Here is a 1153433-nt window from a genome sequence, read left to right on the forward strand (position 1 = left end):
GATATTTACATTAAAAATGATTGTTTATAATAAAGCTGAGTATTAGCTCCACAATCTTCTTAACATTGTTTAGCAAGGCTGCCTGTGTGAAAGATCCCAGACAAATGTTTCTCTTATATTGCATGCCAGTTTCATTCCCATCATTTATCAGTGGAACAGCATCTTATTTTCTTTCCATCTGATTTAAGGAATAAAGAGAGGGCCTGAATAATTGCTTATGGGTTCCTAGAGCAGTGTTATGCAGTAGCATATTTACTTGTGAAAAAGCTGTTATCAGTAAGGAAAAATAATGATGAAGCAGAACGTGGATAATTTCATGATATGATTTTTGTTTTTACTGGAATAATTTGAGAAGATGAATGTTGTAACTACATATGAAAAAGCAGGGAAAAAGCATTCATGTAGTCATAATGCTCTCCTTAAGTCTCAGGACAGAAATGGGTATCAGGAGTTTTTGTTGAAATATTGTGGCATGCCATATCATGAGTAGTGAAGCACTGCTAGGCAGTTCTCTGTGAAACAGAATTCTGTTTGAGCAGTGTGAGTCACTTGCAGTTGTCTTCATTAGATGTTAACAAATATGTGCACAGTAATGAAAGACAGAGCTAAAGCCATCTGTTCAGCATTTAATGTCCTATCACTAATAACCAGAAGCTTTGAAAGTTTTTAAATCTCTGTTGCTCATATTGTACTTGTATGTCAAGCATAATAACGTTGGCCCAAAAAAGTCATCTATAAGAACTTTTTGATGCTAAGTACTCAGACTGACTTTTTAAATTATTATTATATTCTTTTGTTGTTCCTCATTGGCTTAACTGTTAGAGTATCTTGAAAACTTTATCATGTTGTATGTAACTTCAGTGTAGTTCATGTTGTCCAACAAAGGAGTGTGTCAGATTTATTGTGAAACACTCAGAAAGAGAGAACAGCATTAAGGAATACTTTAAACACATACTGCTTCACTATAGTGACATTATCATCCTTGTAAATAGGAGATGCAATGCCCTGTCCTGTAGTGAAAGAACATGTGAACAGTTTTGCTTACATGCCTTGATTATTGTAAGAAAAATATTTGAATGTACTGCATTGCCTATGCAACTGAGAGTTTGTTGGGAATTAGTGTTTTTAGAGGGGTTTGGGAGGGGGTGGAAGATTTTCTTGCGACAAAGGAATGGAGGAAATGAACAGCAGCATTACTGCAGTAGTACTGTTGTCATAAAGATTTCAGTGAAGTTTGAAAGACATGTTTATTACTGAGAAGCAAATATTGTAGAAAATGTGACTATTTACTATTTTGAGAGCAAAAGCAAATTAGAATGTGGGATTTTTTATGGTAAAGGCTTTCCAAATTGAACTTGCTGAGAATAAATGCATGGTTGGCATAAAAGTACATTGAATGTTGGGATTTATGTTGTTTGTGTGGCATAGATGAAGTCAGTGTAGCGCTAAAAGTGGCATTTTTATGGCTGTCATTGTTAAAATTGCTTTCAACAGACTTGTGGGAAGTCAGAAAATACTGCAACTTCCTGTTGTTTAAGGTTGCCAATCTCACGTTGCTATAATTTTATGATTTACATTATTTTTTAAGGTACTACGTGCTGATTGCTATACTTGGTGTAGTTGAAAAACTCCTTCAATGCTGCACTTGAATGAGAAAGTTGTAGTGCTGAATGCAGCACCTTAAACAATTAAGAGGAAGTTTGAGAAATCAGTTTAACATGTGCCCCTGTTATTTCTGGCTCAAGAATAACTACAATCATCTGTGTCTTAAACTGAATAACATTCTGTTAAATATTTGTGAACACAAATACACACAGTTTTGTAGACTTACTTTGGCTTTATGTGTTGACATGGGTATTAAAACTCCTCTAGAATTTATTTGTTAAGTATTTGTCAGGAACTTTTTCCTTCTTAACTAAGTATAAATAAAAATGAAGAAACCAATACAAAAACTATATATACATTGCTCTTCCAAACTGTTTGTATTTGGTGTTTTAAGAAATTCATATATTCCCAAGCTGTTAAGTTTTTTTCTATTTGCCTTCACACAGAAGATATTGTTAATAATTTCATCACTGTAAATGGATTTAGCATGTGAAAATCCTGAGGAGAAATTGTAACAGTTGTATCTAAAATGTAGAAGTGGTTAATTTTGTGAACACCTATGCAAGTGTTTGCATTGAGACACCTTGGGCTGTGATTTATTATTACATATAATGTAATATGCTGTGGGTCAGTTTGAAAATTCAGTTACTTGCTGATGTCCATGTAGTCTTATAAAGATATTTTTGAATAAACTTTTTTATCCTGATATTAAATCCCTCTGCAATAAGGTTGGGATGGATGTTCAGTAATTGTTGATGTTTATAATGTGCACTTCAGAACATTAAGTATTTTAGAGTACTGTGAAATTATGATATTTGTTAACAGTGAGGTCATAAAACTTTTCTTGTGAGCTTCACACCTAAGAATAGTGTTCAGGTTTGTCCCAGTAAGAAGAAATAGTTGGTTTTGTGTGTCACAATATTTTTTCTTTTTTCGCATTTGCTCCCACTTTTCTCGGAAAGACAAAGAACTTTGAAATGAGTTCTATGTTAGTAAAGTGTCATGCTTGGTGGTGATCTCTCCATTATGTATTCTGATAAGAGAAGAAATGTATTTATTTTATGTTTAATAGATGTTACTGATCTGACCAGAACAGAAAAGATTACTTGAAATAAAAACTTCAAAATGTTCTGTTTGAATGTGTGAATCATTGATTAGGTTATAACACATTTCCTGGTGTACTTGGTGTAACAGTGTGTGCACTGTAAACTTAAGATTTCTCTTGCTTTTTGTTCAGTAAGTTGTAGTCTTTTGCTGTCCATTATTTCACTGATGTAACAGAGTATGTATAGATGAAGGACAATTAATTATGCTTCCATAGTAACTTACGTCTTAGTGCACCCAGTTGACCGATGTAATTTCGTCAAGTACAAAACTACTCACTCAAATGGCAGCAGTGGATGTGCTGTGTATGTAACAGATAAACAGAATTCAATGTTTACATTACGCTGTTACCCTAACGATTTGCAATATGGGACAACAGTTTTCCAATTAGTTTATTATGTCAGCCTCACAAGCAATTTTTAATACAACACCAATAAACGTAAATTTTACCTGTGTTCTGTCACAGCATGCATATAGATTAGAAACTTAATGTTCTTTCAATTTCTTCTTTGCTGAATTTTACTGGTGTAAAATTCTTTGTTATTGTGCCTTTTTCCCCCAAGTACATCCATGTCACACTATTTTCTACGATTGTGATCTGATATGGCTTTGTAGAACTTGTGTGTTGCCTCTTAGTTATCTCCACATCTTGCCTCCCAAGTTATCTCCACACTTAGTTTATAGGACGTGATCCATAAAGAATAGAGGCTGAGGCATTCTGCATCTTGCCACCTCTTTGTACCCCTACTTCTGTGGTTCTTGCCATATCAGTTGTGTGTGAAAGGGGCATTTAAAAGAAATAGATTTATACTTCATATTTCTTGCCTTTACAGCCTTCAAACTATGTGATCTATTGAGGCACTATAGCTTGCATTTCCCCATATTTCAGTAACATGTTTGTTATTACTTACAAGCAGGTGTTCTGCACTGGTTAAGTGACACTCTGCTGTCTTGATGTTTTGATAGTTTCAGTAGTCATCTTTTATTGCACAAAAATTGCGTAATAATTCTGTCACTCATATATACCATTGTAATTTTACCATTTTTTGCTTCTCAGACTTAGATCTTCAGATTGTCTGTATCTCATATATTGACATAATTTTCATAACAATGTTTTTGGTTTCATTCCCATTATTTGTATTAACTGTGAATGAGAACTGCACAGAGAAATAATAGCTTTCTGAACTGCATTCACAAAAAGTAAAATGAAAAAACAATGCAGTGGAAACTGAGATTTCCCATGCTTATCTTCTAGGTATTACCTTGGTTGTTTCTCATGTATGTTGCTGTTGAAGTACGCGTAACTGTGCATTTGTGGGGTGGAACTGTTTCTTCACTGCATTTGTAGCATCTGGTTATAAGATTTTTTAATAGAAATTTCTTGTTTGTGTGATGATTGATGGGAGCAGGCAAGATGATCTGTATAAAATGAGTCTGATGAATCTCCAGCAGTTCGTTTTTTAAATTCATAGCTGGCAGACATTTAAAAAATCTTCGTGTCTTCATTGCCTTAGTTAGACAAGGGAAGGATAGCAGCAAGACTTTTGATGTTGAAAGATGGTGAAAAGCAGAAAATATTCTGGTTATGCTGTTTTTGTTTTGTTTATTAAGTTAAAACATTTGATGACAAGACCAAAGTTAGGATCTCACCTATACTCAATTGAATGTAGTATTTTTGTTAAAATATTACATAAATATTGTTTACTGTTAATGATGACCTTAAAAACAGATCATATGTATAAGCATTTACATTATCTGTATGCTTCACTACTTATGTCAGATGTTTAATTATTATTGTAATAATAATAATAATAAATGTTATATTTTTTTGTTACAAAAATTTTGACATTGATTTTGACATATACAAGTTTCAAGATGCATTATTAACTACCATATTTAGGTTTTCATAATCTCTAATAAGAAGACTGATATTCAACATCCCTTTGAATGAGGGCATGTGTATACACACTCACACACACACACACACACACACACACACACACACACACACACACACATTTAAAAATATTTAAGCCTGCATTTTCCATCACCCTTGACATACAATGTTATTAATCCAAATCCAGTTTAACCCATGATTAATGTTGTAGGTTTCTTGGGGATGCTTTTGTGACCATATATTTACACAATTTGCAAAGAAAACATTATTTGTCATACCAACTTAGGAGTTTCATACAAGGATGAGTCGCCGCACAGTCTGAGGCGCCTTGTCACAGTTTGCGTGTCCCCTCCCCCCGCCCCCATTGAAGATTCGAGTCCTCCCTCAGGCATGGGTGTGTGTGCGTGTGTGTGTGTGTGTGTGTGTGTGTGTGTGTGTGTGTGTGTGGTGGTATTTGTGTAAGTTAGATTAAGTAGTGTATAAGCCTACTGACTGATGACCTCAGCAGTTTTGTCCCATAGGAACTTGTCACAAATTTCCAAAAATGAGTCAATAATTTAAAAAAGAAAAAAAGAAAAAGGTTAGAATATGGGTAGTGAGATCAGTATACTGACTCCCAACTTGAAATTTTGCTTTTCAACTTACTCTCCTTTTAAATTTAAACACTTACTCGATCATTTCACATAACCTCCTTTAATGAGAATGAACATTCTTGTGCCATCTTTGGCATCCAGTGAATGACTTCTTTGCTGCCATCTGACCTTCAAAAGTGTTGAAACAATTAAAAATCACACAAGACTAATATGGGGCTGTACAATTGACCTGCAATAACTGCTGTGTTTTATTGTGTAATAGCAGGAATTATTATCCCGAAGGAACATGACTTCTATCAGCAGCCCAGGTCATTTCCTGCATATTGCCTGTTGCAGTTTTGTCCAGGAGGAGGATATGGAGGAGTGTTTGAAGAATTAGGTCCTGTAAGATCCAAAATAAATTTAACTATGAGGTATTATGGACAAGAGTGAAAGAGTTAGTTGATTTAAATTAACAACCTGACGTATTTATTGGCCACTAGATTCAGGCACATTGGTTGTAGCATTGTTCAAAGGTAGCTTAAATTCAATAGCATGGAAATAACCCAAGCACAAGTGATGACTCTAAAACTACCCAGACCCAAAGTGGAATGCTATGCAGACACTGTCAACAGTTAGGACACACATTCTTGTGAGGTAATGCTATATAAATTGTCTGGAACTGCCTTTTGAAGAAATATTCTAGACCACCTGGTTACCAACAGATCCAATCCTTTCACCAGCGAGAGAGGGCACTGGATTCTGTTAAAAGTTCAGTGGTCACTTAAAGCAGAAAGCTCATCAACAAAAGTAAGAGAATTTTTGTATTTTTTACTATGAATTTAAATGATGAACTAAGAACATAGAGTTCAAATGTTTCAAAACCAAAACAGTTGCGGTTAATGCAGGAAGATGGTATAAACTTTTGGATAAGTATGTTGTTGTTGTTGTTGTTGTTGTTGTTTTGGTCTTCAGTCCTGAGACTGGTATGATGCAGCTCTCCATGGTACTCTATCCTGTGCAAGCTGCTTCATCTCTCAGTACCTACTGCAACCTACATCCTTCTGAATCTGCTTGGTGTATTCATCTCTTGGTCTCCCTCCACGCTGCCCTCCAATACTAAATTGGTGATCCCTTGATGCCTCAGGACATGTCCTACCAACCGATCCCTTATTCTAGTCAAGTTGTGCCACAAATTTCTCTTCTCTCCAATTCTATTCAATACCTCCTCATTAGTTATGTGATCTACCCATCTAACCTTCAGCATTCTTCTGTAGCACCACATTTTGAAAGCTTCTATTCTCTTCTTGTCCAAACTATTTATCGTCCATGTTTCACTTCCATACATGGCTACACTCCATACAAATACTTTCAGAAAAGACTTACTGATATTTAAATCTATACTCGATGTTAACAAATTTTTCTTCTTCAGAAACGCTTTCCTTGCCATTGCCAGTCTACATTTTATATCCTCTCTACTTCGACCTTCATCAGTTATTTTGCTCCCCAAATAGCAAAACTCCTTTACTACTTTAAGTGTCTCATTTCCTAATCTAATTCTCTCAGCATCACCCGACTTAATTTCACTACATTCCATTATCCTTGTTTTGCTTTTGTTGATGTTCATCTTATACTCTCTGTTCAAGACACTGTCCATTCCGTTCAACTGCTTTTCCAAGTCCTTTGCTGTCTCTGACAGAATTACAATGTCATCGGCAAACGTCAAAGTTTTTATTTCTTCTCCATGGATTTTAATACCAACTCCGAAATTTTCTTTTGTTTCCTTCACTGCTTGCTCAATATACAGATTGAATAACATCGAGGAGAGGCTACAACCCTGTCTCACTCCCTTCCCAACCACTGCTTCCCTTTCATGCCCCTCAACTCTTATAACTGCCATTTGGTTTCTATACAAATTGTAAATAGCCTTTCGCTCCCTATATTTTACCCCTGCCACCTTCAGAATTTGAAAGAGAGTATTCCAGTCAACATTGTCAAAAGCTTTCTCTACAAATACTACAAATGCTAGAATCGTAGGTTTGCCTTTCCTTAATATAGCTTCTAAGATAAACCGTAGGGTCAGTATTGCCTCACGTGTTCCAATATTTCTACGGAATCCAAACTGATCTTCCCCAAGGTCGGCTTTTACTAGTTTTTCCATTCGTCTGTAAAGAATTTGTGTTAGTATTTTGCAGCCGTGACTTATTAAACTGATAGTTCGGTAATTTTCACATCTGTCAACACCTGCTTTATTTGGGATTGGAATTATTATATTCTTCTTGAAGTCTGAGGGTATTTCGCTTGTCTCATACATCTTCCTCACCAGATGGTAGAGTTTTGTCAGGACTGGCTCTCCCAAGGCCGTCATCAGTTCTAATGGAATGTTGTCTACTCCCAGGGCCTTGTTTTGACTCAGGTCTTTCAGTGCTCTGTCAAACTCTTCATGCAGTATCATATCTCCCATTTCATCTTCATCTACGCCCTCTTCCATTTCCATAATATTGTCGTCATGTGCATCGCTCTTGTATAGACCCTCTATATACTCCTTCCACCTTTCTGCTTTCCCTCCTTTGCTCAGAACTGGGTTTCCATCTGAGCTCTTGATATTCATACAAGTGGTTCTCTTTTCTCCAAAGGTCTCTTTAATTTTCCTGTAGGCAGTATCCATCTTACCCCTAGTGAGATAAGCCTCTACATCCTTACATTTGTCCTCTAGCCATCCCTGCTTAGCCATTTTGCACTTCCTGTCGATCTCATTTTTGAGAGGTTTGTATTCCTTTTTGCCTGCTTCATTTACTGCATTTTTATATTTTCTCCTTTCATCAATTAAGTTCAATATATCTTCTGTTACCCAAGGATTTCTACTAGCCCTCGTCTTTTTACCTACTTGATCCTCTGCTGCCTTCACTACTTCATCCCTCAAAGCTACCCATTCTTCTTCTACTGTATTTCTTTCCCCCATTCCTGCCATTTGTTCCCTTACACTCTCCCTGAAACTCTGTACAACCTCTGGTTTAGTCAGTTTGTCCAGGTCCCATCTCCTTAAATTCCCAGCTTTTTGCAGTTTCTTCACTTTTAATCTACAGTTCATAACCAATAGATTGTGGTCAGAGTCCACATCTGACCCTGGAAAGTCTTACAATTTAAAACCTGGTTCCTAAATCTCTGTCTTACCATTATATAATCTGTCTGAGACCTTCCAGTATCTCCAGGCTTCTTCCATGTATACAACCTTCTTTTATGATTCTTGAACCAAGTTGTGATTAAGTTGTGCTCTGTGCAAAATTCTACCAGGCGGCTTCCTCTTTCATTTCTTAGCCCCAATCCATATTCACCTACTACGTTTCCTTCTCTCCCTTTTCCTACTACCGAATTCCAGTCACCCATGACTATTAAATTTTCATCTCCCTTCACTATCTGAATAATTTCTTCTATTTCATCATACATTTCTTCAATTTCTTCGTCATCTTCAGAGCTAGTTGGCATATAAACTTGTACTACTGTAGTAGGCGTGGGCTTCGTATCTATCTTGGCCACAATAATGCGTTCACTATGCTGTTTGTAGTAGCTTACCCACATTCCTTTTTTTTTTTTTTTTTTTTTTTTTTTTTTTTTTTTTTTTTTTTTTTTTTTTTATTCATTATTAAAACTACTCCTGCATTAACCCTGTTTGACTTTGTATTTATAATCCTGTATTCGCCTGACCAAAAGTCTTGTTCCTACTCCCACCGAACTTCACTAATTCCCACTATATCTAACTTTAACCTATCCATTTCCCTTTTTAAATTTTCTAACATACCTGCCCGATTAAGGGATCTGACATTCCACGCTCCGTCCCGTAGAACGCCAGTTTTCTTTCTCCTGATAATGACGTCCTCTTGAGTTGTCCCCGCCCGGAGATCCGAAAGGGGGACTATTTTACCTCCGGAATATTTTACCCGAGAGGACGTCATCATCATTTAACCATACAGTAGAACTGCATGCCCTCGGGAAAAATTACGGCTGTAGTGTCCCCTTGCTTTCAACTGTACGCAGTACCAGCACAGCAAGGCCATTTTGGTTAGTGTTACAAGGCCAGATCAGTCAATCATCCAGACTGTTGCCCCTGCTACTACTGAAAAGGCTGCTGCCCCTCTTCAGGAACCACGCGTTTGTCTGGCCTCTCAACAGATACCCCTCCGTTGTGGTTGCACCTACGGTATGGCTATCTGTATCGCTGAGGCACGCAAGCCTCCCCACCAACGGCAAGGTCCATGGTTCTTGGGGGGGGGGGGAGGAGGGGGGGGAGATAAGTATGTAAGAAGAATAATTAAGCTTAAGATGGATGGAAAGCGAATGGCCGTGCTGCAGTGGTAACACCGCTTCCCATCAGATCACCGAAATTAAAATACTGTCTGGCTTTGCTACCCCATGGATGGGTCACCGCCCGGGTCTGTCGAGTGCCTGTTGTGAATCAGTGTGCACTCAGCCCTTGTGAGATCAATTGAGGAGTTACTTGACCGAGAAGTAGTGGCACCGGCCACAAAAACTGACAATGATCTGGAGAGTGCAGTGCTGGCCATGTGCCCCTCCGTATCCACATCTGGTGATGCCTAAGGGCTGAGGATAGCATGGCGGCTGGTTGGTACTGTTAGGCCTTCATGGCCTGTTACAACAATGAATCATTCACGGGAAGCCATGGGGAGGATTACAGAAATGAGGAGGGGGAGGTACTATTAGACAATTGTCCAAGAAATAAATGGGTAATTGGTAATGAGTGATAAAAGGGGAGAGACAATCACAAGTTTGTGGTTGGAATTTGAAACAGATACCCATAATAGACTATAATATAATAACTGAAGAAACCCAACAGCAATGAAAGTGATGCCAGTATTAATCTTGAAGGCAGCCACTGACTATCGGTTGGGACGTTGTATTCAGGATGGGTACATATGAGGTTGGAAAAGTTGGGAAAGAAGTATCCAGGAAACTGAATGACAGAAAAACCCAAGTGATGTACAGTGAAAAGATTAAGACAGAACTTCCCAAAGATGAGGGGAAGGATGTATAGGAAGAATGGAGTCAAACAGTCCCTAGTCAAAGCAGCAGAATAAACATGTGGAAGGACAGCAACAAAAGTTACACAGAAACTCTGTGGCAGAATGAGAGAATTACAGAAAAAGTCAAGAAGAATAACAACACATGGAGTGAATCCTTAAAAAACAGAATGGAAAATAATAGAGACAGATGGACATGACTAAGCAGAGAAGCAAAGAAAATCATAGTGCTGGCTAAGAAAATGTCTTGAGAAAAATTCACGAAAGAAACAGAATGTTAAGGATGGTTAGAAGATGATAAACTGCATATTAGGTAACAGAAGGAAGCAAAAAGAAAATCCTTAGTTATCAACAAAGAGGGGAAACCCATGTGATAGGAACAAAAAGTTTTGAAAGTATGGAAACAGTGCTTTCAAAATCTATATGAAGGACAGAATGAAAAAATACACATAAGCTTAACAAAGTGAGGTAATGAGAACCAGTAGGAAACATGAAAAAATGAAGGATGTTAGTTGTAATGGAAAATTGTTTAACGTAATACACTTTTGAGTATCTAGGAAGTAAGCTAAGCAAGAAAGGAAACATAAAGGACGAGATTTTAGAGAGAAAGAAAATTATTCACAATTTTATAATTGGCTGTTGAACATTAACAGGAATAGCTATGATATACAAATGACAGAGGTGTGCTTTCGATGAAGGGTTCTGTGCAAGATGAGAAGGGACAGCATAAGGAGTGAAACAAGACAAAACACGATTCAGGGTAACGCCCCTAAAAGGAACTATGGAGAGAAATGCGTTGAAGTTGTTTGGCTGCATAAAAAGAATGGGACAAGAAAGACACCCAGTGAGACAGAATCTGAAAGAGGAACAGATGGGAAGACTAAACAAGGAGAGGCCATCTGAGGGATGGTGTGAACTGAAGAAGAAGAAGAAGAAGAAGAAGAAGAAGAAGAAGAAGAAGAAGATGTACCAAGTACAGTAATAAAACAGCAGAGACCCAATCGGGGTTTTGATGGTACCATTTGAAGAATGTTCTGAAAACAGAAACTACTACAATCCTGCTACAAAAGAGATTGCAAGGAAGCTTATAGAGAAAAGTTAGTAGCAACTTGTGCATCTGTTAAGAAGATCTATGCATTAAGCTTGCAGGTATTGTCACATTGATGTCCTGGTGAAAGATCTTTCTAAAAATCCTAAGAACATCTGGTCATATGAAAAATCAATGAATAATGGATCCAAACCAGTCCATTCAATCTTTCATGTAGAAACTGAGGACAGCAGACAGAAATATTAAGTTCCACATTTCAAAATGCATTTATACGTGAAGATAGTAGCATATTAATATTTGATCACTGCGTGTGCGCATGCAGGCACACACACACACACACTCTCTCTCTCTCTCTCTCTCTCTCTCTCTCTCTCTCTCTAGTTCAGACTACTTGCTACTTGAAGTGAAGAAGGCAACTGGCTCTGTGTCAGATTTTAGACTGAATATGTTGTGGAATATACTCTTGTAGCTAGACTGTATTTGTTGAGAACATCTTGCACAGTGAATAGCCCTTCATGAGTAGTAGAAAGTACAGATCAGTCTTGTTTATAAAAAGGGTAAAAGATAGGATGCATAGATTTACAGGTTAATATTGCTGATGTCCGCCTGTTGCAGGATTGTTCAGCATATTCTAGTCATACATTAGGACGTTCCTGGAAGAAAATAAGATTCTCTCAGAGAATTGGCATGGATACAGAAAAATTGATGATATGAAACACTGTATGCTGTATTTGTACATGCCATCTTCCAAACAATAGATGCAGCTGAGCAAGTAGATCCCATTGTCTTAAATTTCCAAAAGGTATTTGACACTTTACCACATTATCAACTGCATACATTTACTGTCTGTAATTATGTGATTCATTAATAGAATCTGGCGTCTTGTACTGGACAGCAAGAGTTCAACAGAAATGAAAGTAGTGTCAGATATTATCGGCAGCACTATGACTTTTTCCTGATGATGCTCTTACCTACAGTAAAGTATCATTGTTGAATGATCATAAGGCACTGCTGGAAGAGTTCAAAAAATCTACAGTAAGTCTGAAAGCCAGTTTTCTTTAAATTTTGATAAATTTAATGTAATGCCTTTAACAAAGAGGAAGAATTGTTAAGTATTTGATTAAAAGATTAATAGTAGCCATCTTAAGCACATCACGCCATATAAGTACAGGATGTCCATAATTCATATTTCTGATTCAATATAGTATAGAAAGAGAGCCATTGTTCAGAATGATGTTAAATTTGAACAGCATGGTATTAGTGCAATGGGAAACATAATGGAACAACATAAAATTTAATGAAAATTTTACCGATAGATGGCGCTGAAAGCAACTTAACATAAATGTGGTCAGCTACAAATGACAGATAAATCACAATAAGACAACTATGGCTGGAGTTGCACCTTAGACAATCTGTTCTGTTCAATGTGCATGACTGCACAAGTTTAGCAGTAAGCAGTCGTGGCGCTGGTTGTTACTAAGATATGCACATCCACCAAGGCAAGGCCTCAACACTTGGATGTGAAAAAGTGGTTTTTAATCGTCCAGAGCCTGAAAAACACACACAAAGCAAAAGTACATTGAATTTTAATTGTCTTAGGGCAAAAAACTGCATAAAAAACAAAATCACATTGATTTCTAATTGCTGTGAGACTGGCGCAAGACATGTTTCAAAATGCTATCCACTGTTTTCTGCCGCAAGTTGAAATCGAGGAACAGCGTGTTCCACAACAGATCAGTGTGTCTTGGATGTCACATTCAGAATGCATTGTGCAATATGTGCAGTAAATTCAGCTGCATTTGTAATTGGAGCACTGAGCATAACATCTCTATGATAACACAGATTAAGATCAGGTGATTTGGACGCACAGGCTGTGAGGAAATGACAGCTGATAATTCTATCATATCTGAAATGCCTCTGCAGCAGCCACTTTACTGGCTGTGCAATACGCAGATGATCGCCATCTTGCATAAAAATGATCCTATCCACGCTGTTGAAGGCTTGGAATGACATCGATATGCAAAGGACTCTCACAGAATTTACCAGTGATGGTACAAGTAACAGGAACAGCAGGACTCATTCTCTGGAAATAATACAACCCTATGATAAATGATGACATCAACCCTTACCACACAGTCATCTTTGCAGAATGAGTGGTACCAGTTGATATCGTGTAAATTTTCTATTGCCGTTACGCAAATCTGAGTATTGACATGTCCCTGAAGAATGAAATGGACTTTGCATGTCCTTAGAATGATCCATGGCCAATCATTGTCCACTTCCATTGAGGAAAAAGTTCCAGAGCGAACATCTGTCTTCCTGACAGGTCAGCAGGAAGCAACTCCTCAACATGAGTGATTTTGTATGGATAGCAATGCAAGATATTTCGTAGGATTTTATGCATCATGTTTGAAGGTATTCCAATGCTCTGGCAATTCCATGTGCACTGCATGTTTGCACACCACCATTCAACCCCTCCTACAATGCTGTGGCCACATCTTCAACAGACGTCGAATTAACTGCTTTCCTCCCTCTGCTATATTGCACTTCAAAACGACCTGTCTTTTCGAATTTCATTATAATTTTCTCCAGGCCCTTAGTAGACATTGGACCAATGACTTTTTTTCATACTCTGGGAGTGTCTGGACCATCTGAAAGGCTACTGATGCACAGTCACCATTCTTTTGAAAGAGCTTTACCAGCAGCATGTGATCTTTCTTGGAGACAGTTATGTTGGGAATCTTGCACACAACAAGAGGAGCGACTGTGTGCCACATGCCTGGTGGCGTGCGTATTCTGATGCTTACAGTGCCTTTATTGGTCAAATTTACTTCCCCCCCCCACCCCCTTTCCCGTAATGATGTTTCCTCCCACGTCAATAATACACTTTTCAACTCTGACATCATTCTGAGCAGTGTTTCTCTTTCTACAGCATTTTGAAAGTGGAATTTTAATTATCGACCCCCATGTATTTAGAGTTAATGTTAAGAAACAGTATGAAATGGAACACACACATGCATTAAGTATTAAGAAAGGAAAATGAAATATGTAAATTTGTTGGGAGGGTTCTGGGAAAGAGCAGTGAATCTATCAAGGAAAATGCTTACAATATGTTAGTGTAACCAGTTCTAGAGTATTGTTCCAATGTTTGTAGTCCTTATCAAGCAGTCATAACAGTACATAATGTCTTAATTGGAAGGATTTTAGCAGGCTGATATAGCCCCTATAAAAACGTAACAGAAGTGCTCGAGGAAACTAAATGGGAACCTTTGATGGAAAGACAATGTAGTTCTCACAAAACCTTTTTGTGTAAATTTAGAGAACTTACATTTGAATAAGGCTGTGCAACCATGGTGCTGCTGTCTTTGTTCACATAGGAATCGTGAGAATAAGGTAACAGAAATTAAGGTGTGTACAGCCATTTTCCTCATACTTAAGTGTGTGAATGGTATAGGTCAGGAAATTGATAAATAGTATGCAATACTCTCTGCCATGCACCCTACAATGGCTTGCAGCATATATACACTATGTGATCAAAAGTATCCAGACACCTGGCTGAAAATGACTTGAAAGTTCATGGCTTGCTCCATTGGTAACACTGGAATTCAATATGGTGTTGGCCCACCCTTAGCTTTGACGACAGCTTCCACTCTTGCAGGCGTACATTCAATCAGGTGCTGGAAGGTTTCTTGGTGAATGGCAGCCAATTCTTCACAGAGTGCTGCACTGAGAAGAGGTATCAGTGTCAGTTGGTGACGGCTGGCACGAAGTCGGCGTTTCCAAACATCCCAAAGGTGTTCTGTAGGATTCAGGTCAGGACTCTATGCAGGCCAGTCCGTTACAGGGATGTTATTGTCATGTAACGACTCCGCCATGGGCCGCGCATTATGAATAGGTGCTCGATCGTGTTGAAACGTGCAGTTGCTATTCCCGAATTGCTCCCCAACAGTGGGATGCAAGAAGGTGCTTAAAGCATCAATGTAGGCTTATGCTGTAATAGTGCCATGCAAAACAACAAGGGATGTAAGCCCCCTTCACGAAAAACATGACCACACCACACCACACCATAACACCACTGTCTCTGAATTTTACTGTTGGCACTACACACGCTGGCAGATGACATTCACTGGGTATTCGCCATACCCACACCCTACCAACAGATTGCCACATTGTGTGCTGTGATTTGTCACTCCACACAAAATTTTTTCTCTGTTCAGTCATCCAATGTTTATGCACATTACACCAAGCGAGGCGTCGTTTGGCATTTACTGGCATGATGTGTGGCTTATGAGCAGCTGCTCGACCATGAAATCAGTTTTCTCACCTCCCACTCACCTGTCATAGTACTTGCAGTGGATCCTGGTCCAGTTTTGAATTCCTGTGTGACGCTTTGGATAGATGTCTGCCTATTACACATTATTACCCTCTTCAACTGTCGGCAGTCTCTGTCAGACAACAGATGAGGTCGGCCTGTACACTTTCGTGCTGTACGTGTCCCTTCAAGTACCTGTATATTTCCAAGTATATGTTCAGTACAGCAACTTTATTCTTTACTTCAAGTCTGATTTGACTTTTAAAGGGATCTGACACTAGCATACCCCTTACTGAGCAGCACCCTAGCTGTGCATACCCCAACAGTGTCTAGCCAGTCCATCGTTAATTTTGTTGCTGTCCAGTAATTTTTCTTGCCCACCTATTACTAACCCATTAGGGAAATTTCCCTTTGGCAAAATTTTGTACTTCAAAATAACGTAGGGTAGCAACTTTCCTCCCTCAGCAAGAAACTCTTAACTTTAGAGTTATTCATTTACACTTGTTCTTAACCACACATCTTTCACCCCTTTGTTGTTCATTGTGGTTTTTCTCGTCATGTCCCAAAAGATGTGTTTCTAGATCTTGCATTTCTATTGTAAAAGTAAGTGAACCACTGGGCATTTTGATGACATATTAATGGAAGTTCACAAGCACTACAGTTGAAACTTCTATGATGTGAAAATATACAAGAACTTATAGGGTTAGGTAAGCTGATTTCTGACATTTGGTAGCCAAATTCTGGGGGGAGGGGGGGAACTGTGGCTCATATGAAGGCCAATATGATAAATATGCTCAAATTTGGAGAATGGAATGTGCATAAATTACTGCAGAGAGGAGCTGTTAACAGTGTTGCTGAAGAGGCATTGGTGTGTGGAATGGGAATTGTTAATACTGTGTATGTTCTACAGGATTAATTTATTTAGTCAGCCAGTTTTCAACTTACAAGGCCATCATCAGACTTTAACCAACTATTGTCATCAAGAAGTTACAATATTTGCAAACAACAGTGGAAAAGATGTTAACTCATTTAGAATGAGGCACAAAAATAGAGTAAATGTCATCTTTAACTGTGCGGTAGTAATGCAATTAAAAAGGTAAAAAGTTTAGTACTTAATAAATATAAAGAGATCAAACTGGGAAAAGCATTAGCACTAAACTTGAAAACTAGTGCCTGTATAATAATTTACATTAGATTAACAGTCCCAATAAAATACTCTGTCAAGTCATATTAATGTGAACACCCATTAAAAGCCTGAATAACCACCTTCTGCAGTGTGGACTATTGCGAGACGTACAGGAAGAGTGTCAGTGAGGTTCTGGAAAGTATTGACAAGGATGTGAAGCCATGCCGATTCCAATGCTGTGGCTAGTTTCTTGGTTGAGGATTCATGGTGCAAATTGTCCGATTAAAGTCGTCCCACAGATTCTCAATTGTGTTGAAATCTGTGAAGTTTGGTGGCCAGGGAAGTACTGTAAACTCACCCTCATGCTCTTTTTACCTGTGCATGTATTAGATGAGCTGGGTGGCACAAAACATTGCTGTGCTGGTAGATACTAACTGTGTGCAGGGGTGGACATGGTTCATAAGAATAGATGCATACATGTGTTGATCCATAGTGCCTTTCAATTTGTTGAGACTACCCAGGGAATCCCTCCTCTGGCCTGGACCCTTTTGACAATTATTGCAATGTGGTTGCTTTCAGACATTTCACACTGTATGGAGATGGAAAGACCACCTGCACTCACTCAGGGGCCTCCAGTTGCAGTCTTGGGGTGCAAATTCCAGCTTTGTCACTAATGAATGGCAGTCAGTATGGGTGCATAAACTGGATGCCTGCTAGGGAGTCCCATACGCAGCAATGTTCACAGAACAGTTGTTGAGGAGATGATGTTGGTAGTCCCTTGGGTGCTCAACAGTTGCAGGGCTATTTGCCCGTATACATATTTGCAGCTGTCGTTCACTCTTGTCACCACAGTCGCCTCGATATTTGTTCTGGAAAGCATAATTTTGCCATACACGGTGTACCTTAAATGTGCTGATATGCAAACAGCTTACAAACTTAGCCATTTTGGAAATGCTTCCACCATTGGCTTGCGAGTCAGTGATCATTCTCTTTTTGATGTCAGATAAATCACTCTGTTTCTGCATTAAAACAGTAACTGCACTGTTTACCGCATCACGCCCCCCCCCCCCCCCCCCCCCCCCCCTTCACCCTCCCTCGACTGTGTGACTAATATGCATGGTGACATTGAACACAGGCGGTTGTCACATTAATGTGACTGGCAGTGTAAATTACTTCTTGACAAGACCCTTAAAGAATAGGTTGAAGAGGTATTACATATTGTAAGTAATACAAAACGGAGTAAAAGATAGAATTAGCAGTTGTAACAACAGACTGATTGAAGCATATAGACAGATACAAGAAAATGAAAGTAAACAAACACAGGAAAATGGAGGATCAGAAAGGAATAGACATTGTGGGAAGTAATGGAAAACTGAGGATTAAGTAAAGTTTAGAAGATGGTAAGTACTGAGCTGTGTTTAGTCATTTAATATTAAATCAGGATTGTGGGCTACATATTAGTTTATTTCCAGAGCTTCCAAAGAGGTTGAATTTTTGGGCCTTTTTGTAATCCCTGAAGGACATAGGACTGTGGCTGTATTTGTGGATCTCTCACAATACACGCTCAGTGAATGTGGAATTGTAATTCTGCAACCTCCACCTGTGTTCATATTCAGCCAGACCAGTTGCTGTGTCTCTGCCTGATTGACCAATATAAACTAGCATAAGTTTATGTACTGAATGATATGTATTTCAGTGCTGCAGATTCCTGTGATCCTAGTGGTCAGCTGCCAAAGTATTCACAATGAAGTAGCAGCGTTTGTTACACCCCTAAAAAGGAGTAGAGCACACGTACTACTAAGTGCACAAAATTGGCTGAGACATGAAATAGACAGCTGTGAGAATTTTGGGGTAAGTCTAAGTGTATGTTGAAAAGATAGGATCATAGGAAATAAAGGTGGTATATTCGTTACAGTAGACAAGAAAATCATTAAGATAGAGATTGAAGTTGCATGCCAGTTTGTTTGGGTAAGATTCAGTATCAAGGGTGAGCATGAACTTTTAATTGGGTCTTTCTGTCAACATCCTGACTCATCAGCAGGTGTAAACAAAACACTAGAGAAGGTCTCAGCTTGCTTCCCAGCCGTTCTGTCGATACTGTGAGAGGCTATATTCATCAAACTGTTTTTTTGGTATAACTACAGTTTTGTTAATGGTTGGCATGACAAAATGTCCTGTGAAATGATACCAAATGCCTTCTCTAGAAACTGTATAGAACAACCCACTAGTGGAAATACATTGCCTGACAAAAAAGTGAAGCAGCTGGAATGGGACAAGGAACAATAATATAGTTCCACAGGTTGAGAGGTACATCATATTATTTCAGCGATTAAAAAATTGAGTAAAATTTACAAAAGCAGTTTGTGTTATGATCCCAAGTATCAGTATGACGACATTGCACCCTCTGTGACAAAGATGTATGTACTGATTTGTTTGGAAAGGGTGTTATAAACCCATTGTATCCTCTGCTGAGGCATGATGACCCACAACTGTTGTGACCAGTCCCAAATATCCTGGACACTGGCACTGAGATGGAGTTGACATCTAAACTGGTTCCAAACATGTCCTGACAGGAACAGCTCTAGGGTTATCGCTGCCTGTGGGACTTCTCAACATCATACAGACAGTCCATAGAGACATGTACCACATGTGGGTGGGCATTGGCCTTTTGAAAAGTGGCTTCACGATACTATAATGTGAGAGGTAACATATGAGGATGCAGAACGTCTGGGACATACCATTTTACCATAGGAGTGCCTCAATCACTATCAGCCAACACTTGGAGTCATATCCAATGGCTCTAATCATCATGATGCCTGGAGTGACACCAGTGTACCTCTTGAAAACATTGGATGATCAGGATCTCTCTGCTGGTCACTGCCATATTCGCCAATAATGTTCATTCTGGGTAGTGCAGAGTCACAGATCATCACTAAACATAATGTGACCCCATTTATCAGCAGTTTATGCCTCCTAGTCAAAGTATGACTATGGATGTGGCTGTCTGTGTTGTGGTGTTAAAAGCAGCCAACATATGGAACAATAATTCCCTAGTAGGGCTGCCGCTGGTCTCCAATCAGTGATGCGGAAGGACACAGAATGTTGCAGGGAGTCTTTTATGTCATCTCAGATGGTAGGCACTGATGTGAAGGGGTTAGGGTGTGTTCAGTTCTCAATATTGTTATCCTCAGTTGTGGTGGTTAGACGTGGTCAACCAGAACTTCGACAGTGTGTATCCCTTCCCTCACATTTCCACATAGTCCACTGTTGGACCGCTGTCACATCTAGATGCCACTCAGATCTGGATAGTGAACGATTCAACCAGCCAGATAAATAAAGACCCACAACAGGGTTGATAGTGCCATTTCACACAAGTATGTAGTGTCTCTGTGTCCTTCACAGTGCTCACTCAGCATCTGATGCTGTTCATGGCCTTTATATACTCTAATAGGCCTGGTATCAAAAATAAAAATGAATAGCTCTAATGCACTCCGGTGACCATTCTACCACACTACAGAGAATTGCAACTCTTTAATCATTTATGTATCCACCAATGGTGGTGTAAGTGTATGAAGTTGCCTTGGTATCTGATAGTACCTTCTGAATGCTTCACATTTTTTTGTCAGGCAGAGTATAGTGGGTCTAATGGCAACATGTTCATTCTTTGGACGTCAACATTTAAACTGACGTCATCAGTGACCACGAGACAGTAGTAGCAATAATGGTTAAGTATAAAGGGCAAGTAAAAGAAGTACAAAGGTTTACATATTCCAAAAAGTAGATAAAGAGGCAGCAGTGTCATACAGGGTGTAATCAATGAGTTGTGGGACTTAATTAATTTAAAATTTTTAAATTGAGCTAACTGGTACAAACCCTTAGTATCTTCAAAGTAGCACTCTTATGCTTTGACACAGCGCATATAATGCGATTCCCACTGCACATACACCTTCTGGAACTAGCTTTCCATTATCATCTTTAGAGATGCCATCACAGTGTTTTGGACATCTTCTACAGTGCCGAATTGGTGTCCCTCGACATCCCGCTTGAGCCGGGAAAGAGGAAGAAGTCCGCTGGTGACAGATCTGGACCGTAGGGATGGTGAGGCAACTTGGCAACCCTGTGCTTGGCCAGGTGTTCTAACACCCACAGCGCACAGTGGTAAGGCACATTGTCAATGTAGTGCAGCTTCCACCAAGCAGCAATAACTGGCTGCACTCGGAGGACACGTTTGTGCAACCTTTCAAGTACTTCCACATAAAATTTAGCATTCACAGTTTGTCTAGGGGGCACAAACTCCCAGTGAACCACACCATAACAGTCAAAAAGAGCAGATGAGCATGGTTTTGACCCTTGGCTTGCTCATTTTGGCTTTCTTCGGACGTGGGAAATTGGCAATGTGCCACTCAGCACTTTGAAATGAAGTATTGTCTCCAGGTTGTCCTCAAATAACCATTATTCATAACTGGTAATCACACTTAAGAAAATTTGAGTTTTCTTGGACACAGTTCAGAATTTCCTTGAAAATTTGCACGATTCAGTTTTTGTTCGTCACTCAGTACCAATTTTTTGGATGGTACTGTACGACGAAAACCCCAACTGATCAATGATCAGACAATTGTTTAAGCACCGGTTGGAGTCAAGGAACGCCTTCACCTTGGCCACATTTTCATCAGTCCTTGAAGTTGATGGGCAACCAGTGCACTGGTTGTCTTCGACAAACCCTGTTGAGCGGCTCAGGGAAGCATCCCCATAGGTGTCCTTGATCATTCTGAGGGGTCACGCAGAATTTGTTGGTGCAGAGCTGCTCGAGATTTTTCTCCATCTTGAAACACAACTGCACTACTGAACAGAGGATCACAAAAGTTTACGTGCTCACTCTCCGCTTCCCTGCAGGTGACTGGAAAAAATACTGATCTTTCCAGAAGACTCCCCACTATCACGACCAGGCAGTCCGATGTCCCTCCACTGCTCTGTTTGCGCTACAGAAATTCGATCCTACTACTTGTTGATCACACTCTGTATATCAAACAGAAATGTGAAACATTTAGCTCTCCGCAGGAGCATGTGGAGGAACTGAGACTGAAGTTTACATGTACAGTTGACCAAGCACTGGATATGTATCAACCTAAGGCAACAGTTCGCGATGCCTTTCCAGTCGGGAGTAATATGCACAAGGCTATAGTATATTCCTAGAGTCTCCACTTAATACAGGTTCTTAAAACTCTGGAAGTCGGCTGTCATGATGTAGCCAGCATTTATCTTCAAGAGTCAGTCGATTCAAGTGTTCCAGAATTCCCATGACACCCTTCCAGAAGTCAAACAAACCTATGACCATTTGTGCTGTCCTCCTTTGTATGCACTCCATGTCATCCATTTGTTCTATTTGGTCTGGGTTCCATATCGATTGATCGATATTCTAGCTAGGATGTGTGAATGTTTTGTAAGTAGTCAACTTTGTAGAATGACCATATTCTCCCTGCTAGCAAAGAGTCTACGTGACCATTCAGTTTTTCATCCCCTGGAGTTGTTACACTTGGATATTTGTACAAGCTGAATGGTTCCAACTGTTGCTCACTGATACTGCAGCCATAGCTGTAATCACCTTTTTGTATTTTGTAAAGTGTGCCATTTAACATTTCGGAGTATTTAAACCTTGTAGCCAACCAGTGCACCATTGGACATCTTACATAGTTCTTAGTCAATATTTCTGTAGCTTATTCCACATTGCATTTCATTATAGATCAGTAACTTCTGCTTTTGTCAATAGCTTTTCACTTAAGGTATGGTATTGTATCGTATTGAACTGGGGACCTAGAAACAACAGAGAGGCTGCATCCCCTACATAGGCCTCAGTGGTACACAATCCCACAACAGGCTACAGCAGCCCATTCACCCCACCACTACCCCACACCGAACCCAGGGTTATTGTGTGGTTTGATCCCCAGTGGACAGCCCCAGGAACGTCTCACACCAGACGAGTGTAACCCCAATGTCTGCGTGGTAGAGTAATTATGGTGTATGCGTACATGGAGAAAGTGTTTGCTCAGAAATCGCTGACATGGTGTAACTTAGGCGGAATGAGGGGAACCAGCCCGCATTTGCCAAGGCAGATGGAAAACCGCTTTAAAAACCATCCACAGACTGGCCGGCTTACTGTACCTCAACATTAAACCGCTGGGCAAATTCGTGCCAGGGACCGGCATGCCTTCCCGCCCAGAAAGCAGTGCATTGGACCTCATGGCTAACCGGGCGGGCTTCATCTAAGGTACATGCTACACCATCCCTACCAAGAAATCCTCACTTCAGTCACAAAATCATTTGATCCCCACATCATCATAATTTTGATATTAAATGTTGGTGTTGTTACAAGTCAAAAGCTTTTTGAAAACTGAGAAATACTGCATCTTCCTGATTGCATTCATCCAGTGTTTTCAGATCGTAATGTGACAGTTATGTAAACTGATTTTCGCATGACTCATGTTTTCGGAACCATACTGGCTGGAAATCTGGCCTTGGGGAGGTCATTCTGTTCTCGATATCGTATTACATTCGTGCTCAGAAAATGTTGTAAGATTCTACAACACAGTGGAGTCAGTACTATTGGACAGTAGTTTTGTGTATCACTTTTGTCAATGGGTGTGATCTGCACTTTCTTCCAACCAGTGGGTACAGCTTTTGGTTTGGAGGATCTGGTTCTATGTAGAATTTGACAGGGATTAAGTCCCACTGGAGTCTTGCTTTAATTTAAACAATTTCAGGTATTTCTCAACATAACTGACACTCATATTTGCAGTGACACTAGAGTTAAGCAGAAAGATTACTGCTGTATTTTTATTTTAAGGGCATATTTGAAAACTGAGTTGAATATTTCTGCTTTTGTTTTGCTACTCTCAGTTTCAATTCATGTATAATTCATAAGTGTCTGTGCACTGACTTTGGTGCCACAGACAGCTATTACGTATGACCAAAAGTTCTTTGGGTTTTGTGATAGGTCTTTTGGCAAGATTCTGCTGTGGTACTCGTCAAAGATTTCACACATTGCTTTTTTGACAACGAAATAAATTTAATTTTATAGCATTTGTCTAGGTATAGTCCAATGTTTTGTTTTTCATCTATTGTGCTTTAGAAGTTTCTTTATCAAGACTGTGTATCCCCCTTCATGAACTGTTCTGTGAGATATAAACACATCCAGTGCGTGGTCAAATATTCTTCTAAATTTCCTTTGTGCTACTGCCCATAGATAGATGTTTCCTCTTTGATATATGACAAGATTGCCTTACTGAATATGAATATGTGTTGGTTCCACATTGTACTGAAGTATTCAGTGTTGCTGCCGGAGCCTCATGGTCACTAATACCAGGTACATCATGGACTCACAAAGAGGTCAGGTCTATTTGCAGCCATTAGAGCTAATATATCTCCATCACGAATGAACTTCTGTATAATATGTTCTAGGTAGTTTTTCAGAGAACTGTAATAGTACAACTGACTGTTGAGTGATTAAATTCTCCTCCAATGACGGCAGTATGAATGAGGGAGCATCTGTACTAGTTTCTCCGAGGTTTCAGTTCACATTTGGGAGTGAGTCTTGTTGGTAAATGTAAAGGTGCAATTTTAAAGTTTATTCCCATCCTTGATACTAATATTTGCCCAAAAAATCTCACACTTGAAAAAATGCCACTTCCATTTCCCATTGCCTATCAGTTGGTATATGCTAACATTTACACCAAAAGACACAGCGCTGCTGCCATTCTCGTGTCTTAAACAGCTTTCTGTACCTCACATTATATGAGCTCCACTGCTTTTTAAGAGTTCTCCAAACTTACTGTAATACTTAGGAATCTCCTACAGCTATTATCTTGACTGGATGAAGAGTCACCTTAAGAAAGTGTGTTTGGTTCACACCTAATCCATTTAGGGGTATTCTACTGTTCTCAACACATACACGCAAGTCTAGGAAGTCACAACTTAGCTTGCCACGGAATCTTTAAAGTTCCTTGTTCAACCCTACCACTTGTCTCAGAACCAGGGGGCCATGATCAGTTCTGGAGACAGTGGCGCAAACTGTGAACTTTGCTGAAATTCCTTGAGCAAGGTTGGTCTTCTAATCCTTCTCTACCAATAAATGGAATGATTTAAGTATGTCCTCTAAGCCCAGACAACAGGCATTGTTTGTTCTAATGTGTGCTGCGCTTTGTGGCTGGTTGCAATCTTTTTCCTCAGTAGCTTCTAGAGCAGCCTCTTTAACATGTTGAATGAGCTGTCTGAAACTACACACTAAGTGCAGGAGGTGATCCTTCCTATAATTTTCTGCCATTTCCTACAGGGTTGCTATTATTTGTCTGCAGATTTGAACTGTTAGTTTGACCATTAAATATTAAATTTTATTCTTGGATATATATAAAAAAAACAAAGATGATGTAACTTACCAAACGAAAGTGCTGGCATGTTGATAGACATACAAACAAACACAAACATACACACAAAATTCAAGCTTTCGCAACCAACGGTAGCTTCATCAGGAAATAGGGAAGGAGAGGGAAAGGCGAAAGGATGTGGGTTTTAAGGGAGAGGGTAAGGAGTCATTCCAATCCCGGGAATGGAAAGACTTACCTTAGGGGGAAAAAAAGGACAGGTATACACTCTCTCTCTCTCTCTCTCTCTCTCTCTCTCTCTCTCTCTCTCTCGTGCGTGTGCGCCCACACACCCACCCACACACACACACACACACAAACACATCCATCCGCACATATCCGATAGCCCAGGCTATCTGTGTTCTGAAGGCTGACCAATCCATCGTCATTCTTCCAGCGGACAAGGGTTCCACGACCGTGGTACTTGATAGTCGGGAGTATGTGTCTGAGGGACTGTGTCAGCTTTCAGACAACACTACATACAAAGTTTGCCAAAGTAATCCCATTCCTGATGTCCAGGCGGAGCTTCATGGAATCCTCAGAACCTTAGGCCCCCTACAAAACCTTTCACCTGACTCCATCAACCTCCTGACCCCACCAACACCCCGCACCCCTACCTTCTACCTACTTCCTAAAATCCACAAACCCAATCATCCCGGCCGCCCCATTGTAGCTGGTTACCAAGCCCCCACAGATCGTATCTCTGTCTACGTAGATCAACACCTTCAACCCATAACATGCAGTCTCCCATCCTTCATCAAAGATACCAACCACTTTCTCCAACGCCTGGAATCCTTACCCAATCTGTTACCCCTGGAAACCATCCTTGCAACCATTGATGCCACTTCCTTATACACAAATATTCCGCATGTCCAGGGCCTCGCTGCATTGGAGCACTTCCTTTCACGCTGATCACCTGCCACCCTACCTAAAACCTCTTTCCTCATTACCTCAGCCAGCTTCATCCTGACTCACAACTTCTTCACTTTCGAAGGCCAGATATACCAACAACTAAAGGAACAGCCATGGGTACCAGGATGGCCCCCTCGTATGCCAACCTATTTATGGGTCACTTAGAGGAAGCCTTCTTGGTTACCCAGGCCTGCCAGCCCAAAGTTTGGTACAGATATATTGATGACCTCTTCATGATCTGGACCCACAGTGAAGAAGAACTCCAGAATTTCCTCTCCAACCTCAACTCCTTTGGTTCCATCAGATTCACCTGGTCCTACTCCAAATCCCATGCCACTTTCCTTGAAGTTGACCTCCATCTGTCCAATGGCCAGCTTCACACATACGTCCACATCAAACCCACCAACAAGCAACAGTACCTCCATTACGACAGCTGCCATCCATTCCATATCAAACGGTCCCTTCCCTACAGCCTAGGTCTTCGTGGCAAATGAATCTGCTCCAGTCCTGAATCCCTGAACCATTGCACCAACATCCTGAAAACAGCTTTCGCATCCCGCAACTACCCTCCCGACCTGGTACAGAAGCAAATAACCAGAGCCACTTCCTCATCCCCTCAAACTGAGAACCTCCCACAGAAGAACCCCAAAAGTGCCCCACTTGTGACAGGATACTTTCCGGGACTGGATCAGACTCTGAATGTGGCTCTCCAGCAGGGATACGACTTCCTCAAATCCTGCCCTGAAATGAGATCCATCCTTCATGAAATCCTCCCCACTCCTCCAAGAGTGTCTTTCCGCCGTCCACCTAACCTTCGTAACCTCTTGGTTCATCCCTATGAAATCCCCAAACCACCTTCCCTACCCTCTGGCTCCTACCCTTGTAACTGCCCCCCGGTGTAAAACTTGTCCCATGCACCCTCCCACCACCACCTACTCCAGTCCTGTAACCCGGAAGGTGTACACGATCAAAGGCAGAGCAACGTGTGAAAGCACCCACATGATTTACCAACTGACCTGCCTACACTGTGAAGCTTTCTATGTGGGAATGACCAGCAACAAACTGTCCATTCGCATGAATGGACACAGGCAGACAGTGTTTGTTGGTAATGAGGATCACCCTGTGGCTAAACATGCCTTGGTGCACGGCCAGCACATCTTGGCACAGTGTTACACCATCCGGGTTATCTGGATACTTCCCACTAACACCAACCTATCAGAACTCCAGAGATGGGAATTTGACCTTCAATATTTCCTCTCTTCCCATTACCCACCAGGCCTCAACCTCTGCTAATTTCAAGTTGCCGCCGCTCATACCTCACCTGTCATTCAACAACATCTTTGCCTCTGTACTTCCACCTTGACTGACATCTCTGCCCAAACTCTTTGCCTTTTTATATGTTTGCTTGTGTCTGTATATGTGCCGATGGATGTGTGTGTGTGTGTGTGTGTGTGTGTGTGTGTGTGTGTGTGTGTGTGTGTGTGTGTGTGTACCTGTACCTGTCTTTCCCCCTAAGGTAAGTCTTTCCGCTCCTGGGATTGGAATGACTCCTTACCCTCTCCCTTAAAACCCACATCCTTTCGTCATTCCCTCTCCTTCCCTCTTTCCTGATGTAGCAACCGTGGGTTGTGAAAGCTTGAATTTTGTGTGTGTGTGTGTTTGTGTTTGTTTGTGTCTCTATCAACATACCAACACTTTCATTTAGTAAGTTACATCATCTTTGTTTCCATGGACCTTGCCGTTGGTGGGGAGGCTTGCGTGCCTCAACGATACAGATAGCCACAACGGAGGGGTATCTGTTGAGAGGCCAGACAAACGTGTGGTTCCTGAAGAGGGGCAGCAGCCTTTTCAGTAGCTGCAGGGACAACAGTCTGGATGATTGGCTGATCTGGCCCTGTAACACGAACCAAAACGGCCTTGCTGTTTTGGTACTGTGAACGGCTGAAAGCAAGGGTAAACTACAGCCGTAATTTTTTCCGAGGGCATGCAGCGTTACTGTATGATTAAATGATGATAGCATCCTCTTGGGTAAAATATTCCGGAGGTAAAATAGTCCCCCATTTGGATCTCTGGGCGGGGACTACTCAGGAGGACATCGTTATCAGGAGAAAGAAAACTGGCATTCTATGGATCAGAGTGTGGAATGTCAGATCCCTTAATCGGGCAGGTAGGTTAGAAAATTTAAAAGGGGAAATGGATAGGTTAAAGTTAGATATAATGGGAATTAGTACAAATACAAAATCAAATAGGGGTAATGCAGGAGTATGTTTAATAATGAATAGGAAAATAGGAATGCGGGTAAGCTACTACAAACAGCATAGTGAACACCTTACTGTGGCCAAGATAGAGACGAAGCCCATGCCTACTACAGTAGTACAAGTTTATATGCCAGCTAGCTCTGCAGATGATGAAGAAGTTGATGAAATGTATCATGAGATAAAAGTAATTATTCAGGTAGTGAAGGGAGATGAAAATTTAATAGTCATGGGTGACTGGAATTCGACAGTAGGAAAAGGAAGAGAAGGAAACGTAGTAGGTGAATATGGATTGGGGCTAAGAAATGAAAGAGGAAGCCGCCCGGTAGAATTTTGGTTAGAGCACAACTTAATCATAGCTAACATTTGGTTCAAGAATCATGAAATAAGGTTGTATACATGGAAGAACCCTGGAGATACTAAAAGGTTTCAGATATATTATATAATGGTAAGACAGAGATTTAGGAACCAGATTTTAAACTGTAAGACATTTCCAGGGTCAAATGTGGACTCTGACCACAATCTATTGGTTATGAACTGTAGATTAAAACTGAAGAAACTGCAAAAAGGTGGGAATTTAAGGAGATTGTACCTGTATAAACTGAAAGAATCAGAGGTTGTACAGAGTTTCACGGAGAGCGTAAGGGAACAATTGACAGGAATGGGGGTAAAAAAATGAGGGCTAGTAGAAACCCTTGGGTAGCAGAAGAGATACTGAATTTAATTGATGAAAGGAGAAAATATAAAAATGCACCAAGTGAAGCAGGAGTACAACGTCTCAAAAATGAGATCAACATGTAACGCCGGAAATGCATATCCTCCTATTTCCATCTGCTGCACTATAATTTTTTTTCCTTATTTTGTTACCTGAAGATATGAGATTTCTGTGTCTTTATATATTGTAATTGTTTTATGTTGGTTTGTTTTGTGAATATTATTTATATTTATACGCTGGGTCTGGCCTAGGGAAAACTATGCTATCGAACAAATACATCGATAGGTCATGTGGAGAACCAAAGTGTTTAGGATCTTTGGTAGTGTTAACTCTGTCGCGTGGAGCGCGGGCAGAGGCGGAGTCTGGCTGGGGTGGTGCAGTGGAGCAGGTGTGTTGTGTGAAGCTCCCGCAAGTTGCCGCGCTTTCGGGGTTTGGCAGCATGTAATTGCGCTCGACCTGTGATGATAGTTTCTGACATGGTGTCGTGGATGGGAAGCATTAGCTGGCGCACATCAAGAGCCCGTTTTGTCTGGTGACCATGTCGAGAAGAAGGCGCGCCAACATCCAGCTTCTGCAACAACGACGGCCGACAATGAGTGACTGTCGCCACCACCTCGATCGACGGCTTCAAACCTTCAATCAACCAACAAGGAAGACTGGAAGCACGTAAAGTTTTAGAACTGTATGGCAGACCTCAGCTTTTCAAACTTTTAATATTGTTGCATGACAAAATTACAGCAACCTAGCATGAACTTTTGTTGCTCATTGTCCCAATTGCATTACCAAGCAGGGTCCCTTCCTTTTCCAGAATGAACCCGAGTGTCGTTGAAATTCAAACGCCAGCATCATTCGATTTCACTGCTTTAATTTCAAAGTTCAGTTGAGGTATTCATAGCTGGCTACAATATTTAGATTACACAAGCACAAATTAATTCCCGGCAGGGTCAGGGATTTTCACCTGCCTCGAGATGACTGGGTGTTTGTGTTGTCATCATCATTTCATCATCATCCAGGAAAGTGGCGAAATTGGACTGAGCAAAGATTGGGTAATTGTACGGGCGCTGATAACCACGCAGTTGAGCGCCCCACAAACCAAACATCATCATCATCATCACAAATTAAGAGTGCGAGTTTTGTTACCATATTTTAGCTTACCTGTGACTGCAGCTCAGCTTGGTACGTACTAAATTTTACTATTGTTAATTGTTCAGAATCATTTAATTCAAGTTCAAAGTTAAATCTCTTATTTCTAAATTGCGTAGATTCAAGTAGCTTTTGAAATGATTGTTGAGGTAGTCCAAGACTAACCGTATTTTACTGAATTTCGATGTGCTTCAGAAAGAAAGTTCACTATTAACTTAAGTCACTAAATTAACTTTTGATTTTCCGGTTTTATTAATTCTTTTGCTAAATTAAGTCAGAGTGTAGCGAAATTTATTACTTCTGACAAACTTTCAGTTTTCACACTACACGTGTCAACCTTCAGTTGCCACGCTTCTAGTGCTAATTATATGTGTAATAACCTTTCTTTTTCAGTTACTACAGTAATTGTCCTTAGGACTGGCGACCGTAATTTCCCCCAAATCTCAAATATGTAATTACCACTAGTTAATTGTTAATGTAACGGCCGCACTTTTACTTTCTTTATTAACTTTACCCCTTTTCAAAATTAATTTCCACCAGTTTCATTAGCACTTTTCCTTTCATTAAGATGTAACCCTTTCCTCCCTCTTTACCGACAAATTAACTTCGGTGACGATTGCTTTTCCCAAATTTCCATTAGGTACATGCAGTTTAATTTTTCACTGTCATTAAGGTCGATAAGTGAGGGGGAGGTTACACGTGACGACCTGGTGACAGGACAATCTTCGGATTTGAGGTTGTTCTGGACACGAATTTTGCATTTTGCAAATCTCGTAACAAAGTACTGGTTACGAAATGGTCGATACATGAAAGACGCGACCGCCGAAATGCAACAAAGAGCAGAAATGGAATTCCAAACTTTAGAAAATGTTTCGGAATCGGAAGTGAAAATCAAATCTGAATTCCTTGATGACGAATACTGGGGGACAATTAAAGAGGAAGCCGCTACGGAAATAAAACCGGTAGTTTCCGGGAATTTAACTGATTTATTGAATGTTTTGATTAACGAAATCAAGAGTCAATCGGCAGAAATTAAAGATCTGTCTGACAAGGAAGAAGCTCAGGCTGCCAAACAAGAAGTTCAGTCTGAAAAAATTGAACGAAAGCTAGACAATCAGAACAAAGCTATTAATGTTGTTAACAACAATGTTGGAGTTGTTAACACAAAAGTTGATTAAATCAAAGAAGATATTGTTGTGATTAATACCGAAATCGGTAATCTTAAACAGGAAATGATAGGCGTTCAGGCGGAAATTGCGAGCATAAATACTCGTTTTTATTCCGAAATTAGCAGAATCGAGAAAAGTGTAGGAGAAGCAGTTGCTCCGATCATCGAGAATAAGGTGACGGAACAAATTCAATTAGTGAAAAAGAGGATCAAAAGAAGGTGGAAACTTTGAAGGCTTTAGTATCCGAAGTAGATACCAAAGTGACGAAGCAGGCTAATACCTGCGAAGAGAAAAAAAGGGAAGTAGAAACGCTTGCGACAACCACTTGCCAAGTAATTACGAGAGTGTCAGAATTAGAAAAGAAACTTGACGAAAAACAGAGCTATGTTCCAATCTGTGCACATAGTTCGGAATTGTTGACGAAAGAGGAGCGGTTCGACCCCTTGAAAAAAGGCGGTATACACGCGACGGATTTCATTAAAAATTGTGAAAGAGTTTTACCCAGATCATGGACTAATGAGAGAAAAATTAATGCGGTTATTGATGTGCTGGCTGGTGATGCCAAGCGTTGGGGCTTAAACCTCAACATTACGAACCTGACTTTTGACGAGTTTAAAAATTTGTTTATGACTGAATACTGGTCAGAGCAAAAACAGCAAAGAGTCTGGCGCGAATTTGTCGTATCGAGGCCTTTCGATGCGAATTCGCGCGGCTCGATGAAGGAGTTTTGTGAGGGCTGGATCCGCAAGTTGGAATATTTGCGTGATCGCCGCGCGGAGTCCGAAATAGTCTGGGAACTCTACAAGAAGCTTCCAGATGATAAAAAACGCTATGTAGGAAGCAATTACAAGACAATCAATGATTTCCTGGAAAGAGTTGAGGACGAGGACAATTGGCGCAATAATCGCGACAGTGGTAGAGGCCGTGGTAACAACAACGAGAACCATGGGAATAATGCATACCGCAACCATGGCAGCAATAACAATAGTGGTTCGGGCCGTAATGACAATCGGTACAATGCAAATAATACCAGGAATGACGGAAACCAGTATCATACTAATGTGATATGGGCTTCACAGAATAGTAATAACGCCAGAGGGTGTGATCAGCCGCCTCAGCATCATCCGGGGAGCGTATCTGCTGGGACGAGACAGGGAAACCATTAGCCGCGCCGGTGAGGGGCCGAGCGGGCGTGGAGAAATTTTGGCGGCCCAATAACAGGAGAAAACCCAGGTATCGTCATTATGAAAATTCCGTGTGGAATAATCAACGGCGGGAGTGTGTGCCAGTGTTAGGAGAAAGGAGTGCGCCCACAAGTAGTAGATCAGCTGTATACACGGCAGTAGGTAGTACATTCACTGTCAGTGAGAACAATTTAAGTAGTGTTCCGGAAATCGATTATAAAGTGGCAGCTGTAATACCCACAGCGGAACTGGAGATTGAGTTTAAGAATGATTCGCAATTGTTGAGAGAAGATGAGATGTCGGATAACATGTCCGTCATCGAGCGAGGGGATGCAGAGAGGGATGAGGTCTGGTTAAGGCAGTTCGGTCGCTTATACGACGAACTAAGAGATTATAGGGGTCTGTATGGGAGAAGCGTTCATGGGGAGCGCGGGCAGGATTTGCCGCGTCTCGTCCCGCAGGAAGATAGTGTTTGTGAAATGATAGAAAGTTCTGGCCCTAACCGGCAGACTTTACTAGAAATAGTTGATGTTAATGGGGAGCACGAGCAAGATTCGTCGTGTTTCGTCCCGCAGGAGTTAGATGTTGAAGTAGTGACGGAAAGTTCTGGCCCTAACCGGCAGACCTTACCGAAAGTTTCAGTGGTAGAAGTAGCCGACCCATCCGACGCAAAACTCCAGTTAAAACATTGCGAAAGTATTAAGGAGAAAGAGTACGAGAATTTTAGTGATAGCCGGACACGATTGGTAGAAAAGCACATAGATTACAGCGTGTATGAGGTTAGAGCTGACATTATACGGTCAGACGATAACAGTGTGGGTTGCACAGATCTAGAGGAAGTAATTGCAGATACTACTGGGCACATTTCTCCAGGTAGATTGGCAGATGAGATCAATCTGACCAAAGAGGAATCAACGAAGGTGACAATTAATGAATTGATAGCAAAGCAACACTCACTAGTTGATGAGTTACAGGAAAAGGTTTCGGTATTGGAGGCGAAGCTACAGACTAAGCCTCAGGACAAACGTGTTGAAATTAAAACTGTATGTGAACAGAGGCTGAAAAGGCCGCCAGATAAGCCGGATTTAGGATCAAAGCCGGATGGTTTTTTCTGGAATGACCTGGATATGGACGAGGATTTACTGTGGGGAAAATAAAGAAACAGTCGAGGACAAGTGTAGACAGATAGTAGTGTCTGTTAATATACATGACCTACAACTAAACATGTTGATTGACACCGGTGCAGAATTGAGTGCTGTATCTGAAAAAATATTTGAGTTACTGAAAGACAGACCTGGCATCGTAGTTATGCCAGTAAGAGGAGTGAAAATTATCGGTGCTACTGGGAAGGCCAGTAAACCGGTCACAAAACAGATTTTTGTCCACTTCGAGATATGTGGGGCACGATTTGAACAAGAGTTTGTCGTCGTGCCAGACTTAACTACGGAAGTAATTATCGGGTTAGATTGGCTATTAAAGTACCGTGCAGTGATTAATTGCGAAAGCAAAACTTTGACATGTACGTCACAAGATAAAACAGTAGTAATTGGTTTTGACGAGGCAGGAGACGGTGTAAATAGGCAATACCAGCCTATACACATTGTTAACTGGCCGGATGACATTGACGTAGGTATGAATTTGAACTACTGTAATGTGAGGAATTTCGGCATTGACAAAAGTGTAGAAAGTGAAGTGGAAGAGATAATCAAATTCCCTCCACGGATTGACATTAGTATTGGTGTGAAAAAAGATCGTTTGCGAGAAGTAATGAAGCTAAAAGCCGATGCTCGCATACGTCGTCATGACGCTAAAGCGCATTTTGCTAAGTTTGCAATCGGAGACTTAGTACTTGTAAAAGCTCATGAGAAATCGAGCGAGATAGACAATGAAATCTCTAAATTTAAGTTTGTTTATAATGGACCATATAAAGTCATTGGTATACCTCACACAAATGCTTATTGCTTAGAGTATCCAAGCTCTGGAAAACGATTAGGTATACGGTATATTGTAGACTTGAAATTCTACCAACCTAGGATCGATTAATACCACACAATGAGTAACTTGTACAGTATGTAAATATAGAGTGTAAGATTTAAGGATGTGCCATGTTACGATGCTTTTGCCTGACCTTGAGGTCATTAAAGAAGTTGTAATTAATAAGTAATTAATTTTGACTAAATGATTTAAGAGTAACTGATTAGTAATCATCTGAAAAATCCAAGCTGCTAGTTTAAGTTTTCAGCTGAGTCACAGTAGATTAAGGAATGTAAATATGATTTTGTAACTTTCTGTAATATTTCATGAATGTGTGTTTTTATTAGTCATTGCCGGTGTACTTAGACGCTGTTTTAAGTTTCAGGCTAGTACATGCGCGTGATGATGGACAGTGTTGAGTTATCCACTGTGATAGTGTTTATGGACTCCTTGAGATTACTCGGGAGTGAGTTTTTCCGAAAGAATTCAGTGAAACGGACGTTCTGCAAATGCCGTTACACAGGCGAGTGAGATCAAGCGTGCCGCACAGGCGGGCGCAACAATATTGGCAAGGCGGAGCAGCTGTCGGCTCTTGTGTCGCTGTCGGCTTTTGTGCCGCTGTCGGCATCCTTTGTACTCGCGAGTACGGAATGTGGAGTTGCTTTTCTTCCCGGACAGCTGATGTGAAAGAATTCTGCTGTCAATATTTATGTTTTTTTCGATCTGCTGTATATTATTTTCTTGTTTAGCGTTAATTGGACATGACGAGAAAATTAATTATGAAAAGGTTACATAAAAATGTGTATTCTATGTAATTAATCATTAGTTTGCGTATTTTGATATACCTGTTTTTTATGACCATGTACTCTGATTAATTTTGCAAATAGTATTCCATTTCTTATAGTGTTACGAATTTTAATGATTTTGGAATAGCTAAACCATCATCTATATTTTTTTATGAATTTTGATATGTTGTCAACCTGTTTTACTTGTGCAAGATGACAGAGTGGAATAAGATTAGGAGTATCTCCACTCAATTATTATTGTATAAAAATTGGTTTATGATTAATTAGACGAATGCTAAATTTTTTTGATGTTTTGAGCGTATGCATTTCCGCTGTTTCTTTTTTGGGACATTTTCTGAGTCTGTTTACGTTCCACGAACATCCTCAGACAATGTGGGGCATGTGTAACGCCGGAAATGCATAGCCTCCTATTTCCATCTATTGTACTATTTTTTTTTCCTTGCTTTGTTACCTCAAGATATGACATTTCTGTCTCTTTGTATATTGTAATTGTTTTACTGTTTGTATATATATATTTATACATTTATGTCGATGTATAATTGGTTTGTTTCGTAAATATTATTTGTATTTTTATGCTGGGTCTTGCCTAGGGAAGACTGCTATCGAACGATTACGTCGATAGGTCGTGTGAAGAATCAAAGTGTGTAGGATCTTTGGTAGTGTTAACTCTGCCGCGTGGAGCGCGGGCTGAGCAGAGGGAGTGTGGCGGGAGTAGCAAGTGGAGCAGGTGTGTTGTGTGACGCTCCCGCGAGTTGCCGCGCTTTCGGGGTTTGGCAGCATGTAATTGCGCTCGACTTGCGATGATAGTTTCTGACATGGTGTCGCGGACGGGAAACATTAACTAGCGCACATCAAGAGCCCGTTTCGTCTGGTGACCGTGTCGAGAAGAAGGCGCGCCAACATCCAGCTTCTGCAATAGCGACGGCCGACAATGAGTGACTGTCGCCACCTCCTCGACCGACGGCTTCAAACCTTCAATCAACCGACAAGGAAGACTGGACGCACGTAAAGTTTTAGAACAGTATGGCAGACCTCAGCTTTTCAAACTGTTCCATTTTCGTCACTATAATTACAGCAACTTAGCATGAACGTTTGTTGCTCATTGTCCCAATTGCATTACCAACCAGAGTCCCTTCCTTTTCCGAAATGAACCCGAGTGTCGTTGGAATTCAAACGCCAGCATTAAAGTAACATAGCTAACTCGTTTTCACAGCTTTAATTTCAAAATTCGGTTAAAGTATTTATAGCTGGCTACACTATTTAGATTACACAAGCACAAATTAAGAGTGGGAGTTTTGTTACCATATTTTAGCTTACCTGTGACTGCAGCTCAGCTTGGTACGTACTAAATTTTACTGTTGTTCAGAATCATTTAATTCAAGTTCAAAGTTAAATCTCTTATTTCTAAATTGCGTAGATTCAAGTAGTTTTTGAAATGATTGTTGAGGTAGTCCAAGACTAACCGTATTTTACTGAATTTCGATGTGCTTCAGAAAGAAAGCTTACTATTAACTTCAGTCACTAAATTAACTTTCGATTTTCCGGTTTTATTAATTCTTTTGCTAAATTAAGTCAGGGTGTAGCGAAATTTATTACTTCTGACAAACTTTCAGTTTTCACACTACACGTGTCAACCTTCAGTTGCCACGCTTCTAGTGCTAATTATATGTGTAATAACCTTTCTTTTTCAGTTACTATAGTAATTGTCCTTAGGACTGGCGACCGTGATTTCCCCCAAAATCTCAAATACCTAATTACCGCTAGTTAATTGTTAATGTAACGGCTGCACATTTACTTTCTTTATTAACTTTACCCCTTTTCAAAATTAATTTCCACCAGTTTCATTAGCACATTTCCTTTCATTAAGATGTAACCCTTTCCTCCCTCTTTACCGACAAATTAACTTCGGTGACGATTGCTTTTCCCAAATTTCCATTAGGTACATGCAGTTTAATTTTTCACTGTCATTAAGGTCGATAAGTGAGGGGGAGGTTACACGTGACGACCTGGTGACAGGACAATCTTCGGATTTGAGGTTGTTCTGGACACGAATTTTGCATTTTGCAAATCTCGTAACAAAGTACTGGTTACGAAATGGTCGATACATGAAAGACGCGACCGCCGAAATGCAACAAAGAGCAGAAATGGAATTCCAAACTTTAGAAAATGTTTCGGAATCGGAAGTGAAAATCAAATCTGAATTCCTTGATGACGAATACTGGGGGACAATTAAAGAGGAAGCCGCTACGGAAATAAAACCGGTAGTTTCCGGGAATTTAACTGATTTATTGAATGTTTTGATTAACGAAATCAAGAGTCAATCGGCAGAAATTAATGATCTGTCTGACAAGGAAGAAGCTCAGGCTGCCAAACAAGAAGTTCAGTCTGAAAAAATTGAACGAAAGCTAGACAATCAGAACAAAGCTATTAATGTTGTTAACAACAATGTTGGAGTTGTTAACACAAAAGTTGATTAAATCAAAGAAGATATTGTTGTGATTAATACCGAAATCGGTAATCTTAAACAGGAAATGATAGGCGTTCAGGCGGAAATTGCGAGCATAAATACTCGTTTTTATTCCGAAATTAGCAGAATCGAGAAAAGTGTAGGAGAAGCAGTTGCTCCGATCATCGAGAATAAGGTGACGGAACAAATTCAATTAGTGAAAAAGAGGATCAAAAGAAGGTGGAAACTTTGAAGGCTTTAGTATCCGAAGTAGATACCAAAGTGACGAAGCAGGCTAATACCTGCGAAGAGAAAAAAAGGGAAGTAGAAACGCTTGCGACAACCACTTGCCAAGTAATTACGAGAGTGTCAGAATTAGAAAAGAAACTTGACGAAAAACAGAGCTATGTTCCAATCTGTGCACATAGTTCGGAATTGTTGACGAAAGAGGAGCGGTTCGACCCCTTGAAAAAAGGCGGTATACACGCGACGGATTTCATTAAAAATTGTGAAAGAGTTTTACCCAGATCATGGACTAATGAGAGAAAAATTAATGCGGTTATTGATGTGCTGGCTGGTGATGCCAAGCGTTGGGGCTTAAACCTCAACATTACGAACCTGACTTTTGACGAGTTTAAAAATTTGTTTATGAATGAATACTGGTCAGAGCAAAAACAGCAAAGTGTCTGGCGCGAATTTGTCGTATCGAGGCCTTTCGATGCGAATTCGCGCGGCTCGATGAAGGAGTTTTGTGAGGGCTGGATCCGCAAGTTGGAATATTTGCGTGATCGCCGCGCGGAATCCGAAATAGTCTGGGAACTCTACAAGAAGCTTCCAGATGATAAAAAACGCAATTACAAGACAATCAATGATTTCCTGGAAAGAGTTGAGGACGAGGACAATTGGCGCAATAATCGCGACAGTGGTAGAGGCCGTGGTAACAACAACGAGAACCATGGGAATAATGCATACCGCAACCATGGCAGCAATAACAATAGTGGTTCGGGCCGTAATGACAATCGGTACAATGCAAATAATACCAGGAATGACGGAAACCAGTATCATACTAATGTGATATGGGCTTCACAGAATAGTAATAACGCCAGAGGGTGTGATCAGCCGCCTCAGCAGCATCCGGGGAGCGTATCTGCTGGGACGAGACAGGGAAACCATTAGCCGCGCCGGTGAGGGGCCGAGCGGGCGTGGAGAAATTTTGGCGGCCCAATAACAGGAGAAAACCCAGGTGTCGTCGTTATGAAAATTCCGTATGGAATATTCAACGGTGGGAGAGTGTGCCAGTGTTAAGAGAAAGGAGTGTGCCCACAAGTAGTAGATCAGCTGTAGACATGGCAGCAGAAAATACATTCACTGTCAGTGAGAACAATTTAAATAGTGTTCCGGAAAACGATTATAAAGTAGCAGCTGTAACACCCACAGCGGAAATGGAGATTGAGTTTAAGAATGATTCGCAATTGTTGAGAGAAGATGAGATGTCGGATAACATGTCCGTCATCGAGCGAGGGGATGCAGGGAGGGATGAGGTCTGGTTAAGGCAGTTCGGTGGCTGATACGACGAACTAAGAGATTATAGGGGCCTGTACGGGAGAAGTGTTTATGGGGACCGCGGGCAGGATTTGCCGCGTCTCGTCCCACAGGAAGATAGTATTTGTAAAGTGATAGAAAGTTCTGGCCCTAACCGGCAGACTTTACCGAAAGTTTTAGTGGTAGAAGTAGCCGACCCATCTGACGCAAACCTCCAGTTTAAACATTGCGAGAGTATTAAGGAGAAAGATTACGAAAATTTTAGTGATAGCCGGACACGATTGGTAGAAAAGCACATAGATTACAGCGTGTATGAGGTTAGAGCTGACATTATACGGTCAGACGATAGCAGTGTGGGTTGCACAGATCTAGAGGAAGTAATTGCAGATACTACTAGGCACAATCCTCCAGGTAGATTGGCAGATGAGATCAGTCTGACCAAAAGAGGAATCAACGAAGGTGACAATTAATGAATTGATAGCAAAGCAACACTCACTAGTTGACGAGTTACAGAAAAAGGTTTCGGTATTGGAGGCGAAGCTACAGACTAAGCCTCAGGACAAACGTGTTGAAATTAAAACTGTATGTGAACAGAGGCTGAAAAGGCCGCCAGATAAGCCGGATTTAGGATCAAAGCCGGATGTTTTTTTCTGGAATGACCTGGATATAGACGAGGATTTACTGTGGGAAAATAAAGAAACAGTCGAGGACAAGTGTAGACAGATAGTAGTGTCTGTTAATATACATGACCTACAACTAAATGTGTTGCAGAATTGAGTGCTGTGTCTGGGAAAATATTTGAGTTACTGAAAGACAGACCTGGCATCGTAGTTATGCCAGTAAGAGGAGTGAAAATTATCGGTGCTACTGGGAAGGCCAGTAAACCGGTCACAAAACAGATTTTTGTCAACTTCGAGATATGTGGGGCACGATTTGAACAAGAGTTTGTCGTCGTGCCAGACTTAACTACGGAAGTAATTATCGGGTTAGATTGGCTATTAAAGTACCATGCAGTGATTAATTGCGAAAGCAAAACTTTGACATGTACGTCACAAGATAAAACAATAGTAGTTAGCTTTGACGAGGCAGGAGACGGTGTGCATAGGCAATACCAGCCTATACACGTTGTTAACTGGCCGGATGGTATTGATGTAGGTATGAATTTGAAGTACTGTAACGTGAGGAATCTCGGTATTGACAATAGTGTAGAAAGTGAATTGGAAGCTATTGTAGACGGTGTGTCAAACGTAACAGGCGAACAAAGACGAGACCTGTATGAAGTAATAATGAGGAATAAGAGTGTGTTTCCAGACAAACCGAGTATTGGTGTGAAAAAAGATCGTTTGCCAGAAATAATGAAGAAAAAAACCTATGGTTGCATACGTCGTCATGACGCTAAAGTGGGTTTTGCTAAGTTTGCAATCGGAGACTCAGTACTTGTAAAAGCTCATGAGAAATCGAGCGAGATAGACAATGAAATCTCTAAATTTATGTTTGTGTATAATGGACCATATAAAGTCATTGGTATACCTCACACAAATGCTTATTGCTTAGAGTATCCAAGCTCTGGAAAACTATTAGGTATACGGAACATTGTAGACTTGAAATTGTACCAACCTAGGATCGATTAATACCACACAATGGGTAATTTGTACAGTATGTAAATATAGAGTGTAAGATTTAAGGTTTGCTAGATTGCCATCCTTTTGCCTGACCAAGAGGACATTAAAGAAGTTGTAATTAATAAGTAATTAGTTTTGTCTAAATGATTTAAGAGGAATTGATTAATAATCAATTGAAAAATTTAAGCTGCTATTTTAAGTTTTCATCTGAGACACAGTAGATTAAGGAATGTAAATATGATTTTGTAACTAGCAGTAAGATTTCAGAAATATGTGATTTACTAGTCGTTGCCGATGTACTTAGACTCTGTTTCAAGTATCAGGCTAGTACATGCGTGTGATGATGGACAGTGTTGAGTTATCCACTGTGATAGTGTTAATGGACTCCTTGAGATTACTCGGGAGTGATTTTTTTCGAAAGAATTCAGTGAAACGGACGTTCTGGAAATGCCGTTACACAGGCGAGTGAGATCAAGCGTGCCGCACAGGCGGGCGCAACAATACTGGCGAGGCGGAACCGCTGTCGGCTCTTGTGCCGCTGTCGGCATTCTTTGTACTTGCGGGTACGGAAGGCGGAGTTGTTTTTCTTCCCGGACAGCTGATGTGAAAGAATTCTGTTGTCAATATTTATGTTTTTGTCGATCTGCTGCATATTATTTTCTTGTTTAGCGTTAAGTGGACTCTCATGACGAGAATATTAATTATGAAAAGGTTATATAAAATGTGTATTCTATGTAATTAATTATTAATTTGCGTATTTTGATATACCTGTTTTTTATGACCATGTACTCTCGTTAATTTTGTAAACAGAATTCCATTTCATGATACTGTTAGGAATTTTGATGATTTTAGTATAGCTAAACTATTTTCTATGTTTTCTATGAATTTTAATATGTTGTCAACCTGTTTTTCTTTTGTGTAAGATGACAGAGTGGAATATGATTAGGAGTGTCTCCACTCAATTATTATGGTCTAAATATTGGTTTATGTTTAATTAGACAAATGCTAAATTTTGTTGATGTTTTGAGCATATGCATTTCCGCTGTTTCTTTTTTGGGACATTTTCTCAGTCTGTTTAGGTTACACGAACATCCTCACACAATGTGGGGCACGTGTAATGCCGGAAATGCATATCCTCCTATTTCCATCTGCTGCACTATAATTTATTTTCCTTATTTTGTTACCTGAAGATATGACATTTCTGTGTCTTTATATATTGTAATTGTTTTATGTTGGTTTGTTTTGTGAATATTATTTGTATTTATACGCTGGGTCTGGCCTAGGGAAAACTATGCTATCGAACGAATACATCGATAGGTCGTGTGGAGAACCAAAGTGTTTAGGATCTTTGGTAGTGTTAACTCTGTCGCGTGGAGCGCGGGCAGAGGCGGAGTCTGGCTGGGGTGGTGCAGTGGAGCAGGTGTGTTGTGTGAAGATCCCGCGAGTTGCCGCACTTTCGGGGTTTGGCAGCATGTAATTGCGCTCGACCTGTGATGATAGTTTGTGACATGGTGTCGCGGATGGGAAGCATTAGCTGGCGCACATCAAGAGCCCGTTTTGTCTGGTGACCATGTCGAGAAGAAGGCGCGCCAACATCCAGCTTCTGCAACAGCGACGGCCGACAATGAGTGACTGTCGCCACCTCCTCGATCGACGGCTTCAAACCTTCAATCAACCAACAAGGAAGACTGGAAGCACGTAAAGTTTTAGAACTGTATGGCAGACCTCAGCTTTTCAAACTTTTAATATTGTTGCATGACAAAATTACAGCAACTTAGCATGAACTTTTGTTGCTCATTGTCCCAATTCCATTACCAAGCAGGGTCTCTTCCTTTTCCGGAATGAACCCGAGTGTCGTTGAAATTCAAACGCCAGCATCATTCGATTTCACTGCTTTAATTTCAAAGTTCAGTTGAGGTATTCATAGCTGGCTACAATATTTAGATTACACAAGCACAAATTAAGAGTGTGAGTTTTGTTACCGTATTTTAGCTTACCTGTGACTGCAGCTCAGCTTGGTACGTACTAAATTTTACTATTGTTAATTGTTCAGAATCATTTAATTCAAGTTCAAAGTTAAATCTCTTATTTCTAAATTGCGTAGATTCAAGTAGCTTTTGAAATGATTGTTGAGGTAGTCCAAGACTAACCGTATTTTACTGAATTTCGATGTGCTTCAGAAAGAAAGTTCACTATTAACTTAAGTCACTAAATTAACTTTTGATTTTCCGGTTTTATTAATTCTTTTGCTAAATTAAGTCAGAGTGTAGCGAAATTTATTACTTCTGACAAACTTTCAGTTTTCACACTACATGTGTCAACCTTCAGTTGCCATGCTTCTAGTGCTAATTATATGTGTAATAACCTTTCTTGTTCAGTTACTACAGTAATTGTCCTTAGGACTGGCGACCGTAATTTCCCCCAAATCTCAAATATGTAATTACCACTAGTTAATTGTTAATGCAACGGCCGCACTTTTACTTTCTTTATTAACTTTACCCCTTTTCAAAATTAATTTCCAGCAGTTTCATTTGCATTTTTCCTTTCATTTAGATGTAACCCTTTCCTCCCTCTTTACCGACAAATTAACTTAGGTGACGATTGCTTTTCCCAAATTTCCATTAGGTACATGCAGTTTAATTTTTCACTGTCATTAAGGTCGATAAGTGAGCGGGAGGTTACAGACAGGAAGTGCTTCCCTAAATCACTCCAGGCAAATGCCAGGATGGTTCCTCTGAAAGGGCACGGCCGACTTCCTTCCCTAATCCGATGAGACCGATGACCACGCTGTCTGGTCTCCTTCCCCAAACAACCAACCAACCAACAGGAAGTGCAAAATGGCTAAGCAGGGATGGATAGAGGACAAATGTAAGGATGTAGAGGCTTATCTCAGGAGGGGTAAGATAGATACTGCCTACAGGAAAAAAAGAGAGACCTTTGGAGAAGAAGAGAACCACTTGCATGAATATCAAGAGCTCAGATGGAAACCCAGTTCTAAGCAAAGAAGGGAAAGCAGAAAGGTGAGAAAGGTGGAAGGAGTGTATAGAGGGTCTATACAGGAGCGATGTTCTTAAGGACAATATTATGGAAATGGAAGAGGAGGTAGATAAAGATGAAATGGGAGATATGATACTGCGTGAAGAGTTTGACAGAGCACTGAAATATGTAAGTCGAAACAAGGCCCTGGGAGTAGACAACATTCCATTAGAACTACTGACAGCCTTGGGAGAGCCAGTCCTGACAAAACTCTACCATCTAGTGAGCAAGGTGTATGAGACAGGCGAAATTCCCTCAGACTTCAAGAAGAATATAATAATTCCAATCCCAAAGAAAGCAGGTGTTGACAGATGTGAAAATTACAGAACTATCAGTTTAGTAAGTCACAGCTGCAAATAACTAATGCGAAATCTTTACAGACGAATGGAAAAACTGGTAGAAGCTGACCTCAGGGAAGATCAGTTTGGATTCCGTAGAAATGTTGGAACACGTGAGGCAATACTGACCCTACGACTTATCTTAGAAGCCTACGTTTCTAGCATTTGTAGACTTGGAGAAAGCTTTTGACAATGTTGACTGGAATACTCTCTCTCAGATTCTGAAGGTAGCAGGGGTAAAATACAGGGAGTGAAAGGCTATTTACAATTTGTAGAGAAAGCAGTTATATAAGAATCGAGGGACATGAAAGGGAAGCATTGGTTGGGAAGGGAGTGAGACAGGGTTGTAGCCTCTGCCCGATGCTATTCAATCTGTATATTGAGCAAGCAGAAAAGGAAACGAAAGGAAAGTTCGGAGTAGGCATTAAAATCCATGGAGAAGAAATAAAAACTTTGAGGTTTGCCGATGACATTGTAATTCTGTCAGAGACAGCAAAGGACTTGGAAGAGCAGTTGAACGGAATGGACAGTGTCTTGAAAGGAGGATATAAGATGAACATCAACAAAAGCAAAACGAGGATAATGGAATGTAGTCGAATGAAGTCAGGTGATGCTGAGGGAATTAGATTAGGAAGTGAGACACTTAAAGTAGTAAATGAGTTTTGCTCTTTGGGGAGCAAAATAACTGATGATGGTCGAAGTAGAGAGAATATAAAATGTAGACTGGCAATGGCAAGGAAAGAGTTTGTGAAGAAGAGAAATTTGTTAACATTGAGTATTGATTTAAGTGTCAGGAAGTCGTTTCTGAAAGTATTTGTATGGGGTGTAGCCATATATGGAAGTGAAACGTGGACGATAAATTGTTTAGACAAGAAGAGAATAAAAGCTTTCGAAATGTGGTGCTACAGAAGAATGCTGAAGATTAGATGGGTAGATCAGATAACTAATGAGGAGGTATTGAATATAATTGGGGAGAAGATGAGTTTGTGGCACAACTTGAGTAGTAGAAGGGAGTGGTTGGTTATGAGGCATCAATGGATCACCAATTTAGTACTGGAGGGCAGCGTGGAGGGTAAAAATCGTAGAGGGAGACCAAGAGATGAATACACTAAGCAGATTCAGAGGGATGTAGGCTGCAGTAGGTACTGGGAGACGATGAGGCTTGTACAGGGTAGAGTAGCATGGAGAGCTGCATCAAACCAGTCTCAGGACTGAAGACGACCACAACAACAACAACATTGTGGTCCGTCTAAATTCTTACTGTTCAGTTCTCCATATGCAATACCATTGACCCAGTTGTATTTGAAATGGTTAACAGATTGTTTTGCTCATAACTGTAAGATTTGATTAACCAATATTTCCTCCATTCTCTGTTTTCCACAGTTTATCTAAGAATTTGGTAACACTGATGAAATCAAATTGTGTTTATCACATACTCCCCTTCTGCTAGTAGCTATTAACCCATCAATAAACTGTTCAACAAAACATAAGATGTCTTTCATTTTTTGTAAATGTATTATGGTTATATAATGGTAAATTGTGGTAAATTGCTTGACTATGTATCCAATGGTCTCGAGTTTGATTCCCAGTGAGTGCTAGGATTTTTATCTCTCACTTATAACTTGCTTCATCAGCAGAAAAATTTGTTGATAAGAAAAATACTCCATTCTCAGTGGTTTGGCATCCACTTTAAATAATAGGTCCTCCTATATCTGACCGATTCAGTCACTTCAAAGGCAGGGGGAGGGTGAGGGCATACCACCTCCAACAGAACCATGACTAATAAAGCACTGTGATATTCAAACCAATTTGTGGCTTGATGACAGGTTTATCTTAATGTTAAAATGTATTTACTTTGAATTTTCGTACGATTTTTCCAGTATAGGTGAAAAAGACCCATATTCTTTTGTTCTAAATTTGGCATTTTTCTTCTGGACAGGTTTTGTTAAAACCATTTTCAGCAATTCTTGAAATTAACAAAGTATTATTACATAAATGACTGCTTCCAATGCACTTACATAATATGTTGATACATATCCCACTGTGCCCTACAGTCCTGGAAGTATGTAATAGGTATTTGTAGTTACTGTTGGACTGGGGGAACAAATATTTTATAGCTAACTTAGATGCACTTATATCAGTTTCAGAAATTACTGTAATTGTTGCCTGCATAAATACCACTAGCTTTTAAAGCTTCAACTGTTTCCATAAATAAATGAAAAATTTCAACACTGCAATTACTGGAGAAAGCACTGAGCAACTGATTCAAGTATGATTATTACATTAAAACAGTAGTGCTGCACAAACTCTCCAGCTCCATGTCAGTCATCTGCCTCACCAAGATAAGCTCCTCTTGTCTTCCTCCCATCCCTGTATGGGGCAGGTGGGGGTAAAGCCCCACAATTGCCAGTTTTTCTAACACTGTGGTTAATGAGGGGTACAATTTCCAGTGATGTCAAATTGAAGTCATAGGGTTGTTAACCGTAACCCATCGGAAGTTCAGCTCTCTCTGGTTATTAATTGGATAAAAATTTACCATTTAACAAAAAATAAAAAAAAGGATTGTAGAGTTTATCGCACAAAATGGGGTGATGCCCCACAGTACAGGGAGAGTGAGTGTGAGAGCGAAAAGGGGGGGGGGGAGAGTAATTGTGTGGTGGAGGGTGGAAGGGATGGGGGAAAGGAGTGGGGTAGAGAGAGAGAGAGAGAGAGAGAGAGAGAGAGAGAGAGAGAGAGACTTACTTCATGGAGGCTGTTTGCTTTAAAGAATAATTAATTATTTAGTAATTAAATGTTACTAAAGCTGTATGACAAAATTCCGTTCTGTGTCATCAAACAAACAAAATTAAAATTCCAAGAACGAAGCAAACACAGTTTGAACACTTATCAGGAATGAAACAGATGCACCCGGTAAAGCAAATGACATTCAGTTCTGTGATGACAGTAGCAGTGACAGATATGACGCTTTAAATCACAGAGTACAAAATTCCATGAATTCTTCCTAACAGTAGTTGAAAATGCAGAGACGAAAACTCGACTATAGATCCATTAGAATTACTTAAGCAGGTATTGCGTACCTCAATCACTACACATGTGTTTGCAACTAACGTGTTAGAGAGATTGTAGAAGAACATTGGATAGCTAAAAATAAGTAATTTTTGTAGCTGTGATGATGTTTCAGTCAAAGCAGTAACATTTTTTGCTGACTTGTCTTTGTAACCAACCAGTGAGGCAAAGCGTATTTCCTGAAAAAATGGAAGTGGCTGTAACCCATATTTGTAAAAATGGAGATATACAGATAATCTCTAGTTATGGAACCATCCCTCTTCTTCCTATGTAACCAAAAATTTTGCGTACAGCTGAATATTCAATCTTATATTTGAGAATAACATTTTAACGGCAGCCCAGTATGGCATTTTGAAAGGATTCTCCACTGAGAAAGCAATTCATGAAATTGCAAACTTACTTCTGATACAACTTGATGCACTTTGCTTCTAAAATGGATGCGAAAGAGCGGCCGCTGTCATCTCTTTAAAAAAGTTACTGCTTAAACACTGAAATTAGTTGGCCAATCATAGACGTTAAGAGTAAATTGCTAGAGCACTCAGCCATTAAACTCCCCCTCACTTCTACCTTCATTCTGGGTGTATACGCCACTGGGCAACCGGGAAAAACTCGAGAACTGTTTCGTCCAGAAAAAACCCGGGAACTTTTTAGAATATTCATTGTTTTAGTTTCTACTGCAGCAATAAAACATAAATGAAAGAATAACATCAAAATAAAACTTCAGTTGCAAAGAAAATGCTCCCTGTACAACAATAAGACACAATGCACACACAGGCGTCTGCAGAAAGCAAAATGCATCAGAGGCTTTCGGGCGAAGACTATGCAATACTTCGTAGCAACAAACCGCTTTCGATTAGTTAACAGATCGTCAGGAAATATTGCAAATGGAGTTGTTAAAAGCGTTACTTTAAAAGCATATTTCCGTTTATGCCGAATGAATTATGTTCCGTGCGAGAGTGTGCGATGAATTTCTTCAATCAAGGGGCATTTGATTCTTATTCAAAACTTAACGCTTCGAGGACCAGCCACTTAGAATAATTTGGTGCCAAGAAGACGCCATTTATGCCATCATATGTAAAACATTCTCGGTTTTCTTGCCGCGTCAGTTCGGGATGAAATCTCGAGCTTTCGACGATAGCCTCCATCGTGATCGTCAGGAGCAACTGAAGATGACGATGGAGGCTGTCGTCGCAAGCTCGAGATTTTATCCCGAACTGACGCGGCAAGTAAACCGAGAATGTTTTACATATAAGTGCTGTCGCGAAAGACTTTGTTGTCATTTATGCCTTTATTTAAAATTATACTGGCAAATTATGTTTAATATATCTTAAATGGTAACACACGCCAAAAAAGATCAATATCGTATGCGAAAGCTTAGCTTTTCTTGTAGCTGTGCTGTATGTGTATTAATTTAAGCCATTAACTTTCCCTACTTGCGTGTTCGAGATACTGAACAGTGATGTTGCTATCGGCTGACTACATCACTCATCCTGTGCTCTGATTGTCTGCTGTCATTGGCTGACGAGATCACGTGACGTGAGCTACGATTGGCTGACAAAAGCGCATCGCAATCTGATTTCAGTGTTTCGGCAGCTACCGTACTGTGCTGTAGTTGGTGGAATTCACATTTATACTTTCGTAATACAAAAATGTACAGTGTACATGTTACCGTCCATAAAAGATCTTTCCAAAAAGCATTGTTTTTGCTGGATTTCTTCTCCTAAAGTGCCGGGAAGCTCTACGCTGATGAGTAAAACCTTTATCATTCAAAAGATTGAGAAGTCTTACAGCTCCGGTTTAAAGCATTTTCTACATCAACATAGATACACCGCAGCCATCGATGGTGCGTGGTGGAGGGAACCCTGTACCACTACTAGTCAGTTCCTTTTCTTTTCCACTCGCAAATAGAGCGAGGGAGAAGCGACCGTCTTTTTATGCCTCCTGATTTCTCTGTCTCATCTTCGTGGTCCTTATGTGCAATATACACTCCTGGAAATTGAAATAAGAACACCGTGAATTCATTGTCCCAGGAAGGGGAAACTTTATTGACACATTTCTGGGGTCAGATACATCACATGATCACACTGACAGAACCACAGGCACATAGACACAGGCAAGAGAGCATGCACAATGTCGGCACTAGTACAGTGTATATCCACCTTTCGCAGCAATGCAGGCTGCTATTCTCCCATGGAGACGATCGTAGAGATGCTGGATGTAGTCCTGTGGAACGACTTGCCATGCCATTTCCACCTGGCGCCTCAGTTGAACCAGCGTTCGTGCTGGACGTGCAGACCGCGTGAGACGACGCTTCATCCAGTCCCAAACATGCTCAATGGGGGACAGATCCGGAGATCTTGCTGGCCAGGGTAGTTGACTTACACCTTCTAGAGCACGTTGGGTGGCACGGGATACATGCGGACGTGCATTGTCCTGTTGGAACAGCAAGTTCCCTTGCCGGTCAAGGAATGGTAGAACGATGGGTTCGATGACGGTTTGGATGTACCGTGCACTATTCAGTGTCCCCTCGACGATCACCAGTGGTGTACGGCCAGTGTAGGAGATCGCTCCCCACACCATGATGCCGGGTGTTGGCCCTGTGTGCCTCGGTCGTATGCAGTCCTGATTGTGGCGCTCACCTGCACGGCGCCAAACACGCATACGACCATCATTGGCACCAAGGCAGAAGCGACTCTCATCGCTGAAGACGACACGTCTCCATTCGTCCCTCCATTCACGCCTGTCTCGACACCACTGGAGGCGGGCTGCACGATGTTGGGGCGTGAGCGGAAGACGGCCTAACGGTGTGCGGGACCGTAGCCCAGCTCCATGGAGACGGTTGCGAATGGTCCTCGCCGATACCCCAGGAGCAATAGTGTCCCTAATTTGCTGGGAAGTGGCGGTGCGGTCCCCTACGGCACTGCGTAGGATCCTACGGTCTTGGCGTGCATCCGTGCGTCGCTGCGGTCCGGTCCCAGGTCGACGGGCACGTGCACCTTCCGCCGACCACTGGCGACAACATCGATGTACTGTGGAGACCTCACGCCCCACGTGTTGAGCGATTCGGCGGTACGTCCACCCGGCCTCCCGCATGCCCACTATACGCCCTCGCTCAAAGTCCGTCAACTGCACATACCGTTCACGTCCACGCTGTCGCGGCATGCTACCAGTGTTAAAGACTGCGATGGAGCTCCGTATGTCACGGCAAACTGGCTGACACTGACGGCGGCGGTGCACAAATGCTGCGCAACTAGCGCCATTCGACGGCCAACACCGCGGTTCCTGGTGTGTCCGCTGTGCCGTGCGTGTGATCATTGCTTGTACAGCCCTCTCGCAGTGTCCGGAGCAAGTATGGTGGGTCTGACACACCGGTGTCAATGTGTTCTTTTTTCCATTTCCAGGAGTGTATGTTGGCGGCAGCAGAATCGTTCGGCAGTCAGCTTCAAATGCCAGTTCTCTAAATTTTCGCAATAGTGTTTCTCGAAAAGAACGACGCCTTCCCTACAGGGAATCCCATTTGAATTTCCAAAGGATCTCCTCGACACTCACGCGATATTTGAACCTACTGTAACAAATCTAGCAGCCCGCTTATGAATTGCTTTGATGTCTTCCTTCAGTTCGATCTGGTACAGATCCCAAACTTCCGAGCAGTACTCAAAAATAGGTCGCAACAGCGTCCTATATGCGGTCTCCTTTACAGGTGAATCATTTTTCCCCTAAAATTCTCCTAATAAACCAAAATCGACCATTCGCCTTCCCTACCACAAATCTCGCATGCTCGTTTCTCGTCTTATCGCTTTGCAACGTTATGCCCACAGATTTAAACGACTTGATTGTGTCAAGCAGGAAACTAGTAATATTGTATCCTACTCAGCTGCATTAACTTACATTTTTCACATTCAGGGCTAGCTGCCATTCATCACACCAACTGGAAATTTTCTCTAAGTCGCCTTGTATCTTTCTACTGTCCCTCAACTTGGACACTTTACCGTACGCCACAGCGTCATCAGCAAACAACGGCAGACTGCTGCCCACCCTGTCTGCCAAGTCATTGGTGTACATAGAAAACAACAGCGGTCCTGCGACACTTTCCGAGGGCACTCTCGACGATACCCTTGTCTCTGATGAACACTCCCCGTCGAGGAAAACATACTGGGTTCTATTACTTAAGAATTCTTCGAGCCATTGACATATCTGTGGACTTAATCCACGTGCTCTTACCTTCGTTAATAGCCTGCAATCGGGCACGTGTCGAATGCTTTCCGGAAATCTAGAAATATGTAATCAGCCTGTTGCCCTTCATCCATTGTTCGCAGAAAAGGGCAAGCCGAGTTTCGCACGAGCTTTGCTTTCTAAAACCGTGCTGAATCGTAGACATAAGCTTCTCAGTCTCAGGAAAGTTTCTTATATTCTGACTGAGAATATGTTTAAGGATTCTGCAGCAAACAGAAGTTAGGGCTGTTGGTCTGTAATTTTGCAGGTCCGCTTTTTTTTCCAGTCGCTTAAGGCTTAGAGCTGGGCGAGAGATTCAAGATAAATGCAATCTAGGTAAGGCTCCAATGCCATAAAGTACGCTTTGTAAAATCGAACTGGGGTTCCATCCGGACGTGGTGATTTATTTGCTTTCCAAGCTTTCACTTGTTTTTCTACGCCAGGTATGGTTATTACTATGTCGTCCATACGGGAGTCTGTCCGATTGTCAAATGAAGGTATGTTTGTAAGATTCTCCTCTTCAACGTGAAATTTAAAACTTCGGCTTTCGTTGTGCTGTGTTCAACTGCAATACCAGACTGGTCAAGAAGGAACTGAACGGAAGCCTTAGACCCACTTAGCAATTTTGCATACGACCAGAATTTTCTCGGGTTCTCTGCCAGATCTTTGCTAAGGTGTGACGGTGGTAGTTGTATGCTTTGCGCTTAGATCTTTCCACAGACGCACGAAATTCTACTAACCTGCGCTAATCATCATTTGTACGACCCATTTTGAACCTGGAGTGCACAAGTCTCTGCTCCTTCAGCATCTTACGAATTTCGTTATTAAATCATGATGGGTCTTTCACATTCTTTATTCATTTATTTGGCACGTAACTCTCCAGACCACGATTTACAATCTGCGTAAACATTGCCCAAAATTCCCCTACATCCACCGTACTGGAACTAAGTGATGTCAGTTCATTGTCTAAGTGAGATGCTAACAACTGCTTATCTGTTCTGTCTAGCAGAAACACTCTCCTAGCCTTCTTGACTGATTTATTAACTTTCGTAATGACAGTTGTTATAATGACAGCATGATGCTACTCCCTGTTTCTATACAGAAATTGTCGATAAGGTCCGGCCTATTTGTAGCTGCAGCTACACTGCGTGTAGAATGTCGAGCTAGCTGTTCAAGACAGTTTTCAGAAAACTTGTTCAAAAGTATTTCGAATGACTGTCTGTCGGTCTGCACGCCCCACAATGAATCCATAGACATTCCAGTCTATACTTAGGTTAAAGTTGCTTCCAATTAGTATTGCATTCTGGGTATTTACGCGGTATCGATCGTAGACTTTCTTTGAATGACTCTAGAACTGTCACAGCAGAATCGGGTGGCCAATAAAAACATCCAACAGTTAACTTGGTTTCACTTACACCTGTTATATGCAACCAGATGACTTCATTACCACACTTAGCTTCGACTTCAAAGAGACAATATTTTCGGTTTTCAGCCAGCTCTCAGTCCCAAGAATAATTTGAGCGTGAGAGCTTTCTTGGAGGACAGTAAATTCGGGAACTTTAGTACGAATACTTCGATAGTTTACTGATAAAAACTGTGACAGTCGAAGCGTCTTTATTCCGAACGTTTGACTTCCCTTGCTGCATATCGACCGGCGAGTGTTCATCAGAGAACCTCCAAATACTGTCTTGCCAAATGAACCCTCATGTGCACTCCACAAGTACTCTGCTACCCCGATTAGCTGCTTCCTTTGTGTAGTGCACGCCTGACATATCGAGGGGAGTCCTACAAATCCCCACACGATAATGCAGGTCGAGAAATATGCAGCCAAGACCATCACAGAGCCGACGTAGTCTTTGGTTGAGACCCTCCACTCTGCTCCAAACCAAAGGACCCCGATCAACTCTGGGAACGATGCTGCAAATTGTGAACTCTACGTGCACCACACGCGCGAGGTCTGCAGCCTACACCACCTCCGCGAGCCGCCAGTACGAACTGAGGATCGCGTCAGAACCCATGCGACAGGTGTCGTTGGTGCCGACGTGAGCCACAACATGCAGACGACTGCAGCCTGCAGTGGCTCTCTTTCCAGCCTGAACACTATCTGCCGAACACTGGAGTTCCCAACAACTAGTAAACCCCCCGTGTGCCTGCTCGGGCCCTGCTGAAGGAACGGCTATCTGTCCACTCACAGGGTGAATGGGCGAGGCCAGGCGTCGTGTCACTAAACACTGAAATAATGTATTTTTAACCGAGATAATGCATTTTTAACCGGGCAAAAATCTGAGACTTTTTGTTGTTCGTGTATACACCCTGTTCATTGCAAGTAGTGCAACACTGACAGAACATGTATTTGATTAAACGATAATGTTGCGAAATGAGCAGGAAAGCTGCCTGGGAAGCATCAAGCCAGTAAGAAGAGCACCAATTTTGGCCATTAGCTCGATAGATACACTACCGTCCTCACAGTCTCGTGCCGAGGATCCCAAACGCTGTTACCCACCTCTGCTCACAGCATTCATTCACAATGTTTTGCCAACTTTAAGGGATGTTATGTTATGTTAACCGGAGACCCAGAAACGACGGAGAGGCTCCGTCCCCAACGCAGTCGCAGTGGTCCGCAACCCCACGACGACTAACGCAGTCCACTTCACCCCTCCGCCGCCCCACGCCGAACCCAGGGTTATTGTGCGGTTTGGCCCCCGGTGGACCCCCCAGGGAACGTCTCACACCAGACGAGTGTAACCCCTGTGTTTGCGTGGTAGAGTAATGGTGGTGTACGCGTACGTGGAGAACTTGTTTGCGCAGCAATCGCCGACATAGTGTAGTTAAGGTGGAATAAGGGGAACCCGCCCGCATTCGCCGAGGCAGATGGAAAACCGCCTAAAAACCATCCACAGACTGGCCGGCTCATCGGACCTCGACACAAATCCGTCGGACGGATTCGTGCCGGGGACCGTCGCTCCTTCCCGCCCGGAAAGCCGTGCGTTAGACCGCACGGCCAACCGGGCGGGCACTGTAAGGGATGCTCGCTATTTGTTTAGACTATGGAAGAGTCGGAAGCGGTTCTTTCAGGTCACCCCCTATTTGTGGTGTTACCTGCAGCCGAGCTGTGCGGGCCTCAATCAATGGGAACTTCGAACCGCATGTCTTCACTGAGGTGACAATAGTTATGGGTTACCTTCTAATATCGTGTCGGACCTCCTTTTGCCCAGTGTAGTGCAATAATTGCGAAAGTGTTGACGGTGCAGGATTTTGTGCATGAACTGACGTCTCGATTACGTCCCATAAATGTTCGATGGGGTTCATGTCGGGCGATCTGGGTGGACAAATCATTGGCCTAAATTCTCCAGAATGTTCTTCAATCGAGTCACAAACTGTTATGGCTCAATGACCTGGCACATTGTCATCCACAAAAATCCCATCGTTGTCTGGGAACATGAGCTACGGTCGCAGTTTCGAATCCTGCCTCGGGCATGGATGTGTGCGATGTCCTTAGGTTGGTTAGGTTTAAGTACTTGTAAGCTCTAGGGGATTGATGACCTCAGATGTTAAGTCCCATAGTGCTCAGAGCCATTTGAACCATTTTTGGGAACAGGAAGTCATCTGACCAGGCTACGGTTTTTCAGTCGATATGGGCACAAGCCCCGGGAGAGGAGCTGAAGGCGATGTCGTGCTGTTAGCAAAGACACTCGCGTCGATCGTCTGCTGCCATAACTCATTAACGCCAAATTTCGCCGTACTGTCCTAACGGATATGTTTTTCGCATGTACCACATTGACTTCTGTAGTTATTTCACGAAGTACTGCTTTTCTCTTAACACTGACAACTACATGTAAACGCCGCTGCTTTCGGTCGTTAAGTGACGACCTCCGTCCACTACGTTGTCTGTAGTGAAAGGTAGTGCCTGAAATGTGATATTCTCGGTACGCTACTCACACTGTGGATCTCTGAATACTGAACTGCCTAACGATTTCCGAAATGCATTGTCCCGTGCGTGTAGTTCCAACTACCATTCTGTGTCCAGAGTCTGTTAAATCTCGTCATGTGGACATAATAACGTCGGAAATCTTTTCATATCAATCATTGGAGTACAAACGAGAGCTCCCCAAATGTACTACCCTTTTATACCTTGTGTATGCGATACTACCGCTATCTGCAAATGTGCATATCGCTATCCCATGACTTTTCGTACCTCAGTGTATAAAACCACCAGCATGGCACTGTTCTCTCTCATTTTGTCTCGGATTTTTGCAGTCTGTAGTTGAGTTACAGGGCCGTCCGTGGTCCATCTCTCGACCTGGCGTGTCAAGACATGAACAGCTTCTCTGAGGTGATCCGCCCATCATTAATCCACTTTGTGGCCTACATCCTCATTACCGTTTGGGCTAGGCTAGGATGACCAGCCACAGCAGAGCAGTATGTAGTAGCTAGGTTTCCTCTACAATTTTTGTTTGCACTCTATTGTGCTGTTTAATCAAATTTCTGGGCAGCCTATGCCGACAGCTAGGTGTCAACATTAAAATATTGAACTTAGTTCTGGTAGGGCACTGATGTACTCTTTGCTAAACACCTAATAAACTCCTGGTACTTTTTTTCAATGACAAATACACTACTGGCTATTAAAATTGCTACACCACGAAGATGACGTGCTACAGACGCCGTGCTGGGTCCCAAGGGCCTCGCATCACTAGCAGTCGAGATGACAGGCACCTTATCCGCATAGCTGTAACAGATCGTGCAGCCACGTCTCGATCCCTGAGTCAACAGTTCGGGAAGTTTGCAAGACAACAACCATCTGCATGAACAGTTCGACGACGTTTGCAACAGCATGGACTATCAGCTCGGAGACCATGGCTGCTGTTACCCTTGACGCTGCATCACAGACAGGAGCAGCTGCGATGGTGTACTCAACGACGAACCTGGGTCCACGAATGGGCAAAACGTCATTTTTTCGGATGAATCCAGGTTCTGTTTACGGCATCATGATGGTCGCATTCGTGTTTAGTGACATCGCGGTGAACGCACATTGGAAGCGTGTATTCGTCATCGCCATACTGGCGTATCACCCTGCGTGATGGTATGGGGTATCATTGGTTACACGTCTCTGTCACCTCTTGTTCGCAGTGACGGCACTTTGAACAGTGGACGTTACATTTCAGATGTGTCCCGACCGGTGGCTCTACCCTTCATTCGATCCCTGCGAAACCCTACATTTCTGCAGGACAGTGCACGACCGCATGTTGCAGGTCCTGTGCTGGCCTTTCTGGATATAGAAAATGAACGACTACTGCCCTGGCCAGCACATTCTCCAGATCTCTCACCAACTGAAAACGTCTGGTCAATGGTAGCCGAGCATCTGGCTTGTCACAATACGCTAGTTACTGCTCTTGATGAACTGTGGTGTCGTCTTAAAGCTGCATGGGCACTGTACCTGTACACGCCATCCAAGTTCTGTTTGACTCAATGCCCAGGCGTATCAAGGCCGTTATCACTGCCAGATGTGGTTGTTTTGAGTACTGATTTCTCAGGATCTATGGACCCAAATTGCGTGAAAATGTAATCACATGTCAGTTCTAGTATAATATATTTGTCCAATTAATACCCGTCTATCATCTGCATTTCTTCTTGGTGTAGCAATTTTAATGGCTAGTAGTGTATATCTAATTATTTTGGTGACTAACGGTAGTGGGGAGGAGTTACCTTCCCCTTGCAAGATATGGTCACCAACAGTAAAATCACAGTATATAAGCCTCTCCTGCAAGTAGGAAAAGAAATCTTCATTGCCTGTCCATAGGATTAATTATTTAATCATATTAGTTGCGTGTGAGTTAGTTTCACTTTCACATCATGTTCACCAGTTCAAAATGTTCAAATGTGTGTGAAATCTTATGGGGCTTAACTGCTAAGGTCGTCAGTCCCTAAGCTTACACACTACTTAACCTAAATTATCCTAAGGACAAACACACACACCCATGCCCGAGGGAGGACTCGAACCTCCGCCGGGACCAGCCGCACAGTCCATGACTGCAGCGCCTTAGACCGCTCGGCTAATCCCTCGCGGCTCTTCACCAGTTACCAACCACCTAATCTCCTCTTCCCATCTCGCTCTATTGTAAACAGGAAAGAAAAATCAGACTGCTGTCATTTTCTTTGATTGTGCGCAGGCTCTTTTGATTATGAAGATGATAAAGTTGTACTAGGAAAACTAAAATTTTATGGTTTTAAATGTTGTTGTCTTGGCTGAATTCGTATCTTATTTGGAAAACGGGAGGTCACATTAATAAATGATACAACAGGAATACGAGTAAAATCGGAGTAGGGAAACATTAAATACAACGTCCAACAAAGTTTAGTGCTAGACTTGCTCCTGTTCTTGGGTTACGTAAATGATTTAGCGGGGATGTTGGTGGACTTTCCACAAACTGTGATGTTTGCTGACAAGCTAGTATAACTGATAAATGGCAGTACCAGACGTCGAGGAGAATAATGGAACAGGCTTACAACTGGTTCAGAGCAAGCAGATAAACACTTAACCTTATAAAGACTTGCATTATGCAGGTCCACACAAATCAAAATGCCACACAGCAGAAGTAGAGATCTTTGAGCTCACACTGGATGAGGCTACACGTGTGAAGAATAAAGAGAGGTCCCACAAGCATATGAATAACTTAACCGAAAGCTCAGCTCTACCTGAAGTGGTCTTAGAAATCTCATTTGTTGGACTGCAGACAGGATTGCTAGCACACGTTACACGCTTTAACTCATAAGAATATTGTGTAGAGTTGATAGCTGAACGTCTTGCAGAAGCATCCTCTGGGATGGCACTACATATACCTCCTAATGATGTCTGCAGTTACACTACTGGCCATTAAAATTGCTACACCACGAAGACGACGTGCTTCAGACGCGAAATTTAACCGACAGGAACAAGATGCTGTCATATGCAAATGATTAGCTTTTCAGAGCATTCACACAAGGTTGGCGCCGGTGGCGACACCTACAACGTGCTGGCATGAGGAAAGTTTCCAACCGATTTCTCATACAGAAACAGCAGTTGACCGGCGTTGCCTGGTGAAACGTTGTTGTGATGCCTCGTGTAAGGAGGAGAAATGCGTATCACGTTGCCGACTTTGATAAAGGTCGGATTGTAGCCTATAGCGATTGCGGTTTATCGTATCGCGACATTGCTGCTCGCGTTGGTCGAGATCCAATGACTGTTAGCAGAATATGGAATCGGTGGGTTCAGGAGGGTAATACGGAACGCCGTGTTGGATACCAACGGCCTCGTATCACTAGCAGTCGAGATGACAGGCATCTTACCCGCATGGCTGTAACGGATCGTGCAGCCACGTCTCCCTGAGTCAACAGATGGGGACGTTTGCAAGACAACCACCATGTGCACGAACAGTTCGACGACGTTTACAGCAGCATGGACTATCAGCCCGGAGACCATGGCTGCGGTTACCCTTGACGCTGCGTCACATACAGGAGCGCCTGCGATGGTGTACTCAACGACGAACCTGGGTGCACGAATGGCAAAACGGATGAATCCAGGTTCCGTTTACAGCATCGTGATGGTCGCATCCGTGTTTGGCGACATCGCGGTGAACACACATTGGAAGCGTGTATTTGTCATGCCATACTGGCGTATCACTCGGCGTGCCATTGGTTACACGTCTCGGTCACCTCTTGTTCGCATTGACGGCACTTTGAACAGTGGACGTTACATTTCAGATGTGTTACGACCCGTGGCCTTACCCTTCATTATATCCCTGTGAAACCCTACATTTGAGCAGGATAATGCACGACCGCATGTTGCAGATCCCGCACGGGCCTTTCTGGATTCAGAAAATGTTCAACTGCTGCCCTGGCCAGCAAATTCTCCAGATCTCTCACCAACTGAAAACGTCTGGTCAATGGTAGCCGAGCATCTGGCTTGTCACAATACGCCAGTTACTGCTCTTGATGAACTGTGGTGTCGTGTTAAAGCTGCATGGGCACTGTACCTGTACACGCCATCCAAGCTATGTTTGACTCAATGTCCAGGCGTATCAAGGCCGTTATTACGGCCAGAGGTGGTTGTTCTGGGTACTGATTTCTCAGGATCCATACATCCAAATTGTGTGAAAATGTAATTACATGTCAGTTCTAGTATAATGTATTTGTCCAATGAATACCCGTTCATCATCTGCATTTCTTCTTGGTGTAGCAATTTTAATGGCCAGTAGTGTAATAACTATGATGAATGTGTAATTGACAACTGCAGCAACAGAGGTATAGTTAATTTCCATATAGTCTGTGCATCCATATTGGAGGTTGAGATTGGATTTTACACTGTGGTTACAAAAGTCTCAGGATAGCGATATGTACTTATTCAGAAGGTGGCAGTACGCATATACACGGTATGAAAGGGCAGCGCACAGGTGGAGCTGACAACTTTACTCAGGTGATTCATGCGGAAAGGTTTCCGATGTGATTATGGCCGCATGTCGAGGTTTGACAGATTTTTGACGCAGAATGGTAGTTGCAGCCAGACACATGGGACGTTCCATTTCGGAAATCGTTAAGCGGTTCAGTATTCTGGGATCCTCAGTGTCAAGAGGATACCACATTTCAGGCATTACCTCTCACCTGCACAATACAGTGGCCGAGAACCTTCACTTCACGACCGAGAGCAGCGGCGTTTGCGTAGAGTTGTCAGTGCTAACAAACAAGCAACAATATGTGAAACAACTGCAGCTGGTAAGAGCTGATGGGAGGGTTTGAGTGTGGTGCAGAGCGCACAAAGCCGTGGATCCACACTGTCAACAAGGCACTGTATGTACACGCTGATGGTGGTCAGGTTCACACGGAATGGACTGCGTCCTCTGGTTCACTGAACCAGTCATTGACTGGAAATGGTTATGTTCGGCTACTTGGAGACCATTTGCATCCATTCGTGGACTTCATGTTCCCAAATGACGATGGAATTTTTATGGATGACAATGCGCCATGTCACCATTTCACAATTGTTCGCGACTGATTTGAAGAGCATTCTGAACAATTCTGACGAATGATTTGGCCACTCAGATCGCTCGACATGAATCCCATCGAACATTTATGGGACATAATCGAAAGGAGTTCGTACACGAAATCCTGCACCGGCAACAGTTTCGCGATTGTGGACGGATAAAGAGGCAGCTTGGCTCAGTATTTATGCTGGGGACTTCCAACGACTTGTTGAGTCCATGCCATGTCTAGCTTCTGCGCTACGCCAGGCATAAAGGAGGTCCTAGGCGATATTAGCAGGTATCTCATACCTTCGTCATGGCCCAATGTATGACACAAACAGATTTTGACTTTGCCAGTATGTAGACAGCTGATAGTTTTCTGTGTAATGTTATGTAAGTAGTTTTTTTTGAAGTATTAGATAAAAACAGTAGACAGTAGTTAGGACATAGAAGAGGATAACTACAGCTCTCTCTCTCTCTCTCTCTCTCTCTCTCTCTCACTCTCTCTCTCTCTCTCTCTCTCTCTCTCCTCCATCCCTCATCACCCTCTCTTTCTTTATTATTTTTTAAGTGTAACTTGATTCATTGTACATTCCCGAAGATTCTCCTCCACTATGCGATTTACAAAACACCCTGTGTTAATGAATGAATTTGTCGAAGAAACAGTATATTATTTCACAGAGAATAACATAAATCCTCTGAATACCTGTCCCATTTGGAGATGTGGAGAATTTGACAAAAATATGGAAACACTGTGAGAAATGCATTCTTGGATGTAAATCAAGATACTAGCCAAGCTAGCAGGTTGCGTTGTTGTATTTGACCATGTGCGGCACATGCGCAATGTCCTCAATATGCTACGAGTGTTCAGAACAGTGTCGTGTAATTATGAGTGTATTACGTTGGAGCTAAGTGAATTTGAATGTGGGCAAATTATAGGTACTCGTATTGTGTGCTTCCTTAACCAAGGCAGTCGAAGCATTTGGAGTTTGTACTGCATTTAGGGAAAGTGGAGAACCATCATCCGCTGAGTCAAAACACGGACGAAAGTGCGCGTTGAGTGAATGTGACAGACGGTCATTGAAGAGGATTGTGACGAAAAATGAGAGGGCGACAGCTGCAAATGTCTCTGCAGAACTGAATGTTGCATTGCGACTCCTATTAGCACCAAAGCAACATGAAGGCATTTCGATAAGCTGGGAAATGCAGGACGAACTGCAAACCCAAAACCACTCATCACTGATACAAATGCTGGTAACCATAAAATACGCTGCTGAAACCATAAAACCTGGAATATGGAGCAATGGGAAAACGTCGTTTGGTCAAAATGGTTCAAATGGCAGTGAGCTCTATGGGACTTAACTGCTGAGGTCATCAGTCCCCTACAACTTAGAACTACTTAAACCTAACTAACCTAAGGACATCACACACATCCTTGCCCGAGGCAGGATTCGAACCTGCGAACGTAGCGGTCGCGGGGTTGCACACTGTAGCGCCTAGAACCGCTCGACCACCCCGGCGGGCCGTCGTTTGGTCAGATCAGTCTTGTTTCAGACACCTTCCAACTTCTCGCTGAGTTTACATCTGGCATATATGCCGTCCCCAACGCTATGGTGCAGATTGCTTGCTGCCAAGAGAAACGTGGTGGGGTATGGTGGTGTTTCGGCAGATGTATTATGGTATTCCAAGGATTATGTGACATTTTGGCCGATCAAGTCAATCCCAAGTTTGCTTTTTTTGAGTCATCGGTCTTCTGAATGGTTTAATGCGATCCGCCATGAATTCCTCTCCTGTTCCAACCTTTTCGTCTCAGAGTGGCACTTGCAACTATGTCTTCAGTTATATGCTGGGTGTTTCCAAATCTCTGTCTTCCCCTACAGCGTTTACCCTCCACAACTCCCTCTAGTAGCATGGAAGGTATTCCCTAATATCTTAACACATGTCCTATCATCTTACCCCTGCTTCTTGCCAGTGTTTTCCACATATTCCTTTCCTCACCGATTCTGCAGAGAACCTGCCCATTCCTTACCTTATCGATCCACCTAATTTTCAACAGTCTTCTGTAGAATCACATCTCAAATATTTTGATTGTCTTCCGTTCTGGTGTCCCCACAGTCCATGTTTACCTGCCACGCAGTGCCGTGCTCCAAATGTACACCCTCAGAAATATCTTCCTCAAATTAGGGCTCATGTTTGATACTAGTAAATCTCTTTATGCCAGAAAATCCCTTTTTACGTGCGATAGTCTGCTTCCAATATCATCCTTGCTCTGTCCATCAAGGGTTATTTTGCTGCCTAAGTAGCAGAATTCCTTCAGCTGCTTCGTGATCACCGATTTTGATGTTAAGTTTCTAGCTGTCCTCATTTCTGCTACTTCATATTGTGTATTAAACCGAGGACCTAGAAATGATGGAGGGGCTTCGTCCCGCTGTAGCCCTCAGTGGTACACAACCCCAATAACGGGCGACAGCAGTCCACCCACCCCACCACCTCCCCACAACCCCACACCGAACCCAGGGTTATTGTGCGGTTCAGCTCCCCCCCCCCCTCCCCCCAAAAAAAGTCTCATACCAGGCGAGTGTAACTCCAAATGTTTGCGACAGTAATCGACCTGGCGGATTTGTGCTGAGTACCGGAATGCCTTCCTGCTCGGTAAGCAGCGCGTTAGACTGCGCCGCTAGGCGGGCGGGCTTACTTCATTTTACTTTCGTCTTTTTTTATTTACTCTCAACCCAAATTCTTTACATATTGCACTGTTCATTGCATTCGGTCATCATCAAATCTTATAACTCATATCCTTTCACCTTGAACTTTAATCCCACTCTTGAACCTTTCTTTTACTTCCATAATTCCTTCTTTGACGTACTGATTGAACAGTAGGGGCGAAAGACTACACCCTTTTTAATTGAACATTTCGTTCTGTTCTCCCACTCTCCACAGTGCCTGTCCCCCAGCGGTGATGCTTTGTGGCAAGACGACAGCGTCCCTGTTCACATACCTCTAATAATCCAGGACTTGTTTTGTGAGCACGAGGATGGACTGACATATCCACCCCTGCCAGCGCAGGGACCAGATATCAATATTATTGAGCCTTTGTGGTCTACTTTGGAGAGAAGGGTGCGTGATCGCTATCGACCACCATCATCGTTACCTGGACTTGCCACTACTTTGTAGGCAGAATGGTGTAACATTCCCATGGAAACCACACAGGACCAGTATTTATCCATTGCGAGATGACCAGAAGCTGTTGTGGATGCCACATCTTTTATACACTGTACTAGGCACGATAATGTGTTATATTTATGGTCTTTCCATATTCTTGTCCACACCCTGTATGACCGTAGTTCTACATTATTAGAATATAAGGGTGAGTATCCTGAGCCAATGGTTGTCACATTTGGTTAAGGGCTATTGGTAACAGTTCAGAGGAGATGATATGTGGTCCCATCATTTCTTACACATGCTAATCGGGAAAGGTGTGTGATGATCATACTGATCAGAGGAATTAATGAACATCTTGCAAAATGCAATGGTTAAATTGAAGTGTGTGCATGGGTATTGTCTTTTGCAAAGAACATACCTCAGTGATATTGTAACAATAGCAACACAATAGGCAGGATGACATTTTATCTGTATCCTTCAATTTTTCCACAACATTGTCAAAAATGTACACTAATTTTAGACAAGGGCTAGCTAGACCGTTATTTCATTAAGTTTGTCCTGTGTGTCTGACTTGATACATTTTGGTAGTTTACCCTCTCCTCATTGACTTTACAGTTGTAAAACGTCCATCTTTAACACTGAAGTTGAACTGACATCATCACTCTATCCAGTTCCATCTTCCCTACATCTACATCTACATCTATACTCCGCGAGCCACCTTACGGTGTGTGGCGGAGGGTACTTATTGTACCACTATCTGATCCCCCCTTCCCTGTTCCATTCACGAATTGTGCGTGGGAAGAACGACTGCTTGTAAGTCTCCGTATTTGCTCTAATTTCTCGGATCTTTTCGTTGTGATCATTACGCGAGATATATGTGGGCGGTAGTAATATGTTGCCCATCTCTTCCCGGAATGTGCTCTCTCGTAATTTCGATAATAAACCTCTCCGTATTGCGTAACGCCTTTCTTGAAGTGTCCGCCACTGGAGCTTGTTCAGCATCTCCGTAACGCTCTCGCGCTGACTAAATGTCCCCATGACGAATCGCGCTGCTTTTCGCTGGATCATGTCTCTCTCTTCTATTAATCCAACCTGGTAAGGGTCCCATACTGATGAGCAATACTCGAGAATCGGACGAACAAGCGTTTTGTAAGCTACTTCTTTCGTCGATGAGTCACATTTTCTTAGAATTCTTCCTATGAATCTCAACCTGGCGCCTGCTTTTCCCACTATTTGTTTTATGTGATCATTCCACTTCAGATCGCTCCGGATAGTAACTCCTAAGTATTTTACGGTCGTTACCGCTTCCAATGATTTATCACCTATGGCATAATCGTACTGGAATGGATTTCTGCCCCTATGTATGCGCATTATATTACATTTATCTACGTTTAGGGAAAGCTGCCAGCTGTCGCACCATGCATTAATCCTCTGCAGGTCTTCCTGGAGTACGTACGAGTCTTCTGATGTTGCTACTTTCTTGTAGACAACCGTGTCATCTGCAAATAGCCTCACGGAGCTACCGATGTTGTCAACTAAGTCATTTATGTATATTGTAAACAATAAAGGTCCTATCACGCTTCCTTGCGGTACTCCCGAAATTACCTCTACATCTGCAGATTTTGAACCGTTAAGAATGACATGTTGTGTTCTTTCTTCTAGGAAATCCTGAATCCAATCACAAACCTGGTCCGATATTCCGTAAGCTCGTATTTTTTTCACTAAACGTAAGTGCGGAACCGTATCAAATGCCTTCCTGAAGTCCAGGAATACGGCATCAATCTGCTCGCCATTGTCTACGGCACTGTGAATTTCTTGGGCAAATAGGGCGAGCTGGAGTCGTGGTGCACTGTTATGAGGTGTGACAGGAGTCTGAGGAATGATGTCATTACTCATAGACCTACTTCCAGCAACTGATTTTGGCTGACGCACTAGATGCAATTACTTTTGTGTTAAAGAAGACCTATCACTGAAAAGCAGGAGGACAGAGTTGTCAACAGGCACACACATACACAAAAAGAAAACTTGCTAGTTTTTGGAGTACGAGCTACTATAACACACACACACACACACACACACACACACACACACACACAGGGTGTTTCACTAAATGTGTTTGCCTCTGAAGTCAGGAAATGTTAGGTGACGCAGATATTTATTGCGGTAGGTCACCATAAGAAACGTTACGTTGTCTGTGGAGCAATGAACATAGTTTATTGTGTTATTATCCAAAGAGTTACAGCAAAAAGATACAATTTTTTAAATGGAACAATAGTTGTTTCTGTCATGCACTGGAGTCAGTAACACCAGCTGTGTATACATCAATTTAAATTACATTCCTGTCACTTTTAGTTTGGGAGCTACAACCTTTCAAAGTTTCAGGGGCAGATACCACACGCTGTACATAATACATGGCTGTGTGGTGGGTGATGGATGTTCTGGCGGTGGGAAGTTGATTTAAATGAGATGTTGAAATGTGTGTCCATGTTCCTAAATGCACAATGCAATGCGCCTTCTAAATGATCTGCGGACGAGATGTAACATCGCCAGTGTCACGGGACAACATGCGTCCTCGATGCGCTGTTTTAGATCATCTGCGGATGTGGGATCAGTGACATAAACACGATCCTTTAGATATCCCCTCAAAAAGAAATTTAATGGTGTTAAATCGGGCGACCTTGCGGGCCATGAATGAGGACCATGGCGCCCCAACCACCTTCCTGCAAACGTGTTGTTTAGTTCTTACACAACAGCACCCGCAGAATGGGCTCGGTGACCATCATGCTGCATCCACATATAGACTCTCGTGTGTAGACACACATGTTCAAGGAGACCACCCAAACTGTCGACTATAAACGCGCGATATAACTCGCCAGTCAGTGTACCTGGGAAGGATTCCACACCAAACATTAATAGACCACCTACGTTTATGGTCGACAGGTCGTACCCACCGAGGATTGTCTGCGGCCCAGTAGTGCATGTTATGGCGATTCACTGCACCATAATTTGTGAACGTGGACTCATCAGAGAACATAACACCTTGTAAAGACTCCAGCGTGAAATACGCGTGGACCGTTCACAGAATGTAACTCTCGCAAGGAAATCGTTCCCATGCAGCTCCTGGATCAGTGAGAGGAGGTACAGGTGAAACCTGTGGCCGTGTACTATACGCCACACAGATGTGAGACTGACACCAGCGACTGCAGCAACGGCTCGTAAGCTGACATGAGGATCGTCGTGTACTGCTGTTAAAACAAGCACCTCCGTCTCCTCACTTCTTTCAGTTCATCGTCTGTTACTGTGGCGCATTACCAAGTTGCCTGTTTCCCGAAGTCGTAGTGCGGCACGTAAGAACGTAATGGCTGCCGGGTCTCTTCGCCTAGACTGTTTCAGTGGCATCGTATCGGCACTCGCCGAGCATCAGCAACATGTCAACGTACTCGTAGTTCGTGTATGCCATCTTCATCCGATGTCAGGAACTGTGGTATATTGAGCCCCGTTTGTTTGTGTGGCTCGAACTGTCCGGTATACGGCCGAGTGCGGCGACAGTCGGCAGTCTAACAGCGCTTCGAGGAAGCTTCTCGCTCCGTGACACCGACGACGTTACAACTCGGCCGCGCTACATTTAGAAGGCGCATTGCGTTATGCTCAGCGTGTGTGGTATCTGCCCCTGAAACTTTGCAAGGTTGTAGCTCACAAACTAAAAGTGATAGGAATGTAATTTAAATTGATGTATACACAGCTGGTGTTACTGATTCCAGTGCATGATAGAAACAACTATTGTTCCACTAAAAAAATTATATCATTTGCTGTAGCTCTTTCGATAATAACACAACAAACTATATTCATAGCTCCGCAGATAGTGTAACGTTTCTTATGGTGACCTATCACAATTAATATTTCCGTTGCCTATTACTTCGTAACTTACAGAGGCAAACACGTTTAGTGAAACACCCCGTATACCTACATGGTGCCAACAGTGTATGTGGACTGGTTTTGGTGGTGTTAGCATCAGGTGGGCTAGAAAGGAGACAGGGGGAGAGAGGTGGGAGGGAGACAGGGGGATTCGAGGTGGGTGGAAAGCGGCTCAGAGGGAGGCAGCTGATTTGCTGCCTTGGAATGTGGGAGGCAGCTGATTTGCTGCCTAGGAATGTGGGAGGCAGGGGTGGCAAGTTGACAGGCTAGGCAAGTGATGTACAGTTGTCGGAGCCAGTGGGGAGCAGTGCTCACTGAAGGTGATTTGAGAAGGTGAATTGCGAAGGGCTGACAGGATGGTGGAAGGAAAACTATTGGGTGGAAGATGGGGGGACAGCGGTTTTCCAGAGATTGGGGTCGGGGCGATCACAGGACCAGACGATGAGTTGCAAGGATAACTCCCATGTATGTAGTTTAGAGAAGCTGGTGGTGGAGGGAAGGATCCAGATGGCCTGGGTTATGATTGTGATTGTTAAATATGCAATATTTTGAATTTCGATTTTTGACGTTATGCTGTACGCGCATACTAGCCTTACTAGGTATGCGCGTACGGCCTAGGGGTCCGAGCCAATGGTTCAAATCGTTCTGAGCACAATGGGACTCAACTGCTGTGGTCATCAGTCCCCTAGAACTGAGAACTACTTAAACCTAACTAACCTAAGGACAACACACACACCCATGCCCGAGGCAGGATTCGAACCTGCGACCGTAGCAGCAGCGCGGCTCCAGACTGGAGCGCCCAGAACCGCACGACCACCGCGGCTGGCCCCTGGGTTATGAAGTGGCCATTGAAATTGAGAATGTTGTGCTCAGTTGCATGTTGTGCTACCAGGGATTCAACTATGTTCTTGGCAACAGGTAGTCAGTGGCCATTTATCTGGGTGGACAGCTGGTTGACAGTCATACTGACATAAAAAGCTGTATAGTGTTTGCAGCAGAGTTGGTATAAAACATAGGAGCTTTCGCATGTGGCCCATTCTCTGGTGGATTAGGGTAATCCTGTAATGGGATTGGAGTAGCAGGTGTTGGGTGGGTGGATTGGGCAGGTCTTGCACCATGCTCCACCACAGGCTATGATCCCTGTGGCGAGGAACTGCTATTGAGTGTGGCGTAGGGATGGACTAGGATGTTGTGTAGGTTGGGTGCGTTATGTAACACTGCTTTAGGATGGGTAGGAAGGATATTGAATAGCACGTCCCTCATTTCAGGGCTGAATGAGAGATAATGAAAACCCTAATGAAGAATATGGTTCAGATGTTCTGGTCCAGGTTGATATTAGGTGACAAGGGCAGCTGGCCTTTGTTGCTTATTCTTGGAGCTAGTGATGGGATTGTGGTATGTGTGTGGATGTAGCACAGAAAATCAATTTGTGGACTACATCTAGAGGTAGGGGAGGGGAGGGGTAGTGCCTTTAGTGCCTTTCTGTGAAGGCCTTCATGAGACTTTCAGCACACTGGGCAAGGTAGTTATAGCTACTGAAGATACTTTGTCCAACAGAGGATAGGCTGTATGGAAGGAATTTTTTGGTGTGGAAATGCAGATACAGTCACTATTTAGTGGGTTGACATGGACAGAGGTTTGGATAGAGACATTGGAGAGATGAAAGTCAATGTCCAGGAACGTGGCATGCTGGGTAGTGGAGGACCAGGTGAAGTGGATGGGAGAGGAGGTGTTGAGATTGTAAAGGAATGTGTATATGACGCAAGTACTCTCTGAATTGTATCACAAAGATATCATCAATGAACCTGAACCACACTAGAGATTGGGAGTTCTTAGAGGATTGGAATGTTTCCTCTATATCTATGCTGACTTCAGCGTAAGAGGCGCCATACTGGTGCCCATGGAGTAAGGTGGTTGGTTTGGAGTGTGAAGGACATTGGGAGAGGTGGTGGCAAGACCATGTGGATGAGGGACATAGGTGTTTAGGGAGGTAGCATAAATAGTAACGAGTCGGGATCCATGAGGTAAAGGGGTGCTGATGGCGGAGTTAGCGAAGGACATGGTTAGTATCTTTGATGTGACTGGCTAGCTTTCAGGCAATTGGTTGGAAGTTTTGGTCAAAGAGAACAGAAATTCTTTCAGTGGGAGCACAACAGTCAGCTGCAATAGGGCGTCCAGGATAGTTGTGTTTGGGGATATTTGGGAGCATGTAGAAAGTGGGTGTCTGGGGCTGAGGTGAGGAGGGGGGGGAGCCTCGGGGGTGAGGTTCTGGAAGGTTTCTGTGGATGTTAGAAGGGACTGGGTTCCATATGATTTTTGCAGATCCTTTACCCTGAATCTATCTTCCTCCTCACCCCAACAATACCCAAGGAGGAGGAATCTCCACACCTTTACTTCCTGGATCCCTAACCATCACTGGTGATGCCACATTCCTATACACGAACGTCCCCCCTTTTTTTGCACTTGTTATGTCCAAGGAGTGATCGTCTTTGGCGGCGATTTTTTCTTCTGAAGTGGTAAGGTGTGTGAAATAGCTTCACTTTATTGTGGATTCGCTTGCAAAGGGACTTGGGCTCCCTGTGGGTCCTTGTGTCGTTTGACGGTGTTGGTTAGGTAATTGTTGTGTCCTTTGACGGTGTTGGTTAGGTAATTGTACGAGTGATTGACTGTAACTATTTACATGTGAAATACCGAGTAACTGAAGATTACATCATCTTTGATGGTCCTGTGGGAATACAATAATGGCTCGAGGGGCCTTGTATTTGTGCCAGTGTCGTGGTAGGGCCTGGCCTACATTCGAAAGTTGGCGGACATTTCCCCGATTTGTGAAAAAGATGAGTTACTTGGTCTTTCATCTTCTCAGCGACGAATTTTTCTCCAGTCAGCTCGTGCATTTCTCTCGTCCTGGCCCACCTTGGGTCGCCTAGGCTCCACTACAGACACCTGTTTTCTAGTGGTTGCAAACTACGTATATTAGAGTCACATGTTGTTCCCCAAGACGCCGAGCCGTACAGCAGGGAGGGTTATACCGTTGCTGTATAAAGTTTTAATTTCGTTGACGGGTTTAGATTCCTGCTCGTGAAAAATGGCGTGAGTGCCCGGATCATCATCATAGTATTCAATTTTCTATCTCGTATGGCTCAAATGGCTCTGAGCACTATGGGACCTAACATCTGAGGCCATCAGTCCCCTAACTAACCTAAGGACATCACACAAATCCATGCCCGGGGCAGGATTCGAACCTGTGACCGTAACGGTCGCGCGGTTCCAGACTGAAGCGCCTAGAACCGCTCGGCCACACCATCCGGCGTAGGATGATTTTATTGCTCTTTGCCCATTATTCGGTGACGACAAGTTGTTGCTGCATCCTGTTGACAGGTTGTTCGATGTTCCTTCCAGAAGCTAGGAAGGCCGTGTCATCGGCGTACAGACTGGCGGTAACGTTTTGAATGGTGTGAATGTCGTCAATATACAAATTAAACAGGTACGGCAATATCCCCAGTCCCTGTGGGATGCCAGCTGAGACAGTTTTCAGTGAAGATTTCTTCCCATCTATTTGTACAAACAGGTGCCTGTCCTGTAGAAAGCTGTCAATCAGCTTGATGGAACAATCGTGGAGACTGGTTTGATCACGCCACACTCGATCATATGCCTTTTCGATATCTAGGAAAACTCCAACTGTGGAGTTCCGTCTATCCAGGTTGAGCTGTATGGACTCTGTGATCCGAAGCAGCTGAAGCTCCGCCGATAACCGTGGCTGGAAGCCGAACTGTTCGAGGCAGATGATGCTATTTTCTTTCATATAGTCTTTGAGACGCTGCAGCAGCACCCGTTCCAATATTTTGCCGAATGTGGTCAACAGACTAATCGGGCGGTAGCTATCTTGCATAGCTGGTTTTTTTCTTCTTTTGGGAATAGGGATCGTCTTCACCGTCTTCCAGTCTGCAGGAACGTAGCCGTTGAGTAAGCAGCTGTAGATAATTCGAGTTAAGAGAACGTTGGCCTTTCTTCTAAGACGCTTAAGATCAGCGTTGATCACAGAGTCCTTGCCAGGCGCCGAGTTGTTCGTCTTCCTGATTAGTTTTATAACTTCAGCGGGAGTGCTAAGAACAGACCTCTGTTGTGTGGGGAGTTGGCGGAAGTCGGCGATTCGCTATCAGATGCGGTCCTCTTCCCTTGCGTTCTCTGCGTCATGTGGGGGCGGAACTGTCACGTCGTGTTCATATACGTCGGCATACAATTCAGATTGGCCAAGAAAGTCGTATATGAGGCCATCGGGGCCGTGTATTTCTCTGTTTGGTGGTCTCGATTGGCGTAGTGCCCTTACAAGTTGCCACTCTTCTCTAGTCTTGAGAAACATATCGTCCATATTTGTTTCCCGGAGGTCTTGCAGCCATTCTTCAGCTCGGCGGTGTAGCTCCCGGGACAAACGATGCATCGGCCCTCTCTCTTCTGGTTGTCTGTATCGTTGCCACCGTTTTCTGTGAGTATTCCGGCGATGCTTGATGGCGGTGAGATGAGGAGGGAATGTTCCAAATGGATGCTCATGACGAAAGATATCAGTCGCTGCACGTCTTGTTGCCCGTTGGATTTCAGCTGTCAAAGTTGCCACAGCGATCTCAATTTCCGAAACTGTAGAGACTGCTTGGGTCGGACGGACGTTATTGTTAAGGTTTGTCGCAAAGAGATCCCAGTTAACAGCTCTGGAGCTTGGATGTGGTCCTGGGAGGCCGCCACCCTCTAGAAGTCCGAGAACTTGTAGATGATCGGAGGACAGGTACTGGATGGTCTTGAGCTGTAGATTTGCAGCGATATTTTTAACAATCGCTATATCGAGAACGTCAGACTCCTGGACGGCGAATTCAAGGATGCGTGTCGGTTCCCGTGGCCCATAGATGGTGACTTGAAGATCGTTCTCTAGATCGTAGAATAGCTGTCCCTTTCGGTTGGCCCTCCCTGAATGCTAAGCTCTATGTTTGGAGTTAAGGTCTCCTCCCAGCAAGACCTTATTGAATCGGTCGAAGACAGCATGAAGATCTCTGGCCACCAACTGTTTCTTGGGGCTAAGATCCGCCGCCACCAGAGTTATGTTTCCTATTGCCGTGAAGATTGTAACCGATGTGGCTTCCAGTGATTCCAGGGGTGGTAGATCCTCCTGATGATGTCCTAAAGTGTTTTTGACGAACACTGTAGTTCCGCCACCTCGTTGTCCAACCGTGTCCTTCCTATAACCATGCATGTTGCGTAATTTGAAACTAGCTATGTCCGTCAGGTGAGTTTCCGATATCAGAACTATGTCCAACCTGTGCCGGCTAACAAAATCGTTCAGTTCAGTTTGTTTACGTCCTGCTCCATTGGCATTCCAAATGCAGAGTTGGACGTGTCTTGTTCTGCGGCCATTATCCATTCCCTAAGGAGTGGTTAACGCCTTGATTATTCCCTCCACCAGCGTGAGGATTCCTGTAAGTTTTTGTTGAAGCTGTACAAGGAGAGCTGCGATGTCCGACATGGGTGGTGTCAAGGTGCGTAGGGTGGCTGTAGTGAAAGCAGATGTTGGAGGTTGGTCTCTCCTAGGCGACAGTGTGTCTTCATAGGATCGTGAAATCCGTCGTCTCGGAGTCTTCTGTAGAGTATCTGACATTTGGGGCTGTCCGGATGGCTGTTGTGCTGGTGCCTCACAGTGTATCTTGCCAGTCGTCGCTGGCGATGTTCACCGTCGGGTTCTTGGCCTGCTGTTGCAACTGGACTTTATATTTCCGGAGGAGTGCTTGGTATTTTTCACAGCCGTACCATAAGGCGCAGTGGTCTTTGTCACAGTTAGCACATTTTCCTTTGGAGGTGCAGGGCCGGCTGCAGTCTTTGGTTCGATGGTCTCTAGCGCCCTTTACGCAGCGAGGAGGCATCCGGCAACAATTTGCCGTTTGCTCGAAGTGTCGGCCCATTCTTGGACCGATAATCTCGTATGCGCACGCTCGTGTAGAGGAGGTACCGAATGTCGTAGATTTTATGGTTGTCTTTTGCCTTAGGAAGGCTGACGCAGTACGTGGGCAGCCTTACTAATTCACCACTGACTTGATCTCCTTCTCTCCTTTTATATTGATGTACCCTGGCGTAGGGAATGCTTTTTCACTTAATGCTTCCCTGAGTTGACGTTCTGTGACCTGTGCAGGCAGTCGTTTGATCACCACCTTAAGTTCCTGTTCGTCCAGTGGTTGATGTGCGAAGTGTGGCAAGTGGTAGGTCTCAAAAAATTTCAGAGCCTTTCTTTGATCCTCAGAGGACTCAAAATAGTATTAAATCCGCTCCTTCTGGAAGATGGCCTTCAGGGTTCCGGAGAGTTATTGCTGCAGCGCATTATTCAGTTCCACATACTGGCCAGTATAATAAATCGTCACTGTTGGAACACGTTTCTGTTTTGCTGCAGCGGCTTATTGTTCCGACGTTCTTAGGTCGAGGTTTCATGTCTGTGTGGAGTAGTCCTTGTTGTCAACTTTGGGGGTAACAGGTGTGAGCTCATTGGTAGTCTCAGCCGTCTCCGCTCGTCGTTTTTGAGGCTTCGCGTCTTCTTCCGAGTTTCTCCGATAGAGCCGTTTGTGTCGCACTAGGACGAAATCGGCCGTCTCTGCAAGGCTGTTGTCTCTTTCCAGTGGTGCTTGGTCCAGCAATTCCATGTTCTCGCCGAATTGCAGCGGTGTGGTGCTGTCCTGTTCCACATCGGGTTCGTCGTGAAGGACGCTACCGCGAGGAGGGTACGATTTTTCTTCGTCCGTGAAGGTTTCAGTTTTGCGCGGTGCCGACGGCTTCCGGGAACGCTCTTGTTTACAGGTTGAAGCGGCTGTTGGTGTCAGTTGGGCGTGTCGTTCTGTCGTCGCCAGGCGGTTTCACAGCTCCGCCAGAGTGTACGTTGAACCCTCATAAACCACGTCCGTAGCCTGTGTCATCTCCGTCCGATGTCCATCTGCCGGTGCCGAAGTCGTCGTAAGTAGAGATGGGGGATCCGCTCTTGAACTAATTCATAGAGTTGAATCTTTCAAAGGAGTGAACAATCAGTGATTCAGAAAAAAAGAATGGTAGCTCCAAACGTTTCCCACGGCAGAGAGAGAGAGAGAGAGAGAGAGAGAGAGAGACGGAGCATATCAGCGGCACCTCTGCTGGTCAGAGCACAGTGCACGCCACACAACACAGCCAGCGCCGGCCTCTGCCCTGCTTCTGCCTCAGCTGCCTGCGTCGTGCAGTGAGTGCCCCATTGGAATTCGTGTTTCACATATGCCGTGCCGTCCCTGTGCTTCCTCTACTGTCTGGCGCAGCTTAACTTCGCATCGCACTCTGTCGGCGATCATTTCAGTCGCACGTCCTGCCCTCTGGGCAGTTGATGCGAGCAACAGGACAGAGAGCCACCTAGCGGATAACATAGGAACTACTTGCAACAACCTGCTCGCAAGGGAACGGACGATTTGTCTCTGAGCGGGTGAGTTCACCGCTTCCCCCACCCTCGGAACTCGCCCGCTCAACGCTCACCCCACCGTCTCGACTCTAGCCAGAGCGTTGAGCAAAGCAACTCAGGTGTCACTCTGGTCTCTGCGGTCTCAGCTCACGCAGTAATACAGCTCGCGGCTCGACCTGCTCAACTCAGCGCCTCTGCATCGGAGTTCGTCCCTACTGGATATTGTTCTTCGTAGTAATACCGCTATGTATATTACATTATTATGTTATGTATACATCAATTGTTTTTATTTAATTTTTATTTGTTTAAACTGATTAGATTAGGTTCCTGATGACTCCTCTTACTATAGGATTTTTATTATGGGCACTCGAATTTACGCTTTAAATACGAGCGAACCGATAAACGTATCGCAAAATGTGATACACCAATATTTTCCTTGTTTTATTCTGCGTAAGGCTATATGCAGCACTTTCGTTTTACAGTCAAATTTATATTTTTTTTTCTTATTCTGGTACGGATTTTGCGATTTTAGGCGTCTTCAGAAGGAAACATTCACTTTAAAAATATATGGCTTGCGATGTATTTGTATGAGGTTAATGAAATTTTAATACATTATAGCCAAATATATTGTTAATGTAAATCTCAAGTTACAACATTTTCCGATCACCCAAAAAACCACGATAGTGCAAAATAAATCAATAATCAAAAACTTTGTCATATCGTGGAAATTTCAATAAACAATACAAAATTGTTACTCATTATCTGTGTTACTTCAAAATAGGATCAAATAAGATCAAAATACAGGTATAGTACTGGAATAAACCAAGTTTAAAGGGCAATGTGCCTTCCATTTATTTTCTATTGTAAATGAGTGGTGAGTCATGAAAAAGAGCTAATTCATTTCAGGGAGTGAACAGTTCTGATCCAATCTCTGAAAAGAACAGTTTTGCCCATCTCTAGTCGTAAGTGGAGTGGCCGATGGGGCCTGAGACGGGGCAGACCCCACTGACCGGCGATCGACCCCCTCCTGCACGGTTTGCTCGCGTTGATATCGCCCTCTCGACGTGCTGCGACATCCCTCATGCTCATGGCCTTTTTGCTATCAAGCGCTACTTCTCCCACCTCTTTCCTTGCCAACACCACCACCGCCGCCACCACCACCACCACCACCACCACCACCACCACAACCAGTCCACTTACTGAAATGCAGCATGACACCATATGGAGGTGGAGGTGTGTGCGTGTGCACGCACATGTGTGCATTGTGTGTGTGTGTTTTTTGTGTGTATTTTACTCTAGCTCGAAAAAGTAGCAAGTTATCTTCCCTTTGTGTGTGCCTAGACTCAATGCCTCTGTTTTTCGGTGAATGATCTCTTTTAAGCCTTTCAGACCCACTGGCTACAATTGTGTACATTAACTTTTATTGCGTCTTTGCGCAACAGGAATATTTTTCCCCAATGGGAACCTAATTTACAAAATTTGTGAATGTTCAATATTTTCATCAAGCTTAAGTGCTGCCAACTGTTGGCCATCACTACAAAAGTATCAACAAGTCAAAGTAGCAGCGCGCAGCAGATTGCGACCGCCAGAATACATGAAGTGGTCTGCTGTAGTCCGATTCACGAACGACGGCGGTTCGCATATATCAAGGCATGGACCGCGACTGCACTGTTGCCGGTTCCAAGCGACATTTGTGACATGGACTTTGAATTTGAAGAAAGCGTACATCGTGCAGGTCTTGCCTCTCGCTTGCTATGGAGAATTTATCGCTTACCTCCACTTTCAGCAATGACAACTCGCAACAAATTGAATAAAAATTCGATAAATAGCACGCTGCGGTCACATGTAATGCTCGCATTGATTACAACATTTACCGCAGAGCGCTCAGAACACTACGGGAATAGAGCCCTGTGTATACAGGTCTCTGTACGGGAAGCTCACTGGCTATCGGAGAATGCCTGACGTGAGTGCACAGAACTAATTTAAACTCGACGGCCATCATTCGTGATTCCACCTATAGTTGCAGTCAGCTGTATAACTGAATATTACTATCGTTATTTTGCGTGATAATTAGTGAATGACCACTTTATTTATTAAAACTGTGAATATTTCAAAATTAGTTATTTTGGTCCATAAAAAGGAGCCAAGTGTAAAAAAATGTATAATTTTGAAACAGGATGCATATTTTTGCATAAATCTTGCGTCTAAAATCATTAAAAAATCACCTGAGAGCATTACAGAATAAAGAAAAATTTTCCTTCGTACGGAAAAAATTCAGATCTGAAACGGTTAATTCAGAAGTATTTGTATTCTACCAGAATTTTCCTACAACGTTTGATGCAGTATTGGTCCTAAATGATTCTGTAGTCACCTGTGGTTGCTTATCTGTTATGGCGGAGAAGGTGTGAATCTGTAAGCACTTCCCACCTTTCTAGGTCGAGTAGCAACAACATTAATACCATACATTCACAGTGGTTTGCAGTTTCTCGAAGAAATATCCAGCCTCTCCAGGGCACAATGCATCATTTCTGATATTAAGTTAAGCAAAACAAATGTGTTCATCAACACCAATCGAGTATGTCTAGAATGTTTACTAACCAACATGGTGCCCAGACCAAAAGCAAGTCAAGTACTGAGCATTTTCCTGTTTGATATGGGGCTCTCACTCCATCCAAAGCACAAAGCTCTAATTCAAAGCAAAGTGCTCTAAATTATTGCCTCCTGCTGATGTGCTTACAAATATTACACTTATTTGTCATTTCTGTAGTGTGGTTTTATATTTATTTGTTTTCCGCAAGTGAATACACTTAACATAATTTAGAATGCAGTTGTTTTCTTACCTGCAAGTGTGGATGGAATGCGGGTTCACGTATTCAGCATATCACCAGATAATGTAAATAAATCTTCTGGGAGGTTCTGTTCAATCGGAGAATTGTCTGTCGGCCAAACCTTTATACTCCATTAAAGAGTAACTTTAAAGTGACGTATTCACTTAAAATATGTTTAATATCAGCCCAGTAATATTCAAGAGCATACCCAGGATCTGAGCTAGGTGGGGGTCCCTCGGTTTAGTTTCTGGTGAATGGCGAAACAGTTTTGAGACTTCATGGAAAGTGGCTCTGATATGGGTATCTGCAGAAATTTATCTAGTTCGAGGGGCAAGACTATACAACTGCCATTTTTTGATTGGTCATTCTGCGATAACATGCCACAAGAATTAAATTAAGGAAAAAGTTATTATATACCATAAAATTAATGTTTATTTATTCATTACTGTATAGGTGTGTGAGAATTCTGTAGTGAATAAAGACCCTGTACTGCAGATTCCAGGGTGGGGGAGTATCAAGCAAAAGGAACAGTTTTTTTTTTGGGGGGGGGGGGGAGGAGGTGAAAGGAGACAGGTGCAATCCCATGTCCTTTTCTGGGTATGCCCTTGTTAATGTTATATTGTTTCATAAGCTTAAATCATCCTGTATCTGTGTGCATGTGGCATCAACAACAAATTAAAAGTCAGTGTTACTGTAAGTACCCATGCAGTATCTTGTTCCGTAAAGTGTTGCTTAATTTCTGCCGGTATAACAGTGATTATTGTTGCTCATGTATCAACATCGATAAGTACTTTGTATAATGTACTCGTGTAAAAAACCCATCTTACACTTAGAGATGATGTAGCAAAACCCAAAAGTCTTTTAATACATATTAGTGCTATCGCTGAGTATGTTTTTAATTTGAATGATGCGTGTGTGGCTTACAGTGCACTGAAGAAGATCATCAGCCATGGGAATTGACCAGTTCAGCAAACTAGCCGTTATTTTAGTTTCTGAAAGCTGGGAAATGGACTAGTAAGGAAAATGAGTTTTCAGAAACGAACACAGTGAGTGCCATTACGATCTTTTATTTACATAGTAATATGAGGACACTTGTGTACACATTTGGTATAGCCAGCATCGCTCTTTGACTGTGTATGCAGTATAGTATGATACATTGACATTACACACTACTGGAGGACGCTGCCGACTGTTCTGGTGTCTGGGCCGTAGCGAGCGTAGCACACGTCTATAACAGATCTTTCCTTCTTGAAGTCACAAGCTGTCTGCATTACGAACACTTCCACACGTGTTGGACACAAATCTGCAACCTGTAGAGGATCTGGGGATGTGTGCACACAGTTAATCACAATTATGCAGAGGTAACATTGAACCAAAGGCATCGATAGGGCGAAGCTGCTTTGCGTCCGTTAGAAATCGACAACACAATATGCGGCAAACACTTTTTTCCTGGCCGGTACACACGTAGTGGTAACAGAGAAAAACTCAGAAATACTGCTGCATATCTTTCAAAGTGCGTGCCTAATACTTCTGCAGCTAGCGTGTTATTGAGGAAGAGTGACACTATTTACACAAAACTACTAGCGGACGTCTATTGGAATTAATGCACAACGCGGAATGCATCGTGAGGTTATGTCGTATATTAAGTTAAATACTTCTTTCCGTAGAAGAACTTTGGAATTCGCGTATAACGGATTGCAACTGAGGTTAGGTTGGATTTTTTCACCATTGGAAAGAAGCTATCATTATTTTCCGATGTTGAAACCACGCAAATGTTCAGTCTGTTAGCTTGGTCGTTATGTTGTGAGAGACACGAAAAACGTAGTCTAGCGACGAAACACCGACACACACTACTTCTCTTCTGCCAGATAAGGGAATGTGTGAGATTATACTGGTGCTGTGGACGTAAGTGAATTTTCGTTGAAGTAATGTGTCTCTGGTTAATTTTCAACGGGATAGTAGCTGATCAAAGTCGAGCAGACGTGGTGATGTTCGTTTAAAATTTTGTAACAATACTGTCTTATTGTGTTAATGTTCGTGCATCTATACGTTTATCAGTGAGGTTTTTCTGAACTAAAATTTCTGCAGGAGGTGCGTTAAAGAGCCTACATTACCTCTGGTTGTGAACATCTCGGATTTGAGCACTTGCAGAGAATTGCGACACAGTTGGCTGGGGAATATGCAGAGTACTAGAAACGACGCATGTGTGACGAGGTGGGGGGGGGGGGGGTGAAATTAGTGGGTGTATAAATATCTCCGTCACTGCAATAGCGGTAGAACACAGCGTAAACGAGGACACTGAAATGAGTCACTGAGGATAACTGCGATCGCAGTCCGCGACAGACTGCGCAGTCTCGGTCATCCCGCATACGAAACGGCAACACCTCGGTAGGGCCGAGACGGGTACAGTGTTAGAGGGCGCGGCGCGGGTCAGTCGGGCGTGCGCTGCCTGCGCTTGCTCTTGTCGCGCCGGCGCGCCTTGCCGCGGGGGTGCGGGTGGGGGCTGGCGTGGGGCGGCGCGCGGGGCGTGATCTCGCAGCTGCAGCCGCTGCGCACGCGCACGTAGTCCAGCCGCCAGCCGCTCTGCTGGGGCTCGCGTACCAGCGCGTACGAGTAGGAGTACTTCTGCACGCACTTGGACTGGTTCTGCAGCCGGTGGTCGACGAACATGCACGGCCGGTCGACCACGCTGTCGTCGCACGACACCTCGAAGAAGCTCTGCTGGTGCTCGTCGCTGTTGAACAGCTCGACGTAGTCGCCGTCCTTGTTGGTGCCGCCGACGGGCGCCACCATGTCGACGCGCGACGGGCAGCACTCGACGGCGCCGGCGCCGTTGGCGCTCGCCTCGCTCACCAGCGTCTGCAGCTGGCGCGTCGTCAGCCGCCCGCCCGACCGCCACCCCGCCCCCACGTCCGCCTCCGGGCCACCGCCGCCGCCGCCGCTACCGCTCCTGTAACGCACCGCACAAACGTCAGGACGCAATCTGAATGTGCAGGTGCTGAACAACATAATACACTGCTGGCCACTGAAATTGCAACAGTAGAAAGTAATGAAAAGAAGAGCGAACTATTACTGTAACACCATCGCTCTAATGCTGAACTGATTTATTTTGCGTTTTGTTTTGTTTAACGTTATAACGTTGAGTTTCTGTAAAAGATTGATTGATTGCATTGTGTTGTTGTGGTCGTCAGTCCTGAGACTGGTTTGATGCAGCTCTCCATGCAACTCTATCCTGTGCAAGCTTCTTCATCTCCCAGTACCTACTGCAACCTACATCCTTCTGAAACTGCTTAGTGTGAATTTTTTAAAAGAAAGAGGACTGCCATGCAAAACAAGTTTCCTCATGGATAATGCGTCCTCACATCCAAGTGCAGGAGAACTGCAGTGCGACGGTATCCGCGTCTTGTTTTTCCCACCAAACGTTACTGTCTCATTCAGCCCATGGATCAGGGCGTTCTGCAATGTCTAAAAAAAAAAAAAAAAGTATCAACGGCGATTGCTACAGTCAATCCCGCATTCCAAAGACAACGAAAGCATTGTAGGAGCTTTGAAGAAAGTGACATTGAAGGACGTCGTGTACTGGATTAGCGAATCGTGCAGCGAAATAAAGTCAGACACAATTTCTAAGTCATGGACAAAAATTCTACAGGAAAGTATGCCAGACACAGAAACTGAAGATTTAGCAGATGAGGACGATCAACCATTGTGTAATTTAATCAGAAGATTGCCAGGGTGTGAAGAGGCAGAAGAGGCGGAAGTAGGCGAGTGGTTAAATTCGGACGAACAGTTGGAAGTGACAGACTCTTCTATAACTGACGTGGTTAACATTCCACCGCAGTGTGAGAGAGACGAGGCAGAGGCTGCACCGATGAGGAGTCACACCGACGGCTACGCTGCTCTCGAGGCCGCCGTATGCTACGTGGAACAACAGCCTGAGGCGACACCAACTGACCTACTGCACCTGAGACGGTGGCGTGACATTGCCGCGAGGAAACGTTGCAGCTTCGCCAAACAACAGCGATCGTGTGAGACCCAGCTCGCTTTATTTGTTCATGAGACCCAGAAAATATTAGATACAGGCTCCCAGGTAGATGCTATTTTTCTTGACTTCCGGAAGGCGTTCGATACAGTTTCGCACTGTCGCCTGATAAAGTAAGAGCCTACGGAATATCAGACCAGCTGTGTGGCTGGATTGAAGAGTTTTTAGCAAACAGAACACAGCATGTTGTTATCAATGGAGAGACGTCTACAGACGTTAAGGTAACCTCTGGCGTGCCACAGGGGAGTGTTATGGGACCATTGCTTTTCAAAATATATATAAATGACCTAGTAGATAGTGTCGGAAGTTCCGTGCGGCTTTTCGCAGATGATGCTGTAGTATAGAGAGAACTTGCAGCATTAGAAAATTGCAGCGAAATGCAGGAAGATCTGCAGCGGATAGGCACTTGGTGCAGGGAGTGGCAACTGACACTTAACATAGACAAATGTAATGTATTGCGAATACATAGAAAGAAGGATCCTTTATTGTATGATTATATGATAGCGGAACAAACACTGGTAGCAGTTACTTCTGTAAAATATCTGGGAGTATGCGTGCGAAACGATTTGAAGTGGAATGATCATATAAAATTAATTGTTGGTAAGGCGGGTACCAGGTTGAGATTCATTGGGAGAGTCCTTAGAAAATGTAGTCCATCAACAAAGGAGGTGGGTTACAAAACACTCGTTCGACCTATACTTGAGTATTGCTCATCAGTGTGTCGTCGTAACTGCCGCCTGCTTCACGTCTGCTGTGCAGCGAGCTACCTTAATTTAAGTATTAACTGTATTTTTCTTACTTGTCACTTCTTCTTCCGTGTGTATTTGCTTTTAGGAAGCTTTAATTTTCGAGTGCTCTTAATAGTGTTCCATAGATTTCGTGTTTGTTTTGAATACAGTCAGAGAGAGTCCCTGTAGTCAACCATAGTGCCAGTAGTGCTAGTGTTTGTTTTCAATACAGTCCAGAGACAGGTAGTGCTATTTTCATTGTTTTCTACAAGAAGTGACTAGCAACCACAGTTTAGTGAATAAGCAGCCGCCTTTAGTGAATTAGCAGTCTAGTTAAAGGTTGATTAACTCTCTTCAGTAAATTGTTTCCTTAGGATGGATAGGATGTGTGACTGCTGTGTACGGACGCAGGAGGAGCTGGCCACTGTTCGCGAACAGCTGAGCGTGTTGATGGCCGCGATCAGCCGTCTTCAGGCTGCTGCCTCGGAGTGTAGCGGCAGTGGGGAGTCTGGTGCGTCGCAAGGTACATCCCAGGTGTTACATGCTTCACCCACTGTCCCTGCTGTCGAGACATCTTCGCGGGTACCGGGCGCGGTTGGGCCACCCTCTCCCCAAGGGGAGTGGCGGGTTCAGCGGCGTTCGCGGCGCACGAGGCGGAAGGTCAATGTGGAGGCTGGCCGTGTGGCATCGCCCGCTCTGCCTGTGAGGGGACATGTGGCTGCTCCTTCAGCAAGGTCCGAGCAGGCACACGGGGGGAGGGGTTTATTAGTTATTGGGAGCTCCAACGTTAGGCGGGTGATGGAGCCCCTTAGGGAAATAGCGAGAAGGTCGGGGAAGAAGGCCAGTGTTCACTCTGTCTGCTTGCCGGGGGGTCTCATCCGAGATGTGGAGGAGGCCCTACCGGCGGCGATAGAGAGCACTGGGTGCACCCGACTGCAAATTGTTGCTCATGTCGGCACCAATGACTCCTGCCGTCTGGGTTCAGAGGTCATCCTCAGTTCGTACAGGCGGTTGGCGGAATTGGTGAAGGCGGAAAGCTTCGCTCGCGGGGTGGAATCAGAGCTAACTATTTGTAGTATCGTTCCCAGAACCGATCGCGGTCCTCTGGTTTGGAGCCGAGTGGAAGGCTTAAACCAGAGGCTCAGACGATTCTGCGGACATCTGGGGTGCAAATTTCTCGACCTCCGCTATCGGGTGGAGAAATGTAGGGTCCCCCTGAATAGGTCAGGCGTGCACTACACGCCGGAAGCGGCTACAAGGGTAGCGGAGTACGTATGGAGTGCACACGGGGGTTTTTTAGGTTAGAGAATCCCCTCCCTAGGCCCGACAAGACGCCTCCTGAGACGCGGCAAGATAGGAGTAGGCAAAATGCAACAGGGAATAACAATATTAATGTGCTAATAGTAAACTGCAGGAGCGTCTATAGAAAGGTCCCAGAACTGCTCTCATTAATAAACGATCACAACGCCCATATAGTACTAGGGACAGAAAGTTGGCTGAAACCAGACGTAAACAGTAACGAAATCCTAAACTCAGATTGGAATGTATACCGCAGAGACAGGCTGAACAGTGAAGGGGGAGGCGTGTTTATAGCGATAAGAAGTGCAATAGTATCGAAGGAAATTGACGGAGATCCGAAATGATTTGGGTGAAGGTCGCGGTTAAAGCAGGCTCAGACATGGTAATTGGATGTCTCTATAGGCCCCCTGGCTCAGCAGCTGTTGTGGCTGAGCACCTGAAGGATAATTTGGAAAATATTTCGAGTAGATTTCCCCACCATGTTATAGTTCTGGGTGGAGATTTTAATTTTCCGGATATAGACTGGGAGACTCAGACGTTCATAACGGGTGGCAGGGACAAAGAATCCAGTGAAATTTTTTTAAGTGCTTTATCTGAAAACTACCTTGAGCAGTTAAACAGAGAACCGACTCGTGGCGATAACATATTAGACCTTCTGGTGACAAACAGACCCGAACTATTTGGAAAAGTTAACGCAGAACAGGGAATCAGCGATCATAAAGCGGTTACGGCATCGATGATTTCAGCCGTAAATAGGAATATTAAAAAGGGTAGGAAGATTTTTCTGTTTAGAAAAAGTGACAAAAAGCAGATTTCAGAGTACCTGTTGGCTCAACACAAAAGTTTTGTCTCAAGTACTGATAGTGTTGAGGATCAGTGGACAAAGTTCAAAACCATCGTACAATATGCGTTAGATGAGTATGTGCCAAGCAAGATCGTAAGAGATGGAAAAGAGCCACCGTGGTTCAACAACCGAGTTAGAAAACTGCTGCGGAAGCAAAGGGAACTTCACAGCAAACATAAACATAGCCAAAGCCTGGCAGACAAACAAAAATTACGCGAAGCGAAATGTAGTGTGAAGAGAGCTATGCGAGAGGCGTTCAATGAATTCGAAAGTAAAGTTCTATGTACTGACTTGGCAGAAAATCCTAAGAAATTTTGGTCTTATGTCAAAGCGGTAGGTGGATCAAAACAAAATGTCCAGACACTCTGTGACCAAAATGGTACTGAAACAGAGGATGACAGACTAAAGGCCGAGATACTAAATGTCTTTTTCCAAAGTTGTTTCACAGAGGAAGATTGCACTGTAGTTCCTTCTCTAGATTGTCGCACAGATGACAAAATGGTAGATATCGAAATAGACGACAGAGGGATAGAGAAACAATTAAAATCGCTCAAAAGAGGAAAGGCCTCTGGACCTGATGGGATACCAGTTCAGTTTTACACAGAGTACGCGAAGGAACTTGCCCCCCTTCTTGCAGCGGTGTACCGTAGGTCTCTAGAAGAGCGTAGCGTTCCAAAGGATTGGAAAAGGGCACAGGTCATCCCCGTTTTCAAGAAGGGACGTCGAACAGATGTGCAGAACTATAGACCTATATCTCTAACGTCGATCAGTTGTAGAATTTTGGAACACGTATTGTGTTCGAGTATAATGACTTTTCTGGAGACTAGAAATCTACTCTGTAGGAATCAGCATGGGTTTCGAAAAAGACGGTCATGTGAAACCCAGCTCGCGCTATTCGTCCACGAGACTCAGAGGGCCATAGACACGGGTTCACAGGTAGATGCCGTGTTTCTTGACTTCCGCAAGGCGTTCGATACAGTTCCCCACAGTCGTTTAATGAACAAAGTAAGAGCATATGGACTATCAGACCAATTGTGTGATTGGAGAAGTCTTTCGAAGTAAGAGTTATTTCAGGTGTGCCGCAGGGGAGTGTCATAGGACCATTGCTATTCACAATATACATAAATGACCTGGTGGATGACATCGGAAGTTCACTGAGGCTTTTTGCAGATGATGCTGTGGTGTATCGAGAGGTTGTAACAATGGAAAATTGTACTGAAATGCAGGAGGATCTGCAGCGAATTGACGCATGGTGCAGGGAATGGCAACTGAATCTCAATGTAGACAAGTGTAATGTGCTGCGAATACACAGAAAGATAGATCCTTTATCATTTAGCTAAAAAATAGCAGGTCAGCAACTGGAAGCAGTTAATACCATAAATTATCTGGGAGTACGCATTAGGAGTGATTTAAAATGGAATGATCATATAATGTTGATTGTCGGTAAAGCAGATGCCAGACTGAGATTCATTGGAAGAATCCTAAGGAAATGCAATCCGAAAACAAAGGAAGTATGTTACAGTACGCTTGTTCGCCCACTGCTTGAATACTGCTCAGCAGTGTGGGATCCGTACCAGATAGGGTTGATACAAGACATAGAGAAGATCCAACGGAGAGCAGCGCGCTTCGTTACAGGATCATTTAGTAATCGCGAAAGCGTTACGGAGATGATAAACTCCAGTGGAAGACTCTGCAGGAGAGACACTCAGTAGGTCGGTACGGGCTTTTGTCAAAGTTTCGAGAACATACCTTCACCGAAGAGTCAAGCAGTATATTGCTCCCTCCTACGTATATCTCGCGAAGAGACCATGAGGATAAAATCAGAGAGATTAGAGCCCACACAGAGGCATACCGACAATCCTTCTTTCCACGAACAATACGAGACTGGAATAGAAGGGAGAACCGATAGAGGTACTGAAGGTACCCTCCGCCACACACCGTCAGGTGGCTTGCGGAGTATGGATGTAGATGTAGATGTAGTGTGGGATCCGTACCAGATCGGGTTGACGGAGGAGATAGAGAAGATCCAAAGAAGAGCGGCGCGTTTCGTCACAGGGTTATTTTTTAACCGTGATAGCGTTAAGGAGATGTTTAACAAACTCAAGTGGCAGACTCTGCAAGAGAGGCGCTCTGCATCGCGGTGTAGCTTGCTCGCCAGGTTTCGAGAGGGTGCGTTTCTGGATGAGGTATCGAATATATTGCTTGCCCCTACTTATACCTCCCGAGGAGATCACGAATGTAAAATTAGAGAGATTCGAGCGCGCGCAGAGGCTTTCAGACAGTCGTTCTTCCCGCGAACCATACGCGACTGGAACAGGAAAGGGAGGTAATGACAGTGGCACGTAAAGTGCACTCCGCCACACACCGTTGAGTGGCTTGCGGAGTATAAATGTAGATGTAGATGTAGAAAAAAAGACACTTCACTATTACTTGTCTAAATAAATAATTATTGTTATTCTGCCAATGCAAATGCATGTGTAAATATTTTCATTTTAATGAAGTTCATATTTTGACCTGTATTACTTACAATATCGCAATATTTCTTTTTCCCATTTAAATTTCGATAGTCCGAGTTTTCGATAGTTCGAGGTGGTTCCGGTCCCGCTCACCTCGAACTATCGAGACTCTACTGTACTTATTGAGCGCCGTCATAAGTGTAAGTGAACGGCAAAGGTGTTTGACTAGCTTTATTTATTTTTTGTGAATCTTCCAGCATTGATTTCCGTGTAGTTCGCCGATCATGTGATGCTGGGTCTTCGAGAGAGTCAGAGGAATCCGATAATTCGGATTTAGAAAGTTGCCCCGGTACCAAGGGGGGAACCTTATATAGTGAAGGTGGCGACAGTTGGAGGTGTCGGTGGGTGGAGTGTGTTTGTTTAGGGGCGGTACTCACAGCGCGTGGTGGTCCCTGGAGCGCTGCGACCGCCGGCCGCCGCCGCCGCCGCCCGGCCTGGAGGAGTGCATCGCGCTGGTCTGGGACGGCGCCGTCAGGCAGGCGGCCAGCGACACCACCTGCAGCACACAGCACGCGCACGTCACCACACGCTGCCGCCCAGTACAAAAAATATGGTTCACATTGCTCTGAACACTATGGGACTTAACATCTGTGGTCATCAGTCCCCTAGAACTTAGAACCACTTAAACCTAACTAACCTAAGGACATCACACACATCCATGCCCGAGGCAGGATTCGAACCTGCGACCGGAGCGGTCGCGCGGTTCCAGAATGAAGCGCCTTTAACCGCACGGCCACACCGGCCGGCTTGGGCTGGCCAGTAACTTGGTATCGCTGCAGTCTATCCTAAAAGTCTTATCCTATCTTCTACGTCTAACCTAAATTTACATCTAGTGTCTTAATTGGTGCGTGGTCCTACCCGGTTATTGTAAACCCCCCCCCCCCCCCCCCTAGTCCAGAGCAACGGGGATTCCAGCCGTGAAGCGGCTGGCCAAGTCCCGGCCCGGCGGAATAGGAAAGGCGCACGGAGTCTGAGTTGATGCAATTTTTTACTGGTTAATGATTGTCCCTTAGAGAGTTCTTAAGGACTTTCTTCGAAATTTCGTCTGTCAGTTTGTTCAAGACATTGAAGGTGTTGTCATGCCTTAGCAGATGGTACGTGTCGTTATTCGGAAGTTGTTGTCGTTGGTCGTTGGCTACGTCATCGAAGAGGTGGCACGCATACACCACATGTTCTGGCGTGCCTTGCGCAGCACCACAGTCGCACGCGGGTGTAGCTTGCTGCCCAAACCAACACAGATATGTCGGGTAGTGTCCATGTCCAGCAAGAAAGTGCAGCATTCCTCTCGTGGGCATGAAGTACGTAATCTTTACTCGTTCCTCTATGTCCGGTAACAGCTCATAGGTTCAGCGCCCCGTATCCTCTTTGTTCCACTGTTACTGCCACAATTCGATCCCTCTCTTTTTAATTGCTATTTTATCCCCTGCGTAAACCCCAAGTATCTCCCTTATCTTATCCCTTTTTTCCTTCTTCGCCCAGTACCAGGCGGCCTGCTCACGGATTTTAATGTCCAGTGGACAGATCCCCATTAGCAGAAGAAGCGCCCCTCCAGGTGTTGTCCTGTATGCCCCTGCTGAACGTAGGAGCGTGTCACGCTGCACTCTTCTTCGGCCATAGCATGCATAAGCCTCGTGAGTGTGTGTGCCTAGACCCCTGATCCGTATCCTACTATTGATGTTTAGGGGCTCCGGAACGCCCTATACTTGCAATGTTAAAATAACGCTTATAAATTATATTTTTCCTCACAAAGTATTTGAGGTAGGAAGTTGAACTTTTTACAGATTATTTATTGGAATATGGGCTACAACTTAACACAGGGATTTTACAAAATTTTAGTTCAGTTATTAAAGATGATTTTTTTCAATTGTAATGAAAAGTCACAACATTTTTTTGCAATTTTTTATTTATATATTCAAAAATATACAGTTTTTTTTGGAAAAAGGCTGTGTTAAATTATGCAGAAGGTACTGTGTAACATTTACTGAAAGTTTGAAACAAATATGTTTGGAAGATCCTTAGAAAACATGTAATTAGTATGAGAAAATAAAAGTTTTGGGAATCGAGCGACAAAGATTGGATTAACTTTTTAGTGCATTCCAGGTCCATAGGATGGATTATCTTCATCCTCTGCAAACTCCTCCTCCAGCTTCCTCTTGTTCCTCCTCCTGTTTACTCTTGCTTGTATTTCTAGACTCTTTACAGCCCTGTCTGCAGCCCGAAGGCGTTCCTTGTCTAAAGCAAGCATCGCTCGTACCATGTTAGAACATTATTTACAGTAATAACACATACCTTTGGCTTTCCAACATTTCTCCTTTTCTTAAAAGCCTTCAGAGGATTTCTAATAACTTTACTTTTACTCATTATTATACTTCAACAAAACAGAGACTCAAGAAACAGAATTAATTACGAATATTTTCGAGATAACGACAGAGTAAATAAACATGAAACAATCGACAATCACACCAGCGATATATATTGAACCATCACAGGTTAGCCACAACACATACTTTATCTCACATCACTAAAATGTACCTGATGAACACGGACGTTAATAATAACACCATTTGACAGCAGTTTAACAGCGCCACAGTGGGTCACGCCCATGTAGAACACATTTCAAAAAAAAATTTAAAAATAGTTGTAGTCTTCGGAATTGAATAAATTATATATCTATTAAAAGGTAATAGTCTGCAGATTCAGAAAACGCAAAAAAGTAAAAATTGAACTTTTCATGATTTTGAGCCTTTCCGGAGTCCCTTAAACCTAACTAACCTAAGGACATCACACACATCCAAGCCCGAGGCAGTATTCGAACCTGACTGAAGTGCCTAGAACCGCTCGGCCACACCGGCCGGCCACAGTAGTAAGAGCACCGTTTAATGCCTCACAGACGATCACGTCCTCACACATTGCACTGGACAAGGATGGGGAACGAAACTGGCAGCGTCTTTTCCGAAGCAAGCATCACACCATTTACCGTAACGGGTTTACACAGAACATCGACGAACATTAAATGTGGATGGCGCTACGTAGATACAAACTGGGACTTTCAAGAAAACCAAAGCCGATCACTTCGTTCGTGCTTGTCCAGCTGACCTATGTGGTCTCACATGGAGATCTTACAGACTGGACCTCTTCAATTTTCTTCGTACTTATAACATTTGTGAGTCCGTGTCCCAGTAACAATTACCTAAAACAGTACTGTGCACTTTCCAAAAACAATACAAATTGCCGACTTTAGGAGCTGCAGGTCCGAGCGCTCTTAAAGTGCACAAAATTTCGAGCTTCTTAACACAGCTTCCTGTAGCTGTGTACGTAAGCGTTCTAGCCTTGTAATTATGACGTCACTAGCAACTTTTTTAAACTTTTATAAACTTTTCTTTGAATTTCATATTTACTATGAAATTGAAATATTACTCAACAAATATTGACTGATAAATTTCTGATAAAAGTAAATATTTTGTGTAAGTCTGCAGGCTTTCGTAGTCGGTCCCACTAACGTTAAAATCTTCTTCATTGTTAGGCAGCATCATATTTCCTTCTAAAATAATAGACGTTTCTATCCCTCTGCTGGCATCTTCTTCAGGATGTTTTTGTGTCCGATATTGCTAGAACGTGTTCTAGCAATAGTGGACACAGAAACATCCTGAAGAAGATAACAGCATAGGATTGTTCTAGCAATAGTGGACACCGAAACAACCTAAAGAAGATCCCAGCAGAGTGGTCGAAACGTCGATTATTTTAGAAGGAAATATGACGCCGCCTACCAACCTAGAAGATTTTAACTTTGAATCTTATGTGTTTAATCCGAATCGCGTGAATATACAATTAATAACCGGTTAAAATTTGGTACGGAAACGACAAACATTGGATAGCAGATTACACATGAATACATACACGTCGGGAGACCACCGGGCACCCACTCACCACTCCAGTGCTATGCCGCAGAGCGTGCTGAACCACTGGACTCATGAACTCTCCCAACCTACCATAGAGACCTACTACTGCGTCCTCTATAATATATACAATTTTTTAATTTAACAGTAAGACAATCCACAGTTTTGTATCAAATTTTATTATCAGTAAACGCTTTTTCATGGGATTAGTAAACACACTCGTAAAGACGTAGTTTTTAAAATTGTGATTCAGTCTTCTTTATCAACATTTCAATTTCATAATAAATTTACAATTCAAATAAAATTAAAAAAAAAGCTGCATCTGTCTACAACCGACAACCGACCCCACGCCAAAAAGTGTAGCACAATACGACCGCTCTTTTAAAGGGTGGAATTTTTTTTATACTTGACAGCACTGTGAACTGTTCAAGGTCGATTTTTTCTAGCATTTTTGAGAAAGTCATCATACTGCTACAGGGCAGTAAGGTTCCCTTGTCAGTACGCGGCAATACAAGGTACTAGACAACGACAGTGTTAACGATCCGTTATGATGGTTGGTTTAAATGGCTCTGAGCACTACGGGACTTAACATCTGAGGTCATCAGTCCCCTAGAACGTAGAACTACTTAAACCTAACTAACCTAAGGACATCACACACATCCATGCCCGAGGCAGGATTCGAACCTGCGACCGTAGCAGTCGCGCGGTTCCGGACTGAAGCGCCTAGAACCGCTTGGCCACCGCGGCCGGTGATGCGTTATGAAAGTAAGGACTATGACAGATGTATACTGACGAGGAAAAACATTACGACCACCTGCTTAATAGCTTGTTTGTCCCTTCTTTGGAACGAAATACATCACTGATTCTGCGTATCAAGGATCCGACAGTTTGTTGGTAGGTTTGTGGAGGTATGTGGCATTAGATGTTTACACACAGGCCATGTAATTCGCGTAAATAACGGGCCGCTGATTTGTGTATGAGTGATGGCGCCCGATAGCGACCCAGATGGCTAAAAAATGGCTCTGAGCACTATGGGACTCAACATCTTAGGTCATAAGTCCCCTAGAACCTAGAACTACTTAAACCTAACTAACCTAAGGACATCACTCACACCCATGCCCGAGGCAGGATTCGAACCTGCGACCGTAGCAGTCCCGCGGTTCCGGACTGCAGCGCCAGAACCGCTAGACCACCGCGGCCGGCCGACCCAGATGGGTTCCACAGGATCTAAACCAGGTGAATTTGATCGCCGAGACATCAGCATGAGTTCACTGTAGTGCTTTTCAAATCACTGTAGCACGGTGCCGGCTCCGAGCACGGGCAGTTATACTGCTGAAAGACGACATCGCCTTCAAGGAAAACATCAAGCCTGAAGGGATGCAGGTGGTTCACAGCTGTCAGCGTGTCTTCGATTACTACCGCAGTTTCCATGCAAGCGCAGGAGAATGTCTCCTGTAGCATAATACAGCTCCCACCAACCTGCGTCCGTGACGCGCTGCGCGTTTCGAGCCGCCGTTCACTTCGATGGCGGCGTTTGTAGAGACGACCATCGACCTAGTGTAGCAAAAACGCGATTCTGCCGAAGAGCCGACACGTTTCCATCGATCGACGGTCGAATCTCGATGGTCCCGTGCCCATTACAATCGTAACTGACGATGTCGTTGGGTCTCAACATGTGATCACATAGGGGTGGTGTGCTGCAGAGCTCCGTGTCAACAATGTACGATGAACGGTGTGCTCCTACGCACTTGTGCGTACACCTTCGACCACAGATACTAGTAGACTGGCCTTGCTGTGCAGAAGCTTTAGGGCTGGTGTGGCTCCAACATAAACCACGTGACTGTTGGCAAAACGTGGCGGGATTTCAAATGAGCGGTCTGCCATCCTGTGTTTGTATCGTATTTTACCCACATTTCTCAGTTGACTGCCAAACGCTTCCAACAAAAATTACTTTTTTATTTGCGAAAAATTATGTCAGAACTACATTTGACCTGGATTTGTTCACAGTACCATTTATAAAATCTAAAAAATATATCGAAGGCCCCTCTGGTGGGCAGCGAGACTAAATTACTATAAACTATCAGTTAAAGTAAAACGTCGTTGAAATTCTTTTAAACAATAAGAGTGGGCTCGTGTCAAAACTTAAAATGTTGGATTCGCCGCGTTTTGAGCTCTAGTCACTTATAAAAGAAAATGGGATATGGCAATTATGTCAACTATAGATCCCAAAATTGTCGACTTTAGGAGCAGGTCCATTTTAGAGTATCAATTTTAGGTGCACTTCAAAGATTCAGTTCCTACTATTTTTACAAAAGTTTAAACTATCAGTTTAAAAAAATATTTTAGATGAAAGGTGAGACTCTGAAGTTCAGAAAATAATTTTGGAACCTACATTTATTTAATAGTATTAGAAGGTAGAAAAAAATGCTCTTCATGTGTCGACTATAGGTGCTCTTACCTTATTATAATCTCACTTGTATATACAAAAAGGCGCCTATGTGCAGAAGGCTTAAAGTTTTCCCGTTTCAGGGCCTGTATCCAAAGCTGTCTTCGGTTTTCATCCTTAGGGAACCTATGAGCAGGAACGAGAAACACTTATACTTACTTCTGTAACCGAATTATCACAGATACTTTCCAAAATGTAATATGAGTCTGACTTTACAGGCATCACTTTCAACGCTTTAATTTACGTGATACTCTATTTCAAGTGTAAAAAACGTATAAAAGTCACTTCAGCAGATTTCAATAAACGCATCTGCATTATCATAGAAACACACGTGAAATGTAATGCCATTTTCCCCGACAAAACGCTGAGTACAGCCATAAGCGCAACACGAAACAACCATGTTTTGCCAACATTCACGTGACTTTAGCCCAGAGATGTTGGAGCCACGAAAATGACGTCAGGGCCAGTCTATTATATTTATGGTCGAAGGCGTACACCAGCATTGTGGTCTTTGGGCAGAGATGCTACAGACCACTATCTATTCTACTTCACAGAACAGACAAGCCTCGGAACCCTACATTTCGTGGAGAGACTTGGACGTCCAACGATTTAGCGCCTGGTAGTAGTGTCACCGTCCTTCTACCTCTTTCCGTAGATGCTCACGACAGTAGCACGTGAATATTCGACCAGATTCCGACGACTTCGAGATACTCGTTCACAGGCTTTGCGTAATAATAATTTATCCTTTGAGGAAGTCACTTGTTTCAGTGAGTTTCCCAATTTGCAGCTCATATCTTCGCTACGGTAGTCGCCATCCGACTCTGCTGCGCTAACATACTTTTGATAGGGTGTCACGTGCCCACAACGTCACCAGACGGCATCAGCGTATAAAAATTGTTATTCGTTACAAATAAACATAGATATATGTAGTAATAAATACATATGTTTGCATATAGCTTGATAATGGCTGTGGAGCTAGTAGCCTACTTACTAAAAGTTCCTGGATATAGCAAGGTTTTGGCTTACTATTCACGTGTAATAGAGGAAGCATTCCATGAGTGATGGGGACATTAGAGATGGAGCACAAACTTGGATTAGACAAGGATAAGGAACGAAACTGGTCATTTATTTTTCGAAGGAACTATTCTAGTACGTGGCTTAATAGATTAGGTAAATACTAAGTGGAGCCCACCTGTGGGTGACTTGATGGAGATTTCAGTCTCACTCTTCCAAAAGAGAAAGTCTGTTGGTAGATCTTGGGTCATTCAAATTTCTAGACGTACGGCATCAGCTTATCAGGAAAGCGACGTAAATATTTTAAACTCTTTAGCTTTATTGTTCCTTGCAGGTAGTGACATTATGGTTTTAGAAATCCAGCTGTCCAGATTTAGGCAAATGCTTGGGTGGTTGCTCTTATTGCCGTCTGGTCACCTCGATCAATACCGAGGCCAATACACAAGATCAAGAGAGAGTTCTGGCACCGAGATGGATAGAATGTATGTTACAAGTTCTGATGTGGCTTGCCACAACTATAGACATTGGCGCTCGTCGACTACGATGCAGTAAGTGCAGTTAAGATTAAATGGCCAATGACGGAACTCACTCTGCGCTCTTCCGTGTCGGAGTAGCGGGCTGCGGTAGATTCTGATCAGGGATCTCGCTCCAAATTGGAGTACATGTTAACAACTGCTGCTGCAGGGGTAATTTAAGTCTGTGTGGACCGTAGAAAGAAGCCGACTATTACGCTGCTAAAATTATGTAAATACCTGTCGACTAATTGAAACTTTAACTTCCATCTCCTTCAAGCATTTTTTTAAGCATGTGTTGCTGATGTTTCCGCAAGCATTCTGCTGTTGGATAAACAAATAACCGTAATTGCAGCGGACTAAAACCAATTTATGCTCGTTATATGTAAACGATGAAATCTGTCATATTTCTTGTTGATGCTGTAACGAGCTACTGGACAACCTAATCAATTAAAGTAAAATTACGCGAGGTCGCGAGGGAAAAAACGTAAAACAAAAAATGTGGAATCGATTTCCATCAGTTACTTGATTTACGTCCCGTTACGCCGTCGTGATCATAAGAAAAAGAAACTCTCCCCCTTTCGTAATTGGTGTCCGGGTTTCGACAGGGAAATTAAAGAGACTAGAGATGACAAGATAGACAGGAAATCTAATTCCGCGCTATCTAAACAAAAGAAAAAATGTCATGGGGCATGGATGGGCGGGGGAGCGAGGAAGGGTGTAGGCAGCCAGTGCATGGACAGTAATGATACACAAGTTTTAGGGCAAACAAAATTGTAAAATAATCGTTTGGGTGCGTGAAAAATGAGATGAAGTACATCGCCACTACAGCAAGAGAAAATGGGAATTATTCACTTACGCGCCAGAGTTTAACTGGTTTCTCGAGACACTCGAAGCGTTTGAACCTCTTGCAAACACCTTATCTGTTTCTATTCCGTACACTTGCACCTCTGTCTCTCTTGCGTACAAAGTTCTTTATCGCTGTTTGTTCAAAACCTGACGACGACACGTTGTCACGACTCTCATTACGTGTCCCTGGCCATAGCACAAAGATCTCTTTCAGCTCGAGTCTGGCAGTATGTAGCGCTTCTTGACATGCATGCAGTTTTGACATACGTTGCGTTTACATTTCAGCCAATTCACTGAGCTTAAAGACGCACCTAGTATCTCTAGCCAGTTATTTCTCAGGGATGCGATACACACTTGGGTCAGCAGAAACCATTCGCTCACAGGAAGCGCAGAGAAAGCATATACGAGGTGAGTGCACGCTCTGCAGAAGTTACTGTTTTCTTGCTGAGAATAAATTGAGAAACTCTTGGTTTGCAGTGACTCGTTATGCAGCAAATGCGTAGTACGGTATACTGGCTGAATTACCTTTGTTATTCTACTAAACTTGGGACCGAATTTTCATTATTCAGATATTCCGTCTATTAAGCGAACAACTAATAATTTTGCTGGTTAAACATACTTCAGCACAATTGTGCCACTGACTGTGTTCTCTTTTTCCAGGTCATATTCTCTGGAAGATTACGGTTCTGTGGGACTTCCCTTACATTATCATATCGCGTGACAGTCATGTGCACGTTCCTCTCTTGCAGAAATAGGTACAGAAAGAAAGTACGAGGGTTGCCCAGAAAGTAATGCACCGTATTTTTTTTCTCAGCCTAAAACAATGCTACGAGTGCGAAACGTTACGTACAGGGTTATTACAAATGATTGAAGCGATTTCACACCTCTACAATAACTTTATTATTTGAGATATTTTCACAATGCTTTGCACACATACAAAAACTCAAAAAGTTTTTTTAGGCATTCACAAATGTTCGATATGTGCCCCTTTAGTGATTTGGCAGACATCAAGCCGATAATCAAGTTCCTCTCACACTCGGCGCAGCATGTCCCCATCAATGAGTTCGAAAGCATCGTTGATTCGAGCTCGCAGTTCTGGCACGTTTCTTGGTAGAGGAGGTTTAAACACAGAATCTTTCACATACCCCCCCGAAAGAAATCGCATGGGGTTAAGTCGGGAGAGCGTGGAGGCCATGACATTAATTGCTGATCATGATCTCCACCACGACCGATCCATCGGTTTTCCAATCTCCTGTTTAAGAAATGCCGAACATCATGATGGAAGTGCGGTGGAACACCATCCTGTTGAAAGATGAAGTCGGCGCTGTCGGTCTCCAGTTGTGGCATGAGCCAATTTTCCAGCATGTCCAGATACACGTGTCCTGTAACGTTTTTTTCGCAGAAGAGAAAGGGGCCGTAAATTTTAAACCGTGAGATTGCACAAAACATGTTAACTTTTGGTGAATTGCGAATTTGCTGCACGAATGCGTGAGGATTCTCTACCACCCAGATTCGCACATTATGTCTGTTCACTTCACCATTAAGAAAAAATGTTACTTCATCACTGAAAACAAGTTTCGCACTGAACGCATCCTCTTCCATGAGCTGTTGCAACCGCGCCGAAAATTCAAAGCGTTTGACTTTGTCATCGGGTGTCAGGGCTTGTAGCAATTGTAAACGGTAAGGCTTCTGCTTTAGCCTTTTCCGTAAGATTTTCCAAACCGTCGGCTGTGGTACGTTTAGCTCCCTGCTTGCTTTATTCGTCGACTTCCGCGGGCTACGCGTGAAACTTGCCCACACGCATTCAACCGTTTCTTCGCTCACTGCAGGCCGACCCGTTGATTTCCCCTTACAGAGGCATCCAGAAGCTTTAAACTGCGCATACCATCGCCGAATGGAGTTAGCAGTTGGTGGATCTTTGTTGAACTTCGTCCTGAAGTGTCGTTGCACTGTTATGACTGACTGATGTGAGTGCATTTCAAGCACGACATACGCTTTCTCGGCTCCTGTCGCCATTTTGTCTCACTGAGCTCTCGAGCACTCTGGCGGCAGAAACCTGAAGTGCGGCTTCAGCCGAACAAAACTTTGAGTTTTTCTACGTATCTCTGGTGTGTCGTGACCATGTGCCAATGAATGGAGCTACAGTGAATTTATGAAATCGCTTCAATCATTTGTAATAGTCCTGTATGTATTATTTGAAGTCTCCCGAGTGAGCGCGCCAAGTTTCCGTCACTTCGGACAGATAGCGCAGCTGCAGGACAGTTTCAAAATGGCGTCTGTAGGTGACGTACGTTACAAGCAACGTGCCGTCATTAAATTTCTCACTGCGGAGAAAGAAACGGCGGGGAATATTCACAAACGCTCGTGCAAAGTCTATGGAGCATCTGCTATCGACAGAAGTACAGTTAGTCGCTGGGCACGGAGGGTGGGGTAATCAGAATGCGGTTCGGCGGAGCTCCACGATTTGCAGCAGTCGGAGAGACCATCCACGGCTGTCACACCTGACATGTTGCAGCAAGCTGACGTTGTCATTCGCCGTTAAAGGATGCCATTCGTGGAAGACAATTTGAGGACGATGAGGAGGTGATCCCACAGTGAAGCACTGGCTCCGCCACCAAGACAGGGACGGCTACCTACAGGGCATACACGCCCTTGTTTCGCGCTGGAGGAAGGCCGTAGAACGGGACGGAGATTACGTGGAAAAATAGGGTGTGTAGATAAAACGTCATTCTTTCGTGTATGTAATTCTCATTATGTTCAATAAAGAATTGTTGAAGAAAAAAATGCGGTGCATTACTTTCTGGGCAACTCTCGTACATGTTTTTAATGAACAACACTCGCAAGCTAAAAATTCGAACATAAAATATGATGTTGTTCCTGTAAGAGACAGCCTCTTATGAGAGTCCGTAGTTCGCTTACTTAAACAAACACACATCAAAAAATGTTTTGCATCACCTAGGTTCCCAGAACTCCTGATGACAGACGTTGACTGTGGATATTGTATCACGGGCACAGTCACCGCGCGACCGCCTCGGTCGCAGGTTCGAATCCTGCCTCGGGCATGGATGTGTGTGATGTCGTTAGGTTATTTAGGTTTAAGTAGTTCTAAGTTCTAGGGGACTTATGACCTCAGATGTTAAGTCCCATAGTCCTCAGAGCCATTTGAAACATTTTTTGAACGGGCACAGTCCATTTGACTGTTCAGAGATGTCACTAAACCAGCCCAAAGATGTAAACAACCATGCATGAGCAGCGCCTATTAAGCGGAGGGGGTCTGACAGTCGATCAGTTACAGTCATTCCACCAGGAAGGAGATACACGACTCATGTTGTCTGTAGTTCAACCATGCCAAGACGGTCAATACCGCGGTTCGATCGCGTCCGCATTGCTACATTGTGTCAGGAAAGGCTCTCAACAAGGGAAGTGTCCAGGCGTCTCGGAGTGAACCAAAGCGATGTTGTTCGGACATGGGGGAGATACAGAGAGACAGGAATTGTCGATGACATGCTTCGCTCAGGCCGCCCAAGGGCTACTACTACTGCAGTGGATGATCGCTACCTACGGATTATGGCTCGCAGTAACTCTGACAGCAACGGCACCACGTTGAATGCAATAGACTGCATGATGCGCAACTTCACTCCCGACGTCCATGGTGAGATCCATCTTTGCGACCATGACACCATGCAGTGCGGTACAGATGGGCCCAACAACATGTCGAATGGACCGCTCAGGATTGGCATCATGTTCTCTTCACTGATGAGGGCTGCATATGCTTTCAGCCAGACAATCCTCAGAGATGTGTTTGGAGGCAACCCGATCAGGTTGAACGCCTTAGACACACTGTCCAGCGAGTGCAGCAAGGTGGAGGTTCCCTGCTGATTTGGGGTGGCATTATGTGGGCCGACGTTCGCCGCTGGTGGTCATGGAAGGCACCATAACGACTGTACGATACGTGAATGCCACCCTCCGACCGACAGTGCAACCATACTGGCAGCATATTGACGAGGCATTCGTCTTCATGGACGACAATTCGCGCCCCAATCGTGCACATCTTGCGAATGACTTCCTTCAGGATAACGACATCGCTCGACTAGAGGGACCGGCATGTTCTCCAGACATGAACCCTATCGACCATACCTGGGATAGATTGAAAAGGGCTGTTTATGGACGACGTGACCCGCCAACCACTATGAGGGATCTACGCCGAATCGCCTATGAGGAGTGGGACAGACTGGACCAACAGTGCCTTGATGACCTTGTGGATAACATGCCACGACTAATACTGGCATGCATCAATGCAAGAGGACGTGCTACTGTGTGGTTTTCATGAGCAATAAAAAGTGCGGAAATATGTTGATGTTGATCTGTCCCAATTTTCTGTACAGGTTCCGGAACTCTCGGAACCGAGATGATGCAAAACTTTTTTTTATGTGTGTAGTATTAAATCGTCACATAAATCGTCAATGAAGCCCTTGCTTTGCTGCGAAACAAAGAAATATTTCAGTGGTTTTCACACTCCTTACGTGCAGAACTCAACGTTATCTTTAGATGGGGCCATACTGCTGTGTCATCGAGAGGGATGAACATCGCCCATGACAGACGAGAGGCCTGAAGCGTGGAAAAGTGCGCCACTTAGCGCTTTCTTTGCGAGCCCAAGCTCTTGCGACGTACCCACAACTCCCTGTGTTGCGACTAAAAAAACTATGTAGAAGTAGCGGTGCCACATAGCTCTTTTAATTATGCTTTCGGTTTACCTTGTACCTTCTTTCAATGCGGAAACATTATTTTTTGTTGTTGTAAGAAAATGGCTCTGAGCACTATGGGACTTAACTTCTAAGGTCATCAGTCCCCTAGAGGTTAGAACCACTTACACCTAACTAACCTAAGGACATCACACACATCCATGCCCGAGGCAGGATTCGAACCAGCGACCGTAGCGGCCGCGCGGTTCCAGACTGTAGCGACTTTAACCGCTTGGCCACCACGGCCGGCGTTGTTGTAAGAACTGGCTATTAGCTCTTTTTAGATTTTCCCGGCTGCATGGATCAGCGCTCCACCAAATACCAAAACTGGAAAAAAATTTCACTGTTATCTTGCCGTGCAAGGAGAGAGTTGTCAGTATACAGGGTGTTCGGCAACTCCCGTTACAAACTTTTAGGACTTGTATTGAGGAGTGAGTACGTAATATTTTGAATAGAAACCCAAGTCCGGAAACGTGCCGCTTATATTCTACTATGGTTACAATTTAGATGTGTAACGCGTCCACACCTACTGAGGGAAAGAGAAAAGTCTGAGAGTTGCTCGTCCTGGTATGCGATGGTGTAGACAAGATGACGTGTACTACGTCAGACAGTCACCTGATGTCACTTAACGCCTGCGTTGATGCGAGACTTGTTGAATGCCTGTGCCGTCTCCGACAGAGCAAACCTGGTTCGGTACACGTTTTGGAACGTGTTCCTTGTATATGGCGAACCTCGAGGTAACGGAAGAGCTGCTATGATCCGTTCATCATAAGAATAAACCTGATGCAAACATTACACTATGTATTCTTCCGCGTTTGCTGGAACCTCATTGGATTTCGTTTTCACGTGGGACTGCAGCCAAGCTGTCTCGAGTACTGTCAAGTACTTTTTTCCCCTTGTCCCCTTTTTCCCCTTTTTCCAACACCTTTTTCCAAACCTTTTTCCAAAGCTGTTTCACAGAGGAAGACCGCACTGCAGTTCCTTCTCTAAATCCTCGCAAAAACGAAAAAATGGCTGACATCGAAATAAGTGTCCAAGGAATAGAAAAGCAACTGGAATCACTCAACAGAGGAAAGTCCACTGGGCCTGACGGGATACCAATTCGATTCTACACAGAGTATGCGAAAGAACTTGCCCCCCTTCTAACAGCCGTGTACCGCAAGTCTCTAGAGGAACGGAAGGTTCCAAATGATTGGAAAAGAGCACAGGTAGTCCCAGTCTTCAAGAAGGGTCGTCGAGCAGATGCGCTAAACTATAGGCCTATATCTCTGACGTCGATCTGTTGTAGAATTTTAGAACATGTTTTTTGCTCGAGTATCATGTCGTTTTTGGAAACCCAGAATCTACTCTGTAGGAATCAACATGGATTCCGGAAACAGCGATCCTGTGAGACCCAACTCGCTTCATTTGTTCATGAGACCCAGAAAATATTAGATACAGGCTCCCAGGTAGATGCTATTTTCCTTGACTTCCGGAAGGCGTTCGATACAGTTCCGCACTGTCGCCTGATAAACAAAGTAAGAGCCTACGGAATATCAGACCAGCTGTGTGGCTGGATTGAAGAGTTTTTAGCAAACAGAACACAGCATGTTGTTATCAATGGAGAGACGTCTACAGACGTTAAAGTAACTTCTGACGTGCCACAGGGGAGTGTTATGGGACTATTGCTTTTCACAATATATATAAATGACCTAGTAGATAGTGTCGGAAGTTCCATGCGGCTTTTCGCGGATGATGCTGTAATATACAGAGAAGTTGCAGCATTAGAAAATTGTAGCGAAATGCAGGAAGATCTGCAGCGGATAGGCACTTGGTGCAGGGAGTGGCAACTGACGCTTAACATAGACAAATGTAATGTATTGCGAATACATAGAAAGAAGGATCCTTTATTGTATGATTATATGATAGCAGAACAAACACTGGTAGCAGTTACTTCTGTAAAATATCTGGGAGTATGCGTGCGGAACGATTTGAAGTGGAATGATCATATAAAATTAATTGTTGGTAAGGCGGGTACCAGGTTGAAATTCATTGGGAGAGTCCTTAGAAAATGTAGTCCATCAACAAAAGAGGTGGCTTACAAAACACTCGTTCGACCTATACTTGAGTATTGCGCATCAGTGTGGGATCCGTACCAGATCGGGTTGACGGAGGAGATAGAGAAGATCCAAAGAAGAGCGGCGCGTTTTGTCACAGGGTTATTTGGTAACCGTGATAGCGTTACGGAGATGTTTAACAAACTCAAGTGGCAGACTCTGCAAGAGAGGCGCTCTGCATCGCGGTGTAGCTTGCTCGCCAGGTTTCGAGAGGGTGCGTTTCTGGATGAGGTATCGAATATATTGCTTCCACCTACTTATACCTCCCGAGGAGATCACGAATGTAAAATTAGAGAGATTAGAGCGCGCACGGAGGCTTTCAGACAGTCGTTCTTCCCGCGAACCATACGCGACTGGAACAGGAAAGGGAGGTAATGACAATGGCACGTAAAGTGCCCTCCGCCACACACCGTTGGGTGGCTTGCGGAGTATAAATGTAGATGTAGATGAATAATATGGGTACGTAACGATAATACGGGACAACAGCTTTACCGGCGTATTTAACTTGGACAGCACAGGCCTGTCAGCTGGTACAGCAAGCCTGCAGAGAAGTGGCCAGCTGCAGTTCACACGTAAAAAGAGTCGAGCAGAAGAGTAATACAGCTTCGAATGTCATTTAATTTTTAAGCGGAATGAAATAACACACTGCAAATCTCCCACAATACGCTCCTTAGACGACTAGACGAAAACCGCAACACGTTATCGTTTTTAGCTAACGTACTATGTGATTAGAAACAAGAATGATGAAAATTCCTGACTTAACCACAGGGTAATTTTTCTGCATAAGCCCTTTGTAATGTAAGAGAGTATTGAAGGATTTCACAATATAGTTAAATATTGAAGCCACTGAACGCATTATTTACAGTCAGTCGTCTGGTAATCTCTTAGCTCCTTTCTTATCCGAATCCAAGGAATACATTTCAGTTCTGGAAGTGTCACCTGCTACTTCGATAATGAGGCTATCAACAACACAACCCACGAAACCAACCGAGCGCAGCATTTTATCTTATTCTTTTATGACGAGCCGTTGTACTTCCCGCCAGCGTTCGGCAGTGACGTGTGAAAAAGCTGCGTGCGTTAGTTCCACTACGTCTGCCAGCTTAAACAGTCTTGTTACTTGTCGGACCAAATCCCGCAGCTTGGCTCCAGATCTCTTCTGTTGGGTTCATATTGTACTGGTCCGGCAGAAAATGTAAAAATGCAGCATTTGTATGATGTACTCGATGCTGTGAAAATGATTGTTTTTCATGTTGCTACGATATTTACCTACCAGAGTGGTATAAAACGATGGACATGGGCCAAATAATGAGGATTTGGTTTTTCATTCTTACCTTAAACATTAAATTGTTATGTTTTCTTAATTTAAACAACTTATGAACAGTCTTTCATAAAACATCGATAATTAAGAATTTGTATTTGAAATGGAAACAGGAATTTCGGGTCCAATATGTAAGTACAAAACAAGAAGGCGTGCATTATTCATAAAAAACGATGATGAGGTTTATAATTACGAGATGTAGGTTGTAAGTAGGCTGTTTATGTTTTCTTATTGGCAACGTTACGTAGCGCTCTGTATGAAAATCACTGGCTGTGCTGTGTGCAGTCTGTGGCTAGTTTGCATTGTTGTCTGCCATTGTAGTGTTGGGCAGCTGGATGTGAACAGCGCGTAGCGTTGCGCAGTTGGAGGTGAGCCGCCAGCAGTGGTGGATGTGGGAAATGAGATGGCGGATTTTTGAGTACAGAATGGATATTATGAACTGTTATGTATATTATGCTTTTTCAACACTATTAAGGTAAATACATTGTTTGTTCTCTATTAAAATCTTTCATTTGCTAACTATGCCTATCAGTAGTTAGTGCCTTCCGTAGTTTGAATCTTTTATTTAGCTGGCAGTAGTGGCGCTCGCTGTATTGCAGTAGTTCGAGTAACGAAGATTTTTGTGAGGTAAGTGATTTGTGAAAGGTACAGGTCATTATGAAACGTCCCCTTAGAAAAATTTATACAAGACTGTGCTTTAACTGACACACAATATTTTATAGCGCAACGCAATCTGACTTTCAGATATCCCTACAAAGGAATGGCCCTAATTAACATTGACCTGTACCTTTCACAAATCACTTACCTCACAAAAATCTTCGTTACTCGAACTACTGCAATACAGCGAGCGCCACTACTGCCAGCTAAATAAAAGATTCAAACTACGGAAGGCACTAACTACTGATAGGGATAGTTAGCAAATGAAAGATTTTAATAGAGAACAAACAATCTATTTACCTTAATAGTCATAATATATATATCAGTTCATGACATCCATTCTGTACTAAAAAATCCGCCATCTCATTCCCCACATCCACCACTGCTGGCGGCTCACCTCCAACTGCGCAACGCTACGCGCTGTTAACATCCAACTGCCACTGCCCAACACTACAATGGCAGACAGCAATGCAAACTGGCCACAGACTGCACACAGCACAGCCAGTGATTTTCATACAGAGCGCTACGTAACGTTGCCAATAAGAAAACATAAACAGCCCACTTACAAGGTGAAATAAATTGAACGAGAAAAAAAAAAGCCGGAGATTTGAAGTAACGCACGAATAATAGAATTTTGTTCACAGTCCAATGCGCTACCGACTGCGCTATACGTCCAATCTGTGTCTATCACCCGCAGTATACAGAACGCTGGAAAACTTCAGCCGATTATCTCCGTAAATTTATGAAAAAACATTAAGAACAGTCTATTTCTCGGCACTTTTTAACCGTGTTCCACTCGCGTGTTTCATTACGGAACAGAAAGCAGCCTCCGCCATTTTAATACTGCACATTAACAGCGCGACGATCAGAGCACAACGCTGCAGAGGCTGTGACTGTACGCGATTTGTGAAATAAAAACTACGTAACTGATGCGTGGTTAAGAAAATCGTTGATGGCTGTTAATGCATATGAATATCTTAAGGTTTGACGCGGCATGTACACCGAGAGATTTTTATTCAAGAAATACGTCGCGAAAGACTTCGTAGCCGTATCTTAAGGTTTCATTTAACGTAACTTAGTAATAAGATATCTAACACATAAGTAGGAACTACTTCCAAGAGCGTAACAATACCAGTGTACGTGTGCTACGGCTTCTGACCATTCATCGCGTTTGTGTTTATTTACATCAGGTTTATTTTTATGATGAACGGATTAGAGTCGACTGTATCACGAACGTCTTCCGTAACGTAACAAGACATCGCACAAACTTTTTGCCCAAGTTACCCAGCGGTTCCGAGAAACAGGTACCTTCACCGAGAGGAGGCAGGACTGTGTTGCTTCACGGCAACGCTCCACGCCCGAATTTGAAGGTGGTGTACCGTATCGCGTTGAAGAGAACCCGTCAACGGGTACCCGAACAATTGCGCGTGTAACGGGTACTGGTCAGAGTATCGTTTGGGACGTTCTACGTGAGCTGCAATTATATCCGTACCACTTACAAAGGGTACACGCTATGGATCCAGCCGATTTTGCACAACGCATTGCATACTGCACGTGGTTCCTTCACCGCTGCACCCCTGTTTCCTCGTAGAGGTGAATGTAAGTTCACTACGAACTGAGTTCTGAAAACATGAAACAGTCATGTCTGGGCAGACGAAAAACGTCGTGCCACGCATGTTCATGGATTTCAGTACTGGTTTGATACTAACGTGTGGGCAGGTATTTTGAACGGTCATGTGACTGGGCCATGCCTCCCTCCACCCAAGCTAACTGGTGCTGCATACTTGATCTTACTGCGGAACGTATTGGAACCGTTCTTGGAAGCTGTGCCGCTGATGGTCCTTCAAGAAATGTGAATTCAGCATGATGGTGCACCACCTCACTTTTCATGTGCGGTTCGGAGACATCTCAACGGACGATACGGCGAAAGGTGAATTGGCCGAGGTGGTACAACCACGATCGCCGGATTTAATTCCTGTGGCCTACTACTTGTGGGATCGTATGCAATGTTTAATTTACGAGACTCCTGTAGATATAGAGGAAGATATGCTGACACGAGTTCTGTCCACTGCGCTGGAGACTGAACAGACACCAGGTGGGATGGGTAGTGTGTACCAGAACACGCTTCGTGGGTACAATGTCTGTTAACAACGTTGGTGGTCGCTGCATCAAGCCACTATTGTAATGCATCAGTACTGTTCTGTACGTATTCCTTTTTGTTTTGGAATGACGTAAACATGTTGATGTTTAAGAGTTAATACAAATATTCTTAAGTTATGGGTGTTTCGTTACATTTCCTTTCGAGTTGTTATCTAATAACTGTACTGCGTCACGCCAAATTCAGTTCCTCAAGCAGAAGTGGATGAATTAAACTTCTGAATTGAAACCGTCGTAGAACGGAAACGGTACGTTTCCGAACATTGGTTTCCTATTCAGAATATTATGTGCTCACTCCCCTGTGCAAGTCCTAGCTGTTTGGGAAGGGAATTTCCGTACGCCCTGTATAGAACAAGTACAGGGTGTTTCAAAAATGACCGGTATATTTGAAACGGCAATAAAAACTAAACGAGCAGCGATAGAAATACACCGTTTGTTGCAATTTGCTTGGGACAACAGTACATTTTCAGGCAGACAAACTTTCGAAATTACAGTAGTTACAATTTTCAACAACAGATGGCGCTGCGGTCTGGGAAACTCTATAGCACGATATTTTCCACATATCCACCATGCGTAGCAATAATATGGCGCAGTCTCTGAATGAAATTACCCGAAACCTTTGACAACGTGTCTGGCGGAATGGCTTCACATGCAGATGAGATGTACTGCTTCAGCTGTTCAATTGTTTCTGGATTCTGGCGGTACACCTGGTCTTTCAAGTGTCCCCACAGAAAGAAGTCCAGGGGTTCATGTCTAGCGAATAGGGAGGCCAATCCACGCCGCTTCCTGTATGTTTCGGATAGCCCAAAGCAATCACACGATCATCGAAATATTCATTCAGGAAATTAAAGACGTCGGCCGTGCGATGTGGCCGGGCAACATCTTGCATAAACCACGATGTGTTCGCAGTGTCGTCTAAGGCAGTTTGTACCGCCAGAAATTCACGCAGAATGTCCAGATAGCGTGATGCAGTAATCGTTTCGGATCTGAAAAATGGGCCAATGATTCCTTTGGAAGAAATGGCGGCCCAGACCAGTACTTTTTGAGGATGCAGGGACGATGGGACTGCAACATGGGGCTTTTCGGTTCCCCATATGCGCCAGTTCTGTTTATTCACGAAGCCGTCCAGGTAAAAATAAGCTTCGTCAGTAAATCAAATGCTGCCCACATGCATATCGCCGTCATCAATCCTGTGCACTATATCGTTAGCGAATGTCTCTCGTGCAGCAATGGTAGCGGCGCTGAGGGGTTGCCGCGTTTGAATGTTGTATGGATAGAGGTGTAAACTCTGGCGCATGAGACGATACGTGGACGTTGGCGTCATTTGGACCGCAGCTGCAACACGGCGAACGGAAACCCGAGGCCGCTGTCGGATCACCTGCTGCACTAACTGCGCGTTGCCCTCTGTGGTTGCCGTACGCGGTCGCCCTACCTTTCCGGCACGTTCATCCGTCACGTTCCCAGTCCGTTGAAATTTTTCAAACAGATCCTTTATTGTGTCGCTTTTCGGTCCTTTGGTTACATTAAACCTCCGTTGAAAACTTCGTCTTGTTGCAACAACACTGTGTTCTAGGCGGTGGAATTCCAACACCAGAAAAATCCTCTGTTCTAAGGAATAAACCATGTTGTCTACAGCACACTTGCACGTTGTGAACAGCACACGCTTACAGCAGAAAAACGACGTACAGAATGGCGCACCCACAGACTGCGTTGTCTTCTATATCTTTCACATCACTTGCAGCGCCATCTGTTGTTGAAAATTGTAACTACTGTAATTTCGAAAGTTTGTCCGCCTGAAAATGTACTGTTGTCCCAAGCATATTGCAACAAACGGTGTATTTCTATCGCTGCTCGTTTAGTTTTTATTGCCGTTTCAAATATACCGGTCATTTTTGAAACACCCTGTATGTAGCAAACACTAACTGCACGGCAGGTATCTCGTGCTAGAAAAGTGTTTCCGAAGCCCAGTGGGGGCCGTTGACGGTAGCGCGGACTAGCGGCGGAGGCGCAAAGCGCAGTGTAAATCGCGGCTCGCCAAATGAGGCGCGGCGCTTCTCGGCGCGCACTCGCCGGGCCGGCTAATGGGCCGCCCTGCAGCTGTTTGCCGTCTAATGGAGCGCCGCTTTGAAGTGCTGCCTGGCTCGGCCGCGCCCACGCGCATGCGCACTCGCCAGCTCAAACACCGCGCCGTCTTCCTGCCTGTGGCCGCTGTTTGTCTTGCGAACCGAGAAGCTTCCGCCGCACAACGAGCCGTTTATCGCGCCACCAAACATTTGGAAATCTGATGAGATGCACTTAAGAAGTGAAAGAGTTTCTGGTCGCAACTTTCAAAACAAAGCGCCGTTTATTTGACGAGAACGCCAGCGCCTTCCCACTTGGAATTCCTTCTGTCAGGCACAAGGACCACTGTTACCAGAAAAGTGTCCCAAGTCTGGGGAAGCCACGATCCTTCACTAAGTCCGTTCCCCTGGCTAGCAAGATATTACCGTTGGATGACACAGAGGGACCGCAATTTAAATAGCCGTCTGGCCACCCAGATATAAATTTTCCTTGTTTTACCTAAACCACTTGAGGCAAATACCGAGATGTTTCCTTCGCAAACGGCAGGGTTGGTTTCCTTCCCTTTCTTTCCCTCAGTTAGTGCTTGTACTCCGTTCCTAATGACTTTCTCGTTGACGGGACATTAACTTTAGAAACTGTTACATTGCTACTAAATCATCGTAAAATTTACTACTCCACATTTTATTCAAAGGAAGTCATTTATAGATTACGCGTCAGTTAACTATAATTATTAAACTTCCAGTGGTATGTTACATGTCCTGTTTTATATCCTACAGCAATAGTAAATTTTACGAGGATGTAGTAATCTAGGGTTAAACTCTAACATTCGTACCTTCCTTTTCGTCCACCCCCCCCCCCCCCCCAAGGCGATGAACTGCGGAAATACCAGCATTCTGGTAAGTAAATTAGAATATTATCGCGTCACTGGAATTTAGGAATTTATGGAAAACTTTTCAAGCAATATTTTTCATACAGAAATGAAGGGGCGTTCAGAGGGAAGAGAGATCGGTGTCCTTTCGGCTAGGCAGTAATTACATGCGATGCCCCGCAATCTTCGATCGTTGGACCTATATCTTTTCTAGTGGAAATTAATGACATTTTGTCAGTAACATTACCATATGGTAAGGTGGTTTATTTTACAGGCGATGGGAACGTTAGGGTAAATGGCAAATCAGGTACAGTTTTTGATAAAGCTGTTAATTTTTTTGAACATTAGTAAAATGTTTCTAGTCAGATCATTGTCATTTCTCAAAGTCGCACTATGCAGTTCAGGACGTGCAATAGAGTTACACCCTGTGGGTGCATAAAATGTAAAGACATGCAGTTAGAAGAGGTTGCCAGTGTTAGATTCTTCGGGTTACGACTTGATGATAAATGTAACTGGAAGAAGCATACCGCAGAACTGCAGAAACACCTAATCAAATATTTGTTTGCAATGAAAATGTTGCCACAAATAATTGATGTAGAAATAAAAGAACCTCAGATAGTTTGGTTATTTCCATTCCATAACATCATACATGTAATGTTTTGGGGTAGTTCTCAAATAAAGATAATTTTTGCTGAGTCTAAAACCATTTAATAAGCATAATTTGGGTTTGACATCTAGAGGGTACTACAAAAGCCTGTTAAAAGAACTGAGTGGATTAACTAATGCTCTTCTGTGTGTTTGTTCGTTAACGGTATTTGTGCAAAGTAATGTAGGCATCTTCCATTAGGACCAATCAATAGAAATAGAAATAAGAACACTCTAAATTCAAAATTAGTAGTTTAATTTGGTTCAGGTATACACAACAACAACTTGCAGCATCACTTCTACTTACGTACAATTTAAAAGAGCGTTAAAGTACTTATAGCGGACTAACTCAATGTACTTCGTACGCTACTTCCTTAGCAAAACCATAGGACGTATATATTATTAATAATATCACATTGAGGAAGTACATGAGTCTGGAACATTGGCAGCACAGCAATGCAAACCATGTAATTAAGCACAATAAATTTTATTTCTGACGGCGCTTAACAACATTAGGCCAGGTATTATCGTTCACATTTTAGTATGTTCACCTTTACTTGTTTGTGTGTGCGATTAGTCGTGGTGTATGCTCACAGAAGGCAAGAGTCTTAGGTACGACTTCCGGTCCAGCACGGAGCTTTAATCTGCCAGAGTGTTTCAAACATGGCATTAGCTTGCTTTAATCCGCATTCTAACGAACAACTTCCGTCATAATCTGCAGAAGGAAATTAACATACCACTTATTATGTAAATGTGTAACATGTACTTCTATTTTTGTGATATGTTCCACATCTTCGAGTATTTCTTCACTATTGCTATACGGAACAATCGGTGTACCTCATCTACTAACATTTTTTCATGCTAATTCGGCGTGCTTCGCGACGCATCTTCCGTGGTACCCACTCTGAAGATAATAGCTTCCTCGTTGTAGCGAAGCTCATTTGACAGTGAAGAGAAATGACCGAAGCAACAGTGACTGTAAGTAGACATCTTTCAGCCGCTTATGATAGCAACAAAAATGATAAAATATTAGTTTGATTCTTATTTAAAATCAATGACATTATCCTTTCCACCACTGATCAACAATTTCAATAGCTGTAAATAAAAAACCAGCAGAGTATAATCAACGACGGAATAGTCTGTGCACGGAGCGAGGTGGCGCAGTCGTTATCACACTGGACTCGCATTCACTTCCACTTCCAGTCCCCCTGATTTAAGTACTCAGTGGTTTCCCTAAATCGCTCCAGGCAAATGCCGGGATGATCCCTTCGGGAGCGCACGCCCGATTTCTTTCCCCATCCTTGTAACATTCTGAGCTTTTGCTCCGTCTTTAATGACCTCTATGTCGACGGGATGTTAAACACTACCTCCTCCTCCTCCTGGGGTGGAGGGCTGTACACACCTAGGTCTATAAGTACGATCGGTTGCATTGTCCACGTTGGCAATAGGGGACTGTATTTTCTGTAAGAATTTATTATTTTCTGGTGTAATTAAGGACCGTAGCAAGTAACACAGGGTTTCAGATAATTACCGGTTTGATGGTCACTAACATAATATTAGTAGGTCCCGACACGTCGTTAACAGTTCGAGGCAAGAGCGAGAACGTCAATGTCTGCCGCCTGCGAGGTAGAGGACACTTTAGACGCAGCTGTTGCGCACGTACCTCGCCACGGGGAACTGCAGGCGCTATCCAGATACCCTCAATGAAATTCCTTCCATAATACGCGATGTTTTCTGAAAACCTGAAACTGTGTCAATAATAATGTACTGCATCGGTACGTTTCTTCATCGCACGACATACTTCAGAAATTTATTATAATTTTCAAGTTCTGTAGGAATTTAAGAATTGGATGTTTGTGAGCTATTGGTGCCCTTTTCTTCCCTGCAGTGGTCTTTTTATGTCCTCAAGACGTTGTACCTTCTTCATCACGCAGGAGTTCGTATACACGCACAACACATAATTCATAGAACTTGTTTAACATCAAACTAATTTCGAGGAAGGACGACGGCATTTGAATTACAGAGCGAAACGGCACACTGACTTTCGTGAACAGAGGATTTCATATACCGATTCACTCATTCTCATTGAAATCTTCCGTGGTCACCCTTTAACCCTTCAAGCAAGTGCTTCAGCAATCACACCTAGGAACGTGGCACAATGGTGAGCCAATGTAATTGCATTCAGGAGGACAGTCATTCAACTCCCCATCGAGCCACCCAGATTTGGGTTTCTCGTAGTTTCCCTAAATCGCACGAGGCAAATCCAGGGATGGTTGCCTCCTATCCTCCTACAATTCTAGCTTGTGCTCAGTCTGTAACGACCTCGTCGTCGACAGGCCGTTAAACCCTAACCTGCCGTTTCTTCCATCTCATCCATTGAAACTAACTTAGGTTACTTCTCTCTTTAGTTGGCTTTGAAAGTACCTTTGTGGGTTTGCATTTATGAACATTGTCAAAATGAATCAGCATTAACTGCGTACTGACTCGTTCCACGACCATAGAAATTTGCTCCTTAATTTGGTCCTACGGAACTAGACGTGCAAAAAAAGATAAACAGGCGCAGTCAGGACGCCATCGCTGAAAGCGTGGCTCAAAATCTGAGACGTAAGAATTTCTCAAACTTCATTCTCTTAAACTATAAAGCAAGACGAAATAAAATGTGAAGGTTCCTACATAAGCACCAGAAAAACAATAGTCTAGATTTGAAATTTATTGCCACAATTATTTCCAGATAGTCACTGTTATCCAATACAAACCTTCCACATTATCTGTGCTAATATGTGAGAGACTAATTGAAAATACTTATTGCCCAACAACGAAGAGAAAAAAAATTAAGTAAGAGACTACCTGAACAAGACTTGGTAGCTGTAGCCATGTGTCGATGAGAAACAACTTCTCACAGTATCATCGGAAGATTCAAGTAGGTACTTTCAGTTGTGACGCAGAAGTCCCGTTCGGGAGCCCATCTGGCTCCCATACTTACGGTAAGTGTATATCACGCCGGAAGACGGGTTCGACGTAGGCCCTTGTCTACATGCTCGTGTCACAGCTGTTGTTGAGGCAGGCGTTGTCGCGGAACTTGCTGCCATCCTTGACGAAATTCCTCCGTCTACTGCGGTCTTCGGCGAGCTCTTCCCATTTGTCACAATCAGTATTGAAAGGATTAACTTCGCGTTTGACGCAGTATTTAAAGCGCAGTGCAGGTTTTCCAAGGGGTCTTTTGGCAAGTGCCAAGTGTGGTCGCTTGGAAACAGCTAGAACCGACATGTAAAGTACCTATCACTCCAAATGAAGTATTGCAATGGCTTACACTTGTGAAATAGAATGAAACTTTTTCAAACGTACTCTATAATGAGACAGGTAGCTAGCTAGCGTTCTTCTCACCAGTACTTCTTCGGTTTTCACTTGACCCCATAGGAAAATATCCACTGTCATCGAATCACATGCGATTGTATATTACTTTTCATGCTGATTCCATCGACGTCGAGAGAGGAACATAAATTCTTAGGAGACACGTAGATGACAAACGTACCTCATCTACCTCTACATGTACGCCAATACTCCACAAGCCACCTGAAGGTGTGTGGCTGAGGGTACTTTGAGTACCTCTATCGGTTTTCCCTTCTATTCCAGTCTCGTATTGTTCGTGGAAACAAAGATTGTCGGTATGCCTCTGTATGGGCTCTAATCTCTCTGATTTTATCCTCATGGTCTCTTCGCCAGATATAAGTAGGAGGGAGCAATATACTGCTTGACTCTTCGGTGAAGGTATGTTCTCGAAACTTCACCAAAAGCCCGTACCGAGCTACTGAGCGTCTCTCTTACAGAGTGTTCCACTGGAGTTTATCTATCATCTCCGTAACGCTTTCGCGATTACTAAATGATCCTGCTTTCCGTTGGATCTTCTCTATAGCTTCTATCAACCCTATCTGGTACGGATCCCACACCGGTGAGCAGTATTCAAGCAGTGGGCGAACAAGCGTACTGTAACCTACTTCCTTTGTTTTCGGATTGCATTTCCTTAGGATTCTTCCAATGAATCTCAGTCTGGCATCTGCTTTACCGACAATCAACATTATATGATCATTCCATTTTAAATCACTCCTAATGCGTACTCCCAGATAATTTATGGTATTAACTGCTTCCAGTTGCTGACCTGCTATTTTGTAGCTAAATGATAAAGGATCTATCTTTCTGTGTATTCGCAGCACATTACACTTGTCTACATTGAGATTCAATTGCCATTCCCTGCACCATGCGTCAATTCGTTGCAGATCCTCCTGCATTTCAGTACAATTTTCCATTGTTACAACCTCTCGATATACTACAGCATCATCCGAAAATAGCCTCAGTGAAGTTCCGATGCTATCCACAAGGTCATTTATGTATATTGTGAACAGCAACGGTCCTACGACACTCCCCTGCGGCACACCTGAAATCACTCTTACATCGGATTTCTTCCAAGCACTCATACCGCCTGAAATGCTCATTTCTGACCTTCGGTTCCTCGTTCCGAAAACACCAGCTGTAGATCTACTTCCTGACTGATTTTGAACTTAAGGCTTTCCGAAGACCGCGTAGATGGAGCACAACATCGAATCCGACAAAGGTGGGTAGGAAACGGGCCGCCCTTTTCAAAGGTACCATTCGGGCATTCGCCTGTCATCGGAAACGCCGACGAATTGTTAGGTAATGGCCAGTTTCATAGTCCGCTGGTGGTGGAACAGCGTGCCGTGCCTCCGCGTGTTAAGTGGCCACTTAGCAGAGCAGGTCGTTACGGCCGGCCGTCCCTGTGACTCAGCGCTGAGGCGGAAGTTGCCGCGGATCCTCTGTAGAGGAATGTCGGTCGCGCAGAGGAGGCGGTTCGGCTCTCGCCGACACAGGGATTCGCAAGTCAGCTAAGTAGAGGGCGCGCTGCCGCCCGTCTTTTTGCACAGTCTCTCGGCGCGGTGGCTGATGGCAGCCGCTGCATCGGTAGAAATCGAACGGCGACGACCGGTATGGATTTGCGAGGGGTGTTCAGTCAGAATTGCGACACTTTTTTGGTTTTATTCAGGGTTCCAATTCACCATATTATTCGCCACTCTTTTGACTACAAAATCCTATTTTTCAACATAATCTCCGTTCAGTGCGACGGCCTTACGCCACCCTACTGGGGGGGGGGGGGGGCTGTATCCCCGCACGGTATCATTCTACTAGTCGACGTCGAATTCAACGTCTTGCTGCATGAATAATCTCCCAGTCATCCACGTACTGTTTCCCGCGGAATGCGTCCTTTATCCTTCTTTGAAAGTGTCCGCATTTCCCAACATTGCACGAGTCACAGCTGGGTGCAGCCGGTCGGCAAGCGGAAGATCAGACAGGTTTGCGAAACCGTATGCCCTTGACGTGTGACGCCTCTCCCAACGACTCAACCTTACTTTTGTTCACTGACAGGCCTCCGTGGACATTCTACAAGCACCTATGAATATCTGCGATTCTCCGATTTTCCGCCAAAAGAAACTCAGTGACAGCTCTCTGCTTGGAACGCACCACCGTTACAGATTCCATTTTGAAGAATATGTACTACGCCACTACCTATCGGAACTCAATGAAAATATAGGGGCTGAAGCAGGAATATCCACGACATCGCACAGTAAATTCCGCATTTTTGTTCAACCGAAAATGAGCGATGAAAGAAATGTGTTACATTACTTGAATGCTGCCCATATTTATGGTGGCTGTCAAAACCGACGAGCAGATTATACAGTTTTTCATGATGACCTCTTTTCTTTTACAAGGTCACTCTTCTTTGTCGGTCTGCAGCAGATAAAGTATTTTTCTGGAAATGATTATTTTACAGCCACGTTCCAGTGTCTTTATATTTGTTTCTTTGATACTGGTTTCGGGGTCGCAGCCTCATTCTTCAAGCGCTCCTGTATAAAAATAATACGTGAAGGTTGAGCCTCCACGTCACGATACAAATTCTGGTAAATTGCATTGGAACTCCCTTACCTTATTCTGCATGATCGCATGAATCATGCAGTACTGACAATCTTCGTATGTACTTCAATGTTTGGCAGTATTCTTAATGCAGTGTACGCCAGGACTGTACGCATTGTGGGAACCACGCCGTATTTTAAACGATGTCATCTTATACTTGAATTTAATTGTGAATATTTTACAGTTGCACCAAACAGATGTCCATGGGATAAGCTCTGCCCTGAACAACAAATGTTGATGCTATGTTTATTTAGAATGTATGGTTTACATTCACTAGTTTTCCTGGCAGTTTCATTAACTTCAGCCGGACGTTGTGGCCGAGCGGTTCTAGCGCTTCAGTCTGGAATCGCGCGACCGTTACGGTCGCAGGTTGAATCCTGCCTCGGGCGTGGATGTGTGTGATGTCCTTGAGTTAGTTAGGTTTAAGCAGTTCTAAGTTCTAGATGTTCAGATGTTAAGTCCCATAGTGGTCAGAGCCATTTGAACCATTAACTTCAGGTGCATCATAAATGTTTTGTTCCTATTTAGAAATGTTCGTGTTTGCTTAGCACATTATGTAGCTGTTTGTAACTTGAACTACATGTTATACTTTGTAGGGATTAATATTGTATTTCACATTAATGGTAGTATAATGCTGTTATTATACAATGTATCAAACTTTGTAACTTTACGCTGAGACTCAATCTTTATGTACTGTTTTTATACAGGAGCGCTTGAGCGTGGTTCTGCGACCCCAAAACTAGCATCAAATAAATAAATATAAGAAAACACTACAGTGTAGCTGAGGGAAAGTATTTAGGGCGTCTACGTCTAAGAAATCAATAGTGACTTGCTGATCAGAAAGAATATTACATAAGCGCTCAAAGATCCAACTGGGAATGTGAGAAAGGCAGTAAATTCGTTAGTTACTTACGTCAAATGCGAACAGAGAGAATAGGCATAAGCTGTTATATTTCCTTTTATTTAAAAGGACCATTACAATAAATTTCTTTGAAAATAAATAAATACTGGTATGTATCTATCACGTTGATTAACGTAAAATTAAAAATATATGAAAGACATACGCATGCACATGCCTTATGTTCAAGGCAAGTGCAGTTAAATCACGTATGTATGATAATTATTTTAGAAGCTTCTGGTTTAGTAATAAAGTAAATAAAACTATTTTTTTCGTGCGACTGTGCTGTCTCATCTCCAGTAAACAACATAGCAGATTTTATCGAGTAGCGTGTGTGACAAGTTGTATGTATATTTTACATTTCATTTTCATACATCCAAATAAACAATAGGAAAGTTGTGAAGGAAATTATAGAATGGGGAAATTGGAATCATATCAACTTACTTGGCACTGGTTTGAGATTATAAATAGGTTTGCCACTGCCTGCAAAAAAAATGATCTTCAATTTATTTTGATAGTGTCACGATCGATTTCGGGTCGCCAGCCCCATCCTCAGATGCACCTGGTGTATATTCATAGTATCTATATGAAACAGATAGTAAATTATTTGCGTTGTAAATAGTTTTATTCGTTCAATCAAGACCGGTTTCTGGCGATTATGAGCCAATCTCCAGGTGAAAAGTAACGATAAGGCACGAGTCAGCCGCACGCTGATCACCATATTGCGGGCAGCTGACAGCCGCACACGAGGCCGAGGTACGATACACTCTTTAGTATATGATTCGATAATTTTCAGTTGCGGAAGTCCTGTTAACGAAATTTTATGCAATCTGTATGAGGTATTACCGTAAAGCATTAGCGTGAACTGCAAAACCTATGTGCACAACACCCGGGAAGTGATTCTTCAGTGGTCGGCATTGAATCTGCTGCCGACAACTGAAGGGTCAGTTGTTGTTGTTGTGGTCTTCAGTCCTGAGACTGGTTTGATGCAGCTCTCCATGCTACCCTATCCAGTGCAAGCTTCTTCATCTCTCAGTATCTACTGCAACCTACATCCTTCTGAATCTGCTTAGTGTATTCATCTCTTGGTCTCCCTCTACGATTTTTACCCTCCACTCCCTCTACGATTTTTACCCTCCACACTGCCCTCCAATGCTAAATTTGTGATCCCTTGATGCCTCAAAACATGTCCTACCAACCGATCCCTTCTTCTAGTCAAGTTGTGCCACAAACTTCTCTTCTCCCCAATCCTATTCAATACCTCCTCATTAGTTACTTGATCTACCCACCTTATCTTCAGCATTCTTCTGTAGCACCACATTTCGAAAGCTTCTATTCTCTTCTTGTCCAAACTAGTTATCGTCCATGTTTCACTCCATACATGGCTACACTCCATACAAATACTTTCAGAAACGACTTCCTGACACTTAAATCTATACTCGATGTTAACAAATTCCTCTTCGTGAGAAACGCTTTCCTTGCCATTGCCAGTCTACATTTGATATCCTCTCTACTTCGACCATTATCGGTTATTTTACTCCCTAAATAGCAAAACTCCTTTACTACTTTAAGTATCTAATTTCCTAATCTAATTCCCTCAGCATCACCCGACTTAATTTGACTACATTCCATTATCCTCGTTTTGCTTTTGTTGATGTTCATCTTATATCCTCCTTTCAAGACACTGTCCATTCCGTTCAACTGCTCTTCCAAGTCCTTTGCTGTCTCTGACAGAATTACAATGTCATCGGCGAACCTCAAAGTTTTTACTTCTTCTCCATGAATTTTAATACCTATTCCGAATTTTTCTTTTGTTTCCTTTACTGCTTGCTCAATATACAGATTGAATAACATCGGGGAGAGGCTACAACCCTGTCTTACTCCTTTCCCAACCACTGCTTCCCTTTCATGCCCCTCGACTCTTATAACTGCCATCTGGTTTCTGTACAAACTGTAAATAGCCTTTCGCTCCCTGTATTTTACCCCTGCCACCTTCAGAATTTGAAAGAGAGTATTCCAGTTAACATTGTCAAAAGCTTTCTCTAAGTCTACAAATGCTAGAAACGTAGGTTTGCCTTTTCTTAATCTTTCTTCTAAGATAAGTCGTAAGGTCAGTATTGCCTCACGTGTTCCAACATTTCTACGGAATCCAAACTGATCTTCCCCGAGGTCGGCTTCTACCAGTTTTTCCATTCGTCTGTAAAGAATTCGCGTTAGTATTTTGCAGGTGTGACTTATTAAACTGATAGTTCGGTAATTTTCACATCTGTCAACACCTGCTTTCTTTGGGATTGTAATTATTATATTCTTCTTGAAGTCTGACGGTATTTCACCTGTCTCATACATCTTGCTCACCAGATGATAGAGTTTTGTCAGGACTGGCTCTCCCAGGGCCGTGAGTAGTTCCAATGAAATGTTGTCTACTCCCGGGGCCTTGTTTCGACTCAGGTCTTTCAGTGCTCTGTCAAACTCTTCACGAAGTATCGTATCTCCCATTTCATCTTCATCTACATCCTCTTCCATTTCCACAATATTGTCCTCAAGTACGTCGCCCTTGTGTAGACCCTCTATATACTCCTTCCACCTTTCTGCTTTCCCTTCTTTGTCAGTTAGATAGAAATAAATTTACCAAGGCAGAAAAAGAACGACGCGGGGCTCTATAGGTTGGGATAAACACTATGAGTAAGAGCGGGGAGGGGGGGAGGGAGGGAGGGAGAGAGAGAGAGAGAGAGAGAGAGAGAGAGAGAGAAACAGGGTTGACAACTATAGTGAATAACTGGAGCATGGTAACGCTCAACACAACGCAGAACTAAATGAATGTGCAGTGACGAGTCCCACGTATCGAGTCGCCTCGTACTGAATTACGTGGGAAGGCGATCAATTCCCTGACTGTTGACAAGAAATAAATTTACCATTGAGGAGACGTGTGGAGTCCATACCTTGTAATTGGAAGTGTGCAGCCATTACGCATGCTGCGACAACTTGAGACGACGGGCGACGCTTGCGAAGCAGCGCAGCGTGCGACGTGGCATGCAAAGCGCCGCGCGGTCGACGGAAACGGCAGCGGACGCTTTGCCAACAATGTGGGTCCCGGACGGCGTAAGACAAGTTGCCGGAGCTGGTGCACATATCAATTCCGCGTTCCGCGAGGCGGGCCGCTGGCGGCAGGAAAGCCGTTAATCAGTGCGGCTGACGGCGGTCAAGGATAGGCGGGAAGAATCCGGGCCCGTTCCAAATCGCTAAGGGGCCCCGCTGCTGCACAGGAAGAAAGTGCTGTTGCGATCTTCAGTCCGAAGGACGCTTTGATGTGGCTCTCCACGACAGTCTATCCTGTGTAAGTCTCTTCATCTCTGAGTAACTACTGCAACCTGCATCCATCGGAACGTGCTTACTGCATTCATCCCTTGCTCTCCTTCTACTCTTTTAAACCCCCCCCCCCCCCCCCTCTCACATCCACCCTCCAGTACGAAATTATTGATTCCTTGATGCCTCAGGAAGTGTCCTACCAATCCGCCACTAAAATTTTCAGTTTGTAGCATAAATTTCTTTTCTCCCCAGTTCGATTCACCACCTCTTCATTATCCTCATTAGTTATTCTATATAGCCATTTACTCCTAGGCATTCTTCTGTAGGACCAAATTTCAAAATCTTCATTTTTGTTATTGTCTATATTGTTCATCGTTTCGCTTCCGTGCAAGGACACATTCCAGACAAATACCTTCAGAAAAGACTTCTCAACACACAAATTTATATTCAGTGTTAAAATATAACTGTTTCTCAGAAATACTTTTCTTGCCATTTCCAGTTTGTATTTCCTATCCTTTGTATTTCAACCGTCGACAGTTGTTCTGATACCCAAAATTGCAAATAGTGTATGCTACTTTAAGAGTCTCATTTCTTGCGATCTCTCAGGCTTTCTCTGGCAGACAACACTGTGTTTAATGTGGCTAACATGTCGACAAATAAGATGACTAGAACTAAGCTGACACAACAGCATTCCGCTTATATGGATTCAGAAACTTACCAGTCAGCCCCTGTATCAATATATGGCAATATATTGCCTTCAACGTGGATGCGCTACAGTTTAGAAGTGTTCTTCCATTTACTCTCCATTTGGCAGCTGCCTCTCTACAACTCAATCTGTTCGTTCCTTCTTAAGTACCCGACATATTTAGTCGTTTTTATTATATATCAGTGATACTGTAGTTAAAAAGTAAGTACAACATACCCGGTGATTCAGCTGCCCTTACCGCGTGACCGCTATGGTCGCAGGTTCGAATCCTGCCTCGGGCATGGATGTGTGTGCTGTCCTTAGGTTAGTTAGGTTTAAGTAGTTCTAAGTTCTAGGGGACTGATGACCTCAGATGTTAAGTCCCATAGTCCTCAGAGCCATTTGAACCATTTTCAGCTGCCCTTACCAATGTCACTTTACGCATTGTTATTTCTGTCCATCAAAAACACACATGAAAACTCCATATTAGCTCGCTCGGTATGCACAAACTACTCGTATTAGTACTACAGAAAAAAATTAACAGGAACCTTTTATAAGAAATGAAATGCAGTTAAATTTTGTACTAGGATACATTTTCACAAGAGGCCGCAGTTTTCGAGCTATTCAAGAAAACGTACAAAAGTTACCCTCAGATCCGCCCACCCCCATTTCCACACTCACCTCACCCCCCCCCCCTCCCCCGTCCTCTTGGTCAGGATTTCTAGTATGTTGTTTACAGCACTACTACCTACCACCGTACAAATATATGTGACTGCACGAATTATTTCCCACATTCGATCTTTTTGGTCTTCACTGACTGGCCTTATTACGCGACCGCCTTACTCGAGAATTTATAAATTGTAAAACTGGCGTTTGTGTAACTTTCACATAACAATTTTATGACTTTTAACAGCATAAAATAAAGAATTACATGGTTGTATTTGTCAGGCCTTCTGATTACAAAACTGGTGCGCTTGTAAAGTTATGTTTGGATCGAATTGTCAAAGTAATTAGTTTCAGCATAAAATTAAAAAAAAAGATTATTAGCTGCAAACAGGCGTTGATATACAATATTGGGGACATGTTGAAGTGTGTGTGCCCCGACCGGGTCTCGAACCGGGTATCTCCTGCTTACAGCCGGCCACGGTGGCCGTGCGGTTCTAGGCGCTCCAGTCCGGAGCCGCGTTGCTGCTACGGTCGCAGGTTCGAATCCTGCCTCGGGCATGGATGTGTGTGATGTCCTTAGGTTAGTTAGGTTTAAGTAGTTCTAAGTTCTAGGGGACTGATGACCACAGCAGTTGAGTCCCATAGTGCTCAGAGCCATTTTGCCATCCTGCTTACATGGTAGACGCTCTATCCATCTGACCCACCGAGGGCACAGAGGATAGTGCGCCTGCAGGGACTTATCCCTTGCACGCTCCCCGTGAGACCATCATTCCCGGCCATTGACCTTGTGCGAACGCTCACGCTATGCCCCAACTCGTACGGGACTTGGTAGATTAATCTGCCACGAGTAATGAATGTGATGAGCAAACATCTATTAGGCGCACTACGAATTTAGTGGTGTGGACATGTTGGGAATGTCGATGTCACGGGGAGTGTGCAAGGGATAAGTCCCTGCAGGCGCATTATCCTCTGTGCCCTCGTTGGGTCAGATGGATAGAGCGTCTGCCATGTAAGCAGGAGATCCCGGGTTCGAGACCCGGTCGTGGCACACATTTTTGAACATGTCACCAACGATGTATGTCAACGCCTGTTTGCAGCTAGGGTGTCGATTTAATTATCATTTCATTCTAGAGAAGCTGCACGGTCATCAGTGGTATCTGTTCTTTCGGGAACAGGTACTATCTTGATATATAGTTTACAAAACTAGTGTTTCTTTCATTATCCACACGGCACGTTCAAATTAATAGTGTTACCGAAATAGCCGACTATGTTGGTGGTGTAATAGCCCAATCAATGGAGACCAAAAAAAGGTCAGATGTCGGGAATAGTTCGTATAATCGGAAAGTTTTGTAAAGTGAAAGAGGCGAATGCCATGAACAACATATTAGAAATCCTTATTGTTTAGGGATGAGTGTTGGGCTAGAGGTGTGCTGAAGTTAACCTTTTTACGCGTTTCTTGAGTAACTCGAAATCCGTGACCCACAGCGAAAACGTATCCCAGTGCAAAATTTAACTATATTAAATTTCCTACAAAAGGTCCACATCATTTTTACTGTAGGACTAATACTCGTAGCCGGCCGGAGTGGCCGAGCGGTTCTAGGCGCTACAGTCTGGAACCGCGCGACCGCTGCGGTCGCAGGTTCGAATCCTACCTCGGGCATGGATGTGTGTGATGTCCTTAGGTTAGTTAAGTTTAAGTAGTTCTAAGTTCTAGGGGACTGATGACCTCAGAAGTTAAGTCCCATAGTGCTCAGAGCCATTTGAACTAATACTCGTAGTTCGCACGTAACGAGCAAGGGAATTTCAAAATCTTGCGCGTGGTTTTTGAAGACCGTATATGACACTAAATGTTGCATAAAACCGCACTGGTAGGGGCAGCTGAATCAGCTGTATGACATCCGTTTATTTTGAGTATCGGCTTATAGTCTTTGCGCCAAGCGTAAACGGCTGCGTACTTCCTTGCAAGCTGCAACGTGTATCCACAAATAGGTAGACCGATTCGTAATGAATCAGGATGCGATGGCGTGTGGAAAGAATTAGTAGCTCGCTGCAGAGCCGAGTGAAGTATTGCATACAAATGTGAGGATTACATGTGGAATATCTTCTTTAACAAGCACGAGTGTAGAGTAAATTTACAAGTTGATGATGTATTCTCTTTCTTGTGAAAGGAGGTAACGAGTGTAGTTTGTGTCCAGTTAGATGGGGACTTAATCGAAACCTTTACATTTCAAATGCATTTGGAACCGGTTGTTTGTAATTAAACTGACGGTGTTCCGAGTGCTGCATTGCGAGCTGTATACATTGTAGGATGCTGAAACATCGTAAGTACGAGAGCAGTTCAATAAGTAATGCAACACATTTTTTTTCTGAAACAGGGGTTGTTTTATTCAGCATTGAAATACACCAGGTTATTCCCCAATCTTTTAGCTACACAAAACTATTTTTCAACGTAATCTCCATTCAATGCTACGGCCTTACGCCACCTTGAAATGAGGGCCTGTATGCCTGCACAGTACCATTCCACTGGTCGATGTCGGAGCCAACGTCGTACTGCATCAATAACTTCTTCATCATCCGCGTAGTGCCTCCGACGGATTGCGTCCTTCATTGGGCCAAACATATGGAAATCCGACGGTGCGAGATCGGGGCTGTAGGGTGCATGAGCAAGAATAGTCCACTGAAGTTTTGTGAGCTCCTCTCGGGTGCGAAGACTTGTGTGAGGTCTTGCGTTGTCATGAAGAAGGAGAAGTTCGTTCAGATTTTTGTGCCTTACGAACACGCTGAAGTCATTTCTTCAATTTCTGAAGAGTAGCACAATACACTTCAGAGTTGATCGTTTGACCGTGGGGAAGGACATCGAACAGAATAACCCCTTCAGCGTCCCAGAAGACTGTAACCATGACTTTACCGGCTGAGGGTATGACTTTAAACTTTTTCTTGGTAGGGGAGTGGGTGTGGCGCCACTCCATTGATTGCCGTTTTGTTTCAGGTTCGAAGTGATGAACCCATGTTTCATCGTCTGTAACAATCTTTGACAAGAAATTGTCACCCTCAGCCACATGACGAGCAAGCAATTCCGCACAGATGGTTCTCCTTTGTTCTTTCTGGTGTTCGGTTAGACAACGAGGGACCCAGCGGGAGCAAACCTTTGAATATCCCAACTGGTGAACAATTGTGACAGCACTACCAACAGAGATGTCAAGTTGAGCACTGAGTTGTTTGATGGTGATCCGTCGATCATCTCGAACGAGTGTGTTCGCACGCTCCGCCATTGCAGGAGTCACAGCTGTGCACGGCCGGCCCGCACGCGGGAGATCAGACAGTCTTGCTTGACCTTGCGGCGATGATGACACACGCTTTGCCCAACGACTCACCGTGCTTTTGTCCACTGCCAGATCACCGTAGACATTCTGCAAGCGCCTATGAATATCTGAGATGCCCTGGTTTTCCGCCAAAAGAAACTCGATCACTGCCCGTTGTTTGCAACGCACATCCGTTACAGACGCCATTTTAACAGCTCCGTAAAGCGCTGCCACCTATCGGAAGTCAATGAAACTATACGAGACGAAGCGGGAATGTTTGAAACTATTCCACAAGAAATTTGCGGTTTTTTCAACGAAAATTGGCCGAGAAAAAAAATGTGTTGCATTACTTATTGAACTGCCCTCGTACGTTTATTAATCGGTGCGTTCGCGGAGTATGTCGAAAAAAAAGAACAGAAAGAAAGCAACAGTTCCACTTTCTACCACCAAGTGAGGAAGTGTTGGTCGTAAGCAGTCAGAATGTGGTGTGGGGGCAGGGAAAGGGGGGGGGGGACGATTAAACACATGATAACGGTGATTATGGCACGTTTATTAGCATACGGTCACAAGTTACCAGACGTATTCAGTCTGGTCTCCCGAGCCCACACTGTTAGCCGTGCGGTCTAACGGACTGCTTTCGGAGCGGGAAGGCGTGCCGGTCCCCAGCACGAATTCGTCCGGCGGATTAGTGTCGAGGTCAGGTCTGTGGATGGTTTTTAAGATGGTTTTCCATTTGCCTCAGCGAATGCGGGCTGGTTCCCCTTATTCTGCCTCAGTTACACTTACGAAAGAACTTGCCCCCCTTCTAACAGCCGTGTACCGCAAGTCTCTAGAGGAACGGAAGGTTCCAAATGATTGGAAAAGAGCACAGGTAGTCCCAGTCTTCAAGAAGGGTCGTCGAGCAGATGCGCAAAACTATAGACCTATATCTCTGACGTCGATCTGTTGTAGAATTTTAGAACATGTTTTTTGCTCGAGTATCATGTCGTTTTTGGAAACCCAGAATCTACTATGTAGGAATCAACATGGATTCCGGAAACAGCGATCGTGTGAGACCCAACTCGCTTTATTTGTTCACGAGACCCAGAAAATATTAGATACAGGCTCCCAGATAGATGCTATTTTTCTTGACTTCCGGAAGGCGTTCGATACAGTTCCGCACTGTCGCCTGATAAACAAAGTAAGAGCCTACGCAATATCAGACCAGCTGTGTGGCTGGATTGAAGAGTTTTTAGCAAACAGAACACAGCATGTTGTTATCAATGGAGAGACGTCTACAGACGTTAAAGTAGCCTCTGGCGTGCCACAGGGGAGTGTTATGGGACCGTTGCTTTTCACAATATATATATAAATGACCTAGTAGATAGTGTCCGAAGTTCCATGCGGCGTTTCGCGGATGATGCTGTAATATGCAGAGAAGTTGCAGCATTAGAAAATTGTAGCGAAATGCAGGAAGATCTGCAGCGGATAGGCACTTGGTGCAGGGAGTGGCAACTGACCCTTAACATAGACAAATATAATGTATTGCGAATACATAGAAAGAAGGATCCTTTGTTGTATGATTATATGATAGCAGAACAAACACTGGTAGCAGTTACTGCTGTAAAATATCTGAGAGTATGCGTGCGGAACGATTTGAAGTGGAATGATCATATAAAATTAATTGTTGGTAAGGCGGGTACCAGGTTGAGATTCATTGGGAGAGTCCTTAGAAAATGTAGTCCATCAACAAAGGAGGTGGCTTACAAAACACTCGTTCGACCTATACTTGAGTATTGCTCATCAGTGTGGGATCCGTACCAGATCGGGTTGACGGAGGAGATAGAGAAGATCCAAAGGAGAGCGGCGCGTTTCGTCACAGGGTTATTTGGTAACCGTGATAGCGTTACGGAGATGTTTAACAAACTCAAATGGCAGACTCTGCAAGAGAGGCGCTCTGCATCGCGGTGTAGCTTGCTCGCCAGGTTTCGAGAGGGTGCGTTTCTGGCTGAGGTATCGAATATATTGCTTCCTCCTACTTATACCTCCCGAGGAGATCACGAATGTAAAATTAGAGAGATTAGAGCGCGCACGGAGGCTTTCAGACAGTCGTTCTTCCCGCGAACCATACGCGACTGGAACAGGAAAGGGAGGTAATGACAGTGGCACGTAAAGTGCCCTCCGCCACACACCGTTGGGTGGCTTGCGGAGTATAAATGTAGATGTAGATGTATGTCGTCGATTGCTGCGCAAACACTTTCTACACGTATGCGTACACCATAATTACCACGCAATCATTGGGGTTACACTCGTCTGGTGTGAGACGTTACCGGGTGGGCCCACTGGGGGCCGAACCGCACAATAGCCCTGGATTCGGTGTGGGGCGGCGGTGGGGTGAGTGGACTGCTGTAGCCTGTTGTGGGGTTGCGTACCACTGCGGGCTACGGCAGGGACGAAGCCTCTCCGTCGTTTCTAGATCCCCAGTTCCGTACGATACAATGCAATCGTCTCCTGATTCGGCAACGTGCTGCATTCGTAACACGGCATGGTCAGCAGTTGCTCGCAGCACTCAGAGCGATATGTTGTCGTATGCTAACTATCTTTCAGATAAGAAAGAGTCAGTATACATCCCTGATAGTAACGATGTTTCAGATATCCTCACAACCAGAAGTCACATGGGTTTAGGTCAGGACATCTGGAAGGCCATACATCTTGAAATTGCTGAGAGATGATGCCGTTGTTACTGAAGGTTTCTCGAAGCAAATTTTTCATTTTGAAAGCGTCGTGCGTTGTCGCCCCATATTGCATGAAAATAGTGGTGTGGACGCAGTTGCGTCGTTGCAAAGCTGGAATCACATGTTGCACAAGGCGGTCCTTGTAACGTGCAGATACCACTGTACACCTAAAAGGCCTGCGAGGTGTCATCTCCTCGAAGAGAAACAGACCGAGAATCAAAGATTTGATGAAACCACACCATAAAGTCGCATAACCTGAGTGTAGCCGATGTTCCTGCACAGGCCGGCCTGTGTGGCCGAGCGGTTCTAGGTGCTACAGTCTGGAACCGCACGACCGCTACGGTCGCAGGTTCGAATCCTGCCTCGGGCATGGATGTGTGTGATGTCCTTAGGTTAGTTAGGTTTAAGTAGTTTTGCACCATTTTTTTGTTCCTGCACAACACGTGGCCTAGTAAGACTTCAAATGCCACAGTTCTGTGAATTCACGACACCGTGCAGAATAAAATGTGCCTCTTCCGTGTGAAGAATAATCCTTGGCAACATGTCATCCTTTTACATGTGTGCCAACAAACGGTGTTTTAGTCTATCTCGGGGCTTCATTTGGTGCACATTTTAAATCTTGTAGGGATACCACCGCAAAATGCACCGCTAAATCTTTTGAACTGTTGACGAGAGAAGAGAGATTTCGCGTTCAAAAATGGTTCAAATGGCTCTGAGCACTATGGGACTTAACATCTATGGTCATCAGTCCCCTAGAACTTAGAACTACTTAAACCTAACTAACCTAAGGACATCACACAACACCCAGTCATCACGAGGCAGAGAAAATCCCTGACCCCGCCGGGAATCGAACCCGGGAACCCGGGCGTGGGAAGCGAGAACGCTACCGCACGACCACGAGATGCGGGCAGATTTCGCGTGACACAGCTTGGGCACTGGATGCAGAATTTAGGGCATGTGCTGCACGGTCGGCAGTAGCTACAGCAACTTCATCAACAGCTGCCATGACAACAGGCCGCCTCCCTGACCATGCTGCACCGTCTAATTCAGCTGGTTCTTTTTTTTTTATTTCTTGATCATATTCTTTAACCCATTTATTGACGTGGAGCCCCTTGGCAATTGTTCCTTTTGGCGATATTCCAGCAACGCAGCGCTGCTACTGCTGCCGTTTTGATAAAAAGTCTTTACCAGCAGTGCACGGTCTTTCTACTCAATAGCGCTTTAGACCAACAGTCGCACCTCTAAGGAAACCATCACGCGTCGCCAAGCGCCAGTCAACATTCTGACTGCTTAAAAATGGTTCAAATGGCTCTGAGAACTATGGGACTTAACATCAATGGTCATCAGTCCCCTAGAACTTAGAACTACTTAAACCTAACTAACCTAAGGACGTCACACAACACCCAGTCATCACGAGGCAGAGAAAATCCCTGACCCCGCCGGGAATCGAACCCGGGAACCCAGGCGCGGGAAGCGAGAACGCTACCGCACGACCACGAGCTGCGGACTCTGACTGCTTACAGCGCCATATTTTCGCTTAGCGGCAGAAAGTGGAACTCTTATTTTTTCAGCCTAGTCCGCGAGCGTACCGAATCGTGAACATAGGTACGATGTTTCAACAGCCTGCGACGTATACAGCCCGCACTACAGCATTCGGAACACCGCAACTTTAATTGTAACCACGCTGTACTAACTAGGAGTATATTTCACGCTGGAAGTCAATAGTGGCGGATAACCACACATTCGGCTCGTCTGCGGAGTAGAATGTTTTTGTTTGTGTTGTCGTATTCTTGCACTCGTGCTACATGCCGAACAGAGCTCAGGTTCAAATTAGTGACTAACCATATAAAAAGGGAATATGCTCTCACAGTCTCTGCGATTAATCACAAGGGGAGTCCGCCCCGATAGCTGAGTGGTCAGTGTGACGGATTGCCGTCCTACGGGCCCGGGATCGATTCCCGGCTGGGTCGGGGATTTTCTCCGCTCAGGGACTGGGTGCTGTGTTGTCTTCATCGTCATTTCATTCCCATCCGGCGCGCAGATCACCAATGCGGCGTCGAATGTAATAAGACCTGCACCAAGGCGGCCGGACCTGAAGGGGCTTCCCGGCCACAGATGCCAAACGCTCATTTCCATCACAAGGGGAGGCTAAGCCGGCCGGAGTGGCCGAGCGGTTCTAGGCGCTACAGTCTGGAACCGCGCGACCGCAACGGTCGCAGGTTCGAATCCTGCCTCGGGCATGAATGTGTGTGATGTCCTTAGGTTAGTTAGGTTTAAGTAGTTCTAAGTTCTAGGGGACTCATGACCTCAGCAGTTAAGTCCCATAGTGTTCAGAGCCATTTGAACCATTTTTGGGAAGGCTAAGAAGTTGGGATCACAGATTTACTTCAGACTTTGTACACCTTTAGTAGACCATCAAACCAACAAAGAAGTACGGTGCACTACTCTGTCAATTCCGAGAAAATCGCGAGAGAAGTTTTACGCGCCTGTTATGTAGCTTATCTATTTATGCGTAGGTGCTGGACGTTAGAGTTCATGGTGGTCACGTGATTAGCGTTCGAGCTTCGTAAGAAGGACATGTATAATCTGACGATTCAGATTTAATTATTAATCAATGTTTTCATCACTGGTCATTTTGTTTGATTTATGACATTTGAGAGGTAATATAACGAAAAAAAAGCCACTTACATTTGCAGTAAGTTTCAATTTATGTATTCCATTTCTTTATGACAGATAACATCCTGCGACATGTGATGTCGAGAGCACATCCGACGAGTGACTGTACATTACTCTTATGGTCTGGTGCACTGTGACTTACTGTATTACTGATTGTGAATAACGTCATTTGCATCATTGTTTATCTTGGTTTGACTTGGGCTTTTCAATCCTGTCCCTCGTCCTTGAAAATTTAATTACAAATAGTATACAGTGAAATAACGTATGATATTCACTGCTGACCGGAATGGCCGAGCGGTTCTAGGCGCTTCAGTCTGGAACCGCGCGACCGCTACGGTCGCAGGTTCGAATCCTGCCTCGGGCATGGATGTGTGTGATGTCCTTAGGTTAGTTCGGTTTAAGTAGTTCTAAGCCTAGGGGACTGATGACCTCAGAAGTTAAGTCGCATAGTGCTCAGAGCCATTTTAACCATTTTTTTGTTGTTGGAAATTCTCTACAACTTCATGAAAATGCACGTGGGTTTTTCCTTTATATTACCTCTCAAATGTCATACAAAAAAACAATGTGACCAGAGATGTAAAAAATAGATAATTAAATAAGTCTTAGCCGGATTCGAACCGTCACCTCTTCCAAAACACTCTTGCAGCCTCCGAAGGCTAACCACATGACCACAATGACTTTTCATAACCGGCACTATTGCACAGGTACATCATTTACAAAATAAACGGATAAAACTTTTCTCGCGATTGTCTAGGAATTGCCAGAGTAGTGCACCTTACTACTTTCACATTATGTTATTTAATGGCCTACTATAGGTATACAAAGTCTGAAGTAAATCTGTGATCCCAGTGTCCCCTTATCAGATGAGTTCCTCAGGATGTCGTTTCATACAGTATGGAACGTATAACGGGACATGCTCCTCTAGCATTACTTTTCCTTGACAGTAGTTGTGCATACCAGTATTACTTTTCTAATTTTGGGCAGGTCAGTATTATCTTAGCTGCTTTTCTGAAAAGCTAAAATTTATGAAAAGGCATTACTTCAATTTGGATGCTATATCCTATAAATACTACTTGTGAACGTACAGTTAAAACTGTTTTTTTTTAGAAACGTTTGAAATTACGAATTATTTGGCACACTTAAAATTTGTATTATTTATTACGCATTCCTGTTTATTTCTGGATTCATTTATGAAATAATAATCGAACTTAATAGAAATTAGTTTGTCAAGAACATTGTAAACCCTTTGGAATATTATTATTACCGCAGAGTGAGGTGGTAGTAGTAAGCATGCCTGTGGTGTGACCGGACGTATTTTTGTATTTTGGGTGAACAATGTAATTCAAAAGACCGTATGATATACTACGGTATACTAAGGTAAAATATACTAAGGTAAAAACAAAAATTCTGCAAGAACGATCTACAAAATTATTTAGATCAATTGAACCATGAGGACCTAAAATGTGAGAATTTCATCTTCAAGAATCAGACCCCTAGATAAGAAGAACTGGAGCCAATTCTACACGAAAAGCTAAGTAAACTAGAAAGTTTATTGTAATCTTCACTCGTCTCAAATTTCTCGTAAAAGACTTCTGTGGTATCGATAGCTACGATGCCACGGCGTAAATACAAGTTCTAAAGTTGGCACTACGACAGACACCGACGACAGCGCGCTCTAGCCGGAGCGGGAGAGCTTTACGAGCTCCGCTCCAGATTCTACCCATTTGATCGAGAGCAGACGGGCGGGACACTAGCCTTCAGCTTGAGAATGTGCTCATCTGTACAAGTTAAGTATGCCTCTGTATATGTATTCAGGCTTCAGTAAACCACTTTTACTTACGTGCAGTACCGACGTACAGGGTTATTACAAATGATTGAAGCGATTTCACAGCTCTGCAACAACTTTATTATTTGAGATATTTTCACAATGCTTTGCACACACATACAAAAACTCAAAAAGTTTTTTTTGGCATTCACAAATGTTCGATATGTGCCCCTTTAGTGATTCGGCAGACATCAAGCCGATAATCAAGTTCCTCCCACACTCGGCGCAGCATGTCCCCATCAATGAGTTCGAAAGCATCGTTGATGCGAGCTCGCAGTTCTGGCACGTTTCTTGGTAGAGGCGGTTTAAACACTGAATCTTTCACATAACCCCACAGAAAGAAATCGCATGGGGTTAAGTCGGGAGAGCGTGGAGGCCATGACATGAATTGCTGATCATGATCTCCACCACCACCGATCCATCGGTTTTCCATTCTCCTGTTTAAGAAATGCCGAACATCATGATGGAAGTGCGGTGGCGCACCGTCATGTGGTACGTTTAGCTCCCTGCTTGCTTTATTCGTCGACGTCCGCGGGCTACGCGTGAAACTTGCCCGCACGCGTTCAACCGTTTCTTCGCTCACTGCAGGCCGACCCGTTGATTTCCCCTTACAGAGGCATCCAGTAGCTTTAAACTGCGCATACCATCGCCGAATGGAGTTAGCAGTTGGTGGATCTTTGTTGAACTTCGTCCTGAAGTGTCGTTGCACTGTTATGACTGACTGATGTGAGTGCATTTCTAGCACGACATACGCTTTCTCGGCTCCTGTCGCCATTTTGTCTCACTGCGCTCTCGAGCGCTCTGGCGGCAGAAACCTGAAGTGCGGCTTCAGCCGAACAAAACTTTATGAGTTTTTCTACGTATCTGTAGTGTGTCGTGACCATACGTCAATGAATGGAGCTACGGTGAATTTATGAAATCGGTTCAATCATTTGTAATAGCCCTGTATTTTTCCTGCTCCTACCCACGCGCCGCCTTCCGGGCGGGATACAAAAACTTCGATATTTGTGGAAAAGAGCTGGAATGAGGAAGGAGTGGCGAGATTACAAACGCCACACTACAAGTCCGGTCTAAGACTTCGCGGGACGCCAGTAAGTGGCTACTCAGTGAGTTGGGACGCTGTTGCCCGGTGCAGCGGCGGCAGCTACTGCGGCAGCGCCGGCTGTCCCCGTTGCACAGATAGGTTTCGGCGTCGCTGGCACGCAGCCGACGCGACGCCGGGGCGCCGCAGTTTATGAATCGTGTAAGTTTAGAGAGACGGGCAGGCAGGCAAGGGAAGAGAAGAGCGCGTGTCTTTGAGAGCGGCGCGTGTTGACAGAGGGCGCCCGGATAAATACACAGGCCGGGCACTTGCCGGCCATTTATTATGCTTCTCTATCTCTGGCCGCGACGTATTGACCGCCGCGCCGGCCGTGCTCGCCTCGCTCCCAAAAAAGAAAATCCCGCCGGTCCGGCCCAAGTACCTAAACAACTGGCGGTGTTTACAGGAGGCGCAGCGGCAGCGGCAGCGGCAGAAACGGCGATACCCCACGCTCTCGCTCTGTCCCACGCCTCCTGCAACACGGCTCCCGTCCACGAGGACGCAACCGCGCGCAGGGTCCCGGGAGCAGAGCTCTGCGGCTCCCCGGGGACGGCAGTGGGCCTGCAGCGCTCCTGCAGGCGCGGTAGCCAGCGCACGCCACTGCTGTGGCCGCCACACCGTCCTGAGCAAAATCCTCCACGTGTTCACATCTTCAACTTTTATAGTCCTGTCCTCCTCAGTTGCGCGCAATATTACGGAATATTAATAATTTTTACTTATGGACCGTCTGACAGCAGAGCATTTAAAACACTACAACCATCATCCTACAAACATGGAACAAGAAATGAAAATGATGAGAATAAGCAACCATGACAAACATCTTATACAAATGCAAGAAAACTTCCACATCCAGAAAGCCATAGCAGAAAACAAACATGTGATAAATGAACAAACACACATCAGCACAGGCTCCCTACTACACTTAGTAAAGGAAATGATAACATAAAACAAAAAATAATGAAAAAAAAATAAAAAAATAAAATAAAATAGAAAATAGTATTAAAAAAAATAAATAAAAAAGAGAACTCTTCCCCACATCATCTGGAGACACACACACACACACACACACACACTCACACACACACACATACACACACACACACACACACACACACACACTCACAGAGGGTAAAAAAATACACACACACACACACACACACACACACACACACACACACATCACAAAAAAATATATATCACACCAAAAAACACTCTCTCTCACACACACACACACACACACACACACACACAAATGCACACACAAATGCATACACAAACAGAACACAGATACTTCAATAATTACACTCATAAGTTTGGCAATAACATTCGATTTTTGGCAAAAACATTTGACAGTCGTCAACAGAAACCAAAACATTGCTTGAAAACAAGCGTTCTGTGCATAGTGTTGTGGAATGGCGAAAAAAACCGCAAATTGGCGTTCATAAGAAGAAGAACAACACCAAAAATGCAACAGGAGCGTAATATGTAGGAAATTGTCCACGCAACCTGTAAGTACAGTTCAAAACATTACTACTTAATAGGAAATACCAACCACCAGAACTGTTTATAACCTATAGGCACAATGACAAAAATGTAAATAAAATAGCTAACATATGTACATATTCCAGGCCACTGATGATGCCTTGCAGAAAATAAAGGCGAAACGCGTATGGCACTAAAATTGTGTTTTATTCAGTTGCTGTCAGACGGTCCATAAGTAAAAATTATTAATATACCGTAATCCTCCACGTGTGTTTTCTCCTGTTAACGAGTCCATTGTTAAATGATAATTAATTGAAACCCGCAGCTGCCAACAGGTGTTGCTGGTATATCTCGATGGGGACAGCTGAAAATGTGTGCCTGGGTCTCACGGGAAGCGTGCAAAGGATGTCCCTGCAGTCGCGCTATTGCTCTGTGTCCTCGGTGCCTTAGATGGATAGAGCGTCTGCCGTGTAAGCAGGAGAGCCCGGTTTCGAGTCCCGGTCGGGGCACACATTTTCGGCTGTCCCCATCGAGGTATATCAGCAACACCTGTCGACAGCTGAGGGTTTCAATTAATTGTCATTTATTCTAGAGAAGCTGCACGTTCATCAATGGTATCAGTTCTTTCGAGAACAATTACTGTCTTCAGATTCCATTGTTATTTATTTTAATCTCTCGCAGGATGCTACTGCTATCGCCAGTTGTCAGTTACCATAAGGCTTTATTTATAAAACTACCTTATCGCCTGCTGTTTCGCTCGCGTACTCACTATGGCCTGCAGCTATTTTTTTGTTTTTATTTAATCGAATTATTACAATATTCACAAATTGCAACACCTTATAAGCTTTTCACGCTAATTAAGGCCATATAGCCGTCATCTTTTCCGAATGTACTTCCTACAAAAAAAAAAAAAAAAAAAAAAAAAAAAAAAAAAAAAAAAAAAAAAAAAGTGAAAATAAAAAAAAAAGATTCAGGTATGTGGAGTCCAAACGTTTTGTTAATCATGCTTTTTTGCATTCCCTGTGGGGATATTTCCATACCAACTTTTACCTCCTAACAAATATTCTTTTATATCTAACCGAAAACTGAAACACCAGTTTTCATAAATTTAGCCTTAAAATTTTTTAATGAAACGAAGTATTTCCTTAAATGTTTTCATCCCCTATTGCACACCCTAAGGGGTTGAATTTCCAGAAACACTGAAACACGTATTTTTTTTAATTTCCAACCGAGAAGCCAAATACCAGTTGTCGTACATGCAGCGTCCACGTATTTGTATAAAGGGTATATATCGTATTTGGTAATCGTACTTATGTTGTCTACACGTTACAGTTCACGTGAAAATAAACTGGCGGTAGGTTGTGCTGTGTTTAACTGCACAAGTAAATTCGATAAAGTGATCAATATTATCTTTCATAGGTTCTTAGCCGTTTATACGTGTTTTGCATGTGAATGTTCTTGCCTGATCAATGTGTCTGCAACGTGATAATACGACAAACGTGCATTTAATTGTAGGTTTCCTGTTTCAAGCTTTTAGAAAAATCGGTAAGTACTGTCAGGAGGCAACGTTTCGGCAGACAGTAAACCGTTTTCTATGTTCGGAACATTTAGACGAAAGTTGTTTCTTTGCGAACTATTCAGAAGGCTGAAAGCTTGTAATGGCACTTCCTCGGACGAGAAATGAAAATCAAAAATTAGCTCGAAAATTCCCAAAGATTTCCCCTAAACAAGTTCCAAATTCCATGAAAAATAAACAAGCAAACAATTTTCCAGTTAACACTATCATTTGGATATTAACCAGTAATTGAATGAGGAATCTAATACTTAGTAATTTATTAACATAGGAAAGAAAGATAGGATTCGAGTAAAATCAAACTCAAAATTCAAAATCATAGTAAATCGCAAAATCATTATAATTAAAATTCGCAAAGTAGAACCAACGTCCCCAAAGAATACTCCGTGTGAGTACTCTTTGAGATTCGTGAGTAATAGCTAAGGATAATTAAATCCATTGTCACTACGTTACGAGAGTTAGACGAAGCAGGTCATACTTTCGAATGCTCATATATGTAGGTGCAATTAGATTGTTTTTTTTTTTTTCAGAATTGATTATTGCGATCTACTATGACGTAGTAAAACGATACTTTGACTTCAAATATTACGTTATTTAGAATTCAGATAGAGGACTTGCATATATTAGACAGAAGTGACTTTTAATGAGATAACCTGAAGTTAACACTATTTAGAAAGTGAACACAGATAGACACTTTCATTCGTAATAACTAATGGACTTTGGAACTTGGCGATAGTTACGAAGCATATAATTTATAATTCCCCCCAACGAGTGGGAAAGCTTCTTCCTCACGGCTCTGTTAGGAAGTGAGTAATATTGTGTAATAAACCAGCATATCGTGTCAATTCACGCATTTATCATTCAAGTTTTACAATATTATTTATAAAGATAACGGGCTGTGATATTATTTGACTGAAGCGCTCGGCGCTTATATAGAAACTCCTTGACGTTAGGAATTAATAACACTGTTACGACTGATTATAGATTTGAGATTACAACCATTCTATAGGGAATTTGGTGTCGCTGGAACTAATGTGAACTTATCATTAATATTTAAATAGCAACTGACAAACCATCAATTATAAACGATTTAATTGCGACATTTGGTGAAGTAAATATCTCGCACAAGTCGCGAGTTCAGTTCATCAATGTTCTGTTTGTAACGTCGATACCGATACGTAAGAAACAACAATCTCATTGCTCTACTGCTGAGTGTTAGCCAAGACCGAAGATCCGAAGGACGTTACAAGATGACGCTGTTCCATCTATCTTCCATACGCATTATTTTTGTGAGCCATAGGGCCTATCATATTTTATTTTAGAACTTCAAAGCCCGCATCTCGTGGTCGTGCGGTAGCGTTCTCGCTTCCCACGCCCGGGTTCCCGGGTTCGATTCCCGGCGGGGTCAGGGATTTTCTCTGCCTCGTGATGGCTGGGTGTTGTGTGCTGTCCTTAGGTTAGTTAGGTTTAAGTAGTTCTAAGTTCTAGGGGACTGATGGCCATTGATATTAAGTCCCATAGTGCTCAGAGCCATTTTTTTTAGAACTTCAAGGAAACTGAAGTGTGAGCAAAAGGAGATATCGCTCGTACGTTAAGCACCACAATCGCCAGTACTCGATTTATCCGCTGTTTAGCACATACCGAGTGGGGGCTTGTGGGGCTTTGGTCGCATACCTCCCTCCCACCCACAACTCAAAGTGACGCCTGTCGCCTCCTCCGCCAGAGCCCCGGCTGTACGCGACCAGTGCTGGCCCCCGGCCGCAGGAGCCCGGTAGGTGGCAGCAGGCGGCGGCTATTAGTGAAGCAGGCGGCGACCCGCGGCGGCAGCCAAGGCCGCGGCGTGACAGCGGCGTGCCGGCCGTGTGTGGGTCCGCACCGGAGGCTGCTGGGTGCGGCCGCGGGGCGGACGAGCAGCGGCGCGGCGGCCGCGGCGGGAGGAAGCCGCCCGGCACCTGCTGCTGCCCGCCCTGCCTGCCACGCGCTCGCCGACTGCCCGCAAAAATCGCATATTTTGCAGCGTCATTCACGTCATTATTAACCGTCAGTTTATTCACTCTCAACGCAGGAAATTACACTACTGGCCATGAAAATTGCTACACCAAGAAGAAATGCAGATGATAAACGCGTATTCATTGGACAAATATATTATACTAGAACTGACATGTGATTACATTTTCACGCAATTTGGGTCCATAGATCCTGACAAATCAGTACCCTGAACAACCACCTCTGGCCGTAATAACGGCCTTGATAGGCCTGGGTATTGAGTGAAACAGTGCTTCGATCACGTGTACAGGTACAGCTGCCCATGCAGCTTCAACACGATACCACAGTTCATCAAGAGTAGTCACTGGCGTATTGTAACGAGGCAGTTGCTCGGCCACCATTGACCAGACGTTTTCAATTGGTCAGAGATCTGGAGAATGTGCTGGCCAGGGCAGCAGTCGAACATTTTCTGTATGCAGAAAGGCCCGCACAGGACCTGCAACAAGCGGTCGTGCATTGTCCTGCTGAAATGTAGGGTTTCGCAGGGATCGAATGAAGGGCAGAGCCACGGGTCGTAACACATCTGATACCTAACGTCCACTGTTCAAAGTGCCGTCAATGCGAACAAGAGGTGACCGAGACGTGTAACCAATGGCACCCTATACCATCACGCCGGGTGATACGCCAGTACGGTGATGGCGAATACACGCTTCCAATGTGCGTTCACCGCGATGTCGCCAAACACGTATGCGACCATCATGATGCTCTAAACAGAACCTTGATACATCCGAAAAAATGACGTTTTGCCATTCGCGCACCCAGGTTCGTCGTCGAGTACACCATCGCAGGCGCTCTTGTCTGTGATGCAGCGTCAAGGGTAAGCGCAGCCATGGTCTCCGAGCTGATAGTCCATGCTGCTGCAAACGTCGTCGAAGTGTTCGCGCAGATGATTGTTGTCTTGCAAACGTCCCCATTTGTTGACCCAGGGATCGAGACGCGGCTGCACGATCCGTTACAGCCATGCGGATAAGATGCCTGTCATCTCGACTGCTAGTGATACGAGGCCGTTGGGACCCAGCACGGCGTTCCGTATTACCCTCCTGAACACACCGATTCCATATTATGCTACCACTCATTGGATCTCGACCAACGCGAGCAGCAATGTCGCGATACGATAAGACGCAATTGCGATTGGCTAAAATCCGACCTTTATCAAAGTCGTAAACGTGATGTTACGCATTTCTCCTTGTTACACGAGGAATCACAACAACGTTTCACCAGACAACGCCGGTCAACTGCTGTTTGTGTATGAGAAATCGGTTGGAAACTTTCCTCATGTCAGCACGTTGAAGGTGTCTCCACCGGCGCGAACCTTGTGTGAATGGTCTGAAAGCTATTCATTTGCATATCATAGCATCTTCTTCCTGCTACGGCCCAGTCGGGGTTCAACACGCATTGTGCTGAGGGTGTATTCAGGCCGATAGTGGCTCTGTGATAAAAAATGGTTCAAATGGCTCTGAGCACTATGGGACTTAACATCAGTCCCCTGGAACTTGTTGTTGTTGTTGTGGTCTTCAGTCCTGAGACTGGTTTGATGCAGCTCTCCATGCTACTCTATCCTCTGCAAGCTTCTGCATCTCCCAGTAAATACTGCAACCTACATCCTTTTGAATCTGCTTAGTGTACTCATCTCTTGGTCTCCCCCTACGATTTTTACCCTCCACGCTGCCCTCCAATGCTAAATTTGTGATCCCTTGATGCCTCTAAACTATTTATCGTCCATGTTTCACTTCCATACATGGCTACACTCCATACAAATACTTTCAGAAACGACTTCCTGACACTTAAATCTATACTCGATGTTAACAAATTTCTCTTCTTCAGAAACGCTTTCCTTGCCATTGCCAGTCTACATTTTATATCCTTCCTGCTTCGACCATCATCAGTTATTTTGCTCCCCAAATAGCAAAACACATATACCACTTCAAGTGTCTCATTTCCTAATCTAATTCCCTCAGCATCATCTGATTTAATTCAACTACATTCCATCATCCTCGTTTTGCTTTTGTTGATGTTCATCTTATATCCTCCTTTCAAGACACTATCCATTCCGTTCAACTGCTCTTCCAAGTCCTTTGATGTCTCTGACAGAATTACAATGTCATCGGCGAACCTCAAGGTTTTTATTTCTTCTCCATGGATTTTAATAGCTACTCCGAATTTAGAACTTAGAACTACTTAAACCTAACTAACCTAAGGACATCACAAACATCCATGTCCGAGGCAGGATTCGAACCTGCGACCGTAGCGGTCACGCGGTTCCAGATTGAAGCACCTAGACCCGCTCGGCCACAGAGGCCGGCCCCAAAGCATCACAGAACCTCGGCGAATACGTCGATTTCCTGTATAACACTTTGTTCCACGACGTCCCCAGAAACGAACACAGCCATCACCTATCGTCGGAGGAAAGCAGGACTCGTCTGTGAATAACACTTTTCGATAGTGACAAAGTTACCAGTTGAAATGGGAACGGCAGAACAGAAGGCGAACTTCGAGCTGTTCTCCTGCCAAGCGGGGTACTCGAACACGACGCCTGGATCTTAAGATGCTTTCTCGTAACCTGTTCTTTGCAGTCTGATCGGACACAGCGGCTCCAGTAGCCCTTCTGAGACCGTCTTGCAATTCTCTGGCGGTATCTGTACGACGCCGCAACGCAGAGATGGCCAGATATCGGCCTTCACGTGGGACTGTAATGAGTCGGCGACCTTGTCCAACTCGCCTTGTGCCCCGACCTGTGTCCCTGGAGCGTGTCCACAACTTGTGGATGACACGTGGAGAGACGTTGGCATATGCAGCGACACGACCAGGAGTCCATCATTTTTGGACTCGAACAGACCACCCTTCCAGCTTGCACTGCATTAATGTGTCGCACTGGACGTGCACTTCCACAAATGACAACTGCCTTCTGTGTACCGCAGTAGCAAACATTGGGACACCCATAGCCACTTCCTTCTGAGGGGTCATCTGACACTGTAATGCATAACACAGTCAATAGATGGCGAATTGTTTTCTAAACATTTCTCAGCACGACCTCACCTGCAACACCCTTACAGGATTGTAGGACGTACAAACACATCAATGTTTGTAATGCAATACATAGCGTCTGCTTATCTTATGCATTGTGTTTCGTCTCTATGTAGCAAATAGCGCCACAAGAAACTGTATTTTTATCCTTCAATAGAGGCCACTTTTTCACTTAATGAAAGGTTATTTAATGAAAAGTGGTTCATCATCTAGGACGTACAAACACATCAATGTTTGTAACGCAATACATAGCGTCTGCTTATCTTATGCATTGTGTTTCGTCTCTATGTAGCAAATAGCGCCACAAGAAACTGTATTTTTATCCTTCAATAGAGGTCACTTTTTCACTTAATGAAAGGTTATTTAATGAAAAGTGGTTCATCATCTAATCTTCTTATTATACACAGTGTAGGCGTCAGTTCTATTCAGCTACTGTAAAACTTAAATCAGATTTCGCCTTCAGATATCTAGGCTTTCTAATATAAGAACAATCAATGCAAAAAATAGTATAATCGAAGCCGTCCCGAAGCATTTGAACTGTCACGAAAACAAAACAAAATAATAAAATACAGACTAAGAAGAAACAAAAGCACAAAATCGACTAGTGTAACTCGAATGAGAGCGGTGAAGGCAGCTTAAATTCCGATGTTAGCAGAGGTCGACTCATCCCCCATCCCCACCAAACAAAGTCAAGGTGAAAACTTTCTTTCCCAGAAATACTGACGTTGAGCTCCCCTTCCGTGTCGTTGACAGCCCGTGAATTCCTCCTCTTGAAAGCCGTTGTAGAATGTTTTGACGTGTCGTTCCGTTTCCTCAAGTGTGAATAGGCCTTCAGTGGGACACGGCTGGAGCATGTTTGATTTCCTGTTTCCCTGTAGTGCAGACGAAGCTCAACAATGACTTGCAGTACGTGATAAAGAAAGTATGAAGGAAGGCATCAAAATCAACTACAGCAGCATTGTAATGACATGTAACCAAAATTCGAAAAGGAAAGAATTGCAAAAAATGGTGGTTCAAATGGCTCTGAGCACTATGGGACTCAACTGCTGAGGTCATTAGTCCCCTAGAACTTAGAACTAGTTAACCCTAACTAACCTAAGGACATCACAAACATCCATGCCCGAGGCAGGATTCGAACCTGCGACCGTAGCGGTCTTGCGGTTCCAGACTGCAGCGCCTTTAACCGCACGGCCACTTCGGCCGGCAAAGAATTGCAATAAAATCTTAAAACCAGTTGATGAGCTTTTCTATTTAGGCCAATTACAGACAACAACGGAATAGGCAGCAAAAGTAGTAGAGTAAAAATGACTTTCGGTGTAAAAAGGGCATGTTACCAAAGTGTTTGTCATTGAAATATTTACAGACACTGTGTATTACATGTTTTCACTTACAATAGAAAGATGCGAAAACTATTCAAAATATGAGAATTCCTGTGCTAGCTATGGAGAGATGCATGAAGGGAATTGGTAATAGGGACAAGAAAAAGCATGATGGATGACCGTCGTGAAAATGAAATAGCGGGAGGTGATTGCGTAGTACATGGACGAAATATGTTCTTGGGTGGATTCGAAGAACTGAGATAAACGAAGACGACGAACTACTGCAAGGTGGATTGTTGAGATTAGAAAACATTGATACCTACAGCTGAAGATTGTACAACACAGGAAGGTCTAGAGGAGGCCTTTATCAACCAATCCAGAAGTGAATTTCAAATAGCTGATCATCATTATATGAAAAGCGACAACATAAATGCTAAACGTCCGCGGTCTGCAATATACCGAAACGTTCCAGTACAATTATTGAGTAGGGGATGACATTGACAAAAACTTCCTTCCGCATTCTTACAACTTCGTAATATTGCAAGCAGCACAGGTCAGTAATATTTACCAGTGCGATGGCATTTGATCCAGAAGTCGCGAGATCGAATCCTGGTGATGGAGGAAGTCCTCATCACTAGTGTTTGATTAACGTGGTGGCCTTAGGGTCCTGTTCAGTAGACTTGGCACCAAAGTGCTGGGTTAAATTATAAAACTGTCGGCGCTGTCTCCTGGAGTGAGGCAATGTGACACTGTTATTGGGTGACTCCTTCGTCTGTTCTGGAAGAGCAGGCTGTGTGCCGACACCGAAATACACTCTTCATTTCTCCCAAAGCACAAACTCATCATTACTGATATGCACAATCACTCATCACCTTAGACTAGAGTGCACGGCACGTAACTTCGCGGGTGAGGTCTGCATGCACAGAAGCACGGACACATCCGTGACGTGCCAACCAATAGCGGTCAGCCGTAGTGTGTGCCCGAGTTAATTTCGGACTGTGCGGAGCGAGTTTACGACTGGTTTTCGCTTTTTGCCGATGACCTGATGCTATGGGGAAATTGCGAGAAGGAGGTGCGAGAGCAGTTAGATGCATGGGAGGCAACGGCAGCACAATATGGAATGCATTTCTCTGCAAAGAAAAGTGAAATAATCGTCACAACAAGGAAGAAGAATAGGCCAAATGTGGATGCAACTTGTGGAGGGGAAAAACTGCAAGTGGTTGAGAACTTCAAGTACCTGGGAAGCGTGATTGAAAGTAAGGGGGGAAACGCAATGGAAATAAATGAAAGGTGCAGAAAAGCAGGGCAGTTCTACAAATGCATTAGGGGGCTTATCTGGAGCAAGGAGGTGCCACAGAAATCCAAGGGAATTATATACCGAACCTACTTTGTCCCCATATTGGCATACGGAAGTGAGACATGGGTAATGCACGAAAGCGACAAAAGTAGAATACAGGCTAGTGAAATGAAGTTCCAGAGGAGCAGGTTGGGTGTAACAAGACGAGACAGATTGCGAAATGTGTATGTGAGGGAAAGACTAAAGGAGGAACCAGTACAGGACAGGATAGAAAAATCAAGACTGCAGTGGTATGGACACATGAAGAGAATGGATGAGGGAAGAATTCCAAAGAGGATGTTTGATCTGCAACTGGAGGGGAAGAGGCCCAGAGGAAGACCAAGGGATAGATGGGTGAAGGGAGTGAAGGAATGTGTGATGAGAAGAGGAGAGAACTGGACGAAGGTGGAAGAGGGGGAATGGTGGAAAGACAGAACACGATGGAGAGGCTTGTGTTCCCGACAGACCCAGCCAGTGGCTGGAAACTGTCCAAGATGATGATGATGATGATGATGATGGTCAGTATGAGTGGCAGAACAAATCTCGCCTATTGTTACACAAGCAGGGGAGACAAATAGTGTTTCGCATGTATCAGTTCTTCAGACGGGAGTCAGAGGCCGCATGTATGCCCGATCACAAAGCGCTTCCGGTGTTGCCAAGTGCCAAGAACGAACAGGTGAGGCTTGCGGTATCGGGCTGAGAACTGTTCATGAGTACCACTATGAAATGAATGTTAGATGAACTTGCAAGACAGCATGGCCATCGAGTAATCAGGTTACCACTATATCACTACCAATACAATCCTACTGGTCTGGCATGGGCGCAGACAGAAACAGCACCTTCTAGACTGCTGACGTCGAAAGACTCACACGTGAAGCGATGAACAACATAACTATCTCTTCGTGGGAAAACTTCGCCAGACATCAAAAACACTGCAGGAAGAAGATTTTAAAGAGAAAATCGACAGAGATTCGGTCAGGGAACCTTTCCTAATTAGTCTTTCCGATTCTGATTCGTCTGAATTAGACAGCGGCACTGAAGAAGATGTCTTGAGCTAACTGTGTCAGTACGGCTTAGTACCGCATTTAAAAATGTATCGTTCAGCTTAAGCCTTTAATATGTAACTTGAGACTAGGTTTGCTTGGCAGGTAACGCTCTGATTGTTCCTTATGCAGTTTCGTTGAAGACTTTATTTAAAGCTTGTCTTCAGTTTTGAACAACTCGTCGATTGTTGTGAATTCTACAGTAAAGTTAGACTCTTAGCCGAAAAAAATATGTAAAATTTATTTTGTACTTATGCTAGTCGGACTGATGTCTTCACTTTTGAAACAGTGATTATTCGCTCATTAAACGTGATACAAATATGTTAGTTTTATCGATGATTAAATATTCTAATACGTTCTTCGAAAATCTGTGTTGGAAAGATTATCAAAATCTGTCTTTGCATTCGCCGAGATTAGCCTCAACAAACAGCGAGTGGAAGCTTGTCCTATATTACGTATGGTAATAACTATATACAACTGAAACAATATCGACGAAAATTGTAAATTATTTGATATAAGTGAGATGTCTAGAAAAAGGAAAAGCGATTTTTTTCAGATAATGATTTTTATATTTTATGAAATAAGATTCTTTCAGCTGCGTGCCAAAAAGATACTGTACATGTAGATCGCTCAGATATTTGCTTAAGTCATTTTTTTAAATGACTGGTATAAATTTCATATGTGCAAATATTTACTCTGCAACTGCAGGTAAATAATTACGACTACAGTTCGCAATCCATCACAAGGTGAAATTAATCTTCGGGTTCGAAAGAGAGAGATAAATACTCGTGAATGCGCCGCAGTTTTTCCTGTTAATCGCACGTATTGAAAAATATTTGATGAGTGTTATAAAACTGTTTTAGGGTGGTGAGAAGCCGCTGTTCTTCCAGGATGTTTCAGTAAATATACATTTTTTCTGCGTTTCTTTTCTTCTTCTTTTTATATTTTATTTTGCAAGGCCTCTCAAAAGGAACATATTTCCGAGTTCTAACGGGAAAGATAAATAAATGCACTGCGTTTTTTCACAATTACTCGTCACGGTATTTTCTTGCATTGATCGACGATATCGACAAACAATGCAAATCTGTCTATTATTGATGTGACTGTTTTTCCTATTACCACGCGTTGTTATTTTTCTACGTCACAAATTTCGTACAGCCCCGTATTTTAAGGGCACACAGTTTCATGACGTGGCCTTCCTCACAAAGGCGTAAATCATTGCGCTTGTCGCCTTTCCTGTAGACGTGCGTAACGTCAGTGGCCGACTGCCAGCAGTCGACTGCTTGATGGAGCGCAGCTAACGCAGACACTGTCTGCATTCCAACAGGTGGCTCTCCCACCACCCCAGCCAAACTCCTGGCGGTGCGAAGTCTTCCGCCACCCGTCAAGTAGCGTGGCGTGCGCTCTAACAAAGACTTTACTAAACATATAAATATGTTGGATTCCTGAATTGTCTACTCTGGGACTATTTCGAGTTCAAAAACTGCTTGAGAATCCGCGTTTTGAGTACTCTCCTTTCTCACTGTCCGCCTGCTTGTTGGGTGGTAACGTGTTTGCCTCCCATGCACTGGGCCTGGGTTCAATTCCCGGCCAGGTTGGAGATTTTCTCCGCCCGGGAACTGGGTATTGTGTTGTCCTACTCATCATTTCATCCTCATCATCGGCCGCAAGTCGCCCATTGTGGCGTCTACTGCAATAAGACTTGCGCCTGGCGGTCGAACCCGAATGGGACCTCCCGGCCAACAATGCCATACGATCATTTCATTTTTTTTCCTTTCTCACTGAAACTTTGGAATGCTGAGCTGGTGTGCAACAGCTGCGCTCGGTGGATGGGATGTAGTCAGCCGCCGCCTTATTTCAGGTTTACGTACAGCGGACGCCCAATGAAACTGTGCGTGCAGGAGTTCACTTTTCACCTTTAGACGCTTAATTAGTTTTGTGTAATGAGTGGGCAGTAGTTTAGTGGTACTCTGTTGTTCCTAATATTTGCCTGCAAAGATGGGTACGATCAAGGATAACGCGTGTTCATCTTAGGCAACCAATTGCACCCTCTAATGGGAATTGTCCCCGAAAAGAACACTGTCATCCAAAACCACCATTGCCCAACTGAGTCAGCCAGGCGAGGCTGAACTTCAAAATGCCGGCCTACTTAAAGGACAGTTCACACTGAACGTCATGGACTGGAATGTCAAAATATTTCACGCTGCACTTCAAATAGCGGCGTTCACACAGACCGTCAACGGAACGGAACTGACCCAAACGGAATGGGATGCGACGCCGGCCGCAGTGGCCGAGGGTTCTAGGCGCTTCACTCCGGAACCGCGCGACTGCTACGGTCGCAGGTTCGAATCCTGCCTCGAGCATGGATGTTTGTGATGTCCTTAGGTTAGTTAGGTTTAAGTAGTTTTAAGTTCTAGGGAACTGATGACCTCAGATGTTAAGTCCCATAGCGTGGTGGTGTGGAGAATGGCGACGCCTGATAACATTGGAAGCTACCCTACTGTCGGTGCTCATTCTTGTTGTAGCAGACGATTAGGTTCATTTTTGTATTCTGATCTGCTTTTTTTTTTTATCAATATCTTTGTTTTCGTGGCACACTGAGAAAGTTGTAAGAGGAACTGGATGTTTTTCATATGAACGTGTTTCCACAAAAGAGACCAAATGTCAAAGTGAAAAATAATTTTAGGTTCTACAAATAAAATGCCAACACAGTACGTTAATAAGGACGCAAATAAAGGAAACGATTCTCATTAACAAATATTTTTTATCAATAAAAACATATTTTTCTATGTTTGTTGCTGAGGAAAAAATCAAAACAGTGGATAAAATGGAAACAGAAGTAAAAAAGTTCAAACATCCAGGAATTGATTTAGATTACCGTTTTCGTCAAACCACACTGCCTTACAATGGCTGAGGGCAGGAATGATGACAGGCAATGATAGACGACGTGGAACACAGTACTTACATAACGGAGGTGGACTGGTATGTTCATAACGAACACGGGTGCAGATTCCACCACATGGGAATTTAGGACAACAGACATCAATAACGTCCATGTCTGACACTGGTCAGGCTCACAGTATATTCGTTACTCTCAGTAAGGAATGTGCTCATCTCGAGCACTAATGCGGATTTTGCACTTGTTATTCATGCTGGCTAAGAAACTCTTGAGGAGTCCTTGGTGGATATCAAATGGTTCAAATGGCTCTGAGCACTATGGGACTTAACTTCTGTGGTCATCAGTCCCCTAGAACGTAGAACTACTTAGACCTAACTAACCTAAGGCCATCACACACATCCATGCCCGAGGCAGGATTCGAACCTGCGACCGTAGCGGTCACGCGGTTCCAGACTGAAGCGCCTAGAACCGCACGGCCACACCGGCCGGCTGGTGGATATCGTTCTACTCCTCTCTCTCGAGGCGGTTACCAGTTCTTGCACGGTTAGGGAAGGCGGTGTTCGTTGACAAACACACCTTGCCAAGATCATCCCACTCATGCTGTATAGATTTCGGTCCTGGGAGTACGCAGACCATTCCATACGTACAATATCTTCAGTGGCCAGTGTGTCAGACATCTCAGCGGTTCTGTGTAGGCGGCCATAGTCGTCCGTAAACAGAAAGTCGGGACCTATCGCACCTCTAAGTAGACGGACATAGTCTCCTTGCAATACCGCTGTGCTGTAACGAGTACCTCGCGCAAAGATATGCAGCGAAGGAGTCATTGTGCGTAATGCCTGACCACATCTTAACGCTTAGACCATACCGATGACATTCATGAATATTTTGTAATGTGTAAGCCGTTCCTCCCTCTCCCTCTCCCTCTCTCTCTCTCTCTCTCTCTCAACGCTAACCCGTGGCCAGAATCACTTGCCACAATGAAGCGAGATTTGTCAGAGAACATCACTCTGGACCACTGTTGCTTATCCCAACCAACATACTCTCCACACCAAACGGTTCTTGTCCGACGATGGCATGTTTGAAGTGGGATGCATTTAACACACTTCCAAGCATACAGAACAGCCTGATTTAAACGCTGCGAAATGGTTCTGTCAGAGAGACGTTTACCGGTGGCAGTTGCAAGGGCTGCAGCAATATGCCTAGCAGTGAGAATGGCTGTTCCTTTTCGCCACTAGATTTACGTATCGAGGCTCTTGTGGTGTGGTGGTGCGTTTACGACTACCGGCATACTTTCGCATAACATCTTCACATTCAGCGGCCTTTTTTAATCGCGAGATGACACTTTTGGACACACCCGTTGCTGTGGTCACAGGAGCGACACTTTGACCGGCTCCGAACTGTCCAACTGCTCGTCCACGACTTTAAGCACTCAAGTCGTGTCCTACAGACATGTTGCCGTACCACACTTAATGTCGCACTGCCGGCCGGGGTAGCCGAGCGGTTCTAGGCGCTACAGTCTGGAGCCGCGCGACCGCTACGGTCGCAGGTCGAATCCTGCCTCGACATGCGTGAGTGTGATGTCCTTAGGTTAGTTAGGTTTAAGTAGTTCTAAGTTCTAGGGGCCTGATGTTCTCAAAAGTTAAGTCCCACAGTGCTCAGAGCCATTTGAACCATTTTTTTGAATGTCGCACTATCCGGTTCCGTAATAAACTTTGTTAAACACCGTACTGCATGAACTGTACAATGCATACATAGCGTTCGTGCAGAAGATTCGCTGCGTCCCGCTCTCTACATTTCCTTTTGCTATTACTGGTGTTGTGTTCCATAGCAATTGTCGGTTGTTCCGTAGCTGTTGGCAGTTGTTCCTCAATAAGTGTCAGTTATTCCTTAGAACTGTCAAGCAGTGCACGCTGCCATCTTCGGATCTTACGGACTACACTTTAAAGAACAAGCGAGGCATAGTGTATCGGTATGTCACAAGTAAATAAGTAAATCTACCATTACATGAAATACCATGCACAGTGCACCGAGTATGCATGATCATGTTCTCTTAACAGCTGAACGCGCCTTGCATGTTCTTCTAATGTGTTTTTACAATGTGACACGATATACTTTACACATAGACGAGATTCTTTAAAGTGTATTGCATAAGATCCGAAGATGGCAACGTTGTTTGCCGAAACCGGTTTTCTAAATAAATGCTCCACAAAAGCGACTGTGGCTGTTTGAAGTTCTTTTACTTCTGTTTTCATACTAATCTACATTGCCCCCAAATTGGAACAATGTCGAGTATACGCGTATTCTTATGCACTGCCTTGCACTTATTGTTTGATGTGTTCGTGTGTACATATTTCTTCAAGCAAACTAGTATCGGTGTTTCGCAATGTGGAAAACTTTACTGTACAGCCTGTGTCAAGACCACCCCTTATCAATTTTGCTTTGGCCTCTAATATACTACCGTTGCTAGTTTCTTTAGCAATACCCGTGATGACTCAATCGCCATAATATCTCTAGTTCAGCGTATTCAGATTTTTGTTAAGAAGGACGTTATCTCGCATCACTTCAGTGATGTTTATTGAGCTAAGCGACGGACGGTATGTTTACTTTCAGTCTAGTGTTAACAGGTTACCATTGCCGGTGAAGTTCTCTTTCCTTCCATAGCGTTTCATTGAAGTCCATGTTGACAAGACCTTAAATCAATCTATTTCGGCACCATGTAGTAGCCGCGCGGGATTAGCCGAGCGGTCTGGGGCGCTGCAGTCATGGACTGTGCGGCTAGTCCCTGCGGAGGTTCGAGTTCTCCCTCGGGCATGGGTGTGTGTGTTTGTCCTTAGGATAATTTAGGTTAAGTAGTGTGTAAGCTTAGGGACTGATGAACTTAGCAGTGAAGCCCTATAAGATTTCACACACATTTTTTTGAACCATGTAGTATTTGTGTTTATTTTTACAGAAGAAGAAAAATATTAAACTCTCATGGAAACAATTTACAGCTTGTATTCATGATTTCGTCGTGAATTCTAGCTCTCCGCTCGGCTAAATATGGTCAAGTGAGCTATAAATAACGCTGCTTCGTGGGTTTCTCTTACTGCAGCAACAACGTACGTGATCTTAATTGCCTGGAACATGAGACGTTAGGTCCCCAACAGTGACAAGCGCGGCAACTGTTACGTAAGGTACGTCTCGGGATGGACGAGCCGGTTTCCGTTCCAGTCGGTGGCAGCACTGACAAGAATCTTGTAGCTGCGCTTTTTAGCCTCCGTACACAGCCGCTTTACAACGAAGCACTTCGATGTGACCCGCATAACAAGTACTTTCCGAGACAGTTTAGTTTATCTGCCGATGCCGGGCTCATGTGATGCCTAAACGATCTCTTGAAGTCGTGCGGAGCTACGACGTTCGTAGTACTTTCACTTTAGTGACGATAGCTTGAAGCCTCACTGCGTTCCGTACACTCACATACCACGTGCAGAGAGTAGTGTTCGTGAGTACGTGCGTGAAAAGCGAGAGTGTTATCTCGCCCTCCATGAGGTAGCAGATGTTTGAAATGGCTGGTGACTTTCAGTTACGTGCACTGCAAACCTCCTGCATAGAGGATAAATATCTTGCTGTACTGAACAGTCTTCTGCATTTAGCGTGAGACCGAACTCTACGTACAGACTTCGAGGTCGATCAGGGTTGTTTGCTGGTTATTCTGTTTCACGGAACCCTCAGTAGCCAGTGGCTCCTTACACAGCAATTCGTTCAGTTTTTTTCCTTCTTTACCTCTGTGACTTGTGGCTGTACTGCACTGAAAATATCTACATGTGAATGAAGGTGTGTGCAATTCGAAGTGTGTGTCTCGGTCGTAAATAACACTTTCCAGTGACTCGCTGTCAAAGAAATGTTCAAATGTGTGTGAATTCCTAAGGGACCAAACTGCTGAGGTCATCGGTCCCTAGACTTACAAACTACCTAAACTAACTTAAACTAACTTATGTTAAGGGCAACACACACACCCGTGGCCGAGGGAGGACCCGAACCTCCGGCGGGACGGGCCGCGCAGTTTGTGACATGGCGCCTCAAACCGCGCGGCCAATCCGCGCGGCAACTCGCAGTCAACAACGCGGTTATTGCCTCTTCGCCATGACACTTCAGTTGTGTTTTGTTTAGACCGTTTCTGGTTCTGTTTTCGGTGGTTAATTACACAAGAGTAGTGACGCTGTATGGATTAGTTGAAATTGTACACTAATCTTCTGGAGTTATCCAATGTCTACAACAGTCTATGGTATGTTGCCGTGCAGTTGATGTTGATGTTGGTCAACATTTTGAATAGCTCTTAAACAGGAAACGTTAAGCAGTGTTGTGTATATTGTGCTGTAGGATAATAGGGTTCTTCGTTAGTGTTGGATTTGTTACTATTTGTTACTTGATTCCCACCACATGAAAACAAATTCACCAAAAGGGGTTGGGGAGAAGGAAGGTTCAAATCTCTGTCAGGCCACCCAGATGTGGGTTCTCCTAACCTGATCGAGGCGGATAGCACAGCAGTTCCTTTGAAAAGGTAACGACTGATTTTCTTCCACTTAAGTGACCTACGAGACCGTCACTGCAGGCCGGCCGTTGTGGCCGAGCGGTTCTAGGCGCTTCAGTCCGGAGCCGCACTGCTGCTATGGTCGCAGGCTCTAATCCTGCCTCGGGCATGGATGTGTGTGATGTCCTTAGGTTGGTTAGGTTTAAGTAGTTCTAAGTCTAGGGGACTGATGACCTCAGATGTTAAGTCCCATAGTACTCAGAGCCATTTGAACCGTCACTGCAATCTTTCATGACATCGTTGTCAATTAGACGCTAAACCCTAATCTTCCCTATATCCCCCTTGAAAACCCATAAAAGGAGAAATTTCCAGATTGAACTCATGATGCAACACACTTAACAAAGTAACCTATCGAAAAAAATCAACATTTTGTTGGTATCAGCATCATCATGTCGTATGGCCTATTTTGTTACTGCACCGTGTTACACCGTGTATAGCCTTTGTCTATCGTCATATGTGCGTCCATAAAACCGGAATAATCCCAAAATATTCCTGTGGTCTTTTGAAACCAGTATTATCAAACTACTCAAGACATAACTGATCCTAGGTACCGCGGAAGTAGTGCCAGAAGAGATACAGGATTCGATTTGAAGCATGAAGATAGAAAAGTTGCCTGGAGAAAGTCGCGTTTCAGTAAAAATGATTAACAATAGACGCTAAGTTATACAAAAGGACATTGAAAAGCTATTTATAGGATATACATGATGGAAGATAATTCATAAAAACTGTGAAGATATCGGAGGTGCTTTCGAAATGTGGCGCTACAGAAGAATGCTGAAGATTAGATGGGTAGATCACGTAACTAATGATGAGGGACTGAATAGATTCGGGGAGAAGAGGAATTTGTGGCGCATCTTGACTAGAAGAAGGGATCGGTTAGTAGGACACGTTCTGCGGCATTAAGGGATCACCAATTTAGTGATGGAGGGAAGCGTAGAGAGTAAAAATCGTAGAGGGAGACCAAGAGATGAATACACTAAGCAGATTCAGAAGGATGTTGGTTACAGTAGTTACTCGGAGATGAAGAAGCTTGAACAGGATAGGGTAGGACGGGGAGCTGCATCAAACCAGTCTCTAGACTGAAGACCACAACAACAACATCGGAGGTAGACAGAACATACAACTAAAATTTACGTAACCTATCAACGTCGTCAGCGTTATACGGAAGATATTCACCCAAAAATCCAATAATTCCAGGTATGAGGTAGTCACTAACTTATAACTAAAGGCTTAAAGACCTTTTTGATTTTAATCAAAGAAGAAATTAGCTTTAGAAGCGGGTGTAACACAATAAGTCATTTGCAAATCGCGGTCGAGAATATAGAATGCAGCAGCGAGCGTGAATTACAACTTTACTTGAGCTTGATAAAATCTTTGAAAGATTTTAACAATATATATATATGAAGACAATAACTGTTCTTGAAAGAACAGATACTGTTGATGACCGTGCAGCTTTTCCCTGGAATAAATGATGACTAGCATTGTTTCAACAAAATCTGCACTACGAGTCCTTGAATTACAAGCTGCTGATCCAAGCAGTAATTCAACTGTTTTACCTTAACGCTGAAACTCGTAAGCATGGTAGAAAATTAGAATTGAAATCAGAATCGGCTAAGTAGTTTCGATGTCACCTGAGGTATTCTTAGCAACCTCAGAGGAAGTATTCGATATTTAAACTAGGAAAAAGAAGAAAGATTTATGTGCTAGGTGGTTGTAATTAAACTGAGGGTGTTCCGAGTCGTGCACTGCAGGCTGTATACTTCGCAGGATGCGGAAACATCGTAGGTACGTTCAGTTCAAAATGGTTCAAATGGCTCTGAGCACTATGGGACCTAACATCTGAGGTCATCAGTCCCCTAGAACTTAGAACTACTTAAACCTAACTAACCTAAGGACATCAACACATCCATGCCCAAGGCAGGATTCGAACCTGCGACCGTAGCGGTCGCGCGGTTCCAGACTGTAGCGCCTAGGACCGCTCGGTTACGTTCAGTATTCAGTGCACTCGCGGAGTATACTGAAAAATAGTAGTTTCACTTTCTGGCACGAGAAGAAAATATGGCGGTATACGCAGTCAGAATGTGAAATGTGAAATGTTTGCTGTTGTGGCATCAGAATACCGTTTGTTGTTCGGCGACGCGTGTTGATTTTCTTTGTGAAGTGACTGCTGGTGCAAAGAGTTTAAGAAGGTTGAAGTTTTCTGTGCGAAACGTAGTGACTATTGAGGAGTAAGACCGTGCACTGCTGGTAAAGTTACTTTATCAGAACGGCAGCAATAGCAGCGCTGCTTGGCGCGAGTATCGTTGACAGAAATAACTGCGAAGAGGACCCATGTCACTAAATGGGCTGAGGAATATGATGAAGAAATCTATAGAAGCAGATGGATCAGCTGGTGCAGAAGGTAGAGAGAGGCGGTGCATTCCCATGGCACTTGTTGACGATATTGCTCTCAAATTCTGCGGCCAATGCTCGAGCTATGTCATAGGAATTGTCTCTCCATTGGTCAACAGTTCAAAAGATTTTGCGGAGCATTTTACACTGATATGCCTACAAGATTCAGAATGTGCACCAAATGAAGCCTTAAGATGGACTAGAAGGCCGTGATTTTGCCAATCGTTTCTTAGCACACATGGAAATGGAGGACATATGGCCGGGGAATATTGTTTGGATGGACAAGCCACATTTTACTTGAATGCACAGAACTATTGCCTATGGGGTTCTGCTGCACCAGATATTGGGCAAGACCATGCACTACACTCAGCTGATACGACTGTGTGGATTCACGAGGGCCTTCATTCTCAGTCCGTCTTTCTTCCAGAAGAGCCTATTAGGTGTAGAGTGACATCTGCGCGTGATTCCAGCTTTGCAAGAACGCAACTGCGTCCACAGCACTATCTTCATGCAAGATGGGGCGACACCACATGCAGCTTGCCAGGCGTAAGATTTGCTTCGAGAAACCTTCGTTAAAGACTGCACAATCTCTAGGCAATTTTAAGATGTGTGGCCTTCCAGAACCCCCGACTTAAATCCATGCTAGTTCTCGTTATGGGGATAACTGAAGGATCGCGTGTACTAGAGATGTATCCGGACTCTTCCTGATGTGAGGAGTAGCATGGAAAGAAATTTTTCTTTGATGAATAACAAATGATCTGATGATAGGAACCTTTGTAAACCAGATTTAACGAAAACTGAATTACAAATAAGTGTTAATTTTGGTTACACCTAAGAAGAACTATTTAAATTTGTAAGGAATGATGGAAAACTTCAGGTTGCTGCTTAAACTGTAAGAAAATATAGCATTAAATAAAAAATTATATACATCTACATTTTTATAATTGATATGAAATTTTGATTGGCTGATGCATTAAATCTGTTTTAAGATTTAAAAAATGCATTAGGTCTATTCATTTTGTCGGGCCAAAGTCTCCCTTCTTTGACAAAAGTAGTTGACAACCCTAGTGTAAGGGTGCATCAACAAACGATAGGCGAGATTTGATAGCAATGTATAGCAAATATTTTCTGTCGCCAGTAATGTGCTGCAAGTCCATAATAACGCACGGCAAACCTTGGTGTTGCAGAACATGTAAATACGAATCTTACACCAGTTTATAAGAAGTAGAATATAGTGTAATGAAATAAAATTAAGTCTAATGTATTTTTCAAACGTTCGAAAACACGGACCATTGCTTGTCAATGATCATTATTTCCAGCGCCTCCAAAACGGTTGTAATTATAAACAGTGTTATTATTTTTAATTTAAAACTGGCAACGTTTAATTTTTCTCCGAAAAGTAGAAAGTGCGGTACAAGATCCGTAGCACATGCACTGCATATGTTACAGGAAAAACCGTCTTTGGTCATAGACGCAAGTGGCTGAAGACCGTAATACACGGAAAAGTTAGGAGAAGTCATTATGCAACAGTGGGTGTCGAATGATGTCTGATGTTGATGAGAATACGAACATCAATAAGTGCAGACCATCTTTTGGAGGGGTGGAGGTAGTTTAATTCGCCTATTAAGTGGCTGGCCGGATGGAATGAGACTTGAGGAAATGCTTCCCGTGTTCTCGGCGCCTGGGAGGGCCGCATCCCAGCCGACACCCTAACGAGCGCCGTCAGCGGCTACTCGCGCGCCGAGATTATTTTAGAAAGCGTCGGAATACACACGAGATATACGGCCCTCGCGCCGACCTCTCGACACGCGTGTCGGAAGAAGACGTGCCCATTGACGGCTTAAGAGGGGAAAGCTGCCCTCCGAAGACTGCGGCTTATCTCGGGGGCCGTCGTGTCGCATGGCCCTCAATTAACGCCAGCGACCACCCGTCAAGCCCCACAGTGTGAAACACGCGCCTCAATGCGCATGCGCGGCAGCTGTCAGCGCCTGTGCCGTTTGCTGTGAAAGCTGAGCACTGTCAGTTGTGGTGGTTCTCACGTAACCACCTCCTCCTGCCCTGGTACTTGTTCTATGACTCATACGCACGATATGTCGTAGAAACGGGGAATCAGTCAATTTACTGTTTATTAAAATAATTTGTTTGACTTCATGCTGACCGTTCATAAATGACCAGATTATATATCATTTTTGGTCTGATAAAAGACGTAACTGACAGTATACATACCTTTTATTATAAAGACGACAAGTTTCTAAAAAGTCTCCAAAGGAACATGTGTTCCCCAGTTTAGTTAACTTTCAAATTTAGCTTTGCTGCCTCTCATCATCAGGTCAGTGATCAAAGATTTTGGCGGTCGCAGGTTCGAATCCTGCCCTCGGCCATGGATGTGTGTGATGCCCTTAGGTTAGTTAGGTTTGAGTAGTTCTAAGCCTAGGGGACTGGTGACCTCAGATGTTGAGTCCCATAGTGCTTAGAGCTATCAAATATTTTGGTAGAAATCTAGTATTGCGATTCTGGACATCGTAGTTACTGAAACTGATTATTTATAACAAGTTTTCTGAAGGAAAACATGTATAAGGGGCAGTCAAATGAAAACGAGACAGATGGACAAAAGTAAATAAACTATTTATTTCTCTTGGTGACTTCCTGGTGGAACTGGGCATTCTCCAGCGTACAGCTGACGGGTTGGTCTTTCCCCGATACGTCTAAAGTGGGCAGCTGTCAGAATTTGCTAAGCTGGTTTAGAGGCCAGGGACTTTCTCATGGCAGCAGGTGTTTTCAGCACCTGCTGGAAACAAGTTTGCGAGAAGTCCAGGCAGGAAACAGCACTTTTCAGGGGAGGTTTGTTAACGGGAGAAGGAAATGACCAACGAGAATGCTTTGTCTTCTGCTCCTCAGCTTGACTGGTTGATATGGTGGAATGTTTTAAGCATTTTTCGAAAGCTGTTCGCAGCTCGCGGGGCCGAGCAGTGGGTCAGCAGAGCTCCTTGTGTAGGCGTCGCATCGCGTACCCTCTGACTGCGGATGTGGTATTTAAAAGCGTGAATTGGCTATGAACCACTTATTAATGTCAGTAAAAATTTGATTAGAAAGGGCAGCTAATCAAATTTTTACTGACATTAATAAGTAGTTCATAGCCAATTTACTGTCATTAAAGTTTGAAAATACGCACTATATGCAGTTCAGAACTTCCAAGAGATTTCCTTCTGGTGTGTGTATAAAATATGATGACATGGAAATAGGAGAAGTTGAGAGTGTAAAATTCTTGGGATTACAACTTGATATTAAATTCAGTTGGGAGCATCATACTAACGAACTGCTAAAGCGCCGAAACAAGTTTGTGTTTGCAATGCGAACGATGTCAGACACAGGAGATATAAATATAGCCGTTCCTGTTGTGGTATTAAAGGCAACCTAGACATGGAAGGGCAAAAACTATAGAGGAAGATAGAGATGGGAATGCATAGAGCAAATATTCAAAGAATTGGGCATATTAACCACAGCTTCTCAGTATATTTATTCCTTAATGAAGTTTGTTGTAAATAATACATCTCTTTTTCCAACTAACTGCTTAGTACACAGTATCAATACTAGGAATAAGAACAATATACATAAAGATTTAAAATCACTTACTCTTGCCCAGAAAGGAGTCCAGTATTCAGCAAAGCATATTTTCAATAAGTTACCAGCAACCATTAAGAGTTTAGTTTTAGACAAGGCACAATTTAAACATAATTTAAAAGAATTTTTTGTGGCCAACTCCTTCTATTCCATCCATGAGTTTCTCAACAAGTGCAGTAGACCATTTTAATGAAAATCTATTATACTTTAATTTTTAACAATACTTGGTTGTAACAGCCAAGTAACTACCTACTCTGTGAATGATGGATGTATGGAAAGCAGATGTAAGTCTTAAGTCTGTAAATAGTGGAAGTTTAATTTTAAATCTTGTGCATAATCTGATTGTTCTTAACTGAGGATCACTGAAATGAATAATTTACTTTAATTTTTCACAATATTTGGTAGTAATAGCCAAGAAACTAGCAAATGTCTGCATCATGGATGTAATGAAAGCAGATGTAAGTATTAAACCTGTAAATATTAGAAGTTTAATTTTAATTCATGTACATAATTTTACTGTTTATTGACTGAGGATCATTAAAATTAAAGAAACTCAGGTTTTCTAATTACATTTTTGTAATGTGTTTATCTGACATGTTCCACATCCAGGAGGATTCCCTCTTTTATGGGTCTATGGAATGAATAATTGATCTAATTTAATCTTAACGTTTCGGAAGTCGAAAGTGATCCTTAGTGATCAACGAAGCTATTTTGCCAAGACGGAAGTCTCCAAGAACTGGAAAGGATGTTCCGAAGTGCAGGCATGGATATCTTATTCACCATTCCTCGTTTTTTTTACGTGATTCGTGTGACTGAGTGAATGTGCACGCGCATGTGGAGTTTAAGGAAAAAGACGGACTGGGTGACATGCATGGAAACATGAAGTGCGTTGTCTTTGGGTTACTTTTGACCTGTTTAATTTTAGCTGTTATTCTGGTTTTGCCTTAGTGGATATTTCGGCGGAAGTTGCAAGAAATCAGTTTGGAGGTGGTGTACTGTCTGTTAGCTACTTACGTTCTAATGGTAGAAACTAAAAAATTGTCAACATGCAATTAATTTAATACAGAGATTTTATTATCGGTGTTGAATCAACGATTATTTTAATTCTGTCTCTCGGGTCAAAGCGAGTTTGCTGATCCTTATTACAACTGGTTTAATAGAGTTGCAGTGCTGTAAATTGACCCAGATCAGTCAATAAACATTTCTTAGTTAATATTCGGGGCAATACTAGTGAAATCTCATGCGACACCACGACCTGTCAGAGGACGACACAGAATAAAATTTAAAAGAAAAAAGAATGAGCTTATTGTCCAGGCCTTGAAGGCCCCGTGGGATGTCATCTTCTGCCACGCGGCGCCATGCGCATGTCGTATGGAGGGGCATGTGGTCAGCACACCGCTTTCCCAGCAATCACGCAGCTTGTCACGAGGCTAAGAGCACCTCGAAACTGTCCTCCCACCAAGGAAAACTCCTCGTCAGAACCGGGAATCGAACACGGGTCCGCCAGATGGCAGCCATCTACGCATAACACTCAGCTACGAGGGCGGACAAGACACAGAATAACGTCTGAATTTATCGTTACTCCCTACCGTCTGATGTGTTGCAGAAAGATCAGATAACAGTTCCGTGATAAACTTGGGTGAACCATAACTTTGATTCTGAAGATATCAGGGATAAAATACGCGGACTAGAACGTTATCTACTAGTTGTACAGAAAACAGGCAGCTATTATTAGAGTCAAAGGATATGAAAGGAAGGTCGTAATTGAGAAGGAAGTGAGACCGGTTGTGGCCTATCCCCAATGTTGTTAAACTGTACTCCACCGACCACTAAAATTAAGCAAAGAGACATTTGGAAAGGGAATTAAAGTTCAAGGAGAAGACGTATAAACTTTGAGGTATGCCAGTGACGTGATAATCCTGTGAGAAATAGCAGAGCACTTGGAAGAGCAGTTTAACATAATGGACACTGTCTTGAAAGGACGATACAAGATGAACAACAACAAAAGCGAGACAAGGGTAATGGAATGTAGTGGATTTATGAGGTGATACTGAGGGTGGAATTAGATTACTAAGTGATATACTAAAAGTAGTGAATGAGTTTCGCTATTGGGTGCAAAATAACCGATGCTGGCGAAGTAGAGAAGATATAAAACGCATACCAGCAGCAGCAAGAAAAGCGTTTCTGAAAAAGAGAAATTTGTTAATATCGAATATAAATTTAAGTGTTTGGAAGTGTTTTCTGAAGGTATTTGCATGGAGAGTAGCATGTATGCAAGGGTACTTGAATGATAAGCAGTTCAGAGGAGGAAAGCGTATAAGCTTTTGAAATGTGGTGCCGCAGAAGAATGTTACAAATTAGGTGGGTAGATCGGATAAGTGATTAGGGGGTACTGATTTAAATTGCTCTGTAAAGAAATTTATATCGTAACTTCAGTATAAAATGCGATTCTTTGGTAGGACACTTCCTGAGGCGCTATGAAATCGGAGATTTGGTAATAGAAGAAAGTTTGGAGGGTAAAAATTGTGGAGAGAGAACATGGATTGACTTCAATAAGAAGGTTCAAGAGGATACCAGCGGAAAATTTCTTCTATGGAACACAAAAAATTAGGATATGTTCCGACTGTTTAAAAGATTCTGACTGAAAAGTGGGGTACCAGCTGCCTCATTCTGTCTTCTTCAGCACCATTAAAAATGTTCTCAAACGTTTCGGCATGCGAACATATTCCCGCTTTTATAACTTGCAACTCACCTCAGACTCCCACAAGCTCCCCAAACTGTAACTCGCTCACAGCCACTAGTCCATAGACGTAAGTCGCTCATAGCCATCCACTCCCAGTTCAACTCATTGTCATTGTTTCTTTGCGACTCTTTGTCATTGGCTCCTGTGTCTCATGCACAACCTCTTCGTTCCGTCCCACTACTATACTCTCCTCTCACTGCCGCTCTCTCCCTATTGCTCTCTCTTGCTGCTTATATCTCGTTGCTACCGTCCTAATGTTGCTCTCGCTTCTCACTCTCACTACCTTACTCCTCCTCGTTGTCATTGTCATATACTCTGTCTCTCATTATCACTGGCTCTCACCCACTTCCACTTTACCCTTCTCTCTATCCGTCCCTCTTTTTCTAGCACTGTCTTGTCACTGTCAATTATGTTCCACTGCCACTCTGTCCCTCTGTTTCTGTCTCCTTCGCTCTTCCTATAAAGCAGCCACTGTCTATTCTTATAGTATGTATAACTTCTCCATCTGTTTGTCACTGCCGCTGTCTTCTTCCCTCTCAGCATAAACAGTGCGAATATGTTCACAGGCCAAGATTTTTGTAAAAAATTTTAAAGGTAAAATGAGGCAGCTGCTGCTCCACCTTTCAGTCGTGTCTTTTAAATAAACAGAACATATTCGCATTTATTTTTGTGCCTCGGTAGGAGAAACTTTCCGCTGGTTCCCCTCTGTTCCCTGATGCAGCGGGGCGCGTAACTCATATGAAACGAAATATACTGATCAACAAAATTTAGATAGTTTACTTATGTGGAACTGAAGGCACGCAGAACAAATTTTAAATCAGACGGGATTTTATGAGCAAGGAAAAAAAATTCATGTGCCTCAGTACTACGTCATGGGGTTCAGATATGGAAACGGAGACACTTTACAGCATATTTCTCCGTGCTACGTCACTTGGCAAAGAAAGTTTTCACTTCACGGTATATTTTACGTGCGTATTTTATGTGTAGAAGTATTTTAACTTTGAACCTCTGTATCTCGGAAACGGAAAAACGTCCGAAGAAAATTTTCAAGGTTTTTCGAGATGGGAAACTCAGGAATATGTCGTAAAAATTACAGTCGTTTGCTGTGCACAGCCGTCTCGGAATATGTGACTGGGTTTTGGTGATCAAAAAAGAAGTTTTTGAGGTGTTTCTCGAAAACAGATAAAGATTTCTGAAAACAAGGAAATGGATTTTCTGGATAAATGCCTAGGGAATATATCTTTAAAATTTGTGCCTTCTACTGTGGTTATTTATTATTTGGATTTTGCCTCATACCGGATTTTCCTGTGGCCGAGATGTTCTAGGCGCTTCAGTCTGGAACCGCGCGACCGCTACAGTCACAGGTTCGAATCCTGCCTCGGGCATGGATATGTGTGACGTCCTTAGGTTCGTTAGGTTTAGGCAGTTCTAAGTAAGTCTAGGGGACTGATGACGTCTGACGTTAGGTTCCATAGTGTTTAGAGCCGTTTGAACAGGATTTTACGTGCAGAAACAGTGTAAATTTGAACCTCTGCATATCGGAAACGGAAGGAGATATGAATAAAATTTTCAAGATTTTTCGAGACCGAGGTCTTAGGAATATATCGTAAAATTTCAGCCATTTGCTGGGCATTGACATCTTGGACTCCTCGGTTCGGATTTGGTCCACTGGTGACAATATAGTAAAAAAATATAGTAAAAAATAGTAAAATATAGTAAAAAAAACTTTTTTGCACTTTTCCGAGGAACCGCCATGAACTAATGGTACCTCCGTAAGTCCTGTTAAGCCCACAGTAGATCACATAAAATGCAAAAAGGAACCAATCAATTTGCTCCATTTGCCTGAGCAAGAGGAAGTGTGTAATATTCGTAATTTGACCCTGTACTGTATTATAGTGACAGTAGGAGGAACTATCAGTTTAATAAGTCACAGCTGCAAAATACTAACGCGAATTCTCTACAGACGAATGGAAAACTGGTAGAAGCCGACCTCGGGGAAGATCAATTTGGATTCCGTAGAAATGTTGGAACACGTGAGGCAATACTGACCATACGACTTATCTTAGAAGAAAGATTAAGGAAAGGCAAACCTACGTTTCTAGCACTTGTAGACTTAGAGAAAGCTTTTGACAATGTTGACTGGAATGCTCTCTTTCAAATTCTGAAGGTGGCAGGGGTCAAATACAGGGAGCGAAAGGGTATTTACAATTTGTACAGAAACCAGGTGGCAGTTATAAGAGTCGAGGGACATGAAAGGGAAGCAGTGGTTCTACATCTACATCTACATCTATACTCCGCGAGCCACCTTACGGTGAGTGGCGGAGGGTACTTATTGTACCACTATCTGATCCCCCCTTCCCTGTTCCATTCACGAATTGTGCGTGGGAAGAACGACTGCTTGTAAGTCTCCGTATTTGCTCTAATTTCTCGGATCTTTTCGTTGTGATCATTACGCGAGATATATGTGGGCGGTAGTAATATGTTGCCCATCTCTTCCCGGAATGTGCTCTCTCGTAATTTCGATAATAAACCTCTCCGTATTGCGTAACGCCTTTCTTGAAGTGTCCGCCACTGGAGCTTGTTCAGCATCTCCGTAACGCTCTCGCGCTGACTAAATGTCCCCATGACGAATCGCGCTGCTTTTCGCTGGATCATGTCTATCTCTTCTATTAATCCAACCTGGTAAGGGTCCCATACTGATGAGCAATACTCAAGAATCGGACGAACAAGCGTTTTGTAAGCTACTTCTTTCGTCGATGAGTCACATTTTCTTAGAATTCTTCCTATGAATCTCAACCTGGCGCCTGCTTTTCCCACTATTTGTTTTATGTGATCATTCCACTTCAGATCGCTCCGGATAGTAACTCCTAAGTATTTTACGGTCGTTACCGCTTCCAATGATTTACCACCTATGGCATAATCGTACTGGAATGGATTTCTGCCCCTATGTATGCGCATTATATTACATTTATCTACGTTTAGGGAAAGCTGCCAGCTGTCGCACCATGCATTAATCCTCTGCAGGTCTTCCTGGAGTACGTACGAGTCTTCTGATGTTGCTACTTTCTTGTAGACAACCGTGTCATCTGCAAATAGCCTCACGGAGCTACCGATGTTGTCAACTAAGTCATTTATGTATATTGTAAACAATAAAGGTCCTATCACGCTTCCTTGCGGTACTCCCGAAATTACCTCTACATCTGCAGATTTTGAACCGTTAAGAATGACATGTTGTGTTCTTTCTTCTAGGAAATCCTGAATCCAATCACAAACCTGGTCCGATATTCCGTAAGCTCGTATTTTTTTCACTAAACGTAAGTGCGGAACCGTATCAAATGCCTTCCTGAAGTCCAGGAATACGGCATCAATCTGCTCGCCAGTGTCTACGGCACTGTGAATTTCTTGGGCAAATAGGGCGAGCTGAGTTTCACATGAACTCTGTTTGCGGAATCCATGTTGGTTATGATGAAGGAGATTTGTATTATCTAAGAACGTCATAATACGAGAACACAAAACATGTTCCATTATTCTACAACAGATTGACGTAAGCGAAATAGGCCTATAATTATTCGCATCTGATTTATGACCCTTCTTGAAAATGGGAACGACCTGCGCTTTCTTCCAGTCGCTAGGTACTTTACGTTCTTCCAGCGATCTACAATAAATTGCTGATAGAAAGGGGGCAAGTTCTTTAGCATAATCACTGTAGAATCTTAAGGGTATCTCGTCTGGTCCGGATGCTTTTCCGCTACTAAGTGATAGCAGTTGTTTTTCAATTCCGATATCGTTTATTTCAATATTTTCCATTTTGGCGTCCGTGCGACGGCTGAAGTCAGTGACCGTGTTACGATTTTCCGCAGTGAAACAGTTTCGGAACACTGAATTCAGTATTTCTGCCTTTCTTCGGTCGTCCTCTGTTTCGGTGCCATCGTGGTCAACGAGTGACTGAATAGGGGATTTAGATCCGCTTACCGATTTTACATATGACCAAAACTTTTTAGGGTTCTTGTTTAGATTGTTTGCCAATGTTTTACGTTCGAATTCGTTGAATGCTTCTCTCATTGCTCTCTTTACGCTCTTTTTCGCTTCGTTCAGCTTTTCCTCATCAGCTATGATTCGACTACTCTTAAACCTATGATGAAGCTTTCTTTGTTTCCGTAGTACCTTTCGTACATGATTGTTATACCACGGTGGATCTTTCCCCTCGCTTTGGACCTTAGTCGGTACGAACTTATCTAAGGCGTACTGGACGATGTTTCTGAATTTTTTCCATTTTTGTTCCACATCCTCTTCCTCAGAAATGAACGTTTGATGGTGGTCACTCAGATATTCTTTGATTTGTGCCCTATCACTCTTGTTAAGCAAATATATTTTCCTTCCTTTCTTGGCATTTCTTATTACACTTGTAGTCATTGATGCAACCACTGACTTATGATCACTGATACCCTCTTCTACATTCACGGAGTCGAAAAGTTCCGGTCTATTTGTTGCTATGAGGTCTAAAACGTTAGCTTCACGAGTTGGTTCTCTAACTGTCTGCTGGAAGTAATTCTCGGACAAGGCAGTCAGGATAATGTCACAAGAGTCTCTGTCCCTGGCTCCAGTTCTGATTGTGTGACTATCCCATTCTATACCTGGTAGATTGAAGTCTCCCCCTATTACAATAGTATGATCACGAAACTTCTTCACGACGTTCTGCAGGTTCTCTCTGAGGCGCTCAACTACTACGGTTGCTGATGCAGGTGGTCTATAGAAGCATCCGACTATCATATCTGACCCACCTTTGATACTTAGCTTAACCCAGATTATTTCACATTCGCATTCGCTAATAACTTCACTGGATATTATTGAATTCTTTACTGCTATAAATACTCCTCCACCATTGGCGTTTATCCTATCCTTGCGGTATATATTCCATTCTGTGTCTAGGATTTCGTTACTGTTCACTTCCGGTTTTAACCAACTTTCCGTTCCTAATACTATATGCGCACTATTTCCTTCAATAAGAGATACTAATTCAGGAACCTTGCCCTGGATACTCCTGCAGTTTACCAATATTACGTTAACTTTTCCTGTTTTTGGTCTCTGAGGACGGACGTTCTTTATCAACGATGATAATGTCCTCTCTGGTAAGCCGTCAGGTATTTTATCGTTTCGCCCAGGGGGGGGGGTCCCTCTAACCTAAGGAAGTGAGACAGCGTTGTAGCCTCTCCCCGATGTTATTCAATCTGTATATTGAGCAAGCAGGTACGTAACAAAAGAAAGCCGGCCGGTGTGGCCGAGCCGTTCTAGGCGCTACAGTCTGGAACCGCGCGGCCACTACGGTCGCAGGTTCGAATCCTGCCTCGGGCATGGATGTTTGTGATGTCCTTAGGTTAGTTAGGTTTAAGTAGTTCTAAGTTCTAGGGGACTGATGACCTCCCATGTTAAGTCCCATAGTGCTCAGAGCCATTTCAACCAAACAAAAGAAAAATTCGGAGTAGGTACTAAAATCCATGGAGAGGAAATAAAAACTTTGAGGCTCGCCGATGACATTGTAATTCTGTCAGAGACAGCAAAGGACTTGGAAGAGCAGTTGAACGGAATAGACAGTGTCTTGAAAGGATGATATAAGATGATCATCAATAAAAGCAAAACGAGGATAATGGAATGTAGTCGAATTAAGTCGGGTGATGCTGAGGGAATTAGATTAGGAAATGAGACGCTTAAAATAGTAAATGAGTTTTGCTATTTGGGGAGCAAAATAACTGATGATGGTCGAAGTAGAGAGGATATAAAATGTAGACTGGCAATGGCAAGGAAAGCGTTTCTGAAGAAAAGAAGTTTGATAACACAGAGTATAGATTTAAGTGTCACGAAGTCGTTTCTGAAAGTATTTGTATGGAGTGTAGCCATGCATGGAAGTGAAACATGGACGATAAATGGTTTGGACAAGAAGAGAATAGAAGCTTTCGAAATGTGGTGCTACAGAAGTATGCTGAAGATTAGATGGGTAGATCACATAACTAATGAGGAGGTATTGAATAGAATTGGGGAGAAGAGGAGTTAGTGGCACAACTTGACTAGAAGAAGGGACCGGTTGGTAGGACATGTTCTGAGTCATCAAGGGATGACCAATTTAGTATTGGAGGGCAGCGTGGAGGGTAAAAATCGTAGGGGGTGACCTAGAGATGAATACACTAAGCAGATTCAGAAGGATGTAGGTTGCAGTAGTTACTGGGAGATGAAGAAGCTTGCACAGGATAGAATAGCATGGAGAGCTGCATCACACCAGTCTCAGGACTGAAGACCACAACAACAACAACTGCAGGATAGTGACAGTAAGAGGACCCTCCTGATGGGTAAACAAATGGTCCCTAGCCCAAGGGCTATCCAAAGCACTCGACCCTACCTTTCTAAAACCAACAAACTAGAGGTATGAGCACCGGAAAATCCCGTTTTCATGCGCGGCGCTTTGGGACATATCAGACGCGCATGCCGCCGCATGCCTGTCGCTAGCAAGCAGCAGTGTCCCTGGCGGCGGTGCTCCTTTAAGAGGTGCCGGCAGTGGGCCAGGCCGTGCCGTCGCTGGTCGGTATGGATGCATCGCGGCCGCTGGCGCCGGACGGTCGCCGCTTCGCCGGCCGTGAGGCGCAGCCGTAATAATTGCCGGGTCGCGGCGCGAGAACCCACCGCCGAGCTCCGCGGCTGCCCAAGGCTGAACGCGGCGGGCGCCGACTGCACGCAGAAGTCTTTGCGATCGCGAAACCAGGAAAAGACCCGGTGTTCCCGCAACATTATAGACCAATTAGTCTACTGCCTACCCTCAGTAAACTTTACGAGCGCCTCCTACTAACCCCAATACAGGAGTATATCACAAGAGAGCAGATCCTGCCGAAATTCCAGTTCGGATTTAGGCAAAGACACTCCGCCCCCCCCGCAAATCATGAGGGTGGTTGAAGCAGCCACGGACAGCTTCAACCGAAAGGGCTACTGCGGGCTTGTCTTATTAGACGTAGCAAAAGCCTTTGACTCAGTCTGGCACACCGGGATACTACACAAGATGTACACCCTAGGTTTCCCCGGAAAGATCGTCAAAATCGTTAAAAACTATCTCTCCGATAGGACTTTCTCAGTCAAGATCGATGGATCCCTGTCGACCAGGAGAAGAATCAGTGCAGGCGTGCCCCAGGGCTCGGTCCTGGGGCCCGTCCTCTACAGTGTCTACACTGCTGACATCCCTACGACTCAGCATGTACACACTGCACAATACGCAGACGACACTGCATTCTTCTCCTGCTCGACAAACAGGAACCTGGTTACAAGGCGTCTGCAAACCGCCCTAAACAGGACGGAAAACTGGGCCGAGCAGTGGCGCATCTCAATAATCTCTGAGAAGACACAAGCCATGCTGCTCACCAGACGCTATGGGAAACGCCGACCCCCAGGAAGACCATACCGACTGCTACGATTGCAGGGGCAGCACTTGCCATGGAGAAATTCTGCGAAGTACCTCGGTGTCACACTTGACAGACGCCTGACATGGAAATGCCACATAGAGGAGCTTCGCAGAAAGGCTCACGCCAGGATGCAGATTCTGTACCCTGTCTTGAACAGCACCAGTTCCCTCGACCCCGCAACAGGAGTAGCGATCTATCGCAGTCTAATTCGACCGATACTGGAATATGCGTGCCCTGTATGGGGCTACGCAGCCAGATCGACGATAGATCGCTTACGGAAGACTCAAAATAGAGCGTTACGACGAGCCTTACACGTCCCCACGCGCTTCCCCGCGGCAGACCTGCATGAAGCCGCAGACATAGAGCCGCTCACAACACGATTCCGCGCCCTGGCACAAGTGTTCTACGCCACGGCGCGGAATTCAGAAAACGACCTAATCAACACCCTTGGGCAATATGAACCCCATTGGGACAGATATAACAGACCCAAGCCGCTACTCCTGCAGTAGCACAAAAAGAACAACTAAAGAAAACTCTCAACAAACAGCAACCAACAAAAGCACAGTAACAAAAAAACAACACACAAGAAAAGAGGAGGAAATGTCCGAAGGTGACAATAACCTCCACCAACACCCCCTCTAACGGTAGAGGACTAAAAGAGAGAGGAGCCCGCGGGCGCCGACTACCGCAGCGCGCACACCGCCGCGCCGCCGACTAAGCCGAGGAGAACCGTCCTCTCCAGTAGCCTCGCTCGAGGCCGGACCAGCTGGTGTCCTGCACACCGTGCGGCTCATTTGAGACCAATATCGAAATAGCCGAGCGGAGAGTTCCGCGGGGAAGCCCTTACACATGCCCCATACAGGCCCGATCTCTTCCCAGGTGATTTCCATATTTTTTGGAGCCCTGAAGAAAGACATTCGTAAGGATCGATTTGCTTCGAACCAAGAGGCGAACGCCTGTGTACAGTCGTGATTCAGTAGGCAACCGCAAACATTTTTCCTCGAAGGCACTGACCGTCTTTTCTCACATTGGCGTCCAAACAAATGTATCCACTGTTTAAAAGTCCATGACTGGCAAACTAATTGACGGAGTTGTATCTTACAGGGTGTTTCAAAAATGACCGGTACATTTGAAACGGCAATAAAAACTAAACGAGCAGCGATAGAAATACACCGTTTGTTGCAATATGCTTGCGACAACAGTACATTTTCAGGCGGACAAACTTTCGAAATTACAGTAGTTACAATTTTCAACAACAGATGGCGCTGCAAGTGATGTGAAAGATATAGAAGACAACGCAGTCTGTGGGTGCGCCATTCTGTACGTCGTCTTTCTGCTGTAAGCGTGTGCTGTTCACAACGTGCAAGTGTGCTGTAGACAACATGGTTTATTCCTTAGAACAGAGGATTTTTCTGGTGTTGGAATTCCACCGCCTAGAACACAGTGTTGTTGCAACAAGACGAAGTTTTCAACAGAGGTTTAATGTAACCAAAGGACCGAAAAACGATACAATAAAGGATCTGTTTGAAAAATTTCAACGGACTGGGAACGTGACGGATGAACGTGCTGGAAAGGTAGGGCGACCGCGTACGGCAACCACAGAGGGCAACGCGCAGCTAGTGCAGCAGGTGATCCGACAGCGGCCTCGGGTTTCCGTTCGCCGTGTTGCAGCTGCGGTCCAAATGACGCCAACGTCCACGTATCGTCTCATGCGCCAGAGTTTACACCTCTATCCGTACAAAATTCAAATGCGGCAACCCCTCAGCGCCGCTACCATTGCTGCACGAGAGACATTCGCTAACGATATAGTGCACAGGATTGATGACGGCGATATGCATGTGGGCAGCATTTGGTTTACTGACGAATCTTATTTTTACCTGGACGGCTTCGTCAATAAACAGAACTGGCGCATATGGGGAACCGGAAAGCCCCATGTTGCAGTCCCATCGTCCCTGCATCCTCAAAAAGTACTGGTCTGGGCCGCCATTTCTTCCAAAGGAATCATTGGCCCATTTTTCAGATCCGAAACGATTACTGCATCACGCTATCTGGACATTCTTCGTGAATTTGTGGCGGTACAAACTGCCTTAGACGACACTGCGAACACCTCGTGGTTTATGCAAGATGGTGCCCGGCCACATCGCACGGCCGACGTCTTTAATTTCCTGAATGAATATTTCGATGATCGTGTGATTGCTTTGGGCTATCCGAAACATACAGGAGGCGGCGTGGATTGGCCTCCCTATTCGCCAGACATGAACCCCTGTGACTTCTTTCTGTGGGGACACTTGAAAGACCAGGTGTACCGCCAGAATCCAGAAACAATTGAACAGCTGAAGCAGTACATCTCATCTGCATGTGAAGCCATTCCGCCAGACACGTTGTCAAAGGTTTCGGGTAATTTCATTCAGAGACTACGCCATATTATTGCTACGCATGGTTGATATGTGGAAAATATCGTACTATAGAGTTTCCCAGACCGTAGCGCCATCTGTTGTTGAAAATTGTAACTACTGTAATTTCGAAAGTTTGTCTGCCTGAAAATGTACTGTTGTCCTAAGCATATTGCAACAAACGGTGTATTTCTATCGCTGCTCGTTTAGTTTTTATTGCCGTTTCAAATATACCGGTCATTTTTGAAACACCCTGTAGATAGTGTAATAGTTTGTAGTTCCGGCAATCGCCACACAAGCGTTGTATTACACTGTTTTGTTTTGTCAGATGACAGTCGCCAGATAGAGTTTTGTTCTTAGTTGCACCTAGTTACTCGAGTAAACATGGCTGGCGCAAGGCTTATATTCGATGAAAGGAAGTCAGTTCTGAAGTGGTATTGTAAGTACGAAAACATTAATGAGGTTCAACGGCATTGGTGAAATGAGTAGCAAACTGAGGCACTGACACGTTTAACGATTCGTCGCATTCGAGACAAATTTGAAGCCGAAGGCTGTGTTAAAGATGTACACAAGCAACGATCTGGACGACCTGTAACAGTACCAAGTCCAGCTAACTCCCGTCGTGTGTTACAACAATTCATTCGCTCACCACTGAAGTCTGTGAGACAGTGTGCCCGTGAAACTGGAGTGAATCGCTCAAGTGTTCGGTGAATTTTGAAGACAGCAGAGTGGAAGTGCTACATCCCACGATTGCTACACGCAGTGAACGAGGACTACCCAGTTCGTAGAATGGAGTACCGCGAGTGGTTTACTAACATGGTGCGCAAAGATGAAGAGTTTGCAGAGATGATTGTGTGGTCTGATGGGGCACAGTTCAAATCAATGGTACAGTAAATCGCCACAATTGCATCTACTGGGCCACCGAAAATCCGAACGTCCATGTAGACAAAGCCGTGGATTTGCCAGGAGTAAATGTGTGGTGTGGGTTGTCTTACCGGGGCTTGATTGGGCCATTCTTCTTTGACAGCACAGTTACCGGTGAGGTGTACCTTCAGAGGCTTCAGACATCCATTTTACCTGCCATCCGAGACTTGTGTGGAGACGGAAGAATTTACTTTCAACAAATGGTTCAAATGGCGCTGAGCACTATGGGACCTAACTTCTGAGGTCATCAGTCCCTTAGAACTTAGAACTACTTAAACCTAACTAACCTAAGGACATCACACACATCCATGCCCGAGGCAGGATTCGAATCTGCGACCGTAGCGGTCGCGCGGTTCCAGACTGTAGCGCCTAGAACCGCTCGGCCACCCCGGCCGGCTAGCAAAATGGTGCTCCAGCTCACTACCAAAATCGTGTTAGGGCGTATCTCGACGAAAGTCTACCAGGAAGATGGATAGACCGTAGAGGTGCTGTGGAGTATCCACCACGTTCCCCAGACCTAACTCCTCTGGACTTTTACCTGTGGGGAACACTAAATGACGTCGTTTATTGACAAAAGCCACGCACATTGGATGAACTCCGATGATGATGATGATGATGTTTGGTTTGTGGGGCGCTCAACTGCGTGGTTATCAGCGCCCGTACAATTACCCAATCTTTGCTCAGTCCAATTTGGCCACTTTCCTGGATGATGATGAAATGATGAGGACAACACAAACACCCAGTCATCTCGAGGCAGGTGAAAATCCCTGACCCCGCCGGGAATCGAACCCGGGACCCCGTGCTCGCGAAGCGAGAACGCTACCGCGAGACCACGAGCGGCGGACATGAACTCCGAGAATCCATCGTACCCCAAGTGTAAATATCCAACTGAACACGTTGCAGTCAGTAGTTCGTGCTGCAGTTCGGCGGCATCGTTTGTGTGTGGATGTTAATGGTGACCACTTATAACACCTACAGCGATATCTTTAAGTTGGACTTTAAGCTACACTTTCACCAAAAATGAGACAACTCCGTCAATTAGTTTGCAAGTTATGGACTTTTAAACAGTGGATACATTTTTTTGGACCCCTCTGAATATCAAGAATTATGGCGATTGCTTCTGAAATAATAAACAACCTACTTACTTTTTTCCATGTGTCTCGTTTTCATTTGAATCTCCCTTATAGTTTGAAGCAGCCCTCCACGCTGCTCTCTGCTGTGCAAGTCTTTTCGTTTTTTTCATATCGAAGCCGCTTACGATATTTAAATCTTGAGCTTCTTCAACTATTTTTGCCCTCCATTACGATATTATTTTTGTTAAGTTCAAACAAAGAACATATTAATATTTCTTGCTAAAACAATTAAACAAATTTCTAGAGAATAGTTGTATACTAATTAAGGACGACAGACCTCTCATACAACAAAGCTGAACGTAACTATTTCCTGGTTCGAAGGAAAGAAAATTTTCTTTCAGTGAGTGTTACTCCTCTTCATATTCCGAAACTCAGATGTATCAAAAATATCGACATTCTCTAAGGGGGCGATCAAAACGTTTCTGTTTGAGGACGTTGCTACAGAGTGCCTGCAATGTAGCGCGATCCCGATGCGGGCACACTCGTGTTTAAGCAAGGAATTACAGTGGCTTTCGTCTCCTTCCGACTTGCGTGCAGTAACTGCGGAAACATGAACTATGGCGACGTTGTTACCAAATGCGTCCAAACAGGACCAACGTGCCGTTATTGTTTTCTTGGCTGTCGAAGGACAAACACTGTCAGACATCGTCTGGAGAATTAAGAATGTGTATGGGGCAGTATTTCTGTTGAAAGACATCATTGTCGAATGGTGCGCCAAAAGGTGCTGCTGCTTCTTGATAACGCACATTCCTATGATGCAAACGTCGTTACGCCAACTCCAGTGGGAAACACTGGAGCACCCGACTTGCGGTCCTGACTTCCCGCCATGTGATCATCACGCCTTCAGTCCCTTAAAAAAACGCTTGAGGGGTCGACGATTCCTGTCGAGAGAGGCTGTGCAGCAAGCAGTTACGGACTTCTGCACACAGAAGGACACACTCTTTTACCAAATGGGAATCTTCATCCTGATGCGTCGACTGGATTGTTGCCCTAATGCTCACGGTGACTTTGTGTGACTGGCATACCGATTCTGTACGGCCTTCGAACGGACACTTTTTGATCGCCTCTTATACATGGGATATGCAGTCCGGATCATTCAAGCAATTGAACGAAACGACGACGTACCGATACCTCAGAAAATTTTGCTTTCTGTAGTCACGTGGGAACATTAAAATTTCAGAGCAGCGAAATGTGCTCCGTCTTACGGGTACACTGGTGTCTGGAAGCTAAGACAAACGACAAATGAGAGAATAAACATGTGCAACATGTCGGAAACGTAACAGAACACATTAACCATTAATTACAACACATTTGTCGTACGACAAGTACATAACAGAAAGCCTACACCACAAAAATAAAACTGTTAATATTTGACTACCCCAAGCTTGTCACCTATGTGGCATGAACATCAACTATGGGGGAAGGAGGGGGGAGAAGGTGCCTGGAAGAGACAATGTGCCAAGTCACCAATGCGTCTCAACATGTTCTACAGAATTCGTAAGCTGATCAGCTACGCGAAGAGGACTTTCCCCAGTGAAAAATTCATCAACCAGCGCAGTTAAGTGCAGACTGTTATTACAGTCCACGAAATTTGGTTCACTTGCGCCAGTGAAAAGACGCGGTAGTTAACAGCCAAGAATCTGTGTAGCTCAATCAAGCTCATCACAATCTCTTCAGATAACAGTTGCATTTAAACCGAACGTCTTCAGTTACTTATTAAGTATGTACGAATTAGTGCTGTCCTTATATTTTAACGCTTGTCCTATCACCGTGTCCTTTCTTCTATTTAGCATTTTACACACCTCCCTTTCTTCGCCGATTATGTGGAGAACCTCATTTCTTATAAGTGGACTCAATTTTCAGCATCCTTCAATAAAATCACACTTCACATGACTCTATTATCTTTTTTTCAGTTTTATCATTCTCCACGATTCACCTGCATGCAGTGATGTACGTGTTCAAAAAATCTTTCAGTATGTGTGCAGATAACTGCGACAAATCGCTTTAAAATATTTTGTTATCTGCATAAACTGGTTTGGAGCCCTCTCAGGGTCATCTCCAGACGAGGCACGCGTGAGTTACATATTTATTTCGCAGCTTGATACTCTACGACGGGAATATAGGAAAAATTCAAGTTTTTCGCGAAATGAGTCACCCATCTTCTTCTCACAGAGCTAGTTTCCACGATCCCGCTGCGAAACCGAATATATCATTTGTGGATGCCCCATCTGAAGATGAGATGAAAATGCTCAAAAATTAGTTCATAGACCTAAGCAGATATTTCAAAGTGATTTGTCGCAGTTATCTGTACTTCTATTCAATTGATAAATAGGAACATGTTCTACGATGTCTTTAATGGATACGCTTCTTTCTCACATTAAGGTGCATGTTTGTCGGTTTACATTTTTTTTAGCGAGAAAATTTTCTTTGGCTGCCCTAACTAACTTTGTATGTGATGCATGCTTTGTCCTCATGCGTTTGAGAAAGGAAGGAATGAAAATTAGTTTAATGTTCTGATGACAGAGCGGCCATGAGAAACGGAGCACAAACTCGGATTTCGAAGGGATTGGGAAGAAAATCGGCCGGGTCCTCTTCCAAGAACCATTCCGGTATTTGCTTGGAGTGATTTGAGGTTCGCCGATGACATCGTAATTCTGTCAGAGACAGCAAAGGACCTGAAAAGCAGCTGAACGGAATGGACAGTGTCTTGAAAGGAGGGTATAAGATGATCATCAACAAAAGGAAAACGAGGATAATGGAATGTTGTCGAATTAAATAGGGTGATGGTGCGGGAATTAGCTTAGGAAATGAGACGCTTAAAGTAGTAAAGGAGTTTTGCTATTTGGGGAGCAAAATAACTGATGATGGTCGAAGTAGAGAGGATATAAAATGTAGACTGGCAATGGCCAGGAAAGCGTTTCTGAAGAAAAATTTGATAACATCGAGTATAGATTTAAGTGTCAGGAAGTCGTTTCTGAAAGTATTTGTATGGAGTGTAGCCATGTATGGCAGTGAAACGTGGACGATAAGTAGTTTAGACAAGAAGAGAATAGAAGCTTTCAAAATGTGGTGTTACAGAAGAATGCTGAAGATTAGATGGGTAGACCACATAACTAAAGAGGAGGTACTGAACAGAACTGGGGAGAAGAGAAATTTGTGTCACAACTTGACTAGAAGAGGGGATCGGTTGGTAGGACATGTTCCGAGGCGTCAAGGGTTCACCGATTTGGTATTGGAGGAGAGTGTGGAGGGTAAAAATCGTAGACGGAGACCAAGAGATGAATACATTAAACAGATTCAGAATGATGTAGGTTGCAGTAGGTACTGGGAGATGAAGCAGCTTGCACAGGATAGAGTAGCATGGAGAGCTGCATCAAACCAGTCTCTGGACTTGTAAGCATGTATCGAGTAGCACTGTTATCGATTATGATAAAATCGCTATGGTCGCTTCATTGTTTTTTCGCGCCAGAACGAGCGAGGAGTCATGTGGTGGTTTTCTAACCTTGTGTTTCGTGTGAAGATGTTAAGCAATCAGGCTAAGAGAACAAGTAAATTTTGTGACTATAAAGGTGTTTTATGCTGTGTAATCATTCGTGTACCTCACGAGACGTAATCCGCGGTTCGCGAAGTCATAAACCACGAGAACAATCGCGAGAACATGATTAGATGCCCGCGAGCATCTCACCCGCGCCGGTACATGAAACTTGGATTACCTGTATTGCCAATAACACCGCATCTGGATTGCAGTGTGGGATGATGTATTGTGGTCTAGTGTTACTGTATGTATCAGTGTATCAACGTATTTGTTTTTTGTTCAATAAAATGGCTCTGAGCACTATGGGACTTAACTTCTGAGGTCATGAGTCCCCTAGAACTTAGAACTACTTCAACCTAACTAACCTAAGGACATCACACACATCCACGCCCGAGGCAGGGTTCGAACCTGCGACCGTGGCGGTCGCGCGGTTCCAGACTGTAGCGCCTAGAACCGCTCGGCCACACCGGCCGGCTGTTATTTTGTGAAAAGTGTAACAGTGCAGCCCTGTGTAGCGCAAGTGTTAAAAAAATACGTCAGTGGATTATACTAGGCTAAAACTTGAATTTTGGTAATTGGCACTCCTTTGTTCCCCTTGGTTATCGTTTAGTACAGCAATATTCAAGCTGCTGTTCCTAGACTGCAAGGGAAGAAGCGAATGACGATTGGATTTACGAGGTGAGTGGGTACAATTAGCAAACTCAGACGGAACAGTGACCCCACCCTCCCCCATTCGCTTTGTAAGTAGGCTGTTTAGGTTTTTATGTTGGTTACGCCACGTAGCGTTGTCTATGAAAATCACTGACTGTGCTGTGTGAAGGCTGTGGTTGGTTTGCATTGTTGGAGTATATGCTATTGTAGTGTTGGGCCGTTGGCTGTTAACAGCGCGTAGCGTTGCGCAGTTGGAGGTGAGCCGCCAGCAGTGGTGGGTGTGGGGAGAGAGATGGCGGAATTTTAAGAGCAGACGATCTGGATGTGTGTCCATCAGAAAGAATAAATTTGTAATATTGGATATCATGGACTGATATATATATATTAGACTTTTGAACACTATTAAGGCAAATACATTGTTTGTTCTCTATCAAAATCTTTCATTTGCTAACTATGCCTATCAGTAGTTAGTGCCTTCAATAGTTAGAATATTTTATTTAGCTGGCAGTATTGGCGGTCGCTGTATTGCAGTAGTTCGAGTAATGAAGATTTTTGTGAGGTAAGTGATTCATGGAAGGTATAGGTTATTGTTAGTGAGGGCCATTCTCTGGTAGGGATTGTTAAAAGTCAGATTGCGTTGCGCTCAAAATACTGTGTGTCAGTTTAGTGATGATCAGAATAAGTAAAGAGAAAAATGTCTGAGTACGTTCAGTTTTGCTCAGCTGTTTGAAAAGCAAATAATGTAAGAGGTATAGCAGCACAGTAATTCATTAATTTTTCTAAGGGGACGTTTCATCTTACAGACTGAAGTCCACAATAACAACAAAGAAGAACCTAAATGTCGATGGGCGGACTGGGATTTGAACTGTCGTCCTTCCAGATGTGAGACCAGTGTGCTAACCAGTGCGCCACCTCGCTCAGTCAAGCGTCTGTAATCGGTAGAATGTAATTTTCACTCTACAGCGGAGTGTGCGCTGATATGAAACTTCGCTGGCAGATTAAAACTGTGTGCCGGACCGAGACTCGAACTCGGGACCTTTGCCTTTCGCGGGCAAGTGCTCTACCAACTGAGCTACCCGAGCACGACTCACGCCCCGTTCTCACAGCTGCCAGTACCTCGTCTCCTACCTTCCAAACTTTACAGAAGCTCTCCTGCGAGAGCTTCTGTAAAGTTTGGAAGGTAGGAGGCGAGGTACTGGCGGAAGTGAAGCTGTGAGGACAGGGCGTGAGTCGTGCTTGGGTAGCTCAGTTGGTAGAGCACTTGCCCGCGAAAGGCAAAGGTCCCGAGTTCGAGTCTCGGTCCGGCACACAGTTTTAATCTGCCAGCGAAGTTTCGTCTGTAATCGGTGTCCACTGATTACGGCAATGTTGTTCTGAACGTCCATCAAATTCGGATGCATTCGGACAGGGAGTGGCTGATATGCGTACGAAGTACGCTAGCACGCAACGGGCGGTGCGTTGTACGGTATATATTTATAGATGTGGATTGACGTGTGAAGCGAACGCCCGAATCTCGTTGACGCCAGGCGTCAGCGGTGCGTCCGGCCAAAACAAGCAAGAAGTGACGGCGGCTGCATCGCAGTGATGAGGGCGCGCCGCGACCACCGCGGAGGCGCGTGACACGCGGCAATTGCCAGAATGGGCCGTGATGGATGGCCCGCCAGCCGCTGCAGCCGTGGCCTACCGCAGGCGCCTCCGGTGCCCTCAATGGGCGACCCTGCGGAGCCGACCGGGAGATGCCTTTCTCTACCCGGCAGTTACGTACGTCTGGTGCAACGCGTCACATGGACTCCACCCCGAAGCAAGTTTGAAGCGGTACTGTTAGTACGCTCCATTTAAGCTTCGCTTCACGAGAAGATCACTGTGCCGATCATCGGAATTTTGTGCAGCACAAGGAAAAGCTACTCTACTTAATTTTCACATACCGTGGCCACTGGCCGTCAGAATGCTTACAACTGTGTTTTATTTTTATTTGTCACACTTCCTACGTCTCCTCTTTACCCCTCCACGAGACAATGACTGTATGAAGTAGGAACACAGGACTAACCAGAGATTGTCAGGAGGTCGTGGTTTTGTTAAAGGAAATTTATTTATTTATTTACACGTCAAGTTCCGTAGGACCAAATTGAGGAGCAAACCTCCAAGTTCATGGAACGTGTCAGTACATGAAATTACAACATAAAAGTAGTAACAGATAAGAATAAATGTTCATGACCCTGAAAAATGTCAGTCCATAAGTTTAAGGAAACACTATCAGCAATACAAGAGAATCAGCTTAATTTTTCAAGGAACTCCTCAACAAAACAGAAGAAGTGACCCATGAGGAAATTCTTCAGTTTCGGTTTGAAAGCGCGTGGATTACTGCTAAGATTTTTGAATTAAAGTGGTAGCTTATTGAAAATGGATGCAGCAGTATAGTGCACACCCTTTTGCACAAGAGTTAAGGGGCCAGTCGGGGTGGCCGAGCGGTTCTAGGCGCTAAGGTCTAGAACCGCGCGACCGCTACGGTCGCAGGTTCGAATCCTGCCTCGGGCATGGATGTGTGTGATGTCCTTAGGTTAGCTAGGTTTAAGTAGTTATAAGTTCAAGGGGACTGATGGCCTTAGAAGTTAAGTCTCATAGTGCTCAGAGCCATTTGAAGCATTTTGAACAAGAGTTAAGGAAGTGTGATCCAAATGCAGGTTTGATTTCTGCCGAGTATTGATCGAGTGAGAGCTGCTTATTCTTGGGAACAAACTAATATTGGTAACAAGAAACGACAATAAGGAATATACATATTGAGAGATCAGTGTCAAAATACCCAGACTCGTGAACAGAGGTCGACAACAGGTTGGTGAACTCACACCACTTATTTCCCGAACCGCCCGTTTCCGAGCCAAAAATATCCTTCCAGAATGGGAAGAGTTACCCCAAAATAATATACCATACGACATAAGCGAATGAAAATAAGCAAAGTAGACTAATTTTCGTTTCGAACGATCACTCACTTCTGATGCCGTTCGAATAGTAAAAATGGCAGTATTAAGTCTTTGAACAAGATCCTGAACGTGGGATTTCCACGACAGCTTACTATCTATCTAAACACCTAGAAATTGAACTGTTCAGTTTCACTAATCATATGCCCGTTCTGTGAAATTAATACGTCAGGTTAGCCGGCCGGTGTGGCCGTGCGGTTCTAAGCGCGTCAGTTTGGAACCGCGTGACCGCTACGGTCGCAGGTTCGAATCCTGCCTCACACATGGATGTGTGTGATGTCCTTAGGTTAGTTAGGTTTAAGTAGTTCTAAGTTCTAGGGGACTGATGACTTCAGTAGTTAAGTCCCATAGTGCTCAGAGCCATTTGAACCATTTTTGAAAACGTCAGGTTATGTTGAATTGTGTGTTAGAAACTGTAAAAACAGAGTCTTACTGTGATTTAGCGTTAGTTTATTTTCTACACTACGGTCGCAGGTTCGAATCCTGCCTCGGGCATGGATGTGTGTGATATCCTTAGGTTAGTTAAGTTCAAGTAGTTCTAAGTTCTAGGGGACTGATGACCTCAAATGTTAAGTCCCAAAGTGCTCAGAGCCATTTTGAACCATATTTTCTACAAGCCATGAATTTAGGTCATGTACTGCACTATTTGAAACCGAGCCAATGTTGCACACAACATCCTTTGCTACCAAGGTAGTGTCATCAGCAAACAGAAATGTTTTAGAGTTACCCGTAATACTAGAGGGCATATCATTTATATAAATAAGGAACAGGAGTGGGCAAGGCTAAGCAAAGATGTTTGCAGAGGCTTTCGCAAAGTATCTATAGTTTAGAGGACGTCAGGTGTTCCACCCTCACTAGGCTTCCTTCCACCTCCCAAAAATTTGAACTGCGAGACGTCGGTCCTTGATGCACCATATTTAGATACTGTTCGGTAGGAGGACCTGGAGTGAGGACATCTCCGTGACAGGTGTACTGGTATGATAAGGAAAATGAATGTAAAATGAGGTGTATTATCGTGTATCCTGCTCGAAATGTAGTGTTTAAAGTCAGTATAGGTAGGGAAATGTTAGAAAAAATGGTAATTCTCATATTTTGAAAAATTAATTGATTGTAGTAAATGTGGGCGCCACCCATCATCTTAGTACCTATGTTTGAGCATATTCGTAGCTGTGATCTGCTCAACTGAGAGAACGGTCGATACAATGAATTTCTATGTACGATTTTTGTGAATTTTTACTTGATTTTAATGGCCGCTTGTTTGTTTCTTGGTACCGAGAACATGTTCAAGCCAAAGGTGTAAGTGAGCCTTAAGCAACTGAAATTCCAAGTTCGCGAGTTTTTATCGAAGTTCAGTGATTGCTATAAATAATAGAAAGTTAGTTAGGATGCTTTTTCCGGCATAATTTTCGGCACTTTCTGGCGTTCTTTTGTCATTTGGTGATGAAAAAGTTCGCGTCAATCGGGTAAGTGAGATTTAACCATCAGAAATTCATGGCATTACGCGGATTTAACATTCTCGAATACTTATGATAGGCAGTATGGACTGGACTAGACTAATTTTTCCTTAATGTTTTGTGTAATTAATGTCTTTTTCTCTGTGCTTCATCTGTAGCCACACGCTTCGCGCCTGTTTTCGGAACTAGCGCTCAGAAATTAGTAATCAGGGATTGGTGTGTGTTCTCTTAACGTTAAACAATCGTAAGGGGAAACAGAAACTCAGTGATCACGGTGTTTTTGATTTACAATGAATACATTAGTTGATTTCTTTGTGATTGGTGATGGAGCCACACGGCCTACCACGTGTGAATATGATTTTTTCGTTCATCCCTGATAGCCATAATAATATGATAAATTGACTCAATGGATTTTAAAACTGGCATAGTTGGCTATGAAATCATTTATTTTAATTGGTTTGGACCTCAGTAACATCTTGATGTGGGGCGCTTTATCAGATTTGAATTGCAACACGATTTTGTCCTAATTAATTTTGCAGAGCACCATAGTAAATTCTTAACGACCATCAGCCACATTTGATGTAATAATTTTGGTAATTTCAGTTAGTAGTAGTAAGTAAATGAACGTACTGCATGACACTAATAGTACAGCCCTTATACATTTTTAAATTACTTGTTTCACGTGTCTGCTAGAGCCTAAATTCATTCTGGTGCCCCTTAATCCGAATGTGTAAAGTTTTCTATTGATTGACGCCTTTGATCCTTTCTTTATTTGAATGATAACTGGGACTGTAGTTGTTGAGTATGATAAGAGTTTTGTTAGACACCAGTCAGTCCATAGTTTATTTAATCCCTGCTTATCGCTATTAAGCTTTGCCTTGCTATCACATGCGATAGTACATTCGTACAGTGAAGTAGATGGAATAATCAGTTTATATTTTGGCATGCCAATGCGAATGCGATGTTGTTTGATGATATGAAATCACATGGAATAAAACCTTCCCGCTATCTTCTTGTGTGACAGTTTTATTATATCCTTAGGAAAGCAGAAGTAATCCCAATTGGGAATCAGTACTGGTAATTATGCAGATTTATATCAGTCATCACAAAGTGTAAATGAATCTGATACAGAAATTACTAATGGTGTATTAAAATTTTATGCGGCTAAACACTCAAGTGTTGTTATTGAAATCGTCGAATAAACTCACCCTCTTCCTAATCCATATACAACCTTCAGTAATCAATGATAGATGAGAGAAGTGAATAAATTAATAGATTAAAGAAACCTCATTAGAGTAAGAGTGAGACAGGAGTTGGTAGTAGTTAGCTTGTGAACATGAAGAAACCTATACTCCGTCTGTACTGATTGCGCTGGTTCATGATAACTTCAGGGAGCGTTATCCGTTGCATATTTAATTAACTGAAATTATGAAATTCATTTTCTATCAGTAATTAATTAGTTCAAATCGGGCCACTTTTAATAAAATACCCTAGTATCAAGAGTCCCAGCAAGCTTAAAGAGGTTATCTTAAATAATAAAAGTAAACAATAATCAGAAATTAGAAGTACACTTGCTCAGAAAGAGTTGTACCCGTTCAGACTCCACAGTTCCAACCAAATAGTCAAGCAAGAATTAGGGTTGCAAATTTACTGCTTGACTGTCTTCATCGAAGTCATCAGACCAGCAGTACAACCTTGGGCTGGAAAAGAGGATGATAGTAAGAATCGGCCGTAAGAGTGTTTAGGGACTGTCCAGGCATCCGGTTCAGGAGATGTAGGAAAATAGCCGGTTAACCTAAATATTGGTAGCTAGATGGGTAATTGAACACCACTCGTCCCGAATGCGAATCCGCTGTGTTACTGCTGTGGTTCCCATCTTTCAGAGATCATTACATGCGAACGGTATCAGACATCACCTTGTAATGTAATGGAGCACCTATCTAAGAAGACGAGTTTCATTTTAGGTGCTCTGATTACGCTCGAAAACGACCTGAGGACGATGCAGGAATGGAGAGGTGTCCAGACAGACTGGCCAAGGTTCTCAGGAGACACAGTAGCTCTTTGTGAATGGGAAGGTGGAATGCGGCCTGGCGGATGTTGTTGATGGGACTGGGCCAGTCTCACATCAGCTGTTGGTCACGTGGGTGCGCGAACCCATCGGTCCGGGCGGCCCTGTGCACATAAAAGTACCACAACCGACCAAATACTGGGCCGACGAATCACAACCTTGCATTTAAATTGTATAATATCTTCTCTTCAATATAAAAACTGCTTCCTAAATTCAAGACAGTTGGACTCCCACCAAGTCATAGGAAAATATTACTTCTTCAAAGCTGCGGTTAAAAGTAGAGTAGAAGGAGATACCGGCCACTGATTGGCTGTCACGAACGCAGGTCGTGCAGGCTGGTGAGAAGACAATAACAACTGAAAAAAACATTTCATTCCGGAGACTTGAGACTGGCAGAGGCGCAACATTTATTCCTCGACACTTGTGAGCTGGCAAGTGGGTTTGATTATAGTGGTGCACAACACTGGTGAGATATTGGCATTGGTGAGATATTGGCATTGGTTTTCCCGACCCAGAAATAAGCTGCAGATAATTAGGGTAAGATATAAATAGTGCTTGAGAAAAATAATAAAAATGTACGAGAGGCGTTTAACAAGCAATGCAGCACTTTTTTCTGAAAGCAGTTGGTTTTATTCAAAATTCCATTACACCATGTTATTCCACACTCTTATGGCCCCAAACCTTGTTTTCCAACATAATCTTCGTTCAACGCGATGATCTTCCGCCAGATTACTGGGAGGACGTGCACGGGTAGTTCAGTTGGTAGAACACTTGCCCGCGAAAGGCAAAGGTCCCGAGTTCGGGTCTCGGTCTGGCACACAGTTTTAATCTGCCAGGAAGTTTCATATCAGCGCACACTCCGCTGCAGAGTGAAAATCTCATTCTAGACCAAAACATGTTTTTTCCCAGCCCTGGCATACAGGCTGCCCTGCATAACAGGCATGTTGTGTGGGAGCAGTATCAGCCCTCCAACTCAACCATTTTTACTGGACAGTGTACATGTCAGAGGCAACAGAGAGTTTTCTGGGCCCCAACGTGTCATCCACTCTGCAGAACAGGTGTAATGGTTTGGAGTAGTATCTACCTGCTTTGTCGACCTATGTTGCATGGCGGCCTGTACGTCAGGGGCAAACAAATATTTGTCAAGCCCCTGGTATGTAGCCTGCCCTGCATGATGATGATAATACAGGTGTATTATGAGAGGAATATTGGCCTGCTTTATTGAACTATAATGGAGGGGCTTCACATGCTGCTGAGCATGGCTGGGGATTGCTTGAAAGGGATGGACAGAGTGAGGGGAAGGAGGAAATGAACAGAGACAGGGGAGGAGGGGCAGACACACGAGGCAGGTGAAAGGTGTAGGAGGACAGTGGGCAGGTGGAAAAGGAAGAGGGGGAAGTAGAGATGGCAAAAGAGGCGGGGGGGAGGGAGGGTGAAGGAAATAGACAAAGAAAGGGGGAGGAGGAGATGAAGAATCAGACTTCGGAGGACGAGATAAAGAGGTGAGAGAATAAGGTGCACAGACAGAGGGAGTAAGAGGTAGGCATAGAGATGGGGAGCAAGAGGCCTGGTCAATATATGTGTCGAACACATACGCTGGCGAAGCTGCGGGTAAAGGCTAGTAATAAAGATTAAGAAGTTGTGGTCTGCTGCAGTTTCTAGATAATACACACATGTTTATACTAGAGATGGGCAAAACTGTTCTTTTCAGAGATCGGGTCAGAACTGTTCACTCCCTGAAATGAATTAGCTCTTTTTCATGACTCACCACTCATTTACAATAGAAAATAAATGGAAGGCACATTGCCCTTTAAACTTGGTTTATTCCAGTACTATACCTGTATTTTGATCTTATTTCATCCTATTTCGAAGTAACACAGATAATGAGTAAGAATTTTGTATTGTTTATTGAAATTTCCACGATATGACAAAGTTTTTGATTGTTGATTTATTTTGCACTATCGTGGTTTTTTGGGTGACTGGAAAATGTTGTAACTTGAGATTTACATTAACAATATATTTGGCTATAATGCATTAAAATTTCATTAACCTCATACAAATACATCGCAAGCCATATATTTTTAAAGTGAACGTTTCCTTCTGAAGACGCCTAAAATCGCAAAATCCGTACCAGAATAAGAAAAAAATATATAAATTTGACTGTAAAACGAAAGTGCTGCAAATAACCTTACGCAGAATAAAACAAGGAAAATATTGGTGTATCACATTTTGCGATACGTTTATCGGTTCGCTCGTAATTAAAGCGTAAATTCGAGTGTCCATAATAAAAATCCTATAGTAAGAGGAGTCGTCAGGAACCTAATCTGATCAGTTTAAACAAATAAAAATAAAATAAAAACAAATGATGTATACATAACATAATAATGTAATATACATAGCGGTATTACTACGAAGAACAATATCCAGTAGAGACGAACTCCGATGCAGAAGCACTGAGTCGAGCAGGTCGAGCTGCGAGCTGTATTACTGCGTGAGCTAAGACTGCAGAGACCAGAGTGATACCTGAGTTGCTTTGCTCAATGCTCTGGCTAGAGTCGAGAACGGAGGGGTGAGCGTTGAGCGGGCGAGTTCCGATGGTGGGGGGAGCGGTGAACTCACCCGCTCCGAGACAAATCGTCCGTTCCCTTGCGAGCAGGTTGTTGCAAGTAGTTCCTATGTTATCCGCTAGGTGGCTCTCTGTCCTGTTGCTCGCATCAACTGCCCAGAGTGCAGGACGTGCAACTGAAACGATCGCCGACAGAGTGCGATGAGAAGTTAAGCTGCGCCAGACACTGCACGCGGCAGACGACGCACAGAGACGGCGCGGCATATGTGAAACACAAAATCCAATGGGGCACTGCACAATGCAGGCAGCCAAGGTAGAAGCAGGGCAGAAGCCGGCGCTGGCTGTGTTGTGTGGCGTGCAGTGTGCTGTGACCAGCAGAGGCGCTGCTGATATGCTCCGTCTCTCTCTCTCTCTCTCTCTCTCTCTCTCTCTGCCGTGGGAAACGTTTGGAGCTACTGTTCTTTTTTTCTGAATCACTGATTGTTCACTCCTTTGAAAGATTCAACTCTATGAATCAGTTCAAGAGCGCATCCGCCATCTCTAGTTTATACCAGCAATAAACAATTGAATAATCAACTGATAAACAGTCTTCCCCCGCTTTGCTTCAGGTTGGCTGGAACTGACGACAGTGAACGTGCGTGAGTTTTTGGCGGCAGCGGGCGCGCGTGGCTGCGGAACGTAGCGGCGGCTCGCGCTGCTGCTGGTGCAGCAAACCTGTCGGAGGCAGCGCAGCGGCCGCGCCTGCTGCCGTGGCTGCGACTGCTGCCTCCATTGAATATTCCGGGCCAGTGGCACGACGGAATGCCAGCTGGCCGCCGGCGCGACGGGCGAGACGCGAGCTCAATGGGCGCGCGTCAGACGGGTATAGCGGCTCCCTGTAATAGCCGCCTCTCTCCACTCACTGGCGCTAGTGCGGGTGCGTGTCCCTGTCGCTCTTCTTCTCGCGTCAGATGGCTGATAAATTCTCATTACCACCATCCAAGATCTGCAGGTTAGTCGCACTGCCGCTGTTTCTTTAAGTGGCGGATTTACAATACTGGCCATTAAAATTGCTACACCACGAAGATGACGTGCTACAGACGCGAAATTTAATCGACAGGAAGAAGATGCTGTGATATGCAAATGATTAGCTTTTCAGAGCATTCACACAAGGTTGGCGCCGGTGACGACACCTACAACGTGCTGACATGAGGAAAGTTTCCAAACTATTTCTCATACACAAACAGCAGTTGACCGGCGTTGCTCGTGAAGCCTTATTGTGATGCCTCGTGTAAGGAGAAGAAATGCGTACCATCACGTTTCCGATTTTGATAAAGGTCGGATTGTAGCCTATCGCGATTGCGGTTTATCGTTCGCGACATTGCTGCTCGCGTTGGTCGAGATCCAATGACTGTTAGCAGAATATGGAATCGGTGGGTTCAGGAGGGTCATACGGAACCCCGTGCTGGATCTCAACGGCCTCGTATTACTAGCAGTCGAGATGACAGGCATCTTATTCGCATGGCTGTAACGGGTCGTGCAGCCACGTCTCTTTCCCTGAGTCAACAGATGGGGACGTTTGCAAGGCAACGAACAGTTCGACGACGTTTGCAGCAGCATGAACTATCAGCTCGGAGACCATAGCTGCGGCTACACTTGCCGCTGCATCACAGACACGAGCGCCTGCGATGGTGTACTCAACGACGAACATGGGTGTACGAATGACAAAACATTTTTCGGATGAATACAGGTTCTGTTGGCGACATCGTGGTGAACGCACATTGGAAGCGTGTATTCGTCATCGCCATACTGGCGTACCACCCAGCGTGATGGTATGGAGGGCCATTGGTTGCACGTCTCGGTCACCTGTTGTTCGCATTGACGGCATTTTGAACAGTGGACATTACATTTCAGATGTGTTACGTCCCGTGGCTCTACCCTTCACTAGATCCCTGCAATACCCCACATTTCAGCAGGATAATGCACGACCGCAGGTTGCAGGTCCTGTACGGGCCTTTCTTGATACAGAAAATGTTCGACTGCTGCCCTGGCCTGCACATTCTCCAGATCTCTCATGAATTGAAAACGTCTGGTCAATGGTGGCCGAGCAACTGGCTATTCACAACACGCCAGTCACTACTCTTGGTGAACTGTGGTGTCGTGTTGAAGCTGCATCGACAGCTGTACCTGTACACTCCATCCAAGCTCTGTTTGACTCAATGCCCAGGCGTATCAAGGCCGTTATTACGGCCAGAGGTGGTTGTTCTGGGTACTGATTTGTCAGGATCTATGGGCCCAAATTGCGTGAAAATGTAATCACATGTCAGTTCTAGTGTAATATATTTGTCCAATGAATACCCGTTTATCATCAGCATTTCTTCTTGGTGTAGGAATTTTAATGGCCAGTAGTGTACATCAGGGTCGGCGATCCAAACAGTTTATTGCCACACCATAATGAAATTCATACATCACCAACAGGGGGTGTCAGTCGTGGCTTCATAGTGTGGGGAGCCGTCCACTATGACTTCAAGTCACAATTGGTACTGATTGAGGGAACTCTGGCTTCACAACTGTACATCACGGGCATCCAGCATCCTTACGTGTTACGTCTCATGAGAGAGTATGTAACTTTTCAACAGGACAGTGCTCGCATACACATGGGACGTGTCACTACGAACAGTCTACGTGATGCTGAGGTACTCCTGCGACCACCAATATCTCCAGATCTCTCCCTGACAGAAGGTATGTCGGAAGAGATAAGGCGTCTACTCTGTCCAGTGCCAGTGTAGACGATATTGAAGACCAGTTACAAAAGTTGCGAGCCACGTTGCCTCAGAAGAAGGTACGACGGCCTTAAGATAGCTTTCGCAACTGAATCATTGCACGCATCCAGGACAGAGGGGGTGTAATGTCATATTGATAAGTGATTTAACGCTAGCGAGTTCTTTCTAATTTGACTCGATGTTGTAATCTCTCAAATAATATCACATACACTCTCAATCCGTGAATTTCCATTTCGTTCCTCTTTCCCTTCCGGGTGCTTCACTTTCTTTATCAGACAGGGTAAACACTTAAACGTAACAAAGGCTGTTCTAGGAGAACCCGGTTCTCAAGCGATTTCTAGAAATCCATCTCCAAAGTTTTACGAGCCCGTTGAATACCATACCAGAGCACCAGCCGTCAAACAGCAGCGTTAGCGTAACCGGCTAAGGCAGGAGCGGGCAAACGTTGCACGCGGCTCATGAGCGCACAGCGCTGCACGTGTGCTGCTCGCGTGCAGGCGTCGACAGGGGCAGTGGCGACAGCCGGCAGGTTGCGGCAGTGTAGTGCCAGGCTAAGCTGCGGACATTGATGCGTAGCGACCACTACGTAGTCAACGTTGTACTTCAAGAACCGGAAAATGCAGAGTGAAACAAGGAAACGGAGAAGTGGAGATTTGCTATCTTTTAAAAAGTAATGAGAGAATCATTTTTCCTTTGTGCAAAAACGTGAAAATTGAAAATGTTTAATATGTGGCAGTATTCTCGCTGGTCAGCGGAAGTTTAGTATTGAAGGCCATTATAACAAATTTCACAAGGACGAGTACAATTTATTGTCGGATTCCGAGCGGATGGGGAAATTGACTGAGCTTAAGAAGAGCGATCTGACGATACTAGATGAATCTGTCGTAGTTGCTGTGGTCACGAGAGATCTGCGACTTCCTTTCGTCATGTCTCTCATGTAACTGATTTAACATTTTATGGAGCACCGTTTTCAATTTCTCAGGACGACAACAATAATAGCCCAGCGGTACGAGCTTAATATAGCGAGAGCTGGAAAACCATTTGCTGAATTAGTAAGTGTCGGTTAAGAGCAAACATCAGTGATGAAAATTTAAGTAACTGCTTGCGTTTGTCTGTGTGTAGAAATTTTGTTCCACTCCACCTGTGATAATTAAATAAAACGTATCGTAGGTAATAGGTACTCTTTCAAAACACGATATCTTTCAAGCACTACTACTACTAATCTTATTCCCACATTCAACAAAGCAAGCTAGGAAACAAAACGCATTGCAGAGGAAGGAGCGGACAGAAGGTATGGTGGGGAGGGGAGGTAAGCGGGTGGCCAGCTTGCCCCCGTGTGCACGCAGAACACCTGTTAACTGCACGCGTGCAAGTGCACCGCACACGTGCAGGATTCCTGCCCGCCACTGGGCTAAGGCATTCACCTCAGCTAGACGAACAAATGCAGCCAGTGTGTAGCTGCCGACACCAGAGACCACCGTATAGCGCGCCGCTACGTGTGGGGAGTATAGGAGTTGTGCTGATTGATTATGGGGCTGCATCTTCCACTGTGACACCAGTGTAGTTTATCTTTCCTGACCTTAAACTGCACCCAAAAACGAAGTGCAACGCCGTGGCCTGGCTACTGGGACACACTGCCTACTCCATTTTTGAGTTACAACTCAGTGACGCCGTACAGCACACGGCCTACCTGTGGAAATGTCATCAACGACTGCAAAGTTCACCGCTGTACCGTGAACATTTTGCCAACATTTTATCGGTTGCGTTAGTGTACGGATATCAGACGACGCTTCCCTTACAGTAAATACTTTCGCTAGAAGTATCCTTTTTCTTTCTCTTTTCTCATTAGAGTTTTCCATTTTCTCTTAGTTTCTTACCTGATACACTTATTTCAATTTTTGTTTACATTTCGCAACTCATACTGATTTTTTAGAATTGTTACTAAAAGCTCTCTGTGAATAACTTGTCACACATTTCAGTTGTATTTATTTCTGTTCTTAAAGGATTTCGACTATGTGAAATATTGACCAGCTATTCACAATTACATTTTTCTGTTCATGTATTGTTGTAACGATGTTATGTTCATAAATAAAAAAATGCGCGCCCATCGGGCGCATAATTTTTAGTAGTCGGGATTGCGTTCGCGCTGTCCTGAAGTTTTTTTTTTTTTTTTTTTTTTTTTTTTTGGGAGGGGGGGCGGTAGATTAGAAACCAGCCGGTACTGGCTTCGAGTCTCATTATTTTTGTCCTAATCTGCACGACGGCTGCGGCTCTCATATCGCATTCAACAAGCTCGTAAAACTTTGAACCTCGACTTTTCGAAAACGCTGCTTCGTTTGTCTGGTATAGGTCACGAACTGCCGAGCCGGGCGGATTAGTCGCGTTTTTCTTTTGATCTTCATACAGCGTCTATGGTTCGCCCTCGTCCTGTGGGGTGTGACTGCAAAAGAGAGGAGAGTGATACTGCGTATGATTTAAGAACAGCGAATATAAAGAACGCAAGCGAGGACGTTAGACAAACTACGTTGCAAAGAGATGAGAGAACGATACCGACGCTGTTGTTAAGTTAGCGCCTACTGAGTTGATGACAGGCAACCGTTCTTTATACCTCCTTCTAACGATGTACTGTTGCTCCGTTCCTTCCTAACATGTTTCAATTTGTGTACCTACCTACGATGGTGCTTTGTTATTTATACCAAAATACGAACTGCCGTAAAACTTGGCAAAGAAAAACTTTATGGTTGAAATGACAGATTTTATCTGGATTGCACCTGGTACACAATAACTGAGGAAGACAAACTTCGGCTTGAAAACTTTGGTTGCAGTGCTAATTTATTACGCAAACTGTAAGGTACAAATTCTAAACCGCCACTTACATTCCGCGACCAGCACCTATTCGATACGCTTACTTTTCCTCATGATAGTCGGCGATTGTCTCAGTTGTGAGCAACACTTGAAAACTGTTACACATTTGACGTTCAAAATGTTCAAATGTGTGTGAAATTTTATGGTACTTAACTACTAAGGTCATCAGTCCCTAAGCTTACACACTACTTAACCTAAATTATCCTAAGAACAAACACACACACCCATGCCCGAGGGAGGACTCGAACCTCCGCCGGGACCAGCCGCACAGTCCATGACTGCAGCGCCTGAGACCGCTCGGCTAATCCCGCGCGGCCATTTGAGGTCTGTTAGTGTTGTGGTTGAGGATCATGGTCACATTCCACGCACACAAGCAACTTAATTCATTCAGCCCTATCTCAACATAAAACCAATCATTACTTAGGTGTTATATCCTGGCAGAACCGTCATTAACCCAATGTTGCGAACTAACGACCGGAAAAGTTCTCGTGACGTCAGTGAAAACCTGCTGAACACTTAGTGGATCAAGAGACAGCTGCAAAATTTCAGAAAAGTAAAGAAAAACTTCAGTGTAAAGGAATGATATTATCTGAATGAAATGGGATGGCACCTAACTATCATTGAGCAACTAGAAAACTTGTTGACGCAAGGTATATTTCAGCTTTTAATGTCTGGAAGCATTATTAATCCTTAATTAACATTATTAAGTACATACAAATACTGCATCATGGCCTATCAGTTGACATCTTCATTTGAACTTGGCATACGTTTCTTCTCCCTTACGTCGCCTGACTGTCTTCCGTCTGTAATAGTTAACTCGCCAAACCTGCGAAGTTCAATAGCAAATGGAAGTACATGTACTTAAAATTCTTTCAAACATTAAACAGGGGTAAAATATCTACAAAACAGTCTCTACAGTTACTCAACAATCAATTTCGCTTTTGCGAACTTCGCAAGTTTGGTGAGTTCATTTTTAAAGCGTGATAATTGCCTTCGTCACGAGACGTTTTCTAATCTATTCCAGTTGGGGTGACGAAGTATCCAAACTTAGAGAGCGCAGGAAGCTGTGCCTTCTTATCTTGGCAGGCCGCTTAATCCGGCAAAAAGCTGCCCAGCAACTTGGGATCCGGTTATCGGACGAGCACAGAATGAACGGCTATAATGTACGGAAAAGGGCGCTGCCGGCGGAGGAGCAACTCCGGACCGCTTGGCCGCCTAAAACGTGGCCGGGTTATTCGCCCTGAGTTGTGACGCGGATACAGTGCTCCGCGCTGCGTGACCGAACTGGATCCTGTGTGAGGATCTTATTTGGGCGACTCGCTCTCTTCATAAATCTTCATTAACGCGGATCCGTCATCCCCGTTTGTGTTATGCTGCAAAGCGGAACGGATAGCGTCTGGTCCGTAAGTGGGCTAAATTACACGAGTCCCGAACTGATGATTTTTCCTCGTTCTCGCCGTCTGGTGCTGACTGCAGGCATTAACCTCTTACGGTTGGGAGTTGCAGACATTCTGCGGAAATGAAACACCGATCCCGTGACAGTGCCTTGGAGAAGAGTTGTCTGGTAACTTCAACCGGTGGGTGACCATCGCTAACTCGATAACTCTACCTATTGCTTTTATCTACACCTACATCTGCATTCACACTCCGCAAGCCACCTGACGGTGTGTAGCGGAGGGTACCTTCAGTACCTCTATCAGTTCTCCCTTCTATTCCAGTCTCGTATTGTTCGTGGAAAGAAAGATTGTCGGTACGCCTCTGTGTGGGCTCTAATCTCTCTGATTTTATCCTCATGGTCTCTCCGCGAGATATACGTAGGAAGGAGCAATATACTGCTTGACTCCTCGATGAAGGTATGTTCTCGAAACTTCAACGAAAGCCCGTACCGAGCTACTGAGCGTATCTCTTGCAGAGTCTTCCACTGGAGTTTATCTATCATCTCCGTAATGCTTTCGCGATTACTAAATGATCCTGTATCCAAGCGCGCTGCCCTCCGTTGAATCTTCTCTATCTCTTCTGTCAACCCTATCTGCTACGGATCCCACGCCGGTGATTAGTATTCCAGCAGCGGGCGAACAAGTGTACTGTAACCTACTTCCTTTGTTTTCGGACTGCATTTCCTTAGGATTCTTCCAATGAATCTCAGTCTGGCATCTGCTTTACCGACGATTAATTTTATATGGTCATTTCATTTTAAATCACTCCTAATGCCTATTCCCAGATAATTTATGGAATTAACTGTTTCCAGTTGCCGACCTGCTATATTGTAGCTAAATGATAAAGGATCTTTCTTTCTATATATTTGCAGCACATTACACTTGTCTACATTGAGATTCAGTTGCCATTCCCTGCACCATGCGTCAATTCGTTGCAGATCCTCCTGCATTTCAGTACAATTTTCCATTCTCACAACCTCTGGATATACTACAGCATCGTCTGTGAAAAGCCTCAGTGAACTTCCGATGTTATCCACGTCATTTATATATATTGTGAATAGCAACGGTCCTACGACACTCCCCTGCGGCACACCTGAAATCACTCTTACTTCGGAAGACTTCTCTCCATTGAGAATGACGTGCTGCGTTCTGTTATCTAGGAACTCTTCAATCCAATCACAAAATTGGTCTGATAGTCCATATGCTCTTACTTTGTTCATTAAACGACTGTAGGGAACTGTATCAAACGCCTTGGGGAAGAAACACGGCGTCTACCTGGGAACCCGTGTACATGGCCCTCTGAGTCTCGTGGACGAATAGCGCGAGCTGGGTTTCACACGATCGTCTTCTTAGAAACCCATGCTGATTTCTACAGAGTAGATTTCTAATCTCCAGAAAAGTCATTATACTCTAACATAATTATCACGCAACATGTAGCGTATCAGTAAACGTTAGCTTAGACATGGAGGTCGCGTAAAAATAAGATCACTTGCTTCGTGTCCCACTTCGGGCAGGAGGGAGAGTTTCAAACGCGCAATTACAACGTGTCTGTCTTCATGAGTTGCCGAAGCAGTGACGGAAATGATCATACACTCGCTTATGATGGTCTAATCAAAGAGGCATAAAAAGCAATTACCTCAGATATTTGTTATACACTTCCTGCAACACCTATTAGCTACTGTCTCAACAAGTTTTGGTTTCTGTGTACATGGTCACTGACCTTTTTTTCAATGTTGACCAATCCTGTACTAAACATCCTGTATATGGATGCATATATGAAGGTTAAGTAAAAGATAACATATGAAGTAAAAGGCAAAATAGGAGTTTTATAGTGCTTTAAATTTTACTAGCCACCCTTTACAGTCATATTGCGTGTTAGCGACATCTGTCAACGACATCTACATCCATACTCTGCAAACCATTGAGGAGTGCACGGCACACGGTACTTCTCATTATACCAGTTATCAGGGCTTCTTCCAGTTCCATTCGTGTATGCAGCGCGGTAAGAATAATTGTTTAAATGCCTCTGTGCGCGCTGCAATAAGTGTAATTTTGTACTCGCTGCCCCTACTGGAGCGACATGTAATGTGATGTACGAGTATTATGTTCACACATTTATAACTTAAGGCTCAGTCATGAAACTTCGCAAGTAGGCTTTCGTGGGATAGTTTGCGCCCATCTTCAAGCACATGGCACTTTAGTTTCCTCAGCATTTACGTGATACTCTTCGATGGGCCAAATAAACCTATCACAATTCGTGCAGCCCTTCTTTCGTATTCCTTCTATGTCGCCTGTTAGTCCTATTTGGTATGGGTCCCACACACTTGAACAACATCCTATGATGAGTCGCACGAATGTTTTGTATGTAGTCTCCTTGTCAATCGATTGCATTTCCCTAGTATTCCATCAACAAGCCAAAGTCTGTCACCTGATTTACCCACTACTGAGACTATGAGATCATTCCATTTCATATCCTTAAAAATGGTTACACTCAGGTATTTGTACAAGTTGACCGATTCAAGCTGTGCGTCATTGACATTATAGCCGTAGGATACCACGTTGTTTCGTTTTGTAAAGGGCACAATTTTAAATTTCTGAAGTTTTAAAGCATGCTGCCATTCTTAGCAGCACTTTTAAATCTTATAAACATGTGAGTGAATACTTTTACAGCTTCTTTCACATAGTACTTCATCAATCTTTTTGCAGATGATGCAGTTATCAGTAATGAAATATCCGAAAGAAGCTGCAAAAATATTCAGTTTTATTAAGGTATAAAACAATATTTGTGCAGTTTCTTTCAGACAATATTTCATCACCGACAAGTGCGTCTTGTGCAAAAAGTCTGCGGTTACTGTTAACATTGTCCGCAAGTTCATTAACATGAACGGCGAGAATTTCAACACATTTCCAGTGGCAAACCCGAAGTTGCTTCTACACCTGTCGATGACTCGCAATCCAGGATAACTTGTTGCATCCTCCCCATCAAAAAGTCCTCAGTCCAGTCACAAATTTCACTCGATACCCCATACGATCCTACTTTTGATAACAAGCGTACGTGCGGCGCCGTGTTAAATGCTTTTCGAAAATCGACGAAAATTGCATTACCTGACTGACTTTATCCATGACTTCACTACGTTACGTTGGAAAGGTGCTAGTTGGGTTTCACATGATCGAAGTTTTCAAAATCAGGGGCGGTAGGTATGCAGGTGGTCATTCTGTTCGGGATACCTCGTTACGTTTGAATTTAGAATAAAGAGTCTACAACAAATGAGTGTCAAGGATATTGGACGGTGGTTTGAGGATCATTTCTGCTTTACTTCTTATACGTGGGGAAGTTGAAAAATAAGTTTCCCCTGTCGACTGTGGTGAGAGTTGTGTATGAAAGGAAGAGAATGAGATACACTCCTGGAAATTGAAATAAGAACACCGTGAATTCATTGTCCCAGGAAGGGGAAACTTTATTGACACATTCCTGGGGTCAGATACATCACATGATCACACTGACAGAACCACAGGCACATAGACACAGGCAACAGAGCATGCACAATGTCGGCACTAGTACAGTGTATATCCACCTTTCGCAGCAATGCAGGCTGCTATTCTCCCATGGAGACGATCGTAGAGATGCTGCATGTAGTCCTGTGGAACGGCTTGCCATGCCATTTCCACCTGGCGCCTCAGTTGGACCAGCGTTCGTGCTGGACGTGCAGACCGCGTGAGACGACGCTTCATCCAGTCCCAAACATGCTCAATGGGGGACAGATCCGGAGATCTTGCTGGCCAGGGTAGTTGACTTACACCTTCTAGAGCACGTTGGGTGGCACGGGATACATGCGGACGTGCACTGTCCTGTTGGAACAGCAAGTTCCCTTGCCGGTCTAAGAATGGTAGAACGATGGGTTCGATGACGGTTTGCATGTACCGTGCACTATTCAGTGTCCCCTCGACGATCACCAGTGGTGTACGGCCAGTGTAGGAGATCGCTCCCCACACCATGATGCCGGGTGTTGGCCCTGTGTGCCTCGGTCGTATGCAGTCCTGATTGTGGCGCTCACCTGCACGGCGCCAAACACGCATACGACCATCATTGGCACCAAGGCAGAAGCGACTCTCATCGCTGAAGACGACACGTCTCCATTCGTCCCTCCATTCACGCCTGTCGCGACACCACTGGAGGCGGGCTGCACGATGTTGGGGCGTGAGCGGAAGACGGCCTAACGGTGTGCGGGACCGTAGCCCAACTTCATGGAGACGGTTGCGAATGGTCCTCGCCGATACCCCAGGAGCAACAGTGTCCCTAATTTGCTGGGAAGTGGCGGTGCGGTCCCCTACAGCACTGCGTAGGATCCTACGGTCTTGGCGTGCATCCGTGCGTCGCTGCGGTCCGGTCCCAGGTCGACGGGCACGTGCACCTTCCGCCGACCACTGGCGACAACATCGATGTACTGTGGAGACCTCACGCCCCACGTGTTGAGCAATTCGGCGGTACGTCCACCCGGCCTCCCGCATGCCCACTATACCCCCTCGCTCAAAGTCCGTCAACAGCACATACGGTTCACGTCCACGCTGTCGCGGCATGCTACCAGTGTTAAAGACTGCGATGGAGCTCCGTATGCCACGGCAAACTGGCTGACACTGACGGTGGCGGTGCACAAATGCTGCGCAGCTAGCGCCATTTGACGGCCAACACCGCGGTTCCTGGTGTGTCCGCTGTGCCGTGCGTGTGATCATTGCTTGTACAGCCCTCTCGCAGTGTCCGGAGCAAGTATGGTGGGTCTGACACACCGGTGTCAATGTGTTCTTTTTTCCATTTCCAGGAGTGTACGTTTGTCATACCGCTTGATAAGCTTCAAAAAGCCTTCCAGGAAAAAATCAGGGCGTTGCATACGGAAGAAGAGTTGATCGGCTTGTTTGACGTCAGCATTGGTGCCAAAGAGCCTTCCGCCAAGAGTCTTCTTCAAATCAGGAAACAGGTGGAAGTCACTTGGTGCGAGATCCGGACTGTATGCCGGATGGTGCAGGCGCTCCCAACCAAGAGTTACAATATACTGTAGTTCTGCGTTGCCGTCGCCGTGTGTGGTCTCGCATTGTCATCCAACAGCAGGACGCCAGATCTGAGAAGGCCGGGCCGCCTTTTCCGAATCACCTCCTTCAATTTCGACAGAGTGGCGCAGTACCGCGCAGCATTGATGGTTGCATCCTCCAGAAAGTTCAGCAGCAAAACTCTTTTGGCGCCCCAGAAAACGGTGAGTAGCACTTTACCTGCAGACGGAGTGCTTTTGAACTTCTTTCGGACGGGTGGTGACGGATGTTTCCACTCCACGGAAGCGGCCTTCGATTCGGACTTGTAATGGTGGTCCCGCGTTTCATCCCCCGTCACAATCCGAAACAGAAGGTCGTGGCCAGATTCACGGTAACGCACGAGCTGTTCCAGGCTGACCGCCATGCGTTGTTCCACGTATGTCGGGGTCAGATGGCGGGGCACCCATCGTGCTGACACCTCCCTGTATCGAAGAATGTCGTGGATGATTTTGTGAGCTCGCTCATGTCCGATTGCAAGTTCTGCCGCTACCCCGTCGATGGTGATACGCCGGTTCGCTTTAATCATGTCATCCACCTTCCTGGCATTTGCATCTGTAGTGGCCGTGCGTGTCCGTCCAGGTCTCGGTATGTCCTGCACTTGCTGACGTCCGTCACTGAATTGCTGGCACCATCTCCGCACCACTTGCCTCGACATCACACCTGACCTATACGCCTCATCAAGGCGGTTATGAATTTCTGTGCCTGATGCTCCAAGTGCCCATTCATAGTGGATAACAGCTCTCACTTCCGCCTTTGACCACGACTCCGAAACGCACCTTCTCTCCATAGCTCCGGGAAAAGACTGAGCGGCTGGCCTCCGCTTTGCGCAGGCACTGCGACAGCTCCATCTGCTTGATCGCGGTCGACCTCTACCCAGTGGTGTATCGGTGTCTTGCACGTGCGCGTTCACCTGCCGTGTCGTCTTTCGCCCATATCACACAACTCTACCCACAGTCGACAGGGGAAACTTATTTTCCAACTCGCCCTCGTAGATGGGTGAGCCCTGGGCTTTCCTCCAACCACTCGACATAGTTGTTGTATTCGGTATATCATATTGAAAACAGACGCTAACTAAGCCACGAAGTCAGTATAAAAGCGGATAACTGTTCGATTTGGGTCTTAAGATACTTTCTGTTATAGGTATTTTAGCCGACACTAATATTTATCATGTTCAGTCACATTAACGTGAACACCTGTGAAAAGCCTGAGGAACCACCTTTTGCAGCGCTGACCGCTGCAAGACGTCCAGGACACAGACAATGAGGTTCTGAAAGGTACCAACAGCGATGTGAAGTCATGCCGACTCCATAGCCGTGGTTAAGATGCGCTAACTTTCTCGGTTAAGGATCCGTGGCGCAAACAGCCCGATAGAGGTGCTCCCAGAGACTCTCGTCTGGGCGACTTGGTTTGAATCCTGGGAGTTAAAGTCTGGGGTGTACGCTAAGCTAATCCTGGTCTTCTTTGAACCACGCACGTAGAAGCGAGCTGTGTGACGTGTTGCGTTCTCCTACTGGTAGATTGAATCGTTTCGAGGAAAAATAAATTGCATGACGGAGTGTACATTCTCCCTATGGAAGCTGCATGTTGTGTTGATCAATTGTGGCTTACAGAATGATGAGATCATCCAGAGAGTACCATGAGAAACTTCCCCAGACTAAAGCGCTCCCTCGTGTGCTTGATTGCAGACGTTTCACGCCGTACACGCCAACGGCCATCTGTCCAATGGAGCATAAAACGTGATTCACCTGAAAAGGCAACCTGCCAACACTCACTGGACACCTAGGTGTGGTATTGGCGTGCAAATTCCATCGTTCGACGCCGATGAACAGCAGTCACCAGGGGTGGATGAACCAAGCACCTGATGTGGAGAAACACATACAGCAACGTTCACTGAACGATCATTGAGGAGATATTGTTGGTAGCCCCTTGGTTGATCTCGGGTGTAAGTCGCTCAACAGTTGCACGCCTACTCTCCTCTACACACATCCGCATCCCTGCCATCTACAGCCCGTGGCGCAGCGCAGCTGCCTCGGCGCTGGTTTCAGATAGCCCACTTTGCCACTCGTGGTATACTTTAACAACGGCGGCACGCAAACAGTTTACAGACTTAGCCGTTTCGGAACTGTTTGCTCTATTGTCCCGAAATCCAGCGATGATGCTGTCTTGGACGTCAGATAAATCACACGGTTTCCGCATTACAACGATTGGTTCAAATTCCTCTGAGCACTATGGGACTTAGTATCTGAGTTCATTAGTCCCCTAGACTTAGAACTACTTAAACCTAAGGACATCACACACATCCATGCCCGAGGCAGGATTCGAACCTGCGACCGTAGCAGCAGTGTGGTTCCGGACTGAAGTGCCTAGACCCGCTCTGCCACAACGGCCGGCTACAACGATTGCACTGTTTTCCTTGTCACCCAACACGCTTTATAAACTCTGTACTGCTAGTGATGACGTCTGCCGCCTCTGAGAGGTTATTGCTCCTTTATGTCAAATATAGGCGGCGGTCACATTAATCACATTAATGGGACTGGGCCCTTTTCACTGAGGTGAGAAAAGTCATGTGATAGCGATATGCAAATGTACAGATCGCGATAGCATCGCGTACACAAGGTGTAAAAGCACAGTGCTTTGGCGTAGCTGTCATTTCTACTCAGGTGACTCAAGTGAAAAGGTAGCCGACGTGATTATGGCCGCACGATGGCAATTAACAGAACCTGAAAGTGAAATGGTAGTTGGAGCTAGATGCTTGGGGCAATCCATTTCAGAAGTCGTTGGGGAATTCAACATTCAGAGATCTACAGCGAAAAGAGTGTGCCGAGAATACCAAATTTCAGTCTTTACCTACAACCACGGACAACGCACTGGCCAGTAACTCTCACTTAACGACCGAGAGCAGCGGCGTTGGCGTTGAGTCGTCAGTGCTAACAGACAAGCAACAATGCGTGAAATAAGCGTAGAAATGAATGTGGGGCCTACGACGAAGGTATCCATTAGAACAGTGCGATGAAATGGTTCAAATGGCTCTGAGCACTATGGGACTTAACTTCTGGGGTCATCAGTCCCCTAGAACTTACAACTACTTGAACCTAACTAACCTAATGACATCACACACATCCGTTCTCGAGGCAGAATTCGAACGTGCGACCGTAGCGGTCGCGCGGTTCCAGACTGTAGCACCTAGAACCGCTCGGCCACTCCGGCCGACAACAATGCGGTGAAATACGGTATTTGAAGCATCCCCTTAGAAAAATTATACAGGACTGCGCTTAAACTGACACAGAATATTTTTAGCGCAACGCAATCTGACTTTCAAAAATCCCTACAAAAGAATGGCCCTGACTAACATTAACCTATACCTTTCACAAATCACTTACCTCACAAAAATCTTCATTACTCGAACTACTCTTACAATACAGCGAGCGCCACTACTGCCAGCTAAATAAAAGATTCAAACTACTGAAGGCACTAACTACTGATAGGCATAGTTAGCAAATGAAAGATTTTAATAGAGAACAAACAATGTATTTACCTTAATAATCATAATATATATATATATAGCAATTCATGCCATCCAGTATTACAAATTTCAAGTCTCCGCCATTTCTCTCCCCACATCCACCACTGCTGGCGGCTCACCTCCAACTGCGCAACGCTACGCGCTGTTCACATCCAGCTGCCGCTGCCCAACACTACAATGGCAGACAACAATGCAAAAAACTAGCCACAGACTGCACACAACACAGCCAGTGATTTTCATACCGAGCGCTACGTAACGTTGCTGATAAGAAAACATAAACAGCCTACTTACATATTCATGGCAGCAGACGACCGACACGAGTGCCAGAATATCTTCTGCAGCGCCTCTCCTGGGTTCGAGGCCATGGCGTTGGACCCTACGCGGCTGGAAAGCCGTGGCCTGGCCTACTGCATCCAGATTTCAGTTGGTAAGAGCTAATGGTAGGGTTGGAGTGTGGCGCAGACCCCGGAAAACCGTCGACCCAAATTATCAGCAAGGCACCGTGGAAGCTGGCGATGACTCCATGACGGTGTGGGCTGTGTTTTCACGGAACGACGTGGATCCTCTGCTCCGACTGAACCTTCTGGAAACCATTTGCCAATTTTAATGGATGACAATGCGCCATATCACCGGACCACATTTGTTCGCGATTGGTTCGTGAACATTCTGGACAGTTCGAGCGAATGATTTGGTCAAGCAGATCGCCCTACACGAATCTCATCGAACATTTATGGGACATAATCGAGAGGTCAGTTCGTGCACGCACTCCTGCACCGGCAACAATTTCGCAATTATGGACGGCTGAAGAGGATGCATGGCTCAGTATTTCTGCAGGGATTTCCGGCGACTTGTCGGGTCCACGCCACGTAGATTTGTTGCACTACGGCAGGAAAAAGGGCGTCCGACAAGACAGTAGAAGATATCCCGTGACTTTCGGAAACTGAATATACAGGGTGATTCAAAAAGAATACCACAACTTTAAAAACGTGTATTTAATGAAAGAAACATAATATAACCTTCTGTTATACATCATTACAAAGAGTATTTAAAAAGGTTTTTTTTTCACTCAAAAACAAGTTCAGAGATGTTCAATATGGTCCCCTCCAGACACTCGAGCAATATCAACCCGATACTCCAACTCGTTCCACACTCTCTGTAGCGTATCAGGCGTAACAGTTTGGATAGCTGCTGTTATTTCTCGTATCAAATCATCAATGGTGGCTGGGAGAGGTGGCCGAAACACCATATCCCTAACATACCCCCATGAGAAAAAATCGCAGGGGGTAAGATGAGGGCTTCTTGGAGGCCAGTGATGAAGTGCTCTGTCACGGGCTGCCTGGCGGCCGATCCATCGCCTCGGGTAGTTGACGTTCAGGTAGTTACGGACAGATAAGTGCCAACCTTTTTCGTAGGACTCTCCATACAGTTGATTGTGGAATTTGCAGCTCTCTGCTAGCTCTGCGAGTCGATTTTCCTGGGCTGCGAACAAATGCTTGCTGGATGCGTGCTACATTTTCATCACTCGTTCTCGGCCGTCCAGAACTTTTCCCTTTGCACAAACACCCATTCTCTGTAAACTGTTTATACCAACGTTTAATACACCACCTATCAGGAGGTTTAACACCATACTTCGTTCGAAATGCACGCTGAACAACTGTCGTCGATTCACTTCTGCCGTACTCAATAACACAAAAAGCTTTCTGTTGAGCGGTCGCCATATTAGCATCAACTGACGCTGACGCCTAGTCAACAGCGCCTCAAGCGAACAAATGTACCACTAAATGAAACTTTATAGCTCCCTTAATTCGCCGACAGATAGTGCTTAGCTCTGCCTTTTGTCGTTGCAGAGTTTTAAATTCCTAAAGTTGTGGTATTCTATTTGAATCATCCTGTATATCGTTCATCTTTGCAGCGGTGCGATGGTTAAATATGGTAAAACGAAATATACCTCCTCCAGCATTAATTTATGCATGTGAAACAAATGCATAAGTCAATAAAGGTGGAAAAGCTCGCCGTAGATATTGATGAGGAAAAAAATAAATAGGAGAAAAATCGAAGGCTTCGCTAAAACTACAAAGGCGGCTTGCAAATAGCCTCAGTTTGTGAATTATTGCTTCGCAGTCGTGGAGAGGTTCTGTCTGTGTGTGTGTGTAGCCACCTGTTAGCTGGCGGATGGTGGTTTACGGCGAGGTCAGAGCGCTGAGCGCGGACCGGCCGTTAGTCGCCGTTACTCCGGCGCTCTGAATGAACTCGCGCACCGAGGCGGGCGTGCTGTATGCACGGCGCGCTCCGCCCGTGACTCCGTTCTCGGCCGTACGTCACGCCACGTCACGGCCGCCGGCCGGTTGGCCTCTGTAGGCCGCGGCCGGCCCACATTTCACCGCCGCTCCCGTACCAGATGCGCTCAGTTCCGTGTTAGCGGCTGCGGGAGCCTCAAGAAGACGACTATTACGCGCAGAACTTATCGTACGATACGGAAGTGATTTTTCACTGACTTGCTGTGGTATCCTCTTCTGATCATCCTATTTCTCCTTTACTTGGTCGATTTAAAAAGACCTGAAGAGAGATCGATTGTCACCAAATACGGAGAAAACTGTTGTGACGGCCTCCGACACGCACAGTGCTGATACCGAAACGATCATCGATTGTCAACAACCTAGGCGTTGCTCTCCGCCATAAATACACTACGGGCGATTACAATTGCTACACCACGTAGATGACGTGCTACGGACGCGAAATTTAACCCACAGGAAGAAGGTGCTGTAATATGCAAATGATTAGCTTTTCAGAGCATTCACACAAGGTTGGCGCCAGTGGCGACACCTACAACGTGCTGACGTGAGGAAAGTTTCCAACCGATTTCTCATACACAAACAGCAGTTGACCGGCGTTACCTGGTGAAACGTTGTCGTGATGCCTCGTGTAAGGAGGAGAAATGCGTACCATCACGTTTCCGACTTTGATGGAATCGGTGGGTTCAGGAGGGTAATACGGAACGCCATACTGGATCCCTACGGCCTCATATCACTAGCATCTTATCCCCAGGCATCTTATCCCCATGGCTGTAACGGATCGTGCAGCCACGTCTCGATCCCTGAGTCAACAGATGGGGACGTTTGCAAGACAATAACCATCTGCACGAACAGTTCGGCGTCGTTTGCAGCAGCATGGACTATCAGTTCGGAGACCATGGCTGCGGTTACCCTGGACGCTGCATCACAGACAGGAGCGCCTACGATGGTGTACTCAACGACGAACCTGGGTGCACGAATGGTAAAACGTCAGTTTTTCGGATGAATCCAGGTTCTGTTTACAGCATCATTTTGGTCGCATCCGTGTTTGGCGACATCGCGGTGAACGCACATTGGATGCGTGTATTCGTCATCGCCATACTGGCGTATCACCCGGCGTGATGGTATGGGGTGCCACTGGTTACACGTCTCGGTCACCTCTCGTTCGCATTGACGGCACTTTGAACAGTGGACGTTACATTTCAGATGTGTTACGACCCGTGGGTCTACCCTTCATTCGATCCCTCCGAAGCCCTACATTTCAGCAGGATAATGCACTGCCGCATGTTGCAGGTCCTGTACGTGCCTTTGTGGATACAGAAAATGTTCGACTGCTGCCCTGGCCAGCACATTCTCCAGATCTCTCACCAATTGAAAACGTCTGGTCAATGGTGGCTGAGCAACTGGCTCAGTCACTACTCTTGATGAACTGTGGTATCGTGTTGAAGCTGTATGTGCAGCTGTATTTGTACACGCCTCCAAGCTCTGTTCGACTCAATGTCGAGGCGTATCAAGGCCGTTATTACGGCTAGAGGTGGTTGTTCTGGGTACTGATTTCTCAGGATCTATGCACCCAAATTGCGTGAAAATGTAATCACATGTCAGTTGTAGTATAATACATTTGTCCAATGAATACCCGTTTATCATCTGCATTTCTTCTTGGTGTAGCAAATTTAATGGTCAGTAGTGTAATTTATTTGAGGACCGGTTTCGTAGCGTAGAAGCCACATCATCAGCTCTTCTGCAGAATACGATGAAAGCAGAAGGCACTTAAAGTTGCTGTTTGGCTTTTGACTTGCATTCTTGTGGGTGAGGCATCCGATGGGTGTGTGAGAACCTGGAGGAGGGAGTTTTGGCGTGCAACTGCTTCAGGCAGGAGCGAATGTGATTGGCTCTTCTGTGCTGACTACGTTGGTGCGATTAAATGTTATTGTGAGTTCTTTTGTCTGGGAGCTGTGTCTCCCGTCTGTCTTGTGGTGGCACGAAGGGCACAAAGGGCAGAGCTCAGGTGGCGAGCCACGCAGAGATAGGCAGTTTCTTTCGGATTCTGACATGGAAGGAGTTCAATTCTGATCCGCATCCTGTGGAAAGGAGTCTTGAGCATTATGACTCGCTGGTCCCGGCGGAGGTTCGAGTCCTCCCTCGGGCATGGGTATGTGTGTTTGTCCTTAGGATAATTTAGGTTAGGTAGTGTGTAAGCTTAGGGACTGATGACCTTAGCAGTTAAGTCCCATAACATTTCACACACATTTTAACATTTTTTGAACATTATGAGTCGGCGTTATCCGACTATCAGTACCAATGGTTCGCGAAGGCGTAATGGGGTAGCAGCCTATCTGCACGCGCTATGCGGGAACGGAAGGAGGGAGCGACTTGCAGCAGCATTTTGTCGCCTGGAGCCGCAATCACAGAACCAGTTGAGATGAGAACAGCGTGCAGTGCGAAGTTACGAGTGAGCAAAGAGGGTTTGGGTGGCTGGATTTCAGGACAGGCGACGTCGGGGATGGATTAACAGTAATCCGAGCTCGTGTGCACCATAGAACATGGGCGAGGAGTTAATGATATTTTGACTTTCTCCTCTTGTATTGTTTTAACAATAACTGAAGTAATTCGTGTAGTGGAGCAATGAGAAAGATAATTCTATTTATTTGCGTAGTCATAACCAGTACGGTCTTTCCTTTATAGATTTTAAATAAATGTTGTAAGTAGGCTGTTTATGTTTTCTTTATGTAAGTAGGCTGTTTATGTTTTCTTATTGGCAACGTTACGTAGCGCTCTATATGAAAATCACTGGCTGTGCTGTGTGCAGTCTGTGGCCAGTTTGCATTGTTGTCAGCCATTGTAGTGTTGGGCAGCTGGATGTGAACAGCGCGTAGCGTTGCACAGTTGGAAGTGAGCCACCAGCAGTGGTGGATGTGGGGAGAGAGATGGCGGAGTTTTGTAATTTGTCATGAACTGCTATATATATTATGACTATTAAGGTAAATACATTGTTTGTTCTCTATTAAAATCTTTCATTTGCTAACTATGCCTATCAGTAGTTAGTGCCTTCAGTAGTTTGAATCTTTTATTTAGCTGGCAGTAGTGGCGCTCGCTGTATTTCAGTAGTTCCAGTAACGAAGATTTTTGGTGAGGTAAGTGATTTGTGAAAGGTAGAGGTTAATGTTAGTCAGGGCCATTCTTTTGTAGGGATTTTTGATAGTCAGATTGCGTTGCGCTAAAAATATTGTGTGTCATTTTAAGCACAGTCTTGTATAAATAATTCAAAGGGGACGTTTCATAATGTTTGGTTAAGTGTTGTTCATCAGCGATGCTATACAACTTCTTACGTTAGAAAGTTCAGTCTACCTTTCCATTTGAGGCGCATTTGGCACTTGCGGCGCCACTGTTTTTCTTGTGTTTAGTAGAGTAACCATTTTCACAATTGTTCTCCGCGACTCCACCACCATAACTTTGCTACGGCTATTTCCTTAATTATTCATGGCTCATCGAGTAAGGAGCTAGTGGTATGTGTTGTGTCTAGACAAAACAGCCTAGACACAAGGCGAGGAAACCGAAAGGGCACGCGTCAACTCACGCCGACTGGCGTGAAGTCTGGAACAGGATACTTAATGAAGGCTATAAAGAAAAGTACGTAGCTGCGGTTATACTTAACTTTAATCCATCATTTGTATACAGCATTCTTGATGATACAAGTGAAACTCTCTTTAGAAATGGTTAATGGCGCCTTGCTAGGTCGTAGCCATGGACTTAGCTGAAGGCTATTCTAACTGTCTCTCGGCAAATGAGAGAAAGGCTTCGTCAGTGTAGTCGCTAGCAATGTCGTCGTACAACTGGGGCGAGTGCTAGTACGTCTCTCTAGACCTGCCGTGTGGTGGCGCTCGGTCTGCAATTACTGACAGTGGCGACACGCGGGTCCGACATGTACTAATGGACCGCGGCCGATTTAAAGCTACCTCCTAGCAAGTGTGGTGTCTGGCGGTGACACCACAGTATGTCCTCGTGCGTGGGAGATTTGTAACCACCAGGTCCATGGGGGCTACCTGTAGCTCTAGAGCCAGGGAGTCGGGGAACAATACGATCTGTGCTTCGTGCCAGCCCAAGGGAGACTTGCAGTATGGCTCGTCCGTTGTGAAGCCCCATGATCAACAGTGTGCGCTCAGCAATGTCCACTGAGCGATGTGCACTGAACGATGTTCTCCGAAACAGTCTTCCGTGCACCGGCGCTGTACCTTCACGTCAGATTTGGCACAGATCGCCGCCTATCCTGCCTTACAGTGCTGACAAAGCTCCAAACCTGCACGTTCTGTGAAGACACATGGGCGCCCAACTCTTGGTGGGGTATTTGTGGTTTCACCGTTCTCCGATCACTTTCCCCTCAGGGGCACGCGAATAACTGAGCAGCCTCGTCGTTTCCCAGATTCTCGTTCCCAGGCAGCTGGTCGTAACAGTCTGCCCTCTGTCAAAGTCACGCGTGTCAGCGGTGTCTGCGATCCGTGTCGACGTTAGGAAGACATCCCATTCGCTTTTGCTCGGCTTACAAACTTCCCTCACCATGTCACGTGACCGCACGTCCAGCAAACGGCATTTAGTCTCACGGCGGGCTGAAGTCATGATGTTTTGACTCGCCACTGTATAGTTCTATGCTTCCTCTGTAACGTCTAGAAGTGTGCCTCTCTTTCCAGTCATGTACTCTTGTTCGACTCTCCGTGACCCCATGAAATAAAGTACGCCGATTTCTTCTGTGATACGTACATGCAGACTGAAACGACGAATGACCATTTTGTACCGAGACCGGGATATGAACGCAGGTCTCCTGCTCACTAGGTACATGCGCTAGACACTACGCCACCCTGGCACACTGGCTTTGCACAACTGCACGAACTACCCTAGCTCGCATCCCTCCTCAGTCCAAATCCGATTCGCGCCTCGGCCCACCTGGCATTCCCCCTAAACTCAAAGTGAGCAGCAGACCTGGGTTCATATTCCAGCCTCGGTACGAAATGTTCATTCGTAGTTTCAGTCTGCACATCTACATCACAGATGTTTGAGACTTGAAAAGCTCTCTGGAACCATACAGCTTCATTTAATTTCTTACGTCTTGTATTATCTCCCGAAGACTTTCCAGGTCGGAATCCATTACTTCTGTGGTGCTATCGACCTATCTCGTCCTTTGCCGCCCTCTTCCCTTATGCTTTCGATCTTCCCCAGCATTAACGTCTTTTCCAGCAAAACGTGTCATCTGACGATGTGTCCAGAGTACGTCAGTTTGTGTTTCAATATCAGACTTTACAAGGAGAAATCTGGTTTTATTTGCTCTAATACTGACCTATTTGTTCTCTTTGCGGTCCATGGAACTGTACGGAGTTTCCTCCAAAGGCACAGTTCAGAGGAGTATAGTCTGCGCTTTTCAGCCTTTCTTATGGTCCACTTATAACATGTGTATATCACAACTGGAAAGACCGTGGTCCTTACCATATGGATCCCTGTTATTAAAGTTACGTCTCTATTCTTAAAACATTCTCAATGTTGGACGTTTCCTTTCTATTGAGTAAGAAGCGTGTCTCGATTTGATCGCTGCCATGAAGTGATAGATGTAGCTGCCATGTTTTCGTTTTTTGACATTCGGCATTAGGCCAGCCTTTTCACTTACTTTCGCCTCCAGTAAGAGGGTCTGCAGTTCTTCTTCACTTTCTGCCATCATGATGATATCACCTGCATGTCTAAGTTTATTTTTATTTTTCTCAGCTACATTGATTCCTCATAATGTGACCTGCACGCAGACTGAAAAAATAAGGGATGTTGTACTCAGGCTGTTAAAAAAAATATTCCATGTTTTAAGAGATGATACTATGGGCCATAGATGAAAACAATCGACTAAACATAGGCTTTAAAATCCATATTTTAAGGGCTATGAGCACTTGCTCAGTGGAAGAGATGTGTTGCATTTTAGAGCACATGTTTACTGTTCTTTTTTTCTTGTTTTGGTCCATACTTCCATTTCTCAGAATATGGAATAGTTTTTCTTAACGCCCTGTATTAGACAGGTCCTTGATAGTGACACTAATGCAACTGTATTGATACTCTGCTTATGGTGTACGCAGAGAAGTGGGGGAATGCAGTGGCTTGTAAATGGCAGTGCACGTTCTTCTCCTGTTTTTGCTTAAGCATCATCATCTTGGACAGTTTCCAGCCACTGGCTGGGTCTGTCGGGAACACAAGCCTCTCCATCGTGTTCTGTCTTTCCACCATTCCCCCTCTTCCACCTTCGTCCAGTTCTCTCCTCTTCTCATCACACATTCCTTCACTCCCTTCACCCATCTATCCCTTGGTCTTCCTCTGGGACTCTTCCCCTCCAGTTGCAGATCAAACATCCTCTTTGGAATTCTTCCCTCATCCATTCTCTTCATGTGTCCATACCACTGCAGTCTTGATTTTTCTATCCTGTCCTGTACTGGTTCCTCCTTTAGTCTTTCCCTCACATACTCATTTCGCAATCTGTCTCGTCTTGTTACACCCAACCTGCTCCTCTGGAACTTCATTTCACTAGCCTGTATTCTACTTTTGTCGCTTTTGTGCATTACCCATGTCTCACTTCCGTATGCCAATATGGGGACAAAGTAGGTTCGGTATATAATTCCCTTGGATTTCTGTGGCACCTCCTTGCTCCAAATGAGCCCCCTAATTCATTTGTAGAACTGCCCTGCTTTTCTGCACCTTTTTGCTTAAGCAGCGGCCATAAAAGGGAAATCGCGGGATTGGTTTTCCAGATCGCTTTTAAAATCCGTAATAAGTTCGTAAGCTTCCCACGATTCGGTCCGTGCTGGGAGCTGTCGACACGGAATCGAAAGCATTCGTGTCGGTCGTGCCAGGCACGAGAACGAGTTCCGCAGCAGAATGGGAAGCTTTCAGCGTAGCAGCGAAGGATAAACGGTGGTTTCTGCGCCGCCGCCGGACTGTGAAATACGGGAAGCACTCCGAGATAAACGGGAGTGGCTGGTGGCTGGTGGCTCGTTAGCGGCAGGTGCCGGGGGCTCTGCCGGCTGGCGCGCGGGGTCGGCTGCAGTCGCTCGCATCCTGAGGCTGGTGGTGGCACGTGGTGGTAGGAGGGCAGCGTCACAAAGGGGCGCTGCACTGTGGGGTCCCGTGAGGGGCGTACCTCACGGGTGAGGGGCAGTCACTGAGAGAGACATGAGCATCCACTTCGTAGGCTGCAGTGGCCGAGCGGTTCTAGGCGCTTCAGTCCGCTACGGTCGCAGGTTCGAATCCTGCCCCGGGCACGGATGTGTGTGATGTCCTTAGGTTAGTTAGGTTTCAGTAGTTCTAAGTTCTAGGGGACTGATGACCTCAGATGTTAAGTCCCACAGTGCTCAGAACCATCTGAACCACTTTTTGGTGGCTTCAGTTGAAGCGGGGATTCGTGAGAACAGGCGGTTCACAATAACAGGTCTCTCAAACGAATTTCCTGATGTGTCGAGATCAGTGCTTTACAACATTGTTTGTGAACACCTAAACCGTGCTCCCGTTGGGTCCCTAAACTCCTAACAGAGGACCACAAAAACCAAGGATTTGAGAGTGCGATGAAGTTCTTGGCTCGTTATCAGGAAGAAGGTGACGGCTCCTTGAGTCAGATCGTTACTGGAGACGAAATATGTTTCGCACATCACGCCCGAATCGAAGCAACAGAGCATGGAATGCAGACGCACACACTCGCCTGTAAAGGTGAAGGCCAAACAGACTCTGTCCCAGCGCAAAATCATGGTGTCTGTGTTTTGGAATAGGCTTGGTGTTTTGTTGGTCGGCTTAATGCAACGAGGAACCACTATCAGTGCAGAAGCATACTGCCAAACGCTGAGAAAGCTACGCAGAGTGACTCAAAACAAAAGACGTGGCATGCTGACAAAGGGAATTGTCTTTCTCCATGACAATGCAAGACCTCACACGGCAGGTCAGACCTGCGATTTATTGGAGAGTTTTGGCTGGGAAGTTCTAGACCACCCACCCTACGGTGCTGATCTTGCGTCGAGCGATTACCATCTGTTTCTCTACCTCAAACAACACCTCAGTGGCAACCGTTACAATGATGACGACGACGTGAAAACGGTAGTGAACTCTTGGTTATCGGAACAGGCGGCAAGTTTTTATGAAGAGGGTATTTTAAAATTGGTATGATATGTGTTTCAACAAACTTGGCAACTATGTCAAAAAAAATAGAGTGAAATATGTACTTTTTGAAAATAAATTTACTTTTTTTGAAATTATCTTTAGTTGTGTACTTGTGTTCAAACGGACCTTACTTACAAAACATGCCTCGTATATTCGGATTCTACACACTAAAATACAAACTAACTATTGTATCACTTCCCAGATGCAAACTGACTGTTGATTACTGTAGAGGCGAAGGTGTGAATTTCAGACAGGCACAACTGTCGGCAGTTCCTAATGGATACGGGGCATTGGATGCTGTTGATTGTGACCAGTTCTTAACGTGAGAACGTAAATCCCGACGACAACATTCGTGTTATTGAGAGGTATAGGCTACGTACCGCTACTGGATTTCTGCCTATCTGTATTCTGTTTCATATTGGATGACTCTCATCACTAACTTGCACACATGAAGTTTCATGTAGCGCATAATCCATTTGACAACGTTCTCTGTGTTGGGTATAAGATAAATCGTCGAGAAATGTAAGGGACATTGCAGCCAATAGCGCCAATTGAAGTATGCATACTTATTATCAAATGTAGGCAGAACAATGAATTTCCTGCATTCACTGTACTTTATTGTTAACATAATAGTTCTTATTTCGTGACCATTTACACCGACACAAAAAAATCGCAACACCAAAAATAATTGTTGTTGTTGTTGTTGTTGTCTTCAGTCCTGAGACTGGTTTGATGCAGCTCTCCATGCTACTCTATCCTGTACAAGCTTCTTCATCTCCCAGTACCTACTGCAACCTACATCCTTCTGAATCTGCTTAGTGTATTCATCTCTTGGTCTCCCTCTACGATTTTTACCCTCCACGCTGCCCTCCAATACTAAATTGGTGATCCCTTGATGCCTCAGAACGTGTCCTACCAACCGATCCCTTCTTCTGGTCAAGTTGTGCCACAAACTTCTCTTCTCCCCAATCCTATTCAATACTTCCTCATTAGTTATGTGATGTAACCATCAAATTTTCAGCATTCTTCTGTAGCACCACATTTCAAAAGCTTCTATTCTCTTCTTGTCCAAACTATTTACCGTCCATGTTTCACTTCCATACATGGCTACACTCCATACAAATACTTTCAGAAATGACTTCCTGACACTTAAATCTATACTCGATGTTAACAAATTTCTCTTCTTCAGAAATCTTTCCTTGCCATTGCCAGTCTACATTTTATATCCTCTCTACTTCGACCATCATCAGTTATTTTGCTCCCCAAATAGCAAAACTCCTTGACTACTTTAAGTGTCTCATTTCCTAATCTAATACCCTCAGCATCACCCGACTTAAAATAATTAGCGTTGAGTAATGAAATTTCGGGTATACATTTGTCTAGTTAACATACTTATAGTTCAGCGATTAACACTGCAAGATCACCGAGCGAGATAAGCCACTGCAAATGCGTAATGGTGGTACATTAACAACAGTTGTAACCGCCAGAATGTTGAATGCAGGCATGCAAACGTGCATGCATTGTGTTGTACAGGTGCCGGCTGTCAGTTTGTGGGGTGGAGTTAGAGACCTGTTGCCATTGGTCAGCGAATACGCGATGGCTAATGCTGGTTGTGAATGACGTATCATGATGTCCCATATGTGCTCGGTTGGAGACAGATATGGTGATCGAGCAGACCGCAATCTGTAGAGCGCGTTGGGTTACAACAGCGGTATGTGGGCGAGCGTTATACTGCTGGAAAGCGCCTCCTCTAATGCTGTTCATGGAAGGCAGAACGACAGGTCGCGTCGCCAGATTGACGAATAAATTTTCAGTCAGGGTGCGTGGGATAACAATGAGACTGATGCTGCTGTCATACGAAATCGCATCCCAGACCGTAACTCCGGGTGTAGGTCCAAAGCGTCTGGCAAGCAGACAGGGTGATTGCAGGCACTCAATTGGCTGTCTCCAAGCCAACACATGGTCAGCACTGGCACCGAGACAGAACCAGATTTCATCAAAAAACTAAACAGTCCCCCAATTTGCCCTCCAATGTGCTCTCGCTTGACACCACTGAAGTTGCAGACTGCGGTGGTTTGGCATCATTGGGATGCACGCTACAGGGCATTTGGCTCAGAGATGTCCTTGAAGTAAATGATTTGTAACAGTTCGCTGTTTTCACTGTAATGCCAACTGCAGCTCAGATTGCTGCTGCAGATAAAGTACGACGTGCCAGAGCCATGTGCCAAACACGATGGTCTTCCCCCTCGGTAATGTCACGTGGCCATCCGGAGTCCGTTCTTCTTCCGACCGTACATCCTTGTGACCACCGCTGTACAGAAATTATGTACAATGGCTAAATCCTGGCCTACCCTTTCCGCAGTATCGCAGAAGGAACATCGAGCATCTCGTAGCTTTATTACATGACCTCGTTCAAACTCAGTGAAGTGCTGATAATGACGTCTTTGTCGCATTAAAGACAGTCTTGACTAACATCAGCTGACCCCGTCCAATCTCAAAGGTAACTAACGCTCAAGACCGTTAGAGCGTGCATTCGTGTAAACCTGTTTACATCCTCCTAGTGGTGCTACCAGCGTCACTCTTATACTACTGGCTCGAAATCTGAACAGATATCTTTCGGATGTGAAAACCCTCCTACCAACTTTCGACTGTGTCGCACAACTCCTTCCTGCTGTTGCGATTTTTTTTCCTTCAGTGTGTTTTGTACCTTCAAAATTGTTCTACAGTCATGCTCACAAATTAAGGATAATTGCAGAATGTGGTGCCAGACAACATGGCGCTACACAAAACTGCCGCTAATACCATAGGCACATAGACAAGACAAACGACACCGATCTGTAAGTCCACGGTATTGGTGATAAGTTGAGAAAACCGTTCCGAAACACATGTGCTACAAAACGCCACTGTTTCCTGCGCATGCACCCTGACACCAGTATGGGATATGATCACCATGCACATGTACACAGGACGCACAACGTGTTGGCATACTCTGGATCAGGTGGTCGAGCAGCTGGTGGGTATAGCCTCCCATTCTTGCACCAGTGCCTGTCGGAGCTTCTGAAGTGTCCTAGGGGTTTGAAGACGTGCAGCGATACGTCGACCGAGACCATCCCAGACGTGCTCGATGGGGTTTAGGTCTGAAGAACAGGCAGGCCACTCCACTCGCCTGATATCTTCTGTTTCAAGGTACTCCTCCACGATGGCAGGTCGGTGGGGCCGTCGTTATCATCCATGAGGAGGAAGGTGGGACCCACTGCACCCCTGAAAAGGCGGACATGGTACAAAATGATGTCCCGATACACCTGACCTGTTACAGTTTCTCTGTCAAAGACATGCAGGGGTGTACGTGCACCAATCATAATCCCACCCCAGAGCATCAAACCACGACCTCCATACAGGTCCCTTTCAAGGACATTAAGGGATTGGTATCTGGTTCTTGGTTCACGCCAGATGAAAACCTGGCGAGAATCACTGTTCAGACTATACCTGGACTCGTCCGTCAACATAACCTGGGACCACTGTTCCAATGACCATGTACTGTGTTCTTGACAACAGGCTTTAAGGGCTCTCCTGTGAGCAGGGGTCAGTTGAATGCACCTTGCAGGTCTCCAGGCGAATAAACCACGTCTGGTCAGTCATCTGTAGACAGTGTGTCTGGAGACAACTGTTCCAGTGGCTGGGGTAAGGTTCCAAGCAAGGCTACCTGCAATACACAGTGGCCGTCTGCGGGCGCTGGTGGTGAGATATCACTCTTCTTGTGGTGTTGTACACTGTGGACGTCCCGTACTGTAGCGCCTGCACACGTTTCCTGTCTGCTGGAATCGTTTCCATAATCTTGAGATCACACTTTGTGGCACACGGAAGGCCCGTGCTACGACCTGCTGTGTTTGACCAGCCTCCAGTCGCCCTAGTATTCTACCCCTCATAACGTCATAAATATGTGTTCTTTGAGCCATTTTCAACACACAGTCACCATTAGCACGCCTGAAAACGTCTGCACACTTCTCGCTGCACCGTACTCTGACATGCACCAACACACCTCTGCGTATGTGGACTGCTGCCAGCGCCACCGTGCGACGACCGCAGGTCAAATGCACCACATGGTCATACCCCGAAGTGATTTAAACCCGCACACCACCCACCAGAGCGTTGTTTCACCATGTATCAGCATTATCTTTAATTTATGAGCATGAGTGTATATAAACTATAGAATTCCCTATGTATTTTCAGTAGTTGTACTGTTTCGATTTCCACTACTTTTCGTTGGAAGATATTTGGATATCATTTATCAAGCAAAAAATCCTTTTCAAAGTGGTAAGAGATACTACAGTTTTAGAATCACGTAATTAATTTGCCGTTGAGTACGCTAGTTCGCGTTTGTAGCCGTGTCCCAGCACTTCATTCCTTTCGCAACGTCTGATTCAAACACCAGCAGAGTCGAAGAGAGGTTGTGTGATCGGCCGCTTGTAATGACTGGGAAATGAAACGGTACTCATTCCCGCCTCGGTGGTCCCGCCTGCCATTACCGAGTAACTGCGCTCTTTTTATGCCTTTCGTAATTCAGGGCTTACATTGCGGCCAGCCGCTCCTAGTAATTATTCTAAACGGCTTCCGCAGTTTAATGCTTCAGTTTCTCTGAGTAAATACGTATTACGTCAAGTTCAAGTTCAACGATAAAACCACAGTCCATTTCGTACTCAGTGAATGACTATGTTATTACCTCTCAGCTTTATAGGACATGAAACGGGATGATTATTTTTTCCGCGCACAATTTGACACTAGTTATGCTTACAAAGAGTCGTCGCATCGAGAGAGAAAAAAACTCACGATGTGGAGTGTAGAAAAGTCAAGACTACTGCTTTCTGCAGGTAAAAGAAGTAACATGGAACAAGCTGATGTCTAGTTCTAAAAATAAAAAAAAAAATTAGCAAGGAACTGTAATCTCTCGAGTGGTACGAAAATTGAAATCGCTTTTTTTGTTGCAAAAATTAGTCAAGCTTGAACAATAGTTTCAACTGCAAGCTCATATTTTTGGTGTTATTCCAAAACTCACACATTCCACTCAGAGTTTCAGAGTAAACGAAGTACGCTGCGGAACCAAAAAGAGCTGCTATACTTAATATTTACACCAATGACCAGCGTTTTCTTACAGACACATCTAGCCGTACACACGCTGTGTCAGGTTGGTAATTCCACATCTGTGCTGATGAAATCTAAGGGGCCGGCCGGGGTGGCCGAGCGGTTCTGGGCGCTACAGTCTGAAACCGTGCGACCGCTACGGTCGCAGGTTCGAATCCTGCCTCGGGCATGGATGTGTGTGATGTCCTTAGGTTAGTTAGGTTTAAGTAGTTCTAAGTTCTAGGGGACTGATGACCTTAGAAGTTAAGTCCCATAGTGCTCAGAGCCATTTGAACCATTTTTTTTTTGAAATAGTAGTGAAGTAGTAGCTTGGAAGTGAATATTTTTCAGTCTGCGAAATGTGTGAATTCGTACTCGTTGCCCGACTCCAACAACGAGTTGCAAATGTACTGTTCTATATCCACGTCTTCGCTAATACATAGAGCTGTATTACTGTAGTAAAGGCAAGGCAAAGATCAGCGGTAGGAAAAGCTATGGAAGACAACCAGCGCACCTAGGGGAGCAAAATCAACAGCTGAGAAAACAGCTACTGCTGTGTCAATGTATTTCCCCACTGACTAGAATGGTAGTGCAGTGTGGTATACAGGGTGTTTCAAAAATACTTTTACAAACTTTGGGGCAGGTTCTTTACACCAAAACAAGAGAAAAAGTGCATATAAACATGTGTGCGAAAATCCTTTGTTTTCGAGTAATTAATGAAAGTTTACAGTTTAGGTGATTGGACCTAATCAACACACAAACTCATAATAAAAGCTATAAATATCCGCCTCTTGCTTCTAAACAGGTATGCACTCGTCGAATAATGGACTATAGCACCCTTTCAAATTCTCCCTAACGGTTTAGAATGGTTGCGCAGGCTTCCACGACGCGTCCATTAAGATTTCCAGCACCCAGGTGGACTCTGCTGCATAGACCACTTATTTAAGGTTCCCCCAAGATTCGAAGGATTGAGGTCAAGGTACTGCGCAGTCCATGGAACTGATCATCCACTACCTATCCATCCCTCATGGTAGATGCCACCCAGAGTTTCTCGAGCACTGAGACTGAAATGCGCTGGAGCTCCATGACACATACACCATATGTTTCTTCTTATTTGCAGGGACATATCTTCTACTAGGTTTTGAAAAGTGTTGTGACAAAACGGATAGGGAGCAGTCCTGTCTGATACCTTTCGATGTGCAATACTTCTTCTTACAGCTGCGAGGATGATCACTGTAGAGCCTTCTGATAAGTGATATGAAGTGAGATGGGATATGAAACTCTGCAAGCACCTGCCACAACTTTTACCAGACAACACAGTCAAAGGTTTTCCTATAACAAGGAAGGAGATGAAAATAGAAACACACAGCTCTCACAGTTTCTCAATTATTTGTCGTATGTTGAATATCAGTTTACGAGTTCCTTTTCCTTCAACAAAACTTTCTTGTTCTGTGGATATGTGAGGCTGAATGTACGACTTCAAACGCTCGTTCAGGATAAGCAAAATTTTACTTTTATGGGATATGAGAGCGTTAGTTCCTTAGTTGGAACTATTCCTAAGTGACTCTTGCGTAGGGCAATGAAGAGAGACTTCAACCAGTCTTTTGGCCACTCCCCAATTTCCTGTCTTCTTTTACACAATGAATACAACACAAAAACACCTTCCTGCCCCACTTCTTTAATTAACTCCCCAGGTATATCGTCTAGACCAGGGCATTTATGATGCTGAATTGTGTTCTCATTTCATTGTGTCAGATCATAGGCTCTAATATACAATAACACACACTCACACACACACACACACACACACACACACACACACACACACATATATATATATATATATATATATATATATATATATATAAGCAGAATGTTTGTGTGTGTGTCCAGATTCTACTCCCAGATCCCTGGATCGATTTGTACCAAATTTGGCACAAAACCAGCAGGCCTCATAAGTATCATTACTGAAGGTTTATAATCTCCTAGCTCCCAATAGGAGCAGTTGCTGGCGTATAGTCTGCCTACATGACAGGCATATTGTGTCGGAGCAGTATATATCAGGGGCAAGAAATGGTTTTTCAGTCCTTGATTGACAAGCATACTGTGTTGGAGTAGCACTGGACTGCTTCATCGACCTGCTTTTCATGGCAGCCTGTATGTCAGGGTCAAATAAACGATTTTCAATCGCCTGATATGTCGTTAACCCTGCATGACAGGTGTGTTGTGAAAGTAGTATCGGCCTGACTGATTGAACTGTATTGCAGGGGTACACATGGCGATGAGCATGACTGGGGACAGGTTGATACAGATGAAGGAGGGGATAGACAGGGCAAAGGCGACGAGAAAATGGGCAGAGAGAGGGAAGAAGGGAAGGCGCGTGAAACAGATCAAAGGTGTAGAGGGGTAATCGGCAGTGGAAAAGAAAGAGGGGAGGTGGAGACGACATGAGAGAGGGAGAGGAGAATACAATCAGAGGGAGGGTGTAAGAAGATGTGGTCAGGGAGAGAGGGTGAAGGAAATGAACAAAGAGAGCTGGTGGAGGAGATGAGGAGAAGAGGGAGTGGGGAGAAGGAGATGGACAAACAGAGGTTGCAGGATGAGGTGGACAGACAGAGGGATGTCGTGGACGCAGAGAGAGGTAGGATATATATAGGTGTATATACATGAATATCAAACGATATTCAAGAAGAAGGGTACATTAAGATTTAACGCCCAGTTGATGTCGCGATGATTAGCGATGGAGCATACACTTGGATTTAGAGATTTAGGGTAATTACAAAAAAATAATATGGACATCAAGATGAGGATTTGAACCGCCATCCTCTCAGGATATAAGTCCCGTGTCTTGCCACTGGTACATCGCATTAAGTATTCAGGAACAGCCCGTGTATTCTGGGAGACTGCTACTTCTGCTGCTGGTTAGTGGAACACCACACTCAGCTAAGATAGCGAAGACAAATTTCACAACGAAATAAATATTTTCCTCTGACATCACTCTATGTTAAATAGGCGAAATTTTATCCTTAACGACGTATCTTGTCCTACAGTCAAAATTTTGCTCTTTATGGCATCAAAAAATATTTCCTACAGTGGGAAGATAACATTATTCATGGGTAACTATCAATAACATCAGGTGCCTGTATTTGGTTTGTTTATATTTCTGTTTTCGGGATGTAAAATTACACGACGCGGCAAAACTTCAGTACGAGGCAGATAAAGTAACGTAAAATATGAACTACTCGGTGGAAATGAATGAAAGTAAGTGAAAACGTTGCCAGGGGTCTCCGTGCACAGAAAGCTGGGCGTCGCATGGCGTGAGCTCGGCGTTACCATAGCGCCAGAATGGACTGGCCCCATAACACGAGGTAGTTGAATGAACGGGAAAAGACAGTGTACGCCAATCAGCAAGCAGCTACGATGCACTACGGTGGTGGTCTTCGGCACGGAGACAACATCTGGATGACTTCACAAGGGGAAGAAGCATTGGGAAGATGGAAGAAGGGCGAAGTGAGAGGACTGTGGACTAAGAGTCTTGTACTGCTTACAACATTGTTTCGCGTGCATGGGGAGCGTTTCAAAGCACAGTGACTGCTGCCCGAGGGAGAGGAGGTGGTCGTCCAAGGTCGATTATAGCGGCAATTGCCGCTACATTGTGCAACAGGCAAGATGGGATCCGCGTCAATAGTCGAGTGAAATTGCAACCATATTTAATTGGCACGTAATCTCACGCTCCACCTGGCACGGCGGCTGCACGGACGTGGTCTCTATGCTCGACGACCAGTTCATTGTGTTGCGTTGATACCCGCACCTCAGCGGCACATTTCAAATGGTTCAAATGGCTCTTAGCACTATGGAAGTTAACATCTGAGGTCATCAGTTCCCTAGACTTAGAACTACGTAAACCTAACTGTATATTGAGCAAGCAGTAAAGGAAACAAAAGAAAAATTCGGAGTAGGTATTAAAATCCATGGAGAAGAAATAAAAACTTTGAGGTTCGCCGATGACATTGTAATTCTATCAGAGACAGCAAAGGACTTGGAAGAGCAGTTGAACGGAATGGATGGTGTCTTGAAGGGAGGATATAAGATGAACATCAACAAAATCAAAACGAGGGTAATGGAATGTAGTCGAATTAAGTCGGGTGATGTTGAGCGTATTAGATTAGGAAATGAGACACTTAAATTAGTAAAGGAGTTTTGCTATTTGGGGAGCAAAATAACTGATGATGGTCGAAGTAGAGAGGATATAAAATGTAGACTGGCAATGGCAAGGAAAGCGTTTCTGAAGAAGAGAAATTTGCTAACATCGAGTATAGATTTAAGTGTCAGGAAATCGTTTCTGAAAGTATTTGTATGGAGTGTAGCCATGTATGGAAGTGAAACATGGACGGTAAATAGTTTGGACAAGAAGAGAATAGAAGCTTTCGAAATGTGGTGCTACAGAAGAATGCTGAAGATTAGATGGGTAGACCACATAACTAATGAGGAAGTATTGAATAGGATTGGGGAGAAGAGAAGTTTGTGGCACAACTTGACCAGAAGAAGGGATCGGTTCGTAGGACATGTTCTGAGGCGTCAAGGGATCACCAATTTAGTATTGGAGGGCAGCGTGGAGGGTAAAAATCGTAGGGGGAGACCAAGAGATGAATACACTAAGCAGATTCAGAAGGATGTAGGTTGCAGTAGGTACTGGGAGACGAAGAATCTTGCACAAGATAGAGTAGCATGGAGAGCTGCATCAAACCAGTCTCAGGACTGAAGACCACAACAACAACAACAACGAACCTAACTAACCTAATGACATCACACACATCGATGCCCGAGGCAGGATTCGAACCTGCGACCGTAGCAAAAGCGCGGTTCCGGACCGAAGCGCCTATAACTGCTTGGCCACAGCGGCCGGCTGGCGTTACAGTCTGCGATGGCGAAGAGCACAGGGACGGGACCGATGAGGAGTGTGGTCGTGTGCTATGCTCGGATGAGGGCAAATTCAGTCTGAATGGTGAGTCTCGGCGTATCCTCATATGGCGAGAAGTGGGATTAGGTAATGTACCCAGGAACATTATATTTGTTTTTGTGTTCCAGGTGTTAAAGACGTGGGAAGGCGTAAAGATGCATGGGTGTACTGACCACCAGATCTTTAAACACGGTATAGCCATCAGTCAGTATTATAGTGACACTGTACTCCTTCCTCATGTGAGTCTTTTCGGGGTGTATTCGGCCCTGACTAAATTTTTGTGGATGACAGTGCGCGATCGCATCGAACAGCGCAGACGGGGAAGCTCTTGGAACGAGAGGATATTTGGCTGATGGAGTGTCCCGCCCGTTTCCCCGACTTAAATTCCATCGAGCAAGTGTCGGAGGCGTTATGGAGACTTACTGCAGCACGCCCGCATCCACCAACGACCATCGAGCAGTTCTCAACCGAACTGATGGAGAACCGGGACGCCCTACCTTAAGAACTTACCAACTTCGTAGTCGGTGTGGGAGCACTTTGCAGGGCATGAATCACCGTCAGAGATGATCATACACCGCCTTTGGTAACATTCAGGGGACCATTACAAAGCATAATGACGTCAGTATAATTATTATCTTCCATTAAAAGTGTCCTTTCTGATCGTCTCAGTGCTTATTTCTTTCAGTTACTTTCTGTACTAACTGTAATAGTCTTTCTACATTAAAGAGTCAAAGAAACTGGTACACCTGCCAATTGTCGTGCAGAACACACGTGAGGACGCAGAAGTGCCGCAGCGTTCGTGGCATGGACTATACTAATGCCTGAGGTAGTGATGGAGGGAATTGACACCATTAAGGGGCTCCGGAAAGGCTCAAAATCATGAAAAGTTCAATTTTTACTTTTTTGCGTTTTCTGAATCTGCAGACTATTACCTTTTAATAGATATATAATTTATTCAATTCCGAAGACTACAACTATTTTTAAATTTTTTTTGAAATGTGTTCTACATGGCGTGACCCACTGTGGTGCTGTTAAACTGCTGTCAAATGGTGTTATTATTAACGTCCGTGTTCATCAGGTACATTTTAGTGATGTGAGATAAGGTATGTGTTGTGGCTAACCTGTGATGGTTCAATATATATCGCTGGTGTGATTGTCGATTGTTTCATGTTTATTTACTCTGTCGTTATCTCGAAAATATTCGTAATTAATTCTGTTTCTTGAGTCTCTGTTTTGTTGAAGTATAATAATGAGTAAAAGTAAAGTTGCTGTTGCGACTTTCAATGATGGCAACATTGTAAGGTGCAAGGTATTTAGAAATATGGGAATGGTACGAGCGATGCTTGCTTTAGACAAGGAACGCCTTCGGGCTGCAGACAGGGCTGTAAAGAGTGTAGAAATACAAGCAAGAGTAAACAGGAGGAGGAACAAGAGGAAGCTGGAGGAGGAGTTTGCAGAGGATGAAGATAATCCATCCTATGGACCTGGAATGCACTAAAAAGTTAATCCAATCTTTGTCGCTCGATTCCCAAAACTTTTATTTTCTCATACTAATTACGTGTTTTCTAAGGATCTTCCAAACATATTTGTTTCAAACTTTCAGTAAATGTTACACAGTACCTTCTGCATAATTTAACACAGCCTTTTTCCAAAAAACTGAATATATAAATAAAAAATTGCAAAAAAATGTTGTGAATTTTCATTACAATTGAAAAAAAATCATCTTTAATAACTGAACTAAAATTTTGTAAAATCCCTGTGTTAAGTTGTAGCCCATATTCCAATAAATAAACTGTAAAAAGTTCAACTTCCTACCTCAAATACTTTGTGAGGAAAGATGTAATTTATAAGCGTTATTTTAACATTGCAAGTATAGGGCGTTCCGGAGCCCCTTAATCCTGCAGGTCTGTCCGTAAATCCATAAGAGAACGAGGCGATGGAGATTCTGAACAGCATGTCGCAAGGCATTCCAGATACGCTGAATAATGTTCACGTCTGGTGAGTATGGTGGCCATCGGTAGTGGTTAAACTCACAAGAGCGTTCCTGGAACCACTCTGCAGCAATTCTGGACTTGTGGGGTGTCGCATTGTTCTGTTGGAATTGCCCAAGTCCGTCGGAATGCATGATGGACACGAATGCAGGTGATCAAGACAGGATGATTACGAAAGTGTCACCTGTCAGACTTGTATCTGTATCAGGGGCCCCATATCACTCCAACTGCACATGCCCCACAGCTTTACAGAGCCTCCACCAGCTTGAACAGTCCCCTGCTGAGACATGCAGGGTCCATGAGTTCACGAGATTGTCTCCATACTGGCACACGTCAATCCCCTCGATACAATTTGAAACGAGACTCGTCCGACCAGACCACATGTTTCCAGTCACGAACAGTCCAGTGTCAGTGTCGACGCCACCATGCGAGGCGTGAAGCTTTGTGTCGTGCAGTCATCGGGGGTCCACGAGTGGGTCTTCGGCTCCGGAAGCGCATATCGATGATGCCTCGTTGAATGGTTCGCACGCTGACACATATTGATGGCCCACAACTGAAATCTGCAACAGTTTGCGGACGGGTTGCACTTCTGTCAAGTTGAACGATTCCCTTCGGTCGTCGTTGGTCCCGTTCTAGCACCACCTTTCTCCGGCCGCAGCGATGTCGGAGATTTGATGTTTTACTGGATTCCTGATATTCACGTTAGACTCGTGAAAAGGTGCCACGGGAAAATCCCCACTTCATCGCTACCTCGCAGACGCTGTGTCCCATCGCTCGTGCGCCGACTGTAACACCACGTTCGAACTCACTTAAATCTTGATAACCTGCCACTGTAGCAGCAACTACTAGATCTAATAACTGCGCCAGACACTTGTCTTATATAGGCGTTACTGCCCGCAGCGCCGTATTCTGCCAGTTTATATATCTCTGTATTTTAATACGCATGCCTGTAGCAGTTTCTTTGGCGCTTCAGTGTACGTATGGTCCATGTTTTAACGGAGCTATGTTACTTGGCGGTGACACATCATGAGGAAGTTACTTTCATTCATAGGTTTTGCAAATCAGTGTAAATTGCTTGAGTCACAGTTAGCATGCGCGATTTTTTGCATACTGGGGCACTGAAAATTCTGCAAGGACAGTTATGTTGACAGCCCGCATCTCGTGGTCGTGCGGTAGCGTTCTCGCTTCCCACGCCCGGGTTCCCGGGTTCGATTCCCGGTGGGGTCAGGGATTTTCTCTGCCTCGTGATGGCTGGGTGTTGTGTGCTGTCCTTAGGTTAGTTAGGTTTAAGTAGTTCTAAGTTCTAGGGGACTGATGACCATAGATGTTAAGTCCCATAGTGCTCAGAGCCATTTGAACCAGTTATGTTGACGTTAAACGACAGTAAGGAGAAAAATTCGCATGTTTGAATTTCACTGAGTTTACCAGAATGATGCATTACATTCAGCCTGTCGTAATACGTACATTTTTTTAAATAAAAAGGGTATTTGTCGATAGTAATTACATACCGAAATCCGTGTTTGCCGTATAAACGAGAACACAAAGTGAGTGCAGCCTGGATTTCGGTATTAAAAACGAACTACTGCTTTCACGGTGGCGAGAATTGAAATGCGACCGTAGAATGCACGAAATAGGAAGGCCGAGACTGAAGCGAGAGCTCTCCGTGTCTGGCTTTTCCTCGACGGCGCTTCTGGGAAGGCAGCGAGGCTGTCGGCTTTTATCGGGCCGCTGAGTGGGGAGGTGGCGTGTGCCAGCGCCAGATTATCTTCACGCGCCGCCGAGCGCGTAATGGCCGCTGTCCACCGGCCCGCCCGTCACGGGCCGGGCGCGCATGCGCAAAGCGCCGCCACTGCTCAGTCCTGACGGCGGGCGACGCCGGCGCGGCGTCTGGCTGCAGTGGCGGAAGGCCGCCACGGCGCGACGCGATTGGACCGCTGACGATACACACCGCGCATGATTTCAATACATTGAAACCGACATCGCGAGCAGCTGATCAGTGGCGCTATCTATTTGCAGGCAGGAAAACTGTTCAATTCGTCCAACAGCATTCTCAGTAACGGTTTCTGTATGACAATGGTGAGTTGTTATGCAGCGATTGGTTGTACCGAAAGATATGTGCAACGAGGTAATATTTAGTACTACAAGTAAAATTGTTTTAAAATTCAAAATACAAAAATGGCTACATACCAGAACCCAGGTAGACAGAGAAAGTTATGTTGAAGAAAGAAACAAAGCCAAACAGATAATTGCAGCATCCAAGAAGAAATCGTGGGAAGACTTTGGAAACAGGTTGGAGACTATGGGTCAAGCTGCTGGAAAACCATTCTGGAGTGTAATTAGCAGTCTTCGAAAGGGGGGTAAGAAGGAAAGGACAAGTATTTTGGACAGGTCAGGAAAACTGCTGGTGAATCCTGTGGATGCCTTGGGCAGATGGAGGGAACATTTTGAAAAGTTGCTCAATGTAGGTTAAAATGCGATCAGCAATGTTTCAGATTTCGAGGTAGAATGGGATAGGAATGATGATGGAAATAGGATCACATTTGAGGAAGTGGAAAAAATGGTCAATAGATTGCAGTGCAATAAAGCGGCTGGGGTGGATGAAATTAAGTCGGAACTCATCAAATACAGTGGAAAGTCAGGTCTTAAATGGCTACACAGGATAATTGAAATGGCCTGGGGGTCGGGACAGGTTCCATCAGACTGGACAAAAGCAGTAATCACACCAATCTTTAAACATGGAAACAGAAAAGATTGTAGCAACTACAGAGGTATCTCTTTAATCAGCGTTTTGGGTAAAATCTTCTCAGGTATTGTTGAAAGGAAAGTGCGAGTATTAGTTGAGGACCAATTGGATGAAAATCAGTGTGGGTTTAGGCCTCTTAGAGGTTGTCAGGACCAGATCTTTAGCTTACGGCAAATAATGGAGAAGTGTTATGAGTGGAACAGGGAATTGTATCTATGCTTTATAGATCTAGAAAAGGCATATGTCCGGGTTCCTAGGAGGAAGTTATTGTCTGTTCTACAAGATTATGGAATAGGACGCAAACTTTTGCAAGCAATTAAAGGTCTTTACATGGATAATCAGGCAGCAGTTAGAGTTGACGGTAAATTGAGTTCATGGTTCAGAGCAGTTTCAGGGGTAAGACAAGGCTGCAACCTGTCTCCACCGTTGTTCATATTATTTATGGATCATATGTTGAAAACAATAGACTGGCTGGGTGAGATTAAGATATGTGAACACAAAATAAGCAGTCTTGCATATGCGGATGACTTAGTTGTGATGGCACATTCGATTGAAAGTTTGCAAAGTAATATTTCAGAGCTAGATCAGAAATGTAAGGACTATGGTATGAAGATTAGCATCTCCAAAACGAAAGTAATGTCAGTGGGAAAGAAATATAAACGGATTGAGTGCCAAATAGGAGGAACAAAGTTAGAACAGGTGGACGGTTTCAAGTACTTAGGATGCATATTCTCACAGGATGGCAACATAGTGAAAGAACTGGAAGCGAGGTGTAGCAAAGCTAATGCAGTGAGCGCCCAGCTACGATCTACTCTCTTCTGCAAGAAGGAAGTCAGTACCAAGACTAAGTTATCTGTGCACCGTTCAATCTTCCGACCAACTTTGTTGTATGGGAGCGAAAGCTGGGTGGATTCAGGTTACGTTATCAACAAGGTTGAGGTTACGGATATGAAAGTAGCTAGAATGATTGCAGGTACTAGTAGATGGGAACAATGGCAGGAGGGTGTCCACAATGAGGAAATCAAAGAAAAACTGGGAATGAACTCTATAGATGTAGTAGTCAGGGCGAACAGGCTTAGATGGTGGGGTCATGTTACACGCATGGGAGAAGCAAGGTTACCCAAGAGACTCATGGATTCAGCAGTAGAGGGTAGGAGGAGTCGGGGCAGACCGAGGAGAAGGTACCTGGATTCGGTTAAGAATGATTTTGAAGTAATAGGTTTAACATCAGAAGAGGCACCAATGTTAGCACTGAATAGGGGATCATGGAGGAACTGTATAAGGGGGGCTATGCTCCAGACTGAACGCTGAAAGGCATAATCAGTCTTAAATGATGATGATGATGATGATTCAAAATACATTTTTCCATGTTTTTAAGTCAGTGAATTTACAGGTTGAATCTAAGGACTGATATCGTTACGAAGCAAATGTTTATTTCACTGTATTTATTAGTGTTTAAAAATACGATTTGAACGCTAAGGCCCATTATGTAAGGAGCAGCCAATTGGAATCGAGACAGATGGGAAAAATTAAGTAAAATGTTGATTTACTACTCAACGGCCCGGCGTACAGAAGACTATCTAGTGACCCCACAGAAAGGATCAAACGCAAGACGCTTGCACTGTTGAAAAAAAAGAGTTCGTTGTCGGAAGATTTACGTAAGAATCTTCATCCTGGTGCTGCCGTTCCACCGAGGTTGTATGGTCTGCCTAAGTTGCATAAGGAAGGGGTTCCTCTACGCCCTATTGTTAGTAATTTGTGCACCCACTTATAACCTGGCAAAGTATTTATCATCTGTTCTCAGTCCATTTGTTGGCAAGTGTGAACAACATATCTCCAGTTCGGTGGATTTTATTCGACGATTGGGATCTTTGAAGTTGAGTCCTTCAGATCTGTTAGTGAGTTTTTATGTGGTATCCCTTTTTACAAGAGTTCTTCTGGAAGAGTCCCTTAGTTGGATCGGTGAAAAACTGGATGAAGAGCTGGTGAAGCTTTGTCGTCATGAGCTGACATCCACGTATTTTTTATTTACCGCAAATATTTTTTACAGAATGACGGAGTGGTAGGGGTAGTCCTTTATCACCCATAGTCGCCAATTTATTTATGGAGGACTTCGAGGATATGGCACTGAGGACTTCAGCTTTGCAACCAACGTGCTTCTGGAGATATGTGGATGACACCTTTTTCGTCTGGCCGCATGGACGTGATGCTCCTAATAGATTTTTGGACCACTTCAACTGTCTTTATCCCCGCATCAAATTTTCTATGGAGGTGAAAATGATGGGATGCTTCCACTTTTAGACGTTATGGTTTACAAAAAACCAGATGGTATTTTGGGACACAGAGTTCACCGAAAGCCGACGCACACATATTGGTATCTGCATCCTAAGAGTTGTCATCCACCACACCAATGCAGTGGCGTCCTTAGGACTTTGGTACGGAGAGCATATGCCATTTCGTAAGCGGATAGCTTAACCTAAGAACTTGCCCATTTGATGGCTGTTTTTAAGGAAAATGGATACTCCGAGAAGCAGATTCGTCGGGCTATGGAGTTTCGACCATCGCCGGAGGTGCATGAGGGGGACCATAGATCGGTGGCTTTCTTCCTTATGCTGGAGGCATATCGTTTAAGATTGGACGAATCTTAAGGAATTTTAACATTAAGAGTGCCTTCTGTCCACCTACGATTAGCGGACTACTAGGCTCTGTGAAAGATGATTTGGGACTTAGGAAACCCGGTGTGTACAAAATTCCGTGTCAGTGTGGGAAAGCTTACGTTGGCCGTTCGATTCGCACAGTGCATGAAAGGTGTGTGGAAAAATCGCCGTCACACGAGGCTACAACAGCCGGAAAAAACGGCAGTAGCAGAACACTGCTTAAATGAGGGACACAGTGTGAAATATGATAAAACTGTGGTAGTTGCCAACATTTCCGGTTTTTGGAACAGTGTCTATAAGGAGGCGATTGAAATTAGGTTGGCGGATAATTTAATCAACAGAGACAACGGGTTTCCTCTCAGCAAGACGTGGAATCCTGTATTGTCTCGCATCAAAATTGAACGTTCTTCGGTGCGTCCCTGAGTGCGATATATCGTTGCCAGCAGTGTTCCACTAAGGGCGGCGCCACCTCCCGGTCTTGGAGGGCAGCATCCATGATGGGCGACGCATGCGCCGTGTACTGAATGGTGGCCTATATAGCACGTCGATTTGCAGCCTGGCGTGGATCTCCGCCCCCCCCCCTACCTTTTACAAATCCCTCCAAATCCTTGAACGCCATGCTCTCCGCCTTGCCTATCTCATCCGTCTTCCCTCCCCCACGCGGATCCTCTACGATCTCATCCCCTTCCCCCACCTTCTCCTTTTCCTTGAAAGGATACGGATCCTGTACACCTCCCGTAAACTCGATCCTCCTCACCAGCTCATCTCCCGATCCTCTCCCACCCCCGCCCGCTGCCGCGCCTGTATTCCCACGTCCCACCCGGTCTCCATCTCTCCACCCTCCTACCCTCTCCCGAGGTGGCTTCCGCCAGCTCCCCCTCCCTGATGATGTCCTCCTCCCTTCCATTTACCCCTCCTATCAACTTTGATCCTCCCCCCCATTCCCTGTTTCCTTTTCTTTAGGCGCCCTCCCTCCCTTCTCTTTCCTTTTTCCCCCGTCCCCCATCCTCCACCCCTCTTCCCCCGGGCTCCCCCTCCCCCCTCCCTCCTCCCCCACTCTCCCCTGCCCATGGCATCTCTGCTCTCCCCTCTCCCTCTCCCTCTCCCCTTCCTCCTCCTCCTCTCTTGGCAGGTCCCCGGACTCGCACACGCTCTGTGAACATTCGCGCGCCGGAGACCATCGCCATCAGTGTCTCGTGTGTGTGCCTTCGTCTGTGTTTAGTGTTCTTTCGTCGTCACGCCTCCACTGTTCACGTGTTCCGTCGCAGCCGTTCGTGTTTTGTGCGCCGTGTCAACTAGTGTCAGTGATGTTTTTTCGTCAGGCGTGAACGGCTCCGTGTTTTTTTTGTTTTTTGGTGTCTACATTGTTATGCCCACCATTTTTGATTGTATTCTCTGTGTCCCCTCTATTTATTACTTCTTGTAAATCTCAAGGCTGAAGAGCGGCGTACTCAGCTGCTGACAGCCCGCCTTGTGTAAGGTCATAAAAATGACAATAAAGAAAAAAAAAAAAAAAACAGCCTGGCGTCAGTTCGCAGCGGGACTCATCAGCAGAAGCAGCATTTCCTGAAGATGGCGACCAGCTGGATCGCCGAAATATCGAGTCAAGTTAATTTTAGAATCCGGCAGCAAACCCGAAGAGAATTTCAAGACTTATTACGCCGGGAAAGCCTACGTAATCACATTAAGTAAAATGTTTATTATTTCAAAATTAATCACCATAGCTGTGCACGTCTTTGTCCTAAGTAAATAGACGGCCACGAATGTCTTTCTACGGGGCTGCAAAAATGTGGGAATCGCCTGGGAAGAGATCGAGGAGATAGGTAGGATGTGTGATGTCTTCCTCTCGAAATTTCATCAGCGCAGTCGAAACAACCTACCAATAAAATGCCCGCCCGTATGTTGCTAACTTTGTTTCGAGTACGCTGTAGAAGTTTCGCTGGGAAACTCTTACACGGCCTCCGTACAGTGCCGATCTCTCACCATGCGATTTCCATGTTTTTGGAGCCCTGTAGAAAGACTGGTGGTCGTTGATTTGCTTCGGACAAAGGGGTGCACGCCTTGGTACGATCACATTTCTGTAGCCATTCGCAAACATTTTTCCTTGAAAGCACTGACCGTCCTGTTCCACAGTAGGGTAAATATATTAACAGGTATGGCGAAGAAAAACTTTACTTCCTTTTTTCCATCTGTGCTGTGGTGTTTACATTTGACTGCACATTATATATCTACTTCGTAAAAACACGCTGTTCCTTTCACCTAGAACTCGATGAATGAAAAAGATTTTGAGAAGACAGAAAGTTAATATCTAACTATTTGGTTCTTATCTTCATATTGTTTCGGTATCTTTACTGGAAAAAGTTATGTGTAAAAACCGGACATTACGGAATGAAACGGATGTTATTTCTTATAAAAGCGTGAGAAAATATTTGACATGCATTATTTAGGAATCGTCAGAAACCTAAATACTTCCAGCAAATCTGATGTTTTGCCTTCTACTCCTGCGGAAACAGAGAACAGAATGGCTGGCAGTGCAACAAATACAGAAATTCGGAGAAGAACTGCAATTCTGTCACTAGTAGAAACAAAAAACAAAACAAAAAAAACTGCGAATGCAATATTTCAAACTGTTTGTTACCCTTTCCAAACAATAACCATCGCATTCATATTGCGAACTTTGAAGAAATTAGGTTAACTGTACACCTAAATGTGCAATACTAATACAACTCAGTGCCTGATTTCAACTATAAATGAGAAAAACTCCAAATGTCGGCTCCACTTTGCGTAGTGAGTAACGAAAGAAACTCGGCTGTTTGCCCTCCGTCACGTGATTTAGATTTTTTTTTTTTTGAAATTTGTGGTAAGTTCTATGGGCCCAAACTGCTGAGGTCCCTTGGCTTGCACACTACGTAAACTAACTTACGCTAAGGACGACACACACACACTCATGCCCAAGGGAGGACTCGAACCTCCGACGGGGAAAGCCGCGCGAACCGTGGCAAGGCCCCCAAGACCGCACGGCTAGACGTTGGTTTGTGTTTCACTATTCAAACAAGTTTAACCGCATCTGCCGCTTATTAATGGGAGCTCTTTATTTAGTGACAAGACGTTTTGTTCGAAAATGTTTAGTAAGACTAGATCACGTGCGCCCTCTTCCTCTCCATTAAATTTCAGTGACACAAAATGATTGGACGACTCGGGGATGGAATGAATCAAGACACAATGAAATGAAATAAATGAAGTAATGCCCAGAAATGGTGACCAATTAAGATGTCTCGTGTAGTGAAAATTTGTGCTGGACTGGGATTCTAGCCCGGGTGTTCTGCTGTTCGTATGCAGTCGTCTTAACCGTTATGCTCTTATTGTTTGATAGGAATTAACAACAGGAAAAACAACAGCAATGGAAGTTCGAGTGCAACATCTAATCACGTGTGCTGAAATGGAAATGAGCGTTTGGCGTCATTGGCCGGGAGACCTCTTGCGGGGCAGGTCCGGCCGCCTTGATGCGGGTCTTATTACATTGGGCGACCCAGCCGGGAATCGAACCCGGGCCCGTGGGACACCAATCCGTCACGCTGACCACTCAGCTATCGGGGCGGACATTAATTAGTGATGGACATGAACTACCTTCTTAGTGAAAATCTATTCTGATGTGCTTTAGGCTGAAACTCGTGTTCAAAACTTAAATAAACCAGGTAAAACAAATTTTGCGAAATGGGCAGTTGCTTACAACTGTCCTTTGTGAATACGAAACAGGGAGACAGCCGTCTTACTGTCATGGCTCAGACATGTTGTACAGCTTCGCTAAAGCGCTGTTCTAACGCCGTAGCGCGGTTGCAGTTCTTCTGTTCAAAAAATGGTTCAAATGGCTCTGAGCACTATGGGACTCAACTGCCGTGGTCATAAGTCCCCTAGAATTTAGAACTACTTAAACCTAACTAACATAAGGACAGCACACAACACCCAGCCATCACGAGGCAGAGAAAATCCCTGATCCCGCCGGGAATCGAACCCGGGAACCCGGGCGTCGGAAGTGAGGACGCTACCGCACGACCACGAGATGCGGGCAGCTCTTCTGTGCTGTCGTCTGTGTGCTGGGGTGGTCACACACATTCCACAGCGTCGAATCGCTCTGACAAGAACACTGTCAGAATGGACACTTGAACACTGTCACTATCGTGCTGAGTGTGTGAGTGATTAATCATGCGGTGATGAATGGTAATGTGTTAATAGCTGCTACATCGAAGGGGGGCTGTCGGCTTGCCCTGTCGAACAGCATCGAGGGCAATCGCAAAATGTAACAGTCTGTGACAGCATTGCATATATTACACGTACTTGATTCAAACTTAATGAGATACTAGAACGCTCAGTCCGGAACCGCGCGACTGCTACGGTCGCAGGTTCGAATCCTGCCTCGGGCATGGATGTGTGTGATGTCCTTAGGTTAGTTAGGTTTAAGTAGTTCTAAGTTCTAGGGGACTGATGACCACAGATGTTAAGTCCCATAGTGCTCAGAGCCATTTGAACCATTTGAAGATACTAGAAACAGCGAACGTTACGTCAAAGAAGTTTTAGAGACCGCGGCGTCTCCATTCAGCAAGACAACGCGGAGTAATATCCGCCCCGGGTAGCTGAGTGGTCAGCGCGGCAGACTGTCAATTCTAAGGGCCCGGGTTTGATTCCCGGCTGGGTCGTAGATTTTCTCCGCTCAGGGACTGGGTGTTGTGTTGTCCTAATCGTCATCATTTCATCCCCATCGACGCGCAAGTCGCCGAAGTGGCGTCAACTCGAAAGACTTGCACCCGGCGGCGGTCTACCCGACGGGAGGCCCTAGTCACGCGACATTTCCATTTCATGTGTGTAATGTGTAACGAGAAACGCTCACTTCGTGGAAGAAAGACGGGTATGCCTGCTTACCTGAGGTACAGTCACGCATGAAATGTGGCCCATCGAATGTGTCTGAGGTAAGTTTGATCAGCATCTTGTTCGTCACAACCCTGCAGTAAATCCAGATGAATCTTCGAGGACTCCCATTCAAACGAAAGGATGGGAGATTTACAAGCCGTCCCTTACTTTGATGAATGAAGCTAAGCGGATTTTTATTGCAGACAGCGAGGACTCCACAATACACATTTAAAGCGATGATGTTGTTGTTGTGGTCTTCAGTCCAGAGACTGGTTTGATGCAGCTCTCCATGCTACTCTATCCTCTGCAAGCTTCTTCATCTCCCAGTACCTACTGCAACCTACATCCCTCTGAATCTGCTTAGTGTATTCATCTCTTGGTCTCCCTCTATGATTTTTACCCTCCACGCTGCCCTCCAATACTAAATTGGTGATCCCTTGATGCCTCAGAACATGTCCTACCAACCGATCCCCTCTTCCGGTCAAGTTGTGCCACAAATTTGTCTACTCCCCAATTCTATTCAGTATCTCCTCATTAGTTAGGTGATCTAACCATCGAATATCCAGCATCCAGGATCTGTAGCACCACATTTCGGAAGCTTCTATCGTCTTCTTGTCTAAACTGTTTATCGTCCACGTTTCAGTTCCATACATGGCTACACTCCATACAAACACTTTCAGAAACGACTTCCTGACACTTAAATCTATACTCGATGTTAAAAAATTTCTCTTCTTCGGAAACGCTTTCCTTGCCATTGCCAGTCTACATTTTATATCCTCTCTACTTCGACCATCATCAGTTATTTTGCTCCCCAAATAGCAAAACTCATTTACTACTTTAAGTGTCTCATTTTCTAATCTAATTCCCTCAACATCATCTGATTTAATTCGACTACCATTATCCTCGTTTTGCTTTAGTTGATGTTTATCTGATATCCTACTTTCAGGACACTGTCCATTCCGTTCCGCTGCTCTTCCAGATCCTTTGCTGACTCTGACAGAATTACAACGTCATCGGCGAACCTCAAAGTTTTTACTTCTTCTCCATGGATTTTAATTCCTACTCCAAATTTTTCTTTTGTTTCCTTTACTGCTTGCTCAATATACAGATTGAATAACATCGGGGATAGGCTAAAACCCTGTGTCACTCCCTTCTCAACCACTGCTTCCCCTTCATGCCCCTCGACTCTTTCAACTGCCATCTGCTTTCCGTACAAATTGTAAATAGCCTCTCGCTCCCTGTATTTGACCCCTGCCACATTCAGAATTTGAAAGAGAGTATTCCAGCCAACATTGTCAAAATCTTTCTCTAAATCTACAAATGCTAGAAGATGCTAATGGATAGAAAAATGCAGAGAAATACACTTTTATGGCAACAAACGATATTCAACAGCGCCCGGATATAGCGGGAAGATTAGTATCTTTTTTAACCAAATAATTAAACGAAAATACGAGCTAGGATCAAAATGTTGTTATTTTGGTCTTTAACCCGCAGACAGGTTGATGCACATCTCCAGTAGTCTATCCTGGGCAAGCCTCTTCATAACTACCGCAACCTACATCCATTTGTACCTGCTTGCTACACTGCTGGAAAAAAGAATTAGTATACCTGGAAAGTCACCGTCTGTTCCGGTGACGGCGTATGCCACCTGGGCGACAGTACATATTCTGATAATGGTTTCAACGTGTCCGCCAGGAGACAGCGTAGTGGCACGGCGACCAGAGCGCCACCTGTGTCTACCCTTCAATGGAGAATGCTCGCAGCCAGCAGGCTCAGTGTGGTTCAAACGTGTGACGCAGGCAGGCGAACGTGCCACAGAGACGCCCTCGTGCTTTCTGCAGGCAACTGAGGGAGTCTGAAAGGGGTTACACTGTGGCCTACCGAGTGGTGGGATGGGCCTTTCGGCAAACTGTCGCACACATTGGACGTGCTGCGTCCCTTGTGCGACGACGTTGGTATCAGAGATCACGTGAATGTTCTCACACGAGGTTCTAGACGTCCACGCACCCTGGATGCCCTGGCAGGTTGGTCGCATTGTAAGGGTAGCAGTGACAGAACGTACAGCTACAGGGTGTTTCAAAAATGACCGGTATATTTGAAACGGTAATAAAAACTAAACGAGCAGCGATAGAAATACACCATTTGTTGCAATATGCTTGGGACAACAGTACATTTTCAGGCAGACAAACTTTCGAAATTACAGTAGTTACAATTGTCAACAACAGATGGCGTTGCGGTCTGGGAAATTCTATAGTACGATATTTTCCACATATCCACCATGCGTAGCAATAATATGGCGTAGTCTCTGAATGAAATTACCCGAAACCTTTGACAACGTGTCTGGCGGAATGGCTTCACATGCAGATGAGATGTACTGCTTCAGCTGTTCAATTGTTTCTGGATTCTGGCGGTACACCTGGTCTTTTAAGTGTCCCCACAGAAAGAAGTCACAGGGGTTCATGTCTGGCGAATAGGGAGGCCAATCCACGCCGGATAGCCCAAAGCAATCACACGATCATCGAAATATTCATTCAGGAAATTAAAGACATCGGCCGTGCGATGTGACCGGGCACCATCTTGCATAAACCACGAGGTGTTCGCAGTGTCGTCTAAGGCAGTTTGTACCGCCACAAATTCACGAAGAATGTCCAGATAGCGTGATGCAGTAATCGTTTCGGATCTGAAAAATGGGCCAATGATTCCTTTGGAAGAAATGGCGGCCCAGACCAGTACTTTTTGAGGATGCAGGGACGATGGGACTGCAACATGGGGCTTTTCGGTTCCCCATATGCGCCAGTTCTGTTTATTGAAGAAGCCGTCCAGGTAAAAATAAGCTTCGTCAGTAAACCAAATGCTGCCCACATGCATATCGCCGTCATCACTATATCGTTAGCGAATGTATCTCGTGCAGCAATGGTAGCGGCGCTGAGGGGTTGCCGCGTTTGAATTTTGTACGGATAGAGGTGTAAACTCTGGCGCATGAGACGATACGTGGACGTTGGCGTCATTTGGACCGCAGCTGCAACACGGCGAACGGAAACCCGAGGCCGCTGTCGGATCACCTGCTGCACTAGCTGCGCGTCGCCCTCTGTGGTTGCCGTACGCGGTCGCCCTACCTTTCCAGCACGTTCATCCGTCACGTTCCCAGTCCGTTGAAATTTTTCAAACAGATCATTTATTGTATCGCTTTTCGGTCCTTTGGTTACATTAAACCTACGTTGAAAACTTCGTCTTGTTGCAACAACACTGTGTTCTAGGCGATGGAATTCCAACAGCAGAAAAATCCTCTGTTCTAAGGAATAAACCATGTTGTCCACAGCACACTTGCACGTTGTGAACAGCACACGCTTACAGCAGAAAGACGACGTACAGAATGGCGCACCCACAGACTGCGTTGTCTTCTATATCTTTCACATCACTTGCAGCGCCATCTGTTGTTGAAAATTGTAACTACTGTAATTTAGAAAGTTTGTCTGCCTGAAAATGTACTGTTGTCCCAAGAATATTGCAACAAACGGTGTATTTCTATCGCTGCTCGTTTAGTTTTTATTGCCGTTTCAAATATACCGGTCATTTTTGAAACACCCTGTACCACAGCAAGGATAAGACGTGTCGACACGAACTGTTGCGGGCCAGTTATTAGCAGTGGGACTACGAGCACTGACCCCCCTTCCGCTCACGTCACAGTATCGACGTGCACGACTCGACACGCACCGTCGGCGGTGCAAGCAGACTCTCCCTGCACGCAAGTGATGGCCGTTTGCGCGTACGACATACACCTAGTGGGCGCTGTCTCGTACAGTTCATTTGTCGAAGACACACTTGCCCCATCCCAAGCCTTATGGTCTGCAGTGCGATAAGTGACAAAGCTCGTTTGCGTTTGGTGTTTCTGGAGGGGACGCTAACGAGCACTCGGCACGCGTAGAATGTTGCTAGCTCGCTCTTGTAACAGCACGGTGATGTGTTATTCGAACAGGATAATGCCTCCTAAAGTCAACGTGCTCTGCAAGACGTGCAGCAACTTCCATGGCTCTCATAATCTTCAGACTTGTCTCTAACGAAGCACGTGTGGGGTATGATGGGACGAGAATTGACTTGTCCGTCTCGTCAACCAACAACTCTTACAGAACAGGTGGCGCAGGCGTGGTATAACGTATGCGAGGACAGTATTCACCTTCTCTACGACCGACTACATTCCAGTGTCAGCGTCTGTACTGCCACCCGTGGAGGCTATACCATGTACGAGGGTGAGTCAAATGAAAACCTTAAATAATTTTTTAAAGATTATTGATAGTGTAGATGTCGTACAAAGCTGTATCACTTTTCAACATAATCCACCCCATCCTCAATACAAGTCCTCCAGCGCTTAGAAAGTGCATAAATTCCTTTAGAAAAAAAAATTCTTTTGGCAGTCCGCGCAACCACTCATGCACCGCATGACGTACCTCTTCATCAGAACGGAACTTCTTTCCTGCAATTGCGTCTTTGAGTTATCCAAACATATGGAAATCACTTGGACATGTGGAACGGTGCCATTCCTTGCTCGCCCTCTTCGTTTCCGGTTGGTGGAAGTGAACCCAGCTTTCGTCCCCAGTAACGATTCTTGCAAGGAAGCCATCACCTTATCGTTCAAAGCGCCGAAGTAGTTCTTCTCAAGCATCAACACGTCGTTCTCTCATTTCAAGAGTCAGCTGCCGTGGCACCCATCTTGCAGGCACTTTGTGAAACCGGAGGACATCATGCACAATGCTGTGTGCTGCCCCGTGACTAATCTGTAAACATGCTGCAATATCATTCAGTGTCACTCGGCTGTTTTCCTTCACTATGGCTTCAAATGCTGCAGTGTTCTGTGGAGTCACAACTCGTTGTGCCTGACCTGGACGAGGAGCACACCATTTGCGAACTTCCCACTCCATTCCTAGACTTTCTGCTGTGACAAACATGCATTACCGTACTGAACCTTCATTAGTCGATGAATTTCAATAGTTTTCACACCTTCACTACGCAAAAACCGAATAACAGGACGCTGTTCTTCCATGGTGCAAGTCGCAAGTGGGGCGGCCATCTTTATACTGATACTGCGACGGCGTGCGTGCATCTGCACTATCCTGCCGCCTACAGGCCATTCTGCACGCTGTTTGTAGCACGCTTACCAACTTACAGGATAACGGCGCGAAATTTCGATTTGTTATTACAAATTTAAGGTTTTCATTTGACTCGCCCTCGTACTAATATCGGTCTTTCAGCATGGGTCCATACCTCGTACATCAGAAACGCTTGTGTATAAATCTGTAAACGCAACCATTTCAAGTACTCCATATACACTGCAAAATCTAGTCTGATGTACATTAGGCTGAAACTCGTGTTCAAAACTTAAATAAACCGTGAATGTTGAGCAAATTGGATACATGTAAAAGGATGTACTAATTTTTTTTCCGGCAGTGTATATAAGACTCTCGGTCTCCCTCTACAACTTTATACCGCCGCCCCCGCCCCCTCCCCTCAAACAACACACTACCATAATTACCACCTGATGATTCCTTGATGCATCAGGAAATCACCCACGAGCTGATATCTTCTTTTAGACAGGTTATGCCACAAATTTTTGTATGCTTCAATTCGGGTCAATACCTCATAATTAGTTATTCGATCTATTCATCTAATCTTCAACATTCTTCTGTAGCGCCACACATCAAGATTAAAGTGTAAATAGGGTGTCGCAGAAGACTGCCGTGAGGTACAAAAAGTATAAGATACGTAACTAAAGAATACGAAGGAGATTTCAAGGATAGCTCTGTAGCGCCTAGACATATTACATGCGTGGGTTCCTACATGGACAGATATACTGTTGGGCTAAGATACTCCTCGTACAACTACGGTCGGGATCATGAAATAACTGAGAACAAAGTATATCAGCATAATTTCTTGGCAGATTAAAACTCTGTGGCGGACCGAGATTCGAAATCGGGACCTTTGCATTTCACTGTTTTAATCTACCAAGAAATTTCGTATCAGCGCACTCTCCCCTGCAAAGCTAAAATTCCATTCTGAAAAGTATGTCAGCGTTGAATCCAAAATTTGAAGGGTAGCTGATTAGTGACAATTTCAATGACATTTAGTCCCTAGGTGTGGGGTAGCGGTGGCTGTAGAAACTAGTGACACGTAAGTCGTAATTGTTGAATATGTAGAGGAGTTTCAGTGGCTCACGCGTCACTCATTACCTGAAAAACGCTCTCAGCCCTGCCGAGCACCGCAGCATAGAGGTGGCTGAGGAAAAGTGGAGACATGGGAAACAATCAGAAACGACAGATACCAGTGCCACAGCTAAAGTCCTTCGGAGCTGTCGTGTGACGCGACACTAACGATGACGTCTCAGCACCAGGGATAGTGACGGCAAGTAGGGGGACATGAAAGTAAATAAACTGACAACATAGTGTAATCACCAATAACAGACAAGCGCTTTCAGTCGTACATAATGTGCAGGGTTATCTTGGCCCTGTGAGAAGGTCACTAGGGTTGAGATGATTTAAGGGGCTCCGGAACGCCCTATACTTGCAATGTTAAAATAACACTTATAAATTACATCTTTCCTCCCAAAGTATTTGAGGTAGGAAGTTGAACTTTTTGCAGATTATTTATTGAAATATGGGCTACAACTTAACACAGGGATTTTACAAAATTTTAGTTCACTTATTAAAGATGATTTTTTTTCAATTGTAATGAAAATTCACAACATTTTTTTGCAATTTTTTATTTATATATTCAGAAATATACAGTTTTTTGGAAAAAGGCTGTGTTAAATTATGCAGAAGGTACTGTGTAACATTTACTGAAAGTTTGAAACAAATATGTTTGGAAGATCCTTAGAAAACATGTAATTAGTATGAGAAAATAAAAGTTTTGGGAATCGAGCGACAAAGATTGGATTAACTTTTTAGTGCATTCCAGGTCCATCGGATGGATTATCTTCATCCTCTGCAAACTCCTCCTCCAGCTTCCTCTTGTTCCTCCTCCTGTTTACTCTTGCTTGTATTTCTGGACTCTTTACAGCCCTGTCTGCAGCCCGAAGGCGTTCCTTGTCTAAAGCAAGCATCGCTCGTACCACCTTACACCTTGTACCTTACATTGTTGCCATCATTGAAAGTCGCAACAGCACCATACACACCAAAGTAAAGTGTTTCTATTCCAACAAATACAGTCTTGGGGATTCTCGACCATATAACACTATTTACACTTTCATTGGGGTTTTGAGTTTTTCCGTGAATACACTTTTTCAACAGTTCAGGTGCTGCTAAGTCTCTGAAAATAGGTTAGCCACAACACATACTTTATCTCACATCACTAAAATGTACCTGATGAACACGGACGTTAGCCCGCATCTCGTGGTCGTGCGGTAGCGTTCTCGCTTCCCACGCTCGGGTTCCCGGGTTCGATTCCCGGCGGGGTCAGGGATTTTCTCTGCCTCGTGATGGCTGGGTGTTGTGTGCTGTCCTTAGGTTAGTTAGGTTTAAGTAGTTCTAAGTTCTAGGGGACTTATGACCACAGCAGTTGAGTCCCATAGTGCTTAGAGCCATTTGAACCAACACCGACGTTAATAATAACACCATTTGACAGCAGTTTAACAGCGCCACAGTGGGTCACGCCCATGTAGACACATTTCAAAAAAAATTTAAAAATAGTTGTAGTCTTCGGAATTGAATAAATTATATATCTATTAAAAGGTAATAGTCTGCAGATTCAGAAAATGCAAAAAAGTAAAAATTGAACTTTTCATGATTTTGAGCCTTTCCGGAGCCCCTTAATTACGACGATCTGTAACAAATCTGGTGTCGAGTGAGCCAAGCGAATGTTGACCATTACGCAGTCAGCCTCTACGGACGTTCGGGAATGCAAGTTATAGGGTGTCCTGCGCTGCCTTCCAGCGCACGCTTGGTATCCCGAGGACTGCACACGAATGCTCGGCACAAACGGTCTATACGGCCCGAGCTACCGAGGCCGCGGCGTGCTTGCATAGCCTGAAAATTACACACAACAACTCCCAACGACGTTTCCCTATGTGTATATTATACGAGTACAAGAACCAACAATGCTCAGACTTACGTCTGGAGCAAACGAATGAGTAGCTGTGTGTCCGGCAAAGCATGTGTAATCAAGAGCACGGCGTTGGATATTCTAATCTAGGTCTGACTTCTTCCTCGAATCTCCTTCGACAAGTAACGAGCTGGAATCAGGCAGTATCTTAGCACTTCAGGGTTCCGTTTGCATCTTTCACTGTACCTTTTCGCAGGCACGCTGCACGCTGATGAGGAAGCCTCACTCATTGCCCATGTTACGCCAAATGGCTCAGGCCGCTGATATCCGTAACCAGGGCGATGAACGTGTTCATCATCCTTGGATCACAGACGCCACGTCTTTGGAAAGTCTTCGAGTGGATCACGCAATAACCCCTCTCCTACATTCATATAAATCCACGAATTGTGCTTATCTGTAACGCCGTAGCTTGCCAATACTGTTCATACGACCACCACAGTAATGAAAATAATAGTCTAATCCTTTAGTTGATAAGGTTCAGTGCTCTCATACTGAATACGTGGTTGAGCTACAGGCCTTTGTATTACAACCGCCGGCCGACGTGGCCGAGCGGTTCTAGGCGCAACAGTCTGGAACCGCGCGACCGCTACGGTCGCAGGTTCGAATTCTGCCTCGGGCATGGATGTGTGTGATGTCCTTAGGTTAGTTAGGTTTAAATAGTTCTAAGTTCTAGGGGACTGATGACCTCAGATGTTAAGTCCCGTAGTGCTTATAGCCATTTGAACCATTTTTTTCGCGAGATGTACAGAGGCGGAAGCAATATATTTATTGACTCTTCTAGGAACGAACGCTTTCGGAATTTTGACAGTAAAGCAGACAATCATGCAAACGCCTTTTTTGCGGCCTCTACCACTGGAGTTTGCTTAGAATCCCCGTGACGCTTTCGCGCTTACTAAATGAACTTGTAATGAGACGCGCAGCTCTTCTTTCATCTTCTCTATTTCCTCTATCAATTCTATCTGACATAGATCCCGGACTGACAAACAATATTGAAGAATTGATCGAGTAAGAGTGTCGTAAGTTACCTCCTTTGTGGGTGGACTACATTCCCCGAGAATTCTTCCAACGGCTTTCAGTCTAGCATTTGTCTTACCTGGGGTAAGTTTTGCGTGGTCGTTTCACTTCAAACCACTCTGCACATTTTTCTATATATTTTATTCGTGTCATCTTCCAGTGATTGTTCTACAATCGCTTAATCATAGAATAATTGTTTTTTCTGCCTATTTAGGCGTAGTACGTTCCATTTGTATATGCTGAGGGTCAACTGACCCCCCCCTGCACCAAACGTTCATCCTCTCCAGGCCTTCTTGCAACAGCATCATCGTGCAAAATCTCCACAAGTTCCGACTTGATCCGCTAGGTCATTTATATCCGATGGCTATTCGGAAAGTAAGGTCCGATCGGTCACGAAATGGAAACCACAGTGAAAATAAAAAATGTTTTGTATGCAACAGTTTGATACATTTTACTTCTCTACATAGTCGCCGTTCCGACTTAGACATTTGCCGTACCAACTTTCCAATACCCTCGTGATAGAAGGCAGCTACTTGTGCTTGTCGCCACTTCTCTTTGCTTTCGATGTAAAAATGTTGTTTTCATAGTCAGCGGCTCATGCGAGCAGAGATGGACGTGAGAGGGAACAAGGTCCAGGCTTACGGTAGATAATCAAACACTTCCCATCGAAAGCGCTGCAGGGGCGTCCTCATAGCCTCTGCAGTGAGCGGCCGAGAACTGTCATGGAGAAAGAAATGCGTGACAGGTAGAGGTGGGGGATGCAAGGAATCAGGCGCAACCCCACAGCGGGCACCCGTACTTGGCGGGAGACACTTGCTGGTTCAAATGGCTCTGAGCACTATGGGACTTACCTTATGAGATCATCAGTCCCCTAGAACTTAGAACTACTTAAACCTAACTAACCTAAGGACATCACACACATCCATGCCCGAGGCAGGATTCGAACCTGCGACCGTAGCGGTCGCGCGGTTCCAGACTGAAGCGCCTAGGACCGCTCGGCCACTCCGTCCGGCGGAGACACTTGCCCTGGGCATCTTTACGTGCTCACTGTGTACTCAGAAGTGAAAAGAACGACGGGCGTACTAGAGATACTGCCCAACATACTTCATCTGTGCAAGGCTTCAATCGGATTTTCACTGTCGTTCGACTTCGTGACCTATCGAACCTTACTTCCCTTACAGCCCTCGTATATACTGAAAAAAAAAAGATGCTATGACGCTCGTTTGGGGTGTGACTGAAGTTAAGTCTGAAGATTTCTCGTCTTTGAGAAAGACACGCTGTTTTCTGTTTACTAGAAACTCTTCAATCCGGTCATACAGCTGGTCTGATATTCCGAATTTTGTTTAGCAGGCGCCAGTGCATAATTACATGGAACGCGTTTTGGAAGTCAAGGAAGACTGCTTCTACTTGGGCCGGCCGCGATGGCCGTGCGTTTCTAGGCTCTTCAGTCCGGAACCGCGGGACTGCAACGGTCGCAGGTTTGAATCCTGCCAGGGGCATGGATGTTTGTGATGTCCTTAGGTTAGTTAGGTTTAAGTAGTTCTAAGTTCTAGGGGACTGATGACCTCAGATGTTAAGTCCCATAGTGCTCAGAGCCATTTGAACCATTTGAACCTTCTACTTGGACGCTTGCGCTGGAAACGTTCTGAGTCTTGTGGACGAACAGAAAGAGTTGGGTTTCACACGATCGTTCTTTCCAGGATACATGTTGGTCCCTATAGCAGATCTCTGATCTCCAGAAAGCCATCAAAAGCGAGCGTAAAACATGTTCCAAAGTTATATAAATCAGACCGACGTCAGTGAGTGGCTTCAGTTGGATATGGCATACCAGAACTAAACTTGAGCACTCTCTTTTTCTTTGCCAAGGCTGAAGTGACCCTTAACATAGACAAATGTAATGTATTGCGAATACATAGAAAGAAGGATCCTTTATTGTATGATTATATGACAGCGGAACAAACACTGGTAGCAGTTACTTCTGTAAAATATCTGGGAGTATGCGTGCGAAACGATTTGAAGTGGAATGATCATATAAAATTAATTGTTGGTAAGGCGGGTACCAGATTGAGATTCATTGGGAGAGTTCTTAGAAAATGTAGTCCATCAACAGAGGAGATGGCTTACAAAACACTCGTTCGACCTATACTTTAGTATTGCTCATCAGTGTGGGATCCGTACTAGGTCTGGATGACAGAGGAGATAGAGAAGATTCAAAGAAGAGCAGTGCGTTTCGTCACAGGGTTATTAGGTATGCGTGATAGCGTTACGGAGATGTTTAGCAAACTCAAGTGGCAGACTCTGCAAGAGAGGCGCTCTGTATCGCGGTGTAGCTTGCTCGCCAGGTTTCGAGAGGGTGCGTTTCTGGATGAGGTATCGAATATATTGCTTCCCCCTACTTATACCTCCCGAGGAGATCACGAATGTAAAATTCGAGAGATTCGAGCGCGCACGGAGGCTTTCCGACAGTCGTTCTTCCTGCGAACCATACGCGACTGGAACAGGAAAGGGAGGTAATGACAGTGGAACGTAAAGTGCCCTCCGCCACACACCGTTGGGTGGCTTGCGGAGTATAAATGTAGATGTAGATGTAGAAGAAAGTGTTACACGGGATTGACTGATTTTTTTTCGGCGTGCTTAGAAGCAAAATCAGGTCTGTCAGTTTTTTTATTATGTCTCTGTTCGCGCACATGTGACGTCACTTTGTGCAAGATCATTACGTCACGCATGAAAGCTGACGTCCGGTATCGGCAAGGTTCAGGATGTCTGGACAATGACGTCATGCTGGAGACGCGGCAGGTGAAGCCGAGCTGCGACCCGCGCTTTCCGCTTATCGGACGCGAGCAAACAATGCCGCGGGTCGCGGGTTCAGGGCCCGCCGCAACTCAGCCGGTAGGCGCGGCTTCCGACGCGCCGCCGCCAGCCACAGCGGCTGCAGTTCGGCTCCCAGCCCAGCCGCACCTCATAAACACGTGGCGGTGCAGGTTACGAGCCACGCCGCTTGAACTGTCACACTTGTCACTGCCCCGGGACTTTTCACTCGGGCTCCCGCGCTCATCCGCACAGCGGGAAGAATGAGACGCGAGGAATTTCTTTGTCCTCCAGTCCTGCAATATTTTCGTTTCTTTGCGATCGTCTGTCGTATAAGAATTTCGCTTTGCGATACGACACCTGTCATATTCCCGAAACCAACTGAGAACAGGTGAAAGGGAGCCACGTAAACGAGAAACCTTGTAACCTCGTACAAATGACACTTAACAGGACTTCGAAGTGTTGTACAACAGAGGCACTGGTTGCGAGAATGCTTCGTCATTTGCGTGCGTGAGTTGGAAATGTGCGACTGGAATTCGCGCAGTTGCTGTGCGTATCTGTGTTGCCTCCTTCGACCACTTCAGAAAATGTCACCGCTCGAGCTCTCGAGTAAATACTGTATGCTGCAATATAAGAAGAGACATGTGAAACAAAAACCCGGAAATTTATAATGAGGCAGGTAGGTGTCAATACATACAGGATTTGATTTTAGTGAGAATTCTTGGGGATATGTGAACAAACATTTTCCAGGGTGCATAGTGGCGCACAAGATATGATGTGGAGAGTGCATTAGACTCTGTGGAATATACTGGGTGATCAAAAAGTCATTATAAATTTGAAAACTTAATAAACCACGGAATAATGTAGATAGAGAGGTAAAAATTGACACACATGCTTGCAATGACATGCGGTTGCATTAGAACCAAAAAAAGAGAAAAAGTACTGCTAGACGAGTGAAAGATCTCTTGCGCACGTCGTTTGGTGATGATCGTGTGCTCAGCCGCCACTTTCGTCATGCTTGGCCTCCCAGGCCCCCAGACCTCAGTCCGTGCGATTATTGGCTTTGGGGTTACCTGAAGTCGCAAGTGTATCGTGATCGACCGACATCTCTAGGGATGCTGAAAGACAACATCCGACGCCAATGCCTCACCATAACTCCGGACATGCTTTACAGTGCTGTTAACAACATTATTCCTCGACTACAGCTATTGTTAAGGAATGATGGGGGACATATTGAGCATTTCCTGTAAAGGACATCATCTTTGCTTGTCTTACTTTGTTGTGCTAATTATTGCTATTCTGATCAGATGAAGCGCTATCTGTAGGGCATTTTTTGAAGGTTTGTATTTTTTTGGTTCTAGTAAAACCCCATGTCATTCCAAGCATGTGTGTCAATTTGTACCTCTCTATCTACATTACTCCGTGATTTATTCAGTTTTCAAATTTATACTGACTTTTTGATCACCCGGTACATGTTCGGTGTTTGTTGATGGGCAACGTAATATATTTGCGTAGCCAAATGTATTAATATGTGTTGTATGAATGAAGCAAAAGTATATTTTGTCCCTTAAATAGTTGTTACTTGCCATTCAGCTGCGTTAATCTGCAATAACTACAACAGAAATTCGGCGAAGGGGCTTCACAAGTAGCCGGCCGCGGTGGCCGAGCGATTCCAGGCGCTTCAGTCCGGAACCGAGCGACTGCTACCGTCGCAGGTTCAAATCGTTCCTTGGGCATGGATGTGTGTGATGTCCTTAGGTTTAAGTAATTCTAAGTTCTAGAGGACTGATGACCTCCGATCTTAAGTCCCATAGTGCTCAGAGCCATTTTAACCAGCCTTCACGTGTAAAATCCGCAATATCCAGAATGAGTACGTTCGCATGTTTTGGTAGCTGGAATCAATTTCCATCAAATTTTTCTGGGTTGTAGATCGCACCATGTCGATTTCACATACACCAATGAAGGCCATTTAAAACAGTGTCGAAACGTCTACAGACAAGATAAAAGAAATATGGAAACACAAAAAACGCAACACGTTGCTATGCCTATACGCTGTAGGAAAAGTTTGGCATTCAAAACAACTTCCAGTCGAGTTGCAATTGATAAAAATACATGTTCCAAATTGTTTTTAAGGGAGTTTTATACCATTCTTATTGCAAAATAATGGAAGGTTCAGATAGCGATGACGGAGGATCCCAGCTATCACACGCTCTCTTCTTCAACGTACACCAAAGAGATTCAAGAATATTGAGATATGGTGACTGTGACGGTCAGGAGACATGCGAAAATTCATTCTCGTGCTCACAAAACCAGTCCTGGACGATGCGAGTTGTGTCAGCAAGGGTGCCGTCGTCTTTAATCACGACATCACCACTGGGAAGCAAACTTGGTATCATGGGCTGGACATAATCAGCCAAAATGGTCATATGATCCTTGGCAGTAATGCGAAATTGCAGAGTGACCGTGGGGCCCGTGGAATACCACGACGTGGCTGCCCAAATCATCAACTAATCCCCGCCATGTTTCACTCTAGGGACATAAACTCGGCCAAAAATTCGAAACAGAGTGCAACAAGACGAAATGATATTCTTCCGTTCCTCCACAATCCAAGTCTTAGGGCCTCGCCGCCACGTTTGCCTATTACAGGCATTTGCATCACGGATGAGTGGTTTTGGAATTCCAGACCGACCTGCAATTTCACGCTTCTGAACTCTTCTCGTGTTCGCCGGCCGGGGTGGCCGAGCGGTTCTAGGCGTTATAGCCTCGAAACGCGCCACCGCTACGGTCGCAGGTTAGAATCCTGCCTCGGGCATGGATGTGTGTGATGTCCTTAGGTTAGTTAGGTTTAAGTATAAATTCTAGGGGACTGATGGCCTCAGAAGTTAAGTCCAATAGTGCTCAGAGCCATTTGAACCATGCTACTCGTGTTATTTCGGTGATGATAGGTATATGTTCTAAAACCCTACTGCAAATCGACGTTAGTGATGTAGGCCTGCAATTCAGTGGCTTACTCCTACTTCCCTTTTTGGGTATCGGTGTGACCTGAGCAATTTTCCAGTCTTTGGGTACGGATCTTACTGTGAGCGAGTGGTTGTATATAATTGCTAAATATGGAGCTATTTTATCAGCATACTGTGAGAGGAACCTCACTGGTATACAATGTGGACCGGAGGCCTTGCCTGTATTAGGTGATTTAAGCTGCTTTGTTACACCGAGGATATCTGCTTCTATGTTTCTCATCTTGGCAGTTGTCCTTGATTGAAATTCAGGAATATTTACTTCGTCTTCTTTGCTTACTCTAGTGCCTGGACACAATCAGGCGTCGGAAGCTGCAAACAGTAAGCGACCGCTTCTGTGGAGACTCGCGTGTGTGCTGCGGGCGTGGCAGGCACGGCGTGAATACCTACCTGCTCCTGCAGGCCGTCCGTCCTGCCCACGCTCGGCACGGAGACCGCACAGCGTGGCGCCACGGCATTCGTTTCGCGAGTCTCCTCCGCCACAAATGGCGAGCCGAGGCGTCTGACACGGCTGACCTTTGGCTAATCTTAAGCCGCCATTACCGAGTCTGGCGCGTCTGATGTTTTATGGAAGCTTCACTGTCCGCCTGTTTTCTTCTCAATGGGGAGAAATCCTTGGGCGGCGCACCTGCTCGCCGCGCCACGTCACGTACGGAACGTACCCTTTCCGTTCACGTTCGAACTGCATCTCAACAAAGTGATTACATTCTGACCTTTGTGCCTTACTAGACAATTAATCTTTTTACTGTTGCTAACTGCGGAAAACATGTCACCACCTACGGATCTGGTGCTCAGACAGCTGTCTGACAGCAATAGTTTCACGTGGTCATCATCATCATCATCATCATCATTTAAGACTGATTATGCCTTTCAGCGTTCAGTCTGGAGCATTGCCCCCCTTATACAGTTCCTCCATGATCCCCTATTCAGTGCTAACATTGGTGCCTCTTCTGATGTTAAACCTATTACTTCAAAATCATTCTTAACCGAATCCAGGTACCTTCTCCTCGGTCTGCCCCGACTCCTCCTACCCTCTACTGCTGAATCCATGAGTCTCTTGGGTAACCTTGCTTCTCCCATGCGTGTAACATGACCCCACCATCTAAACCTGTTCGCCCTGACTGCTACATCTATAGAGTTCATTCCCAGTTTTTCTTTGATTTCCTCATTGTGGACACCCTCCTGCCATTGTTCCCATCTACTAGTACCTGCAATCATTCTAGCTACTTTCATATCCGTAACCTCAACCTTGTTGATAAGGTAACCTGAATCCACCCAGCTTTCGCTCCCATACAACAAAGTTGGTCGAAACATTGAACGGTGCACAGATAACTTAGTCTGGTACTGACTTCCTTCTTGCAGAAGAGAGTAGATCGTAGCTGAGCGCTCACTGCATTAGCTTTGCTACACCTCGCTTCCAGTTCTTTCACTATGTAGCCATCCTGTGAGAATATGCATCCTAAATACTTGAAACCGTCCACCTGTTCTAATTTTGTTCCTCCTATTTGGCACTCAATCCGTTTATATTTCTTTCCCACTGACATTACTTTCGTTTTGGAGATTCTAATCTTCATACCATAGTCCTTACACTTCTGATCTAGCTCTGAAATATTACTTTACAAACTTTCAATCGAATCTGCCATCACAACTAAGTCATCCGCATATGCAAGACTGCTGATTTTGTGTTCACATATCTTAATCTCACCCAGCCAGTCTATTGTTTTCAACATATGATCCATAAATAATATGAACAACAGTGGAGACAAGTTGCAGCCTTGTCTTACCCCTGAAACTACTCTGAACCATGAACTCAATTTACCGTCAACTCTAACTGCTGCCTGACTATCCATGTAAAGACCTTTAATTGCTTGCAAAAGTTTGCCTCCTATTCCATAATCTTGTAGAACAGACAATAACTTCCTCCTAGGAACCCTTCCATATCCCTTTTCTAGATCTATAAAACATACATACAATTCCCTGTTCCACTCATAACACTTCTCCATTATTTGCCGTAAGCTAAAGATCTGGATCTGACAACCTCTAAGAGGCCTAAACCCACACTGATTTTCATCCAATTGGTCCTCACGTGGTCTGGCAGAAATATTGCGACTCTTGTCTAATGGTACAGACTGGTGCAAGATCTACATCTACATCTACATCCATACTCCGCAAGCCACCTGACGATATGTGGCGGAGGGTACACAAAGTACCTCTATCGGTTCACCCTTCTATTCCAGTCTCGTATTGTTCGTGGAAAGAAAGATTGTCGGTATGCCTCTGTGTGGGCTCTAATCTATCTGATTTTATCCTCATGATCTCTTCGCGAGATATACGTAGGAGGGAGCAATATACTGCTTGACTCCTCGGTGAAGGTATGTTCTCGAAACTTCAACAAAAGCCCGTACCGAGCTACTGAGCGTCTCTCCTACAGAGTCTCCCACTGGAGTTTATCTGTCATCTCTGTAACGCTGTGATTTCCCTAAATCGTTTCAGGCAAATGCCGGGATGGTTCCTTTGAAAGGGCACGGCCGATTTCCTTCCCAATCCTTCCCTAACCCGAGCTTGGGCTCCGCCTCTAATGACCTCGTTGTCGACGGGACGGTAAACACTAACCACCATCTGTAACGCTCTCGCGATTACTAAACGATCCCGTAACGAAGCGCGCTGCTCTCCGTTGGATCTTCTCTATCTCTTCTATCAACCCTATCTGGTACGGATCCCACACTGGTGAGCAACATTGAAGCAGTGGGCAAACAAGTGTACCGCAACCTATTTCCTTTGTTTCCGGATTGCGTTTCCTTATGATTCTTCCAATGAATCTGTCTGTCATCTACTTTACCGACGGTCAACTTTATATGATCATTCCATTTTAAATCACTCCTAATGCCTACTCCCAGAAGATTTCTCGACATTTCATAGCTTCACCCGCAAAATGGTGTTACTAACATGCTCAGTATCTGCAATAGCGTGGGATGTCTGCAAAGAGCTGCAATGTCCATAGGAACCAACTTGATGTTACTATTTTGTATCATCTGTTGGCGCGTGATTGTTCGAACCGGAAGACCCACTATCGTACGGTCATACATTTGGCGTCCAGTTACTGCAGTGGGATACAATCGTGAAGTATCTAGGAGCGAGTGAGGAAGGAAGGAAAATAACAGTTTAATATCCTGTGGGTAACATTTATCCGTATTTTAAGAGCGTTGCCATTCGTTGTACTACACGGTAATTTTGTCCAGGTCTTTCTACAGTTCCTTACAATCTTCCAGTCGTAAGGTACTCCTTCTTTTGCAGATAGTAGCGCATTTTACTTTATTTCCAGTTTTGATATTTCACTGCAGTATGTACGAACTAAGGAGCGAGTTTTGACTGTGCAGCTGGTCACGGCGGAGGTTCGAGTCCTCCCTCTGGCATGGGTGTGTGTATAATTGGAAGGAGAAACAGCATTGGTCGTATATTTTTGTTTTAGTATCCGCAAAATCGATTTTCGGTCACTTAGTGACCATCCTCAGTGCTAGGAGTTAAAAATTTCACATAACGATCAGAGAGTATAAAACAGAAAAGCACAACTACACCTGCGTATGAGCATAACAGTTGGTAGGAACATACCTGTAATATACAATTAAAATTGGTAGGCACTGGTATCAACAAGCTCAGAGCGATCACATAAACTGAGGCCGCTGTTTACATGTACCTGTTCAGCAGGCCTCGGTGTGACAGGGCTTGGAACGCCCTCTATGTGACATGTGTCACGTGAAGACTTAATATTATTGGTTTTGCGAGATATTAACACAAAATAACTCTTGTGCATTTGTGAAGTGAATCATGAAGTAATTCAAATTTAAACTTCTAGCACTGAGGATGGTCACCATGTGACCGAAAATCGATTTTGCGGATAATATATATATATAAAAAAAGAGAAAAATACGACCAATGCTGTTTCTCCTTCCAATTATATCCATTATCTGGTCGTGGTGCACAGAACACTCCATGGAGTCACCAATCAATGGGTCTGTGTGTTTGTCCTTAAGATAATTTAGGTTATGTAGTGTGTAAGCTTAGGGACTGATGACCTTAGCAGTTAAGTCCCATAAGATTTCACACACATTTGAACATTTTTGAGCGAGAGTTAGGTTCCCATGCTGGCCAACAGAGGCGCTTCCAGAGCCAATTGGGATGAGGTGCTGATGCAGAAATCACTCGTGACGTCAGCAAAGAGGTACATAGGAGATGTTCATTTATTCTGGTGCGAAACAAGAAATTGTTATTAATAAATAAGTCAATAACTCTGACATAACCGAAGATGTACGACCTTATATTAACTTTACCTATTGTACTTTCAAGTTGCAGACCGTGTGCCATAGTCGGCAATCGTCTTCTCTCGTACTGTTAATAATGAGCTTACAATCAGTGTGAACAAGTTCATTATACGGTATTTTTTAAATAAACGCAGCATAATGGCGTCCCTTGTACAAATTATTTGCACAAAAAACTTCTTCCCATTTCAGTACGTAAAACATAGACAGTAGTATTGCACTTTCAGATTCCGACGGCGCTGCTACGCCTCTGTAAGTGGACATTAATCTACGAGAGCGTCTCAACATAACAGGAAGATTTCATAGACGGCGGCTCACTAAGTCAGTTCAAGGACGGACTGCTTTAACTATCGTAAAACTCGGGTCGGAAAGCGTGGCCAGTTAAACTATACTCCCTTTATACCAGCATCTACGGGCTCACTATCCGAACTCAAACGTTTTTGGATGTTTAGTATCGGTGGGGGATTCTTGCACAACGACGATACTTTCCTGTACATCTCATCGTCAGTAAAGAGTCTGACAATGCTGCTGACCCTGCAACACACAGGCGCAAGCAACGTTGATCTCTAATTCTGTACATCTTAACCATTTTTGCATCTCATTTCGAGATACACAGACTATTCGCTGAAAGAGAGAGTCTATTGAATGTGATCCAGAAACGGAACCAATTCCGTGGCGTATGCAATGTCAAATATAATGGGAATTTCTCCCGTATCCGATATCTTCTTCGGCTTGGGTAATCTTATTTGTTTTTCAATACCGAGGGTGATTATTTTAATATCTCCCACTTGAGGCGATCAGACATTGATTGGCAGTATCCTTCTTCTTTTCTTTTTCTTGTGCTTTCGCCCTCCATCGGTGAAGCGTCGGCATAGTTAGCAACGGATATGGTACGGATGATTTAAAGACTGGCCGTATGCCTCTCCTGTCACCACCCCGTTACTCCCTGGAACGGAGTATGTGTACTCCAACTGTGTGCATGTAGTGTTATTCATGTGAATGTTGGAGAAAGTTTTCTAAATTTTTTCCGAATCAGAAATGTGTGTGAAATCTTATGGGACTTAACTGCTAAGGTCATCAGTCCCTAAGCTTACACACTACTTAACCTAAATTATCCTAAGGACAAACACACACACCCATGCCCGAGGGAGGACTCGAACCTCAGCCGGGACAAGCCGCACATTCCATGACTGCAGCGCCCTAGACCGCTCGGCTAATTACGCGCGGCTTTTGCGAATGGTGTAACTGAGGCAGGACTTGGGTATCAGACCGTTATTCACCTAATGGGATGTGAGAAACCGCCTAAAAATCACGTCCAGGCTGGCCCACACGTCGACCCTCGTCGTTCATCCGCCGCACGGGTTCGATTCGGGGCCAGCACACCTACCCGTACCGGAATCGGCGCTGTAACACTCGGCGGGTTTAGTATGGCGCCATCCTCGTGCATGAATATACTCTTATAGGCGGATTTTAGTATTTATTCTTGCTGTCTGCCGTCTTTAGTTCAACAAAAGACTGAGCCACGAGGTTTTTTCGGAATTTTGGGACCCGTTCAATGACTTTACCTAAATCGAAATTCCCTAAACGCTTCTGATAGGTCTTTCGTGACGATCTGACTGTGGAAATTACACTGAGCGCCAAAAAGCGATGTGAATCACTGGGAGACGGACCTAGCCTAAGGGCCTGAAGCATAAGCTGTACCTTTCTCTCCCCGTACGCCGACGGACTTACCACAGTGATAATACCGAAGTTAAGCACTCTCGGGCCTGGCTAGCACTTGGGTGGAGGATCGTTCGAATACGCCGAGCACTGTTGGCAAGTGAGGTGCATTCACCCCATGTGAAGTCAGTTGAGGAGATATTTGATTGAGGAGCAGAGGCTCTGATCACGTAAGCTGACAACAGCTGGGCTAGCGGTGTGCTGACCACATAACCGTGTGCAGGCATCCAGTGACGCCTATCGGTTGAGGGTGACACGGCGGTCGGTCGGTTCCGTTGGGCCTTCCGAGGCCTGTTCGGACGGAGTTTGGGTTTTGAGTTTGAGTTTCTCTCCCTGCAGTCCTGTTAGAAATTTGTTCCTAACGCCCCGCGTTCAAATGGGCAGCGATTTGACTGACAGTAGACCAGCGATCATCCCGTACGGCTCTGCGAAGGCTTCCGTTTGTCAAACAATTGTATCCGTCCTGCTCGACGGTTTATGTTAGTAGAAACATTGTCTCTGCTGTTTTGAAGATCTGCTCTAGACGACTGGAAACTTGAATTCTTATGTAATTTGCAGTTAGGTATGACACTTGCACCTTGCACTGATGATCGTCCAACTTTCAAAACTGCTTAACTCGGTGCGTGTCGCCTTGTTCGCTACCTGTCTGTAATGAACTGCTCATCTATCGTATATTCACTCGAGCCATGTAGCTGCAACATTTGGGCTGCAACATAGCTGGCACATCTTTAAATGAAACAAAACTGCCCGTTACTTTTGCTCATTCAGTCTATTGTATACTTCAAACATATTTTCTGATCAAAAGTGTACAAACACCACTATGTAACGCGGAATGGAGCGCTAGATATCGCAAGAGGCGGACCCGCCAGCATAAAAAGTGGCGGGGGAAGTGCTGTGTTGTCAGCAGAGGAGCAGAGTGGTTCGGTCACGGGAACTCAGTGATTTTGCCGGCCGAAGTGGCCGTGCGGTTAAAGGCGCTGCAGTCTGGAACCGCAAGACCGCTACGGTCGCAGGTTCGAATCCTGCCTCGGGCATGGATGTTTGTGATGTCCTTAGGTTAGTTAGGTTTAACTAGTTCTAAGTTCTAGGGGACTAATGACCTCGGCAGTTGAGTCCCATAGTACTCAGAGCCATTTTGAACCAACTCAGTGACTTTGAACATGGACTAGTCTTTGGCTGTCACCTGAGTAACAAATCAGTCAGGGACGTTTCAACTCTTCTAAAGCTGCCCAAGTCGATTGTTGATGATGTGGTTGTGAAGGGGAAACGGGAAGGAACACCTGTAGTTAAATCAAGACCAGACAGACCTCATGTAATCACAGACAGGTATTGTCGAGCACTGCGGAGGGTGCTTGTAAAAATTGCATGAAATCAGCTGAACGGATGATTTATGAGTTCCGAAGTGCTACCTACAATCTACTAGTACAATCACTGTTCGTAGACAGTTAAAAGGCTGGCCGGAGTGGCCGTGCGGTTCTAGACGCTTCAGTTTGGAACCGCGTGATTGCTACGGTCGCAGGTTCGAATCCTGCCTCGGGCATGGATGTGTGTGAAGTCCTTAGGTTAGTTAGGTTTAAGTGGTTCTAAGTTCTAGGGGACTGATGACCTCAGATGTTAAGTCCCATAGTGCTCAGAGTCATTTGAACCATTTGACAGTTAAAAGTAATTGGGTACAATGGTGATAAGGAGTGAGGAATAACACTATACCGTGTGCTAATCCGATAGAAGGATTTGGGTTTGGTGAATACCTGGAGAACGTTACCTGCCATCATACACTCCTGGAAATGGAAAAAAGAACACATTGACACCGGTGTGTCAGACCCACCATACTTGCTCCGGACACTGCGAGAGGGCTGTACAAGCAACGATCACACGCACGGCACAGCGGACACACCAGGAACCGCGGTGTTGGCCGTCGAATGGCGCTAGCTGCGCAGCATTTGTGCACCGCCGCCGTCAGTGTCAGCCAGTTTGCCGTGGCATACGGAGCTCCATCGCAGTCTTTAACACTGGTAGCATGCCGCGACAGCGTGGACGTGAACCGTATGTGCAGTTGACGGACTTTGAGCGAGGGCGTATAGTGGGCATGCGGGAGGCCGGGTGGACGTACCGCCGAATTGCTCAACACGTGGGGCGTGAGGTCTCCACAGTACATCGATGTTGTCGCCAGTGGTCGGCGGAAGGTGCACGTGCCCGTCAACCTGGGACCGGACCGCAGCGACGCACGGATGCACGCCAAGACCGTAGGATCCTACGCAGTGCCGTAGGGGACCGCACCGCCACTTCCCAGCAAATTAGGGACACTGTTGCCCCTGGGGTATCGGCGAGGACCATTCGCAACCGTCTCCATGAAGCTGGGCTACGGTCCCGCACATCGTTAGGCCGTCTTCCGCTCACGCCCCAACATCGTGCAGCTCGCCTCCAGTGGTGTCGCGACAGGCGTGAATGGAGGGACGAATGGAGACGTGTCGTCTTCAGCGATGAGAGTCGCTTCTGCCTTGGTGCCAATGATGGTCGTATGCGTGTTTGGCGCCGTGCAGGTGAGCGCCACAATCAGGACTGCATACGACCGAGGCACACAGGGCCAACACCCGGCATCATGGTGTGGGGAGCGATCTCCTACACTGGCCGTACACCACTGGTGATCGTCGAGGGGACACTGAATAGTGCACGGTACATCCAAACCGTCATCGAACCCATCGTTCTACCATTCCTAGACCGGCAAGGGAACTTGCTGTTCCAACAGGACAATGCACGTCCGCATGTATCCCGTGCCACCTAACGCGCTCTAGAAGGTGTAAGTCAACTACCCTGGCCAGCAAGATCTCCGGATCTGTCCCCCATTGAGCATGTTTGGGACTGGATGAAGCGTCGTCTCACGCGGTCTGCACGTCCAGCACGAACGCTGGTCCAACTGAGGCGTCAGGTGGAAATGGCATGGCAAGCCGTTCCACAGGACTACATCCAGCATCTCTACGATCGTCTCCATGGGAGAATAGCAGCCTGCATTGCTGCGAAAGGTGGATATACACTGTACTAGTGCCGACATTGTGCATGCTCTGTTGCCTGTGTCTATGTGCGTGTGGTTCTGTCAGTGTGATCATGTGATGTATCTGACCCCAGGAATGTGTCAATAAAGTTTCCCCTTCCTGGGACAATGAATTCACGGTGTTCTTATTTCAATTTCCAGGAGTGTATGTAGTGCCAACAGCTAAGTACAGGGGAGGTGATGTCACGGAATGGGGGTGTTTTTTCGTGGTTAGGGTGTGGTCTCGTTAATGCCCTAAATGCGGAAGGATATGAACAGTTCGGAGACGATGATCAGTGGCATCAGCATGACAAAGTAGCTTGTCGCAAAGCAGAAACTCTGAGGCAATGGTTTGTGGACAGTAACATTCCTGAAACGGACTGCGCTGCTCCAGAACCCGACCTGAACCCAATGGAGCACCTTTGTGACGACTTAGAACGTCGACTTTGCTCCAGACTCCACTGCTTCCTCTGGCCTTGGCTCTGGAGGAAGAATGGGCTGCCATTGCTCCATCGACATTCAGACATCTCACTGAAGGTGGGCCCTGCAAATTTCAAGCCGTCATAAAAGTGAAGGGTGGGCACACCCCACATTACTGTCCACTTATACCTTGATTGAGAATTGCTGACACCTGCTAAAGGACAACGGACATTCGCTACGGAACACTCGACCAGTGACAGTAAAAGAAAATGTAGAGGGCAGGACATGTTAGCTGTAGTGAAGCCTGTGCAAAAACGCTCTGTATGCATTGGACAGTTCATGCAGTACGGTGTTCGAAGAAGGTTGTTGTCAAACAAGTAATTACCACATTCCAACTGCTACAGCAAATTGTCTGCAAGACGTCATTTGAGAGCTTAGGACGGTGGACGAGCAGTTGGTCGGTTCGAAGCAGGTCAAATTATCACTACTGTGGCCACTGTGACGGGAATGTCGAGAACTGTCCTCTCGCGATTAAATAAGACCGCTGAACGAGGAATAAGCTTTGCGAAAGCATGACAGTGGTTGGAGACGAAGAACCGCACCACAAGAGTATCAATACGCAGCCCTTGTGGCGAAAAGGAACAGACATCTCACTCCTAGGCAGATCGCTGCAGACCTTGCTACCGCAAGGAAACATTTCGCCGCCATTAAATCTGGCTGGTTTGCGTGATCGAAAATACGTACATCCCACTTCAACTACACCATCGTCGAAGAAGAGTTCTTTGGTGTAGGGATCATGTTGACTGGGGCCAGCATCTGCCGTCCAGAGCGATTTTCTCCGACGACTCCCACTTTTCTGAGGCAAATGACTCTTGTTACCAGTTAGTATGGAGAGAGAGGGGAACACGTTACACACTGCAGAATGTTCGTGAACGTCATCGGTATGGCCAAGGCGTTATGGTGTGGGCAGGCATTATGCAGAATGGCCGAACACCACTGCATGTTTTAGCGCAAGGTACAGCGGTACTGCAGGGAGATTATTCTGGATGATTTTCGTCTGTTTAGGAGATGGATGAGTCTCAAATTTCTGTTTACGGCCGACAGGAGCCGCTCACAGAGCACCGCTGAGATGTCGGACACACTATAAAGTGAAGATATTGAGTATATGGAATTGTCTGCGTACTCCCCAGACCTAAACCCTACAGGGGTGGGATGATGGTGGCACGCGTGTTTCTCAACGAACACCCCTCCCCGAACCGGTCACAAACTGAAAATCGCCGTTGGGTAGGAGTGGATCAGTATCCCCCAAAGACTCCTCAATAGCTGATAGTCAGCACGAATAACAGGTGCAAAATGTGCATTGCTGCCCGAGGAGGGTATATTCTATATTGATCGGTTGGTTGATTTGGGAAGGGAGCCAAACAGTGGATTAGGGAAGGATGGGGAAGGAAATCGGTGGTGCCATTTCAAAGGAGTCATCTCCGCATCTTCCTGAAGCAATTTAGGCAAATAACAGAAAACTTTAATCAGTATGACTGGACGCGGGTTTGAATAGTCGTCCTAGCGAATGTGAGCCCAGTGCGCTAACCACTGCGCCACCTCGCTCGGTATTCCTTATTGAGATTTTTTTTTCTTTATTGTAATTTTTAACACCTTACATAAGGCGGGCTGTCAGCAGCTGAGTACGCCGCTCTTCAGCCTTGAGATTTACAAGAAAATAGAGGGGACACAGAGAATACATTTATTAAGACTGGGCTAACGAACTTTATATTGCGAGTGTGAATTGTGTCAAACGGGAACGTTACTTTCCTAGTGGTTAAATCTGTACCACTTTTTTTTATAAATACAGGGTGGTCCATTGATAGTGAGCGGGCCAAATATCTCACGAAATCAGCGTCAAACGAAAAAACTACAAAGAACGAAACTCGTCTAGCTTAAAGGGGGAAACCAGATGGCGCTATAGTTGGCATGCTAGATGGCGCTGCCACAGCTCAAAGGGATATCAACTGCGTTTGTTTAAATAGGAACCCCCATTTTTTATTACATATTCGTGTAGTACGTAAAGAAATATGACTATTTTATTTGGACCACTTTGGTCGCTTTGTGATAGATGGCGCTGTAATAGTCACAAACGTGTAAGTACGTGGTATCACGTAACATTCCGCCAGTGCGTACGGTATTTCCCTCGCGATACATTACCCCTGTTAAAATGGACCGTTTACCAATTGCGGAAAAGTCGATATCGTGTTGATGTGTGGCTATTGCGATCAAAATCCGCAACGGGCGAGTGCTGTGTGTGCTGCCCGGTATCCTGGACGACATCATCCAAGTGTCCGGACCGTTTACCGGATAGTTACGTTATTTAAGGAAACAGGATGTGTTCAGCCACATGTGAAATGTCAACCACGACCTGCAACAAATGATGATGTCCAAGTAGGTGTTATAGCTGCTGTCGCGGCTAATCCGCAAATCAGTAACAGACAAATTGGGCGAGAATCGGAAATCTCAGATACGTCGGTGTTGAGAATGGTACATCAACATCGATTGCACCCGTACCATATTTCTATGCACCAGGAATTGCATGGCGAAGACCTTGAACGTCGTGTACAGTTCTGCCACTGGGCGCAGGAGAAATTACGGGACGATGACAGATTTTTTGCACGCGTCCTATTTAGCGACGAAGCGTCATTCACCAACAGCGGTAACGTAAAGCTGCATAATATTCACTATTGGGCAACGGAAAGTTCACGATGGATGCGGCAAGTGGAACATCAGCGACCTTGGCGGGTTAATGTATGGTGCAGCATTATGGGAGGAAGGATAATTGGACCGCATTTTATCGGTGGCAATCTAAATGGTGCAATGTATGCCGATTTCCTACGTAATGTTTTACCAATGTTACTACAAGATGTTTTCCTGCATGACAGAATGGCGATGTACTGCCAACATGATGGATGTCCGACACAAGCTTGCGTGCGTCGAAGCACCATACCATGGCCCGCACGTTCACCGGATCTGACGTCCTCTGATTTCTTTCTGTGGGAATAGTTGAAGGATATTTGCTATCGTGATCCACCGACAACGCCTGACAACATGCGTCAGCGTATTGTTAATGCATGTGCGAACATTACGGAAGGCGAACTACTAGCTGTTGAGAGGAATGTCATTACACGTATTGCCAAATGCATTGAGGTTGACGCACATCATTTTGAGCATTTATTGCATTAATGCGGTATTTACAGGTAATCACGCTATAACAGCATGCGTTCTCACAAATGATAAGTTCACAAAGGTACATGTCTTACTGGGAACAACCGAAATAAAATGTTCAAACGTACCTACGTTCTGTATCTTAATTCAAAAGACATACCCGTTACCAACTGTTCGTCTAAAATTGTGAGCCACATGTTTGTGACTGTTATAGCTCCATCTATCAGAAAGCGACAAAAGTGGTCCAACTAAAACATTTATATTTCTTTACGTACTACACGAATATGTAATAAAAAAATGGGGTTCCTATTTTAAAAAACGCAGTTGATATCCCTTTGAGCTATGGCAGCGCCATCTAGCAGGCCAACTATAGCGCCATCTGGTTTCCCCCTTCAAGCTAGACAAGTTTCGTTATTTGCAGTTTGTTGGTTTGACGCTTATTTCGTTAGATATTTGGCCCGGTCACGATCAATGGATCACCCTGTATACCAGTCCACTTCTATTACGTGTATAGTACGTTTCATTTCGTCCGTCATTACCTGTGATAGTACCTGTCAAACAATGTCTGTCTTAGCAATTTTCCGCCCGGCGGATTAGTGTCGAGGTCCGGTCCGTGTTTTAAGGCAGTTTTCCATCTCCCTCAGCGAATGCGGGCTGGTTCCCCTTATTCCGCCTCAGTTACACTATGTCGGCGATTGCTCAAACACTTTCTCCACATACGCGTACACCATAATTACTCTACCACGCCAACATACGGGTCACACTCGTCTGGTGTGAGACGTTTCCTGGTGGGTCCACCGGGGGCCGAACCGCACAATAACCATGGGTTCGATGTGGGCCGGCGGTGGGGTGAGTGGACTGCGGTAGCCAGCTGCGGGGTTATGAACCACTGAGGCGTAGTGGGGGAACGAAGCCTCTCCGTCGTTTCTAGGTCCCGAGTTCCATACAACACAATACAATGTGTCCGGATACGTTCAATCGTACAGTGCGTAGACAGAAATAGCTTGTTCCGTCCTACCAACACACAAGCGGACGCGGATAGAATCGGGTCGGGTTTTGAACTAGTTGTTGTTGTGGTCTTCAGTCCTGAGACTGGTTTGATGTAGCTCTCCATGCTACTCTATCGTGTGCAAGCTTCTTCATCTCCCAGTACCTACTGCAACCTACATCCTTCTGAATCTGCTTAGTGTATTCATCTCTTGGTCTCCCTCTACGAGTTTTACCCTCCACGCTGCCCTCCAATACTAAATTGGTGATCCCTTGATGCCTCAGAACATGTCCTACCAACCGATCCCTTCTTCTGGTCAAGTTGTGCCGCAAATTTCTCTTCTCCCCAATCCTATTCAATACTTCCTCATTAGTTATGTGATCTACCCATCTAATCTTCAGCATTCTTCTGTAGCACCACATTTCGAAAGCTTCTATTCTCTTCTTGTCCAAACCATTTATCATCCATGTTTCACTTCCATACATGGCTACACTCCATACAAATACTTTCAGAAACGACTTCCTGACACTTAAATCTATACCCGATATTAACAAATTTCTCTTCTTCAGAAACGCTTTTCTTGCCATTGCCAGTCTACATTTTATATCCTCTCTACTGCGACCATCATCAGTTATTTTGCTCCCCAAATAGCAAAACTCCTTTACTACTTTAAGTGTCTCATTTCCTAATCTAATACCCTCAGCATCACCCGAGTTAATTCGACTACATTCCATTATCCTCGTTTTGCTTTTGTTGATGTTCATCTTATATTCTCCTTATATCCTTTGAACTAGGGCAGTGGGGAAAGGCGTGGACATGACGCGAGGAGCTCCTCAGTGTGTCTGGGGCGAAGGTGCGAGTAAGCAAAGCGCTGCACAGCTGCCGCGCGGGGCAGTGGGCTTCGCGCCTCAATCACCGCAGCAGAGGTCATCGGCGGTCGCGGCCGATGCTATCGGCAGGGCGCGGGCAATTTATTGCAGCCGAGAGGCGGGAGGGACATCTGATGCGGAGCCGCGGCGCGCCCGCGTGGGCACTGAGCAGCCAGTGTCCGGCCAATTAATGCGCCGGACGCAGCGGTGCCTGCGTGCCGACTACCTTGCGTAACTCTGGGCGAAGCGCGGCCCGCTGGCAAAACACGCAGGGCCGAGGCGTCCCAGTCAGTAGGGCGACCGAGAATCTATTGAGCAGACGGCGCCCGCAACAAGACACCCTTTTAGCGTAGTCGTGTAACGGCCGAGGCGTGCCCGCTCTTCTGACTAAACAACTTCGTCCGAGGCTAGATTGCAGTCGAGTGTGTGTGTGTGTGTGTGTGTGTGTGTGTGTGTGTGTGTGAGCGAACGAACTAGCGCCAGCAGGCGTATCTGTGATTTGGAAACGGATGGAATCAGAGTAAAAAGGAGGCCTAACTTCGGTGCCACGCGTCATTGGGGACTTTTCATTCCATTTATCGAAAATAACTTGAGGACTACTGCACGTTTAGATGCTTGCGATACAGAATAACAGAACATGTTCTATTCTCCATTCGTTAGTGATCAATTTCACTGACTTGTTAACTGCAGCATTGTCAGACGACAAGTCCCCCAGTACTCGGCTGGACTTCACTGGCATTTAGCATCCACACCGCAACTGAAACTCTGAAGTTATCAGAATACAGGAAGCGTAAGTCTGTCAGCGGTTTGTAAGAAACTAGACTGCAGTTTCAGAGGGGAAGCCTATTATGCCAGTTAGTTTCCACAGACAAACTGCAAATGGAGAGGACGACGATGTATTGGTTTAAAATTTTGGAAGCGCTAAATAGCGTGGTAATGACTGTGTAGTGTCCCAGAGGGTACCCCTGGAACCCTATGTATGTTGTGGCAAAGAGTATATCAGTATTTCATCTCAACATATATGTTTTACATAATATAAACTAAGGGCGGCATAGAAAGAGTCCTGGCATGTATTGACGTCACGGACTCTTGCTTTCATTAAGCCGACTTCATATATACCAAAAACATACCGTTGTATAAGCAGCCACTCTATTTAAAACGAAAAGAAAAGGTCATAGAGCTGCTGCCATAGAAAAATTTTTTCGTACGTTCTCTAGTATATCTACTCATACCAGTGTCATACGTTATTAGTATTAATAAACAGTGTATGACATAAAAATGGCTGGTTGATTCGGAATAACAGGATGAACCAACAACCGAAAAACGCATCAAAACTGTCGTCCAAATTATTGGGCAGGAGATTCAAACAGTGTGCCGGACTGAGACTCGAACTCGGGCCCGTTGCCTTTCGCGAGCAAGTTCTCTACCAACTGAGCTACCCAAGCACGACTCACGCCCCGTCCCCACAGCTTTACTTCTGCCAGTACCTCGTCTCCTACCTTCCAAACTTTACAGAAGCTCTCCTGCGAACCTTGCAGAACTAACACTCCTGAAAGAAAGGATATTGTGGAGACATGGCTTAGCCACACCCTGGGGGATGTTTTTAGAATGAGATTTTCATTCTGCAGCGGAGTGTGCGCTGATATGAAGTTTGGGAGGTAGGAGACGAGGTACTGGCAGAAGTAAAGCTGTGAGGACGGGGCGTGAGTCGTGCTTGGGTAGCTCAGTTGGTAGAGCACTTGCCCACGAAAGGCAAAGGTCCCGAGTTCGAGTCTCGGTCCGGCACAAGCTTTTAATCTTCCAGGAAGTTTCATATCAGCTCACACTCCGCTGCGGAGTGAGAATTTCACTCTATCGGGCGGGAGTTCTGACTCCACATAAAATGTCAACAATTCTCTCGTCATCACCTAACATTAACGCCCCTCTACCAGCATACAAAACACTCTGAGTGTGACGCCATAAACACTGCCTACCGGCGGATCTTTATGTCGCAAGAGATAAGCATTTGTCATTGGGCAATGTTCAATACGAAGACGAATGTTGATGACTTCGTCCCTTCTTTGAGCTCTAAACGAGGTTCGCCATGGTCGAACAGATGGGTTGACCGACTGAAGCCTGTTATTGGCCGCTACCAACTACTGTCTTTCCCAGTCATCCAGCATTGTTACCCACGATACGATAGCATGCAAGGGGACATTAAAGTGGACTGGGTCGTTCCACGGGAAGGCTCGGTTCACTGCTCTGTCAGCTTTTTCAGTCCCTCGATTCTCATGTATCAGGCACCAGGCAGATGACCACCTCTTCCTTCTGGCTTTGCAAGAGGTGTGTGGTGTCCTGGACCATCTGAACAGCAGACGACGAGGTGATGTGGCCGATTAATAGAGGGAAGAGGTTTATGAGAGTCCTAATCATTTATTAACTGCACTGCAAGAGTAAGACTCCGCTCTTGCAACGTTTTCGAACGCCGCAGGTTGCCCAGAAACTGTGGCGACGGGTTAGACTGTCAACGAAATTCGCAGCGTAACGGGACCTCAGGTCTGCTCTTCACAGAAGTGTGTGAATTTCATGCGAACCGACTTTCCGTACTATCTAAGTTTGAACGACAGTCAAAGAATTATGTTGGGCATTGACCAGAGCAATTTTACCTCTTACAAGAACGAGGAAACGTTCATAACGCCCCAAATTGACTCATTTCGCGTAGAAACAGACAGTTACTTACGGTCATCGATGGTACAGAATGTCGTAAGATGTGCGTCAGTGTCGTCACATAATATACCTGATTACTAGACCAATGCTTGCAGCTAGGATGGCAATAATGATTCCACTGATTCATTGTCTACTTAGAGTAATTTAAGTAATTGAAGGAATAACGAGGTATGTTCATTTTTGGCCGAAAATGAGATTTGACTACCACTACATAGTTTGAAAATTCTTCTGTCATATGGTGGTACAAGATAGAGGCTTATCCATGTGACCAATTCAGAATAACATAGGGAGTGGATTTGTTGACCTCGGCTGTATGAGAGAAAAACCAGAAGCATACGAGATTTGTATTTCAAACAGTAGCCACATTCTGGCAAGTGAAAGGAATATACTGTAACGATCGTATTTCTGCAGTGACATCCCTGTGCACAGAATGTCATGCTCAAAAAATTATTGTATTGAATTTACGTAATATAGGAACTTTAAACAATATTTCTCTTCCGTTCTTGGTCTCTGGATAAGTGAAATACTATGTATATTGAGTTTTCCTGAGGAAAAACTTTATAAAGTGCCTCTGCCAGTTAATAAATTGAAGACATAAAGTCTGTAAATGAGTACTATGTACTATAGTTCTGAAGGTGGCAGTAGCCGAAACCGGTGATAGTTAACTGCAAAAAAAAAAAAAAAAAAAAAAATGTGAACAAGACGGACCTTTGAAAGTAATCTGCCAGTTAAATCTGAGAAATATAATGATATCATAAAGCCGGCCAAGGAGAATGTGCCAGGCTCAGGCACGAAATTTTTATAATAAGTTGGCGTATGACAAAATTGTTACGGATTTTACATCCAGTTTATCAGACAGAGAAGCATAATGAATTTCCTGTGAACCATTCACAACTATCACTTACGTTAGTATATACGTTTTTTTGTATTTCTCAGACTCTTCATAATATTCAGTAGCCTGTAAAGTGCTAATAATTGTTGTTTCTTTAGTTACTTGTCTATTCCTTTGACATCGCATTCCTAATACAAAATTGTTTGTTAAAAGAGAGAGACAAGTCCAATGTTTTTAAAATTCAATGAATATTGTAATAAATCTTTGTTTGATTATGTAATAAGTCACTGTGGTGTGCTGATGGCCTAAATAAATGTTTTTGAAAATTTTCTAGTTTGTACACGTTTTTTTGTGTTTTACACGAAATTCTGTAGACTTAAGTTACCTGGTTATTGTACCAGTACTTTGAGTTAAGTTTGATTTACAATCAAGTGTTTTATACTCTTTAATGCAAGCTGACCTTTCAGGATGACGGAGTAAGCGCGCAGATAAAACCATACGTTTTCCATCCGCTCCTTTCATGAGCCGCATCTGCTACTTGAAATCAGTTAAAATTCTTTTTAGACAGAGTTTGGTGGTGGCTCTTTGGCGTAGCAATGTGTTTAGTTTCAGGAACTTGCTTCTGGTTTAATTTGTTGTGTCACACATACCAAAATAAAGTGACGAATCAACGAGGAAGTACTTGTGGCTTACTACCAGGAACCGGAACCAAAAATCCACGCACAAAAGTACGTAACCACCCAGTTTGTAAACGGCAATGTACATGAAAGGGACACAGTAAGTCAGATGGAAGTGAGACAGCGTTCTAGCCTACCCTCCATGTCATTCAATGTGTACATTGAGCAAGCAGTAAAGGAGAAATTTGGAAAGACAAAGTTCAAGGAGAAGAAATACAAATTTTTTTGTTTGCTGATGATATTGTAATTTGGTCGCAGAGGAAGGGACAGTGCGTTGAAAAGAGCTCGTTAGATGGTTATCAATAAAAGTAAACAATGGTATTCGAATTTAAATAAATTCGGTTCTAAGGGATTTGGATTAATGAGTCTTTTCGTGAAAATGTTTTCTTGTTTGGAACGAAATACAGACGGTAAATAGTACTGGAAACAGGCACTGAATCGAATTTGAGGGGAGAGGAGAAATCTAAGGCACAACTTGACTAAAAGAAGGAGTCAGCTGGCAGGCACGTTCTAGTGCTTCAAGGCACAGTTAGTGTGTTAACCGAGGAAAGTGTGAGCGATAAAAAAACTCAAGAGCGAGACTAATACTCGAGTATAGTGAGCAGATTCAAAAGGAAGCAGGGCGTATTGGTTATGCAGATATGAAGAGGCTAGTATGGAGAGCTGCAGCAAACCCGTCTTTTGCGTGACGACTATACCACCATCTCCATTTCGCAAATCGAGGGTGCGTTAGCGACTGTTGTTACGGAGGCAGTTGGTTTTCTGCTAGCGCCACACTTCATTCTCCATCGAATTTGCTTACAGTGAAGACGGAGACTACTCTCATAGCGTTATTCATTCCTTCGATCGTTCAGCAGCTGCCGGTCTTTTGCAGTCCCCCGGCGGGAACCCACACCTCGTGTGAAGCATCGAAAGTATCTCGTTACGCTGCACTACACGAGAGGCGTTAATGCTGGCGACGAGCGGTCGCAAACGCTGGTTTATAATTAAGGCTACTGCGGCTTTCGGACCCTGTAATCTTGGCAGCTGCGGCGCGAGGCTGCTAAACAGAGCCACTACTTTTCCATTACAACACACAAAACCGAGCGGCTCCTAACGAGGTGGCGCCCATTTTCTTCTTTGTAACGCAGAGGTCGCCTGCTCGAACAGTGCCCCTCGTCGCCCTGTTAATGTGGTCCTATCAATCAGCAACCCGTCACAGCTCGGAAATACCCTCGACTGCCGGATCTACACTACTGGCCATTAAAATTGCAACAGCACGAAGGCGACGTGGAACGTACGTCAAATTAGCACTAAGTACGCTACATGCTTCGATATGCAAATGATATGCACTTATCGCGAATCTGCCGATCAGCACAAAGTCCCAAGCGACAGGAAAAAAAAAATCAGGTGACTCCTGTATACAGGGTGGTCCGTTGATAGTGACCGGGCCAAATATCTCACGAAATAAGGGTCAAACGAAAACACTACAAAGAACGAAACTTGTCTTACTTGAAGGGGGGAAACCAGATGACGCTATGGTTGGCCCGCTGGGCCATAGGTCGAACGGATATCAACAGCGTTTTTTAAAATAGGAACCCCCATTTTTTTATTTCATATTCGAGTAGTACGTAAAGAAATATGAATGTTTTAGTTGTACCTCTTTTTTCGCTTTGTGATAGATGGCGCTGTAATAGTCACAAACAAATGGCTCACAATTTTAGACGAACGGTTGGTAACAGGTAGGTTTTCTAAATTAAAATACAGAACGTAGGTACGTTTGAACACTTTATTTCGGTTGTTCCAATGTGATACATGTACCTTTGTGAAGTTATCGTTTCTGAGAACGCATGGTGCTACAGCATGATTACCTGTAAATACCACATTAATGCAATAAATTCTCAAAATGATGTCCGTCAGCCTCAATGCACTTCGCAATACGTGTAACGACATTCCTCTCAACAGCGAGTAGTTCGCCTTCCGTAATGTTCGCACATGCATTGACAATGCGCTGACACAAGTTGTCAGGCATTGTCGGTGGATCACGATAGCAATATCCTTCAACTTTCCCCACAGAAAGAAATACGGGGACGTCAGATCCGGTGAACGTGCGGGCCATGGTATGGTGCTTCGACGACCAGTCCACCTGTCATGAAATATGCTATTCAATACCGCTTCAACCGCACGCGAGTTATGTGCCGGACATCCATCATGTTGCAAGTACATCGCCATTCTGTCATGCCGTGAAACATCTTGTAGTAACATCGGTAGAACATTACGTAGGAAATCAGCATACATTTCACCATTTAGATTGCCGTCGATAAAATGGGGGCCAATTATTCTTCCTCCCATAACGCCGCACCATACATTAATCCGCCAAGGTCGCTGATGTTCCACTTGTCGCAGCCATCGTGGATTTTCCGTTGCCCAATAGTGCATATTATGCCGGTTTATGTTACCGCTGTTGGTGAATGACGCTTCGTCGCTAAATAGAACGCGTGCAAAAAATGTGTCATCGTCTCGTAATTTGTCTTATGCCCAGTGGCAGAACTGTATACGACGTTCAATGTCGTCGCCATGCAAATTCCTGGTGCATAGAAATATGATACGGGTGCAACCGATGTTGACGTAGCATTCTCAACACCGACGTTTTTGAGATTCCCGATTCTCGCGCAATTTGTCTGCTACTGATGTGCGGATTAGCCGCGACAGCAGCTAAAACACCTACTTGGTTGGATTAAAAGAAGACATCGGAGCAGTTTAAAGGCGGGCTGCTAGATTTGGTGTCGGCAGATTCGAATAATATGCACGTGTTACGGGATGCTTCGGGAAATCAAATGGGAAACCCTGGAGGGAAGGCGACATTGAAACACTACTGAGAAAATTTGGAGAACCGGCATTTGAAGCTCGCCGCAGAAATATTCTACTGCCATCATCATATACAGTATTTTGGGTGAGAACCACGAAGATAAGATATGAGAAATTAGGGCTCATATGGAGGCAAGTAGATAGCCGTTTTTCCCTCGCTCTGTTTGAGAGTGGAACAGAAAAGGAAATGACTAGTAATGGTACTGGGTACCCTCTGCCACGCACTGCACCGTGGCTTCTGGAGTACCTATGTAGGCGTGGAAGTACAGGGTGCTTCAAAAATGATCGGTATATTTGAAACGGCAATAAAAACTAAACGAGCAGCGATAGAAATACACCGTTTGTTGCAATATGCTTGGGACAACAGTACATTTTCAGGCGGACAAACTTTCGAAATTACAGTAGTTACAATTTTCAACAACAGATGGCGCTGCAAGTGATGTGAAAGATATAGAAGACAACGCAGTCTATGGGTGCGCCATTCTGTACGTCGTCTTTCTGCTGTAAGTGTGTGCTGTTCACAACGTGAAAGTGTGGTGTGGACAACATGGTTTATTCCTTAGAACAGAGGATTTTTCTGGTGTTGGAATTCCACCGCCTAGAACACAGTGTTGTTGCAACAAGACGAAGTCTTCAACGGAGGTTTTATGTAACCAAAGGACCGAAAAGCGATACAATAAAGGATCTGTTTGAAAAATTTCAACGGACTGGGAACGTGACGGATGAACGTGCTGGAAAGGTAGGGCGACCGCGTACGGCAACCACAGAGGGCAACGCGCAGCTAGTGCAGCAAGTAATCCAACAGCGGCCTCGGGTTTCCGTTCGCCGTGTTGCAGCTGCGGTCCAAATGACGCCAACGTCCACGTATCGTCTCATGCGCCAGAGTTTACACCTCTATCCATACAAAATTCAAACGCGGCAACCCCTCAGCGCCGCTACCATTGCTGCACGAGAGACATTCGCTAACGATATAGTGCACAGGATTGATGACGGCGATATGCATGTGGGCAGCATTTGGTTTACTGACGAAGCTTATTTTTACTTGGACGGCTTCGTCAATAAACAGAACTGGCGCATATGGGGAACCGAAAAGCCCCATGTTGCAGTCCCATCGTCCCTGAATCCTCAAAAAGTACTGGTCTGGGCCGCCATTTCTTCCAAAGGAATCATTGGCCCATTTTTCAGATCCGAAACGATTACTGCATCTTGCTATCTGGACATTCTTCGTGAATTTGTGGCGGTACAAACTGCCTTAGACGACACTGCGAACACCTCGTGGTTTATGCAAGATGGTGCCCGGCCACATCGCACGGCCGACGTCTTTAATTTCCTGAATAAATATTTCGATGATCGTGTGATTGCTTTGGGCTACCCGAAACATACATGAGGCGGCGTGGATTGGCCTCCCTATTCGCCAGACATGAACCCCTGTGACTTCTTTCTGTGGGGACACGTGAAAGACCAGGTGTACCGCCAGAATCCAGAAACAATTGAACAGCTGAAGCAGTACATCTCATCTGCATGTGAAGCCATTCCGCCAGACACGTTGTCAAAGGTTTCGGATAATTTCATTCAGAGACTACGCCATATTATTGCTACGCATGGTGGATATGTGGAAAATATCGTACTATAGAGTTTCCCAGACCGCAGCGCCATCTGTTGTTGACAATTGTAACTACTGTAATTTCGAAAGTTTGTCTGCCTGAAAATGTACTGTTGTCCCAAGCATATTGCAAGAAACGGTGTATTTGTATCGCTGCTCGTTTAGTTTGTATTGCCGTTTCAAATATACCGGTCATTTTTGAAACACCCTGTAGCTGCAGAAACGCAATTCTCTTCCTTGCTTAGCTGGGTGGTAATGTGCTTACCTTCCGTGTAAGTGGCCCGGGTTCGATTTCCGGCCGTGTTGGATATTTTCTCCGCTCGTGCACTGGGTGTTGTGTTGTCCTCATCATCATTTCGTCCTCACCACCGGCGCGCAAGTCGCCCAATGTGGCGTCGACTGAAATACGTCTTGCAGTTGGCGGCCGAACTTCCCCAGATGGGGCCTCCCGGCCAACAATGGCATACGCTTATTTCTTTTTCCTGCACAACTACTGAAGTAGGTGTGATTAACGCCATCTACTTTCTGTGTCTAAGGAACGACTGCACAGCTAGTTTCTCTTTCAGAAATAGAATTTGAATGTTGTTTGTTGAGAAGATCGTGTTATGCCACGTCGAAGAACCTGAAACGCCTACCAGATCGGGTCGGAGGGGGACAGCGGCAAGACGGTCGTGTACAGCAGGGCTTAACAACTCGCTGGTTTTGTGCGTGAGTTTCCGCGCCTGCTCGCGCTCTTGCTCGGGAGCCGCTTTCTGGGGTGTGAGGGAGATGCGAGCGCATTATGTTGTCGCGATAATACGAGAGAGACGCCAATGTGTGGTAGAGGAAACTCAGTGTTTACTGCGATACCATCTACAAAAGGGTGTGCTCGTGGGAGCCCTACACGATACTAGGGAAGTGTACCAGTTTCTTTGGCTCTTCAGCGTACAATAGCCCTTTGGATCGTTCCGATGTACGACTGCGGTTAAGTCGACTGCAAAGAGAAAGAGATCAAGCGTGTGTGTGTGTGTTTTGTGCATGGGATAAACTGTTGACAAATTGTGCACATGAGTATATACAGGGTGTTTCAAAAATGATCGGTATATTTGAAACGGCAATAAAAACTAAACGAGCAGCGATAGAAATACACCGTTTGTTGCAATATGCTTGGGACAACAGTACATTTTCAGGTGGACAAACTTTCGAAATTACAGTAGTTACAATTGTCAACAACAGATGGCGCTGCGGTCTGGGAAACTCTATAGTACGATATTTTCCACATATCCACCATGCGTAGCAATAATATGGCGTAGACTCTGAATGAAATTACCCGAAACCTTTGACAACGTGTCTGGCGGAATGACTTCACATGCAGATGAGATGTACTGCTTCAGCTGTTCAATTGTTTCTGGATTCTGGCGGTACACCTGGTCTTTCAAGTGTCCCCACAGAAAGAAGTCACAGGGGTTCATGTCTGGCGAATAGGGAGGCCAATCCACGCCGCCTCATGTATGTTTCGGATAGCCCAAAGCAATCACACGATCATCGAAATATTCATTCAGGAAATTAAAGACGTCGGCCGTGCGATGTGGCCGGGCACCATCTTGCATAAACCACGAGGGGTTCGCAGTGTCGTCTAAGGCACAAATTCACGAAGAATGTCCAGATAGCGTAATGCAGTAATCGTTTCGGATCTGAAAAATGGGCCAATGATTCCTTTGGAAGAAATGGCGGCCCAGACCAGTACTTTTTGAGGATGCAGGGACGATGGGACTGCAACATGGGGCTTTTCGGATCCCCATATGCGCCAGTTCAGTTTATTGACGAAGCCGTCCAGGTAAAAATAAGCTTCGTCAGTAAACCAAATGCTGCCCACATGCATATCGCCGTCATCAATCCTGTGCACTATATCGTTAGCGAATGTCTCTCGTGCAGCAATGGTAGCGGCGCTGAAGGGGTTGCCGCGTTTGAATTTTGTATGGATAGAGGTGTAAACTCTGGCGCACGAGACGATACGTGGACGTTGGCGTCATTTGGACCGCAGCTGCAACACGGCGAACGGAAACCCGAGGCCGCTGTCGGATCACCTGCTGCACTAGCTGCGCGTTGCCCTCTGTGGTTGCCGTACGCGGTCGCCCTACCTTTCCAGCACGTTCATTCGTCACGTTCCCAGTCCGTTGAAATTTTTCAAACAGATCATTTATTGTATCGCTTTTCGGTCCTTTGGTTACATTAAACCTCCGTTGAAAACTTCGTCTTGTTGCAACAACACTGTGTTCTAGGCGGCGGAATTCCAACACCAGAAAAATCCTCTGTTCTAAGGAATAAACCATGTTGTCCACAGCACACTTGCACGTTGTGAACAGCACACGCTTACAGCAGAAAGACGACGTACAGAATGGCGCACCCACAGACTGCGTTGTCTTCTATATCGTTCACATCACTTGCAGCGCCATCTGTTGTTGAAAATTGTAACTACTGTAATTTCGAAAGTTTGTCCGCCTGAAAATGTACTGTTGTCCCAAGCATATTGCAACAAACGGTGTATTTCTATCGCTGCTCGTTTAGTTTTTATTGCCGTTTCAAATATACCGGTCATTTTTGAAACACCCTGTACTATCTTTTGTAGACAGTCAATCTGCAGTTTGGAAAGGCTGCTCGTAAATTGAGCTCCTCGGACCACGGACACGGGAGAGTAGGCTACAGCGGGCGAGAGTCGGCCGCGTTGCGCTGGTCGGCTGTCTTACAGCTTGGTAGTCCCGTTACGGGCCGCTACGCAGCGATGAAGACGTTCGCGCGTGGCTGGGCAGCCTCATCAGGCGTGAGGCCGGGGCCGCAGATGAGTTGGTAGGGGGGGGGGGGGGCGGCGGCCCAGAGAGGCCAAAGGCTCGCCGACCGAAGTGAGGGAAGGCGAGGGGAGGCGATGCGGGCCGTGGGGCCAGGTCACGTGGCTGGCTGCTCTCCTCGACACACACCTGGGCGAAAGCCGCGGCACCGCGGATGAACCGGAGGTGGTCAGTGACGTCGCTACGAAGAACCTGTGCAAGCGTTAGGGACGGCGATAATCGCACAAACATCCGGTTTTCAGTTATACCGGTTTCTTCGTCTCCAATTCAACCTGACTATTAAAGCTGCTCAAAGCAACCAGTTTCTGAAATTAACCGATTTCTGAAATAACCGATTTTCGGTATTTATTTCCAATGACAAATGTAGACTTCGAACAAAGATTGTAATATTCTAATGAAGGTGAAAGAGTACGAGATCTCTCTCGATATGGGGTTGGGACTGCGGCAGAAATCTACGAGGTGCATTCAAGTTCTAAGGCCTCCGTTTTTTTTTCTCCAGACTGGAAAGAGATAGAAACATGCGCATTGTATTAAAATGAGGCCGCGTTCATTGTCAATACGTCCCAGAGATGGCAGCACCGTACGGCAGATGGAATTTTACCGCCAGTGCCGAGAATGAGAACTGTTTTAAATACTTAAAATGGCGACGTTTCCCTTACTTGAACAGCGTGCAATCGTTCGTTTTCTGAATTTGCGTGGTGTGAAACCAATTGAAATTAATCGACAGTTGAAGGAGACATGTGGTGATGGAGTTATGGATGTGTAGAAAGTGCGTTCGTGGGTGCGACAGTTTAATGAAGGCAGAACATCATGTGACAAGAAACCGAAACAACCTCAGGCTCGCACAAGCCGGTCTGATGACATGATCGAGAAAGTGGAGAGAATTGTTCTGGGGGATCGCCGAATGACTGTTGAACAGATCCCCTCCAGAGTTGGCATTTCTGTGGGTTCTGTGCACACAATCCTGCATGACGACCTGAAAATGCGAAAAGTGTCATCCAGGTGGGTGCCACGAATGCTGACGGACGACCACACGGCTGCCCGTGTGGCACGTTGCCAAGCAATGTTGACGTGCAACGACAGCACGAATGGGACTTTCTTTTCGTCGGTTGTGACAATGGATGAGATGTGGATGCCATTTTTCAATCCAGAAACGAAGCGCCAGTCAGCTCAATGGAAGCACACAGATTCACCGCCACCAAAAAAATTTCGGGTAACCACCAGTGCTGAAAAAATGGTGGTGTCCATGTTCTGGGACAACGAGGGCGTAATCCTTACCCATTGCGTTCCAAAGGGCACTATGGTAACAGGTGCATCCTACGAAAATGTTTAGAAGAACAAATTCCTTCCTGCACTGCAACAAAAACGTCCGGGAAGGGCTGCGCGTGTGCTGTTTCACCAAGACAACGCACCCGCACATCGAGCTAACGTTACGCAACAGTTTCTTTGTGATAACAACTTTGAAGTGATTCCTCATGCTCCCTACTCACCTGACCTGGCTCCTAGTGACTTTTGTCTTTTTCCAACAATGAAAGACACTCCCCGTGGCGTCACATTCACCAGCCGTGCTGCTATTGCCTCAGCGATTTTCCAGTGGTCAAAACAGACTCCTGAAGAAGCCTTCGCCTCTGCCATGGAATCATGGCGTCAGCGTTTTGAAAAATGTGTACGTCTGCAGGGCGATTACGTCGAGAGGTAACGCCAGTTTCATCGATTTCGGGTGAGTAGTTAATTAGAAAAAAAATCGGAGGCCTTAGAACTTGAATGCACCTCGTATCTCACCGCGAGCACCAAAGATGGCGAAGGCGAAGGAGATGGGCGCGGCGATGACGAGAGGGAAACGTCACAATTTGGTGGCTTGCCTCCATCGTCACTTTTGAATGGGATCAGTTTTTACCCTTGAAGGAACCACAAAATAAAGGCTTCAGTCATTATCCCATGTTTATAGCACATCAATAAAATCATTCTTATATCAGTCAAGTTTCCCTTCCTTTCCGAGGAAAAATGAGGATATATTCTCCTTCTATGATATCGCAAGTTTGTTGTACCTTCTCCCGTTTTTAATCTCTTAAAGGAAATGGATCATCGTAGACCCCCACTCCATTGATACTGCACTTCGTAAAATACTTCCAAACTAGAGATCGTGCCATTCTGTAATACAACCAATGTCTGAGGACGACAGTGAAAATCTACCGTGTAGACCAGGTGGGGGCAAGTTAAAAAAAAATGGTTCAAATGGCTCCGAGCACTATGGGACTTAACTTATGAGGTCATCAGTCCCATAGAACTTAGAACTACTTAAACCTAACCAACCTAAGGACATCACACACATCCATCCCCGAGGCAGGATTCGAATCTGCGACCTTACCGGTCGCGCGGTTCCAGACTGTAGCGCCTAGAACCGCACGGCCACTCCGGCCGGATGGGGGCAAGTCTTGCATACTTTATGTAAGTGCGTAGCACGTGCTAATAGGCACACCACACAACAACAGCTACATTAGTGACTCAGCAATTCCGTACCGATCCCTACATCATGTGTTAGTTGCTGGTTTCTGAGTTCGCCGTTGTTATTAAAATGGCACTGATCGCTTTCCGCATTTTCTATAATAACCCAATAATTCAAGAAATGGAAATTTACAGATCAACATTACCCGTTTGTAAAAAAGGTTTTATTTTTTTAGAAAATAGCTCTGTCGCTATGGTAAATTTACATGTCACTTTTTTTACTCGTCTATTAGTGAAAACTGAAAGAGACCTGCAATCACAGAGACAAAACATGTACCGAAAGCTACGGGTTATTCAGAGCTAAAGTAACGGTATCGGTTTTTTCCATCCTCAGCAAGCGTTCGAAGCAGACTCAGCACTGAGCCAATCGACAATAATTCAAAAGCCATTTGTAAGCTTCTTCCTTCCTGCCACCCGTCCTTGTGGCCTATATTACAAGAACATTAGCGATCTCAGATTCAAGTGCAGGCAACTGGAATTAATGTCTTTCGACTCTAGATCTTACATGCAGGCAAACACATGGGACTGCGTGCTTAGAACCCATCCTATGTCCTCGCTTCGATTTAAGTATAGATTAACTTTTATTCATTTTCATCTGAAACTGTCAATAGACTGTCATCGATATTCAGTAATACAGAATGAGTAAATCGCGTAAATATAGACGTTGTTTAGCTGACAAATGTTTCAAAACTAACAATTGCAGTTCACACTGACACTCGTATTGTTACGACACCATTTTCGCTATGATTAGTGTCATACTGGATTGCTTCCCACGAAAACCACGAAAATTTAATTTCTCATTATTCACATTCGACTGTCAATCTTAAGCATTTTAGAGTCTCCTTATCACAAGAGTAGTTCTTTAATAACAACTTATCATAATCCTGTCATCTGTATTACTAACTAACACTCATCACCCTTCCCCTGCTTTACTCATCGTCTACATCGAGTTTGATTCTCACTCGCTAAGTAGGCATGCGTTGATTGTGACAGTCATCTACATTGTGAGGTATGTGTTGCCGCTGTGATGGTCGCCACTGAGATCAGGCACTTCTAGCGGAGGTTCAGTTGACCAGGCTTGAGAATGAACTAGTTGGTTCAAAACTAGTCGCCAAACATATGTACTGCAACTGTGACACATTAGTTAACAAACACTTCACGAATATAACGTGTTTTTTAAAACTAAGGGAGAGTCCATTTTCACAGAATAATCCTTTGAAAAGCATAATTAGCTATCTCTTCTGAGACTTCCTCTCTAATGGTTTTTATTATAGCACTAGTTTTGCGTACAAAAAGTACCAGTTCTGTCCACTGAATGTTAGGCGGAAGGTCATTCACTCACAGGGTTCTTAAAAGTACACCGGCAAAATTCGAGGGTATGTTGAAGAATGTGTCTTGAAGAACAAAATGAAGGTACGAATCCGTGTCCGGAAACGTCATCCAAAGACGCTACAGATCGAAGCGTACAGGGTGATTCTGTGGTGGTGCAACAAACCTTCAAGGATGATGGAAATGGTTAAATTGAAACTAGCTCTTTAATTATTTTTTTATTAAAACTGACCTACTCATTTATTACCCACAATATACAAGCCCAACGCAATCTGACTGCTATACATTGACAACATGACTTCCAATAACTAACAAAAAAGAATGGCCCTGAATTGCAAGAAGTCCTAACAATAATACAAATCCAAAAAATATGAAATTAAAGAAATATGAAACTACCTCCAACTCTGTTAACTGCCTAAACTCATTTCAATCACGAATCCCGATTCTGGAAACCCTTTTCTTTTTCGTAAGTCACTTACCTTACAGAAAATATTCATAACACGAGCTACAGCAATTACAGCAATTAGCAACTATAGCCAGCTAAATAAAAAGATTCTAACTACTATAGACTCTAACTACTAGGAATCTCATGGTCAGCAAAAAGAAAGATCTTGTTGAATAGCAAACAATGTATTTAGAAAATTTTACCTCATTCATGTGACATCCAGTTCCAAAAATTATACAGTTGTCAACAATTTCACTGCCCAAACATTATTAACCATACCTCTATCCTCATACATTTCCTTGCGTATTTTCTTATAAACACATCCTTTCATCTCACTTTAGAATGCATGTCCTACCAACACAGAGACTCCACGAAGAATATCATTTCCACACACTTCTCTATCCACTCGCTAACTGCTAGTCCGTCCAACCACAGAATCTCTTGCCGAGAGAGCAGAACGCTGTCAGCGATATTAACTCAGTCTATAGCGTTGCCAACATACAAACAGGCTACTTACAAAATGTATCAATTTGAGATAAGGGACTCTGGTCTGGAAACGAACGAGTCGAAAGTTATAAGCGAAATTCGTTCCGATACGTCTGACAGTACTGTTGCACCAGTACTGTTGTTGCTAGGACTGCGGGGTAGGCAACTTTCAGAGGTGATAGTATGGACCAAAATAAGCAAAAAAAGTCTGGTAAATATGGGCTCTAAAATGCATACCTTAAGCGCTATGAGTACTTGTTCAATAGAGAAGATGTTTGTCACAGTAGCGAAGATGAACACGTGCTCATAGCTCCTCAGGTATGCGTCTTGGAGCCCACGTTTACTGGACACTTTTTTCTTGTTATGGTGCATGCTACCACCTCGGGAAGTTACCTAATCTGCAATCGTAGTAACAACAATAGGAGTACATGTATTCCACTGCCAGCGCTATCAGAATGATTTTCGCCTATATTTTTCGACTCGTTCGTTTCCGGACCAGGGGCCCATATCACAAAGTGATAAATTTATCTTCCGTCATCGTTCCTGAAAGTTTGTAACGTCATCAGGGGATTAGCCTGTATGTACATACGTTTGCAGATGCTAGTGCGTGTGTCCGCAGCTCGCGGTCGTGCGGTAGCGTTCTCGCTTCCCACGCCCGGGTTCCCGCGTTCGATTCCCGGCAGGGTCAGGGATTTTCTCTGCCTCGTGATGACTGGGTGTTGTGTGATGTCCTTAGGTTAGTTAGGTTTAAATAGTTCTAAGTTCTAGGGGACTGATGACCATAGATATTAAGTCCCATAGTGCTCAGAGCCATTTGAACCATTTTTTTTGCTAGCGCGTGTAACTTCGTCGCTCTGCAGTGTCGTTAGATGACATTTCTGGACACGAGTTCCTGCCCTCATTTTGTTCCTCAGCACACCTTCTGCATCCCCTCGACACTTATTGGTGTCATTTTGAAACACCATGTATACAAAGAATAGGAGTGGATCAACAACTGAACCGTGTGGACTACCTTTGTGATTTCTTCCTAGTCACTAAAATTTTCTACCCTTCCAACACTGCATGAATTATTCAACACATCTTTCTGCATTGTGTTTGTTAGGTACAATTCAAACCCGATGTGGGTAAAGCCATCTAGGAGAGTAATATCATCTACGCAATCAGACGTCGTAGAAAGATCACAAAAACTAGCAGCTAGCGATATTTTATTGTTTGAGGCTAGTAATACCTGCATAAATAGCATTCTCACTCAAGCAACCTCTCTGGAATCCAAGCTGTGATACGATCAGTAATTTTTTCCTTCTTAAATATAAGACTGCCTTTGAGTATATTACTTTTAGGAACATTTTGGAAAAAAAATGTCATTGAGGAAATTGAAAAACAATGTTTCTGTCAATTTCCTTATCGACGACTGCTAGAGAAAATAGAGAACGTCCAAAGAAGAGCGGCGCGTTTTTTTCACGGGTTGGATTAGTAAGCGTGGAAGCGACGCAGAGATGCTCATTCTTCTCCAGTGTAAGATGCTATAAGACAAGCATTCCGTTATTGTTAAAATTTCGAGAACACACGTTCCTAGAAGAGTCAACTAACATATTCCTTACTGATACATCTCTCGAAAAAACCATGACGACAAAATTAGATTATATCTCATGCGTAAGCTTACCGGAAATCGTTCTACTCGCGGTGGCATTTGCTACCGGAACAAGAAAGAGGAGGAAAAAGGAATGGTACAAGTAGTACTCTACACCACACATAGTAAAGTGGTTAGCGGAGTGCATATGTGGATGGTGAAGAGACTGACACTGGAGATAAAATCAGAGCTTGCTGCATCAAACCAGAGAGATGACAGTAAAAATGGTAGTGTACGAGAAGAGTGCCTCAACCGGTACGCCACTTGGGACAGTACCTGTAAGAGCGGCAGTCGGGTCTGGGAATGTTAGGTCATCGGGCTGCGGAGAGGCGGCCGCTGGTAATTGGGCTCGTGGGACAGGGCAGATACCATCTGGAGGCAGGGGCACGCCCCTCTGTAATTGGCCGCACCGGGACACGGCGCGCTGCCGCGGCGCGGGACGCCCGCGCTGACTAATTGAGTCGCTACCGGCGCCTCTCCATTACCGGCAGTCGGCTGCCACACCGGGCAGCAGGAAGTTCAGCATAAACACTCAGTGTCTCGGTTACCTGCAGTAAGGGGGCAAAGTAGCAAGTGCACCACCTGCAGTGAGCGAGCCTTTTTTTTCTGCCTAGGATACTGATCAGATGCGGGTAGGACTCGCGCACTGAGGTTTCCGTACAAAATCTTAGGTATGCAAACAGACAGATCATCCATTTCGGGAATCGAAAACCTCGACTACTTTTGTCCGTTCGACATTGATGCTGGCAAGGGATTCCAAGACTTTCGAGAATGCTGTTGTAATGTAGGCGTAGCCTTCCGCAGCTGTTGTCACTGTGAATAAAATTCTTCTACGGTGTTGACCACATTCTTAATATATAAAACTGTCCTACATTTCGGCCACTATTACAAGTGACCATCGTCTGGGTTTTGTGCTGAGCAGCCGGCCGGAGTGGCCGAGCGGTTAAAGGCGCTACAGTCTGGAATCGCACGATCGCTACGGTCGCAGGTTCGAATCCTGCCTCGGGCATGGATGTGTGTGATGTCCTTAGGTTAGTTAGGTTTAAGTAGTTCTAAGTTCTAGGGGACTTATGACCACAGCAGTTGAGTCCCATAGTGCTCAGAGCCATTTGAACCATTTTTTTTTTGTGCTGAGCACAAAGCCCTGAGGAAGACCGCTTGTAATAGTGACCGAAACGTCGCACATTTTATGTATTTTGTTTTAATGCTGAAATCGGATAACAAATGACAAAAGAATATTTCTTCGTGTTACATGATAACAAATTAGCCATTTTTCTTTACTTGTTCTGTGAAACCTTTCTTCTTGCCAAATTTAATGATCATACGTCAAGGGGAAGTATCATACAGGTTTTAATGAGTGAATTTGCTAGTATGTAAGTATGTGACATAAATTGCGTATCTTTCGATTGCATGGACTTAGAAGCTTCAGTTTTTACACCTTAATATGCGACCTAAAAAGTTGATACGTCCACCCTTTTCTGACAAAAAAGGGTTTTGAAAAGTCAGACAGATAGACAGGCAAACGATCAACAAAGTGATACTATAAGAGTTTCGTTTTTACAGATTGAAGTACGGAACCTTAAAAGGATGCACTTATTTTAGGTTTAGAAAAAGCTTTGGACAATACTCACAGGAATACTCTGTTTGGAATTCTGAATGTGGCAACGATACAAGGCAGGGAGCGAAAGATTAACTACAATTTGCACCGGGGCCAGACTGGGGTAGTACGAGTCGAAGGATACGAAAGAGGTGCAGTAATTGGGAAGACGGGACTGTAGCTTACCCTTGTGCCATTCAGTACGTGTACCGAGTAAACAGTAGCGGGAACTAAGGAAAACTTTGGAGAAGAAAAGTTCACCGAGATCTATCATTAAAGTTCAGCGAGATGAAATAAAAATACACCGACCAGCGACGAAACTCTTTGCTGACAGCTCTGCGAGGTCTGCAAAACTCCACAAGGTCAAATCTGTGGCTCAGAGAAAACATTCCGGCCGCTGGGGCATGCAAGATCTATTAGTTCATCCGAAATGCTTATTTTCAGTTTCAGAAATGGTTTAACCACATTTTTTTGGACACTGCTTCTAGAATATCATTCGTGGCTACACCTGCGGCCTAGTCCTCTTAGCTATTGTGAACGGCAGAGTCGGTTTCCTGTATCTGGGGAATGCGGCTTTGTAGAGCATTGTTAATGCTGGGAGCACCGAATGGGCAATGAAAATACACTCCTGGAAATTGAAATAAGAACACCGTGAATTCATTGTCCCAGGAAGGGGAAACTTTATTGACACATTCCTGGTGTCAGATACATCACATGATCACACTGACAGAACCACAGGCACATAGACACAGGCAACAGAGCATGCACAATGTCGGCACTAGTACAGTGTATATCCACCTTTCGCAGCAATTCAGGCTGCTATTCTCCCATGGAGACGATCGTAGAGATGCTGGATGTAGTCCTGTGGAACGGCTTGCCATGCCATTTCCACCTGGCGCCTCAGTTGGACCAGCGTTCGTGCTGGACGTGCAGACCGCGTGAGACGACGCTTCATCCAGTCCCAAACATGCTCAATGGGGGACAGATCCGGAGATCTTGCTGGCCAGGGTAGTTGACTTACACCTTCTAGAGCACGTTGGGTGGCACGGGATACATGCGGACGTGCATTGTCCTGTTGGAACAGCAAGTTCCCTTGCCGGTCTAGGAATGGTAGAACGATGGGTTCGATGACGGTTTGGATGTACCGTGCACTATTCAGTGTCCCCTCGACGATCACCAGTGGTGTACGGCCAGTGTAGGAGATCGCTCCCCACACCATGATGCCGGGTGTTGGCCCTGTGTGCCTCGGTCGTATGCAGTCCTGATTGTGGCGCTCACCTGCACGGCGCCAAACACGCATACGACCATCATTGGCACCAAGGCAGAAGCGACTCTCATCGCTGAAGACGACACGTCTCCATTCGTCCCTTCATTCACGCCTGTCGCGACACCACTGGAGGCGGGCTGCACGATGTTGGGGCGTGAGCGGAAGACGGCCTAACGGTGTGCGGTACCGTAGCCCAGCTTCATGGAGACGGTTGCGAATGGTCCTCGCCGATACCCCAGGAGCAACAGTGTCCCTAATTTGCTGGGAAGTGGCGGTGCGGTCCCCTACGGCACTGCGTAGGATCCTACGGTCTTGGCGTGCATCCGTGCGTCGCTGCGGTCCGGTCCCAGGTCGACGGGCACGTGCACCTTCCACCGACCACTGGCGACAACATCGATGTACTGTGGAGACCTCACGCCCCACGTGTTGAGCAATTCGGCGGTACGTCCACCCGGCCTCCCGCATGCCCACTATACGCCCTCGCTCAATGTCCGTCAACTGCACATACGGTTCACGTCCACGCTGTCGCGGCATGCTACCAGTGTTAAAGACTGCGATGCCACGGCAAACTGGCTGACACTGACGGCGGCGGTGCACAAATGCTGCGCAGCTAGCGCCATTCGACGGCCAACACCGCGGTTCCTGGTGTGTCCGCTGTGCCGTGCGTGTGATCATTGCTTGTACAGCCCTCTCGCAGTGTCCGGAGCAAGTATGGTGGGTCTGACACACCGGTGTCAATGTGTTCTTTTTTCCATTTCCAGGAGTGTATCTGCGTTCTCGTCCTGAGGTTGACCGGCTGAAGGACCAAACCTTAAAACAAATTTCGTGGAGTGATGGGGAGCTCGCAAAAACAAGTAGTTGACGAACAGCTCTAGAGGGTGGAAAAGGTAAACGAGTTGGAGGGGAGTGGGGGGAGGACTATGACGTGGAGGTAATGTGAAGACTATTGGGCACATGCAGTCGGGAGCGAGTGGTCCTCAGTTATCAAGGTAATTGTATTGCCCGTCCGGGACACTTAAAAGAATTCGGAAGTGCGTTCCCGTACGTGGTTACGGAATTTTGGGTTAGTCATGATTCATTTTCTGAGAGAGTAGTACGACTTAGTGAGCGAACAAATGCTCTCTATGAAGAGGCCCCATAGCAGAGGGTGGAGCCATTAGCTATCTTGACTGCTGTTTGATGGAAATTATTGACTGTACAAAGTTTAACTGGAGGTAATAAATTAAATTAGTGTATCTGGAAACTTGAAATTTTATGTTGTTTTGTCATCTGTCCGTAAATGACTTTGAACTGTTCTGCCTGACAAAGCATGTGAATCACCCATAAGACATGGTCGGATGTCAACGTAACTTTGTACAAGTACATACCAGCAGTAAGCATGTTAACAGAGTCGCAATTCTTTGTGACAGGCAGAACGGCCACGAGAGTGCGTTAATGTTGTTTGTGTTTATTGCGGTTACCAGGTCTGGTATGGTACACAAGGTGCGTGGGCAGCTTCAGATGTCGAGTGGTCGCTGAGTAGGATGCGGATCTGCCGCCACCTCATGTGAGACAGCATTATCAGTCCCTGATAGAGTCCAAAAGGGTCCTCACTGAAGATCTGCATTTGGGCTGTTGGTCGAATTGTGCTACGTCTAAATTCGTGGGGCATTCAGATGTTACAGTGGCCCATTGTTGGACTGTATGGCAGCGCGAAGGCAGACATACAGTCCAACAATGACCACTTCTGACAACCACAAGGGAAGACTGCCGCATTGTGCATTAAGTACATCGTTCTCCTTTTCACGTGCGCCTCCTGTGCAAGAACAAGTAACGGAATCCCAGCGACATTCTGTGTCATCCCGTTCCATTCGTCGAAACTAACATCAGCGGGACCGTTGAATTTCCTTTCCATGTGTAGGTTGCCGTGAATACCACAACAGCAACGCTGCGTTTGGTGATGTGCCGCGATTAGGAAGCAGGGACTGCTGATGAAAGCGTCGCGTTGTATCCAACGACGAATCGCGGTTCTGCACGACCCCACATGACCATCGCCAGTGCGTATGGCGGCCACCTGGGGAACGATCCCATCCTTCCAATATTTTGGGGAGCCACAGGTCCTGGGAGCTACTTAATGATTTCAGCCAGGAATATTGGCGACTGATGGGACAGCACATAGTACGTCACATACATTCTGCATCCTCATGTGCTACCTCTCACGCAACAGTATCGTGGCGTCATTTTTCAACACGACAATGTTTGGCCAAGCGTCGCACGTATCGGTACAAATTGACGGCGTGATTTTGAGGTACTCTTGTTGCAGCAAGATGGTCAGACCTGTCCCCAACAGGACATGTCTGGAACCAGGTCATAAGTCAGCTGTGTACTACTTTCAGCAACCATGGTATCACTGACCAGTTACAACAGTTATGGGACAGCTTGAATCAAGAGACAACGGTTTTATGACATCCTCACCAACCGAATTCGTGAATGCATAGGAGCCAGAGGGGGTGCAACGTCCTATTGATAAATGTGCTCATACTGCCAGGTTCATTGTAAATTTCATTCCATTTTGTGGTAACTGAAATAAACTACTGGGTATTAAAATTGCTACACCACGAAGATGACGTGCTACAGACGCGAAATTTAACCGAAAGGAAGAAGATGCTGTGATATACAAATGATTAGCTATTCAGAGCAGAGAAATGCGTACCGTCACGTTTCCGAGTTTCATAAAAGTCGGATTGTAGCATATCGCTATTGCGGTTTATCGTAACGCGCCATTGCTACTCGCGTTGGTCGAGATCCAATTACTGTTAGCAGAATATGGAATCGGTGGATTCAGGAGGGTAATACGGAACGCCGTGCTGGATCCCAACGGCCTCGTATCACTGGCAGTCGAGAAGACCGGCATCTTATACGCATGGCTGTAACGGATCGTGCAGCCACGTCTCGATCCCTGAGTCAACAGATGGGGACGTTTGCAAGACAACAACCATCTGCACGAACAGTTCGACGACGTTTGCAACAGCATGGTCTATCAGCTCGGAGACCATGGCTGCGGCTACCCTTGACGCAGCATCACAGTCAGGAGCGCCTGCGATGGTGTACTCAACGACGAACCTGAGTGCACGAATGGCAAAACGTCATTTTTTCGGACGAATCCAGGTTCTTTTTACAGCATCATGATGGTCGCATCCGTGTTTGGCGAGATCGCGGTGAACGCACATTGGAAGTGTGTATTCGTCATCGCCATACTGGCGTGTCACCTGGCGTGATGGTATGGGGTGCCATTGGTTACACGTCTCGGTCACCTCTTGTTCGCATTGACGGCACTTTGAACAGTGGACGTTACATTTCAGATTTGTTACGATTCATTGCTCTACCCTTCATTCGATCTTTGCGAAACCCTACATTTCGGCAGGATAATGCACGACCGTATGTTGCAGGTCCTGTACGGGCCTTTCTGGATACAGAAAATGTTCGACTGCTGCCCTGGCCAGCACATTCTCCTAATCTCTCACCAACTGAAAACGTCTGGCCAATGATGGCCGAGCAACTGGCTCGTCACAATACGGCAGTCACTACACCTCATGAACTGTGGTATCGTGTTGAAGCTGCATGGGCAGCTGTACCTATACACGCACATCCAAGCTCTGTTTGATTCAATGCCCGTTATTACGGCCAGAGGTGGTTGTTCTGGGTACTGATTTCTCAGGATCTATGCACCTAAATTGCGTGAAAATGTAATCACATGTCAGTTCTAGTATAATATATTTGTCCAATGAATACCCGTTTATCATCTGCATTTCTTCTGGGTGTAGGAATTTTAATGGCCAGTAGTGTAATATCATATTCCAACTCACCTGAAAATTTTTGATTTCGATACCTCCTCTCCTTCTGGATGCTTTACGTTTGTTGTCAGGCGGTGTGTTATACTGTTTTTTAGGAGAATATTGTGGGCGTTGCTAATAACCAGCTGGAGATTGTGTACTGACTATTTGCGCTTTACGTCTGAAAGGAAAAGTCTTTCTTAATGTGTATGGATTGCTACAGGGCATCCATTAGTGGTAGAGCAGTAGTGTAAACTTTAATCCCGTCTCCCGTCTTGCAGCGACGCTAGCTACCCGTCTCTGGACTGATTTAGCAGTCCAGCAATGCAGACGACTGTTGCGGGTCCGCCAATAAAAACTTCCAACCAGATCGGTGAAACAGTACGTCACACGGTTTGTACCGCACACTGAATGTCGTCCTGACCTCAGTGGGATGCGTCGAGGACGAGGTGAGGGGAATGTCTCCTGTTGTAATCAAATTTCGTGTTACCTTCGTCCCCAAGCCTTGAAACTTCTGTTCCGGAAATATTCTCTCCTTTCAGGATTACGCTCACAACACAGCGGCGCTGTAGTGTAGTAAGCGAGCCCGCTTGTAATGTTGGTTCCCATGACGGCACCTGCGACAGGCCGTGTGCCGTAAGTCAGGGCGACTGGTGCTGGGACCCGCCGCCCTACATGGAAACTTCGCCTTCTTCCGCCGCACCAGTTCCGCGCCGATCCGCTGACACCGGTCCCATTAAGCTACGCTCCATCTCTGAGTGTTTTTCCTCGTAGGTTGATGGCGCTAATTTAAAGTTTAGTGCCCTGGGAAACGTCACTGCTAAATATTTGCGAAACAGTTCTTGCTACAACAACCTAAACGCCGTCTACAGGTATAACAATTAGTACAAGTCATATGCACTCTGTCCTGTTCCAGATCACAATTATGCAGTCTATCACGTCTTACGAAACTTAACATGCACAGGGGCTTCAACTCTCCTGGAAGGATAGCTTCAAATGGTTCAAATGGCTCTGAGCACTATGGGACTTAGCATCGGAAGTCATCAGTCCCCTAGAACTTAGACCTACTTAAACCTAACTAACCTAAGGACATTTCACACATCCGTGCTCGAGGCAGGATTCAAACCTGCGACCGTAGCAGTCAAGCGGTTCCTGAATGAAGCGCCTAGAACCGCTCGGCCGCCGCGGCCGGCGGTGAAAGTACTCCTCACTAAATAAACCAATGACCGTTTGCGTATTTTTATGTCTGTTTTCAACGCAAAAGGACAATTTAAAAAGAGTGTCATATCGTTCACACTTGAACAATTCTCTATGCAATCCCTTTTTAAAAAAAGAAGAGAACTGTTAAAATTATTCTGATTTCTTTTCTTGTAATCCTTTAAATTCTATTCTATGCAGTAAAAGCTGCAATGTATACACCGAGTTTACACTTAAGTGTATTGTTCTTACACTGTTGTCGCTGTTGTTGTCATCCTTAGTTCGAAGACTCATTTGATGCTAGTCTGTCCTCTACAAACATTTTCAGCTCCGCCTAATTACTTCAGGCTTGATCCATTTAAACTTACATATTGCAGTGAAACACTTGTTTCATTCTACAGTTTATATCTCCCACACTTCCTTTCATTAAAAGCGGGCCGGAGTGGCCGAGCGGTTCTAGGCGCTTCAGTCTGGAACCGCGCGACCGCTACGGTCGCAGGTTCGAATCCTGCCTCGGGCTGGATGTGTGTGATGTCCTTAGGTTAATTAGGTTTATGTAGTTCTGATGACCTCCGATGTTAAGTCCCATAGTGCTCAGAGCCATTTGGACCATCTTTCATTAACAAACGATGTCTCAAGATGCGCCCAACCGACCGGTTCCCTCTTTCACTCAAGTTATGCCGTAAATTGATCTTCTCTCCAGTTTCCTTCAGCACGTCTTATACGATCCATCCATCTAACCTTGAGCGTCCTTCTGTTGTACTGCTCACAGTACCGGGGATTGTTCTGCCTCATGGAAGATTTACTACGTACGTCAAGTTTCTGTAATTCCGTCTTGTGCAAGTGGAGTCAGACTGCGCCTGGCCCAAGACTTGGAAAAATTATAGATGCGAGCGGCCGTAATTTTATTTCATAATTTCATTTAGCTACCAGTTGTGGTGCCTCATTGGCATCATCTTCAGGCCCAAACACACGTAGGTAGACAAGTCATCTAAACGTTTTGTGCTATTATAGGGACCGCTATATACAACTGTTCTCTGAAGACTTCTTCTCACCGAGCGAGGTGGCGTAGTGGTTAGACACTGGACTCGCATTCGGAAGGACGACGGTTCAATCCCGCGTCCGGCCATCCTGATTTAGGTTTTCCGTGATTTCCCTAAATCACTCCAGGGAAATGCCAGGATGGTTCCTCTGAAAGGGCACGGCCGACTTCCTTCCCCATCCTTCCCTAATCCGATGAGACCGATGACCACGCTGTCTGGTCTCCTTCCCCAAACCAACCAACGAACTTCTTCTCGGTAGACGTGGATCTTTCACAATTCTAACGACAAGAGGTTTACGTGTAACGTCAGCAGAACACTTAAATTAAGGACTTTTCACCTTGTTTTCTCCCCTGAAAAAGATACTCGAAATCCACTCGCTATCTCGTGGCATCCCGTGTTTTAGATATTTCGTGAGGACGACCTACAGTTTTATAACATTTTCAAAGCTCAGTTCGTCACCTTTTGTACCGGCACTACCTTTTCATCTTTCAGTCATAATTTAACATTATTATAAGTAAGCTACGTTTCGCTCCGCTAATATTTATTACGAACATGTTGTCGGATTATTAGGTAACGACCGACTGGCTCTCACAATAGAGACACTAGTGTGTAAGAAACCAAACCTTGTAAGGTTTGATGATGGCCTAATAAGCGGAAAACCGGTCCCTACTGAATAAATATTAGAGGAACAAAAGACGATTTGTTTACTTTCGACGTTAAATGTTAGTGTTCCACCAAGAAGTGACGGAAGAATACGTAAGTATAACTTAATAGCGTTAAGAGCAGCCAGTCCGTGAACGAATTTTCTGTTACCACTTCCTAAGCTTATATGAAGAAGTGACAGCTGGCACAACTTCGCAGCTGAAAGCGGCTTTTTACCTCGTGAGGTGACAGAGCTTAGCGGATGCAGAGGTCAGCTCCGCACTTGGCCTTTTCGAATAATAAATACGAGTATTTAGCGTCTCGCTTTGGGCAAGACACTGTCAGTTTGAGCAGCTGATTCAAAGCACCATAAACTGCTGTGAGCAGACATCCTGTCCTGTCAAATAAACGCAGGTTTGAGAAGAGGCAGGATGTTGCTTGCAGTCTCCCTGCGGTTGCTGGAACGGTCTGATCTCCGCGCCTTGTTTGCTGCCAGCGAAGGACAGGAAGCCGGGCGCTAAGCCTGTAAGTTGCGACGGGCGAGATGTGCGATAACGACGCTGTTCTTTTTCTGCGTCTCCTGAGCGTTGGCGTGGCCAGGAATACAGAATCGAGTCTCTCGGACCACAGAGACTTCGTCATATCTAATAGAAATATTATGCAGATTTGTGGACTTGTATCTTGGTGGAAGCAACACACTTCACATATTATGGACATACGAAAAGGATCATAGAATGGGAACCATAAGGGAGACCGCCGGCCATATGTACTTTGTATACCAGGAATTCAGAAGACGTATTGCAGGCAATTTATGACAAACAGGTTGTAAGTAGGCTGTTTATGTTTTCTTATCGGCAACGTTACGTAGCGCTCGGTATGAAAATCACTGGCTGTGCTGTGTGCAGTCTGTAGCTAGTTTGCATTGTTGTCTGCCATTGTAGTGTTGGGCAGCGGCAGCTGGATGTGAACAGCGCGTAGCGTTGCGCAGTTGAAGGTGAGCCGCCAGCAGTGGTGGGTGTGTGAAATGAGTTGGCGGATTTTTGAGTACAGAATGGATGTCATGAACTGCTATATATATATATTATGACTATTAAGGTAAATAAATTGTTTGTTCTGTATTAAAATCTTTCATTTGCTAACTATGCCTATCAGTAGTTAGTGCCTTCAGTAGTTTGAATCTTTTATTTAGCTGGCAGTAGTGGCGCTCGCTGTATTGCAGTAGTTCGAGTAACGAAGATTTTTGGTGAGGTAAGTGATTTGTGAAAGGTACAGGTTAATGTTAGTCAGGGCCATTCCTTTGTAGGGATTTCTGAAAGTCAGATTGCGTTGCGCTAAAAAATATTGTGTGTCAGTTTAAGCACAGTCGTATATAATTTTTCAAAGGGGACGTTTCAAGGTGTCCGCCTGCTTAGCTGGGTAGTAACGTGCTTGTCTCCCATGCAAGCCGCCCCGGGTTCGATTCTCGGTCGGGTTGGAGATTTTCTCCGCTCGTGGACTGGTTGTTGTGTTGTCCTTATCATCATTTCATCGCCATCACCGGCGCGCAAGTCACCCATGTGGCGTCGAATGAAATAAGACTTGCAATTCGCGACCGAACTTCCCCTAATAGGGGCCTACCGGCCAACGATACCATACGCTCGTTTCCATTTTATGACACAGAGGTACAACTGGGGAACGAAAATGAAATCAGATGTATAAAGCTGGTTCACCAGAAAACTGGAAAACCTAAGTAAACTGTAAAACCAGAAATAATAATAATAATAATAATAATAATAATAATAATAATAATAAAGAAGTAGCGCAGAAGTGTGGCGTACATACTGAAACAATCACGATCTCACCCCTCTCGGTCAGCGAAGTTGATGTGATATTTAAGTTTGGTCTGCTGAAAATGGCACTACCGTATTTATCATGGGGCCGTTCCAGAACAAGTTCCATGCCTACAATTTTGGGCCGATGGCTGTTTTAGCCTCGATGAGTCTCTTGTACGAGGGCAGTTCAATAAGTAATGCAACACATTTTTTTTCTCGGCTAATTTTGGTTGAAAAAACCGGAAATTTCTTGTGGAATATTTTCAAACATTCCCGCTTCGTCTCGTATAGTTTCATTGACTTCCGACAGGTGGCAGCGCTGTACGGAGCTGTTAAAATGGCGTCTGTAACGGATGTGCGTTGCAAACAACGGGCAGTGATCGAGTTTCTTTTGGCGGAAAACCAGGGCATCTCAGATATTCATAGGTGCTTGCAGAATGTCTACGGTGATCTGGCAGTGGACAAAAGCACGGTGAGTCGTTGGGCAAAGCGTGTGTCATCATCGCCGCAAGGTCAAGCAAGACTGTCTGATCTCCCGCGTGCGGGCCGGCCGTGCACAGCTGTGACTCCTGCAATGGCGGAACGTGCGAACACACTCGTTCGAGATGATCGACGGATCACCATCAGACAACTCAGTGCTCAACTTGACATCTCTGTTGGTAGTGCTGTTACAATTGTTCACCAGTTGGGATATTCAAAGGTTTGTTCCCGCTGAGTCCCTCGTTGTCTAACCGAACACCATAAAGAGCAAAGGAGAACCATCTGTGCGGAATTGCTTGCTCGTCATGTGGCTGAGGGTGACAATTTCTTGTCAAAGATTGTTACAGGCGATGAAACATGGGTTCATCACTTCGAACCTGAAACAAAACGGCAATCAATGGAGTGGCGCCACACCCACTCCCCTACCAAGAAAAAGTCTAAAGCCATACCCTCAGCCGGTAAAGTCATGGTTACAGTCTTCTGGGACGCTGAAGGGGTTATTCTGTTCGATGTCCTTCCCCATGGTCAAACGATCAACTCTGAAGTGTATTGTGCTACTCTTCATAAATTGAAGAAACGACTTCAGCGTGTTCGTAGGCACAAAAATCTGAACGAACGTGTCCTTCTTCATGACAACGCAAGACCTCACACAAGTCTTCGCACCTGTGAGGAGCTCACAAAACTTCAGTGGACTGTTCTTCCTCATGCACCTTACAGCCCCGATCTCGCACCGTCGGATTTCCATATGTGTGGCCCAATGAAGGACGCAATCCGTGGGAGGCACTACGCGGATGATGAAGAAGTTATTGATGCAGTACGACGTTGGCTCCGACATCGACCAGTGGAATGGTACCGTGCAGGCATACAGGCCCTCATTTCAAGGTGGCGTAAAGCCGTAGCATTGAATGGAGATTACGTTGAAAAATAGTGTTGTGTAGCTAAAAGATTGGGGAATAACCTGGTGTATTTCAATGCTGAATAAAACAACCCCTGTTTCAGAAAAGAAATGTGTTGCATTACTTATTGAACTGCCCTCGTACTAAAAGGATGTCAGATTTATATTCCGCACATAAATCAGCCAGTAAGGTCTCTTTGGCACACGAAAATATTTATCGAGATCATAACAAGTGGCCTTAGAAAAACTATTTAGGAAGATTACTTCTTCTGTGTTGACCGGTGGTGGAAGAATCAGCCGCTGCCAATGTGCAACGTTGCCCAGGGTGCGCCAGACTGTACTGATTTTCCACTGTGTAATCCATACAATCTTCGGGGAGGCTTCTTTCTTGCACTCATTCGTCTTAGAGTGGGCGTTCCTCTATGCAAGACCAACATGCGAAACTGGGGCATTCTTCCTGCTGATGGAGATACAACCTGCGAGTGCGGAGCATCACGAGAACCGGCCCACCTGCTAATTTGTCCTCAACTTGAACAATCCTGCACTACATAGGACCTGATTGAGGGAACCAACAAGGCCATCGGTGCTGCTACCTTCTGGAAATGCTGACCGGACACGGAAATGAATGACTGAATGATAATAATAGTAATGATTCAGCCGAGATGTCTGTGTTGCGCTAAAACACATGGCTGACGCTTTTGGTTATCAGAGTTAAGTCTGTGCAACTGTAGAGGCTGATTCCAAGATACTGTTACAAACTTTTACGGATGTTGGTAGATGGTAAATGTATCAATTTGAGGTAAGGGATACTGGTCCCCAAACGACAGAGTCGAAAGTTATGTGCGAAAATCGTTCTGATACTTCTGAAGGTGGAATAGATGTACCAGTGCTGTTGTTGCTAAGATTGTAGGGTATGCAACTTTCAGAGGTGGTAGCGTGGGCGAAAACAAGAAAAAAGTCACTAGTAAATATGGGCTCTAAAATGCTTACGGTAAGAGCTAGGAGCACTTATTCATTTCCGATACTGCACAACACATTTCTTCTACTGCGTGTTCTTTGGTTTCCATATTTTTGGGGGACGTAGTGTGGACTATCATCATAATCGTCAGCGTTCTGCCTTAGGGCAAGTCTTCACATACGGCTCTCCATGCAGTCCAGTCATTTGCTACCCTCTTCGTTTTCTCTGTTCTTATACTATCCATCGTCTGTTACCTTCTGCGTCGTTATCTGCTTCCACTGTCCGCACCGATAGCTGAATGGTCAGCGTGGCGGACTGCCGTCCTAAGGGGCCCGGTTTCGATTCCCGGCTCGGTTGGCGATTTTCTCCGCTCAGGGACTGGGTGTTGTGCTGTATTCATCATCATTTCATCCCCATCCGGGGCACAGGTCGCCCAATGTGGCGACGAATCTAATAAGACTGGCTGGACATGAGGCGCTTATTTCCATTCTACCTCCTTATTGCGTCTAATATCCTCCGTAATTATGCTTCCTAGAGATATGTGAACACTAACTTGTTCTATATCTTCCTGCCCTAACTTTATAGTTGCTCTTACCCTTCATGCTCTTATCACTACACATTTTGTCTTTTTCTTATTAATTATCATTCTGAATTCCTCAAAGGAGGTGTTTAGTTGATTTCATTCCAATAATAGTTCTTTCGCTCTCTGCCAATAGCACCGCATCATCCACAAACCTAATTCATTCTTCCTTCCTATCACGAACACCCACTCCTCTTTTTCATTTCAAACTTCCTCAGTAATATACTCCAAATATGTGTTAAACAGTATGGGGAAGAAGAAGGAGCCTCGCTTCATTCCCCTTCCAATTGCTCTTTCCTCTGTCGTCTCATTCCCAATCAGTACTCGTGTTTTCTGTTGTAGGTATAGCTTCTTAACCAGCCTTCTATCCCTCAAGTCGACTCCATTCATCGAAAACAATAAAAAAGTCCAGTAAATATATACTCTAAAATGTATATCTTAAGAGCTATGGGCACTTGTTCAGCAGAAGAGATGTATTGCACAGTAGCGAAGTAGAAAACATTCTTAACAAATGAAACTTCCTGGCAGATTAAAACTGTGTGCCGGACCGAGACTCGAACTTGGGACTTTTGCCTTTCGCGGGAAAGTGCTCTACCATCTGAGCTATCTAAGCATGACTCCCGCCCCGTCCTCACAGCTTTACTTCTGTCAGTATCTCGTCTCCAACTTTCCAGACTTTACAGAAGCTCTTCTGTAGAAGCGATACATCTTTCCTATCGTCTATTATTTTCTTCTCAAGAACATAATAAACTTTGTTTTCCTTTTCCAAAATTTATTTTATGTTTCACATGTCTTTTTTAATTAACCGTGCAACTAAGTAAAAGAGAGGATTAGTCACAGCAGTGAGATAAGCTGTAGAAGCAGTCCAACAGCTGAGCTCTGCAGCTTTGGTAGAAAACGGCCCACCACAGTTACCGAGGCTGTGCCATCATAAACGCCGACACAGACAGCTGGTTGCCAGTCACCGAGGCGGGATACTTCCCCCGAGTCTTGGGCTACTCACCACACTACATCCCACCTCCACAGGGGCAGACAGCACGCACAAACTACATTCACGAGAAATCAATAGGCTAGTAAAAGTTTGCCGCAGAGGCTTGAAGGGCAGTTGATATTATGAGGACTGAAACGAATGTAGTGTGTGATGGGGCAGATCGGGTGCATACCACATTTTTTCTGCACGGACGATACTGTACTCCAGCCTCGACATGTGTTGTCATATTGCACCAGTTACTACGAGGGTTGACTGAAAAGTAATACCTTCACCTTTGTAGCTCTTCAACAGTTGGCAGCATTGGTATGCGGCAGGTACTGTCTTGTTCCGTAGCCTCTTCTCTACAGCTCCAGTTGGCGGGAAGCCTTAGCATTGAACGGTTGAGTTGTTATAGTGTTAAGTATGGAACCCTGCGCAGACGGTCGGTCAATGCGATTTAAGCAACGTGCAGCCATTTAATTCTTGACAGCAGAAGATGTCATCCAAAAGGAGATTCATCAGAGAATGAACGCAATTTACGGTGATTGTGTTGATGTGAGTACTGTGCTCATCCGAACAAAAGATTTTCTTCCATTGTTCCATTGTCCAGGTTCTGACATCAGCACCAGGTTTTTCTGTTATGCGCATTTGCACCACTGATGGGTGATTTTGGAATTTCAGCTCGTCCTGAAATTCCCTATCTATGAAGCTCAACAATAAAAAGAGTCTGGTCTTGACTGAATTGGCGTTCGTGACAATCAGTTCTGCAGTGACTTTCGCACCTGACGTCCTCTTAATTTTCGCCAGAATCCTCTTCAATGACCGTCTGTCACATTCATTCAACACACACTTTCGTTCGCTTTGTGACTTACCGGATGACGTTTTGCCGCTTTCCTTGTATGCGAGCCGGCCGGTGTGGCCGGGCGGTTCTAGGCGCTTCAGTCTGGAACTGCGCGACCGCTACGGTAGCAGGTTCGAATCCTGCCTCGGGCATGGATGTGTGTTATGTCCTTAGGTTAGTTAGATTTAAGTAGTTCTAAGTTCTAGGGGACTGATGACCCCAGATGTTAAGTTCCGTAGTGCTCAGAGCCATTTGAACCAACCTCTTATGCGGTATAAATCTTCGATACGGTACCTCTTGAAACATTTCGGCTCTCTCTGTTACGAAACCACTAACCATACGAGCACCAGTAATTTGCCCGCGTTGGAGCTCATTCATCTTGGACATAAGGCACATACAACAATACAGAATACAGCGTTGATACTAGCGACGTATTGAGGACACTGCATGTAGGCGCCGTCTGTGGCCAAACACAACAGGCAGGCTTGGCTAGCATCGGGATTTAAGTTCAAGCATGCATTTCTCCCTATGTTTCCGTATTTTTGTCCATCTCCTGTACATGATAAACTGCAAGGATTACACAAGTTCTCACGGTCTCTTGACTTTGGAAGTGCAGTATACGTTCGGTAGGCTAAATTAAAGTGGCTTCTCAGTTTTGCTCTCTCTCTCTCTTTCTCTCTCTCACACACACCCACCCACCCACCCACACACACACGCAGATTCATTTCAGTCAATAGTAAGTGAAACTATAAATGCTACAAAACGCTGCATTTCAAATCCATAACAGTCCCGAGGTGGGGCTCGGACCCATACCCTCTATTTCCGGGAGAGTGGGCGCTAACCCGGTACCGCGGAGGATAGCGAGACCGTGCTAGGGATGTGGGTGGGGAGGGGCGGGTCGCGTGCTGTCACGCGGGTCTGTTTGCGCCGGCGAACTTCTGAGAGCAACAAGGCGCCGCCATTATCCGAGGGGCCGAGGGCCGCCATTATGCAAACTCGAAAATGAAATCTCCGCCGACACCCATAAAAAACATGCTAAGTGGCGATGAACGGCATAAACGGCGATCGCCGTCTGATACGGGCCCGTTGCCGTCTCTCGGCACGAATTATGCGCACATTTTAGCCCGACAGGTCTTTCGTCGGCAATTTCCAGAGTGGGCCGATAAGTCGACGGCGTATGCCACTTGCGAGAGGCGGGTAAGAAGAATTTCCGGTGATTCGCAACCATTCGAAATCTTAATGGCGATTTATTCCGCAATTTTCGTTAACATTGCCCTTCTATATCGCTGTACAGGCTGGGTAGGAGCTTACGAGCGGTACATCAAAGGCAGGTTGACGATCACGGATATGAATCTCGAAAACGAGAATCATATTTATAGGGTACAACGATCTCTGCGAGCGATCAGGTATTTCGTTTGAACCTGTCAGAAGGTCTCCGTAGACAAATCTACACGTGCTTCTGCTTGTTCTCCGCAAGCAACGCGGCGGTGTGTGGCGTGGAGTACTTTCGTCACCACTACTCTCTCTCTCTCTCTCCTTCTCTATTCCACTCGCGAATGGTGCTTGGGAAGAAAGACTGTATGATCTATAATTTCCGTGATTTTCTCTTCGTGGTCGTTTCATGAGATGTATGCGCAAGGAAGTAATACATTGCCTGACTTCCCGGAACTTACGCTCTCGGAATTCCAACTGTAAACCGCTGTGTGATGCACGACGCACCTATCACTCGAGTTTGTTGAGCATTTCCGTAAAGTTTTCATGCTTACCAAAGCAGCCCATAAAGAAACGTGCGCACTTCCTTGGATTTCCTCAACTTCTTATATTAATGCTACCTGGGAAGGGTCCGTTACTGACGAGCATTAGTCAAGAAATCTCCGAAAGAGAGCTTGTAGGCCACAGGTGTCGTGAATGAACTATACAGGGTGATTCAAAAAGAATACCACAACTTTAGGAATTTAAAACTCTACAACGACAAAAGGCAGAGCTAAGCACTATCTGTTGGCGAATTAAGGGAGCTATAAAGTTTCATTTAGTTGTGCATTTGTTGGCTTGAGGCGCTGTTGACTAGGCGTCAGCGTCAGTTGATGCTAAGATGGCGACCGAAGGTGCTACTGTAACTGGACTACAGTATCTGGAGATGTTAGAGAATTGGCTGTTCCCTCAGCTCGAACAAGAAGCACAACAATTCATATTTCAGCAGGATGGAGCGCCACCACATTGGCACTTATCTGTCCGTAACTACCTGAACGTCAACTACCCGAGGCGATGGATCGGCCGCCAGGCAGCCCGTGACAGAGCACTTCATCACTGGCCTCCAAGAAGCCCTGATCTTACCCCCTGCGATTTTTTCTTATGGGGGTATGTTAAGGATATAGTGTTTCGGCCACCTCTTCCAGCCACCATTGATGATTTGAAACGAGAAATAACAGCAGCTATCCAAACTGTTACGCCTGATATGCTACAGAGAGTGTGGAACGAGTTGGAGTATCGGGTTGATATTGCTCGAGTGTCTGGAGGGGGCCATATTGAACATCTCTGAACTTGTTTTTGAGTGAAAAAAAAAACCTTTTTAAATACTCTTTGTAATGATGTATAACAGAAGGTTATATTATGTTTCTTTCATTAAATACACATTTTTAAAGTTGTGGTATTCTTTTTGAATCACCCTGTATTTCCTCAGTATTCTTCTGATGAATCGCAGACAGGCATCTGCTTTTCTTACGGTCAGTCGAAACTCTAGTCATTCCATTTTAAATCGCTCCGGACAGGTACTCGTAGATACCTTACGGCTGTTCGTCAGAGGAACGGAAAAGCTGGTGGAAGTCGACCTAGGGTAAGACCAGTTTGGGTTCTGAAGAAATGTCGGAACACACGAGGCTATACTGTCCCTACGACTTATAGTAAAAGACAGCTCAAGGCGAGGCAGACCTACGTTTTTAGAATTTGTAGATGTGGTGATGGGAATGATGGCTGGAATACCGCCTTTAAATTTCTGAATGAGTCGAAGGACATGAAAGGGAAACAGTATTTGAGAATGGAGTGAGACAGGGCTGTTGTCTATCCCCAGTGTTATTTAGTCTGTACACTGAGCAAGCTGTGAAGGAAGCCAAAAGCAAAATTTTGGAGACGGAATTAAATTTCAGGGAGAAGAGATAAGAACAATGCGGTTAGTCGAAGACACTGTACTTCTATCAGAGACAGCAAAGGACGTGAAAGTGCAGCTGAACGGAACGGACGGTGTCTCGAAAGGAGGATGTAAGACGAAATCAACAAAAGCAATAAATAAAAGGGTAATGGAATGTGGCCGAGTTAAATCAGGCGATGCTGGAGTAATTATATTAAGAAATGAGCCACTAAAAGTAATACACGAGTTTTGCTACTTGGGCAGTGAAATAACAGATGATGGGAAAATTAGAGTGGTTATAAAATGTAGACTGGCAATGTGAAAAAAGCGTTTCTGAAGGTGAGAAAACTTAACATCGAATACAAAATTAAGCGTTAGGAAGTCTTTTCTTAAATCTGTCTGGAGTAAAGCCTTGTACGAAAGTGAAACGTTGACGATGAACAGTTCAGACAAGAACAGAAGCTGTTGAAATGTGGTGCTACAGAATAAACCTGCAGATTAGAAGGGTAGATGACGTAACTATTGAGGAGGTACTGAGTGGAATTGGGGAGAAAAGAAATTTATGGATTAATATCATAAAGAAGCGATCGGTTGATAGGACATATTCCGAGACATCAAGGGATCGTCAACTTAGTGCTGGAGGGAAGCGTAAGCGGTTGAGACCAAGAGACAAGTAACAGTAAGTAGCCCCCCCGGTTAGCCGTGCAGTCTACCGCACGGCTTTCCGGATGGCTGGGAGCGCATGGTTCCCCAGCACGAATCCGCCCGGCGGACTTGTGTCGAGGTCCGGTGAGCCGGCTAGTCTGCGGATGGTTTTTAGGCGGTTTTCCATCTGCCTCGGCGAATGCGGGCTGGTTACCCTTATTGCGCCTCATCTACACTATGTCGACGATTGCTGCGCAAACAAGTTCTCCACGTACGCGTACACCAGCATTACTCTACCACGCAAACATAGGGGTTACAATCGTCTGGTGTGAGACGTTCCCTGGGAGGGGGGGGGGGGGGGGGGGGTCCACTGGTGGCCGAACCGCACAATAACCCTGAAATAGTGGTCCGATGAGGGGCTGTAGAGGGGTGAAGTGGACTGCGGTAGTCGTCGTGGGGTTGTGTACCACTGCGGCTGCGGCGGGGACGGAGCCTCTCCGTCGTTTCTAGGCGCCCGGTTAACATACAATACAATACAACAGTAAGTAGGTTCAAACTGATGTAGGTTGCAGTAGTCTGTCGAAGATGAAGATATTTGTGCAGGATAGAGTAGCGTGGAAAGCTGCATCATACATGACCACGACAACAGTAACAACTGTTTCCAATTGGTTATCACCAATAGTGTAGTCAAACAATGATGGGTATTTACAGTTACTTAGGCGCTATACTTTTATCCTCATTCAAGGTAAACTACCAATTCCAGCACCAATGTTTGACCCTCTGTAGATGTTCCAACATTTCGCTAGGGCCTTCTGGCGGTGCAAAATTTCTGTAGACAACAGCATCGCTTCTAACGTTATCCAGCACGTCATCTAAATACACTGATGGAAAAAAGTCGCAGCACCAAGAAGGGGTAGTGCAACATAAACGAAAGATTTTAGGCGTGTTCCTGCATCTGAAAGATGATGTCTATTTAAATTCCCCACCAATCGCATATGAGTAACGCTAGTAGCGCCACTATGAGGATGCAAATCATGTTTGCTTTAAATACACGCAGTTAATGGTCGTGAGCGTTAGTTACCTTTAAGACTGGACATGATGAGTTATTAACACCTCTCAAAGTTTGTACTACGTCATGTGTTAGGGTTGCTAGAAGCTGCATGTTTAGATGGCTCTGAGCACTATGAGACTTAACATCTGAGGTCATCAGTCCCCTAGAACTTAAAACTACTTAAACCTAACTAACCTAAGGACACCACACAGATCCACGCCCGAGGCAGGATTCGAACCTGCGACCGTAGCAGTCGCGCGGTTCCGGACGGAAGCGCTTACAAGGGAACATCCCCATCGCACCCCCCTCAGATTTAGTTATAATTTGGCACTATGGATAGGCCTTGAAAAACTGAACACAGATCAATCGAGAAAACAGGAAGAAGTTGTGTGGAACTATGAAAAGATAAGCAAAATATACAAACTGGGTCGTCCATGCGTAAGATAGGCAATATTAAGGGCAATATAAGGCGAGAAGCTCCGTGGTCCCGTGGTTAGCGCGAACAGCTAAGTTTGCTTTCGGCTGCGGTGGGGCGAGGACGTCCGCTGCGCCCCGCCGTGCGCGACCGTGAGCGCTTGCTTGTGTTTACCTTCTCGCGGCGCGAGTTGTATTTGTTCCAAGTTCAGTGCGACTATGGCACACACATGGCGACACGATACGATCAAAATTACTTTCCAACCGGATCACGCGCGTCCTCGAGCCTATGAAATAGAACAGTTCATACGCGACGATCTACGTTTAGATCCGGCGACTGTCGTCGGAATACATTTTTCTATAACGGCGAGCGTGGTTTATGTTAAAATGACCAGTGCAGAGGTGTGCGCGACAGTGGTTTCTAAATACTCGAACACTCTCAGATTCAAACATTCTGATGGGCATATCGGTGCAGTGACGGTGGATCATGCAGGCATGGGCCTAAGGACTGTACGGGTTTTTGAGCTCCCCTTCGAGGTCCCAGAGGAAGTTGTCAAGGACGCCTTCCGACCATATGGCAATGTTATCAGCCACGTTGCAGAAAAGTGTCAAACTTTCTCGACGTATAAGGTTTACAATGGTGTGCGCCAAATTAAACTTGAGCTCAAGAAACATGTGCCGTCCTATTTGAACATCGGTGGCTGTCGTGCAATCATCATGTACGACGGTCAACCGCGTACCTGTTCCGGATGTGGGCAGGAAGGCCATGTTCGATCGAGCTGCTTACAACGTAGAATTACGCAGATACCAGTGGGAGACTCCGTTTCCCCGATGGGGATGACAATCCTGCCCCTGACGTACGCACAGACGACGATGCGCACCGTAGTTGAGGACGAAACGGGCGAGCAGACACATCCATCGACGCCACAAGTACCAAGGGAGGAAGAGGACGGACCCTTGGTGCCAACCCATATGTCGCCCCCTCCACAGCAACAACAGCTGCAACAGTCTCACGAACTCCAGACGCAACATAACATTCAGAACGCGATGGACGTGGACGCGAACGTTGTCCCGACCGCGGCTTTCCTAGCGGAAGGTGATACGACGCAGGATTGCCTCCCACATTCGGATACGGATGTCCACGTTCGAAAGCAACGTTCGCCTCGACGACGCAAGCGACGTCGGCGAACCCCTTCTGACGATTGCCTCCTACACACGGCCGGTCAAGAAGGTGACATCTCATCAGACGGCATGGATGCTGCGCCTGCTGAGGATCTAAGTGGTGTAGACGGTTCACTTGCCCATACTACGAGTGCCCAGTTACTTCTTGCACCACAAACGCGGCAAGTCGCGTCGATGGATGGCGCTCAGTCTACCTCTAACACAGACGACGTACGTGAGAGAGATATAGGTGCCGATCAGCTACACAGCGTCGTGTTACACCCACTGTGGTCGGACGATGTTGAGGAACTTCCTGACGAGGGCACGGGTGACAAGGGAGGGGGCGGCATTGCGGATGCCACTCCTAGCGTGAAAGACTCATAATTTGTGACGGGTTTGGTGGGTCCGGCATCTCTTGCGGTTAGCTTTGATTGCCATGGCGTCTACCCTAGGTGAAGAGGCTAGGCAGCACACCTTTCGCCTTGCCACAATAAATATCAACGCGATAAGGGCACCCCACAAACTGACAATGTTACAACGCATGCTTGATGCGGCGGACATCGACGTGGCCCTCTTACAGGAAGTCTGTGTCGCTAGTTTCCCTGACTTCTACGGATATACCGCCCACATCTCCCACGCCTCTTCTACCGATTGTGGTGTGGCTGTTCTGCTACGGGACGGTTTAGCGGCTACGGACGTACTGTACTTACCGAGTGCAAGAGCCATGGCAATAACTGTCAACGGTGTACGACTCATCAATGTATATGCCCCTTCAGGATCAGGGAGACGGAGAGATCGGGCCCGCTTTTTTTCGGAAGATATTACGCGTCTATTTATGGGTCGCATAGACGATATGGTGATCGGCGGAGATTTTAACTGTACATTATCTCCGTCTGATCAGCAGCCACATCACGTCCCGTGTGCGGAATTGGAAATGCTAGTGCGTGACCTCCACCTGATTGACACGTGGCGCCACATCCATGGCCCCGCTCCTGGTTACACGCATTATACAAGCCATTCATCAAGTCGGTTGGACAGGATTTACGTCACAAGCACCCTTTCGACGGCGACGAGAGGAGCAGAGCTCTGGCCCACTGCATTCACCGACCACACAGCCTATATTTGCACCATTGCCCTCCAACCTGCACGTGTGTGGCGCAGTAGGCCCCCCTGGAAACTGAACGTCGCCCATCTGGACGAGCCGGCATGTAAAGGTGCTGTCGAAGAGTCGTGGAACACGGCCTTACAGCGTCGTGGTCGTTACCGATCGACCCTCAGTTGGTGGATTGAATGTGCGAAGCCTGCTCTTAGGCGCACCTTCATGGCTTACGGCCGGGAAGCAGCGGCATGGAGGAGGAGCACGGAAAACTTTTATTACACCGTCCTACGGGAATGTCTTGCTATGGAGCCCTCACCTGACAGGCAGATCATAGTCAATCGCGCGAAAGCGCAGCTCGTCTCCTTAGCACGCCATCATTTACAAGGCGCTGTTATACGGTCGCGTGCTCCAGACATGATACAATCAGAAAGGCCATCTATGCACCACGTGCTCCTAGAACGCAGGAGGCGCCGTAGGGCACTGGTAACCGACATGATAACCGACGACGGTCGACACGTGGTGGAACAAGCAGATATAGCGGAAGCCTTCTATGGGCATTACGCTCAACTTTATTCAGCAGTGCTCCCTGATATGGCAACGGTAGACACCGTTTCATCACATGTCCACGGTACAGTTCCATCAGACATGGTACCGACTTTACTGGGAGAAGTGACAGAAGAGGAAGTGCTCGACGCCATTGGTAAAGGTGCTCCCCATAAATCACCGGGAATCGATGGATTACCATTAGAGTTCTATCGAACCTTTAAACACCTGTTGCTACCGTGTTTGATTGAAATTTGCCAGGAATTGATGTCCCCGGGTATAACATTGCCTGCACCATTCTTGGAAGGTCTGATTGTCCCCATCCATAAGCCGAAGGGACGGAATCATGTCCGTGATTATCGTCCCTTAACGTTATTGAACAGCGACTTCAAGATCTTTTCGAGGCTGCTATCGGAACGTATTCGCGGCACACTATTGCACGTCTTGTCCGGTGACCAGACGTCCTTGGGGGGACCCAACAACATCAGAACTGCGTTATGTCGTTACAGAGATCTCATCTCCCTTGCACGGGTGAGACGTTTGCCGGCAGCCCTCGCGTCTATCGACTTTAGCCAGGCTTTTGACCGTGTGGGCCACGCTTTCCTCACGGCCGTTCTACGGCGCATGGAATACCCCGACCCCTTTATCACAGTGTTGACACGCCTACTACATGGTGCAACTTCTCGAGTTCTTGTCAATGGAAGACTGACGGCACCCATGCCGATCCGCCGATCAGTACGACAGGGATGTCCATTATCAACATTGTTATTTGCATTGGCCTTAGAACCTTTGTTGTGTGGTCTCCGAGACAGGCTCACTGGGATACAGTTCGGCGGCTCCATCTATCGTTGCACCGCATATGCGGATGATTTGATGATCGTCATACGTGGAGCTGACGACATGGCCGCGGCATTGGACTGGATTGCAACCTACGGTACAGCTTGTGGTAGCCAAATCAACGTTGACAAGTCCGTCGCCTTGGGCATCGGAATTGGGCTACCGCAGGAACACATTGCCCCATTACGCTTCAGTGATACTGTACGCTGCTTGGGCTTAGATTTCATGAACGACATGCGACGCGCGACGACGCTCAATTATCGACGCCTTCTTAACCAAATTAGGGCCAGAATTGCAAATCAGCGCTTGCGATCCCTCAACATCGTTCAGCGGGCGTATTATGCCAACGTATACCTTGCGTCCCGCATCCCGCATGTCGCCCAAACGCTACCCATTCCGAAGCCCTTGGCTCGTAGCATTATGGCAGCGCTGGGATACTTCGTCACCGCTGGTATGTTACTGAAGATCAGATACGTATCTCTTACCCTCCCCAAGGAAAAAGGTGGTCTCGGCCTAGTACACGTCCATGATAGGGCCATTGCCCTCTATGTTAGCTCACATTTATGTCTGCTGCGCCGTTGTCCTACGAGCCTCACGAGTCTGCTTCTGACGGCGCTACGACCTGCTTCACTAAGAGCGCCGGTGCCACTGCAGGATATCCCAGCGCCCCTCTTTTATATAGGACGTTTCTATTTAGAACAAAGTTATTGCAGTGTCGCGCTCACGACACCACAAATGACCACGACTCGACGCCTCTATTATGACATGCTGCAACGCCGCCCCCTTAATGTGGTCGAACTAAAATATCCTGACGTACGATGGCGCGTGGTGTGGAAGACTGTCCACGACGCCATGCTTGATTCCGATGTTGTTTCCCAATGGTACGTAGTCGTTAATGGGAAGCTGGTGACGCAAGAACGTCTCTACAATATCCACATGGCAGAATCTCCCAATTGTGTGGGTTGTAATACAGTAGATTCTGACGAGCACCGCCTCAGCTGTGGAGAGGCGGAAGCGGTTTGGCACCTAGTGCGGCAGATGCTGGCTTATCTCTTGCGAGTTCGGCCGGAGCATATATCTGCACGCACGTTATTGTTTCCGGATGAGACATTTTACCCCAAGACTCGAACTAACTCTGTCAACTGGATACGTGGACATGCAGTCCATTACCTCTGTCGTGACGGACACAAGAATTTCCTTGACTTCTGGCTCTATTTGCAAGAAAGACATCATGCTATTTCCGGGCATACCAGATATCGACAGTGCTTCGCGAACTATCTATGGAGTGCCTTTCACAGCCCGCCGTGCAGCTGGAATGTTCCCGGCAGTGACAGATGAGGTCAGAACGAACCGCAAACGAGCATATATTGAACAATCCTTATCAGTGGGCGCAGTCGCTAGGAAGCCTCACTACGACGTGGTAGCTTTCTTTTCATGTTATTTATGTTTCATATCTTCGATGGCATCTTCATTCTGTTTCAGTTTTCCAGGCTTGATTAACTATGACTGTTCGCACATTGATATCTATATAAATAAAAAAAAAGATTACAAAAAGTGGACAGGAGACCTGCGTTCGTATCCAAATAAATACACAAGAACAAAATAAGAACAAAATGAACAACAAATAAAAAAAATAATAAAGTATTATACCCTTTCCTTTTCCTTTTATTTTATTTTTTTACACAAAGTTCAGAGGCATATTTAATTTTTGTTTGTTGGCGGAACCTGAAGTGGTGGCGAACGGCCGTCCTAGTTAGCTTTAGGAAGAAAGTGGCGGTGGCACTAACTTTGTTTTTGTTTTTAGGCTAGATAGGTTTTTGGGGGTCGTATGGGTGATAGGGGCCAATGCCTGAAGTGGAAGAGGTAATTAAAAAAAAAAAGAAGAGGTCCTTGGTTCAAGTAAAAAAAAAAAAAAAAAAAAAAAAAAAAAAAAAAAAAAAAAAAAAAAAAAAAAAAAGTATATATATAAAAAAAAAATAAAAAAAAAGCTGCGGAAGGAGAGGTCCTTGGTTCGAATCTGCCCTCCAGTGAAAATTTTCCTTTCTTTATTTTCGCAAAGTTATGATCTGACCGTTCGTTCATTGACGCCTCTGTTCACTGTAATAAGTTTAGTGTCTGTGTTTTGCGACCGCACCGCAAAACCGTGTGAATAGTTGACGAAAGGACGTGCCGCTCCAATGGGAACCGAAAACATTTGATCGCAAGGTCATAGGTCAACCGATTCCTCCACAGGAAAACACGTCTGATATTTTGTATACGACACTGGTGACAGCATGTGCGTCACATGACAGGAATATGTTGTCGACCCACCTAACTAGTACACCTGGCGAATGGGTGAAAAGTTTCTTCTATCTTGCCCGATTTAGGTTTTCTTGTGGATGTAATAATCACTCCAAAAAAAGAGATGAAAACATAAGAGTTTTTCACATAAACTGAAAATAAAAAGTTAAAATTTTCGGTCGAGGGAAAATTTGAACCAAGGACCTCTCGTTCCGCAGCCGTTCACGCTAACCACGGGACCACGGAGCTTCTCGCCTCACATTTCCCTTAATATTGCATATCTTACGCATGGACGCCCCAGTTTGTATATTTTGCTTATTTTTTCATAGTTCCACACAACTTCTTCCCGTTTTCTCGATCGATCTGTGTTCAGTTTTTCAAGGCCTATCCACTGTGCCAACTTATAACTAAATCTGAGAGGGGTGCGATGGGGATGTTCCCTTGTTAGAAACCGCTCGGCGACCGCGGCCGGCAGCTGAATGTTCCTTCTGCGATTCAGCATAAAGACTTGGCAGGAATAAACCCACCGATTTGACTGCTGGCAGGAGTGGTCATGAGAATGTACGGTTGCAAGAAGACTGGGCTCCGGACGCCCAAGTGGTACAACCGAGAGCGAGTACCATCGTGTTCGGCGTATGGCTCTGGCTCATCGTACTGCACTTGCAGCAGCAATTTGAGCAACAGTTGGCACCACCACAGTGACACAAAGAGTTGTTACAAAACGGTTTCTTCAAGGACAATTTCATATCAGACGTCCTATAGCGTACATTCCACTGACAAGAAACCACCGCGATTTGCAGCTTCAGTGGTGTCAAGCGAGAGTTCACTGGAGTGCAGGGTGGAGGTCTGTTGTGTTTACTGATGAAAACTGGATGTGTTGGTTAGAAGGAGGCCAGCTGAGGTCCTGTAAGCAACCTGTTCTCGTGCTGGACACACATGGATCTACACCTGGTGTTACGGTCCGGTGTGCGATTTCGTATGACGGGAGGAACACTGTGATTGTCCCACGCACGCTGTCTGCAAATCTGTACGTCAGTCTGGTGGTTCGACCTATTGTTTTGCCATTCGTGAACGGCATTCCAGAGAGTGTTTTCCAACAGGGCAACGCTCTCCCACATACCGCTGTTGTAACCCAACATAACATAGAGTCGACACATTTTATTGGCCTGCTCGATCACCAGCGATCCGTCTCCAGTCGAGCCGGCCGCTGTGGCCGAGCGCTTCTAGGCACTTCAGTCCGGAATCACGCGGCTGCTACGGTCGCAGGTTCGAATCCTGCCTCGGGCATCAATGTGTATGATGTCCTTAGGTTAGTTAAGTTTACTTCTACATCTACATCCATACTCCGCAAGCCACCTGATGGTGTGTGGCGGAGGGTACCTTGAGTACCTCTATTGGTTCTCCCTTCCATTCCAGTCTCGTATTGTTCGTGGAAAGAAGGATTGTCGGTATGCCTCTGTGTGGGCTCTAATCTCTCTGATTTTATCCTCATGGTCTCTTCGCGAGATATACGTAGGAGGGAGCAATATACTGCTTGACTCCTCGGTGAAGGTATGTTCTCGAAACTTCAACAAAAGCCTGTACCGAGCTACTGAGCGTCTCTCCTGCAGAGTCTTCCACTGGAGTTTATCTATCATCTCCGTAACGTTTTGGCGATTACTAAATGATCCTGTAACGAAGCGCACTGCTCTCCGTTGGATCTTCTCTATCTCTTCTATGAACCCTATCTGGTACGGATCCCACACCGGTGAGCAGTATTCAAGCAGTGGGCGAACAAGTGTACTGTAACCTACTTCCTTTGTTTTCGGACTGCATTTCCTTGAGATTCTTCCAATGAATCTCAGTCTGGCATCTGTTTTACCGACGATTAATTTTATATGGTCATTTCATTTTAAATCACTCCTAATGCCTACTCCCAGATAATTTATGGAATTAACTGCTTCCAGTTGCCGACCTGCTATATTGTAGCTAAATGATATGGGATCTTTCTTTCTATGTATTCGCAGCACATTACATTTGTCTACATAGAGATTCAGTTGCCATTCCCTGCACCATGCGTCAATTCGCTGCGGATCCTCCTGCATTTCAGTACAATTTTCCATTGTTAGAACCTCTCGATATACCACAGCATCATCCGCAAAAAGCCTCACTGAACTTAGTTCTAAGTCTAGGGGACTGATGACCTCAGATGTTAAGTCCCATAGTGCTTAGAACCATTTGAACCATTTCTCTTCTCCAGTCGAGCTCGTACGGGATATCATCAGCCGACGACTCCAAAGTCATCCACAAAGAGCACTGACCATCCCTGACCAAGTGCAACCGACATAGAACTCCATCCCACAGATGGACATCCGGCACCTATACAACAGAATGAATGCATGCTTGCATTCAGCATTCTGGCAGTTACTAATGTACCAGCATTTTATATTTGCGATTAACGTATGATTCCGCATTATTAGTCACTTAAATACGTTATCTAGACAAATGTATTTCGGAAATTTCAGTGTTGAAATTTTTTCCCTTCAGTGTATATAGCATTATTCATTTGTGCACACAGAGGTCAAGATGTAACAAGATCCTTGCACAATTTAGGAAATGCTGCAGACGATCAACGGTAGGTGCAATGACTGGCAACTGATATTCCACATGAATAAACGCAATGCAATGCAAGCAAACCGAAAGACCTGGTATCGTTTGGCTACGCGATCGGCGAATTAGCTTCGCCAGTCACGAGCGAAAAATGATGTCATAATAACAGAAGTCTAGCTAGCTTGACATGGTCTAGGTGTGGTGTAATCGATCCGAATGTACTATAATAATTTTAACGATTAGTCTTGAATGCAAAAGGAACAGTAATCCCGAATCATCTGTAGATCAGTATACGTTTCATGCCAGTTGGATTGAGTGTTCGGTTACGACAGTGTTTTCCATCCATTCCTTGACAGTAATCGGCGATACTGTTCAATTTAGATAAGAACATAACCCATCGTTCTGCTTTCATGGAGGCACAACAGTCTGCTGCATTTCGATGGATGCTGCTACAGTCCTGTTATCGTGCTGTCAGTCAAACACTTTTCACAGTATGGGTTGCATATAAATATGTCTTGCCGAGCAAAGTAACGTCAGACTCTCACAAATCGAAATTTCTACGCTACAAAGGTAGGTATCTCCATTATGACTGACACCCCATTTATATTTTATAATCGGGTCACTGAACGTTGTAGCTCTTGTTTTTGTATTTACCCATATTTGTGAAGTAATTATAGTTTTTATAATTGCTTCTACTACAAAGGGGAAGACGTTTCTTGTTCCTTTCTTTACTCAGACGTGTTTCTGCAATTCCTTAAGACAGAATTTCAGATCAACATTAAAAATTAGCACTATACCGGCCAGAATAAACTCAATATATCGGGATTTAGTGTTGTTTACTGGTAAAATCAAGTAAGAGTGAAATGAGCTAAGGTGTGTCGGAAACAGTGTCGAAAAATTCGCACGACACAATACAATGTGGAAGCGTTGCTCAGAAAGGAATTACAAGCACAGCACCACTTCTACGAGTACTCTCGCGAAATATTCTGAAGAAAAGTTTTCGAGTAAAGAAACAGAACATTTCTCTCTATTCGTAGGAGGCTATAAAATGATCCGAAGTGCGCCACTCCATTAAATACGGCACTTATATGATCTGTCGTAAGTAACGGAACGGAACTTATACATTGTAATCTACATTTACACCTACAGCTACATACATACACCGCAAGCGACCCCATGGTGTATCGCGGACGCTACCTTGTACGACTACCGCTCATTTACTTCCCTGTTCCACTCGCAAATGCATAAAACAGTCGATTAAGACAGCAGGAAACCTGCACCGTATTTTTAAAGAAATAAAGAGAAACTTGCAGAAGACGACGTCCTCTGGGAAATGTAGCATTCACCTACCAAGCCAAGTCAACCGCTGTTCCTTAGAGAACTCGATATCAAAGGCTGTAATATAGGAAGACTGATATGTAATGTAACGAAAGTAATTTTTAATTCATCTCTGTGGTATCAATAGCTACGATGCCACGTCGTAGGTGAAAGTTCGTAGGTTGGCTCTACACCGACACAGACGACAGCGCCCTCTAGCCAAGTTAGGTATTCAATTTTATTATGTATTCATATTATTCCTAAAGTAAAGGTGATTTAAATTCACACGCAATACCGAAGCATTTCACCTTTTCCTGCTCCTACTCGCTTCCTACATTCGGCCCACCCTTCCGTTTACAGGAGCAGACCCACGCGCCGCCTTCCAGGCGGGATACAAAAATCTCTAATCTAGCGCCGCAGAAAGAACAGCAGTAAAGAATAACAGACTATGCACCAGGAGGTTCCACTGACATTTTTCACAATGAAGTTCTAAATCGCTTATTTGTTTCCACAGTTTGATAGGAAACAAATAAGCGGATTCCGCCATTTCGAATTTTTCCTCTATTGTTGGAAAGGACTCTTGCCTTGTTCGAATTTCCCACCATTCTGCCTTGCAATACTTTTTTCCCAAATATCCCGACAAATTTTGAATTTCACGCCATTTTCTCTCATTCAAAAGCACGCATATTTGACGTGTTGATGTAGCTTTCTTTGAAGTCCACGTCATTCTGTTCTAAATTGATGGGAAATTTGCAAGTGACTCGTCAGCTTTAAAACAGCCTTTTTTCTAAAACTTGTTTCTTAAAAGTAAAGGTTGTGTTTAAAAAAGGAACAAGAGAATAATAGGTATTTTTTAAATTCTTTTAGTTTCCTGCTATTTCCAGGGTGTTAAGAGGGCGCTAACAAACAATGTTCAGTAGTAAAAAATTTTTAGAGAAAACAATTTCTCGTGCTTTCTACTTTTCCTCGGCCTTCGCACGGGGCGCACTCGGCTGTGACCACGTAGTAACTAGAGATGGGGGATCCGCTCTTGAACTAATTCATAGAGTTCAATCTTTCAAAGGAGTGAACAATCAGTGATTCAGAAAAAAAGAACGGTAGCTCCAAACGTTTCCCACGGCAGAGAGAGAGGGAGAGAGAGAGAGAGAGAGAGAGAGAGAGAGACGGAGCATATCAGCAGCGCCTCTGCTGGTCAGAGCACAGTGCACGCCACACAACACAGCCAGTGCCGGCCTCTGCCCTGCTTCTACCTTGGCTGCCTGCATTGTGCAGTGCCCCATTGGATTTTGTGTTTCACATATGCCGTGCCGTCTCTGTGCGTCGTCTGCCGTGTGCACTGTGCAGTGTCTGGCGCAGCTTAACTTCGCATCGCACTCTGTCGGCGATCGTTTCAGTCGCACGTCCTGCCCTCTGGGCAGTTGATGCGAGCAACAGGACAGAGAGCCACCTAGCGGATAACATAGGAACTACTTGCAAAAACCTGCTCGCAAGGGAACGGACGATTTGTCTCGGAGCGGGTGAGTTCACCGCTCCCCCCCACCCTCGGAACTCGCCCGCTCAACGCTCACCCCACCGTCTCGACTCTAGCCAGAGTGTCGAGCAAAGCGACTCAGGTGTCACTCTGGTCTCTGCGGTCTCAGCTCACGCAGTAATACAGCTCGCGGCTCGACCTGCTCGACTCAGCGCCTCTGCATCGGAGTTCGTCCCCACTGGATATTGTTCTTCGTAGTAATACCGCTATGTATATTACATTATTTTGTTATGTATACATCAATTGTTTTTATTTTATTTTTATTTGTTTAAACTGATTAGATTAGGTTCCTGATGACTCCTCTTACTATAGGATTTTTATTATGGACACTCGAATTTACGCTTTAATTATGAGCGAACCGATAAACGTATCGCAAAATGTGATACACCAATATTTTCCTTGTTTTATTCTGCGTAAGGCTATATGCAGCACTTTCGTTTTACAGTCAAATTTATATTTTTTTTCTTATTCTGGTACGGATTTTGCGATTTTAGGCGTCTTCGAAAGGAAACGTTCACTTTAAAAATATATGGCTTGTGATGTATTTGTATGAGGTTAATGAAATTTTAATATATTATAGCCAAATATATTGTTAATGTAAATCTCAAGTTACAACATTTTCCGGTCACCCAAAAAACCACGATAGTGCAAAATAAATCAATAATCAAAAACTTTGTCATATCGTGGAAATTTCAATAAACAATACAAAATTCTTACTCATTATCTGTGTTACTTCAAAATAGGATCAAATAAGATCAAAATACAGGTATAGTACTGGAATAAACCAAGTTTAAAGGGCAATGTGCCTTCCATTTATTTTCTATTGTAAATGAGTGGTGAGTCATGAAAAAGAGCTAATTCATTTCAGGGAGTGAACAGTTCTGATCCAATCTCTGAAAAGAACAGTTTTGTCCATCTCTAGTAGTAACGTCGGAGAGTGTGCCCCCTGCGAGTCGGCAACCCGCGCCGCGCGCCCCGCACGCGCCCGCCGCTGCCGCAGCGGCCGCCGGCCCACGGTTCCCAGCGGTCGCGCCTCCGTCCAGCCAGCCGGGTAGCCGCCTCTTATTTGTGGGGCTGGCGGCCAAGGCCGGCTCGTTACGTGCCCGACTGGCCGCGCCTGGCACGGCCCGCCTATTTAACACGCAATTACGCGCACACCGCTCAAAGGCGCCGGCCCGATCCGGATTTACGAGGCGAGCCGCTACTAATTCGGGAGGCAGGCGAGGCGCGCGCGGGTTTACGGCTCCGACGCCTAACGACGCCGCTGCGGGAGCGACCCCTAGCTGGCGACCCGGCGGTTTCCCCTAACAGCTGCACTGCTGATAGCTGCGCGAGAAACGGAACCCTGGAAACTGGCCACGAACGCTGGGATTGAGTCAGTACAGACGTAAGAGTCGTTACGAGGCCACACATCTTCGTGTTATTCTCAATTCTGTTTTTTCTCTAAAATCCCGATATCGTTCTATTTTTTCTCAATAGTGGTCAACAATCTTTATCGAAATTTTCCGACGAACCGAGCTGACATGAAGCTAACGTTTCCATCAAAATAATAAATCAACAAATGCCATGAAATATGCAACGAGCGTAAGTAGTCGAAGAGACAAAATACCGTCTGACTGTCAGATCAAGGATCAGTCATTGCAATCATAAGCGTCCATATAATTAGTCTGCGCAGGGTGTGAGTGTTAAGAACAATTAAAAAGCCGGCCGGAGTGGCCGAGTGGTTCTAGGCGCTACAGTCTGGAAACGCGCGACCGCTACGGTCGCAGCTTCGAATCCTGCCTCGGGCATGGATGTGTGTGATGTCCTTAGGTTAGTTAGGTTTAAGTAGTTCTAAGTTCTAGAGGACTGATGACCTCAGAAGTTAAGTCCCATAGTGCTCAGACCCATTTGAACCAATTTTGAACAATTCATAGCTCATCCAAGGCTATAATGTACAAATACCTAAAATTTATAGAATCATAAATGGTGCTTACGATAATTCTCATTTATTGTTCGGTTTCATTTGCGCGTTTTTTATTAGATCACATGTTCTGATCACACTGGGTCATCTTCAGATCTAAGTAGTTGCGTCAGCACCCCGTGTTGACTATTCATAAACAGATATCAGAGTACTCTGATACGTGTTCTGAGTAGACGTATATATTTTGTGGCTACATCCCTGCCCACATTATTACATTTTTGTTGCTGCGCTTTAAAGTACAATATAGAAAAATTTTCTTTCGCGAGATATCTAACCAGTAGGATCACAAGGCAGACTCATCGAACAACGTGCCGGATGGTCACACAGCGTGAGAATGGCCCGGCTAGCAAGAGTAGATATTAAGACCCACTAATGTATAAGGTGGTGGGTTATGATGTATGATATTCTTGGACTGAATAAAGAATTTTTTTTAAAAGAAAAAAAAAGACCGTATCGAGACCATGGGGATTCATCTACAGTACTGGGCGCCAAGGAGCGGGTCTCTTTATTATTTGAATTTACAGCTTAAACGTTAATATACTTCTCCAACCGTGCTGATGACGCTATGTGCACTGAGAATTTGCTGATAATAATTTCAGTATTATTCAGTTCATCAGGAAATGCAGGGGTAGGTTCCAGACTGATAAGGTGACCCACGACTAGTCTACGGCCGGTTTCCGAGGAGGTAATACATGAATCCGACTACAAAATCAGATCTCGTGTAAAGACGGAACAGTTTGCTGAAAAATTGCCTCCGGTGCCGTACTTGTGCGATTTGTTAATCTAAGACATCCTGCGATCGGTTTCCGAGGTGGCAACGCGCGGAATAGTGTGTGAAGTGAAACTCCGCGCAAAAGACGGAATTAATGGTTAAGTTGCTTCGAAATTCATATTAGCGTGAGCTCATGTGGATTCTAATACGGTGTGAAGCATTTTGTGACTTTTGTGGTGCCCGAGAACTAATGGTTAATGACCGGGAATCTTGTTATGAATATTAACGATAGATTGTCTCCAGAAACCGTTTTACTAATTTTGCTATTGGACAAATAGAAACAAAACTATTGACATCGTAACGTTTAACAGTTTCATTGCTGAGCATTTAAACCTAGTCACTTGCCACATTATTGTGCACTGTCTATTGCACAAGCGTTAGAAGTAGCGGCCGACGGAGAAGAAACCAATTGCGGCCACGTCTACGAGACGCGAGGTAAGCAAGCTGGCCAGAATTCAGTTACAAAGTGGGGGGGGGGGGGGGGGCGGGGTGGACGCATTGAACCTTCGTAATTCACACGTAGCATCACCGTGCGTCGCCGAGTACACGTTGTGGTAGACCATCTACCGAACATTCATTCCCCTGTCTGCTGTGGTAGGATTACGAGGTCCTGAATTTCGCAAGACGATTATGTCGACTATAGTGATAAGTGATACTGCTTAGGTTCATTCAAACAGAAACGAGTCGACACTTACTCGTGCTTGAAAAGTTGAAATGAAGCCTTCAACAGAAGAGCAACGGGATATAGTGCGTTTCCTAAAACCGGAAGTAGTGCGGGGAACGGTAATAGGTGCAAATGGCTCTGAGCGCTATGGGACTCAACTTCTGAGGTCATCAGTCCCCTAGAACTTAGAACTACTTAAACCTAACTAACCTAAGGACATCACACACATCCATGCCCGAGGCAGGATTCGAACCTGCGACCGTAGCGGGAACGGTAATACATCAGAGAATAACAAACCTGTACGAAGAGCGAGTTACGGTGGCAGCCATAGCTCCAGAGGTTGGGCTGGGCGTCGGAATTGTAGCGGACATTCAGAACTCTCCGTACACTTGTGCCATTCTTTGTAGAAGTAGTAGCAGTGCCTGACGTCATATGGAGTTCTGAAATTCTACGAGGATTTATCCAATCGACGAAACAACCCATTTACATACTACTTTTAAAAACAACAACACTTAAACAGAACTATTCAGAGACCAAGTTGACTATGGTTACTGCGTAGCGACTACCAACATAACAAAAACAAAATTTTATCTGTGTCGCCACTATGACAGTACACGGTGAGACCCTTTCGTCTTAAAAATGGCTCTGAGCACTATGGGACTTAACAGCTGTGGTCATCAGTCCCCTAGAACTTAAAACTACTTAAACCTAACTAACCTAAGGACATCACACACATCCATGTCCGAGGCAGGATTCGAACCTGCGACCGTAGAAGTCGCGCGGTTCCGGACTGCGCGCCTAGAACCGCGAGACCACCGCGGCCGGCCCCTTTCGTCTTATCGTCGAGTAATCCTGCAGAGAATCCCCTTAACAAGATGACTTCAGTTATTGTTCAACACATTATATGCATAGAAACATAAGCCAACGAAATTACTCGCACACCGAAATTAAGGTGCGCCAGGATGCACGATAGCGTCTGAATGCAAGTCAATCGGCCACTATACACGCGAAACACGTCCGCCTGTGACGCACGCCGAGCACCGAATTTACGGGATGATACGGGAATTTATCGCCGTCCGATGGGCGTGCAAATCGCCCGACAGCTCATTAACCGCCGGGCGGACGCTGCATTGTTTGCTAATCCTGTGCACGGCCCGACCCGGCCGCTACGCCTAGGGGAGTCCCCGCCCTGGGTGCCAGGCGCTGACTGAGCAGTGCTGCCACCACACTCAGTGACGCCTGTCACGTGCCGCAGCGATTGCTCACCGCGGGATTAACTCCAGCGTCCAAAGAACAGCTCGCTGAAAAGAAGTGTACGCCCCAGATTAAGTGCGCAACAATAGAGACATGACAAGGTTTACAGAGGAGCATTTGTTATCCGTCTGTCAGTAATCCACTCTCTTTCTCATGTACTGTAGTCAGTCTCTAAACTTTGTGCCAAGGAATTAAAGAAGTACTTGTAATCCCCTCCATGCAGTTCCACTGCGAGTGAGTGACCAAATATATCTCAAACATGTTGAAAGAGCCGGCCGCTGTGACCGCGCGGTTCTAGGTGCTTCAGTCAGAAACCGCGCTGCTGCTACGGTCGCAGGTTCGAATCCTGCCTCGGGCATGGATGTTTGTGATGTCCTTAGGTTAGTTAGGTTTAAGTAGTTCTAAGTATAGGGGACTGATGACCCCAGATGTTAAGTCCCATAGTGCTTAGAGCCATTTGAACCATGCTGAAAGATAAACACCGTCTATGTTCCGCCCTACATAATTTTTTCATTATACTTTTGTTCTGTTCCATAGCTCGCCTTCTGATGTAAAGCTAGTGTTTTAAAGCGTTGTCTGTTTAAAAGTGTGAGAATGTAACAGGAAACTCTCTGACTCTGTGTTTACAGTTGTACAGTGTCTCTTTTGGACAAATGGTGCTCTGCACCACTACTTTTATATCTGAAGTTGGTCTGTGCTCCACATTTACACTAGTAATAAAACTAAAGTAAATGCAGTGAGTGAACGAGACGGTGATTTTTCTTTATGCTAACAATGGTCTCGTTCCTGCTGAAACGTCGTGTCTCCAATGAAATGTGTCAGCCATGTTCCACAGGCGGAATATTAGATGTGCTACGGTAGTTGCCGCACTGAGATCAGCTATTGTAGCTACCACTCTTGGTGTCTGCCCATTTATGGCATTCAAAAATGCAGGTTAGCAAACTGCGCTAATCATTGCAAAACCTGACATGTATATAGTCACAATTGTAATACAGACTGCTGCGGGATTCCACAGGAACGACTGAGTTTGCCTGTCAGCACAACAGAGAAAGTTCACGTGACAGTAGCAATGTGATGCGTATGCTATTTCTCGACAGCGGAAGCCACCACAGTGGCGTTTAAATGCAGCAGTCCAACGTGTAGTGGAGGATGGAGTCGAACAGTTAGCACAGACAAGTGTAGAGCCACTGAATTGCTTCACCGATGTTTCCCCAGGTTTCTATCTAAATTTGTGTAGAAGGCATCATCTTGTAACTAGCATTCGTCTCTTGGCACTTTTGGGCCCTAGTCAGCAAGTTGCTGAAGGCGGATCGAAGTTAGACTGCTGAAATTGTCGTAGTCTGTTGCTGTTCTTGAAGACTACGAGGGTTGTTGCGATACACCTTAGACTTGAGGGCTCCCGCCACAAGGTAATGACACAATGACAGATCACGTGACCTGAGTGGCCAGCTAGAGCCGTGACCCGACTGACCGTTGCTAACAGCTCTGTCAGGTGTGAAGATTGTGTAAATGTGCTCCAAGTTTCGGCTTTCTGTATGGGTAGTTGCTCCATCCTTTTGGAAGTAACTGTAGTTATTTCCTCCCTCCATTAATGCTGCCACAAATATTGGAATATAACGCGCGAAGATCAGAGTCTGATGAAAACAGATGGCACTAATAATGCGGCGTGCAGACGCTGCACATGAAATCCCAATATTCTGATCATGCAGTGGTGTGTCGTAGAGGTTATGCGGATTCTCCACTGGCAGAACCTGTAATTCTGTATGCTAACGTAAGTACTCAGGTGAAACCAGGCTTCGCCAGTCATAAAGAACAGCTTCATAACCAACCATTCATTGTTATCTCGGTGAACAGCCACTCACAAAAGTAGTGGCGCTGAGGAGCATCTGCTGGTTTTAATGCACAAATAACAGACACTCGGTAGGCATGCATGTGCAGGTCCTGGTGAAGTACTCGTCCGCACGATCGACGTGATATGCCGGTCTCTTGCAACGGGCGTCGGGTTAATTTGGTAGAACTCTGAAGCATTTTCTGGTGAACTGCAGCCATATTTTCTGGTGTGCAGGCACGAAAAAAATGGTTCAAATGGCTCTAAGCACTATGGGACTTAACATCTGAGGTCATCAGTCCCCTAGAGTTAGGGGACATCACATCCATGCCCGAGGCAGGATTCGAACCTGCGATCGTAGCAGCAGCGCGGTTCCGGACAGAAGCGCCTAGAATCGCTCGTCCACAGCGGCCGGCTGTGCGGGCACGTTTCGGAATGTTTTTTGGACTTGTTCAAAACAGATCCTGTCTGACGTCATTTTCGCACTAAGCGTTGCATTACGCTCTTTTGTGGCACTTTGACACCATTAAACTGCTCAGAAAACAGCTGACCTCGCCGTTGGTTTTCATGTAACTTTCCACAACGAACACCCGCTGCTCCGCTGTGAGTTCCATCGTCCCCTTTGCACTGCTCCAGGCGCAATGACATAGCCCGCACTACGCTCTGATCCGGTGTCGATCACGTGGCGAGCGTGCACGTGGTGTGCCCATCACGGGGTGTGGTTATGTGCGTACATTTACGTTCAATCGTATGCACTCCTCCGGGACACTTTCATTTGCCCCATTCTGTAGTAGGCTGTTTGTCATGCCGTTTAATATAGGCACCCACATCTTCTACACCTGGAGTGCATGATGTAAGACTGATAGGCTCCCTGAAGGCGTACGAAATATTTTCGGAGCCGCTCATAATTTGCCCACTCAGTAGATATGAAATGTATTTCTTTCATTATTTATGGATAGAGAAGAAAACTACTTAGGTGAGAGACGAGAGGAGATGGCACAGGTGAAAGCAAGGAGTGGGCAGTCAGGCTGGGTGAGCGGAGTGAGTTTTGGGAGTGGGCTGCTGACACGACTAGTCTGCCTCCCAGGGCAGCTGCGTCTCCGCCTCCAGCTCTGCCACCGGCCGCCGAGCCCAGCTGGTCCGTAAATCCCCGGCCGCGATAAGTCCGGCGACCCTGAGGGTCAAGCCGCGGCGTCGCTACCTTGTAAAGCTCTTAGCTTCATGTCCCACGTGTGTGGCCGGCCATTACTCTGTTGCCAAATGCCGTTAGGCGCGTCCTGATAAAAACCTAACGTCAGTGGTCCCTCGAGCTTTCTACGGTTCGTTGCTATCCATTTCGACACACGACTTAATAAAGTGTCATTGTTAAGATCATATCGTACCGCTGTTCCAGTTGAGTGTGTCGTGACTAATGAGAACTTGCGTCGAAGCCGTACGTTTTCGGGAGCATTCGCCTTAACCACTAGCCTACGTGGGCCGGCCAAAGAGCGAGGTGCCAAAGCGAGATTGATACCTCGCAACGCAAACACAAGAAAAGATAGTCGCTGCAGGCCGCAGCGACGAATGGCAACAGCGGTGTTGCACGCCGAGCCTGTTTAAAAAATCCATGTATCGATATATCGATATTTCCTCCAAAAATTATAGATATAAATCGACGATTTATATCTAAGTCCTATGGGACCAAACTACTGAGGCCATTGGTCCCTAGGCTTACACACTATTTAATCTAACTTAAACTAACTTACGATAAGGACAACACACACACATCCATGTCCGAGGGAGGGTTCGAACCTCCGACGGGGGGTACGATTTTTGTACTACGGATATATCGATAGCAAAACAGCAATAGCGAGTGCCAATATTTTTATTTTATATTATATTTTTCACATTTTTCGGTAAATATTTGAAGCTGTTCTTTTGAAATTGAAGTAGAATATAATTTTACTTTCACTGTGTGAAGGAGTCTTCCTTCTTTTTGAGCTTTCATCACGACCAGTCTTTCTTTTTGACTGTATGAAGCAAATATATGTGGCACAAAACAAGGAGTGCGATTGCGCTGGGGAGGGGAGGGGGGAGCGGAGAGGAGGGGAGGGGAGGGGGACGGTTGGCGGTGTGAATGGAATAACAAGATTTCCGATGTTAATAACAATTTTGTAACACATCTAGTGTGCTATTTCTTCACATAGGTATTCTTAAAAAACAATTGCTAAAAATGATGAACAGTACTGTAAATGACAAGATCGGTCGTTGCTGTGGGCGGAGAGGTGTGAGGGGAAATCTGACGTGCCGGCTGCGGTGGTCTAGCGGTTCTGGCGCTGCAGTCCGGAACCGCGGGACTGCTACGGTCGCAGGTTCGAATCCTGCCTCGGGCATGGGTGTGTGTGATGTCCTTAGGTTAGTTAGGTTTAAGTAGTTCTAAGTTCTAGGGGACTTATGACCTAAGATGTTGAGTCCCATAGTGCTCAGAGCCATTTTTTTTTAAATCTGACGTAATCGGTGCTCCGCGGTACCGACAGAAACTGCAACGTTTAGCTTCACCACGCAATTTTGACACTACAGCTTGTAGGTCGTTGGCGTTGGCAGAAACGAAAAAACGGGGGAGGCGACATGCACTGTTACGGAAAGGTCCCATATGTGACGAAACTGAACGACGGACCCATCGGACACCCTTTTATCGTGCCACTGACATGCAGTTACCATTGTTAGCAAGGTGGTAATCGACAAGCCTGAACGTGTATCGTTCTCAAATGGTTCAAATGGCCACACACATACATAGGATTCGAACCTGCGACAGTAGAGGTCACGCGGTTCCAGACTGAAGCGCCTAGAACCGCTCGGCCACAACGGCCGGCGAACTGCAGTGAATTTACAAGTCCCTGGTACTCCTCTGGAAGCAGCTGACATCAAATCGTCTGCAAAGCGGTAGCCAATTCTGGTCTGTTCGTAGGTGCAAGATCTATGGCACGGAGCTTGCGTTCTATGCATCCCAGATATGACCGCTACGGTTCAAATTTGGGCTCCGTGGTAACCACCTCAGTTCTTTGACCTCCACTGTATGTTCCTGCAGCCTTTCCCAGAGGACGAGGGAGCGATGTGCCAGCGCTTTATTATTTTGAAACACCGCAGAACCGTCATGGTCTTGGAATGCCAACAATGGGTGGAAATGGTCCCCGGGCATCCAACGTATCTTCCACAACTATGTCAACAATTAGGGGGCCCCATTCCATACAAGGAAAATGCACCTCAGACCATGAAAGAGACACCACCGCCTTGGGCGACACGGACTACACCTTCTTGGCAATCGGAATCCATCGATTCATGTGATCTGCGACAGGCATGATGCGGCTGAAATCGTGATTTGTTTGACCATATCATGTTAGGCCATTGCTCCCGCGTCCATCCCTGGTGCTTGGCGACAAATGCAAGCCGTTTTGCCCGATGACGTTCTGTTAACAGTTGTGTGTGGCACCGGCTCCCATATCCCATGGAACCCATGTTCCTAGGGATAGTTCAATGAGAGATGTGTGCCGCACGTCCTGTGTCGAATTAATCCGTCATCGGTTGCACTGAAGCACTTCTGTCAGTATTGAAAATGCGTCTCAGATGCTGCCAGGCACGGTCGTAGAGGATGGCAAGACGTTTGTTCTGGATTGTGGGACCCTCATTCAACCATTCACGATACACCCTGGATACGACTGAACGTGTGAAACCGAATTCCTGCACCACTGCCGAAATCGAAGTTCCCATCCGTCGGGCACCAAGCACGATACGCCGTTCGAGCGGCGTCAGCTCGCAACGACATTGCATGTTACGCAAACCATTTGCACAACCACTTCTCGGAAGGTCTCCTATACATCTGCAGCTGGCACAAGGGGAGTGTGGTCCTCATACAACACACCTACGCCATCTGTGCCCCACTATCCCATGACATTGGCTAAGTCAGTGTACGTCACATTCGTTTGCGCTTAGTGCCAAACATCAGTCCATGCACCAATTATCTATCCTCTGCAGGTCTTCCTGCGATTCGCTAGTCTTCTAGCGTTACTACCTTGTCGTAGATCCGTGCTTCGTCGGCGAATAGGTTCATGGAGAGTCTGACGTCATCCACTACATCGCTTACATCTTATACATTGTCAACAGTAACACTTCTACCACACGTCCTTGGTGTACTCCTAACGTTACTTTCTACATCTGTAGTTTTTATTGCCGGCCGCTGTGACCTAGCAGTTCTAGGCGCTTCAGTCAGGAACTGCGCTGCTGCTACGGTCGCAGGTTCGAATCATGCCTCGGGTATGAATGTGTGTGATGTTCTTGGGTTAGTCTAGGGGACTGATGACCTCAGATATTAAGTCCCATAGTGCTTAGAGCCATTTGAACCATTTTTTGTAGTTTTTATTCCTCTAAGAGCGCCATGTTGAAGCCGCACGGATAGCTGCGCTCGTTAGGACGTCACTACTGAGATTCGGGGAGAAGCTCCGATCCTGGATGGAATCCGCCGCCCGACGGATTAACGATGAGGGTCGATGTGCAGCAAGCTTGTTATGGCTTTTAGGCGGTTTCTCACATCCGACTAGGTGAATACCGGGTTGGTACCCACCCCTCTTCAGTTAGGTGACTGGAAAACATTTCGGAAACATTGTCACACTTTCACATGGAGTAACGATAGACGCAGACAGAAGGCGTAGGCCACGGGAGGACGGGGGGGGGGGGGGGGGAGTAGCGACAGGAAGGAGGTAGGACCGAGGAAAAGAAAAGACGAAGGAGAGGGACGCGTTTTGTACCTGGAAGGGGGTGCTGCATCCAAAAACACTACTCAATAAGATCTCATTTTGTTGACTAAATGGCAGTGTAGAACTGTATCAAATGCCTTCCTGAAGCCAAGGTACACGGCGTCATTAAGGTTGCGTTTCGGATTCACTGGTGCGTCCTACATGGTCTGCACTGCGCTGAAGATGCAAGCTACTTGCTCTTCCTCGAGTTACGTACGGGAAAGGAACATCCCGGACTCGGCCGTAGCTGTATACAAAAGCTGCTCCGCTTATCCGCTGAGCGGGCAGTTTATCTGCCAGCAGGAATTACACGCCGATCGGAGCGTCCGTGCGGCTGCCAGGTCGGCATTAGCGGGCACGCGATTTACTGGCCGTCGTGCCGTGACGAGCACACGCGCGCTCCTTTTGCTTCTGGTGGCGGCTGGAAGCGGCACGCGGGGTTTATAGCGGCTCTCCAGACACGGCAAACGCATTACGCTGTCCAAGACCGCGCCGGCGCGGCGCGGCGCGGCGCTGGAGACTCAGCACCACAGGCCTAACGAGCAAAGGAACAATAGCGTCTCGATTGGGCGCGTAAATGCGTAACTTAGCGCATCCTCGGTGCAGTGTTGTTGCTTGTTACGTTTCGCTCAGTGTTGGGAAGTGATGTTGAGTCAAGGCTTCACTTGACGGAACTAGGTAGGGTCTCCCACTTGAAAGTAGCTTATTAAAGAAGAGATTCATTTACCATAGTGCCCGCCAGCTTATAATGTATTAATGTAAGAAAAGAATAGATGCTGAATGATGAATGCAGCTTGCCGCTAACTTTGGGTAATGTCTTGTCTGTATAGACGTGTATCTGTTGCCTTTAAGATCCCTTCACTTTCACACATAAATCTATACAGTAAAGTAAGGGCCTCCCGTTTTGTCTTTAGGCTGATCCGTGATAAGACAGGCGAAAAATTAGACTAATGGAGGATTATTAGTATTTTCTCTAATTCTCATTCGCTCTCTCTCTCTCTCTCCTTTATCTATGTACAGTTTTTGATATAATATTTCATTACGTGAAATCAGCCAAACAGAATCTCTGGTGGAGCTCTTCGTCTTAGTATTCAGCGGCTGGCTTGCTGCAAAAGATCTTTACATTTTTTATTTTTGTTAAGCGCTGCATTCGGTTGGGAAAATCAATCGTTTGAACAATTCGTTCCTTTTACGAAAGATTTCGAATTCCAGATGTGTACGAAGCCTTTTTGGACGATTTAACAAAGACTCGGCGATTGCAGGCTCTCTTCGACACAGCTGAAACTTCCCCACTAATTACAGCGCCAACGCGATCATCAATGATTCAGACAAAGAACTCATTCGTTCATTAACTCCAGAATAAAAGGGGTCACAAACCTTATTTATGAAGGAAATTGTATAGTCAATCCATCTCCATTACATGTCCAGATTTCTGTTGGTTCCCAGTCTTAATTATTTTCCGTTACAATTTCTTTCTCTTCAAACAACCCGCTAGTGGCACAAATGTTAGTAGCTCGCTTTAGCGAGAAGAAAAGCAGATATGTCTCTTTTAGAAACCCGTCAATCTTTCAACAGATACTTCCGAAGCTGTCCTAGTTACCAGTCTAACAACCATGGAGAATACATATATGTATCTCTGTTATTCCAAAGAATAAACGTACTAGAAAATACTTTGGCGTCGACGAACTGTCGGCGCATATATTACTAGAAAATCAGATCAGATACTTTTCCAAAGTAAATAAATGTGGATGATTTGATTGACAATGATTAATTGGTGCGTGGTAGAGGGTATTTTCTGTGGGGACATTACAAGCTGCCAGTCATTCCACCAATCGCCTACCTGCCGCAGGTCCTCCTGCATTTCGCTGCCATCTTCGGCCCTGTAGGCAGCAGCACCATCCACGAAAGGCCTCATGGAGCGTCCGGCGTTCCACTTTCGGGGTACGTCATTCTTTTTCACTTACGGAAAATTAACTTGTTTTGCCTTACTTGTCTTACAGGTCATTCTTCCGACTCGATTTTCATTATAAAGAACTGAAAATTCATTATTCGTCAGACTGACTACAATGTACGTCTAAATTTGGTGAATTCCATTAAATCACTGTACAATAACACTAAAATAAATATAATCGGAGAGTTATTGATTGTAAACCCTAAAACAAGGATACGGTCTCTCACCAACCCTTTTTTGATAGTGTCAGGCTGAAAAGCTTGTAAGGGTGTTGCAGGGTAGATAGTGCTGAGAAATAATTGTTAAGAAAAGAATTCGATACGTTGCGCCCTTTCCGAGCTACTTAACAGCGAAGTTAAGTAATCTGGCCGTTGCGAGCGCAAATTTATGCTGCCCATCAGTCGCTGTCGCCGAACGTGATCTTCATTTGGTTTCCTGCAGCCAAAGAAGAGAGCGCTGGAGAAATGGGACATTGGACTGTAGGGAACACCGAACCCGAGCCAGAGATGGCGAATCTTGCGCATTATTTATCATCTACGCTATGACAAGTGATTAAGACCGCACGGAGTTGACGGAGCCCTCTCTTGTGTGACTAAAGAGGTCAGTCTTATAGTGAGCTAAATAACTGAAAAGTCGTCACACCAAATGAAATTTCTAATGAGGAAAATCAAGAAACAGTAGTGGGCCAGCAAAGAGACGATAACTAGCGTTTAGCTACTGTACGTGGTAACAACCAAGCAATTTTCTTTGGTACAAGAACGTAGGCTTTCGCGGCCGGTGTCATAGTGATTAAAATTCTTCTGAGTATTATGCCACGTCATTGCTAAAAAACTAACAACAATAATAAACTAAAACCGATGTTTCGGCCGAATTTTAACGGCCTTCCTCAGGGCACGACTGGTTTTGCAGTTTCTTTGGTATCCACAGAAACACACCATACCTGGTTAGGAAGCAATAACTTCATAAGTTCGCACCACGTGACATAAATACGGTGTTTGTACTTGACGAGTATTTTGTTATGTCGTTAAGGTCAATATTCTGCTGCACACCTTTAGTAATTATTCTTTTTTTGTGTTTGGTCAACAACTTCGTCAATAGAAGACACAAAAAATTTTATATTTGTATAAAGGACTTTTGGAAATCATCTGTTCTCGGAACAAGAAGCCGCCGGCCGGTGTGGCCGAGCCGTTCTAGGCGCTAAAGTCTGGAACAGCGCGACCGCTACGGTCGCAGGTTCGAATCCTGCCTCGGGCATGGATGTGTGTGATGTCCTTAGGTTAGTTAGGTTTAAGTAGTTCTAAGTTCTAGGGGACTGATGACCTCAGAAGTTAAGTCCCATAGTGCCCAGAGCCATTTGAACAAGAAGACACAAGGGAAATTTACTGGTTGTACTTGACATTGCGCATCAGGTACATACGAGTGTCCCGTGCAAGTGCTCATTGCTGTAATCATATTTCTTGCTGCAATCAGCTTGCGCAACATTTCGTCACTGCGCTCATTTCGGTACACAGGCACAACCGCTTAGACATCAACCTACGATATTACCAAAAGCTGGGACATTTCGACGTCATTGCACCAAAAGGAGTAGTGACAGTTGGGGCATTTGCTCATCAACAAGCCTTCCCTGAAGCGTATAAATACTGGTCGTCCAGCCGGCAAGTAGCATCAGGTCAGTGACCGCTGTAGTGCGCGTTACCGCCGTGAGACCACCGTCGTTCACACACCATCCACTGGAGCAGCTATCTGCGTTCGCCATCCAACGGGATCGTCTGCTTGGCAGTCGTGTCGCACCAACGGTGTGTCTATTGTCGAGCTGAAGTCCTCCCGGCCGCCGATCCACTGGACGAACGCCGACGCCAGATGCTGCCACCAGACGTGAGGGTGGGGTTCGTTGTCATGTCTCCACTGCCGGTGCACACCGAGGCAGACCGCCAGCCCGCGTCATTAATGGTCTGGTCTAGGCAGGCCAAGCTGCCGTGCCAGCACACGACGCAGGCTCGTAACGCTGCCAGCAGTGCTGGACCTGCAACGTCGCCACACTCCCAGGCCGCACTGGACGTACCGCCTGCAGGCGTCTTTCCGATTACGCGTCATGCACCGAGGACCGTGGGTCCGATCCCCATCCACTTGACTGTCGTCTGTAGAAAACTGGTATAAACGAATAAAACACACACCTGTCTGCAACCCGAACGGAACTGGAACTGCCTCGCCTACGTTCTACAGGACCCGATGACGGTACACGAGTTAAGTACAGGGTGGTTATAATTCGACTTTCACTACTTCAGAGGGCCGCCATGAGAAATGAGTGATCGCAGAACAATGAAACTTTGTGGAATAATTTGTAAGGACAAGCCGAAAAGAAGGAACGAATAAACCATTGAACGAAACACATTTTAAAATCAGTAAAAAACAGGCTTGATTGCACAGTCATTTATTAAAATATGACCGGTTTCGGCCTCTAATAGTAGGCCATCTTCAGGATAATGCACCATCCGCATTATGGCGCTTGGAACAACTGTGCCGACCCCAGTCGCAAAACTCTTTTTGCGACAGGGTTCAGCACAGCTGTTCCAAGCGTCATCATCTTCAGCCGGATGGTGCGTTATCCTGAAAATGGCCTACTACTAGATGCCGAAACCGGTCATGTTTGTAACGAAAGACCTTGCGATCAAGACTGTCTTTTTACTAATTTTTCTTTAATGACAGGTTGCTCATCCCAATAATTTTATCTAAAATTATCAAACAAATTTTAACTTCCGCATGAGAAGGCAACGTTTGATAGTTTCGTACCAAGTTTACGTTCCAATCTACGGACGTTGCTCAATATGACATCTGCATCCGCGACAGCCTGGAGCTGCATTTCACAATTGGACGCAGCACATCTGGAACGGAGGACCGTGGATTATTCAACTTTTATGACAAAGCTCGTGCACTGCTTGAAGGTCGCACACTGTGTCCAGCGTTCTCAGCCATGGCAACAGAAACTTCTTTAACAATTTGTGGTGCAACCGGCTGTCAGTCTCTCCCAGGAGCAATTCCCAAATCACCAGTTGATTCGCCGGTCGGTGTGGCCGTGCGGTTCTAGGCGCGTCAGTCTGGAACCGCGTGACCGCCACGGTCGCAGGTTCGAATCCTGCCTCGGGCATGGATGTGTGTGATGTCGTTAGGTTGGTTAGGTTTAAGTAGTTCTAAGTTCTAGGGGACTAATGTCCAGAGATGTTGAGTCCCATAATGCTCAGAGCCATTTGAACCATTTTGAACCAGTTGATTCCCACGTGTTCAACCATGGTGCGGAAAGAGGACCTCTCAGTGTCCCTTTAATGTGTCGATACTCGCTAAGAGCGACAGCACTATTGCTGTTGTTTGATAAAACAACTTTACGAGTAAAGCCCTGCTCACCTGTCCAGACCCTTGTTGACAGTCTGCAACTGTAATGCAGACTGGCGCTTGTGTTTCAACCCTACGTCGCCGTACCAGTACCGTCGCCCAATGGCGAGTCATGACACTAATACTGCTAACGACGCAAATCCTGCAGCCCACCGTCTGAACATCGTTCCAAAGAAGTTGGGTACCCCTATGGTAAATAGTCTCCCGTCTCCACTGGTTCAAGTAGGGAAACTTTAATTATAACCATCCTGTATGGACATTCGCTCGATGAAATTCGACAAGTAGCGTTGACAAAGAAGCAGCAGCTCAGATCTCAAAAATTACGCCTAATTTGTCATAGTACACCATAACCGCACTTTTCGTATTGACAGGACGTGTAGGGCACGGCTAGGACTATTCCTGAAACGCATCGTGTGGAAAATCCATAAGAGAAATCGTGAGTGGCAGCAGTAATGTATTTTAACGACAAACTAAGCGAAAGCTGTACATTGTAAAACGAACTTAATTTCTTCCATTCCAAACAGATATTCCGACAGCCCGAACCCCTGTAGCTGTCCACACAACATAACCCACGGGTTCTTTCAAGATATAACGAATCTGTGTTTCCTACTAAATGCGTTATTCATTCTGTGCGTGCTTCTTCGATAATGGCACATTTCTCTCGCGGGAACCGAGAGTCTTCCGAGCAGCGGCCGACTTGTAAGCAGTGTCGTACACCTGCAGTTAAGCGCGCGCTAAGACGGATGGGTTTGCGTGCGCACAGCTACTTGTCAGCGCTCGCGGAGAGGTAAGCGTTTACCGGCCTCTGATAGGCTGCTAACGACCCGCGCTTCACAGGCTATTACTGCCGCGATGCAGAGCCCCGCCCCGGCGAGCTGCGGGAAGCGAGAGAGAGAGAGAGAGAGAGAGAGAGAGAGAGAGGACTTAACGAGCGGGCGGAACCACAGAGGCGCGTGGGCGGAACTCCGCCAGCCGCCGCTCCACGGGGAAAGCGTGGCCGTCTCGCCGGCGGCCCGTGGTTTTGGCTCGTTCGTCCACTGATCGCTACTGTATTTCTACATCTACATCTCTACTCACAAGGAGACGGTAGGAACTTTCCGTCAACTATTCATTTCATATTGACAGGATGTGTAGGGCACGACTTGGCCTTTCATGTAGCAACTCGATTTAGCCATCAGCAACACATAGTTACAATGTACAGGGTGTTTCAAAAATGACCGGTATATTTGAAACGGCAATAAAAACTAAACGAGCAGCGATAGAAATACACCGTTTGTTGCAATATGCTTGGGACAACAGTACATTTTCAGGCAGACAAACTTTCGAAATTACAGTAGTTACAATTGTCAGCAACAGATGGCGCTGCACGTGATGTGAAAGATATAGAAGACAACGCAGTCTGTGGGTGCGCCATTCTGTACGTCGTCTTTCTGCTGTAAGCGTGTGCTGTTCACAACGTGCAAGTGTGGTGTAGACAACATGGTTTATTCCTTAGAACAGAGGATTTTTCTGGTGTTGGAATTCCACCGCCTAGAACACAGTGTTGTTGCAACAAGACGAAGTTTTCAACGGAGGTTTAATGTAACCAAAGGACCGAAAAGCGATACAATAAAGGATCTGTTTGAAAAATTTCAACCGACTGTGAACGTGACGGATGAACGTGCTGGAAAGGTAGGGCGACCGCGTACGGCGACCACAGAGGGCAATGCGCAGCTAGTGCAGCAGGTGATCCAACAGCGGCCTCGGGTTTCCGTTCGCCGTGTTGCAGCTGCGGTCCAAATGACGCCAACGTCCACGTATCGTCTCATCCGCCAGAGTTTACACCTCTATCCCTACAAAATTCAAACGCGGCAACCCCTCAGCGCTGCTACCATTGCTGCACGAGAGACATTCGCTAACGATATAGTGCACAGGATTGATGACGGCGATATGCATGTGGTTTATGCATTTGGTTTACTGACGAAGCTTATTTTTACCTGGAAGGCTTCGTCAATAAACAGAACTGGCGCATATGGGGAACCGAAAAGCCCCATGTTGCAGTCCCATCGTCCCTGCATCCTCAAAAAGTACTGGTCTGGGCCGCCATTTCTTCCAAAGGAATCATTGGCCCATTTTTCAGATCCGAAACGATTACTGCATCAATCTATCTGGACATTCTTCGTGAATTTGTGGCGGTACAAACTGCCTTAGACGACACTGCGAACACCTCGTGGTTTATGCAAGTGGTGCCCGGCCACATCGCACGGCCGACGTCTTTAATTTCCTGAATGAATATTTCGATGATCGTGCGATTGCTTTGGGCTATCCGAAACATACAGGAGGCGGCGTGGATTGGCCTCCCTATTCGCCAGACATGAACCCCTGTGACTTCTTTCTGTGGGGACACGTGAAAGACCAGGTGTACCGCCAGAATCCAGAAACAATTGAACAGCTGAAGCAGTACATCTCATCTGCATGTGAAGTCATTCCGCCAGACACGTTGTCAAAGGTTTCGGGTAATTTCATTCAGAGTCTACGCCATATTATTGCTACGCATGGTGGATATGTGGAAAATATCGTACTATAGAGTTTCCCAGACCGCAGCGCCATCTGTTGTTGACAATTGTAACTACTGTAATTTCGAAAGTTTGTCTGCCTGAAAATGTACTGTTGTCCCAAGCATATTGCAACAAACGGTGTATTTCTATCGCTGCTCGTTTAGTTTGTATTGCCGTTTCAAATATACCAGTCGTTTTTGAAACACCCTGTACATAGAATTAAATAAAAGGATACAGAAATGCATACTGTGATGCGTCAGAGAAACTGGTATATACAAAAGAAGACGAAGTAAATATTGCAGAACTCGAATCGAGAACAGCTGCCAACATGAGCAACGTAGAAGTAAATATCCTCGGAGTAGTGAAGCAATTTAAATCACTTAATAAAAGCAAGTCTTCTGGTCCAGACCGTACACCAACTAGATTACTTTCGGAGTATGCTGATGAATTAGCCCCATACTTAACAATCATACACAACCGTTTGCTCGCCAAAAGATCCGTACCCAAAGACTCACAAGTTGCACAGGACACACCAATATTCAAGAAAGGTAGTAGGAGTAATCCACTAAATTACAGGCCATATCGTTAACGTCGATATGCGGCACGATTCTAGAACATATACTGTGTTCGAACATTATGAATTATCTCGAAGAAAACGGTCTATTCACACACAGTCAACATGGGTTTAGAAAGCATCGTTCCTGTGAAACACAACTTGCTCTTTATTCACATGAAGTGTTGAGTGCTATAGACAAGGGAATTCAGATCGATTCCGTATTTCTGGATTTCCGGAAGGCTTTTGACACTGTACCACACAAGCGGTTCGTAGTGAAATTGCGTGCTTGTGGAATATCGTCTCAGTTATGTGACTGGACTTGTGATTTCCTGTCAGAGAGGTCACAGTTCGTAGTAATTGACGGAAAGTCTTCGAGTAAAACAAAATTAATTTCTGGCGTTCTCCAAGGTAGTGTTATAGGCCCTTTGCTATTCTTTATCTACAGGGTGTTACAAAAAGGTACGGCCAAACTTTCAGGAAACATTCCTCACACACAAATAAAGAAAAGATGTTATGTGGACATGTGTCCGGAAATGCTTAATTTCCATGTTATAGCTCATTTTAGTTTCGTCAGTATGTACTGTACTTCCTCGATTCACCGCCAGTTGGCCCAACTGAAGGAAGGTAATGTTGACTTTGGTGCTTGTGTTGACATGCGACTCATTGCTCTACAGTACTAGCATCAAGCACATCAGTACGTAGCATCAACAGGTTAGTGTTCATCACGAACTTGGTTTTGCAGTCAGTGCAATGTTTACAAATGCAGAGTTGGCAGATACCCATTTGATGTATGGGTTAGCACGGGGCAGTAGCCGTGGCGCCGTACGTTTGTATCGAGACAGATTTCCAGAACGAAGGTGTCCTGACAGGAAGACGTTCGAAGCAATTGATCGGCGTCTTAGGGAGCACGGAACATTCCAGCCTATGACTCGCGACTGGGGAAGACCTAGAACAACGAGGACACCTGCAATGGACGAGGCAATTCTTCGTGCAGTTGACGATAACCCTAATGTCAGCGTCAGAGAAGTTGCTGCTGTACAAGGTGACGTTGACCGCGTCACTGTATGGAGAGTGCTACGGGAGAACCAGTTGTTTCCGTACCATGTACAGCGTGTGCAGGCACTATCAGCGGCTGATTGGCCTCCACGGGTACACTTCTGCGAATGGTTCATCCAACAATGGTTCAATCCTCATTTCAGTGCAAATGTTCTCTTTACGGATGAGGCTTCATTCCAACGTGATCAAATTGTAAATTTTCACAATCAACATGTGTGGGCTGACGAGAATCCGCACGCAATTGTGCAATCACGTCATCAACACAGATTTTCTGTGAACGTTTGGGCAGGCATTGTTGGTGATGTCTTGATTGGGCCCCATGTTCTTCCACCTACGCTCAATGGAGCACGTTATCACGATTTCATGCGGGATACTCTACCTGTGCTGCTAGAACATGTGCCTTTACAAGTACGACACAACATGTGGTTCACGCACGATAGAGCTCCTGCACAATTCAAGCGAAGTGTTCGTACGCTTCTCAACAACAGATTCGGTGACCGATGGATTGGTAGAGGCGGACCAAATCCATGGCCTCCACGCTCTCCTGACCTCAATCCTCTTGACTTTCATTTATGGGAGATTTGAAAGCTCTTGTCTACGCAACCCCGGTACCAAATGTAGAGACTCTTCGTGCTCGTATTGTGGACGGCTGTGATACAATACGCCATTCTCCAGGACTGCATCAGCGCATCAGGGATTCCATGCGACGGGGGGTGGATGCATGTATCCTCGCTAACGGAGGACATTTTGAAGATTTCCTGTAACAAAGTGTTTGAAGTCACGCTGGAACGTTCTGTTGCTGTGTGTTTCCATTCCATGATTAATGTGATTTGAAGAGAATTAATAAAATGAGCTCTAACATGGAAAGTAAGCGTTTCCGGGCACATGTCCACATAACATATTTTCTTTGTTTGTGTGTGAGGAATGTTTCCTGAAAGTTTGGCCGTACCTTTTTGTAACACCCTGTGTATAAACGATTTTGGAGACAATCTGAGCAGCCGTCTTCGCTTGTTTGCAGATGACGCTGTCTTTTATCCACTAATAAAATCATCAGAACATCAAAACAAAATGCAAATCGATTTATAAAAGACATCTGAATGGTGCAAAAAGTGGCAATTGACCCTAAATAACGAAAAGTGTGAGGTCATCCACATGAGTGCTAAAAGGAATTCGTTAAACTTCGGTTACACGATAAAAAATCGTGAGTAGTATTTAAAGAAGTTTTAATAGATAGTATAATTGTACAATGTATTGAGTGGGAATTGGTGATTGTACATATTAGTAATGTGACAATGGATGTATCTGTTGTTTCTGTCGGCCGGCCGGAGTGGCCGAGCGGTTCTAAGCGCTACAGTCTGGAGCCGCGCGACCGCTACGGTCGCAGGTTCGAATCCTGCCTCGGGCATGGATGTGTGTGTTGTCCTTAGGTTAGTTAGGTTTAAGTAGTTCTAAGTTCTAGGGGACTGATGACCTCAGCAGTTAAGTCCCATAGTACTCAGAGGCATTTTGTTGTTTCTGTCAAAATGTTCGGTGTAAATTCATTTGTAGAGTTTTGCCTTTGTCCTCATTCTATTTTAATCTGTTCCTATATAACCTGACCGATAAGTTGATTATGCTATCTTTAATGGTTTATGCATACAGGCCTGAAGATTACGCAATGAAGCGTCGAAAGTGACAGCGACAAAATAAAGTAAAATCATAAGGATTCCTAAGTATCGAATTGCTGATAATAAATTAGTAATTACTGTTGCACCTCAGAATGATATTTGACCTCAAGGTAAAACGTATGCTATAAATGCAGTTGCTATAACTATAGAATTACTGTACCAATTATTCAGGTGTGCGGCTGCAGGTGTTTTTATGTTTTGTGACGATAATAAACGGCCGTCGTCCCAGAGACGTCTTGCTAAAAGGATGGACATACAAAAACTTCTCAGAAGCTCTCCTAACAACTGCAGCTGGCATAAGGTGCCCGTGATGGACATACAACACACCTGCACCAACTGTGCCCCACTGTGTCACGACATTTGCTATGTCATTGTAGCAGTCATTGCGTTTTTGACCCGGAGACCGACAGACACCAGGTTATTTTTGGTAGACGCTACTGTACGTTTTGAATTACAGCGAAGTTATCGAGTATCCTCTTTTAACTAGACCCCCACCTCTCACATCCACAGTATGCAGGTTCCAACGTGTCACACCATTCGAACATTCCGCAGAATTTTTCTTGTTAATCTTATCTGCTCTATAGTTATTTATGGGCAGTGAGTTAGTAACAGCATAGCGAGAGAAGCGGAATGAAACCTGTTTCACCTTGGCTGCATCTCGTTACAGTAAAGACGTCGTCATAAAGGCACGAAATGTACGCACGCAATTACGGCCACAGAGAGCTGCGAATCGCCCTGCTCTGTGAAAGTGTTATCTGAATGTCCCCTGTAAAAGCGAAGGCCATCGTTCGCATCTCACTTAAGTACAATGTGGTGACCTGAGTGCTGCCAAAGAGGCTGATGCCAGTAGCTGCACAGACGTTTCACTCTTGCAAAACTGGCTGCTGGTAAGCAATATAAAGCGGAAGCATTGCTCAATAGCTGGTTACAAACTATTGGACGATTCCGTAAAGAGTGACCAAAGGAATCGGGCCACGAGTATGTAATGCGGAACTGACCACTAAATTTCAAGAGAGGTGGGCCAGACAGTATAAAAGCAGGCGAGAACTGTTGTGTTGTCAGTGGAGAAACCGTAACAGCAGACAGGGAGAGCTCAATGATTTCGAACGCGGCATCTCGGTAACAAAACCATCAGGGACATTTCAGCCTTTCTAGAGCTGCTGCAGTCGACTGTTGGTGATGTGATTGTGAAGTAGAAACGCGAATCAACAACCGCAGCTAAACGAAGAACAGACAAACCTCGTGTACTAACGGACAGGGCCTGTCGAACAGAGCGGAGGGCGGTTGTAAAATAATCTCATAAAATCTGCAGAAGGAAGTATTCTGAGTCCAAAGGTGCTACCAGCAGTCCGGATAACACAACGACTGTGCACGGGGAACTAAAAAAATGGTGTATAATGATCGAGCAGCTTCTCATAAGCTACACATTTCTGTTGTTGGTTGATAGGTTGGTTGATTTAGGGGAGGGGACCAAACAGCGAGGTTATCGATCCCATCGGATTAGGGAAGGATGAAGAAGAAAGTCAGCCGTGCCCTCCCAAAGGGAACATACTGGCATTTGCCTGAAGTGATTTAGGAAAATCACAGAAAACCAAAGTCAGGATGGCCGGATGCGGGTTTGAACCGTCGTCCTCCCGAATGCGGGACGTGTCCTAACCACTGTGCCACCTCGCTCGATATGTCTGTAGTCAATGCTAAGCGACACTTGAGGTGGTGTAAAGAGCAGCGTCAGTGGACAGTTGATGACTGGAAACGAGTGATTTGTTTTCGTTGTTGTGGTCTTCAGTCCAAAGACTGGTTTGATGCATCCCTCCATGCTACAATTCCCCCACGCCGGCCGCGGTGGTCTAGCGGTTCTAGCGCTGCAGTCCGGAACCGCGGGACTGCTACGGTCGCAGGTTCGAATCCTGCCTCGGCCATGGGTGTGTGTAATGTCCTTAGGTTAGTTAGGTTTAAGTAGTTCTAAGTTCTAGGAGACTTATGACCTAAGATGTTGAGCCCCATAGTGCTCAGAGCCATTTTTTACAATTCCCCCCCCCCCCCCCCCCCCGTTCCTCCATCATACTTTCTAAGCCTCAGTAGCTACTTCAACCTACATCCCCTGAAACTGATTACTATATTCATCTATTGGTATCCCTCAACTATTTTTACCCCATACTTTTCTCTCCAGTACTAAACGGGTGATCCCTTGATGTCCCAGAACGTGTCCTGCCAGCCGATCCCTTCTTCTAGTCAGGTTGTGCACAAATTCCTCTTCTCCCCAATTCTATTCAATACCTCCTCATTATTTACGTGATCTATCCATCTAACCTTCAGCATTCTTCTATAGCACCATATTTCAAAATTTTCTATTCTCTTCTTGTCTAAACAGTTTCTTGTCCATTTTTCACATCCATACATGGCTACGCTCCATACAAATACTTTCAGGAAAGACTCTCTGACACTTAAATCTATACCCGATGTTAACAAATTTCTCATCTTCAGAAACGCTTTCCTTGACATCGCCAGTCTACATTTTATATCCTCTCTACTTCGATCATCCTGAGTTATTTTGCTGCCCAAATAGCAAGACTCATCTACTACTTTAAGTTTCTCATTTCCTAATCTAATCCCCTCAGCATCACATGATTTAATTCGACTGCATTCCATTATCCTCGTTTTGCTTTTGTTGATGTTCATTTTATGTCCTACTTTCAAGACACTGTCCATTCCGTTCATCTTTTCTTCCAAGTCCTTTGCTGCCTCTGACGGAATTTCAATGTCATCGACAAACCTTAAGGTTTTTATTTCTTCTGCCTGGATTTAAATTCCCGCTCCAAATTTTTCATTTGTTTCCTTTACTGCTTGTGCAATGTATATATTAAATAACATCGGGGATAGGCTACAACCCTGTCTCACTCCCTTCTCAATCGTTGCTTCCCTTTTGTGCCGCTCCCCCCCCCCCCCCCCCTACACACACACTCTTGGTTCAAATGGCTCTGAGCACTATGGGACTCAACATCTTAGGTCATAAGTCCCCTAGAACTTAGAACTACTTAAACCTAACTAACCTAAGGACATCACACACACCCATGCCCAGTCCGCCGCTCGTGGTCTCGCGGTAGCGTTCTCGCTTCCCGAGCACGGGGTCCCGGGTTCGATTCCCGGCGGGGTCAGGGATTTTCACCTGCCTCGAGATGACTGGGTGTTTGTGTTGTCCTCATCATTTCATCATCATCCAAGAAAGTGGCGAAATTGGACTGAGCACAGGTTGGGATATTGTACGGGCGCTGATAACCACGCAGTTGAGCGCCCCACAAACCAAACATCATCATCATCACACCCATGCCCGAGGCAGGATTCGAACCTGCGACCGTAGCAGTCCCGCGGTTCCGGACTGCAGCGCCAGAACAGCACGGCCACCGCGGCCGGCCACACACTCTTATAACTGCCTTCTGATTTCTGTCCAAATTGTAAATAGACTTTCGTTCCCTGTATTTTTACACCTACCAACTTGAGAATTCGAAAGAGAATATTCCAATCAGCATTGAAGTTTACTCTAAGTCTACAAATACTATAAATGTAGGTTTGCCTTTCCTTAACCTAGCTTCTGAGATAAGCCGGAGAATCAGTATTGCCTCGCGTGTTCCTACATCGCTACGGAATCCAAAGTGATCTTCCCCAAGGTCGGTTTCTAACAGTTTTTTCATTCGTCTATAAAGAATTTGTGTTAATTTTGCAGTCGTGACTTGTTAAACTGCTAGTTCGGTAATTTTTACACCTGTCAGCACCTGCTCGCTTTGGAATCGGGATTACTATATTCTTCTCGAAGTCTGAGAGCATTTCGCCAGTTTCATACATCTTGCTCACCGCATGGAAGAGTTTGGTCATGGCTGGCTCTCCCGAGGATTTTAATAGTTCTAACGGAATGTTGTCTACTCCTGGGGCCTTGTTTCTAATTAGATCTTTCAGTGCTCTGACAAATTCTTCACGCAGTAGCGTATTTCCCACCTCATCTTTATCTACGTCCTCTTCCATCTCCATAATATGGCTCTCAAGTACATCGCCCTTGTGTAGACTCTCTACACCCTTCCACATTTCGGCTTTTCCTTCTTTGCTTAGGGCTGGTTTAGCATTGAGCTCTTGATATTCATACAGGTGGTTCTCTTTTCTCCAAAGTTCTCTAATTTTTCTGTAGGCGCCATCTATCTTATACCTAGTGATATGTGCTTCTACATCCTTACATTTGTCTCTTAGCCATTCCCGCTTAGCCGTTTTGCGCTTCCTGTCGATCTCATTTTTGAGACCTTTGTATTCGTTTCCGCCTGCTTCATTTCCTTCATTTTTATATTTTCTCCTTTCATCATTTAAATTCAATATCTCTTGTGCTACCCAAGAATTTCTACTAGCCCTGGTCTTTTTACCTATTTGATCCTCTACTGTCTATTTCATCTCTCGAATTGACCCATTCTTCTTCTACTGTATTCCTTTCCCCGTTCTTGTCAATCTTTCCCGAATGCTTCTTCTGAAACTCTCTACAACCTCTAGTTCTTTCAGTTCATCCAGGTCTCATCTCCTTAACTTCCCACCTTTTTGTAGGTTTTCAGTTTTAATCTGCAATTCATATTTTATCTACAGTTCATAACCAATAAATTGCGATCGGAGTCCACATCTGTCGCTGGAAATATCTTACAGTTTAAAACCTGGTTCCTAAATCTCTACCTTACCATTAAATAATCAATCTGAAACCTTCCGGTGTCTGCAGGTCTCTTCCACGTATACAGCCTCCTTTCATGATTCTTAAACCATCTGTTAGCGATGATGTTCTGGAAAACTACTACAGATACACGTCTGGGACATGTTTTATTAGATTCAGCAGACCAATAACAACAAAATAAAAAGAAATCGTGCTTTGCTTTAACCTCGTAAGTTTTGCGATGGATTCATATTAACCAAGTTACTAAATTTCAGGCAAAATCTTTCATTACCTGTAACTCCGTAACTGAACATTTGCGGACATATTTTTATATCAACTGTTTTCTTTAGTTTTACTTGTAGAATAACATTAAAATATTTGCATATCTTCGCTAATCACCCTGTATTTGCAGCAATACCATAGAGACAAAAATAGCCAGTAAGAAATCTGGAAAAAATCTTCAGCAAGTAGACAGCTACACCATAGAGTATTGAACATTCTGGATATAAATAGAACAGTTCATATCTCAAAAGCTGTTTGTTTCAGAGTTTTCTTCCAGTTCAGACTCATACCTTTCCCTTTATGACTATCAGACGCATTTCAAAGATCATGTAAGACCTTAGCAAATCAACCATCATTTATGACAGCTCTGTACACAGACTGGCTAACACATAATGACCAAACAACCGATAGCAGTTTCTAGCTTTCGCACGCAGTCATCTATAAGGTGATTCACCTGGCCCTACATGTGGGATTTATGAAAACCACAACGCCTTCAAAAAACTAGTGTGTGATTTTCAAATTCTCTCACTCGCTACATACAAACAGTTAATCATAGAAAAAAATTCAACAGGAGCTTTTTGTAGGAAATTTACTACAGTTAAATTTTGTACTGGGGTACGTTTCCGCTTGAGGCCGTAGTTTTCGAATTAATGAAAGGAAACGGATAAAAGTGGCCTTGAAACGAGTTTTTCTTGAATAACTCGAAAGCTGAGGCCTTCAGTGAAAACGTGTCCCAGTACAAAATTTAACTACAGTAAGTTTTCTTTTTTATGTAGGACTAATAGTCTGCGTGTAGCGAACGAGAGAAAATGAGTATTTCATGCATGGTTTTTGAATGTGTTGTGGGTTGCATAAAATCCAGGCTGCTGATTCACACTGTATGAATGGTTGTGGTGTTGATACCAGGGATCCCAGCTGCGTCACCAGTACATTGTTCGCGCAGGTAACTGTGTGATAGAGAAGAGTAGCGTTTTGGGCGAAGATGGGGAAAGACGAGGAAATGAGCGAAGTCATGTCCTAGCGCGTACTCCTCTCCAAAAGCATCGGTGCGGCTGCCGAGTCCATTGTCCTCATCTAACAAACGGATCACCAATAGTGCCACGTGGTCTCACTGTGGAGAGGCTCGGAAGTTAATCCGGGACTGTTGGGCAGAGACTTGTGATCGCACACTTTATACTGCCACCTCTTCTTCCCTCCCCAGCTAAATAACGGCAGTGAAAAGTCCTGTTACTAGCAGGAATCGGGTGGACATCCGCTAAGCATCAATCCTACACTTCACAGCACTCGTTGACGATCAGATAAGATGGCTCCTTTACGACTGCGGAACTGTTGACAATTCACTACAAGAAAATGGGACAACGTAACTGCAGACAAAGACCGTAACATAGTGGACGGCCTCCTTATAAGATCAGAGCAGGTTCGCTCATTTAGCGCACTCTGAGCGAAAGCCGCTCCAGCAGATACGCTGACGCCCAGACAATAAAGTGCCACGACTTACAGCTCTTCAGGCGAAGTCTCGCTGCACTGCTAACAACAAGCGTGTTACCTGGGCCAGCTGCCCGAACCAAACTTTCAAGTCGTATATGAACTGGTGCCCCTCGGTCCTACTTTCATCACGAACCGGAATACATGATACGATCAAAGAATTAGAGTACTTGATACAAGCAATAGGAGTGTCCGATACAGAAATATGCTTTATATATCATTACAGCTCTGTTTTTCTGAAGCAAATAAACAGCATAGTAATATATTATTATTATTATTATTTAATATATTATTCATCTTAAAAAAATGGTTCAAATGGCACGGAGCACTATGGGACTCAACTGCTGTGGTCATAAGTCCCCTAGAACTTAGAACTACTTAAACCTAACTAACCTAAGGACATCACACACATCCATGCCCGAAGCAGGATTCGAACCTGCGACCGTACCGGTCGTGCGATTCCAGACTGTAGCGCCTTTAACCGCTCGGCCACTCCGGCCGGCTTATTCATCTTACACAGGTATAAAACATCGTAATGAATTGCTGTTAAGTGAAAGAAACAAATATACTAAAAGGTTGTGTCCCAAATTTTGAATAACATTTGGAATCAATAATTATTATTCCCATTATTGTTATTTCTACATTTATTCTGAATAATAATTCAGAAACTTTTGTAAACTAAATTTCCCTGGATGTAAAAATCGATAAATCGCTGTGTTGCATGTTTTCGTATCCCTGATCTTTTCTGTCTAAGACCTTTTGTCTCGCGTTAATTGTAGTCTTTAGTATCTTCTGTCCTGTTGGAAGTATGTACTTGACGGGAGAGTGATGTAGTTGTAGTTGGCGAATAATTGTAACTTCATCATTATGTAAACGTAAAAGTATTACAATTTAACCACGCAGGTTCCTCATCTCAAAGATAAAACATTAATGATGCTATCTAGGCATAAAATTATTCTTCCAGAGAGCCATTTTCTTTTTTCAGCGAGTCATATTTTCGACGAGGAGTCATAAGAAGCATAATTTACTATTACATGACTTTCTGTCATGATGTCATGACTTTGTGTCCCAGACATTTATTAGTTGCACCCATACCAGAGTTGCAGTTGCTAAAAAATGAACTTGATTTCATGTTTTTCAGTTTCGGACATTTTACTAATTTTTCGCAATGATAGACGGGAGGTTATCGCATACCAGACTAACAGAATGGTTAGTTTTTGTGCGGGGAGTGGCTCCCAGCTCGTAAATATAGCAGGAAAGTTATACTTATGAATCACCAACAACTGCTGATAGAACTGACCCTTTATTCACTACCATTTACCATCAATCTATCACCTTGAGGCAACCTGTATAGTAACGGAATGAACACATGAAATACATTTGACCATATGACGATCAATGCAACGATATGTGAGCATCTGCATCTACATACATACTCCGCAATCCACCATACGGTGCGTGGTGGAGGGTACCTCGTACCACAAATAGCATCTTCTCTCCCAGTTCCACTACCAAACAGAACGAGGGAAAAATGACTGCCTATATGCCTCTGTACGAGCCCTAATATCTCGTATCTTTGTGGTCTTTCCGCGAAATGTAAGTTGGCAGCAGTAAGATTGTACTGCAGTCAGCCTCAAATGCTGGTTCTCTAAATTTCCTCAGTAGCGATTCACGAAAAGAACGCCTCCTTTCCTCTAGAGACTCCCACCCGAGTTCCTGAAGCATTTCCGTAACACTCGCGTGATGATCAAACCTACGAGTAACAAATCTAGCAGCCCGCCTCTGAATTGCTTCTATGTCCTCCCTCAATAGTGGGCAACATGTGATATCACACTCTTTATGGTGGTAGAATTTTGTAAATAAAGCTTTGTTACGATAATTAATACATAGTAAGACTTTGAGAACAGTAATTTCAAATTATTAAAGAATCCTTAATTTTTGTTGTAAATTTCAAGTGTGATGCTAGACTAAATGAGAGTTACTACATAACTTGTGATGATCCGAAAGTATAGATGTATCTTTTCACTGTTTCTTCGGACTGTTAGTCTTGTTCATTGAAAACTTCGTGATTTTCGCCAAGGTGGTATGTTCCGTTTGCGGTGCAAATCTTCACCATTAATAAACTCACCTTCACGAAGCAGAAATGTTCCCCCTATTTACCACAAACCACTTCAAGCACCTCGACACTTACGATAATCTTTTCGTCTTCTAATTAAAGTCCCGAAGTGCGCAGACGAAACACGCCTGCCCTTGGCAAGGTCCCGTCGCTAACTCCCCTATACGTTGACCGACACCCCCGTCAAACCCTGGACACGTTCTAGGCGACACTCGACAGTAGCTGCAGTTGGGATGAAGAGCAACTGTCCGGGATGTTATAGGGAAGCACCGAAGTTCGCAGCCCAGGCAGTGCGCTGCTCCTTCCATCGCTCTAAAGTGGTCGACAACGCTGCCCTTCACAGTGGGTCCGCAACTACACACCAGAAACAAAATAATCTACATCTACATCCATATTCCGCAAGCCACCTGACGGTGTGTGGCGGAGGGTACCTTGAGCGCCTCTATCGGTTCTCCCTTCTGTTCCAGTCTCGTATTCTTCGTGGAAAGAAAGAATGTCGGTATGCCTCTGTGTGGCCTCTAATCTCTCTGATTTTATCCTCATGGTCTCTTCACGAGATATACGTAGGAGGGAGCAATATACTGCTTGAATCCTCGGTGAAGGTATGTTCTCGAAACTTCAACAAAAGCCCGTACTGGAGTTTATCGATCATCTCCGTAACGCTTTCGCGATTACTAAATGATCCTGTAACGAAGCGCGCTGCTCTCCGTTGGATCTTCTCTATCTCTTCTATCAACCCTATCTGGTACGGATCCCACACCGGTGAGCAGTATTCAAGCATTGGGCGTGTACTGTAACCTACTTCCTTTGTTTTCGGATTGCATTTCCTTGGGATTCTTCCAATGAATCTTAGTCTGGCATCTGCTTTACCGACGATTAATTTTATATGGTCATTCCATTTTAAATCACTCCTAATGCCTACTCCCTGATAATTTATGGAATTAACTGCTTCCAGTTGCTGACCTGCTATATTCTAGCTAAACGATACAGGATCTTTTTTTCTATGTATTCGCAGCACGTTTCACTTGTCTACATTGAGATTCAGTGGCCATTCCCTGCACCATGCTTCAATTCGTTGCAGATCCTCCCGCATTTCAGTACAATTTTCCATTGTTACAACCTCTCGATATACTACAGCATCATCCGCAAAAAGCCTCAGTGTATTTACGATGTCATCCACAAGGTCATTTATGTATATTGTGAATAGCAACGGCCCTGCGACACTCCCCTGCGGCACACCTGAAATCACTCTTACTTCGGAAGACTTCTCTCCATTGGGAATGACATGCTGCGTTCTGTGATCTAGGAACTCCTCAATCCAACCACACAATTGGTCTAATAGTCCATTTGCTCTTACTTTGTTCATTAAACGACTGAGGGCAACTGTATCAAACGCCTTGGGGAAGTCAAGAAACACGGCATCTACCTGGAAACCCGTGTCTATGGCCCTCTGAGTCTCGAGCGCGAGCTGGGTTTCACACTATCGTCTTTTTCGAACCCCAAGCTGATTCCTATAGAGTATTCTCCAGAAAAGTTATTATACTCGAACATAACACGTGTTCCAATAACTAAAGCAGCAGATTTTCGACGCACATTTTAGACTTTTTTATTTTTGCAAAGCAATAACTGCGGTCGCGGCCAGAAAAAACAAGAAGACCGAGTGAGGTTCGCAGTGGTCAGCGCACTGGACTCGCATTCGGCAGGACGACGGTTCAAACCCGCGTCCGACCGTCCTGATTTAGATTTTGCTTGATTTTCCTAAATCGCTTCAGGCAAATGCCGGGATGGTTTCTTGGAAGGGGCACGCTAGGCGTTGTGGCAGAGCGGTTCTAGGCGTTGTAGTCCGGCAACGCGCTGTTGCTGCGGTCGCAGGTTCGAATCGTGCCCCGGGCATGGATGTACAGGGTGTTTCAAAAATGACCGGTATATTTGAAACGGCAATAAAAACTAAACGAGCAGCGATAGAAATACACCGTTTGTTGCAATATGCTTGGGACAAAAGTACATTTTCAGGCAGACAAACTTTCGAAAGTACAGTAGTTACAATTTTCAACAACAGATGGCGCTGCGGTCTGGGAAACTCTATAATACGATATTTTCCACATATCCACAATGCGTAGCAATAATATGGCGTAGTCTCTGAATGAAATTACCCGAAACCTTTGACAACGTGTCTGGCGGAATGGCTTCACATGCAGATGAGATGTACTGCTTCAGCTGTTCAATTGTTTCTGGATTCTAGCGGTACACCTGGTCTTTCAAGTGTCCCCACAGAAAGAAGTCACAGGGGTTCATGTCTGGCGAATAGGGAGGCCAATCCACGCCGGCCGGACCAGTACTTTTTGAGGATGCAGGGACGAGGGGACTGCAACATGGGGCTTTTCGGTTCCCCATATGCGCCAGTTCTGTTTATTGACGAAGCCGTCCAGGTAAAAATAAGCTTCGTCAGTAAACCAAATGCTGCCCACATGCATATCGCCGTCATCAATCCTGTGCACTATATCGTTAGCGAATGTCTCTCGTGCAGCAATGGTAGCGGCGCTGAGGGGTTGCCGCGTTTGAATTTTGTATGGATAGAGGTGTAAACTCTGGCGCACGAGGCGATACGTGGACGTTGGCGTCATTTGGACCGCAGCTGCAACACGGCGAACGGAAACCCGAGGCCGCTGTCGGATCACCTGCTGCACTAGCTGCGCGTTGCCCTCTGTGGTTGCCGTACGCGGTCGCCCTACCTTTCCAGCACGTTCATCCGTCACGCTCCCAGTCCGTTGAAATTTTTCAAACAGATCCTTTATTGTATCGCTTTTCGGTCCTTTGGTTACATTAAACCTCCGTTGAAAACTTCGTCTTGTTGCAACAACACTGTGTTCTAGGCGGTGGAATCCCAACACCAGAAAAATCCTCTGTTCTAAGGAATAAACCATGTTGTCTACAGCACACTTGCACGTTGTGAACAGCACACGCTTACAGCTGAAAGACGACGTACAGAATGGTGCACCCACAGACTGCGTTGTCTTCTATATCGTTCACATCACTTGCAGCGCCATCTGTTGTTGAAAATTGTAACTACTGTAATTTCGAAAGTTTGTCCGCCTGAAAATGTACTGTTGTCCCAAGCATATTGCAACAAACGGTGTATTTCTATCGCTGCTCGTTTAGTTTTTATTGCCGTTTCAAATATACCGGTCATTTTTGAAACACCCTGTATGTGATGTCCTTAGGTTAGTTAGGTCTAGGGGACTGATGACCTCAGATGTTAAGTCCCATAGTGCTTAGAGCCGTTTGAACTTCTTCTTCTTTTTTGTTTTGGGAGGGGGGGGGGGGAGGGCACGGCCGATTTCCTTCCCCTTCCTTCACTAATTCGATGGCGCGGAGGACCTCGCTGTTTTGTCCCCTCCCCCAGATCAACCAACCAACCACGCAACAAGTCTCACTCTTGTAGAAACTGCACCCCCACGGTGCTCGCTCCGTCCCACGTGCGCTGTGAACTGTCGGAGCAGGCGGCTGAAGCCGATGGCCGAGGAGGCGGACGAGGTGTCTGTCGGTCTGCGTTGTCCGGCTGCCGCACGAGGAACTATAAACGTGCAACACTAAACTGCGAGCTGCGCTCACCTATTGTTCGGAGGCGAAGTAAGAGATGACTCGCGGCGTTCGTGGGGACATCGTAAAAGTGCGGTTTTAGAACGCGGATGCGGATCTGGGCTGCGGGCGTCCATTGTTGCAGGCAGTAAAATCGGTGGCACTTCTGCGGCGCGTGAGTAACAGGCGCAGGTCGCGGGGTGGCGGGGAGGCTGCTTTCTAGGAGGTTCGGCGAGCGTCGCTGAGGAGGACGATTTACGCCGGTACGTGCACGCCATCTGCTTCTCTGCGGCGCAGTCCGGGAAACACTATCACGTCATTTTTAAATGATGTGCAGGCGTGGGGCTTCAGCGTGCGTAAGGCTAGTGCCAGGTACGAACATTTGTCCGGTATGACGAAGAAAAATTTTACTTCAGGGGCTCCGGAAAGGCTCAAAATCATGAAAAGTTCAATTTTTACTTTTTTGCGTTTTCTGAATCTGCAGACTATTACCTTTTAAAGAGATATATAATTTATTCAATTCCGAAGACTACAACTATTTTTGAATTTGTTTTGAAATGTGTTCTACATGGGCGTGACCCACTGTGGCGCTGTTAAACTGCTGTCAAATGGTGTTATTATTAACGTCCGTGTTCATCAGGTACATTTTAGTGATGTGAGATAAAGTATGTGTTGTGGCTAACCTGTGATGGTTCAATATATATCGGTGGTGTGATTGTCGATTGTTTCATGTTTATTTACTCTGTCGTTATCTCGAAAATATTCGTAATTAATTCTGTTTCTTGAGTCTCTGTTTTGTTCAAGTATAATAATGAGTAAAAGTAAAGTTATTAGAAATCCTCTGAAGGCTTTTAAGAAAAGGAGAAATGTTGGAAAGCCAAAGGTATGTGTTATTACTGTAAATAATAACATTCTAACATGGTACGAGCGATGCTTGCTTTAGACAAGGAACGTCTTCGGGCTGCAGACAGGGCTGTAAAGAGTAGAAATACAAGCAAGAGTAAACAGGAGGAGGAACAAGAGGAAGCTGGAGGAGGAGTTTGCAGAGGATGAAGATAATCCATCCTATGGACCTGGAATGCACTAAAAAGTTAATCCAATCTTTGTTGCTCGATTCCCAAAACTTTTATTTTCTCATACTAATCACATGTTTTCTAAGGATCTTCCAAACATATTCGTTTCAAACTTTCAGTAAATGTTACACAGTACCTTCTGCATAATTTAACACAGCCTTTTTCCAAAAAACTGTATATTTTTGAATATATAAATGAAAAATTGCAAGAAAATGTTGTGAATTTTCATTACAATTGAAAGAAAATCATCTTTAATAACTGAACTAAAATTTTGTAAAATCCCTGTGTTAAGTTGTAGCCCATATTCCAATAAATAATCTGTAAAAATTTCAACTTCCTACCTCAAATACTTCGTGAGGAAAGATGTAATTTATAAGCGTTATTTTAACATTGCAAGTATAGGGCGTTCCGGAGCCCCTTAAGAGTGTAGGCCTGGCTGTCACATACAAACAGGGCTGTATACTCCTACACTACAGTAACAGGTTGTACCGTTACTTGAAGTATGAGTCGAAAGACAAGTAACTAATCAGTGACTTTTATTTATTTTTCATTTGTACGGATCGGATGTGTTTCTTCTTCCATTACTCTAATTATCGAGACAAAGATGTTTTGTACGTATGATCATCCAGGAAACCTATGGTACTGTTTTTTAGTGGTAAGACGCTACTCTTCCGAACCGTGTTTACACTAAACATTACCCGCCTCTGTTGGCGGTGTCGCTAAAGCACTCTTGTGCGATTGTGCTCGACTCGGAGGCACGCCGGTTGGAATTCTAGTGACACATGAAGTTTTCTCTGCCTGTATATGGCCGGCAAAGGGAGGAGAGTTTGTGGAGGAGATGGGTATTTCGTCCATGAGAGACGGTATTACGACGTCTGCGACTGTTGACAAGCACAAATAAAATAATTTCTGCGTCAGTCACTTTTTTATTTTGCCACTATGCGTTTAGATGCTCCACACCATCATCTTCAGCTGCAGAACTGTTTATTTACATGGCTGGTGTTGGTGTAGAGTACAGACGTCTTTTCACAGCCGCAGACCAAGGGCTGTGTAGGTTATTTTGCGTCTTTTGAGGAACGGTAGAGTTGTAAGAAATCTGCATACTGTTACTTAGTGCAGAGAAGCGAAAAAGTTCATTCTAGGTCAACATACTCCTTGTGATATTCCAGCCAACAAATCCATAAGACATTTACATTTTTCTTACTACGTATTTCATTTTCATATGGAGTGGGCTCCTCGCTGCTACTGTTTATCTGAACACTGTCGCCATGAGGCACTGTTTCTTTACGTATCTTTAAGACCACGTATCTTGGTGGTTTGGGACGGATTAATCACAATACAAACTGATGCATGTGCATCAAATGGTACAATGCGTCGGAAGTGGTATAGGATAAAATAATCTCTAAAAATGCTTTCTGTTTCTTCTCTAAATTCGAGGTAGTCATGCTTCAGTTTCTTCATCTTCTTCCGCAAGATGTCAGCGTTCTGCACGGAAACATTATTTTTCCATAACTCTGTCATCATTTCATCAAGATCGGTTATTTGCGTTGAACCAATCAGAACGCCCCAACATTCAAAGGTGCTAATACTGATCATACGTATGGGTAAATTTCGCAATTTATTGCGAATTCCACTACAATGATATTGTTGTTGTTGTGGTCTTCAGTCCTGAGACTGGTTTGATGCACCTCTCCATGCTACTCTATCCTGTGCAAGCTTCTTCATCTCCCAGTACCTACTGCAACCTACATCCTTCTGAATCTGCTTAGTTTATTCATCTTTTAGTCTCCCTCTACGATTTTTACCCTCACGCTGCCCTCCCTTGATGCCTCAGAAGATGTCCTACCAACCACTCCCTTCTTCTGGTCAAGTTGTGCCACAAACTTCTCTTCTCCCCAATCCTATTCAATACTTCCTCATTAGTTATGTGATCTACCCATCTAATCTTCAGCATTCTTCTGTAGCACCACATTTCGAAAGCTTCTATTCTCTTCTTGTCCAAACTATTTATCGTCCATGTTTCACTTCCATACATGGCTACACTCCATACAAATACTTTCAGAAACGACTTCCTGACACTTAAATCTATACTCGATGTTAACAAATTTTTCTTCTTCAGAAACGCTTTCCTTGCCATTGCCAGTCTACATTTTATATCCTTTCTACTTCGACCATCATCAGTTACTTTACTCCCCAAATAGCAAAACTCCTTTACTACTTTAAGTGTCTCATTTCCTAATCTAATTCCCTCAGCATCACCCGACTTAATCCGACTACATTCCATTATCCTCGTTTTGCCTTTGTTGATGTTAATATTATATCCATGATATTCAATGATACCATGCTGTTATTTCCGCTGCTGAAATAACTGTATACTCGTGCAAACTTGGAGTTGGAGAAATTAGAAATTTGCGGTAAGTTCTTATGGGAGCGAACTGCTGAGGTCATCGGTCCCTAGGCTTGCACACTACTTACTCTAACTTAAACTGACCTGTGCTAAGAACAACACACCCACCCATGCCCGAGGGAGGACTCGAACCTCCAACGGAGGGAGCCGCGCAACCGTTGCAAGGCACCCCATGGACCGCGCGGCTATCCAACGCGGCTTGGAGTTAGAACCTCGTTACGTGGGTTCGATAGTAATCACATATTGAAAAGCGCTTACCAGTAATCCTGAAATCGGAGGTTAAACTGGCGAGGGTATTTATATTCCTTAATTAGCCAACGGCTCTTCAGAGCGCAAAGGGTCAACTCAAGATCGTGATCTGTCCGTCCAAAATCACCACGTTAGGTGACCTGACAGATACATAAAGAAACAGTGCCTCATGGCGAAAATGTTCAGGTAAAAGAGTAGCGGGCCAGCGAATAAAGGTCTTACGCCAATTTTAGGTGCGTTGCGTGCATTTCGCACACAGTGCCGTAATCGCAATGATCCCGATACTATAACGAACACTTTTTGGTGCCATTACGTTGGATAGGTGACTGGCAAATTAGCGAGAATATTCAACAGTGCGGAAAAGATCGACTACGTACTTTAACCCCTCACCAGTATCCTTGTGTACGAGGGCGTGCTGAAAAGTAATGCCTCCGAATTTTCATATAAAAACTCTTAAAGCATTTTATATAAAACTATCTTCACTGACATTTATACCTTTACTCTTCGAGTCCACGTTTTTATTTCTCAACAGTGTCGCCCTGTTGATACGGTCACTGTCGAATGTCTGACTTTGTTGACGTACACACAACCTCACCTTCGCTTGTGCAGCTTCATCACTATCAGTGTGACGTCCACGGAGGCGTTCTGTAAATACTGGAAACCGATGAATCTCGGCTGGGGGCAAGTCTGGATCGTATGGAGGATGATCGATGACGGTGGACCCAAGGCGTCTGACTGTTGCAGATGTCACAGCGCCGACGTGTGGTGTGGCATTGACATACTGAAGGAGAGGATGCTCCATACGAGAACGAACGCTTCGAATTCGTGCTTTCAGTTTTCTGCGGATCTCGCAGTACACAGACATAGTTACGATACGCACCGCCATGTTACACATTAAAATTCGAGCCCTCTATCGGCAGAGTGTTGCAACTTTTCAGCGAAGCAGGGAAGTCGACCGAGCAATCTGCATGACCTCAGTAGCGTTACAAACCCTAAGACGGCGAACCGACGCGACAGTGGCTGTGTTTAAGAGTCAACGCTGCAAACCCGGGGCGTACATCTCCCTTCAGACGAAATCTACACGGAACTGATATGTTTCTCTGTTTACTTCACGACCATCGATGGGCATTCCTCACACACAAGGGCACTGCGTGGATCGGCGAATATGGTGCCTTCCATGCCGCGGGTGCCCGTGGAAACAGTAACAGACCGTTTTTGGGGAGGAGAGCCCTCTTTGCCAGTGCTTGTGTTTTTCTTTTTTCTCTTTGCTCAGTCCGTCATGCTTAATTGTTCACCACTTTGTCTACTTTGTGGGCCTCAGTTATGGTGTCAAGTTTGTCGCTAAACTCGTATGTTCTGTTAATCATTAATTGTATCTTTCTTTGGTTTATTTTGAATTTATATTGAAACGGTACAGTAGTTTCCGCTCCATAAGCAGCAGCTTTCGCTCCTCGCTCGCACCGGGAAATACAAACGGAGGCGGCTCCGCCGTCAATTTTATTGCGCGACGCGGCCGGCCACGGGTGCAGCAGAACCCATGTGGACGGGTGGAAAGAAATGTGTCAGGCTTCATAATACGTATTTATATGTGTCGTGTATGTGAATGTGAATCTGCACATGAACTTTCCTGATCCTCCTCACACCGTTCCATGAAGCGTGGCCAAATCGTAGTTCGGAAGTAGTTCTGTAGTACAGTAGTGCCAACCTCACTCCTGGGTAGGGGATCAGAGAGACAGCACAGGCAGGGCAAAGTCAAAGACGTTACAGTGTCACAAGATTTGGGGTGGAGAGGTTGGTCACGGCCAAGTGGTTCGACCATCCCCTCCATCAGGGATGACCTCTGGGTGCCCGCGTATTCTGGGAGTGTTACAGAAGACGGGTAAGTAAGCAGACGTGCCCTCAGTGCGTCTGTCTCGATGTTCACGCGTGGAAGAGAGGTATTTGAATATTTGCACTAATTCTTTTATTTACAGCTTCGGATTGTGTTAGGAAATGAATGTTCTCGATAAATTTCGGAAATTTGACCCCCTGTGTTAATGTACCTGGTACCCAGTTTTCCCGTTATCCTCCTCACATAATGGATGTCCCACGTAAAAAAATATTGGGAGACTTTGGTGGTATACATTTGGCCAACGCAATTCCGTCTCTCCCGTAGAAATGTGAGTGATGATGATGATGTTTGGTTTGTGGGGCGCTCAACTGCGTGGTTATCAGCGCCCGTACAATTACCCAATCTTTGCTCAGTCCAAATTCGCCACTTTCCTGGATGATGATGAAATGATGAGGACAACACAAACACCCAGCCATCTCGAGGCAGGTGAAAATCCCTGACCCCGCCGGGAATCGAACCCGGGACCCCGCGCTCGGGAAGCGAGAACGCTACCGCGAGACCACGAGCGGCGGACAAGAGAAATGTGAGTGCAGATTAGTATATAATATTCCCCAGCTATAAGTTGTTAAATTGTAATATCTGTAAACTGTAAAATTGCTGCAGTCGCTGTAAAGTCGAGTAATAATGTTTAAAATAAATTGGTAATCAAACTTCCTGGCAGATTAAAACTGTGTGCCCGACCGAGACTCGAACTCGGGACCTTTGCCTTTCGCGGGCAAGTGCTCTACCATCTGAGCTACCGAAGCACGACTCACGTCCGGTACTCACAGTGAGTACCGGACGTGAGTCGTGCTTCGGTAGCTCAGATGGTAGAGCGAAAGGCAAAGGTCCCGAGTTCGAGTCTCGGTCGGGCACACAGTTTTAATCTGCCAGGAAGTTTCATATCAGCGCACACTCCGCTGCAGAGTGAAAATCTCATTCTGGAAATTGGTAATCAATTGTCATCAATCTTTAACATACCCCAAAAATCACATAGGAGTCAAGTTAAAGGAATTCATTTAAAATAAAAGATATTGAATGCAGGGACCCACACATCAGCGTGTGAGCCCTCCAGCCACTTGCCTAGTATCGTACAGCAAGGGCACGCTCTCTAGGTAGTGCTATCAAGCTCCCCTCCCCAGTTACCCGTTGCGCAATTTTCATTCAGGGCTTGACGACATCAACATTCATCTGGCGTCCCTAGGCAAGGAGGTAATCTTTCAATATTCTGTGTTCGGTATACTACTCATCCCACTCGACATATTCTACAAGTCCCAATTCGACAGAGGGTAGCAATATCACCACCGAATCTCGTCGCTGATAACGACTTTAACACAGAATCTTTAATCCCACTTCTACATTTCGACGACCACAGACGACTAGAACACCCCAGTGAGTGGGCCAGGAGCAGCGGCAGCAGGAATGCGCCGCTATTTTCTTTAAGAAGGCCCCCGAGTGCGAGTCGGGCGACGATTAGGCGGCTGTTTGCCTGTCGCTCAGCGCTGTTTGTCCCCCCCGCCCTTGTCACTGGACTCGGCCAACAGCGGCGCTCGTCAAAACACTGCCGGCCGCGTCCGTGTGAAAACAATCCTCCACAATAATAATAACAACAAGAGGCAGGGGGAGGGGGCACGGATTTCAAAATTTTATTTCTCACACTCTACGTAAACGGGAAGCACAGTTCCAACTTTACTGGCACATCAATGTTAATGTTATTACTACACCACCCAGGAATTTCGTGCAACGCCGCAGTAGCGCTGTGGCTCGTCTACAGAAACATGGTGACGACACCAAAGGACCTATTACACTACTGGCCATTAAAATTGCTACACCAAGAAGAAATGCATACGATAAACGGGTATTCATTGGACAAATATATTATACTAAAACCGACATGTGATTACATTCTCAAGCAATTTGGGTGCATAGATCCTGAGAAATCAGTACCCAGAACAACCACCTCTGGAGGTAATAACGGCCTTGATACGCCTGGGCATTGAGTCAAACAGAGCTTGGATGGCGTGTACAGGTACAGCTGTCCATGCAGCTTCAACATGATACCACAGTTCATCGTCAGTAGTGACTGGCGTACTGTGACGATCCAGTTGCTCGGCCAACATTGACCAGACGTTTTCAATTGGTGAGAGATGTGGAGAATGTGCTGGCCAGGGCAGAAGTCGAACATTTTCTGTATCCAGAAAGGCCCGTACAGGACCTGCAACATGCGGTCGTGCATTATCCTGCTGAAATGTAGGGCTTCGCAGGGATCGAATGAAGGGTAGAGCCACGGGTAGTAACACATGTGAAATGTAACGTCCACTGTTCAAAGTGCCGTCAATGCGAACAAGAGGTGACCGAGACGTGTAACCAGTGGCACCCCGTACCATCACGCCGGCTGATACGCCAGTATGGCGATGACGAATACAAGCTTCCAATGTGCATTCACCGCGATGTCGCCAAACACGGATGCGACCATCATGATGGTGTAAACAGTACCTGGATTCTTCCGAGAAAATGACGTTTTGTCATTCGTGCACCCTGGTTCGTCGTTGAGTACACCATCGCGGGCACTCCTGTCTGTGATGTACCGTCAAGTTGGGACCTGAAATTACCTGACAAGATCTCGCCACAACGAAAAACGCCTTTCTTTTAATGATTGCCACCTCAAGTCTCGTATCGTTCCGCGACACTCTCCCCCCTATTTCGCAGTAATGCAAAACGAGATGCCCCATTTTTCAACTTTTTCGATGTCTTCCACCAATCTCATCTGCTAAGGACCCCATACCGCGGAGCAATATTCCTGAAGAGAGTTGAGAAGCGTAGTGTAGGCAGTCTCCTTAGTAGAACCATTATACCTATTTTTACTCCTAGTTGTTTCGGACGTCCTTAAGCCGGCCGCGGTGGCCGTGCGGTTCTAGGCGCTGCAGTCCGAAACCGCGGGACTGCTACGGTTGCTGGTTCAAATCCTGCCTCGGGCATGGATGTGTGTGATACCCTTAGGTTAGTTAGGTATAAGTAGTTCTAAGTTCTAGGGGACTGATGACCTAAGATGTTAAGTCCCATAGTGCTCAGAGCCATTTGAACCAATTTTGTTTCGGACGAGTTTTATGATTTTCTAATCGTATATGTGATATTGCTGTTGTTGTTGTGGTCTTCAGTCCAGAGACTGGTTATATGCAGCTCTCCATGCTACTCCATCCTGGGTGAACCTCTTCATCTCTGAATAACTACTGCAACCTTCATCCTTCTGAATCTGCTTAGTGTACTCATCTCTTGGCCTCCTTCTACGATTTTTACCCTCCACGCTTCCCTCCAATATTAAATTGGTTATCCCTTAATGTCTCAGAATGTGTCATACTAACCGATCTCTTCTTCTAGTCAAGTTGTGCCACAAATTCCTCTTCTCTCCAATTCTATTCAGTAGCTCCTCAAGAGTTACGTGATCTGCCCATCTAATCTTCAGCATTCTTCTGTAGCACCACATTTAGAGACCTTCTATTCTCTTCTTGTCTAAACTATTTATCGTCCATCTTTCACATCCATACATGGTTACACTCAATACTAATACTTCCAGAAACGTCTTCCTGACACCTAAATCTATACTCGATATTAACAAATTTCTCTTCTTCAGTAATGCTTTCCTTGCCATTGCCAGTCTACATTTCACATCCACTCTGCTTCGACCATCATCAGTCATTTTGCTCCCCAAATAGCAAAATTCATGTACTACTTTAAGTCTCTCATTTCCTAATCTAATTCCCTCAGCTTCATCTGGTTTAATTCGACTACATTCCATTATCCTCGTTTTGCTTTTGCTGATGTTCATTTTATATCCTCCTTTCAAGACACTGCCCATTCCGTTCCGGTGCTCTTCTAGGTCCTTTACTGTCTCTGACAGAATTACAATGTCGTCGGTAAACTTCAAAATTTTTGTTTCTTCTCCAAGGATTTAAATTCCTACTCCAAATTATTCTGTTGTTTACTTTACTGTTTGCTCAATACACAGATTGAATAACATCTTGGATAGGCTACAACCCTGTTTCATCCCCTTCTCAACGACTGCTTCCCTTTCGTGCCCCTCGACTCTTATAACTGCCATTCTGTACAAATTGTGAACAGCCTTTCGCTCTTTGTATTTTACCCCTGCCATCTTCTGCTATTATGTTTCTGATATAATTTAAACAGTGCGTTATTTTGTCCAAGAAAGCGTGACTGATCATAACGCATTAAAGAAATAAAATGTACTAAGGAGCAATCTGAAATCGGTAACCAGGTGGTGCTAGCGAATGGCCTGGCGGATAACGTCGGAAGACCCATTATGCTGTCCAAGCACGACGCCGGTGCATAAATCGCAGCGCCATAACGTGGTTTTGTTTCCATCTTGTTTCCATCTGCTTGTCCGATCGTTCTCGTAGACGGACGGACAAACTTTGCGCAAGAGTAGGACACCACGAGACACGAGGCACACGTTGGGAACTTTTCATTAATATTAATGGCGGCAGGAATATCTAGAGAGCGCGGCTGACATCTCACTAAGAGAAACACCGCCTCCAGAGACAACGCCGGCCGTGTCTGGGATGCAGGACCTGTTTCCTTTATGTGCGCTGCTGACCGGAGCGTACGATCGGATTCCACGTGGGCCGGGCGCGGCTAGCCCAGATGTGATCTTCTCAGACACCGAGATGGATTCAGCCATAAAAACTGCTCCATTTGCTGTTTGTTGTTTGTCTTTCCGTCTTCCTTTATCTTTGAAGTAGTCCGACGGCTTGTTAATTTCGGAGTGCTCCTTCGTTTGTCTAGCTTAATCATACTTACATCTGTTTATTAGGTTTAGCATGGAACACGTCGCAGTCCGAAAATATGTAACTACACTATGTGATCAAAAGTATCCGGACACCTGGCTAAAAATCACTTACAAGTTCGTGGCGCCCTTCATCGGTAATGCTGGAATTCAGTATGGTTTTTGCCCACCCTTAGCCTTGATGACATCTGCCACTCTCGCTGGCATACGTTCAATCAGGTGCTGGAAGGTTTCTTGGCGATTAGCAGCACATTCTTCACGGAGTGCGCTGCACTGAGGAGAGGTATCGAAGTCGGTCGGTAAGGCCTGGCAACATTTGTAAAACTCTAATTCCTCTCTCTCAGACCCCACCCTATGGGAAGAGAGGGAGAGTTTCAGTTTTAGCGAATCAAAATTTACGGAGTAAATAAGTCTTTTTTTTATTATCCGTAACCATTATGCACGCAAAAATGAGAACGTGGATTTTCTTGAATCACAGCGCCAACTACCAAGAATTAAAACAAATGTTTAAGACAAAGTGTACGTAGTTTTTTTAGTGTAGAATCTGATTCTGCAATAAAAAATGGTGGTTCCCATTTGAAATTTTAAAGTTTCCTCCCATCCCATCCCTATGGGGCTGGGGTGGCGGGCTAATTTTAGCACTAGCAGATGCTCCCCTCGAAAATAATCAACTTCAGAATCTATTCATTTTTCGTGTGAAGCTTATTTTTCGAGTTATTCTGGTTTGTCAACTTACAATTTACACCCTGTTTAAGACCAGAAATACATGTCTCACATAGAGGGTGACTACAAAGCCGAAATCATGATTGTATAAAATAAATGAACAATTAACAGTCAAATGGCGGAAATTTCTTTAGACAGTTTTTATATGACTGTGGTCCCTCATGAAGATAAGACCAGTTGGAGTAATCAGCGATTCGCTCGACATCTGAATAGGAGCGATGTTGCTATTCTAAAATGTTGACGGGAATGGGTGAACAGTGGCCCAACACAGCGTCAAGACAGAAGCAGCCGACCTAGAAAGACGACAGAACGTGAGGGTGCAACAGTCGTCAGAGAGGCACACAGCGCCCTGGATTGGTCATTATCACCGATCCGACGTGCAACTGGTGCTTCAGTGTCCATAAGGATCATTAACAGGCGGCTCACAGAAAGGTGGCTGAGCTCACGGCAACACATGCGCCGACTACCGTCGACCTCTGTACACCAACACGCCCGTTTGCCGTGGTGTCGGCCACATTCAACCTGGAATCTCATTGAGTGGAGTAGAATAGTCCTCAGTGATGAGTCTCGCTTCGAACTCAAACCTGATGACCAAAGAAATCGTGTCTGGAGATGGCGCGACCAGTGAAGGGATGTTGTTGTTGTAGTTGTCTTCAGTCCTGAGACTGGTTTGATGCAGCTCTCCATGCTACTCTATCCTGTGCAAGCTTCTTCATCTCCCAGTACCTACTGCAACCTACATCCTTCTGAATCTGCTTAGTGTATTCATCTCTTATTCTCCCCCTACGATTTTTACCCACCACGCTGCCTTCCAATACTAAATTGGTGATCCCTTGATGCCTCAGAACATGTCCTACCAACCGATTCCTTCTTCTGGTCAAGTTGTGCCACAAACTTCTCTTCTCCCCAATCCTATTCAATACTTCCTCATTAGTTATGTGATCTACCCATCTAATCTTCAGCATTCTTCTGTAGCACCACATTTCAAAAGCTTCTATTCTCTTCTTGTCCAAACTATTTACCGTCCATATTTCACTTCCATACATGGCTACGCTCCATACAAATTCTTTCAGAAATGACTTCCTGACACTTAAATCTATACTCGATGTTAACAAATTTCTCTTCTTCAGAAACGCTTTCCTTGCCATTGCCAGTCTATATTTTATATGCTTTCTACTTCGACCATCATCAGTTACTTTGCTCCCCAAATAGCAAAACTCCTTTACTACTTTAAGTGTCTCATTTCCTAATCTAATACCCTCAGCATCACCCGACTTAATTCGACTACATTCCATTATCCTCGTTTTGCTTTTGTTGATGTTCATCTTATATCCTCCCTTCAAGACACCATCCATTCCGTTCAACTGCTCTTCCAAGTCCTTTGCTGTCTCTGACAGAATTACAATGTCATCGGTGAACCTCAAAGTTTTTCTTTCTTCTCCATGGATTTTAATACCTACTCCAAATTTTTCTTTTGTTTCCTTTACTGCTTGCTCAATATACAGATTGAATAACATTGGGGAGAGGTTGCAACCCCGTCTCACTCCCTTCCCAACCGCTGCTTCCCTCTCATGCCCCTCGACTCTTATAACTGCCATCTGGTTTCTGTACAAATTGTAAATAGCCTTTCGCTCCCTGTATTTTACCCCTGCCACCTTTAGAATTTGAAAGAGAGTATTCCAGTCAACATTGTCAAAAGCTTTCTCTAAGTCTACAAATGCTAGAAACGTAGGTTTGCCTTTCCTTAATCTTAATCAAGGGATACGGGACACGAATCTGTCACCTGCGATACGGCCCATCAATCGGGAGTGATGGTCTGGGAAGCCGTTTTAATTTATAGCGGGACCCGTTTGGAGGTCATCCGCAGCAGCCTTACAGCATAGCGGGACGTCGGCGGTATTCCATGCCCCGTTTTGTTGCACTTCTTGGCAAACCATCCCGGGCTGATATTTCAGCAAGGTAATGCGAAACACCCTACTGCTTGTGTTATTGCTTCCCAAAGTCTACCTTGGACAACAAGCTGTCCGGATCTCTCCCCAATTGAGAACGTTTGGAGCGTTATGGGCAAAGCACTTCAACTAGTTCGCCATTTCGACGATCTGACGCACAGGTTGGACAGAATTTGGCACGATATCCCTCCAACAGCTTGAATGTGGACTGCTGTTATTGACTTGCTCAGTTTGTAGATCGCTTTCTCTTGAATTAATAATCCGATTTTTCTGAAATTGTAATCATTTCTTTGACATCAGTGTACATCACATCTACCGATTACTGTCCTTTTCAGATAATTCCTTTGGATAATGCTCGCCGTTTCATACTTGCAGAAATCGAATCAGCGTTCAATAATATCACGACAGGGAAGGCACCAGGATTTGACGACATCAACTCCGATTTCCTAATAAATTGTCGAACACACGCAAAGCTCTGGTTGGCCAGCTACTTCACCAATATCACCCAGACTAGTAAAACCGAACAAAGGTAGCAGCCATCCTAAAACAAGGGAAAGCAGCAAACTTACCTGAGAGCTGCAGGCCTATTGCATTATTATCAGTGATATAAAAGTTACTTGAAAGGCTCACCTACAACACAATTTCTCAGAAAATATTTGATGTAATGCCAGTCGAACAGGCAGGTTTCAGACCCAAACGAATCTGTGCTGACGAAGTTCTCTCGCTTGCAACTTATACTGAAGCGGGATTTCAAAGAAAGCTTAAAATCTCTGCCGCATTCATTGATTCATCAGTCGCCTACGAAGGTATGATCTATGAGGGTTGTCCAGAGAGTTAGTTCCGATCGGTCGCTAAATGGAAACCACAGCAAAAATCAGAAATATTTTATTTGCAAGAGTTAGCTATACTTTCCAGATACTTCTCTACCTAGTCGCCACTCCGACTTAGACATTTGTCGGAGCATTATACCAAATTTCCAACACCATCGTCATAGGAGGCAGCCGCCTGCGCTTTCCGATAATTCTCTACGCTGGTCTATAGCGCGTAGCCTGCGCCCAAGTGTTGTCTTCGTATCCAGAGTTTCATGTGAACAGAGATGATACTCAGGACGAGCCAATTAGGGCTGTGTTGTGGGTGATCGAATATTTCGCATCGAGAAATCTGCAGGAGCGTCTTCACTGCCCCTGCAGAGTGTGGCTGAGAATTGCCACGAAGAAGCAAGTGCATGGCAGTTGTGTTAGGTGAGCTGCATTCATTAAGGCGAAGGCTCTCAGTGGGTCCTCCTACTTGGCGGGTCACATCGTTGTTGTAGGCACCTTTACTCGCTCACAGTGCGTTCACAACCAAAAAGAGCGTCTCGTTGCCATCGACGGTCATACCAGAGACACTACCCAACACATCCGTGCAAAGCTTCATCGGGTTTTTCGCTACCCATCGGAACTTACTTTCTGGACAACGCTCATATAAATTATTTCGTATGATCCGACGCAAAGCGACAGCTCGTTTGCTAAATGACATAATACATGACAGAACATATGAGGTTATCAAGGTAAGCTGACCATGACAACCCAAGAACGGCCTGCCACAAGGATCAGTACTTGCACCACGTCTATTTAGCCTATATATCGCAAACATGCCATAGACGAAATCTAAAAAGCACGCCTACGCTGTTGATTGGGTACTTCCAACGAGATGCAGCTCATTTGAATAATCAGAAGAGGCCCTTACAGCCGACGTGGAGAAGTGGGGAAGAAGCTTCAGAAAATGGCGCCTCCAACCAAACGCCAGAAAAAGAGACGTTAATGCTGTCACCTGAACAACAAATGCGCCAAAAGGGAACTTTCAATACAGACTGAGAACACATGGCTTACTCAAATAAAATACCAAATTATCTGGGTGCGACACTCGATAGAACTCTCACATCTGAAGAGGATACAACAAAAATAGCAGAGAAATTAAAATAGAGGTACAGTGTTATACAAAAACACTGTAGAACAACATGGGGAGCATCAGCCGCTGTCCTATGCTCGTCTGCTGTGACAATTGCCTTTTCAGTCGCTGAATAATGTGCGCCATTTGGGCTTAACAAGCCTCACACTCATAAAATTGACGTTCAAAGCAATAACACAAGGAGAATTGATCGCAGGGGTTATCAAATCCACTCTTACAGAATGGGTCCCAATACTGAGCCATCTGCTACCGCCAAATTTGCGTTGTACTCGCGAGAGAGTACGAGAAGATCTTGAGCAACAAGAATCTACTAATACATGAGGACATTGAACACGCGACCCATAGCCGCCTTCGATCTAGAAAGCCCCCTATTAAGACGGCAAGTACAACCACAGAGGAAAAATTCAGCTTGACTAATGCTTGGCCTCATCAATGGACCACAAAGCAGAGTATGAAAATTCATTGTATTACCTAAAAGCCTCCGAGTTTTGAACTAACACTATGAAACGTCCCCTTTTGAACAATTATACATGACTGTGCTTAAACTGACACACAATATTTTTAGCGCAACGCAATCTGACTTTCAATAATCCCTACAAAAGAATGGCCCTGACTAACAACAACCTATACCTTTCACAAATCATTTACCTCACAAAAATCTTCGTTACTCGAACTACTGCAATACAGCGAGCGCCACTACTGCCAGCTAAATAAAAGATTCAAACTACTGAAGGCACTAACTACTGATAGGCATAGTTAGCAAATGAAATATTTTGATAGAGAACAAACAATTTATTTACCTTAATAGTGTTCAAAAGTCATAATATATATAGCAGTCCATGACATCCACTCTTACAAATTTAGTGTCTCTGATGGACACACGTCCAGATCATCCGCTCTCACAACTCCGCCATTTCTCTCCCCATATCCACCACTGCTGGCAGCTCACCTTCAACTGCGCAACGCTATGCGCTGTTAACATCCAGCTGCCCAACACACATAGCCGAGCTGTTGAAACGCAGACTGGCACAATAAAGGACTACTAAACACGTAGCCTTTATCCAGAAGGTGTTCTTCTTACTAGTGTTCAAAAGTCATAATATATATAGCAGTTCATGACATCCATTCTTACAAATGTACTGTTTCTGATGGACACATGTTCGGATCATCCGCTCTCAAAAAATTCGCCATCTCAGTTCCCTACACCCACCACTGCTGGCGGCTCACCTCCAACTGCGCAACGCTACGCGCAGTTCACATCCAGCTGCCCAACACTACAATGGCAGACAACAATGCAAACTAGCCACAGACTGCACACAGCACAGCCAGTCATTTTCATACAGAACGCTACGTGGCGTTACCAATAAAAACCCTAAACAGCCTACTTACAACACGTAAAGCCTGGTCAACACTGAACAGAATACGGACCCAGTATGGTAGATGAGATAACCGTGGATTCGGTATGGGGCGGCGGTGGGGTGAGTGAACTTCTGTAGCCTGCTGTGGGGTTGTGTACCACTGTGGGTTACATCGGGGACGAAGCCTCTCCGTCGTTTCTAGGTCCCCAGCTCAATACAATACAGTACAATACAATGGTAGATGTGCCTTTGACCTGCATAAAGGGGGCAAGAAATTGACGCCCTTCTGCGAATGTCATGAAATCCAAACCATAAAACACATCATAGAAGAATGCCCTCGGGCAGCTTATCAAGGTAGAACTGAAGATTTCCTCATGGCGACTCCAGAAGCAGTAGACTACATCAGTATGTTAGATGTTTGTTTATATATAATTATTTTAGTTTTCACTAATTGTATTGTCATTTGTGTCTCACTGCTATACCCTAAACAATAAATTGAGTAGGGTGGGTCTGTTTTTCTCAGAGACTGTATTTTGTTGTTCTTTATCGTCGCTGGACTTTCAGCTTCAGCGGCCAGCAGTGAGGTTGGCAGTCCTGGAGACTGGATCCCCGCTCAGCCAGCAGAGCCGCGGCTGTTGCTGACCCGAGGGGGGGCGGCGGTGGATTGGCGAATGCTGGCGGCACGGCCGGGGCGGACAGCGCTGATTTACAGGCGCCACCTGCTCGCCGCTCAGGGCGTGCGGGCTAATTGAAAGAGCGGCTGCTGGCTGCTGGCTGCTGCGAACGGCCGGTCAACAGGTGGCCTGCCCAGGCGCTTGCCGCGCCAGCCGCCTTAAGGCCGGTTCCCACTAGAGCGCGGCGGCGCGGCTTGCGGCAACGGCAGCGGCAAGCGTTTTCCGCGTTGACGCGGCGGCTCGCGGAATTGGCGTTCCCATCTGGAAGCGGCAGACGTTAGCGGTAGCCAATGACGGACAGCCACTGAGGTACGGGGCAGGACCCACTGAAACGCGCGGTGCGTTTGATTAACTATATCTTACACCTACATGAAGGAAAGACGAAGTTGGGTGAAGACATACCAATTTTTCATTTTCTGTACAATGTACTCTTTCACATATTTCATTATTCATGTTTTCTCATTTCACCATGAACAGATTTCATGACTACCGTTCACGATTGTTCACTATCTCCTAACACATTGAAACAATGTACGACAAAAGAAATTATTCAGATAGTTAAGCGAGACAAAAATTTAAAATGTGATACGGTAGCAGGTACACGAAACAGTAAGAACACAAAGGCTAGGTGGAAGGGATGAAAGTGGAAGCTTAAGAATCACGAAAGAATAATATATATTTCGAACAGTTTTCGAAACCAGATTTTAAATTGTAAGACATTTCCTGGTGCAGACGCAAACCTGACTGAAGACTGTCAATAGCAAGAAAAGCGTTCTGAAAAAGAAAATTTGTTCACGCCGAATATAAATTCTAATGGTTGGATACTATTTTACAAAGGTATTTGTGTGGAGTGCAGCCTTGTACGTAACTGAAACGTGGACGATGAACAGTTCTGTCAAAAAGACAATAGACGCTTTCAAAACGTGGTGATTCATAAGAATGCTGAACATTAGATACGAGGATCGTGTGACTAAAGAAGAGGTACGGAATTAAATAGAGGAGGAAGAGGAAATTACGGCACAACTTTGACAACAATAGGGGTTAGTTGACAGGACGTATTATGGGGCGTCAAAGAGTGAGGACAAAGGGGTTGGGTGATACTATTCTGATAATAATCATCTGTTGAAATACTATTCTACTATTTTATCTATTAATGTAAGTAGTGAATTTACTCTTCCATGCACTCCTCCACAAAACATTTAAACCAAAACTGAATCAGCTGAACACCAAATCTTTCAACCACTGTCTGACAACTACTGGATTCACTTTCAACTTTCTATAACTATCACCGGATAGCCACACACACATACAGATATAAGGAGAACGAAAATAAACAAACATTAGTTTTCAGCATACAATTCTGCAGTTTGGCAACATGTACATAAACAAACCAGACAGGAAGGGACATGAGGTGAACACACTGTAGTTACGACGTCAAATCAGAGTTTTCAGTAAAACGTCTACTGCTAGTGACAAAAGAAAAAAGAGCGAACATGAAAATGTGCTTATGTTCCATAATCTAAGTTTTAGTTCAACCTCCAGCATGTGACCAGGTGAGGGGAAACGTATATGTCCGCCAAAACTCGATTCACTGTAAGTAATCAGTCATTTACGTAAAAAAAGATGTTAACTGTTTTATAATCTGCAAGTATCACATACCAAAACAAAACTGAATCATTCTAGATTCCACCGAAGGTGCCATAAAGTAAATGGCGAAACGCGTCTTGAATCAGTAAAGTACACTGGATAAAGAAAAAAGAAAGGAAATAATCAATAGCTCTACATATTTAGTAAATTACATCTTATGTTATACCAGCAAATTAATTTCGGTTTAACTTCTCATTCGACATGCTATTAATGCCGTTTAAAAAAATTCATCTATCCCTTCTGAAAAACTGTAGTTACTTTCATATCTCGGTAGATAAACAGATTTAGGATATTTATCATGCGACGAAATACATGACTTTTCACAAGTTATCGTTTGCAAAAAAACACGTTTCGATTTCTTGAAACGTTTACGAAATTTGCGGTTGATACAACCACATGGTTTACGACGAGCAGGACGAAGTATCGGTCGCGTCGCGAGCGAGCCGCGGTCGGTCACGGCACAGCCCGTCCGCCGACATATCATCCAATATCTCGAGAACGGTGATAGCTATCGATCTGCTCTCAGCTTTAAAAACAATTTCGATATGTTGACTAAATTTCATACGCAATAATGTATAACCTAAAATGAACTGTACGCAAAGTCCACGCAATGCGTTTTCACCTCTGCACACTCATTAAAATTTCGTGTAAAGGTTTACGTAAATGCGATACAGCAAGTAACTACGACGAATAACGAAAAGAAATTCGGTCCTTTATCGAGAGAAGATATCAGGCTATAACATGCCCAAGAATCAAATTTTTCTACCTAATAGTTTCCTCGGAATCGGATGATATGTTTTTCATAGCTGCCGCCGCGTCCGCGATAGCGCTTCGGCGGAAGTTCGTGTGGCCCGGGGTGCCGTACCTGACGTCACGCTCAGCGCGTTCTGTGATTGGCGGCGCGCACCTGGGGCGCGTCACGCGGCAGCGGAAGCGGTTCGACATGGGCAAACCGCGACGCAGAGCCCGCCGCGCCTTGCCGCTGACGCCGTTTCCATGGCAACCACGCCGCTGACGCGCGGTTTTGACGCGCGGCAGCCCTAGTGGGAACCGGCCTTTAACGAGGCGGTCCCCGCTGCCAACTCAGTGGCACTTCGCGTTCTGGTGCGCGACTTGATGTTTTAGTGCTCCAACGTCGCTGACCGTCCTTTTTACCTTCTCATTCATCAGAGGCTTGTAGTAATGGACATACGCTGTTTACCTAATCGCTGTCCGACGCCAGGCGTAGATCCGATGGATTTTACGGTTCCCCCTTTCCCTCCAAAAGGAGATTTTACTGTAATTGTTTGTATTCTCACATCTACACTACTGGCCATTAAAACTTCTATACCAAGAAGAAATGCAGATCATAAACGGGTATTCACTGGACAAATATATTACACTAGAACTGACATGTGATTACATTTTCAAGCAATTTGGCTGCATAGATCCTGAGAAATCAGTACCCAGAACAACCACCTCTGCCCATAATAACGGCCTTGATACGCCTGGGCATTGCGTCAAACAGAGCTTGGATGGCGTGTACAGGTACAGCTCCCCATGAAGCTTCAACACGATATCGCAGTTCATCAAGAGTAGAGGCTGGCGTATTGTGACGAGGCAGTTGCTCGGCCACCATTGACCAGACTTTTTCGATTGGTGAGAGATCTGGAGAATGTGCTGGCCAGGGCAGCAGTCGAACATTTTCTGTGTCCAGAAAGGCCCGTACAGGACCTGCAACACGCGGTCGTGCATTATCCTGCTGAAATGTAGAGCCTCGCAGGGATCGAATGAAGGGTGGAGCCACGGGTCGGAACACATCTGAAATGTAACGTCCACTCTTGAAAGACCTGTCAATGCGAAGAGGTGACCGAGACGTGTAACCAATAGCACCCCATACCATCACGCCGGGTGATACGCCAGTATGGCGATGACGAATACAAGCTTCCAATGTGCGTTCAGCGAGATGTCGCCAAGTGGGAAACGTGATGGTACGCATTTCTCCTCCTACACGAGGCATCACAAGAACGTTTCACCAGGCAACGCCGGTCAACTGTTGTTTGTGTATGAGAAATCGGTTGGAAACGTTCCTCATGTCAGCACGTTGTAGGTGTCGCTACCGGCGCCAACATTCTGTGAATGCTCTGAAAAGCTAATTATTTGCATATCACAGCATCTTCTTCCTGTCGGTTAAATTTCGCGTCTGTAGCACGTCATCTTCGCGGTGTAGCAATTTTAATGGCCAGTAGTGTATTAATGTAATATACAGGGTGTTCATGCTACACACTTCTATAGGTTGTACAGGGGAACCTATGTCCAGAAACGGTTCGTTTCCATTTTACAAGGAAAATGAGATGTGCAGATTTCACTTCTCTTTAGTGTGACATTGTGACAGCTGTTCGATATGGCGACCGCCAAGTTCGGTGCACACGCTGTATCTGCGCCGTGAGTTCGCGTAAACTTTGTTCAACATGCGTGGTGTATGCTTAATCACTTGCCGCAGCCATGATCCGTGCAACCAGATCATCCTCCGACTGGACAGAGGTCTCCTAAACAAGACTGTTCATGTGGCCCAACAAGAGAAAGCCCAAAGAGGTTAAATATGGGAACTGTGGTGGCCAAGCGTGTGGCCCTCCTCGACCGACCCCCTGTCCCCGTAGACTACGTTCAGATGGTTCCGGACACGAACTGCAAAATGTACTGCTGGTGCCACAATAAGTGCAGAATGTCCAATGTCACATCTTCCAAAAAACTCCGCCAGCACTTGTTGCAGGAATATCAAGTACCTGCCAACCGTTAGGTTGCAGAAGAATGTACGGCCCAATCACATACCGTCACAGATACACTCCTGGAAATTGAAATAAGAACACCGTGAATTCATTATCCCAGGAAGGGGAAACTTTATTGACACATTCCTGGGGTCAGATACATCACATGATCACACTGACAGAACCACAGGCACATAGACACAGGCAACAGAGCTTGCACAATGTCGGCACTAGTACAGTGTATATCCACCTTTCGCAGCAATGCAGGCTGCTATTCTCCCATGGAGACGATCGTAGAGATGCTGGATGTAGTCCTGTGGAACGGCTTGCCATGCCATTTCCACCTGGCGCCTCAGTTGGACCAGCGTTCGTGCTGGACGTGCAGACCGCGTGAGACGACGCTTCATCCAGTCCCAAACATGCTCAATGGGGGACAGATCCGGAGATCTTGCTGGCCAGGGTAGTTGACTTACACCTTCTAGAGCACGTTGGGTGGCACGGCATACATGCGGACGTGCATTGTCCTGTTGGAACAGCAAGTTCCCTTGCCGGTCTAGGAATGGTAGAACGATGGGTTCGATGACGGTTTGGATGTACCGTGCACTATTCAGTGTCCCCTCGACGATCACCAGTGGTGTACGGCCAGTGTAGGAGATCGCTCCCCACACCATGATGCCGGGTGTTGGCCCTGTGTGCCTCGGTCGTATGCAGTCCTGATTGTGGCGCTCACCTGCACGGCGCCAAACACGCATACGACCATCATTGGCACCAAGGCAGAAGCGACTCTCATCGCTAAAGACGACACGTCTCCATTCGTCCCTCCATTCACGCCTGTCGCGACACCACTGAAGGCGGGCTGCACGATGTTGGGGCGTGAGCGGAAGACGGCCTAACGGTGTGCGGGACCGTAGCCCAGCTTCATGGAGACGGTTGCGAATGGTCCTCGCCGATACCCCAGGAGCAACAGTGTCCCTAATTTGCTGGTAAGTGGCGGTGCGGTCCCCTACGGCACTGCGTAGGATCCTACGGTCTTGGCGTGCATCCGTGCGTCGCTGCGGTCCGGTCCCAGGTCGACGGGCACGTGCACCTTCCGCCGACCACTGGCGACAACATCGATGTACTGTGGAGACCTCACGCCCCACGTGTTGAGCAATTCGGCGGTACGTCCACCCGGCCTCCCGCATGCCCACTATACGCCCTCGCTCAAAGTCCGTCAACTGCACATACGGTTCACGTCCACGCTGTCGCGGCATGCTACCAGTGTTAAAAACTGCGATGGAGCTCCGTATGCCACGGCAAACTGGCTGACACTGACGGCGGCAGTGCACAAATGCTGCGCAGCTAGCGCCATTCGACGGCCAACACCGCGGTTCCTGGTGTGTACGCTGTGCCGTGCGTGTGATCATTGCTTGTACAGCCCTCTCGCAGTGTCCGGAGCAAGTATGGTGGGTCTGACACACCGGTGTCAATGTGTTCTTTTTTCCATTTCCAGGAGTGTACTTACCCAGACATTGATGCCAAAGGTATGCTGAAATCTTCATGTACACTTGGCTTTGGGGTTTCCTTCATCCCAAATGTAGCTATTGCGAGCCTTGTTGAAATGCACTTCGTTCGTGGATAAAATTGTCCTTGAAAACCGAGGAAAATCCACACCACTGTGTAAAAACCAAGTACAGAAATTGACAAGTGGCACAAAATCCGCCGGGAGCATGGCGTTTACCGTCTGAGGGTGATATGCTTGGAGTTGCTGTTCGTGCAGAGCACGTCAGACAGAAGAGTTATCCACATACAAGTCACGTGCAGTGGCTCGAGTACTCGTGACGAAGCATTTTATCTTCCAGTACGACACTGCGCCGCCTTCTTAGGGCACCACAGTTTCTTCTATCGCTCGCGAATTTCCAGTTTTCCCGCAGCCGTTGTTCTACTCTGGCAAACATGGGATGAGACGGAGTCGCACGATTTGGAAAGTACTCGCGATACACACACTGAGCTTCTCCGCTATTACGCCGAGCTTCACCGTAAACTAACGACGTATCGGTGTACCGTGCGAGCGTGTGTTCACACATCCTGTCACTGCAGTACTAGTCACTACTGTTCTTTCAAATGACACATCGCCAGGAAGTATGAAAACAAGGCAACACCAGACAAGGTGATGACACAGCTATGCAGCAGAAACAATCAAACTGTAAGTCGACTGCGTACACAAGCATACATTGCTATGTTGGCACCAGTCGCCAGGCACAACTTACACTCTCAGCAAATCGTGTATCGCGAGAGAGAAAGAAAGAGAGAGAGAGGGAGAGAGAGATTCGTTAGCTCTCGTTATGGGAAGGAACGAGGACTACCTCAGATGCAATAACACATTTCAGAGAGTTGACAGTGCAATTAAGAGCCTGTAACAAATGGTTAAAGAAACACAGTGGAACGAGGACTGCTGACACCTAGTGAAAGAAGTGGGCCACATTTGGTCATAATGAACAGAGCCTCAAGTCATTCCTTCCACCATATCTATAAATACTGCTGTTGTCCAGCTCTGAATTCAGTTAGTCATTAGGACTGATTGTGTTTGTAACGAAGCACTCGATTCAATGACTGTTTTTGTTCAAAAAATGGCTCTGAGCACTATGGGACTTAACATCTGAGATCATCAGTCCCCTAGAACTTAGAACTACTTAAACCCAACTAATCTAAGGACATGACACACATCCATGCCCGAGGCTAGATTCGAACCTGCGACCGCAGCAGCAGTGCGGTTCCGTACTGGAGCGCCTAGAACCGCTCGGCCACAGCGGCCGGCATTCAACACCTAATGGAGCACATTTTTTTCTGGGCCAACTGCGGCTGACAAAAACACGGAATATGTTGTGGGACACAGTGAAATATTCTCGCTTCAGTCCTTATAGCGTCATGGAGTTCCGATAGGTGGCGCACTATACGTAGCCTTCAAAATGGCATCCTAACGGAGGTGCTTTTGAAGCGGAGAGCTGTCGTTGAGTTCCTTTTTGGCGGAAAACCAGAACACCGCAGACATTCACAGGAGGCTGCAGAATGTCTACGGAAACCTGGCACCGAACAAAAGCACGGTGAATCGTTGGGCGAGGCGTCTGTCATCACCGCAACAAGGTCGCGCAAACCTGTCCGTTCTCCCGCGTGCCGGCCGGCTGGACACAACTGTGACTCGTGATACAGAAACCTGGCACCGAACAAAAGCACGGTGAATCGGTGGGCGAGGCGTCTGTCATCACCGCAACAAGGTCGCGCAAACCTGTCCGTTCTCCCGCGTGCCGGCCGGCTGGACACAACTGTGACTCGTGATACGGAAACCTGGCACCGAACAAAAGCACGGTGAATCGTTGGGCGAGGCGTCTGTCATCACCGCAACAAGGTCGCGCAAGCCTGTCTGTTCTCCCGCGTGCCGGCCGGCTGGACACAACTGTGACTCGTGATACGGAAACCTGGCACCGAACAAAAGCACGGTGAATCGTTGGGCGAGGCGTCTGTCATCACCGCAACAAGGTCGCGCAAGCCTGTCCGTTCTCCCGCGTGCCGGCCGGCTGGACACAACTGTGACTCGTGATACGGAAACCTGGCACCGAACAAAAGCACGGTGAATCGGTGGGCGAGGCGTCTGTCATCACCGCAACAAGGTCGCTCAAACCTGTCCGTTCTCCCGCGTGCCGGCCGGCTGGACACAACTGTGACTCGTGATACGGAAACCTGGCACCGAACAAAAGCACGGTGAATCGTTGGGAGATGCGTCTGTCATCACCGCAACAAGGTCGCTCAAACCTGTCCGTTCTCCCGCGTGCCGGCCGGCTGGACATAACTGTGACTCGGGATATGTTGGAACGTGCGGACTCTTCTTATTCCAGGTGTTATGCGCTCGCACTGCGATGCGAAAGCGCACACAACATGGACGTGCCTGACACTGCTCACGTTACCAAATTCATTCGCGATGTGGCCACCTCTACGGTTCGCTTTGTCAACTAGTACACTCGTTCGGCTTTGTAGGATCAAAATGCTGCAGCTATTGAGCAAGTTTCTGTAAGGTGTAATGGTCCCTCTTCTACAACAGTGGTTAATTCGGACACACCGCTGGAGATCGAGAACTGCTTTACAAGGTAGCGCTGCCGACGTGGCTGCGGGAGGCAGTTGTCCGATACGAAACTTAAGCACGTTACAAATTCGTGCACCGCATGCATTGCTCGTTAAAAGCCTCGTACCGTCTGGAATATACTGTGCGTAGCCTACCACTGTGTCCTTGTCTTAAAATACCACTACCATGTGTACAATAAGTTCAGTAAACGCTAGTTGATCACAATACAGTGCGAACACGAAAGTATCAAAATACTTTTATTCTTTAAAGTAGCGTCCACAGACCACAGTACGATTATGAAACTGCACTTAAGTGCCACCGAAGGTTCTTTTTGCTATCGTTCGAGCTATTGGCAACTCATTTCTATTGACGTCTTTCGAAATGTGACTGCGATACTCTTCCGCTCTCACTGTGTTTGCCTCCAATCTTAGTCAGGCTTGAACTGGTAGCACGACGCTTCATCCATCGCTGTTATGACCGCAGAAAATAAGAACCTCGGTTACTCGAGTTAAAGAAGTCTGCAGCATTTTTCGTCTGTGTTGCCTTTTGTTCGTTTGTGCGGCAGACTTACATAAAGCGTCTACATCTGCATCTACATCTACATCTACATGATACCTTCGCAATTCACAATTAAGTGCCTGGCAGAAATTTCAGCTACCCCTCTACCGTTCCACTCTCGAACAGCGTGCCGGAAAAAGGAACACTTAAATCTTTCCGTGTGAGCTGTGATATCTCTTGTTTTATTATGATGATCATTCCCCCCCCCCCCCCTATGTATGTGGGCGTCAAGAAACTGAAGAGAAAGTAGGTGATCGAAATTTCAAGAGAATATCCTGCCGCAACGAAAAACGCCTTTGTTTTCACCACTGCCTCTCCAATTCGCGTATCATATCCCCTATTTCTTGATAATCAAAACGAGCTGCCGTTCTTTGAACTTCTTCGATCTCCTCCGTCAGTCTCATCTGATATGGATCCGAGACCACACAGCAATATTACAGAAGTGGGCGAACAAACGTACTGTAAGCAGTCTCTTTAGTAGTCCTGTCACATTTTCTAAGTGCTCTGGCAATAAAACGCACTCTCTGCTTTGCTTTCTCCACAACATTATCTGTGTGTTCATTTCAATTTAAGTTATTCGCAATTGTAATCTCCAAGTATTTAGTTGAATTTACAGCCATTATATTTGTGTGATTTATCCTGTAACCGAAATTTAGCGGATTCATTTTAGTAGTCATGTGAATCACTTCAGATTTATCATTGTTCGGAGTCAATTGCTACTTTTTGCACCATAGAGATATCTTGGTTCAAATGGTTCAAATGGCTCTGAGCACTATGGGACTTAACATCAATGGCCATCAGTCCCCTAGAACTTAGAACTACTTAAACCTAACTAACCTAAGGACAGCACACAACACCCACCCATCACGAGGCAGAGAAAATCCCTGACCCCGCCGGGAATCGAACCCGGGAACCCGGGCGTGGGAAGCGAGAACGCTACCGCACGACCACGAGATGCGGGCGAGATATCTTGTCTAAATCATTTTGCCATTTGGTTTGATCATCTGATCACTTTACAAGACGGTAAATTATAGCATCATCTAAGAACGGTGTTCAGATTACTCCTAAATCGTTATGTAGATTAGGAACAGCAGAGGGTCTAGAACACTTCCGTGGGGAACGCCAGATATTACTTCTGTGTTACTCGATGACTTTTGTAACACCTCCGTTTTTATCCCGACCTGATCTGATCGAATAGCAGCCCAATATTTATTATTAACATGACCGTGAACCTAATGGGACAGGTAATCGGAATTGACTGCTACGGAAGTTGTTACTTTCCAGTTCGTCCTGTTCAATACTATAATACTGAATGTATGATAATAATGAACACCAACACAGTTTGACTAAATACGAACTTATATTCTTCTCAAAACACAAAAAGGAGACAGCCACTGCCTTAGTCATACATATCTAATTACGGCTAATCTCAGCACAGGCTTTCTTCATTTGCCATTATCGTCACACGCTAATCCATCACTGCAATCCAAGGTTAGGCCGGCGGGGTAGACGCGAAACTAAATATCGGCACTGGTAACGTCACTGATCACTTTTATAAAGATGCTTCATCACTTTCCCGGTATTTATTTATTATTTAGGAGTGTAACCACGGCGATGGTGACACCCTTCTCGGTTAAAAACCCTGTATTCCAATAATGGCCTCCACACACACACCATTCCCGCCAACCACTCTGGCGCATCTCGACACTCGCTCTCGCAACACGTCACAATCGATTGTTCGCCGCCGGCCGGTGTGGCCGAGCGGTTCTAGGCGCTTCAGTCTGGAACCGCGCGACCGCTACGGTCGCAGGTTCGAGTCCTGCCTCGGGCATGGATGTGTGTGATGTCCTTAGGTTAGTTAGGTTTAAGTAGTTCTAAGTTCTACGGGACTGATGACCTCAGATGTTAAGTTCCATAGTGCTCAGAGCCATTTTTTTTTGATTGTTCGCCCTATCGACCTGGTCCGATTGCAAAGTTATAGTAAGGGCCTAGGGACCCCTTACACATTCCGTCAGTTATTAGGAACTGTACCCTTTCGGACAAGAAATCACGAATCTAGTCGCACAATTAACACGACAGTACGAGTAAAGAGGCACGCAATTTAATTGGATGCCCCAGAATGAGATTTTCACTCTGCAGCGGAGTGTGCGCAGATATGAAACTTCCTGGCAGATTAAAACTGTATGCCCGACCGATACTCGAAATCGGGACCTTTGCCTTTCGCGGGCAAGCGCTCTACCGTCTGAGCTACCGAAGCACGACTCACGCCCGGTACTCACAGCTTTACTTCTGCCAGTACCTCGTCTCCTACCTTCCACACTTTACAGAAGCTCTCCTGCGAACCTTGCAGAACTAGCACTCCTGAAAGAAAGGATATTGCGGAGACATGGCTTAGCCACAGCCTGGGGGATGTTTCCTGAATGAGATTTTCACTCTGCAGCGGAGTGTGCGCTGATATGAAACTTCCTGGCTGATTAAAACTGTGTGCCCGACCGAGACTCGAACTCGGGACCTTTGCCTTTCGCGGGCAAGCGCACTACCATCTGAGCTACCGAAGCTTGCCCGCGAGAGGCAAAGGTCCCGAGTTCGAGTCTCGGTCGGGCACACAGTTTTAATTGGATGTCGCTTGTGAAGAACGGTGTCAAAAGCCTTATGGAAATCTAAAAATATGGAATTAATTTGACGTCCCATGTCGGCAGCCTTCTTTACTCCGTGAGAATAAAAAGCTAGTGTGCTTCACAAGAACGGTATTCCCTGAAATCCTGTTGGCGCCTTTCCATGGCTTGACAAGGTAGTCCACATTTCGTATTGTGGAGTGCAGCGAAAGTGGACAGTTATTATCGTAATTACGACACATGGAAAATGGAACATTTTACATTCCGTATTAAACGAATGAAAAGCGAGCGGAAAGCTACTTAGATACTGCTACTTAAATAGTTACTAGATGCGCCTTTGTCTTTGACTGCACGTTCTTTGCTTGATTGATGTATACTATACTGCATACAGACCATTATTGCTTGGGAGCAGTTGATCAGATCGGACAGCAGGGCACGACACAGATAAGAAGAAGGAGTAGCCCTGTGGAGTAAGGTCTGTAAGGTCCCGGCCGTGCGACACGCGTGTCGGCTAACGGACGCGGCACGCTCATAAATTTGGACGCGCCGAAGGAGTCGTCTCGTATTTCACGGCTTATTCCCGGCAATTACCGGCCGCCGACAGCGCAGCGTCGGGTTTCGGCGGCGGCGGCGTGGCGTTGTATGTAAATGCAACAAGTGTCGGCGGGTGTCGATGCGGCGGCGATAGCGGGCGACGGCGCCGCCGGCAGACTCCTAAACACCCGCAACAGGTGGCCGCGCCCCCGGCAACAGGGAACACTCGGCTCCAGCGTCAACAGTCGGTAAAAACCTGCGTTGCTGCTGATTTCCCGCAGTATTTCGAGATACACAGTGAAGAGCCAAGGAAACTGGTACAGCCGCCTGTTACCGTGTAGGGCCTCCGTCAGAACGCAGGAGTGGCGCAACACGACGTGGCACGGACACCACTAATATCTGAAGTAGTGACACCACGAATCCTGTAGGGCTGTCCGGAAATCCGTAACAATACGAGGGGTGGAGATCTCTTCTGAACAGCACGTTGCAAAGCATCCCAGATATGATGAATAAAGTTCATGGGGAGAATGGATGGCAGCGAAAGTGTTTAAACTTAGAGAAGATTGTTCCTGGAGCCACTCTACAGGGTTATTACAAATGATTGAAGCGATTTCACAGCTCTACAATAACTTTATTATTTGAGATATTTTCACAATGCTTTGCACACACATACAAAAACTCAAAAAGTTTTTTTAGGCATTCACAAATGTTCGATATGTGCCCCTTTAGTGATTCGGCAGACATCAAGCCGATAATCAAGTTCCTCCCACACTCGGCGCAGCATGTCCCCATCAATGAGTTCGCAAGCATCATTGATGCGAGCTCGCAGTTCTGGCACGTTTCTTGGTAGAGGAGGTTAAAACACTGAATCTTTCACAGAACCCCACAGAAAGAAATCGCATGGGGTTAAGTCGGGAGAGCGTGGAGGCCATGACATGAATTGCTGATCATGATCTCCACCACGACCGATCCATCGGTTTTCCAATCTCCTGTTTAAGAACTGCGGAACATTATGATGGAAGTGCGGTGGAGCACCATCCTGTTGAAAGATGAAGTCGGCGCTGTCGGTCTCCAGTTGTGGCATGAGCCAATTTTCCAACATGTCCAGATACACGTGTTCAACCGTTTCTTCGTTCACTGCAGGCCGACCCGTTCATTTCCCCTTACAGAGGCATCCAGAACCTTTACACTGCGCATACAATCGCCGAATGGAGCTAGCAGTTGGTGGATCTTTGTTGAACTTGGTCCTGAAGTGTCGTTGCACTGTTATGACTGACTGATGTGAGTGCATTTCAAGCACGACATACGCTTTCTCGGCTCCTGTCGCCATTTTGTCTCACTGCGCTCTCGAGCGCTCTGGCGGCGGAAACCTGAAGTGCGGCTTCAGCCGAACAAAACTTTATGAGTTTTTCTACGTATCTGTAGTGTGTCGTGACCATATGTCAATGAATGGAGCTACAGTGAATTTATGAAATCGCTTCAATCATTTGTAATAGCCCTGTATAGCAATTCTAGACTTGTGGGGTGTCGCAGTGTCCTGCTGGAATAGCCCAAGTCCGTCGGAATGCAGAATGAACAAGAATGGATGCAGGTGGTCAGACAGAACGCCTACGTACGTGTCACCTGTCGAAGTCGTATCTACGCGTATCAGGGGTCCCATGTCACTCCAACTGTACACGCCCCACACCATTATACAGCCTCCACCAGTTTGAATAGTCCCCTGCTGATATGCTGGATCCATGGGATTCGTGAGGTTGTCTCCATACCCGTACACGTCCATCCGCTCGATACAATTTGAAACGAGACTGGTCCGGCCAGGCAACGTGTTTCCAGTCGTCAACAGTTCAATTCCGGCGTTGATGGCCGGCCGCGGTGGTCTAGCGGTTCTGGCGCTGCAGTCCGGAACCGCGGGACTGCTACGGTCGCAGGTTCGAATCCTGCCTCGGGCATGGGTGTGTGTGATGTCCTTAGGTTAGTTAGGTTTAAGCAGTTCTAAGTTCTAGGGGACTTATGACCTAAGATGTTGAGTCCCATAGTGCTCAGAGCCATTTGAACCATTTTGAACCGGCGTTGATGGACCCAGGCGAGGCGTAAAGCTTTGTGTCGTGCGGTCGTCAAGGGTACACGAGTGGGCTTCCGGCTCGGAAGACCCACATCATTGATGTTTTGTTGAATGGTTCGTACTGTGACAACTGTTGAAGGGCCAGCACTGAAATCAGCAGCAATATACGTAAGGGTTGCACTTTCGTTACGTCGAAAGACTCTTCAGTCATCGTTGGTTCCGTTCAAGCACGATCTTATTCAGCAGAATGATAAATAACGCTGAAGCTATTTTAGATGACGAGCATTATGGCCTGAGGAGAAGTAAAGGCGGAAGAGAGGCAATTCTGACGATGCGCTTGATAATGTAGGCAAGACTTCACAAATTGAAGACACTTCCATAGAAAAAGCGTTCGACAACAGAGTAATAAAGAGGGAGCAATAAGAATAAAAGACCAAGAGGTTAATGGTTGGTTTAGACTGTAAATAAGGTGGCGATGCAGTGCTGCTCCCATATTGTTCAAGCAATTTATCGAAGAAGCAATGACGGAAATAAAAGAAAGGTTCACAAGTGGTATCGAAACACAATGTCAAAGGATGTCACTGACAAAATAACGTACGTATACTGGCTAAAGAAACAAACATTTATAGAAGAAAGCTGTTGAAATTTCTAAGAATGCATCTAATTTCAATAGAAAGGACGGCTATAGGCTTCCGGTATCGTGGCTCCCCGCCATCAAGGAAGTAAATATGCGGCCGCGGTTGTGAGCGGCATAAACAACGCGCTGCAAGTCACCTCGGCGGACAATAATATATTGGGTAAACATTCCCCCTCTCTTGCTCTGTCCGTTTCGAATCTAGCCACTGATGATGATCAACCAATAGCGGTAGCAGGTATTTCACCCAATAACCCTTCTCCAGCGCAAGTGTGGAACAGTGCTTTTCTACCAACGCCCCTTCTTCTGCATCAGGGCGGCAATATTAGCTTATGACTATGGCCCACCAATGGTAGCCATATGAATTTTAAGCAATACTATCACTTCTCCAGTACGAACGCCAGAAAGCTCCCCCTTTATAAGTGGGCACGACACTCGTCTCTGACCCCAAATTCTATAGGTCCTTCCAGATCCTTGAGCGTCATGCACTCCGCCTCGCCTTCTGTATACGCCTCCCGTCCCCCATGCGGATCCTCTATGACCTCATTCCTTTCCCCCATCTGCTCCTAATCCTAGAACATATCCGCACCCTCTACACCTCCCACCGCCTTGACCCACCTCACCCCCTGGTTGCTCCTCTCCTCTCCCATCCCCGCCCCCTGCCACGTCTTCACTGTTGTGTCCCCCTTACCCCCCATCTCTACACCCTTCATCTCCTTTCCCATGGTGGCTTCCATCAACTCCCCCTCCCGGAAGATGCCCTCTCTCCCTTCATTTATCCCTCCTAAGCCGGCCGGTGTGGCCGTGCGGTTAAAGGCGCTTCAGTCTGGAACCGCGTGACCGCTACGGTCGCAGGTTCGAATCCTGCCTCGGGCATGGATGTGTGTGATGTCCTTAGGTTAGTTAGGTTTAATTAGTTCTAAGTTCTAGGCGACTGATGACCTCAGAAGTTAAGTCGCATAGTGCTCAGAGCCATTTGAGCCATATCCCTCCTATCAACTCTGATCCTCACTCCCCCTCCTTTCCTCTGTCTTTTTCCTGGGCTCCCTCTCCCCCCCTTCCATCCTCTTTTCTCCCCAACTCCCCTTTCTCTGCCCCCTTCTCTCCCCCGAGTCCTTTTGCATCTCCCTCCTCTGCCTCTTCTCATTCCTTCTTGCGTCTGCCCTGCCCCCCCCCCCCCCCTTATGAGTCCTCTCCCTGCTTGGTTCCCCCCCTTTTCGTTGTTTCCTCTCCTCCCTCCTTGCTTTTCCCCCTCCTCCAGGTCCACCCCTCCCCCCCCCCCCATCTGCCTTTGGCTCTGGAGTGTCGTCTTTGTGCCATCGTTTTCATACAGTGTTTTACAATGAGTGTTTTTACAGTGAATGTTCCATGTTGTGTCTTTTGGAAAGTGTTTCGAACGGCCATCATACTGTCGCTGGGTGTGATTTTTTATCTCTTGTGAACAGAAACCAGACTGTGGCCATGTTTTTTAATTGTGTGTCTACTATGTTACTTGTCTGATTCCTGTGTATTTTATTAACATTGCCAACCCCTTTTGATTTCTGTTTTGACTTTCCGCATTTTTTCGCCATTTTACACTTTAAGTCACCGTTTCATCGCCTGTTTCTTTTCTTCTTCCGTTTTTAAAAAAGTCTGTAGGCTGTAGAGCAGCGTACTAAGCTGCTGCCAGCCCGCCCCCTTCGGGGGGAACTGAAAGTCAATAAAGGAAAAAAAAATCGTCTCTGACAGTGTTCCAGCAGTAGTGGACACCAAAAGATCCTGAGGAAGATCCCAGCTGCTTGTGAGTGTATTAGCACTGAAGTTGGCCAATCAGGCCGTTGCGCGGGCTAATTCAAGCCGCCCGCCAGATACAGTTAGTGTCGGTTGTCCTCGTAGCGCAGATGATGGCGCACGAGACTGCTCAGTTTTTGGCTTGGGTTCGCTTCTTACTACCGTCCCACGACCATTTTTTGTGTCAATCTCTTATTCCGTTTTAGGAAACGAAACTAAGAACACATTTTGCGACACCGTCGTGGTGGGTCACTTGAATTTGTGCGTGCAACGGCTTGATTGGTTAAATCGAATTTCTGTTCTTAGCAATTATTTCTCAGCGAAACCTACCCTGCAACACCCTTACAAGCTCTGCAGACTATTCCTGGTCACCATTTATGTGTTTCCCTATGTCTGCCCCCTATTTTTACCCATGAACTAAAATTGCTTTACGTATGGCCCTACTTCTCTTAAAACTAAAGTGGTTCTCTTCTAAGCCTGTTTCAACATTCCCTTCCATTATTCGATAAACCATTCTTTTTTGCAACGTGTTATGAAACCGCATGTTGTATTTGACAAGGGAAGCCTCCAAGTCAACGGGTAAAACGTTATAAAACGGTTTTAAAAACTGGAGATGTGTCTGTTTTAGTAGTCGTCGGGATCATTTACCTGTCAAAGTCTGAATTTTTGTACAGTCGGTGTTTAAATATCGACGAAAACACTACAAGGCACAAGTCGCTGACGAAAAAATACCCTGTAACAGTTAGTTACGACAAGCATATTCATGAGAGTCATAAATGAGTTAGAATTTGGGAAAAAAACTATGCATATGTTTGAAACAATATATGTTAACACATTGCGGTACTTAGTCGTACCCGGGTTCCCGGGTTCGATTCCCGGCGGGGTCAGGGATTTTCTCTGCCTCGTGATGGCTGGGTGTTGTGTGCTGTCCTTAGGTTAGTTAGGTTTAAGTAGTTCTAAGTTCTAGGGGACTGATGACCATAGATGTTAAGTCCCATAGTGCTCAGAGCCATTTGAACCATTTTTGAACTTAGTCGTATTTTCCATAATAGAAACTATTGTCTTGTCTCATGTTCTTCCCTTATTCGCAATCAAAGTGCGAAAGTTGAGTTTCAAGGATGTGATAAAAACACCAGCGGAATGGAACAGGTAATGGTCAAGATGTGGACAACACAATGATTGGTGGCATTTGATACTGGACTACAGCAGTGTGCATCTACCGAAAACGATGTAGCATATCTGCACGTTATCCTTGTGAAGTGTGGGTCGCGGTCCATTCCACTTTGTTTTAATCACTTCATTAAAAATCAGGATTTGTACTTCGATGACGACCAAAAGAAGAACATATGACATGTAGTAACTTCCATTTTGGGAAATAAGATTCTGCTAAGTACTGCATGCGTTAACACATTTTGTTTCAAGCAAATATTTAGCTTTCTGCCAAACAACATCTAAATTTCAACCCTTGTGAATGTGCTGGTCCTAGCTGTCTATTACAGGTTACTGGTTTGTCAGCGGTTTGTCCCTTACAGTCCTTTGATTCGTTACTCTTCAAACATAGATGAACACAGACGCAGAATATTAAAGATAAATGACCTTCATCCGTGGCAGAATAACAACATCTCCGTATTGTAAAATCATTTTTATTCGGTTTTAGCCGTTTGCGTCGGGTATCTCCTTACAAGGGAACCTCCCCATCGCACCCCCCTCAGATTTAGTTATAAGTTGGCACATTGGATAGGCCTTGAAAAAATCGAGAAAACAGGAAGAAGTTGTGTGGAACTATGAAAAAAATTAGTAAAATATACAGAGTAGTCCATGTCCAAGATAGGCCACATCAAGGATAGTGCGAGTTCAGGAGCGCCGTGCTCCTGTGGTTAGCGTGAGTAACTGCGGAACGAGAGGTCCTTGGTTCAAGTCTTCTCTCGCCTGAAAATTTTAATTTCTTTATTTTCGCAAAGTTGTGATCTGTCCGTTCGTTCATTGACGTCTCTGTTCACTGTAATAAGTTTAGTGTCTGTGTTTTGCGACCGCACCGCAAAACCGTGCCGTTGGTAAACGAAAGGACGTGTCTCTCCAATGGGAACCGAAAACATTTAATCGCAAGGTCATAGATCAACCGATTCCTCCACAGGAAAACACATCTGATATATTCTATACGACACTGGTGACGGCATGTGCGTCACATGACAGGAATATGTTGTCGACCCACCTAACTTGTACACTTGGCGAATGGGTAAAAAGATTCTTCTACCTTGCCCGATTTAGGTATTCTTGTGGGTGTGATAATTACTTCCAAAAATGTGATAAAAACATAAGAGTTTGTCACGTAAACTGAAAATAAAAAATTAAACTTTTCATTCGAGGGAAGACTTGAACCTAGGACCTCTCGTTCCACAACTGCTCACGCTAACCACGGGACCACGGTGCTCCTTGAGTCCCGTTGTCCTTGATGTAGCCTATCGTCACATAGACTACTCAGTTTGTATATTTTACTAATTTTTTTCATAGTTCCACACAACTTCTTCCTGTTTTCTCGATTGATCTGTGTTCAGTTTTTCAAGGGCTATCCACTGTGTCAACTTATTACTAAATCTGAGGGGGGTGCGATGGGGAGGTTCCCTTGTTAGTAACAGTTTACATCGGAGTCTGGTGGTACGTCTGGATACTGATGAACATTGAAGACAAATTTCGCTGCGGAGGCAGGCTAGGAAGGCGCCGTATATCACAGAGCGGCGGCGCGGGTCCGCCGAGTTCTGCGGGCGTCAGTCCGGTTGTGAACCCGTGACTCGCGCTGTGAATCACTGCAGACAGCCGGCACGGAGAACGACGCTTGCGGTCGTTGCACGGTGTGTCTGGTATGTTCCCGCTTTCCGCGCTCTTCTGCACTGAGTATCCTTCAGGACAAGACCGGTCGGCTACCACTGTGTGTCCCTCCTCTTGCTTTAATAGGGGGGGGGGGGGGAGGTGGGAGGTAGACGTCCCGGCCACAGCCAGCATATATACAGCACGACCACGTTTGGCCGAGAACAGAAGAGGGTATCTTGCTATCTGTACCAGTCTTTCATCGCAAGAGTTTGATTTATATTTGGTAACCCATTTCAATTATTAATTATAAAAAAAAATGGTTCACATGGCTCTAAGTACTATAGGACTTAACATCTGAGGTCATCAGTCCCCTAGAACTTAGAACTAATTCGACGTTTACTGATGATATTGTAATTTTGTCAGAGACAGTAAAGGACTTGGGAGAGCAGTCGAACGGAATGGACAGCGTCTTGAAAGGAAGATATAAGATGAACAACAACAAAAGCAAAACGAAGATAATGGAAAGAAGTAGAACTGAATCAGGTGATGCTGATGAAATTAGGTTAAGAAATGAGACACTTGAAGTAGTAGATGAGTTTTGCTATTTGGTCAGCAAAATAGCTGATGGTGGTAGAAGTAGAGATGATATAAAATATATACTGGCAATGGCGAGAAAAGCGTTTCTGAAGAAGAGAAATTTGTTGACACCGAACATGGATTTAAGTGTTGGTAAGTGTTCCCTGAAAGCATGTCTATGGATTGTGGCCATGTATGGAAGTGAAACATGGACGATGAGCTGTTTAGACAAGAAGAGAATAGAAACTTTTGAAATGCGGAGCTACAGAAGAATGCTGAAGCTTAGATGGGTAGACCACGCAACTAATGGGAAGGTACTGAACAGAACTGGGGAGACAAGAAATTCGTGGCGCAACCTGCCTATACGAAGGAATCGGTTGGTAGGACACGTTCTGAGGCATCAAGGGATCACCAGTTTAGTGATGGAGGGAAGCGTGGAGGGTAACAAGCGTAGAGGGAGACCAAGAGACGAATACACTAAGCAGATGCATAAGGATGCATGTTGCAGAAGATTAAGTGGCTTGCACAGATAAGAGTAGCATGGAGAGCTGCATCAAACCAGTGTTTTGGACTGAAGACCATAACAACAAACACACACACACACACACACACACACACACACACACACACACACACAAATATCGTCGTACTCTAACCTCTGTCTAGGTACAATCAAACCAACTGCGTACAGACGTGCCTACTAATTCACTGCTGTTCGTCCGTGTCCCACCTTGTCAATTCTATAGAAATAACTAGGATTTAGACCATGTCCCGTCAAAAAAAAATTTTTTTTTTGGGTTTTAATTAATTGCTGGAAACAAGTTTTGCACAACCTCATGACCCGTGTACCTCTTTTTTTCATCCTAACTGTTATGTGTAGCTATCTTTTCAATGGAACTAAAGTAAAGTACTGTTCAGCACAGTCACTGTGTCTCTAATCGTGAACGGCACAATATGGGTTGCGGATGCTGCTCAGTGCGTCGGCATGGATCGTTTCGAGCTTGTCACTTTGCTTCAAGATGAGTTGTAAGTATGGAAAGCTGCCAGCCGCATTGACGCACATCACGCCGACAACATTCAAACATCCAGCCACTACAGTGAGACTCTAATAATTGAAGACCTGACTCGTTGTGCTCGCCTGTTCTCAACAACAGCAACCGATGACCGATACCCAAGAATTATGGCTTCTACATCTACATCTACATTTATACTCCGCAAGCCACCCAACGGTGTGTGGCGGAGGGCACTTTACGTGCCACTGTCATTACCTCCCTTTCCTGTTCCACTCGCGTATGGTTCGCGGGAAGAACGACTGTCTGAAAGCCTCCGTGCGCGCTCTAATCTCTCTAATTTTACATTCGTGATCTCCTCGGGAGGTATAAGTAGGGGGAAGCAATATATTCGATACCTCATCCAGAAACGCACCCTCTCGAAACCTGGCGAGCAAGCTACACCGCGATGCAGAGCGCCTCTCTTGCAGAGTCTGCCACTTGAGTTTGTTAAACATCTCCGTAACGCTATCACGCTTACCAAATAACCCTGTGACGAAACGGGCCGCTCTTCTTTGGATCTTCTCTATCTCCTCCGTCAACCCAATCTGGTACGGATCCCACACTGATGCGCAATACTCAAGTATAGGTCGAACGAGTGTTTTGTAAGCCAGCTTCTTTGTTGATGGACTACATTTTCTAAGGACTCTCCCAATGAATCTCAACCTGGTACCCGCCTTACCAACAATTAATTTTATATGATCATTCCACTTCAAATCGTTCCGCACGCATACTCCCAGATATTTTACAGAAGTAACTGCTACCAGTGTTCGTTCTGCTATCACATAATCATACAATAAAGGATCCTTCTTTCTATGTATTCGCAATACATTACATTTGTCTATGTTAAGGGTCAGTAGCCACTTCCTGCACCAAGTGCCTATCCGCTGCAGATCTTCCTGCATTTCGCTACAATTTTCTAATGCTGCAACTTCTCTATATATTACAGCATCATCCGCGAAAAGTCGCATGGAACTTCCGACACTATCTACTAGGTCATTTATATATATTGTGAAAAGCAATGGTCCCATGACACTCCCCTGTGGCACGCCAGAGGTTACTTTAACGTCTGTAGACGTCTCTCCATTCATAACAACATGCTGTGTTCTGCTTGCTAAAAACTCTTCAATCCAGCCACACAGCTGGTCTGATATTCCTTAGGCTCTTACTTTGTTTATCAGGCGACAGTGCGGAACTGTATCGAACGCCTTCCGGAAGTCAAGGAAAATAGCATCTACCTGGGAGCCTGTATCTAATATTTTCTGGGTCTCATGAACAAATAAAGCGAGTTGGGTCTCACACGATCGCTGTTTCCGGAATCCATGCTGATTCCTACAGAGCAGATTCTGGGTTTCCAGGAATGACATGGTACGCGAGCAAAAAACATGTTCTAAAATTCTACAACAGATCGACGTCAGAGATATAGGTCTATAGTTTTGCGCATCTGCTCGACGACACTTCTTGAAGACTGGGACTACCTTTGCTCTTTTCCAATCATTTGGAAATTATTTGGAAATTATGGGTTTCTACTGACATGAACACCTTCGAGTGTGTTTTGTGCGCATGCGGAACCTTGCACTGCGCCGTCGAAGGAATTCTGCACACACGTGGATGACCTCTGGGGCGCCACCGCCAAAGAGTGTGGCACGCTTGAGAAGCAACTTGTATGCTTGAGAATCAACGTGTCCACCATCTTGTGGGCAACATATCGGGAAATACCGAATCGTGTTAGCATGCAGAAGGTGGAGCGACGGTGCCGCTAAGGCATCATATCGAGCGCCGTCGTTTGAACTTCCCGCCGCGGCCGGCACTATGAAGAGTACGCCGCCGGTGAAGGGCGGTTGTCCGCCAGTGGCGGCAGCGGGCGGTGGGTGACGCGACGCAGTTCGGCGTTCGGCGAGGAGTAGTGGACTGGGATTCCGGTCGTCGTCCGAGAAGGAATAAACGGGTCTTGCAGAAAACGTGAGGCGAACGGAGGACGTGTGCGGACATTGGCTGCGGCAGTCCTGGTTGTGGGCATGTGATCGGAGGTGATCGGTACAGAGGACAGGGCAGAATGACTTTAGAGTTAGTCCGAGTGAAAAGTGCCATTTGCTGTAGACAGTGTTCTGCTCGCTTGGAGTGAAATATTCTGTCTGCTGTAAGCTCTTTGCCTTGGATAATAAATTTCTAACTACGTCTGAACATTTCTCGCCGCCGAGGGTTTTGTGAACTCGGTGTATAGTGACGAACTTGTCTGTTGCGGTAGTTTAAGTGTTCTGAACTTGTAGGGCTTTCTCGTCGCTGGTGTTGCTCGGTACCTCGATTTATACACTACAAGTCATTAAAATTGCTACACCAAGAAGAAATGCACATGATAAACGGGTATTCATTGGAAAAATATATTATACTACAACTGACATGTGACTACATTTTCACGCAATTTGGGTCCATAGATCCTGAAAAATCAGTATCCAGAACAACCACCTCTGGCCGTAATGACGGCCTTGATACGCCTGAGCATTGCGTCAAACAGAGCTTGGATGGCTAAGTGTACAGCTGTCCATGCAGCTTCAACACGATACCACAGTTCATCAAGGGTAGTGACTGGCGAATTGTGACGAGCCAGTTGCTCGGCCAACATTGACCAGACGTTTTCAGTTGGTGAGAGATCTGGAGAATGTGCTGGCCAGGGCAGCAGTCGAACATTTTCTGTATCCAGAAAGGCCCGTACAGCATTATCTTGCTGAAATGTAGGGTTTCGCAGGGATCGAATGAAGGGTAGACCCACGGGTCGTAACACATCTGAAATGTAACGTCCACTGTTCAAAGTGCCGTCAATGCGAGCAAGAGGTGGCAGAGACGTCTAACGAATGGTCCCCCATACCATCACGCAGGGGGATACGCCAGTATGGCGATGACGAATACACGCTTCCAATGTGCGTTCACCGCGATGTCGCCAAACACGGATGCGACCATCATGATGCTGGAAACAGAACCTGGATTCATCCGAAAAAAATGACGTTTTGCCATTCGTGCACCCAGGTTTGTCGTTGAGTACACCATCGCAGGCGCTCCTGTATGCGATGCAGCGTCAAGGGTAATCGCAGCCACGGTCTCCGAACTGATAGTCCATGCTGCTGCAAACGTCGTCGAACTGTTCGTGCAGATGGTTTTTGTCTTGCAAAAGTCCCCATCTGTTGACTCAGGGATCGAGACGTGGCTGCACGATCCGTTACTGCCATGCGGATATGATGCCTGTCATCTCGACTGTTAGTGACACGAGGCCGTTGGGATCCAGCACTGCGTTCCGTATTACACTCCTGAAACCACCGATTCCATATTCTGCTAACAGTCATTGGATCTCGACCAACGCGAGCAGCTATGTCGCGATGCGATAAACCGCAATAGTGATAGGCTGCAATCCGACCTCTGTCAAAGTCGGAAATGTGATGGTACGCATTTCTCCTCCTTACACGAGGCATCACAACAACGTTTCACCAAGCAACACCGGTCAACTGCTGTTTGTGTATGAGAAACCGGTTGGAAACTTTCCTCATGTCAGCACGTTGTTGGTGTCGCCACCGACGCCAACCTTGTGTGAATGCTCTGAAAAGCTAATCATTTGGATATCTGAGCATCTTCTTCCTGTCGGTTAAATTTCGCGTCAGTAGCACGTCATCTTCGTGGTGTAGCAAATGGCTCTGAGCACTATGGGACTCAACTACTGTGGTCATAAGTCCCCTAGAACTTAGAACTACTTAAACCTAACTAACCTAAGGACATCACACACATCCATGCCCGAGGCAGGATTCGAACCTGCGACCGTAGCGGTCGTGCGGTTCCAGACTGTAGCGCCTTTAACCGCTCGGCCACTTCGGCCGGCTGGTGGAGCAGTTTTAATGGCCAGTAGAGTATATGCACGGAAAAAGGAAACCTGCATTTCACTGAAAATAAAAGTGAAGCCTCTACGATACTTGTCAGTTGTGCCAAAGCAGTGGTTTGATGGACTAAAATTGTCCAGAAATATATTAAATGGTTACGTTGTTATGCTGAGCTTCCTAGTTAAGTTATCGAGCTGTTGTGGTCTTTTTATGTGTCAGTCACTGAATACTTATAGTTGTTCATCTCTTGGCGTGTGGTACATAAGAAGTTATGCATATACATGTCTCTGTGTCCCTGGTGGGATGGTGAAGTTAAACACGTTAACCTGCATTACTACTATTGAAAAATTTTCCCATGGAGAGGTCTGATCAAGGAAATTGTGATTTTGCGTGCTCCTAGCACATGACTTGGCTTGGGCGTCTAGGGTTTATTTGACGTGTTTGTTGTTCGGCCAATCAGAGGTTAGGCGTAATTAGAAACATTGGCTCAGGTCGCGGCATTGGCGACAGATGAAATTCTGACCAAATCACTATTGTCGGCTTGTCATTTGTAACCTGCTTTCCGTGATAATTTTGGTAATGGCCCAGGAGTTGAACATCTGCAATATCGAATGTGTATTTGTAACGACCTTTTTTGGGGGGCATTAGTAGCCATTTGTAATAGACTTCGGAAAAATGTGTAATGTTGAGTTGTCAAGATAGGTAGATATTCTTCTAAGGAGAGCTGTCGGGTACCAAACAGTACAGTACAGGGTTTGAACTGTGACTGTGTGACATTATCGTAACATTTTTGCAACTGATGCCTGATGTTGCTAAATTCTAGTGCCTTTTGCTTTGCAAGAAGGGAAACAAGTGACTGATATTTATTTGCTATCCTGGATGTTCACTGATATTATGTATTTTATTTCTTATTTTGAAATTTCTACCACTATCCCAGATGTTATGTTAGTACTAGCGTATTTCTCCCCTCAACCCAGCACCACCCACTTCAACCCTCTCCTTGCTACAGTTACTCAGGAGCAGGTTTAATTTGACAGATGTGCAAAGATGGGCAGACTGCGTTATTTAGCACATCGTGTTGTTTTCATTTCGCAAGCGAAATTATTTCTTTGTTTCCGTGATATTTATTGCGTTATTCCTTGCTTCTGTTGAGTTTTTTTTAATTTGTGGTAAGGTATTATGCTTCCAAACTGATCCCTTTGAGTCTAGGCTCTTACACAGATGGCGCAAATTTTTTGTTGAGCAAAGCGCTCTGTGTATCCCAAATGATTCAGAAAAGAAATATTACAAACACCAGAATATTTTGTTTTTACTAATTTCGGTCTAAATTATCCTCAACAAGTCTTATCAACATAAGATGGGGCTGTTATACGTTGACATCGAAAGAACGGACAATAAACAGCAGTTCACTGCACAAAGCATCTGTTACTGTCACATGAACAAGTTATGAATGCCCATTCCATAGCGTAAAAGTGGATCTAGATGGTTTTCTGGAAGTTATCCATAGCCTTTTTTGTGCTACACTGGTCATACTGGCGTACTTACACATGAAAACGACATATCCAGCATGTCTGTGTGTGCAGTATCGTGTCTTACACAGAGATCTATATGTGCTCCATGACATCTTGCGACACATTTCAAGACATACGCTTCGAAAGGCTTTCACGGCATTTTTGTCCATTCTTCATTAGCCTTGCACCTACGTTGATACACTCGGTACTTGTCCGTCGTAGGGACGGACGTCTGGGACTCTGAAGGGGTAATGCTATTTGATGTCCTACCTCACGGTGCAACGCTCAACTATGAAGTATACTGTGGCACCATCAGGAGATTGAAGAAACGACTTCAGTATGTCTGTCGTCACGAAAGTGCAAACGAACTTCTCCGTGACAAGGTAAGGCGTCGCACAAGTCTGCGCACCCGAGAGAAACTCAGAAAACTTCGTTGTACTGTTGCTCCTCATCCGCCCTACAGCCCAGATCTCGTACTTTCCGATTTCAATCCGTTTGGCCCAATTAAGGATGCACCCCTCCGCAAGCAGTGCATGGATGATTGGGAGGTTACTGAGGCAGAAGAAGGTGGCTCCAACATCGACTGGTAGAGTCGTACCATGCTGGCATACAGGCCGTCACAGTAAGGTTGATTACGTTGAGAAATAGGTTTTGTACCCAAAAGACTCTGGAATAATATGGTGTGTTGGATCCTGAATAAAACCAACTTTATTTCAGAAAAAAAATGTTATGCATTGCTTATTGAAAGCCGCTCGTATTTCCGATAATATAGAAGCTGAAGTAATGAATTAAAACTTGTGCCAAGGCTGGGACGAACCCTGGTCCACTGCTTACGAGGCAGATGTGCTGACATCTACACCTCTGTCACACTGTGGCTGTTACAGAAGCGCCGACTACCCTAGTCCCCTGCTTTCCTTGACACAAACTTTCATTTATGCCTTCAGTCCATTTCACCTCATTAAATCAACAGTATTGCCAAAGTTCTGCGATACTGGAATGGCACCACAGCTTCATACATAAGGGAAAACAAAGATGGGGTGCTATGCAATATCGGAAAGCCTCTGCAGTACTGAGGATTTAAGAAGGGGAAAATGGGCTGAAGATGTGGACTGAAGATTGTGTTAGGGAGGGCGTCGGGCTAAAGTAGTCCATGCAGCTGTGATAGCCACAGTGTGACACAGGTGTAGTGGTTAGCACATGTGCCTCGTGAGCAGTGGACCTGGTTCAAGTCTTGGCCTTAGCACAAATTTTAGTTCATTACTTCAGTTTCTGTCCTTATCGAAGACAAAGTTGAGACTTGTACGTATCCATAAAAATGTAGTTTTCTCATTTCTTGAGTACTCTGGTGTCCAAAATTAAAGCAATAAACCGCTGTTTCCCCTTAATGTGTCTATTTCACGATATTATCACACAAAATGTCAACGAGATGTCCCAACGGTCGTACGAAGATGGCATTTCGGTCAACAGGCAACAATGCCAACAATGACGTCGGGGCACCTATGGAACGATGTAGTGTTTACCAAGTAGCCCCACATCCACAATCGCTGTGTACACAAACTGTGCAGTATGGCACAGAGGAAATGCTTACCAGACACTCTGCAGCGGAGGGCCATAGAAAGAAAGGAAGCAGGACAGTTGCAAACTAATTTGGCCCACTGACTTAATGTGAATCGTTCTGTTGTTTCCTGGATGTGGCGACGGTTTACAGAGGCCGAAACGGTATCCCGAAGACGAGGGCAGGTCTGATCCTGTGTGATTTGAGACATATTGGCTGTAAGGGCACGACATTACCGCCTTAGTACTGCTCGTCAGTTGCCACCTGAGCTCGAGGCGTCCACTGAACGTGTTGTATCGAGGCAAACGGTGTTCAGAAGGCTTCGGCAGAGTGGCCTTTATTGTCAGAGATATGCTGTATGTCTTCCTCCGTCTTCACAGACGGTAAAGTCTAGAGTGGAAATGCCATCCGGACGGTCGAACAGTGGGCTTGTTTTCACAGATTAGTCCCAATGTAATCTGGAGGGAGATTCTCGATGGATTGGCATGTGGGTGGAACGTGGAATACGATTTCGGAGCCCAAACGTTGTGGAAAGAGACCGAGATCGAGGAGAATCCCTAATGGTTTGGGCAGGGATTGTGTTTACCAGCTGAACCCTTCTTCATGAAATTGTATGGGTGAATCGGCAAGGTTTAACTGATGTCACATATTGTGATGAAATCTCGGGACCTCATCAGCGGTTGTTGCGAGATGCTGTGGGCCTGTAACGCCGGAAATGCATATCCTCCTATTTCCATCTATTGTACTATAATTTTTTTCCTTATTTTTGTTACCTGAATATATGACATTTCTGTGTCTTTACATATTGTAATTGTTTTACTATTTGTATATATATATTTATGCATTTATGTCGATGTATAATTGGTTTGTTTCGTAAATATTATTTGTATTTTTACGCTGGGTCTTGCCTAGGGAAAACTGCTATCGAACGATTACATCGATAGCTCGTGTGAAGAATCAAAGTGTGTAGGATCTTTGGTAGTGTTAACGCTGTCGCGTGGAGCGCGGGCACAGAGAGAGTCTGGCGGGAGTAGCGAGTGGAGCAGGTGTGTTGTGTGACGCTCCCGCGAGTTGCCGCGCTTTCGGGGTTTGGCAGCATGTAATTGCGCTCGACTTGCGATGATAGTTTCTGACATGGTGTCGCGGACGGGAAGCATTAGCTGGTGCACATCAAGAGCCCGTCTCGTCTGGTGAACGTGTCGAGAAGAAGGCGAGCCAACATCCAGTTTCTGCAACAGCGACGGCCGACAATGAGTGACTGTCGCCACCTCCTCGATCGACGGCTTCACACCTTCAATCAACCAACAAGGAAGACTGGAAGCACGTAAAGTTTTAGAACTGTATGGCAGACCTCAGCTTCTCAAACTTTTAAAATTGTTGCATCACAAAATTACAGCTACTTAGTATGAACGTTTGTTGCTCATTGTCCCAATTGCATTACCAAGCAGGGTCCCTTCCTTTTCCGGAATGAACCCGAGTGTCGTTGAAATTCAAACGCCAGCATCATTCCACCTCACTAGTTTAATTTCAAAGTTCAGTTAAAGTATTCATAGCTGGCTACAATAGTTAGATTACACTAGCACAAATTAAGAGTGCGATTTTTGTTACCGTATTTTAGCTTACCTGTGACTGCAGCTCAGCTTGGTACGTACTAAATTTTACTATTGTTAATTGTTCAGAATCATTTAATTCAAGTTCAAAGTTAAATCTCTTATTTCTAAATTGCGTAGATTCAAGTAGCTTTTGAAATGATTGTTGAGGTAGTCCAAGACTAACCATATTTTACTGAATTTCGATGTGCTTCAGAAACAAAGCTCACTATTAACTTCAGTCACTAAATTAACTTTCGATTTTCCGGTTTTATTAATTCTTTTGCTAAATTAAGTCAGAGTGTAGCGAAATTTATTACTTCTGACAAACTTTCAGTTTTCACACTACACTTGTCAACCTTCAGTTGCCACGCTTCTAGTGCTAATTATATGTGTAATAATCTTTCTTTTTCAGTTACTATAGTAATTGTCCATAGGACTGGCGACCGTAATTTCCCCCAAATCTCAAATATGTAATTACCGCTAGTTGATTGTTAACGTAACGGCCGCACATTTACTTTCTTTATTAACTTTATCCCTTTTTCAAAATTAATTTCAACCAGTTTCATTAGCATTTTTCCTTTCATTTAGATGTAACCCTTTCCTCCCTCTTTACCGACAAATTAACCTCGGTGACGATTGCTTTTCTCAAATTTCCATTAGGTACACGCGGTTTAATTTTTCACTGTCATTAAGGTCGATAAGTGAGGGGGAGGTTACAGACCCACACGTCGTATAGATAGATGATGACGCTAGACCTCATAGGGCACAGGTGGTTGATGTTCTCTTGACAACGGAACGCGTGGCTCGGTCTAATCTCTCTCCAGATTTGAATCCCATAGACCATGTCTGGGTTGCACTAGGGAGAAGGCTTGCATTAAGCCAGCATCCACCAACCACTCTCCAAGAATACGAGCAGCTCTGCACGAAGAATGGACGTTACTGCCTCAGCATGAGACCAATGACAGCATGCCCCGTGGTTCTCAGGCCCGTATTGCTGCCAGAGTGGTCACACCCCCACACTGAGCACAGTAACCTGTTGTCGCAATGTGCGTGCAAATCCGTTAAGTTGGAAAAGCGATGGCCAATTCTGTTTACGGTTACGGATGCTGCAGTCGTCTGCGTTCTGTATTCTTTACATTGTTTGTGATTTACTATCAATTGTTTACAGTGTTTCGCGAATAATTAAACACAAACTTGCAAAATTTCGTTTTGTTGCTTTAATTCTGGACACCAGTGTAGTTTATGCTTTAGTTGCAGTGTTCTATGGGACGTCTGTCGGAAGAAGCGTTCTCCGACCGTGTGCCAGCCGCAGCAGAGTAGAGTAGAGCAGAGCAGAGTAGAGCAGAGTAGAGTAGAGTAGAGAGGTGTAGAGAGTCGGACGGTACTCACCGCGATGAGCGAGGCGAGCGCGCGGGGCCGCATGGTGGCCGCGTCTGCCTGGGCGCTGCGCAGCCACAGCCAGCCGCAGCCGCTCGCCGCTAGCCGGCCAGCATCCTGCAACAGCCGCCGCGCCGGCCTTTAAGGCGAGCCCTGCCTCCCACGCAACCCGCCGCCGCCGCCGCCGCAGCTGCCGCCTCCAGCGCCGGCGCCGGCGCCAGCGCCGCCCCCGCGACGCCGCCCCTCCGCCCCCGCGGCGCCAGTGGGCGCGGCCCGACAACCCCTCTACCACCCCCAGCTGGCCATTCACAGCGAAGGGCGCCCGCGATACGCTAATTGGCGCTGCAGGCTACTCCGCAGCAGCCACCTCCACCAGGGCTGCTCAGAAAGCTGTAATTGTCACTTCGAAAAACAGAAAGTCACAAAATTAACTTCTGGTTTGTTTGCAGGTACGTCTCTGCAGTCCTGTGAACAATAAAACTGCGCAGTGATGATGATGATGATGATGATTGATGTGTGCGCAGGACAGGAAGATTTCAGCGCCCGTACTAAAATTTTATGAGGCCAGAGTAGATAGACGGTGCAAACTTATTAAAAGCTGTAATTACAGGGAAAAACACAAATAACGTCCTATAATCGTGCCAACGCGCCACCCCCACCCCCAGACACACACACACAAAACCGAGCGAGGTGGCACAGTGGTTAGCACACTGGCCCTCGCATTCGGGAGGACGACGGTTCAATCCTGCGTCCGGCCATATTCCGTGATTTCCCTAAATCGTTCCAGGCAAATGCTGGGGTGGTTCCTTTCAAAGGGCACGGCCGACTTTCTTCCCCATCCTTCCCTAACCCGATGAGACCGATGACCTCGCTGTTTGGTCTCCTTCCCCAAAAACAACAACACAACACACACAAAACTAGAAAATCACGTACGCTGTCAGACTGAAAACTTGCAGCAAAAAATGGTATAAAGAATTAAAAAAGCATAGCATGTGGCTGTGACTAGCTGATCACTGGAAGAAAAAGGATGAGCCGGCTCTCCGCAGCACACTAAAACCTCCTGCCTAAGATCGACTCAAGTGCAGATACTCCACAAAATTTTAATACCTTTATCACTCTCGTCTCACTCTCTGTCCGCCGCTTGTGGTCTCGCGGTAGCGTTCTCGCTTCCCGAGCACGGGGTCCCGGGTTCGATTCCCGGCGGGGTCAGGGATTTTCACCTGCCTCGAGATGACTGGGTGTTTGTGTTGTCCTCATCATTTCATCATCATCCAGGAAAGTGGCGAAATTGGACTGCGCAAAGGTTGGGAAATTGTACGGGCGCTGATAACCGCGCTGTTGAGCGCCCCACAAACCAAACATCGTCATCCACTCTTGTCTCAACGTCAGCTGAAATTGATGGCAGATTCCCACCGAAATTACCTTCCTCCCTCTCAACACAACATATAAGGAATAGTCAAACGAAATCGAGACAGATCGAAGAAATACTTAAGTGAACTGTTTATAATTTCAAAAATAACACCCTTAATTTTTAATACATTTATCCCACTGTGACGCAACGGTCAGTCCTTCGATGGAAAAATATTTGCGGTTGACTATGGAAACATGATTGGTTCCATTTTTCGAAACAGATCGATGGACAAGAATAGCTTTCTTCACGCTCCAACTATATGGAAATGGCGTGGGGAGATATCGGGACTGAGGGTTTTCCAGCGAAACTCCTGCAGCGAAGTCGAAACAATAGGCACGCCAGCTTTGGGAAAGTCACGATGAGCTTTTCCTTCGACTGTAATGACCAGCTGCCCATTCTCTTTCTGGAACACAGCGCCACAAGTCCAAAAGCCCAAGAATGTCAATGGACGATATCATTCTGTTGCACGGCAATGCCCCCATGTTGTCAGGGTTGTTTCACCTACACTGCAGGAGTTTCGTTGGAAAGCTTTTACACATCCTCCATACAGTCCCTATCTTTCCCTGTGTGATTTGCATATTTTTGGAGGCCTGAAGAAAGAGATTCGTGGGAATCGATTTGCTTCGGTTGAAGAGGTGCACTCCTGGATGCTGTTAGGATTGCGTAGGCGGCTGTCTGATGCTACCTGTAGCTCGGCATATGCGAGCAGCACGTAGTGGTTTGCTTTCCACGCAATAATACTCGCTTAATATTTATTTTATATGTGACATGCCAATTTGAATACTTAATTTCTGGTGAAGACAATCACGGAAGTGTCGAAACCTGGTCAAAAGGCTTAAATTTTGTGACCGAGGGCTATAATTGCTTTATCTTTAGCTGCAAACAGTTATCCTTGGAGGCAGTGGAAGTCTTGTCTCTCATTGGGATACATGTATTAACAATGATGGAAATTACTTTTGAAATAATAAAGAGTTTACTGACTTTTTTTCCATCTGTCTCGTTTTCATTTCACTGACACTTATAAGATGCACCAAGTTAGAATACGGCGTACAGTGCTTTTCACGCCATAGGCATCACACGTTAGCGGTTTCAGAGACCATGCGTTAGGGGACAGCGTCCATTCTGAAGGCAGGTATGGCTCACTACATTCCACCTGACTGACTGGCGTGAGGAACGCCACGGGCGAATAGATGGCTTCGTCAACCACAGGTTATCATCATCCCTCGCTGCCAGCCACTCCTTCTCCAACAACTGTATGGATCTCCCACGCAACAGAGAATTGACAGCCTGCACATTGTGTCACGCCGTGTTCCCTGCAGACCTCCTTGATGGCTCAGTTTTCTTGGCCAATGTTCCAAATTTCCACGTACCCCTTTCCCAGTGGAATTATACCTGCTTTCTCCGCTGTTGAAAAAAAGCACAGGTGGTCATCTATTAGGACACTTTCTCTGGTGGGTACATGTGCTGTAACAATTATAGGGCACTGCGGGAATCGAAGCAGATGAGAAACTGCGTGCTCTAAAGAGGTCTCGGCTGCTGGATTGCCATCAGGATTTCATGCAGCTCTATGGTGAATGCGGTATGTTCACGGGCAAGGCGAATCCTGTACTAAACTGCCAGTGGACTCCTCTTCTATGGAACCAACAACTTTAAAATGTAAAGCAACATAGGTTGAAACGTAAAATGTGAAAAGCAATCTGTCTTGAAATTCGTCAAATGTACAATAATTCTGGGCCTCTGTGGTAACCAAGGTGGAAATCTCCTCCGATCTTGGTACAAAAGCTTTCGTGCAATGAAGCCTTTCGGTCCTGTGTAGAAGACCAGTGACCCTTGTGTCGGATTAGATTATAAAAGTAGCAGTCCTGCTCACATTCTGCTCGATTGAAATTGATTACTGGTTTCAGTTCTGCAGTGGTCATCAGATCATCTAATAATTACAGCACGCGCTTAGTTCAAATGGTTCAAATGGCTCTGAGCACTATGGGACTCAACTGCTGTGGTCATAAGTCCCCTAGAACTTAGAACTACTTAAACCTAACTAACCTAAGGACATCACACACATCCATGCCCGAGGCAGGATTCGAACCTGCGACCGTAGCGGTCGTGCGGTTCCAGACTGTAGCGCCTTTAACCGCTCGGCCACTACGGCCGGCTACGCGCGTAGTCAGAACATCAATGTGTAGTGAGAAAGCATCAATGTGTCGCTGCTGTAATCATTAGATCTCATGACGGCTGCAGAACTGAAGTCAGTAATCAATTTTAATCAAGTAGCAAGTGGGCAAAACACACTGAAATCCCCACTCCACATTACCAGAGCACAGTGCTAGAGGAGGCAAAACAAAATGACACACCCTGTGGATAGAGTGGAGGACACTGGGGCAATTTGTTTTCTGCAGCATCGGAAATGCGGCAACCGTTGCGAAATAAGTCATCAGGATTGACCTGTCACAGCAGCAACTTTTCCACTGCTGCCGAAAAAAAAAAAGCTCGACGCACTACGAAGGAATAATCAGAATGGGATGGAAATCGGTAGATGTGATGCACATCTACAAACAAATGATTACAAGTTCAGAAAAAATTGGGTGATTTATTCAAGCTTCGATACAGTTCCCCACAGTCGTTTAATGAACAAAGTAAGAGCATATGGACTATCAGACCAATTGTGTGATTGGATTGAGGAGTTCCTAGATAACAGGACGCAGCATGTCATTCTCAATGGAGAGAAGTCTTCCGAAGTAAGAGTGATTTCAGGTGTGCCGCAGGGGAGTGTCATAGGACCGTTGCTATTCACAATATACATAAATGACCTGGTGGATGACATCGGAAGTTCACTGAGGCTTTTTGCAGATGATGCTGTGGTGTATCGAGAGGTTGTAACAATGGAAAATTGTACTGAAATGCAGGAGGATCTGCAGCGAATTGACGCATGGTGCAGGGAATGGCAATTGAATCTCAATGTAGACAAGTGTAATGTGCTGCGAATACACAGAAAGATAGATCCTTTATCATTTAGCTACAAAATAGCAGGTCAGCAACTGGAAGCAGTTAATACCATAAATTATCTGGGAGTACGCATTAGGAGTGATTTAAAATGGAATGATCATATAATGTTGATCGTCGGTAAAGCAGATGCCAGACTGAGATTCATTGGAAGAATCCTAAGGAAATGCAATCCGAAAACAAAGGAAGTAGGTTACAGTACGCTTGTTCGCCCACTGCTTGAATACTGCTCAGCAGTGTGGGATCCGTACCAGATAGGGTTGATAGAAGATATAGAGAAGATCCAACGGAGAGCAGCGCGCTTCGTTACAGGATCATTTAGTAATCGCGAAAGCGTTACGGAGATGATAGATAAACTCCAGTGGAAGACTCTGCAGGAGAGACGCTCAGTAGCTCGGTACGGGCTTTTGTCAAAGTTTCGAGAACAAACCTTCACCGAAGAGTCAAGCAGTATATTGGTCCCTCCTACGTATATCTCGCAAAGAGACCATGAGGATAAAATCAGAGAGATTAGAGCCCACACAGAGGCATACCGACAATCCTTCTTTCCACGAACAATACGAGACTGTAATAGAAGGAAGAACCGATAGAGGTACTCAAGGTACCCTCCGCCACACACCGTCAGGTGGCTTGCGGAGTATGGATGTAGATGTAGATGTAGAAGCTTTATTCGAGCTTGACAAATTAAGCAACTCAAAAACACGTTAGTCCACCTCTGGTTCTTATGTAAGCAGTTAGCACTTGGCACTGATTGACTGAGGTGTTGGATGTCCTCCAGAGGGATATCGTGCCAAATTGTGTCCAACTGGCGCGTTAGATCGTCAAACTCCCGAGCTGATTGGATGGACAACTATCGTCCGGTACGGGTGGGCATTATCTTGATTGAAAGTATGCTCAGGGTGGCTTGCCATTAAGGGAAATAAAGCGGGTCGTAGAATATCGTAGACGTACCGCTGTCCTGTAAAGGTGTCTTGGATGACAACCAAAGAGTCCTTATTATGGAAAGACGTGGCACTCCAGACCATCACGCCTGCTTGCTGGGCCAGATGGAGAGTGACAGCCATGTTGGTATTCCACCGCTGTTCGAGGAGTCTCCACACACATCTTTGGCCTGGAATCTCACTGACTGGAGTAGGCTCGTCTTCAGTGATGTCCCGCTTCGGCCGGCCGGTGTGGCATAGCGGTTCTAGGCGATTCAATCTGGCACCGCGCGACCGCCACGGTCGCAGCTTCGAATCCTGCCTCGGGCATGGATGTATGTGGTGTCCTTAGGTTAGGTAGGTTTAAGCAGTTCAAGGGGACTGATGACCTCAGATGTTGAGTCCCATTGTGGTCAGAGCCATTTGAACCACTTGATGTCTCGCTTCGACTGGAACACCGATGACCTCCTAAGACGTGTGTGGAGACGCCCCGGACAGCGGTGGAATATCAGCCTAACTGTCGCCATTTCTTACTGCCCGACAACAAAGAGTGATGGTCTGGCACGTCGTTTCTGTTCGTAACGGGACCGCTTCGGTTTCCAACCGCGGCAGACTTACAGAGTAGTTGTATGTAGACGATTTTCTACCGTCCGTTTTGTTGTCCCTCGCAGTAAGCCATCCTGGGTTCATGTTTCAGCAAGATAATGGCCACCAGCACACGGCGAGAGTTTCTGCTGATTGCCTTCGTGCTTGCCAAACCTCACCTTTGACAGCAAGAGCGATGAATCTCCCCCCATTTGAGGACGCTTGGAGCATTATGGGCAGAGCCCTCCAACCATCTCGATATTTTGCCGATCTAACGCGCCAGATGGACAGAAATTGGCACGAAACCCCTGAGGATGAAATCCAGAAACACTATCAATCAATGCCAAGCCGAATGACTGCTTGCTTAAGGGCCAGAGGTGGACAAACGCCTTATTGAGTTGCTCAATTTTTTGAAGTTTTTCTCTTGAATAAATCATCCAATTTTTCTGAATTTATAATCCTTTGTTTGTCTGTACATCCCTCCCATTCGGATAATCATGATTCGTCGTTTTTTTCCACAGTACTCCATTTTATGATAGGGGTGCATTGAACCCTGTGGTGTCAATTGAACTGACACTAGAGTGAGAAATAGAGCATTCTTGGCGTGGGAAGCTCACAATGGTCGGGAGGCAGGGGTGCTGACGCCATGCTCCCGATTAACGCCAATGGCAGAGCATGACACGGCGGCCGGTCGGTATTAGCTTTAGCTAACTCTGTCTATAGGCTGGCCATTGTTGTTTTGGTTCCTCGATCGTCGTGTTACGGCCCTGTGGGGAGGGGATACATGTACCAGGAAACAAACCGAAAGATAATTCCATAACTCGACTTTTTCGCTGTGATAATAAAACATTTACGGCTGCCCTCCTATATCGTATACAGGGTGTCCCAAATCCTTAGGGTCAAAATTATACAAAGGATGAGAAGAGGTTCCTAACCTGGGGAGAATTTCCCTATGGGGACGAAATGAAATTGTCTGAGGGGTAAAGACAAAAAATGGTTGAATCAGGCTTCACTTGCTAAACTAAAATTTTAGAAAGCATCACAAACTCACCAAACAAGAAACTGCTCACCTTCAGGGGACATCCCTCTAATACCGCGTAACACAGAGCCTAGCCTTGAGAATGGCCCCAGTTCGGGGGGGAGGAGAGTGCGCGATTTTCTTCTGGTATGACATAGCCGGCTAAAGGCAGTGAATAATGATTGGACGCCGTAGAGCTAACAATTGCAGGGACGTTTATTGATGTGTTTTACCCACTGTTTCAGGTAGTTTCTATCAGATTAATGTCGGGTGATTTAGTGGGCCACTCTAAGTGTGACAGCGGGCGTCAGTGTTCCGTTAAACCAGGAACGTATTTATGCAGCCCTGTGAACACAGCTGTTGTCATCCTGGAAGACGTAACTTTTCGCATTAATCATGAAGATGCGCAAGAAAGGGCAACATATGATCACAGAGAAATAAATATGATGATTCATGCATAATGTGAAAAGGGGCCAAAAATTACGACTCGTCGGACCACACTGCATGCCTCCAGTTAGGTATTGCGCACTTAAGACGCGCACCTTTACGTGTCACTTTGAGCTATAGCCTTTTGGAGGGTACCCAACTCTAAACGTCAATAGCAGGGAGTTTCCGGTGACGTCACTGAAGACAGCTCGGCTACGTAAGGACGGTAGCAGCAATCATTCGACAGCACCACTTGGCAATGGACGACGAGAACTAGGCCGAAAGGTCGTGGATTTTAAACCACTGGTCGCCGCTGGAAGCCAGAGAAAATTTTATCAGTATATATCGCCGCAAAACTATGCATTTGCATATAATATTTACGAATGCAGAGGGTATTGGACGGGTCACAGGTGGCGGATCGTAAACGTTCCATGAGATATGGTGGAGAGTTGCGAAAACAGAATAAGCACTCACGGAACACGACAAAATAAAACCAAATCCACTTTGCGTCTGTCTTGTTGCAAGCGGCAAAGTGGTCAGCGTCTGTTCATCAGTGGTGTGGCTGAAATTTATATTCTGGAAGTAACCCTTCCAGTCTTTACACTCTACATCCACTCAATGAGTCTACTCAGCCCCACCTGATTCCAGCTAAAATCATCATGGAGCACTTTGATAAACACAATATTACCCCAGGTGGTCAGTTCACCGCCAGTATTACTGGCGCAACTGGTATTTCGGATTCTGGGACGGCCAGGTTAAGATGCAGTGTGATTCAACAGAGAAAACCAAAAAATATTCCTTTTTAGCAACACTTAACATACAAACACTTTTGCAAGCAGGCAAACTTTATAAATTGGGAGATACATTTAACAGGAGATTTAAATTTTGGCACTTCAAGAAACACGAATGACAGACAATAACACCATATATTTCGGCAGTTATCGTCTTTTTAAAAGTGGAACTGATAAAAGAATACTTAATAATACACCACATCTGGGAGTTGCATTTTCATTCTCCAAAATATTTTAAATTCAATGACAGAAGTAAACCTCATTAATAAATGACTAATGACAATTTCTCTTAAATGCGAAAATAAAGCATACACTTTAATTAGTGCCCAAATGCTAGTCAATTAGAATAACCGTAAAAAACCTGAAGAAGTTAATTAAGCTTGGGACACCAAAGAAAGCACCATCTCGGAAATTCCGTAGATCCATGTTAAAGTAATAATGGGCAATTTTAATGTTCAGTTAGGTAAAGAGAAAAAATGTAAGAAAACGGTGGCTAGATTTCCTGTGCATGAATGGACAAATCAAAATGGCCAAAGACTTGTTGAAACGTGCAAAAATTTTAACTTTAACCCATGTCAACATATTTCAAAAAGAATCCTTCTAAACAAAAAAACTTGGCGGGTACCCAATACATTTATTATGGAATTGCAAATCGATCATGCAGCAATTTCATGCCATAACTACAAAGAAATTTTAGATGTTGAAATTAGGAAAGGGGCTACTATTGATTTTGAACCATTATTTAACGCGAATAAAAGTAAAACTTTAACCTCAAAAACTCTTCAAAACAAAAAATGTTATCCCAAAATTTGACACTGCTAAAATAACCCCAACTCTAACAAGAGAACGTGACAAAAAACGATCAAAAATTGGTTAAGTCTAAAAAAAAGTTCATCAAAACAGGACAAAATTTAATTCCGCTTCGAAACAAACAAAAACACTCTTGGTGGAACGTAGATTGTGAAACAGCAGTTAAGTCTTGACATGAGGCAGGCATTGATAAATTGGAATAGTAACAAAACTGAAAATACGTAGAACTCCCTTCTAACTGTAAGAAAAGAAACATCTAAATAAAAGTGACAGACAAAAAGAAACTACGAAAGCGACAACTTCTATAAATCGAAGAAGACTTGCAAAAGAACAATACAAGAAAGTTTTATAAAACATTCAAAACAAAATTAACCGGTTACGAACCTCAAAGTCTTTGCTTCAAACATGAAAATTAAACTCTCCAGAACTAACGAATGAATTTCAACTACAGCAAACCAATAACACCAACCCTAACTCTGAAGAACTTGACGAAATTGAAATAATTAAGCAAATTAAGAGACTTAAAAACAATAAAGCACCCTGAGAAGATGGTATAATTGCAGAACTAGTAAAACCAGCTGGCCCTAACGCTGTAAAAGAGATCAGTTAACCAATAGGACATACCTGGCAAACTGAATAAAATACTTGAGGACTGCAAAACTGCCCTAATTCATTCATTACTTAAAAGAGAGGACAGTACCGATGTTAATAATTATCGAGGAATCTTGTGGAATCCCGGTCACATACAAAATTCTCTCGTAATGTTTACGTGATTGAGCCAAAGAACAGTTAGAACCTAAATTTGATGAATACCAAGCAGGCTTGAGACCAAACAGATCCTGTCCAAAACAAATTCTTAATATAAAACTGATCCTTAGGCACCAAAGGATTTCTGCTAACAATACTGTATGTACGTTTGCGGATTTTAAAAAGGCCTATGACTCAGTTGATCGTGAATCTCTTTTCCAAATTTTAAAGGAACAAGCGCTACGTAATAAAACTCTAACACTGATTAAGGAAACATTAACTGACACTAGCACTAAATTTAAATTCATGGGAGAAATTTCTGAACCATTTGATATAAATATTAATCTTATGGAGACAGACTCTCCCCATTACTGTTTAATCGTGTTTTGTTTAACGTAATTACAGAATTGCGAGAGCAAAAGTTGAGTCGAAATAGAGATCAATCAATTAAGTTAGGTAGAAGTAATATTAGAGTAGATTACTGTGTCTTTGCAGATGATCTGGCAGTTTTGACTAGGGATATTACATCAGCTAAAAAACAAATTGAAATTCTTAAAGAAGTTGAGGATAACGTAGGACTACAAATATCATTCGAAAAAACGGGATATATGACATTCAACAAACGATCACTGAAGTTTCTGAACACGAAATATGGAAAAATAAAAATGGATCCTCAGGGGGGAAATCATACAAGAAAATGGTATGGAAAATGCAGCAAACGAAGATCGATATCAAAAAATTGCGACAGCATTCAGATTAACGCAAAATATTTATAATCAAAAATCACGTGCTAAAATCAGTAAACTTAGGCATTACAACACTGTAATCAAATCTGAATGTCTTTATGGAGTAGAAACTCTAATTTGAAACAGAAAGAGGGATTCTATTAGGCCCCAAAATTATAGGCTGAAGAGTAATAAGGAAATAGAAGAATACACAGACATACATGATGGCATGAGAAAACGGGGACTCAAATTTTATGGGCATATTGAAAGAGCGGCACGCACTAGGTTCACAAAGCAAGTAGTAGAATTCTACGAAAACAGAAGTAAGGCCAAAACTGAGCCAATTAAATGGATCGCTGCAGTTAAAGATGATGTTAAAGTAGCCGGTATAACTCAGGCAGACGTTACAGACAGAAAAACATCCAGACAAAAGATATTTGATTGGAAAGCTCGTCAGAGGAAAGTTACAAAACAGACTGGAACACCGTGGTCTGATGAAAGAAAGAGACTTCATTTTGAAAGGATGAAACAAATTTGGACACAAAGAAAGGCCAGCCATCAAAAGTGATATTAATGAATTGTACCTCGCGTGAGACTATCGGGCTCATACGTTAATAATAATAAAATTTACGTACTGTTCAAGCTATGAATGAAATGCACTCGTTACTCATTCGGCTTTAGATATCTTCTTTCTTAACGTTGTTAAGATCTCTCTCTCTCTCTCTCTGTCAGGGTGTTCATAGCCTTTACATCAAGCTAGTACGGTTGACAAATTAAGTCACTGGAAACAACTTTCGTTATAGACAAAAAGTTCGCCGATGCTTTCCTGCGATCCTAGGCGTCCTTTAGTATTCGCCAGCCCTGGGACGACGAGATTTCGCTGAACTAGCAGTGTCTACTAGCCCAGTGTGCCGCATACTACCTACCACAGCAAACTGATAGAGTGATTTTCGGTAAGAAAATATTAAGAATAACTGCCTGTTAGCGGAAAAAGATATTTTGGAAGTGAATCAGGAGGTTTGATTTTGCTGGGCCTGTCCCCTTTCATACGGACCAGGTGACTAGATTATAGGCAACACGCAAGTCATACACACTCAGGAGAATGCCTACGGGCTGCCGCCTCTCAGGGGCATGGCCGATACAAAAGGGCTCCTAGCGTTGTCGGGAAGTGTCTCTACAAATAGTTGTTCCTCATGGCGGTATATATGATGCAAGGTATTTGCAAAACACTATATATATTCGTTGGGCTGATCAAGCCAGTACTAACAATAGAGCGTAATTCAGTTTCTTTTCCAAATGACTGTTTCTGCAATTTGCAGCTGCCCTTTTGGAAGGCTTTGCTTTTTGGGGTCTTACAGCATAACTGAAAGAAAAAAATCAGAGCATTGTTAATATGCAAGAATATCACAAGCATAAATATGTCTTTTGAAACTAAAATATTCTCGAAAGTCTTGGAATCGCTGGGACCAATATCTTGCCAGTATCAACGTCGATAACAGACAAAAGTCTTCGAGATCCTCGATGAACTGTCTATATACATAATTAAGTTTGTACTGAATTCTCAGTGCTCGACCCTCCTCGCATCTGGCCATTTTTTTAATGATCAGGTACCTATTAATGTATGCGTAGTTTTTCGACAGTACCTGATTAATTTTGATAACACGAACCTCCGTTATATATTATTTGCCTTAGTAACTTTTAATAAATGATCAATGAGTACCGTACATTTAACGCTGGTCTCTACCGGTCACTGTAATTCTAATGTCGTCCAATTCTTCCGGAAAGCATTCGATACTGTTTCGCACTGTTGCTTGTTGAACGAAATAAGGGCTTACGGCTGTGACACCAAATTTGTCACTTCCGGACTTCTTACCAGATAAACTCGACAACTGCCATTCCTCCAGAGACGTTCAGACACTTATTGAAAGTTTCCTTAGGCGAGTTCTAGCAGTGAGAAAGGCAAAACTAGTACACACCCCATGTTAACGTCCCCACTTCTTATCACTAAGTGTATGTGTCGCGAAATGTGCACGACGAGGAAATATGAGCTCATAGGGAGATTCATTGCCAGTCGTTCTAAGCAACATTCGCCACTGTAACAGAGGGGGATGGGGTGTGGGATTACAGTGGTAACAGATGTACTCTCTGGCTCACAACGTAACGTGGTTTACGGAGTACAACTGTAGCAGTAAAGCAGATGGCGTATCATCAAAAAAACAAAATAATGTATGTGAGTAAAAGAGTACAAGTGAAATTACACTAATGGCCATTAAAATTGCAACACCAAGAAGAAATGCAGAGGATAAACGGGTATTCATTGGACAAATATATTATACTCGAACTGACATCGGATTACATTTCACGCAATTTGGGTGCATAGGTCCTGAGAAATCAGTACACAGAACAACCACCTCTGGCCGCAATAACGGCCTTGATACGCCTGGGCAATGGGTCAAACAGAGCTTGGATGGCGTGTACAGGTACAGCAGCCCATGCAGTTTCAACACGATACCACAGTTCATCAAGAGTAGTGACTAGCGTATTCTGACGAGACAGTTGCTCGGCCACCATTGACCAGACGTTTTCAGTTGGTGAGAGATCTGGAGAATGTGCTGGCCAGGGCAGCAGTCTAACAATTTCTGTATCCAGAAAGGCCAGCACAGGCACTCCTGTATGTGATGCAGCGTCAAGGGTAACCGCAGCCATGGTCTCCGAGCTGATAGTCCATGCTGCTGCAAACGTCGTCGAACTGCTCGTGCAGATGATTGTTGTCTTGCAAACGTCTCCATCTGTTGACTCAGGGATCGAGACGTGGCTGCACGATCCGTTTCAGCCATGCGGATAAGATGGCTGTCATATCGACTGCTAGTGATACGAGGCCGTTGGGATCCAGCACGGCGTTCCGTATTACCCTCCTGAACCCACCGATTCCATATTCTGCTAACAGTCATTGGATCTCGACCAACGCGAGCAGCAATGTCGCGATACTATGCTACAATCCGACCTTTATCAAAGTCGGAAATGTGATGGTACCCATTTCTCCTACTTACACGAGGCACCACAACGACGTTACACCAGGCAAGACCGGTCAACTGCCGATTGTGTATGAGAAATCGGTTGGAAACTTTCCTCGTCAGCACGTTGTAGGTGTAGCCAACGGCACCAACCTTGTGTGAGTGCTCTGAAAAGCCAATCATTTGCATATCAGAGCGTCTTCTTCCTGTCGGCAACTTCGTGGTGTAGCAATTTTAATGGCCAGTAGAGCATTTTATTTACTTTTTCATTCCCAGCTCACACGAATGGGTTATAAAACAATTTCGTTTTCTCCTTATCTGGACGCCCAGTCTGCGTAATGAGAACATAAGTTATTCGTTCAGTAAGTGAGTAAGTCTGTAACCAGACGTGCGTGCGTGAAGGTACAGCAGGTAAGGAGCATTGCTCGTGACAAGGCGGGCCGTAATGAGAGCTAATGAGACGCACTGCGGGGGAGCGGATAAGGCGGGCCTGCGTCGTGTTCGGTGGGAGCCGTTGCTCGGGTCGGCGTGCGTTTCGGATGCAGCGTCGGATGGCGCGCAGATAACCCGGGGGCCACGCCGAATCACAAATTAGGAGGCGCACCCGCTGTAATTCTCCGCGCAGATACGCATCGGAGTCCTGTTTGTATTCGGGCGCAATTAATTCCCGCACCGCGATAGCGAGCGCCGCCGAACTCTTCCGCCTAGCGGCTTTGGTCGTACCAACGGCGCTGTTCGTACACGCACTGGGCAGGCCTGTCGTGGAGGCATCAGTGCTCTTGGGAGTGATCACCAGACGTCATAAAAAGCGAGGCGCCTCAGACTGACCACCAGAAAGCTATTCAGAACCAGCAAACATCAGTCGAGGTGTGGTTATCCCTAAGTTGCAACAATAAATTAGGCGAATTTCTGAGATTCGCAAGTGATTTTTAAGTTTATAGCTGCCGAATTATGGCACTGACTTTTATTTACAGGGTGTTTCAAAAATGACCGGTATATTTGAAACGGCAATACAAACTAAACGAGCAGCGATAGAAATACACCGTTTGTTGCAATACGCTTGGGACAACAGTACATTTTCAGGCGGACAAACTTTCGAAATTACAGTAGTTACAATTGTCAACAACAGACGGCGCTGCAAGTGATGTGAAAGATATAGAAGACAACGCAGTCTGTGGGTGCGCCATTCTGTACGTCGTCTTTCTGCTGTACGCATGTGCTGTTCACAACGTGCAAGTGTGCTGTGGACAACATGGTTTATTCCTTAGAACAGAGGATTTTTCTGGTGTTGGAATTCCACCGCCTAGAACACAGTGCTGTTGCAACAAGACGAAGTTTTCAACGGAGGTTTAATGTAAACAAAGGACCGAAAAGCGATACAGTAAAGGATCTGTTTGAAAAATTTCAACGTGCTGGAAAGGTAGGGCGACCGCGTACGGCAACCACAGAGGGCAACGCGCAGCTAGTGCAGCAGGTGATCCGACAGCGGCCTCGGGTTTCCGTTCGCCGTGTTGCAGCTGCGGTCCAAATGACGCCAACGTCCACGTATCGTCTCATGCGCCAGAGTTTACACCTCTATCCATACAAAACTCAAACGCGGCAACCCCTCAGCGCCGCTACCATTGCTGCACGAGAGACATTCGCTAACGATATAGTGCACAGGATTGATGACGGCGATATGCATGTGGGCAGCATTTGGTTTACTGACGAAGCTTATTTTTACCTGGACGGCTTCGTCAATAAACAGAACTGGCGCATATGGGGAACCGAAAAGCCCCGTGTTGCAGTCCCATCGTCCCTGCATCCTCAAAAAGTACTGGTCTGGGCCGCCATTTCTTCCAAAGGAATCATTGGCCCATTTTTCAGATCCGAAACGATTACTGCATCACGCTATCTGGACATTCTTCGTGAATTTGTGGCGGTACAAACTGCCTTAGACGACACTGCGAACACCTCGTGGTTTATGCAAGATGGTGCCCGGCCACATCGCACGGCCGACGTCTTTAATTTCCTGAATGAATATTTCGATGATCGTGTGATTGCTTTGGGCTATCCGAAACATACAGGCGGCGGCGTGGATTGGCCTCCCTATTCGCCAGACATGAACCCCTGTGACTTCTTTCTGTGGGGACACTTGAAAGACCAGGTGTACCGCCAGAATCCAGAAACAATTGAACAGCTGAAGCAGTACATCTCATCTGCATGTGAAGCCATTCCGCCAGACACGTTGTCAAAGGTTTCGGGTAATTTCATTCAGAGACTACGCCATATTATTGCTACGCATGGTGGATATGTGGAAAATATCGTACTATAGAGTTTCCCAGACCGCAGCGCCATCTGTTGTTGACAATTGTAACTACTGTAATTTCGAAAGTTTGTCTGCCTGAAAATGTACTGTTGTCCCAAGCATATTGCAACAAACGGTGTATTTCTATCGCTGCTCGTTCAGTTTTGATTGCCGTTTCAAATATACGGGTCATTTTTGAAACACCCTGTAAATGGAACTAAATATATTTCTAGGGCACTGGAAATAGGCTTTGAAGAGAACGCGTAGAACTTTATCAAACAGTGAAACACGTCGGCGCCATATGCTACGACCTGGTTCACTATTCACTCATTCCACACAACTGCGCACTACGCCAGTCACTAGTTCATGAAATTAACGTGCTGTATGCGGCGAAGATCTTTACACCATCTGACGTGTCACATCTCACTCAGCTCTGATATTTGGACTGTAGCGAGACAATGAAAGATCAGGCAGCTAAATTTTGGTTTTGTGGCGTGCTCGGAGGAAGGAAGTCAGACTTGCTTTTATACTACTTTAGTCGCTGTGTCTTCTTTGCAGTGTTCGTGGTCAGGTGTTTCAACACGATGTTTGCTTATCGCAAGTGCTAATTTTGTATTTAATTCGCGTGTTTGGCGAACCCAGACTACTATCAGTTACTGTAGTAGTGTTTTAAACTGTAGAAATAGCAGCTGCATTATCTGCATCAGGGTCTCCTGCAAGTTCTGAATCTTCTGCGTGTTCTTCTGAAATCTCTTCCCAGTAGTTCATTACACGATCAACCAGAACATCTACCATGGAACTATGCCAGCTCTATATATATTCTTATAAAAAAAATTCACGAATGTCGGAGTGGTCCTTCTAATTAGAAATGGTTCAAGTGGCTCTGAGCACTATGAGACTTAACATCTGAGGTCATCAGTTCCCTAGAACTTAGAACTACTTAAACCTAACTAATCTAAGGACATCACACACATCCATGCCCGAGGCGGGATTCTAACCTGCGACCTTAGCAGTCGCGCGGTTCCGAATTGAAGCGCCTAGAACCGCTAGGCCACCAGGGCCGGCTTTTAATTACAAAAACCAGCCAAAAGCGAATAGATGATATGCCTGTAACCGTCAAGTGGTGCATGAACTGTTTTCGTCATGTGCCATATTATCAGAAATCATCCTACATGTGCCGGCTGCTGTGGACGAGCGTTTCTAGGCCCTTTAGTACGGAACCGCGCTGCTGCTACGGTCGCAGGTTCGAATCCTGTCTCGGGTATGGATGTGTGTGATGTCCTTAGGTTGGTTAGGTTTAAGTAGATCTTAGTCTAGGGGACTGATGACCTCAGATGTTAAGTCCCATAGTGCTTGGAGACATTTCAACCATTTCATCCAACATATGCGCTGTCAGGGGAAATAATTTTTAGTACCTCAGAGGTTAAGATTCTCGAGGTAGTTTGTGAAACTGTATCATCTACAACCTTCATTATTCATTAGAAGAAGCATTTCATAATCAGTAACATTTGAAGAAATCAGGAACCCAATTCACAACAATCTACTTACTTACACGAACGACGCGGAAGACAACTAGCTGTAAGCCTTCTTACAAAAGATTTAGATTTAGATTTTATGGTGTAAAATGTAGGCAATGTAACTGCGAAAAGAAATTTGTACCATAAGACATCAGAGGAGTAAATCTACAGGTGACAAATAAATTGGAGCTGAAGACAAAACCAGGTCTGAAGACGGTTGCCTCAAACGCCATCGGCAAATATTTATACTGTTATGATATCTGTAGCGTAAAATATAAAAATGGCTTTAGTTCTCATCGTAGAAATTGTTGTGAATGTATTAATAGCAATAAAATAGATTGTTTGTAATAAATAAAGTAATGAATACCATTTAAGCCAGTGATATGTATATCTACCAATATCACTTACAGGGTTAAGAACGAAAGCTACCACACGGTTTGCAATGCGCACGCCTGTTATATTTCATAAGAGTCTTCAGCAGTCAGGTAAGGACATCGTGACACAGATCCTGAGAAGACGCAACGTGGACAGGAAGATGAATGATTTTTGGGTTCACTACAGCTTGTTGCTTAGTAACCTTGACGTAATATCTTTAACGAACGGCATGGACATTTACCTTTCGCGAATCGAGCCTATAACATAATATTCAGCGCACTTCTGGTGTTAATTAGACACCAGATACGCATAACATGAATTAGCGCTGATTGGAAATGTTTTCTAGAAAAAAAAATGCGTTGCTCTTACGAAACTTCTGTTACATCTTTATATAAAGGGACAGTCAAATGAAAACTAGACATGTAGAAAAAAATAAGTAAACTGTTTATTGTTTCAAAAGTAATCGCCATAAATGCTGATACACCTATTCCACCAGGAGACAAGACCATCACTGACTTCGTGGAAAAATGTTTGATGTTGCCTACGTAACCGTGTTTGTACCAAGTCGTGCACATCTTCGTCAGAAGCAAATCGACGGCCACTAACGTCTTTCTTCTGGGCTCCAAAAAATACAGAGATCGGGACTGTAGCGAGGCCTTACGTGCTTCCCAGCGAAATTTCTGCAGCATAGTCGAAACTATAGGCACGCCAGCTCCGGGAAAGTCACAGTGAACTTTTTCATTGACAGCAAGGGTCGTTGTTTATTGACTCTCTGAAACACTGCGCCACAATTAACGCACAGAGGTAAAAACTGAAGGGTGCCGCTAAGTCCAAACGCGAAGGAATGTTGATGGATCATTCTGTTGGATGAGAATGCCCGCCCACAGGTTACCAAAGTTGTTTAGAGTATGCTGCTGAAGTTTCGCAAATCCTGCGTATAATCCCGATCTGTCCCCAGTCGATTTCCATATTTTGGGAGACACCGAAGAAAAAATTTGTGGCCTTCGATTTGCTTCGGACGAAGAGGAGCACGCCTTGGTACAATCATGGTTCCTTATTCAAAATTTATTTGAAATTGCATTCCAGGTTTTTTCAAAGACTCTGTAGGCTTCCAGCAGTAAGGAGATAACACTGCCGCACACCACTGTCTCGCTGTAGGAGAAGAGGCCCCACATACGTCTCCCCTACTGTTTTAAAGAAAAGCAACAGAGTGAAAGGTGAAAGGCAAAAATCGTATTTAAATGTAGAATAATAAAAAAACTGCACTCTTATTTCTGTGTTGGTACTAATTAAATCGGCATAAGACCTACAGCAATAGTAGTACCACAGACATTAAGAGGCAAGACACCAGACCAGCGTGGTCGTGCGGTAGCGTTCTCGCTTCCCACGCCCGGGTTCCCGGGTTCGATTCACGGCGGGGTCAGGGATTTTCTCTGTCTCGTGATGGCTGGGTGTTGTGTGCTGTCCTTAGGTTAGTTAGGTTTAAGTAGTTCTAAGTTCTAGGGGACTGATGACCATAGATGTTAAGTCCCATAGTGCTCAGAGCCATTTGAACCACCAGACCAGATAGATTAAAATTAGTAAATAAAAACAAATACACCTAGACCAGGGATGGAAACCTCCACATCCAACTTTCTGTTCCCAGCACTCTACCCACTGCACAAGCTGCACAGTAGAGATGGGCAAACACGTTCATCCTTGGGAACTAGTTCACTGGTGACCGCTCTTTTTTGGGAACCGTTCATTCGTGCTTGGTATATGGTTGTTATGCAAAATTGAAAATTAGTGACTGAAGATGGAAGGCGCCAAGAGTGGGCACTTGCCTCCTCCCTGCAGCACAGAGTTTTTATTCATAACAGAATTCTGACACACTTGTAATTTTCGTGAGTCTGCAAAACCTCTCGTTTAGCCAACTGTAGCGTTATGTGGGTGATCACAGTGAAATAACATAAGGTGGCTCATGAAAAACCGGCCCCGAGTACAGACTGCTCGCCAATTACGCACAATTTGTTGACCGCTACGAGCAGAATAGATAAACATGTAGTAACTAGACAGTGAAGAAATAACAAATAAGCTAATACAAACAACAACTTCGAAACAATAAATGACGATTGGTGAGCAGTCTAGTACTCGGGGACGATTTTTCGTGCGCCACCCTGTACCAATGAAATAATATTGTACAAGTTATCATACTCTCTTTACAAAATGTGACACCAGAACTCGATTATGGAGCGCAGGCTTCATTCGGTTGTAAGTCGGTCTGCCTTCCATAACAATGAACGTGCCCTTTTACCTCGGATCAAAAAAAAAGACGGAAAATGGCCGCTAGTGCGTGCTGTGCCGACTACCTTTGCATGTGTAATAACTAAAAAATCTTGCCGTTTTACAAGTATTTCTTCTGCTGTTTATTAAAATGATGAAGTAAGGTGATACGCCGTTTTGTTGCCTGAAAACATAGTATTACATACAACGTTAATTTACGAGGTGCGGCTAGAAAAAAACCGGACTGATGCTGGAAAAACATTTATTTACAATTATTTACAATTTCATGTTATCTCCTTCAATGTACTCTCCTCCTCGGTCTCTACACCGCTCCATACGAATTTTCCAGTGTTCATAGCAATGCTGCAGATCATTTTCGGTAAGTCCATACATTACTTCCGTCGCTTTTTCTTTTACTGCTTCAACAGTCTCAAATCTAGTTCCTTTCAAAGCTGACTTGACTTTAGGGAAAAGAAAAAAGTCACAGGGGGCCAAATCAGGTGAGTAGGGTGGATGATCTAAGATGGGAATGTTGTGTTTTGCCAAAAACGTCTTCACTGACAACGCACTGTGAGCTGGGGCATTGTCTTGGTGAAGGATCCATGACTTTTTTCTCCACAAATCGTTCCGTTTTCTCCGTACTCGCTCACGTAGGGTAGCCAGGACGCTAATGTAGTAATGCTGATTCACTGTTTGTCCCTCTGGTACCCAATCAATGTGCACAATCCCTTTGATGTAAAAAAAAAATCATCATTGCCTTGAATTTCGATTTTGACATTCGTGCTTTTTTTTGTCGTGGAGAACCAGGAGTTTTCCAATGCATCGATTGGCGTTTAGTTTCGGGATCGTAAGTAAAAAACCACGATTCATCGCAAGTAATAACATTTTGTAAGAAGGTGGGATCACTTTCAATGTTTTCCAGGATGTCAGAACAAATCATTCTTCGGCGTTCCTTCTGTTCAATTGTGAGACACTTTGGAACCATTTTTGAACACACTTTGTTCATGTTGAAACTTTCATGAAGAATCTGCCTAACACTTTCCTTGTCAACTTCTGTTAACTCAGACACTGCTCTGATTGTTAAACGGCGATCTTGTCGAACAAGTTTACCGATTTTTTCAATGTTTGCATCAGTTTTTGCTGACAATGGTCTGCCAGTGCGAGTGTCGTCACTGGTGTCTTCGCGGCCATCTTTAAATCGTTTAAACCACTCAAACACTTGTGTTCGCCATAAACAATCATCGCCGTACACTTGTTGTAACATTACAAACGTTTCACTTGCAGATTTTCCTAGTTTGAAACAAAATTTGATGTTAACACGCTGTTCTTTCTGTACACTCAACATTTTCCGACGCACAGACAAAACGTCAACTACTTAAAACAGACGCCACGGGCAGACTGAGTGCAGGAGGCAGATGAAACTCGAGCAGTAGGCGGAGCGAGAGTCACGTGACAGGCCACGCGACTTTCAGTCTTATTGCATTCGTTTTATTGTTTCACCAGTACTAGTCCGGTTTTTTTCTAGCCACACCTCGTATATGTAATTTACGTAATTATAAAATACATTTTAATTACCTGTCGTGGACGCTGAGTACGAAAAGAACCAGATGTTTAGAATTCAAAAAAGGTTTGACACAGATCTAGAATGGGTGTGCGTAGCGAACGAAACGAACAACTCGATACTGAACTATGTGGAACTGCGTCGAGTGGCCATGCGAAAAAGGACGAGTCCGGCCGAGGGAGACAGAGACCGAAACAAACGGGAACGGGACCGAGCCTGTAGCGAGACCGGCCGACAGAACGAGACCGACGATTTCCCGTTCCCGGGAACTAGAAGTAGAAAGCCGCGACCGAGACCGACACAGACGGCAACGGGACCGAGGCTGAACGAGACCGGCCGACGTGCTGTTACGGGAACGAGACCGACCGTTTCCCGTTCCTGGGAACTAGCAGTAGAAAGCTGCGACTGAAGTCAAATAAGAGAGACCGTTCCTTAGAATTCGTTCCTCGCTCGTTCCGTTCATCTTGGTGAACCGTTCCTTTGGACGCGTTATTTCGAGAATGACCCATCTCTACTGCTGAGTCCTGCCACAGGTTACTGAATGAATATATTTGCTGTACATGTGATTACAGGTTTGCCGGTTTGCCGTTGTTTGGCATCCATTTTCTATCGATATTTATGGACAGGACAAAATTTTTTTCTATACATTTTGTACAGCTAATGAGCAAGGGATCGTGCTGTAAAGTTCGAGTTTGCTATTTCTTCTTAGTCGTGGATATAAATTATCTGGTGGACAACCTAGGAAGGTCCATGGAGTTGGTCGTGTATGACGTTAATGTGTATATGGTAGTTGCAACGCCGGAATACTGCAGAGGGGTGCAGGAAGAGCTGGAGAAGTTTGGCGCTTGATGCAGGAAATGCCAGATGACACGCAAAATAAACAAACGTAGTGCAATAAATAGGAGTAAAGGCACACTGTATAAATATTAATGTTTTTTCTAAATATCGGAGTTTTCGATATATCGATGCCGTCCTTGTCATACTTTCCCAAGGTCGCGAAGAATTTCCAGGGAAGTGGTGACTGCTTATTTTCGAGACACCGCCGGCCACGATGGAGCGCGCTTGCATTCCGCGGCGGAGAGTTTGATGTTTCAAGTCGCCGTGTTAAATCGGCCCATCAGTCAGAGGGGGGCCGCTCCACCTAGCGGCTCGCCTATTATTAGACTCGTCCCGTGTTGTGAACACACGTCTGACGTCGGCATCTGGACGAGCTTCTGGCGGAGGTCGGGACCTGCACTCGTACGGATCTAACCGCGGCAGCGGCTGTAGTGGAGGATAAATAGCGTCTCACATCTGTTTTCCCGTTTCCTGTCCCTGCCGACCAATCGGATGAATCGAAGTTAGCATCTGAGCTAGCTTCCCCGTGCAATCGGAAAAAAAACGTCACTTCTCTTCCGATGACTACAGGATGTAGTAGTATACTTTCCTTCGTGTGGTCGCCGCGTACAGCCAACATAATTTTGTTAATTTCGGCAGCCATTGTCTTGTGTACTGCCGAAATGGTAACTTCTAAGTTACAACATTCAGGAATTCGCCGGCCGCGGTGGTCTAGCGGTTCTGGCGCTGCAGTCCGGAACCGCGGGACTGCTACGGTCGCAGGTTCGAATGCTGCCTCGGGCATGGGTGTGTGTGATGTCCTTAGGTTAGTTAGGTTTAAGTAGTTCTAAGTTCTAGGGGACTTATGACCTCAGATGTTGAGTCCCATAGTGTTCAGGGCCATTTGAACCATTTGAACCAGGAATTCACGGTGAGACCGTTGCTTGCTAGCGTGCTTTCGAGAAATACTCTATTACACGATTTTCAGCTCTACAAATAACTTCTTTGGGAACAAGATCAAATCTGTTTGTTCTCTTCAAGGCCTAGTTTCATGAACAAGGATTAACACCGGTCTTTCATTAAGTCATCGGTCGACGTAGGTCATACACTGCCTTCAAAAAGATTAGTACAGACTATTAGAGGTTTCTAAGTCACTCATCGACAGCAGACCAACACTGACAACGATAGTTCAGGTATACATGCCGACGTCGCAAGCTGAACAGATAGAGAAAGTGTATGAGGATATTGAAAGGGTAATGCAGTATGTAAAGGGTGACGTAAATCTAATAGTCATGGGCGACTGGAATGCAGTTGTAGGGGAAGAAGTAGAAGAAAAGGTTACAGGAGAATATAGGATTGGGACTAGGAATGAAAGAGGAGAAAGACTAATTGAGTTCTGTAACAAGTTTCAGCTAGTAATAGCGAATATCCTGTTCAAGAATCACAAGAGGAGGAGGTATACTTGGAAAAGGCCGGGAGATACGGGAAGATTTCAATTAGATTACATCATAGTCAGACAGAGATTCCGAAATCAGATACTGGATTGTAAGGCGTACCCAGGAGCAGATATAGACTCAGATCACAATATAGTAGTGATGAAGAGTAGGCTGAAGTTCAAGACATTAGTCAGGAAGAATCAATACGCGAAGAAGTGGGATACAGAAGTACTAAGGAATGACGAGATACGTTTGAAGTTCTCTAACGCTATAGATACAGCAATAAGGAATAGCGCAGTAGGCAGTACAGTTGAAGAGGAATGGGCATCTCTAAAAAGGGCCATCACAGAAGCTGGGAAGGAAAACATAGGTACAAAGAAGGTAGCTGCGAAGAAACCATGGGTAACAGAAGAAATACTTCAGTAGATTGATGAAAGGAGGAAGTACAAACATGTTCCGGGAAAATCAGGAATACAGAAATACAAGTCGCTGAGGAATGAAATAAATAGGAAGTGCAGGGAAGCTAAGACGTGAAGACATCGAAAAAGATATGACTGTCGGAAGGACAGATTCAGCATACAGGAAAGTCAAAACAACCTTTGGTGACATTAAAAGCAACGGTGGTAACATTAAGAGTGCAACGGGAAAATGCCGGCCGCGGTGGCTGTGCGGTTCTAGGCGCTCCAGTCCGGAGCCGCGCTGCTGCTACGGTCGCAGGTTCGAATCCTGCTTCGGGCATGGGCGCGTGTGAGGTCCTTAGGTTAGCTAGGTTTAAGTAGTTCTAAGTTCTAGGGGACTGATGACCACAGCAGTTGAGTCCCATAGAGCTCAGAGCCATTTTTTTGCAACGGGAATTCCACTGTTAAATGCAGAGGAGAGAGCAGATAGGTGGAAAGAATACATTGAAAGCCTCTATGAGGGTGAAGATTTGTCTGATATGATAGAAGAAGAAACAGGAGTCGATTTAGAAGAGAGAGGGGATCCAGTATTAGAATCTGAATTTAAAAGAGCTTGGGAGGACTTACTGTCAAATAAGGCAGAAGGGATGGATAACATTCCATCAGAATTTCTAAAATCATTGGGGGAAGTGGCAACAAAACGACTATTCACGTTGGTGTGTAGAATATATGAGTCTGGCGATATACCATCTGACTTTCGGAAAAGCATCATCCACATAATTCCGAAGACGGCAAGAGCTGACAAGTGCGAGAATTATCGCACAATCAGCTTAACAGCTCATGCATCGAAGCTGCTTACAAGAATAATATACAGAAGAATCGAAAAGAAAATTGAGAATGCGCTAGGTGACGATCAGTTTGGCTTTAGGAAAAGTAAAGGGACGAGAGAGGCAATTCTGACGTTACGGCTAATAATGGAAGCAAGGCTAAAGAAACATCAAGACACTTTCATAGGATTTGTCGACCTGGAAAAAGCGTTCGACAGTATAAAATGGTGCAAGCTGTTCGAGATTCTGAAAAAAGTAGGGGTAAGCTATAGGGAGAGACGGGTCATATACAATATGTACAACAACCAAGAGGGAATAATAAGAATGGACGATCAAGAACGATGTGCTCGTATTAAGAAGGGTGTAAGACAAGGCTGTAGCCTTTCGCCCCTACTCTTTAACCTGTACATCGAGGAAGCAATGATGGAAATAAAAGAAAGGTTCAGGAATGGAATTAAAATACAAGGTGAAATGGTATCAATGATACGATTCGCCGATGACATTGCTATCCTGAGTGAAAGTGAAGAAGAATTAAATGATCTGCTGCACGGAATGAACAGTCTAATGAGTACACAGTATGGTTTAGGAGTAAATCGGAGAAAGACGAAGGTAATGAGAAGTAGTAGAAATGAGAACAGCGAGAAGCTTAACATCAGGATTGATGGTCACGAAGTCAATGAAGTTAAGGAATTCTGCTACCTAGGCAGTAAAATAACCAATGACGGACGGAGCAAGGAGGACATCAAAACCAGACTCGCTATGGCAAAAAAGGCATTTCTGGCCAAGAGAAGTCTACTAATATCAAATACCGGCCTTAATTTGGGGAAGAAATTTCTGAGGATGTACGTCTGGAGTACAGCATTGTATGGTAGTGAAACATGGACTGTGGGAAAACCGGAACAGAAGAGAATCGAAGCATTTCAGATGTGGTGCTATAGACGAATGTTGAAAATTAGGTAGACTGAGGAAAGGAATATGTGGAAAACACTGATAAGGAGAAGGGACAGGATGATAGGACATCTGCTAAGACACGAGGGAATGACTTCCATGGTACTAGAGGGAGCTGTAGAGGGCAAAAACTGTAGAGGAAGACAGAGATTGGGATACGTCAAGCAAATAATTGAGGACGTAGGTTGCAAGTGCTACTCTGAGATGAAGAGGTTAGCACAGGAAAGGAATTCGTGGCGGGCCTCATCAAACCAGTCAGCAGACTGATGACCAAAAAAAAAAGTCACTAAAAAAATGGTTCAAATGGCTCTGAGTACTATGGGACTTAACTTCTGAGATCATCAGTCCCCTAGAAGTTAGAACTACTTAAACCTAACTAACCTAAAGGACATCACACACATCCATGCCCGAGGCAGGATTCGAACCTGCGACCGCAGCGGTCGCGTGGTACCAGACAGTAGTGCCTAGAACCGCTCGGCCACTCCGGCCGGCTCACTCAATTTTTATTGCGGCAACACTGTCTATGAAGTGCATGAAGTCATTACATTTACAAGTCAATAACACAATCTTTCTTTCACTGGTGCCATGTCCCGCGCTGACGCAGGTTGGTTGGTTGGTTGTTTTGGGGGAAGAGACCAAACTGCGAGGTCATCGGTCTCAGATGTCTGCGAGTCGTGCAACTGAGGCGGAACGTGGGGACCAGCCCGGTATTCACGTAGCGGGATGAGGAAAACCGCCTAAAAACCACATCCGGCCCTCGTCGTTAATCCGCCGGGCGGGTTCGATCCGGGGCCGGCTTGCCTAGGCTGGTTCAATAACAGAATCTGAAGTACCCGATATCGACCCATACTGAAACACCCATATTAGTACGTGGTGTAGCCTCCAAGCGCGGCAATGCAGGATCTGATTCTGGCATCCAGCCGATAGTACAGATGGCGAATACTGCCCTGGGATACCTTATTCCACGCCTGCTCGACCTGTTCATGTAGTTACGTAAGAGTTGTTGGTTGAAGATTTCGCACGAGTCACTTCTCGTCCCATCATATCCCACACGTGCTCGAAGTCCGGAAATCGTGCTGGCTGGGGAAGTTGCTGCACGTCATGGATACCATGTCGTCTTTCACGGACAGTGTGCGCGAGACCATTATCCTGTGGGAAAATCACATCATCTTCGTGTTTCAAGAACGGGTCTAACACCATTCTGTACGTACAGGGCGCTGGTTAGTGTCACCTCCAGAAACACAAAAGCTGAACGAGAGTTGCAGCTTTCGCACCCTAGACCGTAAATCCTAGACTGGGGCCAGTGTGTCTTTGGCGAATCCACTCAAGTCTTGTACGTTAGTTCTGTACGTTCCTGGCGCCTTTTTGCCGGGCATTGGTTTTCCTAAATGTGGTGCACTACCTTCAGCTGTGATGACTGAAATCTAAAACAGAGACTGTTGCAGGAAGAGCAGTTTGAATCGAAAGAGCACAATGGACGTAATTGGCTGTTGCGAATACTTCGAAAAGATACCAATCAAAATGGAGAGATGTCTGCACAGTTTTTATTGACACTGAAAAAGCCTTTGATAGAGTACAGTGGACTAAAGTTTTAGATACCCTGATTTAGACAGATGTAAACTGGAAAGAAAGGAGAGTAATAAGCAATGTACTTGACATGGGTCAATAAGGAAAAGTAAAGATAGCGTATGCGATGACCAAAGTAATTAAAATTGGAAGAGGGACTGTCTTTCGCGTACCCTGTTTAATATCTGTTTAGATGATTTAGCTAAAAACACCTTCTACCTAAAAAAGCATCTGGCAACAAAGGAAGGATAAGATTTTCTGAAAAAGCAGTTAACACTACGTTAAAAGAATTGAACATCGGCGGTATATGGAATGACAATTAAGGTGAAAATTACTTTCTGCAAGGCAAAAAAGTAAGAAAAAAAGCAGAAATTTGTAATGACTTAGCAGAAGCGGTTAATAACTTCAGGTACCTTTGATGCGAAATAATCATTAATATAGCATCTAGACAAGGAATAAAAACAAGAATAACTATTTCAAAAGAAATGTTTTACAGAAGGAGTATTTTCTATGATCCAGTAAATAAATAACCAAAGAAAAGATTAGAGAAGGATTTTTTGTGGTGTACTCTGCATCGTGTGGAAACATGGGGATGGCGAACGAGAGAGAAGAAATGATTAGATTCTTTTGGAGCGTGGATTTGGAGAGGCACGTGAAATGAACAGATGAATTAGTGAATGCGTTTGTGTTACTCAGAGCGAATGAAGGAAGAAAGATATTGGAAATAAGAGGCGGAAAAGGATTTGGGTAGAACGTTGCATGAAGAGATACTGCTTGTTAAAGGATGCACAAGAAGCAATGGTGACTAGAAGAGGTCCAGGGGAATAACAACGTAGCAGCTAGTTGACCTCATTAGGGTAAATGCTCTCTGGCGGAAACCTGTGAAGTCTGGAGGACGTGGAACTTACAGGGGTATACACGCAGGTAACAGAAATTATGGGATAACGATATAAGCATATCCTTACAAGGATAGTACGGCGTTCACAAGGTATAAAAGGACAGCGCAGTGCATTGGCGGAGCTGTCGTTTGTAGTCAGGTGATGAAAGGTTTCCGACGTGATTACGGCCGCACGACGGGAATCAGCAGACTTTGGAAAGGGAATGGTGCTTGGAGGAAGATACATGGGAGATTTCGGAAATCGTTAGGGAATTCCATGCTCCGAGATTCTCAATGTCAAGAGTTGCCGGGAATACCAAATTTCAGGCGTTACCTCTCACCGAGGACAATGCAGACGCCGACGGCCTTGACTTAACGACCGAGAGCAACGGCATTTGCGATGTGCTGTCAGTGCTAACAGGCAAGCAACACTGCGTGAAATAACCGTAGAAATCAATATAGGACGTACGACGAACGTATCTTCTAGGACAGTGCGGCGAGATTTAGCTTTAATTGGCTGCGGCAGCAACGACCGGCCGAGTGCCTTTGATAACAGCATGAGTCAAAGCCATTGTCCCAAATTGTCAAATGGCTCTGAGCACTATGGGACTTAACATCTGAGGTCATCAGTCCCCTAGAACTTAGAACTACTTAAATCTAACTAACCTAAGGACGTCACACACATCCATGCCCGAGGTAGGGTTCAAACCTGCGACCGTAGCGGTCTCGCGTTTCCACACTGAAGCGCCCAAATTGTCAGCAAGGCTCCTTGCAAGGTGGTGGTGGCCCCATAGTGGTATGTTCGACCAATTGGAGACCAATTGCAGCGATTCTTGGACAACAACGATGGAATACTTATGGATGCGTCACCGGGCCACAGTCGTTCGCGAATGGTTTCGAGGACGTTCTAGAAAGTTCGAGGTAATTATTTGGCGCCCGAGATCGGAGGACATGGATCCTATTGAACATTTATTGGACATAATCGAGAGTTCAGTTGTAGCTCTTCAGGCTTTCCCGGCGAGAACACCTCAGCAGCAGCACCAGGTGGGCTCGGACCGCGAACGGAAAGCCCTACACAGGACGGGCCTCATAGAGCTGACACAGATGGCGACCGAGTCGAGTGCGGACGTCCGAGGGAGCACCAGGGAAGACACACATCTTACAGGGTGTTTCAAAAATGACCGGTATATTTGAAACGGCAATAAAAACTAAACGAGCAGCGATAGAAATACACCGTTTGTTGCAATATGCTTGGGACAACAGTACATTTTCAGGCGGACAAACTTTCGAAATTACAGTAGTTACAATTTTCAACAACAGATGGCGCTGCAAGTGATGTGAAAGATATAGAAGACAACGCAGTCTGTGGGTGCGCCATTCTGTACGTCGTCTTTCTGCTGTAAGCGTGTGCTGTTCACAACGTGCAAGTGTGCTGTAGACAACATGGTTTATTCCTTAGAACAGAGGATTTTTCTGGTGTTGGAATTCCACCGCCTAGAACACAGTGTTGTTGCAACAAGACGAAGTTTTCAACGGAGGTTTAATGTAACCAAAGGACCGAAAAGCGATACAATAAAGGATCTGTTTGAAAAATTTCAACGGATTGGGAACTGGACGGATGAACGTGCTGGAAAGGTAGGGCGACCGTGTACGGCAACCACAGAGGGCAACGCGCAGCTAGTGCGGCAGGTGATCCAACAGCGGCCTCGGGTTTCCGTTCGCCGTGTTGCAGCTGCGGTCCAAATGACGCCAACGTCCACGCATCGTCTCATGCGCCAGAGTTTACACCTCTATCCATACAAAATTCAAACGCGGCAACCCCTCAGCGCCGCTACCATTGCTGCACGAGAGACATTCGCAAACGATATAGTGCACAGGATTGATGACGGCGATATGCATGTGGGCAGCATTTGGTTTACTGACGAAGCTTATTTTTACCTGGACGGCTTCGTCAATAAACAGAACTGGCGCATATGGGGAACTGAAAAGCCCCATGTTGCAGTCCCATCGTCCCTGCATCCTCAAAAAGTACTGGTCTGGGCTGCCATTTCTTCCAAAGGAATCATTGGTCCATTTTTCAGATCCGAAACGATTATTGCATCACGCTATCTGGACATTCTTCGTGAATTTGTGGCGGTACAAACTGCCTTAGACGACACTGCGAACACCTAGTGGTTTATGCAAGATGGTGCCCGACCACATCGCACGGCCGACGTCTTTAATTTCCTGAATGAATATTTCGATGATCGTGTGATTGCTTTGGGCTATCCGAAACATACAGGAGGCGGCGTGGATTGGCCTCCCTATTCGCCAGACATGAACCCCTGTGACTTCTTTCTGTGGGGACACTTGAAAGACCAGGTGTACCGCCAGAATCCAGAAACAATTGAACAGCTGAAGCAGTACATCACATCTGCATGTGAAGCCATTCCGCCAGACACGTTGTCAAAGGTTAGGGGTAATTTCATTCAGAGACTACGCCATATTATTGCTACGCATGGTGGATATGTAGAAAATATCGTACTATAGAGTTTCCCAGACCGCAGCGCCATCTGTTGTTGAAAATTGTAACTACTGTAATTTCGAAAGTTTGTCTGCCTGAAAATGTACTGTTGTCCCAAGCATATTGCAACAAACGGTGTATTTCTATCGCTGCTCGTTTAGTTTTTATTGCCGTTTCAAATATACCGGTCATTTTTGAAACACCCTGTACAAGCAGCGCCAGGCGGGCGCGGACGGTAAACAGAGCGCCCAGCGCCCTCTGGGCATAAATACTGGACAAGATCCTCCGACACGGCAGTCTCAGGTAGCACCTGAAGAAGGCGACGAGTTACGTGGCCGAAATACTGTGCCAGAGCGACACAAACATCCAGCAGTAGGCCAGATTATTCCACAAGTCGAGAGTTCAGTTCTTACACAAAATCCTGCGCTGGAAACACTTTCAAAATTATGGACGGCTGTAGAAGCACTACGGCACACTGTTTCTTCAGAGGACTTTCAACGACTTGTTGCGTACGAGCCAAATCGAGCTGCTGCAGTGCGCCGGGTTAAAGTACGTCCGAGTCGATTTTAGGAGGTATCCCACGATCTTTGCCAGTTCACTGTACTTGCCTTATTGGCCGAACGCATGTTGTAGAATTTTAGAACATGTTTTATGCTCGAGTATCATGTCGTTTTTGGAAACTCAGAATCTACTATGTAGGAATCAACATGGATTCCGGAAACAGCGATCGTGTGAGACCCAACTCGCTTTATTTGCTCATGAGACCCAGAAAATATTAGATACAGGCTCCCAGGTAGATGCTATTTTCCTTGACTTCCGGAAGGCGTTCGATACAGTTCCGCACTGTCGCCTGATAAACAAAGCAAGAGCCTACGGAATATCAGACCAGCTGTGTGGCTGGATTGAAGAGTTTTTAGCAAACAGAACACAGCATGTTGTTATCAACGGAGAGACGTCTACAGACGTTAAAGTAACCTCTGGCGTGCCACAGGGGAGTGTTATGGGACCATTGCTTTTCACAATATATATAAATGACCTAGTAGATAGTGTCGGAAGTTCCATGCGGCTTTTCGCGGTTGATGCTGTAGTATACAGAGAAGTTGCAGCATTAGAAAATTGTAGCGAAATGCAGGAAGATCTGCAGCGGATAGGCACTTGGTGCAGGGAGTGGCAACTGACCCTTAACATAGACAAATGTAATGTATTGCGAATACATAGGAAGAAGGATCCTTTATTGTATGTTTATATGATAGCGGAACAAACACTGGTAGCAGTTACTTCTGTAAAATATCTGGGAGTATGCGTGCGGAACGCTTTGAAGTGGAATGATCATATAAAATTAATTGTTGGTAAGGCGGGTACCAGGTTGAGATTCATAGTCCATCAACAAAGGAGGTGGCTTACAAAACACTCGTTCGACCTGTACTTGAGTATTGCTCATCAGTGTGGGATCCGTACCAGATCGGGTTGACGGAGGAGATAGAGAAGATCCAAAGAAGAGCGGCGCGTTTCATCACAGGGTTATTTGGTAACCGTGATAGCGTTACGGAGATGTTTAACAAACTCAAGTGGCAGACTCTGCAAGAGAGGCGCTCTGCATCGCGGTGTAGCTTGCTCGCCAGGTTTCGAGAGGGTGCGTTTCTGGATGAGGTATCGAATATATTGCTTCCCCCTACTTATACCTCCCGAGGAGATCACGAATGTAAAATTAGAGAGATTAGAGCGCGCACGGAGGCTTTCAGACAGTCGTTCTTCCCGCGAACCATACGCGACTGGAACAGGAAAGGGAGGTAATGACAGTGGCACGTAAAGTTCCCTCCGCCACACACCGTTGGGTAGCTTGCGGAGTATAAATGTAGATGTAGATGTAGACATTGTAAACAAAAGTACTCCACAGCTGTAATTAGTTTTTCACTGACATTACTGAGCATTATGTACTAACGAAACAGAAAAAAAATAGAAGTCAGAAGTAGCTACGTGCCATGGCGAGCACTTGACGTCATGTATCTATAAGGAAGACACTCCTCCACGTAGCAGACGCGGCTTGAGGAGAGCCACGATCCAGGCGCTACAGGCGACAGCCGTGCGGTAGGTCGCCTCTTCTCCTTGGAGAGAGTGCGACGAGACGCAATTTGCTGCCGTGACGCGGCGGCTGCGGGATTCTGCAGTTCGTACGGGTCGAATTACACAGGCGTACTTTATGGCGTCGTTGTGAGGAAGGTCACAGAGTAATGCCCTGGTGACATCTAAGCCGTTAGCGATGCAGGACAGGCTCTGGTGGAGGCGATCCGTAAAAGGCTCACTGCCGTTGGGTTCAACGGCAGTCGTAAACGTGTACCTAATCAACAGATTGCTCCCACGGAAGAACATTCCCCCCCCCCCCCCCCTTTTTTTTTTTTTTTTTTTAAGTGAACTCCCGACGTAAAATTTACCTTGAACGCTTGTGTGCGTTACATTTGGAACATCCGTTTATTTCGCCATGTCAACGTCTGACACGCACAGCCAGCATGGTTACGACCACAGAAGTAACATGACGATTTCATGGGCTTCTCAGTGCGCCCTATTACCCCGCATCAGAGATTCAATACATGTCATCTCTCAGTAAACGCAGCCGGCCGCGATGGTCTAGCGGTTCTGGCCCTGCAGTCCGGAACCGCGGGACTGCTACCGTCGCAGGTTCGAATCCTGCCTCGGGCATGGGTGTGTGTGATGTCCTTAGGTTAGTTAGGTTTACGTAGTTCTAAGTTCTGGGGGACTTATGACCTAAGATGTTGAGTCCCATAGTGCTCAGAGCCATTTGAACCATCAGTAAACGCAGGAAACTATCCCAGGTGTGTGTGTATGTGTGTGTGTGTGTGTGTGTGTGTGTGTGTGTGTGTGTGTGCAAAAAACAATACCAAACTTCTCTGTTGTACAACGCAGTTTTTGATGAAATTACAAATGTGACCTCTCTTTCCTTATTGAATAATCCATAAGGGACTGATAATAATAATGTCAAGTGACATTCCACCTTATAGGCTCCTATGTAATAATTCCTAATGTTATTGCAGTTAAAACGTTTGCATAAATATGGCTGCTACACTGAATGAACACTAAAAACTATTTCTTTTCATTGTAGTCATGAAAAAGGGAAAGTTTTCGCAAAATCAACATCTGTAAACCCCTACCTGATGGTAATCTTTGCTCTACGAAGCTGTAATTTTTTATGTCTGAAGATAGCAATATTACATTTTTTCTTCCTTTCACTTCTGGCAGTGGCACTATGCAGATACTCTGCCCGGCCGCGGTGGCCGAGCGGTTCTACGCGCTTCAATCCGGAACCGCGCGACTGCTACGGTCGCAGGTTCGTATCCTGCCTCGGACATGGACGTGTGTGATGTCCTTAGGTTAGTTAGGTTTAAGTAGTTCTAAGTTCTAGCGGACTGATGACCACAGATGTTAAGTCCCATAGTGCTCAGAGACATTTGAACCATTTTGATGCAGATGTAAGTGTCTTCATATTATCAGTTTTAGCAATAAAGAATTAGACCATTACGGTTCAACCTTGGTTTTTCTTTCTAAAATGACCACCCTCTCAGTCCTCCTTTAATTATGTGATGCAAGTAATTTCCGGCCATTTGTATTAATTTGGAACCGACTCGCCCGATGCTGCATTGATCGAGCACCTTGAGCGATCTATCGTTAGTTATTTTCTTGTTAGCCGATCAACTTTTTGCAAAATAATCACTCGTTTATTAACATTAACTATGCACGCAGTCATTCAACACATAGTGCGCCGTTAACCAATTTAATTTTCATTCGAGCTAGTAAAGCTAGAGTACTTTTTTATTTAAGGTAAAAAATGATCATTTTTTACAATAATAACTGGTAGAAGCCGACCTCGGGGAAGATCAGTTTGGATTCCGTAGAAATGTTGGAACACGTGAGGCAATACTGACCCTACGACTTATCTTAGAAAATAGATTAAGGAAAGACAAACCTACGTTTCTAGCATTTGTAGACGTAGAGAAAACTTTTGACAATGTTGACTGGAATACTCTCTTTCAAATTCTGAGGGTGGCAGGGGTAAAATACAGCGCGCGAAAGGCTATTTACAATTTGTACAGAAACCAGATGGCAGTTATAAGAGTCAAGGGACATGAAACGGAAGCAGTGGTTGGGAAGGGAGAGAGACAGGGTTGTAGCCTATCCCCAACGTTATTCAATCTGTATATTGAGCAAGCAGTAAAGGAAACAAAAGAAAAATTCGGAGTAGGAATTAAAATCCATGGAGAAGAAATAAATACTTTGAGGTTCGCCGACGAAATTGTAATTCTGTCAGAGACAGCAAAGGACCTGGAAGAGCAGTGGAACGGAATGGACAGTGTCTTGAAAGGTGTATATAAGATGAACATCAGCAAAAGCAAACGAGGATAATGGAATGCAGTCGAATTAAATCGGGTGATGCTGCCGGAATTAGATTAGGAAATGAGACACTTAAAGTGGTATATGTGTGTTGCTATTTGGGGAGCAAAATAACTGATGATGGTCGAAGTAGAGAGGATATAAAATGTAGACTGGCAATGGCAAAGAAAGCGTTTCTGAAGAAGAGAAATTTGTTAACACCGAGTATAGATTGAAGTGTCAGGAAGTGAAGTCGTTTCTGAAAGTATTTATATGGAGTGTAGCCATGTATGGAAGTGAAACATGGACGATAAATAGTTTAGACAAGAAGAGAATAGAAGCTTTCGAAATGTGGTGCCACAGAAGAATGCTGAATATTAGATGGGTAGATCACATAACTAATGAGGAGGTATTGAGCAGAATTGGAGAGAAGAGAAATTTGTGGCACAACTTGACTAGAAGACGGGATGGGCTGGTAGGGCATATTCAGAGACATCAAAGGATCACCAATTAAGTATTGGAGGGCAGCGTGGAGGGTAAAAATCGTAGAGGGAGACCAAGAGATGAATACACTAAATAGATTCAGAAGCATGTAGGTTGCAGTAGGTACTGGGAGATGAAGAAGCTTGCACAGGATAGAGTAGCATGGAGAGCTGCATCAAACCAGTCTCTGGGCTGAAGACCACAACAACAACAACAACATTTACAATAATTTCAGCTACGAATGACAATAATTGGACTTCCTCTTTTTTGCCACCTTTAAAGTCTGAGACATGCCCTGTTGCATTTAAGAGAAAACTGAGGCACGTCCGTTTGTCACGCTTATAACTGTAGCGCCGCAATAGTTTTTGGGGAAACTAGCAGCTCAGCCGCAGCAGCTGAAGCAGTCATAAGCAACCCGCAGGCGCCGAGGGACCTGACGTGCCGCTTGCACCAGCAGGGTTGTTTATCCGTTGCCAGATGGGTCAGGCCAAGAACCGCAGTCTTGCCAAAGCTGTGGTAAGATGGGACTCTTGCTATACGGTTCAAGCAGTTTCCATATCGCCGGACCACGGACATGTTGTTCCAAACGTGTCTGGAAGCGACGCGTCAACACAACAACTGAGCTCCAAAACCGCATAAATAATCATAAATTTTAGCAGTGGCATCAGCAGTCTGGCTGCGTCAACTACTTTTGTTAAAGTTTCGAGAACATACCTTCACCGAAGAGTCAAGCAGTATATTGCTCCCTCCTATGTATATCTTGCAAAGAGACCATGCGGGTAAAATCAGAGAGATTAGAGCCCACACAGAAGCATACCAACAATCCTTCTTCCCACGAACAATACGAGACTGGAATAGAAGGGAGAACCGATAGAGGTACTCAAGGTACCCTCCGCCACACATCGTGAGGTGGCTTGCGGAGTATGGATGTAGATGTAGATGTATAGAGGGCTACGCCAGACAACGGAGTGATAAGGGTGAGCAAGTATTCGCCAGAAGTTCGCGCCTCCGCTGCTACACTGTCTCCTCGCACCGTGTCCTCCTTCCTGGACTTGATGCCTCTCCAGTGGTGGACCTCCCCCAAGCTCACTCCAGCAACTGCTAGACTATTGCCCTGGAGGGCAGCAGATTGAGACCGCGGTGACACAGCCGCTCGGCCACCTACACCGGTATGGCTGCCTTCACGCAAGCCACCATCGCTCGCAGGAAGGAGACCCGTCACTGGAGGTTGTCATCCTCGCAGGTGCTCCGCCAGTCTTCTGTGCTACAGAGCCCCTCGTGAGCTGCTATGCTGCGTATCACTGGGACGCGCCACTGAGCGAGCTCCTGGTTTCGGCGTTGCTCGGCGCAGACATCACCCACAGCTGGCCGCTCACCATGCGCCACTCTCACCATAGGGTCGCGCCTGCCGCACCGCAACACTGCAACCCCAGTCATATGAGTTTATTTGAATTTTCACGTTGCTTATCTGGGTTACTACCAGTGTGCGGCCTCACCTCGACCCACTGCCACTACCTAATCCAGCCTCGCCCCGGATCCATTTCATGAACTTCACGTAAAATTTTTTCTTTGTGTCTAACAGTGAAGGAAATACCTCCATTTTCTTCCAGTTACAATTATTCCCCTTTTCCCACTTTCTTTTACCTTCTTCTCATTACTTGCGTCCTAATCTGCTTCATTGCCCAAGGCCGCAAGACTATGTGATGGCATGAGCCCCCTCTCATATTTCTATCTTACGATTTTCCTCTCTAATTGCTTGCAGTGAAAAGTCGCTATTCCTTCACACGCGGACTTCCCACGCAGCGTCTCTCGTCACCCGGGTGGTCCGGTGACAGTCGGGCTCTGCTGATCTGGAAAGCGTTAAGCCGACGGGTGTGAGGAAGTCGAGTGAGTGCTTTGCAGACGCCGACATTGTCAAAAGACACACCCGGAGGGGTCTGAAGTAGCGACTGGGCTAGAGGTTCCGTTACTTTGCAGAAACTTAGCGAAAACACTTTCTGGCGGGCTACCAGCGAGACGTGGGAATGACTTGTGTACCCAGGCAGTTGTGGCGGGAAAATTCCCGCGCTTTCTGCAAGATAGTAACTGTGATTGGCTTGCTCAGGGCATAGCTCCGTGACGTAGCAAAATCAGCGCAGAAATTGGCGCCAAGAATCTCCATTCGTGGAATGGTAGTGCTCCGGCAATAGAGTGGAATTTTCCGCCGGTTTTCGAGTTGCTGATTGGAACTTTTAACCACGGCCACTGTCGTGGGGGCGGGAATGTGTTGTGTGTTCGGCCTGTACGGGTGCTCGGAGTAGTCGGCTCTCGCCTTTCGGTCGAGGACGTCGAAGCAACCAGCCATCGCCTCCGGTACGCCAAATCGTGTTTTTGCAGTTAAGAAGACAGATTGGTAAGGTACGTCCGCAGCATCGGCAGATAGGGATTTTCCTAGGTGATAATCAGAGCTCAGCAGAGCGTGCCTGTTCGTCTTTTTCTAACTTTGTTCTGTCTTGGGTAGCAGCAATTAATGTTGGGTTGGCTATGTGTTTTCTCTTAAGATTTGAGTTGCAAGGAATTGGCTGCACATACCACTTCGTCATAATCCTCACAATCTAGTTTAGGGACAACTTCACACTCACAGCGTTTGTTTGAGTATCCAATTTGAGCCAGTTTGATGTATTGTAAATGTTTCATGTGTTTTTGTTTATTATTTTGTGTTTAGTCTTAATAAATCATATTGTTATTTTGGACAGAACTTTCATTCTGTTAATCGGTAGAGCAACCCTATCATTCCTCACTATGTTAATGAAACCTTCGTTTATTTAACTTATTTATCAAATTAAATTATTGCAGGTGCCAAACTCTCTTCTACTCTACTGGCAGGGTTGATTAGTGTCAGTTCGCGTATTTTTTTAAATCCTTGTGCAACAGCAAAAGTCGGAGTTAGAATAGGGGTGGCTTAGAGCATCATTTACATATGTAGATTCGAGAAGAATTTAGTGTTAAATACACTGCTAGCCCCGGCACCTCGCAAGCGTGTTCGAGTCCTGTTGGTGGATGTAATTTTCAATTCCAGTACTTGGTCAGCAAGAGAATTAAAGTTGATGGCGTAAAGTTCGTGATCTCCAGTCTCTACGTCAACAAGTTTAAATTCCAGACGTGTCCGTGACGGCATGTGACATTGTTGTTACTAATCCGTTCCTCGGATGAGGGCGTCAAGCTTGACGGCCCATTTGGTGGTCTTCGAGAGGGCTAGGCTGTGTGTCGGCACCGGGTTTCACCCTCTCCCTTCTCTCACTGCCATCATAAAACACTGCTCTACACACACATTCATTACATTCAGCTGCACCCACAAATACACATACGACACACGTGTCAGCAGGTAAAGGAGCCAGTGTACGCGCAGGGAGAACACCCTTTCCTCTAGGCAGCTGAACCAACCCCGTGGGATGTACCAGTCAACATGCCATACGAAACTTACATTTCTTTTTACTTCTATTCCATCACGTTCCCTGTTTCTCTAGTTTTCCTACTCTTTCTCCTCTGTCAGTTACTGCCAATACTCGTAATTTATGTCTACCAACCTCTAATTTCTCTTTCTCGTCCTACATTTTATGAGCGACTATAAATTTTTTTCTGCTGTACTAAGCCTAGTACTGACGATGCACGACAGTCTTCCGTCATCATTATGTGCTTTGCTGTTGAAGTTCCGAGAGCGTACGTTCTTGGAACAAACAACCAATATATTCCTTCCTGCAATGTATATCTCACTAAAAGACCATGAAGGTAAAAGTAGAGAGAGTCGAGCTCACATGGTGACTTACCAACAGTCGTTGTTTCCGCAAACGATTTGTGTCTCGTAGAGGAAAGGGGGGAAGAGAGACGGGTACACAAAGTACTTTACACCACACACCGTAAGGTGGATTGCGGGGTATAGAAGTAGAGTCCACTATTTATCTCACAGTTATTTCTAAATATCAGATTCCACACTGATACAAAATATTTGATCAAAATTCTCACTCTCTTGGGTACTGCCACTATTTGAGTACACATTCTCATCCCCTTAGATACCGTAACTATTTGAGAACCTTGCTCCTGTACCTTGAACCGTTTACAAAGTATTGGGGATGTGGGATGTGTGAATTACAGCGAAATCAGATTTTCCCGTCCAGGGAATCGATGTAATCACAGTATGTAGCACGCGGTTAAAAATTCGCTGTGCGTTCTCCCTTCTCTCTGTTACCACAAAGAGAATGAAATTGTGTCCATTTCTACTGGAGCAGCAGGTCATGCTAGTCCCACCAACCTGGTGCCTTCATGTGATGTCGTCGTCCCAGCACAGAATAGCATGTACATCTTGAGTCAGTTGCTTTTGATGAGAGGCTTTTACGAAATTACAGTGAAAAGGGGTAAGCCTTTTATCTCATCTAAATCATGAAATTGGCAGATTAGCTGTATTTTCATTATAAAAATATTCCTTCCGAGAAAATAGCAAACTGAGTTCCACAATATTTCGTAACTGTGCGTACACCTATCAAGTTCACACAATATATCATTGATAATTCTCAATAGTGAAAATCAGTTCTTTATTATTTTCTACCGAAGAATACACACTATTAACATATCACAAGACAATGCAATCTGCTTTGTTAGCGGATGACATATATTAATTGAGCACTTCCTAACGCCATGCCATCAGACTAAACAGTAACTATTTGGAGCGAACCACGACACAGGGTAGTCATTTATTACACTGCCAATCATGCACGAAGCGGTTAGAGTCTCCTTAGTGTATCAACCGTGTGTTCAAAATTAACTTCAAAACGATGTTCTCCTTATGTCGTAATAATACAGAACTGATAGGGTATCCCATGCCATTTTGGACTACATCTGAAGACTAATTTAATTATTATTAATAAAGAAAAATAAGAAGTTTGAGGCACAGTACAGCAACCAATAAGAATGCAAGGAATTTCCGTTGGCGCAATTTTCCACGGGCACTGCATCAAAGTAGCGGCATCTGTCATGTTTAGCACATCCCACCTTGTGTCGTCATACGTCTGCTATTACAGCCCAGCTCAACTCAGATATAATCTGTAAGAATTACGTAGTGGTCCCAAGAGCCAGAAATGCTACAGCGTTTATGTGCGGCGTTTCAACTCTGTATCCGCCCGGGGTTAGTCGAACATCCTGTTTCGTGTCAGAACGAATACGAAAAGTACAAATATTACGAGTGAGTTGCACGCGGGGAGTTTCGCGGCTCATTTTTATTTTAGTATCAACGAGTAGGTGTGCTCGGTTTAGCGACTGACATGAAATGCGTGCGTGTGCCAACTGAGTGACAGTTTAATTTCTGGTTGCACGGGGCATTTTTGAGTAACGGGCTGGCGCGGCCAAAGACCTGCGATAGAATATTCAAGAACGCCCTGGTCGTGTTTATATTCATTGCTCGGTCGTAAACCGGTGAGTGCCCAGCTGCGCTCAACTGCACGTATTGCGCTGGATTAACTTCTGGGAGCCGCCGTATGCCTTCAAAGATCGCCAGTCTCGAGTGCGCGGCCGTAGCTGCTCTACTAGGATGAATCCTCCGTCACTCTGGTGAAGCACACTATTCTGTCTGTACCGAAAGCAGAGCCGACTCACAGATGATACCTGTATGTTATACGTATCCGCAAAAACGTCTTCCCGTCCACTATATAATTCACTTACTCGCATTATACACTCATGCTCATAAACTAAGGATAACTGCAGAATGTGGTACCTCACAACGTGGCACTCCACAAAAGTGGTGCTAATAGCATATGCACATAGGGAACACACACGACACAGATCTGTAAGTCCACGGTAAGTGTGATAGGTTGAGAAAACTGTCTCGAAACACATGTCCTACAAAACGCCACTGTTTCCTGTGCATGTACCCCGACATCAGTATGGGATATGATCACCATGCACACGTACACAGGCCGCACAACAGGTTGGCATACTCTGGATCAGGTGATCGAGCAGCTGCTAGGGTATAGCCTCCCATTCTTGCACCAGTGCCCGTCGGAGATCCTAAAGTATCCTAGGGGTTTGAAGATGTGCAGCGATACGTCGACCGAGAGCATCCCAGACGAGCTCGATAGCGTTTGGGTCTGCAGAACAGGCAGGCCAATCCAGTCGCCTCATATCTCCTGTTTCAAGGTACTCCTCCACGATGGCAGCTCGGCTGGGCCGTGCATCATCATCGATCAGGAGGAAGGTGAGACCCACTGCACCCCTGAAAAGGCGGACATACTGGTGCAAAATGACGTCCCGATACACCTGACCTGTTACAGTTCCTCTGTCAAAGACATGCAGGGGTGTACGTACACTAATTATAATCCCACACCACACCATCAAACCACGACCTCCATACAGGTCCCTTTCAAGGACATTAAGGGGTTCGTATCTGGTTCAAGCCAGATGAAAACCCTGCGAGAATCACTGTTCAGACTATATCTGGACCCGTCCGTGAACATAACCTGGGACCACTGTACCAATGACCATGTACTGGGTTCTTGACACTAGGCTTTACGGGCTCTCCTGTGACCAGGGGTCAGTGGAATGCATCTTGCATGTCTACGGGCGAATAAACCACGTCTGTTCAGTCGTCTGTAGACTGTGTGTATGGAGACAACTGTTCCAGTGGCTGCGGTACGTCCCGAGCAAGGCTACCTGCAGCACTCCGTGGCCGTCTGCGGTCACTGGTGGTGAGATACCAGTCTCCTTGTGGTGTTGTACACTGTGGACGTCCCGTACTGTGGCGCCTGGACACGTTTCCTCTCTTCTGGAATCGTTGCCATAATCTTGAGATCACACTCTGTGCCACACGGAGGGCCCGTGCTATAACCTGCTGTGTTTGACCAGCCTCCAGTCGCCCTAGTATTCTACCCCTCATAATGTCACCAGTACGTGTCCTTTGAGCCATTCTCCACACACAGTCACCATTAGCATGTCTGAAAACGTCTGCAAACTTAGTCTCTGCACCGTACTCTGACATGCACCCACACACCTCTGCTATGTGGACTGCTGCCAGCACCACCGTGTGATGACCGCAGGTCAAATGCCCACACCCCGAGGTTATATAAATCCGCAAATCGCCCACCAGCGCATTGTTTCGCCATGTATCAGCATTATCCTTAATTTATGAGTATGAGTGTATTCATGGTAAGAGTTGGTTTACTATCCGTTAGATACCATCACGCAGTGTTAGCTACTTGGATAAGAAAATGGATGATCAGGAAAGCAAAAAGTCACCACACAGATTGAAAATGGCCCGGTAACAAAGTCAAAGTGACAAGACAGGAACAGTAAGTAGGACATTTTATACACTATCTGATCAAAAGTATGCGGAAACTCCGATGTAATGCGGAATTGACCACCAGATGTCACGGGAGGCGGAGCCGCCAGTATGAAAGGAGGCGATGAGTATTGTGTTGGAAAGCAGTACGGATTGGTCCGGACGTCTCATTGACTTCGGAGACTAATCATTCGATGTCAACTGAGTGACATATCTATCAGGGACATTTACATCCTTCTAAAGCCGTCCAAGTATAGAGTTGGTGAAGTGACTGTGAAGTGGAAACGCGAAGGAATATCCAAAGCCAAATCGAGACCAGGCAGACCTCATGTACAGACGAACTGAGGCCGAGGACCATCCCTGAGCGCGGTTGTAAAAATCGAATCAATTTGACTGAGGGAATCACTCGTGAATTTCAAAGTGTTGCCAGTCGTCTAGATAGCACAATGGCTGTGCGTAGGAAGTTAAAAATAATGGGGTACAAAAGCCACACATTTCTGCAGTCAGTGTTAAGCGGCGCTTGAGATGGTGTAAAGAGCGATGACACTGGTCAGTGGATCACTGGAAACGAGTGATCCGGAGTGACGTGTCACGCTGTACCCTGTGGCAGTTCGATGGAAGACTTTGCGTTGGGCTAACCCCTAAATAAAGGGATCTGGTATCATGCATAGCGCCAAGAGTGAAGTAAGGAGGAAGTGGTGTTATGACACGGGTCTTTTTTCTAATGATTAGGGTGTGATCCCTTTACTGCGCTTAAGCAAACGCTAAATGTGGAAGGATATGAAGACATTTTACAGCATTGTGGACTGCGTAAAGTAGGAGTACAGTTCAGGGACGATGTTTGCTTGTATCAGTGCTACAATGTCCCCTGTCATAAAGCAGCATCTGTGAGAAAGTGGTTTGTGGACGAAGCCCAAAGTCCCGATCATAACCAAATGGAACACCTTTGGGTTCAAATGGTTCAAATGGCTCTGAGCACTATGGGACTTGACATCTGAGGTCATCAGTCCCTAGAGCTTAGAACTACTTAAACCTAACTAACCTAAGGACATCACACACATCAATGCCCGAGGCAGGAGTCGAACCTGCGACAGTAGCAGTCGCGCGGTTCCAGACTGAAGTGCCTAGAACCGATCGGCCACTTCGGGTGGTAACACCTTTGGGATGAGTCACAGTGTCGGCTTCACTCCGTACCCCAGCGTCCAACGACACTAACTTCTCTGTTTCCGACTGTTGAGGAAGAATGAAGTGCCATTCAGACATTCAGCAGACATTCAGTCACGTCACTGAAAGTGTCCGTAGTAGAGTTCAAGCAGTCATGAAGGCGAGGGGTGGAGGCATCTCAGTTGATGTCCCCTAACACTTGTCCGAATACTTTAGGTATTGAAATAGACGACAGGAGAGATATAATATTCTTTTCTGAATTCCAAAAATCTTTGCACGCACTCAGAAAGAAAAAATTCCCAGTTGATGATGATGATGATGATGACGATGTTGGTTTGTGGGGCGTTCAACATCATGTTCATCAGTGTCCGTACAAGGTTAAAATCTTTCCATTTCCAGTCTCGGCACTTCCCGTATGATGACGAGATGATGACGACAACACAAACACCCAGTCCCCGGAATGTGTTGAAGAAGTACTAGAGTGTCTCTTGTGTGCATACAAGTGAGACGTAAGAAAATTGTTCAAATGGCTCTGACATCATCAGTCCCCTAGACTTAGAACTACTTAAAGCTAACTAACCTAAGGACATCACACGCATCCATACCTGAGGCAGGATTCGAACCGCGACCGTAGCAGCTGCACGGTTCCGGACTGAAGCGCCTAGAACTGCTCGGCCACAGCGGACGGCTAGTGAGACGTAAGAGACCACTGAATTACGCATCATGGTACTACAAATAAATCAGTTTGCTGAAATAATATGCACGAACAAGCTACGAGTGCCCACACTATTACGGACAATGGCCCTGCATTATCGATCGCATGCAGAAGTAAATTTCGTCTGCTTTCGTATAGGCACTGTAGGCTTTAGTCAAGTGATCTAGAGAACACGCCGAATGACGGGGCAAGTAGAAACTATTATAAGCTATACAGCAGGCGCTCCTAACTCGTTAGTATTTTTGATGCCAGTGAACTGATGTTTTTGTAGAGCCACAGTGGGATGTTATACCTCGCTTCTATGCTTGCTGTCAAGATATATGTTACACTTACTATATCATACTATGCCACCCTTATGATGACGTATGGCTGGGACTAGTCGCACATAAAAAACTATTAATATAGCAGCTTTAGTTGGTTTAAGATTAATATCTCAAAAAACTGGAATTAATCTCACATGTCTGAGAATCACCCTCAATCACTGCTGTTGATCTCAGTCGTGATATTAAATCTATCACCGAAAGTTAGCAGGATGATAGGAGGAAATCACTGGAATGTAGTGTACCCCCTTCCTAGCGTATGGTCCGATGCTGCTCAGTAGCGAAACAGTTCTGGCTGAAAGTTGTGCGATTAAGACTCTTGGAAACTCGGGAGCGATTAATGTAGTAATAGCGACGTTTATAACGCATGGCATAACTTTAGATCACGCAGCTGACTCAGAAAAAGTTGCTCCCTTCGCCAATCTGCGCAGACAGCATCTTAGTGGATATTTACGTCATTATTCTGCAATTCACACTTGAATGTTCCGAAGAGGGTTCACAGGACCAGTTTCAAACTAGTTCTCCACCGTTCGTCTCTTGGTTAGCACGTCGGAAAAAAAAGTTCAAATGTGTGTGAAATCTTATGGGACTTAACTGTTAAGGTCATCAGTCCCTAAGCTTACACACTACTTTATCTAAATTATCCTAAGGACAGAAACACACACACACCCATGCCCGAGGGAGGACTCGAACCTCCGCCGGGACCAGCCGCACAGTCCATGACTGCAGCGCCTGAGACCGCTCGGCTAATCCCGCGCGGCCGTCGAAAAATGAACACAGAAAGCTTTCCGTGCGGTGGTCATTTCTCCCTATTTTGGTGGCAGTCATCAAAATATTTTGGCATTCAGAGGTGAATGTTGATGATTGAAATTTTTTGAAAATTTCTCGCCAGAATCAAGTCGCCATCGTTTTAATACCCTCTGCAGTCCTATCTGCTAAGGATCCCGCACCACGCGGCAGCACTCCAGGAGGGGACGGACAAGCGTAGTATAGGCAGTCTCTTTAGTAGACCAGTTACACCTTCTACGTGTTTTGCCAATAAAAGTTAGATTGTTCTGTACCTCATATTCGAATGCTCTGCTGGTTATCCTTGCCACCTATGTGGATAAAAATGAGACATGCGGTTAATATTTCTTTTTCCGTTGCTTATAGCATTATCGAAAAATAATTCGTACATTTGACGTAGTCTTCATATTTTAATTATTGTAAAATTTGAATTATGCGTGGTTCCAGCTTCGTGTAATTTTACGCTAAATTATTTTTTAGTGTCACTGGTAACTTTTTACTTGCTTAGAACTTCGATTTACGCGCATTTCAGTTAAAAGCAAGACGAATTCTTTCGATGTTTGGTTCTGATACATTTGGCAGGCAGGCACAAAAATCCTCTTTCTTCAAATTGTCAATGTCATATACGAATGTTGCTGATATTTGGAGGTGTCTGTATCTCTGACGAAACCTTCTAAGCGCTGTGGTTGCAGAACGACAACTGTAGTATGGTAACACGCAGGATGCCTTCTATGAGGGATCAGTCATATTCACTTATGAACCAGAACTCTTGGACTAACTGAAGCGACAGATACACCTCGCCAACTCACAAACATCACCTTTCAAACATAACACAGACCTAGGCCTGCGCTACAGATCAGTATGTCAACACAACTAAGATTTCCTCCTGACACTTGTTGGCTTCGTCAACTGACAACCAGACTGTCACCTTCTAACCTAACACAGACCTAGAGCTGCGCTGCAAATCAGTTTGTCACATTCCAAATAATAATACAGACGCACAAAAATAGTGTTACGTTCTCTTTTTGTTTGTAAACGTATGACGTCACACGGCAAATCATCGTTATGTTACGAGACGAAGCTGGAAGCTGGTATCCGGTATCGGTACGTTCAGTTGAACTGAAGTATTGCGCTTATCCATCACCACGAACGCATTGGCTTTCGGTTCACTTGGCTTGCAAACGATCGTAATTTTGAAATATTTTCTTACCGATGTAATACTAAGTATTAAACAGCTATAGCTGTTTGTATTAGGTACAGGGGGTGGAAAAATTTATGGAAACTTCATAAACAGTACACATTAACATACCTATTACGGCGTAGGAAAACCGTTGGCATTCAAAACAGCTTCGAGTCGTCTCGGAATGGGTAAATACAAGTTCTGTGTGCTTTTAAAAGGAATCTTATATCATTCTTCCTGCAAAATAGTGGAAAGTTCAAGCAACAATGATGAAGATGGGTAGCGATCACGTACCCTTCTCTCCGAAGCATACCACAAAGGCTGATTATTATTGAGATTTCATACTGTCGTGGCCAGGAGAGATGTGACAATTCATCCTCGTTCTCACAAAACCAGTGCCGGACGATGCGAACTTCGTGAACAGGGGGAATGTTTTATTGGAACACAGCCCCATCATCAGAGAATAAACGTTGTACCATGAAATGGGCATGATCAGCAAAAATGGTCACATAATCTTGGCAGTAATGCGACCTTGCACAGTAACCATGGGGCGCATAGAATACCACGATATGACTGCGCGTATGGCACACGGAAAAAAATTGGAAATTTGTGGTAAGTTCCTATGGGACTAAATGTGCTTAGGTCATCGGCCCCTAGGCTTACACACAATCTAACTTGAACTGCCTCACGCTAAGGACAAAACACAGACACACACACACACACACATACACACACACACACACACACACACACACACACTCCCGGGGGAGGAGTCGAACCTCCGACGGGGGAAGGCGCGTGAACCGTGGCAAGGCACCTGAAACCGCGCGGCTACCCTGCGCGGCTATCGTAGCCGAACCCCCGCCATGTTTCACTCTTGGGGCGTACGTTCAGCCAGAAGTTGGAAACAGTGTGAAGCAAGACTCTTCCGACAACACTGTCTTCCATTGCTACACAGACCAGGTTTTATGGCTACGCCATTACGTTTCCTGTTACGAGCATTTGTATAACTGATGAACGTTTTTTGGAATTCAAGCTCGCACTGCAGTTCCCTAATTCGGGAGCTCCATTCGTGTTGCTTTGGTGATGACAGGGATCGCGGGTACGACACTCATTTCTGCAGCGACTTTTGCAGCTGTCGTACTCTTATTTTTCGTCACAATCCTCTTCAGTGATCGTCCTACACTCTCACTCAACACACACATTCTTCCGCGCTGTGCCTTACCGGATGCCATTTTTCCGCTTTCCTCGTAAGCGGTATAAATCTTCGATACGACGCCTTTTGAAACACCAAACACTTCGATTGCCTTGGTTACGGAAGTACACACCATACAAGAACCACGCGAGAATACACTCAACCCCGACATACACGGGTAGACCGAACACCGTTGTGACCATGACTGACGCTTGCAACGTGTTGAGGGCTCTGCACAGCTGCCGCTCGTGGTGAAACACAATAGCGCAACCAGCAGGCCTGGCTAGCATCTGAATTTATAATTTTAATAAACCTTTTTGGAACAGTGATCAAAAATTTTTAAAATTGATCACACCATGTATGTTACAAGAACATAGGTGACCGGTTTCGGTCATATCACATGGCCATCATCAGACCTGTAATTTAATTTAGAAAGTAATAGAAACCTTACTAGATTGACAATAAAATATGACAAAATGGTTATAAGGATAAAGCACAATAAGACGTGTTATACCCATGGCATCCTTCGAAGATGGTAGGTGGAGCACTCTTCTCAGGTGGTGTGATGTCAACTGGTGCTAGCCAGTGACGAATATACGCTTAAGTACGAAGATACTCCGCCTACCTCTTCTCCCTCCACCTCACGTCAAGCGGTCAGTATAAAAAGGGTTCACATAATCGTCAAAACGTAAAAAAACAAAGTACAATAATAGCACAAAAATAGTTATGTATAAAATATCTCTTTACAACCATGGAATTACTTAAATATTGCATAAAATATCAATTAAAAGCTTTAAAATACAGACGATGTATATTCAGTGTGCCCTCTATGGGCTAAGGCGGTACTACCACAATGGTTTGAAAGTCAACGATGTTGTGGAGGTCTTTTGCATTGCGGCATCATATCGATATGTGAGTTGTGATTCGACTGCAAAATATACATCTACGCTGATTCAGTCTGTCTGTCTTATATTAACTTTATTTGGCACTGGAGATATATGTATGATGGAATGATCAGCTGCAGAGTGGTATGATATTACACAGGTTTTTTAAAATGCCATAAAACTGATTTATTACAAATGGAGTCATATTTCGTAATATTTCTAGTTGGAAGTTTAAAATTGTGATGTTAATATTTACGTACTGTTCTAAGGTACATTTATGCCATGGATACAACTGGGTCCTATGATTTTCTGAACAAAAGAGTACATACATGGTCATAGAATTTCGCCAACGAGATCATAAAAATGTTTTTCACGAAAGTACACCTGGTCATTGAGAAGCACTGACGGTTCAGCTATATATCTCCTCCAAAATATTTAATAATAAGTCATTATTAGTGTAATGAAGGGCTTGCAAATTCTGTTGTACTGTCCCTTCGGCATGCTTATTAAAAGTTATATGATGGCTAAAGACTGATATTGCTCCTGCGGTACTTGATATATGTTCTTTGTATCGTGTAGTAAAGCTCCAGCCTGTTTGGCCAATGTATATTTTTCTACAATCACCACATTGGATCTTGCAAACCCCTGATCTGAGAAATCTATCGTTATCATTACCTACAGTATGTCTTAATTTATTTTGCAAAGTATTGTTAGTTTCAAATGTTACTGTTATTTCAGAATTCTGTTCTTGTAACATACGTGGTGTGTGCATGGGGGCTTAATTATAATGCAATTATTGTAGTAGCTGTGTGTCCGGTTACGAAGTCTCGTAACCGGTTGGCCCTGACTAATATTAGTACGCAATCTGACTGCATAAAATAACAATAAAGAATGAAAGGAAATTTCCGTTAACACAATTGATTAATTAAGTCCCCTGCAACTATAAAAGCTACGAAACAACAAAACACAAGTGTAACTGTTCTGTGTGTGGAAGTGTGATTCAACGTACATGTTTCTGGCACGGAGCACGGAGCACGTTATCATGATTTCATACGGGATACTCTACCTGTGCTGCTAGAACATGTGCCTTTACAAGTACGACACAACATGTGGTTCATGCACGATGGAGCTCCTGCACATTTCAGTCGAAGTGTTCGTACGCTTCTCAACAACAGATTCGGTGACCGATGGGTTGGTAGAGGCGGAACAATTCCATGGCCTCCACGCTCTGCTGACCTCAACCCTCTTGACTTTCATTTATGGGGGCGTTTGAAAGCTCTTGTCTGCGCAACCCCGGTACCAAATGTAGAGACTGCTCGTGCTCGTATTGTGGACGGCTGTGATACAATACGCCATTCTGCAGGGCTGCATCAGCGCATCAGGGATTCCATGCGACGGAGGGTGGATGCATGTATCCTCGCTAACGGAGGACATTTTGAACATTTCCTGTAACAAAGTGTTTGAAGTCACGCTGGTACGTTCTGTTGCTGTGTGTTTCCATTCCATGATTAAGGTGATTTGAAGAGAAGTAATAAAATGAGCTCTAACATGGAAAGTAAGCGTTTCCGGACACATGTCCACATAAGATATTTTCTTTCTTTGTGTGTGAGGAATGTTTCCTGAAAGTTTGGCCGTACCTTTTTGTAACACCCTGTATATTGACGAAAAATACACTGTGATCATTGCAACATCTTCCATCTATACATTCACCAACCGAACAGCATCTAATCTCTCGCCCAACAGAACAACAACTGCACACGACATCCTCTGAACTAAAACTGCTCTCGACATCCTCTCAACAAGTACTGCTCACGGCAACCTCTGAACTACTAGTGCACCAGTGAAGGCGGCGGAATAATAATCTTTGGCGCAATCTCTGGCGCTGTGACTCAGTGTAGCCACCTTTCATATGATAAAGACTGAATTATATATAAAAAAAAAAATCTGCATTTAGGTTCAAGCATGCATTTCTCGCGATGTTTACGTATATTAATTTAGAATTGCCCTATACGTTAAATGAGTACCTTATCGATTGGTGAGTAGCGAGTCGGGCAGCAGAAGCGGGATGAGAATCAGCAGCTGGAGTGGCCCGTCGCAGGCCGGGGGTGTTATTTGGAGCGCGGAGTTGCCAGGGGGCAAGTGGCGGCGGCGTATCGGCGTTCCGTTCCGGGGGCAACGACTGGGCCTGGGAGGCGGTCAGTGACTGAAATCTCGGCGGCGGCGGGGGCGACCCGGCGTAATGTGACGCCTGACGTGTGACGCCTGCCGTGACCTGGCGCCGTGACGAGTGACGAGCGCCACTTAACGCGGCACGCCGGGGGGAAACAAGAGAAGGTTGCGGCGGGCTACCGGCGTTCCCAGAAAACCGCCCGCTGCTCAGAAGCCATTGCGCGGGCTGCCGGTCTCTCCTCCGGACCCGTGACTCAGAGCACAGGTCATCGCGACTGAGGTCACCCGTACCCTGCAACGTCCCGCCTTTTCCTGGTTCTGCACTGCCCACACCTTCTCCAGCACCCGCGCCGGACAGCCTCGCACCAAGTGGCGTCATTTCGCTCCCTCTGTAGCATACTGCGAGGACGCCTTGGGGACAGAATACTTCAGCAAAGAATGGAGCAGTTTCTAGCTCCCCAGCCAACTGCGCCACTCACTCACCTGTACAAAGAGTGTCTTAGACAACGAAAATTTCCAAAGGTGTGGAAGACAGCAAACGTAGTTATTACTCGAAAAGGACCAGACAAAGACGCAACAAACACAACATCCTACAGACCAATTTGCTCGCTTAACATACTCGGGAAAATACTAGAAAAGCTACTAGCTGACGGACTGGCCGCACTCCGAGTGCTGTGGGGGATGAGCGACAGGAAGTTCGGCTTCAGGCCTGGGCGATCGGCATCTGATGGAATCGCCCTGGTGGCTGAAGTCTGTGGCTCTACCCCGCACAAGTACGTGGTGGGCATCATGGTTGACATCAGTTGCGCCTTCGACAACCTGTGCTGGCCTTCGCTCTTCTCCTGCTTGCGGGAGAAGGAGTGTCCAGGGCTGTCTGAGGAGCTATTGCGAGGAGCGGGAGGTGTGGCTATCATCTCCTAGCAAGAGAATTGGAAAATCTATAACAAAGGGCTGTCCCCAGGGTTCCGTGTTAGGGCCCCTGTTTTGGGACATCCACATGGAGCCTTTACTTGACACCCTACAACAAAATGAAGAAGTGCTAGAGGTGATAGCCTATGCAGATGACCTCCTCCTGTTGGTTGGCGGCCGTAGCCGCGAAGACATAGAACCCAAAATCGAAAGTGCCCTAAACGAACTACAGCTATGGTGCCAAAACACTAAAACGACGATATCACCAAGCAAGTCTACCTACTTGCTATTAAAGGGACAATTAATCCGAAACCCGACTGTACGAATCGAGCGCTCGCCGGTTCTTCGGCGACGTGACACACGATACCTGGGAATCATCATTGATGAGAAGTGGAACTTCAGGAAACACATTGAAACCGTAACTCAGAAAGCCCTTCAAACATTGAACAATCTTATATCCATCGGACATAAAAGATTTCATCTCCCCCCTTATCTTATAAAACTCTACCACAATAGCATATTAACATCAGTAGTGGGTTACGGCTCGGGAGTCTGGGCACACAAGCTCACGAGAGTTGTGCCCGCCATGACAGGGAGACGGGTTCAAAGGAACATGATACTCAGATCTGTGGTGGCTTACAGAACATCACCAGGGGGAGCACTAGTGGTCATAATGGGGCTCTGACCCTTGGACATCAAAATTATGGAGCAGGCCGCGTGGTTCGGGGCTAAGAAAGGAAATGTAACGAAGATAGAAGAGATTTTAGGCACTGGGGCTAGGGACAAGGGTGAGATTCGGCAAAAGGGTGAACAACTGTAGCAAGAGCTATGGGAGACGGATGAAACAGGGCGCAGGACATATGAACTTATTCCAAACATTAGGGAACGATTAAAAATGAAATACTTTGAACCCACCAGAGGACTAACCCATTTTCTCACTGGACATGGGCCTTACCAGACATACTTATGATGGTTCGGGAAAAGGGCCACACCCGCGTGTGAATGTGGTGAACCGGAGGGCACTCCCGATCATGTGATTTACGAGTGCCCCCTCTTCATTGATGTTGCTCCCACACTACGTGACCAACTACCTGACCATGACACATACCACCTCATAAGACAACAAGACACTTTTCAAACTCTAAATAAACTAGCAGACGAGGTATCACGAAAAGTACTAAAGGAATACCTGAGGGAAATAAACTAACATAAATTAAAATAAAAGTAGAGAAATTCTAATACCAAACACGCGCCCTACTCCTATACCGCCTGCGCGTGGATAGGCCGACCTTAATAGTCTGGAATCCGCCACGAGCGGGACTAGGAGGAGTGGGGAACAATATCACGGACTAGACGATGCACCGGAATTGACTTAGGTTAGATTTAGTTAGTACAAATTAGATTAGGAAAATAGTATTAGGAACCTGCAGCGAATAACATCCTGGCCTGCCCAGAGTCAGGGGCACGCCCATCGGGATTAGCTCGATGGGCAAGGCAATAAAATAGGTTTATATATACATTTCTGACACATTTGTGACGCTGCAGGCAGTAGAGTTAGTTAAGATCTTAGGAATTAAATACTAATACTTGTAAGAATAGCTGCCCATTGTAATTAGAGTATAGCTGTAGCTCACAATCCACTACATTGTAATTAGCTGCAAATTGTGTCTAACAAACTTACAAATTAAGACCCACTAATCATATAAGGAAGTGGGTTATATTGTATAATTATTATTGATGGTTAATAAAGCTTTTTTTTAAAAAAAATGAATGGAGCAACTAATCGTAGAAATTATGACAGCAGGCCTTGAAAGTTGTCTCTCAAAATCACAACTTTCAGTACAGAGTTCCTTTAAGCGTGCTAAATCGCAGACACACTGCAATATACACGCTCTAACACACACAGTCGAGAAACACACTCCAGCGAAAGTTGTTACCGTTTGATAGCTGGAGCGACACTAGCGCTCCAAGTGGCGACGAAGTAGTCACAAGCGTCGTAAGGATAATGTTTATTTTTAATTAACGAAATATTCGTTATACTTTCGCGTTCCACACACTAGTAAATAGCCAATAGACAAGAACTATCGTGAAAAAAAGTAAGAACAGCCGAATCTCACTGATTCAGTGACATTAGCTACAACTAATTCAAGAAGAATATCTTCGAATATGTGCATAATTGCAGCCTACTCCGCTGAAAGCAAGGCTTTATAAACATATATTTCATGCATGAGAAGCATATATTTCAGTTTCTGTCTGTTATTATTATGACACGTAAGAATTTTTATGCAGTTTGATGATTCGCTCATTCTTACGCTTCAGTCGACTTTCAGATTATTCGTGAGTTAGCTCTACTTTCATGTGGAGCTTCAAACGTGATTATAAGAAACCCACCAAAATTGACTTTTTCTACTTTTTACTCAAATTTCCCCGAAACTAAGCGTTTAATCGACAAAGCCAAGTTTGTAAAAATCGTGGTGCTTCAAATTCTGCATCGATTGAGAACTAAGACTTTGCTATTTGATTAAATTTTCCTACAGAAAAGCCAAGACGCAAAACCGCAATTTTTCACACCAAAAACACTTGTTTCGTCGGAATAAAATATGGTCCAAATGGCTGTAAGCACTGTGGGAACTTAGAACTACTTAAACCTAACTAACCTAAGGACATCACATACATCCATGCCCGAGGCAGGATTCGAACCTGCGACCGTAGCAGCAGTGCGATTCCGGACTTAAGCGCCTAGAACCGCTCGGCCAAAGCGGCGGGCTCGGAATAAAATGTGCAGAATCTGCGAATTGGTCAATTTAACGCAAAATTTTATACGAGGTAAGTTGTAGAGCATCAAATCATGTTTTCAAGAAGTAAAAGAAAGTTACAAAAAAATCTAGCTGGTAACTAAATACCTCCATTATTCAATTACGTGGCTGATGACCAACATCAGCTTTCTACTTCCAGCTGAATGGTTGTTCGTCTGCTTCTCAGTACAATCATTCGCTGCCTACGTAGATATGTGGAAAACACACAAAGCTGTGTTCTTCAAGTTGTTTGGCACCTTTAAAAATCCAGTTGGCTTCGAAAAGGCAGAGTTCGTGTGGCTGAAGGATTTCTGTTGCATAGATGCCAAGGCCTCTGATATGAATAATCTATCAAGGAACAGTTTACAAACATCCATTAATTTTTGGATGGCGGCGTCCTTTTTGGAGATAATTTTATTGGCCAATAAACCAAGCTGGTGGCGATTTCTAACACTCGAGCAATACTCAAGAATGCGGTGCACTATAGAGCGTGATTCTTATTAACGCTTAAAAAACCATGAAGCGATGTAGATGACGCTGAGACATTTAATGTAAGACATATGTTGCCGCAAATGTTGGGAAATATCCCAAAAACGAATGTGAAACGTTGAACACGTGGCGCCACCGGATGACGGACCTCCCCGGAAGTGCAGCGATTGGGATAGGGCGTGAAGGGATGACTGAGTAATGCAGTTATTACATTCGAGCAAACGTTGAAAATATCCAAAACCCTAAGTAAATGTAATCTGTAGAAGATACAAAATTACTGTCCTCGTTTTAACCAATTAAAACCTGTTGTCATTCTGCGTTTCTTTCTTTGTCCCTCCTGTTTTTATTTTACGACATTATCTCTTAAAGCATACTTAGATCTTTTACTAGTAATGGTGCAGCTCGGAAGCTTATACTCATTTACTTGTGACGCAATATGGCAGATTTTCGTTGTAGTGTTCTTTGCAATAAACCACCGGAGACCTCGAGATCAATAAAATAATAAATATTATGTCAATGCAAACACGTAACTGTCTAACGTAATGAAAAAAATACTACTTGGTAGATGCAAGACGCCCCGTACGTTGGCACGAAGACACATGGACGTGAACACTTACGTTCCGATTGTCAGGTGCGATAGAGCTATAGGATGAACCGCTCACTGTGGAAGGAGGTACGTCATTTGGTGATGTCACGTGTTAACATTTTTATCCACTTTCGGAGTATATCCCGACATTTGCGACCACATGTGTCTTACACTGAAGAGCCAAAGAAACTGGTACATCTGCCTAATATGTCATAGCGCTTCTGCGAGCGGGCAGAAGTGCCGCAACACGACGTGTCTGAAGTAGTGCTGCAGAGAACTGATACCATGAAACCTGCAGGACTGTCCATAAATCCGTAACAGTATGAGGGGGTGGAGATCTCTTCTGAACAGCATGTTGTAGCCGGCCGATGTGGTCGAGCGGTTCTAGGTGCTTCAGCCCGCAACCGCGCGACCGCTACGGTCGCAGGTTCGAATCCGGCCTCGGGCATGGATGTGTGTGATGCCGTTAGGTTAGTTAGGTTTCTTCTAAGTCTAGTGGACTGATGACCTCAGATTTTAAGTCCCGTAGTGCTCTGATCCATTTGAACCATTTTGAACCAGGCATGTTGTAAGACATCTCAGATACGCTCAATAATGTTCATATCTGGAGAGTTTGGTAGCAAGCGGAAGTGTTTAAACTCAGAAGAGTGTTGCAGAAACCACTCTGTAGCTATCTGGACGTATTGGGTGTCGCGTTGTCGTGTTTGAACAGCCCAAGTCCGTCGGGATTCACAATGGACGTATATGGATATAGGTGATCAGACAGAATACTTACGTGTCACCTGTCAGAGTCGTATCTAGATCTATCATGTGTTCCATATCACTCCAACTGGACTCGCCCCGTATCATTCCCCTGCTGACATGCGGGGTCCATGGATTCATGAGGTTGTCTCCATACCCTTACACGTCCAACAGCTCGATTTGAAACGAGACTCGTCTGACCAGGCAACATATTTTCTGTCATCAAAATACCAATGTCGGTGTTGACGGTCCCAGGCGAGGCGTAAAGTTTTGTTCGTGCAGTCATCAAGGGTACACGAGTGGGCCTTCGGCTCCGAAAGCCCATATCGAAGATTACAGAATGGGATTTTCACTCTGTATAGGAGTGTGCGCTGATACAAAGCTTCCTGGCGGATTAAAACTGTGTGCCGGTCCGGAAGTTTCATATCGATGATCTTTCATTTGATGGTTCGCACGGTGACACTTATTGATGGCGCAGCAATGAAATCTGCAGCAATTTGCGGAAGGGTTGTATTTCTGTCACGTCGTCGTTGGTCCCGTTCTTGCAGGGTCTTTTTCAGGCCCCAGCGATGTCGGAGATTTGGTGTTTTACCGGATTCCTGATATTCACGGTACACTCGTGAAATGCTCGTACGGTAAAATCCCATCTTCATCGCTATCTCGGAGATACTCTGTCCCGTCGTACGTGCGCCGACTATAACACCATTTTAAAACTCACATCTTGATAACCTGCCATTAAAACGGCAGTAACCCATCTAACAACTGCACCAGAGACATGTCTTATATATGCGTTGCCGACCGTAGCGCCGTATTCTGCCCGTTTGCAAATCTCAGTACTTCAATACGCATGCCTATACAAGTTTCTTTGACGCTTCAGTGTATATTACACTACTGCCCATTAAAATTGCTACACCACGAAGATGACGTGCTACAGACGTGAAATTTAACCGACAGGAAAAAGATGCTGTGTTATGCAAATGATTAGCTTTCAGAACATTCACACAAGGTTGGCGCCGGTGGCGACACCTACAACATGATGACATGAGGAAAGTTTCCAACCGATTTCTCATACACAAACAGCAGTTGACCGGCGTTGCCTGGTAAAACGTTGTTGTGTTGTCTCGTGTAAGGAGGAGAAATGCGTACCATCACGTTTCCGACTTTGATAAAGGTCGGATCGTAGCCTATCGCGATTGCATTTGATGGTATCGCGACATTCCTGCTCGCGTTGGTTGAGATCCAATGACTGTTAGCAGGATATTGAATCGGTGGGTTCAGGAGGGTAATACGGAACGCCGTGTTGGATCCCAACGGCCTCGTGTCACTAGCAGTCGAGATGACAGGCATCTTAACCGCACGGCTGTAAGGGATCGCGCAGCCACGTCTCGATCCCTGAGTCAACAGATGGGGACGTTTGCAACTCAACAACCATCTGCACGAACAGTCCGACGACGTTTGCAGCAGCATGGACTATCAGCTCGGAGACCATGGCTGCGGTTACCCTTGACGCTGCATCACAGACAGGAGCGCCTGCGATAGTGTACTCAACGACGAACCTGGGTGTACGGATGGCAAAACGTCATTTTTTCGGATGAATCCAAGTTCTGTTTACAGCATCATGATGGTCGCATCCGTGTTTGGTGACATCGCGGTGAACGCACATTGGAAGCGTGTATTCGTCACCGCCATACTGGCGTATCACCCGGCGTGATGGTATGGGGTGCCATTGGTTACACGTCTCGGTTACCTCTTCACATTGACGGCATTTTGAACGGTGGAGTTACATTTCAGATGTGTTCCGACATGTGGCTCTACCCTTCATTCGATCCCTGCGAAACCCTACATTTCAGCAGGATAATGCAGGTACTGTACGGGCCTTTCTAGATACAGAAAATGTTCTACTGCTGCCCTCGCCTGCACATTCTCCAGATCTGTCACCAATTGAAAACGTCTGGTCAATGGTGGCCGAGCAACTGGCTCGTCACAATGCGCCAGTCACTACTCTTGATGAACTGTGGTATCGTGTTGAAGCTGCATGGGCAGCTATACCTGTGCACGCCATCCAAGGTCTGTTTGACTCAATGCCAAGGCGTATGAAGGCCGTTATTACGGCCAGAGTTGGTTGTTCCGGGTACTGATTTCTCAGTATCTATGCACCCAAACTGTGTGAAAATGTGATCACATGTCAGTTCTAGTATAGTGTATTTGTCCAATGAATACCCGTTTATCATCTGCATTTCTTCTTGGTGTAGCAATTTTAATGGCCAGTAGTGTAGATTACTTGATTCAGCGTCGTCTAAGTCGCTTCGGAGGTTTCTTGACGTTAGGAACAATCGCACAGTATAAATAGGCTCTCCTTCACAGAGGGCGGTAGCTGCCCCCAGTGCCTGGGAGGGCAGTGCTCCTCAGAGGAGAGAGAGCGTGTGCCCGCCGTGGCTGCGGCAGGAGGGCCCGGGGACGTCCGGCTGGCCTTGCTGATTTACGGTGGCCGCTGAGGCCGGCAGATAAATCAGTGCTGCCGCGCCAGGGCGTGGTTCCGTGGCTTCGTGGCTGTCGCTGTGGCTGGATGGCGTGAGGGTGGGGGGGGGGGGGGGTGACGGCTGTACCGCCAAAGCCCTGCCGCAGCGGGCGCGAGTACCGAGTGAAACCAGCCACGGGCGGCGGCGACAACGACGAGGTATCCACAGCTCTTGTCTACACAAACAGGAGGCGCGTCTGAGACACGGTTAGCGCAGTCGCGGGTCACACGTATTCGTTCCACTGTCTCGCATACTCTGCTGCAGAATACATTGCACCGCGCCTGCAAAGAAGGCTGTCGTGGAGCTTAGCCGCAGCGTGCAGTATACGCCTGTACACTGATACGGTACGCCAAGTAGCCGAGCGGAGTGGCCGCGCGGTTTCAGGCGGCATGCAACGGATTGCGCGGCCGCTCGTCCCAGAGGTTCGAGTCCTCCCTCGACCATGGGTGTAAATGTTGTTCTTAGCATAAGTTAGTTTAAGTAGTGTGTAAGTCTAGCGACCGATGACCTCAGCACCAGTAGGTTTTTATGCACTTTACCTTACGACTCCAAGCTTCCCGTTTACTAGTGGAAAACCACGTTGTACAAATAACCACAATCGTGTGACCTACTGTACTCGCACTACAGGTCTCGGTTATCATCTGTCTGGAGTCCCAGAGTTCGTGATCTGGGATCCCATGTTATCTGCTGCGCCTCTAAGCAAAAAAGGTTTATATAAATTAACCAAATCCACCTTAGCATCCAAAGTTAGTTTATCACATACAATATTACCTCTTGCATAAACATAAGGGAATTTGTTTTCTTTGCTATGCAGTCTTCATTCTGCAATATTTTAAGGAAGCTATGCAGTAAAAAATTAGACAGATAGTTCACACACACACACACACACACACACACACACACACACACACACGCGCGCGCGCGCGCGCGCGCGCGCGCGCGCGCGCGCAGTTCTGAGACGTACCAATGCAACATTAGTAGGTTGCAGCTTCTACAGTAAATGTCTGAGTATAAAGTTGCAAAGCGATATGAAATGGAATGAGCACGTCAGGCTGGCAGTAGGGAAAGCATATGGTCGACTTCGTTTTATTGGAAGAATTTTGGGCAAGTGTAGCTCATCCACAACGGAGATGGCGTACAGAACGTAAGTGCGACCCATTCGTGAGTACTGTTCGAGTGTTTGGGATCCCTACGGGGTCGGATTAGAGGAAGACATGAAGCAATTCTGAGGCTGGGTGCTAGGTTCGATCAGCGGGCAAGTATTACGGAAATACTTCGTGAACGCAAATTGAATCCCTGGAGGTAAGACGATGCTCTGTCCGCAAGACACTATTGCGCAAATTTAGGGAACCAGCATTTGAGGCTAACTTCAGAATGATTCTACTGCCGCCAACATTGATTTTCCGTAAAGAAGAAAATATGAGAGAAATTACGACTCGTTCGGAGTCTTGGTTCAAATGGCTCTGAGCACTATGGGACTTAACATCTGAGGTCCCCTAGAACTCAGAACTACTTAAACCTAACTAACCTAAGGACATCACACACATCCATGCCCGAGGCAGGATTCGAACCTGCTACCGTAGCGGTCACGCGGTTCCAGACTGTAGCGCCTAGAACCGCTCGGCCACTCCGGCCGGCTTCGGAGTCTTCTAGACAGTCGTTTTTCCCTCGTTCCATCTGCGAGTTTGACAGAAAACGACTAGAAGTGGTATAAGATACCCCCCGACATTTACCGTACGTGGTTGATGTGCGCGTACATGTACATCCAGACACGACGAGACTGTGCCGTTGTCAGAGAACACATTAAGATACTAAGTAATCCCTTGGTCTCCGTTCACTATTCGACGTTTGAGAAGTGGCTGTAGTTTTATTTGCGAATACATTTTCGCCATTACGGCAGCAGGTATCGTCTGCTAACTTAAACAAACAAGTTTGTATCTGAACACACACGTGGCGCAGACCGCCGTGGCAGGCTTGCTGAAGTTAGTAATAGCTGATGTCAGAGATTTTCCAGCCAAGTTAACGGACAGGTAATATTAGGCGGGGGGCTAACCTTTGCTTCCGGGTCGCCGCTTGCAGAGGAAAGACTGCTGCCGCTGTACCGGCTGCCCTCTGCGTGTTGAGTGTGCCCAAGTGCACAGACGCTTCTGCGCTCGCTGCTATCTCTGATACATTCTAATGAGATAACGGCAGAGTAATTGTGTCGCATGTAGTTGCGTTGGTATCAGATGTATGATTAGAAAATCACTGGTTCGGTAGCCACTTCACAGTAGCGACCCTGGACAGGTCTATTTGGGTCTGTGCGGCCGTGGAGGTGTACGGGTAGAGCGCTAGGCTTCAATTCCAGGCAGGAACGGGAAATTTTCGTCGTTCCAGTACTTTTAGGATGCCCCCAGAGCCACTCAGCCTGCTGCCAAATATGAGTACCGCAAGGTGACCTGGGTGGTGGGCTCGCTCCCCCATCTACATCTACATCTACATTTATACTCCGCAAGCCACCCAACGGTGTGTGGCGGAGGGCACCTTACGGGCCACTGTCATTACCTCCCTTTCCTGTTCCAGTCGCGTATGGTTCGCGGGAAGAACGACTGTCTGAAAGCCTCCGTGCGCGCTCTAATCTCTCTAATTTTACATTCGCGATCTCCTCGGGAGGTATAAGTAGGGGGAAGCAATATATTCGATACCTCATCCAGAAACGCACCCTCTCGAAACCTGGCGAGCAAGCTACACCGCGATGCAGAGCGCCTCTCTTGCAGAGTCTGCCACTTGAGTTTGTTAAACATCTCCGTAACGCTATCACGGTTACCAAATAACCCTGTGACGAAACGCGCCGCACTTCTTTGGATCTTCTCTATTTCCTCCGTCAACCCGATCTGGTACGGATCCCACACTGATGAGCAATACTCAAGTATAGGTCGAACGAGTGTTTTGTTAGCCACCTCCTTTGTTGATGGACTACATTTTCTAAGGACTCTCCCAATGAATCTCAACCTGGTACCCACCTTACCAACAATTAATTTTATATGATCATTCCACTTCAAATTGTTCCGCACGCATACTCCCAGATATTTTACAAAAGTAACTGCTACCAGTGTTTGTTCCGCTATCATATAATCGTACAATAAAGGATCCTTCTTTCTATGTATTCGCAATACATTACATTTGTCTATGTTAAGGGTCAGTTGCCACTCCCTGCACCAAGTGCCTATCCGCTGCAGATCTTCCTGTATTTCGCTACAATTTTCTAATGCTGCAACTTCTCTGTATACTGCAGCATCATCCGCGAAAAGCCGCATGGAACTTCCGACACTATCTACTAGTTCATTTATATATATTGTGAAAAGCAATGGTCCCATAACACACCCCTGTGGCACGCCAGAGGTTACTTTAACGTCTGTAGACGTCTCTCCATTGATAACAACATGCTGTGTTCTGTTTGCTAAAAACTCTTCACTCCAGCCACACAGCTGGTCTGATATTCCGTAGGCTCTTACTTTTGTTTATCATGCGACAGTGCGGAACTGTATCGAACGCCTTCCGGAAGTCAAGAAAAATAGCATCTACCTGGGAACCGTCCCCCCCCCCCCCCCCCCCCTCTCCAGGACAACAGCCTGGCTACATGGTTGTGCCACAGAGTTTAACTTTTTTTTTTCTTTTTTGAGCCTGTAGATCGATTTCATACGAGAGCTTATCATAATAATTATTATTATGTGGTGTCCGCCGCTGGCAGCTGAGTGGTCAGCGCTACGGAATGTCATTCCTAACGGCCAATGTTCGATTCCCGGCTGGGTCGGAGATTTTCTCCGCTCAGGGACTGGGTGTTGTGTTCTCTTTATCATCATCATTTCTTCCCCATCGACACGCAAGTCTCCGAAGAGGCATCAACTCGACAGACTTGCACTAGGCGAATGGTCTACCCGACGGGAGGGCCTAGCCACACGGCATTTCCATTTATTATTATGTGCTTGTCAGACTTTCATTCTAAGGACTCCTGAAGTGATTTGATGTGTTCAAAGAGTGATCACGTGCTGTAGACAGTGTAATCCAAATTGGCCGATGGTCAAGTCATATCTCGCTACGCATGTGTTCACGAAGTTGTTGTCTCGTCCACTTCATTCGATGACTGTGAAATTATTCAGTGCATAAATGTTTCGACGAATTTATGTGATGTTGTATAAGGAACTTTTCCTGCATTCGATGCTTGTCTCTACGTGGTTGTTAGGCCCAAGTTTGTCTAAATAGCCATGCACTTCAATTAAAAGGTAGATGGATCCTTTCGAACACGTATTTGTTTTGTGGTTGCAGCATAAAAGTGATGTTGAAGCAAGTTTCTTATGGTTCACATGGCTCTGAGCACTATGGGACTTAACTTCTGAGGTCACCAGTCCCCTAGAACTTAGAACTACTTAAACCTAACTAACTTAAGGACATCACACACATCCATGGTTTTCTATGCACTTTACCTTACGACTCCAAGCTTCCCGTTTACTAGTGGAAAACCACGTTCTACAAATAACCGCAATCGTGTGATACAGCAGCGGGATTTATTACAGCTGCAGATGCAGACGATTATATTTCAGGACTCTTGCAGGACCACGTCGCACACGTAATATTTTTAATTTCAGAGCCTCGAGGAGCAGTTGCTTTGTTTGATATTATGACGAATTGTTCTGTATTTACAAAACAAAATAGAATCATTAACCACTACAGGCTCAGACTGGCTTACCACGCCGATTTTAATGCGTTCGGCGTTTGACCCACAGTGTTACGCAGTTTGTGGACGAGCAGCAAAGTTTCATGGAAACGAAATCGACAGGCTGCGCTGCAGAGCCCCGCCATACTTAGAAGCGAGAAAACAACTTGTCGTGAGTTTTTAAGTCACTGAAGTGTGGCAGAAGCGGTGCAAAGTCTCCTCGCCAATATATCGACCTCGATCCTTCCCGTGTAAAGAAGAGAACTGGGCTTTGACATGCACCGGAGAATACAGACCAGCCTCGTCCCGACAGGAATACATTAAGCTTCCGAGGACAGAGATTATTTACGGGTACAGCATACCTTCAAGGTGTAAAGTGTGCTTCAGCCCCATAACCTACTGTACTCGCACTACAGTTCTCGGTTATCGATTCTTATATATCTGTCTAAAGTCCCAGAGCTCGTGATCTGGGATCCCATGTCATCTGCTGCGCCTCTAAACAAAAAAGGTTTATATAAATTAACCAAATCCACCTATGCATCCAAAGTTAGTTTATCACATAAAGCATTACCTCTTGTATAAACATAAGCGAACTTGTTTTCTTTATTATGCAATCTTTATTCTGAAATTTTAAGGAAGCTACGCAGTAATAAAATAGAAAGATCCTTTTGTTATTATAGTCTCACATCACCGCCTGATAATGAACTGATCATCTTTTCGTTATTGGTCACTGTTATAATGAAATTACAAAGTTAAGAAACATATTTATAAAGGTTTATTTTTTTTCCTTTGACATCAAAGATTAAAGAATTTTAGATAATTTACCTTTAGAATTCAACTGAATATCAAACTGCTTCGGAAATTTTACCTGAATAATTTTCAAAATATTTTCTTTTGTTTTCATAAGAATTGCAGAAAGTTAATGTAACGTTCACCTGCGAAATTCTATACTGCTGTGTTAATGTAGATATAAACTGTGCATGGTGCAATACTGTTTTTTTAGAATACAACTTTAAATGCAACGTTATTTTTCTGTGTAACTCGTGAAAGCTGTTGCCTGAACTCCCGTAGTAAGAGGCAGCTGGGAACAAACGGAAACGAAAATATATTTGAGAACCGTTACGAGAACAGCAAACAGTTTCTCTCGTCCTGGTCTCGAACGCTGCAGACACAAGCCGAACCGGAACGCTAATCTCATTTCTGCTATTTCCCCAACACGGTGATTTTTCTTTGCTTTCCTCTTAGTTCCCATTCTGAGCTCATTAAACTCTTCATTCAGTTCAACACCTCCCGTAATACTTCCTTAGATTCACCAGGGAAGTCAACGTGTTTAGCGTGTCTTACCAGCGATATCCTTTCACCCTGAATTTTAATCCCAGTTCTGAACCTTTCTGGCTGTTGTTGCAGAAGGAGGAAACACAAGGACAACATCAGTTTGTTGCACCGAACTAACGAAACAAGTTTATAAAATGTAATTATATTGCCGTCTTCACGCCATTTCATTCAATGCTTTGCACAGCGTAACGTAAATTAAACATCATCTCGCAATCTCATTACAGTCGTTCTGATCACCCTGCCGCGTCATCGTATTAAGTATTTAAAATGTTAAAATACTGAAATATGCTGCGTTTTGGTTGCGTTACATGCCATTTTACTGATTATCGGTGTCAGATTTGCAGCCATCATCAGATGTAATGGTTCCGGAAGCGGCTGGAAGGCGCGTTGTTAATAGGCGCTTACATGTCGCTGCTGTAACCATTATATCAGATGATAGCTACAAAGCCGAAACCGATAATCAATTTTAATAAAGTAGCGTGTGACCAAGACATTGAGATTTATAACCTAGTCGGATACGAAGGTCGCAGATCTTTTAGGGAGGTCCTAACGGCCTCATTTCTCTTTTATGAAATTGACATTGGTCGCCGAAGCCTGCGTATTTCTACCATCTCATATCGTCATTTGCCAGCCCGTAGTCCTGCATCACTATTTTTACCACGTTTTCTTTATTTTTTTCATTTACTGGAAGCGTACCATCGAAGTTAAACAACCGGAGAACAGATATCTAACTAAATGTGGAATCTGGAGAGGTATTACGATTCTCTCTTTACCGGGGAAATGTAAGATATAAGCAGCGGCAGACTGGTAGCTATGAGAAGAAATGTCTTTCGAAATGGGCGATCTTCCTCTGAACGAACATTTGTGCTGCGGAACGGAATATAACAATGTATACCTGTAGAACTCAAACTTCGTTGATTTTAAAAAATGCTTATGATACGAGTAGTATACACCGAAAATGAATGTGGAATATTTTAACCCCATGTAGAATTCCTGATCATCCCATTAACGTTTTCAGAAACCTGTATCTAGACTTGAGTTGCTCTATAAGAGCAAAAGATGTGAACATGTCTTTCTTTAGCTTTCTGATGGACGTCAGACAAGAATCCATTTTATCACCATTTTATTTCGTGCCAGTGACAGGTTTCAGAGTGAGAAAAACTATACACAACCCCAACACAGGCATACGTTGGAATAATTTCTGGTGATTTCGTTCTTCTGGCAGAGACCCCACACATAGTTTACAACTAATGATTACCAGAATGGATGAATAGCCAGTTCTTTATGACAAAAAAAATGGTGATAAGAGAAATACAGGGTGGCGCACGAAATGTGTTACCATTTTGTTTTTGAATATAAACTTTATTGGTAATACAATCTGAAAGGAACATATACTGCAAGGAAGAGCCGTCCATGGAGATTTGTTGTAACTCAGCACATGCTCAATATGTCCACCATTTCGTTTCCTAACTTCCTTCAAACGAACACTGAAATTGTGATTACCCTACGGCACATGTCTTCCGAAATTTCACTGCAAGCTTGAAGAATAAGTCTTCTGAGTTCCATTAAATTACGTGGACGTTTCAGGAAAATTTTTTCCTTTAGGTACCCCCAAAGAAAAAAGTCACATGGATTGAGGTCTGGACTATTGGGGGGCCAATTTTGTCCGTCACTGAAGCGACCTGGAAACCTGAGTGAAATGATCCGCATGTCGAAATGCTCGTGTTAAAACTCCAACACATTTTTTGCAATATGTGGCCTTGCTCCATCTTGCATGAACCACTGCGTGTTGAAGCGCAAGGCAGTAGCAAGAAGCCGTGGAATTTAATGGAGCTCAGAAGACTTATTCTTGAAGCTTGCAGTGAAATTACGGAAGACATGTGCCGTAGGGTAATAACTAACTTCAGTGTTCGTTTGAAGGAAGTTAGGAAACGAAATGGTGGACATATTGAGCATGTGCTGAGTTAGAACAAATCTCCATGGACGGCTCTTCATTGTAGTATATGTTCCTTTCAGATTGTATTGACAATATAGTTTATATTCAAAAACAAATTGGTAGCACATTTCGTGCGCCACTCTGTATAATGTGCACAAAAAATGGAAATGTATCTATTAAAACCACGGTGCAACAGACCGTATTGGAAGATGTTGACCGATATCTTCATCTCGGCAGCCTTATCTGTAATAACGGGGACGCAGATGCAGACATCAGCAGCAGATTTCGGGAAGAGTCCGCTGTCTTGCAACGAACGCATGTGTATATGGAAACTAGGCTCTGTATGTATGCCCACAGAGCTTCTGCCGTACTCCTCTATCGCCCTACTGACGAGTGAAACTTATAAAAGTCAGTAAAATATCGCACAAGCTCGCTGTTTTTCGCCAGCGATGCTTGAGGCGAATTTTGAACATCAGTTTCTGAGACAACTTTTAAATGATGGTGTGCTGAAAAGGATTCGTCTATACAGCTTTCATAAAATCGTTGCTGCAAGAAGACTGAAAGTTGCGGGGCATGTTCTAGGCACGAACTATGGAAGAATAATCAAATGAGCACTGTTGTGGAAATCAACGAACGGATACAGAAGACAAGATAGATCTCGAAACACTTGGAAAAAACTGCTGCAATGGATCTTCAGTACGTGGACCTAAACCGGGAGGAAGCTGAAAACGTGACGGCTGATCGAGTTCGCTGGGGGAACTTTTTGCCCGATATGCTACTTAGCATTGTAAGACCTACGTCTAACACATTCCGAATGTACAGCGATACTTCTTGCATACTTGCATAAAATGCCAGAAGAAAGCTACTGTTAACTGTTGTTCAGTAACTATTTGTGAGTCACAGTGCATTATTTTTTAGGCTGCTGTTAAGCGGTTCACAAAATTCGTCTTCAGGGGTAGGCTTAAGATGGTATTCGCGTCGAAGCCATTTACAGAAAAATAAAAAAGAAAGTGTGATTATGGCTGACAGATAAAGGTATTGTGTAGTAAAATCGACCACATTAGCAGCAGCAGTTTTCTTATCGGACTTACATAAGCAACTTCTGCTTCAATAAATAAGGCCCACTTCGGTGTGACACACAGAGGGTTTATTTGGAAAGCGGCAGATGTTTCCGATCAGAGATAGGCCCGCCGTTGCTAGGGAGCGATTATTTCCCGGCTATCGGCGGGCTGCGAGGTGCCGTCCTGCCTGCCAGAGAAACGTAATAGCCCCTAAAAGGAAATGTGCCGCCGCCGAACAACAAATTATAGGCGGGGAGCGGCGCGTTGCGCAAAAGGTAGCACTTGTGGATCGGCCGGCCGCCGCTAGGTGGCAGGCGTGGCGGCCTATCGCGTGATTAATGACGGTGCGTGCACGTGGCTCGACCTTGCCGGTGCACGTGCACACGTGTGCGCGCAGACACCGCCTCGACACTTATCACCGGCCCTGCCCTCTTCAGCTAGTCACCCGTCACCAACACTCTGCCCCGCATTCCCTCCACTCCAGGAAAACCTTACTTCTGCATCTAAACATGACAAACCACCCACTAGAACCCTAAACCTTACAGGCTGATATGAACCCTACTTCTGCATCTAAACATGGCAAACCACCCAAGAGAACCCTAAATCTTACAGGCTGATATGGCTAATAAATGCTCTAACCAAAGTGCAGCTTGAGGGACCATAAAGAGGTAATAGCCATGAGCACCCTGCAGTACGGTTTCAGGATATGTAATTCCACCGAGGGTGCGACAAACCACGCACTGAATGTAGTGAACGCCACAGATTGCAAGTACGTTATTAGGCATAATGATTGATATAACTGGGGCGAATGATATTTTATGGCGACCCTCCCCGTTAAAAATACTGAAACAGATGGTGTAACGCCGGAAATGCATATCCTCCTATTTCCATCTATTGTACAATAAATTTGTTTTCCTTATTTTTGTTACCTGAATATATGGCATTTCTGTGTCTTTACATATTGTAATTGTTTTACTATTTGTATACATATATATATTTATGTCGATGTATAATTGGTTTGTTTCGTAAATATTATTTGTATTTTTACGCTGGGTCTTGCCTAGGGAAACTGCTATCGAACGATTACATCGATAGGTCGTGTGAAGAATCAAAGTTTAGGATCTTTGGTAATGTTAACTCTGTCGCGTGGAGCGCGGGCTGAGAGAGAGAGAGTCTGGCTGGGGTAGTGCAGTGGAGCAGGTGTGTTGTGTGACGCTCCCGCGAGTTGCCGCGCTTTCAGGGTTTGGCAGCATGTAATTGCGCTCGACTTGCGATGATAGCTTCTGACATGGTGTCGCGGACCGGAAGCATTAGCTGGCGCACATCAAGAGCCCGTTTCCTCTGGTGACCGTGTCGAGAAGAAGGCGCGCCAACATCCAGCTTCTGCAACAGCGACGGCCGACAATGAGTGACTGTCGCCACCTCCTCGATCGACGGCATCGAACTTTCAATCAACCAACAAGGAAGACTGGAAGCACGTAAAGTTTTAGAACTGTATGGCAGACCTCAGCTTTTCAAACTGTACCATTTTCGTAACTATAATTACAGCAACTTAGCATGAACCTTTGTTGCTCATTGTCCCAATTGCTTTGCCAAGCAGGGTCCCTCCCTTTTCCGAAATGAGCCCGAGTGTCGTTGAAATTCAAACGCCAGCATCATTTTATTTCACTGCTTTAATTTCAAAGTTCAGTTAAGGTATTCATAGCTGGCTACAATATTTAGATTGCACAAGCACAAATTAAGAGTGCGAGTTTTGTTACCGTATTTTAGTTACCTGTGACTGCAGCTCAGCTTGGTACGTACTAAATTTTACTATTGTTAATTGTTCAGAATCATTTAATTCAAGTTCAAAGTTAAATCTCTTATTTCTAAATTGCGTAGATTCAAGGAGCTTTAGAAATGATTGTTGAGGTAGTCCAAGACTAACCGTATTTTACTGAATTTCGATGTGCTTCAGAAAGAAAGCTCACTATTAACTTCAGTCACTAAATTAACTTTCGATTTTCCGGTTTTATTAATTCTTTTGCTAAATTAAGTCAGAGTGTAGCGAAATTTATTACTTCTGACAAACTTTCAGTTTTCACACTGCACGTGTCAACCTTCAGTTGCCACGCTTCTACTGCTAATTATATGTGTAATAACCTTTTTTTTCTCAGTTACTATAGTAATTGTCCTTAGGACTGGCGACAGTAATTTCCCCCAAATCTCAAATATCTAATTACCTCTAGTTGACTGTTAACGTAACGGCCGCACATTTATTTTTTTTGTTAACTTTACCCCTTTTCCAAAATTAATTTCCACCAGTTTCATTTGCATTTTTCCTTTCATTTAGATGTCACCCTTTCCTCCCTCTTTACCGACAGGTTAACTTCGGTGACGATTGCTTTTCCAAAATTCCCATTAGGTACATGCGGTTTCATTTTTCACTGTCATTAAGGTCGATAAGTGAGGGGGAGGTTACAATGGACTATCCCACATTTCTCCATAACAGCTTACGACGTTACTGTACAGACAGGCAGGTGCAATTAGAATGTCCCGGAAAGAAAATTGTTAAAAAAATCACCAAAAGCTGACAGGGCTCTGTCTGTTGTCCAGTGTTCTGGGATGCTGGCATAGAGCTGTTACTGAACCACCTTCAGATAATCAACAGTAGAGGCTGTACTATCTACGCAGACGATCTGATAATTATAGTATCTGCCAACTCAATGGCTAAATTAGAAGAAAATAGTAGGTCAGTTCAGAAAAGACTAAGTAGCAGCATGGGACGTGTGGTAATAATCGAAGATAAGCTGACAGCTACGAACCATCTGCATCCCTTCATGCTTGATGTCTTCCCTGGCGGCGATGTCATCTTTCAGCAGTATAATTGTCCGTGTCTCGGAGCCAGAACCGTGCTACAGTGGTTTGTGGAACATTATAGTGAACTCACATTAATGTGTCTCCGCCCTGATGTAAATCCTGTGGAACACAGCTGGGACACTACCGGGCGCCATTACCACCTACATAAATCAGTGGCCCGTTATTTACGCGAATCACGTGACCTGTGCTAGATATCTAATGCCGCATATTTCTACAAACCTACCAACATACTGTCTGATTCGTGATACGCAGAATCAGTCATGTATTTCGTTCCAGAGACGGACAAACAAGCTATTAAGCAGGTTGTCATAATGTTTTGGCTCATCAGTTAAAAAAAAAAAAGTTCAGATGTGTGTGAAATCTTATGGGACTTAACTGGTAAGGTCATCAGTCCCTAAGCTTACACACTGCTTAACCTAAATTATCCTAATAACAAACACACACACCCATACCCGAGGGAGGACTCGAACCTCCGCCGGGACCAGCCGCATAGTCCATGACTGCTGGCTCATCAGTATAGAACAACGCATACTAAGGTGATACTAGGCTATCTACCTGGATCTTGCTGTAAGAAAGAAATATGCACAATATTGACACAAAAAGGGTGAATATGATAAGAAAAAGAAATTACTGGGCACAAGATTCACATCAAATTAAAAAATACAGGCTTGTGTTGATCGAAAATGCCGAGAAATCAAGGGCAGAAACAGGGAGAAGAACTTACCGGTTCCTTCCTGTAATAAAAGAAAGGTCGAAAATGTCGTACTTCCTTCCGACCAAGAGATCTATAAGTGCCTGTCGGAACATGGTCCATATCCCAGCTGATTACTTAAAATATGAGAACGCACCACATACCGTTACGAATGTGAAGCTATCGGCATCATGGACCGCATCTTCTGGGAGTGTACTATTAGACAAGGTGGTGTAGTTCAGGTCAGGAGCGTATATGGTAATACAACGGTCTATAACATAATAGTGAATCAGGAACTGTGACATAAGATGAACTCGCTGACAGTTAAAATATCAGCTCATGAACTGCAAGCCTGTGAGGTTGACAGACAAGAAAGAAGAGCGATACATCGTGAGAGGAAGACGCACCATGGCAGAACATACACCTGCAACAAGTTGCCGGAAGCAGTGAGGAGAAGAACGTTGGGGAAGACCAGGAAAGATTTCCTGAAACCATGACGGCCATCCCCCAAACTCTGCAACTTGGGCGGTAAAACAGCACAGGCCCAGATGGAGAGTTTCACTCTGCAGCGGAGTTTGCGCTGATATGAAACTGCAGGGCGCAGTGGCCGAGCGGTTCTAGGCGCTTCAGTATGGAACCGCGTGACCGCTACGGTCGCAGGTTCAACTCCTGCCTCGGGCGTGGATGTGAGTGTGATGTTCTTAGGTTATTTAGGTTTAAGTAGTTCTAAGTTCTAGGGGACTGATGACCTCAGCTGTTAAGTCCCATAGTTCTCAGAGGCATTTTAACCATTTTTGATATGAAACTTCCTGGCAGATTAAAACTGTGTGCCGGACCGAGACTCGAACTCGGGACCTTTGCCTTTTGCGGGAAAGTGCTCTACCATCTGAGCTATCCAAGCACGACTCACGTCCCGTCCTTACAGCTTTACTTCTGCCAGTACCTCCTCTCCTACCTTCCAAACTACACAGAAGCTCTCCTGCGAACCTTGCAGAGCTAGCACTTCTGGAAGAAAGAATACTGCGGAGACATGGCTTAGCCACAGCCTAGGGGATGTTTCCAGAATGAGATTTTGACTCTGCAGCAGAGTGTGCGCTGATATGAAACTTCCTGGCAGATTAAAACTGTGTGCCGGACCGAGGCTCGAACTCGGGACCTTTGCCGTGACTCGTGCATGGGTAGCTCAGATGGTAGAGCACTTGCTCGCGAAAGGCAAAGGTCCCGAGTTCGAGTCTCGGTCCGGCACAGTGGTCAAGTTCGTTTAACGTAGGGGTTCCGGATACTTTTGATCATGCAGTGTAGGTCTGTCTTCTCCGATTTCTCTGAATCAATTTAAGGCGAATCCTGAGATGATTGCAGGATTTCAGGCCGCGAAAGCTTACGTTTCATGTGTTGTCTGATGCCTGACGACGGCAACTGATGTATTCCGGACAGCTCGAGTTTTGGCAATGAGACAAAGCAGCTCATTAATGAACAGTGTGGTGGTTCAAATGGCTCTGAGCACTACGCGACTTAACTGCTGAGGTCATCAGTCGCCTAGAACTTAGAGCTAATTAAACCTAACTAGCCTAAGGACATCACACACGTCCATGCCCGAGGCAGGATTCGAACCTGCGACCGTAGCGGTCACGCGGTTCCAAACTGAAGCGCCTAGAACGGCTCGGCCACACTGGCCGGCTACAGTGTGGTGAATGGGATGCTTGCCAGGAGGAGACACTGCTGGGCGCGGGTGGTCAGCCGTCCCGCCAGCCACCATTTAGGAATCAGAGACGGCACTGCCCTGGGTTGGGGTGGAGTGGATCTGCCCAGCAGACGGAGAGTGCCGCGTGGGTGTTGGCGCCTATGGCGCCGCCTGGTTGTCTGCGACAGCGAGGCAGAGGAGGGGGGAAGGGCGGGGTGACACTGCCGGGTCTCGGGGGGAGGGCGGAGGAGAGATGTGTCTCCACCGGCGTCGTGCTTATCGGGGTTCGACTGGAATTCCGGCAGAAACTTGGAATGCTCCTCATAGTACGATTCAGTCCGGAGCGATGTGAAAAGCTTCATGGATTGTTACAAGAAAACGCGCATGAGGGAGTCCAATTTGAAGTTTTCCTCTGCGCCGTTAAAAAATGGTTTTTACTAGGACACACGTGGTCGTCGCGAATATGTGGTTAATATGGAGCGGAGCAGTATATATGCGCTATGGATTACCTGAAAAAAAAATTCTTATATTTTAAGGACAAGTTAATTCCTGTTAGCCGCTTACAGTTTATTATGCTTCCGTACTATAATCTTATTTCGGCGTAAGTACCATTTCCTAGCACAACCTGCAATCATTATACGTAACATAGTGGTTGTCAGTTACACGGCAGTTGTAGTGGGACGCGAAATTGAAGCGTCACCCATCCACCAGTGTCAGCCCAGTTTGCAGGTGAATATAAGTTTAATTTAGTTTTGTTTATGTATTTTTGTAATATTTTTGTAATGGTTGAAATTGTCTAAAGTTTTTGTATTTTTTCATGTTTCATGTACGGAGAGGGCGGCGCAACGAACGGAGACAGCATCTTCACTGCCGGGACCAGAGAGAAAATTGCTGGCCACTATACGTGGCGGGTCGACAGCCAAAGAGCAACAGAAGATCCTGGAACCGAGTTGTTGCGTCGTGCTTCTAAAAAATAAAGTAAATGAAAATTTGTAATGTTCTGTACAACAATGATATCATAGGAAGTTTAATCTTATTGAAAATGTTAGTTTTGTCTCGTCAAGGCTCAGGTTCACGTCTGTATGTAGGAAGATAATAAAGCAGTGGCTGCTACTAAAGTTGAAATACGTGTTCCGAGGATTTATTTATGAAGAATTATGTGAATGAATTAATAATATATTTGACAAGATTATTGAATTTTGACAGCGTTCATCGCGACTTTGAATCTCAAAAGTTTATTCAATGTGGTTCTAATATCGATTAAATCAGATAACGTGTATCAATATAATTTCTGAGGAGAAACAAACGACATCTAAAAGTTGAAAAAGTTTACGCAAACCAATTGGCCCGAGTGACGTAATTCTGCGCATACGACTCAAATGATGTTTTACAGTTTCGTTCAAGAACCATTCTGAGATAATTTAAAAAGAATATAAATAATTTTGAAGTGGGTTGTAACTGACGTAGGTGACGAAGTCTACACATGGTCATATGTCGAAAGAAAATCATTTATAAAGAACTTACGTCGTTACACTATACAGTTTACGTAAGATATGTGCAAAGGTAACCTGGGTGTCCACAAAAAATGTGTCGAATACTATGGTAGGTGGTAATACTCGTCGAAACAAGAAAAATAAGTCCAGTAAACACGGGTCTGGAAACGCATCCTTTCTGCGATAAAAGCATGTTTACAGGAGATGTTCAACGTGGCATCCACTCATGGCAACGCACTCCAGTGCCCTCCGGCGTAAGGAATGACGCACCGTTTGAAGTATACCGGGTTGTCGTTGTACCTGTTGGCACGAATTGAAGGCGCGACCTTGTAGTGTCCGCACATCTTTGACTGGCATGGCGTAGATCAGTTCCTTCAAGTGTCCTCATAACCAAAAGTCTAGGGGATTGAGGTTTGGGGAACAAGCAGGCCAATCGAGCGGTCCTGAAATGGCTGCGTCAGATGCTTGCGCGTTGTGACGAAAGTTTGCTGGTCCGCCATCATGCATGAACCACATTTGTATTCGTTGCTGCAATGTCACAGCCTCTAGCAAGGTAGCCAATGCATTAATAAGAAAGCCTAGATAATGCACCCCAGTTAACCTTTGTGGTAGCACGTATGGCCCTTTTAATCTATCGTCCATACCTTGACTGAGAATCGGTGTTGATGCCCTCTTTCCTCAGTTGCTTGAGGATTTACATCTGCCTGTAGATGCTGGTTATGGAAATTCACAATACCATCTCTTGTGAACCCTGCCTCACGGATAAAAAGCCTTTGGCGGAACCGCTGACTGCCATGATGATCCTGTGGCCTCAGGACCTGAACGCGCTGTAGATGATAAGGGTACAGCAATTGTTCATGAGGTACCCACCCAGATAAGAGGACGAGACACGTCTTCTGCTGCTGCTAAGCGTTGCACACCCGTTCCAGGGGTTTCTTCCACCGAAGTACGATACGCTTCTCGTTGTACGGGGTATTCTACTGTCGGTCGTCCGAGGTGAAAGTGCATCTGTGTCCCTCAGACGTTGGAAAAGTCTGCCGAACAGCTTATCAGAGGGCACTCTGCGCTGTGTATATTTTTCAGCGTAGAGAGCACTGGTTCGCAGGCTACGTCTACTTGCTAAATCACAGCAGAATACCATATCCGCCATTTCACTTGACGAGTAGTAGGCTTCCATTGCTAACAAGTGATGGAAGAGAGAAAATGTAAATGTACTACACCATTTCAACGTACAAACCGCGCAGTAACAGTAAAAACATAAGTGAATCCGCGTTTGGAAGAAGGTAAAAAACTATGAATCGTACCCAGTGTTTACAGTACTGTACAATAAGGCATAGAAACAAGGTGGCCGGCTGGGGTGGCCGAGCGGTTCTAGGCGCTGCAGTCTGGAACCGCGCGACCGCTACGGTCGCAGGTTAGAATCCTGCCTCGAGCATGCATGTGTTTGATGTTCTTAGGTTAGTTAGGTTTAAGTAGTTCTAAGTTCTAGGGGACTGATGACTTCAGATGTTAAGTCCCATAGTGCTCAGAGCCATTTGAACCATTTGAAACAGACAACTGACTGCATACGAGCTAATGGTAGAGTCATAATACCCTGCCGACACATTTGACGGAGCGCCAATGCAACGACTCCTCTAATACACGCAACCAAGCGTTGCTCTGCCCTTCCTATGAACACGGCGTTTATCTCGGAAAGTACGGGTTTCCAGACCCATGTATATCGGACTTATTTTTCTTGTTTCGATGAGTGCTAGTACCTGTCAAAGTATTCGACACTTTTTTGAACACCCTGTACGTGCGTTAAGTTGTTCATAACGTATGTACATGCCTGTCTGGGTCTGGTCGCTATTTTCTTGCTGTTTTATATTATGAACAATAATGCTTTTTTGATAATATTTGACAGTTTCTTCAATTGAAGTTAAGAACACCACAAAACATCGTGGCATCTTCTGTGCTTTAATAGACTGTAAGGCGGGTACACCTTCTCCTCCTAATTTGCGTTATCCAGGTTTACTTGAGTTTTTATATTGTATTTACATACTGGACTTGTATATGGTCATAATTTTCCAGCTGTCTTTTATTGTGAATAATTACGTATTTTTCCTAAGATTTGACAGTTATCTCTCTACTGACAGCTTTATAACTCGATCGAGAGGCGCAGTTTGTTTACATTTCTTTATCTGTGTCAGAGATATTGTGATTAGAGGTGCTGTTTGTGTAATCTTTGGTGTATGTTTTAATTTGGTTTATCTCTTCAATTTGCTAATAAAGTTTTCTAAATAGTATTTATGTTTTAGATTTGTTGGCTAGTTTAGAGCACCTGGCGAGTTCTTTTTTACGGGTAGGTAAATTTCTGTTTCTTCTAAAATATTCATGCTGATTCCTTTTGCAATTTTGTGTCGTATCTGAATTGCTGTTTCTATGTTTCCTGTTTTATGATTGATGGTTTTTAGATGTAGAAAGAAGGTACATGGGTCAGTGTCAGAATCCCTTGCGTATTTCCTATATCTGATGTAGAAGTTACGTCCTGCTTTCCCAAGTAATATTTTTCACAGTTCCCGCGATTGATTTTAAATAATCCAGGACATGAGTATTCTGGTTTTTGCTGAATTGCTTTTGCGCTTAAGTTGTAAGATGTTTTGAAAGCTAGTGTTTTTGCCGTGGTAATTAATTTATTTGAGATATTGTCCATATCAGTGGCAGATATGTTTGGGTTTTTCTTTTTTGGTTGAATTTATCGCAGCGCAAATCCGTGAGATATGGACCAGTGGCGGAGTTCACAAATGCAGCTCCCGCTACTTGTGAGGAAGTTCTTTTGTGAACAAACTTGTGGCAAAACTGTTGCTGTTATTTTCATATTAGTTCTGGAGAAAATTAACGTCCTAGGTTCTGGCAAGCCGAAATGTTTTATCTATTAGTTACGTAATTTTAGTATTAAGGCTTAGTTTGCACAATATTGATGCAACTTTTTTTTACTGTGAGGTAGACAAATGTGGAGGTAAGAAACTAACCTAAAATGGTCACCGCGTTCGCTGTTTTAATGTGGCAGAGATGGAGCGCAATTAAATTTAGCTTCAATGCATGTGGAATAATCCGACTGAAGAGGGCCACTGTCCCAGACTACACGTCTATGCCAACAAATGGAAGAGCAGAATCTTGTACACAAACTAACCACCCACTTTAAAGCCCATTGGCCATCTCAAGCACATCGAAAGGGCAGAGTTATCTGCAAAAGTCTAATTCCTTCACTGACACAATTTTGGACTCCACTCATACTAAATCTAAAACTTCCAATATAACAACTTAAAAACTGTCTACTCCTAAGCCAACAATTTTAAGAGGAAGGCTGCAACTGTATCCATAAGGATAAGCTCTGCAGGGAACTGCAAAGGGAAAGAGCGATAAGAAATGGAAGGAAACAGAAAAAGATACAAAATGATCACCAATGGGAAATACCAGTGAAGAGGGAAACAGACAGAAGAAGCAAAAAAAAAAAAAAAGTACTGCAAATATCTGAACTTGTTCACCAGACGCAGACATTGTAGAAAATTACGAGAATAAATTCGATGAATGGGATGAAGATGAATGTGTTGCGAAACTAATAAAATGACCGTTGGATTCAGTGTTTCTCGTTCACGGTGGTCACATGGATGTTGTTCAGCAGTTGGTAGTCAGTGTAACTGCTGGGGCGAGAGAGAGACACTCTAACGCTGTGCTCGCGCTTGTTGGTACTGCAATTAATGAAGGAAATTAATTTGGTTGTGGACATCAACTCCTGTGGTGCGTGATCTCAAAAGGAAACTGATTTTGTCCATGAACTTATCCATTCATGAAACCTTGTATTTGGCATTCGGTGGTAAAGAAATTCCGTAGAAATGCACGACACACCAATTCAAACACCAACATCCGCCACTCAAAAATTAACCAATACCCTATAGACAACTGAGAAATTAATCTCGTTTGATAATTCCATTTGCCAAAATAATCCAGTTCAAGTTACAACATCGAACCCAGCACAATTAATATCATTTACAAAAATAAACAAGAAATTTAAAAAAAATCATACATTTAAACAACGAAATACAGCAAAAGATACACTGATTATAATCGTAACTATTTATTTTTATTTCCATAGAGTTTGATGAAACAATATATTGATTTTTCTATTTACAACACACTGTTTCACATGGTCTAAAAATAGGTGATTATTGACTACTCCTCGTCGACATATTTATTAATTTGCAGGATGTTTAAAGATAGGTACCTGAAACGTTGCTCTGATATAAGACACTTCTGCTGTTAAGTCAGTCAGCACTGTATTTTAGCCACATTACAGTTACAACAAAGAAATGGGAAGGCTGCCTTACAATCGTGAAAAATCAAAATCTACTTACCACAGTTCGTCACTACTTCAGGCCTACAAATTTGATTGCATTACGTATTATTCAAAAATTAAATTGAGTTTCAATTCCCTCCCTTAAAAAATATCTACAGAAATAGCCTTTTATATTACCAAATTACGAAAAATAGCACATCAGATTAAGCCCCACGCCTGCCAACACACACTAGTGCTACTGCTTTCCTCTCGATGGTCCAGCTCTTTCGATCCTGACTTCGACCCTCCGACAGTTACCACCGAACTGCTATCGTTCGTCGTCCGCTGCTGTCCTCCAGTGACAAAAAGGCCAGTCATCCGAGCGAGACCATTCCGTTTTAACGTCCATGGCAGAGGCGATCAAACCATATGACGTGCACGCTCTTCCATGCACTGCAGAGTACATATGTATGTGTATAACGTCTATTCGGAAGATATTTACATTCAGTTCAACTTTGCGAATGAAACTCTTGGTATAGTTTGTATGTAGGTAATTAGACGCACCACTTTTCAATGTTTTCTCAGTGTTATAAAAACCATCTGTTAATGTATATGCCGCTATTCTTTTTTTTTTACTTTTTATTTGCAAAACATTTTGTTTTTGTATGATCAGATCTGAGAGCAAAAGGAAATGTCAGCGAGAGGTACTAAAACGTATCAAAAAATGTTCAAATGTGTGTGAAATCTTATGGGACTTAATTGCTAAGGTCATCAGTCCCTAAGCTTACACACTACTTAACCTAAATTATCCTAAGGACAAAAACACGCACCCATGCTCGAGGGAGTACTCGAACCTCCGCCGGGACCAGCCGCACAGTCCATGACTGCAACGCCTGAAACCGCTCGGCTAATCCCGCGCGGCTTAAAACGTATCTGGTGATCCATTTTCTACGGCTGAAGAGGTGGTTTCTAGCGCAAGCAAATAATGTGCTCTGTTTTACCTAAACCATGGCAACGAACCCTGACTGAGTGCATCGCTACCTTCATGATGACTTTTGTGGGAATTTAAAATTAAAGAAGAAACCCGCAATTAGTCGTTATGAGTTGTAAATTTTTATTGTTCACTTTGCTTTTCCGGCACCAACGGAAACAAACAAAACTGGTACTAAATGCACTATGTTACGTGTTAACTCGATCGCTTTCAGGACAGAGGGGCAGGCCGACTCCGGAACGAATTCGCCTGGCTAATTAACGACAATGGGTTGGTGTGCTGGCCAACCTGAATGTGGTTTTTAGGCGGTTTTCCACATCAAAATGTTCAAATGTGTGTGAATTCCTAAGGGACCAAACTACTGAGGTGATCGGTCCCTAGACTTACACACTACTTAAACTAACTTACGCTAAGAACAATACACACACACACACACACACACACACACACACACACACACACACTCATGCCCGAGGGAGGACTCGAACTTCCGGCGGGAGGGGTTTGCTACATCCCCGTAGTTAAATACTGGGCTGGTTCTCGTCTTCCACCTCAAGATACTTGTTACCCAAATATTTAGAACACTCTTTCACACTTGCACACAGAATTAGAGACTGGTGTCCTCCGCTGTTTGGTCTCCTTAAAAACTCAGTCTGCATCAGCATCTAACCCTGACATCTTTTCTGTACTTGTCATTATTTTACTTGCAATGCACACGTCTTTCTTGCACCATCGGCGTCCTATCTCAAATGATGATTTTATCAGTGCCTTACACGTCATCCGTTGTCGATCCCTTCACTGCTACGGTCCGATGACACTAAAATAGCGTCCCTACCTTCTGACGGGCACGCCTACTTGTGTCGCAACCTGTGATCACGTGAAAAGCACGCAGGTGCTGACAGCAACAGAGCATGCGCCTTCCACGTGATCGCCAGAGAAGAGCAATATTCTTCTGCTCAACTGCTTTTCTTTGCGGCGCTTCTGAAGCGGGACAGCTACCTCAAACTCGCACCGCGTTCAGGGGTGAATTTACGTATTCATTTACATATAAGGAATTTAAATCATCTGTGCACGGTGCCCGCATATTAATTTCTGGAAACGGCAATTTTAGCGGTAGTGTGTGGCCGTATCCCCTTCCTATTTTCACCCCTCCCCCTCCCGTCCCTCATCCTGGGACGGAATCTGCGTACCCCAGTGGTCTGCGTTATCAGTGTGAAAGTGTAAGAACGTTTCCTCAATGTTTGGGAATCGTGTGACTGAGACAACGGTGATCAGTATTCACGTGGTTGGCACAGCGACCTGCGTGGTAAACCCGTCGAGTGGATTCGAAGTGACAAGGAGTGGTCACGACGTTGGTAACTGATGTATCTGTGCAGAGGTGCCAGAGATCAGAGTTCATGCTGGTCACATGGTTAGCGTTCGAGCTTCGTAAAACGAACGTGCATGACGCGATGTTTCGACTCCCGCACAAACTGTCCTTTTTGTGGTACAAGTGTAAATTCCGCGGTAGTCAAAAGTTTGCACCTGCACTATTCGTTCTTGCTACATTAGCAATGTCTCACCGCTAAGCAGGTTAACCACCTTTGTGTCTGCGGCTCGAAGGGTCGAGGTGCAAAGAAGTTCCGGGTACCTTACCAGATTGCATGTATGAGGCATTTCGCAAATCACAACAGGCATACATTTTCAGGTAAACTCTATGCGTTCTTCATTTACTTGTCGATAGTTTATTCTAACAATTATATTTAATTAAAAATAGGAAGTAGTCAAATAACATAAAATTCACTGAAACTTCATCCAAATACACCTACATCTACACCCACACTCCGCAAGCCATCTGACGGTGTGAGGTGGTGGGTACCTTGAGTACCTCTATCGGTTCTTCCTTCTATTCCAGTCTTGTATTGTTCGTGGAAAGAAAGATTGTCAGTATGCCTCTGTGTGGGCTCTAATCTCTCTGATTTAATCTCATGGTCTCTTCGCGAGATATACGTATGAGGGAGCAATATACTGCTTGACACCTCGGTAAAGGTATGTTCTCGAAACTTCAACAAAAGCCCGAACCGAGCTACTGAGCGTCTCTCTTGCAGAGTCTTCCATTGGAGTTTATCTATTACCTCTGTAACGTTTTCGCTGTTACCAAATGATCCTGTAACGAAGTGCGCTGCTCTCTGTTGGACCTATCTGGTACGGATCCCACACCAGTGAGCAGTATTCAAGCAGTGGGCGAGCAAGTGTACTGCAACCTACTTCCTTTGTTTTCGGATTGCATTTCCTTAGGATTCTTCCATTGAATCTCAGTCTGGTATCTGCTTTACCGACGATCAACTTTATATGATCATTCCATTTTAAATCACTCCTAATGCCTACTCCCAGATAATTTATGGAATTAACTGCTTCCAGTTGCTGTGCTGCTATATTGTAGCTAAATGATAAAGGATCTTTCTTTCTATGTATTCGCAGCACATTACCCTTGTCTACATTGAGATTCAATTGCCATTCCCTGCACCATGCGCCAATTCGTTGCAGATCCTCCTGCATTTCAGTACAATTTTCCATTTTTACAACCTCTCGATATACTACAGCATCATCCGCAAATAGCCTCAGCGAACTTCCGATGTTATTCACAAGGTCATTTATTTATATTGTGAATAGCAACGGTCCCATGACACTCTCCTGCGGCGCACCTGAAATCACTCTTACTTCGGAAGACTTCTCTCCATTGAGAATGACATGCTGCGTTCTGTTATCTAGGAACTCTTCAATCCAATCACTCAATTGGTCAGATAGTCCATATGCTCTTACTTTGTTCATTAAACGACTGTGGAGAACTGTATCAAACGCCTTGCGGAAGTCAATAAACAATGTCATATACATTAAATAAAATGACCACTGATGAAAAAATATATAGATTAAAAATTAAGTTTGACCGGGAGTCTAAGCGCCGCTTAATACACGTTAGTCTTGCGAAGTTCGAACACAAACCGCTTGATCACCATGGACTCCAACACCCAATACCTACGCAGAGATACATCCGTTACGCAATAGACTCATAAAATTTCTCTTGCTGTTTCCTTGCAACAGGCAGAGTAGTGCACCTTATTACTTTCACATTATGTTGTTTTAATGGTCTACTAAAGGCGTATAAGTAAAGCTGTGATTCCAATGTCATGACGTCCCTTTGTGAGACCGCAGATCTCCATTAAACCCAGAAGAGGATAGCTAACGCGCGTGGATATCCAGGCGCGTCAGTTAACGTGCGGATGACATACGAAAATGCATCTACGTAACTCAGTTATAAGCTGTCATCAACCCAAAGCCGCCACTTGGCGTGGTTCTACTGCAGGGTCTGCAGTTTAACTTGGTCTCCGAACGACAAACGTGGGCAGAGGTGAAATAAGTGATAGGTGAGAGACAAAAAAATTGTAAAGCTGACTGGGGATCGAACGTGAGACCTTTGGTTTTGTATCCTTATATGGATATGGTGTCTGTTCTTTTGGATATGTCACACTATCCTCTGTGCCCTCGGTGGCTCAGATGGATAGAGCGTCTGCCATGTAAGCAGGAGATACCCGGTTCGAGTCCCGGTCGGGGTACACATTTCTACCTGTCCCGTTGATATCCGTCAACGCCCGTCAGCAGCTGATGGTATTAATATATAATTCTAATTTCGCTTTGGTTTTGTAGTCTAATCTAAAGAAATGTCGGAGTTAACTCGCGGCGACCGTGTAGGCCAACTTCGTCAGCTGGAGCCACCGAGCTGCCGGTCCGGTGAGCGACTCTGGTCAGCTGGAGCGGCCGCGCTGGACTCCAGTCGGGCAGTCCGTCGCCCTGGCCTGTACCGGCCATCTCCAGCCGTAGGAATGCGAGCCGGGCCGGGCCGTGCGCGGCGCTGGCTCCTCCAGCGTCCAACCACAGGGTCAGCGCGTAATGAGGCGGAGGGCCGCCAAGGACGCCGCCGCACCACCGCCGCTTGTCACTCTGGAATCCCGGCACGCACGTGCGAGCGCCGCCGGCGCTTACACGCACACACACACACACACACACACACACGAACACACATTCATTTCAGACACAGCGCATGCGGCACTGGAGGGCTGGAACGCCACTCAGGCCGGTCTTTGAGAACTTCACAGTTACGTACGGCTTCGTTCTACAGCTTAAATAGCGCATCATGTCTCATCGTGAGAAATGGGCGAAAGGCGGCGAATTAAGGGCTACAGGTTTAATACAATGTTACAGTCTGCTTACTAGAGGTGTACAAACTCTCGTTCCAGCCTGCGTGCCCCTATCTCCGCCGCAACCATTAAAGCAGCTCCACTTGCCACAACGGAAACACAGGGGGTAGATGTGTGCTGAAGCACAGTGGTCAAAAGTGGACAACTAGGTTTCCAGAAACCCTGGCTGGCTTAACAACAGGTTGCGGTACCAATCCAACTTGACTACAAAATAGAAATGAACTCTCATGCTTCTTGACAGAGCGTAGGGGAACGGTGCGGGAGACCAGCACTGCCGTACTAGGCAAGGTCCTAATGGAGGTGGTTTGCCGTTGCCTTCCTCCGACCGTAATGTGGATGAAAGATGATGATGACACAACCACACCCAGTCATCTCGGGGCAGGTGAAAATCCCTGACCCCGCCGGGAATCGAATCCGAGACCCGGTGCTCGGGAAGCGAGAACGCTACCGCGAGACCACGAGCTGCGGACTGACTACACACTAGCCAAGTGTATGTTAATGTAGGTACTTTCAATGCAGCCCTTTATCATAACGTTTGGAGCAGCAAAATGAGCAAACCAAACTTAAAGGAGACTGTGGAGAAATTAAGAATTGGGTAATGTATACCAGTCACGAAAAAGAGCCCGACTCCAGCAGGAGATACCTTGTCGTCTGTTTGTGACGCAGCTTCAAATAAATTGGTAGGTGTGTCGCAACACATTGTGTAATAAAGTAATTTGGGAACCTTCAGTCAGTTACCACATGTTTGTAAATTTGTCCAGTAGTTACCTCACTCCATAAATATTTCAAAAAGGATGAAGGGTTTGACAGTTGTGTGGAAATGGGTGGTAGGGACTTGAGGCCATTTAGCAGTATAAAGACTTTCTAAACTTAGAGCGGATATTGATTTAAACGGGAAAAAAACGGTTCAGTAGACATTAAAAACCACATTCTGGTGGTGTGCTACCTAGTGCGAAGAAAGCTTAGTATAAAAGAAAAGCTTCTTCTTTGAAACATGCGCTTTTTAGATTAACATAACAAGGACAACGAACGTCGTCTTTGCTAAAATGTATTTGAGGAATTTAGAATGAACTATTTTCACTACTTAAAATGAATTCAGCGAAGCCACAATACACATCCTGGAAAAAATAATTAAAATTGACATAACTGGAGTCACATTAGGCGGAAAGACACTAAGGTTACAAAAGCTGAACTTCGAGAACCTTATTTTAGTTGGCGTTGGAGTATAATAGAAATCTTCTGGTCTCCTACCCAAAAAAACCCAACCCAACATCTTCTGGTTCGTAGGTTCAACGGATCTAGACCTTCAGAGATAGTTCTGCTTGTATGAACAACATATACACTCATGCTCATGAATTAAGGATAATGCTGATACATGGTGAAACAACGCTCTGGTGGTCGCTTTGCGGGTTTCAGTCATCTCGGGGTGTGACCATATGGTGCATTTGTCCTGCTGTCGTCACACGGTGGCGCTGGCAGCAGTCCAGATACGCAAAGGTGTGTTGCTGCGTGTCAGACTACGGTGCAGCGAGTAAGTGTGCAGACTTTTTCAGACGTTCTAATCGTGACTGTGTGTTGAAAATGGCTCAAAGAACACATATTGATGACGTTATGAGAGGTAGAATTCTAGGCGATTGAAGGCTGATCAAACAAAGCAGGTCCTACCACGAAACCTTCGTATACAACAAAGTGTGATCTCACGATTGTGGCAACGATTCCAACAGACAGGAAACGTGGCCAGGCGCTACAGTACGGGACGTCCACAGTGTACAACACCACAAGATTACCGATATCTCGCCATCAGTGCCCTCAGACGCCTACGGAGTACTGCAGATAGTCTTGTTCGGGACCTTACCGCAGCCACTGGAACATTGGTCTCCAGACACACAGTCTACAGACGACTGAACAGACACGATTTATTCGCCCGGAGACCTGCAAGGTGCTTTCCACTGACCCCTGTCATAGGAGAGCCCGTAAAGCCTGGTGTCAAGAACGCAGTACATGGTCATTGGAACAATGGTCCCAGGTTATGTTCACGGACGAGTCCACAATGATTCTAGCCGGGGTTTCATCTGGCGTGAACCAGGAACCAGATACCCCTTGGGGTATCTTTCGAATGGGACCTGTATGGAGGTCGTGGTTTGAAGGTGTAGGGTGGGATTATGATTGGTGCACGCACACCCCTGCATGTCTTTGACAGAGGAACTGTACCAGTTCTGGTGTATCGGGACGTCATTTTGCATCAGTATATCCGCCTTTTCAGGGGTGCAGTGGGTCCCATCTTCCTTTTGATGGATGATAACGCACGGCCCCACCGAGCTGCCATCATGGAGGAGTACCTTGAAACAGGAGATATCAGGCGAATGGAGTGGCCTGTCTGTTCTGCAGACCTAAACGCCATCGAGCACGTTTGGGATGCTCTCGGTCGACGTATCACTGCACTTCTTCAATCCCCTACGACACTTTTGGAGCTCCGACAGCCACTGGTGCAAGAATGGAAGTCTACATCCCAGCAGCTGCTCGACCACCTGATCCAGAGTATGCCAACCCGTTGTGCGGCCTGTGTACGTGTGTATGGTGATCATATCCCATATTGATGTCGTGATACACGCGCAGGAAGCAGTGGAGTTTTGTAGCACATGTCTTACGGGACGGTTTTCTCACCAATAGGGTGGACTTAACAGATCTGTGTCGTGTGTGTTCCCTATGTGCCTATGCTATTAGCGCCAGTTTTGTATAGTGCCACGTTGTGTGGTACCACATCTTGCAGTTAGCCTTAATTTATGAGCGTGAGTGTATTAGAGGCGACGTATTAAGGACTAGCCGAAGGAGGGTGAAGTTGCAGCGAAAGCAGTTCATATCGAAGTAAATCAATAAACCCGAAATACGCCGGAAAGGAAAAAAATGACAAATAAAAACCACCATTTTCTGGCCTATAACGACGCTAAATGATATGTATTTCACTGAGTGACACTTAAGAAAAAAGAAAAGAAAACTTTTCATCAACTTGTGAACTGTACTTATAACCCTACGATGAAAGAGTACAGAATAAAGTGCCGCGTGACGTAGCACAGCGGATAGACGGGCAGGTAAACGAGATTTCTTAGCCAACTTGTGTTGGACATAGAGTGGCTTGGATGTGAGTAAAGTAGCCAGCCCGTTCTGCTGATAACATGCGACAGATTGCCTGCCTGGCTAACAGAGATTAAAAGCGGAATTTGTACACCTCTGCCGCTTACACCGAGCGTCCAAGCGCCATTTTTTAAATTTCCAGTAAGTATGTAACAAAGCTAGGGTGACGTGCAAAAAATGTTGATGAGCGACAGGATTAAGCCACTAGTGGGAGATAATCCTTGTATCAGTATGTTTTGAAAAATTGTTGTAGTAAAAGTGACGCACCGCGACGCAGTAATTCGGCTCGCTGGGGAATGCAGTGCCTGGCCGCAGCAGCGAATGTGGCGACGGCAGTGATGCAGTGGGCATACCAGCAACGATCGTCCGGGAGCCATCACCGTCTGTTGAAGAATTAAATTTAACTCTGTACGAGTCAGACTTAGTGAAAACCATAGGAGATACACATGTACAGGCAATAAAACGAGAATTAAAACACACGAAGGATTCGCGGATTAAATTAGGTAAAGGAATTAGACAAGGAGATTCATTAAGTCCACTCCTGTTTAACTTTATAATGGACTACATAACTGATGCCGTAAGAAAGAAACAAGGATATAAAATGAGAAAGAAAGTGGTAAATATTATATGTTATGCTGACAAAGCTGCATTGAAATCAAATAGTGAGGATAATCTTCTCCATAAAAGAAAGAGACTGTGGTAATATAAAAAACACCTGTAATATGTAGATGTAGACAGTGTGTCAGTTGAAAAGGTGATGAGATGTTATCGCCATCTATAAAGACTAAACCATGAAAATCAAAAACCAAGAGACAAAGGCAATAAGGGTAGCCGGATGCATGCAAAAATCTCTGTGGAAAACGACTGAGAGGAAAATAAAAATATATGCAGCAGAAACTAGAACGGAAACGAGAAAAATGAAACAAAAGTTAACGGCAGTGGAAATGAGGGTTGTAAGACAGATCCAAGGAGTAACCTTGTGGGACAAGAGAATAAATGTATGCCGGCCTGGGTGGCCGAGCGGTTCTAAGCGCTACAGTCTGGAACAGCGCGACCACTCCGGTCGCAGGTTCGAGTCCTGCCTCGGGCATGGATGCGTGTGATATCCTTAGGTTGGTTAGGTTTAAGTAGTTCTAAGTTCTAGGGGACTGATGACCTCAGAAGTTAAGTCCCATTTTGCTCAGAGCCATTTGAATAAATGTATCGACAATGGAACGGTGAGGAATACATGATATAGATGTACGGATGAAGACATGGAAAACAAGTTGGAACGTTCATGTGGAAAGAATGAATCTCACGAGACTAGATAAAATTTGTAAACATGGACGACTGCAACGGAAACGACTATCTGGACGAGGAACCAGCAGATGTGACAGCAGTTGGTCCAGTATATACACAAAATGAGGCAGACAAAAGGGGGTAACCCTAGTCAGCAGAAGAAGAAGAAGAAGAAGTATAGTCAGTATTTGAACTGTATAACTAGCGGACTGACGTAATGATTTATGGTGGGTCAGGCCAGATTATTTAAACTAACTAAATGTCAATATTGCTTAAAACACTTAAAGGACAGATCGACATTTAGAAGGTGTAGTGCTTCTAATGCCTATTTTCTACAATACACTTGAACTTGTATTATTCGAGAAGTACATCGTTTTCATTGTTAGTTAGAGAAGGTATGAGCGATACAGTTTTTCCTAATGGTTTTTTAATGAAGTGAAGAATATTACGTCAAATTACAGCAGATCATTTATTCCTTGAAACTTATAGATACTCTCTGGACTTTAGATTTTTACGAGGGAACTATGTTATTTGAGACGCAGTCACATGCACCCATATGGCCACAAATGGACAGTTTCAAACTATTATCTGTTGCCCATATTCGGGGATTTTGAGTATTAGGCCCCTCTTTCATGGATGTATCTCCTGGGCCAGAACTTTAATATTATTCAAACGCCCAGGAATGCGAGGCCGCAACAGATAGCAGTCAGACGCTAGTTTCCAGCTTCAAATGGTTCAAATGGCTCTAAGCACTATGGGACTTAACATCTGAGGTCATCGGTCCCCTAGACTTAGAGCTACCTAAACCTAACTAACCTAAGGACATCACACACATCCATGCCCGAGGCAGGATTCGAACCTGCGACAGTAGCAGCCGCGTGGTTCCGGACTGAAGCGCCTAGAACCGCTCTGTCACAGCGTCGGCTAAATTTCCAGCTATTCCTCCACCAAATAAGGGAAACGCCACAACAATAAACGAGAACTGAAGACTGCGACAACAAGGGGTAGTGGAACACTTCATATTCCCTTCAGACGTTGTACTTCTGAGGAAGACGTTATATGGATGAACCTAATCTTAACATAAAAAAACAGAAGAAGGTGGTAGTTTGCCGCCTGCACTGTCGAAAGCGTATTTGGGATATTACGTCTGTATGAGAAAGTTGATGCAGTATTTCCTCATTTCAAAGAAAAAAAAAAGTTATAATGTGTGTGAAATCTTATGGGACTTAACTGCTAAGGTCATCAGACCCTAAGCTTACACACTACTTAACCTAAATTATCCTAAGGACAAACACACACACCCATGCCCGAGGGAGGACTCGAACCTCCGCCGGGATCAGCCGCACAGTCCATGACTGCAGCGCCTCAGACCGCACGGCTACTCCCGCGCGGCTTTCTTCATTTCAGAAAAGCATTTGATTCGTTACCAACATTAAAAAAAAGTAGTATTATGTGGGAGTCAAACAAAATTTATGACTGGATTAAAACCACTTTGGTAGGGACGACGCTGCATGTTATCTTGGCTGGAGAGTCAAAACAGAAATAAATGTAACTTCAGGACCGCCCCAGGGAAGTCTGTTGGGACTAGGGATGTGTGAAGTTGCGAAATCAGCGCTGCTGATTTCAGTTTCATGATCGACGTCTTAACATCGCTGACCCACATTAATAGACCCCAAAAGATTGATGTTAAATTATGAATTTATAGAATGGCGTAAAAATTAGCATTCAGATGCATCTAATATTAATAAATAAACGCAGCAATAATTAACATTACATATGGCCCAACTCTTTGTATACAGATTATAAAAATTATATTTTTGGGAGAAGCTTTCCTTTCAGTCTATTACGCTGTTGGCAGAGAGCATAACCTGAATTTGAGGACAGATTTTCAAAAGCTGACAATGTGGCTATTATACATCTCAAACACTATTTTTTGTAGCTTTCGATACGTAGTACCGATTATGTAACTCCATACCATACTTCAAATGGATCTTGCTTAAGATCTTTCAATTAATAACTGAACCGTGATGGCAGATCCGTTTCTGCTCCAGTTTGAAAACTATTTTCTTGTGCCATTTTATGTAAATCCAATTTAGTTGCTCTATTTTCCCGTAATATGTCAACGAGTTGTTCACCCTCACTGACAGTCATTTCAACAGCTGCAAGGGAATCCTTCATTATTTTGACGCCTTCGAACATGAAAAAGCATCTTAAAAACGTATGTTCTCGAATAGAGGGTAGCCCAACGTTGATATGGCTAATATGTCAACATGTTGCATTGGTAGTAAACTCTTTGTGATTTGTGTTATGATGTTTCGCTTCCGATTCTCTACAACAGTCTGTATTGGCTGCAGGCGAAATATTTTCATATTCAAGTAACTAGTTACTGGCATAACTTTATTCCTTGTAATGTACATTTCTACGTAAATTACGCGAGAAGCCATTCCAACAAGCCGCAGAAAACGATAACCACCAGCCAGATATACAATATCTGCGACTGTTAGCACGGATGGTGCACTAACATGACAATAAATGATATTATTGATACTGGACGCAGCTACAAAAATCTTTCAATCATATAGAACGTCGAATTCCATCTGGTGAGTTCTTCTTGAATTAATTAGAGGACTGGTTCTTTTCGTGGCTGTTCACTTGCTACTACGCTGTGTTTGAACCACGTTGCAGTTCTTTAGACGGCAGTAATCAACCGAGGCAGTCTGTCAGTCTTTTCTGTTGATCTTTTTGCTACCATACTGAACATGTTGGCAAAATACGGAATGTAACTTTTCCTTCCATATGCTGTGTCTGTGTCTTTTGCCGCTGAAATGGTACAGTTATGAGACTTTTCAGAAAAAAATTCCTTTAAATGAGGAAAAAAACTGTCGATGTTGGTAACAAGTACTCTGGCTCTTTTGGCAAGATCGATGGTCGATATTTTGCATTAGACGTCGATGTTACGATATTTCTAAAACTTCACACCGACGTTCAGTCATATAGAATCGATATTTTGTAACTGTCCACGGTCGTCGAACATCCCAAACCGGGAGACTGGCTGTTTATGTCCTGTGTTAATGAACTGGAAAACAGTATTAATAGTCACTTCAGAATTTTTGTAGGAACTCTAGTTTTGAAGTACTGTCCGTAAAAATATGCACAAATTTTTTAGTCTGAAGTTGAGAAGATTTCAAATCATGACTGGTAACTTGCTTTAAATGCACAGAAATATAGAACTGTGCACTTCACAAAACGGTTCACAGAATCAGTCATTTCACGCAAATACACTCCTGGAAATTGAAATAAGAACACCGTGAATTCATTGTCCCAGGAAGGGGAAACTTTATTGACACATTCCTGGGGTCAGATACATCACATGATCACACTGACAGAACCACAGGCACATGGACACAGGCAACAGAGCATGCACAATGTCGGCACTAGTACAGTGTATATCCACCTTTCGCAGCAATGCAGGCTGCTATTCTCCCAAGGAGACGATCGTAGAGATGCTGGATGTAGTCCTGTGGAACGGCTTGCCATGCCATTTCCACCTGGCGCCTCAGTTGGACCAGCATTCGTGCTGGACGTGCAGACCGCGTGAGACGACGCTTCATCCAGTCCCAAACATGCTCAATGGGGGACAGATCCGGAGATCTTGCTGGCCAGGGTACTTGACTTACACCTTCTAGAGCACGTTGGGTGGCACGGGATACATGCGGACGTGCATTCTCCTGTTGGAACAGCAAGTTCCCTTGCCGGTCTAGGAATGGTAGAACGATGGGTTCGATGGCGGTTTGGATGTACCGTGCACTATTCAGTGTCCCCTCGGCGATCACCAGTGGTGTACGGCCAGTGTAGGAGATCGCTCCCCACACCATGATGCCGGGTGTTGGCCCTGTGTGCCTGATTGTGGCGCTCACCTGCACGGCGCCAAACACGCCTACGACCATCATTGGCACCAAGGCAGAAGCGACTCTCATCGCTGAAGACGACACGTCTCCATTCGTCCCTCCATTCACGCCTGTCGCGACACCACTGGAGGCGGGCTGCACGATGTTGGGGCGTGAGCGGAAGACGGCCTAACGGTGTGCGGGACCGTAGCCCAGCTTCATGGAGACGGTTGCGAATGGTCCTCGCCGATACCCCAGGAGCAACAGTGTCCCTAATTTGCTGGGAAGTGGCGGTGCGGTCCCCTACGGCACTGCGTAGGATCCTACGGTCTTGGCGTGCATCCGTGCGTCGCTGCGGTCCGGTCCCAGGTCGACGGGCACGTGCACCTTCCGCCGACCACTGGCGACAACATCGATGTACTGTGGAGACCTCACGCCCCACGTGTTGAGCAATTCGGCGGTACGTCCACCCGGCCTCCCGCATGCCCACTATACGCCCTCGCTCAAAGTCCGTCAACTGCACATACGGTTCACGTCCACGCTGTCGCGGCATGCTACCAGTGTTAAAGACTGCGATGGAGCTCCGTATGCCACGGCAAACTGGCTGACACTGACGGCGGCGGTGCACAAATGCTGCGCAGCTAGCGCCATTCGACGGCCAACACCGCGGTTCCTGGTGTGTCCGCTGTGCCGTGCGTGTGATCATTGCTTGTACAGCCCTCTCGCAGTGTCCGGAGCAAGTATGGTGGGTCTGACACACCGGTGTCAATGTGTTCTTTTTTCCATTTCCAGGAGTGTATGTATGTGTAACGATTTGTATGGCTCAGTCGTAGATCATTGGTGGTATACTGGGAAACGCAGTCAGTGTACAGAGGAGGCTGCTTCTAAAGCATTTGAGTGTCCTCCTTCAGAGTATACCCTAACGTGTGTGGCCCAATGTTGGATACGACTATCAACGAAATTTCAACGTATTGTAAGGATGTGTGACATATTATTAACTAATTACTTAACAGAAGCTGTTTGTTGGTAAGTATTGATTTAGGCCTAGGTATACATTTCTTTATTTTAAATGGGGGTCTAGGGTGTGGGGTGAAACAAGTGCCGCCAAGGAGAGGACGGGGGCACGGGAAGTACGTTGTGTCTCATTGTCGATAGGAAGCTTTGTTTTGGTGGTAAGTTCCTATTGGACCAAACTGCAGCTTTGTTTTCTGAGGAGGAGTTTTAGGTAGCACTCGGGATACACTGAGAACTGCTACGTCACTGTGAAAAAGGGTTGTTAGCAATTACCTAGTTGACTTATAGTTCGTGGTTTAGTAAAACAGGTACAAAAACTAAATAGCACTTGTCTTTTGTCATTTCAAAGACAAAAGGTTTCAAAGAAAATTCTTGTTAATCTAAAGGTGAGTTAGGCGGTAATGTTGCCGATTTTTAGGGGAGGAAGAGCGGGGGGGGGGGGGGGGACATCAGCTCATGCCTTATTGGAGCCGGCACGGTTGCTCAGCGTGTTCGGTCAGAGGGTTACCTGTCCTCTGTAACAAAAAAACTGAGTGAATGAATCAACGATGGCCTTGAACGGATGTCATACGACGTCCGCCTTGAACAAATGGAACGAACAATAACGAACAAAATGAGATTAAAAGAAAAGGGGGTAATGATCTCAGGAAGTTAGGGAACCACTGCTGCCGGCCGGTGTGGCCGAGCGATTCTAGGCGCTGCAGTCTGGAAGCGCGCGACCGCTACAGTCGCAGGTTCGAATCCTGCCTCCGGCGTGGATGTGTGTGATGTCCTTAGGTTAGTTAGGTTTAAGTAGTTCTAAGCTCTAGGGGACTGATGACCTCAGATGTTAAGTCCCATAGTGCTCAGAGACATTTGAACCATTTGGAACCACTGCTGTAGTCAGTGCTTCGTGGCTAGGGTGTGATTCGCTTACTGCACTTAAGACTACACTACGTGTCAAAGAATATGAATACTTTTGACAACATTGTGTACTGTGTACAGCTGAGGAAAAGTTTGGAGACGGTGACTGTTTGTACGAGCGTGACAATGCACACTGTAATGAAGCAGCATCTTTGAGACAATGGCTTGTGGATATTGACATTTCTGAAACGGACTGGCCTGCCCATAGTGGGCACCTGAAGGCAATCTAACACCTTTGGCACGAGTTAGAATGTCGATCTAGCTGCAGAACTCAGCGTCCAATTTCACTAACTCGTCTGGTTTCGGCTACTGGAGAAGAATGGGCTCCACAGACGTTCAGACACCTCAGTGAAACTGTCTCCAGAAGAGCTGAAACCCCTGTATAGGCGAAGGGTGGACACGTCCCACGGTAATGTCTGCTAATACAGGGTGTTTCAAAAATGACCGGTATATTTGAAACGGCAATACAAACTAAACGAGCAGCGATAGAAATACACCGTTTGTTGCAATATGCTTGGGACAACAGTACATTTTCAGGCAGACAAACTTTCGAAATTACAGTAGTTACAATTTTCAACAACAGATGGCGCTGCGGTCTGGGAAACTCTATAGTACGATATTTTCCACATATCCACCATGCGTAGCAATAATATGGCGTAGTCTCTGAATGAAATTACCCGAAACCTTTGACAACGTGTCTGGCCGAATGGCTTCACATGTAGATGAGATGTACTGCTTCAGCTGTTCAATTGTTTCTGGATTCTGGCGGTACACCTGGTCTTTCAAGTGTCCCCACAGAAAGAAGTCACAGGGGTTCATGTCTGGCGAATAGGGAGGCCAATCCACGCCGCCTCCTGTATGTTTCGGATAGCCCAAAGCAATCACACGATCATCGAAATATTCATTCAGGAAATTAAAGACGTCGGCCGTGCGATGTGACCGGGCACCATCTTGCATAAACCACGAGGTGTTCGCAGTGTCGTCTAAGGCAGTTTGTACCGCCACAAATTCACGAAGAATGTCCAGATATCGTGATGCAGTAATCGTTTCGGATCTGAAAAATGGGCCAATGATTCCTTTGGAAGAAATGGCGGCCCAGACCAGTACTTTTTGAGGATGCAGGGACGATGGGACTGCAACATGGGGCTTTTCGGTTCCCCATATGCGCCAGTTCTGTTTATTGACGAAGCCGTCCAGGTAAAAATAAGCTTCGTCTGTAAACCAAATGCTGCCCACATGCATATCGCCGTCATCAATCCTGTGCACTATATCGTTAGCGAATGTCTCTCGTGCAGCAATGGTAGCGGCGCTGAGGGGTTGCCGCGTTTGAATTTCGTATGGATAGAGGTGTAAACTCTGGCGCATGAGACGATACGTGGACGTTGGAGTCATTTGGACCGCACCTGCAACACGGCGAACGGAAACCCGAGGCCGCTGTCGGATCAACTGCTGCACTAGCTGCGCGTTGCCCTCTGTGGTTGCCGTACGCGGTCGCCCTACCTTTCCAGCACGTTCATCCGTCACGTTCCCAGTCCGTTGAATTTTTTCAAACAGATCCTTTATTGTATCGCTTTTCGGTCCTTTCGTTACATTAAACCTCCGTTGAAAACTTCGTCTTGTTGCAACAATACTGTGTTCTAGGCGGTGGAATTCCAGCACCAGAAAAATCCTCTGTTCTAAGGAATAAACCATGTTGTCTACAGCACACTTGCACGTTGTGAACAGCACACGCTTACAGCAGAAAGACGACGTACAGAATGGCGCACCCACAGACTGCGTTGTCTTCTATATCTTTCACATCACTTGCAGCGCCATCTGTTGTTGAAAATTGTAACTACTGTAGTTTCGAAAGTTTGTCCGCCTGAAAATGTACTGTTGTCCCAAGCGTATTGCAACAAACGGTGTATTTCTATCGCTGCTCGTTTAGTTTTTATTGCCGTTTCAAATATACCGGTCATTTTTGAAACACCCTGTAGGTGCCCAGATACTTGTCAGCAGATAGTGCACCTACCCGTTCCTCGGATGCTTACAATTTATAACTTTCAGCAGCTCTATAAATTACTTCAGTGCTCGGTACTTCCTCCAGCAGGGTACGGCGTCATCTGTGGTATACTTGGGATGGCGTCCAGGCGAGTCGTGCTGGGAGCAGAGGGAAAGGGAGCGGCGAGGTGTAGTTGGAGGACACGGGGCAGGAATGCCGGGGTTGGGCAGCCCGGGAGACGGGGACACGCGCGGGTCAGCACGGTCAGGGCCGGCGCGACACACGTGGGGCCGCGAGCCGCGTCACGCCCACGGCGCCGCCGCCGGGAGGCCTGGGGCTCGAACCGCCGTACCTCCACGCCCTCAGCTGTCAGCAGACATTCTGTCACTCTCTTCATGACCAGCCGAATTAGTGGGGGAACAGGCTGTACTTTTTACGTATTTATTAATGTTTCTGCCACTGAATTTTGATCTGCTGCTGGTACTGTGGTACTGTTCCATGTCGTGTTACACTTACAGGGTGTTTCAGACCGACGATTTAAAAATCTGGGTATAGGTTCCTTACACCAAAACAAGAAAAAATGTCCAAGTAAACATGGGCTCTAAATTGCATACCTTAAGAGCTATGAGCACTTGTTCATCGCCGGCCGGGGTGGCCGATCGGTTCTAGGCGCTTCAGTCTGGAACCGCGCGACCGCTACGGCGCAGGTTCGAATCCTGCCTCGGGCATGGGTGTGTGTGGTGTCCTTAGGTTAGTTACGTTTAAGTAGTTCTAAGTTCTAGGGGACTGATGACCTCTGCTGTTAAGTCCCATAGTACTGAGAGCCAACTTGTTCATCTTCGCTACGGTGAAACACATCTCTTTTACTGCAAGATTTTCGCTTTCCATATTTTTGGAGGAAGTAGTATCGGCCAAAACAAGAATCAAATGTCCAGTAGACATAAGCTCTAAGGTGTACAACTTAAGAGCTATGAGCAGTTGACCAGCTGCACTACTGTGAAAGACATCGCTTCTATTCAGCAAGTGCTCATGGCTCTTAAGGTATGCACTCTAGAGCCCATGCTTACTAAACACTTTTTATAGTTTTGGTGTAAGGAACCTGTCCCCTAAATGTTTAAAACGCCGTTCTGAAATACCCTGTATAATTACAATTTTTAAACTGGTTGTACATGTTTTCTTCTCTACAAAATATGGATACTACCCAGGTGTGTTATGTTAAGCTATTAGTAAACTACAACTACATTTCTTGCGATACAATGTTAGCACACTGGACTCGCATTCGGGAGGACGACGGTTCAATCCCGAGTCCAGCCATCCTGATTTAGGTTTTCCGTGATTTACCTAAATCTCTCCAGGCAAATGCCGGGATCGTTCCTTTGAAAGGGCACGGCCAACTTCCTTCGCTAATCCGATGAGACCGATGACCTCGCTGTTTGGTCTCTTCCCCCAAACAACCCAACTCAAACCCAACCCACAATGTTAGTATACTACCAGTAACCTCTCCACTCCTGATCCTTTAAACTATCGCACTTCAAACGTCTGATTACTTCACGTCACTTTACTTAACGTTAAAAGCGTAAAACCTTTATGGTCGAAGAGGAAAAAGGCTAATTGTGTTGGTTTTATTAGTGTCGGAAGTTTTACCGTTTGGGCAACGAAAATGTAGTAAGAGATGAAATGTTTTTCTTTCATCAGTTTGTGGGGCTGTAAGCGAGAAGAAGTTTAGTAAAGGGTTGAAATTAAGTGTCAAGTTTGTTGGGAGTGGGTAAGCGCTGCCACTATCAAAAATTAGACGACTATGGTATGGGTAATGTGCTTTCTATTTTATGAGAAGCTAATTTTTCATGCATCTCAATGTTTAAGACATTATATGTTATGAACTATGTGTCGCATTGTGACATAAATTTGTAAGTACATTCAGGGTTATAACTGGATATTCGCTGCAAATTGCGTTGCTAATAGATTTAGGACTAAAGAAATAATACGTTAAAACGTGATGCTTGATCGGAAGTTTTACTGCATAAAGAGCGACAATGTAGCATACGACTAACTTTTTCCCTTTCATTATTTCGTTACGGATGTCAGAGACAGAAATTTTCGAGGGGGTCACAAATCATGTGTAAGGTCTGTTGGAAGTCGCTAAATGCTCTCACACTTAAATACTGGACGAATATCGCCTGGGTAATTCGTGCGCCGTGACTTATGCATCCTCAGGACATAAACTCAGTTTCTAACTTTAATACCTGACTTATTGCGTTAAACTTCTGACGTAAGATTATAGCTTATAATGAGCAACTTTTAAATTCGGTCAGTAATTACATGAAGTATCGAGAATTAAATTTTCGTTGCTCCTCGACGCTTTAGATAGGCAACCTACAACTGGGACTTCTGTTACCTTTTTACCCGTTTAGTAATGTAGATAACTACGATACAAATAAAGTGTATATTAAACCTATGTTAATATATCTAAGTTACGTGTGCTGATTTATATATTTTTGCGGCGATAGAAAAATTCTTTATCATTTATTTTCTAGTAACATTATCCCACACTTATATGTTTTCGCAACCAATCCTCCTGCATGCTAGGGTCGTGGAAAAAAGGTATACCGATTCTTACTAAATGTCGCTCTGAGTTTCAGCCCTAGCAGGGTGATGTGATCCCAGTGTCTCTAGCCGCAGGAGGCAGCGTACGTTGTACTGCCGCGCTGAATCGTGAATCGAGCAAATTGAAACGTCCCCTTAGAAAAATTTATACACGACTGTGCTTAAACTGACACACAATATTTTTAGCGCAACGCAATCTGACTTTCAAAAATCCCTACAAAAGAATGCCCCTGACTAACATTAACCTATACCTTTCACAAATCACTTACCTCACAAAAATCTTCATTACTCGAACTACTGCAATACAGCGAGCGCCACTACTGCCAGCTAAATAAAAGATTCAAACTACAGAAGGCACTAACTACTGATAGGCATAGTTAGCAATTGAAAGATGTTACTAGAGAACAAACAATGTATTTACCTTAATAGTCATAATATATATAGCAGTTCATAACATCCATTCTTACAAATATCAGAACTCCGCCATTTCTCTCCCCACATCCACCACTGCTGGCGGCTCACCTCCAACTGCGCAACGCTACGCGCTGTTCACATCCAGCTGCCGCTGCCCAACACTACAATGGCAGACAACAATGCAAATTAGCCACAGACTGCACACAGCACAGCCAGTGATTTTCATACAGAGCGCTACGTAACGTTGCCAATAAGAAAACATAAACAGCCTACTTACATAGCCCCCATGCTCCCCACAAAAAATTTTACAAATTGTTTTGGGCACTGGGCAATACATATTTGTTAAAATTTTTCATAATCGTAATTCCAATAACAAAGAAATCAAATGCACACACTTATTGATACAATGTTGGTCAAAAGCTAAAATTTTCTCACAGTCCATAAAGACAGTCCAGATTGTTCATCACAGTAAAATTTCAGTGTTTTTTTTTTCAAAGTCTGAGCAGTAAAAGACAATGCACACGGAAGTAGTGGATTTCCATGCAGTCTTGAAGAAGTAGTGTTGTCCTTCCAACTGAAAGACAGTGCTGACTCTTGACATGCTGACAGGTAATGGGCCACAACAGAGCAAACCCACAGCAGAGTCAGTCGAAGTTGATGAATATTGGTGGGTAGGTCATCACAGAGCAGACCCACTGTAGTCCTGGTAGAGATTACGGTATTGGTGGACCACCAGAGATGCAGACCCACTGCAGTCCTTGGAGAAATAATGATATTGGTGGGTCATCAAAGATGCAGACCCCCTTCAGTCCTTGTAGAGATAGCTAGCAGCCATCTGTTGCGACTGTGCAGGTGCACAATCACCATCGAAGAGTCTTGCGGATAATATAGCAAGTCCATAACCACCACTTGTGCACTCACAAAGTTTTTGGAATTGTCCTTAGAACCAGCAATGCTGTTATCCAGTCCCTTGCTGAAACTACAATGGCAGACAACAATGCAAACTAGCTACAGACTGCACACAGCACAGCCAGTGATTTTCATACTGAGCGCTACGTAACGTTGCCAATAAGAAAACATAAACAGCCTACTTACAAAATATCTGATCAGGCACCTGGTGCAGAGTCAGCAATCTTCTTCCACACCTCCCCTCGCAGCGTTTCTCTCCACTGCCAGTTCCCCGAGAGGCTACGGCCTCAATCTCCATAGGTTTCTGGGACAGAATTTTTCAAATTGACTTTCGGCACATTTCCACGACCACCACATTGCGGTGCCTTGGACGACCCAGAGATGGCACATTTTGCATTAGGTCTTGTGGATCTACCATATTAGCGAAGTCAGTGTTTGCACTGGTTATTATCCCGTTGCACGCCTTGTAGTTATGCTTGCCCGAAGTTCCTTTTGCGAGTGTACCGTAGCTAACAGAGAAAACTGACACGAGTGAACGTATGCGATATAGAAGCAAAAAACGTTCCAGTAAACATGGATCCACAAACTAGTTGTCTGTGAGGTAACTATGAACGTACGGTTATAGGCCGCCACTGACTTCGCAGTGGAATATTGCCCTACTTGGTGTGACCTTTTCGATCAAATCCCTATTTAATTGCGCTCATATTTCACGCGAAAACAGAAAGAAAGAAAATTGCGCATGGTAATACGTAATTAAAGTGCGGAAACTCACTAAGGTCAGGCGTGGGCTGTAATTATCGTATGGCAGCGAAGCTTGGTAGAAAGGCTAATGCGTTAATGCTGAACCGATATACAACGGAAAAATTTCCTTCCAAATGTTGAACCAGGTGCGAACCTTGTGCTGTATACTATTTATATGACGGTGTGACATTCACACTGTCATTTGACAAGCCATAACGTAAACGAATAGTATGCCTACTGAGAACAGAGACCGTGCGCTGTTCGTGGAACTGTTTTATGTGAACGGCAGCAATTACAGCGCTGCATTCAGAGGGTATCGCCGCCTGGAAGGTCTGAGGAGAGGCCCGATGCAGTTAAATGGTTTAAAAAGATGATAATGAAATTCGAAAACAAGGGCGAACTCGATGTGGCACCTGGAAGAGTAAGTCGAGGTTGCTGTTGCTGTAACTGGCGATGCAGCACGTGTCCCCGGTAGTGCTACCGCTTGTACAGTGTCACGAGACTTGTCCATCCCGTGGCCAACACTACAGAAAGATTTGCGCCTACTCTACACTGATACCCGTACAAGATACAGACGACGCAGCAACTGAAACCTCGCGATTCGAAGCAACGTCCTGAGTATGCTCCTCGGTTTCTGGCTCGGATCGAAGTTGATGACATCTGGCTGGGCAATATTCGGTGGAGTGACGAGCCACATTTCACACTAGAGGGCGCAGTGAATACACAGAACTGCGAAATTTAGGGTAGTGTTGTGTACGAATAACCATTGGACTCGTCGTATGTGATTGTGTGGTATAGGTTCAGAAGCACCTTTGTTCTTGGTCGGTCCTTCTTCGAAGAGAATACACCCACAGGGCCTGTCAGGTGTACTATGACGCCTGCACGCTATCGAGAACTCTTTGTACAGCATGTGAGTCCTGCTTTGGAAGAGCAACTGTATGGAAACCACTTTTTCATGCATAACGAGGCAACACCTCATATCGCTCTCACACTGAAAGCTCTGCTTAATGCAATGCTCCACGAACGTGTTATCTCCAGAAGTTTACCAGATACATGAACTGCAAGATCATCTAGTCTTTTGGCTCTAGGGATATCTAAAGAGCGCGTTCACCATGGGCAGATTCGGTCTCTACGTCACTTGTTTCTCAGATTAAAAAAAAAAAAAAATTTGCTGCGAACAACTGCTGACCATGTCGTTTTACGTGTGCAGCATCTCGTCAATGTCTTCGGTGCTGATACTGAACGAAGTGTGCGAGCGACGTTTAATAATAAAGTGAACACCATACCTTTCTCACTTATTGACCTTTTCTTCCCGCGTTCCGTTCCTAATCCATTCCGTAAAACGCCACATGTTATTCCTGGTTACAGAACCCTTGTGAGTAATCGGTGGCTCGTGTTCCCGCCATCATGTATTTTACACCCTGTTTTTAATGTACTTCCATCTCACTACGTTAATTTAAATTACTTCTGTCACTGAGTTGCTGCTTTGCCTGACCGTGAGCGGCGTTAGCAGCGCGCATCGATGTTTCCCTTCTGGCAGTATCTTTGCTAGACTGCTATTACCTCCCGGTCGTCGTCCGTCGTAAGCAGTTCGTAAGGTCGCTAGTTCCGGCTGCCAGTCGGCTGGAACGCGTCTGGAGCGCAGTCCGTACCTGCCAGTCGGGGAGTTGCACTGCGGCACTAGTGCGGTCGGGTTGGAGCAGCAGTGAGGTCTGCGTCGACATGGCTCGCCCGACCATTGCCGCCACGCATCACTTGAGCCAGGCCACGGTCTTGGTGGATCGTCGGTCGGTCATCCAACCTGTCGACGCGTTTTGGCTCGCCCATCGTTCATGAGTCGGCTGCGTGTGTGTGCATAGACTCCCGATTGTCTTCGCGCATGCTTAGTTACTGTTGAGTATCGTTTAGGTCTTCGTGCAAGTGTTTCTCAGGTTGTGTGTGTAGCTGGAATTATTTCCACTGACTACTATTTTAGAGGTGTCGGCATTCTGCGGGAGTCGGTCGGTTGTTGCGGACCAGGGAAGTTATCTCCGCGCGGTGCAGTCAGCTGGGTCCGCTGCCGGTCCCTGCGCAGTGTCGGAACCGTGGAGGTAAGAATAGAGGGAGACGCCGTGACGTCACAGCTGTGAAGCTATGTGAAGCCGAGGGTAGCCATCTCAATCCGACCAAAACATTGCTGCTTGTCGCTCGCTTTTGGAAGGATTTTGCGCTATTATGGTGACTTGTGTGGTGTTCGGATGTACGAATCGTTCTGATTGTGATGCGAAATCGGAGGGAATAACATTTCATGTGTAAGTTGTCTCGTTAAGTGTGATTTTACAACTTCATTGTGAATGAACGTGTGCTACATCGGTACTTGTACTATAGCGTGTTTTTCTCCTGTATGATTTTAGATTTCCTAAAAATGAAAGTCGGAAAGCTCTGTGGGAGAATGCCGTGAGGAGGGAGAATTGGCGTGCGTCTAAATGGAGCACTATATGTTCTCAGCATTTCCGAGAAGAGGACATAGACCGAACTTCCCTTTCAACAGTAAGGCTCCGAGAAAATGCTGTACCATCAGTTTTCCCTACACACCCAAAACATTTGCAAAAGGTATGTTAATTCAAAGAATTAAATTCTTAGTTTTCAAGTTCACGTTTCAGTATAATACGTACGTATCGTCGATAATCGAAGTGTTGAGTAACTCACTTTGTCTTCATCGTGTACCAAATTAAAAGCTATCACTACATTAACTGGCGTGAACTATAGGCCTAAACAGGACACTGTGTAGATTTGCCATTCTGTGTACCGTATTTCAGTAAATATTGGTGGTAATGAACAGTGTTTCCCAGTAGTGTAACGTAACTGAAATGTCCCAGTACGTATTACAAACAAGATGTATTTATGGGGCTTTGGAGGGAGGGTATAGCTAACTTAGTTTTTCAGTTTCTATTATTTAGTTTGTGATACACGTTTATTACTGAATTAACAAAATTGTATCGTTTACATTGAAGGCTAGCTATTCGTAATATTACATTAAAAACTATTTTTAATCAGAAGAAACGCGGAATTTCGCCTTTACGAGATTTTATTTTAAACAAAAACTTTGAAACAACCAATCTGATGACGTTACATGCGTATACGGTGCAGTTAGCGACTGTAATACACGTAGCGCTATAGCACACTGGCAATGTTTTGGTCAGAGTGTCATGGCAGCGAGCCACTCCCCCATGGCTTCAAAACGTAGTACGGCTGGGATACGTAGCGCCATCTCCCCTTAAGCCGTCGTCGGCACACGGACCGTGCTGTCGAACGTTAACGTTGAGCGTGCCAAGTTCAACGTGCTGCTGAACGCTCAGGAACGATGCGACTTGGGCATGCGGTACGTGGGCCCCAACGTGGTATACGCGATCGCAACGCACTACAGCGGCAGTTGAGGGATGTTTCTGGTTCGTAAATCACACTGAATATCCAACGGGCGAGCATAAAATTCCCACGTTAGCTCTATTGAAACGCACATTTCTTCCATCGTCCACGAAAAGGAAAGTACCATGTCCAATCAATAAGGACACAGGCTTATAAAAGTTCCATTACAAACAGTACGTTACAAATTTGGAATACTTCTCTGCATAAGATAAATATAATTTCATCATTCCCACATTTTAGTAAAACCCCAAGGTCGGTCTTACTGGATCACTGTTCCTAACCAGCAGCAGAATCTTTGCAACATGTGAATTACGAAGCGTAAATGAAGAAGGAGCAAAATATCTTTACACAAGTAGCGCAAGCTGTCCATTAGATTAAGCCAATCGAACAAAGTCACCTCAAAAAAAAAAAAAAAAAAAAGTTAACTTATATTTACATAACATCAAATATTATAGTCTATACTTATATTAAACTAATAATAAAGTATCAGAACCTAATAAAAACGCGAATATTAGGAAAAAAATTGGTTGTGCCAGGACGCGAACCTCCGCCCCAACAAAAACCATGTCTTGGTCAGCTACGTTAATCATTACGCTTTTTTTTCCCCTTTTTTTTATTGTATTATACTAAAACATACATTTCAAGTATTCAACAGTACAATTAATGATTAAACCATTTGCAACATTAAAAAAAGAACCAGTTTTAAACTATTTATATGCTAAATATGTCTAATACAGTAATAATGGTAAAACAAACTTTAAAAGTGGTTACAGTATAACTTTGCTCAAGATAACTGAGATTATTCTAGGTGCAAACTATTGTCACCCAATCAGTGGGTTTGTCTACAAAGTTGCATTCACTGTTTAATTTGTAAACTGTCCATTGAATAAAAAATAATAGCATATTTAATACCAGTTTTCTTGACTATGAACCAGTTTATACAATCCAATTAAACACATACAATAACACACACAAAAAAAGAAAGTTCCGGAAGCAAGATTAAAGTAAATAATAATAAGGAACCAAGTGACTTATTTTTCTTCTTTTCGTTCTCGTTCAAGGTGTTGTAGTGGTTTCACATACTTAACCAACACCCATTCTTTCAAAAATGATCTTCAGCATGTTGCCATAGTGCTTCTTGTGGTTGCGATACGTGCTGATTTTTGCATATTCACACTTCATGTAAACGCGGAATTCTATCTCGTTGTCCGACCCAAGTGTGTGGATGACATAACTAACATATTTTCCCAGTAACCAGCTAATGGCGTTGGTTTTTAATTTCGGAAAGTATGTCATGTCCGGTCTCAGGAGGAGCGACGGCGTTATATATTGCGTAGAGGATCTGGTGAGAAGGGCGATTTGTTGCCTGATCCAATTCCAGTTATGCACATTGCCACCACAGGTGAATCTGTGGCTGAGTGTATCCACCAGATTGCATTTTCCACAAAGGTGTGTCTGGTTTAAACCGATCCCATATAGTCTCTCGTTGGTGCTGATGACATTATTAACTGTTTTGTACCATGCGGAAATAGCGTCTGTAGATAGCCCGGCATAGTTGATGTTCCGCCATACAGCTTTCCAGTCACAATTTGGGAATTTCGTTTCAATTTTGTTTCTACCCTCATTTAACTTCCTTTCAAGTAAAACCATAGCTTGGTCAGCTACGCTAATCATTACGCTAAACCAACACCACAGCGGTAGTTTCTGATTCTTAGCACTTGCTAAAAACATTAATGGTAGATATGTTACTAACTAAAATTTAATTATAACAAATTGTACCAAGAATAATGTGTTTTGGGTGGATCTTCAGTGTGTCGCTGCCTTCAAATAGCCTACTCTCATTATACGCAAGTTACAATAATTCTTTTGCCACGAATATGATGTTTCTCATTATTTTATCGGAACGAATCACACAGTTAACAATGGGTTTTGCAGTGATTCTCAATTTGCTGGTGCTCGGAACGGCAAAAATCCATATAGGCTTGAAATGAATGCCAATATGGCGCCTCACACCTCTGTACTGAAGGGAGACGGCGTGCTTGTGACGTAGGTGGTGTTGTGCCATCTCATTGGTCAACGCTCAGACGCACGCTCAGAATATCTGACATGCCAGATATTGCTCTGCACGTTCGGAAAGACTCCCGAGCGTGCTATTCCACGCTGTGACGTCAGAAATTCGGCACGCTCAACGCTCAACGTTCGGATGCACGGTCCGTGTGCCGACGGCTTTATTCTTACCTCCGTGGTCGGAACGTGCGAGGAGGAGAGTTCACGGCGGCAGTTCGGGTCGTGAGTTGCGCCCTGGCACTCAGTTCCAACGCGCCTGGAGAGCAGCCCGGGCCAGCCAGTCGCCGGCTTGCAGCAGCAGTGAGTGAGCCCTGCGTGCACATGGCCCGCCCGACCGCTGCCGCCACGCATCGCTCACGCCGCGCCTGACTTCTGGTGGATTGCTGGTCGGTCTGTCGGTCCGAGGACATCTCCGTGCGGCGTAGTCGGCTGGGCCGCTGGCGGTCTCTGCGCAGTGTCGGAGTCTGTCTGGAGCTGTCCGATTGGTATCAGCATCGTCGCTCGCCGACCCAGGACGAAAAGGTTGAGTGGTTTTGAGCATTACGTTGTTGGTTCCGGCGTTGCTGTTGTGGAGGATTTCCTGTGAGCGACAACGAGTGAAGTGTTCGAGATAGCTGCCGCCAGGTGGAATTGGTCAAATAAATTTACCCTTAGTCGAGTGCAACAGCGGGATTTTCTGCCTTGTTGCCGTTAGTGTTCTGGTTACCTGCCCTGACCACTAACGTAGTTTTTAGGCAGTGTCTTTTCCTCACCTGTTGTTGCTGCCCAACATGGTGTGTAGTTTTGGCAGCTCAGTTCACATGCGCGTTTGTTTGGGGATAGTGATACTTGTAATTTTTGGGGGGGCCTTGAATTCTCGTGTACTCCGTCGTGGCAAGCAAGCGGTTGGTCGGTCGGTCCGTGACTGTCCCTTGGTTGGGTTCGCACGAATTAAGTGTAGTTGGACTCACCACCTGTCTCGCCTAAGTGAACGAGGACCGATCCACTGGAGACTTCTGTCTGCCGTTCTCTTAATTAGCCTTTTGGCAGTCTTCATGTTGTTGTAATTTAACTCCATTTTATATTTTTAATTTGGCAAGGTTAGTTGTGGGCCTTCAGCCCCTGAAACATATTTTCAGAGTTTCCTTCAAGTCCAAACACTATCGGCTTCTGCTCTTGAAAGGTTATTGTAATTTCCTCTGAAAGATTTTACAAGTTATTGTGGGCCTTCCGCCGTTGGTGTTGCAAAAAGAAAATTTTTAAACTTAATGTATTGTTTTACCGATTGTTCCAATATATATATTTCCTTAATTTGCAGAATTTAACTTTGCGGCCTTCAGCCATCTTATTGCGTTTGTTTATATCTTTCTGTGCTCCGCATGCTGATCTCATATATGTATACGATTTATCTTATTCGTAAATTTAACTGTGTGTCATGTCTGTACAAAATTGAACTTATTCTAAAGCTTCTGTTTGGAGGCCTTCAGCCGGGGATCAAATTTAATTCTTTTAGAGGTGTATTTGTGAACTAAATGATGATAAATTACAATTGTGAAATGAATCCGACCGCAACTTCCTTGGCCCTTTCCACAATCCTAATTGCCTGTTAGCCCTGAGTGATTTAGCCGGAGTTTCAGGGCACTGCATAAGTAGTGTGCAACAAGATGGAAATTCTGGTCGGACGAAAAGCGTCCTCGGGAAGAGGAACGGTTCAAGTGACCCCTCGCGTAAAGCGAGAAATGCAGATTCGAGTCCCAGACTGGCACGAATATTTGACATACCACAATCGAATTGATTCTGGTGCCCAATTGCGACCGATGTCAGAATTTATATCATTCCATCAAGTATACTTTAATCCAGCCCCTCGACAGATGTCCTTCTGATGAAGTTGCACTTCCAGTACAGCTGTCCGCATCGCACAGGCACACAAACCACACCCCCGCGGCAAGAACAGTGGCTCGTCCAAATGATATAACGACGAAATAAAGACACCAAATCGAGGCAGAAAGACACAAAATGGCGTGTCTGTGTTGCGAGGCACTTTGTCAAAGGTTTCCCAAACAGGTTTTCTAGCGTTCAGCTCCCGGATTCCTGTTCGCAGACACGTCGCACAGTGTCGGCAAACCGTGAGAACGAATGCAAAAAGAGGCGGACGCGTAAATTACTCGTAGGAGAATGACGGCGTGAGCGGCTGCTCGTAAATAATTCAGGCCGGTCGGAAATGCAAGCGGGTGGAGATTTATCTGCTGGCGGGTGTCGCCACGAGCGGCGCCAGCGCCGGCAGCTACAGGCTACAGGCTACAGGTCCATTAGGGCTGGCGGCGTCTCGCCTCATGTTTTATGCGCGCCGTCTCGTCTTTTCGGCAAATGAGATGCGGCCGCGGCCAGTGGCCACGGCCACGGCGCTCCATTCACGAGCAGCAGGGACACGTGGGGAGTGGCTAGCGACCAGCGGCAGCCGGACACCGACAAGCAGACACACACCGCTGCCGGAGTCCGCAGCCGTGTAAATCACCGCCGAGCGCCATTTTAATTCCAGTGCCTGCTGCTTCGCTCCCGTCCTGCGTCCAGCAGCGCCTCCAGACAGCGCAGTAGTTCCTTCCCACGAGATTGCTTGGTGGATGACTAATGTTCCTAACCCGAGAAGGAGAATACAAGACCTGTCTTCGCCCGTTTTTTGTATTTATTCGCCACCTGGCTGGCCAGCGATTAAGCCAACTACATTTTTCCAGAATGAGATTGTCACTCTGCAACGGAGTGTGTGCTGACATGAAACTTCCTGGCAGATTAAAACTGTGTGCCGAACCGAGACTCGAGCTCGGGATCTTTGCCTTTCGCGGGCAAGTGCTCTACCGACTGAGTCACCCAAGCACGTCTCAGGACCCTCCCTCACAGCTTCAAATCTGCCAGTACCTCGTCTCCTAGCTTCCAGTCTTCACAGAAGCTCTTCGCAGGCTGGCGAGAGTAAACTCACGTGCCGCGAAGAAGTGCTGATGCCTCGTCAGTGAGTCGTGATGCCGCTCCTGCAGATCAGAGCCACGACGGCAGCAGCAGAAAGGCAAGAAAGCCGCCGCCATCGAGACGTTCCACGCCCCAGACTGACCTCTTCCTCAGCGCTGTCGACTAACGACTGTGGTCCGGTATTTCGGTATATACAGCGCTGGCAGCAGCAGAAAGGCAAGGAAGCCGCCGCCATCTAGACGTTCCACGCCCCAGACTGACCTCTTCCTCAGCCCTGTCGACTAACGACTGTGGTCCGGTATATCGGTATATACAGCGCTGGCAGCAGCAGAAAGGCAAGGAAGCCGCCGCCATCGAGACGTTCCACGCCCCAGACTGACTTCTTCCTCAGCGCTGTCGACTAACGACTGTGGTCCGGTATATCGGTATATACAGCGCTAGCAGCAGCAGAAAGGCAAGGAAGTCGCCGCCATTGAGACGTTCCACGACCCACACTGACTTCTTCCTCAGTGCTGTCGACTAACGACTGTGTTCCGGTATATCGGTATATACAGCGCTAGCAGCAGCAGAAAGGCAAGGAAGCCGCCGCCATCGAGACGTTCCACGCCCCAGACTGACTTCTTCCTCAGCGCTGTCGACTAACGACTGTGGTCCAGTATATCGGTATATACAGTGCTGGCAGCAGCAGAAAGGCAAGGAAGCCGCCGCCATCGAGACGTTCCATGCCCCAGACTGACTTCTTCCTCAGTGCTGTCGACTAACGACTGTGTTCCGGTATATCGGTATATACAGCGCTGGCAGCAGCAGAAAGTCAAGGAAGCCGCCGCCACCGAGACGTTCCATGCCCCAGACTGACTTCTTCCTCAGCGCTGTCGACTAATGACTGTGGTCCGGTATATCGGTATATACAGCGCTGGCAGCAGCAGAAAGGCAAGGAAGCCGGCGCCATTGAGACGTTCCATGCCCCAGACTGACTTCTTCCTCAGCGCTGTCGACTAACGACTGTGTTCCGGTATATCAGGATATACAGCGCTAGCAGCAGCAGAAAGGCAAGGAAGCCGCCGCCATCGAGACGTTCCACGCCCCAGACTGACTTCTTCCTCAGCGCTGTCGACTAACGACTGTGGTCCGGTATATCGGTATATACAGCGCTGGCAGCAGCAGAAAGGCAAGGAAGCCGCCGCCATCGAGACGTTCCACGCCCCAGACTGACTTCTTCCTCAGCGCTGTCGACTAACGACCGTGGTCCGGTATATCGGTATATACAGCGCTGGCAGCAGCAGAAAGGCAAGGAAGCTGCCGCCATCGAGCCGTTCCATGCCCCAGACTGACTTCTTTCTCAGCGCTGTCGACTAACGACTGTGGTCCGGTATATCGGTATATACAGCGCTGGCAGCAGCAGAAAGGCAAGGAAGCCGCCGCCATCGTGACGTTCCACGCCCCAGACTGACTTCTTCCTCAGCGTTGTCGACTAACGACTGTGGTCCAGTATATCGGTATATACAGTGCTGGCAGCAGCAGAAAGGCAAGGAAGCCGCCCCCATCGAGACGTTCCATGCCCCAGACTGACTTCTTCCTCAGCGCTGTCGACTAATGACTGTGGTCCGGTATATCGGTATATACAGCGCTGGCGGCAGCAGAAAGGCAAGGAAGCCACCGCCATCGAGACGTTCCACGCCCCAGACTGACTTCTTCCTCAGCGCTGTCGACTAACGACTGTGTTCCGGTATATCGGTATATACAGCGCTGGCGGCAGCAGAAAGGCAAGGAAGCCGCCGCCATCGAGACGTTCCACGCCCCAGACTGACTTCTTCCTCAGCGCTGTCGACTAACGACTGTGTTCCGGTATATCGGTATATACAGCGCTGGCAGCAGCAGAAAGGCAAGGAAGCCGCCCCCATCGAGACGTTCCATGCCCCAGACTGACTTCTTCCTCAGCGCTGTCGACTAATGACTGTGGTCCGGTATATCGGTATATACAGCGCTGGCGGCAGCAGAAAGGCAAGGAAGCCGCCGCCATCGAGACGTTCCACGCCCCAGACTGACTTCTTCCTCAGCGCTGTCGACTAATGACTGTGGTCCGGTATATCGGTATATACAGCGCTGGCGGCAGCAGAAAGGCAAGGAAGCCGCCGCCATCGAGACGTTCCACGCCCCAGACTGACTTCTTCCTCAGCGCTGTCGACTAACGACTGTGGTCCGGTATATCGGTTGTCATGAAGACCACGCCCTGTTCATCCACCATGGGTCGAACAAGACGGTAGTAGATGCTCGCAAGTCGGCCAGGAGTCTGTGCGGACATACCGCACCTGGTCGCTGTGGAGATGGCAGCTTGCAGACCATCTGCGATGGCCCCCTTGTGTAGGAGGGCTAGTTGCCCACGATTCTTATACGTGACGATCCTTTAGGCAGCAATATCAGACCATGACTGTGGTATGCACCAGGTTGGATTTCGATTACTCGATAAATAGCACAATTCTCAAGGATGTCAATTCAACTAAGTACCTGGGTGTTAAAATTACGAACAACTTCAGTTGGAAAGACGACATAGATAATACTGTGGGGAAGGCGAGCCAAAGGTTGCGTTTCATTGGCAGGACACTTAGAAGATGCAACAAGTCCACTGCAGAGACAACTTACACTACATTCGTTCGTCCTCTGTTAGAATATTGCTGCGCGTTGTGGGATCCTTAGCAGGTGGGATTGACGGAGGACATCGGAAGGGTGCAAAAAAGGGCACCTCGTTTTGTATTATCACGTAATAGGGGAGAGAGTGTGTGGCAGATATGATACGCGACTTGAGATGGAAGTAATTAAAGCAAAGACGTTTTTCGTCGCGGCGAGATCTATTTACGAAATTTCAGTCACCAACTTTCTCTTCCGAATGCGAAAATATTTTGTTGAGCCCAGCCTACATATGTAGGAATGATCATCAAAATAAAATAAGAGAAATCAGAGCTCGAACAGAAAGGCTTAGGTGTTCGTTTTTCCCGCGCGCTGTTCGGGAGTGGAATGGTAGAGAGATAGTATGATTGTGGTTCGATGAACCCTCTGCCAAGCACTTAAATGTGAATTGCAGAGTAATCACGTAGATGTAGATGTAGATCTCAGTGCTGAATCAGCAAACAGGAGGCAGGCCGTTCGTCACGGATCAGCTTGTCGTGGTTTCACTGAAACTCAATAGACTGTCATTCTCTCTGGTTCTGGCGACACGGACGATATGGCAACACCACATAATGTGTCTTGAGCTCCGAAAGCCTCACTGTTTAAAGGGTCAAGTCCACGTCTACCACGCGGTGGCTCTGGCTGTATGAGTGTGTGTGCGCTCATTTATCAGATCCGTCAGTGCTCGTTGTCTCACTGTGATAACTCAGTCATTATTCTGGGTCGCCAGTCTCGGTTCTTCCTATCTAATGCACTGGCGCTCGGGCAGAAATGTTATGCAGCATTACTTCACAGCGTCTTGTTGTGTAGTATTTCTGCCTGTCTCTCTCTGAGGGCGTGTGGCAACGTTCACGTCAGGCCTTGCCGTGTGTTAGGCCCTGTTGACATTCTGAGTGGGACATCGGCCCAGTGTCAACCTCCTCTGATCTGAGATTAGCTGGCAGAAATTTTAAAAATGTAAACACCTTCAATAAAATTATTCTGCTGTGCGACAATACAAATGATACATTAAATTAACAAATCATTGCTATACGTTAATGTCTGGTCGCCTCATCCAGTCAAGGCTTGATGGTATAGCTGTGGAAGAGTAGAACGGATCACTAGCTAGGCTTTTAATTTACTCCCCTTGACTAGGTGACGGGTGGTTTGGTTAGGTGCCCCGCAGTCACAGCTTGGGCTGGACTCCTTAGCTTGCAATACATTAATTCCATTCGATTTTTATACACTGGTCGCCAATCTGACGCCCTAACCGTACTGGATTAATGCAGCCAGTAGCCTAGTAGCACATTTACGGGTTAGAGAATTTCTCTTGACTTTCCATTGACTTCAGGTATTTTCCAGCACCTTTAACAATATATCTGTAAGTCTGGGCAGGTGGCATCACTTCTCAGAGACGAGCTATGGGCAGGAGAAGGAAGTGAGCAACGAAGTTGCCTACTTTCTGTTTCCAACGCTAGTCTGTTTCAGTAGCTCCGTGATACACCTCTGTTCCTCAGTGGCCAGTGTGTCCTGGTAATCAGATGATCTGGGTTCGATTTTTGTAACTACAAGGATTTTTCCTACGCAGGGGGGCCGGTCTGGGTTGCACACAGTCTGCTGAGGCCATCTGAGGAGTTATTCGAGTGAGAAGTGGCGGCACCGAGGTCATGAAACCCAACAACGACCGGGAGATCGGTGTATGACTCCAGGCCCCACCATAAAGCGTTCGATGACGCCATTGGTAGAGGATGACATGGGGATAGGTCGGTCCTAAGTGGCTTTGCTTATTTTCTAAGGCGACTGGCTGACAACCAAAGATTAAACAATTCCGTGAGTTGCTGCGAGCTCGCGAAGATAATTAAATCTGTTGCGTTGTTCAAGTGGGGCAAACACGATCCTCAATCATCGACGAAGTTATTCTGCCACTAAAAAAAAGTCTAAAGAAATTCACAAGTTTGTTCCCTTTCGCGGACGTGAAATTCTGATCGGTCATTGCCGATGTTATAGGTGAGTGCTCTGTGTTAGTTCGTGCACTTGTGATTAGCCCAGAACCGGTTTCGTATTAAACAGTGAATCCATTAGCTATCTGGAGGTGGTGTTTAATGAAAGAGATGGACAGATGAGTTTTAACTGAAGCCAATGAGCTACATTTGTTTCCATGAATATTTGAGGAGTCGTGTATTTATGTAGCTCTTGGCCTACGTAGTTGTCAAACTGCGCGGTTATTTGCTCATGCTAGGGTGTCTGCAGAAATAACAACAGACCAGTATCAGGTGGCTCTGATACTCCACGGTTGGATCTCGCATTCTATCTGAATGCCTTCAAGGCAGTAACCACTAGTATTAAGGGAGTGACTTTTTTAACACTTACCGCGGCTCAAGAAGATGCTGGAGATCTTTACAAGTGCAACAGCAACAACAATTAATCCGCACAGGGCCGGCCGGGGTGGCCGAGCGGTTCTAGGCGCTTCAGTCTGGAACCGCGCGACCGCTGCGGTCGCAGGTTCGAATCCTGCTTCGAGCATGGATGTGTGTGATGTCCTTAGGTTAGTTAGGTTTAAGTAGTTCTAAGTTCTAGGGGACTCATGACTTCAGCAGTTAAGTCCCATAGTGCTCAGAGCCATTTGAGCCAATCCGCACAGGACGATAAATATTTCCTCGTTGGCTAACGGAGCAATATGTCGCGTTAAAAACTGCCTGACAAGAAAGAACTCACAAGAGAGGTCGGCTGTCAGCGTCGCTTTCTACTTATACACGTCATCGGATGATGTGTAAATGATTAGAGTTTCATTGTTGTTCAAGTGTAGTGTTGTTAACAGAGCTGGTAGGGAATATAAGGAAAACAATGACAAAATTAGTTAACACAGACTCTGAAATTCTGACATTGCTGTATAGCCTTACATTCTTTACTGTACCTTCTTCTTCTTTATTCGTTTCGGCCAACTAGGGACCACGTCAATGCAACTGTCTCGTTTTCCGAGCTTTGACTACCGCCCTATTCTCCTGTATTCTTTTCCATTGTTGTTCTTTTCTCTGTTGAGTTCAAGCCTTCCCTCTCTTCGGGATCGGCTTTTGCTGCTAATCTCTATGGATTCGTAGTTTTTTCTTAAGATGATCACGCTGCTGGACATTCTGCGAAGAACATTCCTATGGTTTTCTTTTCTCGTATTGAAGGCGGGTCTTACGTTTCAGGTAGTTATCCTTCCTGGGATTATTTGTGCCACGTGGACACAAAATTCAATTCTGCTCTTCCGAATCGTATCATTTATCTTCTCCACGTGATTATACAGGATGTTAGAGGTATAAAAGTAGATATTTCTGATGACCCAGGATAGTGTACTTAACAACATTACATCAGTAATTACTTCATTTAGAGACTAATAATTACAGCTACTACGACTAGAATGATTTTAGGTTGGTTAGTATCTCCAAGTATGTGTTACACAAGAAAGTTATTAATGAATTTTTTGTTCTTCGCAGCAGGCCTGGTACTCAAGAGTGGACTCATGCCACAAAACAGTCAGTCTATACTGACAAGCGTGGTCCACTTTGCGGCGCAGGTAAGACCGTGCAGAGAACATCACATGTGACGTGCTTGCAGGGAGACTGCCAGTCGCAGAGACAAAACAACTAACACAAGGAAGTGTGTATATATTAAGGTGTCAATTATCACAAAATCTGTACATATTCCCCAAACTGCGTAGATCGTGTTTCTGGTGGCTTCTGTACTAGTTGTTTCTTTGATGGGATCCAGGATTTTTCTCAAAATCTTTTTCTTCCTCCTTTGGAATCAAGTTTCTCTATCATTACTATCTTATTCATTGTAAGAGTGTCTGCCATGTGCAGAGACTCCGGTCGAATAACAGTGCATTGCAGTGTAATTTTGGTGTCTATGTACATCAGTTTCTTATTCTAGATACTATTATTATTATTATTATGTATGGTCATGCTGACTCTCATTAAGGATGCATGATTAAATGTAAGAGATACCAGAATTACCTAATCTTGCCATGTGAATTACACTAAAGAGCCAAATAAACTAGTACACCTTCTTAATATCGTGTAGGGCTCCCGCGAGCACGCAGAAATGCCGCAATACGACGTGACATGGACTCAAGTAATGTCTGAAGTAGTGCTCGAGGGAACTGACACCATGAGTCCTGCAAGGCTGTCCATAAATTCGTAAGAGTGCGAGGGGCTGGAGATCTCTTCTAAACAGCACTTTGCAATGAATCCCACATACACTTAATAATGTTCATGTCTGGGGAGTTTGGTGGCCAGCGGAAGTGTTTGAACTCAGAAGACTGTTCCTGGAGCCATTCTGTAGCAATTCTGTGGGGTGTCACATTTTCCTGCTGGAATTGCCAAAGTCCATTGGTATGCGCAATGGACATGAACGGATGCAGGTGATCAGACAGGATGCTTACGTACATGTCACCCGTCAGAGTCTTATCTAGACGTATCAGGGTTCCCATATCACTCCAACTGCACACGCCCAACACCATTACAGAACATCCACTAGCTTCAACAGTCCCACGCTGCCATGCAGTGGTCATGGATTTATAAGGCTATCTCCAGACCCGTACAAGTTCATGCTCGATACAATATGAAACGAGACTCTTCCGATCAGGCAACAAGTTCCCAGTCATCAACAGTCCAATGTCGTGATTGACGGGCGCAGCCGAGGCGTGAGGCTTCGTGTCGTGCTGTGCTGTCTTCAAGGATGCATGCGAGGGCGTTCGGCTCCGAAAGCCCATATCGATGATGTTTCATTGAATGGTTTGCACGCTGATGGCCCAGCACTGAAATCTGCAGCAGTTCGCGTAAGGGTTGCACTTCTGTCATGTTGAGCGATTCTCTTCATTCGTCGTTGGTCCTGTTTCAAGTATCTGCGCTAGCAGAATAGAAATGCGGAAAACACAAGTTCGAAAACAGTCTATTGGACTCACCAAAACCAAGCAATAATACAATCGCTAAAAGAACAATAGACTAGATCCCAATTTCGGATCGTCACAAATATAAAATAATAATAGGAAAGACCCGACCCTTCACTGCGAGAGACCACAGTTAAACACTTCTACAATGTCAAGAGGTTCGTCGACTATACCAAGGATCGTCCAGCTAGAGGAAGTGTCTGGCCGTGGCTGCAGGGGTGGCAGCTCTATGCACTTAGCGGTGCGTCGAAATGCCCTTTGCCGGCAGTGCGCCGCTCTGTAAAGCCCGGTTGGCGGATGTAACTGGGAGAACTATTTGCGATCACGTGCCTGGCGTATCAAAGTAGTTCCTGGGCTCGCTGCGACCTCTGGTGAAGCTCTTCTGCAGGCTCCGCGAACGTGTAGCGGTCCCTGGCGGCCGTTGGTTGTGTTGTGGCCGCCGGTAAATATTTGTGTTTACAACACACGCTGCGTAGGTTTTCCTAATGAATATACGCCAGACATCCAGTGTTGATTGGACGTGAAGTGGGATGCCGATGCAGTAGGTGCTACAATGTCTGAAGTGGGCGGTTACAGCACTTTTCTTGCAGAATCTTTTTCCGGCCGCGCGATGTCGGAGATATGATGTTTTTGCGGATTCTTGATATTCACGGCACACTCGTGAAATGGTCGTACAGGAAAATCCCCATTTCATCGCTACGTTGCAAATGGTGTGTCCAATGTTTGTGCGCCGACTATAACACCCCGTTCAAACTCACATAAATCCTGATAACCTGCCATTGTGGCAGCAGTAACCGATCTAACAACTGCGCTAGACTCTTGTTGTCCTATACATGTGTTGCCGACTGCAGCGCCGTATTCAGCCTATTTATCTTTCTCTGTATTTGAATACGCATGCCTATACCAGTTTCTTTGGTGCTTTAGTGTAGATGCACAAATATTGAAATGATAACTACTTACCTAGTACGATGCTGGAAGCAATGTATCACTGTTCCAGCACGTCTAAGAGGCAACGTTTTCACTTTGAGTCTGTGCTTAATACTCTGTTTGTAAGAATAATTGTTTCTGCCACTCTCTGACGGGACCTTAGGCAAATACACTACTGGCCATTAAAATTGGTACACCACGAAGATGACGTGCTACAGACGCGACATTTAACCTACAGGAAGAATGCTGTGATGTGCAAATGATTAGCTTTTCAGAGCATTCACACAAGGTTGGCGCCGGTGGCGACACCTACAACGTGCTGACATGAGGAAAGTTTCCAACCGATTTCTCATACACAGACAGCAGCTGACCGGCGTTGCCTGGTGAAACGTTGTTGTGATGCCTCGTGTAAGGAGGAGAAATGCGTACCATCACGTTTCCGACTTTGATAAATGTCGGATTGTAGCCTATCGCGGTTGCGGTTTATCGTATCGCAACATTGCTGCTCGCGTTGGTCGAGATACAATGACTGTTAGCATAATATGGAATCGGTGGGTTCAGGAGGGTAATACGGAACGCAGTGCTGGATCCCAACGGCCTCACATCACTACCAGTTGAGATGACAGGCATCATATCCGCATGGCTGTAACGGATCGTGCAGCCACGTCTCGATCCCTGAGTCAACAGATGAGGACTTTTTCAAGACAACAACCACCTGCACGAACAGTTCGACGACGTTTTCAGCAGCATGGACTATCAGCTCGGAGACCGTGGCTACGGTTACCCTTGACGCTGCATCACAGACAGGAGCGTCAGCGATGGTGTACTCAACGACGAACCTGGGTGCACGAATGGCATAACGTCATTTTTTCGGATGAATCCAGGTTCTGTTTACAGCATCATGATGGTCGCATCCGTGTTTGGCGACATCGCAGTGGACGCACATTGGAAGCGTGTATTCGTCATCACCATACTGGCTTATCTCCCGGCGTGACGGTATAAGGTGCCATTGGTTACACGTCTCAGTCACCTGTTGTTCGCATTGACGGCATTTTGAACAGTGGACGTTACATTTCAGATGTGTTACGACCCGTGGATCAACCCTTCATTCGATCCCTGCGAATCCTACATTTCAGCAAGATAATGCACGACCGCATGTTGCAGGTCATGTACGGGCCTTTCTGGATGCAGAATATGTTGGACTGCTGCCTTGGCCAGCACATTTTCCAGATCTCTCACCAACTGAAAACGTATGGTCAATGGTGGCCGAGCAACTGGCTCGTCACAATACGCCAGTCACTACTCTTGATGAACTGTGGTATCGTATTGAAGCTGCATGGGCAGCTGTACCTGTACACCAAGCTCTGTTTGACTCAATGCCCAGGCGTATCAAGGCCGTTATTACGGCCAGAGGTGGTTGTTCTGGGTACTGATTTCTCAGGATCTATGCACCCAAATTGCGTGAAAATGTAATCACATGTCAGTTCTAGTATAATATATTTGTCCAATGAATACCCGTGCATTTCTTCTTGGTGTAGCAGTTTTAATGCCCAGTAGTGTATGCTGTTCGTCTGTCGTGTGTTCATTTCTCATTTTCCGATAGCGTATCCATCATCGGAAGGCTATGTAACAACATCCAGAGCAAGAGCGACGCTGGCGCCTGGCTCTCCAGCGACAGTGTCCGTGTGTGGACGGCCGCAGCTGCTGGAAGCCTGGCAGAGCTCCACGCCGCGGCGCCTGCCCGCCCCTGGGCTGAACACGCGCTCCTGACACGGTCGCCAATTTGTCACGTCTTTTACGCCGCCGTCACCACCGGAACACGCCTCCCGTTTAGCGCTCGGCGCCGTACATCACCGCTGGCCGGCCCAGAATCCCCTGAAAGGCGCCAGGAATAAATCTTCGCCAGGCCTCTGGAACATACATGCAGCTGTATCGGAACCATTAATTTGCCGTCGGACGAGGTAACTGTTAGCTTTCAAGTTAAATTGGGCGTATAACTAAATCGTAAATAGAATGAAAAGACAGATCCTTTTAGTAACCGTTTATAGCACATTAAGTACGCGGCGTCTCTAAATTATTCACTCCCTTAGCCGCGCGGGATTAGCCGAGCGGTCTCAGGCGCTGCAGTCTTGGACTGTGCGGCTGGTCCCGGCGGAGGTTCGTGTCGTCCCTCCGGCGTGCGTGTGTGTGTTTGTCCTTAGGATAATTTAGGTTAAGTAGTGTGTAAGCTTAGGGACTGATGACCTTAGCAGTTAAGTCCCATAAGGTTTTACACCCGCATTCAATCCCTTAGAGGCCACAATTACAACGTAATACGTCATCTCTCACATCGACCCGAAATTTTTATCATTCTTCTTTCCCATTCCTTTTTCGGAGAGGGTCAGCAGCAGCTAGGTGGTTACTGTTTGGCCAAGCAGGTGTGGTATGCAACAAATTTGAAAATAAAAATACTTAACATGATAAAAAATAAAGATTTCACAACTGACTAAAATGCATGAACTTGATGTGACAATGACAGACTATTGTGCTTCTAAGGCTGTTGATGTTGGAGCTCATGTAGTTCCATCATTGTAGCCAAGCTGTGGCTTGACAACCAACTCCAGTAAAAAAAAGATGGTATAGGAATGTGAGACAGAAAGAACATTTTCGATTCAAGGAAAGTTGCTAGTTCGTGTTCTCGTCAAACATATAGTTTTAATCTACCAAGAAATTCCTATACTGACATGTTTTCCAACAATACGATGTTTACCTGAACCCTAAATACTGCGTCGACTGTGCATGTTCACAACAAACGAAAATTTCGTCTTTACTGTAAACGACACACTGCGCGATCGATAATTTTATTGTATTTTTTTGTTGTTTGTTGTGGTCTTCAGTCCAGAGACTGGTTTGATGCACCTCTCCATGCTACTCTACGCTGTGCAAGCTTCTTCATCTCCTAGTAGGTACTGCAACCTACATCCTTCTGAATCTGTTTAGTGTACTCATCCCTTGTTCTCCCTCCACGATTTTTACCCTCCATGCTGCCCTCCAATACTAAACTGGTGATCCCTTGATGCCTCAGAACATGTCCTACCAACCGATCCTTTCTTCTAGTCAAGTTGTGCCACAAATTTCTCTTCTCTCCAATTCTATTCAATACCTCCTCATTAGTTATGTGATCTACCCATCTCATCATCAGCATTCTTCTGTAGCACCACATTTCGAAAATTTCTATTCTCTTCTTGTCTAAACTATTTATCGTCCACGTTTCACTTCCATACATGGCTACACTCCATACAAATACTTTCAGAAACGACTTCCTGACACTTAAATCTAAACTCGATGTTAACAAATTTCTCTTCTTCAGACACGCTTTCCTTGACATTGCCAGTCTACATTTTACATCCTCTCTACTTCGACCATCATTAGTTATTTTGCTCCCCAAATAGCAAAACTCCTTTACTACTTTAAGTGTCTCATTTCCTAATCTAATTCCCTCAGCATTACCCGACTTAATGCGACTACATTCCATTATCCTCGTTTTACTTTTGTTGATGTTCATCTTATATCCTCCTTTCAAGACATTGTCCATTCCGTTCAACTGCTATTCCAGGTCCTTTGCTGTCTCTGATAGAATTACAATGTCATCGGCGAACCTCAAAGTTTTTATTTCTTCCCCATGGATTTTAATACCTACTCCGTATTTTTCTTTTGTTTCCTTTACTTCATGCTCAATATACAGATTGAACAACCTCGGGGATATGCTACAAACTGCACTTTTTATTATGTGTAATAACAAATGGTTTTCACTTTTGTGAAAAGAAACTCTTAGAACGCTACGCATTCAAAAAATTGGTAGCTTCCTTTCATTAAAAAAGTTACCTTTTCACAATATCTGCTTGATAATTTAAGGACACATTGCGATATTTCAAAATTGAAATTTCACATGATTAGAGGTATAAGAAGCGATTAGCATTATCTGTGGAGAAATTTTTATAGTCAAGTTCGTATAAAGTACTATTTATTCCTGATTATCGTTTTAGACAGCAACTGTCATCTTCAGATCTGTAAAAGATTTGTTGTTACACGCCCAGTTCCATTATGAATGTATCAGACTCACCATGTTGACAATCCAGTGGTAACTGTGTATCAGATTCCAGACATGTTTTTTTAAAAATTAAAACAAAAACAGGTTTGCCACAAATAATAACAATAAATTCAAAAAGCACATGGTGTAACTAGGGATGTCCACACTCATAGCATTCCACCGATGCTTGTAGTGTTGAATTGCACAACAGTGCAAATTTCTGTACTACTTTACATTTGCGTGACGAGTACACATTCTGTGAAGCACACGGTTCAACCCCAGTTGAACGGATAGTACGGTAAGCGATCGTGGCTAATGAATTTTCTCCAAATATTTAAACGGTTTATTTATCAACGTGTGGATAGTCGTAAAGATATAAAAATGAGAAGGTCCTATTCCGGTAACGAAACTTCACCTGGTTAGCTTTTCAAATAAGAGAAATTGTGAGAAATGTTATTCCAGACACAATGCCTTCAGATCTCGACCTTAATACTAGGAACAGCTTCCTCCTGCATTCGAAACACAGTCCTGTCGGAATATTCACGGAAACAGATTATTGAGCGTGAACAGTCACGCAACACACATACTAGTCGTGCACTCGAACGAGGATCGTTGTCCACAGGCTGTAACACGTGTTTCTCAGAGGCAGCTGTCGTGCGGAGGCGTCGACCTTATTCCGCTGGGACGGCCAGTGCTGAGTATGCTTCACACACGCGGCAATATATCGCTGCAAATTACTGTCTGCTCGGAAAATGCTCCCGATAAGGGCGTGCTGTTCCCCGCCCACTGCCATTTGCACGAACATGGGTGGCCAGCAGCCGCCTTGTTCTTCATTTAAATAACGCGTCATGTTTCACTCGCAAGCAGATACTTGCCCTGATTTTATCCGTGTATTTAGTATGGAGACGTTACACAACAGCTGTATCTCCATAGCACGTGGCGGTAAGAATAAATGATTCAAATGGCTCTGAGCACTATGGGACTTAACTTCTGAGGTCATCAGTCCCCTAGAACTTAGAACTACTTAAACCTAACTAACCTAAGGACATCACACACATCCATGCCCGAGGCAGGATTCGAACTTGCGACCGTAGCGGTCGCGCGGTTCCAGAGTGTAGCGCCTAGAACCGCTCGGCTACTCCGGCCGGCGCGGTAAGAATAGATGGACATATTTTCTGTAATGCAGAGAGGTGGCACATCACTCCCTCGCTTTAACAACACTGTGAGTCAGATTAACATCCATATTTTAGGTCATGATCTCGGTGTACCCCAGTACTACATTTGGTATGTCTGGTTTATGACTTTTTTACGTGGGAAAATTGTCGGCAGAATGTTCTTATAACTCAACTTGTAACCTGTAGAGACTTTGTACCCAAGAGGCTGCAGTGAAGGCGATGGATAACGGGGAGAGAGATGAAACTGCATGCCGTGAATGTTGAGTGCAGCCATATGACCGTGTGAATGGTTCTGGGCTAGAGCGCTCAGTGGATCTTACCTGCAGAGGGACTTCTGGACGAAGACCCATCTTCCTTCCGCTTAGTGTCATACAGAAGGGCGCCAATTCACAAAACATTACCTGGGCCAGGCGGCAGTTCATCGTGAAGGCAGCCATTTAAGAGAGACTGCTGTAAACAGAGCGTTTGTGCAAATGGTGGGAAGGTCATAAAACTCCGTGTGTTCTCGCGTTAGAAGCTGGAGCAATACGGGCAGCTCACCTGGTATTTGTGTTTAGTGGAGGCGAAAATGTAACACCCCCCCCCCTGATGCCATGAAGTCGCCCAGGTTCTTCCATCGAGTAGCAAAAACATATACTTCGTGGGTACAATTGTCTGGGAAGCTTAGTAGCCTTCTTTCAGAAATTGGAAATGGTCGGCCTGGAAAGATTAGATCTCTCCATAAATAAGAGACTGTTGTCCTGTCTACGTAGATTTTTCCCCAAACATTGCCATGCTTACTGTGAGAACGACGCCTTCCTAGTCTAAAATCTTCTTTTTTCGACAAGAGAGGTTTGGAGTCGTTGGTTGGCACCTCTCAGGATATGCAGAGTGGAGGCTTGCACACCCAGCGTGGAAACCCTGATGCTGTGTCTGTAATGGCTACCAGCCCAACAGAGCAGACGAGAAAGGAGATTCAGTGAGTAGAGTATAGTTCGATTGGTTTGTGCAATCTGGGGGCAGCTTCGTTTTTGCTAATTCGGTTCCCGTCTTCAGGCTTGGTGGAAAGTGGTTGTGATTCTTTGCCTTCTCCGTCTTCTGGTCCTCCCCTGATAGAGAACGTCTGGTCTTCCCCTTGTGGGAGACACGTGTGTGTCAGTATCTTGTGTTGGGCTAAGAGCCAGTGGCAGTTTAGAGCTGCACCGACTGTGGAACTGCATATCATCTCGGACATATAGTCTGGTACGAGGGCTAACTTATTCCTCCTGGGTCGGCCGTCTGACGTTTGACAATTCCAGCACGCACCGTCGTGGCTGTGAGTCAATTTGGTTGGCCAGACCAGCGAATGGGTGCACCTCTGCCGGGATTTCAGGGCTCTGACAGGGAAGTTTCCCGCATTCTGGTACTCAGACCGCCAGGCAGCGTAGTTCGCATATTTTCGTGAACGTGTCAGAACATAGAGATGCCGCAGCGGACCGCTCCTCGCCTACAGCGCCCAGTTTTCTGCTGCCGCCTGAATCAGTGAAAGGATAAAGTACTGCTGCACCGCGGTAGGGTTGTTAAATGATATTCCCAGCTCCCTGTTCTCCGTGAACCATGGTGTGTGGCATATATGGCCGTAGTTGATTCCATTTGAACACAGTTGGGCCTCGCAGTGGGTTCATGTAAACAGAGTCAGAGAACGTTGTAAAAGGGATCAACTCAGGGGGGAATTTGTATAGCTTGCATCCCAGCGTGTGCCGGTAGGGGTGGCCGAGCGGTTCTAGGCGCTACAGTCTGGAACCGCGCGACAGCTACGGTCGCAGGTTTGAATCCTGCCTCGGGCATGGACGTGTGTGATGTCCTTAGGTTTGTTAGGTTTAAGTAGTTCTAAGTTCTAGGGAACTGATGACCTCAGATGTTAAGTCTCATAGTGCTCAGAGCCACTTGAACCATTTGTACTTAGAAGGACCACTCAGACATTCGTGAATTTTTTTTATATTCACACTCCCTCAACTATTCACTGTTTTTATTTTATTGTGGTGGTACATGGGTACACTAGCAATTTAAGGTTCAGTATTATTAAATTACTTAATCTCATTATTAATTTGAGTTCTGAAAGTGACCACAGGTATAGGGCAACAGAAGTGCCATGAGTAAATTCACTAATTCATATATAAAAATTAAGAGTGTAGCAGATGATTTGAAGGTTATTGAGAAGATAATACTTTTCTTTATGTAAAGATAATTACATTTAACATCACTCAGATATATATATATTTATGATTCAAGCAAGTGATGGGTTGCAGTGTCCGTACCTCACTATCAGAGTGCTGCTGAGATTTGTTCATACGCATGATATTTTTTTTTTATTTTATAGGTCCAATGAATCACAAACTGACAAATTTACACCGTTCGTCCTAAAAGGTCAGAGACTGCTTTCATTCCTGACGGCGCCAGCACAGTAACCAGTGTGCGAGCTTAACTAACAGCGGTAAACAACCGGTGCGTATGTGACCAGTCAGTTGTGAGCAGGCAGCGTTAAGTAGCGGACGTGCGGCCTTAAGTATCCACGTTGTTGTGTCAGAAATAGCATCGGAGCAGCAGCTCTAAATTAAGTATTCAACACATTCTCCAAAATGTTTTGAAGAAGAAAAAAGAGTGTGCCAAGTCTATACCGCACCCCTTGACTTCCGAACAAAAAAATGGCTCTGAGCACTATGCGACTTAACTTCTGAGGTCATCAGTCGCCTAGAACTTAGAACTACTTTAACCTAACTAGCCTAAGGACATCACACACATCCATGCCCGAGGCAGGATTCGAACCTGCGACCCTAGCGGTCGCTCGGTTCCAGACTGTAGCGCCTAGAACCGCACGGCCACTCCGGCCGGCCTTCCGAATAAGAACAACGACTTCTGAACACCTGTCGCGCCTTGATTGAAATGCAAGACGCGGATAATCGTTTTTTGGAGGAGCTGTCTTGGGCGACGGGACTTGGTGTTTATTAATAAGAAATTGCTAGAAAGCGACAAAGTGAAGAATGGGTGTCCGATGTTTAGCCAAGACCGAAGCATGTGAGAATGTTACGCAAGAGTTGAATAACATCTCGAAGAATATAAATTTTCACATGTTTGTATGCAAAAAAGCAAAAAAGCAAAGCGAGATAATGGAATGTAGTCGAATTAAGTCGGGTGATGCTGAGGGTATTAGATTAGAAAATGAGACACTTAAAGTAGTAAAGGAGTTTTGCTATTTGGGGAGCAAAATAACTGATGATGGTCGAAGTAGAGAGGATATAAAATGTAGGCTGGCAATGGCAAGGAAAGCGTTTCTGAAGAAGAGAAATTTGTTAATATCGAGTATAGATTTAAGTGTCAGGAAGTCATTTCTGAAAGTATTTGTATGGAGTGTAGCCTCGTATGGAAGTGAAACATGGACGGTAAATAGTTTGGACAAGAAGAGAATAGAAGCTTTCGAAATGTGGTGCTACAGAAGAATGCTGAAGATTAGATGGGTAGATCACATAACTAATGAGGAAGTATTGAATAGGATTGGGGAGAAGAGAAGTTTGTGGCACAACTTGACCAGAAGAGGGGATCGGTTGGTAGGACATGTTCTGAGGCATCAAGGGATCACCAATTTAGTATTGGAGGGCAGTGTGGAGGGTAAAAATCATAGGGGGAGACCAAGAGATGAATACACTAAGCAGATTCAGAAGGATGTAGGTTGCAGTAGGTACTGGGAGATGAAGAAGCTTGCACAGGATAGAGTAGCATGGAGAGCTGCATCAAACTAGTCTCAGGAATGAAGACCACAACAACAACAACAACAATGTTTGTATGGACGTTCTGCGTGTCGTACTCAATTTGGATGTTGATGATGATGTTTGGTTAGCGGGGGCGCTCAATGGCGCGGTTATCAGCGCCCGTACGGATTCCCAACCTTTGCTGGGTCCAGTCTCGCCACTTTGATGAACGATGAGAACAGCACAAATACCCAATCATTTCGAAGCAGGTGAGAATCCCTGACCCCGCCGGGAATCGAACCCGGGACCCAGTGCTCGGGAAGCGAGAACGCGACCGCGAGACCACGAGCTGCGGACTACTCAATTTGGGGACACTATGTGGAACACATGAAGCAGTAAAACCACCATGCACATTTTTATGTATTTTTTATTCGTTCAGTCTCGAAACATTTCGAACTGACGGCGAAGCCCCAAATATTTCATAAATGGCTCGAGGTTCTGAAACTAAATTTTAGGCAAATGTTAGAACGCAAAGCGGCAAGTAATTTTCTGTGTAGATATCATCTGTATACATTTTTATCTGCCGGAGGAAGAAAGGAAGAACGACAGATCAGGATTTAGCGGCCCGTCGATGACAAGGTAATTAGCGACAGAGCACACTCTAGCACTGGAGGAGAATGGGGCGGAATACTGGTCTTCCGGTAGTTATTTACCTTCAGTGATTTAGAGAAACTATAAAAAACGCAAATTTCCATGACTAGACAGGGAACTGAAGTGCTTATAATACTACCGGCCACTATTAAATTAGCAAAACACCGATAATGTTATTCCTATGAATGGAATTTTATTTGACCATGACCGTGTACTAATGGTTAGGATATCGAAATATTTTTCGTTTCTCTAAAGTTATCTGAAAGAAGTAATAGCAGAACAAACGGGAATCGAACCAAGGCTCTATTAGTAATAAAGTAAACTGCAATCGCGCAAAAGGAAACGTCTAATTAGGTTCAAAAATGGCTCTGAGCACTATGGGACTCAACATCTGTGGTCATCAGTCCCCTAGAACTTAGAACTACTTAAACCTAACTAACCTATCACACACATCCATGACCGAGGCAGGATTCGAACCTGCGACCGTAGCAGTCGCGCGGTGCCGGACTGAGCGCCTTAACCGCGAGACCACCGCGGCCGGCGTCTAATTAGGCAAAGTTGTACCAAGTACTAGTACTGTTCATAAAGAAACTTAACTACTGGTATTTACTTTACTTGACACTGAAATAATACTTTTTGCGTGTAGGACAGGAGACAGTAGTACACTTCAGCTACCAATATACCATTGGTTTGTCGTGAATAACGCAGAAAGAGTATTGAATCATTTTGTGAACTGGCTCTTAGTGACACTTTTATTCGGAAACACCGCAGCACTTTGAATAGGAGGCTGTCTAGGTAAATGACTGAGGATAAAATATGGTTGCTCAACACAAAGTTTATAGAACAAAAACCTATTATAGGACAATAAAACACGTAAAATGTCCATGCAATTACACAGTACTCAACCGATTCTTTGAGGAGATTTTGACAATTTCCTTTGGCTGCTAAAAAGAAGGTGGCAAAAGTATCCATGGCTCTTGCTGTATAACTAGCTGAGAAAACTCTCTTCTTAGCGTAAGATTTTTATAATACCGAGCTAACCAATATATGCCATTAATAATGCTCTAAATTCTTCCTCATCCGAGGCTATATTAAATAATCTTACTGCTCTTATTGTCTCGTTCAGCACCCAAGATGCGAACACTTTGAATGCTAGCCACAAACCAAGTCTTGTCACAAAGGACCTTTTCTATTCGCACCATGCGGGTGTTGTTGCAGATTGACTTCCCTCCACGTTTCAAATCATTGCAAACGTAGATAACTTACGCAAGAACTAATATTACGAGTAAACTTTTAACATTTCCATTATTTTACAGAACATTACTTTTAAAATTACGTCCGTTGATTAATTACATTGACATAAATGGACGTAAATATGAATAAAAGATTTACGTAGATGTTGTACCAAAGAGCATGATTTCACAGATGTCACATTAAGTAAAAGGAGACAAAGAAGTTCTGTTAGATAAGTACAGAGAACTTAGATTTTAGTGTTACATGCTGTCCTCCAGAATGAATGTCGAGTATCTCACAACTGGACCACATTGCTCGCATTTATCTAACGTAGCACCGAAACCGCTACTTTTTCATGTTAACGATATAGCTTCATTAACGGTATTCAAACCTCTTGGAGAGGAGAGTTCAGTGATATTACGTTTCTTAAAGCTTCCTGTTAAATTTTCGAAAAACAGCTGCGTTAATCGTCATCATGTGTTGAGATAACTGTCACTGATTATTAACTTATTGTCTCTCATCGTATAGTGTGAGGGATTCTATGGAATGCCTGCCACAGTCAGTGTAAAATGAGAGAGTATCTTCTTCGTTTCTGAAGCTCATAGTCCACAAAGGAAAAGGCCCTTAAAATGGAAGTAGAAGACGTAGAACTATGATCACTGGAGAGCACCGTTTTCGACATAGGACCAAGCTCTGTTCACGGAACATCTTTATACCTTCCACTGTTTGCCTTGTTGCTTGTATTTGGAAAATTTCCTACCTCTTTTTGAGAAAATTTTTACCGCAGTCCTTAACAACTGTTATACGTGAACTACTACTTGTAAGAACTTTCGAAAGTTATCAAAAAGTACATTATTCCATAAAAAACAGTTGCTTGATTACTGTGGTGTCACCGCCAGACACCACACTTGCTAGGTGGTAGCTTTAAATCGGCCGCGGTCCATTAGTACATGTAAGACCCGCGTGTCGCCACTGTCAGTAATTGCAGACCGAGCGCCACCACACGGCAGGTCTTGAGAGACTTACTAGCACTCGCCCCAGTTGTACGGACGACTTTGCTAGCGACTACACTGACGAAGCCTTTCTCTCATTTGCCGAGAGATAGTTAGAATAGCCTTCAGCTAAGTCCATGGCTACGACCTAGCAAGGCGCCATTAACCATTTCTAGAGAGAGTCTCACTTGTATCATCAAGAATGCTGTATACAAATGATGGATTAAAGTTAAGTATTCCAGGAGCTACGTACTTTTCTTTATAGCATTCATTACGTATCCTGTTTCAGACCTAAAGCAAGCCTGCGTGAGTTGATGCGTGCATTTCGGCTTCCTCGCCTTGTGTCTAGACTGTCTTGTCTAGACACAACAATTACCTTGGTAGATAAAGAAGATACAATCGTCTACCAGAAAGTTCGTTTCAATGCCTTGAACAGTTTACGAGCAATATTTCTGCAGGGCATCGTTTACGTTCCTGAATCACGGCTTAATTTCAATCACCAAAGATCTCGTGCAAATGCAAATGTCAAAACAGTATTTAAAAATCCTGCGGCATACATAAAATATTTCTCATTGCAACCATGCAAAGTTGAAGCCGTGGAATGCAACGGAATTTCTGCACCATCTTTTCACAGTTTTACAAAGCAAGGTACTGTTGGCTCTATGGGGTGAGTCATGTGCCCCTACCAATGTCGTTTTATGCAATCCGCAATGTTAGAGATGACCGCTTTAAACCACGCATGAGATGCCATATTTGGCGCGCTAAGAGCCAAGTATTAGTCTTACGGAAAAAAATAAGCGGCAGATTTTTATAGGAAATAATGAACTTAAATTTTGTACTGAGATACGTTTTCAATGGAAGCCAAGGTTTTCGAGTTATTCAAGAAAAACATACAAAAGTGAGCTTCAGCCGCACCTTCGCTCCACACGCATCCCTCAGCAATCAAGATTTCTAGTATGTTGTTCGTTGCACTCTCTCCTACCTCTGCACAAAATTTTCCGACTTCACGAACTTTTCCCGGCGTTCAACCTTTTTTGGTCTCTACTGACTGGGCTATTACGACACCACCATAGTCGGCTACTTCGTTGACATTATTAATTTAAACATGTCCATGAGGATAATGAAAGAAAAATGACTTTTGTAAACGCTATGCTAGAAGTAATTACCTTGACAATTCGATCAAAACTTAACCCTTTAAAGCACAGTCGTTGCGTGCTCAGAAAATCTGCCGAATACAAAAAAAAAGTTTATTTACATTTACATTTACATTTACATTTATACTCCGCAAGCCACCCAACGGTGTGTGGCGGAGGGCACTTTACGTGCCACTGTCATTATCTCCCTTTCCTGTTCCAGTCGCGTATGGTTCGCGGGAAGAACGACTGTCTGAAAGCCTCTGTGCGCGCTCTAATCTCTCTAATTTTACATTCGTGATCTCCTCGGGAGGTATAAGTAGGGGGAAGCAATATATTCGATACCTCATCCAGAAACGCACCCTCTCGAAACCTGGCGAGCAAGCCACACCGCGATGCAGAGCGCCTCTCTTGCAGAGTCTGCCACTTGAGTTTGTTAAACATCTCCGTAACGCTATCACGGTTACCAAACAACCCTGTGACGAAACGCGCCGCTCTTCTTTGGATCTTCTCTATCTCCTCCGTCAACCCGATCTGGTACGGATCCCACACTGATGAGCAATACTCAAGTATAGGTCGAACGAGTGTTTTGTAAGCCACCTCCTTTGTTGATGGACTACATTTTCTAAGGACTCTCCCAATGAATCTCAACCTGGTACCCGCCTTACCAACAATTAATTTTATATGATCATTCCACTTCAAATCGTTCCGCACGCATACTCCCAGATATTTTACAGAAGTAACTGCTACCAGTGTTTGTTCCGCTATCATATAATCATACAATAAAGGATCCTTCTTTCTATGTATTCGCAATACATTACATTTGTCTATGTTAAGGGTCAGTTGCCACTCCCTGCACCAAGTGCCTATCCGCTGCAGATCTTCCTGCATTTCGCTACAATTTTCTAATGCTGCAACTTCTCTGTATACTACAGCATCATCCGCGAAAAGCCGCATGGAACTTCCGACACTATCTACTAGGTCATTTATATATATTGTGAAAAGCAATGGTCCCATAACACTCCCCTGTGGCACGCCAGAGGTTACTTTAACGTCTGTAGATGTCTCTCCATTGAGAACAACATGCTGTGTTCTGTTTGCTAAAAACTCTTCAATCCAGCCACACAGCTGGTCTGATATTCCGTAGGCTCTTACTTTGTTTATCAGACGACAGTGCGGAACTGTATCGAACGCCTTCCGGAAGTCAAGGAAAATGGCATCTACCTGGGAGCCTGTATCTAATATTTTCTGGGTTTCATGAACAAATAATGCGAGTTGGGTTTCACACGATCGCTGTTTCCGGAATCCATGTTGATTCCTACATAGTAGATTCTGAGTTTCCAAAAACGACATGATATTCGAGCAAAAGACATGTTCTAAAATTCTACAACAGATCGACGTCAGAGAGATAGGTCTATAGTTTTGCGCATCTGCTCGACGACCCTTCTTGAAGACTGGGACTACCTGTGCTCTTTTCCAATCATTTGGAACCTTCTGTTCCTCTAGAGACTTGCGGTACACGGCTGTTAGAAGGGGGGCAAGTTCTTTCGCGTTAAATGCTGTTAAAATTCACAAAATGATTAGATAAAATTTACACAAATGTCAATTTTACAATTTATAATTGCTCGACTGAGCCAGTGCGCAATAAAGCCAGTCAATGAAGACCAGAGAAGGTCGAATATGGGAAATAATTCTGCGCTCACAAATATTAGTGCAGTGGTAGGAGGGAGAGCCATGAACAACATACTAGAAATGCTGATCGGTGGGGGCAAAGTGTGGGAGTGGGGGTTCATCTGAAGGACAATTTTGTGCATTTTTCTTGAATAACTCAAGAATCGTAGCTTCTAGCGAAAATTTATTGCAGTGCAGAACTAAACTAAATTAAATTTTCTAGACAAAGGTACTGTTCGTTTTTTCTATAGGACTATGAGTTTGCGCGTAGCGAGCGAGAGAATACGCAAATCTCGCTCGTGGTTTATAAAGTCCAGCTATAACATTGTGGGTTGCATGAAAGGCCAGCGGTAGGGCAGCTGAATCACCCTGCTTATTTATACAGGGCTATTACAAATGATTGAAGCAATTTCATAAATTCACTGTAGCTCCATTCATTGACATATGGTCACGACACACTACAGATACGTAGAAAAACTCATAAAGTTTTGTTCGGCTGAAGCCGCACTTCAGGTTTCTGCCGCCAGAGCGCTCGAGAGCGCAGTGAGACAAAAAAGCGTATGTCGTGCTTGAAATGCACTCTCATCAGTCAGTCATAACAGTGCAACGACACTTCAGGACGAAGTTCAACAAAGATCCACCAACTGCTAACTCCATTCGGCGATGGTATGCGCAGTTTAAAGCTTCTGGATGCCTGTGTAAGGGGAAATCAACGGGTCGGCCTGCAGTGGGCGAAGAAACGGTTGAACGCTTGCGGGCAAGTTTCACGCGTAGCCCGCTGAAGTCGACGAATAAAGCAAGCAGGGAGCTAAACGTACCACAGCCGACGGTTTGGAAAATCTTACGGAAAAGGCTAAAGCAGAAGCCTTACCGTTTACAATTGCTACAAGCCCTGACACCCGATGACAAAGTCAAACGCTTTGAAGTTTCGGCGCGGTTGCAACAGGTCATGGAAGAGGATGCGTTCAGTGCGAAACTTGTTTTCAGTGATGAAGCAACATTTTTTCTTAGTGGTGAAGTGAACAGACACAATGTGCGAATCTGGGCGGTAGAGAATCCTCACGCATTCGTGCAGCAAATTCGCAATTCACCAAAAGTTAACGTGTTTTGTGCAGTCTCACGGTTTAAAGTTTACGGCCCCTTTTTTTCTGCGAAAAAAACGTTACAGGGCACGTGTATCTGGACATGCTGGAAAATTGGCTCATGCCACAAATGGAGACCGACAGCGCCGACTCCATCTTTCAACAGGATGGTGCTCCACCGCACTTCCATCATGATGTTCGGCATTTCTTAAACAGGAGTTTGGAAAACCGATGGATCGGTCGTGGTGGAGATCATGATCAGCAATTCATGTCATGGCCTCCACGCTCTTCCGACCTAGCCCCATGCGATTTCTTTCTGTGGGGTTATGTGAAAGATTCAAGAAACGTGCCAGAACTGCGAGCTCGCATCAACGATGCTTTCGAACTCATTGATGGGGACATGCTGCGTCGAGTGTGGGAGGAACTTGATTATAGGCTTGATGTCTGCCGAATCACTAAAGGGGCACATATCGAACATTTGTGAATGCCTAAAAAAAACTTTTTGAGTTTTTGTATGTGTGTGCAAAGCATTGTGAAAATATCTCAAATAATAAAGTTATTGTAGAGCTGTGAAATCGCATCAATCATTTGTAATAACCCTGTACTACGAAATATTTGGGACGTCTAACTTTCGTGTTTCATCCTGGATGTAGCATGTGATTTGCAAACGTCAGAAAATATTCAAATTAGTTGAATCTTATATCGTCACGTGGTGAGAGTAAATCTTCAGAGCCGAGACTTTTTTGAAGGGGTGAGCAGGAGAGATGTCTACCTTGTGCGCTCCCCAGGCGTTCTGTACCGAAACCGACGACTGGATGAATAAGGATTGTCAGATTGGGATTTGAAATCCACTCCTTCCCAGCGGGAGAGCAGTCAGCGTCTTCAGCACTGCGCCGCGTCGCTCGGCGTTTAGTCGTGTGGTACGAGTGGAAGTGAGGGAGAGGGAGACAGAGGGGGGGAGGGGCGGCCATTATGCGGCGTCACGCAGGCGGCCCTGTTGACGCTGGCTGACCCTTGGCCGCCACGTGCCGCGGGCAGCTGCCCGACAGCCCGCGCTGTGGACAGACAGACACGCCTCACGCCCGATAGCATCGCGTGGCGAACCAGGTCCCACCTGTGTGGATTGTTCTGTCGCCCGAGGACGACGCCATCTGTCGCTGGCGTCCCACGGCGCCATGTAATTGGCTCGTGCTGGCACTAGGCCCGTCCGCTAACCCGTGTCAGCTACAGACTGGTGTAGCCGTCGCCCGCGCTACTAACCACTAATTACGTGAGCCTGATACGCAATGGAGCGCCGAGTTCCGGACTTCACGCTGCTGTCGCTGCTGCCGTACTTTGCAGTTTTGTTTACATTATTGCGATATCAAATTTTATGCCCGTCGACAAGTGGATGAATTTGAAACTTCCTGGCAGATTAAAACTGTGTGCCGGACCGAGACTCGAACTCGGGACCTTTGCGTTTTGCGGGCAAGTGCTCTACGGACGGGGCGTGAGTCGTGCTTGGGTAGTCACGGTCGGGCACACAGTTTTAATCTCCCAGGAAGTTTCATATCAGCGCACACTCCGCTGTAGAGTGAAAATTTCATTCTAGAAACATCCCCCAGGCTGTGGCTAAGCCATGTCTCCGCAACATCCTTTCTTTCAGGAGTGCTAGTTCTGCAAGGTTCGCAGGAGAGCTTCTGTAAAGTTTGGAAGGTAGGAGACGAGGTACTGGCAGTAGTAAAGCTGTGAGAACGGGGCGTGAGTCGCGCTTGGGTAGCTCAGTTGGTAGAGCACTTGCCCGCGAAAGGCAAAGGTCCCGAGTTCGAATCTCGGTCTGGCACAGTTTTAATCTGGCAGGAAGTTTCATATCAGCGCACACCCCGCTGTAGAGTGAAAATTTAATTCTAGAAACATCCCCCAGGCTGTGGCTAAGCCATGTCTCCGCAACATCCTTTCTTTCAGGAGTGCTAGTTCTGCATGGTTCGCAGGAGGGCTTCTGTAAAGTTTGGAAGGTAGGAGACGAGGTACTGGCAGTAGTAAAGCTGTGAGGACGGGGCGTGAGTCGCGCTTGGGTAGCTCAGTTGGTAGAGCACTTGCCCGCGAAAGGCAAAGGTCCCGAGTTCGAGTCTCGGTCTGGCACACAGTTTTAATCTGCCAGGAAGTTTCATATCAGCGCACACTCCGCTGTAGAGTGAAAATTTCATTCTGGATGACATTTATTATTCATTCATGGTGTTGCCCGATGACTGGTTGGCCGTTTCTGATGATAGCATTTTTCTGGGTAGTTATTCGCCGGAAATCTAATCGGGTGAAAGTTTACCTCCCGAATATTTTAACCAAGAGGATGCTATCACCAAATCTTACGGCAGAGCTGCATGTTCTCGGAAATTACAACGGCTAGAGCTTCACTTCAACTGTTCGTAGTGCCAACTTAGGAAGACTATGATGGCTAATGTTACAAGGCCAGATTACTTATCCATGCAGGCAGTTGCTACTGAAACTACTGTAAGCGTTGTCACCCATCTTCAGGAAGCATGTGTTAGTCCGGCCTCTCCTCAGGCAGCCCTCGCATGAGGGTTGAACTACGGTATGACTGACTAGCTGCATCGTTATGGCGCGCCAGCCACTCCATCCTAGTCCATGTTTCGTGAGAGGTACTTCCAGTAAACTTTCATTATAATAATGAAAGAAGAAAAAAGGACAGAACTGCCGCAGGATCCCTGTGTTTCCTCAGATCTGTCCAAGATACGCAGGCGTATAATAGTTAATAGCGCAGATTACACAATTTAAAGTACACGATTTTATGTTATGTTATGTTAACCGGGGACGTAGAAACGAAAGAGAGACTCCATCCCCGCCGCAGCCGCTGTGGTCCGTAACCCCACGACGACTATCGCAGTCCGCTTCACCCCCCCGCCGCCCCACACCGAACCCAGGATTATTGTGCTGTTCTGCCCCCAGTGGACCTCCCAGGGAACGTCTCATACCAGACGAGTGTAACCCCCATGCTTGCGTGGTAGAGTAATAGTGGTGTACGCGTACGTGGAGAACTTGTTTGCGCAGCAATCGCCGCCAAAGTGTAGCTGTGGCGGAATAAGGGGAAGCAGCCCACATTTTCCAAGCCAGATGGAAAACCGCCCAATAACCATCCACAGACTGGCCGGCTCGCCGGACCTCGACACAAATCCGCCGGGCGAATTCGTGCCGGGGACCAGGCGCTCCTTCCCGCCCGGAAAGCCGTGCTTTAGACCGCACGGCCAACAGGGCGGGCTTGAGTACACGACACTAGAAGCATAAACGTTAACTAATCATGGGTCACAAACGACTGTTTGAGAATTTACAGTTTCCAGCCACTGGTGACCAAATCATTTTTGAACTGGATCCTAACTAGGAAATCGGGTGTGAATAAGAAAAGCTATTCGGTGCCTTAATAGTAGTAGAACTGGTTTTACCACAAAATTAACGCAATCCTACCTTGGTATGTTACTGTTACATGTCACATCAGGATCTTTAATCTGCAGTGCACTGTACACGGTGTACTATTTCTATAGACCTTTGCCTGTTAAAGGCAGTGTTCCAAGTGTCGCTCATGCAGTTGAATGTAGTACAGTACTCGTTTCCATGTTGATTTTGAAATCATTTCCAAATAGTTGACAAACATTCATAATTTTATACTCCATTTCTTAGCAAAAACCTCGAAAAGTTCTTCGCATAATTACTTTAGATATTTACACGTTGCTTTAATAAACGTTCATACGAACGCAAGCTATATGTTTTTTATACCTATGATGTATAAAGATTTACACAGTGACTCACTATTGCCACCTAGAATAACTCCGAAAGTATGATAGTAGCTGAAAAGCTTGTGGGACAAAAGTTGCATGGAACAGCGGGGCCATAATATGACGTTGATTTTTTGGTGCTAGGTGGGGTCGGTTCAGAGATGTGAAGGTCAACTTTGTTTCTTTTTTTTCTTTTTTTTTTAAATGGGATGCTATAGTTTGGTACTTATTTTCTGATAGCTGCTATCGAGACGAATCCAATGACGTGTAACAGTAAGGTCTTTGAACGTCAACGTAGGTAAAAAAGGTGGCATGAACGTCCATTTACAGAAGGTGTTGGAAGTGATGACCATTGGTATCTATATTGCTGCAATCTTCTTATCATGGATTGAGTGGTATTGCTTATCACTCCGGTACTTATCGAAGCACATGCTCTAACCATTGTCTCTCGCATATTTCAAGTGTAGTTGGAACGTCTTCATAAAGAATGTCTTCACACACAGGCAGTTGGCGGTATGAAAGGACAGCGCATCGGCGGAGCAGTCGTTTGTACTCAGGGGATTCTCGTGAAAAGGTTTCCGACGTGATTCTGGCCGCATGACGAGAATTAACAGGCTCTGAACGTGGGATGGAATTTGGAGCTAGAGCTATGAGACCTTCCATTCCGGTAAATCGTTAGGGAATTCAGTATTCCGCAATCTACGGAGTCAAAAGTGTGCCGAGAATACCAAATTTCAGGCATTACCTCTCACCACGTACAATGCCGTGGCTGGCGGTCTTCACTTAAAGACCGGGATCAGCGGCGTTCGCGTAGAGTTGTCAGTGCTAACAGACAACGCACACAGCGTGAAACAAGCACAGAAAGCAATGTGAGGCGTAAGACAGACGTATCTGTTAGCACTGTGCAGCCAAATTTGGCGTTAATACGCTATGCAGCAGACAACCGACACGAGTGCCTTTACCAACAGCTAGAGATGGGGGATCCGCTCTTGAACTAATTCATAGAGTTGAATCTTTCAAAGGAGTGAACAATCAGTGATTCAGAAAAAAAGAACGGTAGCTCCAAACGTTTCCCACGGCAGAGAGAGAGAGAGAGAGAGAGAGAGAGAGACACGGAGCATATCAGCAGCGCCTCTGCTGGTCAGAGCACAGTGCACACCACACAACACAGCCAGCGGCGGCCTCTGCCCTGCTTCTACCTTGGCTGCCTGCATTGTGCAGTGCCCCATTGGATTTTGTGTTTCACATATGCCGTGCCGTCTCTGTGCGTCGTCTGCCGCCTGCAGTGTCTGGCGCAGCTTAACTTCGCATCGCACTCTGTCGGCGATCGTTTCAGTCGCACGTCCTGCCCTCTGGGCAGTTGATGCGAGCAACAGGACAGAGAGCCACCTAGCGGATAACATAGGAACTACTTGCAACAACCTGCTCGCAAGGGAACGGACGATTTGTCTCGGAGCGGGTGAGTTCACCGCTCTCCCCACCCTCGGAACTCGCCCATTCAACGCTCGCCCCACCGTCTCGACTCTAGCCAGAGCGTTGAGCAAAGCGACTCAGGTGTCACTCTGGTCTCTGCGGTCTCAGCTCATGCAGTAATACAGCTCGCGGCTCGACCTGCTCGACTCAGCGCCTCTGCATCGGAGTTCGTCTCTACTGGATATTGTTCTTCGTAGTAATACCGCTATGTATATTACATTATTATGTTATGTATACATCAATTGTTTTTATTTTATTTTTATTTGTTTAAACTGATCAGATTATGTTCCTGATGACTCCTCTTACTATAGGATTTTTATTATGGACACTCGAATTTACACTTTAATTACGAGCCAACCGATAAACGTATCGCAAAATGTGATACACAAATATTTTCCTTGTTTTATTCTGCGTAAGGCTATATGCAGCACTTTCGTTTTACAGTCAAATTTATATGTTTTTTTCTTATTCTGGTACGGATTTTGCGATTTTAGGCGTCTTCGGAAGGAAACGTTCACTTTAAAAATATATGGCTTGCGATGTATTTGTATGAGGTTAATGAAATTTTAATACATTATAGCCAAATATATTGTTAATGTAAATCTCAAGTTACAACATTTTCCGATCACCCAAAAAACCACGATAGTGCAAAATAAATCAATAATCAAAAACTTTGTCATATCGTGGAAATTTCAATAAACAATACAAATTTCTTACTCATTATCTGTGTTACTTCAAAATAGGATCAAATAAGATCAAAATACAGGTATAGTACTGGAATAAACCAAGTTTAAAGGGCAATGTGCCTTCCATTTATTTTCTATTGTAAATGAGTGGTGAGTCATGAAAAAGAGATAATTCATTTCAGGGAGTGAACAGTTCTGATCCAATCTCTGAAAAGAACAGTTTTGCCCATCTCTACTACACAGACGCCTATAATTGCGAAAGTGTTGCTGGTGCAGGATTTTGTGCAGGAACTGACGTCTCGATTATGCCCCATAAATGTTTGATGGGATTCATGTCGGGCGATCTGGTCCGCCCACCATTCACTCGAACTGTCCAGATCGTTCTTCAAACCAATTGCGAACAACTGTGGCCCCGTGACATCCAGTGTTGTCTGTAAAAATTTCACCCTTCTTTGGTAACACGAAGTCCACATATGGCTGCAATTGGTCTCCAAGTAGCCGAACATCCAGGGCACCCAGTCCATTCCATGTAAATAGAGTCCACACCACTATACAGTCACCATCAACTTCTACAGAGCGGCTTAGGTCCATGGCTTCGTGGGTGCTGCACCACACTCGAGCCCTAGCATCATCCCTTGCCGACTGAAATCGGGATTGATCTGACCAGGCACGGTTTTTCATTCGTTTAGGGTCCAACCCATATAGTCACGCGCCCAGGAGAGGCGCTGCAGGCGATGTCGTGCTGTTAGTAGAGATGGGCAAAACTGTTCTTTTCAGAGATTGGATCAGAACTGTTCACTCCCTGAAATGAATTATCTCTTTTTCATGACTCACCACTCATTTACAATAGAAAATAAATGGAAGGCACATTGCCCTTTAAACTTGGTTTATTCCAGTACTATACCTGTATTTTGATCTTATTTGATCCTATTTTGAAGTAACACAGATAATGAGTAAGAAATTTGTATTGTTTATTGAAATTTCCACGATATGACAAAGTTTTTGATTATTGATTTATTTTGCACTATCGTGGTTTTTTGGGTGATCGGAAAATGTTGTAACTTGAGATTTACATTAACAATATATTTGGCTATAATGTATTAAAATTTCATTAACCTCATACAAATACATCGCAAGCCATATATTTTTAAAGTGAACGTTTCCTTCCGAAGACGCCTAAAATCGCAAAATCCGTACCAGAATAAGAAAAAAACATATAAATTTGACTGTAAAACGAAAGTGCTGCATATAGCCTTACGCAGAATAAAACAAGGAAAATATTTGTGTATCACATTTTGCGATACGTTTATCGGTTGGCTCGTAATTAAAGTGTAAATTCGAGTGTCCATAATAAAAATCCTATAGTAAGAGGAGTCATCAGGAACCTAATCTGATCAGTTTAAACAAATAAAAATAAAATAAAAACAATTGATGTATACATAACATAATAATGTAATATACATAGCGGTATTACTACGAAGAACAATATCCAGTAGGGACGAACTCCGATGCAGAGGCGCTGAGTCGAGCAGGTCGAGCCGCAAGCTGTATTACTGCGTGAGCTAAGACCGCAGAGACCAGAGTGACACCTGAGTCGCTTTGCTCAACGCTCTGGCTAGAGTCGAGATGGTGGGGTGAGCATTGAGCGGGCGAGTTCCGAGGGTGGGGGGAGCGGTGAACTCACCCGCTCCGAGACAAATCGTCCGTTCCCTTGCGAGCGGGTTGTTGCAAGTAGTTCCTATGTTATCCGCTAGGTGGCTCTCTGTCCTGTTGCTCGCATCAACTGCCCAGAGGGCAGGACGTGCGACTGAAATGATCGCCGACAGAGTGCGATGCGAAGTTAACTGCGCCAGACACTGCACAGTGCACACGGCAGACGACGCACAGAGACGGCACAGCATATGTGAAACACAAAATCCAATGGGGCACTGCACAATGCAGGCAGCCAAGGTAGAAGCAGGGCAGAGGCCGGCGCTGGCTGTGTTGTGTGGCGTGCACTGTGCTCTGACCAGCAGAGGCGCTGCTGATATGCTCCGTCTCTCTCTCTCTCTCTCTCTCTCTCTCTCTCTCTCTGCCGTGGGAAACGTTTGGAGCTACCGTTCTTTTTTTCTGAATCACTGACTGTTCACTCCTTTGAAAGATTCAACTCTATGAATTAGTTCAAGAGCGGATCCCCCATCTCTACTGTGTAGGCAGCATGCCTCAGTATTTTTGCAGGGAACTTCCGACGACTTGTTTAGTCGATGCCATGTGCAGCTGCTGCACTACGCCGGGCAAAAGGAGGTCAGACACGATTTGGGAGGTGCCCCATGACTTTTGCCTTCTTTTAGTCAAGTTGTGCGTACAGCTCCTTTCTTCTCAAATCGCCTCAGCACCTACTCATCTAATCTTCAGTACTTTTATGTAGTACCGCACTTCAAAAGTTTCTATTCACTGCCCGGCTGTATTGTGTGTCACTCACATCTCACTTCCATGTAAGTCTCAACTCCGAACTATTGTAATTGGATATCTGAAACAAAGGGCGACGTCAGAACGTAAAGTGTCGCCGCGTTAATTCTCGACTGACACGCTCGACGGTGTCGGCCGCATTAGTGACGGCTACGAGAGGACGCGAGAGGCCGAACGGCCGGCGTGGGGCGTTCTCGGGCCGCGCCGGCAGACGAGTGCCGCCCACGCCGCTGTCTCTCGCACTGAGGGGGAAGGCGCGGGGCGGTCAGGCGGCGCTAATACCGTGCTCGGCGCGGAACAAACCGGCGAATGAGTAATGGACTCGCGGGGCGCCTGCGAGGGAGGCGAAGCTCACAGTTCTAGCTCCAGCGACGCTGGCGTCCTCCCACTCTGGCAGGTCCCACTTCTGCGGAAGTTCGAGCGAGGCTTTGCTGTACTTTGTGCTTCTCCCGGCCAAAAATCAGCGATCTCCACCCGAGGGTCTGGTCAAGGCTTTCGTAACCGTTGTCAATAATGATACAATTTTCTGAGCCTTTACACCGCGTCATATTCCTCGTGAGACTTCTTCAGTGCTCGACATTTCGATCCCTCTGCTGCAATCTTTTTCAGGATTCCAATGGTGCTTCCGGATGGCTGAGCTGAGGTATACAAACATTGAGCGTATTCGGCCTTCCTGCGACTCAGTGGAATCTTGAAGAATATCGCAGCCGAGGGATACACATTTCGAGCATATTCTCCTATTCAGGGACCCAGTGGAATCTTGAAGAACATACCGGTCGAGGGATACAAATGTTGAGCATGTTCAGAACCCAGTGGAACACTAGAGAATGTCCCAGCTGGGGGAAAATTGTTGGTGAAGTTTATCCTTTTCCCTGTACTTCTCTCGAAATATGTTATCCATGCCAGAAGATCACTTTTATTGAGAGTCTCGACTGTAGCATCAAAAGCGCCAAGTTCCCTAAGTGGCTCTGCTCGCGCGAACACTTGACGAGCATCGAGCTCGTAGTGACCCTGCTTGAAGCGTCTAGGAATCCGGTTGGCATTTAAAGCGGCGTGTGCGAGTGCCTGTGCTGGTAGGTGTACGCGGCTGCCGGGAGTTATTAATGCGCGGCCACGTCCCGGCGAGCAGGCTCTCGAGCGGTTAGTCAGCACCTCTGGCCGTGCCGACACGCCTCAGGAATGTCCGCGAACGGTCGCGCCCCGCCACTGCCTCCGGGACGGGGCCCGTCTTCCCCGCGAGAGCTTTTGTCGGCGCGAGTGGGTCAGTGGCGTTGGCACTCGTCTGTCGCGCCCAGGCGGCTGTGAGCGGGAGAGTCCAGCACGGGGCCGCTCGCATTCTTCTGGCACACCCTCACCAATTAGCCGCACTGTTGCTCCAGGGCCAATGTTTGTGTCCTGACGTGCGTTCTCCTTTGAGTGATATCCTGCTTGTTACAGAGCACATACGTCATGGGTAGCTTGCGTATGACGTGCAATGACACAACTTAACACGATGTAAAAAAAAAAAAAAAGCTTATGTTGCGTACTCCATTCACCGAAACAAGAGACGTACTGTAAACACGGCAAGGCGCATGACCACAGCGCTGCCGTCGAGGGGTGTACAAGGCAGGGGCGTCAGAAATTAAAAAAATGAAAGTTGTGTTTTTTTATAATTTGGCACCTGAACATGATAAACAGATCCGAGACACCTTTACTTACATTACATTAAAATTTATTGTCACTCAAAAAGAGAAATATTTAAGCTTTCAGGAAAAGTTGTTTTTTTCGCGTTACTCTATATTTATCACGCCATATCTCCTAAACTGTGTGTCACACAGCAAAATAATTTTATAATTGCCTTCAGTACTATATGCCGATGACGTCTGCAAATTTTCTGCTCAATAGAGTCAGTAATAGTGAAGTAATGAATTAAAATCTCACGTCTGATATAGAACTGTTACCAAATCATCGTCCGAAATATAGTAAGCGACAAACTTTTTCCCTTTACATTCTTTTGTGGGGCTGTAAGCGAGAAAAGTTTGAGAAAGGTTTGAATTTAATTTTGTAGTTTGTTCTAATGCGATGGGTGGAACCGTTTGTCCTTTATGAGCGATGCATTGTGCGGTTCGCAGGCGCGGCGCTCAGTCAGTGTGGCCGCCTCAGTTGCAGGTGTGAGCTCGTTAGTGGGTGTTGTACAGCAGGTATTTCACGATATCTTAAGTTCATCTGTAAAGACGCTTGAAAGACTAGTTGTTGATTATTAGAGTAAGTATATGTGTTTACAGTCACGCTGAGCATTCACTGTTTGTGTGCACATCCAATAGCATCACATGGTTTCTTATTTTATATATTCACTTATTTCATTAGCATCACATACGGCTGTCCTCATTATGTCATCCACGGATTCAGCGAGCGAGGTCGACGTATCAGTTCTGAGTCTTAATGTGTATAAAACGGAACTTTTACATGCAGAGCAGTCGATGAGTGACATTGTTTCGAAAACAGCTGCAGCTACAGGTGTGGGACGTTCTTCAGTGCATCGTGTGATAAGTGAGTACAAGGCCACACACTCTTTGAAGTCTCCCAAGAAGACTGCTGCCTTGCCGTCACCACGCTGGAGTGTGTGGTTGTGGGGACTTACTGAACTCAGTTTAACATTATTTTAACATTGTTATTAAATGTATTTCGTACATTGTTGCCTAGGTTTATCACAGTCCGCTGTGACAGCTCGGCAGCCAGCCGAACGCCGCCAGCTGCAAAGCGTGCGCCAAGGATTTTCCACACCCCTACGTATCACGTGAACACCGAATGCTTTCTCTGGAAACGAGCGTAGTCGCTCACGTGACACTGTTTATGTTTCGTCCCAGCTCTCGGTGAATAGACTGTACATTACTGTGTGCGTGCGTGTTAGCGCCACTGGCGAATGAAAATCCCGTATAGGGAGAGAATGGTCGCCCTTTTCCCATACGCTTGCCGCCTTCTGCAGTTTTTAATTACCACGTAACATTCCTGGCTCTCCTCTTACGCGAGTGGCATAGGTTTTGAAATATCCCCTTACAAAAATTACGAATGACTGTGCTAGTAAAAAAGACAGCTGAATAAAACTGAACGTACTCAGACAGTTCTCTCTTTACTTATTCTGATCATCACTAAACTGACACACAAATTTTTTTAGCGCAACGTAATATGGCTTTCAATAATCCCTACAAAAGAATGGCCCTGACTAACAAGAACCCATACCTTTCATGAACCACTTACCTCACAAAAATCTTCGTTACTCGAACTACTGCAATACAGCGAGCGCCAATACTACCAGCTAAATAAAAGATTCTAAATACTGATAGGCATAGTTAGCAAATGAAAGATTTTGATATAGAACAAACAAAGGCTTTACCTTAATAACGTTCAAAAGCCATCATCTATATCCCTCAGTTCATGACAACCATCTTCACAAATTTCCTTTTTCTGGCGGACACACGTCCAGATCGTCCGCTTATAGTAACCTCTGAAAATTCTGCCATCTCTCTCCCCACATCCACCACTGCTGGCGGCTCTCCTCCAACTGCACTACGCTACGGGCTGTTAACATCCAACTGCCCAACACTACAATGGCGAATATTCCAACAATGAGTCCAACCAGCCACAGACTGCACACAGCACAGTAAATAATTTTCATACAGACCGCTACGTGGCGTTACCAACATAAAAACCTAAACAGCCTACATACAGTTTGCTATGCGTTTTCTGAAGTTTCAAGGGAAATAATCCTATAGTGACGTGCTTCCGTCCGCACGTTTCTAGGCCAGAAAGATAAGAAATTTTATACGATTACCGCTGAAGGGTGAGACGCAGCAAGACGAACTCCGTATAACAAAGCGCTACAGTGCTTTATCTTAAACAAATTCGTGATCAAAGTTGCTGTGAGGTGATGTGAGACTAAGTTCTTGACGTATCGATACTTTTCGTTTCTCTCCAAGATTGTTGAATCATTCACGTAGAGATGACATGCAACTCAACCAAAACAGTTGATCATTGATTCATTTCTTCTCGTAGTTAAATTCATGAACACAGGTATACGCTTTTCTTGTTTGTTTACTTGCATTTTGTCTGTAGTAAAAGTAAACAAGGAAATAAAAGAGGTAAGAAAACCATGAAAGCCACTAAAATGAAATCGGAAGAGTACAGTCAATGCTTATAATCCAAAGTATTTTACAGCTGTTTTTATGATGGACTAAGCAATTTCAAGTGCAAATACTGTATACAGTACTTGTGTCGAACCATTTTTACTGTATACCTTTCCAGAACCTTAAAACGCTGATCTATACATGACTTATGTACCAGTTAGAATGTAATGCATGAGTGATGATGATGATGTTTGATTTGTGGGCGCTCAACTGCATGGTCATCAACGCCCGTACAAAGTCCCAATTTTTACACAGTCCAATTTTTTACACAGTTCAATGTAGCCACTGTCACGAATGATGATGATGGTGAAACGATGACGACAATACAAACACCCAGTCCCCGGGCAGAGAAAATCCCCAACACGGCTGGGAATCGAACCCGGGACCCCGTGATCCAGAGGCAGCAACGCTAGCCACAACGCATGAGTGGGCTGTTAGCTAATAAGCAGGGATATTGTGAATGTTTTGTGCTTGGGCAATACATTTGTGACGAGGATACTGTTCTTTCACATCGATTATCCCTAACACACTTATGTTTTGCGCAACAATTAGCACCAGTAAAAACTCCTTGACAAAAATACAACTTTCTACTCACGTAGTATGTAATATAGTGCGATTCTGTCTCGGTAATAAATGAGAGCTTGGGGATGCACAGCAGGAAGTAGTCTTGCAGGAGGAAAACCTTTAAGCTGATCTCTCAAATAAACATAGCTACTGCAGATGGTTTCAGTACTGATAATGGTTTGTTGCAATTAGTTTTTTGTAAATTCCTTACACGAAAACTGCTTCAGAATATTGGTGTTTGGCAAGAATTTTTCATGTAAAAACTATGTTTTCCGACCTGATGTTTATTACCAATTTCTGCTGCTAATGGTCAGGGTTTGTGACGTTTCATTTGGCCTTGGGTTGTGGAGGAATACACATGGGTTTTCAGAATGCTATACGGCGTCTCTTGAAGTGCACTTAGTTTCACCGAAGGCGTTACACGAGTTTCACTAACATTGGAACCTACTGTATCTGCGCGGTTCTAGGCGCTGCAGTCTGGAACCGCGAGACCGCTACGGTCGCAAGTTCGAATCCTGCCTCGGGCATGGATGTGTGTGATGTCCTTAGGATAGTTAGGTTTAACTAGTTCTAAGTTCTAGGGGACTAATGACCTCAGAAGTTGAGTCCCATAGTGCTCAGAGTCATTTGAACCAACCTACTGTATCTGGCGGGACTACATTTTATTAAACTTGAACTAGTTGTGAGTGACTTGCCGAAGAGCCACTTTCTTGTAATGCTCTTGGCCAAGCTTTGGGAGGTTTAAAAATAAAATTAAGTGAGTGTTGTTATGTCCAGAAGGTGCGGCCAGCAACGACATGTGGCTCGTTGCCAGTTAAAATTCATGTTCTGGGAGTAACGGCGCCAGAGTCCATTAACACGTCTGCACGTGGATCTGAGGTGCTGCGAGTAATCTTGTGATTTTATGTAAGCCGCTTTAAGCTCTACTTCTTTAGAAGTTCATGAGCTATTTTAATGGCCGTGGGAAAAGTATTGCACCGATAACTGTTCTGACACGAACCATTTTAACGTGTACCTTTTAATATACAGAGTAGCTTACATGTCGAATTGTGTTCAGAGTACTGTAAAGCTCCGCATGTCTTTTCTTCTCGGTTTATTTTAGATTCCTTTTTGCTGTTACCGGGCTGTCGGGCTCGGATATGAGAGCTATACATATAGGACATGCTTCGTTACGAAATAACAATGACCGTGTGCCTAATACGAATACACGTGTCTTATACTTCTCAGATATTAAAGTTAATCAGTTGAAAAATGAAAAGTTTCACTTTCAAATAGCACAGTACAAGTCAAATTACGTTATTTTATTACGCATTTTGCGCGTACCACATTTCGCTAACGATACCTAAACTCACCCAGACTCGTGTTAACAGTAAGTAACGTTTAGTTTCCACACTAACTCATCAGGTATCTCTGAAAACGTCCTACTATCAATGTATTTCTCCACGAGAATTACTGGCTCACAAACACGGTTCTTTTTCAGCCTCTAATCTCATAATTAATCACGTGCCTTGTTCCGCGAAGTAACTTAACTGCTCAAACACTTTCTCCTACGAACCGACGTAACACTTCCAACTCTTAATTACACTTTCTAGCAAATTCTTCACACTGATATGTATGTTTGAAATTACGTCAGTAGTTGGGGGTTGATCTGAAAGTTATATTATTCTTCCAGAACCAAGCTCGCCGAAATCGCTAGTAATTCTTTTTATTACAATTACCGATTTCGACAGATCTACGCTGCCATCATCAGAATGTATTCTGAGACGTCAGGACAACATATTGCACGTTTTAAATGTGTGGTATTTTATGTGTGACATATTGATGTTCCCTGCCACTTTTTATTACAATTTGACGCAACATCACAATGTGACTTTCAGTGTTGTAGAAAGCATGTACATCTAATAATGTCACAAGATCCGATGATGGCAGCGAGGATATGTTAAAACCGGTAATAGTAATAAAAAGAATTATCAGAGATCTTGTCAAACTTCATTCTAGAACAAGAGTACTATCTTCATACTAAATCATCCAAGCCCGCTCCGTGCTGAAGTCCAACAGCTACTCCGTGCACACAATATGCCGGCGCGTGACCACCAGGGCTCGGGTACTGTTGCCGTAATATACGAGGACTACCCGGAAAGTAAGGTCCGACCGGTCGCGAAACGGAAACCATAAGGAAAGTCAAAAATGATTCATTTGCAATAGTTAATTCCACCTTCGAGCTACTTCTCTACATAGTCATCGCTCCGACTGAAACATTTGTCGTAAAACGGTATCAACTCTCCAAAACCCTCGTCATAGACGGCGGTCGTCTGTGCTTTCTGCGAATTCTCTACGCTGAAATGCTGCTTGTTATCTGTGCCAAAAAGTTGTCTTCATAGTCAGCGTTTCATGCGCGCAGAGACGAAAACCAGAGGGAGCCAAGTCCGGGTTGTACGTTGGGTGATCAAAGACTTCCCATCTAAAACGCTACAGACGGGTCCTCATTGCCCCTGCGCGGCCGAGAACTGCCATGAGGAAGGAAACGTTTGACATTTACACTGTGTAGACTGCTTGAAACCAGGCGAAATCTCTGCCAGGCACGCATACTTGGAGGGAGACGTTACTTTCTAGACATTTTTATGTGCTCACTGTGAGCTCGGAACTGAAAAAAGCGATGTGACACCATCGACTGGAATACTAGAGACACTGTCCAACGCATCTACGCAAGGCTTTATCCGATTTACACTGTGGTTTCCAATTCACCATCGACTGGACCTTACTTTCAGAACAGTCCTCGTAATTGCGCTCTACCAATCTTCTTCGGTATTTTTGGTGCAGTACATAAATGGTGTCGTAAATGATAGGATTGCTGGTAGTACTGGTAGCATTGGTACGGAGAGAGACATGCTTAATATGTGAGAGAGAAAATGGGAGCCGGCTACTTCTCTTTGTTTTTTGTTTGTTTGATCTGCACACGATTAGAACTGCACATTTTTCAGACTTAGTCCATTGTGTATTCTATATCCTTACAAAATATAAACTGATTTTATTAACTAATAAAAATTAGATGATCGCCTAACTTTTTTGTAACCGCATCAAATAGTTCTGATGCAAGTACAGTTTACATGCACAAGCATTAAACAATCTGTGTAACTATTGGTGTTATTTTGTACTCAATAGAGCGTTCATCGTCGTGATCAGAGGCAACAGTTACCTTTTATTACTGATAAGTGTGGAAGCGCTTTACAAATAACAGTAAGCCGCGCGGGATTAGCCGAGCGGTCTAAGGTGCTGCAGTCATGGACTGTGCGGCTGGTCGCGGCGGAAGCTCGAGTCCTCCCTCGGGCATGCGTGTGTGTGTTTATCCTTAGGATAGTTTAGGTTAAGTAGTGTGTAAGCTTAGCAGTTAAGTCCCATAAGATTTCACACACATTTGAACATTTTTGAACGAATAACAGTAACATATTTTATATAAGTTCGACGAAGTATTGAAGCGATGTGTCATATACTTTTGTTTTGACTTTTTTTAAAAAAATATTACCTTTTTTTTTAGGTAGTTGTGTTTTCCAGCTCTATATGAAAAATCCCTTCCGCCGAAGGTTCGAGTCCTCCCTCGGGCATCGGTGTGTGTGTTGTTCTTAGCGTAGTTTAGTTTAAGTTAAGTAGAGTGTAAGTCTAGGGACCGTTGAACCTAAGCAGTCTGGTCCCTTAGGGATTCACATACATTTGAACATTTTTATATGAAAAATCTTTGTTGTTTTCCTTATTTTTAGTAGAAAATCCCTCTGTTTCACGTCACAGATCAACAATTTTCGAACAAAACTTGAATTAAACATTAGCAATTTCGATTTTGCTATTATAATTGTTTATTTTTAAGTGTGTTTTCAAATGTGTGTGAATTCCTAAGGGACCAAACTGCCGAGGTTAAGGGTCCTAGACTTACACAATACTTAAACTAACTTACGGAAGAACAACACACACACACACGCCCGAGGGAGGACTCGAACCTCCGGTGGGAGAGGCCGCGCAGTCCGTGACATGGCGCCTCTAACCGCGCTGCCACTCCGAGGGCCTTTTTTTAAGTACCAGACTGGAGGAGAACCACATAGAACAAAATATTCCATACGTCCCACTTGCTTACACAAAGAAAGGGATCGAAAAGAGGAAACGCCCGATGGGTATGCAACACACCTAACATACAGGTAGCGCAGTTACGACCTTAGTTGGACAAGGCTACGAGGAAAACTATCGTAGCCTACGCTTCCTTACGAAATTTTTCTGTAGCCTGCGCTAGTTTTACAACTCCATGCAGTAAAACACCAAGGCATTGCTTCTTCCATAGGAAAAACGCTCTCGGCTTCGAAAGTTCCAGAAGCTAGCAATTAGTAAGGAGTACAATATCGATACGTTACAACATCAAACATGGCAGTACTCCTTAAGTACGGCTTATTCATATAAGTAATTGTACATCGCGCTGGTATGCCGAGCACGTGTGTAATTTGGAGATTGTGCTTGTTTTCGGCACAAATTTGTCATTAGGAGTATGCGTTTATACACTGAAGATCCAAAGAAACTGGTACACCTGCCTAATATCATGTAGGGCCCCCGCGAGCACGTAAAAGTGCCACAACACGACGTGGCATGAACTCGGTTAATATATGAAGTAGTGCTCGAGGGAATTGACACCATGAATCCTGCAGGGCTGTCCATACATCCGTAACAGGACGAGCGGTGGAGATCTCTTCAGAACATTACGTTGCAAGGCACCCCTGATATCCTCAACAATGTTCACATCTGGGGACTTCAGTGGCCAGCGGAAGTGTTTAAACTCAGAAGAGTGTACCTGGAGTCACTCTGTAGCAATTCTGGACGTGCAGGGTGTGGCATTGTCCTGCTGGAATTGCGGCCTCCACCAGCTGGAGTTGCCCCAGTCCGTCGGAATGCACAATGGACATGAATCGATGCAGGTTATCCGACAGGATGGTTAAGTATGAGTCAGCTGCCAGAGTCTTATCTACACTCCTGGAAATTGAAATAAGAACACCGTGAATTCATTGTCCCAGGAAGGGGAAACTTTATTGACACATTCCTGGGGTCAGATACATCACATGATCACACTGACAGAACCACAGGCACATAGACACAGGCAACAGAGCATGCACAATGTCGGCACCAGTACAGTGCATATCCAACTTTCGCAGCAATGCAGGCTGCTATTCTCCCATGGAGACGATCGTAGAGATGCTGGATGTAGTCCTGTGGAACGGCTTGCCATGCCATTTCCACCTGGCGCCTCAGTTGGACCAGCGTTCGTGCTGGACGTGCAGACCGCGTGAGACGACGCTTCATCCAGTCCCAAACATGCTCAATGGGGGACAGATCCGGAGATCTTGCTGGCCAGGGTAGTTGACTTACACCTTCTAGAGCACGTTGGGTGGCACGGGATACATGCGGACGTGCATTTTCCTGTTGGAACAGCAAGTTCCCTTGCCGGTCTAGGAATGGTAGAATGATGGGTTCGATGACGGTTTGGATGTACCGTGCACTATTCAGTGTCCCCTCGACGATCACCAGTGGTGTACGGCCAGTGTAGGAGATCGCTCCCCACACCATGATGCCGGGTGTTGGCCCTGTGTGCCTCGGTCGTATGCAGTCCTGATTGTGGCGCTCACCTGCACGGCGCCAAACACGCATACGACCATCATTGGCACCAAGGCAGAAGCGACTCTCATCGCTGAAGACGACACGTCTCCATTCGTCCCTCCATTCACGCCTGTTGCGACACCACTGGAGGCGGGCTGCACGATGTTGGGGCGTGAGCGGAAGACGGCCTAACGGTGTGCGGGACCGTAGCCCAGCTTCATGGAGACGGTTGCGAATGGTCCTCGCCGATACCCCAGGAGCAACAATGTCCCTAATTTGCTGGGAAGTGGCGGTACGGTCCCCTACGGCACTGCGTAGGATCCTACGGTCTTGGCGTGCATCCGTGCGTCGCTGCGGTCCGGTCCCAGGTCGACGGGCACGTGCACCTTCCGCCGACCACTGGCGACAACATCGATGTACTGTGGAGACCTCACGCCCCACGTGTTGAGCAATTCGGCGGTACGTCCACCCGGCCTCCCGCATGCCCACTATACGCCCTCGCTCAAAGTCCGTCAACTGCACATACGGTTCACGTCCACGCTGTCGCGGCATGCTACCAGTGTTAAAGACTGCGATGGAGCTCCGTATGCCACGGCAAACTGGCTGACACTGACGGCGGCGGTGCACAAATGCTGCGCAGCTAGCGCCATTCGACGGCCAACACCGCGGTTCCTGGTGTGTCCGCTGTGCCGTGCGTGTGATCATTGCTTGTACAGCCCTCTCGCAGTGTCCGGAGCAAGTATGGTGGGTCTGACACACCGGTGTCAATGTGTTCTTTTTTCCATTTCCAGGAGTGTAGACGTATCAGGGGTCCCATGTAACTCTAACCTCACACGCCCCATACCATTACGCGGCCTCCACCAGCTTGAACAGTCCCCTGGTGACATGCAGGGTCCATGGATTCACGAGGTTGTCTCCATACCCTTACACGTCCATCCGCTCGACACAATTTGAAACGAGATTCGTCCTACCAGGCAACATGTTTCCAGTCGTCAGCAGTCCAATACCGGTGTTGACGGGACCGAGCAAGGCGTAAAGCTTTGTGTCGTGCAGTCATCAAGGATACACGAGAGGGCATTCGGCTCCGAAAGCCAATGTCTGTTATGTTTTCGTTGACACCCTAAGACTTGTTAATGGCTCAGCATTGAAATCTGCAGCAATTTTCGGAAGGGTTGCACTTGTGTTACGTTGAACGATTCTCTTCAGTCGTTGTTGGTCCCGTTCTTGCAGGATCTTTATCCGGCCGCAGCAGTGTCGGAGATTCGATGATTTACCGGATTCCTGATATTCACGGCACACTCGTGAAATAGTCGTACGGAAAAATCCCCATTTCATCGCTACCTCGGAGATGCTGTGTCTCATCGCTCATGCGCCGCCTATAACATCGCGTTCAAACTGACTTAAATCTTTATAAGCTGCCATTGCAGCAGCAGTAATCGCTCTAACAACTGCGCCAGACACTTGTTGTTTTATATAGGCGTTGCCGAACGTAGCGCCGTATTCTGTCTGTTTACATTGTAAGTAGGCTTTTCAGGTTTTTATATTGGTAACGCCACGTAGCGCTCTGTATGAAAATTACTGACTGTGCTGTGTGCAGTCTGTGGCTAGTATGCATTGTTGTCTGCCATTGTAGTGTTGGGCAGCAGCAGCTGCATGTTAACAGCGCGTAGCGTTGCGCAGTTGGAGGTGAGTCGCCAGCAGTGGTGGATGTGGGGAGAGAGATGGCGGAGTTTTGAAATTTGTAATACTCGATATTGTGAACTGCTATGTATATTATGATTTTTCAACACTATCAAGGTAAATACAGTGTTTGTTCTCTATTAAAATCTTTCATTTGCTATCTATGCCTTTCAGTAGTTAGTGCCTTCAGTAGTTTGAATCTTTTATTTAGCTGGCAGTAATGGCGCTCGCTGTATTGCAGTAGTTCGAGTAACAAAGATTTTTGGTGAGGTAAGTGATTTGTGAAAGGTATAGGTTAATGTTAGTAAGGGCCATTCTTCTGTAGGGATTTTTGAAAGTCAGATTGTGTTGCGCTAAAAATATTGTGTGTCAGTTTAAGCACAGTCCTGTATAATTTTTCATAAGGGGACGTTTCAACATAGCTCTGTGTTTGAATATGCATGCCTATAGCACTTTCTTTGGTGCTTCAGTGTATCAGTTGTCTATTTAGGGTAAGAATTTATATCACATGTTTGTCGCTTTGCTCTGTAATGTTCTAGTAATTTGTCGTTACAGATGTGGGTTGCTTCCATGACTGAATCACGAATCCATTGGACTGGCATGTTTACTCAAGGAATGGAGATTGCCCTCTAACGTTTGAAATTTTCTTTTATTTGTTAATCGTAAAAAGTTATAAAAGTGTGATTTGAAATTATTGTTAAAAAAATTCTTCAATGTTAACTATTGACTTCTCTGTGCCATGAGCTCATATGCGATATCGATGGTAAATTGCTTTATTTCTCAAGTATGTTTTGAGATCATTTCTCGTCGAGAATAACAGTGAAGTAGCTAAAGTATTTTAAAAACGGAATGAGAACGGTCGTGACTGCAATGGAACGTTTATTTGCAATAGTTACTGGTTTTACCATCTTCAGAAAATTTATCACAACAAATGCTCCGTTCACCGAAACCGCCTACCTTCGTGGTGTAAATGATCTACAGATGGTCACATTCTGACCGAAGCCAGTAACCGTTGCAAATAAATATTTCATTGCTGTCAAGGCTGGTTTTAATACATTTTAGATCATTTCTTAAGAATTAACTAAATTGTCCAAAAGCTGTTCTTTGGTAAACAGATAAAATTTGTTAACAAATGTGTTCTTAATGGCCTTGCACGTCCCGCTCCCTGCTCCATGCACTGCCGCCATTTCATATTTGGTAATTATTGAAGGAGAGTGAACACTCGGCAGGATGTGGCGAGTAAGATAAACCCTGTTGTCACATACTCCATGTACAGCGTACTAAACGATGTACGCTAGGAGCGAAAGCAAGACACCACAAGGCAGTTAATACCACAAACACTGCGTGACCCGAAATCTGCCACCAACAGAGCATGGTTGAGATGCAGACGGAATACGAATACCTCCACACCAGGCCCCAGTCAACAAAATGACTCAACATGATATTCTGAGGCTCTTTGTTCTCGTGTAACAAAAAAGAAAAAAAAAAAGAAAAAGAAAAAGTGAAACGTCCCCTTTGAACATTTATACACGACTGTGCTTAAACTGACACACAATATTTTTAGCACAACGCAATCTGACTTTCAAAAATCCCAACAAAAGAATGGCCCTGATTAACATTAACCTATAACTTTCACAAATCACTTACCTCACAAAAATCTTCGTTACTCGAACTACTGCACTACAGCGAGCGCCACTACTGCCAGCTAAATAAAAGATTCAAACTACGGAAGGCACTAACTACTGATAGGGATAGTTAGCAAATGAAAGATTTTAATAGAGAACAAACAATGTATTTACCTTAATAGTCATAATATGTATAGCAGTTCATAATATCCAGTATTACAAATTTCAAAACTCCGCCATCTCTCACGCCACATCCACCACTGCTGGCGGCTCACCTCCAACTGCGCAACGCTACGCGCTGTTCACATCCAGCTGCCCAACACTACAATGGCAGACAGCAATGCAAACTAGCCACAGACTGCACACAGCACAGCCAGTGATTTTCATACAGAGCGCTACGTATCGTTGCCGATAAGAAAACATAAACAGCCTACTTACAAAAGGAAGGAAGAGGGTACTCATGCCCTTGTAATGATGTTCATGGTGAACATCAGTTGCGAATGGAATGAAAGATTACGTGATGAACAACTCCACAAAGTTTGATAAATATGGACTGGTGCTTCGTGGTGTAGCACCTTCCGTCCGTTTATGCGCCCGCAACGACTCACGGGTCGTGTAGGAACAGAAATTCCTTAAAATAGTGACTTCTGGTGCGCCAGTTCTACATCCACATGGATACTCTGCAAATCACATTTAAGTGCCTGGCAGAGGGTTCATCGAACCACCTTCACAATTCTCTGTTATTCCAATCTCGTATAGCGCGTGGGAAGAAGGAACACCTTATATCTTTCCGTGCGAGCTATGATTTCCTTTATTTTATCGTGTTGATCGTTTCTCCCTATGTAGGTCCATGTCAACAAAATATTTTCGCATTCGGAGGAGAAAGTTGGTAATTGGAATTTCGTGAGAAGGTTCTGTAGCTACGAAAAACGCCTTTCTTTTAATGATGCCGTGCCAAAATGCTGTATCATTTCATTGACACTCTCCCCCCTATTTCGCGATAATACAAAACGTGCTGCCCTTCATTGAACTTTTTCGATGTACTCCGTCGGTCCTATCTGGTATGGACCCCACATCGCGCAGCAGTATTCTAAAAGAGGACGGACAAGCGTAGTGTAGGCAGTCTCCATAGTAGATCTGTTACATTTTCTAAGTGTCCTGCCAATAGAACGCAGTCTTCGGTTAGCCTTCCCCACAACATTTTCTAGGTGTTCCTTCCAATTTGCCGGCCGCTGTGACCAAGTGGTTCTAGGCGCTTCAGTCCGGAACCGCGCTGCTGCTACGGTCGCAGGTTCGAATCCTGCCTCGGGCATGGATGTGTGTCATGTCTTTAGGTTAGTTAGGTTTAAATAGTTCTAAATCTAGGGGTCTGGTGGCCTTAGATGTTAAGTCCCATAGTTCTTAGAGCTATTTGATCCATTTGAGCCATCCAGTTTAAGTTGTTCGTAATCATAATTCCTAGGTATTTAGTTGTATTTACGGCCTTTAGATTTGACTGATTTATCGTGTAACCGAAGTTTAACGCATTCCTTTTAGCATTCACGTGGCTGACATCACAGTTTTCGTTATTTAGGGTCAACTGCCAATTTTCGCAGCATTCAGATATCTTTTCTAAATCGTTTTGCAATTTTTTTGGTCTTCTGATGACTTTATGAGTCGATAAACGACAGCGTCATCTGCAGACAACCTAAGATGGCTGTCCAGATTGTCTCCCAAATCGTTTATATAGATAAGGAACAGCAAATGGCTTATAACACTACCTTGGGGAACGCCAGAAATCAATTCTGTTTTACCCGATGACTTTCCGTCAATTACTACGAACTGTGACCTCTCTGACAGGAAGTTACAAATCCAGTCACATAACTGAGACGATATTCTATAAGCACGCAATTTCACTACAAGCCGCTTGTGTGGTATAGTGTCAAAAGATTTCCGGAAATCCAGAAATACGGAATCGATCTGAAATCCCTTGTCAATAGTACTCAACACTTCATCCGAATAAAGAGCTAGTTGTGTTCCACACGAACGATGTTTTCTAAACCCATGTTGACGGTGTGTCAATACACCGTTTTCTTCGAGGTAATTCATAATGTTCGACCACAATATATGTTCCAGAATCCTGCTGCATATCGACGTTACTGATATGGGCATGTAATTTAGTTGATTGTTCCTACTACTTTTCTTTGGTGTGACCTGTGCAACTTTCCAGTCGAGAGAACGGTTGTTTGTTATTGTTAAGTATGGAGCTAATGCTTCAGCATACTCTGAAATGAAACTAATTAATATACAGTCTGGACCAGAAGACTTGCTTTTATTAAGTGATTTGAGTTGCTTGACTACTCCGATTGTATTTACTTCTACGTTACTCATGTTGGCAGCTGTTCTTGATTCGAATTCTGGAATATTTACTTCGTCTTCTTTTGTGATGACATTTCGGAAGACTGTGTTAAGTAACTGCTTTGGCACCACTGTCTTCGATAGCATCTGCATTGCTATGGCGCAGAGAAAGCATTGGTTGTTTCTTGCCGCTAACATACTTAACATACGACCAGAATCTCTTGGGATTTTCTGCCAAGTACCGAGACAAAGTTTCGTTGTGACCCGTTTTATACAATAAAGAGGACGAGCTCCATCGTTTGTTAATTTATTTGGTATAAATCACTCAATTACTACCGATACTGTTTCTTTGAATTTAAGCCGCATCTGGGCTACACTTATATTATTAATCTGGAAGGAGTGGAGATTGTCTCTCAGGAAGGCGTCAAGTGAATTTTTATCTGCTTGTTTGAATAGGTACATTTTTCATTTATTTTTGGATGATTTGGTGGTTACAATATTCAGTCTCGCTACGACTACCCTGTGTACACTAATCATTGTATCCATTTTGACACTCATTATTAACTCAGGATTATTTGTTGCCATGAGGTCAAGTGTGTTTTCACAACCGTTTACTATTCGCGTGGCTCATGAACTAACTGCTCCAAATAATTCTCAGAGAATGCGTTTAGCACAATTTCGGATGATGTTTTATGCGTACCCCCGGAATTAAACATGTATTTTCGCCACCATATCGAGGGTAAATTAAAGTCACCATCAACTATAGTGATATGAGTCGGTTACGTGTGTGAAATCAAACTGAAGTTTTCGTTGAACCTTTCAGCAACAGTATCACCTGAATTGGGAGGTCGGTAAAAGGATCCAATTATCAGTTTATTCCGGCTGTCAACAATGACCTCTGCCCATACTAACTTACATGAACTATCTACTTCAATTTCGCGACATGTTAAACTACTTCTAACAGCAACAAAGACGCCACCGCCAACCGTGTTTAGCCTATTCTTTCGGAACACCTTTAGGTTCTTCGCAAAATTTTCGACTGAGCATATCTCCGGCTTTAGCCAGCGTTCAGTGCCTATAACGATTTGAGCATCAGTGCTTTCTATTAGCGCTTGGAACTCTGGTACTTTCCCAACACAGCTACGGCAATTTACGGTTGTTATACCGATGGTTCCTGTATCTATGTTATTCCTGTGTTCGGCCTGCACCCTTTGTGACTGAAGCCCTTCTTGGGTTTTCCCCTCTAACGTAAGAAAACCGTCCAGTTCACGCCAGCCCCTGCTACACGTATAGCCGCCTCCTGCGTATAGTGGACACCTGACTTATTCAGCGGAACCCGAAACCCAATCACCCTTTGGCGCAAGTCGAGGAGTCTACATCCTATACGGTCGCAGAACCGTCTGAGCCTCTGATTCAGACCGTCCACTCGGCCCTGTACCAGAGGACCGCAATCGGTCCTGTCGACTATGCTGCAAATGGTCAGCTCTGCTTTCATCTTGCAAGCAAGACTGGCAGCCTTTACCACTTCAGTTAGCCGCTCTTCTGATCCAAAGTGACACACATCATTGGTACCGACGTGAGCAACCACCTGCAGTTGGCTGTATCCTGTGTTCTTTATGGCATCCGGGAGGACCCGTTCCACATCTGGAATCATTCCACCCGGTATGCAAGCGGAGTGCACATTGATTTTCTTTCTCTATTTCATTATCGCACATGACCAATACGGTCACGGAACTTGAATAAAGTGAATGAGATTCTTCAGATGCTAATAGTTCCACTCACAGGAACGCTACAAAGGAGTAGGGACGAAACAATGCTGGGGAAGGTAGTGGAGCGCTTCCTCTTCGGCGAAATCCGGACACGCTGGGAACAGAGACGAGAGGGGTAATCGGTATGGAACGCAGGCGGCTACCGGCGGGGGAGTGTTCACAGCCGCACACAATGGCGCGGTTCGGAATGAGCCGATTCGTTACCGCGCGGCCGGCCGCTTCATAAATGTGTATCGACGGGGCCGGCGCACGCCTCCGTAATAACTTCATCGCCGTGCCCGGCACAGCGAGCCGCGGCCGCAGCGGTGGACTACGGAGTGCGGAGAATGCCGCAGCCATTCAGCGATTTATACGTCCGGCGGGGCTGCGAGCCGCACGAATACAAACGGCGCCTTAACGGGACAGCCGGCAGGCGATTACGATTCCGGGGAGCGATCTGGCAGGCGATCGGCCAGATTGGAGCCTCGGATGCCGCGGCGTGGGGCGGCCGGAGAATGCCGCCGCCAGCGCGTGGGCGGAGTCCGGCCGCGGTCGAGGAGGCAGCCACCACCAGCGGGCAACAAGTGGTCCCCCCCCCCCCTCTCTCTCCCTTTCTCTCTCTCTCTCTCTCTCTCTCTATTTTTCTCTCTATAGCGCTCTCTCTCTCTCTCTCTCACACACACACAGTATAGTTAAGCTTTATACGAAGTGTCTTATTATTTGACTTCAACAACTGCCTGTCATACACTACCGGAAAGAATAGTACACCCATTTAGAGATTTCCAATTCACTCAAGATTTATCGTTCCAACAGCGTAGAAGTACCGGGTTATCAAAAAGTCAGTATAAATTTGAAAACTGAATAAATCACGGAATAATGTAGATAGAGATGTATAAATTGACACACATGCTTGGAATGACATGGGGTTTTATTAGAACAAAAAAAAATACAAACCTTCAAAAAATGTCCTACAGATAGCGCTTCGACTGATCAGAATAGCAATAATTAGCATAACAAAGTAAGACAAAGCAAAGATGGTGTTTTCTACAGGAAATGCTCAATATGTCCACCATCATACGTCAACAATAGCTGTAGTCGAGGAATAATGTTGTGAACAGCACTGTAAAGCATATCCGGAGTTATGGTGAGGCATTGGCGTCGGATGTTGTCTTTCAGCATCCCTAAAGATGTCGGTCGATCAGGATACACTTGCGACTTCAGGTAACCCCAAAGCCAATAATCGCACGGACTGAGGTCTGGGGACCTGGGAGGCCAAGCATGACGGAAGTGGCGGCTGAGCACACGATCATCACCAAACGACGCGCGCAGGAGATCTCTCACGCGTCTAGCAATACTTTTTTTTGTTCTAATAAAACCCCATGTCAATCCAAGCACGTGTGTCAATTTTTACCTCTCTATCTACCATTATTCCGTGGTTTATTAAGTTTTGAAATTTATACTGAGTTTTTGATCACTCGGTACATGAAATGAAAAGATTTACAGATCAACAGCACAAGCGGTTCTGAGGTACAAGGTATCGGACCTTGCTGAAACACCCGTATTAGTAGGTGGCGTAGCCTCCACGGGTGGCAGTGCAGGCGCCGACTCTGGCAACAAGTCGATCATCAGATGGCGAATACCGTCCTGGGATCCGTTATACCACGCCTGCTCAACCTGCTCACGCAGTTCTGTAAGAGTTGTTGGTTGATGAGTTGCACGAGTCCCTTCTCGTCCCATCACATTCCACATGTGCTCGATTGCAGACAAGTCCGAAGACCTTGGTAGCCAGGGAATTTGCTACACGTGTTGCAGAGCACGTTGAATTTCACGGCCAATGTGTGGGCGATCATTATCCTGTTGGAATAACACATCACCCTCCTGTTCAAAAAATATTCAAATGTGTGTGAAACCACTGCTAAGGTCATCAGTCCCTAAGCTTACAAACTACTTAACCTAAATTATCCTAAGGACAAACACACACACCAATGCCCGAGCTAGGACTCGAACCTCCGCCGGGATCAGCTGCACAGTCTATGACTGCAGCGCCTTAGACCGCTCGGCTAATCCCGCGCGGCACCCTCCTGTTGCAAGAACGGCGAAAGAACCAGATAACAACATTTTACACGCACCGAGCGCTCGGTGAACCAGAGTTGTAGCTTATCACATCCCGAACCCCAAGGCCTGACGTGGGCCAATGTGTCTTGGACGAATGCATTCTATGAGGCAGCACTCACAGGTCTATGTCGTGCAAGCCAAACGACCATAGCTCGAGTGCAAGCAGAAACGGCGTTCATCTCTGAAGACCATGGCGCGACATCCCATCTTCCAAGTGATCCCCTGAGGGTACCGGTCGAGCTGTGCCCGTGGATACTGTGGCGTGGGTGGAAGACGGGCTAGATGTGGGCGTGCCCGTAGTCTCACTGCTAATAACCAGATCTCAACAGTTCCTATTGACACGTCTGGGCCAGCAAGTCCTCTTATCTGTTCTGTGGTAGCTGTGCAATCTGTCATTACTGTCCGTACAGTAAGACCATCCTGGCGGGCGCCTGTGCTTTATGGACGTCCAGAACCTCGTCTACAGCCGTGAGATGTTCACGTGACTGGTAATACTAGGATCGTTGCACAACTGATGCAGCACCTGTGTGGCAATTCTCCGAAAGGATCATCCCGCTTCTTGGAAGGCCAGAATTGGATCCCCTTTCGAACTTGCTCAGTTGGCTGTGGGAACCACGTGTGCGTCTTCGTGATATGGTCGCCTGCTTCCTTCACCTGTTAGCACCACAGTGACGCTTCTGGCTGTAAGCATTCCCTATTAAAGGGTATACACAGATGGCACTCTGGTAGGTATGCCACTACGCTATCTGTTGGAGGATGACGTTGAAACCATTATTAGTACATATGATATCTCCCAGTTGCCACATACCGTCATCGGATCAAAATCGTCGTCGACTTTCCAGGTGTATTAATTTTTTTCCCGGGAATGTATTCCTCAACTTCCATTTCATCATATTTTACGCGTCTGTTAACTCGATAGCAGTTTTTCTATGATAATCTATGCCCACTAGTCGATATCTGTTGGGCTGGCCGGGGTGGCCGAGCGGTTCTAGGCGCTACAGTCTGGAACCGCGCGATCACTACGGTCGCAGGTCCGAGTCCTGCCTCGGGCATGGATGTGTGATGTCCTTAGGTTAGTTCGGTTTAAGTAGTTCAAAGTTCTAGGGTACTGATGACCTCAGAAGTTAAGTCCCCTAATGCTCAGAGCCATGTGAACCATTTTTGATATCTGTGGCGTAGTCAGACCTGGTTTGCTCTGGTCTCTTACCATGGTTTCTCTTAATGCCGTTCTTTGGGTGAGCTCTGGCTCACCCAATAGGAATTCAACGCAGACCTTGCAGCAGTAAAAAAAGTTCGGTTTTATTCTCTTCCGTTTTGTTGAGTGTGTGTGTGTGTGTGTGTGTGTGTGTGTGTGTGTATGTGTGTGTGTGTGTGTGTTGGTAATAAGGATGAACCTTGGCTACTGAGAAGTGCAGAGGTTGGACAAAATGAACATAAATATAGATGCTAGCCAAGCCTGCAGGTTTGGTTGTCGTATTTGACCACGAATGGGACCTCAGCAATGTCCTCCATACGTTGCATGTGTCAATCGTGGTCAGAACAGTGCCCTGTGTTCTTGTGAGTGCAATATGTCAGAGCTAAGTAAATTCGAGCGTGTCAAGATCGATGGTGCTCCTACGGTGAGTTCTTCCGTAACCAAGGTAGACGAAGGGTTTGGTGTTTCAGGAGGCGCTGTATTGAAGATTTATGCCAGATACAAGGAAAGCTGAAAAGAAAATCATCCGTTAAATCACAGCGCGGACAAAGAGTGAGTTGAGTGATCATGTCAGAAGGTCACTGAAGAGACTCTACATCTGCTTATCTACAATTATACTCCGCTAGCCACCAAGCGGTGTGTGGCGGAGGACACTATTCGCGCGTCCGCAGCTCGTGGTCGTGCGGTAGCGTTCTCGCTTCCCACGCCCGGGTTCCCGGGTTCGATTCCCGGCGGGGTCAGTGATTTTCTCTGCCTCGTGATGACTGGGTGTTGTGTGATGTCCTTAGGTTAGTTAGGTTTAAGTAGTTCTAGGGGACTGATGACCATAGATGTTAAGTCCCATAGTGCTCACAGCCATTTGAACCACTATTCGCGCCAAACTCATATCCCCCCCCCCTGCGTTCTACTCGCGAATCGCGCGAGGGAAAAACGACTGTCTGAACGGCTCAGTACGAGCTCCAATTTCCCTTATCTTTGAATGGCGATTATTGCGCGATTTGAAAGTTGGTGGTAATAATATATGCTCTACATCCTCGGCGAAGATCGGATTTTGGAATTTAGTGAGCAGCCCCTTCCGTTTGGTTTGTCGTCTATGTGCAAGTGTGTCCCACTTCAAACTTTCCATGAGATTTGTAACGTTATAGCGATGGCAAAATCTACCAGTCACGAAGCTTGCCGCTATTCTTTGGACCTTCTCAATCTCTTGAATCAGACCCAACTGGTAAGGGTCCCATACAGACGAACAATACTCTAAGACTGGACGAACTAAAGTATTGTAAACAATTTCCGTTGTTGAAGGACTGCATCGCTTCAGGATTCTGTCAATAAACCGCTATCTAGAGTTCACCTTACCCGTTACTTGTGTAATCTGATCGTTCCATTTGAGATTATTTCGAATAGTCACACCCAGATACTTGACGGATGTTACCGCTTCCAAATATTGGGCATTTATTTTGCACTCGTACATTAATGGGGATTTTCCTTTTCTTAAACGCAGTAGGTTGCACTTACTAATATTGAGAGAGTCATTACACCAGGCATTTATTTTCTGCAAATCCTCAGTGATTTGTTCATAACTTTCTTGTGATACTACTTTCCTGTAGACTACAGCATCACCGGTAAACAGTCTAATGCCGGCGTCAATACCATCAACCGGATCAGTTATGTAAATCGTAAAAAGCAGCTGGCCTATTACGCTGTCCTGGGGCACACCTGATATTACGTTCGTTTTTATTGAAGTCTCCCCATTCAGGACGACATACTGCTCTTTGTCTGTAAGAAAACTTTCTATCCAACCGCATATGTTATCGGATAGACCGTATGCGAGGACTTTTTGACCAAGCGACAGCGTGGAACCGAGTCGAACGCCTTTCGAAAGTCGAGGTATATGGCATCAACCTGGGAGCCAGTACCTAGAGCCTGTCGTATATCATGCACGAAGAGGGCCAGCTGTGTCTCGCATGACCGCTGTTTCCTAAAACAGTGCTGGTTTCTGTAGATGAGCTTCTCAGAATCTAGAAAGGTCAATATGGCTGAACACGAAATATGTTCCATGATTCTACAACCAATCGATGTCAGTGAAATTGGCCGGTAATTACGTGCATTCGATTTTCTACCCTTTTTATAGATTGCTATGACCTGGGCCTTCTTCCAGTCCGGGCCTTCTTCCAGTCCCGTGGAACTTTACGCTGTTCCAATTATCTCTGATGGATGATGGATAAGAATGGTGCTATATTTGCAGCACAGTCAACATAAAATCTTACGGGGATACCATGTGAGCCAGATGCCTAACTGGCGTCTAAGGATCTTATCTGTTTTACAATCCCAGACACACTAAACACTATGTCAGCCATTCTTGCATTTGCTCGATAATTGAATGGGGGAATGGCGCTGCAGTCATCTACCGTAACCGAGTTTTTGAAAGCTAGGTTTAGAATTTCGGCCTTCTGTTTATCATCATCCGTTACATTACCCGTACTGTCAGCAGGAGAAGGTATTGAATTATTTGTAGCGTTCATAGATTTTACATACGACAAAAATTTTTTGTAGTTATTTTTAGATACTGCAGATAAAATATTGCTTTCAAATTCGTTGAAAGAATCTCTCATTGACCTATCATTTCGCATAGTTTCTGTTTGTCGTGCCGATAAATAACAGAACAGCAGCAGCAAGAGTATCTGCAGAAGTGAATGTCACACTCACAAATCCTATCGGCACCAAAACAACACGAAGGGAGTTCCACAAACAGGAAATTACAAGGGAAGCTGGAATCCCAAAACTACTCATCTGTGATGCAAATGTCCGCAACAGGGAAACGTGGAGTCGAAGCCATTAAATGGGTCAAATGGCTCTGGGACTTAACTTCTCAGGTCATCAGTCCCCTAGAACTTAGAACTACCTAAACCTAACTAACCTAAGGACATCACGCATACCCATGCCCGAGGCAGGATTTGAACCTGCGACCGTAGCGGTCGCGCGGTTTCAGACTGAAGCGCCTAGAACCGCTCAGCCACACTGGCCGGCCTCGAAGCCATCAGACCTGAACTGTGGGGCAATGGAAGAAAGTCGTTTGGTAGAATGAGTCTTGTTGCACAATGCTTGCAACTACTGGCCGACTTTACGTGTCAAGGGGAAAACATGGCGTGGGTTCGGTGATGATTCAGGCAATCATATCGTGGTATCTCCTGGGCGACATGGTTGCTCTGCTAGTCGCGTTACTGTCAACGATAATGCGACAATTTTGGCTCATCAGGAGTATCCCATTGTTCTAGGTCTGTTCCCTAATGGTGATGCGGTGTTCCAAGACGACGTGGCTCCTATTCACAAAAGTCGTATCGTCTGGGACTGGTTTTGTGAGCACCAAGATGTACACTACTGGCCATTAAAATTGCTACACCACGAAGATGACGTGCTATAGACAGGAAATTTAACCGACAGGAAGAAGATGCTGTGATATACAAATGATTATCTTTTCAGAGCAATTGCACAAGGCTGGCGCCGGTGGCGACACCTGCAGCGTGTTGACACGAGGAAAGTTTCCAATCGAATTCTCATACACAACAGTAGTTAGCCGGCGTTTCCTGGTGAAACGTTGTTGTGATGCCTCGTGTAAGGAGGAGAAATGCGTACCATCACGTTTCCGACTTTGATAATGGTGGGATTGTAGCCTATCGCGATTGCGATTTCTCGTATCGCGACATTGCTGCTCGCGTTGGTCGAGATCCAATGACTGTTAGCAGAACATGGAATCGGTGGGTACAGGAGGGTAATACGGAACGCCATGTTGGATCCCAACGGGCTCGTATCACTAGCAGTCGAGATGACAGGCATCATCCGCATGGCTGTGACGGATCGTGCAGCCACGTCTCGATCCCTGAGTCAACAGCTGGGGACGTTTGCGAGACAACAACCATCTGTACGAATAGTTCGACGACGTTTGCAGCAGCATGGACTATCAGCTCGGAGACCATGGCTGCGGTTACCCTTGACGCTGCATCACAGACAGGAGCGCCTGCGATGGTGTACGCAACGTCGAACCTGGGTGCACGAATGCGAAACGTCATTTTTTCGGATGAATCCAGGTTCTGTTTAGAGCATCACGATGGTCGCATCCGTGTTTGGCGACATCGCGGTGAACGCACATTGGAAGCGTGTATTCGTCATCGCCATACTGGCGTATCCACCCGGCGTGATGGTATGGGGTGCCATTGGTTACACGTCTCGGTCAGCTCTTGTTCGAATTGACGGCACTTTGAACAGCGGACGTTACATTTCAGATGTGTTGCGGCCCGTGGCTCTATCCTTCATTCGATCCCTGCGAAACCTTACATTTCAGCAGGATAATGCACGACCGCATGTTGCAGGTCCTGTACGGGCCTTTCTGGATACAGAAAATGTTCGACTACTGCCCTGGCCAGCACGTTCTCCAGATCTCTCACCAATTGAAAACGTCTGGTCAATGGTTTCCGAGCAACTGGCTCGTCACAATACGCCAGTCAGTACTCTTGATGAACTGTGGTATCGTGTTGAAGCTGCATGGGCAGCTGTACCTGTACGCGCCATCCATTTCTCCTTGCACGAGTGACGGGATATGAAGTAATATATTTTGAAAATGCGTTGCTTGACGTCTCATATTGATGTAAGAGATTCTCTGTGTTATGTATTTATTTCGTACGCGAGCTATGTAAACGTATTGTTCATTCATGTGACGATTCTTTGCATTTTTTAGGTCTCATGGATAATATGTGAGCGAAGTCTTTGTCATTCTGTGGCCGCGTAATTCATGAAACTTTAACTACGTCCTTCATGTAGAATGACATCATCTTTGGGTCTCAATAATTAACAACTGATGCTACATCTTTCTACACTGTTGCACGATCTTCCCCATCTTTAAATTCGGGTGATATATAAAGTTTCTTTACAAGATGTCATGTGGCCATGGCCTTATACATTATTTAGTAATGGGGATCCTACTGTAATATTTTGCGTTCAGCGAGAGCATTAATTCAATGAAAATTATTTTCCATGTTCTGCATTCATTAAATCAGCATAAGATTGGTAGCGGTACTTTTAATATGATTCTTACAGGTTTCAGAAGGCCAGTTCTTCTCGAGTTCTTTGGAGAAGCAAATGCTACGTCCTGTCCCAGACGATGTTATTCTATTATTCAATTTTCAGATTTTTTGCTGTAGAAAAGTGCTTAAGAAACAATTATGATCCAAGCATGCTGACTGCCCATGTTCTGCCTATGAGGTGGAACATATTGGAAACTTGAATGTGCCGGACTGAGACTCGAACTCGGGACCTTTGCCTTGCGCGGTCAAGTTCTATGCCAACTGAGCTACCCAAGTACGACTCACGCCGTGTCCTCACAGGTTTACTTCTGCCAGTACCTCGTCTCCTACCTTCCAAACTGTACAGAAGCTCTCCTGCGAACCTTGCAGAGCACTTGCCCGCGAAAGTCAAAGGTCCCGGGTTCGAGTCTTGGTCCAGCACACAGTTTTAATCTGCCAGGACGTTTCATATCAGCGCACAATCCGCTACAGAGTGAAAATCTCATTCATATTGGAAACTTGTTCATTAAATTAATCTTGAACGTTCTATACGCCCTATTTGACAGATGCGCTAACCATGTGGTTCCTGAGTTAACTTGTTAATGGAACGACGTAACAGCGTGTTAAAACAGCACTTCAATAAGTCAGTATTCACAGATACAATAGGGCGCTATAATCAGGGCACTTTTCTGTAGGCATTTCTATATGTTCTCAGATTTAACACAACACATAGGCCGCTTACAACTTCAAATAACATGTGAATCGTCAAATATGTATGTAATGTTTAACATTTTCCGTATTTCATACGTGAGATAACAATAATATATTTTATCGGTAGTAAACGGCACTCTTCAGTCATCGTACGTAACATAAACCAAAGAGCGTTTCGAGAGACAATGGTCTAATCATCACGATGAAAACACTCAACACACATGGAAAAAAATAGCTAACAATATTTTTTAAATGAAGTAAAATAAAAATTAAATGGTGCAATGTGTTTTAATCTATTTTATTTCATGAACGTCGCAAGTATTTTGTGAGAGTTCTATTGTTTTAACCATGTGTTTTTGAGAGTTGAAACATTATGATTTTCACATAACAGCGAATGGCAGGAGAAATCCTTTCTTTTGTTTCAGAATAATTATTTTTCTGGGTTCTTCTGCTAAACAATATCATGATAAAATCGTTCAGTATGCTCTTAATTAAGGTAGTCTACATCTAAGTGTTCCGAAACTCACCGTTCACTGAGAAAATACGTTAGAGTAACGTGTGACAGCGTCTCGTTGCGTCCGCTCAGCTCAGAGACCACCGAGAAAAGACATCTCCATCTTCATTTGTCATTTATTTTAAGAAATTTCAAAATGAGACGGCAGCAGGGAGAAAAACTGCTCAGTGGGCGTTCAGTCAACAGTGAAGAATATGTGACGAGAAAACTGACAATGCGAACGCTACGTAAAGCCAAGGAACTCACCGGAAAGAGTTTCGTCGCAGGGGCGGTGTGTTTCATAATGAGTGTTGTCTCTCTAAAGGCACTGTTGATTTGTGTTAAGTGCTATTCAGGTGATTAAATAATACCAATTACTACCGATATTTGTGTGTGTGTGTGTGTGTGTGAAATCTTATGGGATTTAACTGGTAAGGTTATCAGTCCTTAAGCTTACACACTACTTAACCTAAATTATCCTAAAGACAAACACACACACCCATGCCCGAGGGAGAGTCGAACCTCCGCCGGGACCAGCCGCGCAGTCCGTGACTGCAGCGCCTTAGACCGTTCGGCTACTAAGGACATTTGCAGTGTCTTCTAACGTAGACGAATAGAAACCATGGTGCATGAAACGAAGCCCGGCACTCAGTGGGGACAGATGAGCATGCAACTGAAGATAGAAACCACGGGAAAAGCTGTAAGTAATCGCGGAATGAAGTCATGAAACGTTTTCGCGCAACGTAATTTCACTGCCTGACAGTAGAAGCGAAGGACCCAGAAGAGGTTGAGAGGATATGTGACCCCATTTCAGTGATTACAATATCGAGTCAAATTGTAGTATCATACGCCTACAAATTGGATAAAACTATCATGCACATTATCGTCTGTCCCTACGACTGTGATTATAGTTAACGAGAGGCTCTCTGGGAATGTGAGCTGTCTGCTCGATTGTTAGTAGAGTCGCAGGAGTACATTTTATAGCGTTATGCAACATCAATCGTGTTGTTACTTCCGTTGGGAGTTGGTTGGGGGCAGGGTGTACGGCGGGGCTAATTCGACAAGTACATGAAGATTGCAGGTTTCTCTCGCTGGGCGTCACCGAGTGTTATATCCTGTCTCCTCTTAAGAAGTGTTTGTAATCGGCTCTTGAGAAGCTGTACGAACGTGTGTGTAAGTGGGCATTTGTGGCGTGGAGATGTACGAGGGGCGTTTAGACGCCCGTCTCGTTTCAGAGTCGCCCAAATCGCCGCCGCCGCGCCCCTCAGAATGTCTGGACATGTCTGCTGTCGCCTGCCCCCGTTCCCCTCACTTTCCCTCTCTCCACCTCGCGCACGCACAATGCCGCCTGCGTGGGCGGCGGGGCCCCGGCCGTAATTGAACGGAACTTTAGTGCTCATTGTCAGCCGGAGCCGCGGCCGCGAGCTGTCTGTTCCGCCGCCAGTCACCACGCCACTGCGAAGCACGGCGGGCGTGTCCAAAAAATGGTTCAAATGGCTCTAAGCGCTGTGGGACTTAACATCTGAGGTCATCGACCCCCTAGACTTAGAACTACTGAGGCCTAACTAACTTAAGGACATCACACACATCCATGCTCGAGGCGGGATTAGAACCTGCGACCTAGGAGCAGCGCGGTTCCGGACTGAAGCGCCTAGAACCGCTCGGCCACTCCGGCCGGCCTCAGGGCAATCCGTGCAGTGTCTGAACTGCTGTGCCAAGGTGACTTTGTGGCCAACGCACCTTCCTAGAAAGCAGGAAACCCAGGTTCGGTTTCCGGCCTTGGTACAAATTTTCACTCACCGCTTCAGGCTATATACACAGAATTAACAAAGTTCAGAATTTCACGATTCTCGCTTTCGACAAACTATGTTGCCATATTCGGATCTGTAGACCGAGTAAGCGCAAAACTGGTTTAGAGATACATACATAACATTTTTAACGTAATGTGTATCCATAATACACCTTATGCACTACACTTCAAACAATTTCGTCCATGACTTCAGTAATGTGTGTCACATTCCACGGAAGGATTTGGATTTGGCGAATGTATAGAGAACTTTGCCTGAAAGTGCCCACAGCGAAGTCATGTTACTATATGGCGTTGTTTTATGTGGTTAGAACGTGGTCCCCTTATTGCACTAAAGGAAATTCCAAATACAGAAGGACATGAACTCATTTTACAGCATCGTGTTTGCATACAGTAGAGGAACGGTCCGGAGACGATTGCTGTATTAATACGGCGGTGCACCACGTCATGAAGCAGTATCTGTGATGCGACGGTCTGTGGTCATTAACATTCGTGAAATTGACTACCTGCCAAGGGCACTGACTTGACTAGAATGGAACACCTTGGGATGAGTTAGCACGTCGACTTTGCTACTGTCTCTGATTTCGGCCTTTGAGGAAGAACGGACTGTTATTCCTCCACTGACATTCAGACAGCTCGTTGAAAGTGTGCTCAGCAGAATTAATGTTCACTAACAGGTGTCCAGATACTTATGGTCAGACACTGCATCCGTTGCAAGCCGGAATGTCTTGGAAAGTGAAAGAAAGACATTATACAAGATGTATAGGAACAAAGAGGAAACAATAAGAATGGAACACCGAGAGACAAGTGCTCAGATTGAAAACGACGAAAAGGAGACTGCAGTTAAGAGTTCAAACGGAAGCAGCAGCCTAGAAAGAAGTGAGATAAAGGTTTTAATCTAGAGATAGAGTAAGCAGTAAAGGCAACCAAAGAAAAATGTGGAAGTGAATTAAAATTCAGCTGGAAGAAATAAAACTTCGAGATTTGGCCGATGACATTGTGCTTGTGACAAAGCCTGGAAGATAAGCTAAACAGAATGGTTCGTCTCTTGAAAAGAAACATCAACAATACAATGGAGTATAATGGAAATGAATCAGGTGATGCTGAGACTATTAGATTAGGAAATGACACATTGAAAGTAATAGACAAGTTTTACTATTTGGACAGCAAATTAACTGAAGATGCTCGAAGTAGAGAGGATATAAAATGCAGAATGTGAAAAGCAAGAGAAATTTAAGTGAAAAGGAGAAATAATTTAATATGTAATGTGTATTTAAGTCACACGAAAACTGGACGATGGACGTTACAGAACAGAAATCGTTCGAAATGTGATACTACAGAAAAATACTGAAGATTAGATAGGTATATCGAATAATTAACGACGAAGTACTGAATCGAACTGGGGAGACAACGAATTTATTGCCAAACTTAAACTAAAACAAGTACGCAGTTGCTAGAACACATCTTGAGCCATAAACTAGTCATCACCTTGACAATGGAGAAAAGTGTACCAAGTGAAAATTGCAGTCGGCCGCGGTGGCCGAGCGGTTCTAGCGGCTTCAGTTCGGAACCGCGCTGCTGTTGCAGTCGCAGGTTCAAATCCTGCCTCGGGCAATATAGTGTGCTGGAGTGTTTTGCTGAGTGTTTCTCTCATGTTTCCTGCTGTTGAATTCGTTAGAACTTTAACTTACGTTGCTCAATTTGTATTTGCACCTGTGTTCATGTTGTTGTTGTCTTCAGTCCTGAGACTAGTTTGATGCAGCTCTCCATGCTACTCTGTCCTGTGCAAGCTTCTTCATCTCCCAGTACTTACTGCAACCTACATCCTTCTGAATCTGCTTAGTGTATCCATCTCTTGGTCTCCGTCTTCGATTTTTACCCTCCACGCTGCCCTCCAATGCCAAATTTGTGATCCCTTGATGCCTCAGAACATGTCCTACCAACCGGTCCCTTCTTCTTGTCAAGTTGTGCCACAAACTCCTCTTCTTCCCAATTCTATTCAATACCTCCTCATTAGTTATGTGATCTACCCATCTAATCTTTAGCATTCTTCTGTAGCACCACATTTCGAAATCTTCTATTCTCTGTTTGTCCAAACTATTTATCGTCCATGTTTCACTTTCATACATGGCTACACTCCATACAAATGCTTTCAGAAACGACTTCCTGACATTTAAATCTATATTCGATGTAAACAAATTTCTCTTCTTCAGAAACGCTTTCCTTGCCATTGCCAGTCTACATTTTATATCCTCTCTGCTTCGACCATCATCAGTTATTTTGCTCCCCAAATAGCAAAACTCATTTACTACTTTAAGTGTCTCATTTCCTAATCTAATTCCCTCAGCATCACCTGACTTAATTCGACTACATTCCATTATCCTCGTTTTGCTTTTGTTGATGTTCATCTTATATCCTCCTTTCAAGACACTGTCCATTCCGTTCAACTGCTCTTCCAAGTCCTTTGCTGTCTCTGACACAATTACAATGTCATCGACGAACCTCAACGTTTTTATTTCTTCTCCATGGACTTTAATACCTACTCCGAATTTTTCTTTTGTATCCTTTACTGCTTGCTCAATATATAGATTGAATAACATTGGGGAGAGGCTACAACCCTGTCTCACTCCCTTCCCAACCACTGCTTCCCTTTCATGTCCCTCGACTCTTATAACTGCCATCTGGTTTCTGTACAAATTGTAAATAGCCTTTCGCTCCCTGCATTTTACCCCTGCCACCTTTAGAATTTGAAAAGACAGTATTCCAGTCAACATTGTCAAAAGATTTCTCTACGTCTACAAATGCTAGAAATGTAGGTTTGCCTTTCCTTAATCTATTTTCTAAGATAAGTCGTAGGGCCAGTATTGCCTCACGTGTTCCAGCATTTCTGCGGAATCCAAACTGATCTTCGCCGAGGTCGGCTTCTACCAGTGTTCTACCAGTGTTCATCTGTGTTCATCTGACAGGAAATTTGCTTCATTCAGGGCAATAACTAAATCATTATGACTACCCTCTGTAATGTGTTACGGAGTAATACGTTCGAAAATCATTCACACTTGTGTAAATGTTGAGTTTTCTTCCTGTCAGATGCCTCGAGATCCTATACTTGTGACGATCCTGAATCGTCAAATGCGCCCGCCGGCCTCCGGGCTACGCGATGCGACGTGCCCGTTTAGACCGCCGCGCTGCGCATGCGCAGAGGTCCGGATTAATTGTCGCCCCAGGCGAGCTAGCGCCTTCGCCGTTTTCCCAGAACTCTGCGCCCTCGCTTTATTCGGCCCGGCGGCGCGCGGGGCTTCGCGTTGTGCTGCGCCGTGTTTTTGTTTGGCGGACGATCGCTAATCAGGCCGCCTGCCCCCAGGGCCACCCACCTCAGGGCAGGCTGTGTCTCGCCTGCTCCTCTCCTCCAGACTGCTTTTTGCTCGCCACCGTTTCACCTGCCTCTGTCTGCAACGCTTCGCGCAACGGCAGTCTGTGTTCATTTTTCTCTAGTGATTCATTCTCTTCACTGCTGAGCGCTGGCTCGCAGCGAAAACTGAGCAAGATAACGTACAAGAACTGTTAGAATACACGTTATTTATAGCTGCGTGGCAATTTCTCACAGCTCTCTAGAATATGTCTCGCTAAAGCCTAATCAACTAATGACACCTTTTCCAGGAACTTCAGGGTGAGTAAACAGTCTACACGGGCTGTACAGAAGGATTTATTTATAATTTATCATGCCGGACAGGTATTAGGCCTCACAGTCATTTTCAGCTACACATTTCGTAATTCAAGGCATTTGACAAGACAAAACAGAGAAGGTTTCATTTCACGTACTAGTATACTTAAGTTACTTCCTCTCAACTACCGACCTCCGTGTTCCGATCCTGAAGGACCACTCACACCGAACCCTGCAACGTGTCAGACACTAATAATTGTAACAAAATTTGCAGGCACATGGAGTGCCGGCCGTTGTGGCCGAGCGGTTCTAGGCACTTCAGTCTGGAACCACGCGACCGCTACGGTCGCAGGTTCGAATCCTGCCTCGGTCATGGATGTGTGTGATGTCCTTAGGTTAGCTAGGTTTGAGTAGTTCTACGTTCTAGGGGACTGATGACCTCAGATGTTAAGTCCTACATTGCTCAGAGCCATGTGAGCCATTTTTATGCTGTTTTTCCGCCTTCCTTGTATGCTGTATAAATCTTCGATACGGTTACAGAATCACCCACTATACTAGCAGAAAAAATTTCCTTACGTTCGAATTTACTGAACTCCAAACATAATGCACTCACAACTACACACAATTCTGTTCTTGCCGAGATCGACACTTGGAACGTATTGAGACCATGGCACACACTGATCGCGGCCAAATACAACAGCAAAACTTGTAGGCTTCGGTAGTACCTGCTTTTACGTTGAAACGTGCATTTCTAGCAGTGTTTCCATATTTTTGGCCAATCCCTGTATTTTTACTGACTGGGACAATATTTCACAATCAAGTCTGGGCGAATAGTAACCACACGTTCTCAGTCAAAATATCACTGAAAGCGTGTTAGTTCAAATGGTTCAAGTGGCTCTGAGCACTATGGGGACTTAACTGCTGTGGTCATCAGTCCCCTAGAACTTAGAACTACTTAAACCTAACTAACATAAGGACATAAACACACATCCATAACCGAGGCAGGATTCGAACCTGCGACCGTAGCGGTCGCGCGGTTCCAGACTGTTAGCGCCTAGAACCGCTCGGCCACTGCGGCCGGCGCTTACCTGTACTGGAAGGTTTTTTTCTGTTATAGGGTAATTTCACTCTTGCCCGTCTTCACTGCCAATTACGATACGTCCAGTATAGCCGAAATGTGGTTAACTAGACAGTATAATGGTCGCCTAGTCGTAGATATTGCTATAATCGCACTATTTCACTCCCATTTACGGAGCTTGTTAGCACCTGATGTTAGGCTGGCGCCATTAAATTGCAGTGTGGTAATCGCTGCTGCTTGCTGGATCGCTGCTGTGTCTCCATGCTAATGTTGGCTCTAAACCTGGTTGTCTCGGGGTAAAAAGACGAGGTCCCGTGTTTTTTATGTGCTTTTGATGATAAATAATGAGCTAAACCAACAAATATTTAAACTTCAAATATTTATTACTCTGGTGGCCATCTTAATTCCACTGTCCACCAAAGACAATGACACAACACAAAGTAGCACCTCTTTTACATGTTCTCTGCAATGTTTATCCACCTCGAACAATAACAGACATACACTTTACCAAAGTGACATTCAGATTCCGCTCCCGACCCTTCTTTATGCTTGTATTTATAACCTTGTCAAAGACCTACTAAAAAGAGATATAGTTTATAAGGCACATGTACATCTGTTATCGTAATTTGTACAGAAAAGTTATTAATTTATATCGAGTGACATAATTTAACAGGTTATTAAAATGACTGAGAGATTTGTTGATTTGACAGAATAATTCTTTGTTACAAAAAGGCCGTTTTTTAGAAGTTTGTCAACTGACTTCTCTAATTTGCATAAATAAGTAAATAACATGAATTATTAAGAATTACATTGGTTTTCGTCTAAAATAGGAGTGTTTACGTGAATACTGAGTGAAAACAGTTCTAGTGAACAAATAAGTTTCATTGGGCGATTTTTATTTAAGGATATCCAAAATACGTAATTTGACCACTATTTTTCGTACATCATATTAATTATTTAAGATGAACTTAGTGTTTTTACCTGATGACAAGAAATGGTTCAAATGGCTCTGAGCACTATGGGGACTTAACTGCTGTGGTCATCAGTCACCTAGAACTTAGAACTACTTAAACCTAACCAACCCAAGGACATCACACACATCCATGCCAGAGGCAGGATTCGAACCTGCGAGCGTAGCGGTCACGCAGTTCCAGACTGAAGCGCCTAGAACCGCATGGCCACTACGGCCGGCACCTGATGACATTTTCTGTATCAGTGATCAAGTGATATTAACTTTTGTGTGGGTCAGTTATTCAGTATAATTTAATGGGTTGACTGTTTATGGAGACATGTTATGCGATCATACACAATAACTTTCCTATAATCATAAATACTCGTTAAACTGGTTGAATTTGGAGGGTATCGCATACTTCGCTAAAGTAAAGGCTCAAATTGCTCTGAGCACTATGGGACTCAACATCTTAGATCGTAAGTCCCCTAGAACTTAGAACTACTTAAACCTAACTAACCTAAGGACATCACACACACCCATGCCCGAGGCAGGATTCGAACCTGCGACCGTAGCAGTCCCGCGGCTCCGGACTGCAGCGCCAGAACCGCACGGTCACCGCGGCCGGCGGTAAAGTAAAGCCTTTAAGGGGCTCCGGAACGCCCTATACTTGCAATGTTAAAATAACGCTTATAAATTACATCTTTCCTCACAAAGTATTTGAGGTAGGAAGTTGAACTTTTTACAGATTATTTATTGGAATATGGGCAACAACTTAACACAGGGATATTACAAAATTTTAGTTCAGTTATTAAAGATGTTTTTTTTCAATTGTAATGAAAATTCACAACATTTTTTTGCAATTTTTTTATTTATATATTCAAAAATATACAGTTTTTTGGAAAAAGGCTGTGTTAAATTATGCAGAAGGTACTGTGTACCATTTACTGAAAGTTTGAAACAAATATGTTTGGAAGATCCTTAGAAAACATGTAATTAGTATGAGAAAATAAAAGTTTTGGGAATCGAGCGACAAAGATTGGATTAACTTTTTAGTGCATTCCAGGTCCATAGGATGGATTATCTTCATCCTCTGCAAACTCCTCCTCCAGCTTCCTCATGTTCCTCCTCCTGTTTACTCTTGCTTGTATTTCTAGACTCTTTACAGCCCTGTCTGCAGCCCGAAGGCGTTCCTTGTCTAAAGCAAGCATCGCTCGTACCATGTTAGAATGTTATTATTTACAGTAATAACACATACCTTTGGCTTTCCAACATTTCTCCTTTTCTTAAAAGCCTTCAGAGGATTTCTAATAACTTTACTTTTACTAATTATTACACTTCAACAAAACAGAGACTCAAGAAACAGAATTAATTACGAATATTTTCGAGATAACGACAGAGTAAATAAACATGAAACAATCGACAATCACACCAGCGATATATATTGAACCATCACAGGTTAGCCACAACACATACTTTATCTCACATCACTAAAATGTACCTGATGAACACGGACGTTAATAATAACACCATTTGAAAGCAGTTTAACAGCGCCACAGTGGGTCACGCCCATGTAGAACACATTTTAAAAAAAATTTAAAAATAGTTGTAGTCTTCGGAATTGAATAAATTATATATCTATTAAAAGGTAATAGTCTGCAGATTCAGAAAACGCAAAAAAGTAAAAATTGAACTTTTCATGATTTTGAGCCTTTCCGGAGCCCCTTAATAGGTTCCGTTACAACAGTGCGCATCCTGGCACCTTCTCACATTCAGAATGCAAAAGTATCAGTATGAACAGCACTTGCTAACTGAGAGGGGAATAAGTCCTACCCTAAACTCCTTGAGAACCGTGTACAAAGCTTATAAAACTGTGACATCTGTGTTCCCAGCAGAGTCTACACATAGTACCCAAATGTTCTGAAGCTTCTCTCGGCACATCCACATCCTGATTTCAGTCCGGCTGCACTCAGCAGGATCTCACTCGGCAATGACAGCTTGCCACCTCGGTGACTGTGTCTGCAGGATGCAACACAGGGTGTGCTTTCTTTTGTTTTTACCTCGGCTGTTAACGGAAGCGTGCCACCGGTAGCGGTCAGGCACCTCGGCAGGGGCAGGGGAGACACAAAAGGAAGAAGAGCGGCCCTCCAGGGTAAGACAGTGAGCGGCCAGCGGCCAGCAGCACACCGGGGCCTCCTCTTGTGCTGATAGAAATAAACGAGCGGCGCTGCCTCTCCAGGCGCCCAAAGACAACGCGGCCGGCGCCGGACTGACAGCCAGCCGCGGCCGCCAGCTCGCCAGCTGGCCCGCCGTGTTTGGCGCCGCGCCGCGCCGCTCCAAAGCAATGCTCGAAATGAAAAATAAACAGTAATTACTCCAAAGTGCTTCATCACGCCGCGCCACGCAGCTCCTGTACTTTCGAGTGTGGCCGCCATTGTGGGGCGGCGCTGCCGGCGCCGCGGCTGGACACTCCGAGGCGTCCACCTCTACGCTGCGGCCGTTCGTAGCCTCGCAAGTCTGTCCTCCGCTTATTCCTGGCAGACCAGACCGCATTTCGTCAGATACGAGGGTCACTCAAAAAGAAATGCACACTATTTTTGGAAAGATACGGTTTCCAGTCTGCATGTGTCAAAGTTTTACAGTGTGTAGATACATCCTTCCCGCTTGTTTTCAAACTTAGTTCAACCTGTTCCCGTGAGTGGCGCCGTCACCGCATGTCTTCAAGATGGCTGCTACACTTGACGTTCGTCAGAAGCAACATGCTGCCATAGAATTCCTGTGCTGTGAAAACGATACAGTGGGAAACATCCACAAGAGGTTGAAAAAGGTGTATGAAGATGCTGCCAATTCGTTAACTCTCTGCACATTGTCTGGAGAGTGTGCAGTACGAGGCCTGCCGCTGTGAGGACAATCCTCAATACTGCCGTGCCCGCTGGCCCACCGACTAGCTCTACTGTCTCCAGAATGAGATTTTCACTCTGCAGTGGAGTGTGCGCTGATATGGAACTTCCTGGCAGATTAAAAATGTGTGCCGGACCGAGCCTCAAACTCGGGACACTTGCCTTTCATGGGCAAGTGCTCTCCCAACTGAGCTACCCAAGCACGACTCACGCCCCGTCCTCACAGCTTTACTTCTGCCAGTACCTCGTCTCCTACCTCCCAAACTTTACTCAGTTGGTAGAGCACTTGCCGTCGAAAGGCAAAGGTCCCGAGTTCGAGTCTCGGTCCGGCACACAGTTTTAACCTGCCAGGAAGTTTCATATCAGCGCACACTCCGCTGCAGAGTGAAAATCTCATTCTGGAGACAGTACAGCTAGTCGGTGGGCAAGCGGACACGGCAATATTGAGGATTGTCCTCGCAGCGGCAGGCCTTGTACTGCATACACCCCAGACAATGTGCAGAGAGTTAACGAATTGATGACTGCTGACAGACGCATCACAGTGAACGAATTGTCACGCTTCGTTGGGCTAGGGGACAGAAGTGTTTGCAGAATACTGAAAGTGTTGGCGTTAAAAAAGGTTTGCACCAGGTGGGTTCCAAGGATGTTGACAGTGGCTCACAAAGAAACAAGAAAAACGGTATGCAGCGAACTTTTGGAACAGTACGAGAATGGTGGAGATGAATTTCTTGGAACATTTGTGACAGGTGATGAAACATGGCTCCATCATCTTCTTGGAACAAGGTTTTAAGATGATGACTCCCTTGTGCATGTGGCTCCAACAGGTTGATCCAGAATTTTACTGTGCGGGTATACAGACGCTGGTTCCAAGATGGCGTAAGACAGTTGAGAGGGATGGAAATTATGTGGAGAAATGAAAATATTGTTCCTAAAGCCTGTATCTACACACTGTAAAACTTTCAAACATATAGAATACAAGATGGATTAAAAAAAAAACAGTGTACATTTCTTTTGGATTGACCCTCGTACTATTATCTCATATAATGATACAAACAGGACATTTATCTGACTTCATTGCAAAACATAAAAGACAGTGCACCACATGAAAGAAAACTGCACTGAACCGCCAAAGAAACTGGTACATACATGCATGCAGAGATATGAGAACAGGCAGAATAAGGTACTATGGTCAGCAACGCCTATATAAGACAACAAGTGTCTGGTGCAGTTGCTAGATGGGTTATTGGTGCTACAATGGCAGGTTATCAAGATTTAAGTGAGTCTGAACGTGGTGTTACAGCCGGTGCACGAGTGATGGGACACAGCACCTCCGAGGTAGCGATGAAGTGGAGATTTTCCAGTACGACAATTGTAGCGTGAATATCAGGAATCCGGTAAAACAATGAATATCAGGAATCCGGCAAAACATAAAAATGGTTCAAATGGCTCTAAGCACTATGGGATTTAACATCTGATGTCATCAATCCCCTAGACTTAGAACTACTTAAACGTAATTAACCTAAGGACGTCACGTCCATGCCTGAGGCAGGAGTCGAACCTGCGACTGTAGCTGCAGCGCGTTTCCGCACTGAAGTGCCTAGAACCTCTCGGCCACAACGGCCGGCGGTAAAACTTCAAATCTCTGGCATCGCTGCGGACGGAAAAGATCCTGCAAGAACGGGACCGACGACAACGGACGAGAATCGTTCAAGAAGACAGAAGTGCAACCCTTCCGCAAATTGCAGCAGATTTCAATGCTGGACCATCAACAAGTGTCAGCGTGCTAACCATTCAAGACACATCATCAATATGGCTTTCGGAGCTGAAGGCCCACTCGTGTACCCTTGATGACTGCACGCCACAAAGCTTACGCCTCGCCTGGGCCCGTCAACACCGACATTGGACTGTTGATGACTGGAAACATGTTGCCTGGTCGGACGCGTCTCGTTTCAAACTGTATCGACTGGATGGATGCGTACGGGTATGGAGACAACCTCACGAGTCCATGGACTCTGCGTGTCAGCAGGGGACTATTCAAGCTGGTGGAGGCTCTGTAATGGTGTGGGGTGTGTACAGTTGGAGAGATATGGGACCCCTGATACGTATAGATACGAGTTGACAGGTGACACGTACGTAAGCATCCTATCTGATCACATGCATCCATTCATGTCCATTGTGCATTCCGACAGACTTGGGCAATTCCAGTAGGTCAATGCGACAGCCTACAAGAACAGAACTGCAGGAGAGTGGATCCGGGAACAGTCTTCTGAATTTAAACACTTCTGTTGGCCACCATACTCCCCAGACATAAACATTACTGAGCTTACCTGGGATGCCTTGCAACGTGCTGTTTACAAGATATCTCAACCTCTTAGGACTCTTACGGACTTATGGACAGCCCTGGAAGATTCATGGCGTCAGTTCCTCCAGCGCTACGTCAGACATTAGTCGAGTCCCTGCCACGTCATGTTGCGGCACTTCTACGTACTCTCTGGGACCCTACACGATGTTAGGCAGGTGTACCCGTTTCTGTGACTCTTCAGTTTATATAAACATAAGTAAAGAACTGTGTCAGATAATTGCTTTTTTCATCTGACTACGCCATTACGATGAGAGACAGAGGGTGATTCCGTGATGATACTACAAACCTCCAGGAACGATGGAGATGGGTAAATCTATCAACTTGTGGAAAAGAATCCTGGTCCGCAAATTACTGACTCGAAACTTATAAGCGAAAGTTTGTCTGACAGTGCAACGCATATACCGGTACCGCTCCTTCTACCATTATAGAGTAGGCAGTCCTGACGAGCACTTAGGTCTAGAGGCTGCGATAATGGCCCAAGTAACTCAATGCAGATTGCATACGGTATACTGATACGCACAATCCTGATGTATGTTTGAACTGTTTGCTCTATATTGACTGCAGTCTGCGTTCATAAGCTGACGGTCAGTCCTAACCAAATAGAGTCGTACCCTGTGACGGATCTTGCAGTATGGTTCAAATGGCTCTGAGCACTATGGGACTTAACTTCTGAGGTCATCAGTCCCCTAGAACTTAGAACTACTTAAACCTAACTAACCTACGGACATCACACACAGCCATGCCCGAGGCAGGATTCGAACCTGCGACCGTAGCGGTCGCGCTGTGCCAGACTGTAGCGCCTAGAACCGCTCGGCCACATCGGCCGGCTCTTGCAGTATGACTGTCGTGTTTGTGCAAGCTAATGGAAGCAGCAGAGAAGCGGAAAGGCTGTACAGGACCAAATATCCGTGTAGAAGAACTCCGTCTCACACCATGTTTCCAAGACTGTTCCAACGATTAACTGGAACAGGGCTATTTGTGCCGTATTACAAGGACCGAGCAGGACGACGACAAAATCCACGGACTTCCGACTTAAAGACGCTGTCGTTCCTCGAGTGCATGTGGCGCCTGCAATCATCAATCGAACGGCTGTACGTGAAATTAATGTTTCGCAGAGTGCTGTGTTGCGAGTATTGTGGGAAACACCCGTGCCATCCACAGACTCCTGGTGACTTCGGACCTCGTGCCATGTTTAGCCAATGGTTCTTGCAGCGTTTTACAGTCGACCCTCTCTTTTTTGCGTATATGCTTTTCACGGATGAAGCCTGTTTCACCGGTGACGGAATGCTAAATAGTTGCAACAGGTCGGCCGCGGTGGTCTCGCGGTTAAGGCGCTCGGTCCGGAACCGCGCGACTGCTACGGTCGCAGGTTCGAATCCTGCCTCGGGCATGGATGTGTGTGATGTCCTTAGGTTAGTTAGGCTTAAGTAGTTCTGAGTTCTAGGGGACTGATGACCACAGATGTTAAGTCCCATAGTGCTCAGAGCCATTAAGTTGCAACAGTCATGTTTGGGCTGGTGAGAACCCCTATGCTACAGTTGTGAAGAACCGCCAACGCAGGTTAGCAGTCAACATGTAGGGGGGGAGGGGGGTTTAGTCGTAGCTTACGTACTATACCTGCTTCTTCTCCCTCCACGCTTAAATCCACCAGTGTACACAATGTTTATCAGAGACATACTAGCCAGCTTCCTGTAAAAATTCCACTTGTTATTCGTCTACGGATGCGGTCCCCCACATGCTGGAGATCCACCTCGCTTTGGGCTGAGGGTTCGTGAACACCTGTATCAGACATTCCCTGTAAAGTTGATAGGCAGAGGACGTATTGTTTCGAAGTCAGCACGTTCACCTGATATCATCCCACTTCATTTTTGATGTGTGGCCGTGTGAAAAGTCTTTTGTACAAGACGCCTGTCAAGACCGAAGACGATTTCCTGGCGCGAATTCTTGCTGCCTGCAACACTGTTCAAACGACATCCAGTATATTACAATGGGCAAGACAGGACTTTAGCGGCGATGCAGTGCCAGCATTGACCCTAAGGGACGTCATTTCGATCAACTGTTATAAACGCAGCAGGTTGTGAACGCTGCGTAGGTGAATCGAAATCACTTTTATTGTACCGTATACGTAGTTACTTGCGGCGTTACTAGTCCATCAACAGAGGAAATTACTGGAGCGTACTGGCGAGTATACAACCGGAAGTCTGTGCTTCATAATTAGGGTTCGGAAGTTGGGGCCCTTAGACTGAGCGCTGCGCGAAGCTAAGGTGGAAACCGAGTAGATTTTCGCTTAAACCTTTCGTCTTGACCGTTCACAGACTAGGGTCCCTTACTTCAGATTGATACATAGCCCCTGCAAGTTTTTAACATCGTCACGGAATCATCCTGTGTATGTAGGCGGGTGCCTTTGATCTTCACATCTTGCTGAGCGTCAAACCAACTCTATTAACAGAGCTCATTAATTTCGAAATGCGGTAGTTAAATATGTCTTATGATCAGCTGCAGTTCTGGAGCCGCTGGTCGTATCAGAAAGCACTGAAAACCAATAATCCCGTCTCAGCTTTATCTGTTCCCTCCCATTTTTACCAGTTGAATATCTTTGTTCCCTTGTGAAATATCATGGTTACTGTGACACTATGCCATTTTTAGCTAAACACAAGCATGTAGTTAGGATAATATGTGGTGTTCACCCTCGAAGCTCTTGTACATGGCTTTTTGAACAGTTCGGAGTACGGTACACTGACAAAAGTCGCATAGCAAATTTACTCCCTTATTAAGTTTTTGTAATCAATGACATATCCAAAATATCAGTGACATTCGTTGATATAATACTAGAAGGAGAAATGACTAGCCTGTGTGTGCGTGTTTGAGAGAGAGGCAAACAGTGAAATCAGATACAAATCACTGAAGAAATCAAAATAAAAATCCTACATCATTACTAATTTACGTAAGTAATATGCAGTACGACTACGCTCTATACTTCGTGTTGTTGAGGTCTTTAGTGCGAAGTCTGGTCTGCTGCAGGTGTCGACACTACTCTATTCTGTGCAAGTCTCTTCATCTCCGGATAATTAATGCAACATAGTTCTGTTTGAACCTGCTTACCGTACTCATCCCTCGGTCTCGCCTTATTACCAATCTGACGATTCCTTGATGCCTCAGAACGTGTCCTGTCAACCGATCTCTTCTTTTTGTCAAGATGTGCCACAAATTTCGTTTTTCCTCAACTTTATTCACTATCACTTCAGTAGTTATTCTATGTACCCACCTAATCTTCGGCACTCTTCCTTGCCGCTATATTTCAAAAGATTCTTTTCTCTTCTTTTTAAACTTTTCCGCAAGGGTGCGCTCCAGGTAAATGCCGTCAGGGAAGACTTCTTTCTTAACACTTAAATTTATATTGGGTTAACGATCCAGCCCGGCTTCGCACGGGTAGCAATAACAGTCTACGCTTAGAAGAGTTGTCTGGGACAGAAGTAATATATTATACAGGGTATTTCAAAAATGACCGGCATATTTGAAACGGCAATAAAAACTAAACGAGCAGCGATAGAAATACACCGTTTGTTGCAATATGCTTGGGACAACAGTACATTTTCAGGCAGACAAACTTTCGAAATTACAGTAGTTACAATTTTCAACAACAGATGGTGCTGCAAGTGATGTGAAAGATATAGAAGACAACGCAGTCTGTGGGTGCGCCATTCTGTACGTCGTCTTTCTGCTGCAAGCGTGTGCTGTTCACAACGTGCAAGTGTGCTGTAGACAACATGGTTTATTCCTTAGAACAGAGGATTTTTCTGGTGTTGGAATTCCACCGCCTAGAACACAGTGTTGTTGCAACAAGACGAATTTTTCAACGGAGGTTTAATGTAACCAAAGGACCGAAAAGCGATACAATAAAGGATCTGTTTGAAAAATTTCAACGGACTGGGAACGTGACGGATGAACGTGCTGGAAAGGTAGGGCGACGGCGTACGGCAACCACAGAGGGCAACGCGCAGCTAGTGCAGCAGGTGATCCAACAGCGGCCTCGGGTTTCCGTTCGTCGTGTTGCAGCTGCGGTCCAAATGACGCCAACGTCCACGTATCGTCTCATGCGCCAGAGTTTACACCTCTATCCATACAAAATTCAAACGCGGCAACCCCTCAGCGCCGCTACCATTGCTGCACGAGAGACATTCGCTAACGATATAGTGCACAGGATTGACGACTACGATATGCATGTGGGCAGCATTTGGTTTACTGACGAAGCTTATTTTTACCTGGACGGCTTCGTTAATAAACAGAACTGGCGCATATGGGGAACCGAAAAGCCCCATGTTGCAGTCCCATCGTCCCTGCATGCTCAAAAAGTACTGGTCTGGGCCGCCATTTCTTCCAAAGGAATCATTGGCCCATTTTTCAGATCCGAAACGATTACTGCATCACGCTATCTGGACATTCTTCGTGAATTTGTGGCGGTACAAACTGCCTTAGACGACACTGCGAACACCTCGTGGTTTATGCAAGATGGTGCCCGGCCCCATCGCACGGCCGACGTCTTTAATTTCCTGAATGAATATTTCGATGATCGTGTGATTGCTTTGGGCTATCCGATACATACAGGAGGCGGCGTGGATTGGCCTCCCTATTCGCCAGACATGAACCCCTGTGACTTCTTTCTGTGGGTACACTTGAAAGACCAGGTGTACCGCCAGAATCCAGAAACAATTGAACAGCTGAAGCAGTACATCTCATCTGCATGTGAAGCCATTCCGCCAGACACGTTGTCAAAGGTTTCGGGTAATTTCATTCAGAGACTACGCCATATTATTGCAACACATGGTGGATATGTGGAAAATATCGTACTATAGAGTTTCCCAAACCGCAGTGCCATCTGTTGTTGACAATTGTAACTACTGTAATTTCGAAAGTTTGTCTGCCTGAAAATGTACTGTTGTCCCAAGCATATTGCAACAAACGGTGTATTTCTATCGCTGCTCGTTTAATTTTTATTGCCGTTTCAAATATACCGGTCATTTTTGAAACACCCTGTATACATAAACCGTCCTCATGAATCAGTCTATCAGTCAACAAAAACGACAAACAAACGCTATCAAACAGGCCTCAAAGGACCAATGTACCGACCGTCCGCCATGTCATCCTCAGCTCTTAGGCCTCACCGGATGCGGAAACGGAGGGGTATGTGGTCAGAAAACCACTCTCCCGGCCATTGTCAGTTTTCGTAACCGGAGCTGCTTTTCTCAAACTACTAGCTCCGCAATTGGACTCACAAGAGCTTAGTGCACCCGGATTGCCAACAGCGCTCGGCTGACTGGTCACCCATCTGAGTGCTAATCACGCCCGACAGTACTTAATTTCGGCGATCTGACGGAAACCGGCGATGTCCCTGCGGCAGCGCTGTTGGGAATCTATCAATGAAAACCGTATCAACATCCGTATGCAGTTCCTGAGATTAGCCTTCACATACAGACAGAAAGAACTGTCGTTGCAGTGTAATTTATAATACGTAGAATCATAGATTTTAGCAATTTCTTCTTTTTTCAGTTTGTTTTTCTTTTTTTAGCCAGTTTCCATGTTATACCATCTCTGTTGCGGCGACTTCTTTTATTTTGCAGCACAAATAGCAAAACTCGTCTACCACCTTTGTATCTCATTTTATAATTTAGTACCTTCAGCTTCACCTAATTTTCACCTGATTTAATTCAACTACATCGCATTACCCTTGTTTCACGTTTGTTGATGTTTATCTCATAACCTCTTTTTAAGCCACTATCCATTCCACTCGACCGCTCCTCCAAGTCCTCCTCTGTCTCTGACAGACTTACAATGCCATCGGCAATGCTCAAAGTTTTTATTCAATCTCCCTGATATTTAATTTTTATTCCACCTCCCTGATATTTAATTTCCGCCCCAAACTTTTCTTTAGTGTATGCTCAATGTGCAGATTGAATAACATCGGCGATAGGCTATAACTCTCTCTCACTCCCTTCTCGAACACTGCCTCCCATTCAGCTCGACACTTACGTCGCAGTAAATCTTCTCAGCTGTAAACTACCCCCGCGCAAATCGCAACTTGACTCGTAAAGTCGGATTGGGTTGCATCAGCTCGTAGCGTTTTCCCATAATTTTAATAAACACAACAGATACACATAACAGAGCCTTTAGTCATCTATAACACATTTTTCTTCACTATCTACAATAGTCTGGCAACGCTGCGGTAACTTTTCCGATTCCATGACTGTAGAAATCACGTTGGTTTGAGGCGAAAACATTGTAGAACTATTCGGAGCGCATTTTCATCCGGGAAAGAAGTTACTTCAAGGCTGTGCGGTGGATAACGAAAAGGTGAAAATCTGAGGGCGCAAGATCAGGTGAACAAGGTGGGTACTGAATGACTTCCCAAACCGACTCCTGTATGGCGTTTTTGTCAGTCTAGCAGAATGTGGGCGCGCGTTGTCGTAGCACAGTACCACCCCATGCAGTCTTCCTGCTCGTTGTTCTTGGTCTGCGTCTGCAAGACGTCTCCGTTGTTGACTACAGAAGTCATCAGTGATGCTTACATCTCGGGAAAGCAACTCGTAGTACACCACACCGTCGCTGATCCGACAAATAAATAAAATTCTCTTTTGTGGGTGTGCACAGATCTTTGTATGGGGAGTTGCTGCTTTGTTTTGGCTCAGCCATTCCTTTCGTTTCCCTAAGTTAACATAAAGACCCCATCTCTCGGCACCACTAACGACACAGAACGGGAACGATACTGCAGTGCCTGTGTTTGTCTGATTACGGTGCATTGCCGTCATTCCATTCGCAATTGCGAATTCATACACTCCTGGAAATTGAAATAAGAACATCGTGAATTCATTGTCCCAGGAAGGGGAAACTTTATTGACACATTCCTGGGGTCAGATAAATCACATGATCACACTGACAGAACCACAGGCACATAGACACAGGCAACAGAGCATGCACAATGTCGGCACTAGTACAGTGTATATCCACCTTTCGCAGCAATGCAGGCTGCTATTCTCCCATGGAGACGATCGTAGAGATGCTGGATGTAGTCCTGTGGAACGGCTTGCCATGCCATTTCCACCTGGCGCCTCAGTTGGACCAGCGTTCGTGCTGGACGTGCAGACCGCGTGAGACGACGCTTCATCCAGTCCCAAACATGCTCAATGGGGGACAGATCCGGAGATCTTGCTGGCCAGGGTAGTTGACTTACACCTTCTAGAGCACGTTGGGTGGCACGGGATACACGCGGACGTGCATTGTCCTGTTGGAACAGCAAGTTCCCTTGCCGGTCTAGGAATGGTAGAACGATGGGTTCGATGACGGTTTGGATGTACCGTGCACTATTCAGTGTCCCCTCGACGATCGCCAGTGGTGTACGGCCAGTGTAGGAGATCGCTCCCCACACCATGATGCCGGGTGTTGGCCCTGTGTGCCTCGGTCGTATGCAGTCCTGATTGTGGCGCTCACCTGCACGGCGCCAAACACGCATACGACCATCATTGGCACCAAGGCAGAAGCGACTCTCATCGCTGAAGACGACACGTCTCCATTCGTCCCTCCATTCACGCCTGTCGCGACACCACTGGAGGCGGGCTGCACGATGTTGGGGCGTGAGCGGAAGACGGCCTAACGGTGTGCGGGACCGTAGCCCAGCTTCATGGAGACGGTTGCGAATGGTCCTCGCCGATACCCCAGGAGCAACAGTGTCCCTAATTTGCTGGGAAGTGGCGGTGCGGTCTTGGCGTGCATCCGCGCGTCGCTGCGGTCCGGTCCCAGGTTGACGGGCACGTGCACCTTCCGCCGACCACTGGCGACAACATCGATGTACTGTGGAGACCTCACGCCCCACGTGTTGAGCAATTCGGCGGTACGTCCACCCGGTCTCCCGCATGCCCACTATACGCCCTCGCTCAAAGTCCGTCAACTGCACATACGGTTCACGTCCACGCTGTCGCGGCATGCTACCAGTGTTAAAGACTGCGATGGAGCTCCGTATGACACGGCAAACTGGCTGACACTGACGGCGGCGGTGCACAAATGCTGCGCAGCTAGCGCCATTCGACGGCCAACACCGCGGTTCCTGGTGTGTCCGCTGTGCCGTGCGTGTGATCATTGCTTGTACAGCCCTCTCGCAGTGTCCGGAGCAAGTATGGTGGGTCTGACACACCGGTGTCAATGTGTTCTTTTTTCCATTTCCAGGAGTGTATAATGGATAGGAACGGTCGGTTTTGTTCACGAGCCAACTGATGACGAGCAAGCGGAGATGCACCTGTGGCCACCTGATGATTTTTGTGGCTTCGGCTTAGAGTGTGCGGTACCCATACACTCGATTTTTTAACCTTCCCCCTTGCATGGGAATGTCGCACGACGGTGGAATGATGACAGTTCATCACATTTGCCAGTTCTCGAGTACACTGATGTGGATCTACATCTACATCTATATGGATACTCTGCAAATCACATTTAAGTGCCTGGCAGAGGGTTCATCGAACCACCTTCACAATTCTCCATTATTCCAATCTCGTATAGCGCGCGGAAAGAATGAACACTTATATCTATCCGTACGAGCTCTGATTTCCCTATTTGATCGTGGTGATCGTTCCGCTCTATGTAGGTCGGTCTCAACAAAATATTTTCGCATCCGGAGGAGAAAGTTGGCGATTGGAATTTCGTGAGAAGATTCCGTAGCAACGAAAAACGCCTTTCTTTTAATGATTTCCAGCCCAAATCCTGTATCATTCCTGTGACAATCTCTGCCATATTTCGCGATAATACAAAACGTGCTGCCCTTCTTTGAACTTTTTCGATGTACTCCGTCAGTCTTACCTGGTAAGGATCCCACACCGCGCAGCAGTATTCTAAAAGAGGTCGGACAAGCGTAGTGTAGGTAGTCTCCTTAGTAGGTCTGTTGCATTTTCTAAGTGTCCTGCCAATAAAACGCAGGGTTGGTTAACCTTTCCCACAACGTTTTCTGTGTGTTCTTTCCAATTTAAGTTGTTCGTAATTGTAATACCTTGGTATTTATTTGAATTTACGGCTTTTCGATTAGACTGATTTATCGTGAAACCGAAGTTTAACGAGTTCCTTTTAGCACTCATGTGGATGACCTCACACTTTTCGTTGTTTAGGGTCAACTGCTACTTTTCGCACCATTCAGATATTTTTTCTAAATCGTTTTGCAGTTTGTTTTCATCTTGTGATGACTTTATTAGTCGATGAACGACAGCGTCATCTGCAAACAACCAACGACGGCTGCTCATATTGTCTCTCAAATCGTTTATATAGATAAGGAACAGGAAAGGGCCTATAACACTACCTTGGGGAACGCCTCAAATCACTTCTGCTTTACTCGATGGCTTTCCGTTGTGGATGTTCAAATGTGTGTGAAATCGTATGGGACTTAACTGCTAAGGCCATCAGTCCCTAAGCTTACACACTACTTAACATAAATTATCCTAAGGATAAACACACACATCCACGCCCGAGGGAGGACTCGAACCTCCGCCGGGACCATCCTCCGTTGTGGATTAGTGCTTTTAAACTATCTCATCAAACTCCTCAACGTGGAGAGTCACTAATGTCGAAACGAACCTCCTTAAAGCGAGAAAAGCATTTTCTTGCCGTACTCCGTCCAGCGGCATTACCGCCAATACACGGCATGAATGTTCCAGTCTGTCTGCGCTTCTGTCGCCCCTCTACTGGACTCAAACAGAAGAATCTGTCGGAAATGTTCCGATTTATCCACTTGGCACTCCATTTTCTAACGTCCACAGCTGCTTTCACTATCTTCAAATGACGAAATGACAATATGTAAACTCAAATAGCAACAGTCGATTACAAATAAAAAAATGACAATCGATAAATAAACCTGCAGTAACCGGAATATCAACATGAAAAACAAAAACGCTACGAACTTATGCACCAACGTACGAGGGTCACTCCAAAAGAAATGCACACTATTTTTTTTTAAATCCATCTTTTATTCGACATGTTTGAAAGTTTTGCATTGTGTAGATACATGCTTTAGGAACAATATTTTCATTTCTCCACATAATTTAAATCCCTCTCAACTGCCTTACGCAATCTTGGAACCAGCGCCTGTATACCCGCGCGGTAAAATTCTGGACCAACCTGTTGGAGCCACTGTTTGGTAGCGTGCACGAGGGAGTCATCATCTTCAAACCTTGTTCCACAAAGAGAGTGTTTCAGTTTCCCAAAGAGATGATAGTCACATGGAGCCAGGTCAGGACTGTAAGGCGGGTGTTTCAGTGTTGTCCATCCGAGTTTTGTGATCGCTTCGATGGCTTTTTGACTGACAAGTGGCCGTGCATTGTCGTGCAACAGCAAAACATCCTGCTTTTGCCGATGTGGTCGAACACAACTCAGTCGAGCTTGAAGTTTCTTCAGTGTCGTCACATATGCATCAGTATTTATGGTGGTTCCACTTGGCATGGTGTCCACAAGCAAGAGTCCTTCCGAATCGAAAAACACCGTAGCTATAACATTTCCAGCAGAAGGTGTGGTTTTAAATTTTTTTTTCTTGGGTGAATTTGCATGATGCCATTCCATTGATTGCCTCTTCGTCTCTGGTGAAAAATGGTGGAGCCATGTTTCATCACCTGTCACACTTTCTTGGGTGAATTTGCATGATGCCATTCCATTGATTGCCTCTTCGTCTCTGGTGAAAAATAATGGAGCCATGTTTCATCACCTGTCACAATTCTTTCAAGCAATTCGTCTCCACTATTCCCGTACTGTTCCAAAAGTTCGCTGCATACCGTTTTTCTTGTTTCTTTGTGAGCCACTGTCAACATCCTTGGAACCCACCTGGCACAAACGTTTTTTAACGCCAACACTTTCAGTATTCTGCAAACACTTCCTTCCCCTATCCCAACGTAGCGTGACAATTCGTTCACTGAGATGCGTCAGTCAGCAGTCACCAATTCGTTAACTCTCTGCACATTGTCTGGAGAGTGTGCAGTACAAGGCCTGCCGCTGTGAGGACAATCCTCAATATTTCCGTGCCCGCTTTCATCACGTAACCTGCTTGCCTACCGACTAACTGTACTTCAATCGACAGCAGCATCTTCATACACCTTTTTCAACCTCTTGTGGATGTTTCCCACTGTCTCGTTCTCACAGCACAGGAATTCTATGAAAGCACGTTGCCTCTGACGAACGTCAAGTGTAGCAGCCATCTTGAAGACATGCTGTGACGGCCCCACTCACGGGAAGAGGTTGAACTAAGTTTGAAAACAAGCGGGAAAGATGTATCTACACACTGTAAAACTTTCACACATTCGGAATGAAAACTGTATTTTTACAAAAATAGTGTGCATTTCTTTTGGAGTGACTCTCCTAGTACCACACATGAGGTTGTGGTTCGGTTTTTGCAACTGATCGGTGACCACTTTTCATTTCACCACAAAGACAGTTCCGGAAGGCTGGTATCGGGAATGTTACAGAACTGACACGTATCACGGCGTTCGAGCTTTCAGGCGGTCTGTAGCACCGTATCGATTCGGAGCCACGGTAATGATGAGACTACGTCGGTGAGAAACAAAACGGAGAAGCACAGCTAGTCCTTGGGCAAGTCCTACGCGTGCGATCCACGTCTGCGCTGCCGATAGCCTGTGCGCACGTGACCGGCCTGCCGGGAACACATCCAGCAGCGTCCCGCTGTCGACCGCTACGGTCGACTATTTGTGGCCGTCGATAGCGCTACGTCGCGAGCCACGCCCGGATCTGCCAGTCCGCCGTACTGGAGGCGGGGGCGGATACACGCATGCGTGCTGTATGCAGGCGAGCGCTCGGCGCCGCTCCTGGTCCGACAACGTGTCCAGATTAGATAGCTAGCGAGGGAACGGAAGTGTGACAAAGGGCAAGCCGGAGTGTGTGCTACGCTTAAGCTGTGGAACGTCTCCAATTCCCAAGGGCAGTTGGTTGCAGCTCGAAGCACCAACCTTCAAAATCTGTTATTCGCTCATTCGTCGTATTCCGTATATTCCATCTAGGTGAACAACCTCCGTGGAAGTGGGACGAATCAAAGTATACGTTAACAAATGACAGAGAAATCATGAAAAGTTGATCTTTTTGCCACATAAACAATAGACTATCACGATACTGCTCATTCTTACTCTTGCTTATGCCATTAAATTTGTAAGTAGGCTGTTTATGTTTTCTTATTGGCAACGTTAGGTAGCGCTCTGTATGAAAATCACTGGCTGTGCTGTGTGCAGTCTGTGGCCAGTTTGCATTGTTGTCAACCATTGTAGTGTTGGGCAGCTGGATGTTAACAGCGCGTAGCGTTGCGCAGTTGGAGGTGAGCCGCCAGCAGTGGTGGATGTGGGGAGAGAGATGGCGGAGTTTTGAAATTTGTCATGAACTGCTATATATATTATGACTATTAAGGTAAATACATTGTTTGTTCTCTATTAATATCTTTCATTTGCTAACTATCCCTATCAGTAGTTAGTGCCTTCCGTAGTTTGAATCTTTTATTTAGCTGGCAGTAGTGGCGCTCGCTGTATTGCAGTAGTTCGAGTAACGAAGATTTTTGTGAGGTAAGTGATTTCTGAAAGGTATAGTTTAATGTTACTCAGGGCCACTCTTTTGCAGGGATCTTTGATAGTCAGATTGCGTTGCGCTAAAAATATTGTGTGTCAGTTTAAGCACAGTCTTGTATAATTGTTCAAAGGGGACGTTTCAAATTTAATCTACTAAAACAGTAAGGAAGCTGAAACTTCCTGGCAGATTAAAACTGTGTACCGGACCGAGACTCGAAGTCGGGACCTTTGCCTTTCGCAGGCAAGTGCTCTACCATCTGAGCTACCCAAGCACGACTCGCGCCCCGTCCTCACAGCTTTTACTTCTGCCAGTACCTCGTCTCCTACTTTCGCAGGAGTGATTCTGTAAAGTTTCAAAGGTAGGAGACGAGATACTGGCAGAAGTAAAAGCTGCGAGGATGGGGCGCGAGTCGTGCTTGGGTAGCTCAGATGGTAGAGCACTTGCCCGCGAAAGGCAGAGGTCCCGACTTCGAGTCTCGGTCCGGCACACAGTTTTAATCTGCCAGAAAGTTTCATATCAGCCCACACTCCGCTGCAGAGTGAAAATCTCATTCTAGAAGTAAATAAGACGTTCGAAAAAGGCTACTTCAGCCTTAGTTTGGCTATGTAGCCGCTGGTTATCTGCTGTTAGCGGCTTAATATTTACTTTACTTCAATGGAATTTTTCAGAGAAAACATTTTCCTTCATCTGCGTCATGTTCGCAGCTCATTACTACTTCTCACGCAGCTATATAACAAAAGCTGCTACATATCACCCAGTTAACATAATTATCAGTACTGGAATATCGATAGCTAGATACCCAGATAAATCGTAGAAAGGGTGGCTGATGAGGCAGGATTTTAATTTTCTTTTAAACTGAAACGGTTTCCTAATTTCTTCATTCATGCTGGCGGGAGCTTGTTGAATATCTTCCCACCAGAGCACACAATACCATTCTGAACTCTAGACAAGGAGGCAAAGTCTAGATGGAAATTACAATTGTGACTTTTATTGTGACGGCATATACCACAGTTCACTTGAAACTGAATTATATTATTAGGAAAAAAAACCATTAAGATGCAAACGTATTAGGAACTCAGTATGAGAATTCCAAGATTCTTAAAAAGGTTTCGTCAAGATGTAGAGTTATTTCTTCTTTCTTCGTTATGCCCAGTTAAAGAGCGTATTTGAACTGCTTGGTTTGGTCTGGCAACTTCCTTTTCTTCTTCTCTCTCTAAAATCTCTTTATGAACTCGCTCTCTTGTTTCTTGCGATCCTCTGTCCACGGTTTTTCAGTGGTCTTTTTATCGTTCTCTGCGAATGTGTGATTTGAAACTATGATTCCAAAGATTTTACGTTCCCTGTTGGTGTGTTCTGTTGTGTAAATTTCTCTGAAGTCCTGCTTTATTAATTCTAAGCAAGTAGTTTTTTACTTAAACTAGTGTTGCCCATTCTATAGATGTAACCATAGGCCTTCAAGCGTCTTCTACGTGTTGCGTCAGCGATGTTGTCTACTACTGTGCATTGGTCGGTACTTTTTGTTTCAATCAATACGCCATTTACACAAATGGGACCATAAATTTTTCTGAGAATGTTTCGCTCTTCTTCTTACGTTCATCAATTTTTGACTGGCCTTCTAGAGACGTAGTCTCGGAGGCATATAGCACTTCAGGCAAAACAACTATTTCGTAATGCCGAAGTTTTGCATTACGGGATATCTCTCGTTTATTGCAGTGATTCCATGTTATTCTGCACACTTTGCTTAGCTTGGTGGCTCTATACAGGGTGGTCCATTGACAGTGACCGGGCCAAATATCTCACGAAATAAGCATCAAACGAAAAAACTACAAAGACGGAACTCGTCTAGCTTGAAGGGGGAAACCAGATGGCGTTATGGTTGGCCCGCTAGATGGCGCTGCCATAGGTCAAACGGATATCAACTGCGTTTCTTTAGAATACGAAGACCCATTTTTTATTAAATATTCGTGTAGTACGTAAAGAAATATGAATGTTTTAGTTGGACCAACGGAAGTGTGCTATGTATGCTGCTCGGTATCCTGGACAACATCGTCCAAGTGTCCGGACAGTTCGCCGGATAGTTACGTTATCAAGGAAACAGGAAGTGTTCAGCCACGTGTGAAACGTCAACCACGTCCTGCAACAAAAGATGATGCCGAAGTAAGTGTTTTAGCTGCTGTCGCGGGTAATCAGCACATCAGTATCAGACAAACTGCGCGAGAATCGGAAATCTCAAAAACGTCGGTGTTGAGAATGCTACATCAACATCGATTGCACCCGTTCCATATTCCTATGCACGAGGAATTGCATGGCGACGTTGAACGTCGTGTACAGTTCTGCCACTGGGTACAAGAGAAATTACCGGACAATGACAGATTTTTTGCACGCGTTCTATTTAGCGACGAAGCGTCATTCACCAACAGCGGTAACGTAAACTGGCATAATATGCACTATTAGGCAACAGAAAATCCACGATGCCTCCGACAAGTGGAACACCAGCGACCTTGGCGGGTTAATGTATGGTGCGGCATTATGGGAGGAAGGATAAATGGCCCCATTTTATTGATGGCAATCTAAATGGTGTAATGTATGCTGATTTCCTACGTAATGTTCTACCGATGTTACTACAAGATGTTTCACTGCATGACAGAATGGCGATGTACTTCCAACATGATGGATGTCCGGCATATAGCTCGTGTGCGGTTGAAGCGGTATTGAATAGCGTATTTCATGAGAGGTGGCTGGCTCTGAGCACTATGGGACTTAACATCTATGGTCATCAGTCCCATAGAACTTAGAACTACTTAAACCTAACTAACCTAAGGACATCACACAACACCCAGTCATCACGAGGCAGAGAAAATCCCTGACCCCGCCGGGAATCGAACCCGGGAACCCGGGCTTGATGAGAGGTGGATTGCTCGTCGAAGCACCATATCATGGCCCGCACGTTCACCGGATCTGACGTCCCCGGATTTCTTTCTGTGGGGAGAGCTGAAGGACATTTTCTATCTTGATCCACCGACAACGCCTGACAACATGCGTCAGCGCATTGTCAATGCATGTGTGAACACTACGGGACGCGAACTACTCGCTGTTGAGAGGAATGTCGTTACACGTATTGCCAAATGCATTGAGGTGGACGAACATCATTTTGCGCATTTATTGCATTAATGTGGTGTTTACAGGTAATCACACTGTAACAGCATGCGTTCTCAGAAATGATAAGTTCACAAAGGTACATGTATCACATTGGAAGAACCGAAATAAAATGTTCAAACGTACCTACGTTCTGTATTTTGATTTAAAAAACCTACCTGTTACCAACTTTTCGTCTAAAATTGCGAGACACATGTTTGTGACTATTACAGTGCCATGTGTCACAAAGCGAAAAAAGTGGTCCAACTAAAACATTCATATTTCTTTACGCACTACTCGAATATGTAATAAAAATGGGGTTTCCTATTCTAAAGAAACGCAGTTGATATCCGTTTGACCTATGGCAGCGCCATCTAGCGGGCCAACCATAGCGCCATCTGGTTTCCCCCTTCAAGCAAGACAAGTTTCGTTCTTTGTAGTTTTTTTGTTTGACGCTTATTTCGTGAGATATTTGGCCCGGTCGCGATCAATGGACCACCCTGTACAAATTTACTTTACTGTCTGGTCCAGGTGGTACTATGATTTCTCCGAAATATTTAAAAGAAGACACATTTTAAATCGTCACCTAATTCGTTTGTTGTGGGCTCTTCTAACTCTTCGATGTAATTTTTTCATCAAACGACTCTTTTCACATGATATCGGGAGGCTTGTCTTTCAAGCTATCTCGTGTAACTTCTCTATGGCCTATTTGGTTTCTTTCACTAGCTTAGTAATGGCAGTAGATCGTCAGTAAAAGCTAATCATTTCACTTTGATTCTCCATCCAGAGATCCCGATTTTTATACCCTTAATTTCTTTCCTCCAATCTCTGACGACTCTGCGTAATACTGCGTGAAACAGAAGCGGGGCGAGGCCATCTTCTTGTCATCTCCTATGCTTACTTCAAAAGGCTCAAATACTTCAACCGGCAGCTGTGGCCGAGTGGTTCTAGGCACTTCAGTCCGGAACCGCGCTGTTGCTACGGTCGCGAATCCTGCCTCGGGCTTGGATGTGTGTGATGTCCTTAGGTTAGTTAGGTTTAAGTAGTTCTAAGTCTAGGGGGCTGATGACCTCAGATGTTAAGTCCCATAGTGCTTAGAGCCATTTGAACCATCAAAAATTTCATCAAGATACTTCAGTTGAGACGTTGTTTCTGTGAGATTCTGCCAGATTAGTTTATAATCTTCCTGTTTAGTCTGAGTTTTTCTCAAGTGTCCAAAATGGATTGTCAACAAAGTTCTTTTTAATACGCTCACGCCGGTGCTTTAGAATTGTCTCTCGCTGTGGGGCGGCACTGGTATTCATAGTTTCCTTCATTTGGCGGCGCGGCTTTTAATGTTTGTTGCCGTGGGCGGTGGTCGTATTCAAACGCTCTAGCCTATTTTTGTAATATATTGACCTTTATTTTGAAAGTGGTGTAAGTTCAATCTCGCGAGATCACATTACATAATTTTATACTAAATTAATCACACATAATGTGATATCTCGTTGAACGTTCACACAAAATTATTTTCGTTTCTCCTGGCTGATAGGTAATACATCATACGTTAGTGTGTTGCTGGTAGCATAATTGGTGGAGTCGGGCGTGATCCACTGGTGGTGCGCGCCGTCCGAAGGGGGGGGGGGGGAATCTCGCGTGATCCACGAGTGGTACATGCCGACGTGTTAAAATGAAATAGATGAGTGAAGATGTATTTTAAGAATAGGAGAGCAAAGAAAAGTGTTGGAATTGATAAGAATGAGGAAAAAATATAATGGGCCATTGAGCGAAGGACCTGCCTGTAACGAAGATAAGGAACGAAAGAAGCGTGACTAGTGATATCAGATGCAACGGCTCTTTGTGCGGGATCAGCGGCGATGAGTGAAAATGTGTGCCGCGCCAGGACTCGGGCCCGGGGTCTCCTACTGACTAGCTGGGGTAACTACTGCGCAAACCGGACATAGTGTTTACTGCGAGGACTACCTCGGCACTCTCCCCTCCGACTCAAATTCTCATTCTGTGCCACCTATCCCGCAGTCCCCGCATGTGTCCTCGATGCTAGCTAATCTTGCCAAGAGAAGTCGGACGTTAATGTGCATCCGCACTAAAAGTTTTGGATTCACTGCTCATCGAGGCGAATCAGTTACATGAGTGTGTGATGTCTGCCTTTCGAACATTCCTGCCAGATCGAAACTGTGTGCCAGGCAGCGACTCGAACCCAAGATTTTTGCCTTTCGCGGGTAAGTGCTCCATCGACTGAACTATCCAAGCGCTGGTGGAAGTAAAGCTGCGAAGACCGATCGTCAGCTATGCTTTTATAGCTGCCCAGGAAAGACAAAGATCCTGCCGGCCGATGTGGCCGAGCGGTTCTAGGCGCTTCAGTCTGGAACCACGCCACCGCTACGGTCGCAGGTTCTAATCCTGCCTCGGGCATGGATGTTTCTGACGTCCTTAGGTTAGTTAGGTTTAAGTAGTTCTAAGTTCTAGGGGACTGATGACCTCAGATGTTAAGTCCCATAGTGCTCAGAGCCATTTGAACCATTTTTGAATAAAGATGCTTGGTCCGACTGCCGGTTTGGCAAACGTTTTTCATCAACCTGAAGGTTTCAGTTCATTTGTTGTTGTGATTTCCGGACCAGTGACATGTATACTATAGTGCTCTTATCATTTTAAGAATGTTATCCCGTAGAAAGAGTTCATATGTGAAATGTAGTGTTGGGCAGATGGATACACGAGAAGTATTGCCCAAGGAGAATGTTCTTGCTCGATTTTATGTGTGTGAGTGTTTATATCGCTTTTGTGATGATGAATGCTTAAGTATTGAAAATATATTGCTTTTACAGCGTTTTAATTGGTCATTCGTGAGCTTTTTCTCTGATAATGTAACTACATATTTACTATAGCTGTTTATGCAAGCCGGCCGCGGTGGTCTCGCCGTTCTAGGCGCGCAGTCCGGAACCGCGCGACTGCTACGGTCGCAGGCTCGAATCCTGCCTCGGGCATGGATGTGTGTGATATCCTTAGGTTAGTTAGGTTTAAGTAGTTCTACGTTCTAGGGGACTGATGACCACAGCTGTTAAGTCCCATAGTGCTCAGAGCCACTGTTACGGTCGCAGGCTCGAATCCTGCCTCGGGCATGGATGTGTGTGATGTCCTTAGGTTAGTTAGGTTTAAGTAGTTCTACGTTCTAGGGGACTGATGACCACAGCTGTTAAGTCCATAGTGCTCAGAGCCACTGTTACGGTCGCAGGCTCGAATCCTGCCTCGGGCATGGATGTGTGTGCTGTCCTTAGGTTAGTTAGGTTTAAGTAGTTCTACGTTCTAGGGGACTGATGACCACAGCTATTAAGTCCCATAGTGCTCAGAGCCATTTTTTTGTTTTTTGTTTATGCAATGTGTTTTGGCGTAACTGTCAAATCGAATGAGCTGATAATTTTCTGCAATTAGATGTCTGTATACGCCGATTGTGGTGAGTTGCCCCTGACGATCCTGGATATAGACTTTGACCTGTGACGTAATGATGATGTGGCACGTGACGTCATATCTGCGCATGCAGAGATAGAACAGACCATCGGCTACATTTCTATTGTTCCCGCACTGCATTTTGGAAAGTAGGTTCTGGTGATGGACTGATCTGTAGTGTAGCGAAAGGTTTAGGTTCTGTGGCAAGATGATAGTTTGTGAGTTGGCGAAGCGAAATCTTTGTTATGAGATACTGATTTTAAGCAAAGCCCGAGAAAAAAAAAGTGGTTGTAATGGCTCTGAGCACTATGGGACTTAACAGCGGAGGTCGTCAGTCCCCTAGAACTTAGAACTACTTAAACCTAACTAAGGACATCACACGCATCCATGCCCGGGGCAGGATTCGAATCTGCGACCGTATCAGGTGCGCGGTTCCGGACTGAAGCGCCTAGAACCGCTGGACCACCGCGGCCGGCCACAGAATCACATCCAAGCGGTATGTGCAGTTCCGTTTCACAACCAGCGTGATTAACTGGTGCTGTTGACAAGGCCAAGCTTGAAGGCAGCTTCATTAGTAAACAGGTTTAATTACGAGGGCAATTCAATAAGTAATGCAACACATTTTTTTCTGAAGCAGGGGTTGTTTTATTCAGCATTGAAATACACCAGGTTATTCCCCAATCGTTTAGCTACACGACACTATTTTTCAATGTAATCTCCATTCAATGCTACGGCCTTACGCCACCTTGAAATGAGGGCCTGTATGCCTGCACGGTACCATTCCACTGGTCGATGTCGGAGCCAACGTCGTATTGCATCAATAACTTCTTCATCATCCGCGTAGTGCCTCCCACGGATTGCGTCCTTCATTGGGCCAAACATATGGAAATTCGACGGTGCGAGATCGGGGCTGTAGGGTGCATGAGGAAGAACAGTCCACTGAAGTTTTGTGAGCTCCTCTCGGGTGCGAAGACTTGTGTGAGGTCTTGCGTTGTCATGAAGAAGGAGAAGTTCGTTCAGATTTTTGTGCCTACGAACACGCTGAAGTCGTTTCTTCAATTTCTGAAGAGTAGCACAATACACTTCGGAGTTGATCGTTTGACCATGGGGAAGGACATCGAACAGAATAACCCCTTCAGCGTCCCAGAAGACTGTAACCATGACTTTACCGGCTGAGGGTATGGCTTTAAACTTTTTCTCGGTAGGGGAGTGGGTGTGGCGCCACTCCATTGATTGCCATTTTGTTTCAGGTTCGAAGTGATGAACCCATGTTTCATCGCCTGTAACAACTTTGACAAGAAATTGTCACCCTCAGCCACATGACGAGCAAGCAATTCCGCACAGATGGTTCTCCTTTGCTCTTTATGGTGTTCGGTTAGACAACGAGGGACCCAGCGGGAACAAACCTTTGAATATCCCAACTGGTGAACAATTGTGACAGCACTACCAACAGAGATGTCAAGTTGAGCACTGAGTTGTTTGATGGTGATCCGTCGATCATCTCGAACGAGTGTGTTCGCACGCTCCGCCATTGCAGGAGTCACAGCTGTGCACGGCCGGCCCGCACGCGGGAGATCAGACAGTCTTGCTTGACCTTGCGGCGATGATGACACACGCTTTGCCCAACGACTCACCGTGCTTTTGTCCACTGCCAGATCACCGTAGACATTCTGCAAGCGCCTATGAATATCTGAGATGCCCTGGTTTTCCGCCAAAAGAAACTCGATCACTGCCAGTTGTTTGCAACGCACATCCGTTACAGACGCCATTTTAACAGCTCCGTACAGCGCTGCCACCTGTCGGAAGTCAATGAAACTATACGAGACGAAGCGGGAATGTCTGAAAATATTCCACAAGAAATTTCCGGTTTTTTCAACCAAAATTGGCCGAGAAAAAAAATGTGTTGCATTACTTATTGAACTGCCGTCGTAAATTAATTGGTGTAATTACGCATCGACGAACTTCAGGCTGCATACTTCATTGCCTGCTGCGTCATCGATGATAAAAAGAGTAGAAAACATTATAGTATGTATCACGACGAAGAACTTGTTGTACAGAGATAAAACACGCCGCGCTTGTGCGTTTCAGAGAGCAGGGTGTGGCGCCCATTTGGCGCTAACCCCTTCTTAGGCGTCGTCAGGCGGCGGACGGCTCGCAACAAGACATGTTTACAGGTAACAAATAACGGCGGCTGCTGCGCGCATGCGCACAATGAGGGCAGCGCGTACAGTATCTCAGCCTGGCGCCGCCCCTCCCACGCCTCGTAAACAAACGAGCCCCAGTGCTGGCGCAGGCGTTGGCGTTGGTGAAGCTGCGTCGGCGCCGCCGGCAGGTCTGGCTCGAGGTACGTGGCCTGGTCGCTTCGGCTGGGTGGGGGGGGGGGGGGGGGCAGCACCTCATTCGTGCTTCCGGTGGCTTCCTTCTGCCTCAAAACTTACACTGCGCATAGTGTGCCTGAGGGTACACCGTACCAGTCTGCTGTCCTAATCCATTCGCAAACGAGCGAGGTAAAAGCGACTGTCTACACGCCTCTGTTCGTGCTCCAGTCTCTCTTCTCTTCAGTAATGATCCCTACACCACCAGCATCACAGTTGCACTGTCATATCCGAATACATTTTCTCGAAATTTACCCAACAGGGTTTCGCGAGAACTATATCCTCCTTGCTCCAAGAATACCCCGAGAACTTCTGTGTAACACTTTCGTACGGGCCGTACCAGGTTGTTACTACAGTAGCAGAGCGTCCATTAATTCGTTGGATATCTGTTGCTACACCTATTTCGTAAAGACTCCAAACACTGGAACGACACTCTGGAACTAGCAGCACTATAAGGGACTGATATTTCACTACCCTGCCCAAGCTCGTATCCGAACATAACAACATAAACGAAAGTTGGTAGGAGTTTTTCTACATCTGAAAGATGACGCCTATACTAACTTCGCGCCAGTCGCGTAACATAGGCGTTAGTAGAGCCACTATGAGGATGCAAATCACGTTTCCCTTAAATACGAATCGGTCGTGAGCGTTATTTGCCTTTGAGATTGGACGTGGTGAGCTGAACTCAGTCGAGAATTCCTTTAAGGTGGCTAAGACGCCATTATCAACATCTCACCGAGCTTAAACAAGGTCGTATAATATGGCTACGAGAAGCTGGATGTGCCTTTCCTGTCATTTCTGGAAACCCAGAATCTACTCTGTAGGAATCAACATGGATTCCGGAAACAGCGATCGTGTGAGACCCAACTCGCTTTATTTGTTCATGAGACCCAGAAAATATTAGATACTGGCTCCCAGGTAGATGCTATTTTTCTTGACTTCCGGAAGGCGTTCGATACAGTTCCGCACTGTCGCCTGATAAACAAAGTAAGAGCCTACGGAATATCAAACCAGCTGTGTGGATAGATTGAAGTGTTTTTAGCAAACAGAACACAGCATGTTGTTCTCAATGGAGAGACGTCTACAGACGTTAAAGTAACCTCTGGCGTGCCACAGGGGAGTGTTATGGGACCATTGCTTTTCACAATATATATGAATGACCTTGTAGATAGTGTCAGAAGTTCCATGCGGCGTTTCGCGGATGATGCTGTAGTATACAGAGAAGTTGCAGCATTAGAAAATTGCAGCGAAATGCAGGAAGATCTGCAGCGGATATGCACTTGGTTCAGGGAGTGGTAACTGACACTTAACATAGACAAATGTGATGTATTACGAATACATAGAAAGAAGGATCCTTTACTATGTGATTATATGATAGCGGAACAAACACTGGTAGCAGTTACTTCTGTAAAATATCTGGGAGTATGCGTACGGATCGATTTGAAGTGGAATGATCATATAAAATTAATTGTTGGTAAGGCGGGTACCAGGTTGAGATTCATTGGGAGAGTCCTTAGAAAATGTAGTCCATCAACAAAGGAGGTGGCTTACAAAACACTCGTTCGACCTATACTTGAGTATTGCTCATCAGTGTGGGATGCGTACCAGGTCGAGTTGACAGAGGAGATAGAGAAAATCCGAAGAAGAGCGGCGCGTTTCGTCACAGGGTTATTTGGTAAGCGTGATAGCGTTACGGAGATGTTTAGCAAATTCAAGTGGCGGACTCTGCAAGAGAGGCGCTCTGCATAGCGGTGTAGCTTGCTGTCCTGGTTTCGAGAGGGTGCGTTTCTGGATGAGGTATCGAATATATTGCTTCCCCCTACGTATACCTCCCGAGGAGATCACGAATGTAAAATTAGAGAGATTCGAGCGCGCACGGAGGCTTTACGGCAGTCGTTCTTCCCGCAAACCATACGCGACTGGACCAGGAAAGGGAGGTAATGACAGTGGCACGTAATGTGCCCTCCGCCACACAGCGTTGGGTGGCTTGCGGAGTATAAATGTAAATGTAGATGTAGATACTGCGCAAAAACTTGGAGGGAATGTAGCCATTATACATGATTGCTGGCAGCGGTGGTTTTAGGAAGGCACAGTGCAAAAAATTGCTCCAATAGTCGTACTATCATATTGTGTTCAATTAAGAACATTTATTTGAACTGTTATCATTCTAAGAATTATTATTGGAGCAATAGGGGATAAGAAACTAGGGAAAATTGATTTCCACCTGTTTATCAAAAACATGACCTCTTGAAAATATTCTGAGGTCTGGCCTGCTCACTGAGTAAATTTTTGAAGACCCGCGGTATTCTGACTGTGCAAAGATAGCATAATCATTAGTCTAGAAGCACAAAAATTCTAGTAAGTTTGGCCGCAGCTCGTGGTCGTGCGGTAGGGTTCTCGCTTCCCACGCCCGGGTTCCCGGGTTCCCGGGTTCGATTCCGGCGGGGTCAGGGATTTTCTCTGCCTCGTGATGCCTGGGTGTTGTGTGTTGTCCTTAGGTTAGTTAGGCTTAAGTAGTTCAAAGTTCTAGGGGACTGATGACCATAGCTGTTAAGTCCCATAGTGCTCAGAGCCATTCTAGTAAGTACCTGTTTATTTAAGAGGCTCTGACTGAAAAGTGCTGTACCGACTGCCTCATTCTGCTTTCTCGAGCACCTTTAAAATGTTCCCAAAATTTTTGGCATCCTAATATATCCGCTCTTTTTTGTGCTACGACAGTGGCAAAGAGACGGACAACTGACAAATATTCGAAGATAGTACGCAGTGGTTGTGTTATAGAAAGAGCAATGGCGACAATGGCAGTGCGAGAGAAAGAAAGGGACACAGTAGCAGTGAAACATAGCTGAAAGCGACAGAACAGTGTTGGAAAAAGAGTGAAGGAGACAGTCTCAGAGTCGGGGGAGGGAGGAATAAAGAGAAAGAGGAAGTAGAAGATGGTGAGAGCCGGTGACAATGAGTGACGGAGTGTGAGAATATAACGAGGAAGAGAGAGAGAGAGACAGAAGAGAGAGCTCTAGTGAGAGAGAGCAAGAGGGAGACAGCGACGGTTAAAGAAAATAGTAGTAGCAGGACGTAACGAAGGCGACTGTGTGTGTGACACAGGAGACAAAGTCACAAGGAAACAATGATGATGAGTTGGGCTAAATGAGTGAGTGAGAGTGGTTAACTGGGAGTGGATGGGTATGAGAGACCTGACAGCGATGGACTAGTGGTTTTGAGTGAGTTAGGGGAGTTTGTGGGAGTTTGAGGTGAGTTGCATGTTAAAAAAAGCGTGAATGTGTTCGCATGTCAAATTTTTGAGAAAGTTTTTAAAGATGCAGAGGAAGGTAGGATGCGGCAGTTGGTATCCCACTTTTCAGTCAGAAACTTTTAAATAAACGGGAACATATTCACATTTTTTGTACTCCAGTAGGAGCATTTTTTCCGGTGGTGGTTAAACTTAGGATATTTGCTGGGAAACTACAACAAACGGATGTCAGGGATGTGGATTTTGGTGGTTGCTTTTACATGCCCTTCGTTGGACATTAAATTATTAAATGTTATACTTTACTTGACACCAGTTGAGTAGTGACACTAACGTCCTGTCAGCTGTTTTATTGATTGCTGCCTGTCGGACTACAGTTACGAGAAACGGTTAAAATTATAGATTTGGGAACAGAATACAAAAAGCAAAATCATTCCATAAGGAACTACGCTCATGGAAAGAAACAAATGTGTAATTTATTATGTGCTCAATGGAACAAGTACACCGAACAATTAGGCTGTATATCTCAGAGTACAAGATGTCTCCAAGTGATAGAAGTTACACGACGATTTCTTTTCGGCGTTTTACCATTATCAAGTGTATCTGTGAAGTGGTATATAGGCATAATACTGTTCTTTATGTCTGTGTTAGTCTATGTCTTACATCTTAACTGGGAGGACGTGCTCCATAAGACAGCCTGAAGCGTAAATGTCGGTTGTCTTTTTGTTATGATAATGTTATTTATAAATTTACTTTTTATTTGCTTGATATTGTAAAGTTATTTTTGACAGCTTTGGTTACAGCGATGCTATGTGCTTACGATGGAATTTCTATTTTGCAGAAAATCAATGATTACGTTTAATTTTTCAATGCTACTGTATTGTAGTTTCCACGTAAATGATGGGTGTTCTGTTGTTTTGCGCTTATCGCAATAATTTACCCTTACTTACTTTAGATGTGGCAAGGACCTTATCGACGATACGCTTGCAGTTGAGCCTCTTCCACTTCTGTCTGTCCAGTGCGCTGTTTGTCCAGTTGCTGTTGCTGTTCATCCTAGATGTGGTCCCCTGAATGTTATTCCGCCATCTGATTCTGGGTCTTCCTCTTCCTCTCGTTCCATCTATTGTTCTGCTGAATGCCATTCTAGGTCGTCTATTCTCTGTCATTCTTGCTATATTTCCTGCCCAATTCAACCTTCTCTTCTTGAGCACTTCGACGATGTTACGGTGTTTGTACAGCCCTCTTAATTCTTCATTTCTTCTGATTTTCCATTCCATTTTATTTTCGTAGTATATAGGTCCAAAAATTTTCCTTAATACTTTTCTTTCGAATATTAACAGTTTTTCTTCATCTTTCTTTCTAAATATTAATGTTACGCTTCTTCTTCATAATTTCAGTAACATTTTCGATGTATTCTTTATGCTTAAAATCTGTCTGTTCGTTGAGGTTGTCTTACAGATATTTTTATGTATGAGTGTAAATTTCCATTTCTTCCAAAGTGTTCACTGTGTATCCCTTAGTACTTCGTGTAGAATTTTTAGGACATTTTCAATATCTTCTGCTTTATGTTCTTGGATTTTAAAGTGCAAGTAACATTTGGAATCGTTGCTTTCGCAGTTTCGTGTGTATTCTTTCTCATACAGAAAAATACCCAGGAAATATCGTCAAAGAAGAAACAGATTTAAAACATAAAAAATACCTCTAAAATTTCTCAGACATAAAAACAACTAGAAAATTTCATTGAAATCATGAAAGGAGGAGGATAAATTTATCGCGAAAAAAGGAAAACAACAAAATACCCATCATTTACATAAAAACCACAAAATAATGTCTCTGAAAAAAATAAACGCAGTCACTGGCAGAAATTCCATCGTAAGCAAATAGCATCGCTGGATCCAAAGATGTCAAAAAATCTGTGAAAAATAGCTTTACAAGATCACGCAAATAAAAAGTAGACATATAGATAACATGATCACAACAAAAAGACAACCGACGTTTACGCTGCAAGATTCCATATGGACGACGTCATTCCAGATACGACGTAAGCATAAAGTGCCATATTTAGACACACACTAGCATACATCTACATCTACATGGATACTCTGCAAACCACACTTGAGTGCCTGGCAGACGAAATCTCGAACCACCTTCACAATATTTTTCTATTATTCCAGTCTCGAACAGCGCGCGAAAAAAAAAACCTTTATCTTGCGAGGTCTGATTTCCCTTATTTTATTATGATGATCGTTTCTACTTATGTAGATCGGCGTCAACAAAATATTTTCGCATTCGGAGAAGAAAGCTGGTGATTGAAATTTCATGAGAAGATTCCTCCGCAACGAAAAACGTCTTTGTTTTAACGATGTCCACCCCAAACCCTATATCATGTTAGTGACACTCTCTGACTTAGGAACAATTTATACCTTTATACCATATGCGAAGACACATTTATAACGTCAAAAAGCCGAATAGAGCTCGTCGTTAAAATTGTGTCACAACGAGTAAATAAAGTAGCAGTGCAGCAAAAAACTTGTACTTAAAATAAAATACGTCGTTCTTCGATCTCATGCAAGTCGTGGGCCCCCAAGAGGAGAAACTGTTTCCTTCCCTCTCAAATCACTTCGAACGAACACTTGCACATATTTTTCTAAGTGATTATCCGTAAAAAAGCCCGCCCGGTTAGCCGTGAGGTCTAACGCACTGCTTTCTGAGCGGGATGGCATGCCAGTCCCCGGCACGATTAGTGGCGAGGTCTGGTGTGCCGGCCAGTCTGTGGATGGTATTTAAGGCGGTTTTCCATCTGCCTCGGGCTGGTTCCCCTTATTCCACCTCAGTTACACTATGTCGGCGACTGCTGCGCAAACACTTTCGCCACGAGTTGGGTTTTTCGGAGTACATGCTGGTTGACGTTGAGGAAGTCATCCTGTTCAACATGATGTTTGAGCTCAGAACACGTTCTAAGATTCTACAACAAATCGATGTCAACGACATTGCATATGGCTCGTTAAGTTTTGCATAGCGGAGTAGATGTAGAATGGGGAAGACACATGGAAAGAGGTAAGTTTCTCCTTAGTAAACGGTCTAAATTGGGACAATTCAAATGGTGCAAATGGCTCTGAGCACTATGCGACTTAACTTCTGAGGTCATCAGTCGCCTAGAACTTAGAACTAATTAAACCTAACTAACCTACGGACATCACACACATTCATGCCCGAGGCAGGATTCGAACCTGGGACCGTAGCGGTCGCGCTGTGCCAGACTGTAGCGCCTAGAACCGCACGGCCACTCCGGCCGGCCTGGGACAATTCGTTGAAGACTTCGGTGGCAGTCTCGAACCGCGAGTTATTTCGAACCCAGAAATGCGGAAGGAGCGATTCGAGAACAATGCACTGGACAGCGCTCGCCGAGCTGGACATGCGGTGACAGGCGGCAGGCGAGGCGATGGCCCCGGACAATTGGTAAAGCAGGCTCAGACACAATTTAAAACGTCCGGCCCAATTTTGAGTTATGTCTCGTCACCGTGAGCCGGCGTCGCGCCTTGATAGATTTGACCCACCTCATGTTTATTGACTGCGTCTTGTACGTCCATCCGAACGAATGCACCACCAGTTTCCGGGTCGCTTAACTTCTACCAAAATACGCCAGCACTGCATGACGACGACGTCTTTTAGCGTCTTGTTTTGACCGAGCGAATTTAGTCCACTGGTTAAGGGGACTGATCGCGCGCTCCTGAATACCGAGAATCAAACCAGCCATTGGGCTTCCCTGAGTTATCTGCGTTTACGCGTCGCGAGTGTGCGGTGGGAGGTTCTTCGGGCACCGTGATCATCCTCATCAGTCCGTGAAAAACAGCATACAGTACCAAAAGTTCCTAAATACCGCAAGCAAAAATACTATTTTTCAGTGGTTCATATATCGCATTCTGGGTCTAGGGTCCATTTGTACACCTATCGGAAGGTGGAGCATACTATAGCTATTCTACAGTACAGGGTCAAAATTTAAATACTGTACTACGCACTTCCTGCAGCCCAGTAAACTGAGAAATCGGTTTGTTCTTTTGCATTAGGTGTGATATAGGATGGACTTTAGGCGGCTTGTAAAAGCACCATTTGCTCATGGGCGATTCCTGTGAAAACTCAGAAAAACCATGGTTTTTGGGTTTGAAAAGTATCAGTTGTGGTGACGGCCACTTCTACACTTTCTATTCTTGGCAGACCATCGAAATTTTTACCATACGTTCTTAAAATAATATTCACGAGAATCTTCGAAACTTTTCCCAACATCACTTTCAGTTACCGAGATCAGGAGGTTCAAAATTACCGAACTTATTCAGAAAACCGCAAAAATTAGTTTTTAGCCATTATTGCGGTGGGTCTCAGTTATCTAATATTTAGACTATACATTCTTTAGACGTTCATCTACAAACACCATTTCCCTACTTTCGAAAATCTGTGTCTATTATCAAGAAACATTCGGAAAACAATACGTTTTGAGTACCAAAAGTACCATATGCGGTGACGGCCATTTCTATGATTTCTATTCATGGCAAATCGTCGAACTTTATACCATATGTTCTCGTGGATGATGTTTCGGGGAAACTTGAAACTTTTTTCGATATCATTAGCCGCTAACGAGAGCCAGGAGTTCGAATTTGTCGTATTTATCCATGTGAAATATGCACGTAATATTCGGTATGACTCGTATATGTACCTCTAAATGACATAATGAACACATGGCAAGAGTTCTGGGGTTATCTCAGGTGCTCTGGTTTCGCAAAACCATGTTTCCAGTCAGCAGTTTTTCACCAATAAAACTTTATGATGCGCTGTCTCTGTATAATGGGCTCTTTACGCCTACATACATATGACCAAAATGATGCTGCAATGACAAAAAATGGGCTGAGAGCGTCTTAACAAGCCTGAAAAGAACTTCAAAAACTGCCAAAATTATATAGAACTGGAAAGACTGCAAATTAAGCAAAATAATTCTCATAACGTTTTTACTAGTTTAATATGCAAATCACAAGCCGGGCGTTTTCGATGAATTCCGATCGATCAAAAAAGTTTCTAGAAAAAAAGTAAAGCAGACGACTTTATGTTAACCTAACAATGTGCGTACTTATTTGTTGCTTATCTGTGTCAAAGTATATGAACGTGTCGAAGTACACTGAGGAGCGAAAGAAACTGGTACACCTGCCTAATACCGTGGAGGGCCACGCCGCAACACGACGTGGCATGCACTGATGTAGTGCTGGCGGCAACCGTGAACCCTGCAGGGCTGTCCATAAATCCGTAAGAGTACGAGGCGGTGGAGATCTCTTCTGAACAGCACGCTGCAAGGCCTGCCTGATATGCTCAATAATGTTCATGTCTGGCGAGTTTGGTGGCCAGTGGAAGTGTTTAAACCCAGAAGAGTGTTCCTGGAGCCACTCTGTAGCAATTCTGGAGGTGTGGGATGTCGCATTGACATGCTGAAATTGCCCAAATCAGTCGGAATGCACATGGACATGAATGGATGCAAGTGATCAGACACGATGATTACGTACGTCCCACCTGTCAGATTCGTATGTGCACATGTCAAGGGACCCATATCACTCCAACTGCACACGCCCCACACCATTACAGAGCCTCCACCAGCTTGACGAGTTCCCTGCTGACATGCAGGGTCCATGGATTCATGAGGTTGTCTCCATCGCCGTACACTTCAATCCGCTCGATACAGTTTGAAACGAGGCTCGTCCGACCAGGCAGTTTGTTTCCAGTAATCAACAGTCCAATGTCAGTGCTGATGGGCCCAGGCTTTGTGTTGTGCAGTTATCAAGGGTACACCAGTGGGCCTTCGGCTCCGAAAGCCATATCGATGGTGTGTCGTTGAATGGTTCGCACGCTGACACTTGTTGATGGCCCAGCATTGAAATGTGCAACAATTTGCGGGAGGGTTGCACTTCTGTCACGCGGAACGATTCTCTTCAGTCGTCGTTGGTACGATTCTTGCAGGATCTTTTTCTGGCCGCAGTGATGTCGGAGATTTGATGTTTTACCGGATTCCTGATATTCACGTTACACTCGTGAAACGGTGGTACGGGAAAATCGCCACTTCATCGCTACCTCGGAGGTGTTATGTCTCATCGTTCGCGCGCCGACTATAACACCACGTTCAGACTCACATGAATCTTGATAACCTGCCATTGTAGCAGCAGTAACCGATCTAATAACTGCCCCAGACACTTGTTGTCTTACATAAGCGTTGCAGCTGCAGCGCCGCATTCTGTCTGTTTACATATCTCTGTATTTGAATACGCATGCCTATACCAGCTTCTTTGGCGCTTCAGTGCATATACATAAATGGCCATATTTTACTGATCTATAATATTTGTTTTAGCAGCACACCCTGATGTAGCAGGAAAAAGAAGGAGACCATTGGAAAAATGCTCCTGTCGGAGCACAATAACGGCGATTACGCTCCTCTTTGAAAGACTCTGATATCGAAGTTTGGAAACAGCTGCATCAATCCTCATTCTCTCTTCGTCACAAAAATTCTGGCATGCGAACATATTCGCGCTTTTTTATGCTAGAAGAGAGTAGCAGAGAGACAGTGATGGTGGAAGAGAGAAGAGACTGTACCAGTGGGAGAGAAACACAGAGGAAACATCGGTGTTAGGAGAGAGAAAGCGGTAGTGAAAGAGAAAGGGAGACGGATGAAGACAATAGCGGTGGCAGTCAAAGAGAGAGAAGACACCGATGGCTAGTGAGAAACAGTAGCAGTAAAGAGAAAGAGACAGGAGACAGTTGAAATGAAAAAGTCAGATCAGTACAGAGCATACATGTGCTTAGGGAATGTGGATACTTCCAGAGCAGTGACCTTTAATACTTAGTTATAGGGTAATGCGCATTTTTGACCGAAATTTTAAATACTTGGCTATAGGGTAAAAATATGTAGGACCACCAAACTTTTGAACTACTGAGGCACGGAGAAGACAGTTGCAATGGAATGAATCACAAAAGGAGACAGAGGTTATAGTGGCACTGATATACACTGTAAATAAATAGGAGAAGGAGGAAGTGGAGAGAGATGTATATAGACAGTGGCACTGAGAGGGAGATGCTGACTAGTAACCCATTGAGTACGAGATCACAAGTTCGATCTTTAGTAAGGCTCAGTTCAAAGTGTTGTGTTAACAATTAGGACAGGAAAATATTAGCTACTAATGGCTCGCCATTTGCATTAGGAGCGCAACAGGAAATGAGTGTCCGAGAGATGCAGAGATCAATCTTCTTTGGGATTCATGTACACTCCTGGAAATTGAAATAAGAACACCGTGAATTCATTGTCCCAGGAAGGGGAAACTTTATTGACACATTCCTGGGGTCAGATACATCACATGATCACACTGACAGAACCACAGGCACATAGACACAGGCAACAGAGCATGCACAATGTCGGCACTAGTACAGTGTATATCCACCTTTCGCAGCAATGCAGGCTGCTATTCTCCCATGGAGACGATCGTAGAGATGCTGGATGTAGTCCTGTGGAACGGCTTGCCATGCCATTTCCACCTGGCGCCTCAGTTGGACCAGCGTTCGTGCTGGACGTGCAGACCGCGTGAGACGACGCTTCATCCAGTCCCAAACATGCTCAATGGGGGACAGATCCGGAGTTCTTGCTGGCCAGGGTAGTTGACTTACACCTTCTAGAGCACGTTGGGTGGCACGGGATACATGCGGACGTGCATTGTCCTGTTGGAACAGCAAGTTCCCTTGCCGGTCTAGGAATGGTAGAACGATGGGTTCGATGACGGTTTGGATGTACCGTGCACTATTCAGTGTCCCCTCGACGATCACCAGTGGTGTACGGCCAGTGTAGGAGATCGCTCCCCACACCATGATGCCGGGTGTTGGCCCTGTGTGCCTCGGTCGTATGCAGTCCTGATTGTGGCGCTCACCTGCATGGCGCCAAACACGCATACGACCATCATTGGCACCAAGGCAGAAGCGACTCTCATCGCTGAAGACGACACGTCTCCATTCGTCCCTCCATTCACGCCTGTCGCGACACCACTGGAGGCGGGCTGCACGATGTTGGGGCGTGAGCGGAAGACGGCCTAACGGTGTGCGTGACCGTAGCCCAGCTTCATGGAGACGGTTGCGAATGGTCCTCGCCGATACCCCAGGAGCAACAGTGTCCCTAATTTGCTGGGAAGTGGCGGTACGGCCCCCTACGGCACTGCGTAGGATCCTACGGTCTTGGCGTGCATCCGTGCGTCGCTGCGGTCCGGTCCCAGGTCGACGGGCACGTGCACCTTCCGCCGACCACTGGCGACAACATCGATGTACTGTGGAGACCTCACGCTCCACGTGTTGAGCAATTCGGCGGTACGTCCACCCGGCCTCCCGCATGCCCACTATACGCCCTCGCTCAAAGTCCGTCAACTGCACATACGGTTCACGTCCACGCTGTCGCGGCATGCTACCAGTGTTAAAGACTGCGATGGAGCTCCGTATGCCACGGCAAACTGGCTGACACTGACGGCGGCGGTGCACAAATGCTGCGCAGCTAGCGCCATTCGACGGCCAACACCGCGGTTCCTGGTGTGTCCGCTGTGCCGTGCGTGTGATCATTGCTTGTACAGCCCTCTCGCAGTGTCCGGAGCAAGTATGGTGGGTCTGACACACCGGTGTCAATGTGTTCTTTTTTCCATTTCCAGGAGTGTATTATACTTCACAAAATGGACATAGTCGACATTCAAGAAATTTTCAAGACAAATCATTAACTTGCACCGTGAACACCGAATGAAAAATGGCGCTCCACAGTTATCACAAAGGTTCATTCCATCAAGATCGAAGGAGTTACAAACCGTCCAGGAATTTCATATAGGTGTACACTCTTAACGAATCCATACAGAATCGTATTGGTGTAACGAGATGATGGGAACTGATGGAATGTGGTGGCCTGCAACCGAATGCGAAACAGTCTTTCGTGGAGCATATCGTGAAACTGGCTATTCTTTAAGGCGTAGCTGCAAGTAGTGTGATAATATGTTTTATAGGCACGGAAAAAACAAACATCCAGTTGCTGAATTTGTCCAATAGTTCCAGGTGGTATGAACTGCAATGTCACACACTTTCCAAGAGGGATATTTTGCACTAAAGCAGTCTGATTTTTATAAGCAGACTAGAAATCAAGCAGAAGCAAGTTATTGTGACCAACTATTGGCCGAAAGCATGGCACATATCATAGCTGTATTTCACTTACTCCCGTTTTCCCACTCTTGCTTGAAATGCGATAAATATTTCCTACCGCCCTTGCAAGACCACACACCTCCAACTTCTAGGAGCACAATAAACAGCTTTCCAGCCAATTTACCATCCAGATTAACAGTCGGCTTAATTATACACGGATGCGCTAAGGAATGTTAGTTGATCTTGATACAAATTTCTGGGCAACTCTAATTTTCAGCGGTCGTTTCGTACGCATTTCCTCTTCAAATCTCGATTGGTTGGAGCTGAAAACAAATTCATTACTGAACGGTGGGACAAGTTTATTTATCTCATACACAAATTTTCGGGCCGATTTCGAAGTTGCTGTGGATCGTCAAGTTGATGCTTTGTTTGTGATTCCATTACCTTAAGTCTTCCAATTTTGTAGCCCTATCTGAAATTTTGCAACCATCCACTGCTTCCTTTGAAATCACTGTAATCTATGTCTCGCGCACTTTGATGTGCGTAACGTAGTAGGTCAACACGATGCACCTCCCGGAAATTGTATCGAGCATCAATGAAACGCAAAAACACCACTTTATGTAACAGTACGCCTAATCCTCCCTTGAATATCCGTAGTTTTCGTATGTATAACACGGCTATATTGCTACTAACATATTCGAAATCTGTTCGTAACTTCTTTTTGCTATACTGAGGATGATCTTCCATGTGATTAATTATGTTTAGTACCAGCTTCTTAGAAAACGATGGTTCTTTACTATGTTTCACTGGAGACGGGATCCATGGCTCCCTGTACGACAAGGATGATGGATTATGTGGGTCGACACCTGTTCCGATATCACTTTAACTTGTTACGCACTTGTCGTCATCACTGTACTCCTCATGTACATCGTCCGCATGGTCAGTAGTGTACGACACAATATATATCAGTAACTCACCTTTCGGGAATGCTAATATTTCATCTGTCACTTCTTTCTCACTCTCCAAAATTCCTTGGGTTCCTTTCTGACAAAAAGTCAACTTCGGCAACTGTTGCTGTTTGCTTTGTTTATCGTTGGTGTTGCTCTGATTTGTGTCAATACCGCCAGCACTGCGGCACTGTTGTGAGTCGCTCATCGACTATGCGTTTCAACCACGCTCCGCAGCCTCACGCTGTCCTCACCACTGGATATCTCCAGCGCCACTCTTTGTTGCCATTGTCAACCAATATTGTGGTTGCACGGTAGACAATACGTGGGGCTTCGAAAGCAGCAGACATTATCGACGTTTTGCGACGCCGAACTCGAGGGGCTCCTTGTGAGTGTGAAGGCTTAGCTAGAAAGAAAGAGTGGACAAGGTGATTTAGAAAGTTCTGAGTTAAAGGAGCGCGAATATTTTCACATGCCAAAATTTTTGGTGAGGAAGGACGAATGAGGCAGCTGGTTGCCCATTTTTCTGTCGGAGTCTCTGAAAGAAGAACACATTCCCCTTTTTTGTGTTCTGACAGGAGCATTTTCCCTCTGGTTTCCTCTCTTACCTGTTCGACGCGGGAAGAAAGACTGTACGTACGAATTCGAGTCTCTCTAGTTTTGCCTTCATAATATTTTCGCCATATATACCTACGGGGAAGCAGTATGTTGATTGATTCTTCTAGATGTGTACACTTCCGCAATATTAACAGTAAATCACACCATGAGTCACAACACTTGAATGTTGCATCTACCACTGTCAATCACACCATGAGACACAAGGCTTGAATGTTACATCTACCACTGCCGTTGGAGGGCAGCTTCGTGACGTTTTTGTTCTTATTAAAAGAGCCTGTGACAAAACGCACTGCTCTTCTTTTGAATTTTTCCTATTTTTCTCTATGAACCCTACTTGGCAAGGGTCACAGACTAACGAGAAAAATTCAAGCAAGGGTCGAAAGAGGATTTTATCAACTATCCTCTTTGTGGGTGAACTGCACTTTCTGACGACTCTTCGAATGAATCAAAGCCTGGCCACTGCCACTGGAGTTCGATGGCCATTTCTGCAACACTCTCGCTCTTCTATGGATCTTGTTTACATCCTCTGTTACTCTTACCCGACAACGGTCACAGACTAAGCATAAAATCTCAGGAAACCGTCAAATTAGTTTAGTAAAGCATCTCTTCCGTGGTTGAACTACATAGTATTCTTGCAATAATTCTCTGACGCCTGCCTCTCCCGCAACTACTTCTATGTGATCATTCTACACAAATTAAGGGAAATCATCTTATCTGGTGTAAGTAGGCTGTTTAGGTTCTTATATTGGTAACGCCGCTGTCACGTAGCGCTCTCTGTATGAAAATCACTGGCTGTGCTGTGTGCAGTCTGTGGCTAGTTTGCATTGTTGTCTGCCATTGTAGTGTTAGGCAGCGGCAGCTGGATGTGAACAGCGCGTAGCGTTGCACAGTTGGAGGTGAGCCGCCAGCAGTGGTGGATGTGAGGAGAGAGATGGCGTCGTTTTGTAATTTGTCATGAACTGCTATATATATTATGACTATTAAGGTAAATACATTGTTTGTTCTCTATTAATATCTTTCATTTGCTAACTATCCCTATCAGTAGTTAGTGCCTTCCATAGTTTGAATCTTTTATTTAGCTGGCAGTAGTGGCGCTCGCTGTATTGCAGTAGTTCCAGTAACGAAGATTTTTGTGAGGTAAGTGATTTGTGAAAGGTATAGGTTAAAGTTAGTCAGGGCCATTGTTTTGTAGGGATTATTGAAAGTCAGATTGCGTTGCGCTAAAAAAATATTGTGTCAGTTTAACCACAGTCGTGTACAATTGTTCTAAGGGGACGTTTCACTGGTACTTAGCACTAACAGTGAATAAACGTGTCGCGTTCTTATACAAAAAAATCTCAGACTGTGCTTAAATATCAGTAAAAATAAAAAAACAACATAATTGATAGTGACGCACAAACTGTTGCTTGTATAACGTTTATTCCAAAATGTAGCAAACTATCAATATGCAAGACAACGCATAGAAAGGAACCAGCAAGGGTTATGCATTACAGTAATGTGCCAACAGTTGTGGGATACCTCTTAATGTCACGTCGGATCTGCTTCTGAGAGGCGCAGTGGAGCCGCTCGACGTGGCACCGACTCAGCAAGTGGTTGGACTCTATAGCTGCCGAAAATTGCGAAAGTGTTGCCGGCGCGGGATTTTGTGCACGAACTGACCTCTCGACGATAACGAACAACTGTGACCCAGTGACATTGCGCATTATCATCCACAAAACTTCCATCGATCTTTGGGAAAATGAAGTCCACGAATGGCTGCAAATGTTCCCCAAGTGGCCAAACATAATCATTTTCAGTCGATCAGTTCAGCTGCGCCAGACCACCCAGTACACTGCATGTAAACTCAGCACGCACCATTACGGAGCCATTACCAACTTGCACAGTGCCTTGTTGGCAACTTGGGTCCATGGCTACGTCGAGTCTGCGCCACGCTCGAGTTTTTTTTTTCTCCTTTATTGTAATTTTAAACACCTATACCGGCGGGCTGGCAGCAGCATAGTACGCTGCTCTTCAGCCTTAAGTGGAACAAGAAACATGACAGAGAGGTGGTATATACAATACAAAAAACGGCGGGCAAAAAATGGAGATACAAAAAAAAACAAGAAACAAGAAGCCGTTCACGTTGGACGAAAAAAACACTAACACTTGGAGACACGGCGCACAAAACACGGAGAACGGCGACGGCACATGTGAACAGTTGAGTTGGAACTGCACGAAACACAAAACGATGCACACACACTAAACACTGGTGGCGATGATCTCCGGCGCGCGAATGTTCACTGAGTGTGTACGAGTCCGGGGACCTGCCAAGAGAGGACGTGGAGGAGGAGGAAGGGGAAATGGGAGAGGGGAGAGCAGAGATGCCATGGGCAAAGGAGAGAGGGGGAGGGAGGAAGGGGGAGGGGAAGCCCCGGGGAGAGGGTAGGAGGGAGGGGGGAAAGGAAAGAGAAGGGAAGGGAAAGGGGGGGAGGGAGGGTGCCTAAAGGAAAGGACACAGGAGGTGGGGGGGGGAGGATCAAAGTTGATAGGAGGGGTAGATGCAGGGGAGGAGGACATCATCAGGGAGGGGGAGCTGGCGGAAGCCACCTTGGGAGAGGGTAAGGAGGGTTGAGAAATGGAGACCGGGTGGGACATGGGAATACAGGCGCGGCAGCGGGCGGGGGTCGGAGAGGATTGGGGAGACGAGCGGGTGAGGAGGGTCGAGTTTACGGGAGGTGTACAGGATCCGTATCCTTTCAAGGAAAAGGAGGAGGTGGGGGAAGGGGATGAGATCATACAGGATCCGCGTGGGGGAGGGGAGACGGATGCGATAGGCGAGGCGGAGAGCATGGCGTTCAAGGATTTGGAGGGATTTATAAAAGGGAGGGGGGGCGGAGATCCAAGCCGGATGGGCATAACAAAGGATAGGGCGGATGAGGGATTTATAGGTGTGGAGGATGGTGGAGGGGTCCAGACCCCACGTACGGCCGGAGAGGAGCTTGAGGAGACTGAGTCGGGAGCGTGCCTTGGCTTGGATTGTCCGGAGATGGGGAGTCCAGGAGAGGCGACGGTCGAGGGTGACGCCAAGGTACTTAAGGGTGGGAGTGAGGGCGCTCGAGCACCACTATCAGCTCTTATACCATCTGAAATCGGGATCATTTGACCGAACCAAACAAGCCCAGGAGAGCTGCTGCAGGCGATGTCGTGCTGTCCGAACTGATACATTCGTCCTCCGTCTCACATTCAGCTCTGCGATTATTTCACGCAGTGTTCCTTGTCTGTTGGCCCTGACAGCTTGTAACACGCCCGGGAGCACAATTGGGGTGGGGGACCCTTTAAACTGGTTGTCGTTTCGGACCGTTCCTTGACCGAGCGCCCTGTCCACACCACGTACCTAGTAATCCCGCGGCAGTCGTACTGTTCCGCTCCACACTGCTGCTGGCTTGCCTGAAATTATCTACGGAAATATGCAAGCGAGTCAGGGGAGCCACCGATCGTCAGAGCACAACACTGTTCTACGTCTCGTATGAACAACTATATTCTGAGACGATTAGAGGAAATCGCAGGTTGCACTGTTTACATTCTAATTCATAAGTGTTTATCGCAATGAATGGATGATTACCAGTCCACAATACCACTCAGACGAGCGTACGCGTAGCCGACACGACGCGGATGATTGTTGATGATGCGGAAGCCGAATGATCGCACGAAAGTTCTTACGCTCGTCAAGCATACACAGATATCTGGTACCAGTCCTCCTTGGCACTAGTAATAAATTTTCACACTGTTCACAAAGTTAAATTTACAGTTTACAGTTCTCGGTTGTACGAGCATGCGCGTAACCGTCGCGGCGCGGTTGATTGCTGATGATGCGGACCGCGATGATCGAACGCACGTTCAGACGCTCGCTACAAGACACTGACACTTAAATACTCTCTTTTGTGGTAAATAATATTACTGATACACATTAGTTCATTCTTGGAGACCGAACACGGCGCGGATGATTGATACTGTACGGTACGACACGCAACGAGAGGATACACAAATACGTTATCAGCAGCACTGCTCATTTTTAAATTACCTATTGACGCACTTTCCTCTGAATCATTTGCTTATTTTATCATTTTACTGTAATAGCACTTGTAGCAGCACTTCAGCTTCCATACTAACAATGCCTCTCACATGCAGAGCTACACACTACACAACATAACAGTTCCCTGTCCTGTGCTCGACTCTACAGACGCGGCTGCCCGCAAAGATACTCCGAATCCAAGCCAGCGATATGATGATATGCTTACAGGCCTCAAGCAAACGCCGCTGCTCTCGCTCGTTAAATGAAGGTCGTCGGCCACTGCGTTCTCCGTAGTTAGATTAGATTAGATTAGATTAAATTAGATTAATACTAGTTCCATGGATCATGAATACGATATTTCGTAATGATGTGGAACGAGTCAAATTTTCCAATACATGACATAATTAAGTTAATTTAACAACATACTTAAGTTAATATAACAACTTTTTCATTTTTTTTGTGTGTTTTTTTGTTAATTTATATCTAAAAATTCCTCTATGGAGTAGAAGGAGTTGTCATTCAGAAATTCTTTTAATTTCTTCTTAAATACTTGTTGGTTATCTGTCAGACTTTTGATACTATTTGGTAAGTGACCAAAGACTTTAGTGCCAGTATAATTCACCCCTTTCTGTGCCAAAGTTAGATTTAATCTTGAATAGTGAAGATCATCCTTTCTCCTAGTATTGTAGTTATGAACACTGCTATTACTTTTGAATTGGGTTTGGTTGTTAATAACAAATTTCATAAGAGAGTATATATACTGAGAAGCTACTGTGAATATCCCTAGTTCCTTAAATAAATGTCTGCAGGATGATCTTGGGTGGACTCCAGCTATTATTCTGATTACACGCTTTTGTGCAATAAATACTTTATTCCTCAGTGATGAATTACCCCAAAATATGATGCCATGTGACAGCAACGAGTGAAAATAGGCGTAGTAAGCTAATTTACTAAGATGTTTATCACCAAAATTTGCAATGACCCTTATTGCATAAGTAGCTGAACTCAAGTGAGATGTAATGCCTAAAATTTGATATTCTCGGCACACCCTTGACACTGTGAATTTCGGAGTATTGAATTCCCTAATTATTACCGAAGTGGATGTCTCTTGCATCTAGCTCCAACTGACACTCCGCGTTCAAAGTCTGTTAATTCTCGTATTGCGGCTATAATCACTTCGGAAATCTTTTCACATGGAAAAAAAATTGGAAATGTGTGGTAAGTTCTGTACGGGACCAAACTGCTGAGGACATCGGTCGCTAGGTGTACACACTACTTCATCGAACTTACTTAGACTAAGGACGACACACCCACCCATGCCCGAGGGAGGACTTGAATCTGCGACGGGGGGAGCCGCGAGAACCGTGGCAAGATGCCGCAGACCACGCGACTACACCGCGCGGCTCTTTCACGTGAATCATCTGAGTGTAAATGGCAAATATCTAGTGCACGCGATACTACCGCCACCGGTACATGTGCATATCGCTATCCCGTGACTTATGTCACCTCGGTGTGTGACAGCACAAAACAAAGCAGTAAAGAGCGCAAAATTACGTAAAACAAAGAGCGTGCGTTTTGCACACGATGAGACAGCAGCAGAAGTCTCCGTTACCTTGACCAGTGACCGCCTGACAGGGGGAGAGACGCCACTGCGGGAGGTGTTTGGTGCCCTTTGAAAGTGAGCCGGCGGCGGAAACGTAGCGGAAAACTGCTGCCCATTTCTCAGTTGTCGCTGCCACCGTCCGGGTACGGAGATTAGTGGCGCCACATCAGACGCGGGAGCCGCCTGGGCGCTCGTCCATTTGTTGTTCTTCAGAAGCAGCCGCCGTCACTCGAAAAATAAGCTCCAACGACTCTGAAGACACATCACTATTCTCATAGTGGGACAGACACGCGTCCTTCGTGGCTGCCGGTCACTCCATTTCATTACATCACCTGACTGTTTCTCCAGTTAAAAACATTAGAGCCATTTCTACGGTTCCGTACCTCAATCAGAAACATCAAAACCCTGGTAGTATCAATTTGTTGTCCGTCTGTCTGTCTGTCTGTCTGTCCGACAGTTAAGAACCCTTTTTTTCCAAGAACGGGTAGAAGTATCAAGTTCAAATTTGTGTCACATACTAAGGTCTACGACTCCTTGGCCGTATACAGTACTTAAGCTTCTACGTCAATGAAGTCAAAAATTACGGTCATTTATTTCACATACTCTAATACTCGCAAACTCACTCATCAAAACCTATACGGTACTTGCGGTTGACCTAAAATCATGAAACTTGGCAGGAAGCAAGGTTTCATAGGACGATTAAAATAGTAAATCCAAAAATTGCCAATTTGTAATTATATCACACGAAAAAAACATTTTTTGCTCTTTGTTATCCGACAGTCTGTCTGTCTGTCTATTAACAGCATTTTTTTCTCAGGAACGGATAAACGTATCAAGTTCAAATTTATGTCACATGCTAAGGTCCGTGATCGATTGGCGGAGTATAGAATCTGAGCACCTACGCTAGTGAAATCAAAAGAAAAGGCCATTTATGTCACATATTTTTTACTCGAAAATCTGCCCGCAGCTCGTGGTCGTGCGGTAGCGTTCTCGCTTCCCACGCCCGGGTTCCCGGGTTCGATTCCCGGCGGGGTCAGGGATTTTCTCTGCCTCGTGATGGCTGGGTGTTGTGTGCTGTCCTTAGGTTAGTTAGGTTTAAGTAGTTCTAAGTTCTAGGGGACTTATGACCACAGCAGTTGAGTCCCATAGTGCTCAGAGAGCCTCGAAAATCTGAAAAACTGTTAAACTGCTGCGAAAGTCTTGTAATGCCTGGGATTGATATCTTAGCAGCATCGATATAGACAAAAGCCAAAAATCTTCGACATTCTCGTTTCCTGGGATTGACGAAACATCTGTACACATAATTAAGTTTGTCATCTCACAGCGCGAGTCCTACTCGTATTTGGCCAATTTTTCATAGAGTCAACTCATTATTGGGATTTGATAGTAACACAGTGCACTTTCCATTCATCGTTAGTAACCGACTTTTCGTTATGAGAGTCGTCACGATGTGACGACATGAAATTTATATTCACATTTTTCGGCAATTATTATATAATTTTAGTGGTCCTCTGTTTTGCACATATTGTTTGACAGTAAACAAGTGACAACATCCGATGACCAATAACTACTGCCCGATCATGGCGCAGCTATTTTCGAATGTAAATATGAAACGAAGCCTTCCTGGACAGACTTGTGTAAGACCTAACAGTTTTCTTTAAGAGTCCCCCATTATGCCAAAGTTTATATTACATTTTAGCACCATATTGGTTATTTTCAGGCAATAGAATAACCATCAGATTATTAGACAGGCTGCCATCGGTTTTACCGTTTGACAACGCATGGGAGTTTTGACAGACATCCTGCCTAAGTCGTTAATTACGAAAATTGATCTGTAATGGAATTACTGACTCACAATTTTTTTAGCAAGTGAACAGCCGTACACATTTATTTGCTTGTATAGTGTTGTTTTATCTCTCTGATCTTCTTAGAATAAAAAAAGTCAATTTCATTGGAACTGCGTGCACATAAAATGCAGCTAGAATCATAGTCCATTAATAGTAGGATATATATGATGACTGCAATAATTTCTTGTAAGTAAATAACTAACAAAAAAAACCAAGGCATCGTGAAGGAATTATCCGAATGAAACAGAAACATGTGTATGTGATGCACATGTACAGTAAATGATAACATCAGAAGAAACTAGATGATTGGTTCAAGAGAAAGAGCTTCAGAAATTGAGAAAGTCAGTAACGCGTTGGTCCACCTCTGACCCTTTTTCCACCAGTTATTCGGCTTGGCAATGGCTGATAGAGTTATTGGATCCAGAATGAGATTTTCACTCTGCAGCGGAGTGTGCGCTGATACGAAACTTCCTGGCAGATTAAAACTGTGTGCCCGACCGAGACTCGAACTCGGGACCTTTGCCTTTCGCGGGCAAGTGCTCTACCATCTGAGCTACCGAAGCACGACTCACGCCCGGTACTCACAGCTTTACTTCTGCCAGTATCTCGTCTCCTACCTCCCAAACTTTACAGTCTCTTTCGAGTCTCGGTCGGGCACACAGTTTTAATCTGCCAGGAAGTTTCATATCAGCGCACACTCCGCTGCAGAGTGAAAATCTCATTCTGGAAACATCCCCCAGGCTGTGGCTAAGCCATGTCTCCGCAATATCCTTTCTTTCAGGAGTGCTAGTTCTGCATGGTTCGCAGGAGAGCTTCTGTAAAGTTTGGAAGGTAGGAGACGAGATACTGGCAGAAGTAAAGCTGTGAGTACCGGGCGTGAGTCGTGCTTCGGTAGCTCAGATGGTAGAGCACTTGCCCGCGAAAGGCAAAGGTCCCGAGTTCGACTCTCGGTCGGGCACACAGTTTTAATCTGCCAGGAAGTTTCATATCAGCGCACACTCCGCTGCAGAGTGAAAATCTCATTCTGGAAACATCCCCCAGGCTGTGGCTAAGCCATGTCTCCGCAATATCCTTTCTTTCAGGAGTGCTCGTTCTGCATGGTTCGCAGGAGAGCTTCTGTAAAGTTTGGAAGGTAGGAGAAGAGATACTGGCAGAAGTAAAGCTGTGAGTACCGGGCGTGAGTCGTGCTTCGGTAGCTCAGATGGTAGAGCACTTGCCCGCGAAAGGCAAAGGTCCCGAGTTCGAGTCTCGGTCGGGCACACAGTTTTAATCTGCCAGGAAGTTTCATATCAGCGCACACTCCGCTGCAGAGTGAAAATCTCATTCTCGAAACATCCCCCAGGCTGTGGCTAAGCCATGTCTCCGCAATATCCTTTCTTTCAGGAGTGCTAGTTCTGCATGGTTCGCAGGAGAGCTTCTGTAAAGTTTGGAAGGTAGGAGACGAGATACTGGCAGAAGTAAAGCTGTGAGTACCGGGCGTGAGTCGTGCTTCGGTAGCTCAGATGGTAGAGCACTTGCCCGCGAAAGGCAAAGGTCCCGAGTTCGAGTCTCGGTGGGGCACACAGTTTTAATCTGCCAGGAAGTTTCAGAGTTATTGGATGTCCTCCTGAGGGACATCGCGTCAAATTCTGCCCAACTGGCGCCTTAGATCGTCAAAATTTCGAGCTGATTGGAGGGCGCTGCTCATAGTACTCCAAAAGTTCTCAACTGGGGAGAGATTAATGGATCTTGCTGGCCAAATAGTGATCGCCAAGCGCGAAGACAAGCAGTGGAAACTCTCGCCGTGTGCGGGTGGGCTTTATCTTGTTGAAATGTAAGCCCAGGATAGCTTGCCATAAAGGGCAAGGAAACGGGGTGTAGAATATCGTCGACTTCGAAGCGGTACTCATCACTGAAGACATTTCTACTTCAGTAAATGAGATTCCACACCAAAGATTTGTCTTTTGTTTTCTTTTATTTTTAAAGTGTAGTAGCAGATGTGTGGTAATAATCTCTTTAAAAAGTATAATGATTACATTACAAGATTTTGCATTTTAATACGCTTAAATAGGGATGATATTAGTAAGAAATTGGTGTTGCAGTTTGACTAGCCTCTTACAAAAAGTTGCTTCCCGACCGTCACTCGACACGTACAGAACATGTGATTTATATCGTCACCTGACGCTGAGTCGCATGAAGGCATTGGGGAATCTCTAACGCCTTTCTAGAGACTCTGCTATCCTCTCTTTAAAGTTGTATGATTTGTTTGAGTTAATATTGTCTCATAATTTGACCAACAGAGGAATTAACCGAGAGAGATAACCATTTTAACTGAAAATTTTAAACTTATTGCAGTCTGGCGTTTGCATTTAAATTATTTGTTAAAATCAGCCAATTTTTCAGAAGTTACGGCCATTGGCAATAAGAAAGTGGAATTATTACTCTGTTCGCGATCTCGTTTACTTGGCATTTCTGATGACGTGTAATAAATATGAAAATTAGCTGTCCAAGTCACATGTACAGTTCGTATTAATCAAAAAGACAGACAATATTACCAAAAGATGCACGCACCATTTGAATACTAAAGTAGTTCACGAGTCAGCGACTATCAGCTACATCAACGAATGTGTCGTTATTCATGTCGCAATGAACTGTAAATCGATTTTTAGATTAAAGCAGATGGTGAAAGGAATCAGTTACCAGAAATAAGGGAAGAAAATTTATGAGCCTTGGATTATTATTAAAATTATGAATGATGGCACCATAAAAACTGCAATATGATTACCTCAGAGCCCTCGATAAGAAAAGACAACGAAAAGTCAACATCACGACTATTTAAAATAATATGATTACAAAAAATAGGAGACAATGCAACTTCATAGATAAGGTTGTTTTGGATTAAATACTTCTCAATACTATCGCCGTAGTTGTAAGTTATGCTACATAATCAATTCGGATACTATAGGGCGTTCTTATTATTGCCAGAAGTCCATCATGTAAATCAAGATCTTCTAACGGGAGAAGACTGCAAATTACAGTAATGGCGACATGTCTACCACTGCATTCACATCAGCGATAATAAATTGCCCCTTGTTGGGTGCGTCCTTTGGAAAGTGGCCAGCATTTCCTGGTCTTCGTGCGATGGAATCCGTTGAAACTTCACCGTTCCACAAATACTTTATTTCCAACACAACAAGTATGGAAATAATTGACAATAACATGTCCACTGGGACGTTGGTTCTTCTATGTCTGATGTACATATACAAGGAAACAAGGCACTCTACTGGAATAAGGGATCACAAGGAAACTGTAAGGCACTGAGGTTACGTAGGATGTTGTCTCTAAATGCAGTTACTTGCCGCAAGCACAAAATCTAACAAGGATAGGTACCCAGTGGTGGGGTGGATTACTAGATGTAGGTTAAAGTCCAAGGTATCACACCCTGCAGCTATTCACCGTGGTGGGCCCTCGTTTGCGATTAATCGACGAAAAATTTTTCGGAATTTTGCGTGATTGAAGGGGACTGAAGGGCGAGATGATGAATCTCTTCCATACTTCGTTCTGAAGTTTCGATGACTCTGAACATCCGATTTTGTCTCAATAAACCAGGACATACATTGTGCCATCTTTTGAGGAGTTGTCATTTTATAGAGGTTCAGTTCCTTCCATCAACAGAGTATCTGAAACACAAAATTTTAGTATGTAAAAAACTTTAGTAAACACTGCTTACAATAAAAGAAATGTTGTTAAAATATTTTAACAACTGCCGTTGTAATAAAATTTTGAAGTTGTAAAGGGACTTTATGGACAACCTGTATATATATTCAATGCACCATGTTTTGTGAGGCCGGCGAGGGACGTATGATGAAGTTATTCGCCAGACTCGTCTGTAACGCGGGTAGACGTAGTTGCAGGATATAGTAGATAGCACCGACTCGACAATGTCATGTCTTAATATTTCAGTTGTTGTTGTGAGATTTGTGTGTTTGTACAGTTAACAGCTCTATCCATAGTGATATCAGAGCATTTTACTATGGCTACCCCATTGTCCATAAGTACCAAGCAAGAAATGATGCGAAGTATTCACTTTTTATGTTCTGAAGGGACTAAAGACGCGGAGATTATTTCCAGAATGCAGCTGCAGTAGTTGTCTTAGAGGACGAAATGTTTAAGAATGGATAAATAGCTTTAAAAGTGGACGTCTATCTGTCTGCGACGAATAGCGTTTTCATAGGTCGCACACTTCGAAACCCGGACAAGAAGAGCTGGGCAAATGGTTCGTGACCATCGTAGTACCAGAATTGAAGATATTTCACGTGAGTGAAGCAATAGGCAAGCTCTAAGCTATCGCAATATTTGTACTCGTGTGCTCGTTGAATCAATTCTGTACGTTACGAAGAGGATTAAGCCCTAGTATTTTATACAATAAAAAGATAACTTGTATTTCTGTAAATGAACGAATAGTCGTTACAAATAATGCGGCAAGTAATAGGGTCCAACTATTAAACAGCAACAACGATGAAGCTGTCTCTACTAAGCCTAAACAACGGGGTCGAAGCGAAGAGACTCCAAGTGCAAGTGGAGTCAATTCCGTTGCAACTTCGCGACGCCTGGAGGGGATGGTACTGATACATGATACACTGAAGTGCCAAAGGAACTCGTATAGGCGTGCGTATTCAAATACGGAGGCCTGTAAACTGACGGAATATGGTGCTGCGGTCGGCAACGCTGATGTAAGACAGCAAGTGTCTGGAGCAGTTGCTACACGACAGGTTATCAAGATTTAAGTGAGTTTAACGTGGTCTTATAGTCGTCGCATGAGCGATGAGACACAGCACCTCCGAGGTAGCGATGAAGACGGGATTTTCCCGTACTACCGTTTCACGAGTGTATCGTGAATATCAGGAACTGGATAAAAGATAAAATCTCCGACATCGCTGTGGCCGGAAAAAGATCCTGCAAGAACGGGGCTAACGACGACTGAAGAGAATCGTTCAGCGTGACAGAAGTGCAACCCTTCCGCAAACTGCTGCAGATTTCAATGCTGGGCAACCAAAAAAGCGTCAGAGCCATTCAACGAAACATCATCGATATGGACTTTCGGAGCCGAAGGCCCACTTTTGTACGGTTGATGACTGCACGATACAACGCTTTACACCTCGCCTGGGTCCATCAACACAGACATTGGACTGTTGATAACTGGAAACACGTTGCCTGGTCGTAAGAGTCTCGTTTCAAATTGTATCGGGCGGATGGACGTGTACGGGTATGGAGACAAGCTGCATGTTAGCAGTGGACTGTTCAAGCTGGTGGAGGCTCTGCAATGGTGTGGTGCGTGTGCATTTGGAGTGATATGGGATCCCTGATACGTCTATATACGACTCTGACAGGTGACACGTACGTAAGCATCCAATCTGATCACCTGCACCCATTCATGTCAATTGTGCATTCCGACGGATTTGGGTAATTCCAGCAGGACAGTGCGACATCCCACACGTCAAGAACTGCTACGGAGTAGCTGCAGGAACACTCTTCCGAGTTTAAACACTTCCGCTGGTTACCGAACTCCCCAGACATGAACATTATTGAGCATATCTGGGATGCCTTGCAACCTGCTGTTCAGAAGAGGTGTCCACCCACTCGTACTCTTACGAATGTATGGACAGCATTGCAGGATTCATACGCCAGTTTCCTCCAGCACTACTTCAGACATCAGTCGAGTCCATGCCACGTCGTGCTGCGGCAGTTCTGCGTGCTCGCGGGGGCCATAGACGATATTAGGCAGGTGTACCAGTTTCCTTGAGTCTTCATATACATGAAGAGCACGACATTTACTAGGCAATAACAAATTCAAGAAGGTTCTGGAGCAGCATACATGTCAGAATGCTTCATCCAGCCTTCTTAGAAGCGAGCAGAAGTATTAAGCCGTTCCTGGAACTTACACCGACGAGATGGTTACATCACCACCTAGAAATAGCCACTCGTAAACGTAAAAAGTGCGAGACATCGCGCTCCGTCAAGTTTATCAGAAAATCATGATGTTTGCCCAGCTTTATCTTAGCAAAACGGCTTTGCTTTGCCAGAGGTGGGGCTTAACGCGAATTTATTGCGGCCGTAATAGGCCAGCTGGCACAGTGTCAGCATGCATTAGCGGCAGAGCGCGCCAGGCCGGCAGCGACCCACCGCTTGCCGACGTCGGTCACGTACCGAGTGGGGGTGGGCGCGCTCGGCGCTGTCGCAGACCGCGTATCTCTTGTTGACAAACACGCGGCTCCTCGGGGGGAGACAACGGCTGTCTGGGCGGAGCGTAAAGCCAGCCCGCGAGTGCGCACTCCTGACTTTTACTGCCGTGGCGAATAAAGCGCGGGGCAGCGCGGTGGCACGTCGTGGGCCGACCGCAGAGGTCAGAGGTCAGCCAAGTTCAAGAGTTCTCACTGGCTTCCGTGTTCCCATTAATTATACACGTGCAGCAACGACCTGACACGGGCTACTGTACGCCGCCCGCCGCTGATTTGAATTCCTAAAATGGTTCGCTTCATTCTTTCTCAAGTTGTAGTGCGACAGACTTTTCAACCACATTGGTGTCTTTGCCGCCGGGATGACGTAAGGTAAATACACTCCTGGAAGTGGAAAAAAGAACACATTGACACCGGTGTGTCAGACCCACCATACTTGCTCCGGACACTGCGAGAGGGCTGTACAAGCAATGATCACACGCACGGCACAGCGGACACACCAGGAACCGCGGTGTTGGCCGTCGAATGGCGCTAGCTGCGCAGCATTTGTGCACCGCCGCCGTCAGTGTCAGCCAGTTTGCCGTGGCATACGGAGCTCCATCGCAGTCTTTAACACTGGTAGCATGCCGCGACAGCGTAGACGTGAACCGTATGTGCAGTTGACGGACTTTGAGCGAGGGCGTATAGTGGGCATGCGGGAGGCCGGGTGGACGTACCGCCGAATTGCTCAACACGTGGGGCGTGAGGTCTCCACAGTACATCGATGTTGTCGCCAGTGGTCGGCGGACGGTGCACGTGTCCGTCGACCTGGGACCGGACCTCAGCGATGCACGGATGCACGCCAAGACCGTAGGATCCTACGCAGTGCCGTAGGGGACCGCACCGCCACTTCCCAGCAAATTAGGGACACTGTTGCTCCTGGGGTATCGGCGAGGACCATTCGCAACCGTCTCCATGAAGCTGGGCTACGGTCCCGCACACCGTCAGGCCGTCTTCCGCTCACGCCCCAACATCGTGCAGCCCGCCTCCAGTGGTGTCGCGACAGGCGTGAATGGAGGGACGAATGGAGACGTGTCGTCTTCAGCGATGAGAGTCGCTTCTGCCTTGGTGCCAATGATGGTCGTATGCGTGTTTGGCGCCGTGCAGGTGAGCGCCACGATCAGGACTGCATACGACCGAGGCACACAGGGCCAACACCCGGCATCATGGTGTGGGGAGCGATCTCCTACACTGGCCGTACACCACTGGTGATAGTCGAGGGGACACAGATAGTGCACGGTACATCCAAACCGTCATCGAACCCATCGTTCTACCATTCCTAGACCGGTAAGGGAACTTGCTGTTCCAACAGGACAATGCACGTCCGCATGTATCCCGTGCCACCCAACGTGCTCTAGAAGGTGTAAGTCAACTACCCTGGCCAGCAAGATCTCCGGATCTGTCCCCCATTGAGCATGTTTGGGACTGGATGAAGCGTCGTCTCACGCGGTCGATAATCACTGGATCAGATGGATCAAAACTGCATTCTATTCACTAATGACTCTACAGCGTACCATATACAGCTACTTTTCCACAGAGGTATGTAAAATACACATAATTTGGCTAATATAAAAATCAGCAATTAGGTTAAATACGAATATGTATCAGGTTGGATAAAGACTGCCGACAGTTAACAAGTAATGTCATCAAATGAGACATTATTTGTTAACCATCAGCAGTCTTTCAAAATGGTTCAAATGGCTCTGAGCACTATGGGACTTAACTTCTGAGGTCATCAGTCCCCTAGAACTTAGAACTACTTAAACCTAACTAACCTAAGGACATCACACACATCCATGCCCGAGGCAGGATTCGCACCTGCGACCGTAGCAGTCGCGCGGTTCCCGACTGAATTTGGTATGCTGCAGAGCCATTTATGAGTAGTATGCATTTTTTAATCCACCTGATATAGCGATTTTCTTCCAGGGACGATGGTTATAATTAAAGAAACCGGTAGAGAATAAATCTGAATGTGTGCAGCTGATGGCTAAAAATGCTTTTCTTAAAAAATGTGAAATGTGTATAACTTAGAAGGAAGAAAGCAGCTCCCTATAACTTATTTGAAATAGTGCGCCGACCGGTGTGGCCGAGCGGTTCTAGGCGCTTCAGTCTGGAACCGCGCAAGCGCTACGGTCGCAGGTTCGAATCCTGCCTCGGGCATGAATGTGTGTGACGTCCTTAGGTTAGTTGGTTTTAAGTAGTTGTAAGTTCTAGGGGACTGATAACCTCAGATATTAAGTCCCATAGTGCTCAGAGCCATTTGAACCATTTTGTAGTAGTCAGTGCAGATAATTACAATAATGATTTCGTCATTTGAATAAGCTTATTTGCCAGAGACCATAGCTGAACTCGAAAATGATATTATTTTTCAAACTATGAAATATTACATCGGCAAAAATTTTGTTGTGGACGAGTCGTCTTATTAACATGAAAAATTTATCGCCGAAAGCAACTAGTTTATCAGAGATATGAGTTCATCCACAACAAGAAAGAAAATCATGAGAGGTATGCAAATATGACATACATTCTAAGACAAAAAAAAAAGGCGCACCACGAAGGAATTCTCAGAATGGGGCAGAATTCGGTAAATGTGATATACATGTACAGATAATCAAATAATTACAGTTTCAGAACACTGGATGATTTAGTCAAGATAAGGAGCTTCACAAAGTGAACAAGTGAAGAACTGATATCTTACGTCACTCTGCAGATTACCACAACATCTAGATACTACTGCTACAGTCGTGTGGCGAGGGCCTGCCGTCGGGTAGACCGTTTGCCGGAGGCAAGTCTTTCGAGTTGACGCCACTTCGGCGACCTGCGCGTCGATGGGGATGAAATGGTGAAAACGGAGAAAACCTCCGACCCAGTCGGGAATCGAACCCGGGCCCTTAGGATTGACATTCTGTCGCGCCGACCATTCAGCTAGAGGGGGCGGACATTTGGATACTAACTGAAGCATTTTCCGGAATAAAGGCTCATAGAACAAAATAGTTATATGAGGCAGTCATACACTTATTTTTAATACATTTGAATAACAACCTGGTGCTAATATACAAGTATATTTTAGTAGAATGTGTACTACTACTAAGCAAATTTTTCCATAATTCTGGATATTATAAACATTTATACGCCCTTTTCCCATAAATCAGCGCGTCAGTAGGTTATAATGAACAAACATTTCTTTTGTCAAATGTTATTTTAACCCTCAGAGCACATTAAAATATAAAAGAGATATTATTATTAATAATAATAGCTACGATCAGGGAATCCTCGGAATGATAAAAAACTAAAAGTAACTGAAAATAGGTTGATAACAAAAGACAACTAACAAATAAAATACCACTGTTTTGTCCTGCGGTCCATACATTATGAAGGATAGTTTCTCTGGTATAGTTTCTAGTTACTGAAGGACCGTTTGTTTCTCTTCTTCATCTTTTTCTTCGTCTTTCTCTTCTTCTTCTTCTTCTTCTTTTTATTGCCCTGTATGGATGTCTATTTTCTAAATAACGTCCATTGCTGGTGACTATCTTCAACCATAATGTGTAAACACGAGCTATTTTCATCATGCATGACTTAAATAAATCCCTGACACCTTATTCTTTTTCTGGCTTCACTAGATTAAACTCTTTTCAGTACTCCATTAGTGTATTTCTGTTCCCAAATACGGAATGATACATTTGGGTATTTGTACGTCACTGAGTCCATCTGCTTTGTACCCTTGGCGGTAGTCTTCTTGAAGCTGACATTGCCATAAGCACTCACAACATTAAGCTGAATGAGAAGTACTGTGCGAACACTCATCAAGTAAAACCCATGACCCCACATCTAGCATTGAGACAATGAAACAAAACCCTGGTACAATGTTCTACATAACACGCTGATTAATTTTAATAGATTTCTCGAAAAAAAAAAAAAAACGCATAGACATGTTCTTCGGGGAAATGCTTCAGTCATAAATATTCCCGGAAAGAGCCTGCAAGTAAAGAGTAAATATACATATGTACGGCTGTATATCTAAATATTTAGCTGCATGAAACGCGATGCTTAAGCACACGGTCACAGAACTGCGAGATATGCCACGGCGAGGTGCAGGTGATTGGACAATTCTTACGAAGCACAATTACTGTCTCAGAGCCTCGCACTCTTTGCCATCCCGTACCTCTTCCCAGATTCTCCAAATCGCAGCGGTAACAAACAAATCTTGCACCGCCTGCCGATTTCTGAAACCTCAGCTCGAAACATGATGAGATAAAATACGATTGCTTGCTTGCATTGTCTTCACAGGAGCACCATATTACACGCCAATTATCTCGCTGTGCCACTACATGTCACCTGCGATCTTTTATAATTTTTTATGCCAGTGGCTTATCTACGCAAACTTCCTCAGTACTAATACATCACGTAAACTACTCAGCAATAACTATCGGGTTACAATATTTCGGTATAATCTGGAAATGTAACAGAGATATTGCCATTGGAACTACTGACGGCCTTGGGAGAGCCAGTCCTGACAAAACTCTACCATCTGGCGAGCAAGATGTATGAGACAGGCGGAATACCCTCAGACTTCAAGAAGAATATAATAATTCCAATCCCAAAGAAAGCAGGTGTTGACAGATGTGAAAATTACCGAACAATCAGTTTAATAAGCCACAGCTGCAAAATACTAACACGAATTCTTTACAGACGAAAGGAAAAACTAGTAGAAGCCGACCTCGGGGAAGATCAGTTTGGATTCCGTAGAAATACTGGAACACGTGAGGCAATACTGTCCTTACGACTTATCTTAGAAGAAAGATTAAGGAAAGGCAAATCTACGTTTCTAGCATTTGTAGACTTAGAGAAAGCTTTTGACAATGTTGACTGGAATACTCTCTTTCAAATTCTAAAGGTGGCAGGAGTAAAATACAGGGAGCGAAAGACTATTTACAATTTGTACAGAAACCAGATGGCAGTTATAAGAGTCGAGGGACATGAAAGGGAAGCAGTGGTTGGGAAGGGAGTAAGACAGGGTTGTAGCCTCTCCCCGATGTTATTCAATCTGTATATTGAGCAAGCAATAAAGGAAACAAAAGAAAAATTCGGAGTAGCTATTAAAATCCATGGAGAAGAAATAAAAACCTTGAGGTTTGCCGATGACATTGTAATTCTGTCAGAGACAGCAAAGGACCTGGAAGAGCAGTTGAACGGAATGGACAGTGTCTTGAAAGGAGGATATAAGATGAACATCAACAAAAGCAAAACGAGGATAATGGAATGTAGTCGAATTAAGTCGGGTGATGCTGAGGGAATTAGATTAGGAAATGAAGCACTTAAAGTAGTAAAGGAGTTTTGCTATTTAGGGAGTAAAATAACCGATGATGGTCGAAGTAGAGAGGATATAAAATGTAGATTGGCAATGGCAAGGAAAGCGTTTCTCAAGAAGAGGAATTTGTTAACATCGAATTAGATTTAAGTGTCAGGAAGTCTTTTCTGAAAATATTTGTATGGAGTGTAGCCATGTATGGAAGTGAAACATGGACGATAACTAGTTTGGACAAGAAGGGAATAGAAGCTTTCGAAATGTCGTGCTACAGAAGAATGCTGAAGATAAGCTGGGTAGATCACGTAACTAATGAGGTGGTATTGAATAGGATTGGGGAGAAGAGAAGTTTGTGGCACAACTTGACTAGAAGAAGGGATCGGTTGGTAGGACATGTTTTGAGGCATCAAGGGATCACAAATTTAGCATTGGAGGGCAGTGTGGAGGGTAAAAATCGTAGAGGGAGACCAAGAGATGAATACACTATGCAGATTCAGAAGGATGTGGGTTGCAGTAGATACTGGGAGATGAAGAAGCTTGCACAGGATGGAGTAGCATGGAGAGCTGCATCAAACCAGTCTCAGGACTGAAGACCACAACAACAAAAACATATTTGCAGAATTGAACCTACTACGATGTATCACTAGTCGTGTCTGGTTAGCTCTGCCTGCGAAAAGCTAGTTTCGAGTCCCGGTCAGCCATACAGCATTGATCTCCCAGGAATTATTTAAGTATGAAGTGTGTTTTCACGAAGCATCCGCACAAACGTAAAGCGATGTGTGACGCCGTTAATGACAGTGGTAAACAGAGCGCAGGTCGTGGATAGCCGTACGCCTCCTGAGAGCGACTTTGGGGTTCACGGATGCGGAAAACAGCGTATGATGTAAATCGGCCACCTTCAGACGAAGTAAATGAGTGAGTTAAACGCTGACGGTTCAAAACAAATAACAGTAAAAGTAATAAAAAAAGAATCCTCAACCGTCACATGACTCTAGTAAATGAACTAGTCGGACATGCATTAGTGCCATCCACAATGAAGAGCACGTAGAGCTAATGGAGTATGTGTGCTCCTCGGCATCTGTGAAGGACGCAGCAGTGCCATTGCGTATGCACAGTGCACATCTGCTGGGCACTTGCTAGAACATGGGAAAGTCAAGCAGTCGCATAAACAGCTTCTTCGTGAGCTCACCCGACAACCGCATCATGCGTACCCTCCCCCCCCCCCCCCGCCCCCCCCCCACCTTCTCCTCACGCCCAGGTCTCAAACATTCCGCTTATGGGTAAAGTGGCGTGCGGTTATCTCCGATGCTGTGGGACACCTGCTATTGGTGTTCGCAACAGACATGCCGCAGCACACCGCTTATCCCACACCAACAGACACGAAATAGATATTCAGCTGTACAACCTTGAGGAGGAAAACTGAATGCTTTCTTGCTTAAGTTTTCTGATATGCGAGTGAAGGAATTTACGTGAGAGAAGAGGAACGAAATTGCATTTACATTCTTGTGTATACGGGTTTTGATATTACATCGTTCTGAGGTGCAATATCAATAATATGCGTTAACAATGTGTGTACATACTCAATGCGCTAATACTCTTTCTTGCTTCTGAGCTCAAAGCCGTCGTTCAGCAGCATTAGAACTTTTCATAAAAGTGAGCACCCTGTCAAATCTTTGTTCTCTCTTCTTTTCATTAGCAGCTTCTGAGATCTGTTCGTAGTGTTTCTGCAGCCATCCGTTACCTTCCTGATTGAAACTGCTTCAATAATTTATGTTAAAAACTGCTGTTCTCTTTTATTACTCTGTGATCCACTATTCTCTGTCTTGTGAAGAAGGTTATTCTCTATTAAATCGATGCTGCACACACGAGCTGACAAAATTGGCGTATCTGAGCTTCTTTGCAACGAATTTTTTACTCGTAATGGTTATACGATCTTGGCGTATTCAGTTAAATGTTCTTACCACTGCAGATATATCCAGTCATGTTTTTCTCCTTGTGTTTATCTTATTGACGTTCAGACAGTGAAAAAAGAAGTTTAGGGCTTAAAACTCCGTCGACGACAAAGTCATTAAAGGCGGAGCTCGGGATGGTATTGGAGAAGAAGAAATCGGTCGTGTCCTCTTCAAGGAATCATCGAAGCACTTGCCTCAAGTGATTTCAGGAAACCACAGAAAGCCTTAAGTTGGATGTCTCGACGGGGATTCGAACCCTCACTCTCCTGAGTGTGAGAGCAGTGGATTAATCACTATAACCCCTGCCTCTGACTGAGACGTTGTTGATGCTCTCACCAGTCAATATAGCGCTTTCAAGTATTGTTAGGTATGTGTTAGTGTGTGTGTGTGTGTGTGTGTGTGTGTGTGTGTGTGTGTGTGTGTGTGTGTGTGGTGCTGGGTGAGGGTGGGGTAGTTAACAAGGAGCTACAAAAGTGTTTAGTTTAATAGAGATAAAATCTCTCCAACCAGTAAAGAACGATTTATTTATCAACAAGTAGTTTCGGACAAAAGGTCATACTCACGCGATGGTACACATTTCATGTGCAATTTTTGACCTTTACTTTGCTGAAGTAATACGAAAAAATACAGACTTATTTGCAGGATTCTGACTATTTGGACGAAGAAGTAAGCATAATGGAATTTTTTCTCTTTTATACTAAAAAAGAAACCCTTCCCGGCCCAAGAAGCACATAATATTACACCTGAAATATATACGCTATTGTGTAATACTTCAAGACGTAACTGTCGCATGATGTGTCGTTGCCAAGAAACAAAGCTTGATGAAACTTGGGCCATGCATAGAAAAAACTGCTACAGTATAGTACATAAGGTAACTGAAACAAATACACAATAATACGAATAGAAACGGTTCAAATGGGTCTAAGCACTATGGGACTTAACTTCTGAGGTCATCAGACCCATAGACGTACAACTACTTTAACGTAACTAACCTAAGGACATCACACAACTTCCATGCCCGAGGCAGGATTCGAACCTGCGACTGTAGCAGCAGCGCGGTTCTACACTGAAGCGCCTAGAGATGAATAAGAATGACACTTTTATTCATAGACAATGCAATCTCCGCGATTTATGATGGCGCCTGGACATTAGAAAATGGGGACACGAATCTAAACTGGGTGTGTGATCATCATGGACGGCAGTGCGTGGTCCGTAACGTGCTATGATGTTGGTCCAAAGGTTGACACGGCGGTCTTGTCGCAGGGCGTTCCATTCCTCCAACAGTGCAGTTCACAACCGCAGCTCGACACACATTGCATTGATACCAGTTTCAAGCGACGATTGCGGTAAGGGCATACATGAGCTCTGCGCTTGAAGAAAGCGTGATACTGCAAATTATGTCTCTCGCTTCCTTGTGCAGAATTTGTCGCTTACCACCACCATTAGCCGTGACAAGTCGCCACAAACTGAATAAAAATTCAATAAATAATTCGCTACGACCACGTTTGATGCTCGCATTGGCTGCGACATTCACAGCAGAGCGCTGAGAACACTACTGAACGCTCATTGGCTGTCGGAGAATGCGTGACGTAGATGCGCAGAACAAGCCTAGAGTCGACCGACATCGTTCGTGTCTCCAAATCTAGTGCACGTGGACTCCCTGCAATACGTCTCCCCAACGTACGTGCTCAGTGGGATTTAAACAGGAGGATCGGACAGGTCAGTCCATTCGCCGAATATGCTCTCGTTGTAAGAACTCCTCCACTTGTGTTGCTCGAAGCGGCCGCGCATTGTCACTCATGAAAATAGAGTCAGAGGCGAATGCACCCCTGAAAAGACGCACATGGTGAAGGAGTACACGTTGACCGATGAGTGTCTAGCGTTCGAATATCTGAAGGTCAGTGGGCCCATGCAGCCCTCTGCTTACCCACACCACAACATATTGTAAGGTGGCTGTAGTTTCGCACCTTACAAGCACTCATCTACGTACTTTGCCGTGAACTACAACCACGATTAGGTATCATTTGATAGGTTGTACGTCGTATACATGAATATTTAACGGGCTCCGGAAAGGCTCAAAATCATGAAAAGTTCAATTTTTACTCCTTTGCGTTTTCTGAATCTGCAGACTATTACCTTGTAATAGATATATAATTTATTCAATTCCGAAGACTACAACTATTTTTAAATTTTTTTTGAAATGTGTTCTACATGGGCGTGACCCACTGTGGCGCTGTTAAACTGCTGTCAAATGGTGTTATTATTAACGTCGTGTTCATCAGGTACATTTTAGTGATGTGAGATAAAGTATGTGTTGTGGCTAACCTGTGATGGTTCAATATATATGCTGGTGTGATTGTCGATTGTTTCATGTTTATTTACTCTGTCGTTATCTCGAAAATATTCGTAATTAATTCTGTTTCTTGAGTCTCTGTATTGTTGAAGTATAATAATGAGTAAAAGTAAAGTTGCTGTTGCGACTTTCAATGATGGCAACATTGTAAGGTGCAAGGTATTTAGAAATATGGGAATGAAGATAGGTTCTAACATGGTACGAGCGATGCTTGCTTTAGACAAGGAACGCCTTCGGGCTGCAGACAGGGCTGTAAAGAGTCTAGAAATACAAGCAAGAGTAAACAGGAGGAGGAACAAGAGGAAGCTGGAGGAGGAGTTTGCAGAGGATGAAGATAATCCATCCTATGGACCTGGAATGCACTAAAAAGTTAATCCAATCTTTGTCGCTCGATTCCCAAAACTTTTATTTTCTCGTACTAATTGCATGTTTTCTAAGGATCTTCCAAACATATTTGTTTCAAACTTTCAGTAAATGTTACACAGTACCTTCTGCATAATTTAACACAGCCTTTTTCCAAAAAACTGTATATTTTTGAATATATAAATAAGAAATTGCAAAAAAATGTTGTGAATTTTCATTACAATTGAAAAAAAATCATCTTTAATAACTGAACTAAAATTTTGTAAAATCCCTGTGTTAAGTTGTAGCCCATATTCCAATAAATAATCTGTAAAAAAGTTCAACTTCCTACCTCAAATACTTTGTGAGGAAAGATGTAATTTATAAGCGTTATTTTAACATTGCAAGTATAGGGCGTTCCGGAGCCCCTTAAAGGAGACTGACATTGTGACGTACGCTTTGTAAATAGTTGTTAACGCTTATTGCATGAAAGGTGATGGAGTGTCTTTATTAACAGAACGGCGTAATGAATGATTGCCTATACTGGTAGAGGTTGGAACGATAGTGGAGCTGAAACGGCAGGCAGAACTCTGGGTGGAAGGCCCGCACAGGTGTTGGTTCTGCTTAAAAACAGGAAGTAGCAAGACGGACGTCATGGCACCTGGGCTCTGGAGCACAGTAGGGTGACGGCCGGCCGCCATTGTAGCAGGACCTGAAGAATAACCGGTAACTTTGCAAATCTTGCATGCAGGTGAGAGTAACAAAGAAACGGCACGTCGGAAACCACGCAGGCTGGGTTATTTCCAAGGATTTTTACTCAGAAGCGTACCATTGTACGGGTATAGGTTTTTCCTCGCAAACTTTACGCGCTGGACGACAAAAGACTAAAATATGGTTGGTCAGCGTTCGGAAAAATCTGTGGAGAGGGAGAATATTCCGTGGTTTCTGGAATATGATTCGTTTTTAGAATTACAGGGTGGGGAGCCGAGCACTGCTGGGAAACCAGGGGTGGAGAGATATGGTCTTCCGTTGTGAGCGACCGTGTGTGACGGTCGCTCGGTATCAGCTTTGTTGGTACAGACGGACTTGTTGTCTTTGCTCTCAGGAGAGTTTATAGTAAGAATAGTTAGGCACTGTACTGTTGCGAACCTATACGATTCTCGACTTCACCTCTGGGTTGGAAGTCGTCGTTGAGTACACAGCGTCCAGTAATTGAGAGCACTTCTTCTGCCTATGCTTACGTTGAGATGTTATCTGAACTCCGTCCTTGTGGCTGGGAGTTAGAGTTTCTCGTCTGTAGAATGCAGAGAGGAGAAGTCAGTATTAGAGTATATTAGTCACAGGACCGCCTTCTGCCGTCCTAGTGTTTGAAAGCGTTTATTTGTGGCTGGAGTTCTTCCATCGTCGCAGACGAGTACGAGAACCATCACTTCGACGCACTGGACGCAGTACATACGGTGATATCGCAAATTGCTTCGGCTTATTAGGGCTATAAAGCTAAACAGCTGTGATCACGTTAGTTTATTTCCACTGACACACCACCGTAGATCATCTCTGAAAGTAGTGTCTTCTAGTGTTTGGTACGTAGATGGTGTCAGTCATTTCGCGTTAGTGATATTAGACCGTGCAGTCATAATAATGGACAGAGTTGGGCAATTAATAATTTTAGTTAGGAAATATTGACAACTGTACTTAAAGGGTGATTTTAATCTATAATAAATATATTGAAGAACAACGTTTTTAATTTAGTAGTATAAGTTGCCTTCATCATCCATTTATGTTTAGATTATAATTTATATATAAAAAAAGAGCATTGACAGATCCAAAGATCTGCTTCAGGGAGTAGTCAGACAGGGCCAAATCATCATTTTAGCGTTTATTATTTTACGTTGCGCACATTCATTTTTACACCCGCTTGGAGTAGCATCTTGCAATATGAACCACCAAATCGATCATGTTAGACAATGTTCCTTGGAGCATTACGCGTTCCTATCACTTGCCATACGACGGTATGTCCAGAACCAATACTCACACTGATCCTGTTCACGTACGAGATGAACTCTCAAATCCGCTCCTCGTTGGCCCAGTCCCCATACTCTTGGGATAATCGAAACAATGCCTCTGGCGCGCGAACACAACGTACTGGTCATCGGACGAAGATAGCACTTCCATACAGCCGGCCGCTGATGGCCAAGCGGTTCTAGGCGCTTCAGTCTGGCATGCCTCGGGCATGGATGTGTGTGATGTCCTTAGGTTAGTTAGGTTTAAGTAGTTCTAAGTTCTAGGGGACTGATGACCTGAGATTTTAAGTCCCATAGTGCTCAGAGCCATTTGAACCATTTTGAACTTCCATACAGTCGCTGCGTCACTGTGGGCCATGAGACTGATTGCTTTGCAATCTTGTTCAATGTGGCTGGAAACTGAATCTGGTTTGATGTGGGTTTCTTCTTGCCTGTTGCACTATGTAGCAGTCATCTGCTGCTGTAGTTGATCGTGGTCGATCACCCCCCTCTCCTTCGCGCATTAATGCCTGTGATTCGGAACGCTCCCCATCCTCGTGATACAATGCTGTGAACAACACCAAACTATTAGGTAGCTTTCGTCACACTTCACCCTTCTTCCAATATCCCAACGATTTCTTCGTGTGTAAAGTTATCCAGATGTTGTCTCTGCGACATGTTGTAAGCGAAGAACAACACAGCACTATATTGTAACTGCTCATCGATAGACAGACACTGTCTTTTCCCGTTCCTTCAACTGCCTCGTGTTGTGGGGCCAGCCCCTTTTGGTGCTGTACTAACGATGAGCTCACGCCATATGACGCCAGCGATTGAGAGACCTCTGACAACATGTTCTCACACTTTCTTTCATTTCCACCAAATAGTTTATGTTTCCTATAACTTTAAATCATCGTTAAGTTTTGCAGAGCAGCATGAGCATGTGCTTAAGCCCTAAACTAGTTACGGATAATCAGATACGAAAGGACTTCAAAAAGTAGTTATCTATTATTAAGGCAAAACAAGTAGCTTATATTGAATCCTGCAATACAGTTCAAAGTAACGCAGATGCATCTCATTGTTTTTCAACTTAGTCAAAAAAATGGTTCAAATGGCTCTGAGCACTATGGGACTCAACTGCTGAGGTCATTAGTCCACTAGAACTTAGAACTAGTTAAACCTAACTAACCTAAGGACATCACAAACATCCATGCTCGAGGCAGGATTCGAACCTGCGACCGTACCGGTCTTGCGGTTCCAGACTGCAGCGCCTTTAACCGCACGGCCACTTCGGCCGGCTCAACTCAGTCACCAAGTCTTTCTAAACAATGGTCGGAAAGTTCTGCGAATTTCTCGACGATCCTCGGTCGGGGACACATTGGAGTGCCGCTGTGTGAATTTCCTTACTGTTGGAAAATCTCTTTCTCCTTAGATGGTAATAGCGTGGTGCAAGACCTGGTCCTGCAGATCAGCATCGCTCACGTCTCTGCGCTCTCGGTCAAAGTTTTGGCGCCTTTCCACAACGCCTGGACGCGACGTTACCTTTGTTCCACGTATCGTGGTGAATCTGTGTGCGATAGAGACGTTTTTATCGCAAAAACGGTACTGTACTGCGTACTTCAACTCTGGAGTACGTTCATATACGGAAGAGCAAAAGAAACTCGTACACCTGCCTAATATCGTGTAGGGCCCCCGCGAGCACGACTGATGTCTGAAGTAGTGGTGGAGGGAATTGACACCATGAATCCTGCACGGCTGTCCATAAATCCCTAAGATTACGAGGGGGTGGAGATCTCTTCTGAACAGCACATTGCAAGGCATCCAAGATATGCTCAATAATGATCGTGTCTGGGGAGTTTGGTGGCCAGAGAAAGTGTTTAAACTTATAAGAGTGTTCCTGGAGCCACTCTGTAGCAATTTTGGACGTGTGAGGTGTGGAATTGTCCTGCTTGAATTTGCCCAAGTCCGTCGGAATTCAGAATGGACGTGAATGGATGCAGATGATCAGACAGGATGCTTACGTACGTGTCACCTGTCAGAGTCGTACGTAGACGTATCAGTGGGCGCCTATCATTCCAACTACACACGCCCCACACCACTGCAGAGCCTCCACCTCGTTGAACAGTCCCCTGCTGACACGCAGGGTCCATGGATTCATGAGGAGGTCTCCATACCCATACACGTCCATCCCCTCGATACAATTAAAACGAGACTCGTTCGACCAGGCAACATGTTTCCAGTCATCAGTAGGACAATGTCGGTGTTTGCGGGTCCAGGCGAGGCATAAAGCTTTGTGTCGTGCAGTCATCAAGGGTACATGAGTGGGCCTTCTGCTCCGAAAGCCCATATCAACGATGTTTCGTTGAATGTTCCGCTCGCTGACACTTGTTAATGGCCCAGCATTGAAATCTGCAGCAATTTGCGGAAGTGTTCCACATCTGGTCACGTTGTACGATTCTCTTCAGTCGTTGTTGGTACCGTTGTTGAAAGATCTTTTTCCAGCAGCAGCAGCAATGTCTGTGATCCGATGTTTTACTGAGTTCCTGATATTCACGGTGCATTCGTGAAATGGTCGTACGGGGAAACCCCCATTTCATGGCTACCTCGGAGATGCTGTGTCCCATCGCTCGTGGCTGACTATAACACCATGTTCAAACTCACTTAAATCTTGATAACCTGCCATTATAAGAGCAGTAACCGATGTAACAACTGCGCCAGACACTTGCTGTCTTACAACGCAGCGCCATATTCTGCCTGTTGGCATATCTCTGTATTTGAATACGCATGCCTATACCAGTTTCTTTTGTGCTTCAGTGTATTTGCCACGCTATTTCACTCCCACACTGTGATGCCCTTTTATCTCTACCGCAGCAGAAATGTCTCTGGAGGAATTCAAGTACGTGTAATCTTTTTTAAAAAATGCGCCATTCTTGTTGCATAATTGTCTTAGTGTGGGCGACACGTGCAACGTATTTTTTGGCCTCTCTATGAAGTTCACGAGAGGTTGTAGTGTTTTGAGCACGATTAAAGTTCGAGTACAGTCGCAGACTTTTCAAAGTAATTGTGTAGATGAACATGTCTCAGGGCAATCCCCCGATTTAATTACTATTGCTCTGTTTCGAAACGACACAGTAGGATAACAAAGAAAGATAGGCTGTGCAAAAACTGTAGACTTCATGTGTTGCAAAGTCGTTTGTGCTGAAGTACACCAGCTACGAGATCCTGATGGTAATTATCGTGAATAAAATGAAATTCCACTCAGACACACGTATCACAGATTGATAAGCTATTGCTTTGCTAGCCCGCATCTCGTGGTCGTGCGGTAGCGTTCTCGCTTCCCACGCCCGGGTTCCCGGGTTCGATTCCCGGCGGGGTCAGGGATTTTCTCTGCCTCGTGATGGCTGGGTGTTGTGTGCTGTCCTTAGGTTAGTTAGGTTTAAGTAGTTCTAAGTTCTAGGGGACTGATGACCATAGATGTTAAGTCCCATTGTGCTCAGAGCCATTTGAACTTTTTTTTTTATAGCTTTGCACACTGTTGCAAAGACCGTGTAAAGCTTGTGTCCCCGTGAAAAGTGTAGACTTTGGTTGTACTGGCCTTATGGGGGAGGTGTAACACCACTCAGATAAACGCTAAGGTTGAAACGTCCCCTTTGAACATTTATACAGGACTGTGCTTAAACTGACACACAATATTTTTTAGCGCAACGCAATCTGACTTTCAGAAATCCCTACAAAGGAATGGCCCTGACTAACATTAATCTGTACCTTTCACAAATCACTTATCTCACCAAAAATCTTCGTTACTCGAACTACTGCAATACAGCGAGCGCCACTACTGCCAGCTAAATAAAAGATTCAAACTACTGAAGGCACTAACTACTGATAGGCATGGTTAGCAAATGGAAGATTTTAATAGAGAACAAACAATGTATTTACCTTAATAATCATAATATATATGCCATCCAGTCTTACAAATTTCAAATCTCCGCCATTTCTCTCCCCACATCCACCACTGCTGGCGGCTCACCTCCTACAGCGCAACGCTACGCGCTGTTCACATCCAGCTGCCGCTGCCCAACACTACAATGGCACACAACAATGCAAACTAGCCACAGACTGCACGCAGCACAGCCAGTGATTTTAATACAGAGCGCTACGTAACGTTGCCAATAAGAAAACATAAACAGCCTACTTACAAGGTAAGAGAGACCACAGGGAGGCTGTCTGCACCTCAGAGGAGCTCCATAACAGCATAATTTGCAAAACAAGGTAGTGTTAAGCAGAGTGTGAAACGGGCTCTTTGAGAACGTAATGCAAAGTAGCTTCAACTTTGCCGCTGTTTTAAGAGGCGTACAAACGCGGAGAAACTTTTGTAGGCTGTAGGCTTCCACACGACGACTTGCGGGGCGATTAACGCAGCCGTTGGGCCGTCATCCCTGCGCTGCCTGCCCGTCTCGCGCAGCTCCTAACGCGTCTGCGGACTGCGCTGTGAGTCGCCGGGCCCGGCTCTAAATTAGCCGGTAAGGCTCGGCTGTCATATCGCCGCCAGGAGCAGCAGTGAGTCCGGGGGCCGGACCGTCATATCTCGGCCGCTCATCTCATCTCGGCGCCGTGCGTGCGCCGCTACCGGGGCAGCCTAACTCCCAGGCGCCACGGCCGGTTGTCCGCAGTACCGTCGCTACCAATTAGGCGGCAGGCATCCACGACCGCGGTACGCCTTTGGGACGTATCACAGAAAATTCCCCGTAACAGGGTTTCGTCTACACTTTAACAACAGACAATATTTGCTTAGAGATTCCAGCTTAGTGGAAATTGATATTCCCTACTTGAATGAGGTAGGTGTTGACAGATGTGAAAATTACCGAACTATCAGTTTAATAAGCCGCGGCTGCAAAATACTAACGCGTGTTCTTTACAGACGAATGGAAAAACTGGTAGAAGCCGACCTCGGCGAAGATCAGTTGGGATTCCGCAGAAATGTTGGAACACGTGAGGCAATACTGACCCTACGATCTATCTTAGAAAATAGATTAAGGAAAGGCAAACCTACATTTCTAGCATTTGTAGACTTGGAGAAAGCTTCTGACAATGTTGACTGGAATGCTCTCTTCCAAATTCTGAAGGTGGCAGGAGTAAAATACAGGGAGCGAAAAAATAACTGATGCTGGTCGAAGTAGAGAGGATATAAAATGTAGACTGGCAATGGTAAGGAAAGCGTTTCTGAAGAAGAGAAATTTGTTAACATCGAGTATAGATTTAAGTGTCTGGAAGTCGTTTCTGAAAGTATTTGTATGGAGTGTAGCCATGTATGAAAGTGAAACATGGACGGTAAATAGTTTGGACAAGAAGAGAATAGAAGCTTTCGAAATGTGGTGCTACAGAAGAATGCTGAAGATTAGATAGGTTGATCACGTAACTAATGAGGAGGTATTGAATAGAATTGGCGAGAAGAGGAGTTTGTGGCACAACTTGACAAGAAGAAGGGACCGGTTGGTAGGACATGTTCTGAGGCACAAAGGGATCACAAATTTAGCATTGGAGGGCAGCGTGGAGGGTAAAAATCGTAGAGGGAGACCAAGAGATGAATACACTAAGCAGATTCAGAAGGATGTAGCTTGCAGTAAGTACTGGGAGATGAAGAAGCTTGCACAGGATAGAGTAGCATGGAGAGGTGCATCAAACCAGTCTCAGGACTGAAGACAACAACAACAACGACGACGACGACAACAACAACCTGAATGAGATTTTCACTCTGCAGCGGAGTGTGCGCTGATATGAAACTTCCTGGCAGATTAAAACTGTGTGCCGGACCGAGACTCGAACTCGGGTCCTTTGCCTTCCGCGGGCAAGTGCTCTACCGACTGAGCTACCCACGCACGACTCGCGCCCCCTCCTCACAGCTTTACTTCTGCCAGTACCTCGTCTCCTAACTTCCAAACTTTACAGAAGCTCTCCTGCGAACCTTGCAGAACTAGCACTCCTGAAAGAAAGGATATTGCAGAGACATGGCTTAGCCACAGCCTGGGGATGTTTCCAGAGTGAGATTTTCACTCTGCAGCGGAGTGTGCGCTGATATGAAACTTCCTGGCAGATTAAAACTGTGTGCCGGCAAAGGTCCCGGATTCAAGTCTCGGTCCGGCACACAGTTTTAATCTGCCAGGAAGTTTTGTTATTCCTTAACTACACTAAATCTAAACTCAGTCCGAACATGTGTTGAAAGGTCCAACGGTACCGACCGACCGCCGTGTCATCCTGAACCGATAAGCGTCACTGGATGTGCATATGGAGGGGCATATGATCAGCACACTGCTCTCCCAGGCGTTGTCAGTTTTCGTGACCGGTCCGTAACTACACTACCTGACAAAGGAAGGTGAAGCACCCGGCGGAGGGCAACGAGGAAACGAAACGAAATTTTGCGGGCTGAGAGGGTGTGTGATATTATTTCAGTGATTACAAAATGAAATCAAGTTTACAAAGAACTCGCCAGTGTGAGCCCACATATCAGTATGACGCTGCTGTTATGACGTATCGAGTTGCTAATCCTCCGAACAACACCAATTTTCGTGACAAGTGCGTGGGCGACCGCCAAAGTTCACAACAAAGGATGAATCGAGACGTAATTAACGAATACGAAATCAGGTGATAGATTCGGAACCTTTTTATGAGGAACAAACCGCTGCTCTTTCCATAATTTGCGTATAAATTTTATTTCGAAACACCTAAAAATTCAACAGTGAGTTGAAGTGTCAAAATAATTACAGAACGGAAAGATACCTTATAATAATGAGTCTGTAGATACAGAGAGGAATTAATAGTTTTTTTCAATGTGGAGGTGGCCATTAAAAATATTCAAGTGTAAATGGAGCATCTCCTTGGTTTTGAGACGCGCTTCAATACAGAAAAGTGGCAGAGCTGTTCTGGGCGCTTCAGTCTGGAACCGCGCTGCTGCTACGATCGCAGGTTCGAATCCTGCCTTAGGCATGGATGTGGGTGATAGGTTAGTTAGGTTTAAGTAGTTCTAAGTCTAGGTGACTGATGACCTCAGATGTGAAGTCCCATAGTGCTCAGAGCCATTTGAACCAATACAGAAAATACCCACCGTTCCAGCGGCCAAGGCTGCATCATGTTAGGAAACTTCTGGGCAAACAGAATAGGTGAGTTCTATGGCGCACAGGCTTGAACATCCAAAAATATGGCACCGGATTCACTTTTTCCAGCTGCAGGCACACTAATGTGAGGTGGCAACCTGGAGAGAAAACCCCTGAGCACCGCCACTCCAGCGCATCCTGCAACTTCTTGTAGACAGCGTCCTGGCTGCAGGAAAGTTCCAGCATGGTGGAGTAAAATTTAAGTGGTCGTTATTTCGGGCACAGTTTAGTAAAGACGTTCGGATTCGATCACCCTTTCGGTCATTGGGCTATCACGAGTATTTCGCGATACTACGAGAGAACAACAGCACCATCCATGCGGAAGGTCTGAAACCTTTCCGTCGAATAAATAAAAGAAATACTTTAACTTACTTTCCGTCTAATGGAAGAAAGAAAGAAAGAAAGAAAGAAAGAAAGAGAATTGAACTTTTTGTGCCTTGCAGCTTTCCTGTCTGGACTTGCTTTTGACAACGTGTCTGATCTGATAGTCTTTAGCAAACACAATATTAATGTGACTGATCAAAAGAAGATTATTTCGACGTGAACACATAAGCTTACGCCGTGGCTCTTAGTACTGGTTGTCTATGCAGTGAACCTGAAAATATACATATATATTTTGCTTGCCTTTAATTTTACTGGGTCGCCTCTGGATAACGTCATCTGACTGCATGTCTGAATATACTCACTCTGATCGATTGCTAATAATTATTTGGGTTGGCATTCATTCACTGTACTGCAAATATGTGAGCCAAAACTGTACTTATTATTCGTTTGCTTCTTTGATGAAAGTTACTGGTGAAAAATTCAATGTCATTATTAAATAAAAAAATTGAGAAAACTCAACAAAAGTTAAATCTTGGGTTTACTGGGCTCAATGAAAAATAATACGATACTGACTGAGATAAACTGATCTATTCTGAAAATGATTGAATATAAATTTTTTAACTCTTTATAATGATTAAATTTATAAAACTTCAGGAGGAGGGAGGAGATTACTGTTTAACGTCCCGTCGACAACGAGGTCATTAGAGATGGAGCACAAGCTCGGATTAGGGCAGGATGGGGAAGGAATTAGGCCGTGCCCTTTCTAAGGAACCATCCTGGCATTTGTCTGAAGCGATTTAGGGAAATCACGGAAAACCTAAATCAGGATGGCCGGACGCGGGATTGAACCGTCGTCCTCTCGAATGCTGTAAAACTTCAGTTTGACGGTCGTTTACATAAAACAGATAAAAAGTATAACAACGAAATTACAAATGCAGTTAGCGCTTAAATATCTTTGATGTCTTCATGACGTCGATTTTTAATAATTCATGAATAATTAGCAATTATATAATTACAGTATTATTCAAGTAATATATAGCTCGTGGCGAACAGGCACAGCGCTCTGCCTATTCACATAACTTCACAACACAAAGGTTGACTCCAGAGTGGTATATCGACAATGCTGCGCGCTTCTCGCCACGCACCCTATGTATCAATACGCGGGCTGTCCCATCAATAACTGGCTTGGTGAGGATACTTCTCTGGCACCATGGATATGCAAAGGACTTAAATAAATTTTACAAAACATTTTTCTTAACATTTTCCTTACATTGTTATTTACATATTTCTTAGCTCATAAATACACTCCTGGAAATTGAAATAAGAACACCGTGAATTCATTGTCCCAGGAAGGGGAAAATTTATTGACACATTCCTGGGGTCAGATACATCACATGATCACACTGACAGAACCACAGGCACATAGACACAGGCAACAGAGCATGCACAATGTCGGCACTAGTACAGTGTATATCCACCTTTCGCAGCAATGCAGGCTGCTATTCTCCCATGGAGACGATCGTAGAGATGCTGGATGTAGTCCTGTGGAACGGCTTGCCATGCCATTTCCACCTGGCGCCTCAGTTGGACCAGCGTTCGTGCTGGACGTGCAGACCGCGTGAGACGACGCTTCATCCAGTCCCAAACATGCTCAATGGGGGACAGATCCGGAGATCTTGCTGGCCAGGGTAGTTGACTTACACCTTCTAGAGCACGTTGGGTGGCACGGGATACATGCGGACGTGCATTGTCCTGTTGGAACAGCAAGTTCCCTTGGTAGAACGATGGGTTCGATGACGGTTTGGATGTACCGTGCACTATTCAGTGTCCCCTCGACGATCACCAGTGGTGTACGGCCAGTGTAGGAGATCGCTCCCCACACCATGATGCCGGGTGTTGGCCCTGTGTGCCTCGGTCGTATGCAGTCCTGATTGTGGCGCTCACCTGCACGGCGCCAAACACGCATACGACCATCATTGGCACCAAGGCAGAAGCGACTCTCATCGCTGAAGACGACACGTCTCCATTCGTCCCTCCATTCGCGCCTGTCGCGACACCACTGGAGGCGGGCTGCACGATGTTGGGGCGTGAGCGGAAGACGGCCTAACGGTGTGCGGGACCGTAGCCCAGCTTCATGGAGACGGTTGCGAATGGTCCTCGCCGATCCCCCAGGAGCAACAGTGTCCCTAATTTGCTGGGAAGTGGCGGTGCGGTCCCCTACGGCACTGCGTAGGATCCTACGGTCTTGGCGTGCATCCGTGCGTCGCTGCGGTCCGGTACCAGGTCGACGGGCACGTGCACCTTCCGCCGACCACTGGCGACAACATCGGTGTACTGTGGAGACCTCACGCCCCACGTATTGAGCAATTCGGCGGTACGTCCACCCGGCCTCCCGCATGCCCACTATACGCCCTCGCTTAAAGTCCGTCAACTGCACATACGGTTCACGTCCACGCTGTCGCGGCATGCTACCAGTGTTAAAGACTGCGATGGAGCTCCGTATGCCACGGCAAACTGGCTGACACTGACGGCGGCGGTGCACAAATGCTGCGCAGCTAGCGCCATTAGACGGCCAACACCGCGGTTCCTGGTGTGTCCGCTGTGCCGTGCGTGTGATCATTGCTTGTACAGCCCTCTCGCAGTGTCCGGAGCAAGTATGGTGGGTCTGACACACCGGTGTCAATGTGTTCTTTTTTCCATTTCCAGGAGTGTATTTTTCATGGCCTGTTTGATTTTCTATTGACATATTTCAGGTTCACCGAAATCTGCCATCGTCCTTTTTGTTGTCTATGCCTAATTCACATGCTTCAGTATTCTCTCTCCGAAGTGCTCTCCTTTTTTAACTTTCACAGTTATAGGTCAATACATTTTAGTTCTGTGAATGTTTTTACGTCGGTGGAGGCTGCCCTCTGTTAAGAGTACCTTCTTCTGTACTGATATATCTATTTTTTTATTTACTGATTCTTTTATTTATCAGTTTTACGATTACTACCGCATTTCTCTAGAATCCATTAAATTACTGGCTGCCTGCAAGTCGGGTCGTAGCCCACGCCTTTCGACAGTCTGATACTGGGTAGAATATTAATATGATATCCCGACGGCCCTTCTGTTTTTATCTCGCCCGCGCATTGTCGGTGAGGTAGCACGTTCTGCCCTGGATGCATGCACTGATTGATTTGGGAAGGGTGCCATAAAGCCATTGTATCGTGTCATGAGGCAAGCTGGCTGAGAACTGTTGAGACTGGTACTTGATATCCTGGACACTGGCGTTGGGACCTACGTCCACCGAACGAGGTGGCGCAGTGGTTAGCAAGCTGGACTCGCATTTGGGAGTACGACAGTTCAAACCCGGGTCCGGCCACGTAAATTCCAGGATGGTTCCTTTAGAAGGACACGGTCGATTTCCTTGTACATCCTTCCCTCATCCGATGGGACCAGTGACCTCGCTGTTCGGTCCCCTCCCCCAAATCAACCAACCAACCAACCAACCAACCAATCAATCAATCAACAGACGTCCGAGCTGATCCCACACATCCTTTCGGGGAGGATCTGGGGAGCTTTACGGCCGTGGCAGAAAGTCAGTTTCCCACAGACGGTTGATAGAGATGCGATGTAGTGACGAGCATTTTTCTGTTGAAGAATGCCACCATGGTACGATCACGTTTCAGGTAAAGTACGATGTGCTTAACTTAACGTTGTACCGTCACACATAACTCAGTCACTACCAAGCGTGAACTGACGTCATACTTGGTGTTTCCCCACACCATGTCGCCAGGAGTAGCGCCGCTGTAGCTCTCCAAAGGTTGGAAGAAAACGACCTCTCTCCAGGTCGCCACTGTACTCGCGAGCGATGGTCGTACGGGATCATGCAGAACCGAACATAGTGCGACGCGATTCATCAGCACTGTAAGTTTCCTGGGCAACAGCCTTGCGTGGTGGATACACCGGTTCCCGTGAGATCACTGAAGTTAAGCGCTGTCGGGCGCGGCCGGCACTTGGATGGGTGACCATCCAGGCCGCCACGCCCTGTTGCCATTTTTCGGGGTGCATTCAGCTTCTTGATTCCAACTGAGGAGCTACTCGACCGAATATTAGCGGCTCCGGTCAAAGAAAACCATCATAATGACCGGCAGAGCGGTGTGCTGACCACGCGCCTCTCCTATCTGCATCCTCAACTGAGGATGACACGGCGGTCGGATGGTCCCGATGGGCCACTCGTGGCCTGAAGACGGAGTGCTAGTGAGTGCTATGTTTCCTTGTCACGACACGACTCCAAAAGCATCCGTTTGTGTTGCAGTGAAAACGGGAGACCATGCCTGAAGCGGCAATTCCTTATATTCGCTACTGCTAGTTTCTAACCAATGGTACGGGGCGACACAAAATGTTGCAAGGAGTTCACTATTTGTTCTGGCGTGGTAGCCGCAGATGTGAAGAGGATACAGTCTGCTTAATGCAGGATAATGACTTTTCTGGAGACTAGAAATCTACTCTGTAGGAATCAGCATGGGTTCCGAAAAAGACGGTCACGTGAAACCCAGCTCGCGCTATTCGTCCACGAGACTCAGAGGGCCATAGACACGGGTTCCCAGGTAGATGCCGTATTTCTTGACTTCCGCAAGGCGTTCGATACAGTTCCCCACAGTCGTTTAATGAACAAAGTAAGAGCATATGGACTATCAGACCAATTGTGTGATTGGATTGAGGAGTTCCTAGATAACAGGACGCAGCACGTCATTCTCAATGGAGAGAAGTCTTCCGAAGTAAGAGTGATTTCAGGTGTGCCGCAGGGGAGTGTCATAGGACCGTTGCTATTCACAATATACATAAATGACCTGGTGGATGACATCGGAAGTTCACTGAGGCTTTTTGCAGATGATGCTGTGGTGTATCGAGAGGTTGTAACAATGGAAAATTGTACTGAAATGCAGGAGGATCTGCAGCGCATTGACGCATGGTGCAGGGAATGGCAATTGAATCTCAATGTAGACAAGTGTAATGTGCTGCGAATACACAGAAAAATAGATCCTTTATCACTTAGCTACAAAATAGCAGGTCAGCAACTGGAAGCAGTTAATACCATAAATTATCTGGGAGTACGCATTAGGAGTGATTTAAAATGGAATGATCATATAATGTTGATCGTCGGTAAAGCAGATGCCAGACTGAGATTCATTGGAAGAATCCTAAGGAAATGCAATCCAAAAACAAAGGAAGTAGGTTACAGTACGCTTGTTCGCCCACTGCTTGAATACTGCTCAGCAGTGTGTGATCCGTACCAGATAGGGTTGATAGAAGATATAGAGAAGATCCAACGGAGAGCAGCGCGCTTCGTTACAGGATCATTTAGTAATCCCGAAAGCGTTACGGAGATGATAGATAAACTCCAGTGGAAGACTCTGCAGGAGAGACGCTCAGTAGCTCGGTACGGGCTTTTGTCAAAGTTTCGAGAACATACCTTCACCGAAGAGTCAAGCAGTATATTGCTCCCTTGCTCCCTCCTACGTATATCTCGCGAAGAGACCATGAGGATAAAATCAGAGAGATTAGAGCCCACACAGAGGCATACCGACAATCCTTCTTTCCACGAACAATACGAGACTGGAATAGAAGGGAGAACCGATAGAGGTACTCAAGGTACCCTCCTCCACACACCGTCAGGTGGCTTCCGGAGTATGGATGTAGATGTAGATGTAGATAAGGCGGGCTTCCCTTCACGTTCTTCACGTTCCCGTGCAGTCCAACACTGGACCACAGTAAAATCCGAAAGCCCCACAGACTTAGATATTTCAGGGTTAAACCAACGGGGTAAATTCAGAACCATAACGAGGTCTCTTTGAAACTCTGTCAGGTGCTGATAACGCTGTCTCAAACGGCTACGCGGCATCTCTGCGTCCTTCACTGCGATAACTCAACATCTAACGCTCATCGCGCCACATATATTCACTTCGTAAGTTCCATGCGGCTTTTCGCGGATGATGCTGTAGTATACAGAGAAGTTGCAGCATTAGAAAATTGTAGCGAAATGCAGGAAGATCTGCAGCGGATAGGCACTTGGTACAGGGAGTGGCAACTGACCCTTAACATAGACAAATGTAATGTATTGCGAATACATAGAAAGAAGGATCCTTTATTGTATGATTATATGATAGCGGAACAAACACTGGTAGCAGTTACTTCTGTAAAATATCTGGGAGTATGCGTGCGGAACGATTTGAAGTGGAATGATCATATAAAATTAATTGTTGGTAAGGCGGGTACCAGGTTAAGATTCATTGGGAGAGTCCTTAGAAAATGTAGTCCATCAACAAAGGAGGTGGCTTACAAAACACTCGTTCGACCTATACTTGAGTATTGCTCATCAGTGTGGGATCCGTACCAGATCGGGTTGATGGAGGAGATAGAGAAGATCCAAAGAAGAGCGGCGCGTTTCGTCACAGGGTTATTTGGTAACCGTGATAGCGTTACGGAGATGTTTAACAAACTCAAGTGGCAGACTCTGCAAGAGAGGCGCTCTACATCGCGGTGTAGCTTGCTCGCCAGGTTTCGAGAGGGTGCGTTTCTGGATGAGGTATCGAATATATTGCTTCCCCCTACTTATACCTCCCGAGGAGATCACGAATGTAAAATTAGAGAGATTAGAGCGCGCACGGAGGCTTTCAGACAGTCGTTCTTCCCGCGAACCATACGCGACTGGAACAGGAAAGGGAGGTAATGACAGTGGCACGTAAAGTGCCCTCCGCCACACACCGTTGGGTGGCTTGCGGAGTATAAATGTAGATGTAGATGTAGATGTAGATATATACCCCATGAGGTCCGGTAACAACACTGGATACGAACAACAGTAATACCCCTGATGGCCATTCACCTTGTCACAGGGTTGAAACTCTAATCATTCACATACATAATGGTGGTGTGTATGTGTGCGAATTTACGTTGACATTTGATTTTGTTTTCAACTGGCAGTGATATAAATGAATGTTAAGCAACTGCTAGTACGCTTTTCACCGGTCTGATCTGCCTGTAATGTTCATCAGGTATCCATAAGGTAGATGTTCTTGGGGTAATCTATCCTTATTTTGCTCGTGTGGCATAACGCAGGGACTGGAAATGCAACTATATAGTTCTGCGGTGTGTAGCACAGACAGTAATAGTACTGGCATAAAGCAGAAAGTCCATGTCAGTAATTGAGCTTTCACAGTTTAACATTGTCAGAGCCATTTGCCACCACTGCGTGAACGCGTCTGTAGTATGGCTCTGAGCACTATGGGACTTAACATCTATGGTCATCAGTCCCCTAGAACTTAGAACTACTTAAACCTAACTAACCTAAGGACAGCACACAACACCCAGCCATCACGAGGCAGAGAAAATCCCTGACCCCGCCGGGAATCGAACCCGGGAACCCGGGCGTGGGAAGCGAGAACGCTACCCCACGACCACGAGATGCGGGCAGTCTGTAGTACTGATGACATTGGTTCTAATACTGTATCTTAGTTATTTCTACGACAGTGTTAACTGCAATAGTTTTTAAATACGACAAGGAAATCTAAGAGGAATTTTGTGTCATAAAAATTGTAATACTATCCGGACAGATCCCGAGAAAACATTAACCTGCATGAAATACTGACAGTTAGGTCTTAAATGTAGAGACAAGTGTAGTTCTATTGCGAAAGTATCGTATTCCTTACTTGTAGCATTAATGACTAGTATGTGATGTCACTCGCTTTAGGTAACTACTTTTCAGTAGCAATGTGTGGATATATCATATGGGATAATTGTATGTTCAGTTGTAGGTAAAACAAATTGAAGTCTACATTTCATTGTTAATATATCGGGCCCTATGTACCCACTATAAGCACCGTCTAACGCTTTTTGCATCGTCTGTACAATGGACAAGATTGCCGAAATCTACTGCTCCGAAAGGTTTTCAGGAGCAATAGATACAGAGGTGCAAAGTATTGAGTAGGACATATCATTTCTCCCAGCTTGCCTTTTCATAATATAATTGCCATCAAGCAGAGTAAGAAAACTTCTTGTTAGAAGTATTTGGAAAGAAATGAAGATAAAAGCCTCAACTTCACGTTAGGTACTCGAACTAAAACGCATATCGTCATAAGTGCATTGCCTTTTCGGTAGACCGATGGGACAGAATGGAGAGCAACTTAGATTAGGGAAGTTGATTGAACACAGATTAAGAAACATTTGTCAGAGCCCTGCGAACGAAATTGGTAAGTGTAGCTCAAAATGTTACTACGTCCATCAGGTATGTTAAATTTACGATTTCCCAGTTTTCCTTAAGTAGAGTTGGATGTTTGTAGAAAGATGCTTGAACTCTGTCCTGTCTCCTTAATGGTATTTGTTAACGTGGTGTGTTTGAATGGGGAAGGCGCTGATGTAACTACAAAAACTGAAATGTGGCGTCGAGTCTCTAGCAGAGGAAAGCTATGAATGTTTATTTAGTAGAGGCCAAGTTTGGAAAAAGAACAACAAGAACATTTTTCTTGTTTACCCTTAGATAACGATCTTGCGTAAGCGTGAGTCAGCATTTTCCGTCGCTTACAACTGGCCTTCAAATGGTCCGTGCAGAGAACAACTGAGTGTTTCTCGCGACGTACGGAATAGTCATTAACTTACATGTTGCAAACGCAAACTTTAAACAGTTAATGTGAAAATGCTCGTATTTGGGGAAAGACAAGAGAAACAGTGCATCTGCTTGGTCTACCAATTATCGATATTTATTTTTCGGCGGCGGCAACTAAAATTTTTTATATGTCTTGCGCTCCCAAATGAATGTAGAAATTATAGCTTAGAGGATCTATCTAACAGGGTAGCAGTGGCATACGTGACGAAGGCCGCAGCAATGCCCCACGACAAGTGGCCTACAAAACGCCATAGCCGGCCGAGGTGGCCGAGCTGTTCTAGGCGCTTCAGTCAGGAACCGCGCGACCGCTACGGTCACAGGTTCGAATCCTGCCTCGGGCATGGGTGTGTGTTATGTCCTTAGGTTAGTTAGGTTTAAGTAGTTCTAAGTTCTAGGGGACTGATGACCCCAGATGTTAAGTCCCAAAGTGCTCACAGCATTTGAACCATTTGAAAGCGCCGTAAGCGCTGAGGAACAGGCTAATACATGATTGATTCATTGGTTCGCGGGCTTCGCGTCGGATAATGTTGTGGAAGCTGCACAATATTTCAAGGAAACAGCTGGTAGCCGTCTTCGGGTGTTTACTGACGTGTTGCTGCAATAGCTCGCCAGTATATACGCTGACCGACCCAATTTATGTGTTGTATAGTTTCATTAAACGACTGCAAGCGAATGCTACGGTGGTTCTCACAACAAGAGCACAGCCGATTTACTTTTCCGTCATTCTCCAACAGTAAGGTGCTTGTAATATTCCTTCCCACATCAGTCTGCAACGAAATTAAACATCAAACAAGGTAATGTGCAAATTAGATATTAATATTCACCGTCCTCGCATCACTTAATTAATGTTGGGATGAAACAATTACAAAGAAAATACTTTCTACTTATCTTCGACTCTTATTTCCAGATCGTTGTCCGAGGTCAGGTTGTTATGTGGTGACTGAAAGACATTTATTTGCCGTTTTCCTCTTTTATTGTCGCCAGAACAGCTGTTTATAACCCTCTTATGCTGAAGTGAAACAAAATAACAAATATATTCAAATGAAAGAGAAACGACACAAATTCGACATAGTATCTCTACAAATTGAAATAAAAATGAAATCAGGATTTGATCTAGAATGTGTTTACAAGTTAAAAGCAAGAACCAAACTGCGGTGATTTGGCGCGCACCACTCGTATTTATGCCCTCAGACTTCCCGCGAGAATGTTCAAGAAACAGTAAGTTATTAATCACAATAATCTTCCGATTTGTACATAATTTTTGATAAAGATATACGTTTTTAGAAAATAAAGTACTAAGAAAATTAAGTTTACAAGAACATAATATTTGTTAATTACATCTTTTTCAATCTCAGAAAAGTATTTCGTAAAATACGAAACTTTCTTTGTCAATACCTTTTCAAAAAATATTTTTCGAAAACACAAATTATTCATGAAAAAATGGAGAAAAGAGTTTAAGTTGGGATATATCAATACTAAAACGAATAATTTTTACCCGTGCAGAAATGTTACGTAGGCCTATGACATGCATAGTGGACATCGAATTATATTTCTATAAATAAAGTGTTTTGACAAGAGTAACTGCACTATTACAGTAAAGAATAATAAAAATAATTGTGATGAATAATGAAATTTAACCTCAGACATCCACAACAAAATTTAGACAGTTTCTGGAACACACGTCCGCTGGGACCAGCCGCACAGCCCATGACCGTAGCGCCCCAGACCGCGCGTCTAGTCACACGACATATATATTTTTAACTGAATGATATTACGAGGAACCTTTATTTCTACGTGTTAAACTTACGTGATGAACCAGACTATAGACCAAAACCGATGCTATTATTAGTTGTAACACATTCTCAATGAAATAATTATTTCTATGTGATCAGATGCTCCGAGTATTTCAAATATACAGGGTGTTTCAAAAATGACCGGTATATTTGAAACGGCAATAAAAACTAAACGAGCAGCGATAGAATTACACCGTTTGTTGCAATATGCTTGGGACAACAGTACATTTTCAGGCAGACAAACTTTCGAAATTACAGTAGTTACGATTTTCAACAACAGATGGCGCTGCAGTCTGGGAAACTCTATAGTACGATATTTTCCACATATCCACCATGCGTAGCAATAATATGGCGTAGTCTCTGAATGAAATTACCCGAAACCTTCGACAACGTGTCTGGCGGAATGGCTTCACATGCAGATGAGATGTACTGCTTCAGCTGTCCAATTGTTTCTGGATTCTGGCGGTACACCTGGTCTTTCAAGTGTCCCCACAGAAAGAAGTCACAGGGGTTCATGTCTGGCGAATAGAGGCCAATCCACGCCGCCTCCTGTATATTTCGGATAGCCCAAAGCAATCACACGATCATCGAAATATTCATTCAGGAAATTAAAGACGTCGGCCGTGCGATGTGGCCGGGCACCATCTTGCATAAACCACGAGGTGTTCGCAGTGTCGTCTAAGGCAGTTTGTACCGCCACAAATTCACGAAGAATGTCCAGATAGCGTGATGCAGTAATCGTTTCGGATCTGAAAAATGGGCCAATGATTCCTTTGGAAGAAATGGCGGCCCAGACCAGTACTTTTTGAGGATGCAGGGACGATGGGACTGCAACATGGGGCTTTTCGGTTCCCCATATGCGCCAGTTCTGTTTATTGACGAAGCCATCCAGGTAAAAATAAGCTTCGTCAGTAAACCAAATGCTGCCCACATGCATATCGCCGTCATCAATCCTGTGCACTATATTGTTAGCGAATGTCTCTCGTGCAGCAATGGTAGCGGCGCTGAGGGGTTGCCGCGTTTGAATTTTGTATGGATGGAGGTGTCAACTCTGGCGCATGAGACGATACGTGGACGTTGGCGTCATTTGGACCGCAGCTGCAACACGGCGAACGGAAACCCGAGGCCGCTGTTGGATCACCTGCTGCACTAGCTGTGCGTTGCCCTCTGTGGTTGCTGTACGCGGTCGCCCTACCTTTCCAGCACGTTCATTCGTCACGTTCCCAGTCCGTTGAAATTTTTCAAACAGATCCTTTATTGTATCGCTTTTCGGTCCTTTGGTTGCATTAAACCTCCGTTGAAAACTTCGTCTTGTTGCAACAACACTGTGTTCTAGGCGGTGGAATTCCAACACCAGGAAAATCCTCTGTTCTAAGGAATAAACCATGTTGTCTACAGCACACTTGCACGTTGTGAACAGCAGAAAGACGACGTACAGAATGGCGCACCCACAGACTGCGTTGTCTTCTATATCTTTCACATCACTTGCAGCGCCATCTGTTGTTGAAAATTGTAACTACTGTAATTTCGAAAGTTTGTCCGCCTGAAAATATGCTGTTGTCCCAAGCATATTGCAACAAACGGTGTATTTCTATCGCTGCTCGTTTAGTTTTTATTGCCGTTTCAAATATACCGGTCATTTTTGAAACACCCTGTAAGTTCATATCGAGTGCTTAATTAAAGTTTGTTACCGACTACTACATTAATGGAAATTTGCTTACCCTCTAGATATGCTTCACCTCATATACGCTCGGAGTGTACAGGACGTTAAGCCCTGCCCTCCCCGCCCACAAGAGCAGCTCTGAGTGGGCGTCCTCCGCGGCTGGACCCTGGATCCACTCCCCCACCCCTCCCGTGGCGGTCGCTGTACCGGGGCGTAACTCAGTGCCGTCAGCCACCACCGGCGGCGCTGCTGTCGCGGCCGTAATTGAAAAATAAAGAGCCGCTCTCCTTATCTGCCGCACGCTCCCTCCAGCGCGTCCCATCACTCAGCATTTTAAATTTCTAAACGCCGTCCAACGGCCCTCGTGACGACAATTAAAGTACCGAGAAAGCGAAAAATTTATTCCGGCGCAGTCGAAGGTCGGAGATGCGTCCAGCCGCTGACGGCGGTGAATAGTAATGCCGGCGTTATGTCGTCTCTACTGCCGCCAAGGAATCTCCAAGTTTCAACGCAACGGCCATCTACGTCGTCCCCCATTTATGGGGCTTTCCTTGTGAACGCTTTAGCGGCCGACCTATCCGGAGACTGCTTACGCCTTCTGTACCGCCAGCAAGCTACACTTGCATAGGTTCTTTCAAACCTCTTTCTCTTACCCAGGTTGGTGCGTTGTTTCTTGAGCTCTGGCAAACGTTAGAATTTCGCACCGTAGACAGAATGTGAGAACAGAGAACATACTGAAAGATTAGCTACTGAACTGACAGCTTGGGGGAAAGTTGGCATCCGTCGTACCTGAGGGAAATGTGTTTGGGTCTTTGTACAAACGACCTAGTAGACAGCAATGATAACACTGTTTTGACATGTTCCAATCAACCGTATTTATATCTCCTGTTTTATGTATAATATATCAACGATTTTAGAGTTACATAATTCCATCTTTAGACACACAAACTCGTTCTGTCACAAATGATAACAATAGCGTTACTTAAAAGTAGGTGCTTTCGAGAGCAGGTGGAGTTAGTTAAAAACTGTAAGAGAGAAAAATTACGTAAAGGAACATGCAGCTTTTGTCAGAAAACTTTAGTTTGCTTCATACAATGAAAACTGAAATATATAATAAAATCGTGGTGAGATTCAACTAATGAACATATCTGTGCCATATACACAATAGTGAGTGTTACGGAATATTAGTGGAAGATTTGAATAACGTATTTTACTACTGAGGGACATATTCCCTAAAAAACAATTACTGCATTTTTACAAAAATCCGGATTACTTTGCTGGCTAGGCAACGGCCTTGCCGCAGTGGATACACCGGTTCCCGTGAGATCACCGAAGTTAAGCGCTGTTGCACGTGGCCGGCACTTGGATGGGTGACCATCCGGCCGCCATGCGCTGTTGCCATTTTTCGGGGTGCACTCAGCCTCGTGATGCCAATTGAGGAGCTACTCGATCGAATAGTAGCGGCTTTGGTCAAGAATACCATCATAACGACCGGGAGAGCGATGTGCTGACCCCACACCCCTCCTATCAGCATCCTCGTCTGAGGACGACTTGGCGGTCGGATGGTCCCGGTAGGCCACTCATGGCCTGAAGAGGGAGTGCTTTTACTTTGCTGACTATAAATCAACCACAAGCGACGTCAGTATGTGTTACACAATGTGCTACACATTTACTTCCGTAAATGTTATGTGTAATATTTCTTTAAAAGAAACTTATAGCCTCACCTTTAAGTTGCTGCATTGAGCAAAACACAATTATTATTCTTTCATTTTCACACATACTATCTTCGTGCTGTGATACCAGTTTGAATGAATTTTTATTTTTTGTTATAATTGCTTGCTTGCACATTTTTTATGAACATCGGTTTTAGAAATCGTAAATCGTCAGTTCTCTCTCATAGTTTCTACAACTTCACACACTAAATCGTCAGTAATGACTGAAGGTCGCCCACTTCGTTCCTTCAGATGCATATCGTACGGCCACCTTTGAAAGCTCTCACTCGTTTCCGCACCATTCTGTCGCTCATAAGTGTCAAGAAATGTGCTTTATGCAGGTTTTACAGAACTTTTAAATTATCGAGAGTTTTGCTTAGGCGGAAAATTTCTAGGGGGAGGATATTCAGAGATGGTTGTACGATACAATATGTGAATGAACATTGTTGGGAATTATGTAGGAAAGGAGATTAAAATACGGGTATTAGGTTAGAAATGACTTAAGATAAGTTGCAAAACAATGATCTTAGGAGCTGTGATATGAGAGTAGGACTTTCTGGATAAGAAACACATACTAAATCATTTTCGTCTGTCTCTTATTTCTTATTCGTCAGAAATTTTATTTTGTACTTTGATCATCGCTGTAATCTTCTGAGTTCCTATTTGACGTACGTCAAGAAGTCTATGATGAGTACCGATATTTCTTTGTCTTTTCTAATTTATTGTGAAATGTACCATGTACGCTCTTGTCCAGTTTATCCTGTTATTTCTTATGCTAAGATAACAACGTAGTTATAGAGAGTTTGCTCACGCCGTGAGATCTGCCATTGATGAGATCTTGATGCTGAGACTAATTATTAACCCTCAACAGAAATAGTAGTAGAATACTGCACGTAAACCGATGAAATAACGCGATATCGTAAAGTTCACGACATGACATTAAAACCGAAAGTTTTGAAAATAAGAAGAAGCAATAATAATCTCACAACGATGGTTTCAATGAATAACATTTCTCGTCTCTAAACTGTAGATTACAAGAGAAAGAGAAATGGAAGAGTCGTTGAGCTATGCTTAATTAAATACAGTTACGGTGTAAAGGTATCACTCAAGAACTTTGAGGCAACAATTGCTACTGGGAAGGTAGATCCAGAGAAAACAAAATGTTCTAGAGAGAGAGAGAGAGGGAGGGAGAGAGAGTGAGAGAGAGAGAGAGAGAGAGAGAGAGAGAGAGAGAGAGAGAGAGAGGCTGGGGTGGAGGAGGGGCTGGTGTGGAGAGGGGATAGACAGAGAGACAAGTAGCACAACATCCGCAACATCAAATTGGGAATAATAGAAAATAAATATCCAGAAACACAAAAATGTTAGAAACGACGCAACAGTGGCGGCAGTGTATCAGTTCTGCTGCTTTGGGTGTGTGTCCATAGTATTTTAACGAAATATCGAACGTGACTGAAGGAATAAAAGGAATGTATGGCACCCTGGCAAGGAAACTTGACACAAGTCAAAAAACGGCAGTTTTTAGTTGATGACGATAAAAAATACGCTTGAAGTGCCCAAGGTGCACGAAAAACATCACATATCTATGTTGCAATTCGTCCGCTTCAGGGTAGTTGTGTTAGATTCGCTGTAGGCTGCTCCATGATTCGCCACGGCAAGAACAGTGTCACTTCAGTGTCCATGGGTGCATGCATGCATGCGTGAAAGAACACAAACTGTTTTGATGATTACAACTGTTGTACGTATTACGAAATTTCTTCCCTTGGAGTGTACAAGCCAAAAATTGAAATGTCTCCTATAAAGAAAGTTGATATTCAATATCGTTTAATTTTATCTTGGAACTTTCCCATGCGTCCATCTTCATGCAAAACACTTTTGTTGTTTACTTTTTTATCCTCCATACTAGTTTCAGCGACAGATATCGTCATCATCAGTGCGTTCTTTAATTCTTCTTAATATACGTCACAGAATGGTTTTCAAGACTGTCGTCGTTGTTTGTGACATATTTTCTGTGTTTTTCTGTTGCAGTTTTTTTCGGCACTCATCAGGCCATCTGCAAGTTCGTTGGATGGCTTGTAGCTATTTTTATACACACAAAAACATACGGCGGACCCACAATTTCCATATTGTTGAATCCCTTTCCTCGGCTAAAAGTATTCATAAATTATGTATGGTCATGTACGATTCAATGTGTTCGTAAATTGTGTTCCTTAAATTGTACCTAATTTATGTTTCTTATTAAGTTATATTAATTTTGTTGAATTATAATTTTACATTTTGTATTTTTCTAATAAAACGATTTAAATTAGTTTTTCATTTATTATTTTATGTGAGGTACCCACTGGAGGCTCGGATGGCGTATCATATTACCGTGAGTAAAAAAAATGAAATAAATAAAAGAATATAAAAAACGGGGTGAAAAAGTGGCAGAGGTATCAAATGAGTGATCATAAAAAAAATAAAAGAGTTTTTAGTAAAGCAAGAAAATTGACACAGTTCAAAGAACTAATTAATAATTACCTGGTAACACCTCATCTTCGATGAGGACAGAATTATATGTCCATATTACCATTGTGTAGAATATAATGGAATTTACTGCCACAAATAATTACTTGAAATTCAAAGCAAGCTTATACTATTTCAGTTTAAGCTTTATAGAATTATTTAAGTCGATTTTTTTTCTGCTGCAGTTTTGAGTTGTCTCACTGTACTCGCCGGGGGACATATCAGTTCAAAAATTTGCGATGCTATGTGCCCGATTTGGCTGATAGTAAGGTGGTTTTAGGACCAGTGTAGAGAATACATATGTTAGGTTTGCTTTTTATTAGCCGGGGGACATATCAGTTCAAAAATTTGCGATGCTATGTGCCCGATTTGGCTGATAGTAAGGTGGTTTTAGGACCAGTGTAGAGAATACATATGTTAGGTTTGCTTTTTATTCAGTTCGAGATTAATGAAAAGTAAGTGGGCTGACGGGACCAACAATTTGCTATACCTGACAATTGTGAAAGGTATGGCAGAGGTACGTGAAGAATTTGGCTCCTTTTTTTTTGCATTAGGTCGAAACGTTCCCGTGCACGGTATGCTTTACACACGCCTTGTTCCCTCATTACCGCCAGCTTCGGCGCTGACACTCGGGCATTGTTTATCGGCGTAAAGCTGTGACATATTTACTATCCCCAATGCAAATATGTCACCTGGGTATATGTTTTTACGTCCTGTCCACTTAGTCTTGTTTCTTAATGCATTAAAGTTCTGAAGACAAATGGCGCGAGAGGAAAACAGATTGTCGCCGTAAGTAAGTACACTATTTATTAGCGCCCGTTGCGAAACGCCAGTGTGGTACCTTTTTGTTTTTTAATCTGAGACACTGCGTCGCGCATGTTGCGAAGCAAGTGTCGTGACAATAGCACTTAATCATCTCCGGAGTCGGAGTAGGCGCCGGACGTGAGAGAATCCCTGCGTCCCATGTGCGGTGAACAGACGGCTCCGTAATTGGATTGTAAATGCAGCGCGCGCTTGGGCTCGCAGAACTAGTCCGTAAATAAAGCCGCTAGCCCGGGGGGAGCGGCACTGGTGCAGCCTACGGACTTCTGCTTGCCGGCAGGTTGGCCTCTCTTGCGGCGCTTCGCAAGACGCCAATCCAGCTCCGTACCTTGCGCTGGAGCGACGCCAGCAGAAATACAACACGAGTCTTGCCGTCAGCGGCCCGCCTCATTACGCCACAAACCTGTCCCGGGTCCGTCCACTTTCCGTGCAACATCTAAACACACAGTTGCAGTCCTTCGTGTCCAGTGCCACAGCAGCCGCTGCACAGAATTCTGTAACTACTGAGTTGCTACGTGTGTCGACGGCGAAGTTCATCCAAGAGCTTACTCGTGCAGGCACACGCAATACTGCTTTCCGGATTTTCAAATCTGCAATCTGTTTTATCAACATGTGACATATGTAACAAAGTACACTACCGGCCATTAAAATTGCTAGACCACGAAGATGACGTGCTACAGACGCGGAATTTAACCGACAGGAAGAAGATGCTGTGATATGAAAAAGATTAACTTTTCAGAGCATTCACACTAGGTTGGCGCCGGTGGGGACACCTACAACGTGGTGACATGACGAAAGTTTCAAACCGATTTCTCATACACAAACAGCAATTTACGGGCGTTGGCTGGCGAAACGTTGTTGTGATGCCTCGTGTAAGGAGGAGAAATGCGTACCATCACGTTTCCGACTTTGATAAAGGTCGGATTGTAGCCTATCGCGATTGTGGTTCATCGTATCGCGACATTGCTGCTCGCGTTGGTCGGGATCCAATGACTGTTAGCAGAATATGGAATCGGTGGGTTCAGGAGGGTAATACGGAACGCCGTGCTGGATCCCAACGGCCTCGTATCCCTAGCAGTCGAGATGACAGGCATCTTATCCGCATGGCTGTAACGGATCATGCAGCCACGTATCGATCCCTGAGTGAACAGATGAGGACGTTTGCAAGATAACAACCGTCTGCACGAACAGTTCGGCGACGTTCGCAGCAGAATCGACTATCAGCTCGGAGACCACGGCTGCGGTTACCCCTGACGCTGCATCACAGACACGAGCGCCAGCGATGGTGTACTCAACGACGAACCTGGGTGCACGAATGGCAAAACGTCATTTTTTCGGATGAATCCAGGTTGTGTTTACAGCATCATGATGGTCGCATCCGTGTTTGGCGACATCGCAGTGAACGCACGTTGGAAGCGTGTCTTCGTCATCGCCATACTGGCGTATCACCCGGCGTGATGGTATGGGATACCATCGATTACACGTCTCGCTCACCTCTTGTTCGCATTGACGGCACTTTGGAACACTGGACGTTACATTTCAGATGTGTTACGACCCGTGGCTCTACCCTTCATTCGATCCCTGCGAAACCCACATTTCAGCAGGATAATGGACGACCGCATGTTGCAGGTCCTGTACGGGCCTTTCTGGATACAGAAAATGTTCGATTGCTGCCTTGGCCAGCACATTCTCCAGATCTCTCACCAACTGAAAACGTCTGGTCAATGATGGCCGAGAAACTGGCCCGTCACAATACGCCAGTCACTACTCTTGATGAACTGTGGTATCGTGTTGAAACTGCATGGGCAATTGTACCTGTACACGCCATCCAAGCTCTGTTTGACTCAATGCCCAGCCGTATCAAGGCCCTTATTACGGCTAGAGGCGGTTGTTCTGGGTACTGATTTCTCAGGATTTATGCACCCAAATTGTGTGGAAATGTAACTCTTTGTCAGTTCTAGTATAATATATTTGTCCAATCAATACCCGTTTATCATCTTTATTTCTTCTTGGTGTAGTAGTTTTAATGGCGAGTAGTGTAGTTACGATCAATTATATACATTCACAAATAAATACACCATTACATGCATTACACATTAAATATAGTTTCTGTAATAATGCTTACAGGTTCAGAAAGGCGAAAATTTCTGGGTGGTGCGGAAGGTATTTTATCTGCATTTTCGGTGTTACAGTCTATGAGGTGGTTCAGAATAACAACGGTATATGGAGAGGTGAAATGAACACTGAGTTGGACTGCTTTATACAAGGTGCTGACATTGTAAGATTAATGAAAAGTAGGAGATAGTCTGGCTTGCACATGTTCTTAGGAGAGATACTGGAAGAACGACTAGAAATATTTTTGAATGAACTGAAAGAAGGCACGGAGGAAGGTCACGAGGGCGGTGGGTAGACGATGTGGAAGAAGGTATAAAATGTCTCTTCCAGAGATCAGAGGACGCCGGAGAACTATGCTGGAGAGGGCAGACTGGACGAAACTTGTCGAGGGGACTAAGAACCACTCAGGATAATAGTGCCCCGAGAAGAAGAGGATTTCATAACGATAATAAATATTTACAAGGGTTTATATGGTGCACTTTTAGGTTTCGAGCGACCATTTGTCTCCTTTGCTCCTGACATACCCTTTGTTTGGGTGTAGAAAGAGGAGGAGACGAGCCTAGCGACAACAGGCTACCATCTTCGTCTGGTGGACAACTTGTGTTCGTGTCGTCCTTTTTCGAGCTGAGAAGAAAGCTTAGTAGTGTCATTGCAGCTGATTTAATCTAATAGATATTTTACATACTTTCTTAAGTGATCCCACGGCTGTGGAGGGCTGGAGACTTCATGCGGCTCTCCTGCATCACGTGACACGTCGGCCACAACGAGGATTATTCTCGTCGCGAGCAGACGTTGTTTGGAATGTCGTGCCGATGCTGCCCTTCCTGCCCATTCGCGCCGGCCACCAACTGACCGTACTTACTGTGACAAATGAGCACTAGCTGCGCTTGATCTTATTGCGCGCACTGCTGCGTGGCTTACGTCAGCTTTAAATAAGTCCTCTTCCTGGTACTGTTGCAACATTTACATAAGCAGAGAATGAAAAGCATTACAATTTACTCGTGGTGACCAGACAGGAGCACTCGGCTTACTGCGGGAAAGCTGCATTATCATAAAATGCTCTTCGTACCTAATAGTGTAGCATTTCACATTCAGAGCGAGCGAGCGAGAGAGAAACAGAGAAAAAGAGAAAGAGAGAGAGAGAGAGTGGGAGGAGGGGGGTGGTTGGGGAGGGAGGTGGGGGGGGGGGGGCGAACTCGGGGAAGAGAGAATGATAACAAAAACCTGACTTATAGATATGCGAGTCGCAAATCTTCGTGGTATATAGAGTGTGTCTGTGATGTTCGCACCTTGGCATGCATGTAAATTAATAAGAGATGTTTTTTGCAAAGGAAACCACAAATAGTGAAACGACGTTAGGACACGCATGTAAATGCGAAATGGCTGTTCCAATCATCGCAAACCAGACCAAACTGGTCGTTAAATGCAAACTTGGCTAACTAGTAGACATTAATCAACGCTTCACCTCATTCAGACATAGTTATGGAAGCGTTACACAGGTTGCCGCATTGGACAGGAGCAGAGTGTAAATCCCTGTTGTAACACACAAATTTAGCTTTCCTGTAGTTTCCTAAAAACACTTAGGGAAATACCGGGATGGTATTTTTTGAATAAGGCACTTTTCGTTCGTCATTTCCCTTCATTTAGGGCTTTTCCCATACCTGTAATGACCAAGCTGTTGAAGGGACATTAATTTTAATCTTGCGTACCGTAGTTTCATTCATTTACTTACGAAAACCTAACGGTCATCTTGGCCCAAGTCATCGGGAGGCCGTTGAATGGCCATTAACTTATACTGCCATTATTTCGAGCGTAAGACAGGGAGGGAGGAAGGGAGGGAGGGATGGAGAGAGAGAGAGAGAGAGAGAGAGAGAGAGAGAGAGAGAGAGTGAGTGAGGATCACACAACAAACAACTTACTTAATCCAGATTGATTTAGTTAGCAGACTGGACTCGCATTCGGGAGGACAACGGTTCAAACCCGCTTCCGGTCATCCTGATTGAGGTTTTCCGTGATTTCCCTAAATTGCTTCAGGCAAATGCCGGGATGGTTCATCTGAAAAGGCACGGCCAATTTTCTTCCCATCCTTTGCTAATCGTAGCTTGTGCTCCGTCTCTAATGATCTCGTTGTCGAAGGGATGTTAAACACTAATCTCCTCCAATCCGGATTGATCGTCCTCTTCTTTATCGCTGCTCCGCATTTTACAAAGAAATCTATTCGTGGAGATTTCTTGTCGGCAAGGTCGTTGATTACGTCCTCACAGTTAATCCTATTTACATTTCAGTTCTAATTTGCAGTATTGGTTATCTCATACATCTTCCTTGCAAAGCAAGAGATAAGTTTTAATTCTTTTTTAAACGGAAAACGTCCTATCCGCCGAAAAGTTAGCTACCACACTTGACAGTTTCATCCTGAGCGCAATCATATTGTTCTCATATAATCTGCCTAATTCCTTTTCTACAAAATATTTGGAAACTTGACTTTCTACCACGAATGTTTTGTTCGCCCACGTTTTTGTTGACGCATATTGAATTCGGAAGCAAGCGCCTAACGGTGGTTCCCTCATTAGTGGTAACTGGTAAGTCTGTAGTCATTCAGCTGCGGAGGACAGTGATTAAGACCCTGGACTTGCATTCGGCAGGAGCGAGGCTGAATTCTTCAACCAGCCATCCAATACGGTTTCCGTTCTTCTCTGAATCATTTAAAGTGAATATCGGGATAATCCCTTTCGAAAGGCTGTTTTAGTTGCTCATAGTTCTCCTAGCTACGTTTGTTCTCTGTCCTTTATGACCTAGTGAACGACGGGAAACTAAACTCTTATCTTCCTCCGCGAAGCTGCTCACGATAAGTTTATCACTGGATTGCGTAAGCTGCATGTTCGTTTCTCCAGGTCCTACAAATCGTAGACTTTAAGGAGTATTACTACGTAGAATAGTTGTCAGGTTTTGTGCGGGGTACATGATTGAAGCGACTAAATTGTACTTCCTGTGAGCAGTGTTCTATAGGTTCTGAATATTTGAATGATGTCATTATTAACCATTAAAAAGCAGCTGCAGTGATATATTGTTTATTATCGACATTAGTTACGATCAGAAGATCATTATCTGAAAGATGGAAACAAAAAGTTCTCTATGATTACGTGTATGTGAAAGCTGATTGGAGATGATTTTTTCTGATCGAAACTGTTTTACAGCAGATTTTCGGTAGTTAATAAAGAGGTTCTTCCAGTAGGGTGCGTTGTTTCTGAAGGAGTTAACGTGTTTACATTTGAATATTTCGCTGTGTCGAGTGTTTGAGATAAGGTGATGCAGTGGTTAGCACACTGGACTCACTTTCGGGAAGGCAACGGTTCAAACTTGCATCCCGCCTTCAGATATGGATTTTCCGTGGTTTCCCTAAATCGCTCCTGGTAAATGCTGGGCTGGTTCCTTTAAAAGGGCGAGGCCGATTTCCTTCTCCATCCTTGATACAATTCGAGCTTGTGGTCCGTCTCTAATGACTTCCATGTCGACGGGACGTCAAATCCAATGTTCCTTCCTTCGTTTGAGTGTTTGAAAGTTACACTCAGTATTCCCAGGCCGCCCATCCCGCTCTCGCTCCAACAAGAGATTCCAAGACTTTTTGAATGAGACCGATAGGAAGGTACATAGAGAAGGTACGTGGCATCTGTTCCTTTCTAATTGCTATTAGCTAACAACGGTGCTCAACTCAGTGATACAGCAGCACTTGCAACCGTGTAGAGGATTCAATCAAAGCTATGGAAAGAAAAATATGTTAAAGAACGTTGTAGTGGAGTAGTTGTGAAAGAAACTACAAGTAAGTTTGTTGTTTTTTTACACGTCACGTGACGCGACGACAGCGCTCGTAACGCATAAAATCAAAACTATAACACTCGTGACGTTAATGTCTATGGAGTACCGCTATGATGTATATGACACCTGTTTCTCGACACGTTACGCCAATAAATTATGCCTCAAAAAACACTTTTCTTGAGCGTACCGCATTTTATGTTTTTACATCTTCAAATGATTTCATTTGTTTATGTGTCGTAAACATTGTTTCTTTAAGACGTTTTGCAATAGCTGTCTTAAGAACTTGCGTTGCAAAATTCTGCAACGCCTTTTGTAAAGAAACTATGTTCACGGCGTGTAAATAAATGTAAACATCTGGAGATGGGTTTCCAGGCACCTTGAAATGCCATCATGGAAAAATAAACGCCCATAAAAGCATTTGGTTGTAGTTGATTGTTATAAGCAGCGTTCTAACACGTCCACAAAGGGATAATAATTATTTACTAATGTTACTACGTGAAAAGATAGCAAAACAAAATACCGCAATGAAATAGGCAACTCCAGTGGACAAGCAGTTGGAAATAAATTTGCGATTTTTGTCCAAATGCAGCTCATTCGAGTGCTTGTAGTTTCGTCTGTCAGTATAGACAAAAATATTAGCACGAAGTTTTTAAATAGTTGTCCAAAAGTACTTACGATGCCTGATCGCATTAGTGTGGATTGTGTTCGTAACACAAAATAGTCATAAATACAATGCGAACGCCTCGCTCTCTCTTCCACGAATTTGTTCCGCGGCGGACGGGATGCGTCCCCATGGCCGCCGGTCATTCACCCGCGATCTAGTTACTGGCTGTGTTAAGTACACATCTCACCAGAAAACTTGTCAGTTAAGCACAATCAGTGGAACAGGAATGTAAGATACTGATAAAGATACGACAGCATCAGTGAGTATAGCTACTTCGAATAAGGAGATGTCTGTGATAAAATCATGGCATAAAGATATGCATCTATACAGATGGCAGCATTGTCGCGTACACATGGTGTAAAAGGGCAGTGTACGGCGAGCTGTCATTGTACTCAGGTGATTCCTGTGAAAAGGTTTCCGACGTGATTGTGGCCGCACGATTGGAATTAACAGACTTTGAACACGAAATGGTTGCTGGAGCTAGACGCCCGGGACATTCTATTATGGAAATCGTGAAACGTCCCCTTTGAACATTTATACATGACTGTGCTTAAACTGACACACAATATTTTTAGCGCAACGCAATGTGACTTTCAGAAATCCCTACAAAAGAATGGCCCTGACTAACATTAACATATACCTTTCACAAATCACTTACCTCACAAAAATCTTCGTTACTCGAACTACTGCAATACAGCGAGCGCCACTACTGCCAGCTAAATAAAAGATTCAAACTACGGAAGGCACTAACTACTGATAGGCATAGTTAGCAAAATGAAAGATTTTGATAGAGAACAAACAATGTACAGGGTGTTTCAAAAATGACCGGTATATTTGAAACGGCAATAGAAACTAAACGAGCAGCGATAGAAATACACCGTTTGTTGCAATATGCTTGGGACAACAGTACATTTTCAGGCGGACAAACTTTCGAAATTACAGTAGTTACAATTTTCAACAACAGATGGCGCTGCAAGTGATGTGAACGATATAGAAGACAACGCAGTCTGTGGGTGCGCCATTCTGTACGTCGTCTTTCTGCTGTAAGCGTGTGCTGTTCACAACGTGCAAGTGTGCTGTAGACAACATGGTTTATTCCTTAGAACAGAGGATTTTTCTGGCGTTGGAATTCCACCGCCTAGAACACAGTGTTGTTGCAACAAGACGAAGTTTTCAACGGAGGTTTAATGTAACCAAAGGACCGAAAAGCGATACAATAAAGGATCTGTTTGAAAAATTTCAACGGACTGGGAACGTGATGGATGAACGTGCTGGAAAGGTAGGGCAACCGCGTACGGCAACCACAGAGGGCAACGCACAGCTAGTGCAGCAGGTGATCCGACAGCGGCCTCGGGTTTCCGTTTGCCGTGTTGCAGCTGCGGTCCAAATGACGCCAACGTCCACGTATCGTCTCATGCGCCAGAGTTTACACCTCTATCCATACATAATTCAAACGCAGCAACCCCTCAGCGCCGCTACCATTGCTGCACGAGAGACATTCGCTAACGATATAGTGCAATGGATTGATGACGGCGATTTGCATGTGGGCAGCATTTGGTTTACTGACGAAGCTTATTTTTACCTGGACGGCTTCGTCAATAAACAGAACTGGCGCATATGGGGAACCGAAAAGCCCCATGTTGCAGTCCCATCGTCCCTGCATTCTCAAAAAGTATTGGTCTGGGTCGCCATTTCTTCCAAAGGAATCATTGGCCCATTTTTCAGATCCAAAACGATTACTGCATCACGCTATCTGGACATTCTTCGTGAATTTGTGGCGGTACAAACTGCCTTAGACGACACTGCGAACACCTCGTGGTTTATGCAAGATGGTGCCCGGCCACATCGCACGGCCGACGTCTTTAATTTCCTGAATGAATATTTCGATGATCGTGTGATTGCTTTGGGCTGTCCGAAACATACAGGAGGCGGCGTGGATTGGCTTCCCTATTCGCCAGACATGAACCCCTGTGACTTCTTTATGTGGGGACACTTGAAAGACCAGGTGTGCCGCCAGAATCCAGAAACAATTGAACAGCTGAAGCAGTACATCTCATCTGCATGTGAAGCCATTCCGCCAGACACGTTGTCAAAGGTTTCGGGTAATTTCATTCAGAGACTACGCCATATTATTGCTACGCATGGTGGATATGTGGAAAATATCGTACTATAGAGTTTCCCAGACCGCAGCGCCATCTGTTGTTGAAAATTGTAACTACTGTAATTTCGAAAGTTTGTCGGCCTGAAAATGTACTGTTGTCCCAAGCATATTGCAACAAACGGTGTATTTCTATCGCTGTTCGTTTAGTTTTTATTGCTGTTTCAAATATACCGGACATTTTTGAAACACCCTGTATTTACCTTAATAGTGTTGAAAAATCATAATATACATAGCAATTCATTATCCGCAAGACTCTTCAATGGTGATTGTGCACCTGCACAGTCACAACAGTTGGCTGTTGGCCATCTCTACAAGGACTACAGTGGGTCTGCATCTTTGATGACCCACCAATACCATTATTTCTACAAGGACTGCAGAGGGTCTGCACCTCTGCTGGCCCACCAATACCGTAATCTCTACCAGGACTACAGTGGGTCTACTCTGTGATGACCTACCTACCAATATTCTTCAAAACGTTGAATGACTCTGCGGTGGGCTTGCTCTGTTGTGGCCCATTACCTGTCAGCATGTCAAGAGTCAGCACTGTCTTTCCGTTGGAAGGACAACACTACTTCTTGAAGACTGCATGGAAATCCACTACTTCTCCGTACAATTTCTTTTACTAATGAGACTTCGTGAAAAAAAAAACTGTAATTACTATTATGATGAATGATCAGGACTGTCTTTATGGACTGTGAGAAAATTTTAGCTTTTGACCAACATTGTATCAATAAGTGTGTGCATTTGATTTCTTTGTTATTGTAATTATGAAAAATTTTATCAAATCATTATTGGCCACTGCGCAAAACAATTTGTAAAATTTTTTGTGGGGAGCATGGGGGCTATGTAAGTAGGCTGTTTATGTGTTCTTATTGGCAACGTTACGTAGCGCTCTGTATGAAAATCACTGGCTGTGCTGTGTGCAGTCTGTGGCTAGTTTGCATTGTTGTCTGCCATTGTAGAGGGGCAGCTGCATGTTAACAGCGCGTAGCGTTGCGCAGTTGGAAGTGAGCCGCCAGCAGTGGTGGATGTGGCGAGAGAGATGGCGGAGTTTTGAAATTTGTAATACTGGATATTATGAATTGCTATGTATATTATGATTTTTCAACACTATTAAGGGAAATACATTGTTTGTTCTCTATCAAAATCTTTCATTTTGCTAACTATGCCTATCAGTAGTTAGTGCCTTCCGTAGTTTGAATCTTTTATTTAGCTGGCAGTAGTGGCGCTCGCTGTATTGCAGTAGTTCGAGTAATGAAGATTTTTGTGAGGTAAGTGATTTGTGAAAGGTATAGGTTAATGTTAGTCAGGGCCATTCTTTTGTAGGGATTTCTGAAAGTCAGATTGCGTTGCGCTAAAAATATTGTGTGTCAGTTTAAGCACAGTCTTGTATAAATGTTCAAAGGGGACGTTTCAATCGTTTGGTGATTCAGTATTCCAAGATACACAGTGTCAAGAGTGTGCCGAGAATACCAACTTTCAGGCATTACCTCTCACTAAGGACAACGCAGTGGCCGACGGCCGTCACGTGACGACCGAGAGCAGAGGCGTTTGCGTAGAGTTGTCTGTGCTAATAGACAAGCAACACTGCGTTAAATAACGGCAGAAATCAATGTGGGACAAACGACGAACGTATCCGTTAGGACAGTAAAATGAAATCTGACGTCAATGGGCTACGGTAGTACACGACCAAAGGTAGTGCCTTTGCTAACAGCACGACATCGCCTCCAGTGACTTTCTTGGGCCAGTAACCACATCGGTCGGATCCTAGACGACTGAGAAACCGTGGCCTGGTCAGACGGAGTTTCGGTTGGTAAGAGCTGATGGAAGGGCTCGAGCGTGGCGCATACCCCATGAAGACTGGACCCAAGTTGTCAACGAGGCAACTAAACCGATCATTATGTACGAATGCACGCTTTCGCGACGGTATCCGTTAGTAAAACATTCTCGGGTTTCAAGTCGCGTCTAGTGGTACCATTAAGAACCTCCTCCCCAAAGGCACCAAGACCGCCCACGTTTCTGTGGTCTGCCGAAGGCGCATAAGAAGGACACACTGTTGAGGCCGGTAGTGAGTACCGTCGGATCGTCGACCTATAAACTTGCTAAACATCTGGCCAACCTCTTCTCTACGCGGGTTGGACACTGTGGACAGCATATAAAGGATACGGCGGACTTCATAAATCGGATTAAAGGTCTGCGACTTGCTGAAGGGGATATTATGGTTAGCTTCGATGTAGTTTCTTTATTCAAGTGTGTCCCAATCACAGACTCTATTGAGCCGGCCGCGGTGGCCGTGCGGTTCTAGGCGCTCCAGTCCGGAGCCGCGCTGCTGCTACGGTCGCAGGTTCGAATCCTGCCTCGGGCATGGATGTGTGTGATGTCTTTAGCCTAGTTAGGTTTAAGTAGTTCTAAGTTATAGGGGACTGATGACCACAGCAGTTCGCATAGTGCTCAGAGCCATTTGAACCATTTTTGACTCTACTGACTTGCTGTCCTAGCTCTCTGACGACACCATCGTGGATTTATTTAAGCATACTCTTTAGTCATCACATTTCTTACATGATGGAGAATATTTCAACCAAGCTGACTGCGTGGCGATGGGAAGTCCATTAGCTCCGGTAGTAACCAACCTCTATATGGAGCATTTCGAAGACATCGCCTTGGACACGGCTCCTGCAAAGCCGAGCTGTTTTTATCGCTACGTCGACGATACCTGCGCATTTGACCACATGGACAAGAAAAGTTAGAAGCGTTCCTGGAGCACGTCAACAGCACCCACGACCACATCAACTTCACAATGGAAGTAGAGAAGGAGGGTTCACTGCCGTTCTTGGACGTGCTAGTCCGCCGTAAAACCAATGGGTCTCTAGGTCATAGCGTTTACCGCAAGCCCACCCACACGGATCGGTTCTGAGGACCTTAGTACATCGAGCTGAAACCGTCTCAGACGCTGAAAACTTGCCAAGAGAACTGAGCCACTTACTCAAAGTTTTTAAGGAAAACGGTTACAACGACAAACAGATCTCACAAGCAGTGTCATCCAAGCCTGAAAGGAAGAAGACCTCTGAAGAAGACACCAAGCAGGTTGCATTCCTACGGCTTTGTGGTTCGACAACAGGGAAGGTTAGTCGGCTCCTGAAGAGGCATAAAATAGACACAATCTTCAGGCCTCCGGCGAAGATCCGGCAACTAATGAAACCTGTGAAAGACGATGTAGGCCTCAGGACGCCAGGAATTTACAAGATACCGTGTGGGTGTGGCCAGTTCTATGTCGCCCAGGCTGTTCGCACTATTGAACAGCGCCGCATAGAACGTGAAAGGTGTTACCGCCTGCGCTATCCCGGAAAGTCAGCTGTAGCAGAACATGCTCTCGAAACCGGACACCGAATTGCATTCGATGAGACGTCTATTATTAAACGGACTAATGGCTTCTCGGATAGCCGGCCGAAGTGGCCGAGCGGTTAAAGCCGCTACAGTCTGGAACCGCACGACCGCTACGGTCGCAGGTTCGAATCCTGCCTCGGGCATGGATGTGTGTGATGTCCTTAGGTTAGTTAGGTTTAAGTAGTTCTAAGTTCTAGGGGACTTATGGTTCGGAGCACTATGGGACTCAACTGCTGAGGTCATTAGTCCCCTAGAACTTAGAACTAGTTAAACCTAACTAACCTAAGGACATCACAAACATCCATGCCCGAGGCAGGATTCGAACCTGCGACCGTAGCGGTCTTGCGGTTCCAGGCTGCAGCGCCTTTAACCGCACGGCCACTTCGGCCGGCTAGGGGACTTATGACCACAGCAGTTGAGTCCCATAGTGCTCAGAGCCATTTGAACCATTTTTTGCTTCTCGGATAGCGTGACAAACGAGGCCATAGAGATTAGAATTTCTGACAACACCTTCAGTAGAGACGGTGGACTGCAGCTGAGTACAGCGTGGGATCCGATGTTGAGGGAGCTGAAGCGGGCCCGGCGGTCGCGCGTCCAAAACATTACCATATATGGTGCGAGACCGAGCATCAGTGACGTCACGAGCGACGGCACGGCCATATAAGCACGGCAATGACGACCACAAGACAGTCATCCATTTGACAATGGCAGAGGAGATCTCTGCCGAAAGCTCGTGGGCAGTAAACCACTTGACGCGGCTTGAAGCCCAAGAATTAAACCGATCATTGACTGGAAATGGTTACGCTCTACTGCCGGCCGGAGTGGCCGAGCGGTTCTAGGCGCTACAGTCTGGAATCGCGCGACCGCTACGGTCGCAGGTTCGAATCCTGCCTCGGGTGTGCATGTGTGTGGTGTCCTTAGGTTAGTTAGGTTTAAGTAGTTCTAAGTTCTAGGGGCCTAATGACCACAGCAGTTAAGTCCCATAGTGCTCAGAGCCATTTGAACCATTTGTTACGCTCTACTACTTGGAGGCCTTTTGCGATGGAATTTTTATTGATGACAATGCGCCGTGTCACCGGGCCACAACTGATCACGATTGGTTCGAAGAACATTCTGGACAATTCAAGCGAACGGTTTGGCAGTCCATATCGAACATTTATGGGGTGTAAGCGTGAGGTCAGTTGTTGCACAAAATTCTGCACCGGCAACATTCCCGCAATTATGGACGGCTGTTGAGGCGGCATGGCTCAGTCCTTCCACAGCGGCTTCCAAAGACTTGTTGAGTCCATGCGACGGCGAGATGCTGCACTATTCCAGGGAATAGGTATTAGGAGGTATACCATGACATTTGTCGTCTCAGTGTGTGTCAGTCTGAGTAACATCGCATTTATAGTCTACAAACATCTGTGAAGTGAGTGCTAGGGAGTACTTTCGGTTTTACGACACACTTGGTCGCTTGTGGGACGCTGGAAGAACGGCTACTTATATGCCTCTTACACACTGTAAATAGTCTAATCTTGTATTCTCGGTCCCTGTAGAGCCGATACATAGGAGGCCGCAGTATAATCCTGGATTCGTTGCTTAATACTGATTGTTGAAACTGTAGAAGTAGGGTTTCGCGAGATGGTACGGTGTCAATCTATAAGCGTCAGTCACTTCAAATTTTTAACACAGCCATAACGCTCTCCGGTGGGTCAAATACGAGTTATGTCCATTCGTCCTGGCCTTGTTTGCTTATGTCGATTACTACGGTTCTCACAAACTTGTGCAATATTCTAGGATATTTCTTTTTGGAAGAAATTCCCACCACCTGACTGTTAGATGTTCATTTATTTTACGCAATCCTGATTTCGGCTTCGCAGCTAGACATACAGGGTGATTCAAAAAGAATACCACAACTTTAGGAATTTAAAACTCTGCAACGACAAAAGGCAGACCTAAGCACTATCTGTCGGCGAATTAAGGGAGCTATAAAGTTTCATTTAGTTGTACATTTGTTCGCTTGAGGCGCTGTTGACTGGGCGTCAGCGTCAGTTGATGCTAAGATAGCGACCGCTCAACAGAAAGCTTTTTGTGTTATTGAGTACGGCAGAAGTGAATCGACGACAGTTGTTCAGCGTGCATTTCGTAAGAAGTATGGTGCTAAACCTCCTGATAGGTGGTGTATTAAACGTTGGTATAAACAGTTTACAGAGAATGGGTGTTTGTGAAAAGGGAAAAGTTCTGGACGGCCGAACTCGAGTGATGAAAATGTAGCACGCATCCAGCAAGCATTTGTTCGCAGCCCAGGAAAATCGACTCGCAGAGCTAGCAGAGAGCTGCAAATTCCACAATCAACTGTATGGAGAGTCCTACGAAAAAGGTTGGTTATGAAACCTGAACGTCAACTACCCGAGGCGATGGATCGGCCGCCAGGCAGCCCGTGACAGAGCACTTCATCACTGACCTCCAAGAAGCCCTGATCTTACCCCCTGCGATTTTTTCTTATGGGGGTATGTTAAGGATATGGTGTTTCAGCCACCTCTCCCAGCCACCATTGATGATTTGAAACGAGAAATAACAGCAGCTATCCAAACTGTTACGCCGGATATGCTACAGAGAGTGTGGAACGAGTTGGAGTATCGGGTTGATATTGCTCGAGTGTCTGGAGGGGGCCATATTGAATATCTCTGAACTTGTTTTTGAGTGAATAAAAACCTTTTTAAATACTCTTTGTAATGATGTATAACAGAAGGTTATATTATGTTTCTTTCATTAAATACACATTTTTAAAGTTGTGGTATTCTTTTTGAATCACCCTGTATTTCTGATGTTCATAGACAAGTTGTATTACAGAATACGAACCTACATATTACGTTTCCTTCATATGGACTCATATCCTGTTGTATGGCAACTGGCCTATAGGATCAGTAATACTTTTCTCGACGACGACATGTCACAGACACGAGAAAAGTTACAAAGCGGAAACCGTGAGTGTGTAAAGTAAACGAACAATTAACAGTCAAAAGGTGGAAATTACTTTCAAAGAATTTTGTGAGGTTGTGGTCCTCCACGAAGGGAAGATCATTCTGGGATGGGACGCATAAGTGATTTGCTAGCCTGCTTCGTAAGGTGCCTGCATTTTCCCAGCTATCCTGACAATGGACCCAAGTGTGCCACCTGCTTTGCCGACCGTGGAGAAGCTGCGCCACGAGCGCCGGGAGACGGCTAGACCACGTGGACGGCGGAGCATCTGGGCACCACGCCGGTGGGTGTGGCCGCTGGCTGCGGGGGTGGAGGCGGGGCGGGGGCGGCGCACGCGCCGTGGCGCTGCGGTCGCTCCGTCAGCGGCGGCGAGCGCAAACAAACACGGCATTCCAGGTACACCTCCAGCCAGCGGAGCGCCGCCTCTTCCGGAACAGCTCGCCTACAGCGGGCCGCTCAGCAGTTCCGGGTGACTGGTTGGTCATCCTACTTAATGCGCGACCATCCAGTCAGATTTACATACTACACTGTTTAATGAATACTTGAAAAGTACAATAATTAGTTATTTTCTGTGTCTATTGCAACTTGCTGTACCGAGAAAATAGAGGCGGAATCGCCCCGTCATTAACTTAAAACACCTTCTGGTGTGCAGGGTTTACCCAACAACTGTCAGTGGCCTCGATCTAGCACCTCGCGTCACTCGCGTATGATAGGAAGGAAGGAAGGAAGGAAGGAAGGCTGGAGCTGAACGTCCTGTTGACAGCGCGGTTATTAGCGACGGAACACAAGCTCGAGTTACGAAAAGACAGGGGAGGAAATCGGCTGTGCTGTCTTCAAAGGAACCATCCCTGCATTTGCCTGGAGCGATTCAGGGAGATCACGGTAAACTTAGGAGGTGTGGCTAGAAAAAAACCGGACTAGTACTGGTGAAACAATAAAACGAATGCAATAAGGCTGAAAGTCGCGTGGCCTGTCAAGTGACTCTCGCTCCGCCTACTGGTCGAGTTTCATCTGCCTCCTGCACTCAGTCTGCCCGTGACGTCTGTTTTAAGTAGTTGACGTTTTGTCTGTGCGTCGGAAAATGTTGAGTGTACAGAAAGAACAGCGTGTTAACATCAAATTTTGTTTCAAACTAGGAAAATCTGCAAGTGAAACGTTTGTAATGTTACAACAAGTGTACGGCGATGATTGTTTATCGCGAACACAAGTGTTCGAGTGGTTTAAACGATTTAAAGATGGCCGCGAAGACACCAGTGATGACACTCGCACTGGCAGACCATTGTCAGCAAAAACTGATGCAAACATTGAAAAAATCGGTAAACTTGTTCGACAAGATCGCCGTTTAACAATCAGAGCAGTGTCTCAGTTAACAGGAGTTGACAAGGAAAGTGTTAGGCAGATTCTTCATGAAAGTTTCAACATGAACAAAGTGTGCGAGTGTCATCACTGGTGTCTTCGCGGCCATCTTTAAATCGTTTAAACCACTCAAACACTTGTGTTCGCGATAAACAATCATCGCCGTACACTTGTTGTAACATTACAAACGTTTCACTTGCAGATTTTCCTAGTTTGAAACAAAATTTGATGTTAACACGCTGTTATTTCTGTACACTCAACATTTTCCGACGCACAGACAAAACGTCAACTACTTAAAACAGACGCCACGGGCAGACTGAGTGCAGGAAGCAGATGAAACTCGACCAGTAGGCGGAGCGAGAGTCACTTGACAGGCCACGCGACTTTCAGCCTTATTGCATTCGTTTTATTGTTTCACCAGTACTACTCCGGTTTTTTTCTAGCCACACCTCGTATATCTGCATGGACGGACGGAAATTTCAATCGGATGCGAGTCCAGTGTGCTAACCACTGCGACACCTCGCTCTGACGCACATCTGGGTGAAGAAGAACCCGCATTAGCACATTTTGGTCTTGCGTCTTCAAAAGTTGGCCACACAGAGTAGGGGAGGTCATTGTCAGAGGCTCTCTATGGTGTATGTCCAGGTCCCTAGTCTGTACTCCATCTCTCCACGCAGGCCTACTGAAGAGCGCCCGTGAGCAGCTGCGTTCCCTGTATGTAGCTTTTACTTGAGGTCAGAGGTCTCCCAGCGGTCCAGCAGTGCTGTCACAGACATTATCGCAAAATAGGGGAGATAGTGTCACAGACATGATACGGGAACTGAAGAGGCAATCATTAAAACAAAGGCGTTTTTCGTCGCGACGGGAACTTCTCATGAAATTTTCGATCACCAGTTTTCTCCTCCGATTGCGAAAACATTCTGTTGGCACCCACCTACATAGGGAGACATGATCATTACGATAAAATAAGAGAAATCAGGGCTCGCACAAAAAAAAAAATTAAGTGCTCGTTTTTCCCCTCGTGCCGTTCTAGAGTGGAACGGTAGAGAGACAGCTTGAAAGTGGTTCATTGAACCTTCTTCCAGGCACTTTATTGTGAGTAGCAGAGTAATACAGTTTATTTTTAATTTTAACAAACAGTGACTACGGATACACAAACTTCATTAATGTTCATATGTACTGCTTGCAACGCAACCTGCCCGCATCTCGTGGTCGTGCGGTAGCGTTCTCGCTTCCCACGCCCGGGTTCCCGGGTTCGATTCCCGGCGGGGTCAGGGATTTTCTCTGCCTCGTGATGGCTGGGTGTTGTGTGCTGTCCTTAGGTTAGTTAGGTTTAAGTAGTTCTAAGTTCTAGGGGACTGATGACCATGGATGTTAAGTCCCATAGTGCTCAGAGCCATTTGAACCATTTTTTTGCAACGCAACCCAGCTTCTTTCGGTATACTAGGCAGATCTGCATGATCCGTACAACCACAGTCATGTTAACATAATCTCGTTTGATCATATCACGTTACTCGCACCCAGCTGTTAGGACAACTCGTGTACAAAGTTTCGTGTGTATGTGGACGCGTTCTGTTGACGGTGTATGCACGAGTGACTGTACTGTCATACTGGTGAATGCGTGTGCAATATTTTAATGTTTAGATTTGTACATATATACTCACTATTTTTAATTCTGACGAGTAGTGGCTATTCGTAAGACAACACTGGGAACGGGAGCAGAAGACCTCGCTGTTTAGCACCAAAAATTAAACTCGGCTATCTATATAGATCAGCCGCTTCCCAGCCTACAGAGAAAGCACAGTTGTCCAAAGGATCACTTGTTTCACTCATCTTTCTCGCGATCGCGGTACACGCTTAGGTGTAACAAAAGATGCTCTTGTATGATGTGCTTCTTAAACGTTTTCGAGAAATCTGTGTCCAAAGATTTACGAGTCTAGTATTCGACAGACGAGAGCGCTAGCCATACAGTAATTCTACCCGTACTGCGTTCGAGTCTAGTCATTTTTTCATATTTCCTAATCTTACAACAAACACTTGTATAGCTACAACTAATCATGTTTCTTCAAAAAATAATCTTTCAAAGTTAACTAGCACTATGGGCTGATAGAAACATTTACTGTATGTCGATGAGTCTACTTCATTCTGTTATCCACTGCCGGAAGTGTTTGCCTGTGGCGAGCGCCAGGAGACGAGCACGAAGGCAACGAGAATATTTCTAGACCTATCAGTGAGAGACTGTTTTCAATTTACACCAGCACATATACAGGGTGATTCAAAAAGAATACCACAACTTTAAAAATGTGTATTTAATGAAAGAAACATAATATAACCTTCTGTTATACATCATTACAAAGAGTATTTATAAAAGTTTTTTTTCATTCAAAAACAAGTTCAGAGATGTTCAATATGGCCCCCTCCAGACACTCGAGCAATATCAATCCGATACTCCAACTCGTTCCACACTCTCTGTAGCATATCAGGCGTAACAGTTTGGATAGCTGCTGTTATTTCTCGTTTCAAATTATCAATGGTGGCTGGGAGAGGTGGCCGAAACACCATATCCTTAACATACCCTCATAAGAAAAAATCGCAGGGGGTAAGATCAGGGCTTCTTGGAGGCCAGTGATGAAGTGCTCTGTCACGGGCTGCCTGGCGGCCGATCCATCGCCTCCGGTAGTTGACGTTCAGGTAGTTACGGACAGATAAGTGCCAATGTGGTGGCGCTCCATCCTGCTGAAATATGAATTGTTGTGCTTCTTGTTTGAGCTGAGGGAACAGCCAATTCTCTAACATCTCCAGATACTGTAGTCCAGTTACAGTAGCACCTTCGAAGAAAAAGGGACCAAAAACTTTATTGGCTGAAATGGCACAGAAAACGTTCACCTTAGGCGAGTCACGTTCATACTGAGTTGTTTCCCGCGGATTCTCGTCGATTCACTTCTGCCGTACTCAATAACACAAAAAGCTTTCTGTTGAGCGGTCGCCATCTTAGCATCAACTGACGCTGACGCCTAGTCAACAGCGCCTCAAGCAAACAAATGTACAACTAAATGAAACTTTATAGCTCCCTTAATTTGCCGACAGATAGTGCTCAGCTCTGCCTTTTGTCGTTGCAGAGTTTTAAATTCCTAAAGTTGTGGTATTCTTTTTGAATCACCCTGTACATTGAATTTCTGTCTGTAAGTGAACGCTAATTTCAGGAATTACTGTAGGATTTTGTTACTCTTTACGCTAATTGACTGTCAAGAGAAAGGTTTGTGTACATAATCTATAAATATCTCGTGCAAACTGGGTACGATTGGTAGCCCCTTCATGGACTAAATTTTCTTCTTCTCCTTCCAAAGCCTCTTCATCCTTTTCTTCACCTCTTTTTCCAATATCTCCCTTACCATATGCTCCACTGGTGATTTTCTATCCTTTTCCTGTACCCTTCTCTGTCTTTGATTTATGATATATTGATTTGTATGTACTTGCTTCTCCAGTCCTTAGTTCCGAGAAATACTTTCGGAATTGTGCAGCCCACTTGGCTCCTGCCTCACCACTTGACCTGACCGTTGTTTCCCACATTGTTTTGGTCGTTTTATTTATATTCAAGTCAGATCACACGTCAAGGTTGCGTTAACCAAATGATTTTTTCCTAAGACAAAGTTTGGACATCTACGCCTGTTGTCGTGGGTGCACCAACTAACAGAGTACTCCATTTTGTTGTTGTCAGGTATATTTAAGTTCCGAGATAAACAAAACTAGCGCCCAGAACACTTGGAAAGATAATACTCACGAAGGGCGTTCAATAAGTAATGCAACAAACCTTTTTTCTGGAAGCAAGTTGGTTTTATTGAGGATCCCAATACACCATATCTTGGCTACAAAACACTATTTTTCTACATAACCTCCGTTCAACGCGACAACGTTACGCCATCTCACTGGAACAGCCTGTACTCTCGCGTGGTACAACTCTACGCGTTGACGTCGGAGCCAATGTCTTGCTGCATGAGTAACCTCCCCGGCGTCCACATACTGTTTCCCGCGAAGTGCGCCGTTCATTGGGTCAAACAGATGGAAGTTGGAAGATGCGAAATCCGGGATATAGGGGGGATTTTGAAGAACGGTCGAATGAAGGTTTGTGAGCACCTTTCGGGTGCGCACACTTTTATGAGGCCTTGCGTTGCCGTGGGGAAATAGAAGTTCGTTTCAATTTTTCTGGCAACGAACACGCTGAAGCCGTTTCTTCAGTTACCTCGCGGTAGCACAATACACTTCAGAGTTGATCTGACTGAGGGTGTGGCTTCCAAATTTTTTATTTCGGAAGAGAAGTGATGTGGCGCCACACAATGGATCGCTGCTTTGTTTCCGGTTCGAAGTGTGAACTTACGTTTCATCGCATGTGACGATGTTTGACAAAAAAATATCACGACCAACCTCGTAGCGCGCAAGCAGTTCCGCATAGATGGTCCTCCGTTGCTGTTTATGATCTTCTGTTAGCCGACGGGGAACCAAGCGCTCTTTAAAAAGAGTACCCCGATGGACGAGTGCCATAGCACTTCTAACAAAGACGTTCAGTACGCAGCGAGGTGTTTGACTGTGATCCGTCGATCACCTCGAATGAGAGTGTCCGCACGTTCCAACACTGCACGAGCCACGGCTGTGTGCAGGCGGCCGGTAAGCGGGAGACTGGACAGGTTTGCACAACCTTGTAGCGATGATGACAGACGCCTCGCCCAACGACTCAACATGCTTTTGTTCACTGCCAGATCTCCGTAGACATTGTGCGAGCGCCTCTGACTACCTTCGATGCACTGGTTTTCCGCCAAAGGAAACTCAATGACAGCTCTCTGCTTAGAACGAACCTCCGTTACAGACACCAATTTACATTTAGCGCCACAACCTATGGGAAGTTCGTGAAACTATTGAGCTGAAGCTGAAATACGTCACGACGTCCCACATTAAATTCCGTATCTTTTATTCCGAAATAGACAGAGAAAAAAATCTGTTGCATTACTTATTGAACTCAACCTGTAAAACAAAATGGTTCAAATAGCTCTGAGCACTATGCGACTTAACTTCAGAGGTCATCAGTCGCCTAGAACTTAGAACGAATTAAACCTAACTAACCTAAGGACATCACACACACCCATGCCCGAGGCAGGATTCGAACCTGCGACGTAGCGGTCGCTCGGCTCCAGACTGTAGCGCCTAGAACCGCACGGCCACTCCGGCCGGCTGTAAAACAAATGGTCAGTCTGCTGGAGCCAAGTCTAAAAAAAGGACACGGAAATTATGGATCTAGTTGCAAACTATTATATTTTCTTATCACATGGCTGAGAAAATAGCCCTGAATGTGAAAAGCACCACAAAAATTACCACTGTTTATTTATAGTCCTTAAACCACTAGACGCAGAATGCCTGTATGAGGCCGCTGGAAAAAGTTGAGTGCCTGGCACGGCAGACACCACAAATTGCCCCGAACGCTACCTGGGATCACGAATTCGAAAGAGGCGAGCGAGTTCCGTTTCCAGGAAAAGATATTATTTATTCTGGCAACACAGCGCCTCCGCAGCGGCAGTATAAACAAGTGTTTGACATTTACAGTGCGCACATATAGCGAGCCGGCGAAAGCGTTCGGCGAGCGGGATGTTTATTCATGGGCGGGGGGCCGGCGCCTTGTCGGATTGGGCCTCATTAGCCATGTGAGGGCGCGCGTCGCGCGGCAGAACGCGAGAACGCGGCCGGGCGCCAGGAATGCAGCTGCACGGGCTGCGATCTGCGAGCTGGCGGCCGTGGCAGGAGCCCGCGTCTACGCGGGCCGTCTGTAACTGGACCGTGTTTATTTTGACGTAATCACATACCTGTATTGTTTTCCAGTGGTGTTTTATTGTCGGTACGCCATGTCTCCCGCGTTTCTCGATTAAAATTAGCGATCGAGACATCATTTTCAAGATTTTGTTCACCACTAATGACGAAAAATACACAGTTAGTTTAAAGCAATTGTTTTCATTAAAAGAACTTCATGTTGAAGACATTTTTTGAAAGCTAATGGGAAAGGTGACCACTGTTGACAATCTGTTTAACCAATATGCACAACAGCCATTGCGGTTGTTTTGCTTCTTTACGCAAGTGTAATCTATTACGTTGGTTCGGTCATACCTGTCGATGTAAAGAATTTAGAAGGCGCAATCTGTTGACAATCTAATTTTACTATTACGCTTCTGGAGTTGTTTACTTTTTTTTTACATAAGTGTCGTGTACTGCGCAAATAAACAATTACATCAACGTCCATTATCACTAGCATGTACTGTTTACTCTTCAAAAAAATGGTTCAAATGGCTCTGAGCATTATGGGACTTAACTTCTGAGGTCATCAGTCCCCTAGAACTTAGAACTACTTAAACCTAACTAACCTAAGGACATCACACACATCCATGCCCGAGGCAGGATTCGAACCTACGACCGTAGCGGTCACGCGGCTCCAGACTGTAGCGCTCAGAACCGCTCGGCCACTCCGGTCGGCCTTGTATCTTCATTAATAACTTAATTTATTCAATTTTTAATTAGTCATTGATCTACAGCATTTGCAACGTTACGTCACACTTCTAACCACAGTACCATTAACCTACATACTTATTTTTATGTATTAATTCCTATTTACTTTATAGCCTTTGCAACGTCCAGTTCCACCCTTCCTAACCTCAATACCATTAATCTCCATCAAAATTCCTAAACAGTGTCACTATAATACGATCGTTTTATTTCGACCATATTCAGTGCCACGGAGATCAATGAACAAAGTGTTGTGCAATCCTATTCAAAGGTTATTCTATGTCCAAGAAATGATGATTGTACAACAGTTAATGAATATGTCATTTCCAGTTTGGTACGTAGAGAGGCAGTGGTTTACCTCATTTCTGGTTCGGTCGAACTTGGAGGAATAAACAGCGTTCAGTTGTATCCTGAAGAATTGTTGAACTCTATATTTTCCCGGTTTACCACCTCATCAACTGCGTTTAAAGAAAAATGCTATTAATATGTTAATTTGAAATCTTAACGATAATCTGGCATTAATTAATGTTGTAAGATTTGTGGTTACTCACTGAGACGAGTACATTACCACTGCTAAATTCATTGACTCTGATGAAACTGTGCTATTGTCCCGTATTGCCTTATACCTTCTGATCCAACCATGCTCTTGCAAATGATAATACAACTCCTATCAATTAAAATAGACTTCGCTATGACCATTAAGGTCATAAGGTCAAACCTCAGCCCACAGGTGTCACTGGATGTGGATGTGGAGGTGCATGTGGTCAGCACACCGCTCTCTCACCGTATTTCAGTTTACGAGACCGGAGCCGCTACTTCTCAATCAAGTAGCTCCTCAGTTTGCCTCACAAGGGCTGAGTGCACCCCACTTGCCATCAGAGCTCGGAAGACCGGATGGTTACCCATCCAGATGCTAGACTAGCCCGACGACTCTTAACTTCGGTGATATGATAGGAACCGGTGTTACGATTGCGTCAAGGCTGTTGGCTCTCTGACATAGATAGGCAGAGACATTCCCAGAACGCCCCAGTTATCTTTCAACAAGATAATGCAATTCCAGATCTCGACCTAAATCAGTGCAGAGGGTGTTAAACTGTTGTCCTAGGCAGGAAGTTCTCCAGCTCTCTCACCAATTGGAAACATTTGGTAACGAATTCCAGACAGGACTGCACAACACCACTTGCGACCACTACGATTGATAACCTCTGGCATACAGTTATGCTGTATGGAATGACATACCTTTATCTATCACCCAGGCAAACTTCGCTATGATATCCAGTGGAGGTGTTCCATTGTTGCAGTCAGATGTAACACTTCTACGTCTACATCTACATGGTTACTCTGCAGTTCACAGTTAAGTGCCTGGCAGAGGGTTCATCGAACCATTTTCATACTACTACTCTACCATTCCACTATCGAATGGCGCGTGGGATAAAGGAACCCCTAAATCTTTCCGTTCGAGCTCTGATTTCTCTTATTATGATGATCGTTTCTCCATACGTAGGTGGGTATCAACAAAATATTTTCGCATTTGGAAGAGAAAGTTGGTGATTGAAATTTCGAAAATAGACCTCGCCGCAAAGAAAATCGCCTTTGTTTCAGTAAGTGCCACCCCAACTCGCGTATCTAATCAGTGACATTCTCACCACTATTGCGCGATAACACGAAACGAGCTGACCTTATTTGCACTTTTTCGATGTTCTCCGTTAATCCTACCTGGTAAGGATCCCATACCGCGTAGCAATATTCCAGCAGAGGACGGACAAGTGCTCTGCCAACAAAGTGCAGTCTTTGTTTCGCCTTCCCCACACTATTATCTATGTGGTCTTTCCAATTTAAGTTGCTCGTTATTGTAATTCCTAGGTATTTAGTCGAATTGACAGCCCTTAGATTTATGCAATTTATCGTATACCCAAAATTTATCGGATTTCTTTTGGTATCCTCTGTGGATGACCTCGCACTTTTCTTTGTTTAGTGCCAATTGCCACTTTTCGCACCATACAGAAATTCTCTCTAGATCATTTGGTAATTGGAATTGATCGTCTGATGATTTTACTAGACGGTAAATTACAGCGTCATCTGCAAATTATCTAAGGGGGCTGCTCAGATCATCACCCATATCGTTTATGTACAGGGTTATTACAAATGATTGAAGCGATTTCACAGCTCTACAATAACTTTATTATTTGAGATATTTTCACAATGCTTTGCACACACATACAAAAACTCAAAAAGGTTTTTGAGGCATTCACAAATGTTCGATATGTGCCCCTTTAGTGATTCGGCAGAGTGCGGTGGAGCACCATCCTGTTGAAAGATGAAGTCGGCGCTGTCGGTCTCCAGATGTGGCATGAGCCAATTTTCCAGCATGTCCAGATACACGTGTCCTGTAACGTTTTGTTCGCAGAAGAAAAAGGGGCCGTAAACTTTAAACCGTGAGATTGCACAAAACACGTTAACTTTTGGTGAATTGCAAATTTGCTGCACAAATGCGTGAGGATTCTCTACCGCCCGGATTCGCACATTGTGTCTGTTCACTTCACCATTAAGAAAAAATGTTGCTTCATCACTGAAAACAAGTTTCGCACTGAACGCATCCTCTTCCATGAGCTGTTGCAACCGCGCCGAAAATTATGTCATCGGGTGTCAGGGCTTGTAGCAATTGTAAACGGTAAGGCTTCTGCTTTAGCCTTTTCCGTAAGATTTTCCAAACCGTCGGCTGTGGTACGTTTAGCTTCCTGCTTGCTTTATTCGTCGACTTCCGCGGGCTACGCGTGAAACTTGCCCGCACGCGTTCAACCGTTTCTTCGCTCATTGCAGGCCGACCCGTTGATTTCCCCTTACAGAGGCACCCAGAAGCTTTAAACTGCGCATACCATCGCCGAATGGAGTTAGCAGTTGGTGGATCTTTGTTGAACTTCGTCCTGAAGTGTCGTTGCACTGTTATGACTGACTGATGTGAGTGCATTTCAAGCACGACATACGCTTTCTCGGCTCCTGACGCCATTTTGTCTCACTGCGCTCTCGAGCGCTCTGGCGGCAGAAACCTGAAGTGCGGCTTCAGCCGAACAAAACTTTATGAGTTTTTCTACGTATCTGTAGTGTGTCGTGACCATATGTCAATGAATGGAGCTACAGTGAATTTATGAAATCGCTTCCATCATTTGTAATAGCCTTGTAGATCAGTAACAGCAGAGGGCTTATGACACTACCTTGCGGAACGCCGGATATCACTTCTGTTATACTCGATGATTTACTGTCTATCACTACGAACTGTGCCCTCTGTGAGAGGAAATGTACTCGATAATTTACCGTCTGTCACTACGAACTGTGACCTCTCTGAGAGGAAATCACGAATCCAATCACACAACTGAACGATACTCCATATGCACGCAATTTGATTAATAGTTGCTTGTGAGGAACGGTATCAAAAGCCTTCTGAAAATCTAGGAATATGGAATCGATCTGAGATCCCGTGTCGACAGCACTTATTACTTCATAGGAATAAGAACGATATTTTCTGAATCCGTGTTGGTTATGTATCAATACGTCATTAATAGTCGCTTGTGAGGAACGGTATCAAAAGCCTTCTGAAAATCTAGGAATATGGAATCGATCAGAGATCCCTTGTCGACAGCACTTATTACTTCATAGGAATAAGAACGATATTTTCTGAATCCGTGTTGGTTACGTATCAATACGTCATTAATAGTCGCTTGTGAGGAACGGTATCAAAAGCCTTCTGAAAATCTAGGAATATGGAATCGATCAGAGATCCCTTGTCGACGGCACTTATTACTTCATAGGAATAAGAAAGATATTTTCTGAATCCGTGTTGGTTACGTATCAATACGTCATTAATAGTCGCTTGTGAGGAACGGTATCAAAAGCCTTCTGAAAATCTAGGAATATGGAATCGATCTGAGATCCCTTGTCGACAGCACTTATTACTTCATAGGAATAAGAACGATATTTTCTGAATCCGTGTTGGTTATGTATCAATACGTCATTTTCTTCAAGGTGATTCATAATGTTCCAGTAGAGTATATGCTCCAAAATCCTACTGCAAACTGAGGTCAGTGATATGGCTCTGTAATTCAATGGGTTACTCCTATTTCCTTTCTTGAATATTGGTGTGACGTGTGTACACCTCCGTGCACAAAATTTCGTTTCCTGCATACCACCATATTGTAGATAGAGACAATGACATGATAACAAATGAACATTAATTAAGGTAATTATTGGAGAAGACCAATTCTCCTTTTCCCGCAAGCGGTGAGATCCGTCATCCACCTATTTGTCGGCTGCAGTACCGGCAATGGCTGGCATCGAACTTCGCTTCTTCTAGCAGGGGTTCAGTTGATCGTTGACTGAAATAATGAACGTGACAACAGTGGAAGCTACAGACCAGAGAAGACCCGTCCGTTCTCACAAAATCATGGGATATTGTACTTCCAGTAGCACACAAAAGGACGATGAGGTAACCTGATTTATGACGGTACATTTATAAAAAAGCAATTCCTGCCTCTTCTTGCTATAGATAAAGAGTCCTACACAGAAAACATTCAATCGATAGTAAAGCATTGAATTAGCACATGGACTATGCGAGAACGTGAGGAGAGAACCCGCGGAGAAAGAAAAGTAACGGAAGCCGGGGCATGGCAGTTCATACAATTATTCAGTAATCGTATTAAACAGCGCCCAGTCAGTGGCGTGTCAAAAGATAACCAGTGTAACCGCGAATGCCACTTAGGTACGTACTGACAGAACTTACTCTGTGTCACCTCGTGAACGGAACGACCACGGCGGAGAACGACGGACTAAACTTGATCACCGATGCCAAGATGGCGGCTGGCTCCGAATCGACGTCCGTTCCAAGCAGTCCACTAGTAACAACTGCCTTTCCTCGCCATCTCTCGTAACTGTCGTTGACCGAGGAGCCCTCAGCAAAGTTTGCTTCCGCCGACGAGAAGAGGGGCGTACAACCAACCTAACCAGCGTGGCTGTTACCGTTACCATCCCCGTGTAGTGACGAGAGCCCTCCGGTGCTCTTACTGTGGCGGGAATTTCGCGGAAACGGAGGAACCTCGTGTGGCCTCCGGCGGGGAGGAGGCGTGGCCCGAATTTGTAGCCAACGACTGGCTAGCCTCTGCCTATCTTTGCCATCTTGTGGCATTGTAGAATTAATTGAATTTGGTCCCTGAAAGTTCGTTCGCCCCGACGAGCCCCTACCCCGCTGGTTAGGCAAGCCGACAGTTGCCTCTAGTCGCCGGGGGAAATTAATTTGAAATAGTGCAGGCCTGATTAAAGATCGTGTAAGAGGTATGCGCTGCCTGAGATATGTAAACTATAAGAGAATCTGAGAGCAAAGAGCAGTGTTGACTGCAGTACGAACTGTGTAGCAAAAAAAAATGGTTCAAATGGCTCTGAGCACTATGGGACTTAACTTCTATGGTCATCAGTCCCCTTAACTGTGTAGCAGTAGCAGTATGTTGTTGCTAGCGAGCAGTCGCGTGTGTGCGCTTGTCAGTCGAGTCTGGTGTATCATGTTGGCTGGGCCGGTGGCGGTGCAGCGATGCCGGAGCCTGAGTATTATTGTATAAGGTAAAAAAAGCAGCCTCGCGCATATCTAGTAATATTATGTAAACTCACATGTAAATCTTTTAAAAATGTCCTAATAATAATCTTTGTCTAATTTCTAACAAGCATTCATTTCAATTTAAAGAATTTAATTTTTTTTAATGCATGATCATTCCGATTGTTGCAAAAGAAAAATCATTTACTTCCTTTCATAAATAACAAATGTATAGGCCAGGATTGCACAGAGCTGTGCCGAAAAATTTTTATGTAAGAGCAGGTATATTTGCCGTTTGTATTGAGGTAAGAATTTTTGCTTTTTTATTCAGAATGATCTTACAGGGCCATGACGCAGCACTGCTGTCGTCCAAAAATTTACCAGGTTACCGAATTTTTTTTTTTTATTACGAGGTTTAGGAATTTTTCTGTTTAGAGCTTACATTAAACGAGAAAAGAATTTTGTGGGTACATTAAATGGGAACCAATTTTGTTCAGAGGTTACACAAAAATTACAATCATTAACCAAATAAATTTAAAAATATTTCGTGTGGGGAAGTTACAATCGTTATAACGATTATTGAGATAATTATTTTATCAGCTCGAGCGCCGTGTAACATGAAAGGTACAACCCGAATCTGAAGTCAAAATTACTGATTTAATTTAATCTGTACACACTCCCTTTGTTACTGAGCTGGATCATGCGGCAGTATAGGCTGGAGACAGGCCTTGTGGACTGACCACGAAAAGTACGCACACTACAATACGACCTACAAAATTAATCGTGTATTGTTCCTACTATTGTATATTTGCACAATAAGTTATTTTAGATCCTTACTGATGTTGCAGTTTTAATGACCTGTAGTGTGATGTCGAATCATGTCGCTCTTGTGTACAATAAATTTTAATCTTTGACACATAAACTATTTTAAGTCAATACTTTATTATAATTTGTGGTTTCATATCAGTGCAAGAAAATTTCTGTGTTATTTGAGCTAGAATGAGATTTTCACTCTGCAGTGGAGTGTGCGCTGGTATGAAACTTCGTGGCAGATTAAAACTGTGTGCCGGACCGAGACTCGAACTCGGGACCTTTGCCTTTCGCGAACAACTGCTGCACCATCTGAGCTACCCGAGCACGACACACACCTCGTCCTCACAGCTTTACTTCTGCCAGTACCTCGTCTCCTACTTTCCAAACTCCACAGAAGCTCTCTTGTGGCTAAGCCATGTCTCCGCAGTATCCTTTCTTCCAGGAGTGCCAGTTCTGCAAGGTTCGCAGGAGAGCTTCTGTAAAGTTTGGAAGGTAGGAGGCGAGGTACTGGCAGAAGTAAATCTGTGAGGACGGGGCGTGTGTCGTGCTTGGGTAGCTCAGATGGTAGAGCACTTGCCCGCGAAAGGCAAAGGTCCCGAGTTCGAGTCTCGATCCGGCACACAGTTTTAATCTGCCAGGAACTTTCTTATTTAAACTACTTTACATTTGGCGGCGTTTAGATAGTTACAATCGGATTCAATGCCAGGTCAAAGCGGCGCCTCTTGGAAATAAGTCCGCCCCACGTGGCACGCTAATCGTATGACTGGATATGACTTCCCAGCAGCTGATCTGTTGCTTCGTGCTTCAGACGAACTCAAACTTCCCGCCCGACAGCCGTAAAGCACACCTCGTGTCTGAGAAAGGTATGGTATGGAAAGCATTCAGAGCTGGCGGTCAGACGCACGAGCCCTTCAAGCACACGTCGGCTTTGATGGACACGCAGCCCGCCTTGCATTGAGCCAAGAACGCCTTCCTAGAGCACAAGCGGAATGCCGATGCCGGAACGCCGTACACAAGCAACGCTAAGAAAAGACTGGCAACGTCCGAGACTGAACGCTCTAGTACAATGTCACGAGTAGCTCCGTTGCGTGCTTCCGATTATTTTCGGGTTGCTTTGTCTTAATATAGCCTGTTATGATCCACTGATCCAGCAATTTCGCATCTCTGACAAGCAAACAGTTCTTTTCCTGCACGGCGACGCAGGCAGCAGACGCTCTATCTCCCCGCTTCACATTCCATCCCCATCTCCCACTCCCAAAGCGTGGGTTCGACAAATGAGTCCAGATGCTGCCACACCACATTCTTCTGCATCTCCGCCTCCTCCCCCACCCCCTGCCTACGCACACTTAATTTTGCGATTCTAGGCCGTTCCGCTCTGCACAATAATTTCACAGTAGTCAGGGGAGAAAAGAATGGTCCAGATAGCTCTGAGCACTATGGGACTTAACATCTGAGGTCATCAGTCCCCTAGACTTAGAACAACTTAAACCTAACTAACCTAAGGACATCACACACATCCATGCCCGAGGCAGGATTCGAACCTGCGACCGTAGCGGTCGCGCGGTTCCGGTCTGAAGCGGCTAGAACCGCTCGGCCACCGCGGCCGGCAGAGGGGGGGGGGGGGGGGGGAAGAAATATGAGCAACCTAAGCAGTGTGGTCTCATGTGAATAAATTTTCACTTCCAAGCTGTAGACGTATTACACTGTATACGATCATAAGCACGGGTCAAACATCCACTACCTCACACATAATGAACGAGAATCTTCCAATTACTGTAAAAGTATTTGTCATGACACATCAGTGGGTGACGCTTTGTTTTTCAAAAATTAGCTTTGTCTTTACTGTGTGGAAATTTTCACTTCAATCAATGACCTCTGTTTTCAATAACTACAACATGCCCCAGCTAAATTGTTATCGGATTTATGTTTTTCCATAATCGCTATTTTGGCATGTGTGTTATTCAGAAGTGGTAACTTAGCATGAAGTCCGTCTACATGCACATTCAGTCTTAAAAGTTTCGAGACTGGGTTAGTAAGAAATAGAGCAAAGTTAAGATGGAGGATTAACGCTTCAGTGTTCTCCATAGCCCCCCCTCTCCCCCATCCCCTTCTTTAGAGTACAACGAGCAGAACGTTCATACAACAATATGAAACTGTCAGAAATGTCCTTCTTTTGGATATTACTCAACTCGGGCATCACACTGTCTTGAAAGTCGCTTGCGTCCTCAAAGCGTAACCCTTCATGTGAATTTAGTCATGTTGCTGCTTTGTGTTGCCTTTGCATCGATAACACCAAGTCTCACCACCCGTCATGATTTCTCACAGAAAAAAAATTGGCCGCATTTTGCTCTGAAATCAAGTCTCAGAAGTCGTATACGCGTCATTGTTTTTGTTCTCAAAAATGGTTCAAATGGCTCTGAGCACTATGGGACTTAACATCTGAGGTCATCAGTCCCCTAGAACTTAGAACTACTTAAACCTAACTAACCTAAGGACATCACACACATCCATGCCTGAGGCGGGATTCGAACCTGCCAACGTAGCGGTCGCGCGGTTCCAGACTGTAGCGCCTAAAACCACTCGGCCACTCCGGTCGGCTTTTTGTTCTCGAGTCAAGGTGTCTCGAACAAACTTTCCACACATTTTTCTCTTCTTCAAAACGTTCTGCAGAATGTTCTGAACGCTTGATTTGGAGAAGTGGCTCCACTGCGATTTGTAACACAACAACGTTGACACACCGCAGCTGCGCGTCCACTACTTAACTCTGCCTGCTTACTCATGACTGGTCGAAAGCACATCTGCTGTTTCGAAACTTTTTGGACGAACGGTGCAATCTTTACTGTTAAGGTGATTTCATCCTCGTGTCCAAGCATATTTACATATTGCACATAATCTGTATGAGAATAAACAAGACCCTTTGCCTGCATAAAAGGAGGACGTAGCATTTTACGTAATAATTGCTATGGGATACAGTATAAATACTGCGTCCTTTTTACCACTGCATATAAACTAGGTTTGATATACGACGACCATGTGAAATAAAGTGGGAAAACGTCCTTGGACACGAGGTCTATATCCCCTTTACAGTAAACGCAATCGACAGTGAGATATCATTTGGGGATCCCATACTCGCGGAAATGCGACTGTGACATTAGAAAAACCAGCAAGAGTCCAGGCGGAGCATGTTGACATTTCCCAGGAACTTTGGGACTACGAATCGAAGTTAATATTTCTGTCAACGTGAACATGTGGCGTTAAAAATATTCCATCTTTTGAGACATATTATAGACCAACACAGAAAAAATGCCCTGTAAACCTTAAGAGCTACGATCATTTTTTCGTCTTCGCTGCTGTGTAACACACTTCTTCTACTCCAAGCTATTAAAAATTACCTAAAAATGCAGTAAACAAACGAGAGTGCATTTCTCTATTATGTGAGACCTGAGTTTCTCCCGCCGTATGGAAAGCTCGACTGACCTACGCGAATGTAGCCGGGTGACGTAGTCGACAACGGCCGATATTTCCACAGCAGCACTCCCTGGCCATTTTCAAGTTTGCCGTTAAAATTCCGTGACCTTGCGTTCCAAGATTGGTCGCTCAAAATAATATTAGAGTGATTCGAGACCACACGGAGGGTCACGAGCAATAGTTTTTCCTACGAAACATACGTGACTGGAACAGCAGAAGAGGAAAGTGACTGGTGAGTGACACACCGTAACATGGCTTGTGAGAAATGTGTCCTCATTAGTTTACTGTATTCTGTGGATTCTTCGCAGTAGCAAAGAGCTTTCAGTAGAAGAGTTGTGTTCCTGACACTATCGGAGATGAACAAGTGTTCATATCCCTTAAAGGCATTTTAGAGCCCGTATTTGCGGGACATTTTTTTTCTATCACCTCTGAACTTACGGTATACTTCTTTTAACATACTTGACAATAATTTTCGTAATCAAAGCTGTTTGCTATTTGAGTATGTTTTCCTGTACTAAGTGCTCGCTGAGTCTACAGAACCAGGTCTTCCGGCAAATTTATGAAAGTACTGGCAACAGTACGGGTACATTATCTGTCGTTTCCCCGAGCTGTTGCCAAGCACTGACAGCCTAACTTGTTGTCAGGAAGGGTTTTCCGTGATTCGCTGGACCTAACCTAGGTTTTCCTAGGTGAGGAAATTCATTGCAGCGTGCTGCGGAATACGCTTCCTTCTTCCGCTGTCCGATGTGGGTCGCAGGGCGCTGCGTTTTCCTAGCCGCCCCGTGGTGCGCGTCAGAACGTAAAAAATGAAAGTGGCGTTTGTTTTACAATTTAACAACTGTACATGACACACCTTTTTTAATCCAACGAAAATTTGGTGCTATTGAAATACAGAACTATTTAAGCTTTTAAGAAAAGCTGATTTTCCGCGCTACTCTCTATTCATTACGCCATATCTCCTAAATTATTTGTCGCACAAAAACGTAATTTTATACACTGAAGAGACAAAGAAAATGCTACACCTCCCTAATATCGTGTAGGGCCCCAGCGAACACACAGAAATACCGGAACACGACGTGGCAAGGACTAGACTAATGTCCGAAGTAGTGCTAGAGGGGATTTAGACCATGAATCCTCCAGAGCTGTCTATAAATCCGTAAGAGTGCAAGCGGGTGGATCTTTCTTGTGAACAGCACGTTGCAAGGCATCTCAATATGCCTAATAATGTTCATGTCTAGGGAGATTGTTGGCCAGCGAAGGTGTTTAAACTTGGAAGAGTGTTCCTGGCTCCCCTCTCTAGCAACTCTGGACGTGTGGGCTGTCGCATTGTCCTGCTGGAGTTGCCCAAGTCCGTCGGAATGCACAAGGGTCATGAATGGATGCAGGTGATCAGACAGGATGCTTACGTACGTGTCACCTGTCAGAGCCGTATCTAGACATATCAGGCGTCCCGTCTACTCAAACTGCCCACTCCCTACACCATTACAGAGCCTCCACCAGCTTGAACAGTCCCCAGCTGATATGCAGGGTCCATGGATTCATGAGGTTGTCTCCATACCCGTACTCGTTCATCCACTCCACACAATTTGAAACGTGGCTCGTCCGACGAGGCAACATGTTTCCAGTCGTCAGCAGTCCAATGTCGGCATTGACGGGCCCAGGCGAGGAGTAAAGCTTTGTGTCGTGCTGTCGTCAAGGGTACACGAGTGGGCCTTCGGCTCCGAAAGCCCATATCGATGATGTTTCATTGAATGGTTCGCATGCTGACACTTGTCGATGGCCCAGTATTGAAATCTGCAGCAATTTGCGGAAGGGTTGCACTTCTGTCACATTGAACAGTTGTCTTCAGTCGTCGTTGGTACCGTTCTTGTAGGATGTTTTTCCGGCCGCAGAGATGTCGGAGATTTGATGTTTTACCGTATTCCTGATATTCACGGTACACTCGTGAAATGGTCGTACGGGAAAATCCCCACTTCATCGCTACCTCGGAGATGCCGTGTTCCATCGCTCGTGCACCGACTGTAACACCACATTCAAACACACTTAAATCTTTATAACCGACTATTGTAGCAGCAGTAGCCGATCTAACAACTGCGCCAGACACTTGCTGTCTTATATAGGCGTTGACTACCACAGCGCCGTATTCTGCCGGTTTACATATCTTTGTATTTGAATACGCATGTCTGTAGCAGTTTCTTTGGCGCTTCAGTGTACCTGCCTTCAGTAGATGACGATCTACAAAGTTTCTGGCCAATAGAATGACTAACAGTGAAGTAATAAATTAACCTCTCACTTCTGACGTGGTATCTTTACCAAACCAACATCCCAAGTGAAGTGAGCGACAAACATTTTGCTCCATGGTGGACGAAAGGGAGAAGAAGTTTCGGAAAGGTCTGAATTTGTTTTTACGGTTAGTTGTAAGTGGTTGGGTGGTACAGTTCCTCCTAGAAGAGAACAGTATTGCGTGGTTCATGGGCGTGACTCGACTCCCAGCGGTCTGCGAGGAACATCTTGCTACACGGGGGACAGGGTGGCGTGGCGGGAGTAGTGGAGGCGGCAAAGATCGAACGTAACAAGGCAGAGCTCGATCTAGAAAACCGTTAATTTTGGCACTCCGAAACCACATGGAAGTTAGGCAAGAGGGGGAAGTCGGTGTATTACTGGGAAGAGTACTCAGGAAGCGCGAAACAGTCAGCCAAATGTTCTTACAACGTGAAGAAGGAGCGTATAACATTTTAGTAACAATATACTTGCTCGACGCTGCCGCGGAACGCTAGTTCCCAATGCCTTATAACGCCGACGTATCGGAGATTAACGAAGAGCACAAGTAAAACATGATGTCAGCGGTTTCGCGACAGCTGAGGGATTCACTGTGAGGAGCAAATTTTCTGATTACCTCTACAGGCCGAATTTTAAACGTCGTTAGCAGTACCGATTATAATAAAAAACATCTGGCTCAATACAGCTACAGTTAAATAATCATTACAAACATATTTACGAATGTAGGACATTGGACATAATAAAAGACGTTTCTGCTTACTTGTTTTATTCACTTTTCTTTCAAGTTCTACTCAAATTAACTCCTTTTTCGTGTGGTTTTTCAACTCAGTGTCGGCCATGTTCCACAGAATATGCTGTTCGGATATCAACTCGGTACGCTGTTCGTCTTCCGAGTCAGACGTTCCAGGTGAATACGATATTGTAGTGTCTGTATTATTCCGAATTACGATGCAATGTTCCTTTGCACAAGCATGCATGTCCGAAGGAAGATTGCATCGTAATTTGGAATAACACAGACACTGCAATATTGTATTTATTCGTCGACACCGGGAAAGCGACTTTGAAGTAAAATGTCTCTCTTGTACGGGAATATACATAATGGATGTACGAAAATGGTTCAAATGGCTCTGAGCACTATGTGACTTAACATCTGAGGTCATCAGTCCCCTAGAACTTAGAACTACTTAAACCTAACTAACCTAAGGACATCACACACATCCATGCCCGAGGCAGGATTCGAACCTGCGACCGCAGCGGTCTTGCGGTTCCAGACTGTAGCGCCTTTAATCGCTCGGCCACTCCGGCCGGCCGATAAGAGGGTAATCTGTGTTAGTGTCCAGTTCATTCTTGCCATTCCATTACACAGATGATTGTTGTCCGTATTCGATTGTTGTCCCTATTCGCAACGCGAATACATTTTACGAGGGCTGTTTGGAAAGTAAGATCCCATCGGTCGCAAAATGAAAACCACAGTGAAAATAAAAAATTTTATTCGCAACAGTTTGCCATACCTTCCAGATACCTCTCTAAACAGCCGTGGTGTTTTACAAAGTTTCCACTGCCCTCCTCACAGAGAGCAGCTGCGTGTGTTTTCTGCCAATTCTCTACGCTGGTCTGCCTCTCGTTGTTTGTGTCAAAATGTTTCCTTCGTAGCCAGTAGTTCATGTGAGCAGAGATAAACAACAGAGGGAGCCAATTAAGGGCTGTATTGTGGGTGATCAAACACTTCCCATCGAAAACGCAGCAGAAGCGTCTTCATTGCTCCTGCAGAATGCGGCTGAAAATTGTCTTGATGAAAGAAACGCATGACATTTATGTTATGTGGGCTGCATAGCTTCATGCGAAATCTCTCGCCAGATCAACATACTTGGAGTGCGGCACTGTTGTTTTAGGCATTTATACGTGACCACTTTGTGCTCTGAACTGAAAAGGGTAGACAGGGTAGAGTATACTAAGTTTTAGGGTGTACACATAGATGAGAATCGTAATTGGAAAATTCATATTTTGGATCTTCTAAAGCATCCAGGTTCAGAAATTTTTGCAATCAGAATAATTGCCAATTTTGAGGATATAGAAATTAGTAAGCTAACATACTGGGTGATCAAAAAGTCAGTATAAATTTGAAAACTGAATAAATCACGGAAAATGTAGATAGAGAGGTACAAATTGACACACATGCTTGTAATGACATGGGGTTTTATTAGAACAAGTTCAAAAAATGTCCGACAGATGGCGCTTGATCTGATCAGAATAGCAATAATTAGCATAACAAAGTAAGACAAAGCAAAGATGATGTTCTTTACAGGAAATGCTCAATATGTCCACCATCATTCCTCAACAATAGCTGTAAGTCGAGGAATAATGTTGTGAACAGGACTGTATAGCATGTCCGGAGTTATGGTGAGGCCCTGGCGTCGGATGTTGTCTTTCAGCATCCCTAGAGATGTCGGTCGATCACGATACACATGCGACTTCAGGTAACCCCAAAGCCAATAATCGCACGGACTGAGGTCTGGGGACTTGGGAGGCCAAGCATGGCGAAAGTAGCGGCTGAGCACACGATCTACATCTACATCTACATTTATACTCCGCAAGCCACCCAACGGTGTGTGGCGGAGGGCACTTTACGTGCCACTGTCATTATCTCCCTTTCCTGTTCCAGTCGCGTATGGTTCGCGGGAAGAACGACTGTCTGAAAGCCTCTGTGCGCGCTCTAATCTCTCTAATTTTACATTCGTGATCTCCTCGGGAGGTATAAGTAGGGGGAAGCAATATATTCGATACCTCATCCAGAAACGCACCCTCTCGAAACCTGGCGAGCAAGCTACACCGCGATGCAGAGCGCCTCTCTTGCAGAGTCTGCCACTTGAGTTTGTTAAACATCTCCGTAACGCCATCACGGTTACCAAACAACCCTGTGACGAAACGCGCCGCTCTTCTTTGGATCTTCTCTATCTCCTCCGTCAACCCGATCTGGTACGGATCCCACACTGATGAGCAATACTCAAGTATAGGTCGAACGAGTGTTTTGTAAGCCACCTCCTTTGTTGATGGACTACATTTTCTAAGGACTCTCCCAATGAATCTCAACCTGGTACCCGCCTTACCAACAATTAATTTTATATGATCATTCCACTTCAAATCGTTCCGCACGCATACTCCCAGATATTTTACAGAAGTAACTGCTACCAGTGTTTGTTCCGCTATCATATAATCATACAATAAAGGATCCTTCTTTCTATGTATTCGCAATACATTACATTTGTCTATGTTAAGGGTCAGTTGCCACTCCCTGCACCAAGTGCCTATCCGCTGCAGATCTTCCTGCATTTCGCTACAATTTTCTAATGCTGCAACTTCTCTGTATACTACAGCATCATCCGCGAAAAGCCGCATGGCACTTCCGACACTATCTACTAGGTCATTTATATATATTGTGAAAAGCAATGGTCCCATAACACTCCCCTGTGGCACGCCAGAGGTTACTTTAACGTCTGTAGATGTCTCTCCATTGAGAACAACATGCTGTGTTCTGTTTGCTAAAAACTCTTCAATCCAGCCACACAGCTGGTCTGATATTCCGTAGGCTCTTACTTTGTTTATCAGGCGACAGTGCGGAACTGTATCGAACGCCTTCCGGAAGTCTTGGTTCTAATAAAACCCCATGTCATTCCAACCATGTGTGTCAATTTTTACCTCTCTATCTACATTATTCCGTGGTTTATTAAGTTTTCTAATTTATACTGACTTTTTGATCACCCAGTACTTCACATACTTTCACTCTCTGATGTCATAAGGAGTAATATTTTGGGGTAGCTAAACAGTTAGACAAAAAGGATTCACTGCCCAAAAGAAAGTGGTTAGAATAATGTGTGGGGTTCATAGTCGCACATCGTGTAGGCATTTTTTTAAAAGATTGGGAATTCTTACAACAGCCTCACAGTACATTTACTCACTAATGCCGGCCGGAGTGGCCGAGCGGTTCTAGGCGCTTCAGTCTGGAACCGCGCGGCCGCTACGGTCGCCAGTTCGAATCCTGCCTCGGGCATGGATGTGTGTGATGTCCTTAGGTTAGTTTGGTTTAAGTAGTTCTAAGTTCCAGGGGACTGATGACCTCTGAAGTTCCATAGTGCTCAGAGCCATTTGAACCATTTTTACTCAGTAATGAAACTTGTTCTCAACAACATGGACCAGTTCAAAAACAACAGTGACATTCATCATTACAACACCAGAAAAAAAGACTTACACTATGCTTTACTCAACCTATCTTTGGCACAGAAAGGGGTAAAATATGCTGCTAAAAAATTTTCGACAAATTACCATACGAAATAAAATGTCTGACAGACAGCAATAATAGCTTCAGAAATAAATTGAAATCTTTCACCTTCTATACCATAGATGAATTCTTGAACAGGAATAAATAAATCTATAAATATAGTATATACGTTTTGTGCCATTTAAGGTAATGGGGTAAATAATAGAAATATTAATCCTTAACTCTGCACTGTAATATATATATATATATATATATATATATATATATATATATATATATATATATATATATATATATCCTGGTTCATATGAGGATTTCTTGTGCACTTGACACGTTCCACATCATAACGGCTATCGTACCGTGCGACTGATCAATGGAACATGCAACCAACTAACTAACTAAATAAAAAAGAGCGACGTGAAGTGATCGAGAGGCACACTAAAGACACATTCCTGCAAAGGTCCATCGGATTTTCACAGTGGTTTCCGTTTCACGCCTCTTCGTACCTTACTTTCCGAATGTGCCTCGTATGTATTTCTGGTGAATGTTTGAATAATTAGATCGGAACAATTAGTTTCTCTGTCGCTGCCCGCGGGTGCCGTGACTTTGCCCACTCCTCCAACTGACCAAAACGCTGTGACATGCGAGAGAGAGACTTATGAGGCACACAAGTGTTACCCGCAGATAGAGCCCTCAGCGGTACTGTGTTGTTCGCACCCTTTGGAAACGGCCTGGTATGTTTGCACTGTGTGATTGGGCGGCGCCTTTTACGCAGCACGTTGCGAGAAACTCCCGCAACTAGGAGAACGTAGCTTTAGCTGCGGCCAGGTGCCCGCAGGTGACCGGCCGGCCAGGCGGTGTCCCGTATCGCCGGATTAATAGCCGCGGAGCGCCGGGGGAGCGGCGGACGCCTCGTAATGGAGTCATTACGCCGTGTCCCCACTTTCCCCTCGGCTATCTTAATGAGCGCCACTTTACATGGAACACGCGGCTCCCAGCGCAGATAATGAGCCGTAATTTAAGCCGCGGCTCGGCAGGTGGACACCCCGCCTTCCTGTTCGCACGTACTTTCCCCGCTAACTGGGCTACACGCCTGTCCAGGCGGACACGAGATGTCCGACAGGCGAGTATGTCACCGTACAGAGCTGTCGCTGTCGCTACCAGCGCACTACGCGCCACTTGGTCTGACTGGGGAAAAGAAAGGCTGCCTCATGAGGCACCTATCATCTCGCTAGAATTCAAGACCAATGCTGAAATATGCCGCGAAAAACACTGTGCCACTCACGGCGATACTGTCTGTTTGGAAGAGAGCCCTACAAATCCTACAGCACCTCTTTGGTCAACATCACAATATCCCCGTCAGTTGGAGGTAATTCCGCAGGTATACAACATCGGAATAACTTTTTTGGATGTGGGAAGGAGGGAGGGAGGTAGGAGTAAAAGCCAACTTTTAAGTCATCCCTAAGAAACCAGAGGAACAGTGAAATGGGGATATGCAGCGCTTCTAGGGGGTGGTGTTATAGTGAGCTACATTCTTACGTCCCAGTAGCACAATGGTGTTCCAAACAAATTACCGAGCGAAGTGGCGCAGTCTATAGCACAGTGGACTCGCAATCGGGAAGATGACGTTTCAAATCCCGGTTCGGCATCTACACATACAGCGGCATTTTCTTTCTTTACCCGATCGGTCGCAAAATTCAAACCACACTGAAAATTCAGTGAAAATTTGCACAGAGGTGTTGGACAGTGTCTCTGGTATTCCAATATGTCACGTCATGTCGCACTCATCAGTACTGAGTGCTCAGCGAGCACGTGAACATATCTAAAAATAGTGTCTACAACTCAGAGAAAAAAAAATCCAACTGAGGGGTTTCGCCTGACTTTATACAGCCCACGTAACATAACTGACACGTATTTCCTTATTCATGACAACACTCGGCCGCATACTGCAGGGGCAACGAAGAAGCTTCTGCAGCGTTTTCGACGGGAATTGCTTTATCATTTACCATACAGCCCGGACTTGGCTCTCTCTGATTTTCATCTCTTCGCTCACATGAATAGCTGGCTATGAGGACAACATTTTGATGCAATGAGCTGCTGACCAAGGCAGGGAATTAGCGGAAATTGCACGCGGGTTTCTTTTATGATTTGGTTATTGGAAATTTGGTATAAGCTGCAACAAATGTTCGGGTCGGAGCAGCGACTACGTTGAGAAGGAGTTTTAAGGTGTAGTTCAAAGTCGAAAATAAAAAATTTCTTATTACAATTGTGGTTTCCATTTTACAGTCGATCGGATGCTGAAAAAAATAGTTCTTGTAGGTTTTCCATGTTTTCCCCAAATCGCTTAAGACAAATACCGGGATGGTTCCCTCGAAAGGGCATGGGCGATTTCCTTCCCCATCCCTCCCTAATCCTAGCTTGTTCTTCGTCTCCAGTGACCTCATTGTCGACGCGAAGTTAAAGACTAATCTTCCTTTCTCCTACTTTCTAAACAATCTCGCTCAGTTATTTCTTTTTGTGAGCGGTGCTCCAAAAATACATCTGTACTAAAACGCAAGAGCGAAAGGCCCATACTGTGACTGAGGAGAGGAAGCAGACCCCAACCTAGTGATATTCGGCTGTCAGCGACGGAAACAAGCGACATACGCCCTACTCCTGCATTTGAGGAGCAGGGGATGTAGCGGACTATTCAGTGTGGAAATGTTGCTGGCAACAACGGTATTCAAAATTTTTAGATTACTTCCAGTTTCCGTGCGACGGTGCCTAATTCTCCAATAGAAAACAACTAAGACCTTCTAGGCACTTTAATATTTTCTTGTTGAGGTATGCGATCTTTTTATATCTGGTATGTGTTACCATGTTTATATAAAAATCTCATGTATCCAGCGAGTGTTATTCCAGTACGTGATGGTGAACTCTCCATGCGTATTTGTGAATGCAATGATGCGTCTAGTTAGAATATGTGTTTTGTGTGTAAACAAGAGTAATTTTCATGTGTTGTGTGTGGCTGTCAGTACAATACTAAGCAAAGTATTTGGCTTCAAGAGCGATCCCCGGTCATAGGATTGGAGGATATTAAAAAGTAGGAACTGGGAGAGCTGCACTCAGAAGCTGGCAGTGGCCGAAAGGGAAAGAAAAGAAAAGTAAGGTGGGAAGGACACATAATAAGGATGGGAGAGGAAAGACACTGCGAGTAGCATTCTCAAGATTCCCAGAGCACACAAGAAGCCGCGGGAGGCCACTGACAAGACAGAAGGATGATATCGAGATTGATATAGAGGCGAAGAGCCTGAGAAAAGGAGAATGGACGATGAAAGGCAGGAACAGAAATGACTGGTGGAGGAATGTAGAGAACGCGCATCGTCTCCGTGGCTCAAGCGACAGTTAAGAAGAGGAAGAATTATTAATAGTGAATAGGACGATCCAAAGTCACTTACGTAAACTATTGCCTTACCTTGTAGGAGTCACTGCGGTCATCAACACCACCACCACGACCACCTCACTATCTCCAACTGAAACGTACCCTTTCAACAATTATACACGACTGTGCTTAACCTGACACACGATATTTTTTTAGCGCAACGCAATCTGACTTTAAAAAATCCCTACAAAAGAACGGCCCTGACTAACATTAACCTATACCTTTCACAAATCACTTACCTCAGCAAAAATCTCTGTTACTCGAACTACTGCAATACAGCGAGCGCCACTACTGCCAGCTAAATAACAGATTCAAACTACGGAAGGCACTAACTACTAGTAGGCATAGTTAGCAAATGAAAGATTTTAATAGAGAAAAAACATTGTATTTACCTTAATAGTCATAATATATATAGCAGTTCATAACATCCATTCTTACAAACATCAAAACTTCGCCATTTCTCTCCCCACATCCACCACTGCTGGCGGCTCACCTCCAACTGCGCAACGCTACGCGCTGTTCACATCCAGCTGCCGCTGCCCATCACTACAATGGCAGACAACAATGCAAACTAGCCACAGACTGCACACAGCACAGCCAGTGATTTTCATATAGAGCGCTACGTAACGTTGCCAATAAGAAAACATAAACAGCCTACTTACATAAAGGAAACATAAACAACATAAGAAAACATAAACAGCCTACTTACATAAAGAAAAGATAAACAACCTAAACAGCCTACTTACATAGCCCCCATGCTCCACACAAAAAATTTTACAAATTATTTTGGGCAGTGGCCAATAATGATTTGAAAAAATTTTTCATAATTACAATAACAAAGATATCAAATGCACACACTTATTTATACACTGTTGGTCAAAAGCTAAGATTTTCTCACAGTCCATAAAGACAGTCCAGATTGTTCATCACAGTAAAATTTCAGTTTTTTTTTTTTTTTTTCAAAGTCTGAGCAGTGAAAGACAATGCACACGGAAGTAGTGGATTTCCATGCAGTCTTGAAGAAGTAGTGTTGTCCTTCCAACTGAAAGACATTGCTGACTCTTGACATGCTGACAGGTAATGGGCCACAACAGAGCAAACCCACAGCAGAGTCATTCGACGTTTTGAAGAAGATTGGTAGGTAGGTCATCACAGAGCAGACCCACTGTAGTCCTGGTAGAGAGTATGGTATTGGTGGGCCAAAAACATAAACAACATAAGAAAACATAAACAGCCTACTTACATAAAGAAAACATAAACAACATAAACAGCCTACTTACACAACAAACTCATGGTTCACGGGAAGAACGACTGCTGGGAAGCCTTAGTGTGAGTTCATATATCTCAAATTTTATCTTCGTGGTCTTTTCGCGCGATACACACATGAGTGATAGACTGCTCTAGGAACGTATGCTCTCGTAACTTTAACAGCAAACCACAACGTGATGCAGACCACCTTTCTTGCAACGTCTGCCATCGGAGTCGGCCGAGCATCTTCGTGACGCTTTCCCACTAAACCAAATGAACCTGTAATGAATCTTGCTGCTCTTCTTTGGATCTTCCCTGTTTTCTCGATATTCCTCCCTGGTAGTAATCTCAGACGAGCAATATTGAAGTATTGGTCGAAAGAGGGTTTTATAAGTACCGCCTTCGTGGGTCGACTACATTTCCTGAGGGCTCTTCCAATGCATCTGAAGTCCGGCGTCTGCCTTACCCGCGATTCATTTTGTGTTGTCTTTCCACTTTAAATCGCTACGTAAACATATTTCTCGATATTTTATGGGTGTGACTGCTTCGAATGATTATTCGCAATCCTATAATTGTATAACGATGAGCCTTTGTGCCTATTTATGCGCAAAGCGTTAGATTTGTTTATATTGAGCGTCAATTGCCACTGCTCGCAACCAAGCGCCGATCCACTGCAGGTCTTGCTGCATTTCGCTAAAATTTTGTAGCCTCACGACCTCACTGTATACAACAGTAACAGCCTCGAAAGGCCGGCCGCTGTGGCTGAGTGGTTCTAGGCGCTTCCGTCAGGACCCGTGCGACCGCTACGGTCGCAGGGTCAAATCCTGTCTCGGGCATGGATGTATGCGATGTCCTTACGTTAGTTAGGTTTAAGTAGTTCTAAGTTCTAGGGGACTGATGACCTCAGGTAAGTCCCATAGTGCTGAGAGCCATTTGAACCATCCTCGAAATTTTCCACGTTATCCACTATGTTATTTATATATATTGTGAAACGCAACGGTCCATACCACTGCTTTGGGGTAGGATCGAATTTACTTCTACGTCTGGTGATCTCTCCCGGTTGAGAATGGCATGCTTTGTTATATTTGCTAGAAATTTTTCACTCTAGACACAATGCTGACATATTTCAAAAAAATGGCTCTGATCACTATGGGACTTAACTTCTGAGGTCATCAGTCCCTTAGAACTTAGAACTACTTAAACCTAACTAACCTAAGGACATCACACACACCCATGCCCGAGGCAGGATTCGAATCTGCGACCGTAGCGGTCGCGCGGTTCCAGACTGTAGCGCCTAGAACCGCTCGGTCACCCCGGCTGGCGACATATTCCATAGCTCGTATTTTGTTCATTAGGCAGCAGGGCGCAACTGTATAGAATGCTTTCCGAAAGTCAAGAAACGTGGCTTTGTGACGACGCGGCTGTTTGGGGTTCGTCCAACAGAAAGTGTCCACTCACCTAGCAATGAATTTCTTCTTCTGCAGTCCGGTCCGCACGCTTTCTCAGTTAAAAAAGAAGATAATGTTCCTCTACTGGAAAAGCTGTACTAGAAGCATTAGACGGATCAAAGGGTGCAACAAGTCTTTTTAGTGTCAGGTTAACCGAGCTATTGATTGAAAGGTAGCTTGTGAGTCAAAAGTTTGACACATTGCCACTCGTTTCATACAAAGGACACTGCCAAGCTCGTGCCAATCTTAAGTTCTTGTTTCAACACTCACTCGCATTCATAGACACTCATAATAACCAGCTTATGATATGAAACCAACCCTAATACCAGAAAGCATTAAAAAACGGATTATCTGTGACAGAATGCTCTCTCAAATGTTATACGATTTGACCAGTACCAACGTTTAGTTTGCGGTCACCGCTTGTATAACATGCCACACAGATTTTGCCCATTCAAAGAAGACAGTTTGCATATTGAAATCGGAATAACATGCGTTCATTTCTCTCACACTTTCGCATCCACTTTGCAGCAATCCAAGGTTATGTTTTTGAATCTTTATCCTGCAAAATTATCACTTCTATTAGAGATATTTATATACGCATTCTAACATGATGATGGCTGAGTTCCGAAATGAGCTTTAGACATCACAAAGCAATTCTTTAGCCCAAAAAATACTCGCGAACGTACTGTCCTCTGATTGGCTGATACACAATTACATCGTAACCAGCTCAATATTAGTATTAACCGACGCAATTCCGTGGCTTTTACTTTTAATCAATCACAGCTTAATAACTTTTATGAACAATTTATGATAACCAAAAATTTATAAAATTCACATACACTCCTGGAAATGGAAAAAAGAACACATTGACACCGGTGTGTCAGACCCACCATACTTGCTCCGGACACTGCGAGAGGGCTGTACAAGCAATGATCACACGCACGGCACAGCGGACACACCAGGAACCGCGGTGTTGGCCGTCGAATGGCGCTAGCTGCGCAGCATTTGTGCACCGCCGCCGTCAGTGTCAGCCAGTTTGCCGTGGCACACGGAGCTCCATCGCAGTCTTTAACACTGGTAGCATGCCGCGACAGCGTGGACGTGAACCGTATGTGCAGTTGACGGACTTTGAGCGAGGGCGTATAGTGGGCATGCGGGAGGCCGGGTGGACGTACCGCCGAATTGCTCAACACGTGGGGCGTGAGGTCTCCACAGTACATCGATGTTGTCGCCAGTGGTCGGCGGAAGGTTCACGTGCCCGTCGACCTGGGACCGAACCGCAGCGACGCACGGATGCACGCCAAGACCGTAGGATCCTACGCAGTGCCGTAGGGGACCGTACCGCCACTTCCCAGCAAATTAGGGACACTGTTGCCACTGGGGTATCGGCGAGGACCATTCGCAACCGTCTCCATGAAGCTGGGCTACGGTCCCGCACACCGTTAGGCCGTCTTCCGCTCGCGCCCCAACATCGTGCAGCCCGCCTCCAGTGGTGTCGCGACAGGCGTGAGTGGAGGGACGAATGGAGACGTGTCGTCTTCAGCGATGAGAGTCGCTTCTGCCTTGGTGCCAATGATGGTCGTATGCGTGTTTGGCGCCGTGCAGGTGAGCGCCACAATCAGGACTGCATACGACCGAGGCACACAGGGCCAACACCCGGCATCATGGTGTGGGGAGCGATCTCCTACACTGGCCGTACACCACTGGTGATCGTCGAGGGGACACTGAATAGTGCACGGTACATCCAAACCGTCATCGAACCCATCGTTCTACCATTCCTAGACCGGCAAGGGAACTTGCTGTTCCAACAGGACAATGCACGTCCGCATGTATCCCGTGCCACCCAACGTGCTCTAGAAGGTGTAAGTCAACTACCCTGGCCAGCAAGATCTCCGGATCTGTCCCCCATTGAGCATGTTTGGGACTGGATGAAGCGTCGTCTCACGCGGTCTGCACGTCCAGCACGAACGCTGGTCCAACTGAGGCGCCAGGTGGAAATGGCATGGCAAGCCGTTCCACAGGACTACATCCAGCATCTCTACGATCGTCTCCATGGGAGAATAGCAGCCTGCATTGCTGCGAAAGGTGGATATACACTGTACTAGTGCCGACATTGTGCATGCTCTGTTGCCTGTGTCTATGTGCCTGTGGTTCTGTCAGTGTGATCATGTGATGTATCTGACCCCAGGAATGTGTCAATAAAGTTTCCCCTTCCTGGGACAATGAATTCACGGTGTTCTTATTTCCATTTCCAGGAGTGTATATCAAAATAACTACCCCATCAACAAAAAAAATATCGTAAAAAGTATTTTATTTTCTTAGGCCCATAAACTCGCTACTTGCACTGTTCGATTTCCGCTGAGTATCATTCATCCTTTTTGATACAATTCTCACGCTGAACTATATAAAAAAATGTAAATTAGAAACTACGGCGTGTACCCACTTTCTTCCACATGTGAACGTCATAAAAAGGTGTCGCATGTGTTCAGATGCGGAGAATATGGCGGACAATCGAGGCCCATGCGAGTGGCCCTGGGTACCCCGGAGCCAGAATGCGGTCCCCAAAGTGCTCCTCCAGGACATAAAACACTCTCCTGCTTCGATGGGGTCGAGCTCCGTCTTGCACAAACCACATCTTGTCAAAATCAGAGTCACTTTGGATAATGGGGATGAAATCATCTTCCATAACATTCACGTACCGTTCGTAGTCACCGTGCCATCAGGAAATATCGCACGGATTATTCCGTCATTGGACACTGCACAGCAAACATCACCAGTTGAGGGTGAAGAGACTTCTCGACCGCGAAATTCGGATTCTCAGTCCCCCAACTATACCAATTTTGCTTATTGACGAACCCATACAAATGAGAGAGGGCTTCGTTGCTAAACCAAGCCATACTGCGTGAACTTATTCCCGCCATACCCCGCGGCCAGTCTTGCAGTCTGAACGTCCTAACGCAAACTGTTCAGAAGTTACGACGATATTATTTCATACATAACTGTCACCCTGTACATTCAGTTAATAAATATAAAAATATTAATTTCATTTAATATGCCACCTTCACACCATCATTCACACTAATAAATTAGCAAATTAGCAATAATTAATGCCGGTCGCAATGAATACTGCTTTGTTTCCCAAATAGGAAGTTTTAACTGCATGATAATTTCATAGTCCGCAAGACGCTCACACCTTGCTGTCACAACCGAAACTACACCACTGGCCATTAAAATTGCTACATCACGAAGATGACGTGCTACAGACGCGAAATTTAACCGTCAGGAAGACGATGCTGTGATATGCAAATGATTAGCTTTTCAGAGCATTCACACAAAGTTGTCGCCGGTGGCGACACCTACAGCGTGCTGACATGAGGACAGTTTCCAACCGATTTCTCATACACAAAAAGCAGTTGACCAGCGTTGCCGGGTGAAACGTTGTTGTGATGCCTCGTGTAAGGAGGAGAAATGCGTACCATCACGTTTCCGACTTTGATAAAGGTCGCATTGTAGCCTATCGCGATTGCGGTTTATCGTATCGCGACATTGCTGCTCGCGTTCGTCTAGATCCAATGACTGTTAGCAGAATTTGGAATCGGTGGGTTCCGGAGGGTAATACGGAACGCCGTGCTGGATCCCAACGGCCTCGTATCACTAGCAGTCGAGATGACAGGCGTCTTATCCGCATGGCTGTAACGGATCGTGCAGCCACGTCTCGATCCCTGAGTCAACAGATGGGGACGTTTGCAAGACAACAACCATCTGCACGAACAGTTCGACGACGTATGCAGCAGCATGGACTATCAGCTCGGAGACCACGGCTGCGGTTACCCTTGACGCTACATCACAGACAGGACCGCCTGCGATGGTGTACTCAACGACGAGCCTGGGTGCACGAATGGCAAAACGTCATTTTTTCGGATGAAACCAGGTTCTGTTTACAGCATCGTGATGGTCGCATCCGGTTTTGGGGACATCGCGGTGAACACACATTGGAATCGTGTATTCGTCATCGCCATACTGGCGCATCACCCGGCGTGATGGTATGGGGTGCCATTGGTTACACGTCTCAGTCACCTCTTGTTCGCATTGACGAAACTTTGAACAGGGGACGTTACATTTCAGACGTGTTACGACCGGTGTCGCTACCCTTCATTCGATCCCTGCGAAACCCTACATTTCAGCAGGATAATGCACGACCGCATGTTGCAGGTCATGTACGGGCCTTTCTGGATACAGAAAATGTTCGACTGCTGCCCTGGCCAGCACGTTCTCCAGATCTCTCACCAATTGAAAACGTCTGGTCAATGGTGGCCGAGCAACTGGCTCGTCACAATACGCCAGTCACTACACTTGGTGAACTGTGGTATCGCGTCGAAGCTGCATGGGCAGCTGTACCTGTACACGCCATCCACGCTCTCTTTGACTCAATGCCCAGGCGTATCAAGGCCGTTATTACGGCCAGAGGTGGTTGTTCTGGGTACTGATTTCTCAGGCTCTATGCACCCAAATTGCGTGAAAATATAATCACATATCAGTTCTAGTATATTTGTCCAATAAATACCCGTTTATCATCTGTATTTCCTCTTGGTGTAGTAATTTTAGTGACCACTAGTGTACATGTATCTAGCTACTGAATCAGGGGGCATCTGTCATGCATACAAGAATCAATTTGTGAAGCTGTCAGCCTGTTACTGGCTCTTGTATAGGCACGATGTAAGGCGTTACGCCTCAGCACCAACCTCGGCGCCTGTATCTACTGCTTCCTGGTTTCGTGGACGGTCGGAGTGAGCTGTATTGTTTTCGGAACCCATGTTGATTCTTATAGAGCAGCAGTATTTGCTCTCCCCGCGGGCAGACACAGAGCGAGAAACTGGGCAGAAGCGGTCGCCAGAAGGGAGGAGGATGCAGCGGCTGCCCGCAGACCCAGAGCGCCATTAGCGAAGCAGACGGATGACCCCTGATGAGAAGCCCGGCTACCTGTTGCGTGGGAAGCAGAAGACGGCGACGACGCGCCAACCCACTGCCCGCAGCCGTTCCCCTGCCCTGGGCTCTGGCCGACAGACGCCGCCGCTGCGGTTCCGCTTAGCCGCCTCTTAACGAGGTGCGCCTCCGTCCACAGTTTATGGACTCCTGGCGCTGAAACAGCTACTGGCCACCTCCTACACTATACTCGTCTGGGGTGTACACTCGACGAGGCTTCGAACATGTGATGCTGCGTTCTGCAGGGGTGGTAAGCTCTTATCTCCACATTAGAATTAGGTTAATTAGAGATTAAAAAGCCCATTATTTTGACACCTCAGAGCTATAAGACGATTAATTCAATAGCATTAGACGAGCTCAAACATGTTTTAAAAAGCCTAAAACATCTTAAAGCGTGGGACCCAATTGGAGTAAATATCCATCTCATTAAGGACAGCACGCTTGTAAGGTGCCAGGACATGGGCACTTACAAGTTAGCTTGCCAACATTAGTTTTAATAATAAAGGGACTGGCAAGGGCATCAGATCATGACTGTATTGAATTATGATAAATATGAGGCACTCTCGAGCAGTATTTCCTGCATGTCTGCATGATTACGAAATTAACTTAAAGCGTTGGTGAAAAGTAGCGAAAGTTGAGAATTGTGGAATATAAAGTCTGCAGCGGGACGTAGCTCGCCGGGCCGCCGTGGGCGGCAGGTAGCGGTCACCGGAAACGCGGGACAATACGGCGCTTCTGGGGTAGCCCGGCATCCGGAGCCACCTGTGCTGGGCAATACGTGATGAAGAGTGGAATTTCGTTTGCCTAGGGGTGTTGAGACCTACTCGATCATTGGGTAGATGTCAGAAATGCCGTTCGAGGGGTTTCGGAGATGATAGAGAGTTCGACATTGGCCGAAACGGGGTATTCTTCCGCCGCATTTTCGTACGCGTGGGAGACGAGAGAATTGTCGAGAGGGGGACTTCGACTTCAGCCATCGAGCGGTACGGACTTGGAGACGGCGTCTTGGCCATCGTCTTCGAAGGGAGATATACGGTCTGTATCGCAGCACTGCACCAACACGAGTTCCGTGCAGAGTTCTGCGGTTAGAGCTCTTTGTCTGCTCAGAAGCGAGATTTTCACCAACGCTTAACCACTTCAAACAACGTACCTAATATTCTTGATCTGGTAGTTATCCTCGCGAGGTACCGAGTATTTATCAACGCAGCTGCAGGTAATAGGGGCGCGTAATTGCAAATTTTTAATGTGCCATTCTCAGGAGTGTGTGGGTGGACAAAGAGATTAACATTTTTTTTTTTGTAAATTTTGTCAGTTGTGGGAAATATCAAATTAAAATGCCAATATTACAATCGAATTATCGACTTCATTGTAGCTTTTACCCTGTCCCAGTAAGCTTTATATGTACTCTTGTCACTGCACAGCTTGCCCAGACGGGAAGCAAAGAAGGTTTGCAGTCTTCTGTGTCAGCGACGGACAAATAAGTTTACACGCTGTGTACGTTTATTCAATGAATGCTGACGAAATTATGAAGTCCTTACAGTAATATGAGAAACTGAGTCCGTCTTGATGCAAAACACCTTGTTGTTTGTTTACTTCTTTATTGTAAAATTGTTCAAATGGCTCTGAGCACTATGGGACTTAACATCTGAGGTCATCAGTCCCCTAGACATAGAGCTACTTAAACCTAACTAACCTAAGGACAGCACACATATCCATGCCCAAGGCAGGATTCGAACCTGAGACCGTAGCAGCAGCGCAGTTCTGGACTGAAGCACCCAGAACCGCTCTTCCACAACGACCGTAATTCCTTATTCTCCCAAACTAGTTTCGGTGACATATATCAACATCATGAGTAGGTTTTTTTAATCTTATTTGTTGTATGTTACAGCATGTTTTAAGAATTATTGTCGCTGTTTACGACATATTTTCTGTGCGTTTTTTTTCCTGCTGCCGTTTTTTACCCAGCGAACATCACGTAATGTTCATTGGATGGTATGTAGCTGCTTTTATGCACAGGAAAACAAAGTGCGATAGCTTTGTCCAAATAGGTGACAATTTGAGAAGATGGGACCTGGACAAACTGACAGAACCAGAGGTTGTAGAGAGTTTCAGGGAGAGCATTAGTGAACGATTGTCAAGAATGTGAGAAATACAGTAGAAGAAGAATGGGTAGCTTTGAGAGATGAAATAGTGAAGGCAGCAGAGGATCAAGTAGGTAAAAAGACGAGGGCTAGTGGAAACCCTTGAGTAACAGAAGAGATACTGAATTTAATTGATGAAAGGAGAAAAAACAAAAATGCAGTAAATGAAGAAGGCAAAAAGGAATACAAATATCTCAAAAATGAGATCGACAGAAGTGCAAAATAGCTAAACAGGGATAGCTAGAGGACAAATGTAAGAATGTAGAGGCGTATATCACTAGGGGTAAGATAGATACTGTCTACAGGAAAATTAAAGTGGCCTTTGGAGAAAAGAGAACCACTTGCATGAATATCAAGAGGTCAGATGGAAACCCAGTTCTAAGCAAAGAAGAGAAAGCAGAAAGGTGGAAGGAGTATATAGAGGGCCTATACAAGGGTATGTACTTGAGGACAATATTATGGAAATGGAAGAGGATGTAGATGAAGATGAAATGGGAGATATGATACTGATTGAAGAGTTTGACGGAGTTTCTTGCCCCTGAGATACAGGCTACCAAGCAAAGCAGTTTGATTTGGAAGGCCGATACTGTTCACACAAAAGACCTCTGTTTTGTAGGGGCTGAAAAATACATGTTTTTGCCCAAATCTGCACTCCTATTGGAAGTAGGTAGATGTAAATGCCGCAGCTTTGATACTTCTGAGGCCAGCTGTTCCTGTGCCAAATTTGGTTGAGATCGTTCCCAGTGTTTGGGAGGAGATCACGTATGTACGCACGTATATATATATATATATATATATATATATATATATATATATATATATAGTAATCTAAACGTAAGAGAATAAAACATAAATACATGAAAATAGTATTTATGTTTTATTCTCTTGCGTTTAGATTACTACTACAGAGTCTGAATTGTTCGAAACTTTGTAGTCCTACCTATATACAGATTTAAAATATGTGAAATACTGTTATTGCAGCTAGTATCATCACATATCCAGCAGCTGGCGAAATTTCTCTCACACTCTGTATATCAACGATGCCAACCAGTTTGCCTGTTCATTTTAAGCGACTTCAGTTCCCTGTTAAGGTTTCGATTGCAGTAACAATAAATGGGGCTAAAGGTGTGAGAGAGAGGTTGAAGGAAGAGATGGAGAGAAGGGGGGGGGGTGGAGAAGAAATGGACACAGAGAAGCGGAAGGACGAGATGGAGAGAGATAAGAAGAAGTATGAGATGTACAGAGACAGCAGAGAGGAAGAGGAGGAGGAGGAGGAGGAGATGGACAAAGAGAGTGGGGAGGAGAGATGAGGAAGAAGGAGTCTATGGCGTAAACCCAGATCCCATACGTTCTTAATTCTTAGCAACTGTGAAGTGGAGTACATACCGATTCCTTTTTTCTAGAAACTATTCAGTCCAATTGTGTATCAGCTTTGGATGTTCTGTATGGATGTATTTTGTTTATTGGGTGATGGTGTGGAACTGCTACGAAGTCGAGAAACAGAGTGTCATGTTTTTGGATCTCATGAACAAAGAGATCAAGTAGGCCTTTGCCTGATCTCCACTTGTTGGAACCCTGTCGACTCCTGCTAAGAAGTTGTTCAAATGGCTCTGAGCACTATGGGACTCAACTGCTGTGGTCATCAGTCCCCTAGAACTTAGAACTACTTAAACCTAACTAACTTAAGGACATCACACACACCCGTGCCCGAGGCAGGATTTGAACCTGCGACCGTAGCAGCAGCGCGGCTCCGGACTGGAGCGCCTTTAACCGCACGGCCACCGCGGCCGGCTAAGAAGTTGTTCATTCTCCATTGTATATACAATCGAAAGCCTTTGGTAAGACACAAATTATGTCACCAGATATTCTCAATGGTAATAATTTACGATTCCCCCGTGCCACCTGGAATGCTAGTAAAATCGGTTGCAGGTGTTTTGGCGGTTGGACTTCCGTGTCCACACAGCCGTCCTCCAGACAGCGGTTCGCCGTATCTCGCTGGAGATCGCGCTGCTCTGGTTCCAGAGCCGTGCTGTCGATGTGGCCAGCATTTGCAACAACGGTGGTTGTCGGGAAGGCGAAAGCTGCGCCGCGCAGACATCCACCTGCCGCCTCCGCGCCTTTTAAGGATCGCCCTATCAGAGCCTCCATCTCCCCCATCTCCGTCGACTGCCATACAGAGGGCGCGCCGGCGTCTGGAACTGACGGTAAATTCCAGCATGCTTTGCCGTTCCGACTAGAACGAGCATTTCAACAGAACCTTCTGTCGTATTTCAAGTCCCTCCTAGTGTATCAATATAAATAAATAAATAAATAAGAAACTATTCTGATTACACTCCTAATACTTTTGAATTGAGTTGGGCGTGCAACCCACCACTGTGAGCTTTAAAATATCGCCATAAAACGGGGTGAATAGTAAAGTTTTCAGCTTTAAAAGAAACAAATGATGATTTTACAAAGAAAATGAAAATCGAAATTATATGAGATTACGGTTCGTGTGCCTAATTTTGAACTTACAATTGGTTTTGGAAAGTAGCTCATGATTTTATAAAAAAAAACTTGGTGTTTCTGTTTAAACCTTTTTATTGTTTGTTTATTGGTCCTTTGGATGAATGGGGACGTGTTCTTCGAATAAGACACAAAATTTACCTGGTTCGAAAGTTTCATCAATACAAAACTAAGAAGGCTGCTTGAACTGTGATTTTTTTATGTTTCGAAAATAAACAATGTTGGATCTCTAGTTACGTTATTGTAACATTGTCCGCCTCGATAGCTGAGTGTTCAGCGAGGCGGAATGCCATGCAATGGGGCCCGGATTCGATTCCCGGTTGGCTCTGAGATTTTCTCCGCTCAGGGTCTGGGTGTTGTGCTGTCTTCATCATCATCTCATCCCCATCGACACACATGTCACCGAAGCGGAGTCACCTAAACAGACTTGCACCTACCCGACGGGAGGTCCTAGCCACACGACATTTCATTTCATTTCATTGTAACATTATGACTGCACCATGTAATGATTGCAGCATTAAAGCAAAAATTGTACCCAGTGTCGACTACAAACACGGCTGTCTTTGTGAGGGTTTCCCTGTGAGGTTTGCAGAAGGTATGGTCACGCGCTTCCGGGTGTCCAGACTAATCAGAGGACTGCCAGCACACAAAGCGGGCTGGAATGCAACTTGCGAGTACACCACTATTTTGTGTACTGTGGCGAGGAGGCGATGTGCTTGGGGATGAATGCGTGCTGAGGTCATTTATGTTATTGCGATTATTCGTAAGAATTCCATATCTGCAAAATTCGTGATGTACTTCATGGTTAAATTTTCACTAATCCACGTTGCGAAATTTCTATAAGCAGCGCGTGTGGACTCACGCTCCACGCGTCGTTACAGACTTTTTGGGTCCTTTTTAGGTCACTCCAAAGAGTGTTTCGGTCAATTCAGACACACTTTCGATCAGTTGAGATTATTAAGTGCTTTGTACTATGTATAGAAACGTTGTTCAGATAATTAGTACATATTTGTATTTTACCTAGTAAATGCCTTTCCTGCACTACGAGATGATGTGCTATTTGTTCATTTGATTTTCAAGCCATTTATATGAAGTATCTAAATATTCTGTCTTATTTCGATTTCCCTGATCATTTATTTATTATAACTGCACAAAGAGATTGATACTTTGCAACCATTTTAGGATCGCACAATACAGTACTGACTGATTTATTCAACTATGATCACGTAGCACTTTCATATCAAAGACGGCATCACATATTCTAAACATAACGCTTCCAGTTCCATACACGCACTTTTCAGTTAAATAAGGTGAATTCGATACTGGTGCAATTTTCAGTGACGCCGTACTTTATTCTACATAAGTGTATATGTTAAATATTCTATATTTGACTGTTATATTACAAATCGGATTTCACATCCCCATTGCACAGTGAGTGACTGTAAGTCGAACTGCCAAAACATAGTGACTATTGCTGCAAAATTAGATTTTATTCTTCATATTCATTTTTGTTCAAATTCCTGTTGTTATGATGACGGCGAACAAATCGTCGCCAATGTGAGTGGCTGGTGGCCATTGCTAAATAGAAACATACATATATCTTCTCTGCGTATACAGCAGGTTTGTCAGTGAAGTCGATAAGGGGCTGGCTGCATGGTCTGGGTTGCAACGACTAAAATAATTAGAAGTCGTTGGTAAATATATATATATATATATATATATATATATATATATATATAGATATAGATATATATATATCTTGCTTAACTGGTGGTACAGGAGTTTTCATAGTCAGGATGAATATAGTTACAAACAGAGAGCTATATAGAGGCATCACATAGGCCATACTTTAACTAAGCGCCTTGTTATATGTTGCTTCCTATCAGCTGAAGGCTATACTAATTTCCTACTTGACGTCCCGAGCAAGAGTGGCCGAGCGCACGCTAGAGACTTGCTGCAAGCCGCGGAGCGGCGCTAGTCTCGACTCTTGGGCGCCAGCGATACTAGTACGGACCGCGGTCGATAACTGAAACCTCTAACAAGTGTGGTATCGAACGTTGATACCACACATGTTACTTTGCAAGCTATTTATCGTTATGGTATTAAAGTAAATGCGAACTGCTTTGGTAACTTTCATCTATCGTGTTGTACCTTGATTGATTCCGTTAATTAATCACATGGGTCAAAACTTTGGCTATGCTAGGGCATAGCTTTTCCAAATTAGAGCATGTTGGGGGTTTATTTGCGCTAGTCAACCAACTTCTGACAGAGGAGTCACCTTACATACTGATGCACGATGGGTAGTGTTCTCCTTTCAGCTACTACTTTTAAAGTATTTTGACACCAGTTCTAAGTATGAGTACTTGAAGAAAATTTTATGGTGGCCCGCCATATGCTGGTCTATGTCAAATACCGTTTGAAAATGGGACAATAGGCGGAATCACCCAATAGTGGAAAATAAACAATAATTGCAGTGGAATGTGGAAAAAAGTGTCGTTTCAGACATGTCGTACACTGTGGTAACTGGCCGAAGAAAGGTAATCGAAAGATTTATTACCCACCTAACAGACTTCCTTCCTCTCAGGTTGCATGTCGCCATTGAATGTGATATTAAGTGGTAAAGAAACCATAGGGTTGTGCCTTTTCTAGAGTGATTTAAATATTATTAAGAACCCTGAACTATCCGTTCTGTTAATGTCATGTTTTTGGTAGATTAAACAAATTAACCTAACTAAACAAAAAATAATTTCCCAAATTAGCACACGATCCAGATTGTGCCATTTCGTTTCAGATTTCTTAAGTTTGAAATAAACGGTCTTATATAGCTCCCATTTCAAAACTTGTAAAACAAAAGTATCTGGTATAATAAAAACTGCGAAGACATAGATTTTTCTGTTAAAATCTCTTCCTAAAAAAAGGCTTGTAAGCATAATTATCAATTTAAGACCTGAAAGATCAGTTCTTAAATTAACATTATACGCCTATATTTTAACTTTATTAATAACAACATTCTGATATTTGCTCCTGGAAACAGCCATGTCATCAATAATTTAATAAAATGCCAATGTTGGCAGTCTACCAGCACACATTTTAAATTATTTATCCACGTATTTGAATCTCATTTCAGTTATATTGGTGAAAGATGATATACAATGAGACATAGGTAAATACAGTGGAACAGGAGTTATACGGTTTTTCGTACATCTAATTATACAGCTCGTGCCTGGGTACCATCTTCGTTACTGTGAAACACATAACTTTTACTGTGCAAGTGATCATAGCTCTTAAGGTAGGCATTTTAAAGCCCACGTTTACCAGACATTTTTTCTTGTTTTGGTCCATGCAGCCTTCTCGCAAAATGTGGAAAACAAAGAGCTTCCAGTAGAAGAGATTTGTTTCACAGAATCAAAGATGAGGAAGTGCTCATAGCTCTTAAGGTATGCATTTTAGAACCCACGTGTACTAGAATTTTTGCTTCGAATGATGGTTCCTATCATATGCCTGAATCCTGACCACCCTGCTGGGACACCCTGTATAACCAAGACCATGTACTGTCCTTGTCCTTTTACAAAGGTGGTGTATGACGCATAATGTCTTATGGGTTTTTGAAGTGGTCATTCCTTGTGGTGAGCGTTTCTAATCCGGAACTCCGTCAATGGCAAGTGTCTTTTATTACTATGAGCAGTTATGAGTACTATGTAATGTCACTGGTTCCTGCACAACATAGTAATAAGTTTAAAAAAAAACTAGCTACCGCCCCTTTTTGTGAGGCCTGTTTCGTCGGTAATGGCGCTTGATTTTGCCATAAAACGGCGAATAGGTGGATCTGACTCTGTGGTGTACTGTATTTGCAGTAAACTGCATATAAAGGTGTCAATCATCTCATAACTTCTTTCTCTCGCTGGCGCGCGTATTTAGAGAAAACGAACACCAAATCACATATATCTATATTTGAGACATTTTCACTCACCTGCTGGTGTCTCTTCTGGCGGCTGAGCTGGCGTGGTAACGTTTCTGAAACGAGAATAAGAAATGGTCAGCATCAAGAGCAGACACAAGTGTGTGAAATAGCAAAAACTAAAAACGTCAATATTTTGGTTACTACAAGGTCTGCATCCACCTCAAATTGTCACAATGATAACATTCTGTTCCACTGGCGACACTGGATAGATTAATATATCCTTTTATTTTGAATACGTTAATGTGTATATTCATTTTCAAATGATTGTACTATGTCCAATGTGTACAAAACAGAATGCCAAAGTATATATTGATGAGTAACATGATTAAAGAAAACTGCGCCAAGCTCCATTATGTGACTTAATGAATATTTCACCGCAGATCATGTATGTCAATTTGATGAGTTACACGACAGATTCATTTGAAAATGAGTAGCAGAAACTGTAGAAAAATGTAGTAATGTGAAATACAAGGATGAGGCAACCATTAAGAAGAGTCTTGTCATTTGAACAGTAAAAATGCAGATGAAACCAAAAACCGGTAACACTTTATTTTTACTGCGATAAATTGCGATATTACCATTTCAATTAATTAAAAACGTTACTGTTGCTGTTGTTATAATGTCCACTTGTTTTGGAATTGGATTTTGTCCTAAGACATTTTAAAACATTCTTATTGGTTGCGACTTTAATAACTCATCCACAGACGTTCGTTGTGAGCTGGTATTCGCGCAAAAAGTGTTGGCTCTATCAGATTTGGATCACAGACATGCACTTGCAGAATAAAACTTCATAAATATGTACCAAAAATCTCTAACTGATTCCGGTAAGACAGTATATTTTTGTAAACACAAGAAAACATTGGAGAGCGAAGATTTCCCAAGCAAATTTTCCAGAATGTCAGCTACGAAGATCAGCTCACACTCAGAGACGCCGGATGAAGACCTTCAGAAATGAGAAGCACTCGAAACTAAAATCAAATACTTTTAGCATTTCGAAGGAAAAAATTCCAAATTCATTTGAAGTATGAATGAAAAATTTGTAGTTTGATACCAATGCAAAAGACGAACACTTTATAGTAAAGTGAAAGAAATTAAGAAAAAGCTGATGTAACATTCAAAAACGTCAGTATAATTGCTGATACTTTTAATTGTAGCACTGACACAGGTTGGGTTCAAACAGAAAAATAAAATATTATGATTTCAATACTTCACATTACCAATAAAAATATCCCAAACCTAGAAGCTACAGTCAGAATACAGGCCTTGAAGCAAGCAATGTTATATCTACATCCACAATCCGCCAACTTACGGTGTGTGACAGAGGGCACTTCACATAACCCTGTCACTTCTCTTCCTTTCCTGTTCCCTTCGCGGACGGTGCGCGAAAAACTTCTACTGGTAAATGTCCGTGTGAGCTCGAATCCAATTTTACCTTCCTGCTCTTTTCGAGATATTCCTGGTCTTTTCGAGATATATGTGTAGGAGGAAGCAATACATCGGTTGTCTCTTCCCGGAAAGTATGCCCTCGGAATTTCAACAGTTAAGCACACGATAATGGACAACGGCCCCCTTTTCAAACTCTTTTACTGGGAATGGTTGAGCCTTTCAGGGAAGATTTCGCTATTACCAAGCGAAGCCGAGACGAAACGTAATGCTCGTCTTTGGATCTTATCGAACGTATCTTGTAATGGTCCCAAATTGGGAAGCAGTAGTTTAGTACCGGTCGAACGATGGTTTCGTAAGCTACCTCCTTCGCGCGTGATCTACAATTCCAGAGGACTTTTCAAACGAACCTCATTCTAGCGTCTGCCCTTCTTACAAACATTTTTTAAACGGTCGGTCCACTTTAAATCGCTCCACAAGAATGCATCCAGATATTTAATGGATTGACCCTGTTCAGTGTTTCTTCGACAACCCTGTAATAGTACGACAACGGGTTACTTCTGCTTATAGAAGGTGAACCCGAATCCCTCAGACAAAATTTCGGAGGCTGTTCCAGAACATAAAATGATTTTTTGATATAAGGACCACAGTTCGCCCGTTGCTCGGAACAGAATAATAATGTAATTCGGATTTATTCAGATCATGTGAAAATACACCCACAAGAGTGGAAAAGTCTGTAGTACAGTATCACCAAAACATATAACGCAAAACCAAGTAATAGAACAATCACCAACTATAAAAGTACTGTAACGTTGTTGCCGTCGCTGCGGCAACAGCTCTGCATATTGTGTGGTCATTGTGACACTCTTCCTTTCCATTGACTGCAGATAGGGGCGAGGTATATGGAATTAAGAACTCAAAAGACATATGATTACACTGTAACAAGTTGTAAGTAGGCTGTTTATGTTTTCTTATTGGCAACGTTACGTAGCGCTCTGTATGAAAATCACTGGCTGTGCTGTGTGCAGTCTGTGGCTAGTTTGCATTGTTGTCTGCCATTGTAGTGTTGGGCAGCTGGATTTGAACAGCGCATAGCGTTGGGGGCTATGTAAGTAGGCTGTTTATGTTTTCTTATTGGCAATGTTACGTAGCGCTCTGTATGAAAATCACTGGCTGTGCTGTGTGCAGTCTGTGGCTAGTAGCATGTCAAGAGTTAGCACTGTCGTTCAGTTGGAAGGACAACACTACTTCTTCAAGACTGCATGGAAATCCACTACTTCCGTGTGCATTTTCTTTTACTGCTCAGACTTTGAGAAAAACACTGCAATTTCACAGTGATGAACAATCTGGACTATCTTTATGGACTGTGAGAAAATTTTAGCTTTTGACCAACATTGTATAAATAAGTGTGTGCATTGGATATCTTTGTTATTGTAATTATGAAAAATTTTATCAAATCATTATTGGCCACTGCCCAAAACAATTTGTAAAATTTTTTGTGGGGAGCATGGGAGCTATGTAAGTAGGCTGTTTATGTTTTCTTTATGTAAGTAGGCTGTTTATGTTTTCTTATTGGCAACGTTACGTAGAGCTCTGTATGAAAATCACTGGCTGTGCTGTGTGCAGTCTGTGGCTAGTTTGCATTGTTGTCTGCCATTGTAGTGTTGGGCAGCGGCAGATGGATGTGAACAGCGCGTAGCGTTGCGCAGTTGGAGGTGAGCCGCCAGCAGTGGTGGACGTGGGGAGAGAAATGGCGGAGTTTTGAAATTTGTAAGATTGGATGGCATATATATTATGATTATTAAGGTAAATACATTGTTTGTTCTCTATTAAAATCTTTCATTTGTTAACTATGCCTATCAGTAGTTAGTGCCTTCCGTAGTTTGAATCTTTTATTTAGCTGGCAGTAGTGGCGCTCGCTGTATTGCGGTAGTTCGAGTAATGAAGATTTTTGTGAGGTAAGTGATTTGTGAAAGGTATAGGTTAATGTTAGTCAGGGCCATTCTTTTTTAGGGATTTTTGAAAGTCAGATTGCGTTGCGCTAAAAATATTGTGTGTCAGTTTAAGCACAATCTTGTATAATTGTTGTAAGGGGACGTTTCAAAGTCACTGGAGAACACGACTGCCTTATAACAAGATACACAGAATATTGGCCTAAATAATTTCCGAATTTTTTTCAACGTTTGGATTCATACTCGGCAAGCGAAGTACGATATACTAGTATCTGTTGAGGGTCAGATGTTAATCACTGCACTAAGCGTCGGTGCTCTACTGGTCTTGCAGCATTCCGACAAAATTTTATTATGTTGCTACTTCGAGATACAAGGCGGCGATTCAAAGTCTTTGCAGCAAATGTCTATGGTAGATCACATCGTGGGAACAACTTTTTGCTCGAGACTTAAATATTCCCGACGACGTTACGTGTCTTTCATTACTGGTGAGCCCCTGAGAGGTGGCAGAACACAGACATTCAGAATATGCAAAGCGTGTTGCCTATAATCCAGACATCTGGTTCGCGTAAAGGGTAGTGCGCCAAGTAAAAAGAAAGATCCCGATTACCTTTTAAAATACCTTTTCTGGCTTGGATACACTCATTGTCAAGGTTTTGTTCTTGAAAATAACTTTATCAATTTACTAGGATAGGAAGATACAGATGCAGCATACCTGGTTAGCAAATCCTGCTAGTTAGGTGAAATCACGCCATCTCAGAGCCGGCAAATACTGAAGGACGCTTAGCATCGCCGGGAAGCGTCAGCGAAAATTTAGTTTCTAACAAAAGTTGTTCCCCATGACGTGATCCATCACCCCTGCATGTCAGATGCAAACACTATGAAACACCCTGTGTACTACAGTATCATACGCAGATACACTCCGGGAGTTCCCGACGTTAATTAGTTATACATGATCCAGTCGTTCAAATGGTTCAGATGGCTCTGAGCAGTATGGGACTTAACATCTGAGGTCATCAGTCCCCTCGAACTGAGAACTACTTAAACCTAACCTACCTAAGGACATCACAAACATCCATGCCCGAGGCAGGATTTGAACCTGCGACCGTAGCGGTCGCGCGGTTCCAGACTGTAGCGCCTAGAACCGCTCGGCCACTCCGTCCGCCTCCCTCCTCCTTGTCCAGTCGTGTTTGTGTGACTAACACCTACGTTCGAAGTCATAGGACATGATTGTTGGCTTTCGGGACAACGATAGAAGCATCTACGAAACGGCTAAGTTTGTAAACCCTTCGCGTGCTGCCGTGGTTAAAGTTTAGCGTGGATGGCAAAACGGGGCCAATCAAAACCGGCGCCGATACGGGTGTGATGCGCCACGGGCCATGGATGACATGAGTGAAAGACTGCTGCAGCGATATGTACGGGCGAGTAGACCGCCCAGATGAACGAAGGGGCTACCAACAGTCTCTCTCAACCGCTCAGCGGTCATTGCTGAATATGGACCTCCGCAGCAGGTATCTGTTTCAGGCACCCATGTTGACTGCTGTTCATGGACGACGAAGGGTGAAATTTGCACGCCAGTACCGCAACTACATGTCCACTGAGTGACGACATCGGCCAGACGGTCGTTGGCGTGTACGGAGTGGAATGGCTGAAAGCAAACAGCCTGCAACAACCGTCGGACGGGTCCAGGCCCGCGGAAGGAGCGCTACGATCTGGAGAATTCACTGGGTGATATCATTCTGGAAGACACAATGGATCAACAGAAGAATGCGTCTATCCTTGTGGACCATGTTGCACCCTACATGCAGTTTGTTTTTCCTCTGCATCTACGAGGGCAGTTCAATAAGTAATGCAACACATTTTTTTTCTGAAACAGGGGTTGTTTTATTCAGCACTGAAATACACCAGGTTATTCCCCAATCTTTTAGCTACACAACACTATTTTTCAACGTAATCTCCATTCAATGCTACGGCCTTACGCCACCTTGAAATGAGGGCCTGTATGCCTGCACGGTACCATTCCACTGGTCGATGTCGGAGCCAACGTCGTACTGCATCAATAACTTCTTCATCATCCGCGTAGTGCCTCCCACGGATTGCGTCCTTCATTGGGCCAAACATATGGAAATCCGACGGTGCGAGATCGGGGCTGTAGGGTGCATGAGGAAGAACAGTCCACTGAAGTTTTGTGACCTTCTCTCGGGTGCGAAGACTTGTGTGAGGTCTTGCGTTGTCATGAAGAAGGAGAAGTTCGTTCAGATTTTTGTGCCTACGAACACGCTGAAGTCGTTTCTTCAATTTCTGAAGAGTAGCACAATACACTTCAGAGTTGATCGTTTGACCATGGGGAAGGACATCGAACAGAATAACCCCTTCAGCGTCCCAGAAGACTGTAACCATGACTTTACCGGCTGAGGGTATGGCTTTAAACTTTTTCTCGGTAGGGGAGTGGGTGTGGCGCCACTCCATTGATTGCCGTTTTGTTTCAGGTTCGAAGTGATGAACCCATGTTTCATCGACTGTAACAATCTTTGACAAGAAATTGTCACCCTCAGCCACATGACGAGCAAGCAATTCCGCACAGATGGTTCTCCTTTGCTCTTTATGGTGTTCGGTTAGACAACGAGGGACTCAGCGGGAACAAACCTTTGAATATCCCAACGGGTGAACAATTGTGACAGCACTACCAACAGAGATGTCAAGTTGAGCACTGAGTTGTTTGATGGTGATCCGTCGATCATCTCGAACGAGTGTGTTCGCACGCTCCGCCATTGCAGGAGTCACAGCTGTGCACGGTCGGCCCGCACGCGGGAGATCAGACAGTCTTGCTTGACCTTGCGGCGATGATGACACACGCTTTGCCCAACGACTCACCGTGCTTTTGTCCACTACCAGATCACCGTAGACATTCTGCAAGCGCCTATGAATATCTGAGGTGCCCTGGTTTTTCCGCCAAAAGAAACTCGATCACTGCCCGTTGTTTGCAACGCACATCCGTTACAGACGCCATTTTAACAGCTCCGTACAGCGCTGCCACCTGTCGGACGTCAATGAAACTATACGAGACGAAGCGGGAATGTTTGAAAATATTCCACAAGAAATTTTCGGTTTTTTCAACCAAAATTGGCCGAGAAAAAAAATGTGTTGCATTACTTATTGAACTGCCCTCGTACCTGTAGGAGAATGCAACGTGTCACACAGCTCACAGTGTACATGCGTGATTCTAAGAGCACTATCACGATTTTACCATACTCCCCTGGCCACCAAACTGTCCGGATTTAAAACCAATAAAGAGATTGTGGGACTACTTCGATCGGGCTGTTCGCACCACGGATCCTCAACCGAGAAAACTAGCGCACCCACCACGGCACTGGAGTCGGCTTGGCTCCACATCGCTGTCGGTGCCTTCCAGGACCTGACTGACTGTCTTCCTGCACGTCTCGCACTGCAAAACGTTGTTTTTCACACATTTGACAGCTGGTCACATTAATGTGAATGGGCAGTGTACTATCTCAAAAGGAGCACAGTTTCTCTGAAGAAATGCAGTTTACGACACGTTCCGTCTCATCTACATCTACATCTACATTCATACTCCGCAAGCCACCCAACGGTGTGTGGCGGATTTCACGCTACGTGCCACTGTCATTACCTCCCTTTCCTGTTCCAGTCGCGTATGGTTCGCGGGAAGAACGACTGTCTGAAAGCCTCCGTGCGCGCTCTAATCTCTCTAATTTTACGTTCGTGATCTCCTCGGGAGGTGTAAGTAGGGGGAAGCAATATATTCGATACTTCATCCAGAAACGCAACCTCTCGAAACCTGGCGAGCAAGCTACACCGCGATGCAGAGCGCCTCCCTTGCAGAGTCTGCCACTTGAGTTTGTTAATCATCTCCGTAACGCTATCACGGTTACCAAATAACCCTGTGACGAAACGCGCCGCTCTATCTCCTCCGTCAACCCGATCTGGTACGGATCCCACACTGATGCGCAATACTCAAGTATAGGTCGAACGAGTGTTTTTTAAGCCACATCCTTTGTTGATGGACTACATTTTCTAAGGACTCTCCCAATGAATCTCAACCTGGTACCCGCCTTACCAACAATTAATTTTGTATGATCATTCCACTTCAAATCGTTCCGCACGCATACTCCTACATATTTTACAGAAGTAACTGCTACCAGTGTTTGTTCTGCTATCATATAATCATACAATAAAGGATCCTTCTTTCTTCCAGCATGTAGTTGTCCTTTCATGTTGCTGCACCGACAGCACTCGCTGGGGAGTGCAGACACGTTTCGCACAGTTACGGCCTCGCAGCCGCCCGCAGCCGGCGAGTCTATAACACTGCCTGCGGTTTTCGTTTCCAGCTCAGCGCGTTTCACATGCCGGAGAGGCGAACCTCGCGCTGCTCGCTCCTAACGAATGCGGCGGAGGCAGCGGTGGCGGCCTCACAGTTCGACGCCCGGTGCGGCCATAAATCGCCGCCGCAGCGGCGCGCTGTCAGCCGAGGTGACGTGAGGCGCCGCGGCCGGTATTCAGCTGTCTGCCGCTGCCCACGGCACGTCGCCGCCCCCCCTCGCTGACGTCATCAACATTAGCGTAGCAGCCGTTCCGTACACCAGTCTTCGCCACCACGTTTGGAGAGTGCACAATGCGACGGGTATCTCGGAGGCATATTCCGTTTTACACAAACGCCACCCAAATATACACTCCTGGAAATTGAAATAAGAACACCGTGAATTCATTGTCCCAGGAAGGGGAAACTTTATTGACACATTCCTGGGGTCAGATACATCACATGATCACACTGACAGAACCACAGGCACATAGGCACAGGCAACAGAGCATGTACAATGTCGGCACTAGTACAGTGTATATCCACATTTCGCAGCAATGCAGGCTGCTATTCTCCCATGGAGACGATCGTAGAGATGCTGGATGTAGTCCTGTGGAACGGCTTGCCATGCCATTTCCACCTGGCGCCTCAGTTGGACCAGCGTTCGTGCTGGACGTGCAGACCGCGTGAGACGACGCTTCATCCAGTCCCAAACGTGCTCAATGGGGGACAGATCCGGAGATCTTGCTGGCCAGGGTAGTTGACTTACACCTTCTAGAGCACGTTGGGTGGCACGGGATACATGCGGACGTGCATTGTCCTGTTGGAACAGCAAGTTCCCTTGCCGGTCTAGGAATGGTAGAACGATGGGTTCGATGACGGTTTGGATGTACCGTGCACTATTCAGTGTCCCCTCGACGATCACCAGTGGTGTACGGCCAGTGTAGGAGATCGCTCCCCACACAATGATGCCGGGTGTTGGCCCTGTGTGCCTCGGTCGTATGCAGTCCTGATTGTGGCGCTCACCTGCACGGCACCAAACACGCATACGACCATCATTGGCACCAAGGCCGAAGCGACTCTCATCGCTGAAGACGACACGTCTCCATTCGTCCCTCCATTCACGCCTGTCGCGACACCACTGGAGGCGGGCTGCACGATGTTAGGGCGTGAGCGGAAGACGGCCTAACGGTGTGCGGGACCGTAGCCCAGCTTCATGGAGACGGTTGCGAATGGTCCTCGCCGATACCCCAGGAGCAACAGTGTCCCTAATTTGCTGGGAAGTGGCGGTGCGGTCCCCTACGGCACTGTGTAGGATCCTACGGTCTTGGCGTGCATCCGTGCGTCGCTGCGGTCCGGTCCCAGGTCGACGGGCACGTGCACCTTCCGCCGACCACTGGCGACAACATCGATGTACTGTGGACACCTCACGCCCCACGTGTTGAGCAATTCGGCGGTACGTCCACCCGGCCTCCCGCATGCCCACTATATGCCCTCGCTCAAAGTCCGTCAACTGCACATACGGTTCACGTCCACGCTGTCGCGGCATGCTACCAGTGTTAAAGACTGCCATGGAGTTCCGTATGCCACGGCAAACTGGCTGACACTGACGGCGGCGGTGCACAAATGCTGCGCAGCTAGCGCCATTCGACGGCCAACACCGCGGTTCTTGGTGTGTCCGCTGTGCCGTGCGTGTGATCATTCCTTGTACAGCCCTCTCGCAGTGTCCGGAGCAAGTATGGTGGGTCTGACACACCGGTGTCAATACGTTCTTTTTTCCATTTCCAGGAGTGTAGGAATGCGTCATGTCTCCAGTGCACGAGGGATGTTTGGAAGGTAACGTACGATCGGTCGCGAAACTGAAACCACAGCGAAAATCAAAACTGTTTATTTGCAGCAGTTAGCTACACCTTCCGGCTGCTTCTCTACATAATAGACGCTGTGACAAACGTATGCCGTAGCGTTATACATGCTTTCCAGTATCCTCGTCATAGAAGGCGGCCTCCTGTGCTCTCTGACATTTTCTACGCCGGGCTGCAGCTCGTTCACTGTGCCGAAATGTTGTCTTCATAGTCAGCGGTTCTTTTGAGCAGAGATAAAAATCTAAAGTGCTGCATGTGCGTCCTCACTGCCCCTGCACTGTGCGGCCGGGAACTGTTATGAAGAAGGATCAGCGTGACAATTACGTTATGTACTCAGGCGAAATCTCTCCGCGGGGACCCATATGTGGAGGCGCGAGAGAAGAGCAAAAACAGAAGTCAACAAGTCATTTGTGGGTCGGAAAAGTCTTCATGGAAAAACGTGCGCTCTGGAGTTCCCCAAGGCTCCGTCCTTGGTCCATTACTCTTCTCACTGTACATTAATGATATTTCTTAAGTTATTCACTCCTGCAACTACCATCTATATGCCGACGACATCCAACTGTACATAAGTGCAAGCCCCAAGAACATTGCTGACGCAGTAGCGAGTATGAACGCAGATCTTTGCTCTGTTTCTCGATGGGCACAGAATCTAGGTCTGAAACTAAACCCCAAGAAATCCCAGGTCATACTTATATCTCATCCAAAGTTAATCAGTCGGTACTTTCGCGAAACAGTCCCTCAAATACTCCTCAATGGTAGCCAACTACCATACAAAAAAACAGTAAAAGACCTTGGAATAATTTTGGATGAACACCTAAACTGGGAAGAACAAACAGTCACAGCTTGCCGGAAATCGCTCTCCTCCCTACATGCAATTCAAAAATTTAGAAAAATATTTCCAACCCATGTTAAACAAAAATTAGTCCAAACACTAGTCTTGTCTAATCTTTACTACTGTGATGTAGTTCAACACGGCACAAATAGTGAAAATTCGAGATGCCTCGAGCTAGTGATGAATGCTTGCGTTAGATACGTATGCAATATACGGTTGTATGATCATATCAGTCCTTCATACTCCCAGCTAGGTTGGATACGCCCACATAAGGCACGCGATCTCCACACGATGTGCTTACTTCATCGATTTCTTAGCCACTGGTGCCCCCAATACTTATCTTCTCACATTAAACACCTATCATCATTCCACAACCGCAATACCAGATCGGATACGTCTAGCATCTTGGCTGTACCTTTACATAACAAAAAATCTTTCTCTGTGTCATTCTCCATCTCAGCCATACGACTATGGAACGCGCTCCCCTGTGATCTGCGTCTTATCCAGAACCACTTAACATTCAAGAGGGAACTCAAGACTTACATATTAGGGACGGTATAGCCACGATTGTCGTGCCCCTCTCATCTTTTTCTTTCTCCTCTCCATCATAGCTTCGAATTTTACCATTCTATTTCTCTTTCTCTAGCCTATCTACCTCTTCTATATCTCTTTCACTCCATTCTATCGTCTTATGTCTCTGCTTGATGAGAATAACTCACAAGCTGCAAGAATATAACGAGAAAATTCCCAACTAGCAATAGGACTGACATCCACAAAAGAAAAAATATGTTTACTTTCCTATACATAGTCATTACTATTATTATTATTCTTGATTATTATAATTATTTTTTGATTGTTATAACTATCATTGTACTACTTTTATAATCTCTAATTTTTTTCTGTAACATTAATACTGTATAACATGTTATATGTCCTTAATGTTCTGTAGAAACTGAAATTTGTTGAATCTGAGTATGCCTGGTTAGGTGTAAGAGAGGGCCTGAAGGCCCTAATCTTGCCAGGTAAAATAAATGCATAAATAAATAAAATAAATAAATAAATGTGACGCTATCGACGGGGATGCTAGAGACAGTGCCTCACACATCTGTGCAAAACTTCATTGGATTTTCACTGTGATGACCAATTCGTCGACCGATCGTTCCTTACTTTACGAATAGCTCTCGCAGTAGATGGTTTTGCTATTTGGGCCAGGTATCCCCAGACTTCGGGAAATATGTAATAATTTCAGTTCCAAAGAAGGCAGCTGCTTATAGGTATGAATATTATCGGGCTATCAGTTTAATAAGTCATGATTGTAAAATACTGACACAAATTATTTACAAAATAATGGAAAAACTTGTAGAAGCTGACCTCAGGGAAGATCAGTTTGTATTCTGGAGAAATGTAGGAACGCGCAAGACAATACTGAGCCAACCATTTGTCTTAGACGGAAGGTTAAAGACAGGCAAACGTGCAAATGTAGCATTTCAAGATTTACAGAAAGCTTTTGACAATGTTAACTCTAATACACTTTTTAAAATTATGAAGGCAGTAGGGATAAAATCCAGGGAACGAAATGTTGTTTACAACTTGTACAGAAACTAGACTGCAGTTATAAGACCAGGACATGAAAGGGAAGCAGTAGGAGTAAGACAGAGGTTTTGCGTAGCCCCAATGTCATTCAATCTGTATACTGAGCAAGTAACAAAAGAAACCTACGAGATATTTGGAAAGTGAATTAGAGTTCGGGGAGAAAAATTAATACTTTGACATTTTCTGGTGATATTGTAATTTTGTCAAAGATAGCAAAAGACTTGCAGATCAATTAAAGAAACTGATAGTGTCGCGAAAAGAGATTGCAACATGAACATAGAAAAATGGAAACAGGATACTGCAATGCAGTCGAATTAAATCGCGATGCTGAGGGAATTAGATTAAGAAATGAGACACTGAAAGTAGTAGAAGAGTTTTGCCATTTGGTGAGCAAAATAACCGATGATGGCCAAAGTACAGACGATGTATAATGCAGGACAGCAGTAGCAAGAACGCCTCTGAAAAAGACAAATTCGCTGAAATCGAATGTTAATTTAGTATTAGGTAGTCTTTCAGAAGATATTTGTCTAGAGTGTAGTGTCGTACGGAAGTGGGCGTGGACGATAAGCAGTTCATAAAAGACTGATGAAGAGCTAGTGATTTGAATGAAGGAGAAGGATTTACGATACAACTTGACTAAATGGAGGCAACTGATTGACAGGAACAAGCCTGAGGCATCAAAAAATAGTCAGTTTTGGTAATAGAGGGAACTGTGTGAGAAAAACTGTGGCACTTTCAAATGGATGTAGGCTGCAGTAGTTATATAGGTATTAATAGACTTGCACAGGTTGTGTGTAGAGTTGCCTTAAATCAGTTGTCGTACAGAAGACCACGACACGAACACGTATCCCTCAAAGGGTTTATAAATTCCCTGCACCCAAAATTTTGTCCTCATTACATCACGATGTTCTTTATGGAAGTTTAACAAGATTTCATCCAAAGTTCTCTTAGAAATCTGCAGAAAGTTGAGCAACAGTTGAGAAATGGGGAAACCCCATTTGCAGAATCTTTTTCATGAATTTTCTGTGTCAGTCGTTGGTGACTGCAAACATATGCCCTTTTCTGTCTTATTTATGAACATTTGTCCTCCACGTCTTAAGGAAAATACGTTGTTAACGCTCAACACCTTCACTCACGCCGTACAATCCGTATAAAGTCCAAACTTCACGATAATATCAAAAACTTTCAGAGTTTTTGCGACTACAAACCGTATTGCAGCACGAATGACACATTTAGCGTCACTTTCAATGCAGCACTCATTTTAAATAAGGACAATGGATGACTAATAAACAATATGGCTTACTGACTATCTCAGCTCTCTGTACTGGAATCTGCTGAGTGAACCAGCGAATCATTTATTTTCTCCATCCCCACCTCCCATACCCACTATGGCACATGCAACATAGACCGGAAGGTTACTTTCCAAATATATTTACTATTATTCGAGGTGTACAACTTCTGTCTTCCACTTGACAAATTATGCAATCCACAGTTGATAATAATTGTGTATGGGTTATCCCTTGGCCTTGGCTGAAAAAAATGTTGAAAACGTTTTGAGTCAAATTCGAATAACCTATTGTTGAAACTATTCAGGTGGTCTGAAGGATACGTAGAGCAATGCAACAACTTCCACTGAGTTCCATCACGATGTTGAGATATCCACAGTTTAAAAAAGAGCAAGACAAAGAAAATTCACATCACCACAAGTAATCTCAGCAGCCCTTCACAAAGTATTCACATCCTTAAACTGGAAAGACCAAGAAGAAAAACGTCTTGATGAAATCATCTATAATTTTGCTTAAGATCCACTGTTTACTTTAGTGCAGACCAACTTAAATAATGAGTGGAAACACTTAAAAGAGCAAGTCTTGAAGTACTTCTAAAAATCAAACACAATTATACCAGTACAATGAATAATCAAAATTCTAAAATGAAAAAAGAATGTGGTTCAACAGTGATGCTACAGAATCACTTTTTTTGGATTTAGTGCAGTTGAAGAGGACTGCATTGGAAGGAAAGTAAATAAGCAGGAAATTAAAAATTATCTTGGGTGAGTTTAGTAAACTAAATAAACATAATTTTCAAAACTATGTTTACCGATGCGTCTGCAAAGGAAAGCTTACCATCACTGTGTACACTATATGATCAAAACTTTCGCGATGGTTATTAGTCGACATTAATGTGAGGCATGTCCAACCTTCGCCTTGAGCTCTGCTGGGGACGCTTTCAATAAGGTGTTTCTATGTCTGTGGAGGAACGGCAGCGCATTCTCCCTGAAGATCCAATGTTTGACTCTGGGGTCTGCAATGAAGTCGACGTTTTAATCCACCAAAAATCTGTTTCATTTGAGTCAGGTCGGAACTCTGGACAGGCCACTCCGTTTCAAGAATGTTGTCATCTACATACCATTGCCTCACGGATGCTGTTTTATGACAGAATGCACTGTCAAGCTCATAACAATCAATCATCGTCTCTGAACTGTTCCCCTGATGTGATGTAATATTTATTTACGTCCTTCTGGCTTTAGGATTTCTTTGAGAGCGTGTAGGTACCACACCCTAACCACGAAAAACACCCCGATTCCATAACACGACCACCTATGGCGTTACACATGATGGCAGTTTATGTTCTCCAAGTGTTCGCCAAACTCACACCCTTCCATCGGTCTGCCACAGGGTATAGCGTGATTCATTACTCCAAATCACTCTTTCCAGTCATCTGCTGTCCAGTGGCGTGGCCGGCCGCTGTGGCCGAGTGGTTCTAGGTGCTTCATTCAGGAACAGCGTGACCGCTACGGTCGCAGGTTCGAATCCTGCCTCGGGCATTGATGTGTGTGATGTCCTTAGGTTAGTTAGGTTTAATTAGTCCTAAGTTCTAAGCGACTAATGACCTCAGAAGTTAAGTCGCATAGTGCTCAGAGCCATTTGAACCATTTTCAGCCTGGTCCTTATTGTTGCGTCGGGTTTCCACATCGTAATCACACCACCATCAGTCTGATTGAGCACCTCTGGAAAGTGGATGGTTGTTGCTAGTTGCAGTGTTTGCTACAGTGTAATTCACGAAAACAGCTGCGGTGTTCTTCAACAAAAAATAGATAAAATGTGTTCGAGATAGGTTGAAATGTCCCTGGTGGATTTTTCTCTTAGGTGAGATGCAGTGACTTGTCCGAACTGGATGTTACTGAGATCACCTGACGGACCCATTCTGCTCTTTCTGCTTTTTTACTGACAACGCAATATTCCCCGCCGCATTTTATATTGGCGGGTACACCTCTTGTGACATCTAGTGGCCATTAGATGAGTTAATAATGTATGCAGTTTTAGTTCCCGGCAGAGGAACATGCACATTAAACTCGAAATTCGTTCAGGAACTACCAATTACTCAACAAGTAATGGAGAGGGTTATGTTGAGGATCACTACTAGAGACAAGAAACCAGACAAAGCTAATAGATTAGATTGGAAGACGAAATTGTGAGTGCAAAGAAAATGACATGCAGATAGGTGGGATCTGCAGCACCAGGCGACAGAACAATAAATGGGTCGAGGAATTTTTTTTTTACTTGATTCGTGGAAGAAGTAAAATATTGTTGGTCGGTAGACGACAAAAATATACAGAAACAACATATCGCAAAAGACAAAAATTCAAAAGAAGCCTGAATGAGACGTTTTGATGCAGGAGCGGACGTCAGATGGCTGAAGATGCTGTTTACGATGATTAAACTCTTACGTTTTTTATTGTGTTCGTAGCGCTTCAGACATAAGATAATAAGGCATACGTTTCAAGAATTATTTTGACAATGGTGACAATGATTCTGAACCCCATTCGGCAGGGTTATAAAAAAAGTGTAGAGTAACTACAAAACATTCGACACACAGAAGTAACTACAAGAATCATTAACAGGTGGCATCTAATGTAATTCGCTGAGGACATAGATATTACACTGCCTGGATTCCTTAGTATCCTTTGGTTCTTCTGCTGTGCCTTATTTTACTCTTCGCAGCCGGCAGTAATGGGGTCTCTGAAGGCAATAAGTGGTCGCCAGAAGTTCTACAGCCGTAGCGATTACCAGTAATGTTGGCTCTGGGAAGACCCTCCAAGTGCGCTAGATAATTTCGAAGAACGATGCCTGTGCCAGTGCCAGGAGAAAAGCTAATTTGTAAAGCTGTCAACTGCTAATCCGATTCATGATACCCTGTTATACAATATTTCAGTAACTTTTTTAAATTAATTTCACTTGTCGACACATTCTTGCTGTCTACCTTACTTCATTTTCAGAACACAGTTTTCATCATTTTATGTTTGAATCTGTGCCAAATAAAATTAAATTTCAACACTTAGTGCACTCATTGCTGCCTGATATAACAGCGGTGAGGTATTCACTCTAAGACTCGCTGCCGGCCGGAGTGGCCGAGCGGTTCTAGGCGCTACAGTCTGGAGCCGAGCGACCGCTCCGGTCGCAGGTTCGAATCCTGCCGCGGGCATGGATGTGTGTTATGTCCTTAGGTTAGTTAGGTTTAATTAGTTCTAAGTTCTAGGTGACTGATGACCTCAGAAGTTAAGTCGCATAGTGCTCACAAGGGAACTTCCCCATCGCACCCCTCTCAGATTTAGTTATAAGTTGGCACAGTGGATAGGCCTTGAAAAACTGAACACAGATCAATCGAGAAAACAGGAAGAAGTTGTGTGGAACTATGAAAAAAAATAAGCAAAATATAAAAACTGAGTAGTCCATGTGTAAGATACGCAACATCAAGGAAATTGTAAGCACAGGAGTGCCGTGGTCTCCTGGTTAGCGTGAGCAGCTGTGGAACGAGAGGTCCTTGGTTCAAGTCTACCCTCTACTGAAAAGTTTGAGTTTTTATTTTCAGACAGTTATTATCTGTCCGTCCGTCCGATGCGAGGTAACTGCGCCGTAGTATGGGGACGCTGCACCTAAACAAACATCGTCTTTCGTCTACTAATCGCACGGTTTTGCGGTGCAGTCGCAAAACACAGACACTAAACTTATTACAGAGAACAGAGACGTCAATGAAGGAACGGACAGATCATAACTTTGTGAAAATAAAGAGAGTAAACTTTTCTCTCGAGGGAGGACTTGAACTAAGGACCTCTCGTTCCGCAGCTGTTCACACTAACCACGGGACCACTGCGCTCCTGAGCTCAGCCGAACCTTGATGTTGCATATCTTGTGCATGGGCTACTCAGTTTGTATATTTTACTTATTTTTTTCATAGTTCCACACAACTTCTTCATGTTTTCTCGATTGATCGTGTTTAGTTTTTCAAAGCCTATCCACTGTGCCAACTTATAACTAAATCTGAGGGGGGTGCGATGGGGAGGTTACCTTGTCAGAGCCATTTAAGACTCGCCGATATATGTACTCGCTTTTAAGGCAACTGTAGTTACCTATCTGTTCAGCATATTAATTCTTGTATAGAATATTCTCCCTATCTGTTCAACATATTAATTCTTGTATAAAATATTCTCGAGCCGCGTCAAGTGATTAAAGTCCTACAAACATTCGACGAAGTTGTCTTTGGTCGTTATCAAGTGAAATGGCTTCCACATGACAATGGTCAAGGAATACTTGATCGAAAGTTCACGGCATTTTTACTTCTTGACGCGGCTGGAATCCATAGAAAATTTTATTCAATGTTACTGCCACGAAATTCAGAAATCTTACGTTAATCTTTAATTTTGCTCCAGGCTATTCATGATGTTACAACTTTTCACTATCGTAATTATAAAACAGTACATTCAAATGAAATTAATTTATTGATTTTGACAGTTAATTAATGAAGAATTATAGGGACTGTCAAAACATTTGCTTGTCACAGTGTTAGTGTGAAACAGGCTTTTTGCGTGTGAAGCGCGGAATTATGTTATATCTGTGAAACAAAAAAGCGTTTATAATTTCAGACGTTTCCCTAGAACAGGATAGCGATTTTTCGAAGTGGTGATATTCTTCAAACATCGCCGCTACTCTTCTCCTTCTGCTATTATTTTGAAGACTGAAAATTTATTGTCACAATCTCTTGCATTGAATTTTAAATGAATCATTCAGATGACGAGATGAAGGCTATACAGTGGAATGGCGGAGACTGTGGACAGTGGATTATGGAATGCAGGGAAACCTTAATGATTTGACAGAAGCTGATCCTGCTTTCACCTTAGGACACTTTTTAGGTTGTTGCTACTATCTTGTGGTAACTGCTGGAAGTGGAGGCAGCCTCAGGTCGTAAATTTGCCCTGCACTGCTAATTAAATGAGCCCAGCGGGGGTCAGAGAGCATAAGGCAAGGCTCACCTGCCTCAGCCGCAAAGATATACGATCTGTACTTTAGTCGCACATGTGTACGTAGGCGGACACTTGAATACTCACAAATTAAACTGTCGCCTTCCAACTTACGTAAGACAGGACTCGGGCTACGCTACAGATCAGTTATCACCACGGCCTACATTAAAAAATAATATGGAAACACAAATTCGTCAGTCTTTTGCTCTATTTCTGCTTGCACGGGTTCAAAATGGCTCTGAGCATTATGCGACTTAACATCTGAGGTCATCAGTCCCCGAGACTTAGAACTACTTAAACCTAACTAACCTAAGGACATCACACACATCCATGCCCGAGGCAGGATTCGGACCTGCGACCGTAGCAGCTGCATGGTTCCGGAATGAAGTGCCTAGAACCGCTCGGCCACAGAAGCGGGCTTTTACTTTTCAAGCAGCAAGAAGTTATATTATTAATCCTTCAAAGTTTTTGGCATGTTTGCTTCTAGTAGTAACGAAATGATTTTAAGTCGTGGAAGGAGAGGATTTTTGTCGAACACTAACACGCTTTCGCCGGCCGCGGTGGCCGAGAGGTTTTAGGCGCTTCAGTCCGGAACCGCGTGACTGCTACGGGCGCAGGTTCGAATCCTGCCTCGCGCATGGATGTGTGTGATGTCCTCAGGTTAGTTCGGTTTAAGTGTTTCTAAGTTCTAGGGGGCTGATGACCTCAGATGTTAAGGGGCTCCGGAACGCCCTATACTTGCAATGTTAAAATAACGCTTATAAATTACATCTTTCCTCACAAAGTATTTGAGGTAGGAAGTTGAACTTTTTACAGATTATTTATTGGAATATGGGATACAACTTAACACAGGGATTTTACAAAATTTTAGTTCAGGTATTAAAGATGATTTTTTTTCAATTGTAATGAAAATTCACAACTTTTTTTGCAATTTTTTATTTATATATTCAAAAATATACAGTTTTTTGGAAAAAGGCTGTGTTAAATTATGCAGAAGGTACTGTGTAACATTTACTGAAAGTTTGAAACAAATATGTTTGGAAGATCCTTAGAAACATGTAATTAGTATGAGAATATAAAAGTTTTGGGAATCGAGCGACAAAGATTGGATTAACTTTTTAGTGCATTCCAGGTCCATAGGATGGATTATCTTCATCCTCTGCAAACTCCTCCTCCAGCTTCCTCTTGTTCCTCCTCCTGTTTACTCTTGCTTGTATTTCTAGACTCTTTACAGCCCTGTCTGCAGCCCGAAGGCGTTCCTTGTCTAAAGCAAGCATCGCTCGTACCATGTTAGAACCTATCTTCATTCCCATATTTCTAAATACCTTTGGTTTTCCAACATTTCTCCTTTTCTTAAAAGCCTTCAGAGGATTTCTAATAACTTTACTTTTACTCATTATTATACTTCAACAAAACAGAGACTCAAGAAACAGAATTAATTACGAATATTTTCGAGATAACGACAGAGTAAATAAACATGAAACAATCGACAATCACACCAGCGATATATATTGAACCATCACAAGTTAGCCACAACACATACTTTATCTCACACCACTAAAATGTACCTGATGAACACGGACGTTAATAATAACACCATTTTACAGCAGTTTAACAGCGCCACAGTGGGTCACGCCCATATAGAATACATTTAAAAAAAAAATTTAAAAATAGTTGTAGTCTTCGGAATTGAATAAATTATATATCTATTAAAAGGTAATAGTCTGCAGATTCAGAAAACGCAAAAAAGTAAAAATTGAACTGTTCATGATTTTGAGCCTTTCCGGAGCCGCTTAAGACCGGTAGTGCTCAGAGCCACTTGAACCATTTGAACTAACACGCTTTCAGTGATATTTTGAGATATCGAGCTCACATGAAACTTTTAAAGACAATTGTTCCCTTAACCACACGAATGTTTGAAAAATTGAAATCCGAAAATACATTAGAGACTGGAAAAATCTCATTGCGGAGGTTTTTGTGCGTACAGAGAGATAAGGGAAGGTGGAGCGGATGCAGCTCAGCTGAGACTGCGGCGACCACGCCTGCGGGACTGCTGTGGTACGCGGTGTAGCTGGGCTGGACAGTGTTTTGTGTGTCTCCCGGCGGCCAGCCCGCGGCTTCGTTAGCCTCCATTCACGGCCACCAGCGGGGCGGGACCATAACACTGTGACAACAGCTCTGTCAGTCACCGGCCGGACGGAACCCTACCGTCTGTCATAATGACGGCACGCCCGTGGCTATAAACTGGTACAGCGGGACACTCGCTTCATAGTTTGTCCTGTTTCTCAAGAAATTACTTGATCACAATACTCGATGTAAATTACTTACTAATTTCAAGACGTTTTTGTCGGAAGCCGTCAGGTTACGTGAACAGCAGGGGACAAAGCTTGTGTAAAGAACGCAAGTGTTCTAATATCAGCACAAAAATGAGGAATAAATTTATGAAACTATACATTTAGGCGAAGTATATTTTCTTATAGAAGACGAAAGTCGAAAGAAGACAAACTGAAGGAAGATCGAAACTTTCTGGCAGATTAAAACTGCGTGCCGACCGAGACTCGAACTAGGGACTCTGCCTTTTGCGGGCAAGAGCTCTACCAAACTTTACTCTTGTACAGTTGACCTCAACAGTCTTCTATTATTTTGTCTATGGAAATATGTAGACACCTATTAACAGGTAGAACATTTATTTTGATTAGAGCTTTTCCTCAAGAATTCCAGATTCTTCATTTACAGAACCTTTAACAGAAAACACCACACTTCTTTCGAAAAGCAACATCCTACATTGTTTCAGTAAGTTTTTAAGCACATTTGCACAGAAGTTACAGCCAGTTAACCATAAATACACTATCCTTTAAAACAAGCATGTACCATGTGTCTGTCAAGACGTAGGACAGCTTCCAACCAGCAGAGCTACACAAGCACGACGGACGACCTCTCCTCACAGCTTTACTACAGCGAAAGACAAAGGTCCCGAGTTGGAGTCTCCGTCCGGCACACAGTTTTAATCTGGCACGAAGTTTAATATCAGTGCACACTCCGGTGCAGGGTGAAAATTTCATTCTGAAGGACGATTAACAGGGAATATTGGAAACGCTTTGCGGTGCTACACAGCGACATTAAAAGTAAACTGGTCCATACTGAAGAAAATGAAATGGTACAACATAGACTATTGTGGGAGTGTGAACTATAACTACTGACGACATACTGTGCCTCAGTGGCGTAGGGGAAGTCGAGACGAACAATATGATGCAAGTCATATGTGGTCTGTGCAGTCCAGAAACTGCCACAGATTGGCCTACAAAAGCCACTTAAGCTACAAAGAATACGCCCCATGCGAGGTTTTTAAAGTTTTTTTGGTATATCACACCAGTAGGTTAGCCGGCTATTTCGTTAACAATATTATTTTAATTTTACCGCGGGGGGCGGGGGGCGGCCGAAGTGGCCGTGCGGTTAAAGGCGCTGCAGTCTGGAACCGCAAGACCGCTACGGTCGCAGGTTCGAATCCTGCCTCGGGCATGGATGTTTGTGATGTCCTTAGGTTAGTTAGGTTTAACTAGTTCTAAGTTCTAGGGGACTAATGACCTCAGCAGTTGAGTCCCATAGTGCTCAGAGCCATTTGAACCATTTTACCGTGGGGGTAATGAAAGAAAACATACTTTTGTAAAAGTTATGCAAGAACTAATTGCCCGCATCTCGTGGTGGTGCGGTAGCGTTCTCGCTTCCCACGCCCGGGTTCCCGGGTTCGATTCCCGGCGGGGTCAGGGATTTTCTCTGCCTCGTGATGGCTGGGTGTTGTGTGATGTCCTTAGGTTAGTTAGGTTTAAGTAGCTCTAAGTTCTAGGGGACTGATGGCCTAAGATGTTAAGTCCCATAGTGCTCAGAGCCATTTTGAACCAAGAACTAATTACGTTTACAATTGGATCTAAACTTAGTATTTACAAGCTCTATACTTCGTTGGTAAGAAGGCCGGCCAGACAAAACAAATTCATTGTTAATTTTATACCAGTGACTTTACAATATTTTGAGGTAAAATTTACACAAACGCCAATTTTACATTTTAAGAGTGCAAGAAAAAGAGATTTTTTAATATCCTAGGTCGATTTTGGCAACGGCCTTGCCACAGTGGATACACCGGTTCCCGTGAGATCTCCGAAGTTCAGAGCTATCGGGCGTGGCCGGCACTTGGATGGGTGACCATCCAAGCAGCCATGCGCTGTTGCCATTTTTCAGGGTGCGCTCAACCTTGTGATGCCAATTGAGGAGCTACTCGACCGATTAGTAGCGGCTTCGGTCAAGAGTACCATCGTAACGACCGGGAGAGCGGGGTGCTGACCACACGCCCCTCCTATCCGCATCCTCAGCTGAGGATGACACGGCGGTCGGATGGTCCCGATAGGCCACTGTGGACTGAAGAGGGAGTGCTGCTATAATGTTGATGTTGTGGGTTGGCAGGAGAGCCAACACCGATATGAGAGGAAGCCGAAAGGCACGCGTTTTAGCTCACGCAGGCTGGCGTGAGGTCTGGAACAGGACAAGGAAATTAGACTGTAGAAAAAACTGACGTAGCTGGTGGAATAATTAACTTTAATCCATAAATGGTGAACGTCGCTCTTGACGGTACATGTTTTACAGTATCAATAGTAACTGGTAATGGCGCCTTGCTAGGTCGTAGCAAATGACGTAGCTGAAGGCTATGCTAACTATCGTCTCGGCAAATGAGAGCGTATTTTGTCAGTGAACCATCGCTAGCAAAGTCGGCTGTACAACTGGGGCGAGTGCTAGGACGTCTCTCTAGACCTGCCGTGTGGCGGCGCTCGGTCTGCAATCACTGATAGTGGCGACACGCGGGTCCGACGTATACTAACGGACCGCGGCCGATTTAAAGGCTACCACCTAGCAAGTGTGGTGTCTGGCGGTGACACCACAGTCGATTTTAGCCAAAATCTCGCCGCGCATGTTCTGTATCTTGAGTAACTTTTGTAGTCCAGTTTGTTTCCCGTCTTGACTGACCACAAGTGTCATATTTAAATTTGTTCGTCGTGATTCTGCCTATGCCACTATGTTATGTTCTGAACAGTTATCCTTTACACCCTGTGGGCCTCTATAACGTATCTTAATATTTTTCTTTAAAAGGTCAAAATTTTCGTGACCGGGAAATTCTTGGTGCTTGAGAACTGATAGGCTCAGTGCTCTGAGCAGAGGAAGTCGCATCATTATCGGGGGCAACATGCCTGGCTCCCATCGTCGGTATTGTGGGCAGGAGCAAGCCCGTCCGCTAGTTGTCAAGCGCAAATTACACTACTGGTGCCGGCCGGTGTCAATCAAAATTCTAAAATGAAAAAAGAATGTGGTTCAACAGTGATGCTAAAGAATCACTTTTTTGGATTTAGTGCAGTTGAAGAGGACTGCACTGGAAGGAAAATAAATAAGCAGGAGATTAAAAATTATCTTGGGTGAGTTTAGTAAACTAAATAAACAAAATTTTCAAACTATGTTTACCGATGCGTCTGCAAAGGAAAGCTTACCATCACTGTGTACACTATATGATCAAAAGTTTCGCGATAGTTATTAGTCGACATTAATGTGAGGCATGTCAAACCTTCGCCTTGAGCTCTGCTGGGGACGCTTTCAATGTGTTTCTATGTCTGTGGAGGAACGGCAGCACATTCTCCCTGAAGATCCAATGTTTGACTATGGGGTCTGCAATGAAGTCGACGTTTTAATCCACCAAAAATCTGTTTCATTTGAGTCAGGTCGGAACTCTGGAAAGGCCACTCCATTTCAAGAATGTTGTCATCTACATACCATTGCCTCCCAGATGCTGTTTTATCACAAGATGCACTGTCAAGCTCATAACAATCAATCATCGTCTCTGAACTGTTCCCCTGCTGTGATGTAATATTTATTTACGTCCTTCTGCCTTTAGGATTACTTTGAGAGCGTGTAGGGACCACACCCTAACCACGAAAAACACCCCCATTCCATAACACGACCACCTATGGCGTTACACATGATGGCAGTTTATGTTCTCCAAGTGTTCGCCAAACTCACACCCTTCCATCGGTCTGCCACAGGGTATAGCGTGATTCATTACTCCAAATCACTCTTTCCAGTCATCTGCTGTCCAGTGGCGTGGCCGGCCGCTGTGGCCCAGTGGTTCTAGGTGCTTCATTCACGAACAGCGCGACCGCTACGGTCGCAGGTTCAAATCCTGCCTCGGGTATGGACGTGTGTGATGTCCTTAGGTTAATTAGGTTTAAGTAGTTCTAAGTTCTAGGGGACTGATGACCATAGAAGTTAAGTCGCATAGTGCTCAGAGCCATTTGAACCAACTGAACCACTACTGGCCATTAAAACTGCTACACCAACAAGAAATGCAGATGATAAACGGGCATTCATTGGACAAATATATTATACTAGAACTGACATGTGATTGCATTTTCACGCTATTTGGGTGCATAGATCCTGAGAAATCAGCACCCAGAACAACCATCTCTGGTCGTCATAACGGCCTTGATACGCCTGGGCATTGAGTCAAACAGAGCTTGGATGGCGTGTACAGGTACAGCTGCCCATGCAGCTTCAACACGGTACCACAGTTCATCAAGAGTAGTGACCAGCGTATTGTGTCGAGCCAGTTGCTCGGCCACCATTGACGAAACGTTTTCAGTTGGTGAGAGCTCTGGAGAATGTGCTGGCCAGGGCAGCAGTCGAGCATTTTCTGTATCCAGAAAGGCCCGTACAGGACCTGCAACATGCGGTCATACATTATCCTGCTGAAATGAAGGGATTCGCAGAGATCGAATGAAAGGTAGAGCCACTGGTCGGAACACATCTGAAATTTAACGTCCACTGTTCAAAGTGCCGTCAATGCGAACAAGAGGTGACAGAGACGTGTAACCAATGGCACCCCATACCATCGCGCCGGGTGATAACGCCAGTATGGCGATGACGAATACACGCTTCCATTGTGCGTTCACCGCGATGTCGCCAAACACGGATGTGACCATCATGATACTGTAAACAGAACCTGGATTCATTCGAAAAAATGACGTTTTGCCATTCGTGCACCCATGTTCGTCGTGGAGTACACCATCGCAGGCGCTCCTGTCTGTGATGCAGCGTCAAGAGTAAGCGCAGCCATGGTCTCCGAGCTGATAGTCCATGCTGCTGCAAACATCGTCGAACTGTTCGTGCAGACGGTTGTTATCTTGCAAACGTCCCCATCTGTTGACTCAGGGTCGAGACGTGACTGCACGATCCGTTAAAGCGATGCGGATAAAATGCCTGTCATCTCGACTGCTAGTGATACGAGGCCGTTGGGATCCAGCAGTGTGTTCCGTATTACCCTCCTGAACCTAAGGGAATTCCATATTCTGCTAACAGTAATTGGATCTCGACCAACGCGAGGAGCAATGTCGCGATACGATAAACCGCAATCGGGAAGGCTACAATCCGACCTTCATCAAAGTCGGAAACGTGATGGTACGCATTTCTCCTCCTTACACGAGGCATCACAACAACGTTTCACCAGGCAACGCCGGTCAACTGCTGTTTGTGTATGAGAAATCGGTTGGAAACTTTCCTCATGTCAGCATGTTGTAGGTGTCGCCACCGGCGCTAACCTTGTGTGAATGCTCTGAAAAGCTAATCATTTGCATATCACAGCATCTTCTTCCCGTCGATTAAATTTTGCGTCTGTAGCACGTCATCATCGTGGTGTAGGAAATTTAATGGCCAGTAGTGTACTTTAAGTCGGTCGGAATTCAGCGGCAAACAGGTAGAAAGCAGGGTGCATCGCAGGTGCGTGAGCGGCCAGCGACACGGGGAGGCCTTTGGCACGGTGGTCCCGTGGGCGCAGCCGCAGTTGAGGGATCAGCGACGCGATGGCCATTAACCATTCTGAGCGGACGCGCATGGGTGCCGCCGTCCGGCCCCAGCGCATGCCAATGCCGGCGCCGGTGGACCACCGCGACCTCCCCTGCCACATGTTCTCGCTGCATCTTTGCCTGCATAAATACACGGCAGGCCACCGTACGGTGCATGGCGGAGGGCACTCTGTACGCAGCTAGAGAAAAGCACCCGTATGAACTCTAATTTACTCTTTTTTTATGTATTTAGACTGAAGCGGCGAGTGAAAAATTGTACCAAGACCGCGAATCGAACCTGTGTCTCCTGCTTACTAGGCCGGTACGTTAGCCACTAAGCCACCTTTTGAACAGCGGTTCTCACAATGCACAGATTACTCTGGTACGCCCCCTCCTCAATCAAAATTCTCACTGTCGACCCAGCGTACTTAATTTGGATCGAGGAGGGAGGCGTGCCAAAGTTCGCGGCTTGGTGGCTAACGCACCTGCCTAGCAAGGTTGAGACCCGGGTTCGATTCCCGATTTTGGTGCAAACTTTCACTCACCACTTCAGTTAATATACATGAAATCATATCTGTATGAGATCAGTGGAGTCTCTGAAGCTGTGTCACTTCATTCGTCTAATTTCTCTTGTGTTATGTTCGTGGTCCTCACACAAAAAAGTAATGGCACAGTCACATTTTACTGGTTGTAGGTAAAACGAAACATATATTCCAGAACAGAATCCAGACACGTGCCACCTTACATTACATAGGTTACAAATATGTTCAAATCACCTGTCCGTAAAGTAACATACAGTGTTATGAAAATAAACATCGCTCTTCTGCATCCAAAAAAGTATTGACACACGCGTATGAATAGGACAGTGTGTTCGTTTTCTTCATTGATGTTCACCTTCTAATAGCTAGTGTGCATCCCTTTAGCATCTACAACAGGACGTAAACGCCTAGGAATGCTTTGTATTAAATTCCGGGTGATATCTGGGGTAATTTTCGACCATTCCTCCAGGAGCACTTTCTCCAAGTCGATTTTACCGGACGGACGCCTTTTTCTGACTTGTCTGTCAAGATGAGCCCACAGGTTCTCAATGGGGTTTAAATCAGGACTCTGAGGTGGTGTTAGAACCCTTCTGGGGGCATTGTACAGTAATCACTCCCGGATTTTCAAGGTGGTATGTTCTGGTCGTTGTCTTGCTGGTAATGAAACACCCCAGTAAGGCCCAATGTCTATGCACTAGCGTGTAAATTACCTCGCAACGCGTCGATGTATCTCATATGATCCATTGTACCGTGGATTACAGATAGATTACCAACGCCGGAAGCCGCCATACAAGCCGAAGACCATGATACCGCCCCAACTTTGTTTGACTGTGGGACGCATGTGTTTGACGTCGAGCTGCGTATTCGGCTTTCGCCAAACTTTCTTTCTTGCATCAAATCCGAACACGTTGCTCTTCGGTTCGTCGCTAAATATCACAGTGTTCCAAAACTCCATCGGCTTGCTGATGTAGTCCTTGGCAAACTGCAGGCGTTTCTGGCGATTAATTTCCAATATGTATGGCTTTTTCCTGGGAGAACGTCCATACATGTCAGCCTCATTCAACACATTTAGTATGGTTTGAACACTAACCGTCTTGTCGGACGTTGTCTGAACAACCTCAGCAATAGCTGCTGCACCTGTGGCAGGTTCCTTCCGAGCAAGTGCGACGATACGGCGACGCTCTCGGGTTGTAAGAACATTTGGACGTCCAGGACTACACTTATTCACCGTTGTTCCAGTCTCTTTATATTTATGAATGATGGCTCGTACCGTGATGTAGCAACAGACACCTCTGCTCCGATTTGTCGATAGCTTCTCCATTGTGAATGGAGCAATACCACTCTCTCACGCAACGCCACTCAATGTTCCTTCTTCTTCGGCCCCATGCTGACCACTATCGCACAATACAGCAACATACACTCCTGGAAATTGAAATAAGAACACCGTGAATTCATTGTCCCAGGAAGGGGAAACTTTATTGACACATTCCTGGGGTCAGATACATCACATGATCACACTGACAGAACCACAGGCACATAGACACAGGCAACAGAGCATGCACAATGTCGGCACTAGTACAGTGTATATCCACCTTTCGCAGCAATGCAGGCTGCTATTCTCCCATGGAGACGATCGTAGAGATGCTGGATGTAGTCCTGTGGAACGGCTTGCCATGCCATTTCCACCTGGCGCCTCAGTTGGACCAGCGTTCGTGCTGGACGTGCAGACCGCGTGAGACGACGCTTCATCCAGTCCCAAACATGCTCAATGGGGGACAGATCCGGAGATCTTGCTGGCCAGGGTAGTTGACTTACACCTTCTAGAGCACGTTGGGTGGCACGGGATACATGCGGACGTGCATTGTCCTGTTGGAACAGCAAGTTCCCTTGCCGGTCTAGGAATGGTAGAACGATGGGTTCGATGACGGTTTGGATGTACCGTGCACTATTCAGTGTCCCCTCGACGATCACCAGTGGTGTACGGCCAGTGTAGGAGATCGCTCCCCACACCATGATGCCGGGTGTTGGCCCTGTGTGCCTCGGTCGTATGCAGTCCTGATTGTGGCGCTCACCTGCACGGCGCCAAACACGCATACGACCATCATTGGCACCAAGACAGAAGCGACTCTCATCGCTGAAGACGACACGTCTCCATTCGTCCCTCCATTCACGCCTGTCGCGACACCACTGGAGGCGGGCTGCACGATGTTGGGGCGTGAGCGGAAGACGGCCTAACGGTGTGCGGGACCGTAGCCCAGCATCATGGAGACGGTTGCGAATGGTCCTCGCCGATACCCCAGGAGCAACAGTGTCCCTAATTTGCTGAGAAGTGGCGGTGCGGTCCCCTACGGCACTGCGTAGGATCCTACGGTCTTGGCGTGCATCCGTGCGTCGCTGCGGTCCGGTCCCAGGTCGACGGGCACGTGCACCTTCCGCCGACCACTGGCGACAACATCGATGTACTGTGGAGACCTCACGCCCCACGTGTTGAGCAATTCGGCGGTACGTCCACCCGGCCTCCCGCATGCCCACTATACGCCCTCGCTCAAAGTCCGTCAACTGCACATACGGTTCACGTCCACGCTGTCGCGGCATGCTACCAGTGTTAAAGACTGCGATGGAGCTCCGTATGCCACGGCAAACTGGCTGACACTGACGGCGGCGGTGCACAAATGCTGCGCAGCTAGCGCCATTCGACGGCCAACACCGCGGTTCCTGGCGTGTCCGCTGTGCCGTGCGTGTGATCATTGCTTGTACAGCCCTCTCGCAGTGTCCGGAGCAAGTATGGTGGGTCTGACACACCGGTGTCAATGTGTTCTTTTTTCCATTTCCAGGAGTGTATGTGCATATATAATCTGGTAGGCAGGGTGCGCAGCAATCTCCGGTTGTTCGCTGATGATACTGTGGTGTACAGGAAGGTGTCGAAAATAAGTGACTGTAGGTTGATACAAGATGACCTGGACAAAATTTTTATTTCCTGTGATGAATGACAGGTGGCTTTTAACGTAGTGAAATGTAAGTTAATGCACATGAGTAGCAAAAACAAACCCGTAACGTTCGGATACAGCATCAGTAATATCCTGCTTGATACAGTCACGTCGTTTAAATAGCAGGCTGTAACGTTGCGAAGCCGTCCGAAATGGATCGAGCATGTGAGGACTGTGATAGGGAAGGCGAATGGTGGACTTCGGTTTATTGGGTGAATTTTAGGAAAGTGTAGTTTATCTGTAAGGGAGACCGCATGTAGGACGCTAGTGTGACCTATTCTTGAGTACTGCTCGAGAATTTGGGATCCGCTTATAATGTATTAATGTAAGGAGAATAGATGCTGAATGATGAATGCATGCAGCTTGCCGCTAACTTTGTGTAATGTCTTGTCTGTATAGACCTGTATCTGTTGCCTTTAAGATCCCTTCACTTTCACACATAAATCTATACAGTAAAGTAAGGGTCTCCCGTTTTGTCTTTAGGCTGATCCGTGATAAGACAGGCGAAAAATTAGACTAATGGAGGATTATTAGTATTTTCTATAATTTTCATTCGCTCTGTCTCTCTCTCTCTCTCTCCTTTATCTATGTACAGTTTTTGATATAATATTTCATTACGTGAAATCAGCCAAATAGAATCTCTGGTGGAGCCCTTCGTATTAGTATTCAGCGGCTGGCTTGCTGTAAAAGATCTTTACATTTATTATTATTGTTAAGCGCTGCATTCAGTTGGGAAAATCAATCGTTTGAACAATTCGTGCCTTTTACGAAAGATTTCGAATTCCAGATGTGTACGAAGCCTTTTTGGACGATTTAACAAAGACTCGGTGACTGCAGGCTCTCTTCGACACAGCTGAAACTTCCCCACTAATTACAGGGCCAACGCGATCATCAATGATTCAGACAAAGAACTCATTCGTTCATTCACTCCAGAACAAAAGGGGTCACAAACCTTATTTATGAAGGAAATTGTATATTCAATCCATCTCCATTACATGTCCAGATCTCTGTTGGTTCCAAGTCTTAATTATTTTCCGTTACAGTTTCTTTCTCTTCAAACAACCCGCTAGTGGCACAAATGTTAATAGCTCGCTTTAGCGAGAAGAAAAGCAAATATGTCTCTTTTAGAAACCCGTCAATCTTTCAACAGATACTTCCGAACCTGTCCTAGTTACCAGTCTAACAACCATGGAGAATACATACATGTATCTCTGTTATTCCAAAGAATAAACGTACTAGAAAATACTTTGGCGTCGACGAGCTGTCTGCGCATATATTACTAGAACATCAGATCAGATACTTTTCCAAAGTGAATGTGTGTGGATGGTTTGATTGACAATGATTAATTGGTGCGTGGTAGAGGGTAATTTTCCGTGGGGAGATTACACGCTCCAGGACGGATTGTAAGAAGACATCGAAGCATTTCAGAGGCAAGCTGCTAGATTTGTTATCGGTAGGCTCGATCAACATGCAAGTGTTAGGTATACGCTTCGGGAGCTCAAGTTGGCATCCCTGGATGGAAGAAGACATTCATTTAGAAGAACACTACTACGAAAGTTTAAAGAACCGGCATCTGAAGATGACTGCAGAAGGATCCTACTGCCACCAACAAACATTTCGCGTAGGGACCACGAAGATAAGATAAGGAAACTAGCGTTCATACGGAGGCATATCGGTAGTCGTTTCTCCCTCGCTCTCTCTGCGGGTGGAAGAGGAAGGCAAACGGCTGGTTGTGGTGCAGGCTACACTCCACTACGCACCGTACGGTGGCTTCCAGGGTACGTATGTAGATGTAGCTGCAGATGAGGGGACCCCATTCCAGTCCTCCCACCAACGAAATTTCCCTGGCAGTTAACGGGGATTCAACCCAAGGACTACAGTGGGTCTGCATCTTTGATGGCCCACCAATACCATTATCTTTACAAGGACTGCAGTGGGTCTGCACCTCTGGTGGCCCACCAATACCACAATCTCTACCAGGACTACATTGGGTCTACTCTGTGATGACCTACCTACCAATATTCTTCAAAACTTCGACTGACTCTGCTGTGAGTTTGCTCTGTTGTGGCCCATTACCTGTCTGCATGTCAAGAGTCAGCACTGTCTTTCCGTTGGAAGGACAACACTACTTCTTCAAGACTGCATGGAAATCCACTACTTCTGTGTGGAATTTCTTTTACTAATGAGACTTTGTGAACAAAAACTGTAATTACTATTATGGTGAATGATCAGGACTATCTTTACGGACTGTGAGAAAATTTTAGCTTTTGACCAACATTGTAGCAATAAGTGTGTGCATTTGATTTCTTTGTTATTGTAATTATGAAAAATTTTATCAAATCATTATTGGCCACTGCCAAAAACAATTTGTAAAATTTTTTGTGGGGAGCATGGGGGCTATGTAAGTAGACTGTTTAGGTTCTTATATTGGTAACGCCGCCGCCACATGGCGCTCTTTGTATGAAAAACACTGGCTGTGCTGTGTGCAGTCTGTGGCTAGTTTGCATTGTTGTCTGCCATTGTAGTGTTGGGCAGCTGGACGTGAACAGCGCGTAGCGTTGCGCAGTTGGAGGTGAGCTGCCAGCAGTGGTGGATGTGAGGAGAGAGATGGCGGAGTTTTTAAATTTGCAATACTGGATATCATGAACTGATATATATATTATGACTATTAAGGTAAATACATTGTTTGTTCTCTATTAAAATCTTTCATTTGCTAACTATCCCTATCAGTAGTTAGTGCCTTCCGTAGTTTGAATCTTTTATTTAGCTGGCAGTAGTGGCGCTCGATGTATTGCAGTAGTTCGAGTAACGAAGATTTTTGTGAGGTAAGTGATCTGTGAAACGTATAGGTTAATGTTAGTAAGGGCCATTCTTTTGTAGGGATTTTTGAAAGTCAGATTGCGTTGCGCTAAAAATATTGTGTGTCAGTTTAAGCACAGTCTTGTATAATTTTTCAAAGGGGACGTTTCACATACTGATTACATGAGTAAAAACAGCTTCCGAAATAGCAGAGAAAAAGCTGCTGATGACTCTTAGGAGAGACACGCGATACGCTACATGGAACTGTGCTATCGCTGCGGCAGAGATTACAGTTAGGCGCCGTCCACAACTGTAGTCGTCTGGCGCCCACACAGAACGATGAGAGGATGACCTCATACGAGACGTTTGCACACACTGTGCGGGCTTAATCTGCACAGCGGAACACTGTCAAGACGGCCAAAACATGTTGCGCTTGTGACCATGTTTAGCAGTGGATGTCATGTTTTGTGAGTAACGTCCGAGCCGCCGAAAAATTGTGCACACCATTTCAGCTTACTTTTTCAGTTTACATCCCTCGCCATTTCGCTGCAATGAACTGCATTCACGGTTGCGTCGACGGGTCGCTTGTGCGTGTCCCGCGAAACGCGATAGCCAAAGACGGTTTTTTGTTCCCGTTTCTGAATGAATCTGACATGCGTGCTGGCAGCTGTAGCATCCGCGGGCAGCGGGGAGGGGCTCAGACGTCGGCTTGACACACGGGCTCTGCCACTGCGATCTGGGTGTTCCGCACCACCGTAATACGACTGGGTCTGCCACACAACGAACCACTGTCTGCGCTCAGACGTAGCGATACTGTGTCATAATCAAGCGGTCAGAGAAAGAGTTAATAGACGCTACTGTAATGATCATATATGTAAGAAACGAGCATTAAAAATGTAATATTACTAGTACTTGGGAAATATGAACGGAAGTTTATTCAGATATTAGGGAAACGGCGGCTAGTACGGTCCAGTTAAGCTAAAATTAATATAAAACTTTCGTTGTTGTTTCGAGACAAGCTACACCCGCATAAAACCTTTACACGAAAATTTGTTTTTGTGTAAATGTTGAAAGAAAGATTTCTAGCCAAAACGATCCGCATCCGCCAATTAATGTTTCCGAATAAACGTGCGGAACAATACGTCACGTTCCCGTCTTTCGTAGCAGCTTTCGTGCATTTACGGGTTTGACCTCACCAGCCGTGGGTCGTTTATATGGGGTTAAGTACGAGTATACGTGACTCATCTGATCCCGGAAAAAGGACGGGGAAAGATATCCTCATAGGAAGCATTGCTGCACTGAGTTCATTTTGTGCTGCTGTTCTAGAGCAAAAAACGAATCATGGAACCGAAAGGAAAAACGGAAGATATATTGTAGATGGTTTAGGCAGTGGGTTTCAAATAGGATACGGAAAACATATAATACAGGGTGATTCAAAAAGAATACCACAACTTTAAAAATGTGTATTTAATGAAAGAAACATAATATAACCTTCTGTTATACATCATTACAAAGAGTATTTAAAAAGGTTTTTTTTCACTCAAAAACAAGTTCAGAGACGTTCAATATGGCCCCCTCCAGACACTCGAGCAATATCAACCCGATACTCCAACTCGTTCCACACTCTCTGTAGCATATCAGGCGTAACAGTTTGGATAGCTGCTGATATTTCTCGTTTCAAATCATCAATGGTGGCTGGGAGAGGTGGCCGAAACACCATATCCTTAACATACCCCCATAAGAAAAAATCGCAGGGGGTAAGATCAGGGCTTCTTGGAGGTCAGTGATGAAGTGCTCTGTCACGGGCTGCCTGGCGGCCGATCCATCGCCTCGGGTAGTTGACTGTTTATACCAACGTTTAATACACCACCTATCAGGAGGTTTAACACCATACGTCGTTCGAAATGCACGCTGAACAACTGTCGTCGATTCACTTCTGCCGTACTCAATAACACAAAAAGCTTTCTGTTGAGCGGTCGCCATCTTAGCATCAACTGACGCTGACGCCTAGTCAACAGCGCCTCAAGCGAACAAATGTACAACTAAATGAAACTTTATAGCTCCCTTAATTCGCCGACAGATAGTGCTTAGCTCTGCCTTTTGTCGTTGCAGAGTTTTAAATTCCTAAAGTTGTGGTATTCTTTTTGAATCACCCTGTATATTTGACACGGAAATTAGACGATGATTTAGACTACATTTCACTTTGCTTACACTTTTCACAACTGATTTACAGATCAGATACAGATACGAGACAGGCAGTATTTTAAGTACAGAAATTCAAGTTCAAGTTTTTTCACGCAATTTAGCCTCAGGGAACTCTTTGAAAATTATTTAGAGTTCCAACAAGTAAATATAAAACTGGTTCAACTGCATCCAATTCCCGAAAACGCAGAGTTTGACTCTCTTGTAATTTTATCACCCAATCCGCCGTTGACGTACCGGAGGCAAACTCAACTGAAAATCAAACAGGTTTGATATGAGGCGTGAGCCGACAGTCTTCCCAGTGACATCACAGGATTTGGTACGATGTTTCGTTCACATGTGGTCGTAGTCTCCGAAGACTGTCTCATGCTATCACACTCATCGCCCCTTTATTTCGAAATTCATGTCACAGAAAACAAAAACGCTCTGAACCATGTCTACATATTTATTGGCAATGTATACAGATCACCAAATATTGAAAAAAAAAGACATTTATGTAACGACAAAATTGTCTGTTTCCTATGGGGCGTGGAAGGGAAGTCTCACAGGACTCCTGAGAAACGTCAATACGTGGTGGAACGTCACATTGCTCGGATACAGGCTTGAATCCGTCATGACGTACCATCGATGAGCCCTGGTCCAAACTGTCCCAACCCGCGTCCGGCCATCCTGATTTAGGTTTTCCTGATTTCCCTAAATCACTTCAGGCGAATTCCGGGATGGCTGCTTTGAAAGGGCACGGCGGACTTCCTTCCCCATGCTTCCCTTATCCGACGGGACCGTTGATCTCGTCATTTTGTCCCCTCCCTCAAATCAACCAAACTGTCCCACTCTTCAACAATGATTCTGTCTAGTCGCGGAGGGTTTTTGGGCTTTGACGACATCCAAAAACAGCTAGTTTCAATCGGTCTCACACATGTTACATTGGATTCCTAGCGGGGGAACGGGCACGCCTCTCCATTCTTGCGATCCTAGCACGCTGAATGAACGCGTTCAAGAGTGCAGAACGATATGCAAGTGTCTTATTGCCCATCAAATTGAAATTGCCACCAAAATATTGGTGATACTGTCACACTATTAGTTGCAGAATATCGTCCTTGTACCGTACAGCAAGGAGATTGCCCTCAACCACCACGAGAGGGGCACGATGGCTCCATGTGATGCCACCGCAGAACATCGCTCCATCGCCACCTTGTACGTGTCAGACACAGTGTTGGAGGCATTCGATATTACCTGGCTGCCTCCAGACACGTTCCCAGCGACATACAGGATAAAAACAGATGAGAGTTTCGTCCGTAAACAACACCCGACACCGATCCTGGGGGGTTCATTCCGCCTAATTCGTTGCTCATCTGTAACGGAGTTTGCAGTGTTGTGGTGTACCACATGGAGCCCGTCATGGTCGCCGGCAAAGGAGATTCGCATCTTGGAATCGTCTCCTAACAATTTTATGCGATACGTGGCATCCTGTAGCGTCTTAGAACGCCGAATTCAATTGTGGAGCACTGAGGATGCGGTTTCTTTGACTAAAATGTTGCAGTTATCGATCACCGCGTGCACCTTTCGAGCGTGGACGGCCTGTGGGATGCGATCACTGGCGGCGACTGTCCTTCGTGGCATGACTGATGTCACTCTACTGTTGCACAGACGTCTCTAATATGCTCCTACCGTTACTTTAGTTGAACTGAAATGCTGCAGTCCATTCGAGTGTGGCGTTCTACCCTTAGGTAGCATTCATGGCAACTACTTATAGGTTTACAGACGTCAGGGGTGACCTTCCGATCGGTACCGGAACAGTCACAGTAGCAACGTAGCTATGCGACGTATAAGGGTCACGCGAAACCTTTGCTTCGATAAAATGAAATCTTCTCGGTTTACGAGCCCCGTCACAGTTTTCGACAGCTGTCTCCACCATCGTCAGCAGGAGTTAAAAATCACTGGCTGCCGAGGCTCGCACGGCAAAGCGAAGGTGAGTCAAATACGTAGGCTTGATGCTTTTAGGGACTCGCAAGCGGCAGTTTCAAATGTGGCGGCGCCCCTCGCGCCATGTGACGTCACTCGGTCCGGCGGCGATACGGAGCTGTCAGAAGCTGCCCAGCTTGCCTTCTACGGATGCACCACTTCTGTCCTCTCTGTAAGGTTCCAGAAGCTGCCAGTCAATGTGGCACTTCAGACTTCCGTGGAAGGTTGCAGACCCTGCCATTACATAAATACTGGATGTCTCTCCTAAGAGTTGTCAGGCGCATTTTATGTGGTGTTCTGTCAGGTACCGGCCATTTCGTTTTTGCATCGTGTAGCTGGTGTCAGTCCAAACAAATATTGCTCTTCAAATGCTTTATGCGAAGCGCAGAGTCGACGGAATGCGTCGTTTCCCGTTTCAAACTAAATCATTTTTAAATCGGAATTACAAGTGGCCATCGAGAGCGCTACCAAATTAGTCTAGTGCGATATTTTTTTACGATATATATTATCAGGAACCGTAAAACACGAAGAGTAACTAGCAGTCAAGCAGCGACTGAGCAGCACGTTTCTGCATGGCGTTACCAGTCAGCACGGGCCAGGGCGGTGCTGTAGAACTCGTTATTCCTTGTGTTTTACTGCCCCTGCTAATACATATCGGTAAAACGAATATCGTACAAGACTAATTTGGGACCGCTCTGCGGAAGGGGGACGTACAATTACGATTGAGAAATGATTTTGTTAGAAAAGGCTAACAACCGATGTTGTCCATCGAAGCTGGGCATCTCATGAGACACATGATAAGCAGCATTTGTGTGACTTGACCCCAGCTACAAGTTGCAAAAACAAAACTGCAAGTATCTGCCCAAACATCAGGGAAAACTCGCCTGACAACTCCTAGGAAAGACGCTGCGCATAAGCGGAAGACCGTGCCAGCCCCGGTGGTTAGTGATTTTAACTCCTGATGACGATGGCGTACACAGCTATCGAAATTTAAGTTTATCAAATGGTTCAAATGGCTCTGAGCACTATGGGACTCAACATCTTAGGTCATCAGTCCCCTAGAACTTAGAACTACTTAAACCTAACTAACCTAAGGACATCACACACACCCATGCCCGAGGCAGGATTCGAACCTGCGACCGTAGCAGTCCCGCGGTTCCGGACTGCAGCGCCAGAACCGCTAGACCACCGCGGCCGGCTTAAGTTTATCAAAATGGTTCAAATTGCTCTGAGCGCTATGGGACTTAACATCTGAGGTCATCAGTCCCCTAGAATTTAGAACTGCTTAAACCTAACTAACCTAAGAACATCACACACATCCAAACCCGAGGCAGGATTCGAACCTGCTAACGTAGCGTTCGCGCGGTTCCAGTCTGAAGCGCCTAGAACCGCTCGGCCACTCCGGCCGGCTTAAATTTATCCATGTTATATGCATGTTGTTTGAGGGCTACGACTGCATCGTAAGATTTTTATGAATTGCTGCAACATTGTTCAGATGTGTGTAAAATCTTATGGGACTTAACTGCTAAGGTCATCAGTCCCTAAGCTTACACACTACTTAACCTAAATTATCCTAAGGACAAACACAGACACGCCCATGCCCGAGGGAGGACTCGAACCTCCGCCGGGAGCAGCCGCACAGTACATGACTGCAGCGCCTGAGACCGCTCGGCTAATCCCGCGCGGCCAATTGCTGCAACATTTGCTCGTTACTAACATTTTAGTAGCACGTAACGTTTCGACAGCATCAGGTTCATTTCCAGTTATTTTTAAATTCTAATTAAAAGGAAGTGACAGTGAAAATGCGTCTTTTTCGACACGTAACCTCACTGGCACACACAGCAGAGGAAACTAACCTCACTTCATTTTAATTTCAATGCAAAAGTAACTGTAAATGCGCCAGAAGATAACAGCACGCTGCCGAAACGCATAGTGATGATAAAATATTAGTAGTAAATGACAATTGCAGTATATATTATGTTGTGTTGGCAGAAGAGCCAACACCGTGTTACTAGAGAAGGCCGAAATGCACGCGTTTTAGCTCACGCAGGCTGGCGTGAGGAGGGAAGAACTATACTGACGGGATGTCTGGAACATGACCAGGAATTAGAATTCAGAAAGCGGACGTAATAAGTGTGATACTTTACTGTAATCCATTAATGATGAAGGTCGCTCTTGACGGTACATGATTAGCCGGCCGAAGTGGCCGTGCGGTTAAAGGCGCTGCAGTCTGGAACCGCAAGACCGCTACGATCGCAGCTTCGAATCCTGCCTCGGGCATGGATGTTTCTGATGTTCATAGGTTAGTTAGGTTTAACTAGTTCTAAGTTCTAGGGGACTAATGACCCCAGCAGTTGAGTCCCATAGTGCTCAGAGCCATTTGACGGTACATGATTCGCAATATTATCAGTTCAGAATACATTCTTGAAGAATATGGCGCCTTGCTAGGTCGTAGCAAATGACGTAGCTGAAGGCTATGCTAAACTGTCGTCTCTGCAAATGAGAGCGTATGCAGCCAGTGAACCATCGCTAGCAAAGTCGGCTGTACAACTGGGGCGAGTGCTAGTGAGTCTCTCTCTACTAGACCTGCCATGTGGCGGCGCTCGGTCTGCAGTCGCTGATAGTGGTGACACGCGGGTCCGACGTATACTAACTGACCGCGGCCGATTTAAAGGCTACCACATAGCAAGTGTGGCGTCTGGCGAAGTGACGGGGCTTATAAACCGAGAAGATTTTGTTGAAGCACACCACCTCGAAACGCTTGTAGAAGGAAACTATTGTTGATGTGTGTATGTTACGACCCTTGTGGACGCGTCGTTTAGAGTGCGTGGCCACGGAAGCTTCGACGACGGATGAAAAGTTCTTTTCAACAGGAAAAATCACTTCTATTGACCTACAAGTGGTCTACATAGAAAAATTAGCTTTTTTTTTTTAATATAGAAGACACATGGTATCGATGGCAGACTCGCCCCTGTACGCCGAGTGTAATCAGCTTCCACACGGCCGGGCGCGCCGCTGCAATTAGCGTCAGCTGTCGGGCTGTCGGAGCGGCGGTCCCCGCGTGGCCCGGCAGCCGCGGCCGCCTCTTGTTCTCGGCTCCCTGTCGGCGGCGCGCATTGTGCCCGGCCTGATCGCCGCCGCGGGAGTCCAATCATCGCGGCGACGCGCTGGGCGCGGCCCGCGCGGTCTGGACGGCCGCGCCCACGGGCTCTCCGCTGCGGGCTGCGCCGTAATTACGGGGCTGTGTGTGGCCCGGTGACGTCACGCGCCGCCGGATACGGCGCGCCGAGCCACCCGCCACAGGGGGCGGGCGCCGCTGCCCGCACCGCAGCCGCCTCCACATTTCTGAACGCCGACGATTAACGTTAGCAGGTAGCGAAGGCGTGCGTTTGCGCTGGAAGGTGCGAGCCCTAGCTCTGCCAAGAATCCAAAGATGAAAAAATAAAAAATAAACAAAAAAGTCGAGTTCCAACAATGATTTGTAATATACAGCACTACCGTCAACGCTCCCTCCCCGAATCACAGACCTTGCAGAGCTGAGCTGGCTTGAGTATGTCAACGACACAGGTAGCCGTACCGTACGTGTAATCACATCAGAGGGGATTCTGTGAAGAGGCCACGCGAACCTGTGGTTCGTGAAGAGGTGCAGCAGCTGTTTCAGTAAAACTTCCTTGCAGATTAAAACTGTGTGCCCTACCGAGACTCGAACTCGGGACCTTTGCCTTTCGCGGGCATCTGAGCTACCGAAGCACGATTCACGCCCGGTACTCACAGCTTTACTTCTGCCAGTACCTCGTCTCCTACCTTCCAAAGGTAGGCAAAGGTCCCGAGTTCGAGTCTCGGTCGGGCACACAGTTTTAATCTGCCAGGAAGTTTCATATCAGCGCACACTCCGCTGCAGAGTGAAAATCTCGTTCTGGAAACATCCCCCAGGCTGTGGCTAAGCCATGTCTCCGCAATATCCATTCTTTCAGGAGTGCTAGTTCTGCAAGGTTCGCAGGAGAGCTTCTGTAAAGTTTGGAAGGTAGGAGACGAGGTACTGGCAGAAGTACAGCTGTGAGTACCGGGCGTGAGTCGTGCTTCGGTAGCTCAGATGGTAGAGCACTTGCCCGCGAAAGGCAAAGGTCCCGAGTTCGAGTCTCGGTCGGGCACACAGTTTTAATCTGCCAGGAAGTTTCACATCAGCGCACACTCCGCTGCAGAGTGAAAATCTCATTCAGCTCTTTCAGTAGTTTAGGGGCAGCAGTCTGCACGATTCGCTTATCTGGTTTTGTAACACAACGAGTCCTTTTGGGGTGAAGAGAGCCATCCAGTTCGTGTCGAGAAACTCGCCACCGCCGCTTGAGTGGCCATGTGAAAGCTGAACCCAAAGGAGAAAATTGGGGCGCAACTTCCTTGAAGCGAAGAATGAAAATTTGATGAGACCGGGGTTCGAACATGGGGTCTCCTGCTCAGAAGGCAGATGCGCTAATCACTACACCACCCTGGCACAGTGGCTTTGCACAACAGCACTGACTATGCTAGCGCACCTCCCTCCTCGATCCAAATTCCCATTCACGTCGCAGCCCACATGGTATTACATTTAATGTCAAACAGCATTGCAGAGAATGAGAATTGCACTCTGTAGCGGAGTGTGCGCTGATATGAAACTTCCTGGCAGATTAAAACTGTGTGCCCGATCGAGACTCGAACTCGGCACCTTTGCCTCCTGCAGGAAAGCTTCTGTAAAGTTTGGAAGGTAGGAGACGGGGTACTGGCAAAAGTAAAGCTGTGAGGACGGGGCGTGAGTCGTGCTTGGGTAGCTCAGTTGGTAGAGCACTTGCCCGCGAAAGGCAAAGGTCCCGAGTTCGAGTCTCCGTCTGGCATACAGTTTTAAGCTACCAGAAAGTTAGCACTGCAGAGGCTCTCCAGCTGTGTTGGAATAGCGCCTGAGCATCGAACAACACGGGGGATCCTGCCTGAAACTCAGGCACAGCTGCTAGGCAGATGCTTAGTGAGCAGGTTATCCGGGTTGATTCTCAGTTTCGTAGTTTCAGTTTGCATACACACTTCACAGATGTTTGCGACTTGAAAGCGTCTCTGGAACCATATACAGGGCTATTACAAATGATTGAAGCGATTTCATAAATTCACTGTAGCTCCATTCATTGACATATGGTCACGACACACTACAGATACGTAGAAAAACTCATAAAAAGTTTTGTTCGGCTGAAGCCGCACTTTAGGTTTCCGCCGTCAGAGCGCTCGAGAGCGCAGTGAGACAAAACGGCGACAGGAGCCGAGAAAGCGTATGTCGTGCTTGAAATGCACTCACATCAGTCAGTCATAACAGTGCAACGACACTTCAGGACGAAGTTCAACAAAGATCCACCAACTTCTAACTCCATTCGGCGATGGTATGCGCAGTTTATAGCATCCGGATGCCTCTGTAAGGGGAAATCAACAGGTCGGTCTGCAGTGAGCGAAGAAACGGTTGACCGCGTGCGGGCAAGTTTCACGCGTAGCCCGCGGAAAACTGGCTCATGCCACAACTGGAGACCGACAGCGCCGACTTCATCTTTCAACAGGATGGTGCTCCGCCGCACTTCCATCATGATGTTCGGCATTTCTTAAACAGGAGATTGGAAAACCGATGGATCGGTCGTGGTGGAGATCATGATCAGCAATTCATCTCATGGCCTCCACGCTCTCCCGACTTAACCCCATGCGATTTCTTTCTGTGGGGTTATGTGAAAGATTCAGTGTTTAAACCTCCTCTACCAAGAAACGTGCCAGAACTGCGAGCTCGCATCAACGATGCTTTCGAACTCATTGATGGGGACATGCTGGGCCGAGTGTGGGAGGAACTTGATTATCGGCTTGATGTCTGCCGAATCACTAAAGGGGCACATATCGAACATTTGTGAATGCCTAAAAAAACTTTTTGAGTTTTTGTATGTGTGTGCAAAGCATTGTGAAAATATCTCAAATAATAAAGTTGTTGTAGAGCTGTGAAATCGCTTCAATCATTTGTAATAACCCTGTACATCTTGCACTGTTCTTATCCCTACCAGGTCAGCCAACAACATCTTTGCTGGGTTTCAGGCAGGATCCACCGTTTAGTTCTTTGCTGAGGTGCTATTTAATTTTTAACAAATATTCTCTCTTTACTGGTTTGTTGTATTATTAGGATGTGAACTGCACCTTTTATTTTCTGGCTGATATTCTTATACAGGGTGAAGGACTTACGACGGCCGACCACAAATTTATTCATAACGAGTAAATATATCGACCAAAGGCTTTCGTTAAGTAATAGCAGGCAGTCCGGTGAACTTTCTGAAGTACGCAAGTAATTTTTGACGTCTATACACTGTACAGCCACATTAATGTGACCATCTGTCGAAAGCCTGAATAACCACCTTTTGCAGTGCGAGACGTGCAAGAAGAGTCAGTGAGCTTCTGGAAGGTAGCGACAGTGATTCGAAGTCACGCCGACTTCTCTGTTGTGGTTAGCTGCACTGACTTTCTCGCTTGAGGATCCATGGCACGAGCAGCACGATACAGCCGACTTCTAGTGGGCAATGGTGGAGACGCAAATGTGAAAGAAATGCGTTACGAAGAGCGAACGTTTCATTAGCTGTTGACATAATGTTCGAAGCTAGAAGTCGGCAGACAGAAACAGTGTGTGACAAACAGCAGCAATTCCCTGCACACGAAACTAACGATACTCAGAAAATATCAGAAAATCCTATATTCCACAAGATACTTTCGTAACTGAGCATTTCCCTTTAAAAATATTGCATGTAATTGTGGTGTCACCGCCAGACACTTGCTAGGTGGTAGCTTTAAATCGGCCGCGGTCCATTAGTACATGTCGGACCCGCGTGTCGCCACTGTCAGTAATTGCAGACCGAGCGCCACCACACGGTAGGTCTAGAGAGACGTACTAGGACTCGCCCCCAGTTGTACGACGACTTTGCTAGCGACTACACTGACGAAGCCTTTCTCTCATTTGCCGAGAGATAGTTAGACTAGCCTTCAGCTAAGTCCATGGCTACGACCTAGCAAGGCGCCATTAACCATTTCTAGAGAGAGTCTCACTTGTATAATCAAGAATGCTGTATACAAATGATGGATTAAAGTTAAGTATTCCAGCAACTACGTACTTTTCTTTATAGCATTCATTACGTATCCTGTTTCAGACCTAACGCCAGCTGGCGTGTGTAAACGCGTGCCTTTCGGTTACCCGTCACTGTGGACTGGCTGTGTTGTCAGTCCACAACATAAATAAAGACCTAAATTTCATCGACAAAAAAAAAATGCTCGTTAAGAAGTCTGTCATTAAGGTGCGGCGATACTGCGGATCGCGTCGAAGCTGTGCGACCGGTGACTTTCTTTAGATAGGGGTACTCGGGTTCTCTTTATGTGCATTACTGGATCTGTGTAACCCGCGTTCTTTTTTAATTTTGCTATTCAAGCTACCTTCAACTGTTATTTATATTATACCTGGTCAGTCACGTAATCATGTGTCGTTTCGTGTCACACAGGCTATTCATTTCTTTTATTGAAATGCGAGTTGTTCCTGATGTAAGGAGATGCACTTTAACAACGCAGAGAAGCCGGTTTTCGCTACCGATAGGCCCGAAGTACCGATAACTGACGCTTCAAACTTGAGGTGACGGAGGTGGGGTAGAATGTTATACTGGTATGGAGGCCGCCTCGAGGAAGCACGGTACAGCTCTCTCGTTAAGCAGGAATGAATTAGGATTACCCGCAAAACTAGCAAGTTTATTAACGACAATTCCTGTAGACGAAACATGGACCCAAGAAAGGGTCCTTTTAATTATCTGTTTCTAATTAACATAGACTCTACATATAAGAATATTACGCATCACGAAGGAATTACTCGAATGGGGCGGAAATCGGTAGACGTGGTGTACAAGTACAAAATGGTTCAAATGGCTCTAAGCACTATTCGGAAAGAACGGCTCTTAATACCCTCTATATCATCCAGATTTAGATTTTGCATGGTTTTCTTAATAACTTAACGCGAATGTAACGTCAGTCCTAGCCGACATATGTAGCAAGTCTAAATCCCTTTGCATCAGAACTATGAGGATAATAGGTAATGTCTTCCAAAATACGTAGTTGTTTCCATAAATATTCGATTAATGGAACCCAGTACTTCATGCGGTAATGCGAATTTCTCGCAGAAAAGAATACAAGATGTGTGCCCCCAATGAAGCACAAATTTACTCTGCCGGTATACAAGGGGGCTGTAATTAAAGTGCAACTATTCGCAGAGGTTCAGTGTGGGCTGAAATTATTGCATGGCAGCGAAACTTGGTAGACATTCTAGTGCATTAATGCAGAGCCGATTTACGCCAGAAAAAAATTAGTTCCAGTTTTGGCCACCAGTGCCAAATTGGCGCTGTGAACGTAAGAAAGAGACGTAGAAATGTTTCCATATGTAACAGATTAGAGTGCAATGTGGGCAGAAATGGTCAAACAAGTATGAAAGACGTAACACTGATTTTATTATTAACCTCGACTTACAAAAGTTGTGCAATATGAGCAGTGGAGGCGTCGACGAGATGCTGTGCTTGCCATATTTGCCAAAATTGAAACTATTTTTTTTTCCAGCTTAAATCGGTTCCACATTAACGCATTGGTATATCTACCGAGTTTCACTTGCATACGAAAATTACAGCCACGCTGGACACGATGAGTAGCTGCACTTTAATGGTTCAAATGGCTCTAAGCACTATGGGACTTAACATCTGAGATCATGGGTCTCCTAGACCTAGAGGTACGTAAACCTAAGTAACCTAAGGAGATCACACACATCCATGCCCGAGGCAGGATTCGAACCTGCGACCGTAGCGGTCACGCGTTTCCAGACTGTAGTACCTAGAACCGCTCGGTCGGACCGGCCGGCTCCAAAGGTGGACCGACACGCTACTAAGCAGGTGATGATAATATTGTGAACCATTAGTGTATTTGGGGTGGCTCAGCTGTCACACATCGTACTGAGAACACGTGCACGCCACTGTAGTTGGGGAACGTGTCACGTGGTTGGTTGTGAGAGAAGCGACCTGGCCGACCTGCGCTGCTCGCTGCCGGTCAGTGAAGCTCCCTCGGCCGCGGCGGCTCCCACGTGTCGTGGCCAGCATTTGATGCTGCCGGCAGTGCGGTATCTACGACGGCACATCTCGAGCTGTTTGACAAACGGCCCGCCGTCCGCCTTAATTGAGACGCCGGGGCGCGCCTGCTCCATTTAGATTAGCTCTCAGATACTGACCAGTGTTTGTTCTCTCCTCCCAGTACACTTGCTGAGACCACGTCGCTTCCTAGTCATTCCGCGAATACTCAGACTCGCGTTTCGGGTGAGTGTGGTTGAAATTCCCATCTGGCCATTAGGATTCAGATTTTGCGGTCCTTTCCCCAACCTAATTCTTACAATTGACTAAATTCCTTCTTCAGAAAGATCGCGGTCCATCGCCTTCTCCATTCTTGTCCTACAGGGTTTGGCCAACGTTCTTATGATCTATTCGACCAAGTGAAGTCGAACGTTTATTTTCCTTGCTCCTATGAGGTCTACAACTTTGGTTCGGCCGTGTTTCCTCGAAGCTCGAGGCTTTATTGTGGGAAACTTACAGAAAACGTACGATTCAAAGTAGTGACCATCGCTGGCCACTACCTTCTCTCATGTTTCTGGCAGCACGAATCTCGTGGCGGAAGAACTGGGCGTCTTTTGAGGGTACCCATGAATCGATCCGATTTTGCACTTGTTCATATGACCAGTGTGTAAGTAGGCTGTTTATGTTTTCTTATCGGCAACGTTACGTAGCGCTCTGTATGAAAATCACTGGCTGTGCTGTGTGCAGTCTGTGGCTAGTTTGTATTGTTGTCTGCCATTGTAGTGTTGGGCAGATGGACGTGAACAGCGCGTAGCGTTGCGCAGTTGGAGGTGAGCCGCCAGCAGTGGTGGATGTGGGGAGAGAAATGGCGGAGTTTTGATATTTGTAAGAATGGATGTTATGAACTGCTATATATATTATGATTATTAAGGTAAATACAATGTTTGTTCTCTATTAAAATCTTTCATTTGCTAACTATGCCTACTAGTAGTTAGTGCCTTCCGTAGTTTGAATCTGTTATTTAGCTGGCAGTAGTGGCGCTCGCTGTATTGCAGTAGTTCGAGTAACGGAGATTTTTGGTGAGGTAAGTGATTTGTGAAAGGTATAGATTAATGTTAGTCAGGGCCATTCCTTTGTAGGGATTTTTGAAAGTCAGACTGCGTTGCGCTAAAAAAAATATTGTGTGTCAGTTTAAGCACAGTCGTGTATAATTGTTCAAAGGGGACGTTTCAAGTGATATTGGTCAGCCAAGCCGTGTACCATTGATAGAAAAATATGGTAGTCAGAGGGACCAATGTCTGCAGAATACGGCAGGTGAGATAGGACTTACCGTTTCAACATTTCCAGGTACGTTTTGACGGATTTTGCGAAATGTGATCTAATACTACCATAAAAATCACCTTTTTATGTCCTTCGCTCTATTATGGCCCTTTGTCTCTCAGTTCTCCTCTCAACCGCTTTCGATACAGACTTCGTGTGATTGTTTCCGTCGGTTTCTACAGATTCGAAAACTCTCTCTCTTCCACCGCCATGTCGGTCTTCGACGTCGAAATTACTGTTCTGGAGGCTTTGGAACCATTATCTGCACGTCCTTTCTCTAGTAGATGCCTCACCAATGGTCTTAACCAGCATTTTATGAGCCTCGGCCGCAGATTTATACATATTAAAGCAGAGAATTAAATCATCCCGCCGGCCGGTGTGGCCGAGCAGTTCTAGGCGCTTCAGTCTGGAAACGCGCGACCGCTACGGTCGCAGGTTCGAATCCTGCCTCGGGCGTGGCTGTGTGTGATGTCCTTAGCTTAGTTAGGTTTAATTAGTTCTAAGTTCTAGGGGACTGATGACCTCAGTTGTTAAGTCGCATAGTGCTCAGAGCCACTTGACTTTAAAACATCCCGCAAATGACTGGGCTTATAAGTTGTCATATTCAGTCGTGAATAGGTTTATGATGCAATCACAAATCGACTAATATTTTGATCGCCTTATGTTTACAAATGCCTAAGGTTACTGTGTGACACTAACGACTTAACAACTGTAGACCACTTAACGCTACTGCGATCTGTTTCAAAACGGCGAAAGCTAAGTTCTGAATCTAGTACAAACACTTCACAGTAACTTCTCTTTACCTTTACCACCAGATTCATGAACTGCGTGTAAAATATGATACATTTTTACCATCGTTAGTCAGTTACATTGTCAGCAGATCATTTGGCAGATTTTTATCGAAATTAAGAGTAACGGGTCGATTTTCTGAATACGTAAAGAAAAGTAAAGCACAGCCTGTGGCGCAAACGCGAGACAGCGATGTTCGTCTGACTGCAAGTAAAGGGCAGTCTTTCTTCGCCGAGGGGTAGGCGGAAGGCCCACAGCCATGACCTCCTCCTCTCCAATCACTTCTCCCCCCCCCCCCAAAAAAGTCCCTCTCCTCCCCCCGGAAGATCAGGAGTACTCATGTGATAGTATGCTGAGTGGACCTGCACCATCCTGGAGGGACTAAAACGAGGAAAAATCCTTGCCCCTATCCGGGATTAAATCCGGAACCTCCAGAGCCTGAGTCTAGTGAGCCACCCGCTAGACCACCACAGAATTCGTACGAGGTGCGGCTAGAAAAAAACCGGACTGATGCTGGAAAAAAACATTTATTTACAATTATTTGCAATTTCATGTTATCTCCTTCAATGTACTCTCCTCCTCGGTCTCTACACCGCTCCATACGAATTTTCCAGTGTTCATAGCAATGCTGCAGATCATTTTCGGTAAGTCCATACATTACTTCCGTCGCTTTTTCTTTTACTGCTTCAACAGTCTCAAATCTAGTTCCTTTCAAAGCTGACTTGACTTTAGGGAAAAGAAAGAAGTCACAGGGGGCCAAATCAGGTGAGTAGGGTGGATGATCTAAGATGGGAATGTTGTGTTTTGCCAAAAACGTCGTCACTGACAACGCACTGTGAGCTGGGGCATTATCTTGGTGAAGGATGCATGACTTTTTTCTCCACAAATCGTTCCGTTTTCTCCGTACTCGCTCACGTAGGGTAGCCAGGACGCTAATGTAGTAATGCTGATTCACTGTTTGTCCCTCTGGTACCCAATCAATGTGCACAATCCCTTTGATGTAAAAAAAAAAACAATCATCATTGCCTTGAATTTCGATTTTGACATTCGTGCTTTTTTTTGTCGTGGAGAACCAGGAGTTTACCAATCCATCGATTGGCGTTTAGTTTCGGGATCGTAAGTAAAAAACCACGATTCATCGCAAGTAATAACATTTTGTAAGAAGGTGGGATCACTTTCAATGTTTTCCAGGATGTCAGAACAAATCATTCTTCGGCGTTCCTTCTGTTCAATTGTGAGACACTTTGGAACCATTTTTGAACACACTTTGTTCATGTTGAAACTTTCATGAAGAATCTGCCTAACACTTTCCTTGTCAACTCCTGTTAACTCAGACACTGCTCTGATTGTTAAACAGCGATCTTGTCGAACAAGTTTACCGATTTTTTCAATGTTTGCATCAGTTTTTGCTGACAATGGTCTGCCAGTGCGAGTGTCAGCACTGGTGTCTTCGCGGCCATCTTTAAATCGTTTAAACCACTCAAACACTTGTGTTCGCGATAAACAATCATCGCCGTACACTTGTTGTAACATTACAAACGTTTCACTTGCAGATTTTCCTAGTTTGAAACAAAATTTGATGTTAACACGCTGTTCTTTCTGTACACTCAACATTTTCCGACGCACAGACAAAACGTCAACTACTTAAAACAGACGCCACGGGCAGACTGAGTGCAGGAGGCAGATGAAACTCGAGCAGTAGGCGGAGCGAGAGTCACGTGACAGGCCACGCGACTTTCAGCCTTATTGCATTCGTTTTATTGTTTCACCAGTACTAGCCCGGTTTTTTTCTAGCCACACCTCGTGTACATGATTTTATCTGTGGTGAGAATACGCCACTTCTTGGCAAAATTATTTCATATTTACGATTGTAAACCAAACTGCGTTATTTTTCTATCAATATTTGTTTTGAAAAGGTTTCGGCTTCTTGGGCCCTCGCTAAGAAAGCTCTCACTAGCGTGCACAAGACACACTATTATGTAAGAAACCAAATTCAGAGCCGGCTGGAGTGGCCGTGCGGTTCAGTCTGGAGCCGAGCGGCCGCTACGGTCGCAGTTTCGTATCCTGCCTCGGGCATGGATGTGTGTGATGTCCTTAGGTTAGTTAGGTTTATTTAGTTCTAAGTTATAGGCGACTGATGACCTCAGAAGTTAAGTCGCATAGTGCTCAGAGCCAATTCTTTTTAACCAAATTTAGGAAAAAAGGTTCTATCAACAGACACGAAATCTTCGGTCGTGACATTAAACATAAAGTGTAAAATCCAACGCTCATTGCTCGTGATATGCACGAAACGCGTTAAATCACAGTTTACAAGGTGCATAGTACCAAATACAGTAAATAGCGCAAAGACACAATATTAAAATAAAAAAGCTGTTTAAATGCGATAGTATGATTTTAAGGAAAAACGAAGTAAGTTGTACTAACAGTTACGCTGTGATACAGCTTTATGGAGATGAATATCACCGTTGGGATTGAGGGCAGAGAGTGTATGTCCGGTTGAATGAATCATGTGAAGCTTAATCATGGGGATATATTCAGCTGTAAATGATAATTTAAAATTAGGTGTGAGTTTGTGATTAATGGTTATTTACCTTAGTTGCCTGTAATTGGCTAAGTTCACCCTCCCCCCCCTCCCCCACCTCTCGATCATATGCAGCCAGTCTGTGCGGACTACGTTGCTGAACGTGTGTTGAAGGGAGGTCACAGATACTGAGTCAGCACAGAAAAGCGTGGTGCAGTGGCTGGAGCAGTGTGTGCCAGAGCTTGGAAAACTTAGGGCTCTGCTCGAACTTTCGATCGCCCCGCTACGTAGCGATCTGTGTTATCTCCACGACGTGTTTTAGTATTATTAATGTAATTTTAATAATAAAAATAACAGTTATTAATGTAATTTTAATAATAAAAGTAACAGGTTGAGCATGGAATGTTATGTCTTCTAGCGTGCAAGTCATGTGCAGGAACAGCAACGATTAAATAAATATAATACTACCATCACCATTCAGTCCAAACCTCCTGCGTTAACTTATCATGCGATCCAGTGACGTACTATCTCTACGACAAGTCTTTCTGCAGTAATTTATTTTCGCGATTGCTATTACATTAAATTTAACATTACTTATTTCATTAAATAAGTATTTAATTCCCAATTAATTGTATCTTTCCAAGCTGATCAAACGCCTAACATTCTTACCCGTTATTCCAGTAAATGCGATAAGGGGCTGACATGCTCATTTGCCATCCCAGCTGGAAAATCATTACAGCCGCTAATAACCAAATAAAATATTGTGCTAGACTGAGGGCCAAGTAATATTTTTTGAAGGACCATATTTTCGTCTTTGACTGTTAGTTTTACTTAAAACGACCATAAATGATTATGTAACCGTACTTACTGTATTGTGAATTTGGTCAAATACGTCACAAGTCCGTATGGTGGCAGTATTTGATGCTGTTTTCCCCTTTGTTTCACGAAATTATCAAATTGTGGCTAGTTCGCAGCTTTTCCCGTTTCGCTTGCATTAGAGAGGTGACTAAGCCATTTTGGGACTGGAAGTAATGTACCGAATAGCAAGAGCGTACCCACGTTATCTGAGCCCGAGTGGGGGCGGCGACTCGTAGATGAATCACGAAAGAGCTTTGAGGTTTCGTGACGAATGGCTGTGAGTACACTTGTTACTGGTCAGTTTCCATTAAATACTACTACTTATTTGAAACTAATACTAAAATGGTTCATCTGTCTGTGAAGATTAATTATTTCTAGATTTTAGGGGGGGGGGGGAAGTTGGTCACCTCCTCTCTGCCTTCTCACTGGCTACGCCTGTGCTCTGTAACAATCGCTTTTTAAAATATTAAAAACGTTTCTTGTGCAAAGTTTCTTTCGTGACACATACTCCATTCCAATACAAAAAAAGACGTGTATGTGTGTGTGTGTGTGTGTTTGTGTCTGTGTGTGTGTGTGCAGGTATATTTACGTGAAACTCAAGTGGGATCAACAATTTCTGAAATTCAAACTGAAATTGTTGGTGACTCTAGAGAACGAGACTTCGATTCGAATGGATTCCATGTAGTTCGACTGACCTTTCAAATGAGTACGGACTGTACCTAAAACTAAAAAGTAAAACGTTGCGAGGAACTGTTTTCGTAAATTACATTTAATTTAATTTTAAAATTTTTTCTTTTGAGAACTTGTTGAACGTACGTACATACAGAGCTGAGCATTGCCATTGTTAAATATTATTTTTGTAATTTAAAGTGGAAATTATCAGCTCTTAGTTTTCAAAAACACGAACTAGCACGTCGAAAAGCAGGTTCCAACGAAACGGCACTTCTCGTTTTAATTTTAATATATGATTATAGGAGAGTTCTAAATCACCGGTCGTGCACACGGAACAGCATAGGTGAAACTACGAGTAAAGATTTCGATAACATTTTTAAACTGAAGAAGAATAAAAAAAAGATGGGAACCGCAAACCGGTACTGAACGACCAGGAGTGGAACGTGTGATTGTTTGGAAAAGAACGTGACCGAAGTGGGAGCGAGGAACGGCGGAACTGGAATGAGTGGCTGCCCGGAAAAGAACGAGACTAGCCGAACGGGACCGAGGCGAAAACGAGATCGACCTGAAGAGAAAGGTGAATGACCGTTCTTCACATGTCGTCCGTGAGTTCCTCCGCTCAGTTTAATGAACCGTTGCATTGGACCCGATTCTTTGCGAACGACCCACCTCTAGCTTGCAAGTCAGATGTCACGTGGTTATTCGGTTGGTTGATTCGGGGCTGGGGACCAAACAGCGACGTACTCGGTCACATCGGAATAGGGAAGAATGTTGAAGGAAGTCGGCCGTGCCCTTTCAAAGGAACCATCTTGGTATTTGCCTGAATCGATCAAGGAAAATCACGGGAAACCTACATCAGGATGGCTGGACGCGGGTTTGAACCGCCGTCCTCACGAATGCGAGTCCAGTTTTAACATTTTTAAATGTTCGGATAATAAGTTGCCGTCTCTTTATCTAAGAATAGATGATGAATGCAGCTAGCCGCTATCTCTGTGTAATGTCTTGTCTGTATAGACGTGTATCTGTTGCCTTTACGATCCCTTCACCTTCACACATAAATGTATAGAGTAAAGTAAGGCCCTCCCCGTTCTTGGCTGATCCGTGATAAGACAGGTGAAAAATTAGACTAATGGAGGATTATTAGTATTATCTCTATTTTCATTCGCTCTCTCTCTTTCTCTCCTTTATCTATGTACAGTTTTTAATATAATATTTCATTACGTGAAATCAGCCAAATAAGATATTTGGTGGAGTCCTTCGTCTTGGTAATCAGCGGCTGGCTTGCTGTAAGAGATCTTTACATTTATTATTACTGTTAAACACTGCAGTCAGTCGGGAGAATCAATCGTTTGGACAATTTGTTCCTTTTACGAAAGATTGCGAATTCCAGATGTGTACGAAGCCTTTTTGGACGATTTAACACAGACTCAGTGATTGCAGGCTCTCTTCGACACAGCTGAAACTTCCCCACTAATTACAGGGACAACGTGATCATCAAATGATTCAGAAAAAACTTATTCGTTCATACACTTCAGAACAAAAAAGTCACAAAACCTTATTTATGGAGGAAATTATGTATTAAATCCATCTCCATTACATATCCAGATCTCCGGTGATTCCACACCTTAATTATTTTCCTTTTACAGTCTCTTTCTCCTCAAACAAACCGCTAGCGGCACAAATGTTAATTGGCTCGCTTTAGCGAGAAGAAAAGCATAATATTGAGAGGTGGCATGAGCCCCCTCTCATATTTCTATCTTACGATTTTCCTCTCTAATTGGATGCAGGGAAAAGTCGCTATTCCTTCACACGCGGACTTCCCATGCAGCGTCTCTCGTCACCCGGGTGGTCCGGTGACAGGCGGGCTCTGCTGATCTGGAAAGAGTTAAGCTGACGGGTGTGAGGAAGTCGAGTGAACGCTTTGCAGACGCCGACATTGTCAAAAGACACGCCCGGAGGGGTCTGAAGTAGCGGCTGGGCTAGAGGTTCCGTTACTTCGCAGAAACTTAGCGAAAACACTTTCTGGCGGGCTACCAGCGAGGCGTGGGAATGACTTGTGTACCCAGGCAGTTGTGGCGGGAAAATTCCCGCGCTTTCTGCAAAATAGTAACTTTGATTGGCTTGCTCAGGGCATAGCTCCGTGACGTAGAAAATCAGCGCAGAAATTGGCGCCAAGAATCTCCATTGGTGGAATGGTAGTGCTCCGGCAATAGAGTGGAATTTTCCGGCGGTTTTCGAGTTGCTGATTGGAACGTTTAACCACGGCCACTGTCGTGGGGGCGGGAACGTAGTGTGTTCGGCCTGTACGGGTGCTCTAGGTAGTCGGCTCTCGCCTTTCGGTCGAGGACGTCGAAGCAACCAGCCATCGCCTCCGGTACGCCAGATTGTGTTCTGGCAGTTAAGAAGACAGTTTGGTAATGTATGTCCGCAGCACCGGCAGATAGGGATTTTCCTAGGTGATAATCAGAGCTCAGCAGAGTGCGCCTGTTCGTCTTTTTCTAAGTTTGTTCTGTCTTGAGTAGCAGCAATTAATGTTGGGTTAGCTGTGTGTCTCTCTTAAGATTTGAGTGGTAAGGAATTGGCTCCACATACCAGTTTGTCTTAAACCTCACAATCTAGTTTTGGGACAACTTCACCTTCATAGCGTTGTTTGAGTATCCAATTTGAGCCAATTTGATGTATTATAAATGTTTCATGTGTTTTTGTTTATTATTTTGTGTTTAGTCTTAGTAAATCATATTGTTATTTTGGACAGAACTTTCATTCTGTTAATCGGTAGAGCAACCCATCATTTCTCACTACATTAATGAAACCTTCCTTTACTTAACTTATTTATCAAATTAAATTATTGCAGGTGCCAAACTCTTTTCTACTCCACTAGCAGGGTTGATTACAGTCAGTTCGCGTATATTTTTTAATCCATGTGCAACAGCAAAAGTCGGAGTTAGAATATGGGGGGGCTTAGAGCATCATTTACATATGGAGATTCTAGAAGAATTTAGTGTTAAATACACTGCTTGCCCCGGCACCTCGCAATATGTATCTCTCAGAAACACGTCAATCCCTCAACAGATACTCCAGAAGCTGTCCTAGTTACCACTCTAACAACCATGGAGAATGCATATAGTCATCTCTGTTATTTCAAAGAATAAACGCACTAGAAAATACTTTGGCGTCGTCGAGCTGTCGCCGCATATATTACGAGAAAATCAGATCAGATAACTTTTCCAAAGCGAATAAATGTGGATGATTTGATTGAAAATGATTAATTGGTGCGTGGTAGAGGGTATTTTCTGTGGGGACATTACACAGTTTGCTAACCACAGCGCCAACTCACTCGGTTGGTCATTGGGGCAGCGCTCGATTTCATACGGATATGTGCTGGGTGCCGCGGGTCCGTTAGGAGGCTCCTACCCAGCCCAGCCCAGCCCAGGCCTGGCGCAGACGCCGGCCGCACCTGCTGGCGTGGAGGGGCTGTGCGTAAAGCAGGCGTTTTTACGGCCGCGGCGTGTCTGGGGCGGCCACAAGGACGGCAGCAGGCGCTGCCCGAGCCGGCCGCCCGCGAAACCACCTGCCTGCCAGGCTGCGTACTGCGGGCGAATCCGTCTGCGGGCCTCGCAGCAGAGGCCCAGATTCCTGCGCTCGCCTGCACCAGGGCGAGGCACGCGACCTGCTCGTTCTCACCACCGCCTTACTGCGGTTTCCACGCTGATACTCTCTTTCAAATTCTGAAGGTGGCAGGTGTTAAATACAGGGAGCGAAAGGCTATTTACAATTTTTTCAGAAACCAAATGACAGTTATAAGAGTCGAGAGGCATGAAAGGGAAGAAGTGGTTGGGAAGGGAGTAAGACAGGTTTGTAGCCTATCCCCGTTGTTATTCAATCTGTATATTGAGCAAGCAGTAAAGGAAACAAATGAAAAATTCGGAGTAGGAATTAAAATCCACGGAGAACAAATAAAAACTTTGAGGTTCGCTGATGGCATTGTAATTGTGCCAGAGACAGCAAAGGACGTGGAAGAGCAGTTGAACGGAATGGACAGTGTCTTGAAAGGAGGATGTAAGATGAACATCAACAGAAGCAAAACGAGGATAATGGAATTTAGTCGAATTAAGTCGGGTGATACTGAGGGAATTAGATTAGGAAATGAGACACTTAAAGTAGTAAAGGAGTTTTGCTATTTGGGGAGCACAATAACTGATTATGGTAGAAGTAGAGAGGATATAAAATGTAGACTGGCAATGGCAAGGAAAGCTTTCCTGAAGAAGAGAAATTTGTTGACATCGAGTATAGTCAGGAAGTCATTTCTGAAAGTATTTGTATGGAGTGTAGCCATGTATGGAAGTGAAACATGGACGTTAAATAGTTTGGACAAGAAGAGAATAGAAGCTTTGGAAATGTGGTGCTACAGAAGAATTCTGAAGATTAGATGGGTAGATCACATAACTAATGAGGAGGTATTGAATAGGATTGGGGAGAAGAGAAGTTTGTGGCACAACCTGACTAGAAGAAGGGATCGGTTGGCAGGGCATATTTTGAGACATCAAGGGATCACCAATTTAGTATTGGATGGGAGCGTGGAGGGTAAAAATCGTAGAGGGAGACCAAGAGATGAATACACTAAATAGATTCAGAAGGATGTAGGTTGCAGTAGGTACTGGGAGATGAAGAAGCTTGCACAGGATAGGGTAGCATGTAGAGCTGCAGCAAACCAGTCTCTGGACTGAAGGCCACAACAACAACAACCAGCAGATTCTCCAGAGTGCCCCTCCTTCGGTGCCAGCATGAAAAAGTCTCGGAACAGTTCCTTTTTCCTCGTCTTCGGAGCTCTCGTGGCGTTGCAAGAAGTCCCATTGGCGGCCGCGGTCAGAATCAACTCATTTTCCGTGAAGTGCTGTGCGCGAGACCTATTACGTGACGCATTGCTCTGCAAATTTACTTAGAAATCTGAATTAATCCTTTGCACTGAGACATTGTCGAATCAGTCTAAGGAATGTCGCTAACCTCGCTCTGAGCTGCGAAACACGAAATTTGTGTGTAGGAGTCTTCTGTGTTGGCGAGCCTCAACAAAATCTTCCGATTTACAGGTCGCTGCACTTCTAATAAAATACTCGAGCGCGCCGGCCGCGGTGGCCGAGCGGCTCTAGGCGCTACAGCCGGAACTACGCGGCTGCTGCGGTCGCAGGTTCGAATCCTGCCTCGGGCACGGATGTGTGTGATGTCCTTAGGTTAGTTATGTTCAAGTAGTTCTACGTCTATGGGACTGATGACCTCAGATGTTAAGTCCTATGGTGCTTAGAGCCATTTTTGAAATACTCGACCTTTCGACTGCCGTCTCCACCATCTTTACCAGTCGTCAGTCATCGTTATCAGTCATCCTCTTATTCGCGCTGCTGAAAAAATGCAACATCCTCAAGGACAAGGCAGCATTATTTTCAAGTAACGTAACGGGCAGTTCATCATTTTATCAATTCATGATAACACAACCAGACCAAATGAAAACCCATGTCACATTAAATGGCGTTCAAACAGTCTCATCAACACACAGTGTACCACATTCTGGCAGAAACGTAGGCGTGAATTCTCGCACGCAAACGATCGTAAAGGTGCCGACTGGCATCCTGTGATAAATTTTCCCAAGTATCTCGCGCATTTGTTGCAATTCGGCAATGGTTCTTCCACGCTATAAAGAACGAGTAAGTTCCCGCTTCACCATGCCTCACAGGTATTCAGTTGGTCTTGCTGGCCATAGTAGTTGTACGCCACAGAGGACACTTTGCGTAGCAGCAGCCGTATGTGGACATGTTCTCTACTGGATAAAACGTACCGCCTTACTGTCAGTGTGTAACGCCGGAAATGCATATCATCCTATTTCCATCTATTGCACTGCAAATTTTTTTCCTTATTTTGTCACCTGAAGATATGACATTTCTGTCTCTTTATATATTGTAATTGTTTTACTGTTTATATATATATATATATATATATATATATATATATATATATATATATATATATATATATTTATGCATTTATGTTGGTTTGTTTTGTGAATATTATTTGTATTTATACGCTGGGTCTGGCCTAGGGATAACTATGCTATCGAACGAATACATCGATAGGTCGTGTGGGGAACCAAAGTGTTTAGGATCTTTGGTAGTGTGAACTCTGTCGCGTGGAGTGCGGGCAGAGAGAGAGGCTGGCTGGGGTAGGGCGGTGGAGCAGGTGTGTTGTGTGACGCTCCCGCGAGTTGCCGCGCGTTCGGGGTTTGGCAGCATGTAATTGCGCTCGAACTGCTATGTTAGTTTCTGACACGGTGTCGCTGGCGCGCATCAAGAGCCCGTTTCGGCTGGAGACCGTGTCGAGAAGAAGGCGCGCCTACATCCAGCTTCTGCAACAGCGACGGCCGACAATGAGTGACTGTCGCCACCTCCTCGATCGACGACTTCAAACCTTCAATCAACCAACAAGGAAGACTGGAAGCGCGTAAAGTTTTAGAACTGTATGGCAGACCACAGCTTTTCAAAATTGTTCCATTTGCCTGGCAAAATTACAGTAACTTAGCATGCAACTTTGTTGCTCATTGTCCCAATTGCATTACCAAGCAGGGTCCCTTCCTTTTCCGGAATGAACCCGAGTGTCATTGAAATTCAAACGCCAGCATTAAAGTAATATCATTCGATTTCACTGCTTTAATTTCAAAGATCAGTTAAGGTATTCATAGCTGGCTACTATATTTAGATTACAGAAGCACAAATTAAGAGTGCGAGTTTTGTTACCATATTTTAGCTTACCTGTGACTGCAGCTCAGCTTGGTACGTACTAAATTTTACTATTGTTAATTGTTCAAATGATTTAATTCAAGTTCAAAGTTAAATCTCTTATTTCTAAATTGCGTAGATTCAAGTAGCTTTTGAAATGATTGTTGCGGTAGCCCAAGACTAACCGTATTTTACTGAATTTCGATGTGCTTCAGAAACAAAGCTCACTATTAATTTCAGTCACTACATTAACTTTCAGTTTTCCGGTTTTATTAATTCTTTTGCTAAATTAAGTCAGAGTGTAGCGAAATTTATTACTTCTGACAAACATTCAGTTTTCACACCTTCAGTTGCCACGCTTCTAGTGCTAATTATATGTGTAATAACCTTTCTTTTTCAGTTACTATAGTAATTGTCCATAGGACTGGCGACCATAATTTCCCCCAAATCTCAAATATCTAATTACCGCTAGTTAATTGTTAACGTAACGGCCGCACATTTACTTTCTTTATTAACTTTACCCCTTTTCAAAATTAATTTCCACCAGTTTCATTTGCATTTTTCGTTTCATTTAGATGTAACCCTTTCCTCCCTCCTTACCGACAGATTAACTTCGGTGACGATTGCTTTTCCCAAATTTCCGTTAGGTACACGCGGTTTAATTTTTCACTGTCATTAAGGTCGATAAGTGAGGGGGAGGTTACAAGTGGTACAACCTGTATGGATAGCAGCCTGTGCAATATAGGAGGCTGTGGTCACTTTTCTGTAGAAGCACCATATGTGACCGCGAGATGTAACTGACGAGCCCCACGTTACCAAGACTGAGGTGAGCCGTTTTTGTCGTGGGCAAATACACCCCCATTGTGAGCGCCGTAAACGTGTAAATCCTTCACTCACACACAGACAGAACTTACTCTCGTCTATGAAGACAATAGAGTGCCGTTCCATTCTCCAGTTGATGTTTTCACAACACCCTCAAGGCTGTAATTGGAGGTATCGTTGTGTCAGTGGTAGCCTGGCCAGAGGCACATGTGCTCTTAGTCCTCTCGCAGTCAGGCACTAATGGTTCTCAATGACACATAAGGTGTAACACGTGACCGAATTCCTACCTGGATGATTGATGTTCGGTCGCCACCGCTGCTCGAACAATGCGTTGATCTTGAGGTGCGTCTGTACTATGCTGACACCCAGAACCTGGTCTCTAGGCGCTCCGGTCCGGAGCCGCGCTGCTACTACGGTCGCAGGTTCGAATCCTGCCTCGGGCATGGGTGTGTGTGATGTCCTTAGGTTAGTTAGGTTTAAGTAGTTCTAAGTTCTACATCTACATCTACATCTACATTTATACTCCGCAAGCCACCCAACGGTGTTTGGCGGAGGGCACTTTACGTGCCACTGTCATTACCTCCCTTTCCTGTTCCAGTCGCGTATGGTTCGCGGGAAGAACGACTGTCTGAAAGCCTCTGTGCGCGCTCTAATCTTTCTAATTTTACATTCGTGATCTCCTCGGGAGGTATAAGTAGGGGGAAGCAATATATTCGATACCTCATCCAGAAACGCACCCTCTCGAAACCTGGCGAGCAAGCTACACCGCGATGCAGAGCGACTCTCCTGCAGAGTCTGCCACTTGAGTTTGTTAAACATCTCCGTAACGCTATCACGGTTACCAAACAACCCCGTGACGAAACGCGCCGCTCTTCTTTGGATCTTCTCTATCTCCTCCGTCAACCCGATCTGGTACGGATCCCACACTGATGAGCAATACTCAAGTATAGGTCGAACGAGTGTTGTGTAAGCCACCTCCTTTGTTGATGGACTACATTTTCTAAGGACTCTCCCAATGAATCTCAACCTGGTACCCGCCTTACCAACAATTAATTTTATATGATCATTCCACTTCAAATAGTTCCGCACGCATACTCCCAGATATTTTACAGAAGTAACTGCTACCAGTGTTTGTTCCGCTATCATATAATCATACAATAAAGGATCCTTCTTTCTATGTATTCGCAATACATTACATTTGTCTATGTTAAGGGTCAGTTGCCACTCCCTGCACCAAGTGCCTATCCGCTGCAGATCTTCCTGCATTTCGCTACAATTTTCTAATGCTGCAACTTCTCTGTATGCTACAGCATCATCCGCGAAAAGCCGCATGGAACTTCCGACACTATCTACTAGGTCATTTATATATATTGTGAAAAGCAATGGTCCCATAACACTCCCCTGTGGCACGCCAGAGGTTACTTTAACGTCTGTAGACGTCTCTCCGTTGATAACAACATGCTGTGTTCTGTTTGCTAAAAACTCTTCAATCCAGCCACACAGCTGGTCTGATATTCCGTAGGCTCTTACTTTGTTTATCAGGCGACAGTGCGGAACTGTATCGAACGCCTTCCGGAAGTCAAGAAAAATAGCATCTACCTGGGAGCCTGTATCTAATATTTTCTGGGTCTCATGAACAAATAAAGCGAGTTGGGTCTCACACGATCGCTGTTTCCGGAATCCATGTTGATTCCTACATAGCAGATTCTGAGTTTCCAAAAACGACATGATACTCGAGCAAAACACATGTTCTAAAATTCTACAACAGATCGACGTCAGAGATATAGGCCTATAGTTTTGCGCATCTGCTCGACGACCCTTCTTGAAGACTGGGACTACCTGTGCTCTTTTCCAATCATTTGGAACCTTCTGTTCCTCTAGAGACTTGCGGTACACGGCTGTTAGAAGGGGGGCAAGTTCTTTCGCGTACTCTGTGTAGAATCGAATTGGTATCCCGTCAGGTCCAGTGGACTTTCCTCTGTTGAGTGATTTCAGTTGCTTTTCTATTCCTTGGACACTTATTTCGATGTCTGCCATTATTTCGTTGGTGCGAGGACTTAGAGAAGGAACTGCAGTGCGGTCTTCCTCTGTGAAACAGCTTTGGAAAAAGGTGTTTAGTATTTCTAGGGGACTGATGACCACAGCAGTTGAGTTCCATAGTGCTCAGAGCCAGAGAACCTGGTCTGTGGGTGCGGAAATGTTCCACGCGTGTTTGCTGAAAGCAGTGACACTCCACCGATACGTTGTGCCCAATATGTACAGCAACCCGTCGTGCGACCATCAAGCTTCCCGTAGGCCCAGAAGGCAACTCTGTCCAAACGGCTGCAGTTAGCTGGAGTTCGTACTCTTCGGCAGAGGATGGGTGTACCCTATATCGAGTATCACGCACGCTGTTCACCTTTAAACTCAGCACAGTTACTGCCTGCAGACTCAGAACACAGGGTCACATACAGAACTCTCCAGAGCGCCATCTGATGGCCGATGACAGTGACAAATGAATCACTAACACTACAACCACTCAATATGTGGATATTATACCCTGATGCTATCGAACACAGACCTTGGGGGTGTTTTCTTTTCTTTTTTTTTCAGGCTATGTCGGTACGACTGCAGCGTCTGGAATTTCCCAGAAAGGGCCGGCGGGACGCACACGTAGAAAGACGAGTTGGGCAGCTCATAGCAGCTCTGGCCTGCCGTTAGTTTTCACCACGCTGTGCACAAGGAAGCGCTAGTACACAGAGCAAAGATTATTTCTGAAGACTACCACTTAAATATGAATTGCAGCATTTGAGATGCGTGTTCAGGGACAGCATGGTTCCTCCAAGCGAGACAAAGCATACGCTCTCAGGGGCCACCGGCGAAGGATAGGCGGAAGAGTCCAAATGAATACATTAATGCCAAACTGTGAGTCAACAGGCACTGCCTCTAATACCAACATGGAAGGTACTGTTACAATTCCAACAATAATCGGGCGACATATTACTTCCTCCCATACTACTTCACCGAGCGAGGTGGCGCAGTGGTTAGACACTGGAATCGCAATCGGGAGGACGACGGTTCAATCCCGCGTCCGGCCATCCTGATTTAGGTTTTCCGTGATTTCCCTAAATCGCTCCAGGCAAATGCCGGGATGGTTCCTTTCAAAGGGCACGGCCGACTTCCTTCCCCGTCCTTCCCTAATCCGATGAGACCGATGACCTCGCTGTCTGGTCTCCTTCCCCAAACCAACCAACCAACTCCCATACTACTCTCGTCAACCGACGAGAAAATAAACAAAGTTCATACGGAAACTTGCGCAGCATTCGAAAATGGTACAGGATAGCGGCGGGGGTGTATGGAACGGTAGAGGTTCACTTAATTCAGTTTTTTTTATCTTTTATGCATTCAGACCGGCGGTCGTCACTTTGGATAGGTGCTATGAGCTCAATTTGTTACTATATATTGTAGTTGGTTTACGTCAATAAAAGTAACTAAATATTCATTACCAACCCTTATTTCCTTATCTCAAAGTACATACCTTAGGTTAGTTCACCGTCTAGTTTGGATAGGTTTCCGATACCCCGTATAATGATACAGGTATGCTCCGCTGAATACTTGCGGAATGCAGATACAAATACGCACAGAGGACTAGCCCGCACAACGCTTTGACTAATGGTTTGTGTTTTGATAGCACAAGTCGTTCACGAATGCCATTTCTTACTGCTGTGGCGAGAAGCTGCTCACGAGTGTTGCAAGAGCCTGTTAAGCCCTAACGGGCTTTGCAGCGATTACTCTGCTTCTGTCGGGTGTTACAATGCGTGATTGTGTTATTATCACAGAGCGCCGTGCACGCCGTCTGTTCATTGCACTAACAAAGTTCTTGAGAATGCCGCGAACCGCTATGTACTCACACAGTGTAAGAAGACAATTAGAAAACTACGATAAATGTTTGGCCGATTTCTTGTCATGTCAGATGTGCATGTGCTCTGGAGCTTTCGACTACTTTCTCTCTCGTTGTCGTCAGAAGTTATGTGTAGGTCGTGTGGTCCTTTATTTAGCTGGTCGAGTTATGTAATGGAGACGTCAGGGATGTCCCATATGTTGTCAGAGACTGTATCGATGTCTAACGTGGAGGAACACTAGTAGCGATGCTGATTTCGTTAAATGATGGATAACTCGGCATATTTCTGTGCAGTTTTACAGCAGCAAGCGTCTTTTTACCCGCTGTCCAGGTTAAAGTAGTTGTACACAATCTGATCTCAACTATCTTTTTTACGTCAGATGCCCAGTAGGCAGATTACATGGGACTAGATTTTCATATTATCAGTCTTAATGGTATGTTTGTTCATAATGCGGTCTTCGGCAACAGAAGATTTGACGAAATCGCGATGTTACAGAAGTGTCGGCGCTCTACGGAGCGTCCTCAAATCGTACTGAATGCCTAATGTAACTGCTACCACATTCACGAGAAAGTTTATAAGCTCCAAAAACAATGAGATGTGAAAATAAATCTGTGAAACATTTATCGAAGAATGACGCCGCGAAAAGGTAGTTTCTCGGCTTAGAATGCTTTTCTCTGAATTAAAGATGCAAACCACTGACACCTGCAGAGCCGGCCGGAGTGGCCGAGCTGTTAAAGGCGCTACAGTCTGGAACCGCATGCCCGATACGGTCGCAGGTTCGAATCCTGCCTCGGGCTTGGATGTGTGTGATGTCCTTAGGTTAGTTAGGTTTAAGTAGTTCTAAGTTCTAGGGGACTTATGACCACAGCAATTGAGTCCCATAGTGCTCAGAGCCATTTGAGCCATTTTTGACACCTGCAGAGAACATAAGAAGCTAGCCGTACCTTTCGACTGACGCTGTACAGTGTCTTGCAAAGTTTAGATGCGAGTGCACACTATCTAATTCAAAGTATTCGCACACCTATTTATGAATGTTAATATAGGAAGTGTCCAAAGGTGGACTTTACGATGGGTTGAATTCTCCTCGGTACGTTCTTAGTGAGACGTCTCAATCTGGAGGAATGGCATCTCAATCTCTCTCCGGAGCGGAAACTAGAGGAGGTAACAATTTCAGAGGCTGTGGTCTTGAGCGGCCAACGGCCTTGCCGCAGTGGTAGCACCGGTTCTCGTCAGATCACCGAAGCCAAGCACTGTCGGGCTGGGCTAGCACTTGGACGGGTGACCATCTGGTCTGCCGAGCGCTGTTGGCAAGCAGGGCGCACTCAGCCCTTGTGAGGCAAACTGAGGAGATACTTGAGTGAGAAGTAGCGGCTCCGGTCTCGGAAACTGACATATGGCCGGGAGAGCGGTGTGCTGATCACAGGCCCCTCCATATCCGCATCCAGTGACGCATGTGATCTAAGGATGACACGGCGGTCGGTCAGTACCTGTTGGGCCTTCATGGCCTATTCGGGAGGAGTTTAGTTTCAGTTTTGTAGTCTTCAACGAAGTCGACGCTCTAACTTATCCAGTAGGCGTCAAGTTGGGAAAGAATCGTCGTCTGCGAACTGCTGCTCTACTGAATACTGACACAGTATTGTAAAGCGTGTTCAGATCCTTCCGCATTTAGCATTTTCTCAAGCGCAATCGGAGACCACACCATTATCACGAAGCTCACCCCCACGCCGTAACACCATCTCTTTCGGACTCCAGTGTTGGCACTACACATGTTAGCAGTCATTCGCCAAATCCGAACACGTCCATCGGATCTTCACTGGGTGTAGCGTGATTCACCACGCCAAATCGTCGTGTCCAGTCGCTCCCTGTCCAGTGATGTCGCTGTTTACACTTCAATAGTCGCTGAGCTTTAAGTACAGAAATTTGCGGTTTATGGGGACCTGCTCGATTATTGTGACGCAGGTTCGAATCCTGCCTCGGGCATGGGTGTGTGTGATGTCCTTAGGTTAGTTAGGTTTAAGTAGTTCTAAGTTCTAGGGGACTTATGACCTAAGATGTTGAGTCCCATAGTGCTCAGAGCCATTTGAACCGTTTGATTACTGTGACGCACTCTTTTTGACTCCCAACGTACAGCAAAAGTGCCAGCTGGACTGAAGGTAGCACTCCGAAACTCATGGGTGATTCCTTCCGCCGATTTCAAGCGATTTCTTAGACGCCCACTCTCCAATGTTCGACGGTCCCTGTCGGTCAGTACACGAGATCTGCCTGGTCGTGGTTTAACTGTGGTCATCTCTTAGCATTTCCTCTTTTCAACTACATCAGGAACAGTCGACTTGAGCAGCTTTAGAAGGACTGAAAGTCCGTGACATTTCTTTCTCGGGTGTCATCCAATGACTAATCCAGGTCCCAAGCCACTGAGCTCTTCCTATCGACCTGTTCCGCTCTTACTGCTACTCTACTAATAACACGATACTATCCGCATATTTCTACACTCATGCTCATAAGTTAAGGATAATTGCAGAATGTGGTGGCACACAACGAGGCAATACACAAAACTGGCGCTAATAGCATAGGCACATAGGGAACACACACGTCACAGATCTGTAAGTCCACAGTATTGGTGATAAGTTGAGAAAACAGTCCCGAAACACATATGCTACAAAACGCCACTGTTTCCTGCGCATGTACTCCGACATCAATATGGTATATGATTACCACACACGTACACAGGCCGCAAAACGGGTTGGCATACCCTGGATCGGGTGGTCGAGCAGTTGCTGGGGTATAGCCTCCCATTCTTGCACCAGTGCCTCTCGGAGCTCCTGAAGTATCGTAGGGGTTTGAAGACGTGCAGCGATACGTCGACCGAGAGCATCCCAGACGTGCTCGATGGGGTTTAGGTCTGGAGAACAGACAGGCCACTCCACTCGCCTGATATCTTCTGTTTCAAGGTACTCCTCCACGATGGCAGCTCGGTGGGGCCGTGCGTTATCATCCACCAGGAGGAAGGTGGGACCCACTGCACCGCTGAAAAGGTGGACATACTGGTGAAAAATGACGTCCCGATACACCTGACCTGTTGCAGTTCCTCTGTCAAAAACATGCAAGGGTGTACGTGCACCAATCATAATCCCACCCCACACCATCAAACCACGACCTCCATACAGGTCCCTTTCAAGGTCATTAAGGGGTTGGTATCTGGTTCCTGGTTCCCGCCAGATGAAAACCCAGCGAGAATCACTGTTCAGACTATACCTGGACTCGTCCGTGAGTATAACCTGGGACCACTGTTCCAATGACCATTTACTGTGTTCTTGACAACAGGCTTTACGGTCTCTCCTGTGACTAGGGGTCAGTGGAATGCACCTTGCAGGTCTCCGGGCGAATAAACCATGTCTGTTCAGTCGTATGTAGACTGTGTGTCTGGAGACAACTGTTCCAGTGGCTGCGGTAAGGTCCCGATCAAGGCTACTTGCAGTACTCCGTGGCCGTCTGAGGTCACTGATGGTGAAATATCGGACTTCTTGTGGTGTTGTACGCTGCGGACGCCCCGTACTGTAGCGCCTGGACACGTCTCCTGTCTGCTGGAATCGTTACCATAATCGTGAGATCACACTTTGTGGCACTCGGAGGGCCTGTGCTACGACCTTCTTTGTTTAACCAGCCACCAGTCGCCTTAGTATTCTACCCCTCATAACATCAATTTGTGTTCTTTGAGCCATTTTCAACACACAGTCAACATTAGCACGACTGTAAACGTCTGCACACTTACTCGCTGCACCGTACTCTGACATGCACCAACACACCTCTGTGTATGTGGACTGCTGCCAGCGCCACCGTGCGATGACCGCTGGTCAAATGCACCGCATGGTCATATCCCGTGGTGATTTAAACCCGCAAACCGCCCACCAGAGCTTTGTTTCACCATGTATCAGCATTACCCTTAATTTATGAGCATGAGTGTGTATTGGTTTAGTTCTCATTTCCGCGTAGGGCGTCTGGATACTGTTGATCAGATGGTTCAGATGCAACGAGACCGAAGGGTCTTCACCGTTTTCAGAGATTGCAAAAAAAAAAAAAAAAGTTTGCAGCAGAACAGTGAAACTGGCGAGTTTCGGAGGCGCCTCTAACACGCTCGCAGGCAAAAAGGAGTGGCAGGGATTTCTGCCTCACAAAGCCGGACACGGGCGAGTATTTTCGCCTGACGAAACGTGTGTAAACACGGGGGACGGACGGCGCGTTTATCGCGACTGCGGCGGCTGGCGGCCGCTCTTGGCCAATGTTTACAAACGCCTTTGTTGCGGGCGCAGCAGGTTGCTTGGGAGGCCGTGCCGCTCGCGGTGTTCGTTTTAGCCACTTAACACGTTGACGTCTCTCCCGTATTGTGTTACGCCTGCCACAGAAAACTTCCCCGACACGTTTGCCGGTATAGTCATTCCGAATTTCCATTTGCGTCAGTTCTGTTCGTGCTTCTCACTCTGCTGTCATTCCTCCGAGCTTCCATCAAGTACACCTACACCTTGCAAGAATTCTATGCAAGTCGTTGTCAAGTGTGCGAACATGAACTCAACAGAAACTTTGGAGCGTTCGCCCTGCTATTCACCCCCTTCCCCCTACTACTGTTGTTACAAAATCGGGTGTTTGTACGTACCTATTGGTTAGTTGGTTGATTTCAAAATGTTCAAATGTTTTTGAAATCTTATGGGACTGAACTGCTAAGGCCATCAGTCCCTAAGCTTACACACTACATAACCTAAATTATCCTAAGGACAAACACACACCCCCGTGCCCGAGGGAGGGCTCGAACCTCCGCCGGTACCAGCCGCACAGTCCATGACTGCAGCGCCTCAGACCACACGGCTAATCCCGCGCGGCAGTTGATTTAAGGAAGGGGACCAAACAGCGAGGTTCAAATGGCTCTGAGCACTATGTGACTTAACTTCTGAGGTCGTCAGTCTCCCAGAACTTAGAACTACTTAAACCTAACTAACCTAAGAACATCACGCACACCCATGCCCGAGGCAGGATTCGAGCCTGCGACCGTAGCGGTCGCGCGGTTCCAGACTTAGCTCCTACAACCGCTCGGCCACCATGGCCGGCCAACTGGTTACAATTGCTTAAAATACAACAGCAGTCAAATTTCATAAAAAAAGAATGATAATGACGTGATTCCTTGTGGCTCGTGTCAGCCTTCGTCACGTACACTATGTGATCAGAAGTATCCGGACACCTAGCTGAAAATAACTTACAAATTCGTGGCGCACTTCATCGGCAATGCTGGAATTAAATATGGTGTTGGCCCACCCTTAGCTTGATGACAGCTTCCACTCTCACACGAACACATTCAGTAAGGTGCTGGAAGGTTTCTTGGGAAATGGCACCCCATTCTTCACGGAGTACTGCACTGAGGAGAGGTATCGACGTCGGTCGGTGAGGCCTGGCACGAAGTCGGTGTTTCAAAACATCCCAAAGGGGTTCTGTAGGATTCAGGTCAGGACTCTGTGCAGGCCAGTCCATTACATGGATGTTATTGTCGTGTGACCACTCCGCTACATGCTGTGATTTATGAACAGGTGCTCGATCGTGTTGAAAGATGCAATCGCCATCCCCGAATTGCTCTTCAACAGTGGGAAGCAAGAAGGTATTTAAAACATCAATGTAGGCCTGTGCTGTGATAAGACCAAGCAAAACAAGGGGTGCAAACCCCCTCCATAAAAATCACGACCACGCCATAACACCACCGCCTCCGAATTTTACTGTTGGCACTACACACGTTGGCAGATGACGTTCACCGGGTATTTTCCACACCCACACCTCGTCATCGGATTTCCACATTGTGTACCTTGATTCGTCACTCCACACATCGTTTCTCCATTTTTCAACCGTCCAATGTTTACGCTCCTTACACCAAACGAGGCCTCGTTTGTCATTTACCGGCGTGATGTGTGGCTTATGTGCAGCGGCTCGGCCATGAAATCCGAGTTTTCTCACCTCCCGCCTAACTGTCATAGTACTTGGAGTGGATTCAGATGCAGTTCGGGATTCCTGCCTCTTCAACTGTTGGCGGTCTCTGTCAGTCAACAGACGAGGTCGGCCTGTACGTGTCCCTTCATGTTTCCACTGCATTATCACATCGGAAACAGTGGACCTAGGGATGTTTAGGAGTCTGGAAATCTCGCTTACAGACGTATGACACAAGTGATACCGAATCACCTGACCACGTTAGAAATTCGGCGAGTTCCTCAGGGTGCCCCATTCTGCTTTCTCACGATGTCTAATAACCACTGAGGTCGCTGATATGGAGTACCTGGCAGTAGGTGGCAGCAGAATACACTTAATATGAAAAACGTATGTTTTGGGGGGTTTCCGGATACTTTTGATCGCATGAAGTATACATCTACATCTATACTCCGCGAAGCATTGTCAAGTGCATAGCAGAGGGTCGCCCCACTGTAACAGTCGTAAGGGCTTTTTACCGACCCATTCACTTATCGAGAATGGGACAAATGAGTGAACGCCTATGTGCTCGCTGTAATTAGTCTAATATTTTCCTCATGACCCATACGATAGCGTCAAAACTTTTCGAAAACTCAAGAAACACTGCGTTTACCTGAATGCTTTGATCCAACCGTATTCCATACGCGAAAAGTGAGGGTTGAGTTTAATATGATAGATTCTTTCGGAATCGATACTGGTTTGCATGGAGGAGGTCATTCTGTTCAAGGTAGCTAATTATGTTTAAGCTCAGAATATGTTCTAAGACTCTACAAGAAATAGATGTCAATATGTTGGACGATAATTTTGTGGATCGATTCTGCTGTCCTTTCAGACAGGTATGACCTGTGCTTTCTTCCAACTACTGGTGACCTTGTTTTGTTCGACGGATCTACGATACATTTTAGTTAGCGGAGAGGCTAACTCGGCCGCAAATTCATTGTGAGTATGATAGGGATTCCACCGGACCCTGGGGCTTTGTTTAATTTTACCGATTTCAGCTGTTCCTAAAAATCATCGACACTTACATTGATTTCTCTCATTTTTTTAACAATACGATAATGAAACAGGGACCATACTCCTGAGTTTTCATTTGTAAAGGAACAATTGAAAGCAGGAGTACTACTACGTTTAAAGCACATGGAACAACTTGAGAAAGACCTAAGGCGTTATTGTAGTAGTGGATATTACACTGAAGAGATATGCAAACAGGCAGAATATGGCGCTGCGGTCGGCAGTGCCTATGGAAGACAACAAGTGTCTGGCGCAGTTGTTAGATCGGTTACTGCTGATATAATGGCAGGTATGAAACGTCTCCTTTGAACAATTTCAGAATTACTGTGCTGATAAACCTCTTACATTATTTGCTTTTCAAACAGCTGAGCAAAACTGAACGTACTCAAACATTCACTAAAGTGACACACAATATTTTTAGCGCAACGCAATCTGACTTTCAAAAATCTCTAAAAAAGAATGGCCCTGACTAACATTAACCTATACCTTTCACAAATCACTTACCTCACCAAAAATCTTCGTTACTTGAACTACTGCAATACAGCGAGGGCCACTACTGCCAGCTAAATAAAAGATTCAAACTACGGAAGGCACTAACTACTGATAGGCATAGTTAGCAAATGAAAGATTTCGATAGAGAACAAAGAATGTATTTACCTTAATAGTCATCAAAAGTCATAATATATACAGCAGTTCATGACCTCCATTTTTACAAATTTCAAAACTCCGCGATCTCTCTCCCCACATCCACCACTGCTGGCGGCTCACCTCCAACTGCGCAACGCTACGTGCTGTTAACAGCCAACTGCCCAACGCTACAATGGCGAGTATTACAACAATGCAAACCAGCCACAGACTGCACACAGCACAGCAAGTGATTTTCAGAGCGCTACGTGGCGTTACCAATATAAGAACCTAAACAGCCTACTTACACAGGTTACCAAGATTTGAGTGAGTTTGAACGTGGTGTTATTGTCAGCGCACGAGCGATGGGACACAACATCTAAGAGGCAGAGATGAAGTGGGAATTTTCCCGTACGACCATTTCACGAGTGTACCGTGAATATAAGGAATCCGGTAAAACATCAAATCTCCGAGATGGCTGATGCCGGAAAAAGATCCTGCAAAAATGGAATCAACGACGACTGAAGGGAATCATTCGACGTGACAGAAGCGCAACGCTTCCGCAAATTGCTGCAGATTTCAATGCTAGGCCATCAACTGTGCGAACCATTCAACGAAACATCATCGATATGGGCTTTCGGAGCAGAAGGCACACTCGAGTACACTTGATGACTGCAAGTCTCGCTTGGGCACGTCAACACCGACACTGGACTGTTGATGACTGGAAACATGTTGGCTGGTCGGACGAGTCTCGTTTCAAATTTTGTCGAGCGGATGGACGTGTACGGGTTTGGAAGCAGCCTCATGAATTCACGGAACCTGCATGTCAGCAGGGGACTGTTCAAGCTGGTGGAGGCTCTGTAATGGGGTGAGGCATGTGCAGTTGGAGTGATATAGGAGCCTGATACGTCTAGATACGACTCTGACTGGTGACACGTACGTAGGGATCCTGTATGATCACCTGCATCCATTCATGTCCATTGTACATTCTGACGATCTTGGGCAATTCCAGTAGGACAATGCGATACCCCACAAGACCGGAATTGCTACAGAGTGGTCCCAGGAACACTCTCCTGAGTTTAAAGAGTCCCCACAAATGAACATTATTAAGCATATATGGGATGCCTTGTAACGTGCTGTTCAGAAGAGATCTCCAGCCCCTCGTACTCTTACGGAATTATGGACAACCCTGCAGGTTTCATGGTGTCAATTCCCTCGAGCAGTGCTTCAGACAGTGTTCGAGTGCATGCCACGTCGTGTTGCGGCACTTCTGCGTGATTGCGGGGGCCCTATAGGATATTAGGCAGGTGTACTAGTTTCTTTGGCTGTTCAGTGTATAATTAGACGTACAGCCGTAGGGAAATATGGTGCCATTTTTGAAATAAAGTTGTGGGATGCCCCTATCGTGATGCTGTACGCAAAACCTTATTGATACATGGTGCCACCCCTATGTCCAGTATTTCAGCAATGTAGGCGTGACTTACCTCTCTGCTGGCGCGTCGTATGAGACCACAACCATGGTTCACCAGGCACTGTCGCGCTAGCTGTGTGGTTACCTGTCGTGTTGCAAACAAGCCTATTTCATGATCAAGGTTACATGGTGTGGCTGTATAGTGCTGCACAGCCGAGAGGATAACGTCTGTCCTCTCGGGCGCTGGTCACGTGGGACATCGTGATCCTGCCTGTCGGAGAATATCGTCGTCTGAATCCACTGTTCCCGTATTTACATGACAGTCATGGGCTCCCGACCAACTCTAGCAGCAATGTGAAAAGCGCCAAGCTGGAGCCACCCGTCGTTTCATTTTTTATCTTCATTATTCCTCCCTTGATGAAGTAATAATTAAATTCATTTCCTTTCCTTCATTAATTGACTGAAGAACTTATATTCCAATTGAGACACAGATGATTTCATAGCATCCCTTTAATAATATCATTATGCAAAATTGTTGAGGCTTTCGTGGCCACTTGTTGACAAACTGCCTATTGGCTTCCGTCTCGGGTTCTTCGGCCGACGTTCATCTAATGATTTTTCTGACGTTTCGCCAGCACGAGTGGCTGGCATTGTCAAAGCTTCACCCTCCATTGCCGGTGGTGAACTGGAGGCGAGCTCGCGGCCGCAGACTATATGTACCTGGCGCGCCAACGTCCGAGGGCTTCTCCACGGTCATTTCCGGTGCGGTTCTCCTCTTGCTACCTGCGACGGTCGTTCGCTGCAGTACGGGAAGCCAGGATCCGTTTACCTTAAGGCTTTCCTCCTTCTTGTTGAAACTGTTCGCGTGTTTTTGGATTTCTACAGCTTCTCTGAACAAGCGCGTGTGATAGTGCCTCTCTACAGCCAGAACTTCCGTGTCGGCGAATTTTATTGCGTGGTCGGTCTCATTCAGTGCGTGCTCTGCCACGGCCGATTTCTCCACCTGCCCCAACCTGCAATGTCGCTTATGCTCTTTGATCCTGGTGTTAATGGATCGTCCAGTCATTCCGACATAAACTTTTCCGCATGTGCAAGGTATACGGTATATTCCCGACATTGCAAGTGGGTCTCTTTTCTCCTTCGCCGATCTAAGACACTCTTTGATCTTCCTTGTCGGTTTGAAAATCGTCTTTACGCCGTGTTTGCGCAATATACGGCCGATTCTGTCCGTCACTCTGGGAATGTATGGCAGAAAGGCCGTACCCGACATTTCTTTTTCTGGTTCCTTACTTCGCCGAGTGTTTGGCTCTGTTACACTTCTAATGTAATTTGTGGAGTACCCATTGCTCCTCAGAACAGTTTCCAGGTGTTGCATTTCTCGTTTGAGGTGTTGAGGCTCACATATTCGTCCTGCTCTCTTTACGAGCGTACTAATCATGCCTCTTTTCTGGCTCGGGTGGTGGTTTGACAGTTTGTGCAGGTATCGGTCCGTGTGTGTCGGTTTTCGATACACGCTGTGTCCCAGGTTTTCGCCGTCCCTTGTGACCAGCACATCTAGAAATGGCAGTTTCTTGTCCATTTCTACTTCCATGGTAAATGTTATGTTGGCATGGAGGCTGTTCAAGTGTCTCAGCCAGAAAAGAGGCATGATTAGTACGCTCGTAAAGAGAGCAGGACGAATATGTGAGCCTCAACACCTCAAACGAGAAATGCAACACCTGGAAACTGTTCTGAGGAGCAATGGGTACTCCACAAATTACATTAGAAGTGTAACAGAGCCAAACACTCGGCGAAGTAAGGAACCAGAAAAAGAAATGTCGGGTACGGCCTTTCTGCCATACATTCCCAGAGTGACGGACAGAATCGGCCGTATATTGCGCAAACACGGCGTAAAGACGATTTTCAAACCGACAAGGAAGATCAAAGAGTGTCTTAGATCGGCGAAGGAGAAAAGAGACCCACTTGCAATGTCGGGAATATACCGTATACCTTGCACATGCGGAAAAGTTTATGTCGGAATGACTGGACGATCCATTAACACCAGGATCAAAGAGCATAAGCGACATTGCAGGTTGGGGCAGGTGGAGAAATCGGCCGTGGCAGAGCACGCACTGAATGAGACCGACCACGCAATAAAATTCGCCGACACGGAAGTTCTGGCTGTAGAGAGGCACTATCACACGCGCTTGTTCAGAGAAGCTGTAGAAATCCAAAAACACGCGAACAGTTTCAACAAGAAGGAGGAAAGCCTTAAGGTAAACGGATCCTGGCTTCCCGTACTGCAGCGAACGACCGTCGCAGGTAGCAAGAGGAGAACCGCACCGGAAATGACCGTGGAGAAGCCCTCGGACGTTGGCGCGCCAGGTACATATAGTCTGCGGCCGCGAGCTCGCCTCCAGTTCACCACCGGCAATGGAGGGTGAAGCTTTGACAATGCCAGCCACTCGTGCTGGCGAAACGTCAGAAAAATCATTAGATGAACGTCGGCCGAAGAACCCGAGACGGAAGCCAATAGGCAGTTTGTCAACAAGTGGCCACGAAAGCCTCAACAATTTTGTATTACGCCTCTACGGGGAGGAGATTTGCAGATTGTACCGACGCCTTGACCAACGACGGAAGAAGAAAGCGCGACTGATGTCCTCTCTCGCCTTTCTGTCACGGTGCCGAGATGAATGTGCTACACCGAAGTTCTTGAGATGCAAGCGCCTTTTCACCACCGCCCAAGCACATCGTATCTACGACAGAATGGAACGAGCTTTTCTTCGTGAGCGAATACATACAACACGGAGAGACTTGGCAAGAACGGATCAGGAACTTCTGGACATTTTCTATCAACTAAGTAGCAGAATGCATCGAGACGACTGGGACAAGATCGACAGCATCACTCACAGGAGCATGCAGAACGAACTCGAGCGCTGCACCGAGCGGCAAAAGAAAAAGTTTGAAAGATGCCGGAAGCAGACCGACAAGGCGATTCCCGACATGTCACACACAGTGGTCAACCTCACTGAACGACAACTTACCGAAGAGGAAGTGTCTGTTCTTCAAAAAGGAGGGAATTTCGCTATCATTCCGAGAACTATACCTATGGAGGACATCATTGCCAACACCGAAGCAGCCATTCGGACCCTTCCTTGTGAAAGGGCAGAGGAAATACGCACTGAAACATCCACGATACTGCGCCGAGCAAAACCACCAGCTTGCAACCTGAAGAAAGAAGAGGTACAAGCCATTAAGAAGCTCAACGCCGACAAGAGTATATTGGTACTGCCTGCCGATAAGGGGAATGCGACCGTCGTAATGAAGACCGAAGATTATGAGCAAAAGATCCGAGACCTATTAGATCCGACGACGTACCGAAAACTAAGCGCAGATCCGACGCAGCGTATCACTCGGAATACGAATCGATTAATCAAGGCGTCTTCTCTGCCGGCGGACATACAGAGAAACCTGCGCAACACAGAAGCCCTACCACCTCGGCTGTATGGATTACCCAAGATCCATAAGAACAACGTTCCACTGAGACCGATCGTTAGCGCTCCTGGCTCACCAACGTATAAACTGGCGAAACACTTGGCCTCTCTGCTCCAGCCACACGTGGGAAAGACCGACACATACATTAAGGACTCAGGACACTTCATTGAGAAGCTGAAGAAACTGAAACTTGCGCCAAACGACATCCTGGTCAGTTTTGATGTTGTTTCGTTATTTACGAAAGTGCCACTCAGCGACGCTCTGGAGCACATCGGTTCCATGTTCCCGCAAGACATCAAAAAGCTCTTCCATGCATGTCTCACCACGAGCTATTTCACGTGGAATGGCGATTTCTACGAACAGCTGGAAGGCGTCGCCATGGGTAGTCCTCTCAGTCCAGTGGTGGCCAACTTCTTCATGGAACAATTCGAAGCACAGGCACTGGACTCGGCGACTTGCAAACCTAAGGTGTGGTACAGGTACGTCGATGATACTTTCGTGGTGTGGAGCCATGGTGAAGAACAGCTCGGTGAATTCCTGAGACACTTGAACAGCCTCCATGCCAACATAACATTTACCATGGAAGTAGAAATGGACAAGAAACTGCCATTTCTAGATGTGCTGGTCACAAGGGACGGCGAAAACCTGGGACACAGCGTGTATCGAAAACCGACACACACGGACCGATACCTGCACAAACTGTCAAACCACCACCCGAGCCAGAAAAGAGGCATGATTAGTACGCTCGTAAAGAGAGCAGGACGAATATGTGAGCCTCAACACCTCAAACGAGAAATGCAACACCTGGAAACTGTTCTGAGGAGCAATGGGTACTCCACAAATTACATTAGAAGTGTAACAGAGCCAAACACTCGGCGAAGTAAGGAACCAGAAAAAGAAATGTCGGGTACGGCCTTTCTGCCATACATTCCCAGAGTGACGGACAGAATCGGCCGTATATTGCGCAAACACGGCGTAAAGACGATTTTCAAACCGACAAGGAAGATCAAAGAGTGTCTTAGATCGGCGAAGGAGAAAAGAGACCCACTTGCAATGTCGGGAATATACCGTATACCTTGCACATGCGGAAAAGTTTATGTCGGAATGACTGGACGATCCATTAACACCAGGATCAAAGAGCATAAGCGACATTGCAGGTTGGGGCAGGTGGAGAAATCGGCCGTGGCAGAGCACGCACTGAATGAGACCGACCACGCAATAAAATTCGCCGACACGGAAGTTCTGGCTGTAGAGAGGCACTATCACACGCGCTTGTTCAGAGAAGCTGTAGAAATCCAAAAACACGCGAACAGTTTCAACAAGAAGGAGGAAAGCCTTAAGGTAAACGGATCCTGGCTTCCCGTACTGCAGCGAACGACCGTCGCAGGTAGCAAGAGGAGAACCGCACCGGAAATGACCGTGGAGAAGCCCTCGGACGTTGGCGCGCCAGGTACATATAGTCTGCGGCCGCGAGCTCGCCTCCAGTTCACCACCGGCAATGGAGGGTGAAGCTTTGACAATGCCAGCCACTCGTGCTGGCGAAACGTCAGAAAAATCATTAGATGAACGTCGGCCGAAGAACCCGAGACGGAAGCCAATAGGCAGTTTGTCAATATCATTATGATTAATTTGGTACTGAGTTTGCATGTTTTACTAGGCAGGTACTAGGCAGTCTTAGTGAGCTATCAGCATCACGGTGACCTGTTGACTGGAAGGGGCACCTCCCCTGCAGACCGGCTTCCATGACTTCTAAAGCAGAAGGTGGCTCCCCTTCCTCTCGGCATAGGGACAGAGGTCAGGCTGCTGCGGCGACACGGGGAGGTGATTTTCGGGGAATCTAGACCGGTGTCAGGTAGACAGTCCACACATATAGCCAAGGCAGCGTGGTATAAAATAATCACCGGGAGGTGCAGGAGAGCCGTTCGTTTCGTTATACTCTGTTATTCAACCAAATTCCCCCTGCAGTGTCTGCTGGCCACAGGCCAGATGATAGTGATAGTGAGTCAACAAATAGCGCCACCAGGACCGCAGGCGCGCGAAAATGCGGACTGTTCTGCCCATTTTTTGAAGAAATACTTGCTCACCTTCTTGGCGCTAGGAAGCGGCGGGTTTTGAACAGTGCCCTGTCTTAGAGAGCGTGAGACACTATCGTAGATCAGGGCACCCGTTTTCCATCAAACTGGAGCCTGAATTTACTCGCATTGGTCGGAGCTACAACGTTATTCGATAGTGTGGGGAGGTTGTTGCTGTTGTGGTCTTCAGTCCTGAGACTGGTTTGATGCAGCTCTCCACGCTACTCTATCCTGTGCAAGCTTCTTCATCTCCCAGTACGTACTGCAGCCTACATCCTTCTGAATCTGCTTAGTGTATTCATCTCTTGGTCTCCCTCCACGCTGCCCTCCAATACTAAATTTGTGATCCTTGATGCCTCAGAACATGTCCTACCAACCAATCCATTCTTCTAGTCAAGTTGTGCCACAAACTCCTCTTCTCCCCAGTCCTATTCAGTACTTGCTCATTAGTTATGTGATCTACCCATCTAATCTTCAACATTCTTCTGTAGCACCACATTTCGAAAGCTTCTATTCTCTTCTTGTCCAAACTAGTTATCGTCCATGTTTCACTTCCATACATGGCTACACTCCATACATATACTTTCAGACACGACTTCCTGACACTTAAATCTATACTCGATGTTAACAAATTTCTCTTCTGCAGGAAAGCTTTCCTTGCCATAGACAGTCTACATTTTATATCCTCTCTACTTCGACCATCATCAGTTATTTTGCTCCCCAAATAGCAAAAGTCCTTTACTACCTTAAGTGTCTCATTTCCTAATCTAATTCCCGCAGCATCACCCGACTTTTTTCGACTACATTCCATTATCCTCGTTTTGCTTTTGTTTAATTTCATCTTATATCCTCCTTTTAAGACACTGTCCATTCCGTTCAACTGCTCTTCCAAGTCCTTTGCTGTCTCTGACAGAATTACAATGTCATCGACGAACCTCAAAGTTTTTATTTCTTCTCCATGGATTTTAATACCTACTCCAAATTTTTCTTTTGTTTGAACTTGGAAAATTCAGATTTTGGCTGGCAGATTAACAAACTTTTTGGGAGAGAGAGGACAAGACTAACACGGAGCATCCCGTTTGCAGCTCGTACAACTACCTTGCGGACTGGGTAGTAATTTCTGGAGGTTTCTCTACGAGAGCCCTTACAGAGCTTGACTCTTGAATTCCTCTGTGGTCTCTGCTGAAAGTCACGCCTCGTCACCCTGCTGTATGCGTTTCTCCGCGGTACAGCTTACGAGGCACTTTAACTGCAGTTATGACTTCAGCCTCTGCAGTTACCCGTACTTAGGGCGCAGTCCATCCGTGGTAACATCATGCTGCAAATGCGAAAGCGAGTTGAAAGCGCTGAGTCGGTGTTTGCTCTGAATTACGTTCTGCACGATGGCTCGCTCGTGACTCTAATATCTGGGGTTACTGCACGCTATTCCCTTTTCCCCGTTACGACCTTGCGATCATGTCCAATTCCGAAAAGTGTGTTTAATTGTTTCTGTTGGAATGCGAGTTAATACCAGATGATTCCCATACTCCTCCCGTTGAATATTCCACTCAATATTGTTTTGTTTTAACTGAATATTGAGCGGATTATTTAATTCAGTTTTTCTCATAATTTTGCGTTTGGAGATGTTGACATTTCGTACTAATCCTTTTTTGGTTTTCTCTTGATTTTTATATCAAAAAATTTTGCTCAAAGTGGATCCATCTGTAATTTCGGTACTTAGTCGAATCCCTTAATTCCTTTCGTTAATATTGATTTTGGCAAAGACCGCACCCACGACTTACTTTTCCCACTCGTTTGTGTTGCGCACATTCTGCCACATCACATCTGAGTCGGAAGGGGTTATCTGCATATCGTAAGGGTTCAATCGATACAGTTCACAAGAACAGCTTCCATTTCACCATAGGGCGGTGGCGTCTTGAATTCCAAAGCTCGACTCCAGAGTCTTGCGAGCTGAACGATAAACTGCAGAGTAGAGTGGCCACGATCCTATCTCTCTCAAATTCCGACACTAGCTGGAAGGTATTTCTTCCTCTTACGCGATGCATAACGCCATCTTCTCACGAACTACCAAAATTAAAACGCGATATCTGAATGAGAAATCCGCTGGGTAGACTTTCCTAATATACAGGACATTAACGTTTCTTTTTTGTGCTGTTGCGCTGAAATGCTAACTATTTGCATATCAAAGGATGTAGTAACCTCCATGCCAACTGACGTTTGTTTCGTGCCGCTCTCGTGGTTTTCAATGTGAATGGTAAGCTTCATGGAACAGATGGCAATAAGACCGTGATAGTGCCGCGACGCAGGCTCCTGCCACGTTCCCGTCCCTCAGTCAATGACTGGCGGCCACACAGGTCACATTCCGGCGCCGTCGCTGCCACCCAGGAACGCAGCCGGTAGCGGCCAAGTGTTTCCGTATCGCGCCGCCATCGGCCGTACCGCCTCCCGATATTTAAATCCGCGCCTTAGTATTCATGAGGGCCCCCGCGCGCGCACCGTACTTGCACGCCGCGGCCACCCTTTTCCTCCTCCCGGGGCGCGCTATTACTGATTTGTGTTAGCAGAGCGGCCCATCAAGTCGGAGATGCCGCCACACCGCATTAATAGCGCGGCGGTTCCCGGAAAATAACGCCTGGTGCTCTCCCGCCGATAATACACAGCCGCGGGAGAAGGGTGTGTCGCTGCCGCCTGCGCACGTAGCGGACCACGCGTTTCAACAACAAAAAACCCCCCCATCTAGCTGAAAGCGGAAGAGTTCCTGTTTATCACTAGAAACCGCAACGAACGTGAAATATATACGAGTAATCGAAATGTTCAAATGTGTGTGAATTTCTATGGGACCAAACTGCTGAGGTCGTCGGTCCCTAGACTTACGCACTACTTAAACTAACTTACGCTAAGAACAGCCGACACACTCGTGCCCGAGGGAGGACTCGAACCTCCGGCAGGAGCTACGAAGCAGTTTGGGACATGGCGCCTCAAACCGCGCGGCCACTCCGCGCAGTAGGAGTAATCGTGTGGAAATACATGGAGCGACCAACTGAAACTAATTGTCGGGAAAGCAGATGCCATGCTAAGTCATTGGATGAAACACGAAAGTTATTTCTTTGCTAGACACTTTTATTTCTTCCCAATGTATTTCATTTTTTTAACAGATCTCGGTAATTGTCCTTGGCCGGCCGGAGTGGCCGAGCGGTTCTAGGCGCTACAGTCCGGAGCCGCGCGACCGCTACGGTCGCAGGTTCGAATCCTGCCTCGGGCATAGATGTGTGTGATGTCCTTAGGGTAGTTAGGTTTAAGTAGTTCTAAGTCTAGGGGACTGATGACCACAGAAGTTAAGTCCCATAGCGCTCAGAGCCATTTGAACCATAACTGTCCTTGCTCTGTTTAATGACAGGCTGTTGTTACCAGTTTCGATTAATCGATGTGGTCACTGCAGCTACTTCTCTGTCTAATTACTGTGATATCACCGAAGTATCACGGTGCCACATCCAGTCGCCAACGTGCATCAATACCACAGAAAAAATAAAGAAACGTTGTTGACATTCGTCTAGGCTTACCTAAATTGGTATATTGTATGTCATCAATTGTTTGTTCGACAAGTGCAATGATTACTGTTGGTCGTACTCAGGAAAAAATGATTATAGTTTTTTTCATTCCAAGTTATTGCCACCACTCTGGGCTCAACTACATGACTCTTTTATGTCATTTATTACTTGTTCGTCTGTTGTGATACTTATGTACATTTTATTTGTGGTGGTTGTCAACTCATTCCTTCACACTTATGTTTTACTTTTTGGTCATATCTGTTTTATGTTTACATTGTACCATACCAGTTATTGGTTGCAATTGTCTTCTGTTTTAATATTCACTAAAGACTACCTCTGTAACTTCTTTACTATGTTACCTACGACGCAATTTTCATGCTGTTAATATGAGTTTTTCTTCCATAATAACAGCATAAACGTTTTCATCAGACTTGTTCATGAGGTGCTGACATGTACTTAATTGCAATGTACAGAAGTTTATGAAGTTACTCTTTCACTTGATTTCTATGGGCAATGCTTGCGCCACCTACTGTCCTTCGTTTACCTCTTTGATAGTTCAGTCGCCACAATCAGTTTGGCACTGGTTCTATTCGAATACACAGCAGTGTTGAATATGCCTACATGAGGTGAGATTTGTACTGTATTCAGTTTATTTGCTCAAATTCGTGAGCGCTGTACCAAAGTTTGATATTTATGTAAGTACTATACTATTTGAAATTTCTGCATATTGCAATACTCAGATGCACACTTATGTATATTTTCCATCATTAATTTCTTGTATACTTCATTCTACAGCTTCTGTCTGATGATGAAATTTTGAGATGTATAACGCGTTATAAAGAACTGTGCAATCAAGACCTTTGTGTATTTCAAAGTTATGCCAGTACCACAGAGATTAGCCATGTCTCACTGCAGTCCGCAGTGACGAATGGGAGAGGCTAAAGTGGACATGCCCTCTCTCTCAGCACAGCAGCGCCCTCCCTCAGAGGTCAATATAGAGCCGAGCATGGAAGCGCTCTGCCTCAGTCCGTAATCTCAGCTGAAGCTGTCATTATTATTATTATTATTATTATTATGATTTATTTCCTTTCTCAGACATTATGTCTGGTTAGAAATGGAAAGTGACGCGGACCTTGATCAAGCGTGACTTCCTTTTAACTGTACGATATATGTTACATTGCATTTAGGAACTTTCGGGTAATTGAACATGTATCAATAATTAAAGATTTCTGTAGTTGTATATATACGTTTGGATGTAGCTGTATTGCGTTGATGTGCTGGTGGATATTGTGTGGTATGACTCCTCTAGTTGATAGTATAATTGGTACAATGTCAACTTTATTCTGATGCCACATGTCCTTGACTTCCTCAGCCAGTTGGATGTATTTTTCAATTTTTTCTCCTGTTATCTTCTGTATATTTGTTGTATTGGGTATGGATATTTCGATTAGTTGTGTTAATTTCTTCTTTTTATTGGTGAGTATGATGTCTGATTTCTTATGTTGTGTTGTTTTATCTGTTATAATGATTCTGTTCCAGTATAATTTGTATTCATCATTCTCCAGTACATTTTGTGGTGCATACTTGTATGTGGAAACGTGTTGTTTTATTAGTTTATGTTGTATGGCAAGTTGTTGATGTATTATTTTTGGTACATTGTCATGTCTTCTGGTGTATTCTGTATTGGCGAGTATTGTACATCCGCTTGTGATGTGATCTACTGTTTCTATTTGTTGTCTGCAAAGTCTGCATTTATCTGTTGTGGTATTGGGATCTTTAATAATATGCTTGCTGTAATATCTGGTGTTTATTGTTTGGTCCTGTATTGCAATCATGAATCCTTCCGTCTCACTGTATATATTCCTTTTCTTAGCCATGTGTTGGATGTGTCTTGATCGATGTGTGGCTGTGTTAGATGATACGGTTGCTTGCCATGTAGTGTTTTCTTTTTCCAATTTACTTTCTTCGTATCTGTTGATGTTATGTGATCTAAAGGGTTGTAGAAGTGGTTATGAAATTGCAGTGGTGTAGTCTGTGTATTTATATGAGTGATTGCTTTGTGTATTTTGCTAGTTTCTGCTCGTTCTAGAAAGCATTTTTCCTTTCTGCTTAATGTGAATATTTCTGTTCTGAATGTATGTAATGTATTCTATATTTGTGGCATTGTGATCGTGTAAGTGTATTGAGTGCTTCTAGGTCTCTTTTACTCCATTTCACTACTCCAAATGAGTAGGTCAATATTGGTATAGCATAAGTATTTATAGCTTTTGTCTTGTTTCTTGCTGTCAATTCTGTTTCCAGTATTTTTGTTAGTCTTTGTCTATATTTTTCTTTTAGATCTTCTTTAATATTTGTATTATCTATTCCTATTTTTGTCTGTATCCTAGATATTTATAGGCATCTGTTTTTTCCATCGCTTCTATGCAGTCGCTGTGGTTATCCAATATGTAAACTTTTTGTTTAGTGTGTTTTCCCTTGACTATGCTATTTTTCTTACATTTGTCTGTTCAAAAAGCCATATTTATATCACTGCTGAATACTTCTGTTATCTTTAATAATTGGTTGAGTTATTATTATTATTATTATTATTATTAAGTAGGACTAAAGTGTTATCCAAGTCTCAGATGGGAATATACTTCGTAAATGTTGAACATTTTACTTCAAGAGAAGAGTTGCTTGATTAGCGAATTTAGTGCTGCTTTACTAGTCAATGACAGTTGTAAATTATCGGGCACTGACTCGGCAAAAGATTGTATGAAGTTGAGTAATTTTTTTATCATTTATGTAATACACTGAACAAATATTTGATATGTTCGATGAGCCCTGTCCCAGAGCAATAAAAAAAACCACAGTTATGGCTGGACGATTGTTGTTTCACCTGGTCATAACAGCTACTGTAGCGACTCTGTTCACTTTGTTCCCCGACCAACAGGATTCGTTTGCGGTTGTTGGACCATGTGCCTCAGCTCCTTTGAAAGATATTTCGCTGTCCTAGTTCCAGATCTAATTCTAGTCTGTGCTGCGTTCTGATGTTGACGGGAAGACCCTTTGTCAGTCCATGCTGTTTTGCAGACAATGCAATGAAAAAAGTACCGGGTGAGATTTTTTTTTTTTTTTTTTTTTTTTTACCGACGTGATAATTACTGCGAGGGACGAGGTTCGAGTGGCACTACTCAGATGCGACAACACCACGAACGGGGAGCCGTATTACTACACGCAATAAAATGCATGCTCATATGGAAGATTACAACTGTGTGCATTTATCAGCACTTGAAGCCTAACATCATGCAGAGAAAAACTACCAGTTCAAATGGTTCAAATGGCTCTGAGCACTATGGGACTTAACTTCTGAAGGTCATCAGTCCCCTAGAATTTAGAACTACTTAAACCTAACTAACCTAAGGACATCACGAACATCCATGCGCGAGGCAGGATTCGAACCTGTGACCGTAGCGGTCGTGCGGTTCCAGACTGAAGCGCCTAGAACCGCTCGGCCACACGGGCCGGCAGTACGTCACAGGAAAAGTCGAACAACATATAACTTCCTCCCATATACGTCTCACGATATGACCCCCAGGAAATCAGAGAAATTAGATGTCGTATGGAGTTTTGCCGAGAATTATTCTTTCTATGCGCCATTCTGGGCTGTAAAAGGGAAGGGAGGAAAAAGTGATAGTTGTACAGAAGTACCCTCCGCCACGCACCATGAGGTGGCTTGAAGAGTATAGTTGTAGAATGTTAGGTCCCTTTCTTGCTCACTTCGTTGATAATTGTCCTCTCCTAGTCTAGTACGGAGTGTGTCTTTATTACACTCCTGGAAATGGAAAAAAGAACACATTGACACCGGTGTGTCAGACCCACCATACTTGCTCCGGACACTGCGAGAGGGCTGTACAAGCAATGATCACACGCACGGCACAGCGGACACACCAGGAACCGCGGTGTTGGCCGTCGAATGGCGCTAGCTGCGCAGCATTTGTGCACCGCCGCCGTCAGTGTCAGCCAGTTTGCCGTGGCATACGGAGCTCCATCGCAGTCTTTATAACACTGGTAGCATGCCGCGACAGCGTGGACGTGAACCGTATGTGCAGTTGACGGACTTTGAGCGAGGGCGTATAGTGGGCATGCGGGAAGCCGGGTGGACGTACCGCCGAATTGCTCAACACGTGGGGCGTGAGGTCTCCACAGTACATCGATGTTGTCGCCAGTGGTCGGCGGAAGGTGCACGTGCCCGTCGACCTGGGACCGGACCGCAGCGACGCACGGATGCACGCCAAGACCGTAGGATCCTACGCAGTGCCGTAGGGGACCGCACCGCCACTTCCCAGCAAATTAGGGACACTGTTGCTCCTGGGGTATCGGCGAGGACCATTCGCAACCGTCTCCATGAAGCTGGGCTACGGTCCCGCACACCGTTAGGCCGTCTTCCGCTCACGCCCCAACATCGTGCAGTGGTGTCGCGACAGGCGTGAATGGAGGGACGAATGGAGACGTGTCGTCTTCAGCGATGAGAGTCGCTTCTGCCTTGGTGCCAATGATGGTCGTATGCGTGTTTGGCGCCGTGCAGGTGAGCGCCACAATCAGGACTGCATACGACCGAGGCACACAGGGCCAACACCCGGCATCATGGTGTGGGGAGCGATCTCCTACACTGGCCGTACACCACTGGTGATCGTCGAGGGGACACTGAATAGTGCACGGTACATCCAAACCGTCATCGAACCCATCGTTCTACCATTCCTAGACCGGCAAGGGAACTTGCTTGCTGTTCCAACAGGACAATGCACGTCCGCATGTATCCCGTGCCACCCAACGTGCTCTAGAAGGTGTAAGTCAACTACCCTGGCCAGCAAGATCTCCGGATCTGTCCCCCATTGAGCATGTTTGGAACTGGATGAAGCGTCGTCTCACGCGGTCTGCACGTCCAGCACGAACGCTGGTCCAACTGAGGCGCCAGGTGGAAATGGCATGGCAAGCCGTTCCACAGGACTACATCCAGCATCTCTACGATCGTCTCCATGGGAGAATAGCAGCCTGCATTGCTGCGAAAGGTGGATATACACTGTACTAGTGCCGACATTGTGCATGCTCTGTTGCCTGTGTCTATGTGCCTGTGGTTCTGTCAGTGTGATCATGTGATGTATCTCACCCCAGGAATGTGTCAATAAAGTTTCCCCTTCCTGGGACAATGAATTCATGGTGTTCTTATTTCAATTTCCAGGAGTGTAGTACTATTTGATAATGTGTTTCTTGGAGTTCATTAACCATAATATACTGAGACGCCACTATTAATTCATTAAATCCTCTTTCCAAAGATATTATCGAATTGCAGTAAAGAAAATCGTTACACGATGTTCGAAAAAAACTTCAAATTTCATGAGTGCTTTAGTCTTCGACGACATTTCCAACTGGGGAATTACGCACAGTATTCTCCCGACAAGTGGCCGTCGTATTCACTACATTAGACGGATACCATTCGACGGATTCCTCCGACAGTGTGTTCAAGGCCGACCATATATGTAGACGCCAATTTTACGGCCGCTGCGCCGGCACGCGCTCAAAAACAAATGTAAAACTCACTGTTGATACTAGAAATGCTTAAACGCGCCGTTTACCATCTCCCAGAGGCTGTACTTACTCTCGTATCGTTAGAGATGTATCAATAGTGATCTCACAAGCTGCAGATGTCTTCCAGTCCTACTTTTCAGGATATAAGTGCATCAGATGCCCGTATTAGACGAACTCTAGTGTAAAAACTGCATTACTAGGAATGCATTTTCAATTCCGACACAATCACAGTTATGTTTTCAGATTACCAGTTTCGACCGTTCCAAACGGCCATTCTCCGATCCATTCACTGACGTCATGTGGAATAATTTTCTGGCCGGCAGCTGTGACCGAGCGGTTCTAGGCGCAAGTTCGAATCCTGCCTCGGGCATGGATGTGTGTGATGTCCTTAGGTTAGTTAGGTTTAAGTAGTTCTAAGTTCTAGAGAACTGATGACCTCAGATGGTAAGTCCCATAGTGCTCAGAGCCATTTGAACCATTTTTTTAACAAAAATTCAGTCAATACGTGCCTGCACGAGGGTCTGTTGGAAAATATAGTATAATAGTAAAAGGCATTGCATTGACAATAACGTTATATAGAATCATATTATCTGATTTGTTCATAACTACACTATAGAGCATCACATCCTATGAAAAGTTAATTAAAATAATTGTTTAAAGAAAGGCAAAAGTAATAAAAATTATTTCATTTTTACCAGCATATTTGTGCAAGATAGTCAACAGTAAAATATAGTACAATGGTGTAGATTTAGTAGAACTAACGTAATGTTACATTTCATCTTTACGTTTACAGTAAAACTTATGAAAACCGTTCGCTAATAAAATTACGCATACTCATTAAAATTCCATAAAACATAATGGAAGTTTCTGCTAACGAGAAGTAAATCACTGAAAAAATCAAGAAACAACCTACGACTGCTTGAGATCTGCTCATTTATTGAAATTTTTTCTAAAATGTCCATATTTCTACCTTTATTACCAAAATGAAAGGTGGGTATGTTGTCTTCAATGTTTTTAAGTTGATGTTGGTTCTCCTTTAAATGAAATTCCACAACTTGCGTGTCTGTGCACACGAAATTTAATCTGAAAATCCCTTCCAGATTGTTCCTCACATGACAAGCAGACAATCTTATGTGTTCCTGCACTACAGAATTTATTCGGTGGTGGTTCTAAGCTATGTCGCAGCAATTTACACTGTTTATTATTCTTTTGAAATCCCGCTGTAATATTATGTTTGCGGAAGACGTCTGCTAGATCTGACGTTGATTCATAGTACGATAACGAAATATACATTTCCTCCTCCTTGTTAACCACTTCATTCTACTCTATTAAAATTTTTTCTTCCAGTCATTCTGATTGCCACCTCAGTAAAGCAATTAACCATGCCAACCTGCACAATCACGTTGGTTTCCTTCTCAATTACACCTTTTTAGCAGCCTAGCCTAGCGAGCCGATGAAACGCTGAAGTAAAATAAACACGCTTTTAAACTGGAGGATGCCATGGATCTTGCGATATAAACCAATTCGTTGACGTTGCCTTACCATGGATCTCAATTTTAACACTATGTCGTGTTCAGTGATTTGTAACTCCAAAAAATTAATTTAATTAGTTCGCAAGATTCACGCCAACCGTTGTGATACTATGGATCCATCGGACATCTCAACCAGGACTTCGGGTGCGATTTAGGAATTGAAATCATTTCTGCTTGACAGGTCCTTCTACTCCAATCTGTGAACACACAGAATCGTTGCCATAAAATTTCGAGCGTGCATCAGCGCAAATTTCACATCTTCATCTGATGCTTTGGCTGTATACGGTCCAGTCATCTTCAGAGACAGTCGAGGTGTCTGTTGCTCCAGCACTTGCTCCGCCTTTGTGAGTATATAAAAGGAATGTGCCGGAGTCCATGATTCGTCCAAGCTGAAGCCGTTATCTTTATTAGTTAAATCCGTTGCCAAGTATCTGTATCTGTATTTGGTATGGTTACATTTATCAAATTTTAGTCTAATTTAAATAATACTAAATTTTCTAACGAAAAATGTGGCCAGTTTTTGACAGAAAAAAATGTATTTTCTTCACTAATCTAGAGACGGCGACTTGTCGCAAATATGATCACGAAAAAAGCAGAGAACTGAACTTTACACGTCCTACAGTAAATGAAAAATTGACACCACTGAAGACCGCATTTGCATGCAGCATTGCCAAAGAAGTAAATTCGTGTGCATCCCAAATTTGCTTTGAACACAGCGTTGCTTAAATTGGCGTCGTCCTATTGAAGCTGGTACGAGAGTTGATCATGAAGTGCTATCGCCTCGAGAAGAAAAGTTACGTAATTAAGCTTTTGTTTGTTTGTAAGTGCATGTGTCCAGTCGTGTTAATTTTTTTTCAGTTTATTGGCTTTCAGGCAATGTTTATTCAGTCATCTCAATAATGTAACGTCGATTATAACGACACGAGCGTAAGGACAACACTATACTCAGTCACCGTGCGGAGAAAATCTCCGACCTGGCCGGAAATCGAACCCGGTGCAGTTGCGGTACACGACGAAATCCTTGCACAACATTATTAGTCGACGCGCTACGGTATTACTAGTCGACCACAACGTTATTGTATCTGGGAATGATATAGCTTCAGTCGGCTTGTTGTGAGAGAGCGCGTGATCACGAATGATAGTAGCTGTACTTGTTTACCGTAACGTCACCGAGTGTATCCGCTAGCGACCAAATGCAATAATACCGTGGTTGAGTAATACCGCAGCACGCCGCTAGAGGAGTCAAAACATGATGCAATCCATTGATAGATTGGGGATGAGGTGCGCCGTTTTGTTCCATCTATTCCAGAACGAGGTGTGCTACCTATAGCACATTTTCCTTGCCAAGGCGAATTCAATTTGTATACCAAAGCGACAATTTTCGTCTAGGGTGATTTATCCCTTCTCTAGCCAATCACATCGAAGCTTCAATCCGGCAATACGTATCTCGTATCTGTCACATATGTTCTTTTGCACAATATGTTATGGAATTAACATCGGTGAGAGAAAGGACGTCATGGATAATGACTAAACTACAGACTACGGTTCGTATCAAGGCCAAATCCAGGTTGGTTATAATCAAAGTGCAGCTACTCTCAGAGGTTCAGTGTGGACTGAAATTTTCGTATGGCAGGGAAACCTGATGGAAATTATAATTTGTTATTGCGGAACAGACTTTCGCTGGAAAAAAATTAGTTCCAATTTTGGCCTCCAGATGCAAATCTGTCGCTGTGAACACGAGGAAGACTTATAGAAATGTTTCCATATACAATGGATAAGGAACGGGCCGTGAGCAAACAAGGTCAAACAAGGTCAAACAAGTGAGAATGTTACAATGTTGATTTTATCATTAACCACCGCTTACACACTTAGTTCAGCATGACCACCGACATGCTGCATCCGTAAAACCATGTGCTCAACAGTTGCTCGCAGCAGTTCCGGTGGAATTGAGCAACGTGTTCCTGTGTACTTGCCTTGAGATCAGCTAGGAATCGAACGCGTCCCTAGTACACGTGTTCGGTTAGGTATCCTCAGAGTCAAAAGACAGGTGGATTCAAATCAGGTGATTTTGCAGGCCATGCGTCTGGAAAACTTCTGGAAATAACACGTTTGCGAAAGGTTGCATTAAGCAGATGCAGCACTGGGCGAACGACAGGTTGTGTTACCCGATCTTGCCTGAAAACAATAATTTCCAATCAGTTGCGCTCTTCCAAAGCAGGATTCATATGCTGCACGAGGAGGTCTCGATAACGTGCATACGTCACGGTACACTTGACAGGCCGTGTGGGTGTATTCTCTTCAAAGAAGAACGGATCGAGAAAAAAGGTGCTTGTCAATCCTCACCACACAGTCGCAATTTCTCTTCGTGCACGACAACGCGGTTTAACAGTACCCAGAATTTGCCAGATCTGTGTATTCACTGCATCCTGTGCCTCGTTATTCCATAGAATATTGTGCGTCCACATGTCACCAAGTTTTTCGAACGATGCTGATGGTCGTTAGGTTCCAGTCGCTGCACAGTCTGTATCTTCTACGGGTACCAGTATAATATAGACCACAGAACTTTCCGCACAGTTGACCATTGGATGGACAATTCTCGTGATACTGGAAGATCAATAACACTACCAGGACATGTGAAGAATGGTAAGGTACACCAACAGTAATCTCGTCATTAATTTCCACCGGGATAGGAGGCCTTCCTCTTCCAGGTGGCAGCCGTCTTTTCGAATTTCATTATCATCTTTTTTAACAAATTACTGATATCGGGACATTCCATAGACCTTTCAGTCGGCGATACTCTCTCAGTGCAACACTGTAATTGCTGCCGTTCACATAAAACAGTTTTACTAAAAGCATACAGCCTCTTTTCTCGCTCGGCAAACTGTTCATTTACGTTATGGCTTGTCAAATGACAGCGAGGATCTTTTACCGTCATACAAACAGTGTACAGCGCCAGAATTGCACCTGGTGGCCGCAATTGGAACTAACCGTTTTTCCTGCATAGATCGATTAGTATTTCTGCCAAGTTTCGCTGACATAAAATAACTGCAACCCACACTGGACCTCTGTGATTAGCTGCATTTTAATTATAACCAACTGGTATGTCTCGCCCCGTGGCGCAGCTTAAGCTGCTGCGAACGCTCTTGACAGGTGAAAGTGTCCGGGTTCGATTCTCAGCACGCTGTACAGTTTTAATATGGTACAAAGCTTCAATGTGGGTAACACCATCTATAAGAAAACTGGAGCCGTAACTACTCTAGCTGACAGTAGTTACAAGAATTCTGTATTAGCCTTTGTACTGACATTCAGCGATCTGACGATGTATTTCGAATTAATAATTTTATCTGCCAAAGGACTGAAAGAAACCTTCGACTTCTGCCTAACTAAACACAAACGCAGACAATTTTCGCGTGTCTTCTTTTTTTTCGTTTCTGGCTTTAGCGTACAGAGACCCTAAGAGAAAAAACCCTGTAGACAAACAAGAAAAACGATCATTTTACTTGTACAGATTCTCTTCATGTTCAGCCTATCTGGAATCAATTTGTGGTTCAGTGATGTACCCGTTCTCCTGGATCAGGTCCTTAGCGCATTATCACCACCACCACCATTGTCAACATTATCGTCGTCGTTATCTGATTACCAAAGCTGGATAAAGACATCCTCTGAACTTTTCCGTGGATTATGGTTTTAGTTCGTGTCATCGTACGTTTCCGTGGAAACTTGGCTAAGCAATGTTCCGAAGAAAACTGCAAGTTTTGTTACAGTTGATGATCCGCCCGCAGAGAGCATACCTACAAAAATGGTGTAGCATTTATCTACCCACAATTCCTCCAAAGAAGATCCATAAGTCTGTGTGTATTTACGACGCTGTTGAATCGATAAGGTTAACATAACTCTTTAGTACATAGTGGGAATTCTCATTTGTCCAATAAATACAGTTCGGATGCTGAACGGTTGCAGCTATTCTACTTGTAAGGCACATTATCATACATATATATCACCAAATTGTCTTCAGTTATGCACAGTTTTATAGCCTACTTACAAAATGGGAGACGCCTACGTGAGTCATCCCCGTTTAGAGCGTTAAGTAATCTGGAAATGTAGGGCCTCCACCTTACCTCCTTTAAAATGCAATGGAAATATGATTTACTAACACGTGACTCACGAGAAGCTTGCTCCGTACGATCTTCACCGTCTCGTGGAAACGCACACTTCTTCTGTTTTCCATACGTACATGACAAACAACGGTGCATACAAACACTTCCATCAGTCCCAGACTCCTTACATTACCGCAGTAAGTAAATGCAAATGGAAATGGCAAAGGCGTATAATGTTGCTGGAAGGGAAATCCCTCACGACTTTAGCTACCATCATTGAAAAGGTTCTCCTTGTTTGCACTCACTGGACACCGTTCCACTGCGAGGCGTGGGCGTTATATATCAGTTGCAACTATTTCATGAAGGCGAGCGTGAAGACTGCACGTAACATCATCTTTTGATGATGATGGCGATGAGAGAGAGAAAGAGAGACAGAGAGAGAGACAGAGAGAGAGAGAGAGAGAGAGAGAGAAACTGACATCAGGTGAGGACATAAAAGCCACTGAATCCCGAACAGCTACAGGTTAACCTCCAAACTAAAGTACAGGGTTCCAATCTTTCTAAGACTATTACCCCTGAGTCCAGGCAGATGTTAGCTAGTAACCCTCCCTTGTCGTGGTCAGAGTGTGCCCGCCCTCGCGTTCACAAGCAGTCCGATATCGGGCCATCATCACATCCGAATGTGCCACACATCTGGATAATGCACGATTTGGCCAGCTGACCAAATGGAGACGCACAATGAGGCCCCTCTTAAACTCTGTCAGATGCTGTTAACGGTGCCTCAAACGAGTACGAGGCATCTCTCGTCCTTCACAAAGGCCGGCCGTGGTGGCCAAGCGGTTAAAGGCGCTATGGTCTGGAACCGCGCGACCGCTACGGTCGCAGGTTCGAATCCTGCCTCGGGCATGGAGGTGTGTGATATCCTTAGGTTAGTTAGGTTTAATTAGTTCTAAGTTCTAGGCGACTGATGACCTTAGAAGTTAAGTCGCATAGTGCTCAGAGCCATTTGAACCATTTGAACCTTCACAAAGATCTCTGTACAGGGCTATTACAAATGATTGAAGCGATTTAAAAAAAAATGGTTCAAATGGCTCTGAGCACTATGGGACTCAACTGCTGTGGCCATCAGTCCCCTAGAACTTAGAACTACTTAAACCTAACTAACCTAAGGACAGCACACAACACCCAGCCACCACGAGGCAGAGAAAATCCCTGACCCCGCTGGGAATCGAACCCGGGAACCCGGGCGTGGGAAGCGAGAACGCTACTGCACGACCACGAGATGCGAGCGAAGCGATTTCATAAATTCACAGTAACTCCATTCATTGACATATGGTCACGACACACTACAGATACGTAGAAAAACTCATAAAGTTTTGTTCGGCTGAAGCCACACTTCAGGTTTCTGCCGCCAGAGCGCTCGAGAGCGCAGTGAGACAAAATGGCGACAGGAGCTGAGAAAGCGTATGTAGTGCTTGAAATGCACTCACATCAGTCAGTCATAACAGTGCAACGACACTTCAGGACGAAGTTCAACAAAGATCCACCAACTGCTAACTCCATTCGGCGATGGTATGCGCAGTTTAAAGCTTCTGGATGCCTCTGTAAGGGGAAATCAACGGGTCGGCCAGCAGTGAGCGAAGAAACGGTTGAACGCGTGCGGGCAAGTTTCACGCGTAGCCCGCGGAAAATTGGCTCATGCCACAACTGGAGACCGACAGCGCAGACTTCATCTTTCAACAGGATGGTGCCCCACCGCACTTCCATCATGATGTTCGGCATTTCTTAAACAGGAGATTGGAAAACCGATGGATCGGTCGTGGTGGAGATCATGATCAGCAATTCATGTAATGGTCTCCACGCTCTCCCGACTTAACCCCATGCGATTTCTTTCTGTGGGGTTATGTGAAAGATTCAGTGTTTAAACCTTCTCTACCAAGAAACGTGCCAGAACTGCGAGCTCGCATCAACGATGCTTTCGAACTCATTGATGGGGACATGTTGCGCCGAGTGTGGGAGGAGCTTGATTATCGGCTTGATGTCTGCCGAATCACTAAAGGGGCACATATCGAACATTTGTGAATGCCTAAAAAAACTTTTTGAGTTTTTGTATGTGTGTGCAAAGCATTGTGAAAATATCTCAAATAATAAAGTTATTGTAGAGCTGCGAAATCGCTTCAATCATTTGTAATAACCCTGTACATCTTGCACTGTTCTTATCCCTACCAGGTCAGCCAACAACACTAAACACGATCGACAATTATGCACTCTGGTGGCGTTTCTACCGGTCACCGAGAATTACAACTCTATAGTCATTTACTTATCTGCCTATTGTGTGCACGTGTACGAAGCTACATTGGCATCCGACCACGCCAGTCAGGTGCTTCAGTTTTTTCCTCAGGCAGTGCATTTACCACAGAGTGAGAAATAAACACATTGAGTATCAATACAAACATGTCCTAAAGATGTATTGTGCCTTAACGGCGGCCTACGCATGGGACTTTAATTCCCTAATCCGGCAGTGAAGCAAGACTAGATTCTTTTCACACGTTCCGTAGATCATCCTCACACTTTTTATCGAAAGGATATGGTATGTATTGTATATGAAGTCTTCACGGGTTGTCAGTCGACTAGCGTCGTCGTTTCGTAGCAACGTTTCGATGGAATGCGTCTCCATCATCATCAGGCGAAGTGTCGGGATATCGTCGGTCGCGGGCTGATATCTCTGCTGCACCTCTCTCCGCTTCCCACGGTCCAGCAGAGATATCAGCCCGCGACCGACGATATCCCGACACTTCGCCTGATGATGATCGAGACGCATTCCATCGAAACGTTGCTACGAAACGACGACGCTACTCGGCTGACGGCCCGCGAAGACTTCATATATGAAATTCGCCGAGAACGCCTGCACTCACATATGACATAGTATGTATTAGTTTACAGGCTTTGTGTACATTCTTTGCCGACAGTGTGGACGAGCGGTTCTAGGCGCTTCAGTCTGGAACCGCGTGACCGCTACGGTCGCAGGTTCGAATCCTGCCTCGGGCATGGATGTGTGTGGTGTCCTCAGGTTAGTTAGGTTTATGTAGTTCTAAGTCTAGGGGACTAATGACCTCAGATGTTAAGTCCCATAGTGCTCAGAGCCATTTTTTTGTACATTCTTTGATTGCAAGCATGGTTACAACTTACTAAATAGCGCTCCGAGTCAAATTTAACAAGCTTTAACGTACGGTACTAGTGTTTGGTACTGCTCATGAAAGTAGTGCTACACCTAAATTTCGTTTTTTTAACTACTCATGGTTCAAATGGCTCTGAGCACTATGGGACTTGACATCTGAGGTCATCAGTCCCCTAGAACTTAGGACTACTTAAACCTAACTAACCTAAGGACATCACACACATCCATGTCCGAGGCAGGATTCGAACCTACAACCGTAGTAGTCGCGCTGTCCCAGACCGAAGCGCCTAGAACCGCTCGGCCACATCGGCCGGCAACTACTCATGCTACGGATTCTGAATTAACAATTAGCTTATTGAACAGAAAGAGTTGTCCAGAAGGAACAGAAAATTCGTTTATCAAATACAAAGTGCTCTACAGAAAAAATGTTTTGGCGCTGTGTACCGGACATTTAAGCCATGCGGCAAATGATGGTAGACTTTGTGGCTACGCATTAAACACTTCTTCTTATGTCGGTGAGGTAAAGTATAGTAAGATGAGAAAGGCTGTATAAAGAACAGTGCGAGGATTGTTCACGCATGCCAGCAACGAACGCTGTCATCATAAATTTAAATACAGACCCTCTAATTCGAATGTCCTCGCTGTTATTAACGCTTCTGACATTTACAAGAGGGAAACTTTACTGTCTGAGAGCACGTTGATGCCTGCAACAGACTCCACTCTACGGCCAACAAAATACGATCTCCCGTCTGTGCAGAGCAAAGTATCGTGTAAATCATTCCAGTGTTACGGCTAGGTTGCCACATTGCTCCAGATCACGGCACGTTGTCATCATCTACTCGATCGCTTTACTGTGACTGATGTTATAACGTGAATGACTTCATGGAACTGCTTTCCTAAGCAAGCAAGCGTTGGATCCCTTGATCTATAAACTCTCCAGAGCTGACCGATAAATTATGACTTCGGGCACATTGCCATCAGCTTGTGACGTCACTGTGAAACGTGCTGTAACACGTGGGTGAAATTTCATATCACAGCAGATTATTACAGTGGTCAGTATGTACACAATAAAGTGATACACCGGAATCTAGACAGCACGTTTTGAGCAGTGTGCAGTAATCGAGTTTCCATCAGCAGAAGGTGTTCCACCAGAGCGAATTCTAGAATGAATGAACGCTGATTAGGGGACTGAATGAATGTAACGAAGTTGCAGTATCGGAATTGTGCTAGGAGAAACAGTAGAATGCTCTTTGGTCAGGAATCAACTTTCACAAGAGGAATGGGTGTAACCGTTCATCATCCGAAACTATAATTATTGGACCACTGACAATAGCCACAATGCAGTGTAGAGAGATGTTAATTTGCTTGATTCAGTAGCGTAGGGAAGCATACAGAGGTACAGATAGGCTTTTCTTTTGAGATTTTCTTTTCACAGTAGCTGTTTGAAGGGAGGCACTATGCGAATAATTTATCGACTGTAACAGGAATTACAGTTTTTGTCAGGATAATGCTCCAACTTGTACTTTCGAAATGTGCAAAGATACACTCATATATAAATATTTTTTGCTCCTCCATTAACATATTCCTGACTGTAACATCACCTAGTTTCATTTCCATCAGTTTTTTGAGCTAGCAAAATGGAACTACTCAGAGCACAGGAGTACCAGTCAATAGAGTAAACGTATTTCATACAGGGTGTTTCAAAAATGACCGGTATATTTGAAACGGCAATAAAAACTAAACGAGCAGCGACAGAAATACACCGTTTGTTGCAATATGCTTGGGACAACAGTACATTGTCAGGCAGACAAACTTCCGAAATTACAGTAGTTACAATTTTCAACAACAGATGGCGCTGCGGTCTGGGAAACACTATAGTACGATTTTTCCACATATCCACCATGCGTAGCAATAATATGGCGTAGTCTCTGAATGAAATTAACCGAAACCTTTGACAACGTGTCTGGCGGAATGGCTTCACATGCAGATGAGATGTACTGCTTCAGCTGTTCAATTGTTTCTGGATTCTGGCGGTACACCTGGTCTTTCAATTGTCCCCACAGAAAGAAGTCACAGGGGTTCATGTCTGGCGACTAAGGAGGCCAATCCACGCCGCCTCCTGTATGTTTCGATAGCCCAAAGCAATCACACGATCATCGAAATATTCATTCAGGAAATTAAAGACGTCGGCCGTGCGATGTGGCCGGGCACCATCTTGCATAAACCACGAGGTGTTCGCGGTGTCGTCTAAGGCAGTTTGTACCGCCACAAATTCACGAAGAATGTCCAGATAGCGTGATGCAGTAATCGTTTCGGATCTGAAAAATGGGCCAATGATTCCTTTGGAAGAAATGGCGGCCCAGACCAGTACTTTTTGAGGATGCAGGAACCATGGGACTGCAACATGGAGCTTTTCGGTTCCCCATATGCGCCAGTTCTGTTTATTGACGAAGCCATCCTGGTAAAACTAAGCTTCGTCAGTAAACCAAATGCTGCCCACATGCATATCGCCGTCATCAATCCTGTGCACTATATCGTTAGCGAATGTCTCTCGTGCAGCAATGGTAGCGGCGCTGAGGGGTTGCCGCGTTTGAATTTTGTATGGATAGAGGTGTAAACTCTGGCGCATGAGACGATACGTGGGCGTTGGCGTCATTTGGACCGCAGCTGCAACACGGCGAACGGAAACCTGAGGCTGCTGTCGGATCACCTGCTGCACTAGCTGCGTGTTGCCCTCTGCGGTTGCCGTACGCGGTCGCCCTACCTTTCCAGCACGTTCATCCGTCTCGTTCCCAGTCCGTTGAAATTTTTCAAACAGATCCTTTATTGTATCGCTTTTCGGTCCTTTGGTTTCATTAAACCACCGTTGAAAACTTCGTCTTGTTGCAACAACACTGTGTTCTAGGCGGTGGAATTCCAACACCAGAAAAATCCTCTGTTCTAAGGAGTAAACCATGTTGTCTACAGCACACTTGCACGTTGTTAACAGCACACGCTTACAGCAGAAAGACGACGTACAGAATGGCGCACCCACAGACTGCGTTGTCTTCTATATCTTTCACATCACTTGCAGCGCCATCTGTTGTTGAAAATTGTAACTACTGTAATTTCGAAAGTTTGTCCGCCTGAAAATGCACTGTTGCCCCAAGCATATTGCAACAAACGGTGTATTTCTATCGCTGCTCGTTTAGTTTTTATTGCCGTTTCAAATATACCGGTCATTTTTGAAACACCCTGTAGGTTACGGAAAATAATCGTTCAACATAAAAACTTCTTTTATTGTTATCGTATTGTAACCTTCCAAATTTTAGTTATTTAGCCTGATTAAATTAAATCTTTCAGGCCCTGCCTATCATCAGACGAGGATGTCACACAAACAAATGATTTTACAGAAACTACTCGGTAAAAGAAATTAATTATTGCTTGAGTTTTAGCTCTATATGTCAGGCTCATGATGATGTGCCCATCATTTCGTTAGTGGTCACGTTTATTGTGATGTTTACGTGGAAGAAAGATGGTTCAAAATGGTTCAAATGGCTCTGAGCACTATGGGACTTAACATCTGTGGTCGTCAGTCCCCTAGAACTTAGAACTACTTAAACCTAACTAACCTACGGACATCACACACATCCATGCCCGAGGCAGGATTCGAACCTGCGACCGTAGCAGTCGCGCGATTCCGGACCGTGGAAGAAAGACAATGCGCGAAATTCGGAAAAGTTTGCAATGAAAAATAGCGATCGCTATGATTTTGCTTTTGGTGCATATTACATAATATGCCGCAGCATATGAAATTTAGCTAACATATTGAATAGACTTGAGTGAAGTCTGTCACCAATCTCTGGAAAACTGATCTGATGTAGCCGCGCGAGCGATGAAGCCAGAGTGAAATATTCACAACATTCCCCATATTTCATGAACGAACTGAGATATGGAATAGAATTTTTGGCAAATGATAGCATACAAAAAGGAGAGTAAATTGCCCTATGGTTATTATGCAGAACTTCATTATCTACCGTGTTATTTCACTAACTACAGACTTTTTCGATGAAAGAATGTAATTTATAAGGGCCATCGGCAGCTGGTGAAATGAGAAATGCTGCGGGTTTTGGAACAACATGAGTGAAGACATTGCACATTTATTTTGTACCGAGAATGAGCCTTTTCATATGCTACTGACCTTACTCTTCCTCACTTCCTCACTAAATAAACTTAATAAACAACTTTTCTGAATTCTTTTGTAACTGTGTCTGCACAAGTTAGTGAGGTAAGACAGCGTTTCGTCAAGAGTAGCAAATTTTAACATGGCAACAGAGAAATGTGTATGCTTTACTCAAAATTCGCCAGTTATGGCGCTTCTCTGAAAATTACAAATGGTTAACTAGTCACGTGAAAATAAATTTTCGGCGAAATTCTTTTTAGATATTTACCAAAGCAGAGGTGACAGTAGGTCTGTATGAATGGGCAACTTGCAACTGCGGGTGTGGAGGGCCCCCACTTAATACTTACAGAAAATGTGAGTGTAGGCTTCACTCCAGCTCTTGGCATTCCCCCTACAGCGTTTGCCCGTTACCCCCACACTACCGCTCTCCCTACGCATGCCCTGCCCTCTGCGTATCAACGAGCCACAGTATTCTGCACGCGCTATAACTATGGATGTTTTGGTTAATAATATTGGCTAATCAGAGAAATCATTAAAAACCTTAAGAACAATAAAGCACCAGGGGAAGACATGATAATTGCAGAAATGTGGAAAAGTGTGGATAATACAACTCAAGAAAAACTACTGGGAGTAATCAATGAGATTTGGAGAACGGAACGTATACCGGAAGAATGGAAAACTGCATTAATCCACCCCATCTTCAAGAAAGGGGATAAAACCGATGCAAATAACTACAGAGGGATATCTTTACTTCCGGTAACGTATAAAATTCTATCTAAGGCCCTACAAAACAGATTGGAGAAACAACTTGATCAAGAAATTGGTGAATACCAAGCAGGCTTTAGGAAGGGAAGATCTTGTGTGGAGCAAATTTTAAACGTGAAGTTAATTATTAAATATAGACGATTAAGAGGAAAAGACATCTTTATCACGTTTGTTGACTTCAAGAAGGCGTACGACTCCGTTGACAGAACACCCTTGGTTAACATCCTTAGGGAGTTTGGAGCAGACAAGGAAACAGTCGCAATCGTCAAAGAAACACTTACGGATACATATGCAAAAGTAAAGTTCCGTGGTGAGGTATCCAGACCATTCAAAATCAGAACAGGATTAAGACAAGGAGATGGGTTGTCACCTACCCTATTCAACTGTGTGTTAGAAAAAGTTATTAGAGAGTGGAGGAAGAAAACGACTGAAGAAGGAATACAAAAAATCAGATTAGGAAGAATAAAGGATGGATTAGAAGTGGATTGCCTCGCTTTTGCTGATGACTTAGCGATTCTGGCAGGAAGTTTGGAAGAAGCAGTCAAACTGATCAATATTCTGAATGAAACAGCAGAAAAGGCAGGACTGAAAATCTCCTTTGAAAAGACAGAGTACCTGACCAATGTAAAAGAGGCACCGAACAATATGATTACACAGTATGGCCAGATAAAGAAGGTTTCTAATTTCAAATATTTAGGGGAAATCATCCAGCCCAATGCTTTAGATAAAGAAGGAAATAAAACAAGAACAAGAAAAATGGAAATGGCATTCCAGCTAACAAAGAATGTGTACAACAAGAAGTCAGTATCAATTAACGCAAAAATAAGGCACTACAACACTGTGATTAAGCCAGAGTGTCTGCATGCATCTGAATGTTTAGCAATGAACACTAACAAGGAAATGGAAGCTATAGCAAAAAAGGAGCGAAAAATCATTAGAAGAGTACTTGGGCCGAGGTTTGAGAATGGGACTTGGAAGCTTAGAAGTAATAGAGAAGTATATGACAAAATTGAGAAAGTGGGAGATACTATGAGGAAGAGAAGAGTAAGCTTTTGCGCCCATTTGAAAAGAATGAATGATGAAAGGCTGACAAAGAAAATATTCATGTTTTTTGACAAGAACCCCAGAACCCAAATTACCAGGTTGAAAGAAGTCAAAGCAGACTTAGAGGAGATGGGTATAGGACAAGATGATATAACCAACAGAGACTTAATGAGAGACAAAATTCAACATTTTGAAGGATTTGAAGTGAAGAAGAGAAGAACTGGAGGAACATTGTGGACAGAAGACCGAAGGGAGCAGCACAGAGAGAGGATGAAGACATATTGGCAGAAGAGAAAAGAGGAGGAGCGCAATAGGAGAAATGTACATTGAAAAATAGTTGTTTAACGCGGTCCCTAGATGGCCAAAATCGGAATAAAAAAAATTGGCTAAGAACGATTTGTGCGAATACCCGCGCACATTAGCCCGCCGTTTTCGGGATTCAGGTAAGTGCGCCAACACCGAATCGAATCCGCCTGCTGAATTAACGACGAGGGTCGGTGTACCGGGCAACCTGAATGTGGTTCCCAGTTCCTCCTCTGACGGTGAATATCAGCGTGGTACCCATGTCACACCTCAGTAACAGGGTTCAGAAACATTTCGAATATATTCTGAACACTGTTACCTGGCGCACACTTGGCACAGATAGACAGGTACACAATTTCCGTCCTGGAGGACGGTACAACTTAGACGCCAAATCAAATTTTTTAGCAAATCGACCCTGGGTAGATAAGAGATAAAGGCCGAAGAAAACGAGGAAGAAGAATGTTGTCTAAGAAGCAATGATAATACGAGGGTTGGAACGTTAATAGTGGCAACTATTTATTTACAGCTCGTACGAAATAGATACGTGTGTCAAAGTTTTACTGACCAACAAAATAGTCCCCCGTCGCTGGAAACGCGTTATACACAATGCTGGTGAGTCGTAGGATACAATAACGATACAACAACACTGGCGGCTGTTCTGGTTTGTGCACACGACGTTGTAACCTGCAACTTGCCTGTCTCACAACGCGAACTGTAGTGGATACACTTCCGCAAGTACTTGCAGCAACTTCGTGAAATTATTTTGCCGAAGCGACTTGCGCCACTTTCCGTACAAATGTAAACACCTCGGCAAGTACTTGCAGAAGTTACTTGCGGAAGTTACTTCCTAGTGAAAGCGCGCCTTTACAGTCAGTTGATTTGAAAAATTCATACCGATTTGTCAAGGCCACGTATCACTGCAAATGGTGCGAGGCCCACTAAGAAGACAGACCGCGACCCGTACATCACAGCACGTGACACTACAGGTCTTACGAATGCCATTCGGCGACTCGGGCGGGGAGCGAGTAAGTACAGGGTTATTACAAATGATTGAAGCGATTTAACAGTTCTACAATAACTTTATTATTTGAGATATTTTCACAGTGCTTTGCACACACATACAAAAACTCAAAAAGTTTTTTTAGGCATTCACAAATGTTCGATATGTGCCCCTTTAGTGATTCGACAGACATCAAGTCGATAGTCAAGTTCCTCCCACACTCGGCGCAGCATGTCCACATCAATGAGTTAGAAAGCATCGTTGATGCGAGCTCGCAGTTCTGCCACGTTTCTTGGTAGAGGAGGTTTAAACACTGAACCTTTCACATAACCCCACAGAGAGAAATCGCATGGGGTTAAGTCGGGAGAGCGTGGAGGCCATGACATGAATTGCTGATCATGATCTCCACCACGACCGATCCATCGGTTTTCCAATCTCCTGTTTAAGAAATGCCGAACATCATGATGGAAGTGCGGCGGAGCACCATCCTGTTGAAAGATGAAGTCGGCGCTGTCGGTCTCCAGTTCTGGCATGAGCCAATTTTCCGCGGGCTACGAGTGAAACTTGCCCGCACGCGTTCAACCGTTTCTTCGCTCACTGCAGGCCGACCCGTTGATTTCCCCTTACAGAGGCATCCAGAAGCTTTAAACTGCGCATACCATCGCCGAATGGAGTTAGCTGTTGGTGGATCTTTGTTGAACTTCGTCCTGAAGTGTCGTTGCACTGTTATGACTGACTGATGTGAGTGCATTTCAAGCACGACATACGCTTTCTCGGCTCCTGTCGCCATTTTGTTTCACTGCGCTCCCGACTGCTCTGACGGCAGAAACCTGAAGTGCGGCTTCAGCCGAACAAAACTTTATGAGTTTTTCTACGTATCTGTAGTGTGTCGTGACCATATGTCAATGAATGGAGCTACAGTCAATTTATGAAATCGCTTCAATCATTTGTAATAGCCCTTTATTTCATACCAGTTTAATAATTCTTGACTGCATGTTTAATTAAGCGCGAGCGTGCAAGCTGTCGATAGCACACGACAAAGTTAGCACCTTAAGTGGATATCTTTTCAAATACATACTGATTTCCCTCGGGCCCTGGACGGACCCGAACTTTCGAGAAGTGTGGCAGACAAGCTGACTAGTGAATCGACACAAGTTCGTTGCGGGGCCCGTATTTCTCTCGGGTCCTGAAGTGGCGCGAGACGCGGAAATAATTAAGTGCGCGGGAACTGTTAGAGGCGGTCTCAACTGCACGCAAGAAACGGCACAATGGAGGGGTTAAACAAGCCTAGGGCGCAGCTGAGCGATAAGTTTGGACCCAACTAGACAGCGCCAAAGTGGAGGGCGCTCGGTCGCCATTCGCTGGCACCGCGCCTCCCATTGTGCGGGCAAGCCGCCGTGTCCCACGAATTACGGCGTCGTTGCTGCGGCTGCGACTGCGTCCGCGGCGGGCGATTGATGGGCGCGCGCGGCGAGATAAGCGGAGCGCGCCGTCTGAATGAAGCCGCGCCCCGCCGATTCTAAAGCTGTCAGCGCGCCAATAAAAAGCAATTTGCCGCCTCGTCCGAGGTGGAAATAGTGACTGGCGCGGACGCGGCGGCGTGACGTGGCAATTCAGGGGGGGCGTGTTCCCTGCTGGCGCCGGTAACGTCGCCGACGCGGTAAAGGTCGCCGCCCGAGATTGATGACGCCATGAATCGCTACGAGGCGCTCGATTTCGCTCGACCAGGACTCTGCCGATAACGGTTTTTATTCCGCCCCCCCCCCCCGCAGTATAGGGGACGGGCCGTGTATATATATATATGTATGTGCGGTGAACACTGGCACAGCACCGTTTCTTTGAAAAGAGGCCGTTAAAACAAAGGATGTTTTCGGCGATTGGCTGGATACGGCGCAGCACGGGATAAATAACGGCTGCCACTAAAAAGTGGCCTTCCGAAATATATGGTTATATTATTCAAGAATTCATTAAGTGAGGAAACTATATTTGGCACGTTCTGGGAAATCCTTCCAGAGAACAGGCGAGCAATAAGACTTTCTCAAAAGAAGAAAAAAAAGCATGTTTCTACATCCTCGCAACGTAAACAAAAATTTATAAATGCAAGTGTGCAAAACATGTTCGCATAACTTACCTTGTTCGTAAACACATAACATAAAGTACTTCTCAGCCGCGATATTATTGCACTTGGCCATTATAGGAATGCCGGTTTTCGGTTGTATCGATTTTTTTCCACGCCAGTCAAATCGGACTGTCAAAACCGCTCGAAATATCCGGTTTCTGAAATAACCCATTTTCGATTTTTTATTTCTGTCATTCCCAGTAACAAACGCAGAAATCGGACAAATATTGAAAAATTCTGACTTAGTTTCAAGATACATAGAACCAAAATATCAATTTAAAAAGGCGAATAAAAGAAAACTTATACTGTCCACCGTTTACTGCTTTTCTCGAAAAGTAATAAGTGTGTGAATAAAAAAAATAATAAAAAAACAGCAATATTCCCCTACTGATCGTAATATTTTGAAACTCTGCTTAAAAGTCGGGTTGTAATCGGTGATTGTAACACTGTTTGAGAATTACGAAGTCAGTGCTGAAGGGTGAAAAATGTGGTTGAAGAACTTTAATTTTCGCGTTAATTTGTCCGTTCTTAAAGTTACATGCAGATAAAGGCATATTACGTAGACACAGGCAGCAGGTCAGCTACCTTCTAGTTTTATTATATACTATGGAATAATTATTGTTAAGCTTTTAATTTATTACATTTACCATAATTTCGTTCCTGTTCTTTTATTTGATATAAATAGCAAACAAATCTTTAAGCTTTTAAAGCAAACGAAGCATTGTGCTTCACTGCTACGTAGCTTCATGAAAACATTTACAGAGTAGGGTTGGTGCCATTCTGTAGTACAAAGGCTGTCCGGCGGGGACAGCGAGAGCCCACCTTGTAGAGTAGGTGGGGGCAAGTCCTGGAAGCCGCACGTTAAAGCGTACCTTAAGCCACGACACGCTGCTACTGGGACATCATCGTCTCAGCAATGCTGTACCAATTGTTATGCCAAGTGGGTTTTGCTTGTTTCTGCCGGCGCTTTTATTAAAGTAGCACAGATCGCTTTGCCCGTTTTCTACGATAATGAAATATTTCAAGCCAATGGAATTTTTATGAATAAAAACTACTCATCTTTTCTAAATCAGTTTTTTTAAAAACGAAAAGTTTTATCACTGCTGCTGTGTCTAATTGATATTTCGTTTTTTTTACTCGGCTATCAGTACAAAATATAAAACATTTCTTATAATCGAGACCAAAAAAATACCGATTATTCAGAACTAAAAGCCCGCATCTCGTGGTCGTGCGGTAGCGTTCTCGCTTCCCACGCCCAGGTTCCCGGGTTCGATTCTTGGCGGGGTCAGAGATTTTCTCTGCTTCGTGATGGCTGGGTGTTGTGTGATGTCCTTAGGTTAGTTAGGTTTAAGTAGTTCTATGTTCTAGGGGACTGATGACCTAAGATGTTAAGTCCCATAGTGCTCAGAGCCATTTGAACCATTAAATCAGAAAAAAATACCGGTATCGGTTTTAACCGGTCGGTTTTTCCCGCCACTAGGCCGTTATCGGAACAGGCGGCAACGTTACAGTAAACAAAGACAATGCTTACTGAGGAAAACATATTGCGCTGTCAAGGTTTCAGGTCATTTGTGCGTATAATATGCAAGTGTTTCCGGATTCCGTCTCCTTCGAAATCCAGCTTTACACCGAAGTGACGACATTCGTTGGAAGTTGCCTGCAGAAATATGGAGCCATACTACCTCTATACCGTCCATAATGCGAAAATGTTGCCGGTGCAGGATTTTGTGCACGTACTAACTTCTCGATTATGCCCCATAAATGTTCGATGGAATTCATCTCGGGTGATCAGCATGGCCAAATCATTCGCTCAAACTGTCCAGAATTTTCTTCAAACCAATCACGAATAATTGTGGCCCAGTAACATGAAGCACTCTCATCCTAAAAAGTTCCATCGTTATTTGGAAACAGAAGCCCGTTGAATGACTGCAAATTCGGTTCACCTGGGCCAGAGGACCCAGTACGTTCTATGTAAACACAGTCCACACCATAATGGAACCACCATCAGCTTCCGCATTGCGTTGTTGACAACTCGGGTCCATGGTTTCGTGGGATCTTTCCCACACTCGAACCCTACCATCAGCTCTTAACAACTGAAATATGGACTCACGTGACCAGGCCACTGTTTCCCAGTCGTCTAGGGTCCAACCGATATGGTTGGAGCCCAGGAGACGCGCTGCATGTTATGTGCTCTTAGCAACACTGAGTTGTTTAAACCGCCCTGCCTGTTAGTGTAGGGTGATTAATGTTATAGGCATAAAATGATCATCATCGCTTGGAGAAAAAAGTTTTTTTCCAGTCTACTTTTTGTTGTTTATTTATCGAAATTGCTGCTTTCAGATACTATCCCTCATCTTCAGATCTAATGAAAAATATAGTGCACAAAAAAACTGGAAACTCAAGCTATTAACAGTTTCCTTTTAATAAAAATCTGTTTCGAATTTCAGGGTACGACTTCTAATATTTCACGTATAAATAATTCAAGAGGTATATTTAAAATAATTAGGAAATGATACACTTAAAGTATTAAAGGAGTTTTGCTATTTGGGGAGCACAATAACTGATGATGGTCGAAGTAGAGAGGATATAAAATGTAGACTGGCAATGGCAAGGAAAGCGTTTCTGAAGAAGAGAAATTTGTTAACATCGGGTATAGATTTAAGTGTGAGGGCCGGCCGCGGTGGTCTAGCGGTTCTAGGCGCGCAGTCCGGAACCGCGCGACTGCTACGGTCGCAGGTTCGAATCCTGCCTCGGGCATGGATGTGTGTGATGTCCTTAGATTAGTTAGGTTTAAGTAGTTCTAAGTTCTAGGGGACTGATGACCACAGATGTTAAGTCCCATAGTGCTCAGAGCCATTTGAGCCATTTTGAGCCATTTAAGTGTGAGGAAGTCGTTTCTGAAAGTATTTGTATGGAGTGTAGCCATGTATGGAAGTGAAACATGGACGATAAATAGTTTGGATAAGAAGAGAAAAAAATGGCTCTGAGCACTATGGAACTTCTAAGGTCATCAGTCCCCTAGATTTTAGAACTACTTAAACCTAACTAACCTAAGGACATCACACACATCCATGCCCGAGGCAGGATTCGAACCTGCGACCGTAGCTGTCGCGCGGTTCCAGACTGTAGCGCCTTTAACCGCTTGGCCACCACGGCCGGCAATAAGAAGAGAATAGAAGCTTTTGAAATGTGGTGCTACAGAAGAATGCTGAAGATTAGATGGGTAGATCACATAACTAATGAGGAGGTATTGAACAGGATTGGGGAGAAGAGAAGTTTGTGGCACAACTTGACTAGAAGAAGGGATCGGTTGGTAGGACATGTTCTGAGGCATCAAGGGATCACCAATTTAGTATTGGAGGGCAGCGTGGAAGGTAAAAATCGTAGAGGGAATACACTAAGCAGATTCAGAAGGATGTAGGATGCAATAGTTACTGGGAGATGAAGAAGCTTGCACAGGATAGAGTAGCATGGAGAGCTGCATCAAACCAGTCTCAGGACTGAAGCCCACAACAACAACAACAATTTAAAATAATCTAGTACCTGTAGAGGGCTGTTATTAATAGCACAAGTTTTTTCAGCAGTAAAAATGTTTCTGAAGAGTAGCATGAAAGATAGCGTACAAGTCTGTTTCTAGTACACATGACAGTGAAACCGATAGTGTTTCTGTGCGATGGGTTACTGTATAATATGAAATGATATGTTACGCAGTCTGTATTTCTGCAGATAGATGCAGCTCTTTTAGCTCTGCAGTACTTAAAAATTAGTATTAAGTCCCCAGTTTGCAGTTATTTTTACATTCTTCGATAGATCTGAAAATGGGTGACAGCTTCTGAAAACGGTGATCTTGAAATAATAGCAATCGACAGAGTGAACTTTATTTTTATAGAAATATCGACAGTGGATCATTGTTGTTGATACTCTTTATGTCCAGATTTGAAATCATAACATTTCGAATAAGTATGTTCATTGCAAAACTGACATTGATGAAAAGGAGAACAATATAAACAGGAAAACCTGTATGTAAGACAATAATACAGACTGCTTCCGATGCTTTTCAGAATTGTTATTGAGAAGCAATAGCGATGAAGGGTAAAAGAGCGAGAACTCAGAACCTTAAGCAAATGACGTGCTAGTTGAATGTGATCTTGAATATTGATATTTCTGAACAAGTAATCCCTTTCTACAGCTACGTATCGTATAGATTATGAAAAAAGAGTTCATTTTGACTTGGATCGTAGTGACGCTGTGATTATGATACTTCAAAATTCTCGTTTGATCATTGACATCTGAGTATACTGCATTATCCCTAATGTATTTACAATAAATGCCGAAAAGGTTATTTCAACGAAGTCCACGACCGTCTCCTTCCATCCATTCTTGTACAACGTCCTCCACTTTGACGAGACATGAAATTTTTGTTTTTCTCATATCTTAGAAGCAGCACATTATCAGCTTGTCCTTGCATTTCCTCTTACATCCCCCCCACCCCTTTTCTTTTACGCTGTCTCTTATCCTGTCTTTTATCTTCCGGCCGCGCGGAGTAGCAGCGTGGTCTCAGGCGTCTTGTCACGGTTCGCGCGGCTTCCGCCGTCGGAGGTTCGAGTCCTCCTTCAGGCATGTGTGTGTGTGTGTTGTTCTTAGCGTAAGTTTAAGTTGGATTAAGTAGTGTGTAAGCTCACGGACCGATGAAATCAGCAGTTGGGTCCCATAAGACCATTTTATCTTCTTCTTACTTAGGCTCTCTCTCCCACTTTTTATGTTCCTAATACATTTTCTTTCATTTTCATGTTATCTGATTTTCTTTAGTTTTTCATTGTTCTCTGAAAATCGAAATTATCGCCTTAATCAGATTCAAGAAAGATTAACTATAGACCAACCTAAAGCTAACAATCTGCAGGCGTATATGTTTACTTTGTTCTTAAAATTCTACAATGTCTCTGACTAGTATGTGTCGTTGTGCAGAGGATCCTGCATCCATATTTGTTCGGAATGGAAATGCTATGAAGTGATCAAGCTGTTCAACAAAAGTTGTGACGGTACCTTATAGTCGACCTTATTGACTAACAAGAAATTCCATTACAACTGACGATGCTTGTGGAAGATTAGCTGCACCCAACTTACATCGCACTAGGTGCAGACACGATCCAGTTCGAAGTCGTGGGCATTTCTGCCTGAAGGTGCAGTCTGCGAAACCGATCATGAAAAATGCTTATGTGGGCAGCCGTTACAGCTTACTTTTAACGTCATTAAATTTATTGTCGATGAGAAGGAGAAATGAGTGACAATTCTGACGGAAATGGTGATCGACAATGCAGACTTAAAGCTTAAGTTTAGTAAGTCGAAGACAAGTTAATTACAGCACGTGGTACACAATACCGGGAAGAGTGGACTTCAGATAACTGCCCCAAAGAAGAATTAAAGTGCACACAATAATTATCTCTTTGATGGTTTGCGTAAACAAGTTATTACGCATAAGTTTCTGCGATATTACGAACGATAAGCGGACATACGAACTTATCGAATACTTTACAGATTTCGTCGCATGTTCGTGGCCTTCAAGACTGGCAGGGAAACGCTGATATCAATTATTATGTCCATGGGATGGCATTTTGAAAGGTACTAGTATGAACGAGTTATCACGCGTGGACGAGACATTATTTCAACCAAGATAGATTTTTACGAAAAAAATGAAGTTTCAGAATTGAAGTGGTCAGTGGCGAAACGGGAGATTCGTACACACGAGCCGGCCGGTGTGGCCAAGCGGTTAAAGACGCTACAGTCTGGAACCGCGTGACCGCTACGGTCGCAGGTTCGAATCCTGCCTCGGGCATGGATGTGTGTGATGTCCTTAGGTTAGTTAGGTTTAAGTAGTTCTAAGTTCTAGGGGACTGATGACCTTAGAAGTTAAGTCCCATAGTGCTCAGAGCTATTTGAACCATTTTTTTCGTACACACGACACTGTAAATAAATGCTGGCAAAGTGATAGTATCTTACGAATATTGTTCCAACAGTGCCAATTATTGTGCTATAAAGGGATCGGTATGTAGACGTGCAACGTGTGACAGCGATGCATTTCCACTTGTAAGAATACCATAGGATGTGCTGATTTACCCGATCACGACGTTATTGCATTTGGCCCGCGTGACTGTAGCCGGAAACAAGCGTTGGCGTTACAGTAAAAAAATGGTTCAAATGGCTCTGAGCACTATGGAACTGCTTAGTTCATAAGTCCTCTAGAACTTAGAACTGCTTAAACCTAACTAACCTAAGGACGACACACACATCCATGCCCGAGGCAGGATTCGAACCTGCGACCGTAGCGGTGGCGCGGTTCCAGACTGTAGTGCCTAGAACCGCTCGGCCACTTAGGCCGGTGGCGTTACAGTAGACTAGCATAGCCGTGACTGTGAAAAACGTGTCCATAGCACTGCCAAAGATTTCAAGACAGTTGTGCATATACTCCCAGGTAGTTCAGCGTGTCCTCCTCAAATATCACGATAAAAACTCGCTTTAAGCTGACCGAAGCGACCTCACTTCCAGGTGCATTGGTATCGTGGTCCACTAGCACCTTCCCTCCGTGTTGCCACTTGTGCGCCGTTTCTTTTACAGCTGCACTGCACTTCCCCAGAACACTTCGAACGAATCTATGTCTTCTGTTTCCCTTGATTAATATCTATTTGAAGGTACCGATCCATTACACACCGTTTCTTATCATTACAAATAAATACAGGGTGTTTCAAAATAAACATACCGTTTTAAGGCTTTGTAGCTTTTATTATTCAATTATAAAAATACATTAAATGAAAGAACAACTCAAACAGTTTTCCTTACAACTATTTAATGTGAGCATTACTCGTCACAGCACACGTCGGCCTGATGGGCGAGTTCTTCCCAAGCCGGCTGCTGTGGCCGAACTGTTCTAGGCGCTTCTGTCTGGAACCACGTGGCCGCTACGGTCGCAGGTTCGAATCCTGCCTCGGGCATGGATGTGTGTGATGTCCTTAGGTTAGTTCGGTTTAAGTAGTTGTAAGTCTAGGGGACTGATGACCTCACATACTAAGCCCGATAGTGCTCAGAGCCATTTCTTCCCAAACCTTGATCGATGTGTCTGAGGCCATTATTGCAACAACTTTTCCAGTCCTGTTTCTGAAGTCAGGTACTCCAGCTTGTAGCGCTGGTAGATACACATGATCCTTTATGAATCACAAAGGTAAAAATCGTTTGGCATCAGAGCCGGTGACGGTGGAGGCGTCTGTCATCCCGCTCATTGCAACGAACGTCGTCTAACCAGTCGTGTAGTGTCTCATGGCAGAGACGGCACACCATCTTGCTGCACATAAAGCGGTGTGGTTCTGCATCCAGCTACAGTTGCTGCACAGAAAAAGAAAGGCTCTTAAACTTTCCGCTGGGATATGACACAATGAACATTTAATTTACAGAAGTCTCGTTTCAACTGTACCATCTCGTGGGTATTTGTTCACCCCCAGACACAAACATTATGTGTTTTCACATTTTCACTTACATGAAATGTCGAGTCATCACTGAAGACGACACGATTCAGGAAAGCTTCATGGTCTTGCACCAAAATTTTGTTTGCAAAGTTGGTAAGTACACCGTAATCTGTAGGCTTTAGAGCTTGTAACAGGTTCATGAATAAAAAAATATTTGAGCTACTGTTTCACTTGATGTACTATTTGTAATTGTAAGTTGAATATAATAAATGCAACACCGTATTAAAACAGGTATATTCATTTTGAAACACCCTGTACTTATTTAATACGAGATGCTCAAGATGTTGCTACCGATCTTGTAACTGGAGACTATCAGGTGTTTTGATGTTATGTACCAGGCTTCAGCTTACACAACAAATGTCGCGAGACGCCGCAACGAGACAGGCACAAACATCCGTCTGTCGCGTCTCAGTTCCGGTCATCAGTCGCCTCCAGATGGCTCTCAATTTATGACCACTTTTCGCTTCCGCAACACGTCCATCTGCGCGTCGTACTCGCCCGCAGTTAGTGCTCCAAGCTGCCAAGGGGACCTCCGTCAAGCGCGGACTACATTACTTCCATCTTGTGCTGGTGGAGATGGAAATCATTCCGCCGACAGGCACAAAACACGATGCTCTGCACACACACACACACACACACACACACAGAGAGAGAGAGAGAGAGTTCCGAACCAGTAGTTAGACAGTTCAATTCAGCGCCTGCTGCTAGCTCAATGTAGTTCCCGCAAGACTATATTCCGACTTAGCAGTTTCTATTTACGGAGAACTTAACGAAGGGTGTCTCCAAAATTACATTCGTCATACCGATAATATCATAGACTGTGAAGAGATAGCAAAGTTATTTGGAATTCATAACATTAGGTTTAGGACATCAAGTGCCACGCATTGTACCAAACTTAATTACGTTTCTGTAACATACTCTTGGTGAAAGTTATTGCTTATCTTTTATTGTGTCGTCAAATTTCTTTTTTTGTATCAAGTAAGTGTTTAAGCCGATATTTGAAGCTTAAAATCAGTCACCTTTAAAGAACTACCGCAGTAAAAGACTTTTGTGCTACCACCGATATTTTTTGGGCTGAATTAGGCCTAGTAGCAGCACTTCGTTACAACATTTCTAACATTTCCATCCATTATAGGTTGTATCTTACCCTTGAGGAGAAATGCCATTCATCACACTAAGGTGCCAATTTTGTCCAAGCCTTTCTGCGTATCTCGTTTCGCTACTTTCCTGTAGACAACAACGTCGATATGGAACGATCTCGTAGTGCTGCTTATGCTATCTGATAAATAATTTATGTACCAGGTAGTTATATTTAAAGTGCAGCTACTCAGGGTGGTCCAGTCTGGCTGTAATTTTCGTATGGCAGCGAAACTCTGTAGATATACTAATGCGTTAATGTGGAACCGATTTAAGCTGGAAAAAAAAATTAGTTCCAATTTTGGCAAATATGGCAAATACAACATCTCGTCGACGCCTCCAGTGCTCATATTGCACAAATTGTGTAAGTGGAGGTTTATAATAAAATCAACGTTGTCTTTCTCACTTGTTCAGACATTTCTGCCCACATTCCATTATAATCCATTACAGACGGAAACATTTCTACGTGTCTTTCTTGCGTTCACACCGCCAATTTGGCAGTGGTGGCCAAAACTGGGACAATTTTTTTTTTTTTTTTTTTTTTTTTTTTTTTTTTTTTTTTTTTTGCGTAAATCGGCTCCGCATTAATGCACTAGAATGTCTACCAAATTTCGCTGCCATGCAATAATTACAGCCCACACTGGACCTGTGTGAATAGTTGAACTTTAATTACAGCCGCCCGGTATACCGGCAGAGTAACTTTGTGCTTCATTGGGGGCGCACATCTTGTATTTTTTTTCCTACGAGACATTCGCCTTACCGCGTAAAGTATTGGGTTCCATTAGTCGAATATTCATGGAACCAACTACGAATTTTCGAAGACATTACGTATTATCCTCATACCTCTGATACAAAGGGATTTGGACATGGTACATACGAGGTGTGGCTAGAAAAAAACCGGACTACTACTGGTGAAACAATAAAACGAATGCAATAAGGCTGAAAGTCGCGTGGCCTGTCACGTGACTCTCGCTCCGCCTACTGCTCGAGTTTCATCTGCCTCCTGCACTCAGTCTGCCCGTGGCGTCTGTTTTAAGTAGTTGTCGTTTTGTCTGTGCGTCGGAAAATGTTGAGTGTACAGAAAGAGCAGCGTGTTAACATCAAATATTGTTTCAAACTAGGAAAATCTGCAAGTGAAACGTTTGTAATGTTACAACAAGTGTACGGCGATGATTGTTTATCGCGAACAGAAGTGTTTGAGTGGTTTAAACGATTTAAAGATGGCCGCGAAGACACCAGTGATGACACTCGCACTGGCAGACCATTGTCAGCAAAAACTGATGCAAACATTGAAAAAATCGGTAAACTTGTTCGACAAGATCGCCGTTTAACAATCAGAGCAGTGTCTCAGTTAACAGGAGTTGACAAGGAAAGTGTTAGGCATATTCTTCATGAAAGTTTCAACATGAACAAAGTGTGAGAGTGTCATCACTGGTGTCTTTGCGGCCATCTTTAAATCGTTTAAACCACTCAAACACTTGTGTTCGCGATAAACAATCATCGCCGTACACTTGTTGTAACATTACAAACGTTTCACTTGCAGATTTTCCTAGTTTGAAACAAAATTTGATGTTAACACGCTGTTCTTTCTGTACACTCAACATTTTCCGACGCACAGACAAAACGTCAACTACTTAAAACAGACGCCACGGGCAGACTGAGTGCAGGAGGCAGATGAAACTCGAGCAGTAGGCGGAGCGAGAGTCACGTGACAGGCCACGCGACTTTCAGCCTTATTGCATTTGTTTTATTGTTTTACCAGTACTAGTCCGGTGTTTTTCTAGCCACACCTCGTACGTCGGCTAGGATAGAATAAAATGCCACAAGGGATAAGGTGGTGAGAAAGTATAACTGGGAAACATCAATGTCATAGAAACAAATACACTCCTTCTGCCGCTAGATTCATGTCAGGGACAGTGAATCGCCCAAGTTTGTATTAGCCGTCGCCTGATGGTCGATGAAGCAACTAATGGCACTTCTACGGGGCCCACTTAGCCGGCAACTTTAAAACTGTTGACAGACTTGTGCGCGATGATGAAATGCGCAAACAGAGCGAGGCTGGGAGTGAGCAGTCGCCTCTGGCGGGCCGCCAGCCCCGGTTGACAATGGAGTCGTGTGCCGCCGAGCACACGCCCGCAGAGGTGGCCGCAGGGCTGGCTGAGGAATTTCGCGAGTCAACACGACGGCCGCCGGCTGCACGTATCCGCCTGTCATAGCTCCGGCACGGGTGCGCAGCGTCCCGAATCTCAAGGACGCTCAATGGAGACCTATGAGGTCTGTTGAAAAAATTCCGGCACTTTGTTCACAACATTTTTCTACTCTTACCTTTTACTTATTGTGTACGGTCTCCTTCGAAATACTCTCCTCCACAATTCAATTCATACACTTCTCCCAACGACCCTTCTACAGGGTGTTTCAAAAATGACCGGTATATTTGAAACGGCAATAAAAACTAAACGAGCAGCGATAGAAATACACCGTTTGTTGCAATATGCTTGAGACAACAGTACATTTTCAGGCAGACAAACTTTCGAAATTACAGTAGTTACAATTTTCAACAACAGATGGCGCTGCGGTCTGGAAACCTCTATAGTACGATATTTTCCACATATCCACCATGCGTAGCAATAATATCGCGTAGTCTCTGAATGAAATTACCCGAAACCTTTGACAACGTGTCTGGCGGAATGGCTTCACATGCAGATGAGATTTACTGCTTCAGCTGTTCAATTGTTTCTGGATTCTGGCGGTACACCTGGTCTTTCAAGTGTCCCCACAGAAAGAAGTCACAGGGGTTCATGTCTGGCGAATAGGCAGGCCAATCCACGCCGCCTCCCATATGTTTCGGATAGCCCAAAGCAATCACACGATCATCGAAATATTCATTCAGGAAATTAAAGACGTCGGCCGTGCGATGTGGCTGGGCACCATCTTGCATAAACCACGAGGTCTTCGCAGTGTCGTTTAAGGCAGTTTGTACCGCCACAAATTCACGAAGAATGTCCAGATAGCGTGATGCAGTAATCGTTTCGGATCTGAAAAATGGGCCAATGATTCCTTTGGAAGAAATGGCGGCCCAGACCAGTACTTTTTGAGGATGCAGGGACGATGGGACTGCAACATGGGGCTTTTCGGTTCCCCATATGCGCCAGTTCTGTTTATTGACGAAGCCGTCCAGGTAAAAATAAGCTTCGTCAGTAAACCAAATGCTGCCCACATGCATATCGCCGTCATCAATCCTGTGCACTATATCGTTAGCGAATGTCTCTCGTGCAGCAATGGTAGCGGCGCTGAGGGGTTGCTGCGTTCGAATTTTGTATGGACAGAGGTGTAAACTCTGGCGCATGAGACGATACGTGGACGTTGGCGTCATTTGGACCGCAGCTGCAACACGGCGAACGGAAACCCGAGGCCGCTGTTGGATCACCTGCTGCACTAGCTGCGCGTTGCCCTCTGTGGTTGCCGTACGCGGTCGCCCTACCTTTCCAGCACGTTCATCCGTCACGTTCCCAGTCCGTTGAAATTTTTCAAACAGATCCTTTATTGTATCGCTTTTCGGTCCTTTGGTTACATTAAACCTCCGTTGAAAACTTCGTCTTGTTGCAACAACACTGTGTTCTAGGCGGTGGAATTCCAACACCAGAAAAATCCTCTGTTCTAAGGAATAAACCATGTTGTCCACAGCACAGTTGCACGTTGTGAACAGCACACGCTTACAGCAGAAAGACGACGTACAGAATGGCGCACCCACAGACTGCGTTGTCTTCTATATCTTTCACATCACTTGCAGCGCCATCTGTTGTTGAAAATTGTAACTACTGTAATTTCGAAAGTTTGTCCGCCTGAAAATGTACTGTTGTCCCAAACATATTGCAACAAACGGTGTATTCCTATCGCTGCTCGTTTAGTTTTTATTGCCGTTTCAAATATACCGGTCATTTTTGAAACACCCTGTACTTTCAGAAGCAGTCTTGGTACGCCTTTTAGTGGATCGCGCGAAACGCCGTCTGCGAATTTTCTATCTCGGCTCTCGTTGCAAACTGTCGTCCTTTCAGCGGGGTTTTGAACTTTGAAAATAAAAATAAGTCCGCAGGGGACACGTATGGAGAATACAGAGGATGAGGCAGCACAGTGATTTCGTTTTTCGTACAATAGTCATGCACCAACAGGGATGAATGAGAGGGAGCGTTATCGTGATGCAAGAACTATGGATTCTCTCGCGAAATTTCAGACCGTTTCCTCCTCAAATTGTCTCGCAGGGGTAGCAACACGTCCCAGTAGTACATTCGATTAACAGTTTGTTCCTGTGGCACGAAATTCATGATGAACTAATCCTTCGAAGTCAAAGAAAACTATCAGCATGGCTTTGACATTTGACCTGACTTCACGAGCTATTTATGGTCTTGTAGAATTTTTCTCCAAAAAAATGTTAAAATGTGTGTGAAATCTTATGGGACTTAACTGCTAAGGTCATCAGTCCCTAAGCTTACACACTACTTAACCTAAATTATCGTAAGGACAAACTAACACACCCATGCCCGAGGGAGGACTCGAACCTCCGTCGAGACCAGCCGCACAGTCCACGACCCACTGTGAAGATTGAAACTTGGTCTCAACATTATTACCGTAGACCCACGCCTCATCACCAATTATGATTCTCGTAAGGAACATGTCGTTCTCTTTTACCCGCTCCAAAAGCTCTTCACGAAATGCGAGGTGAAGGTCTTTCTGGTCTTGACTCATGAGCCATGCCACGAACTTGGCGGCGACACGATGCATTCCGAGATGCAATGTCAGGATTTCATGACAAGATCCAACTGAAATGTTGCATTCTTCCGCAATCTCTCAGTCAGTCTTCGACAGGCACGCACCATTTCGTTGATGTTCCCAACTTGAGCATTGTCGGTAGACGTCAAAGAGGTCCTGAACGGCGGTCATCTTTAACTTCCGTCAGGTCATCTTTAAACCGTGTAGCTGGCCGGGGTGGCCGAGCGGTTCTAGGCGCTACAGTCTGGAACCGCGCGACCGCTGCGGTCGCAGGTTCGAAATCTGCCTCGGGCATGGATGTGTGTGATGTCCTTAGGTTAGTTAGGTTTAAGTAGTTCTAAGTTCTAGGGGACTGAAGACCTCAGAAATTAAGTCCCATAGGGCTCAGAGCCATTTGAACCATTTAAACCCTGTAAATCATTCGTAAAACCGAGCACGGCCTAAGCACTCATCACCGTAAGCTTCTGCACCTTTAAGGGGCTCCGGAACGCCCTATACTTGCAATGTTAAAATAACGCTTATAAATTACATCTTTCCTCACAAAGTATTTGACGTAGGAAGTTGAACTTTTTACAGATTATTTATTGGAATATGGGCTACAACTTAACACAGGGATTTTACAAAATTTTACTTCAGTTATTAAAGATGATTTTTTTCAATTGTAATGAAAATTCACAACATTTTTTTGCAATTTTTTATTTATATATTCAAAAATATACAGTTTTTTGGAAAAAGGCTGTGTTAAATTATGCAGAAGGTACTGTGTAACATTTACTGTAAGTTTGAAACAAATATGTTTGGAAGATCCTTACAAAACATGTAATTAGTATGAGAAAATAAAAGTTTTGGGAATCGAGCGACAAAGATTGGATTAACTTTTTAGTGCATTCCAGGTCCATAGGATGGATTATCTTCATCCTCTGCAAACTCCTCCTCCAGCTTCCTCTTGTTCCTCCTCCTGTTTACTCTTGCTTGTATTTCTAGACTCTTTACAGCCCTGTCTGCAGCCCGAAGGCGTTCCTTGTCTAAAGCAAGCATCGCTCGTACCATGTTAGAACCTATCTTCATTCCCATATTTGGCTTTCCAACATTTCTCCTTTTCTTAAAAGCCTTCAGAGGATTTCTAATAACTTTACTTTTACTCATTATTATACTTCAACAAAACAGAGACTCAAGAAACAGAATTAATTACGAATATTTTCGAGATAACGACAGAGTAAATAAACATGAAACAATCGACAATCACACCAGCGATATATATTGAACCATCACAGGTTAGCCACAACACATAATTTATCTCACATCACTAAAATGTACCTGATGAACACGGACGTTAATAATAACACCATTTGACAGCAGTTTAACAGCGCCACAGTGGGTCACGCCCATGTAGAACACATTTCAAAAAAAAATTAAAAATAGTTGTAGTCTTCGGAATTGAATAAATTATATATCTATTAAAAGGTAATAGTCTTCAGATTCAGAAAACGCAAAAAAGTAAAAATTGAACTTCTCATGATTTTGAGCCTTTCCGGAGCCCCTTAAGAGTGCCTCTATGTAGGTTTTCTTGAGTTCCACGCAAAATTTAATACAGACACGTTGTTCAACTCTGCCATCTCGAAATTCGCAAATTGTGCGCCACAACGTTCTACTGAATATACCACTGAACAATAACTAACACACATTCAACAATGAAACTTCCAACAGTTACGCATTAACCAGAGGCGTGTGCAGGGATGCCAACCGCATTTCGCCCCAGCACACCATTGGCGTGAAATTACGAATGGTCCGGAATTTTTGAACAGAGCTCGTAATGTACTAGAGTGGTTCAGAAAGTAAGGTAACAAGTCCTCTGCGAAAATACGTTTTTCATCAAATCAGAGAAATACATACAGGGTGATCGGCGAAGTGGCTAGTATGATGCCCCTCGTAGAGATAACGTGGGGGAACCTTTAGCAGGGCTCTCGCTATCGAACACCATTTCAGCAGTTATGGTGCAGTGAACGGTAGAGCACAGCACGTTTGCGTATGACGCGTGAGTGGGTGAGTTTGTCTCAGCAGTGTAGCGGCTTTTCCGTGTCCATTTCAATCGTGAATGCCGCGATGCTATTCCCAGCCGCGATAAGATTCTCAGGTGGGTTACCGGTCTTAAGTCGACAGGAAGTATCACGAAGAAGAAGTCGTGTAGCCCTAAGCGGTCCAAAGCAGTTTGCACGACTATAAGCGCGTGACTTAAAGTTAAGTGGTGAATCCGTGCGCACTATTTTGAAGAAAGATTTGACGTTTCATCCAAAAAAGATGGATATTTTTCAGCAGCTGACGGGAACAGATTATAAGCAACGAGAGGACTTCGGCGCTCGAGTTCTGCTGCTGCACGAGGACAATGAAAATGCGATAATCATCATGAGTGATAAAGCTCTTTTTCACTTTATTTGGGAGGTTAAGAAGAAAAATTGGACTTTGGGAATCCCCACATCATTCACTAAACACAACTCGATACAGAGCGTGTAATGATATGGTGTGCGATTAGTAACTTCAACCTCATTAGCCCATATATTTTTGAAAATGAAAATTGTGCCACTGTGGCAGTCAACACCTAAGTTCACATTCTTATCACTTTTTTGCCTGCACAACTCAAAAAATGGTTCAAATGGCTCTGAGCACTATGGGACTTAACATCTATGGTCATCAGTCCCCTAGAACGTAGAACTACTTAAACCTAACTAACCTAAGGACATCACACAACACCCAGTCATCACGAGGGCCTGCACAACTGCAACGGCGACGTCTACTCATGAAGTGCAACGTTTATTTTCAACAAGATGGTGCCGCCCAGCACACAGCATGTAGATCTATGGACATAGTTCGTCACATGTTTCCAAGGAGCGTGATTTCCCTTTCCGGTGACTCCAGTGGTCTCCAGGGTCCTCGGATTTAGGCCCACGTCACTTCCTTTTTTGGGAATACCTAAAATCACGTGTGCATTCCCACAGACGTGGCACCTTGGCTGATTTGAAAGAGGCAATCACGCAGGAAGTGCAAGCAACTTATTTTGAAATGTTGGACCACGCTCCCACCGACTTTCATCACAGGCTTGAAAAATGCATATGAATGGAAAACGCGGACACTACTTTTCATCCAAATGGCATGTAATTACAACGATATTATCGTAATAAATTCACTTCTGCGTTACAACTTACGTGTACTGTTCCTTTTAGAAACCCCCGATTCCCGCATTGTACATTTCTACTTTACCATGCAGTCACCATAGTTGTCCAAGTATTTATTCTAGCACAAAAACCATAAAAAAATCTGGATCCAGGTCTAGGATCCACTTAACAACAGCCTCCTGATCATCGGTGTCAGTTCTGAAGTGTTGAGCATTCAGGTCCTAAGAGATGAAACTGGTGCCATATCCCAGGCTGTATGGATGGCGCTTTAATACAGTGAATCGGAAACGCGAGACCACGCCTAACCGAGGCCGTATGCGATGGGGCATTGTCGTGCAACAACGTGACATCTTTAGAAAACAATCCCTTGTCGTCTCCTCTGAATCGCCTTCTGCAGTCGTTGCAGAATGGCACAGTAACTGGCGGTACATAATGTAGCGGTTCTATTTCATAAAGGTAAGATTTGAATTTAAGTAAATGTTGCTTCAGTCCCGAGCGGTAAGCTCATTAATAGTTTAGTTCTTACGGGGGTCACACGATGCACTCACGTTTCGTTCTGTATGACGATATAATACAGGTTTGAAACACTCTCTATCTAATAATGCAGACAGTGCTGGAGTGACAACCTTATTCACTTAACTTTGTATTCTTATAAGAGTTGCCCGCATCTCGTGGTCGTGCGGTAGCGTTCTCGCTTCCCACGCCCGGGTTCCCGGGTTCGATTCCCGGCGGGGTCAGGGATTCTGTCTGCCTCGTGATGGCAGGGTGTAGTGTGCTGTCCTTACGTTAGTTAGGTTTACGTAGTTCTAAGTTCTAGGGGACTGATGACCATAGATGTTTAGTCCCATAGTGCTCAGAGCCATTTGAACCATTTTTTTCTTATAAGAGTTGCTGCGGTACCCACCGAAAACACGTCTTTCAGTAGTCTAGTATGTTGTGTATTAAATCCACTGCACTGCTCATAGAGAAGTTGAGTTGTTCTGCGGTCTGCCTTACATGTATGCCACGATAGACTTCAATCAACTTTTGTATATGGCACCCTTTGTCATTTCAGGGGAACACTCTAAACCGCCCTGATCTTGACTCGCGTCGCATATCTGTCCTGCCTTTGACAAATTCCAGTTACGAAAATCACACCTGTTTTCGAGACAATACAACGGTTTCTAAAGCTTGAATTGTTGTGGGGACGTTTCCTTTCAAGGCAAAAATCTCATTACATTTCACACTTCCATCTTTAAACTGTACTTCGAAGCGTAACGGCGCAGCTTACCACCATAACTACCGATCTACAGGCGGCGTGGGGAACCTCTGACCGTCTCTTCCATCTAGACATGAAATTTAAATCGCATGGGCCATTTACAAGTCCGTCAGAACTCTTGTTACGTTTCTTACTGATCCATCTAATTCTGTACGCTACTGGTCGCTGGAAGATGTGTGGCGGAGGGTGAATATTGCACTAGAACTTTCTTTGTCCGTACTACTGCATTCGTGAATGATACATGGGAACCGGACCCTTCTGCATAAGCGCGATTTTCTCGAACTACAGCACCATGATCATTAAGCAAGACATATTTCGGACGTAGACGTATGTTTCTGACCCGCTTTGGAATTCGTTGTCTCAGAAATTTGGTAGGAAGGCAGTACACGGTGTACAACTTCTTAAAGTCCAGTCGATGATGTCATTAGGGACGGAGCACAAGCTCTAGACTGCGAAAAGGACAGAGAAGAAAATTAGCTCCGTCCTTTTTAAAGGAACCGTTCCAGCATTTGCATTAAGCTACTTTTGACAATCAACGTAAAATCTAAACCCCGGTGGCCTGACGGAGATTTTAGCCGCCGTTTGTCGGATGGGAATTCAGTGATTTTTTCATGCCACTCGGTTAAACGAAAGAGAAATTTGGTCAGTCTGCAATGCGCTGTTCATACAATTCTGATCAGTTCGTCTAAATTTTAGAGTTATATGAAAGTACGGACAAAAACGTTAATGGAAAACTAGCTCCTATCGCAAATAGATGTATATTTTTGACAAGCGTGTTAACGCACAGAGCAGATCTACGTAAAAAAGACAAAATTGGGCAGTTCAGTTACCTAAATGTGTAAGTAGGCTGTTTATGTTTTCTTTATGTAAGTAGGCTGCTTATGTTTTATTATCGGCAACGTTACGTAGCGCTCGGTATGAAAATCACTGGCTGTGCCGTGTGCAGTCTGTGGTTAGTCTGCCATTGTAGTGTTGGGCAGCGGCAGCTGGATGTGAACAGCGCGTAGCGTTGCGCAGTTGGAGGTGAGCCGCCCGCTGTGGTGGATGTGGAGAGAGAGATGGCGGAGTTTTGTAATTTGTCATGAACTGCTATATATATATTATGACTATTAAGGTAAATACATTGTTTGTTCTCTATTAATATCTTTCATTTGCTAACTATCCCTATCAGTAGTTAGTGCCTTCCGTAGTTTGAATCTTTTATTTAGCTGGCAGTAGTGGCCCTCGCTGTATTGCAGTAGTTCGAGTAATGAAGATTTTTGTGAGGTAAGTGATTTCTGAAAGGTATAGTTTAATGTTACTCAGGGCCATTCTTTTGTAGGGATTTCTGAAAGTCAGATTGCGTTGCGCTAAAAATATTGTGTGTCAGTTTAAGCACAGTCATGTAACAATTTTTCAAAGGGGACGTTTCAAATGATACAATTAGAAGATATCTCCAAAATGAAGTAAGAAGAGAAAATTGCATTACATTTCATAATGTTATTTCGGTAAGAATATTTCTATATGGGAGTGGATCTTGGCTAATCAACAAAAGGATAAAAAACATTACAGAGCAACGAAATGAAATTCCTCAGGAACATAACAAGATACACAAAAGTAGGTAAAACAGAAACATATTAAGAAGGAAGGACCAAACGTTTCCGGAATAGGCCGAGAAAGGCCTGAAGGCGATGAAGTAGCGGAAGAAGGAGGAGAAGAAGAAGAAGAAGAAGAAGAAGAAGATGATGAATGTTTGTAGTTCCTGAAACAAAAGACGATTCACGTAATTTCTGCCAGGCAGTACGGCCGAGCGGTTCTAGGCGCTTCAGTCTGGAAACACACGCGACCGCTAAGGTCGCATGTTCGAATCCAGCCTCGGCCATGGATGTGTGTGCTGTCCTTAGGTTAGTTAGGTTTAAGTAGTTATAAGTTCTAGGGTACTGATGACCTCAGATGTTAAGTCCCATAGCACTCAGAGCCACTTGAACAAGCCACGTAATTTCTGAACGAGGTCAGCGCATCAATGTTTACAACCCGATTGGAAAGGACATAATCGTTGCAGGGAGTAGAGTCAGGAAAACCGGTCTCTTGACGTACGGGGCGGTAGCTGCCAGATAGGCGGGCGTGTAGTGAACTCTCGTAATGTCTTGCGTGACACTGTTCCACATGCTGTACAATGGGGGACGGGAAAGCGTGGGCCAGTGGCAACATGAAGTAACGATACGGGCGGCGTGGAGCCGTACCACTGAGGAAGCCCAGCGCTGACCTCCACAGCCAGTCACATCAGTGTGTGGCGGCATCGCTGCGTACCAGGGCCTGAGATCGACCACTTACGACGCCACTCGGTTCTAGTCGGCGCTTATCGATGTACTAGCATCATTTATGGGCTATTTAGACAGCCTGCAACACGCGAGGGGGAAAGTTCTAGTGGTCTCAAAACGACAGTTCCTCTTACTACGAGGAACCTTGTCAAGGTATTCCAGACGTGACACTCCGACGTGCTACAATGTTAGTTCAGATCTGCCATACGCGCATTATGGGCAAACCTCAGTTTTAAACATTTCTCGCATTGAACAAAATGGCTCTGAGCACTATGGGACTTAGCTTCTGAGGTCATCAGTCCCCTAGAACTTAGAACTACTTAAACCTAATTAATCTAAGGACATTACACACATCGATGCCCGAGGTAGGATTCGAACCTGCGACCGTAGCGGTCGCGCAGTTCCAGACCGTAGCGCCTCGAACCGCTCGGCCACTCCGGCCGGCTCGCATTAAAAAAAAAAAAAATGGTTCAAATGGTTCTGAGCACTATGCGACTTAACTTCTGAGGTCATCAGTCGCCTAGTACTTAGAACTAATTGAACCTAACTAACCTAAGGACATCACACACATCCATGCCCGAAGCAGGATTCGAACCTGCGACCGTAGCGGTCGCTCGGTTCCGGACTGCAGCGCCTAGAACCGCACGGCCACTCCGGCCGGCGCTCGCATTTAAAGTCCACGCCTCAATGTCGAGGGTCAAGACTGGCGATATTCACTAATTGTAAGCTTTCCCTTCCACACTCATCAGAAACTGAGTTTTGCGAAATGTTTAATTTTCCAGGAGTACTGTAGGGCTTTATAATACATCCTGGCTGCTACCGGAATGGGTGGATATTCGATCTTGGTGTGTCTCGTTGGTCATGATATGGGACTCGTTTTAGTATGTCCCTTGGCCATATAGGCTTCCAGTTGTGGTCTGATAATTTTGCCTGCCAACTTGTTAGGGATGTTCATTTCGTCTCGTCCTCGCAGCAGCCACGACCGCGCTCAGTCCGATTCGTGCCCGCTGCTACAACTACGCACTATAATCGATGAGTGATGCGAGAGAAATTAAGCAACCTCCTGCACATTTACTCGGAAATATGTATTGATGAATCCAGATTAATCCTCTGGACTGGCACACAATCATATCTGTCTCAATAAGGGTCGCCAGCCTGGATTTGACTCAGAAGGCCAGGTTGAACTTCTAACTACCGTGAAGTCTTTATTAAAGAGCTGTGTAGCTATGTAAGATCTATCATGAAGGTTCCTAGAACCGACTAGGCCACGGTAGAATATAAATCGCTAATAATCCATGTAAAACCTACAACATGCTTCTAGCAATTTCCGCCCATGATCTCTACAAAGTTTTCAGAGTCAGACGATAAAATTCACACAAAAACACTACACTCAAATTTTGACAGTAACATAATGTTTTGCTAGCACTTCAACTGGCCATTTGACCCTCCCAATAATAACATTAGGTAGCGCTTCCTACGGGGACTTACTCTTCGTATGGGTGCCGGAGAACACTGGCCAGCACGGTAAAGAGCGAAGGCCTTACGTCAGCCTACTAGGTTCTGGCGACAACCCACGTACTAGGATTTTGGGAAGACCGCCCTATCATCTCCACTCTGGGCTTAGGATCCCCCTGTCAGGGATACCGGAAACGGACTCTAGTGTCAACAACAGCGACCAGAACGATCCAACATTCGCGGTCGGTGATTTCAATATGTTCAGTCTGTTTCACAGCTTATCTCGGAGTGCTGGAGTGCTCTGCAGAGGGAGGAAGTTGGCCCAGCTGTCACTCCCTGACCGGCTCAAGGCGGCGCCCCAGGACCCCGGCAGAGTGTGTAACGAGGGCGGCAAACAGCCCCGCCGCATCGGGCCCGCTAACACGGCCACCTGAACGGCCGGTTAGTGCCTCGCTGCCGCCCTCCCGCCTACGCCTACACAGCTGTTTGAGTTCCCCAGGGAACCGCGGCGGACACGCCCACCGACCGTTCACACCGCCTGCGCCTCTTCTCGGGACTCTTCCCACCCCGAGCTCGCTACGACCGGTTGAGACCAGCCCGATACCCCATTGACGGACGTAATCCCTGTAATCAGCTACTGAGAGAAATGTGTGTGACCTTCCGAATTATATGCTAATGTTTGTGAAAGTGTAACTCCCACAAAAGAAACTCCGCTCGAATGAATCGAGACGCGGATAATGATGAGAACAGTTTGTAACCGCCCCCTCACTTATCGACCTTAATGACAGTGAAAAATTAAACCGCGTGTACCTAATGGAAATTTGGGAAAAGCAATCGTCACCGAAGTCAATTTGTCGGTAAAGAGGGAGGAAAGGGTTACATCTAAATGAAAGGAAAAATGCAAATGAAACTGGTGGAAATTAATTTTGAAAAGGGGTAAAATTAATTAAGAAAGTAAATGTGCGGTCGTTACGTTAGCAATTAATTGGCGTTAATTAGATATTTGACGTTTGGGGAAAATTAGGGTCGCCGGTCCTATGGACAACTTCTATAATAACTGAAAATGAAAGATTAATGCACATATAATTAGCATTGAAAGCATGGCAACTGAAGGTTGACACGTGTTGTTTGAAAACTGAATGTTTGTCAGAAGTAATAAATTTCGCCACACTCTGACTTAATTTAGCAAAAGAAGTAATAAAACCGGAAAATTGAAAGTTAATTTAGTGACTGAAATTAATAGTGAACTTTGTTTCTGAAACACTACGAAATTCAATAAAATGAGGTTAGTCTTGGGCTACCTCAACAATCAAATCAAAAGCTACTTGAATCTACGTAATTTAGAAATAAGAGATTTAACTTTGAACTTGAATTAAATGATTCTGAACAATTAACAATAGTAAAATTTAGTACGTACCAAGCTGAGCTGCAGTCACAGGTAAGCTAAAATACGGTAACAAAACTCGCACTCTTAATTTGTGCTTGTGTAATCTAAATATTGTAGCCAGCTATGAATACTTTAACTGAACTTTGAAATTAAAGCAGTGAAATGGAATAATACTACTTTAATGCTGGCGTTTGAATTTCAACGACACTCGGGTTCATTCCGGAAAAGGAAGGGACCCTGCTTGGTAATGCAATTGGGACAATGAGCAACATATGTTCATGCTAAGTTCCTGTAATTATAGTTACGAAAATGGTACAGTTTGAAAAGCTGAGGTCTGCCATACAGTTCTAAAACTTTACGTGCTTCCAGTTTTCCTTGATGGTTGATTGAAGGTTTGAAGCCGTCTATCGAGGAGGTGGCGACGGTCACTCATTGTCGGCCGTCGCTGTTGCAGAAGCTGGATGTTGGCGCGCCTTCTTCTCGACACGGTCACCAGACGAAACGGGCTCTTGATGTGCGCCAGCTAATGCTTCCCGTCCGCGACACCATGTCAGAAACTATCATCGCAAGTCGAACGCAATTACATTCTGCCAAACCCCGAAAGCGCGGCAACTCGCGGGAGCTTTACACAACACACCTGCTCCACTCGCTACTCCAGCCAGACTCCCTCTGCCCGCGCTCCACGCGGCAGAGTTAACACTACCAAAGATCCTACACACTTTGATTCTTCACACGACCTATCGACGTAATCGTTCGACAGCAGTCTTCCCTAGGCAAGACCCAGCGTAAAAATACAAAAAAACAAACCAATTATACATCAACATAAATGCATAAATATATATATATATATATACAAATAGTAAAACAATTACAATATGCAAAGACACAGAAATGTCATATACTCAGGTAACAAAAATAAGGAAAACAAATTTATAGTACAATAGATGGAAATAGGAGGATAGGCATTTCCGGCGTTACAAGTTGATAACTACTATCGTTGTAGCCTTGGTACCATGAATGGTTTGATACAGCTCCTTGGTAGTACCGAGCGAGGTGGTGCAGTGGTCAGCACAGTAGACTCGCATTCGGGAGGACGACGGTTCAAACCCGCGTCCGGCCATCCTGATTTTGGTTTTCCGTGATTCGGCTCAATCGCTTCAGGCAAATGCCGGGATGATTCCCTAACCCGATGGAAACGATGACCTCACTGTTTGGCCTCCCTCCTCCTAATCAATCAACCAACCAATCCTTGCTAGGCCACCCTGTGCACGCCTCGCGGTCTGTCTGTAGTTCTCCAACATACAGCCACTTGAACGTGCTTGCTACGGTCGAGCCAAGACCTCCGTCTACTATCTCCTACCCCATCCTCAGCTTCCCATCATAATCAAACCTGTTCCTTGATACTTCAGAATATGTCCTATCAACAGCTCCGTCCTTTTAGCGAAATTGTGTCATTACGTACTTGTCTCCCAAATTGAAGACTCTGAAACAGTAAGGGGCGCGTTGATTGGTTTGAGAAGTTTCACAGTAAAGTTTCCACAAAAACCCATAAATAAAATATTTCGAGTACATCCAATGTGAGTTTTTATTCAGATTAACCACTGTTTTCATATCTTTCTTGAGCAATAACGTTATGTTTAAAACCATAAATTCTATACAAAATAACGTAAACGGGTAGTTCACATTGACTACTTGCAAATTGAATGCACTTAACATAAGTTACCACTGACTTCCACTGTTTACTTGCTGAGCAAGTTAACGAAAAATTACAGTGAAACCACTCAAAAATACGAATTTAAAAGATTCGAATGGTTTCAGTTTATAGTACTAAGATCTACATTGTTGTTGTTGTTGTGGTCTTCAGTCCTGAGACTGGTTTGATGCAGCTCTCCATGCTACTCTATGCTGTGCAAGCTGCTTCATCTCCCAGTACTTACTACAACCTACATCCTTCTGAATCTGCTTAGTTTATTCATCTCTTGGTCTCCCTCTACGATTTTTACCCTCCACGCTGCCCTCCAATGCTAAATTTGTGATCCCTTTATGCCTCAGAACATGTTCTACCAACCGGTCCCTTCTTCTTGTCAAGTTGTGCCACAAACTCCTCTTCTCACCAATTCTATTTAATATATCCTCATTAGTTATGTGATCTACCCATCAAATCTTCAGCATTCTTCTGTGACACCAAATTTCGAAAGCTTCTATTCTCTTCTTGTCTAAACTATTGAACGTCCATGTTTCCCTTTCATACATGGCTACACTCCATACAAATACTTTCAGAAACGACTTCCTGACACTTAAATCTATATTCGATGTTAACAAATTTCGCTTCTTCAGAAACTCTTTCCTTGCCATTGCCAGTCTACATTTTATATCCTCTCTACTTCGACCATAATCACTTATTTTGCTCCCCAAAAAGCAAAACTCCTTTACTACTTTAAGTGTCTCATTTCCTAATCTAATTCCCTCAGCATCACCTGACTTAATTCGACTACATTCCATTATCCTCGTTTTGCTTTTGTTGATGTTCATCTTATGTCCTCCTTTCATGACACTGTCCATTCCGTTCAATTGCTCTTCCAAGTCCTTTGCTGTCTCTGGAAAAATCACAATGTCATCGGCGAACCTCAAAGTTTTTATTTCTTCTCCATGGATTTTAATACCTACTCCAAATTTTTTTTTTGTTTCCTTTACTGCTTGCTCAATATACAGATTGAATAACATCGGGGACAGGCTACAACCCTGTCTCACTCCCTTCCCAACAACTGCTTCCCTTTCATATCCATCGACTCTTATAACTGCCATCTGGTTTCTGTACAACTTGTAAATAGCCTTTCGCTCCCTGTATTTTACCCCTGCCACCTTTAGAATTTGGAAGAGAGTATTCCAGTCAACATTGTCAAAAGCTTTCTCTAAGTCTACAAATGCTAGAAACGTAGGTTTGCCTTTCCTTAATCTTTCTTCTAAGATAAGTCGTAAGGTCAGTATTGCCTCACGTGTTCCAACATTTCTACGGAATCCAAATTGATCTTCCCCGAGGTCGGCTTCTACCAGTTTTTCCATTCGTCTGTAAAGAATTTGTGTTAGTAATTTGCAGCTGTGACTTATTAAACTGATAGTTCGGTAATTTTCACATCTGTCAACAGCAGGTTTTAAAATAATAATGGCCGGCCGGGGTGGCCAAGCGGTTCTAGGCGCTACAGTCTGGAACCGCGCGACCACTACGGTCGCGGGTTCGAATCCTGCCTCGGGCATGGATGTGTGTGATGTCCTTAGGTTAGTTAGGTTTAAGTAGTTCTAAGTTCTAGGGGACTGATGACCTTAGAAGTTAAGTCCCATAGTGCTCAGAGCCATTTGTACCATTTTTGAAAATAATAATGTGTAAAAACTTGGAACAGTAAATGCATGATATTAAGGATGCCGCTTAACATTTCTGCCATCACACTGTCACGTAATCGACGTAAACAATGGAAAGGGGCACCAATTAATATTGTTTATTTGATAAATGAAGTGCCGGCCGCGGTGGTATCGCGGTTCTAGGCGCGCAGTCCGGAACCGCGCGACCGCTACGATCGCAGGTTCGAATGCTGCCTCGGGCATGGATGTGTGTGATGTCCTTAGGTTAGTTAGGTTTAAGTAGTTCTAAGTTCTAGGGGACTGATGACCACAGCTGTTAAGTCCCATAGTGCTCAGAGCCATTTGAACCATTTTGATAAATGAAGTATTCAGATTTTAAGATTAGCAACAACTTCTGAAGGGTACTGCGTTCAGTATCATGTCCAGGCTCTTAGCTGAGTCGTAGTTTCCTCATCATTCTCGAATTTTTACAAATCGCCACTGAAAAGTATCTTCCTAACACGAACACCGCACACGTTATTACTACTGGCAGAGATATTTTTGGTTCTTAATACTGTTTACGCGAAGTTGCCGTTAGCACTAATCTGAAATTAGAGACTGAACTGGAATTTCGTGGTTTATCGTGGAACTACCCACTAATATGAATGAAACATATCACGTACCATGTTTTACATGTAATAGCTCTGTCCCATCCCCACTGGTTACAGCCGACCTCTTTGATTCAGTTAAGTGTATCTTTATTATCTATTCTGCCTACCCACGTAATCGTCAGTACTAGTTGTAGCATCAAACCGCAAACGCTTCTGTTCTCTTGCTGTCTATACTGTTAATCGCCGACGTAAAAGGCTACATTCCAGACAAATGCTTTCAGAAAATGAGAGCGTTAGCTGTCGGGCATCTGCGTTAGCGCAGTCTGCTAAAGCGGAAGACTACATATCTTTTCGGACAGCGCTCGAGTCTCGTCTTTTTTTCCTGTAAACTTCCACCAGGTACTTGTATCATTATATATGTGGATAGTAACTGCTCTCGGAAGAACAGATACCACTGATGACCGTGCAGCTTCTCTAGAATAAATGATAATTGATTGAAACCCTCAGCTGCCGACAGGTGTTGTTGATATACCTCGATGGGCACAGTTGAAAATGTGTGCCCCGAACGGGACTCGAACCCGCGATCTCCTTCTTGCATGGCAGACGCTCTATCCATCTTTTCTTTATTCATTTTGTTCAGTATAGTTCGTTGCGTTTGTTCTGTGCGGACGCCACATGGCGTCCGTTCAAGTTTATCGTTAATTCCTTTAGTAGTTTTTTTTTTGTTACAGAGGACAATCGGCCCTCTGACCGAACACGCTGAGCTACCGTGCCGGCTCCATCTCAGCCACCGAGGGCACAGACGAGTAGCGCAACTGCAGGGACTTATTCCTTGCAATCTTCCCGTGGGACCCACATTCCCAGCTGTCCACAATCTACATACGTAATATACCTAATAAATATTTGCCCATCCACTCGTTACTCGCGAAGTTAGCCGTCTACCCTGAGGAGAATATTGTCAGAGCACCTTGTAACGGAACTGAAATGATGGTGGGCTGACAGTATTTTGGAGCCCGCGCGTCGGAAATGGGAGCGCTTGTGTGAGACTGCCAGGGAGTGCACCCTGATGCCATCTATTGGCGAAACTGGGAATTAGCGCTACCTGTCAGACAATGCACTAAGCTCTCGGAGTCAAATGTATTCTTTTTCTTGGTATTTATAAGTTATTACTGTATAATTTAATGTTGTAAAGCGCTAGTAGTAAATCATTATGACTGGTATGAACTCCAGGGTAATAAATATAAATATTCTTAAATACTAAATGATTTCGGTAAAAAGGTGGTAGGGGAACGCCCCCACTCTTGGTGATACGAGTGTAGCTAGGGGTAGCTAGAGACACAGGGACTGAACAATGGAATGGCCTGGGGAGTGTTGACGTGATCGGACGTGCGTAACTGTGCTCACGCAAAAGTGATTGTGCAACAGAGAAGAGGTGAATATCGTCGCCATTTTTTGGAGTAGAACGCGACGAATGGTTGTTGAAGCCGCCTCTACGACACTGGGGCTGATTGTAAGAGTTCCTGCGCCCAGATTTTATGGCGGACGTGCAGTAGCTTATACGAGTGCTACAGCTCGTAGTTCCAGCCGCCATTAAGGGCATGAGGCGTGAAGAGCTGCGTTAGCCACATGCGTCTCACCACCAGCACCGACACGTCTACCCAAGGCAAGACTGCTTGCAATTGTTAAGTCGAACTTTGTATACATGTAAAAGGAGAATACCAGTTTTCTTTTATGCAAGTGCAGAGGACAGAATATAGTAATGAGTAAAATTACGACGCATGTTGTTCATTGTAAAGTGTAGTAACCTCAAACATAGTATAGTGAAATCAGACTGAGGTCACCATCGCCTCTTTCATTTACAATTCTTTTGGTTGTAGAATACTTTAGCGTATAAGAATGTTGAAAAGAGCAATGGTCACACCAGAATGAGTCGCCTATTTATAGTTACTTAAATTTTTCTGAGTAACCTTTCAAGTAAAGTCACTTAACTAATTCTGTATCAATTGTCCAAAGAGTAACATCCAAAATCATTAAATAAGTTGAAGGATAGAATTTTGTTAACCCAAGTTGCATAAACTGTCTTGGTAGTAATTACCAAGCCAACTCACAGAAATTGAGAGAGTATTTGCTTTGTAGAATCATCTAGAATGATCAGAAATAGTAATATTCAGAATTAAGTTTAAATTCAACTCAAGCCATTTCATTTTGAAACGAGCCAAAAATTGATTTATTCTTTTGCTCCTTCAGAGCTGTCGACCGTAGTTATAAGTATTTTCAGGAGGATTCGACGGTAAGTCTGCTGCTCTCGTCGTGCTGATAGCAGTGGTGATTGGATACATAAGCTCACTACCAAGTTAAGTGGGTCAGGTAGGCAGTGTTACCGTGTGAACTGTGGGGCACTGTAGGCCGTGGATCGAACCCGTTCAATCATCACAGCTCTTAGGGAAATGTATACGCAAGTGAATTTAGCAAGGTCCACGTAGCACCTAGTTAATGTGGTGCAATGGCGAGGGTAGGAGTGGAGTAAAAGTGAGCTGTGCTTGTGGCAGCTGTGCTGTATTCAAATATTAACAACGTGAATTCACTATTAACTCTTACCATTAGGACTGAGCTATTTACAGTTAAAATACGTAGCAGTAAGCGCAAAGGCGTGACAGCTGCAAGTCCGTATTGGTTTTATACATACGGAATTAGGAAGCGGATCATTCCGTCAGTGGAGGGGGTTAAAACAACCGAGTCAGTTGAGAACATACCCCATTTACTGATGGAAAGATTCGGCGGGTCGGTCGCAACCTGCCGATAGCGACATGTCCGATCATCGGTGTATTGTGCCCGCTGGACACTATGAATCGCCAGTACTCCCGTGGACTGTTCGATTAATACTCCGGAAGGAAGAACAATTTCACAAATCATTTCTATTTTCCTTGATTAAGTTATACATTTTGAAAAAATAGGACACAGACCAGACAGGCAGCGAAATGTTTTGCTGTCTGTGAGATGAGTGGTAAGTTTTTGGTTCTGTACTGTATCTCTCTCTTTCTCTCTTTGTAGTGTTTATTCCGTGGTACGGGGTCCGCTGTGTTTCATGATTTCTTGGATTTATTTTATTTTAAGTTTGTGAATGGATACCCATCCCGTCTCCAAAATCATCAGTTGACATGAGGGAGGGAACTGGAGTGTTCATGCCTAGGGGCCTCATTCAACATGTTGAAAAGGCTATTCTGCCAGCCATTGAGAGTACAGGATACAGCCAACTGCATATTGTGGCACACTTTGGGGCAAACGAAGCTTGTCATCTGGGCTCGGAGGTCATACTAGGATCACTTCAACGCCTGGTAGAGAAAGTTGAGAATACTAACGTTCCTCAAGGAGTTTTAACGAAGCTCACAATCGGCAGCGTCGTCTCCAGAACGGATGGTGGCCACCTGGTTCTGATTGGAAGGCTGTAAGTAGGCTGTTTATGTTTTCTTATTGGCAACGTTACGTAGCGCTCTGTATGAAAATCACTGGCTGTGCTGTGTGCAGTCTGTGGCTAGTTTGCATTGTTGTCTGCCATTGTAGTGTTGGGCAGCTGGATGTGAACAGCGCGTAGCGTTGCGCAGTTGGAGGTGAGCCGCGAGCAGTGGTGGATGTGAGGAGAGAGATGGCGGAGTTTTGAAATTTGTAATACTGGATATCATGAACTGCTGTATACATTATGACTTTTGAACACTATTGAGGTAAATACATTGTGTGTTCTCTATTAAAATCTTTCATTTGCTAACTATGCCCATCAGTAGTTAGTGCCTTCCGTAGTTTGAATCTGTTATTTAGCTGGCAGTAGTGGCGCTCGCTGTATTGCGGTAGCTTGAGTAACGAAGATTTTTGTGAGGTAAGTGATTTGTGAAAGGTATAGGTCAATGTTAGTCAGGGCCATTCTTTTGTAGGGATTTTTGAAATTCAGATTGCGTTGCGCTAAAAATGTTGTGTGTCAGTTTAAGCACAGTCATGTATAATTTTTCAAAGGGGTTTCAAGGCTTCAACCAGAGACTGCAAAAGTTCTGTGATCGGCTAGGCAGCGACATTCTGGATTTGTGGCATAGGGTTTATAACTATAGGATCCCCATTAATTTTCTTTGGCGGGGGAGGAGGGGGCGAGGGGAGGGAGGGAAATATCTCAGTACGCACAGATGATTTTGACGAAACATTCGTCTCACGCTGCACATGTAAATGGGACGACAAGAAGCTCTAACAACTGTTACAGTGGGACGTACGCTCTGCCATGCACTTCTTAATGGTTTGCAGAGTGCGAGTGTAGAGGTAGATGTAGAGGGAAATCGTGCTCGCTGTCTGTCTTTGAATCGTGTGAACTTCCTACTCTGCTCTGAATTTTCACTTTACAAAGGACTGCGCGCTTATCCGAAACTTCCTGGCAGACTAAAACCGCGCCGGACCGGAACTCGAACCCAGAACCTTAACCTTTCTCGGCCGAATGGCCTTCCGACTGAGCTATTCGGGCTCGGCTTCCGATTGACTCTCACAGCTTTACTTCGTCAGTATACCTCTCCTGTAGTAGCTTTCTTCCAGGGGTGCTAGTCGCGTGAGGTATCCAGGAGAACTTCTGTGAAGTTTGAAAACCAGGAGAGAGATACTAGCAGTAGATTAACTTCTACGGCGACTCTTAAATACACTCCTGGAAATGGAAAAAAGAACACATTGACACCGGTGTGTCAGACCCACCATACTTGCTCCGGACACTGCGAGAGGGCTGTACAAGCAATGATCACACGCACGGCACAGCGGACACACCAGGAACCGCGGTGTTGGCCGTCGAATGGCGCTAGCTGCGCAGCATTTGTGCACCGCCGCCGTCAGTGTCAGCCAGTTTGACGTGGCATACGGAGCTCCATCGCAGTCTTTAACACTGGTAGCATGCCGCGACAGCGTGGACGTGAACCGTATGTGCAGTTGACGGACATTGAGCGAGGGCGTATAGTAGGCATGCGGGAGGCCGGGTGGACGTACCGCCGAATTGCTCAATACGTGGGGCGTGAGGTCTCCACAGTACATCGATGTTGTCGCCAGTGGTCGGCGGAAGGTGCACGTGCCCGTCGACCTGGGACCGGACCGCAGCGACGCACGGATGCACGCCAAGACCGTAGGATCCTACGCAGTGCCGTAGGGGACCGCACCGCCACTTCCCAGCAAATTAGGGACACTGTTGCTCCTGGGGTATCGGCGAGGACCATTCGCAACCGTCTCCATGAAGCTGGGCTACGGTCCCGCACACCGTTAGGCCGTCTTCCGCTCACGCCCCAACATCGTGCAGCCCGCCTCCAGTGGTGTCGCGACAGGCGTGAATGGAGGGACGAATGGAGACGTGTCGTCCTCAGCGATGAGAGTCGCTTCTGCCTTGCTGCCAATGATGGTCGTATGCGTGTTTGGCGCCGTGCAGGTGAGCGCCACAATCAGGACTGCATACGACCGAGGCACACAGGGCCAACACCCGGCATCATGGTGTGGGGAGCGATCTCCTACACTGGCCGTACACCACTGGTGATCGTCGAGGGGACACTGAATAGTGCACGGTACATCCAAACGCTCATCGAACCCATCGTTCTACCATTCCTAGACCGGCAAGGGAACTTGCTGTTCCAACAGGACAATGCACGTCCGCATGTATCCCGTGCCACCCAACGTGCTCTAGAAGGTGTAAGTCAACTACCCTGGCCAGCAAGATTTCCGGATCTGTGCCCCATTGAGCATGTTTGGGACTGGATGAAGCGTCGTCTCACGCGGTCTGCACGTCCAGCACGAACGCTGGTCCAACTGAGGCGCCAGGTGGAAATTTCATGGCAAGCCGTTCCACAGGACTACATCCAGCATCTCTACGATCGTCTCCATGGGAGAATAGCAGCCTGCATTGCTACGAAAGGTGGATATACACTGTACTAGTGCCGACATTGTGCATGCTCTGTTGCCTGTGTCTATGTGCCTGTGGTTCTGTCAGTGTGATCATGTGATGTATCTGACCCCAGGAATGTGTCAATAAAGTTTCCCCTTCCTGGGACAATGAATTCACGGTGTTCTTATTTCAATTTCCAGGAGTGTAGTTCGTGGTCAGCTCAGCCGATGAGGGGGGTTTTCTGCTAACGGCAAAGGTTCCGGCTGCGACTCGCTTTTGCGCGGCGTACGGTTACGATCTGCAAGTTTCTTCTGTGCACTGTCGTATTTTCACTGTTTGTGTATCTTATTTTCTGAGGTTGAGCGTGCGGATCAGCGCAGAATTTGTTTAAATGAACGTGGAAGTTACACTCTCAAGCTTATCGGTGTACCAGAAAAAACCGCTGTTAATCCGGCGGAAGGATTCGATGCGGGCCTGGCAGACCTTTCTGCCTCGCAAACTACCGCGCTGCACCTTAAGCTGTAAGGGCGAGTACCCCATCATTCTACAAAGTTTCGTGATTGGTTTAACAAAAGAAAAAGGAAAGAAAAGTTAAAATGATGGTTTAAATACATCACGTGCTCTGCACAGTCTCCTTCCACTAGAGTACAACGCACAGACTGTTCATACAACCATGTGAAAGTGCCATATAAGTCCTTCTTTGGGATGTTGTTGAACTCACCCGTCACATTAGCTTAAATGTCGGTTATTATGTCAAAGAATTGAACCTTGAGATGAATTTCTTGACTTTCTCGTTTTGTGACAGGTTTTTAAAAAATAAATGTCCGCGTTTTGCATTTCAGTTAAGTCGCATTAGGCATCAAAGCTTTGTTGTTTTTGCTCGGGAGTTAGGGAGTGCTGGACAAACACACTTTTCTCTTCGTCAAAACAATCTGGAGAAGGTCTGAAAACTCGAGTTACAAATGGTTCAAATGGCTCTGAGCACTATGGGACTTAACTGCTGAGGTCATCAGTCCCCTAGAACTTAGAACTACATAAACCTAACTAACATCACACACATCCATGCCTGAGGCATGATACGAACCTGCGACCGTAGCGGTCGCGCGGTTCCAGACTGTAGCGTTTAGAACCGCTCGGCCACTCCGGCCGGCACTTGAGTTACAGACGTTGCTCCCTTGCTATTAGCGCAACAGCGCTGACACATTACGGTCGCTCGTCCGCAAGTTGCCACTGCCTATAGACAACTTCACTGGTCAAATACAAATCTGCTGCTTACAATTTTAGTTCAAGCTGCCACCGTACTTAATGTGCTGATGTCGCTTATTCGCCAGGAATAAAATTAGTCTCTGAAATTTCTGGTTCAAATGGTTCAAATGGCTCTGAGCACTATGGGACTCAACTGCTGAGGTCATTAGTCCAAAAATGGCTCTGAGCACTATGGGACTCAACATCTGAGGTCGTAAGTCCCCTAGAACTTAGAACTACTTAAACCTAACTATCCTAAGGACATCACACACACCCATGCCCGAGGCAGGATTCGAACCTGCGACCGTAGCAGTCCCGCGGTTCCGGACTGCAGCGCCAGAACCGCTAGACTACCGCGGCCGGCATGTGTCATTAGTCCCCTAGAACTTAGAACTAGTTAAACCTAACTAACCTAAGGACATCACAAACATCCATGCCCGAGGCAGGATTCGAACCTGCGACCGTAGCGGTCTCGCGGTTCCAGACTGCAGCGCCAGAACCGCGCGGCCACTTCGGCCGGCGAAATTTCTGGACGAGCGAGCAGTGTGTGAGTTACGTTTCTGTAAGACTGTGCAGAGTATTTGTTTATAAATGGTCAGAAGGTACCGATTCTCTTCTGCTCCTCTCAATTTCTGTCGTCGATACTGTGCGACACGCTACTTTCCGACACAAAACAGCTTCTGCAGCTACTACCCCACCCCGCCAAACATTTATGGGAACCCTACGGGTATCTAACCTGTGGCCCAAGTCCAGCAGACAATACTCCACGCAGGGCCGCCTGGGGAACTCGCACTTGGGTTAAGAGGATCAGCTGCGACTGGGCAGAGACGCTGCCTGCTTAACGTGGGTGTCCGGTTTCTTCGACTCTTAAAACTACTTATGCGAGACTTTAAGCGGCTTTCTGCGATTACATTTGACCTGTTAACGGCTGCGTGTGCTTTATTAGGAGATTTTAGACAATTTGTTGTATTAAGGCTCTGTATTACTATCGCGTTTCCTTCCTAGCAGACATAAAACCATTCCTTGTTTGTCTTCTGATGCGTACATAAAAAAGTGTTTTACAATAAGCTTCGAATCTCCAGCAATATTGTCTGTATTTAAAAGGCCGTTGTTTCGCCCACTGCGCGCAATAATCCAAGAAAGGATGTTTTCTAAGACGCTGTTCTAAAGGCGCTTAAGGGATTCCACACGAATTATATACGCTACAATTCACACAGCGCAGCGCTCGTTTAAGTCGTTTCAGTTAGCAGTCTCAAGAAACGAGAGGGCAGTGGGTGTAAACAGTGTGCGGAAGAGATTTTGGGGAAGCGGAGAGACATGGCAGGGATTAGATAAGAAAAGGGTCTGTAAATAAAATTAAAAATGAAACTACACCGTGACTCACTAAAGATCTGATTGTACAGCTCACGTCTACATGTCACTTATAGACACAATATTTTTAAAAATCAGCTGATCTCTCACATGATTCTTGGTTATTCAACAGAATACGTCATATTAATGTTTATTCAATAAATGAAACCGAGAAAGATGGAAAAAAGTAAATAAACTCTTGATTGTTTCAAAAGCAATCGCCTTAACTATTGATACATTTATCCCACTTCGAGACAAGACATTCAGTGCCTTCACGGGTAAATGTTTGCGGTTGACTACAGAACCACCAGTGTGGCCAGACGTGTACCCTTCTTAGGGTTCCAACAACATGGAAATATCATAGGCAGAGATCTCTGCTGTATGGAGGATGTGTAGGAACTTCCCAGCGAAACTTCTGTAGCGGAATGAAACAACCTTGGCAACGTGTGGGCATCCATACTGTCCCGATTTCTTGCCATGCGATTTACATATTTTTGGTGACCTGAGGACATTCGTGGCCGTCGATTTGCTTAGGTTGAAGAGCTGTACGCTTGGGTACGATAACGGTTCCGTAGGCAACCGCTAACATTTTTTCCGTGAAGGCACTAGCAGTCATCTCCCACAATAGCATAAATGTATTAATAGTAACGGTGAATACTTTTGAAACAATAAACAGTTTACAAACTTTTTTTCTATCTACCTCGTCTTCATTTGACTGACTCTTAACATACATATAATGTAAACTTTTATTCGACCTTTCACATAGGTTCATCTTTTCAACAAATATATCTTTCATTATGCGCATGTACTTTACACAGCGTCTGTAATCAATTGATGTCTTCGCTACTTCTGCAACTTTGGGCCTACTGTACTGTTTTCGTTACCCATACGAGGCTGGGCCACATTTTATGATGTTGATCATAATGTGCAGTGCCATTAAATTAATAATAGTGCTTATTAAACCAGTAATTAGTGAACTGGACAGTTCATTCTCTGTGCTCGCGCAATAAGCGAAATTTATAGCGGTACAGTAGAAATATAATAAAATAAATAAACAAAATTCTTAGTTGTTGTTCAAATAGATATAAACATGGTCTTGATGAAAGTGCGTTTCCATTCCCTGTAGGTAACTTGGTTGATGATCTTTCTGGGTTAGCGTTGTTGCATACGCATTCGGGAGACGACGGTTCAATCCCGCGTCCGGCCATCCTGATTTAGGTTTTCCGTGATTTCCCTAAATCGCTCCAGGCAAATGCCGGTATGGTTCCTTTCAAAGGGCGCGGCCGACGTCCTTCCCCGTCCTTCCCTAATCCTATGAGACCGATGACTTCGCTGTCTGGTCTCCTTCCCCAAAACCAACCAACCTTGTTGCATACGCGTGGACTTCCTAGTTTATTAACTAAATTTGAAAATGTCACCCACTACACAATTAAAGCATAGATATTAATACTGCCACTTATGTCTACAAACCGGCCTTATGTGCTATATCGGGGAAGGTAGCGCAGAGTTTAAGACACAGGACTTGCATACGGGAAAAGCAGGTTTCAAATCAGTGTGCAGCTGTCCTAGTGTAGGTTTGTCGTGCTGTCCTTAAATCGTTGAAGGCAAACGCGTGGATGGTTCCTTTGGAAGTTACACGGTTGATATTCTTCACCCATCCTTGTCCTACCACCAGTTGTGCTCCGGCTATAATGACCACGCCATCGACAGTAAGCTAAATAAAAATCTTGTTTCTCTCATGACCTATGCACTGATATCATTGTAATCCATTGCAACTCTGCGGTTAAAACCATTCGGCGTACGTATGAAGGTCACTTCATTCGTCACTGTGATGATTTGCAAGTGAAACATTGATGAAAAGTCTTAATTACGAATGAGATATTCATGCTGAGATTTGAGAAAGTACTATCTAGCTGACTAGACTGTAATCATAGAAACAATATTAAGATTCGTGTACGTTGCAGTGAAACTATTAGAACCAAGAGTATTGTCACGTGAGTAACCAATGTTTAAGGAAAAAGTTTGAGTATTTATACACAAAAGAAGTTCATCTTCCAAAAAATTTAGGAAAAGAAACTTTTATTTGAAATGTTGACTTATTTCTCTCCAGTTTGAAGCTGGCTATCAATACCCGAATTAAACACACACACACACACACACACACACACACACAGAGAGAGAGAGAGAGAGAGAGAGAGAGAGAGAGAGAGAGAACGCCCCACAGTACATTATATTACACCTCTAATGCCTGATAACATGTAAATTGGCTTTTAAATAAAGGAACTTGTTTAGTAGAGCAACGAATTATGTAAATGCGCCGTAAGAGAGGGCATTATGTGCGCTGAGATTTATCTTTGTGTGAGAGTGCTTCGATAAATCAGGCTCGCCGCCACAGCGGCCTGAATAGACCGTTTCAGGAGGAGTGGGGAAGGGAAGGGTGTCTGTTCTGATGGACATACACGCTTTAACGCCACGTCTACCTGAGGAATGTTGCATTTCTCATGTGATTAGAGTATTCGGTATCTGTTCTTGTTCACACGACTTAATAGGCGACAGGGAGTAATGAGAAAGGGGGTAATTAACATTTACATATTTTATTTGTTGTGCTGAGTAGGGGAGCGGGTTGAACTCAGGTAACATTTTGTCTTCATTTTCTCCAAATACCTCTTCACCCGTTCACTATGTTACTTTTTCACGTCTTCTGTCCATTCTGTAGTCCATCGAGCGGACTTCGAAGAAAATTTATGATTGTTAGTTGTGGCTTGAAATTTTGTTCTGTTGTAAAAAATTTATCCATGGATGCCAATTTCTTTTGAGTCTTCACACATTTCTGTTAGCCAGTGCTTTCGATCCCTCATAGTTTAGGTTAACTCCGCGATTTTCTTGTGGGTTTGTTGAACTGCACTTCACGTAAGCGACCAAAAACCGTAGTCGTCATTTCCTAATTATACGAAAGATGTATTCTCCAACTCAGCACAGTTTATTGCAGTATTCGTTGTTCAAATAGTGTACGGACAGCTGCTTTGTCCGGAACCGCGGGACTGCTACGGTCGCAGGTTCGAATCCTGCCTCGGGCATGGGTGTGTGTGATGTCCTTAGGTTAGTTAGGTTTAAGTAGTTCTAAGTTCTTGGGGACTTATGACCTAAGATGTTGAGTCCCATAGTGCTCAGAGCCATTTGAACCATTTTTGAACAGCTGCTTTGCAGCACACCTCCGAATTCCGTCTCCTCGTCTCCCTTCCTGACTTCTTCCTCAACACCGTAAGTACAATCAACGACGAACATGGCAAATGTTTCCGTCAGGACGTCCGAGCGGTGGACTCACGCATCGGGGTCGATGGAGTGCAGCGATGTTGTCTGCACGCTTAAACCCGTCGTGTCAATTGTATAGTACGAACGGAAGCTTACAGAGAAGAAATACAATCCAAACACACATTAAATGAAGGAAATATGTTCGATATGATTACATATGTATTTTTGTGTGTGTACGCCTATAGCCTTGTCTGTTAATACTCGAAGTAGTAATAAATTCTCTAGTAGAACTACTGACCGTGTGTTGTTTGCCTTGGTACAATACTACACATACACAGTGTAAGTAGGCTGTTGAGGTTTTTATGTTGGTAACGCCACGTAGCGCTCTGTATGAAAATCACTGACTGCTGTGTGCAGTCTGTGGCTGGTTTGCATTGTTGGAATATTCGCTTGTGTAGTGTTGGGCAGTTAGAGGTGAAGAGCGCATAGCGTTGCGCAGTTGGAGGTGAGCCGCCAGCGGTAGTGGATGTGGGGAGAGAGATGGAGTTTTGAGAGCGGATGATCTGGACGTGTGTCCGCCAGAAAGAGTAAATTTGTAGGACTGGATGTCATGAACTGATATATATATTATGACTTTTGAAGACTCTACTTCGACCATCATCAGTTATGTTGCTCTCCAAATAGCAAAACTCTTTACTACTTTAAGTGTCTCATTTCCTAACCTAATTCCCTCAGCATCACCCGACTTAGTTCGACTACATTCCATTATCCTCGTTTTTCTTTTCTTGATGTTCATCTTACATTCTCCTTTCAAGACACTCACCATTCCGTTCAACTGCTCTTCCAGGTCCTTTGCTGTCTCTGACAGAATTACAATGTCATCGGCGAACCTCAAAGTTTTTATTTCTTCTCCATGGGTTTTAATACCTACTCCGAATTTTTCTTTTTTTTTCCCTTTATTGCTTGCTCAATATACAGCTTGAATAACACTGTCTCATTCCCTTCCCAACCACTGCTTCCCTTTCATGCCCCTTGACTCTTATAACTGCCATCTGGTTTCTGTACAAATTGAAAATAGCCTTTCGCTCCCGGTACTTTACCCCTGCCACCTTCAGAATTTGAAAGAGAGTATTCCAGTCAACATTGTCAAAAGCTTTCTCTAAGTCTACAAATGCTAGAAACGTAGGTTTGCCCTTTCTTAATCTAGCTTCTAAGATAAGCCGTAGGGTCAGTATTGCCTCATATGTTCCAACATTTCTATGGAATCCAAACTGATCTTCCCCGAGGTCGGCTTCTACCAGTTTTTCCGTTCGTCTGTAAAGAACGGTATTTTGCAGCCGTGACTTATTAAACTGATAGTTCGGTAATTTTCACAACCAGCAACACCTGCTTTCTTTGGGATTGGAATTATTATATTCATCTTGAAGTCTGATATGGATACTAGTTATCTTTAAATCTACCAACACGTTCGACGTCATAGCACGTTGTCGCGAATGTGAGTCACTGGGCATTCAAAAAAATTTGCTCTCCCGAAAATTTCTTACGGAATCAGAAGGTACTGAGGTCGATCATTCTATATTATTTGATGAAAAGTATCCTGACACCTATTACTGAAAGTTAGTGGGGGCTGTGTCCGCCAACCGCCTGTATGGCGTATTGAACTCTGCTGGATACACTTTCAAGGAGGTGTCTGAATATCTGTAGAGCAATGGCAGCGTATTCTTTCTCAAGAGCAAAAACAGAGAAGGTGGTGATTCTGGACGCTTGGATCTAGAGCGAAGTCGGCTATCCAACTCATCCCAAAGCTGTTCCGTCGGATTCTGGTAGGGTCTCTGTCCAGCCCAATCCATTTCAAGAATGTTATTGTCCACAAATCATTGCCTCACAGATGCTGCCTTATGACAGCGGGATATTGTCACGCTGATACAAACAATCGTCTCCGGACTGTTCATCTATTGCGTGCTGTAGAATATTCTGCAAAATGTGTTCATATCCTCCAGCATTTAACGTTTCTTTAAGCGCAATAAGGGATCGTACTCTAACCACGAAAAACATTCCATTTCGTAAGACCATCCCTTCCCCACTGCGCTGTTAGCACTACACAAGCAATCTCCAAAACCCATATCCTTCCATCGGACTGCTACACTCCAAAACACTCGTTTGCAGTCGGCAGCTGTCCCGTGACGTCGTTCTTTACATCACTTCAACCATCCCTTATCAATGACTACAGAAATGTATGGCTTATGGGGAGCAGCTGAACAGCTGTACCAAGCCTATCTGACTGCCTGCACACGGTTATTGTGCTCGCTCCCTAGACACGTTGTGCTAACTGGAACGCCGGTACCACTTTGGTACTCACGGGTTATTCATTCCACTGATTTCGTGCGATTTTTTACAACCACCATCCACAACGCTCTATGGTCCTTGTCCGTCATTATATTAAGTCTGCGTTGTTTTCGTTTAGCTGTGGAAGTTCCTCAGCATTTCCATTTCACAGCCATATCACCCTTTAGGGGGTTGAAATGTCCCTGACTGACTTGTTACTCAGGTGACATCCGACGGCTAGTCCAAGTTCCAAGTCATTGAACTCTAATGACGGACATATTCTGCTTTTACTACTGTCACAGGACAATTTTTCGGATTGGACTCGCAACATACGCAAATTGGCAAAATTCAAATTACAGAGTCACCCTCGACGTGTGTAATGAATTGATCTTGAATGTACAAGCGATCATTACTTGCAGTAGTAGACAAACAGACAAGCATGCGACTGGCAGGCAAGCAGATGTTTTGGAAGTCAGCTGGAAGAAACGGCCAGTGAACCGAACGCCGGGACGGCCAGGCACCCCATTCCGCTTCTTGTGAGAAGGGACCACGAGGGAGCCAGGTCCAAGTTGTGACGTAAAACACCGTAAAGCGAGGCTTCCTTGACAGATGCCGTCGCACAGTAAAAACAGGCTTCATGTGACTCTTCCCTGCTGTTGGTCGCTTCTCAGAGCTTCGCCGCAGAATTTCTACGTAAGTCTCCATCACAGACCTCGACGACGTAGAAGAGAGGACGCCGGCACTAACCACATTATTTCTGCCCCAAACAGTTACACTTTGGTGAGACTGAGCTGCTCCTGCATGAGATGTAGCTCCGCTCTAACGAATTGTCTTGCAAGTCATGAAACTTTTTTTTTTCCAAATTCCATAATAAGAATACAATTACACATGTTGCCTTCAGCTGTTCTATGCTTTACTGACTCATTTCACGACTATCACTCAGTACTTACAAGATTTATTTTCAGTTTTCTCCCTGACCCCCATAATACATTAACAGATTTGAGTCGGCACAGGTTGCTTTAAGTAACTGCCGAGATGTTGCCACAGGATGCCTTTGTGAAATAATATTGAGAATGAAGCATTTTTCTCAGAATTGTGAATTATCGAGATGATAAATAAACTAAATGATTAATATATCCAGCTGCATTCAGTTCCACACTTCTAATATGGAAACCGCTTACACTGCCTCTCTACTGACTACACAGTACTCTGCTGTCTCCATTTATATAGGTGAACCAGCCTCTCGTGACACCTGGTAGTCAATTTTGCAGTTCGTAGGATTTCTGCATACTTTTGATCAGAATATTTGAACTTATTCCAGTTGATCAGAAAGTCGGGGAAGTGGGACCCTCAGTAGGATATGGCGACAACCATGCACCTCCTGAAGATAAGATCCGCCACTTGCTTTATGGTTTATATCGACCGAAAAAGTACTGACGGAAATAAGCGTTCAAGAGAGGCATTAAAATTCACAGCGAAAGGATATCAGTGATAAGATTCGCTGATGACTTTGTGGTCCTTACTGAAAGTACTAGATGGAATGATCGGTCTAATCAGCACTCGTTATGGATTGAGAAGAAAGACGAAAGTAATGAGGAGTAGGAGGAATGAGATTAGCAATAAGCTTACGATCCAAATTATGTGCCACGAAGCAAAGTGAAGCAATCCTGCTACCTTGAAAGCAAAATTACGTACCACGGATGAAGCACGGAGGACATAAAAATCAGGGACTTCCGCAGGGAGAGAATACATTCCTGGCCAAAAGAAGTCCACTAATATCAGACAGCGATCTTAATTTGAGGAAGAAATTTCAGAGAACGTCCATTTGGAGCACCGCGTTGAGTGAAAGTGAATCACGGACTGCAAAAAATCCAGCAAAGAAGAGAATCGAAGGGTTTGAGATGTGATGTTACAGAAAGATACGGATAACTAGATGTACCGATAAGATACGATATGTGGAGAACACTGCACTAGACTAGAAGACAGGACAGGGTGATGGTAGGTATGTTAAGGCATCATAGAATAACTTGCATGGTACTAGACGGAGCTGTAGAGGGTGAAACCTGTAGGGGCAGTCAGAGTTTGGAAAAATCTACCAAATAAATGACCTAAGCTAGTGTAGCTCTGAGAAAAAAAAAAAACAACTCAAATCAATAGCAGATATGTTCCTCTTTTGTCAAAAATTCTCTGCCATTGGGCAATTAATTTTGGTAAACTTTCCGTAAATCAAGTTAATTTTTTTGTATAAATAGAATTAAGATGAAAACATAGTGCAGATCTTTCAGAATATGCTGATGCTAATTCTGTTTTTGTATGATGAACAATTTGCGAGTTTGAGAAAGTTGAATGGACGTAAAATGACGTCTGTGTACCAAGCGCCCCCGCGTGTGCGTACTGAGGTGAAGTGCCAAGCTAGGACAGAGCAGTGTAGACTTCCTTCGCAGCCTCGTCGCCTCTCGCGTCAGCACGGCTGGTGGCGCGGCGCCATCTGTGGCCGTGGGGGGCTGAGCGGCGGGGTGGGAACGCGCCGGTAATTGCAGGGGTGGCCAGGGGGCGTGGTCGCGGCCGGGGCGTTAATGGCAGAGCCCTAACCTGCCCCTCAGGCAGGAGGCGCGCCGCGCGGGTGGTCACACCCCCAGAGCACGGGGTGGAGAGCATACTCCACTGTCCAGCGTCAGGCGATGCGGGGGTGCCAAGTGGGGAAAACTCGTTACCGTCGAAGTCGATCCACCGATGACGGAGCGAAAAGGGATGCAATGGAAGTCGTGCCATTCCGCTATGCCCTTCACATGGCAGCATGTACACATGCCGTCAACGGAACGGAACAGGATGTCAGAATCAATATTTCTCGTGAAGAAAGTTTTAATGTTGATGGGGAAGAGGGTGGAGGTGGGGAGACGGTGTTGTCCTCTGCTAACATCACTAAGGTAGCCTACTTCCGCCGAGAGGAATTTGTGTCTTCTTTATTTTATTATTTTGTTTTGTTCAGAGACACACTGCAAATGATCCATAACGACATAGATTTTTTCCACTCTAGTGTTCCTGCACTAGAAGGGCCAGAAATATGAAAGCGATCTTGATAGGGGAAAATCCTGAACTGTGTATAGCTAAGAACATAATTTTATAAAGCAACTCTCGCCAAACAACGTTTTTTAACAGTAAATAAGTCAGCTCTGTTGAAAGAGAAAGTCCCAGTAGTTTTAGACGTTATTTGGTACTTAGGAAGATGAAGCACAATGGACAAGGTAAAAAGGATGTAGCTGTTGCGTTGTAAACATTGTTTGATATCTTCATATATTTTCACTAGCAAATAAATGTCGATATTTTGAATTCTTTGGATGACAATTTTACTATTGTTTCATTCCTCAGAATTTTACAATACAACCGTTCCCAAGAACATTAGTTATGGAGTATGCTTTGGCATTAATAAACTCTATCAATCCTAGTTACTTAATTCTGATACTGTGCTGTGACGTTTTGTGTCATGGATGGTATTTCGTAAGTTCACTTTCACTGTTCATTACTGGTCTAAGTGATAGGACATTGCGTTGGCGCCCAGTCTCGTGTAAACACTCCACAATATGATGGTGATATCGGCTTGTAATGTGTACCTTTCACAGTAAAGCAAGAAATGTACTTAATTCCTCCGATAACTAATCGTTCGGAGCCTGCATGCATCACATTGACTACAGCAAGATACATTATAAGAAGTTTAATTCTGATTAAACTCACCTACTGTTTGTCAAAATAAAACTTTTCCGTTATTTAATTTTTTAGTGCACAGGTTCAGATTCGTTGTTGGGGAGAAGATAAGTTTTGTGACGGTGAGTCGTGAATGGGAATTTGGATTGAGGAGGGAGTCGTGCTTGACTAGTCCGTGCTATTGTGAAAGGCCACTGTGCCTAGGTGGTGAACTGCTTAGCGGATCTGCCTGTCTACACGGAGACCCGGGTTCGAATCCCAGCCTTGGTACAAACTTTCATTCGTTGCTTTAGTTTCCTTATATACTAGTGCATCTTAGTCTGTAGATTGAAAAATAAAACGCCTGCAGAGGCAAGCGGAATATGACTGCTTTTCAACAAATGGTTCAATGGCTCTAAGCACTATGGGACTTAACTTCTGAGGTCATCAGTCCCCTAGAACGTAGAACTACTTAAACCTAACTAACCTAAGGACATCACACACATCCATGCCCGAGGGAGAATTCGAACCTGCGACCGTAGCATTCGCGTGATTCCGGACTGAAGCGCCTAGAACCGCTCGCCCATAGTTGCACTATTAGGTGCTTATCTCAAACGTTATTGATAATGGTTAATTTCTGGATTTGGTTGGCGGATGAAGGCATTTTTTTGAGCATAATATCGCTTGCTGGGAAGAGCCGTGGGGTGAACAGAGGTATTTTGCTTCACCAGGGAGAGAAAGACATTTATGACTCGTAGCGAGGGAGGTGGGGCTGCTGCAGCCAAGTACTGGGACGCCGTCAGTCACGCAATCTAAAAGCATCAGGGGGCTTGCTGGACGGAGGGGTGCGAGCAGCCGTTGCGTCTGGCACCGTACGAGGTCTGCATTAGCACGGCGCCTTTCGGGCGATCAGTGCAATGCAAAGCTATTCTGTTGCGTTGGGCGGATTTTGTCAGAAGGGGCCTGGGACGCTGGCGGAGCGTCGCCAGCAAAATTTTATGGTCTGAACACATGGCGAACATTCCTGAAGTGAAACGATGACGCCACATCCCCGTCTGGGCGACTGCTCACGAGATAAAACTCTGTTAAAAGAGAAGTGAGTGCAGGTTAGAGTGGGGTGGCTAGAAGAATTATTAGGATAGCGTCGGCTTTCGCCAGCGTCACTCTGAAAAAAAAAAAAAAAAAAAAAGAAATACAGACGGAACGGCCAGTGATTGGGTATGCGGTGTGCCGTGTTAGAAGCGACGCTTCAAAATTGTATGGAGGGGGATTTTCTGTTGTTAGAACACGTGCGATTGGAGCAGAGATACGAAACAACACTCGTATTGGAGTTCTAACATATCTCTCTGGCTGCTCCACATGGAGAAATGTGGAAATTTTACGAAGCGAACGTAGAGGAGACACCTCGCCTGTGGGCGGCGGGCATTAAATACACTACGTCCGTGGGAGACGGAAAGTACTTCGGGCGCCGGCGTTGTAGAGAAAGGGCATTTAGACCAGCATAGCCATCGAGTAAAGACGGGAATGTATTTGGTCAGGTTCCGGAGCAGCCAGCTGTTCTTTCGAGATTACTTCTGAGACAACGCACTGTGCCTTGTATCAGCTATCTTGCGCTTTGTGTTGGATACCAGTGAGATCCTCGCAGCTTAGGCAGAGTAATTTCGCACAGGAGTTTGTTCACGTGTAAAATTGAGCCGTTTTTAACAGCGAGAGTCGCGGTACTTGTAGGTTTAGCGGACCACCAGCCAATGATGTTCAACCATTTTCACTTTTGAAGTCGAGGAAATCCTTCACCCATTTCGCCAACCCTAATTAATTTTACTCTGTGTATGCTAGTTAAGTTTATCAATCAACATACTTATCACTCTCCGAACTTGTCTTTCATTGGAAATAAACATTTTCGTGACCCTTAGCACGGTCTCTAATTCCAGTACAAAATATCCTGATATCATTGTCTTTGAGGCACCATGTTATTGGCGAAAATAATTTGATTAATTTATTAAGCGGAGAGAGAGATGTGGAGTACGCCATCATTGGCCTGGCCGTATAACAATTTGCATTTAATTCCGTTGCGCATAGATAATATGTCATCGTGTGGAAAGTGTTTTCTATGCCGACCTAAATTCCGGGAGAGAAATTTATAGTAGGTACCCCCCCCCCCCCCCACCTCCCATGCCTACTGTTAAACACCGCACTTCCAGCATCGGCAAAGGATGTTGCTCTCAGCACTGTCTGGTCTGTTCCGTATGACCAACAACTGCATCCATACCACCTCCAAAGGATACAGTCAATAATGCCAGCCGATTTTGCACCATGCTTGGTGTGTTCTGTACACAGTTTCCTTTTCGTTTCTTTAGTTAATAATCAGAGGAATTATAAAATACGTGATATGCGTCTAATAAGTTACTTGTTAAAGTGGTCGCGTTACCAATAGGTTTTCAAATCGCTGTAGCACGCAAACGGTACGTTTCTGTACATGGGTTCCAATCCAACACATTATCTACTCAGTCTCCTCTTCAAGTAATGGGAATTTTAGAGCAACTATTGTATCGTCCCCTTAGAAAAATTATAAATGACTGTGCTGGTAAACCTCTTACGTTACTTGATTTTCAAACAACTGAGCAAAACTGAACATCCTCAGACATTTCTCTATTTACTTATTCTGATCATCACTAAACTGACACATAATATATTGATTTTTTATTTATTTATTTTTTAGCTCAACGCAGTCTGACTTTCAACAGTCCCTACAAAAGAATGGCCCTGACTAACAATAACCTACACCTTTCATGAATCACTTACCTTATAAAAATCTTCGTTACTCGAACTACTGCAATACAGCGAGCGCCAACATTCCCACCTAAATGAAAGATTCTAACTACTGAAGGCACTAACTACTGATAGGCATAGTTAGCAAGTGAAAGATTTTGATACAGAGCAAACAATGTATTTACCTTAATAGAAGAGGAGTTTGTGGCACAACTTGACTAGAAAAAGGGATCGGTTGGTAGGACATGTTCTAAGGCATCAAGTAATCACCAATTTAGTATTGGAAGGCGGCGTGGAGGGTAAAAATCGTAGACCAAGAGAGGAAACACTAAGCAGTTTCAGAAGGATGTAAGCTGCAGTACGTACTAGGAGATGAAGCAGCTTGCACTGGATAGAGTAGCGTGGAGAGCTACATCAAACCAGTGTCAGGACTGAAGACAACAACAACAGTACCCATAGTCGGCCAATTCATTCAGTGGACCTGATCTGTGATAAAAAGTCATGCATCTTACAACGACGACAAATTAACTTTTGCCTTATGACAACACATTGTGAATGCTGCTGTATCACGTCAAGTAACCACAGATGCAAAATTATTTCTTTTACAAAATCTGCACTGTAGAATCATCAAACGTCAATTATAGCTCTCAAAATTATCTGGAATTACGTGCGGTGCACATTTAAATTTATCTTTCAAAACAACAACAGAATTATCATTATCAATATCAACATTATTGCTATTACCTTGTCGAAAAAAAAAAATTGTGTCTCTTCAGCTCTTCGCCTTTCAGTCCGACCCGTTAGTGTTCTTCTCCGAGGAATAGCCTAAAATAAATAACAGGGGAAGTCTTAGCTATTCAAAATGAAGAAATTCAAAATTACGAACACTTCAAATTCTTTGGTGACTGCGGTAAACGAACACGAAGGTAGTTCAGTTTACTCTTAGATGAAAGGAAATGAAAAAATAACACTAATAAACAGCGCTTTGGCTGCCTCCGACAACTTCGTTACTGCGTTTCATTTTCCACTGCTGATAGCATCAGCGGCGTAGCAGTTGTGGCGCTGTAGCTACCCGGTATGCGTGAATTACTGCAAATGAACTATCTGCAACATTTAAGCATGAACGTCCCTAGAATGTGATTTCACGGGCCGTTATTACTTCGTGTTTCACTTCTACCGTAGCACCTGATAGGTGTTGGTACCAATGTTAGCAGTGTGAGAAACAGAGGAAAACTTTTCTCATCTGTGTTCATCTACTTCCTATTACCTCTCTTAATGGATATGTACCCAAGCTTTTTTTAAATGCACATCTATGGAAAAGTACTTTTGAATTATATAAGTTTCATTAGCCTCCTTGTATAATTAATTTTAAAAATCGTTGCTTCAAGTTTCGATTTTCGCGTATTAATATTACGATAGTTCATTAAAACAGTTGCAGTATGAATATGAACGTACACGTTTTCCTACTACTGCCTCTGTTCAAAAATTGTGTGTATCTAGTTTTACGTCTTTCACTTCGACTCCTTAGTGCTCTCCTTCAAAGCATAGCCTAAAACAGATATGGTTTCCTTAATAATGAGGGAAGTTGGAAGCCATAGATATTCAAAAACAAGAAATCAAAAATTAGGAATTTACTCCAAATGTTCTGGTAACGGTGGTAATTGCCCATAAAGTTACTCCTACAGAAAAGCGAACGAAATAGCGACGCCAATACATGAGGCTACTTACAGACTTCGTTACTAAGCACTTTGATTTCCACTGTTGAAACTTCATAGACCTAGCAGTTGCTGCACTGTAGCTGACCGGTACGAGTGTGTTACTGCAAATGAACCACGTGAACATGAACGTCCCTAGGTCGCGATTTCACGAAACATTATTGCTTTCATGTGTCATTTGTACCATAGCACCTGCAACCAACTAAAAACACAATATCCAATCGGAGAACCTCCAGAGTAGAATCAGTTGTCAAAGAGACATGATTTCAATTTGTTTTCTAAACTTTCATTATCTGCCTCCACTTTTAATTCACAAAGGAAGTGATCGAACATATTTGTGACTGCATACTCATGCTTCCTTCTTTTCTGGCAAGAGTAAGATTGTGTCATCGATAGCGGAGCTTATTTTTGTTCCTATTATTATAAGTCTGCATGCCACTATTATTTTATAATGGTTCCTGGCTGTTCACAACAAATTTCATGTGAGAGTATATGCGTTGGTGTGACGCTGCTCTTAACATGCCTTTTTCTAAACAGCTATATTTACATACGAAAATCTTTAGAAATAATCACGTTTTAGTTTACTTCAGAAGGAACGTAGTCCACCCACAACGGAGGTAGTTAACAAAACTCTCTTTCTATTGATAGCTGGACATTGTTCATCAGCATGTGACCTTTACCACGTAAGGTAAGATAAGGTAAGGTAAGGTAGCTTGAGGTGAGCAAAGATGAGGAGAGATGAAATGAGGTAAGGTCAGCCAATCCCACGAGAGTTGTAGCCATAGTAATCAGCCATGGTTGCCAGGCCTTCATCCCTATCACTTCGGCACGCACTTAAGCTTTAGTCTCAGGCAGCTTGCTATCTGTGAAATGATTAGCTCCGTACTGTGATTTGTTTGTTTTCACATACTTATCGTTGAGATAGTCAGTATTTCTTCCTTGCTCCTGTTGTATGTTGCCTGATGTGCGCCACTGAACAATTTGAGATGAAATTTCGTCAAATATTATGAGTGGAAAACGTGATGTCATCCTTTTGATGAGTGTGTTGCTGTGGGTCAGAGAAACGTTTTACCCGTCAAGCGTCTCTTTAGAGAAAAAAAACACAAATCTTGCTGGAAGCCCTCTCATCTTCACAAAGGTGATCGAAAGAGTTGCTATATATATGACCTAGAAAGCTTATTAAAAGGAAGAACGTAAAATTATCAGATAGTTACTAGGACCAAGGGAAACAGAAGAGGGCTATAGACTACAAGCTCGTCAAACAACTGAGAAAATGACCAACATTGCAGCAGACATTAGAAAAAGGCGATTAAAATTTTATGGGCACGTCTCTAGGCTTCCCAAAACAAGACTTACGCACAAAATTCTTAAATACATACAAGGACTTAAAACTGTATCCTGGATACAAGAGGTCAAAAAGGACCTACAAAAAGCTCAGATAAATTATTCTGATATTTTGGACAGAAAGGTATTTAAGCAGAAAGTTGATAGATGTGACGTTCTACATCTACATCTACATCTACATTTATACTCCGCAAGCCACCCAACGGTGTGTGGCGGAGGGCACTTTACGTGCCACTGTCATTAAGTCAGAGACCGAAGCTCCGAAGAAAGCATTCTAGCAGCACAGGTAGAGTATCCCGTATGAAATCATGATAACGTGCTCCAAACGTTCACAGAAAATCTGTGTTGATGACGTGATTGCACAATTGCGTGCGGATTCTCGTCAGCCCACACATGTTGAGTGTGATAATTTACAATTTGTTCACGTTGGAATGAGGAAGTACAGTACATACTGACGAAACTAAAATGAGCTCTAACATGGAAATTAAGCGTTTCCGGACACATGTCCACATAACATCTTTTCTTTATTTGTAGGTGAGGAATGTTTCCTGAAAGTTTGGCCGTACCTTTTTGTAACACCCTGTATATATATGTTGTGAAGATCGGCAAATAAATTTACGAGTTTACGAGACAGAAGAGGAAGATGTAAAATCATTGATGATGGAAACACTAGTGGGAAAACGTTGCATGGGTTGATGGGTTGTAACCTGCCTCACCCCCTTTTCTTACAGTTTGATTTTACGGTGGTCGGACATGGGTGTGGGATGGTTTACAGAGGGAACACACTGATCTGCTAAAAGAACTTGACCGTGTTACCTAACGTGGAAAGATCCCCCTTTACGAGTATTAAGTCTCTCAAATATAAGTGGAAAAATGTTCCTTCTAAAGGATGACGGTACAGAATGTTTTACTTAATTTATTAGTCTTTTGCAAGTAACACACATCTTAACAATGGCCAGACCCAAGCACGCTCGACTTAAAAGTATGCAGCGTTGATAGCGGCTCGACCGTTCTTCGTCAGTTATAACCCTCAATTGATATTTACAAAAAGATTAATTACTAAGTTTCTCCCACAAGCTGTGCTTCTCTCCCCAGTCAGCAATTATTTAAGATTCTTCCTTTTAGCAAATTAAATTAAAACATTAGGGGCAATAACAGACGATGAAACCGGACCGTCATAAGTTCTCTTAAGGTATGAACTAGCTAAGCTTAACTGCCATCAAAATAAAGTGGCGGCGGCAGATACCTTTCTGGGGCGGTACGGACAGAGAGAGGTAGTTTGTCTACCGCGGATTTTAGTTAATCGAATTGCCACAGCTGACAGGGGATATGAAACGCCCGGTAAGGAAAGATGGAGGTTATTCCGGATACGCGTTTGCGAGCAGTTGCGCTTTCACGGTTAACGAGCAGACGGGCTCGCTCAATTTCCGATTTGAACGGCGTTTTGCGCAGGCCACATCCACAGCCGCGGCTGCGAATCGGACCAGCGTGTAACAAGATAATGGGACAGGGTCGCAACAGCTGCGCATAAGAAACAAGGAAGAATTTCGCATGGCTTCTCGCTGATTAACAACTATAAAAAGCGAAATGTAATTACATCTGCTTCGACATGCTTTTCTAGGGTCATTGCTTATAAAGTAACCGACCGTGTCTAATGTGGGGAAAACGTTTTTACGAGGCTGACTCTGAATGTGTTTACAGTTACGACTATTTCCCTTTCTTGTAATAACATAAAGTGGTTGTACTAGGTGGGACTGCCATTCTGCGATCGTTTAGGCTGAAACCATTTTCATAGTCGACGTCAGTGAACAAAATTTCAAAATATTCAAAAAAAAAAAATGGTGGGATTCGCACAGACCATCAAAGGAGTGGAACAAAACGTCAGCACCAAGCATTCTCAGGACGAGAGGATCTACGTTGATACTGGTGTGGGGCAGTGATGTCTGCTAAATTTGACCTATTTTCGCCGCATTCACTCATGTTGCAACAGACGAGTTCGTGCTTTCGTGTTTTTTAAATTTTATTTTCGTGGCATATTGCAAAGGGTTCCTGAGACTTCGATATTTTCCTCTAAGTGTTCTACCGCCAAAGAGATCAAATATTTAAAAGCAAACAATGATTTAGTCTTTACAATACCTGCACAAAGAAAAAATGGCTCTGAGCACTATGGGACTTAACATCGGAGGTCCTCAGTCCCCTAGAACTTAGAACTACTTAAACCTAACTAACCTAAGGACATCACACACACATCCATGACCGAGGCAGGATTCGAACCTGCGACCGTAGCAGTTGCGCAGCTCCGAACTGAGGCGCCTGCACAAAGAATAACGCTATCCAGTGAATATGTAAAAATGTAATTAGATGAAACAATTTTAATTAGAGAAACCTTTTTCTGGCAATGGTAACGCGAGATCTGATTTAGGAGAGCAACATACCATAGCGCCATCTGGTTTCCCCCTTCAAGCTAGACGAGTTTCGTTCTTTGTAGTTTTTTCGTTTGATGCTCATTTCGTGAGATATTTGGCCCGGTCACTATCAATGGACCACCCTGTATATAGCACATCATCCAATGTGTTTTGTTTTATTCCATAGCACAAAATAACATAAAAAACCATTTTTCTCCTGAATTTTTCACAGTCAAGAAAGATGTTTTTTATGAAACTGTTTAATGTATTTACGTTCTTGTTTGTGCACAGAGAGCATCCCAGGGTGCCTCAGAGACCTACAATACCACGAAGAACCACTTCTCGTGTTTTGGAAGATCAATGGTTAGTGTTTTTTTTTATCACGGTTCTTTATTTCAAATGCGATAATCCTATTTGCAACTGTCGCTGAGATATTATCGCAGGAGAGCTTCTGTAAAGTTTGGAAGGTAGGAGACGAGATACTGGCAGAAGTAAAGCTGTGAGGACCGGGCGTGAGTCGTGCTTCGGTAGCTCAGATGGTAGAGCACTTGCCCGCGAAAGGCAAAGGTCCCGAGTTCGAGTCTCGGTCGGGCACACAGTTTTAATCTGCCAGGAAGTTTCATATCAGCGCACACTCCGCTGCAGAGTGAAAATCTCATTCTATTATCAACTACATTGTAAACTGTAAAACTGTAAGGCGAGAGCACATATTCCTTCCATAAAGCGGCATGATCTGTGAGTCGTTCAGTGTTGTTGCACGCGCAGTTGCACGACGACTAACGCCGTCTTTCCAAATACATTACTTACGTACCCAGATATTAAAGATCGAAATTTACCTCTTTTGAGGAGAAACATTTGTAGGAAAAGTAGCCACTCTTGTAACCATTGCAATGTATCATGAAAACAATGTAATAAATCCTCCCTATTGTCACGTCTAATAGAACTGAAAATTTACGTAACCGAAACCCATTGTTGTCACTGGAAGCGAGTTCGAAATAATTTTTTTATCGCTTTCGTTTACATCTGCATTTGAATTCAGCAAGGTGCATCAGTTTCCGTCGGCGCTGTTAGAGCTCTTGATCTTAATTGCTTAGATTGATGGAGGCTAATGCTCGGGGGAGACAGTATAACCGGTTTGCGCACTTTCGTTGGTGCCAAAAGCAAAACCACTAAGATAGACAAACTGCTGAATATTAATATTGGCGATGATTACCAGCAGAACGTCCGTGACAAATTCCGTCGGACAGAATTTAAATTTCTTAGCTCGGCGCTACTAATAAGCAGAAATATGTCATGCTGTGGCAGCATAGCGGAGAAAAAGAAGCAAACCATTAAAATATAGCAGGATGCCGGACCTCATCCAGCCGCCAGTTGTTTCCAGATCGTACCACAGAGAGAAAAAAAAAAAAAAAAGAGAAAAGAAATCTCTTCGTTCTCTTGAACAATGCATCCGAGTGTTCGGCTTGTAACTTGATGTATTCGAGCCTAGTGCCCCCTCAGTTTATCAACTTTTCGGAATGCTAAGCAAGACTGGAGTATAAATGAGCAGAATAATGTTTTTTCAACGGTAACATAGCTCATGGTTTTGATGCCAGTGGAGGACGTGCAACACTGAAAATATTCTGGCGCTACAGTGAAGTGCTGGGCTTATCGCAGGTTGCCATCATTCTTCAACGTATTCTATCCTTCCTCAGATTTCTGTTATTTGATACATTTCACATCTTTCTTTTTCACAACCATGTTTTAGAGATGTGGTGTGCTATTCAATACTTCTTCATTCAACACAATTTTCAAGAAATAATGACCTTTTTATTCTTGTTTCCTTTATGGTTTTGTGTTTTGATGCACACTTAATTTAAAAATGTATGTAGTTGTCAGAGAATTTGTAATTCTCATTTCTGATGTAACTGACTTTTATAATTTGTGGTTCAGTATTAGGCATATCCAAGCATACAACCCTTACAATATTTACTTTTCTCATAGTTATATATACATTTCTATGGCATGCAATTTTGATCAGAACAAGTTCTCTATCTTTATCATGAAGGCTTTTATGTAGTAGCGACCCCTCTACCTATTTCTCAGTCGTTGAAAACTAAAAAAAAAAACCTGTATTTTGTACATTAATAATAATTGTTGTTGGGATTTTAATGCTACTTCCCTAGCTGATTGTTGTAAGGAACTGATTTTTGTTCATTACTCACATACGGTCCCAGGCTTATTAGCAAGTTCTAGAGACAGTTCCCAAGCGCGGGGAAGTGACTTGGGAAGACATTTGTGGCTATGTTTTGCCAGTCTTTAACCCTGACTTTGCTCTATATACTTGCACATATCACGTTGGTGAGTTCATCCTATGTACAACTAGTTATGAGTAAGTTCATAATTGAAGGGAAGCACACCATTTCACAAGGAAACTCGGCATACTTAGTGACTTCAAAAAAATGTGTGTGAAATCTTATGGGACTTAACTGCTAAGGTCATCAGTCCCTACACTTACACACTACTTAACCTAAATTATCCTAAGGACAAACACACACACTCATGCCCGAGGGAGGACTCGAACCTCCGCCGGGACCAGCCGCACAGACCATGACTGCAGCGCCTAAGACCGCTCGGCTAATCCCGCGCGGCATACTTAGTGACTGACTGTTGCAGGGGGAGGGGGTGGTTATCAAGATGAGTATGCTGCCACTTAATCTATAAAAGATGAGTTACTGGAGACGTAAGTATTATAGCAAAGAACATTAAAATAAGATACGAGATTAGTGCACACAGAAAATTTCTACGTAAAAGTAGAGCAGTGGGAGAGAGAATAATGGTGGCGGCGAGATGAAGGGGCAGAAGAAGAACAAAAAGGAGAGGAGAAGCAATAAATAAAAATGGAGCCGATGATTTATGATGACGAGAAGGAGGAAGAGGAGGATGATGAGGGGACGAGGAGGAGGTTGTGGCGAGGAGTAGTAGGCCGAGGAGGAGAACGATGAGGGGACAAATGTGACGAAGGAAAATTAGTAGTCTGAGGAAAAGCAGCAGCGACAACAGTGGCATAAAGAAAAGAGATAAGATTACGAAGGGTGAGAAAAAGTTTAGGAAGAACACAGAAACTACGAAAAGAATGAATTGTAAGAGAAGGAAGGAGAAGACAGGAAGCGAGCTTATAATTTGCAGTTCTATCTTTGATGGGAACGAGAACATAAAACACTCACGGCATTTTTTATAGGAATTGTTTCGCACTCATCTAAAATGATTTTAGAGAAACTACATAAAATCTTAAATCAGGTTCTGGATTGGGAAGGAGGTTTTAACTCCTTTACTCGTAAATGTGAATACAGTGCATTAACGACTTCACAACTGCAGGAGAGGAAGAAGGAGAAGAATACGAAGAAGAAGTAAAAGAAAAAGTTGATGAAAACGACGAGGAAGAGGAGATCGATAAAGTGAAAAAGGAACTATTAATAGTTGATTAGGATAAAGGTGGAAATTGAAAAGGAGAATGAAGTAGGAGAAGCAGAGCAAGGAGGAGGAGGATATGAGTGTTTAACGTCCCGTTGACAACGAGGTCATTAGAGACGGAGCGCAAGCTCGGGTGAGGGAAGGATGGGGAAGGAAATCGGCCGTGCCCTTTCAAAGGAACCATCCCGGCATTTGCCTGAAGCGATTTAGGGAAATCACGGAAAACCTAAATCAGGATGGCCGGAGACAGGATTGAACCGTCGTCCTCCCGAATGCGAGTCCAGTGTGCTAACCACTGCGCCACCTCGCTCGGTATAAGCAGAGCAAGGAAAGAACGAATAGTAGGACGAGGGAAAGGAGGAGGAACAGGAAGAGAACTGGAATTTCGCATCCAGTTGACAGGAGCCATCAACAATAAAAGAACTGAATGCCACTCCAGCAGTATGTGAGTGGGAATTGTACAGTTCACTTCACCTTTCCATTCTCTTAGAAAGTTGTGAAAGCCGAGGACAAGACTTGGAAAAAGAGATGGTAATCAGTATCTCTCAATGGTATATACCTTGATTTGAAGCAGGTCAACTAGTCGCAGGAAGACATAGTATAATTTTCTGAAGTAGCGATGTATCGAATTTTTATTTGAAAGAAAAAGTTAAGATCAGAACAGGAACTTCTGTAATATAAATGTGTTATATGTCACGTCTGTCATTGTTCATCTATACACAAATATCTAGATTTAACAAGAATCGAGTTTCATTTTTATAGAAGAAACCATGTTGAAAATTTTATTACTTATCAGTTAAAGAAAAATTGCAGAGTTGACCAGTTCCACTAGACATACCACAGGAAAAGAGCTTGGAGAAGTAAGCTTAAAGAAAAGATGGGTCAGTCTGCAGGCTTTCATCGCCGTTGATCTTGTATGTTGCTCGGCCGCCTCATGTTCCTCTTCAAATTTCTTCTCCGCAATCGACGTTTTGACCGCTCAGCTGGGATCTTCTCTAATATCTTCTTGTTTCCCCGATTAACTGAAGAGTGTCAGAGACCAGTTTCGCTTTCATTTACAAAAGGTTAGTTTTTTCTCGCTTGTTCTAAAGAGGTGGGGTATTGAGTGACATTTTTACTGTTGGCGGGCTGTCGTCGTCGGATAAGTGGCGATATCAGGGAGAGAAAGAGAGTGAGAATATTTTCCAAAATATTGTTTTCCTGGGGCGGAGATGACTTCTTGGTTATAATATCTTCGTTTGATGTTCATCAATAGATGTTTCAGGATATACATTTTTCTGCAAGCATATTAATCCCTATCAACTTTGATTGGCTGGGAGGCCACGAAGCTAGATGCCTATAGCCGCCTTTTCCATTGAAATTGATTTCGTTCTTAGACATCTCAATCACTTCACGTATTTTTAAATAAATATTACATGCTTTGGCTAAAACTTTTATGTTCTTGAGATCTACACTACATCTCGGTCGCAGTCCACCTGAACTTTCGCTACCACATTTTCACATTTTTAAAAGCGTCTGGCAAACATTTCCTTCCTTACTCTGCCGCTAAACCTCTATTAAATACCTTTTACTTTTTCATGTTAGTTATGAGTCGTCTCCAAGCATTATCATCGGAGCAATTATTATCTGCGCTAATTGCTTATATAGCCTATATTCTCCTCAGCCTAACTTTACATACCGAAAAACTATTTCGATCTTCAGCAGCATGAGACAGTCAACAGTTATTACTTTATTATTTACTTCCTTCCGATTTTTCGGGCAATACAGAGGTAATCTAGGAGACGACATTTCATATATATTATTTAATTTATAATGGACAAGATCTCTATCAGTGAGCATCGGATTAAATATGGGGATCAAAGCAGAAAACATAAGAATCCCATGCCCACCTTTTACTAATGACCTGATGTTAGTGTTAAAACAACTTTCAAGAGGATTCTATGAAACTTCAAACAATGCATTTAAGAGCAGAGAATGCAAGTCCACTGATCAACATCAGAATGACAGAATTCATCACCAGTATTAAAGACGTCCCTAGAACGCTAAGAGACAGGGAGCGGAAACCGTAAAGTCGTTTGGAGGGTGCGTCTTATATGATCGCAATCAAACAGTAGTCATCGAAAAACGGAAAAAAACAAACTAGATAGGAAATTCTTGCAAAAATAGTCACACCGAGGGTCCTACCAAATGGGAGACGACAGTATGGAATTTTTTTTCTTAACAATTTGTCTCATCGCAACCTACGCTGAAACACCCTTACAAGTTTCTCACACTGTCTGTGACCACCCTGTAGAAAACTGAATTATGAAAGCAGTTTATACCGATAACTGTGTCGATATTGCAACTTACCGACAGTGTAATATCTATATGGGAGTGAGAGTTTCGAGCCCACACGGAGGCCTACCGGCTGTTGTTCTTCTCGCGAACCATTCGCCACCGCAAAAGGAAAGGGTGGAAGTGAAAGTGGTACACGAAGTACTCCCCGCGACACACGGCGCGGTGGCTTTCGCTGTAGAAATAACACCGCCCATCGACATACATACAGGGTGTTTCAAAAATGACCGGTATATTTGAAACGGCAATAAAAACTAAACGAGCAGCGATAGAAATACATCGTTTGTTGCAATATGCTTGGGACAACAGTACATTTTCAGGCGGGCAAACTTTCGAAATTACAGTAGTTACAATTTTCAACAACAGATGGCGCTGCAAGTGATGTGAAAGATATAGAAGACAACGCAGTCTGTGGGTGCGCCATTCTGTACGTCGTCTTTCTGCTGTAAGCGTGTGCTGTTCACAACGTGCAAGTGTGCTGTAGACAACATGGTTTATTCCTTAGAACAGAGGATTTTTCTGGTGTTGGAATTCCACCGCCTAGAACACAGTGTTGTTGCAACAAGACGAAGTTTTCAACGGAGGTTTAATGTAACCAAAGGACCGAAAAGCGATACAATAAAGGATCTGTTTGAAAAATTTCAACGGACTGGGAACGTGACGGATGAACGTGCTGGAAAGGTAGGGCGACTGCGAACGGCAACCACAGAGGGCAACGCGCAGCTAGTGCAGCAGGTGATCCGACAGCGGCCTCGAGTTTCCGTTCGCCGTGTTGCAGCTGCGGTCCAAATGACGCCAACGTCCACGTATCGTCTCATGCGCCAGAGTTTACACCTCTATCCTTACAAAATTCAAACGCGGCAACCCCTCAGCGCCGCTACCATTGCTGCACGAGAGACATTCGCTAACGACATAGTGCACAGGATTGATGACGGCGATATGCATGTGGGCAGCATTTGGTTTACTGACGAAGCTTATTTTTACCTGGACGGCTTCGTCAATAAACAGAACTGGCGCATATGGGGAACCGAAAAGCCCCATGTTGCACTCCCATCGTCCCTGCATCCTCAAAAAGTACTGGTCTGGGCCGCCATTTCTTCCAAAGGAATCATTGGCCCATTTTTCAGATCCGAAACGATTACTGCATCACGCTATCTGGACATTCTTCGTGAATTTGTGGCGGTACAAACTGCCTTAGGCGACACTGCGAAGACCTCGTGGTTTATGCAAGATGGTGCCCGGCCACATCGCACGGCCGACGTCTTTAATTTCCTGAATGAATATTTCGATGATCGTGTGATTGCTTTGGGCTATCCGAAACATACAGGAGGCGGCGTGGATTGGCCTCCCTATTCGCCAGACATGAACCCCTGTGACTTCTTTCTGTGGGGACACGCGAAAGACCCGGTGTACCGCCAGAATCCAGAAACAATTGAACAGCTGAAGCAGTACATCTCATCTGCATGTGAAGCCATTCCGCCAGACACGTTGTCAAAGGTTTCGGGTAATTTCATCCAGAGACTACGCCATATTATTGCTACGCATGGTGGATATGTGGAAAATATCGTACTATAGAGTTTCCCAGACCGCAGCGCCATCTGTTGTTGACAATTGTAACTACTGTAATTTCGAAAGTTTGTCTGCCTGAAAATGTACTGTTGTCCCAAGCATATTGCAACAAACGGTGTATTTCTATCGCTGCTCGTTTAGTTTGTATTGCCGTTTCGAATATACCGGTCATTTTTGAAACACCCTGTACATACAAAGTTTCGGTGTTTGCGATGTATAGTTCCGTCCGGTAGTGGGTGGCAATAAAGCTCGCTGGGAGCACCTTTCGCTACGGCGTGCCCTCGGCATTGAGGGGGCGGTACGAGCTGTCAAGTGTCAGCAGGTCGTGCAGCTGACCCCTCGGTGAGCTCTGCGCTGTCTGCGCGGTAATACGGCACGGCACGGCACGAGACGAGACAAAGGGGGCATCAGCGGCTGTCTTCCTGGGAAGCGTGACTGGGCGGTCGCGCAGCGGCCCGCACACGGCACGCGCTTCCTGGGGTCGTCGCACAGTACACCATACGGCAACCACACACGCCGAAAGGAAGCCAGTTCATCACTTTCCCTCTGCATTCAAGATAGGGTTATTCTCTCTCTCTCTCTGTACTACTGGCCATTAAAATTGCTACACCACGACGATGACGTGCTACAGACGCGAAATTTAACCCACAGGAAGAAGATGCTGTGATATGCAAATGATTAGCTTTTCAGAGCCTTCACGCAAGGTCGGCGCCGGTGGCCAAACCTACAACGTGCTCACATGAGGAAAGTTTCCAACCGATTTCACAAAGACAAACAGCAGTTGACCGGCGTTGCCTGGTGAAACATTGTTGTGATGACTCGTGTAAGGAGGAGAAATGCGTACCATCACGTTTCCGACTTTAACAAAGGTCGGATTGTAGCCTACAGCGATTGCGGTTTATCGTATCGCGACATTGTTGCTCGCGTTGGTCGATATACAATGAATGTTAGCAGAATATGGAATCGGTGGGTTCAGGAGGGTAATACGGAACGCCGTGCTGCATCCCAACGGCCTCTTATCACTAGCAGTCGAGATGACAGGCATCTCATCCGTATGCCTGTAACGGATCGTGCAGCCACGTCTCGATCCCTGAGTCAACAGATGGGGACTTTGCAAGACAACAACCATCTGCACGAACAGTTCGACGACGTTTGAAGCAGCATGGACTATCAGCTCGGAGACCATGGCTGCGGTTACCTTTGACGCTGCATCACAGACGGGAGCGCCTGCGATGGTGTACTCAACGATGAACCTGGGTGCACGAATGGCAAAACGTCATTTTTTCGGATGAATACAGGTTCTGTTTACAGCATCATTATGGTCGCATCCGTGTTTGGCGACATCGCGGTGAACGCACAATGGAAGCGTGTATTCGTCATCGCTATACTGGCGTATCACCCGGCGTGATGGTATGGAGTGCCATTGGTTACACGTCTCGGTCACCTCTTGTTCGCATTGACGGCACTTTGAACAGTGGGCGTAACATTTCAGATGTGTTACGACCCGTGGCTCTACCCTTCATTCGCTCCCTGCGAAACCCTACATATCAGCAGGATAATGCACGACCGCATGTTGCAGGTCCTGTACGGGCCTTTGTGAATACAGAAAATGTTCGACTGCTGCCCTGGCCAGCACGTTCTCCAGATCTCTCACCAATTGAAAACGTCCGGTCAATGGAGGCCGAGCAACTGGCTCGTCACGATACGCCAGTCACTACTCTTGACGAACTATGGTATCGTGTTGAAACTGCATGGGCAGCTGTACCTGTATACGCCATCCAAGCACTGTCTGACTCAATGCCCAGGCGTATCAGGGCCGTTATTACGGCCAGAGGTGGTTGTTCTGGGTACTGATTTCTCAGGATGTATGCACCCAAATTGCGTGAAAATGTAATCACATGTCAGTTCTAGTATAATGTATTTGTCCACTGAATACCCGTTTATCACCTGCATTTCTTCTTGGTGTAGCAATTTTAATGGCCAGTAAAGTATATATACACTCCTGGAAATTGAAATAAGAACACCGTGAATTCATTGTCCCAGGAAGGGGAAACTTTATTGACACATTCCTGGGGTCAGATACATCGCATGATCACACTGACAGAACCACAGGCACATAGACACAGGCAACAGAGCATGCACAATGTCGGCACTAGTACAGTGTATATCCACCTTTCGCAGCAATGCAGGCTGCTATTCTCCCATGGTGACGATCGTAGAGATGCTGGATGTAGTCCTGTGGAACGTCTTGCCATGCCATTTCCACCTGGCGCCTCAGTTGGACCAGCGTTCGTGCTGGACGTGCAGACCGCGTGAGACGACGCTTCATCCAGTCCCAAACATGCTCAATGGGGGACAGATCCGGAGATCTTGCTGGCCAGGGTAGTTGACTTACACCTTCTAGAGCACGTTGGGTGGCACGGGATACATGCGGACGTGCATTATCCTGTTGCGAATGGTCCTCGCCGATACCCCAGGAGCAACAGTGTCTCTAATTTGCTGGGAAGTGGCGGTGCGGTCCCCTACGGCACTGCGTAGGATCCTACGGTCTTGGCGTGCATCCGTGCGTCGCTGCGGTCCGGTCCCAGGTCGACGGGCACGTGCACCTTCCGCCGACCACTGGCGACAACATCGATGTACTGTGGAGACCCTACGCCCCACGTGTTGAGCAATTCGGCGGTACGTCCACCCGGCCTCTCGCATGCCCACTATACGCCCTCGCTCCAAGTCCGTCAACTGCACATACGGTTCACGTCCACGCTGTCGCGGCATGCTACCAGTGTTAAAGACTGCGATGGAGCTCCGTATGCCACGGCAAACTGGCTGACACTGACGGCGGCGGTGCACAAATGCTGCGCAGCTAGCTTCATTCGACGGCCAACACCGCGGTTCCTGGTGTGTCCGCTGTGCCGTGCGTGTGATCATTGCTTGTACAGCCCTCTCGCAGTGTCCGGAGCAAGTATGGTGGGTCTGACACACCGGTGTCAATGTGTTCTTTTTTCCATTTCCAGGAGTGTAGATAGATAAAACTACAGGAGGTGGACAAAAATACGGAAATACCAAAAAGGCAACACAGTACCATGCCTAATACGGCGTAGGAAATCCGTTGTCACTGACCGAGAGAGGAGGCGCAGTGGTTAGCACACTGGACTCGCATTCGCGAGGACGACTGTTCAAACCCGCGTCCGATCGCGCTGATTTAGGTTTCCCGTGATTTCCCTAAATCGATTCATGCAAATGAGGAGATGGTTCCTTTGAAAGGGCACGGCCGACCTCCTTCCGCATCCTTCCCTAATCCGATGGGGCGGATGACGTCGCTGTCTGGTCTCCTCTTCCCAAGTCAACCAAACAACTGTTGTCTTTCAAAGCAGCTTACAGTCGTCTCGGAATGGATAAATACAGGTCCTGTATAATTTTCAAGTTCATCGGCTCCCCCGTTTTTTTCTTTTCTTCCCCCCTCCTTTTCCCCCTCATCGGTCGGGGTCCTCCCTCCCTCCATCTACCGCCGTATCGCCTCTATAGTGCTGTTTTAAGTGAGTGTTCAGTGTTTTGCGTCCCTGTCAGTTTTTTATTTCGCGCGAACAGAAACCAGAGTGTCACCGGGTTTTTTAATTGTGCCTGTTTATTTACTATGTGTTTTAATCAGCATCATTGACCGTTTTGTTTTTTTTATTTTCTTCGCATCTTTTTCTCCATGTTTCAGTTATTTACAGTCACCGTTTCATCGCCTGCTTTTATTGTTCTCATATCTCTTAATTCCGTTTTTTAACTCTTTTGTAGGCTGCAGAGCGGCGTATTGTGCTGCTGCCAGCCCGCCCTCGCCTCTGGTGGTGGTGGTGGTGGGGGGGAGGATTTATTTAGCGTATGGCAAGTACAAATCACGTATGAAAAATCTAAAAGTACATAACACACAAAACAGTTACAATATCACAAACAAACATCTAGGTTAGAAATATAATCGATTGCACTGTTAGTCGCATCCATGAAGTCCCTTGTTGGCCCAGGGTAGGCCCTCAGAGGGCATTCTACCACGATATGGTGAATTGTCTGCCTGTCAGCGCCGCAGTCGCACTGTGGTGATGGCACTATGCTCCATTTGTACAAGGAGTCCTCACAGCGGCCGTGGCTCGTCCTGATCCTGTTAAGGGTAGACCAGATTTTGCGGGGCAAGTCAAAGCCCCGAGGTCTGTTAGATGTTCCCAATAAGGTGTTAGCCTGAGGCGGTGTCTTTTCCTCCCATTCTTCTCTCCAGCGGTCCTCAAGAATAAAAGCGTTCTTTACCAGATCTTTGGCACTTGCGAGAGGGGGGTGTCTGGATTTCAATCTATTTTGCTCAATTCCATTACTCAGGGTGTGGATAGGAAGATCTGGGCTATTTTGGATTTTTCGACACTCCCTGACAAGTGCGTGTTCTCTGCGCAAATGTGGCGGCGGGATATGGTTCAATACAGGCAGCCATTGGACAGGAGTTGACCTGATCGTTCCAGAGATAATCCTCATCGTTTGGTTCAGGGGGGGGGGGGGGGGAGGAATCAGAATCCGATACACGAAAAAAAAGTTTTCAAGTACATTCTTCCTGTAAAATAGTGGCAAGTCAAGATAACGGCAACGGAAGTGGACAGCGATCACGCAGACCACAAAGGCTCAACAATACGGAGCTCCGGTGACCGTCGTGGCCAGAGGAGATGGGACATCCTCGTGCTCACAGAACGAGCCCTGGACGTTGCGAGCTGCGTGCATTGGGGCCCTGTCGCCTTGGAACACAGGATCACCATTGTACCGTCGGATGGAGCTGATCAGCCAAAATGGTCACATACTCCCTGGTGGAAATGTGGCCTTGCAAAGCATGGCGCTCATGGAATATCACTAAATGGCTGTCCAAATCATCACCGAACCCCTGCCACGTTCCACCCTAGAGACATAAACTCGGCTAGAAGTTGGCAACGTTCTGAACAAGACTCATCCGATCAAAAACTTACTTCCATTGCTCAACACTCCAGGTCTTACGGTCCAGGCATCACATTTTCCTGTTATGGGCTTTTGCTGACTGGTTTTGCAATTCCAGCTGACTCTGAAATTTACTGCATATGCAGCTCCCTTCGTGTAGAATGAGATTTTCACTCTGCCGCGGAGCGTGCGCTGATATGAAACTTCCAGGCAGGTTAATACTGTGTTCCGGACCGAGACTCGAACTCTGGACCTTTGCCTTTCGCGGTCAAGTGCTCTCCCAACTCAACTACTCAAGCACAACTCACGATCCCTCACCACAGCTGCAGTTCCTTCCAAATTTCACAGAAGCACTTGCCCGCAAAAGGCGAATGTCCCGATTTCGCGTCTCGGTCCGGCGCAGTTTTAATCCGGCAGGAAGTTTCCCTTCGTGCAGTTTTTGTACCGACAGGGTTCGCGAGTGCGACATTCATTTCTGCAGTGACTTTTGCAGTTTCGTCCCCTAAGTATCTGTATTTATGTACAAGTATGCATTACTCTATATGTTTCCAGGATTTTTGTGCAACCCCTGTGTATCACGTCGTGCGATATTTTGTCTGGCCTTTTCGTTCATCGACTAAGTGTATTCCCATTCAGTTCAGTTGCAAAGTCAGGCACGCCCCAGGAAAATATGGTTAGGCACTTGTTGCTCGTGTTTTACGTTAATCTGATCGGACAATGTTAGAAGTTACCTCAGAATTTATGCAAATGATTCATTTATGTATAATGAAAGACTGTCTCAAATAGCTTTACAAACACGCACTCACATTCTGATGAGATTTCATGGCGGTACAAAGATTGCCAACGTGTTTTAGATAGTAGGGAATGGAAGGTAATCTCTTTCAGAAAACGCAAGACAGTACTATCCTATGTCTGCATCAGTGAATCACCACTGCAGTCAGTAAACTCAAACAAATACCTAGGTGTAATAATTTGTAGGGATTTTAAATGAATAAATGAGCACAGATGTAGATAAGGCATGTGGTAGACTTCGGTTCATTGGCAGGAACTTGGAAAAAGTAGTGTCTCAAACGAGACTGTTTACAAATCAATGTTGCTAGAGTGTGCGGGAGTCAAACCAAATAGAATAGTAAATATTGAACTTTTACAGAGAACGGAGACATAAATGGTGACGGAGAGAACTAAAAACTAAACTCCTGCCGAACAGGCCATGAAGGCCCAACGGTACTGACCAGCCGCCGTGTCATCTTCAGGTCATAGGCTTCACTGGATGCGGATATGGAAGAGAATGTGGTCAGCACACCACTCTCTCGGCCGTATGTCAGTTTTCGAGACCGGAGCCGCTACTTCCTACTCAAGTAGCTCCTCAGTTCGCCTCACAAGGGCTGAGTGCATCCCTCTTGCCAACAGCGCTCGGCTGGCCGGATGGTCACCCATCCAAGTGCTAGACCAGCCCGACAGCGCTTAACTTCTGTGAGCTGAGGGGAACCTGTGTTACCATTGTGCAAGGCCGTTGGCGGTCACGGAGAGAACAACAAGCAAATGCTGCAAAAACCTCAGTTGGCAGACTGATGATGGACGCCAGTTATCCTGTGAAAACCTATATTAAGGACAGAATCTACAGATATTCTCCTGTCCTGTGGCCCACGTCGAAAAGATTAAACTAATTACAGAGCGCATAGAGGTGTTTGGACAGTGACACTTCCCGCACTCCATAGGGGATTGGAACTCTATGAAACCCTAAGGTGTGGCACCTTGCAAGGTCCACTCTGTCATGCATTTCAAAATGGTCTGTAGAGTATGTACGTAGTTATACGCACGCAGACTGTTGACCTACCTTGGTTATCCATTCATTGAAATCTCCTCAAATGAATTCGCATTACGAATAATGACTACCATCAGCTGTAGAATGGAATGACAACAGTGAAAATTGTGACTCGCACCATAATCAGAATAACATAGACACTGCAATATCGTATCGTATTCATTGGATTAGTTAAATTATTGTCCTTACAACACCTGATACTGAAAGTTAACCCTGTGGTAAATAAATTAATTTCCAAAATCAGAGGTTGAACATTCCTTTGAACTCTGCTGGTTCCCAGGTTGCCATATTCATCATCTTTTCCAGATTTTCGAGACGGATGAGTTCATGTCCTCTTACTGCTTCCGAACCTCACACTCAGGGGCCGGCCGGGGTGACCGAGCAGTTCTAGGCGCTTCAGTCTGCAACCGCGCGACCGCTACGGTCGCAGGTTCGAATCCTGCCTTGGGCATGGATGTGTGTGATGTCCTTAGGTTAGTTAGGTTTAAGTAGTTCTAAGTTCTAGGGGACTGATGACCTCAGATGTTAAGTCCCATAGTGCTCAGAGCCATTTGAACCATCACACTCAGAGTTTCTTCTACAGTCAGAACCATTCGTCGATACGAAAAATGTTGTCCACATCCTCGGACTCCTATACGCTTCTGCGGATATTACAACACTGTAAACCACTGTAACCCCTTCTGCACGCTGGAGTTGTGACTGTAAGATTGCGTCTGGTCACAATTTTCGTATGGCGACGTCGGACTTCTACAAATTTCTGGCTTAATTACTCAAACGATTTTTTTTCAAAATTTTCTGTGTATTACCTCAACATTGGGAAGCTGAATGAAGTCTTCATTACAAGTCGTCATCGCATCTTGCACACTGCTCTCTCCTACGATTTAGGTACTCCCAAGAACCAGATCTGCCGGACTGTCTACCTGTAAGACGTGAACAACATGACAGCAACATATTTAGTAACGCCTGCAGATGGTTACACTTGGACTGGACGCGTCAACATTGTATACTACGTACGTCACTTGCTATAGTCATGTGTACGAGAACAGAGCAGGACAAATAATCATCCGCTCGACCGGTATTTAGGAAGCTGCATCGCTCCAAACCCGCCAATGTAATTGTGACTCAGGGAAGTGAACTAATCAGCAGTTGCCTCCGAGATTCAAAAATGGTTTAAATAGCTCTGAGCACTATGGCACTTAACTTCCGAGGTCATCAGTCCCCTAGACTTAGAACTACTTAAACCTAACTAACCTAAGGACATCACACTCATCCATGCCCGAGGCAGGATTCGAACCAGTGACCGTAGCGGTCCCGCGGTTCCAGACTGTAGCGCCTAGAACCGCCCGGCCACCCCTGCCGGCCCTCCGAGGTCTCCGAGCGGTTATCCACTAGATGCTTAACAGTGGTCATCCAGTAACCTTCGAGTAACCTTTCAGATTTCTACTCCGATTTACAAATATTCAAAGACTGGAGTACGTCCAGAATGTTGGACAGCCAGAATTGGACTTTGTAACTTATCCAGTTGCTTCTAAGTGACCTTTACCGAACTCGCGTATTTTATCCTGCGTCTCCCCATACAACTCGAACCGTAGATATTTTGCCTTTAATAAATGTGTTGACTTTTATAAATTTTGTCATCTGTATTTATGTATCAACCTGGGAGACACTGGCATGTACTGGCTTGCAATACGGAACTGTGAGACTGCTGTCGCAATACATACTCTTGCATTGGAAGCACATCTTATCAAGTGTGTGATGCTTCACCACACTGACGAAAGATTTTAAAGTGTTTCGGTTTTCAATGATACATTCATTACATTGCGTGCTTGTTAATATTTTAAAGAGAAACGTAGATAGCATCACTGATTTTATGTTGTTGTTTTCTTCAGTTGAAAGTCTGCTTTGATGCAACTCTTCACACTAATCTATGTTGCGCAAGCCTCATCATATCGGGATAACTACTGTAACTTCCATCCATCTGAATCTGGTTGTTGTAGGCAGGACTTGGACTGCTATAAATTTTACACCCAACACTTCCCTCCATTATCCCACTGACGGTTTCTTTATACAGCAGCATGTGCCCTAACAACCGACGCATTCTTTTAATCAGCTTATGTCGCAGGTCTTTTTCCCAGTTCGATTCAGTACCTCCTCATCAGTTAATCGATTTTACCTTTTAATTTGCAACATTCTTCTGTAGGACTACATTTCAAAAGATTGAATTAGCTCCTTCTCAGAACTGTTTATAGCTCACTCCTTCACTTGCATACAAGGCTGCGCTGCACACAAATAGCCTGAGAAAAATTTATATGTATTTCATGTTAAGAAATTCCAGATTTTCAGAAATTATGTCAAGGAGAACATCACTAATACTGTATTCGAACGTTACAGGATCGTTTTTCCTACTCATCTGCATTAATTTACATTTTTCTACATACAGAACAAGCTGTCATTCATTACACCCAACAGAAATTCTGTGTAAAAAATCTGATATCTTTCCACAATCAGTCAACGACAACAGTTTCCTGTACGCTACAGCGTCATCAGCAAACACTCAATAGTTGCGCCGCCAGCGCCAAGCGATACGAGTGTTTACATAACAAAACTGTTGCATCCGTGTGACTCCGGTTCTAGATGTACCCTTGACCGGTTAGTGGCTGACGCTACAGATCTTTATTTATGGAAATATACAGTACAATCACCAATAAATTTTACATATTCACATACACCTTTACCTTTTATCCAAATAAATACAGATTCATTAGGATTAAGTTTTATTTTGCTACGTGTATACAATACAAGTGGAGACGTAGAGTCATATGCAGATTTTCCAAAGTCTTTATTAGCAATTTCAAACATATGATAAGTGCGAAACGAAATCATATCTCTATCATTAAAACTTTCTAGACCAGGTACACTAGGAACTCCGCTATCACCTCTTACTATGGCAACTGTCAACCATCAATTCCCATGAGAGAAGGTAACGTTTATGTCCAAACTAAAATTAAGAGCACATCCAAGAAACACATATGGTCCATCAACGAGCGCGTTTGCTGCAACACTCTTCACTGGAATGCGATTTTTCTTGTCGCCTGTTGTTGTTGTTAGTTCGATGTTTTCTATATTTTTGTACACTGTTGTACGACGACGAGGTCGGTATCTCCTGTAGGGCATGTTGGCTGACGCTTGTTAGGTCATTTATATAGCATATGTTGAGAACAAAGTTGGTCCTATCATACTTCCCTGGGGTACTCTTGACAATACCCTTGTCTCTGATGGACGCTCGCCGTCTAGGACAAGAAGTAGTCGAGCCACTCAAATAACTGGGAACCTATTCCGTATGTTCAGACCTTCGTTAAGAGTCTGCGGTGTGGCACTGGGTCAAAATCTTTCCGGAAATTCAGAAATACGGAATTTGCCATCGTTCGCAGAATTTCGTGCGCGAGAAGATCAAGGTGGTCTCGCACGTGCCATGCTTTCTAAACCCGCGCTGATTATCAGGGAGAATCTTTTCTGTCGTAAGGACTGTAATACAGTAAATGAGCTGAATAAAATGTTCTCGGGTTTCCAATCGCGTCAATTGCTTAAAATTACACGAGCTTTCGGCCAAGCACTTATATACGCTAGCTGCCGGCTGTGACTGCCATATATGGGCATGTTTTGAGTCGGCGTTCGATGTGCCCTCTTCAACCGCGCGATCGCTGGATCCCACGCTTCGCTGAACTGCAAGCTACCGTCCCTATTCAGGGTGTTTGCGGTAATTTTTATTTCAATAGCTTCCTTTATTAAACTGTCGCAGAAGCCGTTAGTGCGAGCCACGACAGAGGTATCGTCAAATTTTATGTGGTGACCGTTTTCTGACGCATGCTCAGCTAACGCAGATTTCTCTGGATAGCGTAGGCGATAATACCTCCCATGTTCTTTCCTGCGTTGTTCCACAGTGCGCACTGTTTGTCCGATGTACTTCTGGCCACATTCACAAGGTATTTCGTAGACTCCAGGTGTTCTGAGCCTACTGCGTATTTAACTGGTCTCAGTAATTGACGAATTTTCGTTGGAGGCCTGAAGATTGATTTGATCTTGTGTCGTTTCAACAGGCGCCTTATCTTGCCCGACACAGAGCCACAGAATGCCAGCAAAGCAGGTTTCTTTTGCTGCTCTTCGTCGGTGGTCTTATTCTGATATTTCCCAGAAATCACTTGTTTCACTTGATGGACGCTGTAGCCGTTATTCCTGAAAACCTTGCGTAGGTGGCTCAGTTCATGGGGCAGGTTATCGTCTTCTGATATTACTCTTGCACGATGCAGCAATGTTTGTAATACTGTGCGCCTCTGTGCTGGATGATGATGGCTGGTGGCGTGCAGGTACAGGTCTGTGTGGGTGGGTTTTCTGTAGACGCTGTGGCCAAGGCAACCATTTCGTTTACGGTGGACAAGGACGTCGAGGAAGTGCAATGCATTATCTTTTTCCACCTCCATGGTGAACTGGATATTACTGTTGATGCCATTGACGTGTCAAAAACTCGTCTAGTTTCTCGCGTCCGTGTGGCGAAATGACGAACGTGTCGTCAACGTATCGAAAGAAACTCTCTGGCTTCAATGGCGCAGTATCTATGGAAATATCCTCAAAATTGTCCATGAAGAGGTTTGCAACAGCTGGAGCCAGCGGGCTACCCATTGCTACGCCGTCTGTCTGATCGTAATACTGGCCGTTGTACACGAAGTAGGGCGACGTAAGAGTGTGCCTAAATAGCTCGACCACGTCCCTTACAAAGTACTGGGAAATTAAGTCCAAAGCGTCTTTGATAGGCACATTCGTAAACAGCGCCACTACATCAAAACTGACCATAATATCGTCGTTACTAAGGCGTAGACGGTTGATCCTGCTGGTAAATTCTGCTCAGTGTTTTATATGATGTTCGCAGTGTCCCACATGTGGAGTAAGGAGCTTGGCCAAGTACTTCGCCAGCTTGTAGGTTGGAGAACCTATTGTGGACACAATAAGGCGAAATGGCGTCCCGTCCTTGTGTATCTTCGGTAAACCATAAACAGTAGATGGTCTAGGCGCCTTTGGGAGAAGATACTTAACCACACTGTCTTCCACTGAAGATCGCTTAAGAAGTTCTACTGTTCTTGATGTCGGGTCGCGTGGGAGCTTCCGATAAGTATCTTCGTTCAGTAGCGCACACGTCTTCGTATTATAGTCCTCAAACTCCATGATTACGGCGAGACTCTGCATTCATATAGTAAATGAGCTTTTTATTAAAAAAAATGCGAAGTAGTTACACAAAATGCAGTCAGTCTCACTCAAATGAGAAGACGCTGCGGGCCCCGGCACTGCACCTGAAGAAGGCGAAGAAAGGGGTCTCCCAAACTCACTTGTGAGGCCTCCCTTGACGGTTCCACCTCCAGCTGTGTTATGGGGCATTGTCTCTGTGGGGATTTATTGAGGGGGTCGTAACAAAGACACAGTTTCATCCCTCGCAAACGCTGCCCGCATGAATCTGTAATTACCGGAGACTATTGTTATGTCGCCGCGGCTCACATAAAATTACCGCCGGCCCTGGCAGCTAATCGAGACCTGCTTTTTGCCGTCCGCCCGACTCCGGCCGACATTATGTCGCTGCAACGAGGCTATTAGCCGCAGCCCCGGTCCGGGTCGGCTCTCTGCGGTTAAACACCTCCTCGGCAACTGTTTCCGAAGCGGGCCCGCACACGCGCCTCCTTACGTAACGCGACGCGGTGCACTGGCCGCTCCGGATGAGTTATTGACGGGAGGACGCACTGCTCTGATGCTGCTCTTCATCCAATTTATTCCGCGCCGTTCAGCTGTCAGCGTCCATCAATTTCTCCTGATACCGTCTCTTTTCTGAGTTCGGAGATATTAATTCGAAAGTATAGGAGGTATCATTTATTCACGACGACAGGCGGAGCGGTGCCGCAGAGAACTTTGAGAAAAAAACGCGTAGGTCTGTGATAAATACTTCCTGTCGAGCGCGGAGATGTGTCTATTATTCCGGAAGAGCACGTGCTCCGGATGCGTGTAATATTCGCTAGCGCCAGAACACGGAGGTCAGCTCTACAGGGAAAGCGAGATGATTCTCTTCATGCACGGAAAATGCGAAAAATTTGAGCGAACTAGTAAGATTTGAACAGTGATGCCATTGCCACTATTGTCCCTACGAGAACAAGTGCTAGACCTGGTGAACACTAAATAACCAGATGTCGAGAGAGACAGTAAACAAATGTTAATCATCAACATGATAATATACGACAGAATCAACTTGTAGTAGTACTACTGGAAATAATAATTCATATATAATACATACATTCCAAAAAACTTTAAGCAAATAGAAGATGCACCAACACCCTTCAGTGAAACTCATACGAGGGCTATTCGGAAAGTAAGTTCCGATCGGTAGCGAAATGGAAACCACTGTGAAATTCAAAAATGTTATATTTGAAACAGTTAGGCAGACCTTCCGTCTACTTCTCTATATAGTCGCCGCTCAGACTTGGACATTTGTCGTAACCTTGAACCAACTTCCCAATGCCCTCGTCATAGAAGGCAGTCGCCTGTGCTTTTCGCCATCTCTCTACGCTAGTCAAAAGCTCGCTGTCTGTGCCAAAATGTTTTCTTCATAGCCAGCGGTTAATGTGTGCAGAAACGAAACTCAGTGGGAGCCAATTACGGTCTGTATTGTTGGTAATCAAACACTTCCCATCGAAAATGTTGCAGGAGCATCTTCACTGCCCCTCCAGAGTGCGGACGAGAATTGTCATGAAGAAGTAAACGCATGACATGGGCTGAATAGCTTCATGCGAATTTCTCAGCAGACCCTCACACTCGGCGGGAGACACTTTTTTCTAGGCATATTTACGTGCTCCCTATGCGCTCAAAAGTGATAAGAGCGAATGATGCGGTCGACGGACATAGTAGAGACACTGCCCAACACATCTGTGCCAAGTTTCATCGGATTTTCACTGTCGTTTCCATTTCGCGATCGATCGAATCTTCATTTCCGAGTGATCCTCGTAAAAAACAAAAAAAAAAAAAGCCAAAAAAATGCTCATGTGGGGTTGATGGAGTTCCAGACAGAGCTCTGAAAAGTTGTTCCAACTTAATAAATAATGTCCATAGATATGTATGCAATGCATCACTGGCACAGGAAATTTTTCCAGACAGGTTAAAATATGCAATTGTTAAACCTCTCCATAAGAAAGGTGGCAACACAGGCTTAAACAATTATCGTCCAGTTTCCTTACTGGCCCATTTTTCTAAAATATTCGGAAAAGTAATGTACACAAGAGTAGTCGCACACTTACGTCGAAACAATTTACTTAGCACATCACAGTTTGCGTTCCGAAGGGTTGCTCCATTGAAATGCTATTTATACATTCACTTATGAAATGGTACAAGCCTTAAAAAAAGTACATCACGAGTTGGTACTTTCTATGATCTTTCCAACGTAATGTTACTCTCTTGGTATTGTTACTCTCTTGGAAAAGCTCATGTTTTATGGAGATGAAGGCTTTAGACACAGCTGGTTTGAATCATACTTAACAAAGAGAATGCAAACAGTTATGCTGAAGAATTCAATATCAGCATGGTAGTAAATTTTCGTAACTGGGGAGGGAAAAACCGCAAAGGGAGTCCCACAGGGTTCAATTTTAGGTCCACTTTTATTCTGTGAATAGGAGTGGACCATTCTGTGAATGGTTAACATGGTCTATGGCCAGCTATAATGCAAGATGTCCTTGAGCTGCAGTAGCAGGCGGTGTTCCCCTCTGTATGTCCAGAAGATGTGGCAGCTAGATGCTATGGACGAGTCGTGGAATAGAGTTTCTGTTAGAAGAGTTGGTGGAATGCAGTAGTGACTTCCTCGCTGGATATTGCTGGATATTGCATTGCATGATATCAGTCATGCATTTCCGTTGGAATCAGTCAAAACACAGTGGAGCTGTGGTGGTAAAGCGTGTCGCATTAATTGTACCTGAATTGCAAAGGCACGTCAAGGCTGTAGTGTGCTCTGATTCTATTAGCACTGTAGGCGATTTGATAAAGCACAGCAATGCTTTGGTGTGTGTGTGTGTGTGTGTGTGTAGTGTGATCTATTGTATTCTAGTGATGAGCTTTAGTGGGTTTGTTGCACGTCGCCGTTCATTCGAATTTGGCTGTATATTAGTTTGTGTGCCTGTGTAAGTTTTATTGTCCAGAGTTCGTTGTTAGTCGATGTACCTTCGTAGTTGGTTGCATTGACCGTACGTGTTTTCCCAAAATGATGGTTCAAATGGCTCTGAGCACTACGGGACTCGTGATGACTGGGTGTTGTGTGATGTCCTTAGGTTAGTTAGGTTTAAGTAGTTCTAAGTTCTAGGGGACTGATGACCATAGCTGTTAAGTCCCATAGTGCTCAGAGCCATTTGAAACATTTGAACTACGGGACTTAACATCTGAGGTCATCAGTCCCCTAGAACGTAGAACTACTTAAACCTAACTAACCTAAGGTCATCGCACACATCCATGCCCGAGGCAGAATTCGAACCTGCGACCGTAGCGGTCGCGCGGTACCAGACTGAAGCGCCTAGAACCGCTCGGCCACTCCGGCCGGCACGTGTTTTCTGTAATGTATGTGATGGTGTTAGTTTTTTGCAGCAGAAGTAATTTAATGCCTCATCTGTAAAGTTGATTTAAGCTGGGCGAAGCGATAATCCATACGTATGAGATGTATACACACGCATTTTAGGTTACATTCTCTATTGTATGTTGTTTGATGCAAGTTTCAAGTATTAATCATTTTATTACCGTACGATGAGAAATTATTTATATTATATTTATATTGTTGTATCAGAAGATTGAGCGAAAGTGCTTGCCTTATTTGTTCATACGTATGCTCTGGCACTGTAAGTGTATGTAAATACATCAAAGTATTTGGTTAAGAGCCCACACTTTCTCAACCTCGAGTCACACTCAACTCCCACCGACATCCTGCGTCACAAAGTGATGCAGTACGATGCGAGCGAGGGAATCGTGACATGTACACCAGGACACCCATCGCCGTCAGCTGATGAACAAACAAGTGAATACGAAGACAGAGCATTTACAAAATTACGCACACTCGCATTACCGCGGCAGCCGTGGCGGTACGCTTTGGAATTACTGCGTTAAAACACACACTCGCAGTGAAGTTACGGTCGCCCGGCTGCGTATACGCACCTCCGGGGATGAGTTGTGACGTACAAAAAGGGCACACCGCCCCGCGGCCGCGTCCCCGGCGTCGACGTCGCTGTGACGTAAGCGCCGCCGCCACGACGGATGACGGTCCTACGTCACCGGAACGGCGCCCGCAGACGCCGACGGCGCCGTAACTCGCACAATAACGACGGCCGTCCATTAACAAAGTAGCTGTTCCCCGCTTTCGTTAGCACCGAAGGCTAAATATACGTCCAGCGCCGGAAAACACACCGAGATTTGTGAATGCCGTAAGGTGGCATTTGCCCACGAATTATGTGGGGTAGTAATTATACTCCGGCGACTTTTGTCAGCGAGCATAAATCGGATCCTTTTTTTTTTCTTTTTTTTCTGCTGGGTGCCCCGTTCTCACCGTCCTAATGACCCTAACGGCGCCTGCCAAGTGGCATACTACCACTTCAGCCTCTCGGAAGACGTCGATTTTAATTCGGAATTCCTAAACGAGAGCAGACCTATCTTTTATGTTACGACACTGCTAACATTACAGTTAACGAGACTCGTAACCGTACGGATTATTCAAGGGCGAATGTGAAGCTGGGCACTTCACGAAAAGTTAAGATCTATTAGCCGCAGAGTATAAGATTACTGAGCCGACTTTGAGCCGTTCAAGTTGCAACGTATCATTTCCGATCCTACAGGGCCATACTCTCACAGCAGTAATTAAGTGGAGGTGATTCGAATTCGGAGGATGGTTACACGCACATTAACTGCCGTGCAGGAGGCTATCTCAGGACGGCTGGAATTTTCCAGGCTTGGCGGCGAGCGTTCAGTGAACGCGAAATTAATCCGTCACCTTACAGTCACGAATGCTCTCATTTACCGTGGAACGTCAAGTTGAAGGTGGAGGTTTCCCACATACCGAATTTTAAAGGTTCGCAGAGCACTTAATTTTCTGGGCTGCCCAATCTGTCGAAGGATTAGCACAAATGTTTGTTAGCAATGCATTACTTAATCGTGTTTTACGTCAAGAAAAGTTTAGCACTGCCATTCAAACGAAAACTACACGGAAAACACCAGTGCCACATGCAAGAATACCTGAAAAGTGTGTATGCAGACGACACTGACGGATGTAAACAAAAATCTGAAAATGAGACCACTGATGATGTTTCTCATTAATAAAGCGAAAAGTCTATAGTAGAATAAAAGCTTAAAATTAAAATAAAATCAAATTTTAAATACCTTATGGAAATATGCATAATGTAAGGAGTAAAGGTGACAACTCATCGAACAGTAGAGGCGTTGAGTATTTGAAAGGCTTAGCTTTCGGGTGAATCCTTGAACGTATTTCTGTTCTGTCGTTGTTACTAGAAAAATGTGTGATTTGTTTTTCACCAGACGCGTTTCGCTTTATTGAGGTAAAGCATCATCAGTAGTCTGTAGTTAAGTTATTTATATTTTGATTTGCTTTTGGATCGAAAAACAGTTCGTCAAGAATAAACAGATTTGTACTTATGGCGATTTTCGATTGATTTCTTGCTTACATCGGGAAATGCCGTCTGCTAGCACATCGTTGTTTTTCTGCGTTAGACACTGATAATTTTGGTCTAATTTATAGACGTTCCGCAGCACTACGCATGTCTTATGCTTTTCACAACACACTTTTATGCACACCGCTGTATTCTGTTTGGTGTGCATAAAAGTGTGTTGTGAAAAGCATAAGACATGCGTAGTGCTGCGGAACGTCTATAAATTAGACCAAAATTATCAGTGTCTAACGCAGAAAAACAACGATGTGCTAGCAGACGGCATTTCCCGATGTAAGCAAGAAATCAACCGAAAATCGCCATAAGTACAAATCAATTTATTCTTAACGAATTGTTTTTCGATTTAAAAGCAAATCAAAATGTAGGATGCCACCGCAGGACGAGGATGATGATGATGATATTGAAGCAGCCAGACGTTGGCTCCGATATCGACCAGCAGAATGATACCACGCGAGCATACAGGGCCCTTTAGTAAGGCAGCGTAAAGCCGTCGCATCGAATGGAGATTATGTTGAAAAATATGGTTGTGTTGCCACAATAGTGGGGCATATTGTGGTGTACAGGAGTCCCGAATAAAACTACCCCGCTTACAGATAAAAGTGTATTACTCATTTAATGCCCCTCGTAATTGCAGTGTCACCGCTCCCGTCATTCCTTTCTATTTCATTCGCGGAACATCCACAGGAAGAAATATAGTCAACACCGTTCAGTATGGGCCTAAATTACTGTAATTTTACCCCTCTAGCGATTCCGCGATTTGTAAGCTGAAGGAAGCAGTGTGTACCTTGACCTGGATCGAGAGGAAGGCGCAGTGTAAACAGAAGTGGTGCGAAACGATCGTTTGGCGAAAACGAGGTTCTGTGTCGAGTGTTAACAAATCAACAACTTATGCCCTTCAGGTCCATGCTACGTCAGTTTGAAGTCGCGTCTTGCGATCGGAAGCGTGCAATGGTGTAAGACATGAATTCGATAGGATATACAGAGTTATTACAAATGATTGAAGCGATTTCACAGCTCTACAATAGCTTTATTATTTGAGATATTTTCAAAATGCTTTGCACACACATACAAAAACTCAAAAAGTTTTTTTAGGCATTCACAAATGTTCGATATGTGCCCCTTTAGTGATTCGGCAGACATCAAGCCGATAATCAAGTTCCTCCTACACTCGGCGCAGCATGTCCCCATCAATGAGTTCGAAAGCATCGTTGATGCGAGCTCGCAGTTCTGGCACGTTTCTTGGTAGAGGAGGTTTAAACACTGAATCTTTCACATAACCCCACAGAAAGAAATCGCATGCTGTTAAGTCGGGAGAGCTTGGAGGCCATGACATGAACTGCTGATCATGATCTCCACCACAACCGATCCATCGGTTTTCCAATCTCCTGTTTAAGAAATGCCGAACATCATGATGGAAGTGCGGTGGAGCACCATCCTGTTGAAAGATGAAGTCGGCGCTGTCGGTCTCTAGTTGTGGCATGAGCGAATTTTCCGCGGGCTACGCGTGAAACTTGCCCGCACGCGTTCAACCGTTTCTTCGCTCACTGCAGGCCAACCCGTTGATATCCCCTTACAGAGGCATCCAGAAGCTTTAAACTACGCATACAATCGCCGAATGGAGTTAGCAGTTGGTGGATCTTTGTTGAACTTCGTCATGAAGTGTCGTTGCACTGTTATAACTAACTGATGTGAGTGCAATTCAAGCATGACATACGCTTTCTCAGCTCCTGTCGCCATTTTGTCTCACTGCGCTCTCGAACGCTCTGACGGCAGAAACCTAAAGTGCGGCTTCAGCCGAACAAAACTTTATGAGTTTTTCTACGTATCTGTTGTGTGTCGTGACCATATGTCAATGAATGGAGCTACAGTGAATTTATGAAATCGCTTCAATCATTTGTAATAGCCCTGTATTATATTAAGTGCTACCTCCTTTTACACAGGATATTTCAAGGTGCTTGCATCAAACATCCAGGGATGATAGATGTCTAGGGGAACAACTTTTTATTAGAGACAAAATGTTCGCCGAGGCTTCCCAATGACCCTAGACGACTTTCATTATTGGTTATATCCCAGAGATTTGGTAGGATGTAGACACACTGCGCCGTGCCTATGTCTTGTGTGTTGCCTACAATGAAGCGCCAAAGGAACTGCTATAGGCATGCATATTCAAATACACAATGTAAACAGGCAGAATACGGCGCTGCGGTAGGCAACGCCTAGATAAGACAACAAGTGTCTGGCGCCGTTGTTAGATCGGTTACTGTTGCTACAACGGCAGGTTATCAAAGTTTAAATCAGTTTGAACGTGGTGCTATAGTCGGCGCACAAGCGATAGGACACAACATTTCCAAGACAGTGTTGAAGTGAAGATTTTCCCGTACGACCGTCAAGAGTGCACCGTGAATATCAGGAATCTTGTAAAACATCAAATCTCCGACATCGCTGCGGCCGGAAAAGGATCTCGCAAGAACGGGACCAACGAAGACTGGAGAGAATCGTTCAACGAGACAAAAGTGCAATCCTTCCGTTGATTGCTGCAGATTTCAGTGCTGGGCCATCAACAATTGTTAGCGTGCGAACTATTCAACGAAACATAATCGTTATAGGCTTTCGGAGCCGAAGGCCCACTGTGTACCCGTGATGACTGCACGACACTAAACTTTACGCCTCGCCTGGGCCCGTCAACACCGACATTGGACTGTTGATGACTGGAAACATGTTGCCTGGCCGGACGAGTCTTGTTTCAAATTGTATCCAACGGATGAACATGTAGTGGTATGGAAACAACCTCAAGAACCCGTGGACCCTGCATGTCAGCAGGGGACTGTTCAAGTTGGTGGAGGTTATGGTATGGTATGGGGCATGTGCAGTTGGAATGATATGGGACCCCTGGTACGTCTAGATACGACCCTGACAGGTGACACGTACGTAAGCATGCTGTCTGATCACCTGCTTCCATTCATATCCATTGTGCATCCCGACGGACTTCGGCAATTCCAGCAGGACAATGCGACTCCCCACATGTACAGAATGGCTACAGAACAGATCAAGGAACACTCTTCTGAGTTTAAACACTTCCGCTTGAGCATTGCTGGGATGCCTTACAACGTGCTGTTGGGAGGAGATCTCCACACAGTCATAGTCTTAAGGATTTATGGACAGTCCTGGAGGATTCATGGTGTCTATTCCGTCCAGCAGTAATTCAGACATTAGTCGAGTTCATGCCACGTCGTGTTGAGTCACTTCCGCGTGCTCGCGCCGCCCTACACGATATTAGGCTGTTGTTTCAGTTTGTTTGGCTCTTCACTGTATAATCGAGTCGTTTGCCCCTTATGAAACGGGGTAGGCTCAGCAAAATTAAAGTTCTCGGTTTGTTTATAAGGTACCTTTCTCCGCTTGTATATACTACTTCTTAAGGTTTCCTTGCTGAAAATCACTATCTTGATTTATTATGGTAGGCAGTATGCAGCATACCTGATTAGTAGATCCTGTTAGTTCGGTAAAACCTCGTCGTGACATGACCACGCGAATATTGAATTATACCTAGCGTCTCCGGTAAGCGTCGGCGAAAATTATGTCCCCCAAAGTTGTTCTCCATGACGTGAGCCATAACCCCTGGACGTTTGATACGAGGGCTGTTGGGAAAGTAAGGTCCGATCAGTTGCAAAATGAAATCATAGTGAAAATTAAAAAAAATGTTTTATTTGTAACAGTTAGCTAAACCTTCCTGCTACTTCTCTACTATCGCCTCTCCGACTTAGGGTTTTGTCGTAGCGTTGTACCAATTTTCCAATACCCTTCTCATGAAGGTGGCCTCCTGTGATTTCCACCAATTCTCTACACTCATCTGCACCTCGTTGTCTGTACCAAAATGCTTTCCTCATAGCCAGCGATTCATGTGAACAAAGAGATGAAAATTAGAGGGAACAAAGACCGGGCGGTATGGTGGGTGATGAAACATTTCCCACCGGAAACGCTGCAGGAGCGTCCACATTGTCCCTCCATTATGTGGCAGAGAGTTTTCATGAAGAAGGAAATGCACAATTTCGTTTTGTGGGCTGCAAGAAATGAAGCGAAATCTCTCACAGTCGCTCATACTTGGCGGGAGATATTTTCTACGCATCTTTAACGTGCTCACTGTTCGTTCGGGACTCAAAAGAGCAATGTGACGCGATCGTCGTTCATACTAGAGACACTGTCCCACATATCTGTCCAAAGTGTCATCGGATTTTCATTGTGAATTACATTTAGCGTTGGATCAGGCCTTTACTTTCTGAACAGCCCTCGTACAAAGACTTTTAAACACCCTGTATACATACATGACGAAAAATACTGTTTCATTACACACGCAACATGAAATATGTGAACATTATTGACAATAGGAGGACGTTTTCTTAGAAGGAATGATTACTCATTTGCGCACTTATACTACGTTGGTACTTCAGATCAGCACAAATTCCGAAATCGCGATCATTAATAAATTATGTAATAACAGTACGCACAGGACAGGTTGCCATTTCTAAAGTAACACAGGACTGTGGACCCAAATAAACGGAAAATTATAGAGTGACTTATCTGGCGCACCATTGGAAGGAAGAAAGGAAGATTCAGTGGTCCTTCACTGGGTGACGAAATACTTGTGTGGAGATGGAACCGCAAACGAATGGAGAGTTGTATAGATCAAGCCCCAAGTGATGAACGGCGATCGCTGAAATCAGAGACTAACGCATGGCTACGTGACCACGGACTCTGCGGGATTTAGTGGGTCTTCTGGCCGTGTAGCGGGTCCAGATTAAGCTCGGCCGTTAAGATAGAGCTCTGATCCACGGCGTGGCGCGGCTGCTCTGCGCCGGCATAGCTCTTTCCGACACAGCTTGTCCCGTTCGCAGTGGAAGCCACGCCGGCGACAGCTTTCTAACCGTTACCGTTTCCCACGGTGCACAAGTTGCTCCCAGTAATAGCTGAGAAGCTCTCATCGTAGTGAATAAGTTCCCAGTGAGGTGATAGTCTTCTGTAGATAAAGTGAAAGTGTATAGTTCCAGACACCTTTTCAAGTCTCAAATATCTGTGATGTATGTGTGCAGACTGAAAAGGCGAATGAAAATTTTCATTCGTCCTTCAGTCTGCATATGTACATCATAGATGTTTGACATTGGAGAAAGTCTCTGGAGCTATATACGGTAGTTTCATTCGATTAACGTTCGTCTGCCTCGGTTTTAGGCGGGATCACCTGTTCGCTCTATACTATGATGCTATTAAAAGACACCAGGAGAACCTCTGTAACACTCAAGAATGAAAATTTCACTCTGAAGTGGAGTGTACTCTGATATGAAACTTCCTGGCAGATTGAAACTGTTTGCCAGACCGAGACTCGAACTCAGGAACTTTGAATTTCGCGGGCAAGTGCTCTACCACCTGAGCTACCCAAGCACGACTGACGACCAATCCCCACAGCTTCACTACCGCCAGTACATCGTCTCCTACCTTCCAAACTTCACAGAAGCTGTTCGAATTTAGGGGGGACAGCAAGTGGCGGAGGCGTGAATGGGAATTTGGACTGAGGAGGCAGTCGTACTTGACTAGTACGTGCTGCTGTCAAGAGTCACTGTGCCTAGGTGGTGAACTGCTTAGCGGATCTGCCTGTTTAGACGGAGACCCGGGTTCGAATCCCAGCCTTGATACAATCTGACATTCGTCGCTTTAGTATCCTTATATACTCGTTCATCTTAGTCTGTAGATTGCAAAATAAAACGCCTGCAGAGATAAGCGGAATATGCCTCCCTTTCAACAATTCCTGCTTCTAGTTACTCTATTTTGCTACTGAAATTTCGGCGTTACACCATTGTCAAACATTTACAAACACGCAATACAATCGTATCAATAATACGTGATGGGGATCATAAAACAATGCACTGAATCCCCAAAGAAACTGGTATAGGCATGCTTATTCAACTACATACACTTTGTGATCAAAAGTATCCGAACACCTCCAAATACATACGTTTTTATATTAGGTGCATTATGCTACCACCTACTGCCAGGTACTCCATATCAGCGACCTCAGCAGTCATTCGACATCGTGAGAGAGCACAATGGGGCCGCTCCGCGGAAATCGTGGACTTCGAACGTGGTCAGGCGATTGGGTGTCACTTGTGTCATACGTCTATACGCGAGATTTCCACACTGCTAAACATCCCTAGGTCCACTTTTTCCGATGCGATAGTGAAGTGGAAACGTGAAGGGACACGTACAGGCCGACCTCGTCTGTTGACTGACAGAGACCGCCGACAGTTGAAGAGGGTCGTAATGTGTAATAGGCAGACATCTGTCCAGACAATCACACAGGAATTCCAAAGTGCATCAGGATCCACTGCAAGTCCTGTGACAGCTAGGCGGGAGGTCAGAAAACGCGGATTTCATGGTCAAGCGGCTGCTCATTAGCCACATATCACGCCGGTAAATGCCAAACGACGCCTCGATTCGTGAAAGGAGAGTAAACAGTGGAAAAACGTTGTGTAGAGTGACGAATCACGGTACGCAATGTGGAAATCCAATGACGCGGTAAGGTATGGCAAATACCCAGTGAACATCATCTGCCAGTGTGTGTAGTGCCTACAGTTATATTCGGAGGCGGTGGTGTTACAGTGAGGTCGTGTTTTTCATGGAGGGAGCATGCACTCCTTGTTGTTTTGCGTGGCAGTATCACAACACAGGCCTACACTGATGTTTTACGCACCTTCTTGCTTCCCACAATCGAAGATCAATTCGGGGATGGCGATTGCACCTTTCAACATGATCGAGCAACTGCTCATGATGCGGCGACCAGCGACGAGTGAAGAGTATCGCTCAATGTGACAGAAGTGCAACCCTTCCTCAAGTTGCTGCAGATTTCAATACTGGACCATCAACAAGTGTCAGCGTGCGAACCATTCAACAAAACATCATCGATATGGGCTTTCGGAGCAGAAGGCCCACTCGTGTACCCTCGATGACTGCACGACAGAAAGCTTTACGGCTCGCCTGTCAACACTGACACTGGACTATTGATGACTGGAAGCATGTTGCCTGGTGAGACGAATCTCGTTTGAAATGGTATCGAGCGAATGGATGTGTACGGGTGTGGAGACAACCTGATGAATATATGAACCCCGCATGCCAGCATGCTGTGCAAGCTGGTGGAGGCTCTTTAATGGTGTAGGGAGAGTGCAGTTGGAGTGATACTGGACCCTGATACGTCTAGATACAACTCCGACAGGTGACACGTGCGTAAGCATCCTGCGTGATCACCTGCATCCTTTCGTGTCCATTGCACATTCCGACGGACTTGGGCAATTCCACGAGGACAACGTGACATCCCACACGTCCAGACGTGCTACAGAGTGGCTGCAGAAACAGTCTTCTGAGTTCAAATACTTCCACTGGCCACCAAACTCCCCAGACGTGAACATTACTCAGCATTTCTGGGACGCCTATGTAAGTAGGCTGTTTAGGTTTTATGTTGGTAACGCCACGTAGCGCTCTGTATGAAAATCACTGACTGTGCTGTGTGCAGTCTGTCGCTGGTTGGACTCATTGCTGGAATATTCGCTTGTGAAGTGTTGGGCAGTTGGATGCGAACAGCGCGTAGCGTTGGGCAGTCGGAGGTGAGCTGCCAGCAGTGGTGGATGTAGAGAGAGAGAGAGAGAGAGAGAGAGAGAGAGAGAGATGCCAGAGTTTTGAGAGGTTACTATAAGTGGATGATCTGGACGTGTGTCCGCCATATATATATATATATATATATATATATATATATATATATATATATATATATATGAAGACTTTTGAACATTATTAAGAGAAATACATTGTTTGTTCTGCATCAAAATTTTTCATTTTGCTGACTATGCATATGAGTAGTTAGTGCCTTCAGTAGTTAGAATCTTTCATTTAGCTGGCAGTATTGGCGCTTACTGTATTGCAGTAGTTCGAGTAACGAGGATTTTTGTGAGGTAAGCGATTTATTAAAGGTATAGGTTATTGTTAGTCAGGACCATTATTTTGTAGGGATTATTGAAAGTCAGATTGCGTTGCTCTTAAAATATTGTGTGTCAGTTTTGTGATGATCAGAATAAGAGAAAAATGTTTGAGTACGTTGAGTTTTGCTTAGCTGTTTGAAAATCAAATAACGTAAGAGCTTTTCCAACACTGTCATTCATAATTTTTCTAAGGGGACGTTTCACCTAGACAAATGTATTCCTGAAATTTCGTAACTCTACATTATTTATTTATTGGTGCTGGGATCTTTTTTTCATCAGTGCATTTCGTTAGTAAATTCTGCCGAACAACCAACTAGAAAAACTGACCACAAAAAAGTCGGAGCGATTACTTCCGGAAAATTGACTTGATGCGCTGTGGCGTCTTGTTAGTGGAGCGCAGAAAGTTTGTGTCTGTATGTAGTACGCAGAGAACTTAAGCGCTAGATGTGACGCGGAAAGCAAACGCGGCGGCGACAACTGTGTGTTACTGTGTGAGACAATGCAGACGGGGGTGTGAGCCGGAGAGCCGCGACGTGTAAATATGTGCGCGGGCCGGGCCCGGCAGGTGCGCGCTGTTCGCGGCGCATTTGCACAGCGCCGGCCAAACATATTCGCGCCAACGAGCGGCTATAAATCCTGGCAGCGGCGGCGACCCCCGACCCCGGCAGCTGGCAGCTGGCAGCTGGCAGCTACAGCCACGGCATGGCGGGCTGCGCCCGGACGGACCCTCTGCGCCTCCGCACAGGCGATGCTCCGGAACCTGCTGCACCCCTAAAGGGGCGCCCAGAAATTACAGCGACTGAAACTACGTGATTTAAAGTATTCGGACATCTACAATTAAGAGCCGAAGAAACTGGTACGCCTGTGTGATATCGTGTAGGGCCCCAGCGATCACGCAGAAGTGCCGCAACACGACGTCTCGCGGACTCCAGCACACCAAGTGCTGGAGGGAACTGATACCATGAATTCTGCAGGTTTGTACATAAATCCCTAAGAGTACGACTGCGTGGAGATCTCTTCTGAACAGCCCGTTGCAAGGCATCCCAGATATCCTCAACAATGTTCATGTCTGGGGAGTCTAGTGGCCACCGTAAGTGTTTAAACTCAGAAGAGTGGTCCTGCAGCCACTCTGTTGAAATTCTGGAGGTGTGGGGTGTCGCATTGTCCTGATGGAATTCCCCAAGTCCGTCGGTATGCACAGTGGATATGAATGGATGCAGGCTTACGTACGTGTCATTTGACAGTGTCTTATCTAGACGTATCAGCTGTCCCGTATCACTCCAACTGCACACGCCCCACACCATTACAGAGCCTCCACCAGCTCGAACAGTTCCTTGCTGACATGCAGGGTCCATGGATCCATGAGGTTGTCTCCATACCCGTACACGTACATCCGCTCTAAACACTTTCAAACTAGACTCGTCCGACCAGGCAGCCGGCCGGAGTGGCCGAGCGGTTAAACGCTCTACAGTCTGGAACCTCACGACCGCTACGGTCGCAGGTTCGAATCCTGCCTCGGGCATGAATGTGTGTGGTGTCCTTAGGTTAGTTACGTTTAAGTAGTTCTAAGTTCTAGGGGACTTATGACCACAGCAGTTGAGTCCCATAGTGCTCAGAGCCATTTGAACCATTTGAACCGACCAGGCAACATGTTCCCTGTCATCAACAGTCCAATATCGGTGCTGACGTGCCCAGGCGAGTCGTAAAGCTTTCTGTCGTGCAGTCATCTAGGGTACACGAGTATACCTTCGGCTCCGAAAGCCCATATCGATGATGTTTCGTTGAGTGGTTGGCACGCAGACACTTCTTGATGGCCCAGCATTGAAATCTGCAGCAATTTGCAGAAGGGTTACACTTTTCTCACGTTGAACGATTTTCTTCAGTCGTCGTTGGTCCCGTTCTTGTAGGATCTTTTCCAGACCGCAGCGATGTCGGAGATTTGATGTTTTACCGGATTCAAGATACTCTCGTTACTCCCGTGAAATGGTCGTACGGGAAAATCTCCACTTCATCGCGACCTCGGAGATGCTTCGTCCCATCGCTCATGCGCCAACTATAATACCACGTTCAAACTCACTGAGAGCTCGATAACCTGCCGTCGTAGCTGCGCCTGATACTTGTTGTCTTATATAGGCGTTGCCGACCGCAGCGCCGTATTCTGCCTGTTTACAAATCTCTCTATTTGAATATGCATGCCGGCCGGTGTGGCCGAGCGGTTCTAGGCGCTTCAGTCTGGAACCGCGTGACCGCTACGGTCGCAGGTTCGAATCCTGCCTCGGGCATGGATGTGTGTGATGCCCTTAGGTTAGTTAGGTTTAAGTAGTTCTAAGTTCTAGGGGACTGATGACCATAGATGTTAAGTCCCATAGTGCTCAGAGCCATTTGAACCATTTTTTGAATATGCATGCCTATACTAGTTTCTTTGGCGCCTCAGTATAATATCGGACATTAATCTGAGGTATGGGCACCCTCTGACTTTATGACTGTTTGCACTCGAGACACTTTCAGTGAGGTGTCTGAATGCATGTGGAGGAATGGAAGCCCTTTCTCCCTCAAGAGCCGAAACCAGAGAAGATAAGCATGTTGGACGGTGGGGTCTTCAGCGAACTCGACGTCCTAACCCATCCTAACGGTTATCCACTGGGTTCAGATCGGGACTCCGTGCAGAAAAGTGCATTTCAAGAATTTTCTTGGGTACAAACCATTGCCTCGCAGAATCCGCTCCATGACAGGGTGCATTGTTGTGTTGGTACAATCGATCGTCGTCTCTGATCTGTTCCCGTACTGTACGCACTGAGCTATGCATATCCTTTCGCATTTCGTATCTTCTTAAGGGGGAACGTTGTTGAAATGGTCAGAAAACAGAAATTTTCAATTTATTTCTATGTATTATATAAACTCTTGGACATCAATTTCTCACAAGTTTCAATGATGAAATCGCATCAGAAATGCCTGTAAAATAATTAAATGTGTGACGAAAGGCCCACTTTTTGAAGCAACACTTCAGTTCTAGCTGGCTGAACAACGATTCCGTGTATTACATTCATGCAAACTTACACGAGATACATCTAGAAGGCTGTGATGTTTACTCTTTCATCTGTGACTCTTTTCAGTATATTAGAAACATTAACAAATCAGCTGCCTTGTTTGTGAAGACGCAGTTCTTGTTTTCTGACATTTTCGTCTGGCGCAATTGTCGGAATCGCAACTTATGATGCAGTTCTTGTATTTAATGAGGGGAACGAAGAGAGGATGAAGGTATTAGAGAGAATGGGCTTTAAGTTAGGAAATTTCACTCAAGACATGTTGAGAAACACAGGTTTTCAGCGCCTCTCTGCAGCTGGTAAAGGAAAGAAAGCAGAAAACAAGATACCATGAGAGAAGCTTTGAAGAGAAAGAGAACCCCGAGGCCTTGAGAAGAGATGGCATAAGAAAACGTTAGGCTGAACATTAAATTGTGTTTTTAAGGATCTGTGAAGGGTTGAAGTACGAAATTTTGTACACTGATTTCTACTACCTCAATAAATGTTGTCTCAAGATTAAATTTTGAAATTCTAAATGGAAGTTGAGATATGGTGCAAAGTATTTGAAATTTTGTATGAATGTTACATTATACTTACAAAATTATAATTAAAAATTGTTAAAATTTTTCTATTCGATATATTCAAAACTCCTCATGAGAGAAGAGATTAAACAGAGATGACTGTACAGAAATCTCTTGAATAGTTTCTGATAAAAAATACATTATTACTTTTTCAAAATAAAATTTTTAAATTCCGTATAAAAACTTAAATACATTAACTCCAAGGGAGTTAATAGTAAACGTGTTAATTCATGCAAAGCATGGTACAGAATTCTATTGCCGTGTGTTTAAAATTGTGGGTCTGGTACATCTTTTAAATGGTGTGTGTGTTTTCCAATAGCGTTCCCCCTTAAGGACATTAAAAAAAGACCCTTGCGCCGTAACACCACCTCCTCCATACTCCACTGTTGGCACTTCACATGAGGACAGGGAACGTTCTCCAGACATTCGCCAAACCCAAACCCTTTCTTCGGATTGGCTCATGGTAAAGTGTGAGTGACCAGATCAGACAACTCATTTCCTGTCACGCACTGTGCAGTGGCTTCGCTCTTCACGCCACTTCTAGCGCAACATAGGACTGACTAAAGGAATGAACGGCCTATGAGCAGCTGCTCGGTCATTGCACCTCATTCTCTTTAAATCACCACGCACAGTCACTGTGCCAGCAGGACTGCTACGCATACTTTGGAACTCACGAGTGGTTCCTTCCGTTGACTTCATGCGATTTTGTACAACGACCCTCCGGATGGTCACAAATAGGACGCCTATCAGGGGCGTACTGCAAGCTGTTTCTGCAAAATGTTTTGCTCCCGAAAATTCGTCAAAGAAGGGCTGATATGCTTGCAGCAGGCTTCCTCAATTTGCACGATAATACGAGACCGCATAATGCCGTAGCGGTGTGAGAAACTCTCGACAAATGATGATGCGAAATACTTCTCCACCCACCATAAATTCCTGATATGAGCCAGCTCGTTAGTCTATACGACCAAATCATAAAAAGCTTCAGGCAATCAAAATTATTGTAGCATTTATGACATCTGCCAACAGCTAGGCACGTAGCAACGTACGAAAGACAAAAAATTAGTCACCACAACATCAAGCAAACAGCGAGTAACATCGCCTCTAGGTCTAATAATGACCTCAGTTCGGCGAGGGAGAGGGCCCGCAAATTGCTTCAGGTATGCGTTATCCAGCTCAAGCGACTCCTTACTGATTACAGTGAGAAGACAGAAGTCATGGGATAATGATGAGCACGTATGCAGACGCCGGTAGTCTCGCGTACACGAAGTATAAAAGGACAATGAATTGGCGAAGCTGTCATTTGTATTCAGGTTATTAATTTGAAAACGTGTCCTACGTGATCATTGCCGCACGACGGGAATTACCTGACTTTTGAACGCGTAATGGTAATTGGGGCTAGATGCATGCGACATTACAAATCGGAAATCGTTAGGGAATTCAGTATTCTGAGATACCACAAAGAGTGTGATGGGAATCCCAGATTGCTGGCATTTCCTCTTACCACTGACAACGGATTGGCCGACGGAATTCTCTTAACGACCGAGGGCAGCGGCGTTTGTGTATATTTGTCATTACTAACAGACAAGCAAAAAATGTCTCTGAGCACTATGGGACTTAACATCTATGGTCATCAGTCCCCTAGAACTTAGAACTACTTAAACCTAACTAACCTAAGGACAGCACACAACACCCAGCCATCACGAGGCAGAGAAAATCCCTGACCCCGCCGGGAATCGAACCCGGGAACCCGGGTGTGGGAAGCGAGAACGCTACCGCACGACCACGAGAGACAAGCAACACTGCGTGGAATAACCGCAGAAATCAATGTGGGACGTACGACGAATATATCCGTTCGGACAGTTTTGCGAAATTCGGCGTTAAAAGCTATGGCAGCAGACGACTTTCATCGTCTGCAGCGCGTCTGCTGAGCTCGCGACCATGTCGGTTGGAACCTAGGACGACTGGAACCTGGTCAGATGAGTCCCGATTTCAGTTGGTAAGGCCCGATGGTAGGAAATCGAGTGTGGCGCAGATCCCACGAAGCCACGGGCCCGACTTGTCAACAAGGCACTGGGCAAGCTGGTTGTGGTTCCATAATGGTGTAGGATGTGTTTACGTGGAATGGATTGGCTCTTTGGTTCAACTGAAAAAATGATTGAATGTAAGTGGTTATGTTCCGCTGCTTAGAGACCATTTGCAGACATTCATAGACGTCATGTTCCCCAACAATTGTTCTCGACTGGTTGCAAGAACATTCTGGACAATTCGAGCATATCATTTGGCTACCCAGATTGCGTGGCGTGGATCTCTTCGAATATATGGCTTCAAATGGCTCAGAGCACTACGGGACTTAACATCTGAGATCATCAATCCCCTAGAACTTAGAACTACTTAAACTTAACTAACCTAAGGACATCACACACATCCATGCCCGAGGCAGGATTCGAACCTGCGATCGTAGCGGTCGCGCGGTTCCAGACTGAAGCGCCTAGAACCGCTCGGCCACACCGGCCGGCACCTCTTCGAATATTTACGGAACATACACTCCTGGAAATTGAAATAAGAACACCGTGAATTCATTGTCCCAGGAAGGGGAAACTTTATTGACACATTCGTGGGGTCAGATACATCACATGATCACACTGACAGAACCACAGGCACATAGACACAGGCAACAGAGCATGCACAATGTCGGCACTAGTACAGTGTATATCCACCTTTCGCAGCAATGCAGGCTGCTATTCTCCCATGGAGACGATCGTAGAGATGCTGGATGTAGTCCTGTGGAACGGCTTGCCATGCCATTTCCACCTGTCGCTTCAGTTGGACCAGCGTTCGTGCTGGACGTGCAGACCGCGTGAGACGACGCTTCATCCAGTCCCAAACATGCTCAGTGGGGGACAGATCCGGAGATCTTGCTGGCCAGGGTAGTTGACTTACACCTTCTAGAGCACGTTGGGTGGCACGGGATACATGCGGACGTGCATTGTCCTGTTGGAACAGCAAGTTCCCTTGCCGGTCTAGGAATGGTAGAACGATGGGTTCGATGACGGTTTGGATGTACCGTGCACTATTCAGTGTCCCCTCGACGATCACCAGTGGTGTACGGCCAGTATAGGAGATCGCTCCCCACACCATGATGCCGGGTGTTGGCCCTGTGTGCCTCGGTCGTATGCAGTCCTGATTGTGGCGCTCACTTGCACGGCGCCAAACACGCATACGACCATCATTGGCACCAAGGCAGAAGCGACTCTCATCGCTGAAGACGACACGTCTCCATTCGTCCCTCCATTCACGCCTGTCGCGACACCACTGGAGGCGGGCTGCACGATGTTGGGGCGTGAGCGGAAGACGGCCTAACGGTGTGCGGGACCGTAGCCCAGCTTCATGGAGACGGTTGCGAATGGTCCTCGCCGATACCCCAGGAGCAACAGTGTCCCTAATTTGCTGGGAAGTGGCGGTGCGGTCCCCTACGGCACTGCGTAGGATCCTACGGTCTTGTCCGCCGCTCGTGGTCTCGCGGTAGCGTTCTCGCTTCCCGAGCACGGGGTCCCGGGTTCGATTCCCGGCGGGGTCAAGGATTTTCACCTGCCTCGAGATGACTGGGTGTTTGTGTTGTCCTCATCATTTCATCATCATCCAGGAAAGTGGCGAAATTGGACTGAGCAAAGATTGGGTAATTGTACGGGCGCTGATAACCACGCAGTTGAGCGCCCCACAAACCAAACATCATCACTCCTACGGTCTTGGCGTGCATCCGTGCGTCGCTGCGGTCCGGTCCCAGGTCGACGGGCACGTGCACCTTCCGCCGACCACTGGCGACAACATCGATATACTGTGGAGACCTCACGCCCCACGTGTTGAGCAATTCGGCGGTACGTCCACCCGGCCTCCCGCATGCCCACTATACGCCCTCGCTCAAAGTCCGTCAACTGCACATACGGTTCACATCCACGCTGTCGCGGCATGCTACCAGTGTTAAAGACTGCGATGGAGCTCCGTATGCCACGGCAAACTGGCTGACACTGACGGCGGCGGTGCACAAATGCTGCGCAGCTAGCGCCATTCGACGGCCAACACCGCGGTTCCTGGTGTGTCCGCTGTGCCGTGCGTGTGATCATTGCTTGTACAGCCCTCTCGCAGTGTCCGGAGCAAGTATGGTGGGTCTGACACACCGGTGTCAATGTGTTCTTTTTTCCATTTCCAGGAGTGTAATCAATAGGTCAGTTTATGTACGAAATGCTACACCGGTAACACTTTCTCATTTATGGGCGGCTATAGAGGCAACATGGCTCAATATTTCTGTAGGGGACTTCCAACGACTTCTTGAGTCCATAGCTACTGCACTACGCCGGGCAAACGGCAGGTCAGCTACGACATTAGAGGGTATCCCACGACTTCTGTCACATCAGTGTTGGTCCCGAAGAGCTACCAAATTCCGCTAAGGATCACCTGCTGCTCGAAATGTTCGCAGGCATTTTCTGTAGGATTGAGATTGGATGACTTAGAGGCCCAGTAGAGGTGCGACAGGGTTCCTGAGCGTTCGTAAAAACGTGAACGAGTGTGTGTGCACACCCTGTGAAAATGGCTGTTTTCATATTGGAAGATGAGTTTTGACAGCACACTCATTACATAAATGTAAACGCAAGGACAAGTGTTGCTCACCGAGAATGTTGAAATAAATATCGCAGTTCGTATTCTGAGTAGCCTGAACGATCGGTCCTAAATCATACTATTTAAAATAACCCCAAATATCAAAGTTTCACACCTGGTCTCAACTACAACCTCCACAGACAGCGGGTTTAAACGCGTCGGTCGATCGGTCGTCGGTATATTCGGCAGCTGGGACTATTTGAAAATAGGCAAACTCGCGACTTGTCGGACAACATTATGCCTCTCCAGTAACTTCTAAGACGTTGTGGTCTCCTGACCATCATTGCTTACGTATTCTGCCCTCACAATCACATTCCGCACATCAATATGCTTCATTCGAACCCAAACTCCATAAGATAAAGTCAATGTTGTATGAATTCATCTAAACGATATGCAACTAACAAGTAAGCACACCATGGTTGAAATAATCGAGGCTGGCGTACACACATACATTCCAGACACGACGGTCACAGAAGCTTTTAGTTCGGGAGAGAAACCACACAATGGGATGCCGGTCCCTTCAGAGGATGACCCAGCCTATGTCGGCCGGTGACCGCCCGATTGGAAAGGGGGGAACAACCCTGTGTTTGGCTTAAAAGCAAATTCCGCAACATTGTGTGGTAGTGGCCAGCCTACGCATTCCTTACACATAGCACACAGTTTCAGAGATTTTCACAGAGAGACAGCAAACGCCAAACGCCAATGCTACAGGTTTCCGGATTGGTTGCCTTAAACGAAACGTCATTCTCCCATTTTAGAAGAACAATGCTGATTCGCAGACGATATTTCTGACGCCTTGAGCTGAAGGAATAATGGAAGAGACCGAAAGATATACCCCTTCACATCTGGCGTGGAGAGGCGCCGTTCCGTTGTCGCTCTTGGAGCGAGGAACAAGTCTCTCCTCAGTACTTCACTGGGAGAGCACCTCTGCCGAGAGCGAATCGAAGTGCTACTCTATATTGAATCCTTGCGATTAAGCGTTGTTCACTGTGTTGGCTGACACACTTACTGTGCGGTGTGAACGGACGTAGTTAAACGCTTGCCAGCGAATTTTGAGTTGCATCGCGGTGGACTGGTTATCTGACCGGTGTACCCTGCTAATAGTTAGACTAGGGGCGAATAGGAATCCTTGACTTCATCAAGGCATAGGGAGAGTTTGATTGGCGAAGGTCAATCCAGATAGAACGAGAGTTATCTTATTTATCAGCAGCGAGCGGCGCAGACAGCAGTCATCGCAGCTTACGGTATTGTGTGCTACAGCTATTGCGAGCCCCATATTTCCTCCACAACAGTACACTTCACTGCATTCCACATGCGACAGCCTCGACCGTACCTAGCAACATTCTAAAGGATAATTATTCAAGTTGAGTAGGCACGCCTCTCAGCCATTCTGCCAAGTCAACAACCATCTTAAACTTCGTACAGAAATTTCATTAGCGAATCCTATCCTTGAGAGGTAACTTCACATTCCGAAAAGAACCAGGATATAACTTGTTCAATTCATAACTAAAAGTGCCATTGTGATTTCTCAGAATTTTTGCAAAATAAATAATATTTTTCGTTAGTTTCATGTTTTTTTTTACACTAACTAGCACTACTCCAGTACGCAAGTATCCCACTAGTTACATAAGAAATTTTGTGAATTTTTGTGTCATTTCCTTACAGCGGACGACTCCAGAAGATATTTAGTGCTGAAAGGTTTTCAGGCATTTCTCTTTAGAACGTTAGGGGCATCTGTCTGACTTCTGTAGTAGTGTGGGGGTGGAAATTGCATCTTACAGGAGCCACAGGGTAAAGGGTACATCTCATATTAATCCGTTGCACAGAATAACAGATCAGCTCCACACACTCAGAAACTTATTGCCCTGTTCCTGTGTTTTCTCTCTCAATGAAGTCCTGCAGAAGAGCGTTTTTTCAACGCGGCAGTGCAAGGGTAATATTTTTTCCTACGGCAAATCGGTCGCAATATTAAAACTGCGGTGAAAACCTTTGTGGAGCTTTACGCAGATGTGTTGCACAGTGGCGCTAATGTGACTGTCTATTGCGTCACGTAACACTTTTCAGTTCTGAGCGCGCAGTGAGCACGTGAAGATGCCTACATAAACAGTATCTCCCGCCAAGTGTGAAGTACTGCTGAGAGGTTTCGCCTGATTTCATGCAACCCACATTACGTAACTGTCATGTGTTCCCTTCTTCCCTGCTATATGTCCCGCCCACCTCCATCTCATACTTACGTTATTCACACCATTCCGTTCCCAGACCCATTTACATGCTCTTCAGTTTCTCCTTGTAACTATCCAACGAGCCTCTCTCTGCCGCCTGCTGAGCATTCGTTACTTTTGAACTATTTTCGCATTAACAGTTTATTTTCAACTGTCGTAAGTAAAAACTCGTACACTATGTTACCATACTGCTGAAACTGTTTCCTCATGTCAGATCCCAAACCACACACACACACACACACACACTCCTCATGTCAGTTGCAGGTTGTCTATTCCATGGTTTCCAGGGGCAACAAAAATTTGATTTTCAGTACTCCATAATTTACAAATAATAATCGAATTTAAAAATTCACAATGCTATCGTGACCTTCTCTTTAAGAGGAATAATCTTACGTTAAAGCTTTTACGCAATAAGTACTAAAGTTAGAAAGTGTGTATATATCTTGAGGCGGTGTGACTCAAGGCGCGCAAACTACCCAGACTTTATTCATCCAGTATTTTAGAATGAGAGCACTTAACGGCTTCCAACAAACTTTATGCATAATTTAAAATTTTTTCTAGTTGATACCTCTCACAGCACATTGAGCAGCAGTTTCTCAGGTATTGTATTTTCGGAGTTCATGCATGACTGCACCACCAACTCTCTTCGCAATACATTTTGCAGAATGTATTCATACATACCACTGAATGAACGTGTATAACTGCATCACTACACGGCATATATTTCAAGAGACATGACGTCATAAACATTGCGATGCGTGAAAAACTAGTCCTTTTTAAAATGTAGCGCAACTTACTCAGAGTACACTTTCCTGGTGTTCGGTAATGAGCACTTAGCGAATTCCAACAAATTTTAAACAGAACTTCAAACATTCTATAAACTCTTTCTTGTTTGTTTTATCTGACTGGCGTTTAATATTTAACACGTTAATTCATTCGTAAAGTAATCAGACGTTTGAAACTTGTTTTACACATGGGAGTTCGAGTCTTTAAAGAATAAGGGGTGCGTGGCTACTGGTGTACAAAGACCGAAAGCATTACTTTTCAAGAACGTCGGAAGCTCTGTTTCAAATAAATGTGCAGTTCTACGAAGGCCGCCTAGGCCATTTCGTTCTCTCTGTATTGAGCCATTTTTCGCAACTAGGCTAAATACAAAAACTCATGACTTCATTGTTAACGTGTAATGTGTTCTTTTTTATGCTTTAGCTAAACATTACTGCAATTGATTTTCAGGGCTAATTCAAAATCTGTTATATTAAATTCTTCCATTGTCTAAGCTTATCAGCTTATCTACGTTAGATGGAAGCAGTACAATGCGAAAAAAAAACAAAGGTAGTTCCGAAACGTTACGTTGGAACTACCGGAAATAGTTTTAATGATACGGAATCTCCTTGTCTAACTCTTCCGCTTTTCAATTTATTAAGATCCTTATGAGGTCCAATTATAATCTAAGGGCTGTCAACACAGCTTTTATTGACAGTGAGTCGTAAGCCTTTTAAAATCTATAAACCGACACTTTTTACTCATTTATTTGTTTTATAATTTCGTTGGTGACTTGCAAGAAGTCCATTGTACTGTATCTATTTGTAAACCCATCTTCTTCCTAGCATGATTAAAATCTAAGTTTCTTTTTCCTTACTGTTGACGATAATTTTAGGGACTATTTTGTGAGTTAGGAACGACAGGCTAATAGATCTATATAGATATTCTGCTACGTAACCCTAACATATCTTGTGGAGTGAACAACGATGCAAATAGTGATAAAATTCTATCAAGCTTCCAGCAGTGTCAAGTAGCTTTCACGATATATGCACAGATGGTGCCTTGCCTTTTCTTGATGTCCGGAAACACACATAGATCAATATCTGCATGCTACCAGTTGTCACCACCCTTCGGATAAAAGTTCTGTTCTGAGGGCATTGGTGCATCGAACGGAATCCGTTTCAGATGTTGAAAGCCTTTCGAAGGAACTGAACCACTCAGGCGAAGTATTCAAAGAAAACGGCTACAACAACTTCACTGATTTCGCAAGTCATCACGCCAAACAAACGTAAGCCGAAGGCCCCCGAGGACAACATAAAGAAGATTACTTTTTTGCCGTTCTGTGGCTCAATAATAGGGAAGATTAGCCGGCTCCTAAAGAGCCATGAAGTTGATTCGGTCTATAGAGCACCAGCTAAAATTCTACAACTTATGAGACCTGTGAAAGACGATATAGGTCTCGGAACGCCAGGAGTACCGTGTGGGTGTGGACAATTTTATGTCGGACAGACTATACGTACCTTGAACAGCCCCGTGTACGACAAGAGCGATGTTCACACCTACGGTATACTGAGAAATCGGCGGTAGCTAAACATGCCCTAGAAAACGGACACCGTATTGTATTCTCCGTAACATATATTATTACACGGGCTGATAGTTTCTGGCACAGCATCATAAAAGAAGAAATCGAGATAAAATTTCTGATAACGCCCTCAATAAAGATGGCGGCCATCGGAATGTTGAAACGGGCGCGGCAAGCGCACAACGAAAACATTACCATATTTGGATCTGGAGTGAGCACCAGTGACGTCACGAAAGGCAGTGCGACTATAATTAGGACGACAGCAGCAATTATTCGACAGTCACCACCCGACACTGGCCGAGGAGCATTCGGGCAAAAGCTGGTGGGTTGTAAACGAATTGAGGCGGCTCGAGGCCCGAGATTATTGCATCACTACATATCGCCGCGAAACTATGCATTAGTATGATGATACAAATAACTTTACTATGCGATTAATAAAAGCAGTGGACTATCAGATACGAAGGACACGCTCATAAATCGCTGGAATCACAAGTGTTCCACTACAGACCCCGTATAACCTGTTCAAAAATAAGAAATAAAACGTTCGGTCCACCTCTCTGATTAAAGAGAACCTCGAAGTGGAAGCAATGACTCTTCCGAAAATTAAAAGAAAACAAAGCAACCCAAAGGGTCATTCGTCTTGCGGCTCGCTAGTCATACAGCGGTTAGAAGCCAAGATAAACCCTGGCCCACATGCTGGGTCGTTTTTGTTACCCGAACCAATGGCCCCAATACAAAACCGCGCACACACACACACACAAATACACACACACACACGTTCATTTTCTGCTCACGGCTTCAGCAAGCGCACTTACGTCATCACGCATTCCCACGGCCGTCGAAGGTGTTGTTCCCAGGCTCACGTCCCTGGCTGGGGGATGACAGGTGCGCGAAAAATTAGCGACGCTCGCGGCAGATTGCATCTGGCCAGGCTGAGACACAGCCATCGGCTTTTCGGGGAAGGCACAAAAAAGGCCGCCACGGGCGCCTAACGCGGCGAAAATTAACCCATTAGCCGGCGAGAGTCCTGAGCGGTCAGCGCGGTCGTAAATCAGCTTTTGCGCGCCTTTCGATCAGCGCCGTTCCGCCACGAGGTTATAATTTCATTCGCGGACGAGAAATTGGTACAGCGGGCATCGCACCTCAGCTCCAAATGGTAATGACCTTGCGTCAGAGGCGCCAAAATAAGGCTGGCGGACGGGACAGTCTAATTCCTGTTTACGACGTTCCGCGCTCCGTAAATTACGAGGGCACTAAGGAAAGTTCTCCACCTAGAATACAGATGACGTTGATGTGGATGAAGTTTGATTCATGGATAAATATTTCTCCGTTTTCTTCTCACGTCGAATTTGTTTTTGCACTCAAGCTTTCAACAAGTTTATCTATCTTAATCGTTTGAAATTAACTTCCCTACCAGTAGGTCGTGTGGCGTTTTCGTATGTAGTCGTACCCTTCACAGGAATGGTAGCAGGCCAACCCCGACAACTACAAAGACATGCCTCTGATATCTGTCACCTACAACATATTCTCTAGAATAGTTTAGCTAAAGTTATTGACCAACTTGACTCCCGACTACATGAATATCAGTCTAGCTTCCGAGCAAGTAGATGCTGTACAGAGCAATACCATTCGTACATAGCGGAGTCGTGGCGGACATCTGTGGGTAGTCATATTAGTGGACGTTCAAAAGATAGACACGAAGACTTGGATCTCCACGTTACGAGGACTGGACCTAGATGAAAAGACCACCAGACTAGTCCAGACTATCTGCACAGCCAAGTTTAGAGATGAGCTCTCTGAGAGTTTCCCAGTTCAGGTGCGAGTTAGGCAGGTATTACACTATCATATTTCTTTGTCAAAGTTGATATGTCAAATATTTATGTCAAAGAAATTTGATGGTGTAAGACGGGACTTTGTCAGATCTACCCTGTCGTCAAATAAATATGATCAAAGCTAGGGCTTTGCAGTATATTTGTTCACAAAAGTCGCTTGTCTTCTGTTCACTGCAATGTGACATGTTACCACTTGGAGCGCTAGCATCGCTGCAGCGTTCTGTCACGAGTAGTGTGTTTGTAAACATGGCTGCGAAGTTTAATTCGTGTGTGCTGTCAGCTACAAAATTAACAGAAATGTATGAATCTAATGAGGCGCTTTACAACGTAAGGCACCGTGAGTACAAAAATAGATTAAGAAGACTAGAGAGCCACAAAAAATTGCGGAGGTTATTAGCCGTGAGATACGGCCCAGGTGCACGTCTGACGATAGAAAAAGAAAATTATTGGCCTCCGCTCAAGCTGTTCTCACGAGAAAGTGAAAGTACGTATCGAAATACTTAGAGCTATCCAGTCTTCTTAATCTATTTTTGTACTCAGGATGCTCCATACTGTAAAGCGCCTCATCAGCTTCATACATTTCTATTAATTTGGTAGTTGTGGGACACAAAATGCAATTATTACTTTGCTCTACTATAAAAATAGTTCTTAATGCAGATAAAGTGCATTGGACGTTTGTTTACTTTCAGATGCTGATCCTTTAGTGCTTTATAAATTGCTTCACACGTTTCAGGTATTATTTTAGTTAATGTGCACTGTAGTATTCGAGTGCTGTAATGTAAGCTCTCTCCTGCAGCAAGAAACCAGAATGTTACTGCGAGTCTGTCTTCTGCAGTGAATATTGTGCTTTGTGATATGACGAGACACTTCACTGAGAAAATACTGAAATGTATACTCATCCATTCTACGTCAAATATCTTTGTCAAACAGATTTGACGAGTGTTTGATTATATCTTTGATCAAATCTTTGACAAAGAAATATGACAGTGAAATACCAGCCTCAGACACGGTAATGGTTCTTCATATGCGTACTGGAGAAGATTATCAGGGAATGGACTTGGACACTTCCCTCAAGAAGTGGAATGAAGACTGGTTACAGGAGAGATAACCACAATGTGCCCCTGCCTAGCTTTTGCAGCTGACATGATCTTGTTACCCAACAACATACGAGGAGGTTACTCACCAACTGCAGAGCCTCGACAGAACAGCAGGTGAGACTTGTTTGAAGGTCAATACAAAAAAGATTGAATTCATTACTAACGTAAAGGGAGCCACGTCTACAGTTCCACTAGAAGGCGCCACCATTCGTACATTCCCTGCACTCAAGTATTTAGAAGAGTGAATTTCGGCAAATGACGTTGAGAACTTTGTAATGGTTACCGGATGTATCAAATTGGAGAGGTTCTATCACACCTGCAAGAGCATTTACATTTTCGGATACCTTTCCAATTACCTTAAACTCAAACATTACAAATCTGTGGAAACGCACTCGATATTCTATGCCACTGAATCCGTCCTGACGAACAACTCAGGAAACTAAACGTCAACGAAAGGAAAGGAAAGTCGTAAGGAGCATACTAGGGCCAGCACGACAAGGGGGTGGCACCTACAAGATCAGACACGATAGCGAGCTAACTTATCTCCAAGGAGACGCAATCACTTCTGCGAGAAAAAGGCTACTGTCGTTCTATGGACATCTGACCCACATTAAACCCTGCAGACTCACGAACATGAATTTCATCACGGCAGGTACACGGAAATCCTCCAAGAACAAATGGATCACAACACTGAAATAGACCTGGAGCAACTTGAAGTTCCGTTAGAAACCCTACAGGACCGGTCCACATTCCGCCAGATGCAAGGGATATTCCGAGTATCCCTTAAGAGCAGACCGAAGCGTACAGAGGAGACTAAGATTTCTCACGGCCCGAAAATAAAAGCTTTTTGGCATAAAAAGAAATGAAAGACCTGTGTAAAAAGCAAAAACGAGTCCTAGGGTCCTAAGTAGCCCTAAATGGAAATAAGAAGATGTCGGCCGAATTATGTCTCTTAGTAGTTACGAAGTCACGGAACTTCCACATGATACCAGAAATTACTTCGATGTGTGTACTGGAGGTAATATTTGTCCAAAAATATCTTCGCAAAAAACTACGTTCTCAAATTTGTTCCATATTACGATGATACTTCTTGCACTATAGTCTAAGTCAAACATCAAATAGTTTAGTAATATGGATTTTTGATTGTGTGTTACATTCAGATGCGTGAACTAGAATAGCGAGCGTCACAAAATTCTTAATCTTTTAAATTTTTTAGGCGACTGTCAAAAGCGTATGGAGAAATGCATAGTGAACACTGTGCTGTCTTGCGATATATTTATTCACAAATAGTTTCGATCATTGGTCATCTTCACAGTGGAAAAGTACTGCGACGTGTGAAGTTGTCACAATATTTTCCCACTGTGAAGATAATCAATGAACGAAATCGGTTGTGAATAAATATATTATAAGACAGCACAGTGTTTACCATGCATTTCTCCAACTCTTAATATTTTATTGGTTTATCGCCATCGGAAGTTTATCCATACTTCGTGAACCTTCAAGAGACGTCTGCTCCTTTAAGTTTCAGTAGGGGTCTTAAATACGGTAATTAATGGTAACACATTCAGCCGTGTGTTTAAATCTCATTCGCATATCCATCTTTTGTCTGGAATTTCTGGTGGGACAGATGTGGTCAGCATATGAGAATTAATTGTAGCATTATGTTATCACTGCATCGGATTTGTCGAAGTAGATTTCCTCTGCTGTAAAGCTTTTGCATATAATTTTCTGAGATGAAAATTGTTATCGTTGATTGTTATTACTGATTACCTTGCAAAGGGTCAAGTAGCAACTGGTGAACATTATATAGTAGTCAGAATCGGTTAAGCGATTTTTTTTTCTCTTGAGAGAGGCATGGAAAGAAACCGAAGAGCCGGCCGCGGTGGTCTAGCGGTTCTGGCGCTGCAGTCCGGAACCGCGGGACTGCTACGGTCGCAGGTTCGAATCCTGCCTCGGGCATGGGTGTGTGTGATGTCCTTAGGTTAGTTAGGTTTAAGTAGTTCTAAGTTCTAGGGGACTTATGACCTAAGATGTTGAGTCCCATAGTGCTCAGAGCCATTTGAACAATTTTTTTGAAACTGAACAGAGTGTTGTATCCTCACTTCACTTTTGTAATATATTCAGTGATTCTACATTAGATCTACAACCGAAGGAACATACATCCACGGCAATGCCGACAAATTTTCTCCTCGATCTCACATCTGTGAAACGAAACTAGGAGCGACGCAGGTTGCAGGTGGTCCAGATGGCAACAGTCCGGCTTCGGATGCGCCAAAAGCAGGCGCCCTGCCGGGACAACCTAACTCACGTTTTGGGACTCTAAGGTCCTCAAATTACGGAGCACCCTGAAGCGCGGCCGCAACGGCTTGCATGTGCATCTGTCTCCTCTACAGTTAATTTTAAAATGTGTACTGTTGTGGCGTATCAAGACAGCCACGCCACTCGGAAGTAGCCGAAATGCACGCGTTAAGCTCACGCAGATGGGCGTGAGGTCTGAAACAGGATACGAAATGAATGCTATAAAGAAAAGTACGTAGCTCCAGGAATACTTAACTTTAATCCATCATTTGTATACAGCATTCTTGATGATACAAGTGAGACTCTCTCTAGAAATGGTTAATGGCGCCTTGCTAGGTCGTAGCCATGGACTTAGCTGAAGGCTATTCTAACTATCTCTCGGAAAATGAGAGAAAGGCTTCGTCAGTGTAGTCGCTAGCAAAGTCGTCGTACAACTGGGGCGAGTCCTAGTACGTCTCTCTAGACTTGCCGTGTGGTGGCGCTCGGTCTGCAATTACTGACAGTGGCGACACGCGGGTCCGACATGTACTAATGGACCGCGGCCGATTTAAAGCTACCACCTAGCAAGTGTGGTGTCTGGCGGTGACACTACATGTACAGTACCTATTGGTCTCCTTTTCGGTTTCAGCTGTGTTTACACGCTCCTTTCAATAGTAATAATGCCGTCTGACAAGTAACGCCAGAGATTAGTTTATAACGTATCATCCGTGACCACATCCGTGGACTTGTTCTCTTTGTTGCTGTTGGTGGCAGAACCGGTACCTGGTAAGAAGGAGGAGTAGTTTGTCGAACCTAGAAGCTGGAGATAATGGGTTAGATTTTCTTTAATGCTTTTAAGTGGATTGTGATCGGAGTCTATTATGCTGTCACAAGGGCTGATTAGTTTGCCATGAAGGCATGTGAACACCTGTCGCGAGAGCTGCTGGCAGAAAGCAGCACTTTGCAGAGGAGTGTGATTAGGGAAAGCAGGATGTGACCAGTCAGAATGCTTGCGTATTGGTCCTGAGGCCGACTGTCTGAGAGGTTAGAAGGATTCAACATCTTTGGGGAATTATGTAGGCAGCCATCGCTGGTGTAGAAGGCAAGTTGTGGTGAAGTGAAGTGTTTATAACGTAAGTGAAGTCAGGTGTTCGTTATCAACCAGGTAACCTTACCAATGTGTAAAACCTATAGGAATCGAAAGTGCATTACCGCTTGCTCGTGTGGAATTATGTTTGCTAGGTGAGTGCTGCAGTTTGGTTATCGTCCATATGCTTAACAGGAGCCATTAGCTGGCAGCAGGCGGTATTTTGCGAAATAACTGCTTAAAGCCAGAAAGTTCCTTTTGTTTCCGTGGCGCTGCAGTCCGGAACCGCGGGACCGCTACGGTCGCAGGTTCGAATCCTGCCTCGGGCATGGGTGTGTGTGATGTCCTTAGCTTAGTTAGGTTTAAGTAGTTCTAAGTTCTAGGGGACTGATGACCTAAGATGTTGAGTCCCATAGTGCTCAGAGCCATTTATTTTTTGTTTCCGTGGAAACTTGAAATATTGTGTTCCTATGTGACTGCTTATCTATTGATTTTGAGTATCTTGTTTTGTGGTTGTGGAGACTATTGGTACGAGTTGCTAGAAATTAACTGCGCGCAATGTACAAATATTGTTAGCGGTTCACATGGTCCAGTCCAGTGGTCGAATATGAATAAAGTTAGATGGCTACGTGAGATTTGAGTTTGGAGTCTTGACGGGTTTAACTCTGTCTCTCGGGTTAATGCAAACCTAGTTTTAGTAGTACAAAGTGCAAAGATTTAGTGAAGGCCTGCCAGTAAACATACACAGTAAAATTTTAGAGCAAACTTGGCATAATTTGTGCTGCGCACTTTGCATTGCTAAGAGTTAGTGAATTCTGGCCGCGTCCGCAAGAGAGACTTCAAGCTACGCCGCGGACGCAAGACCGAGAAACACTTCAGCCTGCTGAAGCAGAAGGTTCGATTCCCAAGCGTGTTACTTCCGGGCACCAGCGAACGAAACGGTTTCCCGAGACATGTGAACCTGCTCTCAGATTATTTTAGAGGTAATGCACACACGATGCACAGTCATTGTGTGAGCTTTTATCTGCCAATAATAGATTCTGGACAGCATTCTCATTCTCACATAAAACAAAACACCTATCACCAATAACCACTCATAACTAATCTGAAAGAGCTCAATTGGTTTGTCTTGCGCCTATAGTCAGCTTCCGCTTGAGACGGGTATTATAATTTACCATTTTTTCATTCAGCTATTCATAGAGCCACCTCCACACCCCTTTCTTCTGAAAATCTCAAATCTGAAATCCATCTGATTAAAACAGTGGCTGCCAATAATGGCTATGATCCTTCTATAGTAGCAGTATTTTTAGTAGGAAAAACAATAAGAGTCACTACCCTAGGCCTTTCTAATAACGAACCTAATGAAAAGAAAAAAAATTTCTCCATACCATTTCTGGGTCCAATTTCTTACAGAATACAGCCTTTACTTGAAAATAAATATAACTGTAGAGTAGGCTTCTCTACTAATAATTCTTTAAAAAGTAATATCATACATAACTTGAAACCTACGCTTTCCCTTTGCATAATTCTGGTGTCTATAAAATTATTTGCGGCAATTGTCCTGCCTATTACATAGGCCAAACAGGCCGAGCTATTGTGACAAGATTCAAGAAACACCTTCTCGGCAAAAAAGGCACCAATGTTCATAATTCAACTTTCGTTGACCATTTCTTAATCACAGGGCATAATCCTAAAGATGTAAAAGACGTCTAGATCTTGCACTCGGAGAAAAAAGGCTTTAGACTTAACATCTTAGACGAGCTAGAGATTTTTAAACACCTATCTCTGAAGGACGATCTCATTCTAAAAGAACAGTTGAAATTACGCAATAAAAACATTTTTCAAGGTGTGGAGCAGCTAATTAAAAATGGTCTGAATGGCGATACTTTCCTCAATGTAGACTCTTTCCTTTCCAGTTCCACATTTTTTTATGTATATTTGAACTATATTTCACTTATAAAATAAGACCGTTACGGTATGTTGTAATTTTCCTGCTCTGATCCCTGTTATTGCCTGCATTGTTAAATTGTCTATACAGTGCCTCAATTGCTCTTGTCTGTAATTCGATCACTTTTGCTAGATGGCGCGAATCTGTTTTCGTGTCCAACTCATGGCTGCCTTGGCCTGTTAGCCGTTTAGTCTGGCGGTAGCGGCGGTTTGATGCAGTTGTTTGGCTCTAAGCGACCTCGTTTTCAAATGGCTCTGAGCACTATGGGACTTAACTTCTGAGGTCATCAGTCGCCTAGAACTTAGAACTACTTAAACCTAACTAACCTAAGGACATCACACACATCCATGCCCGAGGCAGGATTCGAACCTGCGACCGGAGCGGTCGCTCGGCTCCAGACTGTAGCGCCTAGAACCGCTCGGCCACTCCGGCCGGCTAAGCGACCTCGTGACTACCATTGTATTTCGATGGAACATTTTATTCCAATTGACGAACATGTTACATTTTTACAGTTTAATTTTTATTCTTGTGATTATTTCAATTTGACAACAGCTTTTTTGCTCAGATTTTTTTCACGTATGGTGTGATTACATGTAAGTACACTGCTTATACAGTATACGGAAGTAATCCTATTAATTATATTATATTATTGAGCCATGTCATTATATTTTCTAGGTAATCCTATGTAATTTTTATTCTGATGAAGCCGGCCGTTGTGGCCGAGCGGTTCTAGGCGCTTCAGTCCCGAACCGCGCTGCTGCGACGGTCGCTGGTTCGAATCCTGCCTCGGGCGTGGATGTGTGTGCTGACCTTAGTTTAGTTAGGTTTAAGTAGTTCTATGTCTAGGGGACTGATGACCTCAAATGTTAAGACCCATAGTTCTCAGAGTCATTTGAACCATTCTGATGAAGACCGCCTTAGAGCTGTCGAAACCATGGTCAATTTAACAACAGTTTTATGCAGCCGAGGTGACTATACGTACATTCTGTAATTAAGTTAACGTACGGTTGCTGGAATTCAGTGTATAACAATGTTTAAAACTTTAATTTACAATGCGTAAAATACTTTACGCTAGAAGAAACGTGGAAACTTCAGAAAAACACTGTTCCCGTAAAGCTCTGAATCTTCCAGCGCTGTTAAATTACCTGTTTCCTTGACGTAACAAATTAACACATTGTGTCGAAATTCACAGGACACATTCTGTAACATCCTATCCATGGAAATTAAGTCAGTGACAGAATTTTTTTTATTTTCCATATTTTTCACCTCATAATCACACAGTCGTCATCTTCCGACAATAAATAGATCAAAGTAAGAGACAAAAATTACTATAGATTCGATAAAATCTGCTAAGATACTATTTCCATTATGATAAAAGAAAGATTGTACCTATAGGCACATGCTGCAAGCCGTGACGTGACGTACTCTTTGCGTTGTCAAGAATTCTAAAGGCAACAGTAAGCAGAAGTCGAGGTTTTATAAGCAGAGTGTCTATTCATACATATCTATAATCAGAAGGAACAGCTACTTTGTCAGATTTTGTAGTTACACTCTTTTATGTAAAATGTTTTAAAAATGGTTTAAAATCATGACACATTACTCTAACGAATGTAATTATAAATTCTTCAGAAGCAGGTTTTGCTTTCGCTTACATACGTATGTACGAATAGTCAAAGACACGTTTTTATAGCCTATGCACCAACAGTGCCAGCCGCTTGCATATTAGGGTCTTTAGAGTACCCCATATCAAGAAAGCAGCCGTGAGAAGCAGGTTTACACCACAGTGTTGATACATGTGTTCGATTACGAGCTAACCGTTGGAGGCGGAGCCCGTGTCGGTATACATCATGAAACTCTCTAATAGTAACCAGGCTAGGGGCGGAATCGCAGAGTTTAACGACCACATCCAGTCGACCGATAACTGTCAACAGTGTCGTATGTCCTCTAAACCTTAAACATTCGACAGAAAGGGACAAAATGAAAGTTCCAAAATGAACAGGCAAAGGGAGAAGTCTGTGGCACAAAAGGCTTTCACATGGGTGACATCTGCTTTGGCAGCCAGGAAAAGTTAATTCACTGTTGGAAGGCGCAGTAAAGCTATGAGAATTTTAATGTTGAACCAGCCATACGCGTCGACGATTTTAGCTTGTCATATTGTAACTAAGATGAAAAGATGTAAAAATGGGCCATAACGGCTAAAGCCTGTGTACGCCTACATTAAATCGCAGTTGACACTGATATCAGTACTCAGCTATTAATACGAATACTTCAAATTTGTTTCCATTTCGACTGCTTATTTGAATAAAACACGCTGAGTTTTTATTTGTGCAATTAATGGGTAGACATTAGTTACGGGATAAGAGACGCTCCTACCATAGCGATGAACTAACATGAAGTAGAGAGTCATCTATCTGACAATATTATTCGATTTTCAGTTTCACTATTATAGAACGCAAGGAAATATCATGTTGACAAATAAAATCATTAATGTTTCACTATACAGTGGAACAGATTTAAACAGACAGTTTAATTTTGTTGATGCTATTCGTTTTAATACCAATATGCATATTTTTATTGATTGAGAAGCTGGATTTTTGCGCGCAACGCTTCTGGCAATAGAAAATGTCAATAAGTTAGCAACAATCAGCATTAGAAAACCAACTGACCAAATGTACGATGCAAAAATTATAGCTTCGGCTTATGAATGAAAACCGCGGTAGGGAAGTAATATATGTAGTTGCGGTTAAATCCGCACGTAACAATAATTTGTAGGCGAGCACATTTTTCTTCCAGTGGTTACGACATACAGCGCAAAATATAAACACTGAAACGAAGAAGCTGACAGTGGCTGTCAATGGGCTAGATCGTTTAACTGCCAGATAAAACCTGTCCCGTAAGCGTCTATTGCCCATTGGGAGGATGTTTACTTTACTGGAGACTTCAATGCACGATACAGACAGGAGCGCGAAAGAAAGCGCGAGCACAATATCTCACTATATTAGGTGCCAATGTATTCTCTGGCGGAGAAACGATTATTTTGGCTCATCAAGTGACCTGGATATGGTTGGTTGGTTGGTTTGTTGGTTTAAAAAGGGTGTGAAACGGACCAAACTGCGCGGTCATCGGTCCCTTGTTTCCAGTAGAGCAATTACCCAAGGGAAAGAAGAAAGCAAAGAAGACGTACGGCACAATAATAGGAGAAAGGAAGAACGAGAAGAATCGACAGGAGGACAACAAACACTACAGTGGACAAAACAGGACAAGAAAACCAGAGAGACGCAAGAAACAGGGAGAAGAGACTAAAAACAAGAAAGCGTATTACCATGACTGACTGACCATGAGAATGAAAAAGGAGAAGCCGGCCACTCTGCAACACATTAAAACCTTCCCCCTAAAAGCCCTAGTGTGGAGTACACAGAGGGAAAAAGGACATGCACTAAAACTCAGAGCAAATCATAAAACCCACCCGCATGAATAAAACGTAAAACTAAAGCTGCTATTGAGGCACTGTCGCCCAACACCGAAGGTAGGGTGCTGGGAAAGTTAAAAGTCCGCCCCAGAGTGGCGGCAGTCGAGCAAGAGGTGGACGACTGTCATTTGGGAGCCACACCGACTCTGTGGTGGGTCCTCGCGACGGAGGGGGTAACCATGTGTGAGCCAAGTATGGCCAATGCGGAGCCGACCAAGGACAACTGATTCCCTGCGAGAAGCACGCAGGAAAAATTTCCACACATTCGCAGTCTCCTTAATGACACGCAGTTTGTTGTGTAAAAGCTCTTGGTTGACGAGTGGCACCATACCCCTCTCGTTGCATTACATCCCACACGTTCTCGATTGGAGACAAACCTGGAGATCGTCCTGGTCAGGAAAGTGTTGCAGAGGACGTTGAGTTTCACGGGCAGTGTGGAGTAATACATCACTTTCCTGCTGCAGGAACGTCAAAAGAACGGGTCTGACAACATTCTGTACGTACCACTCGCTGGTTAGCGTCCGTTTCAGCGGCGCCAACGGTGAATGAGAGCTGTAGCTTACCGTATCCCATACCATACAGCCTGGAGTGTGGTCAGTGTGTCTCGGGTGAATGAATTCTACGAGAAAGCGATCGTCAGGGTTACGTCGTACATGCAAACCATCATCACGTGCGTTCAGGCAGAATCTGCTTTCATCGCTGAACACCAAGGTCCGCCATTCCATCTACCAGTTCATCCTCTGACGGCACCAGTGAAGCCGTGCACATCGATGCTGTGGCGTGAGTGGAAGATGGGCTAGAACTGTGCATGCCTACGGTCTCGCTGGCAATAACAGGTTCGCAACAGTTCGTGTTGACTTGTCTGGGCTTTAAAGCCCACTTATCTGGGCTGTGGTAGCTGTACGACTAGCAGCTGCTGCCCTTACATACAGCGACCTTGGCCGGCGTCTGTGCTACGTGGACATCCAGAACCTCGTCTGTGGTTATGAGAATGTTCACGTGACCACTGACGTGTCGTTGTACAACTGACGCAGCTCGTCCAACTCGTACGGCAGTTCTCCAAAAGGAGGACCATTCCCCTCCTCGGAAGGCCACAGTCTGACCCCTTTCAAACTCGCTCAGTTGGCTGTAGGAAGAAAGAGTGCGTCTCTGTGGCATGGTGGCCTACTTTCTTCACACGTCTGCGCCATACTGAGCCTTCTGGATGCGGCCAATCCCTATTAAAGGGTAGACACAAATGGCGCTCTGGTAGCTATTCATTAAATTGTCTGTTAGCGAACGACGCTGAATCACTATCAGAATAGCTACTATCATCCGGGTGACATATTCCGTCATCGGATAAAAATCGACGTCGTCTTTCTAGGTGTACTAATTTTTTTCTGGTAGTGTATTTCGACTCTAGCACTGCTCACGAAGACCCGCAGCAAGACAGCAGGACTAGACGACGAATTTGGCCGAGCGAAATCTTCCAGAGGCAGCGAGGAGCAAGTCAAAAATTGGACGTCACTATGGCGACTTGTATGTCCCTAAACTACCCCAGTAATCCTATTGGAAAAAGGAACCTACAGTTTACTTTGGAACCTGAACGACGTGTCGTTCCTGGTGAATCTTCACCTCAATGAGAGGTGAAGGCTAAGCTAAAGGTAGCTGGAAATATTTCGGGATTTGATCGCTCAACTTTTCAGTTTCCAGGCGCACGCTTTACTGCTAGACCACCTAGTCCGACGATTGATATGAGAAGATAATGGTTAAGCGTAGGAGATGCTGATCTGCTTGAAGTGACTGCCCTGCGACAGGTTATATCATATTCGTAGTTCCTGTTTGCGGCGTAGCTGCTAAACGTAAGATGTCCATGATATTTGCCATCAATGAGTCTTCGTCTATTGATGGAAAGGATACAAGGAGTATAGCTTGTACTACACCCAGAATTCCTTGCTCTTTTCAACAATCTTAGTTCTCGTGCTGCTTTATTGTCTGAATGTTATGAGAATATTGGAAGTTTAGGCTATATATGTAAAAATACGAATAATAGCCGTAAGCTGTTATTTTGGGGAAGTGGTGGGGTGGCGGGGAGGGGGGTGGTGCGGGTTGGAGGCAAGGGGGGTGGGAGGGGAGGCGGTCCTGACCCCATTAACCAACCTCGGATCCTCATCTGGTCAAGCGTACATCCAGTTTCCGTGAGGAAACAGACGTCATTTACCATTTCCAAAAGTTCCTACCAGGAAGTTCACAGAAAACTTCTCGGGCTGTCAAGCAGCGTGACTCTGCCGAATGTGAGAGGCAGCGCAGCGCGACGGAGTGGTGTCTGGCCAGGGGACGGGTTACCACTGGACGCCGAGACCTTCGGGGGAAAGCCGGCCCTACTCCAGCACTCCAGACCTCTCCGCTCCTCTCCTCTCCAGCGTCTGTTTGTAATTAATGTTTGCCTTTCGGTAAGTCAGTGTCTCTGTTTATGAGACTGCATTCCGCGGGAGAAAGCCGCTGCTATTTGCATGGCTGGTGACTGCCGGGAGGGTGGGGGCATTGCCACGGCGCGAACACGCACGCCGCGCTGCCAGCCGCGGGCTCCACGCCCCACTTTGGCCCTGCCGCGCATGCGCCGTACGTCCTTCACCGGCCTTCACCGCCGCACCCAAGTTCTTGCAGCGGAGGACGCCGTATGTGCAACCGCGTTCGTTAAAATTGCAACATGTACCAACGAGGGCCCGAATCAAACACGACTCGCAGGATGTGTACAGCTGTGTACCAGCTGTAGCTAAGTTTACGGGCCTCCTAAACACTGTTCAGAGTTACTTTAGGACAGACAGGCAGAAACACGTCGAAGTTCTTGTGCAACGCAGCTAGCTCTTTATTCGCACGAAGTAATGGCCGCTGTCGACAGGGGATCTCAAGTTGATTCCGTATTTCTAGATTTCCGGAAAGCTTTTGACACCGTTCCTCACAAGCGACTTCTAAACAAGCTGTGGGCCTATGGGGTATCGTCTGAGTTGTGCGACTGATTCGTGATTTCCTGTCAGGAAGGTCGCAGTTCGTAGTAACAGACGGCAAATCATCGAGTAAAACTGAAGTGATATCGGGTGTTCCCCAGGGAAGCGTCCTGGGACCTCTGCTGTTCCTGATCTATATAAATGACCTGGTGACAATCTGAACAGTTCTCTTAGGTTGTTCGCAGATGATGCTGTAATTTACCTTCTAGTAGGGTCATCCGAAGACCAGCATCAGTTGCAAAGCGATTTAGAAAAGATTGCTGTATGGTGTGGCAGATGGCAGTTGACGCTAAATAACGAAAAGTGTGAGGTGATCCACATGAGTTCCAAAAGAAACCCGTTGGAATTCGATTACTCGATAAATAGTACAATTCTCAAGGCTGTCAATTCAACTAAGTACCTGGGTGTAAAAATTACGTACAACTTCAGTTGGAAAGACGACATAGATAATATTGTGGGGAAGGCGAGCCAAAGGTAGCGTTTCATTGGCAGGACGCTTAGAAGATGCAACAAGTCCACTATGATGATGATGATGATGTTTGGTTTGTGGGGCGCTCAACTGCGTGGTTATCAGCGCCCGTACAATTACCCAATCTTTGCTCAGTCCAATTTCGCTACTTTCCTGGATGATGATGAAATGATGAGGACAACACAAACACCCAGTCATCTCGAGGCAGGTGAAAATCCCTGACCCCGCCGGGAATCGAACCCGGGACCCCGTGCTCGGGAAGCGAGAACGCTACCGCGAGACCACGAGCGGCGGACACAAGTCCACTAAAGAGACAGCTTACACTACACTCGTTCGTCCTCTGTTAGGATACTGCTGCACGGTATGGGATCCTTACCAGGTGGGATTGACGTAGGACATCGAAAGGGTGCAAAAAAGGGCAGCTCGTTTTGTATTATCACGTAATATGGGAGAGAGGTGGCAGATATGATACGCGAGTTGGGATGGAAGTCATTAAAGCAAAGACGTTTTTCGTCGCGGCGAGATCTATTTACGAAATTTCAGTCACCAACTTCCTCTTCCGAATGCGAAAATATTTTGTTGAGCCCAGCCTACATAGGTAGGTATGATCATGAAAATAAAATAAGAGAAATCAGAGCTCGAACAGAAAGGTTTAGGTGTTCGTTTTTCCCTCGCGCTGTTCGGGAGTGGAATGGTAGGGAGATAGTATCATTGTGGTTCGATGAACCCTCTGCCAAGCACTTGGATGTGAATTGCAGAGTGATCGTGTAGATGTGGATGTAGAAGTGCGAAGAAGAGTTGCCACATTCCGCACGGAACACACCCGCAATCCCATATTTGATTCCACTTACTCAGTCTCGCAAAGTAGTCAATGTCCAAAGATGGGAAAGGCAGCAGTGTGTTTTGGAGGAGAGCTACAGGCTTCTCATTTCAGTTTTATTCACGACAATGAACTTGTAAGATGGCGTACGGGGAGTTTACGAAAATATATTTTCTGATGACGCTATTGCATTTTCTATAAGCGAGGAACCTTATTGATTGGAGATGGGTGAGCACATTATGCAAACGTAATGTTAAGAATTCAAGGGATCACCAATTTAGTATTGGAGGGCAGCGTGGATGGTAAAAATCGTAGGGGGAGACCAAGAGATGAATACACTAAGCAGATTCAGAAGGATGTAGGTTGCAGTAGGTACTGGGAGATGAAGAAGCTTGCACAGGATAGAGTAGCATGGAGAGCTGCATCAAACCAGTCTCAGGACTGAAGACCACAACAACAACAACAATGTTAAGAATAAATCTCTCCTTTTTCGACTATTAACGTGATCGTTAGAGGCTTCCAGCACAAGATAATTTGATATAAATGTTACGCATTATATTGCACTCGCGCGTCGAGATCTAATCCGACACTCATTTGGTTTCATTGCGAGAAACAGGTCCCTAGATCGAAGAGCCAAGGAATCAAGTACTCCTGCCGAATATCGTGTAGGGCGCCCCCGGAAGCACGCAGAAGTTGTGCAACACGACCTGGCATGGACTCGAATAATGTCTGAAGTAGAGCTGAAGGGAACTCAGACGATGATTCTAGCAGCGCTGTCAGTAGCTCCGTAAGAGTACGAGGGGTGGAGATCCCTTCTAGAGTCCTGCATGACCGAGTAAGCGAGCACAAAATACGAGATGGGGCGAGCACACCCTAACTGGATAGGCTGCCCGCACGAGATCTAGTGACCGAGCATAGAAGCCGTGACCGAATACGTAGCACGCAACTTCAAACACATTACACGTGTTACTATCCGTGTGAGACTGCAGCCAGTGCGGGCTTCTCATTTGTAGTGTGTGTCTCTCTCTCTCTCTGCAATCATGCAGTGCGAGGAAACCAGTGCAGTAAGACGTAAGACTGAAATCAATGTTTACGCATTGAAGAGACGGGAAGGTCTAAAAAGCCAAGTACGGAGCATATTTTTGGTGGTTGTAGACGAAAACAGTGCGTCTACTGGATACGTATCGTGCATAAACTGCTCCACATTATTGTGTTTCCAATCGGGAACCACTCTTTTAAAGAAACACAGTTGCAAGAAACCTCACAAAGATACAGCTCCTTCAGGAATACCGGCAGTAATAAAATATAGTATTACAGCAAAGTGTGTTGCAATGTGTGCTAAAGATATGAGACCTTTTAATGCTGTTTGCGGTGAAGGTTTCAGAGAACTAGGCCAAGAATTAATACATCTAGGTGCGCATTATGGAAAAGTTAACGTGGCAGATGTCATGCCACATCCCTCTACTATAAGCAGACATGTCAAAGAACAAGCTGATGCAATACGAAACAGTATAATGCCTTCTGTTATTGCGGAAGTTATTAATAAAACATGTGTGCGATAGTTGATATGTGGACTGATTCGCATAATCAGGTGCACTATTTGACGCTTACATCTCATTACATTAACACAGATTGGTCTCCTCTGATCAATGTTTTATTTACAACAAAATTCCCGGACGTTAGGAAGACGGGAGTAAATATTATAAAAGAAAGTGCTCTATGAATTTAGCGGTGTAACGTACCCGTTCTTGGAAACGTTACTTTTGTATTAAAAGAAAGAGAGAGAGAGAGAGAGAGAGAGAGAGAGAGAGAGACAGAAATGGAGAGAGAGAGAGAGAGAGAGAGAGGCGTTGGATTTGTACAGTACAGAGCAGCGAGGCGAGGTGAGACGTCAGCGGTGACCGGTCATGCTCGGTTATCCGCGTGTCCGGAATCCGGACAACAGACATGGGGCGAGTACGTGACCGAGCCGAGTCGTGTGGGGCCGGACACGAGCGGCTCGGTCCCCCCGTCAACAGGCGAGCCGTGACCGGTCAAACATGGAGCGTTGCAGCACTCTAACCCCTTCTGAGCAGCACGTTCCAATGCATCCCAGATATGCTCAGCGGAAGTGTTTAAACTCAAGAGGGTCCTGGAGCAACTATGCAGCAATTCTGGACGTGTGGATGTCGCATTGTCCTGCTGGAATTGCCCAAGTCCGTCGGAATGCACAATGCACATGAATGGATGCAGGCGATAAGACAGTATGTTTACGTAAGTGTCACCTGTCTGAGTCGGATCTAGACGTATCCACCCGCATACGCACCACACCATTACAGAGCCTCCACCAGCTTGAACAGTTCTCTGCTGACATGCAAGATCCATGGATTCATGTGGTTGTCTCCATACTCGTACACGTCCATAAGCTCAATGCAATTTGAAACGAGACTCGCCCTACCAGGCAACGTGTTTCCAGTCATCAATAGTCCAGTGTCTGTGTTTGTGGCCCCCAGGCGAGGCGTAAAGCTCTGTGTCGTACAGTCATCAAGGGTAAACGAGTGGACCTTCGCTTCCGAAAGCACATATCGATGATGTCTCGTTGAATGATTCGCATGCTCATACTTGTTGATGGCCCAGCATTGAAATCTGCAGCAATTTGCGGAGGGGTTGCACTTCTGTCACGATTCTCTTCAGTCGTCATTGTTCCCGTTCTTGCAGGCCGCAGCAATGTCTGAGATTTGATGTTTTACCGGATTCCTGATACTCTCGGTACACCCGTGAAATGGTCGTAAGGGAAAAATCCCCACTTCATCGCTACCTCGGAGATGCTGTATTCCATCGCTCGTGGGCCAACTATAGCACCATGTTCAAACTCACTTAAATCTTGACAACCAGCCGTTGTAGCAGCAATATCCGATCTAACGACTGTGCCAGACACTTCTTGTCTTATATAGGCGTTTACGACCGCAGCGCCGTATCCTGCCTGTTTACGTACCTGTGTGTTTCAATACGCATGCCTATACCAGTTTCTTTGGCGCTTCAGTATATAATAAACCTATCACTACCGCATGAAGAACAACGGCAAAATAAAACTGCAACTCCTGCAACTTCTTGAGATGGGAATAAACAAAAAGAAAAACGAACGATTACCCCAACGCAACACTCTGCCTGAAACTGAAGCACAGTGCAAACGGGAAGTGTTTAGTGGTGGGGATGTTGGACTTCAGGCCTCGTGGAAGTGGCCGTAGCTGTCAATTCTAATTTAAGTTTGAACATTAATATGTGACTGAAACGATCAGTGTTATACTAAGCTAGTGAGGGGCAGAATCGATAGTTTCAAAAAACCGTAAACTGTATTCCAGATATCTAAACGAATCGAACACATTTGGGCAAAACGAAAGGGCTAAACTGTTAATTAAAGGTAGTAGATGTTTTGTGTAGTTAAGGAAATCATTTTGAATTTCCATTCATATAAAGTGTATTTAAAATTCTAAACAATTTATTAATGTTTCCTTCGGTTGGGCACGCCTAAGGTAGTTGCCAAACATAAAGGTAGCATGATATCCGTAGCCAACGGAAAGTCACCTTTTGTCGACGTGCGGTAGCTTAAATCATGCGCTCGGAGTATGAATGTCGTCCTATGAACTACTCGTATTTGGTGGATGCGTCAAATAGTTCCCGGTTTCAGCACTCTCAGTAGTGGCAGAGGTAACTATTGGCGGATGAATGGTGTATTTGAATATCTTTTGCGGAAGCATAAAGTAGTTTCTGGTTTGAGCACCATCTAGGAGACGACTGACCATACTACATGCGAGGCACCACGACCTGCGTGTTTTGTGGTGTAGTCGACGAAAAAAGCGATGTACGGCGTCTGAGGGAGGCACAGCAACTTCAAAGAGAGAGAGTTCACATTTAGAAACAGAGTCCTTTATACGCAAAGAACTGTAGCTAAAGTTTTCTTCTTCGCTTTACTGTACCATTTCAAGTTTGCACAAGACAGCACACCCTGACCTGAAGGAGCTAACTGTGCGTAATAGGTTGAGACAGCGAACCGTTAGGCTGTGTATTTCAGAGACAAGGCACGGATGATATTGATTCTTTAAGTCTCTAGAATTTTAATGGCAGTAAGAAAAGTTTTGTCAAAAAAACCATACAGTTTTCACAACAAGGTCTAAAAACGAGGTAAATGTCACTTGTACGAGGGCAGTTCAATAAGTAATGCAACACATTTTTTTCTCGGCCAATTTTGGTTGAAAAAACCGGAAATTTCTTGTGGAATATTTTCAAACATTCCCGCTTCGTCTCGTATAGTTTCATTGACTTCCGACAGGTGGCAGCGCTGTACGGAGCTGTTAAAATGACGTCTGTAACGGATGTGCGTTGCAAACAACGGGCAGTGATCGAGTTTCTTTTGGCGGAAAACCAGGGCATCTCAGATATTCATAGGCGCTTGCAGAATGTCTACGGTGATCTGGCAGTGGACAAAAGCACGGTGAGTCGTTGGGCAAAGCGTGTGTCATCATCGCCGCAAGGTCAAGCAAGACTGTCTGATCTCCCGCGTGAGGGCCGGCCGTGCACAGCTGTGACTCCTGCAATGGCGGAGCGTGCGAACACACTTGTTCGAGATGATCGACGGATCACCATCAAACAACTCAGTGCTCAACTTGACATCTCTGTTGGTAGTGCTGTCACAATTGTTCACCAGTTGGGATATTCAAAGGTTTGTTCCCGCTGGGTCCCTCGTTCTCTAACCGAACACCATAAAGAGCAAAGGAGAACCATCTGTGCGGAATTGCTTGCTCGTCATGTGGCTGAGGGTGACAATTTCTTGTCAAAGATTGTTACAGGCGATGAAACATGGGTTCATCACTTCGAACCTGAAACAAAACGGCAATCAATGGAGTGGCGCTACACCCACTCCCCTACCAAGAAAAAGTTTAAAGCCATACCCTCAGCCGGTAAAGTCATGGTTCCAGTCTTCTGGGACGCTGAAGGGGTTATTCTGTTCGATGTCCTTCCCCATGGTCAAACGATCAACTCTGAAGTGTATTGTGCTACTCTTCAGAAATTGAAGAAACGACTTCAGCGTGTTCGTAGGCACAAAAATCTGAACGAACTTCTCCTTCTTCATGACAACGCAAGACCTCACACAAGTCTTCGCACCCGAGAGGAGCTCACAAAACTTCAGTGGACTGTTCTTCCACATGCACCCTACAGCCCCGATCTCGCACCGTCGGATTTCCATATGTTTGGCCCAATGAAGGACGCAATCCGTGGGAGGCACTACGCGGATGATGAAGAAGTTATTAATGCAGTACGACGTTGGCTCCGACATCGACCAGTGGAAAGGTACCGTGCAGGCATACAGGCCCTCATTTCAAGGTGGCGTAAGGCCGTAGCATTGAATGGAGATTACGTTGAAAAATAGTGTTGTGTAGCTAAAAGATTGGGGAATAACCTGGTGTATTTCAATGTTGAATAAAACAACCCCTGTTTCAGAAAAAAATGTGTTGCATTACTTATTGAACTGCCCTCGTATATTGATGAAACATGTCGTATTAAGATGTTGATAGATCGATTGATTTTTATGTGATTCTGTTAAATCACACTGTGTACAAAGGTCGTATTTTAATGTAGAACAAGTCAAAGAATACAACATTACGTGGGCAAAAAGAGAAGAAGCAAACAATACTGTAAACAATATAAATAAAAGGTATGCAATATTACATTCAAGGTTTCAAGAAAAAAACACAATACTGCAGACAACATATGTGCAAGATACACAATATCACATAAATTAGCGTACAGTAGCGTCTAGGATGGGATGTATGATCTGTTTGAACGATACGACCCCTGTAATATTGAAACAGTGTTATTTCAATAGTTACGTTACATAACCCCAATCTCTATCGTGTACCGAAAACAGAGAATTTTAGCGAATCCAGTCTAGCTGCTGTGGCCACCGTGCGCTCTGGCAACACATCCGGTTGTAGTCGAAAAGTTCTCGGATACGTGAGGCAGCAGGAAACAAACGGAAAAGAAAAAATGTCCAACAACTAAATGTTTCTCATTCTGGTCTCGAATGCTACCCACCGTCAACATGAAATGGGAGCTCTTGCTCTCTGATTTGATATTTCAGTACCGGATGTCAGTTCTCGTGAACACGAGGACTACGTTGATATTGAGAACTTCTGAATTTTAGGTTCTTGGACAGATCAAGTCCAATCAGGCTGGAGCCACCAAACGGAGCGGAAACGTGAAAGCAGCAGCAGCTGTAAGTCGTTACAAAATGAATGAGGTCACATTTAGAAAAGGATACCGCCGTTCTGCAGAAATGTTTAAGGAAGACTGCACAGAATCCTGAATCTGGACGTCCATACGGGGATTTGAAACCCAGTCCTCCTGAAAACCACTCCATTGTCTTACTGTGTACCTCACGTGGCCAGGAGAAAGAACGCTAAATTTAACGCCCTCTCATCTCAATTAGTTTTTTTGCATAGTTTTACAGTCGCGATGAAATGTCTGAAATGCTGTAAATTTCTTTATTTGTATGTGTGAAATGCCAGTTTTGATCTTAATGACATTTAGAAGCAAACACTGTACATAGCATCGTATGTTGTATGCAGTCACTCAATACAATGGCCAATGGCTACAGAGATCGGCGATATTTACAGCGTACAGACGAAAATATCTTCAAACTTCCTGGAAGATTAAAACTGTGTGCCGGACCGCGATTCGAACTCGGGACCTTTGCCTTTCGCGTGCAATTGCTCTACCAACTGAGCTACCCAAGCACGACTCACGCCCCGTCCTCGCAGCTGTACTTCTGCCAGTACCTCGTCTCCTACCGTCCAAACTTTACAAAGCTCTCCTGCGAAACTTGCAGAACTAGCACTCCTGATATTGCGGAGACATGGCTTAGCCACAGCCTGGGGGATGTTTCCAGAATGAGTGAAAATCTCATTCTGGAAGATATCTTCGCTCATATCAGCTGGATAAGTTTAGAGCGGGAAGGAATCGCGGGACGTCACAGTCACTAGATAAGTGGGTATAGAAAACGGTAACTGATTCTTATACAGTGAAAGTTTTCAATATATCTGATTTTTTTTTCTTATGAGATTGTGTAATTTATTTCGGTTCCCAACTACGTCTCTGTTCAGGAGCAAACAAAAATCACATTCTCGTTCGTAGCTTTGGTTGTACGTTTTTCTTTTCACTTTCAGCTTTTAGTAGTGCTGTTTGTCTACGAAAGTGCTTCGTTTAAGGAATGTCGTAGTTACGAAAGTAGAATGACAAGATTTCTTTCGCCTCTGCGTTATGCGTGACGTGACACTCGCAAGTAGTTTACCCTTAAACTGTGTATTAAACAGGTACAGACTGTCATCTGCTTTATTTGGAATCATTAATTACGCCATCGTGAACGTGTAGTTGCCGTTTACTAGCGTCAACTTACTTAGCTAGTGGGTCTTCCCGGAGGCTGGTGGTTCTAAATCAGACAGGTATGCTTCGTGCCAAATTAGAGATGGCTGCGAGCTATAAACTAATTATTGAGGCAGAACAGCGGTTTATGGCGCCAACGGGAGCCATCCGAGTGGGGAGGCGGAACCTGTTCCGCAGGATCTGCGCGCACCTGCCGCCCACTCGGCGCGCGTGTACGCGAGGTCCTGCGCTGCTCCTGGCCACAGTCGCATCACGCTTCTCTCTTCAGCATCCACAGCACGCAGACGCTCACACGGGTCGTGCGCAAAATCAACAGTGGCCACACACATACAGTGCGTTTCGAAACGTTACTACATCTCTGGGAGAAAAAAAATCACAAAAAGTTTGAAACTACGATATAGATTTCGCGGGTTATCAGGTGTCGCTCTGCAGCAACGTTTCGACAAGTTTCCTACCCGTCATCTTCATGCAAAGCGTCGGGTTCATGCTTATCGCGCTTCACATGCACTGGACATGTCCACGCGCAATAGACATGAATTTACCGAGCGAGGTGGCGCAGTGGTTAGACACTGGACTAGCATTCGGGAGGACAACGGTTCAATCCCGCGTCCGGCCATCCCGATTTAGGTTTTCCGTGATTTCCCTAAATCGCTACAGGCAAATGCCGGGCCCGCATCTCGTGGTCGTGCGGTAGCGTTCTCGCTTCCCACGCCCGGGTTCCCGGGTTCGATTCCCGGCGGGGTCAGGGATTTTCTCTGCCTCGTGATGGCTGGGTGTTGTGTGCTGTCTTTAGGTTAGTTAGGTTTAAGTAGTTCTAAGTTCTAGGGGACTGATGACCATAGATGTTAAGTCCCATAGTGCTCAGAGCCAGCCAAATGCCGGGATGGTTCCTTTGAAAGGGCGCGGCCGACTTCCTTCCCCGTCCTTCCCTAATCCGATGAGACCGATGACCTCGCTGTCTGGTCTCCTTCCCCAAACAACCCAACCCAACATGAATTCGACACTTCACCTGAAGATGACGAGTAGAAAACTTGTCGAAACGCTGACACAGGAGGACGATAACCAGAGAAAACTTCATGATCGTGTTTCGCCGAGGAAGCATGTATTTCCATATAAGACAGAAACTTTCCGTCAGATTTAAACTGAACGCCAGACCAGGACTCGAACCTGGGACATTTGCCTTTCGCTGCCAATTGCTTTGCCTACTGAGCTAATAAGCACGAGTCGCGACCCCGCATCATAGATTTGCGTCCGCCAGTGCCTCATATTCTACCTTATAATTTCACAGAAGTGCTCCTACATAACTTGAGTGAAAAGTACTCTTGGAAGAAAGGATAATGTGGAGACAGTCTAGCTACAACCTGGCGGATTGTTTCCAGAAGGAAGGTAGGAGACAAGGTACTGGTGGAAATTAGGTGTGAGGGCCGTTCGTGAGTGGTATTTGGATAGCTCACTCGCACAGTACTTGTCCGAAAAAGGCAAAAGTCCCAGGTTCGAATTCTGACACAGCAAACAGTTTTAATCTGCCAGGACGTTCCAAATTGGCGTACACTCCGCTGCAGGGTGACAATTCTCTATGAAAGTAAAAAAAAAAAAAAAAAGAAAAAAAAAGGTTGTGGGCTGTGACTGTATATCCCACAGTGTGTCATGACTGAGATGCACATGTTGCACAAAAATGTTTTAATGAACCCTTACTGTAACGTTTCGTCCACTGAGTACTTAGAATTGGAAAATGTGGCCCGCTAAACTCGCACGTGGGCAGGTAAAGTATAATTTACATGTAACGTCTTGTATTCTTGGGAAGTCCATCCTTGTGCAAGAAAAGCCTGTAGATAACTATCAATACAGTTTTATCGATATTTTTTGTTCTGATATTATAGAGCTATATATGTACTTTTCACTATTAATATCCATAACAAATATGGGTCCTAGACCCTGCATATATAGATTGTCGACTTTTCAACTCAATCATTGCTGCAGTAACAGTGACAGTGTAGTAGCCCTCTAGAAAAATGTTCGCCACCTGTTTGTCGAGGCGGGTGGTCTCGCTGATCCCTTATAGACAAACAAGGAGTCGTACTACAGTCAGGTGTTGTTCTGGTATACAACAATGTCCGTGTATTGTTCCATCAAGTCAAGCAGTAGGTGATGGATGACGTATCCCATAGTCCGGAAGTAATTTACACTTTCTTCCGAAAATGCAGAAGCGGTTGAGCGGACGACGTACTGAAAAATACCGGGGCGACATGCTTAGCTCATGGGCAGCAGTCGTTTCACAAAGACGACTGGAAAGCTGGTACACCATTGCTAAATATGACTCAATAGCCATGACGATTAGGTTGAAAAGTAATCATCACCAGTATACTTAGTACGTACATAAACCCATTCCTGTGTTTATACTCTTTTTTAGCTTCCAGACTTCCTATAAGAACTTGAAAAAGGACAACTCTTACTGCCTGCGAAAAACATACGGTTATGAAGGCACTAATTCCATTTTTTCTAAAGCTCTGACATGAAATGTTCAGGAGAATAGATGGGTCGTTCGCCTGCTTAACAATATTTGTTAGTATACTGTGCCAGTGGCACAGACTTTATACTGCTTCTCATATTCAGAAAATCACTGCACGAAGGCTTGCCGACAGACTGGAGAAATATTGCCTTACGCGTTTACTGCAGGGAGAAGGTATCACAGGAGAACGTTCGCAGTTTGTTAACGAAACATTTATGATGGGAGCACTCCATGTATGGCAGTAGGTCATCCACAGAAGGAACAGCAATTCTACGCCCAATCTGGTGGAGAGTATAAATTTTCAGCTTAACAGCCGTTCACGTGTCGTTAAAGTGAGAATTCATACGGCTGTGTAGTTTATGGTCAAAGGATCTTCTCGAAGCCTTCAACTTGAAAATCTATTCTGTTTCAGCCAGTAACAACTTCAGCGTCTAATAATGCTCATTCATGCAGCTCATATTCATAGGTGGCGGAAATCCATATCTTTGTACTACTTCCAAATAACTTTTCTAGAGATTTTATCGTTGCGTTAAGGTATTTTATTGATAAGTGGTGATTCGGCGTCAGTTACTGTTTCATCTCAAGTCAGTAGCGTTATATCTCTCCATGATGAAACGTGAAATAAATGGAAAACTAGTAGGGGGCAGAAGATACTGGCGGTAATGGTGGCCATGGTGGTGGTGTTGGTGGTGGTGGTGCTGCTGCTGCTGAGTTCATGTGGGACCAAACTGCTGAGGGTATCTGTCCTTAGGCTTACTCACTACTTAATCTAACTTAAACTAAATTAAGGTAAGGACAACACACACACACACACACACACACACACACACACACACACACGAGGGAGGACTCTAACGTCCGACGGGGGGCAGCCGCGCGAATTGTCGCAAGGCGGATCCTACCACGCAGTAGAAGATACTGGAATATTCGAGAGATGCTGTGGAGGATTGTAGATGTAGCGATGACGTACGGACGGAAAGAATAGCGCATGATAGGAAAAAGACGAACGCAGCATGAAACCAGTTGTGAAACTTATTACTTAAAAACATATTCAAACTGAACTTCGTTCATCCCGTGTGAACCCTGTGTCGCGTTAAACTATGAGGGCTACATTTTCCTGTAGCGCGGGAGTACAGGTATGATGGTCGTGAAAACTGTCAATTACGCTGAACCATTGTGTCACCAGAGCAACAAAGACGGAACCATCAAGAAATCACAGACCATACCAGACATTTATTCCAAATAAGCGTCGGTATCTAGTGATCACGGTACCAATTAAATATTTGGGCGTAACATTGCAGAGCGATATGAAGTGGAACAAGCATGCAATGGCAGTCGTGGGGAAGGCGGATAGTCGTCTTCGGTTCATTGGTAGAATTTTGAGAAGATGTGGTTCATCTGTAAAGGAGACCGCTTATAAAACACTAATACGACCTATTCTTGAGTACTGTTCGAGCGTTTGGGGCCCCTGTCAGGTCGGATTGAGGTAGGACATAGAAGCAATTCAGAGGCGGGCTGCCAGATTTGTTACTGGTAGATTTGATCATCACGCGAGTGTTACGGAAATGCTTCAGGAACTCGTGTGGGAGTCTCTAGAGGAAAGGAGGCGTTCTTTTCGTGAATCGCTACTGAGGAAATTTAGAGAACCAGCATTTTAGGCTGACTGCAGTACAATTTTACTGTCGCCAACTTATACTTATAAGATAAGAGAGATTAGGGCTCGTACAGCGGCATATAGGCAGTCATTTTTCCCTCGTTCTGTTTGGGAGTGGAACAGGGAGAGAAGATGCTAGTTGTGGTACGAGGCACCCTCCACCACGCACCGTATGATGGATTGCGGAGCACGTACACTCCTGGAAATTGAAATAAGAACACCGTGAATTCATTGTCCCAGGAAGGGGAAACTTTATTGACACATTCCTGGGGTCAGATACATCACATGATCACACTGACAGAACCACAGGCACATAGACACAGGCAACAGAGCAAGCACAATGTCGGCACTAGTACAGTGTATATCCACCTTCGCAGCAATGCAGGCTGCTATTCTCCCATGGAGACGATCGTAGAGATGCTGGATGTAGTCCTGTGGAACGGCTTGCCATGCCATTTCCACCTGGCGCCTCAGTTGGACCAGCGTTCGTGCTGGACGTGCAGACCGCGTGAGACGACGCTTCATCCAGTCCCAAACATGCTCAATGGGGGACAGATCCGGAGATCTTGCTGGCCAGGGTAGTTGACTTACACCTTCTAGAGCACGTTGGGTGGCACGGGATACATGCGGACGTGCATTGTCCTGTTGGAACAGCAAGTTCCCTTGCCGGTCTAGGAATGGCAGAACGATGGGTTCGATGACAGTTTGGATGTACCGTGCACTATTCAGTGTCCCCTCGACGATCACCAGTGGTGTACGGCCAGTGTAGGAGATCGCTCCCCACACCATGATGCCGGGTGTTGGCCCTGTGTGCCTCGGTCGTATGCAGTCCTGATTGTGGCGCTCACCTGCGCGGCGCCAAACACGCATACGACCATCATTGGCACCAAGGCAGAAGCGACTCTCATCGCTGAAGACGACACGTCTCCATTCGTCCCTCCATTCACGCCTGTCGCGACACCACTGGAGGCGGGCTGCACGATGTTGGGGCGTGAGCGGAAGACGGCCTAACGGTGTGCGGAACCGTAGCCCAGTTTCATGGAGACGGTTGCGAATGGTCCTCGCCGATACCCCAGGAGCAACAGTGTCCCTAGTTTGCTGGGAAGTGGCGGTGCGGTCCCCTACGGCACTGCGTAGGATCCTACGGTCTTGGCGTGCATCCGTGCGTCGCTGCGGTCCGGTCCCAGGTCGACGGGCACGTGCACCTTCCGCCGACCACTGGCGACAACATCGATGTACTGTGGAGACCTCACGCCCCACGTGTTGAGCAATTCGGCGGTACGTCCACCCGGCCTCCCGCATGCCCACTATACGCCCTCGCTCAAAGTCCGTCAACTGCACATACGGTTCACGTCCACGCTGTCGCGGCATGCTACCAGTGTTAAAGACTGCGATGGAGCTCCGTATGCCACGGCAAACTGGCTGACACTGACGGCGGCGGTGCACAAATGCTGCGCAGCTAGCGCCGATCGACGGCCAACACCGCGGTTCCTGGTGTGTCCGCTGTGCCGTGCGTGTGATCATTGCTTGTACAGCCCTCTCGCAGTGTCCGGAGCAAGTATGGTGGGTCTGACACACCGGTGTCAATGTGTTCTTTTTTCCATTTCCAGGAGTGTATGTAGAAGGGGATACACATCTACCCATGTGTTCCTACACTCCTGGAAATTGAAATAAGAACACCGTGAATTCATTGTCCCAGGAAGGGGAAACTTTATTGACACATTGCTGGGGTCAGATACATCACATGATCACACTGACAGAACCACAGGCACATAGACACAGGCAACAGAGCATGCACAATGTCGGCACTAGTACAGTGTATATCCACCTTTCGCAGCAATGCAGGCTGCTATTCTCCCATGGAGACCATCGTAGAGATGCTGGATGTAGTCCTGTGGAACGGCTTCCCATGCCATTTCCACCTGGCGCCTCAGTTGGACCAGCGTTCGTGCTGGACGTGCAGACCGCGTGAGACGACGCTTCATCCAGTCCCAAACATGCTCAATGGGGGACAGATCCGGAGATCTTGCTGGCCAGGGTAGTTGACTTACACCTTCTAGAGCACGTTAGGTGGCACGGGATACATGCGGACGTGCATTGTCCTGTTGGAACAGCAAGTTCCCTTGCCGGTCTAGGAATGGTAGAACGATGGGTTCGATGACGGTTTGGATGTACCGTGCACTATTCAGTGTCCCCTCGACGATCACCATTGGTGTACGGCCAGTGTAGGAGATCGCTCCCCACACCATGATGCCGGGTGTTGGCCCTGTGTGCCTCGGTCGTATGCAGTCCTGATTGTGGCGCTCACCTGCACGGCGCCAAACACGCATACGACCATCATTGGCACCAAGGCAGAAGCGACTCTCATCGCTGAAGACGACACGTCTCCATTCGTCCCTCCATTCACGCCTGTCGCGACACCACTGGAGGCGGGCTGCACGATGTTGGGGCGTGAGCGGAAGACGGCCTAACGGTGTGCGGGACCGTAGCCCAGCTTCATGGAGACGGTTGCGAGTGGTCCTCGCCGATACCCCAGGAGCAACAGTGTCCCTAATTTGCTGGGAAGTGGCGGTGCGGTCCCCTACGGCACTGCGTAGGATCCTACGGTCTTGGCGTGCATCCGTGCGTCGCTGCGGTCCGGTCCCAGGTCGACGGGCACGTGCACCTTCCGCCGACCACTGGCGACAACATCGATGTACTGTGGAGACCTCACGCCCCACGTGTTGAGCAATTCGGCGGTACGTCCACCCGGCCTCCCGCATGCCCACTATACGCCCTCGCTCAAAGTCCGTCAACTGCACATACGGTTCACGTCCACGCTGTCGCGGCATGCTACTAGTGTTAAAGACTGCGATGGAGCTCCGTATGCCACGGCAAACTGGCTGACACTGACGGCGGCGGTGCACAAATGCTGCGCAACTAGCGCCATTCGACGGCCAACACCGCGGTTCCTGGTGTGTCCGCTGTGCCGTGCGTGTGATCATTGCTTGTACAGCCCTCTCGCAGTGTCCGGAGCAAGTATGGTGGGTCTGACACACCGGTGTCAATGTGTTCTTTTTTCCATTTCCAGGAGTGTATACATGTTTCCACAACAAATGTAAATTGTCACCATGATACGTTTCGGCAGGCAAGCACGACACCACATTTTGCTGAACGAGTATGCTTCACTTGCAGCGTGTTAGACGTTTGGACAGAGGAATATTTCGTCTTGTTTTGATCTGAGGAACAAGTCCCGATGTTTGGTACAGGTATTCAGAAACGTCCTCGACGGTGCTAGCTGAGTTGTAGCTACACGACGGACAGGCGCCTCCGCTAGTGCGATGACCGTCCCTCTCCTCTGGTATCTCCAGCGATCTGTGGGAGACGAAGGGGTTCCGGCACTCGCGCCTGACGCCTTTAAGGCCGGGTTGGCCTTCTGTGACGGCGCCGCGTTACACAACCACGTAACACCGGAGGCGAGAGCCTGTCGCCCTGGAAACGACGAAACAACGAGACCAGGTGTGGCTGACGCAGCGGCTCACCGGAGCTGCAGCTGCGCGGGGCGGTCCACAGCCAGTCCGGCGCGACTCAAGGCACGCTGTAACAAAATGATGCCCACAGGCCTACTGCCTAGCCGCTCATTAATTCATACTATAATATTTTCCCCCTGTTTCTCAATGAGTGGCGAGGAGAACACAGCGAGTGCTGTAGCCCGACTTTCCAGATGATGATGATGATGATGATGATGTTTGGTTTGTGGGGCGCTCAACTGCGTGGTTATCAGCGCCCGTACAATTACCCAATCTTTGCTCAGTCCAATTTCGCCACTTTCCTGGATGATGATGAAATGAGGAGGACAACACAAACACCCGGTCATCTCGAGGCAGGTGAAAATCCCTGACCCCGCCGGGAATCGAACCCGGGACCCCGTGCTCGGGAAGCGAGAACGCTACCGCGAGACCACGAGCGGCGGACCCGACTTTCCAGAAACTTCGTTCAGAGGAAGAGTGGTCAAATTAAGCGAACACGTCTCTCAGCTTATCCGCAGATACTGAGAAAACGACGATCAAGGTTTTTGTTGGAATTTAGATATCGCTTATCAGGCGATAATTTTAAAGGGAGGTTTACTATCTTTTGGTTAAAAAAAATCGACTTTTTTGAAATGCAGTTTTGGATCCATAAAAGTGTTTAGAATCCACCACTGAAAGGTTTCTCCGAATACGGAACGCAAATGTTTGTTATTCGCGGTTGAACAAAACAATGCACCTGCCTGAAACCAGCCTTTTTCACGCACCAGTATTTTTCTTTCGGATGACGAGTTCTTGTAACGGTGCTTGGGAGGAAACACACAAAATTCAAATGAAAGTTTCAACGCGCGTGTTTGGAAGTTAGCATGCAAGCATTTGCATTCTGGTGTGAAGATTGTGGGGACTGCGACTTTCCTGGAAGTGAGCAGCTTCAACGAAGGGTATTCAGCAATTCTGAGGACCATGACAACGATGGACGTCACCCTGGGACTCTATTCGACGGAGTTCACCGGACGACCACCGGATTCAAGCGGCAGAAAACCGTTTGTCACCGGACGTACGAGCGGCTCTGGAGCAGAGCAGGATGGCCCAGATCGAGCAGAACGCCCTCTATGAGGAAGAGGAAGAACTAGTTTATGGACCCGGAATAGCAGATTAAACGTACGTTATATAATATTGCATTTATATGTAGTCAAAACTTCAAACGCGTTTTTCTCGAAATGACGTTTTTTATCACGCGGTATGGTGACTTCAAATCTACTGAACCGATTGGTATGATTCTTTGTTTCAGACGAAGCTAACTAAATTGTCTAGGAGTTGTACCACTTTTCTTCCGATCCATCGACTATAAATATTTTTACTGGCCGACAAAGTCGAAAAATCGATGGCCGCCATTTTGTTGCCTATGGTGCAAATAACTCATAAAGAATATTATATACTTCTCTAACGTCATCTCAATTTTGATTTCAGACGACCCGGCTGACCTGTGACATACCGCGCGTGGGGGTCTACATCGAAATTTTGTTTCGTTCCGACGGCACTTCCACCTTTACTCTTCTACATTTCCGGCCGAAAAAAATTTTAATTTGTACAGGAAATACCAATTAACATTTTGACCAAATTTCACATTGATATCTATGACACATCCCGAGAAAAAGATTATCGAAGAACATGCTTTTTTCGGGCCAAAGATAGTTAACCTCCTCTTAATGGTAGCGTTGGCACAGTTGGTAGTGTTTCGGCTTCACACTTCAGCGCCCCGTATTAGAAACCCGATTATTGTTTTGATGTTACTTCCTTCTTTCTAATTTATCTACCCATATCCGTAGAACGTTACTACACGAATCTTTCCTCACCTCATGGGATACAAGGGCCTCATATTAATTGTAAAATTACAACTGGATATCACAATAAGTAACATACATTTATTATATAACATACGTGTGTATGCCTCATTGCTGTCTTTTCACTTTGAGAACTAATTCAGCAATGATGTGTTTTCCTTACTGATTCCCTCAAGAGGACGAAACCAGCTGGGCAGATCAGAATCGACAGAATACAAATCCTACTTGCAGGTTACACGAATAAACGCTTGTACTTGCTGGCCGACTGAAACCCACTTCTCGGCAACGACTACGCAACACCTCCATCATTACCGACAAGCCGCAAAAAACGAATTTCACCGAAACAAATTTCAAATTTTTCTCATTCATTTACTGTTCTACGCATTCTCGTAGTAATCTTCTGCGGAAATGAGTAGATAAATAAATGATAAAATAAATAAATACATAGATAAAAGCTTAAGTCAAAATTGACAAGGTTTCGACGCTACTATAAGCGCCGTCTTCAGAATTAAACTAACTGTTCTAAAACATAATAGGTATATAAGACATTAATAAACTGAAGTGTGTACTGACTGGGAAGAGATGCAGTACTTACAAGTCACATTCTAAAAAAAATCTAAGCCGGAAAGGCGACGTCATGAAAAGTTGTAAATAAGATGAGATGGCTAAGGGCTGCTCGTACCTGAGTGAACACGGGTTGCAACAAAACTGTTCTAATACAATTCTGACATGGTTACTGAACCTTAGCAGCTATGTTCAAAGTTTTATAGGTAAAAACAATAATCGTGATTTGAACACGGGGCGCAAAAGTGTGAAGGAGCGACGCTACCAATTGTGCCAAAGCATCAGATGTTGAGGTTACGTCCTGAAACGCACATAAAGTACCTCAGAAATTTTGACTGTCATTTTCTCATAAACAGTCAGTATTTACGGATAAGCAGACACGCGTTCGCTTATTTTGAGCCAAGTTTCTGGCAAGCCTGGTTATGGCGCACAGGTTAACTATAACAAATAATCGACTCACCTGTCGAATGACCAGGTTAATGGCGACAGAGAACACTTCCAGAGAAAAAAAAACATATCCAGGTGTAGTGGACTGATATCCAGATTGTAAGGAATACGTGGTAAAACTTTCGACTCGAATTCGCTCAGCTTTCCGATTACGACATCTTATTCATAGGCGAGAGTTATCTTGGGTAAGAAGTGGCCTAAACTTGAGGAAATCATTTGGTGTTTCGTGCTAATTTCTGCATGGATTTTAGGTGACACTTGTTTCGAGTCGAACTCTGACATACCTTGGTCATCATATGGAATGATTTCATAAGAATTCAGAGGTGTGCAAAGACTGGTACCTCGCTTTAAATGTTTAGAAATGGAAAATTGTGCATCTCGAAAAACCCGTAAAATTGGTATTATACAATACCAATGAACGATAGCGGAAATTAGTGAAAGCATACAGATAGCTGCTTGTAAGAAATTGTGGGATGTTCACACTGAGCCAATACCAGTTAAAACAAATGGCAGAATTAAAAATGGTTCAAATAGCTCTGAGCACTATGGGACTTAACATCTGATGTCATCAGTGCCCTAGAACTTAGAACTACTTAAACCTAACTAACCTACGGACACCAGACACATCCATGCCCGAGGCAGGATTCGAACCTGCGACCGCAGTGGTCCCGCGGTTCCAGACTGAAGCGCTTAGAACCGTTCGACCACACCGGCCGGCCTGCTGAATTAAAGACAGCAGCTGTAAATAATGGCAAGAAACAGTTTGATAAACAGAGTTATTACGTATAAAACACGGTAAGTGATGTGCTTCATTCATATTAGTTGATGGTCCCACGATAAACCGAAAAATGGCAGCTCTATCTGATTCTCGCTAATGGAAATTTGGCAGTATGTGCGCATGTAAACAGTGGTAAGTGCCACGAACATAGCTGCCACTCATAGAACCGCGTGCGTTGTTTCTGCCAGCAGAATACTTTTCAGGTGTAATTTTTACGAATCTGAGGATGACGTGGATAGCTATGTCACAGATCAAGATTATAAGTTCCCGAACGCATATTCGCTTCAAAAGTTGTTGGTGATCAGGTAAATTTGAATGTTTGCTTAAGCAAGTAAACAATGATAAACTGTGTACCGTAGTACAGTCTACGTGAATTTAGACGGCAGGCTGATGATAGAAATGTTAAGGACCATCCTTAACATTGTTCATATGCTGTCGTAAGGTACTTACTCAAATTGATTTTATATTGTGCTAAATCACAGATTAATTTTTGAAGTTGTTGTACTTAATTGTTGCAAAATTTGGTAATACAAATCACAATTTCAAAAACTGAAACAATTTGGACATATTAAATTTGTATCTTTGAGAGGCTTCCCAATAATGTCTTGTAATTCAAGCAGCAAGTAAACTGTGGTAAGTCAATCCTAACCCATGTTACGTGCACTCACGTTGGATAGAATTTGCCACTTTAAAAATATATTACTGTAAAAGTATTTGAAAACTATGGCCTTTCTGAATAAGGATCACACTATAACTACTTGAAATATGTTATTTATAAGATTTTACTAAAACTTTACGGTGCATATTCTCAAAACAACCAACTTGTCCCTTATCAGTGTTTACGCTGGGATTTACAGTTCGCTTCTTTGCCACTATTCTAGGAAAATGCAACAGTCCAAAAAGAAGATTGCGTGACCCATCCTACAATAACGCCCAGCCGTGTGTGACCAGTACCGGACAGGACTAACTGGTCATAGTGAATGTGTATAATGAAGGACAGCACGAATAGTAACAGGTTTGTTTGGTTGGCGAGCGATCTTCGCGGAGACGCTGCAAAAGTGAACTGGCAACGCTTGAAGATAGGCGCTAACTCTAACGCGAAGATCTACTTACAAAGTTTCACGACCAGTGTTAAGTGAAGGTTATACGAATACACTACAATCCCCTGCGTATCACTTCCTTAGTGACCGCGAAGACAACTTCAGGCTAATCACAACGCGATTCGGAGAATTAGTCATTCTTCCACGCTCCATACGCCAATGGAACGGGAAAAATCATTAATACGTGGTACAATGGAAGGTGCGCTCTGCCATATGCTTAACAGTGGTTTGCAGAGTAAGAAAGTAGAAGCGGATTTGTTTCACATTCGATTGTGCTACCTTTTTTTGTTTCCTTCTTCTTAAATCGGGAATGTGGCCTCTCCATAGGTCGGACAACGATTTCTACGCTGGTTTTAGATATGCCACCCACTTATCGTCAATACAGCCTCTTCAGTACAAAATTACTTTAACGTCGATTCATCTTCATTCTGATATATTTAAAAATATTCTAGTGTCGGAGAAAATATTTCTCTAGATGGCGCATAAGTATGTACCGGAACTAAAGGGCTATTACAAATGATTAAAGCGATTTCATAAATTCACTGTAGCTCCATTCATTGACATATGGTCACGACACACTACAGATACGTAAAAAAACTCATAAAGTTTTGTTCGGCTGAAGCCGCACTTCAGGTTTCTGCCGTCAGAGCGCTCGAGAGCGCAGTGAGACAAAATGGCGACAGGAGCCGAGAAAGCGTATGTCGTGCTTGAAATGCACTCACATCAGTCAGTCATAACAGTGCAACGACACTTCAGGACGAAGTTCAACAAAGATCCACCAACTGCTAAGGGGAAATCAACGGGTCGGCCTGCAGTGAGCGAAGAAACGGTTGAACGCGTGCGGGCAAGTTTCACGCGTAGCCCGCGGAAAATTGGCTCATGCCACAACTGGAGACCGACAGCGCCGACTTCATCTTTCAACAGGATGGTGCTCCACCGCACTTCCATCATGATGTTCGGCATTTCTTAAACAGGAGATTGGAAAACCGATGGATCGGTCGTGGTGGAGATCATGATCAGCAATTCATGTCACGGCCTCCACGCTCTCCCGACTTAACCCCATGCGATTTCTTTCTGTGGGGTTATGTGAAAGATTCAGTGTTTAAACCTCCTCTACCAAGAAACGTGCCAGAACTGCGAGCTCGCATCAACGATGCTTTCGAATTTATTGATGGGGACATGCTGCGCCGAGTGTGGGAGGAACATGATTATCGGCTTGATGTCTGCCGAATCACTAAAGGGGCACATATCGAACATTTGTGAATGCCTAAAAAAACTTTTTGAGTTTTTGTATGTGTGTGCAAAGCATTGTGAAAATATCTCAAATAATAAAATTATTGTAGAGCTGTGAAATCGCTTCAATCATTTGTAATAACCCTGTACTATGGAATTTTTGTGGGTGGCAATAAACTTTGTCACGGGGCCGAAATTGTTCGCGATAGCTTTGAAGAACGTTCTGGACAATTCGAGCGAATTATTTGGCCACCCAGGTCGTCCAACAGGAATCCCATCGAACATTTATGGGACACAATCGAGAGGTCAGGTCGCACAAAAAAATCCTGCACCGGCACACTTTCGCCATTTTGGACAGCTATAGAGGCGTATTTCTGCAGGGGACTTGCAACGACTTGTTGAGTCCATGCTGCTTCGAGTTAATGCACTACCCCGGGAAAAAGGAGGTCAGACAAGATATTGAGAGGTATCGTTGTTGTGTCTAGACAAGACAGCCTAGACACAATGAGATGAAGCCGAAAGGCACGCGCTTAAACTCACGCAGGCTGGCGTGAGGTCTGAAACAGGATACGTAATGAATGCTATAAAGAAAAGTACGTAGCTTCTGGAATACTTAACTTTAATCCACATTTGTAGAACATCGCTCTTGATGATACATTAATAGAATCTCAATATAAATTGAATACGGCGCCTTGCTAGGTCGTAGCAAATGTAGCTGAAGGCTATGCTAACTATCGTCTCGACAAATGAGAGCGTAGTTGTCAGTGAACCGTTCCATGCAAAGTCGGCTGTACAACTGGGGCGAGTGCTAGTACGTCTCTCTAGACCTGCCGTGTGGCGGCGCTCGGTCTGCAATTACTGACAGTGGCGACACGCGGGTCCGTCGTATACTAGCGGACCGCGGCCGATTTAAAAGCTACCACCTAGCAAGTGTGGTGTCTGGCGGTGACACCACAATCGTCATGACTTTTGTCATCTCAGTGTAAGTAACACAGTAAAAACGGAAATAGAGATAATATGTAAAACACAGAACGTACACGCTCATTAAACATATGGAACCCGTTCCGAAACCGATGGACAGCGCAGAATAAAATAAAGTTATTAATTCTAGACGAACTGCCTTTGCAGAACTGGCAATGTAGTTCTTGAAGTTTTTATATCGCAGATCTAATCAGAAGTCATGCATGACCTGCTTTCGGCCATAAAGAGTTTCGACGGTCCTGAAGCGAAGGGAAGCTACACCGCAGTGGGAGTGGCTAAACCGGAGAGCAACGTCCGCCCGCCTTAGTCAGTCGCACAATACAACACATCCGTCACGGACAGCGGGTATATAAAGTCGCCGGCTGGTGTCAGTACAGAGAAATGTCCTTCCCGAATAGAATAGGCAGCCTTTTCGCGGAGGCATTAAAATTTCCAACCGGTCCCCAGAGCCACCTGCCAGCCAGAGAATAAGCTGTTTCGGCCGTGCCTAGCATCTTCGGGGAGTGGAGTGATTCATGGCGTCTCTAGGCAAACGACATTCGAAAGCTTTTGGCATACACAGGTGGCGGCGGGGACCTCGTCTCTGTGGTGGCCGCGACTCGTTTCAGCGCGTCGTGTATTTTATGCTAAGTACATCCGTATTATAAGGCCGGCCGGCTGCTAGCTGAATGCTAAGGCGGGAGATGGACGGACAATGGTGCCGCAATAGGCTGTTTGGGGAATCGTAATGGCAGGCGCGGACCAGTAGCGACAAACCGAGCGCCGCGCCGCTCCCCCGCAAGTCGCCATCGCATTCCTCAGAGGCCGCCGCGCCACACGCAGCCATCAAAACGCTCTTTATTGACTGCCAACCAGTTCCACTGCGGTTACGATCGCTGGAATTTTCCAGCCCGAAGAGAACTGGTTCTCGACCCATATGGTTTTCGGCCAGGTCCACGAGGAGAACAGATCTTCATCTGCAGAGTGGTCACAGTAAAACTGGTCCTAAAAGTGTTTTCGACACTCTACGGCTACATAACAAGCCACTGTGGTGGTGGGCGTATTGTAACGCATCGTGTTGCGAACCCTGCCAAGAACGCCAAGTGCAGTTCTGAGCGTGTGGGGTTGATCTGTTATTCTGTTATTCTGTGCAACGGATTAATCTGAGATGTACCCTTTACCCTGTGGCAAGATGCAATTTCCTCCCCCACGCTACTACAGAAGTCAGACAGACGCTCCTAACGTTCTAAAGAGAAATGCCTGAAAAACTTTCAGCAATAAATATCTTCTGGAGTCGTCTGCTGTAAGGAAATGACACAAAAATTCACAAAATTTCTTACGTAACTAGTGGGACACTTGCGTACTGGAGTAGTTCTAGTTAGTGTAAGAAAAACATGAAACTAACGAAAGTTATTATTTATTTTGCAAAAATTCTGAGAAATCACAATGGCACTTTTAGTTATGAACTGAACAAGTTATATCCTGGTTCTTTTCGGAATGTCAAGTTACCTCTTAAGGATAGGATTCGGTAATGAAATTTCTATACAAAATTTAAGATTGTTATCGACTTGGCAGAATGGCTGAGAGCTGCACCTACTCAATTTGAATAATTATCCTTCAGAATGTAGCTAGGTACGGTCGAGGCTGTCACATGTGAAATGCAGTGAAGAGTACTGTTGTCGAGGAAATATGGGGCTCGCAATAGCTGTAGCACACAATATCGTAAGCTGCGATGACTGCTGTCTGTGCCACTCGCTGCTGACAAATAAGATAACTCTCGTTCTATCTGGATTGACGTTCGCCAATCAAACTCTCCCTATGCCTTGATGAAGTTAAGGATTCCTATTCACCCGTAGTCTAACTATTGGCGTGGTACACCAGTCAGATAACCAGTCCACCGCGATGCCACTCAAAATTCGCTCGCAGGCATTTAACTACGTCCATTCACACCGCACAATAAGTGTGTCAGCCAACACAGTGAACAACGCTTAATCGCAAGGATTCAATATAGAGTAGCACTTCGATTCGCTCTCGACAGATGTGCTCTCCCAGTGAAGTACTGAGGAGAGACTTGTTCCTTGCTCCAAGAGCGACAACACAACGGCGCCTCTCCATGCCAGACGTGAAGGGGTATATCTTTTGGCCTCTTCCATTATTCCTTCAGTCGAAGGCGCCAGAAATATCGTCTGCCAATCAGCATTTCTCTTCTAAAACAGGCGAATGACATTTCGTTTAAGGAGACCAATCCGGAAACCTGTAGCATTGGCGTTTGGCGTTTGCTGTCTCCCTGTGAAAATCTCTGAAACTGTGTGCTATGTGTAAAGAATGCATAGGCTGGCCACTCCCACACAATGTAGCGGAATTTGCTTTTAAGCCGAAGACGGGGTCGTTCCCGCTTTTCACTCGGGCCCACATTGTCCGCTACACGGGCGGTCACTGGCTGACATAGGCTGGGTCATCCTCTGAAGGGACTGGCGTCCCGCTGTGCGGTTTCTTTCCCGAACTAAAATCTTCTGTGACCGTCGTGTCTGGAATGTATGTGTGTACGCCAGCCTCGAGTATTTCACCCACGGTGTGCTTACTTGTTAATTGCATATCGTTTACATGAATTCATACAACATTGACTTTATCTTATCGAGTTTGGGTTCGAATGAAGTGTCTTGATGTGCGGAATATGATTGTGAGGGCGGAATGCGTAAGCAATGAAGGTCAGGAGACCACGACGTCTTACACAGTGATGAGCACGTGTGCAGCGGCGCAAGGTCGGAAACAAGGAACAAGTCGAGAAGTAATTAATGAACACAAAATCAGGTGACATATTCGGGTCCTTTTGTCGAGGAATGATCTGCGGCTCCATCCATAACTTGCAGTATCAATTTTATTTGGAAGTATCTAAAGATTCAACCGCAAAATAAAGCAGCTAAATCGTTACAAAAACGAAAGCAATTCTGCAATAATAATTTCCTACGTACAGAGGAACTGAAATTTTTATACAGATCTCGGCTGCAGTTTTCTTGAGTGGAATTAATAAACTGTCACAATGGCGGCGGCGTTAAAAATATTCAAGTTCAAAAGGAGCCTGTTCTTCGTCTTGAGGCGCGCCCGAACGCAGAAAATCTCGCCGTCTCAACGGCCAAGGCTGCGCCTGGTCAGGAGACTTCTGGGGCAAAAAGGAAGCGGCCTGGTCTGTGGCCCAGCAGTCGACAGCTAGCAGCTCGACCACCCAGCAAGTTGGCACCGAAGCTATTTTTTCAAGCTGTAAACAGACTACATCTACATCTACATTTATACTCCGCAAGCCACCCAACGGTGTGTGGCGGAGGGCACTTTACGTGCCACTGTCATTACCTCCCTTTCCTGTTTCAGTCGCGTATGGTTTGCGGGAAGAACGACTGCCGTAAAGCCTCCGTGCGCTCTCGAATCTCTCTAATTTTACGTTCGTGATCTCCTCGGGAGGTATAAGTAGGGGGAAGCAATATATTCGTTACCTCATCCAGAAACGCACCCTCTCGAAACCTGGACAGCAAGCTACACCGCGATGCAGAGCGCCTCTCTTGCAGAGTCTGTCACTTGAGTTTGTTAAACATCTCCATAACGCTATCACGGTTACCAAATAACCCTGTGACGAAACGCGCCGCTCTTCTTTGGATCTTCTCTATCTCCTCCGTCAACCCGATCTGGTACGGATCCCACACTGATGTGCAATACACAAGTATAGGTCTAACGAGTGTTTTGTAAGCCACCTCCTTTGTTGATGGACTACATTTTCTAAGGACTCTCCCAATGAATCTCAACCTGGTACCCGCCTTACCAACAATTAATTTTATATAATCATTCCACTTCAGCACGCATACTTCCAGATATTTTACAGAAGTAACTGCTACCAGTGCATGTTCCGCTATCATATACTCATAAAATAAAGGATCCTTCTTTCTATGTATTCGCAATACATTACATTTGTCTATGTTAAGGGTCACTAGTGTGAGGTGACGACCAGCTAACAAAAACTCTGAGCATCACCGTTATAGAGGATTCTAGACCGTCTTCTTGGAAGGTCTAGCAGCTACCGTCTCGGCCGCTGCCGCCTACTGTCCACACGTACGCCCCGCCATGCGAGGTAAAGCTTATCTGTTTGTCACTTCGGGCACAGTCTAATAACGATACTCGGATTCGCCATTTCGGTTGTTTGGCGATCGCGGGTGTTTCGCCATAATACGTGAGAGCAGTAGGGCCAGCCATGTGGTAAGGTTCACCGAATTCTGCCACCCTGCCTTTGCTTGCTCACAGTGTCAGGATTGTCTGTCTGAAGTGTTCTCAGTTCAACTTATGTTGCTGTAGGTGAATGCTACCTCTATACGACATTCTGCGAATGCGCCCGTGTCAGTCGAGCTGTCCTCGGTTAAGAGGGCTAATTTCAGAATATCTCTCTTCAAGCTAATTTCTAAACCTTTTATTTGTGATACCATTTCTATCAGTTTTCTCCAGTATCCATTCAAGTCAGTTGCTCCCTGCAAGTACGGTCATGGCCCAAGCTTTCCCACTGTCTGATACAGGACAGAACACTAACATGAGATCGCGATGGCCTATCCATATTTATCTCACCCGGTAACTGGGGCAAGCTCGTTCAATTCACGCCGCCTGGAATACGAAAACAGTGGCAGTGAGTAAGTGTGGTAGAGCAGTATCATACCAGTCTAGACGATTTCCTGTCTATTCGAGTATGACACGAGGAAAAAGCGACTTGCTGGATGCCTCGGTATGCGCTCTAATACACTGAATAGTCACCTGCCTAATATCGTGTAGGGCCCCAGATAGCACGCAGAAGTGCCGCAACACGACGTGGCATAGACTCGACTAATGTCTATAGGAGCGCTGCAGGGAACTGAGACAATGATTCCTGCAGCGCTGTCCGTAACTCAGTAAGAGTACGAGGGGTGGAGATCTCTTCTGAATAGCACGCTCCAATGCATCTTAGATATGATCAATAATGTTCATGCCTGGGGAGTTTGGCGGACAGTGGAAGTGTTTAAACTCAAGAGTGTTCCTAGAGCCACTATGCAGAAATTCTGGACGTGTGGGTGTCGCACTGTCCTGCTGGAACTGCCCAAGTCCGTCGGAATGCACAATGCACATGCATGGATGCAGGTGATCAGACAGGATGTTTACGCATGCGTCACCTGTCATAGTATCTAGACGTATCTGGGGGTCCCATATCACTCGTCCTGCACACGACCCACGCCATTACAGAGTCTCCACCAGTTTGAACAGTTTCCTGCTGACATGCAGGGTCCATGGATTCATGAGGTTGTCCCTGTATCCGTACACGTCCATCCACTCGACACAATCTGAAACGAGACTTGTCAGACCAGGGAACATGTTTCCAGTCTTCAAGAGTCCACTGTCTGTGTTGACGGCCCCTGGCGAGGCCAAAAGCTCTGTGTAGTGCAGTCATCAAGAGTACACGAGCGGGCATTCGGCTTCGAAAGACCATATCGCTGATTTTTGGTTGAATTGTTCGCACGTTGACACTTGTTGATGCCCCAGCATTGAAATCTGCAGCAATTTGCGGAAGGTTTGCCCTTCTGTTACGTTGAACGATTCTCTTAAGTCATCATTGATCCTGATCCTACAGGATCTTTTTCCGTCTGCAGCAATGTCAGAGATCTGATGTTGTAGTGGATTCCTGATGTTCACGGTACACTCGTGAAATGGTTGTTCGGGAAAATCCCCACTTCATCGCTGTCTCGCAGATGCTGTGCCCCATCGCTCGTGCGCCGGCTATAACACCACGTTCAAACTCACTTAAATCTTGATTACCTCCCATTGTAGCAGCAGTAACCGATCTAACAACTGCGCCAGACACTTGTTGTCTTATATAGGCGTTGCCGGCCGCAGCGCCTTATTCTGCCCGTTTATATATCTCTTATATGAATACACATGCCTATACCAGTTTCTTTGGCGCTTCAGTGTATCTGTTATTTTATTATCATGATCTCCAGGAGACATATGTTGGCGGTAGGAGAATTTTCTCCCAGGTCTCCGAATACCGGTTCTGCAAATATACTCAACAGAATTTCTCGAGAACAACGTCTCCTCTCTTCCAAGCAATCTTATTCAGTTAATTTTAGCGACCCGTCCCTGCTTCGCACAGGTAACGCGCTCTACGGCCACACGTCTCGTCTTGCCGTGGTGGTAAATTTATTGTCGGGCCACTTCGTACAGTTAGTCATAGAATTGTGAAAGCAATGTTAGGTAACTGAATATCGTCAGTTTCATATAACCGAAATTATTTAAGCATCTCACGCCATTAAGGCTCTTAGGAAGAATGAATCTAGTAACTTACTTCAATACACGAAGTCGTGACCGCAATTAAGTTTGTAAGTAGGCTGTTTATGTTTTCTTAATGGCAACGTTACATAGCGTTCTGTATGAAAATCGCTGGCTGTGCTGTGTGCAGTCTGTGGCTAGCTTGCATTGTTGTCTGCCATTGCAGTGTTGGGCAGCGGCAGCTGGATGTGAACAGCGCGTAGCGTTGCGCAGTTGGAGGTGAGCCGCCAGCAGTGGTGGATGTGGGGAGAGAGATGGCGGAGTTTTGAAATTTGTAAAACTGGATGTCATGAACTACTATATATATTATGATGTTAAGGTAAATACATTGTTTGTTCTCTATTAACATCTTTCAATTGCTAACTATGCCTATCAGTAGTTAGTGCCTTCTATAGTTTGAATCTTTTATTTAGCTGGCAGTAGTGGCGCTCGCTGTATTGCAGTAGCTTGAGTAACGAAGATTTTTGTGAGGTAAGTGATTTGTGAAAGGTACATGTTAATGTTAGTCAGGGCCATTCCTTTGTAGGGATATCTGAAAGTCAGATTGCGTTGCGCTAAAAAAATATTGTGTGTCAGTTTAAGCACAGTCATGTATAATTGTTAAAAGGGGACGTTTCATAAGTTGTTTAGTTTTATTTTTAGATGAGAGGTTTCGGTTTTCGAAGAGATCATCTTCAGATCTTACATTTTGTGAGGCGGAATGAAACATAATGCTTCAGTTACAGTCGAAACGGACATTAAAATAAAATAATGCAGCAAAAGGCAACCGTAAATACCGTTGGCGAGTAGCAAGACCACTAGTGGAGGCGTGGAGAACACTTCATACGGCTCGACTGCGGAAGCCCTGCCCATTGTCTTTGGCGTGACGCCATTTGTAGCCAGTGGCCGTGAGACTTGATTATATTGTGCGAAGAACACGTGCTGCATGTGTAATTATTATGAGTTTGGTCCTTGGCAAAACACCGATGAATGTTTTGATGTTATAAAAAAGAACATAAGTTACAGAAAGCGTCAAAATAGAAAAACCGTCACTACCCAACAACAAGGCTCGTTTAAACGTGAGCTGCCTTCTGCAGGGCCTTTGGTAAACGTAAGCGTAGCAAAGACGGTCGGTACGACACCAGCTTGATAATCAAGGAGACGACGTACGTTATACCTTTAGTCAAAGCTGTTAGGAATTCCCATTGGCCTCCTTCTTGCCCTACCATTGGGTAGTAACTGCCTCTCTATTTCGACGCTTTTTATAACCCATGTTCTTCTTCCCAACATCAAAATATTCTTCGTTGTTTTATGAAGGACCAAACTCTTACTAATTACACATCTAATACATTTTCTTCAAACAATGTAATCAAGTCTCACCGCCACTGGATACAAATAGCGTTACGCCAGAGACAATGGACGGGGCTTCCGATATTTACATACCGCCAACAGAGCCTTGTGTAGCCGTGTTCTCCACGTCTCCATAGCTGGACCTGATCCACGCCAGCATAGTCATAAAGGTTGTATCTGATACGCTTTTTTACTTCGTTATTTTATTTTTTGTAACTGAAGCATTATGTTTTATTCCTCTTCACAGAATGTAAGATATGAAGATGACCTCTTAGAAGATCGAAACCGATCTACAAATAAAAAGGAATAACTTAAATGCTGTCACAGGTCTGTGTATTGAAATAAGGTATAATATTATGCAGATCGCTGTTTTTCTTGTAACAGTGTTCCAAAAACATTATAACAAGAATGTTATCTGTTCCTTAAGAAATAGGCGTCTGGAGTGACATTTTCGGGCTTGATGGGAATCCATCATGATTTAGTTAATATGTTTACAACCAATGCGAATTCTCCATGCGCACCATGAGTGTACGTGAGTAAGTGAGTGAGTAAATAAGTTGCAAAATGTCTGAGCGTTCGGAATGATAGATGCGAACATTGGTGACAACACATGTTTGAATCAGGTCTGGAAATGTGCTCGGATAGCCGAATGGCTTAGCGAAGTACTCGCGATATGTCGGAAAACTAGGTTTGACGCAAAAGTCCTGTTGTTTCTGCATATTCATTACATTGCACGTTCAGGAGACTCGAATGATTTGAACTGATAATGTAATGAACGACTCTTTCGCGTGATTAACGGCTCTCTCTAGCAGCGAAAGACAACCAACAGTCTCTGGAAAGCGTAAATCACTAACGTTCAGCAGCGAGCTGAAAAACTAAGCATTTTGAGAACTGACCTACTTCAGTGAATATTTCTCTGTTCATGTTAACAGAATCTTCCGTCGGATCTTGGTAGAACAACATTGTAATAAATGAAAAGCAACAGTTTGCTTTTGTTCTACAATATTATTTTTACTATGTTAACACAATAAAAGTAATATTGTAGAACAAAAGCAAACTGGTGCTTTTCATTTATTATTTATTTATGGTCATGTATAACCCTTTAGGATGAATACATAGGTCGAAAGGCGTGTGAGTTCTCCAAGGGATTGTGTTTAACTGAACGTCGTTGAAACTTTCTCAGGCGATTATGATGAAACAAAATGGAAAGAGAGGAATGAGATAAGAGGAAAACGAAATCTGTTTTCTTGTATATATCATTTACGGTGATATGAATACAATATCAGGTCAGCTAACACCACCATTTGACGTTATTCTAGGAGACAGTATAGTAAACTGTTATGCATCCTAAGGAAAAACCTAGAGATTTTTGCTGCGAGCAAAGATTAGAAAATTTTTTGATAATTCAACTACTAATGGCTGACCACCACAGCTATGTAAGAACACGGTAAGTACAACACGAAAAGTTGTTGAGGAAGAGCGAAAGACACTTCCAAACCAAGAGAATAATTTTATTTTAATGGAACTGTTAGTTTACTTTAGATGGGTACTGGTTTTTCGCTTTTAGTCTTAACGTTTTCTCGTTTGTTCTCTTTATATTCATTTATTGTTTAGCATTTTTAACTGCATTACCACTGCACTCTCAGAGATGGCATTTATCCTGTTCTCTTACCTTACTCGCCATGTGTCACATCCATTTCACCGTTGCTCACGAAAGCTGTATCCTTTTTAAATATGATCTGCAGTTAAAATGTACTGAAACTCGGTTGCTGTAGGACATACACAATATTATGTTTCCCGTTTGTAATTATGAAGTTATTGTACCAAGAAGAGACAGATGAATCAGTTAACAAAAGAAACAAAGACTTTTCACCATGTTAGCAAACGAGACACTGATAGCATACGAAATGAAGCTGTTGCTATTGTCAATAACCTTTCTCTCTATAGTTATTACACCGGCGTACTGACTTCATTATCTTTTAAATTTATTACCTCACTTAACCTCTCACTTCATATAGGACGGCGTATGAAATATACCCTGGCAGGAGTCCAATACCGCGTCTTATATGGTCGCTGCAACTGATTCCACTTAAGATACGAAATACTACTGCACATGAGAATACGAACGCATATTCCGCACAGGCAAAATCCTCCGGTAATGCGAGTGTCACGTTTAGCTAAGGAGTCAATGACCTGTGTTGTAGCAGTGTGAATGTAAATGCAAAGCCACTTTTGCCCTGTAATTATTTTCACATCGGATTTCAGAACTTACGTGGGAGGGGCACTCGTTTAGTCGAGAACCGTCTGGCTCCGGCAATGCCCGCAAATAAATGAGAAACTGTTTTGCATAAAAGAGCTCCGTGGGGCACTGTAAATTATCGGACTTCCCTTTGCGATGCATGCAAATGTCGCTCCGTCTTTCGGGATTATTACAATGCCCTACCAGTCTGCAGTACATGACACTTTCATTCCACATTTAGAACTGAGGAATATTAAACTGCTACTTCCTGGTGAGTTCTAATTCACCTTAGCATATTTATGGACCAGAAACTCGTGCTGTGTTTATGATGTACCTTCCCAGAAAGTTGAGATTTAGTTGATATTATTGGAATAGTCTTACGTACAAAGACTTTTTGATGCAGTTCTCCATGCTAACGTATCCTGTTGAAGCTTTTTCCATCTCTGCATAGCTGCCGCAACCTAACACACACCTGAACCTGCTACAACTGTAGTCAAGTCTTTGTCTCCCTCTGCTTATTATTACCCCCCTTGAACACCCTGCCCTACTCCCCTTCACTGCCTAATTAACTATATCTTGATACCTCAGACTGTAAGTAAGTTGTGCCAGAAGTCTATTTTTCACCAGATTCCGTTCATTATTTCTTCATTAGTTATCCAGATATCCACTTACTTTTCAGTATCCTTAAAAATTTTATTTGTTCACCACTGTTTATCCCTAAATTTCCACTTCCATGTAAGTCTACACTGCAAAAAAACTACTTCTTGATACATAAATTAATATCCGAGATTCGAACTTAACACCCTCCTCTTTTGAATAAAAGCTTTTCTTCCTGTTACTATTGACGATTTGTATTTTGTATTCTCTACACTTGAGAATAACTAAGGATAGAAGCAGTAAAATGAATTTTTTCAGTACTTGGTATAGATTTCGCAACATGGACGGCAAAAATACAATGCACTTAGTTTCCCCCTGTGAAACCATCGACTGATTTCTATGTACGGCGTCTATCGATTCACTAGTTACATAAATGGAAATATTATCGACTGAAGTCACTCAATGGTGTACGTAAGATCGTTCCATATTATGAATGACAAGATATACTGCTAGAAAGAAAGGCAACATCACGAGGAATAACCACAGAAACAAGAAATTTGTTTCACACGTGCCCATTTGGCGAGTTAAAGGAAGGAATAATCAGTTTCGCTGTGACCTCTTAAGCTTCCCAGGTGCCATAATTCATTGTACACAAGTAGAATTTGCCGACGAAACCTGCAGTTAGAAGCTCTAGATATTTCAGCGATCGCCGGACCGCCATCTTAAAATTATAGACGTGACGGAAGTGGTTTTATCGGAATTAAAGTGAGGGACGGAAGCAATGCAGCTGTTCTTCAGTGGTATGTACGTAATTCACTTTTTCGAACAACAGCACAAATTGAAATCGTAGGTTTCTTTATTGATGTATATAACAAAATTTATTTTATCGTAAATTACTTATAAAAGAAGAAGGTGAAGAAATAACAGTTACAAGATATAAATCAAATCAAGAGATTCTAAAAGTGGCCAGTAATAGTAAATAAAGCATAACGTTCCGGTTTTGCGTGGTTTTAATCTCTTTCTTAATGAGACGTCCATTAACACAGCCCCGCTAACCAGTTTGTGATTTGACACTGAAGGAGACCCTATGACATCCGGTATTCGTTAAGTTTGTTGTGTTTAATTTCCACGACGACACAGGAGCATCAGACATACAAATACAATAAATTTCTCAACAAGATGTTTGGTGCGAAGAAATGGTAAAGTTTTTATTATCTTCGTCCTCATCGTGTCTCACTAAAATATTTGATGAAGACACAACATAGCGTTTTTCATCCCTTTTGTCAAAGTTCACAAACTGCAGCTGTATTAATTTCCCGGGCCCATAAGCAAATTGAACGTCGAAAGAAATCACTAATCTGTGCCTAGAATGAGGAGTACTCTCCGCTTTACAGTTCACTGTAGATGTATATAACCTGATGAGCCAAAACATTATAATCACCTTCTTAATAGCCTTTGGAACGAAATACACCCTGATTCTGCGTATCAGGGACCCGACTGTTTGTTGCTTCGTTTGTGGAGGTACTAGATGTGGCACTAGAAGTGTATGCACAGGTCACGTAATTCGCGTAAATAACGGGCCGCTGATCTGCGTACTATGTGATGGCGCGATAGTAACCCAGATCGATTTCGTGGAATTTACATCAGGCGAATCTGGTCACCAAGACATCAGCTTGAGTTCAGTATAATGCTTCTCAGACGACTATAGCACGATTCTGGCTTTGACACACGGACAATTATACTGCTGAAAGATGTTATCACCGTCGAGGAAGACATTACGCACAAGAGATGCAGGTGGTCCACAGCTGACAGTCTCTTCGATTACTACCGCAGGTCCCATGCAAGCTCAGGAGAATGTCTCTGGTAGTAGATACTTAACAAAAGTTTTGCATCACCCCGGTTCCCAGAACTATTGTAGATAGACGTTGGCTGGATATAATATCACAGACACAGTCCCTTTGACTGTCCGGAGATGTCACTAAACCCGCCCAAAGATGTAAACAACCATGCATGAACAACGCCTATTAGACGGAGATGGTCCGACAGCCGATCAGTTCCAGTTATTCCACCAGGAAGGAGGTACACGGGTCGTGTTGTCTGTAGTTCAACAATGCCTGGACGGTCAATACCGCGGTTCGATCGCTTCCGCATTGTTACTTTGTGCCAGGAACGGCTCTCAAAAAGGTAAGTCTCCAGGCGTCTAGGAGTGAACCAAAGTGATGTTGTTCGGACATGGAGGAGATACAGAGAGACAGGAACTGTCGATGAGATGCCTCGCTCAGGCCGCCGAAGGACTACTACTGCAGTCGATGACCGCTACCTACGGATTATGGCTCGGAGGAACCCTGACAGCAACGCCACCATGTTGAATAATGTTTTTCGTGCAGCCACAGGACGTCATGTTACGACCCAAACAGTGTGCAATAAGCTGCATACTGCGCAATTTCACTCCCGACGTCCATAGCGAGGTCCATCTTTGCAAAAACGACCCCATGCAGCGCGGTGCAGATTAGTCTAACAACATGCTCAGGATTGGCATCACGTTCTCTTCAGCGATGAGTGTCGCATATGCCTTCAACCGGACAATCGTCAGAGACGTGTCTGGAGGCAACGCGTCAGACTGAACTCCTTAGACACACTGTCCAGCGAGTGCAGCAATGTGGAGGTTCCCTGGTGTTTTGGGGTGGCATTATGTGAGGCCGACGTACGCCGCTGGTGGCCATGGAGGTGCTGTAACGTCTGTACGATATGTGACTGCCATCCTCCGACCGATAGTGCAACCATATGGGCAGCATATTGGCGAGGCACTCGTCTTCATAGACAACAATTCGCGCCCCCATCGTGCACGTCGTGTGAATGACTTCCTTCTGGATAAAGAAATCGCTCGGCTACAATGGTTAGCATGTTCTCCAGACATGAACCCTATCGAACATGCCTGGAATACACTAAAAAGGGCTGCTTATGGACGATGTGACCCACTAACCACTCTGATGGGTCTATGCCGAATCGCAGTTGAGGAGTGGGACAATCTGGACCAACAGCGCCTTGGTGAACTTGTGGATAGTATTCCACGAAGAATATAGGCATGCATCAATGCAAGAGGACATGCTACTGGGTATCGGAGGTACCAGTGTGCACAGCAATCTGGACCACCACCTCTGAAGGTCTCGCTGTATGGTGGTACAACATGCAATGGGTGGTTTTCACGAGCAATAAAAAGGGCGGAAGTGTTGTTTATGTTGACCTCTATTCTAATTTTCTGTACAGATTCCGGAACTCTCGGAACCGACGTGATGCAAAACTTTTTTTGGTGTGTATACGAGGGTTGGAACTTAAATAGTGGCAACTATTTATTCACAACCGGTACAAAAGTGTTACATGTTTGTACCTATTACTGTCCTTCAAAGTAGTCACTAGCGTTGTGTAGAATCCGCTGCCAGCGATGTGGAAGGCGTAGTACACCGTTAGCAGAGCCTGTTATGTTGATGGTGCGAATGGAGCGGTCTAAACTTATGGTGATTCTCGTGTGCGAATGTGATGGTGTTATTCTACCGTATTACGTTCCTTTACGGTGTAAGTAGGCTGTTTATGTTTTCTTATTGGCAACGTTACGTAGCGCTCTGTATGAAAATCACTGGCTGTGCTGTGTGCAGTCTGTGGCTAGTTTGCATTGTTGTCTGCCATTGTAGTGTTGGGCAGCGGCAGCTGGATGTGAACAGCGCGTAGCATTGCGCAGTTGGAGGTGAGCCGCCAGCAGGGGTGGATGTGGGGAGAGAGATGGCGGAGTTTTGAAATTTGTAATACTGGATATTATGAATTGCTATGTATATTATGATTTTTCAACACTATTAAGGTAAATACATTGTTTGTTCTCTACAAAAATCTTTCATTTGCTAACTGTGCCTATCAGTAGTTAGTGCCTTCCGTAGTTTGAATCTTTTATTTAGCTGGCAGTAGTTCGAGGAACGAAGATTTTTGGTGAGGTAAGTGATTTGTGAAAGGTATAGGTTAATGTTAGTCAGGGCCATTCTTTTGTAGAGATTTTTTAAAGTCAGATTGCGTTGCGCTAAAAATATTGTGTGTCAGTTTAAGCACAGTCGTGTATAATTGTTGAAAGGGGACGTTTCAACGGCAGACCGTCAATGCACAGTATTACTGTTCGTTTTTGGAGCACCACCTGCGACCAGCTTTGCGAAAGAAGCGGCGACACTTTCTGCGCAACCCACCCATTATTTTGCACGACAATGCGCAAGCTGTGGCTGTTCTCTTAGGTCGATGGGAATGGGAAGTACTGTACCACCCACCATACTCCCTGGACTTGAGTCCTTGCGACTGCGATTTGATTCCGAAGATAAAGGAACCACTTCGTGCCATTCGCTTCAGAACTGTTCCAGAGATTCGATAGGCAGTAGGCCGCTCCATTCGCTCCATCAACAGAAAAGGCTCTGCTAACGGTATACTACGCCTTCCAAATCGCTGGCAACGGATTCTACACAAAAACTGGTGACTACTTTGAAGGACAGTAACAGGTGAAAACATGTAACTCTTTTGTATCGGTTGTGAATAATTAGTTGCCATTATTTAAGCTCCAACCCTCGTATAATACTGCTCCCACCAGCGTGGGTCAGTGGCGCGCTGCACTTCTCGAGCCGACATTCGCGTGGATGACGGCTTTTGTGGAGACGACCATTAACCTGCTGGTGCAAGAAACGTGTGTCATCCGCTCAGCTGAATCGTTTTGGTTGATCCATAGTTTAATCATGATGATACTGTCCCCACTGAAATGATAACTGACGATTCCTTTGGGTCAACATATGCAAATGTGTGGGTTGTCTGCTATGGAGCCCAGTGTTCAATAATGATCGCTGAATGGTGTGCTCCGAAACTCATGTGTGTGCACCGGCATTATGCTCCTTCACCAGAGAGCTACAGACCGCCATCTATACTAATTTACCAAGCCGACAAGCCTCTGAACCTTGGACAAGAGTCGTCGACACCCAAGAACTTGGCGCCTAGTGGTAGTTTCCGTATCCTTCTACCACCTTTCATAGACGCTCTCGACTGTAGCACGTGAACATTCTACCAGTTTCGAGATACTCGTTCACGGGCTCCGGGCAATAATAATCTGCCCTTTGTCAAGCTCATTTACGTCAGTGGGTTTCTTCATTTTCGGTTCGTATCGTCGCTAGAATGATTCCCCATCTGTCTCTGCTCCGCTTACGTAGTTCCATTGCCGTCTCACGTTCCCGCAAAGTCACCAGGCGACATTCAACCTCGCAGTGGGCAGGGTCATAATGTTGTGACTCATCAGTGTAGATAACGTTTTGTTGTCTGCCTTTGTTCTTTGAATGACATGTTTACTAAATGTTCCTATTTTATTTTATGCTGTTGACTTCGTTGCATGTTATGTACAGGAGATACAACAAAAGAGATAATTAAACAGTGAGACATCCAGGATAGACTCTCAATAATATGAACTAGGATAGATTGGTACTTATGTGGATTGGTACTTATGTGGATTAAGCTGTTGGGCACAGTTCTCCTTCAGATTTAGAAAAATCCATACATATTTGTACACACACACAACTGACACACACATGACCAATGTTATCTCTGGCACAACTCAGTTCTTACAGGAAAGGGCTCGTACTACTTTGGGAATGGGGCTTTTGGAGGCCAGGTTTATAACCGTGTTGTGGGTCTATAGAGGCTCTGGATTTGGTAGGGTGGCAGGAGGGAGTTTCTGAGACTAAGGTGGATGTAGTATGTGTACAAGACATTGTTTGAGAACAGTAACAAAGGGAATGAACTAAAAGTGGTTAGCAGCTAGTCTTCTACCACTTGACTTGCTGAAATGTTAATTCCAAATTTATTTTAACTGGATATAATCAAAAGTGGGAGTATGAGGGGAATAGTATGGACGGTTTTATTCTCCATAGGACCAAATTGAGGAGAAAATCTCCAAGATCATGGAACGTGTCAGCACATGGAATTACAACATAAAAGTAATAGATAAAAATGAATGCTCATGAACCCACAGAAAGTTTTGTTTCGATGAACCCTCTGCCAAGCACTTAAATGTGAATTGCAGAGTAATGATGTAGATGTAGATGTAGATATACAGGGTGGTCCATTGATAGTGACCGGGCCAAACATCTCAAGAAATAAGCATCAAACGAAAAAACTACAAAGAACGAAACTTGTCTAGCTTGAAGGGTGGAACCAGATGGCGCTATGGTTGGCCCGCTAGATGGTACTGCCATAGGTCAAACGCATATCAACTGCGTTTCTTTTAAATAGTAACCGCCATTTTTATTACATATTCGTGTAGTACGTAAAGAAATATGAATGTTTTAGTTGGACCACTTTTTTCGCTTTGTAATAGATGGCGCTGTAATAGTCACAAACGTATAAGTACGTGGTATCACGTAACATTCCGCCAGTGCGGACGGTATTTGCTTCGTGATACATTACCCGTGTTAAAATGGACCGTTTACCGATTGCGGTAAAAGTCGATATCGTGTTGATGTATGGCTATTGTGATCAAAATGCCCAACGGGCGTGTGCTATGTATGCTGCTCTGTTTTTTTTTCTTTTTTTTACGCTTATTTCGTGAGTTATTTGGCCCGTTCACGATCAATGGACCACCCGTTATAAGCTGGATTGAAAGTGTCTAAATGTGACACAGAACACGAAATGTGCTTTCCTGGCGAAAGTCAACTGGTCGAATTGTAGCGTTCAGGAACAACTGATGAGGAAAAACAAGCGAGTGCATCACGTAACGAAGTGAATTGCCCACTGGCCTACAACAGGAAACAGTGCAGCCTCATCGAAAACCGCATTTATCCACAGAAATCAATGAGCAGATATAGGGCTACATGGGAGTGTAGAGGCAGATTTATGCTGGCGGCGGCGTTCACGCAGCTATGAATCTTCTCTCGCGACCGCACTAACTGGCAGAGGGCCGGCGGACCAGTTTTATGTTCGATGTTCGCGAAACTCTGCTCTTTGGGCGCTCGACGGCCGTTCTGAGGAAAGCCGCCACCCGCCATCAGCGTCTGCTGCCGGCAGTAAAATCCGAAACGTACGCGGTCCGCTCCGTGTTCGCCATTCACGACGAGCTGAAGAATGGCGCTGGGAAAGCCGCACCATATCGCCCCCTGTTCTCAGTCTCCGAGGAGCTATTGCGAGACCAATGGAACCCAACTCGATTACAGAACACATTTCGTGGTATGCAGATATGTTGTCCTATGACGCACTCTAAATTTATACGGCAGTCTGTTGAACGACCACGGGCTTTTTTTTTTTACCCGCACCTGTTGAAGAAGAGCAATAAACAGTCCCCTTAACCAGGGACCAACAATACTGTTTATTACTGACGACACGGTTCTGAGGCTTATGTCAGACGCCAGCACTCGGAAGCGCGACAAGCTTAGAAATTCCAAATTAATTGAAATTCCCATTGAAGATAAAAAAGAAACATTATTTTATTGCAAAAGATCATTGCTTTTGAAATGCTACTGCATAAATACCAGGCGTTGTACTTAAACGTGCCATCGTTGATGCGAAACACTGTCGTATAGTGAATTAGGAAAAAAATATAAAAAAGCTACTTAGACTGCAAATAAATGGTATTCATTTTATTATATCATTTCGTTCCCTGTAAAGGCTATTTACAATTTGTACAGAAACCAGATGGCAGTTATAAGAGTCGAGGGACATGAAAGGGAAGCAGTGGTTGGGAAGCGAGTGAGACACGCTTGTAGCCTCTCCCCGCTGCTATTCAATCTGTATATTGAACAAGCAGTGAAGGAAACAAAAGAAAAATTCGGAGTAGGTATTAAAATCCATGGAGAAGAAATAAAAACTTTGAGGTTCGCCGATGACATTGTAATTCTGTCAGAGACAGCAAAGGACTTGGAAGAGCAGTTGAACGGAATGGACAGTGTCTCGAAAGGAGGATATAAGATGAACGTCAACAAAAGCAAAACGAGGATAATGGAATGTAGTCGAATTAAGTCGGGTGATGCTGAGGGAATTAGATTAGGAAATGAGACACTTAAAGTAGTAAAGGAGTTTTGCTATTTGGGGAGCAAAATAACTGATGATGGTCGAATTAGAGAGATTATAAAATGTAGACTGGCAATGGCAGGGAAAGCGTTTCTGAAGGAGAGAAATTTGTTAACATCGAGTACAGATTTAAGTGTCAGGAAGTCGTTTCTGAAAGTATTTGTATGGAGTGTAGCCATGTATGGAAGTGAAACATGGACGATAAATATTTTGGACAAGAAGAGAATAGAAAAACAGAAGAATGCTCAAGATTAGGTGGGTAGATCACATAACAAATGAGGATGTATTGAATAGGATTGGGGAGAAGAGGAGTTTGTGGCACAACTTGACTGGAAGAAGGAATCGGTTGGCAGGACGTGTTCTGAGGCATCAAGGAATCACCAGTTTAGCATTGGAGGACAACGTGGAGGGTAAAAATTGTAGAGGGAGACCAAGAGATGAATACACTAAGCAAATTCAGAGGGATGTAGGTTGCAGTAAGTACTGGGAGATAAAGCAGCTTGCACAGGATACATTAGCATGGAGAGCTGCATCAAACCAGTGTCAGGACTGAAGACCACAACAATAACAACAATATCATTTCGATGCTTGTAGCGTCACCAGACGTAGCTGACACATGTACATCCAATGGAAGTGGATTGTAAGTCTTAGGACATCGTCTTTCGGTAACGTGCACTGCACAAGAGACACAGAGCACCTCTCAAGAAGCGATCAAGAAGCAAAACCCGCAACGGTTGGTTCCAAAATAAAACCATCCAGCTGCTGTTAAGCGCTCTGATGGGGGACTGGAACGCCCTTCCTCAAGAACGTCTTGTCAGCAAGCATTGCCTTCCATGGTGATCACATGCCGTATTAAGAAACATGTCCCACCTTTTGTAACGTCCAGGGGACCATCACAAATCGCAGTAACTTCAGTGTAATTATTATCTTTGAATAAAAGTATCATTTCTGTTTATCTCACGCTACGGTCGCAGGTTCGAATCCTGCCTCGGGCATGGATGTGTGTGATGTCCTTAGACTAGTTAGGTTCAAGTAGTTCTAGGGGACTGATGACCTCAGATGTTAAGTTCCATAGTGATCAGAGCCATTTGAATCATTTATTCGTCTCACTGCGTATTTCTTTCTGTTACTCTAGTAGTTGTTTGTGTATTTGGCCTCAGTTTCAACGAGAGATATTACCTGGCAGCGACGCGTCGTTCGAAATTTGCTGTCGTCTTGACGTTTCTCACACCAGTGTATTATGGCCCGGCGCCTTGGACTGAGCATCTTTGAAACGGAGTCGCGCATCTACGGAAAATTTCTTGAAGAACGGTGAACCGCGAGTAGGCGACCTGATGAATCCAGGCAGCTCTTTTCAGAATAAATCAGCTATTCTCCTGAAGTCACGCAAGCCACTTCGGGCCGATCTTAGAGTCACAGTCGCTTTCGACGTCAACGGGAAGTGGAAAGAACGCTGGAATAAACATCCGCACCAGAAGGCCCACCAAATCGAAATCCAACGATGGAGGCAGCAGAGACTTTGATCTTCATCACCGCAATTGGTCGAGACACAACCACATCCGAATGGGACAAGGCAGATGGTGTCACGTTTCGAAGAAGTAGCCTTATTGTGAAAGTACTGTTTGTGGCTGTAGTGCGGAGGAATAGACAGTAGTACATTTTGGTGAACTGTCTATTCCATGCTTTTAAACGGGGTGTGAAAAAATTGCACGTATTGGAGAGCAACCGTAGAGTTATCAGATTTGACATTAAACTGTAAATTTCATTGTGTATGTATTAATGTTCGTCTTACACTACTGGCCATTAAAATCGCTACACCACGAAGATGACGTGCTACAGTCGCGAAATTTAACCGACGGGAAGAAGATGCTGTGATATGCAAATAATTAGCTTTTCACAGCAATTAACCGGCGTTGCCTGGTGAAACGTTGTTGTGATGCCTCATGTAAGGAGGAGAAATGCGTACCATCATGTTCCCGACTTTGATAAAGGTCCGATTGTAGCCTATCGCGATTGCGTTTTATCGTATCGCCACATAGCTGCTCGCGTTGGTTGAGATCCAATGACTGTTATCAGAAATGGAATCGGTGGGTTCAGGAGGGTAATACGGAACGCCGTGCTGGAACCCAACGGCCTCGTATCAATAGCAGTCGAGATGACGAATGCCGGATGTCTGCCACGCGTCCATTTGCCACGCCGGACATTTGCCACACTTGTCCCTTCGCCAGGTAGCGATCCCTCAGGTAAGGGACGCCCTTCCTCGTACTTATTCTGTCCGCTTTCAAACCGCCGTCTCCACATCTTACTCGATACAACCAGTACGTAAGGAACCTTCTTCTTCGACATCTTGGCGAAATACAGAGCTTCTTTTCCGAAATCGAAATATTTATATCTTTTGGGAAACGAAAGCAATTCCGACGATTATGTCAGTATGTAATTAGTTCTGCCAAGTATAAATATAGATCCCTCTGTCTGTACGGTAGCTTCCTTTCACACTTAATGATTGCGATAGAAACAGTCCATCGCCATGGGAGCAACAAGAAAGGAATGCTGCAAAGAGAATGCGAATGTACGCTAATCATTTCTTTTTGATCGCTGCATTTGTGCCTAATTTAATTACTACAACTGCATTCCCAAAAGACAATAAGGAAAGAAGAAATGGATATGTGAATGTTTGAAAAGAAGAACGACATACTCCATATTAATTTACTCTCTAAAATCCGATATCCCTTCCGGCGAAACATTAGTTAATAAAGTGTAGCGGGACAATGTTCAAAACATGATTGAAATTTCGTTCATAAACAGAGATAAGAACATTTATGATTGACATGTCATCTAAAGTCGACGTACAATTTTAAAATGTTATAAATAAGGAAATGAAGTAATACAGAATGCTATGCTTGTAACGTACGTTGTTGTTCTACATTGTTTAGCTCTGGTATTAACAGGGTCACAGAGAAAGCATCCTAGATTTTCGAGGGAAAAGGCGTAATTGTAATGATCTCCACTACAACAGAAACAAGAAGCACAACTTAAGGAAAAATAATGTAATGTGTGTTCAAGCTCACAAGCGACATTGAAGCAGGTAGTTCCTGTGACTTAGTATGGACTGAGGTTATATTCGACAAACAGAATAAATAAATAACTTGCTCCTTTTACCGACCCCCGTCTCAGATGAAACAGTTGCTGAACATTTCAAAGAAAACTCGAGTCTCATCGCAAATAGGAACCCTACTCATACAATTATAGTTGGCAGTGACTTCAGTCTACCTTCCGTATGTTGACAAAAATACATTTTCAGACCTTACTGTAGGTAGAAAACAACTTCCATAATTGTTCTAAATACTTTTTATAAAATTATTTTGAACAATTAGTTCACGAGGCCACTGAAATTGTAAATGGTTACGAAAACACACTTGACCCCTTAGCCACAAATAATCCTAAGCATCACGACGGGTACAAGAACTAGTGAACACACAGCCGTAGCGAGGCTCAATTCCGTAACAAAGAAATTCACCAAAACTAAACGCGAAATATATGTATTTATAAAAAATTCGGTTGACGTCTTTCTAAGAGACAGTCTCCAATCCTTCCAAACTATATAAGTGAAGACCATATGTGGCTTAAGTTCAAAAAAATAGTATCAACAGCACTAGAGAGATTCATACCAAATAAATTAATATCAGAGGCAACTTATCCCACATGGTACACAAAACACGACAGAAAGCTGCTGCAGGAGCACCGAAAAAGGCACGTATAATTTAGACGAGCTCAAAATCTCCAAGATTGGCGAAGTTTTACTGTGGCTCGAAATTTGGTGCGGATTTCAATGCGAGATGCATTTAATAGTTTCCACAACGAAACTCTCTCTAGAAATGTGGCGAAAAATCCATAGACATTCTGGTCCTATGTTAAGAAAACCAGCGGAAAGGCTCGGTAACTACCTGTACTGCGGGTCCGGCGGCGGGCGAGGAGGAGAAGCAGGAGGAGGGGGAGACAAGGGACCCAACCCTTCGGAGCAGGTAAAGTAGTGGCAAATGTCTGGCGTGGCAAATGTCCGCACTCCAGATGACAGGCATCTTATTCGCATGGCTGTAACGGATCGTGCAGCCACGTCTCGATCCCTGAGTCAACAGATGGGGGCCGGCCGGAGTGGCCGAGCGGTCAAAGGCGCTACAGTCTGGAACCGCACGACCGCTACTGTCGCAGGTTCGAATCCTGCCTCCGGCATGGATGTGTGTGATGTCCTTAGGTTAGTTAGGTTTCAGTAGTTCTAAGTTCTAGGGGACTTATGACCACAGCAGTTGAGTCCCATAGTGCTCAGAGCCATTTGAACCATTTGAACAGATGAGGACGTTTGCAAGTCGCGTCCGTGTTTGGCGACATCGCGGTGAATGCACATTGGAAGCGTGTATTCGTCATCGCCATACTGGCGTATCACCCGGCGTGATGGTATGGGGTGTCATTGGTTACACGTCTCGGTCACGTCTTGTTCGCATTGACGGCACTTTCAACAGCGGACGTTACATTTCGGATTTGTTACGACACGTGGCTCTACCCTTCATTCGATCCCTGCGAAACCCTGCATTTCAGCAGGATAATGCACGACCGCATGTTGCAGGTCCTGTTCGGGCCTTTCTGGGTACAGAAAATGGTGAAAAAAAAAGTGTGAAATCTTATGGTACTTAACTGATAATGTCATCAGTCCCTAAGCTTACACACTACTTAACCTACATTATCCTAAGGACATACACACACACCCATGCCCGAGGGGGGACTCGAACCTCCGCCGGGACCAGCCGCACAGTCCATGACTGCAGCGCCTAAGACCGATCGGCCAGAAAATGTTCGACTGCTGCCCTGGCCAGCACATTCTCGAGATCTCTCACCAATTGAAATCGTCTCGTCAATGGTGGCCGAGCAACTGGCTCGTCACAGTAGGCGAGTCACTACTCTTGATGAACTGTGGTATCGTGTTGAAGCTGCATGGGCAGCTGTACCTGTACACGCCGTCCAAGCTCTGTTTGACTCAATGTCCAGGCGTATCAAGGCCGTTATTACGTCCAGAGGTGGTTGTTCTGGGTACTGATTTCTCAGGATCTATGCACCCAAATTGCGTGAATATGTAATCAAATGTCAGTTCTAGTATAATATATTTGTCCAATGAATATCCGTTTATCATCTGCATTTCTTCTTGGTGTAGCAATTTTAATGTCCAGTATTTTAAATAGGATGCTCTTTTTTTTAACGCCCTGTGTAAAGAGGAGGGAAAATATTCTGGTAATAGCTGGTCTGTAAAGCACGTTACACAGGTGCTGAGGCGTGCAGCACGAGTCTTGGGTTCGGCGACTGGTTGTCGGCGCAGTTACACTGGAACACGGCGGAGCTGAGGTCAGCTCAGAGCGACGAAGCGCGTCTCGTCCGCAGGAAGCCGTAAATCTGCTGCTGCTGCTGCTCTCTCTCTCTCTCTCTCTCTCTCTCTCTCTCTCTCTCTCTCTCTCTCTAGAGGCGCTGGCCTTCGGCAGACAGGTCTCTTCCGGCGGTCGTCGTCGCCAGCAGAACTCGGCGCTACCACCTTAAGAGTTGCCGCCGATTTCGCAATGGGACATCGCAGAATGTGTTGCCACTGTTGTGGAGTCCATCCGTTCGCAGAATAGATCCATCCTATCACAGTACTTCCCTGCAATTAAGCCCGTATCACACTGTCTGACCAGGACCACATTCCAGCTTTCATAAAAGGCATGACAAAAAAGCTGACTCCCTAGCAACTCACATAGAGGCGAGCTTTCAGAAAAAACTCAAAACATCAGTAGCCTTTATTGACCTATCAGCCGCTTATGATACCGTTTGGCGACAAGGCCTGATATTTAAGTTGCTGCGGGTCATACCATGTAACAAGCTGGCCAACCTCATTGATAACATGCTCACAGATAGAAGTTTCAGAGTCATAATGGGCGACTTAAAAAGTGACCAAATGAAGCTCAACAATGGTTTACCACAAGGCTCCGTTCTGGCGCCATTGATGTTTAACCTCTACATATCTGACTTACCTGAAACCACTTCTCAAAAATTCGGATATGCCGACGACTGGGCAATAGCTGCAAGAGGCAGATCAATGGAGGCAACGGAAAACACGTTAACTGCGGATCTAACAAAGCTGGGAGATTACTTCCGAAGGTGGAGATTACGGCCAAACGCGACAAAAACGGAGGTGACATGCTTTCACCTCGACAGTGCCCAAGCAAAAAGAAAGCTCAACGTTCATTTCGAAAACAGGCTGCTAAACCATAATAATTACCCCAGATATCTAGGCGTCACCTTTGATAGAACCCTAACATTCGAGGAACACCTACTAATACAGCCGCAAAACTTAAAACTCGAAATAATATCATACAGAAGCTATGTGGGACTACGTGGGGCTCTTCTGCGGCTGTACTGAGATCTTCGGCTCTGGGACTTGTCTACACAACAGCAGAATATGCCGCACCGGTATGGCTAAACAGTAAACACACAGGCTTGATCGATGCTCAACTAAACTACACAATGAGGATGATATCAGGAACAATAAAGCCAACGCCTTTACACTGGCTACCTATACTGAGCAACATTCTCCCACCGGACCTGCGCAGAGAGAACGCTCTCTTACGCGAGTGTGGAAAAGTGCTGAACAACGAGAAACTGCCAATCCATAAGGATGTTCCCGCCCTGGAGATGAACAGATTGCGCTCCAGACACCCCTCTTTAAAAAAGGCAAAAAATACGCATCCTCTCAACCCGGATTATGGCAACCTCTGGGAAACGCGGTGGAGAGAATCTGTGCCCCAAAACCTGCAGAATATGCCATGTATCAATGTCCAACCACCAGGATTCAATTTGCCAAGGAAAACTTGGACGACCTTGAATCGAATTCGGACAAATAACGGCAGATGTGCAGACAGCCTCGACAGGTGGGGTAAAATCACCTCCCCGAGATGTGACTGCGGTGCGGACCGGCAGACGATTCGTCACATCGTGGAAGATTGCCCTCTGAGACGTTTTGCAGGAGACCCCAATGAGTTTCTGACCGCGACTGAAAGTGCAATAGACTATGTCACAAATCTGGATGTTTGTTTGTGAACTTTTGTTTGTTATATACACTATTTTAAATACTTTTATATCTACAACTATATGTTATACACTGTGACTACTCTTTATTTGTGTGTCTTATGATTTTTATGTCTTTTTTTTATATGATGTGTTACATGCCATAAGCTAAAAAAAAAGCTGATTACGACACCATATTGCAGGACCCGTGTTATTCTTATTACGATGCAACTGCGGCGACCACAGCCGCTAGGGAACACCATGAAATGAATTCGCAAATGAATATGTAATATCGCATTTGTCTGCCAATACCGGGCAAGCGACTTTCGAGTACAACGTCTGACATGTACGGGAATATACATAGTGGTGTACGAGTTCAGCTCGTAGACGCATGGTTGACGATATGTGGAAGTTTGGGCCTGGCCGTGAGTCATGCACGGATAGCCAATGGCGAGGCGACCGCTCGCCGTAAGAGGGAAATCCGGGTTAGAGTCCCGGTCTAGTACAGGTTTTCATTGTCGTCATTTCATTCTACAGTTGATGCTCGTCCTTATTCACAGTCGCGAATTAATTTGATGTGAAAAACCTAGTTCGCCTCCGTATATGTTATTTAAGGTCTTTTATAAAAGATCTTTGGAAAAGTTATTTTACAGATTACATACTGGGTCGTTTCTCATTTCCAAAGGTACTAGTCGTAAAACCGAAATTCAAGCAGCTGCCTAGATAGTGCCTGCACTTTTGGCTACGCCCGCATCTCGTGGTCGTGCGGTAGCGTTCTCGCTTCCCACGCCCGGGTTCCCGGGTTCGACTACCGGTGGGGTCAGGGATTTTCTCTGCCTCGTGATGGCTGGGTGTTGTGTGCTGTCCTTAGGTTAGTTAGGTTTAAGTAGTTCTAAGTTCTAGGGGACTGATGACCGTAGCAGTTAAGTCCCATAGTGCTCAGAGCCATTTTTTGAACTTTTGGCTACACATATCTACAGAACTGTGTGGTACACTTGAAGTATCACTCTTTTTACTCACGCCGAAAAATATGTCAGTGCTAGCAAACACAAATCAAGGGAAACAAACAACAACTGACAGTAACATGTATTTGATAAAGCTAACCTTCAAATTAATTGTTACTAAAGAGAAACAAATGAGGGACGTAGTAAGATTGGACTGCCATCTACCACGCTCCTAAACTAAAAGGACATATTTTTTGAAGGACATTATATTTATTCCACAACTGCAGTTTCGGCCTTTGGGCCATTTTCAAGTTGTACTGTAATAGATTTTGCATGGGCACATGTCAGAATTAAAAATGTGTACGTATGTACATTACGGAGTATTTTAAAATCTTATATTTGTTAAAGAAACGTCTTTTGCAGTACGACTTGAAAATGGCACAATGACCGGAACTGCAATTGTGAAATAAACAGTTTATACACTGAGCAGTCAGAACATTCTGACCAACATTCTGACCACCGACCTGTTATCGATACATCTGCCTCGTGAGGACTGGGTGTTCTGTGATGTCCTTAGGTTAGTTAGGTTTAAGTAGTTCTAGGGGACTGATGACCATATGAAACGTCCCCTTAGAACATTTATACACGACTGTGCTTAAACTGACACACAATATTTTTTTAGCGCAACGCAATCTGACTTTCAGAAATCCCTACAAAGGAACAATATTTTTTTAGCGCAACGCAATCTGACTTTCAGAAATCCCTACAAATGAATGGCCCTGACTAACATTATCCTATACGTTTCACAAATCACTTACCTCACCAAAAATCTTCGTTACTCGAACTACTGCAATACAGCGAGCGCCACTACTGCCAGCTAAATAAAAGGTTCAAACTACGGAAGTCACTAACTACTGATAGGGATAGTTAGCAAATGAAAGATTTTAATAGAGAACAAACATTGTATTTACCTTAATAATCATAATATATATATAGCAGTTCAATTTCAAAACTCCGCCATCTCTCTCGCCACATCCACCACTGCTGGCGGCTCACCTCCAACTGCGCAACGCTACGCGCTGTTCACATCCACCTGCCGCTGCCCAACACTACAATGGCAGACAACAATGCAAACTAGCCACAGACTGCACACAGCACAGCCAGTGATTTTCATACAGAGCGCTACGTAACGTTGCCAATACGAAAACATAAACAGCCTACTTACACATAGATGTTGAGTCCCATAGAGCTCAGAGCCATTTGTTATCGATATAAACCAGGCCAGGCGGCAGAAGCGTCATCTGGTGGAGGATTACTGCCAGTCAGACAATGCATATAGTATCAGTGAGCATGCTGTCCGTGTGTAGGATGAGGCATGCGCACGATATGTCTGCGTTTGTCATGTCCCGGAGTCTCAGGTTCTGAACCCGCGCGACTTTCTCGGTGTTCGAGGAGTGCTGTTGTGAGTGTCTCGAACGCGCGGAGAAACGAGTCCAGACGTCGTGTGGTTGGACGGCCGCCCCTCATTACAGATACCAAATGTCGTAGGCTGGGCACATTGGGAAAACAGGTCAGGTGGAGAACTATGGCGGAACTAAATCAGACTTTCACCGAATACTTCAATGGGCCCCCGCAGCTGACGACCCACCCATGTGCCAATGTTAACACCATGACTTCGGCAACTATGCCTGAAATGGGCATGTGACCATCGGCACTGGACATTGGCGTAGTGGCAAAGCGCAACAAGGTCTGATGAATCCCGACAGCTTCTTCATCACGCCGATGTGAGTGCGCGAATGCGTCGCCTTCCAGGCGAACGTCTCCATGACACGTCTTGTACGGGATGGAGACAAGCTGGTGGCGGCTGCATTATGCTCTGGGGAAAATTCTCGTGGGCATCCATGGGTCCAGTGGAGCTCGTGCAAGGCTATGAGGTATCAAATGGTTCAAATGGCTCTGAGCACTATGGGACTTAACTTCTGAGGTCACCAGTCCCCTACAACTTAGAACTACTTGAACCTAACTAACCTAAGGACATCACACACATTCATGCCCGAGGCAGGATTCGAACCTGCGACCGTAGCGGTCGCACGGTTCCAGACTGAAGCGCCTAGAACCTCTCGGCCCTATGAAGTATCGTGTACTGCTTGAAGACCACGTACACCCCTTCATGACGATCATGTTTCCCGACTGCAATGACACTTTTTAACAAGATAATGCGCCACGTCACAAGGCCAGGAGTGTGATGGGGTGGTTCGAAGGACACAATGGCTAGTTCCAACTGACGTGCCAGCAATACTCCACATGTGAATTGGATCGAATACATCTGGGATGTGATTGAACTTGGTGCCAAAGCTCATCGCACACCCCCCGGGGTTTGTGACGACTTATGTGTACAGATGTGGTGCAAGCTCCCACCAGCAACCTACCAAGGCATCATTGCTTCAGTGGCAATGACACGTCGCCGCGGTTATTCGTGCCAAAGCTCGTAATATTCTGCCTGGTCAGTGTACAGTCAACGACGAATAACACGTGCATCAAAAAATTCAACATGATGGTGGACACCAACGATGAGAAATTAAAATCACTTAGATATTGGCCTGCTCGATACCACTACTAGCGCACTTGTTCCTTTCTCATAAAGCAAATCGACCACATCAGTAATTTTAAGAAATCATCTCGATGCCGCTACAGTAAGGCGCGACGCACAGTTTGAAAACCCCTAGAATACAGGATTGGCAACGGCCTTGGCGCAGTGGATACACCGGTTCCCGTAGGATCACCTGAGTTAAGCGCTGTCGGGCTTGGCCGGCACTTGGATGGGAGACCACGCAGGCCGCTATGCACAGTTGCCATTTTTCGGGGTGCACTCAGCCTCGTGATGCCAATTGAGGAGCTACTCGACCGATTAGTAGCGGCTTCGGTCAAGAGTACCATCGTAACGACCGGGAGAGCGGGGTGCTGACCACACGCCCCTCCTATCCGCATCCTCAGCTGAGGATGACACGGCGGTCGGATGGTCCCGATGGGTCACTTGTGGCCTGAAGACGGAGTGCTAGAATACAGGATTAAATGGTTTCCAGAGCACCTAGAGAGAACGAGAGTTCGCATACAGGTGAATGGTCGAGCGCCGAGAAGATGAATGAGGAGCTGTGGCGCGTCGCGACAACGCTATAGCATGGGACCGCTCGCGAAGCAGCGGGAGATCGACAGGCAGTGACGGCGGCGGGATTGCGGAGGCGCGTCCTCCGGCTGATGCAACAGTCCGCAGCCACAAGACAATGGCTATTCTGGGCGCGTCTCGCTCATAAGCCGGCGCGTATCGCCGAGCTGCCCCGTCATCTTTCCCGGTAACTCAATTGGCCAGGCCGGCCGAGTCAACGACTGCGCGTCCACAGCGCGCCGTGGCGCCGCGCCAGAGCCGAGGCCGGCTGGCGCCTCCCGTCTGCGGTTCTCACGACTCTTCGGCTGTCGCTACGATATCGTGTACAAGGGGCGTTCCATAAGTAATGCAACACATTTTTTCTCGGAAAATTTCGGTTTAAAAAATGCGGAAGTTGTTGTGGAATATCGGGAATATCGTGGAATATTCCCTTTGCAACCCGTTATAATTTGATGAAATTCCAGTAGGTGGCGACCCTGTACGTAGTCTTTAAAATTGAGTCTGCAACAGTGGTGCGTTCCAGGTAGGGGAGCTGTCACCGAGTTAGTTTTGGCGGAAAACAAGAGCATCGCAGATATTCATAGGTAATTGCGGAATGTCTACGGAGGACCAGCAGTGAACAAAAGCACGGTGAGTCGTTGGGCGAAGCAATGTTGCGGAAACCAGTCGGATCTCCCACGTGCCGGCCAGCCGCAAACAGCTCTGACTTCTGCATTGTTGGAACTTGCAGACACACTCATTCGAGGTGATCGACGAATCACAATCAAACCTCTCGCTGCACGGCTGTCGGCAGCGCTGACACACTCGTCCACCAGTTAGGGTACTCAAAGGTGTTTACCCGCTGGGTTCCTCGCAGCCTAAGAGAAGGCCATAAAGAGCAAAAGTGGACCATCTGTGCGGAACTGCTTGCGCGTTCCGAGGCTGATCGTGTCAGTTTTTTGAGGAAGGTTGGCCGGCCGGGATGGCCGAGCGGTTCTAGGCGCTACAGTCTGGAACCGCGCGACCGCTACGGTCGCAGGTTCGAATCCTGACTCGGGCATGGATGTGTGTGATGTCTTTAGGTTAGTTAACTTTAAGTAGTGACTGATGACCTCAGATGTTAAGTCCCACAGTGCTCAGAGCCATTTGAACCATTTGACGACGGTTTTCACAGTGATAAAGCACGGAATCATCATTTCGAATCGGAAACACAACGTCAATTTATGGAGTGGCGCCACATCACCTCTCCTCCGAATAAAATGTTCAAAGCTGCACCATCAGACGGTATTATCATGGCGACGATCTTCTGTGAATCTGAAGGGATTGTTCTGCTTCATGCTCTTCCTCATCGTGCAACGATCAATTCTGAGGTGTACTGTGCTGGGAAATTGAAGAAAAGACTTCAGAGTGTTCATCACCACAAAAATGGAAATGTATATCTCCTTCTTCTCGCCAACGCAAGATCTCACACGAATCTGTGTACCCGAGAGGAGTTCACACAACTTCATTGGACTGTTCTTGCCCATCGATCCTACAGCCGGGATCTCGCACCTTCCGACTTCCATCTGTTTGCCCCACAGGAAGCAGCACATGGGTGATGGGGAGGTTATTCGCTGGCTCCGACGTCGACCAGTAGAGTGGTACCAATAGGCCCTGCCAGGATGGTTGCGTAAGGCCGTAGCACTGAAAGGAGATTATACGAGGAAGTGCCCAATAAAACGGAATTATTTTTTAAAAGCTATACATTTTCTTACTGTTTGTACCTTATCCCCTTCAAAATACTCCCTGTTACAACTATTGTTCGAAACATTTTTTGCAGTCATCTTTACAAGTTGCCAACAGCACCTCCCTCGTTTTCTTCTGGACTTCTTCAATGATGTCAAATGGATGTAGTTTCATTCTCTTTTTCATACGTGGAAATAAGAAAAAGTTGCGCGGACTCACGCCAGGCGAGTAACGTGGGGCAGCGGAACCAAGCCATTTTTAGCCAAGAACTGTCTGTGTGTGTAGGGGCGTTGGCAGCAACAATTTTCATTCCAAAATCTTCCGTTAAAATTCGCTGAACCGAGCTCCAAGATAACCCGATACTCTCTGACAGTTGATCGATTGTCTGTCGACTGTTTCTGAGCACAAGCTCTCGAATTTTGCCAATATTTTTGTTGATTCGGTCAACTGATGGACGTCCAGAACGAGGTCTGTCATCAATCTACGTGCCGCCATTTTTAAATCGAGCAATCCACTCGTACACTTGAGTTTTTCCCACATCGTCATCTTGGTAAGCTGTTTTCAGGATCAAAACAGTTCCAGTAGCATTTTTACCGAGTAGAAAACAAAATTTCGCAGCTGCGCGTTGTTCTCTTAACCTTGCCATCATAGAAAATGAAACTAGAACGAAACAGCACTAGCGAAAACCATCACTGCAGATGACCACAAAAAGCCAGGTCGACAACGCAGGCGGCGCTGAACTGAGAATCAGTTGCGCTATACAGAAACGCGTACTACACAAGCTCCGCACATGTCAATGTTATTCCGTCTCTCTCTCTTTTTATGGGGAGGGGGGGAGGGGGAGCGGAGGATACCCCTTCGTATACGAATGTGTAACACACATGCCTGGGGGGGGGGGGGGGTAAAGGGAAATATCTGGAAGAAAGGCGATCTTGTTCTCACGAACCGTTTATGGGTACATTCACAGAACGCTATAGGACTGCTCTGCTGACACTATCATATGCCTCATGTAGGGGTCATGAGAATAAGAGAGATCAGAATGTGTTCAGAGACGAATTAAGAGTCACTTCACTCTCGCTCGAAACGCGAATGGAATGACACAGAAATAAGAGAAATGGTTCAAATGGCTCTGAGCACTATGGGACTCAACATCTGAGGTCATGAGTCCCCTAGAACGTAGAACTACTTAAACTTAACTAACCTAAGGACATCACACACATCCATGCCCGAGGCAGGATTCGAACCTGCGACCGTAACGGTTGCGCGGTTCCAGACTGAAGGGCCTAGAACAGCTCGGCCACACTGACCGGCAAATAAGAGAATATTCCCAAGAATCACCCCTCTGCCAGGCATTGTAGAGTTGGTTTTGGAGTATATATAACGCCTGAAAAAAAAGCACCCAAAACACACGGTCACATGTCACGTACGTACACACCTCCAGTGGACACTTGCAGTTCTTTGTGACAGGTAGAACGGCCAATAGAATGCATTTTTACTGTTCGTGTTTAGTACGGTTGCCAGGCCTGGAAGGGTACATAAGGCGCGTGAAAAACGTCAGACGATACATGATCACTGTCAGGGACATGGAGATACCGCGCACACGTATGAGACCCGTTATCAGCACCTTCCAGAGCTTGAAATGGGCCTCACTGTGTGTCTCATTTGGCTGGCTAGTCGAATCGTGCAGTATCCAGGTTTCTTTTGGCATTAGAGTGATACAGGGGTCCGATGTTGCACTGCATGGGAACGTGAGGGCAGCTGTACTCGTCGTCAAAGGTCGGTCGGCCACGTCTGAGCACCACAAAGGAGGACGGTTCCATTATTGTGCACGAAGTGCATCGTAGCACCCTCTGCACTTCCCATTCCGCACCACTGGCGCAGAAGCCAGACTAGGGAATTACAGTCCCAACGCAGACTGACGTTAAAATCATAACACAAACGGCTGCGTATGGAATGCCACATTGAACAGGATGCGCGCACTGCATGTGAATGGCGTAGGGTTAAATGTTCAGCAACGAATCGCGGTTCTTTTCTGCCGCCGAAGACCATCGTCGGTGAATACGGTGGCGACGTGGGGAGAGGTCCCACTCTTTCAATGTTTTGGAGAAGCACAGCGGTTTTACTCCTGGAGTCAGGGTGTGGGGACCTCTCGGGTGTGATCTCAGGTCACTACTGGCAGTGACTGAGGGAACTCTGCCTGCATAACGGTACGTCACAGTTATCCTGCGTCTTGAGGTGTTATCTCACATGCTACATTATCGTGTTGCCATTTTTGAGCAGGACAACGTTCATCCCCACGTGGCGCTTTTCTCTATGCAACTGTCTGCGTGACGTTGAGGTATTTCCGCGACCACCAACATCACCAGATATTTCCCCGACAGACGTGTGGAACCAGTTCGAACGTCAACGCCATCCCAGATCCAGTGTCCATATCAAGAGCCAGCTACAACAGTTGTTGGCCACTTTGCCTGAGGAGGGACTGGAACAGCTCTGTGACACCCTACCAATCGAATCAGTGTATGCATATCAGCCAGAGAAGGTGGAACGTCTTACTGATAAATGGTGTTCTATTAACAAGCATCTTGTCATTCTGACAGTATTTTAAAATTGCTGAAATAACATCACATACCATCTCACCCCTTGAAATTTCAGATCGTTTCCTCCTTCTCCCATTGATGCCTTACGTCCTTTGTCAGGCAGTGGGTGTAGTTCCTTCCCCGTCTCCCTCAGAGTCCAGGTTTCTATTCTATAAATGTTTTGCCCGCATCTCGTGGTCGTGCGGTAGCGTTCTCGCTTCCCACGCCCGGGTTCCCGGGTTCGATTCCCGGCGGGGTCAGGGATTTTCTCTGCCTCGTGATGGCTGGGTGTTGTGTGCTGTCCTTAGGTTAGTTAGGTTTAAGTAGTTCTAAGTTCTAGGGGACTGATGACCATAGATGTTAAGTCCCATAGTGCTCAGAGCCATTTGAACCATCTATAAATGTTTGATCACAGTCGATAAGGCAACTCCTATTGAGCCAAACCAAAGAATGAACTAGTAGAAAATGAATGACTAAAAGTTTGTATTAAATACAAAGGATGACGATGTAAGTGCCACGGAGTAGTTAAATGCGTCAGTTTCCTGCCTTCTACATGATCGAGTCTATTTTGACCCTCATCTCTGGTGATTTTTAATTTAATCTCGTACTTCCGTATCATTTGTCTCGATGGTTCAAAAATGGGTAAAATGGCTCTGAGCACTATAAGAATTAACATCTGAGGTCATTAGTCCCCTAGACCTTAGAACTACTTAAACCTAACTAACCTAAGGACATCACACACATCCATGCCCGAGGCAGGATTCCAACGTGCGACCGTGGGTGCCGCGCGGCTCCAGACTGAAGCGCCTAGAACCGCTCGGCCACACCGGCCGTCTCGATGGTTCCGTTGGTAAGTTTTAGACCGAAGATCGTTGACTTTCGATGCCCAGTCGGCTATAGTAACATCTCTCTGATATCGTTTACTTCACACCTGGAAATCATTTGTTGACGTAGAAAACGCCAAACTTCAGTGTGGTTCGAAGAACGTTGTATACTGCAGGTAACTGGTTAAATAAGTAAGTTCAAAGATTATTGGAAGACAAGAAGAAAGCCGGCCGGGGTGGCCATGCGGTTAAAGGCGCTACAGTCTGGAACCGCGCGACTGCTACGGTCGCAGGTTCGAATCCTGCCTCGGGCATGGATGTGTGTGATGTCCTTAGGTTAGTTAGGTTTAAGTAGTTCTAAGTCCTAGGGGACTGATGACCTTAGAAGTTAAGTCCCATAGTGCTCAGAGCCATTTGAACCATTTTGACAAGGCGAAACCACCTCCAACAGGATCATGCCTAGGAAACTATTTATGACGTTCAAAACAACCTCACCGACTGCTGTGGCCGAGCGGTTCTAGGCGCTTTAGTCCAGAACTGCGCTGCTGCTGCGGTCGCAGGTTCGAATCCTAACTCGGGCATGGATGTGTGTGATGTCCTTAAGTTGGTTAGGTTTAAGTAATTCTAAGTCTAGGGGACTGATGACCTCATATATTTAGTCCCATAGTGCTTAGAGCCATTTTTTCATAACAACCTTTCCGTTATGGACGACTTTACTTTTGCTTCATCTATTGGGATTCGATTCATCTGGTCAACAGCATAGTGCAGCTCGTTCTTATCACTGTTCATTAAAGGAATGTCATCTGAAACTGGATCATTTTGAAGCATTCCTCATTAACTGTAACTAGGCAGCAAACACAATTCTGAATGATTGGGATTCAATATCGCTTTCCCCAACTGTAGTACCACTTTCGTCAATTGTTCCGTCATACTAGATCTCTCTGAACGGAGGGCTCCATATGAGCGGTCATTTCGCTGTTTCCTGAGACGGCGCATAACCAGAGTTGGACAAAGATGGCGGGAAGGCACTGGAAGACCTTTCACTTAAGGAGTCACCCTGAAATTTGTTTCACATAAATCAGGATAACCGAGTGATAAATTTTAATCACATTCTTTCGGGATACGGTTACAGAATATAAACCAGTGCGAAAAATCGTTCAGTAGACGGAGAAAGAGGCCTTGTACGGTACTGCCGTAAGTCATTGGTCCCGAAGTGCTTGTTTATTCGTTGTAGGTGCTCAGGCTTTTCAATATTCAGCTATATCTCGAAAGGTTCCAACAGATGTAACGTAACGCTGCTATTAATTTTCTCCCGTTATATTTATAGTTGGGCCAACTTGAAAAGAGGCTCTCAAAAACAGGTATAATGCAATTTTTTATTACGCTCGACTGCGGTAACTACTCAGGGCCATCACGGACAGAAAAGTCGTCGTGAAACTTCTGGGCGCAGCTTATCGTAAAAGTCTGCCTGAGATCTGCTTCTGCTGCCCACTCAGATACTGCCCTCCAAAAGTATTCGCAGCAGGAGGAATACATCCGCGTCTGGGCTGGGAAGGGCAAACGACTCTTCTTCGAAATTTCCCGTCTGTCTCCTGGTCGAGGTTTCCGCAGTACGAGTTTGGGAAATATGTGACACTGAGGAATTCTAGGTAGTATTTAGAGCGCTGTCTTCCAAGTCTGGAGCCCACACATTCACATACCTGTGTGGTGACTGGTGAGGCTAACGTTTACCCAGTCGTTCGTGTGGCTACTAGACTCATTTCTAATTCAGAGTTTTTGTAGCCTGCTCAGTTTCTCGTCTCTGTACCCGAGGTTACCACAACACACTTGTGTCAAGTCACCTACCTAGAGGTGAATTGTGGAGAAGAAAAGTTCATCACTAGTATCTGAGCGTCATGAGAAAGAGTGTAGTGGCGTAAAGTTTCTTGACGCCGGATTACAGAGCAAGTGGTTGCGATGACTTCGTAACCTCTCCACAGTGCCTCATGGACTGAGGACATCCGCCAGATGGCCACGTTTTGTGATCACCTCGGTGCTTTCACTTTGATGCGTTTTGCTCCGGTATTTGGGTACAGTAGCAACGCCTGTAAAAATAAAGTTGTCAAATGAATTTAATTTCTCTCTTATCGAGCGATGGAGGTCATTGTTGATGGTGGCACACATTCTTCCTACTGCATCTAATACGCGCCTAAAAAGAATGTAATGATTTCAGAATAAAATTATTTCCTATACCATTTACGAGCCGTAGTTATGTAACATCACCGTAAGTACTGTGGGACATTTATCTGACAGAAACGAGAGCAACAGATTCACAGTCCGGAGACAATGGCCAGATCATACGTAATTTGCGATTGCTCAAAATGATCATAAGGCACTGTTAGATGATCAACAAATAATTTCAGAGACGCGCTATGGCTGTAGCAGAATGAAATCAATGGAATTGTGGTTCAGTTTCCACCTACAACAACACACTGTAGGAGATGGTACTCCCAGAAAACCAGCGGCATTCTATTTCAAATAATTTTATTTCTAGCGAAGTCCTTAGTGTGACAAACTGTTGAGCTTTTTTCTCTTATAGCTAATGCATAAACTGATTATTCCAACACAACAGAGGAGAGCTGAATTTCTCTCTCTCTTTTCCGTTCTTCTTTCTTCTCTTTTTTTCTTTCCCTCTTTGATTTTCTGTTTCTTTTCTTTCCAGTTTTATGTTTTTCATTCTTTCTTCCATTTTCACTTCTCTTCCTCTCCTAACTCCCACTTCTTCTCTCCTACCTTTCTCTTTCACATTGTCTTTCAGCTCTTTTCCAATTCTTTGATTTTCCCATTTACATTTTCCCTAACATCCCTATTTTTTACTTTCCGTCTATTTTCCACACTTCTCTTCATTGTTTCTTCCATTCTATGTTTCTCTTTCAGTCTCTTCTCATCCGTTTTCTCTTTGTTCCTCTCCTTTCTCTTTCCTTGTTCTGCTTTCTCTCCCTTTCATATACTGTTTCCTTTCCCGCTTTTGTGAATATCCACTCTTTCTCTCTCTGATCTATTCCTTTGTTCTCATAACGTTACCTTTGTTTCCTCAACTTTGTATTTGAAAGAACAACTTCTGTTTCAGATTATTTTCTTTATTTACCGTTTTTTTGACTTCCTTTTCATATGTTTGTTTTCCAACCCTTTCCTTTTTTCATCCCTTCCTTTTCTTGTCTTGCCTTATCTTTTCTTACTATTTCCCTTTATTTATTCATTTTTCTCTTCCCCTTTTTCCTGTTTCATCTTTATATGTTAACCCATATCTATATCCTTCTTTTCTTCCTCAATCTTTATCCTCATTGTTGCTTCTTCTATATCCTTTTCTTTATTTTTCTCAAGAAATAATATACATTCAAATAAGAATCTCAAAAGAAAACTTCAGCCGTGCATTTTTCGCTGTTGAAGACGCGATTTTCAAAGCATCTTGTACACGTGGGGGCTGGCTTCCATCGTCTAGATGCCATGTCCCTCACAGTGAGAGGCGAGACAGATTAAGCGTTACGTGTTGAGCGCGCACCACCCACCTGCCGTGGGCGGAATGAGCGATGCAGCCGCCAGCCTAAGCCGAGATCATCTCGCCTGTTAATCATAATTGGTCGCGCTGAGCCCCTCTATTGCGGCAGTGGCTTATGGGGCGAGACGCCGCCTCCACGATGGAGAGAAGAGAAGCTGGCCGACCGATAAACCGGCGGACACGTCCGCGGAAGGCTTAAGAGCTTATGCAAATGAGCGCCGGCCCTGGGGAACAGAAAGCAGTCGCCCAGTAGACAAGCTTCCTTAAGATAGGCGCCTCGCCAAATGCGGACATTTTTCACGCCTTTCACGGTCAATTTTCAACAAACCGTTTAAGCAGAATTAATAGCCTTTCGTTTCGAAAGTCGAGACCCTCTGGCGAATACCGACCGTGTGACGTGTGCTAAATGACGACGGGAAATAGCGGTGCTTTGACTGTAAAATTCGGCAGAAAGTTGGGAAATACTTTTAAGGAATACAGTCTGACTCATCTGCTCCTATGAGCTGGCGTTTATCATCATTACTTCTTTGCGGCTCGGATTTCCATTTGTGGTGACAGTGTATGGAATTCTTGCTGCGCTTAATCTCTATTACGTCGTTTTCTGCGAGACACACTTAAGCAGTTGCTTCTTCTTCGATAAATGATTGAAATGGTATATCTGTTTCTTCTTATTGCTACTAAACTCGAACTATCGAGTTGCCCATCCCTAATTGCCCAATTTACCTTTGCTCCAGAAAACAACCATCCATCTGAGTGCCATCATACCCTCCAACGGATCAAAATTTCCGATCGATCCGTACTTAACCTAGATGCCACACCCACATACTCCTAAGATCACTCCGACTTCTTTTCCTACCATCCAGATACCCTGAGCTGCACAGTCTCAGGAACAACAAAAGCAATATCTACGAACTGGAGCTATTTGGTTCCTAGGTCATTGGGTGTTGCAGGAGGGTAAAATGGCTCTGAGCACTATGGGACTCAACTGCTGTGGTCATAAGTCCCCTAGAACTTAGAACTACTTAAACCTAACTAAGGACAGCACACAACACCCAGCCATCACGAGGCAGAGAAAATCCCTGACCCCGCCGGGAATCGAACCCGGGAACCCGGGCGTGGGAAGCGAGAACGCTACCGCACGACCATGAGATGCGGGCAGGAGGGTAAAGGTGCTAAAATTCTGCCACATAGTGTCATGTATTATAAGTCCAAGAAAATATTACCCATGTCTCCAACGACGCTATCTTTCACTTATCCTTCCCACTGCAAAACACTAAAGAGTGTATAAGAGGGTTACCGTCCCTCGATGAGGTAGTTATTGTGTACCGGCTACTACATAGTAATGGAGAAGGGTAGGGAAGGACATGGGCCGTGCTCTGTCAAAGAACTGAACTGGAATCCTACTCAACTGATTTAGGGAAACCAAGTGCAACGTGGCGAAGTCGTTCATGATAGCAAAATTACGAAGTGAAACTAATCGCCGGAAGGAACGAAGATGTTGCAGGAAAGCGAATAACATTTGACCGCAAGAAGCTACCTGTGCGTAATAGTTGGTAAAACTGAAATATGAAGCAGCCTATTACAGTTACAAGCCAGCAATGGTATTGATTTGTACGATATTATTGATATTTTAACGGTAAGAGGAGAAGCATTGTCATAAAAAACTGAATCCTTTTCTCGTTACTATCCAAAAACGAGGTGAATGGTAAAAATTTGGTTTTCTGTTAGTGAATCCTACCACAAGAGTAATCCAATAGGTTTTAGCGTGGAACGTAATACTTACTTAACAGGTACGACTCAACAGCAGCATTATTTTTATAGTTACATTAAATATTCCCCATCTAAGTCTCTAGGTTCTCCCTTCATCATCATCGTCATAGCCATCACATCACAATTACCCGAAAAATGGTTAAAATGGCTCTGAGCACTATGGGACTGCTGAGGTCATCAGTCTCCTAGGACTTAGAACTACTTAAACCTAACTAACCTAAGGACATCACACACATCCATGCCCGAGGCAGGATTCGAACCTGCGACCGTAGCGGTCGCGTGGTTCCAGAGTGAAGCGCTTAGAACCGCTCGGCCACACTGGCCAGCTTAAATGCAGACTAACTAATCGAAGGTCTGTACACTCGTTATAATACCTCGAGTGTTCAGGTATCACTGCGCGAGTGTGATCCGCAAGGAGAAAAGGTTCTACGTTAGCAGCAATCTCATTGGCTGCGTTACATATTAATACGCGGATCGGCGGAAGCAGAACTTGGTCCGTCTCTAAGACAGCGCCATTTCGTAGTGCGGAGATGGACGAGCGCTGCGCCTGCGCTGTTGTGCTTAGCGGGGCGCGCTCTAGTGGGAAAGTTGTGTACGCGCTGACTACGCGGAACTATGTACACAACAAGGAAGATTGGTATGGAGGGAGGGAGGGAGTAAAGGAGAAAGCACTTTTTTTTTTAAAGTTCTGTGGATGACTAGATCATTAGAGAAGGAATAGAATCTCAGACAGGACTACGAAGATGACATACGAATAACTTAAACTGGAATGATCATATAGATAACGTTGTGTGGAAAGCGAACCAAAGACGGGATTTATAGGCAGAACAATTAGAAAATACAACAGGTCTACCAAGGAGACTGCTTACACTACGGTTCTGCTCCGTCTTCTGCGTATTGCTGTGCGATGTGAGATCCACATCAAAATAGCTGACGGAGGACACCGAAAAAGTTCAAAGAAGGGCAGCTCGTTTTGTATTACAGTAAAATAGGGGATAGAGTGAGTCGGATATGATATGCGAAATGGGGAGGCATTAAAGCGAAGACGACTTTCGTTGCGGCAGAATATTCTCATGAAATTTCAGTCACGAAATTTGTCCTCAGAGTGTAAAAAAAATATTGTGTTAGTTCCCACCAACAGAGCGATGAGTATCACCATAATAAAATAACAGAAATCAGCGCTGGCACAGAAAGATTTAAGTGTTCGTTTTCCCCGCGCGCTGTTCGGCAATGAAACAGTAGATAAATAGCTTGTAGGTGGTTCGATTAAACCTCTGCCTCTGTGAACTACGGAGTACTCATGTAGATGTAGATGGAAACTGGCCGCGAAATTTTGAAAGGAACCATCACTGCACCACCTCGATCGATTATTTGAGGGTACTAGGAACCGGATTTGTCTCCTTTCTTCATATTTCATAACGACCCAGAACACAGCAATGCACTGCGGAAACACTCCCCCAGTCACTCGTACAGTAGTGTTATAAACACACTCCGTAGAATAACGAAGGCAAACTATCTCAGTTGTTTACTGTACTCCGCCAAAACCCACTCATGATATGGGTGCCGTATTTCACATTCCAGCTAATGGCGAGGCAGGAACAATTGCACCAACCACGGCTGACATTAGAGCTAAAGTTAAAAGCGTGGTAACTCGTGACTGCGCACAAGACGTTTCTCATTTTGGTACAACTTACGAGTTGTGGGCTGGCTGAAGAATTTGCTGATGGCTTATTGTCGACTCTGCGCTGGCAGACTATCAGAGCTGCAGATCCCTGTGGCCTCGCTCTTGGCAGATTATGGGACCACATAGGCAGCAGGAGAGGAGTGGCTGGTGGAACGCTATTGGCCATTGTCCGTGTGTTGCAAGCTCCGTGTTCATTCACAGTCACTCTATGCATAAATAACATTGTTCAGCTTTTCGCAATGCCCTCACCTTTTCTGTCCGTAGGTCATCATGCCCATTCCCAGTACAACAATTACATTTGTACGAACCCCCCCTCCCTCCCAAAATGTGCTTTCCATCTCTTCTCAATTCGCCCGCGTAATCAGATAATACCACAGATGAAAGAACTTTGTAAGGAGGCAGACGGTAAGGCGTGCCGCATCAGACTTCGTGAGACGGCAATTCATTTGCCACTTTGCACGACAGGGGGTCCAAACAGCTTATCTGCATATCTGTTACAATCAAAACTCAAAGTAGTTCCTTCACTCAGGAATGAGCGTAGGAGAGTGGATGCAGGATTCCTGCATTGTCGTTCTAGGCAAGGTCCTAATGGGTTTGCCATTGTCTTCCTCAGGTCTATTATTAAGTGTATCTGTATCGTGTGGATAACTGTAGTGAGTGCTTGTGCAGTGTAGTATAAGGTTCTTACTGCAACGAGCGATGTAACGCAGTGATTAGCGGTCTAAACTAGTATTCGGTGGTTCCTTTCGAAGGATACGGACGATGTCCTTCCCCAACCCGAGTTTGTGCTCCGCCTCTAAGGACCTTGTTCTCGAAGGGACGTTAAACTCTCATATCCTACTGGTTCGTGTTTTTATGGGCAATCTGTCACCAGATGTTTTCAGCGACTGGTAGATCTGCCCAAATCAACAGAATGTCTCTGTACCGACGTACACTAGGACAGTTCAAGCAACGTGTGGTCTCATGTTACTTTGTTGAAAGATAACGCCACGGAGACCCGTAATATAGGGCACAGACTGTAACCTCCCCCTCACTTATCGACCTTAATGACAGTGAAAAATTAAACCGCATGTACCTAATGGAAATTTGGGAATAGCAATCGTCACCGAAGTTAATTTGTCGGTAAAGAGTGAGGAAAGGGTTACATCTAAATGAAAGGAAAAATGCAAATGAAGCTGGTGGAAATTAATTTTGAAAACGGGTAAAGTTAATAAAGAAAGTAAATGTGCGGCCGTTACGTTAACAAATAACTAGCAGAAATTAGGTATTTGAGGTTTGGGGGAAATTACGGTCGCCAGTCCTAAGGACAATTACTATAGTAACTGAAAAAGAAAGCTTATTACACATATAATTAGCACTAGAAACGTGGCAACTGAAGGTTGACACGTGTAGTGTGAAAATTGAAAGTTTGTCAGAAGTAATAAATTTCGCTACACTCTGACTTAATTTAGCAAAAGAATTAATAAAACCGGGAAATCGGAAGTTAATTTTGTGACTGAAGTTAATAGTGAGCTTTCTTTCTTAATTACATCGAAATTCAGTAAAATATGGTTAGTCTTGGACTACCTCAACAATCATGTCAAAAGCTACTTGAATCTACGCAATTTAGAAATAAGAGATTTAACTTTGAACTTGAATTAAATGATTCTGAACAATTAACAATAGTAAAATTTAGTACGTACCAAGCTGAGCTGCAGTCACAGGTAAGCTAAAATACGGTAACAAAACTAGCACTCTTAATTTGTGCTTGTGTAATCTAAATATTGTAGCCAGCTATGAATACCTTAACTGAACTTTAAAATTAAAGCAGTGAAATCGAATGAAGCTGGCGTTTGAATTTCAACGACACTCGGGTACATTCCGGAAAAGGAAGGGACCCTGCTAGGTAATTGGGACAATGAGCAACAAAGGTCAATGCTACGTTGCTGTAATTTAGTTACGAAAATGGAACAGTTTGAAAAGCTGAGGTCTGCCATACAGTTCTAAAACTTTACGTGCTTCCAGTCTTCCTTGTTGGTTGATTGAAGGTTTGAAGCCGTCGATCGAGGAGGTGGCGACAGTCACTCATTGTCGGCTGTCGCTGTTGCAGAAGCTGGATGTTGGCGCGCTTTCTTCTCGACACGGTCACCAGGCGAAACGGTCTCTTGATGTGCGCCAGCTAATGCTTCCCGTCCGCGACACTGTGTCAGAAAATATCATAGCAAGTCGAGCGCAATTACATGCTGCCCAACCCCGAAAGCGCGGCAACTCGCGGGAGCGTCACGCAACACACCTGCTCCACTGCACCACCCCAGCCAGACTCTCCTCTGCCCGCGCTCCACGCGACCGAGTTCACACTACCAAAGATCCTAAACACTTTGGTTCTCCACACGACCTATCGATGTATTCGTTCGATAGCATAGTTTTCCCTAGGCCAGACCCAGCGTATACAAATAATATTCACAAAACAAACCAATTATAAATCGACATAAATGCATATATATATACAAATAGTAAAACAATTACAATATACAAAGACACAGAAATGTTATATCTTCAGTAACAAAATAATGAAAAAAAATTGCAGTGCTATAGATGGAAATAGGAGGATATGCATTTCCGGCGTTACAAGTCAACGGCCTAAACACATCAGAAATATAACCGCTGCTGCCTAAATTAGCGACTATGCGAACAAGAGCTGTCCCAAAGGCACCCCTGCTCTTTGCAGTGCCCGATGAACCAATCGGTACCAAACAACTAGTGTCGTGCAACACTATGCCTCCACGCATCATGTGACAAAACGAGCTATAAGGGAGTGAATGTCAGTGTGACCTGGCATCTCAATGTGTCAAATTAAAATTAGTGTATGTCCACTAAAATTTCCAAGATTGCCGACTTTTGTGGAACAGCAGATATAAGAACATTTCTGGACTTAGCGGACGCTCTATACACAAATTATTAACATATTTATACGTCGCCGTGTTTAGCATTCATTAAAGTTTAAATGTTTGTTTATTTATGATGTATAAAAAGATTGTTAAATAATTTGTAATTTTGGTTAAACTGCGATATAACAGAATTTGGCACACACTTATTTAGCGACAGCATGTTGACTTTCCAGTAGCGATTAAGATGTAATAACATATTTAAAATGATTATGTTCGTAAAAAGATCGAAAAGTGTGCTTTGAGTCTCGTAGTGGCACGGCAATAAGACGAATATGGTATTTGACTAGCTTCGGAGATTTCCCTTCGAAACAAAAGTAAAAGTAATAAAATGATAAAGTGTACACCTAGTTATGGAATGAGCTGTACACATGAGTAGATTTAAGATTATGTATATTAAGAATTTGAAATGTGATCAAAAGAGTTTATTCCGATAAGTTAGGGCCAGGAACGTAACGAACTTGATTACTGTAGTTGGTCATGTGACCAAGTTCTGGAGGGGGCAAGCAGAGTAGCCTCGTGGTCGTTCGCCGCTTTCGTTGGAGGAGCGAATAATGGCTTCTGATCTTTGGCGCTGGAACAGCGGAGGTACTTTTAAATGAATGTCAGTGGAAGTTAGAAAACTATGTAAGGTGTCGAAATGTTTACATGTGCTACAAACTCTGACCTACGTTACCGTTCGGATATTTCATTCGATGCTCTGCTTGCTTTGCTCTGCACTATACAGTGATTCCATCTGCAGCAGGTTTCAAAAATGGTTCAAATGGCTCTAATAACTATGGGACTTAACATCGGAGGTTATCAGCCCCTAGACTTAGAACTACTTAAACCTAACTAACCTAAGGACATCACACACATCCATGCCTGAGGCAGGATTCGACGCTGCGACCGTAGCACCAGCTCGGTTCCGGACTGAAGCGCCTAGAACCGCTCTGCCACAACGGACAGCTGCTGCAGGTTTGCTTAGAAACGTAGCTACCATCATCTTTTCGCACTTGATTTCCATTGATTATTTACTTGCAAGTAAAGCCAAAAGTTGAACTGAAACCAACGCATTGTTACTTCACTATCATTTGGGATCACCATATTTTACTTGTAACTATTCGATTTAATATAGTTGAAAACATTTACGCAGCTCTATAAATTTTTGCTGATTTGTCTGTGCAGCTACCGCAATGCAAAATTATTTGGGTCGAAAGGCAGCAGCATATAACCGATCCTTAGATGAAGTCGAGCCAAAATTATTGTAGGTTGTGCGCTTGCCCAATGACTACAGGTTGCTGCTTGATAGGAGAACAGTCAACATGCAGGTGCAGCCAGTGAGCTCGCAAACGTTAACACCATGCCACCGAAACGACCATGTCAGACAGTGTTCCTAAGTGCATTATGTGTTCCCACGTCTCGCCTTATGAGGGCACGTACTGCACCTAGGAACAATGTCGAATACTCTCGGCCGGCCGCGGTGGCCGAGCGGTTCTAGGCGCTTCAGTCTGGAACCGCGCGACCGCTACGGTCGCAGGTTCGAATCCTGCCTCGGGCATGGATGTGTGTGATGTCCTTAGGTTAGTTACGTTTACGTAGTTCTAAGTTCTAGGGGACTGATGACCTCAGATGTTGAGTCCCATAGTGCTCACAGCCATTTGAACCACTATGAACATACTCGTCTTGTTGTTCCTATTGCTATGGTGTGGGGAAGCATAATGCTGCATGGCCGCAGTGATTTACAAATCTTTGAAAATGGTATACTCACTAGTCAAGATTATTGTCGCATTGTACTCCTGAGCCATGTGCGTCTCTTCAGGGGTGCATTCGACTATGATTTCACTTTTATGGATGACTACCGTATTGAAGACTGCAGGTGGAGTAGCTCTTGGAACGAAATGATATTCGGTGAACAGATTGGCTTACCCGTTCCCCCGACTTAAATCCCATCGACCACGTGTGGGATGTATTGAGCAGGCATGTTGTATCACTTTTTAACAATGAAATTAGTCAACAGCCGAGCATTTGAGGCGTTATTTTATTTAATTTTTACTACCAGTTTCGGCAACGGCCTTGTCTCAGTGGATACACCGCTTCCCGTCAGATCACCGAAGTCAAGCGCTGTCGGGCGTGGCCGGCACTTGGGTGGGTGGCCATCTGAGCCGCCATGCGCTGTTGCCATTTTTCGGGGTGCACTCAGCCTCGTGATGCCAACTCGACCGAATAGAAGCGGCTCCGGTCAAAGAAAATCATCATAACGATCGGGAGAGCAGTGTGCTGGCCACACGCCCTTCCTGTCCGCATCCTCAACTGAGGATGACACGGCGGTCGGATGGTCCCGATGGGCCACTTTCGGCCTGAAGACCGAGTGCTTTTTTCTTTTACTTCCAGACTCGGCATTCCAGTATGCCCCACATGCATCTCTCAATAATAAACGACATTGTCAAAGTGGGCAATACGTGCCTGGATGTCATCAGTTCTAAACCGTATCCCAAATGCTTCCTTCGAATACCTGATTGCGCCTGATTGGCCTTCAAAGGAACTTGGTGAGTTGCAATCAGGTCTCCGAAGGAAGTGCTTGAGACACGGTTTAGAACTGACGACATCCAAGAACATATGGTCCAGTTGAAAGGGTCCTGTAGCCACCTTTCATTAGTCCGGTAGCCCAATTTCACAAGTATTTCTCTTTCTTTTCCTTGTTTCTCTTTTATCTTTACTCTCATAGTGGCGTGATTGAATGAATGTGGTTGTGTGTCACGTTGCTAGACGGTGGCGTAGTCTGCTGCAGAAAGTCTGCGATAGTCGTACAGATTCAGCAGCACTGGTACAGAATAGCCAACTCTCGTAGTGGTCAAGTAGGCAAAGAGGTTTGCACTACTTGTGAGAAATCCACCTGCGTCAGGTTGGTGGCGGAAATGGCTTCTTTGGGTTTTCCGGTCCACGCGGAGCGTGGAGGAGGCTGGAGAGGAAACAGGGAGGCAGTCTGCCGCCGGTACGGGAAGCGTCCACAGCTGTGCTCCAGTCGAAGAAGCGTGAGTTAGACTGACCGCGTGGCGCGTTGTTACTTAGCGAGGGGAGAGCTGTTAGCTTTTGGTCTCGCTTTTCAAATATGGAAGATTGCTTTCCCTTGTCGCAGCAAGGAATGCTTAACTTTGGCAGATTTTTCTTTTAGCAAATTTCTGTAGCAGACTTGGATCCGCCGGAAGAGCGCCACACAAAGGTGTCGATAAGAAGTGAGCACTCGCTTCTGTACGAATGTCTGTTTACCTTCAACTGTGCCTGCACAAGCTTTCACCTTTCTAAATATTTAGAGCTTTGCCTTGTCGTAAATTTTCCTTGCTTTATGCGTCTTTCGTCCGTGGGGAGCCAACCACGTGGTAGAACATTATATTTGTTGGGCTACCGGCATCACTAACTGTCCGATCGCATGTTTGTTTTAGATAATCTTAACATGATTGTGTGATGTGATATTGTTGGAATTTGGCACTATACTTAGAAATTGTGTCTCCACAAACCATGTGTTATCAGGAATCGCGTACATGCCTCACATCCTTATCTTAGGAATACATGATTTTATGTACAATTTTCTCTTGTGTTCCGAGATTACGTTTTTGCACCTAAGCCACTCACCTCGTAGCTTTCCCGTTAGCACATCCAATGCGTACCCTTATGCACAGGTACAGTGATTAATCTCCCCTTGTATTTCATTACAAATTCTTTAGGTTAAGTCTTATTTTCAGGTGTGTTGCTGGGAGCTGATCTTATGCAGTGTTCATGCATTTTCTATTTTATTTTAAATGTTTGATTGTCGTGAACAGTGCACGGGAAATACTATTAATTACATCGTATCCGCTATGAGCGACCTCACAACGTATGCATTTTTGTGAGTTTTTGGTCTGTGATCAAATTTATTTATTATCCGACCCTAATCTTCTCAAGTTAACTTCACAAACAATAAGCATTTACATTCCCAATAATAACGTAATAACCCGTAGTAACCAGTTAGTTACACAGTATACCAATATTTTTGAGAGATGCATATGGAGCCTGAAGATGGAATACTGGAATGTCGAAACTGGTAGTAAAAATAAAATAAAATAACATCTAAACTGCACGACTATCGGGTAATTTGATTGTTAGCTACTTGACCAGCCGCTGCCTCATTTCCACACTGGTTCAACAGAGAGTATTGTAGCAAATTCACAAGCACCTTCTACCATCCAGCAGTTGTGAACCGCGCTTATGGAGGAATGGAATGCCCTATTTCAAGAAATCCTTACCAACCTCGTGGCCAGCGAGAGTACACGTTGCAGAGCGTGTACTGCCGTCCGTGGTGATCCCAAGTCTCGTTAAGAGCTATGTCCCGCTTTCTTTGATGTCCAGGGGACCTTCAGTATAATTACTATCATTGAATAAAAATGTATTTCTCTTCGTCTCATAGCGTAATTCTTTCTCTTACCTCCTGTACTATACAGTACCAGTTCGTCCTTTGTGTGGTCCAAGTTCCATCGGGCTAAGTGAAGTATCTTTCGTCTTTAGCCAGCCGCGGTGGCCGTGCGGCTCTAGGCGCTTCAGTCCGGAACCGCGAGACTGCTACGGTCGCAGGTTCGAATCCTGCCTCGGGCATGGATGTGTGTGATGTCCTTAGGTTAGTTAGGTTTAAGTAGTTATAAGTTATAGGGGACTGATGACCTCAGATGTTAAGTCCCACAGTGCTCAGAGCCATTTGAACCATTTTTTTTTCATCTTTAAGTTTTGCACGCCAGTATATATTAGTGAAACTTTCTTTTGGTGGGACACAGAAACATGGTCTCACCATCCAATTAAGGCAGAAGATATGGCAGTATATGGGGGTCCCTTGCCCGTTCATGAACTACATGATATAGAGGTCATATTTAAAAAATATATATATCAGTACCATGCAAAGAACCAGTGTTGCAATTTATTGTTAGAGGTACTATGACTACACGCTCGAGTAAATTAGCTGCAAAACTTTCCTCGTCTCCTCACTTGCCTTTTCCGTTTCTCTGCGGGGTCGGAATTGTTATATGGGTTAGCAGTTAGGTAGCTGGTTTCTTAGTTAGCAATTTTATGTTAGTAACAGCGGGCGTGTAAACGTTTTCTAAATGTTTGAAAGTTTATGTAACGTGTATCTGTGACGGGACGTGGGTACCTGCCCGGAATTCACGTAGCTGGATGTAGGAAAACTTATAAAAGCCGCATGCAGGCTTGATCGTTAATTGCGCAAGCGGCGTATTAATGCACTCCGTTATCCGAGCGGTTGGTGAGAGAGAAGTGACGTTATTATAATAGTAGTAGACATGGATTTGTTAGTAGGTGTAGTTTCTGTTTATAACAGAAACAGTTTTTCTAATTATTATTATTATTATTATTATTATTATTATTATTATTACAAGGTACGTCCACAAAGTAAGTTCCGTTGAAATTTTGTAGGCACTTGTCATAGAGAGGCACATGTTTTTGTATGCCTTATTCATAGAAGATTGCCACCTGTGTATTCAACCATGTGGTAACATGTTCTTTCAGCTCGTCATCATCGTTGGAGTGTTGATCACCAAGGACAGATTTTGGGTGTAACAAGAGATGAAAGTCGCTAGGAGACGGCTGTACGGAGGATGATCAAACGCGTCCCAGTGAAATTCCCGGAAGAGTTGGTTGGTCACATTCGCCGTGTGAGGTCGGGCATTATCGTGGGAAAAAAATACCTTTTGACAGTAATACTCGGCGCTTGTTCTGTATTGAGCGGCGCAATTTCTTAATGGTCTTGCAGTAACCATGTGCATTGATTGTTTGGCTTCGTGGTAAGAAATCAATCAGCAAAATGCCTTTTCTGTCCCAAAAAACGGTGCACATGACTTTTCGAGGTGTCAAGATTTACTTTGGTTTAACCTTCGTTGGGGATGAAGTGTGCCTTCATTCCACTGATAGCCGTTTTGTTTCAGGGGTGTCGTACGATACCCAAGTTTCATCCCCCGTGACTACCCCAGAAAGAAAACCATCGCCTTCTTGATTGCAGCGTGTCAGAAGCTGAAGTGCATTGCCCATCCGTTGTTTTTTGTGTTGTTCAGTAAGAATTTTGGGCACCAACATGAGCAAAGTTTTCGTTCAAATGGTTCAAATGGCTCTGAGCACTATGGGACTTAACATCTATGGTCATCAGTCCCCTAGAACTTAGAACTACTTAAACCTAACTAACCTAAGGACATCACACAGATCCATGCCCGAGGCAGGATTCGAACCTGCGACCGTAGCAGTCGCGCGGCAAAGTTTTCGAAATTTCGGTTTTTCAGTAACAATTTCATGAGTTAGTGATCGTGAGATTCGCTTAACTTCCATAGCAAGGGCACTAAGTGTTAACTTACGGCTGTGCTTAATCTTCTCTTCAATTGTTTGAACCAGTGCATCAGTAACCACAGACGGGCGTCCACTTCGTTCTTCATGGTCCACTTGACCACGTCCCTCATTGAACAGTTTGACCCATCTTCTAACCATTGAATAAGTCATAACATGTTGTCCGTAAACCTCGCAGATTTGTCGATGAATTTCCTTTGGTTTAACTTTCTTTGCATTTAGGAAACGAATCACAGATCTGATTTCGCACGCGGCGGCATTTTCAATTACGGCTGACATTATAAAGAAGCATTACAAAGCACACGTCGGCAGCAGCGATCTGAAAATGGCGTACATGTCTTCTCCTTGAGTCAGAGTAACTGCCGCGCATGCTCGGAACTGCGATCGTAGCGCTGCCGCGGTTAGAAACAGAAACGGAAGTTACTTTGTGGACGACCCTCTTATTATATTATCATTGTTAATAGTAGAAACACTTCTGGTGATGGGAGGTAATATTGTGTACGAAGTACACTGAACAATGTGTGTTAGAATCTGTGTAAGAATCAGTACAACTTGTGTTAAAATTATGGGTAACATGCTACAGTGTAATAAATAAATATTTCGAGCGGGTCGAAACTCACCTGTAACGCCCCGCAACGAATTAAGAACGTAGCGACTTTCCAACGCTGCACTCGATCATATACTGCGACTGAAGTAGGTGTCCACACTTCAGGTTCGTACCTTCAGTTTTTTTTTCTAAAATCAGGAAAACCTCTCTGCAGAATTATTCGCTGCGTCATCCTGATTGGCGATACACTCAGTCCGCGTCTGAAGACGTCGTAAGCAGCTGCTTTGACAAACGGAGCGCGTGTTTGCCTCTGAGTGACCAAGCTGTGAGTAAGCATGACGAGCACGGCTTTCAGGCTCCAGTGAGTTCGCTGCTAGTTCGCCCTAAGCAAAGCATGTTGGTTTGTTGGTTGTAAATCATTTCGGAAACTAAATACTGCCGTCTCCTTAGTAATCGTAGGAATTTTCCAGCATCTAAGTGATTTAGAGAGGTCCAATATCAGTCTCCAGCAGACATCCAATTTGAGCGCTAACGGAAGGGAGCCTTTATTCATGAGAACAGGTTGTCAAGTATCTACAGCCTGGGGAGCAAGTCCTCCCGTCCTGAGAATTTCGGTTCTTGCTTTGTGTGTGTCCGCTGAAGAGTATGCTTCACCTGTGTGGAGTGCACCCACTCACACCAAACAGGTTGATATGGCAATCAATGAGACCTTCCGAATCTTGTCGGTAGGGATGTATGAAGATGTATGAAGCCAACTCCATTCGATAAACTCTACCCAATTGTTGGAATAGCTCACCCCACTATTAGAAGGGCTGTTGCTGCTGATGTAGAGAGGGCTAAGGAAACTTATGATCCCTGACATCCACTGCATGATCATCAGTAGTCAGTCGACTGAAGTCGAGAAAGAGCTTCATCGCCAGGACTCAACCACTAGAGGGAACACAAGGAGTCTAACCGTGTCACCAGGTGGAAGAGCAAGGGCTACATTTCAGCAAGATAATTCCCGCCCGTACAAGGTGAGAGTTTCTACTGCTTGTTTTTCGTCCTTGCCAAACCCTTTCTTGCCCAGTAAGGTCGCCGGACTCCTCCCTCCAATTAAGAGCGTTCGGAGAATTATGGGCAGGGCCCTCCATTCACACTGCATTTTGGTGAACTAACGCGCCAATGAGAAAGAATCTGGGGAAATATCTCTCGAGGGGACATCCAACAACTCTGTCAATCAATGCCAAGCCGAATAATTGCTCACGTAAGGGCAAGAGGTGGACCAACGCGTTATTGACGTGCTCGATTTGTCGAGCTCTTTCTCTTTCATAAATCATCCAATAATTCTGACATTGTAATCATTTGTTTGTCTATACATGTACATCACATCTACCGATTTCCGTCCCATTTGGATAAATCCGCCGTGCTGAGTCTTTTTCTCGTAGATTATATTACTAGTCGTGCTACTCTATGCTCCGTTTATCTTCATTTTCCTTTGGGTAATGTAGAAAATAAAGAAAATATACTATGAATATATAGTAAATCATAGCGTTTTTCATTCATAAGTGTATGTCAGCGTATTTTCACATTTTGCCGCTTTTGTCGTTCCAATTACGTGCAAATGAGGTTGCTTACAAAACGCTTATCCCATAATATTGATCAGTAATTTAGAACTCGTATCAGATAGGACTAACGGGACACACGAAGTATACAGAATAGGGAAACACAAATGGTCACAGGTTTATTTCACCCCACGTGATGGCGTCACAGAAATGCTGACATAACTGGACTGATGCGTCCAGATGTAGCCAGCTATCCCGAGACAGCCTACGAACCAAGTTTAAAGAACAAATATTAAGGGAGACTAAAGGAATAAGCTAAACCCCCTATGTATCGCGCGCGTAGGTAACGCGAGACAAGTTTGTACTAATTATAACGGGCAGTCAAATGGTAAGAAAATAGACGGAAAAACAGGAAGTAAACTTTTTATTATTTCAAAAGTAATCGTCATAAGTGTTAATTCATTTATTCCGTTGTGAGGACAAGATGGTCAATGCCTTCATGGAAAAATGTTCGTGGTTGCCCAAGGAAACGTGACTTGTGCTCGAGCGTGCACCTCCTAGTTCGAAGCAAATCGGTAGCGACGATGTCTTTCTTCATGGCTCCAGAAATGTGGGAATCGCATGGCGAGTGTTCGGAACTGTGGAGGATGTGCAAGGGTCTCCCAGCGTAGTCGAGACAACGGGCACGCCATTTCCGGGAATATCATGATGAAATTTGTTTTTGAATGTAAGGGCCCGCTGCTCACTGATATTGTGGAATACGGCGCCAAAATTAAGGCACAGTGATATGTGGACACTTTGCAAAAATGAAAGCGCGCCATCGAGTCCAAACGTCCAGGAATATTCACGTACGGCATCAGTCTGTTGCAGGATTATGCCCGGCCACATCTTCTACATCTACATCTACATCTACATCCATACTCCGCAAGCCACCTGACGGTGTGTGGCGGAGGGTACCTTGAATACCTCTATCGGTTCTCCCTTCTATTCCAGTCTCGTATTGTTCGTGGAAAGAAGGATTGTCGGTATGCCTCTGTGTGGGCTCTAATCTCTCTGATTTTATCCTCATGGTCTCTTCGCGAGATATACGTAGGAGGGAGCAATATACTGCTTGACTCTTCGGTGAAGGTATGTCCTCGAAACTTTGACAAAAGCCCGTACCGAGCTACTGAGCGTCTCTCCTGCAGAGTCTTCCACTGGAGTTCATCTATCATCTCCGTAACGCTTTCGCGATTACTAAATGATCCTGTAACGAAGCGCGCTGCTCTCCGTTGGATCTTCTCTATATCTTCTATCAACCCTATCTGGTACGGATCCCACAGTGGTGAGCAGTATTCAAGCAGTGGGCGAACAAGCGTACTGTAACCTACTTCCTTTGTTTTCGGATTGCATTTCCTTAGGATTCTTCCAATGAATCTCAGTCTGGCATCTGCCCTACCGACGATCAGCATTATATGATCATTCCATTTTAAATCACTCACTCTTGCCAAGGTAAATAATCTCTTCCATGCACTTCACAACATACAGCACAGGGTGGTCATAAACTGTCTCAGAAGCCTGCAAGGGTGTTTCAGGGTAGGTCGTGCTGAGAAATAATTGTTTGCAGAAAAATTCTATACGTTTCACCGTTTCTGAGTTAATTAGGCCGTCGCTCGGGCTAATTCAAGCTGCCCGCCAAATACAGTTAATTATTTTCATAGCGCAGATGATAGCTCACGAGACCGCTCATCCTTTGGCACGGGTTCTAGCTTAACTGCCGTCCCAACTATGGCATCGCTCTCTTCTCCGGATTTAGGAAATCAGACGAAGAAAACGTTTGGTGACACCGTCTTTGGCGGGCCACTTGAATTTGGTCGTGCAACGGCCTGATTGCCTAACTTGAATGCTAATTAATTTGGAAACGGTGCAACGTATTGAATTTATTTCTTAACAGTTATTTCTCAGCACAGTATATCCTGCAACATCCTTACAGATTTCTCAGTCTGTTTCTGATGACCCTGTATACGTAGATGCAATACAGTTTTAAGTTAATATAAATCGCGTTTCACCCACAACGTGAAGGCTCCTTCCGATCCTGAACACTTTTTACGTAAACTGGCAAATAACGAGTACATTTTATTCAGAGAAGGACTCGAAGCAAAATTTCATTTTTATTCACATGAATTTGCCTGCTGTTTGATATTATGGTTTCACAGTCTCCAAACACGAGAACATAGCAGTAGTTACATTCTCTTATCTCCGGATGAGTTGTAGACTGACGATACCCTACTCGAAAACAGATTAATCATTTTCTTGTGAGAGCATTTCCTAAGGCGTTACTGAAATTATGACATGCTTGTTTAGAGAATTTCCAACACACCGGCAGGTTTGTGCTTCAACGTATGTGGTGTCGTTGACAAGTGTGTTGCCGGCCGGTGTGGCCGAGCGGTTCTAGGCGCTTCAGTCTGGAACCGCGCGACCGCTGCTGTCACAGGCTCGAATCCTTCCTTGGGCATGGATGTGTGTGACGTAGTTAGGTTTAAGTAGTTCTAGGTTCTAGAGGACTGATGACGTCAGATGTTAAGTCCTATAGTGCACAGAGCCATTTGAACCATTTTTGAACAACTATGTTAATATTTCCAACAACAAATTCACTAAGTGCCTTGTGAAACGGTGAACACTTGTTAAGACATCGTATTGACCACTGTATTTGAAAGAGCGAAGATACAGCGTGTTTTAAAAAGAATGATCTGATTTCATAAGTTCATACTGATTGATATAAACATACTACAAAGACGGCATGAATTGCAAAACTCTCACTAAATCTTAAAGTTTTAGCTGCTGCTGGTGGTGGACACAGAGAATTTGTAATAGAACAGGTAAACTTTAACATTTTTTGAGTCTTTTGCAATTTATCGCATGTTTGCAGTATGGCTCTGAGCACTATGGGACTTAACATCTATGGTCATCAGTCCCCTAGAACTTAGAACTACTTAAACCTAACTAACCTAAGGACATCACACAACACCCAGTCATCACGAGGCAGAGAAAATCCCTGACCCCGCCGGGAATCGAACCCGGGAACCCGGGCGTGGGAAGCGAGAACGCTACCGCACGATCACGAGCTGCGGACGTTTGCAGTATGTTTCTATGAATAAATATGGAGTTTTGAAATCAAGTCATTCTTTTTGAAACATCCTGTATTATCTTTGTTCATTGGAGTGCTGTAGTATAGGAATCGAAGAAGGGCGGGATGGTAGTGGGAGAGTGGGGAGGAGTAAGGAAGGGGAGGATGGTGTGTCGTCCGAACAAGACATTGTCAGGGCAAAAGCAGCACAGGCGCAAAGATGCGAGCTGGCGCCAGTGCCATAGAGACTCGTCACTTCTGCGAGTTCCACCAGCGTTATAGGTGACGCTGAGGATGAAGATAAAGACTTCGCCTCGGCCAGTTGACGGTAGAGTACAGTCCGCCAGTGAACGGACGACAGCGGACAGAAGCCTACCAGGAAGAGAGAAGAGCAGCTCTCGCCAACTTGTTTGTATATCATCGTCCAGGGCTGACTTGGACAGGGAACGTCGTTTAGTGAACTCTTCGAAGTGAACAGCGGTTGTAAATTGCATTTGCTATGTATTGTGAAGTTAACCTACGATTATTTGTACTTGGCCATTGAGGGCCTTTTTTGTGTTATATTACATGCAGTGTTGCAGACTTAATGATCCAACAAGACACGAAGATAAGTCATCATTATCATCATCATCATCATCATCATCAGTGTTCTGCCAAAAGGCAGGTTTTCACATGATGGTTCTCCAGACTGTCCGGTCTTTTGCCATCCTCTTCAGGTCTGCATAATTACTTCTTTTAGCCGGCCGCGGTGGCCGTGCGGTTCTGGCGCTGCAGTCCGGAACCGCGGGACTGCTACGGTCGCAGGTTCGAATCCTGCCTCGGGCATAGGTGTGTGTGATGTCCTTAGGTTGGTTAGGTTTAAGTAGTTCTAAGTTCTAGGGGACTTATGACCTAAGATGTTGAGTCCCATAGTGCTCAGAGCCATTTGAACCATTTTTTTAATTTCTTCTTCCCTTTATGTCGTCTGTCATCTTGTATCTCTTTCTTCCTCTCAGTCTTCTCCCACAAACCAATCCTTCCAAAGCATCTGCTAGCAAGCACTCGTTTCTCATTGAATGTCGCAACCGGTTCTTTTTTCTTTGTCTTACAATCTGCAGCAGACATCTTCTCTCACCAGCACTTTCCAATACTCTTTCATTACTCACTCCTTCCATCCAGCTTATTCTCTCCATTCTCCTCCACATCCACACTTCAAATGCTTCTAACCTTTTTTCATCCCCTCGTCTCCGCTTCCATGTTTCTGCCCCATATAGTGCCACACTCCAGACAAAACATTTTCCAAACCTTTTCCTTAGTCCTTTATGTAAATTGCCTCATAAAGATTCTCCTCTTTCTGTTGAATGCCTCCTTCGCTATGGCAATTCGAGTTTTCACCTCCTAGTGGCATCTCAAGTCTTCCAAGATATTTAAATGCACTTACTCGGCTAATGGTAGGTTGTCCCATTTTAATATTGGACAGTCTGCGTCTTGTACTGATAACCATACTCCTTGTTTTTGCTGTGTTTATTTGCTTCCCATATTCCACACAAGCTTCATTCAGATCTTTCAGCATCTTATTCAATGTTCGCTCACTTTCTGCCACTAATACCATGAAGATAAGTAAATATTTTTAGCTCATTTGTGTGACTTCGTTACTAATTTGCTAGAGTTATCCAGTTACCTGACCCTGGGGCATAGCTTTGTAATAGTAGCAGGAAGAAATTGTCTTAGCTGTGTGCTGCACCACAAGCCGTTTCACGAACCCTCAAGCTGGGCCCACCGTAATGGTGGTAACTAGGCCTACATATCAGTAGCGACGAGGCCTTCACAAAACTGGCGACGAGGATGTACAAAAGAGGAGACATGAGAGAGCAAAGGCAAGGGAGGAAGGAGAAGAAGGGAGGGAGAGAGCAAAGGAGGGAAAGAAAGGAAAAGGTTACGCGAAAACAGGGGAAAAACACAAAGCAAAAGGGAGGTAGTGAGGGGAAGTGAGAGGCAGATAAGGGCTACAGGGTGTAATCCAGGGGCGGGCAAACGTTGCACGCGGCTCATGAGCGCACAGCGCTGCACGTGTGCTGCTCGCGTGCAATCGTCGAACGGGACAGTGCCGACAGCCTGCAGGTTGCGGCAGTGTAGTACCAGGCTAAGCTGCGGACGTTGAAGCGAAGCGACACTACGTAGTGAACGTTGTATTTCAATAACCGGAAAATGCAGAGTGAATCAAGGAAACGGATAATGGGAGATTTGCTATCTTTTAAAAAGGAATGGGAGAATCATTTGTTCTCTGTGGAAAAACGTGAAAATTGGAAATGTATAATATGTGACAGTTTTGTCGCTGGTGAGCGAAAGTTTAATATTGAACGCCATTATAATAAATTTCAGTATGTTGCCTTTCTTAGTGCAATAAAAGAGGAATTTCTCAAGCGATTTGGGGATATATCTCACTTATCCCAACGTTTTGAATAGTTCTCGAGAGAATCTGGTTTCTGTATATGATATTCATCTCAGTTTGCAAATCGAATTAATAGATCTACAGTGTAATTCTCGTCTGAGAGACAAGTTCCTTTTGGCAAGACGTGTAATATATTTTTATCACGACTTTCCACAGCAAGAGTTTCCTCGTCTCCATCGTGAAGCCATGAAGATAGTCAATGTTGGGCTTGACATACTTTTGTGAGAGATTTTTTCTGTTATGAAAATTAATAAGTCTCGGTTAAGAGCAAACATCAGTAGTGAAAATTTACGTAACTGTTTGCGTTTATCTGTATGCAGAAATTTTGTTCCAGACATTAAACGTATTGTAAACTCCACCTGTGATAATTAAATAAAACGTATCGTAGGTAATAGGTACTCTTTCAAACCATGATTTCTGTCAAGCACTCCTACTAACCTTATTCCTTCATTCAATAAAGCAGGCCAGGAAACAAAACGCATTACAGAGGAAGAAGCGGTGAGACGGTATGGTGGGGAGGGGTGAGAAGCGGGTGGCCAGCTTGCCCCTGTGTGCACGCAGAACGCCTGTTAACTGCACACGTGCATGTGCACCGCTCACGTGCAGGATTCATGCCCGCCCCTGGTGTAATCCATTACCAGTAAATGAGGTGACAAGTACCAAAGGAGAATGAAAGACTATGTGCTGATAGAGTAGTGTCGCGTGCAGACGTGGGGATGTTGAGATGGGAAACGGTGGATGTTGGTAGATTTGAGGGAGGCAGAGTGCGTGAGTTGCGAGTGGCTTGGAAGCGAGAACAGGAGGGGTTGGGGGAGAACGCGTTTATCTGAGTGGTTAACCTAAATGAGGGCCGCCACAACGACGGCAGCTGTCTGTAGAACAGGCGTCGTAGCTCAGCCTGAGCGGACTTTATTGTCCCGAGGGCGGCTGCCCGGGCACTTGCAGCGGCGCCCCTCCGCCCGTGTTGTGGCCGGCGCTGTGCCGCAGCCGGCCGCGGAACACAAATTGATTGCCTCGGGACGCGTTCTGCCCTCCCCCACAACAAGTGGCCAGTTGTCGTACGCTCGCAGCTGAGAACGCATCCAACAAAGAAGCAAAAATGAAGCTATTCCAATATACAAGACACCTAATTACCTAAACCTATTTTACAAGCTCTCGTTATATCGGAGGAGCACGACGCGATACCAAACATGCCTGTTGGGTAATAGCCAAGTTGTCTTTGTTAAAAGAATGAAAGATTCCTTCCTAGTTGAATTTCCCTCTGTTCTTTCACTTCTGAACTTTGAAACAAGAAGGTTCTTTGGCGTTCGCAGTGTTATTCAGTGGTTTGGTATTTAACTAATTTGTAAATGAAAATGATAATTGTTGTGAATTGGCAGGAGCCAATTCACGGAGTTTGAAGGAAGCCGAAAGCCACGCGATTAAGCTCACGCAGGCTGGCGTGAGGTCAGGAACAGGTCAGAGAAATAAGAGTAGCAAAACAAGAGTAACTGGTAGAATACTTAACTTTAATCCATAATTGGAGAACATCGGTCTGACGGTACAGGCTTTATAATCTCAATATAAACTGGTAATGGCGCCTTGCTAGGTCGTAGCAATTGACGTAGCTGAAGGCTATGCTAACTATCGTCTCGGCAAATGAGAGCGTATTTGTCAGTGTAGCATCGCTAGCAAAGTCGTCCGTACAACTGCGGCGAGTGCTAGTACGTCTCACTAGACCTGCCGTGTGGCGGCGCTCGGTCTGCCATCACTGACAGTGGCGACACGCGGGTCCGTCGTATACTAGCGGACCGCGGCCGATTTAAAAGCTACCACCTAGCAAGTGTGGTGTCTGGCGGTGACACCACAATAATCTTATTTTATTACATTCAATAATTACTAAATAATTTTTCCCCCGGCTAAAGATTTGGTCAAGTTGCTAAAGAACTCCAAGTTCACGTTGTGTTAAAGTGTTGTAAGTTGTGTAAGTGTCACTAAATCCCAGTTCGTACAACAGATTCTATACAACTATTGATTATGATGGAAGCAATTATCTTCAGCAAAATAATCATTAAAGCTACCGAATATCAGCCACGCACAAGTCTGACGTATGTTATCTGAAACAATATTCTTCGCAACTCGTGTTTAATTAATCTCGGCTCCATACATCAGCTAGAAAAGTTTGTTATAAGGATCGTGCTATGAGCACTGTTTTTAAAGAACCAATATGATTCGAATTATTTTCATTAAAATGAGTTCGGGACCATCGGTGCACATTTATTTTCACATTTGTATCACGTTCGGCATTTATGTCTGCGGAGTTGCGTTATTTGAAGTTGCCGCTTAAATAATTGTTAAGATGGCGGTAGACAATTCATAGAGAGTTTCTATTGTTAGAGCAAATAAGATAAGTATTTGAAATGCTTATTAAACTTTACTTTCGTGTTGTGCACTATTTAGACTTCATCGAGCAAACATTTGATTTTTTCCTAAGGAAAACACAGACAAAAACGCGATACAAATCGCTATCATCAATGGCTGCGCTCCTTGCAGCGGAAAGAAATAATTAACACAGATAATGCTTACTGAGAGAGGAATTAAAGTTACAAATAATTATTCACTCATATTTATAATAAAATGAACTCTATTCTGAAATAATAATTAACAAATAATTGCAATTTCTTAACAGACCTCAGTTTGATATGCGTCCGCAACCTACAAAAGCCAACCAACAAAAGGTAAAAACGAAGGAAGACAAACGCAGATCATAAAAGTAATTTACAATCATAATTGTCTTTGTATGATACATACCGATATGTCCAATTACATCATAGAATATTATATAAATAATTAATATTTATCATCGTTTTCACTATTTTTTCATATGTTGAATAGATAATGTTTATAATTGTTAGAGGCATAATTTCCTACCGTGGCACTGTAGCTAAAATTTATCTCGTGGATGTTACAGTTCGTAGTTGAATATTAACATCGAGAGCAATGCTTTGGTTGCAATAATTACAAGTCTGTTGTTTGAAACTGATAAACAATATTTTATTCGAAATAATCTCGATTGCTATTTATACATTTCTCCCATCTCTGCCGCGCGGAATTAGCCGAGCGGTCTTGGGCGCTACAGTCATGGACTGTGCGGTTGATCGCGGCGGAGGTTCGAGTCCTCCCTCGGGCATGGGTGTGTGTGTTTGTCCTTAGGATAATTTAGGTTAAGTAGTGTGTAAGCTTCGGGACTGATCAGCTTAGCAGTTAAGTCCCAAAAAATTTCACACACATTTGAACATTTTTTTGCCCCATCTCTCCGGTAAGCTATGAATGCCACGCTATAAAAAAAAATTGACGATCGGACGCTGTCAAGTCTGGAGAGTAAGCCACATGCCATCTTATTTCCCAACTGAATGCCTCGATCGTTTCCCTGCCCCGTTTTGCTGTGTGTGATGGGGTTTACCATGGAGCAGTATGACTGTGTTGCCTTTTTCCATATTCCTGTCGTTTTTCAAGTAATGCTCGATTTAAATCGATCATTTGCTGTTGGTAGAGAACAGTGTTAACGGTGCTACCAGGTTTTAGCAGCTCATAATAGATGACACCATTCTGATCCCTCCAAACAAATAGCATTGTTTTCTTTCCAAGACGATTTCATATTGCAGTGGACGTTGCAGTGGTTTGCCTGGATTCACCCACCATATACGACGCTTAGAATTCTCAGAGTACATCCATCTTTCATCACCTGTCACTACTGGATGGAGAAACGACTTTCTTTTGTATCTGGCGAGCAGCATTTCACAAGTGGTCTTTGGATTTGCTTGCTATCTTTCATTCAGATTATGCGGAACCCATGTTCCCACTTTCTGGACCTTTCTCATAGCTTTCAACCGAAGAGAAACGGCTTTCTGCGTCACATTCAGTGGTTCCGCGAGTTCCTCTTGAGTATCATTTTCATCCAATAAAGCCTGCGATTATTGTCTTCGAATTTTTTCGGTAGTTTCCCGCGCTCGTAGTTTCTCACGTCAAATTTGCCACTTTTGAATTTTTTGAAAAACTCGAAACACTGTGTTTTTCCGAGAGGATGTTCGCCGAAAGCTTTGACAAGCATTCGATGCGATTCTGTAGCAGTTTTCCTCAAATGGTAACAGAAAACCAGTGCTGTCCGCAAATTGTAGTTCGTAGACACAAGACTCGACATGTTTACGGGTTTGAAACAAATACCGATCAATGGAACTTGGCTTACTGCGTGTTGATATTCGTCGTCGAACGTCACAGGAAGCAGACGGCGCTACAGACGCCGTCTCACGGGCTCTACATTTACGGCTAGCACCATCTGTAGGGAAATTCCGGTTTCATACTTCTACACCTGGTACAAACTCCAATGATACAATGTTATGGAAGCAAATCCACCGCTACCTGTTTAAAGGAAGTAGCCCTGCATTCACCCAGATGTTTCTGAGGAAGTCGCAGTAACTTTGAATTAGGATGTTCGAATGGGGGTTAAAACCTGAACCTCTATAATGTGCGTCCAGTATCGTCCTGAAAGTCATTTCATTGAAGGATTTCACTTTCTCACACGAGGAATAATTACACAACTGTTGCACGAAAATCTGTCCCCCATTTCCTCCTCAGAACAACAGGTCGTCACGAATAGCTTGGCATCGAGCACGTAAAAATCTTCCCCAACAGTCTGATTCATCTCAGCACTGTTAATATTTGAGAAAAGGAAATAATTCTGATTCGATCGAATGTTAGAGATTTCATTGAACCACTCACTAGGGGGACAAGAGAATTTCTGGGTCGGGCAGCGAAAGGCTTCGTATTTAAGTTGTCATGCTTGCTTTTATTGCGCTATTGCATTTTCGGCATATACGCCTTTTTCAAGCATAAGATTTCATGTTATATCACAGAAATAAGCTGATAATGTACGAGTTCCACAATTTTATTCAGCGCGTTGCTACGTCAGTCGTACTCCCCTTGCCATGAAGTGCAGCGCATCCGTTTACTTCCCGTAACATGGGTGCACTATAGTGCAGTGAAACGGTTCCAGCTAAAAGCGAACAACAGACAGTTTAAAAAACTGATACAAGCTTTGGGCCTGCATTACAAGAAGTTAACTTCAGTTTTAGTTAATTGTGTGCTTATTTCCTCTACACAGTATGGCTTAGGGAGAACCCATTTTCTCATAGTTTCTCCCTGCGACTAGATCCCACCCTTTTAGTTAGATTCTGGGAGATTCGTGAAATGCTTATTTTCAGCTGTCATAGCCTCATCATTAGACTGAAAACTTTCATCATGTACAAATTTCTTGAGATTTCGCAATAGGTGGAGGAAAGAACGTTTCAAGTCTGGCGAACAGAGTGGATATTCCAACAATTTGTAAATCAGATTTATCCGTTTTCTCGTTGCCACAACGTTTCTGTGGACAGGTGTATTATCTGTAGGGAAGATTACTTTTTCTGTTGCAAGTGTCTATTTGCATTCCAGCAGATAAACAACGCCTTTTCCCTATTTGGTCCTTCACCCACCTCTCTTATTTCAGGCATGAAGTGATGGTCGCAAGTGTCATCTACAGCAACACATCGGCAATAAAACCTGACTTTTCTTCAAATGGCCCAAATAACTGTGCAAAATTCCAGTTCGCTTTCGATGAGCATTCAAAAAAGGTACCCTACACTTCGCACAGCCCTTTGTCGTAGTGAAACTTGTAAAATTAGCCGCAGTCTTCCTTTTAATGTTTGTGGTGCCAAGTATGTCACTAATACTGAGACGTCGTGAAGTTTCTTGACCTTTCAATCTGTGGTTGCAGTTTTCGGAGGCAATTCCGTCTAAATTGAAACAGGCCAGTAACAAAACCTTCAAGCATAAAAGAGGGTGAAAGGCGTCTGCTGGTTGGCCTGTTTGTTCCCTTTCAAGATCTTTCACTTCCTTTTCATGATTTGTAACATGGGTACCTGCATTAATTCTCACTGTTTTTATGGACAGAAAATACACGTTTGTTGTAATATAATTGGGTGAGATATTTTACTGAACACAGGGTCGTTCAGCAGCTACAGCCTTTCCCCCCTTTTCGGGTAACAAATGCATTCCGCGATAAAAATACAGGTTCTTTTGAGGTTATCCACTCATGGAGCCAGTTTTTGATACTGCCGTTCTGCATGGACCGAAATAAATCGTAATTGGAAGGGAGCGATGTCTGGTGAATATGGTGGATGACCTAGGACATCCCATTGAGGTCCCTTCAGCGTTTCCTTCACTCAATCTGCAGCATGTGATTTGGCACTGTAGTGAAGCAGAGTGACTTTGTCGTGTCTCCATGTCTCTTAGCTTACTTTGGGTGTTTGTGTTTAAGCACGCGATTCAGACTGAGTAATTGTATTTCGTACAATTTAGCATTCATCGTTTGATCCGTTTGCAGCAGCAGCTCATGGTAAACCACACCGATATCGACGCGTTTTGTCACACACCTCAAAATTGTTGTCTTTGAATCGTTTAAACCCTTCTACGCACGTTGTTCCCTAAAGAGTATGTTCTCCATACACTTCCACTGGCAAACAATGGCTTTTCGCAGCAGATTTCTTGAGATGAAAGCCGAAAACTAACACTTCCCGCAGGTGCTGTTTTGTAGGTGTATAACGTAACATGTTTAAGGCGCTAGATATGCATGTTCTTTTGACTCCACTCGGAAGTAACACACAGATTTAAAAGCCTAATGTTTCAACTGTTAAACAGGCTTCGTGTCGATATTCGCGAAGCTGCACTAATATAACTATTGTCCCTCTTCGTCAACAGCGAGAATTAATTCAAGCTTTCAATATTTATTTTACAACTATCTTTGAGATGTTGCAATAACCTGTTTCAATATCCGATTAATACTTCTGCGACCTCTTTGCTAAACCACTGCATTGGTAGTAAGTCTTTGGAGAGACGGTTGGCCATCAGCCAGTAGTATTCATTGGGAGCAAGTAAGCTATAAAGTTCCTTGTTCAAAGGAAGTCAGTGATTATTCCTATTCTACTTACGGTTACTGTCTTGTAAAACACTTTGGAGTGTTCAGATGTGTCTGTCTCTGGAGCTCGTTGAGAATGCATGCTGTTCCGACGAAGTCACTATTTGATTGAGAGCCATGTTATTGAACAGTCTGGGAGATGTCTGGTAAGATCAATACTATTTACTTTGGTGTAAGATTAATCCTATTTACATTCTGTGCTGTAGTGCAATTTACTGTGCGACGATAGCTGCGTTCATTTATTAGTAATTCTCTGCCCGTGGATATTCTTCATCGTGCTTACAGAGAGTGGAATATTATTCTTATTTTGTGTGGGGAATGTCTAGTAAGAGCATCCAATTTAAATTCTGTGCTGAAGTGCATTTTAACGTGTGAGGTTAGCCGCGTTTGTTTGTTAATACCGCCCCCCGCAGTACATTCATGTGCGTGTGTACGTGCAGGTGAATAGGTTCGGAGAGGTTGTGAACTATTAAGTCCTTGGAGGCTATTAAATGCATGATTTATAACTTCATTTCATTTCGTATGTTATTAAAGTCTGCAATGTTACCTGTTTAAGAAGAGTAAGGTTACTTTTTGTCTTGGTTTTCTAATGAGAAGTGTGGATTATTGTACTGTTACGAATTTGAAAATTGTTCTGACAGTTTTTCAGGTTCAGTGCATTAGTATCAAAATCATAAGTTGCGATATTATTTACTAGAGCCCTGCGTTCTTCGTATAAACTTCACTTAAATGTGCCGTGTTGAAAAGACGCCACCTTGTCTTGTCGAACTCACGGATGTAGGCCTACTCCCAGTTATTTTCATCGCCGCGCAGGATTAGCCGAGCAGTCTAGGGCGCTACAGTCATGGACTGTGCGGCTGGTCCTGGCGGAGTTTCGAGTCCTCCCTCGGGCATGGGGGGTGTGTGTTTGTCCTTAGGATAATTTAGGTTAAGTAATGTGTAAGATTAGGGACTGATGACCTTAGCAGTTAAGTCCCATAAGATTTCACACACCTTTTTTATTTTCGTCAACAGGCATTCAGTCACAGAATGGGCAGTGATTATTATTATTATTATTATTATTATCAGCAGCAGCAAGTACTGCAATATCTTTAGATGATAGTTTCCAGGAGTTTTAAAGTAGTGCTACGTATGGTCCTGTGTTGGTGAACGCTGATACAAGACATACGGTAGCACTGCTCCACTGAAATGTAATCATCATAAGGCCGATAGACTTTCAGGCTTCTGTTACATGAACTTTCAGCAAGTTAACTATTTTCTGTATTCCGAATTTCTGTGCGCACAACCAGAACGGATTCTGTAAGAGCTCTGAGCACTTTTTCAGTGCAGGAGATGTGTTTTCATATTAGCGAAGATAAACAAGTCCTCATTGCTCTTAAGGACCCATGTTTAATGGACTTTTTCTTATTTGGTCCATACTACCACCTCTAAAAATATAGAAAGCAAAAAGCTTGCAGTAGAAGAGATATGTTTCACAGCATAGCTGTTGAGGTATGCATTTTACAGCAATGTTTACCAGACTTTTCTTACTTCGAATGGCGTTCTTGTGTTATCGTTGCACGTTGACCATTCCTCCGGCGTCACATTGTATGTCTTAAGTAGTCTTCAGTGAGTATGTAAAAATGTGTGCAGCAGTTTCAAACAAAATTATTCTCATATCGCTTATTGTCCGAAAAAACGTATGGAATACGACACGTGTATCGCCCATATGTATGAAGATGATATCTGTTATTTCGGACACGTCCGAAAGAACAGATACCATCTTTATATAATAGCTATATATAATTCATATATAACTGTATATAGTTAAGGCTCACCGGCCATTTGACCATCTTCTTCTGTGCAGATGCACAAGCAGTGCCCGAACTCTTACGGGAATCGGCAGTAAAGCCGCGAGTAAGCATTATAATGGGCACGAATATGGTGCAGGACAGTAAGTTGGGAATGTGAGCCTCACGGGAGACGTGCCCAAGATAAGTCCCTGCAGTCGCACTGTGTCCCCGGTGGCTCAGATGGATTTTCCAGCATGGTAGCTCAGCGTGTTCGGTCAGAGAGCTGGCTGGCATCTGTAATAAAAAAAGAAAAAAAAACTGGGTGGAAGGATCAACAAAAGAACTTTAACGGATGTCATGTGACGTCCGCAACGACCAAACGTAACGATTAAAAACAAAAAAAAAAAAAAGGATGCATAGAGCGTCTCCCATGTAAGCACTAGATCCCGGGATCCCGGGTTCGAGTCCCAGTCGGGGCACACATTTTCAGCTGTGCCCGTTGACTTATATCAAAGCCTGTATGCAGCTAGGGGTAATTTCATTGAATGGTAACTTGGTTGGAAGAAAAAAATCGAAAATTACTTTTTAGTATCGAATACATGGCCTTCTGGAGTGTTGAATGATTGGTGACATTCCCATGACGTTTTATCCCTATTGCCTGAGGAGGGTTGGGAAGGGGCTCATTCCATGTTTCCATAGACCTAGAGAGAATGCTACAAAAATTGTATACAATCAAATTTTATGTTAAATTATTAATATAAAGAATTTGTAAACGATTTTACTTCATAATTTGTATATTGTTTACACTTCTGAGAGCATAAAATAAGTTCTTCACAGGCTACAGACATTTCTTTGCCTATTAAATAACAGTAACTCCGGCTTATCAGTTAAGAGATCAAAGTGGAGGAGTATCTACCGAACTGCTTGCTACGATATCTTTGGGAGGCTCTCGAGAGTGACAGAAGACGCGGTACCACCACAGGTTGACTGTGCAGACATTCCGCTGGCTAGCAGCCTAACCCTCAACACCAAACGGCGGCCATCGCCGGCCACTGGGAGCGGGTGCTGTGGTGGCGCTGCGCCGTGTGTGGTGACTCGTAACACGAGACCGGAAACAGCGGCGTCGCGCTGCCCCGATAAATTGGGCAGATTGCGGCGTCGCGCCGCTGCTTAGCATATCAGATGGGCGGCGCCGTTTTCCACGAAACAGGAGACAGGGGAAGTCCCTCAGCGGCGGTGGCGGCGCTGCAGTCGCTGCGCCGCGGAAAGGCGACGTGCCTCACGATTCTGGTACCGGTGGGGCTATCGCTGTCCAGCCGGTCTGTGCTCCTCTGTCGTCAGAACCTTCCCTATCAGCGCAACACAGGGAGGGCCGGTTGCCTGGATTGTTGTCTACCACATGTTTGGCTTATACGTGCCTGCTTCAGTTCAGACGGTGTCTCGTGTGGTTTGCCCGCCTCGAACTATCGCGTTATATGTTGTAGCTATATGTTTACGACCGCAGCCAGGACTAACAAGAATCACGATGGCTCACAGTGTTCGTGATTCAACAACCGGCGAACGGGACATGGGCGGGACTGTGTGTGTGGCGCTCCACGAGATGGCCGTGGTTTGGTCGCTCGAGTAATGGTACTCTACTGTCAACAGATCAGTTCGAACGACGATGGCGCTGTCTTACAGAAACGCCACTATAAAATTAACGTTTCAGGCCCAGTACGCACGACCTAAGGCAGGCTGTTCCAACCGAGCTCCAGGGAGCCGGAGCGCTCCGGAGCGCTCACTGCGGCAGCTCGGAGCCCGCGCGGAAGGGGAAAGCGAACTCACTGCCCCCTGGCCGCATGAATCCGCAACTGACGCAATAATCCGTGTTCAATGACAGCGATGATTAGCCGCGGGAGCCCTGTATCTCTATTGGAGGAAACCTTTCTATTCATTGAGAGGGATGGTCGTCCGCAGTGTCTTGTATGTCATAAAGTATTTAATTCTGCGAAGAGGTACAATATACAACGACAGTATACACGTCTTCACGCAGCGCACTACGATCAGGTAGAAGGCGTTGCACGCAGAGAACTGATAGCCAGGCTTAGAAACTACATACCAGGGGACGTAAGTTTAAAAACGGTTTCGTAATACGGAGGGTATCAAAACATGTAACATAGTTCGTGTTCTATAATGCGTTTATAATTTTCAGGTGAATGAGAGCGGAGAAAACACTACCGAATCTGCAATTCGAGCAAGCTGCAGGGTCGTTCACATCATTGCGGTGAGTGGCAAGCCGTTTTCGGTGGGACCACTCGTAAAATCGTGCAAGGGAGGTGCAGGCAATTCAAGGGGTTTGCCTGTCGAAGCAAACAATATCTCGTCGAATCCTGGACATGGCAGCGGATTTAGAGACACAACTCAGGAAAAAGGCGGAGAGCTTTGTTGCATTTTCGCTAGCGCTTGACTAAAGCACCGACATATCTGACTGTTGTCAGCTTGCAGTCTTCGTGTGTGGTGTCGACATGGAGCTGCAAGTAACTGAGGAACTCTTGGATGTGGTACCACTCGATTACACCGCACCAATACGTGACATTTTTGACGTTGTTTGTGAATCAGTGGACAATTTGAATTTGCCGTGGGATAAGCTCCATTCTGTAGCGACAGACGGTGCACCACAAATGATCGGGTGTCACCAAGGTTATGCTTCTCGTTTGAAAAATAAACTCAGGGACGAATTCGGGAAAGACATTTTGACTCTTCATTGTTTTATTCACCAAGAGGCACTGTGCGCTGAAACAGTAGAGCTAGGTGGCGTAATGAAAGATGTCGTGAAGTTTGTGAATTTTGTGCCGGTGTGAATCATCGCCAATTCAAAGGATTCCTGAAAGATATGGAAGCGGAGTATGGGGATATACCTTACCACAATACAGTTCGTTGGCTGAGTCGGGAAAAAGTTCTTGATTTTTTCTTTGCCATTCGTGAGGAAATAACCCTTTTTCTCGAAATGAAAGGGGAAGAAATTCGTTGTCTGAAAGATATAAAATGGATATCAGAGCTGGCGTTCCTAGCTGACATAACTATGCATCTGAATAATTTAAATCTGTCATTGCGGGGCAAAGGGCAGCTAATCGTTGACATGCACGACCAGATCAAAGCGTTCATGCAAAAGTTACGTTTATTTGAGAGGCATATGACTAATGGACATTTAACGTTCTTCAATCATCTTGCTTCTTTATAACTACCTGAAGGTACTAATTTCGGCGATTACCAAGCGAAGTTAAAGCAGCTCATCACGTCGTTTGAAACACGATTCCAAGACCTCACTAGTTTGGAAATGGAACTTAAGGTGTTCAGCACTCCTTTTTCAGTTTCCCCCGATGACTTGTCATCATCACTTCAATTGGAGATTATTGATTAGCAAAATTCAACTTTGTTGACAGACAGGTGCTTCAACACGTTTGATTTGTCATGATGGTATCATTCATTACAGCAAAAAACATTTCCCAAGCTTCACAACAATGCCGCTCAGATCATGTGCTTGTTTGGATCTACGTATTGTTGTGAGCAGCTTTTCTCAGCAATGAAAAGAGTAAAAAGTACGGAACGATCGTTTCTTCAGGATGCAACAACGAAGGCCATCCTCCACATTAACGCTGCGAACACTTTGACGCCTGATATTTTCGATCTTGTAATGAAAAGAAAAGTCAAGCTACAGAGGCCCAATAAATTTAGTATGCAATTTCTTGTAAAACAGTTGTTTCTTATTTATTTCCTGAACATCGTATTTCCTGGTGTAGCATGTCACCACGTCTTAGCAGCTAAGAGTATGAGGTTGTCGATCTTGGAAGACGCAGCTGGCACGTCAAAACGCTTGCCTTGCCGCCTGCCTCAGCCAGCCGTGCCGGCGTGCCGGCCCACTTGAATGGCCACAGCGCGCGACACGGCTCCCTGGAGCAGGGAGCGCTCCGCGGCTCACAACGGAGCCGACGAGCTGGAACAGCCTGACCTAAGGCATACGAAGTAGAGCGTTTTCTGCGTGAAATAATGCATATCGATCGACAGCAACTCTTCGGAATACATCTCTTGATCGTCTACAGCACGGTTTAGCTGAAATTTGTCGATGAAGCAACGTACAAACGGCTTATTTGCCGCTCCACGGATGGATATTGGTGCCATCACTCGTGCGGAGCCGGCCGCGGTGGCCGAGCGGTTCTAGGCCCTTCAGTCCGGAACCGCGCTGCTGCAACGGTAGCAGGTTCGGATCCCGCCTCGGGCATGGATGTGTGTGATGTACTTAGGTTAGTTAGGCTTAAGTAGTTCAAGTTCTAGGGGAGTGATGACCTCAGATGTTAAGTACAATAGTGCTCAGAGCCATTTTGAACTCGGGATTTGTACCATACGAATCTTGGAGCTGCCGTTTGAAGTTCCCGCCAAGCTTGCTGTAGACGCGATGCAGCCTTACGGGGAGGTACTAAGTCGCGTGGAAGGACAGTGGCAGACGTTTGAGACGTACCCTGTTCTGAACGGAATGCGTCACATGCGAACTGAACAGCGCATATACAGGGCTATTACAAATGATTGAAGCGATTTCATAAATTCACTGTAGCTCCATTCATTGATATATGGTCACGACACACTACAGATACGTAGAAAAACTCATAAAGTTTTGTTCGGCTGAAGCCGCACTTCAGGTTTCTGCCGTCAGAGCGCTCGAGAGCGCAGTGAGACAAAATGGCGACAGGAGCCGAGAAAGCGTATGCCGTGCTTGAAATGCACTCACATCAGTCAGTCATAACAGTGCAACGACACTTCAGGACGAAGTTCAACAAAGATCCACCAACTGCTAACTCCATTCGGCGATGGTATGCGCAGTTTAAAGTTTCTGGATGCCTCTGTAAGGGGAAATCAACGGGTCGGCCTGCAGTGAGCGAAGAAACGGTTGAACGCGTGCAGGCAAGTTTCACGCGTAGCAGGCGGAAGTCGACGAATAAAGCAAGCAGGGAGCTAAACGTGCCACAGCCGACGGTTTGGAAAATCTTACGGAAAAGGCTAAAGCAGAAACCTTACCGTTTACAATTGCTACAAGCCCTGACACCCGATGACAAAGTGAAACGCTTTGAATTTTCGGCGCGGTGATCTGACGGAAACCGGTGTTATCACTGTGCCGACAAGGCCATTGGCTTATTACTGACTCTATTCAGAACGAGTCTTGCATACCACGTAAAGTGCCTGCAAAATTATATGATTGTACGACACATAGTTCAGGAGATATGAAGGCAGAAACATTGAGACGCTTAAAAAGGAGCGCATATTACCCACATTATACTCATCCAATGTTTGATGAGGAGAGCAGTTAGTACTTTCAACAGACTTCAAACATTTTCTAGTCTTTCTTCTCTCTTTCGTGGTTACCTCCAAATAAGTTCATGAGACGTTTGAAGCTGTTTTACCCGTGGGAGTTAGATCCTTTAATGAATCGAGAGTCGTAGGTTTACTGGTCTATAATATTCCCGTAACTGAAGAGGCCTGGAGAGATACCCACGAGTGAAGAGTTGAAGAGCTACTGTGTAAGGCATTTAGATCATCTGATGGTGACATGGTACCCTTCGCGTGATTCAAGGCTCAAAAATATATATAATAGAAATTTCTACAACTACACCGAAACTTCGACAGATGACTTACGGTGTATGTTGGAGGAACTTGGTGAACAACTACCACTTTATCGTTTCCACGATGCATTGGGTAGGAGAGCGAGGGAGAAGAAAGACTGCAAGTAAGTCTCGGTGTGAACTGTGATTTCTCCCTGGGGCTTTGATGTGCTTGCAAAGATGATAGTTCATTTGCCACTACACCATGCTTTTAATTTAGTCGCGTCCTGCTTTGTGTGCCTCTGTATGTGTCCCTACTTGGGAATTTCTGGAGCAATGTCATCATATTCTTTACAAGTTATTATTGTCGCTGGTGCCCGTGCACCCGCGTTAATAAAGAAAAGAGAGTATTTGATTCCTGGAAACAGTTAAGCGATGTGTGGCTTCTGTAAGCGGACAAAGCCACGAATAACCCTCACGTAAAGAAACACCGCGAGTCTGGGAACAAGCCGCTGTATTTAAATACAACGGACATGACAAATGATGCGAGTGAGACACTCGAGGCAATTACTGCAGGGAATGAGTAACGGGCGCGTGGACTGAGTCACAACCTGGGTCAAATATTTTTGTTAGCGAGCGCCAGAGGCAGAGTCGGGGACCGCCTAATTGGCGTGACGAAGAGGGCCGCGGCGCCGGGTCGCCCGTCGACGTGTGTGTTTGTTTGGCAGCGCCGGCGCTCTTTGAGGGACCTGTCCGGGAGCGGCCTGCGCAGCGTCGGAGCGCTCAGGTGTCCAGCCGCCTGGGGAGGGGCGGCCGAAGCCTCCACAGTGGAGGCTGTCAGCGGCGGTCATCGCTGGCCGCCAGCCGAACTACGAGGACAGTTCAATAAGTAATGCAACACATTTTTTTCTGAAACAGGGGTTGTTTTATTCAACATTGAAATACACCAGGTTATTCCCCAATCTTTTAGCTACACAACACTATTTTTCAACGTAATCTCCATTCAATGCTACGGCCTTACGCCACCATGAAATGAGGGCCTGTGTGCCTGCACGGTACCATTCCACTGGTCGATGTCGGAGCCAACGTCGTACCGCATCAATAACTTCTTCATCGTCCGCGTAGTGCCTCCCACGGATTGCGTCCTTCATTGGGCCAAACATATGGAAATCCGACGGTGCGAGATCGGGGCTGTAGGGTGCATGAGGAAGAACAGTCCACTGAAGTTTTGTGAGCTCCTCTCAGGTGCGAAGACTTGTGTGAGGTCTTGCGTTGTCATGAAGAAGGAGAAGTTCGTTCAGATTTTTGTGCCTACGAACACGCTGAAGTCGTTTCTTCAATTTCTGAAGAGTAGCACAATACACTTCAGAGTTGATCGTTTGACCATGGGGAAGGACATCGAACAGAATAACCCCTTCAGCGTCCCAGAAGACTGTAACCATGACTTTACCGGCTGAGGGTATGGCTTTAAACTTTTTCTTGGTAGGGGAGTGGGTGTGGCGCCACTCCATTGATTGACGGTTTGTTTCAGGTTCGAAATGATGAACCCATGTTTCATCGCCTGTAACAATCTTTGACAAGAAATTGTCACCCTCAGCCACATGACGAGCAAGCAATTCCGCACAGATGGTTCTCCTTTGCTCTTCATGGTGTTCGGTTAGACAACGGGGGACCCAGCGGGAACAAACCTTTGAATATCCCAACTGGTGAACAATTGTGACACCACTACCAACAGAGATGTCGAGTTGAGCACTGAGTTGTTTGATGGCGATCCGTCGATCATCTCGAACGAGTGTGTTCGCACGCTCCACCATTGCAGGAGTCACAGCTGTGCACGGCCGGCCCGCACGCGGGAGATCAGACAGTCTTGCTTGACCTTGCGGCGATGATGACACACGCTTTGCCCAACGACTCACCGTGCTTTTGTCCACTGCCAGATCACCGTAGAAATTCTGCAAGCGCCTATGAATATCTGAGATGCCCTGGTTTTCCGCCAAAAGAAACTCGATCACTGCCCGTTGTTTGCAACGCACATCCGTTGCAGACGCCATTTTAACAGCTCCGTACAGCGCTGCCACCTGTCGGAAGTCAATGAAACTATACGAGACGAAGCGGGAATGTTTGAAAATATTCCACAAGAAATTTACGGTTTTTCAACCAAAATTGGCCCAGAAAAAAAATGTGTTGCATTACTTATTGAACTGCCCTCGTACTTGTCGACTACGCTTCCGCAGTTTCCGAGAGCCGGACTCCTCACCCCCGCCACCGTCAACGGCACTTCATTTCGCGAGGTACCTTAGGAGGTTCTCGTAGATATCAGTCCAAAGACTGGTTTGATGTAACGGTCGACGCCAGTCTACTCTCTGCAAGCCTTCTCGTATTTACTACACTACTGGCCATTAAAAGTGCTACACCACGAAGATGACGTGCTACAGACGCGAAATTTAACCGACAGGAAGAAGATGCTGTGATATGCAAATTATTAGCTTTTCAGAGCATCCACACAAGGTGGGCGCCGCAGGCGACACCTACAACGTGCTGAGACGAGGAAGATTTCCAACCCACTTCTCATACACAAACAGCAGTTGACCGGCGTTGCCTGTTGAAACGTTGTGATCCCTCGTGTAAGGAGGAGAAATGCGTACCGTGAGGTTTCCGTCTTTGACAAAGATCGGATCGTAGCCTATCGCGATTGCGGTTTATCGTATTGCGACATTGCCGCTCGCGTTGGTCGAGATCCAATGACTGTGGACCATCAGCTCGGAGACCATGGCAAAACGTCATTTTTTTGGATGAATCCAGGTTCTGTTTACAGCATCATGTTTGTCGCATCCGTGTTTGGCGACATCGCGGTGAACGCACATTGGAAGCGTGTATTCTTCATCACCCGGCGTGATGGTGTAGAGTGCCATTGCTTACAAGTCTGGGTCACCTCTTGTTTGCATTGACGGCACTTTCAACAGCGTACGTTACATTTCAGATGTGTTACGACCCGTGGCTCTATCCGTCAGTCAATCCTTGCGAATCCTTATATTTCAGCATGATAATTCACGACCGCATGCAGCAGGTCCTTTACGGGCGTTTCTGGATACAGAAAATGTTCGACTGCTGCACTGCCCAGCACATTCTCCAGATCTCTCACCAATTGAAAACGTCTGGTCAATGGTGGCCCAGCAACTGGCTCGTCACAATACGCCAGTCACTACTCTTGATGAACTGTGGTATCGTGCTGAAGCTGCATGGGCAGCTGTACCTGTACACGCCATCCAAGCTCTGTTTGACTCAATGCCAAGGCGTATCAAGGCCGTTATTACGGCCAGAGGTGGTTGTTCTGGGTACTGATTTCTCAGGACCTATGTACCCAAATTGCGTAAAAATGTAATCACATGTCAGTTCTAGTATAATATATTTGTCCAAATAATACCCGTTTATCATCTGCATTTCTTCTTGGTGTAGCAACTTTAATGGCCAGTAGTGTATATCCTCCAACTCCATTACCAGATTAACTGCTCCACGATGCCTCAGGATGAGTCCTGTTGAGCTAGCCTTTCTGTTAGTGACAATGTGCCATCTTCTTCCCTCTATATGCTTCAATAACTGTTCATCCATTGAGGTCACAATACTTCCTGATATCGTGTCGGACCTCCTTTTGTCCAGAATAATGCAACGACACGACGTGGCATTGACCTGACAAGTCGCTGGAAGCCGCTGCAGAAATAATGAGCATGCTGCCTCTACAGCCATCCACAACTGCGAAGGTGTTGCCGGTGCACGATTTGTGCACGAACTGATCTCTCGTTTATGTCCCATAAATGTTCTATGAGATCCATGTCAGGCGATCTGGGTGGTCAAATCGTTTGCTCGAATTAGACAACATTCTTCAAACCATTCGTGAAGAATTATCTCTCGATTACATGGTGCGTTGTCATCCACAAAAATTCCATCGTTGTTTGGGAACATTAAGTCAATGAATGGCTGCCAATGGTCTCCAATTAGCCGAACATAACCATTTATAGTCAATGTTCGCTTGTACCAGAGGACCCAGTCCATCCCATGTAATGAAAGCTCACACCATCGTGGAGCCGCCACCCGTTTGCGCGGTGCCCTGTTGACAAATGGGGACCGTGGCTTCGTCAGATCTGCACTATACTAAAACCCTACTAATAGCTCACCGACTAAAAGTGGGACTCTTCCGCTCACGTCACGTTTTTTCAGCACACATCGCACACATACACCGCATACGACTTCGGTCCTTCAGGTTACCTGCAAGCTATGACCTCAGGAAGGATATCTGTTCACAAAATTGTGCCATGCCCGGCAAAATTTTGTTGCTGTCAGAGGTGTCATGCATGGTATCAAAAGAAAGGAACTTTATTAAGCAGTAGTTTTAAGCGGTATCGGGTGGGCATCCGGAAGCGGGTTTTAGGAGCAGATCTACGTATGAGGTAAGAGAGTGACAGCCAGCCGAGAAAGCGGCCGTGCTGTAGGTGCTGTCGAGAACAGCAAAACCCACGGCGTAGCTGGAAGCGCCGAAGTGATTGTACCCAGTAGGAGCAGCGCGTTCGAACCAGGCAGAGAGTTCCAGAATGTTTCAGAAAAATGTCGGTTCTTAGGATGAGCTGTAAGACATTGTAATTCTGTCAGAGACAAGAAAGGACTTGGAAGAGCAGCTGGACGGAATGGACAGTGTCTTGAAAGGAGGATATAAGATGAACATCAACAAAAGCAAAACGAGGATAATGGAATGTAGTCGAATTAAGTCGGGTGATGCTGAGGGAATTAGATTAGGAAATGAGACACTTAAAGTAGTAAAGGAGTTTTGCTATTTGGGGAGCAAAATAACTGATGATGGTCGAAGTAGAGAGGATATAAAATGTAGAGTGGCAATGGCAAGGAAAGCGTCTCTGAAGAAGAGAAATTTTTTAACGTCGAGTATAAAATTAAGTGTCAGGAAGTCGTTTCTGAAAGTATTTGTACGGAGTGTAGCCATGTATGGAAGTGAAACATGGACGATAAATAGTTCGGACAAGAAGAGAATAGAAGCTTTCGAAATGTGGTGCTACAGAAGAATGCTGAAGATTAGATGGGTAGATCACGTAACTAATGAGGAGGTATTGAATAGAATTGGGGAGAAGAGCAGTTTGTGGCACAACTTGACGAGAAGAAGGGACCGGTTGGTAGGACATATTCTGAGGCATCAAGGGATCACAAATTTAGCATTGGAGAGCAGCGTGGAGGGTAAAAATCGTAGAGGAAGACCAAGAGATGTATACCCTAAGCAGATTCAGAATGATGTAAGTTGCAGTATGTTCTGGGAGATGAAGAAACTTGCACAGGATAGGGTAGCATGGAGAGCTGCATCAGACCAGTCTCAGGACTGAAGACCACAACAACAACAGGAAGAGCTTTAGAAGAGACAGCGGAAAGCAACACTACGCGAAAAGCTCGTTCTACAGTCCTGAAAAATCACTATGTAAGCGTCCAGTGCAGATGGCCAAGTCAAACTGTATCGTAAGTTTGAAGGAAGCGATTGGAGTTAGTAGTCGTGGGAAGCAGTACCACAGCCGAGTCTCGGGGTCACTACACAGTGACCCTTTGATGCTGCTGCAGTAAAATCTACGAGAAGACTGTACACATTCAAATGGGGACAACTGTGTATCCAATAAGGGTCCAGAAACAGTTGTTATCTTGAGTTTTCTGCTCGTTGTAGAATAAGAAGCGCTGTAGAGCTTGTCTCTATTAGAACGAGTACAACGAGTAGTAGGTGATATTCTCTGTTTGTTGGAATATAAAGAGTAAGTAGCGCTGTTTTGCTGTTGCCTCCAGTTATGTTTAAAGCATCTGATTGCGTATTGTCAGAATGAGTTGCAAGCGGAGTGCTCGTCTCTGATAGCGAAAGGTGAGAGTTGCTGCAAGGGCCCAACGCTCAGAGTGTTAGGGTGAACTCACTGCTTCGCAGAGATATACAGCCACTGCAAGACACCTCTGCGAGTAAGGTTACACTGCTGGGAAAATAAATTGTTCTTAAATTGAATATTTAAGTTATTGCTACCTTATTCACTTCGTATCAATCCCAGCTTCTCCTCTTCATTCTGGAATCACCTGTGCTACGCCTCCTAGGTTACTTCGTCTCTCTCCTCTGTTAAATGTGGATTAATGAGCCTCAGCCTACATTGTAGCCGACACCCTGATTCCGATATACAGGCCACATCTTCGTCCGAGTTGGTGACGGGACCTGTACTGGCCGAGGTATGACAATAATAGATACGACATTTCCCCAATGCTGAAAAAGTGGGTTCTGTATTATGCCGGATTTTGTCTTTAAGACTGTGTTTCAGTTTATCATAACTTTATATAAACGGAAATTTATGGATCATTTTCTTTACCGGTCGCATAATAGATTCTCAATTCTTGGGCTCGTTTGATAATTCCTTTGGGCCGAGTGCGGCTAGCAGGCCACAGGTTGCAGGTTGGACACCCATGCTGTAGAGTATAGGTAATATAGGATGGTGGGTGTAGCAGCTATGTAAGGGTAAAAGTAAATTCGAGTGGCCTGACTGGCCGAGAGTGGCTCAAGAGGGAAGTTCAGTCACCTGTTTGCTACACTACTGGCCATTAAAATTGTTACACCACGAAGATGACGCGCTACAGACGCAAAATTTAACCGACAGGAAGAAGATGCTGTGATATGCAAATGCTTAGCTTTTCAGACCATTCACGCAAGACTGGTGCCGGTGGCGACACCTACAACGTGCTGACATGAGGAAAGTTTCCAACCGATTTCTCATACACAAACAGCAGTTGACCGACGTTGCCTGGTGAAACGCTGTTGTGATGCCTCTTGTAAGGAGGAGATATGCGTACCATCACGTTTCCGACTTTGATAAAGGTCGGATTGTAGCCCATTGCGTTTGCGGTTTATCGTATCGCGACATTGCTGCTCGCGTTGGTCGAGATCCAATGACTGTTAGCAGAATATGGAATCGGTAGCTTTAGGAGGGTAATATGGAACACTGTGCTGGATCCCAACGGCCTCGTATCACTAGCAGTCGAGATGACAGGCATCTTGTCCGCATGGCTCTAACAGATCGTGCAGCCACGTCTCGATCCCTGAATCAACAGATGGGGACGTTTGCAAGACAACAACCATCTGCTCGAACAGTTCGACGACGTTTGCAGCAGCATGGACTATCAGCTGGGAGACCACGGATGCGGTTACCCTTGTCGTTGCATCACAGACATGAGCGCCTGCGATGGTGTTCTCAGCGACGAACCTGGGTGCACGAATGGCAAAACGTCATTTTTTCGGATGAATCCAGGTTCTGTTTACAGCATCATGTTAGTCGCATGTGTTTGGCGAAATCGCAGTGAACGCAAATTGGAAGCGTGTATTCGTCATCGCCATACTGGCGTATCACCCGGCGTGTTGGCATGGGGTGCCATTGGTTACACGTCTCGGTCACCTCTTGACAGCACTTCGAACAGTGGACGTTACATTTCAGATGTGTTACGACCCGTGGCTCTACCCTCCATTCGATCCCTGCGAAACCCTACATTTCAGCAGGATAATGCACGACCGCATGTTGCAGGTCCTGTACGGGCGTTTCTGGATACAGAAAATGTTCGACTGCTGCCCTGGCCAGCACATTCTCCAGATCTCTCGACAGTTGAAAACGTCTGGTCAATGGTGGCCGAGCAAGTGGCACGTCACAATACGCCAGTCACTACTATTGATGAACTGTTGTATCGTGTTGAAGGTGCATGGGCAGCTGTAGCTGTACACGCCATCTAAGCTCTGTATGACTCAATGCCTAGGCGTATCAAGGCCGTTATTACGGCCAGAGGTGGTTGTTCTGGGTACTGATTTCTTAGGATCTATGCACGCAAACTGCGTGAAAATGTAATGATATGTCACTTCTAGTATAATATATTTGTCCAATGAATACCCGTTTATCGTCTGCATTTCTTCTTGGTGTAGCAATCTTAATGGCCAGTAGTGTAGTTCTTTCACGCGGACATCACTTCGGCGTGTTCGGCTCCCCTAACTTAGCCCACCAACCCTGTCAAGGAAAGAGGATCTACAGTTTAAAGTGGAATCCAAACAATGTGTCGTTCCTGGCGCATCGTGACGCCAATGAGAGGAGGAGACTAGCGTGAAGGCGGGCTGAAAAATTTTCGTGTCCGATCCGCGACGTTACGATCTTTCGGGTAACGCTTTACCACTAGACCAGGAAGCCTGGCAGTAGTAATTTAGACATGAAAAGAATAGCACAAGGTAGGAGAAGGTTTAGGAGAGTATGAGACCAGGGGGAAAGGACGATAACTCTCAAAGAAGAGCGTATTACGATGTTATTTTCCAAGTCAGTGAAAGGGCCGAGACGCTGACAAGGAAGGGGCGGGCAGGAGGCGGGAGAGGCCGCTGACTGGTGCGACGACAGCGGAGCTGTCACTGCGGCCTGGGCTGGTGGAGGGACGCATTCCGTGGCGCGCGTGATGGACGAGGAGCCCCGCGCCCAGCTAACGACCTGCAGAGTGACGGCCGCCAGGGCGGCAGCCGCGGGCAGGTGGCGGCGTCTCGTCCACGCCGCGCTCCGTCTCTCGCAGCGCGAGAGGCCACCTGAAGGGCTCTCACTGAGCAGTACAAATGCGCAGAGTTGTTACCTGAGATGTCCGCATACGCTACTGACCTCTTCCTAAACTGGACGTCAAATTGCACGCGTCCCCAACATGTCGGCCAAAGGTACTGAGATCGGCCAAAGAGATTGAGATCGGAATGGAGTGAATAGGAGCCTGATTTTGAGGGTTGCATGCATTGGAATTCGAGGCGCCTCCTTTCTTGTGTCATCAGTCTCTTTTTTTTGTTGTTATGGTTTGTGGTGTCACCGCCAGACACCACACTTGCTAGGTGGTAGCTTTAAATCGGCCGCGGTCCATTAGTACATGTCCGACCCGCGTGTCGCCACTGTCAGTAATTGCAGACCTAGCGCCACCACACGGCAGGTCTAGAGAAACGTACTAGGACTCGCCCCAGTTGTACGACGACTTTGCTAGCGACTACACTGACGAAGCCTTTCTCTCATTTGCCGAGAGATAGTTAGAATAGCCTTCAGCTAAGTCCATGGCTACAACCTAGCAAGGCGCCATTAACCATTTCTAGAGAGAGTCTCACTTGTATCATCCAGAATGCTGTATACAAATGATGGATTAAAGTTAAGTATTCCAGCAGCTACGTACTTTTCTTTATAGCATTCATTACGTATCCTGTTTCAGACCTAGCGCCAGCCGGCGTGTGTAAACGCGTGCCTTTCGGTTACCCGTCACTGTGGACTTGGCTGTCTTGTCAGTCCACTACATGGTTTTAGGTCGCGCAAAACTGCTACGGTCATTAGCGCCCAGTCTGTGACTTAAGAGAAGGTAAAAAAACCAAATTGGAAACCAGCAGCAATGGGAGCGAAACTAAAAAAAAGTGGGGAAACTAAAAACAGAAAAAAAAGGTTCAAATGGTTCTGAGCACTATGAGACTAACCTGCTGAGGTCATAAGTCCCCTAGAACTTAGATCTACTTAAACCTAACTAACCTAAGGACAACACACACATCCATGCCCGAGGTAAGATTCGAACCTGCGACCGTAGCGGTCGCGCCGTTCCAGACTGCAGCGCCAGAACCGCTCGGCCACCAGCGGCCGGCTCTAAAAGCAGAAGGAAAGCTTAAAAAACCACTATAGAAGGGGCGTTGTTTGTCCCCAAAATGAGCTTCAAATGACTGACGTCATGTCACTGACACTAATAAACTCGAGAACGCGATCGGCCGAGCGCGTGTCATCTGCTACAATGGAAGATATATCAGGCGACAGATGTAGACAGGAGCGTAACGGAGTAAAATAGGGGCACTCAAGTAAAAGGCGTCTCACCGTCCACAGTTGAGAGCAGTGGGGACAAAGCGGGGGAGGATCGGCACTTAAAAGATGTCTATGGCTAAAAAGACAGTGCCCTATCCGGAGTCTAGTTAAAATTACCTCCTCCCGACGACGCGTTCGGGAGGAGGAGGTCCAAGCACAGGGAAGAGCTTTCACGTCCCGCAATTTATTACTGGGAAGTGTCGACCAATATGCGTGCCATAAAAGAGCAACTCGACGACATAAAATACTGCATAGACCGGCGAAGGGAATCATGCGAACAGCAGGCTGAAGAATGCAGCCTTGGCCGCTATATCGGTCGCCTCGTTTCCACAGATACCAACGTGTCCTGGGATCCAGAGGAACGCCACAGAGACGCCCCCAAGTGGTGCAAGTGGTGGCAGTCCTGAATCCGGTGGACCAGAGGGTGGACAGTTTAGAGAGCTTGGTCACCAGTCTTCAGACTGGTTCGATGCGGCCCCACGAATTCCTCTCCTGTGCCAACCTCTTCATCAAAAATGGTTCAAATGGCTCTGAGCACTATGGGACTTAACAGCTGAGGTCATCAGTCCCCTAGAACTTAGAACTACTTAAACCTAACTAACCTAAGGACATCACACACATCCATGCCCGAGGCAGGATTCGAACCTGCGACCGTAGCGGCCGCGCGGTTCCAGACTGTAGCGCCTTTAACCGCTTGGCCACCGCGGCCGGCCAACCTCTTCATCCCAGAGTAGCACTTGCAACCTGCGCCCTCACTTATTTGTTGCATACATTCCACACACTGTCTTCCTCTACAGCTCCCTCTAGTACCACGGGAGTCATTTTCTGATGTCTTAAGGGGCTCCGGAACGCCCTATACTTGCAATGTTAAAATAACGCTTATAAATTACATCTTTCCTCACAAAGTATTTGAGGTAGGAAGTTGAACTTTTTACAGATTATTTATTGGAATATGGGCTACAACTTAACACAGGGATTTTACAAAATTTTAGTTCAGTTATTAAAGATGATTTTTTTTTTCAATTGTAATGAAAATTCACAACATTTTTTTGCAATTTTTTATTTATACATTCAAAAATATACAGTTTTTTGGAAAAAGGCTGTGTTAAATTATGCAGAAGGTACTGTGTAACATTTACTGAAAGTCTGAAACAAATATGTTTGGAAGATCCTTAGAAAACATGTAATTAGTATGAGAAAATAAAAGTTTTGGGAATCGAGCGACAGAGATTGGATTAACTTTTTAGTGCATTCCAGGTCCATAGGATGAATTATCTTCATGCTCTGCAAACTCCTCTTCCAGCTTCCTCTTGTTCCTCCTCCTGTTTACTCTTGCTTGTATTTCTAGACTCTTTACAGCCCTGTCTGCAGCCCGAAGGCGTTCCTTGTCTAAAGCAAGCATCGCTCGTACCATGTTAGAACCTATCTTCATTCCCATATTTCTAAATACCTTGCACCTTACAATGTTGCCATCCTTCAGAGGATTTCTAATAACTTTACTTTTACTCATTATTATACTTCAACATAACAGAGACTCAAGAAACAGAATTAATTACGAATATTTTCGAGATAACGACAGAGTAAATAAACATGAAACAATCGACAATCACACCAGCGATATATATTGAACCATCACAGGTTAGCCACAACACATACTTTATCTCACATCACTAAAATGTACCTGATGAACACGGACGTTAATAATAACACCATTTGACAGCAGTTTAACAGCGCCACAGTGGGTCACGCCCATGTAGAACACATTTCAAAAAAAATTTAAAAATAGTTGTTGTCTTCGGAATTGAATAAATTATATATCTATTAAAAGGTAATAGTCTGCAGATTCAGAAAACGCAAAAAAGTAAAAATTGAACTTTTCATGATTTTGAGCCTTTCCGGAGCCCCTTAACAGATGTCCTATCATCGTGTCTCTTCTACTTGTCACTGTCATCCACATATTCCTTCCCTCTACGATTCTGCGCATAACCTTCTCGTTCCTTACCCTACCAGTCCACCTAATTTTCAACATTCGTCTGTAACACCACACCGCAAATGCTTCGATGCCTTTCTGTTCCGGTTGTCCCACAGTCCATCTTTCCATGCAGTGCTGTTCTTCAAATCTACATCATCAGAAGCTTCTTCCTCAGGTTAAGGTCTATGTTTGACACTAGTAGACAGCTCTTGGCCAGGAATGGACATTTTGCTAGTGCCAGTCAGCTTTCGATATCCTTGCTCCGTCCATCATTGGTTATTTTGCTCCCTAATTACGAAAATTCCTTAACTCCTTCTACTTCGTGACCATGAATCCTGATGTTAAGCTTCTCGCTGTTTTCGTTTCTGCCACTTATCATTACTTTTGTCTTTCTTAAATATACTCTCAATCCATATTCTGTACTCATTAGACTGCTCACTTCACTCAGCGTATCCTGTAATTCTTCTTCACTGTCACTCAGGGTAGCAATCTCATCAGCGAATCGTATCATTGACGTCCTTGCACTTAGAATTGTAATTCCACCCCTAAATCTTTCTTTTATTTCCATCATTGCTTCTTCGACGGAAGAATGAAAAGTAGTGACAAAAAAAAAGACATTCCTGTCTTACACACTTTTTAATCCGAATACTGTTCTTGGTCGTCCTGTCTTATTATTCCCTGCTGGCGCTTGTTTGTTTGCTCTGTCCATACTGCAGAGATTAAGAGTGTGGTCAGAAGTTTTGTTTTAAAACGTTTACTGCCGTAGTTCAGAAACTATCCACTCCTAGAAGTGGTCCCTCTTTCACTCAAAATTACCAGCCAGCCCCCTTACATCCTAGGTGCGGTCAGCGCAGTTACGAAGCACCCTCTAAGTAACTTCCACTACAATCTGTCACGGTAATACATTGTAGCCATTACGGTCGGCATCAGCTGTGATCAAAATTACATGCGATACACACTGTACATGCGCTTCTTCCTTCTCCTTTTTGGGCGATAACTGCTCCTCCCCCCCGTCGTGAAGCAGTACGCATCCCTTGACAGATTGAAAGCCTGTGTGGGCCGCTTGTCCATTCGAGTAGCTCTGCGATGGGAGCGGTTTGAACTGTCGATGAAGTTTACGTAGTGTGCGAGGCCTGGCCGGCGGTCTATAGCTCCGCTTGTCCACTTACCGGACTCCCGCTGCTCCGTACTTTAGAGACTACACTGGGGCGCTGAATGGACCGCGTCCCTTTGCAGCGTCAATAGCAGCCGCCTCGCCGGCATTCTAAGCTGTCGCGAGGACTCGCACGGACTTGGCTGAGTTAAGCCGTCGGCACACGGACCGTGCATCCGAACGTTGAGCGTGCCGAGTTTCTGACATCATAGCGTGGAATAGCACGTTCTGGAGTCTTTACGAACGTGCAGAGCAATATCTAGGGTATTCTGAGTGTGCGCCTGAGCGTTGACCAATGAGATGGCACAACACCTCCTACGTCACATGCACGCCATCCCCGTTCAGCAGAAAGTTGTGAGGCGCCATACTGACATTCATTTCAAGCCTATACGTATATATGCCGTTTCTAAGCACCAGCAAGTGTAAGTAGGCCGTTTATGTTTTCTTATTGGCAACGTTACGTAGCGCTCTGTACGAAAATCACTGGCTGTGTTGCGTGCAGTCTGTGGCTAGTTTGCGTTGTTGTCTGCCATTGTAGTGTTGGGCAGCTGCACGTGAACAGCGCGTAGCGTTGCGCAGTTGGAGGTGAGCCACCAGCAGTGGTGGATGTGGGAAATGACATGGCGGATTTTTTAGTACAGAATGGATGTCATGAACTGCTGTATATATTATGATTATTAAGGTAAATAAATTGTTTGTTCTCTATTAAAATCTGCCATTTGCTAACTATGCCTACTAGTAGTTAGTGCCTTCAGTAGTTTGAATCTGTTATTTAGCTGGCAGTAGTGGCGCTCGCTGTATTGCTGTAGCTTGAGTAACGAAAATTTTTGTGAGGTAAGTGATTTGTGAAAGGTATAGGTTAATGTTAGTCAGGGCCATTCTTTTGTAGGGATTTTTGAAAGTCAGATTGCGTTGCGCTAAAAAATAGTGTGTGTCAGTTTAAGCACAATCATGTATAATTTTTCAAAGGGGACGTTTCATGCAAGTTGAGAATCACTGGAAAACCCGTTGTTAACTGTGTAATCCGTTGCAATAAAATAAAGAGAAACATCATATTTGTGGCAAAAGAATTATTGTAACTTGTGTATTATGAGTGTATGCTATTTGAAGGCGGCAATACACTGAGCATGCACCCAAAACGCCTTGTTCTTGGTACAGTTTGTTATATGTAAATTTCAGTTAGTAAAATAGCTACGATTCAAGCTTTCAGGAAGTGCTAAGATCGGTAAGATCCTAGGAATGGCAAACAACTTGAGGATGTTGTTGTTGTGTGGTGAGTTGCGGTTACTGATCGATGGAAGTTTTTATGTATGGGCGGTGGTTCGCGACTCGCCAGTACATAATTTTTTTTCCTAACATTTGCGTTTTTATTAGGTTCTGTTACTTTGCTATTAGTTTAATATAAGTATATAGTATAATTTTTGATGTTATGTAAATGTAAGTTCACCTTTCTTTGGGTGTTCTATTGGCTTGATCTACAGGACACCTTGCGCTACTTGTGTAAAGCTATTTTGCTCCTTTTTCTTTTACGCTTCGTAATTCACGTGTTGCAAAGATTCTGCTACTGGGTAGGAAGAGTGATCAAGTAAGATTGACCTTGGGGTTTTACTAAAATATGGGAATGATGAAACAATGTTTACCTTATGTGAAGAAGTATTGCAAATTTGTATCGGACTGTTTGTAATGGAACTTTTATAAGCCTGTGTCCTTATGGACTGGACATAGTACTTTCCTTTTCGTGGAGAATGGAGGAAATGTGCCTTTTAATAGAGCTAACGTGGGAATTTTACGCGTGCCCGTTTAGTAAACTGTGATTTACGAACTAGAAAATTCCCGCAACTGCCGCCAGAGTGCGTTGCGAGCGTGTGTACCACGTTGGGGCCCACGTACCGTGTGCACAAGTCGCATCGTTCCTGGGCGTTCAGCAACACGTTGAACTTGGCACGCTCGACGTTAACGTTGGGTGGTTTAATATTTCTGGCTTATTCAGCCATCATGTTAGGCTCCAGGAAGCTATTCCCAGGGCAGTGGAGATGCAAGAAGCATAGAGATGACGCAATGTGGGATGAGGTACCGGTACAGATGTTAGATTCGGTACCATTCCCGTGAGAAAGACCGCCTGCATGATGCTGCTGCTCTGTGATTGGCTGCTGTGTTCGGCGGTAAGGCGCCATAGCGTTAAACTTTAGTTGCTATTATTAATTAAACCTGTCATCCAAATTACTTCATTTTTTTACAATAAACATCTCTCAACAGCCAGCTATCAATCAGTCATTTCAAAATTATTAAAATCAAAGTATTACTAAAACGAAAGACTGACGATATTACTGCCGATGCACTTCGGTGGCGTTCGGGTCACGCCTTGCTGGCTTGGAGCGCGAAGTGTCTCCGGCAGTCCGGCTCTCCAGTTCTGACCGTTCCAGTAGACAGACACGTTGTCTGTTATAGCAGTATTTGTTTCATGCAAATTTATTTACTACAGTTCCGACTGTCGCTAGGTACATACATGTTATCTGTAGTAGTAGTATTTGATTCATGTAATTTTATTCTCTAGTTCTGACGGCTCCAGTAGACAGACATGCTGTCTGTGGCAGGATGCATTTCATGTTATTTTAACCAGATATAATGAAAGATATGTTCAATACGTTGTGATCAAGAATAGTTTCTCGTGTCTGTATCAATAAAAACGCGAGTGGCATCCCAGATGAGTTATAGTTTATTCGTAGCAGCAGTTCCTTGCGAAGTTAATTTCGGCCTCAAGAAAAAGAATCCACGACCTGCGTGCTGTTTCCTGCGCTGGGGACATCGTCATCATGAAGACAGCAGGTTAGAGAACTGTACAAGAACTTATGTATTCCACACAGGGCAGTGGAAACAACTAGGCACTTCACGTGCACTGCATGCACAGTACAAATGTGCTCAGTGACACGTCATCTGCAGTAATGCAGAGGAGGTAAAGAAGGATGAAAGTGCTATATAGCTAGAGAAGGCCGATATGCACGCGTCAACTCACGCAGGCTGGATTTAGGTCTGAAACAGGATACGTAATGAATGCTATAAAGAAAAGTACGTAGCTGCTGGAATACTTAACTTTAATCCATCATTTGTATACAGCATTCTTGATAATACAAGTGAGACTCTCTCTAGAAATGGTTAATGGCGCCTTGCTAGGTCGTAGCCATGGACTTAGCTGAAGGCTATTCTAACTATCTCTCGGCAAATGAGAGAAAGGCTTCGTCAGTGTAGTCGCTAGCAAAGTCGTCGTACAACTGGGGCGAGTGCTAGTAAGTCTCTCAAGACCCGCCGCGTGGTGGCGCTCGGTCTGCGATCACTGACAGTGGCGACACGCGGGTCCGACATGTACTAATGGACCGCGGCCGATTTAAAGCTACCACCTAGCAAGTGTGGTGTCTGGCGGTGACACCACAGAAAGTATTAACACTATCTCACTTTTATTCCTTTTTTTCTTGCCGTAGTGGCTGGCAGATAGCCACTGCCGTGTACTGTCGTATCCCGTACTGTGCTGTACTGTGCCGACTGCGCTGTATCAACAAAACAAGCAGTGTGCGACAGCAACGGCAAACCGATGCCCACGAGGAAGACAGGCCGCGGCGCGTACGTCACAACACGTGACATTGAAGGTCCTACGAGGGACAGCAGCCTTCTCCGGCGGGTAGGGAGTTTGATGATTCTTGACTGCGCGTATAAATGCGTCCAAACTCTCGATAGCACACGACAGAGTTATGACCTTCAGTGGGTACCTTTTGAATTACGTACTGATTTTCCCTTCACCCTACACGGAGTCGAGCTTTCGCGAAGTCTGGCGGACAAGCCTACCACCTTGACGTCACAAGTTCGTTGCGGCGCCTGTCTTTCTCAGGGGCCTCGCGGCAAACTGAGAAAAATTCAGATGGTTTAAATGGCTCTGAGCACTATAGGACTTAACGGCTGAGGTCATCAGTCCCCTAGAACTTAGAACTACTTACACCTAACTAATCTAAGGACATCACACACATCCATGCCCGAGGCAGGATTCGAGCCTGCGACCGTAGCAGCAGTGCGGTTCCAGACTGATGCGTCTAGTTCCGCTCGGCCACACCGGCCGGCAAACTGAGAGACCCACTCAGAAACGGCTAGGAAGGAAAGTCTAATGTTACAGTTGCATCAAATGGTTCAAATGGCTCTGAGCACTATGGGACTCAACTGCTGAGGTCATTAGTCCCCTGGAACTTAGAACTAGTTAAACCTAACTAACCTAAGGACATCACAAACATCCATGCCCGAGGCAGGATTCGAACCTGCGACCGTAGCGGTCTTGCGGTTCCAGACTGCAGCGCCTTTAACCGCACGGCCACTTCGGCCGGCACAGTTGCATCAACAGCGACGGAAGTAGGTCTGATAGATGAGGATAGTGATATTAAGCTAACAGGTCTGTCTACCAGAATTGCCTCGATATTCTCCACCAATGATTTGGAAAATATTAAATGCAAAATTCGAAACTGAATATTGTTTTCAGAGGTAAATTCACAATATGTTTCAAGCGGAAAGTCTGCAACCACTGTACATTGCCAGTACTCTCTCTGTCCCATCGTAAGTTTTAACCTGATGTAAACATTACGCTTTATATTTTTCCACGTCTCCTGGATTCTCATTGGATTTCGTTTCACACAGAGCGGAAACCATGGTGTCTTGAGTACAGTCTAGTACAATAATAAGGATAGGTTTTATGCTGTGCGTTACGCGCACATCGACTCAGCGATGGTGCGGGGTAACAGCTTTAGTGGCGCATTTAACATGGACCAACCAGCTGGTCCAACTAACCTGTGGGGAGAGGAATTGATGCAATTAACACGTACAAGAGGAGAGCAGAGAAGCGATATAGCTTCGAATTTCATTTAATTTTTAAACAAAATGAAAGAATACACTGCAAAATTCCAGCAATACGCTTCTTAGGAGACCAAACGGGAAACATAAAATGTTATTTTCTTACCTAAAACATTATTGTTATTAAAAATGAGTGATAAAAATATCTAAATTAAACACAGCTTAATTTTTTCCGCTTGAGTTATGTGTGACATGAAAGCTTGTTGCAGGGTTATGGCCAATGAAGTAAGTCAGTCGTCTGGGGAAACTCTGAGCTCCTTCCATATCCAAATCCGAAGAATACATTCCAGTACTGGAACTGTCGTCAGCTACACTGGCGGCCAACAACAGAATCCACGAAGTCATCGACGCGCCACATTTTCGCTTCCTCTTTTATGACAGGCTGTTCTGATCTTCAGCCAGCGTTTGTCAGTGGCAAGTGACAGAGATTCGTGCATTAGTTCTAGTACCTCTGACAACTTAAATTTCTACAGTTTCTCACGACGTGTCCCTTAACCTGGCACCATATCATTTCTATTGTGCTTAGATTTCAGTTGTACGAAGGCAACAGTAAAACTGCAGCATTTGTACACTGTGCTCGATGCCAGAAAACTACTGCTTTCCGTGTTTCTACACCGCTTATATTCCTGTTCGTGTGACACCACTTCTATCGTATAAAATAATGGACGTAGTCCAAATAAAGATTTTTCATTTTTGTCCCTCAAATTTAATTTATAATGATTTTCTAATTTATACAATCCTTATTAAATATCTTTTGTAAAATATCGATAGTTAAGAATTTACATTTGTAATGAAAACTCGGATTTTGCATGTGATATGTAATCAGAAACTAGAAGATGTGTACTTTTCATAAAAATGATGATTAAATGTGTGTTAATCAGTATTTATTTGATAAATTTTATAGGTATTCGAAGGGAACGAAAATAAATAAATAAAAAATAAAAGAACGCAGGAGGTTTCGAATCGCGATCCACAAAACAGCCAAGCTCCATTTTTCAGCGTTACAGATTACTCCACGTGTTACGGGATTAATGATACCTTAACTTCAGTTAACACAGTAGTGCGGAAAACTTCAAAGCCGATTTTTCCCTGTAAATTTGTGAAAAACATTAAGAACAACCTGTTTGTCGCCTTTTAACGCTGTTCCACGCGCTTATTTCGCTACGGAGCAGAAACCAGCGACAGCCATTTTTCCAGTACCTATTAACAGCGTGACAGTTAGAGCTCAAAGCACTTACAGACTGCGACTGTACATGATTTTTGAAACAGGAACTTCATAGCTAAAGTATGACTAAGAATAACTGAAATGACTGTTAATACATTAGAATACCCTGAGGTTTAATTTACAATAAAAACTAAACTAACTTCCGCCCCAACAGGCCATGAAGGCCCAACGGTACGACCGGCCGCCGTGTCACCCTCAGCCCACAGGCGTTACTGCATGCGAATACGGAGTGGCACGCGGTCAGCACACTGCTCTCTCAGCCGTATGGGACCGGAGCCTCTACTTCTCACTCAAGTAGCTCCTCAGTTTGCCCCACAAGAGCTGAGTGCAGCCCGCCTGCCAACAGCGCTCGGCAGACCCGATGGTTACCCACCCAAGTGCTTGCCCATCCCGACAGTGCTTAACTTCGGTGTTCCGACGAAACCTGTGTTACCACTGCGGCGAGGCCGTTGGCCTTCATTTACAATTTACAACTCCCCAGTAATAAGACTGAGAGGCACCCACATGCCTTGCTCATACTGTGGCATCAAGCAGTCAGGCCTGCAAGATGAGTGGTCTGCCAAGCGAGTGGATTCATTCTTATTTATCGAGTAACATGAACTCTTGTACTCACAATTAAGTTACAAATTATCCTCCTGTATGAATAATACGCAACGGAAACGCACATCTGACTATCAGTGATTTACAGAACTCAGACTGTTCACTACGCACTGGCAATACCACATTTTCTTTATGTCTTTTATTTAACGGCTTTTATCAACACGTGGCCACCGCACTGAATATGAATGGCGCACACATTATAAATTCGGGACATCATTACAACATACAATTCGAAGGAAAAGTCCACCAATCTTTTTCTTTTCACTATCTTATTTATTCCGATAAATTCTATAACCTAAACACACAAATTCTATAACCTACAACAATAACACATGCGAAATTCCGCCCAGTGGGCATGGCTTCACGTTGGTGAATCTCTATATTATGGTCTCGTAATTATTTAACGCTACAGTGCACTTTCTGGATAGGATGGTGGATCTTTTATTATTTCTCACACTTCGACTCTCACAATCATCATCACGAAACTTTCCTCCAGACCGAGCGGTGCAGAAGGAACAAGCATAACCCACTAATCTTTTGCAACTACCTCGCTACTCTCCCATGCAAACCACACATACCCAAATTACATGACCTACACCACACTACAATATGAAATACTACACAGGTAATAGTCACAACATTATCACTTTAAGCTTTCCCACTTCAATTAATATTTAACCCAGTTCCACACGACACTGCCCCACATCGTAATTCTACTTTCCTACTATGAACTCTGGAGATATATGCACGTCTTCCTGTGCAATGCAAGCCAAGTGGATAGACGGCCGACTCACCTTGCTTCTCTCTCAGAGTTTGAATCTAGCGTCACACGGAATCATATCACGCAAAGTAATATTAAGAACATATTCATCACACACGCGAGTCCTCAACTGATACCACGGACGAGTACTTCTCTTTATGTTTTGTCTCATACACAGTTTGAGACTCACACAGTACTCACCACGTGGAAGTACTCGTCTCTAATTTCAAGTCCTGCACACGCCATTTCTTAAATATTTCAACTTACGGTACACACGCTATTTCTTAAATATTTCAACTTACTGTACACACGCTAGTAATTCAGATTAACTTAAGCACATGGAAGTATTTCAAATTATTGCTACACGTGGTTTCAATGTGACCGTTGGTAACTTCTGAAGATTACTACAATCCCATTAATATTACGTGCCTGACATTTAATTCTCCCCACAAAAGATCCTGAAATAGAGAAATTATTATTTCAAAATACTCTTAAATATTCCACATGCATACCATGTTTCCACTCTTTCCTCATTACGGAGCACAACTAAAACAGGTCATCACAGCACAAGATCCAGCGGCAGAGTGCTGAAACATGGCCGTTCTCGAGGTCCTCTCGCACCTCTGCTGAAGTGGGGGAGCACCTTGCTACCGTATTGGTCAGCCACATTTCAGGCGCTCAAAGCTCAGGTAAGTTTCATCTCTTTGGTCCCACCAAAGGATCATCTCAAAGATGATAATATATTCACATTCACTATCTGCGGTTAGCAGACGACCATACATTCATTCATTTCACAGATCTCACCAAACTGGATGTAGGGATTTACTTTGTGGGAGTGCACATGTGATTAATTAAATAAATAAATTGTCATTCTTTCCCACACTGGTATCTGGCTTCGCTGTATTAATTGAAATTGAGTTATTTTACAAAAAAAATGTGTTGTTCTGACAAAAATAATTAAGTATGTTGTACCTATTTTCAATGTCGGGCGGTACTGTACCCTTTCAAGACATCTAATACAGTAGTGGACCTACTTCGAAGAGCGCAACAACACCATTGTACGTGTGCAACAGCTTCTGACCAATTATCACGCTTGTGTTTGTTTACATGATGTTTATTCTTACAATGAACGAAGTACAATTTAAGAGAGTAAATCAAGGACGATGACTGCAGAAATTGTTGAAAGTTGGCTATTAGCAAAATTTCATGAAATAATTTATATTTATGCGAAAAATTAGGCGCAGGCGAGGACCAAAGACACACTCTGCACAGTTTTCGCCGATTACGAATAGCACAGTATTGGCGGCACCGCGGAGGTACATCTATACGCTGTACTTTGCAGGAGTAGCTATCTGATCAATCTGTTATCAGCGCGGCAGAGTCTGAACAGCTTTCCAGAACAGACAGCCACACAAAGAAGTCTTGTTTTTGCGGGATGGATTACGAGGACGCTACCTACACTGTTTCGAACATCTGTATGACGTTTCGTTTGGATGACAATTTTCTGTGTTGCAGAAAATAGGCGTTTATCCTGAGATCGTGACTTGCATGTGCGCATTGGCTAATATTTCATTCGCAATGTTTCCATTTTAGAGAGGGACTGTGTTTGTCACCAAGGTCAAATCCATTGTTCAAAGTGAGACACTTTGTTCCATGTTCGAGGATCAATATTGGCATTTCATTTGTTCATTCATGAATATATACTGCTGCGCGGTGTGTGATCCTTACCAGATAGGACTGACGGAGTGCATCGAAAAAGTTCAAAGAAAGGCAGCACGTTTTGTATTATCGAGAAATATGGGAGAGACCGTCACAGAAATGATACACGATTTGGGCTGGAAATCATTAAAAGAAAGGAGTTTTTCGCTGGGACGGAATCTTTTCACGAAGTCAATCACCAACTTTCTCCTCCGAATGCAAAAATATTTTGTTGACACCGACCTACATAGGGAGAACGATCACCATGATAAAATAGGGCAAATCAGAGCTCGTACGGAAAGATATAGATGTTCATTCTTTCCGCGCGCTATACGAGATTGGAATAATAGAGAATTGTGAAGGTGGTTCAATGAATCCTCTGCCAGGCACTTAAATGTAATTTGCAGAGTATCCATGTAGATGTAACTCACGGCACAGGTTTCTATCCCACTTATCCTTTATTATCATTACGGAAATTTACAATTACATGGTCTTCCTCTTTGTATTAATTCAAATGCTTGGTGCAACTATTCCTCACGTGGTACGTTAGAAGCTGGACGACAAAGGGAACCTTGCTACAGGAATTTCTTACTAGTTTATTTACTCTACATTTACTCTACAAATTACTCTACATTTATCTTCAGTTATTTTAATCCCACAGCCATTTCTGAAATTTAACTTGTTTTTCTAGGATGTTCCCATTTATTCATGATTTCTTGCTTAAATCGGCAGCTGACGCGTGCACAAACGACTAGACGCGTTCTGCCTACGATAGGGTCGTTTTTCAGATAAGCTGCCATCATCATATAAGTGTTTTCACATTATTTATATGCATGTTACAGCAAGTATAAGGTAGATTTGTGAGTTGAGAACTTTGAGATTTCCTGCTGATCCTGAATTTGTTCGGAGGGTTTACTGAATTTCATGTCCATTGTCAATTGGTGTTTGAGAATAAAAAGTAAGATTTTACGTCGTCACTGCACGTGTCCTCTGTATAATAATAAGTGTATATGTATTTGCAGATCGTATAAGGAGAGTAGAGTGTGTTGACAATAATTTTGCATTCAGTTGATTACAAGTTCTTCGTAAATTACTTTTTTCGTTATGAAGGTCTCTCCTACTTCTGAAAACACCAATCATGTAGCTGTCAGATCGCATTTTTTACTTCGTACAAAAATAAAATAAAATAATGAGAATAAAATAAAAAAGGATGGAATATTTTCAGGGCATTTTCTCTGAAGTAGTACCAGCTATGTACTCAGCTTACGTAAAAACAAGTCTAGCCTTTACTGTTAAGAAATTGAATTTTATTCAAAGGGATATATTCATGTTGGGTGACAGGAGCTGTGGACGTGATGTTAAGTGTTAAGAAACTCAAATGGAGAAGGGCTGAGTATACCCCGAGACTCAATGATAGGAAATCGGTAAGGACAGTCTGTGTAGGATTCTTCGTGGCAACACTGTACAGGACCTACCAATGGAACGTGGGCAGACAACAAAAGGATGTAAGCGGGAAAAACCTGGATACGAAAAGCTAAAGGCAGAAATACATGGAGAAGTGTGGAAGTGGTCTGCGTCCAGCAGTGGTTGACAAATGGTTGGTGGCGAATATTAACAATATACGTAAGACGCTCCGCCATACACAGTCTTTCTATAATGGATCATTCTTTCACTCTGTGGCGGAGTTTAGAAACTACTGGGCAGATTAAAACAGTATGCCGAAACGGGAAGCTTCCAGTTCGCCGGCAGTGCTCTTACCAACTCAGCATTCGACTCGCCTCTGTTCTGCCGGCAACAATTTCCAATCTTCAGGTCCAGCACACAGTCTTAATCTTCCAGAAAGTTCCACGCACAATTCTAGTTTTTTTTTCCTTTTACTTCCAGGATTATCCAGTCTTACTAGTAACGGCAAATAATCTGAGAATCTTTAATTACCATGATAATATTAGACAATCTGTTTACATATTTACATCTCTGGAAGTAATTATCGTAAATTTACCTTTTTAAAGATTAATCCTTCTCTTGTGTGTGTGCTGAAGTGTTCCTCCTCTCTCTAAACATTTCTCAGCAAAATTTTTTGTCAGGTCACGATACAAAGAGACCACGAATACTAACAACTTCCGCGTAACTTATGCCACGAAGAGATAGAGAAAGTTCCAATGACGATGTATGAAATTAGTCTCCCTTTAGACAAAAATACCGCACAACCTTGCATGACCGTAAGTTAGATTGCTTTTATGAGATAATTCATCATCAAAAGTAAACGGTGAGGCGGTATACATCATACTGTTGAGGTGACTGACGACGTCATTGTTCGGTGATAGATGACTGGTCAGTTTAACAAAGTTCTCAATTCAAAATGGACTAGAGAATGAGGAAATGATCGCAAGCAAATCTCAGGGTGGTTCTGCTTTGTAATAAGGAACAAATAACGAAAGAACACGTTAAGTCTCCGTCCGCTGTACCACCGAACAATCCGCCCTCAATCTTTTCGTTGAGGCAACTGAAACAATGGAGAAGTACGTATCAAATTATATTCATTATCGAAGAGATGGGAAAGGTAAGTCGTTTTCAAAGAAATGAATTGTATCAAGGTTACAATAGAATCTACTTCGGTGAGTACGGACATGCCACTTGCATGCTCACAGCTCGACGTCGGATGGGGAAAAGGCTCAGACATGGAGAAAAAAAAAAAAACATAGGTAGTTTCACATGGAAAAGAAATTTACAGTACTTCTCGATACATCTAATGGTGAGTCTGGTTAATTATAGTCTCCGGCCACTATATAAGGCAGTTATTATTCTGAGAATTTATGTTATTCCATAAGATAAAAAATAAACAAAATTGGAATGTATCAAAACGAATGTATAATCTCATATACATATCATATTCTAATGTTTGATATGTATATTTCCTATAGTAATATATGTAATGTTTTAGCTTGTGTGTGTATTTTTCTACAAGAGGAAACAGAAATACTGCCGCTGCATATCATACACCGCAAAGTACACCACTAGCAGACGGTTGTTTGCGGTAGGGACCTTTCAATACTTACCTGATTTTGTAGCCAGACGCCACAGATTATATACACTTTACAGTTTGGTATTATATTCGACGCTTTATCCCAGTTTTCGCGTAGTATTTGCATACTGTTGTTGTTTTCTTGTTATTATCAGTCCGAATACTGGTACAATCCAGCTCTCCAAGCTAGTCCACCTTTTGCAGTTCTCTTGATCTCGTTACGAATACTGCACCTCACATGAGTTCCAACTCTCTGACTGTGTCCAAGCTTTAGTCACCAGCTGGAATTGTTACTCTCACTCATCCGTCTGTTACAGAATTAAGTATACCTTGATGCCTCAAGATTAGTCCTGCCAACCTATTACCTATTTTCCTCAAGTTAGATTCAGTGTGTCTTCACTCTTGACTCTTATCTTCCAACATAATTTCTAGCACTCTTCTGTAGCACACCATTTCAAAAGCTTTGACTCTGTTCTTGTCTATGGCGTGTATCACTTCCACATAAAGCTACACTAAAAAAAAATTGTTTTACGTAAAGACTTCCTGAAACGTATATATATACATATATATATATATATATATCTTAAAATTCAGTATATATATATATATATATATATATATATATATATATATATATATATATATATATATATACTGAATTTTAAGATACTTCTTGTTTTCACAAATACTTTTGTTGAAATTGTCATTCTACATGGTAAATACTCTTTACCTAAGCCCTTATTTTGCAGTACGAATTGCAGAACGCTTGAATCACTTTCAGCGTGTCACCTCCGAATTTAATTATCTCAACACAACACGGTTTAACTCGACTACACTCCATTATTCTTGTTTCACTTTAATTTAATAGCATCTTAAACTTCTTATTCAGGACAGTATTCATTTCGTTCAACTGGATTTCCAAGTCGTCATAATTACAGTTTCATTGGCAAATTTCAGAGTTTTTATTTCTTCCCCCTGAACTTCAGAGCGCTTTCCATACCCCTTGTCTGTTTGCTGCACAGCTTGCGTATTGTACAGAATGAATGACGGCGACTTGGCTACAACGCTTCCTCATTCCCTTCTCGCTCTCGTTTATCATGCATATCCTTCAAAGGTGCTATCTGGTTTCCATACAGCTTGTAACTAACCTTTCGCTCCCCACAGTTTATGCATTATGACTTCAGAATACCAAAGAATACATTAGTCAAGACTGGCAAAGGATTTTTTTTCTACCTTTACGGGTACCTAAAAGCTGAGTTTGTCTTCACAGTGACTGGAAGTTACAGAAATTTACTGTGACTGTTTGTACTGATTCGTCTTGTACAAGTACAGGGTGTTTCAAAAATGACCGGTATATTTGAAACGGCAATAAAAACTAAACGAGCAACGATAGAAATACACCGTTTGTTGCAATATGCTTGGGACAACAGTACATTTTCAGGCGGACAAACTTTCGAAATTACAGTAGTTACAATTTTCAACAACAGATGGCGCTGCAAGTGATGTGAAAGATATAGAAGACAACGCAGTCTGTGGGTGCGCCATTCTGTACGTCGTCTTTCTGTTGTAAGCGTGTGCTGTTCACAACGTGCAAGTGTGCTGTAGACAACATGGTTTATTCCTTAGAACAGAGGATTTTTCTGGTGTTGGAATTCCACCGCCTAGAACACAATGTTGTTGCAACAAGACGAAGTTTTCAACGGAGGTTTAATGTAACCAAAGGACCGAAAAGCGATACAATAAAGGATCTGTTTGAAAAATTTCAACGGACTGGGAACGTGACGGATGAACGTGCTGGAAAGGTAGGACGACCGCGTACGGCAACCACAGAGGGCAACGCGCAGCTAGTGCAGCAGGTGATCCAACAGCGGCTTCGGGTTTCCGTTCGCCGTGTTGCAGCTGCGGTCCAAATGACGCCAACGTCCACGTATCGTCTCATGCGCCAGAGTTTACACCTCTATCCATACAAAATTCAAACGCGGCAACCCCTCAGCGCCGCTACCATTGCTGCACGAGAGACATTCGCTAACGATATAGTGCACAGGATTGATGACGGCGATATGCATGTGGGCAGCATTTGGTTTACTGACGAAGCCTATTTTTACCTGGACGGCTTCGTCAATAAACAGAACTGGCGCATATGGGGAACCGAAAAGCCCCATGTTGCAGTCCCATCGTCCCTGCATCCTCAAAAAGTACTGGTCTGGGCCGCCATTTCTTCCAAAGGAATCATTGGCCCATTTTTCAGATCCGAAACGATTACTGCATCACGCTATCTGGACATTCTTCGTGAATTTGTGGCGGTACAAACTGCCTTAGACGACACTGCGAACACCTCGTGGTTTATGCAAGATGGTGCCCGGCAACATCGCACGGCCGACGTCTTTAATTTCCTGAATGAATATTTCGATGATCGTGTGAATGCTTTGGGCTATCCGAAACATACAGGAGGCGGCGTGGATTGGCCTTACTATTGGCCAGATGTGAACCCCTGTGACTTCTTTCTGTGGGGACACATGAAAGACCAGGTGTACCGCCAGGATCCTGAAACACTTGAACAGCTGAAGCAGTACATCTCATCTGCATGTGAAGCCATTCCGCCAGACACGTTGTCAAAGGTTTCGGGTAATTTCATTCAGAGACTACGCCATATTATTGCTACGCATGGTGGATATGTGGAAAATATCGTACTATAGAGTTTACTAGACCGCAGCGCCATCTGTTGTTGAAAATTGTAACTACTGTAATTTCGAAAGTTTGTCTGCCTGAAAATGTACTGTTGTCCCAAGCATATTGCAACAAACGGTGTATTTCTATCGTTGCTCGTTTAGTTTTTATTGCCGTTTCAAATATACCGGTCATTTTTTAAACACCCTGTAAGAGCGACGCTTTAATAATGGTCGCAGATCGTACATTTAGTACTTCGTTTTGTTTGTCCGATCCCGCAATTCGAACATACTGTTTCGGCGAACGGAGTACGGACCAGCTTGATTCATTACCCAGTCGGAGGGAAGAAAAATGGAGAGACGGCACGAGAACACGGCGAAGCACAGCGGCGGCCGAACGGCGCATTTCTCTGTGGCGAACGCGCGGCCTATCGGATATGACAAATTCGGCCATTACGGGTACAAAGACGTGAAATACACGCCGGCAGATATCATCTGCGAAGCGGTCGGGTCCGTTTGGTTGGCGACCTTGGCTGGGACCGGCCTGCACCTCGGGCAAGGCACTGGAGGCGGCGAACCCGCCGCCGAGTGCGTGTCCAGTCGGGGTATTCGCCAAGGCGGTGAGCGGCTGCGGTTTACCGTTCGGTCAGCATATCGCTGGAAGCATGCGCACGCCATTCACAGCACGGCTGCGGTCAGTAGAGACATCACAGAGAATCTACAAATAAGCAACCTCACTGTAACCAACGCGAGAGTGAAGCTTCTCCAAGCAACACGAATGTTCCGTGAGGTTTTGGGATAAGGGGTTTTCTATTCACTACTGCCCATAGTAGTTGTGTTGCTTCGAAATTAAGTAAAATACAGCGTAGATTTTGAAAAGTTTGCAGTAAAAAAGTAGTGCCTGACCTGTTTGCGTTTGGCACGTTTCTGGTCATACAATGCTATGTGCAACATGTAGGCCACGTACCGACAGTTGCCGCATATTGTCTCTTGTTGCTTATTGTATCGCAACTGTGGGAACACGAGTGATGTACGGAGAATCGCCGCTTTGTGCGAACTCTACTGCAAAGTGTCATTGTCATATTGCATACTGAATTGCCTCAGTGAGGATTTTGTCTAATATACGCACCTGTGCACCAATGATGGAGCAGAAGGTGCTAAACTCGAAAGAGAATATTATTTTAGCGATAACCTATGGGCACAGGCCTCCACGCCAATGTTTGGTATAAACATAGAGACGTAGACAAGCAATATAAAGTACGGAACACACGCCTGAAGACGGTTAAGTGGTAGTCAGGAAATATTGTTGTACGAGGGTTGCCCACAAAGTAATGCACGGCATTTTTTTCTTCAACAATTTTTTTTGAACATAATGAGAATGACACACACGAAAGAATAGTGTTTTATCTAGCACCCTATTTTTTTTACGTAATCTTCATCCCGTTCTATGGCCTTCCTCCAGCTCGGACCAAGGGCGTGTATGCCCCGTCGGTACAAATCCTTGTCCTGGTGGCAGAGCCATTGCTTCACTGTGTGAACCACCTCCTCATCGTCCTCAAAATGTCTTCCACGAATGGCATCCTTTAATGACCCAAACAAGTGGAAGTCAGAGGGGGCTAGGTGAGGACTGTCAGGTGTGGCAGCCGTGGATGGTCTCCCCGACCGCTGTAGATCGTGGAGCTCCGCCGAACCTGCTCCTCATGATCTCATCCTTTGCGCCCAGCGACTAACTATAGTTCTGTTAACAGTAGATGCTCCATAGACTTTGCACAAGCGGTTATGCATATTTCCCACAGTTTCTTTCTCTGCAGTGAGAAATTCAATGACGGCAAGTTGCTTGTAACGTACAACACCTACAGACGCCATTTTGAAACTGTCATGCAGCTACGCTATGAGTCGGAACTGACGGAAACTTTGAGCGCTTGTGAGGTGCCGGGGCTAGCAGTGTATTTAACACTAAATTCTTCTAGAATCTACATATGTAAATGATGCTCTAAGCCCCCCCCCCCTATTCTAACTCCGACTTTTGCTGTTGCACATGGATTAAAAAGAAACGCGAACTGACTGTAATCGACCCTGCAAGTGGAGTAGAAAAGAGTTTGGCACCTGCAATAATTTCATTTGATAAATAAGTTAAATAAAGGAAAGTTTCATTAACGTAGTGAGAAATGATAGGATTGCTCTACCGATTAACAGAATGAAAGTTCTGTCCAAAATAAGAATATGATTTATTATAACTCTAAATAATAAACAAAAACACATGAAACATTTACAATACATCAAATTGGCTCAAATTGGATACTCAAATAAATGCTGTGAAGGTGAAGTTGTCCCTAAACTAGATTGTGACATTTATGACGAAGTGGTATGTGGAGCCAATTCCTTGCAACTCAAGTCTTAAGAGAGACACACAGCTAACCCAGCATTAATTGCTGCTACATTAGTGAGAACTCAGACACTGAACACCCAAGACAGATCAAAGTTATAAAAAACAAACAGACGCGCTCTGCTGAGCTCGGATTATCACCTAGCAAAATTGCCTGCTTTGCTGGTGCTGCAGATGTACATTACTAAGCTGTCTTCTTAACTGCACGGACACGATCTGGCATACCGGAGGCGATGTCGCGAGTATAGCCCGAAACAAATTATCCTGGCCTGGTTGTTCCAGACTAAAGACTTCCTAGCAATACAAAAGCGCCTCTGAGGGAGATGAAGAAGGCTCGCCACACAATCACTGATGGCACAGTGATTGATTTTAACAAGCGAAGTCACACAGTAACTCTGATACAGTCAACTTTAGCCAAAACTGCTCAAGACAGACAACATAGGCCTCTTGTACGCAGAACGCTCAATTGCCAACTGTACTCGGAAAGTTACATTGAAGTCGAAACTTCAGCAACTTCATCAAACAGTTACAATTAAATAAAAGTATATTAGACAGACAACGGAAGGCAAGTTGACCAGAGTAGCGAGAGCTCAATCTTGTAACCTACTCCGACCGAAAGGCGAGAGCCGACTCCCCACAAGAGCACCCATACAAACCGAACACAGAACATTCCCGCCCCCTCGACAGGGGCCGTGGTTAACCATTCCAATCAGCAACTCGAAAACCGGTGGAAAATTCCACTCTATTGCCGGAGCACTACCATTCCACCAATGGAGATTCTTGGCGCCAATTTCTGCGCTGATTTTGCTACGTCACGGAGCTATGCGCTGAGCAAGCCAATCACAGTTACGATTTTGCAGAAAGCATGGGAATTTGCCTGCCAAAACTGCCTGGGTACACAAGTCATTCCCACGCCTCGCTGGTAGCCCGCCAGAAAGTGTTTTCGCTAAGTTTCTGCGAAATAACGGTACCTCTAGCCCAGCCGCTACTTCAGGCCCCTCAGAGCGTGTCTCCGCCGCTATTTTACAATGTCGGCGTCTGGAAAGCATTCACTCGACTCCCTTACACCCGTCAGCTGACCCTTTCAAGATCAGCAGAGCCCACCTGTCACCGGACCACCCAAGTGACGAGAGACGCTGCGTGGGAAGTCTGCGTGTGAAGGAATAGCAACTTTTCACAGCATGCAATTAGAGAGGAAAATCGTAAGATAGAAATATGAGAGGGGGCTCATGCCACCTCTCACGCTTACTCAGAAGACTTCAAATAATACATACGTAACGTTTCGTATCCGTAGCATTGTTTTCGGCTGAGAAAAAAGAAATGCGGTGCATTACTTTCTGGGCAACCCCCATACAATAAGGCCATCACAGTGAGAATAACATGCTTGTTTTGCACTAGGTTATTTTTATTATTACTGGGTCGCCCAACCATGGAAAAGTTGTGTAACAATGTAAAGGGTATTGGAATGCAAGTCAAGACTGAAATGACAGGTATTTATTTGCTTCAATGATTGACTAAAATCACAATAAAATTAGCAGACAATAAATTACGAAATGACTATAACACTGTGGGAAGGTAACAAAAAGTGTGGAAGATTATATGGAGAAAGTGCAACAAGTTATGCTCATCTTGACAGTTCGCAAACTGAAAGTTAACGATACAACGAGATACCGCAAATTATAACCACATTAAGCAAAACAAATTGCTTGGCAAAGTAAGCAAGTAACGAGCTGCTGACGATATGGATCGTGCTACCACAACTACGACACTTAGATTTCCCCAAAATCAACAGGTGATGTGCCTTCAGCATCAAACGAAGGCCAGGGATTGAATGACTCTCACGTGAGGCAGTGATCGAACGTCCATGAAACATAGATGTCCTCCTGCAACTGTGAACTTTCGAAGAAACTCTATATGGAACGGATGACTCAATGATCTTGCCAGTGTCATGGACGAGAATATCTCTTATTTAATGAGAAAACAAGGGAACGCTGCGGAAGTTCCCATTTTGGTGGACAAGTAAGACAGAGATTGGTACTGGGTTGGAGCAGTGTCCCATCGATTGATCGTCTTCGTCAAGTCAAGCACGGTTGTAGGGCGACTCATTTCAGTCGGGTACATCAAATTTTGTTGGAAAAGCAAGGGACAATCCACACTGGTCAGGCGGCGTCTCGCGGCTTCGTCCTTTGGAGTCCCGCCGGAACAGGCAAAAATATTGTGCTCAATTATTGTCTAGCGACATCAGTGTCACGTCGCTTTCTGTTCGGTTCTAGGAGAAGTCGTGACTCTACCGTCAAAAGCACGAAGCAGGCCACGGCTTCATTTACGCGAAAACTGTACTGTTCCCACGGGAGCTTCGCCCTTCCTAATGAGATCCACTGACAGACTTCTGTCAACCAAGAGGACCCAGAGACTGCACCGGGGAAAATCTCCTGAGTGGGAAAACGCAAGCTTTCCTCCTAGTAAATGTGCCCAGTACACTCTAAATAAAATTAACTACGAAATGGTGGAAAAATAAGTTCTTGCTGCGACATGTGATAGTAATGTCACAACACTATCAAATCCGTTCTGGTGGACTGCTATTTTGAGCCCTTCAAGTACGTCAAGTTTCTCAACTCCTCAGTATCCTTTAGTCTAACATGTATGCTTGGTTACTACTACTATACCTCAACTGCGTAGCCTAAAAGCATTTCGGTGTTTTGTTATATCTCATCGAAGATGTTCTCCCACCACGGCCAACGCGTCTTGTGTCGCATAGTGAACACTGTCTCTTGCACATGTTCGCCTGAAGATGGCTAAGTGGTTGTCAGCCGGAATATTGTCGTGCAACGGCCAAATTCAACTATCAGTTATATTAAGAATTCAGAGAAAAGAACGAACGTTACACTCGCTCGTCTTGTATGATCAAAGACTTGTTTTATTACGAGCATTCCACTCACGCTCCTCGAACCTGATCCAGAACTGGCGCGCAACTTCCAGATGTGGTTAATATACTAATGGGAGACAGCCTTAACGGATACCTTTCTAGGACTCATGGACTTTTCTTGATATCAGAACAAATATAATGTGTTAGATATCTTCCAGAGATTACAATGAACCATGTGTTGGGCTGAGAGGGACGGTCACTTACTCGGTAAATTCACGTCGTGCTGTGCAATAGTGTCCTGAACACACAGTTTTGCGAAGTCAGTTGGAACCACAACAAGCGGATGAGGTGTGAAGCATTGCTGAGAACTGGTGGGCATTGTGGCAGTTGAATGGTGGTTGATGTATCCGAAAGGATGCACGTGGACGAACTAAAAAGACGACTTTTCGTCCTTATTGTCGGCCGGTGTGGCCGAGCGGTTCTAGGCGCTTCAGTCTGGAACCGCGCGACCGCTACGGTCGCAGGTTCGAATCCTGGCTCGGGCAGGGATGTCCTTAGGTTAGTTAGGTTTAAGTAGTTCTAAGTTCTAGGGGACTGATGACCTCAGATGTTAAGTCCCATAGTGCTGAGAGCCATTTGAACCATTTTTTCGTCTTTATTACTTTGCTTCAAGCCCATTATCCAAAACGAAGGCTTTTTGCCCAAGCGGTTTTATTTAGTAATCGCTGTTTCGCATGTTAGTGTGCTTATCTTTAATTATTTAGAAATGAACACACAGAAGATGACAGTGAGACTAACGAAACGCATTGCTGTGTGTTTTCATTTCTTTAGCGCGGTTGTATTCTAGATGAATATAAGGAACACTTAACTTTAATTTTTTAACTACGACCCTTTTCGGAAGCTTTGCTTCCTAATCAGGTGATTGGTTTGGTGCGTGGCTCATCAGCTCCAAGGGGAAACCAATGATACCGAAATACCTAGTGGAATAATCACTTTGATTAAAACTGATTAGCAAACAGAAATTTTTCAAAATTCATGTTGCGTTCTTCGAGCCCCGACCATCTGGGCTGCACAGTTTTTGCGACAGCTCTGCGTTATGCTGTTCGCACATAGAATGTGAAAGCGGACATGGAAGCGCAGCTGCTCGAGTTTTTTGACGCCACAATGTGGAATTTCACATTACGGAGCATTCCCAAACGTGAAAAGTAGAATGAGAAACATAAGACAATTGCTTTGTGGGGAGGAACGTGGCTAATGACATGCAAGATCTTTTTTAGCGTCACAAGCACATCTTAGGAAGTATCATACTGCAGTACGGCATTACAGTTCAAGACCATATTAGGATTTTTTTTGTTGTTCTTATATCTTATACGCTGTTTCAAAGCACCGATACGTCGAGGATCTCTCGTAAACGCGTCGCATTTGATACGATAGGTCATAACAAAATAACGCAAAACGACGTGTCGTTAGTCAAAGGCTTCTCGTACTGCAAACAGCGTGGTGTGAAAGTATGTCTTTCCTAGGCACCGGCGCACTGAACGTTTATCGAAAACTTATCTTTTTTTGTACGATTTGATAGGTAAGTATCAGTTAATGAGATTTCGGTGATTAAAGCCTATGGATACCGTAAGTTGACTCTGAGACGCTGACTTACCTGCAAGATCACAGGTTCGTATCTTGCTTCCTGCTTGTATTCTGAAATATTCAGGACTTTAATTTAACAGAATTATGTTATGAACTATATAAAGCCCCGGAACCTTTAAAAAAATACATATACACACCAGAACTTCTATTAAATTAAAGTCCCGAATCTTGTAGAATATATGAAGGTGAATAAAAAACTTTACAGGAGGCATGACGCCTACCTTTAACCTTTCAGTTCACGGTCAGCGCTAAGAAACGTGCCAGTGAACAAGATGTGTTATTCGACGTCACTGGCTCTTTCCATCGCAATTCATCACAGCGAGAACTACGACAGGACAACATACACTCCTGGAAATTGAAATAAGAACACAGTGAATTCATTGTCCCAGGAAGGGGAAACTTTATTGACACATTCCTGGGGTCAGATACATCACATGATCACACTAACAGAACCACAGGCACATAGACACAGGCAACAGAGCATGCACAATGTCGGCACTAGTACAGTGTATATCCACCTTTCGCAGCAATGCAGGCTGCTATTCTCCCATGGAGACGATCGTAGAGATGCTGGATGTAGTCCTGTGGAACGGCTTGCCATGCCATTTCCACCTGGCGCCTCAGTTGGACCAGCGTTCGTGCTGAACGTGCAGACCGCGTGAGACGACGCTTCATCCAGTCCCAAACATGCTCAATGGGGGACAGATCCGGAGATCTTGCTGCCCAGGGTAGTTGACTTACACCTTCTAGAGCACGTTGGGTGGCACGGGATACATGCGGACGTGCATTGTCCTGTTGGAACAGCAAGTTCCCTTGCCGGTCTAGGAATGGTAGAACGATAGGTTCGATGACGGTTTGGATGTACCGTGCACTATTCAGTGTCCCCTCGACGATCACCAGTGGTGTACGGCCAGTGTAGGAGATCGCTCCCCACACCATGATGCCGGGTGTTGGCCCTGTGTGCCTCGGTCGTATGCAGTCCTGATTGTGGCGCTCACCAGCACGGCGCCAAACACGCATACGACCATCATTGGCACCAAGGCAGAAGCGACTCTCATCGCTGAAGACGACACGTCTCCATTCGTCCCTCCATTCACGCCTGTCGCGACACCATTGGAGGCGGGCTGCACGATGTTGGGGCGTGAGCGGAAGACGGCCTAACGGTGTGCGGGACCGTAGCCCAACTTCATGGAGACGGTTGCGAATAGTCCTCGCCGATACCCCAGGAGCAACAGTGTCCCTAATTTGCTGGGAAGTGGCGGTGCGGTCCCCTACGGCACTGCGTAGGATCCTACGGTCTTGGCGTGCATCCGTGCGTCGCTGCGGTCCGGTCCCAGGTCGACGGGCACGTGCACCTTCCGCCAACCACTGGCGACAACATCGATGTACTGTGGAGACCTCACGCCCCACGTGTTGAGCAATTCGGCGGTACGTCCACCCGGCCTCCCGCATGCCCACTATACGCCCTCGCTCAAAGTCCGTCAACTGCACATACGGTTCACGTCCACGCTGTCGCGGCATGCTACCAGTGTTAAAGACTGCGATGGAGCTCCGTATGCCACGGAAAACTGGCTGACACTGTCGGCGGCGGTGCACAAATGCTGCGCAGCTAGCGCCATTCGACGGCCAACACCGCGGTTCCTGGTGTGTCCGCTGTGCCGTGCGTGTGATCATTGCTTGTACAGCCCTCTCGCAGTGTCCGGAGCAAGTATGGTGGGTCTGACACACCGGTGTCAATGTGTTCTTTTTTCCATTTCCAGGAGTGTAGTTACCAAATGGTCGCTGGAGCACATGTGCTTTTTAGTAAAGGCAGTGAAAGAGGACCTGCCTTTTTGTTATGTTAAAAGTTACATGTGAAACGTTCCTCTACCACAAATTTTGCTATCCTGTCCATCGATATATCCAGAACGTTCTTCGTGATTTCCTTCGCTTATACTCGACGATTACTAAAGAGGTAAAATAGCTATTTTACAGTCATGCAGTTTCGTAAACAAACTTTATGCATTGCGCGCCAGGTGTAGCCAACAACTGCCACTGAGAAGCACTGCAGTCGCAAATGACTGTGAGGGGGCACGCTCCGTGCGAATGTACCAGCATACGAACTACACTGGTAAAGACGGCCGGCGCGTTTCACGTTGAGAAACACGTCCCGTGTGAGGATGGGCTACACACCGTGGGCCAAATGCTGGCCGGCACCTGCCGCGGAGGCGGACGGGCAGAGCTCTGTTTGTTTGGGCCGCCGGCCGGCCACCGTGGAAACTAATTTAGATAATAGGCGCAGATTGGCAGCCGCTACCTGCCGCGTGCCGCTATTAATAGCTCGGCGGGGCGATTCGGCCGGCGCGATCGTCGCGAGCAATTAATTCCGATGGCTCGCCAGATGGGCCTGATGAATGGCCGACATCTCTCTCTCTCTCTCTCTCTTTCTCTGCCCCTCTCTGCTCTTCCAGGAAGGCCGCGTCGCTGAGTATAAACGGAGCAAATGCGACGGAAGACGCCTCGTCCCGGACTAGCTGCCGTTGCCCTGTCGCGGCTGTGAGATGAATTATACGCTCCACCTGTTGCATTAGCGGCAGACAAAAAGCCTACGCAAGACATCCCCACTGTGCGTCCATCGCATGAGAAACGCGAAATGCAACAGGCTGCTGGAGAGACGGACGCGGACGTGGCCAGATAAGATAAGTTGAAGTGAAGAAGCAAAAGGCAACTAATTACATTTGGCGTCGCTACAGCATCTGCCCGCCCACCTTGTCTTCATCTCACTTCTTTCCTCCCCCCACCCCGTCCCCACCTTCCCTCTCTCACATCGACGTCACCTTCCAAACAAACCCATGCGGCAGATATTTTGTAAGCATATGCATACATACCAAGTAGGTTATACGCAGTACGTTACACATTTTTGTTACGAACATAAACTTAGTCAGACAGGGTGAGACACAGGAACACAATATCATTTCTTATTTTTCGTAGACACCATTCGGGGAACCGATTTTGCAAGTCACTGCTATGAATCTATTGAAGGAGCGATATGTGGAAAGGATAAAACTACTTGAAATATAGTATTCCTAGAATTCTTCCCAAGCTGTTCCTACTCACACAGTGAAAAGTGTTTTGCGTTTTATACTGCTATAACGCTAGTTACATTTCTCTTATCAGCAACAGGTTAAAATGGTTCAAATGGCTCTAAGCAATTTGGAACTTAACATCTTAGGTCATCAGTCCCCTAGACTTAGAACTACTTAAACCTAACTAACCTGACATCACACACATCGAGGCTCGAGGCAGGATTCGAACCTGCGCCCGTAGCAGCCGCGTGGTTCCGGACTGAAGCGCCTAGAACCGCTCGGCCACGCGGCTGGCAGCAACAGGTGAGAGAAATACAAGTAACATTTTAGCAGTGTAACACGCAAGTCACCTCACAGTTCTTGTTGCTTTTCGTTGGCTTATTTCAGTCTTAAGACTTCCATTTCCTGGAATTTTTTTTGAATGTTTCCAAATACATATCTTTAGGACTTGGAATTATCAGGATACCTTTCAGCATACAGCACCAGTTTGGTGACAGCCGTCATAAACGAAAACCATATTTAGTTATTCGAATGTCGTATTGATTGTGAAAGACTGAAAAGCTTCACGACCGAGAAGTTTGGGTCTGGCAGTGAAGCATGCTCGGATAGCCTAAGGGCTAGGTGATTGCTCGCTATAAGTTGGAAATCCGGGTTTGACTCCTCGCCGGGCACAAATTTTCATCGTCGTCATTCCATTATGCAGCAGATGGTTATCCATATTCGCAACTATGAATATGTTTCATGTACAGGGCTATTACAAATGATTGAAGCGATTTCATAAATTCACTGTAGCTCCATTCATTGACATATGGTAACGACACACTACAGATACGTAGAAAAAATCATAAAGTTTTGTTCGGCTGAAGCCGCACTTTAGGTTTCTGCCGCCAGAGCGCTCGAGAGCGCAGTGAGACAAAATGGCGACAGGAGCCGAGAAAGCGTATGTCGTGCTTGAAATGCACTCACATCAGTCAGTCATAACAGTGCAACGACATTTCAGGACGAAGTTCAACAAAGATCCACCAACTGCTAACTCCATTCGGCGATTGTATGCGCAGTTTAAAGATTCTGGATGCCTCTGTAAGGGGAAATCAACGGGACGGCCTGCAGTGAGCGAAGAGACGGTTGAACACATGTATCTGGACATGCTGGAAAATTGGGTCATGCCACAACTGAAGACCGACAGCGCTGACTTCATCTTTCAACAGGATGGTGCTCCACCGCACTTCCATCATGATGTTCCGCATTCCTTAAACAGGAGATTGGAAAACCGATGGATCGGTCGTGGTGGAGATCATGATCAGCAATTCATGTCATGGCTTCCACGCTCTCCCTACTTAACCCCATGCGATTTCTTTCTGTGGGGTTATGTGAAAGATTCAGTGTTTAAACCTCCTCTACCAAGAAACGCGTCAGAACTGCGAGCTCGCATCAACGATGCTTTCGAACTCATTGATGGGGACATGCTGCGCCGAGTGTGGGAGGAACTTGATTATCGGCTTGATGTCTGCCGAATCACTAAAGGGGCTCATATCGAACATTTGTGAACGCCTAAAAAAACTTTTTGAGTTTTTGTATGTCTGTGCAAAGTATTGTGAAAATATCTCAAATAATAAAGTTATAGTAGGGCTGTGAAATCGCTTCAATCATTTGTAATAACCCTGTATTATCGATCGTAAGTCGGTAATGAAAGACTGGAACGTGGTGACATAACAGCCAAAAATACATCACAAAAAAAAGGTTCAAATGGCTCTGAGCACTATGCGACTTAACTTCTGAGGTCATCAGTCGCCTAGAACTTAGAACTAATTAACCCTTACTAACCTAAGGACGTCACACACATCCATGCCCGACGCAGGATTCGAACCTGCGACCGTAGCGGTCACGCGGTTCCAGACTGAAGCGCCTAGAACCGCACGGCCTCACCGGCGGGCAATACATCACAGTTACTGCTTCTGAAGAGGAGTGTTCAGCACAAACCGGAGAGTGTGTGGCGCGCACGGACAGGCCGGCCGGCCCAGCGGGCGGCTGGGCACTCGGGCAGCGGCCGCTGGCAGGCAGAGCTTTCTCCGCGGCTTTCACGGGCAGAGCCACGCCCAGCGTGTGGGGGAAAGCTGTCACCACGCCGCCCCCACCCAGCTTCGCCGATGGCCCGGCCGCCGGCGAGCAACAGGGGCGGAGAGTCCTGCACCAGCGCAAACGTAAGGTGCGCGCTTCCTGTATACTGACACGGCTGTTGGGGTGTCTCCACCCAACGCTTTACATGTAGCGCCCTTTCTGCGGGTCACAGGTCACTGCTGTTCAGTCCGAACACACATACTTGTCACGTATAATGCTGACCATTAAAGCTGCAACACGATGAAAATTGGGATATTTTCTTATTTAGTAGTTTCTGTGTTTTAGGCATTATTATTATTATTATTATAGCTATTATTATTATTATTATATTATGAACAGTACAATCCACAGTGCATTAATGAAATTGTTTCCTTCTTTTGCAAACATATATCTGTACAGCTCCAAAATCCAACACCCCTTTACAGTGCTAACTACTCAGAAAGACAGAAAAGTATAAATGAAACGAAAGTGATGTAAAGATGGGGAAAGAGGGAGGACAGACACAATGTGACTGAAGAAAGTTGCCGCGCGGGATTAGCCGAGCGGTCTCAGGCGCTGCAGTCATAGACTGTGCGGCTGGACCCGGCGGAGGCTCGAGTCCTCCCTCGGGCACGGGTGTGTGTGTTCGTCCTTAGGACAAGTGTGTAAGCTTAGGGACTGATGACCTTAGCAGTTAAGTCCCATAAGATTTCACACACATTTGAACATTTTTTGAAAAAAAGTGAGTTAGTATCTAGCTACGTACAAACGCTAAAAATAATCAAGGAAATTATCATTAACGGTTCGAAAAAGTAAGGAAGTTAAGGAGATATTTCTAGACACGTCAGTAGTATTAGTAATGACGACAGCATGCGGCGGACGTCTAATTGAAGAGATTAAATTAGATGTGCTTTTCCTTCCAGTACATCCACAGTGAGGAGACGCTTTGTAAGTAGGCTGTTTATGTTTTCTTTATGTAAGTTTGATGTTTATGTTTTCTTATTGGCAACGTTACGTAGCGCTCTCTGTATGAAAATCACTGGCTGTGCTGTGTGCAGTATGTGGCTAGTTTGAATTGTTGCCTGCCATTGTTGTCATGAACTGCTATAGCTGGATGTGAACAGCAGATTGCGTTGGGCAGTTGGAGGTGAGCCGCCAGCAGTGGTGGACGTGGGGAGAGAGATGGCGGAGTTTTGATAATCTGTAAGACTGAATGTCAATTATGAATATTAAGGTAAATACATTGTTTGTTCTCTATTAATATCTTTCATTTGCTAACTATCCCTATCAGTAGTTAGTACCTTCAGTGGTTTGAATCTTTTATTTAGCTGGCAGTAGTGGCGCTCGCTGTTTTGCAGTAGCTTGAGTAGCGAAGATTTTTGTGAGGTAAGTGATTTGTAAAAGGTATAGGTTAAAGTTAGTCAGGGCCATTGTTTTGTAGGGGTTATTGAAAGTCAGATTGCGTTGCGCTAAATAATATTGTGTGTGAGGTTAAGCACAGGCTTGTATAATTGTTCTAAGTGGACGTTTCACATGTAAAATTGTTCAAAGGGGACGTTTCATATGGCGACCCTGCCAGGATACCTCACTGGAATCTTCTGATTTTTTCTTGTAGTTTGTGTATTTAGTGTAGCTTTTGTTTATAGCTAGCGCGTAATTGTAGAGAGAATCTCCTTTGTAGTTGCAGTCTTTCATTGTTGTACTGTAAAACAGTTGTGGTATGCATGTAGATTTGCACCAAGTATTTCGCAGCTGCAATTAACTATATATTATTTTCAGTGCTATGTTAATGTGTTCTCTTATTTTTTGCTATTCAAATTGTGCTTTTCTGTGTTATCGTGTGAAAAATTGTCTCAATAATGGCGTGTGAAAAACGTAACACTCGGCTCCAAAGTAAACTAAGAAACGACAGTGAAGACGAAAGCAATGTGTTAGCGCCACTGTGTAATGAGTTAACTAATGTTCAAAGTAGTAATTTGGTAACTGTGCATAGGGAAATGGAGCGGGCGTCAAACAATGGCGTAGACAGTCAAACAGGTAGTGAACAGGGAAGCATTATCGATCGATCGGTCGGCAACAGCTCGCCTCAGGAATCCGAAATGATAGGAGACAATTTTGCAAATACTGTAGATTCAGGTTTTGCGTCCTCACCGGTTTCTCAAATGAGTCAAGACACATTTTCTGCTTGTCAAAATGTGAATGCTGCCGGTGAAAACGCACTGCCAAAGAGCATAGAGAAACAGATTCCAGACACTAATACATTATTATTGCAATTAATGCAAAAAATGGAACAAAATCAGAAACAAACACAGCAACAGTTAGATACAATGGGACAAAATCTGCAAAAGTTAGACACAGTGGAACAAAATCAGAGACAAACACAGCAAAAGCTTCAAAAGTTAGACTCATTGGAACAAACGCTTGAACAAACACGTGAAGATTTAACTACTGAGTTACATAAAATCGAATCGAAATGTCAAAAAGTCTGTAATGACGTAAAAACACAAATTTGTGAGCATTTCCAACCTATTTTTTCGCTGCATGAAAATGCATTACAGAATCACGAAGCAGCCATAAAAGAGCTGCAAACCATTGTTCATGAAAATCATGAGACCTTGTGGGCTAAAATTGACTCAGTTGCATCTACCGATTCGGTAACGCAACTTGCAAAAACTCAGGAAAACTTAAAGGACACAGTAGAAAGACACATGGAGGAAATTAGTTCATTATCAGAGAAAGTAGCCGAACTTTCGGATCAGGTCACTAATTTATCTACAAAGGTAGATGATGATCTGAATGACACAAGACCCGTAGCCTTCACTGACACAGAAGAGTATGAACAAATAAGAAAATTCAAACAAAATCAGAATCAAATTAATACGCAATACAAAAGAGAAATGCGGGAAGTACAAGATCAGCTGACACAGGTAATACAAGAATTACGTATTTCAGAGGACACTCGCGCCCCAATAAGGGAAGAGGGACATAGAAATACGGAACAGCCACAAAATAATAACACAGGGCATTTCGGTAATTATGAAAGAAATTGGCAAGGTACACCGAATTTTGAGATGGAACCGCCGACACGACGTAGCAATGACCGACATGCTACTCGCCGACACGATGATTTTGACTATAAGCTGTACATTACTACACGTAAATTCAAAACATTTAAGAATTCTGGCAACGACATTCATCCACAAGCATGGCTCCATCAATTCTCTCATTGTTTCCCTCCCAACTGGTCATTGGAGCACAGATTAGAATTTATGTGTGGCTACTTGGAGAATGAACCAGCTGTAAGAATGCGATCGGTCATTCACGATTGCCACAGTGAAGGAGAGTTTTACCATGCCTTCCTCTCAGCATATTGGTCCCAAGCCACACAAGACCGCGTAAAACATAGCATCATGATGATGAAACACTTTGAACAATCTGAATTTTCCAGTCTTGTCAAATATTTTGAAGACATGTTGCACAAGAATCAATACCTGTCAAACCCATACAGCCCCTCAGAACTCATCCGCATTTGCTTAATCAAACTGCCCGAACATTTGAGACATATTATTTTAGCAGGACGTTGCAAAGACGACATTGAAGCTTTTCAGGGACTGTTACAAGAACTGGAAATTGACACAGACAGTCGCGGGATGCGAAAACAGGAAAACAATCATTACAGGTCACATCCGTCACAATTCCGTGACGACAGAAACAATAAATGGCCACGACAAACCTATTCTTACAACGTAAATCGTGACCAAAACAGACACCACCCATATGATAACCACTGGCAGAGTAATAGTTACAGGGAAAGATCACCTCTCCGCAGTAATGACTATCACAGAGACAATCAGAGAAACAGACAATATGGGAACCAAAATAACTATTATCAAGGGAGACAGAATAACTTTAGACGCAACGGTCCAGCACGCAGTTACGACTCAGGCAGAAATTCTCCACCACGTGACCGACAAACAAGAAACTATGTAAACTACCGACATGACGACAGACGATATGATCGTAACGACAGACCTGAATTGCATCAGAACTGGCGAGATTTAAACAGAGCTGGGCCCTCTCGGCAAGGCGAATTTGTGGAAGTTAGGCCTCCAAATCCCAATAACGACGCGCGCCAACAAAGAGACAATAGGCGATGACTCACACCACTGGCAGCCACAAGACGTACTTATGAAACTGATGACGCAGCTGCCGTAGCTAGTAATTACGTAAAAATGGAAGACATTAGGGACATCTTACTCCAGGAACACGACGTAAAACATAACAACATTGCATATCCTGTGATTCATATTACTGTAAATGACGTAAAATTTACGGCAGTACTTGACTCTGGCAGTCCCATTTCAGTAATTAGCGAAACAGCTTTTAGCAAATGCAACAAAGCGAACGATTGCCCCACACTTCCGTTACGTAAGATTAAATTACAAGGTGCAATCTTTGGAAAAAGTGTAGATGTACGCCAACAAACCAATTTAGAATTCTTTTGTCAAAGCCACAGCTTCTCTATGAACTTCCTTATTGTTCCATTATTGTCGACGGAAATTATACTGGGAGTAGACTTTTTGAATGAATACAAAGCAATCTTAAGCTTTCACGATGCTGAAATAAGTTTAGAGAAAGAAGGTAAGTCAATAGCTTTGAAATTTGAAGACTGGCTCTCAAACCATGATGAGGAAATTAATCGGCTTTACCTTCTGTTAGATAACAGTTCGGAATTTTCTACGGAACTAGACACTAACAATCACTCTGCAAGTACTGACAGGGATGACATCGACGGCATATTTGAAATTAATGAGTTAATTCAGAATAAAATTCAGACAATTGAGAATTGTAATGACACTGATAGGCAGGACCTTTTTGAGATTTTACAAGCACATTCCACAGTTTTTACTCACAAAACAGGAACAATCAAGGGATTTCAATACCAATTTCGTGTTCGTGAGCATACTAAATTTTGTGTTAGACCATACGTAATTCCGGCGCATTATAGGGACCGTGTTAGAACAGAAATACAATCTATGCTTGACGAGGGCATTATTGAGCCTGCAGCAAGCTCATACAACAATCCGTTACATGTTGTTGAGAAGAAAAATGGATCGATCAGACTTGTCTTAGATTCGAGACAAATCAATACTATCATTATTCCTGAAACAGACAGGCCGCAGACGATGGAAGAACTTCTTCAAAATTTTAATGGTGTAAAAGTGTTGTCTTCCATTGATCTCAGATCCAGCTTTTATCAGATCGAACTTCATCCAGAATGCAGAAAATACACAGCTTTCCTTTGTTTCGGCGTTTGTTATCAGTTTCGGAAACTTCCTTTTGGTTTGAACATTTCTTCGGCAGCATTCATTCGTGGGTTAAATTCCATATTACCTGAGTTCTTAAAACGTCACATCACCTTATATGTGGACGATATTCTAATAGCAGAAGCTTCATGGAAACAACATAACCGCATCCTCAACAGTTTGTTACGTATTTTTGCAGAATCTGGAATTACAGTTAACTTGGAAAAGTCTGAATTCGGTAGGTCAAAGGTGAAGTTTTTGGGACATATTATTTCTTCTGAAGGCATTCAGCCGGATCCTGAAAAGTTAGAAGCAATTAGAGCCATTCCAGTTCCATCCACAAAAAAACAAGTCCGCAGTTTTCTAGGTCTCGTAAATTTTTACCGTCGTTTTCTGAATATGCAAATTCTAGTTACACCTAAACTTTGTTCTCTCACTGGAAAAAATACTATTTGGAACTGGGACGAACAAGCACAGTTGGAATTCAATTCTTTGAAAGAAGCGTTACTTCACGCGCCAATACTAGCTCATCCAGATCTGTCACAAGATTTCTGCCTTAGCACTGATTCTTCCAAAGTTGGTCTTGGTGCCCATTTATTTCAAGAAGCCATAGAAGATGACATTACTGTTCAGAAAACCATTGCTTTTGCTAGCCGAGTGCTAACAAAATCTGAAAAAAATTATTCCGTTACTGAATTAGAAGCTTTAGCTATCGTTTGGGCATTTAACAAATTCCGTTTCTTTCTTTCTGGTAAGCACGTAAAAGTATACAGTGATCACCGTGCATTACAGTTTCTTATGTCTTCAAAATTAAATCATGATAGGTTAAAACGTTGGGCATTGTTTCTGCAAGAATTCCGCTTCACAATAGTCTACGTTCCCGGCAAGGAGAACATTGTTGCGGACGCGCTGTCACGCGCACCGGCTGGGCTTGAGAAAAGTAACACAGAAGGCAACCTCGAGAAAAATTTCAGTATTCTTTACATTCAGAAAGTCGCCTTTGAAAACTTCATCACCACATCTTTAAAGGACATTGCTCATGAACAAGATAAAGATCCAATTTGGAAAGATATCAAAAGTAAATGGCATGAAAAGACACACACTCAGATTCGGCATTATTACCTGGTTAGAAACAACATACTCTTCAAACGCTGCACTGTTGATGACAAGCTATGGGTACTTTGCATTCCAGACGATTTTGTTAATAAGCTCATTTGGTACATTCATTTCAGCTACGCACATTTTGGTCCACGAAAATGTTATCATATTCTTCGAACGACTTGTTATTTTAACAATATGGAAAAGCGAATTCGAAGAGTCTTGTCTATTTGTAAACTTTGTCAAAAGGCGAAACCATCTACTATCTCACATCGTGCTCCGTTATTTCCTATTATTCCTTCTAAATTGAAAGAATTTGCTGCTGTTGATCTCTTGGGACCCCTTGTCAGAACATCGAATGGATTTTCGTACGTTCTAGTCGCTGTTGAACTTACTTCAAAATTTGTTTCTTTCACTCCGTTACGTAAAGCCACTGGACGGTCTGTATCCAACGCCTTTGTTAAAAATTTTTTACGTGAAGTTGGACACGTTAGTAAAGTCATTTCAGATAACGGACCGCAATTCAGATCTGCTGTTTGGTCACGCATGCTTCGGAATCATAGAATCAAACCTGTTTTTATTTCATTGTATTCACCACATTGTAACCCGTCTGAACGGATTATGAAAGAAATCAATAAGCTTTGCAGACTTTATTGTCACAGAAAGCATCAGCATTGGGACAGATATTTACACTTATTTCAAAATGTGCTGAATGAAATGCCTCATGATTCCACTGCTTTACCACCTACTCTTGTACTGAAGAATGTAGAACCTCCGAACAGAATCAGAGAGCTTGTACCTTTCCCGAATACACGTAAACTTCGACACAAAGACATAATTGATTTGGCTCTTAAAAATATAAAATCTGCAGCAGACAAAAGGAGAAAACTACACGGTAAAGCAAATGCAAAGAAATTATATATTGGTCAGAACGTTCTCATTAAAGCTCATTCATTGTCACATAAGAAGAAACACTTGAGTCACAAATTCTTTCTAGTTTACAATGGACCTTACAGAATCCGACGTATACCACATGATAATTGCGTTGAAGTTGAAACTCTGCGTACTAGGAAGAGTAAAGGTTTACACCACATTTCTCATGTAAAACCATTTATTGACAGATAATCTGCCTTTTAACTTAGTCTTTGCAATTGTCACTTCACGCTACTTGTACAATTTGTCCCACTGAGAAACTGTTAACATGCAACTATGTTTTTAAAGTTAACTAACCATCCAGTCAAGAACATAGGTAACTTAGACAAGTAATTGTGAATGCATTGTTATTGCGAACAGACGACACAGTGTTGTTATTTATACATTCTTCCTTGTTAGTTGCACGATTACATAACGAATATACGGCTTACATACTTAGAACATATACCAGCACTGCTAGTGAAATTTTCATGCAACATTTTGGTTTGCTTACGAGTGGATTCTGGATTTGAGGTGCTTTCTGTGAAATGCCAGATGACATAGTGGTTAGTTTATGTGACAGCTACACGATTTTATCACGACGCTGCTAATGCGTGACAATTTACAATGTTGCTTTTGCGGTGTATCTGTTTTATATCTGCACAGTTTTTTCTGAATTCTTCTATAAAGTGAGACATGTTTTAGTGGTGACTTTTGTGCTATTGCTACAAGGAGACAGCCTTTTGCGTAGGACAACAATACGTTACAGCACAGTACTTTCCTCATCACGGCAATAAGCGTAATAACTAAGTTATCTATACGCAAAGCATTTCACTTTGTTTATCATGAGGTAAGTACATTGACTTCTGCAGAACTTAGCTTTCGGAGGATAATAACTACGACACTTCCCAGAGATTATCTTACAGCAAGACGCACATTTAGCGCTACAGGACACATATTTGAGTGATTAATTTTGTACTTAAAACATTTATTTTTAAAGATTTTTGAATTACAAAGAAAGTTTTTCGCAATACATTTCATTCCATTGCTGAAATCTGTAACATCTGAGGGTATAATTACAATAATCCTCAGGGGGGTACACGCCTACTTTGTGTATCATGTGTTTGGCAAGCACAAGGAGCCCTAGCTAATATGGTATTTGCTTATACAACTTTACACATCGGTACCATATTTCTCTAACACATAAATTACACAGCTATCTGATCATTTAACTGAGAGAGACAAACTTTTTTATTACGTCAGTGACGGATGTTTACGCAATTGCACAGTTGGGTAACTTCACACTTACGAAATTGTATTTTGTCTGTACTGTGTGAACTGTTCATATTTTTTGGTACCATTGTGATACTATGAAAGCTTTGAATGATGTATTTGGTGTGAGATCATGATTTTTAAAGTACGTTTGAGGTAGATGACACTACTGAAATGAGCAGAGAATTTTCTTTAGATTTTGAAACAATTGCAGAAAGCTACGACGATTTTGAGATTTGACTGAGGTTTTATGATGTTATTTTTACGACGACGATGTGTATTATGCTGTTGCGGTAAGTTTATGATCCATAAGCTGATGCTATATGAGTTATTTGATTATGCTATGTATCTGTTATGATGAAATATGAAAAAAGTGTCGACGAATAAGGTAAGGAGTAATGAATAGTGGTTAGGGACTCTTGACTTGTGAAAAAGGATGTTGGAAACCAAGAATCGTACTTTAAGAGTTATGAAATGTATGTAAATGCGTGAATGTATTACAATGCCGACGAAAATTTTTTGGACTCTGTTATGTCAATTGGATTTTGTCTCTACAGATTTGTAACGCAAATTCTTGACCTGTGAAATATTTTTATATGAGACTGTCACTGTAGCGGAAACTGCTGTCGTAAATATTTCCGTAAGAAAGTTAAGTGACCACCTGCACATAATGCGACGTGGGCACCCAGGTGTGTCAGACACCTGGAGAACAAGCCTTTTCAGACGCTCAGGTAGAAAAGAAAGCCATTAGGGTGTGCCAGAGGCACAGGTGGAAGAAAAGGACAAAGGGAGGCCATTAAACTCGCTGTTGACATGTTGACATACCTTTGTAGAGGGCATCGCTAATGCGACACGCTCGTTACTTGAAAACATATGATTTTTGTAATGCGTTGTGGGCACACAGCTGTGTCAAACACCTGGAGAATAAGCCATTAGGATGTGCCTTTCATCGCTAATGCGACACCCTCGTTACTTAAAAATTTATGATATTTACTGAAATGCCTAACAAAATGACAAGAAATATTTTTACATCTGCACACCTGATTATGACAAGTGTCTTTCTACGAGAGTTGAGAGCCATTAACTTATGAAATGAAATGTCACATGACTACTGAATGATATTTTTATGCTTTGGTTTGTGTAATTGCTTATTTCATTTGATATCTGGTTTCCAGCTGTGTTGCAGCATTGCTTTTATAAAATGAGATGCATTTGCTAATGTGAACTCTTTCTGTCAACAGATCTATTAAATGATAATTTTGTAATCCACATTCTTTAAAAAAGGAGCACTTGGAAAGGAAAGAACAATAAGAAGTAACTAGTAACAGTAACACTTAATTTTCTTTTCAGGTACATGGTAATATTTTTTTTACAATCAGTTGTTATGGTGCACCACTTTAATTACATAGACATTAAGATGTGAATATGCATTTCCCTTGTCTGCATTGTTGTTTCCTGTAATATTTTTTCTGCTTGAGCTATGTCATGTTTAGGTATAAGTTGCTGCTGTTTGTCAGGCATAGTGTTACTGAATTTGACTTTGTGTTACTCTTCTAAGCTAGTTTTTCTTGTTTCCTGCATTGCCTTATATTAGTTGTAATATTGCACTTGCTTTGCTAATTTATGCTGCTTGCTTTGCCATTTCTATATTTTGTCATTGATGTTTGTGTTAATTATTTTTTTTTTTTGCTGCATTGCCTCGTCCCTTGGTATATATATCTGAGCTCAGTGGATTTAAGTTAGCTTAAGAGGGGGTAGACTATATAAGAAACTGACTATGGAGAATAGGTAAAGAATGCATTGCGAAGAAAGATTTGGGCCCCAATGAGTATTGTACAATCAGAAATAATTATTTTGAAAGAAATATGAATGGAATACAGGAAGGAGGTATAGGTAGGATTATCTTGGAAATAAATAATGAGGTAAGAAATATGTGAACACATAAATACAGAAAGCATGCTTGGATAGGATTTTTTTGGTGGAAGCAAAGGTTGAAATAAGACGAACGATCTATGGAATGAAGGGAGATCTCCAAGCAAAATACTGCAGTAAACCAAACCCTGTCCTTTCCTCTTTGCTGCCTTTTCCAAATATGTAATTGTGTGTTGTCCTTTCCTTTTGGTGTTATCCCACTATGTGTTTGTGTACCCTTGTGTATTTGTGTTTTTTTCCTGTCTTTATGTGTTTATGTGCTGATGAGAGCTATGTTGTAGAATTTTTCTAATATTCTGTTATTTTCTTTGTAAAGATGCTTAGACATTATTTATTCTGTGTTGTTTTCATGCTCATGTGTGAAGTTGACGTTTCAAAAGTGATTCTGATCTTTTATGTATGTACTCATGTCATCATTCCTGTAACACTGATGTATATGTTTATTTCTACTCTTTTGTAAAGCCCCTATTACTACAAATATTATCTGTATTGTTATGTCTTTAATGTTGTATTTTGTATCTTTGTAATTGTATTCTTATGTTATATAATTGTAATTGACGCCAGTTAATCAAATTAAGTAACTTGAAAGCATTCATTTCACTGCACACATTTCTGTTGGTCATAGTATATGGACAATATGTGAGGAGTAGGGACTGATAGTGTTTGCACGTGTGTTAATAATTCAGCAAGGGACTGGATAACAGCATTGCTGGTTCTAAGGACAATTTCAAAAACTTTGTGAGTGCACAAGTGGTGGTTATGGACTTGCTCTATTATACGCAAGACTCTTCAATGGTGATTGTGCACCTGCACAGTCGCAACAGATGGCTGCTGGCGATCTCTACAAGGACTGCAGTGGGTCTGCATCTTTGATGACCCACCAATACCATTATCTCTACAAGGACTACAGTGGGTCTGCATCTCTGATGACCCACCAATACCATTATTTCTACAAGGACTGCAGTGGGTCTGCATCTCTGGTGGCCCACCAATACTCTCTACCAGGACTGCAGTGGGTCTGCTCTGTGATGACCTACCTACCAATATTCGTCAGAACTTCGAATGACTCAGCTGTGGGTTTGCTCCATTGTGGCCCATTACCTGTCAGGGTGTCAAGAGTCAGCACTGTCTTTCCGTTGGAAGGACACCACTACTTCTTCAAGACTGCATGGAAATCCACTACTTCTGTGTGCAATTTTTTAACTAATGAGACTTTGTGAAAAAAAACTGTAATTACTATTATGATGAATGATCAGGACTGTCTTTATGGACTGTGAGAAAATTTTAGCTTTTGACCAACATTGTATCAATAAGTGTGTGCATTGGATATCTTTGTTAGTGTAATTATGAAAAATTTTATCAAATCATTATTGGCCACTGGCCAAAAACATTTGTAAAATTTTTTGTGGGGAGCATGGGGGCTATGTAAGTAGGCTGTTTATGTTTTCTTTATGTAAGTTTGATGTTTATGTTTTCTTATTGGCAACGTTACGTAGCGCTCTCTGTATGAAAATCACTGGCTGTGCTGTGTGCAGTATGTGGCTAGTTTGAATTGTTGCCTGCCATTGTTGTCATGAACTGCTATAGCTGGATGTGAACAGCAGATTGCGTTGGGCAGTTGGAGGTGAGCCGCCAGCAGTGGTGGACGTGGGGAGAGAGATGGCGGAGTTTTGATAATCTGTAAGACTGAATGTCAATTATGAATATTAAGGTAAATACATTGTTTGTTCTCTATTAATATCTTTCATTTGCTAACTATCCCTATCAGTAGTTAGTACCTTCAGTGGTTTGAATCTTTTATTTAGCTGGCAGTAGTGGCGCTCGCTGTTTTGCAGTAGCTTGAGTAGCGAAGATTTTTGTGAGGTAAGTGATTTGTAAAAGGTATAGGTTAAAGTTAGTCAGGGCCATTGTTTTGTAGGGGTTATTGAAAGTCAGATTGCGTTGCGCTAAATAATATTGTGTGTGAGGTTAAGCACAGGCTTGTATAATTGTTCTAAGTGGACGTTTCACATGTAAAATTGTTCAAAGGGGACGTTTCAGCTTGAGAATGATAGAAAAACAAGAACACGAAATAAATATTTACACAGAAAAAATATAAGCTTCTGTACTGTACCTTCCACAGATCCAAAGTGAAATGGGCCTCGTATATGTGTATTAAGGCAAAATATTAAATATATTTCATTTAGAAGGTAATGACAAAATTGTCAGAAAACATGTAAATGCCCAATACACTGAGATACATATGATGATACATATGATGACTCTTAGACTTTTGTAGCCTTGCAGTTTCAAATAGAAAAATTATTTTCCAACAATTATTTATACTCATCACATTAACGCACTGAATTTGCTAAGAAGTCAGATTTTAAGTAACACTTGCTTTATTTGGTATCACTAATAAGGTATACTGTTATACACATCAATCGGTTCTTCCAGGAGATTCGTCAATGAATTACAAGGAGTCGGCCATCAGTAAAGCCTTTAAGATCTCTTAAACAAAACAGTAACTGCTGATGAACTAATAAACTAATAATAATGACAGGTTACTGAAAATGTTTGTCACTGAATAACGGCACCTTTCGAAACCAGAGTTAGTGACTTTACATCTTTGTGAAGATTATTCGTATCTGAAGTATTGATTACAAGATCTGAGCTGTTGATTTGAAACAGAGATATAAATTTAAATGATAAATTTCATAGAGGAATAAACATATTCAGCAGCATTACTTAGTATCCCTGGTTCCCTAAAAATGCCTCTGCAGGGCGCTGCTGAGGTCACACCACAAAGTGCTTGCGTATGCAAATGATTAGCATAGTAACAATGTAGATAGAAGGAAGCTCATTTACATTTTGTACGTAAGGGAAAATTACGCAGCCGACTGACTATCTGTCTGCTGAATCTCACCGTAAGATCAGCTTAACCGCGAGCCTGGCTGTTCTCCTCAGACCCTATTTACGTAAAAACTCTGGCCTTAAGGTCGTGGTCTACTCACAAAAGTGGCAATACCTTTTATGACCATTCTATCTGAGCCCTTGTAGCTAGTTCCGAAAGAACCACTCTGGTACGTTAGATTGTCAAGCTGTGGTGCCTTCTTGTCACCAACTTCCCCTTCCACGTGTGTCCCTTCAAGTGAAGGAGCGTTTTTCTCAACAAAGATATGGTTTTTAATGTAAATGGTGTAATGATATTACTACCGGTAGCGATATGACATATTCGATCGTAATCCTTACGCATCGCTGGTTCTCTACAACATTCGGAGGCATTGTGTCTTCGGCAGGTCTGCATGCTTTTATTGTCTTGCAGGAACAACAGAAAAGTATCTGCTACAAGAAAAAGTAGTTCCTGTTGCCAACGTAACAGGAGGATAAGGGGAGCGGGGGAGGAAACGTTGACTACTCCTGCAGCTTTTTGGCTGGAGGGGTAGGGGAGACTCCAGAGCGCTTGGGTTGGACATTCTGCGGTGGCGCCAGAAGTTCGAGTATCTCTACGAAAAGGTCTCCTTCCGCTCTAGTGTGTCTGGGGCTACAGCTTGAAATCAGTGGTCCCGGTTCTTTCCTGATTTTTGCTACCTTATGGTTTTCTTCGGAGGAAGGCAACGGCAAACCACCTCCATTAGGACCTTGCCTGGTAAGGCGGTGCGGGTCTCCCGCATCGTCCCCCTACGCTCTGTAAAGAAGCATGGGACTTCATTTTCCATTTTTTCATGGTTTTCTTAAATTAACCAGCTGTAATTCAAATTAATTCACCCTCTCCATCCAGTAGTCCCTCACCTAGGCAGCACGTTGGTGTGCACACAAGGCTGAGAAAAATTGATAATGAGGCTTGAATTTGCCTATCAAGTTACCTGACTCATTAAATGTTAATGCAACTGGCTCATGATTACTAACAGTGATCAAAAACATTATTCCTCAAGTAATTCAGTGCTGTTACTTTGTGAGCCACTGGACGACAAGCCGGCCGGTGTGGCCGTGCGGTTCTAGGCGCTTCAGTCTGGAACCGCGTGACTGCTACGGTCGCAGGTTCAAATCCTGCATCGGGCATGGATGTGTGTGATGTCCTTAGGTTAGTTAGGTTTAAGTAGTTCTAAGTTCTTGGGGACTGATGACCATAGATGTTAAGTCCCATAGTGCTCAGAGCCATTTGAACCACTGGACGACACAACTGCTGAGGCCTGCCCCATGTGTGGATGATACATCGCGGAAAAGCCTCACGTTTACAAAGGAGTTGTTAGCCAGGCCGGGTCCCACCGAAAATTATGAACAGTTTGAAAACGTTATTAAAATACGAGGTTGGAAGTTTTCCGTGGAATGATAGGGCAAAGTGAATGATTAATCGGTTTACTTCTGGAATGCGCAAGTAACTACACACGAAATATCAGTTAACCAGTTGTACTGTTATTTAAATATTATTAACGCTATGGTAAACTTTTGTAACGCAGTAGTGTATTTAGTATAAGCAATACAAGTATGCAGACTTCTTTTATACGAATGAGTGGGTTTATGGTCTTTCGGACATGTACAAAAGAACAGACACCATGCATTTATGTAACTGATTCGCAGTGGGCAATGTATCCACCACATTCAGTGTGGACGGACAGTTACGTTAGACCTCTTGCGGGAATCTCAAAGGAGCGAGTGTGGAGGACGTGGACGGGAACTGTCGATAGATGGCGCTTGGTGGGAATGTGGGTCAGCCGAGGGTCCTACAAAGACAGCCCATGCTGTAGCGATATACACCGTTTGCGGGATAGCCCTGAGGACAGTCGGCTCGCAGCCGTGCTAGAGTGCGGAGCTTCTCCGCGCGCCGTCCGACGCTCCGCTGTCGGCGGTGTTTACTTCCGCGTCGCGATGTTTGTGTCTATCGAGTCCAGTACTAACGTACACCATGGCGCACTCGTACCGCCGTGCAACGATCAAAGTAACGTTTCAGGCCGAACACCCACGACCCAGAGCTTTCGAAGTCGAACAGTTCATACGTGAGGATCTACGTTTGAACCCCCAGGACGTAATCGGCATACATTTTTCCATCACTGGAAGTGTTGTCTAAATCAAGATGTCGACGGAGGAAATTTGCAATGACATAATTCACCGTCATGCCACCGGACTGAAATTTGAACACTCTGATGGACATATGGGTGCTGTGACAGTCGCCCATGCTGGATTCGGCCTCCGGGCATTGCGGGTGTTTGAGCTCCCGTTCGAGGTTCCTCAGGATGAGGTCATTGCCGCTTTCCAACCATATGGCACCATCTTATGTCACGTGGCGGAGAAGTGGCAAACATTTACGACCTACCCCGTATTAAATGGCCTCCGGCAAATAAAAACTGAGCTGACGAAACATGTCCCATCGTACCTGCTGATTGGCGGTGTGAGGGCCATCGTCAGGTACGATGGACAGCCACGAACGTGCGCAGGATGTGGCCAGGAGGGACATGTACGTTCCGAATGCTTACACCGCCGTTTAATACAGACGCCGTTAAGTGAAGAGACCCAGGCTTCGACGGTCACGTCCTTACCCATCACCTACGCCAAGGTAGCACAGGACCCCGTCGTACCAATCTCGATTGCGCCAGCAGCATCGTCAACGCCACCCGTCGCAGCACAACGCGCCGACGACACAAGCACGGCGTCGCCTCCAGTGCTCGCTTCAGGACCGTCCGGGTTGCAGACCGAAACCGATGTTTCTGTTGGAACCGTGGGCGTCGACCTCGGTGTCGTGCCGACGTCTGCCTTTGTCCAGACGGGTTCGGCGTCAGACGACGGGCGACCACATTCTGATTCAGAAGGCCACATCAGAAAACAGCGGTCGCCTCGCAAACACAGGAAACGACGACGAACGCCTTCCGATGACGCCCTTTCTCAGACGGCCCCGCGAGATGTCGACCTGTTGTCTGACGGTGATCTCCCACATTGCGTCCAGTCACGCGATGCAGCAGCAACAGGCGCCCCTCCTGTGACGCCTCCTCTCCCAGCCTGGGACGTGTCCTCGCCGTTGTCAACGAATGATGACGGCGGTCCCCCTGCCACTCATGTTGCGGAATCCACAACACCCGTTCCGGAAGTACGTGACCGCCACATGTCCACGTCGTCAGCTTCCTGGGCCGATGACGTTGAAGAAGAAGTGGAACAGACTGCCAGCGTGTCTGCACAGGAGTCCACCTTGCGACACTGGGGCTGGCGTCCCGCCAGTAATTATCACCACTGCGGGACCACCGGCGCGTCTCCACCTGCCGGCTACTTCTACCGCACGTTCTGCAAATACTGGGGATGGCCGCACACAGCAATATCGTATCGCCACGATGAATCTTGCCACCATTCGTGCCCCCCATAAACTGGCCATGTTAAGAGACACTATTTACTCTGCGGATGTGGATATAGCACTCTTACAAGAGGTGTTTGTGGCTGACTTCCTAGTTCCCACCGGATACAACGCCCATGTTTCCCCCGCATCCGATACCGGTGGCGGCGTCGCCATCCTGCTACGCGACGGACTCCCTGCAGAGGACGTCATCTACCTCCCCACTGCGCGAAGTATAGCCCTCACACTGTTCGGCGTGCGTATTATTAATATCTACGCTCCGTCCGGAACTGGCCGCCGTCATGACCGACAAACTTTTTTTGCCAAAAGCGTCACACCCCTCTTCACCTGTCCGCAGGACGATTTGGTACTCGGTGGGGATTTTAACTCGACACAAGAGCCCGCGGACCAACTCCCGCGACATTCCCCTTGTGCATCTCTCTCAGTGGTAATCGACCGTCTACGACTTGTTGACATATGGAAAAAGCTCCACGGAATTCAACCGGGCTATACATTCTACACCTCTCAACCGTCAAGCCGCATAGATCGCATCTCCGTTACTCGTTCCCTTACTGATGGCACACGTCATGCGGAAGTCTGGCCTTTCAGACCATGATGCGTACCTCTGTGACGTCACTCTCGCCCGACAGCAAGTGTGGCATAGTGGTGGTCTGTGGAAACTCAATGTCGCTCACCTGACCTCCTCAGACTGTCGCCGTATAGTCGAAGAAGCGTGGGCACGCTGCCACCATCGTCGAGAAGCCTGTGACTCCACCTTATCATGGTGGCTCTCCTGTGCAAAGCCGACCCTTAGGAAGACTCTGATGAGTTATGGGAAGGAATTAAAGGCGTGGCAAACTAATACCCTGCACTTCTACTACGCCATACTACGTGACTGTACGACGATGCCTTTCTCGCCAACCCGGCAGTCGATGGTCCATCGCATGAAGGCGCAGATATCCTCGACCATGCGGCGTAACTTGGAAGGCACTGTAGTCCGTTCTCGAGTTTCTAATCGAATCCCTCAAGAACGTCCGTCGATGTACCACCTCCTTCAGGAAAGACAACGACGACGACGAGCTCTGATCCAAGTCCTCACTGATGTGGAAGGGCGCCGGCACGACACCCAACAAAGCATCGGTCGTACTCTCCATGCTCATTTTGCCGGGCTATACGCAGCCGTACCGCATTCTGCAGCACTGATCATAGAAGTCGCTCAGCTTACTACTAACACTCTTCCGGAGGATGCAGTGCATGACTTCCAAGACGACGTAACCACAGATGAATTGGTACATGCTATCAAGGCGGGTTCCGATAACAGATCTCCTGGACCTGACGGTATACCCATCGAATTTTATAAAAGTTTTCACTATTTCCTGGCTTCCACGTGGACGGCAATCGCACAAGAGCTGATGTCACCGATGACAGTGGTCCCGAGCGTCTTTCTAGAAGGCATTATTATCCCCGTACATAAACCGCGCGGGTTACTGAGGGCCCAGGACTATCGACCAATTACTGTGCTCAACAGCGACATGAACATATTCACACGGCTACTGGCATCGCGACTCAAGAAGGTCGCACGTTACGTCACATCCTGCGACCAGACTTCCCTAGGAGGCGACAGCAACATCCGTACGGCCCTTTGCCGTTACAGAGACATGATAGCATTAGCGCATTATCTGCGTCTCCCTGGCGCCTTGGCTTCACTGGACTTTAGCCAGGCTTTCGACCGTGCTGACTACTTCTATTTACGGACAGTTCTTCAGCATATGGGTTTTCCTGGCGGTATTGTCACAGTGGTTATGCGCCTGGTGAGTAGTGCAACCTCTAAAATCATGTAAAATGGTCGCCTTACACCGTCCCTGGTCATCGCACGATCTGTACGACAAGGCTGCCCTCTTTCCACGATTTTGTATGCTTTCGCCTTGGAACCCCTGCTCCAGGGCATGCGCCAACGTTTGGAAGGCATGGCTGTGCAAGGCCACCGTTTTTGTTGTACAGCCTACGCAGACGACACTATACACCCTCGCTCAAAGTCCGTCAACTGCACATACGGTTCACGTCCACGCTGTCGCGGCATGCTACCAGTGTTAAAGACTGCGATGGAGCTCCGTATGCCACGGCAAACTGGCTGACACTGACGGCGGCGGTGCACAAATGCTGCGCAGCTAGCGCCATTCGACGGCCAACACCGCGGTTCCTGGTGTGTCCGCTGTGCCGTGCGTGTGATCATTGCTTGTACAGCCCTCTCGCAGTGTCCGGAGCAAGTATGGTGGGTCTGACACACCGGTGTCAATGTGTTCTTTTTTCCATTTCCAGGAGTGTAGATCTGCTACCCAGAACCCACGCCTACGCCATGAGAAGACACGTTTGGACGAGCTGGCATGCTGTAGGCGGATACACTTCAGGAGCTCCTGTAAGAACTGGTCTTTAACTAAAAGTCGCATGACGACTTTAATTAAAAAAAACTTTTCCTTATTTATTCCTCATAATTTGTTCTTAAAGGAAAAATAAATTTGAGTTTGCCTCTGAGAAAAAAAAAGAATTGTTCCAAAAGATTGCTCCTTCGCCAACAAGACGAAGGAGACTCATTTTTGTTCACTGGAAGGAGAAACCAGTATAATTGGAGTCTACTAAAAAAGTGGTTAACTCAACGGCCCAGTAAGCAGGAGGTCGCGGTTTCGAATCCCAGTCTACGACACATTTTTGAATCGTCTCTGCTGATTCCGCACAAAGTCTCGAAGCAGCTGACATCTATAATTCCATTCCTTTCTCCCCCTCCACCTTCTATTTACACAATGCAAACTTCATTGAGAAAGTGAAACTCAATTTTTCTGTTTTTATGATCATGGTTGTCATTGTTAGGAAGTAAGATACTACATAACCCAGTAAACCATGTAGAAGATCCTTTCAAAGCAATCTTCACAATTAAATTGAATAACTGATGACTAATATTCGTACAGTATAAAAGACGTGTTTTTTTTCAGGTAACATGGTCAGATTTGGTTGGTTGATTGCGGAACAAAGTACGAGGGTATCGGTCTCGTCGGGTTAGGGAAGGATGGGAAAGGAATTCGCCCGTGTCCTTTTTAAAGGAACAAAAAATGTTCAAATGTGTGTGAAATCTTATGGGACTTAACTGCTAAGGTCATCAGTCCCTAAGTTTACATACCACTTAACCTAAATTATCCTAAGGATAAACACACACACCCATGCCCGAGGGAGGACTCTAACCTCCGCCGGTACCAGCCGCACAGTCCATGAGTGCAGCGCCTGAGACCGCTCGGCTAATCCCGCGCGGCTTTCAAAGGAACCTTTCCAGCATTTGCCTGAAGCGATTCAGGGAAATCACGGAAAATCTAAATGAGGCTGACTGCACGTGGGTTTGAACCGTCGTCCTCCCGAATGCGAGTCCAGTGATAACCACTGTGCCACTTGGTTTGGTGGTACGATTTCGTACGAAGCATGTTATCTATGTTAATCATCCTTTACCCATGTATTATCACCACAAAGGAAACTATTTTAATTAAGAATTAGCAATAACATACGCAAAGGTAGATTACAACCGTCGTCTTCGCGATAATATGTACGTTGTTAATGCTATCACGTACTGACTAAAAAAAACACAAACAGGGAAAATTAGTCCTCTATCTGTGGAACACCATTATCATCAATGTCGTCGTCGTCGTTCTCGTGTTCACCGTGGTTTTCATCCTCATGGTCGTCTCTTCTCGGTCAGCTTCGAAACACAGGCGCACGGAGTGGCTGCGCGGTTTGAGGCGCCATGTCACGGATTCCGCGGCCCCTGCCGCCGGATGTTCGGGTGCTTCCTCGGGCATGGGAGTTTGTGTGTTGTTCTTAGCATTAGTTAGTTTAAGTAGTGTGTAATTCTAGGGATCTATGACCTCAGCAGTTTTGTCCCTCAGGAATTCACACACATTTTGACATTTTTCTAAACACATATAAAATAATAATCACGTTTTCCTACTCGTTAATTAATAAAGATTTTTATTAATTTATGGCCTCATTGGCTTCTGATAATTAATGTCACTCGATTATCAAATGTAACATTGATATCTCCAGCCCGTGAGGCTGTGGCACCGCAGCTGCTGTCAAGACAAGTCAGGTTACAGAACACGGCGGCAGCTGCAGCGCCCCGTTGCCGTTCAGCGGTGCCCAGAGGACAAGCAGTCGTAGCCCGAGGCCACTTGCGGCTCCTAAATCAGGACTTGGGGAGTCCCGCAGCTGCAGTGCGGGTACTCGTCCGGCGTGATGCGGCCCGCCATTAAATTTTACTCTCGATCTGACGCAAACGGCGGGACGCTCGGCTGGCTGCGAGGAAGTCAAGCGTGGCGGCGGTGAAACAGAAAGCGAGCCGGCCCCACCGAAGAGCCAACCTGTTACTCCGGACCGTGACGCAGCGGTCTGGGCCGTTCTGACGTAAACTGGCCGCCTCACCCGACTTCTCCGAGGTAGCCTGTCTGGAATCCGAAAACATCGAAGCTGCAGAAAACCAACTCGCAAGGGTAAGCTTACTTTACCCTCACTTGATTCTATAAATTTGACGCTAAATGCATTTTACCTCAGTAAACGGGCCTATTGTGTAGATTACCATATGCCTGAGAACAATAAGTATAACTGTAGGTTTTGTTAATTTGCGGTTGTTTTTTAAAGTCAGTTTACGTTCCCGCCCTGGAGCTTTGAAACGTTTCCATAGAAAATGTGGACTTGAAAACTCGTATTAAATTACTGATTCCAAATTTCATTTAAAAACTTCTACAGACACATTATTTATGTGCTCTTGAGCACAGTACATTCGACTTAGCTACAGATCTCACTCTTCTCCCAACTGAATTCAAAATTTAACAAACTCAACAAACATGTCAGCTCGCCAAAGATGGCGTAATTTCAAACATACGTGAAATTTAAAGACATACATCGAATTCTATCAATCAGTACGATTTCACAAAAAAAATTTACATTTTGGATAGAATATGTTAATGCTAGTGCTCAGATTACAGAAAAGACTGCATAAAATTTTTTAAAACATTACCATATTACTATGTCATTAGAAAAATTTAAATGTTTTCGCAGTCGAATTTGGTGTGACAGAATATCGCGCATAATACTTAGTTACACAAACATTACTAAAGATAAGAGAGAGAATCTGAAATGACCAAACTTAACCCCACGCCAAGAGAATAACAAAATCAATTAACGCCAGCGATTCTCAGTGTGTGGGGCGTGACCCTCTAGGCGGGCGTCATAAAGTAAATGGAGCGCGCAAGCTCACTGAAAAGAAATTTTATATATATATATATATATATATATATATATATATATATATATATATATATATATATATATATATATGAATTTATAGCTTGAGTAATTTATTTAAAGGAGAACAAAGAAAAATATATTATGACAAAATAAAAATACTAAATTTACATTTACAATCATATTATGCACTTATAAATAGGACAGTGTCAATACTGCATAAAGCATTTAATATATAACTTTTGAATATCACACTAAAAAACAAGTTTTATAACTATTAGTAACTCCCTTGGATCTGTATTGCAGAATAAAAGTTTTCAGGGCACCGTTATATTAGAAACAGACACTCTTGAGCTACTTTTCTATTTTTACTATTACGCCTCGACTTTTTTATGCATATTGTATACTCTTCATTTGACAGAGTGCTGTAAGCACCGTATGGTGTAACTACTACTTTTTGGTTTTACGGACCTGACGTTAGCAATAAATATTTCCGAAACTAGTAAGCCAGTAATAATGTTAACACAGGAAGCATGGCAAACGTGAGTCTGCCTTTCTTCAGTCTTCTAAGATAAGCTACAGAGAGTGTCTTCATTTTCTCGTTCCTGCGTGTTTTCAGAACGCAAACTGATCTTCTTCCAAATCGGCTTGTAGCAATAATTCCACAACACGCAAGGAATTCTTGAAAACAGAAAATGAGATGTACGCAGGAGTACCTGCTGCACAGTATGTGGTAATCTCTTAACTCGCACAGTCATTGCCGTCCAACTGAGATGCTGAGAGACACTGTACAGAGACAGCTACAGTGCAAATTTACATTATCTCGTCGCACTTTCGAAGTCTATTTTTCAAGTGTGGCCGGAAAACGAAGATCATTCCTATTGAGAGCTGAAGTTATCTCCACCCCAGAGACTTGGAGGATAGGTCACGTCTTCTTATTAGTTTGAAGAAACAAAGTGTTAGCAAAAAGATAGCCTTAACAGAAGTGCCTTGAGGTCCCAGTTGGTTCCACGTCAGTTAAGTAACTTGAACTGACTGTAAACGCTGCACAGGGATTTCTCCCTCTCTTAAGCAATGTGACCGTGATCACTGGCAGTTAGTTCGATTTAACCAATTTTAGACAAATGCGACCGAGTAAAAATTAATCACCACTGGAAACAAGAAAATGAACATACTGATTCATTCGGGTGTGCGATACTTACGCCTCCACAGCACCCTGCGGGCTTTTGCAAGGTGGTCGAGGTGAACTCAGCCAGGGCCGATTGCGAACAACTGGGCCCCACAGTTCCAGTTTAGAGAGTTCAGCAGAAACGACCACTAGAGATAACCAAACCACTTCCGCCTCAGAAGTCGCTTTCAGCAATCAAATAAGTCAACAATAGAAGCCCAGTTCTTTGAAACTGGACACACTGTTCATAATAATGAAAGCAATCCAAAGATATATAAAGCAGAAGCAGAACACTGGACATCCTGCAACGTTTATAATGTGTTAAGCTATTGAAACAGAGTGGTCTTATATTCAGGAGCGTGGAGACTCCAGTCTACATCCAGCCACTGTGATATAGGTTTTCTATGTTTTGCAAAATTACTTCAGGCAAATTCCATAAGTCTATGCCTGCCTACTTGTTCCATGCTTGTCAAACTACATCCTTAAATATGCAAAAGTTTGTACATATAAATTACATTGTTTTTATTATACTTAAATTGTATCCCACCTATTGCAAGCTCTTATTTCATCTTGTTTTCTTTTGCTCCTTAAAAAATTAATTCGACACAAAAATGTAAGAATATTCTGTAATATTTCTGTTATGATTTACGTAATTTCTCGTAGTAATAAAACGATTATGCTCTCGGGCAGCGTTCTTGTTCCTCCGTTTATCATGTTTACAGAGGAGAAAGAGTGTAAGCGAATATCTTTGGTCGTATAGGACGTTTAGTTTCATATTTCAGCTTGTTGCCGATATACAGAGTGTAACAGGTATAAATGGAATATTTTCATATGTGGTACCTTGATGTGTTGCTTTTACTCTGAGTCGAACAATCTCCTCGCAAACACGTCGCATAAATTACTACCCAATGTTTTCTGCACGGTCGTAGCTGTACGACTAAGTAAACTACACCTGTCAATATAGATTAACCACTTTGCGTCCACGAGTCCGCATTTCAACACCAGACCTGCTGTCCTGGGAAAAATGAGCATTAACAGCTTGCTCTTGCCATATGTGCAGTTGGAGGTACTGGGTGATCAAAAAGTCAGTATACATTTGAAACCTGAATAAATCACGGAATAATGTAGACAGAGAGGTACAAATTGACACACATGCTTGGAATGACATCGGGTTTTATTAGAACCAAAAAAATACAAACGTTCAAAAAATGTCCGACAGATGGCGCTTCATCTGATCAGAATAGGAATAAATATCATAACAAAGTAAGACAAAGCAAAGATGATTTTCTTTACAGGAAATGCTCAATATGTCCACCATCATTCCTCAACAATAGCTGTAGCCGAGGGATAACGCTGTGAACAGCACTGTAAAGCATGTCCGGAGTTATGGTGAGGCATTGGCGTCGGATATTGTCTTTCAGCATCCCTAGAGATGTTGGTCGATCACGACACACTTGCGACTTCAGGTAACCCCAAAGCCAATAATTGCACATACTGAGGTCTGGGGACCTGGGAGGCCAAGCATGACGAAAGTGGCGGCTGAGCACACGATCATCACCAAACGACGCGCGCAAGAGATCTTTCACGCGTCTAGCAATATGGGGTGGAGCGCCATCCTGCATAAACATCGTACGTTCCAGCAGGTGTTTATCAGCCAGACTGGGGATGATGCGATTCTGTAACATATCGGCGTACCTCTCACCCGTCACGGTAGCAGTTTTTCTGTCCAGCGCCATTTTGAGAACTTTTTTTGGTTCTAATAAAACCCCATGTCATTCCAAGCATGTGTGTCAATTTTTACCTCTCTATCTACATTATTCCGTGGTTTATTAAGTTTTCAAATTTATACTGACTTTTTGATCACCCGGTACTATCCAACATAAAAACATATGACTTGTAATAGCTTAATTATTAGTCTGTAAATAATATAAATAATGTGATGTTTTCCAGTACACCATCACGTCACCAATAGAAATATCCGCGCTTATACCGGTTACACCCCCTATGTACAACTGAAGTCAACTTACAGGATTTTTTTCCGTAGTATTCGTTCACAGCCGCTCTTATGTTTTTCCGATTTTATGAACCATAATCTCCCTCAGATGCGATTGTTCCTCTAAGTCATGACTTATCAGAAATAAAATCCGAGATACGAATGGTCGACGGATGTTTATTCATAAAATATATTTGATTTATTGATGATCACGGCTCGAACACAATGTTGTCGGTGTATTATTACCTTCACGCACACGGCCAGCGAATATTTGCCCAGGGGCACGGGCGAAAGGTTGTTAATCCGCCGTAACCTTCACCGCCCGACGGCAGAACTGATTTACGGTGACGACGGACGGAGCCTCGCCGAGTGCAGCCCGCCCCTCGCAGGCGCCTGTGTGTGGGAGGCGTGTGGGGGCGGAGCGCGCCTTGTACGGGCCAAGCCGGCGCGGCGGTCAGCGCCTGTCCACTGTCTGTCCCCTGGCCCGGCGCACGTTTCAATTAGGCGCCGCCTAATTACTAATTAGAATGCGCCGGTGACGTTCGCGCGCGAGCTCTATTAATCTCTGTCGGCGCGCGCACGGCCTAATTTATACCCACAATGTCTTCATTCTTTTGTGGCCACTTAATTAGGGGAGGCGCGCAGGCCAGCCGCAGCCAGTGGTATCGCCTCGCTTCTCGTCGTGCCGCCGACCCGGGTCGCCGTGGCCCCCCGGCTGTGGTCCGCTGCGATGCGCGCTGCGGGGCTGCATACTGCGCAGGGGCGTCGCTCTGCTACACGAGTGGGTGCGTCCAGAGGCGGCGCTAGATACGAGGACTCCGGCGCGCAGTGCGCGATTGTTCTCCCAAAAGCCGAATAACCTAGATGCTAGCCGTAGTGTCAGCGACTACTCGCCAAGTGGCGAGCGCCTTGAACCGGACGTAAGTACATTACCTTGCTGTTAGTCCCTCTAGGAACAACGTATATTCGAGATTCGGTAGCTCTTAGGAATGGGGACTGATTCGGTAATCGTAATTAGTGCAGCTGCTTCCACAGTACTGTCGTGAGGCAGTACGTTAAGGAAGAAGAAGGAACGGAGAAAAAGAAGGAGAAGAAAAAGAAGAAAGCGGAGAAACGTAAGTATTAACAAATAAAAAGTAAATATCTGTCCATAATATACTTTTTAAATTTAATTTTAAGACTGAATTTAATTTTTACGTGTATTGGAGATTTTTGTTGAAATTTGTTGTAATTGTTGTAGTTATTCCATGAGCATGTTACATACTTTCAGGAATGATGAAGAAAGGTAAATGTATCAATTACGGTAAGGGATCCTCGTCCGGAAACGAGCGAGTCGAGAATTATAAGTGAAAATCGTACCGATATCTCTGACAGTGGAATATACAGGGTGTTACAAAAAGGTACGGCCAAACTTTCAGGAAACATTCCTCACACACAAAGAAAGAAAATATTTTATGTGGACATGTGTCCGGAAACGCTTACTTCCATTTTAGAGCTCATTTTATTACTTCTCTTCAAATCACATTAATCATGGAATGGAAACACACAGCAACAGAACGTACCAGCGTGACTTCAAACACTTTGTTACAGGAAATGTTCAAAATGTCCTCCGTTAGCGAGGATACATGCATCCACCCTCCGTCGCATGGAATCCCTGATGCGCTGATGCAGCCCTGGAGAATGGCGTACTGTATCACAGCCGTCCACAATACGAGCACGAAGAGTCTCTACATTTGGTACCGGAGTTGCGTAGACAAGAGCTTTCAAATGCCCCCATAAATGAAAGTCAAGAGGGTTGAGGTCAGAAGAGCGTGGAGGCCATGGAATTGGTCCGCCTCTACCAATCCATCGGTCACCGAATCTGTTGTTGAGAAGCGTACGAACAGTTCGACTGAAATGTGCAGGAGCTCCATCGTGCATGAACCACATGTTGTGTCGTACTTGTAAAGGCACATGTTCTAGCAGCACAGGTAGAGTATCCCGTATGAAATCATGATAACGTGCTCCATTGAGCGTAGGTGGACGAAACTAAAATGAGCTCTAACATGGAAATGAAGCGTTTCCGGACACATGTCCACACAACATCTTTTCTTTATTTGTGTGTGAGGAATGTTTCATCAAAATTTGGCCGTACCTTTTTGTAACACCCTGTATATACCAATAGTGTTGCTGCTACTACTGTACGACTGTCAATGTTCGCTGTTGGTAGTATGGACCAAAAAAGAAAAAAACTCTAGTAAATATCTACTCTACAATGCATGCCTTAAGAGCTATGACCACTTGTGGATGATATGTTTCGCAGTAGCGAAGTTGGATAAGAGCTAACAGCTCATAAGGTGCGCTTTTTAGAGCCAATATTTACTGACCGCCGGCCGTTGTAGCCGAGCGGTTCTAGGCTCTTCAGTCAGGAACCGCGCTGCTGCTACAGTCGCAGGTTCGAGTCCTGCCTCGGGCATGGATATGTGTGATGTCCGTAGGTTAGTTAGGTTTAAGTAGTTCTAAGTCTAGGGGACTGACGACCTTAGATGTTAAGTCCCATAGCGCTTAGAGCCATTTACTGACCATTTATTTCTTGTTTTGGTCCCTACTGCCACCTCTGAAAATAGTCTATCCTTTATATTTAGCCACAATAGTACTGACACAAGTATTCCACTAAATTAGAACGATTCCCCCCGTCTCTCTCTCTCTCTCTCTCTCTCTCTCTCTGTGTGCGTGTGTGTGTGTGTGTGTGTGTGTGTGTGTGTGTGTGTGTGTGTGTGTGTGTGTGTGTGTGTGTGCACGCGAGCGCGCGCTCGTGCGCGATAATGACGCGAACCCTGAAAAATGAAACTTTCTGACGCGATGTTTCGTAAAAGAAATTGCTATGGCAACATAAAGTATACTCGTTACATAGAAGACAGCCAATTGGGCAATAAATACATTTAGATATAAACTGTTTCCTTTATTTGTTTACCCTTTTATCCACAAAAAACAAATAAACGTTTTCATTCGCGTTAATTATTAACGACTCGAGCAAATATTTGTATTCTCATTCACGTATAATGCATTATAATATTTATCTGCAAGATACAGCTGTAAACTCTGTCAGAAAATTCTAACTACCCACACACACTTGTACACATGTGGAAGAACAGCAAGCATCTGAGTATGCATGGTTTAGAAATACCTACTCTGAGATTTGTTTCCCGTTGTTTTTAATTATATGAATTTTTTATTGTCTATTACTACTGTGGCTTTGACACCTACTATTATCCTATTATTATTATACTGTAATTCATGTGCATTGGCGACCACGTAGTTTGTGACTGTGTGGCAGAATATTTTTGTTTTATTCTGAAGAGAGTAACTGTAAAAACTCCTAAACAAAGGGAGACTACTGCATAATTGTTGTAAAACAAAACAGAAGGCTTTAGATGGAATGAAGTTGAATGAAACGCGTTTTGAGATCAAGAGAGGAATGTGGAAACATTCAGTATCTACAACGCTGATTATTATCGGAACATGTTTCTCGAAACCCTAAGAAGTTCCGAACGTATTAAGAGGCTGTTAGTTACTCCATAGTTAGCGGACAGTCACTCACAGTCGACATAGGAACTGAAACAATGGGTCGCTCCGATTTCAAATGTTCCTTCACAAAGGAAATCCCAGGTGAATGGCCAACGTTTAATTGTCGTTCCATTGAAAAGGTGAGTGAAATAAATGTTAGTGGCGTTGAGAAACATTTGAAACTGTTAAAACTGTACAAAGCTCCTGGTCCACATGGAATCTCTGTTAGATTCTATTAAGAATCTCCGGTTGAGTTAGTCCTTCTTTTAACTATAATCTGCCGTGTTCCTCGAACAAAAAAATCGTGCCCATTAGCTGGCAGAAAGCACAGGTCAACCCTTGTATAAATAGGATAGCAAAAGTGATCCACAAAACTACCATCCAAAATCCCTTACAGTTATTTTAACAAACGTAGTGACGTATCTCGAACGCGGTGATTGGCAAAAGTACTGGATGAATGGCTAAGGGAATCACATACAGCATCCATCTTATTTGCTCGATTGTCCCACCGTTCCTCCAGGAATCGGAAAAAATCGGAAGTCTTTGCTCAGCTAGTATATTCGCTTTGACGCCCGCTTGTCAGCCTTGGAGAACCTACACTATTGTATCGAAATAACAATAAGAAACTGTACTATTGAACATGAGCGAACTGTGTAGGTGGCACGAAGGGCACTATTGACCCATAAATAATGCTAGCGATAAATGTGTGTCCGGTGACGGTCTTTTGTTTATGATGCCACTAGTAAGAAATGACGCTGTAGAAATGGCAATGTGAAAAACGTGAGCGATTACAGTCGCTGCCCAAGGGAGAGGGCCCTTCTCATAGGTTGAAGATAGGAATACTAGGGATAGCAGAACTTGGTTGATTGTAAAACAGTTCATCCTTCTTGCTTTTTTTTTTAAAATCAATTGTTGGGCTACCTCTGTGACTGTTCCCTTGAGGGGGCCTAGGCTAAGATGATAAAAGGGATGCGACAGGGATATGCTCATATACCGATGTCGGTAGTGTTGTATACACAAGGTGTACAAGGACAGTGCATTAGCAAAACTGTTATTTGTACTGAGGTGATCCAGGTGAAAAGATCTCAGATTTCATTATGACTATGCAAAAGAAAACTATTAACAACAGCATGACATGGGCAGAAGCATATGTGCCCTTATGTTACATATAGTTTTAATGATATACAATATATCTCTTTGAGCCACTTACATAGTTAACATGATACCTGTAAATTGTTAACGTATGTTCTATGAATGCTGAAGATTTGATGGGTAGATCACATAACTAATGAGGAAGTATTGAATAGGATTGGGTAGAAGAGAAGTTTGTGGCACAACTTGACCAGAAGAAGGGATCGGTTGGTAGGACATGTTCTGAGGCAACAAGGGATCACCAATTTAGTACTGGAGGGCAGCGTGGAGGGTAAAAATCGTAGGGGGAGACCAAGAGTTGAATACACTAAGCAGATTCAGAAGGATGTAGGTTGCAGTAGGTGCTGGGAGATGAAGAAGCTTGCACAGGATAGAGTAGCATGGAGAGCTGCATCAAACCAGTCTCGGCACTGAAGACCACAACAACAACAATGTTCTATATTTTTTATATTAGTACATTTCTTCTGCTCATTGTACAGGGGCCTGAAGATGGCATCAATGTAATGCCGAAACTGGTTGCACATAGAAGTTCATAAAATAAAATTAACTTCTACAAATCATACGGCTGTTGGTAAATTATTGCATCAAGAAGTTCATGCCAGCCGTCGTCCCACGATCCATAAAGGACCAACGAAGATACGACAAACGTGTCCGTTATGACAGTGCGGCGAAATTTGGCGTTAATGGGCTATGGCAGCAGACGATCGCCGGGAGTTCCTTTAGTAACAGAAACACATCACCTACAGCGCCTCTCCTGGGCTCTTGCCCGTAGCGGTTGGAGCGTAACGACTGGAAAATCGTGGCATAGACGACTCCAAATTTTAGTTAGTAAGAGATGAGGGTAAGGTTCGAGTGTGACGTAGACCCAACGAAGCAGTGGACCCAAGTTGTGAACAAGGCGATGTGAAAGCTGGTGATAGCTCCATAATGAATGGTGTGGGCTGTGTTTACGTGGAATGGACTGGGTCCTCTGATCCAACTGAACCGTTCGTTGACTGGAAATAGTTATATTGGGCTACCAGGACACCATTTGCAGCCATTTATGGATTTCATGTTCCCAAAGAACAATGTCATGTCACTGGCAATAACTGTTCACGACTGGTTTTAATATCATTCTGGACAGTTTGAGCGAATGATTTGGCCACACAGGTCGCCTGACATGAATCTAACCCAACATTTATGGGACATAATCGAGAGGTTGGTTCGTGCATAAAATTCTACGCCGGCACCACTTTCGCCGTTATGGGCGGCTATAGAGGCATCCTGGCTCAATATTTCTGCAACGGACTTCCAAAGACTTATTGAGTTCATGCCACGTCGATTTGCTGCACTACGCTGGGTAAAATGAGGTCCGACACGATATTAGGAGGTAATCCCCTGACTTTTGCCACCTCAGTGTACATTGAAACCCCCTCGACACGTCCCTCAATGAGGTTGTTGTTGTTGTTGTGGTCTTCAGTCCTGAGACTGGTTTGATGCAGCTCTCCATGCTACTCTATCCTGTGCAAGCTTCTTCATCTCCCAGTACCTACTGCAACCTACATCCTTCTGAAACTGTTTAATGTATTCATCTCTTGGTCTCCCCCTACGATTTTTACCCTCCACGCTGCCCTCCAATATTAAACTGGTGATCCCTTGATGCCTCAGAACATGTCCTACCAACCGATCCCTTCTTCTGGTCAAGTTGTCCCACAAACTTCTCTTCTCCCCAATCCTATTCAATACTTCCTCATTAGTTATGTGATCTACCCATCTAATCTTCAGCATTCTTCTGTAGCACCACATTTCGAAAGCTTCTATTCTCTTCTTGTCCAAACTATTTATCGTCCATGTTTCACTTCCATACATGACTACACTCCATACAAATACTTTCAGAAATGACTTCCTGACATTTAAATCTATACTCGATGTTAACAAATTTCTCTTCTTCAGAAACGCTTTCCTTGCCATTGCCAGTCTACATTTTGTATCCTCTCTACTTCGACCATCATCAGTTATTTTGCTCCCCAAATAGCAAAACTCCTTTACTACTTTAAGTGTCTCATTTCCTAATCTAATTCCCTCTGCATCACCCGACTTAATTCGACTACATTCCATTAGCCTCGTTTTGCTTTTGTTGATGTTCATCTTATATCCTCCTTTCAAGACACTGTCCATTCCGTTCAACTGCTCTTCCAGGTCCTTTGCTGTCTCTGACAGAATTACAATGTCATCGGCAAACCTCGAGGTTTTTATTTCTTCTCCATGGATTTTAATACCTACTCCGAATTTTTCTTTTGTTTCCTTTACTGCTTGCTCAATATACAGATTGAATAACATCGGGGAGAGGCTACAACCCTGTCTGACTCCCCTCCCTACCACTGCTTTCCTTTCATGCCCCTCGACTCTTATAACTGCCATCTGGTTTCTGTGCAAATTGTAAATAGCCTTTCGCTCCCTGTATTTTACCCCTGCCACCTTTAGAATTTGAAAGAGAGTATTCCAGTCAACATTGTCAAAAGCTTTCTCTAAGTCTACAAATGCTAGAAACGTAGGTTTGCCTTTCCTTAATCTTTCTTCTAAGATAAGTCGTAAGGTCAGTATTGGCTCACGTGTTCCAGTATTTCTACGGAATCCAAACTGATCAATGAGGTACTCGCTTAAAATAAGAGCTCGGTGGACACGATTTCGTTCTTTAAATCTGCAGTATTACAATACTGCAGTGCCTGTGTTATTCCAAATCACGAGGCAATGTCCGTTTGGAGATGCATGCATGTCCGAAGGAACAGGTACTATAGGTGCCATGAAATACTTGAAATGTATTCGCGGTTGCGAATAAGGAGAACTGTCAGCTGTATAATGGGAAGACGACAATGAAAATTTGTGCCGGACCGGACTCGAACTCGGATTCCCGCTTATAGCGAGCGATTGCCCCACCATTAGGTTATCCGTGCACGACTCTCCGCCGGACATAAACTTCTGTACGTGGTCAGGTTGTAGACTTATGGTTGACAACATGTGAAAGTTAGGGCCTGACCGTGAGTCGCGGTGAGATACCATAATGGTAAGGCGACCGTTAGCAATAAGTTGGAAATCCGGGCTCGAGTCCTGATCCGTCACAAATATTCATTGCCGCCGTCCATTTTACAGCTTATGGTTGTCCATTTTCGCAACTGCGTATACATTTCCAGCATATCTTTAAATCTGCCGAGGTTGTGCTGTCCATCTAGAAGGCGCCCATTTCTATCTCTACACGCTGTTCGTAATTCGAAAAGCTCTTCGGGCAAATCTGCTTGAGCAGGTCCAAAATTGATACGCTGCAGTGTGTTCTGCCGAGTTCAGTATACGTGAGCTGTACAGAATTTGCTGGTAGCCACTTAGCGCCAAGAGAAGGAACAGACGGGGGGGGGGGGGGAGGAGCGCTGGCAACAGCGTTTCGGAGAGTGGCTCATCGTCGGTAGTTTACTGCGGCGGCGTCACACCTGAGCGCGATAAATCTAGTCGCGGCCGACAATCGGGCTCCGTAATGGGATAACAGCCGCCATTAGGCGACGCCGCCTCCAGCTAGAGCTGGACCCGGCTCTCTGCGCTCTGCAGGCAGCGGCGAGCGCCTCCAGGTCTCCAGCGCAGCGGTAGCCGACAGACTGTTCCAGAACCATTCCTAGACGTTCTCGACAAGTGACTTCCAGTACCCCAGTACCTTCTCCGGGAAACCTCTCAGTTCCACGTTTCGGACGGGTTAGAATCGGCAGCACTTGACGCCAGAACGGGAGGCTTGTAAGTTGTTCTCCATGGCTTTTTTCTTAAACTTCTCCCTCTCTAAGACTTCCTGGCAGATTAAAACTGTGTGCCCGACCGAGACTCGAACTCGGGACCTTCGCCTTTCGCGGGCAAGCGCTCTACCATCTGAGCTACCGAAGCACGACTCACGCCCGGTACTCACAGCTTTACTTCTGCCAGTATCTCGTCTCCTACCTTCCAAACTTTACAGAAGCTTTCCTGCGAAACTATCCAGATGGTAGAGCGCTTGCCCGCGAAAGGCAAAGGTCCCGAGTTCGAGTCTCGGTCGGGCACACAGTTTTAATCTGCCAGGAAGTTTCATATCAGCGCACACTCCGGGGCAGAGTGAAAATCTCAATCTGGAAACCTCCCCAAGGCTGTGGCTAAGCCATGTCTCCGCAATATCCTTTCTTTCAGGAGTGCTAGTTCTGCAAGCTTCGCAGGAGAGCTTCTGTAAAGTTTGGAAGGTAGGAGACGAGATACTGGCAGAAGTAAAGCTGTGAGTACCGGGCGTGAGTCGTGCTTCGGTAGCTCAGATGGTAGAGCGCTTGCCCGCGAAAGGCAAAGGTCCCGAGTTCGAGTCTCGGTCGGGCCCACAGTTTTAATCTACCAGGAAGTTTCATATCAGCACAAACTGCGCTGCAGAGTGAAAATCTCATTCTGGAAACCTCCCCAAGGCTGTGGCTAAGCCATGTCTCCGCAATATCCTTTCTTTCAGGAGTGCTAGTTCTGCAAGCTTCGCAGGAGAGCTTCTGTAAAGTTTGGAAGGTAGGAGACGAGATACTGGCAGAAGTAAAGCTGTGAGTACCGGGCGTGAGTCGTGCTTCGGTAGCTCAGATGGTAGAGCGCTTGCCCGCGAAAGGCAAAGGTCCCGAGTTCGAGTCTCGGTCGGGCCCACAGTTTTAATCTGCCAGGAAGTTTCATATCAGCGCACACTCCGGGGCAGAGTGAAAATCTCAATCTGGAAACCTCCCCAAGGCTGTGGCTAAGCCATGTCTCCGCAATATCCTTTCTTTCAGGAGTGCTAGTTCTGCAAGCTTCGCAGGAGAGCTTCTGTAAAGTTTGGAAGGTAGGAGACGAGATACTGGCAGAAGTAAAGCTGTGAGTACCGGGCGTGAGTCGTGCTTCGGTAGCTCAGATGGTAGAGCGCTTGCCCGCGAAAGGCAAAGGTCCCGAGTTCGAGTCTCGGTCGGGCCCACAGTTTTAATCTACCAGGAAGTTTCATATCAGCACAAACTGCGCTGCAGAGTGAAAATCTCATTCTGGAAACCTCCCCAAGGCTGTGGCTAAGCCATGTCTCCGCAATATCCTTTCTTTCAGGAGTGCTAGTTCTGCAAGCTTCGCAGGAGAGCTTCTGTAAAGTTTGGAAGGTAGGAGACGAGATACTGGCAGAAGTAAAGCTGTGAGTACCGGGCGTGAGTCGTGCTTCGGTAGCTCAGATGGTAGAGCGCTTGCCCGCGAAAGGCAAAGGTCCCGAGTTCGAGTCTCGGTCGGGCACACAGTTTTAATCTGCCAGGAAGTTTCATATCAGCGCACACTCCGCTGCAGAGTGAAAATCTCATTCTGGAAACCTTTCTCCCTCTCTATTTCAAGAGCGGAGAGGACTGCATTACGTCCCACCCATTACAGAATTGCAGTTGTTTCCAGCCAACTGCCAGACGAGCTGGTAGTAATGCATGGGGGTTCCCAGTTGGGAATAAGTACAAATGGCTCAAATGGCTCTGACCACTATGGGACTTAACGTCTGAGGTCATCAGTTCCCTAGACTTAGAACTGCTTAAACCTAAATAACCTAATGACATCACACACATCTATGCCCGAGGCAGGATTCGGACGTACGACCGTAGCAGCAGCGCGGATCCAGACTGAAGCGCCTAGAGCCGCTCGGTCACAGCGACCGGCTGGGAGTAAGTAGGCATTCGCCAGACAACCAAGGGAAACCTGTCAAAAACGTTGGTCGGACCCACGGGATCAGATATATTGTAATTTAGTTCTGTGATGAGAGCAGTATGTGTACCGTCAAAAGGGTTTAAACTGACCGGTGTGGTGAAGTGTACAACAACAACAACAACAACAACAAAAATTCATGTTAAATATGAGTAACAACATGTTAATGACGATTATTGTTTCTTTGTAGTTATACTCTGAGATGACAATAGTGATAGAATACCTCTTAATATCTTTTCGGACCACATTTTGCTCTGCTTGGTTCAGCAACTCTGCTCAGCATGGACTCAACAAGTCGTTAGAAGTCCGCTGCCGAAATACTGGGAATAATAATAAAAGTCCTTAAAAACTACAAAACACAACATGCAGTTTTAAGAAGCGTACCTACGCATGCTAAGCACAACAAAGAGAATGGGAAAACAGTAGTGGCTTTTATTCCCAAGGGGACAGTAATTACATAGTCCGTTCTCATTCTCGGGAGAGCCCCCTTGGGTAATATGGAATTTGGGGTTTTTTGCTTGCCCCTAGCATTTTCCAGCCGACTAATTCGTTTTTAAGAGACTTTAAGTTACATGGTCTTATTTTTTGATTTGATATAATATTATGCCTTCTAGGTATTTTATAAATATTCCTCACAAGTTCTTCGCTTACCGTTATTCACGTAGTAATTTGCCGACCATTGGGGTTTTGCTTCTGGTTGCATTTGCTTGATATTGTGACAACTAATTCTGATATGTCACTAGTGATTATATTACTTGGGCGATGGATATCAACACTACTGTGTGCTTCGTACGTCCAATCGCGACTTTGAATCTGAATGAGGATAACGTAATTTTGTCATATGATGACATGGTTGGAGACCGTGTCTGTTATTTGAAGACAAATGTTGATGGTGCTGGGACAGCAACCAGCCACAAGCTTATTTTCCTTTATTCAAGAGGTACCGTTACCGGTTTCGAAACATTACAATTCACCGTCAGACGGCTTTCATGACTTCATTAGAACATTTAGGACAACTAATCAGTAAAAAATGCACCCCATATTCTAATGAAAGCATGAAAGCCGTCTGAAGATGCATGAGGATAGATTTCCTAAGAACTATGGTGATTCTCAATGTATGAGTTAAGGAAGTGTTGTATATATAGACCAACTTGATTCGTTTGTGCGTCCGATTTTGTTTATTGTCTATTTTCTGTTTATTTTTTTCCTTTTTTGTAATGTTTGGCATGTTCTGTGATACCTCTGTTACGTCAAAATAATTAGTTTCGATACTTACCAATGTGCGTACGTATTCTGCTTTGTTGTGTGTGGTATGCACAGGCACTCTTCTCGACGCTGCATGTTTCCATTTTGTAGGTTTGAAGGACTTTTATCATTACGCTTTATTTTCTGTGATGCCAGCTAGTGGTACACTTCGGCATATACTGCAAGTATACTCGTTGTTTTTAACATGCAGGGGGCTGAATGTGACATTGACGAGGTGACGATACTGGAAATGTAAATGAAGTAACAGCATGTGAAAACATGCCGCAGCTTAATGATTTTTATTTGGTAAGTATCTGATCCACCGCTGTCCCCTATTCACGGTGGATCAAAATAGATAACTGCTAGAGGTCATCTCCTTCGGTTTGATGGAATAGCAACACAGGCGCCCGTCATTCATTTCATTTCAGTGCATTTAATTCACATACTTCTGCAGGACGTAGCACTGATAAAAACTTGGACAGTTGCTATAATGATGCGCCTGGAAACCAATAACCTGCTGACATTAGTTGGCACTTAAGTCCCGTCAAGCTAGTCGTGACCAAAGTAGGTCAGCTGAAATGCATTGACATGTCTCACCCACAAAAGAGGAAAAATATATTTCGTGAAAAATGTACGAATATCTCATGCGAAGATGGGTAACTGCACGCCACACACAGTGCAGTGGCTTCTGGAGTTTGGCTGTAGATGTAGAGAAAGTATTCAGCAGTTGCGTACTTCGTGACTAGATACGGAGAGAGGGAGGAATGATTTAGTACTTCCGCTATGTGCTCTTCTGTCAAAATGAAAACATATCATATTTCAGCAGCGATACGCCCAACGGCATGGGCGCAGCTATTTATCGTCCCATAACGTCAGACAACAGATGTCAGTGCACGGCATTATTTCAGACGCTATTAGAGATAGAACTGCGTCTTATATTTCACTTTCTCAAAGTGGAGGTTAGTGATTTATGACCAGCAGATGCTAAGTTTACGACTCGCACTATTTGTCTTTCGAACTTCAAGAACTGTGGCAATAAATCTTAAACTGAAAGCACCAGTAATGTGGACCTTTAAATTCCACATATGGGTGATTTACGAGAGACTGGCGACATAAAAATTAGTCGGCGATACCAACGGGAGATGGCTAACTTCTCTGACGGATCTGAAACGCGAAGCCTCTGCTGAATCAGATTTATGGGCGCACACCTATGACTGGTAGTGACAAACTGCCGCTGACTTTGGTTAATAGGACATTCTTTGTAGGCAGTGAAGCCAATACGTCAACCTACACCACACCGAACGTTATTCATTGCTAACGTCTGATGAACAGTTGAATCGAGTGGGTGTATCGGTTACAGTAGATCTACTTCCGATTTCACACTGCAACAATCGTGTAAAATGATTTACTGTCTACAAAGAAGGCAGAACACAGACTATGGTATTTTTATTTATTGTGGGACTGATAACAGTGATTAACAATTGTGCACATCCCCTGTTACAAGTATTACTTTTCTGCTCTGGTAGTGTATGAAGGTTTTCCGCAAGCGAGTCCGAATCACAAATGCACATTGTTAAATGTTGGTAAACGTATGCGCACGTTATCTGCTCTGGTCTGACGTGATTTTCCTTCTGTGCTACACAAATAACGAAAAATATGAACTCTAGGATCAACACAATATGTATCATTACTTCTAAAAAAGTTTATTTTACGGGAACTATTAAACCAATAATACAACAGAAGGAGAATTCACTAAAAACAAGAAAAAAACAATTAGGATAGCAGGAATATACTGTCTAATATATTATACAGTAGTGAAAGTATTGGGTAAATGAGGCCATTGGATATCAATCAGAGAGTAACTGACGCATAATCAAACAGTAAATAGGAAAGTCAACCCTCAACAAACATAGTAACGCATTAAACAAAACAGACATCAATCTTACGGTATGTCTGCATACAACGGTGCAATAGTAGGCAAAGTTCGATTGCTGGCGGTATCCTGCACCTTCCGCCGGCATTGCAACGGACTTAGCCAATCCGGTACAGGAGAATTGTGATCTAACACAGAATTCTCAACGTGCTAAAAACTGATTTTCTCAAATGCACAATGCACTTGTAATGATGCCAGTAGCGCTCTTATAATAAAAAGAAACAGTTGTAAATTACTTGGTTAGAACCCTGGGTAACTGCAACTGTGATTTGATACTGACTCACGCCGGCATACTATGCATTTCATGTACCACTCGAAATAAAAATGGTGTCTACGTTTTGTTAAATTAATTACTCATTCGACATAATTTTGGATGTATCAATTTTATAATTGATTTCTTGATTTTTGAAGTGCTGTTTGCTTGTATTCCTGTCGTCTTATCTCCATTGATAGGCGGAGCGTCCTCAGTAATGGAGAGGTGAATGCCTTGCAGTGATTTGTGAGACTCCAGGAATGTTCAGAATCACTATAGGTGACAACACTTATAGTTATTACAATAACTTACTTGTACGCTGATACCGGATGTGTTCCACGGAGCAAAGGAAAGGAAATTCCACCCACGTGCATAAAATATCGCGGGCAAACAATACACGTGGAGGAAATTAGCAGCATTAGGAAAGAAGTCCATGAAATAAAGAACCAATGTTCAAGTTATTGTAGCTTCCCCGTCGAAAAGAATGTTCTAATACGTTAAAGGCATCTGTAATGCATGTTTCAGATGAAAACCCACCAGGCATTGTCAAAGTAAGAGGATACCACCGACTTGCAGCCGCCTTGATAATAATTGGACGGTTTTCAGGTGAAACATCAGAGGAAGATATAAAAAAATTGCCTGATACATGCCTGTAAACTATTGGTACACAATGGCACATCATAAATGTCAGTTTCCAACACAGCTGTGTGAGCTCAGTGTAGGATCAGACGAACAACTAATGCAAACTCCATACGAAGAACAGAAATGCAAGAAGTCATACGCCTGTGTGACAGAAATACAGGAAAAAACTCTCAACTGGCAGGCAGTCAAAAAAGACGCGTACAACCAGAAAAATTCGCTTGAAAATCCCAAAAATTTGTTTTCAGGATGGGAACTAAGAATATTTTTCAGCTTCCTACGTATCGTTTCAGCAGATATTCTGAGATAAAACTGGACTAATAACGTAGCGCACAGTTACACAAACAGTCGTTCTTACCACGATGCATCCGTTAAAGCAACGGGAAAATGGGTCAACACAACCTCGCACTTATCCTTGAGCGTTATGTCCACCACTACATGCACTGTGCTTTTCATCGGCACGATGACATACACCATCAAGGTAGTTCAACGTGTTAAATAGCTAACAGTGCACGTGTGTGGTTCGAAGAGCGCCATTGTGAGTTTATTATACACTACTGGCCACCAAACTCTCCGGATGCGTCCATCACGATCGGGCTGTACGCGCCACGAAACCTCAAACCGAGAAACCAAGCGCAACTGGGCGCGAATCTTGAATCGGCATGGCTGCACATACCTGTCGGTAACTTACAGAACCTCTGTGACTGTCTTCTTCCACGTCTCGAAGCAGTCCGCGCTGGCCGACCGGAGTGGCCGAGCGGTTCTAGGCGCTTCAGTCTGGAACCGCGCGACCGCTACGGTCGCATGGTCGAATCCTGCCTCGGGCATGGATGTGTGTGATGTCCTTTGGTTAGTTAGGTTTAGGTAGTTCTAAGTTCTAGGGGACTGAAGACCTCAGAAGTTAAGTCCCATAGTTCTCAGAGCCATTTATGAGTCCGCGCCGCAAAAGTTGGGTATCCCTTTAGGACTGTAGACTCACTTCATTCTTGTGGAGCTGTGATATTACCTTGCATACGTACCCGTAGTAAAAATTCACGTCTCTGGAAGTTTAGATCAAAATCAAGATGACGAAGCAGGTCCGGATCACATAAGAACAGCATGAACGAAGTACAATTAAGCAATAAGTACTGTACAGAAAAATGTTTGGAAGGGTTTTTCCCCTACATACCAGTGCTATTTCCTCAGTCTACAGATTCGAAATAAATTAGTACAGAATAATTGAGGGGATATATAGATTTAAACTTTGCAGTATAAGCCTCTTGGTTCACATTATGTTACGGACACAGGTCGGCTATCGAAATAATACGTTGTACCTTTGCATTATTTTTAAAATAAACAACTTATATTTATATAAGAAGACTCAAACTATCTTGAATAAGATATTCCATATAAAGGCATTCTAAGAGTAGTTTTGTACGTAAAGTAACCGTCACCCCTATTGTATTTTCTTAGTATATTGTACTGCGCACAATGCTGAGTTTATTCTGATAGCTATCTTTAAATAAATTTTTATATTTAGACTGTACAGTTTTATCTTTTACTGGCCGTATGGTTAATGATGTCTAAATCGAAAATCAATAAATAAAAAAGTATTATGGAGCTCAGACATCATGGAAAAGAACGGGCACTGTATTTGTGACATTGGGGTTTAACGTCCCGTCAACGATGAAGTCATTTTAGAAAGAGCATAACTTTATTTTGATGAATATTAGAGAAAGAATCCTGCTCGAAGCAACCATGAAGGCAATATGCCTTAAGCTACGTAGGTAAGCCACGATAAAGTTATATTCGATTGGCTGGCGCCTACTTGAACTACGGTCCTCCCCATTGCGAAAGCAGTGCCTTAGCCTGCTGCCTATGTGGCACCGACATCCGACATCGGGGACTTACACCGACATCGGCCGAAGATGGGCAATCTATTCAAATCAATAGACCAGCACGCTCGCGGTCTCAGTGCAAGCGACTCATCATCAGAACGTATAGACATCGGACGACAATCAGTGAAACTCGAATCAGTTTGTTTTCTTGGATCAAATCCTACAAGCGAGACATGCACTGTGAGAAATTTTTAAGTTTAATGTTACAGAGAAGAACTTTGTGGCTTCCTGAAGATGTGAAATATGACAGTGGTATAGCTCGGAATCTATGGTAATCGCTACATTATTGGGAACCGCAAGGTTCAAATAACATAAAAATTTAATAACAATTTACTGAACGTTACCTTATATTACATTACGTGTAGGGGGTAGACAAAAATATGGAAACACCGAAAACACAACACACTACAATGCGCAATACGGTGTAGCAAAACCGCTGGGTTAAAAAACAGCTTCTAGTCGTGTCGAATTGGATAAATAGCTTAATGGTCTCCAAGTCTCTTTCCTGCAAAACAATGGCAAGTTCGGGTAACGATGATGGAGGTGGACAGCGATCACACAACCTTCTCTCCAAAGTAGATCAGTGGGCTCAATAATATTGAGATCTGGTGGCTGTGGTGACAAGGACAGATGCAGCGATTCACTGTCGTGCTCGCAAAACCAGTCCTGGCCCTATCGTCTTGCAACACGGCAACGCCACTGTGTGACAAACAATGTATCGTGCGATAGAGAACCTGATACACCAAACTTATCACACAATTCGTGGGAGTAATGCAACCTAGCAGATAAACGAAACAGTGCGTGGAGTATCACGATACGGATGCCCAAATCGTCGCCACATCCCCGCCATTTTTCAATCTTGGGAAGTAAACACTGCCAGAAGTTGGAAACAATGGGAAACGAGGCTCCGCCGACCAAATGACTTTCTTTCGTTGGTCCATAGTCCAGGTCTTATGGCTACAGCATTTGTGTTACTGATTAGTGGCTTTGGAATGCCAACTCGCCCTGCAATTGCCTCGCTAATGGAATTCCGTTCGTGTTGTTTTGCTGCTGACAGGGTTGGCGAGGGCGATATTCAGTTCTGCTGTGAGCCTTCTTTCTGTGTCACACTCCTCTTCAACGAACGTCTGATATGATCACTCAACACACACTTTTATCCGCGATGTGACTTGGCGTATTATGTTTTTCCGCGTTTTCTGCATGTGGTATAAATCTTCGATACGGTGCCTCTTGAAATAGCGGACTTCGACTACCTTGGTTATGGAAACAAACAGCATGCGAGCACCAACAAATTGTCGACGTTCGAATTCACTTACTTCCAACACAATGCACTCGCAACTAAACGCAACACTGTTCTGACCGGTGCTGCTCACGGTCAAATACAACAGCGCTATGTGCAGCACTTGCTAGCATCTGCAGTTATGTTGAAGCATACATTTCTCATGCTGTTTCCATATTTTTTTGTCCAAGTCCAGTACTTTGACTGTATTGACATTTGACACTCCTGTGTATATTTTATGCAGGATCTCACCTGCGACACATGCAAAATCTGTATCGAAAATTTTAGGGCTTGGTCATAACCTCAAAAATCTGTATTTTCAGATGACGAAGGTGGAATATGTTTATTTTAATGCTTAAATTACTGTAGTGGATCTCCGTAGCCAATTTGGAGTACACGTCACTTATAGGACAGCATAATATATGTTGAGAATTGTCATATGTCTCTTCTGTCATTGGGATTCATTTTTAATGGCTTATGGTGGTGGTGGTGGTTAGTGTTTAACGTCCCGTCGACAACGAGGTCATTAGAGACGGAGCGCAAGCTCGGGTTAGGGAAGGATTGGGAAGGAAATCGGCCGTGCCCTTTCAAAGGAACCATCCCGGCATTTGCCTGAAACGATTTAGGAAAATCACGGAAAACCTAAATCAGGATGGCTGGAGACTGGATTGAACCGTCGTCCTCCCGAATGCAAGTCCAGTGTGCTAACCACTGCGGCACCTCGCTCGGTAATGGCATATGACGACAGAATGCTAAACTGCCCCTTTTTGTGCAAGCAACAAAAATTGTACCTGTGAACGTCCTTCATATCAGGAATAAATAGCGAAGGGTAAACAGTGCTGACAACAATTATGCCGAACCGAAGAGAGTTATGGGTGCCACAAAATGCCCAGCGCAGTACTAAATGAAATTTGGCGCTGTACGTGGTACGTCCCAGAAGGACGTGCTTTAGGGGTTCCGAATACGTTATTCCGAACATTACGTTTGTCTTTTTACACATATACTGATGACAGTCATTGAAGGTTTGTTGATATATGTCTAATTTTACTGAGTTTATATGAAAATGTGCAGAGCGTTTGTAATCTTGCTTTTTCAGTTTCACTACGTATAATCTCGATTATGGAATACAACGTATCTCTCTTCATTTGATACAGGGTGTCCCAGGAGAGATGACCAACATTCATGGAGGTGAGACGAACGATCATTCGAAGCAAAGAAGTCTAGTAAACATAGGGTCTTGACGCATGCTCTAATGTAGGGGATGTTTAACTTTTCCGCTGTCGGAACAGTCTGAGCATCGTGGTGCTTTGATGGAACACCTTGTTTATTTTGAAGGTCGACAGAATTTTTAAAAATAAGAAAAGCTACTTTTACTCAGCAATTACTTCTATTTCAAATCATGACTAATTACACAGAAATCATAACATTTAAAAAGTTTAGTAATGTCAAAACGTTGGGAAAAAGCTACGTTATTAATTTTTCCAGAGCATTTATTTACTTTCGGCAGAAAACAACTGTTCCGCAGAACACAGTTTGCGAATCCCTGCCCTAAGAGCTATAAGCATTTGTTTATCTTCGCTGTTCTGAAACATATCTTCTGAACAAGTGCTCGTAATTCTTAAGGTATGAATTTTAGAGCCCATATTCACTGCTATGTATGACTTCACAAGCTATGGTAAGGAGTGGTAGGCTACACAGTGGTAACCACTGTCGTGCGATAGGTGGAGAGAAGCAGAAACCATTAGTGAACTTAACTTGAATTTCTGCAATTATACCAAAGCTCATTACAAATAATGGGGCAAGTATCACAGCCCACCTATCTAAACTCGACAGGAGGATTCTCTCTATAATGAAGCACAAAATACAGGGTTATTACAAATGATTGAAGCGATTTCACAGCTGTACAATAACTTTATTATTTGAGATATTTTCACAATGCTTTGCGCACACATACAAAAACTCAAAAAGTCTTTTAGGCATTCACAAATGTTTGATATGTGCCCCTTTAGTGATTCGGCAGACATCAAGCCGATAATCAAGTTCCTCCCACACTCGGCGCAGCATGTCCCCATCAATGAGTTTGAAAGCATCGTTGATGCGAGCCCGCAGTTCTGGCACGTTTCTTGGTAGAGGAGGTTTAAACACTGAATCTTTCACATAACCCCACAGAAAGAAATCGCATGGGGTTAAGTCGGGAGAGCGTGGAGGCCAAGACATGAATTGCTGATCCTGATCTCCACCACGATCGATCCATCGGTTTTCCAATCTCCTGTTTAAGAGATGCCGAACATCATGATGGAAGTGCGGTGGAGCACCATCCTGTTGAAAGATGAAGTCGGCGCTGTCGGTCTCCAGTTCTGGCATGAGCCAATTTTCCGCGGGCTACGCGTGAAACTTGCCCGCACGCGTTCAACCGTTTCTTCGCTCACTGCAGGCCGACCCGTTGATTTCCCCTTACAGAGGCATCCAGAAGCTTTAAACTGCGCATACCATCGCCGAATGGAGTTAGCAGTTGGTGGATCTTTGTTGAACTTCGTCCTGAAGTGTCGTTGCACTGTTACGACTGACTGATGTGAGTGAATTTCAAACACGACATACGCTTTCTCGGCTCCTATCGACATTTTGTCTCACTGCGCTCTCGAGCGCTCTGACAGCAGAAACCTGAAGTGCGGCTTCAGCCGAACAAAACTTTATGAGTTTTTCTACGTATCTGTAGTGTGTCGTGACCACATGTCAATGAATGGAGCTACAGTGAATTTATGAAATCGCTTCAATCATTTGTAATAGCCCTGTAGTGATGGTGTCAATGCCATGGCTATGCGGTGTCTGCATAGCCTCCCATAGCGAAGTGACTGCAAGTGCAAGTGGGCTGAGCGGCTGCTAGATACTGCCAGACTGCTGCCGGCGTCTAACCGAATCTTAGAATTCTGTTACAAGCCTTGATGTGCTATGCTGTGGTAGTGATATGTGGTACCACATTTAATAGACAATTTTTTTTCAGTTGTTAAATACTATCTCCTCCATAGAGATGGATAGCAAAGAGCTTGCAGTACAAGATATTTTTTCACGGTACTGAAGGTGAGCCGTGCTGATAGCTCTTAAGGTAAGGAATTTAGGCCCTCGTTTACTAGATATTTTTTTTGAATGATCGTTCCTGTCATATTCCTGAATATCGATTACTCATCCTGGGACACACTGTGTATTCATGAAACTTGTCTGGTTATTTCAGTAACTGAGGAAAGGTTGTACGGTACTCGCCACGTTCTTTTCGAAACATATGTGGGTTAGAATAGAATCTACTAGAGCCTAATCACCATCATCACGCCAAAAACCGAAGGAGGAGATCGAACGTACTGTGACCAAGATCTTGGACCACCTCCACCGATCAGCCTGGGTTCTCCTGGCTGTGTAACGAGCGCGCGCAGGTTGGAGCGTGGCTGGCAGAGTAGTGGAGAAGGGGGGCAGAGACAGTGCCGGGGCCCGAGGCGACTCAGACACCCCTGCCGCGCCCGCCGGCCGTACAGACGGCTGCGTTTTAAAAATATTCACCTGTAAACAAACAGGGAGCGCCTGCAGCGGCGCGATTGAGCGCAGCGAGGCTAATTATACCGGAGGGTAGGCGAGGCAGCGCGGCTTGCACTCAGGTGAAAAGTTCAGGTCAGGCCGCAGGGGGCACGTGGGCGCTCCGGAGCAGCGGTGCCCACGCGGATCACACAGATTTTTCAATCTACGGGAGGATCCACGGATCTCAAACCACCTTCCTAAAGCAAAAACCTTTGGATAGACAGAAGTGTCTATGGTGGTATGAGATGGCAGAGAATAAACCTGTGAGGCTACTGTATCATTTCGGTGACAACTCGTAATTTTCAGATGGAGAGGGGCTCAGGTGACATATCAAACAGGTACACAATTATACGAGAAAAAACAACAGTATCTTTCATGTTGACTGGAATACTCTCTTTCAAATTCTAAAGGTGGCAGGAGTAAAATACAGGGAGCGAAAGGCTATTTACAATTCGTACAGAAACCAGATGGCATTTATAAGAGTCGAGGGACATGAAAGGGATGCAGTGGTTGGGAAGGGAGTAAGACAGGGTTGTAGCCTCTCCCCGATGTTATTCAATCTGTATATCGAGCAAGCAGTAAAGGAAACAAAAGAAAAATTCGGAGTAGGTATTAAAATCCATGGAGAAGAAATAAAAACCTTGAGGTTTGCCGATGACATTGTAATTCTATCAGAGACAGCAAAGGACCTGGAAGTGCAGTTGAACGGAATGGACAGTGTCTTGAAAGGAGGATATAAGATGAACATCAACAAAAGCAAAACGAGGATAATGGAATGTAGTCGAATTAAGTCGGGTGATGCTGAGGGAATTAGATTAGGAAATGAGACACTTAAAGTAGTAAAGGAGTTTTGCTATTTGGGGAGCAAAATAACTGATGATGGTCGAAGTAGAGATGATATAAAATGTAGACTGGCAATGGCAAGGAAAGCGTTTCTGAAGAAGAGAAATTTGTTAACATCGAGTATAGATTTAAGTGTCAGGAAGTCATTTCTGAAAGTATTTGTATGGAGTGTAGCCATGTATGGAAGTGAAACATGGACGGTAAATAGTTTGGACAAGAAGAATGCTGAAGATTAGATGGGTCGATCACATAACTAATGAGGAAGTATTGAATAGGATTGGGGAGAAGAGAAGTTTGTGGCACAACTTGACCAGAAGAAGGGATCGGTTAGTAGGACATGTTCTGAGGCATCAAGGGATCACCAATTTAGTATTGGAGGGCAACGTGGGGGGTAAAAATCGTAGGGGGAGACCAAGAGATGAATACACTAAGCAGATTCAGAAGGATGTAGGTTGCAGTAGGTACTGGGAGGTGAAGAAGCTTGCACAGGATAGAGTAGCATGGAGAGCTGCATCAAACCAGTCTCAGGACTGAAGACCACAACAACAACAACATCTTTCATTTCAGCATAGCTTCATTCGGTCACGACTGGTGCCGCATTTTATAAAAACCAAGGCAAATGTTGGTATTAATATATTGAGTCTACATGATATGCTCGACTTGTCTAGCATATTTTCAGGCGGCTGTTATCTGCTTCACCCCATTTCTCATGAACTTTGACCAACATATGTTCCGCAACCGGAATGCGGGGACAACCATGGACAGTCTGCTCCCTGTGACATGGAAAGTTCTTGGCTTCCACCACCATCACACGTCTTCACAGGCAGAAACTTACAAAACGGGGAACGTAGCTCCTAATTCAGTGGAGCACTTGGACCTATACATCTCCAAGGAAACTGGATATCCAGGTGCTCCCAGACATCTCATCATCATGTCTTCAAGTATTAGGCATCTTTTTTCGCCTGTTACGGTACAAATCGCTTTCTCACTCTTCCTTGACTTCTTCTCCCAACTGGCTTAAATCTTTTTAGCTGGAGAGGTAATTTTTCTTCACACATTCATTCATTGGAGATGTTCATCCCCATTTGTCCTATCTCCTTGTATTTTATTGAAGAACAGTGGCCCACCCCCATGTCGCACGGGCAGCACTAACAAGGATACCTCACTTCCATCGGGATTTTATAATTTTTTTATATTTATGCTTCGTGAAGTTCAGAACACAAATATTATTCCCCCACAATAGCTCGGTGTAACTGTCAAAAGTTATCGAGAAAATCGACTTTGAATTTTTCCGACCATATAACAAGGTCGATTTTTCTCGACAGGCCATCTGGATGTGTGGAATAATGCTCGCCTGCAAGAAAGTTTTTGGTTCGACTTTCAGCTGATGCAAATTTTGAACAGAGGTGCCTATCTTACTATAAACTGCTTGAAGTTGAAAACATATAAATGTGGGGAAAAATTAGTAATTTTCGAGACTGATTATCACTGGTTATGGCCATTGGTATTCGTTTTTCTTCCATTCAGTTTAAATACCCACGTCATTTCAATATAAAATTCATCGAATATGTGCTAAGAAATACCTAACTGGTTTTTACGAAATAATTATTTCTAATTACACATCACACACTAAAATCCAGTTTCCATTGTAAATGTAGTCTTAGTTAATAATATAAACGTAGACGTCGAACATAAACGATGAACATAAGACGTAACTGATTACATTCATCGTTTACATTCAGTGTTTACGTTTAACTTTCTTGTTCAGCTTTTAAAAATTTCTTTATCTTTTCTCTGTATTTATCGTTATTAATTTTTCTTCTCATATCTCTTGCAATAAAACTAAATTCATTATTCCAATATTTACTACACATTTCTTTAAAATCGTCAAATTTAAAATCACTTCCAACGAACTCATGGTAAACATGATTTAAATTTTTGTCATCTTGTCTGAAAATATTTAAAAAATTAAGATTATCTCTAATTGTGTAGGAATTTTTAAATATATTTGTGTTAAATAAGAACAATCTCTTCTTTATGTCTACCTCTAGTAAAATATTGTTTAACTATACACTGATTATCAATAATGAAACAGTCAAGTATAACAACTGAATTATCTTCACACTCATCTAACGGAATAATTTCATTCGTTGGTATGGATAAATTTTTTAAACAGGGGATACAGTGAAATTAAAATCGTGGTTTTAAATCAGGAAACTTTTTAAAAAATGTGCTCCCTGCTAGAGGAATGGTATACATACTTCTCACATCCTATTACCTATTAGGAACCATTTCTTGCTCTTGGTAATGTCCTAGGTATCATTACGAATCGCGGTGACGTCAGTGTAATCATTGTCTTTGAACAAAAGTGTCGTTTCTGTTCGTCTCATTGCGAATTTGTTTCAATTACCTTCTGTGTTATACTGAAGCAGGTCGTTACGTATGGTCGAAGTTTCATCGAGTTATGTTACTTGGCACTGACATCATGTGAGGTTACTATCGTCGTTAAGCTCTGCACACCAGTCAGTACTGAGAAGCGAATCACAATAACATGCACGAACTATTTGGACTTTTTCAGTAGTTAAAAACATTTAACATGTAAGTAAAAAATCAGAACAAATGTGAACATGAAGAAAAGAGGAATTCATTGCTACAGACTGTGATATTTGCTGTTAGTTTCATGCTAAGAGATGTGTCCAGACGGAAGCATACTATGTGATCAAAAGAATAGGACACCTGGCTGAAAATGACTCACACGTTAGTGGCGCCCTCCATCGGTAATGCTGGAATTAAATACGGTGTTGGCCCACCCTTAGCCTTGATGACAGCTTCCACTCTCGCAGGCATACGTTCAATCAGGTGCTGCAAGGTTTCTTGGGGAATGGCAACCCATTCTTCACGGAGTGCTGCACTGGGGAGAGGTATCGATGTCGGTCGGTGAGGCCTGGCACGAAGTCGACGTTCCAAAACATCCCAAAGGTGTTCTGTAGGATTCAGGTTAGGACTCTGTGCTGGCCAGTCCATTACAGGGATGTTATTGTCGTGTAACCACTCCGCCACGGGCCACATTATGAACAGGTGCTCGATCGTGTCGAAAGATGCAATCGCCAACCCCGGATTGGTCTTCAACAGTGGGAAGCAAGAAGATGCTTAAAACATCAGTGTAGGCCTGTGCTGTGATAGCGCCACGCAAAACACGAAGAGGTGCAAGCCCCCTCCATGAACAACACGACCACACCATAACACCACCGCCTCCGAATTTTACTATTGGCACTACACTCTCTGGCAGATGACGTTCACTGGGCCTTTGCCATACCCACACCCTGCCATCGGATCGCCACATTGTGTACCGTGATTCGTCACTCCACACAACGTTTTCCCACTATTCAATCGTCCAATTTTTACTGTCCTTGCACCAAGCGAGGTGTCGTTTGGTCTTTACCGGCGTGATGTGTAGCCGCTCGACCATGAAACCCAAGTTTTCTCACCTCCCATGTAACTATCATAGTTCTTGCAGTGGATCCTGATGCTGTTTGGAATACTTGTGTGATGGTCTGGATAGATGTCTGCCTATTACACATTACGACCCTCTTCAACTGTCGCCGGTCTCTGTCAGTCAACAGACGAGGTCGGCCTGTACGCTTTTGTGCTGTGCATGTCCCTTCACGTTCCTACTTCATTATCACATCGTAAACATTGGACCTAGGGATATTTAGGGGTGTGAAAATCTCGCGTACAGACGTATGACACAAGAGATACCCAATCACCTGACCTCGTTCGAAGTCCGTGAGTTCCGCGGAACGCCCCATTCTGCTCTCTCACGATGTCTAGTGCCTACTGAGGTCGCTGATTTGAAGTACCTGGCAGTAGGTGGCAGCACAATGCACCTAATATGAAAAAACGTATGTTTTTGGGGGTGTCCAGATACTTTTGATCACATAGTGTATAGGAGCCATGAGTAACTTCTGCTCCTCCAGTTGTAAGCAATGAAATAATATGATGCACTGAACTTGTCGGAACTTTTCTTTCTTACTGTTTACATATTGACACTGCACATCTTGGCTCTATGGTTTGTGTACTCTATCAAAACATGCTGGCTCGTAATTGGACAGAGACAAAGAAATAATTTCTACTTATGTGTGTATGACGTTTATGAACGTATTTCCAAACCGAGTTTCGCGCTGGGCTGTGCAGAGCAGGTTAGTTGTAGTACTGGGGCATAGAGAGACCACTGCAGGCTACTCGTCCCCTGAAAATGGCAGAGCGGAAGTGGGTGAAACGCGCAGAAGCCGCGACGTACCGCTCGCTGCAGCCGCCTGCCCCCGACCGCTGCTTGTCCCGGCTGGGCTCGCCACTCAGCAGCGCTCTGCGAACGCCTCTCCTCTTACCTGAAACAATATTATTCCAGCTAAGTGCAAAAGACACGCCGTGGCACAGCACAACTTCTGCATTTGCACTCCTTGTGCACACACCCCTCCACACAGGGTCACCTTACCAGAATGTAAGCTATTCACAGAACTCACTGGTAAATACCGGGTAGTTATAATTAAGGTTCAGCTACTCACGAAGCTGCAGTGTGGGCTGTAATTATCGTTTGGTGGCGAAACTTGGTGGATGTGCTAATGTGTTAATGCGGGACCGATTTATGCTGAAAAAAAAATAGTTCCAATTTTGACCACCAGGTGCAAATCTGGCGCTGCACGGCATCTCGTCAACACCACCGTTAACCATATTGAACAAACTGTGTAAGCGGCGGTTAATAATAAATTCAACATTAGGACTCTCTCACTAGTTTGACCTTTTCTGCCTACGTCCTGTTCGTGACTCATTACATATGGAAACATTTCTATGCGCCTTTCTTGCATTAAGACCGCCAGATTTGCAGATGGTAGCCAAAATTGGAACTAAATTTTTCCAACGTAAATCGGTTTCGAATTAACGCATTAGAATATCTGCCAAGTTTCATCACCATACGAAAATTACAGCCCACACTCTATCTCTGTGAGTAATCACGCACCAATTATAACCACCCACTACTACAGGAATGAAGAGCAAAGTGTGACAAAGCTGTAATGCATAGCAAATACACAAAATGCGTAGCATCATGAGTTTCATTCGCAAGAGAAAAGAACAGCAAGCTAATTTGGTAAAGAAGGGGGAAGGAGTTGGGGTTCTTCACATTAATCATCCGGCCATTCGAATCATGTGATTTAGGGAAACTATGGCTTTTTTTTTCTTTTTAAGTGCGTACGGGGATTTGAGCCATTAGCCTGAATGAGAGTGCGGGTGTGAAATACTTCTACTCTATAAATTTTTGTTTATTTGTCACACAATCAGCATTTTATGACACATTCATGACCGGTATTAGCCTTTAATGGCCACAACAGGGTCAGTAAGAAAGCTTATATTAAAACCTTAAAAGAAGTAAAAATATTTGCACTAGCTCTACTTCTGACTCAAGTAAAGCATTATTAAAATAGATGTGGACCATAAAGATGGGCGTAATTTGGTAAACAAATGTTCATGCGTTGTCAAATTAAAAGTAATACCATTAACGACTTACATGGAAAAAACTAAATGTACTTTTCTTCCCCATTCTTTGAGTTACATCCGAGCGTCCTCTATAAGATAATCTTCGCTTCTGAAAAGTATAAAATATGAGAAATAGTACAATAAGGTTTCAGTTATTCGTAAAATATAAAAATAGGATACGGGTTGTTGAATCAGTGAATCCACATTTAGAATAAAGTAAGGTATTTACAGTAAAAAATCCTTATGGTACAAACTTCCGACGGCCGCTGGCGCTGCAGTTAGGCTGCTAGATGTTTACGCTACTGCCTCTAAACTTAAAAGGGACGACACATATTTTATGGCTTTCTCAAGTAAAGACTGTGCTAAAAAGTAAAAGAAAAATTCATAGTAAGACAATCAAGTGAATGTCGTTTTTCCAAACACTGAAGCTCTTTTACTTAATTTACTCCGTTTTCTGAAGAAACACCCTGTGCTTTAGTTTACGTAATCTGGAGAGTCATGGAGAGATGGCAATGATGATGGCACTGAAATGACTACTGAAGTCCAGCTTTAAATGCACATGACACGTAATCATTTATTACACTTTCTGATGCACATAACACACGATGGAGTCACATTCTCACAACGAGGAACAGACAAGGTCGAATATTGCACACGAATCAATATCAATCTACTGAAAATATGGAGACACTTCCAAATGACCTAGAGCAAACTGTGGCAGTAACTACACAGTATAATAACTGTATGAGGTTCAATTCGTATCTCAGACCACTTACTCCACTAGCAGCAAAGAACGAAGAAAATATTTTCGGTACGATTTTCCAAGAAAAAAAATTATAACTAGGGTGACCATTAGTAGGAAAAATGACTCTCTCATGCAGTGAACTACGTGGCTTATCGTTCGTAGGAAAGTCCCATTAATAAAAGGGAAGAACAAAACCACGATTTCTGAGACACACATCTGCGAAACGCACGCATACTTATGAAAAGCTTAAGAGAAATGTGAATTATTTTTACCACGAAGTATCCTCGAGTACACTAGGTGTGATTCCGAACGGTATCAGGAATGGTGGTCACATGTACAAAAGCAACAAAAAGTTACCAACACGGGCAGCTTCCAGCAGCCCCAAGGTTGAGGACCAGAAGAAGTTTCCTCAAAACCACTTCAGTCTTGCAAAAAGCAGCAGCTAAAGCAAGAAAACGGTTGTGGATCTCTTGACTTGAGAATAACTCTATCTGGCCTTCCCCTTAGGAAACCTCCCCAACTCGGCATGAGCAGAATTGGATCATGTAGAGGTCACTAAGCTGTCAGCTTTCTGGGGTTGTAAGATCCAGGAGAAATCTCCAGAAAAGCACTCTCCTATGGATAGCACCATATTTGGCTGCGGAGAACCACAGACCATGGATCACCTACTGGATTGTCAACTGTGCCCTGCATCTTGCACTAAACATCCTCTGTTTGCGACACCAGATGCAGTAGAAGTAGCTAAATTTTGGTCAAGAGTAGTGTAGCCTGACAATTCTTTCTTTCATTTGTTCGTCATGGTGAGTATCATGTACTGTATTTGTTTATCATTCGAATAAATGATAATAAATAATCAACTGAGTGACAGAATTATGTAATCAAGGGTCGAAACTGATTTGGAAAAACAAGAAGCAGACTACACTGGACAGGTTACACTGGTATTCCAGTTGATACTGAACAAATCAGGACATCAGCAGAGCACGCTTAATTGCCAGCTGCGACCATATCCACGGGAAGCATAGGAAGGTGTCATGGGCCACGTGCACCTCGCTTATTCACGGAAGCGGACAAAAACCAAACTTTCCCACAGAGTTGCTACCGGCCAGTGAGCTGTTTGAGCCTGGCCACAGTCGACAGCGACGTAGAGCAATGTGACTCAGGCGGAGAGAGAGAGAGAGAGAGAGAGAGAGAATCTAAAGCATCCATGCGACGAAAGCAGTTTTTCAGGTAAACAAAGAAATACAACAAACTCCATTCACAGGATAAGATGAGTGCAATGCAAGAAGAAATCTTCACATGAGGGGACGGCCTACCTCCTAAGCTTTTCGCCCAACATTTAAGTGTATTACCTGATTGAGGCATCCTAAAAGCAAATACGGTACATTCACGTTCGTAAGATTCAAGTATTTAGTAGAGTTCTATATTCCGACATAACTGTCGTAAAGGGGTGTGACTATAATATAATTTAAATGTTTATTTGACACTGCAATAGTAAAGCCATATTCACAGTGCACAATTTTTTAAAAAAAAGTATGTTCTGTGACTATGACTTCACTATTGTAGTGTCAATTAAACGTATTTAGCAGAGCTCACACACACTCTGTTACTTCCAGAAGTACTTCTAGAAGGTCTCCTAATTGAAGAGAAACCGATTCTGGGATATCGGAACAGGCATGCGACTGAAGACATCAAACCTTGCAGAAATCAATACGTCGATTTTAATGGGGAAACATCATCAACATTGTACTTAGCGTCCATCATACATTTTGGTCGCGTGGTAGAACTCATCCTGTTCATCATATACACGTCTAAAAATTACCTTTGAGGTAAAGTACCTGCTCTCTGGAGCAGTTTATAGACAAGGAAATTAAGCACAAGGGGGCAACGTCATTAACCGTTTGCTAAAAGCCAGAAACTTGCAGTTGCTTAATGGATGGTACATTCACTCGCAACTGACTTTGAACACAAACGAATGTTATGAAATGCTCGCAAGTAAATGGATACACCGGACATTGTTTGAAAACCCCGTGGGTGATACGAAGATCACTAGAATCAGTCACAATTCTCACGCGGCCAGACGTTGATATGAGAAGCTTGTAAGGTGACCATATCCTTTGAGATCTCTGTGTCACCTCACACTATTTACTCATGCACATAATTACAATTCTTGATACATAAATGAATATCTACATTTGGCGCTGAACATAGTGTCTCTTTGTTACAGCTGCGTGATTATGAAAGTAAAGAAAAGAAATAATCCAGAACAGTTATAGGCCACTCTGACAATAACGTGAAAGGCACATACCTCCTTGCTTTGTTGCTGCCAATCCTTGCGAGCTGTTCACGTGATTACAACGTGCGGCGCACGTGGACGGACCGGAGGGAAGCGATGCCAAGTCAGTCTGGGATGGGCGACAGCAATGAAGAGATCGACAATGGATGGCGTGGGAGTGTACACAAAAGAACTCATAAAATTAACAATTAGGATATAATATCGAGAGTGCAAGAAAGAAGTGAGTATCGCACTTAAAATAATGAAACAGTTATACACTCCTGGAAATTGAAATAAGAACACCGTGAATTCATTGTCCCAGGAAGGGGAAACTTTATTGACACATTCCTGGGGTCAGATACATCACATGATCACACTGACAGAACCACAGGCACATAGACACAGGCAACAGAGCATGCACAATGTCGGCACTAGTACAGTGTATATCCACCTTTCGCAGCAATGCAGGCTGCTATTCTCCCATGGAGACGATCGTAGAGATGCTAGATGTAGTCCTGTGGAACGGCTTGCCATGCCATTTCCACCTGGCGTCTCAGTTGGACCAGCGTTCGTGCTGGACGTGCAGACCGCGTGAGACGACGCTTCATCCAGTCCCAAGCATGCTCAATGGGGGACAGATCCGGAGATCTTGCTGGCCAGGGTAGTTGACTTACACCTTCTAGAGCACGTTGGGTGGCACGGGATACATGCGGACGTGCATTGTCCTGTTGGAACAGCAAGTTCCCTTGCCGGTCTAGGAATGGTAGAACGATGGGTTCGATGACGGTTTGGATGTACCGTGCACTATTCAGTGTCCCCTCGACGATCACCAGTGGTGTACGGCCAGTGTAGGAGATCGCTCCCCACACCAGGATGCCGGGTGTTGGCCCTGTGTGCCTCGGTCGTATGCAGTCCTGATTGTGGCGCTCACCTGCACGGCGCCAAACACGCATACGACCATCATTGGCACCAAGGCAGAAGCGACTCTCATCGCTGAAGACGACACGTCTCCATTCGTCCCTCCATTCACGCCTGTCGCGACACCACTGGAGGCGGGCTGCACGATGTTGGGGCGTGAGCGGAAGACGGCCTAACGGTGTGCGGGACCCTAGCCCAGCTTCATGGAGACGGTTGCGAATGGTCCTCGCCGATACCCCAGGAGCAACAGTGTCCCTAATTTGCTGGGAAGTTGCGGTGCGGTCCCCTACGGCACTGCGTAGGATACTACGGTCTTGGCGTGCATCCGTGCGTCGCTGCGGTCCGGTCCCAGGTCGACGGGCACGTGCACCTTCCGCCGACCACTGGCGACAACATCGATGTACTGTGGAGACCTCACGCCCCACGTGTTGAGCAATTCGGCGGTACGTCCACCCGGCCTCCCGCATGCCCACTATACGCCCTCGCTCAAAGTCCGTCAACTGCACATACGGTTCACGTCGACGCTGTCGCGGCATGCTACCAGTGTTAAAGACTGCGATGGAGCTCCGTATGCCACGGCAAACTGGCTGACACTGACGGCGGCGGTGCACAAATGCTGCGCATTCGACGGCCAACACCGCGGTTCCTGGTGTATCCGCTGTGCCGTGCGTGTGATCATTGCTTGTACAGCCCTCTCGCAGTGTCCGGAGCAAGTATGGTGGGTCTGACACACCGGTGTCAATGTGTTCTTTTTTCCATTTCCAGGAGTGTATTTCACAATGTGTCTGACACGATTAATTGGTGCCATGGATACCAGTTCTGTACAGGGAAGTTAGAAACAATCTGAAAAGTTTGCAAGGAGGATCTGGGATAGGTTGTGCTGAGAAATAACCATAAAGAAAAAAAATGTATACGTTACGCAATTTCACATTTAATTAACACTGAAATTAACCAATCATGCAGTTGGGTGGGCAAATTAAAGTGGCCCGCCAAATACAATTAGTGGCAGTTGCTCTCATAGCAAATAGATGATAGCGCATGAGACTACTCAGCCTCTGATTTGAGATCGACCCTTACTAGCGTCCCATGTCCAATTTTTGTATCGCTGTCTTGTCTGGTTTTAGGGAACCAAACGAAGAGCACCATCTGTGGTAGGCCGATTGAATTTGCACATGCAACAGCCTGACTGGCTAACTTCAGTCCTAAATAACTCAGAAAAGGTGGAAATTACGACTTTTTTCTTAACAACTATTTTCCTGCACAATCTATCCTGAAACACCCTTACAAGCTTTGCAGACAGTTGCTGACAACCCTGTAGAATAGCGGCTGGTGCCGACAAACAAAGCGAAAAATGATAATTTGCAACTAGAATCGAATCGCCTTTCATTTAATCATTTTCCCACAAAACATTACCACGAAAGGAGCTGTGCACTCTTCACCATCTTGAAGATAAAATCGAGCACATTATTGGCATAGTCTAACAATCAGATTTTTCAGGCATATGAGAGGGGTCGTGACGCACTCTTAACAAACAGACTGTGGGAGTTCGTGCTCAAGCATAAATATTACGTGCTCTAGACTCTTTCAATAACATTTCCTTATTTCCTTTTGCAGTCACATAAGATGATAAAAAAAATGACAAAGAACGGAAATTTACAGAATCATGAACACTAAGAGACAGTTTCTATATAGCAAAGCGTACATTCAAAAGTGCTGCAATTAATTAATTATACTATTACTGCCAATTACCTATGCATGAGTTTCACGCAGTAACAGTTAACATGTCTCACCAAGCACACTAACTATACAGCGGCTGCAGTTCGATTCATATGAGGTGTGAAACGACAGCATAAATCAAACTGTGGAGAAGGCAGATCCCACATGGAAATTTAACTGAAGTATAAAAAAGAAAAGGCGTATTACGCACAAAGTAGCTGCCGACAAAATAAACGTTCGAGTGATTCTTGAGTAAATTTTGTCGGTTTCAGACAATTACTAGGCATGACTACAAAATAGAGAAGATTAAAAGAAAGCTGTGCGTTGCATGGCATTTTTTTTGAGCACGAGAGTGCCGTCGTAATGCTGAACACATTCCAACTACAACAAAGACGCTGTACGTGATGACGAGCCTTACCGTCAAAATCCATACACCTTCTTCCGATAAAAGTCAAGAAACACATTACTTCCTGCCTTCCGTACGAGCTGCGATGGTACAATTAGAGAAATTCGGGCTAGTGCAGATGGTGCTCAAGGTCTTTCGTCCCGTGTTCCATGCATTAATGCCACATGACGGAGGAGTGGAAATGACTGTGGAACGCTAGGTAGTCTCCACCATATTCCTTGCGAAGAATTTTCTTATGTAGAAGATAAGGCAACTAAGATAGCCGAAGCTAAATATAAACAGGGCGAGAAAATAAATCAAGGTACGGTTAGCTGAGCGACAGCAACCAGTGTGGCGAATTTTCAGACGTATGGAAGTTGATTTTAATATATTTTAAAACTGGCGAATTATGACGCTAACTTCGTTTTCTTTTTCGAATCATATTATCTACTGTTCTCATTGCTATTGGATAGAACCCTCGAATAAGACTTTGAAAGTAAACTGTTACATACGCCAATTTCACTATTTAATCTGCAACTTTCACTATTCGATTTCTCTCGAAGACAAAAGACGACTCACACCACAAAGTAATTTTCTGAATGGGACGGAAATCGATAAATGTAATGCACATGTACAGGTAAACAAATGATTACAGTTTCAGAAAAAATGGATGATTTATTCAAGATAAAGAGCTTTAAAAACTAAGCAAGTCAGTAATGCATATGTCCACCTCTTACATTTATGCAAGTACTTATTCGCCGTACGATACAAATTCCGAGTCATCTGATGCACCTTGAAAAAATTGTTTTATGTAAATGAACCACTCTCTACTTAGTTTCTGAATGAAGCTTTTACTTCTTGCGCAAAAATTTAGAAAACATAGTTTTTAGATTCGTATATGTAAACTGCTATTCAGTCTTTGTTTCTCACTCGAGTCCAACCAAACTAATCAGTAAAAAGAAACGGATTTTTTTCACATTTTATAGTTCCACATCACAGCTTTATAATGAACTGGTTTCATTTTTGTTCGTTGGTTGGTTGATTTGGGGGGGGGTGGGGGTGGGGTAGGGCGGCAGCGGCGAGATCATCGATTCCATCGGATTAGGGAAGGATGGGGAAGGAAGTCGACCACGCCACTTTCAAAGGAACCATCCTGGCATTTTCCTGAGGGGATAAGTCAGAATGGCCGAACGCGGGTTTGAACCACCGGGTATGTTTTGAAAGATTTGCCATGGAAAAGGTAGTCGCAGGCCAGTTTACATTTGATGGATTTAGGTCATACATTGCTGTATACGAAATATAACTAATATAAATAAATTGTTTTTAATGGTGAAAGGAGAGCTATACCTATTTCCGTTCCTGCTATGTACTGGAGGTTGTCCAGGACAATGTTGGCAGCTACATGCAACATGTGACACTATTATTGGCTGCTATGGCCTGCTACTGCTTGGAGTGCAAAACTGACTCGTGTTTCTCTTTTTCATATATTGCTGATACAAGCCAAAGTTTGAAACGAAAAACTTACTAAAATGAACAGACACTGGGAATCATCAGCCGATGATGCTGACTGGATATTTTTCCAGTCTATGTCCCATTGTTTCAGAAGACTTCGTGACAGACATAAAAGACATAAGAAACCTATATTCCTGTTACTTCTGAATGTGCAGCCGGACGAAGCTGAAAAGGACACATCGGGGTTTTCCTTATTGTCATGGGCTTCTTCCAGTTCTTCCTATACATTGTCTAACATTATGCACAGTTCACCACCCACTGTTACACCACCAATGGTGATTGATTTCGCTTCAAATCAAGCGACGTTTCCTCTGAATACTCCTCCAGCCGAATGGCATACTTCTTGAAGAAACAGTTGCAGAAATACTATTCTAGCTCTATCAATTTCAAACCATAATTTTGTAAGTAGACTGTATAGGTTTTTTTATTGGTAACGCCACATAGCGCTCTGTATGAAAATCACTGGCTGTGCTGTGTGCAGTCTGTGGCTGGGTGGCATTGTTGTTGGCTATTGTAGTGTTGGGCAGCTGGATGTTAGCAGCGCGTAGCGTTGCGCAGTTCGAGGTGAGCCGCCAGCATTGATGGATGTGGGGAGAGAAATGGCGGAGATTTGAAATTTGTAAGACTGGATGGCGTGAACTGCTATATATATTATGACTATTAAGGTAAATACAGTGTTTGTTCTCTATTAAAATCTTTCATTTGCTAACTATGCCTATCAGTAGTTAGTGCCTTCAGTAGTTTGAATCTTTTATTTAGCTGGCAGTAGTGGCGCTCGCCGTATTGTAGTAGTTCGAGTAACGAAGATTTTTGTGAGGCAAGTGATTTCTGAAAGGTGTAGGTTAATGTTAGTCAGGGCCATTCTTTTGTAGGGATTATTAAAAGTCAGATTGCGTTGCGCTAAAAATATTGTGTGTCAGTTTAAGCACAGTCGTGTATAATTTTTCAAAGGGGACGTTTCAATTTATAAGGGGACAGTCAAAAAGAAGGAACAGATTTAGAACATTTACTGCCTCCAAATTATAAAAGATAGAAACACAATTCCAGCGTTCCTGGAAAGAGAAAAGTTCAAATTTATATGCATTCAATGTGGGCACCATGTGTTACGTGACAAATATGGAAACGATGGCTCATTTCCTGCTACGCACAAAGCAGCTGGTCTCTCGTTGTCGAATCCACAGCTTCAACAGTGCGACGTCGCAGACTTTCAAGGGTGTACAGGGAGATTAAAAACGCGGTCTTTTACGTAACCCCACAGATAGAAGTCAGAAGGTGTGAGGTCTGGAGATCTGGGAGGCCACCGTCGATGAAGTTCATCCTCTGCTCCTTCTCTTCCAATCCACCGTCCTGGAATGGTGTCATTCAAGTAACATGGGAAAATCCCTAAGCACATCCGACAATTCTGATTCTACAGAGGTGCGAAATGTCCGCAGAATTGACGCGATCTCTGCTTCTCTTCGGATTGCCTCTGATTAGAACGACTTGAGGCTCTGCTTGTAGAGGGCACACCGGAGTCATTCGCATTGTACATTCGGCAGACACACTTGGGGTTCTGCACGCCGCTGGGACACTTCTCTTAGCAAGCCACCGGCGCCTCCCTCAGTCAGCGCATTCACACGTCAGCAATGGTGAGATTTAGGGCTAGCACCACTGACACAGGTCGCGATGAGTTTTATAACCGTTAATAATTTCATAGTTAAGATCTACCTGACCACTGGGGTTGGCAGAGTTGCACAGCAACTTCACTTATATTCCGAGCATGAATGAAATCACTGTTGAAGATTTGCGAATTTGATTCGGCCAAATTTAGAGAGCTGAACTTACCATAACATGCTTCGCTTCCTAAAATTTCTCGACCACAAGTTACTCCAGTTGTATCTTGTTTTTTGTTAATCATTACACTCGTTGCTTCTGCTGTAACTTTTACTTAATTACTTGTCTGTGTTTTTTAGCGGAATGAACTTGTGTTAATAAATTCAGGAATTTATCGTATTCTTGAATTTAAGTTCACAGCTAGTCCTCTCTGTGCACAATTAAGGAAACTATGTGATTACCCCCACCCATTGATCTATTGCTCGGCCGAAAATTAGCGATTATTAAATCCGTTGCGCACAGTTTAATTAGAGTGGTTTCTTGGCTGATAGACCTAGATAAGTAACTAACTAGCATCATTTCTCACTCTCTTTAATACCGCGGGGAGTGTCGCACACGTATCTTACAGGATGATAATTATTGAAATATAAAAAATAAAGATAAATTAGTTACAAACTATGGCTTACACACACTTCATTCAACATGTAAACATCACAACAGATATTCGGATTTAGATTATGATGTGTTCGATATGCCTGCCGTCCTTGACGATGATGTGGCGCGGACGAATAGGGAAATTCTGCATGACTCGCTGAAGTGTCGGAACATCCATGCTGTCGATAACCTCCTGAATGGCTGTTTTTAGCTCAGAAATGGTTTTGGGGTTGTTGCTGTATACGTTGTTTCTAAAACAGCACCACAAAAGGGGTCGCGTGTGCTCAGATCCGGATAATATGGCGCCCAATCGACGACCATGGCCGGCCGCGGTGGCCGAGCGGTTCTAGGCGCTTCAGTCCGGAACCGCGCGACTGCTACGGTCGCAGGTTCGAATCCTGCCTCGGGCATGGATGTATGTGATGTCTCTAGGTGAGTTAGGTTTTAGTAGTTCTAAGTTCTAGGGGACTGATGACCTCAGATGTTAAGTCCCATAGTGCTCAGAGCCATTTGAACAATCTTTTTTTTTCCGACGCCCATGCCAGTGAGTTCTGGGTACCCCAGAGATAGAATGCGGTTCCCAAAGTGTTCCTCCAGCGCATCAAATACTCTCCTGCTTTGATGGGGTCGAGCTCCGTCTTGTTGCATGAACCACATCTTGTCGAAATAAGGTCACTTTGGATAATGGGGGTAAAATCATCTTCCAATACCTTCACGTACCGTACGGTAGTCACCGTCTCATCAAGGAATATCGCACCGATTATTCTATGACTGGACACTGCCCACCACACAGTCACCCGTTGAGGGTGAAGAGACTTCTCGATGGCGAATTGCGCATTGTCAGTCTCCCAAATGCGTCAACTTTGCTTATTGACGAACCCAATCAAATGAAAGTTGGGTTCGTTGCTAAGCTAAACCATGCGTGCTTATACCAATTCCCGTCATGCCCCGCGGTCAACCGTGCAGTTTGAACGTCCTAATGCAGACTGCTCAGAAGTTACGACGATTTTATTTAAAATAGTTCAACATTGTCACCCTTAGTGAGAACCGCGATCTACTCTTTCAACCTTCATTCGCCAATGGAATACGAAGGAAGGGCAATGACAGTGCAGCTATACATGTAGATATAGGATATTCCTGTACGAGCTGAGACGGAATGGGAGAGAGATCTACAAAGGATCATGAGTTGGTATTGGCCGAATAAGCGAGAGTGGTTGTTGGGACGAGTGGCCGCCCTCTATCGTGGACGCGTGTCTCGCATTCCTCTGGCCGGACGTAGGAGTGTGCCCGGCGTCTGGGCCGTCTCCACAATGGGCCGCGCCTTTTGTGAGCGCCGATTGGCTTTCACGGCATTACACGACACATTCTGGAAAAATTAATTTCGTAAGCGCGGAGGGAAATAAGTACATTCCCGAGAGGCACCGAAAAAGGAGCAGCGCGGCGCGTCCTTATGCGCGAGCGGTGAGGGAACCACAAAGGGGACTGCGCCCCCTCCTGACAGCAAGTGTGGGAATAAAAAGGAGGACGGGTCTGCGCTACCGAAATTAGATTTTCAAGAGCCAACACCGGGGCGCGGGCGAGGTCAGGTGTGATTATAAATGGAGAGATAAGGAAGTGTTCAGAGGCGCGTCAATGGTGCGAGGAGGGCGGGAAAAAAAAAGACCTCGTCACGCCGAAAGGCTGCGTCGTCGCGGAGTGCGTGGCATAGCTCACGCACCGCGAGCAGCGCCCCACTCGTTCGCTGTCAATGGTCGCCGGCCGAAGGAGACCGAGGCGTTCGACGAATGCGTGCCGCTGCGATGGTCATCACGCGGTAATTTAGTCGCGCTGAGGGGGCCCGTCTTCAAACATATTACACGGCAGTGCTCACGAAGCTCTCACAATGGAACGACTACAAAAGAGGCAAACTCCACAAAGGCAGCATTCCTCCTTATACTAACAAAGCGCAGCAAGTAGTTTACAGCGACGCGTGGCGTAATGCGAATGAATTTTGCAGCTGAGCATATCAAGGGCTATCCAGCCTACTTGAAATACGGCTTCACGTATTTTAAGCTGTTGGACATAGAAAATATATGTTCTCTACATTTCATTTCAGCGCCACCGAACTGAATGAAAACATAATGGCCCAGAGATCGCCAGTGTGTGTGTGTGTGTGTGTGTGTGTGTGTGTGTGTGTGTTACGAAACAATGTGCGTATAGTGTGTGCAGTGACTGGTAGTGAGATATGAGTGAACAATGTGGCATTACATTATTTAATAAGTTATCAGTAAACAAAGTATTGCATAGCAGGAGTAAATCTAATGACTGTCCCTAACTAGAAGGCTGTAAATACATGTGTATGCGAATTAGCATATTTTAAATTGGTCTAAACTTGTAAATATTTGGCGTGTCCTATGTCCTAGTAAAAAGAGATCTACGGATGAATAAAGCTGCTACTACTACTACTACTGCTGCTGCTACTACTACTACTACTACCACTACAACTACAACATAAGACCCAAGATCCGGCCATTCGATGTCAGAGAAGTGCGAGATGAAATATTTATTCTCACGAGGTGATACCTCGAAATTTGATAGGTCTTCGTTAACGAACGTGGAAATTTCATGTTGGCTTGGCCTACTTATCACTTTAACAAACAGCAACATTGGGAAGTCTTCTTTAATTAGCATCAGGAAACAGCGGGAGTAAAATCTTCCGTGGAAATTAAAATATGTACATCTTCTGGTAGCTGAATACTGTTTACGTTCTTCGATTTGCTTACGTCACTAATAGCAAAGCATTTCACAATACAACTTCAAAGCTGCCTTTCTGATGCCTTTATATTCAACAAAGCCAAATTGTTCATCTAAAAGATTCTCACTTTTCTTTTCAGTTCTGTTCTACATTCTTGTAGCCAGCGTTGTTAACGCATGAGCCACCGAAAGCGACAGTTGGTCCGCTGCTCACATCAGATACATTTTGGCACTGGAAATTTCGATAAAAGCCATGTTTCAATGCCCTGGAAGAATAAATGTGCGACTCAAGTTCAGAAGGGGACTTTGGTGACTCTGACACTGATCCAGATTTCTGTATGGCTGAATGATCCGCTAACTGATATATAAAAGAAAACAGTGCACTTTATAAAGTCTGAAATATTATTTTACCCAAATGAACACTAATAAAACAATAATTCTGGTAGTAGAAAGTGTTAAAAAAACTAAACGCAACACATGTCTGCAATGTGTTTTGCGATGACAATAAGACTCAAAAGGGAAAAGTGTGACGCAAATTTCAAGACAAATTATACGTAATAACGGCGTGTATGAGTTCTTCCTCGGAATAAGAACATACCTCAATAGAATATTTCTTACACCTGTAGGTCTTTATACTTTGTGATAAGATTTTTAACATTAGATGAACCAATTTCATCATCTCAAATGAAACATTACACATATATTTTGCATTCACAGTTATAAAGAAATAATTTTCAAACCATACGTTAAAAACAGTAAATTTGAGTAATCGTTTCGTTGCCACTTCCCTCCAGTGATCTACGCCCTAGGCTGTGTTTGATCCCATGCCTTCTAAAGCTCTGTCAAGTTCAGATTTGAACAAGGCACCAGAGTGACGCCCATTCTCAGAGGACTGCACAGTGACCAGTCTGCGATGAGTGGTATTCAGCACCTGACGGTACACTTCCTTATTTTAGCGTCTATGCCTCTATTTTCTTTACACTTTCGAGGGCTCAGTTGCCAATATGGCTTTAAGCGTTTCCCTACCAATTCCCGAAACAATTAAGTTAATCAAACAGAAGTCAACCGGCAAATGTGACCACAGATTGACACCACCTTACGAATTGTAACAAACCTAGAGTTATGACTACTTTCTAGGTTAACCGAAGTTTGCGTTTCCACCTTCTTTCTGTAACATTTTCTCCGATTTTCGGCTACAAAGTATGAGATTCATGTTTCTCAAATAGTTACGTTATACATATGGGCTTTTGCGAAATTTATATCTTTTCAATTTTGTCCATAACGTAATAATATTCTTGCATGTTTCCGTAAGATTCCGTTTTGGTATGAAAATAAGTTATCCTGAAGATTTCGCTTTTCAATGACATGAACCCAACTTAGATTATGTGCTGACGCAAAACATGCTATGGCTTTGTTTTAGCTTGATATCATTCATAACAAATGCCATATATTTAGAATGTTTTTCCAAATATCATTTACGTAAGTTTCCATGAAGTTCTATTACTAACTAAATAGAATATTACTGTTATATTTCAGAAACTCACTTATCTTTTTCATTAATAACAGTATATTTTGTGAAAGCTCATTATATTTTGCCTTATACACATCGCATATTCCATAATTTTAAAAGTTATATTTCATCAAATAAATGTGGAGCATTAGGACTTGAGGACAACTGTGCATGGATATCAGTTGGCATGGCGTTGATGTAAAAGGAAGGAAAGAAGGAAGATTGCGTTTAACGTCGCGTCGACATCATTAGAGACGAGCTCGAATTGCGTCAAGGATGGGGAAGGAAATCGGCAAAGTCCTTTCAAAGGAACCATGCCGGCATTTGCCTGGATCGATTAAGAACAATCACAGAAAAACTAAATCTGGATGGCCGGACGCAGGTTTGAGCCGTCGTCCTCCCGAATGCGAGTCCAGCTTGCTAACAACTGTGGCGTTGACATAGTGACAACGTATGAAGTGGAATTAGGAGAGTGAAGGCGTTGCGCATATCGGCCATCGTGTGAACTGAACTCAATGCCGCAATTGGAGACAGAAGTGTACCGACAGTCGGCAGGGTTAAAATGGTTCAAATGGCTCTAAGCACTATGGGACTTAACATCTGAGGTCATCAGTCCCCTAGCATTTAGAACTACTTAAACCTAACTAACGTAAGGATATCACACACATCCATGCCCGAGGCAGGATTCGAAATTGGGACCGTAGCAGTCGCGCGGTTACGGACTGAAGCGCCTAGAACCGCTCGGTCACCCCGGCCGGCAGTCGGCAGGTAGCTGGCTTGTTAATCAACCTGGCGCACGTGACTTCAACCTGGCGTCGGCAGTGGCATGTACACTGGAGGGCATGAGAAATTCCTAGTTCGGCAGTTGGCAGAAGTGCATTACCGACTAATGGGTTATAAGCTACTTAGCACATGAAGTGTCAAACGCATGACTGTGTTGGGGTGTCGGATGACTTAACAGTGATTACTGAATGTAACAACACTATTTAAAATTGGGCTTTTCCTAAAGTTTAAGAGGATTTACCTTACAATTTTAGAACTTGTGATTTGTGTGTTTTTGTGAAGTGTTCATTCCAAAAAATAAGGCAAGATGAGAATATGGGTGAGGTGAATTCCAGTCTAGTTAATATTTTCATTGATGAGGACAGCATTAATCGGTTACTGTTACCAAAGAGAATGACACTTTACTTCCGCTGAGTGGGTCTCGTAATGTAGAGCGTGGTGACATTGTTGAGACAAGTGGGGAATAAGAAGTAAATGACGCTGTAAGTCAGACTAAATCACCAAGTGGTCACGTAGTGATGAGGAGATTAGTATTACAGCTTCGAAAGAAATTGATCTTAACGATATGTTGTAAAGAAAAGGGCGTGTGTAGCAGCTCTCTTCATCACTAAAAGGAAGATTGGTGTAAATTTCTACAGTTCAGACATATTAAAATTTATAACAAAACTTTATGTTTTGATCCCTTGAAGAAGCGTCTTTACTATGAAATTAAAAATCCAAGGCCTCTGATGTACCTCTGGAAAGAGTACGACGAGCCTGTAATTTGGAACTGCAACAAAGATGAGTATTATATTTACCGACATTATCATTCATCTACGAAATTTTTTGATGTTGCTGAGCAACAGTCATACAATATTTTTTAAAGGAACACACCGCCATTTGATCGTGTTATTGTTTATTTAAGTACAACCCAGGTTTCGGCCTTTTATACCGTTTTCAAGTACTTGATTTTATGTCTTCAACATATACTTCATGACACTTAACATGTGTCAAGCTCAAAGTTGACCGTGAAGTAAGAAAAACATTGGCTCCCCACGAAATGTCAAATGCAAAATCACCATTCTGTAACAAATCAGTAAATAATCGTGGGAGCACGTCATATTTAGCAAAAACAGGCTTACGTTGGTAAATTAAAGATGAGTACGTGTCCTTAAAACGTAATGATAATGAAATCTGTTACAAGATGCTGATTTTACATATGACATTTCGTGGGGAGTCTATATTTTTCTTAACCTGTGTCCAAGTTTGAGCTTGACAACATGTTAAGTACCCTGCAATATAAGTTAAAGGCATAAAATCAAATACTTGAAAATGGCATAAAACGCCGAAAACTGGCTTGTACTTAAACAATAACACAATCAAATGGCGGTGTGTTCCTTTCAGAAATACGAAATTTTGGTTAATGTTGTCTCTTTCTCCGTAGATTAGGTATGGACGGTATTGTTAGTTAAAAATAGTAGAGAGTACATTATTATGACACGAATTTTCATCAGAGATTTTTATGTAAACAGGATAGAGCAACACTCTGGAACGCAGTGTGAGTTCCTCAGGCGCCTCTTCTGAGAGCACTCCCTTACAGAGACTGTGGTGCAGTCAGCACTGGAGAGCTTCTGCCCGGCCGTGGGAGGGTTCCAGTCAGCGGCCATGGACTCGCTCCTAGGTCCTCGCCATATTCCACGCCAGCAGGTTGCCAACGACGAGAAAGAGCCGGAGGCGTTCAGTTCGCAGTTTCCTACTCACGAACTCCTCCGTGATTTTCCAAACACGGTAGTCATTTTTGTGGAAATGGCAGGTACGTATTTGGCTACCCACAGCTCCAATAAAAAATAATGTTCAAAACAACTTCGTGTCGCTGTACCCTCTGCCTCGGTTACACATCTACAGTAGTGGCGAATAGCCGCGACAGGTAGTCACTATGATGCCCTGTGTTCACTGCATTGTGTAATCAAAACACTAAATGCAGCCAAGAGTTGTTCGGAGCTATAAAACCAAGTTCGTATGAGCGGTTACACAGCGGACGGTGTTCGCAACAAGTAATCGTAAGGCTATAAGACGGTGCAAGGCGTAATAACGTCCGACACGAAGTAATCCAAAATGGGAAGTACTAATGGTATTTAGTTAATCATACATTTTCTTCTAAAATCACTATCTGGTTAATGATGTTTCAATAAAATAAAATCATATTTGGAGTCAGTCACACTATTTTCGATGTATAACGCGTCTCGATAGTCGAATTATCATCATACAGACTGTATGTCTGCTACACACACTACACCCCACCTCGGCTGTTCAGCCATATGATGATGGCATTAAAATATCACACGTGTATTTCGCAACTCAAAAGAACTAATGCAGTAAAGCACAAGGCGAAGAACATGACAGCGACAGCGATGGTTTTACTATCAGAATGCGTACTGCAAGGAATGAAAAATTGGTTTATATAAAAAATGATACTCCGAACAAGGTTGTCCACAGTTTATATACGTCCAAATGACCGCACTATATTATTCAGATCTTAACTTTGATTAAGAGGCTAATTTTTTTATTCTTCCAACAGCGTACCTCTGTCCTGTCCATATGGCACATGAGTTGTTTGTGACCAAATTGGAGTGTTACTATTTCTGGAGCAATGCTTTTCTGGTTGATTTAATGGCCTTAATAGTTACCACTATCAACGTTTCTTGCTGACTGATTCTTAGTTCTGTTTTACTTCTGATGTTGTAGACAGAACTTAACTTTTCTTTATAGTGTATACCACAGCAAGAAATTTATTGGACGAACGTGCTATTTTCCACTTCTGCTGTATTTATTTTATTGAGTCATGACTAGTTTATGCATTTTAGGCCATTTATAGGTGATTTTCTGTATAAAAGGGAGCATACAACATTACTGCCACAAACTGAAAAGCAGTTATATGAATGTATCTTGTTAAAAATTTAGTGCAAAGGATATACCTAATCGATCTATCATTAATAGTATTAAGAGCCTCTTCTAATTCTTATGCAGAAAAATCAGTTACTGACACAACAGATTCTATAAACATGAGAATATATATATTAAACTGGTCAAAAATACACATATTCCTGAGTATAATAAACTGGTTTCTTTCAATATCACAAAATTTGCGCAAATATATGAAGATATAACTGAAACTAATCACAGCCAAAATCAGTAAGTTCATTCAACTATTACAGCTGACTCTTTCATTGAATTATTTATGCTTTCAAGATGTTGTAGATTCCCAATCAGGTGGTTTAGCCATGGGGTATTCACTAATCTTACTGAAGCAATTTTTTTCAGAAGTCCTTTACAACAAATATCACATCGATGACACTTCAGTCCTATTAAGCAATACAGAAGACTACACAGCTGATATGAGCCCCCAGCTGAGTAGTATGCATGTTAAAATAAAATTTACCAGTGAAATCGAAATAAAGAACTGTATTAACTTCTTAGATATTACAATAAAGAAAGAAAATTCAATGTACAAATTTGGAATTTTTCGAAAATGAACCACTACCAACACCTTAATCAATAACGAATCATGCCAACCTGTAATCCATAAAAAATGTATTTGCACTCTGTGATACCTTCAGCTGATGAAGATAACATCAGTAAAGAAATAGTGCTACTACAAAATTTTGCCATAATAAAAAAAATTTGAGTCACAAATAATTAAAGACACGTATAGAAATAAAATGAAATTAGGTAAAAGTCAGATGAAAAGGAAAGTGAGAAATCTAAACAAACGCCTAAATTCATAGTTTTGTCCTGTTATGGAAACGTTTCTAATAAAATTGCCAAAACTTTTAAAAATTTCTTTCAATACTAAAAACAACATTAGTAATATTTTAAGACACATCATCAGTACAACGACTTTTAATAAGTCAGGCATACACTAAATTGTATGTGACGATTGTGACGACGTGTACATTAGGCAAAATGGGAGAGTACTTTGAGATACATTTTAGAGAGCACATTCAATCTAACGTAACCATACAAGCGCCTTTGCACTGCGCATCCTAAAAAGCACACAAATCTCGAAAAACATTAACGTAAAGCCGCAAAATTTGCATTATGCTATGAAAACAAAGAAAATGTATATTTGATAAGCAAACGGAATTTTCAGTCATTTAAAAAGTTAACTTGATTCACGTATTAAAGAACAAACAAATCTACACAACAGGAAGTTCCTCGATAACTTACACCACATTCCACTAATGGCCAGTCAAAAATAGTCTGTACAATATATGAAACGTAAAACTTAACCTTATCTGATCATACATATACAGTATTTTTATTTTCAACATTTTTTATTTATTGCTATTTATTAACTTCCCTGTCCGCCCCCGGTAGCTGAGTGCTCAGCACGACATAATGGTAATCCTAAGTGCCCGGGTTCGATTCCCGGCTGGGTCGGAGATTTTTTCCGCTCAGGTATTGGGTGTTGTGTTGTCCTAATCATCACCATTTCATCCCCATCAACGCTCAAGTCGCCGAAGTGGTGTCAAATCGAAAGACTTGCACCAGCCGACCGGTCTACCCGGAGGAAGGCCCTAGTCACACGACATTTTTTATTTTTTTAACTTCCGTCAGATACATATAAATGTACACTCACCATTATTTGAAATTATTAGTCCATGCTTAGCTTTATTCTTCGTTAAATGTAATATCTTCGTATATTTCACGCCTTATGAAAATGCCAAGCTGTCAGTCTAACAAGACACTATGTATGCGAACCAAAGTGAATAAGAGACGCAAGTTTAAAGACGTTGTCATTTCAATGCGTATGGTGCATTTTCCTCCTGCAGGCAACTATCTATCTAGTAAGTTTCTAATAAGTTACATTCACATCATTATCGGAATTCTCTTTGTTGGGGTGGTGTAGTTTGCTCTAGTTTACACAGAAAATCACTTGAAAATTACATAAATAACGGAAACTTGTCGTCGACCAATAAAATAAATACCGAACGAGTGGAAAATGGCACCTTCTCTTAGGCAGAAACAGGTATTGTTGCTAAGTCCATTCTCCTTCTCTGACAATCATATATCAGAGACATTTGACATCAAAGCCATCCGAAAATATACTCTCTCAAGGTTAAGTGTATATTTCAATTAACGTATGTGAGTCGAGGTCGAAAAATGTCCATGTTGAAATACAGGAAACATCACCAATGAAAACTTTAAAAATTCTGATGTAAATTACTACGTCTACGTCCAAAGATTGATGATTTTCTAACGCTTATCGTACCGTGAACGTATTCGCTACAG

At 44.7% G+C, this 1153433-nt stretch overlaps 2 protein-coding genes, 2 non-coding genes and 1 pseudogene across 7 annotated transcripts in view; 3 read left to right on the top strand and 2 right to left on the bottom strand.

Moving 5' to 3' along the window:
• Positions 1–2744, top strand: part of LOC126095475 (zinc transporter 1) — a 269483-nt gene extending 266739 nt beyond the window's left edge. For all 4 annotated transcript variants that reach the window (XM_049910265.1, XM_049910267.1, XM_049910264.1 and 1 more), the window contains one exon: positions 1–2744. This exon is cut by the window's left edge and continues 1245 nt beyond it. The gene's annotated coding sequence lies outside the window, so the exon portion shown is untranslated.
• A 76190-nt stretch (positions 2745–78934) lies between these two features.
• LOC126095004 (uncharacterized) lies at positions 78935–725671 on the bottom strand. The gene is made up of 5 exons (XM_049909661.1): positions 725637–725671; positions 486151–486266; positions 398033–398137; positions 87680–87798; positions 78935–80826 (listed from the first exon to the last, which is right to left on the bottom strand). The coding sequence occupies exons 2-5, from the start codon at positions 486232–486234 to the stop codon at positions 80307–80309; spliced, it is 828 nt and encodes a 275-aa protein (XP_049765618.1). The 5' UTR covers positions 486235–486266; positions 725637–725671; the 3' UTR covers positions 78935–80306.
• Trnas-cga (transfer RNA serine (anticodon CGA)) lies at positions 178829–178903 on the bottom strand. Its single transcript has one exon. It is a non-coding gene; the product is annotated as a tRNA-Ser (tRNA).
• Positions 725672–790172: 64501 nt separating the features above from the next.
• Positions 790173–790290, top strand: LOC126095794 (5S ribosomal RNA; annotated as a pseudogene).
• Positions 790291–990197: 199907 nt separating this feature from the next.
• Positions 990198–990281, top strand: Trnas-gga (transfer RNA serine (anticodon GGA)). Its single transcript is given in 2 exon segments — positions 990198–990237; positions 990250–990281. It is a non-coding gene; the product is annotated as a tRNA-Ser (tRNA).
• The last annotated feature ends 163152 nt before the right edge of the window (positions 990282–1153433 follow it).

The sequence above is a fragment of the Schistocerca cancellata genome, chromosome 8 (assembly GCF_023864275.1).
Source record: "Schistocerca cancellata isolate TAMUIC-IGC-003103 chromosome 8, iqSchCanc2.1, whole genome shotgun sequence".
Lineage (NCBI taxonomy): Eukaryota > Metazoa > Arthropoda > Insecta > Orthoptera > Acrididae > Schistocerca > Schistocerca cancellata.

Excerpts from the sequence above, each read along its gene's own strand:
- LOC126095004 (XM_049909661.1), bottom strand. The coding sequence starts at position 486,234 with ATGCCCACTGCATCACTGCCGTCGCCACATTCGCTGCTGCGGCCAGGC. Across the intron at positions 87,799-398,032 it reads CGCTCGCCTCGCTCATCGCG|GTGGTGTCGCTGGCCGCCTG; the intron begins GTGAGTACCGTC and ends TGTGTGCTGCAG. Across the intron at positions 80,827-87,679 it reads TCCAGGGACCACCACGCGCT|GAGCGGTAGCGGCGGCGGCG; the intron begins GTGAGTACCGCC and ends GGTGCGTTACAG.